General features: G+C 36.7%; 2 protein-coding genes across 4 annotated transcripts; one reads left to right on the forward strand and one right to left on the reverse strand.

Annotated features, from left to right (window-relative positions):
* The first annotated feature begins 70,509 nt into the window (after positions 1–70,509).
* Positions 70,510–73,494, forward strand: NR0B1 (nuclear receptor subfamily 0 group B member 1). The gene is made up of 2 exons (XM_069849953.1): positions 70,510–71,057; positions 72,812–73,494. The coding sequence occupies exons 1-2, from the start codon at positions 70,517–70,519 to the stop codon at positions 73,054–73,056; spliced, it is 786 nt and encodes a 261-aa protein (XP_069706054.1). The 5' UTR covers positions 70,510–70,516; the 3' UTR covers positions 73,057–73,494.
* A 128,055-nt stretch (positions 73,495–201,549) lies between these two features.
* On the reverse strand, positions 201,550–905,936 carry IL1RAPL1 (interleukin 1 receptor accessory protein like 1). Of its 3 annotated transcripts, none has more exons than XM_069873597.1 (11): positions 905,739–905,936; positions 825,617–825,722; positions 521,925–522,204; positions 469,111–469,297; positions 468,373–468,526; positions 362,700–362,774; positions 231,862–231,994; positions 229,830–229,975; positions 219,054–219,197; positions 206,202–206,372; positions 201,550–204,956 (listed from the first exon to the last, which is right to left on the reverse strand). In XM_069873597.1, the coding sequence occupies exons 2-11, from the start codon at positions 825,696–825,698 to the stop codon at positions 204,238–204,240; spliced, it is 2,091 nt and encodes a 696-aa protein (XP_069729698.1). In that variant the 5' UTR covers positions 825,699–825,722; positions 905,739–905,936; the 3' UTR covers positions 201,550–204,237. The 3 variants fall into 3 exon arrangements, with proteins under 3 accessions (XP_069729698.1, XP_069729714.1, XP_069729707.1); XM_069873613.1 differs by lacking the exon at positions 905,739–905,936 and adding an exon at positions 905,585–905,681; XM_069873606.1 differs by lacking the exon at positions 905,739–905,936 and adding an exon at positions 626,057–626,098 and having other exon boundaries at positions 825,617–825,644.
* Positions 905,937–1,153,433: the final 247,497 nt, after the last annotated feature.

Raw genomic sequence — 1,153,433 nt, forward strand, 5'->3', positions numbered from 1 at the left:
CTTCCAGCTCTTCCTTCTTATTCCCCATGCTGTGTGCATTGGTGTAAATGCACTTCAGCTGAGCTGCCAAGCCTTCAGCCCTCTTAGAGGGAACAGAGTTCATTCCCAATTGCCTGGTAACTGGAGTAGCTAGCTCCAGAGTGCCCATATCTCCCTTAGCACCCTCAGGTGTGTTCTCCCCCACTTTCTGTGTGGTGAGGTACTGGTGGTCCACACCAGCACACCCTCTCCGAATCACCATTGCCCCACTTCCAGGCTCGTTCCTGTCTAGCCAGGGCTCAACACCCTCCCACTTCACATCTAGTTTAAAGCTCAATTTATGAGCTTAGCTAGGTTTCTAGCAAGGGCTTTAGTCCTCCTAGGAGACACGTGTCCCATCCATAGCAAGAAACCTGGGGGTGTGTGAGCCACCCCATGATCAAAGAAGCCAAAGCCCCTCTCCTCGCACCAGGCTCAGAGCCAGGCATTAATCAAAATCTTTTTCCTGGCTTCCCGCTCCTCTCTATTTAGCCTTGGGATGGAGCAGAATACTATTTGTGCCCCAGAGCCCTCCATCATTTTCCCAATGGCCCTGAAGTCATTCTTGATGGTTTTGGTCTTTTTGTTTACTGGATCATTGTTACCAGTTTGGACTACGATCAGAGGACAGTAGTCTGTCTCATGGACCAGGGAAGTCCTCAGTGTCTTCTGTCTAGTCCCTAGGTCCTCTCTGCACCCTGCCCGCTCCTCCCTGCCCCACTCCAGGTTGCGGTGCTCCCAGGGGTCTGTTTAAATCTCCCGCGGTGGCCGCCGGGACCGCCCCCTCCCGTCAGGCACCGCGCGGGACCAGCCTGTGGGGGCTGTCAGGAGCCCCGACCCCACCTGTGTTTTTCTGGGATTCTCCCAGCTCAGGGAAGCTCCCACCGCCTCAAAAAGTCCCCCCCACCACAGAACTCACCGTCCTGCTGCCGGGGGCTGCTGAAGAAGTAGCTGAAGTACATGGGTGTGTGTGGAGAGGCTGAGAGATGTGTGTTCGATCGCTCTGGAGATCACTCAGGGTAGACCTCGCTGCCACCCACAGCCCCTTGATCAGGAAAGATGGAGCTGGACTCTTCTCGGAAGTGCACAATGGGGACATGAAATGGTGAAAAGGGAAATTCTGACATGATATAAGAATGTTTTCATTATAAGGGCATTCAGATAGCTGAACTGGGCCCAGGCAGGTTCTGAAATCTCCATCCTCAGAGGGATTCAAAACACAACAGGCCAGAGCCCTGAGCCACCTGTTATAATCAGAGCAGCAAGTTGGTCCAGACAGCCTCCAGTGGTCCCTACTGGAGTTTCCTTGAACAGTTTTTGAACATGGGTTTTGCTTTGTAGTTTAGGATGCATAAAGGACTGCAGTAGCCCTGTAAACCTTTTTGAAACTGGTATTTAAATAAAAACTAAATGGTCAGGTAGCTGGGGAATAAGATGTTTTTCCAGCATTGAGGCTGCTTTCATGTAGTATAAATAAGCGGAGAATCTACCAGCAAACTCCAGTGTTGCATCAGTCTTAATACTTCACGCTCATGTGTGCTCCCTAGCTGTTCACCTGAGAGGCACAAGAAGTGAAAAAAGATCTCTTTGACATTAGATATTTTCCTTTGATGTTTGATTAGGCTTGCTTGAATTTCTTATCCTAGGTGAGTGTTGGTGTGCATCTTGTTTTGCAGGAGGCGATACATGCCTGCTGAGTGTGTATCTGCTCCCCTGCCTCTCTTCCCTCCCTTACTCCTAATATAGAAACAGGAATACCCAGCATGACTCCATAATTTATTTAATATCATTGCATGTTTCACAATACAATCTGGTTGGCTTGCCATAGCTAAACTACCAGTCTCCAAGTTTCAAACAATAAAGTGTATCTTTCACTTAAAACAAGTTTTAATTTGAATTGCAAATTCTTTCATGCCTGATTTATCAGCAGTGTGTTGTAGACTAAAGGTATCCAGGAGTGAATCGCTTTCCAATTCAAGCTTTACAATACTACTGGCTTATTAAAATTATGTATATCATGCCCTTTAGGTATTTCAAGTGTACTGCTAAAATTTCTGTAGACAATTCCACAGCGTGCAATGTTATTAAGATGAGCTGGTGTTTTATTTGAAGTTCATGCCTATCAGCCATAAGGCTGTGCCTGGTGCATGGCTCTGAATGCAAAAGATTTTAAAAACAGTCTTTTTAAAAGTTTTTGAAGGTTGACTACCAGACTGAGTTATTTGCAGCTAGACATAGATTACATCCTGATCAGTGAAGGTAACTTCTACATATATGCACTATAGAGCCCGACGTAATCTCAGCTGGGGTAATCAAACCTTTAGGACCCATCCCATGCAAAGTTTATAAACTGCTTAAGAATGACCTAACAGACTCAGGTGAGATCTGCACTCCTGCCACACCTTAAATCAAAACTCAAGCTAAAGGGAAAATAACCATAGTTCATGACACTAGAGTTTGCCACAGTTTAAATTTTCCAGCAGTTTCAGAGCAAACAAAGTTTTAGTGAGTTTGCCATCTGTCTGTTAGTCCCTTTAATAATTTTTTAAAATGTTGGACAATTTGAACAACATTGATGGAGATTTAATTGCCTCAGATACGTTGCATTTCAGCCCCTGGCCTGCATATTTTTTTGTTTCAAGGCATCCATAGAATCATAGAATGGTTTGGGCTGGGAGGGACCTTTAAAATTGTCTAGTTTCAACCCCTGCATGCCATGGGCAGGAACACCTTCCACCTTCAGGTTTGCTCAATGCCTCATCCAGTCTTGCCTTGAATATTGGTCTTATGCAGGATATGGTGCCCTGGCCAGGGTTCTGTAAGAAATGGTATTCCTATAATACTTCTGAGAAAAAGACAGGAAAGATACAGAAAGAAGTTCTTCATATAAAGTGTTCTGTAACACTATGAGCAGAATTTTTTAGATTTGAGATCTTCATACTCACAAAACCACACAGAGAGATTTGAGTTATTTTCAGTGTTCAGTGAAATACTAAAATACAGGATTTAGTTATCAGTGTTCCTATTTTTGAATCAGAGCTGCTGTTGGGATTAGATACTGATAAGTATAATAAGTAAACAGTACAAAAAATTCTGCAAAACTCTGGGCAAATAAGTCCTTATCAGAAGACCTTCCCTTCCAGTTTCTGCCTTGTCCACTTAAATTGCAAGCTTTTCAATAAAGGAACTGTCTCAAAATACATTTTTGGACAATCCATAGCATCTTGAACTTCGTCCTCTGGGCATGAAAATAATAATACCACCTCCCAGATAATGTTTTTTTTCTGACTAGTATGTTTGAAAAAAACCAAATCACTATATGGGTAGGATCAATGTTCTGTTAGGGTAGTAGACTCAAAGCTCAATTTTGTGTGTGGCTGACTCTTTTGGATAATGTATTTTTTTCCACTGAACAGAAAAAAAAAAAGTTCTTATCTCACCCACTTAATCTCTCATGTTGTTTTAATTCAAGCCTTTAGGAAAGCACAAGTATTTTCCAGATTTTTTTTTCTTAGTGCTATTACCAAAAAAAAGTAAAAAGAAGAAAATGAAGAAAATATTCTAATGTGGATTTTCTCTAAGAAAGCAAGGTGTTTTAATGAGTACACTTAAACCCTTTAAGTCATTACCTCTAAAAGAGGCATGTCTTCTGCAGAAATTATTAATTTTAAGTACAGGGAGATGATATGTGTTGGTTTGACCCAGTCTCCTTGTTGTGTTTTTATTATAAATAACTTGCTCTTAGTCTGCGAACTCCTTGGGATGAGAACTGTTTTCGAGTCCAGCATTTCCAGAGCTTGGTAATAAGCAATACAAGTAATAATAATTTAGCCTAATCTATAAAGTCATAAATAAATAAAATAGTTAGGTCATTCTGTCCTAGAAACTTTTTTCTTACCACTGCTGATTCAAAGCATTTTTGGCAGTGCATTATTACTTTTTTTCTGCTTTTATTTGGAACCATTTGCCTGGGAAAGGTTTCTTGAGGGGATTTGGCAGCAGGCTTGACTGATGGGCGTTGGGAATGACTGCTTTTTCCTGTCAGGGAGATAAAAGAATGGGACAATATGATTTCATGTCACCTCAGCTTTGTGGGATCAGGGCATTATTTAGATGACCTTCCATGGCAAGTTATGGAATAGAAATGTGCTCTTCCACTCTCTCAAGTAGCTAAGAAACAAAAAGCGTTCTCTAATTTTTGTGAGATATTAAAATATCTTTGGCAGTTATGATGAATTAAAATACAGTAGTCATACACACATTCTGACTCTGGCCTTTTTTTTCTTTGGAATTTGACATACTGATCATCACTCAGACTGAACTGGAGGCATGACTTAAAGTTGTTTAATTTCAGTCCTTTTGCTGTCCCAGAGAAATTAACATGCTTCCATGTAAAGACTGTTTTAGTGCTGGATCTGAAGGCCTCTCCCACAGTCTTCCAGGAAAGAAGTTTCTGAAGTGCTTCCTTGACTTCAAGGTGTATCCAACAAAAATAACAACAACAGCAAAGTACTCAAGTACCCGAGGAAGTGGTACACTTTTATGTTTGTCTCTCTGCTGAGCTAAACTTTCCTTGCAGCACACGAAGTCAAGGGTCGAAGGATCTGTGTAGATTTTAAAAGGTGTTGAAAACACCTGTGATGTCACTGCGCAAGTGGGAAGCATTTTTCTGAGATAAAATGCTGTGGGTTATGCCGCACTGTTATACTCTCATAGACGTGTGTTCTCCTTTTTGTGATATACGCTGTAATATCCTGTCTTGTCCTTTTTCACTCTGATTACTGTGTAGGCCAGTAGAGGCAGGTGGGAGGCTAAGTGTTCAGTTAGATAGTAACAAAATGTTCTCTCTGATTTTCCAGCATGACTTTCTCTAGTGATTGAAATACTGTGATGAATTAAGTTGTTGGATATTTGTTCCCCATTTCTGTTGTTTTACACTTCCTCTTTTGTCTATTTATAAAAAGATATATCCACAGATAGACTTGAAATCTTTCCCCTTTTCCCAGATCAAATGCTCCTGAATTTTGTGTGCGTTTAAAATAAAAGCTGTATCTAAGAAAAATAAACATTTATTTCTACAAAAACTTGAATAAAAAGAAGCCTTAATCTGGATCTGTGAACACCACTGATATTGGAAAGGGTGGAGCTGTGGTGAGGGAAGCTGCCATATACAATCTGAGGACCACAATCCCATGTTGAAATCCACCAGGCTGCATCTGGAAATCCAGATTTCTATTTCCTGGCTTGTAGTTATTTATGCTTTCTGTCAATAGAAGCTTTAAAGATCAGAATGATTCTACTTGGCTATTTAGACCAAAAATAATAAATGGTTTCTTGTCTATTGTTAAACTGAAAGTTACAAGGGTTTTTGTTTAATACAAAGAAATCCTACCTCTTGCAATCCAACCCTGAAATAAACTGAACAGAAGTACATGCAGACTATCAGTGATCTTCATGACAATAGCCATATAAATTTGCTAAGCTCCCACTACCAATGGTGTACTAACAGCATTTTTGCAGTGTCTTAGTACTGGGAGAACAATGACAGTGATGTTAGATCATCTTTCCTCTATTTTTTATAATTTTTATTTAATGACCTTAAAATTCCTTCAGAATAACATTTGCTCTGGTTTAAACTGTGAGAAAAATTAAAAGGTTAATGCATTATCAGTTCATTCTACCACTTATGATAAGCTTTTCAGTTTTAATTACCTCCTTCTTCTTACAAGTTTAATCAGAAATGAATGAATAGAAATACCAAACCTGAATATATAACAGTGTTAATTAGCATTAAATAATTCTAGATGCCCCAATAGATGAGGATCAGATGGGCAAGGAAGCTAAACCAGCAGGTACATTTATACCTTGTAAGGAGGAAACTAACTTTTTAAAAGCACTGGAGTTATTGCCTAATAAATCAGTAAAATTCAGTTTCACAGTGTCAAGTTCATCTAAAGGAATTGGGAGCACAAATTCCATGAAAAGATAACAGGTTTAAATTTTCAAACTTGCAGAAAAATATACCTTTTTATGTCACTTGTCCCTGTAAAATGTTAAAGATGGATTTATCACAATGTAAAAATAATCATCAAGATTTAGAACTTAGTACAATTTCAGTTTTCTCAAGGAAGAGTTTACATAACATTATAGGTAATTTAAAATGTGTTTGGACTTGTGTCCTCATAAAACAAACTTGTACATTTTAGAAAGTAATCCCCAAGTGGGGTAACGTGCAGAACAGAATATAAAGATCAGTATATTTGTTCTTTGAACTACTAAACAGCAAAATTTGGAGTATCACAGGAGACTAATGAACAGCAGATCACAGAAAAATGAGAACTCAACGTGGAAGCATAAAAAAAATGAGACAATATACTGAAGAATCACAATTTGTTTTAGTGACAATTTCATTTGAAGGAGTTCCGTTAGTATTTGTAATTGATTAAGTATGGCCTTCACATATTTGTGAGGAGGTTAATAAGCTTATTTCCATGGCATCTAGGTGAATAAGGTCAAAGTAAAGCATGAAATAAGGTAATAGCAGTCATAGTGTAAATATGGGAACACTTTAAAAGCTAGTTAAAATATGATAATGACTTCAAAAATCACCTCTCCTATGAGAGTTTTAAATAATATTTCTCTGCTGTCTTTAAGGACATGAGTTACCCAAATAAGATCAAGAAGTTGTCCATAATAAAATCAAGAAGTTGCAATTCTAAGAATAACAAATACTTATTGTTTATGCAATCCAACCTAGCTTCTCTTCCTTGGAAATGAGAAGTGCTCTTTATTTCAAAGCCTTATATTCTTTACGAAGCAATGGTGCTACTGATTCTGTTGCAGGATGTGCATCCTGATATTAACAAACAAAATAAGAAAGGAGACAGTGTTTCCTAAAATTTACTGTTGAGTACTGCTGTCAATGAGGATGGCAGCTGAACTACAGGATCTGCAAGATATTGCAATGCGCAGCTCTCCCCTTCCCCTGTGCTGGCTCTGATGATAGCTCACTCCATGAAGAGATTCAGGTGAAGATCCAGTGCTTTGGTCTGTAACATGGCTAATGTTAGCCTATAATAGTGAGAAGACTGACTTTTTGGATCATGGTAATAGTTTATTTTAAGATTATATTAAGATGAATATTTGCCATAATTACTGTCTCAGCCATGGCAAGTGCAGATGTTGTTCTTTGTACGCTGGAAACTTTTAAAAAACGAAATAGCTCACTTATTTTCTGTTTGTTACCTGGTGTTTTCATGAAGTACACTCTTGTCCTTAAAACCAGGAAGACTTGATTGGCCCTCTCTAATCTCTTCATTGACATATCAATTGGCTCGTATCTTTTTTTTGTGCTTTGTGAAGTGCTCCAGACCTCTGATGATCTTTGTAGCGCCTCCTCTGGACCTGTTCCAACAATTCCATATCCTTCTTATGTTGAGGATTCCAGAACTAGGTACAGTACTCCAGCAGCCCAGATCCCTTTCTACAGGGCTGCTCTCCAGCCATTCCTCTCCCCTCCCCATTCCCACTTGTGCCAGGTGCTACTGCGTCCCTGGGGCAGAATCTGGCATTAGTTCTTGTTAATTTTTTTGCAACTGGTAAGCGCCCAGTGCTCAACCCTATCCAGATTCCGCTGCGAGGTCTCTCATACCTCAAGGGAGTCCACAGCACCTACCAGTTAAGTATCATCAGCAAGTCTGGAAATGGTGCATTCAACTCCTGCATCCAGATCACTGACAGAGACATCTCCCTGCCTTCCTTGTAATCTAAAAGCTTTCCTGTCTTCTTTTCTCCACAAGCCTCTGGAGAGGTGGTGGAGACAGCACCCAGGAGGCCTCCTGGCAGTGTCTGGTGTCCACCCACCACCAAACTGAGCACATTGTTCTGTTCTGAGGACCAGGCACTCCAGCCAGGGTTGTTGCGAGGCACTGGCTGCTCCCTGGGCACCTCTCAAACAACTAGGACGATGTGGCCAAAGGAGATGCTGGCTGGGGCTGAGCTGGATACAGTCCTGCAGAGGGAAAGGAAGGAGGGCAGGTAGTGTGCCAGCCATGATGGGAGCTTCCCATGCTCTCCTTTCTCTCCCCATGACCGCTGTCAGCCAAGGCTTTCCCAGCTGAGCCTCTTCTCTCTCTCCTCCTCCAGGCCATGGCTGTGGGCATCACCCATGTCCTGACCCTGCTGAGCATTGTGCAGGTTGCACTCAGGGTGGGTCACTGCACCTCTACAGATCATAAAGAACCCACCCCATGGCAGCAAGAGCATTGCATGATGACTTGGGTGGATGGGAGGGAGGAGATGGAGCAGAAGGCAGGAAGAGTCCCAACCATGATGAGAGCTTCTAGTCGTCTCCTTTCTCTCCCGATGACCACTGTCTGACAAGGCTTTCCCTGGCCCTGCAGAACCCCAGCAGGACAGTGCCGCACTCAGGGTACTGCAGGCTGCTCGTGGCCCTTACCCAGGTTCCCTTCTCCTCTCGGGTCAGGTCGGGCCCCTTGGGAGCTGCAGAGGATCTGCCCCAGGAGCACTGGGTGTCCCAGAGCCAGGTGCCTCGGCATACGCTCTCAGGCCTGGGTCTGTCCTCGCAGGGGAGAAGTCGACACCCGCAGTCAGGGCTGCGACACAGTTTATGCTTCCCAGGGAAAGGCTTTTTCTTCCCCTTTGTTCTAGGGGCTTGATGGACAAAGTCTTACCCAAGCAGGAGGCGACCTCGGGGAAGAGCAAGGAGGAGCTGGTTGCAGGACTACCAAGGAGCAAAGCCCTCGGGCAGGCAAGGGCAGAACTTGCTCTGCTCTGTCCCTGCCACAGGCTCCTCTCTGCCGCTGCTGCAGCTGGCGAGGGAGCTGGGACCTGGAGCCCAGCAGCGGGGCTAGGGTGGGCTGCTCCCCAGGAAAAACTGTCTGCTTTGCCTTTTCTTTCTCATTAATTTATTTCCACAGTAGTAATAGGGCCACTAAATAAATATGGCTCCAAACTCCTCTGAGAAATGGGTTTGTGCTTTCTTGCCAGGCTGGGAACTGAAAAGCCCCTTCCTACAATGCAGGTATGTAATTGTCCACCATAGGCTGGAGCAGCAGAAGTGGGAATGCCACACTGACATGTATGAAATCATGAGAAATAACTACTCCTCCAAGGTTCCTTGCTACTTCTGCTGGTGACATGGAGGGAGCTGAGAGCCTGATCCTGTGTCTCAGCTGCGTGTGGAGGAACTTGTGCAAGCCAGGGATGCCCTTCTAGCACCCCTGCTGCTCTTTTTGGGGTAGATTGTGGCCCCGGGGTTTGTGCTTTGCACGCTGCCAAGGACAGTGGCCGTGGCTGCTGGGCACAGTGTCGTCGTGGGACACCGGTGCCCATGACATCAGCGTGTCACAAGGCTCGCCAGCAGGAAGGCAAGCCAGCAGCACCGCTGCAGCACAGCGCCTCAGGCCAGCAGTGAGTGTGGCAGCTGTGGAGAAGGCTGTGCTGGACAAGGGACAGGGAAAAAGCCCCGGCACCTGGGGAGGGTTCTAAGGTTGGTATGAGGGCACAGCCGCTGTGGAGAGCGCTTGGGGCAAGACAGAGGCCATCCTCGGGGCTTGGCGCAGAGGAGCCTGGGGGACTGCAGGGATGTGCCCCCATCCTTGCAGCACTCACAAACTTTCTGCTTGCTACCTGCGAGCACTCTTGCCCTATCTCCCTGCCCTCCACAGGTCCCTTGGTTTCCTGTCTCCAGTGCCCCAGCTGCCATCTCCCTCCCACCCAGCCCTGCTGAGCCTCTTCTCTCTCTCTTCCCCAGGCCATGGCTCTGGGCGTCAGCCACCTCATGACCCTGATGAGTGTCATGACGTATGCAATCAGAGTTGGTTACGAGACCTCTGCAGATGTTGAAGCCCCTTCGTTTGAGCCTGAGGACTGGATGATGGACTGGCTGGAGGAGATGGAGCAGAGCAGCCCAGATCCAGACGAAGTCGCCCTGCAAGGCATGTTCATCGCCATCTGCCAGAACTTCTGGTTTTGGGTGTGTGCTGAAATCCTGCTCATACTCTTTGGGCTCTACTGGCTGCCCAGGAAGAGTGGCAGCCAGCACGGAAACTCCAGCCGTGATCAGGAGGAGACTGAGGAGGGTTTCTGGGAGGAGAAACCCAGCCCCTAAGACACTCTGCCACAGCGTCCAGAGCAACACTCCATCGAGGAGCATCAGCGGCATGGACATTATGTTCTGGGGTAGCTTTGATTCCTCCTACACCTTTGAGGATGAGCTGAAGAGAAGCCTGGGCTCCTGCTTCCTGTACAACCTTGGCAGCCACCCCTGACTCCACGCGGGGAACGGGACTGCTTGAACCAGCTCTGGATGCCTCCAGTCAGATCTTATTTGCTCCATCGCTCCACTGCCAACGGACAGGGTGGCCTGCCTCGTGCTCCTGCAGTCTGGGCTGAGGAATGCCTCCAAAAATAGTTAAAGATGTATAGGACATAGAGGATAGTCTTGGTAGACATAGATAAGGTAGACAGGAGATGTTTTCCGTGTTGTTTAGATGTTTCAATAAAAATGGTTCTGCATGCTTACAGATTGCTTAGATCCTTGTGGCCTTGCTTGCTCTTCTCCCAGACAGGATTGGTACACCTGCTGCTTGTTTTGAGGAGGTTTCCGGGCCCTGAGGTTTGTGCTGTGCACACTGTCAGGGACATCAGCCACATCCTGACCCTGGTGGATGTCGTGCAGTATGCCGTGAGGGATGGTTACTGGACTTCTACAGCCATTGAAGCCCCTTTGTTTGAGTATGAGGATTGGAGACAGGCAAGGGCAGAACTTGCTCTGCTCTGTCCCTGCCACAGGCTCCTCTCTGCTGCCGCCACTGCTGCATCTTGGAAAGGGTCTGGGAGCCATGCCTCAGGGCTTGGGTAAGTTGTTGCCTCGGGAAAGAATATGCTTTCTCTTTACTTTCCCTCCTCATGCTGTCTCTAGAAATCCTGCATCAGTGTTGTAGCACACTCCTGGTAAAGAAATGCTTTTTAATCATAGAATCGTAGAATAGTTTGAATTGGAAGGGACCTTAAAGATCATCCAGTTCCAACCCGCTTGCCATGGGCAGAGACACCCCCCACTAGATCAGGCTGCCCAAGGCCCCATCCAACCTGGCCTTGAACACCTACAGGGATGGGACAGCCACAGCTTCCCTGGGCAACCTGTGCCAGGACCTCAGCACTCTCATGGTGAAGAAATTCTTCCTTATGTCTAGTCTAAATCTGCCCTCTCCACTTTATACCTGTTCACTCTTGTCCTATCACCACAAGCCTTTATGAGTCATCCCTCTCCTGCTTTCTTGTAGGCTCTTTCCAGGTACTGGGAGGTCAGTTTTCAGGTACTGGAAGGTCACTAGAGGCATTTATAGAGGCAATTTATAGAGGCATTCAATTCACTGACCAATTTTATCTAAATTTGTCAGGGGATAGAGGTCTCAAAGACAATTCGTTTCCTTTAATTATCTTTTAAACAAGTGACTAAAACCAGGTAGCAATGTGACCTCACTTTAGCAGGCATCAGAGAATTCACAAAATATGCTCTATATGCGTGTGTTATTTGACAAGTAACTTAATGTTTATTAAGAGTAGCTAATCCCCATGATACAATCTGATCATAGTAAAAATGATGCTGTTTTTATATAGCTGGAAAAAATGATGCTGTTTTTATATAGCTGGAAAAAATGTTGCCTGTATATCCACTTCAAACACACAAACTGCTATCACCTTTCCAGTCACTAATACCTGTAAGGCAACATTATCAGTTACTGAGGAAACATAGGTCAGGAGACATATTTACTTATCTTTCAAGGCCAGAAGTTTTCATCGTAGTTTGTGGACAATATTACATTAACTTAAAACTTCAACAGTGTGTTACAGAAAACAACCTGAATTATGCTTTGAATCTTTAAAATTAATTATACATAACAATATAATTTTCATTCTAATGATATCGACTGTGATGAGGACTTGTCACATAGGGTGTATTTAAAATATTTCACCCATTTGTATCCCTTTATCCTTGTTTAACATTAAATGGCTTTTAAAAACACATAATTCTGGTGTGCATTCCATTCCTACTGTTTAAAATTTGCCAGATGGGCTCTTTCTCAAATGCCAAGGGGGTTCTTAGTGCCGCGATTGAGAGACGGGACGAGACTTGAAACGAGCAAGAATGTCAATTTTATTTTGTTCTAAGCATATATTTATAGTAGTTACAAGAAGCGTGTTTCAAACTGATTGGTCCTTACACTAAACTAGGCGATCACAGATTGGTTAATACAAAGAAGCCTTTTTCAAACATTTACTTCCTTCAGCAACAACAGTAGTTCCTCTTATCAAGGTAACTGTCTCGCAACCACAGACACCTGTACTCATCCTCAGGTAGCCAGTACTCTTTTGTTCCTTCTAAACAAAAGCCTTATCTCGCTCCTCGCAAGGCCTGTGGCCGACTAATTCCAGCACGTCCAGCATGTCCTCCTTTATCAACTGGTCCCTGCTGGGGGTCTTCCTGAAGCTAGCCAAATCCTGTCCTACATCTCCCCCTTCCTGTTGCACAACAAGAATCTCCTTTATAGAACGCGCCATTAGTCCTTGCAGGCATTGTAATAAGCATGGCAAAAAGAGTAGTAAAAGAATAAAGACCACCAAAACATACACAATCATTTTTACAAGATTCTTTTGACCAACAGTTCTCATACCCATCTTGTTATCCACCCATTCTTTCGAGAATCGATCACCGAGGGATATCCTTTAACTACCACCCATAAGATTAAGAGCATCCATAATGTTAAGTCCTCCTCATTCTTGTCGACTGCTTTCGTGGCTGGGGCTCAACAGTTGTCACGCAGCAATGCGGGCTTGATCCACCTCGCAGGTGCCCAAAGTGGTCCTGTATCTGTTAAAACACAAGCCTAACCTCGTCTCCATGTTAGTAGCTTATACAGACCTGTCCATTGCCCATAATAACTGTTTTTCAATAGCACTTTCACATTGTCTTATATTTGCTCTAATTTTGATGACATGGTTTGTACATGCTTCAACTTCGGCACAATTTGATCATCTCCTGCTAATCGCAAAAAATTCATTACATATTGCACCTTTATCAATCTGTTTTACAGTGTCTCTCCTGATTCCCCCCTTTTCTGTTTTGCTAACAATGTTTTTACTACTTGATGGGTACGTTCAATAATGAAATGACTTGGTAAATGGATATCAATACTTTCTGGATAATCTATGAGATCTACTTGTAAATTCAAAATATTTGCCATGCACCACTTAGCATATGCTTTTGTCATTGGGATATAAATGATTGTCGAGCCTTGGCCTAATAACCGAACACTTCTTTTCTTCCCTCGGTGATTATCATTGTAATCATTTCAAATTTAGTGAGTATGTTTTTTGGGGTTAGTGTGGTAAAATATCCACTCAATAATTCGTAATGAAGCTTTTGAATTTTCCTCTATCATTGCCTCAATTATCCCTAAAGGTTGTCTGCACTAGGACTCAGCAGTTGCTGACAAGTGACATTGGAATGCAGAGTATTCCCACAACATTCCCTTAGAGAGATAACACCTTTAACTCCTCTGGACTTCTTCAAGGCTGAAAGAAAAAAAAAACTTAGAAAGGAAGGAGAAGGGGCGGGGGGGACACTCACACACATACAGCTGCATGTTCTGCTAGGTATTTTAAAACTTTTCCTTCTGAAGCCTTTCATTCCAAAGATCCCCAGGTAAATTTACCTGTTTGCCAGCTTAGTGGACATTTGAGATTGAAAGGTCCCAGATATATATTTTCAAGGTTAATCAAAGCCAATTTCTAAGTCTTACAAACGTTTGAAGTGCTTCAAACACACACACATATGCACACGACCACTCATTTCTCAGCTAGCTGAATACATTCATACAACGTTGGTTATCACTCTTGGATCCACAATTTTTCCATGCTATGGATATTTAAACTACACACGGTACTGGGAACATACAACACTTAAAATATGTAGATGCATTATCTAATAAGGCTTATATCGATTGTCTAACAAATATTTCACTTATGGTAGACTTTCGTAGTTTCTGCATTGATAGAATCATGGACTGCTCAGTTGAACCACAGCCTCTGTCTCTTCATGGAGTACAATTGCTGAAAAACAAATCAGATGAGTGATTCTAGTGCCCTTTGATATAAAGTCAGAACTCATAGGCATCCAAACTATTACTTGCATCGCTCTCGTAAAGTTGGCATCAGTCAATTCTGGTAAAACAAGCAATCTTTGTAACAGGTGATGATGCAATTAACAGTGCAGTAAGTCCATTATCCGTCTTTATCTGAGAGGGTATACCCAAAGTGGCAAAGGCACACATCAAATGTTTATGGACGTCATGTGCTTTTTCTCCTGTGTGACAAGAAGCAAATAAGGCGCCGGAAAAGGTGTCTATAGAAGAGTGACTATATTTCAGTTTGCCAAATTCCGGAAAGTGAGTTACATCCATTTGTCATAGCTGTAAACTTTGTAGTCCTCTGGGATTAACTCCTCCTGCTATCAATGGAAAAGAATGTCTTTGGCAGTCAGGGCATACAGCAATGATATTAGATGCTTGCTGAGAGGTGAGGCCAAACTGTCGTTTGAGACCTCCAGCATTCTGGTGAAAAAAGGAATGGCTAAGTCTAGCCTGTGCTATGCGATCGGGCAATACCTGCACTGGTAATGTCAATAAATCGGCCCGTCGATTCCCTTCTGCAATAAAGCCAGGTAGAGAAGTGTGTGACCTAACATGCATAACAAAATAGGGGTGAGGGCGAGAGTCCAAAAGAAAAATAAGCTCCTGTAACAAGGCAAATAAGTTAGGATGTGAAAGGTCACGCAATAAAGATGCTTCGGCTCTCTCTACAATTCCTGCAACATAAGCAGAATCAGTAACAAGATTAAGTGGTGTGGTCCACCTCCAGAAAACTCGAACTACTGCAGTCAGTTCCACTATTTGGGGGGATCCAAGAACGGTGTCTATGTCCGAGTTCCATCGTTCATGTTGGTCATCCCACCATAGAATAACTGACTTATGTGTTTTTCTAGACCCATCTGTAAATACAGTAAGGGCCTGCAACGGCTGATCACTCCTTTTCAGCTTAGGCATTAAACGAAAATCTGCATTAAGTAACTTATGTGAAGGTGGATGGGATGTGAGTTGACCTGCATAGTCAGTTAGTGCCATAGTAAAGGCATCTGAGTGTTGATAAAGCCACTGTAAATACATATTCGTTACAGGTAAGCAAATACGAGTAAAATCTACTCCTGATAATGCCAGCAAACGTTGCCTGGCCTTAATTATCAAACAGGCAAACATTTCATGCTGAGTCAAAATAGTTTTTGAAGATTGATTCGGCAAAAAAATCCATTCAATAATTAACAGTGGGTCTGATTTTTCAAAATCCCATTGAAATATCAGGGCATGAGGCTGTCAAGCGGGATTTAAAATGATCAGGTAAAAAGGTAACTTGGGAGCGCACTGATGTGCTTGTTTAAAGCTGACTGCCATAGCAACCTTTTGTAAGGAGTTAATGGCCTCGGGGCCAAGACTGCGGTGGGAACACAAGTCAGTATCTCCCTTGAGCAGTTTGAACAAGGGGCCTAAATCTGTGTTAGAAATTCCCAACAGCGGTCGGACCCAATTGATTGTGCCTAATAGTTTCTGTACATCATGTGAATTTTTTACGTCTGTTCGTATCTGTAAAGGTTACGGAATTATGGATTGAGCCCTTATACGCCAGCCCAAATATTTCCATGGTGGTGTTTTTTGAATTTTTTCCAGCGCAATACAAAGGCCTGCTGAATCGACGGCGGTCATGACAAGGGCTTACGGCTTCCTCCATGACCTCGTGGTGTTGTGCAGCCACTAGAATATCATCCATGTAATGATATAGTAAAGCATTGGGCACAGCGGTCCTGACAGGGCTAAGCACTTTAGCCACATACCACTGACAGACTGTAGGACTATTTTTCATACCTTGTGGTAGCACAACCCACTGGTATCTTTGCAACGGAGCTTGCATGTTAACGCTAGGAACGGAAAAAGCGAATTTAGGAGCATCATTTGGATGCAGGGGGATATTGAAAAAACAATCTTTGAGATCGATAACAGTCAAATGCCAATCTCGAGGTATCATAGTGGGGGATGGAAGGCCGGGTTGTAGGGTCCCCATGTCTTCCATAGCGTCATTAATTTTTCTAAGATCATGGAGCAAGCGCCATTTGCCAGACTGTTTTTTGATGACAAAAATAGGTAAATTCCAAGGACTGGTAGAAGGCACAATATGTCCTTTCAGCAATTGTTCAGCAATTAATTCTTGAAGGGTGCGAAGCTTTTCCAGTGGAAGGGGCCATTGATCCACCCAAATGGGGGTATCAGTTTTCCAGGTTATTTTCAGGGTGTCGCGCACTTCAATGGCCCCATCTAAAAATGGGTCCGAATAGACATTCCCCACTGGGACAACACATCAAGCCCCCACAAAATCATGGGAACTGGCAATACAAAGGGCTTAATGGAGGCTATGTGTCCCTCTGGACCTTGAATTTGGATTAATTCTAGACTTTGGTGACTGCTACCAGTCCCACCGATTCCAGCTAATGTTTGGGAAACATTGGTTAAAGGCCATTGTGGTGGCCATTTGGCCTGTGATATTACAGTAATATCAGCTCCAGTGTTGATAATCCCACTGAGCACTATTTGTTGTTTCCCACGAAGGAGGGTACATTGACATAGGGGTTGTTTTTGGGAGATAGGCTGCACCCACAAAATTTGTGGGTCCCCTGTACACCCGAACCCTCCCCTCCTTTGATAGGGTTGGCGAGAATCAGGGGAATCCGTTCCCATGGGAATCAGCACCAATTGCGCTATACAGCTACCTTTCGGTACCGTACAGGGGGGGAATGGGGTCCATGCCATGATTTTAATTTCATCAACACTGTCCGAGTCAATGACTCCCAGTAATACAAAAAGTCCCGACAAGGTAGTACATGACCTTCCTAACAATAACGCTTGTGTCCTAGGGGGTAAAGGTCCCGAAACATTTGTCGATTATAAGTGAACCGAAGAATCTAATAGTGTTACTGTGCGTGAGGTTGCCAGGTCCAGTCCGGCACTACCTGCTGTTGCTGGATGAAGACTTGAGGCGGTGCTGTTTCCCTCCAGGGGTGTTGAAAGGTTGGCTGTGGTATTTGTGTCTGCACGCGTCGCTGCCCCGCGCTCCGTGGTCAGTTTCCCTGTATCGTTTGTCCCTGAAAATCATACTTGGAGCGACACTGATTAGCATAATGGCGCCCTTTTTGGCATCTGGGACAAATTCCAGGTGCTTGGGGCCGAGTTCCAGCATCAGGCGGGACAGGAAGGGTAGGAGAGGAGGCGGGGTAGCCCTCTTTGTAAGGGAGGACTTGGACTCCATTGAGATGGATTGTGGCCATCAGGAGGTTGAGTGCCTGTGGGTCAAAATCATAGTGCTTCTGAGTTGACTCCCATTGAGGAAATGTTTTATAGCATAAGATTCTGAGCATTTTTCACACATAGGTAGTAGCTATATGAAGTCCAAGAACCATGCACTCCTTAAGTTTTCCTGTGAGCAGGAAAACCATTTGTCTGAAGGCTGTAATAAATTAATGAGACAAATTAGGAAGAGCTTATATTTAAAAATATGGCCATGTGCTTTTTTGAAAGATATGAATACAGCATAATTTTGTGTTGTAATGATTTCATTATTTCTATTCCAGAAATATTCCTTCAAAAATAAAAGTGTTTTAAAAGTTGCTGTAACAGAAAGGCTGTCCTTTTCCAGAGGCTCAGTGGTACTGTTCATATGGTCACTGGATCAACTTTTCTTCTAGCAAGTTAGAAGTATTTGCATTGGTCAAAGATGTAGGGAAGTAGAGGTACCAGGAATGGTTCCTGAAGTAGAAGGGTAAACTGAAATTTGGTTTTAACCATCATGCTTGTGACACCTGAACTGGCTTAGTATCACTATCTACAGTGGATTGCATAGTGCATACTCACCCTCAAGCATGGAGTTCAGATGGTTTTTCCTTCAGGGACAGAAGCACCTTTCTCCACAAAGAAGACCAACAGCTAGAATTTTCATGCCCATGATTCTGCTAGCAAAGTCCTATGGGAGGCTGTTGTAGCATATTAAATAACCTCTGTTCTTCGGGAACAGCTAGCATAAACCAAACAGCTCTGGTGTCCTATGTGCCAGTGAATATGTTCTTCCTGCTTATATTTATGAACCATTTTGGAGGATGGGTATGCTACATGAAGTACCAAGTACAAAACTTGTGCCTGGAATTTGCTCTTTAAGCAATGCCTTCATGAACTAAAAATACCATGTTCTCTCTGGAGAACTTGAGCTTATATAGAAATTATTTCCAGTCTTACTACTTTTATGACCACAATTACTTCTAAGTTTTGACTTTTAATCCATGTACTATTACTCCAACGTAGAGTTTATTAAAATTCATCTGTTGGTACACCCAAAGAGATTCTATTATTTTTCTATCTACCTATATCTTGTTTTCACATGTTGCTAAAGGGAAAATAAGAGTGCTTAGTACAGAGAGCACAGAGAGAAAATTTATGGCACACGATGTTTAAGAGCTTACTTTAGAAAACTACAGTGGCTCTTTTTAGCTTCTGTGAACGTATGAAGCTATTTGCTTTCCTTTGTAGTACTTGGTGAGGCAGCCTCAAGTTTTCTCTCATTAGGCATATTTTCAATAAATAAATAGTTTCATGATCGATGTTAACCCCTTGAAGAATTAACCATTAGATTGTTCAGTAAGCATATTGTTATGCCTGTACTGAAATACTTTTAAAACTGTTTTCTTGAGAATATTTATTATTTGGGTCTTAGAACAGTGAGTTTAAAAGAGCCTGGAGTGCAGCTCTATTGTCATACCATGTATGGCATCCCCCGGTCTGGAAAAGTTTAAACAAAAAAGAAATCACTCCGTATGTGTTTCAAAGACATGTTAGAGGTTACTGGAGTCTAGAAATTAAATTTTTTAGGTTTCTTTGCACATAAGCATTCTGCTGCCCAGAGATTAGAGCACAGGCCTTTCTGATAGTGCTTGCCTTTGGCTTCAAGCATCTCGCTGCTCTGGGTAACAAAACTGGAAAGAAGATGTAGATCTCCATTGTGTATTCCTCCTTCTCCCTGGCAGGACTCAAGAGATATGGAGGAAAAGACACAAGAAGCATCTCATAATTTTGCAGTGTTTGACTTTGACTTTTACAAATAGCAACAGCTGACATTAACAGTAAGGAACACTGGAAAGATATAAAGTTATGGAAATGTAAGTTCGCACCATTCTTTCCTTTTTGTCTTTTACAAGAAAGAACTAGCAAAGTGCTTCTTTGTTGGTGATATTGCTCATCAATCGCTATTGAAAGTCTGATCAGGTGGTGAAGATACCCTTCAGCCTGAAAGAAGGATTACAGTGACAATGACTGCTTTTGGGACACAAAGTAAAATTAACTTCTAGGCTATCCCCGTCAAGGACCATTAAGTCGAACTATGAGGGACACTGTGAACAAGTCATATTTTAACCTCCCGTGAGCAAAAAAACAGGCAGGTTCTTCTCCTCCCCCCAACAAATCTGACCTTCACTGGAATTTATGTGAAAGTGAAAAAATAAAAGCTACAGCCCTGCCAAACTCTAATGACGTGACTCATTTTAATTACTGCTATTTGGAAATTAAATGGCCTGAGTTTCATTCAGTAGGTTGTTTCAGGAAGAGTGATTTAAACAAGCTCCAGAGAAGCAGCACCTTTTACAGCAGGTGCGAAGCAAGGCATTCATTTTTCTTTAAACGGTGTCCTTGTAAGCATAATAACAATTAGGAAGCTAGGTCCTTGCATCAGAACCTCCTGTTCACTCTGACATTACCTCCACAGGCTTCTTCATTACTTCTAATTTTCTCAACAAGTTTCTCAAATACCAGTTTCAGTAAAATAACAATGAAAAACATTAGATGTACCTGATTTCTTTAGAAGCAAAACACTTAAGAGACACAGATAGCTAGAACACATACACTGTTAATGTAAGCATTCTAATCAACGGAACTACTTTCCCGTTGAATGCTTTCACCTTATCATCTCCATTAACCTAGAATATCCACCATGCCAAAATAGTAAATCTTCATTCTATGTAGAAGAGCTGAGGAAACAAGAGCCGTCTTATAAGAACAGTGGTGGTTTTCCTTGCAATTGCTTTTTTTACATAGTTTTCTTCAAACAGATATAAAAAGAGAGAGAACGGATCAGAGGATATGTAGGATCAACAGTAACACTAGCAACTAATTCTTACATAAGTCTCAATCCACTTATTCTTTTTGCTGCTAATCTAGCTGCATTTTAAGAGATTGACTTTTCATATATTTAGTCTGCCTTTAAAAGAGCACAAATAGTTTCAAAAGATAAATGAGTTCACAGTGCTACCTCAAAAAGAGATGATAGACATTCTTTAAGGGAATTTTTTGTTACCATTCAGTGTTTCTGATAAATGTTTTTTTTCCCAGAAATATAAATTCACACTTTCAAGAACAAGTAAATGAAGCTTTCAGATTTGGAGTGGGGAGGGGGGCTTAAAATTTTGATTTGTGATTCTTTAAGTATCCTAGAATGATTTTAAATGTTTTGAATATGTTTGGACTATACTTTACACTGATTTTTTCAATAGCAATTTCTACTGTTTTTATTACTGAGGAAATTGCACCAATTTAGACTATTAAACACAACTTGTCACTTTTGGAACTGTATTACGTACATGATCCAACAACAGTAGGGGATAACCAAGGTATTTCTAACTGTTTTGTAAACTATGCTTTGGTAGGAGAAGTGAAGTCAGTACTTTGTATTAAAAGTCATTTTTTCATCATTGCATATCAGGCTGAAGGACAAGAACAAAGGACTGAAGTACATTTTCATATTGTTCACTAAAAGAACGTCTTAAAAAGAAATAAAAACCAAATAAGATTTATAAATACAGACCATGGAGAAGTTCTGTAAATCTCCAAATGTGAGACAGAAGTGGATGTATATGTCTGATACGTTATCCTTTCATTTTTTTAATCTGCTATTGAGAACAGCATATATCACAACAATGGTCAGTATGTACATATGGCTCATCTCAGCTATTCACTATCAATATAGATTTTAAAAAATGAACTCATTTCCTCATTTTCCTGTGTCCTTATTTCCTTAAAACCAGGAAGTGAAATTAAGTCAAAACAACTAAAATAAAAAGCAGGGAAATATTAAAAAATTAGCTTTGTAAAGACAGGTAATGAAATATTCTCAGGAAGACATAAAACAGTATATTAGTCTGTGTGTTCTTACACTTAGAATTGGAAGATCAATTAGGAAATATTTATTCTATATATAGCAATTATATATATATAGATTATCTAATTACATATATTGTATCTATATAAATTCTATAGCAAATCAAACACATTTTACTAACAAGACATAATTATCTCATTATAAATAGATAATCAGTTCAATATCATTATCTACAGTTCCAAACAGTTTAAAATTTCTTATCTTCTTTAAAACTAATTAACTTCTTCGGCAGCCCCCGGCAGCAGGACGGTGAGTTCTGTGGTGGGGTAGACATTTTGAGGCGGTGGGAGCTTCCCTGAACCGGGAAAATCCCAGAAAAACCCAGGCGGGGTCGGGGCTCCTGACAGCCCCCACAGGCTGGTCCCGCGCGGTGCCTGACGGGAGGGGGCGGTCCCGGCGGCCACCGCGGGAGATTTAAACAGACCCCTGGGAGCACCGCGACCTGGAGTGGGGCAGTGCGAGCGGGCAGGGTGCAGAGAGGACCTAGGGACTAGACAGAAGACACTGAGGATGATGGTGGCCACCCGGCAGAAGGTTACAGCTGCTCTGTGTGCTGCAGCAGGCAGGATGGATGCTGCCACCCAGACAGAGCCCAGGAGTTGAGTCCAGGCTAGACAGGAACGAGCCTGGAAGTGGGGCAATGGTGTTTGGGAAAGGGTGTGCTGGTGTGGACCACCAGTACATCACCACACAGAAAGTGGGGGAGAACACACCTGCAGGTGCTAAGAGAGATACAGGCACTCTGGAGCTAGCTACTCCAGTTACCAGGCAATTGGGAATGAATTCTATTCCCTCTAAGAGGGCTGAAGGCTCAGCAGCTCAGCTGAAGTGTATTTACACCAATGCATGGGGAATAAGAAGGAAGAGCTGGAAGCTGTTGTAGGGCAAGGAGCCTATGATGTCCTTGCCATCACAGAAACATGGTGGGATGACTCATATAACTGGAGTGCAGCTATGGTGGGGTACAAACACTTCAGGCGGGATAGGAAGGGTAGGAGAGGAGGCGGGGTAGCCCTCTTTGTAAGGGAGGACTTGGACACTGTTGAGATGGATTGTGGTGATGAGGAGATTGAGTGCCTGTGGGTTAAAATCAGAGGAGCCCACCAGAAGGTAGATTTTGTGATGGGAGTCTGTTACAGACCACCCAGCCAAGGAGAAGCAGCTGATGAGCTCTCCTATAAACAGCTGGGGTTAATCTCTAGCTCAATGCCTCTTGTTTTTGTGGGAGACTTCAATCTTCCTGATATCTGCTGGAAGTACAATAGAGCAGAAAGGAAGCAGTCTAGGAGGTTCCTGGAGTATGTGGAAGACAACTTCCTCGCACAGCTGGTGAATGAACCAACAAGGGAGGGTGCCCTCCTGGACCTGCTGTTTGTGAACAGAGAAGGCCTTGTAGGGGATGTGGCAGTAGGTGGATGCCTAGGACAAGGTGATCATGAGATGATAGGGTTTTTTGTTCTAGGTGAAGTGAAGAGGGTGGTTAGTAGGACAGTAGCATTAAATTTCCAGAGGGCAGACTTTGAACTCTTCAGAAGGCTGGTTGGCAAAGTCTCATGGGAGACAGTACTTAAGGGCAAGGGAGCCCATGAGGGCTGGGAGCTCTTCAAAAAGGAAATCCTAGCAGCTCAGGAGAAAGCCATCCCCATGTTCCGGAAAAAAGCCGGCAGGGGAGAAAGCCAGCTTGGTTGAACAGAGAGATCATGAGTGATATCAAGAAGAGGAACGTTTATGGGGTCTGGAAGAGGGGACAGGCCTCTTGGGTGGACTACAGGAGGGAAGTGAGATTGTGTAGAGAAAAAATCAGAAGGGCTAAGGCTCAGCTAGAAATCAGATTGGCCAAGTCTGTGAAAGATAACAAAAAATCCTTATATATATATATATATAAATAATAAAAGGAGGACTATGGAGACCATACAGTCCCTATTGGACACAGAAGGAATAACAGTGACAGGGGATGAGGAAAAGGCTGAGGTACTTAATGCCTTCTTTGCCTCAGTCTTTAATTGTAAAGAAAGTTGTTCCCTCTGTGTACAAACCCAGGAGCTAGAGGAGCAAAATGAGGCTTCCATGATCCAAGAGGAGGTGGTCAGAGCCTTGCTAGCCCAACTAGACAGCCACAAGTCTATGGGGCTGGATGGGATTCATCCAAGGGTATTGAAGGAGCTGGCACATGTGCTTGCTAAACCCCTTTCCATCATTTTCCAACAGTCCTGGAAGAGTGGGGAAGTCCCACTGGACTGGAGGCTGGCTGATGTTGTGCCCATCTACAACAAGGGCTGCAGGGAGAACCCAGGGAACTACAGACCTGTCAGTCTGACCTCAGTGCCAGGGAAAGTCATGGAGCAGGTGATCTTGAGTGCTATCATGAAGCACATGCAAGAGAACCGGGTGATCAGTCCCAGTCAACACGGGTTCACAAAAGGCAGGTCTTGCCAAACTAACCTGATCGCCTTCTATGACAAAGTGACCCGGCTGCTGGATGAGGGAAAGGCTGTGGATGTGGTCTTCCTGGACTTCAGTAAAGCCTTTGACACAGTTTCTCACAGCATTCTGCTTGGGAAACTGTCAGCCTCTGGCCTGGAGAGGCGCACACTCTCCTGGATGGAAAACTGGTTGGATGGCCGGGCCCAGAGAGTGGTGGGAAATGGTGTGAAATCCAGCTGGATGCCAGTGACAAGTGGTGTTCCCCAGGGCTCAGTGCTGGGTCCAGCCCTGTTCAATGTCTTCATCAATGATCTGGATGAAGGCAAGGAGTGCACCCTTATCAAGTTTGCAGACGATACTAAGCTGGGTGGAAGTGTTGATCTGCTGGAGGGTCGGGAGGCTCTGCAAAGGGATCTGAACAGGCAGGACTGCTGGGCAGAGTCCAATGGCATGAGGTTTAACAAGGCCAAATGCCGGGTCCTGCACTTGGGGCATAACAACCCTGTGCAGTGCTACAAATTAGGAGAAGTCTGTCTAGAAAGCTGCCTGGAGGAGAGAGACCTGGGGGTGTTGGTTGACAGCCAACTGAACATGAGCCAGCAGTGTGCCCAGGTGGCCAAGAAGCCAATGGCGTCTTGGCTTGTATCAGAAACAGTGTGACCAGCAGGTCCAGGGAGGTTATTCTCCCTCTGTACTCGGCACTGGTGAGACCACTCCTCGAATACTGTGTTCAGTTCTGGGCCCCCCTCACCACAAGAAGGATGTTGAGGCTCTGGAGAGAGTCCAGAGAAGAGCAACAAAGCTGGTGAAGGGGCTGGAGAACAGGTCTTATGAGGAGCGGCTGAGAGAGCCTGGGTTGTTTAGCCTGGAGAAGAGGAGGCTGAGGGGAGACCTCATTGCTCTCTACAACTACCTGAAAGGAGGTTGTAGAGAGGAGGGTGCTGGCCTCTTCTCCCAGGTGACGGGGGACAGGACAAGAGGGAATGGCCTCAAGCTCTGCCAGGGGAGATTTAGGCTGGACATTAGGAAAAAATTCTTCACAGAAAGGGTCATTGGGCACTGGAACAGGCTGCCCAGGGAGGTGGTTGATTCACCTTCCCTGGAGGTGTTTAAGGCACGGGTGGACGAGGTGCTAAGGGGCATGGTTTAGTGTTTGATAGGAATGGTTGGACTCGATGATCCGGTGGGTCTCTTCCAACTTGGTTATTCTATGATTCTATGATCTGTAAATGTTTTTCAATATTCTTAAACCATTTAAAGTTCAGTTCTAAAGTAGAACTTGTGAGGGTCACACCAGCTCAAGCAGAAGCCATGGAATAGTGCATATTGCATATGACTCGAGGAAACTGCAAAATCTTGAAGAATCCCCCTTCAAGACTTTTTTTGTCCATGTTTTTAAAAAATATTTTAAGCAATAGTGCCTTGCTGTAGTGGCTCAGATATGTTTTCCCTTCCCTGGTGTTCCCTTATAGTTAGGTTTGAGGAACTGCAGTTGAACTTTCAAGCAACAGCAGCTCAAAATAGGATTAAAAATGGAAATACAAGGCTAACTATTGACCAGAGAGGTATTAACACATATCTTGTTTTCTCTTGGATAAGCAAAATTTATACCATTATTGTTTTTTTGTGCCATCTTCCTCATGACTCATCTAATTCACGAATTACACTCTATTGGAAATGTTTGTGCTATACTTTCAATTGTTATCACAGAATAACCAGGTTGGAAGAGACCCACCGGATCATCGAGTCCAACCGTTCCCATCAAACACTAAACCATATCCCTCAGCACCTCATCCACCCGTGCCTTAAACACCTCCAGGGAAGGTGACTCAACCACCTCCCTGGGCAGCCTGTTCCAGTGCCCAATGACCCTTTCTGTAAAGAATTTTTTCCTAACGTCTAGCCTAAACCTCCCCTGGCGGAGCTTGAGGCCATTCCCTCTTGTCCTGTCCCCTGTCACTTGGGAGAAGAGGCCAGCACCCTCCTCTCTACAACCTCCTTTCAGGTAGTTGTAGAGAGCAATGAGGTCTCCTCTCAGCCTCCTCTTCTCCAGGCTAAACAACCCCAGCTCTCTCAGCCGCTCCTCATAAGGCCTGTTCTCCAGCCCTTTCACCAGCTTTGTTGCTCTTCTCTGGACTCTCTGTAACATAACTCTCTTATGTTACAGAAAACTTCAGAACTGAAGTATACTGTGGCATGTCTTAGTTACCAAGTCTCTAATAATTCTATACTAAACATTTTAGAGAGTCTAGATTAGTTAGTAAGCAACGAATGGCTGAAAAAAATGCACAGGAAGGATAGGAAATGTAGTTATTAAGGTAAGGTGGTGTGCTCTGTACAACAAAACCAGCTATACTCTGTAATGAGCAAAGTACACTGTACACTTTAAAAAGGGGGTCATAAAATGCCATGTTTAAGTGAAGTATTCCTGTCTACTACTAGTAGAAAAAATACTGGAAGTAAAGATTAGAATAAGGAAAGGTATGGAAAAGATTGAAGCTGTTTAACTCTGAATTTAAATTATACTAAATAATTACCTTATTTTCAGTGAAGTAAATGCTAGGAAATGGAGTAGCAATAATTTCTAAGAGAGAAGATATCTCTGCTTCTCTGTAGAATGGTTATTTGCACTGTTACAACTGCATTCATGAACTTTTGGAAAGGTTAACTAAAGTTTCATTGACCCAGTCTTGTGATAAACATACCTGTCCTCTTAAGATGTACTCAGCTGTCAAATTGCATAAAAACTTAATTAATGAAAAAACACTAATGCAAGTATCAATGGAGAGGACTTCTCCTTTGGTGACAGAAATTAAATATCCTGTTAAAAATCATGCCAACCTCTATCCAGGTACTGGGAATGTCAAAAGACTGATCAGTTTAGCTCTTTCAGCATTTTCTGTTGGCTTTTGAAAAAACCTAACTAAGTTCTTGTAATGCAAATTGTATCAGGAAGAAAAAGTAGGGAGGAGGACTAGCCTGTGTTTACTGATATCATTCCATGATGAGCTACAGCCTGTCAGTGTTAGGTGCATACTTATATGGCTATTCTGATGACATGAACATGAAAAGAATTTTTCACATGAAGTAATCGCCTTGAATTATTCAAAGTGCAGCTTCTTCCTTTCATATCTATCATATGTTACTGCTGGGTCAGATAAGACAGTGTTAGATGGTGGTGACATATTTCAGTCCAAAGTGGGCTTTTAAAAATGAATTATAAACCCCTAAAAATAAAATAGGAATTTATCATGGGACCTTCAACTACAGAAGTACTTGTAAGCATAATTAATACTGAACTCAAGAATGGGCAATCTGCTCCAATCCCCCAACAGAGAAGGAACATTACATAGATTAGAACATGTCATGTAATGAAGAGTAAGTGATCTATGATTACCATAAACTCTTTCTGGTTCCAGCACCTTCACCTCCAAATCTGTACCAACTACCACAGTGATATCTTTGGAAGGGATATGATAGTTGTATACATGGTTGCCTCAGGAATTCTGAAATAAATACAATCTGTGCTAACGCTACAAAATGCAATGAGATACCAGCTTCTAGTTAATGGTCAAAAAAGATACAAGCACTAGAAATTAATGAAAGGTTAACATCAAGGATTAAACTGGGATAGTTCTACCTCTGCTATAGCTTTATGGAGGGATAAAATTGGCCTTGCCACTTAAGCTACAGAAACAGTGATTAGACGAGCTGAAAGCATGTAACAGGAGAAGTACTCTTAATATCAGACTGATTCATAGGTCTTTGGAAAGAGCACATCGAACAACGAAGAACTCGGTACAGCAGGATTTATAAAAGAAGAGCATCTCTTGTTTGGCAACAGTGAAACACTGAATGTCAAACTTACCTTGATCCTCATCCGTGGATTCCTGAACAGTGGATTCCTCTCATATTTGACCCATCAAAACACAGCTCTGAGTTTTCTACACATCTGATTTTCTTGTATTCATATTTACAGTTCTATGTGTATGGTAACATATATTACTCACAAAACACAGGCATGATTTTGCTGTATTTCTACATAAACAGAAGCACAGATGAAGTTTGCTGCCAACAGTATTTAAGGAAAATGTAGATGTTTATTACCATTCACAATTATCAGCACAGGCTAACTGGAATATCTGACTAAAATGTCAATAACTCTTCTTTGAAAAATAACACACGCAATATGAAATATTTATTTTTGAACATTTCTACATATTTTTCCTCTTTTCTTTTAACTTGTTTTTAAAAATTAGGCAAGGAGAGACGAATAGTAAATCTTACTGTTTGGAAGAAATGATAATACAAAGAATGTTTGCATTTGTTTTTAAAAAAGGTCCTCGCCAGTTTCTTCGTGGTTCTTCTGCAATCTTCACATTATATGGAGCATGTGGTGCAGCTGTCCTTTACTTTCCATGTTTGTCTATATTAAGCATCCTTTATATGCTTTTTTTCCAGTTCTCATTTATACTTCCCCTGGCCACAAACCACCTTGATTCTCTCCACTTTAGCATATTAAACTATATATTTCTCTTCATGTGTTGTTTTTGCTGCAGATGATAGCTATGTCTTCTCTCTCTCTCTCTTTCTCTCTCTATCCTAACTTTAAATTTATATATATATATATCTTTCGTAATGTTATATATATACATATTGTAATGTTTTAGGTACAGCTTGTTTCTCTATATCCTTGTAGTAGAGAAGAGGCAAAGTTTACAGAGACAGGGGATATCTTGTACTAGAACAAGTGAGCTGGGAAAAGCATGGATTTTCAAAAATTATTGCATAAATTTCCCTTAGATTATTACAGCTGCTACAATACAACTGCAAAATTGCCGTAGCAGTACAAGAGCATGCATAAAAAACAAAGAAACTGAATCAATTATCTTATTTCTGAAAGACATATTTAATATTTATATTATACTGATTGACAGGAAAGAGTACTTAAAAGTTTATTTATTTTTCCAGACATCCCAGCTGGTTTTAGTAAAAAATTGTCCTTTAATTCTTATACTATGCCTCGCTTTTATCCGTTATGGCTGTAACAATGCTACTACTTTTTTGAATATAACCTTCATCTTGACTGAGCTTCATTTCATTTTGTTGTTCTTCCTGTTTTCTACATTCTGTATCTCCTACCGTACGAGTAACTTGGAAAGGTGTTATTGCTGTTTTGTCAATTTCATCTTGCCAAAAGATCTGCTTGCTTTTTTTTTTTTTTCCTTTTCTTTAAGCCACCCAGCACTTGAATGAATAAAGGTTGAAGCTTGAATTTCGGAACGGTTTGGAATAGTGTTCTTTAATCAGATAAACATAACCTATCTATGGGCAGATGTGACTATATTATTGCTGTATTATTATTTCTAATTATCCACAATTATAGTGAAATCACTGCAAAAGACTGAATGATCATGAGTGATTTTGAACATTTAAACATTTTGAATTGTTTAAAAACTCCATGTAAAAGCTCTATTCATTCCATTAAATATACTGAATAGTTTAACAGAGCCATTCAGTCATCCCTCTCACCTTGCGTCTTGGAGATGAGGGACTGAGGACATGACTTTCTTATTTTTATTTAACTCCTAAAATTCTTAAAAGTTTGACTAAAAAACTCAAAAAGCCTCAAGTCTATTTTCTGCCTTATTGAGGCTCTTACAAACAAGAAAGTAAAGACAGATGCATGTTCCCTCATTTCATGACAAAGTGAAACAACTCCATGAAAAGCAGTAATTTCTCTTCTCTGCAGATAACATGATCACTAGAATCTACCCAGTGCAAAACTTCCCTACTGACCAGAAAAGTCGTCTGTCCTTGGAGTTTTAATAAGATGGTCACGAAGTCTCTAGATCTGCCACTCTGCAACACCTCTGTTAGCAGCAGCAGGGTAGTGAGTTAGTGCAAAGCTTACTGTGGATGCCACACTGAGAAAGAAGCTGCTCCAGATGTTCCATCATTAGACAGTTTAGCCAAAACCTGTTTCCAGAAGAGATTCTATGAATCTTCACTACCACGCAAAATGGCTTTTTACCTATTTTTAAAAATAGTTTAAGTCTGAGTTGGATAACAAGAGAATTTATTAAACTGCCATACTAGAACCTTAAAAAATCTCTTTTCCTTGAGAGATGAGATGCATGAAGCAATCGGCCATGCCCTGTTGCTGTTGATCAGATGAGGTCTGCATGAGTGGGGATGTAAACTGCAGTAGCAGCTACATGAGCTCAGTTGCCTCTGTGAAAAAACAGACATTACTTCCCTGGCCATCATATTCTTCTCAGAGGCAGTACAAAATTGTAGGAAGCAAAAGTCCTTATGGGGTGAGGGAATGACCAACGGAATAGGAAATGAGAACACAGACTCTTAGTATGAGAAGAAGTGTTGGGCAAGGATGTAACTGGGAAGCGCATCTGGCAGAGAATAGGGAAGGGGCTTGAAGTAATTTTGCACAATAGATAGGAGATAAAGGCTTTTAACCTGGACATCTCAGAGATCATGTATTTCTGTTCTTTCAGACACAGTTTGTCCTTTAAAGACTGGACTGCACAAAGCCCCGCCCCAAACTGGTCTGAACTCAGTGTCGAACCTAATTTGAGCAGGAGACTGTACTAGAGATGTCTCAAGGTTCCTTCCAAAATGAATGTTTCTATAAGTCAATGACTGCTGTTCATGTGCAGATCTGTAGTGCAAGTGCTGTAGCACCAATGGCCCTAGGTAGGCTGGACTGACTGAGCAGATTAGTCTGTTAAAGCAGTTATCAAGATGGTAGAGAGACTGTCTATGCAGTTTGAAAGGAGACTGTTGTGGCACAGGAAACTGAGCATTCAACATGCTCTGTATGTATACCTACAGAAACAACAGGATACAAAGTTTTCCACTTATAAACACACACTTAATATCATCTGTGATCTTGGAGAAATTCTGGCCTTTGCTTCCTGTGTCCCTTTGCTACCTGACTTTGAGAAGCGCTCGACTGACAGACCAACTTCCTCATCTCTGGCACGCAGCCCCTTGTTGCAGATGAGCTTATGCATATTACTACTCCACGGATCCATCTGGGGACAATTTTCCCAACACTGTACTGCTTTCCCCAACATTTTCATGCTGAAGATATTGGTATCCTTTTATTTGATGTTATCTTTACGTTTCTTGACACATTTTTCAACTTCTGGCTATTGTTCCATTTTTCCTGTCTAAACCATTCTCTCCTCTGCCAACTGATGAGTTAGTCAATTTGCTTTATATATTTCCCCCCTCCAAAATATTTTTGTAATTTTGTATCAGTTAAAGTTTGTTTAGCTTCCTTTCAGAGATTTTCTCTTTTTCTTCCACATTTTCTTAGTAATTTTTCAATAACATCAGAATGTCACAGAGGCAGTTACACAGAACTATTACAAATGTAAAGAAATTATTTAACTATTCACCCTTCTGAAAGCATATTTCTGTGCTGTGAGAACATATTGTGTAGACCACATATGGCTGCAGTACTGCTCAAATGTTGCAGGTAAGATATTGTAGGCCACAGCCTTGACTAGACTACTCATAATGAAATGTGACAGAGGAGATGGAGAACCCTGTCATCCTAGTATTCTATATTACACATTGTCATCCTGTCAAGTCAAGTCTAATATAAATGAATCACATTAATCAGAAAATGTGAATTTCTATTTGCAAGCTAAAGGAGCGTAACATTTTCAATTAGCTAGCTACCTAAAATTAGCTTCTGACACAAACAGGTATGCGTGGTCATTTTGCTTGCCTGAAACTGAAAATCGAGTAAGATATATTAAATAATATGTAGCCCCAGACTAATGCAAAGCTGTAACTCATCCAAGGGGCCATGCTGACATCACATGAAACCAAAATTAATTCAGCTACATATTCAGTTTGGGGTCATCTGCTGATGTACGATTTATAGCACATATTTTAACCTTAAATGCTTCAGGTTCTGTTCATTGATAATTTGGTTCTTTGGTTAGAAAAGATAGTAGAAACTGAGCTCCATCTTGCAGGTGTGTTCTTAAATCCTGTGCTGCTCTGAGATCCCAGCTATGAAAAAATGATAACAGCCTGTACAGGCCTTCTATTTTTGTTGGTTCATTGCTCAGTAGAAAAATGTTTTCCATAAGTTTATTAGTGTGAAATAAATGGAGGAAAGGCAAATAGAGAGAATATATTGTAGATATACATGAGCAAGATCATAAGAGACTTGTGTGCAGAAGATAAGGAAGGATGGTTTCTAGATGCACTTACCCTGAAGCTGAGGCTAGAAATTGCTGAGAACCTCACAGGGTAAGCGTGCTAGCTTGTGATCAGGTAATTACCCTGTGCCCACCAAGTACTCTTCAGAGTCCTGTCCTGAAGAGCTGTGAGTATATCTTCCCTTTTCAAATGGACAATACACTACCAGTTCTTGGCAACGCTGTGCTAAACACATATTAGGGTTTAGATTATCATTAGCCAATTATTGACTTGGAGATGTGCAAATCTGCTTCTCAAAGCTAAGTTAACTCTTGCTATCAGTGTGGCAGAAAGAAATTAAACACACACTAGGCTCTTAGCAAAGATTACCAAAATTTCTAAACTTCTTCACAGGCAACCGTAGCTAAAGTCAGAGGATAGATTAATTCCTTTCTTGCCACTTGCCTTCTAGATTGTTAGAAACTAAACCAAAATATGTGAGGCTAAAAATCTCTTAACACATTCAGATTTGGAAAAAAAAATCTATCTGCCTTCTAAAAAGACCAGAACTATAGTAATTATCGAAACAATAAATATCAACTACAACTCAAATAACAGCACAGCATTTACCACATCAGCTTGCTTTAGGCTTGTACAGCCGTGATTGTGTCTGACACAGAGTGCTCAGCACCTTAGCTAAATAAATAACTGGTTTCTCCATTTCCCTGTTCTATATCTTGTCAGACTTCCCTCTCCCTCATGTATTCCAGGTAGCTTACTGTATTTTACTCATTTCTTCTCTTTCTTTCTAAGACTAAATTCTTGCAAGCTGCCACAATCACTTTTATCTAATATATGCTACTTCCATTTCCAGTAAACAGCTCAAAGTCCTTGATTAACTTAAACCTCAATTAGTCTAGCAGATGAATCACTTTCAGAGATCCATTTCCAATAAAGAAGAATAAGCAGAATAAAGGTATACAGACTTTGAGACCCGAAGGGATCACAATGATCATGTAATATGACTTCCTGCACAATGTAAAATGTCATCTACTAATTGCTGCATCAGGTTCTTCATCAAGCTTTAAATTTCTCACTGTAGTCATGTTCTATATAGTTTTCTCTGTAGTTAGCTTTTCTAATATGTCAACATCCCTTCACACTGTGTGATCAGCTAATCAATTATCAGTCTCCTTTTTAAAGTGAAGATATCAGAATTTGTCTCATGAGTATTCCAGTATGGTCCTGCTAATACATTAGGAAAAAAGAATGGCCATAGGCAGAGATTGAATACTTTGGGAGTAAGGCAGGCAAAACATTGTTTTCCTTACTATAATTGGACAAAGACAAAGGAGGACAGATGAATCGAGGCAGAAGTTCAATACATTTCAATTGTTTGGCTGCATATGACAGAAATGTAAGAATTTTAGTCATGTAACAGAGTAGAAGACAAAGAAATAACTTCAGAGGCCAGAAGTAATTCATTAAACCAACTCTTATCACTCCTATACAACGCTGAAGGGATGGTTATAGAACGGAGCACCAGACCAGTTGTAGGAGAGATGAGTTGTTCTAATGGAATTCATGCATTCTTCAGGCCACAGAGCAGTTTGGAGAACTGTTTCACAGCTCAGGCACATGAATGACTTGCAGTAGCCCACCATGAAAATTTTCAAAATTAAGTTCATTGTGGCTTATCCTAGGACAGCAGTCTAGGATGAGATGAATGATGGCAAGGGTGCCTCTCTCTGTACTTACTCTCTGTGAAGGGAGCCTACATTACTTTGAGTAAGTGTGTCTTTATTTGAGAGTTTCACTTCAGAGTTATGTGACGTGTGAACTTATCCCAGTCGTATCATTCACCTTCAGTATCAGAAGTTTGCCCTGAATAAAGGAAGGGTATTGTGTAGTTACATTGACTCAGATGATGAGCAGTAATTTAATAGGAATCAACAATCTGACTGTTGGATCATTACAAATGGAGGCCCTTACAACCCTCTGAGAAGGATTTGGACCTTTGTCTGCTGTGCCATCTTTACTTTGAGAGCAGTTCTTATTAAATAGTGCTTTCAGTTGTAAGTCATTCAAACAGTATGCTAGCAAAATACAAAATGAAGACCTTCAAAACTATATTTGTGATCTATAAACAGACCTCTAATAACAACAACAGTTATCCTTTTCTTAGCCAGGTTATGCAGTATCTTTGGAAAGATCCAGAAAAATCCAACAACTATAGGAAGCTGGGATCTCATGGTTAAAACATTCAGTGGGGCTCAGAGAAGACTGAAAATCTACTGCAAAATTTGCTTTGATCACAAGGAATTTTTTTTTTCATGCACTTGCCTGAGAAGCAAAGATTAACTGCATATATATAAAAAGGAATGCTATCATTTTCCTTTTCTGTATCTTTACAGTTTTTAATCAAATACTTCCTGCATCTTTTGTCATTTTTGCTTATGTTTTTTAACAAGTTAGTTGAAAACAGAAACAGACTTGAACACTTTTTTACTGCTTTTGGCTTTAGCTTTTGTATTTCATTCTCTCTGTATCTCTCATAAATATAAAGATAGTGCTATTATTATAAACTTCTTATTCCTAGTGCTTACTTGGCAGACCACTACCTTCCTAGTTTAACTGAAGAAAAGAAGAAAACCTATGTGGAAGTGGGAAAGGAGGTGTCAGAAAGCTAAAAAATTTACTTGAATTACTTGTGAATGATGCCCCTTACTTGTGAGTTATACAGTAGCTCATTTGAAGAAAAGGCTGTTCAGTTCACAGTTGTATTCAACTCTATCACAAAAAATCAGTTCTGACCAAAACTCTGGGTTGTTTTGCAGAATTTTAATTACCTGTGTTATTAGCAACTGGTTTTATATTAATCTCTGTAATCAGCCAAACTTTGTTATGCCTATTTTCTAACTGACAAGGTAATAGATAGCCACAAACATTTGCAACTCTGTTCTGTTTGCATCTGTCAGATGATTGCACCTGATCACATTTACATACTTTTCTGAAAATGGGGTAATGTGTATGGTAATGCCAATAAGATGTTTTACAAATTTTCTTGCACTCTTCACATACCCATTTTATATTTTGCTAAAAGAAAACAGAAATAATTGTAATGTGAGTTCCTAGTTTTAACTTTCATATTTCTTTGATTGATAGGGCAATTAAAATTATATAATGACAAGGAATTGTTAACATGAATCAAAGCCAAACAACGTTTGGAGCTTAGTTCTTCAATTATTATTATACGTATAAAGAGGAGACTGTCTACAGAATAAATCATGCTGTTATTAGCATGGATCATGAAATTATACATTCACCACACAATCTTCACAGACTTCACTTATAGCAACAAAAAGAATTCCGCACGCCAAAATCAAAATAACATCATCACGACACAGACAAAGGTGGTGTTGTAAAGGTATTTATTGGTTTTTTTGAGAAGTTGACTTCTCCATTACCAGAAAGTCAAAGATATTCATGAGATAGCAAACGATGACAAAATCATAAAGGCTCTTGCAATACAGACCTTCAGCTTTTCAGCATCCTTGGATTTATAAATTTTCAATACTTCACCGAACTGCCTATAATAAGAAGGAATGAATATGTAATGTTAATTCTTATTATCTAAAGTGATCATTGAAAAAAAAATCAGAAAAATATTATTTTGAGGATATAACTTGTCAGTAGTGTCACTTTACTCAGTTGCCAGGGCTGCTATGAAGACTGGGCAATGCATCTATATAATGTCATGGAAAAAACTAAAAATCTCCGTAGAATTTCAGTCTCTTAAGAGGTGCAATCTCAATGTACACAGTATGGAGAATCTAATACTTTTGAAATCAACAGGAATGCAAGGAGCACCATGCCAAATGAAACCTCCAATTTCATACCTTGCTTGCTTGCTTAAGAAGAAATAGACAGACCTAACCTATTCCAGTCAGCTCCCTTTGATTTTAGCTCATGTTCTAGAAACCTTCTTCTCCCAGATTTTATTGTGGAAGGATTATCTAGCCTTCAGAACACTGGGCTATGTTGTAATAAAAATTTATTTTTCCACTGTATTAAGACAGCTGTTAACATTCAACTTTGTCTTCAAATATATGGGTTTTTACTACAAATTGGAAACAATTATAGGTTAAGCATGCATTCCTTTAATAGTGGTAATGACACTACTGCTCAGAAAGAAAGAAAAACACATTAACTGCCTTTATGCCAATTAAAATTTTGATTAAAAATAAGAAAGTTATATTCCCTTGAATGGTATTATCAGGTATTGAGGAAAAATGAAGTTTATAGGCTCATTCCAGGATAAGAAAAAGTCTGAAGTATTTAAACTACTGCTTCTATGACCAGTTTGTTAGATTCTGAGTGCGTGGTATTGTGCCAGCATGTGATCTGAATGAGAGGCAATATAGCTATAAAACATATTAATTGGAGATGTCTGAGTGTGTTGAGGCAAATATCATGTTTATAGAGTGCTTTTATTATGATAAATGAATCTCCTTTACGTGTATTGAAACACTATACTTTCCTTCTACCTTTTTCTTCTGGAGATTCATCTTCTCTGGATCTCAGATTCTAGGGTTGAAGAAAAAAAAGAACCCAACTTTTGGAGAGGATAACTCAATAAGTTCTTTCCCCAAAATTTTCTGGTAGGAGAGAAGAGATAATTATTAATCAGATGTGGTCTCTGAGTTCAAAAGATGAGCCTGAATATTTTCAAGTGTCAAAACCCAATCAACCAACCAAGCAAAATTAATTCAATTAAGACATAAGAAATTTTAAGTAATTTTATTTCTTCCAGTTAGGTACAGAGTGTGCCCTAGACTTTCATAGCTGTTTTGGATATACCCATATAAAGAGGGAAACACCTAAGGAAAGTGCTGATCAGCCCTCCTGATCAGCAGTTGTTCCTAATTTATGACTTTTGTAATTCTGTTCTATTCCTTTTTCTCTCACCCAATTAAGCAACTTGTATTTCAATTCCTTTTATTCAAAGGGATTTCCATTGCAGCTGTATGCATCTGAGGATCTTCAGTTCTCACACAGACTCTGGAATCCATTATCAATGACCTCAAAGACTGACAAACCAGAAAAATCAGCAAAAGCCACCAACATAAAAATAAACTGCCAAAGAAACTAAGGCATTTTCTCTGAGCAGAAGCCACAAAAAGCTTCAAAGCTGATAATGAGGTGAAAAACTAATAAAACTCAGTGGATATGTCAAAAAGGATTATGGATTTTTCACTTGTGTAAGATATCTGTGACTTTAGTGATGTGACTATTGGTTTTATCTTCATTAGTGCTATATCTCTGATTGCCTGTAGCCCATAAAACCAGAAAATATTCTGGGGCCTAGTTCTGTTCCACAATTTTTCCTCCCCTATAATATTACCCACCTTTCCAATAACTGCAATAAGTGTAAACCTCCTTGGCCTCAGTTCCTTGAGTGTGCAGTTCCAGATGTGGCCTGTTTATTGATGACTGCAGACTTGCTCTCAGCCTTTACATTTCGGCAGTAAATTTTGTTATGCAATTTTTGCCTTTTTTAAAGAACCTTTTCTACCTATTTAAGTAGGCTTACCACAGGGCAAGGGTTGGAGGGCCAAAGCTAAAAGCAGACGTAAAAACCTGTCCAAAGCCACAGTAAGCCTGTAACCCTACGTGCTGATGAAAGATTACAAACTGAACTTCACAGAGTGGATGCATCTCAGCCACTGATAATGCAGAAAAGATATTGGGCGTTTGCTGAATAAGCATCACATGGAAGCCGTAGAAAACCCTGATATGTCTTAAGCAAACATATTTATTTAGTTCACCTTGCCTAGGGATTTTTCACAAGTTGGTTTGACAGGAAATAGATTCATTTCATGAGCTTTCCATTAATTTACAATGTGATTATTAAGGTTGAATGAATGTTTCGTTTTCTCAGTCTATGTACTTCAGGTAATATGTCTCGCAACAGCTGTCAGCTCCACTTAGAATGCAATCCTTAATTCCTAGCAGAATGTTTAATGGAGGAAAGGTGTAGGGAATAGGTAGAAACTTATTTTTGAAACTAATAGTTTTTCTTCCTCAGGCACTGCAACTTCTCTCACCTCTTCACCCCCAGAAAACCCATGTATTTTTTGTTCTAGCTTCTGTTTTCTCTTACTACCTTTCATTACGGAGGGCTACTTAATAGCGGTTCACCACAGGATGGAAATCCTTTCTGTGGCTGCCCTACAGCATTCTCAAACTGTGGTTTCACTCACCTTTAAAATATCTAATAAAATTTTTATTGTTGCTCACAGGATCTTGGCTGCAGGTGGAGAAGCCAAACAATCATAGAATCATAGAATCGTTAAGATTGGAAAAGACCTCTAAGATCATCAAGTCCAACCGTCAGCCCAACACCACCATGCCTACTAAACCATGTCCTGAAGTGTCACATAGACGCATTTTTTAATGCCTCCAGGGATGATGACTCCACCACTCTCCTGAGCAGCTTGTTCCAATGCTTTACCACTATTTCAGTAAAGAATTTTTTTCCTAATATTTAATCTAAACCTTCCCTGATGCAAGTTCAGGCCTTTTCCTCTTGTCCTATACTAGTTAGTTGGGAGGAGTGAACAATACCCACCTCTCAACAACTTCCTTTCAGCTAGTTGTAGAGAGCAGTAAGGTCCCCCTTCAGCCTTCTTTTCTCCACACTGAACAGCGGTTGCCACAGCTGCTGGTAATAAGACTTGTTCTCCAGACCCTTCACCAGCTTCACTGCCCTTCTCTGGACACACTCCAGCACTTCAATGTCTCTCTTGTATTGAGGACCCCAAAACTGAACATAATATTTGAGGTGCAGCCTTAACAGAACCGAGTAAAGGGGGGTGATGACTCATTACTCCCCTGCTCCTGCTGGTCACACTATTTTTGATACAAGCCAGGATGCTATTGGCCTTCTTGGCCACCTGTGCACACTGTTGGTTCATGTTCAGTTGGCTGTCAATCAGTACTCCCATGTTCTTTTCATCTGACCAGCTTTCCAGACACTCTACCCCAAGCTTGGAGCATTGCATGGGGTTGTTGTGATGAAGAGTGGGATCCAGCACTTGGCCTTGTTAAACCTCATACAATTTACCTGGGCCTATTGATGCAGCCTGTCTAGATCCCTCTGCAGATCCTTTCTACCAAGGAAAAGGAAGGCAGTCTGCTCTTATACCTTACCACAGCAGAGGAGGACCTATTCTAAGGTCATTAACAACAGATGGTACCTGACACAACGTAAACTAATCAGTCTAGAACCACGAGAATGGTACAACTCTGGCAAAATGCACCTTCTATTGCTTGTTCACATGATATATGTGAGTAACAGAAGTGGGGACAGGCGACTCACAAAGGACAGTGCTGCTTGGACAAATACTTTGAGTGCTCATATAACCTATTGAAAGATACGAATATGCAGCCTCTCACAGCAAAATATAGGAGCTATATTTGATTAAGGTCTGGGCAAAGAAAAATGACTTCATTATTCACTCATTGAAAGAAAATCAATTGCTGCAGCATAATCCTATTGAAAAAACTGCACGGAGTTGTGGCCTGTGAACAATATAAATATTTACAACACTAAAATAAGTAAGCATTCAGACCTTGAAAAAGGCAACCTAGTAATTTTGGTTTTAGCCTTAAAACTATCACACTGCTATGTCAAACAGTCACCAGGTTAACAGGTATTTATTTCAATTAATTAATGAATATGAAAAGAATTCTGATTCATCTCTGTTGTCCGTCAGAAGTACTCCAAGCTATGACCAAAGGACTCTTAACACAGGTTCCTCCTAAAAGGAATATTATTGTTGGTATAGCTAGTATCATAGAATCATAGAACCACCAGGTTGGAAGAGACCCACCGGATCATTGAGTCCAACCATTCCTATCAAACACTAAACCATGCCCCTTAGCACCTCGTCCACCCGTGCCTTAAACACCTCCAGGGAAGGTGACTCAACCACCTCCCTGGGTAGCCTGTTCCAGTGCCCAATCACCCTTTCTGTGAAGAATTTTTTCCTAATGTCCAGCCTAAATCTCCCCTGGCGGAGCTTGAGGCCATTCCCTCTTGTCCTGTCCCCTGTCACTTGGGAGAAGAGGCCAGCACCCTCCTCTCTACAACCTCCTTTCAGGTAGTTGTAGAGAGCAATGAGGTCAGAAAACAGATAAAACTATTTTTACTGGATGTATGCTGAAATGACTAGCACTTTCCACATTAGAGGTGTCATGATCAGCTTCTAGAGTGGATAATGCAAACTAGCTTGGCAGCACTCAGATTTTTTTAAGCAGTTTAGGGCTTGGACAATACAAGTCATCTCTATGAGCTCATACAATAGCATGTTTTAAAGTAGAATAATTTTGGTTATAATTCAGAGACACAGATACGTGAAATGTTTGGTAGTCCATTATAGACTGTCACTCTATGTCCATTTTAACCTGCCTCCTTAAGGAATAAAACAATAATTAGGCAATGACCCTAAATTTGCCCACCATTCTGCTTGGCAGTACTCTGCTTGGCATATCTCAGTAACTTTTAACTGTTTGTCCCTCACTCTTGAGACCCAAAGGCAGACCTTGTTTTATTTTTAACTCACACTGAGAACACTGTGTGGAATGCACACTTGGGTTGCAGACAGGAAGAACTGAAACACTTATTCTGCAGGTTTTGCCTTTCTGAAAATCTCAGAAATGCCTCACTGTCTGATAATGCTGAAAATGTTTTTGCAGTATCTGGATATCGTTCAAGAAACACTTCAGGGAGACTTTGAAGAAGTCACCTAGAATTTCACTTTGCAAGACAGATTCACTATGCTACTTAATACATTTTCAAATACGCTAATTTAGCAATTCCCAAGAACAGCAATTTCAGAAGTTGGGTGTGGAGCTGTTGACTGTAAGTCTCTAGATGTGGCCACTCAGCCAATTCCTCATCCATTTAATAGGCTATCCATCAAACTCATCTCTCTCCAAATTAAAGGTAAGACTGTTGTGACCAAAGGCCATTTAACCGGAAATGCTCCATTCGTGTAGTTCCAAAATATCATTAGCTTAATCTATCAAAATAATCTTTATGTTGATCATTCCATATCTTCAAAATTTACTGCAATTTCTGCAGAAACATCCAAAGACAAATCTTAGGTTTCACACTTCAGTCCATTGATGATATTGTGAAGGCCTCAGTAATGTCAACTTTGTTCTCCTTGAGAACTGCTCCATGTTTGTATTTGTTGTGAGTCACTTGAGTACAGTAGAAGTGCTCTGTGAGTGGGCTATGAGCATTTCAGCATATGTGATGTTTCTGGCTTGACATGTTACCACATGGACTGACTCTATATCTGGAAATGGTGATACTTTTGTCCCACCCTTTGATTCCAAAATCTTAGAATCATAGAATCATAGAATCATAGAATCATAGAATAACCAGGTTGGAAGAGACCCACCCCGGATCATCGAGTCCAACCATTCCTATCAAACACTAAACCATGCCCCTTAGCACCTCGTCCACCCGGGCCTTAAACACCTCCAGGGAAGGTGAATCAACCACCTCCCTGGGCAGCCTGTTCCAGTGCCCAATGACCCTTTCTGTGAAAAACTTTTTCCTAATGTCCAGCCTAAACCTCCCCTGGTGGAGCTTGAGGCCATTCCCTCTTGTCCTGTCCCCTGTCACTTGGGAGAAGAGGCCAGCACCCTCCTCTCTACAACCTCCTTTCAGGTAGTTGTAGAGAGCAATGAGGTCTCCCCTCAGCCTCCTCTTCTCCAGGCTAAACAACCCCAGCTCTCTCAGCCGCTCCTCATAAGACCTGCTTTCCAGCCCCCTCGCCAGCTTTGTTGCTCTTCTCTGGACTCGCTCCAGAGCCTCAACATCCTTCTTGTGGTGAGGGGCCCAGAAATGAACACAGTATTTGAGGAGTGGTCTCACCAGTGCCGAGTACAGAGGGAGAATAACCTCCCTGGACCTGCTGGTCACACCGTTTCTGATACAAGCCAAGATGCCATTGGCCTTCTTGGCCACCTGGGCACACTGCTGGCTCATGTTCAGTCGCTGTCAACCAACACCCCCAGGTCCCTCTCCTCCAGGCAGCTTTCTAGACAGACTTCTCCCAGTCTGTAGCACTGCACAGGGTTGTTGTGCCCCAAGTGCAGGACCCGGCATTTGGCCTTGTTCAACCTCATGCCATTGGACTCTGCCCAGCGGTCCAGCCTGTTCAGATCCCTTTGCAGAGCCTCCCTGCCCTCCAGCAGATCGACACTTCCACCCAGCTTAGTGTCGTCCACAAACTTGCTAAGGGTGCACTCGATGCCTTCATCCAGGTCATTGATAAAGACATTGAACAGGGCTGGACCCAGCACTGAGCCCTGGGGAACCCCACTTGTCACTGGCCTCCAGCTGGATTTCACACCATTTCCCACCACTCTCTGGGCCCGGCCATCCAACCAGTTTTCCACCCAGGAGAGTGTGAGCCTGTCCAGGCCAGAGGCTGACAGTTTCCGAAGCAGAATGCTGTGAGAAACTGTGTCAAAGGCTTTGCTGAAGTCCAGGAAGACCACATCCACAGCCTTTCCCTCATCCAGCAGCCGAGTCACTTTGTCATAGAAGGCGATCAGGTTAGTTTGGCAAGACCTGCCTTTTGTGAACCCATGTTGACTGGGCCTGATCACCCGGTTCTCTTGCATGTGCTTCATGATAGCACTCAAGATCACCTGCTCCATGACTTTCCCTGGCACTGAGGTCAGACTGACAGGCCTGTAGTTCCCTGGGTCCTCCCTGCGACCCTTCTTGTAGATGGGCACAACATCAGCCAGCCTCCAGTCCAGTGGGACTTCCCCACTCTTCCAGGACTGTTGGAAGATGATGGAAAGGGGTTTGGCCAGCACATCCGCCAGCCCCTTCTATGACTCATAGAGTCATAGAGTCATAGAACAATGGGACCATAGAGTCATAGAGTCATGGGGTCATAGAGTCATGGGATCAAAGAGTCATGGGATCATGGGGTCATAGAGTCATGGGGTCATAGAGTCATAGAGTCATGGGATCATGGAGTCATAGAGTCATAGGATCATAGAACCATGGGATCATAGAGTCATGGGATCATAGAGTCATAGAGTCATGGGATCATAAAGTCTCTTACCCACACTAAGTGAGGAGCATATAAAAAACTGTGAATGAAGATTGATGTTCCTGAGAAAAAACTGCATGCAGAGGAAAAAAGCTATGACTGTCTCTTTCCCCTGACAACTTTATTCTTTCCAAAACCAAAATAGAATATATTGGAGAAATCAAAGACTTTACTGGCTTCTGCCTGGGTCTGTGCTTTTTCTGTTCAGTCTGTTCCTGAACCCTGTTCTGGTCACATAAAATGCTCCTTTTCTTAGGAGTTATGTTCTGCTGCTGATTAATCTCTTAGGAATTGAGTTTACTCTCTTTTTCTTCCTGGGTTCTCTATATATTAGTGTTCCAAAAGCATCCTCTACACTGAGCAATTTTAATCGCTGAAATGCAGCTTTAACCTTCCTTCCTCTGGAAAAATTTTGTTTCTCATCTACCTCATACCAGGATCTTCCGCAACAGCTCTCAGGCAACAGCTGTGTGAGGGATGGATAGGGAATGTTCTATAAAGTAGGAACAGAATCACGCTTGCTCCATTAGCAAGCACTGCAGTGCAGCACAGTGAGAGCCAATGAGTAGAATAAAACAGTGCTGAGGATTCAACGTTGATACTATATGTATTTCAGGGATCTTACTTTGGTCTAGCTCCAGTCTAGTCTGTAGAAGTAATCTGACAGAATCAGATAAATTTCTGTGGAGAATCTTTCAGTTTTGCTTCTTTCAGAAGAATCTAGTTTGCACAATCCAAAATCACTCTGAAAAATAAGCCAAAATGCAGTCTGTGGAGATAGTGAGGAGATGCATTTTTAAGACATCTTTCTGAGCTAAAATAAAATACCGAATGGACTACTGCATTAAGAAGTTCCTTCTTTGAACTTCTTTTCTTCTTCCTTCCATTGTTCTTTTTATCATTCAGAACTGGGTGTGAAGTAAGCTTTCTCTGTGACAAATCAATAGAATATTCTCTTTAACAGTAGCTTCTGTGATGGTGGAAAGAACTGCTGAGGTAATACTATTTTTAGCTCTATTATACTTTATTTTCTGCTTAATACTTTCAGAAGCATATAGTACAGCACTATCTTGAAGAACATTTAAAAAATATCACACAAAGACACACATCACAGCAGACTAGACAAAACCAGCAAAATCATTGTGAAAGAATGTGTGTATAGGAAAGCAAAATACACTTCAAATACTGTTTTTAAATTTGACATTTATTGTGCCTACATACTATTTTGATAATTTCTGAACTATTAGGGATGGCTTGTTCACTGGTTTCAGAGCATTAGTTGTTTCTTAAGAAATGTGATCAATAAATTTAATTCTGTCTAAGACAAGAAGAAAATAAAATAGTCCACCCGTGACTGTCACTAAAATAAAATTAGGAAGGAATGGAATACTATCAGTTATTAAGTAATGTAGATTGTTTAAGAAGAAAAGCAAACAGAACATTGTAGATATGCATTCATACCTGTTTGACATCCTGGGCAATGCAAATGAAGTAAATTTGCATTTTGGCTGACACACAGGGTTAAAAAAAAGTAGAAAAGTGAGTGTGACCTGAAACTTGTCAGTCAGAAATTCCAGAAACTGAGTACATTAATTAATACACAGGAAAAGGTGATTTTTTAAGTAACAGTCTGTAGACATGTAGGAAAATATACATTCCCTTTAAAAACAGACTGATCCGTAGCCTCAAAAAGGGGCCTCAAAGTCGAACCCTAGAAGAGGTTTTTTGTTCTTACTGGAATGACTGCTTTTACGTTTCATTTCACCTACTCTCAATGATTGCTGAATCTAATAGGGAGAATGTCACAAGAAAACCCCATGACACACTGCAAGTAAAATGGCCACTTTCCACCTCAGCTACTGGAAGAAATTTTGAACAAGCCAATCAATTAAAAATGAAGTTGATTACTGCTTTCCCTAATGTCATTGGCTTTATTACAATGTTACTTTTTTTTTTTTTTAATTGATAAGGCCGTTTACTGAAAGAGAGCTAATCTGGGCACTAACTTGATTATCTTTAGCAGCATTACACTCAGCAGTACTGGTGTGGCTCAGCCAAGCAGCAGATTGGAAAGCCACGATATTAAAACTGTCACCAATTTCACTGTACAAGTTAGTGCACTTAGAGTTATTTGACGTGTGTGTGTGCATAGCACTTCATTCTCCCTTGCTCTAGCATTTCTGGAGTTTGACCCTGTTTTTGTTAAAAAAAAAAAAAAAAGAAAGGAAAAACAAAAGAAAACTAAACCAAAACAACTTCACTAGTTAGTTATTAAAGAGAGCTTTATAATACCTATGAACAGTCTGCTGAAGAAGGAGAAGAAAAAGGCAGAAGCATTTTCCATAAGGAAAAATAACCCTTTTTGTACATCTGGACATCTGATGGGTATGCAATTCTGAAAGCACTATGAGGAGCTAAAGGGAGTACTGAATTAAGGTTAGTACTCAGCTCTGCAGCTGTGATTAAATGCCCATAGAATTTAGCTGCTGAGTGCACTTACTTTTAATGTAGTCTCTCCTTATAGCAGAATTTCACCTTGAACTATGTTTCCTGTGGAAAGTGTACTGAATGTTTTTTTTCTTTGTAAGCACACAGACTAAGGGGAAAATACACATAAATTCCATCCAGTCAGAGTTTGCAAATATTAAGCAGTAGAAATTCTTAACATAACCACTTAAAATATTTCAGTTCAATCTCTTCCTATATCCTGCTGGCAGCTTATGAGAAATATAAACCATGGATACCACAGACATCCATGTCATCTTTTGCCTGACTACCGATGAACAAAAATTGTGGCTCACAGAGAGGAGAAAAAATTACAATAATAAAAAAGCAAATTAAAAGGGGATCTGGTGAGGTTATCCATTGTCAGCTACATTTAGAGGCATCTTAAGTTTTGGGGCACATTATCCTTTCCCTTTGTTTATCACAAGACATAAACTCCACCTAGATTTGCTTATAAAGCTTAAAAAGAAAGGTTAATGAAAATCAAAGCCCTGTAGATGTCAGTAACTGAATTTTCTATAATTAATGTGACTTTTTCTTTATTCATCACTAGTGAATAGTTTGGAATCACATTTCCAGCTAGAAACCCACTATGAAACCTGTGATTTTCAGCCTTCAGGCAACATCCCAGCTGCAAACAAATTTTCTATTCCTTAGTTTGAAACATATGACAGAAAAGACTGTAAGTGTTGATATCTAACATCAACAAAGCAGAACATATATTGAAAAAGATCCATTTCCTTCTTTCCCTCCTTTCTTTGTGTTGTGGGTAATTTCTGACCCATGTACATATGAGCATGTACTTAATCTTAGTAGTAAGAGATGATTCTTCATCATGACTTGGAGGTAATCCTTAACCAAGCACAATGTTTAGCTCTTTTTAGTTCCTGTCTGGAGTATACTCTGTAAAGACATACTATTATATTTTGGAATCCACACACGAACTGTTATCACAAGAAGCTGTTAATAGCTGCCCTTTGTTCTTTTAAATGCAAATCCTTACCCTACCTGGGATTATTTGGTGATCAGGACCTAGTATCAGAGTCTGAAAATAAATAAATTTCTCAAATGCCATCTAATTCTGCAGTGTGGTAATGTTTAGGTTCAAATTCATTTTTTTTAACTGATCTTTGTATGGAACACCTATTTAAGATGTTGTGGTTCCATCTGAGGTCTATATTAGTATGATCATTTACATTTTATACACCCCCACAACAACTTTCTTATTGCCAACAATAGCAACAATCATCGTCTTGCAGTTCTTGTTCTACAAGATTTTGGTCACCTAAAACATGAGGAAAAGCGAACAGAGCTGCCAGAAGATGGAGTTTGCATAGCAGCTAAATATTTTAGATTGCTTTGAGAACTGATTCGAAAGAGAAACCCTGCATGTTAAAAAAGCCATTGTGTTCAGAGATCAAAATTGCTGACTGATGCCTACTAAAAGGCAAAGGATGATCTACTTCAAAGTTTATTTTCAGTCACTTACATTTGCCACCACTGTTTTTCATGCATTTCAGAAGCTGAGTGTGAATTAGTGTCAAAGCTCAAATAATGTCTGATCAGGTTCCTGTAAATATTCCACACGGTGAGGATTTAATATTAAATTTCCTTATTTAAAGATGGCATTACATGGGATTTCTGATTTAGCAGAGTGATTCAAAATACATTGAATAACACAAGTGTAAGTTACACTTAGCAAAATGCGTATACAGCAATTGCAATACACAGTACAATCTCAATACTAATGTGACTCCCATAGCCTCTCTCTGTAACATGCTCACCATCATGTTGCTGGTATTCCCAGTTGCCAGAAAGGCATACACTTATTGAAGCCAGCTTAAGCCCATTGCTTTCTTTGAAATTCTTCTTTCAGTTTTTCAGGTTTTATAGTCTATGTTGCGCTAAGCCAGGTATCCACACGCTCCCATGCTGGTCTGGCTAACTCAGGAAGGCATTAACACTCTTCTAATGAACTCAGGGAGAAACATTTACATCACCAATTAATCTACTCAGTTGCTGATAGTTGTTTACCTAAAGCGAAGGCCACCTTCTTGTCCCATAGGTGTTGAAATTAGTTAGCTTCTTTGCAATAGATGCAGTCATTCAAACCCAGCGTTATTCTCTAAGATTCATGGGACATCTCCTTGCCCCTCTTTGACCCTTCTTCCATTGCAGAGGTTTATTGATCAGTCACAATTACACTTAATTTGCAGACTTAAAAAAAACATCAGGGGGAGTAAATTCAAACACAACTGAAAAATTTGGAACAGAAAGTTCTAGAGTCAGTGGCTAAGGGAAAAAAATATAGTATGAATATAAAGACGATAAAGCTGGAACTTAGCCATGCTGTAAGATGCCCTATAGAAGCAATGTGTTCTAGTAGGTGGAAAACCTCTTTTTAAGGCAGGCTATTGAAGGTGCAGGACGTGCAGTTATTGCACCCTGGGTATTGCGATCGCAGTGATATTTTGATTAAAGTCTGGTTGGACTCGATGACTCGGTGGATCTCTTCCAACCTCGTGGTGATTCTGTGATTCTGTGATTCTGCAATTCACTGCCTGGCATTACTGCTGGTGAAGCTATCTATATACCTCACTGAGCAACTGTGTCACTGTCATGAATAGACACTGTTTTCAAAACATACCTCTGTGGTAGGAAGATATTAGTCCCCTTTCACAGATGGGAAACTGAAATCTGGGGCAGACTGTTTTATTCAAGGTCAGTCACAGTATCTGCTGTCCGAGCTGGGCAATAAACAGAGAACTCCACTGTCCTACATGAATGCTCTGCCAAGATCCCATCTGATTCTCTCATTATGTTTATATTGAATATGACCTTAATTTAGGCTTGATATCAGCTTAAAAATAAGGTTTTGCTTGCATGTCTCATTGCCAGCTTGTAAGGAGTTAACATGGTTAAAGTTGAAACTCTCAGTAAATGCGAGTTATTTTAATTACAACCCACAACAGTTCGATATTTTTTTCCTCCAAATAACAAAGACGTAAGTCTCTACAGAATAACTCTTTCAAATAATTAAAGAAAAAACTAGGTCAATGTCAAGGATTAAGTGATAGATCAACACAAAGTTAATCAAAGTTAATGTTAAATTCACCAGGAAAATAATACCGTTTTGTTATGTTCCAGACTATACTTTTAAATGAAGTGCTAGAATGGAAGTATTCAAGTCTTTAATTTTATTTCTTTTCAATTCTTAGGAATTCTAACATGAGCTCTGCAAAGTCACATCTTCCATTGCTTTTAAAACATGTAATACCACAGGGATCTGTGATGCCTATAGCACAGTAGAATGTGTTAGATCTAAAATCCGAATTTTTCATTTCCAAATTCACATCAATAAGTCAACTATTTGGAACTTTATAATTAAGGTTATAATACTTTCACTTTGTATATCCATAATTTTCACTTTCTTTGCATGAAGAAAAATCTTCAGAATTAAAAATAAAGAAAATCTCTTACTTTATGCTTTAAGATGGTGATTATCTAGAGAACAATTAACATATGGGAAAAATATAGCATCTAATGGCAAGCAGATGAAGATGATAAACAGAAATAAATAAAAGTATTGTTAGGGAAGCACAATATGCAAATTTAATAAACATATCATTGCAACTTTCTTCAATTCCTTTAATGCCAATATTTTTGTTAAACAGTTTTTTTTTTTTTACTCCCTGAGGAGCCTTGTATTTCTATTGTCCTTGGTATCTCTTCACATTTTGTTATTATGAAATCATTTCAGAAGTGTGTTTCCAGTGAAAAGAACACTTAGCTTGTCACTGTTCTTTACTTTCTGAATAATGCATAACGTGTTTTTAAAGGTCATAGATGGAACTTTTAATAAACACTTTTCTTAAGAAAAAATCCCCTTACTTAGGTGTACAAAATCATAAATGTTTTTAGCTTTCATTTTTGTTTACCAGCCAGTCAAAGCATAGACACTGGGATAGAAGATGAGTTGTTTTTTCTGGTTTTGAGCTGAATATTACCATTTTAAATTTTAGAAAAATAAACTAAAAAAGCTCTCAGTGCAGTCACTAAGTCAAGGAAATCAAGGAAACTGAACAATAAAGAAATAGATACAAGATACTGCTTTTCATTGTCTTGTTAAAAGGAAAAAGGCAAAGCACAATATTATCAACAAAGTCCTAGCCTCTGTTATTACTGTATGTTATGATACACAACTGTTAGGATACTGTTATGCACAATCTCCAAGAAAATCTTTGTTAATGCTAATGGAGCTCAGACTAGCTTAGGACACCTGTAACAGATGCTATAAACTCCTATGGACAAAAGCCTACACTTTTACAATTCTGTTAATTATCACATAAATTTATAACATATTACAAATTATCGGTATCATATTTTAAATATAAAACTGTTTTGAGTGATTGCTTTTCCATAAAGAAAACATATCAGTCTATTGTGTACTTTCAGTCTCTGGACCTTTGCTCTTTTACCTTCACAGCACATCACGGTATAATTGCATATGACAGCATCTGTCTGTGTGGTATACTTGAAACCGTTAGACTGAGAGCTATGTACCATAAACTGCAGTCTAAAAATATCGTTGTTAATGTTCTGAAACACTATGTTGTTGAGGTAATTTAGAGCTATAACACATTTCCCTTCACCTTCCTTGTCTCTGCGCTCTGTGGTGCAGTTCTCAATCACTGTACTTCCATTGTCCACTAATCATCACACAAGCAGGTATACAAAAGGTGAATTTCAAGTTAAGAGAAATGAAAAATTCACTTGAAGAACTGCATCATAGAAACAATGGATATGGTTCAATAGACATCTATGTGATTTGACAAGGATCTGTGCAACTTAATCAGAAAAAAATAGTGAATTTATGCACAGTTCATGCAGTAGGAATACACATAAAATTGAAGAAGTGTCTCTAACATGGAACAAGAGTTTACTTGCCTGTTCTATTGCTTAAATTCTAATTCCTTTGCTGGTGGATAAATTTGGTTTTAATATTATTTAACAGCAGATACAGTTTAAACTATCTGCTATTATTTTCCAAAGTCAAAAGAGACTAGAGTCTCAGCAGTGCAGGATTTCACATACTTAAGACTTTAATGATCAACTCTGAAACAGTATTTGTGAGTATCTGTCTAGAGGGTTCATGTACTGAGAAACATCAAACTCTGCTGTATCCTTAATTTTGTTGTTGACTTGCTTGGAACAGTAAATAAACCACATGTACCTATTTTTCTTTCTGCAATTTGTTACAAACAATAATGATAAGGACAAGATTTGTCTGTTCCTAGCTTACAAGAAGTAAGTAAGGAATTACAAGCAACTAGCAAACTGACACTCTGATTTACAGAGAGAAAATATAAAATGAAACTAAGCCGAAACAAAACCCGACAGAAATACAGAGATGGTAGAATTCAAGAATATGTTGATTTCAGCAAGGAGACTGATTTTATTTTGTCTATATGAAGATACTAAGCTATTTACCCTCTTCTGGCTATACTGAATATTTTTTTCCAAATGTTCCTAGCCTCATCACTAAGATCTTGTTCATGGTATTTTAGGAGACATATTTACCCTAAATAATGAATCAGCTGCAGCTTTTATTGTAGTATGGACAAATTCTTCTCTACAAATGGATTTTATACAGGTAACATATAGACAATAGATTTGGAAGACTACGTACTCAGCAAAGGGGCAAAGTTATCTACAGCTGCCTATATGCTGGTGCCATGCACTTTGGTAGTGTTCCTTGCATAGAATTTGCCTGCCCTTTGCTATTGTTATGAGAAAAGCATCACAGGCTTGTAGGAAAAGTAAGGGAAAGCCAGCACAGTATCAAAATGTGCTGCTGATAGGAATGTCTGAATTATTACAGTCTATTTGAAAATGTCCTTGGAGCTTTAACTTAAGCTTCTCTGGGGAAAACTCCTAATAGATCATGCTTCTAACAGTAATGATAGAAAATAGAACTGATATCCGTCAGCTGTTGTGTGGCAGGAACCATCGCTTGCTGTTTATTTTAAAATAACACAGTCAAACTACATCTACACTGTCTCATCTCACAAATTTTCTGGAGAAAGGGTTTCTCCTGCTCATTATTTAGTAAGGAAATAATAATAATTAAAGAAAAAGTCCGTTGAAAACCGAGACTAGAAGCCTTGCTAAAATAATATGTGGAGATTCATCGTCTCTGTACCTGTGACAACATTAAGTTGTTTGAGATACTAAGTGAAACACACACTGTAATCCTGCTTCAACAGTGATGCACGATGTAGTCTGTATTTCTCTTTACCCAGTAATGACAGGAACATATTACTGTCGACTAACTGAAAAATGGCTTAGCCTGTTTTGTTTGCTGGTAACATTTTTTTTTTAAGGAGTAAAGAATAATTCTCCATACTGAATTAAGACAAATGGGTTTGATCTAGCCTGAGTTAGGCCTGGCTGGGACAAAATAGGGTAAAACAAGCTTTAGACACAGAAGAAAAGAAATATTCTTTGTTATTGCAAAATTACATAATTATTCCTGTATTTTCGGCCAATGACATGCAACCACCTTGCCCATGGATGTATATGTAGTGGGAAGAAAGAGAAGTCAGTTCATTTGCTCTTTGCATGGAGAATAACTAAAGCATATGGCCTGTATCCCCTGCCAAACCTGAATGCAAAGCAATCTGTTTTTACTGTTTACATATTTTATGGTAAAGTCTAGTTCATCTCATATTTTCCTTCAGAGGAAAGGCAAAAATGAGGAAAAAAACCCCAAATCAACAACCCACCCCCCCAAAAAATACCAAACAAAACCCCAAGAGGACAAAAACACCAGTCATTTTTCTTCATAAATCACCTAAGTACAATTTAACCATCAGCTGACTGAAACTAATCCTGTGTGAAGAAATAAAACCTGAAGACTAATGATACAATATGAAACTGTATAAACAGGTTCCAGGCTATTTTCTGCTTCCCTTGTGTCCTTTTCAGTACAACTGTTATTACAGAATTCAGAAGAAAGATATGGAACACAGGTTACTAGATATTGCAAAATTCACCCTGAAAATAGAAAAAGAAAAATTAAGATTTTGAAATATGAGAATTCCGTGGGATAAAAATTACACTGAGATAAAATGTGTCTCACCTACACATATTTACAATGTGTGTATATCTATCTTTATATATACATATATACACACACATGAAATTATGTACAAAATATGCACATATATGTCAGAAAACTAAAAAAAAGTCCAGTCAAAAATCATGTAAGAATAATGAAGTGCTCCGAAGACAGAGTGGGAGGAGAAGGAAGGAAACATAGAAAATATGCAAATAAGACAGACACATTACCTTTGATAACAATCAGCTGAAACATCAAAGAACATGGGAGAAAACTGTAGTCTTTGTCATCTGAAATCTGAGATGAAATCTGAGGGTGATTTCAAGGTCCTTAGTGTGGATATATACTCTGTTGCATCCTGAATCCAAGACATGATGAGGTCTTATTCAGGTGTGTTTCATTCCTCAATGATCCTCTCATCTCCAGTGCTTAGGTTTGATGCTTTGTGGCACCAGAACTCAAGGACATAGAGGAGTTTGTACTTCATGCTCAGTGTAGGTACTGAAGCTATCATCAGATTCTTATTTCTAATCAGTCCAACGTGCAGCAGAAGCAAGACAAATTGTGTGCCCGAATCTTGGTATCTGCATGCCTGTGTGTTGTATGGATGATAAACCTTCGTAGAAGGTAGAACTATTTGCATGATCAGTATCTGCCAGCAGTGCAGCTGTAGAAATGTATCTACTATCAGTTAAAAAAACAATATTGCCAAGCACCAGTGTGGAGAGCATACAATTAAAATAAGTGGAGTGTACAAGGAATTACAGTATTTCATTTTAGTTAATTGCCCTTTCTTTAAAAATGAACGAATGCTTTATTTCACTGGGGAAAATGACTGATAGCAGTAGTGCAGCCAAGAAATTAGAAATAAACCAAGCCAAATACTCAAATCTGTTTGAATCATTTGGTTTGAGTTCAGGTACTGCAGGACTAAATTGCAAGTCTATGATAAAAGATACAAATGGAGATACAGAGTTTTAATTTAATTTAACTAAGAGTCACAAAGACATATTCTCCAACATGCAAGCTTGCAAACATTCTATTCAGACCAGATTTCTTGAATTCACAGAAATTAACCATATGCCTAACGTTAAGCACTCACAGAACTTTCCACAGGTTTGGATCTTAAGTAATACAGTTACTAATAATGATAAAACATAAGATGTGGAACAGGAAACTAGGGACTAAATTGATCCCAGAAAGGTAGAATACAATTTATATGAACACTAGCCAAGTTTCCTCTGCCCTGATCACTGGCTGAGCAACTTTTAGGACTTGGCTTACCTATGACCTCTTTGTACTGTACAAACTTTGAATGAAGGAAAAATAAACCCTCCATAATTAGCAGATTAATTAGAAACTAATTCAAGGGCAGCAAAAATATTAGCCATAGAAGAAAATACTAGTTATTGAGGGAAAAGACAGAGTGGATGAATGGGTGGGTGGGTGGATGGATGGATGGATGGATGGCTCTTAGGGTAAAGATAAAATGAGCTACAAGGCAAATGAAGCTGCTCAAAACCTCTCAGAACAACTTTCTGATACAACAATTTGTCTGAATAACACTGCAGATCATGAATTGTTTTTCAGTTGCTCTTGTTATCCTTATGATTTTTTCCATCACTTCTTAAAATTTTCAGGGGGGAGTGGATGGTTTTATTTGGTTTTGTTTGGGTCTTTTTGGTTTGAATTCTTGTGTTTGTTTTTTTTTTCCTAAATTAATTTCCAAATCGGTGGATTTGATTAAGTGTTCATATTTTTTAACCAAAAGATTTAGGGCAGCCCTAAACTGGTAAACTGAACATTCAGCTACAGGTTCAAAAAATTTACTTTTTATTTTCAAAAATACTACTCCTGTAACCACTGGGAAATGGATTTTTATTCTTATTATAGACTTCTGTGATCTAAATAAAAATGAAAACCAAAGCTGTCAGATAAGATTCCATGAAAATCCAGTAGTGAATCAAATGAATCTATGCTGTTCTATGATCTTGAACTTCTCAGTTCATGAATACAGTCATGATCTGTTTACGAAACATCTGCATTGTTTCAGAATGGATAAAGTACCTCCATATGGTGATATATATCAATATGTATTCCTATGGCAAATTTAATATCATCCATGGAATATAAATCTGAAATTTATGGAAACTGCTTTTTTTTTTTCTCTTGGCATAAGCATAAAAAAAGAAAAAACAATAGATTTTCTCAATTGCCCTGAGTTAAGCACATAATTCTCAATACCAGAAAAAAGGACTAAGTATGTAAGATCATATGACCATGGAGGTAATAGGTGCACTTAAAGGTGAGCATAACAACATAAGTTTACTGAGAAAGAGTCAACAATATAATTTAGCCAGAATCACTTCCTTATGGGTGAATTTAATGGAAATAAAAAGTTGCATACATTTTTTCTATTTGGTGTTTAATTTTTTTAAAAAATTCATATATCTTTCACTTATAATTAAGTACCAAATAAATATTTTCATATTCTGCTAACAGTCTTATCTACAGGGAAACTATGCATATATTTTGATTATACAAATTTTGCTCCGCCTATCTATTCCACCCATCTTGTTTCCATTCCCTTTTGCATCACTCTTGGGCTGCACTGAACAAGGTAAATAAATGTAAAGTCACTAAAGCAAAGCACCATATGTTTCTCTATATGTAAGTCCAGGGTTCATTATTTTTATACCTGTTTCAATCGGTTCACCATGGAACTGTTAAGTTGCACTGTTGCAAAATAGTTGGGCTGAGCCAAGTTACATGTCCTGATAGCAGATATGCAATAAGTAACAAGACTATTGTGCAGATGCAGCTTTAAATTGGGAAAACAGTCTTTCCTTCTTCATTAACACACTACTTATAACTGAATTAAAACACTGATGTTTACATTCTTTTAACAGTCAAATCAAGGATAATAGCATGCAAATTGTGTGCATTAAGTTGGAGTCTAATAGCATTGTCTATTTTCTTCCAGATAGTGTCCTTGAGGATATTAAGCATATGCTTAATTTCAGCATAATGCCAGGTATTTGCATTGCAAAATTAGACATCTATCTATCTATCTGTCTGTCTGTCTGTCTGTCTGTCTATCTATCTATCTATCTATCTATCTATCTATCTATCTATCTGTCTGTCTGTCTATCTGTCTATCTAATCTATCTATCCATCCATCCATCCCTTTTGCTTGTTCTTCTTCTTCATGTTTGTTCATATTTTTATTTAGCTTACGTAATTTAACACAAAGAAATAAAATACCACTCTGATGGCTTTAGAAGACTGTGAAAGAAAAGGTCCTCCAATTCAGCTTTTCTAATGATATTGTGTTGTCCCCAGCTCCCCTTCCCCAGGAACAGTGCATGTCTTCAAAAAACATGACACAGATTTGAGATGGTATCTTCTATGCTTTGAAGAAAACTACTACAGATATAACAGGATCATGAAGTTAGGGCCCTGTAATGGCTACACAAGCATTTTCAGGGAAAACTCAGGATTTAAAGAACACAGACATGAAACCAATGCAATGAAACGGAGAAGATTCAGAAAAGTGGAAGAGGAAGTTTTGAAGAACTTAATCTGCCCTAGAAAGGGCTCCGATACATTATCACTAGAGAACAATGCTCCTGATAGTACTGGAAATGCTGACTATTTCACTGATGTTAACTTCCACTATTTGTATGAAAGCGGCACTTGGTTGAGGGCACGTAATAGCCAGCATGAGTCAGGCCTTGGTGAACAGTGCTTACATTTTTCAATGATTCATTGGTGAGGCAATTGGCTGACCTCTGTTTCAGCTGATTAGAGACCCAAGCTTCCAATGTGTGTTTGTACGTTCAGCAAAATGAACATACGGTATACTGAAAATTAAGGTGTATGCTAGGCCTAGTGTGGAATGGGGAATGAAACAGGAAATTTACAATGGGGGATGAATATTAGCCTCATTGAATCTAGGAGAAAATTTCCTGCTGGCTTAAACAAAGTCGTAAGTCCACTGGTAGGTTTGCTTCCCGGTTCTGTTTCTGATTTGTTACATAACCTCAGGTAAGTAAGTTCATCTCCTTGCTGCTTGTCCTCTCTGGCTTTGATTGTTTTCAGTTTATTGTGACAGTCCATCCCTGTGCCAAACTGTTGACAGTCTCTTACTACTAGTTAGAGAGTTCCTAAGCACAATGGCACTCTGAAGTCAGTCTTTAGCTATCATCATCCTGCATAAACGAGAATATAAAAGCAGAATGTATCCAGGAAATCTGTGCACACTCCCTATTTTCACTGGGGCCAGTTACAGAATTGCTGGGGATAATGAGTAGTTACACATGAACTTTTACTGAAGAGAATCTTTTGATAGCTACAGACAACAGCAAACACCTAATACGGAAAACTACAGTACTGTGAGATGTATGGCATTGAAAAGAGTATATTGATACAGAGTACCTATAAACTAGACGAGGTGAGAGAATTTAGAATAGGCTGTCTCACTACATTCTTTCCCTTCCACTTATAGCACAGAATACAGATGACACGTCTGTTTCTATGTCACAAAGCCTACTGCACGTCAGGACTTACTCAGAGTAGGGCAATTTAGGGTGACAAGTGCTACTTGAAATATGTCCTTTAACTTTCCTTAATTGTCAAACTTTAAGACTTATCTTAAATTAAATTTTGTTGCATGTAAGGTCCAGTGTTACGTTGATTTAATTTATTTTGGCCATTACCGGTGACATTGTTCTGCCTGTCAACGGAAACACAAAAGAATATCATCATAATGAATATCCATGGACTCACATAAATCACTCAAAATACTCCAGATATGCACAGAGATTTTCCGTTGACCCTGTAATGACTTTAATAAAACTGTTTCAAGATGAGCTGTGTCAGCAACAGAGACATGAAATGATGGTGTTTAAGCAACATCACCTCAGCTTTTAAATGCTTTGGGAAAAACACTGTTAATTTTCTTTTAGTAGTGTATCATCCTTCCCAAATGACAGTCCCACAGTACAGCATAGACACCATATGCCAGGAGCACATGGGATTTCCTTTTTATGCTGCTTCGTAACATCAGGGAACTGTAGTTATTACTTAGATCAAATCAAAGTTAATAAGAATATGTCTACTCATCAAAATGAAGATGTGAGACCACTGCAGCTTTAATTTAGCTGTAGGAATGAAGGTGACATAACTGACAGCCTGGTGGACATGGACAGTGACTGCCATTTCCATCAAGTCATTGCTACTCTTTCTGGACTTACTAAAATGACTCTTGTTTAATTCTGGGAGGTGGATAAAACCTTAGAGGACATTACAGTACAAGGCACCACAGTGTTACAGTAGCCCTAACACTGGTGTAATTCCAGTGATTAGAGAAGGATTCCATGAATCAAAGTGGAATCCAGCATCTACCACAGCAGGAATTCAGATTCTTCACATCCTTTGTAAGCAAGACCTCGGGGAAAGAAAAACAACAAAACAACACACTTAGGCAGTTTCAGTTATAATAAGGTATTTTTTCTCTCTCCTCTTTCCATGTTTTTTAATTACAGTCTGATCTACTTCAAAGAGAAATGCTCTTTGCTTACCAGGAAAGACCGCCAAAGATTCAGCCTGGCTATGACAGGAACTTTTATAAGGACTGAACTGCTACAGGATTTGTAGGTGGAAGGGAAGAAGACTGTTGAGAAGAAAAGGAGGGCTCCAGGGAACTTCTGGGGTTTGTGTGTACAAAGAACTAACTCTTGTCAAGTTTGGTAGAAAACCCCACACCAGTCTGCTTTAGGAGAAGTAAAAAGAAGTTACAATATATCAGATTAAATTTTCTATGCCTTATAAAGGAATTATTACTGTAAGAACAGATCACAGTTATTTAAAAGTAAGAAGTCATACTTCAAATCAAAAGTAAATATGGCTGCTTTACTCCAAACTCTCCGTCATGTAATTGCTAAAGTTCTAGATATTAACACGTATAATCAGCAACATCCTCATTCTCAGACCATGCTCCTGAAGTTCTGAGATTAAAAGTCCAAGGTAATGATGTGATTTACTATGTTACAGGTGTATGGAGAATACTTGTCCTTGAAAAGAGTGAAAGATTTAAGCTGTACATGTTTCTGGATGCAAGAAAGAGAAATGAAATATCAATGATGATATTCTAGTTCTTTTCCCCTTCCTCTGAATGGTGCCTACTATAATAGTAAGGAAAAGACATTACCAAGATGTGAAAGAAGGAATTCTCAATATTCCTCTTTTAAGGCAACCATATTTTCAAAGACAAACCCGGAAAGACATGGCTTGAGATGATAGTAAAATTAGTGAAACAGAGAAATAGTGACATTCTAGTGAAATTTCACTAGAGAGTACTAAGTATGATTTCCACAGGCTGGAATGAGAAAAAGAGGATGCCTTCCTTCTTTAACTCCAATTCCCTATCCTGTTTCCAAATCCAAACTAACTTTCCAAACCCAATCCCTAACAACAGGTTACCAAAAGGGAGACTAAAAGGAGATACATTTAGCAATCTTTCCTATTTCTATAGACAAATTTGCTTCATTCTGTCTCTCTCATCTTGCAAGCTCTGCTGTATTTTCAGTTTTTTTCCATTTTCCTTTCCCTGTTCCTCATCACTTCAAAATTTTCCATTTCCAGTATTCTAAGTTAATTTTCATCAACGTTATCACTTACTAACCTTCATTTTCTATTTCACATGTACATTTTATGGCTACTGGCAATGACTTCCGTGGTCTTTGTAGTGATCTATTATTTTGCTGATTCACCTATTTCTCCTCCATCATGGGTGCTTCTCACCCAGCCATAACATGCATGTGTTTTACTGTAGCTTACCCCTCTGAACTAAAGCCACTAGTATGGGCATTCGAACAACATTTCTGTTCACTATTTTGCATTTTCCCAGATCCAGAAAAAACACCTCAGCACGTAATTCAGTAAAGGTGAACAAACTTCTTCCTTTTTAAATTCAGCATGCAGTGTCTTTACCTTCTTGTCATGGTCACTGAATAACCCAGAAACCATTCAAATTCACCAAATGTAAAAGGAATGTAACACTACTCAGTAGTATTAATTTAAATCCAATTAAATCAGATAAACATTTTTTATTTCAGTTCTCTGAGCCAAAATAGAATGATAAAGGTGTATGTATACATCATTAATGTATGCTCTTTTTCATCTTTGCTTCTAATTGAAACCAAAACAAGATAACACATAACGTATTATCCAAAGCTAATACAATTCAAATGTCATTCTGTCATGGAAACACACTGATTTCTAATTCAAATTGAAGTTCCTTTATTGCTTGATTAGTACTCATGGCAGAACAATTTAAACATTGTTAATTTGATTGCCTAGACACCTTTATTGAACAATTAACTCTGAAACAGCATGTGATCCTTGGTTTGTTTGGGTTTTAAATGAAATTTATGCTATCAATTTTAGTGTTAACATCCCAGTATTTAGGGGTTTAAGAACATTCTGGAGTGGACCTAAAAAATAGATGCCAAACTACTCAAGTCTGTAGACACGAAACTTCAGCAGATTCAAAATCTCATATTTTTTTCTTTACTTTGGTTTGTTGCTGTTTTTTATAATACTGTGTGCATCTTTCTAACACAATGCATTATATGAAACTTTTCAATTATGAGATATGTAAATAAATTTTCTTCCTCTTATCTCCAGGATTTTCCTTACAACCTATCAGTAAACACAATAATATAGAAACATGGTGGGGTTAAATCCTCTCCACTGAAAGTCTTTTTGCAGAAGATAGAGGAGATGGCAGGTACAAGAACTAGCAACAAAGGCTTAACAATAAGTGAACTGGCCTTGCTACAAAAAAAATAATGAAAGAATTTTCTTCTTTACTGTGCTGAACTCATTCTCTAGAGGAACCAGAAAATTAGTGCTTTTCAACTCTGCTTTTACCTTCATCTTCTCCATCTTCTGGAAGCATAAACCACTAGCTCTTTAGGTGAGTTCATACTTATTGCTAAAACTAATCCAAATGTGTGGATAAAGAGACAAGTGTTTGACATGAGGGAGAGAGATATTAAAGTAATGCACACTTATGAAAGTACAATACTTTCAGTACTAACCCTTCAGTAGAAGTTGTTTACATAATCAAAAGGCTTCAGTGCATGCCCTTCTTTAAATTGACTGTTTAAGAAGTCTGAATGAGGTAAGCTACATTAAGGCAACAGCCAAGCATAGATCTCTCTCCGTTACTCTATAACCAATCTCAAACACTCAATAACCTTTGTAATTAAATAAAAAGTGTCATGAACAAGCTACAGCTTAATCACGTTTACCACTTTTCAAGAAGGTACTGTAGTGTAATTAAAAATAGTAAAGCTTTTGACAGACTAAAAAGATAACAAAATGAAAATGTATTGAAGTATCAATGCATTAGTCCCAATATTTAATTAATACCAAGGAGTGGAAAAAAGAGGGTGTATGTAGTCTAACAGCTAAAGAACACATGAATAAACAAAGACTTCTAAGTCCTATCATTTTTTCTTTTCTTGTTTTTGCATGTAGTGCTAATGAGAAATTACCTGTCCACATGACTCTGCTGACCTGGCTAAAACGTTTTCCCCAGAGATACTGCTTGTGATATTCTGTAATGATGCAAGGCCGTACAGCAAGCATTGCAAGGAAGTCAGTGCAAAGCTCGGGGTGCACATCTGAGATGGAAGTGCCTGCTGTAATAATATCTACAACCACACACACTAGCAGCTACAAAATAGGAAACATAAATGTGTCTTAACAGCTACTGTGCTACTGGAAAAATGAAAAAGAACATCTGAGAAAAAGCACATCTAGAGTTTTTGCCAAGAAGTATCATGAAGGCATACATTTGACTACCACACTGAGTGAGTTAGTGTGTTCTAGCCAAACCACAAAAGTATTTTTAAATATAATTGGCAAGTGTTGATTCGATGTTAATAGTTTTGCAATACCATCCACAGTATCTTATTATTTATCTGCCTGTTTAACAGTTGATGATTACCACTTTAAGGTTCTGAAATAGTATGAGTATACACACCTTAGAATCATAGAATCATAGAATAGTTAGGATGGGAAGGGATGTTAAAGATCATCTAGTTCCAACCCCCCTGCCATGGGCAGGGACATCCCACTAAATCAGGCTGCCCAGTGCCCCATCCAACACAGTCTTGAGCTCCTCCAGGGATGGGGCATCCACAACTTCCCTTGGCAACCTGTTCCAGTGCCTCACCACTCTCATGGTAAAGAAATTCTTCCTAATGTCTACCCTAAATGTGCCCCTCTCCAGTTTATACCCATTCTCCCTCATCCTATCACCACAAGTCTTTATGAATAGTCCCTCTCCAGCTTTCTTGTAGGCCCCGTTTAGGTACTGGAAGGTTGCTATAAGATTTCCTTGGATCTTTCTCTTCTCCAGGCTGAACAAGCCCGATTCTCTCAGCCTGTCCTTGTATGGAAGGTGCTCCAGCCCTCAGATCATCCTTGTAGCCCTCGTTTGGATGCGCTCCAACACCTCCATATCTTTCTTATGTTGAGGATTCCAGAACTGGACACAGTGTTTCAGATGAGGTCTCACAAGAGAGAAATAGAGGGGCAGAATCAGCTGCCTCGACCTGCTGGCCACGCTTCTTTTGATGCAGCCCAGGATATGGTTGGCCTTCTGGGCTAACTCCCAGCACAAAGTGGGAAGGAGTTTGTAGCTTTGCCTGCATTCTGTACCAACCAAGGCTGATTTACAACAGTTCAACTGCTTCACTATAGGCTTGCAATCCTACTTGTCATCATGTTTCTTAGTTACACTCTCTCTGTAAACTTACCCAATTGTATCTTTTTTAGCTGATTCTGAGAATTGTCAGTCAGGAATATTTCTGAGCTCTTTGACCAGCAATGCCCAGCTTTTGGCTTGAGTGAACTCCACACATGCAGCACTTCTTCCTCATCTCTTCTTTTTCCTGCACCTTGGTGTCCACAGGAATAGGCTTGTTTCAGGAAACAGAAAGAGCAGCTGAGGCTGAGCCAGAGGATCACAATGAGGCAGACAGGCAATGTTTCCTCATCAGCAAGGTGTGAATTCCCATAGTACCTTAACAAGTAGAGTGGGGCATGTTCATTGACAATGACCAGGGTCAGCCACAGTCCAGTAATCAGTCTACAAGCATATAGCAGGTCCAAGGTCAAGCCAGGAAGTCAAGGCAGAGGAGTCAAGGTCAGGATGAGAAAGGTGCAGGGCCAGGCACAGGTATAACTATAATATAGCTCAGACAATGACTAAGTGTTGCAGCATAAAAACAGTTCCTGAAGAAAGTGGGAGAGACCTTCCATAAGGGTTCTCACAGGTCTGTCTCACATATCCCTGATCTAAGTTGACACAATACAGGTATCAGAGCTGGCTTTGAACACAGGCAGCAAAATCCTAAGAGTTTGGGAAAGATGTTGCAGAACTGCTGCAACTCACTTCGGACCCTGGTTGCATGGATTAAAAGAAAAGTACAGGGTGCTGTGGTGAAGTCCCTGATCTGGACAACCTGAACAAAGGGATCATGGAGTACACTATAAGATGCCACTCTGTCTAGGTCTATCAAAAAAGCAACCACCCAGATACAGCATTCCTTAGATTTTGGTAAAGTCTTCCTGAGTGACATGACATACCATTTAAAATATCAGTACTAAGAAGAATATTTCCATTTCTAACTCAAAGGATGCCTAGACATTCTTGCATGCTGATGATCAGTGGTAATGAGGAGAAGTAATTGTAGGCCAAAAAAGCTTTCCTCTTGAACTGCTAGACCTGTTTATATGAAACACATTACAATGCATCCAAATGCAAAACTGAAACAAGAAGGGTATTCTACCTCTGTTGTGGAAAGAATGAGATCAGAAAATTATTTAGGGAGTCACAGCAGACAAGCAATCTAACATGAGCTCCCACTGCAACAATAACTCAAAATGACTAATATGATCCTTCTATGTATGAGGTCTAGAGTAATGAATTTGAGTTAGGGAATGACTATATCTCTCTATATAGCACTTTTGAGAACAGTATAATTGGAATACTCTGTGCAGTTCTCATGTCCACACTTCAAAGGGTGTTAGAAACTGCCGGAGGTGTTGCAATGGCCACAAAAGATATCAACTGAACAGCTTGTGAAAAACATCTTCAAAGTTTTAGTTAGAAAACTCTGTCTACAAGCTAAAATCTGTTTTACTTACTACTAAAAAATTAATTACTATTGACAGGGAAAACACCTGTGTTCTTAAATTAGCAGGGAAAATTGTACCAGGACCTTAGAAGTTATAAACTGAATCTCAAAAGTAGCAGCACAGTGTTAATTTTATATAGTAAGAGTGATAAAATTCTGGATAAACAGTCAATGGAGTAGTGGGCTTTTATCTCTTGGACTGAGTTTTTGAATTAAGATTGAATGGTTTCCTGCAAAGGCATAGAGATGAGCACAAGCTGCACTTCAGTCAGCAAAAGCTCAGTGTTTATCAGTGCCTTTAGGAACTCCAGCAAGGGACCTGATGGTTCCAGCCAGCCTTAAATTCTCTGAATCTCAGACCAGCCAAGGATGTCTGGCTGAAACTGAGATAGATTAGGATGTTAGCACGTCTCACTGTACTTTGGGATATCAATGACTGCAAGTGCACTAGATGTGCCAGCGTAATTGCTGGGTCACTCCCTAATCCAGTTTTGTTGAAATGATCTAGATTAGCAAAATCCTGTCTTTAAAGAGGGTAAGCTAGTCTGACTATTTTGACAAAACTTAAGATGCAGTCTATCTCATCTGCCAGCAGAACAGAATGCCAAATGAATTTCCTGTTAGCTACAGAATGTGGATAGAAACCTGGTGGATTATGATTGAAGCAAAGAGTGTTGCCAAAGAACTGCAGAATTTATTTGAAGATCCTAAATATTTGAGATACAGATTTTAGAGTTTAGAGTGAACCTACAAATCAGTTATGCATCTGTCAAACTCATGTGTGAATAATGGTAAAAAGGAAATTTACACATTTTGTAATACCACAATGTGAACCTGATTTAATGAGAAATTATACAACTGAGTCACCATAAGGATGGTATTTTTAAATATCCCACTGAAGTGAAATATGTCTGGATTAGAGCCTTTGGAAAGATGCAAGGATTTTAAAAGCCATCATATTGATTTTCAGATAAAATGCATGCTAACTTATAACCTATTTAAATACAGGGTTTTTTTTTTATTAGCAGCATAATCTATGATATTACTCAAAAATGAAAGTGTATTTTTGAACTTTTCCGTCTTGGATCATCAGCTGCAATTAACGTATATATTTATACAGAAATGTTATAATGGATACATAGTGTACTATTGCCACAGCAGTGCTAGAATGTTTTAGTTTGTATGCTGCAACCTCAAACAGTGTAATAAAAAGTTTATTTTCCAGCATTTTTTCCTGTTATTCATCTATCATTCTGTATAACCAGTGTATTCCTCAAGGCAAATAAATGTCATAAGCTCAGTAATTTTAAGTTATTTCTACACTAATATTTTATAATACAATTCCCTTATTCAAATGTCTTTTACCAAGAGTAGAGATCAATTTCAGATGGTATTTAAAAGATTACTTTAAAACCAAAGATTTCTACAAGCCCTCTCTCTTCTATCCCTTGTTTCTCTGCTCCTGAGCTTTAAGGTTTTACCCCCCTGAGGGAGAAGTTCCACACAGTGGCTGAGTAGCAGCAGTGGTCCTGTCTTTTCCTCTCTCTCCTCCTGCCCCTGGAAGGAAGGTCAGGCCACTCCTTTTTTACCTGGTCTGGCACTCATCTGTTCTCTACCTGAATGAGTTCAGTTCAGTAAACTGGCAGAAAACTGCATGTTTGTTTCTTGATGGAGTAATTTTTTGCTGATTCAGCCAAGCAGAATTCTGTCATATGACAAGTTTTACAGCTTGTCAGGTTAGGCAGAGACTTCAAAAGCATCAGTGGGGAAAATAAAGCCAGGAAAGCACATCTGAAAGCATCTTATTTCCCTGCTACCCGTGTTGTAATCCCTATTATAAAAATGCTGCCAGCTTAGTAAACGGACTTGGCTTACCAAGAAGTAAGGTGAGTGCCACGGCTGGCACAAGGAAAGCAGTGGCAGCAAGTACATTTGTGGGAGTCACCTCTTTTAGCTTGCATGAGCCACTAGATTGGTTCAGCTGGTCTTATAGGACTGCACCCTTAAGCGTGCCACACGGGCAGATGTTTGGGTACAGTATAAATTTATTTTGGACAAAAAAAGAAATTATTTGTTACATTTAAACATTAAGATGTCCAACCACCAACAGCATACGTAAATGTACCATTTTAGAATGCTGAGATCCACAGCTCTTCTTTACAGTAGAGGACCAAAGGGGTCCTGCTAATGCTAACCTGTTAGAGCCCAAAGATCAACAATTTTTTTTTTTTAATGAGAATGAGCTGAGTGCCTTGAACTGGAAAAAGTTTACAGTGTTGCTTCTTTTCCCTTAATTTTGCTTCCACTGAAACCTAGCTGCATTAGCTATGGTGAAGTAGTGTATATTAGCTAGAGTATATCTGGCTAATCCATAAAAATGTCACCATATGCTCATCCTGATCCAGAACAAGCACATACTGCTAGGTGAGACTCAAGGTAGCTACAAAAGCTCTGTAAATTCAGGTCAGCATCCTTTGCCTGGGTATATATCAACTGTCTTCGGCTCAGGCAGCACCAATCAGGCACTCAGTATGCTCCTCCCGTTGAATCCATTCCCCATCACAGAAGGAGGCAACAGCAGCATCAGGAAAATGGGGTACAGCGTGTAAGTAGAACATGGTGATATTTTTTCCTTAATGCCCACTTATTTTCAAGTAGACACCCCAGTAAATTAGGGGAACTATGAACAATGGTCAAGCTAACAAATGGACAGTCACAACGAGAAACACAAGACTCAACAATATACTTAAATTCTAAAACCTTGTTTTAAAGGAATATTTCTCTTATATAAAGATGTCTTGCTAAACACATCCTCTTAAAAATATTCCACACCCAGCCCCCCCTTTTTTTTTTCCAGAGAAAAAGTTAACTTCTCTTTGGCTAATCCCAAAATTAAGTGATAGTTTACATCTGATCTTAAGATCAAATTTTATTTTTCAGTCCTTATGCTAGAAGGAATAATAGTTATTTAGAGACTATCAGGATGCAATTCTTCACTGGAATAAAAGCTCTCTCTCCAGTTAAAAGTGCACTAAAGCACTGAAGGCACAAAAACAAATGTTTGTTTTGTCTTGTTCTGAAACTGAAGTCTCGCCCTCTGGCCAAGAACCAAATGTGCCACCAGATGAGTGATATGGAGACTCTGAAGAGCAACATGAGAGAGTAAAACTGCCAAGACTGCACTGTATCACCTTTATATCCAAGGCTTTCGTCTGAGTTAAAAAAAAAAACCAAAACAAAACAAACAAAAGAAAGAAACCCACAAAACCAAAACAGAACAAACAAAACAGCCCTACCCCTGTCCTGCCCACCCCCCCGAATACAAACAAATAATCCTTTGTCTGCAAGTAAATCTATTCACAATTGTACCACAAGGAGCTTGTTAATACTCACCTAAGAACATACCTTACAGCAGAAACTAGACACATCCACTTTTGCTGAAATTGTATTCAAGTATTTTCCATCAAAACACAACTACCTGTCTGTGAGGGAGTCTGTTTTCTTTTCGATTTTCAATAGGAAGTTGGGGTTTTTACCTTTGATTTAGCTTGAATTCTATAGACAAGCAAAACTCAGACTTGAAAATAAAGACTATTCAAATTTTATCAATATGAAAAACACTGATAATTATTTCTAGGACATTCTTGGTGTTTTAGGTGGGAAAGAGACAATCTACCCTTAATAAAATGGCTACATTAAGGTACATTAGGAGTCAGAGAGAAATTAATGGTTACATGCTCTTATGAGAGAAGAAGGTACACTTACCACTACAGTAATGTAATTCCTGGCACTGCATAGTAAATCAAGTTTCAGTTTCACTATGGAATACCCATTTTAACATATTTATCAAAGGCAAAGACTTTCTGTGTAAGTTGGTTTAGAAAATTAACTGTGTCAGCGAAATCATTCTGCTGACAGTTGGATTGCATCTACTTTTGAGACTTGGTTGAAAGAGAAATGCCTTGAAAAATTAAACACCTGCAACCAATATTGCTACATTAGGAAAAATTTCTACTGTAGACCTGATAAAAAAGTTAAATATTGCCATTGTCTAGGGCTCTGTGTAAGCAACATCCTACTGTAAGAAGCAGAATGTTCTCACAACTGGAGTTCAAGGTTGAAACTGCAAAGGCAGTGATGTGAATCTCAACTGTGCCATGCTTTCCCATAGATACCTTCCAAGTTACCAAGTGATAAAAAAACCCAGATTCCTCAGTCGGTCTAGTAATACGTACCTCATGGGAGAAGTGTTACTGAAGCCAACTACAAGCTTAGGGATGCTCATTTTCTAAGACTTGGCATTTATCTCTAAAGTTAGTGGCCTTCCCCCACCTCTAAAATTTAACATAACAATAATCCTAATATCCCCTCTAAAATCCTAACATAACAATGTTGAGAAAACAATGATGAATATAGCTGGTAGCAGTCTAGAATGTCAAGGAAGTGTTCTAGAAAAAATAAATGAGCATGTTGCCATTACCAGGGATTCTTTCAAATGAAAAATTTGGTAGCATTTGGTATTATTATTTTTTAATCCTAAGAATTTTTTTTATTAAACTCTGTTCAGTAAAACAGCATTGTTTTCTATTCCAGGGACCAAACCAACCTGTCTGCAAACTGTAGGAATCAGTTCATAGGTGCAATATAACAGTTCTCCACTACTGCAAAGCCAATAAAGGGCTTTATCATATCTGGATCAGTGGAAAAAACTGTATTTTATAGGTAATTCCAAAGGTGTCATGTTCAAGCTTTTGGACAACTGGCATTTGGAAAACAAGATTTACTTGAGACAGGTAACCAGTAGTGCTTTATTTAGTTTTATATAAAAGTGCCTTTTGTGCCATTTCTAAATAATATCCCTTATGAGTCCAATTGTGAAAAAATATTTAGAGAGAAATGACTATGACTCTACACCTATATAAGCTGATAGAGTAGGACTAATTTCACAGGGAAAATAAATTGTTGTGGTCCAGACTAAAGTTATTATATTTCTAAGAAATCCAAATCACTCAATGATATTTGCTTAAAAAGACATGTATTCTTTTATTGAAAGAAAATGTGTCTTTCCAGGGGTGATTCGGACATCCCTTAGTAGCAGATATTGATGGAGCAGGTACAGAAGGTTACTTGTATCTGGCTACTTTCTCTAAATCTGTGTCAAGGTTCTTCCAGATGACAGGAAACATAAAATGCTTCTGGTTTAACTTGTATGCAGCAAAGACAATTAACACTTCACTTGCCATGCAATTAAGTGCACCTCTCTGCTGCATCTGCTTTTATTTAGCCCAACTGAGAAAGTACATGCTTTTATCACATTTGGATAATTACAATTCCCCTGTCCCTCCTGTGTAAATACACAGGCCTGGAAGGATTATTTGGTATCTATGTGCCACTCAGAGAAGACAGGTCTCAGAAAAGTGGTATATCTAAATCTAGGAAGAAAGATTCACTTCAGAACAGATGAAACCTGAAAGGCAAATGGAAATGTTTTAAACTGATGGATAGAACAATGTGAGATCATGCATTGCAAAGCAGAGGAAAGGAATTATTCACTGGGTAGAGTTTCATAGAGTATCCACATAGAAGCTGCGGGCACGTCAACCCCAGGGTACCCTGACAGAGAAGCCTTGCTTGCGCCCCAGCCTCAAGAGCCACCCTAGTTTGGACGGGAACAGGCCTGCTTCTCCCTTCCCACACAGCAGCACAAAGGTAATAATAAGGCATATTGAGGCATGACCCCTAACTTAGAATCATAGAATAGTTTGGGTTGGAAGGGACTTCAGAGATCATCTAGTTCCAATCCCCATCATTTAGTTACCCCTAACTTAAGGAGAGGCATATGCAAAAGCCCTTGGTGTCAGTAGTGGCACCTCCTTTTTTTCCCCTTCTGCAGGAGCTCTATTCCTTGGACCGATCCCACCTTCCCCCTTAATTACACTTTTTCTCTCCCTGGCCGCCCGTCACGCCGCAGCCTATAGACAGGGGCGGCCGGCTCGCCGGCTCCCTCTAGGCACCGCTGCTTCGGGAAAGGAAGGGGAGGAGGGCTGGCTTTTTTTTTTTTCCTATTCCCCCCCTCTCTCTTTTCCAGCCAGTAAAGAGTGTCTGCCCCTTTGAACCGCTGGTACAGCGCCTGCGGCTGCACACACACACACACACACACACACACACACACACACACACACACACACGCGCTGCCGCCGGCTATAAATAAGTTAAGAGCCGGGCGCAGAGCGAGCAGTGTGCGTCTCCCGACGGGACCGCGGCCCCGCCGAGCCTTCCAGGCGGCTCAGCCCAGCCCCGGGGTACCGCATCCCTGGGACCGCATCCCTGGGCGCCGCATCCCTGGGACTGGAACCCTGGGTACCACATCCCTGGGTGCCGCATCCCTGAGACCGCATCCCTGGGACCCCCTCCCTGGGTACCACATCCCAGGGTGCCGCATCCCTGGAACCGCATCCCTGGGTACCGCATCCCTGAGCGCCGCATCCGTGGGTGCGGTGCCCCCGCTCGCGGTACCCATGGCGTGCGCGGAGCGCTGCCGCTGCTGCGCGGAGAGCAGGCGCCACGGGAGCATCCTCTACAACATCCTCCGGAGCGAGGAGCGGGCGGCGCCGCCGGCGGGGCCGGGGCCGAGGCGGTGCCCGTGCGGGTCGCGGCGGCGGCTGTCCCTGCGGAGCCCGCAGGCGGCTTGCAAAGCGGCTTCGGCCGTGCTGGTGAAGACGCTGCGCTTCGTCCAGAACGTCCCCTGCTTCCAAGAGCTGCCCCTGGACGAGCAGCTCCTGCTGGTGCGCAGCTGCTGGGCGCCCCTGCTGGTGCTGGGGCTGGCGCAGGACCGGGTGCACTTCGAGACGGTGGAGAGCGCGGAGCCCAGCATGCTGCAGCGCATCCTCACCGCCCGGCGCCGGGGCGAGCAGCCCCCGGGGAGGGCTCCGCGCGGACCCCGCCTGCCCGCGCCCGGCGGCATCCAGACCGTCCAGGGCTTCCAGGCCAAGTGCTGGAGCTTGGATATCAGCACCAAGGAGTACGCCTATCTCAAAGGGACCGTGCTCTTCAACCCGGGTGAGTGACCGGCACGGTTCGCGCTAACGGGGCATCCCGGGGCTTTTCCTCTTCTTTTTTTTCATTCACTTCCCGCAAAGCAGTTCTTCCTTGGAGAAGAGGAGGCTGAGGGGAGACCTCATTGCTCTCTATAACTACCTGAAAGGAAGTTGTAGAGAGGAGGGTGCTGGCCTCTTCTCCAAGTGACATGGGACAGGACAAGAGGGAATGGCCTCAAGCTGCGCCAGAGGAGGTTCAGGCTGGACATCAGAAAAAAAAAAAACCAACCATGGAAAGGGTCATTGGGCACTGGAACAGGCTGCCCAGGGAGGTGGTTGATTCACCTTCCCTGGAGGTGTTTAAAAGGTGGGTGGATGAGGTGCTGAGAGGCATGGTTTAGTGTTTAATAGGAATGGTTGGACTTGATGATCCTGTGGGTCTTTTCCAAGCTAGTGATTCTGTGATTTCTGTGAAAGTATTAATTAGGCACAAGGGGCATCACTCCTAACTTAGGAAAGGCATACGCAAAAGCCCTCAGCTTCCTTAGTGGCGCCTCCTTTTTCCCCCTTCTGCAGGACTTTTATTCTTTGGACCAATTCCACTTTCCCCCTCGGTTACACCTCTTCTCTCTCCCGCCTCAGACCCTCAGCTGATCGTAAGGAGGGCGGTGGGGTCTGTCGCTGTTTTGCCGCAGGGGTCTCAGGAGGGGCACAGAAAAATGTCACTCATTGTCCCTTCCTCGGGTCCCCATCTAGCAGACAGGGACTCCTGAATCCTTACCACCTGGATGTGGCTGGGTCAGGGATCATGGGGGCTGGCGCCTTCCACAGAGGCTTTCCACGAACCAAACAAACCCGAGGCAGGGAAAGTTAGGGGTCAGCAGCGGCTCCCCCTGTTTGTTTCGGAGCGGGGAGCCTGGTGGCATCACCACCGAGGACCATCACCTCAGCACGCTCTCCTCGGGAGGTTTGCACGCCCTGCAAAGAAAGCCAGACAAGGCTCAGGATTCCATGAAAAACGTGGCTTTGTGTGTAGTATTTATGATTCTTTTTTTTATTCTTTTTTTCCATCTCTCTTTGTGGAGATTTCTACAGATGCAGCTCTATCTAGTGACTGATCTATCATGTTGATGACTTACCTGAGACTTGGCTGGCAGGTTGGATACAGCTCTTCCTAAATATGCCAGTACCGTGTGAAAGTGGGATGTGGCTCTTCCTACTCTTCCGCTATCAAAATATTAAATAGATTGAAAAGGGGAAATTCTGCTTGCTCTGTCCTTCTGTATCCTTTCCCTCACCGGGAAACTTTGTCATACATTGGAATTAATGATTCCTGTCGCTTGTAATTGGGAGCTACTCAGAAACAGTTGTCCAAAGATGCCTTAAAAGGAATCATGCATTTTGTAGATGTGAACAAGTTATTTTTATTGCCATCCCTGCTGTTTACAGATTGCATTTGTCACTAAAGATCTTCTGGAGAGCACTCTTCAATCAAAGATTTTTGTTTCATTAGTTAATTTATTTAACACTTAACTGAATGTTGGCAAATGTTGTATGTCAAGTTTGTGCCGTGAAGAAGAATTTTGAATAGTAAGACTTTGAGCTGCCCTGTAAAAATTCCACGTGGTGGTTCTGCACACAAGAAGTCCTATAGCATTTTGCATCATTTCTTGAGTGATAAATACAATCTGTAAGCTGTTAGTAGTTGTTCTGCAAGGAGGATGCTGTTTTATAGACAATACCTATGTAAACAAAATAATTTATTTTTCTTTTCAGATCTACCTGGACTGCAGTGTACACAGTATATCGAAGGACTGCAGAGGGAAGCACAGCAAGCTCTAAATGAACATGTCAGACTGATTCACAGAGGTGATGAAGCCAGATTTGCCAAGCTGAATGTTGTCCTATCCTTGTTGAGATCTATTAATGCTAATGTGATTGCTGAACTTTTCTTTAGACCCATCATTGGAGCAGTAAACATGGATGACATGCTTTTGGAAATGCTTTGTGCAAAATTATAAAGGCGTGTAAAACAATAAAAATAAATCCACTACAAAGAAAGCCCTAGGGCAGAATAGTGTAAAGTACTGTAAATAAACTAATTTATTGTTTTTACATAGATAGTATTTTTGTATTCCATAATAAAATATTCTTCAAGTTCTTAAATTAATTTTTATTAAACACAGTGTTTTTTTGAATAAGATTACAGTCATCAAAACAAACTTTAAAAGGTTGTGGAGAATGTTTGTATCCAAAGTTGGCTGGCTGGTCTTCTAACCTGCCTCTGAATAAAGCCTGCTCACACAGTATAAACTTACTATATTGCACTTTCAAGGTAAGAATTCCTGCTTTTTCCAAATAAAAAGCAGTTTATGTTTACATTTTAAACATAGTTGGCATACAGAAGGGGGAATGAACAAGTCATTTACTTTGCATATTTCAGAAATAATAAAATAAGGCACTGTAGCCACAGTTCTGACATAGTTCAAATAGTGGCTCCATCAAAGGCTTACTCAGTCAGTGAACTACTTCTATTGACTTTAACAGAGTTGAAGTCTATAGAGAATATTTAAGAAAAAATTCACTTAAGATTTTCTTCCATGTGGGGAAGATGTGTTAAGAACATATTGAGACTCTAATACTTGCAGTAAAACATTTCATGCAACACATGTTGGGCTCCAAGAGAATAAAATAACTCTATTCCCCAAAACAAGATGTAAACAAAAATCCTTCTAAAGATATCCTAAGAGCAAATACTGAATGGGATTAAGAGAACTACGAGTGTGCACTTCACACTTTTCTTTGCTTTTCACCTGGGTAATTGCTCGCCAGGGTTTTGAAAGACATTTCTTCAGACTACTTATTCCTATAGAAACATAAAATATTTTTTTTTTTTTGGTCTTGACTCGATCCTTTCTCTCAAAGCAGTGGGTTTTTTTTTGTTTTTGTTTTTTTAAAAAAGGGAAAATTGGTGATTTAAGAGGAATTCTTTCGTGGGTTTCCTTTCTTAGTATGCAGTTTTCTAACCTTTTTCCTGGGGAATATTTGTAAAAGAATGGAGAGAGAAGTGTGACAGCATTCCTGAAGTACAAGATATCAGTAAGTGTGTATCATTCACATATATGCTGACCACTAGCAATAAGAGGTGTTTTTTAAAACACAATTAATAAAGTTGAGCTAGTTATTCTCCTTAATAGGAGGTGTGCAGGGGAGAGAGGAACAAGTTGGAAGAGCTTTCTTTTACTGCCACCTTGCGCAAAGGATGATCACAGCTCCTACACTCAGGTAAAGAGCAGGGCACACTCTTGTTGCCTTGTACCTACCTGGATAAGGCCTGGGAAAATGGAAGTTGCCAGAAATGTAGCCAGATATTTCTAGGGGCACAGTTAATCTAAAAGTATTGTCACTAAGATTTTTATTGCCTTGGCAGTAAGAATGTCATCATAGACAAGGGTATCATCCCTGAGCAAATAAAACACAGCAAAACCCACAACCCCCATTATAAAAAGCAATCGTGTAGATTAAATGTACACTCTTCTGATGGTCATATAACTCTGGGTATCATTGTGTGTCCTGAGGATCACCCCCAAAATTCCAAAGAACAAAAAGTATGCAACTAAAGTGCTCTTCGCTACCAGTTCAGACAATAATAGAGCAGATTTAGTCTTTATGTTTAGTTGATGCTTTTATATATGCACAAACATGCTTATACACATATATAGCAAATACAAATACATACATATGAGGAATATTTACTATTTATGCATAAATGTTCTGTGAGTTTACAGTAGGTTCTAAGCTTATCTAACAACTCTCTAAGATAAATATGCATGTTTCCCTTTTTCTCTGTAAGCAGCATATGAGCCTACAATAGTTGGCTTTCAAGAATGCCTGACAAATCTCTTTTCACAAAAGCACAAAGCATGATAATAAAGCATTTAAATAGTGGTTAGTGGCAGAAGATGAGTCTTGACTAAGGACTTAAAAAAAAAATCAACTGTCTCAGTTTAAAACAATTTCATCTGCCACTGACAATTTGTTAATATGCCCACTAGTGTTCACAATTTTCTGAGCTGCAGATGAGACTTGTTTGTAGTACTCCTAATATTGAATAGTAATAGCTGAACCTTGATCACAGGCAAGAATTTTCAGCTAAACTGGCATGTTGAGACAGTTTGGATCTATTGTGCCACTAACTACAAAAGTTTTCATGACTCAGGTGGACCTGCTATCATCTTCAGCTTTAATATCTGAACAACTTCTCTGTTCTCAGTTTTCTGAAGCTGTCATGAAAAATACTGCTTCTGTGCACAATGTATCCACCTCTAACTTCTTGTACTCTATCATATTTCTCTTGGATCAGCAATACTATTAGTCATTTAGCTGTTATCTAATCAAAAGGAAGTACCTGGGAATAGCAAGTAGGAAATCTGAATGAGAAAAACAATTTATCAAGGCTTTCTGCAGCAAACTGGTAAAAAAAATGTCATAAGTCAGAGGAACAGGAAGGACAAAGTAAGAAATTAAAATACTTATAGGAGAAACCAAGCTGAAGACTTCGAGATCCGTGAAGGAATGGGAGAGAAGAGACTGGTATGACTCTGTAACAGAGCCCTTGGGGAAGGGTCTGATTTTAGTGCGAGGACAATGTGCAAAACACTGACTAGAAGCAGGTGGAGAGATTCTAACTGACAAGACAAGCCAGAGCTGGAGAAAAAGGGTGCCTGTAGGAGAACTCTGTGTCAAGTCCAGAAAAATATTGCAGGGCAGGGAAGAATCTACCTCAGAAGCTGACACAGAGGAGGACACAAGCATCATTACCAACCTGCCAGGACTGGCTGGCTTGTCCTCCACTAGTGCCTCTGCTGAAAAAGGGGATCATTGTGAAATCTGTGCAGACACCGAGAGCAAGCTGCTCAGTGTTTGTAAGCATACAACACTCACAGAAGTGAGTGAACTACTCTCTTGCCCCAGACTTTTCACCCGGAGTTCTCTATGCAGTTTTCTATTGGGTAGGAAAAGTAGAGGGCTAAATCCTTTTCTGTCCCAGCTCTGTCCTGTGCAGAAGCACAGAAATTGGATGGTGGCTCTGAATTGGGTGGCCGACACGGCCATGACCACTGCTGTGACACAAGAGGTGACCTCTCTGGCTGTCCCTGACAGCAGAGGTAGGACAACTACTTCTCAGGCCTCAGGCAGTCAGGGAAGAAGGGAAGGCTGGGCAAAGGAGAAGGATGCTGGCAAATATTTAAGGATACTTTCCATAAAGCACGAGAGCACTCAGTCCTCAGATGTAGGAAATCAGGCAGAGAAGTTAAGAGATCAGTGTGGCTGAGTTGAGACCTGCTAGTCAAACTCAAGACCAAGAGGGAACTGCACAGGCAGTACAAGCAGGGACAGGGAACCTGGGAAGAGTATGGGGACACTGCCTGGTTGTGTAGGGTACGGGTCAGGAAGGCCAAGGCACAGCTGGAACTGAACTTGGCAAGGGAAGTGAAGACTAACAAGAAGGGCTTCTACAGGTATGTCAACCAGAAAAAGAAGGTTAAAGAGAATGTACCCCCACTGATGGATGGAAACGGTGACCTTGTATCAACAAATGAGAAGGCTGAGGTACTCAATAACATTTTGCCTCGGTATTCACTGACAACCATTCTCCTCACCCCTCCCGGGTCAATGGGCAACAAGATGGTGACCAGGGGGGTTAAAGCCCCTTCCATTCTAGAGGAAGATCAGAATCATGGCTATCTGAGGAGCCTGGACATATGTAAGTCAATGGGACCTAATGAGATGTATCCCAGAGTTCTGAGGGAATTGGCCGATGTAGTGGCCAAGCCACCCTCCATAATATTTGAAAAGTCATGGAAATCAGGAGTAGTCCTTGGTGACTGGAAGAAAGGTAACATTGTGCACAGTTTTAAAAAGGATAGAAAAGAGGATGCTGGAAACTATCGACCTGTCAGCCTCACCTCTGTGCCTGGGAAGATCATGGAACAGATCCTCCTATAAGCTATGCTAAAGCACATAGAGAACAGGGAGGTGATTAGTGGCAGCCAGCACAGCTTCACCAGGGGAAACTCCCACATGACCAGCCTACTGGCTTTCTATGATGGGATAACCACTGCAGTGGACACAGGAAAGCCAATAGATGTGATCTATCTCTACTTTTGTAAAGCCTTTGACGCATCGCCCCCCACCCTCCCAACATCCTTCTCTTGAAATTGGAGACATGGATTTGATAGGTGGACTGTTTGGTGGAGAAGAAATTGCTTGGATGGTTTTATTTAGAGAGTAGTGGTCAATGGCTCAAGGTCCAGATGGAGATCCATGACAAGTGGTGTCCCTCAGGGGTCCATACTGGGACCAGTGCTGTCTAATTTCTTCATCAGTGATATTGACAGTGAGACTGAGTGCAGCCTCAGCAGGTTTGCAGGACACACCAAGCTGACTGGTGCAATTGTCACACCAAAAGGATGGGATGTCATCCAAGGGGACCTAGACAAGATGGAGAAGAGGGCCTGTTCATGAGGTTCAACAAGGCCAAGTGCAAGGTCCTACACCTGAGTTGGGGCAACCTGCAGTTTCAATACGGGATGGGAGATGATGTGATTGAGAGCAGTCCTGCATAGAAGGGGGTGGTCATTGATGAGAAGCTTGATATGAGCCGGCAACGTGCACTCACAGCCCAGAAGGCCAACCATATCCTGGGCTACATCAAAAGAAGTGTGGCCAGCAGGTCGAGGGAGGTGATTCTGCCCCTCTATTTCTCTCTCGTGAGACCTCATCTGGAGTATTGTTTCCAGTTCTGGAACCCTCAACATAAGAAGAACATGGAGGTGTTGGATCAGGTCCAGAGGAGGGCTGCAAGGATGATCTGAGGACTGGAGCACTTCCCATATGAGGACAGGCTGAAACAGTTGGGGTTGTTCAGCCTCGAGAACAGAAGGCTCCGAGGAGACCTTATAGTGACATTCCAATACCTGAAGGGGCTACAAGAAAGCTGGGGAGGGACTGTTTACATAAGCTTGTAGTGATAGGACTAGGGGCAATGGGTATAATCTGGTGACGGGAAGATTTAGACTAGACATTAGGAAGAATTTCTTCACTATGAGAGTGGTGAGGCACTGGCACAGGTTGCCCAGGGAAGTTGTGGATGCCCCATCCCTGAAGGTGTCCAAGGCCAGGTTGGATGGGGCCTTGGGAAGCCTCATCTAGTGGGATGGCTTTGCTTATGTCAAGGGGGTGGGAACTAGATAATCTTTAAGGTTCCTTCCAACCCAAACTGTTCTGTGATTCTATGATTCTATGATGCTCCATGTAGACTCTACCAGCAGGAGTGGGCGTCAAGACCCTCCTGCAGCTTCAAGTGCCCAAAGGGATAGTGCATGAGACCTCTGTTTGTCAGCTGTCTGGGACTCCTGTGGAGGTAAAAGCCAGCTTTCAACCCCATCTTCTGCTGGGCAGTGCTGCACTGCGTTGCAACCCCTGTGCTGTTAGACACAGCATAACATTTCACATGCTCTTAAATGTATCAGTAAAGATTACTTTCCAGTTCAGATATTAACATGACTTCTGAGGATTTTTAAACGTTTTCTCTGTTTGCTTTTCATTCCTGACATTCTGGGCATAAATCTTCTCATAAGTACTTTTTTTTTTAGCCCTCAGGATGTTTGAAATGTTTTAACTCAGAGCAACCTCCCAGGCAATTTAATCCTGCAATACCCACAGTGACTTCCTCAGCTACATAGAAGCAGTGCTGGATTCTAATCACAAAGCACCATTTGGCAGAGGCTACCGCCATGTGATATCCTTTTCTCTGATGAGGTCCAAGAAAGGATAACTTAAAAAATTACTTTCATTTTTACTTCATATGTTTATGAATGTTTATTTTAGATAAAGAAAACATGGATTTTATTTATAGTCTTCCTTTTTCAAGTTTAATATATAACCTTTGTTTTGGTAGCCTTTCTAATAATTTGCTTTAAGCTTTGCAGCATTTTTTCTGTTGTGGGTATACTATGAATGCTGCTAGTGCCTAATGAACAGTAACTTTGATGTTGAAGGTGTGGTTTTGTAATTTAAATTTTCTTGTTCTGAATTGGCCTCATATACTATCTTGAATCTATTGTATTGTCAGCTATTTTCATCCCTTCTCAAAGACAGAACTTATTCCTCTAGTGGACCTTCTGGGCACTGCAACATTTGTCAAAAATTAAAATAAAATGAATTAAAATAAAATGTCAGAAAGCAAATTGGTGATCTGTTTTTCCTTCATTGAAAAAAAAGTCCTGAACAGTGTAATCAAATATTATATCAAGAGATATTGAAATTTTGAGGCGTAGCTTGAGAGCTTCATGTACATATTGCCTTAGCACTCTTAATATTTATTTTAAATTATGAAAGTCTTGTATTTTCAGTCTGAAATGCACACAAGTAAGATTCAGTAGCTGAAACAACTAGAGGCTGGCAGAGGACAAAAATGTCCTTAAATCAACAAGCACTGTGAGGTCACAGGGGTAAAACTTGTTAGATGGCACTCTACGCAAATTATTCACATTGTTGATATAAACCATGAGTCATTTCACTGTTTATGCCAGCAATGAAATTGTCCCAGCTTCTTTTGAGATATTCATAGTGTTCCTGGTTGTAGGTAAATAACCCCACAAGTGTTTATACAAGCATACATAATATACAGATACCTTTTCTTCTGTGTGTCCATACATTATGCATGGAAAATTATACTGGTTTCAAGTTCAGAAAAAAGAACTTGTCCTTTCATTTTATCTAACGGCTCACTATTTTTTTCACAAAGGATGAATTTCACCTTGCTTAAACAGACAGCTTAAATTTGACATCCAATCTAGTTTGGGGCACGTGGGCTCTGTCTGGAGCGAATGGAGAGACACAAAGACCTCCAGATGGCGTTGGATCCCAGCATACCTGTTTTAGGGTGGCATCATTGATCAGTACTTTGCAGAATAAGAATAGATTCAGTTTATACCTTGAACTGCCAATCACTGCAGTTTGGCAAAGCCAAAATTGGAGCCTTTGGAGTCACCCTCACTTCTGGCAAAACATTATCCTTCTTCTCTCAGCTGAGACTGTAGTCCACCTTCTCACATATACACATGTCCATACACATATAGGTATACATAGGAAAATATAGCAGGGCAACTCATATCTTCTTTTTCTAATGGGGCTAGGTTAAGTAAAACAACAAAAAAAGTCAGTAAATCCTGTAAGAGTAGAAGAGAGGTAAAAGAAAACTTTTATACATATAACAATATTCATGCCAGGAGCTAGCAAATCTGCTGTTTCAAATTTTAAGTATACAGCTAATGCCTGTCATCTTTAAATAAGAATTAGCTAAAGAACAGGAATCAATTTCTCAAAAAAAAAGAGCATCCAGTTTACCTTACCTCAGTTGACTGATCTTTATCTTATTTTTGAGGCTGAAATGAGAAGTTAGAACTGAGTAATCGAATGACCAAAATGTGGTACTGGCACTAGTATGCCTTTTTTGTCTTTCTCTCTTGTTTTGTGTTTTTTTGTTTTGTCTTGTTTTGTTTTGTTTCTGCATTTTGCCTTTACAAGGTCAGAAAGCTATCGGAACAGGTATGACTCTGAGTTCAAAAGGCTGCGATATAGCAGGCAACAGTCAGCCAATGTCCTGCTCCTTTGTCAAGGACTCTGATGTCCAGATGAACCAGAACTAGAAGTGATCTTTAGGAAGGACTTCTGGGAAGTTGAGGAACAGTATTGCATTTCTAATGTCTAGAATGATTAGGTGGAAACCCTCTGTCTCAATCAGTTCCATCTCAAATAAGTTAAAGGCAGAAGAATCCTGTTGCTGGTGGGATCTGATCTGGGAACATCAGCTATTCCCAAACAAGGTGAAATGACAGAGGAAGCATTTATGCCCTGTAATGTGCAAATTATTTCCATCTAATTTTGAGACAAGCTAAACCATGCAGTAGTTGAGCGATATAAGAATGATGTCTGAGTTGTTTCTGATAAGGAAGTCTCAAAGCTCAAGAAGTTACCACTTGTAAGATGATTCGCAACAACTTTCTATCACTTCTGTGATACCTGAGTTGTGAACAGCAAACTTTCACTGACATTTGCTGTGGACAAATTATCACAGCCCAGTTAACATGCAGTAGCTCTTTAAATTAAGGTGATGGAATAATACAGTTGAACTTTAAGACACTTAAAGGGACTTAGTTGGAACTAGTTATTCTATCTAATTTCTGCGCCGAAACTTCTCTGACATTAAGAGTGCAGCTCAATTAGAAGAACTCTGACCTCCTGTGCCCTACACCCTTGCTACAACCCAACTCTGCTCTGGAGTGAAACCAGAGTGTGTGCCAGCAGTTTCCTTTCTCGGTTTTCTTCCTCCTTGCTTCACAGTGCTTTGTTTTTTGTCTGAAGGGCATCAGATATATGGGCTGGAAGTAAGTTGTGGCTCCTTCCAGTTGGGTTGTTGACCTAGACAACTGGGTAACTAGACCGTCAGGACACACTGCAGTCTGCACTTTTTGCTCAAGATGCATTGTGGGTAGGACAGACTTCTCAGTACCGAGCAGTACATGTTTCTGTTATCCACATTGTTCAGCTTTTGTAATTTCTTTGCATGTTGGGAAAAACATTTGAAAGTATTTGCTGCCTTATTTATGAGACAGAATGGAGCCTTTATAAGAATAAAGCAGTTACTGATAGTATAAAACAGGTACTGCTAGCTTAGTTTTGCCTGACTACGGAAGAATCCAGTATACTTGGACTTGCTATGCTCTCAGTGTTTCCTTAATGCAAACCGCAGATACGTAATTCAACAAAGAAACCCCCTTTCCATCAGATATTTTATTACAGAACTATAAAAGTCACAAGAAAAAAAATATGAAGAGAAACAGTAAAGCTGAAACAGGGTATAAATTATAGTGGGTGTATATTCCATTCCTCTAAATAGTTGTGTGGCTGGAAGAGATTTTAGGTGGTCATCTAATCCATCCTCCTGTCCTGACAGGATGAATTATACACCATGCCATACCTGACAAAATCTTGTCTAACCTCTTTAAAAGTTTCACTGGTAGGTTATCTAGGACATCCCCATTCACTCTATTTCTGTGTCACTGCCCTTCAAATTCAAAAACTGCCCAGAAATCTAAGATGATCCTTCTATACTATAATATAATCCCACACTTTCTTAACTTATTCATCAACAACATGGATAAACTTTGAGGCAGAAGACACTTGTATATTTGAAGATTATCAGTCTTAAATTTTGTGGAATACTAGTTGCCTGGATTCTTTCAACCACACACGTTTCCCAGTCCTCTTAACTCCTCTGGACAAATATTTGGCCAACATAATTCCTGGACTGCAGGTCACAGATTTTCTGTTGGAATTAAAAAAAACCCAGAAAACCAAAGCAACATTAATTATATTCTTCTACAATCCATTTACACTATTTTGTTGTATTTTTTTTTAAGCAGTGCAGTGAATCCTCTATAAAAACATTTTAAATGTGCTTCTTTTGTATCAGTCTAGTACTTGCTGTAGTTAGTAACCAGAGTTAAAACACATTTTCCGTCTGCAGTTCTAAACATTCTGCATAACTATAAATTGCATTAATGTACCTCAGACATTTTTCTGTCCTCGTTGTAGTATGTAATGTTAAATTGTTAAATGCAGATATATTTGAAATATATCTTAGATTTTTGTTTTTCAAGGTGGTCTTGACGCTTGTGAAATTTAAAAATGAGACTGGTCAAAACACTTAAAAATACCCTAGAGGAACTGTTCTTAATCTGTCAGTGTGGGTGGGTAAAGTCGGTGGATGTGTAATTTTCAGTGTCTAATTGCCTTGAGTATATGAAATGCAGTGTATTACGTCAGTTCATTACAATATCAGCATGTAGCATTTTCTCAATGGCCATTATATTTTCCTGTGAGAAACAGGTTCCACTTAACAGCAGATTTCAATTTACTTCTTTAAATTGTATTAAACAATAGAAGGGAAAGAAAAGAGGAAAAAGAACCAAGTGCTTTTGCACTATAGCAATTCTTCTGGAATTAGTATGCAAAGAATATGAAAGGAAAATAGCTAATCTTGTTTGCAATATGCCCAAAGAAGAATGCTTTACATCAAAATTTAAATACTGTAATTTCTGTATACTTTTTACTCCACAAATAACACAGGCTCTTATACATCAGAAATTTTGCTACAGAAGAGGAAAACTGAAATAAAATACAAAGAAAGCAGAAAGGTTAAAAGGAGCATATGATGGCTGCTATAGAGACTGGCAAAATCTGCAACATAGCAGGTCTCTCCATGTCTGCTATGCCATACTCCATCAAAAGCAGCTCCCAAATGTGGTGAAGGAAATGTTAACATTTCTAATCTTGGAAACATTCAATGGTGCCATCTCAGTTTCATCAAAAGCCTGCAATAAAAATTGTCTAGAATGCTTTCTATCGTGAGAGCTCAGTGAAACACAGATGTTACTGTTCCATATTTTCCCAGAGACCCTCACAGATCTGTTTCACAGAGAGTTGGGGCTTCCCGTAACCCCATCACTGCCTCCAAAAGCAGCCTGATGTTTCCATCAACTTTTTGCTCTGCAGAATTTCTGACACTGTGCAACACTGTGCTTTTCTGTAGATTAGACTGGCTAAAGCTAAGGCAGAAATAACATACCATTGCTATTGCTGGGGAAGAAAGCAGACATGTTTGTATGCATCCTAAGAAATAAGAAGAAAAATCCCAACTGAAGCCTTTTTCAGAAATTCCTTACAGAAATATAAAAAAAGCACAACCCCAAAGGCAAGAGAATGATGCTAATCAATATTCACCTTTTGCCTGTGAGGGAACAATTGAGATCCATGCTGACATTATCAAAAGCTAGCTTTCTTGCTCACGTGCCCTTCAATAACAGACTCATTTGCCCTTTCTCTTGAGACTGGAATAGCCAATTTAGGTTTTTAAACATCTATGGATTTTTCCAGTAGTCTGTACAGTGAATATTAATAATCTTCTACATCTTACAGTGCTGCTTAATGGAAGACAGCATTTTTAGCTCTTATGTTCTGTGATATCCTTCAGTTTTCCTTGAAACCTGGTTCTTTTTTTTGAATCTCAATTGAAGTATTATTTTTCCTTAGTTTGTATAATTTTTTCCCTCAAAATATTTTGCATATGACTGTTGGCATAACACTATGATTTCTGTTGAACACTTTCCAATACTATCATATACATATGCAATCAGTCAAGTTTTGTATATCTAAGCAAGCCCTGATTAATGTGCCTAGAATCACTGCTTACACATGGAGTTTGGAAAGACAGATATACAAGGCAGTCTTTGTACCTTGAAGAACTTTCTTCCATTTTCAATCAAGCCCTATCAGACTTTCCATAATCTAAGATTTAAATGGCAGGATGTATTAAGATGTATTCTTGTATTTGAGTGGTTTTAATGGGGAATTTAAGATCTGTACATTATGGTTGCCAGCACTGATTGAGGATCTCCTGGCTATCATGGTGACTGGTGGACTCTAGGGGCAGACATTACTTCCGACAAGTGAAATAAATCTGTCAAAGGAAAGGACTGCATTCAGGAAGCTAAGCAGCAGACCTGCTCAGACTTCTTAAGAACTCATGTTTGTTCTGTTAGGGGACTTTGAAATTGGAAATTCCAAATATATCATGATCAATTACATCATGCTGGATATGACAGCCCTAGAAAGGCAAGGCTGGTGCCATTCTGTGTCCCCAGGGTCCAACCAGTGATGAGGTTGAAAATGTATTCCCAGTAGGCACCCTCACACAGAGTACATGCATACACCGTACGTATACGGATAGACAGATGTCTGGCCCTGCAAATGAGAAACACTCAGAGCTTTCACAAAACACAGGCAATACCAAAGGCTTCTTCCCACTCCCCTCTCTGGCTGGGCAGAACAGAGGCCCATTAGTAGAAGAATATATATATGTGCACAAGGTGGATTCCATCCAGCAGCTGGGCTCAGTCTCCCCTGTTGATGGCACCTGCATATATGAGCTCCCAATGCTGCAGCCCCATTCCACTTGCTGGGAACACAGATCCCCAGACAGACAGATGCACACGCACACACACACATACACACAGAGGTTAAAGAGCCCCTTACCATAAAACAGTTGAAAGTGGACTTTTAATAAGAAGGCAGACAGTACAGGGCAGGGCAATTGCATGGACCACTGCTTGCTTACATGCAAATGGATCTTTTTTCTCCCTTTTGCTTCTATTTATTCCTCCCTAAATTGCTTAAATCCCTCACTTTTTCTCACCATTGATTTCTCCCTTAAACATCCCATAGTAGATCCTGCGCAATCCTAAAATGTTCTTCCCCTGCATCTCATAATGTGTCTCACTCTTAGGCAGCGACTGGCCTTAGTCCAATAGGTGATCCATACAGCTCCTGCAGATGATTCATGGTGACAGGTTTCAAACCTGGACACTGGTTCTGAGGCTCTGCTGGTGCAGCCCTGGGAGGGTGCCCTTCCCTTTGAGTCTTCAGTTTGGGTTCCCTCCTGCTTACTGTTGTGGTCCTGTAGTCCTCTGGGCCTGCGCAGATGGTTCTTTTGATAGCCTGATGGCTCCTGGAATGGGCCTGGCAGTGGACTGGCATGTTATCATTTGGGGTTACCCCCCCCACCTTTGTGTCTCAGAACCCCTTTTTGGGTGTGCAGACAAGCTTTTGTCAGATAACCTAATCCATTTTTTTTGAAACTACAGTGACCAGAAATTCAGTAAGACACAAAAACCAGCTCAGCTGCAAAAGAATAAGAGAGACAGACCATCCTAACTACCTGCCATCTGAGATAGATTTGATACCTCATGTGCTTTTGTTTTGGTGATTTATGCTCGATATGGCCATTTGATTATAGATATAATTCTTGTTTTAGGCTTCTTTATCTCCTATCTTTAAAGATTAACTCCCAACATAACAGAAAATACTTTTTGGTGCATTTCTTTGAAAGCGCGGAACATGACAACATCTCTTGAATAGATTTTGGTAGATCATATATAATTCCATCACCAAAATTACATCAGTTATCATCCTGTCTACTTTTGTTAGTTTTGGGGGCGAGTTACTGAGGAGATGTGATGATGGTGTGTGAATGTGTGCAAAGGCTGCTTTTGATTCCTAAACTCATCATAGAAGTAACGTTCCTCTATGTAGCTTCTCAGTGTCATTCTTACAGTCCCCATTATACTTTGTCCAACTTAGTTTTCCTGCAAACAATGTGAAGCAGGGAAAAATCAATGGACCCCTGTGTGATTTCAAAGCAATGCTAGCAAGTTAGAAAATTCAGGTTAACATGAGACTCTTAGTATACATTCATGTAGTTCCACTGATTTTTGTACAGGCAGAAGTAACTTAAGTAACTTGGCCCATGGCATGACCAACATTTCACACAGCTATGGTACCACATCGCCCACCCTCCAACCCCACCAGTATTTCAGCATAGTTTTTGAGCACCAAGCTCACTTTCCAGCTTCTATACACAGTTGTGATGTGAGAGAACTCAGTAAAAACCTCCTTCACATTTGAAGATCTTTGCAGAATTTCCTAAGTGGAAAATGTGTTAGAATTTGATATGAGAGACATCTACCCCAGATTGCAAAGTAGTGCTATGGGTAAGACATTCTGTCAAGCACCTGAAAAATGGTCTTTTTACTCTGCTTCAGAATGGTCCATATTAATTCTTGTTCAACGTCATGTCTAGCAAGTTTGCTAATGCTTCGCAGAACAGTAAACTGTAAGTCACATTATGTTCACCTACATAATGTACTGAAAGTATTCCTAGCTGCAGTGCAGCATGAACTTGTAATTGAGGTCCTCTAGAACAACTGAAGTTGAAGTTCAAAAAATAAAGCTTGACTTGAACTACAAGATTCAGGAAAATCTGAAGAGATTATAGGGATTACACTGACAAAGTAATAGTCCTAAAGCTGAGAACTTCTCAACAGATACACATAAAAGCGAGATATTTGCAGTTTGTTCTGATTAGTGCCAAGAACAAAATCCTCTTTCTTCTGATACAGGTAGCCTCAACTAATTCTCTGCAAAATGCAGTCATAGCCATTTTATATGGACATCAGTTCTAATTTGCCCTATTTGAACATGAAATGGGAAAGAGAAAACAGAGCATAATGGAATCACTTGATCTGGAAGCTAGACACAATATCGAGACTAGCACTGGCGAACACATAATAGGATTTTCAACTGATAAGGAACTTGATCTTATCTCTTATCTTCAAAGGAAATACCTCTAGCAAGCTGGGATTTGCTACCATGGTGAAAGGCATGGTTGTAAGGAGCAAACCTGAGGGAAACACACTGCCTAGTGAGTTACCAACACCTACACACTGCAGCATTTAGATTTTTTTGGAAGCTTCTCACCCAGATACTATCCAGCCCCATCTGTGCTCAGCTTAAGAGCTCTGCTGTAGCCAGAGCTCAAAGCTGAAGGCCAAATTGGAGATGCATGAACTGATCAAAATTTCCTCTAATCCAACCTGAAGAGTAAGTGGCTGAAATGAATTCCATCAACTCCATACAACTGCAGCAGTGCCCTTGGCACATTCAAGCTGATTGGCTTATTGCCATAATGGTTTCAGAAATACACTGCACTATAAATGCATGAGTTCTTCGCAGCAGCACATTACAATCAAAATTCCTACACATCTACACCTGCTATTATTTAAATTGTTCACTGCAACTCCATTGAGCATGGCACTTTATTACAGTGGATGCTTAGCAAGAAAATCAAATACGAGAGGACAAAGGGATAAAATTGCAAGAAAATGAGAGAAAAGAAACAAAGCAAAAAGTATAAAATGCTTTGGGATCTTCACTTTTATCTCCACAATGTTAAATCATTCTCTTGTAGTTGGTGAAACTAACTGACTAATAAGGGAAAATGCAAGTTTGCAATACTGAAATAGACACTAACAGGTAGAAGAAATCACGACTACTTAAAAGTCATGATTGAGTCTCCCAGCAAATTCAGCATGTCTAGGATTTCATCCCAAGTGACTAAAAGCATCCAAAAAGAATCCTAAATAAGTTTAATACATTTTCTTACGCATAACTTGGAACACCTATGTAAGTCATAACCTACATCTAGAGAGGGAGAATAGATTAAAAATATCATCTAGATCTACTGTATTTTTCACGGCTACACAGTAAAATGTCTAGGGCGGGGATGGCACTCAGCAATCCAGCTGCATGAAAATTCTGCATCTATAGGTAATACAGGCCTGTGAATGAAATTATATTTTTGTTTTTTCTAACGTATGTGTTATTGTGGCTACCTTTCTTAAGATGAAGCTTCTTAGTCATAAGAGTTAACTCCTCCGAGAATGCGCAGTGCTGTGACTATTAAAATTTCAAGAACTCTGTGCATTTGACAGTAATTTTATTTGAAAAGAATTCAATGATTTTGACATCCTTCTCAATATCACTGAAACAACCGATACAGTTCTGATTTCAAATTGCTTTTCTAGTTTTGTCTTTACATTTATATTTTAACTTTGATGAAATCTAATATGAAGTAGGAAGCAGAAGATTTGTTTTACAGACAACATTCTTCCTCTCTCCCCTCAATGAACTCTTTTGAAGATTGTATAAAGAAATGAAGTGTTTCATTTTGATTCAAAACAAAGATAATTTTGAAATTCTCTGTGAAAGATTTTCTATATTTCGTATAGCTTTATCAGTAGACTTCTCTTTTACTAATGGCAGGTGAAATGTTTGGACATAATTGGAAAATATTTCCCATTCAATAGTATTTTCTTGCTAATGAATCTCCAGTTAGTCAATGTATTGCCTTACCTTGGCATCTCTCAGGCATGTGACCTTGGAAGACACTCTTGAAAGTCACACAGCAAGAGAAATTATTTAATTTAAAACCTGTGATGATAAAGTTTCCAATGGCACATTAATACTTAAATAATAACCATCTCTATACTACCTTTTCATAGTCTATCTCATTGTGCTATTTCCCATTTAATTACCCAGACAATTGATAAGAAAGAAAAATTGTTAGTGAAATCAAAATTCTCATCTAATTTCAGCGCTCTCCTTACACCAACTAGCAAACTATGTGGCTGTGTAATAACCTGCTGTGTGCCTCTTCCTTTCCTAAATTCCCCCCCCTCTTTTAGGAATCCATTCATATTCTCAGATATATACTTGGAGCACATTAGTTTCTTGGTATCTTTGTCACTATTGACTACTCAAAAATGAGAATCACTTTGTGCCTGTATTAGAATTCTTAAGCTGAAATGTTTAAAACTCAAGATTTTGTATATTAAGAAAAATGTTTTGTTTCTATCTGGATATCAAATGCAAATAGCAGAATATTTCAGACTCTTTCTTGATTACTAAATAGAAACACTTGCTACATCAAATACAAACTGCTCTGTATCTCAATCCTTTCTCTACAAGCAAGCTGCCTGGAATTGTTTTTCATAGCTTAAAATGCAGGCACTTATGTCTCAATGATGTTCAAATAATCAACTTGAAAACCAGAATACTTCTCAGTTTTAGTATAAGTGTTTCTCCAGGAGCTGAAGTTGTGCTGAAGTTGCATTGAAAAAAAAAAAAACGGGGGAAAAGTTGCTCTGTTGTCTTTGTATTCAGTAAAATCTTTCCTATACTCATTTCCCTCCAGCTCTGCCCCAATTTACAAAGCATTTCTGGATGGACCAAATACTTGACACGTGAACTGTTTAGACTTTGTCATGGAAAAAGTGATATTATTTCTTGAAGGAATATACCTTGTGACTTGCAGTAAAAAAGGGCTGTAACTGAGATCCATGAATCACTAACCATAATTTGAACTATGCATGCAAACTTTATAGGACAGCCTATCAACTGATAATCTCCTTTTTGTTATTTTATACATATTAATTTTATGCTCTACTGCTTCAGCTGCTATTTCATTAGAATGTTTACTGCTGTTTAAGGTATATTACTTCACAACAGAAATAAGAGTTGTTGTGACATGCATATATTCTTTTCTGCTTTGGCACTATAATCTGTGTACATTTTATTTCCCGCAAAATTAAATATAAGATGATAATGACTACTGTGCTGTAGCTTTTGTGATTATGCAGGTGTATTGTTTTCTTTTCTCCCAAGTTTTTAAAAATTAATTTAGAAATCAACAATTGAAAAAATCTAAGACCTCCTTTTAAGGTTATGTTCTGAATACTTTTTTTTTTTAAAAGATGGGAGATAATGGGAAAGTTTGAAATCAACAAAATTGACTTGAGGACGCATAGACAGATGACATAAATATTTCATTAATTTTAGGATATTATTTTAGACTTAAAGCAAAATTAACTTAGATATATGGAATTCATATATACAGACATACCCTACCCCAAAAATCTCCACCCCCAATCCACCCTCAGACTAGTTTAAAATATATGCAGCTTTTGAAGCGATATTGCAAGAAACAATTAAACTTGGTTTACCACTAAAAATCTTTTATTTCTGTCCTTATGGTGTTGAATGTGAAGACGTATTTAAAAAAAAAAAAAAAAAGATTTTATCTAAGTGTCCCTGTGTCATTACACAGCACAAGAGTGACCAATGTTTGCAGTATTTTTAAGGTCTGTAGTTTGAATAATAGGTCTTTAGCATAGTTTTTCACTCTCAGGTCTTCTTGTTCTGCTCTGATTCTAGTATAGGCTTGGCCTTTGACTCTGCTGTGTGTTAGCAGGTTTTACTGCAGTCCTGGAGTCTTCATTCTTTCCTGACACACTCTTGTCAGCCAACCCCAGCAATAATCCTAGAAAGCTGGTAGAGAAAACCAAGCAAAATCAAGCCTTGTGATAATTGGTTAGTCCTTTACTAAACCCATTTTGGAAATTCCAACATTTCACATACTTATTGGTCATAGAGATTATTTCCCTCTGTCAGCTCCGATTTTGATGTTTTACCAAGGAAAAGGAGAATGAAACATCCTTTGATTTTTTTGTTATGGCCGTTTTATGAGGAAGGGAAGACTATTTTTACTCCTTTCTTTTCCTATTGCCTTCTCAGAGTGCATGCATGGAACAGTCCTTCTGGTTGATACCTTGAATAAACTTCACAATGCTATGGTACATCTGAATTCGTAAACAGGCTCTGTCAAAGCACTTGCAAATTTGCTCCTTTACTGTAGGTATGATCTCCTTCATTTTCTTATCTCCTTAGCCTGATGGATGGAAACTGACACTTCCAACTAACAAACCTACGCGTCCAGAGGAAGATACAAAGTCTGCATAAAGAGATTTCATCTACATTTGCATGATTGCCATAAGAAATTAAAAGAAATAACTATGGGCTGCAGAAAATATATAGATAAGTTATGTAACCTGGAAAGCTGAGAAGTCTTGGGGAAAGGAGTGAAGGGAACACAGCTTTTGGTAATAGGGAAACACCAGTCCTGGGGGCTACAGGGCAGGTGTGGATGTAGACAACACCAGTGGCTTCATGCAGGTCACTTCATGCTGGCCAGAGTGGCTGGGTTACAGTGTGTCCCTCCCCAGGAGTTCTGCTGAAGGTCACACAGGCTCACAGATGAATGGAAAGTGACTTTTGTACTGCAAACAGAGGCTAAAAGTTGTATGAGGAGTAAAAAAAAAAAGTCCATTTGAAAACTGTTTTGTTTTGATAGTTATGCATAAATTTAGCAGTGTGTTGTACTGAATATAGTTCTCTTAGAATATTAGGCATAGTCCTGTAAGCAAAAGAACGTCTGCTGGTGCCATCGAAATATACAGAAGAAACGAGGAACATCTTGTTAAACACAATCTCTACCCTCAGAGGTAATTGTGGTTTTTTGCCATCAGGGTTTAAACCACTAAGAACATGGCTTCTCCTTAATTTGTCACAAGAGAGTTCAACTTTTTCTTTTTTTTCTTACACATTATTTCATGACCGCTGTTACCCTTACCTCTGTGGAACACTAAATTTCATGGAAGTATGACTTTTCCTTTCCAGTTGAAATATTAGGCAATGTGCATCACAGTCTCTTTCAGAAAAATAAGCAAACCAAAGAGCTCAGAATATTTTTTTAAAATATAATGCTTGCCATTTTTGAAATAAAGCTTTTATTTCTTATCTGAAAGGAATTTTCTGTTGCAAGGAAAAATCTTCTTGAAATGTTCCTTTTTATTTCAACAATGTTAATGCAAATGGGAACCATGAAAGGCATGAAAGACATAGTGAAACAAACTGCATACCTGAATTAGAAACATTTCAGTTTTAATTCTGTATCCTATTTTAAATTGCCCAAATGATCAAACCTGACATGGAATGGTTCTGTCATGGCTGCTTCTAATACAGTGCAATGTCCAAAATAAAGTTAATAAATGAGAGTCCTATGTATTTTTTCTTTTTAAGGTATGTGGAAAACATAGCTCTGAAATTTCAATCAGTTATTTCAAGATGCGCAGTTGTATTTACTTAGTTATTTTTTATAAATACAAGTATGTAATGCATTTATATAAGTATAGTTGTATTAAAATAATATCCCTTCATGTAATACCTTTGCAGTTATAATACTTCGTATTCTACGCTTGGTTTGGAATCTAGTACCATGTAAATAGCAATTGTCAGGAATAGTAAAATAGCTGAGCTTCTTGTTTTGGCCTTTGCAGTCCTGACAACATGTTGCTGCACTAAGATGAGGAGGTCTGGGCTTTTGCAGGAATATAGCTGCAGCACCTCCCACATGCCTCTTTTAACAGCTGAAGATATGCCATGTCATGTCCACTCACTTTCTTTAAGGTCTGTGACCTCCATTTTAGCTGCAGTGTATATTTGGCATTGATTTCTTACTGGACCATCATACATATTTTAGAATGATGCAAGGTAATGTCACTGAACACCTAATCTGCAAGTAAAACTAGAATAAAACTTATCTCTTGCTTTAGGAAGCTGTAGCCATCCATTTCATACACCCACATCTGAAATGTTGATTCATGTCTGGCCACAAATAAAGGAGCTACCTTATACAGCCAACGGGGTCCCACAAAAATGTAGAAATGAGCTGATTGTATACAGGTGTTTGTTGTTTAAATTTACCTGAAGGGTAGACCAACATGGCTTTATAACACAATTTTACTGCATAGCTCTGGTGAGGATATGTTAAATGGCACCTTCCTGCAGACAAGCTGCTGAGGAGCAAGGTACTTTAGTGTGTGTGCATGGGAAGGGGTTAAAGGAGGTGGCTGGAGGATGCCTTTGAAATCTGTGTCTAAACCGTCTGAGGACTTATTCTTGTTTGGCATCTATTTATTATCACTATCAAAGCCTCCTTGCTTATGAGACACTGCGCTCTCAAGTCTCAGATCTAAATTCCATTGTCTTGCCCTCCTGCCAGATTTCAGACACTAACATACCACTAAGCCACTTTTAAGACACTAATTTTCTTGTAAGCTATCTGTAGCCTACTGAGAAAGTACAATGATCTTTAGTGCACTTGTAGTAAAGAAAATAAAAATGCATTAAGAAGGTGGCAGGGGAGAGAACAGATCACTGCTGTTGGAAGCACAATTAAACAGATTTTCTTCTCTTCTACTTCAGTGTGGCAGATGTGAAATGTGAAACTGGTAGAAAGCAGGTTTTGTACCCTAGGCAATGCTTTGAAATCTAAGCAGGTGAAAAAGTCAATGGGAAGCTGCTAAGGAGCACAAGGCAAGAAGTGGGAGGATTTGCAGTATCAACTTTTGACTGCACTTGAAGGCAATTTATTTTGAGAAAAATGAACAAAAAAACTCCCAAATACATCCTCAAATATGAAATACACTGGGCACTGACAAGAAATGCTCATTAGCATGTGGAAATGAGAATTTTGCAGACAAATGGGAACAATCGCAGAAAATGGTATTATTAAATGGATTTTTTATCCATCACCTCATCTCCTGTTTACCTTCTTCAGCATTTTCAGATGGCCTACTGCTGCAATAAATATGAGTTCTATATGCTCAGAAGCATAAGAAACATCTCTTTGACTTTCCAGTCTTAAGACTTAAGGATGTTATTTAGTATATACAATAGTATTCAGATGCTATTATTTGTCAACCATCAGTAAAATATTTGACTCTTCACAGATAACTCTCCAGATTTTATGCTGATTACTGGCTTTAATCTGTTTTGTAGGGAAGGCAGGACAAATTTTGCTTTGTATTGAAAGGTCCCTTCCAACCTATTCCAAAGTATTCTATGATTCTATGAATATTGTTTCCATATCTACTTTCTAAGGCTATAATTTTAATTATTTTTTTTTAAAAAACAACAGAATTTGCACATCCCAGGAACATTTTCAGAACACAGTGAGCAAGAGCAGTTTAGAGCAGTGAATGAAAATGTCAAAACGTAACAGAAACTTAAAAATAGCTTACAATTTAGAATGAAGCAGAAGCAACCCAACCTACAGCAACCACACAGGACCATCAACATGATGTCTGCTAGATTTAAAACATTGGCATGCTGGGAAAGTCCCTGTCAGTGTACAAAGCCATACTGCAACATTCAGCGATACCTGCAGAGAAAACTAATAAAAGAGACATTACTGGGGCAAAAACAATCTAAGTTTGACAAATTGAAAAATTTGAGATGATTTTGTCATTTTGCTTCTAGGTGCTATTACAATTTTGAAGTAATAAAATCTAGATTATTTTAAACAACTTAAAACTTTGTAACATAGTAAGTCTCTTACTTTAGTATATGAAACATTCCTTCAAATACGGAGCATATCAAAGTCCTTACCTACTTCAGAATATGCTCAAATATAGCATAAAAATACCTATTTAAATACCGTACCTAGTCAGGTATATCATAAAATTTAATTTGTTTTCTTGTTTCTGCAAGAATCTTAAAAGACTATTTAAGACACTTACAAAATCATGCACTCCATTCTTAATAACTTAAAATAGACAAAAAAGGTCATATATGCATATATGTATAATTCACTGTAATTAAGTAACTTAAAAATCAGATATCATCAATTATAGTCATGATCCTGGAGATTTACACAGATGAGTCTAAAAATTTGGTACCATATTTGAAGAAATATTATGATAAATAAAGAAGCTAAATAAAACTAAATGTCATCATAGCAAGCTTATTTTTTTCCCAGTAACAACAGAAGCATAAATAAACATTTCTTCCATCATCTGAACTCTGAACTTTTGTTCCTGAATATGCCACTATTTGTTAATTATGACTGTATTGTTTTATAGACTGTAGTGAGCAAAAGTATTTCATTACTTATCACTCCATCTATTTAATGAATTCTTGTCTTTTGGCAGCCATGGATGCTCTGGGTTTTCAGTTTTATAAGTCTACTGTACTTTGGAAAATTACTGTCAAGTATCTAATCTTCTGGAGAAGAAGAGCAGCAGCCTGAACTGTATATAACAACTTCATAACAAGAATTCCATTTTCCATTTGGCTTATTGTACCAACTTACAAGACTCAGTGATAAGTCTTCTGGTATAGAAAATTACAAAAAACAAACAAACAAACAAAAAAACCCAACCCCCAAACCCATAAAAATACATCCGTAATGCGAATTTACTGTAGACTGAAAAAGATATACATTACAACCTGCTAAGCATCTCAGTATAGCCCCAACCCAGCTAATCTTGATATCCAAAACCATGCAGTTAGGCTCTAAATTCCTTTCCCCTCACCTCCCAGCGTAAGGGAAAAGGAAAATGAGAGGAAAAAGGCTTGCAGTTTGGCAACTAAAACTACAGTTTTAATGAAATGACGACGATCATGATGATAATGATAATAATAATTAGAAAGTAATATAATATATACAAATATCTGAGTCTGTGCCCCCATCATAGAATCATAGAATCACAGAATAACCAGGTTGGAAGAGACCCACCGGAAACACTGTAGAGCAGACACAAGGGAATAGATCTGTGACTAGGAGGGAGCTGGACTCAGAAACTGGATTCAGGAATGCATGGAACTAGGAGGAGTGTACAGATGGGGTCCTTACTGGACATTGACCACAGCAGAAGAGGGCTGAGGCCCTAGTCATCTCTCAGTTTTACACTGAGTATGATGTCCATGGCATGGAATACTCTGTCTGTTTGGGATCACCTGTCCCGTCCGCCCCACCCTGTAGATGAAGCCTTTCTTCAGCAGCTCAAGTATAGCCTTGCTAACACTAAGTACAAGCATTGGTCTTTCTGCATACCAATGCCCCGCGTTATCATTTCTAGAGAGAAACTATCTGAAAAGCATGCAGTTTGCTTTCAGAAAATGAAGTTACTTAAGCGAGACAGAGTTAGAATCGTAAAACTAATTCTGATTTAGCTCAAACCACAACACTAAGCTACCCAGAAAGGATGCTCTCTAGGGATATGTAATTTAGGAATACAAATATGTGAGAATAAAGATGTACATCAATAAGGGAAAGTGCTGTGTCTATGACCCTATACCTTTTAAACTGAAAGTTCAGTTCATTCCTTACGTACGTCATTTTAGTTCATTCAAAACCCCTTCAAGGCTGGCAGGGATTCACACTACTTTCTGATTCAGGGTAGCTCAACTTCTACACTGTGAACCACAATTAGCTTATGAAACTACACCCTCTAGCCCCTGTGTAGCTGCAGTTTTCAAGGGGTCTATAAGCACATGCCAGGGACTAATTACCCATTGCTCAGATGGCACCTGAAAAGTACTTTTTGAACAGCCTCCCTTCCTAAACTCTGTTAGTACAGGATTGGATCACATGAGCCAGCACTGCATCCATATGAGAAGAAAGGATGGTAAGGGTGGGTAACCATGTGTTGCCGAATGTGTTCCCAAAAGTGTTTCTTCTAGTTGTAATTCTTAGTAGTTCATAATAAGTGTAATTTCTAAAAATGGTGCCTAGTTCCTGCTAGGTGTAGGTGATTATTGACAAATAGCATCAACTTGTACAATCCAGAATGCACAGTATGCCTTGTAAAATCCAAATAGTTGCTTGATCAGCCCTTCATATCTTTATGTTTCCATGCAAGGAGGGCAAAATCCTGATGCTGTTGAAGCGAAAGTGATGTTTTGCTTTTACTCCAGCAGGGCCAGCTGTTAGGTTCCTTATTTCCCTTAGGAATGCTGCCTGGAACTAAAGCACAGATTTTCAGTTTAACTTTAAGAAAAAATTTTAGAAAGAACATACATTCACCAACCCACACACCTGCTAACACCCCCGCAACACTAGTGCATATAAAGCATGATGGTGGTGTAATTTATTTCTGGATAATGAACAACATTTTAAAGAGGGAGATTTTCTGCTGTAAAAATGGAATTATAATAATGACAGGGGAATAGAAGTAAAAAATTGATGACTAGTTAGCAACATATTTGGGTATGGCGAAAAGATATTCAGGCACCATTTATTTCAAGGTTAAACTATCAAATGTTCAAATATGACTGCAACTGACTCAACAGCATTATAGATGAATAGACACTATGCAGTCAGAATATATTATATCCCTACAGAGGTAGCCCAGGAGGAATGATGCTGATAAACATGCCCAGATTAGGAGAAGTGACAGAAAGACTAAAAATAAAAGTTTATGACAATGTAAAAGTGCATTTTTCTAAATATTGTATAAAGGCCACATTGGATCTGCTAGCAGAAAAGATTACATAAAATTAATGGATTTCAAGTTCTGCTTCTTGTTCTGAAAAAGCACCTGATTAAAGTACAGATCCAAGCAGGTATCTCAGGACAGAAATCAGGTCTTAAAACAGCTTGAGTTGTTCTGCAACCCTTGGTGAGATTCTTATTATTCTTTCCCCACTCTTTCATTTGTTCCCAGAGAGGTTCAAGAAAAGGCTGTGCAAAGCTTTTCCAGCTGACAGTAGGCAACTTTCATACATTCAGGTTTTCTGTCATTCCAGTTTTCCCTGAATGACATCTTATGCTGCAAAGGCTCAAAAGGGGATGGATCAATTTCTAAATTTTTATGTTTTCTGAGGCAGGTTCAGTAATGTTACTTCAAGCCTGATAGAAAGTATAAAATGAAACATTTCAGGGTAATTTTATTTAGTGTTAGCTTGTCTGAAAAGTACACCAGGAAGAAAGAAAACTACAAATTTTCTATTATATTTTCCCACTAATTCTCCCTTCTGCTATAGTTTAGGGTCTCAGAGTTCACTCATACAAATTCTACAGAAACAAAATTTATGACATTTAATTTGATGGGAAAAAAATTAAAATGGACTGGTCAAAGGTAAGATTTTAGACAGATGAGAATGACAAAAACAAATGATCAGACTATCAGTGAATTTATAAACTCATTTTGGGATTACATTCTTATTCTTCAGCATCTGAGCTCTGTGGCTCACATAACAAAGACACTTGCCGTGTTCTGGTTTGGATTTGGTTATGACTACAACTAATGTAGTTTCAGTTTTTGCACAAACCCAAGAGAACATTGAAATAATATTGGGGCTCTGTCCTGGCTTAAGCCTAAAAGAAGAAAAATAAGACTGCTGCTTGTTCAGTTCTCTGTTATCCATTGCTCTGAAATCTGGCTTTTCAAAACACACATTCGGGTGGACAAGGTGGTAGGGCACTGTACTTCTACTGTAAAATTTGTGTCCATGTATTTCCAAAGAATACATTGAGTGAGAGTCTGTGTCCCAGTGTGGATGAGATGGTGAGATAAGTAAAACTCTCTTCCATGAGGCAGGTTTTATCATACTTGAAAGTGGCTGGTGTATTTGTCGACTTGAAGATAAAGAAAATCTATTCAAGGCTCCTGTTCGTATCTCAGATTTTTACTCCTGCAGTGTACTGAAACACGATTCATCATTAAAAGCTGAGTTTATACAAGTTACTTACTCTTTTCTAAAATTAGGGATTTATCTTTTCATAGTACAGACTACATATAGTGGTAGAAATAGTACTATGTACATGGAAGTGTCTAAGTAATACTGAAGAAAAACACTGAACTTCACTTTGGTCAAATTCAATAGACTATTAATCATCTACTTCTTCCTCCACAAAAAGTTCCTAGCATTTGTCTGCTTTCTGAATAGTCAATTTTCTTATGTATTTCCATGTTTTAGCCGTCTTCAGTCAGCATTTCCATCCAAAACAGTCAGTATACTCTCATTCATAGCACCTACGTAATATGTGAACAGTATTAAGGACAGCAGCAGAAAATGTAGAGGTGGTTCTAAACAGCATGTAGCCAGAACACCTTTTCTGGAAAGCAGCATTTTTTTTTTTACATAACTAGAAACATGCAGCAAGAATCAAACAAGTCCATACACAGCAAATAATGTAGTTCATCATCAGTATTGATTACTACTTCCAAACCAAAAATATGTAGCTTATAATAAAAAACCTCACTCTGCATTAAATTTCTGATTTGTTCCTGAAGACCCCTGAAAGGACAAAAATGGATGCATATGCCTTGCAATAAAAATGGTCACTCAGTACTACTGCTTTGATAATGTTAAGTCCACAATGAATATTACTAGTCATGATGATAATGAGGAAGGGTATTAAGATGACATCTTACAAACAGTGTAAAGCTATGAAATATTTCTGCTGTCAAGAATAAGCTTAGCATAACCCTTGTTCCTAAGTAGTAGTCAGTCCTGCTGATTCCAAACTGAGGTAGGGCGGTGAAATTTGTATTCTTTTGATTAAAAGAGCTGAGATTTACATTGGAAGACTCCTCTGAATACATCTGAGTATAGGGGAAGTAATATGAGAACTACAGTGGGAATGTGATAGCCTTTAAATGAACACATTTTAAATGGAAGATAATAGGTCTTTCATTCCTTTGAAGGCAGAAAAATGAATAGCTTTGGATGGCACCATGTGGATCTCTCGAAGCTTGTCTAATAGTCACTATCCACTTCAGGGCTGCTCCCATTCTAAAAGCCAACAGAAAACATGACAGTAAGAAGCAAAAGAAAATGGAAAACACTGGTGGGGGGCAGCGCACACATATCTACTCAGAATATGGAAGAATCCTGAATCGAATAAGAGAAAAATATAAATTCAGTTTCATGATTAGTTGTGCTTATCTATTTTTTGTGTAACTGAAAATTTTCCTGGAGGCATAAAAATATATGAAAGAAAATACACAAATTCTTAGGGTAAGAATTATTTCCCTTTCAACATGAAAACTTTTGCTCTCAGAGTGCTGTGTAGCCTTGCAGACATTCCATTTAAAAAATGCAAAATAAAATACTCTTCCTTCCTCTGAGAATCCCTAAGACGTTTGGACAAGATAGAAAGATCCCATAGCCAGAAGAAAGAATGGAAAATGCAAAATTCATTCCGAGTATTTCCAGCAGGTGTTCAGATAGATACTGCAGACTGCTTGGAGACACTTTTTTTTTTGTTATACATGACAGTGGCTGAAGGAGATGACCATGGTAACTAGTCCTGTCCCGGGATGCAGGAACAGAGCCTGTAGATGGCACTGCGTCCTTACTATTGCTCTCTTCAAGTGAGCCGTGACTCACAGTTTGTACCGAAGACAATTTTTTTCTCATAGGGACATGTTTATTTTGTACATCCTGAGCCACAAACAGAAAAATGAGCTCTCCTTCAATGTGAAATTAGAAATGAAAATCCCATTAAACCTTCAAAGATCAGTCTGGGCCATGCACTTACCTTTTGCATCAGACTACTCATACTGTTTTAATATTGCTCTTCCTGCTTCAATGGACTGAAACCCTCGCTTTCTGTTTAATTTAGTGTGGAAATCCTTTTTTTAATAAAAAAAAAAAAAGGGTCCCACTTTAAAAAACTTACAAACCTAAACCTTACATTAACATGAAGACTTGAGTATTGTTTTAAGAAAAATAAGAATAATCTTTCAATTGATGAGTAAATAAATGAGCTAATGAAGGAATAAATTAAAAAAAAATATGCAAAAATAAGCAAGAAAATTAAAAAAAGAATGTCCTACTTCAAGGAGCAGTGGATGTTTGACCAGGCTTTCTCTGGAGATATAAAGTTTGCAAGCTTTCAGTAAATTGAACAAGGAAGAGTTTTCTTCTCTATTCTCTGCAGTGTGTCACCTGAGTAAGAAATGCTGGGTAAAATTTAACACCAGATTGTGGCAAGGGAAGCAGCAAATTGTAGTAATTTGATGGCTGCATGCTCTCCTTTTATTTATCATAAGCAGAGTTAGCAATAGAGCTTGCAGTTAATGTTTCATAATGTTTTCAAGACTGACGTTAGATAAAGAGCTAAGTTACAGCATCTCCAGTTGTTTCTTTAAAAAGCCCTGTTGTCGCTGTTTTTGACAGTGGATTTCAATTCCAGAGGACTAATCTTGAGGACATAAAGGTGGCCATTACTTCTGTGTGATCATTTATACTGATTTGACCAGATTATAAAGTTTTTCAAAACCCACGTTCCTACATGCTTAGCAGGACTCTTTAGAGACTTGCTGTAAAAACCTTGCAGCATTCAGTTTGCAGTACACATACACTCAACTCCACAGCAGGCTCTGCAGGTCATCTATCTTGAGCATAGCTTAATAAACAGCACTGAAACTTGCTGCTGCAAGTTCCTAACGTTGCACAGACAAACCTGCAAAATTTCTGTCTTAAGTGAATATGCATTACGGAGGATACCAGCAATGGACTTTAATATCCCATCCAGATCTCATAGGGTTGTTATGAATAGTTGCGTTTAAGGGGTTCTAATAAGGCAGTGACATACATTCCATTTTATAAGGAGACACAATTGGACAGATGCGTGGACTTTTTGGTCCCCATATATGCAGTATCCAGTACTGAGGCTGTGGCCACTTTACCATGCTGCTAATCACAAGGAGTTTGCCAAGTCCAGGCAAATCCATCAGCGATTCTGCTCCTTCAGATACCCTTAGAAATAAAGGGAACCCCAAATTCTTGTGTCCTCACAATTCTTTCATGTCCAGTAAATTTTAAACCAATGGCAAATTAAGGATTGTGTCTTCTGATGAATACAGACACTCTAACAGCCCAGACCATAGCTATCCACAACCACCACTGGAGTTAACTAGCAGACTAAAGCTGAAAGTGGATTGAATCTAAGACATTTCTGAGGAGCAGTTGAATATTTCCATCCTTTGCCTTTCCTCCTCAAACTCTTCCTATGTTTTTTCTGCTCCCTGTTTGATTGCCTTCTTCCTTGTGTTTGCTTAATGATGGCTGCCATTTCTCCTCTTGCTGTTCCTCACCATGAACAAACAAGCTTACCATTTTCTTTAATGTTGCTATTTGAATTCTTTCCATGTATACCCACCAGAATGATAGAAGTGTTATTTTGCTATCTACCCCAACTGTGAGTCTTGCTGATTTAAACTTAAATAAGCTAAAATGAGTTTTAGAAGACAATTGTTCTATTTTCTCTACAGAATTCACTGTTTCAAATGTGTTACTTTAGGAAGGAAAAAAAAAATCAATATTCTACGCATGAGGCACTTCTGGAAAAAAGCAGTGCCTTGTGAGTATAACAGGGAGATACTAATCTAAATGAAAATATGTATGTTAGACATATGAAGACATTCTCTATTCATTTTCCTTTGAAAACCTGTCTTAGTGTCCACCACTCCAATTTGTTTCCCTCTGGCTCATTCTAATCTGACTCCTCTGAAGTTTCTTTGACCCTTCCTTACTACTCAATCTTAACTTTTCCATTTTGTGCCTTTATATATGACAGATGAACAGTTTTCTTTGTACCTCTGACAGCTTTTTTCATAGCCACCCCCGCGGTTTTGAACAGCATTTATATATGGGCAAAATGGCTTTTAACTGGATTATTTAAAAACAAAAACAACAAACCAATTTATACAATGATTCAAACTGAACTTGTTAAGTAAGAAGGAAAAAGAAAATATTTAGCAAGGCTGAAAGGTAAGCACTTGAAATAATGAAAGCTGATTGTCAATTACTGTTGTCTTTTAAAGGAACAATTGGACTGAGTTATTGGGAACAACTGTTGTATCAGCTAATATTACAAGGAAGAGAAAAGCTCAACATAACTAATGCAGTTACAAAGGTAAGTGCTTATTACCTTTTACAATAAGTAGATTTTGATACTGAGCAAAAGGAAGTTGACAGAGATCTTGACAAACTGCAACTACAGAATGACATATTTTTTTTTGTCAATGGGGTATCTAGCTTTAGCTTCAAGCAACAGAAAAAAAGGCAGTGGAGTGGGTCAGTAGAAGAAGAGTAGGGATAAGAGAGAATTGCAATGTGTTCATGCCCCACTGTCTACTCTGCCTTGGTTGAGGTCCTGCAGAGACAAACTAACTTCTGCTGTGAGTAAATCTCGGAGATGCAGGGCACTAAATGTGGCTGTGAAGTAGTGAAACTTCTCTTGAAAATATCTTGTTCTTTCTATCTCTCTTGCCTTGCCTCTGATTGCAGCAGTGGCAGTAAATCTGTTTCTTCAGCATCCATTAAAATTTGATGCTTCTGGAAATGGAAAGTTTTTGTTTGTTTGGTTGTTTTTTTTTGAACCCTCCTCTGAGACCATCCTTGTAGATCAGCCTCTTCCTACGGCTTCTTCTCTCGCCGTGGCAAAGCTACCACAGCTTAGATTTGCCAGCTTGCAGAGCAAACCATCAATTCCACTTGACACTGGATTTATCTTTGTAACTGCTGTGAATGTATTACACAATATAGAAAGAAATTATCAAAACTAGTAAGTCAGAGGCTGTCAAATGACATAGGGAAAAATATTTGCCTTTTTTTTTGACATGAATATTTCTATGTTAAAAATACAGAGGTTTCTGTAGAATGGGGTTTGGTTTCTTTTGATCTCAGCCACCACTGCAATGATATGAACAGAGTAACTACCAAGCACTGAGATACTGTAATGCAGATAGCTATAGAAAACCCTCTGAGGAAATTAATAATGCTCTAATTTCACAGCAGGAATTTAATAATGTGCAGTAAACACGACACAAGACAATGGTTAAACAGTGAAGATAAATATATAACATATAAATACATAAAAAAGCACATGTAAATAAGCACATAAATACACTATAAAATAGTAATATTGTTTAAAGACCGCTAGTCATTTATTACTGTTAGTGACATTGAGTTCCTGTGGAAAAAAAGAAACAGTATGCAACATGTAAATAAATATAACCATATCTGCAACATCCTTAGCCAGCAGTAGGCAAATTAAAATCATACATGGGATCCAATTCTTACCTAATCATTAACAATGATCTTTTTGATATTTTAACTTCCTAAGTTGAAATTGTCATTAAAAAAAGGAAAAAAAAAAAGAAAATTAAACATTTGGCTACTGCAGTCTTTATCTCTGTTCCAGAGACCTAGATCTTCTCTGCTGACTGAGTTTTGGATAGAAGAGCTATCCCTTCCTCAGTGTAGCAACATTTAGCTAGGGGCAAGATGCTTTATAGGAGGCTTCACAGTTTTCAGCCGGTAGCAGAGAAAACCTAAAACTGTAGTCCTTTTTTCTATTCCAAGCTCTGGGCTTATGTTCTGTTGAGTATGTGTTCCTCTGCTTGTTTTTCTCTAGTATCATTACTTCTCCTCTGCCTTCCTCAAAGCTTCCCTCCCTTAGTCCTGTCTCCCGGGATGCCTCAGCCTCGTCCTCCAAGCAGTGCTCACCTTCCCCCTGCTGCCCTTCCTTGGTCCAGCCTTGGACTACTGTCTCCTTCCTGCATGAGACTGTTTTCCGTTCGGCTTTGTCACCGTACTTGTCAGGCAAGAGAATGTTCAGGGCAAGAGAGTGTAGGCTTTTAAATTACTATTACAAAGTCTGAGAGAGAGAGAAGAGGCTAAGATTTCCATATTTAATTTCATTGCGTGAGTTTCCTCCAACATACCTGGTAATTGTCCCTGTAGGAAAGATGTCCTCAAATCCTTACAGCCTTTACTGCAAGCTAGTTCTCATCCTGTGGAGATGGTGCACTCACTGTCTCCTCATCCGTGTGGGCTGAGAGGGTCCGAAGTTATTTCCAGCTAAACAACATAAGTAATTCTTCATATTTTCAAAAGCTTAAGTTAGTCCAGATGTCATCATATTTTCAGGAGAAGGCTCATACAGATTACAAAACCCACTGCTGATATTGCCAAATGTGAAAACACAGAATAGCAACAGTATTTCAAATAAAATATTTCTGTATTTTTTAACATTTGCTGAATAATGTGTTAGCCCTATCTGGGAACAGATTGAATTTGGAAAGAGGATAACAAGCACCTGAAAAACACTGATCAGGAATAATAGTAGAAGTTTCCACCTCTTCTGTGTTTGTTAATTAAATGGTGATATATTGATCATCATTACCTGCAAATCCTTTACCATTTTCTTTAGGTTTGGAAGACATATTTCTAAGCAGAGCTCTACAGTTACTAGTGCTGTCCCATGGAAAGAAGAGGATAGCTTTGTGAGTCAAGAACTGGAAAGGAGCACAGGAAAACAAGTTTTTTGGAGTTCCCACATGTATAAATACGTTGGTTTTTTTGCGTTCACAATAGTAAAAGAATGCTAAGCTAAGCTTAGATTGACTCCTGTTGCAAAATAAACTCTAGACAGCATGTAACTGCATGACAAATTGGGCATTTTGATGCGCGCCTATATAAAATCTGCCCAAAACCGAAAATGTATCTTTTCTCAGAAGAATATATAAATCTTCAAAATGCTGTCACAATTTTAGACTTTCTGCTTGTAGTTATGTCCTCAATATCTTAGGTCTTTCAGTCTTCCATGTTTCAAAATATATGTTGCTTTCCTAACTTAAATTACAGTATAAAAGCCAACTATACAGCAGACAAACTATGAAAGTAATTTTACAAAATTATTACTACAGTCCTAGAGGACTGTAGGATTTAAACTACCAGATTTCCATATTTATCTGCTTGTTCTTCTCTATTTCCCACTAGGTAACATCTGAGTTCCAAGAAAAGCAAAACATTTCTATTGTCTATTCAGTCAATTATGCAATGTCCAATATTGACCTTTTATTTCTGTATTATCTGCAAATTGCTTTCTTTTCTGTGCCTTTAACAAAGCCAGTACCAATGACACATGCTGTGTCCCTGAGACAGGCCTATGCTGAGAAATATGCAGAGCATGATTAATTAGCCAAGTGAAAGAAACTACCCAGCTGACAAAAGTAACCATTGGCCCAAATGACCTTTGATGTTTGAGTGCTTTTTGCCAGAGGGTTTGGCAACTGCATGAGGGGGAATGCTAAAATAATGTACAACTAACGCACGTATTAACATTCTGAAGATAGACTGTTTTCACCGCAGAAACGGTGTATTTTAACAGAAGCCAGTTTAGTTGTTATATAGCCTGGTGGGTTTAGTATTCTGGGAAGAAAAAGAAGAATCAGTACCTTAACTTTTGGTAATGTATTCTCCAGTTCTACCGTAGAAAGGAAGCACCTAGACTTTTTAGTGCAGTCAATATTTTTCAGGCTCTGACACAAAGTTAAGGCTATGTGGTGGCAAATCCCACCATGTGACAGGCAAATATGAGAGTGACACTTTTTAATAACAATAAACCAGTTTTCACTGACCTGAAATACCACATTCTTGTAGAAATAAGAAAATTGAAAGGTAGGAACTTTGAAAACTTATCTAGACAAGATAGTGATCATTAGCCTTTATGGTGGGTTAATAAGAGAAAAAAGCATTTCTGGCAGGTGTTTTGGTCTGCTTGTCTTAGACACACATTTGAGAAGGGACTAAACGTATTTCTGGTGGTGCGTCTTTTCCTCTCCACTGCTATGGAGAGACAAGATGACTCACCAAGAGTAGCTACCTGACTTTATAGGAGTTAGGTTTGGCTAGATGAATCTACCCACAGGTACATTGCTGCAGTGATCTGCAATGCATATGTATGTGCACCTATGCATATTGTATATAATTAGCATATTTAATTAGTATTACACAAGGCCTTATACAATGGGGTCATGACTCTTAGATGAATCTCCTGTGACCACAATACAAAGCAAGAGAACAAAAGTATGTGGAATGTAGAAAGGCTAATATTTTGCCAAAACATCTTAAAGGAGTTTGTAGGAATAGTGCTGAGAAATTGCTGGAGAATCCTAGTAGCTCCTATTACTCCTACAGGAATCTCAAACCACTACAAGATGCTTCTCATTGGATTTCAGTTTTGGTTTAGGAGTGCACTTTTGACTTGAATCTTGTCACCATCCCCACCCAGCGTTCTTTTGTTTGTATCACAGAGTTGTCTCATTGTGTGATCTGGGTTTCTTTGGGGTGAAATTGAACATGAAGATGTGCTCCAGGAGTGCACCTTATGTGCTCCAGACAGTATAAATTTGGTCCAAGAATGCATATACCTAAGTGTATATATATATAACAAAGTACACAAAATACAACGGAGTTAACCTCAATTTTCTTAGGAATGACTGAATTACAAAATGCAACTCAGAGTCATCCTTCCCTGCTGAATCTTAGAAACCCTTCTAGTCTCATAAAATGTCATCCAAGCACCTAAATAAAATTTTACTGAGGCAAATGGTAGACTTAAGGAGAAAAAAGTCAGACTATATTTTTGCTTTTAAGATTGTGAGAGGAATCAACTTTAATCTTTGCATTATGGAATCTACCACTGCAGTGTCTCCTTTTGAGAGTCCACTGCCACAATTATACACGCTGTGTCATTTTTGTTTTCTCTTCCCCAAGGACATAGATAGGCTCAAGGCCAGTGGGTCCTGAATGCATGCAATGCAGGAAATGGTGCTTATTACCATGCAGCAAAGAGGAACAGCTCCTTTATTTGCATTGCTGCAGAAGTCACAACTACTCAAGACTGAAAATGTACATGTTGTATCAGAGATTTGCTAATAAACACAACATATATTATTGCTAAGATCTGGAGTACGCCTGCAGGTATAAAAATCGGCTGGCATGACTTGTGGATGATTTTGTAAGTCATTACTTTAGAAATCATGGCTTTTCTTAATATTGTTAACTGCCATATTGTCTAAGGAGGATTTTTAATAAGGATATTAGAGAAATTAAAAATGTACTATTGCTATCTATCACAAACATTTCTGATTCTTTGGAAGCTGACGTTTTTTTGGATGACATAAAAACTCTCATTTGCTAGCGGGAATGACATGGTGACCTCCTTTGTATTTAGATAAAGGCAAAGCATTTAAGTTTATGTATAGTGATGGACTTCTCAAAACTATAAGTTCCGTAAATATTTTTTGAAACTTTGACTGACAAAGTTATTTTCTTCTCCCAACTTGTGTTGTCTTGAACCTCAGCCATTTTATGCTGCCCAGTTGCACCCTTGCTCCTTTTTTACTTTACAGAAAATGCTTGAAATTCATTAAATATTGAGGGTCAGAGAAAGGCCATTATTTCACTTACCCTAAATGTGTCTCTGAATGCCTGTTCCTTCCCTAAACAAACTGACCTACCCCAACCAACTACTCAGGTACTTATTTTTTTTTAAATTGTAAGAAGGTTCTGCAGAATTTGATGTTTTGCTAGTTAACTAGAGCAATACCTTACACATTATTCATTATATACCTACAAAGTATCTACCTTGTGAAGCAAGTGAAAGAGCAGAAGGATCATTAGGGTATAAAGAATTGCACTATGCCAGTTTTATTCCAGACAGCAATGTCTAATGAATGAGAACACAAAGGCATGCAGCGGCTGTCAGTTGAATGCATGCCACAGTGCACAGAAGCTCTATAAATGCTTCTGAAAGATTTAGAGACTTCTATTTCTATTCTGGTATTCTGTGAGCATATTTTATTTGGAGGGTAATGTAGGGGGAGATGGGATAAGGGTGGAAGAAAATGAGATCTCAAATTAGATCACAGATTAAGATGAGGGGTAGAACTGTTCATGAATTATCATGGGCTTATAATAGAGCTACTGTATATTCCACACCACAGAAAAGCACTTTAAACCTTCTACTTAGTGCCAGGGTGATTTTAGGTAAAGATTTAAAAATTAGATGAAATTCCAGCTTACCTTGGCTAAGTACACATTCAGTACTTAACGCATATTTGGAAGTGTTGCTCAGGGCTTCATTACACTTGTGAAGCTGTTGGGCTGTTGTTTTGGAACCCTGTGTAATGAGATACACGTGCATGTCACAATATGCACGCGCAAAGATCAGAACATGTGTCTCTGCATGAAGCTGTGTCTGCCAGATGAGTAATGCAGTGACTATGATTACAGCATATGGCTATGGAAGATATGTTTGCTTCTTTTGAATTTTGTTTCTTCTCGTTTCTGTCTGGCATTCTCTGTCAAGTTTCCATATTTAGCTTTGTCAGTCTTCATTTCCTTATTAAGGCTTGCCAGGAGGAATTCAGGTCTGGAAATTACTCTCTAAAACTTGCTAAATCAAAGCTCAACTAAATCATGTTCAACTGTAGCTCAAAAGGTTACCAGGTTAGTTTAACACTCTGCACTAGGGCAGGATTTATATTTAGTGTTAGGCCTGTATATGTTTATCTAGTTTCCTCTAGAGTACTCTTTGTGGTGGTCCCCCAATTACCCCTCTTGGCACATCTTTCTGTTGTCTAATTGTCCTCAGTTTTAGCACTATTATTCTTTACCTCTAACTTAAATTATTTTTTTTTTCTTCAAGTTTCAGCCCATTACTCCTTATTATATTAACCCTGATCACTTGATGTAATTCCTTTCCATATTTTATGTTACTTCTCCTGAAGCAGTTTTATACAGCTATCATATCTAGTCTTGCCCTTTTTCTCTCAACTGTACACTTTACATTCATTTCTGTCACTTCATAAATTGTGCCTGCTAAACTATTTCTCATGTTTTGCTGCCCATCTTTCACTTTTCTCTAATTTACACTTGTTTTTTTCATGGTCAGGAAGCCCACCATGTACAGCCCAAATAAAATCTATTAAATAAAGGAAAAATGAATATGCACTCTCATTTTGTAGCAGCCAATTTAAGAAAGTGTTTTGAAGGTTTATCAAGGTATTACATACCTAATTAGTGACTTTTACAAGTACTGAATCACTGTGTTCTGTGTCAGCACAATTAACTTATGTTAATGCATTTAATAAGTAGCTTGAATAATCAACCGTATTAAAAGTAAACAGACTATTTAACACAAAAGTTTTATTTGGTATCCTGGCAGAATCATTCAAAAACTAATTTAGTCCCATGCAAGTGGCTGGAATTGTAATTATTCTGAGCTATACAAATAGTTTTGGAACTAAAAGAAATTTCTGACTTAAGAAGACTGTAGTTGACATTCAACAGGAAGAGAGCAAATTCACAAGTGACAAAAGTCAGCTGGTGCAAGTAGAGATAACTGCACCTATGGTGGTGAAGAAATAGCCCTCATTTATATCGAGAGTATCTTTCATGCAGCTGCAGCTTAAGAAAGTAATTTGTCAGGGAAGTGTTATTAAAGAAATAAATATCACAGAAAAATAAAGGTCTGATAATCTTATTTTGTATGACCTTATTTCGTCCTCATGCAGGCAATTTCAGAAACCTACTTTATATTTCAAAACTGGTATTTTGAAACTAGAACTTTAGCCGACAATATGTCTGGTCATCAGCAGCTTAGACAGGACCTGTAGCAGTGCATAAAGGCTCTGGAGAGCAGGAGATTTTCTCTAATGCTTCTTGAGCAGTCTCGTACAATCCAAAGTGAACTTGAAAAGGTTTACATCTACTTTGTGTTCCCAGGTTCTGGTGTATGCTGGATTATGTCTCTCTGACAGGGGAGGAAAGACAGGTGGGTGTATATCTCTTCCATTTATAATGTTGGTTTCTGCTGTCAAAGAGAAGCCATGGTATACTCACAGTATCCCGGTGCTGGAGCAGGACAGATCTTATCCAGAGAGGAGATCTGGCCTGTCATCTAGGAGAGTTCAGAAATGCAACCATGTCGTTGCAAAGAGCACTAGTTAAATTCTTCTCCACTTTGCATAAATCGCAGTGAAGTTTGTAAACAGGACTTCAGTGAATTATTTTTCTTGTATTCAGAAAACAAGAATGATAAAAAGAATAAATCACAGCTTGACCCCAAACTGTTACTTCTAGTGACAGGCTCCAGGATGTTTCATTGCCTGACTTTGATTAGAAAAATGACTGGTTTATATTTTAAAGAAAGAACCCCACAAAGATATACTAAAGTCAGGCTGAGTTTTATGAATTTGTGTTTTGGTAAAAATAGATTTTGGTTTCCTAGAAGTCTTTACAATGGAAGTGGCTTTTGTTTTGGGTGGATATTTTGTTTGTTTGTTCTAATGAGAGCTTATACACATAGAGACTCCCACATTGTCTTTTTCTCAATGTAACCATGCCCTAAACAATAGTGCTTAAATAGGCAACTCTTACAAAGCAGTGCAATTACATGGTTGATCTTATAGCTCAAAGAATTTATGTCCTTATTAAAAAATAAATATTAGCTTTAATCTCAGGACCATTTAATACTGCATTAGTTACACTGCCCCATACTTGGAAGGTGCCAACTGTGTGTAACAATACGTGATTTCTTAACTGAAATCTAGGCTATAGTATTTACAAATACTATGCATGGCTTTATAGCACACTAACCATTTCACTCTTGCTGAATGAATTCATTCAGGAGACGTGTGTCTTTTCACTGGAGCTGGCCTGACCTGAAGCATATGCTATGTGGACGAGGGGAACAGGATGAGAATGCGTGGGTGGGAGACCAGACTGAAATTTTCCCAGCTTCAGGTCCTTCAGAAAAGCAAGGAGACGATTTCATCTAATTTAATGGCAGCACACCATGCTGGCAGCTTGCAGTCATTTCAGAAAACAGAGTTGTGAGAAATGAAAAATCAACAAATATTATTGTCCTTTTGAAAGGATCTATAATTCAGACCAAGCTCAGCAAATGGATTGCTGTTATTTAGGATCTGAGGAGAGCTGCTCATAATGCAGTGCTGAGCTTTACAGGCTGTTATTCCACAATAGGTGATGTGTTTCACACCTGACCAGATCCAGCTTTATTTTCCAGAACAGATAATTTTATATAGAACCATCAGTCTGATTCTTTGTGCACATATACCTGCAAATATGGATATCTGAAAATTTAGCATGGAGCTATCTTTTTTATGGTATTGGTAAAGCCACCTTGGAATTGGCTTCTTCCAAATTTTTATGTGTATATTCATTTACATTGTAGTCAGCTGCTGCAGTTCTCATAAGTAACTAGATTTGTGTTTAAAATAATCCTTGCTGAAGGCCTTGGGTGGGAAAATGGCTTTTATATAAATAACGATTTCTTCAACTTAGATTTTCATTATTTCTCATGGAAAAGAAGTAGGAATGTACTGGAACGATGATGATGATACAAACTGAACAGATGGAATTGGATGAAAATGGCATAAAATTCTGTTTATTTATATTTATTTATTTTTTATCATTTACATAGGAAAGACTTAGTTGTTTGTCCTTTTAATGTAAACAGTGAAGAGGATTTCGTGGGAGATAATAAAATTTAATCATATTTAATATGAAAAAAGGCATCAGAAATTAACAGAGTCACTACTGAGAATAACTTGATAGGGGAGTCCTCCGCTTACTCTCACTCAAGAATTCAGGTAGGGGATAAAAGGAGCAGTCTGTATTCTTGCAAACTTGTTGATATTTCTACAATAAATGTTAATGTGTTCACCAGTCTCAGAACAAAGAATCTCTTGCTTTCATGTTCTACAAACTTAAAACCAGCAATGAACAAAATTATATTTAGATAGTAAATCCTTTCAGAATGATTAGGTCGTGATTGTGCTCTCATTTGTGCCTTTATAACAACAAATTTATAAATCTAGATATTCCAGTGTGTATTATTCCCAGATTATATTACTGAAGAAAAATTAAAAAGATCATTTACAGTTTTTCTTTTTTTTTATGCTGCATTAAGTAGAAGCCTTAATTATCTATACTATGGTAACATCTGGAAATCTGTTAGATAAAATGCTGTTGTGTTAGGTCTCCTACAAACATACGGTTGGAAAAAATCCAACTCCAAAAGAGCTTTCACTCTCAGAAATGCTTGAGGAAGGAAAAATAATGATCCACTTTTGGTAGCTGCAGACACGAATCACAGAAATGTGATGTGACTTGCCCAGGGACATACATACAACCTCTGGCAGAGCTAGGATTTACACTTTCATCTTGCTGCTCAGTGCCTTAATCAGAAAAACTCCATTCCTCTTGCAGACTGAATGTGACCCAGCTTTTCTGCAAAACTGTTCTAGTTTTGAGTATTGTCCAGCCCTTCTGAGTTCTAGTATTCCTTCTGATCCATTTGCACTAGTTCCCAGTCTCAAAATGTCCCTAGCTGAACTGGGCAGAATGTAAATTTAAGGGTCAATTTGCAGAATTTACAATACACATTACTAGAGATTGAGGGGTTTTAGCACAACTGTAAGTATGTATTTACAGCTGCTGTCACATACATGAGCCATAAGAATTGTCTGAGATCTCTTAATCATTAAATTAGAAAAAGTGACCTAGCTTGTATTAAAAGCATTTCTTTGTTTAGATTCACTTGTATGCCTCTTACCTTGAGTTCTTGGAAAGCTATCATGTTCTATTGTAATTAATAAATTTACATTCTACGGAATATAACAGCTGGATTTAGTTCTTGTTATTACAGTATTTCCATTGATCACCAGCCATTGTCATACAATAAGGTTTGATATCATATCGGGGGAGAGGGATGAATTTCTCTGTGGTTGACACGATAACAGGAAGGTTTGAAAAGGTAGAGTTTTAAAACAGTGAGTAAAATGATTAACATGAGACTGAAGGGCAAAGTAATAAAACTTTAAAATCACTAACTAAGCCTGGAGGCCATGTAAGAACATTGTAGTAGAGGCACAGATGGTGCGCATACCGATAAGAAGGAAAACATAAAAGAGAGAGCAAAACTGTATGGCTAAATGAAGAATTATGTAACTTTTACTGGGGCAACAGATGTATTATTTTCTAAAGCAAAACCACATTGTAGACAGCAAAGAGAAATTCAGATGGAAAGCTATAGTAGATTCACTCCTAAAAGAAAATTGGGGAGTGAAACTGTGGAAAGCACATATAAAAAAAGATGGAAAATGATACAGTGGCAATGGAAGATTTTGAGACACATAAAGGTGTTATGCAACTGGTTAATGCTTCTGGGACCTTACCTCTGAGATTTTGGAATGTCCATTGACAGTGTTGAATCTCAAAGAGTCTATAGTAACTTTGCAGGTGGCTGAGTGCTGAAGTATTGCAGACATCAGTCCATGATCTCTTTTCTTCTCATCTCCTGAAGCTAGTGAGCCTCTTGTCTTCTGCTTTTGGCTCTGAACTGTGTGTGTTTGTGAAACTAATGACACACATAGTAATCACTCTGAAGGGAAATTTCTAAATCATTCCTTTATTTTCAGTCCAGCTAAATAATGAATGACTTCATCCATGTTATAACATTAAAAAGCTTTCTACCCTCCTGTTCTCCTTATGGTGCTATCTTCTCTGTTTTAAGGTGATGGCTCTTGCCATTAAGATGCAAATATTCTGTAATTGCCTTGGAGTAACTACTACTGAACCTGAATTTTCATTGTAAAGGTTATGAAAACCTGCAACATTTACCCTCGTAAATACTCCCAGGTGATTAAAGAAATGATATTTATTCTGAAACCATGCTGGCAGGAAGTCCTGAAAGACACATTGCTATGCAGCACTTTTCTACTTGATATAGAATGGATGGTAATACAACCTTGGGAGTGCCAGTTGGACATGTGGAAAACAGAGCAAGGTGGAAGGTCAGGTAATCCCAGAGGCTGCTGATGGCAGCATTCCCTGTGTTTCCAAGGATCTTCTGTAGTACCTTAAAAGCCTCTACTCACTGGTGAAACTCTTAAATGGTTACTATTTCCAGGGAGAACCATCAACAGATGCTAATTACAACTCTTGGCTTGCTATTACTTGATCTAGCCTATCAAATGCACTACTTCACAGCAATAGAGAAAGATTTTCCATAGAAACAGAGAAAGTGTTCCCAGTTCTTCTGTGTGACTTTTTAGATGCAGTGTGGCTTGCTTCACAGTCTTTCTTTGAGGCATCTTATTCTGGTCACCAACTTTGTTCAGATACTCAAAGCTGGTTCTTAAGTTTCCTTCGCTTTTAAGATTTTTGCTGTTCCACAAAAATTTAATCTGTTCTTTTATCCCCCTCTTTGCTGTTTGACGCTTACACACATAGAGCTCTTTTTCCATCTCCAGTTTAGAAGACATTAAACATTAGCAATATCACACCTTCTGTTCTCGAGCTGAAACAGTTATTACTCCTTCACGCTAGGGTGTTCTCTGAGCTTCTCAGCTCAGCATCTGAACTAAGCATAAGGAAGCGCCAAGCACAATGGGGAAAGCAAGAAAAGGTGAAATTAATTCCAATTCACATTTGCCTAATATACTGATAATAAGTGGCTCATGTACTTGTGGATGATGCATTTGGGATCTGCAACTGGATTGTTACCTTACCAAGATGATTCCTATTTTATTACCCCTTAAGTATCTATGGCTGCAAAATTAATTGCTTAAGTGTATGTATGTGATAAATAGTATCATTGAAATGATGTGAAATCTTTAGAAACGTTATTGAGGTCTGTGTAAATGGACATGTTTTCAGTATATTTCATTATATTTGCTTATGTGGCTTTAAATTTCACAGCACTTTAAAACAGATTTACAATGTTAGAAACATGGGTGAAATATACTTAATGAGACTATTCTGTTCCAAAACTAAACCTCCACCCTTAATTCAGTGGCTGTAACTTCTGCAGAGTTATGGAGAGGCAGGAGGGATGAGAATCGGTGCTGTGACCTGACCAGTGGCATTTATTGAACTTTTTCCTATTGTGAAACCATGTGTTAGTGTCTGAAGTCTGGACATACTTTCTGAGGGCCTATTCTGTATTCAGCAAGTCCAGTTATATATAGTCCTCAACTTCCACTCATAGTAGAGGTACAGCTCACCAGACCATGATATCAGAATCTCTGTAGATGTTGTGGAGGGCTTTCAGCAAATCCAGGGCATGTTACCAGAAGCCTGCTATAAGATATAGTAGACAGTAGTATAAGTTGGGCTTAAATAGCTGAGATAGTTATTAAAATGATAAACATAATTACATAACTTGTTTGGTCCTTCCACATAACATTTCGGAATTCTGTAAAATACACTCATTGCATGCCCTTTAATAGGCAACACATTTGTGTTCATAAGCACTTAGTTCTAGTAGGCAATGCAGAAAACTTTCTTGGGAGACAAAAGCAGCAAGACTATATCTTAATGATTGCTAGGTGAATAACTTCTCTACCATAACGTTGACAGCCGTCTCTTCACATGTTTCTCCACCTTGCAACAGACTCTTTATCCTAGACTTTCTCTGTTCCACTTATAAATCACCACATACAAGCCTATCTCAGATACCTATCACCCCAGCAACCAGCAATGCATTTGGGCAATCCCACTGTATCAGAGCTCACTCGGCCCTGCTGTTGCAGCATACAGCCTAACACGAGAAACTCCTTCCTGATGTCCTCTGACAGACTGCTTCTCACTGCTACAAGGACATTAACACAGAGACAGGGCAGTGAGCATGACACTCGGAGTTACTGGAAGTATCTTTCTTGCTGCTTCATTTTCTCCTTCCCAGTGCATTTCTACTCTCTGACCAGTATTTATGGTCATTTACATTGGATCCCAAAGTAGTTTTGAGAAATCCTGGGTCGAACTTCCTCCTCTGTGCACTGACACATGGGAGTAGTTCTTGGTGTTCCTTGTCATAATCCTCTGCTCTTCACGGCAGAAAAAGGCAGCTGGAGAAGATCCCTACCTGGTCTGTCCCATAGCCCCCACTGCCACCAGCCCTGGCAACATTGCACCCTGACAGGAGATTCATGAATTGCAGGCAGGAAACTGGAATGGATTTTGGTAGCTCAGTGCTGCTCAAGGACCATGAGAGTCTATTCACAGTGGATTGAAAGAATATAGTGTGAGGCAGTCATATAGGTTTTCATTGTATTAGTCTTACTTTCGGAACTGCTTATGATGGCAGGATGATCTAAGCAGTCTAGTGATCATAGACAGAAATAAGAGAAAAGTTTCAAGGGCGTGGATGCTGGTGGATATTTATGGTGAAGAAATGGCATTTTAGAGTGGATTTTGCTGCTTAGTTCATCCAGCTCATAACTTCTTTTCCCTATGTAAGTCTTTCTCCCAAGAGCTCCTGAAGAACAATCTGCAGCATTGACAAACTGCTCTGCTGGCAGTGACATCTCATTTTCTGTCTTTAATTTTTCCCGGGGCTCTTGTGATTGCTCTTTATTGTACGCAATGCCTAGACAGATAGTCATAAAGAAGAAAGGAATAAAGGGCCTTTGGACAAACAAAATCTGGGAAGCAGTTGCCTCTGTCATTGCCAAAGCAATTGTTCTGCGTCTTCCTTACATTGTGTCTCTGAGTAGTTCCCAGGACAGAGGGAGACTTACTGCACATCACTGGATTGCTTTGCTGGCTGCAGCTCATTTTCGGTTGTTTTCTGTTCTGATATACTTCAAATGTAGGCAGGAGTGAGTCCTAGGATGAGTGAAACTCGCATGGAAGCTCTGGAACTATTATGGGGTCTTTGTGTACAAGGTTCCCCATAGAAAAAAGTCCATGGCTCTTTCAGATGAATATTGAGCATCATTTGCCTCTAGCAGCCCCTAAGAACTATATCCTGTTTAGACCCTCACACCATCAGGTTCCAAAGATACAGTCCAAATTCAGCAGTTCTTCAATTTGTAAGGGGGCTGCTAAATACTTCACATTGAATTCCCTAGCTGAAAAGGAACTACACCTTAAAATGTTTGCCTTCCATAAAGTCACTTTTAATTACTTAGCTATTTCCTAAGCAGGGGTTTTGTTGTTTTTTTTTTTTTTCTCTCTCTGAAAATAGCTACTAGGTTCCCACAAATTTGAAATGTTTCACTTTTATGGTTACTTGGCTTTCATAAAGTTGGTTAACTGTTGACCCTTGCTTGTTAATACACGATTATTTAGCATACATAAAATTAAATTCAATGTAACTACAGTAAAAGCTGTGTTTTGCTACGAAGTGTATGTGCCTGTGTATTATGTGTGCATCTTATTATATTACAGCAGATTGTATTGTTTAATATGCAGATACTTTATAGAGGTCTCATATTCATGGTTTTCTTTTTAAAGAGAAATTAATGAGCCAGATAATAATCATTCTAAACACATACAGCAAAACAACTCAACAACAGAGATTTTCATGACTAGATCTGATAAAGTTGCAGGACTGTGTTGCAATGAGAAAAAGAAAAAAAAAGGAAAAAAAAAGACTTGGAGTGAAAAATATTCCTGGACCATAAAAAGGGCATAAGGAAATATGCAAATTAAAAACTGATGTGCACTTGCCTTTTGATTGTTCCAAGTCTTTATAAGTCAAACACCAAAATTTTACATGCCTAAGAATTCTAAATATTCAAATATGCAGCGTTATAAAGTATTATATTCTGCAGAACACAACTACTGTTTCCAGCTGATTCATACCAGGACTTCCTAACTATTCAGCTCCCTGTCTTTTCATTTCCTTCCTAGCCAAACCTGATGAAGTATGGTGAATTGATAGAGTTAACATTTCAAACATTTTAAGCCAAGTAGCCTAATTACTTTTGCTGAGTTAGAGTCTAGATGTCTATACATAAAACTGTAACTGTTGGAAACAATAAGCCTTTGTTTAAATTTTATAGGTAATATTAATGAATTTCTTACTGAGTGTTATAATTATCTAAATATTCTGGAGCTGTAGAACCGAGAGCGTGAGCCTTCTCAGTTTTATGTTCCTTTGAACAGTATATCTCTTCCTAAAATCTTCTAAGATTTGAAAAAGCAGAACAAAACAGTCAGTAGAAAAAAAAGTCTTGAAAAATATTGGTTTATGATAACAGTATTAATAATTTCAATACTAAACCAAATCTTTTCATCTGTTCATAAAGAATTTATAGATGAAAACAACATTTTTGATTATGCAGTATTTCTTTGTCCTGCAAATGAAAATTCAGTTTCTACTTTCTTGTTTTTAGAAGGTACATGCTGTGCATCCAAATATTTGTCTTTTATCTGCATTGATATTATCTTTATATTTATTTTGAACTGTCACTTGTCACTTGAAACTCCTTTTTTATTTTAAACATTTGAGAACTAAAAAAAAATAATTCTAGCTTGTCCTATATGCTTAAGGACATTATTTTTAGCTTCATTAATGCGATTCATAAAATCTTCAGCTTTTTGCCAAACAGTTAAATTTTTAACTAATTCAGAAATATTAATGGGAAAGGAATTGCTTTTCTCTGATCATTGTTGCAGAAATTCAGTCTCCATTTGCAAAATGCTGATCATTGTTGTCTAAATTTTTCATAATGTCTACTTTTAAATCTTGATATTAAAAAAAATCTAACTTTTCTCCCATTTCACAAGCCAAAATATTATTATCTTCTATTTCATTATTGTGAAAAGCATCTTGCATCCACTTCCCAAAAGGTAAAGCACAACCACACCAGGACTGTTGAACAACTCAAAAATCTTGGACACATAACCCGTGAGGGGGAAAAGTATACTTTATGTCAACTTATTTATTTACTCTTAGTTGTAGAGCTAACAATCCCTCTTTACACTTTTCAAGCCACAAGGGGACCTGGTTTATAATGATTAAAGATTCTGCAGGGTTTGGGAAAGAGTATGTATTGCTACAATTCCTTGCAGCTGATGGTGGTGACCCAGAAAACCTGCTCAAACCTGTCTGATCTATATGTACTCCTCAGGTAGAGCCAGCAGCCTCCTAGAGACATCTTCAGTGGTGTTAGGTTAGAAACCCAGCCCAAAACTGACCTGCTTGTATTTAAGGTTTGACACAACAAAAGGGTGGGCTTGATGATGTTACATCCTATCAGACCATAACTTTTATACAGACTGTGTCTTTCAGTTGGTATATCTCACAACAGTTGAAAGATCTATCCCAGACCTAGCTGAAGATGGAAACTGATATTGTATCCTGAGTTACAGAATTAATAGACTATTATAATTTCCACAGACACTTCCACATGAGGATGTGGACTGTACCCTGTGATAGAGCCCATACTGTTCTTAAAATAGTCTATTGCATGTAAAGCTTTGTCAGCTGCTGAGGCAGGAGTGGAGCAGCATGGCTGGCTGAGTGAGCAGAGAAGGAGGAAACGTGAGTTAGCAGTCTTGACAAAGACATCTAGGAATACCCAGTCTTTCTTTTCTTTGGAAGTGTGGGCCTCCTGAAGCAGGATTGTCTCTAGGGAAATGATTTTGAGCAGGTTTATCCAGTCCAAAGTGGGCCTTTCTAGCACTGGCCATTTCATTCAGCAATGAAAACTTTGGATAATGGTGGATGTTTTTGCCTAAGGATTCCAGATGCAAACAGACATTGATAGCGAAAAGAATGTCGTGTGTGGACCTTACGATGTCCTAAAGACTGTGCTGCATACTGCAGGACCTCCAGGCTAAGGAAACTGTAAGATACTCTCAGAAGAATAACAATGGAGACCTGTTATCACCCATATTCCTATTTGTTTGGAAATATGGGAAATAATGAAATAAAGCTGAAGCATGAAGCTCAACAGAAATTCCTCTGATTCATATTTGACAGCCTTGCAGGCTTTTTCTGTTCAGGAAGATCAGTTACAGCCAGAGAAAAACAGAAATAAAACAGAATAAAGAAGCTTTGATACCAGTAGTAACTGCCACATGGGTTTTCTGATCTTGTCAGGCAACATTTCTTTGACCCAGTGTCAAACTGAAACTAAGTAAGCCTATCTATGAGGTCCCTCAGAAAGTCAATGGGTCTCAGAAATATTTTGGAAGGAAAAGAAGAGCAGTGCTAGGCATGATGATGACTGAAGGGTTGGCTAGTAAATGGCAGGGATCCTATCGTGGGTGACTGATGCTGATATACTGCAGAGCAACTCAGTCCTGACTGAATGTCAGTGACACAATTTCACACCTCACAATATCACAGAGTTGGAAGGGACCTCTGCAGGTCATCTAATCCAAACACCCTGCTCAAAGCATGCCTCAAGATAGACCTCATATAGGCATATGACTACAGTGAAAATAGCTTGTATAGTTACATGATCTCCCATGCTGGTCACAGATTTTGCATGATGATAGTGGCTGGATTCCACAAAAGATGTGAAGACCAGAATTATGAGCCATTATATTCATTTATGGTCTGACAGAAGGCAGGGAAAGCAAACCAGCACACCCATTACAGTAATTTTTCCTTGAAAGAGTTAACCTTACCATGTCTGAGCTGAGAATCGGAGTCCTTGTGAGACAAGCCACATAACCCCATGCTGCTGGTTCAAATGTTACTAGATTCACAGCAGTTGAGGCTGCAGGTGGTTGGCTGAGTATGTGTCAGGCAACTCTGCCTATAACATCCCCCAGCGAGGCAGGAGCACCTTCCATCTGCAATGGTCTGACCAACTGGGAGCGGAGACAGGGATGTTGAACTGAAAGGAGAAGTTATCCTAGTTCTCCTGTCAGTTATGACAAAATGATCCATACCAGGATTATAATTTTCAAGTTCTTGTTTAGTTTTGCTAATATACCTGTTGTGTTATTTCTTCCTGGCCTATGGAAAACAGGGTCGAGATTGTAATCTTAAAAGGCAGAAACAAATTCTGTCAAATAGCTTACTTTCCAAATTTCAGTAGCATGTTTTCTGCATTATCACAGTTTAAATATGAAAAGCAAAAAGACTAAAAACCAAACCCAAAGTATAGCAACAGGGCAGGTAAGGTGATGTAAAACTATCTAAACATATGTTGAAGCAATATCTAGAAGAGTAGTGTATTTTATAACCCAAATAATACCAAACTCCTTGCACAGTGTACAGAATTATTATGCATATGTCTACATTTTCAGTTCTAGACTGAGCTCTTTCACCACTCTTCTGATGCAGCCAAAATCTTTTCTTTATTGTATGTTAGAACCTAAAGTATGCCCAAGTTTTCAGGTGAGCCCATGTAGATCTTTCCCATAGAGAACTATTTTATGTTCTAGTAAAATCCATTTTCCTTTATGTTTAACCTAGATGAATTAGCTTTGCAAACAGAGAAAACTAAAACTAACTGGTAAGAAAAAGCAGTGAAAAAAATCTTAAACACAATTCTAACTCTATCCATTGTGTCCTTGCTTTTAGTCTTATTTTCAGTCAGCTTGTTGTCTTGCTGAGTTTGAAGGGGCTCTACATATAGAACCATCCTCTTGTGCCTAGAGAAATATGACCTTGGGACCCGGTTTGTTTGCTCCTTGCTGAGAAATTTATTCTCCTGCCACACTCTGCAGCATCTAGAACTCTCTCTCCTGAGCAAGTTTGTTTTCCCTCCAGGGTATACCAGCTGCTATTTTGTTGTGTTTTTTTTTTTTCTTTAGGGGAACCAAGAGCAAGCAATCTAGATTCTGTTCATCCCTATCACAAATTTTTTAATAAAACCAATTATAAAGTTACTGCTGAGTTTATTTATGTTACATTATATTCAAGTGACTTCCTTATTAAAAACAAAAATATTCCAATTTCATTTAAGTCTAAACCAGAGCAAAGCAAAAGTCCCAGTAATTAAGATTTCAGTAAATGATCGCATTAGGGTTTATCCGTGTTGTACTGCAAACGTGATAATAAACTGGCAAACGTGCAACCAGGAGTCCAAGTAAGGCGCAGTCCTTCAAAACCACTTACAAAGAGCTGCAGATGAAAGAACAAATGAAACAAAACAAAATCTTCATTTCAACACTCCCAATCTGAATACAAGCATAAAACCCAATCATCCTGCTTTTTAAATCTGTAAATTTTGATATCATGCCAAGATAATAAAGATAATTACCAGCTCATTTTTTCTAACATTAAAATAAAATCACTCAGCAAGCTTCTTCATGGTAATCAGGAACATCTCACATCTGCATTATGAAACAGACAATTTAAAATACTTAGCTTAAAGCCACAATGCAAGATAAATGACATCCTCTATTTCACTCATCAAAACAACAGGAAACCTGACTGCAAAAAAAGTGATCATCATATCAAACAAGACAGCTGGTCATCTTGCTCTAACGTCTGAATTGCAGATATGCTTCCCAGCTTCAAAATTATCAGGTAAAGTTCAGAAATGCCTTCTCCTCCTTACTTTAGTTTTGGAAATAAGAAGGCTTTGTCAAAATTTCTGAAGAGAATTATTTCTTGACACCGCCTTTAGGGACTGCTTCAGGACATTGTGTGCTTCTGGCTGTATGGAGGCAGAGGATGTCTTATCCTACAGAGAGATCAAGCTGTTGAAATGAGGGCACCTCCGCCCACTTAGAAGCAACCGTTCCAAGTTGAGATGAAAACTTCAACTTTCTCCTGGCAACAGCAGCATTCCTTGGTACCAAAATACAACATTAGCTCTAGCTGAGACATTGCCTCAGTCTTGTTCCTGGAGTTTGAGAGGGATGTCTGGGATTCTGCACTCATGCAGGTCTGCTATCACTAGAAGTTCACCTGAACAGGAAGGCTATAGAATCCCTTTGGCATTTTTCCATATTGCCTAAATGCTTAAGTATTTTTTGTGTTTGAGCAGAGCTGTCATGTACGCTACTCCATATCCTGATACACAAAGTAATCACTGGATGTGGGTGATCTTGGCTCAAAATGACATTCGAGGCCAGAAAGATGGAATGAATCTCAGTTCCAGTCTTTTATATGAATGAGTGAGACCCAGTCATCAGCTATGCTGGAGCTTCCTGAAGAATTTTTTTGACAAATGTTCATCAAAACTGTAACTTTCTCATGGAAACTTTTAACTTCTAAAAAATTCCATGTCTAAGGGTTTATCAGGGTGCAACATGGCTTGGGCAAGCAGTGACAGAGTAGTGGAGTACGGACCTCTGGCAGTGGCCCCATCACAATGGAGCTGTTGATCAAAGTTGGGATGAGGATGGTGACCAGGGCACGGGAGGCAGGAGATGGCAAGGGACTGGGCTGGGCAGAGGGCTGGCAGTAATATAGCTCAGGCCAGGACCCAGAAAGGGACTGAATCTAGAGGCAGCTCCTGGGTAAACAGGATGAGTGTGAGTGAGAGGAGGTTGCTTGTGAAGCTGGTCAGGTCCATCAAGACCAATTAGTGGACTCAGGACCTTGACAGTAAATTTGGTTCAGAAATACTCATTGAAGTTAGCACCAGACTAAACATCCTTTCATCTCCTACCATACAGTGATGGTGTAGGCAGAGTACAGAAGACTGAAACCTCTTGCCTCAAATGCAAATTAAAACATCTTCAAAGCAAAATATGTGCATTAATAAAGCATATCCTACTGAGATAATTCAGTATATGAGACTATCTATAAAACAACGTAGCTAACAAACTACCTTCTTCATTTTCATGTAAAATGAAATAAACTAAAATCTTTTCAGATGAATAAGTAAATCAAAACCTAAATAAAATAATGCAATTATTGACCATCCACTTGCAGAGAATATTTTTTACTGAGGTAAGCTATTAAATGATGCTGCCTACACTAAAAAACACTGTAAATTAGAGGAGTCATGTGCCTTGCAATGGTTTGCTCTTATGTATCTTTTCCTAAATACCTTTATTGTAATTGCTAGACCCTGACACTGGAACTTATCCAAAGCAGAATGTAATAAAGCCATCTGAGATCTCGATTCTCAGAGCAGAATGTTGAGCTTCGTCAAATGAATGCTGTTTCAAGCTCTGCAAATAAACACTCACTGATATTTCAGCAAAGGGCAATGCTTAAAGTAATATAACACACCTGGCCATGTTTCACAATACTGTCCATGGCTTATAAATTCTTAGAACACAATGTGATTTACTTCATCCTCTGTTTTGACTCTTCAGCTTATCATGTGCAACTGCAAATATTGCTCAGAAGACTGTCCACTTCTTTTTAAACTCAGCCGTAGCACATGAAGGCTTGAGAACCTCTAGGAGTGGATTGTGGAAAACCTACCTAAAAATCAGAAGTTTAATCACTTTAAACACACACATGTGTTATGTAATGTATAGCATGTCTTACATGGTTGCAAGACAGACTGAATAAGAGATTTTGAGTTTTCATTTCAGGACAGAACATGTAAGAAGGTGATATTACTGCCAACACATAGCAGGAGCTGAATTGATTCCTATGCTCAAGGATCTAACTCCCTGGGAAAAAGAGTAATGACAACTCCACATAGCAGATTTTCTGAGGTTATGAACAGCACATGGGATGAAATTATTGAGACTTATCTCAAATCTTCCCAGGATACTTGGGTTTCTACCTGCAGAAGTCAGTTTAGTGGGTTTCATGAAAAGGCTGGTTTAGTCATCACATTACTAATAAAGTGCAAATAAAACAAAAGGAAGGATCCAGCAAAACTCATCTTCAATAGGGTTTTGTGGCTAACACCATCTCACAAACACTACAGTCAAATCCTTTTGTTGTTAATCACTTGTTTGGCCTGTGATAGAACTGAAAAAATGTTTCCAATGACACTCCAAACAATGTGAAATTGGCTTGTTTCTTAGGTGCCCTTGCAAATGAAATCATTACAATGGTTTTGTTGAGATTCAGAAGAACCTTCTGAATGACAATGGTCTTTATTGAGAAGAGAGGAATTAGTATTTATAACAAAAGCACTGAAAAAATGCTAGTCTTTGCCATGCTGGTGTGAAAGAGTAGAACTTGCCTGAGCTTTACTTTGTATTTTCTGGTGCTTAAGATGAACCTCAGGAGTTATAAACATAGATGGAAAAATGAAACTCTAAATAATAACTTATCATATTTCACCCTGCTTTATTCCTACTATTTATAGCAAAATTAGTAAGAGAAGAGAATTAACTCATTAAAGGGGTAGAGATGATGCTTTACAGAACTTGAAAAATCTCATTACTTGCATGCAAGATAGAGTGGGCCTAATTATCATTTATGTAAATCCACTGGAAGAAACGTAATTATACTAGCATAACTTAATGTGAAGATGAATCAAGCTTGATGCATTTCTTTATAGCTATGGGGAAAAAATTTTATTAAAAGCTGAGATTCACAAAGACCCTGTAAGGTGAAACTTAGGGTTTCTAGTTGATGGGTTATTTCAATGTTATGCCTTAGGAAAACTACAAAAAAATTATGCTTTATTTTAGTTTTTTCAAAGGTAGTGTGTAGGAATTACTGAGAGTCACTTTTAGGGGTTTTGCACTAATGAGTCATACATAGTTTATAACTGAGCTAGCTGGTCAGGAAAGCTCAGGTCTGGTTGGACTACTCTGCAAATTATGCCCTTTGCAGCTAGTGACATCAGGATCTTTTAGCAGAGACTCAGAAATGTCTAGCCTGCCAAATATCAACCACATGATGTCACCTCAGAGTCCTAGCAGAGACTGCACAATGTTGGGACCCATGCCCACACCAAATGAGTGTGCCATGCACACATAAAGTGGGGATCGAAGCCACTGTTCCTTTCACATACTACCTCCAAAATGAAATAACCTCAATCTGAGTCCACGCTTGGGCTGCAACCGCCCAGCAGCAGAGCTGCAGCCTTTTGCAGGGATGATACTGCCTGGAAGACAGGGCAGTGCTGTGCCAGCACTGGGACCCAGAGCCAAGGCTTTTGGCTGCAGAGACTTTCTCTGTGCTGCCTTGTTTCCCACAGCAGACGATAAAAACAATAGTCAAGCTTTTGGGAGACTGGGTGAGGGAGAGGGGAGGACTAGCTAGTATGTAAATAGTGGTTAGGTATATGTGCTCACCTGATATTAGAATCTGTGCTTGAAAGGCTCACTCACTAGGAGCAGGCAAAGATGGACAGATGCTGTGTGTTACCCTAAATGTCCTTGATCCCTCCCCCAACACTCCCTCCCTCCTTATAGTCTTGTTTCTCCCCCTGCTCAGAACAACTTCCCTTCTGGGCTGTCTGAGCACTCTCCATGAAGACCTTTGCATCTAGAGACCACGAAACTATTGATTTATGTCATTCTGTTTATTTGATCACTATTTCTCCCACCACTCTCCGCTCATAGGATTTTCTGGTGGTCTCCTTGCTCAATTCAATGGTTCACCCACATCACAAGATTAGGTCTTCTTTCCTGTTTCTCTTCTCATCTCATCTCATCTCATCTCATCTCATCTCATCTCATCTCATCTCATCTCATCTCATGATATAGTATATAACACAATTCATGCTATCAAAACAACGAATACGAAGATGTTAGAATACTCAGGAAACTTGAGGAAGAAAGTTCCTTCTACAGAACACAGGTACTCGTTCAAAGTGTTTACAAATAAGACCAGAAAAAAGAGGTCCCTCTCACCACCATCTCTGATTATATAAATGGATATGCCATCCATGCAATAATTTTGAACAAGTAAGAACTTGTCCTATATATTTAAAATAAAATTTTTAGAGAACAGATGTTTGAAAAAAGTACTCTAGGGAAATGGCCCTCTCTTCCCTAAATCATAATTGCCAGGGGACAAAACTTGGGAAACCTTGGCCCCTGTTTACTGGTCGGAATCTCATAAAAGACTATCTTTTTAAAAGATGAGCTCTTCTAGACCTTCCTCTGTGTATTTTTACTTGCTGGAGTTATTATATGATGTTCTTAGTTACCGCCAGCTCTCCAGGGAATTTCTGAGCTAAGGACAGAATTGGAAGAGATGTCAGTCATTGAAATGACTCCTTAGTGTCAGCAAGAAAGTAGTTATCTGGAGCTATATTATTTTCTGCATTTCAGACAAGACTTCCAAACCATCAATTTGCAGAACAATTATGTTATCACTTTATATCAGAAGCAAATATTTCAGTGAGTAAATTTTATCTACTCTATTCTAGAATTAAGAGTCAGAAAAAGGATGCATTGTATACAAAAGATCTAACCTGAATTGACATGGAGTGTATCTGGCTGCTCTTTTTTATATATATTTATTTTTCTATATATCTATCATAGATATATAAAAGTTATATATTTATCTATAAATATATGACATAAATATAAATATAAATATAAATATAAAACCAGAGATATAGAGAGGAGGGAGCTGACCTCTTGTCCCAAGTGTCAGGGGACAGGACAAGGGGGAACGGCCTCAAGCTCCACTAGGGAAGGCTCAGGCTGGACATCAGAAAAACGTTTTTCACAGAAAGGGTCATTGGGCACTGGAAGAGGCTGCCCAGGGAGGTGGTTGATTCCCCATCCCTGGAGGTATTTAAAAGACAGGTGGATGAGGTGCTCAGGGGCATGATTTAGTGATTGATAAGAATGGTTGGACTCGATGACCTTGGAGGTCTTTTCCAACCTAGTGATAGAATCAAGTAAGAATCATTTTTTTTGGAGCTGGTTATTTTACCCAAATAGCAATTCTAGTGTTTTTAAGACCAGAAAGGCAGGCCATTAAATACTCTCCAGCATAATACAAGAATGTTCAGAAGCCACCTGTTAAAGTCTCTAAGTACGATTACAATAACAAGCACTAAAAGTCTATGTCTATGTTTCAGAGTAGTCAGCTTTATAATAGTTTAGGTCAGGAACCAGAAATAATCTTTTAAGAAACCAAAAATGAAACTTTGGGGTGTCCACAAGCTGTGTGTTGTTGAAGATAGATACACTATTTTTATGACTTATACTGGTATGTTTATAACAAGCCCAGCTGTCTCTGAGTGAAGCATAGGCAAGTTCCATCCTTTCATCTTCTTGGTTTAATGCATTCATCCAAGAAAAAGTAAACCTAATGGGCGCTCTGTCCCAGTTGCCAAAACACAGCAACGGCGTCCTTGAAGGTGCTACAGAATCCAAATGGTGTTTTCTGTTCTCTTACCAATTCAGTCCCCCCTTTTTTTTTTGCAGGAAAACTAAAGTGTAGTTCTTGCTGCATGCAATTCCTTAGTGCCAGAGTACAAATTACTTCTCAAGGCAACAGAAATAGAGTCATATAGCTTATGTATGGCCATGATTCTTGTGTAGATTTGATTCCTACAGGCCTGTCAACGTCTTAGAGTCAAGCATCACTGAGTCCTGAAGCAGCTTTGATCTGAAATCTGTCATACCAAACACTAGAAATACATTTTGAAACAATTTGTGGAAGAGGTAAAAACAACATATAACAATTGAGTGTGAACTGTGGGGTAACATGGTGGGATTGAAGACTTCCCTTTCTATGTAGTCTGTCTTTCAAGTATGTACCTTTTCCACTAGTGGGGGTTCCCAGAGCTCTGCCACTAGCCTAAGTATGAGCCTTTACTATATTCAGTGTCAGTTGTAGATGTTTATTGCATTTTATGTGCCTTCTTACCTCACTTGTCCATTCTCCTGATGATTTAAAGACCTATTTCTTCCTCACTAGCTTTTCCATTTCACATATTGCCACCTATTGTCACCTAATCTTCTCAACTCCTCCTCCCTCCTCCAATTTTAGTCTTATTAGAAGTATGAAGCACACATATAATAAACTGATAAAAACAAAAAAGAAAAATGGAGATAGAAAAAACTAATCTTGTATCATCTTTTGCCAACTTCATCTTTGTAGAAACTCATCAGGGAAAATCATATTGCCTACGGACAGTTTAACATAATTTTCTAACTACCCTAGAACACCTGAGCTGCACAATCTATTCTGACATTTTCAGAGCCAGAAGGGACCCCAAAAAATTAGAAGTCCATATATAGGTAAAGGGCTAGTCCCAAGCAGATTGTGGATTGTAATGTGGAACTTCACACATTTTGGATCTTTTCTTCAGCCTGAAACTTGAAAATGACACCCACCAGTGTACTGCTCATATCCCAGAAAAGATCTGATATTGCCTTGCATCCCACCAGGAAACTGCTTTTTTCCAAACAAACTTATTTCCCAAGGTTTTCAGTTCACTTTAGGAGAATATGACAGTCAAATATAGGGTGAGGGCAAGGAAACTAAGTTCATTTAACAATACAGAACAAACTCCTTGCGACTTCAAACTCCTGGTGACTTCAACTTAAAAGCCCAGATACAAACATTTACCTTTCTATACCTACAGAGTCAACCAGTGAAGTTTGTTTGATGAAGGAGAGATAACACAGTCAGAAAGCCACAACATTCATGGTACTGCTTCGCAGGAAGAACAAATGGCCAGTATTGGGGCTTGCTGCTGCAAAGGAGGCTTAAACCCTATTTCTGCTCCTCCAGAAATCAAATACAGCAGACCCATGCTCAGCAGAGCAGCAGAGGGTTTCTCTTTTTTTGGTGAGATAGCTGAACCAAGAAATGAAGTGATGCTGGTGTATTTTATTTGACAAGGTAAAAAACCACTTGGAAACTTGAGGAACCTTGTATAACAGTACTGCCAGAAGACAAGTGGGAACTAGCTTCGGTCTCTGCTCTCCATCTCAAAAAACCCCACCCCACAACCCAATAAGAGGAGACTGTGGGAGGAAAGAAAGGTCTGACTCACAGCAGAAACAAAAAAGTAACTCAAAAAGAACAGCCTCCGTATGCCATGATAGAGACACCTCATATGTTTTTAATTAGGTCATTATAGATGGGTGTAAAGCAGATAAAGGAATCCAGTATGGAACTATTAAACCAAATAGTATATAAAAAAGAAAGAAGAGAGGAAAGAAGTTGCTCAAGTTACAAGCTGTGCTGTTAGTCTGCCGTTGTATGCAGACAGGAAAAAGAAGGAATCTGTAAAGGGTAAGGAAGAAGAAGGTTAAAATGGAATAAAAAGTTTGGGCATAATCTGCTGCACTAGAGGGATCTATAGGAAGTAAGTGGGGAAACTATATTATTGCCACCATCATTTTTCATATATGCCTATATTTCTAGAGAAGATTTCTCTTTCCTTTTCTATATTCACTTTCAGATCTCCATATTACCCCAGTTTAAAGAAATAAAAAGAAATAAAAACCAAAGTGGTGTAATTTGATGTGTCAAAATGTAGACATCAAGTGTAAAATTAACCTAACGTTTAAAGGCAAATTGCACTAATTTCATGCTGTATCTACCTAGTCTCTGATGTTATATGATCTTCAGTTCTCTAGCAAATGAAAGGAGATGAGCAGTTTAGGTACCCTTAGTGTCCTGGCTGCAGCACACCATCAGCGTGAGTTATACTTTCCAGCCCTACTCTCACAGAAATGATCTGCTAGATATTTAGGCACATGCATGCTTCATGCTTCTTTATATTCCTTTGAGTTGCCAAAACAAAGCAAAAAGTCAAATAAGTTTTAGACACCATGGCATAATGCATTTAAACAAGTTCAGCAGCTTTCAGAAACAGAAGAAACACAAGAAGCTGCAAAGAAAATGGAAGAATGTTATAGTAACCTCCTCTGTACCTCTCAATATGAATTATACTAGATTCTAGTAACTGGTATGACTTGGATCCTAGATGACAGGTATTTATTGCTTTGATCCTTTTGTAGTTACATAAGGGATTACAGGGGTTTTACTGTCTTACTCCTGCTAAGCTCTTTCATGGGGGAGAAATGCAGGAGTTCCTTCTTCCAAGTAGGAAATGTCCCACTTGTGAGTAGATATAAGACTTCTCCCAATACCTTTACTATGCAGTACTCTCTTCTGTCTTAATTAGCAATCAGAGTAGATGAAATTATGAATAATACTGAAAAGATGTTCAGCCATACCTGAGAGTTTCTGGTGGTTTCACATCTAGCTACTAGACAGTCAAAACCACCAACCCTTCTTAACAGAACATTATAAATCGTTGTCCCCACTTTCTGCAGCTATAGGACTTAACAAACATGGATGTATTTATTTTTGAAGTTCAGTGCCAACAGTGAGCACTCAGCTTTGTTGCAGCCTAAAGCATGGGCAGTTAGCCAGACCTGAGGGTCTGAGGCTGAGGGAAGACCTCATTGCGCTCTATAACTACCTGAAAGGAGGTTGTAGAGAGGAGGGTGCTGGCCTCTTCTCCCAAGTGACAGGGGACAGGACAAGAGGGAATGGCCTCAAGCTCCACCAGGGGAGGTTTAGGTTGGACATTAGGAAAAAGTTCTTCACAGAAAGGGTCATTGGGCACTGGAACAGGCTGCCCAGGGAGGTGGTTGATTCACCTTCCCTGGAGGTGTTTAAGGCACGGGTGGACGAGGTGCTGAGAGGCATGGTTTAGTGTTTGATAGGAATGGTTGGACTCGATGATCCGGTGGGTCTCTTCCAACCTGGTTATTCTATGATTCTATGATTCTATGATTCTATGACCCACTTCGAGACCCCACTGAATGAGTGCTGGCAAAGCCCCATACCTGCATGTCTGAATGGTGCTAACTTGCATCCTCTTCACCTGGAGCTAGCTTGAAACTGTCTGCACATGCCTTTTGGGAAGAAGGTTGTTATGCTCCAGTGGATTTTACCAATATTCATGGCTTATTCTTTCTCCTGTAAAACAGTATCACAGACTGCAAGGTCAGATGAGCCTGCAGGAAGGTACCTTGCTCACTTCTCACTGTCCCAGGCTGTAAGGCAATATAGCATATACCTTTCAAAAAAAAATATGAAAAAGAAAAAATTAAAAAGAGAAAGAAGCAGAACTAGCATAACCACTAGTCTAGAGAAAGGAAAAATCCCACAACCTTTTAGACATTCAGAAGAATGTCAACTTCTAAAAGAGCTGTTCTTTAAAATGTGCATTTCCTGGGGAAATGCTGGGAATTTGTCATATCTTTTGAAACCGCGGCACAGAGTTATCCTATTTAACTACCTGTGACATTCAGAACAGCAATATGGAAAATGTGAGATGAATATCAAGGGCTTGATCCTGCCCTTTGGTACAGCAGCTGAGCATCACTTCCCGTTGTTCAAAATCAGGTTGTGACTGCATATGCCCTCTAAATGTGGGAGGCAAAACTGAAAAAAACTCCTTTGGCTGTGCATATCTCAGCACAAAAGGTGATGGTATTTTATTTGGGAATTGCTGCAAGTGATTTTACCTTATTTTGTTATGTGAGAAATGTGACATTCTGTTTTAATTTACGCTGCCAACACTAAGCAATAATGCCACAGCAGCAAAAATACAGGAATGGGCTTGGTGAAGAAAACAAATCCAACCAGTCAAATGAACAGTACCCACACAATGCATTATCTCTAAACCATTGGCATTATACTAATTTTCTTCTTGGCTAGGTTTTTTTTTGCTTTTCCTGTTTTTACACTCTGCTCATTCCTGGAATCACTGATTTTCATAGAGGTCCATATTTTCAGAAAAACTGTTTTAAAAAAGCTCATGAGCATAGTTTGGAAGCAAAATAGATTTATTTTTTTACCTGAAGATTCCTTCTGTGTCGGACTCTATTCACCCAAAAAACTCCAAAAACTTAAGTGTTTCCTACGCATAGCCAAGAATCCATAATATAAATTCAGGGACAGTGGGCAGACTGAAGTCCCCACAACCCAAGAGAAAATGGCTAGCAACCTGCTACACCACCTAGACACACACAAGTCTATGGGGCTGGATGGGATTCACCGAAGGGTACAAAGAGAGCTGACAGAAGTGCTCACCAAGCCATTTTACATCATCTGTCAGCAGTCGTGGCTAACCAGGGAGGTTCCAGTTGACTGGAGAGCAGATAATGTGGTGTCCATCTACAAGAAGGTCTGGAAGTTGCAGACCTGTCAGACTGACCACAGTGCCAGGGAAGGTTATGGTGCAGATCATCTTGAGTGACAACATGCTGGATGTACAGGATAACCAGGGGATTAGATTCAGTCATCATAAGTTCACAACAGGCAGGTCCTGCTTGACTAAACAGATCTCTTTCTATGACAAGGTGACCTGCTTAGTGCATGAGGAAAATGTTGTGGATATTTTCTACCTGGACTTTAGTAAAGCTGAGGCACCATTTCCCACAGCATTCTCCTAGAGAAGCTAGCTGTTCATGGCTTGGATGGGTGTACTCTTTGATGGGTAAAAATCTTGCTCAGTAGTTGAGCTTGGAGAGTTGTGGCAAATGGAATAAAGTTCAGTTGGTGGTTGATCACAAGTAGTGTTCCCTGTGGCTCAGTACTGAGGTGGGTTGTGTTTAGTATCTTTGTCAATGATGTGGATGAGGGGATCAAGAGGACCCTCAGTAACTTTGCCTACAACACCAAGTTGGGCAGGAATGTTGATCTGCTTAAGGCAAGGAAGTGTCTACAAAGGGATCTGGACAGACTGGATTGATGGGTCAAAGCCAGGTGCATAAGGTTCAGCAAAGCTAAATGCCACATCCTCCACTTTGGTCACAAAAACCCTATGCAATGCTACAGACCTGGGGAAGAGTAGCTAGCAAGCTTCCCAGAGGAAAAGTGCCCTGCGGGTGTTGGTTGACAGCCAGCTGAACATGAGCCAGCAGTTGAGCCCAGGTGGCCAAGAAGGCCAATAACATCCCAGCTTTTGTGGCCAGTAGGAAAAGGGGACTGATTGTACCCTGTAATTCAGCACTGGTAAGGCTGTGCCTTAAATAATGTGTTTAGTTTTGAGCCTCTGAGTGTAAGAAAGACGTAGGGGTGTTGGACTATGTCCAAAGAAGGGCAACAAAGCATGGGAAGAGTCCAGAGAGCAAGTCTTATGAGGAGCAGCTGAGGGAACTGGGGCTGTTTAGCCTACAGAAGAGGAGGCTGAAGGGAGATCTCCATAACTATCCAAAAGGAGGTTTTAGTGAAGTGAGTACTGGTCTCTTCTCCCAAGTAATAAGTGATAGAACAAGAGAAAAAAAAAGGCCTCAAGTTATGCCAAAGGAGATTTAGCTTGGGTATTAGGAAAAAGTCTTCACTGAAAAGGTTGTTAAGCATTGTAACAGGCTGCCCAGGGAAATGGTGGACTCTCCATTGCTGGAGGTATTTAAAAGAGGTGTGAATGTTGTACTTAGGGACATGATTTACTGGTGGACATGGCAGTGTTAGGTTAATGCTTGGATTTGATGATCTTACAGATCTTTTCCAACTTAAACAATTCTATGACTCTGTGATTCCACTGTAATGGAAGAAATATTGTTGGAGGGAGGAAAAAGGTTGAATAAAAGGAGAAGTCAGACAGGACAGATTCAGACAAGGAACACAAATAAAATAACTAAGGAAAATAAAGGGGAAAGGAATGAACAGAATAGAGAGCAGAACAGGTCATGTATTGAAAGAAGCTAAGCAAAGGACTTAAAAATCAGATAAGAGAACAAAAATGACAGCAATACAAAAGAAAAAGGAAAGAATTAAGTAAAAACAATCCCAGAGGAGAAACAGAAATCCAAGTGCCCATTCTTCCATTTGTGACACGAGTGCTATTTTTCCATTTACTTTGATGGGAATTGGATAAGGCTTTTAATGAAAAGAAGGCAAATATAAAATGTTCTTGAATATGAAGGAAAGGCAAGAAGAAAATGCTCCTAGGGAAAAATAATAAGAATTAATTCAACATTTTGAAGATAAAAATTACTCTAAACCCAATATCTATTATTACTGGGAATTGTAAAACTCACAGAAATTGGGAAACAGAATTTATTATATAACTCTATTTTAACAACAGAGTGATACAGTGGTTCTCTTTCTGTCATAGAAAAAGGTCTCTTAAGAAGCACTGAAGTCAAAGAATTGCAGCTTGTATTTCTGCCTTTGTATATTTTTTCTTTTTGTCTCTTCTCCCTCCCCAGTAAGATAAATTGAAAATGGGTCTCACTCTATGGCATTGACCTGATAGGTTGATCAACAGGGAATGTGGCATATTTATGCTCCTGAATTAGTCTCAGGGAACAGAAAAAATACTTGTCAGTTGAAGTTGCTTCTGTGTAGGAAATCCGGAAAAAATATCCATCCCTGGAAAACTCCTGGGCTAATAATACTGGTTTTATGATTAGCCTCCTATTCAACAGTGCAGCATGTAATGTGATGAGGGAAAGGTGTATTCTTGCTGTTGTTGTATGTCTGCTATAAGTCTTAATGATCCAAACAGAAAGGAAAGCGTAAGGATAGGAGAGGGAAGAAGTAAAAGGATATATCCAATTTAGTGGTGGAGTTCAAAATGCACTCCAGCAAAACACTGTTGCTGAGTCATGTATGTATTTGTATATGCATATTTATTTATATTATTGTATTTTTTATATTTAAATATGTATGTTCTAATATGTATGTGAAACTTGTGTCCTCCCTTTCCCATTGACTTCTCCTCTCCATAATTAGAGTTATCCCTTCTTCCGCTTTTGAAACTACTTCATTAAACCATGAGTAGCCCCACAGCATTGTCTTGGGAAAGGAGGAAAACAATGGACATCAGCAGAAAAGTCAGTAGCACAGATAGCAACAGGTTCTGAGCTGAAGAAGGAGGAAAAGAAGATGAAGAGGAACTTGGATCAAATTACTGTACTGAGAGGAATGAACATGAGCTGGGTTTATTGATAACACTATTAACTGAAGTGATTTGCTGCAGCAAAGAAGCAAAATGTAGTGGAAACACATGTTTTGCTGGTAGGGACAGAGAGGAATGACTGGATTTCTCAGATATATAAGAAATAGTAGGATTTAATGGCAATACTGAAGGAAAAAGAAATGGAGAAAAAGTTAAAAAAACCACAAACTCTGTGACACTGATGACAATGGGAAATGAGAGAGTTGCCTGTGGTGACAAACAAAGCAGATGATTTATGTGAAAAATGTGTAAGTTAACCTCCAGCAAAATATGAAGTATCAGCAAAATCTGGGAAAGGATCTTGCCAAGGATCATCTAAAAATATTGTGGGAATTAACTTCCAAAGTCCTCAGCTTCAAAACATTTTATACACCAGCACTCCTGGGTTTTGCTTTATTCCCTGGATAACTAACAAAACTTCACTAATTTTCGTTTTATCTGTGTGACTTCCTGGGAGCTGAGTGAACCGATGAAAGGAAAATAACTTCACATAAGGTTGAACCTAAGAAAGTTCATTCTCCTAGTAAAAGCAATCACTTTAAAATAACTCCCACTGTTTTTAGTACCTTTTAATCTAACTTCTGGCTTAAAGTCAGCCTCTCCGTAGTAACTTAGCTTTGCTCTGTTTAAAGTGCTCCTTATTGGCTTCAAGCTGCCATAATTCCTGTATGTACTGTTGTCTTATGATAGGAGAGTACAGCAATTATATAGGAATGTCTCAAAATGGCATATGCATTTCTTTGAGATGCATTTGTGAGAGGAAATTTTTTTTAGGTTTGGGTAACGAAAGTACTTCAGACATGATTGGTGCTTTGCGGTCTGGTCTCTTTCATAGTTTATAGTGCTGGAGAAGAATAAAAGCAGTCTAAAATATGATAATCCTTCCTAGCGAAGATCCCTTTGGAGCAAAAAGAGTGGAAATATTCAGTGGCTCTGTGGAATCAGAAGATTTAATGACTCCTTCTGCCTCAGTTTGCCATTTGAAAAAAATTAATACTAATTTACAGAGACACTGTGGGAGGTGACCTACTTAAAGTTTGCAAACCATTTTCCTTTGTAGTTTTTAAAAGATGTTATTTAGCTAGAATGAGAGCATTTGTGAACAATTGTATACATGGGCTTGAATTCACAATTGTAAGGCATCTTTTGTTTAATAAATTCACACTGAGACCATTTGTATCACTTTCACTGCTTTCAAATGTAATACCTTAGTAAAACCTCCAAGCCAAGTATATATCCCCATTTCACTGAAAGACCCTTCTTCTCTCATTGTTAGCTTACAATCTACACAATGATAATATTAAAAGTAGTAGTAGTAATAACAATAATAGTGGCAATAACAATCATCATCATCATCATAATGAAGCACTCTGGTTTTGGTGACTAAGAATCTTCTAATTTGTTTCAAAAGATACTAGATGTAAGATCAAGACATCGAAACTTAACTTCCATGACTGAGTCCTTGTATAAAACTGTGTAGAACTGTTGATGTCACTGTTGTAGCAGGAATTCACAAAATATAGCTTTCAAAGTCTAATGACCTCCAAAGATAGTAAAAGCCACAGAGTCAATTGAGATATTAGTTTTATGCAGTTTTTCCCAAGTTGTTTCCTGATAACTCAGTGTTCCATAGGTGATAATTACTAATTTCACCTCTCATCCCACAGGACCCAATGACCTTATCATCTCTCTTTTCTTTTCTAACATCCCCTTTTTCCTGGCTAGCACTATCCTCACTTTTTCTTTTAGACTGTCTAATTGAGTAACGTAATTAAATTAAACCCAGAGCAGTTATTTCCAGTCTAGAATTGCTTTGAAATTGCTACTTAAATTTAGATCTAAAAAATTCCATTATTTCCCTCCATTTTTTTCTAGAAATTTAGCATGTGATAGTTCAAAAACAGGTATCACCTGTTCTTAAAAATCTTGGCTTGCTGAAGTAATTATCACCCTAACTGTATAAAAGAATAAAAAAACCCCAAAACACAGAAGACATGTTTCTGTATTTTAGACTGCATTCTGATTTTTTTTGAAATGTTTTCTATGATCACAGTTGCATTCTGAGCAATTTTATTCCAGGGAAGGATGGGGAAGCCCTGTTCTGTAAATAGTCAGACTTTACATAATGCTGACAAATATTGAAAATGGAAATCCTTGGAGATGGTCAATCAAGGAATCAAGTTTCTGCTGAAACTTTCAAAACTCTGTATCTGAATGGAGGGGGTTTTTTCCTGCATAGACAAGTACAGATGTGGAAAGAACATATATCTAATGCAAAAATGTAATCACACTCAATTTAAATTCAAAGAGCACTTCCAATAGAAGTTGACATGTATGAATGTAGGTATCATCTTATTGTGCTCTGTTACATTGCTTATTGTGACCTGAAGTAAACATTTGCAAAACAGTGTACTCTAGCTCAAGGACAAGACCAAAAAAGAGAAACTGAGGAAATGTAACTCTTGTGAAGGAAAACCATGTTTTGGATTAGCCACTCTTTGTATTTTTTTAGGTTTTTTTTCTCTAAGTCATTTAGCATTTTTTTTTTTTTGCTACTGTCATATGTTAAATTCTGAGCTAGTAAATGATATGGTTTCCATTCTGTGACATTTATACTACTCACCACCTTGGTTTCCAGGAAATAGTGTTTCTCTAGTGTTCCTCAAGGAAGTTAAAGAACAACAAAAAGAGAAGCTACAGTTAGACTTTCTTTTAGAGCCCACCCCTTCAGCTCATAGAGAGAGTGTGGCTTGAAGGAAACCTCTGGAAGAGACAATGGACTGCAGGGGAAGAATTGCCAGACCCTATTTATGCCCTGGGCTTGGTTTTGGTTCACAGCAGCTTGACAGTGCTGCCTTCCTGGCAGTTTCCACTGACAGTAGGTCTCTTGAGATAGAAACACAGCCCTATGACCACTTTCATTATATATTATCCCAGATCAACACAGGAATCCAGTTCACAAGAACATCCAGTTCAACATAGGAATATTAAAAACCCAAAAATGCTAATTACTCCCTAGTCACGACTGTTGTGGGTTAGCAAATTCTTTCATAAAAGAAGCCATACCAGGAAAGCTAGTGAAAAGTTAAGATAGTTTAAATAAAATGCTGACTTCCTCATAAAAAAATATGTGTTGCATTCAGCTTTTTGAAGAGCAAAATTAACAAGAGCAGAGAATCTCTCCTCTGTGTCCACATGCTAACTCAATTTGTTTAGTTTTCTGGCATGATTGAATATCCACTGACCCTGCTTCTGAAAGACATTTTATTTTGGGATCAGACTCTGGATCATAGACCTTTTATTTTCCAGTCTACCATGAATGATAAGTGTGGTCTTGATACACTAGCAGATGATTCATATACTGGCAAGCCCACCTGTATCAGCTAGGTAAAGATTCCCTTCTCCTTTTTAATTTTATTACAATAACTTAAGAAAGAAAGTGTAGTGTAGAGGCATGGGCATGTGCCAAATGTGCTACTGTATGTGAGTTTAGAGACAAGCAATTAATCTATAGTAACTTTTCTGGGCAAACTCTTCTCCCTCAATGTATTTTGGGGTAGCAAGTGCTGTTTTCACTCAAACACAAGAAACTTTACATGAATTTGCATTTGCCAATGAATAATGACTCTGTAAATTCCTTCTCTAGTTTGCTTTGTGGTAGGTTGTTCATAATTTTATACGCTAAAGCCTGACTACAAATGAACTTCCACTACTTCTCTTAGTCTCTCTTAGTAACAAAAGACGTTGCTTATATTAGGAACTTTTTTATGATAAAGTGGGCAAGATATATCAGCAGGAAGCACTAATACCCTGGTTAGAACTACATTTGCAATGGAATTGTAGTACTCTATTTCTAGTTCCTTTTATGTTGCAATCAACATAGGCTAACAAAAAAATTGTGCATAGATGGGACCTAATACATATGCTAACATACAATAGAAAACTGCCCTTCCTCTGATTAAAATTATGGGATAATATGCGCCCAGATCATCTCTTTAAGCAAAACCCCAAGCGTTTGGCTTTTGAGTGGCCCCATGATTACCAGAACAAAGATGAATTAAAGTTAATTTGCACCTTGTCGCCTTCATAGAACTCTCTGCTTGTATTTTGCATGTGCCAATATTTTTTTTATTAGATTGTATTACAAACTAATTTCCTAAAAATTGATCTACATATTATGATAGTAAATGAGCAAACAACAAATGAACAGGTCAATTTTCCTCACTGAAAAACTAACGAACACAAAATAAATTATTTTATTTATATTTTGAAGGGTAGCTAATGAACCACTTCCTTTTAGATCATTTGAAATGCAAACAGTTTTACTTTACATGCTCCAAATGTCAGCAATTTAATGGTAGACATAGTCGTAATTTCAGCCCTGGAGTTTTGTCAGTCTGCCACAATATTCTTAAATGGAGGATTATAATCTTTTCAGGCACCATGAAAAAATTCGAAAAGCTGCAAAACACAGTACTTTTCCATTTGCCTACTATCCACTTATACCAAGAAGAGGAGATGATACTGTCACTATTTAGCTACAGATATTTATATGAAGATATGTCAAGGGTAAAGCAAAGTGCCTTGGAGTGCTGTCCCTAGTATAGTTCCTACAGGAAAGAGGAACGAGTATCATTTACACCCACACTCCATAACTGTAGGGAGTTCTTTGTTTCCTTCCCTGGGGAATCTAATCTTCAGCTGTCCCAGAGCTCAGCTGAAAAGGGTCTGTTCTTCGAGAAGACCAAGATGCTCTATGCATCTCTACAACTACCTAAAAGGAAGTTGTGGAGAGGAGGGTGCTGGCCTCTTCTCCCAGGTGACAGGGGACAGGACAAGAGGGAGTGGCCTCAAGCTCCACCAGGGGAGGTTCAGGCTGAACATTAGGAAAAAAAAATTCATGGAAAGGGACACTGGGCACTGGAACAGGCTGCCCAGGGAGGTGGTTGAGTCACCTTCCCTGGAGGTGTTTAAGGGACGGGTGGGTGGGTGTGGAGGGGCATGGTTTAGTATTTGATAGGAATGATTGGACTCGATGATACGATGGGTCTTTTCCAACCTGGTGATTCTATGATTCTATGATACTCAAAACCCCCAGGTGCACATAGGAGCCAAAATTCAATGGCAGCAGCAGGTACTTGGCACTTTGGGTAATCAGACCAGAAGATGGATCAGGTGGGACAGACACCATGACTAGTTCAATACTCTCAGAGGAACAGGTGTATTTTGTCACTTCTTCTGTTCTGCCCCCTCTCTCACCTTGCATTTCTGACATCTTTTCTAACTAAAACAGTAAGAGAAACAGCCTGCCCTGTAGCTGATCTCTCTAGTTTAATTCAAAGCTTTATTTTCAGCTGTGTACACATTGTCTGGGCTTACTGACAGTATTTTCAGAGAACAATAATATTGTCTTTGATCCCACCAATCATCTCCAGGTCAACAGCAGAGGTATGGTCCAGTGGAGGAACAAGGACAATTAGTATTACTTGCCAGCCCTAGTGACTCACTTATGTCTGTGTCATACTCATCTTTATTTGACTTCTTGCTTCTCCTTTTCTGTAGAGGGTAAAATCCTTTGTTCTGCACTTTTTTTAAACTTATGTAGAATTTTCTATATAAATCAACACTCATTTCCCTTGTCACTGCCCAACAACAGGCTTCCCTTAGCATGAAACCTATATAGTGGCTCAGTAGAATTACTTCTCCAAACTCTCCCAAATGCCTTGAAGTGGCTATAATCTTTGATGACTCTACAGCTGTTTCATACTCACCATAACTCTATCAGGTGAAGGTGCATATTGTTCTTCTGCACATCTGAAGGTTTAAAAAAATATTATTGCAAGCAAAGTTAATCCTATCTATATCTATATCTATATCTATATCTATATCTATATCTATATCTATATCTATATCTATATCTATATCTATATCTATATCTATATCTATATCTATATCTATATCTATATCTATATCTATATCTATATCTATATCTATATCTATCTATATCTATATCTATCTATATCTATATCTATCTGTATCTGTATCTGTATCTGTATCTGTATCTGTATCTGTATCTGTATCTATCTCAATTGTCTTAACATCCTAAAATTTGGTCAATCTTAATGGAATATAAGTGGCATGATACAATGCACTACATGGACTGCATGTATTAAGCATATCTGAAATATTTACAAGAATAATATCACAATGTAACAATAATATCACAAATCCCATTGCCAGTTCTACATTTCAGCCACTCACCTTCATCCCATTGCTCCATTGCAGCTCCATTGTTATCTGGGCCATGTTACTCCCAAAGCAGCATGCCAAGCGTCATGAATTATCTTTCTGCCAGATCTGATATTTTCTCACTCAAAACCACTCAGTGTTCACTGCTGGCTTTGAACAGTAAGCTCAGTATAAAATTATTTTTTAAATTTTTTTTGCAAACCTGTTCACTTTCTTAGTTTTAAAGATGCAGATTTGGTCTAAGTCTAAGATTAGTTTGAAAACGATTTATTTTCAAGTTGACCTTTGAATATGCAAAAATCTTTAGCTTTATACAATAAATAACAGATCTTATAATGCTTTTGAGTAGATAAAAAATATTTTTTGCTAGATTAGAATTAAAATCAATAATACGTCAGCTATGTAAGTCTGTTTTGTAATCCATTCAAAGGTCATCTATATATAACCCTGGGCAAGAAGCTCTAGGTGGCCCCACTTGAGCAGGGGCTTGGACCAGATAACCTCCAGGGGTCCCTTCCAACCTCAACCATCCTGTGATTCTTAAGGACTAAAAAGCAGGACAAGAAATGAAGGCAACATCTCAGTATTCTGGAGATTTTTTAAAAGAAATTGTCAAGACCACAAAGATATTTAGTTGTTATAATGATGATTTTTATTGGTGCAAATATTGATGGGTTGGAGAAGCAGGATGACATTAAAACCAGAAGTATTAGGAAACCTTTTGTATTCAATGAGCATTTTTAACATTAAGACTGTTCCTGTTCTTATCTCAAGAAAATCTTTTAAAGATTTTCTCCCAGATAACCAGCAAGACAGAGACAAAGTGAATATCCTACTGCTTAGGATTTTCAGCTGACATATAAGTATGTGTAAGTTCTATGTCATTTTAGGTCTTTCCAGTTTTCTCATAAATTGAAATATTGAGGGATTCTTTTGGGTTAGCCATTTCTTTTGCATGAGGCTGTGGACTACGTTTAAGTGAATGCTTTCTTGTGATACATGGTTAACTGCAGGTAATGGTTCATCCTATTCCATATCCTTTCATCCCTTCTTTCCAGTGAAGGCATATGGGTGATGTAAAAAGAATTCCAGCCAAGAAAGTCTCTGATATTTGATCTCCTGAAAAAGTGAATTGGATCTGTCACTAGCAAAACTGTATCTTGCCTCAAAAGGTGTTGGGGACATTGGGCACGTTATCATATAAAGACAAGAACTAAAGGCTGTTCCCAGATTTCACTAGGTTAAGCAGGCTTGGATGGAGGACATTGAGATTGAAGACCCTGATCTGAACAACGGAATTAACTGAGAATGTCAAACTTCAGGCTTCCTCTCTTACCTCTAATCGACTAACTACTATGGAGGTGGTTGAGTGGAGGGGAACTTCGGGAGTTCAATAACCAAATCGGAAGTATTTTCCAAGCACTTTGAAAATATTTTGATTGTATTTGATGATTTGAAACATCAGTATTTTCTGATTAAAGATCTATTAGATATATTCTAATTGCTTCTAAAGCTAAACAGTTGGGACTTATGGGACAATCATATTAGGAGATTTTTACAGGGCTCATCAATGCTAATTACTATTCTATAAATTAAATATGTACGGTAATAGCTCAAACTAAGACAAACAAGGCATTTCTTGCTACTAAAAGTTTTTTATTTATGACACCAAACATGTTACTTTTGGAAGATATTTGAAAAGATGTTATTTCTAGCAATGAATTCTGCAGTAATCAAGGGGAAAGAAAAGGATTCTCTGACTAAGTACAGATTTTAGGGCAGATGCAAAATCACTAAGGGTGGGGGTAGACGTTACAAAATGAAACAATTAGCAATACTTGTTTATAATAACTTTGGCATATCTTTTTTTTTCTGATTTCTGACTTCACTAGTGATTTTGACTGGGAAAAAAAGCAAATAAAGACTGAAGAATTTCAACTGCTTGCTGCCAAAACAGAAGAGACACAAAGATGCCATAATGAGTTGCATCTTATTGATGATTTCTTCAATGCCACTGCTATGGCTGGAAATTCTCAGTGTAACAGATCAGCAATCCTATTGACTTAGCCATATTGGCAACAGCTGGGGAAAATCCATGGTGAATACCCCAAACAAGGACTTCTCTTATGCTTTTGTTGAACTGGTTTGTCCAAGTCCTACCTACGCTGAATAGCTAAGTCAGGAGAAATGCTGCTGATCAACCAAATAGTACTGGTAAATGTGGTAGAATATGGTCATGTCTGTGTGTGTAGCTCCCTGCAGAGCACAGGGATCATAATGACAGGCTCTGCCTTAACTAAAAAAAAATACGAAAGTGACGGCTGCAGCTGCATATCAAAAGTAGATATGTTTCTTAGGCAACAGTGTGAAGAGTAAAGCACTATAAGAACTTATTTGGGACTGAAATTGTATTAACCTCAATAAATTTACCTAGAGATGTATAGAGGAATCAGGAAATCAAAAGCTGACGTTACAGCTTATTCTGTCTCACAGTTAACAGTCTGTCCTCAGCTCTTGTTTCTGATGAAGTCTTGTTGTCAGACCCCATTTTGCCACTTGAGCTGTGATAATATTACAGTTCTACAACCAAGACAGTGTTAATTCTTCAGTTTCAATATCTTCAGGTGAGCAAATCCCTGTTTCATTTCCTACTTGTCTTTCATCCTCTCCATAACACTAACTGGAAGCAGTTTTCATCCATGCCACAGAAACCAATTCTCCCAGCATACAGGCCTCCTCAGAGCCATGAGAAGTGCAACTGTGAGAGTCTTTCACTTCCCATTGGTTTTTTCTCATTAATGAAGTCCCAATAACATCTATACATTGTCCCAGATAGAAGTACATATTTTGTGAGATGAATGGGAGTGAAGAAACTATTGAAGTCCTCACTTATCAGTCCCTGCTCTACATTGCCTGTATAATTAGATGTTCATCATAACAAGTTCACTTTTCCCCTCCCTACAGCACACTTGGTCCTCCCAACATCCTTGTGTTTTCTAGGGAAAAGATTTAGTAGGTGGGGGGTCCAATCCTGGGAGAACAGTGTGAAAACAGCCCTCAAATGAATCTGTGGAAGTCAGTTAGGGAACGGAGAAGGAGGGTGGCAAGACTGATGGCCTTGAGGCATGATTCCTGGGAAGTTCATTTGGGGACACTGATTCTGTGAACACACAGATGCTGACGTTATCTGTGACAAATGAAGGCTGCTAATAACAACTCCAATTGCATTCAGTACTATTTTGCTCAGGTGCTGTAGCTTTTAACTTCGCAAAACAATTGGAAATGACTTTATTTAACCAAGGGATTAAAAAAGCCCCCAAAAGATCTGTGCATAATATGAAGCTGTGCTGTGTTCCAAGTGCTGCCTGCAATCACAGACAGCTCCAGACCAAAACAAATCATATTGGAAAAGCATGATGGCATCTGATATTTCTTACAGTGTTTGGGGAGACAGGAATGATATTGGACATTGAAACAAATGCTTTTTCTTTGCTTTGCAATATAACTTTTTATTCTTATCACACAGTCTACCTAAAGGTTTTTTTGGATACATGAAGACATGCCATTGGTCTTCATCAGGAAAGATTTCTTGCTCCAAAACATTCCCTTTTGTAACTCCCTTGCCTGAAGAAAAAAAGTGAGTAAAGCAGCCTTCTCACTGTCTTCTTTCTGTCTCCCCAGCTAATTATTTCACATAAACCTGCAGACATATAATCTCTCCCTTTTCTCTCCTCTCCTTTCCTCCATTTTTTTTTCCTTTCACTCTGGACTGTATTTGGTACCTGAATTACATGAAGAACCATAGGAAGGGAGAGGAAACACATGCTGCAGTAGGGCTGCCTCACACAAAGTCCTGGGTCTACTGTCATCATGGGTGTGGAGTCCATGTACCACTTCTGCTCCAAAAGGAAATCAGCTTTAGGAGTGGAAATGCAGCACTAGTGTCAAAATGGTAGTACGCTGCAGATAGTGAGCCCTACTCACTGGGGCAGGGCTTTTTTTCCTCATGGCCATGCTACTCCTCTGATATCCATTAACATCTCTGCTTGAGTACCAACTAGGCTGTCCTTAAAGGGAATTTCCAATGTAATCCATGTTGACATGCAAAGGCCCTTAGTGATCATAATTGTGAGTACGGCGAATATATATATTATATATGTATGAACTCACACATATACCTATATGTATACTGATATTTACATATATAAGTATGTACTTGCATGTTCATACACACATGCACACTCAGATCCTCCCTGTCAGCTGTGTAGACACAAGTGAACCCATTTCATGATCAGTGACACAGATCAACCATATACAAAATGAACAGAGGCGGTTGCTTGACCAAATTGAACGAGGAACAAAGGTAAATTTGCAGATTCAAGGAGAGAATCTTACTGCACTTAACATATTAGATAGCCATTTTGTTCCACCATCTCTTCTATAATGTAGCTAAATCGCTCATTGATTTGTACTTGGAAGTGTCAGAGTTCATTTAAATAACAATATTCAGAGAAGGGATTTAAAAAAAAAATTACTGGGTTGAATCAAGAAGGGGTTGTTAGTGAACAGGATCTTCTAAAAGGAACAGTAACCTCAGTTAAAAAAACAAAACAAAACAAAACCCACCTCCTGTAACTGTGAAAAGAGAATACTTTAGAAAAAGAAAGCTCTCCAGCCAAAAAAAAAATCAGTTTTAGAAATTGAATCTAAGAAGTTAAATGTTTTGTTCCGGGAAAGTTGCTTGGTAATGTTTGAGGTTTCCCTGACGTGTACTTGCCTAAAGGAAACTTTAACTGGAATAAGAACCAACTGTGCATGTGCGAATCACCATGCATTATTAAATAAAACCTTCCTTTTATCTTTTTTTTCATGTTTGTGAATTAAACATTTATGAAAAAATACAGTACTCGATCTCAGATGTGATTTGTGTTTTGTTTCATGAAAGAAATTGCAGCTCAATTCATCCTCCATAAAGCTGCCAGATTTGTTAATAGAATCAGCAAATATAAGATGCTGGTACATGCCAACAGATATTTTTTACAGCGGCACAGGAATTTGACTTGTTAAATCCAAAAGAAATCCTCCTGTCCTGCAGCTTGTATAGATACTACAAACAAGCTCCTTAAATGCGAAGATCCATTTCTCCTAAGAGAAATGATGGCATTTCCAGTGCTTGACCCATGTCAGATGTGGTCAGCAAAACACTGGAAAAGGTTGTATGTAGTGAACAAGTGTGCACAGGTCAGGGAATAGAATGGTGGGCTGAAGTCTTTGTCAACTCTTGTTTTATGATTTACCATCAGAAATCTACTGGAGAGATCATGATGGTATTAGCACCAAAATATAATTTTAAAGAGGGTTTAGTGAAGAAAGATGTAACAATAGAATCCTTAAATACGCTTTATCTTCTCAGTCTATGGAGGAAAATTCAGTGTAAAAAATGAAAGTATTCTACTGGACAAAAAGTATCCTTGAGAAACATGTTTTGGGCAAAAATAAAAAGAACTTCAGATTCTATTGTTGTTTTGTGGTATGTACATTGGGTTCTATCTAATGTCTAAAGGAACAGTTTTATTCCATAAAGTTTAGCCATTCTGAAAGCTATATGTTAAAGTTCTAATATTTTGAATATCACATTGCATATCATACCACTTAATTTCTTTGAAGATGATGGGGTTTATCCATTTTTCACTCATTACTGGTGAAAGAATGAGAGGTGTGAAGTTTACATACAAGTGCTTAAGGAAATTAAGATTATACATGTAAAAAATATTTATTAAGATGCAGAATGTTCGCGATGACTGCTGGTACTATAATTTTATGAAGGTGTGACTGATGTAACATCCATCCAACTCAACAAGCAGAATCACAGCTGGAGGAACCACATTTCCAAGAGATGAAGGGAAAGGTCTCAGGAATAAGGTAGGGTGTAGGAGTATAAGCCTGACGGAAGGCAAGGGGAACAGTGTTGAGTTGTATTTTGCCATGAAAATAACTTCTCAGTTAACGTGGTTTGGTGGGAGTGGGAATGCTCCTTTTGCCCCCAAGCAATCCCTATTCCTACAACTAGCCCATCTCCTGCTGTCAGCTTGAAAACCCACAATCCTTACCAAAACTTCCTGGACTGGCACTCCTTTCTTTCCTGGAGGCTGCTTGCATGACCTGAGACTGATTGTATCCTCACAGTGACAGATCAGCCCTCACACTCCATCTTGCCCTCTTCCTAAAATCCCTAACATTTACTGTGTCAGTGCCACCATGTGGGGGGCTCCCTCTCTGTACCTGCTGGCCTTCATCAGATCTCAGTGCAGCACAGAATGTCATGAGTGGATGGTCTTGGGTATTTTATAACGACACACAGACACACACACACTTATGGGTTGAACCAAAGACTGGGAAAAGGAAGCAGTCTGGATGATACAGCATGTGTGCTAGCCCTGTTCTCAGTGATACTACAAGTCTGTGGACTGGACTCTGTTTTAGTATGCTCAGTGTTATGCCTTTTGATATTCTGTTATGCTTTTGAAAAATTTCAGTCATGAAGAATATTAGTCTGCATTGTTACTGCACTCGGAGAATCTACACACCTTTCAGTAAGTTTGTGCCTGTTTCCTGATGAACTGGCAGAGCTATTTTTCACCAGGCTTGCAGAAACCATGCGATCTACTCAAAGCAAAGTTTTCTTCATAATCCAAAAGAATTAGCAGAAAAATTCTGCTGTAAGTATAGGGCTTATATCCACAGACAATATGAACCTTTCTTTTTGGGATTTCCCTGAATCACTGGAAGTATGTTAAATTGCTTCTTGTAATATGTTTTAAAATTAAAGTAAAATTTTCTTAAAACAAATTTGCTTTTATATTAAGTATGGTGGCAAAATCATAGCCAAAAAAAGCCTATTTTTCTCCATATCAAATCTTTATACTCTGATTCTTTTAAAATGAAAATAAATAAAATAATGGCATGGGGAAATAAATAAATAAATATATAAAATTAAAACCAGGAAATAGCAAGTTGGACGAGTTTGAATTAGACAGGGTAGAAAACTATTTTTCATTTGCTTCAGTTCTGTTAGAAAACTGACATAAAATCTTTTTGCTTTAAAGAGAAAATCACTACAAATACTAAAATTTTCAGCATATTTGAGAAGTTATTTTCCAGTGAAGAAATCATTGATGGAAGAAATGTAAAGAATTCTTATTCCACTGAAGTCAATACCACTTAGCTTGAACAACAATCTGAATTTTACAGATTAGCTATAAATTGTCTAAAATAAACATTTCCTTTAATCAGATTAAAATCTGACACTTTACAGTTGTGTAAATTGGAATAAAAAAGAGTTTCAAAATTATTTATTTACCAACTAACTACATTTTTATCTTGTTCAGTTCTTTTCTACAGTAAGCAGCTTGAATCTTCTTTATTAATCTCTTTGTGACTGTTTGATGCTTAGAATAGTTTTTATTGCTCGGCACTGAACAGTCTCAGTTTCTCTGATGTTATATTTAGTTTAGATCACCATAGCTAAACAGTGTTCAAGGTGTGGTTTTATAATTTGATCTGATGGCTTTATAGTTCCAGGATTATTTCTGTACACTAATGGTTATGCTCCTTGCATATGTCCGTGTGCGTGCATGTGCTTTTATTGCCACAGCCACAATTGGACTAGAGTTTTATTTTAGATGTGAAGTGGTTCTTTATGTTTAGCTGAGAAGTTAGGCAACTTAGACCATATCAAATATACTGGGGTACATCCAATATTTTTCTTGCATTTATCAATACAGAATTACTACTGTCTCCATGCTCTGTATGAGATCTAGCCGAGTAGCTCAGGTATGTTTCTAGCCTTGAGGAGGGTGCTTCACCTGGGGCTGGTGCTGCCTTGCTCTTCTGTCCCTTCTCTAACTCACAAACATTGCTACATCTGCGTCTGTGATCATACCCCTCTGTTATCCTTTTGCCCTGCTGAAAATTGACAGGTTTTTTCTACTTTGTTTTTCTGTCTTTAACTTTTTCTAAGCCATGACAGTACTTTGTCTTTCATATCATGACAACTTATGCTCCTTAGCTTCTTGTAATGTTCTTTTGCAAAAGCTTATGAATAATATCTGATGAATCACAGATTCAAACTGCTCTCTGAATATGCAGGGGCCAGGAAATAAAAAGGACATCAGTAGATGAAAGTAATTTTGAATTATGTCAGAAAATCTTTAAGTATTGCTTACTTGAAGAGATAGTTGGTCTATATAGTCTCCAAAACAGGAAGTGAAGTCTAAGAATTTTATTTTGACATAGGCCCAAATGCACCAAATTGTTGATCCCTTTAAAAGCCAGTTGAAAAATATCCCACCTAAAAGTTGGGTCTCTGTTTTTAAGGTTACACACCAAGGACTGTGTGTCTGGTGGGTGGTGCTGGGAAGGGCATGCAAACTTCTTAGGAAACTGAAGAAGGAAGACAAAACACAGTCCTTGTACTGTCTAAGGCTTAGCTCCACAGATATTGCTGGCCAAAAGCTTTTGACAGGAGAAGATTTTGTAGAACAGAACAGAAATGGGAGGTATGCACACCACCAGGTTCAGTAGAAGGCTGAGAGTGACCAGAAAACAGAGTGACAAATTGTGCTGATCAAGAAAGTTCTCTCTTTCCTCCATCCCCTTATTTCACATGTCTGAGAACACGTAGCATTTTGTTGGACAACCAAACACTTAACAAAGCATGAGGAAACACAGTGTATTTTACCATGAAATGATACTATTGCATCATCTGAAAGTTGTTATTCATGGACTTGAAAGTCTAGGTGTTCCTCAGTGGAACAGTCAAATATTAAGCTATATTTTCCCAAATCCACTGCAGTATCCTTACCCTGATGGCCTCTGTGGCATTGTCAGCCCTGGGGTCCTATAAGCAGAGAGTGTGAAGGAGAGAGAAATTCAACCCAGAACAATTTTTTATAGGAATACACTTATTTTTCTTGTATTTATCCTTCAGGGTAATTTAAAATTTATTTTAAGCCTTGAAAATGGTATTCATCTCCATTCTACTGTTCCTTTTCTTTTTAATGTTAATTCTGTAATGAGATGTTTTGATGCTCCAGCTCTTCTCCTAGATTTTTTCCCCTGGCTTCCCTAGTGTTTACCAATGCAAACTACTAGAGAAAAATACAGACATGGCTGACAAAATAACATCTGCAGTGTAGAAACTGTATTAGCTCCACATTACACACACATATTCAAAGTAGCCCTAAAATTTGCTAGTTTGGATGGCAATAAAAGCTGCTTCAACTGCTGAAATTTATTGAGCAGCTTTTCCAACACCTGCAGAGTACTTTGCTGCTGCTGCAGACTCATCCTCATCCAGTGCTAAAACCATAAGTATTCAGTTAGTCACTGTGACTGCATTTCTAGGATGTGCAATGGTACCTTTGACTACAGTGCAGACATATCCAACTAAGATGACAAATCACTACAAATAGTAAAATTGTCCTTAAGTTAAGAATACGGAATGGAGCTGTTCTCACCTGCAAATGAGGGCTTTTGCAAAACATATCCTTGAAGGATAAAAAGACAGTGGTTCTCATGGTGATGGGAAAAAGGCTATTGGAATGAAAATGCGGAGGTCCCTTGAAATATCAAGAATTAAGAATCAAATAAATGATCAACAATGTTGATGAAATTGTGGGTAAACACAGAAGTATGGAAATTTATAATTGAATCAAAAGACAGGCACAAGATAGGGGCTGCTCTGAGTGTCAGGAAACATTCTTTTATGATGGTTAGATATATGTGATATTTGTATATGGGAAAGCTATGCTCACTTTAAAATAAAAAGCACAAACCTCAATTTTATTGCTAGATATGGATGTATATTTTTTCCTTCCAGCTATGTTAATCCTGAAATGTTTTGGTTTTAAAGAAAAAAACCCTTAATTTCACATGGAATTGCTTTATATTATGATATCAACGTTCTATTTTAACAACCTTTCAGAAACTGCCAGAATTCTATTGAAGTTTTGAAGGTCATCAAATATATTGAGTCTGGATTGACACATTCAGCATTTCTAGAGAACATAACAGTGGTTTAAAGTTTGTGTTCAATCTTGAATTCTTGTGTCCTGGTTTGAGCTAAAGGAGAATCAGCTTTCTAACTTGAGCTAAACCTCATCCAAGTAATTTCATTTTCTGAAAGTTAACTGCATGTTTTCAGACAGTATTTCTCTCTAGAAGTGATAACATGGGGTGCTGGTATGCAGAAAGGTCATTGTTTGTACTTATTCCTATAGAAACCAAAGCTATTTGTGAGCAGGTGCAATGCCATAAGTGAAAGTGGAGAAAAAGGGTTGCACCTATAGGGACGAGTGGACAGGGCAGGTGATCCCAAACTGATCAACAGAGTATTCTATTCCATATACACCATACTCAACATAAAACTGAGGCATTAAGTGAAGAGTGAAGTTCTCTTCATTGATGGCTGACATCCAGTGAGGACCTTGTCTGTCTTTTTGCCCTCATCTCGGATCCATGTGCTCCTGAAACAAGTTCCCAAGTCTTGCTCCCTCCAGCTGCCACTAAATCCAGCCCAGGACAATTTCCCTGTGGCTGCTCTGCAGCATCAGTAGGGACATAGTCGTCAGGGGGATGTGTATGTGATTTCATATATTTGTATGTTTTATTATTTTCTTATTAATAGTATTTTTCTTATGATTATTATTGTTTCTCTAAAGTTGCTTTAGTTTCCAACCCGTAAGTCTTTTTTTCTCATTTACCTTTCCCTGGGAAGGAGGGAGGAAGGGAACTGGAACCACCACAACTGCTTGCGTTTGGCTGCTGATTAAGCTGGGTTGGTGCTAAACAATAACATCTTGAAACTACTAAAATTTTCACAAATAACACTTCCAGACTAAACGGTTGTAAGTACATATGTTGCTAACAGGATATTTCTAAAGCATTTCTCCCCACACGATTCCACCTCACCCACCCCAGTATTTAGTGCATGTTAGAGATTTTCTGTGTTTGGATCTCTAAAACATATGACTGCATCATGGTTAATTTTTGAGATTTCAGACATGTTCAGTCACCAGAGTTTTGGCATAATGATACAATGAAAAATCATTCTGTGTCTTTGCCAAAGAAATCAGGCAAATCAAAAATAGATCCAAAATTATTTGGCAGAAGAAAACATGTCTTTTAAAGGAAATGTAATATCCCTTTCAGTGTGTGTGAGAATGTGACTGAGAAAAAAATTGACAGAGAGTTAGAAGAGCAGAGCAACCAGAGATCACACATCCATATCCCTAACTGGTCAAAACCTTAATTGATTAATCCAGGTTTTGACCATATAAAAGAGAACTGTTAAAAACACAGATTTGTTCTTTGATTCTCCAGCAACCTGAGGAGAGCACTGCAGGGCTTTGAGTTAGCATGGGTGCTATATTATGCCTTTTAACTGAGGCCAGATCAAACTACAGCCTCTTTAAAATATGAGCAGCTTCCTTGCTTGCATTGTTATTCCTCTCCTTTGAAAAAGCCACCTGAGTTTGTCTTGGACTCTGTCAGCTGCTGATGGATTTAGCCACTAGCCTTATTCACATCCTCCTGCTTGTCTGTTCTCCAGCTTTTAGGATCTCATACAATTACTGAGCGAGAGCATTTAGAATGAAATCTATCAAGTGGCCTCACACAGGAAATAATCCATTTTCTTCAATTTTCTTTGCCATGGATTTAGCTTGCAGACTTGATATACAGAATCCTTATTTTAGTGTACTAAACAAGATCAAAGGTGACTGACTATTCCAAATTCCTTTGAAAAGCTAATCTGAATCATTATGCTTTAGACAACTTCTCTCCTAGGAGGTTTTTCTTTAATGAACCATTATTCTACATAGAAGAGGATATGCTCAACTTAAAAAAACCCAAACATCTTAGAATTTCACAGCTGCTGCAATTAAAGAGACATTGTCAGGCCTAACTTTTCTAAAACCATAGAGCAGAATATTTTTTGTTAGAAATTTATATGTATGTACATGTATTAAATTTACTGGATCAGTCAAGGATGTTTTCAGAAATATTTTAAATGTAGATATAATTGTCTGTTGCCAACATGCAAAAATTGAACAGGGAACCTAATTCAGTGTTCATTATGAGTTCATTGCTCTGTTCAAGCAGAAGGCAAGAAACAATCTTAAAAATGAGGGCCTGACCCAGTGGAACTGAACTAAATAGAAGTGAAATTTAAAGTGAATTGAAATCTTTAAGCTCTTTGTCTTTCAGTAGGCGACGCTACAGTTAGTGGTAGCATTAGGAGCATCTGATTTCTTCTGAAAATATCTCTGGGCAAGAACATCACTTCAGTACTCCAAACATGGTTGCTGTAGTTACTAAAACATTCCAAGCATTGTCATGAAAATATTTGTAAGACTAGCGCTTGAAAAGGCAAGAATCCATTTTCCAAAAGATATGCTGTTTCCATTATCAGATTTCCTTTAAGAAAATATCTGTGTAAGATTTCATGTTTATTTATAGCTGCTGCTTCCATTATAGCTTGTTTTCTTATGTTCCATTTTATGCATTGTGCAGGAGAGAAAATAAAACCAGATCCAGTGAAAATCTGGCCACAGAAGAGCCTGGAATTTCACCAACTTAAATCTCTTGAAGTGTTTGAAAACTGGTGTACTTTGTGGTGCTTATGAGAGAAGCATAGTCTGAGCCAGGGTAGTAACCGTAAGCAGGCTGGGCTCCTCATCAGCCAAGGAGTAGTAGTAGGAGGAGATAAGTGCTTCTCCTACGAGGAGTGGACTGTAGAAGAAAAACCTGGGGGTTTAACACACAGCAAACCATGTCTCTGGGGCAAAAAATGGAGAGCCACATCTGAAATACAGCTGCTTTTACATACAGAAGGGAACAAAGCACAGTGGCTTTCACTCTCATTATCCAGACAACCTTCAAATACTACTGCATGATGGACAGAATTTACAGTTGCAGGTAGTTGGGCATGCCACTGGTACAAGTGCCATTTTTAGGATGTCTTCACAGATTAACATCACTGCATACACCTAACCAACTCCTACATAGAATCATGGAATAGTTAGGGTTGGAAGGGTCCTTAAAGATCATCTAGTTCCAACCCCCCCTGCCATGGGCAGGGACATCCCACTAGATCAGGTTACCCAAGGCCCCATCCAACCTGGTCTTAAACACCTCTGGGGATGGGGCATCCACAACTTCCCTTGGCAACCTCTTCCAGCGCCTTACCGCTCTCGTGGTGAAGAAATTCTTCCTAATGCTTAGTCTGAATCTGCCCTTCTCCAGTTTATACACATTCACCCTTGTCCTATCACCACAAGCCTTTATGAACCATCCCTCTCCAGCTTTCTTGTAGGCTCCTTTCAGGTACCGGAAGGTCGCTATAAGATCTCCTTGGAGCCTTCTCTTCTCCAGGGTAAACAAGCCCAACTGTCTCAGCCTGTCCTCATAGGGAAGGTGCTCCAGCCCTCAGATCATCTTTGTAGCCCTCCTCTGGGCCCATTCCAACAGCTCCAGATCCTTCTTACGTTGAGGATTCCAGAACTGGACACAGTACTCCAGATGAGGTCTCACAAGAGAGAAATAGAGGGTCAGAATCACCTCCCTCTACATGCTGGCCACTCTTCTTTTGATGCAGCCCAGGATATGGTTGGCCTTCTGAGCTGCGAGCACACATTGCTGGCTCATGTCGAGTTTCTCACCGACCAGGACCCTCAAGTGCTTCTCTGCAGGCAGCTCTCAATCACATCATCCCCCATCATGTAGTGAAAATGAGGATTGCCCTGACCCAGATGTAGGACCTTGCACTTGGCCTTCTTGAATCTCATGAGGTTCTCATAGTCCCACTTCTCCAGCCTGTCCAGGTCCCTCTGAATGACATCCCATCCTTCCGGTATGACAACTGCAACACTCAGCTTGGTGTCATCTGCAAACTTGATGGGTGCACTCAATCTCACTGTCTATATCATCGATGAAGATATTAAACAGCACTGGTCCCAGTATGGACCCCTGAGGGACACCACTTGTCATGGATCTCCATCTGGACCTTGAGCCATTGACCACTACTCTAAATACAACCATCCAAGCAATTTCTTCTCCACCAAACAATCCACCCATCAAATCCATATCTCTCCAGTTTAGAGAGGAGGATGTTGTGGGGGACTGTGTCAAAGGCTTTATAGAAGTCTAGATAGATCACATCCATCGGTTTACCTGTGTCGAATCCTGCGGTCACCCCATCATAGAAAGCCACTAGGTTGGTTATACAGGATTTGCCCCTGGTGAAGCCGTGCTGGCTGCCACTAATCACCTCCATGTCCTCCATGTCCTCCATGTCCTCCATGTGCTTTAGCATGTCTTCTAGGAGAATCTGTTCCATGATCTTCCCAGGCACAGAGGTGAGGCTGACAGGTCGCTAGTTCTCAGTGTTGTCTTTTCTGCCCTTTTTAAAAATGGGCACAATTTTACACTTCTTCCAGTCTCCAAGGACTTCTTCTGATTTCCATGACTTTTGAAATATGGAGAGTGGCTTGGCAAGCACATCTAATAATCCCCTCAGGACTCTGGGGTGAATCTCATCAGGTCCCACAGACTTATAAATGTTCAGGTTCCTTGGGTGGTCACTCCCTTTATAGTGGGAGGGAGTTTACCTCTTGCTGTCCTATGATCCAGGAGGGGTGATGACAGTGGTTATCAATAAAGACTGAGGAAAAAAAGTTGTTGTTTTCCTCAGCCTTATCCTCATCTGTTGATACGAGGTCTCTGTTCCGAACAGTCAGTGGGGGTACATTGTCTTTGACCTTCCTCTTTTGATTTACGTACATGTAGAAGCCTATTTAACATTCTAGAGACATCTTTTTTTTCATCATATTTTAAAATATACATTTTCTTTCTATAGCCTACTTGCTGGACTTCTAGAAATTAAAGGAAAAAAAAAATCACACACTGTAATTCATGACTATTTATAGTACTTTCTAATCCAGCAAGAGTTCAGCCATGAGAAAGATAATTTTATTCTTTTAACATTTGGCTTTACTAGTCTTCTGTAACTTTTCTGTTAGCTGAGAAAGCTCCAGAAGGCATTTTATTACAGGTATTAATGTGACATATGATTAATACCACCACCATTATAATTACAAAACCCTTGTTCCAAGAAGATAATTACATTTCATTTTCTTTTTATTCAATTATATTAGTATTTTACATTTGCATGTTAATTTTCCATTTTTAAACTGCTACATTATGATAGGAGAGTTTGATTTCTTTGCAGTTTTGGATGTTTTTAAAGATTATATTTGGCTTCAGTAATTAGATAATCAACAGAAAACGTACAACTGTATATAGGAGGACCTCCTGTTCCCATACTACTATATTTTTTTCTGTAATATGTTACTTCCAGATTTTGGCCAAAATCCACAGGATTAAACAAAGTGCCACGAAAATGTTTAAAAGTAGTCACTTTTTGCTATGTGGTAACTGATACTGAGCTGGCTAAGAATGACTGTCTAAGGATATGTGTAGGTTCTTTGAACAGGGTAGGTTTAAATAATCATTTGGGTCACTTCCTGTAAAATACAAGAACATTATCATTAACATTTCAACCTAAGCGAAGTGATGAATTTACCAAGAAAGATGTCTCATCTTCAGTTGATGTCTTCCCACCACAGTAACCTGTTTCAGGCAGGAGCATGATGCTAATCTTTAAAAGACGAAGGCACACAGAAGAAATTTGGGAGAATCCTTAACAGAAATAGCCACCCATGAAAAATGTCATACATGCAACTTGCACTTAAATCTTACTCTCAAGTCACTTCTGACTGTGGCAAAGCTCTAAAAGCCAGAGACCTCATGAGAATTTCTCTGTACAGAATTAACAATGTCAAGCTTTATTTAAAGAACCACACTAGTTACATGATTAATGAAATCAAGGTTGTTACATGCCATAGACCAGTTAGGTTTTTTTTCTAATATCTTGAACATTTTTCCTTTTTCATATCTGCCCACACAGCTATTTTCATTAAAAACCTTGCATAGGGTATTCTGGAAAAGCCAGAGACACTATAGTCTCTGCATGTGCGTAGAACAAGAGACAGCAGAGAAACAAAAGTAGAAATATCAATGTACTGCCCTAGAAATGGTCACTCTGACTCTGAACATTTATAAATCAAATAAGTGTGAGATTACTATTCACTTGGAGTTTTCCCCTCTGAGATACCCAAAAGCATGACAATTAGTGCCAGTTGTGCTGACACCTATTTGTTAAGTCTATCAGGAAACTGCTCTGAGATTTAGAAGTTTCATTAATGCCTCTAAAAGCATCAGAGCTGATTCTTAATCTGTTGTTGGTAATCCAAATGCTTCCTTTTAAGATAGCTCATATGTACGTCAGTATGGTCAATAATAATTTTTGTGAAGGTCATAAATGGCAGAATTCACTGCTTACTTTGCTTTTGCCTGCTGAAATTACTAGAAGTAACTGCACTAGTGCAGATCACTGCAGCCCAGGCTGCAGACAAGGGCAGGTAGAGGCAGTTCTGGCCCTGACAGCAGGTCCTTTCTTTTTCTAAATATTGTAGCAGAATATCTCCATACACATACTGCACACAAGCACATGATGCAATCTTAAGTTTTCAGGTATAAGTTCAAATCATACGGGCAAGCAAGAGTAACAGGAAGAACATTTCCACTCTCAAGGATTTTCTTATACTTCAAGGAAAAACATCTAGCTATTTCCTCCCTCACTGCTCCTCAGATGGTCTACCCTAGCACAAGCTGGCTCACCCTACAGACCCTCTTCTCCCTTGAGACAGTATTAATCAGTGCAGACCTTGACTATTTTGTGTTCTAGGACTGAGTTGGCTAAATTCTCCTTTGCAACAGATATTACTATGGATGATTTTCCTCTTTAGCTTATGACAGGAAGGATGAAAATTTAATGCTTGATACTTTTTCTCGACTGACACAGTATTGATGTTACCTAAAGTCGAAGTTTCTTGTATGCCAAATATTTTAACTCAATTTTTAAAATTATTTTTACTTCTTGTATCTTAATTATTTTTTTTCCTGTGCTATATCTTAAGGTATGATGGCAGAACTGAAAATACTATTGGTATTGGTAGGAAAGCAACTATAATTTATATTATCTAATCCTCTCCATCTAAACCTATTTTAATTTTCTTCTTTCTTTTTTTCTTCATGTTTGCACAATGTTTGTGTTAAGACTTGAGCCATAAAGAACAATACAAATAATGTATGTATGGACAATGTTTTTTCTTCTTATTTTTTCCTTTTTGACAAAAGTATTTCAATTTACTTTTATTCATTCAAATCCTAAGAAATGTTTATTGAACAAAATGATTCCCATATGGTAGCTTTGAATTCCTATTTTTAAATTCTTTCCAAATGGGACCAGCATATTATTATTAATAAACCTAATTTCACTGCTCCAGATTTGCACATTGCCATGAATTTACACAGCTTTAACAGAAATGTGTGTGTGTATACACATATACACAAATGGCTACTATGAAACCAAGAACTAATAAATGTATCGGTGTCCCTCCATCCTCCCTTAAACATATTTTATTAAAGATAAATATCTATTCTGTAGATTCAGAAGTATTCAGATCTATTAAAAATTAATTGTGTAACTCTTTAGGATACGCTGTGAAATTCCTATTGACACTAATAGGAGAAAAATTAGTTTCTTGAACAAAACACTTCTGAAAACTTTGTGAAGACTCCACATATACAAATGTTTGCAGGAACGTGAGAAGGGACCTAGGGCTTTTATTTTCTCCATTCACAATTTGATAATGTATTAGGCTGTGTTAGTGTTGAAACTTTTTTAACTTTCTTGATTTTTATGTCAGACTTTTCTGTCACTTTTCCTCTACGCTGGAAAAATAGATGACTTCAGAAAATATTTTACCATATGGACAAGTGTAATTGATATTTTTTTTTTCCTAGGATTTAATAAAACTTTGAGTTGAACTGATTAGCTCCTTATTTCTCCTCTTTGTTATTTTGTAATTGTTTGTGGCTTTATTTATTTAAGTGATTCAGAAAGTGACCTTGAAACCTAAGAGAATAAGGATCTTGAAAGAAATAAAACCACTATTTAAGCACTAAAGCCTTGTATTTTTATTATTACTAGGGTTTAGACTAGGGCAGGGAGGTGAGGGTGGAGAAGGAGGGGGAATGAATGCCAGGAAAGTTTCAGTCTCCCTGAGTACATTCCCACTCAAGAGACTATTGCTTTAACTCTTTATTATCTTTACATTCAATTGTCCACACAAGCTGCAAGTGACCTTGGTCATCATGTAGCCTCAAAGAAATGTCTGACTTCCTCCATGTCTTAGGTCAATTAGGGTCTTTTACAAGGTATTTCATGCCTTCTGGTCTACCTCCCCAAGAGTGTTATAGAAGTGCGAAGTTAGGGACAGTTACTCACAAAAAATCATCCATTGCTTCGTTGCTTTTCCAGCTCATATTAAAGTAACTTGGCCCTTAGGACTTGAACAGATTTGCTCCAGGGCCCATTTTCCTAAGTGGTGCTTTTGGGTGGGCTTTCCCACCCAAACTTTGTAAAGTTTCAAATGTGACCACTTTTATTGAACTAAGGGTAACTTCTGTCCATTTCTTGATGGCATTTGTTCAATTGTATCTGGGTACTCAGGTTACGTCATATATGCACAGAACAATTTTTAATTCTTAGGGGAAAATTGTGTTCATGCTCAGAAATGTAAAAGCAGGAACTAACCCCGAGACTGGCAATATTTTCTTATAACCCTATTCTTTTCCACTGTAGAACAACAGCTGATCAATTTTTCTGTGAAATGCTTCCTTATGCCATAAAGTACTTTAAGGGAGGGTGGGCTCTTCCCAAACATCACATGGGTACAGCTGCCAAAATGACTTTTACTTAAATGGAATTAGAGTTCACATTTAATGATGAAAGCGCTTGCATGTGATGAAAGGGCTTCTACAGCTGCACTGCTTTTCTGATTAACACTTCTTGTTACAAACAAAACTCACTAAAATAATTCATTTTATTTAACAGCTCCAAAATTATCACAGAAATAAGATTTATTGTGCTGTAAATCTTGGTCTTTCTCTCAAAAGAATGAAATGCGTTGTCTAAAATACTAAAAGCAATAATTTAAGTTCACTTGAAAATGGGCACTTGAACAAAACATACCCAGAAAAAAAAAAAAAGAAAGAAAAGAAGAAAGTTCCCATGAGAGGTGTAGGTTTCCATTCCTTTAGGAACCAAAGCCCTGGGTCAGGTGTCTCTGTCTTCAGGTCCCCTTGCCACGAAGGGCAAAGAAATGTGCAGAGCTCTCCAAGGCAGCTAATAAGAGATTTAGAAAAGCAGGCACCTCATTCTAACTACTGTTCTACCTTGCTGGGTATATCTGTTCAGGCAGAGAGAGCAGAAGTGGAGATGGGCAGAGGAATGATGAGTTTAGGAACCCACACCACCATGGTACTCGTTGCTCAAGTAGGAACCCTCCACCTGCACATGTATGACTTAGTCATATAACACTAGCTGAAGTCTTGGGCCCTTTGAAGCCCACAGTGGTTTATCCACTGACTTTAATGGAAATGGGTTTCCAGTCAGAACTAGGGAACTTTTTTCACAAGTACACTTATTAGATCCGAATATAGTTTCCCATAGGAAGTGTCAAAGGCAATAATACTAATTTACTTCAAAAGCTTTTTTCCATTCAGTTTCTGTGATCCTATGAATATTTTGGCTTCCATTTCATTTACGCTAATGTATTTTTAACTCTAGCTTTGACACTAAGATATTACATGTGTTATATGCTCTGCTTGAAGAGATTTTTTCCTTGCTAAATACCACATATTTCACCAGATTAAATGAAGCAGCATTTTGCTTAATAATCATGACAGTAATGAGAAAATTGGCCCTGTATATGTTTAAATATATAGCTGGAGTGCTAGACCCAGCTGATAGGAGAATGTAGTAAAGCAGCGTTTAAATTCTCTGTCTTATCATGGTGATATTTCTAAACAGATTTTACTAAACAAAGGTTTATTTTAAATTGTAATAAAATAAAACAAAACAAAATAAAATCCAAGATTTTATGTAGAGGAAGTAATAAGGCCAATTTTCCAACTAGGACTACTTCAGAAAACTTCAATTATGAAGACCACTACTCTAACCTCATTTAGTAGCACAGAATTCACTTAAAACTCATTATAGAAGCAACTTATCTGTCATGCTCTTTTTAAATATAAAGAACAAGAAAAATCGAATCAATGTAGTAATTATACTAAAATATCATCATTTTTTCATACTTGTTTTTATATGTTAACATGAAAGAACAATATAAAAATGAAGCAATTACTTATTTCTATCTGATCTTCATTTGTATAAGAAAAAAAATTAAAACCCTGAACTAATTATTTTAAAACATTTTTTTTTACCCTGCCTTACTTTTTATGTCCTGGAGACTAAAAATTCATGTGTTCAGTGAAATAATTAACCTAAATACTCCTCTTTTCTGCTTATATTCATGTAATGTATGTTGAAGAGAGGAAACAACAAACAAGGCAATGAATAGCGACTGCAGAAATTGAAATACTTTTCATATTTCCTTCTTTGATGACTTATCCTAGGCTGAATGGAAATACAATTTGATGCTATTTTCTTAAATGGTTTTCGATGAGGTTGCAGCTGAACCTCACCAGCAAGGCATTTAGAAGCCTTTTTATTCTGCTCCCTTCCCCCCTCTTGTGAGCTGGAGCTGTTTGAGTAAAGCAATTTGCTGCAGACAGTGCTCGGACACCAAAGTGGAGATCCATGCAAATATTGCTCAGGAGAAGTGTCCCACTGAGCTGGGGTGGCTACAGTTTTATGGGCTGTCACTGGTTTAAGATGAGGTTAAAGTCAGGATTTGCATTAAATATAGGTTAAGGGGAGAAACCCTTTTTTTTGGATGGATGCAACGTGCAGGTTAGGATCAAAGTTAGTACTTATATTCACTAGCTTGTTGAACTGTGTTGTTCTTTTCTGCAGTGAACAGGAGTCTCTAGCTATGGCTAAAAGAGGTGCTGAATCTTACTGCTTCTATAACTGCATATGCATGATTATAACTGGATGCTGTACGTGTTAATATCAGAGCCGGGTGACTGCTGCTAGCTTTCTAATTTGTTTGTGTCTCAGAGACACAATAGGCCCTTCAGAATTAAGTAATGAGTCTACATTCTGGCAAAGTTGCTGACGTGAGTCCTAGTTCCACACTTAGTAACACAGCCCACCTCAAGCTCACTTCTTTCTTCAAGAATTTAAAGAATTACAGATATGATGGTCACTCAGTTTCTTCAGTTTGGAACTGTTTCTGAAACACAATTTAGATTCAGTCCTAAGTCAAGATTTAGCTATGTGAGTATGTATACATATATATTCTACACAAATGTATACCTTTATATATACATAAGCATGGGAACACACCAACTCATGAGCACAGTGACCGCTATTACTGTGGAATGACAACAAAGTATTCAGCTTACTGGCAGTTGCACTCACCCAGTCAGGATCGGCAAAGAACCAAACTAATTCATCAGCCCCTGATCCCCCAAAATGAATCCTAATGTTGAATTTATTGTTATAGCCTTGTGACTCCCATGTCCATCTCTTAAACATTCCTGTTGTCACTGGTACTCATTAGAATTTAAAGTATTAGCCATGTAGGCATTTTTGGCTCCAAGCCTGGCTGCAATCCACACTACAGCCAAATTACCATTACAGCAGAATATCCCATTATTCCCTTAATTAATTACAAACCTTGTACACTCTTGTCCTGTGCTTCTTGGGCAAGAAAACTACTATTTCATGTTCTGCTGAGTCCTAACTGCAAATCTAACACCAACGTCGATATGGAACTCAATTGCTTCCAGAGGTGTAGTAAATCCTATCTGCTGTCTGAACTGTGCCACAACTTTTTGCGTTTTCAAAAAAAAGGCTTCATATGAGTCCTCAGGTTCTTGTACTTCCCAAGAAGAGACTGAGATCTCTTGCTTTTAACCTGAGTCTCACCCATAATACAACTTCAAACCTGCTTAGTCTGCAACATTTCATGGTTTATTATCTTACCCTGAAAATCAAAACTGATTTTGAATTGCCTCTGCTGATGTCCGTGATCCTAGTACTAGTAAATTAGTAAATTGGTGTACTTGATCAACTACGGCTTTCATCCTGAGACCTGATCCATGTTACTCCAAATTCGTAGCATATTTGCATCAATACAAGCTAGAACCATAAATTAAAATCTCAGTGTCTGCTGATACCTAGATTGTTACCTCTATAAATCTAGAAGGATACAGATACAAACCTAACTCCTGAACAGTAATCTGTCTCTGAACACCAAGAACCATCCTTTGCTCATTTGGACTCCAGCAACCTTTTCTTGTTTAAGGCTATGCTTCAAGTTGCAACTACACAACTGCAGCTCAGCCCAAACTGCAAACCTTGTACGTTAACTCCCTCCCTGTTTTGCAAGCCAAGGAGCATGTAATGAGATCAGATGAAGTCTTACTGTTGAGACTGGCAAGATTTGAGGATTTGAGTTAGAACTAGATTTTGCTTTACCATTTGTTGTGGTAGAGGTTGGGAGGTTAAGAAGTTTAATATATGAAAGCCCTAACCTCAAGCTAACCAGCACCAGAGGTTACTCTAGCACGTGATGGGTCAGAGGATGAACAGGTATGAACATATAATCATGCATAACTTGGAAAGTTGTGTAGATGCGTGGGTTGGTTTGTTTGTCAAGCAGAAAAATTATAAGTTTTCTTTCTTTTTAGGGAGGGATTGTGGTTAGATTGCTTTTCTTACATTTATTTATATGAATTATCAGACAAAGTGAAAAAGCTTTAAGTGGAAAACTAATGGGGAGAAGTTTGGAAAGCTCATGTAAGTAGCAGTACCAGTGTCATGCTAAGGTGTAAGAATTATACTTCATAGAATCCTATAAAGCATTAACAGAGCCCAACTTTTTCCAACTTTTGTAGGACCCAAGGAAACAGTTAGTTTTTCCACTGAAGGTTCATTGAGTTTTGGGATTATTTGGAGGCTGCGATTTGACAATCCAGATGCTATTGATTATTTATTAGATAAACATGACTACTAACTCTGTTATATGCTTGGCTTCTGTCTGTATGAATGCTACCTGCATGTATTCTGAAACTGAAAAACTGAAAGCACATGTTTTTGATTCTGGTAAAGTGTTTAATTCTATAATGCCAGTATAACTGCATCTGGGCTAGCTGAAGGCTGTGGCCAACAAGAACTCTGATCACTGGTAGAGAACTGGAGACATTCATGATACTGCTAGAATTTCATCAGGCAGAATTTGTGTTGATATTCATAGCTAAGACTGATGCTCATGAATGCTGCCCCCTCATGAGGGCAGAAGCTGGGTTTTCTGCTGAAGTCTGTAAGAAGTAAAGGAAGGGACTGGTGTTATAAGCATATAAAAAACACATCTTGACTCTGTGGATCTGGCATGATATAGAAACACTTGGTTCTTTAAATCTTGTTACTTCTAATCTTAACCTTAATGAAATGACAGTGTCACTATCCATCAATCCCTAACAGTGTCTTAAAACACTCACTTGTGAAAAACTCCTACTCCAGCCTCCCAGGAGTGAACAATAAATCCCCCAGCGCCTTCTTGCTCTCCTGTCCTCTAACTCTAGTCTTAATCACTCTGTGACAGTATACAGCAGCATCCGTCACTAGCTCAAGAATTAACGTTAAGCCACCCATGTCAGTACTGTGACTGACATCAATGAAAATGCCCAGGTACATTTTGTCAGTCCAGGAGGTGGCAAAAGAAATACCTGTTACCACTATTAAAGCTGCAGTAATATTTAGAATAGCAGAGCCAGATATATATTTTGGTCTTACTAAGATCAATGATGGTTGTTGCCGACATGGGCAAATATGCAGAATTCTGGAAGACGGTGAATTATAGTAGTTTTCAATATGGCCAGGATTATGTCTGGAACAATCCCATGACTCTGCCTTGAAATGCTGTACATCTAACTGTGATGAGCAGTCCTTAAGCAAGGAAGGCTGATTCTGGGGTGTTTGAGGACATACAGATCATCCTTCAGAGGGCAAGGAAAGCTGGCCTGGGTCCCACAGGAGACAGGGAAGCTTGTAGTCAGGGTTTGGGACAGTTGTGGTAGGAAAATGAATGTTAAGTATGAATCCTGCATGGCACACAGATCTTGTCCTTTTAGAAAGATTTTGTTGTAAGTTCCTGGTTAGATGGAGTTAATAAACTACTAAATCAAATGAAGGCTTGGCATTAGGCTTTAGGACTAGAGGGAACTAAAAATATTGTATTTTATTAGGCTAAGTAGAAGTGAATGCTTACAGAGGTAAATGCATTGTGATTTCTGCCAAAGGGAGGTTTGCTGGTTGACTTCGTTGAACGGAGGGCTACATTTGAGTCAGATTTAACGTCAGCCTTTAGGAAAACAGGCTGAATTTAACTAGCGGTTAGCTTAATTACTTCACTGTATTAGAATAGCTTAACATCAGGTAAAAAATCCCCACATTTGCTCTTAAGATCCAGATAACAACCACTGGAAGAAGAATGTGACTGGAAAGCACTGAATAAAAATGAGGTATATGTTTGTGATTACTACTTGGGTTAATTAAGGTCCTTGTCATATTATTTTATTATATTGATGCCAGAATTTGGTTTAGGATTAACATCAAGTCTGACCATTTTGGTTCACTGACAGATCCAGCAAAGCCTGCAGAGCTAAGATGAAGGTCAGTGCCAGCAGTGGCATTTGGCTTTTGATTGATATTGGGACTCAGGAAGGTCACTGCGCTTGTGTGTTAATGGTTGTGTTACAGCAGGAATTTGAAACAGCAGAGCCAGTTTTATTGATCAAACTCACAAGATTACCAGGGGTAGGATGATATCTTAAATAGGTCATACTTAGTGCGGAGACTAACAAGAATTGCTGCTCTACTCTGTTAAGTTTATAATTAGAATTGCTGTTTCAAGGATTAAAGAGTTGAGGCCAGCAGGCTGGAGAGGAGTCAAACTGAGAAAATAGGTGTGTTGTTTGTTCTGGACATAATTATCCCTGGGCTGTGCAATACCTGATAGGATAACTATGTAGGTGAATCTCCATTTAAAAAACCCAAAATAATAAGAAGTGTGGGAAAAATTCTGAAGATACCCATGCCCTGAAAGTGCTAGCATAAACTTACTTCTAGTCTACAACAATTTAAAAAGCTCATATTACCCTGAATCCCCTTCACTTCAAAGCTAGAAATGTTGCCTAGCTGAAGTACAGTGCAGTAAAAGCAGATTTATCCTCATAACGTACAGCACTGAATTCGAGCTAATAAGTCTTCTGAAATTCAGAGCAGTGGACAGCTCTGGCTGGGCACAGATTAATTGTGCACCTGAGGCACTTCAGGTCTTATTATTTCAGATGCAGCTGAGATTGCCCTGAAATATTTTTCTGCTGTAAAGCCTAAACTTCTGGTGAGTTCTGGAGTGGATCTCAGGGAAAAACAAAACAACACCCACCACTCTCCCCTTCCCAGAAACTGACCCTCAACTCTATAAAATACCTCATGATAAAAAAGTTGAGAACACGTTTGCACATAATTTAAGAAAAGTTTACTTTACAACTATAGTGTAACTATTTTAACCAAAATACTACAAATATGTAATATTCAGAGTTGCCTTCTGCATATATGGATTTGGAAGAGATCCTCTTTCCTAAGATAAAGAATAAGAACATTAAATTATATTCACAATTTGATTACTAGAAATATTAATAGAATTAATTTCTGTCTTTACTTCAAAAGGAACTTGCACTCAAAAAACCCCAAAGCCAACAAAACCCAGATATTGTTAAAATGCTAGAAATTTTTAGTTTTGCTTTAGCATAAGTATTGTGTTTAAATATGTAGCTATGTGGCAATTGAAAGGATCTCAATTAATCTGTGAAATCATATAAAAATTAAAAAAGGGCCCAAACACTTTAAAAAATGATTTTAAATACTTTTTTTTAAAGAGAGGTAAATTGAATTAAAATTAGCCACTAGATAATTATCTTGATCAAAACATAAGAAACCTCTCTATATTGAGAAATAATGTGATGTGATCTTTGGAAGGATGTACTGCCTTTTATGTACACCGAGTAGCTGAATCACTACTTCAAACCAGAAAAAATCAAGTAGATAACCATTAGGGTTCTTTGCCTTTGATTCTGTGATGAGTGAGGACACCAAAGCAGTGCAGAAGAACCTTAATTCTTTTCCATGGTGAAATGATAAAAACATTGGGTAATCTCACATTTAACATGCCATAACTATGTTGCCCAAGGCACTAGTGGTTACGCTGATTTAACCTTTTCACTTTGTCACTTCTACCTACAGTGTTGTAAGGAAATTAGCAGAGCAAAGAAAGTCATGCAATGCTTTGAGGATTATAATACCATAAAAGATATTACTATCTGGTGGCCCACTAGTAGCCCAGAAGACCCTTGTTCTTCATTGACTCTGATCTCATATGAGCATCAGTGAGCAGCTGATGCCAGCATTTTCAAGCAGCTCAGTCATATTATGAAACCATATTGATAATGACGTTTTGTTAATGAGATTTGGGCTTGATCTAGCTGTAAATGACAAGAACAAGACCAGGAAGGAAAAAAGCCAGTGGTTAACAGTGAACAGCAATGACCTGAGTGCAGAACCATAGAATCATATAGTTGTTTGTATTGGAAGGGACCTTAAAGATCATCTAGTTCTAATATCTCTGGCATGGGCATGGACACTTCCACTAGACCAGGTTGGTCAGAGCCCCATCCAGCCTGGTCTTGAACACCCACAGGAATTCTGACCGAATGTCCATTCAAGACAATGGGATGATAATAAATATGTGCATCCCTAGTAGGTGAAAAAGAGAAAAAAATAGGAGTTAAACCTGGAGGTTAGCACTCATAGAAAGGTTTTTAAGGGAATTCCCTCATCTACCATAACAATTCTAAGTGGACACTGAGAATGGGAAATTTCTGACTGAACTATGGTTACCTAACTATTCAACATATATTAAAAGTTATGCTCCTTTTCAATAAGAGGAGAAATATACTCATCCTCAAAATGGGATGAATTCCTCCTGGTTTAGCTACTGCATTACTTTTGGATAGATTACTCTCTGGGAAACACCTTAGCCTTCCAAGTGTGTTTAAAGTCCTCTGGACCTGTTCCTACAGTCCCATATCCTTTTTATATTGAGGGTTCTAGAACTGGACACAGGTAGGGTCTCACAAGAGTGGAGTAGAGGGGCAGAACAACCTCTCTCAACCTTTTGGCTACTGTTCTTATGACGCAGCCCAGGATATGGTTGGCCACCTGGGCTGTGAGCATGTATTGCTGGCTCATGTTCAGCTTCTCATTAATGAGCACCCCCAAGTCCTTCTCTGCAAGGCAACTCTCAATCATGTCATCCCCCATCCTGTCCTGAAACCACGGATTGCCCGGACACAGGTGTTGGACCTTGCACTTGGCCTTGTTGAACCTCATGAGAACCTGTTGATCACTAATGCAAGTGAGCTCATCAGTGATGTCAATATCAAAGGCAGTCTGGGCTGCAGTTATCACACATTAGTGGAGTTCAAGGTCCTGAGAGATACAGGACAGGCGAGGACTATAGTCAGGAAGGACTAAATTTCAGGGAAGCAAACTTCCAGCTCTTCAAGGAGTTAGTCAGTAGGATCCCCCTGGGATATGGTCCTTGGGGACAAGGGAGCAGAACACAGCTGGCAAATATTTAAGGGTATTTTCCATAAAGCACAAGAGCACTCAGTTCTCCAATGTAGGAAATGGAGCAGGGAAGGGAAGAGACCAGTGTGGCTGAGTTCAGACCTGCTGTTCAGACTGAAGCCCAAGAAAGAACTGCACAGGCAGTTTAAGCAGGGATAGAGAAGCTGGGAATTGAATAGGGAAGCTGCCTGGTTGAGTAGGGAAGGGGTCAGGAAGGCGCAGCTGGAGCTGAACTTGGCAAGGGAAATGAAGACTAACAAGAAGGGCTTCTACAGGTATGTCAACAATCAAAGGAAGGTTAAAGAGAATGTACCCCCACTGATGAATGAAAATGGTGACTTCATATCAACAGACAAGGCGAAGGCTGAGGTACTTAATAACTCTTTTGCCTCAGTATTCACTGACAACCACTCTCCTCACCCCTCCCGGGTCAATGGACAGCAAGATGGTGACCAGGGGGTTAAAGCCCCTCCCACTCTAGAAGAGGATCAGAATCATGGCTATCTGAGGAACCTGGACATATGTAAGTCAATGGGACCTGATGAGGTGCATTCCAGAGTTCTGAGGGAATTGGCTGATGTAGTGGCCAAGTCTCCCTCCATAATACTTGAAAAGTCATGGAAATCAGGAGAAGTCCCTGGTGACTGGAAGAAAGGTAACATTGTGCGCAGTTTTAAAAAGAGTAGAAGAGATGACGCTGGAAACTATTGACCTGTCAGCCTCACCTCTGTGCCTGGGAAGATCATGGAACAGATTCTCCTATAAGCTATGCTAAAGCATATGGAGAACAGGGAGGTGATTAGTGGCAGTCAGCACAGCTTCATCAGGGGAAACTCCCACATGACCAGCCTACGGGCTTTTTCTGATGGGATAATCACTGCAGTTTACACAGGAAAGCCAATGGATGTGATCTATCTGGACTTCTGCAAAACCTTTGATGCAGTCCCCCACAACATCCTTCTCTTGAAATTGGAGAGATATGGATTTGATGGGTGGATTGTTTGGTGGAGAAGAAATTGCTTGGATGGTTGTATTTAGAGTAGTGGTCAATGGCTCAAGGTCCAGATGGAGATCCATGACAAGTGGTGTCCCTCAGGGGTCCATACTGGGACCAGTGCTGTTTAATATCTTCATCGATGATATAGACAGTGAGATTGAGTGCACCCTCATCAAGTTTGCAGATGACACCAAGCTGAGTGTTGCAGTTGTCATACCAGAAGGATGGGATGTCATTCAGAGGGACCTGGACAAGTTGGAGAAGTAGGCCTGTGTTTCAGTTGCAAGCACTCCAGTTTTATTTAAAAATAAAAATCTGTGCTATAGAATATATTCTTTTGATCTTTAACATAGAGAAACAGCTAGGTCTTCTCAATATACTTCATTCCTCTCCCACATTATTAGTGCATTCATCATCTTACAAGTGCATGCAAGTACTTTTGAAAATAGCCTATGAGAGTTTGTAGGATCTGATGTCTCTATAAAATCATTTTGTCTGACATTTCCATAAAACTTGCATAAAAAGTTCTCCCACGAGGCTGTGCCCATTTAGATGAGGTTGGTATGTTCCTGTTTCTTTATGGTAATCCTACTCATCTTTCCAAATGTGAAATGATGTTCTAAAAAAAGTCAGTTGTAAACCAATTTTTACTGGGTTAATGCAGCCTGTGGTAATGATGTATGTTCTCCAAATAGATTTGTGTATACTTGTATACTTGTTCACTTAAGTGAAAAGTAAAATGTGCAAATCTCATCTATAACCCTGATATTTCCAAAATACCAGTCCAACAGATGTTAAACAATGCCTAGTCGTGCTGATTTTATGAACAGACACTTGTATTTCATTACATGTATATTAGTGTAGAATGGTTTACACTGATGCCTTCCAGAGTTCATGTTTTGCAGGCAATTTTTTTTCCATTGCATAACAGCTTTATTTCATAGGCACAAAGAAGAAGAAGGAGCAGTTATGTCTCTGTTGGCCAGTCAGCAAGGTGTAGCAATGTGAACAGAGCTTGAGAAAAAATCAGCTGATACCGAACACCCCATGTCTGTGGTACACACGTTTCAAGCAGGAGGAGAAGGAGATTTCAGACCAAGTCTTTTCTGGTTTCACAGGCTGACCTCCCACTTACCTTTGGGGCACTGCGACTGAGGGACAAAAGGAGAGTTTACCACTTGAAAGATAGGACAGGTGAATCAAGGAGAGTACAGGGATCTTATTAAATCATTCAGAGATAAAATGAGGAAAGCAAAAGCCCAGCTAGAACTCAATGTGGCTACTACTGTAAAAGATAACAAAAAATGTTTTTACAAATGCACTAACAATAAAGAGAAGCCCAAGGAGAATCTCCATCCTTTATTGGATGTGGGTGAGGTAAAACATTTGCCACCAAGGATAAGGAAAAGGCTGAGGTAATTTATGCCTTCTTTGTCTCAGGCTTTAAGAGTCAGAATGGTTATCCCAAGGGTATTCAGACCCCTAAGCTGGAAGACAGGGATGAAGAGCAGAATAAATACCCCCATAATCCTGGATAAAGCAGCTAATGACCTGCTATGCCACTTGGGCACACAAGTCTATGGGGCTGGATGTAATCCACCTGAGGGTGAATCCTGAGGGAGCTGTTGAAGGACTTTGCCACGCCACTCTCCATCATTTATCAGCAGTCCTGTTTTACAGGGGAAGTCCTAGATGACTGGAGGCTTGCCAATACGATGCGCATCTACAAGGAAGGCCAGAAGGAGGATTTGGGGAGTTACAGGCCTGTCAGCCTGACCTTGGAAAATCAGCAAGTCATTCATCTTGAGTTCATTCACCAGGCATGTACAGGACAACCAGAGGATCAGACCTAGTCAGCACAAGTTCATAAAAAGTAGGCTCTGCTTGAGTAAATTATGACCAGGTAACCTGCCCAGTGGATGAGGGAAAGGCTGTGGATATTATCTACCTATACTTTAGTAAAGACTTTGATGCGGTCTCCCACAGAATACTCTTAAAGAACCTGGCAGTTCATGGTTTAGAGTTGTGTACACTTTGCTGGGTAAGAAATTGACTGGGTGGCCAAGCCCAGACAGTTGTATTGGACTGAGTTATGTCCAGTTCCTGGCCAGTCACAAGCAGCATTCCCCAAGGCTTAGCGTTGGGGCCATTCTGTTTAATGTTTTTATCAATGATCTGGATAGGGGGGATGAGCGCACACTCAATAAGTTTGCAGATATCATAAAAATGGGTGTCAGTGTTGATCTGCCCAAGAGTAAGATGGGTCTGCAGAGGGATAGAGACAGGCTGGATTGATGGGCCAAGGTAAATTGTGTGAGGTTCGACAAGGCCAAATGCCAGGTCATGCACTTGGGCCACAAACACCCCATGCAACTCTGCAGGCTTTGGGAAGAGTGACTGAAAAGATGCCTGGCAGTAAAGGACCTGTAGCTGCAAGTCTTAGCCAGCTGAACATGAGCCAGCAGCGTGCCCTGCCAGCCAAGAAGTCCAACAGCATCCTGGCATGTATCAGAAATGGTGTAGCCAGCAGGAGTAGTGAAGTGATTGTGCCCCTATACTTATTATTGGTGAGGCCACAACTCAAATATTGTGTTCCAGTTTGGGCCCTTCAGTGCAAGAAAGACATTGAGCAGTCAGAGCATGTCCAAAGAAAGGCAAAAAAGCTCATGAAGGGTCCAGAGAAAAAGTCTTATAAGCAACAGCTGAGGGAACAGGGACTGTTTAGTCTGGAGAAGAGGAGGTTAAAGGGGAGACCTTATTTCTCTCTACAACTACCAGAAAGGAGGTTGTAGTGAGGTAGGTGTTGGTCTTGTCTCCTAAATGTTCAGCAGAAAGAGGAGAAGAAATGGTCTGAATTTGCATCAGGGGAGGTTTAGGTTGGATATTAGGAAAAAATTCTTTAGTGAAAGAGTGGTCAAGCATTGAACATGCTGCCTACGGAAGTGGTGGAGTCACTGTTCCTGGAGGTGATAAAATAATGTTTAGAAGTGACACTTCAGGACATAGTTGAGTAGCCATGGTGATGTTGGGCTGGCAGTTGGACTTAATGATCTTAGAAGTCTTTTCCAACTTTAATGATTATATGATTCTGTGATTCTAAGGACTCTCCTGGTGGGTTCACTGAAGTTCAGTCTTATACAAAGCTAATTCAGGTCAAGTGCTCTGAGCCACCTCTGTGATGTGCACCAAAGCATAGTAAACAGGGAGCATTGAAGTAACAATTTGAAAGAGTACTCCTGATCTTGGTAAAACACTAATGCATATGCTCAGTGACAATAGGTCTCAGGAAAGTAGCAACAAGAAGAAAACAAATACTGTTTTAACCCAATTTCAATTTTGGAGACATAAAGTCAATTTACCACTCACCGTCACCAGCTGGCAAGTGAGATGAAGCAAACAGATTCCTCTCCTGTTTGCCAATAAACATCAAATCATCTTAATCATCTTCTTAAATTCTGCTTGCTAGGATTATCACAAGAGATTTTGAGACTTAGACTATCACTTCTAATTACAGGCATAATACCTAAATATATCCAGATATGGAAACACAGTTCTCATTAGGAAAACACCTGTAGAAATAGACTCTTTCTTATTGAACAAATTGCTGATGCAGAGTCAGGTTATCCTCATCTCCCTTTTTTCAGCAGAAGTGCTAAGGGTAGCAAGGCACTCTGGGGCAAAACTGCCAGTCACTCAAAGAAAGACTTTTCTTTTGTGAACTATTAAAAGGCTAATGCTACCTGTTCTGTCTGTTCTCACAAATCTTTGGTGAAATCATCAAACTGGCAACAAGTGAAGAAATATGTGATATAAGAAATACGATGTCATTCGAGTTGGATATATAACATATAGCCTGAGGGGGGAAAAAATATGAGAGAATGAATTAAAAATAATTTAAATTAAATAAATAAAGACCATTGAGGATGTCAATGTGAAAAAGCCCTTTTCTGATTAAAAAAATTAATTGAATTTCTAGATAATCTTCCCAGCCAAATGCTGAGAAGGCTCTGTTGTATACTCAGGATTTCCTGTATGTCATAGAACTGGTTGGTGACAAGCATGATACCATTATGTCACAAGAGACAGTTATATATGAAAAAAAAAGGGAAACATCTTCCCAGCATAAAAACTGCAGGTGTATTTAGCGAGAACTTGTTTTCAGTGCAGTACTGTTGCATTTTTTCAATAGGTAAAACATCTGTGATCAATCACTTAGGCCTGAATTCTCAAACAGATTTTGAAATGCTACCATTCAGCAGACTAGACCATAATTACACTGGAGATAAGAGTTTAAATGCTCTCATTTAGTTAATGGAGACATATTATGATGTAATCTATACACGGAAGCAATTTTTTATTGTTTGTGAAAACTAATGAAGTTCACTTCTGAGAACTAATGACTTGGATAAAATGAAAAGTAAAAGCAAAAGTCTAATTTATGAGTAAAGCAAGTTTAATTTTCGTAAACCTGCAAGCTCTTCAGAGAATGACAAGAAAATACCACTTCATGACCACAAATATACCAGTTCAGATTAGAGGAAGACTTCAAGGACTGCAATAAGCAACAAAGAAGGAACAGAAGAAACTTTGTGTTAGCCAAAGCTTAAATAATTCTTTTTTACCAAAATCTCAAGTAACAAATTCTCACAGAATCCACTGGAAGTTTATTTAAAATGTGCAGGTTTTGTTAATGAAATTTACAGCTCTCAAGGACATTTGTTTTAAAGTATTTCATGTGACTTGCAAATAATGCAGACAGACATAATCCCTCATGAAATTAGAACCATTAGCATCTTTACCAGTCAATATTGGAGACAGAATCATGGAGTTTATCATCAAGTCCTTATTTTTCTGTTGTGGATTTTTTTGTTTATTTGGTTGGGTGGTTCTGGCCCAGCTTTGGGAAGCTATACTGAACAGAGCATAACCTTAAATAAAGGCACAAATAATATTATTGATTTTATAGCTACTAAATCATACTTGATACTCCTTCCATGCCAACATCTATTTTCTCTTCCACAATGTAGTGCATTGACTTGTGATTGGCTATGAACTTGATTAACTACCAAAATAAATCAAATATCATAATTTATTGGCACTAGGCTGTCATTGTAAATCTCAGTTAAAATTGTACTATTTTTAATTTTAAAGGGTAAGTCAATGAAAGTCAACTTCATATGTCACAGTCTATCCAGAAAAAAAATAGGCAAGCCAAGAAAAGTTTGCCTCTAATGCAGAAGAAAAGTATAACTTGCCATTGTGGTTAGGGATCTTCCAATGCACACTACGTCTGTGCTTTTAAAAAACTAATAGATGTGAACCTTTTTGCAAGTTTAGGTTTAAACTTTGGAAGAATAAAATCTGAGGGAATATAATCAATTGCTGAAATTAGCAGGATTCCAATTTACTTTCTCCTTAATAAAGGCATTAAAACCCTTTACAAGAAACACACCATTAGAACTTGTCAAGTCAGCTTCCTGTTAGGAAAAAAAATGATCAGTGACATGGTACTAGGGTATGTTCTCAGCATCACTTGTTTCACCTAGATGCTGTGCATGTCCTTTGTAATGTACATAGTCATAAAAATCAAAATCCATTAGATATCTTGTCCCAGTTGAGGTAGGCTGCAGAGGACAGGTGGCTTTAGGCAGCCCCGGCCATGACTGCTAGTCATGCTGAGATGCACATGAGGTTTTCTTTAGAATCTTTGGCTTTGACACAATACCCAAGAGCTGGAAATAAATACCTCCAAAATCCTTGTTTTCTAGTTAACTAAGACAGGTAGCTTTCCATCTTCCCATATCTGCCTTAAAGAACTAACTATATAAAAGCTAGTAATGAGAATGTATTTATTTTTTCAAAGCCATATAGGTAAATGCATACATGTAAATGGTATATAACTATTTCCATCAGAGTTTCATCGTCAGGAGGAAGAATAAAGTTGTGAAAATGAATAAGCAATCCCATGACCACACAATTATTTTCATGATTAAATGGTTATTCATGTTTTCAGAGACTAGTTGTACCTACAGCACAGTGATACAAATCTAAGCTGAGAGGATGGTGGAAAAGAAAAGAGAAAGAGAGAGAGTCTCACTGACCCCACGGCTTTTATCAGCAGCTAGCCCCATCATGGAGTGACAGACACAGGTCTCGTGTCTCTCCAGTGCCCTTTGATGAATACATATTGCCTTGGTGTACAGTGAGAGCATCCAGACAGCAAGACACTCTTCTAGGACCACAAGGCAATCTATGCAGGCTTCTGTGCTTCCATATTTTGATACCTCCACTCTACTTCATAAGGATGAACACAATGGGTTAAACACATCCTTCCTGTAACTGCTCTGAAGTGGAAGTGAATCCTTAGCCAAGGATTTCAAATGACAAAGATTTATCCTTTATTCATAGTCTAAGTTCCTCCAAAAATTTGGAAAGCTATATTTACCAAAGATTAAAGAGAAACTAGTCCTGGAGGCAGAAGTCCAGAGGGACTGAAAGAGGGGAAAAAAAAAGATTAGTGTGGATCTGGGGCTTCCATCCTCTGCAAAATGTCTCAGTTTATTTTTAGTTTCTTTTTCCATTACTCATGTTATATGATCCTGTTATTCCTGGTAAAACCAGAAGTATTACCTTTGTCTCAGCTTCATCCTTATCATCAGGAGTTCTTGAGGGATAATTCTCTCTCTGAGCTCTCTGTAGCACATAAATGGACGGCCACTGCCAATGAAGCTGAATTATCTTTTTATTAGAAGAAGGTCACTTATATTTAATCCAATTATATCCATGATATATGTACCAGCTATATATATAGACTGGTTTACAAATTGATTGAAAAGTACTGGTATATGCCCATTGTTGTTGGGAATGTTCCCAAAAAGAATATTTGATTATTCATTCATGAGTTCCAGCTGCTGATTGGTATGATGTTGCTGCAGCCAATATTGAGGTGTTTCTAGGAATGGTTATGACAGTCTTCTGTATCAGATGTCACCACTGCAAGGACATTTGGAGCTTTCACTGAGCACCGGGAACTAGCATGGGTTACTCCAGAATGTGGCCCAAAAGCATTTTCCAAGTTATGCAGAAATTTAGCAAACCCAGTAGCTACACTGCCTGCAAAACAATTCACAACTTTTTCAGAGTTTGACTAGTAAAATTATATAATAAAAATCAACTCCCTCCACACAGTAGAGAGTGCTCTGTTCTTAGAGTCCACGTGATCCATTTCACCCAACCCACTAATAATGTTATATGTGGAGACTAGGCATGACATTACAAAAAATTTAATCCATAAAGTTATGTATTTGACCTGAACCATACTCCCTGTACATTACATTGAACCTTGAACAGCTACATAAGCAGTAAGGTGGTTAAGAATCTGACCTGGTGCATTTTATACTAAGAATAATTTTGTTATTTTTATATATTGCACAATAGGTACATCTGATGCTTGACAAGCAAGGAAAGAGCTACTCTGTTAAAACTGTCAGTAATTTCCATGCAGCTCTTTTAAAAATTGTGTGTAATTAAGCCAATAAAAAAGTAGAAATCCCAGAAACTTGGTGGTGGATACAGAATCATACTGAAGATGACTTACCATTCCAGACCCTACGAATGCTTCTAGCATAGTCCATAACCAGGCTGCTTGCAACTGTCCTTCTATTTCTTCCAGAATGAGACTTAATCTAGATGGTGACAAGGCTTATGGTAACAGCTTATCATGATGGGCAGCGCTTTTCTAAATTTAGACTTTCATCGAAGTTGTGCCATTATGTTCTAGTGAATGTATATCACATTTCCTAGTAGAGATCTTGTTTAAGTATTGTAGTGAGTAAAATGGATGGTAATGACTATTCTGTTGCTTTTCTCTGGATGCAAAGCAAATGATAAAGTATAGTTCAAATTGTTGCTGTTTTTTAAAGGAATGCATACACATGAATAGATATCATCTCATATCCCATGCCATTTAAGATTGTAATTTTTATAGATATGCTATGCTAGTAATATTTAAATTCAGTCTGTCACTGCTCAGCTGAATTTTGTTTTCTTTATCATTATTGAAAACATATATAAACTCTTATAGAACATGATTAAGATATTAGTCTAGGGTAATTTAATATTTTGCCATTTTAGGTTCACGTTTTAAATAGCTATTACAACCTCAGTTCTTCTTGGAGTTATAGATTTCTACATTGAAATTTCTACTAATGTTTAAGTTTCAAATTACAAAAGCAATTAGGCTTTAATAATTAATAAAAGTGATTAAAATTATTTTAAAATATAATCATCTAAGTAAACTCTGAAACACAAAGTTCATTGTTCAGTTAAGAGGGACTACTGAAAATTGCTTAAGTCATATATGTGTTATAATTTGGTAACTGCTGTAAAATTAGTTTGAGACATAGTCTTTAAAGATGGTCCAGAAACACAATGTGTATTGCTCATTCATGTGAACATGAGAATCATCACAGAAAGAATTTATGACTTTGTTTATACTGCTTATGAGAGTGTTGAGTTAGGTTATACTTTATGGTAGCCTGAGAATTACTCTCACTTTCTTGCCAAAATGGATTTTTTCTTACAGGCAAGCAGATGACATTAGTAGTATGGGATAGGGAGGGTGTAACAAGAGACAGCTCAGTGTCATGTTAGAAATCATCCATCTGAAAAAGGAATGAACGCAATTCTCAACAATATACTCCTCTGAATCACCTGAATCACGTCCTCTGAATCTCTTGTGAAATTTCACTCTGACCAACTTAATTGGCAAGCTCCAATGTCAAGCGTGCTCCCAGGAGGTGTGTTCATGTTTGTTATAGCTGGAGAAGAACTGTCAAGCGGAAGAGACTGGATATGGATGCAGAGGCTGAATATGCATCATGAAGACTAGAAAAAAAAATTGAATACATTTATGCATAGACTTTTAGATTTAGTTTTGCTTTTCACCCAATCTAACAAGAAATGACATGTCCATACATAATGTTAGTTAAAGCTACTTTAGAATTCTTTTTAATAATCAGACATGATTATTTCATGATTATTTCAATGATCATTTCATGCTTACAGTGCTTTAGGCCGATGTTGCATTTGCTCAAGTCAGGGTCTGTTCTTTTATTCCCTTGGAGTTTGTCTTTTTGTGAACCTTTCGTATTCATCCTACAACAAGCTACTTCTTTGCAAGGTATGCCATGTATTCAGCACCCAATATACGACTAAGAGCTCAAGCTGAAGGATGCTGTGTTTGGTGTAAACATTGCTGAAATTACTGTTCCTTACTCATTCTAGGTAGATCTGAGCTTGCTGAGATCTGAGCTAGCAAAGCCCAGAGTTTGGGAAAATTGTGTTTACAAGGCTGTGTACAAAATATATGCAAAGTCTAACACAAGAAACTTAAGTCTGATTGTAGACTTTACTTGACTTTCAGTTCTCTATTTGTGGAAACAGCACAGTATTCACTGTTAGTATTAGTATAGTATTATCCAAGAAAATAAGATGCTAAGATAGTAAAAAAAAAGGGTTTTATGAAGACAAATATTAAGTCAAAAGCAAGAATTTTTGTCCTATTCTTACAGTCCATATCATTGTCTTCTTTAGTGCTTCTGTCATCTGTGTAGGTTAACTTTAATAATTTGTAATTGCTCTATTTTTTCCATGTACCTAAACCTAGTAACTATGAGAATCCTGTTAAAATATGTATGATCTGACTCGCAATAAATTACAAATTATTATCTAGTTATCTTCATATCAGTTCTTGTGTTTGTTTGCCTTATTATTCCTGCCACATAGTTATAAATTCTTTGTTGCTGTTGGGTGTACTTTCTGCCCTTTAACCTTTCAGGATATCCAGGTAGGGAAAAAAAAAAACCAAAATAAACCGACATTAAAATCAGCCCACTTCTATCCAAAGAAAGATGCTAGTGAGTGATTCTGAGACATTAAAGGCAAAAGACAGGTATGTCAAGCAAAAGAAGAACAGGAAAATGTTTTTGTTAATGGATGTGAAACATTCTTAAAGGTAGATAGTCTCAATATAGTTTCTGTTTTAATGCCTGAGCAACTACAGAATTTTTCTCAGCTGTAAGGCTAGTAAACTAATTAATAAGTATGTTCATTGGGTTTTTATAAAAACCCTCTACCTATTCACAATCACAAGTAAATTAAGTGGAGGAAAGCACAATAAAGTCATATGAACAAAAGAGAAGGACTTCAGGGAGATCCTGACCTTTAATCAAGGCTGTAAGAAATCCCTCCTGTTTGGAACAGATTCTCAGATTTGCTTGAGAGGCAAAAATTCCCATCTATGAGATTTTCTGGGTCCTCAACTCCCACTGAAATCTTTGCATGTTTAAATATCTCTTCTCAGATATTGATCTTGCAGTTTGTCCCATTCAGGCATACGTTGCATGAAGTCATGAGGGGCTTCTGGAAACATAGCAACAATCTGGTGTCAAATCACTAAAGAAATTGTGTCTAGGTTTCTTAAACTCCAGATAGAAAAAAAACTAGGAAAACATCAGTATTTATTATCTTGTCTTACAGCTCTAAAAATTTATATTACTAACTTACTTAATTGTTTTGGAAAAGTGCATGTTTTCTTATGAAACAATGTGTGACCAAAACAAAGAACATGTATCTACAGAACAAAAAGAAGGCTACATTTACTGAAAAATCCAGTATATTCTGGGATCCATTGTGATCAGCTGTCCCATGTTGCTTGGTAAAAAAACTTAACAGTTAATTTAATGTAAAGGGTGAACCTGAAAACTTTAAACAAAGTAGGAATGGAATGAAGGGAGAAGGTATACAAATATAGACATCCTCTTCATAAACAAGCTCCTTGCCCTTAGGCTACAAAGTAATTTTTCCTACTCATTCTTTGGACTACTGAATATTTAATTGCTGTATGTGAAGTGGAAAAGCTTCAATGGAAGGGATTTATTTTGTCCTCAAAATCCTTACCTAATAATACTTAAATCAGTCTCATTGCCGCAGGCAGAAATGGAGGAGGTAGAAAGCAGAGCCTTTTTAATCCTTGCACCAATCTGAGTTTAAGAAAGAGTTTTTATATATGCTCCACTGAGGGGCTGAATTTCTTTCGGGGACAAACAACTTGTGCCTAAAGGGAAGTGTCTGACTCTGAGAGAATGGTATACTTGATTATATGTGCTTGTTCTCATTGTTTCATATCTTCTGGCATAAATATTCATTACTCCACGTGCTATTTGCTGTCATTCAACTTCTTAAACAGTAGTTTTTCTTCCTGCATGGTGCAAAGAACCTAAAGTGTTAGGAAGGGCTATGAATGTCACTAGGTAACTGTGTACCCTAAAGATGGGCAGTGCATTGTCAGTTTGAGCTTGTGAGACAAAGTCCTCTTAAGCAGTATGAAATTCCTCCTTTATTTTGATAGATGGCAATGACCCTGGCACTAAGAGATCCAGCGACGGACAGAGCATGCTAATAAACTTACACTTTTGTTTTTCCTTCTCTATCCAACTTGAGGTATCAAAATCAATATCTTCTGACCTTCTTCTTCATTCTTTGTAGTAAATGTTCACCAGATCAAATCATACCCCCATGTATATTTTTGCAATCCTGCTGATTTCCCCATTCCCTTGGTGACAGCTGTGTAGTCACATTACCTTCATTTTATGTCAGCTGTGGAATCTAGGTGACCTGAGGACATCAGTAAATTGGATCATTGCCTCAGATTGCCTTAACTGCAGTCAATGTAACTTTGGGTTTTTTTCTGTGGAGAAACCTCCACTTGCACCCAGCTGTGTCTGTCTCTGCAGGACTAATAACAACAGAAGCAATAAAATCTTATCTTTTTTTTTTTTAATGGCATTTAAAAGATATTATTCTGAATAAGTATCAGAAATTATTCTGCTTCATAAGAAAAAGGAGACATTCTTCATTTAGGCACTTTGCAGAGCCACCTCCCTGTTCTCTGTCCCAGTACATTTCAAGAATTTATTTAAGTTGACAGGAGATAAGAAGATTTAAAATAATGCCTGACACTTCATCTATAATCCTCACTGTGGTGCCATCTTCTTGCCCTCTTTTAATTTAGTTTCATACAGTGGCAGGTGGCAAGGACATGTTAGGTGCCTTTGCTTTATATTCTTGATTCTGTTAGACCACTTTGGTCATTTGCATGTCATTGGTACACTTCATAAAAAAAAGAAAATATGTGGAAAGAAACTAAACATAACCGTAAAGGACAAACAAATGAATTCCAAATTGTGGGTGTGGGCTTGAGGCTAAGCAGGAAATTAAATAACTGAAAGGTACTTCACCCAGGCGAAGCAAGCCATAATAAATTAGAATGACCCGTGCGCAGATTTTGCAAGCGATATATTGAAGATCTGAAATTCAGCCAAATGTATCATAATTGGTATTTCTTCTTTTGTGATTATATGGCCAATTTAAAACTTAGATAATCAGGGTAGACACATTTTCTGCTTTCTAGAGAACAGAAATAATATTTCAACATAATGTTGACCATATAACCATTGAACCTCTGTGAATTGGCATTATTTTCCTTGGAAAATACACACAATGACAACTTAGAATGGAAACAGGAAAGCTTTCAAAGAAGTAATCAGATGGTTTCATTGCAGATCACATTAATGGAATGTGTTTGGTATACGTGGCAAGGTTTTGATAGTTGTGGAGCTGCAGGAGTGGCTTCTGTGAGAAGATGCAGAAGCTTCTGTATTGGCTAGAACCAGTTCCAGATGACTATGAGATGGACATGCTGCTGACCAAAGCTGAACCCATCAGCAATGGTGGTACCATTTCTGTTATCACATACTTAAAAAGTGTAAATACTGCTGTGCAACAGCAGCTGGGAGAGAGGATTGAGAATATGTGAAAGAATCAGTCCTGCAGACACCAAGATTGGTGAAGAAGGATTGGGAGGAGCTGCTCCAGGCACTGAAGAAAATATTCTCCTGTAACCTGTGGTGAAGACCATGGTGAAGTAGATTGTCCCTATTCAACCCATGAAGGGCCATGGCAGAGATGAAATCCACCCTGTAGCCCATGGAGTACCCCGTGATGGAGCAACTGTATGTGCCCTGAAGGAATCTGTGACCCCATGGCAATACCTGTGACATCATGAAGAGAAAAGCCCATGCAGAAGCAGAAGTTCTGGCACAACCTGTGATGTGGCAGAGGACCCATGCTGTTCCTGAAGGACTGCACCCTGTGGAAAGAACCCATGATGGATCAGTAGATGATGGACTGCAGCCTGTGGGAAGGGCTCACATTGGAGGAGCTGGTGGAGGACTACCTCTTGTGGGTGGAACCCCATGCTGAAGCAGAGGACGAGTGTGAGGAGGAAGAAGTGACAGAGATGAAGCATTATAGGTTGACCACAAGCTCCATTCCCCATTGCCCTAGGCTGCTCATGGAGAGGAACTGTACAAGCTGGGAATGAAGTTGAGCCTGGGAAGAAGGGAAAGGTGAGGGGAAGGTTGTTTTAGATTTGTTCATGTTTCTCATTATCCTACTCTGATTTTGATCAGCAAGAAATTCAATTAATTTCCCTAAGTTGAGTCTGTTTGATGGTAATTGCAGAATGATCTCTTTGCTTGTATCTTGACCTACAATCCTTTCATAATATTTTCTCCCCTTGCCATATTGAGAAAGGAAAGTTAAATACCAGCTTTGTGGGTATCTGGCAGCCAGCCAAGGTCAACTCACCACAGGAAAGTACAGATGAAATCCAAGTTTCTGTGGGAACAGCTCCACAATAAGTAACTGAATTAACAAATAAAGAAAATCTTCATAGCAGCAGAGGTATTTGAAATAATAACATTATTCAGCAAACTTAAGTTTAAATCAGAAGAAAATATCTTCTAGTCTGTCCTCAAAACTACTATTGAAATCTACTAGTATTGGTAACAGTTGCATGAAAGACCATCTCAATAGTTCCACTATGGAGGAATACCTCAGGTGAAAAAAAACAAGTCAATGGGAAGTGATACTTTCATGTGTTGGAAATTCATTGTGTGTTAATCCAGATCATGAACTTTCTTAAGACATTCAAAAATTCTTTTTAACATAATCAAATTGTGTGACCAGTAAAACATCATGTTTTGATGTAAAGAAAAGTAGGGAGGCTTAAATGAGGTCTTGGGAAAGCCTGTTGGAGAGAAACAAAGAAAAAAACCACAATCCCCCGAATGACTAACTGTTGTTTCAAATACAAAGTAATAACATATACCAGCTTTTTATTTCTTTTTTTTTCTTGTATGACACTACTAACAACAAATCTTTTTTTTTTTTTCAAGCAGTGAATTAGCCAAGTCTCATTTTTAGAAGGCACACATTAAATCTATGCTTTACTTTCAAGGGGTTTTTTTGGTTTGTAGATATCTATCCTTTCAAACTCATGAAAAGTGTGTTTCCAAATATTACTTGTATCATTGTTCTGTGCTTTCAGTTAATCCATAACCTGTCATGGTCTTATATTTCACAACAGAAGATGCTCTAGGCTTTGAGAAGCATATATGTTGATTCATGTCCCAGTTCAGTTTTTTTTCTGGAAAACACAGACGATTATAATTAAATTAGGTCAGTAGTTGGACTGAAAATGGAGAAGAAACTGCACCTTATTTCTCCTGTCTTTATTAAGTCTACTGATACAGAAACAAAGCTAAAATAACAGAGTTCAGAATGCCATTTATGGAAAGTCTTGTGTGTATGCAGTGACAATTTTTCTTTCTCCACTTGCAAATTAAAAAAGCCCAGCCTATCAATGATACCATAATATTAAGCTAAATGGAACTACTTTCTCTATACTTTTGAATTTTTCCATCTAGTTAAAATATGTTGAAATTTTATTAAGTTACAATTTTAGTTCCTATGAACTATGAGAGTGCCAAGGGCTCTCTGGGCTGTTTCAGATTCCTTGCTACCTATTTGGAGTCAGAAGATTTGACCCTAAATATACAAGTAGGTTGACTATCTGAGAACTCATCTGAAACCTGCTGGGTTGTAAGCCAGATAATGCTTAACAACGTTGAAGTTGTATGAAGTCTGTAGTCTCAAGTGATGTACAATCTCAAGCATTCAAAGCTGTAAATTAGACCCCTCTCAACAAATTCACAAAACATTTACTATTAAGCAAGGAAATAATTCAAGTCCCTAAACCTTTAGTATGTTGCTACTTAGTGTCTTCCAGGTGTTTTTTAAATCATGAAGATTGGGTTTTTTTTCCTAAAAAGGACGGTAAAATTATCCCAAAATATTTATTTCCAAGTGTTTAAGCTTTCAGATATACTCCAAAATGTTGAAACTCATTATAAGATTGTGAGGATTAATAACTTTCTGCCCTCATTTGCAGTGAACGTGAAAGAAGAGCTAGGGAACATAGTGAGTCATCTACATGAGTTAATTAAACATTGCCTGTGGTGCTCTATTATCTCACCCTCACACTGTTAAAAGGGTCTCTCGGATGATTTTGCTTTGGGCCACCAAGGGCTTTCCTAGTCAATGCCTGAGCAAGTCTGCATGACCATTCCTAATACAGAATTTGTATGAGGCACCTCTTTTAGATACCAGAAGAGTTTAATAGCGTCAATGCAACTGTTGGCCCCAGGGCCAAAGAATGGGCACAGTCACTGTTTAATTTGCTAATTTCAAAATGACCAAAGTGAGGACGACTTGTGAAAACGTGTGTGGAAAAAATATAGAGATGAGCAGTGGAGTCACTAAGGAATAGGAAATAAAGATATATATTTGCAAAGTAAATTTAGAGTTCTCTAAGGTTGGAGAAAATCAACACCAGCAAAAGTCAAGCTGAGTTAGAAATTGCAAATGAACTTATATCATAAAAATAGCCATGTAAATATACAAGAGTAAGAAGACATCGCATCTCCACACCAACCCCTGCTACACAATAATGACAGAGCAAAGACAGCACCGTTGACACGAATCAAAATGTAAATCAAAACTTGGCCTTTTTTTCTGGTATTATTGATTAGGGCGATTAGCCAACTATCCCAAAAGATAGTGGGAAAGACAGTAGGCAAATGGAATTACTAAATCCAAGACAGAAGTAAAAGTCATTTTGGAGACATCCATCCCAGAAGTTTAAAACCCTGGCACACTAAATCTAGGTCACATAGTAAGAACTGTTAATACATTTATGAAGTTGAAAACTTGTACCTCTTGGCTAAAGGATTGGAATTGTAGGATCTACATTTAAGAAACGCAGAAAAAGTGACAGACGACTATAGAATCTTTCATCTGACTTCAGCAATAGGCAGGATTTTGGGATATTTTAGAAGAGACTACTGAAAGTTATGAAGGTTAATCAAAAGGAAGTTGAATACTGTGGGTTATCATCTATGCATTGTGCAACACTATCCAGGTAAGGCTTCTGTTTTTCTAGAAAATGGAAATACAGTAGATCTAATAATCCAGATTTCAGTAAAACTTTTTTAACATGCCGTGTGGGCAATTATTGGCTAATAGAGACAAATTCATAAAAGAGACTACATTTGATTATGTTGAAAAGAAAATTTATTCAGTCAGGAAAGACTGGTAATGGAGCTCTTAGATCATTCTTTTGGACAGTCTTATCAGCACCTTTGCTTTTATCTATGCTAAGAAGAAGTTCTGATTCCCAATTTTCTCAATGGATAAATTTAAGAATAATATAGTAAAACAGCAAGAGACTGTAGAACTTAAATAAAGCCTGGGAATTAACATAAAAATGTAACAACTGACTTAAAAAAATGGATGAAGAATAACCTCAAAATCTTACAAATAGAATTCATAGTCCATAAGGTAATTCTGACTCATTCCAGACATCTTCAAAAGAAAAAAAAAAGATAAAAAAGATTATTATATTCAGGAAAAAATATGTCCAAAATAGAGTTAGACGTATGAGTGACATTTTACAAAACCTTGGCGAAAGATTTCTTGTTGCTCATTAACAGGATCCTGCAGGCTCAATCCTTTTCCACAAAGATGTTTTCAAACTAGAATCATCATGGAGAAGCCTTAATTATGCTGAGGGGGAAGAGTATTAATGGAAGACTAGACTAACTTGTCTTATTTTTCTTAACAAGAAAAAGAGTCTGGGAAGAACATATATGATACCTAATGGCCTATTATGCAAAAAATAAGAGAATTATTTTAGCATAGAAACAATATATTTTGGATAAATGTTTAATGACTTCTGTACAGTAGAAAGTGATGATCTGGAACAAATATCTAAGAGAGTAAGAAGAACAAAAATTATTTGAATTTAAGCTTAAGAAAAGTACCACATTGGGTACTTATAGTAATAGTGTAACTTGACAGCCAGTAGTGTTTGTCCTAGAACAATATTTATAAGATCGTCCTTTGTTTCTACTTAATGACACTTTCTAAGATCTATCTGAAGCACATATGATGCTTTTATTGGACTTGAATGCACTTCTTTCGCAGCATGTCTTTTTCATAACTAATAGAGGAGATTTACACTTCGCAGCTTCACAACTGATTTTCTACAGTGGTCACATCCTAAGAAGGATTTTAAGACAACAGAACCTCGTGAGAGAAAATATTTCCCCAGAAATAATTTCCTAATTGAAGGAAGGGTGGAAAAATTACTTCACATCCATTGTAAATCATTCATAGTTCTAGGAAGAAGGTGAAGATCTCTCTCTTCTATGTTTAAGTCACTTACAAGTAGGAGTCAAGAGGAAAAGCAAGTTCTTTTCTACTGTTTCTGAGTGGATATTTGTTTACTAAGATTAATATGAGGATGGTTGCATACTCTTGATCTGTGGGCGTAATCTCCCCATGAACAGAGCTATCTCTTTCCACATTGAAAAAACAGCTTTGTAACGATATCACTTGTACTCCAGTTTCTGTTCTGCATAAATTATATTAGATGGCAAATCTTAAAAAAAAATCTACTTAAAGTTAGTTCAGCTTCATATCACAATCATTTTTCTTAAAGTGGTCCATGTAATTTTGAAGGCAGACCCCATTTCTCAGCCTCACAGGACAAGCTCTGCAGGGAACCTCCAGCAACTGGCATTTTATTTTAGCAAGAAAACAGAAATCAAGGGTGGAATATCCTTCCTGTTTTTAAGTCTGTTGGCATTTGTCACTTTTGATTAAATCCTTAATGGGATTTAAGTATTTCTTTAAAAAAACTTTCACTTCTTACATTTTTAATTAAAAGTCATAAAATGCATTATTTAACAGGAGAGTAGATCAGAGCCATTACAACCCATTTACAACAAAGAAAGCCTGTAACAAGTCCTTGAAACCCCTTCTAATCTGTTATAGAAATATTTATTTAATCAGTTTGAAAGCTAATTATTTACCAGAGACACTGAGGCAACTGCTACAACATTACTAAGAATAAAACCACAGGTTTTGATTTTTTTTAAAATATCAGTTCCTATATATGATGTTCAAATATTTTTGACAAATGCATATTTGGGTTCCTGTCTTTTTATTGGATTTCATTTAGCTATAATCTAAAGTCTCTCTTGATTATATTAAATGCTAATTTAGTATTTGTTCAGAAGTGTATGTTCTGTGATTTCAGTCATTAGAAGTAATGATGCTCTTCATCATTACTTACAAATTCAAACTAGTCTCTACTTTCATACCATCACATCCTCATCTTTTTATACCCAAATAAATATATATTCCTTAACTTTACAACTTGTTTTCAGTAGTGAGAATGTTCTTTTAGATGTATTAAAATAAGCAGAATTTCAAAACCAAAAATTGTCTTTGCGGTAGACAGCAAAATAATGTTGTATACTGTTAGTACATGAAATGCTATGATCAAGTAGAGCATATCATTAGTAGTTACATCCCGATGAGTTTTCGAAGTTAACTTGGAGGAAGTCACCTCTTGCAGTAAGGAATGTAGAGATGGCTGAGCTAGCACCACATGAAGGAGTACAAACAGTGTGGTTCAGCGTTGTCTATCTCTCTCATCTGTCTGGGGTCAGAAACTGCGGCCAAGCAAGGCCTGGTGGAGGCACCAAGGAAATTCTTATGTGGGTTGAAATGTCAATGAGAATGGGAGGAGCAGGTCTTCTTCTTGCATCCTTCTTCATGGTATAATCCTCCTTTACTGTTTTTGTATTCTTTCCATTCACTTGGGTACATGTGGTGCTACTATGGGATGCTGGCTGTTGCTCACAGGAGTGCAAACATCTCGTGGTTGTTCTTGGCAGTGTATCCAGTGCTGCTGACAGAGAAGCCACAGTATATTCCTACATCAAATATTTGGGCTATGTTGCTTCTGACAGCTGTCTCCACCATAGCCAATACTAACTCTGATGAAAGTCAACACCTAATTTCTCAAGACAGAAATGTGAGTGCCATACAAAGTAATCCTAAAGGGCACTGTCTTTGTCCTAGCTTTCCCTTGCCCAGTGTATATTACTCTGCATTTAAGTATGGAGAACATACTAACTTGCTTAAGTTTTACCAGCATTCATAGTCCAGAAACATAGTTATTCGATTTTGTGCCATGCATACTGACTTAAATGAATGATAACATTCTGAATGCAACTGGAAATTAAAGCACTTAGAAGATCTCTGACTTATTTTCTGCAGCCTATTTTTCAGTCTCTAGACAATGCATTCAAATATCACTTCTATGTAACTGTTTTATCTGCTCTGTTACCGTTATCAGCACTGTAGTTCCTGTTCTGCTGAGATATATGTTTACTATTCATTTTACTTCTGACATTTGCTTCCATGGAGCTTTGAAATTAACCCATGCTTAATCCTTCCTTCTATTTTAGGTGAGGATGTGCCCAGACATTTTGGAGGGCTTTTGAAAACTTAAACTGCAGTTAAAGATGCACTTCTTCTTATTCTCAGCATCACCTTTTGTAGCTTATGATTATTAGGGTGTCTTAAAATTCTTAGCAGGTTATTTAACAGAAGACATTGAATATAGTCTGTCAGTTGAAATAAAACAGATCTTTACTTACAAACAACAGCTTTATTTGCATTTCATTGGAAACCATGAATACCTGAGCATTTAATTTTCTGTTATGTATGTATTACTTCAAATGATATCCTGATCTCCTTGATGCAGTAGTTAACAAGTAGGCTCACAAGCATGTGAATAGTTGCATCGCACAGCTCTGTCAAGAACCAATGTTCCAATTACAGTGACCACACTGACTTCCTAAGTCGAACCTAGTACTTAAAAGAGGCATATTTTTTCATTAATTACCAAATTCAATTATATCTGCAATACAAAGTAAATATGACAACAAAAAAGAACAAATAAAAACACATTGTGAAAAAAACAAGGATGAAATAAGTACTTGTAAGGGAGAGGGAAAATCTATAATCTAATCAATGAATGAATCTATTTATAGTAATAACTTGGTGAAAAGATCCTCAAAAGCAGAGATAATTTTCTAAGCTCAGATTTTTTTTTTTTCCAGTATTTCAGTCACAGAATGCTGAAGGGGAGTATCCTGTGAGGATGAGAGCTCATAGCAGAAGAAACAAAAATGAGAATGATCCTGTGGTTTTGTCAGGAAACAGCCATTATGGAATCTGGAATTCCAGACAATGACTCTATGGTGCAGGTCAGTAGTCTCCAAGAAGGCTTTCCACATATCCTCTAAGTATTTTAATCAGTACTGGAGCTTGTTAGTGCTATTTTTTCTCTGGCTTTCTCTTTTATCTGCCTGTGTCTCTGTTTTTCTCTCTCTGTGTTTCTTTATGTTTTGGAACCAAGACTTCAGTGCTCTTTCAACCAATCTTCTTGTTTACTTACTTTTTCTGCGGTTGTCTTTCTTCAAGCATGCAGCCCTATGTGGCTTTCCAGTCTGTTTATATATGCAGGATTTTGGGAAGGAATACCAGTGATCAGTAAAATTTCTGCATCACAATTTGTCTCAGTCAAGAGTCTAAGAACTGCAAGGAATGCAGAGTAATGCAGTAAAGAATAGAGTATTGCATTCTTGACTTTTTAATTAAACTCTGATTAATAGCAATATTTTAAAAATGTAACTAAATATAGATATGCACTCCTTGACTTTATGGTGGATATCATATTTCTGTGAGCTTGACATGCTGGTAGTTGAACACCATAAATCTCAAGGTGTCTAATAGGATGCTAAATGCATTTACTGCCACCATGCCAGCCCAAGGAATAGTGTTGATATCAGTGAGACCATAAGCATTTAATAAGATGATCTTACTGATATTTTGAATAACAAAGAAAAAAAATCTCATGGGAAGTATATTCAACAAGACAGCTTCAAAATTCAAAAGGGTGACTGTCCGTAGAAAGAGTATTTTATAATATAGGTCACCTTGACTCCAAGCTGCAGGTTGCAGCACATAAGACAATGAGTATGTTTTATAAGTATTTAAGTATGAGTTGCTGCAGGTAAATTGATCCACCTGTCATGTCTTAAAAGTCTTGTGAAACTCATGAACTACAAAGACACAAGTTGGTTTATGGATTTGACCTCTACAGCAGGAAGGTCACTGGCTTTTCTGCTAACTTAAGCTCTAGCTACAGCTTATCATTAGCCTTTTTAAGAGATGCTGCACCCTTGTTCCTGTCTTTTATTGCAAGGCCCCAATTCTTGTGTGACAGACACTCAAATTTGGAGCATTTCCCCTCCATAACTTTTAAAACATAACTTTTTAAAAAATAATTACAGAGTAGAAACAAGTTAAGTGTTTCTTGCGTCTTTCAAAGAGTTGAGAAGATGAGGGTCTTGATAGAAAAGAAAAATAATGTGATTCCAGTTCATGTGACTGGTATAATATGGGTATAAACTCATTGCCTTGGATTTATGCCACTGCAGTTGAGAGCAGAATTACAGAGCTTACGGTCCATTCAGGAAACCAAGGATAGAATTTTTCCTGACCCAGGCATGCTGTCACATTCAACAAACTTAAAAAAAGAAAAGCAATCATCCATTCATAATGACTTTTTGGACGTTTTCTTGTTAGCTTTCATTTGTACAATGGCAAAATTGTTGTGATTCAAGCTCCTTCTGTTCCACTACAGTACCTGTTTTAGTCAGGGTCTTCCACTCTGCTCACACACACCACACAGACATTCTGCTAAAAAAAGTTCTTCAATACCCTATCACTCTATTCCTCTGTTACCCTGTGGTTCCAGTCAGCTAAATAGTCATTAAACTGCAGCAGTGCAGTAGTAAATCAAAGATATATGCATGCAGTCACACACACACACAAAATCTTTCCCTCAGAGCTATGTGAGACAGGACTACGTGCTTTACTATGAGTAAATCTATAACCCTTCATGTTTTTAAGGAAACAATATACATATGGAATATATGCATCCTAAACAAATGTCTTTAAGAAATAAAACCATAGAACAAGAGAAAACAACAAGAAAGAAAATATTAATGGAGGGATATTTACTGTTAAAAGCATTCTTAAACAAAAGGTCAGGTTCTCAGCTGGTATAAGCTGGAACAGCTCCATTGCCTCCAGTGGAGCTATGCCAATTTATCCCATGCGTATGCTCTGGCTCAGTATGTCCTGCAAGGCAAATCACTGAACTGGAATCTTCAAAGCATTCACTATCATGCTGTTAAATTTGTATTGCTATTAGCAACAATTACTTTTAAAAAAAGTTTGCATAGGCAAATTATTCACATTGCTTTATTTTTTCTTTGTCAGTTCACAAAAAAGTATTTCAAGTTGTCATAACCTTGCATTTAGCCAGTGAAAGAATAATCTTGAAAGGAGAACATTTTTTTACAAACTGGACACATACCCTGTTTATTATTCTCTAAAATTTGCACATCATAAAGCAAGTAGGGTTTTTTGCTTTGTTTTAAAACCTTCTTCAGATATTATTATACAAAAATATTCATATGCAAGTAATAATAAAGATTTTTTTAAACCTCCAACTTTTTTAAACCTAAAGCAAAATCACACCAAAGTTTTTTTAATGTGTGTTTTTTTTAATCTAGACAAACTACACCTTGTGCTTTAACAAACCTACAGCATCATGTGCTCTTTACAAGGATTCTAGTGAATATGCTTATGTGTCTTTACCCATTAAATAATGCAAAACTTGCCTACTTTTGTGGATTTTTTTTCCTTAATCTTCTTGTTTTTCCCTTCTGTGTGTTATTTGTGTTTGTATATACGTGTGGAAAAGTTAAGGCAAGTGCAATCAAAGTTACAAAAATCAATATTTCTATTGCTAACATGTGCAGCATTCATATTTAGTGAGTGATGTCTTTTCTCCTGTAAGAATAAAAAATTATGAAAATACAAAAATGTTTAATATGTTATAGATGTTACAACAAGTTTGGTGAATTTTCCAAAGGTTAGGATAACAAAATATGTTCTTATTAAAGTAACATACACCTAAACTAGCTAACATTTTGATCACATCTCTTCTGCTTCTCAGCAATGTGTATAGTAATATTAAAAAAAATGTGGTTGCTTTTAGCTCTGATCCACCTAATTTTCTTCAAAAATAAATATAATCTAATCTCTTTAGGTAAAATATTTAATATACAGTAGACATAAATATAGGTTGTTGCATCTCCACTTAACTTTAGTGCTTCTGTTTTAACTTCAGTGATTTTGAACTAAGAATATAGAGGAAGAGACATATTTTCCAGTTTTCCATCATATCTTCAGCCTTAAAGAAAACTTTGATAAGAAAGCATATGTTAACCTATGGTTTATACAGCAACAATAATGAACATTTGGAAGAGTCAACGATGCTGAATCTTCAATTAAATTTTAGAATAATCAGAAATCTATATTCACAAATTCTGGGCCTGATTCTGCTCTTTTTTTTGCACCAGTTGTACACAGCATTAATTCTGCTGACTTGAGTAGAGTTATTTTTGACTTTTACCAGCCATTAAGCAAATTAAAAAGAATGATCCCAAAGCCTAGCATGACACTTGCTTGTTTCATTCCATCAGTACAAGATGTTTAAGGTTATTATGCATACTTTTGTATCTTCAATATACATGCATGTATTCAATAGGAGCTAGAGGGAGTGTTTCAGCTATGGTTATTCCAAGAACTACAGGAGGTCGGCCGAAAACTTTTGTAAAAAGTGCTTTATCAAGGTGCTTATCCAGCTGTTAACTTTTAATAACATGTTCCCAAGAAGGAACTGTTTCTGCTTGTGTTGTGTTGAACTCGGCTCATGGACAACCAGTTTCTCTGGAGCTGAATAAAGTAACAGAACCAAATTAAAGAAACTAAATCCTCTAGACAAATTTCAGTTAGTAAAAAGATACTGCACTTGACATTAGAATCAACCAACTCTCTGTTGACTTTTGTTTCTTTATATTTGTTATATTTGCAGCTTTTTTGTAAAAATGAAGGTGGTAAAATTTTTCTTCGACTATTGCAACTTAGGCACATATTCTTTCTATAAAGGTCGTTTTCGCCATTTTGGTTCTTATCTTCTGAAGAAAGTACAGTTATGTGCAATACACTAATTAACATATTTAGCTATGAAATTACACATTTGCTTGAATTTATGTTCATGAATAGTCCCACAACAATAGTAACTGCACAGGCATAATAGTGTGTTTTTATTGCAAAATTGATATATCACTCAAAAATTGCTGTGAGAGACAACAGTGGATGTTTCAATGTAATGTTGGAAAGATAATTTAATGCCATTTCACTGTAAGAGCTAAGATGAATACCTTGTCTTTTAACATCCTCAACTCACCAACTGTGTTGGCTGCTTTACCACTGCCCAGCACTGGACAGATGCCCGCTTTAACTTTATTGCCTGCTGAACAGACATAAAACAAAAATAATGAACCAATCTGTAAACCTTTATGATGAAATCAAGATGTTACATTAAACTATATCTGACTTTCCTGACTAATACAATGATTAAAAAAACCCAACAAAAATCCTAGGTCATCTTTAGTGGACATGATTCTATGTAAAATAAGTTATAGGTGGTGACTGTCTAGGGCAGAAGGACAGGAAGACATACGGGAAGAAGGGGCAGATATCTGTGTTTTAGTCAGCTATTTGAAACACTCTATGATAATATTATACATTTCTGTTGATTCACCTTGAATTTGAAACATCTGATTTTATTTAATTTTTGAGTCTTAGGAGAACCTTCCTTAGTAAGCCGACAGGTGACAAACAGAAAACGAAAATGTGAAACCTCATTTTTTTCACAGACACCATATCTCTCAGTGAGAATGTTGCTTCAGACTCAACGTATCTGAGACTCCATGTGTTATGGCACCCAAAAGCACTGTTTACCCTTTCAAAATCTCTTTATTGGAGTGCTTGGGAAGTGGAGAACTCAATGAATTGGGAGCTAAGGAAATCCAGCAGCTCTTTGAACAGCTGCAGTGTGCACAGGTAGACTTCCAGCTTGGTTTATGACTACTTCAGTTGTCTGGAGCTCAATTCCTTTCTTACTAATATGGCTGTGCCATCACTGAACTTCCTTAATGCAGTGGTATCTCAGTCCTGATGTCTCTTCCCTTTTGAAAACAAAACAAAACAAAAAAAGCAAAGCAACAACAACAAAAGCAACACAAGAAGCTACAAGGAATGAAAGCATCTTGAAAATTATATGCATGTGCAGCTCCATCTGACTCCAACTCCTTGTGTTCTGGATTGCTTTTTGCCAGAATCTTGAAAGAAGAACAGGTAAGGTGCCCACGATGACTGAACAGGGAATTTGTCTTCAGTATTCCCTAAGAACAACCTGGAAAGTGTCATTTTAATATGATAGTGTCTACTGCTATTTCTCAGTCTTCAAATACAGTAAATAGAAAACCAAACCCAAAGTGTAGGAATGCTATTTTCTGTATGGCACTAAGAGCTATTCACAGTCTCTTTTGGTTAGAAGAGTGAAAAGGTAAGCAGAGCTAATATGAGATGAACCATATTGATGCTAATTATTATTTCCAATGATAGGAACTCTGGCAGATATTCCTATGATTCAAGTAGATCTTGTCACCCAGAAAAAGAACATTTCCTACTTCTAACAAAGTTATATAAATGACTTCAAATAGCACTCAGGAGGTGAAGGAAGTATCTGGTAAATTTAGATATCTAGTGTCCTACAGACAAAGGATGTCTGTAATCTGTAGCAACAGGATAAGATGAGTGCTTATCATATGCCTTCTATCTGGTCATGACACGACTGGGAAACATCTTCACTATACTTCTCCCACTCCATGTCACCCCTAGCTACATATCTGTCTCACAGTGCCACCTAGAAATGCCCATCTTACAAGTCTGTCATCTTCTTGAAGCACAGGGAAAATGTTGACCTGTGTAAAAACCTGGATTTTTGGGAATTCCTTGAATTAAGTGCTACTTAATTTCATTTGTTGTACTGTTTTATGATTAAACAATTACAAGTTAAAAGACCTATGTTTAGGTATAAAAATGTAAAAAGTGCTTTTTGTAATGTAACTAAGATTTGAGAGTACTTATTGTAATGATTTTTCCCTAGATATCTGTGTATTTTATTGATTCCTGTGTTTTGCTGAGGTAGGCATAGGTTAGTGATCTCAAAGAGGCAGCCTGATGTTGCTGAACTGTTTTGATAAGATAGATGGAGAGACAGTGATGTCAATGGTTTCCTCTCTCTGTATTTACACAATTGTTCATTTGACGTTGCTTGGGTTTTAAGAAAATGTATGTACAATCTTCTAAAGTGATGCTGAAGGTACATGTATAATCCTATTTGTTTATATTTTCCACTGAAATGTCCCTAAGAACTTAATTAGGGCTGCAGTGAGCTGTTCACTATTATAGAATATTAACTCTGGCAAAAAAATCTGCTAAGTCTGTAGATTCTTCTCTACTTGTGTTTTAAACATACATTGAAAAATTGTACTTTCTAAAAAAATTAATACCCCCCCCCGTGATTTTCCTATCATGCAAAGTATGAAAAGAAATTTTAAAATAGTGTCTCTCATAACTTCCTACAAAAAAAGCAGAAGCAAACAAACTTCCCTGAAAAAAAAAAGATCCTTAAAAACCAGTCAGTGTGCTCAGTCAGCTGAAGACACTAACATTTACTGTTATTAGTATCACAGCGTACTGCACACCTTCTCTCTGTGTTGCGTTTAGCAGGCAGAAGAGTGGTAATGTGTTGAGTTCCTTCTGCACCCACCTTAACACAGGAGTAACTAAATGCAATGGCCGAAGGGCCCTGTGCCCTCTCTCTCCATTTGAAGGTGCACATGGTCTCCCCACTACACAGATTCTCCATCACAGCCATGTGGTGCAGCCCCTCACTCTGGCTTGCACTTCTTTACCAAATGTGTTTGAGAGTATAAGCTCAGTGGGTATTCATTTTTTATGGATTATTTTCTAATTATGAGGGATCAGAGATTGACTATTATTCAATAAAAAGAGAAAGAGAAGGTTAAAAAGTACATTCACTTTATTTTTGGAGTAGTTTTTGAGTTCCTTCTATCATGTCTGGATGGTTAAGAGAGATGGTTTTGTAAAAAGTATCAAAAAATATCCATCAAATTCTTAGCTCCCTAATTTTGCTTCAAATTATTTTCCTAATACTAGTGACACAGCAATGAGATGTTTGTACTTTCAGTAATCTCAGTATCAGATAAAGATTATCCATTTCACTTAATGTTTAGATCCTAGACAATCATATCACTCTTAATCAACCAAAATAAGAAATATTTTAATTTAATATTGAATTTTTCTGAAATTACATTATCTAGGATATTGGCTATTTAATGTAAGAAGGCTGATAAGCTTTTGGAATGAGGCTGGTTTTAATAACAAATAGAATGCTTTCCTTCAACAGCTTTCAATCTCAATATACTAAATTTTTAGTAATTTGAGCAGCTTCAGATTTTACACATTTTCCAATAAAGTATCAGGCATGACTGTAATTTCTGCTCTTACTACTTCATGACTGTGAGCTTTCAACCTTATGCTTGCACAGTTTATTAGCCCAGAGCAAAGGCCAAACTTTGTCTTAAACAGAATTTAAACAAACGAAAAACATAAGAAAACTATTAATTCTGTTAACATTTCTCTTAGTTTCACTACTTACAATAAGAAATCCAAGTTCTGGGACATTAACCCAGTGCCAGCTGGAGAAGTGTGATGCTACCAACACATCTTCTTGGAGGATTTAGTAAGAGTTTATGGAAAACAGACTACCAAAATTACATCAAAAATGAGATCTCCGTACCCATATTAAATCCAGTGAACCTCAAATGCAAGACACAGTGGTGTTCTCTGACCTCCACTCAGTGGGTTATTTAGGAGGCAGAAGGGTTGTGATTATAGAGAAAACATGCAAGGAAACTTGCAGCATTCATTATACAAAAAGAAACATTGTTATGAAATAGCTTACATTTTTTTCTAATGCCAGTCACCCTAATCTCTTTCTTAGCTGAGAAATGAGTTAAAAAACCCATCCTAATAACAGCAAATCAGAAAAAGGGTGGGTATGAAAGAGTATAGTTAGTCTGGATAATAAACTAAGCCTGTCACAGGAATTTTTTTAGTATCGACAGATTTCTGTCGTTCTCTGTGTCACAACAATAAGAACACACCAAAAACTGTCTGTGGTAGACTACCAACAAATTAAAAACTATTCGGAAGTGTATTAGACATACAGGGACATATTTGTGTTGATGATCTGGCTGGATGGGCCCCCAAAAAGCCAGTTGCTTTATATAGGTCAGCCAGAGTACAAAGCTTTGCATTAAAAAAACCCAGCCACAATACAGTAAAAAAAAGAGAAAAAGTGAGCATTTTGACCTTTCTTTTTCATTGGCTTTTATCCTATTTTTGAGCTTACTTTTCTGCTGTCAATTTGTATTTTAATTAAACTCTTCTTAGGCTTGCTATCTCGACATTTTCTTCTTTTTTTTCAGTTTAAGAATGGTTTTTGTTTTTTTCAGTTTAACGATGAAGGAAGCCTGTTTACCAGTTTTTCCCAATTCTCACTGCTTTATCTATAATTTAAATGTGTCATTAATGAAAAACATCCAAATAAAACTTGGTGAATTTTAATCAGTTGGGTATAACAAGTTTTCCAATTATTTTGAAGCTGATTATCACCCATTATATAACATACAGATGGTTTTCACAGTTGTGCAGTAATAGAAAATTCCTAGTTTGCATCAGTTTAGCTGTGAACCAGATCATACTGAAAGAGTTTGATGTTGGCTGCCAGTTGTGAACTACTAAAATGCAGAAGATTTTTTGCTGCTGCTTTCCTTGCAGTCAACATTTCAGCTTGTCACAGACTGCAAATATGAATTACTGTTCTCTTTGGATTTCCAATTTTTCCTCCCATGCAAATCAATCTTGCTCTCATTCAGCCTTATTAGATTTACTCTGAAATCATACTACTGCAACTGAGAACAGAATCAGACCCAGCCACGCATTTTGCCTTCAGAATTATTAGATACATACTCTAGAGTCCCCCATTGCTGTCCAGCTGTACGTGCTATCTGGAGAACCTATATACTGAATTTCTACAGGTTGTGCAACAGAGTCCTTTAGTTTTATATCAAGGACCACCCTGATTAGAAAGAACCTTATAAAGACCAAGCACCACACCTGGTTAATTTGTATGCATAGAATCCACATATAGACTCAAAGTAATTTTCCAGGCAGAGTAAGTTTTTCCAATCATCACACTGCACATTTTTTAAAATAAAGTGCTATTTGCTTATGGCTAAACCTCATATGTGTGGCTATTGCATGCACACTTCTGGCAGGATTGTTAAAAACTGGAACACCTTCGTGAAGAGAGGATGGAGCCTAAGCACTAGGGCAATGACAGATTGGTTTAGTTGTTTTTTTTTTCATTTTATTTTTAGTTCAAACAGAAGTTTTGTCAAACAGAGCACGTGAACACACAAATGTTTCCTTTACTGTTCCCCACACAGAGCTGTTCATTGAAGAGAAATACTAAGGATAAATGTTTCTGAAGCCATATCAGCTTTTCCATTTATTTCAGGCTTTGTTTTGTGGTTTGTCTTTTTTTTGTTTGTTTTTCTTTTATTTAATATTATGACAAAACATTTTAAGAAAAACTTTTTTAAGTAGTGCGAATATCAAATATTATCCATTAATCCCTGAATCATGCTATTGAAAGTGCTTAAATCTACACTAAAAATAGAATAAGAGAAATGTACTCCCCGTGTGCCTAAGGAAATGCCTACCAATCATCTAAATGTGACTGCAGTAAGATAGTTACATTCTACATTTATTCCACATCCCAGTCTTTAGCTCAGGGCATTTACAGGGGAGGGAAAGGGGGGAAAAAGAATGCATTGCTTTCAGAGAATACTGGGGTATTTGGCATCCAGTTGAATGAAGGGAAATGCCATCAGTGCCTGACAGGTGTCTGTAAAAGCAAATAAATAATAGCTTTCTTACACTATGAAAATAGCCAAATGTGCAAAACTCTCTTAAAGATTTATCTAGCCTGGCAGGTTCATTTCCATTTTGCGGATGTTTGGCAGTTGTCCAGAGGGAGACACCTCAATAAAGAATAGAGTATAGAAAAGGAATTGAGAAAATTGTCAGAGAAATAAATATTTTTAAGCAAATAAAAATCAGTGCACATCCCAAAGCTCTATTAGCTTGTTATGCAGATACTGAGATTTCTTGACTTTCACAACAGAAGCACAGTCATTTCCTCCCACACTGTCAGTTCTGGCTTACTGCCACAAACATCCCCCAAACTGCAGTTTAACTGCTCTCTCCCCATCACTTTTTGTTAGAGAAGACCAAAATATTATAAGATGTACTTTTCTCATTTTGACAATCAGGATGAACAATCCCCACATATCCATTATATCGGCTAATGTAATTAAGCTAACATAAAAATACCTAAAGCTTATTAATTGTGTAAGTAGACTATAATGTCTGTTTGCCAGGATACCAGTTACATTTCTGCCAGGGTAAATCAAACCCATGACTATACAACAGTGTGCTGCAACCAGCTCTGCCCAAGCTCCCCTGCTTCTGCTAGCAGAGAGTAGCAGAGAGGTTGGCCTGAATATATTGTATGCTGCAACACCACTTCTCTCTCATTCTAAAACCAGAAAGGACTTTTCATTATTTAAAACATAAGATGCTTATTTTTTTTGTCTTAAAGATGTCCAGATATAAACATACTATTACTTTTTTTCTTCTCAGGCAATTGTGGTACACACATTATTGGCAACTCCTCAAAGATAGAATCATACATAAAAAATAGAACTAATTTATTTATTCATTAAAGTGAATAAATTGCTTTTAATACTTCCAGGTCTGATTTAAATATTAATTTTGTATAAATAAAACTTATTCTGAAAACAATTATATTTGTTGGTATTCATGTCATTTTTTTCTGCCTGAGTTCTTACTGAAATCATGTTGAAATTAATAAAGTTTTACTTATAGTTACAAGATAAAACCAAATGAAATAATATTTCTTAATCCTGAATATATAATTTTAAAGCAAATACAGGTTTGGGGACATTAAAATACAAGGGGACTCTGTAATCAACAACAAAATAACGTTTTGCTCTTAGTTTTTCAGAAAATAACACTTTCTATAATACAAAATGACAAATCATTATCTTTTTATTCCCCTTTGGTTTGAAAGTCAGTTCTGCAAATATCAGCAGGACACACTGCACTGCACTTCAGTGCCTATTGCCTCACTTGTCTTAATTGTCTGACAATTGCAAATGATCTTATTTGCAGGATTTTGAAAGCGGGGAAATAAAAAGTTAAATGTTTAAAAATAAAATCCACAACAACTTTAATGCTTTTCCAGGAAATGTTAAAAATAGGGTTTGCTTTTATATTTATAAAAGGGATACATTCAACTCATACTTAAAATGATAATTAAAAAAAAAAAAAGCAAACAAAAATCCAAGAAAGCAAAAAACCAAACCATCTCTATTTTCTTCACACTCTGTGGTGACTATTGTGAAGTAACCAATACAGGCTGGGTATACTCTGTTGTTTGACAGGTATCTACCAAGTTACATGTTAGATGATCAGACTGAGTGTTACCCCAAATGGGGGCCACTGTAAGGGCAGGGAAGAAGCAGCGCACACTAGGAGAGTAGAAATGAAACTGGAGTTCTCAGTGAGGGATGGGGTCCTTCTAAGAACAAATATTTTCCAAAAGAAATGAACTGCAGCAGGCATGGCCTTCAGGAAACAGGCTAGGCAGGCCAACAAAATGGATGGTGCTTCTGATATCAACATAGCTTTGTCCAAGCATTCCCAAGAGAGGTTAAAAACAAACAAACAAAAAGTCTAAAACTATACCAATGAAGCAAAAAAGTTTCCTATCTATACAGCAGTCTCTTCATTTAGAAAAAATGTAAATATACAAATTCCAATGACATATAAAACAAAGCCAAAAATGTGAATGGGAAGAGACATGGGTAAAACAGGAAGACTGATGCTACAAAGAAATTGCAAAAAACATATGTACAAGACCCTGTTTTTCCTCGTATGTTATCAGTTGTAATGCATGTTTAACAGCAGCAGTCGAGGATGTAGTTCCAGGCACCAGACTGCAGATTCAGCTCCTACTCACGGGGTTTGAAGGCCCCTTGCATTTTGGTCACCAAATGACACTTGATATACTAGTCTCCCGTGGCAAGAGAGGCAGTATCGCACTGTTTGTGTGAGCCTCTTCTGGATTCTGCTCCCTGTTAGTTTTTGTCTGTGGCCGCTGCCCATTTATAAGTGTCATAGGGATGTTGCAGTAGGTATGCTGATTACCTATTGAGGTAAGTGGCAGTGTGCCAGTAGGAGGTACATCGTATTCATAGCTTCGATAATAGTGTTTCTGGCGCATCTGTGAATGATACGTGTTATGAAAGGTGGAGCGCAGGTCTGGATGGGCAGTGGCAAGAGCAGTGGAGGTGGCAGCAGCCATGGAAATTGCGGAGACTGTCTGCAGTTCCCCAAAGGGCCCCTGCTCACTGACATCTAACACCTGCTCATGTGTGATGGGTTCAATCCTCTTAAAAGGCATTTCGTACTGTAAACGTTTCCAGAACTTGGAATTCAACTTGTTGCATTTTGGTCCATGCCATTTAATGACAGTGAGGAGCTTGATGGTATGTTTCAGCGCCTCAACCTCCTGGTAGTTCATGACTCCTCGTAGTTCACTGCATTCAATCAATATCACTTTGATTTCACCTGTGACTAGCATGTTTCGAAGTCTTGTTTCCAGTTCAAAGATGCTCCAGCCTCTTCTTACCACATAATTTGGAGTCATGACGATGATCAATCGCTTGCTTTGGTCTACACATCTTGCCACATCTTCAATGTAGGCTACGAAATAAGACAAGTGTTCAAAACTCAATCTAAGAAAACACTCTGCTCCCACAGACCGGGGAGAAACAACAGAAACAAATCCCAGCTCCTGGAAGAGTTCATGGACATATGCAAAACCATCACCTGCAAACGTGCCAGGTTGGCTCGCCAGGATGTGGTCCTGGCCCTGCTTGAGCAGGGAGTTGGATCAGATGACCTCCAGAGGTTCTTCCCTTTCAGTCTCAACCATTCTATGATCCTGCAAAATTTCTATTCCCCCAGTCACTATGGATTATGAGTGTTCGCGAGTTGTGGTTTAGTACCACTGTCTTTATCTTTATTGGAACAAGTGTGTCCATCACCACTTTATCCTTTAAACAGGCAAAGCCATTCAAGTGGGCAACAGAGCAGCAACTATGACCTGCAGGGACTCATTCTCAAACCTAAACGATACTCTAAGGTGTACTGTAAGGTTAGATTTTTGTTTTCTTTTCATGCCTTCAGAACACACATTCTCAAAACCAGTGTTTTCTCCTGCAAATTAAAGTTTGCTGTTGCTGTAGGTTTCAAAAATATCCATGCAATTATGTCTGATGTTGTTCTTTGCCTATATCAAGCATCTTTTCTTATGTTCAGTAAAAGATATTGAATTTAGTAGCTGTCTATATGGTTACACTGCAGTTAGAAAAATATTACAGCAACTTACAAAAAAATTACTGTACATATGTTGGAATATGTGAAAGAAGCATGAAAAATATCTACTTGTACTAGCTGGAATAAATTCTAATTTGTAGTCTCTGAGAATAATCCAATACCTTCACTGCACCTTTATCTCCAGTACTTTGCTCTGCTGCAGATGTTATTACTCAACCCTTGCCCTGGTCCAAACACAACTTTTTACTTCCTATCTGAATTTCTGTAATAAACACTTAGAATCATGGATATTTTTTCAGGCGAACTCTAAGGAACAAAAACAGATACCTTTGTATTCATTCCCACAGATGGAAGTTCTGAAAAAACTGTGGAAAATGGTGGTGTCATTTACTTCCTTTATTTATGCATGCTCTTTCAGTACTGTCCCACCTTCAATCAGTATAATACAATTAATATAAATAATCACCTTATACACATTTAGTATGCTTATCTTCATCATTCCCTAAGATGACATTCTGAAGGAGGAGGTGTAGAAACAATACCAAAACAATCTCTGCAATCCCTGCACTTGCTGCTTAGGAAATACACAAACATAAAGACATTACTTACTTCCTGTGGGAATCAAATCCCTATCTGGTATGAATAACTTGTATCCATAATGCTTTTCAAGCATATCTGGGAGGATCTCCAGAGCAAATCTTTCTTCTTCTCCAGTTTCTTGATTCCACTGATCAGGATCCACTTTGGTATAGGATAGATATGCATCATAGTCTTTGTTTTCTAAGGAAAGAGAGGAAGAAAGTAAGTTAGTTCATTATCCTTGCAGATTTCCAAGATAATTCCCCAGGAATAATTTCTGAAGGAACTTACCAGGATTTGAAATTGTTCAGATAATATGGCCTGCTTCACCCAATATGTAGATATGAACACACTCACCTTTCCTGTTTAACCTCGTAGAGGTAATCCTTATTTACGCAGATGCAAGGGAGAAGGGATCCATAGCCATAGACTGAAGTAAGGTTTTGCATAAACATTTGTGTAAGGCTCTGTATGAAAGAAATCCACCCAACTGTGGGGTGACACCTTGTGAGCACAAAGGAGAAAAGTTTCTGAAAATAATGTGAATTCTTTTTTAGCTTTAAAAGGAAAGCATGGAAATACCTAGGCTAATGTGCAATTGCCTCTGTTGCTTGGTAAAACCATTTCAGTTTTGCAAGATTTTTACTAGAAGTTTAGGGCCTTGGGCCAAAGTGTTCTAATTGTATATGTATCTTTACTTGTAAAACTCATTGGCTTTCCTAGTCTGAAATTATTGCCAAGCTTAAATCATCAGCTCCTGATAAAGTAGTTTAAATTTCCTGATTCTATATGGTTAAATTTGCAAATTTAATGTTGCATTAATGTACATTTTGTTACTTAACAGTGTGTTATTTCACTTCAATATGAGAAAAAAGTGTGCCTGTTGCTTAAACATGTTTGTTGTGCCTACTTGAAAGACTGAATCAAAACAGTCATCATTAATTTTCATTAGGGGGTCAATAATGCCAAGTGTTCTGGAACTAATTCAGTGGAATAAGAGGTCAGGGTTTGACTTTTGTTATGAAGAAAGCAGAAAAAATCAATGGCAAGAGTATTGAAATGTTAACATCCTTCTAAGTCTCTCATCAACATTATGCATAGGCTATGAAGAATATCAACTACTTGTAAAAGAGACCTGATTGAATACTTGACTGTGCACCATAAGTAATGTTATATTCCTCCAATGCTAACTTTAGTTATTTAGTGAGCCACTCCTTTCCTCATCTTGCATCTTTTGGTACTCTGGTAGCATTATTTGGAAAAGCTTGCCAAATGCAGGATAGGTGCAAAGAGTATAAATGAAATTAATAAAATGGTGTTAATTTTGAACAGTCCACTCTTCCTTCTGAGAAAGCATAGATATTATTCTTATTAACATTTGCAGATGGCAAAACTTAAATGGTAAAGCCATAACTACTTTCAAACTTACCAAACCCATGAAATGGCTTCATGCTCATTCTCTCCCCTGCACACTCTTTGTGTGATATTAGAAGAAGAAAAAGAGAAGCACTTCCTCCTATGGTTCACTTGCTCCATTAATTTCCTCTGGAATATTTGTGAAACCATTATCCTTTACAATGGACAAGTACCTCACACTTTTGACAATGCCTAGAAATAGCACTAAATAGATCCAGTATGCGACAGAGGGAGATTATATAGCAGGTTTTTGTTTCTACAGGACAGTGCTAACCCAGCAACTTAGTTAACATAGGGAGAGGGCAAGAGATATACAGGGAAATTATGACTACTGACAAACTGATGAGGCAGTAATGCCATTTTCTGTCATGACCTTAGTAAAGGTCATAACCATAGTACTTGCTTGAGAACAAAGTGAGTTCATTGAAAGTCTTTGAGTAAAGATGGGAATGTATCATTTCTTAAAAGGATAAATAATAAGATATAATGCAGTGTTCAAACAGTTTTAAAGGCTCAGAGAAGTGGTTTCTAATATGGTTTGCACGTTCTCACTTAGAGGCAAAATTATTCACACTCTGCCACTACTATCTGGTATATGTAAATATCCAACTAATGTATTTATTTGAAATATACATTTTTCATACCATGGAGACTCCACCATTTCCACTTACTACAACTGCACTATCCTGTATTGCAGGCAATATTTCTATCCACCCTAGTTCCCTAGTTTAAATAGGATTCGAAGGGCTGTGAACACCCAGGTATATCTACACAGATGGGTTCAGGCAATTACGAATTTATTCAAACTCCAGCCCAGCAAGATTGTAGTCCAGTCTGGGGAACTGTTTGATGCATTAGCACAGTGGTTTCCTTTAGCTATTATACTCCCATCTGTCAGTTATTTTCAACTTCATATCATGAAAAGTATAAAGTACACTTTACAGCAGAATTGCCTCATTTTGTTATCTGATGGGCTGACATACTGGCACGAGCAGACAATTTGCAAAATGTGAAATGCCTGGGACAAACACATATGCCTTTGTTTTACTTCTATGATATTTATGTATTAGTCTGCTTTTAGTTAATTAAAGTTATCTGAGTTACACTGCCAACTCTGGGAAACATTTAAAGAACTCCAGTGGGTAGATAGCTACACTGCCATCATAAACTATCTTTTCTGTGATGTGATCAAAGAGCAATAACGCTATTTACTATTGTAAATACTGTAAAACTTCAGTTATAATGAAAAATGGGAGAAATCATAAAATTGATGAAATCTCCAGGAAAGTATTTAAACACATGTTAAGCAATGTCTCTGTTTGCAGTTCTTCTCAGTTAAATGGTCCCACCCACTCCTGCTTGTAATGGGTGGGACTGCTGCCTACATTCTAAAGACAATTTTTGATTATAAATCATGTTTTTTTAATGTGCTGTCCCAATGGACTGAGAGGGAAAGATGGGAGCCTGCAGACATCCTGATCTTACGGCTGTCAAACTCTAGGAGATGGTGCTCACATCTTGCTAGTCTCTTGGTCATGTCACGTGGAGACAGGAGGCTTTTTGTTCTCAAGCCTTTTGCTCTCCGACTGTTCTCCAAGTAAGCCTTCCTTTGAGCAATGCAGCCAGGAGTTTCCAGACTCCTAGCATGCATGCAGGAAGTCCATCATAGCTTTGTGTTTTCTTGGCCATACACTGGAACAGGTATTTTACCTGTGAAAATACTTGGTGTCAGCATATCTTTCTTTTCCAAGAAAAAGAAACACTTTGTCAGAAAATTCCTCTTCTGTTCCTAATCACAAATCAAATCATACTACTTATATTACTATGTAGTATGATAATTAGAGATTCGGCTATGCAATAAGTTCAGATACTGGCTGGATCTACTAATCAGTGTCAGAAAAAAACGCAAAAATCTAAATTGAAAACACAAAAAAGCTGGTGACAAACTAAGCTTTTTCTTTAACATGAGAATTGCCTTATTTTCCTACATCAGCAAACAATTAAGTCTTCTATCCAAGCATCCTCAGAAATAAAAATGTGATTGATTGTTGCTTGCACTTTGGCTTTAGATATAGATTATGCCATTTCAAAGGTTTTTTTTCATAAGGCTTCTGTGCATTAGCAATAAACTGGAATATAGTTATTACCTGTTTCCTCCCACACTTAGGAAGAAAAATAGCTGCTAATAACCAAAGGCAAGGACGTTGATCATTTAATTTGAAATGTTTTTTCTTTCCCATGGAGACTGAAAGCAATTATCTACATGTACTTTTGTACCAGAAAGCACTCTTATTCTTTTAAGCATTTCAGGATTCTTTTTTAAGAATCATATCAGAATAAGTTCATCTTGCTTTCTGTCCAGGTACATTGCAAACCTGTATTATGTAATGGTTGTCCTTTAATTTAGTGAACACAGCTGAGTTTGACATACAATATCATGCAACAGCAATAATTTGAAACATTTTGATGTAATAAATCTTCTCCCCTCATTCTTTGAGACCAGGTAAGTAATCCTCTTCAGTTATGTGGTTTGTAGTTGTTTTCTGTTTCCAGTATAGAACTAGGAAGGAGCTCTTTAGCTCAACAGCTTCCATTTCTGTGTAGTTTTGCTGTATCTACTAACTGAAAATACCAAAACAAAAAATAAACCAGACCTTACATGGCTGAATTCAATCAGTCTTAATGTAAAAAACTTTCTTTTTACTTTACTGCTGACGACCATGAGAGCATGTGGAAACTCTGTATCAGTTTACCACAATGGGGTTGAATACAGCCTGTCCTCAAGGTATCATATACTCAGCTCACAAATGTTTCAGTTATTCCAAAAACACTAGTACTGGAAGACTCTGGTCAAAAGGTACAATACTGCTATATAATTTATTTTTCAATATTTGCTATGTAATTTTAACTATTTTATGAAGTTGAAAGCATTGAGTAATGGTTATGGAGCTGCACTCAGTCTCAAGTCTGGCAAAATCGTTTTGGTTGATTTTAGGGGTAAATATTGAGGGTGAAATCCCAGCCTTATTAATAACACATAGAACCTTACTTGATGTAGTGACCTAGGATTTTAGCCAAAGCACCTGTTGCATTTCTGCAACATGCATTCTTTAATGTTATCCATTTCTTTTGGTACTCGTACAATATGTTATCACAATTCCTGCAACTTTCTACAGTGTTAATCCAGCAGAAGTTACATAAACTTTTAGGGGATGAAGCTGCAAATAATGCTTGTTATTCCAAGAATGTGCTCAGCAGCAACTTAAAGGCTCAATGTGAGCATAAAATAAAACGCAGACTCTATATGCATCCACTTTGATACATGCAAATGGGATCTTTGGATAAGCAAATTGTCATCAGACGTCTAAGAACTCATCTGTATACACGCTTTTGTAACAGCTACACATGAAGGAATGGTAAACTGCTGCCTACAGAAGGATAGATAAATCTTTGTCTTCTACAGGGGCCAGCAAACAAATTCAGCTTTGAATTAATGTTGTATATGTACAGGTTTTCCAATTATTTACATGTTGTGATCCAAAAAGCCAGTAGTTTGGGCCTTTGAGGTTTTATTAAACCTTAAACATTGCAGATATTTCTGCTAATGGGAGACAGAAAATTATTTATATGAATGAAAACTATTTTTTAAAAACATAAACCAGCCTTCATAGAGTCAGTATTTTCTCATCAGCCAGGCTCAAGCAGGTAACAAACTCTGATTTTCAGCTGGTATGATATGTTTTAAGACAAGACAGATAAATAGATCAAAGCAAAGAGAAATCCAGCAATGCCATATTTCATAGTGAATCTCGTTTTAGTGAAGCTGTAAGACCTAGGCACCAGGGTCAATCCATGTCTCTGTGCAATTTGAAATCCTCCAGAGTAATTAGCAATGCCTTCAGAAACATTGAGCGCACTGAAGGCAGCTGAGCATATGCAGGCTTCTCTGCAGGTAAGATTACCTGGCAACACATCTGGCTTTGGCAAGACCTTCTATTTCTATACCAATGCGGAACTAGATAGCTGATCCTCCTCCATTGCCAGAGCACATGCCAGCCTAGTAAAGATTCAAATACTCATTACTGGAGTTTCGGAGCATTGCATTGATTTAACTCTGACTTTCAGGCTTTCAAGTGGGGTCCTTAGAAGCAGGGAGTTGGAGTCAAGCTGATGCAAGAGGCTTTCCTCTTTAAAAAATAAGACGTGTCCAGAAAAGGTTACAAACTCCTGGGCTTTCAAAATTTCCTAGAGACAGTAGCTGTTCCAAAATTATAATGACTATGGCATTTCATAATCTGCATTTGTTTCATTATTCATGGGGCCACATTAAATGTATACACTGCAATATTGTTCATCACCATTAATGTAATGAAAATGGCAATTTAAATACTAAGTTGAGGAAAATACCCAAATCCTAAGTCTTTAAAAAAGCTTATACTTTTTCTCACACTATCTTTTTCTTACATTACTGTTGCTTGTGAACCTTACTTTAAAATTTTCTCTTATGTTTTAATGTCAAGCTCTTTTAATGTTAATAAAACACATGATGATGCAAAATATTTTTCTGTGGAAAAGTATTTAAGTACAGCATTCTTAATGACCGTTCATTTCCTTGTGCAGAGTGGGTAATGGCAAACTGGAGACAGATTTTGTAAATGCAGCACTGGGCAAGGGGTTAAAGAAATGTTAAACCAATGGACATGTGTTTCTTTTTCTCTTATTTTCCCTCTTTTTTTTTCTTCTTTTCTCCCATCTGCCCCATTAAGCCTTAATGAATTTTGAAAGTCTAAAGAACATGAAAAAATAAAAGATGTAACAATTTTAAAGTTTGTTTTACAAGAATATTTATGATCCCCCAAGATATCAATGCTGCATTTGACATTGAAAAATAGGATTGATTCCCCGCAGATAAATATATACACAAAAAATAATGCAGTGACATGATTTCAGGTGTAAGCTATATTTTCCCTCTATAATCACAGCTAAAATTTGGCATTGATAGATACATAAGATGAATTATACTTGTTTAAACTGAATAACCTGTTATTTAAGTTATTTTTTCTTTCATAATTAGTCTGGTTTTGTATTCCTAACTAAATGAAGAACACATCTCAAATGTTTCTTAGTCATTCTCATTAACATGGAAGTTTAAATTTGTTACTACCACTTAAGACATTCTACTTCCATTATGAAAAACTGATGAAGCATCACTATTAGCAGTTGCTCTTGACAGACATGAAAACTCAGGAGTCTGTTTCACAATGTTAAAAAATACGAAAGTTAGAAGATGATGATAGAAATAATTTTCTTAATTGCTATGAATTATTTGCAGGTAAGATATCAAACTTATTAAAAATGTGTTATTAGTAGATATTGAGAGACTGAATGATATCTATGTAGCTGGGAAAACAGAATAGCATAATAGTTATCTATGAAAGACTGGAAGAAATTACCTACAGTTTAAAAAAGGAGAAAGTAGGAAGAGGTACTAATAAAGAGTGTCATGTAAATTCTGAAAATGGAAGAATATAATTTTCCTGTACTAAGGAATTCTCTTGAATAAAAGGTGTTGAAAGTTGATGCTCTTCTTATGGTCTTAATTCAACAAAGCAACTAATTACCTGTATAAAATACATGCTGAATTTTATGTGTAATCCTTACTTCTGTTGACCTCAGTGACAGCACTTGAATACTACCATTGTTATTAAGTATTTTGAAAACTGAAGCTAAAACAACCATGATCTAGGGAAAGCAGAGAAAAGTTAAGTAAATCTTTATAGATATAAACAAAAGTCAAGGGAGAAGTAGCTTGGAAACAGGCTTTTAATCTAAGATTCTTAAAATTAGATGACAGTATTCTGTGTGCATCTCACCTACCTCAGAAATGTGGAATGTGCTTTGGCCTTTGATAAAAGAACTTTGAAGTGTAGAACTATTTGAGGCTGCTGCTGAGGGAGCAACAGGAGATATCTCAGTCTTCATTGATTTATATATGATAGGCTTTTGGTTTTCTACTTTAAATCTGGACTTTTTAACCTATAACAATCTTTTAGTTTGGAATTTAAAGACATGCTTGGTAATATTTTTTTGGGTTTTTTAACATGTATGTATTATGCATGTACTTCAGATTCTATATCAAGGGAAGAGAGAAAAAAAGCACGAATCTTCTTTGAATTAGTAAGTTTCAAGGACAGAATCTAGCAAATCTCACATCCAGTGGAGACAGAAATTGAGATTTTATCATTTAAATTGCATTTCAGTTGTAAATAATTTACATAAATGAGAAGAGTTAAGAGAAGTAGTTCTCCAACAATAACATTGTAATTAAAGAAGAAGAAAATCCCCTTTTGTAACCAGTAATATTTATAAAGATGGAAACTGCATTTTTCTGTATGTAATTTTAATAGAATTTGAAATTGGTATTCATAGAATAAGAATTCTTATTGCCATAATTTGCCAAGAGCCAATACGACAGTAGTGAGGCTGCTACTACAAACTTATTCTATGGGTCTCCAGGGAAGATTCTGTAATTGCAAAATCACTGACTTCAACAGTAATTTCAGTCTAGCTATACCTGCAAAGCATAATCATTAACATAAGTCCTTTGGCAGTGCCTAAACTGTTAGTAAAATTTATATTTGAAAGTTAGCAACTAAGTTACACTGAAATAGTAAGAATTTCAAGGCATTGTCTTTCCTAGTTGTGTTAGAGGTTTACTGGTTTGGAAACAGCTAAGAAATATATCTTATTTTCTCTCATCTCATCTTGTAGGGTTGATAAGGTATTATCTGAACAACCCCATAGGTCAGTTCATGAACACTGCTAGTCATAGAATCATAGAATAGTTTGGGTTGGAAGGGACCTTAAGGATCATCTAGTTCCAACCCCCTCGCTGTGCGCAGGGACATCTCACTAGATCAGGCTGCCCAAGGCCCCATCCAGCCTGGCCTTGATCACCTCCAGGGATGGGGCATCCATAACCTGGGAAACCTGTGCCAGTTTCTGACCACTCTCATGGTGAAGAAATTCTTCCTAATGTCTAGTCTAAATCTGCCCTTCTCCAGTTTATACCCGTTCCCCCTCGTCCTATCATCACAAGCCTTTATGAATACCACAAGCCTTTATGAAATCTGTTTCCTGCCTGCATCCTAGTTGCACAGAGGCTGTATCTTCTCTCAAGTCACCAAATTTTCCTTGGCAAGGAAAGCTGAGAATAGGAATGAGGATATCAGGGAGAGCTCCTGTCCAATGTTGATGAAACAGCTGATGGGACCTTAAGGCACTGAGGGTCATTGTGAAGGTCATCATATCAGCTGCTAAGCAAAGATCTCATTTTCATACAAAAACTATCACTAATTTAAATGGTTGCTAACATACCCAGGTAATGGTAGGGGCTGGTGCCTGCAGAATGCTTCTAGTGCTAACTCTAACTGTACCATATACTCTTTCCTCTGAAGCTGTAACCTGGAATGTAAACACATATGTAAGTTCATAATTTTGAGTAATTTTGCTTATCTGACCACATCTAATGGATTTCAGCCTGTCACCTGTAGACTTCTGGATTTACCCTTAGTATACCTTAAAGCTGGCATACAGACCTCTGCACATCCACTGGAAACTTTCAGGTCTTGAAATGGCAACAGAAAGTTGAGAATAGATATTTTGGTAACTTTGAGCCTCCTGGCCACTTTAAGGCAGCATTTTAAATGGTGCTGGTGAGAGAAGTGGTCGGACTCCCCTCTCTGACCTCGTTGTGTCTGTTGTAGCTGTTACATCTGTGGACTGATCATTAAACAATTTGATGAACAGGAGCAGACTCACAAAGAAGAAAGTTGTTCCATGTAGAATCCTGGGGACATTTACATCGATTTTAGGGGATCTGAATTTCTGGGCTAATGTAGCTCATATGCAGGCAAAAAGCAGATTTCTGTAGAGTGGTAATATCTCTTCTGATATAAACAGGCTTTTAAGATCACACAGTGCAAAGTAGAAAGAAGTCAGGGCATGTGTTGATAAGTCCTTGTAAACGTTTATTTGCATTTTTACTCTTTTCTTTTAGATAAAGTATGATGCTTAGATTTTTCAACAAGTCATTTAGAACTGGGAAAGGCAGCAAGAAAATATCCTCAGAAAATAAAAATACATAAACAACAACCACTAAAACACTCCTCAGAGGATGAACATTGTATAAAATCTCTTGTGTTGGAACTCAGTGTATAGCAAAATAAAAGAAATAATTGCTTCTAAAAGTGGCTTTCCCCAATAATGTGTTAATCCTTAAAGTACACTTTATGGACAAGACTTTTAAAAATAAGCTTTTAAATTTAGAGTTGCAAACCGAAAAAGACTACTTGACATTTAAGAATAAACAACTTCTAGCAGTTTCCAGTGAAGTATCTATTTCTGAAAATTTTGTTGTTTTCAGAATCATTGGTTTGTTTGCATAGAATTTCAAGATATCATCTTCACTATGTATGTGGAGAGATGTTGAATTGAAATTGGACATTTAAACAGATTTGGGAGTTTCTGACCACTAAACTGATAGGGGTGAGTTATATGTCTGGGAAGTAAGGTCATGCCAAACAACTGTGGGTAAGAGAGCTACTGCTTTACCAAGGGTCAGAATATTTTTCTTGCCCCTGTGCTTCAGATCCCATGGGGATCTGACAGAAGCTCACAGTGAGGTCCCCTGAATAAACACTGGTACATTGACTTGCTGCACACTGAAGGACACAACACTGTGCCTGTCATGCAGTCTGCTGGTGTGGAGACAACTCCCAGGCAGCTAGAAAGCATAGGCAAAGAATGGGAGGAAAAACAGTAAAATGTGAGCTAGATTCAATTATTTTCCAGTTTAGTAGGAAAGGCAGGGAATTAACCGTGAAAACAAAAAAGGAGACTTCAAAGCTTATTCCCAGGAGACAATAAGGATGAGACTGAGCTAAAGTGTTTGCAGGAGAAAGAAAGGAGAGTCTAGTCCTCTGGATGAGAGAGAAGATAGAAAATTCAAAGCTGCAAATCAGAGAAATGAGGAACTGACAGCTGTGTTCACTTGCTTAACCTGAAGTACCCCTACAGAAAGCAATAAATCCAGTTGCATTAACTACACTTTGTTTGCAAATATTTCTCAAAATTTACCCCTGCATCCCATAGAAATGCGTATTTTAGCCTGAAAAAAAATAATGTGAGTAAGGCTTGAAAAGGAAAGAGGAATTGAGATGATATGACACCCTGAAGGGCTTGTTTTCTTGATCAAGAAAGAATCAGAGAAGAAAAGAAGCACTGCATTTTAAAAGAGATTTTCAACTGAAAATTTTAATTGGACCTCACTTTTAAAGTGTTTCAAATCCTCTCTGGGTACAATATAGAGCATGCAAAAAAAAGGCTATGATATTTTGATGTTTGCTTATCTACATGCTGTCCTGAAGTATGAGAAAACATGGTGTGAATTATGGATAGCACGTGGGCGCTCTGCTATTGTACTGCAGGAGATGCTGTTAGAAGATTTAGAGTTCAGCATTTTGTGTCTGTCAATAACAAACTAAGCCAAAGGAAAGGACTGGAATGTATGTCTGCAATTTCTGCAAAAGCTGTGGCTTGGTCTTTTGTGGGGCATTTTCTTTCTGTCTTCTTGCTTTTACAAGAGTGTAAGTGAAAGAGACAGAGTGAAATGTCCAGCTGCAGTAACTACATTGGCACAATGGTTTTTTTCCATGTTGCTAGTGTATTGAATACAGGAGAAGCTACCATTTTTCAGTAGGAAATCTTCTATTATTGTGATTAAACACCCAAGCTATCAGTATTTGCAGTGATTATCAGGAGAACCCATGCTTTATCTTCTTTAATAATGAATTTTGCCCAGAAGCATACACTGAATGGATATTGGTTTTCCTCCTTTTGAATCCCAGGACTGTATCCCTTAGAGGTCACTTTTTAGTTGTCTAAAATGTGTCATTGAAATATTGCTGTTCCTAGGTGACCAACACCTGGGATGGGATGGCAAGTGTGTAACATCCAGTAGAGTAAGTTTGCAAATTAATTTGAATGATTTGACATAAAAATAAATGACAGCTGTGAAAGTAAGAATTACTAATACTGAAAGAGAAATCATTAAATTGCATCTGTTTAACCAATTATTAATTAAACAGTCCGTTTCTGCAAAATGTTACATGACTATTATTCAATTAATACAACTGATACAAATAAGCATGCCCATTTGAACTGGGGTCTGCTTTGTGAAGATATTAGGATCTCTGCTCCTTAAAAACAAAAGTATTTGCCAAAATCCTCCACAAGTTACAGTCCTTCTGGACCTCAATTTCTTCCTCAGTAAAATAGTAGTACAACCTGATTTTTCACCACCGAGGTGCTATATTAATGCATCATTTTTGTAAATCCAGTAGAAGGATACAAAGTGTTCTAAAGTTCCTGGACATGTTCTGGGCATTTTTTTATTTTGAATCCTTTTGCCTTTTGAGATGGGAGGAAGAAGTGGGTCATTCCCTAGTGATCTTATTATGGAATTCTTTCCTTTATATATGGACCTCTAATTCTGCTGCCACTCTTCTCCCTGGTCAAATCGGTGACAGATTTGACCAGCATGTGTTTATCAGTATATACTTACTATGTCACAGTGGCTTCTGACCATAGGCTATTAGGTTGAACTGTAAAAATAACTTTTTTTAGTTTTTCAGTAAAACAGGAGGTCCTGTTACCAAAGACACAGTGGTAGCAAAAAACATCTGGAACTCTCACCCAAGAAATCAATCCTAATTAACTGGAGCCTGCAGCTAAACTCTGTTTGCTGCTCAGCAGCTGGTTTGATTAGCAGGGCTAGAGGCAAAGAAAACCTTTTTCTTTAGTGCTTAAGAAGAGAAGAAAAGAAAATGCATTTATAGATTTGACACAAGCCAGTGCATACATTGTGGATAACTTTGGTTTAGTCTAGGTGTCCTTGAATCACAGAACAACTTTAATGACCATTAGCTGCTTTTCAGTGACTAAGTAAATGAACTCAAGAAAATGAACTGCTGGATACATTCCCAAACACTCAGCACAGTTTGTTGAAATGGATCATTTTAAACGAGCAGTAAATTGAGATTCACTTCAACCTGTACCTGTTTGGTGAATACAATTAGGGAAGACACTCCCTAGCTTATGGAGAAGTGAATTGTCTTTCGGTAGTGACAGAAAGTGAAAATGATTAGTGCATCAGTGTCGCGAATAAAAATCTAAAGGACATGGATATCTTCTGGAGCTCCAGAGAGCAGCACGTACATCAGCTCAGCAATCACTGCTGCTAATGTGCTCTATGAGGAATGCATATTCAAGTCAGTGTTTAATGCAGTGAGAAACAAAAATTTCAGTTAACACATCTTGAACTGAAATGAAATATAGTCCTTAGTGGAAAGAAATAAAAGACAGTCATACTTAAAAAGTAGGTAATGTACTAAGAAGCTGCCTTACCTCCATCTAGTTCTTCAGCTCCAAAATGATTCCTGTAGAAGAGCATAATCTCTATCTTGTAACACTTGTAGACAGTCACTAAACAAACAAGCAGCAGCAGAATAGCACCAAGCCCACCAGCAAGCTCAACTGTATACATCAGCTCTGTAAAGAATTACAAAATGCTTTAAAAACCACATTCCAAATCAGAAAAAGATTAGCAGCTGACCTCGCTTTTATGTTAAACATTGAAATAAAATAATGAATGTTTGCCTGGTTTTGTACATATTTAGCTATAAGGCCCTTGAAGAGATACCTAATTAGTATTTTTTCCAATAATAATAATAATGTCCCTTAATAATTCCTCTGGTGCACCATCTGACTTAAAAAATAGATCGAATTGAGGGGTTGGGTGTGTGTATATGAGTATGGGCATATACATTAGAGATACTTGCTAACTTCCTTTTCTCTCTCTCAAGATTGATAACAGTTTGCTTGATACAGATAAATGTTGACATTCCACTTACAATGAAAGCAAAAATGTATGTTTCTTTGATTTTTTGTTTTAAATAACAAAACTTAAGAGGTGTGGAGACAAGTTATCAAAGGAACCCTTCAGCCTCACATTTAAGTTATATGTTAACATCTTTGACAGTTTCCCAGTGATCTGCAGTTCATCTTTATGCTCCCATTTCCCCCAGTGGGGCTGGCTTATGTGTAGTCACAGCAAACCATCCTGATTTGTCTGTTCTGACATTCCATTCCGACTGCATCCCCCTAGGGTCTTTGCTGCTCTCTGCCACTGGAGACTAACATGATGGATTGAATTCCTCACCATGTAGCTCTGTTCCTGAAGATGGGTACTCAGGTCAAATGTGGTCACAGCTACCACCATCATTAGTGGGGCCATCATGGGATTCTACTACCACCAGTTCCTCTCCCTGGTCTTATCCATTGCAGCCCATGGAAGCTAACAGAGTTAGAAGGCATCCATTTTGTTTTCACTTCTCATTTGCTTATTGACTGAAAACTGGCAATATTAAAAAAGAAGGATGGGCGGAAAGAAGACCGTTACTAACAATGTTGCAATTTGGAATGAGTAATAAAAGGCGTATCTTAAGACCACCCATACTTTTCCAATATCACTCAGTTTTGACAAATGTCAAAAGATAAAATCTTGAAAATCCAAAATATGCAATTTTCTTCATGAAAATCTGTGCTGGAAAAAGCTCAGTTCCATGTTATTTTCCACAGTATCCTCTTCTAGTGAGTAGCTTCTGTCTGATTGAAGCAGGGCAGCCCTGAAGTAACCTCTTTTTGTGTGTGTGTGTGCAGTTGTGTAGATGTGTTACTCCAGCACATTACAATTCAATTAGACAAAAAAAAGGTTAGAGAAAAAAAGTGACAATTCCATTTATTTTGATTGCATCTACTGAGAATCATACACTTTTTTATTATTTTGAGGCAACTGTAACAAGATTTCATTGCTCTCTAGAAGACACTAAAAGTGTAATAAAATAAAATAAAAAAGCATTTATATTCCACGTCATTCTCTCCAAAACTGTGCTGGAAACTCCTTTGTGTTAGCTATTATTAGACTGGAATGCTTATTTCAGACTTTCAGTAATTTTCTGGTCCAGAGAGGGGAATGTTATTAAAAACACCTAACAAAAAACTGTTTGCATAGACAAGCAATACAGTATTTTAGAATATAAATGGAAATGGAAATTACTCTCTACTGGCTTACTTATCATTTTGTATTACAGGTGATGCAGCTGTTCAATGGTAACTAGAAGAAAGACTTTAATATTTCAGGTTGCTAGACACAAAATACACATTTATGTGCCTGCTGTTATGACTCATTAAAGACAAGGAAAAACTTTACCACTGGAAAACAAAAGTTTTCCCTAAATTAATGATTTTGAGATTAAATAGAAATAACTACTGCAGGTAGTCATCTATTCACTGTCAGTGTACGTGAAAACAGACTATATACTGCATCACTTTTGTTATCAAATATTCCCTCGTAGTTACCTTTTTCCCCATAAAACAATTCAAGATTCTGTTTACGTTTTTACTTCAATAAAGCCTATCTGAACACACATGAAACCATTCTAAATTAGGCAACCAAAGCAACAATAAAATTCTCTATGTCAAGCTGAAATTGCCTTTTTATATGCTGTGGTAGAGCCCATTGTGATCACTTATGAACACAAGAATAATTTTTTTTTTCTTAAGGAGTTTTGTTTGCAAAGTAAATTTCATGCCCTATCCATCTAGTATAGCAAGCTTGTATTTTCCTCTGTGTTGGACAACATCTATCAACACACGCTCATTCTCTGTCTTGGGTACTACTTGTCAGGGTCCAGAGGCAGACAGAAGCAGTGATTAGCCTGGCAGACTGCTGCATTCTTGCACCAGCCCTGCAAATGGCCTGAGCTAACCCCTACAGCACTGGAATTGTGAAAGCCACATCTATGAGGTGGTAGAAGGTGGGACAGATTGGCCAGGACACTGACACACCAAGCTGATTGCTTTCAAGTAAGTTAGTATTTATGAGGGATGCTAAACCATGCCCCACAAGGGCACTGGCTGGCTTTGAGCTGCCACAGGGATTTTGCGAGCACTGTTACCCTGGGTTGCACTGAATTGAAGGTGTGAGGACTTCAAGACTTGGTCTTGCCTCTACTGTTGGCCCCTCAGGTGACTAAAGCGATTTCTCATTTCTGTGCCCCAGCTTTTTGCATGTGAATTTGGGAGAGAGCATCTGGCTCCTTTGTAGGAGGGGCTGCCCCTGAAAGGTGCTCTGCAAACCTCAAGGGTGTTGGTGATGTGTATGTCAATGATGACGTAGTGACAGTTAAAGCTAAGTTAAAGCATAACAGCAAGGTAAGAGTGTAAGGTTACTTTCACAAAAACAATTTTTTGTGCTGCTTTATTCTGCCTCTTGCATTATGATTTGAGTACGGTTGCTACAGCAGGCATTACACTCCCTTTGAAGTGCGATATGCTTTTCCTGCTGAAATTCAAGTTTCCTGTAGTGGCTCCACACTAAAAAGATTCCATTTCAGCACAATTCCACATCAGAGGGGAGAAACGAAAAGTGCAAACCTTTTAAAATCTATTTAGCTTCTGTGTTACATTGCTCACATTACAGACCTGGCCCTACTTAAGGAGCTGAGGCTGAATGTAGAAAATAGTAGAGGAAAATTACTTGGCTAACCCTTAGGGGGACAGGCATTCTGTTAAACACAACAAATGAAGGAGTGCCAGGGAGTTACATCCAGAAGCACAGCAATCATTTAGTTACAGGCAATTAACAATAGTCCTCCAGTAGCACAGGAACAGTTCTACTCCAAGGAAAAGCACATTGATTACTGCTGTAGTAGTAGATTGGTTTCTGAATAAATAGCTTCAATTTAAACCAAGATTTGTTACAAGCATTTTGACCAATGGCTACAATTTTTTTTCCTTATTGGGAGGCTTTGGCAAAGCAACCCAATGAAAGAGACGGCTAATTAAAACAAAGTATGTGTTCTCTCCAAATATCCAACATGATGTGGCTGGTAATAAATGCATTAATCTAATACAGATTCTATCCTAATTATTTGGCATATTTGTAGGATATATCTTTGATCTTTATCTGGCTTTAATATTTGATAAACTTCCTTTCACAGTGTCATGAAGGTAATTCACTTGTTGTAGTTGGAGTTGTAACAAGAAAGTAAATAAAATGTTGCCTTCAAAGATTCATATTTTTTGACTTATATGACACGCTTCAGGAACTTTGCATTTAATGATCTGTGATAATTTAAAATTAATCTTATTCTATTCATTAGTCTACATACAGCTGAGCTACTGAGAAAAAGTAATTATATTTCAAACATTCTTTTTTGGTGTGATTTACAACTCTTCGAGGATGTGATTTATAGCTGTGTATTCAATTTCTGAGTCTTTTTTCAAAATCCAATTACAGTCTATCTAAGGTTTCAATTTTGCAATCACTTAGGCAGCTTGCTTAACTTCATGGATTGCATGTAATCCCTCTGAAGTCAATAGGACTATTCACAGAGCTCCAGGTTACTGCATACGTAAATCTTTAAAACTTCATGGCCTAAATTCATTTCCACTCTCTGCTTGCCTCACATGATTTAACTCACAAAGCTATAAGGTTTGATTAGAGGCAGTTCTCAGTTTGTCTAGGTATACTTTCATAGACTTCAGTTATTAAATTAAACATAAATGTAATGAATAGAATTTGGAAGGAAAGCAGTTGAAGACAATACTAAAGCTTTCATGATGACACCTGAGAGAAGGTAAAGAAGGCAGATACTGACACTAGTTCAAGACTGATATGTCATAACATGCAGCTTTGGTTATAAACAGGTGTGTTTCTTCTAAAGAAAGAGGAGGGTAGCTAACAGAGGAATACTTATCTGAATGTCGTTATTGCATTGTGTGCAATAATTTATCCTTCCAATGTATAGCATTTGGGACCAGAACTTTATATAGCGTATGCATATCCAAAATCTATTTTCTACTTTTTAGGAAATTTGTTAGTTTCAACGTGTCAAACAAAATCTGTTTATACTTAAGGTACCTAGGTGACTTTATGGATACTGTTGCAAATGACTGCTCATGCTTATTGTAGGAGAATAATATTTCTGGTATCACTAGAAAAGTATTTGAGATACTTGTTAGCTTGATTATGAAATAATTTCTTAGTACAAAGTATATACTTTCTGCCAGCACAGGCCATGCATGCCTGTAGATATCTGCAGAGTTGACTTAAGATGGCTAAATTTACTTACTGTTTCTAATATGGTATTCAGTGCAGTTGTTTCATTTTATTTATTAGAACTATCAAGATCTAGTTATCTCACTTCATTTTTAGATCACTATATAATATATATTCTTTATTCATCTATGAAACAGAATGAGTCAGGTTTAGGATTATGTGTATGTATGGATATGTGTGTGCAAATACAAGACAAGGATCTTGTTAACCTGTTCATTAGTATGGCAGGCAGCATATCTAAGACTCGGTGCTGTTGGATTTCTCAGTGCTATTAGAATAGAGATAGTAAGTTAATATAATTGAAGTATATTCTTACCAGTGACATTTTTATTTCTTCTGAGAAGTGCGGTATACCTGTTCCAAGCAGGAGAGTAATTACACTATCTCCGATAGTATATTAGCTCAAGAGAGGATAAGGTTGAAAAAATTATAGACGCTGCAATGTTACTGACGTTTACCACGTTTAAATACAGAACATTGCATTTCAAGGAAGCTTACACTTCAGGCTGAAGGGAAAAAGTCATCATGGTGTGGAACTGCATTAATTTCTGCTTGGTTTCCCCAAATTGTGTATGCCTTAAAACCTTACTGACTGGGAGAACTTCTAGCTGATTATTGCACCACAGAAATCAGACATCCCACACAATTACTTCTTTTAGATCATCTGGAAGAAATTAAGGTAAGAAGCACTGGGAGGTGCTAAAATGTAGGGGAAAACGGACTACCAAGTTCCAAGGATGTAAGATCATAAAACACACTGTTTACATTTTTGGGGGGATAGCATTAATGAATAATTTAGCTCTGCATGGATTATGGGAACAATTTGTGAGATTTTATTTTAAAATACTTTCATCCTTGCCAATCAAGGTTAAAACTGCACATTATATAAAAAGAAGAAAAAGTACAAAAAGCTGTTTTAAAATGTAATCTATTAAACAAACCAACTTGTTTGACACCTCATCAGAGGAAAGCTAGATTTAGGCACATGCTAAGTAATTAAACCAACCTTTTTTTTACTGGAAATGTCTAATTTTCTAAAGGATGAGAAAAACCTAACTAATGAAGAAAAAGGTCTTACGAGGAGTTTCTGTGAGACAGGAGACTTTAGTATTCTACTAGCCTACTTATTTCAGATGAGGTTGACTGTAAAAAGAACAGTCACTTTTAGTTAGGTTTGGGACAAGAAGGGAGATAATACTTGGCTTCTGGCCCTATGTCATGAACCTCTTGGAGACTTAAACTCTACACTGCTCAGCACAATGAGAACCTGAAGGTTTCTTCAATTGACATAGGAGGATGAAAAATCTATTTTCATCAAATCAGTTACAATTTCAATTCCAATTCTAAAACCTACCAAGGAACTCAGAAAAGCTTCTCCTGCAGCGCAGGATAGAAACTCAGTGCTTTATATACTGGAAGATATACACGTGCAAGGTCTTAAAAGACCAAGTGGGTCGGAGTTTTACAACAGTTTTGCTTCTGCTGAGACTTAGAGATTTGCTGGAATGTTCAAGTAACTAGCATTAATTAATAGGAGTTGAAATATAAAACTCAGTGCTCTCATACCTCACATGATGAGCTCCTATTCAGAAATTTCAGAAGCATAGTGAAGCTTTATGGCAAAGGGAGCTATAACACCTGCACTTCTTTGCAAAGGTTAGAAAAGAACTAGCTTCTTTTCTGTTTCAAGTCTTGTCACTCATCACTGCCGCTGTGTAAAATCATATCCTAGTGACTGAAAATGCTCGTGAGGTCAGAAATCTAACTTATTCAAGTTCTAATTAATTAATAAACCATACTTACACTATTATATGAATAACACTATAACTTAAGGTGTTCATCAGCAATGCTGTTATCATTAATAATGATATAAAGAAAATTCAGAATTACTTGCTACTCCAAAATTGCTATTAAATTCTATGGGAAATATCATTACAATGCTTATGTATTAATAAATGATGATTAATAATATGTGTGGCCACGTATTTGTAGGTTTCCTCAAGATGCATTTCTTATAGGAAATATTAACTTGTTTCTTTTTCAAATGTACATTCTCATGGGCAGTTTCAAACAGAATAAATCTCTTCCTCTATACAATTTTCTTCAGTGAAAGTAGATTTTTATCCCAACAGAATACTTCTTTTAACTTAGCGCACAGCTAATAGACAACAGGACCCATATATGCCCATTGAGAACAGCTATGACAGAGGAAAACAAACCTAAAAATATAAAAGAGGTCCCAGAAAGAAAATTAGACAGCACTGAGAAAATGGGAAGAAAGAGGAGATACGAATAAAGTGTGTTACCTGTTCTTAGTTCTAAATTCTAGCCTATGAAAAATACAGGCATATTATTAATCTTTTTAAATAGTATCAATAACATTTTTTTAAAAAGCCACAATAGAATCTGAGATTATTTCTGCTTTAGAGTTCTAATTGCAGACATACAGACAAGAATTTCCACAAAATAATCACATAATCTGTATTTCCAACATAGTTGTATTACTAAATGTACTATGAATGTCTTGATACCGCATGAAGGTGATACTTTTCAATACATAACATTGTAGAAGAACATTCTTTCTCTTTATGCATTACATTTTTATCTATGACATTGGTAGACCATGGGCTTGTGTTCTTGAATCAAAACCTGTGAAAAAATAGAATTATAGTTTGTTATCCTCCCCTTATATCTGCTGCAATATATGCTCTGTCATTAATAAATATGTGCTTAGCTACTGTCACTACCACTCTCAAAATTAATTTCTAGAAGGTTCCTTTACTTGGCCGAAGATTAACCCATAACTGCTATAGATGATCGATTACAGCTATCACCAATAAGTAATAAAATCAGCCTTAAATGTTAACAAGTACTTTTGGGTTTTTTTTCCTCACACAAATGGGAAATAATTTGATTATTGTAAAGCTGATAGAAAGGGGTTTAGACAACAGATGGAGGAAGGTAATGAAAGTTAAATGTCCTAGGTTCTCATTCCTCTCTTTTTCTGATTATTATTGGACAAATTTTGTAGGATTGGACTAGAAAAAGTAAACAGCATTGGTATTGTCATTCTTAAAATGCTCTATTGCCTCTTGCTTTGAATCAAATGCTCCCTGGGCACAACATCAGAGGAAAGTTATACTGTAGGAGTCTAAAAGTGGTTAGCTGGCTGCACAAAAACACAGATCATAGATTTTATCCACTGGCAGACATAAAGTAAAAGATGATCAGGAGAAAACTGGGGCTCAGCTTCCTGAGATGCAAATCACTGGCATCTGGGCTAGAGGGAGATGCTAGAGCCCCCTGCTTTCCCCTGGAACTGGATACCCAAACTGAGTTTGCTTTTCCTGCAAAAGTGATGCTGGAGTATGGGGGAGCTATGTTCTGCTCCCCTCCCAAAACTTCTCTTGGGAAAGGGGTTGCTCAGGGTTTCTGTTCCATTGCCGTGTCAGGGAAAGAGCAGAAGTCCCCTCTCCATGGCTAAATGTGTAAGGTGCTGGTTAGTGGTGGGGAATACAATCAGATCGACCCTGCTTCTGTTTTCTGTGAGGTGAATGTGTGTGTCTGCTGGACTGACTGGTGGGAAGAGTGAGGAAGATGCATCAGGCTTTTGCTGGTGATTTATACTCTGAATTTCCTGCTCTTTTCTGTGTAATAGCAGGCATACCCAAAAGCTCCCCCTGGAATGCCAAGTTTACAAAGTATGTATTAACCAGGGCAAAGCAGAAGATTCAAGGGTGTTTGAAAGACTTGGATTTTGTACCTGAATACCTACTGCAGCTTTTAGCCCTAAATATCTCTTTTCTCAGGAATGCTTTTTGTTCAGTTACACTGCTCTCTGCTTTCCAGTCCCTTGTGATCCTGGTGATAATATATCGCATACGAAGTTTAAGAAAGATTATAATTTCTTTTTCAGATATTCAGTGAACATTCCAGATTAAGCATTTTTGTTAGCTTATACTGCTTGAAAAAAAAGGTCACTAACTAGAATACCCATCAAAACTAAACTTTTGCAAATGCCTCGTTGTTCAGGAAGAAAATTTACCTAATTGCTACAACCCAGTTGTTCTAAGTAAACCAATAATCAGAAATTAATAAACAGCTAATTCGTTCTTAGCAGAGACTGAATGTGGATCTAAACAAGGAAACTTGAACCAAAATGTTGTCATGGTGATATACAGGAGACTAACCAAGTAGTGCAAAGCTCCTCTTCCTAGGAGAACTGAGAGACTAATTCAAATTGTTATCTGTCATGGTTAATTTATCATATCACTGGAACAGTTGTTAACATGAAAGTATGTAGAAGGTTTATAACAAGTAAATTTAGATTTTTGAGGGCACAACAGATTTTGTATCTAAATCAAAACTTCAGATTCAGCTTTATTTAAAGAGGAAAAAATATTTGAGGAAGTTAATGCTATTTTTGACATTTTGATATTTACAAGGACAATTAAATACTGAGATTACTTCCTCTTAAGCATTTCATCATGAATCCACATTGTGTGGCGTGTTTTACATAATGATTTCTCCAAGAGAAGGAGCAAGGAATGTAGACCCTTGCAAAATATATGCATGCATACTATTAGATTAAAAAGCTGGTAGCCACAGAACAGGAAAAACTTACATGTTGTCAGTTTCAGAACTACTGCTTGTATGGAAAGGAAAATAAGGACTCACTATCAGCTTGTGACTTAATACATGTCAGTTAATTAATTATTGTTTGTAAAGCAATTTAAACCTTAAAAATTCTTTCATTCCAATTTCCATGTTCTAATTACATTATTAATGACTAGCCATTGGACTTCAGCGTTTGTTGGGTTAAGCTCTTGCTCTGAGTTCAAATGTCTCTGAATTAGGGGAATATGACTACTAGGTGGTAAATTATTAACATTCAATTATTTAATAAGTCAATTTCCCATCTCAGTAAATTCAAGAAAATAAGATAAATGACGGGCTAAGCAGAACATCTGGTTATTTACATCTGCAACTCTTAAAAAGCAATGACAAGTTTTCAGAAAAATGGCCACAAATTAGTTCTATTCAATGAATTGAAGGTACATATTCAAATAAATGAACCACACTGTCTTCATTTATGCCTTTCTATTAAATTTAGACAGACTTTGCATACCACAAGACTAAAACTAAGGAAGAAATCACTGCTTTGATATAAATTAATATTCCACAAGTAGTTCAGCACCACAGTAAGAACCTGGTTAGCTCATCTTTGCAGTCTAAAAAAAGCATAGTAATGACAGTGAAGTACAGACACTGCTCCTGATTATTCTTTGCTCTCTTAAACCAGAGGTAGTGAGCATCAAGCCCAGGCATGCGGAGCACCCTCTGGGAGGTAAAGTGAAGAAAGTGGTTCTCGGGACCTTGCATTGCAAGAGATTCTCCACCTCTTTGTAATTATCTCTGTGGGAAATGGCTGTGGCCATTAGGTGGGCTGGAATCATGGTTTATGAGTGGTGAGTAGAAACAGGAGGGTCTTCAGAAGTTTCTTTCCTGATTCTTCACTTCAGAAATGTTGATGTTAAACAAATATGTTAGAAGGAAAGTGTCCACAGTCAGGTTATGCAGGAACTTCCCTGGCATGGGGTTTAGGTGGCATTTCTGACAGAAGTGGAATGCATATTTTTCACTTTCCTATATTTGATTTTATTTACTACAGAAAATTATTACAGCTGTATTACCTTTGGCTTCCTTATTTTTATTTTTTTTTCCTGCATTGAGCCTTTATTAATGTTAAAGTTCATGAATTATTAAATGCATCTTTTATAGAAATAATGAAAAGGTATAAATGTATTTTTCCAAGTGACACGCGTTGCTAACAACAATATTTCTACTTCATTCTCAAAGTTGTAGAAATACCTGGAGAAAATATAATTGCTCCTATTAATAGCTCAGGAAGCCCAATTTCATGCATTCATCAGAAGGAAGCTCTACAAACTGACCACTCTTACAATGTACCATTTTATGGAGAAAAGCTTCTTATTTACCCCTTTTATGCAGAAGAATACTAGCATGTCGGCGTCCATTTCCATTCTCAACATAGCATGAGTAATTACCCAGGTCTGCCTCTTCCACCGAATCAAGAATCAGTGAGATGGAAACTTCCTGTTCCCCAAGATGTTCCTTGAGAACCCTAAGAAAAAAGCAACAATTGCTGCTATTTTCCTTGTATCGTAGCAGAGCATTAGATAAACATGGCGTAATAATGCTACTTACATTACACAATTTTCTGGTTTCAAACTTTGCTATGGTTTGATGAAATCTTAGTTAAATTGTATTATATGCTTTTCTTCCTCACTTATGAGGAGGTTTGACTTTGCAGATGTTAATGACAGCTTATCCAAGCAGGATGATATGCACACTGGTAATACATTATTGCACACTCTGATGGAAACCCTGATCAGTACTATATAAGGTCTAGAAATGTTAGAGCAGAGAAAAGTGAAAACAGTTATTTGGGGGTTTAAAGTCACACTAGGCCAGCCACAAACTATAGTGAGGCTCACTTTCTGAGGCTCTTCGACATGTCACTCAGAAATAGTGAGTTCATGTCAGGGTCTGAAAAATTATTTCTTGAATGAATTATAAAATCAGACAGTATGTTGTAAATCAGAAGAAGAATTGGCATAGGAGATGCTGCTCATTCATAGATGCTAAATAAAAGAAAAGATCTCCTGCATAAGACTCCACCTTTCTTTGCATTGCATTCTTTATTTCTTAGCAAGTCCATCAGTGTATTTAGAAACCCAGCAGAGCAAATGACAAACTGCTCTAGGCTGCTCCCTCACCTCAAACCTGACAAAAGAAGTGGAAACCAGCCTTCCTGCTCCTCCCTCCACAAACCAAGAAGGTTGTAATGTGGTTCTAGTCACCTTTTTATCAGCCTTCAGATTGCCAAGTCTCTGACTGAAGAGCTTAGATGTGAAATACACCTGATATGGTTGTCATATGACACTTAGTGTTTTGATCTGGAGGTTTACAAAATAAAATTGAAGTACACTGGGGTGAAATATGCTTCTGTTTTGCCTATATTTGGGACATGGAAATGACCTTGAATGTCTATGTGGCCTTCTTGATTTTGGTAAAGGAATGTTTTCTGTTGTTTTGGTTAGACTGAAGAACTCCAAGGTTAAGCTGAAAATGAGTGTGCCTTCATGTCTTTTGATGAGAAAGTAAACTCCTATGTAAGAGGTAAAGTGTAAATAAGCTGTTTTGTTCTGCTAGACACAATTACTGTAGATAACACATCTGTGATTAGTTTCCTTTGCAATATATGTTTAAATTTGCCTTCACTTTTGGGTTTATCCATGGCACATAAGTACAGTGATATACACACAGATCTATAAATGAAAAAGGAATCTCTTTAGATCCAAACAGATATTTTGCATTGGATAGGAGTTTGCATGCTATGTCAGGCGTGTAATTCTCAATACAAACTCACATTTCCTTAATTTTCAAATGAGGCAGCACTTTTAGCAGCAGTAAAAGTACATGACGCAAATTGCCAGATCCTATCTAAAATAAGTATTTCAGCAGAAATAAGCAGCCCACATAACAGGATGCTTGGCTCTACAGACTAGATAACATCCTAGGAAACTATTTTTTTTCTTTGAAGAAAAGAAATAAAAATATTCCAAAAGAGAAGACAGATTTCGGTATTTATTTAAGGCTCTTTGTTTTAAAATGACTTTTTTTGAACTGTTTACCTTGATGCAGTTCATTTTCTTTCTTTCACCTTAGTAACTCTCTTAATGTTTCTTATTGTAGATTTCCACAGCTTGAAAAATTCACTATGCAAATTCCAATCAATTACACCTTTTGGGCAGCTATTCTGCTTTTACAGCTCTCTAATATCAGGTCAGGTGTGCATTTTTCTGTTCCCTACTGGTGGAATTGAAAAGATAAAGAATGGATGTTGAAAAACAGAGATCAGATTCTGAGTTAGTCTGTGACAACAACTATTATATATTAAAATCAAAAAAGGATATTAATTGAAAACAAAAATGCTTTTTCTTTTACCTGATGTCACTTTCCCAAACTCGACTATCATCCAAATCTTCAATAAACTTCTCCCCTTTCATCCAGTAGATTAAAGGGCTGACATCTCCACTATATCCAAAGAAAGCTCGGCAGGTTAGATTAGCAGAACTCCCTGTTACAAAGAATGTAAGAAAATATGTTATTTCAAAACTGGTAAGAAAAACTTCATTTTTTAATCAGTGGCTTTTGTTGATTTAAAAAAAACCAATTTATATCTGTAAAGACCCTCAATTTCCAGCTGCTGTTCTTTTGATCCAAAAGTATCTATTTGTTTTGCAACTGCTGTTAAATATATATTCTGAAAACAAGTATGATGAAAATGAAATTAAATGTTACATAAGGACAGAATTCAGTTTGTATTCTTTCTCCAAGCTTTCTGTATTTGCTAAGGAAATGACAGAATATGTTTTTTTCAAAAAGAGCTAGCTTAACTAAAGATTTTCATGTTTTCTCTGAAAACAGATAAAGGTTAGGTAACACAGACATGCAATCACATCTGTGCTAGTTATGCTTTGCAGTGGTTTCTGCAAAGCAGCCAGTAGATTTCTGTAGGGTACTGTTTCCAAGGAGCAGCCAGTAGAAAGTTATATGCTCATTGCTAATGTGTTTTTGCAGCAAAGTATTAAACACTGAAACTGAAAAAAAGACATATTAACTCATTTGTTTGTTGTGGGACACATCTCACCTTATGAATGGGAATAACCATTAAGTACACACAGCAAGGAGCAAAAATTCTATATATGTGCAGTGTTACTTGTTTAATCATTACAGTGAAAACTAAAAAATGTAACATGCCCTCCCTTTTGTTTATTTTCACCATGTATTCTTATGGTGTCTTAGTACCATTTGGCTTTGGGGGTTCAGCTAAAGCACATACAGTGAATGAAACAGCACTTTGCACACATTTTGTATGTTGATAAGACTGGATAAAACTGACTGTACTCTGGACAGCCACATTGTTAAGGATCTCCCATTCACTGTTGTAAAAACACGTCTCAATGTGCACCAATCCCTCTAAACTTCTATGTGGACTTCTTTAGTGGATAATTACACAGTGATTTAAAAAGGTATCATGATTTAAGGAATATTTTCTTCTCCCTGAAGAGAGTATTTTCATGGATTTTATATTACTACTCAAGCAAACTCATATTTTATATACACTTCCTATTTTTGATCTTAGGATTTTAAAGCTGACTGACCACACATCCTGGGGAAAAAATAGATGCATTTTTAACATTACTTCATTCAGTACAAAGTTGCCATAAGAATTCCATCTGGATTCAGCAAATTTCCTTAAAAATACACTGGTTTGGGTCAGGACCTGATCCTTCTCAAACATATAGCATTAATATTTGAACATCTTATTTACTTTTTACTACAGGAAAAATGCAGGATGCTGTATAACAAGAAGATTAATTACTGAATAAATTCATTTTTTATCTGAAATCATTTGTAGTTTTCTGTAAAAGGATCTGACTCCTTCACCTGGCTTGAACTATAACATCTGTGTCATAAAAAGTGTAGAATCAAATATTTGTGATGAAAATATGCAACATCAAGTGCAGTACCATCTATACCATTTTCAGAAGAGATTTATGAACTGAGCTTCTTCTAGTCATTACATGAACTTCTGGTTGGTGCCACACCCTTTGCTATCAACGCCTGCTAAAGAGATGGGAGTATCCCAGAACTTGAAATCAGGATGAAGAGGAGGGTCTCATTCATAATCAAAAGATGTGAAATAAAATTTCTGATTAATGATCTATTTTTTAATCTCATCTTATTTAGGGCAAAGTTACCAAGTGTAAGCTGAAGATCTTCAGCAAGAAGGCAATGGTCAGGCCACCTACCTGCAAACCCACCTCCTCGATCTCTACACAGCTCAAGAAGTGCCATTTGGAAGCACCGGAGAGAAAGATTTTTGCAATCTTGAAATCCTTTGTGTTGGGGCACAACTTAATGTTCTAGGGAATGTTGGGACACCACTTAATGTGGGTTAGGTACATGAAAACCTGTAATGGAACATCATAAATGTCCTGGTTGTACCATGGACATTTTAACAGGTGGCTATCCAGTTTCTTATAGCAGTTGCGTAACAGATATAAACATTTTTTTTTCCTTTAGGTTTTACATTGTAACTATGGCATACGAATATGTGAAAAGGAAAATATAAAAACCTTAAACGGTTATGAATATCTTGGCCACAGTCATCCAATCTAGCACACATTCAGGGTTGGGAAATACCTAGGCACCATAGGACTGGTGGACTATGATCAGGCTCAAAACAGAAGAAGATACTTACACATCAAAGCAATAGCAGACTCCTGTGATAATTGGATAACCACTATTGCATTATCTACCAGTCTTAGTGGGAAGAGTGCTACCTAATGCATCACTGTCACTTCTTGGGCTTTTTCCAGAGCTTTCCCACCAAGTCAAGGCCCAGTTGAAACTTTTTAGCTTTTAAGAGCTGGCAAGATCACAGCTGGAGGGACTGCAGCTTCTTGCCAGTTTATCCATGATTCACAGAGATTAGGCACCACAGGTGCTGAAGCATCAAAGCTCTCCAGCTAACAGGCACCTACTGAGAGCTGATTTTTGCACTGTGTAGGCCTTTAAGACTTTTGCAGATGAATATTAACATGCATACTTGTTTGGTTTTTTGGTGTTTTTTTTTTTAATAAATGTATTTTGTTAAGGGAAAAAATGTTAGAAAATAAGAGTTTGAGAGTAAAGCTTTTTTATATCATTAAATTCTTAAATAAATTTCCCCCTTAAATACAATATGCAAACCTATTTTTAAATAGAGAATGCAAAGTTTGCATTCACTATGAAATATTTACACCTGAGAAATAAATCAGGAAGGATGTAATGCTTCTTAGTAGTATTGTGTTGATTACAGTCACAGAGTAAAGGCCATTAACTTACCAGGTGTTCAGCTATAAATTACCTATACTATCTACTTTAACCAATCATCACACTAAGCCAGTGGGAAGTCCATTAGCAGGTCATCAGAAAGATTCAGTGACCAGCTAATGACCGACTGTGACCATTAATGAGGAGGTCTGTTACTCCAGAGCTCACAGCTCTTTGCAGAGGGCAATGGGGCTCACTGCGTGGAGCAGAGATGTCACAGCTGCAGGTACATGTAAGTAATAGGCAAAGGCTCCCTGAAGGGCAATATTATGAGTGGATAGAACATTTTAGGAGCAGATCTCGATCTCTGTTCCAGAGCTGCCCTCATGTAAATGAGTGTATCCTGTACAACGGGCTATGTTTTGCCTTAGATGTGTACCTTTGAAGTGAGCATGTCAGAGGATGCTGAGTTTGGCACAAAGTGGCTATGCTGCATGGGCAATCCGTTTTGAGGAAGTCTATTTTTAGAACGTATGCACCATTTAAGTAAATAAATTAAAAAGTAGGTTTTCTTCATATTTAAGCCACTGTGCAAAACAACCTGTCAGTCAATTAATAACAATCATTCATTTAACCCTAAATCTTGAATATCCTTGTGTGTTTCCTGTGCTGAGAAAAACTATAGAAGTGGTTTGAAAACTGTAAAAGTTTGATGAAGGAGTTTGTAATGCTTTCTATGCCACTGGTGTAAATTTTCCTGTAAGTGCTATATTATTAAAGTTTAATAGCTTAGGGTTGAAGGAATTTAAATACACATTTTAAATTAACTACTAAGGAAATCCATCTCTCTCTTCCTGTCTCCTTTGCTGTGAGGTGTAAATCTTGAGAACGTTCTATCTCAAGTCAAGCTCTGGATAAACTGCTATTTTGTGGACCCTGGAAAATTCAAAAGGCATGAGATTAGAATTATTAAGTGAAACTGGCAGTAATGGGGTTTTTATTAACATCTCCTCCAAAACAATAACAAATTGCCCTCAAGAAAGGCTAAAGAGAAAAATAACACCTTTGACTTCATAGTATAATTTCCATATTTTAAAATGAAATAATGCAATAAAGACATGTAAAAGAATATCTAAAAGGTAAGCTTCAACTGCATATTTCTCCATCACCCTTATTTCTGAAGATTAGTTTGTTCTTACTTTACTGAGGTGATTTTTGTAAAAAGTGGAATGTATAGCACTACATGTTCCTGCTACTTGCTGTGATAAAATTGCACTGTCAAGTCTAGCCAACTGTATTCAAGCTAAATTAATGAAAAGCCCTTTGCTATCCAAACTGAGAACAATTTTTGTTACACAGCATGCTTTTCAAGGAGAGCAGAATGCAAGGAGGGACCACAACAAAGTGTACTTCATTGAAACTAGAAAAACCTTTCAGCGGAGCAACACACTGAGTTTGTGCCTGTTTTCTGTAGTTGGCAACGTTCGGGACGCTTTGCTAACGACTGCTATGGGAGCCAAGATCCAGGAGAGGGCACTGTCTAACATAGAAACTTTTTTTTAACAAAAAAAAACCCCAAAACAACCAAAAAAACCCCAAACTCAAACCCCAAAGTAAATTTCTAGTGTATTAGCTCTAATTAAAAACATCATCCTGCTAAGAACCTGCTGCTTAGAATTAGCAAATAGTGAAATGCCACCTTGCATGGGCAGTTTAAATTACACTTACACCATTACTCATACAAGTTAGCCCATACCATGATGGCACCTGTTCTAGCCTGTGATTTGATAGATTCTTCAATGAAGGACAACCATTTTTGCTGGAAACAATGATGAATGTCAGACATCTTCTGCAAACTCTTTCTAGAAGTATCCTCAAAGATGTTTTAAGGAAGTGAAGCACTTAAAAGTCATGCTCAACATCTAGTAATATTAAAGGCCAAAAGAGTGGAATTGCTAAGTGTACTAAAATATGGGACTTTCCTTTACTGTGCAATGTAAAAAGTTTATAAGCCTTATGCACAGGTGATATCTACACATTTATAAGTATCTCATTTATTTGTAATATTAACACTTCAAAAAAGAAATTATAAAAGGCCAAGGCAGAAGAAATCAAACTCTGTCACACATGAGTGAAATACCATTTTTTCCACCCGTGTTAGAGAAAAAACACTGACAAAATATCAGTCTTCCAAATGGAGGGATGTAAAAGCTGTTAACTTCCCAGGTGTGATAGATAGGTGGCAATTCCACAAAGTCAGTGACCCACTTGCTTTGCCAATGCCATCTGCCAAGCCCAGCAGGCAGGCAAGTAGAAGCTGCTCATGTTTTCAGAGAAGTGTCACATCCTAAACCAGTTCAACAGTTCCTGGAAGCCTGATTAAGAAAAGGGAAAATAAAGTACCATGCAGTTTTGAGCCATGAAGAAATCACATGATCACATTCTCGGCATCTGCAAGTCTTCCCTTACAGCAGGATTACCTGCAGAGATTCCTCTTGATTCCTTCCTTGCCCATGCAAAGCATCACCTACTGCTATGCTGCCCTCCAGTTAACATACATATTTCCAAATCTTGATATCTTGTACTCTAACTAGATCATTACTGTCTTGCTGAATGTTTGATATAGCAGGTTAGGTAAAATTGGGAAAAAAAAAACATCCACCAAGATGCTGTTTTCTGCAATATAACTGCAAGAGGGGAACTATTAAATTCCAGTCTCATCACTGAATTCTTTGGCAAATCACCAGGTTTTGTACCTATACAATCGTAAATATACAATGTGCAAATTCCCTCTACAGTGGATGTAGGTTTGAAAGGGCTAGGTATTATCGTTCCACTAAATAGTATCATGCAAGTATCATACAAAGTGACTGAATGTGATTACACAGCCATATCTCTTCATTAATAGACCTGTCCCTATTTTGCTGTGCTGTTGAGTGGAATGTTGATTGCATGGGACTCTGAATTACTTATTGAATAAGTTCTTCAGGCAATAAATGACTAATCTTAGAATACACACAACAATTCCTCAACAAAAAAAAAACCTCCATCAGCTGGAAGTTCACAGCAAGATCATAGAAAGACTGAAGCTATTGAACTTCCACTGAATTTGTAGGTATCAATATTTATTGGAGAGATTAGAATAATCACTTCCTTGAATTTCTGGTTTTTTTCTAAATTAGAAAAGAAAAAGCCTAATCCTTGTACATTCAGGTTTTCTTTGTGTTTGTTTTTGTTTGTTTGGTTGGTTGTTTTTTTAAATTAGAAACTAGCCCTCATTCACCATAAAGCTAAACTAATTTGCCCCACTCGGTCATCCATTGCCATATGAAAAGCCCTCTACCCTTCAAGGCTTCCAGCTGTTGAATTACAGTTCAACAGCAGGACACTTAATGGAGGCGTCTGTATGTTGCTGCTTGCATGTTCCTTGCCATCTGCCCTGGGATAATTGAGTCTGCAACACTTAATAAGGTGCCATAGTGAAACATGCATGGTAAGATCTAAGATCAACCTAAGAGTATTAAAAATTTTCTGTGGAATGCTTCATAGGTTGTGAAGGAAAAATAACTCAAATCCTTTCTGCTTTGAAGGGGCTCTTAGCAGCAGGAATGTCAGAGATAGAATCAACAAAGATAGCAACCACTACAGCAAACTGCAGAAAAAAAAGTGATGTATGGCACTTAGGGATCTAAGTGCCCAGAACTTCTCTCAGGTATGTATATTGTTAAATCAACTTCCATTTCACAAGAGGTAACAATGATCTTGATTTTCCTAACAGTAGGCCTCTCCTCTTGATAGATGATGATTTCAGGCCAATAAATCAGGTGTTCAGCAAGTATTTTGCATTCCTACCTCTTCAGAAGTAGAGGCTGGGGTGGGAGACAACTATCACAATCATAAAGCAAGAGTTGCTAAAGAAAAGGAAAGTCACTACAACTGACAATTGTAAGTCACTGCACTACAAGATTTACTTAACTTTTACTCCAGAAGTTCATATTTTCTCATGGGTTTTTTTAGATGAATGCATTTCTCAAACACTCTTATTCTCATGCTCTCACTGGCAGATCAAATACTAATTTCTGGTTTAGAAGTTTAGCTATTTTTAGATGCCACAAGAAAATACCCTCACTACCAAAATATCTCTAATAAAAAAAAATATACATGTTAGAAACTGTGTTTTACTTTAATGTCTCATAATGCTTGGTTTTTGACTGGTTAGGAAAGAGGGATTGTAACATCTGCATGATCATTAGTTAATTTGAGTACACATAGCAAATTCTCAGCTTTGGAGTCTCAACTATATATTAGATTATTAGTTGTGCTAGTACATTGCAAGGCTTTATTCAGGCAAGAAAGTATTCTGAAAAATATTGTAGAGATGGGCTGCATATGGAAGATCTCTTATAGAAGTAGAGATTTTGGAAAATGGCAGGCACAGTTTCACCTACACCTGCTATATGGATTTTAAGGGAATTGAGACTACAAGTAATAAAGAATAACTTCCTCTGGTGAACTTTGCAGCACACACTGGAAACATTAGGAGTTCTAACATTTTTATGAACTAACCTGTTCTGTCAGATCTCACCATGTGTTGGAAAATGTTATTTGGAAAAGACCCAGGCTAGTTTGGCAAGCATGTGGATGGAGAAAACTACCATTCCCATAAAGCAATGTGGCACAACAGGATGAATATATTTCAAATAAATCACATCTATTACATGAATGAAAATAGTTCAATTTGGTTTAAAATTATGTGAAACTATTTCTCTGTATAATTTTTTACCAGGAAAGCCATTAAGCACTGCTGAAAACTGGAGCCCTGACGAACAGAACCCGTTAATTACTAATAAAACAGATAAGTAAAATCAACATCAACTTTCCTTATTACTTTTCTTTCTGACCTGTAGGTATGACTGGACGCATGAGATCTTCTGCCCCACAGCAGGGCCTGTCCATTGCTCCCAGTCCCAGAAACCTGCCTTCACAGAATCACAGAATAACCAGGTTGGAAGAGACCCGCCGGATCATCGAGTCCAACCGTTCCTATCAAACACTAAACCATATCCCTCAGCACCTCGTCCACCCGTGCCTTAAACACCTCCAGGGAAGGTGACTCAACCACCTCCCTGGGCAGCCTGTTCCAAATTCTCCCAGAATTTTGGAATGGGTGAAGATCTGTGGTCTGCATCCTCCTCCAGAGACAGTAGCTGTTCTTGCACCACTTGGGCTGTGGTGGGAGATGTGTTCTTGTACTCCTAAATTACACCTGCTTCAGGGCAGTCTTTATGCTAGCTATCACTCTTTAACAGGTAAATGACCTGTCTGAGCTGGAAACCACAAAGAAACAGAGTCTGATACATCCATCTGTGTGCGAAATAGGTTACATTTCTGGGCACTGTAAAATCTGATTCTTCCAAAATAACTTCCTTCTCAAGAACAAGCAATCATCAAGTTACTTTGGTTTCTTGCTCCTGTTTGTCAAGAGCAGCTGCTTTTGAGTACTGGAAAACCTGGACAACAGTAAGGCTTAAATGATTTATCTTCTTGCAGCAGCCATGCAGGCCTTATTTCTCTAGTCCACCTTCATCCTCTTTTAGTTGTAATATCCACAGTTGCACTGTACAGGGTCCTGCCAACGAAACCCTTGAGAGATTTACGTCCCCTTTTTCTGAACCCAGATACCTGAGGTCAACAAGCAAGATATAAATCCTCATTAACACCGTAATTATGAATTTTCTAATCGTTTTACATAACCTACCCTCCTCCTGCCGCACACCCACCAATACTGTAACTTTTGTTTTGATATTCTAAGTGCTCTGAGAGGCACAGGAGTTGTGACATTTCTTAAAAGCAGAGAAAAGTGAAGGAAAATTTCACCTTGCTCCATTCAAGCCCCAGGAGCATGGAACCTTGTCTACAATGTTGTTGTGGTTTTTAACAGTTTTCACAGGTCTCAAAGCAAGGATTAAAAGCATAGTTTGAGTGACAAAAGAAATATAAGGTATGACAGCTGCTGGTTACAGGAATGGAGATAAATTTTCATTATGCAACATTTATGATACAAACTGTGCAAGGAGGAAGGTGGCAGACTGTTGTCTCTGACAGTGCAGCTCCCTGCTGAGGTGTGGGATGCCACCCTGAGGAGCAGCCCCACTGTTCACACAGTTCTCTGCCACTCCAGAGTTGGAGCTGCCAGTCATTCCAAGCTACGTGATGGCTTTTTAATGTGGACCCCTGTACACAAAGGACCAGAGTAAGTTTGCAAAACCTCTTTTCACTTGTGACTTGGACCTAGAGTTTTAATCCAGGTCTGGGGAAAAAGAAGAGGCTGTGTTAACTCTAACACTACATAGCCCATTGTCAGGTTTAAAGAACACTGTTGCATCTATAGGATTTGTTATTTAATGATGTAGTTATTTTCAAGTGCTGTTACAAACTACTGGGTACTGAAACAATGATGGATTTGTAGAAAGTGCTTACTACAGTGTTTACTACCAGTCCATTGGCATCTAAATGGCATCCCTTTAAAAATGTCTTACAGTCACAGACGTATGAAAATGTATATCATGTACACAACAGCCCAAAATTAATGGCCTTAGGCATTAAGTATTGCATGATTACATATCCGTCCAGTTTTCTAAACATATAGTACACACTCTCAGAGAAGTTTAAAACTGTGCTTATCTTAAATGAACTCATATGGATTATCAGAAATGAGTTCAATGGGGGAAAAAAAATCCTACATTCAAAATGCTCCTTCTTACACAAAAAGAAACATTTTTTAATGTTAATTTGAGAATCTTCAAACACAAAAAGTGGGAAAGAGTAACACAGCCACCCAGACTGAATCTAAGTAAAGATCCACTATCCCAGCATCCTGTAACTGGCAGTATTCAAGAGAAGGAGGACAAAATCAAGATGTAGGAGTCAAAGTCCCCGAAAACAGCCCTAATTTTATGATTAAAATGTTGACAGACAATACAGCAATAGTACTAATGAGAAGCAAGATCATATGGCTGTCCTTTGTAGGAAATTAATCTGTTCTTGGAGGATGCACAAATAAAATAGTACCAGTAATCACCTTCATTATCACTAGGAGACAAGAAAAAATAGCCTTCTGATAGAATGTCAGCAATGTGCTTTTTAATAAAAGTATGTGCATTTATTTGAGAAGTTAAAAGATGGAAACTTATTGTTATGATAAAAAGCACCTAGTTGAGCAGTTGAAAGTTTGCCCACAACTTGCTTTTATTTTATCCAGGTTGCAGGATAATCAGAGATATTTATGACTAAAGTTTTGTTCTTGTTTTTTTTAGTATATTTGATTTTTGACAACAAGTACATTAAACTTTATTTTAAATAGATTATTCTGCTAAAACACTTTGTAGAGTGTGATGATCAAGTGTTAAATAATGACAGAATTCAAGACACATGAAAAGTTGGGAAAATAATAAAAGGCACGGGGGAAATGGCAAAGTTGTTTCTAAACCAGTTGATCATTTGAAGTTGAGGTGAAGATTTTCTTTCAGGACTTTGATGGCAGGCAGTTTCCTTGGTGTCCAAGGCAGATAATAGGATGGCATGGGGTGACTGGTCCTGAAACTGTTCTGTTTCCTCTGTTAATACTGAGATGCACCTTACGCCTCTGTCTTCATGCATAAAATTGTGAAGGCTGGAATCTGCCAGGACCCCAACATAAGAGATCTTCAAATATTAAAAGATCACATTGTCTGAAGAGCGATCAGGAAGAAAAAACCCCAACAAAACAAAACAAAGCAAAACACTGTAAAAGAGTTACTGGAGAACTGTCTTACAGCAGCTGCTTCCCTTAATCCATGAGAAAGATTCTTCTTCTGTATGTTTAACAGTGGCATTATGCATAAGAATTAGATAAGAGAAGCAGTTTGCCATCCTAAATAAAATGAATCATTCCTAATATGATTGGCAGGTGTTATGTATTAGAATGAAACTGAAATGTAGTTTGAAAAGAGCATTTGTTGAAAAGGCAGAAGAAAAAGGTTGACATGACATTCTCTGCATAAATGAAGACTTCGAAGAAAAAAAATCTGCTTTTTATGTTCATTTTAGAGATATTTCTATTAAAAAGCTATTAAGTTACTCAAATGTCACTTTTATGAATAAAAATTTATCTTGGTGACATTGGAGGTATTGCAGATGAGCTGTTGTTCACATAAAGAGCTCCAAACCCCCAGATTTTCACTAAAAAAGAAAAAAAATGCAGAGCTCCTAGTTCACCCTTTCACTAAGTGGGAACATGAAAAGTTCCAACTGATTATTTAAAATTACCCAGGCACATTGTTGCTTATTGGTTAGATGGGAAAAAAATATATGTCCCATAGAATTTTTACAGTTATATTTATGAATTGACTTTAACAGAATTATTCATAGGCTGGACATGCTGGGTTCAATAGAATTAAGTTTCTGTAGTTTACATATTAGGATGGAAAGGCAGAGGTTTCCAAGAAACAGGATTTCTGATTAAAAAGACTTGTTATTTTGTTTTCTTGATTTTTTTAATTTTATTTTATGTCTGTTGATTCATTTAATTTGAACAGACTAGCACCTCAGAGCTGTTAGCCCAGGACAGACCCAAGAGCAAAACAGGCTTGTTAAGCCAGGATGCTAGGATGAGGATTTACAGGCTCTGACCTTGGGCAACCTATGTTCTGAGAATTTTAAAACTCTCTGTTAAGGAGAATAACTTGGTTGGGGCTGGGGATCCCAAGGCTTTACTACTAGCAAACTTCAAATCAATGATCTTGATGCTCTTCCATGGTTTTCTGCCTGGAAAAATGGATCTTGGAAGTCCAGCTCAAGCTTGAAGCTGTATCTCCTACAATGCCTCTTATGTCAACCATCACCAGACCAGGGATGCCTACCATTCATGTTGCACAAAGCTGCTTCTTAGGTGATGTCTGTAGCCTACAGGAAACTCAGACTTTCAGCTTCACTGCATCAGATGTGAAAGGCCGCATATGACTGTTGATATCCAAGACCAAAGCAGTGTAAGCTTGGGGATCTCCAGTGATTTACCATAAATGAAAGATTCTTGATTTCTCAAAATGTTGTGAAGCCCATTTGTTCTGGGTGAGACTGTCTTTTACCAAAAATTTCTGACCCTGACATTTAGATGAAGTTCTACCTCTGCTACTTATGTTCTGTATGACTTTGGGATTCTTATTGATAATTTCTCTTATAATTTACCTGCCATCAGAGGTCACAGAGATTTGTCCTCCTATCCTTTGTTTTGTTTAATTACACTGCGAGGGCAGCAAGTCAATGAGATTCCACAATTGAGATTCACTAAAACCAGCTGAATGAATGAGTTGGCCTAAGTACATTATATAGTAAAATGATAACAGCTAAAGTCCTGACAACAATATAGCTGTAAAAAGCTGTATTAGATCATCTGTACTGCTTCTGTACCACGGCTTACTCATTCTGAAGCACATCACTGATTTAACTGTAGGATGTGTTGCATACTGTAGATCTATAATTATTGTTCTTTCTATAAAACCACATTAAAATTGCAATGGATCTTCCTTTTGGTGGAGGTCAGCAATTATTACTGTGATAACAACTATTGCTAGTTATATTTGTGATTGTTCATTTATTCATTCACTATTTCTTCATCTGTTTCTCAAGGAGGTTACTTTTTTTGGAAGACTATGTAAAAAAGTGTGAAGAAAAGGAAAGATTTATTAATGCATTTGTCTAAAGGATGTCAAGTTTAATTCAGTAGGGCAATATTACTTAAAACTTATTAGGAAAAGAATAAATAAATCTTGAATGTTTAGTCACTGGAAAGGGCTATAAATAGATTGCTAGTGAAACCTTAACAAAAAATGCTTTTGTTGTCACTCAGGTCTAGGCTATATTTCTGCAATGAAGAAACCCCTTGACATTGTTAAGCTACAAGGCAACTCATATCCTTCAAATTAAGAATGTACATAACTGTTTATAGGCTGTGGGTGTTGAATCATAAGCTTCATGGCGGAAAAGAATAATTTACTCATGCTCATCATACACCTAAAACTTCATTACTTTTCTAGAAATATTCCTGCTTCTAGTAGGAGTAACATTGCAGTATCTGCTACAACATCCCAGATAGTATTTTACTTGCTTTTCTTTCCACTACTGACTTGTAGAAAACACAGTGCGTTCTGGATGCTTTTGTACTTGAAAAAAGGCACAGGTAAATGAAAAAGGCAAAGTAGCAAAGATAAAAACCAAGGAAAATATTTTATAATTTAGGTCACTGTACTAGAGAAGGAATTATATATGAAAGAAAAATGTATGGTGATAACTTCTCAATCTAATATTAGTACTCTTTGTCATTAACCTACAATGAAGATGAAGAATCTAGCTGCATATGACACAGAAATATGTATATGTTCTTAAATGGGTGTCTATATGCTGTTTCATGGTCCAGGTACTATTCTTTCAACAGATTCCAAGTTTCTTCAGTCAACATGTTTGTAAGTCTTTTACAAGACACCCTGAAAGCACAATTGCTGTCGTGAGTGGTATCATAACAGGGATCAATTCAGACCTTAACAATATAATCTGGTGGGGTTTTCCTAGTTAGAGACAATATTTGTCAGAAGATGCAGATGTGAAGAAATTGAAACATTCATCATGAAGTTAGAACACTTGTCCTGTCCACCTCTAATTAATAATTTTCACTTTGCTGCTATATAGCCAATGTGTGCCCCATATATTAATTCATAGAACCATAAAAATAAAGAATAGACTGGATTGGAAGGGATCTCCCAAGATCAATGAGCATGGTGGGGAATCCTATCTATTCCTTGTTTTCCTGTTTCTGGAATTGATTGGAAAAAATTTGGACTCCAAGTTAAACAAACTTTGACTTGTTTCTTTTCACAAAATGGTTCATCTCACCTCTGTTTTTTATGTGCAGCATTTTGTATTTTTGTACTTCCTTTGTACTGACCAATTGAAGGTTTTCTACAGTGCTTTTAAATAGCACAATAACTTTTCTGATACAAGTGGCTGGCTTTATGTTTTCTGCCCAGTAGAATTTAATTAATACACATTTATGATTGCTAGCATGATGAGAAACCAATTGCTGAATTACTACATAGGCTAACAACAAAACTTCTGTCTTAGTTGGGGATTGCACCCACTGTCTTCACAGCACCATAGCATTTTGCACAGTAATATGCCATCTGTTGATGCCTGGCAAAATAATCTTCATCATTACCACTGCCCAGCCCAACAGCTGTAGTAGTGTAATGAAATAAAAAAAACATTTAAGGCTCTTATTGCTGTGAGGTAAATGCATGAGAATAGTCCATATTACTCCTTCCATGCAAAAGTTTATCATCTTGGAGTCCTTTATTATGAGTCAACAGCAGGCAAGTGGAATCTGGGTGTTTATGTAAATTAAAAAGAAGGGGTTTGGTCAATCTTCCATGCATGAGTTAATAAACAGTTTTCACTCCTCCCAACAGTTGTCTATGTGCTGCTTGTATTTCTGGCTCATGTGATCAAGGAGAGCCCTGTTGAACCATGCTTGTCTTCTACCCCCAAATGTGTTTGTGATGATCACAGAAAAAAAGACTGTGTTGGACTAGGAAGAGGAGTATCAGAGTAGCTCCTTTGAGAGCCAAGATGAAAGGTTAAATCTTAGTCAGCTGGAGAAAGTGACTAATTGTGAGGAAAGAAAAACACAATCACCCCACTCCATAACAAGAAAGGATTTTATTTCCGGTGTCAGAGGATGAACACTTACTGTTAATACAAAAGGTAGTCATAGAAACACAGTGGCTGTAGCAGAGACCTTTCAGACCACTGAGTCCACACCCTTAGCGCAAGAGAAAGTTTTCATACTTAGTGGATATTAAACTGATGTTTGACTGGAGTTTAACCAAAAGACTAGCAAGAAAGTTGCATAATTATGTGAGAGATTTGGAAAGAAGCCAAGATAAATGCTTTGGGATTAAATCCTATATTAGCTTTTATTTACTATAATACTTTAAAATTCTCTGGAATGTATCCTCTTTATTGGTAGATTGAAATATATTCCCTTTGGGAGTATATAGGAAGGCATATTTGCACTCAGGAAGTAAATACCTATTCTCTTCTCAGCTTTGCCTGATAATGCAGATGTGGTATTGGTTCCATTGCCAGCTTTGCCAGTAATATCTGAGGTTTGCTTGGATTCAAGCTGTGTCTTCTTGAGAGTGTATGGGTAATAATTCAGTTTAAATATTAATGTTTTCATCCTCTTCTGAATTTGCAGAGGACATAATGTTTCTACACATTAAAGATGCAGTAAGACAATCCTTTGTTTTTTACGCATAAAAAGGAGGACTATCCAGAGACTATAACATCGTGGGACTTGTCCTATTTAGTGATGCTTCCTAACTAATTCCTGTTCTCCTAAGAAAAGCATCTTAAGAGAATTAAAAGGTTCATGTATGGAAATTGCCTGGAAGTATTCAAGGATGTCGATAAAACTAAGACAAAATTTACAATTCTGTTGGTAGAGAGGGGAACCCCTTTACAGATGGGAGAGACTAGACCTGGTGGAAGGAAGAAATACCTACTAGTCATGTAAGGTAAGACTACAGGTTCATTCACAAACAGAGACAGGCAAGGTCTGTCCAGATGCTAAGCAGGGTGCATTAGCTCTCATCCAGAATTGTGAATGTTCCAGTTTATCAGAAGACTGCAAAAAACAAAAATTCCTAATAAAAGATCATATACAGACTGTGATTATGCCTTCTTCTTCAGATCACAGAATCACAGAATCACAGAATAACCAGGTTGGAAGAGACCCACCGGATCATTGTGTCCAATCATTCCTATCAAACACTAAACCATATCCCTCAGCACCTTGTCCACCTGTGCCTTAAACACCTCCAGGGAACGTGAATCAACCACCTCCCTGGGCAGCCTGTTCCAGTGCCCAATGACCCTTTCTGTGAAGAATTTTTTCCTAATGTCCAGCCTAAACCTCCCCTGGTGGAGCTTGAGGCCATTCCCTCTTGCCGTGTCCCCTGTCACTTGGGAGAAGAGGCCAGCACCCTCCTCTCTACAACCTCATTTCAGGTAGTTGTAGAGAGCAATGAGGTCTCCCCTCAGTCTCCTCTTCTCCAGGCTAAACAACTCCAGCTCTCTCAGCCGCTCCTCATAAGGCCTGTTCTCCAGCCCCTTCACCAGCTTTGTTGCTCTTCTCTGGACTCGCTCCAGACCCTCAACATCCTTCTTGTGGTGAGGGGCCCAGAACTGAACACAGTATTCGAGGAGCGGTCTCACCAGTGCCGAGTACAGAGGGAGAATAACCTCCCTGGACCTGCTGGTCACGCCGTTTCTGATACAAGCCAAGATGCCATTGGCCTTCTTGGCCACCTGGGCACACTGCTGGCTCATATTCAGTCGGTTGTCAACCAACACCCCCAGGTCCCTCTCCTCCAGGCAGCTTTCTAGACAGACTTCTCCTAGTCTGTAGCACTGCATATGGTTGTTGTGCCCCAAGTGCAGGACCCGGCATTTGGCCTTGTTAAACCTCATGCCATTGGACTCAGCCCAGCGGTCCAGCCTGTTCAGATCCCTTTGCAGAGCTTCTCTACCCTCCAGCAGATCCACACTTCCACCCAGCTTAGTGTCATCCACAAACTTGCTAAGGGTGCACTCGATGCCTTCATCCAGGTCATTGATGAAGACATTGAACAGGGCTGGACCCAGCACTGAGCCCTGGGGAGCCCCACTTGTCACTGGCCTCCAGCTGGATTTCACACCATTTCCCACCACTCTCTGGGCCCGGCCATCCAACCAGTTTTCCACCCAGGAGAGTGTGCGCCTGTCCAGGCCAGAGGCTGACAGTTTCCCAAGCAGAATGCTGTGAGAAACTGTGTCAAAGGCTTTGCTGAAGTCCAGGAAGACCACATCCACAGCCTTTCCCTCATCCAGCAGCCGAGTCACTTTGTCATAGAAGGCGATCAGGTTAGTTTGGCAAGACCTGCCTTTTGTGAACCCGTGTTGACTGGGCCTGATCACCCGGTTCTGTTGCATGTGCTTCATGAGATGTACACAAAGCTCTTATACAGTTCACTTTACCTTGGCCAATGAAATGCTTTCTCAGTGAATTTCTAATTTTAGGGAAAAAAAGGAAAAAAGGTGCAAAATTATTTACCAATTCAAATGGGCTTGGGCTGACAGACTAGAGAAAGGTCAAAATTATCAGTAGAGTTCTTTTGACATTTTCAAATAAACTTTTTCAGTATTATAATTTATTTTACTTTGAGAAATTATCTACCGTGGAAAGATTTTTCAAAGGGGATTAGGAAACTGGCAGGAAATGTAACTTATTGTTTCGTGCTGAATGAAAAAGTTGGCTGCTCTAAAATGAAATACTTACTGGCATCATTGCTGCACCAAATATTCCTGAAAAGATTATTTAATTTCAACTCTGAAAGTTGCACTCTCATTTCTTATTCAAGTATTGACCTTTGTCAGATTCAAATCACAAGGTTTAAACTGTGCTCATTAATGTGAGAACAGCTTTTAAAGTATGAAACTCCTGTATCTGAATTGTCCTTTCATGTTGTCGTAGCCTTTCAGGCAAATGATATTCAGTAGACCATGAGGGAAAGGAGAGGTATTGCGTCCCTAAATATTTGAGTTCTTTCAAGGGGTGAGATATGTAAACACAACATATTATAACACACTATGTGCCTTCAAGTACCTTAGACTTGTACAGAGAACATACAGAAAACATGCAGAACTTAAATAAAAAAATTTGTAGGATTTTTTTCTGCCAGCTTTCATATTCCATGGGAATAAAGACTACAGACAGCAGACTAGATAGATACAAGAAAAATATGACTGTCACCTTTTAGCAGGCTTTAGAGTATGAAATGACAGTAACTAAGTACTTTGGTCAGATATTGTATGGAAAGAAATAAAAAAGAAATCTACTAGTAGGAAAAGAATTTTATTCAAAAGAAGTTCTGCATGGTCACAGCTTCAACAGTCTTCATTAAAGCCACGCTACTTAAAAAAGAACCTCACGTGTGGACTTAGAACACAATAAAAGTTTTACACAGAAGTCTACGCAATCATGGTCAACTAAAGAGAAACTCCATAATAATTTGAAATCAATTTACATTACAAGAGCCATTGGACATCACTGTTTCATCATTTGTGACTAAATGAGATCTAATATTCTGCCTTATCAGGTGCTCCGCTCCAATTAGTGAACATAAATTGCAAATCCTCTGCTAGTCCTAGACTTCCTTTGAAGTATGATTTAGGAAGAGCAGTGATATCGAGTACCCTGGGATCTGATCTCTTTGAATTAAAGCACTGTAAACACACTGCTCATAGAAATGAAAAAAAGAAGACTCCACAGAGGGTAGAGAAGGGGAAGAGAAAAAGAGGTAATTACATTAAAGAAGTCAAGAGGAAACATCTTAATACATTTAAAGATTTTGATTTTTAGACATTTCTAAAACTGAGAAATCAGAAGTGGAAGAATTGCATGAAAATATGACTTGATTTCTTCACCGATCCAAAGGAAAAGAAAGCATAATACATCCTTTGACTTTACTTGCCACTTTACTTTTGCGTGATGGAAAGCAGTTGTGAACAGATCAAGGTATTGCTTTTCCTCATGCCAGGAGTGTAGAATGTGTCTACAGTTTGTTATTTTCTTCCACAGCATTTGAGATAGCTACCCTTTCCTAACCTCTGAAGATTTACATCTCATCTTATTTCTACAACAGCCTTCTCTCTAGTAGTCCTGTAAAATATTCTCACCAATTGCCATAAAAACCTGACTAGTAAGTTGAGTTGCTTTGAAAGCATATTTGACTATGAAAATCCTTCTTTTCCCCACCTGCAAGGCCATTAAAAACCACTTTTGTTCTCTACTTATTCAATCTGGTTTTTTGGTTGTTGTTATCTAAGCAGTTTGCCATGCCTAAATTACTCCAAATAATGAAATCTAGTGTAATCTGTTAATAAGGTAAACCTTTTGCTGGAAGAAGAAATGGATGTTTTGTTAAAAAATGGAAAAAAAATTAAAATCAAGAGCTATCATGAAAAGTTTTGACTGATCTAATTTATCTTGAGATTTTCAAGTTTCTGTGATTTTCATTTTTTTTTACTCCTATTGAACAATGTTGGGAAAATAATAATTGTAGTATGTGAAAACTGCTTTCTAGCCAGTTATGGATCCTTGTATAGGTACTAGATTTTAAGTGGAGATGTACACCGGCACTTGATAGAAATTGCTTTTACTACTTCCTTTTTATCGTAATCCTTTCTATTAGGAAGGGTTACACTGGCAGGACAGAAAAGATTGATGTATTACCATGGTTTCAATAGGTTCAGGATAAAAGCATAAATATATAGTTCATTGCTTTTAACTCCCTCCCTCCTGACTCATGTTGCTGCTCTAAGGTTTTGTGGTGTATTAAGCAACTTGCTTTTCTGGCTAGAAACTTTCTCAGACAGAGTTTAACTGTGATAAAGAAGTTTAAAGAGATTCAAGTTTTTAGTAATAAAAAGAAAGACTCCATTAGAAACTACAAAGAAAAAAATAAATTAGAAGCACTATTTCTTTATTGCCTACTAGTGGCCCTTAATATTCATTAGCAGATGGATGAATGGATATAATTTTCACCTATATATAAGAAGTATTTTGGCATGCTTTTATTACCTTTGGAATTTGGAATGCTTACAACAGCTGTTTTGTAACTAAAATAATGCTTTCAGCAAAGCTGTACATGATGAGATGTATGGTGGGCAGAGGTTGCACTATGGAGGTATGGGAGCAGAGGGAAGGGCAGTGTATTGCACAGAGCAAAGATGCAAAAGAAATCGGATATTTTGGGCAGCATGCAGAAAGTGAACCAAAACAAATTATTCAGCTCCGTCTTGGATTATCAGTAAAATGTTGCTTGGCTACTAATACCACAGGATTAAGTCAGATACCCATCTTTGCTAGCTAGGGGAGGATTTGCAGTCATTAGATTACTACTTGGTTGCTTGCAGAACTCACCTACCATTGATGCATTTTTCAGAGAGGAAGTAGTAACTCTACTGAAAATATGACATATCAGGAAAACTTCAGCATGATTCCCCAGCTGGATGGTGTTTATCTCTGTCACAGCAAATATTTGATGTCTCAATAATCAACTTCGTGCCAGCATCCCTTCACCCACTGTGGCCCCTTTAAGTTAAAATTTACATTTGAACTACTTAGCTATATTGGTACTGGGGTATAAACAGATGACATTTTCAGATTTTTCTTTCAAAGGGTAGCTGTATTGGCTTACTATGGAGTTAATCTTACATGAGTTTGTCATATGCAAGCTAAAATTTGAATAATTTTGACCAGCAGTTTTAAAGCTGCACAGATTTTTTAGTTATCCTGAAATATTTTGTTTTCCTTTATAACAAAACTCACTCAAAGATATTAATATTGACATTTTTTTAATATCTACCTGCAGTTTGAATAGTTACGCACTGTAACGTGAAGAAAACTAGGTTGCCTTTATATTTTACAGCACAAGGTTGAAATTAAATGTGCCATTTTTCACCAAAATATTGTTTCCCATTACTGAAGGGAAGTGATGGGCCTGAGGGCCTCATGCATTACAAATCTCATGTGCTTTAAATTGCTAGTAAATCACCTGCAGTTTTGCCTTTAGTAGTTTCTGCCAAGCTCAGCGTTTATTGCTTACAGCTGAATACAGCCACCTAAATCATCCATCACACTTTTATAACCTGCTCTTGCTTTCTACTTCATACAGCAAGGAACTGGCACATCTTCAGAATGGGAATGGGTGAACGCACTCTAGATACATTGAATAGTACTGTACGTGCAGTTCAGTGCAGTGATTTTTAATAGCGTGGGGGAAAATACTCTGGAATTTCAGCCATCAGCATCTGCATGTGTTTGCCCTTAGCCACAGGAACAGAGATCCAGCCTCTTACTCACCATTGCAGACCCTTCTTCACCTGTTGGAGTCTGCACTGCTAGGGCTTGCTGGTGTCACATTGCTTACCTTACATGAATGTTTCTTTCCCTCAGTGACCCCACACAAGAAATAAGACAAAACATCACCCAGCTATGCCAGAGATGCCAACAACCATGGAATAATGATAAAATATGCTTGAACTTGGTTGCATGATATTATTTAAACTTTAGCTTCCCTTAGCAGGACTCCAGTATAAGCCAAAGACTCTCATTGGTCATAAAGTTTCTTGTAGCAGGAGGTAGCAAAACATCTGTTAGCATTTAAATCCTTGAGGAGGTGATACCCTTGAGAACAGTGATCGAATATGGAGAGCAATAAAATTCAGTTCTGCGCAAGAGGCTGGCACCTCTTTATTCACCCTTGAGTACTGTTCAAATAATGATTTACATGGGAGTTGAGAGATTCAGAAGCTACAGGTTTCCTGGAGCCTGATAGAGTGGGAAATAGCAAAATTTCAAAAGTTTCAGAGGAACAAGTGTTTTATCAAGTCCAAATTTGATGCCACTTAGTAGTGCTCATAGATCTAATTTAGCTTCATCACCTGCTGTTGAAGGCTCTCTTGGCATAAATATATTTTCTTGGGATCCAGGCATATTAACTCAACTAAATCTGGATTATAGGCTTGTCCAAAAGGATCTGATTCAAATTCCTGAAATGATTTTTTTCCTCCTCAAACTGCATATTGTCCTTGCATAACAGCAGTTGAGTTCAAAAATCTGAGGTTATATGTTATTACTCTAGCTCTGAACTTTTCAATGAACAAATCGTGCTATAGAATTTTTCAGAATTTTTTTCTATAAACTTCATTTTGAAGTCCTATCTATCATACACTTTAAGAGTTGTATTTTCATGTTATGTTAAACTGCCTTACGCATAACTTAATGAACCTTTCCACATTACACAAAATAGTATTTTAGATTATTACAAGCACATTGCTGAACAGTAAAATCATGTTCTGTTTGCTTAGAGAGTGAAAAATTCCAACAGGAACTACGGAGACCGTATGTGCAAATAGATATTACAGTCAAACCAAGGGTTCCATTCATTTACTCAACAAGCCACTTAGACACATCCTTAAAAAGAATGAAGGGCTTATTTCCCTGATGTATCCTTTAGATGCTACATGGATAGACACTTCTGGAAAGGGATAAATAGTTTTACTAAAGGTATGTTATAAGTGGACTTTATAATTAACATCAATAATAATTGTTATTAATCATTATTCAGTCACTAATCAGTATCAACTAATGATTATTCAGAAGCAATCACATTCACCTAGGTATTAACTATTCATTAGTTGATCAGTATTAACCAATTAGTAGTTTACAATAAATTACTATTAAGTACTTAAAAGCAATAAACTCTTCCTTCATAAAGGGACAATTTTCACATTTTTCAAAACTTCTCTCATATTTATATTCTTCCGTATACTTTTAAAGGGGGAAGCCCTAATCCAAACTATGTATCTTCTGATCCACTGGGTGCACTCTGAGTTTGGGGCATCACAAAAAGTCTTATGTCCTTGATTTGTCCTGGGGAATTAATTCACTCCAATAAACAGCAATGCACTGAAAAAAAAAGTTAGAAAAAATAATAAAAAAAAAAGTGCCATCCACTAAGTCAGTACTTGGTACTTCAGTATTTAAATATAGTTTTCGGCGTGCTCCAAGTAACCGAATGTCACTTCTGGAAAGTATAAGGCATCTTCAGTCAAAGCCTTTCAATGTTCTGACATATAGCTTTATCTTTCTTAATTCTGAATATCAAATAAATATCTACAGTGGTCCTAATGGGATAAAAATAAAAAGAAAAATAATACTGACATTCATTTCTATTTTTTAGTTCAAGTTGCTTTCACTCACTGAATTCCTATAAAACAGGATACAAAGAAAAGGAAAATTAATTTAATAAATAGGAACTCTGATTTTAGAAGCCAAAATTAATTACTCAAAGTTAGACTGTCCTCATAATGCATGTGATTCACATTCTAATGACTAACACAATCTATTCATACAGAAAAACTTTCACATTTCAAAAAAAACACAGAAATGCAGACAAGTATGTGACCCAATGTGAAGGCAATCTCTCAACTGCCAATTAACTGACTTTCAGTTGTAGTTTTGGTCTTGCATTTTTCCTTGAGTAATAGAAGAGCTATAGCCATGCTGGATCTATTTCAAACTACATTTACTCAGCTGGTTTGTAGACTGTAGTAGCTTTTCTCACTATTCTTTCATTTAAATATTTGAAAAAAAAAATAGAATAAACAAGCCTGGTCCACAGCTGTTACAAATCACTGTAGCTTCTCTGCCTTCAGTGCAATGACACCAATTTATAGCAGCCAAGGATTTGGCTCTTGGAACCAAATTATGAGCCAGATGAGCACAATGGGATGCAAAATGAAAGCATAATGTGGCCATAAATTTTTGCAAAGGCTCTTCACATTTCAATGATAGTCTCTTTGTAGAATTCAATTAGCATTGCTGTTTCTACTCATAAAATATATGCCCTTCCTGAATAATTTTTACTTGTTCTTTTACAATATCCAGAGGCCAAATCTTACAGCTGCTACTGAGGTTAAATTCTATTGATTTCACAGGATGCCTTCACTGTGTTTGCTGCACTGTTTGAATTTCTATGTTAAGCAATATAAACTTGGAAAGCAGTCTGGAAGGATTCTTTGGAGTGCAGAATCTAACATTTGTCAGATGTCTCAGCCCATCACAGGTTCAATCCACAGTACTGCCTTATTGCAGTCATTCTATTTTTGCAATTTATCAATTGCATTTTCTGTTGTATTAGATTTTATGTGCTCTTTTCCTGATGTTGTATTAAAAAAGTGTATTTGTGTGAAATGTATGCTATAAATCAATAAATAACAACAACAAGACTCAGAACCAAATATCTTATTTACTGTGTGGTAATAGTGCAAAAAATCGAGAGGAAATTGCAGTAAGAGCTTTTTAAATCTTGTTTGTTGTATGGGAAGTAAGAAAGTCATTAAAAAGAACTCGTTTCTGTTAGTTTATGATTTGCAAACACCACTGTCTTTAAAAGTTTTTTAGAATTTTCAATATATGTAATTTCCAATATATTTAATGTTCAAAGCTAAGAAAAACAGAAACAAGTCTCAGCAATACATCACTATTCTTCTCATGTATTTCCCTGCCTATTTAATCTTAATAGCTAGTTTAAGCCTTTTGACTGAGTCAACAGCCTAGAAGGAGCAATAACTGTGACTGAATTAGTTACTTCCCTGTCCTTGCTGGGCTGAAAAGTCATGGCAATTGCAAAGGTCACATTTTTATCCTACTTCCATGCTGCCATTAGCTGCATTATTTAGGTGCTAAATCAAGATTCTTTTTCCTGTCTATGAGAAAGCAATGCATGCATCTCAAAAGCGCTGACTTTCTCTAGCCTCTTCTACGTACCACGCGGAAAGTTCTGCAAAACCATACTGCTGGTGGGAGAGAAAGGCACCATTCCTTGTGCCACTCTAATGTGTAGGGTACATTGAAGATTTGGCTTTTTTATCCAGTTACACCTCAAATGTGTTCTTTTGACTTTGCTTGTCCAGCATTCATTCCACTTTTTCACACAGTTGTTAATGCATTATGTGCCCTGCCTCTCTCCTCTCCTTTCAAATTCTTCCTCAACAGCCCTTCTTAGAGATCATCCACAGATTCTAACCAGATGTTTTAAACGTATTAGTAAGGAACTCACATGAATGACAAAAATACTAGACTAGTGTAGTACTCTGGATATGAACCTTTCTAAAAGCATTAGAAAAGAAGATTTATCAGCATTTTCTTTTGTGTAATGTGTATGTCCAGTCCTTGCCCATCTACTTTGTAAATTTTTAGGGCAAGAGCTATTCATTCGTTTATGTTCTACTGAATACAGAGTTGGTTGTGAGTGCCTCCCTAAGACGTATATTCTCAATAAATGACAAACAGTGCTCAGACTCCTAAGCAGTCCTTGGGCTAGGAGCACATAAAATCTAAAGGATATTCCGAAACAAACTAAAAGAGCTGGAGGATGTGACTATATCACTACCACCCAGGCCACTGAACGGTTGAAGAGAGAATAGATCACAGGGTGTAATTTATCGAAAGAATGCATCATTTAAAATAAAAAATTATACTATATTGAAAAATATTTGTCCAGCATAGAAATCTTCAGAAAGCTAATTTTATAACCAAAAGTAAAAGGTATGAAAAAATTATTGGAAATAAAAGATTAAACCATAATAGAATTAATGATATTTTAGCAGTAATTTTTTCTTATGTCTGATTTTTATTCAGTCTTATAATTCTGCACATACAGAAAAAGCTTGCATTTTTTTATGTTAATTTATGCTAAACCAGTATTCAAAGTGAGCCACTGTTTTTGTTGTTGCTATTGACTTTGGAAGTGGCATGGCTCAAAATGAATTGCAGCAAGTTTTGGATAATTTTATCTGATCAGATAAATTTGATTCTGCTTCTTTAGCCATATATATCAGAAATGGTATTTTTGTTCTTTGACAATGGCTGTTATATACATGAGCAAAGAGCTACTTCAGCAAAGAAAATTTTTTATGTATATATGTTCTTACTCTGGCCTGCATTCTTCATTATCCCCATTTAAGACTGTGAAAAATGAGTATAATCAAACTGTTATATTTTGGCAGTATTTTATTCCCAGACTGCTCAGTAAGCAGTCTTTAAGCAACAGAGATCCAAGCACATTCGCTCCTCTCACCCCATTTGTGCAGCTAGGGCACAAGTCTCAGGATTTTTCCTCTTCAGCAAACACAAAGATAATCCTTTTTCAAAAAAAAAACAAAACAAAACAAAAACCAAACAAAAAAACCCTATGAAAATAGGGGCTAAATTTCAGTATCCATTTCTTTTTATTTTCAGTGATAACAGTTAGGCTTAGAAAACCAAACAAAAGACCCTTTATTTCAGTTTCCCTTACCTAAAGCTTTAATCATGTACCAGATTCTAAGTGAATTTTCTCTACTGGCACTGTCTAGATGCCTGAAGAGGGATCACAGGAGAACCTAAGTATTTTCTCTTAATAAGGCAGAAAAAGAAAAAATATCTACTCCCCTCTTAAACTGAACTCCCTAAAATGCAATGGTTGCCAAAGAAAGTCCTCTAATCCATTTGATTTTTTAATCTGATATTACTAATTAACTACAATAACTGAGTAGTGTGAAGAGACTAAAAGAGGAAAATAAATTATTTGCCAAAAACATGAAAGTTAGGTGAAGATCTGTCTTTAATAATTCACTAGAGGCTAAAAAAGCCGTCATAAATATCATATGGTTAAAAAAATATTCAAATGAGCATACTATATAATTGAGATTCACTAAAAATATGTATTCGTTATTACAATTTTCTGTGCATCTGGGTTTTGATAATATGGCAATTTTAAAATAAGGATTACTCTACCAATTTACTTACCATTACAAAATTGTAAGTGAGATGAAATCCAGAGTGAGTGAAGCACTCAATTCTCATGTCCAACTTACTAATACTTGATTAAGAGAAAATATTGATACATAGTTGTGATTATCTTTTACTAGTCCATATCCCAGGGTTCCATAACTGACTATAAAAATTAAAATCAAGATATTTGAAGGAATCTTACTAAAATGTTGAAATAAAAATCTCCCTTTCTTTCATGCTGGGGATTTGTCTTTTCTGATGAATTGGATCACGGAGATTTTTAAAAATTCTTTTAACTTAAAAGCATATGTAGCAAAAGCATTGAAAAAGTCAGAATCCATCATTGTTACATTAGATTTTTTTAAAGAATTCATGTCCAGACTGCTATACAATACCATCTCCTAGACATTAGAAAGTAATAAATGAAAAGCAAAAACTGAAAGCTTTGGAGAACGATATGCCATTTAATAATTTTTTTCTGTTCATTATCATTTCAGCATCTCAACCTCTGACTTGAAGTTAATGTTTTATGTTCTTTCTTCAGGTTTTGCCATGAGACAAACATTTGGAATAGACATAAATTCTGAAACTACCTTGTGAAGCTTGTCTGACTGCTTTGTTTGCTCTGCAAGACAGAAACAGGAGGAAATTATTTACTGATGTCAGAGCACCTCCCTGGCTCCACTGAAGTTTGGATGCCATGATGAACCCTCAGGTTTAGGTAAAGTTGCCCTGTGAAATCTGCAGAGAACCAGTGTCCTCCTTGGATCTAACAACCAGATTTGGACCTATGCTTTTGCAGAACAGTTTATGCATTCAAAACTTCTCATTTCTTAGATGTTTTAATAAGTCACGTTAGAAGATATTATCACTAGGTTCATTTTCTGTTTGAGTGGTATTATTCCATAATATTTCAAAATGATTACGTGCCTAATGTAATAATTTTTTCACATAGGAACCTTTTTTTTGTCAAGGGAGTTTCCTTTTGACAAGAAGACTCTTATTCCTGAGGTACATATAATTTAATATTATATGAGACAAGAAAGGACAACACTGTAGGCCATGTGTGTTCTTAAACCAATGCTGTTAAGCACATACTGAGATGTTCTGCTAGGTGGCATCTGACTGAGTGAAGCGATCGAGTTGAGCCTTGTCTCACTGTGACAGGTTAGAACAATTTCTAGATAGATAGAATAGAACCATCTCCCTATCTCTCCCTCCCCAACTCTTGGTTCCTGAGCTGTAGTGTTAGTCTCCTTTTTTTTTTCTCAGACCTCATTTGTTATTCTTGGTTCTGACTCTTGCTGTTTACGTTACCCTCCATTTTCTTTTCAGAAAGCTCACCAGAATGAGAACACTTCTACTTTAACTCCATGTGTAAGATGATTATTTCCAGTCACTGACTGCCACATAAACTGTGTCATCTTGGTGCACTGACTCACCAAATCTTTAGGATCCCTGTGCTGAATATCTGTCTCAGAACAGCAATATTCTACCCACAGGCCACTGATCTCAAACAGGTTTCAGATAAACTTTGTGGTTTTTTATCTTTGTCAATGACAATTACCTGCATGAAACCCAAAGGACTCTTCCTTACAAGCTATTTCGTAACTAATTTGGCTACTTTAAGTAGTAGGACTAATTTTAACTATAAAAATGGTCTGATTAAAAGTCATATGAAACTTCTCTTTTCTCTGATTGATTGAACTTTTCAGAGGTAACTTAAGGCAAAAGGATATACCTCAAATGATTAGGAAAAGCCTTGAAATCACCTTGTTTTCTTTCATTGTGCTGTTAATATTTTTAGGTTTTGGGACAGGAACATTTGAAAGCATGTTTTTCTTAATGTGAGAGTGCTGGATGAACTTTTGTCTACAGTAAGCCAAGAATTTTTAGGGAAATATAGACTGCGTATTTCTCTTTGATAAATACTTATTACTGTCCTACATAAAGATATTAGTAGATCCTTAAGTGATGCAAATTATTTGATCTATACAGGAGAAATCACATGGCAAAGATATGGCAAGATTGAGTAATTGGAGCTAAGTTGTCCTGACATATTTTCATTGACAACACCCCTAATGGCAAGGGAAGAAAAAGATGATGTTAATAAAGTATAAAATGCTGATGCCTCTAAATTTTACCATGTTTTTTTGTGTTACTGCTAGTTCAGACAATATAATAAGAGATGTTGCTTCTTACCATCAACCTTGTTTAGCGCTAGATCAGGGCACAATGAACACTGTAATATGTCATCATGTACTCTAAAGGATTCTGCATGCTGACAATACTTGACTGAAAATAGCAAAAAGCTACTTTGGGGCTGGAGTGGTGGGTTTGTGAAGAAGGATGATCCTGTAATCCTCTTGCCTAAGCAACAAACTTCTGCCTGGCTTTTCCTGGAAAGCTGGGGAGCTGTGGTACTCTACTTGCAGTAGTTAGATGGAGATACACATTGCCACAAGTAAGAAACATACCCATGACGCATAACAAATCCACCTAAACCATTGCAGAGATTTGCCCAAGATAAAAATCTGTAATTCTCAGCGTGGCTACTTCTGCTGCCTGTCCTGGGAGGTGCTGTGACAGCTTTCTTGTTTATCGTCTTCCATGTCTGCTGTGAAACATCTCTCATCTGCCTTTTAATTTTCTTGTCATGTACAGCTTCATTTTGAGTTCATCTTGTAAGGCCTATATAACAGCAAGCAAAAACAACCTAAGATAGTCATTAAAGATAGAATTTTACGACCTTTCTGCAGAGGGAAGGAAAGAACAGTTTGGAATTTTACTCCACCAATTTTGGAACTGCTAGTCCTTTCTTGGAAGATGTCTTTACCTTGCTCCATAAAATGTCTGGGTTTTTGTAACAGAGGTTTTAAATTCAGCTCTCACTGTGGGTGATTGATAGCTACAAGGAGTATGCAGAACAGAAGGATTATGTAGGAAAATACTGAGATGTGTAAGAGGTCTGAAGGGATTGACATACAAGAATAGATTAAAAATTTAATATGTGTAGCGTAGCTACATAAAAACTAAGAAGGGATTGATAGTCATACAGGGAGTAAACACAATGACTTGAGGTAACTGAAGGAAATTAACTGAAGAAAAATTAGTCAGAAAAAAATAGGAAATGTGGAATCGATTAATTACCCAGAACAAAAGGGGAATTCCCAACACTTCAAATCTTAAATTCAATATAGAGGAAAAACATAATAGGATCTCTTGAGAAAATTCCTGCGTTGCAAAGAGGTATTATTTTCTGACCTACTAGGTCCTTTTTATCACTAATTTGTCTGTATATGTAATTAACTTTTGGGACAATGCCAGGAAAAATTCTGCAGCAAATCCTGTGTAATAGTGTCTCTTTATTTTCATACGGGCAAAGGTGACAGATATTAACTGTGAAATACTATAGGAAATGTAGTGATTCTGTGATTTTTAAGAAAATGATCGTAGATGACAAGCCAGTCTGGAAACTTCATGAATATTCAAATTAAATTATCTTTTTTCTTATACTCCATACTTTGCCACCTGTATATTGTGATGTGTATTGCTCAAGAAAGAAAGATTTGGGAATATAGTGCCCCTTGAGAAATGTAATTAATTACTATTGTTTCCCCAAAGGATTTTACTTGCAGATCATTTATTTTTTAGAGTCACTGATGAGCTGACTGGGAAAATGAAACACTTGAGTTTAATTACCAGTCAAAATTACAGCTTTCTAAGCAGGTACTTCACCTTATACCCTTTTTATAATTGTCTCTTCTTATAATATAATATGCAGTTAGATGTTCTGCCTTTCACACTGTTAACAATGTCTTACTACCACTCTCAAGGCAAAATGAGTATAAGATGATTGTAAAATGACTTAAGTGTAGCTTTAGAGTACACTAAGCATATAGTCTAATCTCTCACAGATGCTTACATATTTTCCCAAGACGGGTGCAGAAATGAAGAAAGGAAATGAACACTTAAAATACAAGAAAAAAAAATTAATCTTGAAACTTCAAGGTCTTTTCAAATTTTAGTTTATAAAATCTAACATAAATGAGATGATGGATATAAACTGCATTATTAATTTCAGCGATACACTTCAGTGACCACTGAATGTAGCACTCAAAGCCAGACTCTCAGTGGAGAAACCATACCCTCAGGACCTGAGCTTTGTTCCGCAGTATGAGCATCTTCAAGGTAGGGCCATTTATAACAAAACACATATCAGCACTTCTAGCCTCAAAACCACTAAAAATCATAGAATCATAGAATCACCAGGTTGGAAGAGACCCACCGGATCATCGAGTCCAACCATTCCCACCAGTCTCTAAACCATGCCCCTCAGTACCTCATCCACCCGCACTTAAACACCTCCAGGGAAAGCGAGTCAACCACCTCCCTGGGCAGACCATTCCATTGCCTAATGACCCTTTCAGTGAAGAATTTTTTCCTTATGTCGAGCCTGAACTTCCCCGGCCATTCCCTCTTGTCCTGTCCCCTGTCAAGAAGTAATATTTTATTCACCACTGGTTTTATAAGATCCAATGTTTTTCCTAAAAAAAGAATAGATTTCTTCTTCCTCGCTTGTTTGCTTAGGTATTTACAGACATGTAATTTACATTGTTTATGGTGGATGCTTAAATGGAGTTGCAACTGATTAATTGGCTGAACTTATAGTTCTGCAGTTTTTTGACCTCCATCTTCCTCTCTCGTTACTCTGATATTCTCTGATACAGTCTTTGCAGCATTACTCCTTCTCCTAGGAGGTGGGAGAGAGGAATTCAGCATAGGTGAAACTGTGAAAATCAAATTTAGGGATGAACCACACCACAAGCCCAGATCAAAATGCAACATTCGGTCAAGTAGAAAAATATTTATTGTTATTACCTATACCTTACAAATTATAATTATTTCTTTTATGTGTCTAAACTTACTTCAGGTGTCTTAGCCAGCAATTTTATTTTATTTTACATTTGTAGTTACGCATTAGGATTACTGGAAATAACTAAGCTGCTAACAGGATGAAGTTATCATGATATTATTAACTGCATATCTTTAAAGATGATAAATATTTTCTTTTTTAGGCAGGGGTAAAATTTATTAATAAGACAAATACTATCTGAGACCATGCTGAGCTTTCTTTTGTGTTACGTGTTGCCTAGAGAGAGTGAAATCTAAGAGAAAGATGTAAGACCATACATGTATAAGGTCAGTTCCTAGCATTCTAACAGACCACTTGATAATGCATAGCTTATGGAGCTCTAGCACACTCACACATAAATTAGAATTGAATGTCTCTAACACCATTACTCTTTATCTAACTGGTTTCAAACACTCATTTCAAATTATCCTAATCCTTACACAAATAAGAAAAATCCACGATGCTCTGTTGTTTGCTTGTGTGTCATGGACTATATATCACTTTACTTATTGTCTCCAACAAAAAAAAAAATCATATGCGTTTTGATTCCTCCAGATTTCTGTTTCTTCCACTGAGAAAAACCCAAACTAAATCCACCAAAGACACAAATTACTGTCTATAAATTGCTGTACATTTCTTATTATCTGTACACATGGTCATAGGCCTCAGTTGTCTCTTGTGTTTTACTTTTGGTGGTTTGGGGCTAACAGAAAAAAAAAATCAAACAACAATCCAAAAAAAAATCAAACAGCAATCCAAAAAAAAAAGTCAGGTGTAGGGACCACCCAGAGGAAAATGTAACACACAGACACATCTCCTACTCCCTTACTCCTGGGCTGTTTGTTCCTTTTATTTTGATACTGTAAAGTTACCAGGGTTTTTTTCTGCTATGTTTTTTGTTTGATTTTGTTGTTTGTTTGTTTAATTTATGTCTCATAAACAAGATATTTCTTAAAGTTTTTCATGTATAAACTTTTGTTTCTTATAGTTGTTTGTTTAATTTGCTAGGTTTGAGACAGGGTAGAGGTGTTTCAGGTGAGCAAATGCTCAGAATGAAGAATTTCTCATGGTGAGTAAGAGATATTCTGGATAGTTTTGTTTGTCTTTCTCTCCTTCATCTCCAGTCTCCCCTTTGGTCTTTACTACAGTATGCTTTCAAATTTGTGAAGTTTTTATATGAATTGACTAATAATATTTTTGAAGACAAAAATAACTTTTTCATTAGCGTTTATATTGGTTTACTTTCAGAAGAAAGGGTAGATAACACTCTTTTATCCATTAGGAAGGATAATAACATCTTAAAAATACAAGGATTCAAATTAAGATGACAAGAAGCAGCACATTATGTGTTAATGTATTAAATTAAAGAGAATCCTCTGAAACATAGGGTCACAGCATATTATCTGCCCTATAAAATATTTTTCACAGAGAATGGTTTCTGTGTATATCATTCAAGTTCTTTATAGACTCCAGCTAGATCAGCAAGGACTTTAGGACTGAAAGGACTTGAGATTTCAGTCACGGGTAATTTGTGAACAGCAGAATAGAAGAAATGTCTTAGGTCACCATATTTGATTCTCTTGTCAGCCAATAAAGCCAATAGCCAAAATACAGCACTGCATAGGCAGCTCTTATACCTTCAGCTTCAGATTAAAAGCTTTACTAAACAACAGAGATCCAAGAATTCACAGTAACATTTTAGTAAGAGACAGAAATGAAAGAACTGGAAACCTCTTTACTATCTGTTCCTGGTTATAACCAAATCCTGGTTTTGTCTCAACAGATCATTACTGACCCTTGCAAACTAGAGTATCCCTCCTTCAGAAAGCAAGATTTCTCTAAGATGTGTAGAAAGCCTGATTTTCAATTAGTTTCTCACCTTTTTCCACTTCCATTACTCCTGCAGTGGATGAGTACTACTCTAAAGAATAGTTTAAAAAAATGCAAAAACCGGTTCCAGTCACTGCAGACACAGCAAGCTGGAAAATCTTGTAATGAATTTTTATATGAAGATGCAAAAATATCATCTATTAGGCTTGAGATAAATTGGTTAATTCACAATAACCAAATGAGGAATACCTAAACATGAGGATTCTTAACTGCCTCAGGCATTTTGTTTTGTTTTGATTGTTTTCCTTAGTCATAAAATATATCAGAATGCAGCCAGTCGTATAAAAAATTATATTGTTTATTGTTTTCCTGCCATACCAATGGAAAACAGGGTGACATCAATTTTATCATTATTATTTTTACTACGGCAGCTAGGCAGGATGACTACCACACTTTTGTTGGCAGTGAATAAGCACAGGGGCAGACATATTCCTTGCCCTACATCTTAAGTCACAAACCAATAAGTGGCAGTCAAATCCAGCAGCTTCCTATTTGGAAATCATGGGAATTTCATACCTTAATTAAGGAATTTTTACCAAATTCCTTAGGCAAGGAATTCAAGGTAAAGACCTAATGAAGATTTCCTTTGCCTTCTGTTTTCAGGAAGACAAACCCTCACATGCTACAATGTATTTCTGACCTAACTCTGTTCCTGCATGGTTCACACGGGGCTGAATTTTCCTTATTGCAGACTAGCTCATTTGAATGTGCTGTTGGCATGATAATATACATCTGTCATTAATTATTAATTGAGGTGGAGTGAGTCAGTGACTTTTCTGCATTATTTTTTCAGCTCAGATCTTTCCCTGCAAAGGTAGATAGTGAGCCATCAACGGCAAGAAGATGTTACAAGACCTGTAATGCCCTGTAGCTTTGATATGGAGCTCTCCCTTACTTTTCATTCAGGTGATAAATATTTTAGAAGGAAAGCAGCCAGAGAAGTGAATAAGTGAATTACTTCATAGATTCCTATTTATGAAATAGTTGCTCCCAGATTCTGTTAAAAATTTACTTATTAGAGAAATTTAAATTTGCTTTCATGAAACGACCATCAACCTCTCCCACTGCAGAAGCAGCGCTGTGAATGACACACAGGCTTGAGCACAATCTTCTTTTGAAGGAAAAATGCTTGCCCTGCATCAGATATCAAAAGCCCTTCCAAAATTGCTCCAGCTTCATCACACCATTTGCATGAACAGATACGCCTATCATTTAAAAATAAAAAAAAGATAATTTGTTTTATTTATGTCCCATTCTTTGTAGATTTTATTAACTTATAAAGGGTCAGAAATCACATTTATGCTTCAAACAAAGCTATTTTACCCCTTTGAGATTGTTGGTCTCTTTCAACTCGTTCCCTGATAAACATACGGTTGTGTTGAAGCCACTCGTATATGAAATATTCTTTCTTCTTTCTCTGTCCATCTGAGACTTCCCTCACTTGGAAGATATCTTTTTCTGAAAAAGTATTTATCTATCACTTCATTGCTGGTTTTGATATGTCATGAAAACTGAATATATTTCCATTTCTCAAAATATTTGCCAGTGAGACCATACAAAAGATCCATAGCAGAAGCCAAGATTAACATATTTTAGATCATTCTCCTACCTGAAGTGACAAGGACAGACTTTCTGAGGGTAGACTTCCCCTGCCTCCACATTAGCAAGTATAACTGTGCCATGCAATGCAAGAATTTATCATTTACCTGTACGACACTGCTGTGCAGGGATGACAGGCATGCTAGCAGTTCTTCTGTAAATTCTTCTACCATAAATGTAGTTGCTAATGCTACTGCCAGTTCCTGGGCTTGTCCAGTTCTGTTCATGCAGATATTGTAACACACGATGCAGATTTGCTCAGAGAAACGCCTTTCCTTCTAGTCAAGGCTATTCGCCTTAGTGATAAGTGGTAGTAGCATAAGCAATATGTCTGAACATTTTGACTGATTTTTTTGTTCTTTTTTTTCTCATTCCCCTTTGACTTTGGATGTTTTTAAAATCTTTCAAATAGATATTTCCCACTACTTCTTCCTGTTTCTGAACTACGACTCACTGAGACAGCTTTAGTCTGTGCCCCACAGCATCCTTCTGTTATTAGCTGTCCCATGGCCCTCTGTTACACAGACATTTTTCCTGAATTCTGTTGTCCCTTGGAATCTTGCGTCACCTCTGTCTCTCACCACCTTCCCACAATTTGCAGGAAATGTACAGTAGATGAAATGTGTTCAGTAGACTTGTGAGCAACAGCTCCCTTTGAGGTCAGTGCCTTTATTGCAGGCCAGAGAATCATGCCTTTCCATTGGCCCTTTTTCTGGCCCAATAAATATTGCATTATTTCTTGAAAAGCGCACTCGGTTCCCAGAAGCTTGCAGCTAACATCCAGAAATCCTTTGGAAACAAAGGCAAATTTGTGTCCTTCTAGTCTGAGGATGCCTGGAGTCCATCTCTGTTCCTTCCAGTGTGCAATGGCATAGGTAACAGCAGAAAAGTCCTACCAGCATGTTTCAAAGGAAAGGACTGATCCTCGATTCCATGTCTTTAAGAAAACAGCTTCAGTTTCAGACTCTGTGACAGAGTTTAGATGCATGAATCCCAGTCTGACAGGAATACTTCTCTGCAAATCTAAGTTAAGTACCAAAGCCCCTGAGAAGAATAACATTTAAGATAAATCCTGCTCTTCATAGTCATATGAAGTCCTAGAAGTTGCTTTCCACTGCCATGCAGCTTACTGCATTGTCTCATTATCCTCAGATAGGCAGTTTATGAAACTATGTTCTCCACTTTGGATTCCAGTAACTAAAAAATAAGACATGTTAATGTATATCTCTGTAGGGGTTTAAGACACTTTTTGAATTGTTTTTCACTGTTCTGTACAATCTTTAATCTTCATTTTACAATGTTAATATTTTCACTGACTGGTGAAAAGTGACTGAAAAATCTCATAATTCAGTCAAGCTGTACCTTCTTTTTCAAATCAGAATCTACACCACTCTAAGCAGATCGATTAATATAAATAATTAGTTGAAAGAAATATCCATAGAGCTCTCATTGACCTAATAATTAGAACCATGTACTCCAAAAAGCAGAATGAAGGATGGAGAGCTAATAGGCAGATAGTAAACAACAAATTTTTAGCTCAATTACTGTTCAATTATATTTTCCTTTGTATAAATATGAAGACAACGGATTACTTTTCCAATGACTTTTAATATTTTGCAGCAGTATGATGTTGAAGTAGATACACAAGCATTATTTTTGACAGCATAAGTCTCTAATTAAAAGCTTGCATTATTTAACGGTGATCACATGGACTGTGAATAGCTCCACAAGACATCTGGCCCTACAATGTGCAAGTTGCATAATATTTCCCTGTGAGCAAATGTCCCATGTCAAATCTTCTATTTCTACAGTTAAATGATAAATCTTTTGTAGCAAAGCTTCAAAACAAAAACAACTCTGAACTGAATTCTGGAGCTGAAAAAGTTTAAATTATGAGAAAAATAGAATCTGTGTTCAGGCCTTTGGAAAATATGACTAACATTCTCCAAGTAGGTCTTTTGATTTTAGTGAAGGAATTGAAGAATTTACTAGCAGTTTTCTTTCTTTACAGTCCTTATTATTTCCTTTTTAGTAAGCCAGTTACACTGAGAAATCGTATTGTTCACTGTATCCATCATTCCTTAATCAATCAAGAACTTTTCATAGTTAGTATGTAACCTTTATTTTTCTTAGGTTTCCTTCAGTTAGCAGCATGAGCAACAAACACACATCTTTTTATGTGAATTCTCTTATTCAGACTTTCTGTTTTTGAACTCATCCATGTATCCAGTAACTGTTATAACTATACAGTGAGGGTTTCTGATGTTTTCTTCATCATGCTCAAGGTCTGTCTTTCATTTCCCATGACGTATAAAATGACATTATAATTTATAAAGAAAATAGCAGCTGAGATAAAAACCTGGCAGCAGGAAGAAGTAGAAAGTATTGTATGTTTGCAAAGTTTAGGTAGCACAAGGATCTCTGTTTCAGTGATATGAAAAGCCTTCATCTGGAGTGATATTTTAAGAGGAAATAAAAGACAATTCTTAGCCAGCTGAAATTATTTGATTTTGTTTGAAAAGCAGATCATGGACTCATTGATACTGTGATCAAGATAAGAACATCCACATTTTTAGGATACATTCTCATTCCTTTTAGCAATATATTGTTATTTAAGTGCATGTCAGTCAAATCAGATATGCACTACCCTGAGCTGACAGAATCTGGAGAGAAAGACTGTTCTGCTATATCAAAAACACAGTTATAGCCTATTTACCTCTGCTTTTACTCCATCTTTATAAGCATCCACTTGCAACAGTAATGATATTGTTACACATTTTGTAAAAAACTTTAAAAAAATATTTCTTCCAATTCCAAATGTATAACACATAGGTACTCTAAAAAAACTGCACGTCAGCTGGATTTTTAGTGCAAGCTCCCTATATTTTCCAAATAAATCTTTGGAAAATGCTCTGCTTCCTTTTTCCCAGAATACTACAAAGCAAAATAAGCAAGACATAGCACAGCATCAAAAAGGAAAATGGCACCTAAAAGCATATTAAAGCCAACAAATACATCATTGTGAATTTAGTCATAGAATCATAGAATCATAGAATCATTTTGGTTGGAAGGGACCTTAAAGATCTTCTAGTTCCAACTTCCCCTGCAATGGGCAGAGACATCTCCCACTAGATCAGGCTCTCCAAAATGAAATTATTTCATTTTAAATAATCTCCCTTTCCTGAATGATAGAAATGACCCATTGCTGGAAAGCTGTGTGAATTGGGAGAATGGTGGTGTGAAAGTTCAGTGTAGGAATTTGTAAATACACTTCAATTCTATTTCAGTAATTGCTGAAAAGAGCATAAAAGACCATAAAAGACCATTTTTAAAGATTTAGGGATTTTAATTTTTTGTTTGTTTGCTTCTTAAGTACACATTCAACATGCCACAAAAATCCATACTTGTCATCCTCATAAGACACTCCTCACAAATGACACCGTTCTGCAGGAAAGCACTAAATCAAAAAGTTGTGACTAAAGCCTTCTCAAAAAAATAAACACATGGGAATTTATTCAGGGATACAAGCATTTCTCATCTTGTCAGCTCTCAGGCTGTTGAGCAGAGAAAAATAGGTGCAACTTTCCATTAAAGATCTGCGTTAATCCTGATAGTTAAGAACGTAAAAATGGTACCTTAAAGAAGGTTCCTAAATCCTAACAATGAACTACTTGGAGCATTAATTTTCTAAAATTCTGAGCACTTAAGTTCCATTTAAAGTCATAGCTTAGTCATGGCAAGATAAATGCCTAGTGATTTCTGTGTGTCCAACTTTAGATGCCTATATATATGGGAGCTTTTGGCATTCAGGCAACACATATATGTGCTCAAATAAAGACATTTTTCCTTTTTTACTAAAGTGTTTCTATGGGGATTTTTAGGCTAAAAATTGCCTTTCCCTGGTTTTCAAGGTGTCAGATGGAGTAGTCAGCTGAAAAGCCCTGTTAGAAATTTTTGGATGTGAATTCTGGGAATGTGATCAAGATGAAAACAGACAACAGAAGCATAGTAGAGAATGAGTGCAATTTATTTAACTTGTTTACCTGATAAGCCTTTAGTACTCCAGACCTAGCTGTTTTGACATGCTTTCTCTGTGAAAGGTGAAATGTTATATCTATATAGTGCGCTTGGTGTTCACACAACATTTTACAAATTAATTGAAAAGCATTTTTTTCCAAGAGCTTGCAGTGATAGTTAACTCAAAACACTAGGCAATACTGGATGAGGTGATTATTCATGATAACAAGAAATGAATGAAGGACGTTTGCAAGTAGTCTCTGAATACTAGGAAGGACTGCCTGTGGGTGAGAGGATGATAGGAGGAGAAGGAGAAGGAGAAGGAGAAGGAGAAGGAGAAGGAGAAGGAGAAGAAGAAGAAGAAGAAGAAGAAGAAGAGGAGGAGGAGGAGGAGGAGAAAGCAGAAGAAGAAGAAAGCAAAAGAGAAGGAGTGGGATATATACAGATGAAAAGAAACTCAAAACAGATATCATTGAGATGATTGTGAAGGGTTTTGTCATCAACAATTAATAGCTTTGCCATGTTACGAGAGAGAAAAATATTCACTAAAGGGATTCAGAAAGGACAATGTCATGATCAAGAGATGGGAAAGGAAGATTTTATTCACAATGGCACTTAAAACACAACAAAATAAGAGACAGTGGCAAGCAGTGGGACTGGATAATTTTGGAGAGTCAAATCCAGTTATGCTCAGTTCGTAAACATGCATGGATTTCAGCAATGCACTGCTGAACCACAGCGATGCACTGTGGAACCAGTGTCTCCCAGAGATGTTACAGGGAAAGAAATCACATATTCTAACTGTCTGAGTATTTTTGTGTTTTAAAAACACATTAAAAACATACCACCGGTGAGCCTGCACTTCACTGGAACACTTATTTACATTGCAGTATTAAATCATTTCTGAGAACACTGAATCAAGAATATATTGCAGTCTGTCATCTTGAACTCTAGCCCTCATTACCTTAATGGGTTTAACTTAGATTCTTAATTGAATATAGTATTTTCCATTGCTATAATTATATTCCTTAGTCACAAAAGAAAGGTATATGGTTGGCAGCCTATTAACAGTACCATTGTCTGCAGCAGGCTGTTTTAGCTGGTGCTGAGTTCCTTTGCTGTGCTGTCAGGGGGGATGCGGACATCCTCCTCACAAGTTCTGCTAGTCAAGCAAGATAATGAAGTTACACTCTGTTGGTAGCCTGGTAACTCATTCTTCTATTTGCTACTTCTTTAATACTGGATTAGGTAAACTACAGGAGAGTTGTAGCTCTTATCTGCCGGGGGTGCTGCTGCAGCCTTATATTGCTACTATGGTGAGATTTTCCACAACAGGAAAAAGCATCAGGGGAAAGAACTTACTAAGCAGAGAAGATTTCTGTCCCTAAACAGTGAAGCAAGTTGAATAATGAAAGACCATGTAAAAACGCAAGTAGGATGTTCTTTGACACAATGATCATGTCAGGCAGGTAAAATCACTCTATTTTCCTTGAAATATAGTAAAATATAAATTTAAGTAACAAAAGTCTTAGCTTAATGTAAGCCTTCACAATTACAGAAGAAAAGTTGCACTTTTTCCCTTTTATTAATTTTTAAATTGTTCCCCCTGTGGATATGGTTCACAGGTGAAAGGAAGATAGCCATTTATTCACATCACCTGGCAAAAGACTTGGCTGTTAATACTGATGTACAGTCCTTCCTGTTGATGGTGTGGAAAATTATATTGCAGCCAACAGTTTATGTTTGGGAAATCTTAGCTAACTGAAATGATTTTGCTAAGGTAAGTTGGCTCTTGTAGCTCTGCTAACATCTGCAGAGGAATTCTCTGTGAAAATATTACGTATAACTTAGCAATTCAGAGAATCTTTTCCACTCAAATAAACATCTCCTAGAGTGATTATGGATTATTCCATTACTCAAAAAAGTCAGTGAACTATGTAAGTTTGTTATTGTTTATTTTGTTAAAACAAGCTCTCTAATTTTGAGAGAAAAATAGTGAAGAACAACACCACGGTAAGAAAGCAGCCAAATTACATCCCCTTTTAAAAACAAGTAAGAGGAGTCATATTAGGGTAAGAGTTAAACAGGAGAGATGGGGAGTGTCTGAAACATCTGCGTGTCTGAAACATATGTGGCAGTAAAACCAGCTACAACAAAAGCATAAAGCAAAAGTCTCAGAAGAATCTGACCTTCAGGTGTCATCTCAGTCAATTCAAGAAATCACAGAAATTGCCGTGACAAAGTATTTATATGATATGATGGATTCTGCTATATCCAAGCCTCAGTCAGGTTTCAAGGTTAAAGCCATATTTGTGTTTTTAGAATTTTACTTCATACTTGTTAAGGTTATATCTATGAATATCATAACAGCTAATCTGAAAATTTCTAATAGGCTAAAAGGCAATCTATCATCATCTGTAAAATGTGATGTTAACAGCTTTTAGTTAAATTAGGCCATGAAAAATGTCTAAAGGTTTTCTGTGAAAAAGCTCTTTTTTATGACAAAGATAATTGAACCCATAGAGAGGAAAGTATAAGCTGAAAATTATTTAGAAAATTCATCATACAAGTATGTCATTATATTAATATTTTTTTCTAAAATATCTTTTTTTTTTTATTTACCTATCTCACACAGACAGGCTAAAAGAATGTAAAAATGTTAATGATGAGCATGTCAAAAGTTAGATTTTAACCTTGTCACATTCCGCATAATGCTGAGCAGTTAAAAACAGTATTTCAGACATGCTTGTAATGTGACATGAGATGAATCTTTATGAGCCTTATTTTTTAAATGATTATAGAAAGTTGTTATGGAAAAACTGTGTTTAATTAATTTGTTAGCTTTTTTTTCCTCATATCAATATCATATACAATGAAAGAGTGTTCTAAGAGTGCTGAAAATTTCACTTCAGCCTGCATATAAAATGAATTATTTTTCAAATGTTGTTCTTTGTGACCACAAGATAATGAAGATAACAGAACAGAATACGAAGAAGGGCATTTCAAGTCTTGTTACTGTTTTTTAGCTCTGACTACTAGTTGCAGTACATATTGATTCAAAATTTTTCCATTTCATCAGTGTTTGTTGAGTAATTAGCGCTATCAATTGCCCAGTGACAAAACCCATCAGCGTACCTCTATAGAGAACAGTAATGAGGCAGAACATCTAAAGTACTAGATGATAACTAAGCTGTGTCAGGTCCTAGAACATACAATTTCTTTTTAAAATGAGTGCTCAAATATCATTTAACTGTTCTCTTATTCAGTTTTCATAATAAACCTTCATTTTGCTTCTTAATTATCTTTGTGTTCAAAGACAAAAAACATTTTGAACATCTGTCTAGTGTTAAGATTCTACCAAATTTATGAATTTATGAATTTGCATAAGAAACCAGCATTTTCTTTTCATGACAAATGAGGGGTTTTAAACAATGGCAATATCTCATTTGTTTAAAAAAAAAAAGAAAAGATACTAAAAAATGTATTGAACCTACTTGACCTTTTAGTGGAGTTCACCATTCGTTAAATAAAAATTCTGCTTTTATTTCTATTTTACTGAAGTACCAATTCAGCCAGGAAAGAGATTCTCCTCCTGAAAATGTGGTTGAAAGTTATTGTCTTTGGGCAGCTTTTGTAGAAGAAGAAACACATATATCTGGGAGTAAATGTGAACTCATATATCTCAAAAAATCATATGAGTATGTGTAGTTTTTTCTATTAAATCCATTTTAATTTAAATAAGGGTGTGTGAATATAAAAAGGTGTTCATTTGGGTTATTTTTCCCCCATTATGTGCATATTTCTATATATTTTATTATAACCATATCACAGCTGAGGAGCTGTTGTAATGCACTTGATCAAAGTTCAGAGCTGTTATGCCTTTGCTTTTCCTCCAGCTTGCTAAATAGAACAGACAAAAGCAATATCTGTTCATAAAAGCACAGGAAAATAAAATATGTTGCTCTGCCTTTGCTTCTGTGGCAGTAGCTGAATGCAGTGTAAAAGAATTACCTTGTTTGTTCTGTAACAACCTAGTGTTCCTCCACAAAGAAAAAATCAATAGTTTGTTCAAATCAGCTATTATGTCAGCAGAAAAGAAATTCTCAGGCTATAAGGAAGAAAATACTGTGATGAGGGTTTTGAAACACTAGAACAGGTTGCCCAGAGAGGTGGTAGTTTCCAGGTAAATACCTGGAAACATTCAAGGTCAGGTTGGACTTGGCTCTGAGCAACCTGATCTAGTTGAAGATGTCCCTGCTTATTGCAGAGGTCCTGGACTCAATGAACTTTAAAGGTCTCTTCTGACCTGAAGTGTTCTATGATTCCATGAAAACAAATTGGTCTGCAAACATGGCCACACTTACGCGTTATATCGTTTCTGGTGTGGATGGAGTTGTGTATATAGAGACACAGGAATAAAAATATGTCTTCCATGTAAAGTGAATTTGAATCTAATATTTGTTACTGTGATAACTAATTAAAAATATGTTTTTAAACAAGTTAAAGTTAATTCAAAATGAAGTATATAGATCAGCATAAAAAACTCTGTAAATTTGCTATAAATGAGAATATAAAAACTATAAACTTCCTTACTTCAAAGAAGAAATAGTTAAATAAAATATTTTCATTCATTAGATTTTTTCATAGATGATAACATTTTTGCCATAAACAGAGGTAAGATGTAAAAATGGTATAATTGCAAGCATAATTTGGGAACCCCTCTGATTTATTTCCATAACAAAGAACTGCGTATTAAAGATCAATGAGATGTTGCACCTAGGGCTTTCAGACGACAGTAACCGTAAAGGAGAGCTAGCTGTATATACTCAATCAATAGGCCACTGATTTATGAAGCTGCAATGTAAGTTAATACATGCACTTGGACATATGGTTTGAGATCTCTATGTAAACACAAGAAAACACATTTCAAAATAATAAATAAGCTGTAAATCATTATCAGATAGGAAACAAAAATATCACAATTGAAAACAAACTATGTGTGAAATACTAGTGACAAAGAAGAGACCCATCCTTCTAAATTTAAATCTGCAAAGAATGGCATAATGCAAGAGAAAGGAGGATCTAGTTGTTTACAGAAATCATCTTGAATACGTTGTTCCAGAGACATAGAATGCTAAATCTGGATTTAAGTATTTTCCTTTTCAATTAAGAAGTAAATATCCTTATTAGAATAATATTCTTCAACCATTCAAACTAGTTTTCTTCAAGAACAATGATTACTGAAGTCTCTGCATGTGTTACATAGACAGTTCCACAAATAAAGTCACAAAGGAGATTTTGTCATTTATGTTTCATATTAGGCATACTTTGTCAGGGCTGTTCAACTACTTTTCTGTGAATTGAATTCCTGTTAACTGGTTGGGGTTTCTTTGCATTTCATTAACTCCGATCATTATTAGCATAATGATAAGTACTGATGAAAGACAGTTTCTTTCACTAATAGACTGTCATGGTGATGCTGAGATAGGTCTTCTCCTTGGTAATCTTTCTATCAAGCAAACCTGAGATGAAGGAATAGCCAAATCAAGTCATGAACATGCTGAAATAATTGGCATCTATCCCTTATATCTTTGTCTTCATAAAGATCAATACACAGAAGAGCAGAAAAGCTTTAACTTCAATCTGTCCTCAAGAAAGAAGACATAGTGCACAATCTCTCCTTCCTGGGTACATTTTTTCTTTTGTGCTAACAGAGAATGAGCTGATGTACTTTAATTTTTAAATTCCTATGTTTTTTTACAAATATACTTTTAGGCAGATGTATTGCATGTTTTGGAATGTAAAGAAACCATAGAGAGTAGTGATCATACCTCAGATAATGTCGTAAGCATTTATGCGTATTTTGGGTCTCTCTGAAAGGCAATGTTGAAATATATGTAAATTTATATCTTCGTATGAATTTTAGCATATGTACTAGCAATAAGCCCATATCTATGTAAATTAAGATTTTCTCAAACACTGCAGGCATGAAAGATGATCGTTTAGTCGACTTTACGCCTGGCCATAAGTACAAAAAGTCTCACTGGATGCCCCAGAACGTTGTATCGAAAGAAAAATGGCTACAAATGCTTAGCTTGAAATATATCAGTATGGATAAGCCTCTAGTGAGTCCCCAAAATGGCACTGCAGAATAAGAATCCTCCTCTGCAAAATATATAACTATTTCATGCTGATGTTTCATTCAGAATGAGATGAATAATTCTCTGGAGTCCATTGTGTTGACTATACCTAATTAAAACAGGAGAGTAGGAGCCTGGCTCAAATCTAGATGAATGCAGTAAGGTGTGTTAATCTATAAAGGCAATATCAATAATAAAATTGCAATATCTGAAGAATTAGTATGAAGGATTTTACAATTTATGAGGAGATGCTTAGCAAAAGTTACCAAGCTGTATAAGTGCTCAGAAAATGAGGTAGCAGGCACAGCACCAGAACTTGAGCAGAATATTCACTTCTGAACCTGTTAGCTCAGGTATTTTGTCACAAAAAGCAGAGAAACACAATACACATGCCCTGCTGGTTTCCCAGCTTTTAATTAAACAAACTGAATTTGTGATAAATTGCTTTCCCAGGAAGAAAAACTGAGTTGATGTCCACATTGGTCCCAAGAAATTTATGGAAGAAATCACAACTGGTAGCATTTTAAACAACTTATTTAGAAGCAGTGTATGTTTATCTCTACTTAATTAATGACAGAAAAAAAATAGTAGTATCTAATTCATGTACAATCTAATAAATGTGTGTATCGTGCCCTTGTATCATTAATCCAAAACTTTCTTTTCAGAGGAAGCATCTGGACATTTTACTTATGAACATACCTAGAAACTCCTAGATTCTTAGAAGAGGTAGATTCAAAATACGTTTTCAAAAGCAGGTGGGCACCAAAAAACCCAAGCTGTTTCTTTTTTTGCTTTCTGTCCTTTTCCCCCCTCCCCTTTCTTCCTTACCCAAACAAAATGCGTGATTGTGGGTTATTATATTAACAGCAATTACCATTTTTTCTCAAAGCACTTTTTATTTGAACTCTTTCAAATACACCTGAAATCATTGTAAATTACACATCTCCCAAGGGCCTTGCTTTTTAATCTTCTGTTACTCAGGTCTCTTTGTGACAGTCTAGACAGATAGAGGAATTTTGTAGCATTTGTTCAAGCTTTTTCTTCTGCTTTTATCTCCTGCTGCTCCAAGGGCAGCTTTATCAGTGTTACCCAGCAACACAAGTGAGAATGTTTCTTATGGATTTAGCTTAGCCTTTCTACTTGCTTCAGATTCCTCTTCCCCAAACTTAATGAGTCTTCAGATGACCAATTTTATTGTCTCCATTTCAGATTTCAGACCCTTGGGTCTATTTGACCAATCCAGACCAGTCACAAAGTTTTCTATACAAACAAATCATAAAATGCAAATCCTGTTTCTAATTGGGATAAATTAAGAGGAAATAGAGTGAAATACTATGGATCTAGGCCAAAGTGGCTTTTGCTTTACGCTTGAGATTTTAAGAACTTAGTTCTCCATAACAGTTCTCTATGAATATATCAGCAGACCAGAGTGACATTGCCCTGAGATAAAAGTCTGTTCTACAGAAAACTGGATTGGGCACAAAATTTCCTGTAAATCTTATATTTCCTACATCTTTCTTACAGCCTTTTGGACATTTCAGGTAGTTTAATCCTTTCTTGGGTGACCTTATTTAACCATGTATGACAAAACATACTCACCATCCTGTCTTCCCCTTTTTTGTACATTAATCACCCCAAAGCTTTAATAATGGTGCCATCCTTATGAATTTTGTCTGACAAAAGAAGTGTTGGGGTTTTTCTTATACAGTTGTACACTCCAGATAAACAAGTTTACACATTTATACAGGATATGTATTATTTAATGGTGTCATGTTACCACGGAACAATTCTAGCCAAATGATGATGACTTTAGGTAAATGAATACAAATATAATTTCCTGGAAAGCAATATTTAGTGCTTTTTTTGGTACATTTAATTTACTTTGACTCTTACATATAAAATGTTTAAGATAAAAATGTTTATGATAAAATGATAAATTATATATGTTATGATAAAACCACAGGTGATTACTTACGCAGTCTTTCTACTATTGGGTTTGCATTGTTCAGGCTTACAAAGCATTGAGAACGCTAAGCAAAATGCTGTGTATACTTATATGAAGTGATCCTTCTTCGAGCACTAGCTAAACAACTTTTGTGACTAAGCGACAGCTTGCTCTTTTACACATTCATGTTTTACTCATATTTCTACTTCATGATCAGAACTTGACCTTGGTGCATCTTCTGTCTGACTGCACAGCAGTGTTAAATTGAATAGAGAAGAGTCTGGGGGTATTTTGCTCTTTTCAGTGTTTGATCATTCCATCATGGCAGGAGGCACTGCCTGTGTTTCAGTTCAGATGCTGATGTCTGTGCCATTTCATTTGCACTTATACAAGACTCATTGTGGGATGGGTTGGTATGATGCAAGAGGTTTGGGAGACCTGTGTTCTTGCAGTTGCAGAATCGATGGGATACCCTAGGCTGTTTCAAACTGCGTAAAATTGATTGAGCCCTTCCCTATTCACCTTACAGGTCCATTTTTCATCCACAATTTCCTCTTAGTAAAAAATAAGACTTTTAAGATGGTTCTTATTATTTTTAAGTAATACTTAGCTATTTTAAAAAATAGAATGTTTTTTAAGCATTCTTTTAGTGGAGACTTTAAAACTCACCACCACCTATCTATCTCTTCAAAGAAAATATTCTGTACAATAAACTAGAATGGTTGTTTTGGATATTTTTTGTTTATTTTTTCTGAGATACATGGGCATATGTTGAAAATGACATCACTTGTTTCTGGAACTTTAATCATAATGTAAGCATTATGAAAACAATACTTCTGCCTTCAATATAAAGTACTGTACAGTCAGTATGGATCTGAGGACACAAATTATACAGCCCATACTCTGGCAAACTTTGACACTTCTGCTGAAGCTTCAGATTTACATAACCACAATATTTGTCAGGCTTTCAGCGGCAAGTGGCACACACCACACACAATAATTTTTAAAACATCTGTTTTAAAGGTTACCATGATGGACTAGAACTGAGACAGCTCATAGCAGATCAGATCAAAGCTCTCTCTGTCCCAGTACTGAGACTCTGCTGAGGGTAAATAGGAGATACAGAGGTCAAAACTGCAGCCGAAATTATGCTTGTTCTGAGATTAAGAAGATGTCACAGCACATGTCAGGGCATGTAAGTGTCACGTCTTCCCTTAGCATTTAAATCACAGACGTTCTGGTTTATCTCTTCCTCTGTTATTTACTATAGGGTGAATTAATACAAGAAAGATCATATTAACAAACCTTGAATCTATAGCCCATTCAACAAATTGTTACTACAGGTTTTATCAAACTGTTCAGAGCTGCAGTGGAGTTCTGCAGGCAGTCACCTGCTGCATTTTAATTACCATGTATAGTCAAAGTTTTCAAAAGAGTCTTGATGTAGACTAAACTCCTTTTAAAGAGAACCCTGTATGCACATGAAGCTACTCCCTTTGGGCAGCTTTGAGCCATGTATATAGAGAGGACATGCAGTCACAGGGATTGATCTACATCTGTTCTGAAATAAAACTCGAAAATATAAACACTGTCAAAATTCAGGCCTCGACATAAACTAGGTCAGACTATTGGACTGCTAACATTGTGCTGAATTGTTTGTCAAGAGAAATTTTCTGCCTCCAAGCTTCTGATCTCAGTTTCTAAGCTCCAGTACAAAAGTGATTTTCAGCTTCTTAAATATTAGAATTCCCCCCACCGGAAGGAAAATATTAGGATTGTTTATGTTGTATCTAACTTTCAGCTGTCAATATTATTAAATCATCCAGAGGCAGAAACGCAACTTTATAGTTGAGACAAAAAAAAACAAAGCAGATAAATAGGACTCTTGATGGCAAGTTGTTTACTAATAAGAAACAAAAAAATAATTTATGAGTTGAAGTCCTCCCCAATCATTTTTAAGATTACTGACTTCACTCTCCATTTTCAGATTTGACTTTAGCACAAAGTACAGTGTAATTCTGTAGAGGCTGGTAAATTTGTACTGGAACAGAACATTAGCTACAGATGTAATATCTCTAATGGAAACTGGATAAAGTTAAAATTGATAAATGGGAGGTACAAGGGCACTTGAGAAAAGCAAGGAAGACAGCAGTTTAAAAGTCTCAATGTGAAGTTTTGATAGAAAAAAGAAATTAACACATCATCTGCAATGTATAATATACTCCCATGGGAAAGTATGGGAAAAATAGCAATTTAAAAGTATACCAGACACCAGATCATTGGAAAAAAGGATTTTCCTTTCTAGGAAAAACATTGGCAAGAGTGATGGAATACAGGTTCTAATTATTCTTTTTTTAATTGTAATTCCTATAATTAAATTATGACTAGGAAGTTATGGAAACATCAGTGACCCGCTGGCTGAGTGACATATGGTATTGCAGTGAAGAAAGGAACAAATCATTACGTTAAGGGAATGAATTAGCATAAGCAATAATAAGAATAATAAGAATCAAATCTTGGCCAACTTGCAATAAGAAAGAATGTAATTTTAACAGGTGTTTAGCTTGTTTACTAGTTGAAACAAGCAACAAATCAAGTATTGTGCATCTTTCCAACCTGGTTATTCTATGATTCTATGATTCAAGAAACTTATCTCTGACTAATGCTCCAAGCCGAGGAAGATGCAGAAACAAAGAACAAACCTGAGATCACCAAGAGGACACAATGAGGAAGGAGGTAAGACAAAGAGCATAAGAAGATTCTGAAAACACAAAGAAACTGATGTGCATACAGAGGGGGTGATAAGATGTGATAATGAGTTCTATGTATGTTTAACCAATGTTTCCTGCAATCTATATGAATATGTATGTTTAACCAGTATAAAAGTCCCGTAACCAGCCTCAATGGACACACATAAGGTGAAATAACTCCCTATGTGTCTGGTGTTGTTATTTATTAAAGCAATACTTGCTCAGTAATCAAATTGGCATTGATTATTGAGTTTGGCCTTTTTCACGGCATCACCAGTAATAGTAATAGTGCATTATCCTTTATAAAATCAATTAAACTTTCTTAAACCTCAAGTAATTTATTTCAAGAAAAGGTGTATGGTGAGAGGATTCCATATAGATGCTGAAGGAGCTGCAGCTGTGACCAGCTATATACAGTTTAAAATAGAGTATTAGTATCCCATGAACACACTCCAAAAGCATGAAGAGGCTTGCATTCCCATTGGTTTTGCTGGTGCTACTTCACAGGGAAACAGAGCAAGAGGCATTGCAACAGGACCTTCACATACCAGAAGGAAAAAAAATTGATATAGAAGTGACAGAGCAAAAGGTCACTAAGTATTGACAGTTGCACAATGGATTTTGAATCTTAAATAGCAGTATGAAGGAGAATAAAAAAAACAGGTTGTTGCAGTCCTCAGTCTCAGATCCCATAAGAAACAAAAAGAAAAGGAGAGTTAGAAAACCTGGAAAAATGAACAGCAAATTTCTTGGCTCCGTTCAAGTTGACTTAAATTATATTGTTGCAAAGCTGTTTGCCTGTTTATTTTGTTTGAACTTTGGAGAAAAATGTTCAGAAGAAATTTATCCCCATATTAAGATTTTTTAATTTAAGATTTACTGTGTAATGTAGCCAGTGATAAACTGGTTTATGTATAACCTGAATATGTAACAGCCTGGAAATATTTTCAAACATTTTTCTCAGAAGAGGTCTTAATTTCCTTTTTCCTTTTCTTTCCTTTTTCCTTTTCTTTCCTTTTTCTTTTTTTCCTTTTTCCTTTTTCTTTTTCCTTTTTCCTTTTTCTTTTCCTTTTTCCTTTTTCCTTTTTCCTTTTTCCTTTCTCTTTTCCTTTTCATTTTTACTTTTCCTTTCCCTTTCCTTCTCCTCCTACTCCTTCTCCTTTTTCCCATTTTCCCTTTTCTCTTTTTTCCCTTTTCCCATTTGCCTTTCTTAATAATAAGACCAGTTCTTATTCTGTACTTAGAAAATAAGAGAGCATTATAAGGTCTCTTAACGACAAAGGCAGGAGTAAGTTATAATATTATACATATATGTATAAATGTGGCCATCACTTCAGAGGCAATAAGTTGCAATCAAATCCAGCCTCAGTAATAAGTCTGTATTGAAATAAATCTCCTTTATTTGTATAAATGAAATTTGCAAAAATCACACCTGTTGTTTCACAACCTTTTGTCAAATATAAAGTTTGTTGAATGGAAATAATTTCCTATGGAGATGTCTGCATTGCTGTACTGGGTAAGAAAGAACATTTTACTCATAGGTTAATGACTTGCTAATTGTTTAAGGAAGAGACAGAAGATGTCTACACCAATCGTTTCTAAAAGAAGTTAGCATTTAAAGAGAAATAAGAACAATGGTCAGTCTGGGAAGGAAACTTCTTTCTGAAGAATTGGCTGTCAATATTTTCGAGGTCAAGAAGAGATTTTGAAGTTAAACAAAACCATAAACAATGGCTTAAGTATGCAAGTTAACATTCTCTCCTGCCTGAAAGACTTCTCTCATGCATATAATCTGAAGATGTATGGCTGAGAGTAGGAACAAGTTCCTGACCATGCAAGGCAAGTATATGTCTACAATTTAATACAAGTCCTAGGGGAAACTCCATCTAGCTTTACAAAGATTTGATTCTGAAATAAACCAAAAATATTTTTCTGACACTTCTGTATTTGCTACTCATTTATTTTGTAAATTAATACTTTTTTCCTAATGGCATGAATTTTATTTAGAATGATTTCAACATATATGGGTAATGTATACCTGTGGGATATTATATACCTCCAAGGCATTCTGTTGGTACTCCAATTTTCTGCAGAGAATCCATGGCATATGTGACAACTACTCTCAACTAAGAAATTTCTCTGTTCTGAAGTAAGTTACACTTAAGGAGTACACTTAATTCTTGATAGGCCTAATGGAGCTTATAATACAAGCACACAAAATGAAAACTAAGATGAAGGACTCTCATAAAGATTAGGTGTTTCAAATATGTTGGATATTTGCCAGATAAGTCAGAGAATTAATAATATAAAAGAAAGCCTTAAATACTACTACTACTACTAAAAAATAATAGTAATAATAATTTTTATTTATTTATTATTATTGTTATTAATATTATTATTATTTTAAGAGGAACAAAATAATACTTATAAGCCATTTGGAAGGGGAATGTTTGTGCAAAACATTAGATGATTCAAACTTAACCATACATAGATGAATAAATTCTTTATTATTGTATTTTTTTTATTATTAGTGTTTTTAACTCATAAGGAAACAGCAGTGTGGTAGCCCAAGCAAACAAATATTTACATTAGACCATCAAAAGACAGGAAAAGTATACCAAAGAAGGGAAAAGAAAGGGCAACATAATTACTTTTTGTAATGATTGCAATGTTATGATACAGACCGTTTTGGAAATATTGTGAGATTGTCTCTGCAGAGGGACTGGTCAAGGTGGAACCAGCTGGGCTGCCTTGTACAAGAACACAGCTAAACCACAACACAGATCATCCTCCCATGGATAACTGAGAGTTAACTACTTTGTGCATCCTTGTTATCAATACAGTGATCTCTCTTTCCTCTATAATTAGTATGAGATAAATACAGGCAAAAACCAGTTTACCATTCAGAAGATTTAAATTAGGCTGTTTTGTTAATTTGTCTGTGACTGTCTAATGCACAGGATGAGAGTGGGTTTGTAACAATTGCTCTCAGAAAATGACTAAGGATTAAGTCACTTCTAGTTAGGAAACCCCGTGCATTGTGTTGATGGATATTTTTAGGCTTCCGCTGTTTGATACAATGGGAAGTACTGAACGTGTATGAGATGAGTCAGATCTATTATCATAAAAAATGATGTTTAGAATAACTAGATAGTTTGAGTGCCTACACATTTGAATATCTAACTTGCTATCTGTTTCCCTAAAGGGCACCTTTGCAAGACTTTCTGTAAACAGCCGTACCCTTTCCTTAAATTACCTTAGCAACACCTCAGTGTAGACAGACAACATAAGTAATTACTTTTGAACATCCAGGCCATAATCTAGATGAACCCTGAAGCATGAATGTGAGTAAGGATGATGACTTTAAACTCTCTGAATTAATTCTATGAAGGCCTCTCTACTCCACTCTCATGAGACCCCACCTGAAGTCATGTGCCCAGTCCTGGAATCCCCAACACTAGAAGGATATGGAACTGTTGGAATGGGTCCCGAGGAGGGCCACAAAGATGTTCAGGGGGCTGGAACACCTCTGCTGTGAGAACAGGCTGAGAAAGCTGGGGTTGTTCAGCCTGGAGAAGAGAAGGCTCTGGTAAGAGGGCTGGGGAGGGGCTATTTACAATGGTATGTACTGATAAGATGATGGAGAATGATTATGCATTGGAAGGGGGAAGATTTAGACTAGGCATTAGGAAGAAATCCTTCACGATGAGGGTGGTGAGACACTGGAACAGGTTGCCCAGAGAAGCTGTGGATGCCTCCTCCCTGGAAGTGTTCAAGGCCAGGTTGGATGGGGCCTTGAGCAGCCATGGCAGAGGGTTTGGAAATGGATGATCTTTAAGATTCCTCCCAACACAAACCATTCCATGATTCTAGTAAATGGGTTGCAAAAATCCTGGTTACAGGATATCTTCAAGTCTAGTGTCCAACCCTTGAATAATGCCATGTCAAAATAAACATAATATATCAAGAATTTCTATTTCAGAGATCTCCAACTTCTGAGTTGTAATGTAAACCCTCTGTATATACATAAATCTTACCTAATCTCATGTATCTTGCTGAGCTCACAGTTTCTTGAATCTCCATCCTCACTCCTTTATACTTTGGCAGAGATGTGGACAAATCCTCTCCACATCCCCACAGCTCTAATTTGAGCCAGGCCATGCAATAGATCCAAGTCACTATAATTTCTTGATCCAAAAGACTCAAATTATCTTTCAAGAAAAGTCTAAACCCAGGCAGTAGATGAGAACTCCTTCCCTGGATCAGATCCTGAGTAAGAGTAAGTGATGTGTAGAGCATTACTCCCCACCTATAATTTCTGTTTCTATGTCTCCCAGTTTAGAAACTTCCTGAAACAGCTGTTGCATATGTTGAGGGGTTCTTCCATGAATTTGCTTCTCCTTTCTTGAAATCATTTGTATTTTTACTCACAGCCACATCCCAACACACTATTCTTGCAGCCATTGAGAGCTGGTAAATAGTAAATACAGGATACAGAAGCACATGATAATATCCAGCATCATTCAGATTGTAATTATGTGCTGTGATTTGTTCCCTCTCAGTACGGTAAAAGATATTTTGCCTGCCTTTTTTTTTAAAAAAAAAAAGAAACATAAACCCAAACACAATAACTGTCTCTCTCCCCTCAACTCCAATTTCTCTTGCGGTTAAAAAGGACACTATAAAATATTTAGAAGTTAAATGAGACCATGGCTCCATCCGTTCATTTCCAAATCATTTCTTTCGTCTGTCTTTCTGTCTTCTTGACATGTAGAGTGAACCACCATCACAATTCCTCAGACATTTATTTGAAAAGTTTGCATGTAGGGGAGAGGACAGAGGGACTCCTGAATTTAAGTTAATGATGCTTGTGAGCCCTTCATGAAAAACACTATCAAGAATGAGGGCATGTGAATTTCAGTTCCTTTCATAGCAAAACTAAACCAGGATATTACTTTTTTAACATTGGCAAAGTCTATATTTACGCAGTCTAACTTGAAGGTAGCTGACTTTTGGTCAATAGAACTAAATAAGATACAATTTGTCTTATGTATTTGGGACACCACTTGTGTTTACTCCAAAGGACATCCAAAACAATGTATTAGAAGAAAATATATACATTGCAGATTCCTTCATTTGTTCAGATGACTTTCACCAGCTTTATGTGTCCTGAAGGACGTGAATTGACTGCATGACAAAGACAGTTCTAGGCACATGTGGAATCATAGATGTGGCTGGTAACCACAACAAATAGCTGCTTTCTCCATAAAGCTGAGGCACTCCTGCTTGATGTAGCAACAAAATGCCATTTCAGAGATTACTATTGTCTATATAGAAGGCCTGAAGAGCCCTTACACCTTTCAGTGCCTAAATTCTTATACCTAACTCTCTTTTGTAGGAGGAAGAACTAGGATTTTAGAGGATTTTTTGTTTATTAAACCTTGTTTTCTATCTCAGTGTCAGAAACAGCTGCTGCTAGAGAGGATCATGATTGGCAATGTGTCAATACATTGCAGATTAAGTAGTCAGAGTTTAATTATTTGACCCTTTCTCCATCCCAAATTATTTTCTCAGAATAATCTAGAAGCAACAAGTATGCCCTTTTGTTACTTCTTTTACTTAAAAAATTGATTATACTTAGCTTTAAGAAGCAAGTTGAAGAACTATAAAAATCCTTCAATGACCTGTACATTTCCTGATACTCAGTAAAATTCAATTTTTTTATTATTTTAATTTTGATATATAATAAAAATTAGAAAACTGTATTCCCACACCCTAAAATTTGCACGGCTAGGGTTTGCTGTAGATTCTAAAGAAGGCAGCTGCCTCATTTGGTTTTAAAATGGATACACTGAAAATAGCACATGTAGGGAAGAAATAACTAAACTAGTAAAATGTTTTTCTGAACTGTTTCTCTCTGCTGGAAATCTCAGTGTCATACTTAAAATCTAAGATAATAAGAAAGACTCTAAGATGAAAAAGCAGTACCACTAATCATTTCAATCACAGTTTAGCATAAAATTTTATAAAATAGAGCAGCCTTCCTTATCCCAAATGCAGACTGAAATATTTTGTTTTCAAAGTTTAATATATTATTTTGTTACGCATACTTACAATGAACTGCTACCCCCACTGGCATCTGAGTAGCAGCAAAAACTCTTGTTACACTTGGGAGATAAAAGTGAATGTAAATGTACAACAGCCCAGTGCCAGTGAGAAATACTGGAGATAAGATGTGGAGAACATGCTGAGGTGTGACAATGAGTACTAGAGCATGCCAGCAACAGACAATGAAAAAATCACATGATTATACTCGTTAGGAGGACCTAATTTGAAATATCTGGGGTAAGTGAGAAATACTGCCAACTCCAAAAATGGTCATTTAGTTCAGAGGAATTTCATTCATTTGCACGCTTGTGATATTCCAGTATTGCAGAGTTGATGACCTTGCTCTTTCCTTATGGTGCCATGGGACACTAGGAACAGGTAGGGAGACTACAGGATTTTCCAAGTGTGTTATTTATAATGCCTAAAATTAGCCATTTAAAGATTGAGTGTATGATTAAAAAAAAAATCAAAGTTCTTTCTGCTATCATAAGTAAAACTCTGCTCCTTCAGAGGAAATTAACCATTTCGGGTCCACGTCTAAGATGGGGCAATCCTCCTCTGCGAGATGTCCCTGTCTTGCCCGTAAATATACAACGATTCTAAATGCTTAATTTACAGATAGTCAAAGTTAGGAAACTGAATCTTGTCAAATTTTTGGAGGGGGAGCAGGGAAGTAGAAGAAAGAATGGAAGAGTGACATTTTCTCATTAGTTTTTATGTTCTTTTTCTTTAGTATCTAATACTAGTAAAGATTATCATTCCTGCTTGTAGCACATGTGCCACATGAAATAAATAGTATCTTGTTTACAAAAAAAACCACCTCCAAACATATTGAGAAACACGAATATTTCAAAGTGATGAAGAAATGAAGATCTGCATGCCTGAAAAACCTGGAAGTGACTTCACTTGTAAGTCCATTGACTGAAAGTAAATAATACTTTCAAAATCTAGTGTTGTTACACATGTTTTGTCCTATAAAGTGGCAAACAGAAATAGGAGTGTATTTTAATGATGCAGATGGGGTTTCAGAGGGAATCCAAAGGGGTTTGTACACTCTGCTTCCCTGATACCACTTTCCACTGAGGTAGCATGCCAGGAGTTTGGTTGCTATACTGTGATATGGACGGGAAATTTATTTGTATGTAAAGTAGATAAATCTGACTTTCTGAAAGATATGAAATTTTATCTAAACTGCTTTCAAAGCAGGTGAAAAGGGAATTGAATTGTTGGATGAGAAGCACAACATGAGCTGGCAATATGGGCTTGGACCCCAGAAAGCCAACTGCATCCTGGGCTGCCTCAGAAGTGTAACTAGCAGATCAGGAGAGGTGATTCTGCCCCTCTATTCTGCTCTTGTGAGACAGTGCATGTGACTTTTGTGTTAGCCATTAAACTGTCTTTATCTCAAGCCACAAGGTTTTTCACTTTTATCCTCCTGACTCACTGCAGGGGAAGTGAACCAGTAGATGTGTAATACTTTCCAGGGGTTAGGCATAGCACTATATGCTGTCTCATTACTACCTTTACAGAGGCAGAAGTTTTACATCCAAGCATGCTTTATGAAGTGCACTTTCTACTGTGAGCGTAGCCAAGATTTTGATGGATGGACTCTCGTTGTTGCTTGTTTACAGAACATTCAAACATGAGATAGTATAATACTATATAATTGTGTAATAATAACCAAATCTGAGTGTATTATTAGTGAATTTCACAACTAACGTTTGATAGGATCAGATCTTTCTGTAATAGTATGACTCCTTGCATTTAGAAAATAAAATAAGAAAACATTAAGTAAATACATAAAATTAAAATAATGGTTTAAATTAAGAATAAAAGAGATATAACCTGCAGATATGAATACATCATATATATATGGCTTGAATTTTGTGCCAGTTTTAACATTGCATGCTTTACATAGGTTACCATTATAATGCAAGCATAAAACAGAGGCAAGACAATAACATTTATTCAGTATATCTTTTTAGAAAAAAATATATGAGCTATTTCAAAAGCATGTTGGCAGTTTGCTAGTTACTGCTTCTGGAAATAGTCCCATAAAATAAGTGCAAGCTGCCTTCTAAATTATAATGTAATTTTCTTATTTTAATGGAAGGTACACATTTGGAATACCATCTTGTTTATTGCAAGCAGAGACTACTCCATTTGCTGAATGAAAGATTTTAATCAGTTAAGTGAAGTTAGTGAATTCCATTTAACCTTTGTTAGGAATCTGTTTTACATATTGTACCATGGAATACGCTCCTCTTCAGTTGATTAGTGACCTGCCTGCAGATTATCATTATTGTACATGTGAAGTTATGGGCTGCATGAGAATTTCTGTACACTGTAGTATCAACCCTGCCTTCTGGACTTATTTTAATCAGTTACAAGGTGAACATTCCTGAGTATAATAAAACAGGCTTCCATAAATGACAAGCTGCATCCCCAGACCCAACACATTGTCTTGCATATAGTGAATTCAGATAGTGAATCACTGCTTTGGGCAGTCATGTTTGGGTCCACTGAAGGCGGACCACAAAAGGTGCCAATATCCCACTCTTGTAGCACTAAAGGAAAAGTATCCCTGTAAAAGAGACGGTCCAGTGGCTTCATTGAGTGATACTCAGGGTGGTTTGCTGGCTTTGTTATCCCTGCGCAATCAGTGCTAAATATCTCCAAGGGTTTTCTTCTCAGCAAGCAGTGATCAAACATTATCCTGAAAAAAGGAATGCTGAAATGTAATGTCTGTGGGCAAATATTGAACACTAAGGATAGTACAATGATTTCAGTCACAGTCATCACACATGTGAGGTCTTATAAATTTTAATGTTATTTTTCTTACTAGTGCTAAATCAGAATGAGATTGTAAAGCAGTATTACTGAGAGACAGAATTTGTTGCACATATTGGACATACAGTTCCACTGGCTTCAAAAGAGATTAATTGCAAAGGAAGATAATGTTCATTATCAGAAAGGACAACAGAGTATAAACCTCTGAAGTTTCACAGTTTTTTTATCCAGAGGGAATCGTGATCATCCAAATCCGATTTCCAGCAAAACAGCCCCAAAAGCTAGTTTCTTCACTGAGCCCACAATTCCGGTGGAGCTCGAGAGTATCATTTAAAAAGACAGCTAATCTTAATTTAAGGACTTTAAATGATGGGAAGTGCATCACAACCCTCAGCAAATTGTTACACTTGCTACACAGTTTAATTATATTTTACTGCTGAAGAAGTCTACCTCATTTTGACCTTGAATTTATTAAGCTTCTAATTCCAGCCACTGGATCTCATTCTCCCTTCAGCTACAAGATTAAAAAGCCTTCCACTACAAGAAAACTTTCCTCATGTAAGCAGCTGCAGACTACAAACAGTTCACCTCTTAACCTTCCTTTTGTTTAGTTAAATACTTTAAGTTTTTTTAGTCTTTTATAGTTGAGACAGGTCTTCCAACCTTACATTTTCCTTTGAGTTCTGTTCTACATAATTTTCAAACTGCTGACTCTTGAAATGTGAATCGTGCAAAGAATTTCAATTAATTCTCATTGATATCATGGATCCTGCTAACCACTTTAAACCTACTTGTTACTCTCACCTCTATAAAAGCAAACTTTGTGTTTGGCTTCAGAGCCACAGAGTCACTTTGTGACCTCAGGTTCAGATGCGTATGCCCTGTGGCCTCCAACTACTCTATTGAAATGAACAAAAGTCCGTTTGAAATCCTTTCATTTTACACAGACATCTTATTAAGCTATACTTCAAAATAACTTTAAACAGAACCATATTAAGAAATTATTGTATATATATAAAAATGTCATATGTGGAAAAAGCCGTCTGCTTTTATGCCTGTATTATTTCACGAATAAAATCATGAGTATATAATAATATAGAGCTAGAATATAATGCATATTTTTATTAATTATAATAATTTAATTAATTAATTAGAAAAAACCCAGCAAGTGGTTATAAATCATTGCTTTCTAGAAACATTTTCCACTTGGATAATAGTAAAGCTGAAATCAGGGTGTTTAGCTGAAGGTCATACTCATTAAACCCATGAAGAACCCTATGCTTACTAAGCTAGGCACTGAAGTAAAACCTGGAGAGTTCTGAAGAGGTTTTAAACTAGAAATGCTAGTCTAAGTACTAAGTTTGCAATTGTAAATATCTTCTCTGTATCTAGAAATTCTCCACTTACACTGAAACTGAAAGGAAAGTATTACTCTTCCCCCAAGTGAGTAAGAAAGCCAAAAAGAAATTAGATATTTTCAGATTTTCTGTTATAACATTTTTCCTACCCATTCTTTGGTCTCCAAGCAGCAGAGAGATACTAGTTATAGTTGTTACTCATGATAGAGATGTTTAGGGCAGAGTTTCTGTCTTCACAGGATTTTGATGATTTATGCTGCTAGATGACCTCTTAAGTATGAATTCAAGTTGAATCAGTGGCTGGTTTTGTTCCAGTGCAAACGATTTTAAACATTATTTTATTACAGTTATTAGTTCTAGGGGTAAACAAACATTGTGCTTGGCTTCTACTGCAGTAATTGTCCATTTTCTCCTCAGCATATCATTGGTCTTTCCTACTTGTGAATGAGAATCTAGGGAACATATTTTCCTCTGTGTCATAGTTCTCCCTTATTCCTTCTCACTTTGCTGCACTATGTTTTTGAGGGATGGACAAAGGGTAGTATTAGTTCCTGCTACTGATTTATAGCCTACAAATTTTCCCACTGTGAGACTTTAGCTAAGTGTGTAAAAAAATTAGAAAAAGAGCAATTTCCCTTATGTTTCTTCAGATTCCTTATGGACATTTACCCTCACAGACTTCAGTACAAGAGCCACCAGAAATGAACACTATTACTTTCTTATTCCTACTTTCCCTCTTATTGTAGAATTCTAAGGAGAACCTACAGGTTTGGAAAGCCAGACTTGTGCTCTTCCATCCTTTATATGCCCAGACTGGTCCTCAGAAAGCAATACTATGGTTGTTCAGCAGCTTGTATTTCTTCAGAATAATTATGATATTTTGATATTCTGAGATAAACTCTTTTTTTCACAGAGGTCAGACAAACTTCTGTACACCGAGGGACTAGCAACTTTTGGTAGATGAGCTGTTTTGTTTTGGTTTTTTTTCCATTCTGTTTCTAACAAAATTACTAGAAATAGCTTCAATGCCACAAAATTGGGGACATTTTCCTTTCCTTCCCCATGACTTTTGGCAAATATTTAGGAAAATTATTAGCTGCTTTCTGAACAGTTTGTAGAACTGTGAAACTGAATTCCTTGCTTGCTAGAAACAGTGCATTCAGTTTTTGTTTTATTGTCTTTTTCATTGGTGTTCCGATTGTGCATGTTGAGATATTCTGTGGAAGTCGGTTTATGACATCTTTAACCGCAAGCAGGATGGACAAATTTCAGTTGCCTTTACGTATAAAACTGTGTAAAGTCCTGAACTCCTCACAGGATTTCAAGTAGTACCTTAATACACAGCTCATAGGCTTTGCAAACCAAAGTTGAATCTGGATGAATTACCAAAGTCAGCACAGCCCTCCAGTTCCCCTGTAACATTGTCATATTAGACTTACCAGCTTAAAGTTCTGCATGGTGCTGACAGGTAATGATTTTCATAGACAAATACAAGATTTGCTACCCTGTAAATTTTTAAGGTACACCCTTAAGAACCTATTTTTCAAATATCAAGTGCAGTCAATGAAATAAATCATAATTATAAGCAACGAAATAGAAATGGAAAGATATCTTCAGTCTTACTTTTAGTAACAGAAAACAAAGAATTACTTTTAAGAACTTTCAAACCCATGTAGTGAATTCCAACTACAAATATTTGCTCTGATTACCAATATTCCTTATCAAAACATCACAAGACGCTCATCTCTTTTGCTGTCCCAAAGCAGCGTCCTAGCCTGAATGCAAGTTCTGCACTACTGCATGCTGAGATATATATGATGTCCATCAGGCTCAGAATAAAGTTTTGTTTACCTTCTGAGCATGTGTCATAGATTGACCTCACCTGCTGTCCATCATTAAGTTTTCTGGAATATATTTTAGAATGTTCCTAGACTTTACTTCATATCTTTAACTGATAATGTATTATTTTGCTGGAAGAATATTCACATTTTTTTCAAGTTGATATTATTTAAGCTAAATTTCTAGTCTTCATACAAATACTAAATGTCAGTATAAAATTTATTACTTCTTTAGGGTAATGTTACCACTGGTAGTCATTCTCTCTCCTGTTTTATATATCATCGGTAAAGACCATTCATGTGAGAATCATTCCAACTTCTACCTCAAAAATTAAGATATTAATTAAGATAATAAAATCTATTCCTGTTGAAAGCCACTGGGCACCTCCAGTAAACAAAATGCTATTTATCTAAACAATTAACTTAGCTGTCTTCTAAGCAACATAAAGCAATTTGTTGACATTTCCTGCACAGAATCTTTTGCCCTTCATAAAACAATGAACATTGTCAGGAAAGTAAAAGGAAAACACATTTGTGAGATTACTACAATTAGCTATTTATAGTTACTATGGAAACAAAGCAGAATCGAATGAGAATCAGAGATTGTGTGATTGCACTTTTGTTCTACAATGTAGTGAACCATAGGCCGTATTTTAATAGCATTTTCTTGCAAATATCAATATAATTTAGTATGATGGATTTCACATTCAGGAGTACCCTATTTGAGGATTATAAGTGAAGAGACAGGAAGGCTTAAATTCTGACAGCCCATAAAAATGAGCAATGTGCACTGTAGGAAACTTTACATGTCTAAAACCAATCCCATAGTAGGTTGTAGAACAGGAAGCATTGGTGTTCTTCTCCAGATGTTCATTACTAAATAAATAACTTGCTTTTTCAGTTCATGAAGATGATCTCATTATCATGGAAAAAAAGTATTTATGTAGACCTTATTGGGCCACAGAAATTAACTATGTCACATAAAGAAGAAGTTAGAAGCTTCTCAAGCCATCCTAAATCTGTAGAATATTTTTTATGAATGGAAGATATTTAGAAGATGGGTGGATGAGGTACTGAGGGGCATGGTTTAGTGTTTGATAGGAATGGTTGGACTCGATCCAGTGGGTCTCTTCCAACCTGGTTATTCTATGATTCTATGAAAATGCTTTATCAGTTTTAGCTTCTTTTTACTAAAAATACAACAACATAAAAAGAATGACATGTGGAAGACAGATTCCAGACAATAGTTTTGTCCACAATAAATTTTTGCTTGATAATAAATACTAACCTGATCATTCCTAAATCTTATTACAGGTGTTCATGAAATGAACTCTTTAGCTGTGTAACATACTGACTGAGAAAATTAACTCCTTATCTGTGTGAGAAAATTATAGCAACATCAACATAACAAATGGCTTTCCTCTTCATACCTACCTATCCATCCGCTTTTAAATTAAAAAAGAACAATTTTAGCTTTTCACATAGTTTTCAGAGAAAAGACAATGTACAAATTAAATATACATTTCCAATGTACACATACAAATTAAAATTGCATAGATAATATAAAAACTGCTTTCCAAATAATTTTTTATCAGTTTATATTCTTTGCTTATACTATGGTATTATACTATTTTAATCATATATAACTTGTGGGAAGTAATAATGTATGTGGAGGTAATCAAAGAAAAGTTTATTAAATAGATCCATCACTCTCACTAATGCCACATTTTGTCTCTGATCCCTCTGGCCTCAGTTGATTATTTGACAGGGAGGATTATGTAATTATACATTTTTGGAACAGAAGTATTTCTAAAACTCTGAAGAATACTAGTGATATTTATACATAACAGTCTGCAAACTGCAAAAATCAAAGATCATTGATGTTGCTTTTTTGCATGCAGTTTCACTGTCAAAACTTTAAGACTTTCATTGCACATCATCAAGAATCTTTTTCATGAAGAACTTAGATTGCATCATATCTGGTTCGATTCTTGAAAGATTTGAAACAACACTTTACTGAAAAAAGCCCATAAAAAATACCTAAATCTTTTTTGTTGAATGGAAATATTTTGTGATATAACATTTTCTGCATGAGTGCAATAACAGGTTAAATTTTGGTTTGATTTTTCTCCACAAATGAATATTGTCTGTACAATGCATGGATTTTTTTATTTAAATATAACAAAAGTTAGTAGGGTCATTTTCACAGTAATCAATGGTCTGGGTTTTTTTTAATTCAAAACACTTATATTGCTTTTGCAAAAGGTAGTCCCACAAAGAACCAGGAAGCCTGGAACTATCCCAGAAAATTAACATCAATCATAAGCAACTGTTACCTGTTGTAGATGTTAGCTCCAGCCCTGGAATATGGTGTGAAAGGGAACTTGAAGTCGTGTGTAAAAGCAACATCTTAGGTTCAGTGCAGATAAAATTTTCTTAACTGAGGGAGGAGGAGTCAGACTTCCAGATTATTTTAATTTTCAGTTTACTTTAAGTGGAGATGATATGCACATAAACGTCTTTGAAGGGCTGAAATTTAATAAAAATAACTGCATTTTTAACTTCTCTTTCAGGTCTTTTTCACATTTGCTTCTTATTTTTTGCCATCTTTCTCCTGCAATTTTTGACAATACTCCATATGATGAAACTGAGTGAGTTAGTAAGAAATAATGAGCTACAGAATTCGGTTTACAACCCAACATCTGATTGATTTATAGGATTGTCTTTGCTAGATAGATTCTTAATTTGGATTATTTCTGGTAATGTTGATAAAAATTATTATTTTTATAAATACTGTATCATCAGGAAAGGGAAAGAAAAATACTATTACAATTAAAGAAGGTTTTCTGCTGTCAATATGCGTACTTGTGTTTGCTTCAAGAGGCACAGTCCTTATGCAAGAACCACAATAAATACAATTTAGTTGGTTTAAACAACAGATGCCTGACATCTTTTATACTTTCTTTTTTCCAGTGTATTTTAACACCATCTGAAAAATTTGAATTGTAGCACTTCTTATGGTTCTTGTTGATTTTGCAATAGGAACCAATTTAGGAAGGAGCAATGACATCTCTGTGAAGGGTTAATGTTTGCAATGGTTTTCTACATATAAATCTGAAACAGTGAAAAAGAACAGGTAATCTGAAGGGTTTAGCTTTATTTATGAAGCTCAGTTGGTGAGAGATTTAATTGAAGAAATACTATGTTAGGAAGAAATTTCTAGAAATGGAAATGTGCTTCCTTTCTCCTTATTGAAAAGTGTAGGAAATCGTTGTAAATGTTCAGGTATTATTGCTACACCAAGACCTTTGACTTTGGAAGTAATTGATATTGTAAAAGCTCCTCTTTTCCTCTCTAAGCAATTTGGAAAGTGGAAGATGTGATAGAAAATGGAATAGACATGGGAAACTTGAAAGGTTTTAGATGAAACGAAAACATTCAGTTTGAACTTAGAAACTCCTTAGGCGTGGGTTCCCCAGTGAAAGCATCCAGATCAGTCAGTAGAAGCAAAAAATCTAAAACTTTTCCTTTGCAAACAAACGTTAGTATGACCGACCTTCCTGTGAATGGAAGAAAGTCATGGTACATGTGATTACTTTCATCTAATGCTTCAAGTCAGGCAGAGTTTTTCTCCAAGTGTACCTCCTCAGTAAGCAGAGCTCATGTAGCACCATGAAACACAGGTAGCAGAGAGATGCTGGGGCAGACAGGGGAAGATGCTTCACTGTCTCCATTTCCTCCCACCTTTTACCTTCTCCTTCCTCGCCAATACATCCAAAATACCTTTCACACTCCTGTAGGCTTCAATGAGTCACAAGTTATTCAAATGGATCCTGGGGAGGTTTACAAGGAGTAGATCATTGGCAAAAGCAGAATAAGTTGCTTTAAAGCACAGTTAGTCAAATTTTTTTGGCAAGTGAAATTTCATCAAAATGTTTTTGGGGTTTTTTTAACAAAGCTGAAAACCTGCCCAGAGATGCATCAGTTTAGACGAAGATGAACATTTTTAATAAGAAGTGTGTAAAGAGAGAGAGAGCGAGAGAGACAGTTCAAGGTATAGGCATAAACGAACCCACATTCTCACACAAAGTCCTCAGCCAGCATAACCCTATTCTTTGGAAATGTTCAGAAGTTCTGTTTGCTTTCCAATAAGCAATATCAAAAAAAAAGATAAAAAACCAAAATGCCAAAAGACTAGCACCTTAAAATTTGACACAATATAGAATTGCGTCTGTTCTACTTTGGACAATTCTAGCATAAGATGAGACAACAGAAAGGAAAAAATAAGGGGTTTTGGGGCAGCTTTCAAAAAAATCCTGTAGTAATTTGCCTGTATCTTTAATAAACCTTACTTAACTTAAATAGAACCTTTTAGGCACAATTATTTGAGCCTTTAAAATTGCAGTTTTATGGAAATCTTAATTATGCTATTTTCTTGACAATAAGCAATGCTGTGAAAAATGTCCAAGTTTTACCTCCCTGCAAGTGAATAATAATTGAAGATCATGCTAATTTGAAAAATCATATAAAGAGGTAGAATGAACAATTATTGCATCTGAACACAGTGATATGTAGCTGCTTTCTTTTCTGTTTTATCTCTCCCTTCTCATTTCTTGAGAAATGTTCTTTATCAGAAGTATATCATGCTGTCTGAGCTGAAGAATAAGCTGGAAAAGAGCTACATATATATCATACTCTAGCTGTCAACTTTGGGAGAAGGAAAACAAGAAGATCAAAGCACTGCAAAGCGCTTCAGTATCTAAAATATCCATATTGATTCAATGTAAAGGTGTGCTAGGAGCTATGGTAAGTGTTCTGAATCTCAACTCAGTCAGCAAAGGAAGAGGAATCTTGGAGCTGAAAATTTCTACTGTGCATTTTTCCACATCTCTGAGATGCATAGTGACATTCCTTAATGAAAACAAATTGGCTTTAAGGATGTTGGATAAAGGAGAGCAATATAGTGCACTAATTTCTGAGATATGCAACACTTTGCAGACGCTTTTGAATAAAGCATTCAGCCACGTTGATCTGGAAGGCAAAGAAAGGAATTTCTCAATAGGAGAAAAAGGCAAAGAACTTGTGCAAGGCTCAAAGATCACGGCAGAATTTGGGCTGCCCTATACATATGCATAGTCACACACATACACTGTTTTTCCAGTGAGAATTCAAGGTAGCGCCTAATGTTTAGTTAAAACAGAGATATTCTTTCAGCTTTTGGTTCGGGCTTATGCTGTTGGCTTGCCTTCCTTGACAGAAATTGAGAGAATGACATAGCAGTGGTTGTAGAAGCCCTCTAGAGGTACATCCTGAGTTAGACGTAGTGGAGTGGGAACTAAGTTACAGCTATAAGGAGATCATGAAAAAAGTGTCTTCATACCAGATGAGCTGCAGATAGGCCATCACAGCGATGGAGAAATGAAATTGAGCAGGACACAATCTCCCTCTTTGACGGAAGAAAATATGGGACAACACGCAGTGATCAATATGATCCAAGTGAAGCCATTTAATTGAAGTTCTCAACACATTTTATACCTTACTTGCTGAAGCAAGCCAATGTTTTACAAGCTGATTTGACAATTCTCCATTAGCAACAAGTAATCATTAGTTACAATACATTATTATATTTTCCAATGGGAAATAGCTATGTGAGCATTTCAGTCTACAAACTGATAGACTACAAAGTAACAAGTCAAGTACTACCGAGGAAAGCTCGGTAAGAAATGAGGGGAGTATAAGGTAGAACAACTCTCTATTGTTGCACAGGTAAACCTTGAAGACAGTGTGTCATTTACCGCAACTGCTTCTTCTGCAAAGTTAGCTTTAATTCTGGTGCAAAAGCTGTGAGGCCTTATGCTAAGGTGCCTTTATTTCATTTAGCATAAGCTGCTCAGTGCTTGGGGTGCTCATTAAATGTCCTCTGGTTCGTAACCATCCGTCACCTCTTTCCATGGCATACAGAAAATATGCCACCTTGGGAAATGGGGTATGCCTACCTGAAACCCCAAGACGCTCCCTTTCTCCCTTTTTCCTTTAGCAGATCACAGAATCATAGAATCACCAGGTTGGAAGAGACCCACCGGATCATCGAGTCCAACCATTCCCACCAATCTATAAACCATGCCCCTCAGTACCTCATCCACCCGAACCTTAAACACCTCCAGGGAAGACGAGTCAACCACCTCCCTGGGCAGACTGTTCCATTGCCTAATGACCCTTTCGATGAAGAATTTTTTCCTTATGTCGAAGATGGATAGTACTCCAGAGGCAGAGTCACAGATGCCCCAATGGAGGGAAGAGATCACTTCCACAGGTGTGCTGACTGCCGATATATCCCAGATTCCTGTGCTTGCCCTTGCCATAGGGCTCACTACTAGCTCACACTAAACTTTATGAACATCTGGGTTTCCTCAACATTTCCTGCAGAGTGGTTTCTGGACAGTTGGCCCCCATCTTACACTGCTCCATACCAGTATTCTACTCCTGCTGCAATGTTTTGCATTTCATTTTTTTTAACTTTCTGAGGTTTTCTCCTGCTCATTTTCCTAGACTGTTGATTGTCAGCTCCCAGCCCTGTCCTTCATCAGATCAGCTGCTCTCCAAAAGAGAGATGGAGTTAACGAGACTGACAAGGGCTAGTTTTTCTATGGTAAACACTGCAGATAAAAGTGGTCTCTTTATTGGCTGTTAAACTTAAAACTAATTCTGCCTTTTCAAAACAAACCATAAAACTCTTTGCCAATACAGAGCATCTTTCAGTGCAGCACTTTCAGCTTTTCCTTCTCACCTTGAGAAGGGTCTATAGGTGACATGAAAGCAGATTATGAGAAAAAGTAGGAGGTCGCGTTATGCCAGCCCTGTTCCAGAGACTGCATTTATTTTGTGTTTTATAAACTGCTAAATTAAAGGTATCAGTATATTATGTGCACAGTCTTATTAATACACAGATCACAAAGTGGATTCTGCAAACAATTAGAGAAAAGGCCAGTTGCTGATACTTCTCATCTGATATCTTTCTTTGTGACTCTGGGAAACTGGGCAGATGCATTTTGTCCTGCAAGGCATAGCCATACACGTATGGCAATGGGGTGTACTTGCCTCCATAGCAGTAGGCTCAAACTTTTATCCCTGGAGTCAGCGAGCAATAAACAATGGTTTGAATTCATTGCACTGCTACCTATGCAAGAAACTCTGAGCATGTGAGAGAATGGACATATGAAAAGTATTTTTGTTTCTTCTTGTTTAAGCTCAGAACTCTCTCTATTTCTGTCTCTCATAAAAAGCTACAGGATAGAAATTTATAATGCAAATGATTATCACACCTAGAATAACTGAGGCATGAAGATATACCTGTTCTTGAGCCACTCTTTGATACTAGTGTAATATTCTTATAAATGTTTGTTTTAAAGTGTGGGAAATAATGGAGTACATTTTAAATTAAGTGGCTAGGGTTACTCAACAAAAATATAAAAATTAAAAAGCAAAAACAAGAAACTTGATGAAAAGGAATATTATGAGTTAGGACTAAAAATGGACTAAATTTATTATACAGAAGTTATTGAAATGATTAATAATTACATGCAGCTACTATTGTAATTGCTTTACTAATCATAGGGATATTATGCAAAGTTCTTTAACATGAACAGCATCATTTGCATGCATGTTATTTCTAATTAGCTTAATACTTTGCACTAGAAGAATGAACACATACTAGAAGCATATATTTAGAGTATTTGTAATTAGTAATTTATTAAAATCTTCTGTGTTTTCTGTCTGTATTAAAGTCTTCTGTGTTTGGTTATGATGGACAATCTGGTAACTTTTTTGAGCACTGAATGTTGGCATTGCCTTTTCCTGGTTATGATTGAGGAGAGCAATGCATTCTCCATAGTGAATGATACAAAATGGTGACAAAAGTCATTAAAGTATTGAGGAGAAAATAACCCATAGCACTTCGTGAAAATTACATTAATCAAACAAATATTATAAAGACAGCTTCAGGCTATTGAAATTCATATAAATAATATGCTTCCCACTAACAACTAAGAAAAATAGGAAGAAACACTATAAGAAGGATTACTCAAATGGTCCTTTTAAACCTTTGGTCTTAGGGAAGGATGCCATCACCAGGAGGGTGAAGTTATGCTTCTGTATTCAAAACATTTGTCCAGATGTAGATTACATAACATACACAGAACTATTTGAAAATGTTAGGAAGATATATAAAAACTTTATCCTACTGTTAAAGAGTTCTCAATCTACTTTCAGTCTGGCAGAAAGTGGGTTAACATTAAATTAAATATACATGCTTACTATTACTTTGAATAAGGAATTAATTGTTGTTGCATTATTATTTAAAATAACTTTCATGCAGCAAACACTGCAAAAAACATTATAGGAATCTCATTCATTTTAATTAGTCATGTTATAAATTATGCAAGTAACACTGCTTAGCTGCCTAGCAGTAAGTAAAATGCCATTTCTATATTCACATGTAAATAACTGTGGGTGACAATTAAGAAAATGTTGATAAAGGAGTATATAATTACTGCTATTGACATTAAACCTTAAAAAAAATTGAGGACTGCATTATACCTCTTAAAATAGAGAATTCCTTTGAAGACAAGACCCCAAAGATTCTTTTCATATGCTTGTTTTAATCCAGTTGATTATTATATTTTTAATGAATTCACAATACAAACCAGCATGGAAAACAAAGCAATAAGGAACAATAAAAAATATTTTCATTTTTCTGAAGATTGCATGGAATGAAGTCTAACTTACTGTAATACAGATTTTAATTAATGTGTGTTTGATACAAGATGAGAGTGAGAGGTAACTGCCTTTTATTTAAGTTTTATTTTTCTGTTTACATATTGGATTTGGTAATTATGGAAGTTTGTGAATAGATAGAAACAAAACTTCTGCAACCATGAAATATTTTGTAAATTCATTTTGTAGTGAAAACCTGCTTAAATAATAACAAAAAAGTGTTAATAAAGTAAAAATATTAAAACATACTTTAAGAGAGTTTATTTTTTGTTGTTGTTTTGCAGTTTCTTTTAACATTATTTTAAGAAATATAAACAAAATTTATTGAAATAATCTAATTGTCATGCAATAACCTTGTTTTATTTTTCATTTCATTCAAACCCAATAGTTTTTAATTGTCAGCAAATTAAAGGATTTTGTATATCTCTACTTACATATTAACAGCCTCAAACTTTTACTGATGCTTAGGTTAAGACGTGGGATTACATGCATCAGTGTCACATCAGATAGATTTATTACAAAGAATCATCATATATGTTGATCATAGAATCATAGAATCATAGAATAACCAGGTTGGAAGAGACCCACCAGATCATAGAGTCCGAGATATTGACAAATGTTATGAAATGTTAAATAGTTATTTTCCTCATGCATTGGCCAGGAAAATATACCAGTAGTAGTGTCAACCACTTTATGGGTTCTTTTTATTGCAATGTAAGTTGTTTAATGTCCATTGATCATATAATTCACATGGTAATTAATTCTAGGGCATGGGATGAATTAGCTCTGTGTGCTTAGAGGAGTAAAAATATGGGTACATTGGCAGCATGTCCTATCTACAGTGGCCTTTTCTTATTCCTCTGTAGTGTGTCCATATGAGTGACACATGTTATGTACTAATTTTTCCCTCTTCTCCCTCCACAAAAAATTGAAGTAGGATGAAGCCACAGTTCTTTCCAACAAACGCTAAGCCCATCTGCATCTGGGAGTCCTGACTGCTTCTCACCACACCAACAATGTCATCACAAGCATCATGTTAGTCACGTTCCAACACTTGTACTCCTAACTTCTGCCAAACTTTCTCCATCTCATTAAGTCACAAAAATATACTGAGATTTTTCTCTTGATGTGTAGCAAGGATACATTCAGTTGTGTTGCATATGAAATACTATGTACCATTAATGCATTTCACTCATCTCTTAGCATAAAATATGTTGAACTAGTCTTGTTAGTATAGGTCCACTCTCAGTTATGGGTCATAAAGCTATGCCCACTCACCACTTTAAACATGATCTGTAACAATTCCTGAATACTTAAGGTGTACTGTCTGAAAATTTTTAGAAACCTAGTAATTCAGTCATTTTCAAACTTCTCTATGCTTATTTAGTTGTCCTGAAAATCTGACATTAAATTCCCATTACTGATATAAGTATAGAAGAAGAAAATCTGTGCGTAGCAGTTCCAAATGGAAGCACTTCAAGTAGAAAGATATGAGATCTGCTGGGAGTATGTGCAGCAGTGACTGATCTGGTTATAGATTGATCTCATTTGCTCAAGGCAAGACTGCTGTCAACAATAGCATGTGTCTTTTCTGGCTGATTTCAAAAGCATCACACATTAGGTAAAATGAAAGCTGATGCTTTTCCTTTCTAAATCCCACTCCATGCATGGTATAGAACTTTGTGTGGTCTGGCAAATGAATGGCAATGAATGAACTTGCAGGTAAAATTCAAGACTGCACAATGATCTAGCTGAGTATCAGTGTTAGAATCTATAGCATCTGTAGAGACAAAACATGGATGCCTTTATCCCCTGGAAAGGGGGGATAGAATAGTTCAGGTAGTCTTACAGAAGTCCTTGGAGAAGTAAATGATGACGATGTGAAAAGAAAAGACGGAAAGACAGTGTAATATGTGCTTGTAAGGACAAAGTGGCAATGACAGTGTTCTGGTGGATCATTAAACTCCCAATCCAAATATCGATGATAGCAGCAGAAGACTTTTAGCCTTATCTTACTTTTTGGCATATGAAAGCCAAGTTTGTCCTAAGAATGTGTCTGAAAACTATTTATCTTAGCTGTTACTTCAGATTGCTTCGTTTTGGTAGAATTCAAAAGCTTTGGGAGTGGGCAAGACTAACAAAGTAAATAAGTAATTTGGTTGGTAATGCTCATTTGCCTTCTTCTCTCTTTGGTAACAAATGGTACAAACAGTAAAACGAAGACATATGTAGCAGCAACATACTATCAAACTTCATTGTGTATTCAAGTGAAATGGAAAAGAATGTCAGGATAAATTCTACTTGTAAACCTTCTGTAAAAAACAGATGAAATGTCATCCGAAAAAGTATTATTTCCATGTTCTTTCTTTTCTACAAAGATGGAAAGGGATCATTAGAAATATATGCAACACATCTATCAATGGACTGTTAGATACCTCTGTAAAGAGTGCATAATAAGTCAGTCAACAAAACTCATGAAGACTCCACTGTTCAATATTTTATTATTTTTTTAAAACCCTATTCCTGCTATGACAGATATAACTGCATGATCTTGCTTAAAAAATATCCCAAACAAATGAAAAAGTTTCTTCCCAGCAGCAGAGTCCTCTCATTATTTCAGAATTCGTGTGTGAGGCTTGAAGAGTCAGCAGTAGGGTTATTATCTTCTGCAAGATTTAGTCTCTTGTGACACTTTTTTTGGCAAATTCTAACAGGATAAAAAGGTATTCAGGGCTTACACAGGAGAATGATAGCACTCTTGAGATTGCCTTTTGAGTAATTATGTGATCCCAATTAAATTATCTAGTTTAGAATGTCTTAAAAGGGAGTTCAAAATTTGGTATTCATTGTCCATCTTTCTTTAGGAGCTGAAGTCCTGTCAAATACTCTGCATAATTGCTATGAAAGTAATGATTAGAACCTCATTGTCAGGCTTCATTACTGAGCTTCCTTTGCAGCATTCACAACTTAAATTACCCTACAGTATTTCTTGCATTCAAATACATGAGGTTCTGGTAAGAAATGTCATTTAGGATATACATAAAGGTACTGTCACCTTAGAGATAATTTCAATGCTAATTAAGTATTTGCAATATTTCTAGAAAAAAGGTTACTATTTATGCTCATTCTTTTAATAACTTATGAGTCTGGATTCTATACACTTGAATACACCTTTTGATCATAATCAGAATGTGGATATACTTTGGGAAAAGATATCTTTTGGGTGAAAAGCAATTCCTTTGCCCATTTTTTCTCAGAAGAGGTTTTGCACTAGTATTCTAGAATTAATCTTTCAAAGATGCACATTTCATCATGCCGGCATTTTTGATTACTTTTCTGCACGAAGTACATAGAATATTTGTCCTAAAGGACTGCAACTGACAGTAAAGAGACTGTTTCATTTACTTTGAAGAAAAGGATTAGCATTCAAAGTGTCATGGGATCTCAGATGCTTGCTCTTTTTAGTGAGGCAGCAAATGACTTGTGTTTGAATATATGCATAACTGCTATGTAATTATTTTGATCTGCAAAAAAACCTAATTCAGGTCTCCAAGAAAAGTAGGCCAGAAACAGTCAGTTAATTTGTTTTTATAATTAACTGTACCCTCCTATGGATCTCTGTTCTTGCTTCTACAGCCCAATATTTATTATCAGTTTATAATTTATTGTTCAAGTAAAAGAAATTGGTCCATCTAACCACAGTGAGTATTCAGCTCAGATGTCAGAACATGAGATGGCATCCAGCTATTCAATAGGAGATTGGATGAAACTCCCACTAGGCACACAGTGTCAAATCGGTGAAGGCCCACAATTATTACTTCACTTAAATGATATCTTTCCATGATTTGAATTCAAATATAAAAAGCTTTAGCAGCCTGCCTATATATATACACACGATGATTAACTACGTTTATCTCTTAGAAAATCCTCAGACCATACCCAAGAAAACAAGAGTAAAATGTGAAAAGGTGACTGACAAAAACCTACAAGGGGCAATCCAAAAGCTTTTCTGAATATACACTTTTGAGTTGCACAACTGGAAGCTTGCATCAGAGACAGTGAGGGGAAGTGACTCTGGAGGCACACGATATGCTTTGCTACAACCTTCAATAATGAATTGCCACCATTAGTTTTATAATTCATTTGTGAGTTGAGATCCAGAGGTGAAGCCAAGGGTACCTTCTAACTTGAAAGATATTAAAAGTTGGAAACCAAAGTTGCCTAAGCTACTGTTTCCTTAAATAAATGTTTGATTCTATTAAAAATAAATAAATTCCATCTTTTTAGAAGCATGTCTAATGTGTGCAGCTGGAATTTTGTGATGGAAAGAGTGTGGTGTAACATTTGAGAAGATACAAGACTGGCCTTTCCCCAAGAGAAAATTATAGATTTTTCTGCCAATCACAACGTAACACGTAGTTTGCCAGGCTTAAAGTGCTTAGCAATATTCTTGGCAAAGGCCAATATATAATCATCTGTCAATTATACCACTGCTGTGTGTGGGAAAAAAGGAATTCATTTCAACTACATTAAAACCTGAGCTCCTTAATCCAGGCCTTGATACCTTTGTTGTAGAGGAAGGTTTTTTTCTGTGCAATATAAGACAGACATATCAAGCTTTTCGGGTTGTACCCCCTATTTTACGTGGAGTAAAGTTGCAAAGTGAGGGGACCACTTTGCCATTCAAATGACAATAAATCAAACTACTAGAAGCATAATTTGTATTTCCTTTCAACAGTTGTAGTGCTAGTCTGGCCCAAAGGATGAAATCCAAAATTATCCAAAGGTTAACAGAAAAAAGCTGTCATTCACAGTGTCATTTCACAGGCAACAGAGAGTTGTATATTGCAACAATAAAACACATTTCTGCCAGAAACAGAACTTTAGTTCTCCTGGAATTAAATGACAGTTCCTTAAAGTTATTTATGTCCCTTGGTAGCTGCAGGAAGCTTTGTGTTTTCTGATTCTATGCCTACATATATGAGCATTCCTCTATACTCGTGTCTAATAAACTAATCTGGTTTCTACTTTATGTTTGTGTTTCATGAAGTTGAAGACCTTGTAATTCAGCCACCTTAGTTGCCTGATAAACTTCTGATCCAACTTTCTGCATAGAAAAATATTAATGTGTCCTCAATATAATGTCATTAAGGAATTCTGAACTCTCCGGAGCTTCTCTTTTTTTCAAGATTTACATTTGCCTCTTACAATCTAACATATCAGTCCTGGGAGTTTTCAGTTTGCTTTCTTTAAGCTTGTTGTCTCTACTGTGTTGTCCTTTCTCATCTTTTCTTTGAGAACTATGAGGCTTAATGAATTCATGGTCAGAGTAAAGTAGTTAATTTCAGTGATCAGAGTCAAATGAAAAAGTTCCCCCTGTACTTTCCTTCTGCAATAAAAACCCAACAACTTCAAGAACTGTAAGACACTTGGTGTTCTGCTGTAGTCTTCATCTGGTGACTGCCTGAGTATACCAAGCCTCTTCTTAGTACCAAATCATGTATTTCTTTAATTGCTGTAAAGCATCATCTTCATCTGTAAGATTCCTCTCTCCATTGGATTCTCCATTTTAACACAGACATACATGTTTCTTCTGTTTTACTAATGAAATTAGAATTTAATGTTCCTTCTGGGTTTTGTGGGGGTTTTGGCACATGCAGAAAAAAGAAAGCAATAGGTAATTAGGATATCAAATGATTCTAAGCAAACTTTAAATGGAAACCTCAAATCTTTATCTTAGACCTGGAAACTAAAAAACATACACTGGGGAGAAAATTTCTTGATCACTCAGTACACTGAAATGGTAAGTTTAGTAGTCTGTTTCAATTTAATCTTGTAGACTACTAATGGTCTTTTAATGAATACCACTTGAAATCCTAGAATTTTATTTGCTTTAACACTATTTCATGTGATGCTTGATGATTCAGTGGGTCTTTTCCAACCTAGTGATTCTATGATTCTGTGCTAAGATTTATATGCTGTAATAAGTAGAACCTCATGTTTTATATGTGTTGCATTTTAATTTTGAATGGCCTGTCCTCCTGGTACTGAAAAGTGTTAATAGAATTATTCTTTACAATTTATTATTCGATATATCACATCAAGTAATGTTTGCTTTTCTTCCCACTGTAAATTGAATTAGTCTACATAACCTCATAAAATAAAAGCTTTTGCTTTCTGCTGTTTCTGCTTATGGATATATTTTTCATTACTCTCCTGAACTTTCAAATGCTATTTATTTGCGAGATTTACTAAAATCAAACATATTTAGTTATCAATGCATTTTAGAAGAGGCCATTGTACTAGCTGCACAATGTTTCTGAGTGTAGTTAGCTCAAGGTGGGTTACTTTGGAAATATTACTAGTAGTAGTTTTAAACTAGAACTCCATTAAAAGAATGTGTTTTTTGTGATGGTTATTTAACAGACTGACTTGATAGTCTAAATACCATCTAAATCACTGAGACAAGGAATTATAGAAAATGCTGCCTCAGATATTCCTCTCCTTGCAAGGTAAATATAATTTAGTATTTTTTGTTGTGGACTCAAGAACTTTATTTCACCACTAGCATATTCATTTCAACTAGTATTAGCCCATCTCTTTTGTTAGTACATAAAACTTAGTATTTTTAGAACAAAAGGAGATAAGGTACCATATATCATATCAGGAGGCTGAGGTCCAAATCACAGATGTTACTCGAAGAAGGAAAACATATTTTGAACTCCATTTCTTTTATTTGTCTCTTTCTCCAATCAGTGTAAGAGGTTCTTGTTGCCCTTTGAATCTATTGTTTTGAAAATGGGGTATGGTTGGGCCCTTTATCTGAACCTTATTTGTCTCTCCTTAACTGTGAAGAAAGATCTGTCCCTTCCTTTTCTGTAAGTTTTCTTCTCTGTCCTTCTGGAAGAGAGGGCGTCTTTGAAATCTCATTTGTGTGCACAAGTATCTCTGTGACATGCCATACAGGAGTACTTGCCACTAGGGACCTGCAGGAGACCCATGCATATCCAAACAGTCACACGTATGTACTGGTTCCAGAATACATGGTGTATCGTGGTATTTATGGATCTTAAGGGTCTTGTCCAACATAAATGCATCTGTTAGGTTGGACAAGACGCTTGAGATCATCAAGTCCAACCATACCTGTCCACTACTAAATCATACCACGAAGCACTTCGTCTACTTGTCTTTCAAATGCCTCCAGGGATGGTGACTCAACCACCTGCTTGGGCAGCCTGTTCCAAACCTCTGCACAAAGTGTGGCTAACGCTAGCTTAAGGATTGTTGCAGCTTGTTCTGCTTTTATGTAAGCCATTTAGCTCTTGGTAGACCTTGTATAACTCCAGGAAGTTGTCTGAAATGTATACTTCACAACTTATGGTAATTTGTATTAGTTGTATGTAACTGCATTAGTTTCTTTTTTTTTCCAAAAAAAGTTAAGCTTGAGGATGGAAGTCCTTTATCTGCAAGTTAATGAAGTTTAGTATGACATACTGGGGAATTAATACTGTATGTTTGCTCTTCTCTAGTCGTTTGTTACAGTCTGTCTTGAAACGTCATCCTTTTGGTTATGTAGTTCAATTCCTTCTTGAAGCTTTCTTCAAATGTACGTCTTAGCTACCGCAGTAAACAACAAATATGTAACCTTCAAGTACCAATAAAAGGAATACAAATAATGTATTAAGCAATCTCGCCATTCACACACGTGAGTACAAAACCCCACAACCTGCAATGATAATCTTGTTTTCCCCTGACAAGTAAATTTCCCAAGAAGTCTCCAGGACAATTTCTTGGATTTGTCTGTATATATTTTCCCTTGGAACTTTGTTTAAAGATAATAAAAACAATCATGATTAGGGTTAAATTTATTGTTTATTGTTTAATGTTCTGTCATCATTAATTTTATCCTCCAATTAATTTTCTGCCATTCAATTATGTGAGAAAAATATTTGTATGAAGTCATCTTTTAAAAATTCATTTCATTTTCCTAGCTGAAACAGACCATCTGCATGAACAGACTGAGAAAATGAAAGGAAAACTTCACATATCTAATTTTATAAATCAGAATTATTCATATGATTAAGCTTTGTTGAGTTTAAATAACAAGCTGATTTGTCATGCCCCTAATCTATTTGAATAACTGCTATCTCAGGAAAGTAGCTAGGATACAGGCTGCCTGACTATACACAGAATTAAGCACAGGAATCTTTGCCGGAGGGGTGGAGGGAGGAAAGGAGAAGGTCCTCCAATTTTTCTTGTTATACAGCCTTTTATTTTTCCAAGGTGGGTGGTTGCCAGGAAACAGTAAATATAACTGAAGAAATGGATTCATTTGACGTGAATCCCATGAGTGGGAGGAGGGAGCAGAACACTATGCAGTGACTAAGCTGAGGATCAGTTCAAGAAATCCACATTTGTTCAGGTGATTACTGAGCAAGCTACACACAATAATTTATTTTTGCATACTTTTCTAGCCTGTGTTTGTACCCTAAAAAAAAAAAAATTAGAAAAAAAGGAATATAGCATTGTCAGCCCCAAGACAGCTTTGCTGGTGTGAGCCTGACACCCAAGAATCACCCTTATTGCTTTCACATGCTAGAGGGGACCCTGAGAGAGAGGAGCTGCTTGGCAGTGCCAGTTAGGCACCACGGTGCTCCCTACAGCCCCAGCTCTCCTTCCAACATTTGGACCCCTCTCTTTTCGGTTCTGTTCTTACCTCCTCCCTCATCTCTTCATCCTTCCCTCCCACTTAAAACCATGGAATTAACATCACATTTGTTTCCAACTCTGCTTATACAACATTCGCTTCCTATGCATGTATTTCATCCAGACTGAAATCTGCTGGATGCAAAGTCTGTATCCTTCTTCATATTTGGTTTTTTTAACTGGTACAATCAGGTTCTATTCTTGCTAGTTTCCATGCATCATCAATGCACTAAACATAAATAATAACAGTAAGCACAAATTATCCATGATTAACTGTTTCTGAGGTAAGATTATCAGTTCTCTGAGATGCACGCCTCCCACAAGAAGTCTGTAAATATTATAGTAATATTAAATCATTGAAGTGGTTCAGAGGTATTGAAGTAGGAAGACTTCAGCAAAGGAAGCTGCAATCTGGAACTCTTTAACTGCTCTGACATTTTTATTTAAAGATATTTTTAAAATACTGACAAATTTTGTTACAAAATTTGCAGATATCATACCCTGATAATTATATGTACAATTAAATTGGAATTGCACAGGAGGAAAGAATTAATGCAACTGATCTCGCTGTGAAAACAGGTACCAATCTGTAGAAAGATATATAATTTAAGAACACATTAAAAATATCCCACTTACTTTTTATCTATTCATTTTTGAAAATGATAACTGGTAAGAAATTCTTGTGTCATGGCTCACATTTCTGATTTGCCTTTGTTGTAATGTACACACATAATATTGTAGGAGAGATGTTTTGAGTTGGGTAAAAGGATGTGTCTGACTGTGAAGCTGAAGTTACTATAGTGGCTTCCAGAGTTACCTTATTTTATTCAAATACTCTCAAAATTTAGTTAGTAAATTTGATCTGAGTATGGGTAATATCCTTTATCTATTCAACACATGCCTGTAATTTATACAGATTTGAAGACTTTTAAACTTTAAATTACTTAATCTCGGAAATACCACTTTCAAGGACTAGTAAAAGAAGATTTTTCTCCAGTTAAAAAGAAAAACTGTATTACACCAATAAGAAAGCAAGTTTTTCAGAGAAACTGGAACTTCAAATGTGTAACTTTATTTTGCACTGTGTAAAAATCTACATCAGTTTTAACATTAATGCATGCCCTTTTTACTGCACAAATTTTTCAGATTCTGAGACTTGGAAAGAAAGATCAAGGGATAAAATGTAGTCAGTACTTATACAATCCTGACCCATGAGAAAAGGGAGAAAAAAGTGTAACTCCTCATGAAGTCCGGATAAAAACTGGCTGGATGTCTTTGGTGGCTTGTGGAGCTGAAAAAGACACCATTTCCTAGACGTGGTATCTGCCTTGCTGCTATGGGAATATGAGCTATGGAAATCTGGCATATTCTTATTCTGAGTAATGTGGATGACCACTAAAATAGAGAGATGTCATAGATATGCAACTTACCCAAGTAACTTTCCCCCTGTTGGTGCATATATTGTCAGGAACACAATGACCAGAATGCAGAAATTCTTGAATTGCAACCCTGTATTACTTCTCTCAAATCACATTGCCTTAAGTATTTACAATTTTTACAGTAAGATTTGCCATAAGGAACTACTATCAGGGTAGGTCACACTTCAAGCATAACAATTTTGACAGTATTCTTTCAGTGTGTTTCTTTTTTCAAAGGATTAGTGTGAGTGACTGCCACTTCTTATCGTGTAAACATGCTTGCTGATCTTACTACAACCATCTTCTTCATTGCATTACTTACTGAAAATGTGGTGATGAGGTAGAGCTGTCAGGACAACATCTTCTACAAATGTCTGACTTTAGCAAGGTGCTAGTTCATACTATATCTATATTTCGTTTGCATTATATAAATGTAGGTGTTCCGATGCATACTCAATAGACAAAACTATTACTTATAAAATTCAACCAACCATGGAAATTTTGTTAAAGTTTTATGATACGTATACATAGTTGCACAAAACAAATCTTTATAGTGTTTTGTTATTGTTACTTTGTTATTAGTTTTGCTGCTCTTGTTCTTATTGTACTGAAATATAACTTTGAATTAAATCATAGAGTAATAGAACAGTTTGGGTTGGAAGGGACCGTTAAGATCATCCATTTCCAACCCCCCCCCCGCCATGGGCAGGGACATGTCCCAGTAGATTGGGCTGCCCAAGGCTCCATCCAACCTTACACTTACAGGGATGGGGCAGCCACAGCTTCCCTGGGCAACATGTTCAAGTGCCTCACCTCTGTCATCATGAAGAAACTCTTCCTAATGTCTAGTAAAAATCTTCCCACCCCCAATTAAAAGCCACTACCCCTCATCCTATCACTACATGCCCTTGTAAAAAGTCTCTCCTTGTCTTTCTTGTACACACCCTTCAGGTACTGGATGGCCACTATAAGATCTCCCAGGAGCCTTCTCTTCTACAGGGTGAACAACCCCAGCTCCCTCAGCCTGTCCTCGTAGCAGAGGTGCTCCAGCCCTTTTGATTATGTTTGTAGCCCTCCTTAGACCTGTTCCAACAGTTTTATATCTTTCCTATATTGAGGATTCCAGAGTTGAACACAATATTCCAAGCGCGGTCTCATAGGATGGAGCAGAGGGGCAGAAACAACTCCCTTGACCTGCTGGCCACGCTTCGTTTGATGCAGCCCGTAATACAGTTGGCCTGCTGGGCTGGAAGTGCACATTGATGGCTCATGTCAAGCTTCTCATCAATGAACACCCCCAAATAAAGTCACCTAGGAAATCATATGTGCATATACAGAAATCTCTGGAATGATGAAGACAAGAACCTAAAAATAGTACCTTTCATGTTCCCCTCTGTTTAACACTGTGCTGATGCTTTTCAAAATACAACATATATAAATTTTTATTTAATTTTTAAACATAAAATATGAAAGTACTTTAAATCAGATACCAGTGTTACTATTGCCATATTTTTGACAGGAAAAATGAGGCAAAGGAAGATGAACTGATATATTAGTGGTCATACAATGTCTAAGATGGCATTTGTCATGCCAGAGTTTAACATTTCAGTCTTCTATACATGATAAGGTGTTGCTCTTTTCTCTAGATCTGTCTTCAAGGAGCTCAAAATCATGCAGAACATCCTGCTCTAAGTAAATTCCATGGTCATTTTATTGATGAGTCTGATGTTTGGTTTTGGGGGGCTTTTTTTGGTGCTGTTTTGGGGTTTTTTTCCCATATGTTTATAATATTCAAATACCTTCTAAAACCAATGTTTAATAGCTACTTAGATTAGTGTAAGTGTTTCTTCCCAGGGAGGATAATTCATCCACATTTGATCGTCTTTATTTAGTCAGTGCTATGATGGCCTAGTAGTCAGGCATTAGGTAGTTAGAATTCCATTCATTCCCTGCTTTCTGATATTACTCTTTTCCTAGCATAGGTCACAAGAACAAGATTATGCATTCTTTCATTCATTTTCTTGTCCCTGCAATACAGGCAATGCAATGTCACAGCTGCGCAAAATCATTTCATCCTTCTGACTGTGGTGGAAAAGACTGGATAGATTTGACTTTAATAATCCAGAGATATGCGTGTGCTGAAGTGAAGCAGATGTGGGATGGCAGAAATACACTGGAGGAAATGTGAAGGGAGTGAAGCAGAAGGAACAGGGATCCCCATTTACACTGGTACTTTTTTCTAGTTGCTAATCACAAGGATACAGATGTCAATAAGAATCTTATTCTATTAAAACCAGAAATCTATTACCTGCTTCCCTGTCAGATCCACTTAGATCCAGGACAATCTGTTCTTGTAGTTATTCCCATTTGTAATTAAACAAATTACAAACCAAACAAAAGTTTCTCAACAATATTTTGGCTGAAATTACCAATTTCTGTCTCAGTAAGAAGGGATAGGAACTTAAAGAAATTAATTAATTTAAAATATTTATGAAATACTAAGAAGTAAAATTTGCTTGCCTTAAATGAACACCTGCCACATAATTACAGAAGAAAACAACAGGTCCCTGGAATAAATATAAATACACAGTAAAATATGTTTGCATGTATTTCAAAACATACATAAAAGCAGCAATAAATGTACAACCTTAGCTTTGCAGAAATATACCTAGTAAGGAAACTGGTGTCCATTTATGACCAATTTTCCTTTTTATCATTGGCTAAACTGCATATAATACTGTAGTGTAGTGTGCAGTGAAAACAGAAAAAGCATAAACCAGCAAGACTACTAGACAAAATATGTTTTCTTCTACTGAGTATTTACTTTGGAAAGGAGACTGCAGGCTGCCTCTTTACAGTGCCATCCTACCAGCTGAATGTGATCTAAGTCCAGTTCAAGGTCTCACTGGCATAAATGTTTGCATTCCATTGAAACTTGTCCTGGGAAATCTCAACTAAAAATCATAATGATATAAGTCTCAGAAGTGCTGTTTGTATAATTGTTATCAATACAAGGCAAAATAAGGAACAGAATGACAATTTTCTTCTTTTTTATTAGCTGAGCTTAAAGGATTGTCTTGTGTTGTGGACTGATCTCAGAAAGCAGCTAATCCCTCAGATATGTACTCACTCACTCCTCTATGGCAGAATGAGGCAGAGAATAACAAGACAAAAAGTGAGAAAAGTTGTGAGTTGTGATAAAGACAGTTTAACAAGTCACAAGAGAAGTAAAAACCATAAGCAATGTAAACTACAAAAGATTAAAGCAGTCACCAATAATCCCTAGAATTGAATGTACCTCAAGAAAAGGAGTAACCGGTCACGTGAAGGAATAAAAAAAGTCAACACTGGGACTCGCAACAGAAAGTAACAGCCTGCCAAGTAACAGCTAAACAGATATAACAGCTATAAATTCAGTCTAGCGTACTTTGATCAGATCTGTCATTATCTGGAACCCCTTGAGCCCCACTTAGAGTGCCATAATGAACGGTGATGTGTTGACCCTAAGCAGCAGCCAAGAACCCACACAACTAGTTACTCACTCCCTGCTCAGCAGGACAAGGGAGAGAATGAGAGCATTAAAAGAAGTTGTGAATCAAGACAAGGCAGTTTAACAAGAGAAAGAAAGTGAGAAAAAACACATGCAATGCAAAGGAAATCACTCATCTACCCCCGTAAGCAGGCTGATGCCCAACCAGTTCTGAGCAAAGACCACCTTGGAAGCCAAAACTAAAATACCTTCATTTTTTTCTGTCTCAATTTTTAATGCAGAGCATGATTTTATATGGCATTGGATATCCCTCTGACCAGTCTGGATCAGCTGCTCGTGCTTCTTACCCACCCCCAGAAAGTCTATTCACTTGAGAGAAAGGAACAGAGCGTGAAAAAGAAAAAGGCTCGATGATGCACAAGTACACTTCAGCGAGAGCCAAAACATTTGTTACCAATACTGTTTTAGTCACAAATCCAAATCATGGCACTATACAAGCTGTTATGAAGAATGTTAATTCCATCCCAGCCAGAGGAAATACAGTTTTCTACATATGATACTTAATTACTTAGAATCATAGAATAACCAGGTTGGAAGAGACCCACCGGATCATCGAGTCCAACCGTTCCCATCAAACTCTAAACCATGCCCCTTAGCACCTCGTCCACCCGGGCCTTAAATACCTCCAGGGAAGGTGAATCAACCACCTCCCTGGGCAGCCTCTGCCAGTGCCCAATGACCCTTTCTGTGAAGAATTTTTTCCTAATGTCCAGCCTAAACCTCTCCTGGCAGAGCTTGAGGCCATTCCCTCTTGTCCTATCACCTCTTACTTGGGAGAAGAGGCCAGCACCCTCCTCTCTACAACCTCCTTTCAGGTAGTTGTAGAGAGCAATGAGGTCTCCCCTCAGCCTCCTCTTCCCAAGGCTAAACAACCCCAGCTCTCTCAGCCGCTCCTCATAAGGCCTGTTCTCCAGCCCCTTCACCAGCTTTGTTGCTCTTCTCTGGACTCGCTCCAGAGCCTCAACATCCTTCTTGTGGTGAGGGGCCCAGAACTGAACACAGTATTCGAGGAGCGGTCTCACCAGTGCCGAGTACAGAGGGAGAATAACCTCCCTGGACCTGCTGGTCACACCGTTTCTGATACAAGCCAAGATGCCATTGGCCTTCTTGGCCACCTGGGCACATGTTGGCTCATGTTCAGTAGGCTGTCAACCAACACGCCCAGGTCCCTCTCCTCCAGGCAGCTTTCTAGACAGACTTCTCCTAGTCTGTAGCACTGCATAGGGTTGTTGTGCCCCAAGTGGAGGACCCGGCATTTGGCCTTGTTAAACCTCATGCCATTGGACTCTGCCCAGCGGTCCAGCCTGTTCAGATCCCTTTGCAGAGCCTCCCCGCCCTCCAGCAGATCGACACTTCCACCCAGCTTAGTGTCGTCCACAAACTTGCTAAGGGTGCACTCCATGCCTTCATCCAGGTCATTGATAAAGACACTGAACAGGGCTGGACCCAGCACTGAGCCCTGGGGAACCCCACTTGTCACTGGCCTCCAGCTGGATTTCACACCATTTCCCACCACTGTCTGGGCCCGGCCATCCAACCAGTTTTCAAACCAGGAGAGTGTGCGCCTGTCCAGGCCAGAGGCTGACAGTTTCTCAAGCAGAACGCTGTGAGAAACTGTGTCAAAGGCTTTACTGAAGTCCAGGAAGATACATCCACAGACTTTCCCTCATCCAGCAGCTGAGTCACTTTGTCATAGAAGGCGATCAGGTTAGTTTGGCAAGACCTGCCTTTTGTGAACCCATGTTGACTGGGCCTGATCACCTGGTTCTCTTGCATGTGCTTCATGATAGCACTCAAGATCGCCTGCTCCATGACTTTCCCTGGCACTGAGGTCAGACTGACAGGCCTGTAGTTTCCTGGGTCCTCCCTGTGACCCTTGTTGTAGATGGGCACAACATCAGCCAGCCTCCAGTCCAGTGGGACTTCCCCAGTCTTCCAGGACTGTTGGAAGATGATGGAAAGGGGTTTGGCCAGCACATCCACCAGCTCCTTCAACACCCTTGAATGAATCCCGTCCGGCCCCATAGACTTGTGGGTGTCTAGTGGGGCTAGCAAGGCTCTGACCACCTCCTCTTGGATCACGGGAGCCTCATTTTGCTCCTTTAGCTCCTGGGTTTGTACACAGACGGAACGACCCTCCTTACAACTAAAGACTGAGGCAAAGAAGGCATTAAGTACCTCAGCCTTTTCCTCATCCCCTGTTACTGTTGTTCCTTCTGCGTCCAATAGGGACTGTATGGTCTCCCTAGTCCTCCTTTTATTATTTATATATTTGTAGAAAGATTTTTTGTTATCTTTCACTGACTTGGCCAATCCAATTTCTAGCTGAGCCTTAGCCCTTCTGATTTTTTCTCTACACAATCTCACTTCCCTCCTGTAGTCCACCCAAGAGGCCTGTCCCCTTTTCCAGACCCCATAAACATTTCTCTTCTTTTTGATATCACTCAAGATCTCTCTGTTCAACCAAGCTGGCTTTCTCCCCTGCTGGCTTTTTTTCCGGAACATGGGGATGGCTTTCTCCTGAGCTGCTAGGATTTCCTTTTTGAAGAGCTCCCAGCCCTCATGGGCTCCCTTGTCCTTAAGTACTGTCTCCCATGAGACTTTGCCAACCAGACTTCTGAAGAGTTCAAAGTCTGCCCTCTGGAAATTTAATGCCACTGTCCTATTAACCACCCTCTTCACTTCACCTAGAACAGAAAACCCTATCATCTCATGGTCACTTTGTCCTAGGCGTCCACCTACTGCCACATCCCCCACAAGGCCTTCTCTGTTCACAAACAGCAGGTCCAGGAGGGCACCCTCCCTTGTTGGTTCATTAACCAGCTGTGCAAGGAAGTTGTCTTCCACACACTCCAGGAACCTCCTAGACTGCTTCCTTTCTGCTCTATTGTACTCCCAGCAGATATCAGGAAGATTGTAGTCTCCCACAAGAACAAGAGGCATTGATCTAGAGATTAACCCGAGCTGTTTATAGAAGAGCTCATCAGCTGCTTCTCCTTGGCTGGGTGGTCTGTAACAGACTCCCATCACAAAATCTACCTTCTGGTGGGCTCCTCTGATTTTGACCCACAGGCACTCAATCTCCTCATCACCACAATCCATCCCAACTGTGTCCAAGTCCTCCCTTACAAAGAGGGCTACCCCGCCTCCTCTCCTACCCTTCCTATCCTGCCTGAAGAGTTTGTACCCCACCATAGCTGCACTTCAGTTATATGAGTCATCCCACCATGTTTCCATGATGGCAACAACATCGTAGGCTCCTTGCCCTACAACAGCTTCCAGCTCTACCTTCTTATTCCCCATGCTGTGTGCATTGGTGTAAATGCACTTCAGCTGAGCTGCCAAGCCTTCAGCCCTCTTAGAGGGAACAGAGTACATTCCCAACTGCCTGGTAACTGGAGCAGCTAGCTCCAGAGTGCCCATATCTCCCTTAGCACCCTCAGGTGTGTTCTCCCCCACTTTTTGTGAGGTGATGTACTGGTGGTCCACACCAGCACACCCTCTCCAAATCACCATTGCCCCATGTCCAGGCTCGTTCCTGTCTAGTCTGGGCTCAACCCCCTCCCCCTTCACATCTAGTTTAAAGCTCGATTTATGAGCTTAGCTAGGTTTCTAGCAAAAACTTACACTGCAAAACTAGCAAAAAGATTCACAGTTTCTGAAAGGTGACTGTTACTTTTGTCCATCAATGCAACAGGGTTTGTAAAGAAAGAGGGTCAAATCAAAACCTTTCTAGTCCCTTCATAATTCCCAGGAGGCTCTTGGACAAGCCCTGGAAACCACATCACCTGCAAAGAAGGTTGTTTGAAGGAAGTACTTCCCCCACATGGCAGGTTCTTGGATGACTACAGCATTAGTTAACCATATCTCACTCACATCCTGCTATATAAATATCTTACTTGAAACAGAGGCTGGATTCTGGGCTTTCTTGAATTTAAGAGAATTACACCAGTCTGTTTAAATGGGAAACACAGTGCTAATGTCACCTGAATTTAAGTGCTATCTTAAAGGCAGCACAGCAAGGACCCCTCTGTAGTCACCGAAGGGTATAATGTATTTCCTGAGGGAATATAGCCAACTACTTTAGAATAGGATGAATCATCCACTTTAGGTGCTTCTTGCTCTCCACGTGTTGATGTACTTGTCTAAATGCCAAAATGCAGTATAAGAAAAAGAAATTGTGAATATTATTAATTGAAGAACTCTCTTGAAACAAAGGAGTTTTTTTGCAAAGTACAGCTCCATTTTTACAAAGTACAGCTCCAAAATATAACATTTAGCGAAACTTCCCAACATAGTCACAGTTCATAATTGGTTAGGGTTTATTTGCTGTTAGTGGCTGACTTTAATGCTTGTTCTCCCAATGGGAAACAAAATCCAAAAAAAAAACCCAAACCAAACCAAACTAAAACCATGATCAAGAAAGACATATAAATGCAAAACCAGAAGACAGCTGGACTTTTCCAGAAGTAAAGTAAATTTTTGTCACCATTTACTGTCATTTGAAAGTGCTTTTGTAATACTGGGAAAATGTAAACCAGTCCTTCGTATGAAATGAATTTACTTCAAACCAGATGAATTGAGAAATTGTGCAAAATTAAGTGTTATCAACACTAGGTGAAAAAGAATTATTTTAGACTTATTACCCAATATATAGCAATTAACATTTCTAAAAATGAGTTCACTCATTTTATTTAGGTTGTGTAAAGAAATATATGACAAAAAAATTACTTTGACGGCTTTTGTCAGATCTCTTTACTCCAAGCTCTCCTGTGAATTTATTGCCACTAATTAGTATGCTGCAATACTGTCAGAATAGTAATTAAATTACACAGAATACAAGCAAGTCTGGAAAATAAAATCATTGGCTGTGACAATCATATATGTTATAATCATTCAAGGTGAGATTGGCAAGCTAGATTATGAAAGTTTATCCCCTTAACTAATACACACTGAAATAAACCAGGTGAAGATACGTGTTCAAGTACATAACTGAGACAGACTATTCTTTCCTCAGGCTTAGAAAATTTCTTTTGTTTGCAATACATTAAAGCCTTGTTCTGTTTGGAATTGTATTAAAGATCATAGTAGCATCATATGATTATAAAAATAATTTGAATTATTCTAAAATATCTATCACAAATGCAGGATTGAAAAAGGATGGGGAAAGAAATATTAATAAATAATAAATATTACTTCAATGACTACTCCTTAAAATCATGGGTGACTTTGACCCTGCTCCAAGGCTAAATGGAAGCATTTTGCAGTCAGCCTTTACAAGAGTGGAAAACACCTCTCTGTAAACTCTGAGGCACAGACTTCCCTTCTAGACTGCTCTGCTCTTCTTTCTAGTCTATATCTTGTTAACTTGGACTGAGGATGCCAACAGAAATGACAAATATGGGCAAGGTTCCTTCTGCCACTTCTGTTTTTCATATCAACAATATTAAAACATTTCTTGATAATTAATCTGGACTTTTTTTCCCAAAAAATTTATTTTGTTTTGAAGAAATGAATAATTCCTCTCAACAATTATAGATACTAAAACAGAATTAAGGAGGGGATAGGAACATTTTTACAAAGTACAGCTGAAAATTTTTCAGATGACAATGAAATAAAGAATTGCTTTACTGCTTGTAAAACATAAAAATAAATTAGGGTATAGAACTAAGAGATTTTTTTTCTTAAGCAAGAGGTTTTTCATAGTATTGTTTTCAATAATGACAATCAGTTTTATTTTTATTTCTCTTTCTGTAACAGGAAGGATGAAGAAATGATCAAATTATGTTGTCATTAATATGTGCTGCTGTAACTGGCAAAAATAGTCTATAGTCATTAAATAATGAGGAAAATAGACAAAATAGAAACTATACTGTTTATGCAATATTTTCCACAGTTATTCCAGAAGTAATACATGGTCTGCAAGATCCTGAAAAAGTTGCAGACAAAGGGTAAATGGTCTAGTAAATCCCAAACCTTTCATTTCACAGACTACCAACTATCAAATGCATGGGGTGAAATACAATCTTTGCAAGGCAGCAATTCCATTGCAGGTTTTTTTTCAGAAATGTGACATTATCGCGTCTCCTACTTTGACTTTTGAACAATATATTGAACATGTTGAAATTCTTGTTCAGATTCAAGCTATTATTTTATAAATCTTCTGTTTCCTAGAGTCATTTTGCAAAATTCAGTATTAGTCACTAATATTTATATGTTTTATGTGTTTACTTTTCTTTACATTTTTCACCATATGTTTATTTTAATATCCATTTATAAAAATAGGCTTTATCATATGATTTCTTTTGTTTCACAGATGTCTTAGCAATATTTCATTCTTTGTTAAATATCCTGATTGATATAAAATCAGCATTCACCAACCATTAAGGATGTTCATGCAGTTTGTGACAAAGCAATATTATATATCTCAGACATTTGAAACAGAAGTCATAGATTTGGGTACAAAAATCTACTAAGGAGATAAATAAATAAAGATATGTAATATTTTGATTAGTTTAGGGATTTCTGTGAAATATCATTTCAGCTCTTAAAAATCTGACTCTGCTTCAGTTTGAAAGTTGATCAGAAGGACACTAACATCTTTGTTCTACAAATTACTTATATGTGGAATACGTATATTAATCCCTCTTTATTTCACATGAGTCCTAGGAGTCTTAAGTCCTTAGAAAATGTTAAGATTCTTGGGTAAGTAGTCAGAGAGCAGTGTAAAGCATTTTTCCTAACCAGAACAATGTGACAAATGAGCTAGTCTTTAGGGTGTTTTAACAGTTTCAGCGAACTGCAGAGAGAGGTGAAGAGGCATCCTATTGTCCAATGCATATAACTCGGGGATAAACATCAGCACGATTTATTAAAAGAGCTTGAAATGAGCTTGTAGAAAAGGAGCAGCAGGTTTTGATGGCTAGGGAGGACTGGACTGGGCTGATTAAAAACTTTGCTGAAGTCAATCATTCTTACTTAAAGCATCTGTCAGGACTGCTACAAGACATTTACAAATCAAGGATCATGTCAAGTACAGAATGCTCCGTGCTTCTACTTCTGTTTTTTGCCTGGTTGAAGTCAGCAGTAATATGATTTATATTCAGCATTCTTATTTTTCTCCATTTTGCTTGTTATTTTGGTTAAAGTACAGTTCAAAATTTCTCATCATAGTATAAATAAATTAATTCAAGTACTTCCCTGATTTTGTTACGTAGAGGTAGTATAGGAAGGACTACTGGGAACACATACACTGCACTTGTTTGACAGTGCACGTACAAAAGGTTTTTTACGTACCATCTCTGCACCATAAAGCGATTTCAGTGTATTTCCTGAAGCTAAACCCTGAGCTGATTTCACAGAATCATAGACTCATAAAATAGTTTGGGTTGGAAGGGACCTTAAAGATCATCTAGTTCCAACCCCTTGCCATGGGCAGGGATGCATCCCACTAGATCAGGCTGCTCAAGGTCCCATCCAACCTGGCCTTGAACACCTCCAGGGATGAGGTAGCCACAAATTCCCTGGGCAACACGTTCCTGTGCGTCACCACCCTCACTTTGAAGAAATTCCTCATGTCTAGTCTAAATGTGCCTATCTGCAGTTTATAGCCATTGCCCCTAGTCCTATCACTGCAAGCCTTTGTAAACAGTCCCTCCCCAGCTTTCATGCAGTCCCCCTTCAGGTACTGTAAGGTCACTATAATGTCTCCTTGGAGCCTTTTCTTCTCCAGGCTGAACAAGCCCAACTTTCTCAGCCTGTCTTGATATGGGAGGCGCTCCAGGTTTCTGATCATCTTTGTAACACTCCTCTGGACCCATTCCAACAGCTCCATAAACTTCTTATGTTGTGGTAAGAGGAAAACCACACAATATGGTACCTATTACTTAGCTTCTCACTAAAAAATATCATCATTTTGACATAAACATTTGCCAAATCCTCTGTGTTCCTCCATGCTATTATCTAGCCTTTTTATTTCAGCAACTTCTGAATGTGATAAAATATAATTATACATGATGAGATACAAAGTATAGCACTATAACTTGATGATTGTTGTCAAAATTCCATTTAGAAAATCTTGTGGGCTGCCTATAAGAATCCCAATTTATTGCTGCCCCAGTGGATTTGGCACTGAATTTTTTTAATGATTCCTTAATGGAAAATCAGGAGATTAAGTATCATAACAGAAGAATTTGTATGACTCCCAACTATTTTTTAAATGAAATATGATAATCAGACCAGAGGGCACATACAGAGGCTTTTGATCACTGGCTCAATGTCCTGATGGAGACTGATGGCAAGCAGGGACCCTAAGGGATGACTAGTCTGTATTGGGGTTAGTGTTGTTTAATATCTTCATAAATGACACTTGATGGTGTGCACCTTCAGCAAATTTGTAGAAGACACCAACCTCAGTGGTGAGGTTGACACCTCTGACAGATGGCATGCCAACCAAAGGGATTGAGAGAAGGTGGAAAAGTAAGCCTGTGGGAACTTCACGAGGTTCAACAAGGCCAAGTGCAAGGTCTTGGATCTCCGCTGGGGCAATCCCTGGTTTCAATACAATTCAGCGGATAAGGAATTGAGCTCAGGTCTGAAGAGAAGGACTTGGGATACTGGTGGATGAACAGCTGAACGTGAGCTGGCAATGTGGACTTGCAGCCCAGAATGCCATCCATATCCTGGGCTGCATCAAGAGCAGAACAGCCAGAGGGTCAGAGCAGGTGATTCTGCCCCTCTACTCCTCTCTGGTGAGAACCCACCTGGAGTACTGTCTTCAGTTCTGGAGTCCTCAACACAGGAAAGACATAGATCTGTTGGAGCAGGTCCAGAGGAGGGCCACAAAAACAATTAGAGGGATGGAACACCCTTATGAGGAAAAACACTATGAGGAAAGACTGAGAAAGTTGGACTTGTTCAGCCTGGAGAAGAGGCTGGGAGACCTTATAGCACCCTTTCAGCACTTAAATGGGGCCTATAGGAAAGGAGCGGGGGAGTCTTTATCAGGTAGTGTAGGGACAGGACGAGGGGTAACTGTTTTAATCTGAAAGAGGGCAGATTTAGACTAGATATTGGAAAGAAGGTTTTTACTCTGAGAGTGGTGAGGTACTGGAACTGGTTGCCCAGAGAAGTGATGGATGGCCCATTACTAGATACATTCAAGGTCAGGTGGCATAAGGCTCTGAGCAACCTCATCTATATGAAAATGTTCCTGTTCACTGCAGAGGGTTTAGGCTAGATGACCTTAGAGGTCCCTTCCAACTCAAATCATTGTGTGATTCTATGAAACTTAAAAAAAATAATCATCATTAATCCATTTAAACTGTGCTATACATCTAGTATTTTACCAATAGGTTTGGGGTTTTCTTTCTGTTTATTTGAATGGAAAAAAAGTAGGGATAATTTTGGTAAGGCATTTAACCAAAGGCCTCTGGACTGGACAGGCGCACACTCTCCTGGGTGGAAAACTGGTTGGATGGCCGGGCCCAGAGAGTGGTGGTAAATGGAGTTAAATCCAGCTGGAGCACAGTTACAAGTGGGGGTCCCCAGGGCTCAGTGCTTGGTCCAGCCCTGTTCAATGTCTTTATCAATGACCTGGATGAAGGCATTGAGTGCACCCTTAGCAAGTTTGCAGATGACACTAAGCTGGGAGGAAGTGTCGATCTGCTGGAGGGCAGGGAGGCTCTGCAAATGGATCTGAACAGGCTGGACCGCTGGGCAGAGTCCAACGGCATGAGGTTTAACAAGGCCAAATGCCGGGTCCTGCACGTGGGGCACAACAACCCTATGCAGTGCTACAAACTAGGAGAAGTCTGTCTAGAAAGCTGCCTGGAGAAGGACCTGGGGATGTTGACTGACAGGCAACTGAACATGAGCCAGCAGTGTGGCCAAGTGGCCAAGAAGGCCAATGGCATCTTGGCTTGTATCAGAAATGGCGTGACCAGCAGGTCCAGGGAGGTTATTCTCCCTCTGTACTCAGCAGTGGTGAGACTGCACCTTGAATCCTGTGTTCATTTCTGGGCCCTTCACCACAAGAAGGATGTTGAGGCTCTGGAGCGAGTCCAAAGAAGACAACAAAGCTGGTGAAGTGTCTGGAGGACAAGTTTTATGAGGAACGGCTGAGAGAGCTGGGTTTGTTTAGCCTTGGGAAGAGGAGGCTGAGGGTAGACCTTATTGCTCTCTGCAACTACCTGAAAGGAGGTTGTGGAGAGGAGGATGCTGGCCTCTTCTCCCAAGTGACAGGGGACAGGACAAGGGGCAATGGCCTCAAGATGCACCAGGGGAGGTTCAGACTGGATATCAGGAAGAAATTTTTCATGGACAGTGTCATTGGTCACTGGAACAGGCTGCCCAGGGATGTGGTTGAGTCACCATCCCTGGAGGTGTTTAAAAGACAAGTAAACAGGGTGCTCAGGGACATGGTTTAGTGGCAGATAGGAATGGTTGGACTTGATGAACCAAGAGGTCTTTTCCAACCTGGTAATTCTGTGATTATCATTCAAAATTTGGTGAATACTTTATAAAGCAATGTACCATGTATATAGTATGCTAAATGAGAGATAAATGTTTATAGTAGTGTAGAATGAATCATGCTGAATATTGTATTTTTGGTCAAGAAGTGAGAATGTTTTAAGAACTATTAAAAAAACCAGATTAGATTACATTATCTAGAAGCACATCTTTATCCCAGAATGAGTATGAAAAGGCCTCCTAATTTCTACTATTTTCATACTGGGAGATAAAAAGTTGTCAGAAATCTAGGTATAAAAGATTATTATATTATTAAAGGATTCATAAATAAGTGTAATCCAGACTGAACCTGGTTGAATTAGAGAATCTAGATCACAGTTCATTCAGTGTGGATGACAGCACCTTTGCTCATTCTGATTTAGTATAGGATGGAAAAAGGCAACAATTGTCAGTACTTATGCAACACTTTGTCAAACATGAAATGTGCTGCCTGCCAGGAAATGTCGTTTCAGTTTAACCTCAAAATGTCAAAATCTCTCTGTTTCCCAGGTTTCCTGATCACCTCTGTTTCCAGTGAAGACTGTTCATAGTAGAAGAAAGGGTTTTATTCTGCAGCTGAATGTGCCTAAGAATAAATATTCTGACAGTGATTCAAAAGCTCAGTTACTGGCTTCTGTACACTGATTTTATAATCCCATGTTATGTTCAGCAGTGATCTTTGGGCCATTAAACATAAGAACACTGAAACTTAAAATATATATAGTTGCTGAAAAATAAGATTATGGATGGAAAACAGTATATTTCTTGCCCAGGAGCTGACAAAGAAGAAATGAAGTCTTTGCAGTTTTTATGCTTTCATTGGCAAAAGCATCAAGTATGCACTCCAATTTCAGGAACTGCATCCTGATTTCAACCAAGCCATCATATCAGTTTAAGACAATTACCTAATTATTGTTCTTCCAGTGCAGCCAACAGATGAAGTATTCATCCCAAACTTAGAAACAGGGAAAAACAATGCTGACAACCAGTAATGCTGTTTAAAGGGTTTCTTTTGTATTGTTTTCATCCATAGTAATGACACTAGCTTTCCTCTGTTCAAACCTTAGTATACAGGTTACATTGCAGTTAATCTTCTACACTGACAGACTGAAAGAGCTATGGGCTTTATCTTCTCATGGTTGATCTCAGAAATCTTTTGGCATAATATCTTAATTAGAAATAAATAAAAATTATGGATATTTCAACAGTTAAAACAGTTTTTCTAGGCAATTTGGTCTTACCTACATTAAACAAAGACACAGTATATCATTCCTTGCAAAAAAACACATTGAAATAATCTACATTTATTGTTCTCTCGTATACAGCTTTGGAATGAACACAGCAGAAAGTAGAGGTAATTTTAGAATGGAGGCTAGGATTTATCTACTGCAAACCTAATGCCCAGAGGGACACAGTAAAATTTAACCAGGATGTCATTAATCGGTTTTGTATAATGGAGCCAAACTATTTTGTTCTATACTAGAAAACAGGCTGCAGCTGCATAACACTGAAGTCACTACAGTTGCACAGATTTATGTCAGCTGGGAATGTCTGCCATCTTTTATTAGGCTTCCAGTATGTCCCTTTTAGTCTTTAATATGGGTCTTCTTGCAAAGAAAAGTCTTTCCTAAATCTGCTCCTAAACAGATCTTTTTTGATAGAATTTTTTGAAGACTTTTTAATGGGGAAAACATTATGCATATTTTTCCTAACAGTGTATTTGTAGAACGAAATATATTGGCTGATACACCATATAGCATTATTATTATTAACGCATTATTAATGATAGTATTAGAACCACCAATGATGCATATCTGTAAACATTTGCAATTTTTTAAATACACATAAAATATTCATATAAATATACACATATATACACACGTATAAATGTAAGTGTGTTTGTACAGATATGTGCACTTGTATTTATATATGGAGAAAAGCAACTATATATAAAAACATATATATATATATAGACAGAACCCAGGAGCTTCAAAGTCCTTAATCTGAGAAAAATGTTTAAAATCCAACACATAATTCCTGTGGCAGCCTAAATTATACACTATCCATGATAGGAAAGTCAGTATTACACATGTCTGTGACATGACAGATCACAGCTTCCTGGGACTCCGAAAGAAAACCCTAAGCCTCTCTTATTTTGTATGCTCACAGTATTTAAGTGTAAATCTATAGTATTTCTCAGAAATGTGTTAACACTAGAAACTAGAAGAACCTGCTGACTTTTATGGAAGAAAGTGATTTCTAACAATAAAGTATTTCATTTTCTTCCATTTTTATTTCTAAATAAATAATACTATAAAATAGTAAATTTCAACATAATTACAATATTGACATGCAACGTAAAACCTCATGGAAAAATACATATTATACATAAAGTTTCCAATCAGAGAGGATTTAAATCTTAAGTAACCATAGAATCATAGAATTTTTTTGGTTTAAAGGGACCTTAAAGATAATTTAGTTCCAATTCCTCTGCTATGGTGAGAGACACTTTTCACAGAATCAAATTGCCCAAAGCGTTATTCAGCCTACCCTTGAACATCCCAAGGAGAGAACATAAATGAGTATTTTTACTTTTTTTTTCTTTTAAGGTGATTTATGACAATGTTTCTTCTTATATAAATTCATTTTCAGTTAATATTAAATGAAAATGAATTTATGTTAATAAAAAATAGTTCTGCCTCTTGTCTGTACATATGTATTTACCTGAGAAGTTTATTTAAAAATTACTTTCTTCACTATTGATTATAATATTATATGAAAAAGGTAAAAAGCCATAACGTTTTTAAAAAATGAATGGAAATATTGTATAGTTCTTTATTTGAAATGTTCATTGAAGAATAAGAATATACATCGTGCTGTTTCCCTATAAATTGCCTTTTTTGTTTCCAGGCCATGGAAACCATAACACAGTAGGGGGAAAAAAAAAAAAGAAAAAAAGGACCCATTGTCAAACAGAGTTTCCTGAAACTTAATTCCAGAAGTTATTTCTTTTCCACAACTTCATATGCTTTAGTAAGAACACAGAACTGTCATTTAATACTGATTCTGAATAGATTAATTAGTCCTGTGACGTATTCATGACCTATCAGGACTTGGGTGGCCTAAACCAGACCATCAAAGGCACAGACTCCTTCCCATAGATGACAAAAGACCTGGAATAAATCCTTAACATCTAAGCTTTACAGAGTAAGGAAGACTCTCTGATCATCAAGGGATGCAAAGAAAGCTTATTGGGATCAGTGCTGTTTAGTATTTTTATTGATGATATAGACAGTGAGATTGAGTGCACCCTCAGCAAATTTGCAGATGATAGCAATATGAGTAGTGCAACTGTCATGTCAAAAGGGTGTTATGTCATCCAGAGGGACCTGGATGAGTGGGAGAAGTGGACCTGCGTGAATCTCAGGAGGTTCAACCAGGCCAAGTGCAAGGTCCTATACCTGGGCTGGGGCAATCCATGGTTTCAATACAGGATGGGGGATGACATGATTGAGAGCAGACCTGCGTAGAAGGACTTGGGAGTACTGGTTGATGAAGTTCATTTAACTTTTCTTGGTCAGAATTGCCAACTGGTAAGTCATTTTTCAACTTTTTCAACAATTATCTCCACAAATGACAAGTGCTTAAGCAACAAATAAAACCAGTCATTATACGTATCTGAAAATGGAATCTTCTTTGCTGTGTAAAATGCACCATCACTCACTCTGTACACAGAATGAGTATGAATAACTCTCCCTCCTGAGGCTGAAGAGAGCACATTCCCTGGTGCAATTCAGGGCACTTGCTGATTCCTGTCTGCTCCTAGCAGGCGCAAGTAAGTTAGGATTTAATTTCTAAACTATCACTTCACTTGTAGTTTATTATCTTTCAGGAGTTTCTTACATCTATCTGGTTTAAAATTCATAGTTAAAAGTCAAACTTCTTCATTTGATCATAGACTTTTTTAAACATGACCTCATAATATATCTATGTATGTATATTTTTGCAATAATTTTTTGAAAGAAAACCAACAAATTATACAAATAAAAGTTTGAGAAAACAACAACAACAAAAAACAAATCTAAGATTTTAACTGAAAATGTGTTCATGACTTTTTTCCTCAATATTCATTGCACTCTGTTGGTAAGCTCTAGAAAACCTTGCAGAAATATAAACAGAAACAAACAAATCCCTCTGTGTAATTCAATCCTCCTAAGATTTTGTATATATTGCTTAGATTTCTGCACACATTGCTTAGATTTCTGTACACTCTGTACAAGCATGTTGCTGGAGGGTTTCTCTTTTTAAATAGAAAATCTTTCAAAACACTCTGTAACATTTCCTGACTGCTGGGATGCAAAATTTGTTGATTTTTATGCTTACACTCTGTTTATACAGCCATGAAAACCATAAGAAATTAGTAAAGAAAACTATTATTTTGCTGTTATTAAAACAATTTGTTACGAAGTATATGTATTTTAATAAGGTTGAATGCATGTGATTTTGGTATGTTCTGTCTGAGGTGCTTTAAATGCTTTCTGAACTTTGATGCATTCTCACAACACTCCAACAGAGATACTAAATTACTGTTCTCATTTTCTTACAGAGCAAACACTTTTAAAAAAAAATTTTTTTTTAGATGACAGAACTATTGTATAATTTTGTTATAAAAGAGTTCTTCATCAGAACAGAAATTTTTTTGAAATTAATATTATTTTCTAAAAATCATTTTTCTTTTTAGCTTATTTTTTTAGCTTTTCTTTCCTTCACCCATAAGGATGGATTTCTGGTACTCCATAGACCTGCATATAGAAATAGCATAGACAGATATAGCTTCATGCTTCTGCCTGATTCAGTCTCCCTCCTCATGCCTCTTTTAAAGACATTTTACTGTGAGTGAACAAAAATAACTTTATTTTTAGTTACAGAATCACAGAATCACTAGGTTGGAAAAGACCCACAGGAACATCGAGTCCAACCATTCCTATCAATCATTAAACCATGCCCCTTAGCACCTCGTCCACCCATCTTTTAAATACCTCCAGGGATGGCAACTCAACCACCTCCCTGGGAAGCCTGTTCCAGTGCCCAATGACTTTTCTGTGAAATTTTTTTTTTTTGATATCCAGTCTGAACCTCCCCTGGTAGAGCTTGAAGCCATTCCCTCTTGTCCTGTCCCCTGTCACTTGGGAGAAGAGGCCAGCACCCTCCTCTCTACAACCTCCTTTCAGGTAGTTGTAGAGAGCAATGAGGTCTCCTCTCAGGCTCCTCTTCCCAAGGCTAAACAACTCCAGCTCCCTCAGCCACTCCTCATAAGACTTGTTCTCCAGACACTTCACCCGCTTTGTCGCTCTTCTCTGGACTCACTCCAGAGCCTCAACATCCTTCTTGTGGTGAGGGGCCCAGAACTGAACACAGTATTCGAGGAGCGGTCTCAACAGTGCTGAGTACAGAGGGAGGATAACCTCCCTGGACCTGCTGGTCACACCGTTTCTGATACAAGCCAAGATGCCATTGGCCTTCTTGGCCACTTGGCCACACTGCTGGATCATGTTCAGTCAGCTGTCAACCAACACCCTCAGATCCTTCTCCTTCAGGCAGCATTCCAGCCAGTCTTCTCGTTGTCAGTAGCACTGCATAGGGTTGTTGTGCCCCACGTGCAGGACCCGGCATTTGGCCTTGTTAAACCTCATGCCGTCGGTCTCAGCCCAGTGGTCCAGCCTGTTCAGATCCCTTTGCAGAGCCTCCCTACCCTCCAGCAGATCGACACTTCCACCCAGCTTAGTGTCATCTGCAAACTTGCTAAGGGTGCAGTCAATGCCTTCATCCAGGTCATTGAAAAAGACATTGAACAGGGCTGGACCAAGCACTGAACCCTGGGGACCCCCACTTGTAACTGTGCTCCAGCTGGATTTAACTCCATTTACCACCACTCTCTGACCATGACTTTCTTACCATTTTTCCACCCAGGAGAGTGTGTGCCTATCCAGGCCAGAGGCTGACAGTTTCCTAAGCAGAACGCTATGACAAACTTTCAAAGGCTTTACTGACATCCAAGAAGACCACATCCACAGCCTTTCCCTCATCCAGTAGTCGAGTCACTTTGTCATAGAAGGTGATCAGGTTAGTTTGGCAAGACCTGCCTTTCATGAACCCGTGTTGACTGGGCCTGATCACCCGGTTCTCTTGCACGTGCTTCATGACAGCACTCAAGATCATCTGTTCTGTGATTTTTCCCGGCACTGAGGTGAGACTGACAGGCCTGTAGTTCCCCAGGTCCTCCCTCTGACCCTTCTTGTAGATGGGAAATTTAAGCATAAACAGGAGACCACCCCATATACCACAGAAGGTTTTTTAGAATGAGGCAACTGTGATGAGACAACTGTGATGAGGCAACTGTGATGAGGCATCATCTTCCCTCACTACTTTTTACAATGTTATAAAAAGCTTTTCTCCACAGTTAATGGAAACTTAAGACATTCTATGAAAAAGAATTTTTATATTTTCCTGGTTTTAGTTGTAGTTCAGGGGAAAAAAAATCCTTATCTCTGGGCTCTGACAAAGGTTAATAATTTACATTTGCATAATAACTAAAAATTCCAGCCATATAGAAGATCATTATAGTGGTAGACCACACTCATAGATTGTCTTAAACTTGATAATCTTAAATCTGTTATCTACATTTAAGTTTAGAGTCAGTAGGTTGATATAGGCAGATGGAAAAATGCAAGGGAAAATGAGGCAATGACATTAAAACCAGCAATTTTCACATACTAGTGAACTATTTTCCAAATTTAATCATCGCATCATAGTAGAGGACAGTTTTAAGGATGAATTTGAAGGAGGATGATAACATAGCTCTGTGGAAACTCTTAACAACAGGGACACCACAAAAGAAAGCAGAAAATCCTTGTTTGATAATTTGAACCAGGTAAGTGAAAGAAAAGATTTGATGTCAGGGCAAATGTGGGCTAGTCTATAAGTCTAGCTGGGGATAGTTAGCCATAGGTGAGAATGGAAAATGAGACTTGCAAAGGAAAGAACTAATATTGAGGATATAAAGGCTGGCAAAAAGTTATATTGCAACTGAGGAGACAACAGGTCTTGTGCCCATCAGACTTGTCCTACTCCAGAGTCTAAAAATGAGAACTCCATCCCATATTTTCTTCTCATCTCCAAGACTTATTTACAGTATTTCCAGGGACGTGCAGACTTGCTTTGCCCATGGTCTTCACCCAGATGAAAGCATACTCTGAATTGAAAGGCAAGATGTATTACATTACCCACTGCATCAAATACAGCTTTGTTTCTGGCTAAGCTGACATTCAAGTAGGTCATGTTTGCATCCGTTTAGAGAATGAAGGAGGTGGCATTGTGTTTTGAAAAGACCTTCCAGATATGTCATAAAACCCCTGGCTACCAAATGTCCGGATTACATTGTTTGTGTTTGGGATATAATTTGCCTTACAAATTCATATGTGAATAGTGCCATATATTTCTTTCCCCTCAATGACATCCAATAACAATGTAACTCTCACCATTTGGCAGAAAGGTACAAGTTTGACTTGAGCTAGAGTTAGAAAGATGGATCACCACAGGTGAACCATCACCACTTTTCCTTAGTAGGTGGCAAGGTGCTTCTTTGGCTCCCTATGTGCTTGCAAGTATTATCTGAACATAGGTACCACCTGCCAAAATTTAACTAGGGATTCCCATAGAAAATATTGTATGTCATACTTAATATAGTTACTTTCCCTTTTCACAGCACTAATAAATATGAGTACACTTTGAACATGCTTCTCTCTTTCACTTATATCATCAAGCTGCATAGTCTGACAATCTAGAAAATATTATTTTGGATTTTCAATGGTCATTTTAAGGAATGGAAGAACGCTTGGGTAACCTGAGATGATTATCCAGTGAGGCACCAACAGTGTGTTGGAAGCAGAGCAGATGCTTGAACTCCTAAACAAAGTACTACAAGGTTCGACACAAAAAGCCAATCTGCATATCATTTTCTGAAAGGCTGTTGAGGATCTCCTTCATTTTTGCTTACATACCTTATACTGTCAAAAAATTGTATTCCTTTGATCACTGACTTGTTCTTTGGGTTTTCTTCACCATAAGCCTCAACCAATAATTGAAAAGTTGCTGTCATGGAATTCTTCAGTTTCATAAGAAATTTGATGTCAACTCGTTGTTCACTCTTACACATCAACATTTTCTGACAGGGAGTAAGAAAATATCTATATTTCAGCACTCATTAATATTACTTGTACTGAATAAAGCAATTGAGTTGAGCCTTGTTTCACTGTGATAGGTTAGAGTATGTTCTATAACCAGGTCTTTGTCTTTCCCCTCCCACTCCTGGTTCCTGAGCTATAGAGTTAGTCTCATTTTTTTGTGTGTTTGTATTGGACCTGTAAACCTAGAATTCCTGAATTCTTTAAAATGGAAAATTTGATTATTTAGAGTCTGAAGGAGTCTGTTACTGCCTTGCTGTGCAAAGGTAGGTCCTGTACAAATGAACTCAAGTTGTATGTGCATCAAAATGAGAACGGATTCTCCTTACATTTGGAGTGGTTAAGTAAATTACATACAGCATCTTGCATAAACACTAATAGGAGAAACATGTGAGACAGAAATTGAAGGTTGCAGGTGAAGATGCAGAAATCATATGAGTTCAAAGGTGCAATTTATGTGAACAGCTCGTCCTTGATACTAAAATGAGAGTTTGTCATCCACTCCCACGAACTCCTACTAAGAAAGGTGGCTCGATTTAAGCTTATCTCCTGTCAGCATTATTCTGTATTCCTACATACTGGACTTGTTCCATCTTGTTTTTTAGCATTTCAAAGCTAACTTCAGCCCTTCTTGATAAAAAATGCTCTACTGGATTCTTCTTCCATGTGCCTCATTTTCCACCCTGAATTCCTTATCTCCCTTTCACAGTATGAGACTGGTGTGAGGTCTTCTAAGAGAAGTGAATGCTACTTTGAGTTAGATGCTTCTATTATAAAGGGATGTTAACCTTGCTGTAAGGCTTATTTATGAGGACCTAGACTCCACTCTGAGAATGTGCTGATCTTTTTACACTGATTACATCACCCCTTTGTCCACTCGCATACTTCAAGAGTCTAACACCAGGGCCAAATTTGAGCCCCTGGTTTCATTGTGCAAGCTTTAGTTTCCTATTGACACCTTGATAAGGCCAGTTGAAGATGGAGGCTTGATGTCTGTAAAATACTTCTCATTAATCTAGCCCCTATCTGTGAGTCCTATACACAGAGTGATGAACTCCCTCCAACAAGTTACATTCCTTCATCCCACAGGTCATCATGTAGTTTGTACAGCTGGACAGGTGGTAGTTGGTTAACATGGGAAGGCACAAGTCTTCAGATTATTAACATGAAGTAGATAAAGAGCTGTACAATTTATAACCTACTCAAAATACTCTGCCTTTTGTAAGTTTTTGCCTTTCAAGGGAGATGAGGCACCTAGAGTGCTGTACAGAGGAGGGAAGAGCAGATATCAAAAATCCTTCTGAACTTTGAAGAAGCAGCTCAAAACATGTCCATGGGTGAGAGTAATGAGTTAAAAGGTCATATACAAAGTACTGGGAAAAAGAGTTTTGGACTTTCCTTATAATAATGTAGTTCATTACTCACTAAGAATAAACCGCACTGTTATCTTCCCTAAGGACCAGACTATAATGTGTGACGCGAATCCATACATTACAAAAAGATGGTACATAGACAATCAACACCAGTGGGCTGTTTTGTCTGCTGTGCTGATGTTTCTGGCTTTTTTTTTTTTTTTTCTGAACTGCAGAAGAAGAGATGATCCACCTTGCTGTGTCAGTGTGTCCTATAAAACTCTTTATAGAAAGATCATGTTCTTGAGCATTAAGTATGAAAAATCATTTAAATGATAAAAAACCCCAGAGTTTGACCTCAAAGTTAAAAAAAAATCACTTTAAAATATAGACTTTATCAGATGTCAAAACGCTGCATGTTCTCATTGGTAAAACTATACTATTCTTTAACTGATGCAAGCTAAAAATAAATATTTTTATTGGTGATTGACATTTATAAAGCAAAATCCCATGAAAATAAATTTCAGACCCTAATTAATGGGTAAAATGAAATCTGAAACTTGTTTGGCTATGTTATCATAGTAACAGGCAAGGATTTTTCTTTCATCATTCTCTATTGCGTTTCAGGACAATGAATCATATAGCCTAGAGCTGAAGAGAGAACAACAAAGCAAGAAGCTGTTTTGCTGTAAACTCTGGTTGTCTGTATGTCTCTTCTAGTTTCACTGTTGGTTTCCACAGTACAAGGCGTTCTTTTTCTTTCTCCCTGAGAGATAACAATGTCATTTATTGGTAGTATAGCAAATATACTCCCATGAAAACTATTTTAGCTTTCCTGACCTTCTTGGTAGACTTGAAACCTGTAGGTGAACCCTTTCCAGTTCCCTCATAGGAAACAGAGAAAGGGCGATCATAACATTTTTGCTGCCTTTTTTCCTCTGCCAAGGGGAAAAAAGTCTTAAGCATACCCAGATATTCAGGTAGACCTATTCACTAATCTCACAGTCAATGAAATGCAGCAGCAATGTAATACAAAGGCAGACATTAAGCTTTCTTTATTACTGTCTAGCTCTGATAACTCTAGGTCAAAATATATTCCAGAATGATTTAAACATGCACTTTAATTCATATCTTCTAGTTTTGACACTGCTCCAATAGTACATTCATGTAAGGTCAGGATTTATGCATTGAAATCAATAGCAGTGTGTGAACAACGGCGGACGTTACCTGTAAGTCTTGCTCATGTAATATTTTCTAGTTAAGGAGCTAGTAATCTACTAAGTGACTGTATGGCTTACAGTGCAATACCAAGGTAGAATACATTTCAGTGCATGGTCAAAGACTTGATTTTATTAGTGGAGATGCAATCACTAATGCCATGGAGACTATAGCTACAGTGTGGGCACGTACAGATTTTTTGTGCGATTCAAGGAATACTATGTCTCTTACTGATTGCTCTGAATGATTTAAATGTAATTAACAGGTTGCCTAATATGTTTAGTTTTTAACATTTCTGTCAACACTAGAATAATTAATATTCTACAAGATAAATGAATTATATTGACACCGAAATAACGGTATAACAGTTTGCTCAACAAGGGCACACCTGAACTTTGAAAGTCCTGTTTCTTTTAGCCGATAGATAGCACTTCTGTCTCAAAACCAATGCAAAAAATGTTGTCTGTGAAGGCAATTGGCCACAAAAAGTCTTTGCACAAAAGTGTTTACATATTTTGCCTATGTCTAAACCTAGGACAATAGAAACTTTTCCTTACTCTATTAATGCCTGTTGGATGATATAACTGCCTATTTCATGGCTGCATGTCTAAGTAAGTAACAATAAATCCAGGAAATACGATCTCTCAAAGAATGCAAAGAAACCATTTTCAATTACTCTGCAGAAAGCATTTGGCATTGCTGACTTAGTTTTCAAACCTACTGTCTGAAGCAGGGAAAGATTCATTAATATTGCATTCTAGCTTCACAGATTTAAAATTAATTTTTCAACTATCCTCATACATTAAGAGCACGGGAAGAGAAGAGCTTAAAAAAAGATGACCCCTCAGGAAAATACACCTTAAATACTTTGAAAATGTATCTGAGAGCTACTCTTAATTTTTTCAATTCATGCTTGTGATCTGTGTTATTACATCTGCTTAAGCAGCAATTAAAGTCTAATTAATCTATCATTGCAATTATACAGAGAAATTAGAGTTTAGCTTGTTTGGCCAGTGGTGGCTTGTTGTCAACACTAGGTACGAGTTTGTTTTTATTGTGTTTGTTATTGCTTATTTAATCTGCTCTTTTCTTTCCTTGAAAAGTTATCTCAACAACATATGAATAACTCCCATGTGCCTCCTCTTTTCTTCCCTCTGACTTCCGAGTACATTAGTGTTGCTAACAAATACATATGACTGTATGCCTGTAGTAGCCTTCTCTGATGTTGTAAAAAGAATTTTCAGCACACAGGCCACAGAAAACAACTGCCTAAAAGAATTTACATTTTCTGGTTATCCACTGAGACACATATTTAATTTCTGTGACACCTCTGATTTGAAGTAAAATCTGTTCTTATATTCTCACCCATTCATCATCTTTTCGCCTAGGTTTAAAGTCAAATGGATTTTGGAAAGGACACACTGCTTGGTTAAACATTTTTTGTTCTTGTAATATAAAGAAATGAATAATTAATTTTTTATACAATGCAATGAAATGTGGAAGAAACCTTAAATAAAATGCTAACATGTAGCTACAATATATTGGTAACTATTTCATTGATGTTCAAATCTTTACCTGGCGCTATAGTGAATCACCCAAAATGTAAGTATCATGGAAGAAAGTGGAACATGATTTTTGGTAATTTAAAGTCAGTATTTATATAGGTCTTTTTAATATTCTATGGGATTTCCTTCTAGACATCACACTGTTTGTTACTTATAAATTCAATAAATTTATCTCTGTGAATGCTGTCAATAACAACCTGCTAGCACCTATGGCAACATCAGCTAGTAATGCCAGTGTAAATCCAGTGAATTGTACTCTAAAATATATGCGTAAGAGTCATGCTAGTACTGCTGTTTAAAAAACAGTTGTTATAGTATAGGTAAGAGACACATAACAAAGTTATACAGATGAGAACTCGTTATTTTGAAATAAGTACTTCTCTGTTTCAGCTCGTCTGAATAACAACTGCAAAAATCGATACATCTGCCAAGCATCAGGCATCTTAAAAAGCAAAAATAAAAATATTATTTAAATGTTTATCTCTTTTTAAGAAATGTGTTAGGTCAAAACCAAAAATAGATAAGGTATCTCGTATCCCAAGAAATGCTGAAAATGGAATGTCTCATTATATCTCGGTAGACAGACAAACCAACAAAGGGAACAGGTAATCATGCTCTTACAAATGGGAATGTTTTTTAAATCCAGCTCAGTACTGCTTTTGAGGATTCAACAGAGATTCTGAAAATAAAAATCCCATCCGAGTTCAGTTTGAAGCCACTGAAAGTTAGTCTGGAATCAGGAGATTAAATTCTTTACAATTTTTGCAAGTAAACCCTGGTTTATTTTTCTTGTTTAAGGGGGATGATATGGTATTTTACCTCATCATAACATAATTCACATTAGAAAGAGCCCAGATTGTCAATAGGCCAGTAAGAAAACCTTACTGTCCCCTTAGGGGAAGGAACTTTCATTCATGCATTAGTATACACAAAAATAGACAGTTGTCTGTTTTGGCAACCTGCTAATAGTTTTGGTTTAGTTTTTGTTTTCCTTTGAGTCACTCAGAACAGGGAAGCTCATCACAGCCATTGCTGGCAGGTAGATGGAGATATTCCTATCTTTGTTTGGTGTTGACCTTCAGACCATTTGCCCTTTGGCAGCATCATGTGGCATCTTTTATATCCTCTATTGCACAAGCCAGTAATCACTGTCTTCACAGTGACCAAAGACAATAGATTAGTGAAGATACAGTCCTTAGAAGAACTTTAGTGTATCTAACACAAAACTATAAGACTGAGTACCATGCCTTTCCACTGGACTAGATGAGAAGCCTTCGTCCTGACTCCTGGTCCTAAAAAATATACAGCTTTTACTCAGATGTCCCAACAGGGATACCTTAAAAGCATCTTTTCCTGGGCTGAAAATCAGAACTCTGCAAGAAAGCTGATGCATACAACAGGAGCGTGAGATCCAATTTACGGGATTTCAGTGAGTTAATTGTAAATCACAAAGCTTCAGCTTCCTCCCAGGTCTGTTCAATGCCTTTGGCAAAAACCTCCAAGCCTGGGCCTCAGTATGGCCTGGCCAGTGCAGTGTGCAGCCAGGTATGTGTGTAGTGACCACAAAAGCTTCATCGGCTACTCGATTATTTTCAATTCCTTTTTTTCTTGTTTATGGACAATATGAGAATACACATGCATGGTCATTAGGGTATAAGCACATTTCTATAATTTATGTGTACTCAGTGTAGGGGAAGTATGTTACCACTGTGGTGTTTCATGACTTCTATACCCTCCCAAACAACCACCATCACCACCACTGATGCCTTGGACATTATTTCTTATTGAACTTGCACAAAGACTAAGGTGGGTCAGGCTATGAAGGTGTACTGTGGCCAAGGTACTGTGTCTGTATCATCCCTGATGTCTTTAAGAATCAAAGATGGCCCAGGAGTAAATTTCCCCCATAGCCTATGATGGCACTGAGGGTCACTCCTTCCCTGCCTTTTGTTCAAATCATTTCACTTTACCCAAATCATTCTCAGCACCTTGAATCTCCCCCTTTGTGTAGCAGCTCCAGAATTTTACTGAAGAAAGCATTACTGTAGCAATGGGAAAACAGCAAATCTAGCTTCTGTTTCTCCCACTCCTGATAGGGGCTGGGAGAGAAAGGGCTCTTGCTCTGGATTTAGGGAAAGAGAAGAGGCATAGGACAAGGCTAACCTGCATGGTAGAGCATGGGACACAAGCTAAGTGGGGCAGAAACTTGCTTTAGCAATGAGAAAGTCTGGTGTCTTTCAGCTAATGCAAATTCAAAAGCACCATGCTAGTACCTTGTTGATAGATTGCTTGTCAGTCGTTTAACAGCCCTGAGACAAACCATAAAAAAAAATAAGAATAGCTTCAGAAGCAGATATAAAGCCAAAGAAAGTAATAGGGGAGGAAATAGGAAAAGAAATCTCTCCAGGATGGTGACAAAACACAGTATGAACAATATGGTGGAAGCATCCACCCCCTCACTGTTTCTAAGCAGCTTGTATAAACAGAGTACGTGGCTGCAGCATACTATTCAAGGAAGTCAGTAACTATGCATCTGGTGCAAATGCTTGGAGGTGCAAATGGGGGCTGAATGAAATATTAAATACTTTACAATAAAAATGAGTTACAACACAATCGTTGATTCTATCAATTTTCAATATGAAATTCTTGAATACTTTGAATGTGTATCTCCTCCATAAGAAATAGACATTTTTATAGTGTTAACTACTGAATTACGATTTGTTGACCCCTTTGGAGAAACAGACAGTTACTGTAGCTGTTATTCAAGGCCACCTTGGACTTCTCTTCCTCAGGATACTCTGACAGATGATGATGCAAACAGATCCTCTGGTCCTTTACAGAACAGTTGGATGAGATAGAGCAGATGGACACTGTTTGCTAATATAAGAGAAACATTGCCATCAGGTTCATGAGAGTATCAGCAGGTAGGCTTGCATGGATAGAGCTGTGGTGGTTTAAAAAAATATCTCCGTTACTCCAACATGCACAACTCCAAGTACTAGCATGTCACATACGGCAAATGAAACTAAAAAGACGTTACATTAAAGAGGCTTAGCCATGTGGGTGGCAGACTGAGCTAAGCAATAGAAAATAATAGATTAAGGTAGATCTAGAAGGAATATTTTTCCCCATGCTTTCCAGTGAGTTTCTTTAACGCCTCGATATGGAATTAGGCCTTTATCTCAAGTAAGTATTTCTATTACAAAGTTTAAGTACACCTATAGGGTTTAAGAAAAGCCTCATGCACATGACACATGCAACTGACCCTCCAAATAAAACTGCTTTATTTAGTTTCTACAGAGTAAAATTTTAAGGAGAAGATTAAGAGATTTTAGGTTTTATTTAACTTTAAGAACAAGAGTTACCTTTGCTACACTACTAAGTACAAAAAAGTAATTTATATCCCCATAATTCAGGACATCATAGGAATTAGAAAAGCCATAAACTTTTCTTCTATAAAGGAAATAATTTCATCAGTGCGTCTGAGGCAGGATTGATTCAAATGCTGATGACAAAAGTAAATAGTGATTTAGTTTTCCATGGGGAGGCAGCATGCCCACAGCTTCTCTAATGTCTTTCTATGCAGTGAGCAACAGAGCTTCAAGTTTTCCCAGCACCAGAATGACAAGTGAGCTTTCTCTCTCTTTTTGACTCAGATTTTTACTGTCTAAAGAAGAATACAATATATTTCACATACTGTGAAACAACAGTGAGAATGCTGTTTCCCCCCTCTTTTTTTTGTCCTTAGATCATATTTCAAGAATTCATTCCTCATCCTCTTAAAATCATGAAAGATTATAGAAGATACAGCATATGGGCATGTCATCTGATAGTTATTCTACCTACACACATGTACATGTAGGACATGCCCAAAGAAGCCATGTATTTTAAAAAAAAAAAGAATTTATAAATATTTAATTACAGCGTACTTTCTCATTGCATTTTTAAAAGAATTTTTTACTCTCTGGAGACATGCTAGAGTAAGTAGCCACTCTGAAATAACTAAGGCTTCCCATTGTACTTCTGCACTGTACTTCTCTGATCTGATGTTAGCCCTTAATCCCTATAAAGGTGCTTTCCTGGCAACAGTGATCAGTGGAAAGGAGGTGAGTTGTTAGATATTTAGCTTTCATGTCTTATATTTTCTTGACAGAGACCCGTAAAAGCCACACAGACTACAAAACACTTTGAAAGTTGCAATTATAAAATAATTTTTTAAACATTTCTTGAAATTAAAAATGGAAAAAACACCCCAGTAGTATCATATACTGAGAAAATATCAGTAAAGTCTAAGATCTTATTAAAATTCTGTCATTTGTGCTTAAATCAGAAGGATAGGGTGCTATCAGCAAATGTAATATGGCTGATACTATCTCCCAAAGCTTTTAATGAACAAAAATTTCCCAGCTGTCAAATCCTGCAGGCATAGGGGGAAACAACTCCTGCATGGTTATATTCTAGTATTTTTTTCTTTCGTTCTCTTTTAAAATATGCACTTTAATTTTAAAAGTCTGATTTTACAGTGCTTGTCCATCAACATTCTGTTGTATTTAATCATTTAGACACAAGGAGCATCAGTGTTCCTGACATTTTCTCTTTGGGTCTCATGGATGTATCACCACAACCAAACCTGCTGCTACAGGATACTTTTTCATCAGTGCTTTTCAAAAGAGATGGTTACAGGGAGACTGAAGAAACTCCTCCCAACTGATAGCAGCATTAACCCTAAAGAGACAACTCTGTGAAAGGAATGGATTAGACATTAATATCTCTGCAATGACTCTTTCTGCTCTGTGTTCTTTTCCAACAAGGATACCCTATCCTCAATGTATACAATGAAAGTCAAGTGTGGCAAGGAAGGGAAAGCCACTTGCCTGCAACCAGTCACCAGGCCCGGTGGGTGACAGTGATTTATTTTCTCTACCTAACCTAAGTCTTTGCCTTTCCCTGTGGAATGCAAAATTAATGCTGATAGCTTACAGTTAGACCTCATATAAAAGCATTCAGTTATTGCCTATTGAGTTACTAAGTTGGATTCATACAAGTGACTGCCAGGAAAAAATGTTGTATATTTCTCAGCTGTTCCAGTCAGCTGAACCAAAACTTTAATGTAGAATTAGTTCCTGGAAACTTCAGGACTCGGATTATCAAAGCTTTGCTTAAGTGAGGATTAATGTGACTAGTTGCCTGACAAAATTCCTCTAAATTTAAGAACTTTTTTGTGCGTCAGTGGTTGAACACACATACGCAGAGGGACAAGAGTGGCTATTATGTCAGGACTCGATGATCCCGTGAGTCTCTTCCAACCTGGTTATTCTATGATTCTATGATTCTATGAACGGACTTTCTACCTGTTGATAATTTTGCTAGCAGACATAGCAAAAAGTATGAGTAACACAGATAATCCAATGCACACTGTATTAGTACAGATCAATACAATACCAAATGCAATTTGCTATGGTTGGCGTAGTCCAGAAAGGTACACAGCTAGTGCAGAGTTCTCCTAGACAGGCTCTACAACATCCTGTATAGCTGATTTTAGTCATGACCAATCATTGTCAGAAGTCTTACATGACAGTAATAAGCTTGAAATTGAAAATGAATAGTTAAGATGAAAGGATGCTAGAGCTTCAAAGGCCAAATGAAGAATGCCCTACCAATCATTCTCAAAAGACAGAGCACTTGCTGACCATCTTTTCCGTACTTTATTCCTCTTTTTCTTCTCTCTGTCTCTCTATTCTCTCCCCTGATTCCCCAGCCAGGAAGTAGAAGAATTATACTTTCTAACATATGCATTGTATTTTCTGATGCTTACATTTATTGAAATCTGCTTTTATGTATCAGTATTGAACAGAAACACAACTGGATAATTATAACACAGCATGGTCTAATATAATTAGAAAAATAATAGATTTTCTGCACCATAATTTGTTTACATTTCTTGCAGTATTCATTTAACAAACAGAAGGAAATGGTATTAGCCTTGCAGGCTGACATTAGCCCAATAAGAAGATTATTAAGGAATCTCTCACTTGATATCTATTGTAATCCTGGCAGCATGAACAAGATACATTCTTTCTCCTATGCCCTTATGCCCTTCCATTATAGTCATAATGCATTCACCCAACAGACATTCTCCTTCCTTTCTGCATTTATTTGCTCCTTGCAGCACACTACGCGACCTCAGTGGGGGAATCTGTGGATTTCCCTTTCCTCTGTCATACAATGGGGACCATGTTTTTCCTTAACCAAATTCTCCATAATGGGCTGTGGTTACATTGCAATCCTTGATTCCCTCCTCTTTTTCTGCTGAGTTTGATTCTTTTCTTGTTTTTATTCAGCCCCTGTGTGGACTTCTTCCATTTTAGAAGATGTTTTGTGTGCTTCCTGCATTCTCATCTCCTGAAGTCTGAACTTATGGCTTTGCAAAGCTTTAATTTTTTGTTCTGCTGGAGGCTCTCCATTCTTACCCAGTGTGCCTGGTCACCAAATCTACTTCTTATTTCTTACACTAATACCCAACTTTTCTGCTTTCTCAGAGCCAGTTGTTTGGTTAGATGTCTTTAAAGGAAATCTCAAATACTTTTGAAGTTATTTCTGAGGTTTAGGCTGTTCATTGAAATTTGAATAGAATACGAGGCACAACATATTGGAATATTTCAAATCTTAATATCATATCTATCATTAAAAATCCATATCTGGTGAGAGAGATAAGAAATACAAGAAATATTCAGGTGAAAAATCTGCCATGAATATGAAACACAGCAAAAGATGGTGGAAGCGTGTAAAAACCTCTTACATGTTTAATTAAGCATGTCTGTGCAGTGGTTCTTTCCATAACTACATAAACTATAATAAAGAAGTTTTTGTGTGGTGTCTCACAAACTCACACAAACATAGCTTATTAATTCACAGGAAGTATATAGTTGATACAAAATGGTCTAACAAAAGGCAAGCAGATGTGCTGAATTCAATAGTAAACACTCCAATATCTCTTATCAATTTAGTCCATTCCAGAAATAAGATGCCAGAGATGGGAATGTGTTCTCTGAATTGCTAAAACATGAATAGACTTCTGTCTGCAAATAATAATCATTCAGGATCAGTGTGGAAAAGAGTACTAATAAATATTGTCTTGGAATTTGTGATCACTACTCATAGCTTCTACTACACATATGCATGCAAAAAAATATTCTTTACATCTTGTTTTCCACTAAAAATTGTAATGTGGATAGATGTTGGATGCACCCAAATACATGGTTTGATTCTTTGTGAAGATGCTAAGATAACAAATGAAGGCTACACTAAGCAGCATATTTTTTGATTTTAACACTAGGACTCTGAAACTACACTGTGACCTGACAGAATTTTCAGATAGTGGTGAAGGAAGAAGGAGAATACAGGGTCCTTTCTAGGATTTCATGGAAAGGTAACTACGCTTGAGAAGAAGAGACTGAGAAGCAATAACTGTATCCAGGAAAAAGGAAAACAATTATTGCTATTGTGATAACAGCTGCTGTGACTAGGTATCACTAGCTGGGCAGTCTGTAGATAGAAGTCTGTCCTCCAAAAGCTCAGAGTTTTTGTTTGTGGAAGAAAAAAAAAAGCAGAGACAGTAAATTAAGCATGTTTTAGTAATTTCAGTAGCAATTTTCTCTGCCTGGCTATCGCTAGTACATGTGCTTCAGCAACAAGTAGCCTAAAAAAGGATGATACTTGCATGATCTTTTTTTTGCCATATACTTCTGAGTGAGTTAGAAAATTTTCAGTGCTCCTCTAGTGAATTCAGGTAAGGATGTTGGACAATAAAGAGGCTCCTGAGATAATTACTTCCTCTTATTCCATTACTTCTCTGTCACTTTTATAGTGGATCCTGGGAAAGGAGTGTCTTCTACTCTCAGGGTATTTGGGTGAAACTTCAGCAGGAGCAGCAGTCCCTTTCATTACAGGCACTGACACTTAAGAAGCTCTTGCTGTTAAAAAGAAATGCTCTTTCAGGCAAATCTTTCTCACTTTACTGTTACTAGAGGTGACTGTCCCACCTCTCCTAGTGGTATAGCCAAAAACTAATTGGAAACTGCATACTGGTCTTTTAAATATCTCTCAGATAGACAAGTGGAGAACAGTCCATCACTGCACAATGTACAGTTCCAGTACTGCAAAAGGCACGATGTCTTAATCTTAGATAGTCCTTTGCAGCTACACTCGAAAAACCCTCTGCTACAGGCTACCTAACTTGAAGACAGAGAGGGTGAGGCTCTCTATAGATAGACAGCTAGGAGCAGCCTTATGTTCATAAGCTGTGGGCCTTATGAAGGATTTAAGCCACGCTGATATCTGTTGGAGGGACAACACAGCAGGGAATAAGAAGTCCAAGAGGTTCCTGGAATGCATTGGTGCTAGCTTTCTTCTCAAAGTGATAGACAATCCAATGAGAAGAACTGCTATGCTGGACCTTGTTCTGATCAGACAGGAAGAGATGATGGGGAATGTGAAGCTCAAGGGAAGCCCTGGCTGCAGTGACCATGAAATAATGGAGTTCAAGATCCTTAGGGCAGCGAGGAGGGTGCACAGCAAGCTCACTACCCTGGCCTGCAGGAGAGCAGACTTTGGCCTCTTCAAGGTTCTACTTGGTAGAACACCACAGGATAAAAGCCTGGAGGGAAGAGGAGATGGGTAAGCTGGTTAATATTTAAGGATTACTTCCTCCAAGCTCAGGACCAATGCATCCCAACAAAAAGGAAGTCAGGCAAAACCACTAACAGATCTACAGGTATGAACAAAGAGATTCTGGACAATCTTAAACACAGAATGAAGCCTAGAGGGGGTGGAAGTAAGCACATGTAGCCTGAAAGGAATACAGAGAAATTGTCCCAACCATCAGGGATGTGGTTGTGAAAGCTAAAGGCCTGACAGAAACAATTCTGGCCAAGGATGTCAAAGGCAACAAGAAAAGTTTCTATAGGTATGTCACTGATAAAAAGAAGGCTAAGGAATATGTGGTCCCTCTCCAGAAGGAAATAGGTGACCTAGCTACTCGGGATATGGAGAAGGCTGAGGTACTTAATGACTTCTTTGCCTCAGTCTTCATCTGTAACTGCTTTAGCCACACCACTCAAGGCACTGAAGGCAAATGCAGGGACTGGGGGAATGAACTACCCACTGCAGGAGAAGAACTTGTAGGAACCTGAATGTGCATGAGTCCTTGGGACCTTGATAAGAAGCATCCCTGGGTCCTAAGAAAGCTGGCAGATGAAGTTGCTAAGACACTATCCATCATATCTGAGAAGTCATGGCAGTGTGGTGAAGTTTCCATTGGCTGGAAAAGGGGAAATGTAAAGCTCATTTTTAAAAAGGGGAAAAAAGGAAGACCTAGAGAATTACAGTCCAGTCTGTCTCATAAGGAGATGACTAGTGACAGTCAGCACAGCTTCACTAAGGGCAAATCATCTCTGATCAATTGTGTGTCCTCCTGCAACAGAGTCAGAGCACAAGTGGGAAAGGGAAGAGTGACTGATGTCATCTATTTGGACTTGTGCAAAGCTTTTGACACTGTCCCATAGGACAGTCTTGTCTCTAAATAGAAGAGACATGGATTTGACAGTTAGACCACTTGATGGGTAAGGAATTGGCTTTATGGTTGCAGTCAATAGCTCTATGTCCAAGTGGAGAGCTGTGATGAGTGTTGTTCTTCAGGAGCCAGTATTGTGACTGGCCCTGTTTAATAACTTTGTTCATGACATGGGCAATGAGATTGAGTGTATCCTCACCAAGTTTACCATAACACCAAGCTGTGTGGTATGGTCAACCTGTTGGAGGGCAGGGAGAGGCTCAAAGGGATCTTGACAGCCTTGATAGCTGGGCATCTGCGAACCTCATAAAGTTCAGCAAGGCCAAGTGCAAGGTCCTTCACCTAGATAGGGGCAATCCCAAGTACAAATACAGGCTGAGTGCAGAATGGATTGAGAGCAGGTCTAAGGACAAGGACTTGGGTGTGCTGGTGGATGCAAAGCTCAACATGTACTGGCACTTGCAGCCCAGAAAGCCAACTGCATTCAACTCTGGAGCCTCCAGCATAAGAAGGATATGGACCTGTTGGAGAGAGTCAAGATGAAAGCCACAAAGATGATAGAGGGGGCAGAGCATCTCTGCTGTGAAGACAGGCTGAGAAAATTGAGGTTGTTCAGTGTGGAAAAGAGAAAGTTTCAGAGAGAACTCGTAGTAACCTTCCAGTAGCTAAAGGGGACCTACAAGAAAACTGAAGAGGGTCTTTTTAGAAGGGCAAGGGATAATGGCTTGAAACTGAAAAAGGTCGATTTAGATTAGATATAAGGAAAAAATTCTTCACCATGAGGGTGGTAAGGCACTGGAAGAGGTTACCTAGAGAAGTTCTGGACGCCCCCTCCCTGGATGTGTTCAAGGCCAGGCTGGACAGGGCTTTGAACTGTCTAGGCTAGTGGAAGATATTCCTGCCCATTGCATGGGCCTTGGAACTAGGTGATCTTTAAGGTCTCTTCCAACACAAACCATTTTGAGATTCTACGATTCTATGTTTTTATGATTTTATGAAATAACAATAGTAAGTGAAGGCAAAGCACAGACTTGAAGATCGTAATTTTTCATCACAAGAGGAAAATTTTTTTTATAATGGTGCATAGGTGCTGTTCAAATAGAGAACACAGCTATGTGCAAAGGCAAATGTAAACTACAGAACTGGAATTTACAGAAAAACTGTTGGCTTTGGCCTTTACGTGAAGGATAAGCATGTCAGCAGTAAAAACTCTTTATTTCCAGCACAAAGAGGAGATTGCTGAAGAGAAAAGTGTGCAGCCCTCTAGGGAGTGAAGCCTGGCAAGGAGAGAAGACAATTTTTATATGGAGATAGAATAAAATGTTGAGAGTGCTTTTTAACTCCTTTTAAAGAAACAATTATATTATTTTTCCAATACAGAATTGATTCAATTGTCCTCAGGTTTTTTTTTTTGTATCATTTATCATACATCTATAGACAGATGCAAAATCTTGATTCTCTATTTGTCTTATGTAACAACAAAGACTTTAAATTGCAAAATGTCTTCAGTCAATTGCCTAAAGAGAATCAGAAAAAGTTGCGGACAAGAGAAACCCTTAGAATTCCTTTCAATGCAATACTTCTGAAATATGTGTTATCATTACTTATGTATGCCAGCCTTCCATCTCACTATTTTTTTTTCACTTGCTACTCCAAGCAGCATGTTTTTGAAAGAGAAGTTTTATAAGAAATATATATAATTCGGAGATCCTTAATAATATTATCTACTTCAATCAAAATTCATGTGAAGAGACTGCTGAAGACACTTTTTCCTAGCATTGGTCATTATTAGAAAAAAAACTGCTAACATTCATATCACAAATTCTTTCCTTAAGCTACTTACTAGATATTGTCTCAAGTCAGCTACTTCCAGTTTACTGGTTTATTAGTTTAGTCTGTTACCATCTAATGTTTATAAAGTGGCAACACAGACCTTTAGAAGTCTTGACCTTTACTAATGATTTACTATTTCTTTTTCTATCTTTTTTAAAATATTTTTCCAGTTCTTGCTTAGAGAAAAATAAATATTCTTTGGATCAATGTTTTAAGCAGGAAGAACTCAGTAGCACAGATGCATAAGGAAGAATGAAACTTATTGAGAAAAATTTTCTTTCTCCAATTTAAGTTCCCATATTAAACTGAAAATTTAACAATAATACATTTATATTTTTTCTTATTTATTAGAAAATTGTTAATAAATAAAATTCAACTTCTCTTGGTCTCAAAAAAAACTTTATGTCCTACTGCCTTAAAAACAATGACACAGGATGTGTTTTTTTCAACTGTGTGTAAGATAATATGTTTCTTGTGGATTTATTGTTATTCTGCACTGCCTGTAAAATCTAGATTGTTATATGGTACTACTTGTGCCTGCAATCTACACAGGCAACATGTTGATGACAGAATACAATATTTTCCTTTTGAAAAGCTATATTTAAAGGTAAACAGCTGACTTGAATCCAGTATATCGGTCTAAATCCTTCGTAAAAGGAATAAAAAGATTTCTTTTTATGTATAGAGTTTACCAGGGAATAAAAGTGATGATACTTACATAACATGTTGGCTTTTCATTATTTAGACTGTATAGCTTTACATTTCCTCTAGTATGAACTGTTAAATTATAACAAAAAGTTCAGGTTTACTTTTGTTCAGATTTTGTTATTCACATCTTTTGAATTAGCTAAGTATATTTTAGTGCTCCAATATATGAGCTACAAAACCATCTTTTAACAATATTTAGATGATTGCATTTGGTTTGTTGTTTTTGTAATTAATTTGAAAATAAATGCAAAAGTTTACTTCAAATACAATATCATGTTGTATTTTATAACAGTAAACATTGAAATTTTATGTATGCATATTTACCTGTATGATTCATATTGCATCTGTGGGTAGGTAAATGGTGAATGTTTACTATACGGAAATGCACCCTTCAATCTGATGCATGAGTTATCATCCTGCACGCAAAGGCCATAAAAATACATATATAAACAGCCTCCTTTGCGTTTATAAGATAGGGAGACTTAACAGTATGTCCCTGTTTTAAGAAGAGCTTAGAGTTTTAAGAAAAAAAATGGGACTACTTGGAAATGGCACTCATATGATAAATTTCTATACTGCTGGCAGATAACAGAAATGAAAATGAAAAAAGATTTTGAGTTTTTGAAGCAGAATATAACTTTCAATGTACCTTTGCTGTAGAGAGCAGTATGAGTTCACTTAACATTCAGTGCTTTCCAGTATAAGTTAAAATGATCCAGACAGTAATTTTAGCTAATGTATCACAACTAATTGTGAAGGAGCTGTATTTTGTTGCATTCTGAACAGAAAAATTAGATATTAGAAAGATAATTTGGTAATGACTCAGTACTGTTCTTTAACTCACAAACATGTTGTCACAGTTTAAGGAATTGTAGAACATCTTCTGTGCCACAGTAAGTGATAATGTGTACTGTTACCTAAAGAAAATCCTGCTATCTTAAATTCATCAATCCTTTGTCTTGTATTTAGAACACATTAAATACATATTCCACGAAATACTGCTACTGAGACTCATCTCAGAGTCTCTATGACAGCTCAGTCACTCCTGAGACCCCAACTGAGTGACCTGGAAATAATCAGCAATAATACATACACTGCAGTTTCTGTCTTCAGCCACCCCTAACTCCTGGAGTCCTACTTTTCATCTATGGATTGTTTGTAAAGTGCTAACCGCAGTTCAACATTTTTTTTTTTGGGGGGGTGGGTGTTGGGGGGAGTTGTTTGAAGAGTTGTAGAAGTAGCACCTAACATACTAGGCACTTGTATTGAAATGGAATCAGCTCGATTCCCAAATCTCTGGCATATCGCTTAGCTTACTTACCTCTACCTGGGATCAAGATTATCAAGGAATCTTGCACCCATTAACCCCTATTGTCAGCAGTCTGGTAGATAAGGATTTTCCTGTAGTGCTATAGATTTGTCTGCAGTCTCTCTTAGCTTTATCTTTCTGTTCTCTTATCCATCTGCCTGAAACCTCTACTGTCCAAAGTATTTAGACAACTGGAAAAACTCAAACATGCTGAACACAGACCTAGAAACAGGCTGCTTGAAGTTGTCTTATTTTCAAGAAAAGTTAGGTATATTTCAATCCCAGAGCATGGGCTGCCATCTGGAGGGTAATCCCAGCCCTGAGATTAATATGAGGTTTATATAAGGCATGCTAAGATCCAGTGGAGTCTCCTCCTATGTGGTGGTCCAGAGCTACCTCCAGGCACAGCCTAAGCAGTGAAGTATCCACACAGCAGGGCAACCTCCAGATACCCACATGGATCCCCTCATCTATTTGGCTAATTCTGAATGAAGCACGGTGAATTTAGGACATAAACTCTCATGTATTACATTTCATTCCTTCGGATATTATGACAGCTCAGAGGAATTGGTTGACACCCACACTTGTTAACAGATTGCCACAAAGCAAAGCCGGAGACAGGGGCAGAGATGCTGCAGAGCAGTACGTGATAGATCAATCAGTGACAAGATCTTGCCATAATAAGGATAACACTTCTAAATGACAAGCAACACTTAAAGGAGATGCTCAAGTTCTGAGAAATACTGACTACTATTAGCAAAGTCTCGTCTTTTGATCTACTTCAGGCAGGTATCTCCTTCTAAATACATAAAAAGCTTAAGCAAAATAGACTTGAGAAAAAGTATGCATGAATGCAGCGAGGGTGGGATTTGGTAGTTTGGCATTTACAATGCCAATCACAGCAGCTGAAAATTCTTACAGAAAGCTCTGGATTGCAGCATACAGAAAAAAAAACAACAAACCAGAAGAATTTCAAAACCAGAGTGATTCTCTTTTAAAATGATTAATTTTGAACATTTTAATTGATGGTTACCTATAGCATAAAGTTCGACTAAAGTAAAAATAATATTCCCCAGGATCCTAAGATTAGTCATAGGATATGTTTTTGAGACTAATAGGATACATATGGTTGTTAGTCCAAATTTCAAAGTTGACAACAAATTACCAGTGATGTGTTTAAAACTCATATGACAATCAATTTAATGTCAACAGCCTTACTTGTGCAGGTTGTTTTAAAGTCAGTATATTTTTTTCCATAACAAAGTAATATTTCAAAGGCAAGAACAATCCTAAGATTATTTTTTTCATGTTACAAGGATGAAGAACGAAAAAAAGTCTGAAAAATAAATCTAACATGACAACATAAAAGGACTGAACATTTACCAGTGCAAATATCATCTGCTAAAGTTAAAATTGTCTTTGAAGTTTGATGAGCTGTAGAAGTATGCCTAAAACTGATAAAAAATATCTGTAATGTTTTTCTCCGTATCACTAATTTATCATGTGTACTTCTGCTGAAATACAAGAACCATCAAACAGTATGCTTTTTAGTTATATAAATGAGTACAAAGGAGATAAAGCAATAATAACTGATAAACAAAATTAACTGAATGTCTGATTAAAGCATTGATTTGATATGACTAATATACTTGTTTCTTTTATCACAGTAAAAACTATTGCTCTCAAGCTTCTGTAACTGGATAGCAGATAGCCAATTAAGTAACAGTGTGATTCATGTATAGCTTTAAATAACTTCAAAATAATAACAGAATTATCTGTCATGTTTAGTTACAGTAAATCATTAAAATAGTTTATGGAGTTTCATTTCAATGAATTTAACAGTCAAAAAATAAAATGCAGTAGAAGACATGGTCTATAAATTTCTATGATGCCTCTTACCTATGACATTTTCCACTATAAAATTCATGATGTTAAATGCTTCAATGTTAGATGTTTCTGAAAGCTCTACTTAAAATATTTTTGAAAGCCTAGCATTCATTTGCTGTGCATAGGTATGAAGGAAAATCTTCACACACTCCAACTTCAGTCTATCATCTCAGATGTCTAAGCAAAGGGTCTAAATTTATGTACAGTGAATAGAGTGAGTTGTCTGTGTGCCTTAAGTCCTGACAAAACACAGGTTGATGGGAAGATACAGGTAGCTGATGACCAGTTTCATTCTGCTGTAATATGACCAATACCGTACAGGTGCTTCTTGATCTATATAGACCTTATGGGGAACTTACTATAACCAAATATTGACTTAGAATGATGTTCCATAATCAGTTTGAACCAAACCACCTTTATGCTGCTTTCTCCCCTCTTAACTCCCTGGCCATGCACTCACTCTCACGACATCTTGGCTCTAGGATATGTTGCACCCATGTCACCATTATAGAGTCAGCTACCAAAAATTGATTTATTTTCAAGCACATTGCAAACACTGTGAGCATGAGTTCTGAAGCTTACTGAGGGAGAGGAGAATGACAGGGAGCAGGCATCAGAGTGACATTGCATTAAAGCAATTATGAAGCATAATACCCTTAATGGCTAAACTAGCTGCCAAGTAAAATTGTATGCCCTTGAGAGGCTCAACTGATTAATTCAAGAACCTATCTGAGTCAGAGGTCTCAAGCTGGACAAAGTGAACACTCTTCAAAATACATAAATACCAGGAACACAAAGATATTGACAGCAATGGAAGCTAGGTATCTAACTATTTTTTGTGCATCTGACTCTAAATGGATTTTTACGTTTTGACAACTTCCACTTTCATCATGATGATGTGAGAAGCATTTTAAACAAAAAACAACATAAAAAAGGGTGTTTGCTTGTCCAAAGATTCCAGGAAAATGTTAGTAGGAAAATTTCCCTCCTCCCCAGACTTTTCTGTGAAAGTAGAAGCTTGTACAATTACTTCTCTCTTGAACTCCTGGTATGCAGGCTTAGGCTGCCCTGGAAACCAAACTCCATTTTCTAATTATATTCTTCTTACCTCAAGAAGGCTTGTATAAGGAACTCTTAAATGAAAATAACTCTGAAAATAAAGTAAGTCAATATTCATAAAACAGCAGCCAGGGAATGGTAATAGGTATAAATGCTCTCAGAAAAGTGTTTCAAGTATATTGAGTTATTCTTTGTATGTGAGCATGCAGTAAATACTACAATAGCAATTTAATCCTCATTTGAATTTTTGACTTAAACTGTGTTGAAATGTCATTTTTGGTAACATATTTGCATGTGTGCCTACTATAGGAAGTAAATTATTCAACAACAGCACTGGACAAACTAAAGATCATTCATTCCTCAACAGTAATTCCAAATAATTTCAGTCTTAGATTTTGCTCTTGTAAATGTAACTTTCGTTTGTTGCTTTGTTCATTTTTACAAAAAATAATCTCATTGACTTGAGTACTCACATGAAGGAAATTATTCACAGTTGCAAGCTTTTTAAAATTTCTGACCTTTCCAAAGTATTATGTAACAAAAAATGGCATCTTGGATGCCTCTTTCAACATTCCTTACCACTTGAGAAATGAAAAAAAAACCCACTCAAAACCCAAGAAAAAATGTATATTATATTATAAAACAATGTTTGTTTCTTTTTTTGTAAGTCATCTTTCTTCATATGGAAATTGAATCTCCATACTATAAGTTAAAAATGTCTTCCAAAAAGAAATTCACTCATTTGCACTTAAGTGGGACGAAAGCTCTATTTGAAAGAAACTAGTGAGATTAAAAACACAATGTACAAGACTCCTTACTAACATTTCAACTATAACAAACCTGTAGGTATCTTTAGTATCCATCTCTAAAAGTATTATAAATTCAGCACCAAGAAGCTAGTCCTCCTGTGACTTTTAATGAGTAGAAATATAACATGCATGCTGTTAGAAAACCCATGAAAGAGCTGACTCTAAATTAATTATTTAAAAATACAAGTATTTACTACTTCAAATGAATTGCTTAGAAAGAAATGTGAAAGAAACAAAATATATGACCCTGTAGCCATACATTGCCAATTTATCCATTACATCTTTGAAGAAAGAGGTAATTTTGAAATGCTTGTTATAATTTTTTTCTTAATAAACCTTACGTGGGTTAATTGAAATATGTGTTTCATTTATTTCTGTTCTGAGTATGAATAGTCAATTTATGTGCTTTATTTCTTAGTAAGTCTGATATTTTTCTGGTATTTCTTTTCCTGCATTTTCTTCAGTCATTATAAACTAATAACTGGAATGAGAACAATATATTTGTGATGAAGCATGCATCTGTTTATAGGATACTTTAAGCAGTTGAAATCACTGATACACTCGCAGGTGATATTTGCTACAAAGTTCAAGGTAGATACCCAAGACAGGCCCTGCAAATAACTAGATCCTGAGATGTAAATTTAAAATGTGATTTTACTGAACTGAATGCCTTTTCTCTCTTTTAATTTCCTAGCTCCACGGTTCTCTAGAGTTACCTCTGAGTTCAGAAGAAGAAGTGTTCATTCACAGTTTCTTTATATTTGGATTTTGTGTGTGTGTATATACTTTAAGACTGATGTGAAAACCAAGCACTGAATAAATTGCTCATTTCAGGTGATATTTTCACTTCTTGAGTAGAAATAAGAAAAACAAATAAGTTGTCCATTGTAAGAATTTTACCTCTAGGCAAAAGTATAAGAAATTAAAAGAGTACAGAATGTGGAAAATACTGTTATGTTACATTTTGGTTATAGCTGTCTAGAATATTCTGAGAGGGATATAGGGCAAAAATTATGATTGGCACATGGATGTTACACATATTCCTAGTAATTTATTGTCAAATATGAAATTAGCACTAATAACTGTATGAATCCTATTATTGTCAAACCTAACTCAAAGCTAAAGATTTCACTGACCTATGTGTATTTCTTAATCATGTATTCATCACTACCGAAGCATTATATGAAGGTTTACAATAGATGCAATAAATAAACTATTGTTCAATTCTTTTGTTTAATCAATTATGTTATGTAACAACAAACTGAATTTCCACGAGACTTTTTTTATTTGGAATTGTCTCCAATATTAAATATAATATAAAATTAAGTTGCTAGTGAATTGGCCATTTCTAACAAATGTGTGTCAAGTATATCTAGGGATACTATAATCTGTGTATTTATCCATAGTATGCTTTGTAAATGGAGGAGAATAATACCTAGACATGAACAATCTGAACTTTAAGTGTTTCACATCTGTTAACAAATAGAAAAAAGATCCTTTTCAACATATTGTTTCAAAATATTCATAGTGTTATAATATACAACCCACAAATCCATAGTAGATCTAAGACACACAAAAAAAAAAAATGTGCAATGCAGCTTCTTGTAAAACCACTCCTCATTTGGACTGCATGAGCATGTGCATTCACCAATAATACTGGAAAGCATTTATTCTAGAACTGGAAAGCAGAATAATTCCTGGGAGAAAAAAAATGATACTAGCATTTGTCGTTCCACCAGGAGCCCAGAAACATCCTTACTGAGATTAGCTTTACATGTGAAGACCATTACTGTTCACTCAGGCAGAATATTCTGGGGGAGTTCATTAATTAAAAATTGTTATAAATCATTAATTTAAAATAGTTATCAGTAATAAGTGCTGAGGACACACCATTAAATTTTGATATTTACCACTTAACATTTTAATGTTTTTTTCCATAGTTCCATTAAGCGCTGTTTTATTTTTATGTATGCAAGGAAACACTTGTGTGTCTTTCAACATTATATATGACGAAATGCTTGCATATAATTTAGAAACAAAGCATCGCTTGAAGCCAAAAATCTGGAAAAAATGATCAGAGAATAATGTGACTCCTGGTGTTTCAAGTTTAGACAATTACAGTTGTTTCAGGGCTTTAATTTCACAGGTTGAAAATTATGTATATATGCACCTGTTTCTAAATTGCATTTCTTGGTATGCAGTATTATGTCTTATGTAAGAAATTGAACTTTTGGGTGATAATTCAATTGATATGGAAAATCTATTGAGGTTCCACAATCTTCTCTCATAAAAATAAAAAAACCAATATTTTTTTAAAAAAAAAACTTTAAAAATAAATTTGCTCTTTACCTTTTTAATAGGAATGTGAAAAACTGCATAAAAGTCTGAAATAGAATGTCTCATATATCTAATATCTACATAAAAAATGAAATGAAATGTGCATAGTTGCTGAGAGACCAAACAGACAATTTCAGTCCAATTAAATAATGTTTTGGCACTTAACATAGAAATTACCTCAGATAAGTATGACATATAGTACCCTCTAGAACAGACATTTCTTACTAGATTATAACCTAGCCTAAATAAAGAAGTTTTTATTATTCCATCATTAATTCGGATAAATTAAATCTGATTTCTGCAGAGTATTAATAAAATGAGAAAATTTGTATAAATGTATTGTCAAGTTTTATTTATATATGTGAATATATATTTATGGAGTGATTAGACATGCACGTATACGTATCTATTCTCAGATGCATACACAAATGGAAAAAAAAATAAACTTTTTAAATACATAGTTATTCTATGTCAATTTATCTTAATTAAGATCTTTCAGGATTTGACCAAAGTAGGAAAAAGAGTGGAAGGAAAATCAGTAGACGTGTTGCCACTGAGCTGTAACAGCAAACTTTTACTTAGTGCAGTTGAACGTTTCTGACTCACTGTTTCTTTTTTAGTAAATTATATTTGGCCCTTTATGGACAGTCTCAGCTACAGAATAGCTGGATTAATGGAGCCTGAAGGCTGAAAGTCTAAAAAGGGACTACAAGGTACCTAAGAAATATTTTTAGTTTTTTAATAATTAGATCCTAGTAATTAAAATCTCCACTATTACCTTGTGGTTTGGGGGGGGTGTTTAGATTTTTCTTCCTGAATCAAGACTTTTGGAAGTCCTCAGTCCATTTTCACTTTGGGAACGTATTTCTATGAACACTTCTCAATTTGGAATTGGAAAGCTGAGCTGAAAATGCCAATAAAAAAAATTGAAAAGTATTTTCTTTCTTTCAAGTAGATTGTGTAAAACTGCATGTGTGAGATTTTGGTCATCTTACATCTGGTTAGATTAAAAAGTTATGCATATGGTAAAGTTGGTACTCCTATATTCAGAGTTTCCTCATAGGATTGCTTTAGGAAAAAAAAAAAACAAACCACCTTTTTAATCTTTTCTTCCCTTCAAACTCTGCATTACTGAATGATATTGCTTGAGTGCATTCATAAAAAAACCAGAAGATAATGCCTTCATTTACTAGATTTACCCAAATTTACTAAAAATGCCCGCAGCTTCTATTGGTGCTATTTCTGACACTTCATGAGTCCTCCAGTTTTCTGTATATCTGTCCCAATCTGCAAAAACAGGGCTTGAACTGATTGAGGTATTATTACCAACAAAAAAACCTATAAAACAAATAGCAATATACAAACTCTTGTCCGGGTCAGAGTTAGGTAAACATTGTACTGTACATGTTTTTCCTAAACGGTTGTTTTAAATTTTCGATCTCTGTAGGGAAACTTGAGCAAAGACAATTAGGGTTTTTTTTTTTCCTAGATGCTAAGAACACACAGGTTCTTCGTGCATTTACACTATGTTTCAAATAGAAAATGATTACAGACTGAATATACCGTTTAGTTGAAATGCATAGAGATAAATCAATAATTCTAGATATTATGTCATTTTAATTTTCATCCTGAAAGGAGGCACAGATTCCTATTTATTTCATATCACGTTACTCATTACAGTGCAGTCATGCTTAACTCTCCCAAGCATCAGGTGAATAGTAGGATGTCAAGTGAATAGCGGGACACCTTTCCCATGACTGACACTAGACAGCATGAGCATGATAGGAGACTGTAGCTTCATAGGATTGAGGACTGCGTAATCTCCAGCTCTGGTTTCTTTTCTGTTGTCTTAGCAAGTGCAGCTGTAATCGTTAGCTTATTCTATAACACTCTATCAGTCACCCCTTATATTAACTCCTTCCTTAATGTGCAGTCACCATTTGTTCTGATGCTGTTTTATGGATGCCACATAACATAACAGTACAACGGGTCTGTGGTACCGTGACATTTTTTTTAGTTGCTGTTGTATACAAGAGACCGATATACCTCAGCAATAAATGCCATATATTTCTGTCCCTCAGCAGTGCTGGAGCCAAATGAATGATATAACTGGAGCCTTCCCAAAATGATTTAGAGGTATGTGGATGTGTCCTGTTTAAGAATTGAATGCCAATAGCACCTTCAGCATCAAACACACTGCGTTTAGCAGAGGGCTTACTCAAAAGTGTGCCCAGCACCACTCCCCAAAGGCCTGCTGGCAGGGCAAGATTTTAAGGTGAACCATCACTACTGATGTTTCAGCACACCATGTGCACCATCAGAAGCACACACAACCATGTAAATTATTTATGCATGCCCCAGGACATGCCCTGACACTTGCAGCCTGCTTCATTCCCAACTCAAGGTGGAGGACTGCAAGATGAGAAGCACAAAAATGCAGGGAAGAGAGGAGATTGCAAAATTTGGCAAATCTTAACATTATTCCAACATTAAAATATTTTGCTTTTTTTGGCAGGGTACAAACTCCCACTGAAATGAACGCTTGCTTTCTCAGTGAAACATAGGCATTCCAAACATTGTCCATCAGGATCAAGACATTAAGTCTAAGACTGGAAAACCAAATTTTCATGTCAGGGAACTATCACTTTTTTTCACTTGCTCTAGTTCTCACAGGATTTTTCAAAGTCATTTAAACAGTAAGTTGATATATTCTTGTAGCTTCTTTATATCAGGTTAAGTATTGTAGCTTCACATTAATTTATAGTCAGATTTTCCCATCTCTGTCTGAAAGAGACATCTTCAAATTAACTCTTTCATATTCATCTATAGATATTTAGTTTTCTGAAAAGTCTTTTCCAACACCAGCACTTCTGAAATTATTTAATCTGTTTTAGAACTATGAGAAATCAAAATGTAATTAATTTTAAAAATCATCGATAAAAAGCCTCTAGCTAAATACTAATTATTACACTCTCATTGAAGTAGTCTTATTGATACAATATATATAGCAAAATGATGTAAAAGCCAAAATAAGGTTCTGACTTCTGTAGAAAAAAAAACTGTATAGCGTAACTTTACCTTCTGTTCCCTAGGCTTATCTTCAAATAAAATGTCAAAATCGTCTAAAATTGTCATAGAGGAAAAGTTTTCTGAGTTGATGTGTCAGAAACAATACCTTCAGAACAACAGAAATTGCCTCTAGAAGGAAATATGTTACATCTCCTATTTTCTACATAACTGTTTCTGAAAACATGCATATCAGCATCTCAGAATATTACCTGGAGAGTATGAATAATTTTAGGTAATATTTTATCAATATCAAAACAAAGGTGAATTATGCTCTGCCCACTATTAGCCATAGGCTGGCAAGCACCATAAAATGTTCTGCCAATGACTGTCAGAATTAAGTTGCAAGCCTTCTGCTTTTATTGGTGTTGTGCTGCACAAGGTGCTTAGTTTTGCTTGCTTAATTTCCTTTTATTTTTTTTCCTTGAGATCTAGACAGCCACCAGATTTGGTTCTATTTGTTTCTGCAGCTAACACGATAAAAGTTCTATCAATAGGTTACTGTTCTGACACTAAAGTATAATTCCAGTGTAAACTACTGAGGACTGTTTGTTTCTTACAATTTGTCCTCTGTGTCAGTCCACAAAGGTGATGGAATGTCACATCCTGCAAACTGTAGTAAGTTATGCACTTAACTTTGCAAACTTATTTACCTCTATGACAGTAGGACATCAAAGAGACAAAACATACCCACCATCCAAGAAAAGGCAAGAAAAAAGTGAAAAAAAAATGGTTTCATCACACGTCAGGTTCTCTCCATGCATTTTTACATCTATATTCACACATTCAGAATAATCAGGGGCTATTATGTTAAATTCTCACTACTGGATAGTTTTGGACCAGCAAAAAAATTATAATTAGAGAATATGTTTGCAATTCCATAAATAATCACCAAAGCAGAGAAGTCTTGAAAAGCAGAATTTAAACTACAAAATCCCACTAAATATCACAGAAAATATACATAAAAATGGAAGTTTAGAAAGAAAATCTCAGTATGCTTGTAGCTATAGACTTCAAGCAAAGGTAAAAACCAGTCTCAGTACTATTCAAGGGCGTAGTATACAGTATTAATTTCTACCAGTGTTTTCTTTGTGAACGACAGTCTTCTAGATGATATATGTCTTTTCATTGGACTTACCAATGCCAACATACCATCACATTACTATCATACATTCATACATCAAATACCTTCTATTTGAATAGAAATTTTGTTTGCTACTTACCTAACTGGGTCTCCTGAATTGTTAGCTTACTCTCCAAAGGGTGTAAAAGCTTTGGTGGTTTATCTGTTAGTGGTGCTAAAAAAGAGAAAAATTAATATATACAGTTTTCTGATTATTATTGTATAAAATAAAATTTGATTTTATGCCTATTGTTTCAGGAATGCTTCATTTTTTCTTTTGTTTAAATAATGTCAGCAGCTGTAGATATTTTTACTTAGAAGGCAGTTATAGTATCAAAATGTACAGTCTTTCGCATACTAAGCTATCGAAGGCACTTATATTTAGAAAAGTCATCTCTGTAAATCCTTACAAAAACAGGCACTGATATGTTACACTTTTGTATTTTCATAAGTATGATTATTCATAGCTTGTTATAACATTTCATTACCTTTCTATCAAATATAGTAATTAACAGAGAAACAATATTAACTAAGAGAGTGTAAAACAATTTTGAATATTTGATAAAAAGTTTCCTTTAAAAATTATGACCATGACCCAAACCTTTGAAAATGGAGATCTAGAAAAAGACTCAGATTTGAAAATCCAAGAGATGGATACAGTAAATAATGCCAAAATTTGTAATAAGATGACTTCCTGCCCCCTTTTTGATCTACCCTGGAATAATTTTAGTAGACTTAGGCAAATTGTAGAATAGGAATAGTTTTGTAGTGGTCCAAATCCTCCTGAAGGTTGTTGAAGCATGTTCAGATGATGCAGCTAAATAATGCAGCTGTTCTACTAGATTAATCATCTGTAAACTTAATTCATAGAAATTACGTTGGTTGTTAATACTTTTGTTGTAGTGTACTCTTTACTAACTTCCAACAGACAAGTGCATGCTATATGAAGAAAAGTTTATTCATTTTTTTTCCTTTCAAATTAATAATGTTCATGGGAAAGCACCAACTTTTGTAGTCCCCTGGAATGTTTTGATATTTTGCTTTTCAACATTAATTCATATTTCAGTCTTTAACACAGATTATGGGCTGTCAGAGATTTAAAATGCATTTGACATTCTGATATAACTCTAGAATATTTGTTCCCTCCAACTTGTCAAATTCACTGTTCCCTTTCTTACTGAAACACACACACAGAGCTACATGTGTATGCATTTAATCTACTAAACATACTCATCTACTGTCAGTTGAATTGCAGGAGAGATTTAGTTGTATTCTCTTTATTATGTTTCCTCTGCTTTTTGATTAAATTATCAATGCCCTTTAAGATCTACAGTATTAATTTCGACCTCACAGCAATTACAGAATAGATCCATTATCAACTCATGTTTCTGCTTTACAGAGAGTTAGCTGTATCTGAACAGACTGTAAAATCTGGTCTGGACTGAATAAAGAAAAGGTCTTCAAGGATGGAAAAAGAACTTTATTTGGTCCACAGATCCTATTTCGTTTCATTATTCCAACATCAGCTTCTACTCTCTACAGGAAATCATTCTGCAATATCGACTTTGTAGAGAGCCACTGCTGTGAAAGACTTCAGCAATATCTCTCTCCCCCCCCCCACCTCCTTGGAGTCTAAAGTGAGTGAAAAGGAAGTAGATTTGAAACATACTTTTTCTTAAACTGCAAAATTAGTCATTCTGATTTCTTAACTCCTCTGTAAAGACTCAGCACATTGACATTTTTCAAACATCATCCATTATGAATTTAAATTTATTTTTGTAGTTCTGCCATCCTCAACTCAATTACCATTCATCAGATAATGTCTTTTGAGTCACTGTTGTTCTAAATCTGTTTTGAAACTCTTCAAGCAAACTAAGTTCTCTTACCGTAACTAAAGATACAGTAACTCATGGAGTTAATCAGAACTGAATGAGTAAGTAGATTAGAAAATAATATTTTTCTCTGTTTAAGAAAAGATCTATATTACTTTTGTGATCCTGTTCTTCAGGTCTCTAAGAGGCTCCCTTCTTTTAAATGAATATACACAGATTGTTGAATATATTCAGACAAATCATCCTTCAATAACAGTATGAAGCTGTTATAAAATTTGTGCCTAATTTAATTTTCTCATAACTTGTAAGATTCAACAGATAATTTATAAAGAAAATGTTAACAAAAATAATAAATTAGACACACAACTCTTGCACCAGAAACATAGGAGCATGTAGTCTGGAAAGACCCTCTAGAGCCTAAGTGGTCCAATCTCCTGTTGGTCCAATAGAACAGGGTGTCAGGACCTCATCCAGTTGTGTTTTGAACATCTCTGTGGAACGAGATTTCACCACTTCAGTTGTTCCAGCCCCCAGTCACTTAGTAGTCCTGGACCAGACTTAATCCAGTACATCTTTGTCTTTTTGTATCCTGGGAAGCCCCAAATTTGACAAAGCATTCCAAATGTGCCCTCACAGATATAAACAGATGTGAAGGATCAACCTCCTAGATGTGCTAGCTGAATTCTCCCCAAAAGCTGTGTAGATATCCTTTGCCAACTCGTGCAAAATTTACTGTCCAGCAGAGCTACCAAGACCTTTCCTACAAAGCTTTTAGCTGCTCAGTCAGTCCCCAGTTCTGTACTGCTGCACTAGGTTATTCCACTCCTGGAGCAACACGTTACATTTTGCTTTTTTAAACTCCAGGACTTCCTCCATCTCGTCAACATCTCCCTAAACAGCAGCTTTGCCCTCCACCTTGTCACCCATTCCTTCCACCTTGCTGAGAATTCACTCTGTCCTGAAATCAGAGAGTACATAAAAACATTAAAACAAAGGTTCTCCAGAGGTATACACCATGTTTTAAAGTGGCAGTTAATATTTGTGGCCAGGCTTTATTAATGTTTAATAAAATTCTAAGATCTTAAATTGGGGCAAAACATCATTATTTTGATGTTATGTTCCCTATTGATGCTTATCGACCTAGCACTGTTGTAGGAATGTCTATACTACCAGCCATCATATCTCCCAGGACCAACACCTTCATTCATCTGGAAAAGTAAAAGCACCTGTGGGTATTCAACATTCCAGAGTTTTAGACTGTAGTAAAATACTGTGAATGTCTCGGTATACTTAAAATATCAGATATTCAAAGGTGATTTGAAATGTGCCAACAGTCAATCAACGCCATTAGTGTTCGTTATTTTATCTATTTACTAGCCTGCAAATCATAGAATCATAGAATCACCAGGTTGGAAGAGACCGACCAGATCATCGAGTCCAACCGTTCCTATCAAACACTAAACCATGCCCCTTAGCACCTCGCCCACCCGTGCCTTAAACACCTCCAGGGAACGTGAATCAACCACCTCCCTGGGCAGCCTGTTCCAGTGCCCAATGACCCTTTCTGTGTAAAATTTTTTCCTAATGTCCAGCCTAAACCTCCCCTGGCGGAGCTTGAGGCCATTCCCTCTTGTCCTGTCCCCTGTCACTTGGGAGAAGAGGCCAGCACCCTCCTCTCCACAACCTCCTTTCAGGTAGTTATAGAGAGCAATGAGGTCTCCCCTCAGCCTCCTCTTCCCAAGGCTAAACAACCCCAACTCTCTCAGCCGCTCCTCATAAGACCTGCTCTCCAGCCCCTTCACCAGCTTTGTTGCCCTTCTCTGGACTCGCTCCAGAGCCTCAACATCCTTCTTGTGGTGAGGGGCCCAGAAATGAACACAGTATTCGAGGAGCGGTCTCACCAGTGCCAAGTACAGAGGGAGAATAACCTTCCTGGACCTGCTGGTCACACCGTTTCTGATACAAGCCAAGATGCCATTGGCCTTCTTGGCCACCTGAGCACACTGCTGGCTCATGGTCAGTTGCCTGTCAGTCAACACCCCCAGGTCCTTCTCCAGGCAGCTTTCTAGACAGACTTCTCCTAGTCTGTAGCACTGCATAGGGTTGTTGTGCCCCAAGTGCAGGACCCGGCATTTGCCCTTGTTAAACCTCATGCCATTGGACTCTGCCCAGCGGTCCAGCCTGTTCAGATTCCTTTGCAGAGCCTCCCTGCCCTCCAGCAGATCGACACTTCCTCCCAGCTTAGTGTTGTCCGCAAACTTGCTAAGGGTTCAAATGTTTCAATGACAATTAATCCATGTGGATTGAGATAGAGGTGGGAATTTCTCAGCTGCCTCTTCCCCCTTTCAAGTTTACACTCTCCATAGATAGCAATATTAATCAACAGCACAGAGTTTCTGCAATCCTCATGTAGTTTAGAAACTCTGAAGTAGACCTATGCATCTCCTAGAAGCTGTTTCATTTCCTTCTGGGCTGTGCCTTCTTAAATGTGTCAACCCATCATGCCACAGATTATTAAAAAATTGAGACAATTTTCAGATGGATATATTGAGGCACAGTTATCTACTAAAATTAGTTGCCTATTAAACTGAATAGTGAAAAATAAAAATTCAATCTTATCACTTTTACAAAACAGCAAAATCAAATAAAAATTGCAGAATTTACAATGACAGCTGGTTAAAAACCTTATTGTTTTCTTTTCTTTTCTATGAATACATGTAGGAAGGCAATAGTTTTCACATCCTAGAAAAATATCCATGGTTTCAAAGCACTTCCTGATCTGTACTGCATGTAAAGGACTATAATTCTTTTGAATGTTTAAAAAACATAAAAAGAAGGTCCTCTTCCCATCATGCAGTAGTTATAAACATAGTTTTCATATAAGAGGAACACTGTTCATATTTCTATTCTTGCATGAGGGAATTCTCAAGCCTCTTGGCAAGAAACATAGCTCCTGGGTTTTGTTATTTACTGGTGCATGGGTTCAATTTTCTCTCATTCTCTTCCTCCTCACCTTCCCCTCTTTGTTTCTCTTTCTGTCTTTCTCTATTGCTGTTCTTTTTTTTGTCTTTTTTTTTTTTTTTGGTTTCCCACTGAAGAGTAAAGAAACTTATCCTAGACAAAGTTAATGCAAACTGGTATGTTTCCCTCAAAAAAATGGGGTTTGACAGGTAAAACTCTTTCAAAGAAAAGCTGTTGGATCATAAATCAAGTTAACAGCCTATCTTATGTTTGATTTCTAAACCATAACTGATGGATGGTTTGGAAACAATTATGTGTCAAACTTGTTTTCATTAGAAACAAACTAAAGCAAAAAAAACCCCAACGTCAGTGAAGCAACCAATTCTGAAGCTGTATTAAAAATTAATATTTCATTTCAAATGTATCGTTAAGATTCATTTTGATCCTTCTCAAAAAAAGTAAGTTCCTAAATTCACATTCCATGTCTATCAGATTAGATGTGCGTTTAAAACATATTGAACAATTTGTCTTGCAGTGATGAGACTGAGAGCCACGACAATCACTCATCCAGCTGGAAACTAGCCATAAGATAACATTTTTACATCATCCGCCTACTTCTCTACTCCTTTTTCTAAGCTGCCTTTTTAGTTTTAGATGTTTATGGTCACAGGATACGAAAATTTTCTTTATGCAAAATTCTGTTATTTGAAGAGACCAGCCACCTGTTGCAATGCAACACAGTAAATTGAGAAAAGCTTAAACCAAACTGTTCATCAAAATAGTACTAATCTGGAAATAAAAATAGTGGAACATATGTTTATATCTGTTTCTAAAGCGGTTTAAGAATCTTCCTTGAAAATTTTATTGATTGAAATAGTCTTAGTTTTTTAGAGGCAGATAGGGCTGTGTGAAGTAGTCTGTGACTTGGAAAAGCAATTTATAGCCTGGACACGTCCTGTAAGGACAGAAAATAACAGGAAGGGCTGCCTTACCTGGTCAGAGTTACTTATACTTTGCAACAATTCTTGTTCAACCTATTGAAGTAATGCTTACTTACTGAGGACTAAAACTCTTCTGATTTTTCTGAGATTTGAGAGAATACAATGAGATTAAATATTATGTGTTTGTGAACTTAGACCAATTTTAGAAAAAAAAATTAATACATCACTGAAAGATATTGCAAAGATAGCAGAGGTTTAAATTGGGGAAAGAAATCATTACTATGTGTAGGCAAAATATTCCTGTACTTGGAAATAAAGGAAACTAGGGAGATGGAGTTCTTTCCTCGAAATCCACACTGTTTCTTTGAATTCACCTTACAGTTCAGAAGGATTGCTTGTCTCTTAGTTAGCCTCAGGAAACTAAAAGAATTCCTCATTATAATTTACTTTACTAGTGATATTCTGAGCCTGGGTATGTTTTCATCCTCTCCTCATTCTGCTGTTTTTGACACAGGCAAATGACCTTAGGGACAAGGCACCTCAGAGGAGGGGTGTTAGGTTTGATTGACTATAAAGCTGAAGCCTTGGGCATGTTACTACTACCCACTCCACACTCTTTCAGGGTTGGCCAGTGCCTGGCTATGAAGTGCGTGTGGAGTGGTGTGCATACCCTTCTAAATACTACATTGCAACATTTAACCAAACATTGTCTCAAAAATGATAATCTTATACCAGTGCCAAACGAAAAGATTTGAAATGAGATTAAAACAATAGATTTATTTTTTAGCTTGTCACATAAAAATCTTCATGGGAAGGTACTTGAAATAATAAATCACTGTCATCAGAAAGCCCTCATTTACAATAAGCTGCTGTAGATGGCAATATTTAGCAATTACCACTAATTATAAGAACAGGAGGAAAAACTATATCATTTCAGTTGACAGCTGCAATGCCTTGGAAAACAATGGGGAATACTTCTGGATTTTTTTTTTTCTTAATAATGATGTCTGTAAATGAAATAACGCTATAGTGGTCTATAGTAGGTTATAAAATTAATTATATGCAGCCTACACCTTCAGTCTTGAAATAATGAACAGTCTTATCTAGGTAGATATTAATACTGAGATCTCTGAGGTTTCTCAGAGGAATTATGAGCAGAGTAAAACTTAGCTAATAAAATGCAAAGGTGTTGAATTGTTTTCTTTATTTCTCCTGACATAGATATAGCCCTACCCATTTATATATATATCACTAGAAAAATCATTGTCTTTTAAGAAATAAACATATAGCAAGGTCTTTCATAAAAGGGAAAATCTTTATAACTGCTTGAGACTTCTAACAACCTTAAATCTCATTTCTCAGTGTCAATCAGATTAGTTTTCATCCACAAAGGCATCATTTAAACTCAAGTATGCCATGAGTTGCGCAGAAGCCCTGAAAGAATACTCTGCCTCACTGTGTGAACAAGCCTGGTTTTACCCTGAATCACGTAGTTCAAACTGAGGGCAGATACATATACATGTGAAGCCATAGGCATATCACTAAATGAGCTACTTAATGTGACTTAGTAATCACTATGACTGATTGAAGATCAGCTTTTATCTTCTGAAATGTTCCCATAAACATTGCACTGAGAGACAAAAAATCTGCCTCTTCTTTCAGTTAATGTCTTTCTTGTTGTCTTCTCCTTACCATACATTAATAAAAAACTAACTACTCTTATGCTATGGGCATATAAATGAAAATGGTCTTCATTTATCACACCTAATAATTCCTTCCGATTTTTTTTTTCCAAATTGAAGTTACAATCTTTGTTATTTTACAAAAGAAATTTTTCCTGAAAGAATTACGTAATGCAGTAAATAGAATATTAACACTTCCTGGGAGAAACTGCAGAAGCAGATAAAATCATAGCTAATAGAAAGCACTTCATTATGCAAAAGCTTCAGTGATGAGTAAAGAGGCACTGTTAAAATGAAACGTTAGAAGATGCATATATTTCCAAGAAGCCTTTCAAAACATTTTAAGCTTGTTGAGTCTCCTGTGATTAACAACAGGTTGTATACTGGCGGAGAAGAGCAAATACAGCCAGATGTTTGGATTTTCATTATCTGCTCATCTCTAATTGAATCTGATGTGACATTTGTGCTACTCCTGTGGCTTCAGAGAAGATGTATATATTGCTCTTTTTCTTCTGTTAGTTTTCTTGAACACACAGTGACAGTTCCCAGTGGTCTCTAAGGAAGAAGTACAAATAATCAAAATGCTGTCATCACAGATGCTAACATAGTCTTGAAATACAGAAAAAAAAAAATCCAAAGCCTATCTGTAGTTAAAACTATTGAGTGAAATATCAGCTTAACATCTTGAGAGTATTGGTCTCTGTGTGGTGGATATAGAATTTATATTTTGATCTTAGAAAGAGGAAATGAAGGAGTAAAGCAAGGCTTTGATCCTAAAAGACTCTATATTATAGCAACAGGATTCCTGCTCCCCACCAGAAAAAAAAAAAAAGAAGAAATACAAAATACAAAAATACTGAAGGATCAAAAATATAGCCTATTCTGTCTGCATCTTCTGTTAAACCTGTCCCTCCGCTTCCATCTAAGAGACATCATCAGATTCTCTGAAAAAAACTGAGAAATGGTGAAGACAGTTGCTGCTGTTATTGGTATAAAGAAGCATGTGATATATTATCTGTGTGTTGAATTGAAATCAATGCTTTTCTTCACAAAAGAATGAAACTATGCAGCCATGAGCACTACCACCAGGAGATTCCAATATTTTATCTTAATGATAAAGTTCACCAGCATTTCATTCAGTAGAAATTTTGTCTGTTTTGCCATGTTTATGTGACTGGCTCATATAAATCCTGTAGGCCAAAACAGCCATCTCTCCTCCGTAAGTGGGTGCTTTGCATAAGCATTTTTTGTACTATTTGAGGAGTGTTTCTTATCACATTAACAGGACATGCATAAAATAAGCCAATAGGATCTGACATTTTTTGCAGTCTCTAAACCTTCTGCACTTGGAGTGACAAAAAATAGTAGACAAATTAAACTGAGAAGACCACCAGAATTTGCATGTTTTAGTACTCATGCACTCTGCTCCTGGTTTATTTGGGCTCATTCTATAATTTTACAACTTTGCCCTTACCACTGTGTGAGAACAGGATTAGGCAAACCCGCTTCACCTCAGTTAAAATATATGTGCTGCTGTTTCTGCTATTGTTCTATTCCAAGACAAATTAATAGTTTTGGAACATTGTTTCCTAGCAGTTTTTATCTCTGGAAGCTTATACTAATGATTTTTTCGAGGAATTTATATGGACCGTGACCCTTATTGTAACCACTTGCAGACATATTTACTTGAAATTAGACCCCATAAGAGTATTATTTTGTTCCTATATCTACAGGTTAAGTTATGCCTTTGTATAGAAAAGTCTTCAGTGGAGCGCTGTGTTATATAAATCATGTATAAGGCTGTTGAAACAAATAGGAACATATGCAGTACACTTAACAATTGGGCTACCTGAATAGATTACATATTCATGAAGCAAACCAGAGTTACATAAAGCACGAGGATTAGGCAAAAAAGTACAAAACCAGACACATTTAACTTCAAACTAGCTTTCTGTAACACACGCTGCATATTGTCATAGTTTTTTTTTACATCAGCCCCCTTACTCACTTCTCTTTCATTTTTTCTCTAAGTGAAAATATAGAAAAAATGGAGGGGAACTATCATAGGGTTATGTTCCCTGTGACTAGACCAAACGCAAACTTTCTTAACAATTATTATCCCTGCTGGGTGACTCCCAGAAAATTTCATTTTTATTGTCTGATTAATTAGAGATACCTACGTTTTCTTATTTAGCTTCACTTTAATGTTATTCCTTGTTATTTCACTTCCTCAATTTCTTCACAATCATTGAAAAATTTCCCCTGAATTTATCATTAGCTTTATTTTTGACCTATTATTTTGTATAATCTGTCTCAGAATAAGATTTCAAGTGCAAGTAACTGGAGTGTATTTTCCTTCATTTAAAGTCATTTAGTGAAAGGTGTTTAGGAACAGAATAATAATGTGTGGGAATCTCTTCCTGTCTTGCTTTTATTATTCTCTCCTTATTTTGAGAATTAGGGTAGATAGTCCTTCGAAATATTGTAGTTCATGACCTTTAAACACAAATTCTAGATACTCTATTCTTTTTATTTTCATAATTTAATCTTTCTTCAGATAATGCTGACATTTCAGAATCAGATTTCTCAGTCTCTGAAGAGGCATTGTAAAGGGAAGAGGATCCTATACACCCTGATCAATTCAATGTTTCCAAAGAGCTGTCATTTAATGGCCTTGCAATTAAAGCTTTTATTTATTGCATAGTTTGCTCTTTCAGGATTTGTAGTCAGCTTTTTATTTCTGTTGCTCTATTTCAAAATGATACGACTTAAAAGGTGACTTGGTCTCATTGTCTCTGTTCTGATTCTGTCATAGAACTGTACATCTCTTTCTCCAAGTCATTTCAGTGATTTAGTCTTCTGAATCTGTCTTTGCTCTGCTAGAAACTTGCACATACCATCATTTCTTGGGCCCAAAAATTGAGAAAAATTCATAATTTCTGCTTTAGTGAACACTGTGAGTGCTGTGTGAACACTGTGAGTGCTGTGCGAACACTGTGAGTCTTCTGTGTGTCTCTTTGAGTTCACATTAACTTTTCTTTCCTCTCAGGCAGCTATTTTTGATCTGTTCCATTCAAGTGGGTTTTTTTTGCATTTAAGTTAGGAGATTTTGGACTCTAAGAAAGCAAATGCGACATGCATCTTCAAGAAAAACAAGAAGGAGGATCTTGGGAACACAAGCTGGTCAACCTCACCTTGCAATTAGGAACACTATGGTACAAATAAGCCTGGAAACCATTTCCAAACATATGAAGGACCAGATGATGATAAGGAGTAGTCAGCACAGATTTACAAAGGGGAAATTCTGTTTAACCAATCTGATAGCTTTTAGTGATGAAATAACTAGTTCAGTGGGTCAGAGAGAAGAACTCCATGCAGTTTATCTTGACTTAGCAAGGTTTTTGACTCTATCTCACATGACATCCTCGCTGACACACCAGTGACTAAGTGTGTGAGATGGGTTGAAAACTCGCTCAACTGCTGTACTCAGATGGTTGCAATCAGAAGCACAAAGTCGTATTGGAGGCCTACCACCAGCAGTGTACCCTAGGGAATTGGTGCTGGGGATAGAACTGTTTAATTTCTTCTCGAGTGGCCTGGATGATGGAACACAAAACTAGGTAGAATGGTTGATGGATGAGATGGGTGTGCTGCTGATCAGAGGGACCTTGGCAGGATGCAGAAATAATCTTATGGAAGCCTCATGAAGTTCAACATAAAGAAATGCCAAATCCTGTCCCTGGGGAGGAATAACCCCAGGCTCCAGTACAGGCTGGAACTGACCAGCTGAAAATCAGACTGGCAGAGAAGGACTCTGAGATCATAGAATAAGTTGGACATAAACGAGCAGTGTGCTCTTGGAGCAAGGAAGACCAACAGCACCCTGGGCTGCACAGCCAGAGCAGCTAGCAGGTTGAAGGAGGTGAGCCTTCTCGTTTACTCAGCTGTAATGAGACACATCTGGAGTGCTGGGTCTAGTACTGGACTCTCCAGTAGAAGAGAGATGTAGACCTACCAGGATAAGGACACTGAAGGGTCACCATGATGATTAAGAGATTGAAGCATTTCATACAAGCAGAAGCTGAGAGACCTAGGACTGCTCAGCCTGGAGAAAAGATGACTAAGAGGGATCTCATCCATGTTTAAAAAAAAATGGTGAGCGAAGGAAGACAACAGATAAAAACTCTTCTCAGTGAGGGTCAGTGGAGGGACAAGGTGCAATGGTCACACACTGAAAAACAGGAAATTCCACTTAAATGTTAAAAAGATTGTTCTTCACTATAAGGATGTTAACATAGGAACAAATTGCTCAGAGATGTTGTAGAGTTTTCACTCTCAGTATATTCAAAACCCAGTTTTATACAACTCAGCAACCTGCCCTCACTGATCCTGCTCTTAGCAAGAGATTGGACCAAAGAATCTCCAGCAGGTTTCCATGTGCAATTTTTAGCAGTATTTGCACTAAGAAAGAGGTTTAGAAAGTCTGGAGAATTCCCAGGATGTCCTAGGTAGTTTGTGGCTATGCAGTAGATGGGATGAGGGTGCAGTTTGGGGACATGCCATGCAAATTGCACTGCAGAACTTTACAGTCTATTGCACAGGTGTTCTATCTGGTACCACATTGTGTGTGCAGACCCTCCCATTGTAACAGCAGACATCGTGACACAGGGGACTTGAGGTTTGCATTATCTTCAGTCTAAGCCCTGAAGTTTTAGTTTCCATAGGTTTTCAGTTTTGTAACACGGTAGGAAATCAATTTCTACCATAAGACATGAAACTCCCCAAAATTTACACAGTTGCCATAAGAGGAGAGAGGGGAACATGCCTGGGGATGATAACCATGGAATCATAGAACAGTTTGAGTTGGAAGGGACCTTAAAGATCTAACATCTCTGCAATGGTCAGGGACACATCCTACTAGATCAGGTTTCTCAAGGCCCCATCCAGCCTGGCCTTGAACACCTCCAGGGATGAGGCAGCCACAACTTCCCTGGGCAACATATTCCAGTGCCTCACCACCCTCATTGTGAAGAAATCCCTCTTTATGTCTACTCTAAATCTGCCCCTCTCCTGTTTATAGCCATTTCTCCTAGTCCTATCACTACAAGCCTTTGTAAAAAGTCCCTCCCCAGCTTTCTTGTAGTCCCCCTTCAGGTACTGGAAGGTCGCTATAATGTCTGCTTGGAGCCTTCTCTTCTCCAGGCTCAACAAGCCCTACTCTCTCAGCCTGTCTTCACATAGGAGGTGCTCCAGCCCTCAGATCATCTTTGTAGACCTCCTCTGGACCTGTTCCAACAGTTCCATATCCTTCTTATGTTGGGAATTCCAAAACTGCGCACAATACTCCAGATGAGGTCCCACAAGAGAGGAATAGAGGGGCAGAATCACCTCCCTTAACCTGCAGTTACTGTCTATTTGATGTACTAAGCTTTAAATAAAGGTCACTATACAAACCCAGTATGGCAGATGCTATATTAGCACATATCATACAGTTACTTGGCAACCAAAAAAGAGATTAGACATCAAAAACATTTGGTCTGCAGAAATGTTAACAGAGCTTGTAGTTATACAACCATAATTTAATGTTTGGTGCATTAAGAAACCCAAACCCTAGTTGTAAAAATATCTGAAAACAAGCTCCAAACCCAGAAAATCTTTTTGAAAATAATACTCCTATTACATAGCTTTTTTTATAAAACCCACCAACAACACAAATCTCTATCTTTAAATTACATTAGTGTGATAAAATGCACCATTGCAGGCAAACTGTAGAACACATTGGATTTTTTCTTTTTCAGATAATGTAACTGGGAAATGACGACAGCCTTCAATGTCTTTAGTTGACTTGTTTTAAAGAAATCTTATCTTAATTTCCTTTAGAAACAGAAAACAGTGGTTGGACAAAGTTAAAAATCTTAAAACCATTATCCTTCGTCCTATCCCTAAATGCTCTGATAAAGTCCCTCCCCATCATTCCTGTAGGCCCCCCCTTCAGAACTGGGAGGCTGCTATAAGGTCTACTTGGAACCTTCTCTTCTTTAGGCTTAACCACAACTCTCAGTCTGTCCTCAAAAGGGAGGTGGTCCTGCCTTTTGACCACCTTTGTGGCCCTCCTCTGGACTCACTCTAACATATCCACATGATTTCTGTGCTGAGGACTCTAGAACTGAATGCAATACTCAATGTGAATTCTCATGAGAGCACAGGGCCAGAATCACTTCCCTTGACCTCTTGTCACATTTCTTCTGATATGGCCCAGGATACAGTTGGCTTTCTGGGCTGCAAACATACATTGCCAGCTCATGTAGAGTTTCTCATCCACCAAAATTCCCCTAATCCTTTTCTTCAGGGCTACTTTCAATTCATCCTCTGCCCAGCCTGGAAGTGTGCTTGACATTGCCTTCACTCAGGTGGAAGACCTTGCTCTTGGCCTTATAGAACTTCATGAGGCCCAGCTCTCAAGCTTGTGAAGGTCTTTTCTTATACTTTAAATGAAAACAGGTATACACCGATTTAAGCATGATTTTATGGATGATTCAGATTCATAGTAATTATATTAGTAACTTCCATGTAGTAACAAGGGTGAGGGATAAGAAAACTGTATTTTAAAAGTATATAATTTAATTACTAAAATATGCAGACAGCTATCTAGATGGATTTTCAGAGTCTCTGGATACCACATTCCCACTGTAGCCCACAGTTACTGGGTATTTTTGGAAAACTAGCCACTCTGTATCATGTATAAAGAGCCAGAATATGTGTCAAAAGCATAGAGATGATTCTAACATTTTCATTCTGACTCACTTATAGCTCAGTTAAATATAGTGACAATATATGTTTTTTTCATTCATGCAACTTCTCCCACAGAGGATCTGGGAATTATTGCCTCCCTCAGATGTTTAATTTACCTTTAACATTTGTTGGTGGCACATAAGGAATTTTTCTCCCTTATTATGGCATACTGCCATCCAGCTAACTTGACATAGTTTTTACTAGTACAAGAGGGTTTCACTTGGGATTCAAAAGCTATCAAAAGCCCTTCTTGTTACTGCTCCATATTATATAGCCCTGGGAAAAAACACTGAAAGCATCAGATTAGCGCAAACTTAAGTAATGACACTATTTTTCAAATCAACAGAAAAAGGTAATTACTATTACATTTTTAGAAGTTTGAAAAACCTCATGTTTATGGCTTCCTTTCTGCTTCCTTACCCTCTGCTCAGCTTCCTTATTTTTCTAATACAAATCCAGTTAAAGCCTTATTACAGCTGTTCAGAGTTGATCTCTGAGGAACACACAATAAAAAGTGATGTAACAAGGAATAGTACCTCAGCCAGGGTGGTGGCAAGCTTAATAGTCTACATTGCACTAACTTAAATTAGTCCTTGAGTGGACTAATCACAAATTGCAAATGTAGATTGCCACAATGGAGACTCAAAAGAAAGTAAAAAGCACTACAGAAAAAGGAAACTTGTGAGTATATTCTGTCTTAGGAATATGTATTATTTTCAATCATACTCAGTGACAGAGAGGAAGGAATGAGAAGGAAAGTGAATCGCTCTCTAATTCACTTTGCATAAGGCGTAGTGGAGGAAAGCATGAAAACATCATGCATTTCTACTGATATTAACTGCTTCATGTATAAATGCAAAGTTTCAAATTCTTGCAGCACTTGAAGATTTCTCCCCTTCTATTACTTTCCTACTTATTTTGATAGAACCCAATCTATCAAGTGCTTGTGGGGTTCCAAACCAGTCCCATATGTATATACTTATCGTTCATGTGCATTTCTAAAACATTCATCATTACATTACAAGCTAAGCATTGTTCAGCCAGACTAATTTCTGATAAATTTGAAGTGAATTTATTTCATTTAAAACAGGAACAGAAAAAAAAATAAAGAAACAGATAATAAAGCCAGTATAAAGCTAGAGGCATTGTTCTGTGTCTCAGTTCTGGGAGCACAAATAGCTTCAAAGTACAAGGTGAATTCAAGCTATCAGAAATCAATAAGCAAGAAATTGGAAAAATTTGTGGTGTGGAAGAATGCTGGAGTAATGCCATAGTCATTTTCCTGGGGAAAACCTCACTGCTAGTCAGCAATCTGGAGGGCAGAAGAGGTCACAGTGAATGTGTGGCCCTTGATATATGCACATCTTCTCTGCTCCCTCCTCCTTCATTTTTAGAGAGAAAGGAAGAAAATCAGCTTTAATAAATACTTCTGACCAAATGAAACTATACCATATATACCAGATGAAATAAATGCAGTGAAAAGAAGCAACAACAACAACAAAATAAGTATACAGCAAATCACACTAGAAAATCATATGCTATTTTGGACAGATTAAAAAAAAACAGATTTCAGAAACAAATATTGTAAAGATATTAAAAGCAGGCTGCAATAATCTTTTTGAATAGAAAGCATCACTGAAAGTTTTTGTAATTTTTACCTTATATATTAATCAGAATGTTTCATCAATGTATGACTATTTCAAAGAGGGTTTCTGAGAGTGCACTAATTATGTAAAATATCAGAATCACAGAATGGCTAAGTTCAAAAGGACTTCAACCATCTAGTCATCTAGTCCAAAACCACGTATTGAACTCGAGTAAAACAACTCACTCAGGTTCAACGGACCATGAAGAAATATCCTTTTTTATATTAGTATTTTTTTTATCTTCTCAGTCATCTTGAAGTATTCTATAACAAAGATATTTGGGATGAGGAAGGGAAACCATTTTGTTCCCATCCACCTCTGTTTTGCCCATGCCAGAACAACCTTGCATGGGAGTTCTGACACAAGAACTTACATGAGAAAGAGGCTCATTCAAGCTTTTCTAAAACAGGTTTTTCACTGCTAAACCTTTTATAAAGAATAAGGGAAAATTTGCTAAGTGTCATTGTTTGAAAATACAGACTTGTAAGTGCTAGCTTGCAAGTGTCAGCCAAGTTATTAACAGCTGAGTCTTGGCAGCAGACTTCGGAACATCTGAAATATGTTTTTAATCTAAAGAACTACTGTATGGAACAGACTTTCTTAATTTTATGAATCAATGTCAGAAAAAGCTACAATCAGATATTCTGAGATGATTTAAATGCATGTTAGCATTTTGATTACTGTAAATACACCTTAACATTTACTTACTAAAAGGGATTTGCCTCATTAATGACCATTTCCATTTTTATACTAAACAGTTGTCTTCACTGTCTGAAGATATCATAGAAATCATAGAATAACCAGGTTGGAAGAGACCGACCAGATCATTGAGTCCAACCATTCCTATCAAACACTAAACCATGCCCCTTAGCACCTCGTCCACCCGTCCCTTAAACACCTCCAGGGAACGTGAATCAACCACCTCCCTGGGCAGCCTCTGCCAGTGCCCAATGACCCTTTCTGTGAAAAATTTTTTCCTAATGTCCAGCCTAAACCTCCCCCGGCGGAGCTTGGGGCCATTCCCTCTTGTCCTATCACCTCTTACTTGGGAGAAGAGGCCAGGACCCTCCTCTCTACAACCTCCTTTCAGGTAGTTATAGAGAGCAATGAGGTCTCCCCTCAGCCTCCTCTTCCCAAGGCTAAACAACCCCAGCTCTCTCAGCCGTTCCTCATAAGATCTGTTCTCCTGCCCCTTCACCAGCTTTGTTGCTCTTCTCTGGACTCCCTCCAGAGCCTCAACATCCTTCTTGTGGTGAGGGGCCCAGAACTGAACACAGTATTCGAGGAGTGGTCTCACCAGTGCCGAGTACAGAGTAACCTCCCTGGACCTGCTGGTCATGCCGTTTCTGATACAAGCCAAGATGCCATTGGCCTTCTTGGCCACCTGGGCACACTGCTGGCTCATGTTCAGTCAGCTGTTGACCAACACGCCCAGGTCCCTCTCCTCCAGGCAGCTTTCTAGACAGACTTCTCCTAGTCTGTAGCACTGCATAGGGTTGTTGTGCCCCAAGTGCAGGACCCGGCACTTGGCCTTGTTAAACCTCATGCCATTGGATTCAGCCCAGCAGTTGAGATCCCTTTTGCAGAGCCTCCCTACCCTCCAGCAGATCAACACTTCCACCCAGCTTAGTGTTGTCTGCAAACTTGCTAAGGGTGCACTCAATGCCTTCATCCAGGTCATTGATAAAGACATTATCAATGTTTTATCATTCCTGATCCTCCCCAGATATTTAAGTAGCTATAACATTCATTATTCTGGTGTTTTGGAAATACGAAAATGGAAAAAGACAAGAGATGAACACAAAAAAGCTACACTGATGTCTATGTGCTAATTGTAAAATAAATAATAAACCGTTGAAACAAATAAAAGATGGTCAGATACCGTTAGCATCTACTGTACTACCTTTCTGTAATATCAGAATGGCTAAAATTTGGAAAATTTAGTAGACAAATTCTACACACCGTGAAAATTGGAAAAATGGTAAGAAAAATCCTACTGACCTCTAAGGAAAGTAGAAGACTCAAGGAAACAAAATAGACTGTCTAATAGCTTCTGTTGAATAGCAGAAAGAACAGATGTTTTTGAGAAGTGAAATTCAAAACATGCAGAATCCCTATCATCCTTCTATCTGCTGAGAATTATTTGCATATAGAAGTATTAAAGTACACTGTCATAAGGTAACTACTTAAATACATTCATTTTACTTAATGATTTTCCTGCTGCTCAGCACTTTTGTTGGTATTTTATGTTCAACTTTATTAATATTCATACCAGTCCCCATGGTACTCCTTAGTAGAAATTATTTCCAGAGGTTTTTACAGTGGACCTGTATGCAGGACACATAGCTCCAATTCTCTAGCTCTTTAGGCAGACCTAGAGGATTTTGTACTAAAATTGTGAGCAGTGCTTACAACTTCTGTACTCATGTACAGAGAGAAAGCCCTCTCTCTGGGACAGATGGCCCAGACTGAGACCATTCTTACAATGTCTTAGCTGGTGCAAACCCAATGGTCTGGTCTTCCTATGTATCATCTGCAGGCAGCAGGTTCAGCAAGTAAACTAACTCTTCAGCATGAAGCTACTTTTAAGTAAGTTGTTGGTTATCTCACTAGGAATGGAAGTCCATGATCCAAAAAAAACCCAAAAACCCAAAAAAAACCCCCACACTCAAAAATTAGTTCTCCACCTGTACTGCAGGGGTGACATTTGAATGGATGGATGATGATGAGAAAATTCTTAAAACCACCAAACCACCTCACTGGCATCAAAAGGGATTGCCTGTAGTTAGTCTTTTTTTTTTTTTCTTTTTCCTGCTAGGCATCTGTGAAGATTACTGTGCACAAATCTTAAAACAAAATGTTCCCAGTTTGGACTCATACTGGGGATACAGGAAATACTTTATAGGTCTTACCCAAAAAAATCTAGATCTTTTTATTCAAGAACCTAACATGATTAAGTGCAGTTTTCCCCACCTGATTTAATTGGCTGTAATTGTACCAAACTATTGTAACTTAGGCATCAAAGAAGTATGACAGATCTTTTCAAATACATGTACTATTTTTGTGAAAATTAGTTTAATGGTTGCATTCACTAGCCCAAGGCAATTACAATTATGAGAAGTGCTTGCTTGGTAAAAGGTCATAGAGTGATGTCTTGTATTTGTCTTAAATTGTCTTGTCTCTGCACAAGCTGTAACACTGAAAGCATATATTTAACAACTATGATTTAGTAATTTAACTTTACAACTAATTCCATGTGCTTTTGAATATTTTAATAGTGAAAATTAAATTGTATTCTTTTGAAAGCAATTATGGATTAAAGCTTTAAATTGTTTTTTGGTTTTGTGCTCAAGCAGTTTATACCTATACCTATAGACATATTGCTGAATAAAGTATGCCAGTTTTATGAAAGGGCAATGTTATGACCCTGATAAATCTTTAACAGTATGTGAATTGCTGAGAACTTTTTTAATGACCCTTTCAAAATTACATTAATCTTTGAGTCTCTCCCCACTGTCTCCAGATTAATTCACTTGCATTTTGCTGAAGGCTACTTGCTTAGAGACTTTGCGTTCAGCTAAAAGGCTGGAGAGGCTGCTTTTGGTACAGTTCACATCTCATCAATCAAGCACCGGCACTGTTCCTCCATCCAGCCACTCTGTATTAGTGACCTGGTTCCTGAAGCCAGGACTCCTTGCCAGACACCCGTTTTCTAGCCTGCATTGTAACACACTACAGCTGTAGAGTATGCAGTGTAATTAGTCACTTTAACATTTACTGCCAGCAAGTTGTCAAACAGTATTTGGGGAGAGAGGAAGGGGAATAGTATAGAAATCTTAAAGGAGACTATTACGAAGAAAATTATTTTACAAGTATCATATCCCTTAAGAAGATAACAGAACGAAAACAGATATTAAGCTAGCTCTTGTTTGAAAAACATGCATGCATGAAGTTCCTGGTTCAGATCACAAGTTAACCACAATAAACCCACCAAACCCATTCAACGTTCAAAGTCTGTTTTGCGGTTGAGGAGATATAATGATTAAGTAATATAAAATCAACGAAGCATCCTTGCTAGTGTAAATAATGATTGTTTGTTATAGGTTTTGCCAACTCTGTAGTAAACTAAAAAACTTAGGAGGTGGTTTCAGTGCCTGGGGTTTTTCCCTGTTGATTTATGAATAAAAAGCCAAATGATATGCATGATTTAAAGATGTCATTACAAGCTGCCAGCAAAAAGTGCTGCAATATAACTGGGTACTGAAAAATATGATTTTTCTCTTATTTACTATATATACAGATGAAATACAACAGAATGTAATTTATTTAAACAAGGAATAGCATGCCAAGGCACAGCATGGGTATTTCGAATGAAAAAGTAAGTTAACCTTAAAAATAAGGAGAAGAGAAGAAAGATAATAAAATTAAATAAATTAAATCTACAGCTTATCATAGAATCGCTTGGTTGGAAAAGACCTTTAACATTATCAAGTCTAACCATACCTATCCACTAATAATCCACATCCCTGAGCACCTCATCAACCAAACTTTTAAATGCCTCCAGGGATGGTGTCTCAACCACCTCCCTGGGAAGCCTGTTCCAGTGCCCAATAACCCTTTTCGTGAAGAAATGTTTCCTAATGTCTAATGTGAACCTCCCCTGGTGCAGCTTGAGGCTATTTCCTCTCATCCTATCGCCTATCACTTGGGAGAAGAAACCAACACCTACCTTGCTACAACCTTCTTCCAGGTAGTTGTACACAGTGATAAGGTCTCCCCTCAACCCCATTTTCTCCAGGCTAAATAACCCCAGGCTCCTCAACCAGCTATCATAAGAATTGTTCTCCAGTCTCTTCACAGGTTTTGTTGCCCTTCTCTGGGTGAGGTCCAGCAGCAAAATGTCTTTCTTGTAGTGAAAGCCCCAAAATGAACACCAATGCTGAGTAAAGAGGCAAAATTACTTTCTTGGTTCTGCTGGCCATGCTGTTTCTGATATAGGCCGAGAAGCTATTGGCCTCCTTGGCCACCTGGGCACACTGCTGGCTCACATTCAGCCAGCTGTCAATCAGTACCCTCAGGTTCTTCTCTGCCAGACACTCTTGCCCAAGCTTGTAGCACTGCATGAGGTTGTTGTGTCCCAAGTGCAGGACTCGGCCTTGTTAAACCTCGTACCATTGGTCTCGGCGCATTAATGCAGCCTGTTCAGATCCCTCTATAGAACCTCCCAACCCCCAAGCAGATCAGCACTTCTGCCCAGCTTAGTGTCATCCACGGATTTACTAATTATTCAATCCCCTCATCGCTAAAGATGCGAACAGAACTGGAGATAACACTGAGCCCTTGGGAATACCACCTATGGCTGGCCTCCAATTGGATTTAAATCCATTTACTACCACTCCTTGGGGCCAGCCATCCAATCAGTTTTTAACCTAGGAGAGGATGCACCTGACCAGGCCAGTGGCCAGTTGCTAGAAGTGCAACAAAGCTGGTGAAGGGGCTGGAGAACAGGCCTTATGAGGAGTGGCTGAGAGAGCTGGGGTTGTTTAGCCTGGAGAAGAGGAGGCTGAGGGGAGACCTCATTGCTCTCTACAACTACCTGAAAGGAGGTTGTAGAGAGGAGGGTGCTGGCCTCTTCTCCCAAGTGACAGGGGACAGGACAAGAGGGAACGGCCTCAAGCTCCGCCAGGGGAGGTTTAGGCTAGACGTTAGGAAAAAATTTTTTTTACAGAAAGGGTCATTGGGCACTGGCAGAGGCTGCCCAGGGAGGTGGTTGATTCACCTTCCCTGGAGGTGTTTAAGGCACGGGGGGATGAGGTGCTGAGGGATATGGTTTAGTGTTTGATAGGAATGGTTGGACTCGATGATCCGTTGGGTCTCTTCCAACCTGGTTATTCTGTGATTCTGTGATTCTGTGATCCAGTTTCTCAAGCAGAATACCGTGAGAAATGGTGACAAAGGCTTTACTGAAGTCCAGGCACGCTATATCCACAGCCTTTCCCTCATCCATTAAGTGGGTCACCTTGTCATAGAAGGAGATCAGGTTAGTTTGGCAAGATCTGCCTTTCATAAACCCGTGTTGACTGGGCCTGATCATCTGGTTCTCTTGTGTGTCTGTGTGATAGCACTCATGACCTGCTCCATGACCATCACCAACACAGAGGTCAGACTGACAAGCCTGTAGTTCCCTGGATCCTCCCTCCCTTCGACTCCTTGTAAATGGGTATAATATTTGCCAACCTCCTGTCAAGTGGAACTTATTCAGTTAGCCAGGACTGCTGGTAGATGATGGAAAGGTGTTTGTTGAACATCTCCACCAACTACCTTAGTACCCTTGGGTGGATCTCATCTGGCCAGATAGAGTTGTGAATGCCTAATTGACTGAGCAGGTCTCTTAAGTATTTCCTCTTGGAAATGGCAGCACTCCATTTATGTAGGTTGTCCATGATGGCAATTATATCATAGTATTCTTGCTGTACAATGACTTCTAGTTCCTCCTGTTTGGTGCCCGTGCTGCATGCGTTGGTGTAAGTGCGCTTTGGTTGGTCTATTTATCCCACCTTGGTGTTGAGTGGAATAGTCTTAATTCCTAAGTGACTACTCACTGTAGTTTCTAACCCATCAATAAGATTTCCATCTTTGCTGTCCCCCATTTCCTCTGAGGTGGTAGACCAAAAGGTCTCACTATCTCACTGTCCCTCAGACACTGGAGTGCCATTCCCAGGCTTTCTTCTACCAAGACAGGTTTTGTCTGCCTCCCCCTTTATATCTAGTTTAGAGTTCTATTGATGAGCACTGCTAGCTTCCTGGTAAGCATTCTTTTGCCCCTAGGGCACAAGTATCCCATTCTTTGTCAGCAAGGCTGGTGTAGTGCAGGCCAACACATGGTCAAAAACCCCAAAGTTTTTCCTCTCACACCAGGTTACTTACACTCTGCATTAAGTCTTTTACCTTGAATATCACAAATAGTGACCTGTGTAATTGTTTTAAGGACATTGTTTCATCTCTTTCACCTGCTCCTTTATCTTTCTTTCAGACATGTAACAAGTATATTGAACGCAACCTGCCTTCTTATGAAATCCTGTATCCTTTCAAACTTCTGTTTTGATGAAAACCCATACACTTCATTTTCCTGTCGAAAAATAATTAATCAATATCTGAAACACCTCTGTAGTCCTTAAACCTAAATATATGCCACACCTAATATATGTAAATCTTTATCTTGTGTACCAGAACAAACACCAAAATATAATCCCCCCATATTTTAAAGTTTTCCAGCTGTTGCCCATATATGTCTCCTATTTCAATGGGAATTTACACACAAAGGAAGAGGCTTTTTAGCAATAAAACCAATCTAGGGATTTATTTTTTAAATAAAACAAATATGTTGGCTATTTGTCATTAAACCAATATAGGTCTCTGGCTAATATGTGATAGCACGAAAAGACTTTAACCCAAAAAATAATTTTAGTACCAATGCTAGGAGCATCTTTTCCCTGGAGTAGTGGGGAAGAAAAGACCAGAAATCATAGTAACCAGCTACCACACACATCAGATACTAAATTAGACATTTTAAGGGAGGGATATCACAAACAGGTTGCTCACATGTTCTAAAAGAGGGTAAAGCAGAAGTTCTAAAACTAACACAGATTTCTATCATCAGAGATAGATTTTGAAACAGTCACCACAGACATTTATAGGATTATCCATTATGAGGTTGAGCAAGAATCTATGAAGATTTGTTCCACTGCACAGTCTATATAAAACCACATATATGTTGATCTATGTGTGCATGTTCAAAAGCACATTTGCAAACGAAGATTGCTGCAACTTAAGTAATCCATTTTCTGAACAACCAAGGATCAGAGAGATTTTTGAGCACTGGAGCTTCTCTGGATTAAGTTCCAAACAAGGGATACTTCAAACTTCTGACCTTGTGAAAGACGCAAAGCTCATTTTCAACATATGACTTTTCCTTCCAAAGATTTTAGAATTGAGGTTGGGATACCCAACACAAGACGCTTTCAACTCATATCTCTTTAGAAATTTTCCTCTATGTGTGACAATCCCTTGAAATAAGCACGCTCCTAAAGTGCAAGGATTCTTTTAGATGAAAAAAAAAGAATATGCTCTCTAACATTTCCGAAATAACATATGATATGGATCAGAAGTAACCAGAATAACAAAAGCAGTCACGCCTCTAACAGCCTGAACTCATAAATGCTGAAAGTATTATGTGCTCTGATTCATCACAATGGACTTCACCAGGAATCTGAAAGAAGTCATTCAAACATGAAGCTTGCTACTATTCCTCTGAAGACAGCCTTCAACTAGAAGCATGTTGTACCTCTATTCTATAATTCTAAAATGACATCTGAGCTGTCAAATGCCCCTTGTCCTCAGTTGCAGCCTAACAAATACTAAGCTGATGAAATTTAGTTTTCTTCTTTATTGCAGCTAAATGTTATGGGAGTGTCAGTGGTTAATACACCTGACAAGAACAACTTAGGCATTTAAATTTCGGGAATTATTTGTAACTGAGAACTAGAAACTCATAGGCTGAGGTGCACCTTTCTCCCTCCAGGTCCAGGAGGGTAAGCCTTTAATTTTTTTAACTGTTTACTCCCCACAAACTGACCACAAGTCACCATGTAAAAACAGGAATTATATATTCTTTGGGCTAAGGAAGATTGTTCCAAGTTTTATTGGTTTACAGTATTCAAAACAGGTGCAATAGATGCCTGATGTCAGAAGCTGTACTTGTGGCATCTGGCCTCAGTCCCAGAGACTTCTCTGCTTGGGGACTGCAGGCTGTAAATATGAAAAGGTCAACTGCCTTTCCAGTTTTGAACAGGCCTGCCTGAAGATACTGGCTACCCAGACCTGAAGTGTCCTGTTGATGAGGTTGAATTGACAGTTCCTGTCTTAGACAGGAGATTGATTTCTAATCACAATTACACTGTATTAAACTTTTAAAAGGTTAAAAAAAAGAGCTTGAGTAGCTTTAACTTGATGAGGCATTCTTCAGATCATTATGTCCTCATCAAAAAGCCAGAAAGTATTATACTGTCATTCATTCATCAGTAGGTTGAGATGAAGACAATAGCAAATGTCTTGAATACAATTTTCTTCGTTGCTTTCAAATTTGCTGCCATATACTACACAGATCACATTCATTTAACTGGATAATTACATGTCAGACACCTTTGATCTTTGCCAAAAATTATAAATATTAAAAATAAATTTGTTAGTGAAATCTGTCTTTAATTTAGCCCTTTGGAATGATTCAGAATATCTAGAAGAAAAGCATAATGTTTTCATCAAGTTTACTGTGGAAACTGCATTTCTACAGTTGTAATGCTATTATGCCTTATATTAAAGCCTGACTGATAACCATTGTCATGGTAACTAAAAAGCTTCAGAGGGCTTATAAGAGTTTTCAAATGAAAATTACATAAGAAAAACTTTATAGTTTTCTTTTTTCCCCAAAAAACTCAATCAACTCTAAGTAAACAATTGTTTTATATATGCATATATGTTTATAAAAAAATGTTAAAATATAAAAAAATTCTTGCAAAATTAATTATGCCCATGTATTTATTGATGAAGTAAATAGCTAGGTGAATTCTACAGAATTCCCTAGAAATCTATATTTTGCAATAAAGTTATAAACTTGTTCCAATAGGAAGGTGCTCATAATTAGCTCAAAGCTGTCATCTGTCATTGATCACAGACAGTTAATAATACATGCATTACACAGTGATATTTGGCTTAAATGGTTGTACTGTTTTTCAGCAATTATATCAGCAGACTGGGGTTTTTAGATTTTCAAAAATTATTTAGGCATGAAGTACCAAAGCAAAAGGAATGAAAATGTATGTCTGCTGAAAGCAGTTAGAGTCACATCACTTTGTTGCTTAATATGACTCCAGTTGGGAAGAAGAAAACTTAAATAATTTGATGTAAAGATGACTACTCTATAAATCATTAAATTCTCCATCTAATATTTCTGCTGGAGCAATTTCAGATTCTCAGTTATGATGGTAAATAAAGGAGTAGACTGGTTTCAGCCTCTAACTTCAGAAAATGTGTACGTGATAAACATATTTTCAAAAATTCTTTTCTCCTCCCTGAGTTGCTTTAATATATATTCTAGAATTCATAAAGCTAATGTTCTTAAAAAAGCATCAAACTAACATGTGTGTGTATATCTATATATAGTAGAAAACTGGATATTTAGCTAAAATCAACCTTGTATTTGTTATATATGATGCTTAGAGCTGTAATAATACACCTACTGTAAAGCATGTGGAACACATTGCACACATTATATTTATATTCCGTATAACATTCTCTATACATAAGATGATAAATTCCTAACTGTGGTATATTCAGTTTCAAAATTGTAAGCATCAAGGCTTAATAATTTATATTAAACCTCGAATGAATACAATGAAAACTTCAGTGTCGTACAGTGGTTACAGATTATATTGTCAAATAGCCATAAAATGCATTACTATTCTGCACAGATAAACAAAGTGAATTGAACAGAATTCCCTTGGAATGACCAATCAATGTTCAAAATGCTTAAATGGAATTTTAAAAAAATAATTCCTCTCATTGTTAAGTCCTGTTCTGTTCAATATCTTTATCAATAACCAGGACGACTGGATTGAGTGTATCCTTATTAAATTCATGGGTAACACTGTGTTGTGTGGAAGCGTTGATCTGCTTGAGTGTAGGGAGGTTCTACCAAGGGATCTGAACAGTTTGTATCAATGGGCTGTGAGTAATGGTATAAGTTTGTACAAAGCAAAGTGCCAGGTCCTGCACTTGGGACACAACAACCTCATGCAGTGCTACAGGCCTGGGGAAGAGTGGCTAGAAGGCTGCCTTGTAGAGAAGGACCTGGGGGTTTTGGTTGGCAGCTGGCTGAATATGAGCCAGCAGTGTGCCCAGGTGGACAAGACGGCCAATAGCACCTGTATCAGAAACAGCATGGCCAGCAGAACCAGGGAAGTGATTGTGCCCCTTTACTCAGCACTGGTGAGATTACACCTCAAATACTGTGTTCATTTTGGGGCCCACACTGCAAGAACATCCACACTACATTCAGCTGCTGGAGCCCATCCGGAGAAGGGCAGCAAAACTGGCGAAGGGTCTGGAGAACAAGTCTTATGAGAGATGGTTGAGGAATCTGGAGTTGTTTAGCCGTGAGAAAATGAGGTTGAGGGGAGACCTTATCACTGTGTACAACTACCTGAAAGAAGGTTGTAGCAGGGTGAGTGTTGGTTTCTTCTCCCAAGTGATAGGCGATAGGATGGGAGGAAATAGCCTCAAGCTGCACCAGGGGAGGTTCACATTAGACATTAGGAAACATTTCTTCATGAAAAGGGCTATTGGGCACTGGAACAGGCTTCCCAGGGAGGTGGTTGAGACACCATCTCTGGAGGCATTTAAAAGCTGGGTTGATGTGCTCAGGGATGTGGTTTAGTAGTAGACAGGTACAGTTGGACATGATAATCTCAAAGCTCTTTTCCAAGCTAATGATTCTATATCTTCAGTTCTTCCTTATTCCACTTCTCCTTGATCCAGTCTAATGAGAAGCAAAGGGAAAATTGTTCTTCAAAGATTTCCACACCAATGACGGATAAGTGATAATTCAGAATAACATCCAATAAACATTAAATATTATAATTGTATTGAATCAGTAAGATACTGTAACTGTGCAAAAAAACATCCTCGCAATAGTTTTTAGATTGGTGATATCACAGCATGCAGATGAATACAGACACTTTCTTTTTCTGAAGTCAGTGCTGTCATTCAACATTGTTAAAAGAGTTGATACGTGGAAATATCATTTAAGCGCTATGTTCCTGTACTTCAATTTCTTCCTATAAGAGCTATTTCAATGACATGTTTTTGATGACTTTTTCTTTAGATAAGAAGTTGAACACTCATGGTCTAAAATTATACTGTAAAAAAGCATAATGAAATCCTTTAGACTCGTTTAAAGAGTAATAAGCTGAAATCACACTATCGTGTATGGCAACCATATCTAGAGATTTCCTGTGTTCTGTTTATAAAAAAACTATCTCTGAGTAATATTAGGAATCTAGGGGTCTAATATGAATGTGCTTCTTGCATATTCATTAAATATCATTTATAGAAGTAGAAATGATAAGCATTTAAAAGTACGATCATCTGTGTTTTTCTATTAGAAACTCACAGAGATTTACCTCCCAAGTGCACATATCAAATTAACTGATTCTTGGCCTCATGATCCCTGAGTAAATGTCTCCCATCTACCAAATCAAAATTGCCAATGAAACCTTGGTCCACCTCAGATTACCATCTTCTGGGAGCTGTCTTTGCATCGGATGAGACATGCGGAAGAACATTTTTCTAAACTTCTCTCATCCACTCATCTGGTGTTCATCTGACTGTACAAGAAGCCTCAGTGCTTAATATAAACACTCAGTCAAGGTGTCAGTGTTTAGGGCCTGTTTTTAGGTGAGAAAGATCTGAATTGGCTGCTCAAATCAGCTATAGTCTGACAGAACTGTCAGTGCAAAGCCCAAAGTCAGTAAGTTGCTTTTTTCTCAACTCCTCTGCTAAACAGAAATGAAAATAGCCCTTAAGATTTGTTCTTTCATGGGTCATTCAAGTGACAGATCTACAAACAGGCTAACTCAGAAAGGCAGACAAATGAATGGGGAAGGGAAGGGAAGGGAAGGGAAGGGAAGGGAAGGGAAGGGAAGGGAAGGGAAGGGAAGGGAAGGGAAGGGAAGGGAAGGGAAGGGAAGGGAAGGGAAGGGAAGGGAAGGGAAGGGAAGGGAAGGGAAGGGAAGGGAAGGGAAGGGAAGGGAAGGGAAGGGAAGGGAAGGGAAGGGAAGGGAAGGGAAGGGAAGGGAAGGGAAGGGAAGGGAAGGGAAGGGAAGGGAAGGGAAGGGAAGGGAAGGGAAAGACATAGAAACCCAGCTTTCTTTGATCTGGGGAGGTGTTCCAAACACACAATCAAACAGACAAGAAATGCATAAGGTTGTTTTGTTTTGTTTTGTTTTGTTTTCAGAAATGGACCTCAATAGAGTATTAGAAGCTGTATTTCAGTAGCACTAGGATTTACTATATACATATAGTACATACAGGACTATATAGGACTATATGTTCTATAGTCATTATATGTTTGTCTTGTGCTGAAAGCAAAACACCCCTGAGTGGCTGAACACACTTTCACTATGTGGTGTAGTGTTGCTCTTTGTAACTACTCTGCTAATTAGCTAATGATTCTGAAGTACTTTTAAGTGTTATGAGAGATCCAATTACAGTTCTTATATTATTAATTATATTACGGATCACATATATACACACTTATTCACGTTTTTCTTTGTTTAAAAATATCTAGTAGTTTAATTTTCAGGTTCTGATTTGTAACAGGAGAATGACAGAAAGTTGAAGTCCCTCTGAAAACCAGCTGAATCAAGTTCCGTTCTGACAACAAATCTAATGAAGTTTTTCCAGTATATTTGTTTAACCAGTTTATTATAATAGACATATTTGAATGGGAATTATATCCTTCCATACCATATCCTGTACAGGGCTGAAATCGCTATTATATTTGGAATTTTATGTAGTAATGATGTTTATGCTAAGAGAAAAGGTTCATAGTTAGACATATTTGAAGAGTAATATATTTAATAACTAATATAATGTCTAACAAGGAATTATAGGAAACAGTTTAATACAAGGGCATTCTAGTTCTAAACGCTGTCTGGCTAGAAGTAGATTTTTCACTTATGCCTCCAATCATCATGGAAACATGAGTTATTAATTACTCTTCACTATAATTCCCAAAATAATCTATTTCTATGCATTAGTATCGTTGCTCTAAGCAAAATATCAGTGGTATTATACTCTTGAAAGCATCAAACCATCTGTGATAGTATTATTTAGTTTATCTGAACTGGAATCAGTTACTTGTACTGAACTTTTGAAAAATCAGATGTTTTACACTTACTGAGATGATATCAGATTTGTTGAACCTACATCAGGGGACATGACTGTATGCGGCTAGGTACAATGTTCAAATATGTATCAGTATGCAAGCTGGTGTCAGACTCAACGAATACAGGAACTTTGGTGGCTGTAATCACTTATACTGTACAGCTGTAGTCAGGAAGTCCCTGACACCGTGGAATTCTCTATGTATCAACCAGGAAACACAAATCACCAAAATTCCCCTTGCAACCAAATCACATCAAAAGTTATTATCAATATGAAATCAGATAGAATACAATTTTTACATTCAATTTGTGCTATTTTAAGTTCTAGACAATTAACAAACCTTATTCTTGCTCTGTGGCTTTTAAACTCTCAACCTTTTTTCAAACTAGTTCTGCTCTTGAGCATTGCCTGTCAGAATTCAAATTAACATCACTAATAGTAGAAACAACAATCTTATGTTTTGATTTTCATAAAGGTTATCAATTCACATTTTTTGTTGCTTGGAAGAAGCAGCTTGCTTTTGAAAAACATAAAAAATAAAAACAGTGATTGTCATGATCATAGTAAACTGTAGTTTTTATTTTACAATTAATTATCTTAGGAACTCTTCTACTATGGTCACAGTAATTGTAGATCACACAGTATTGTTAACATACTGTTCACCTTGTTCTGAATACCCTGTAGCAGATTTTCTGTGCATCATCTGCTCAGCTGATTAAGGTAGGATTTTTCTTTAATTCCGCCAACCTCTCCAGTATATGTGTAAAATTAAACTGGGTCAAACAATAGGAAAAACATAGGATCTTTCTACTGCTTGATCCAGTTTTATCTTAATCGCTTAAACTGCACACCAAATACACAAAGGAAAATATATAAAGCTAGTTTTTTTTCTTGCTGGAGGACCACTGGTACATTAAGCAGCCTCCAGTGATGAGTATTTGCAGCAATGCTGCTTCCACTTCCTTTGTCCTTTTTGTAATTTCTGGTCTTCCCATCCTGATGCCCAGAAAATGCTCCTTTCCCAACGTCCAAGAAGTTATTCTAAAAGACTTGGAAATGCACCTCAAAACACAGCTAACTGCTCAGCAATCCTCTCTGAGTCTGGTAACTCAGATGTAAAATCTTCCTTAGAGGAGGGTCACTCACTATAAGAACAGTTCATTATTCTCCTCCTGGACAAAAGTAAAACTTCAGATACCACACCAGCAGCTTCTCTACCTTTTTTACAATTTAAAGGCATAATTAAGCTCCATCCAGAAGCAAAAAAACATGGGAAATTACAAAAACTTTGAAAAAAGTTAAATGTTAGCTTTCAACATTAAAATGAAATATGAATTATATTTAAGTAAAGCTTTAATTCAGGATCGAAATTTGCATTGAAGGGCATCCAAAAATACTATTTCGTACTCAGGAATATATAATAGCTGAAGATGTTTTATAAGAGAATATGCATGCCACTTCCTGCTTCCTACTCAGGTGGCCAAATAAGTCCCACCTAATAGAAGTCTTATCTGAAAGTTTGGAAGAATTGCTAAAATGATATTTTTTTCCCAGACAGTTTCTCCCTAATTTAGAAGAGGAAATGCTCTGTGGAAAAGCTATTTTAAAGCATCATATGTGCTTATATGAAATGAACCAAATAACCCACTTTTGTGTCTTTTTTAAGTTGCCAGTGTCCAGTAAAAAATTTAAAATATAACTACAATCATTGTACAGCTGTGGTTTACATTGAGAAAAAGTGCATTAGAAATTCACCTGATTAGATACATTTATTTGTTTCCTTTTTTTTTTTTTCCAGTAACAGAATATCTCTGGCTTATTTGCTCAAAAATTTGTAGACATTTCATTTAGATATCATTGTAAATGATTTGGCACGATGAGATATGAGCTGAAACTAATAACTTAGAGGCCAAAGATAAAGACTTTAATACAGCAGCATTGCTGGATTTTCTGTGTGCAAAAACAATACCGAAAATAGGATATATAGCTAGGACATATCTAAAACCTCCTATGAAAAATTCATATTTTGTTTCTTAACAGCTTACAGTGACAGGAGCTTGTGTCACGAACCAAGCATTCTGTTTGCTAAAAGCCTATATAACTTGTCAGTTGATTTCTCCTAGATGCAACTGTCAGACTGCAGTATTCATCCTCCTGATATTTGCAGAAAATAAATAAAAAAATTTATTTCTAGCTCCCTGATGTAAAGAAGCTCTAAATAGATTTTTGTACAGCTTTTCCTTGGATTGGAGCTATTGATACCAACTGTGAATTAAAAGAGACAGGAGACACAGGATATCTCCTTGTTTGTCACAAGGTAATTACTATGCCTAGAACTAAAAACAGAATAAATCAAATATAAAAGTATTATGTTATATGATTTCATACTGATAATAACTTTTGATTTAATTTTGTTGTAGGGGGAATTTTGGTGGTTTATGACTTGTATTGGTCTCTGTTTTGTTGTTCATCAATGGCAGCGGTTTTCAAGGTAAACCTAACTCTGCAGGACCAGTAAAACAATAACAGAAGAAATTCTATGCAGCAGTTTCATTAATAAAAGAAATAATGTCTGCCTACATGCCAGATCTGATGTCAATATCACTCTTATATGCTATTTGTGTCTGAATTAATGATTTTTTATATTCAGGAACTTGCTGAATGCCGCTTGTTGGTTTGATTGCATACCTTGAGCAAATACAGTGAATCCCAGCTTTTGAGTAATTGAAGACAAAAAAATTAAAAAACTCTCAGCTTCAAAATGGACAAATTTATGAATAAAAGTCTTACTAAGACTGTGCTGGGCAAGGTTATGTTGGCAATCTTACCATTTTTACTCACTGTGAATCACTGAAAAGAAGGAAGAAGGGAAATAGTAAATCAGAAACATAAAAGACTGTTCCTGACATCACAAAACCTAATGCTGCATGAGCTGCACTACTCTAAAATGAATGGTGGAAAGATTAATGATGAAAAATAACCAAATAGCCAAACAGAGTGTGATAGCAGAAAAACGCATACAGTAGCAAATTGATTAAAAGGCTAGCTGGAAAGACAAGAACAAAATATGAGCAGTGCTTGTGGTTTCTACTAATACTCCTGGCTCAGCTTCTGAACAACCTGACTTTTATATCTGACCCATACATTTCACTGAGCAGTATATTATATGAGCAAACCAGTCTGAGAGCTTATTCTTTCATTGAAGAGTAAAAAGAAATAAAATAAAATATGATTATCTCCAAGAATGAACAATCATTATAAAAATAAGGATTTGACATTCCAGATGGGGAATGTCACTGTGCTCTTCTCAGCTTTCTTCAAGAAGGCTGATGTTCGTAGGATGATCAGAATGGAGGAGACACAGTCTAAAAGTTTTCTGAAATCTAAATCTTGCCTTTTTTGCCTACATTTCCTTTTGCATATAATTGTCATGTGGAAAATGCTCAAATACAAATAGTATGCTCAATTTTTTTTGAAGAAGGTACTATGGATCCACAAACATAAATGAAAAGTTTGCTTCAGACTTTTCCTTAGACAAGACATTTAGAATCCTTTGCTGTGAAGGAATCCTAAAATTGAGTGCTCTCACTGAAACTCATATAGAATCATAGAATCATCAGGTTGGAAAAGACCTCTTGGGTCAATGAGTACAACCATTCCTATCAAACACTAAACCATATCCCTCAGCACCTCATCTACCCATCTTTTAAGTGTCTCAAGGGATGGTGACTCAACCACCTCCCTGGGCAGCCTGTTCCAGTGACCAATGACCCTTTCTGTGAAAAATTTTTTCCTGATATCCAGTCTGAGCCTCCCCTGGTGGAGCTTGGGGCCATTCCGTCTTGTCCTATCACCTCTCACTTGGGAGAGGAGGCCAGCTCCTTCCTCTCTACAACCTCTTTTCAGGTAGTTGTAGAGAGCAATGAAGTCTCCCCTCAGCCTCCTTTTCTCCAGGCTAAACAACCCCAGCTCTCTCAGCCGTTCCTTATAAGGCCTGTTCTCCAGCCCCCTCACCAGCTTTGTTGCTCTTCTCTGGACTCGCTCCAGAGCCTCAACATCCTTCTTGTGGTGAGGGGCCCAGAACTGAACACAGTATTTCAAGGTGCAGTCTCATCAGTGCCGAGTACAGAGGGAGAATAACCTCCCTGGACTGGCTGGTCACGCCGTTTCTGATACAAGCCAAGATGCCATTGGCCTTCTTGGCCACCTGGGCACACTGCTGGCTCATGTTCAGTCGCTGTCAACCAACACTCCTAGGTCCTTCTCCTCCAGGCATCTTTCCATCCAGACTTCTCCTAGTCTGTAGCACTGCACAGGGTTGTTGTGCCCCAAGTGCAGGACCCGTCATTTGGCCTTGTTAAACCTCATGCCACTGGACTCAGCCCAGTGGTCCAGCCTGTTCAGATCCCTTTGCAGAGCCTCTCTGCCCTCCAGCAGATCAACACTTCCACCCAGCTTAGTGTCGTCTGCAAACTTGCTAAGGGTGCACTCAATGCCTTCATCCAGGTCATTGATAAAGACATTGAACAGGGCTGGACCCAGCACTGAGCCCTAGGGAACCCCCAGGCCTCCAGCTGGAGTTAACTCCATTTACCACCACTCTCTGGGTCTGGCCATCCAACCATTTTTCTGCCCAGAAGCATGTGCTCCTGTCCAGTCCAGATGCTCATTTATGCCATAATTTTAAATATTTGCTGGATTTAGTCATCCAATTACAAGTTATGCATGACCCTATCATACATGGACTCTTATTACAATACATATTCAGACCTACAGTGAGGGGATTAAAACTCTATAGCACATCTGATATACAGTAGATTAATCAGAGAAGGTGCAAGTCACAATTTTATTCAGTTAGTGTGACACATTTTTCAGAACTTTGTCTATGATTATTTCATGGAATTTTGCACCATTTTCTTTTCTTTCTTTTTCTTATCTCTATGCCAACAACAGAAGGAATGAGTCTGCTTAGAAAAACATATGTGCTACCAACAGAAAAATCCCTCAGGTATTATGGTACATTGGAACTACAGGAGACAGTAATCACTCTGTGTGCACATGTTTGTACACATTTATGCATATGTTACTTAACCCCATGAGATTAAGACTTATTTTACCTTTTACAAAAAATAAAACATAATTCTGCTTGTGTTTTCATTTGTGAATTCACTGTGGTATAACAAGTTATTACAGAAACCACGTAATAGAATTTTATAAATGCTATCCTCTCTCTTTAGCCTTTTTTCCTTCTATAGCTTGCTCCTACAGTCCTCTTCAGATAAAATCTTGGTGGGGAACTCATGGGAAGGAAGTGACTCATCAAAAGTGTAGGTGATAAACAAAGGATGTTACAATCACAGCTCTCTGCTTCTATTACAGCTAAACAATAACATTTTAAGTTAGCAAATGATGATGCTAGCATGTCCAAAGTTTCCCACATAATAATATTATTTTTATTTTTTAATTTTTCTGGATAAAACAATGCTGTAAGGCTCCCAAGGCCTGTTACCATAAAACAACCTTCAGCGAGTGTTGCAGGACAGAATCTTTGGATAATCTGTTCTGAAGTATGTGTAGAAAATGCATTCTTTTCAAGTTGTATTACCATATCATTAATAAAATCCCACATCCATGTTGCAGTGTAAACAACTTTGCTATGATGTGCTGCAACTAAATAAAGTTATTATGCCTGCTTTCTTTGTTTCATCCCTGAAGTCAGTTACACCACCAGGATACTTAAGTGCAGCTCACAGCTCATCACAGCTTTCCGTTTAGACTAAAGTAGTTGTAGGACTTGAATGACATGAGAATGGAAATCTGTAGGGAAAAAAAGTAACATAGAGTTTCTTTGTTACAGCTAACAAAGTTGTCATCAGGAAGTGTCATATGACACACATAACAGGTTTGGGTTTTTTGTTCATAAGTCTCTGGGTTGTTCCAAAATCATTTTACTCAAAATTTAAAGGCTCTGCTGTAGTGCTGAGAGGAGGAGAGGCTGAAAAGAACTGTGGAGAAAGGAAATCAAAGACTGAGAAGTCTCCTCTGGATTATGTAGAACCTGCTATGTCCTATTGAACTACAACTGGGGACATAGAAGGAAAATTGTCATTTCAAAAGGTAAAGTTCATTTGCTGCTGCCAGATTATGGCACTCATCTTGTGGATATGCACCTCAGCATAGTCTATTAAACTCCGGAGAAAGAAATCACAGTGGAAACTTCCTGTTCCAATGCGCTGACTGAAATGACAAAAACAGATATTCTTTGTTTTCACAGATGGTGGGAGTTGAAGAAAATCTCAATCAAACTTAAATGACATGTTTTCAGAATGTGGGCATACACTATGGGATTATTAGCACCAGAGACATAGTACCAAAACTAGCTATCTGAGAAAATTAAAATAATTAAGAATAGTACCAAAATTTTTATAATCTTCAGTGAAATGAAAAGGCAAACAAAATTCTATGACTTTTTTTTTTCTCAGAGACAAATCATAGAACACAAAATATTTTTTAAGAAAGTTTTTCAAAAATAATCTGAGACACCCTAAATTCTGCATTTTGAAAGTGCTTCGGTAAAAAAAAATAAAAAACTCCCTTCAATAAAATTACTCAAGTTATTTGGATGACATATGAACTTATGGACGAAAGTAGTTACTCTTTGTTTCCACTTATACAACAGCTCATGATATGTATATTTTAAACTCAATGATGACATAAATAAGCATATATATTATACAAGCACATAATGTAGCATAAGATATAGCATATGAGGTCGGCAGCTATATTATTTCCTCTTCCTAATGGCAACATGAAATAAATATACAATTATGATTAATGCATAAACAGAAGCCCCATATTCATTACATTTATTTTTAATGGCAAATTTCTCCATTTTCCTCTCTGATTGTATCACTGCAGGGCAGAATTTAAATACATCTCCATTTCTTCACATAATTTGGATTTTTTTCACTCAATCTAATCAATGGGTTTTCTCAATTTACATGTAGAGTTCTACTAATAACTGCTTTATGTGTTTCCCTTTTAATTCATCAGCAGTTCCACGCACAAAATGGAGGAGATGGAGATGCTGTGCCCATCAATATTCATAGCAGTTATAAAGAAAAGGAAAGGGTGAGAAGGGTTCCAGGCACCATAACTGGAACATCTGGTGTGGACTGGAGCATATCAGGATCCTGAACTCTGTCATGTTAATAACTGGACACTAGCTGTAAGAGTGACTCTGCATCTGAGAGACAGTGAGGCTAATTTTAGTTTTAATTGAAGGAAGTTTTGCCCCTCCATCCTAAGTAAATTGCTATTGACAACTACTTTAATGTGTATTGCAGATCTAGATTGATAACTAGAAAATATGTTTAGTATTTTAGGAATGCCTACTTGACATTTAATAACTTAGAAACAGTTCGGAGGAGTGCAGTGACTGAATATAAATAACTTTTTTTAAGTAACCAGTATTAACACAAGAATAAGCAATTAATCAAAGATTCTATTAGGCAGTACTTTTGAAAAATTTTTCATTCACACACATATTGCTTTTAAATGGTTCATTTAAGTAGAACTCAAACTACTAATACATGGTTTTAAATGAAACTGTCTTAATAGCATTTTTTCTTTATATATAATGTAAAAATTGAATATATTTTTCATTCATATAGAGTGGAAACAAATACTCAATCTTCTCCCAGAAGACCTTATGCACTCAAGTGAATAAATAGCTTTTTTATGAAGAGTTTGAACATTAGTCGCTTATTTTAAAATTACTTAAATACATGTTCAAATTTCATGATAATTTTATTTTAGAGACCTATTTCTAGCCGTCACAACTGATGAATTTATATCTTTTGACTGAATGTAGAGTTACATTTTATTATTCAATAACATAATGAATTTACTGCTGAATGGAAAGTAAACAGCCATATGCAAGAATAATGTACTAATGCAGTATGAAAGCAATAGAAGACATCAGTTGTTTTACTCTGCTTTTAATCAGTTTCAGAGCTTCAGATTTTCTGTACGAGTACTTCACTATTCTTACTTGTTTTCTACTGAAAATATTCATTGAAACAGACATATCAAGACATGTACCTCAGGATGAATAGAAGCGTGAAAACTGAAATAAAAGCTTCATGCTGGTATTTAAAAAAAAAAAAAAAAAGCAAAACAGGAAATCTATCTAGGAGATTTAATCAGTATTAAGAACAGTATTGAAGTCATAATACCTTGACTGAGAGGAATGGATTGATGGGTACAGCAGGATAGAAAGGAAATGTCTCTTTTATTTTCAGCTGCAGGTATGGACTACGCCCAGGTGCAGCAAACAAGAACATTGATTTGCATTTGCTTGGATGGACTAATGGAAATTCTGATCAAGGAACTGATAGACTGTGAAGAGTAGTCTCTGAAGAATAATCACAAGCAGGTTGAAAGCTTATGGATAAGAATTAAAGACCAAGGCAAAAAAAAAAATTAACCCTGTGGTTGGTGTCTATTACAGGCTGCCCAACCAAGAGGAGCCTATTGATGAAGCCTTCTAACTCTAGCTCGGAAGGCGTTGTGCTCACAGGCCCTTTTCCTGCTGGAGAACTTCAACCACCCTGACAGATGCTGAAAAAGTAGCATGGGGAACTGTAGGCAATCCAGGAAACCCCTAGAATGAATTAAGGATTAATTTTTAACCAAGGTAATGAACAGCCCTACCCAAGGGGATGTGATACTGGACCTGATGGTCACCAATACAAGTGGTATTCCTCCAAATCAACCGATATAGCAATTGGGAAGAAAATTTGCCACTCAGTTTCTTTGAGGCAAGGAAACAGGATATGAAGTAAAGGTTTACAGAATTAAAAATGAAATAAAACCCAGAAGATTATTAGGGCTTAAAGAGTTAAGCAAATTCATGCTTTGGTACTGTTAGTTTATAGAATATAGTTTTCATTACACCAAAATGCTGCAGTGCATTTAACCAGAGTTAGAAAAGTTGAATGTAAAGGCTGGCAAGCCAATGTAAGAAGAAAGCTGATGAATGAAGCTTGCATATTACATGTCTCCAGTTATTTGATCTTTTTAGCTTTTTAATTTGTATGTAAACAAATGTCTTGATGCAGACTAGAAAGAAGTAAACTAGAAAGAACAGAAAACACTTAATTCTTTATGAAAATTCTGTCCCAATCAATTACATGGAATCAAGATTGTCGTCTTTAATCATGGGGTCTTTTTTTGGACTTGACCAAAATGAAGGCAGTAGAACAGACAAAATGAACAAGCTACTCAAAATCAGGCTAAAATAAAATAAACGTATGACATAATTGATTTTTACACTTATTAAATTAAGAGTTTAAGCCTAATGTGGGTTTTACTGCCAAAGACTTAACTGATTCGTTACACATTCACACTGCAAGAGTTTCTTTGTTTTGTTTCTGGTCATGATGGAGGCGATTGGAAGCACCCAAGGATTTTCTTAGATGAAAATTGAAGTCTGATATGATAGATTGCACTGCACCTTTAAACAAAGATTATATTGTTGCATGATTTAGTTTTTCCTGGATAAATTTTAGCAGCTAAAACTGTGCAGTTAAGTTTCCAAAATCCCTTTAACAGACTCCTCTCCTCTTCCCCCAAACTCCCGCCTGCCGCAGGGAAAGGGAAATGAGAGGAAAAAGACTTGCAGATTGGAAACTAAAACTGCAGCTTTAATGAAATGACAAAAATAACTATAACAATGAAAATAATTATAAACTAATAAAATACATAAAAATATATGAGATCATACTCCCACTGCCCAATGACTATTTGTCACCACAAATACTGTGGAGCAGACACGAAGGAATGGGTACATGGCTAGGAGGGAGCTGGACTCAGGAACTGGATTCAGGCACACATAGATCTCGGGTCAGGAACAACCAGACAGATGAGGTCCTCACCGGACATCAGCCATTGCAGAAGAGAAAGAGACCCTTGTGATCTCTCAATTTTATATCATGTATGACATATATGGGATGGAACTCTGTTGGTCAAGTTAGGGTCATCTGCCCTATTCATCCCTCCTCACAGATGAAGCCCCTTTTCCACCAGCTAGAGGATGCCCTTGGCTAAGTATAAGCATTGGCCTTCTTACATACCAATGCCCTGCAATATCACTTCAGAAGGACACTTTCTCAAAAACATGTGGTTAGCTTTCAGAGAATGAAGTTATTTATGGCAACTGAGTTAGTCACAAAACTGACTCTAATTTAGCTCAAACCACAACAACCATTATACATATACATACGTGCTCACTGCACATATTATACCATTGCAGTGCTACAAGGAGTAATAGGAGAGAGACCTCATTTGCTTATATTTCAGATTTGCTCACTACAAAACATTCCTGCAATGCAATGCTTCAAAATAGCAGGAAAACAACTAGCAACAAGAAAGTATCACCACTTGGATCATTTACAACCTATACTTTTCATCGTATTTCAGTATTTACCAGATGTGAGTACTCACCAGACAGTATTATTCTTTATCTTATTTTGTACACAATACCTAGATTTCCTCTCACAATTGTGCAACCTAGAAAAAGATTTTTTGCACAAGAATAGTGTTTATGTTGAAATACTGCAGCCTTCTTTCAGCCTGCATTCATTACTTCCAGAACTCAGTATTATTCCTATATTTTACTGACACACTTTCTTTGTATAAGATGTCCAACATGAATAATCTAAGAGCCGCCAGAAAAACTACAAATTGCACTTACACATTGATACTATGCCAGAAAATGAAAAAGAAGGATAGCAATACATATTCCTGCATGAAAAGGACATTAAGCCAACCTAGAGAGGTAAAGAAGAATTGCGAAGCCCACTCATGTAAAACTATAATGAAATTAAAACCCTGAAAACAATATTTTGTCTAGAGCTCAAATTGTGTGAGTTTTCTAAAATATAACAGGAAAATCAAAATTAAGAATAAGATCAAGAATATTTCTTCACACTGAGAGGCAGATTTAAGTAAGCAGTTGTTTCATAGCATCAATTACCATATGTATACAACTTGGTACCAAGTATTTTTGATAAAGAATATATCATAATTTCTAAAAGAAACAAGCCATATGGGAATTCTGAGATTGAAGTAGATTTTTACCAAAATACAAAGATTTTGTTTATTATCTTTGGATGCAGTATTTTTATTCCTTTTTCTTAATCCAATATTTTCCCTGGTGCTATAGGAAATATAGCATAGCACTTTTTTTCTATATATTTCTTAAAAATGTTTTTAACTCACACATCTTAATGATTTATTAGAAACATGATTTGTGATTTCCTTAGATTCATACTGAGATTACAATGATATGGATAACCATCAGATACAACATCAGACACCCTAATACAGAGCCTGTACATAATGCTGAATGATTTTGTGATACTCTCATGAACACAGTGGTAACACAAAAAAAAATCACCCACAAATAATGTGAGGTGCTTATGTCACCACAAAGTCTGTCCAATAAGAATATATTTCTGCCTTTGCAGAGGAATGAGATCAATATGTGCTACAATACTCAACCATTTAATATCTCCTAATGATACATGTAGAGGAAGGCATTTTGCATTTGTTTAGAACTTTAAATCTTTATTTTCTCTTGCGGCTGAGCAGTTTGGGAAGTTGTATTACAAAACAAATAAATCAAAAAAAAGTAAAATTAAAAATATAAATTAAAAGCAAAGAGCAAACTATACATTTTGAAAGGAGAATCAGAGCATTCTTAAATTGCATTGTCTAAATAACTGTCCTTTAATACAGGTTTTAGTTGCTTGTTGATTACTTTGTTTTTTTTTCCCTCCTCCTTTAATTTGATAAGTATTGATAAACAGTCTCAGTCTTTATTTATGATTAGATTGATTTCTCCAGTTCAATAGCTGGATTTTGGATTAATCTCTTAAGGTTTATTTATTTATACTTTTAAAATCTATCTCATTTTTTTTCAGCTGGAGCAATGTAGCTCAAATAAGTCATATCCTTGACATAAGAATTCCCTTGAGAATTTTCTCAGCCCAGTTTCTCACAGACAGAACTCTAAGTCCATATATTTAATCATATTTCATTACTATATCTTTTCAAGTATCTTATCTCAGGAGACACAAGTCTGAAGTAGCATGAAAATAGGATTGTCATTCAATAACATCTAGAATGCATCTGTTTTAATTCCTTAAGATGTGATCCCAGGACACACAATTTAAATGCACTCCCCTCTAGAAATCATAACAAAATAAATAGCAATGGAAGATTTTTACTGATTTCATGCTTTAGTCTTTGAAAATAAAGTTCTTTATATGTAATACCAAAGTCATAAAACACCAAAATCAGGTATTTGTCTGGTCAGAATTGTAGTGAAAAGAAATAAATGAAATACAAGACTTAATGCAGGAAGAACAGCGTATAGTAACTTACATGGATTTAATTTCTCCACTTCAAGTTTTAGACATCAAATATCTTCTGTCCACAAATACTAAAATGAATCTTTTTCAATGTATCTGCAGGATGACTCTCTCTTAAATAATGATTTGTTTGGAAACATATGAAAGGCAAGAAAGTTTTAACTGAGTATACACAAAATGTTCCAAACCAAGATTTCTGGATAATTAAAGGGAATAGAGATGTCACTGAAGGATTTTTACGCTATGAATAAGTGGAATATTTTCAAGGCATAATTCTCAATGGTTTTTGACATGAACTGTAATTTTTCAACTTCTAATCTAATTTATCTTGTGGTAATTATATGTATGGCACTGGTAAGAGCCAGCCATTAAATTTTCCTACAAGATATTGACATTGCTATGTCTTCAGTGGAATCTCACAATGCCTTCAAACACCTAGATTCAATGGGTATTGCTAAAATGTTAGTTACATATCCATATATAACCATGGTAACAATGAAAAAGTCTATCTAGGTAACAGGTTCAAAATTAGAAAATCGACTTCACCAGAGAAAATTTTACACTTAACCCTCTAGCCTGATGTTTTATAGGAATAAGCTAATTAGGAAAATGTTAATATTCAAATTAGAACAGAGTTTTCATATGCATTCTATAGATAAAACTATCAAAAAATAATTACATAAAGTGTTAAAAGGTAATTGCAAATTAATGTTATTCATGTCGGAAGAAAAGATAAAGCACAAAACAGAAGAAAACATGCAATGTTTTGTTTACAGTTGAGAGCTCTCAGAAACCACCTTTAAAAGATTGCCACTGTCCTCCCTGCAACCCTTAGTGTTTTTGGTAGGAAACAGTGGAATGAATGGCTCATCTATCCTTCATGTTACTTATTGATTTATTATCATTGAAAATGAATGTTTGTGACACAGTAGTAGTTAAAGACTACTTTACAAGGACACAATCAACATTTTATATAGTAGAAAGATACTAATAGTATAGATGTTGGTTTGCTCACTTAATTTCTCTATTTACATAATTGCTACAATGGGTTTATTTGTTCAGCAAATACTTTTACAAGTCATTTCTCTGTACAATGGAGAATTCAAAACACTACTTTGGCTTGCCTCGAGGAAATTTACCTTCTTTAAAAATAAAAAATAAAAGGAAAATAAAAACAAAAAGCCAAAAAATTTTGGGCTGGCCAAGATGTACAAAAATAATTTCCACACAGTGAACATAGCCATACAGGTATTTGAAGATAGTCACCCATACATGGATAATTCAGCTACATAAAAGTCACTTAAATTCATTTAAAAATAGAATATCTTAATTAAATTTATGCAAACATCACAATATTTTTCTATGCAGCAGATCAGTGCTCCAAGCTTAATGATCGTAACTGGACAAAACATGGAAAATATTTTAATTTCAAAATCTTTTGTTTTCATAGGCAAACATACAGTCATCTTTGCTATAATAACATTTTATGGACAGAGTAGCCATAAATTCATGGTGACAAGATCTTACTCTTACACTATTAAGCTCAAGAATGCATTTCAGTGCTCTGAATTTATAGCTTCTTTTTTCTACTGAGGTTTGTAGAGAGTTGTGGAAAAATAACTTGGGTGTCATGTTTAGTTCAGAGATTTTCCTCAGTCTTTTTCATGGAAGTTATATAAGTGAAACTAGTCTCAGAAGTTTATAGGCCTTCCATGATGAATAAAATGTTAGGTAACTATGATGATTTCATGTGTCAAAGACCTCCATAAATTTTTGATGAAATAGCATCAATATGATGAGTCTTCCATAGTTAGAAGGCATTTCTTCATTCTTTTCTCCAATAAGATCTTGGACGACCATTTGCTTACAAACAGTGGTAGTTCCCCAGGTTTAGGAGCTGTGGAGATGGTATCACCTTCCTCTTTATTTCCTATACAAGGCCATTATTTTCCTCTGTGTATCAGCAAAATTTGGGCTTTTTTAAGTGTTGAACCAGGATGGAACCAGAATAAGGCTGAATTGAATGGCAAACTACAATGAAAATATGGAGGAAGATGGTTTTGGTCATTTTGTTGAGACATCCATTCCTCCTTCTGAACACATGTCAAAAGTAGTGTTACACTTTGGGACGTACTCTTTAGCATCTGTGGGTATATATCTCTTTTATTAATTTTGCTTGATGAAATTGCTTGAAAAATTTGATCATGTTGAAGGCTTTTTACCAAAGCCTACTAATACAAACATGACAAAGCAGGCATGATGATACAACTCAGTGCCATGGCTGTGTCTAACAATAACCAGGGAATCACTGCAGGGCTGCACCAAAGCAGACTTTAAATACACATAATGAACTTAATTATTCAAATTCAAAAGAAGTTTTGAAAGCGGCTCATTTGGCTTTAATCCTTGAGCGCAATGTACAAGGCACGTAGTGGGGAGATGAGATCAGATAATTCTCACAAAAGAATATTATTCTCATGGTACACCAGAGAATAAGCCTTTCGGTTAGAGGGCTTCACTTCAGACCTCTAGGGCTCTCAATGGGCCGTGTACTCTTCCACTTATTCCCCAGTCTCAAACATATTTATTTCATCTAATTACTAATTTTTCAGTACCAAAAATCCTATCAGATCCTCCCAAAATTTGCTCTGATCAGAGTTACTTGTATCCTAAGATACAAGAGATACTGGCAAAGAAGGAAAGGTTTACCTCTTTTTACATATAACTACACAACACTGCTAATCTTTGGGATCTAAAATGCTAGGCAGCTAGATTGTCATGATTTCTCACTGACACAGACACAAGAAGTCACTGGAATATATTCCTATCCCTGTACGTATTTGGAAGGAACTGAGACAGGAATAAGAAAAAGACAGCAATTTCATGCAGATATATTGCAGTCTGTTGAAATAAGGAAGGACATTGGGGGCAGATATGTGGTAGTACTGACTCATTATTTTCTTCCTGAAGTGTTCCCCCTCTCACACATCATGCATTTAGAAAAGAAAAGAAGAGAGGTTTTAAAAGACTTATAAAGGATAAATAACAATGACTGTTTTGACAAAACCCAAACACCTCTGATAATACTTGGTTTGTGAAAATTACTCACTGCTCTTTCATTTCTTGAAAAAGAAAAGTATAGACACAAAGGTCTTTTATATTGTTGAGAATGTTTCAATTTTGCGCAGGTTTGTACATAACAGTATAATTCTACTCAAAGAGCTATACTGAATATTGTTCACATTTTTTTCTTGGTAAAAAGGCCAACCAAACAACACAAAATTATCCCATGAAAAGGAGGGCAACAAATCTTAAGTATAAAATTTCTACAGCATTGGTTCAGAAAACATAGTAAATCTCAAAATGATGTTCACATCTGCATTTACAGTAGCCTGAAAAATTTGGAATTTGTCCAGCCATCCAAAGAACAGTGATAACAGAATCACAGAATCATTTAGGTTGGAAAAGACCTTTGAGATCATTCAGTCCAACCATAAACCTAACATCTACACCTCTTTTAAATACCTCCAGGGACAGTGACTCATCTGCCTGGGCAGCCTGCTCCAGTTCTTGACAATCCTTTCAGTGAAGTAATATTTCCTAATACCTAGATTAAATCTCCCCTGTAACAACTTGAGGCCATTTCCTCTTTGTCCTATTGCTTGTTACTTGAGAGAAGAGACCAAAACCCACCTCAGCACAACCTCCTTTGATGTAGTCAGAGCCAGTGCTAAGGTCTCCCCTGAGCCTCCTTTTTTTCCAGATTAAACAGTCCCACTTCCCTCAGCTGCTCATCATAAGACTTGTGCTCTAGACCATTCAGCAGCTTTTTCCTTCTTTGGACATGCTCCAGCACCTCAATGTCTTTCTTGTAGTAAGAGGTCCAAAACTGAACACAGTATTCAAGTTGTGGACTCACTAGTGCTGAATACAGGGGGAAAATTACTCCCTTAGTACTGCTGGACACACTATTTCCAATACAGGCCAGGATTCTATTGGCCTTCTTGGTCACCTTGGCACACTGCTGGCTCATATTCAGCTGGCTATTGGCCAACATCCCAAGGTCCTCTTCTGCCAGGCAGCTCTTCAGCCCCTTTTCCCCAAGCCCAAGTAGAATTACATGGGATGTTTTGTGTCCCAAGTACAGGACTCAACGCTTAGCCTTGTGGAACCTTAAACAGTTGGCCTCACACCAAGACCTGAGGAACGTCACTTGTGACCGGCCACCAACTACATTTAACTCCATTGACTGCAATTCTCTGGGCCTGGCCATCTAGCCATTTTTTTACTTCCACCAATTCCTTTTATATTCTTGAGTGGATCTCATGTGCCCCTATAGACTTGTGCCTGTCTAGGTGGAGTAGCAGGTCATTAACCATTTTTTCTTGGACTATGGGGATTCCATTCTACTCACTGTCCCTGCCATCCAACTCAGGGGCTCTGAGTACCCAGAGAAAAACCAGTCTTACTATTGAAGACTGAGATGAAGAAGGTGTTAAATGTCTCAGCCTTTTCTTCATCTTTTGTCACTAAGCTTCTCGCCACATTCAATAAAGGCCATAGATTCTCCTTAGCCCTGCTTTTGATGCTGATATTTTTATAGAAACATTTTTACTGTCCTTTAAATAAGTAGCTAGATTAAGTTCTAACTGGTCCTTCTAATTTTCTCCTTGAATAACCTCATAAGATCTTTGTAGTCCTCCTGAGTACCCTGCTTCCTCTTCCAAAAGTCATAACTCTCCTGGTTTTTTCTCAGTTCCAGCCAAAGCTCTCTGTTCAGCCAGGCCGTTCTCCCCTGTCAGCCTTTCTCCTGCACATAGGGACAGCCTGCTCTTGCACCCTTAAGGCTTCCTCCTTGAAGACCATGCTCAAGACTGTCTCCAGCCATCGCATCACCCACAAGTCCTTCTCTGTTTGTAAACAGGTCCAGCAGGGCACTTTCCCTAGTTGGCTCAGTCACAAGCTGTATCTGGAAGTTTTCCTCCACATATTCCAGAAACCTCCTGGACTGTGTTGTCTCTGCTCTACTGTACCACACCACCTCTCTTTCCTTGCCCTTCCCTTTTGCAGAGCTTGTAGCCATCCATTGCAGCAATCCAGCTGTGCAAGTCATCCCATCATATTTCAGTGATGGCAAATACATTATAATTATCCTGCTGCATAATGGCTTCTAGCTCCTCCTCTTTGTTGTCCATGCTGTGTGTAGAGGAACTTCATCTGGGCTGTTTTCAGTGTCACCTTCTTAGAGGAACTTCACTTAATTCCTTTGAGGTGTTTCACTGGTATTTCCCTTTGTTAACCAGAGCTTTGTATACTTAGGCTGAACCTAGTGGAATGGTCTTTCCCAGATAACTGACAACACAAGAATAATGACAGGGGAATAGAGAGGAAAACAAAATTTCCTTCCAATCCCATGTCATAAAATGTGTAAGTAGCCCTTTTACAGGTCTGCATGCTGACAGAAGGGGCTCCTGTGGTCCAGTCTCCAATTGCAGAGCAGGGAGAAGTCTACGTTTGCTTATGTTCCCTGTCTTTAAAGAGGATCAAAAGAACAGCATGAGGCATCTGTGAAAGCATACGGAGTTTGCAGGAGGGCAGCAGAAAATCACCATATATATCTGCTAGGCTAAAGGGCAGGAAATACCATTTGCTGGGTGGTGTGTACAAAACTGACAGCTGGGCACAGCTGGGACTGGAAAAGCAGTGGTAGAGGGTGAGATACCTTCAGGTAGTCAAAAACATTGTGAGATACTGCAAAAGATAAATTGAGGGTAGATGTAGGAATGGAGGGGAGAAAGTGGGCAATGTAAGAAATGGAAAAGAAGGAAGCAGAGATAAATCTTTTAAAAATGACAGTTCTGGTACTCAAACAGGATTAGTGCTACCTGTATGGTTTGTACAATCCACAGCTAGAGATGATTAAACAGTGTGAAAGCACCATCTACTCATCAGTATTTACTCCACATTGGATTTTGTTGCAGAGATATCACCACAATGCTTTTAGCCCATTAGACTCAGAAAATAGATGAATAGGTCGTCTTTAAATCCAAATCAGATACTAATTGTACTCTATGACCAGGGGACTTTAAACAGTATTCCCTTATCTCACATATGAGGTATGAAATCTTCATTTTGTAGGTAAAGACTGAGGGTCAGAGACTGTAATTCATGTACCCAAAGTGCTACAGGAAGTCTTTGGTAATACTGGAAAGCAAAGTATATCACACTACTAGGCTAGTGTCCTAACTACTAACCAAGCATTCAGAACAAACACAGTGCAAATTCAGTTAAGCACTCACTAATCTACTTGTCTTTTTTTTCTCTGTGCTGCAGAGACACCCACTCTACTTTCTTCATTTAAGTCATAATGTAATGTAAAGCATGTGTAAACACTAATCTTAAATGGAAATTTGTCAAGTAAACTTTAAGGGAAGAAAAGGAATCTGAAAAGATTAAAAATAAAAATCTGCTCCCATGATATTGGCTTGCACTTAACCTGACCTTATTGTTTGTATGTCTGAGAAAAAAACCCCAGTAACTAGGAAATTTCTAACAACACAGTTTGTATTGAAGCTCTTGTTGGAAAACATCTTTTCTGCTGAATGCCTGGTAATAAATTTTGCATCCAGAAACAAGCACAAATTTGGCAGTGATCAGATATCAGAGATGCTGGTAGGAATACCAGTAGATTTTACCAGAAGACTATTTAAAAAACAATAAAAAATTAGAAACTAATTCTAAAATTCAGTGAGGATGGTCTCCAGAATTTATTCTCATGTTCTCCTGTCACAAACATGGGCAGAAAAGACCAGTTCGACAAGGGGTTTCTCATCTTCCTCCAGCTGCAAGGTCCTGTGCATACAGTGGTACATACCTATGCAGCTCATAGAACTGCTGCAATGGAAAGGTGGCCTGGGGATATGAAGTGACATCAACAGGCAGAATAAAATAACAGAAGGAAAAGGATCTTACTGTCACATCAAATTAGGATTACACTGTGGCATATGGTAACTGCACATGAGATGTTATACCCTTTTGGCATGGACCCTGGATACAGAAGTGGAAAGGCAGAGTCTGTGTTCAGTTATTGGTCCGTGCTCTATATTAGGAAAAAAGAATTGGTTTGGAAAAAAATAACTAGCAGAAGTGGAAGGATTGCAATAGAATTTTTAAATCACTTGTCAGAAAAAAATAAAGAACTCTTAAAAAATATCCTCTCTATTTCCCTTTTGTTTCAGCTGAGAAAAAATTGCTACCAAGTTCTCCCAGCTATCCCATTTCATTAGAGCTTGTAAAGGGAAAGGCAAAAAACTGCCATCTTTTGCTCTGTTTTCCCCAGGGGATTGTCTATACAAACACACCTTTTGCAGGCAGAGTATCACTGCACCTGAGACTCCTGAAATTAGGCACAGCTGGGTAACTAAAGCCAGCTTTCAAGAAGTATCTTGCAGAGTTGGTCTCTTTAAGCTAAAGAGGGAATGAGCAAGTGAGATGAGAAGTTCATTAAGCCAAACTTTCACTGGGAGCCTGGCTTCTTCATCTGTTTTTTGCTTAGCTACAGTTGCGCTTTCATGTTCACTTCAGTAGTTGTGGACACAAATATATATTCCTTTAAGAAACAACTCCATCTCTTTAGTGATACTAAGTTTCTAGCAAGCTTATCTTATTTACAATGGCATGCGCGTTTCTCTGTTTTGGCATATATATACTAAAGCGTATTCAAGATTCACTTTAACAAAGTATTTTTTTTAAATAAAAATGAGCAAAAACATCTTAGTAATGTAAAATGCCTGAAGATAAAAGAAATTAAAAAAAATACACAATGATAACAAAATTAGTATTATGTGACAGGAGGTGAGAATCCTGGTTTTGATGATTAGCATTGCTACAGATTTGTCAGCACAAGAGTAATGAGTATGATCAGGTGATTCTCCCTAACTGCAGTCACAAGATATGGAAAAAAAAATCTCCACAGGCTCTGAAATCTGAAACTAGAAATAATCACAAAAGTCGTTCTGAAGCCTGGAATAACTAATGACACATGCACATTTCTGAGGGAGAAAAAAGCAGTGCATAGAAAAATGCCAAATGTCTAGCTACTGGTGTGTAACATACTGTCCAGCTCCCAGTCTTGTTCTGACTACAGAAGGAGCAAAAGCACTTTGATGCACAAGGATATAAGATTTTACATGGCAAGGCTATCTAGTTCCCATTTTCTGCCCCACAATCTTTTTTTCCCTGAAGATTTTCTTGAATGGGTAATTTGAACTAAGGGTGCCAGATTTACAGGAAGACAGCCACAAAAGCATGAACCCCAGAGGTAATAGTGGACATGCTGTAAATGTGAAGATAGGGTTCTACTGAACCCTGTTTTTAATTCTCTGTGGTGGCGTGACTCATTAAGGAATCATTTAAAGATTAAGTTGAGAATAGGGAAGAGGCACCTGTGGCTCAGAGGTAAGAAGAATGGAGAGATTGTAATAGGACCTTGGGTTGGAGACCTTGAAAAGAACAATCTCCCTTACATAAATTTCTTTCTGATGTACAGTGTAATTTTTCTATTTTTTCCTAGTTCCAACAGTGTCTCCCTAGAACTGTTATACACCATTTATTTTAAAAGGCTATTAATTTCTGAAGTGAATTATTTGCTGTAAAAGATTTTTAATGACATTTTTGATCCTTCTATGAAGAATGAAATACGTTCACAACATACAAAACCTAAATCTAATTCTCATTGAATTTCCAGAGTGACTTAATCTGCATATTAATAATATTTTCCTATGAACAACAGCAGAAATTTAACATTTTCTTACCAATATTCTTACACAACCCATTTTTTAAAAATACTATCTTAGCAAATGCATATTAACAGTGCAGTTTGGAAGCAGGAAAAAGAAACTTAAAAACAAGCTGAGGTGAAAAATGATAATTTCCTCTTTGCAGACAAAAATAAAGAAAGCAGGGGGTTTCTGTAACAATGACATAAACATCTTTCTTTTTATAATTTTAATTTACCAAAAAGGTAGAATCAAAAAGGTCCTTTCCATCAACATTACGACTCTGAAGGTGATTTTTATGGAGAGGTGTTTGGGAAAACCCCTAGGTGCAGGGATAGAGAAATATAAGGACAGAAAACGGGCACCTTACTAACCACACCTTTTTTACTCTTTTACTTTCAATGTCTCAGAAATGCTTACAAATTCAAATGAACATCATACTTGGTCATCTAAGATTATTTCTTATCATCTGAATTTTAAATATTGCCTCAATTTGCATATCTATCACAAGACCCAGCTCACTTTAACCAGGCCTAGCCATCAACTAAAAACTTATAAAGAATAATTAGTGGTATTTTTTTACAGACAAAAATTAGCTTAAATAATCAACTCCCAAAGAATATTTGATAAAACAATCCATTGTGCTGACACTTTTTGCACAGCTTTGAGTTTGGACAGTGGCAGAAGGGATTTACACTTTATCCTCAAAGTCTCAGACTTTCTTTTGAAGGAATACATTAAAGAATAAGAGTATATGTATTTTCAGATAAATGCCTAGTGCAGTGGGACAGACAATAAGGTAGAAAGTGTATGTAGGAATAATATCTCATACAGCGGCTTCCTACTGGGACTCCCGGGGAAACCATTGACCTCATTCCACTTGTGGCTAATGCATCACTGCAAAGGTTCCTCAAAATAATTGGTGTGAAAATATAGTTGTTTTCAAACCTATATTTTTTAGCATTTTGGTTTAAATAGCTCTTTAAGTAGGGCACCTAATTTGTCCATTTTTAAAAGCCTTGGCTAAAAATGTTCGTGTCAGCAGTGAAGAGAGCTAGTGATAGAATGAGATAATCCAGAAAAACCTTGTAAAGGTTGCAAGGCAGATAAACCTCTGAAATATCCTTAATGTATGACTATGGTTCAAAAGGACGAGTTATTTTTTAGAGCAATGCATGATCTCGATTGACAGCTGCAAAATAAGAAAAAAAATAAAGTAAGGGCAAATTTTTATGTGTATATTTTTGTGTAACTGATACACAAGTATATGTATATAGAAGTACATAGATACATAACTATAAGCTGAATTCTGATATCCAGAATCAGCTTGTTCATTTTTTTCTGTTTTTATTTTCATCATAAACCAACTTATATTTGTGGAATATGACATAATATGTACATACATCAATTTAAAGCAATTGAAGACATTCTATTAGGTATATATTGCTTTAGTTTATATTTATATGCTCACATCCTTAAAAGAGTTACACATGTCTCAATATTAAGATTTTTGAAAAATACTTGAAATAATGAGATTTCAATTAAATAAAAAAAAATAATTTGATGTTTTGTCTTAGTTTCACCTTTCTTTTATCTGTCTTCATGGTATTATCTTTGTGAATAATGTAAGTCACAGCATTTACAAGCATTTTGAACCATTTAGAGTAACATATCCTGTCTGAGATGTCCCGTGATATCTTCATCAGCCTAGTACTTTCAAAGCAGATTGAGTTAAAAGAAACATCTAGTCATCCCGAGGAGCTGCCTAACTCAATATCATTCATAGTAGTCTCATGACTTCATTGTGTTGATACACCATCCAGAAAGCTAGTTTATAAGATTCCTATATGTACCATAGCAATTTAAACCTGAAATCTGTGACAAAGTCTTTGGACTCATTATGGAGATAAATTGGATTAAATGGGAAAACCCCATAATTACACATCTATTAAGAACCACTTCACACACAAGACAAAAGATTTAAGCGCGGCTAAGCATCTTGGGTGGACTACAGGGAGGAAGTGAGATCGTGCAGAGAAAAATCAGGAAGACTAAGGCCCAACTAGAAATCAGATTGGCCAAGCCTATGAAAGATAACAAAAAATCTTTCTATAATTACATTAACAATAAAAGGAGGACTAGGGAGAATATTCAGTCCCTATTGGATACAGATGGAACAACAGTGACAGGGGATGAAAACAAGGCTCAGGTGTTTAAAAGACGGGTGGATGTGGTGCTGAGGGGCATGGATTAGTGATTGAATGGAATGGTTGGACTTGATGATCCAAGAGGTCTTTTCCAACCTAGTTATTCTGTGGTTCTGTGAAAAATCTTTTGTCAGGAGAGCTGAGTGGCTGTGCCATAGGTCCTTTGCTGCATGACCTGGAAGTACATTGACACAATTTAAACTTTAAAAAGAAGTTTAAAACTTACATAAAATATCATTATCAGTAATTCAGTTCAACTGTTCATCCCATGTGTAGATTGTTGGGTTTTTTAATATCTTTCAGTTAATTGATTTTATTATGTTTATGTTTTTAATTTGGTTTTACCTTTTTTTTTGACAGTTTATAACATGACAACCATGCCCCTACTGTGTGAGAGTTTTCCTACAGTATGGATGGGTCTGAAGTGTGTTTCAGAGATTGGTGGAACTAGCACGAGGTAGGTGGATTTGGTACCAAAAGCAATCTGAAAATAGTGCAGAACTCACTGCAGGCAGCAAGATTTGCCTTCTGAAGTTAATGCAGTGATACAAGGAGATTTAACTGAGCTGGGAACAATATACTTTTGCCTGAATATGCAAAGGGAAGTTTCTGAAGGTACATGGCTTTGTCTTTAGATGCCACAATGAGTCAAAATTCAATACTAGCAGACAATTTCAGGATATCTGACAGAAAGCTTGTGGCAGACCATGCATTGTGCTCAAACCCTTCATATAACTTTGTCTTGTCTGTCCATCATACTGAAATTCTTCTTGAAGTTATGGGGTTTGTACATTTCATCAAAATTATAACTGTGATCTAGATATGTGTCTTCACAGCCATGTATATATAGTTGTCTATGAGAAAATATAGAATATTTTTTATATTCAGACTCTTGATTGACTACATGAATTAGTGCTAAAAATACAGTTAATCACTTTCTACTCCTCTGCAACTGACAGACCAAATTTGACAAAGATTAGCCATCATAATATGTTAAACATGCTCTAAAGTTCCCACTGAAATGTATGATTCAGCTGCTTTGATATGCACATTTTGCTGAAACAGCACAATTAGTTATCTTTAGAAAAGGGTTCATTGAAAGAGCAAAGTCTGCTTTTGATAACCACTTTGAAAGCTTCATTAGCACAAATTTATTCAGTACTGCAGCTGCTTCTCTTTGCTGGTGGAAACTAATCAATCAAACTGCAAACTTATCTTTCTGAAAGACTACAAAGTAACATCCAAGTATCAGTATATTTGTGGCGTGGCTTTAAAGCACACTAATAAGGAATAGAATATATAATTCTCTTTATACTAAATACACTATTCACAGCAATGACAGTTAATTAGCAAGTAAAACACAAAAGTAAATATTTGGCAAGATTACAACTTTTAAGAAAAGGAGTATAAATGAACTACTGGGGCAAGTAACAGATGTTTCCATGTTGTGTACCTGACAGCAAGGCTTTTTACATGGGGTCAGTGACAGAGTCTTTAAATTATAGGGATTGTTTTCATTTAGGTCAGAAAGGATTTCTAATTTATCTCCTCTGATAGCCTGTAATTTATTAACTGGTGGCTGCTCTATAGTAGTTGTCCATTTTTATCTCTTGATTGTCTCAGGCTACAAGCAAAACTGAGATTGACCGAACCAAGAATTAACTGGAAGGAAGTTGTGAAGAAATTTGCAGGTTTTCCATCAGCAAATACTAGCCTGACCAAAAATTCTACTGTGCTCTTCATCTGCACAAATTTCCCTTCCACCACTGATGAGAAAGATGATAACCCTTTATACATCTTTGATAAGAATATATAGCACGCACTAAATTCTACTTTGGATACTCCTTTGCAAGAAAATGTTATAAAATCTCAGCTATATATTAATCACTAGTTATATTCTAATTGGTTATAATACAGATATGGCACGGGAACAAATGTTTCTATAGGGTCATATGGTGCACAATCAAAATATTTCTTGCTAGGTAAAATAAGGCTGGAAGTAGAGACACGTTTTGCAGGACACTGCAGCCTCAGAAAAAGTAATTATAAATTATTCAAGGAGGAAAGTATTGTAAATTTGGAATAGAGGCAGAATTAGCTTCATCAAGCAGGGTTCAGAGAACACTGCTGCAGCACTCAATAGACACTATTTCGCTGGTAGAAAGCCAAACAATGCCACAAAGTAAATTTGGTTTGATACAGATCCCAAGATGCTCCTGGATGTGCAAAGAACAAACTCAAGTGGGCCTGCTGGTAGTTCCACAGTTCAGGATGTATCATTGCCCAGGGCCCTGCAGGGAAAAAGGACCATGGGGGCTAGTTTGACTCCATGATGACCCTGCTTGGGCTGCCACTGCCTTACACCTACCCATGTCTTCTGGGCATCTCTGTCCCTCTGACAAAAACAGCAATAGGAAGGAAATTTTGTGATGCTTACAAAGTATCAAACATTGTAGATAATAAGTACAATACCATTGTTACACAGAAATATAGATAATATAGATGTCTCCTTGTTTCCATGATGTGTATACAAAATAGGCATAGTAAGACTGAAGGCAGCTGAGACTGCAAACATGCCATATTCCTTGCTCTAAAGCATCTTTAAAGATGCAGAAGAAGCAGGTATATGAATTCATTCCAGGCTGATGACTGAGAAGTTGCAGTGATACTAGCAAAAGCCTTTATATTCAGGAGCCATTAAGCTAACTGACAGTGTCAATGTACTATAAAATAATATTACATTACAATAAATTCTTGTGTAGATCTGCAAGTCAAAATCATTGCGCATCCTTGCCTCTACTTTCTGAAAACAAACTGTCTACTGATGAGATTTGCCTTATAATCTCTTTTAGGGTATCAAATGCACAAATAGGTAGTGATTTGTGGTATTCTTTTCTCAGCTTCAGCAAAGAAGCCACAATAAATCAGCTGAACCTAAAACCTGTGGCCTGCACATTTTAGGAATTTACAAGTCACTGAAAAAAAAGCCTTTCAAAATGGAAACAAGCAATATGAAATCCAGTAAAACATTCTTGGAAAAACTTATGGAAGTGAGCAATCTTCGTTCTCATATGTAGTTCAGCTAGCCCCTGGGATGAGTTAGTGCTATGTGAATAAAAAAAAATAAAATAAAATTGTAGCTTCTCAAGTAGTTGTTTTCATGAATATAACAGGTACATGAATAATGACGTGAAGTCCTCCCTTATATTTCCCAATCCAAGACTGTTCTCAAACAGTTATTTGGTTCTGTCAGACAATCTAATAAAATAAGATATATTTTTCTTCAGATACTATTACAGTAGCCTGTATAATTTTTTTAAAATCAATTCGCAACATTTTATTGTTCAAGAATTTTCACAGATGCCAGCTACTATAAAATAATGGGCATGTTACTCACAAACACAATCTGCAGGCTGCAAATAAAACTCTCTTCCCAGAAACCTTGATCTCATTCTGTCATTCAGAAAGAACTCCCATTTTCTAATATGTAAAAATCTTCACATTCAGCATAACATGTACACCTATGATCAGAAGATGTTATAATTTAAATGAACAAGAAGAGGTCCAGCAGACTTTGACCCTTTCCATTGATATAATCCTTTGAGGATAATGTAAGTAATGAATGGGAGTGGGGGGGAGATTTGACTAAAATAAATGAACTCTTCCTGGTTATGCATGATTAAGTTCACAGACCAGCAGAGATTAACACTTAACATTTGCTTATTTTAACAATGCTCCATGGGCCTATAGAACTGTGTAAACACAGTGTTATCTCCTGTAAAAGCTAACGGTATTACAGTGGTGCTTCCAGACTGACTTGGAAAATGGTTGTTATATAGAGAAGACTTTAGATGAAAAGTTATCACAGGTATTAAAAATCATTCCAAGATTTTAGAAAATTTCTTTTTACATTTCATATGAGAAAGTCTTTTGATGTCATCTTTCACATAATAAGACTCACCGCTAAAACTACAGCATATATAACTGTGTCAACAGGGTAGGGTTTCTTAATCTTTCCTATTTATGTGCAATTTCATATGTATGCAAGCAAATCCGTATTTACAAATGAATACTCCTTTTTTTTCATATATATTCACTGCACGCATGATCCAGATGGAAAGAAAAAAGATTTTCCCTATTGCTGGAAATCAGTTTAATAGAAATATGATAATGTTTATAACCTTATCAATCACTACATTGACACGGAATCTAGAGCTGTAGCAAAAAGTCTTATCATTAACACTGCATTTCTGCCCATCCACTTCAGGAATATAAACGGTAAGGAGCTAACTTAATCCAATCAGGTGATTTTCTTGTGGCGTTATATAGGCTACTTGAAAAATTCCTCCTAAAGCATCTCCATCACCTGAGGTGGCAGAGACCTTCAGAGACGGTTAAATATTAAGGACTCTGTTCTTGTGGTGGGAGTTGAACACAAAAAATCTAGTGTATAAGTACTGCAATATTCAAAAGGGTAAGACAGGCAACTCTACAAGGGCTTCATCACATCTGTCTATTATGCCTGTATTGGGATGTGACAATGTTAGGATGTTTAGATGTTAGGAATTCCACAAAATTTAGCATCCTAATTTTTAGATTATGCTGTTTAGGGAGTCATCCATATATTGGTTATATATCATCTACACACACAGATATTTTGGACATTTAAGATCACTGCATTCTCTTTCATTGATACCCACATGCTCAGTGATGAAATAAGGGGGAAAAGCTGGCTGAAAAATAAACCAGATTTTGATAGGGACATTAGAATTATATCTACAGATTTCATCAGTGTTCCTGCTTCCTTATAAGAAGAGACTCCATTACAACAGCAGAGTAAATTTTGCTGACTTGACAGGAATTTCAAGAAGACATTTTGCTGAGACATAGCCAATAATTGCGACAGAAAAGTTGACAAGCACAGCAACACTAACAGTTTCCCTCTATCTTGCATGCTGAAAGAATGAGAGGAACTATTACCTCCCAAATAAACTAGTAAATATTAAATTTACATTAAAAGAGAAGTTTCACTTCTCCAACTTAGACTTATTTACAAAAAGAAAAACTTTTAAATTTGTACAAAGTTGCTTATACAGGTTAAAATGTGTACAAGAGTACCAACACTGAGTACAGTGACGGGTTGTTTTTTAGGCTTTTTTTCCTTCTGGATTAGTTTATACAATAGCTGCTATAATTTTAATTTATTCCAAATTTATCATTTATTATTTTAAAACATGATTTAGAAGTCCTTTTAATATCTTGCTACAATGCCTTTAAAAATAAATCTAAAAACCTGCAGATTTAAAATTGTCAGTGAAGTAAAACAATAGAGCAACAATTAACTTCTTTTTCTTTTTTTTTTAAGATTATCTTTTGGGATCAGACCACTCTTTTAAAAAAATGTTATTCAAGAGAATAAGTCACTCCATGATCAAGCCCAAATAAATTTCTGAAATGTAAAGTCTTTATTCCATATCTGAAATCAGAAAAAATAAAAAGCAGAGCTCCTCCCCATAAAATAACTAAACCAATTGATTGATGTACATCTCAGAAAATATCTTTCTGCAGATTAATTTGAGAACTGCTACTATGACGAGGAAAGATGGTCTGTTCATGTATGTACAGATTTTACATACTTAACAAGGTAATTTTCATGTTTGGCTTGGTCTTCCACTGGGAGTATTGAAGATGGTGAGAAAAAAATACTGTGAAAGAAAAAAATTCCTGCAGAAAAAACAAAAGAGATTTCATTGCTTGCAATATTTAACAACTGCAGAGGGAATAACGTTAAAAGCTCCAAACAAAATATCCCTCTCTATAGATGATTTTGATTTTTTGATTCCTTTGAATAAGTGCCTACTGGCTGAGAAAAAAATTGCTACCTTGAGCAAATGTTCAGAAAGGTGATTAGACAAACGAGCGAAGATATTAGAGTAAGCAGATCCTGTAAAGACTTATATGAAATTATGCCTTTATTTTCCTCTCAACTTCTAAGGTCTCTTCAGGAAATTAATGACCAGATCAAAGCTTGCTAAAATTTAACCAAATTGTTGTTGCACTGATGTCTGTAGAAAGATTAGAAAGCTGACCATAAGCTGGCAATATGCTCTTGCAGCTCAGAAGGCCAACCATATCCTGGGCTACATCAGAACAACTGTGACCAGAACATTATGGGAGGTGATTCTCCCTCTCCACTCTAATTTCATGAGACCTCACCTGGAGGACTGTGTTCAGTTCTGGAGTCTTCAGAACAGGAAGAATATGGATCTGTTAAAGCAAGTCCAGAGGAGGGCCACAAAGATGATCAGGTGGCTGGAGCACGTCTGCTATGAGGACAGGCTGAGAGAGTTGGGCATATTTAGCCCTGAGAAGAGAAGGCTCCAGGGAGATCTTCTAGCAGTGATCCAGTACCTAAAGGGGGCTTACAGGGACTCTTTATCAGGGTGTGTAGTGATAGGACAAGGAGAAGTGATATTAAGCTGAAAGAAGGCAGATTTAGATTAGGTATTAGGATGAATTTTTTTACTGTGAGAATGGTGAGGCACTGGAACAGGTTTTCCAGAGAAGTTGTGGATGTCCCCTCCCTGGAGGTGTTCAAGGCCAGGTTGGATGGGGCTTTGAGTAACTTGATCTACTGGAAGATATCCCTGCCTATGGCAGGGGGGTTGGAACCGGATGGTTCTTAAGGTCCCTTCCTAACTAACCCATTCTCTGATTCTATGACTATTTTGAAGCTGGTTACGGCTATACCTGCCCTGCGACATCTTCAGGATAAGATGAGGCGTTTGAGTCTCATTTCTGCACTAGTAAAGGGTACTCAGGTATCAAAGAGACTAAAACATTGGTCAAAGCCTGGTCAAGACTTCACATCTTCTTATATTAATTTTCAAGGCAGACTACTTATTTTGTGCCATAAGGTTTGATTACCGCAGCTCAGCACACCCAGGTACAAAAGCACCCATCTAGAAGAAAAGCTGTAATTAGTACAAAATGCAAAAGGCCATCTGCTTAGCAACCATTAACAACACATTATCCCTCCTTCTGTACACTTTCTCCCAAATGAATGGAGTGATCAGCTCAATCTATCTGTTCTGATATCTAAAGCCATCTGTAGTAGTTGCCTTCTGGTGGCAGCTATCATCTTTCCCCTTAACCTTCTGTTGCATTCTCCAATAATAATCAAATTGTTGACCCACGTGAATCTCCGTAGTTGCAGAGGGCAACCTTTGTATTTCAGATGGAGTGGTGTATGATATTTCTGTTGCTAAGTTGCAAAGAGGATACTGAATAGCACAACTTGCAGACCCAAAAATTCAGTATTTCCAAAATGCAGTTTTCCTTTCAAAATCATTACATAGAATAAAACCTGGACCCATCATCATTGACATAAAAGATCAAACAATGAACTAGTAAAGCTGATTTTATAGGCTAGAGATATTCCTATTGCAAATCCAGACAGGGGAACCTTGTATAATAAAATCTGACCTCTTGCACATTACAGGCCCGGAGTATTCATCGTATTTCTTTCCACCTGAAATGAAAATTATCTTCTGCACATATTACAAAATGAAATACTCGTTCAAATGGTTTATATATAAAATAAAGGCCCTAATTGTTATTCTTTTCAGTCAAAAATTCATACACATTACAGGAATTCAATGTTTTGGTAGAGCTTAGATTCACTCCTCTTAAGTAAAATATTCTCAGCCAATTAAGAGAAGCATTAAAAAATATTCCTTAGTAAAAACAATTTTGTATATGCTAGATGTCTGATCTACATCTGATCTGAACTGGAAGTTCAGAAAGTATGTGGAAGCAATACTAAGGTAGTTGTGAAGTAAGACTAAGAACATAATTTGTAATTACATATCTCAGTACAAATTTAATGATACAGCCATTTATAATGAGGTACAACCAGCAAATCTGAAAATATTTTAGTCTAAAACCATAAAAGATATAATGTCTATATTAACTAGAACTTTTAAATGTTAAATAAATTGGGTTTAATAAATGGCTGGACCTAAATACGTTACATTCTCAAAAACATACTGACGCCATCCCACCAAAACCAAATCTCATCTCCAACACCTCCATTTTTAGACTCAAAAGTGCTTTGCTTCATTGGATTAAAACTAGAAGTTTCATTTTTTTTTTAAAAAATAGAATTCTAAAATCGTTAGAGAGGACAGAGCTGCAACAAGCAGTTTTCACCCTCCTATGCTTTTCTGCATGGCAGAAAGCTGTGTATTCCTCCGTCTTGATTCAAGGAAACTCCTTCTGACACCTAGGGGATGGATGTCCTGCCATCAGTGGCCCCTGGCTCTGCTAGCACCTGACAGGGCTGTGGCTTGACTGCTTCCTCTGCCCCGTTGGCCACAGGGACCACAGCAAAGCCACCAGTAGCGCCGCAGACCTTTTAAACAGAAGTCAAAAGACACACCCACCCACTGTCACTTACATGATAAAAAGTGTGAGATTATGTTCCACTCTGGTCTTCAGCACGTCTGTTTTGAAATACTATGCTAATGAGAATTAAAGCCAATCTTTCATGCTATCTGTTTTTCTTAGGATTTTTTTCAGAATACAAACTTTTTATATGATGTAGCTCAATTAAGTGAGGATTTAAATCTATGGAAACATTTATTCAAGAAAAGAACTCTTATAACTTTAGTATGTTTATTTATATTAATATGTTTTCTTGTCCAATAAAGACGACCATAAACACAAATGGGGCATGCTGTTAATGATTCACTGAAGTCTGGGTTTTTTTATTATATTTTCCTTGTTTTCATTTTGGGGAGTTTCATGATTCATTAAATCAGTCAACAGTGCAAACATAATAGATTGTCAAGTAATAGCAAATTATATAAACGATATAGGTTTGTTAATAACAGCAACAACAACAGAAAACACATTATAAATGTTAACTTCTCATTAAAAATTGATTTTGTCTTTATGCTAGCTCTTAAATCTTTATCTACTGCATAGTCAATTCTCCATGTCAACATAGAATGTTGTACTTTTGATAGCTGGTCCATTTACAATCCACACTGTACTAAAATGTAATCATGTTTTGACTAATGAGAAAAAAAAAATAACACAAATACGCAAACCTTTTGCAAACCTACGAATACTTTATTTAATTCCTTAGACAATAAATCCACATAATATGACTCAAGAGAGATAGTAGCAATTTGATGTAATAAATGCTACAAATAAAAACTTCTTGGCTTGATGTAAAGTTTGGATGCTGGCAGTGCAAATACCTTCTGTGATCAACTGTCATTCTTGATTCACTTGAGATAAGTAGTAAAACTTCTAATAATTTTAAATTCCATACAGATTTTTGGAAGAAAAATGTTGAGCAAAGATAAATAACAGAATACACAAATAAAATTCTGTTTTATGAACAGTAGTGATTATTTCTTTCCTCACAAATTTAGAAATTATGATACTAATTTAGAAATATCAGAATTCCATAATTTGTTTCCTTAATTGTGTATATATTTTAAATATGAAACAGCTACTACAGAAACAAGAATTTGGCAAGCGTACTATGGCATAAAAATATAAGATAGATCACTTCTAGTAGGAATTTATGCAGAGATAAGAGTAATATGGGCTTGCAAAATACTTTGCAGTGCAATAGATAAGACTAGAGATATTCGCCAAAGACTAAAATAATTTTTATAGGTAAGAATTTGTTTATTGTCATTAATGCAGCCTTGAAAAGCAACTTGTTTAGCAGAAGCTCACTCTTGTAAATTAGCTGGGAAAAAGTGTTCTGTATGCAGGGGATGTCTCGGTTGAAAGTATTTTGTATTTCCAGACTGATGCCGTGCCTAGAATTCAGAAAGGGGGATAAATAATACTATGAGGCATGAACTACGTGTGTTTTCAAGTGTCTTCAATGAAAATATGTTAAAAAAAAAAGGATAAAATGAAATGTTACAGATAACTATTAAGTGTGGCAGGCAATTAGTGTTACAGTGGATTTGTTTATAACAGATTAATTTTTATTTAATGGTTAATGGAGTGATTTGTGTAGGTCATGCCTTTTTTAAACCCTTTTATTTTATTTTCTAACAGAAAAATCTGGATTTATCTAGATGTGAATGTTCAATTTACTGGTACATACCTAAGATATAACCAAATACTCCATGACCACTTTAAGACTGCGTAGTGTGGTCTAAATTTTGGCAGATCAATAATATCAGTCAAAATCTTAGGGAATGTAGATATTTTCCTCAATATAGTATCATTAAAAATGTTTAATTTATATATGTTGAATAAAAATAACAGAAGCAGTCTGTAGTACAGACAGATAAGAGAAGAGCTGTCAAAAGAAACAGCTGGTGCTGATGCCCTGACACATACACATATTTCAAGGTTTTGTTTTGAGTGCATGGATGACTGCCCTTTTATTAAAAAAAAAACCAACAAACCCCTTTAGATTAGTTCTATTCTGATCCCATACACTGAATGAGCATTTACAGCTTTTACAGCTGCAGTGCAGTAAGATGTGCAATGTAATGTGAGAATTGATATTTATTGGTTGAAAAACTACATAAACTAATAGCTCCTCATGCATTTTTTGTAATATTTTTCTTATCAGTGTATCATTTAAACCAGGTATGTAACATCAGAGCTTTTTTTTACTTGCTTGGACTATGAAACTTGGGATATTTTTGTCATAATTCTGTATGATTTCCCAGATTTCAAAGTTACTACAGGATCAGTCACTCTTCAGCAACCCCAGCATAAAAAAGTTATGCCAATATATTGTGTAGTGGGACTGATCACAGTGTGTCTGCTTCTTCGGACTTATACAGACCATAATGAGTCATGACAACTTTTAGGGTACTGTATTCTAAATATTGAAATCCACTGTGGCATTTCTATTTATATGACAGTTCTAGTTCAGTGCATACTTAGTGAATTATCAAGGTGTGAATTTCTATTTTCAGTTTGAAAAACAACCAAACAACTTTACTACAGCATACAACACATCCAGCTTTATATTTCACCAGAATAAAATAAATAATTTTAGTTTACTATGTTTATTGTGTAATAATATTGCAGTGATATAGGCTTCTCTCCAAACAAATTACAAATCTAAGACTTAATATTTGAATAAAAAGTGAAGAATAACATGAGATTTTTTTTATAGAACAAGAGAACAGAATAAATAGAAACAAACTCAGCTGTTTGTAAATAATTATCAGCTATTTAAATGTGAGATAGAGGCAATAGTTTAAAAATGTATAACAAATGCTGCTCTGTAACACATAAAACATTCTTAAGGTGACAATTACCCCTAAATAAACTCTTATAGTTGTTGTGTATTTGAACTGTGTGTATTTGTAGTGCATATTAATTAGTTTCCACAGTACATCATAAAACCAACATTTAAAAATAAAATAGAAACGGCTTTGATATTATTTTGTGCTATATCTATATTAATTATAGCTTTTTTTTGTGCATACTGGATAATATAGGCACATGGCAAAATAATAAATAATACTGATCTGAAAGCCAGCATTTAATACTACAAATCACTTTCTCTCCCTTCATTCCAAAGAGACTGCTTTAATGTGGTGTCTAAATCTTCCCTTCAATTCATTTAAACCCCTTAGGTTAATCCAGCTGACAGTTATGTTGAAGCTGATAGCATATTCTACCCTGGATTTACAGGTATCTAATAGTCTGTTTGGTGAAAAGGAAGAAAAAGAGAGATTTATCAAACATGACATTTTGAAATGGCACTGATCGCTTACCCAGTGAGTGCTGCACTGGAGGCATAAATAACTCATACAAAACATCAGCTCCCCAAAACTGAAGAGTCTTCTGAATACATAAATAAAGCTATTGGACTGATGCAGACAAGTAAGATAAACCACATATTAAAAAAAAAAAAAAAAAAAAGAAACAAGGGGAGTGGGGGGTAAAACCTCTTAGAAGAGGAAACATGTGAAAGATCACTGTTTACAATGCTCTGCTGACAGAATTTCTCCCCTTCCTTCCAATCTATTTCACCAGTAACCATGTCTCTGGCTTTAATCATGTTTCTACCCAGAGTAGTAGTGACTGCCCACAGCTCCTGTGAGACCTGTATCACACTGCCACAATAAAAAACTGCCCAGTGATTTTAGCTTTATAATTGTTTTGCTCTGAATTCATAGTAATATGTGTGCTGGACAATGTATGGGCAGGGTCCAGGCACTGTCAATTCAGAAATCTTAACAGAAATTAAAACAATAGGAAAAATATATTTTAAAGCAATATTTCAAAACAGTGAAACTCATCAAAAGGTACTGAAAGAAGGTATCTGAGATCCAGTTTCCCCTTACAATGCATTTTTAAATTTCAAGTTTTAAAATTTATTAATTTACATTGACTTAATCACTCAATATCCCTGTTGTCACTAACAGTGACTATTATCATCACTAAATATCACTAAAATATCATTAGTTCAGATAATTTAATTAAAATAAATTAAATCATATTAGTTTGTCATTTGGGGAATTGTGTAGATCGGATTATATTTTTTAATCCTGACTACTTGTAATAAATAATTCACACCAAAATGTGAATGTGACTTGATGATATCTCATTACAAGCTGCATTGTCACAGAAGTGACTGCATATAACTTGCTCCTAATTGGATCTGTTTAGCTAGTGATCAATTCTGACATCTCAAGAATCGCAATATGTTAGCAGCATACTCCAAAACTATTCCTGCTGCGATTTCTGAAGGTTACTGCAGTCAGCTAAAACTTTTAATCTGAGTTGTTTGAGAAGCACTGCACATCAATACTTAGGAATATCACAAAAGCAATGACAACAGTATTTTACAAATTTTACAAATTTTACATACTGTTTACAAATACAAAAAAAATTTTTTGAAAATTATTGATGTTTATACATACAGTTAACTTTAACTATTTAACTATAAATATACTCCTCATAAGTTATGAACAATTATATACTCATATTTTTCAAAAAGGGAATGAAAATTCAAGTATAGTAGAAACTATCTTTCAAAGTTTATTAACTGGATGGGCATTTTTGCAGTTTCCTGACTGAAGTAAATAAAGCACTCAGCCAAGAGCAGATGTGTAAAGCTGCAATGGCAATGGGGGCAGGGGAGCTGAGAAGTAACATTATTTAGTCAGTTTTCTCGTTCAAAGTCTAAAGAATGAAGTCATTCATTGACTGCAGTGCTCATGACTCTTTCAGAATTTTCAAGGCTAATTATTTAACAGATGATTTGATAAGTTATTCAGACATCAGGTTGTTCAACACATTCAAAACCCAAGGATGAAAGTAACTAAATATTCTTTAAGACAGAAAAACTTCTAAGTAACAGCATCACAGTTTCAGTGTGATTCCACGAAAATGTGGGTTTTATGTGAACATTTAAGAATACCTATCCAGAGAAATAAAAGAGTCTACATTAAAAAAATCACAAAAAATCTTCACTTATTGCAAATTTTATTCCTGAGACAGTAGCTTACTGAAGCATTGTATAGAAATTGTTCTGGAAAAAACATAATGGGACTATTTTCTTAAGCACGAACATTTGAAATATAAATTCAAAGGTAACAGAGCTTTCATTCAGGGTTACATCTACCAGCAGGTGTTATCTGTTTGACAGGATGCTTACACTCCAAAAACAACTGCAAGAGAAATTAAGAGAATATACAATGCTTTAGTGCATTTGAAGACTGGAAATGAAATGAAATGAAATTTGTATGGATTCATGCCCTATCTAGGAGATGTACTTTTAAAGGGGACTTAGAAATAACTAATAGCATCATGAAAGACTACAAACATCCACAGTATGCCACCAATGAATAATTAAATATTCAATACTATGATACTCTAAAAAAACACATATATCACTGAGATGAAGCTTGAGCTGGTAGGGCATTTGGTGCTGCCCTGTGTGTTTGGGTGTGGGTGTATGTGTGTGAGGGAAGTGGGGAAAACCAAGCAAAAGTCACAGTGAAACCCTGTGGCATAGTGTGTCAAATTCTACTAAGCTTTGCAGGAACAATGTGTGTTTCCATTCCAGTATTTCTGGTGAAAGCCAGAAAGTGAGAGGAGTACAAAAAATCCTGGAAACTAAATAAGTGGGTTTGGGTTTGATTTTGTTTTTCTTGCACCAAAGGTAAACCTCCAACAAATGACCACAGATAAAATATGGAAGACATTAAATCCCACTCTGCCTGGCACCGCTTACATGACTCAATCTGAGTTTGCCAGAGCACAAGATCAGTCTTTTCACCACACAGTTTATCACTGGATTTTGTGGGAGGTTTTTTTATGAGAGGCTTGCTTGGTGTTTTTGCTTGTTTGTTTATTTTGGGGTGGTAGGGATTAAAGTTTGTAAGCACTTGTTGTAGCTTAACCCCATCCAGTAACTAAGCAATACACAAGTATTCACTCACTCCTCCCTGGTGGCATGAGGGAGAGAATTAGAAAAGTAAAAGAATAAAAAAAAACTCATTGGTTGACATAAAGACAATTTACAAAGTAAAGGAAAAGCTGCATATGCAAACAAAGCAAAATAAGGAATTCATTCAGTATGTGCAACTGGCAATAAGGTGTTCACCCATTTTCAGGAAAGTAGGGCTCCATCATGTATGACATTACTTGAGGAGATAAATACCATCACCCCAAACATCTCTCATTCCTTCTTCTTCCCCCGCTTTATTTGCTAAGCACAACATCATATGGTATGGAATATCCCTTTGGAAAGTTGGGGTCAGTTGTCCCAGTCATGTTCCTTCCCAGCTTCTTGCACACACCAAGCCTACTCACTGTTTTTTACTGTAGGAAGCTTAATTCCAAGTCTCTGATTTAAATTTCTAATATGTATTTTAATTAAAAAAAAAAAAAAAATCAGGAAATCTTGTCCTCCCTCTGGGCTCCCCTAGCATGATCACATTCCAAGGAGTACTAAACACTAAACATGAAAATTAACCATTTTCAACCTCCACCAGGTTTAATTTTCTAACTCTTTACCAATAGTTTTCGAAGTTTCCTATCTGTATTGAAGCATAGACACAACCCTGGGCTTCTCCCATTCTTTTTCTTCTTTCCTGTCTACTTTTCAAAAACTACAAAAGTGGCAGACAGTAATACCTTCATTACCCATCCATATTCTTATGCTCCTGAGAAAGCTTTTCTGGCTCCTTTTAACCTTTCCTCTCCCAGTGTGAGGATTAAGCACTCAATTCCTTTCACTCTAACTTATATTGCTTCTGTTCTGACAAAGGAAAATGTTGCAACCTTATTTTTTTTAACATTTACTGACAGCAAAATCAATAAAAAATGATCATGGAAAAGGTTCTAAAATAACTGTGTTTAAACAAATTTGTACATATCCTTATCTTTAGGAAATGCAAAGCCTATAATACAACATAACTGCAGGATTGGTAAAATGCTGAGACTACAAAGTTTTATGGTGATAACTTGTTATAAAAATGCATTTTGCCATCTCCCCTTGTAAACAACCACCATGCTGATTCATTGGTCTTTTTTTCTAGTTTTCATATAAGGAAAAAAAAACAACCCAACCTATTTCAGTAATCATATGTTCTGCAGGACCTATGTTCATATGTGATTTCCAGAACAAATGTACTCTGTTGAATTAAGAATCTGCTAGAAGATCAGTGAACTACTGTGAAAGAACAAGAAATAAAGCAAGCTTGACTAAATATCTTTGCTTAGTCTGAATCTAATGCCTTTTCTAGAAAGCTGATAGAAAACGAAGGTAATTATATACTATAATCTCAATATATCCATAATGTGAAGATAGTTGTATATTTTGTACACCTAACTATGCCTCCTATAAATTACTTGAATATGTTCTTTCCACTTGAACTTCTCAAAAATAAGTCTATGTAGAAACTTAGTACTACAGATTAGATTGCACTATAGCCAGACCAAGTCAGCCAGATTTTCTAGGCCCATCTACTGTATCAAATAGCTTTTCAGAAAAATTATGATGTCCAGTAAGCTGTTAATGCTCATCTTTCCAGTTTTTAGTGATACATTTGATAAGGATATTAGGTGAATCATTATTATTATATTCTTTAATTTTTTAATTTTTTTAAGTGAGAACAGAAGGCAGTTGAGATAAGGTAACAGTTTGTTTCTTACCATGTTCCTCACAGATACATGATATCGAGAAACTATACCCAGTTCAAGGTGTAGTTATACTATGAGAAGCGTATTAACAATACACTTGACATTATCATTCCTCTTAGTCTGCTTTCTGCCTTCTATTTCTCATCTGGAGACACAGAATGTTCTCTCCTCATGTCACGCTTGTCTCAGTCACTCAGTTTTTGTGTCTTAATTTTGATTAAGAAAAAAAGAAAATTTTATAGCTGTTTAAGGAACAAAATATCTCTGCATATAAAGTGCATGCATAGTTAATTTCAGTAGTCTATACAGATTGCAACATGCAAGCATGGCAATACCAGATATAGTTATAGCAACTATTTTTCTTTAAATTCCACAGTCTGTGACTGTGATATAACTACGACATGACAATTGCCAGGAGATAATTCTAATAAACTCAGTGCCATATAAACACAGTGAGGATTAACAACACAGTTTTGTGGTTACTACAAGCACTCCTAGAACCCTTTGCATGAGCAATCCCAGTTTCCTGAGTTTGCTCCAGCCTGAGAAAGTCTGCAGGACCTGTCAGTTGGCCTTGCCAGCCCACATGCAGACACAGGGCATTGAGGAGTCCTGCTTGGTGTGCCAAGGCTGCCAGGAGGTGTTCACCCACCCCTATATCAGTTGATGCTCACAGCCTGGGGTCTGCAAGGCTCACTCTCTTCTGTTCTTCCTCTCTGCTGTAGCCTGTGTGTAGCCTTTCAAACTCCTCCACTTTCTGGGACACAAAGCTCTACATCCCTCCCCAATTTCTCTGGACAGATGGTTCACTGTGCCCATTGAACTATCTTTGGATTTGACCCAAAGCAAATTAATCACTCAGCCCTTGGTTGCAGCTCTCCACCCTGGAGCTGCAGCTCCAAGAATGACTCACAGATAATCAGTTCTGCAGCTGTCTTAAGCCATGATGTTGTCACATTACTCACTTGTGGCCAAATAAACTGGTAGCTATACTCACGCAGTTATTCAGCAAGTAATGGTTAGCTTTTGTCTTGCCACAAGCAATTCTAAATTTGTGCTGGGTTGATAATTTGTTTGCAGACCCTCCTTAACCCAGTGGCTGTCACTCCTTCTAACTATGGGTCAAGGGCCTTTCCTGTTACCAAAGTAGATTTAAATTTCCTGTTGCAGCTCATCATGCCAAATCTAAATTCCTTCCTACATTTTTTCTTTAATTTTCACTCTTATACATTTCATCTTACTCTAAGAGCATTAGAAATGTCTGACTGTATCAGAACAACACTGCATCTAGCTCAGCTGCTTGGTTGCATCTAGCTCAGCAGTGGCAACAAGAGATGTCACTCAGAGCCCTGAAACTTGCCACCGTTCTCCCACAGTTTACTGCCTTTTGTCCTCTTTCACACCACTGCGCACATACGCTCAAGTCTCCTCCATTTCCTAAAGAAAAAAACGTTCACATTTCTTCTCCAGCAACTCTTTTTTGTCCTCTCTCTTCAGTTTCCACAGCCACAGCATATTACAATGTCTACCCCTAAAGGGTAGATAATTTCCTTCTTTATTTTACTAGCTTCCTTAAGCTAACTTTCATCTCATGCCTTTTTTTTTTTTCTGCTATTCCATCCTTTTGAACTATATTCTTATCTGACCTGAATCACTGTTTCAGCCTATCCTAAACACAACAATAACATCTCAAATCCTGTGGCAATTTTCTCCATGGTTACCAGAGTCCTCTCAGCCTTGTACATTTTCTGTTTAAATTATTTCTTTCATGAAACCTCTCCACAGAAAACAAATTTACCTTCTATTGTTACATGGCAACACATCCCAGCACTATATTCTTTTAAAAAATTTACCACATGTAACTTCAGGCATCTGCAGCCTACGTGCCTTGTGCTTGTATTGGTAGACCACATATCTCATTACAGTCACTTCAGAAAACAAACAAAACAAACCAAAATGATTTTAGGTACTGATTTGTTTCAGATGACTATTTTAGAAAGAATGGTTTCCCAGTTGTGTCTTCCTTCTCTCAGCTATAAAAGATTTTGGGTGGCTAGCTCAGATGTTAATGTCAGATAGTCCCACTTGGACTGTCAAAGCTAAGACCTCCATTTGATAATTTAGACACAAATTTTACTGAATGCCCAGCTGTAAGCCTAAGTTCAGTTGCCTAAAACAAACTTCCTCCCATTGTTCTTCCTTGCTACCTTGTTCTCATCACCAAAAATCTCTCTCCAAGTCTATCAATCCAGGCTTTTAACTTGGATATTATCTTCAAAACATATTTTATACTTGAGTCATCACATAGGCTACCTATGTCTCAACATGCTTATTTTTACCAGTCAGACAATTCTGAATTTTTATCATTTTAATATTTCTTATTCTTATTTCTTTGGGTTTTGTTCCATCTCAAATGCAAAGATATTAAAGACCGTGCTCTTAAATGACCTCTTACCAAATTGAATACCTTGGGGATTGACATCAGAGTCATCATATGCAGGTCAATTATTGATGTTCTGAGAGGATCTTTTTTTCTGGTAACTTGCTTTAAATTCACAGCTGGAATTAGTGCCAAGGTGCTTAATAAAACCTATGAGGAAACACCCACAAGAATGCCAGCCTGGCCATCAGTATTATGGAGGAACCATTCATATAAGGCTTGTCTCATGTAGTTGCATGAAGCACGAGGCACATGTACATGAGGTGCAGCCATGTTTCATGGTGAGAGAGAAGTTAAAGAAATTTTAACTAAGAACTCAGGCACCATTCTTGAAGGGCATCTTGATAAACGTTTCTCTTTTCTTAATCCTGGTTTAAAAAATCATCTGCTAGTAGCTGAGGGAGAGGACACCTATGTAAATGCAACAATCTCTACTCCTACATTCTGAGGGAGATATAATTAATTATGACATTGATATTTCCGTGTTACTATTTCCTGAATAGATTATATAGTGTACAAAAACTGGCTCCAGGGATAGAGTGTGGACGTATATCCAATTTAACATACAAGTCATTGAGTTTTTTAAAAAACTGAATAATATAACTGATGATTGATTATAGATGCTTCCTTGCAACTTGCAGTTTGAAATATCTTAGTATATTACAACTATGAGGACATTCCTCAAAACTTATGCCTGTTATTATCATAAGACTGAAATTAAGAAAATTATTACTTTCTTTAGAATGTTTTTCACTATACATATAAATTAACTTTTATCCCCATCACAATTTGTTTTCACAGCTGGTCTTTTGGCTTCTAATCCTCAAACTGAGTCCTGAACAGAATAGAAAGTGTAGGGGTTTTATTTAGTATTCAATCCCCTTCCCTAACTCCTGTCAGAAACAAACTTTCATTCATTAAAAGCCACCTGCACAATTTTTAAGTACTAGGACACCAGCAATAAAACCTAGACAGTCATACCTCCTTCCATGAACTTATAAATTCTTACACAAAGGTAGTTTTGCAAGCTTTTATACTTCAGTTTTCAGAAACATTTGCCATCTGTAAGTCTATACTAAAGACAACATATAAATGAAAAAATTTTCTTCAAAAGTACTTCATTTGTATAAATTGCATCTTTGCCTCTCAAGAGGTAGGCTAGGGGAGAGATGATAAAATATTCACAACAATATTCATACACAAGGTTCATAAAAATAGGAAGATGAAGACAGATTTTCATTTTTCTTATTTTTATCAGAGCCTAGGTATAAATATTTATAAATGACTAGACTCTAAGAATAGCCATTCTGTGAAAACCTGTTGTGGTACTGCAAGGAAAAGGGCTGTAAAATTTTGGAGTTAAAAAAACCATTTATTTAAAGGTATTCTTTGTTAAAGGAAATGCAGACTCATGAGAGATAAAATAAGAAGAATGTACATGAGATTATTGAATTAATAGACTTATTGAATCTCACTTCTACTTATATATAATATACAATTAAATATATGCATACAACATATTGTACTATTAATGAATTATTATAATAATCACTTTTGATAAGACACATGAACTTCAGCTCCATTCTTTGTTTCAGTTTGTTAGCTCTTCCTTTCCACCAGCAATTACCAAATGGCAGCAATAATACAAACACACCCTGTTACTTTATCCTATATGAAATATAGGATATTAAAGAGGACATATTAAAAGGAGAATTAAACATTTTCTTTTGGTACTTTAATGGATTTTTTTTTCTCCCTTAGCAGCTCAAAAAAAGATGGTTTGATTTTTCATTATGTAGTTCTTAGTCTGCAGGAATTCAAGAAAATTGCCCGTTCTTTCAGATTCAACATATGATCAACTTCAAAAATTATAACATGGAAAGGAAAAAGACTATTTGGATTTTAAGTAAATGTTCTTTCATGTTTAGCTTCCAGTTGGGTTTTTTTTAGTTTTTTTGTTTGATTTGGGTTTTTTGTCAAGTGTAGCTATTGAATAAGTATTATGGCTACAATATTTCTGCTTTGCTCCTCCAAAGGAGCTGAAACTCATTAACCATGAAGGGACTGTGCTTTACTTTGTGACATTGGCCATGCTAGCCCCTTATCGACTGTTTAACATAGTTTGAGGTCTAGAAAGGAAAACCATACATTATTTAGAGATGTCTGCAACTCAAGGGTCAGGAAGACAGATTGCATGAAGAAATGCAAAATTAAAGGAGTCTTAGGTTCTGACATGGAGTAACAACTTCAGAGAAAATGAAAAGTGTGGAATAACAGTAATGGAAACTTTAATTATTGACCAAAACCACTGTAGCACGAGTTTCCCGTCTTAGTGAGCTATTAGATAATGAAGATCTTCAGATGCAATTAACCTGGGTGAATTTAAATTCATTACCTGAAGGTGAAAGAACATATGTCCCACCATGACTTCTGGATGAGAGAAATTTGGCTTTGGGAAGTACTTTTTTGAAACAGATAAAAGCATAATAATTTTTGCAGGGCATAAATGGGGATCACAGAACAAATGGTAAACCTTTTTTTTAAAATATGTTGATTCTCAGCAACTTTTTTTGATAAAGAGGAAAGATTAACAAATTGATAAATGGCAATCATATAACAGAATTATTAGGTATTTGGTCATGTAAGTTATGAGAGGGACACAAACTGAGAAGTGTTCTGAAAGCCACCAGTTAAATTCCAATTATTTCGATTAAACAGCTATTCAGAAAGACTTTAATAATTCAAAACAAAACTATTTTTTAAAAAAGTAATACAATGCAGTCAACAAGAGCCATTTTGATGAACTATCATTTCAGATTGCCTCTACTTCTGTTTTTATCTTTTCATTGACATTATCTCTTAGATTTCCCTGCCTGTAAGTCTGTGCAAGCCCCTGCTTCGTCCAGATTACAGTTATGCCATTCTAGTACTAATTCAGCTCAAAATAATTGCACAAATTAATATAAAATAAGCAAACTTGGATTTGTGATTGAACTGAATTATAGGAGTGGCATTTTTTACCTTACTGGACCAAAGGGGTCATACTGACATACAGAGAGAGAGAAAACATGTTCCTTTAGTCATTACTAAAGAAAAGTCAAATGAAGTGCCTGTCTGAATTCTTGTTTGCATGGGACTGAAGAGTACAGAATATGTTTCTTCATTTATTATAGTGGGTGCCCTGTAGTGTATTTTTTTGAATGAGTTACTCCATCTTTGTTTAAAAGGCAAGTGTTTCTTTTAAAAGACATTATATGATATTTTATTATTTGAAGGGTTCTAGTTCAGAGAGCATGAATAGTATTAAATTCATCAGTGCCTCCCTATCATCTTTAAGCAGGATTGCAGCAAAGAAATATTTTTTTCTGTACCTTATCTGCAGTTTCACAGGGAGAGGAGTATGGCAGGCCTAATTATATTCACAATGAACTCAGAGAAAAGTGGTTCAGAGGTGAAATTTTCATTAAAACAATTACTCATATCTCCCTATGCTTGCTCATATACAGATGCTGAACTGTAGAATGAGGAGTTTCTAAAATATGTATCAACTGTATTTGAGTGTTAATTAGCTTTCTGAATACTAGTCATGAGAACTCATGCACTCAGAAATTTGATAAATCCCAGTGACAGACAGGAATAGATCTGTTCAGACAGTGAAACTTCAAATTATATTCAAAGCACGACATTTTCATCCATGATGTGTCTGAATTACCCATTAACCAAGGTAAATGGAAAAAATCTGACACCAAACATCACCAGCAGCATACATAAAGGTCATTAATTTGTTTACATTATACCCAGCATTTTTGTAATATAGTATGTTATGACTTGTATTACATATCATGAGTTTTTTTTAAAATAAGTTTTTGTACTAAATGATACAGAACAATAGCACAACATTTGAGGATAGTTGCAAGTGAGTGTTTAGTAGTAGAAAAAATAGTTACAATAATTATCCTTCATGTTCAGAAGATAAAATTTAAGACAATTTTTGACATTAAAAACTCTGTGCAACTTGAAGTTAAAAGTTTGTTAGCATTTTCTTCATGGTTATCTTGAACAGTATTTACTAGTACCCAGTATTGCATGGCAGTATATATATATTTATCACCACATTTGAAGTTCAAGTCTAATGTTTTTTTCTCATTAACATGACTAGGACATTAAAAACTTTAGCATTTCTCTTCAAATAAAATAATTCTTTCAGCATGGTTGACATTGAAAAACCTGCTCCAAGCATTTTCTTTTTAGCACCATAAAGGTTAGTCCTCTTGTGTACATATACTGCATATGAAAGCAAGGAAAAATGTTGAAATAAAGTGATACTTAAAAGTTTAAATCTGACCTTAGGAAAAGTGAAAAGTAATGCATCTATCTCTATATTTTCACTCAGACTAAAGATGCTACAAAAATACAGATGATCTTCATATGTCTAGGTAAGTTGAAAGAAACATTAAGGAGTCCTGATGTCTCTAGCTGTATATCTATGACCAAAATCATAAATGAGATTAGGTTACTAAGAGGCAGGGAAATAAGTTGTGCAAACACTTTTTAAGTTTTTAGTTCTTGTCAAATGCAATTGTCAAATTGTTGAAAATTATTCCATTTCCTTTAAAACAAAACAATAGTTTATAAGATTTTTTTTTTACATAAACATTTAGTATCAGATCCTTAAATGCAATAGGCATCTAATGTTAATCTCAGTTTAAGCAATTGACTCACAGTAATATAGACTGAAATGGAAGCTAGGCTTCTTAGTATCTTTGAAGATCTGAGTTATGGTAAACAGTAAGAAAGCAAACTAAACGAGGTTCACAATGTCAATCAAAGACTGATATCTCAGAAGAATTTAAAAAAAAAACTATATAGAAAACCATTGTGGGCTGTAATAAATATTGTTATTTTTTTCCACCAAAATCCATATTCTTACTTTAGAGACTCTATTGTGAGTACTTATTCACAAGCTCAAGTTGAATCATTCAGCTTCCTGAATTCAGCTTCCAATCTTGTTTAAAAAGACAAAATACTTGTCTTTGCCAGCCTCCCCTACACTTACCCCTGCAAATAAGTGATTGATACATATATCTTCTCTGCTATTTGATTTAATTTTATCTTGTATTAAAAGTGTAAGTGTACTTTGTCTGAAAGTGTTCTATAGAGGTACACAAGTATCCAAGATTTCTGTTGTATTCCTAACATGTGCCTTTTAAATATTAGTTTCATTAGCACAGATTTAAAAGACTTTGACGTAGCCAGTGAGATACACATGATAATGCAATACATTATTAGAATTTTTCAACAAAGCTGCTATAACTGACACAGCTAAGGTATACCTATCATATCACTGAATGTAACTGAAATATCCCATGCTTTCCATTGCTGGAGAGCTGAGATATCAGCTATTCTACTTGCAGCTCAAATTCTCTTTGAAATACTTGGGAAAGCAGTGAATCCGAAAATTATTAACCTATGAATCATAAGTAACTGATAAGCTATATTATAGTCTTTATTTAGCAATAGCTTGTAATAAGCGTAGCCAATGGTGTTAATAAATATGGACACATATACACCCAGAGAGAGAGAAGAGGGAGGAAGGGAGGGAATAATCATTTATTTTTCTAATAAATACAGCATTTTCTAGAATAAAATTAAGCAACTAAAACAGTTTTAAGAACCACACAAGACTAGAAGGGAATATCACAGCAAATTACAAATTCATGGGATAATCACTGTAAAGACTGTAAATAACTGTAGCGGAATCTGTCCAGAATGAAGGGTCCAACCCAGCAGCTCAGTCAGACTGAAAGCCGGTATCAAACAGCAAGTGCCCAGGGTGACTGCGCTGAACACGGGCTCTCACTCAGGCTGCTACTTATGAGTAAGTGTTCTTCATCATAGAATGATAGAATACCAGGTTGGAAAGGACCTCAAGCTTCATCTAACCCAGCCTTTCTTGCAAAAGCACAGTCTAGACAAAACAGCCCAGCGTCCTATCCAGCTGAATCTTAAATGTGTCTGGTTCTGGGGAATCCACCATCTCACAGGACAGATTATTCCAATGGCTGATTATTGTCATTGTGAAAAATTTTTCTCTGTGTCCAATCAGAATGTATCCAGCAGTAACTTGTACCTAGCACCTTTTGTCTTTTCCATGTGAGTCCTTGGGAGTTTCCATCTTCTTTATTACCATCCTTGAAATAACAGAACATGGTGATAGGGTCTCCCCTATGCCTTCTTTTCTCAAGGCTGAACAAACCCAGATCTCTTAGTCTTCTTTCATTTGGCAGGCTTCCCAGAATTTTCATCTTCATTTTGGCCCCTCTTTTGACCCTCTCCAGCCTGTCCACATTTTTTTTGGTATAGAGGGAACCAAAACTGAACACAATATTCCAGGTGTGTCCTAACAAGCACTGAGTAGAGTTGGATAAGGATTTCTTTCTCTCTGCTGGTGATGCCTTGTTGATGTAACTCAATATCTTATTGGCTTTCTTTGCAGCTCACTGTTTGCTCATATTGAGCCTGTTGTCCACCAGGACCCCCAGGTCCCTTTCCACAGAGCTGCCCTCCAGCTGGGTATATCACAGCCTGTGCTGCACTCCTGGAAAATATCTACGCAAGTTCAAGAATTTACACTTACCATTTCTGTACTTGATAAAGTTCTTGTTAGCCTACTCTTCCAGCCTATCCAGATCTTCCTGCAGGGTGGCTCTCCCTTTCAAAGTGTCCAATTCTCAACTCAGTTTGGAATAGTCATCAAACTTCATCACTTGATCACTTGATCCTATTATCCAGATCACTTAAGAAGATATTATACAGCATTAGGTCCAATGTCAATCCCTGAGAGACCTCACTTGCGACAGGCTGCCAGTTTGAAAAAGACGACCTCCCACTACATGGATCACTTGTCTAGATCATAATGTATCAGTTTCTCTAGGAGGAGGCTGTAGAAAAATGCAGCAAAAGCCTTGGAGAAATCCAGGCAGAAAATGTCCACTACTTGCCCCACATCAACTAAGCAGATTATTTTGTCATATACGGCGATCAGATTTGCCAAGCACAATTTGCCCTTGGGGAATCCCTATTGGCTTCTCCCAGTCACGTGCATCATTTGACTTGTGGTAGCCCCCAGGAGGATTTGTTCCATAACTTTCCCAGGGACTGAAGCAAGACTGATGCGCCTATAATTTCCTGGATTCTCCTTTACTCCCTTCTTGTGACATTAGCTGCCTTCTAGTCAACTGAGACATCCAGTGTGATGACTTTTCAAAGATTACCTTTAAAGGGGATGAAGTGTGCTTGTGCTTCCAGGAGAGTGTTCTTGAAAAACTTCCAGCACTCACTGGCTCCTTTTATCACCTTGTGTCTTTCTACCTCCTTTTGCAATTGCTTGCACTAGACCTCAACAGCCTCTCATTCAGTAAATTTAAAGGATGAGACAAAAGCATAGCGCAGTGCAATGCTCAACAAAGGTAAGGTTCTTGGATTGACACTTATTAGCCATATCTATTAATGTGGCAATATTTTTTTGTTCATTTATATATTTTCAAAGATTCACAGACTATTTGAACCTGGAGGGCACCTTTGGATATTGCCTGGTCCGATCCTGTGCTCAGAGCAGGATCTGTAACAGCAGATTGCTCAAGGCTGTGTGCAGTTGAGTTTTGAAGATCTCCAAGGATGCACACACCACATCTGGGCAACCTGTACCTGTGTGTGATCACGTGTAGCAAAAAAGTTTTTTCTTATATTTAAATGGAATTTTCTATATTTCAGTTTGCACTTGTTGCTTCTTGTCCTGTCACTGGGAATCACTGAGAACAGTCTGGCTTTATTGTCTTTACTCATCAATCAGGTATTTATGCACATGGATATATCCCTCTAAGCCTTCTTTTCTCCAGGCTGAGCAGTCTCAGCTCTCTCAGTCTCTCCTCATATGTTACGTGCTCCAGATGCTTAATCTCTGTGGCAGTTAACTGGGCTTGCCCACTAAGTCTGTGTCTCCCTTGTACTGATGAGCTCAGCACCGGCTTTATTTTCTAAGACAGGAAGTAAGGCTTTTCTTTCACAGACACCTGTCAAATAGCTACAACTGAAAGTTATGGTCTGAAAACAGCAACAACATATCTAAAATACTGCTGCTGAAATTCCATCTCACTGTCCATAAAAACACCATAAAGTTTTAAGCAGTTTTCTAAGTAACTGTATGACCATATTTTACACTTAACTATGTTCTTTACGTTACTATTGTTTTTATCTACAATTGCTACTTTTACTGTGAACCTCCCTTAATTATGTGACTTTCTTTTGATTTGCTCCTGAAGGGAAAAGGTACTTTTGGTACTGTTGATTTTGCATATGCCACTATATATGCAAGAACTTATTCCAACTTACCTGATTAATTTTTTTCCTGTAAAGAAAATCTTTATATAAGAAAAGGCTTAAAGGTTATGCAGTCTCAAGGTATCTTAAATTGTGACAGTTTTATGAGTTGTCCTCCAATTTGTTGCTGAGATAAAAGAATATTTGTAATGAGTGCTTTTGTCAGTGTGAAAATATATTGATTATATGATACCTGAGGTTCTATTGATGTGCTTAGAGACTGCATTTACTAGTTAATACATAAAATCATGAAAGTACCTACATAACTTTCTCATCTAAGCCCCTTTGTTTCATGTGTCTTTAAATTCAGAAGTTTCAGTGTTTCCAGAAAAAAGAAATTAATTTGAGGAGGAAATTAAAAATTAAAGCAGGACTACTGAAGACTTTATGTAATGTTTCAGAATGTCATAGAAACAGTTTAAAAATATGCCAGAGATCTCTGTGTGGATTTCACCCCTGCAGTGTTTTAATACTATCTGGGAGCTGTTGCTAGTATTTATCAAGTTATCATACAAATTACACACCCTTACTGGAGACAAGATACCCTCTGTGAGAGCAGGAACAGGGTTGTGTTGCTCTGTATAAACAAGAATCCATATTCTGTAGGTGGTTCTAGAGTATCACCAAAAAACTGTCACAACTTCCATCTAAAAATGCCAGCATATCTCATATTGTTACACATGTATTAGAATAGATCCATTTAAACATAATGTTATTACTACATAATCTATTGGGCTCATTGCTACCTTCTCTGAAAATCGCATACAATTCCATTTGGTACTGACGATTTGATCATATTTTCAGTCACCTGGCACTTCAATTTTCTCATATAGGCTAACAAGGACATGAACAGTAATCATAACAATGAAACCACTGCTAGGAAAAATATTTAAACTATCTTTAGGACAGCACTACTACAAAGGAAGTACTTTGTAATTTGTTGTACTTCTACTTTAACTTCATAACTTCATTTGAGTAATTAATAGAGTAGGGAAATTGTAGCCTAGGAGCTTTACAATAAAGAATATATTGTACATTGAATAGACTAAGAGTATCCTTTAAATCCCATTTCCTTGCCTTTCATAGAAGAGGATGCCTTTCAATCCCAAGCTACTTCTGTACTTCTGTAAAGTTATCTGAGAAAGGGGACTGTCTTGACAGCTTTCAATCCCTTCATAGGTTATTACATTCTGAAAACGTACTCGTTGCTCCGTACTTTGCAGTTCAGTCAGAAATTGCAGTCAGAAAATGCTCCTCCTACTGACTTAAGCAATAAAAAGCACTAGGAACATATAGAATATCTTTTCTATTTCCTTTAATATGGAGCTATACCCTCAAGAAATCTTTCTAATCTCATAGAAGTACCTCTACATGCAAATACAACAGTTTGGAAATTCAGGCTATGTATGCTGGATTGCAAGCACCTGTAGGCTGCTGCTTGTTGATGGATACAGATAAGTGTGAAAAGAAGCTGCACAGAAACATACCAGGGATCTTGTGCAGGAAGCTAATGAGAACTTATGTGGAATTATGCTATTAGTGTGCTATTGTATGACGATTTAGGAGCATGTGAAATAATTTTTTGTCTCTGTGAGCCCAGCTGTTAATATACACTTCATTTTAAAATACTATTATATGGAGAAACCTAATAAGAGACCTCATCCCTTTTTTTTTCCTGACAATGTTTTGTACTTTATTGGGAAAAAAAGAAAATATATATCCTGATAAATTTAAATACATAAGAGTTCAAAAGAGTTCAGACATTACTGGCAGTTGCTATAAATGTGTGAGACAGTCTTTTTTCTCTATGACGCTCTTAAACAGTCATGCCAGTATCTGAACCCACTTTAGCAATTTGATTGATCCTACTGACAGATATACAATGTTTAGTCTTCCAGGAGGCAGATATGCAGGCAACAAGAACTGAAGGTATGAAATAAGGGTTCAGTGGTTAACCACAGAAACTAATGATAACTAGATAAAATTTCTGTGCTCATATGACTGTCAGCAGATGACTATTAAGGAGTAATGACTAAAAATTATCTTATTTGTCAACCACTTTTATTCCACTGAATTCTATTATTTTCTTCTACTGAAAAAAATTAAAGTTTTTATATATCATCCAGTCATTATAAAAGAGGATAAATCACAACTGAATAAAAAATAGCACATAGTAGTAAACCCTATCTCTATTTAAAGATCTATTTAAAGAGTGACAAAGGTAAACAGCAGGGATCACAACAAAGATACCTTGAAATCTTCATAGATACTTGATTTTCTGGTCCTAGCAGATATTCAAAGCCACTTCTATATCACTTTCTTTATGGTAAAAAAAAAGCCATTCTGTGGAACTAACTACAGCAAAGGAAAACGGTGAACAGAGATGAATTTAAGCACTGTTGTTAACACCACCTCTTGTATTTGGAAGATACTGAGCTTCCAGCAAGGCTGCATGTTTCAGTACAGATTACAGTTTTGTAGCCATAAAACGCTGAGAGATATAGTGTTACAGTCTGAAAGGATGATTAATTAGAGTTGGTAAGAAAATATTCATTGTCTGATCTCAATTACATTTTTTATTCTTCATGCCACATGAATTAATCAGCAAAACTAATATAAGAAATTTATTAGGAGTGTCAAGAACTAAAATATGTCACAGTTTCAATCCTTGAGATTGTTATAATTGTCTCTACTTTTATTTGGAACAGATTTAAGGTTTCCATTAAAGAAAATCTCCAATATTAGTTGCACCAAGTAGCATCTCTTGTAGGCACCAGTATTTCATTTTTGGACACAAGCCTAAGATCCATTCAATAAGGTTAAGATACACATTAACAGATGGGAGTAATTCTGTCATGATTTCATCACAGCTGGTAACCAAATACCATGCAACTACTCATCACTCCTCCCCTGCCCTGGTGGGATGGGAAGGAGAATCAGAAGGGAAAAAAAAGTGCTAAAACTCATGGGCTGGGACAAAAACAGTGTACCAGAATAGCAAAGGAAGATAACAAACAATAACAAATATAATAAAAGAATATACAAAGTGAGTAATGCATAGTGCAATTGCTTACCTCCTGGAAACTGATGCCCAGCCCATTGGGGAACAGCAATCCCTCACCCTCCAGCCAAATCCCCCAGTTATAAACTGAGGATGATGTCACATGGCATTGAAAATCCCCTTGGCCAGCCTGAACCAGCCATTCTAGTTATGTCCCCTCCCAGCTTTCCATGCACTCCCTGTCCTCTTGTTAGCAGGCCAGTATGAGAAGCCGAAGAAAATTTACTTTATTCAAGCCAAATGCAGGACAATTTCTTATTAACATTCATCTTGTAATAACTGTGTCATACAGCAGAAACACAGTAAATTGTTCATCATTTTCAAATTCTGGGCTAGTATACTGGTTTTTGAGTAATCATCTTATGTGACGATCTTCATAAAGTTTTAATTCCTATAACTCAAGGCACCACTACATGGGAAGCACACAGCCTACATCTCTACACGGTGCTACCATGGGTATTTTACACTGGTATAGATATATGAATGAGAGTAAGGGCTGAGTGGAAAAAAAGAGGACATTGATAAAATAGAAAAACTTTTGTCTTGCTTAGTGACAAATATGCATTGGTCATTCTTACTGAATAATAATAAAAAGAAAGTGCTTCATTTTTCTTCATCTGATGCTGACTACTGTGAAGTTCATTCATAAGAGCAGCACCGAAAAATGAGATTGTTTTGTGGAGTTGGACATGAAGTTTTCTGGATAACTCACTGTTAGTAACTTGTTATTTAGTTAGCTGTCCCGACCATTTCTGCATTGAGAGCAGCAAGGAAGTAGGGTTAGGTTGAATACAAATGATTTCTGTGAAAGATGATGTATCTTACAGCCAGTATATCTGACAGACAACACTGTCATTTAGTATTTATGTTGTAGAACTCACAAGAGACCTCAACACACAGTAAAAAAGTAAATCACAATCTAAAGAGATATACTGTCTGACAAGCAGGAGAAGGAAAGTACAATTGTGTCATTTTTTCAAAGGGAAAACGAGGTACCAGGAAGGTAAATATCAGAATGAAAAACAGTAGCAGAAAGCTGACTGCATCTGAGTACTTCAGCCATGAGTGTACTCTTTATTTTGTAAACAAGAATTGAGTTGCCATAATTTTTAAATGACTGATGATTTCTGCTTGTCCTGAATGGATGTAATTCACTGACAACACCCATGTAAACTGTGTGCAGTCTCCCCAAACTGAGGTCAGAAGGAAATGGAGACCTCTAAGTGTGAATCAATCACAAGATATCCTCCACGATCCTTTGTTGCTCTCCACTGATTATGGCAAGAGCCTAGATGACTAGCAAAGACTAAATACACAGTGTATTTCTTCTAGCCTAATGGTTAGAAAAAGATGAGACAAAACTACACACTGATTATCACCATACAAATTACATGTATCTGTAATTGTGTGTAGTTTATTTCTCCTGAAAGTCTTCAAGGTAACTTTAGCCTTTGGGAGCATATCTAGGTGACTGCCTTATAGAATCAGTATTTTAAACTGTTCATTATTTTATCTGTATCCTTTATGTTCTGTGGCTTTAAAAATAAGATTTTAAGTAAAGCTGGGCATAAATGCCAACAGATTGAAAAAAGACCAAACCAGCTAAACAAATACCGGGTGCAGACTTCCTGAGAGCTGGTTTATGAGCTTTAAACTCAGAGAATTTTGATGTATTTTCATTGGTTTCAGCATGCTTTGCACTAACATTTAGTTGGAGACATTTAAAAACACACACTTCTACATCTGAGAAACAGAATATTCTATATCATGACAACAACATCTCTTTGAAGTTTCTGTGTTACAACTGGAAAATCAACTTTATTCTTAATTTTTAGCAAAGTAAATTGGAATAGAATCAGTCCCTGTCAATAACTATTGACAAGTACTATATTTCCTCCAAGCATCTTGTGCTGATCATAAATACCAATTTTACAGCTAGCATGCCTTGAACAAGTATCTTAATATTTGAACACTAAAACTGACAGGTCAAGTTATTTAGCTAGAGAGAATAGGAACTTATGACCATATGCATATACTATATTCTTATCTTATGCTATCTTAAAGATGATACTGGAACTTCCCATGATGAGAAGAAAATGTTTTAGATTTTTCCAGAATAATTATTTCCACGATCAAAAAATCCTAAACCACACAAAATATGTGAAGAAATAAATCAGAAATATTGTAAAGAGTTTATTCGATAGCTAAAAGATAAAGGCAATATAGAAAGCTAAAAAGAAAAAGATGGCACAGGTAACAGAAGAAATGCAAAACTCAACTAACATGTTTGATCTTGCATAGCATCTTCCTGAAATATTTGCTTTCAAATTTTTATACCTGAACACTGTTTTATGAACATACCTTCTTATCGTTCTCTTCAATGTAAGTAACAATGTTCACATGAGGAATAAGTAGATAATCTGAGACTTTTCAATCAGAAATTAGATGACTGAAGGCAGAAAGGGTTATAATAAAACCATGTGGCCAGAAGAGCTGAGAAAGAACATTCACTAGCTTTTCTTATACAAGATCCTATGAACAAACCTAACAAAACAAAGTTTCTAAACAAACAAAAATATTGGTTTTGACACCATGCTTGGCTAAAACACTGGAATCTCTTTCCTGAAAGAAATTGTGGAGGCCTAAATGGTACATAGGATTAGACAAATGAGTGAGGCAGAGATCACAAAAAGACTTCTAGGTACATTCAGCAGTGGAAGAATTCCTTGAACTTCAAGTAAGAGAAAACTGGAAGAAACTCTCAGGAAATATCCTGGTCATGCTTACTCTGTTCTTTCATTTCTCCTTATGCAGCTACTATAGTCCACATGTAGAGATATGGGTTAATTCACAGCAGAATTAGTATAATTCAGAAGAGTTTCTAAAAAGTCCTATAAATCAATCATAGAGTTCTTTAACTTGAAAACCTTTTCCCAGGACTAAAAATTAAAAGAAACCTTACTTCCATAAGTTACAATAAAAGGAGTTTTAAATATTAAACGATATATGCAACCAAATATAAACACATTATGTATGACTGTGTCCTATTTACATTTTGCAGCATTTGTCTTCAACAGAGAATTCAGTAGCTACTTCATGTAAGAGAAAATTTAATTGTACACTGTAACTACTTTCTTACTATTTCAATGAAAAATTCATGTCTTAGACTACAGATCTGTTTTGTTCACAAAGTTTGCTATCTGTTGGGAACTTAGTGTTGAAAATCTGCATTTTAAAATTGTTTGGGTATTCAGGGAGAAGGTTAAGAGAGAACATGAAGGAAAGCTGATTAGTCATTTTGCTTTACATACATACTATTTATTTATAGCTCTACAGGCAGTACCTCTAGTCAATATTGTCAGTTTTAATATGAACACATTATTTAGTTACCACTGCAACACAATATATCTTCTTTTTTTTTTTTAATTTGAAGTCTTCAGAGTTATTCAAAGTCACTTCATGATGCTAAAAATATAGAAGTCAGTATTTCTGTCTAATTAGAATGTGATAGAGGTGCACATGAAAAGTTAAAAAATTAGCTACAGTTCTTGGAACACCATTATTTTAACAGTGATAAGCCAGAAAAACTTCATAAAAATAAACCAAAATCTTTAATAAAGAAGTTTTTGGTATTACTATGAATTAGTATCTTAGAAATACAATACAGATAGATACTTGAATTTGTATTTGAATATATTGGGTCTGCAAGTCGTGTCATAACTACTGGTCTAAAAGCTACTAATTTAATACAGATGAACAGTATTAACATTTCCATTCTATCAATTACTTAATTAGAAGTAAAATTAAAAGACAGTCGAGCTTCTTTGTATTTCTCTCTTTCATTAGTTTATATGCTACTACCATTTCAGAAGCAGAACATATTATCATTACAATAAACCTGAACTTACACTTTGGTTCCAATTTAACTAAAAGAGTAGAGTGGATGACAACAGGGAAAATAAGTAATGTAAAAAAGATCAATATACAATGCATATATTAAATATTAATATTATGCACCATTAAAAGTTATACTCCACACCTATCCAAACAAAGGGTTACAGTTTTATAAAAGCTCAGAAGAAGATAATTAATGTGCTTTCTTCCATAATAAAGTTATCTAAGAACCCTTTCCTACTTTATGATTGGTACTAAAAATACTAATATATCTCTATGCATTACACATCTTTTGGTTGAACTCAAAACCCAAAAATCAGTAACAGCTCAAATTGATGCCAGCAATTGGCAACAGACTTTGTGATAACGGGGACTTCTACTGAGTTGATCATAGATATAATTCCCCAGAAAGGAATAAGCCACATTGAGGAACAGATAGATACAAATATCAGTCAGTTCCAGTGCCAGCTAATAAATGCAGTCTCACATCAATGTAAACCTTTAAAGATTCTTTTGCGCCAATATAATATTTTTCTAATGGAAGTTTAATAGAGCCCAGAGTTTCTGATGGATGTTTTTGTCTCATGAAATAAGCTGGTAATTTTAACATGGATATCAGTACAAACAGGCAATTTATGAGATTTTTCTGCCCCCTTCTTATAGATAAACTTATCTAAAAATCACAACTAGGGCCCGGCTAGAGATCTTACACTTTGAAAAATAGTTCTGATACATACAAGGTAGTAATTTCAGTGTTTACAGGCAGGCAGCCAGCAATGAGTCACACTAGTGAGGTTTGGCTTGCCAGACCATGGCCCTACTATCTAAAACTGACTTTTCTTCCATAAAATACGCTATTAATACTAACATATACTCATCTGAGAGGCAGTATCTTCAATTCTTTTCAGTAAAGAAATGACCTGTTGACTTCCATCACTCACTGTAAGGAAAGAACCATAATTCCTTGAATACTGTGAAATAGTAATAGGGAGGAAGCTGCTGCCAAAGGGACCTTTAATGCCATCCTATCTTTGTCAGTACAGGTATCGCTTTTTTGAGAATAAGGCTATACACAGATTTATACCCCTTTTTTCCCACTATATTGGCCACTATCATTACTACTTTAAAATCTATACTTCAAATCATTCAAAAAACAGGCTGCTTGGAAAAAATACTGTACAGTGTTGTAATAAAAGCATTAGCCTACATTCAAAGTTATTTATTTTTTTTTTTTTAAAAAGTAACTGCAAAACCAAAACCCAAAGCCCTTTCTTGGAATTTCAGTGGTAATAATTATTTTTAGAAGCAATAATTTCAACAGGAATTTAATATCTCTAATTAGCTGGAGTCCATTACGTGGCTGAGGGGATACCTTGCTCTCTACAACTAGGAGCTTGTAGAAAGGAGGGAGCTGACCTCTTCTCCCAAGTGACAAGGAACAAGACAAGGGGGAATGGCATCAAGCTCCACCAGGAAAGGTTCAGGCTGGGCATCAGAAAAAAAAATTTCATGGTAAGGGTCATTGGGCACTGGAACAGGCTGCCCAGGGAGCAGGTTGAGTCACCATCCCTATAGGTATTTAAAAGACAGGTGGATGCGGTGCTGAGGAGCATGGTTTATTGGTTGATAGGAATGGTTGGACTCAATGATCCTGTGGGTCTTTCAACCTACTGATTCTGTGGTATTTCTTTCCCTTATAATCTAATCAAAAGAACTTGTGACTGGAAAGAAGCACTGGCATCTTTAGATCAAGAAACAATTACCAAGGGAGTGCTCTTGGCAAGCATTTTGCATAGGTTGCCTCCGTAGAGCATGGCTGTGAGGATCCTGAGATTCAGCAGGGAGAAAGCCTGAGAGCAGCACAGTAATGTTTCAGCTGACCTTTCTAGAAAATTTAAATGTCTATCTCAGCTCTCACAGCATTGTTCAGTTATTTTGCAGCAGGGTTGATGAGATAGGAGGAGTAGAAGAGCAACGCAGCCATGAACTTAAAGGCAACAGCTTAAAATTTGGGCAGAACACTGACAGAAGAGTGCAAATCTTCTGCCTTCCCTTCACATTTTGGGATAGGCAGGGCAGGCTATCATTAACAGTTGTGCTTTTAGTTGGTGTGGTTTTATTTGTTTGTTTTGAAGTACTGTTTCCTTTCTGAGCACTAATACTGATTTTCACCCTATAAATTGCTTTTTGAAAACAATTACCTGAAAAATTGAGTAAATGCACCATCAATTTAACCAGCTTAATACCATTTAAATATACATATACCCACATTGTTTCCATAATTACTGTCTCAAATTTCACTATAAACCTGCAAAGTTATTTTGTGAAGTCACACCTCACAGAATCTCCAGAGAATACAAACTGAACTCTAGGATCCTGGTTACAGCAATGACAGTTTTCCAGTGCAAAGACTGATTATGTCTTCAGGACGTTGTAAAAGTTACTGCACAAACTCATGCCTCCAGTCTGCTGCTAAAGTATGTGGCTACAACATACAGCTGAGCTGAAGGGGCCTTGAAGTGACATAAAGGAATAACACAACTATTTTCTTCCTTTCTGTGTGAAAAAAAAGAATTTGAACCAAGGCAATGCTTCAATAAACATCTTGATGTAACATTAAAGAGTTATTTTTCTGTTTCTATAACAGTTGCAGGTGGATTATTGAAAAGAAGTTTAGAAAAATAACAAAGGGCATTTAATTTACGTAAAGTTATTTGTCTTGAGTAGCAAATGACCGTGATATTCTTTTATTTATCTACAAACCAGAGTAGAAGAGAAGGTTTCTCCACCCCTCCTTGGCTTATGTACTTTGGGGAGTCCACCATATAGTAAGGCTAGTAGCACAGCCTCCAAAACTATCCAAGACTTATCTTATCTTCTCTGCTTAGATTACCACTAAGGGCGCCAATTATTCCTGGCTAAAATGACATTTTCTGTAATGTAGATACTTGTCACACAGGAATCATAATGAGACAAGTTTTTAGTTTATAAACAGAAGTTTAATGTCTCTGTCTTCTTATGAATCTCCTGCGAATGACTGATAAATTAAGAGAGGTTTTGTTTTGAGTCTTTGAATTCATTAGCAGTGAAACTAAAGAAAAATTTTTAAAAAGTCTCCAAACCTCGAACTGTCTAGATACAAACAGAAAGATCCTGCCTATTATTGTGCTTGCAATGCAGTATTACAGCAGCTGCTCAGAACATGTTATTTATTTGTTTTGTTGGTAACAAAACCCTGTTTTTCAGGAATGACTGCCAGACAAGGGTGACACTTCACCAACTCTAGCATTGCCACAAAAGTCATCATTTGATGGAACCACTGTGCAAGTATCAGAATTATGTCACTTAGAATGAAAGACACTGTGAACAGTGTGATCTTTCAAGAAGCACATCCTAATTATTAATCACCAGTAGTATTACTAAGATTTTTTGAGCCTCATTTGTCGCAGTATCTCCCTTCGCTAACATGACCTCCTCCCACACTCCCTCACTTTCACACATTTTAAGTTCTCAACTATATTTTTTCATTTACCTCTGCATTCATATCTCATTGACCATTAAGATTTGAATCGTGATTCTGAAAGAAAATCTAAATAATTTTAGCTTATTCTCTTGATGTCTTCAGCAGAAATAAATCTCCCAGAAAGAAAACAAGGCATTAGAAATCAATGTTTAAAAGCCTGATTTATAATGCAAGTACTCACTTTCTTACAAATGATGTATTAAAAAAAAAGGATTAGAAGAATTCCAAGTGCATGTCTAGTTATAGAGCTGCTTTAGACTCGCTTTCACAATTTTTGCAGCTTGTGATTTAAACCCTATAACAATGCCTGAGTAAAGTACCAGATTTCTGGAATTAAGTTCCAAAGACTAGCCAAGGTTCTTTTAAAACAATATGCTATATGGTTGCAAAAATCCCACCTTACTTTTACCAGACAAAATAGAAAATATTTCTCTTTTTCTCTAGCTAAAATGAAGGGGTTTTTTCCAGTGCAGTAGGAGGATGGAGGAAGGCTTACAGGCTGTGACAAGTTATTTGTGTAATAAAGCCACATTAAACATTAATTTCATCTCTTAAAACACTATTTTGATATTCTTTATGTATTTACATTTCAATATTATCTAATATTCAAGCATAAGATGCACAGATATTTCTCAAATGTCTATATAGGTAGCCAACATAACCTTACGGAAGGAGAAAAATAGATTAATATATTTGACAGTGTTGTTTGCATTGCTGTAATGCCATTTCTAGATTAAAAGCAACTAAGCAAGTATACCAAAATCATGCAGTACATTACATAGTAATAGTTTCAAAGGTGATTTGGAGCCTCTTACTTTTTATGTTACTTAGAATGAGGACAGTGTATATAAAGCTTTTTAAAAATGAAAAGTCTACATGATGTAGTTGAAATATTTCATGATGACAGGTAAAGGCAAAGTAGACAGCTAAGGATAAAACTCTTCAATGGATTTCGTATTAATTCTAAAATGATTTTGAAGACTATCCTTGTGGATGAGGGAGGAAATTGCTATTTATTAATTAAGTAAATAATGCCTAGCTCTTCTTTTAGCTGATGTTTTTATTGCATCAGTCTAGAAGAACCTTGGACAGGGAACTTAAATTCGAGCATCATTTTGGTGAGATTCATCAGCTGAATGCAGAAATACATAATGTAAAAAGTTAACTAAGTATCCATCACCTTTGAACTTCTTCCAGAATCTAAATATTCATAATTTCAACTGAGCAAATCTTGTAAAATATTTATTATAGAACCCCTTGGTGCATAAACAATAAATTAAAAGCCTTAACTGATTTTTTAAAAGAAATTAGAATCAAAATATCTCTGATCATCTCTGATATATCAATAATCATAATAATATCTCAATATACAACCTTTTTAAAAAAATCCATTTAATAGTATAAAGAATGCCAAATAGTCTTCACTGCAGCTGTAGCAATATTTACCCCCCCAAGTATTCATACTTTTAATTACTTTTTACAGTGGTTTGACCTCTTCTTTTCTCTCTCTCTGCCATCTCTTTTATAAATCAGTTGTATAGAATAAAAAGAAACCTAAGCATATTCATTCCACTTATATTGTTTTCTTTAATGGAAGCTCAACAACCGTTGTACTTCCAAAGAACTCCATTGTACCATGGACTGTTGAAACCAACAATGGATTTTAGAAGCTGTGATTGCAGCAGCCATTCACGATGGTAGACACAACTGTTTTAAAGTAAATATACTCTGGCTTTCTGATTAGCTCATCATGGTCTTCAGTGTTAATGCTATATTGTGAAAATTAGTGCAGACCTCCACAGCAGGGAAAATCATAAAACCACATTTACAATAAACTTTCTTCAGAAAAAAAAAAATCTCTGTTTTCTCTATGTGTCTATGTGTCTCTATGTGTGTTTTTTTTAATAACTAGTTGTGGAAGCTTCTTACTCTTTCCATCTTCATCTATTCATTTTCTCCCTCACCCACTGTATCTTTCAGGGTGTATTCTTAAAGTTTTCTGAAGTCCCTGTTCCGCAGTACAAGGAAAGATATGTTTGTCTCAAACCAATACTTTTCTTTTCCACTCTTGTTCTACTCTCATGGTTGGAATACACAGCAACCCTTTCCTTTGCCCTCAGCAAAACTGTCATCTTACTTAGGAAAAAGAGTTGGCGTATCACTATAGGCAAGAAAATCTGCCTCATCTCATAGAAGAACTTTCTAATAATAAATTCTAAGCAAGTTTTTAAAATTATCTTTATCTTGTTAGAATTGTCTTTTTCTTCCAGGGCAGAAAGTCTGATATGATTTTAAAGATGTATTACTCAAAATTGGTAAAGGCTAAATACAGCTAAATACTGTCAAAAATATGTATTTTTTTTCTCTCCACAAAATCAAACAAACACATAAACAACATCTCGTTTCATCTCCTCCCAGATGAAATTGTTGGTGAAGATTTTGGAGAAGAAAAAGAGGTTTTGTTCAAACTTGGAATGTTTTCTGTTGACTGGTAATCAGTGAGGTCCATTCAGCCTAGCTTCTCTTTTAATGGCTGAAATTTCAGGTAACAACTTTTTTCTATCCTAACACACCTATAGTGCTGACAGGCTTCTAAAAAAAATAAATACCTTTTTGGCATGCATGGTGTAAAAGCAATCCTTAGCCCAAAAAGTCAACAGTATTTCAGTTAATTTAACTAGATATTATCAACTGCCATAAACAAACAAGATTTGAGACCCCTTCCAATTCAGTTCTTAAGTCAGAATTGCATTTCATACTCTAGTCATTTCCTTCAGTCTTCCATAATGAACATGAATAGGAACTATAAGGACCTTCTATATGTGTAGCTATTCATTCTGTAACAATTTACTTATTAAAAAAAGTCTACCACTCACAAAATGCTTTTACAGTACAGTTTTTTATTTTTTTATAAGTAGATTCATCATTTTTTCTATTGACTCAGTATAGTATTTTTAATCAAGTTAATGCAAGTTTTCTGTCCTTTGATACTATGAACACTCAATTTAATAAGGAAACTAGGTCAGCTGTCATGGCTTTTTAAAGGCAATCCTTTGTTACACGTTCAAAAACTGAAAGAAAATTTTCAAGTCATGAAAATCTTTTAATTTGGCCTGTAAGGCCTAGAAGCATCATTTATATTGTTTTGGTTTGTTTTATCTTTGCTGAGTTAAGTAATATTTTTCAGAATTCCTGCTTTAAAAAGACAGGTCAGAAAAAAACCCAAAACAAATAACTGACAACTCAAAGAATTTATCACATTTGCTATGGAACTATTAAATAATAATGACCCTGAACCTGTGTTTAAAGACAGTCATTTCTTCCAATTGAGATAAACTACAGCATAAAATAAGACGTTTTCCATGCTTCGTGCATTCTGTCCACCCCATAGAAGGCATATATATGTGTATACATCTTTCTTAGTGGAGTTTGCAACATTATTCCCTCGGCTTTATGTGCATATCAAATCTACTATGACAAATCACACGGGTGTTCATGAACCACATAGACAAGAAGACACCTAAAGCAGAACAGTACACGATTTAGACTTTGAAAATATGAGACATAATCTGCCAACCGGCATTTATAATATATTACAATAAGGCACTACAGAGCACATGCAAAAGTGTTTTGAAATGTCCTTCACTTTTCAGAAGCCAGAAGAGCTCTTTCAAATATTTTTCTCCTTCAGTCCTTTGAGCATGTCTTTGTCAGAACAGTAGCTGCGTAGGACTATTTCTTATTATGTGTACAGCTTTTTATTTGTGAAAAAGTAGGGAAAAAGAAATACTTTTCCTGTTATAATCACATGATTTCCAGTAAATGTCACATTATCCAGATTTTGAAAGTCTTTTCTTCCTTAATATCTGTTCCTGCCCTCCCATTCATCTTAAAAAAATGCCACTCTTCAAATATAACTGAAAGTTATAGATATTGCTAGCTTTACCTAGCCTTATTTTTTTTCCTGAAGGTGTCAGAGTAGCTCCTTAGAAAACTGAATGTTCTTAAAAATCTAGATTTTTCTTAAAAAAGAGTATGCAACCCACACAAAGGAATGAATCTATTTCTATTTAAATTAGCTTATCACAATGTATTTTTTGCCCTTTGCCAAGTTATTCATGAGCAACTTTTTGAATTCCGAATGCTAGCTCAAAAATTCCAAAAAACTAATGGAATTAGTTTGGAGGAGCAAAGCACCTGAAAAATCAAAACAGGATTTTCAGCAATGCTCTGTCACTGCATGGAGGGGTGACTGCTCAGCCAGAGGCTGTGGCACTTCTATTTCTCTGATGGATGTGGGTAGGTGCTAACCTGGGCTCCACAGAAGCAGCGGTCTCTGTGGCCTCCATCTGCAGCAGGTTATTTTTGCACTTCCTTCCTGCCAATCCTTGGCTTGTCCTCTGATGCTATCTGAGTTTCACAAAGGGAAGGTTTGCAGGAGTGCAGGAGCAACCATAGCAGGTGTTTGTGGGGAGGCAGGGTAGCCCCTTCAGAGGTGCCAGCTTCTGCTACTGACGAAGTGCATCTCGGATGTCAGGACTCAAAGTGTAATAATGGTCTGTGCTGTCAAAGGGCAGGCTTGACAAAGTGAGAAAGGTCTGTTTTGGTCATTGAAATCACAGACTGTGTCAGATGCAGGAGCAGGTAGTATGTTAGGACATGTCCAGCGTGGGATGCTATAAGGCAGCTGGTGCTTGGGCTCCAATGTGAGGCACAAGGCTGCAGGAGAAGCAGGAGTTGTTGATGGTGAGTAACGCTTGCCTCCCATTCTGTGTGTACTATATGACAACAAAATAAAATTCACATCTCTTCTCAGGTTTTTTACCTGCCTGGGCATTAATGAGAGTTGATAGCAACATTAAAACCGTTAGAAGGTGCATGTAAATAGTGAATAGAAGTAGTAGTTTAAAATAAATTTACCACCTCTACACTTCTACATTGAAATATTATAACTCTCTACTTACTGATAAAACAATTATTTTGTTTTCTGCAGCTCTTAAATCAAAACCCTTGTTTTCAGAGAGGACTCTATTTTCTTTATGCTTACTTTGAGATGTATTCAGAATAGTGAAACAAAAGGAAAGTTTTCAGTTATCTGGTTACCACAATCATCACTTTCTTTGAAAGCACAGAATGGAAAAGGGTGTGTTCTGCATTACACGTGAAGCACAGTTTATTCTAGCTGCCAAAATGAATCAAAGTAGTAATATTTTAATAAAAAACCTTATTTTTTCACAATGCAGCTAGCTTTAAGAAATGCATGCTGTGATTCCATCATAAGAAAACTTAAATACTATGAAGAACAATAATCATAATGTTGTTTTAGACATAATGGCTTAGGCAAAACCAGGTAGAAGAAATATATTTTATCAGACCAGTTGGTGTATTAAGCCCTAGAGTCCTGAAGACAGTCCTGTACTCCCAAAAGCTTGCTTACTTTTTTCAGCTGTACATCTCAGTCTAAAATCAAATAACATTTCTACTACAGATTTGTTCTTGTCTGCTTCCAAAAGCTCACACTAATTTTTGGACTTGATTTATAACAAGAAAATATTACGTAGAGCCAGCCTACCATTTCCAAACATTATAAACATAATAACTGTGAAGCCTTAAGGTATTATTCATATAAATTAGATACTTTTATTATGAATCTACATTTGTGTTTGCCACCTAAAGCTCCTTTGATAGTCAAGAGATGAAAGTGGGGCTTTGTATAAAACATCTCATCTGATGTTTCACACATTGAAATTAGGAGGAGAAAGGTAATGCCACAGAATTGCTATGAAGGGCAAATAGCTCATATGCAGTTGAGCTTAAGTATGAAAGTTAGGCGAGAGGAATCTGACCTCTTGAGAAAAAACAAACAAACACACAAACAACTGATCAAATGCTCACCATAAATAAACCTCCCACAACTTGAGCAGAATTATGCTGTGGGACTGTTGAATCTATAAACAGCCTAATAAGGACTGAGAAAGCTTTTTGTCTTATCCTGTGTCTTGAGAAATATAATAGTCTTGGAAAGGATGCAATGAGGAGGGATAGAGTGATTTAGAAAGGGAGAAAACTACAGGCACCTTTCTATTCTAGTTCCTCCCTCTCCATTTTGTTTAAGAAATACAGAGGAAATCCACTGATTTATATCACCCCTCAATCTTGTTTCTATGATGTTACATCTCATATTTTTAAGTGAATGTAGTTCTGGATGTGAATATAATACTCCGAAGTGAAAGGAAGTACTGTATTAAAGAAATGAAAAATGTCATTACTAGTTCCAATTTCTTTCTCATATTCAAACAATAACCATGTGTTATCAACTTCCCACAGAAAAAAGTAAGTTGGTGGAATTGGTTTTCAATATTAAGCTCTCATATATATACATAAAACATCAAAAGTTATTTTATGATATAATTTTGATGTATTCATTCCTATTCCTTTTCACATACTTTTCATTTCTCTAGGATAGAAAATTTCTTCTCTTTATTTTAGACTTGTACTTTTTAGCCGTTTTATCCATACTGATTCCATTAAGAATAGGATCAAACTACTCACCAAGTAAGTAAATTAGGAAGAACAATAGTTTCAGGTAGATCCAAAAATAAAAACTGTATTTTAGAGTCATGAACAAATAGATGGGCAGATTTTCTCCTTTTATTGGAGAAAAAAAAAGAGAAAAAATCTCTTTTGTAAAAAGAGATTTAATCTACTGTTCATCCTGTTTTGGATCATCAATATGCAGATATCATGGCTTTTCTCCTGTTGCTAGAACATGACAGAGGTATTTTTAAATTTGTTTTTAAAAATCAGTTGAGTAATTAATTGAAAGAAATTGTAGGAGAGAATAATCAATAAATACTTGGATCTTCTAAAAATCTGATTTTGTTTTTTTAAATGATCTTGAGTTCTCATCTTTCTCAACAAAAAAGTTAAAAGATGAAATATTGGCTTTGTTAAATCAGTGGGCACACCACCACTGATCTCAATGAAAACAAGATTTCACTTTCGACTCATACTTTTAAAAGAATTCTAAGTTAAACTTGTTCCTTAAATTTGATATGCATTGCTTTTCCATTCTTTAGATACCATAACTTTTTAGATGGTTAATTTGTACTGGGAGGCAAAAACACTTAAAAAAAGCCAATCACTGTTTTTTTTCGTCATGGTGAAGGAAAAAGGACAATATTTCTGAGGTCATCTCAAGACTTGAGTATTCTTGAAGATAAATGTACTTTTGGTGTACTGGAATACATCTTAGATACTTTCTACATGATTTTGCAGCTACTGTTCTCTTAACACTGTATCCAAGCATGCAATGCTGCAGTAAAAATGAGATGTCTTTCTTTTTCTTTAAGCAAAGCTTTTCTGTAACAAAAATTGCAATAATTTAAGATACTTCTATTATCTGGATTTTCAAACTGAACAGACATAGTAGCAATATCATATCACTTGGTAGCTCTAAGTTAAGAATTCAACTAAGTCAGTTGAAAGATATTGAAAATAATGGAAAATTACCCTCCATTTTAAAGCTAAATATTCAGTTAATGTAACTGCATACAGAGTAATTTCAAGGATGGGTACAGGTTGTTTTTGAAGATGAAAGCAAAGTGAGGTCCACATGCTATTGTACTTATGCATTCTATACTCTAGTTTATTAAAATACCCTCCCAGAAGATTCCACTGTACACATAAATTGTCTAAAAGTTTCACAGAAAAGCTAGGGAAATGATAAATGCTTGGTTAGGACAACACTGTTGTATTTAACATACTCTAGGGGAACATAAAAGTAAAATGAAGCCTTCTGATTCCATAGCAATAATGCGAAACATTAACTCTGAATGTCATTTAACTACATTTTTAAAGGTTGCTTAACAAGCATCTTGGGTGCCTTAAGAACAGATTTATTTAATTTTTGGAATATCTTATTGAACGAAGGGTTTATAAGTCTTTTATATCTTTAGAAGTCACTAACACTTACAGTTTTGTGATAAAAATTACATTTTGCAGTTTCTTTTTCTCTGTAGGATGGAGCTCATCTTAACAACTTTACCTCACTAAACTGCAACAATGTGAAGCAGCACCATGGTAACAACATCCACTCAAAAATGCTTATATTTCAATATTCTTATGAAGGAAAGGGCACTAACTCATACAAATTTCCATCATACCAGGAAACGACATTTTCCTAAATTTTTCTTGAATGATGTAAAAAAAAAATTTGTTTGGTGTTGGTTTTTATCTATCTTACTTTTTTACCTTTTACACAAAAGCATAACCGAAAAAAAATCTGCAGGAAAAAGACTCTGACATAAGCTTAAAGAGTTCTCAGGTTTCTAATAACACCATGGGTAGAAATAAGCAAAACTGTCATAATTTTAACAACAGTATACACAGAAACACGTTACACTTGCTACATAATATATGTTTAAGTGGAATTCTTTATTTTCATCGGGGAATAAGAGGATTTCTTCTTCGTTAAAACATCACCTTAACTTCTACCAACACCATATTGTCAACAAGGAGTACAGGACTCCAACAGATGTCATTACTGCCCCATCAATTACATTGTTTAATAGCATCTGCCTAAGTAAATATTACAAGTCTTGCATATTTTTTCCACACGTTAATGTTGTGCGAGGTAACCACAGGCATCAATAGGCATAACACACAGTGAAAAAGAATGATTGAAAAATGCTTGTAAATACTGATAATTTGCTTTAACATACTAACCCCAAAACTTTTTAACATATGTGAGAATTTTATAACTCTCTCCAGTGAACATAGATGGGAACAATCTCCAAATAGTAAAGCTGGCCTTTTTGAATGCCTTAATTTAGCATATCACAAAGGCAGAAACATCATGTCGCCACCAGCAAGGTCAAAAGTAGAGCTGAGAGTATGTTGTCCTTTAACTTTTGTATCCATTTTTTTGCTAAGTTGCTGAAGTTGAATTTCTAATTCATAATTTCAACCTGTAACATGGAGTACATGACATCTTTGGATTTAAATTAAATTAAAATATATAAAGATTTGCTCATTGCTGTCTTCATATAAGACTGGGTCTGAATAACCCACAAAACCCATTTACAATTAATACATTAAATGAATATTTATAGAGAATGTTTTAATCAAATCTCTACATAACATTCTAATTATTATTACTCAAATGCACACAGGATATTAATTTGGACCCTTATTTTCAGCAATACAAAATGATTGTACTATAGAAGAACATCACTCATTTCTAATTAAAAAAAAATGTCCAACACACACTTCAGCCATGAATTTGTTAAACCTACAGGAATTTATGTATTATAAAAATGCAAAGTTGGCACATTGAACATGTTGCTTTCATAATGAGTCTATTGTTTGCTTTATATTCTATTAGTCTTTGCACAGAATAATGGTAAATAGAATTTCTATCTGAATATGTTCTGGAGATGAATTAAATTCATGACGAACAAAAGGAATAAGCATCAGCTCTGATAATTATTAGGATCAGCTGATTCAAAGAGGAGCTGCATTCAAAATGGTTCATCCCTGTCATTAACTGCAGAAACCAAGCAGAGCGTTCTCAAGATCTAAACATGTGGAAAACAACCCTCTTTGTTCTTTAACACTTTTCTCACTTAACACTTGCTAAAAACAAAGAGGTACAGACTTATTGCAGCATCTTTCTGCATTCCAATGTATTGAGTGAGAAAGAGCAGCAGAGCTGGAAAAAAATTAGTCAATTTGTTTTGGGAAAAAGAGTAAGCACATTTTCTCTTACACAGATAGAATACAGGACATAAAGCAGGCTAAAACCCTCAAAGTGTCCCCCCAGAATCCCCTTTTTTTTCCCAAAATATGATGACTGGTCATGTATATAAGTTCCAGATATAGTGAGCTGTGAGGGTAGATATATAATTTAATTGTGATTATTTCTTCACACTATTTATTTTCAATGTTGATTTTTCAGAACTAAAAATACATAAATACATAGAGTCACTTAAGATTTTCTACTATGCTAATGAACACTAATTCTGTCAGAAAGCAAGAGACAAAGCTTATTCAACAAATCCCAACCTTTATGCAACACTAGCAGAGTCAACTACTGCATTACTGTGAAACAGACAAATTGCTTTCTTTCTTTGTCTAAAAAAAATCTAAAGACAAAAAAAGTCATGGGTAGCAGATAGAAAAGAGTAAACTGGCACTTTCAAGATTATTGCAAAAATAATTTAAACCAAGCAGGCTAACTTTAAATAATAAAAATTCTTGTATTAATTTACATTAAATCTATTATTGCTATAGCTTCCTGGTGAAAATGCTCAAATCTTTAAATCTAAAATTGTACTTATTCCAGCAGGAGTTGTTTTCAAGGGGACTTTAGGGGACTAATCAATGAACAAAGACAATAAAAGGATTCTCTAAGGAAAGGCTTTGGGACGAAGAATCTACTGATTAGCCCTGATTCCATCTGTAAGGTACAAGGGCTTCTTACTTTCAACAGAATGGAAAAAATGTTTTAATATTTAAAACTAAATCAGTAATGGAGGAATTGAATAAGTAATGCTCCATCTGCAAGGCTAATGAGGTCTATTTGCTTTATGTTGTTCATCATGGAAAACTATTTGATATGGCAGCAGGGATTCATGAGCTTTCTCTTAAACCCAAGCAGGACTTCATTTAACCTGAATGAAATTCTGCCAAAGTGGGAAGAGTTTGTGCTTGTGTAAATGTATTGGTAGTAAAAATAATCATCATCATCATCATCATTGTACAAAGATGTAAATAAAAGAAATAACTGCTGGAAAATATTTTTGAGCCACTATGTGTACTATGACTAAATTAATACTATTCTACTGAAATATGATTCTTTCCCATGTCTGAACATACATTTAATTAAGTATGTCACAGAAAACAGGCATGCCTGAATTAAACTTCAACATATAAAAGAAAAAAACTGTTAATCTTACCAGTATGAAGGTATGAATGTCTAAAATGTCCTTGTACATTGCAGGACTTTTTAGGACATTTAATCACATAAACGCAAACCAGTAATTACCAATTACTAGTTTATGTGATTATTTACATTAGTTAAAATCTAGAATAATCAGTGTCTAGTTTGTATTTTGCGAAGCAGATGATTTCTAAGTCAGATCTCAGAACAATACAGAAATTGATTTAAATCACTTAGATGATAATGTATTTTCAGTGTGAGATACAGATATTCCAAAAATATTAAAATCAAAGCAAAAAGAATTATACTAAAAATTTAAGATACACATCCATATCATAAGAAGGAATACTTCTCTGGAAAAGAGGTAAAGTATATACTTGTTCTTGGTACAGAACAGATACATAACATTTGAAGGTTTCATCTATTATTTACAAATAATTCACTATGGGTCACATAAGTATGTAAGGTGTAAAGCACTGAGGTTATCATAAAAATCATATGCAACATCAATACTAAAAATAATACACGTATAACATAGCTTAATAGTCTGCAATAGCAACAAGGGATCCCTATAGGAGACAGTAAGGCTGCCCAGGTGTATTGTGACCAAACATAAAGGGGACCCTGAAGTCAGTGATCTTCTATAGCTGTCCACAGAGGAGAGGTGAAGAAGGCAAGCTGGTGCGTCATCCGAACAATGTCATAGCTGGCTCACCTTGCCTGCCTTAAGCGATCCAGGAGTTTAATTTGTGGTTTTGCAGTTGCTTACACATATGACCTTGTTCTCTTGTAAAGATTACCCACCTTCTACTCTAATTCCTATGAATAATATTAGAAAAAGAGCTTTTTTTGGCTGTTTATAAGGTCAAGAAAGTTGGTTTTATCATTTCTCATATTGTCTGAAGAATCCTGTCTTTTCTTCTCCAATAAGATTTAAAGGAAGAAGAGAATTTTATGTAACTGGAGAGTATTCCTGTGATTGTGTAATAATACTTTCCTGATATTTTACTTTTTTCTTCTTGCCTCTTCTAGGTAGAAAGAAGGACAAGAATGCTACTTAAATCCAGTTCTGCTCTGTTTAACACACTGAATTTTCTTATGTCAACAACCAGATACCTATGATTTCTCAGAAAAAAATGATTAACTGTTGTATTTCTTACTAGGCAGTGGTAACAATGTACAGAGGTAGTTGTCTTCATCTTCTATAGAATAATAGAAATATATACATACAAACCAACTGACTCATGGATTTCTTGCAGTGGGGGGAGGGGGGGAGAAGAGAGGGGGTTGAGTTTCTAGAAGAAAAGTAGTATATTCCAGGGAAGAAATGTAGAAAGTCTGAATTCCAATCTTACTTAAATACATATATGGAAAAATGGAAATAAACCCCATGAATGTGGGTTTTTTGATCACGGATGTTTGGTCATTACCATCCATCATTACATAACATTACATTACCATACATCATTACCCATCATTACCATACAAAGTAATGCTAATGAATAGAGGCATTATATTTTTCTTAAATCTGATCTTCATAAACACATCACAACTTCTCATATGTTCTGAAAGTCTGAGGCAAATTAGTAATTCTTAGTCGTATTTATGAATTTCTTTTATTCTAACAAAAATGTATGCTTGATAGAGGAATTTCAAATGTCTTAGAAATAATTTTTCTACTCATGGAGCTGGAATTTATTGATGAAATTTGTTCTTAGCAAGGGTTCACACAAACATCATCATTACTGACACTGTCTGGAGACATATTGGAGACTGTACATCAGAAAGACACATCATAACTTTGTTTAATTTAAGTATGTTTTCATTAATACTGTAAAGCAATCAACTATCAATTTAATTTTCTACTTTAAATTTCACATTTGCAGCATTTCTCAGTTTCTGAACTTAAGTTTAATTCCTTTTTCAAATCAAACACACAGTTCCTTACAAGCTTCATTGTCTTATCAAGACACCCATATATATGTGGTATAAAATTAGTACTACTATGACTAGATCTGTTAGTTCTGTTTAGTCTTCTAATACTATAAAGATGATACGAAAATCTGCAGTACTACCCAGGCATTTTACTAATTTGGAGGTTTTCCTTACATCTGCCAGAATTTGCAGAGGTGGAAACTGAGTAATTCCTACATATGCTTTCATTCACTTCTAGCACATCAAAATCAGCCAAGTATCTTTCTGTCTCTGTCTAGTTAAACGTTAAGTACTGAACTCCTACCTACACTGCAAATGATTAATTACAGTTTTTAAACTATTACTACAAATAATAACATGCATCTGGTTCCAATGTTTTTTTCTTTCTCCTTTCCATCAGTCTAAATCTGTTTGAAATAATGCTGCACAGTGGAGCACCCACCGTAGGTACAGAAGAGATCATCTGAGGACTAAGGGTATATTTACTCTTCAAATCTATACATCATATATTACAAAAGATAATTAACAACCTCCTTCTGGTGTAAATCAAATTCCTGAAGTCTGTCTCTGCTTTCCTTATATGCAAGTAAATCAAGTAGAGTATATGGATGTTTACTGTAAGGTTAATCACTAGGCAGTAATTGCCTGTCTGTATTGACCAAATAAATCAATGCCATACAAAAGAAAAAATATTAAGAGATCTTGAATATTGAGCTTAAATAAATATGATTGATTGCTTGAATTCTCTCAAAATGGCATAAATAATATGATTTCCAGACTAATCTAATAGAATGAAATTACAAACCATAATTCACTATAATTTCTCATAATGAGGAGAGCAAATGAGACACATCAAAATAGAAAGAAAACTTTTCACCATAAAGTGAAACTGTGGCAATTCAGCCTAAGCAACATCCCAAGTGCTGTTCCTAATTGTCTGTGTGCAATATATTTATATTTTAGATACTAAAAAGGAACAAGAAAAGCCCACAAAACTACTTCTCTAAGATTTGTTTCTTGTTTTGTTAGATATTTTGAAGATGTAAGAACCTATATAAGCAAGCATCTCTGCAAATGATGTGGATCTCGTTCACCTTCAGTTTGCCAGGAAAATCCAGTTTCTGCCTTTTTTTATGGAATATACTGTGGAACTTCATTGCATTGCATAGATCATTATGTACTCCTGACTTCCAATGTCATCCTATAATTCCAGAGGCTAATTTTCTACCTTATGCATATGTTCAGCTATATACTTTACACATTTGTAAAACAGAGGTTAGAGGTTTGGTGAGGAACTGAAAATTTAATGGATCATTCTTCATACTATTATTCTGCTGTAGACATTGCATTACCGCATATATTTGGTTTTCATCTATGATAGATTTTCCATAATACTGCGGTAGTTTTAAATGCAGATTATATTAAATGCATCTTCTTCAATTGCTGTTTGCTAAATTACAGAGTTTATTAATGTTATGTAATTACTCCGTGGAACTTGATACTTCAAAATGTTTTTGAAGCCATAAATAAATGGATCAAAAAAAATAATCACACTAATGGAAAATAGGTTAATTGGTAACCACAGCAAATGATGATTGAGATCAGGAAGTTCTTGAACTATAAATTAGAGAAAGCTGAGAGAGAATACTAGAGGAAGAGTGCTACTATTCCTCAGTCACATGCTGGTCAAACATTACCCTTTACGTATCTATGACTCAGTTGCAATGGTCTTGCTGGGCTAGAGCTAATGCTATTGACTTGCAGATACAGCTATTCCCTTAAAAAAAGACAATTAGAGCTACTGAGTTACAACTTAATTAATTGCATGTACCAAGGCATTTAACCACATGAAGAAGTATGATTGACTTAATATTCTCATTTTCTATTACAGGCAGTGCTTGCTGAAATTAGCTGTTCTTTGACAACGTTTTCCATTCAAAACCAAGATCTACCAGCAAACATTTGCAAAAGATCAGAACTCGGACTTGTCCAAAATGTTACATATACTGCTGTGAAGTATTCAGGACAACTTTAATGTATTAATTGTTCATATCTAGGCACACAGCAAAGTTTTGTGCAAAAGTGATTTACGTAGGTACAATGACTGAAATCACAGTATTCAATGCTTTTTCTGAAGATAAAAGATAGCAAGAGCCTGTAATTACCTGTAACTGTTAATTCCGTAGTTCTTCTGACAACAAAGAATCCATATTTTAATTCACAAGTGTAATTTCCAATGTCATCCTCTCTAACTTCCCGAATGACAAGAGTGTCCTTTTTAAACACAATACTTGATCTCCACGTCTTTGACTTGCATTCCTGTTTAAAGATAATATAACACTTCAGTGACTATGTTCTTATACTTAAATTGGACCACTGTTGAGAATGCTGCTCAAAGTTAAGGTGCCTAGGCAAGAGCTCAGGCTACTTATAAACTTTGCATACACTAAATAACTGAAAATCTAATTCAATTACTTATTGAATTCCTAGTTAATTATTTGCCATTGCACTTACATTTGTGATCTATGACTTTTTAGAAACACACTTTAGCCTGGTACAGCACAAGTAGTTGCTCTATAAGGAGCTCACATGGTTTTACCCTAGCATATCAAACCAGACCAGACTAGTAACATTTCTCTTTTTCAGCCTTCTTTGTTAGCAGAAAGTTGCCAGTTTTTTGCAATATCCATAAATGGATATCAAGAAAATACCAGCTCCAAAGTTTACCAAAGGAAGTATTTGAATTTCGTTCATGCTTAGTTCATTCTTTTCTATCTTTGATTCTGTTGTCTGTTCTTAATAAATTTTAAAACAATCAAGATTCATATTGTATTTACATCATGGAAATCATAAGAACATTGCATAATGTCTTACGGGAAGTGAAAATCTTTTGCATTCCTTACCTTATACCACAGAATTTCAGGCTCCCTAAATGGAAATAAAAAATCCTCAATTTCAGGGCATGAGATTTCCTTGCTTTTGCTAAGTTCAGCTTTTTCAAAATATTTCATCTTTGAATTGTAGCAGAGTCCAGTGTCATTTTCACCCACCGTCAGCGAAATGGACACTTTCATACAGTAAGTTGAGTTTCTGTAATGCAATAAAAATAGAAATAAAAGTCTAATATGAAAAAAATAAATGCCAATGTACATGACAGCATTTTTAAGTGATTATTTTCATTCTAAGCCAGAGGTAAAAATAAGACATTGTATTTTGTATGTACTTGATAGCTGTTCACAATAATTTTATTTCTTTTTAAGCCACTACAATATTTAGAAGGTGTTATTTGGCCATACTCTATGCCTAAAAGGTTTATCTGCCCCTTTCGTCAAACTCCTCCTAACATACTGTCTTTTCTATGTATTTGAGAACAACTTCCTCAAAAGTAACTACGCAGGAAAAGCTCTATGTTTTTACCACTGAAAGTAAGCCAGCTTGCTGATAGACACCAGTACTACGACTCTCAGCGGTGAAAAGAACATGTTGTAGTATCATAGACAAATGCCAAACTGGAACTTGAGCACCACACCAAGAGCCACTTATTCATTAGAACTGAGCATTCTTTAAAGTGGAAGCGGCAAACGTTTTGTAGCCTTTCATTAAAATGAGTCTTGTGACCCTTCCAATTATAGAATAAAGGAAGTCTTAACCTAACAGACTGCTAACTTGGTTACCTTAACCTTCATTTCCCATACTCCCAGGACCAAATATTGCTTCTGTATTACCTGTCACCTTCATTACTTTGAGCTTTCTCCTGAAAGTTGTTGCTTCCTCTGCTGCTGGAAGTTGATCTACCAGCCAAACAGAGGATAGGAAAATTTGCCTTCCTTCCCACGCTTCACTATGCACTTTAATTAGGCTCAAAGACTAAATTACTTGAAATGATTACTTTTTTTTTTTTCATCTGAGTTTCCAGGTGTGAAAAAAATGAGCTAGTAAAGCTGAGTGCTGTCCAGGATATCTCACAGTGGGATAATGTAAGATTTCTCTTTTACTGATTTGTAAATGCATTTGACCCATTATATGGTGAAACAGGATCTTGTATACATCACAGAGAAGACTTTTATTTTATCTCCATTTTCAGACTCTGATTGTTAATATACAACAATCTTGTGTGTATCGGATATGGTAGAATCACAAAGATTTTCTACATTTTCTGATTGCATTAGATTTTTTTAATATCTCTTTCCTTTTTCTGTTCAAGAATACAGGAAAGACATGCTTAAGGATAACTAAAAAAGGAACTTCATTCAAAGAACTCTATAGACCAATTTTCTACTGGAAGTGCAAACCTGAAAAGGAAGATTTATAAGTAGCTATAAAATTAGCAAATATTCTTTGAAATGTAAATTCTGGAATTGAATGACCCTTAGCTATCCAGTTAATTCATGGACTTGCAAGGAGAATAAACACAAAATCTCTCCCTCAAAATGAAGCTGTAAGTATTATTTATTACCATGTTCAAGAAAATGGCTGTATAAAGTAAATAAAGGTGTTTAAACTTTATGCAAAACAAAGGATGCATCGAGTGAACATGAATCATTATTGCTTGAATAATCATTAAAAGTCACCTAAGACTTCCCAAATTCTCTATTCTTGAGAGACCTATCCGCTTGAAATAGGGAGAAGGTCTAAACAATTGATCAAGCTCTGAGAGACAAGAGGACACTAACTAGATGAAAGAGGATTCCATTACTGGCTGACAAGATTCAATACATAGATTCAATACATGGAGAAGAAGCAGCCTGGAGCCTTCCAAGCCACCGTCGTTCCCTGGGAATCGGCTGCAGAGGTCGCCCGCTATCTCCAGGAGCTCCTCAAGAAGAAGTGTTGAGGATGGCTCAGCAGAGACTTGCTTAGGAATGGTTGGACTCGATGATCCGATGGGTCTCTTCCAGCCTGGTTATTCTATGATTCTATGATAGGAAGCTACTGGCTATTTAATTTGTACATTTAAATATTCTCTTTTATTCCTTTCTATGTGTTTGAACTCATGAGTCTAAGGAAATTTTATAGCCCAATGGAAACACAATGTTACATTTATTATTAACAGCAAATTCTACAAACAGTTTTTCTCCTTTAGTTCTCCAGTGTGGTTCAAATCATGGTCCTTTATCACCAGGCAGCTACACTTCAAAGCAGTACCAATCTGAAAACTCAAATCTGCAACAGTTACTTAAAAAAATGTGGGCAATGAAAATCACGCAGATTATGAATACATGGTAAAGGACTTACTAGAACTTTATGTATTTCCTCTCCCTTGTCCACAAGACTGGGTTGCTTATAAGGACTAGGAGAATATTTATCCACTTGCTACTACTGATGAACAAAAATTACTTCATATGGTATGACAGAAGCTGCCCTGGTCTTTGGCATGAAACTATGCAGTCATCTTCACCCTAACATGTCATTTATATGGTAATTGTCTATAAGTGTGTAAGTAAAAATAATACAGCAATCACATCTATTTTAATATATTGATTTCATTATAGGTCTTGTAATTTTGTAGTCATTTATCATCCTTAAAATTTTAAGGCCTTGTAGGAATGGATGTGTGATTGAATCAGTGCTAATGATAGGAAAGAAAAGTATTAAAATGGCTTAAATTCTCAATGACTTCTATATCCCAGAAGCACTTGTTCTAATGCTCAGCTTCCCACTGTTCCCTTGGATCAATGATTCATCTTTACTTATCTGATACTATTTAACATCTTGGTTGTATAGCAGCCATGTGAAAGAAAATAGAGCACCAACAAGAGTCTGCTTAAATAAGATCAGAAGACTTCTGATTTTTACCCTTTTCTCTGCTTGAAATGACATCTACCTCACCAGTTCATCAGTAGCTATTTCACTTTAATGTTAGTTAATTTACGGCTTTTATAGAACTACATTCTTATAAGATTCCTGTCATATAAGATACCTCGATATTCAAGTCCTATGAAAGGGCATGACAGAGTGAAGATTGAAATAGCTTTATGTAGAGAACAGAAAGAATATGGTTAAACTTGTGAAAGAGCATGAAGTATGGAAAAGACTTGTGAAGAAAATAAAAGTAGAGTTAAATAAAGAGAATATCTTGGAAAAAAAGCAGGAAAACGTAGGTTAAAAAAAAAACACATTACAAAATCTCTCCTTCTCCAGACAGTGACCCAGAAGTCATAGCAACACCCTGAAGACTCTGTGATTCATGATCCAAGTCAGCAGTTTCTAAAATAAGGACAATGTTTATTTACAATCTTCTGAGATTCTCAATTGCAATATGCAGATATAACTTCCTTGAATTACATGGAATTACAGCAATTTGCAATAGACGAGCCTCTGCAATACTTTACTCTTACAACGAAATTCATTAAATAGATTGCTTTTCAAAAAAACTTAAAATTGCAATTAACTGTATCTACAAAGCAAACTTAAAACTTGAAATAATTATTTCAACTGAAAATGTTTTATGACTATTATGCATTCATCATCTCAGCGAATTGTAGTACTTGTTTCTGTTTAAAAACTTCAGTATTTTTGTATTAGAAATTAAAGGAATTATTCAATAAATATTAGAAATTAAAGTGAGCTAGTGAATTAAAGCCTGTCACCTACCTACATAAGCCATGCTTTCACATCAGCATAATTACCACCGAGAACATTATTAAAAGGTATTCTTCAGCTGAGCTTTTGAGCTGAAAAACCTCCTGACATTTTGAAGGAAAATATTTCTTTTCCTTTCTCTGTTCTTTTTCTCTGCTTGAATTGACTTCCTTTTCAGGATTGTTTTTCTTTGAGATATAGGTTGGAAAATACACATATGAATTTCATGGGTTTTTCTTAATTGAAGAGAAGATGATCAAAGTAGAAAAAACCCAAAGGAATGTATCTTCCATTTTAGGTGTCTAGTCTAGAAGCAGGGCTCACCTTATATATGCTTATCTGCACATAAAGGAAAAAAGACAACTATAAAGGAATTAAAGGAAAAAATGTATGGAAAAGTGTGGGACTGTCCTGCTAAAGTACCTGTCTTCATTGTTGTTCATGTCTAGCAAAACAGACTCTTGTGAATTTTATCACAACATACCTATGAAATCAACAGGGTCCAAAGATCTACAGACTACCAGGGTGCACAGGTAGAATTCTTTAAATATTTTCAAGGTCTTGTTTTGTGATTTTGGTACAATATGTTACCTAAGACTTTTTTCTTTAAATTCTATTGTACATAGTCCAATGTGGTATCAGTTAATCCAATAAAATGTATACATCTGCGTAACATGAAAAAAAGAAAAAATTATTACATTTGGAAACCAAAAAAAGACACTTTTATTTCAATTTCTCCAGTAACGTTCAGTGTATAATATTGTTATAACATGTAGCACATAAAAAGTAATCTTTAATTCTATATAAAATCAAACTGTAGAAAAGGGATAGATGACAAAATTTCTAGAAGTTTCACAGTTAGCATAAGGTTCAATGTTTAATAGTTGCTAATAGACTAGAGACTCAACCAAGTTGCTAACTTCTGTGTCTAGGAATAGAAGAAAAAACTACTAATCTGAATGAAATTTATTTCAGTTTTGATACAGAAAGATAATGAAGACAAACAACTCAGGAACACATTACTAGTAGTTTTTTCCATTAATTTCCTCTGTCTAGTGATTTAAAACAGTAACAGATGCATTCACCTGAATTCAGTTACATTCAATTGCTAGTTATGAATAACTTTTCCATACATACACACACAAATGTATCCTAAGTCTAATTCTGTCTGACTTGATACATTTATGTAGGATCATTACATTTAAAATGTCTAAAGCAGCAATACCGCCCATCAACTGTTTTACAGATTTTTATTGTAGCAATCAAGAGCCTGTGGGCAGAGTCAGAAACTAAGAACCTCAATATTAAAAAAATATTATTTTTTTTTCCTACTTGTAAAGTCTGTTCTCAATCAATCTATCTGCCAGGATGTGATTGCTTTGGAAAAAATGGCACTGGCTAACTGTGTGAAGAGGCAGTTTTTCTCATCAACGGTGTTCAGGATAAATCTATCTTCATCTAGTACACAAAGTCAGCATTCAAAGGGCAAATAGACCTCTGTTGATCCTGGCATTGATCATAAGAAACAGCAACATCTTTTGGCAGTTCCAAATAAGGTGTTATGGAACTGCTGTACAATAATGATACCTGCTGAATGCGGTCAGAACGTCTAACAATGTTTTTCATTTAAGATTGCAGTTTTAAGTCTCTGTATTCCTCTGCATAGCCTTTATTTCTCCTTCATTTCAAGGAAAAATGGCCTGTCATGACACTGGATTTTCACAGGGTGTATTAAACATGATGACTAATCAGGAAGTTAACAGACAGCAGGGCAGACACATTCTTCCAGTGTGCATCATGACAGTAACTGCATTTTTACCTTTCAGTAGCATTACTAGAAAAATTGTAAGCTTTGCATTAATGGAAATCAGTTGTTTATGCTGAGTTATGTTATTGTATTATGCTATTTACCAGGATAAACAGACTAGAGAGTAACCAGGAAGCAGAAAACATCTCTTTTACATTTACCCTCATCATACAAATTGAGCTGGGAAAGTAATTTTATTTCCAACTCTTTCTAAACTGAACGTTAAAAAAAAATCTGAGAAATGTCTTTTCTTCACAGTAATCTCAATTTTAATACATAATCTTGGCCACTGATGGCAATATTCACTTTCTATAAATGATCTATGCAATTTCATGGGAAAACTTTTCTTGAGTTCATTAATTATTTTTTCACATTTTTGCAAACACAATTTAGTCCATTTTCAGTTCAAGTAACTTCTGTTAGGGTTATATGGATGCCTAAAAGCTGGATAGAGAAAAACAAAAATACATTATTGATACTTGTACTCTTGGCCAGTGGCTCCCAGGTCTCTTTGTGAGCTCTAAAACTTTCACAGAAGAAAATTTGAATGCCTTTAGATAGCAGTGGTGTTGTTTGAGAATACGCCTGAAGCCTTAGAACACTTGACAATGGAGGAAGATCAGCATACCTTACAGCAGCCAGAACTGCTGCCACACAGTAACGTTCCCTTGGTGTCAGGGTCCGATGCCCTCAGCAGGCTGTGGCTTCTGGACCATTTATTCAGGTAGCATTTTTTAATTTTTTTATGCAAGGATCCTTTTTTTATTATTTAGTGGTTTGGGGGTTTTTTGTGTTTCCTTTTTTTTTGTGATTGCCTTTTCCACAAAGCTTCCAGAGACAACAGAGCTGCAAGTGCTGGGACAATGCTTCAGGAACAGGGGAAGAGAGAAGAAAAGTGGAGGGAGATGGAAAGAAGTCAACTGGAATTTTCCTCTGTGCCTTAGAAATTATCTCCTGTTTCCATGCCTCAAGGGACCAACTCAGTTTGAAAACAGCATTTGACCTCAATTGAATTACATAAGCACTGATTTCTTCCCTCAAGGCTCACCTAATTATATGCATGATACTATGAAATAACACATCACACGTGAGCCTCCAGGACTGTTTGAATATCAGTGCTTGGCAAGATACTTGTTTTAATATGTTTGAATTAGTCACACCAGAAAATATTGATCAGTTTCAGCACTCACTTCCACTCTTGGAAGCCAAAAATTTCACATTTCTTCTTCTTCTGACACAACTCATACATGTTGCCTCTTCTTTTCTTCAACTGTGCCAGAAGAGAACGTCAAAGTACGTCTAACTGTATTAGAATAATGCTTTCTTTGTGCTGGAGAGAGCTACTGACTGACATGAAAGGTCCTATACTGATATTCTAGACAATAAAATACCAATTAGACTTCAGAAGGGGAATTGAATGTTCTCATTCTTACAATATCTTAAAGATTCTTTTGTGGATAAGCTAGAAAAAAAAATGTGTATACTTTTATGGTATTGACTTTTCTGTATAACCTCTGTCTTTTTTAAAGTGTAAGTGAAACATTTGCTGTTGTGAGACATGGAATCATTCTGGCATTGATTTCTGCATTTTAATAAGACCTCACTTTCTTAGTACAAAATATTTGAAAAAAGTTATGACAATTGTCTTAATTACAAACATGTACTGACAATTACATGTAAGGCACAGTTGCATAACACCATAGAAAATTTTATTTAAAATTAAAACTTCCTGTCAGATTAATTAAAAACAAAACAACCCCCCTACTCTTACACCACAGGAATATGTATTGATTTAAGTAACCCTATAATGTAAATCTGTACTCCTAAAGTATAAGAATCTATATTTAAATACATTTTCTTTTAAGCTAAAGTTTCCTTTCAGTTAAGCTCACAAGAGAATTCCCATATTCTTAGAACTAAATTCCTGTACTGTAAAAATCTATGCACATATATATAAAAAACAGTCATATGGGTATAATAGGGGTTCCAGTAATTGTAAAACTAGCCAGAGAGGCTATGTGATCAAATAAAGTTATTATATGAAGGTTTTTAAGGCATATTAACACTATAGATATATGTCACACATTCTGATTAAACCTTAATTTTAAAACAATTATCTATTGAAATATTTGGAATGCGAACTCCTTCAGAGAATAGCACTTGCATGCGGTTTGCAGGTAAAAATGTTAGAAGTGGTAAAAAGGATGGGAATTAATAAAAAAAAACCAAAAACATTGTACTGCATTGAGTAGATAGTGAGTACAGTATGGATTACTACTAGTCTGATTTTAATAGTACATTTCATATTTCAGTGCTACTTGTGAATTTAGTGTTAAATTAGCTTCTCATTTCAGTGAAGCTTCCTGGGATTGTTAGTGAAGAAATTTTGGGTCAGCGAGTCATAAAGTGCTAAAAGGGAGATGTGTCAGAAAGATACTAAACACTTTCTCTGCAGCAGATCAATGTACGTTCCCAAAGGACGTAGAAGAATGAAGAGCTGTGCAAGTATACACTTACAAATGAAAATCCTTTTAGCTTTCTGCAAACTGTGGTAGGGAGATAATGCCTTAGCATGGAACACCTTTACATAGACTGTATCCTCATAATTCAGGACATGATGGCTCTTGTTTTTTTCTTGAGAACTGACAATCATGAAGGAGAGTAAATTGTAAACCTTACTTAGCACCGTATCCCAGAATAGCAGAAATGTAGTACTGTGGATTCTTCACAAAACGAGGGGTTAACAGAGTTTTATTATTCTTTCCATTCCTTTCATCTACACAATCATAGAATCACAAAATTGTGGTGATTGAAAGGAACCTCAGGTCCTCATCTCGTCCAAACACCCTGCTAAAGCAAGACTGCTTATTGCTGCCAACCCAGTAACATTCTAGCTGACTTTTGATTATCTCCAAGAACGGAGACTCTATAATCTCCCTGAACAACCTGTGCCAGGGCTTGGCCACCCTTCCATTCATGTATTTGTATACATTGAGGAGATCCTCCTGAGCCTTCTTTTCTCCAGGCTCAACAGCCCTAGCTCTTTCATCCATTCCTCATAAGAGAGACGTTACAGAGCCTTCATCATCTTTGTGGCCCTTTGTTAGACTCTCTCCAGTATGTCCACGTCTCTCTTGTACTGAGCAGGCCAGAACTGGACACAGCATTCCAGGTGTGGCCTCATCAGTGCTGAGCAGATGGGAAGGGTCATCTCCCTCCACCTGCTGATAATACTTTGCCTAATGCAGCTGAGAACGTCATTAGCCTTCTTTGCTGCAAGGGCACAGTGCTGGTTCATGTTTTACTTGGTGTCCCCCAGGACCTTCAAGTCTTCTTTTGCAAAGCTGCACAGATGTTCATGGATCTATGACATCTATGGTTTTGGGTTTTGTCTGATTGGTTGGGGTTTTTTAATTGGCAGGACGTAGAAGGGAACTCTTCAAGGAAAACTCTTTTTCAAGAATTTATATTTAAAAAGACAGAAGAAGATAATAGTTGGTATGAGAATGAATGGGAAAAAATGCTTACTCTTTGAAGCCAGAGGCCCTTAAAATTATGTCTACTATTTGGTGTAACAGTGTGTGCCCAAGTAACTGTGTCTCTGTAGGCTTCTGCTATCCGAAACAACTGGGTATTACTACATTCTGATGACTCAGAAGGTCATCAAATATTGGAACATCTTTACCACCAAATCATCCCTTTTGAAAAGGCAATCGACCTTCTTTAATGCCACTTGAACTGAGAGCACTGTTGGAAACAAAGAAGATGCTGAATGGCTTCCCCTTCATATCCTCTCTTTTCTTATGAATTAGCACAAGTTCCCACGTTGACCTAAAGAAGGACAGATCCTATCATTCTGTCTAAGTTAGATTCCTCTCTTTGGCTGTTAAGCAGCTGTGTAAAGAATATCTCTTGAAGGTTTCCATCTTGTTACTGAATTATTAGATATTTATCTTTTGCTAACTCTGGATGAGTGTCTTCTCTACTGAACAGAGATTTCTAACCTTTCACTATCACAGTTATTCAGTAAAGGTAGATGTGGGCAGAGATATTCAACCACTATAGCATTTACTATAAATAAAGGAATAACATTTGCATATGAAAAAGATTCCTTTGAAATTCTATCCCTAACTCTTACACATATCTACCCATTAAAAATGGGAGTAAGGATGACATGCTTTGAAAGCAGACACTAAACAGGAGAAAAAATGTCACATTTATTAGCTTATTGCTTCAAGGTTATTTCCTAGCACGCTGATGCCATTTCTCCAGACTACTGGCAATTATCAAAAGAAATTGCTTTACAACTCTCAATTTAAAAAGTTAAAAATTCCAATACTTATGGCTGTTGAGAAACAAATTGTCAAAAATAAATTAGATATTATTGTTTAACATTTATTTTCCTATCAAGAAACAACAATTCAGGAATCAGTCAGTCTTCTCTACCAGAAGCAAAATTAGAGAGAAGGTGGTCTCTCAAGTTGTATGGCATACTACAGATGATTCTAAGAGCATTACTGTGTTGATATTGAACTAGAACTCAAAAGAAAGTACTGAGTTTCTGCAGAAAAGTCAGTCTTTGGCAATGCTTAACATGCTACCAATTCAACCTTTAGAAACATGTGAGAACTTGATGAAATTTTTACAACTGAATATCTCAGAGTGAGTCTTGAATTCCAAAAAAAAGGAACTTACATACTGAAAAGAGAGCAGAATTTGAAGAAACAGATCAATAAACAAAGGGTTATATAATGTTGAATGTGTCTTTCATCCAATGACTGATAAGTACATGGGAAATTTATCTATTAAATATTTTCTTCTGCATTCATATGAATGGCTTTACCACAAAATAGATGCCAAAATTGCCTCAATGTGATCTGCATCAATACAATAAATATTTTTAGTTCACTCTGGTTTTGAGCTCCAAAGCATAATGGAGATATGCTTCAGGGGTATTGCTGGAGATCAGAGTCATGGAAGCTCAGGAAAAAGAAAACAGAATTCAAATTGTATTAATATTAAAATCATATCAACAGTAGCCCTAATGTTAAATACAGGCAAGCAAGCACTTCCACACACCCCAGCCACCTATCCTGCCCAGTGTTCAAAGTGTTAGTTCCAGCCTTAGAACTTCTTTAGTCTGCCTATCTGCCCTAAATGTACTGAAAAGTACATAAAAGACATCTTTATGTCCACCTTTTCAAATAAAAGTATAGAAATGCAAGCTTTATCTAGCATCAAAGCACTCTCTCAGCAGTCAAAGCTATAAAATCTCCTTTTCCCAAGAGACAGCATGTCATTCTTTTCTCCCAAGACTGACACTTCTCCTGAAAACACAATACGTGTACCTGCACAATGTCCATTGTGTCCAAGACTGTAAGCATAAAAACAATTAACTCCACAAAGGAGAAAACAGAGCTCAGTGAGTCGTTTTAAGTAAATGTTTTTCAAGGATCCCTTGGAATTAATTTCTTGAAGCTGCTAGGACAAGCAGAAAGATACACAGTTTGTTGTAAGGCTCTCAGAGCATAAGTTGAGACACCACGTTAAACAATGAGTAATTCCTTTCTTCTGCAGCATCTCAAGATAAATTCATTCTTGTTTTCCTAATGTTTTTGACAAAATGTAAAAACACCCAACAGCTGTGCACCTTCACTGCCCTCAACACCAGCTTTCCACTTCAGCAGCTGGCCCCAAGCAGAAAGTGATGCATTTGAGAATTCAGTGTCATATTACTTATCAGCCACCAAGGTAGTAAAAAAGCTACAGAGGCTTCAGCTGCCCCGTTGAACAGAGGGGTATGAGGATAAGGAAAAGACAGGTGCCAGATACCATAACTATATATTTTCATCGCCTGTTTTAGTTTTCAAGTTTGCTGCTGACTCTCATCCTCAGAAGAATGAAGAATGCAGAATATCAAGAAAATCCAAAAGCACGTGAACAGTGTCAATATGAATATATGACAGCATTTCTGCACAGCAACCTTTGAATAACTTCACCTAGTTCATACATGCATGTGTAAGCTATCTTAGTTAGACAAAAATGTTTTCCTTTAGCTATTGTAACACATCTCAGGCATAAAACATAAACTGAACAATTCTAAATAGATTTCCAATACTTGAAAGTCAGTGGCTCTTTCTTTTTTGGACCCTAGCCCAATCTTTATGTGTCAGTGTCTTTGTAAAGTGCCTTTCAGCACAGATGGGTGAAGGACTGTAGCAGAGACCTCTCACATATTGTTTCCTGGTCGTGGCCTCACTGAAAAATCCACTTCATTTGTCAGAAATGCAGAATCTCTACTTTGGCTTGTCTGCCTGCTTCCCCTCATAGCAGGGCACAGATTCCAGCTGGGTTAGTGCTGCCACCTTAATCTTCTGCTGTTTGTTGTACCCTGAATTCACTCAAAAATCCCCCAATATGTAAATATAGGAATAGCTGTATACGACACTTTAGCTCACTTTGTATATAAACTGTGGCTCAAAATTCTGCCATCAGTTTATATAATCAGTAAAGTACTGAATAAATATATAAATTTCTCCTGAAAAGAAAATTTAACGTATATTGTCATTTATGTGCCACATTTTCCATTCTATGTTTTTGTTTCTGCAATCTATTTCAGCTTCAATTTTTATTCTTCATATTGGAAAAGAACAAAAAGAGCTGTGAATTCCTGTATCGAGTTAAACACTGCTACATTTTTCATGGATGAATTCATATCTGTTTGTGAGTATTTTAATATTCAGAACCATTTAGGTTAGATAGATATTTTCTTGCCATTTGTTCAGAAACACGACTTCTGCTTGCACCCTTGATGTCTTTGTTAGAGGTAACTGAATACAGTAACCACATAGATGAGACGCTGTTGCAGCTCTGTGCCCTGGGATCTGCCAGCACATGTGCCTGATGGGTGAGCATGCGCGCGCATGCATACACACACACACACGGCTGGTCACACAGACAGACACCTACACAGACACACAGCACTGCTGAACTAAAGAGTTGACCCATCTCAGCTTGTACCCTCCTGCTGATCAAGTTGAAGTCAGCTAGTGGAATATATCCATATCCGTATCCATGTACATGACAGGGGTGCCTCCAGCAGCTGGCCTTAGACACTCAGCTCAGGACCTGGCCCCAGGTCTTCTGCTTACCCCAGCTGGTGGCACAAAGTTCACAATTCCCACCAGCCGCTGGAGCTCAGACATCTGCTTACCAACTGGGCCAGATCAAAGCTTACTAATATGCATGAACACCCATTTAGGGTGGAAAAAACAGCCACGTGGAAAACAGAAATGCCCTTTACTGAGAAGACAGGACATACTGCATAGCTCACTATTTTTCTGTAGTCCTCATCGTTCCTTCAGTAGTATTTAATCTAAGGCATTCAAAATATGGCATCTTGCGGTAAAAGTCCCAATTCATGAGTGTGATCATAACTGCTTTTGAATGCACCATATTCTGCTGATGCTGATATCTAACGAATTTTCTGAAAATTTCCGAAACATCTGATCAGTTTCTACACTTTCCTAGAAAATTTGAGATACAATTTCTATTTTCTTAATCTTCAGTTTCACAATAACATTTCTTCTACTGATATTTCCCTGAAAGTTATATTTTACCTACCAATTTTACCCCCACTCTAATCTACTTCAAAAAAATATTTGTTTACACTATGAATCTCACTATAAGTATATAGATAACTTAGCAATATAAGTTCCTTAGGTCCTAAATATCCTCAAAATATTTTTTTTACTGGGCAAGAAAACAACAGAGATATTTATCTTCTAAGCTAACCAGTTTTGAAGCTATTACAAACAAAGCAAATGTACAACTGTAGCAAAAATTCCCAATAACATTTAGGATAGCATAATTATAAATGCCACCAAAATTGTACTGTAAAGAGAGAGAGAGATAACATACAAAAAAACCCCAGAAAATCTATTTCTTTCTAAGCAACTTAGTGTTAGTTTGTTTTTTAAGAGGGCTTGTTAAAGGAAAACTTCCATTGTAATTTTGGATCTGCAACTGTTATTCCATAATACTGAAGCTTTCAGTATAATTTCTTCCTCTTTCCACTTTTTTTTTTGGAGAAAAATAACTCATAAATATTTCAGTTTCCAATTACTGAAAGATAAGGAGTAACACTGAAATGCTGAGATCTTGAATAAGAACACAAATTGCAGAACAGCAAAGAAAATAAGCAACATAAAGGGTTTTGCTGAACTGTGCAAAGCAGTGACACAATACAAATGTTTTCAGGAACACAATTTTTGAATCTTATACTCTTCTTCCTTCTTCTTCCACAGGCTGAAATTTATGAGAGACTTTTGCTACTATTGCGATCAATATCAAAGTCCTACCTAGGCAAATTTTTCCTTTTTACATGTATACATTAGTGTTAATGACAAAAATATTGCACACTATTGTAAACTGTGTTGACAACAGAACATATGGCCATTATGAATTTATTTGCACCTTCTTTAAAAATCTACCTAAAACTAAAGACTTTTCTGTTATTATATTATAATTTTCAAAGTAGTCAATTAAATATCAATGAATATAGTACAGTTATTAATCAAATGCATAAATTATATCAGAAGTGGAACAATGAATGGATTTTTTCAACATTTTATGTAGTTTTGAGTAGACGAATGAAAAACCTCGTTCCTCATAACAGTCAAAGCATCTGAAACATGGCAGCTTTGTGAAAGAAGGACAGAACTGTGTTCAAATATATTGCAGCGTAAAAGGAATCATCAGCTTTAACGTAATATGATAGCTTTGATAAACACAGCGAGACAGCAGGCCACTCTATTTTTATGAAAAGAAAATAATCATAAAACCAAAGTTGTTTTCACACAATAAAAAAACACTCATGGGAAAGCAGTATAGGAATAGCTTTTCTGGTTTCATATGAGTTTTTTAGCTTCTACAGTTATTTTGCAATGAGTATTAATGATATTACTTTTTCACAGTAAACACAGAAAACTGCAAGAACGCAATAAACCAAAACCAAAAAGCTCCTGTAAGTGTTATTAACATGAGTATTACTTTTTACAGCAAGATGGAGTTACAGTAGAAATAGAGTATTTGCTTATTTCTTATTCCTGCAGCTTCTCATTGCAAACTGCTCAGATATAACAAACTATTAGGATGACTTAACTCCACAAACTGTGTGTTTTCGAAGGTGTTCCTTCAGAATATCATCATACATAATAAATTGAACAAGATACATATTTGAAGGAAAAAACATATGCCATGTTCATACTTCAGTTAGAAATAGCTGAGGCAATCTCAGCTGTCAGTATTTATAACCTAGTCCCAGAGAGCAGTATTTATAACCAGTCCCAGAGAGGTTTGCCCCTCCTTAAATTAGTTGTGAACTATTGGTTTTAGAGAAGCAAGAGGGAACATGAAAAAAATGTCTTCTTTTGGGTAGATTTTACTTATTGTAGCACATTTTCTCGATTTTGAAGCAAGCTTATACAGCTTCTTATCAGGAGTTTTGAGTCTCCCTGCAGAGAACAGAATTGAAATTTTTTTTGTGGAACAAACTGTGTAATAAAGTTCTGTTTCCCACATCAGTTCAGTGACAGCTCATCATTGGTTTCTGACTGAAGGCTGCACTGAACACTTATTTGAACTGGGCTTATTCTGTTGACAAAGCAGAATTTCTCTGCAGTCTGCTGAAATGCCGAACCGAGGTAAGAAATATGTTGCCTCTTCAGCACGTAGGTTCCTCTAAGACAGTTTCCTGCTGTAGTTTTCCTGCACAGCTAGACTTGTGGCTTAAATAAAAATATCTGTGGTGGTTTCAGATGATGTGTGAAATTCAAAAGCAGATGAAGGAAGACCTTACAGTGACATGCAGCATACACATATTTTTATACATGGTTATTTATTGTTTTAAACCAGGAGTATTTTTACCAATTATTTATAAAAAAGCATTGTCTTGGTTATGATGCAATTAATGCAAAACATAGGAAGGCTTTCACTTAAATGATTTCTCTAGCTCTACCTTTAGCTCTACCCTTCTGTATGCTTACGGTATATATGAGTTGATTGTTATATGGTTATACACTATTTTTCACTGTGAATTTAATTCATTTACATACACGGGGTAGACTGGTGTTTCACAGAATCATAGATTTTTCTAACTTTCTAATGCTTGACATTTCAAACTATGAAACATTCCTTTCAATACTTTCTCTAAAACATACTTCTTATGTATTAAATCCCATTGGAAGTGTTGGAATTCAGAGAAGTAGCTAAGAGGCATGCCACGGTTAGGCTCATGAGCCCTTACATACAGCTTGGGTTATTATGAGATGCAAAAGGGGGTAAGGGGAAGAGGGAGGTGGGGAGGAAAAGAAAAAATGGAAAATTAAAAATGGAAGCCACTTCATTCTCATGATCATCCAGAAGGTCCTCTGGGTTATTGAGGCCCCAAAGTCATGGAGAGACCCTTTATATTAAGCGTAGCTCAAAAGAAAAGAGATCGGTTATGTAAAACTTGCATCTTTTATCCCCAATAAAAAAAACCCAAGAATAAGATTAGTTTTGCAGGCAGACTGACAGATATGACTGCAGCACTACTAAAATATCTTCTTTTATCGCTTGCCCTCATTTCAGTTTTAATAAGCTCTCTTGGCTCTCTTATCTTTTCATGTTCACTCCACAGCAATTAAACATATATGCAAATGTCATACCCATTTTTATAACAGTGGCGCTTATAAAACTGCAATAAAGGCAGCAAATTATGTATTTATGAAATGATCCTTCTGTCAAGAAAATCTAGGTAACATGAGGATCACGCCTGTATATGTATCATATGTGTGTTTGCATGTTGTAGAAACATGGGAAGATTATTATTTTGAACAAAACTGCTGAGGAAGCATTAGACTTTGAAAGCTCAAATCAGTTAAATAAGCCAGAAAGACAGTTTATGAATATGCATTTTGGATTTCAAAACAGCTGTGCCATTCGACCACTAAAAATATTATTTTTTTCATTCCCCGTATGCAAAACATCCAGTAAAGTGAGACTGCATTCACATAATTATCTGTTAACTACCTTAATTCAAGTGTGTTTTCATGCAACTGTGTTCCCCCGTTAAAGGGAAGCCTCATTATAGAACAAACAAGAGAATACAGATTTATTTTTCTGTGAAACCAATCTATCAATCCAATCAAAAAACAAAGTACAGTGCGCAAAATAAATCAATCAACAACCATCTTGAACAATGAATAACAAACTGTCACAGTGATGACAGTAAATCACTGCCCCCAGTAGAAAAGACCTCATCCAATGTACAAGGGACGTGCTTTGCCGCTGGACATATTCTGACACAAAACACCATCCATCTCCAGATCAGGTATTTGCCTGTGACCTCAGCCAAAGACAGCCAAGTGTTTCACACTCTGTAATACCTTTGCTTCTTCATTTATGAAGTGAAAAGGTGTTATTTTGCAGAGTAGGAATTGACACAGAAAGACTACATCCCACTCCTCCCAAACAGTAATATGACTAAATATCACAAAAATAATTTTAATACAAGTCTGAATACTTACCCGCTGCAATCAACTCCATTTCTGAACTGGGACATTATAAGATGAAGGAGCACAATCCAGAAAGAACATATGAAAGAAAAAGCTATGTTGCTATTTTATTTGTAGTGTATAAATAAGACCCTTCCCTGTGACTCTGTCATTTTGTCCTCTACTTGTTCATCCTTTACACAACCTATTCATACTCATATGTAATAGCAGATTGGTGACATCAGGAAAATGGCAGGAATGAAATCAAGACACACATAGCCTAAATATTAATGACTTAGCCTGTGTCCAAAAGCAACATGCTAGGGTAGATTAGAAGAACCAAGTGAAATAAAGGGCTATATTTGGTTTACATGGAAAGGTGTTGGCAGCAGAGGGCTGCAGAGGTGTCCTGTGTGAGAAGTGGGCAGGAACTGCTGGACACCAGAGAGACCCTGTTCCAGCCAGCTCCAATACGTTTACCTCAGGACACAGCTGAGCCCAGCAGGCAGGCAGGACAGACATTCCCCTAGGAAAGCATATTTGAGAATGTATTTTAGAAAAAAACATTGTGTAGTATCTATGAGAGAGAAAACAGAGAAAAAACTGTGAGAAATAGCCCTACAGACACTAAATTTTTTGAAGAAGAAGAGGGACAAGTTGTTCCAGGTGCTGGAGCAGAGACTCCCCTCCAGCCCATAGAGAAAATCGTTGTGATGCAGGTCATCTCCCCACAGCCCATGGAAAATCACGGAGGACCAGATATCCACACTGCAGCCTGTAGAGGACCTCATGCCACAGCAGGCAGACATGCTATGAAAGAAGCTGTATACCCTGTGGAGATCCCGTGTAGGAGCACTAGGAGCTGCATCCAACTGAGGAGTCATGCTAAAGCAGCCTGCTCCTGAAGGATTGTACCCTGTGGAAAGAACCCATGCAGAAGCAAATCTTGAAGAACTGCAGCCCATGGAAACAACTCAGATTGGAGCAGTTGAAGGACTGTATGGTGTGAGAGTGACCCCGCAGCGGAACAGGGTAAAAGGAGAGGCAAAAATGAACAGTTATGAACTGACTGCAACCTTCATTCTCTGTTCTGTGCCAGGCTGGGTTGGCAGGGAGGAAGTAGAGGACTTGAGAATAAAAGAGTGAAGTTAGTCTAGGGAAAAGGAAGAGACTAGGAAAAACTCTTCTTAGTTTTGTCTTTGTTTCTTATAATCTTACTGTATGTTCTTTAAATTGATAATAAATTAAATTACATTTTGATGAAGTCAAGCCTGTTTTGCACATGAAGGTAATTAGAAAGTGATGTCCTGGTCTTTATCTTAATCTACAAACTTTTTCATCTTATATTTTCCCCCTATCCTGTTGAGAATATGGAATGAGAGGGAAGCAGAGTGGGCATCTGGCAGCCAGCCAAGATTAGTGCACCACAAGGGCAAATCATTACATCCCTACTGGCACTCAAAGTAATTTTGAATCCCAAAGGTATGAGAAAAAAAAAAAGATTTTAATTTTTCCTGCCACTTATTCTTTAATTATATTTTATTAGCCTTACTATCTTTCTCAGCAATACCCTTATACATTAAAAAAATTACTTTGTTTTAGATAGCCAATTGTAATCTTCAAAAAGGATACTCATTAGACATGAGTTGCATGATTTTCTGCAGAGCTACAGAAAAAGGAGACAGAACCAAGACAAGGATGACATGGTGGGCTGGAGCATTACTTCTTTAAGCATTGCTTTTGGAAACCAGACAAGAACATCACTTTTATGTATCATACCAAGTGTTCTATTATAATTTTGGATACTAAGAGGCAGAAAAAGACCATAAAATGTAGCATGACTGAGAAGCTGTCTTTAAAAAGACAAGAAAAGCACTGTTTTGCAAAAGGAATTGTTTGAATCAAATGTGGGGGCCTCTATGGACTGAGAAAGGGCTACAAAATAAAACAGTACCTGTAGCCCACCCAAACCCCAGCTCATCTCGTCTAAATTTTAAATAATTTATTTTGCTTACTAAGTTTTAAAGCTGCTTCCTACTTTTTCTTCATCTTGACTGACTCAACCTTTTAACATTGTCGTCCTAGAAAGCTATAGTCTTTTCTGTTTTGCCTCTACTTTGCTCCGCTTTTCCTTAAAATATGCATGGCATCAGTATCAAAAACATCTTGAATGTAATCATAATCTGTCTTGACGACCAGAAAAATTAATGCAGAATCAGACAAGTTTTCAACAGTACTTCCAAAACACTTTTGAAAAATTTGTAGCAAAAGCCGTGTCTCCAGTATGCAACAAACAATAATAGCTCATGAATAGATGTAGTTACAAAATGTGGATTTTTTATAGAATATTTGGTGTTTCTCATAACAGACTTTGAATCTTCATGTCTGTAATTAGTAAATAAAATAATAATAACAATAGTAATAATAGTAATAATATAAACTAGTGATAATACAAACTAAAAGGCACAAAAATAATTCTAATTAATGCCTCATCCAAAAGAAATCACTTTCAAAACATGGAGCAATCCTCTTTAGCCATACTTTGATACTGTGATTCAAGCACAGTGCATCCCTCTGTGAAACTTCTATTTAATTTCATCTTACATCCTAAGTAATATAAAAAAGTAACCGAAAAAGAGGCCAAGTGGCATTACTGTATGGCAGAACTAGCACAGAATGGTTACTGCTTTAGGTCCCCAGCGGCAGTGGTGTTGCACTGCATGCAAGCAATCTGGCCCGCTTCCTAGCAAAGAAGAATGAATAGGACACATCATTCAGTATTTCTAAAGGTTGAACCAAGGGGTGGATGCTCTCATTGTCTAGCCAGTTGAAGCAACTTGAATGCAGCTGCTACTTACTAAGCAGGCTGGCCTTTATGATCTCTTTTACAGGTCACAGCTAGGCACTCAGTGGCAGAGGAATATAAATATTTACGATGAAACAAAGATTTTACAAATTTCTGTCTCTCTCCACACATAATTTTAAAACTCACTCCTTCAAATGCCTTTATTCTGAAATTAAACTGAAACCATGCATGTTTTTTTCTGTAGATCAAGTCTTAGAATTGTAATGTATTATTTGTATTCCAGTAGTAGCAAAATGCTCTGATCAAAATGAATGCCTCCCTGTTTTTGGTGCTATGTACAAATGCTCAAGAGAAAGCTCATGGTTGAAAATCTTACACTAGAAAAGAATCAGCCTTTCAAAAATAGAAGGAAGAATGTTTGAGAAGTAAAGCTACATGTTTTTTTACTTGTTATTTCTGAAATTCTACTTCTTGTTTTTCTAAAATTGCAAAATACGTAAGGGCAAGTGTGCTTAGACTACAACTGGTGACAGGTAGATTACTAATGAAAAACCTGAACTTTTAAAGAAGTGTTTGAAACTGTATTACGAGGAGAAACAGAATGCAGGCAGAGCACACAGAAAGGCTGGCAGGAAGGAAGGTCTGAAGGAAATCCAGCACTGAGATGAGTGATCACTTAAGCATCACAGAGAAGCATTAAGGTCACTTTATTCTTGTTCTAAAGTCGGTTGCAGTGAACAGGAACTTTTCCATTTACTTCAATGGACTTGGAGCAGGGTTGTTTTCCAGTAATTTCTTTCCTGTCTAAAGAGGAAGAAAAGGTGGAATAAATTCTTTAAGAAGTGAGTCAGCTTGCAACCATGTGCCTTCACAAGGGTTTAATTAGACTTCAGGTGTCCTCAGCTCACCTTGCAAGAGCTGACATTGGAAGCAGGAGTATAGTCTCCCGAGTCATCTCTGTGCAACTTGCCCTGCGGATGCCACGATATGGTGTACCAGCACTACTCTGAAACTAGCTTGCACTGCCTCATAGAAACAAAATCTAGGACTACTGTTTAAGGTTATTTTTCAGGTCGCCTTTTTCAGGCTTTCAATATCACAAAGTGAAATAAATTGTGTTACAATTGGTACAGTGGTATAGAATTGGATTCTTAAAGAAACTATTTCTCTAACCTAAGTAGTCAGGAGAAACTTGTGCATAATATCCTCATTCCTAACAGCTGTTGGAAAAAACAGACACAAGATTGCCTGAAGAGATGAGGACAGAAAAATGAAAATCTTTAAAATAATGTTAAATTTGTTTTTAAAATAAATCCATGAAAAGTTGCTGCTGAGCATATAAAAACAAATGTCACTTACATATATTAAGCAGATAGAAACTTGATCAGCTACATCATGAAGCAGAAAATGTGTTCCAGAAACAAGGAGGTAAATATGTTTTTACCTGGGTTTTTAAGTTATAATTGAGTCAACATCTCATGAGGCACAGGATAAAGACAGATCCTAACTTCCAAATAGGACATTTATAAAACAGGAAAGAGAATACAGAGAAGGCATGGTAAAGATATGCTAAGACAGCCTGCTTATGTGGAATATATTTTTAAATATCTTTCTGCATCACATTTGTAAAAATGCTGTGACTATACAATTTCTTGGTTTTTTAGAGAAATGAAACAAACCAACTTTGAAAGCAGAGAGAAAGAAACTCACTGCCTGTGTCAGCAGGTGTTGCTCAAATTTCTTACATATGGTGTCAAGAAAAAAATAGGCTTCTACAGACATATTATACTATATTGCATCACTGTGTAATTTTGACAGTCTGAGAGATATTTATTTCTTGGGTTCTGTTTAGAAGAGTACATGTACCAAAGCTGAGGGGAATTTAAAGTTATTTAAAACAGCCAAAGCTAGCAGAGTAAAGACCCATATACCAATATATAACCCCAATATAAATGTTTCCTTATTTTGTATCATTATGTTTACCATTGCTTCCACTGCCCATCACTCCAAAGTGGAAAGATGTGATTACAATTAATTATTGCCACTAATCTGAGAGTAATAGGAGTCATGCTCCTTCATTTATTACCAGTGTTTGTTATCCCTTGTGCAGTTTACTAATAAATGTGAAAATTAATAACTTTCAGGGTAACAGCAACTTTGCTCATGCTCAAAGTGACTAGCACAAGAATTTTTTCAACAATTGTCTAATAGTGCAGTGGAACAGTATCATGATGCATGTATGAAACAGAACTAATCCGAAGTAATAAACCAGAATGGATGAGATAATACAACATAGACTTTAAAAAAACGGTTATTGCATATAATTTACGTGATGTATAGCATCATTGCAGTTTACTGAATAAATGCTACAATATTTTCAATGGTGTTTGCATCCTTTTCTCTAAAAATTTATTTTTCTGAAGAAGACTTTCTAAACCTTCACCATGCATCTCAGACTGGCAAGTCCTTCAATGAACAGAAGTTTTCCATTTGGATAAGCATCTACCTGAACAATAGAGAAGATCAAATGTTCTTGTTATTAAATAATACTCATATATATGACTGGCTGCTTTAAGATGTGAAAGTGTGTATAATTAAAGTTACACAAGATTGGAAATATAACTGTAATTATTGAGAAAATAATAGCTAAAGACTTCCAGAGGAAATACACTACCATGACGGTTCTGAAATTCTCCAAAACCAAACCAACAGAAAACCCAGGAACAAAGAAATTCAGCATGTCTGAGGAGGAACAAGAGAGGCCAAGTTTTATGTAACCAATGGCTGTCTCACTATCAGCATCTCACACGCATTTGGGGTCTCATTCACCTTTCAGATACATTTAAGCTTAGCACACTATTGCCAGTTGTCTATTGTATGCCTTGGTTGATAAATAACTGCTGAACTGGTCTGTACTCTTAACTTCTGCATACAATGCACACAGAGTCTGCACACAGCAGAAGATGTCTTAACAAATGCGACCTATTGACAGGTAATTTCTCTCTCCTCAGTGAAACCTCTTTGGGAAAGTTCAGAATTCTGGACATCAGAATCTGTGAACTTTGATAAAATGACACTTATTTACAAACTGTAGAACTCAAATGAGAGTATAGCAAATGAGAATATCATTGCTTTGCAATTTAAAGGAGAGAAGAATGTTATAGTCATCATAAAAGAGAATTTAAATATTTTTAAAGGGAAATCATTACTGTCATTCCTTTTGGGATTTTTTTCTTTATCATTATTACTTGCAGTTTCCACCTCTGCAAACACAAATACTTAAGCTTAAAAATTACTGGATTCTAATAAATTGTGTTCATGAAAAATGTGTAATTTTTACAGAAAAAAAATCCTCACTTAATGGTGTGTTTGTTTGCCTGTTTTAAAACTACTAGAAAGAATCATAAAAATCTCAGCAAAAACTTAAATGTTAACCATTTTCTGCTACCTCTCCAGCTCAAATCACATCAGGCCACTTTGTACATTTTATTTTGAAATTTCATGTTATTTATAACCTTGGCATCTAGTTTCACTTTTCAGTATATTTTCTCTAGGAAAATAAAGAGACGTTATCACATGACTCCATTTAACTCAGCTTATCTACTTCATGCTCAAGCGAACTTTGTTCGTGAAAGACTTGCATACCCTTATCTGCAAGGTACTGTATAGCCTAAATTACTATTACTGACAATAAGTGGTGCTAACTGTGTTTATTCACTGCACCACCAAACAAAACTATTGAGAAAGTTTTAATATAGTATTTCAACCACTAGAAATTTAGGATTGTTCTTTTCACAATCTTTTCACATTCATTTTTTTGCACTAAAAGTCTTTAAGGATGGATTGAATGGAGAGATGTTCCTTATTATTTATAATATTTAAAAAATACAACTTTGGCAATATGTTGTATCATATTGCCTAGAAAACTAAGCAACAAAATCACTAGCAACTGAATAATTGTTGTCCCCTACATACTTCTGCTTCTTTTATTCTTTTATTCTTTTTCTTAGTACTAATAATTTCAAAATCTTGAGAGCTACACCGCAGTCCTTTCAATTAAGACAGGAGAAAGCAACAGTTAGAAACAACTTAAACTCCAAAAGATATCCTGCAAAGTAATAGAATGTCATCAGGACCAGAAAAAGCTTTGCTGACTGGGCTGCCATCTACTTTAGTAGAAGTCTCTGCTCACAATATACATCAAACTGTGTGCTTGGGTATTGTGCTCCATCAAAACTATTTCTTCTGTCATTATTCTTCCCTGTGCATACACTTGTGACAGCAGCCTCTATTGATTTTCCCAGTTAGGGACGGGAATCAGGCTGTACACAGAACTACTGTATTACCTCCCCTCATTCCTCAAACCTGAAAAGGGAAAGCAGCCCGGGGAAATAAAAGAAGAGGGGTGAGGTTGAAAAATGAAATATCAGTGATGCTCAAGGATGTGACATGAGAAGAGAACAGAAGTGAGACTGGGATCTCCTGACTCCTGTCCCCATCCCTCTTCCCACCTCCCTTTCCTCGCAGCCCAAGGTCCCACTGAAAACAGAAATAAAATAGAAGGCAAGTTACTTGATACATTTGTGCACCAGCACTGTTTGAACAGCAAGACAGGTTATATGAAGGACAGGTATGAGTCAGGAGCTCCTGTGAATGATGCTATGAGTTTACACCTACTGCTTCAAAAGCCTTTACTATTGTATACTCCTTAGCTCATTAGACCATTATCTGAGACATGGGCAGTGGAAGCTGTGCCCATCAAAGTACCCCTCTTTAATGAAGGGAATAGGACCCAGGAGTAAGAAAATGGAACCTGTCACACACAGGCATGCAGAAGGGTTTCCAAAGTGCTATTAGGGATCTGAACAAGTGAGTGTCACTCCACTAGCTAAGGTAGTTTGGGTCTTAAGAGTTCCCCAAACAGATGTCCCAATGGGTGTGGGTGGAAGTCACTGTCTCCTAGAAAACCCCAGGCACAGGTGCGGACTGCAAGTTCAAGGAGGTCCCCACACCCCAGAGCAAAGAGTAGGGGATTTGTCACAGAATCACTAGGTTGGAAAAGACCCACAGGGTCATCAAGTCCAGCCATTCCTATCAATCACTAAACCATGCCCCTTAGCACCTCATCCCCCCGTCTTTTAAATACACCTCCCTGGGCAGCTTGTTCCAGTGCCCAATGACTCTTTCTATGAAAAATTTCTTTCTGATGTCCAGCCTAACCTCCCCTGGCAGAGCTTAAGCCCATTCCCCCTTGTCCCGTCCCCTGTCACTTGGGAGAAGAGGCCAGCTCTCTCATCTCTACAACCTCCTTTCAGGTAGTTGTAGAGAGTGATAAGGTCTCCCCTCAGCCTCCTCTTCTCCAGGCTAAACAACACCAGTTCCCTCACACACTCCTTGTAAGACTTCTTCTCCAGCCCCTTCACTAGCTTCATCACTCTTCTCTGGACTCACTCCAGAGCCTCAACATCCTTAGTGTGGTGAGGGGCCCAAAACTGAACGCAAGATCCAAGAAGCGGTCTCACCAGTGCCGAGTACAGAGGGAGAATAACCTCCCTGGACATGCTGGTCATGTCACTTCTGATACAAGCCAAGATGCCATTGGCCAAGAGGACTTGTCAGGGTCTTCAGTGCCCACAGCCTTCATCTGTGATGGGAAAACCTAGAAAAAATATTCTCTATGGCTGCTTCTGGCCAGGTTTGTTTGCAGTAAGAGAAAGAGAAACACAGTCTGAAAGACACATGGGAAATGAAGCAATTATTTTCTTCTCATTCATTCTTAATTGTCTGAAACCATTTACGGATGGGGAGGAAGGAAAAGGATAGATAGATAGACAGACAGACAGATAGATAGATAGATAGATCATAGATTTATCATTACCTACTAAGTCTTTTTAAGGCACTATTATCTCAACTGCAAGTCATTAAATCAGTCTTTAAACTGGTGGGGAATTAACTGAAGTTTTCTCTTCCATTTGGTTGTAACTATCTATTGAAACCTCACCCACCATTGCACACACTTTTCAGGGCAGGCGAATAGGATTCTGGACAATTTTTTAGCTCGTAATAATAATTTACCTGAAAAAGGATGGAAAAATAATTAAAAGCATTACAAGAACTGTTCATGTAGAGCACAGCTTCACAGCTGTACTGTTGTTCAATATCATGTGTCCCTTTGGAACTGGTGTACAGGTTTGGCTCTACATAAATGGCTCCATATAAGAAATTAGTTCAGGCCAAATTAAGGCTCATTTTTTTGACTATTTTGAAACTGGATATTCCTATTTCAAAAGGTTACCTAAAGCATTAAATTTGTATTGCCAGAGGCCAGCATATTTTTTTTGTTGTCAAAGGGCCACATTGCTCTTCTTTTCTATACATAATACGTGGTAATTGATCATATATTTAATAATTCTCAGCTTTCATTTACATTATTAAATAAAACTTATTTTTAAGGTTATTGTACTGAGATTTCAGAAATCTTTTTTTTTTCCTCATAGCCATTATGTCATGGATACTGATGCTTATCTTTTTTTAAGGAACAAAATTTGTTTTTTTTTATGAGAAGAGGCTAAACGCCAAATATTTACATTGTTTTACAGTTTACAAAAAGGCTACTTGCTAAATCCTGTCAGGGTTATATTTTTATTTTGATTAATATCATGGCTATAACTATCTTAGTGATTAGTAAATGCAGTAGAACAGAATATAACATTAAATAATTGAACTTGTACACAGAGAGGTTTAAGATGTCTGTTTAGTTTTCATGATTAGAAATTTAATTTAAGTTTTGGAATATGAAAGAGTACTTGATCTCTGTGCTGCTATATAGGTAAGCAGATCATTAACAGTAAATAATGATAAAATTGGTTTTCACTTACGGGAAGTTCCAGAATACAAAGATGGTTCTGTGTTGAAAAAAATACCAGATTCCCCTCATGTGATTGCTTTTATGAAATACATTAAGTGATTACAATTGGCTGATAACCTCAGAAGCTCTGTGCAGTATGGTGAAAAGACGAAATATATATTTTTGATTATATGAAATAAAATGTTATGTAGGTTATCAAACGACTCACAAAATCATCCCTTTCATGAGCAGATTGGCCATAATTCAAAGACAATAGAGTGAGAAATAGCCAAGTATGGTATCAAAAGTGTACTTGCCTATGCAGCTGCTACTGTACTGACTGGCATTTGAATATGTGCATTGCATATGGATAAAAAATAATGAGTGTATTCCTTATAATGAGTGATTCTCAATAAAAGATAATTAGAGGGTAAAAATCATGATGCCTAATGAAAAGTATACAAATAACAGAAAAAGGAGGATTCTAGGCTTGGATGCAGGCTTTTGGGTAGTTTGCCTTCACTGAGCAGTATCACTTTCTTCATGGAAAAAACAGATAGTATGTATGTTTGCTATTGCCATTGTGTCTGAATAAGGTGCCCTGTGTGATAAATCCAGGTTTAAATCTGTCTTTAAAGTTTACTGAGTAAGCTAAGGATCTTTTTTCTAGTGGCGGAAGAGAGTACTGGACTGATCACTGTTCATAGCAATTATTTTCCAAGTAGTTGACCCTGAAGGATCCCAGAGTAGCACAAAATTTTTAGTATGCTGAGGAAAGTAGCAGCCAAAATCCTAAATTACAGTCCTATAAAAGGAGTGCATGGGAATTATAAGTCTAAATTCATATTTTTAAAAAAGATAAATAGTTCAAATTTGAAATTCAGTATTGTGAAAAAAATGTCATTAAAATATAAACTCAGGTCCTGTCGAGACTTTATTACTGTTTGTGCCAGGAGAGAACACCCTTAGGCCATCCATGACTTCGGAAGTGCAAATTCCTGCATTACTGGAAAAAAGGTACACTCATATTCCAGTTACAGTTTTCTATTACAGGTTTCAGGGCACAGCTCAAGCAAAGAACATTTCACCTTGCCTAGAAATGTACTTGAAGGAGCAGATATTGCAAACTGGAAATGAAAAAGGTTGAAATCAAGGGAAAAAGGAATACCTGCCATAGAATATTTCCCAAGATTGACCCATTCGTATTAAAAAAAAAACCAAACACCTTCTTTTAATCTTCATGCTTTCTAGGTTGCCCTCAAGATCATGCAATTTCTTATGGTTTTATGATGAATTAAAGATGAAATTGCTGCTATCTGATCCAAAAATATAGAAGCACACACCCCTTGTAAGTAAACATACCTCTAAATGTGTATGGCAAGATTTGAAAAACGTGAGAAGAATTTGTTGCAGTTGCTTTATAGATTTGCTCTAAATGCCTTCATTGACTATACAGGCATGGCATTGCAAAACTTTGGAGACATCGTTATTTGCAGGCTTTTTACAGACGTTTTCATGTAGCATTATGATTGAAAAACAATTAAAATTCAGGTCTTCTGAGACCCAATGGCAATGCTGTCACAATGTTATTTTAGACAATTCAATTTAGATGCAGCAGCTGCTTCTCAATGAGATTTTGATGTTTACCCAATTTTGCTGCTGGGTTAATTGAGTCATATTGAGGTCAAGTGGCTGGTCTGCAATCACCCAGATGTAGGCTCAGAGAGAATTACAGCTCAGGACTATCACAGCTATAAACTGCTGTTTTCTACAATAGGGCAAAAGTAAAAAAAAAAATAAATAATCAATGTAACACTGTCAGTATAAAAATATGTCAGCTGCCACAGCAGAAGGTTAGTTGAGTCACTTGTGCTACTAAAGAATAACCATTAAGTAAAATGGAAGAAAACACATTAACATGAAAATGAGAATTAAAAAAGAGCTAAATACTTTAGAATTTATCTAATCTTAACAAACTTACTTATTTTAAAACATGCTAACAATTTAACTTGAATAATAACCCAAGCAGTAGAGCTTAAACAAAATCTCTTCCTTTTGCCACAGGACAAAACAATTTCTTAAAATGACTGCTCCTTTGTCTGAAAGCAATAACCAGCGTTTTAGGCAATGTGAAAAAACAGATGCTCAAAGAGTAACTTGAGCTTCTCAAATTGATCACCAAATCCAGTTCATTTGAAAATATTCTGGGAAAAGGTGTCACTGAAAATGGTCCTATGTGCAGCTGCAACATCAGCTGCAGCAATAAATAATTAAAATTTTCAAGTTGTACAGCAGCACATGAAAATAATTAAAATTAGCATATTTTCACCCTGAATATCACATTCCTCTCAGAAAACCATAATTTAACTGGTAAGTAACCATATTTTGGTCCTTATCTATCCATGCTTAAGCTGCAGCTTACAGTGTGTGTTATTAGAGATGTGAGTTTTGATAGGGTTTTGGAGTGAGGGGGGATGTTTTGAATGACTGTGTTCCCATACACAAATACAGGTAAACAGGTGTTCCAGGACAGAATTGACAACTCAATAGCAAATGTGATGGGTAGATCATGGGAAAAAAGTGCAAGGTCAGAGAAGCAGAGCGCTATATTATTTAGAGGAAGAAAAGATATGTAAGTGGCGATGTCAAGACAACAAACTAGTAGCAATAGTATTTAAAAAAAGCTTAAGATAAGAGGCACACTAAACATCAAAATGAGAAAAAGGAGTCACAGAGATGAAGGAAGGAGAAGAGGAGCACGCTCAGATGAGCTTTTTACTTCGGATCACGAGTTCACTTTCAAAGATAACTCCTTGATCATGCCTATTGTAGACTCAGAGTGTACAAACCAGGCTGTTTCAGAGATAACAAAACTGAAAGATTGTTCCAAGATCAGACTTAAAGTGCTCTGGCCACCACCAACAGAAATTCAAGCCAAGGTGCTGGAATACATCTACATCTGTAGACTAGTCCTTTTCATGACTGGCGTTCACTGTATATACACTAGCAGTCTATCATACACTTACATGTACACTCATGAACACTTACTGAAAGTTATGGGGTTTATTTTCTTTTTATAAGAAAAGGAAAAATGCAGCTTTTTTATTTAGCAATTATCTGATCACCCCAAAGACACTCCAACCTCCACACTTCTGTAAATAATAACTAAAAATGTACAAGAAGAACTTCTTTCAGAAATCTACTAACAGACTTCCATAATAAAGAAAATGCATATCAAAACTATTTTGGAATTTCCTACTTCTGTTGAAACAGTTCTTGGAAGTAGTGTGGAACCATTAAATAATGCTATTCCTTAGAGACCTAGTTGTAACACTGAAGCATAAAGAAGTTCTAAGAGCAATTATATTTTTACATAATAACAACTACTTTTTACTTGTTGCAAATCTCTACTTAAAGCAACCCACTTTTTGCCACGTAGATATTTGGCAAAAAAAAAAAAGGATCGTAAAATGACAGATGGATCAAGGATAGGAAAGGAAGTCATTTATTCTGGTCACATTAAAGTCAAAGAGAGAATATAAGGCTTAAAAGTCATTAATCAGACAAAAAAATGTCAATAATAAAATAGATGTTTCTGTTTAATTTCCTGGTTTAGAAAGCTTCATAATTTGAAATAGTCTTAATCACAGTTTTTAATATTTACTTGTAAGGGTGAATAATAGGACAAACAAATAAGAAATCATTATATTTTCCTGTACTTTCTATTTTATTTCACAAGGTACATTGAGAGTTATTTTAATGGTTTTTGGGGGGTGAAATTGGTGCATATGAGAAACTAGTTAACAGAAGTAGTTAACAGAACAAAGTTCAGCTATTTCCAAATTGTTGAAAAAAACCATATGTATAAAGAATCATTAACAATTTGTTGTTGAAATACGCTTTTAACTAATTTACTCTATTAAACAGTATGCAGAACTTTAGAAATTTTAACCTTCTGGACTCCCAAGACTCTAAAATGCTTCTATCACAGAAATGGATGCTGAAATACCATAGGATCAAGAAATATCACTTAGACTGTATATCATGACTGTAGACCTCGGGGAGAAATATTTTCAAAATCCTTTCTCCTCCCCATTTGCACTCACTTTCATTTTTGTTATTTTTAGTGGTTTAGTGATTAGTTTTCTTGAACTACTCATGTATTGTCTAAAATAATTCCGAAATTTCTTGGTGATCCTCTGAACAAAAAAAGTGTCTCTTTTTCATGTTTTCTACTTTTGAAATACCTTTAAAAAACCTTTATGTTAAGGTAATGTAAGTCCTTCTTTGGAAACACAAACAAAATATTAGAGAAGCAAGAAGATCAGAGAGGCAAGAAGACCAGAGATGATGCTACAGATTTAACATGAGAGACTGATGATGTACAGGCAGAATTATTAGTGTATGATCATTATTTCACCATAATTTTACAGCTGCAAAACAGATAATCAAGCTTTTAATAATTCTATGGCTCTGTTTAATTTTTCAAAATCCTCCATGTTTCTTTAGTGACTTTAGTTATGGACAGAGAAAAGTTTGAAACTTTCTTGTTAAAGAAATGTAGGAATAAAATAAAAGTACTTGCTCAGGAAGGGCTGGATTGATAGGGTGCTTTCATGACAGAGGGAAAGAAGAGGAATAGAAAGAATCAAGAAAAGGCTGGGAAACTGCAGAATGAAACAACAGACAGGTGTTAGCTGAAGGATGATAAGCTTTTAGTTACTTTGTTTAACAAACAGGCACTCTGCAGGTGTATCTGCATTCAATTAGAACCTCTAACCAAATCAAATAAAAAATACCCTTTATTCTAGGCAAAAATTGTGCTGCTTTGACTAGAGATTTCAGCAAACTATTTCACATTATGCCCTGACACAACTCTTCCCTTTATTTTATTGTAAGAACTATGTCCATAACTATGGTATTTCTCTGGAAAGAGACAGGAAGAATGCCTGATTTTCTCTTTAAATCTGTAGCTTCCATTTTAACTGTTCATTTGGTAGAAGAGGAAAGAGAGGCAACCAGAAATTTGCTTTAATTAGAGAACACTTAGCCACAGTAATTTAACATTTTCTTAAAAAAATCCTGAAACAAACAAACCAAAAGAAACATTCCCTGAAAAAAAGGAAAAAAAAAAAAGCCAACCAACCAACCAAACAAACAAACAAAACCCCCACAACAAACAAAAACTACCCATACTCCTACAATAATCTTATTCATATCAGGTCTATATTATCTAGTTCAACAAGCAGAAGTGCAAGGTCCTGCACCTGGGGAGGAACAATCCCATGCACCAAGATGTGCCAGCAGACATCTAGCTAGCTGGAAAACATCTTTATGGAAAAGGACCTGGGGGTCCTGGGAAACACCAAGTTTAACATGAACCAGCAACGTGCCCTTGCAGCTAAAAAAACTAATTGTATGCTCGACTTCATTAGAAGAAGCATTGCCATCAGATAGAGGGAAGTAATTATTTTCCTCTGCTTGGCACTTGTGAGGCCACACACGTAGTACAGTGGTTTTGGCTCCCCAGTACAAGACAGACATGAACACATTGAAGCGATTCCAGTGAAGGTCCACTAGGATGATTAAGGGACTGGAGAACCTCACACATCAAGAATGGCTGAGAAAGCTGGAACTGTTTAGCCTACAGAAGAGAAGGCTTGGGGGATCTCAAGTGTATATATATATAAATACTTGAAGAGAAGGTTCAAAGAGGACAGAGACAGGCTCATTTCAGTAATGCCTAGTCACAAACTGAAACACAGAGGTTCTGTCTGAACATCAGGGAACACTTTCAGGCTGTGAGGATGACTGAGCCCTGGCATGGATTGTCCAGGGAAGTTGTGGAGATATCCATAAACCATATAAGCATGGTCCTGGGCAACCAGCTTTAGGTGTCCCTGCTTGTTCAGAGAGTTTGGACCAAATAGCCTCCAGAACATCTTCCAGCCTCACCCATTCTGTAATTCTTTTACTCAGTGATCTAATCTAAACTGATATCTAAGCAGATGTAGGAGAAAACTCACTTACATTAAAGACTATATTGCTAAACATGTTTTTAGGAGTCTCCAGAACATCTGTCTTATGTTTACAGAACAAAAATTTCCTTCTCTGTTTTCTTTTCTGAGGCATTTACAGTGCAAGCTTCATCAGGATTTAGGAAACACAGCTTCTATTAAGCCTCCGCCACCTGCTCTCTGGTTATGTGGAAGACTTCTGTTCTTAATGCTAACCTTTCTCTATCTCATTTTTAATGTCCTATGTTGATTCTTGAGATCAAGGTGATCTCATCATGAGTGAGGTCCCTATTTGTATTTACATGTCAGCTGCCACAGGGTTTAGTTATAGTAGATTTGGTTCTTTTGCTTACAAATAGCACCATTTCATCTGTTTATAACTGTAACAACACAAGAAATAAAGCCTAACATTAACTGCTTATTCTTAGCAAAACATATACATATGTGAGAAGAACCAATTTCAATCAGAAGATGCAATTGATCACAAACTCTTAATTGCAATAAGAAAGAGGGTGGAAATCTTATCATTCTATCCTTGTACGTGAACCATGAAAATACTGTTTAAAAGCATCTTCAAGTCCACTGTTACATAGGGCATATGGTGATTTTTAAAGTTTTAATATTTGAATGTAACTTTTCAAGTACAAACTTTGTGTTTTACTAATAAGAAATATGATAACTGTAGGGTAATGTGTGCTTGCAGCCCAGAAATTCAACTGTATCCTGGACTGCATCAGAAGTGTGGTGAGCAGGTTGATGGAGGTGATTCTTCTCCGCTCTGCTCTCGTGAGACCTCACCTGCAGCACTGTGTTCAGTTCAGGAGCCCTCAGTACAGGAATGACATTGATCTGCTAGAACAAGTCTAGAAGAGGGCCATAAATGTGATAAGGATGAAACACCTCACCTATGAGGACAAGCTGAGGGACTTAAGGTTGTTCAGCCTAGTGAAGAGAAGGCTCCAGAGCCTTCCAGTACTTATGGCAGCCTAGAGGAAAGGTAGGGAGGGAATTTTTGTGAGGGAATGTAGTGATAGGATGAGGGGCAATGGTTTTAAGCTGAAAGACAGTAGATTTAGATTAGACATTAGGAGGAAATTTTTTACTGAGAGGGCAGTGAGGCATTGGAACAGGTTGCCCAGAGAAATCATGGATGCCCCATCCTTGGAGGTGTTCAATGCCAGGTTGGATGGGGCTTTGAGCAAACTGATTTAGTGGAAAGTGTCCCTGCCAACAGCAGGGGGTTGGAACTATATGATCTTTAAGGTCCTTTCCAACCCAAACCATCCTATAATTCTATGGTAGCACAACTTTTTCTTGACGTTTATGTGCATAGAATAGTAAATGGATGTATATACAGACAATTTATGTATATACTAAAACACTTCAGTTTTTTAGCTTGCTGTCTTCAGAAACTCTAGCATTTGTTTGTCTGTAGTCATGAGATGAAAGGATAATATTCAACTTGCTTGTGTTTGCTAGGCAATAAATTGTCCTGGCAGTTGATTAAATACTAGACCAAAGCCAAGACATTTAATCAATGTATAAAGCTCTTTGTTGTCTGCACATGCCATCACCATGAATTTTACTACTATGAAAAAAAAATACTTATGGACAATATGATCTTATAAGCTCCCTCTCTTTATAAGCACCCTTTCTCATTTTCAAAGCTTTAAATCTGACATGACAGTGACACTATTCATAATTTGTAATGTTCTCCACAATCCAGTCTCAGAAGATTAATCTATCTGCATATATATATTTATTAATTGATTTCACCTTATTTTTGTCCCTTCCACATACTTACACATGTGAAAGAAAAAAAGAAAGTAAAAAAAAATAAAAAGCAGATAAAATCACAATGACACAACTTCATTCATTCTCTCTACATTATTTGTTTAATTTCAAAAATCCATAGGGTACCTTGGCTGCCTCTCCATTAATTTCTGCCTTAGAACTCCTGAAGTTCTTCTAGTGATGCATGGAAATATATTCTATGTATTAGAATTCTTTGCAATCTTTTCTTTTTGCTGTTTATCTTTCCTTTTTCTTTTTTTCATCTTACATGACTGGACGTTTACATGTGGTCATACGTGCATACATCATGTCCTCCTTCACTATTGAAAAGAAGGATTGAATAGAAGAGGAATGAAGAATGAATGAGAAAGAGTGAATAAGGTGGCTACAGATAAGACACAAACAGTCATTTTGCACAAGAATACAAAAGAATGACTATCTTACATCATTACATTCATCACTTTGTTCAGGGCTAGCAAAGCTCCTGGTTAAGTTTCCCAATTATAACTATTTTGGGCACCTTCTCATGGAAGGATCTGTTTCCCAATAAGGTGCACTTTAAGGAATAAAACTGTCATTCCATTGTCAAAGATTTTTTATTTTAACATTAGAAGGGATCATAGCAAAACCCTATAATGATCTGCATGATGTACAATCTGAAATGAATTATTTCGGTTTTGGAATGTAAATTGTTTGAGGTGTAGCATGTATTTTATAAAGATAATTTTACAATTTTACTCAACTTAAATGTTTAGCAAATAAACAATTCACCAAAACACCAAGTAAATGGCTCCAAATGTAATTGTCATAAATGGGTCATTGTTCCTAGACTGAATGATGTCACTCAAGTTTCCTGCCACAGAACTTCATCTTGCCTTTTGTCTGAGCTGTCCTATTTGATGTTTCCATCTTCTGCCACATATTTAAGGTAGCAAGTGCAGAAACTAAACAGAGGCTCATGTCTGAACATTATTTACATGACTCAATAGACGTTTTCAGTCACTGTACTCATAGGCAGAGTTCCTTCTGTATATGTGATGCATGCTCTGTTCTAGAAGTTTTAATGCATGGAAGTAAGGATCAAATAGTCATGTTTTGGAACTGTCTTTGCATGATGAGAATTAAAATCTGTGTCTACATCAATCTAATTTATCATCTGCCAAATATTTCACTTCCATAAATCTACCAGAAATAATTATGTATTTTCTCTAAAAACAGAATTGTGTAATGGCTGGAGAAAGGATTGAAATGTTTAAACAATCAGTTACAAATATATAGTGTTAACACAGTAGGGTTATCTCTGACTGCTGTCTATCTGTCAAGGTTCTCAAACTTATCCCCATACTTTTCTGGTTGTAATTTAGTTTATTAGTTACATTTGCTGGATGTCATGTAACCGGTGCACTTCATTGCATACTTTATTTCATCTGAACTCCTACTATTTTCTCACTACAAAAAATATAATAATAACCAAGTAACTACATATTTATACATTTGACTACACACTTAAACTTTTTGGAAAATAAAAGTTTCAAGTTAGTTACAAATCCTTGTCTGCTAGTTTTTCAACTTTTTCATAGTGACATACAGAGGAAAAACATGGATCACAGAATGGTTTTGCAATAAAGCTATTTTAATATTACACTACTTTGAACTTAAAATATTGCATTCTTGCACATATGTGTTCTAGAGAGAACTCCAAACCTGTATATTTGGCTCTTCCTCCTTCCCTACACATACCCCAGAGAACTGGAAACATTTGATGTTACTATTTGAAGAGGTTCTCCAGCTGAAGCCATTTATTGCTAGCAAGAAGCTAACCTGCCAAAATACAGAAGATAATAATAACTGTGCATGCTGCCTGTTCTCTGAGTCATGAAATGTTAAAAAAAGAGGCATCGTTTTCATTTACTCTGAGGATATAATATGTATGTACAAGGCTATAGGAAGAAAATCTCACAGAGATCATAGAATCATAGAATATCTCAAGTTGGAAGGGACTAATAAGAATTGAGTCCAACTCCTGCTCCTTACAGGGAGAGATACCTAAAATTAAATCATATAGAAATACAGTGGTAAACATAGGAATGATTGCTAATTATAAATAACATCAATTACTATATGCTTTTTTTTTTAGTTTTCACTCATTTTTAACAAGATGTACATTATTTTTTGCATAATTTCCACTTCTATAATTTACTTAAATGCATTCATTCATATAAATTTCATGACCTAGGTGGGATCACAAATATTGTAAATGTGGAAAGACCTTTGACATATTCTTCATGTTAGTTTCCCCTGAAATTTCTTTTAACTGGTGTTTTGCTGATCAATGAAGCTGAAATGACTGAAAACATAGACCTTGTAAGCATTTAAAAAGAGAATAGAAAATTAAGCTGCAACAATTCTGAGAATGTAGCACAGGATGAGTAAGTCACATTCATTTGAGTGTGATTGCTAACTACATTGTGACATCAAAATCACTCTAAACACACACAAATTACTTCCTTACCAATTTTTATCAATTTCTGCATAGCAGTTATTGAGTAGCAGATGATAGTCCCGTTACAATACATATTTTCTCCCTTATTTGGTGACAGAAAATTAAAACCATCACGCTACTCACAGTCATAATTTGTTCTTTTAGAAGAAGTAACATCTATGATGGAATCCAAACTTACAAAAATGTGAAGATATATTGCTTCTGTATCTTAAATCACTAAATTTACAAAATCACTTTACAAAAAGCCTTATGTAGTAGGCATGTCAGTAATACACCGCCCAGCACAGCTTAACTCACCCAGGAATCAGCTGTGCTTGCTCTGTCCTTGAGGGTCTGAGGAACTCTGAATTTCAATGCTTGAAGAATGCCTCAGAAAAATCTGGATCACAACTTGATCATGCAAAAAGAAAATTAGAAAGGCTAAAGCCCAACTAGAACTTAAATTTGCCAATTCTGTGAACGATAATAAAAAACATTTCTACAAATATATTAACTGCAACAGGGGAATATCCATCCTTTACTGGACGCAGGGGGGAAAATCGTGACAAAGGATGAGGATAAAGCTGAAGTACTTAATGCTTTCTTTGCCTCAGTTTTTAATAGTAAGGTCAGATGTTCTCTGGGCATTCAGCCTCATGAGCCAGAAGACAGGGAGGGAGAGCAGAACAAAGCTCCAACGATCCAAGAGGAAATGGTTAGAGACCTGCTTGGCTAATTAGACATTCACAAGCCTATGGGGCTGGATGGGATCCACCCAAAGGTATTAAGGGAGTTGGTGCAGGTGCTCACCAAACCCCTTTCCATCATCTATCAGCAGTCCTGGCTGACTGGGGAAGGCCCGCATGACTGTATGTCTATTTACAAGAAGGGCTGGAGGAAGGATCCAGGGAACTACAGGCCTGTCAGTCTGACCTTGGTGCAAAGGTTACCAGCTTAAAGGAGAAGGGAAAAGCTGTGGATGCAGCATACCTGGACTTTAGTAAAGCTTTTTACACCATTTCTCATGGTATTCTGCTCGACAGACTGGTTGCCAGTGGCCTGGACAGGCACACCCTCTGCTGGGATTTGTGATTTGAAAGTACCGCTCTAAACAAATTGAACATTATTACATGCATTCCTGATTTATTGCTCTAATTAACAACTAGGTATTTCTCTCTGGTGAACAATGACAGGTTAGCAGAGTCTCTGTTTTTATTCGGACTCTATTGAAGAGTCCCTGTGACCAAGAAATGTAATGCTGAGACCTGTATGGTTTTAGGACAATTCCCTAAATAAACATTCCCATAAGAAAATAAAAAATAAAAAAAACCCAAAGAACAAAACCACCAAACCATTCTCTGATAAGGAATACTAGTCGTAGTGGAAAAACAGCTGTTCCAAATATAAGATCCCTTGAACAGTGCAGAAACTTGACTTGAAAGTGTGTTCCTGGGGCCCATAAACAAGTCTGCATGCTGTTTCGTCTTTAGCACAAGAGTCAAAAGAAAAAAATATCAATGTCAATGAGCACAAATACGGTATTTACTGTCAGCATATCATAGCAGTCCAGTAAGTCTCACATTGATGTGAGGCCATTCTTCTAATTTCAAGTAAAGAATAGATCAATGCCACGTTTCCGTTAGCAGGAAAAGTGACTGCCACTTTCCAAATTTGAAAGCAATAGTACACCTCTTTTGGGGCTCTGTAGCAGCCAGCACTCTACAGTGGGGAGATCAAACACACCCTCAGTGTCACCAGCAGCATAGACTGTGCCTACTTAAGAACACTTGCCCCACTTGTTCTTTTGTGGGGAGGCCTAAGAGAAACATACAATCTAGAAATGCGAAAACTGCATACAGCGCTATTAGAACTCATCACCATCTTAGAGAAGTTTTTAAGGACAAGGACTCAATATAATTTTGTCTAACATTAAATCTATACGATTTATTAATAACTTCTCTATTTATAGTGCTATAACACTTGAGGCAAAATATGTAGGATAGAAAAATATGAGATAAGATATTGATTTTAACAAGGTATATGCACCCCATTAAAATTAAAACTATATAATTCTACTGCCATGCAATCTATAGATTTAAAATGCATGAAGAAATTCTGTGAAGTAAAAAAATAAATTAGATGTAAAGGAATGCAGTAATTAAAGTTCCCTTAATCCAGCCATCGCACGTGCCTATATTACAATGTTATCTTTGAATAGCATGAGTATATATATTTTCCCCAATCTTTCCTCCGCTCAACCACTTCCCCTTCTTATTTGGTATTCTGCCTGTGCAATGGATGTACAATCCCCAGTAGAAGTGCTCCAATCTCACTTTTCTTTCTATCTTAACAGCCAGTGTGCAGGTCCTGATTTTACTTACTGCATATCCTGAACTGAATGCAAAGAATTTCATTTTCTTATAAGCGCATGTATAGTTTTATCATTATCTAAGTTTTTCATTAACTTTTTATCTTTCAAACTAGAATATTTGACTGCAATCTCCCAGGGAAATTATTTTTGCTTTTGCTGCCCTAGCCTGAAAACTTGAGCCAAAAAAATCATAAACACCTTGTTATTTTCACTGGAGAATTAACAGAATTTTTTTTATTAGATTTACTACTCTCAAATAAACTTTGACTGAGCAAAAGTGATCATTAAATGACTTGTACATGGAATGATTGTGTGAGCCACTGAAAAGTTTTAGCTCACTGTGTGTAACTTATGTACAATCAATCCTTGATTTCCAGCTGCTTAAGTGAGTAACTCTGCATTCAAGATAAGACTTTATATGCTTAACAAAGACATTACCAGCAACACTGAATTATACTTAAAAGGAAAACACATTAATGATGACAGAAGGAAAGAATGTGTTTGTATTCAACAGCTCTGTAGCTTTTATTACAAACTGATAACTGCAAATCCAGGTCCACCTGGATTTATCAGCCAATTTCCAGTGACTAAGAAGTCAGAATCTCAGTCAAAACTCACTTAAGGAGGGAACAGTTTTCTGTTGAAAAGTACTCATATTTTCAGCACTTTGGTGCTAGCATAACCCTTCGCTTACTGGTGAAAGAATTGTTCCTAAATTAAATGAGATTCAGGTGTTTTGAAGCCAGAACAGTGGGTACAGTTAAAGTCAGTTAAAGTATTAGTTTGAGTGTACATTCTCAAGGTTCTCTTCTCCAGCTCAGCTGGGAGTAGTGTCAAAAACTAATGACTGCCAGTACTGTAATATTGTATACCTAATGTTCTTGTAGTGAATTGAGTAAAGATGTTTGTTCAGAAGCTTCATCTTTTGATTTTTACACTTTATTGGTGCTTATTATTTATTAGTATTATGCAGCAACATTCTGCAGGATGCTGTGTCCCACATAACCCTTGTCTGTATTCAAGTAGAAAGATCTGGTATTTGCTAGTAGATTCAGGTGCTGGTAGATACAAAGCCAGGAGATCTAGGCACTTTATCCTTTCCCCCACCATTCTGGGATTCTGGAAGCACACTTCCATTAAAAGTTATGATTTTTATTTCTATTTTTATTTTGACTTAATTGTAAATATTATAGTGAAATAAATTTAATTTGTATAAGACCTTGTCTTTTGCCAAGAATCCACAAACAGAAAAACAATACAAGAAAACTGTGGCCAAAAGCAAAGATGTTACTAACAAAGCTACTTTTGGTATGTAACTGGTAGTGAGCACAACTTTGAATGCATTTGATGCCTTTGGCAGTAAAGTACCATATTAATAGTCAGACTTTCAACAATATTGAAGATACAATAAACCAGTTATTTTTGTAGCTATAATGTCATACACAGAAACCTGTGACTGTCATTTACCTATTACCCATAAAGACACATCCATAAGGAGGTATTTGATTATGTGCTCTTCATTTGACAGTATAGCACAGCCAGGGATTACTGTCTGCTACTTGTAACGCTGAAGAATAATGTCCATGGCTGCTTCACTGAGTACCTTTAATCGTATTATTAGCTGCATAAACATATGTAGGCATGTATATTTTATACTTGTTTATTTGTTTATTTTCAAATATATATTCAAATCTATGCATGAAGGACAACAGCTACAATTAATAAGGATACAAAAATGCAGAAGGATTCTTCCTAGAAAGTGTGCAGGAGAAAAATAGTTCTCACTGGCTCAAGAAATTCTACAGTAACTGAAGCCCACTTTCTGAATTGGGTAGCACAATATTGTCATAGTTTAACATTAGCCAGCAACTTAGCACCACACAACCACTCTCTCAGTGCCCTACAGTGGGATGTGGGAGAGAGCTAGAAAAGTAAAAGTGACAAAACTCGCATGTTGAGATAAAGACAGTGTACTAACTAAAGCAAAAGTCATGACTGCAAGCAAAGTAAAGCAAGGAATTAATTCACTATTTCCTGTCAGCAGGCAGGTGTTCAGCCATCTCCAGAAAAGCAGGGCTCCATCACATATTTAGCTCCACATATTCCCCCCTTCCTTGTTCTTCCCCTAGCCTTTATTGCCAAACATGACCTTATATGGTATGAACTATCCCTTTGGCCAGTTGGGGTCAGCTATTTCATCTGTGTACCTTTCCGACTTCCAGTGCACTTCCAGCCTACTCACTGGTGGCATGGGGTGAGACGTAGAAAAGGCCTTTACTCTGCGTGAGCAAAGCCAAAACGTAACTCCATACTTTGTTCTATGAATAGAATTAACTGTATCCCAGATAAAACCAGTACATTCACTAAATAAAAGAATGCAGAATAATAGATAAAATAAAAACTGGAAATAGTGTCAATGGTGCACCCTGAGCAAGTTTGCGGACGACACTAAGCTGGGTGGAAGTGTCGATCTGCTGGAGGGTCGGGAGGCTCTGCAAAGGGATCTGAACAGGCTGGACCGCTGGGCAGAGTCCAACGGCATGAGGTTTAACAAGGCCAAATGCCGGGTCCTGCACTTGGGGCACAACAACCCTGTGCAGTGCTACAGACTGGGAGAAGTCTGTCTAGAAAGCTGCCTGGAGGAGAGGGACCTGGGGGTGTTGGTTGACAGCCGACTGAATATGAGCCAGCAGTGTGCCCAGGTGGCCAAGAAGGCCAATGGCATCTTGGCTTGGATCAGAAACGGCGTGACCAGCAGGTTCAGGGAGGTTATTCTCCCTCTGTACTCGGCACTGGTGAGACCGCTCCTCGAATACTGTGTTCAGTTCTGGGCCCCTCACCACAAGAAGGATGTTGAGGCTCTGGAGAGAGTCCAGAGGAGAGCAACAAAGCTGGTGAAAGGGCTGGAGAACAGGCCTTATGAGGAGCGGCTGAGAGAGCTGGGGTTGTTTAGCCTGGAGAAGAGGAGGCTGAGGGGTGACCTCATTGCTCTCTACAACTACCTGAAAGGACGTTGTAGAGAGGAGGGTGCTGGCCTCTTCTCCCAAGTGACAGGGGACAGGACAAGAGGGCTTCAAGCTCCGCCAGGGGAGGTTTAGGCTAGACGTTAGGAAAAAATTCTTTACAGAAAGGGTCATTGGGCACTGGAACAGGCTGCCCAGGGAGGTGGTTGAGTCACCATCCCTGGAGGCGTTTAAGGCACGGGTGGACGAGGTGCTGAGGGATATGGTTTAGTGTTTGGTAGGAACGGTTGGACTCGGTGATCCGGTGGGTCTCTTCCAACCTGGTTATTCTGTGATTCTGTGATTCTGTGATTCAATGGCAGCTGCTACGCACAGGTGAAAATCTGTTGTTTATTAAATTTTGCCTTTAAGCAAAGGATTTCTCTTGAAGTGCTAAAGAAATCTTCACACTCCATTTCTCTCCACCTGTTGATACCGATGGCACAATTTTCCTCCCTGGATCAATCCTCTGTCTTCTCCCCCAGGTCCTGTCTAAGGCTAAACTGCCTACAGAAGAAAAATCACTTGTAACTTCCCTAATATCTTATGACTGCCAACACTTCTTGCGGTTCTCCACAAGCCTTTATTGAAATATTGTCCCATCACTTATTTAGGACATGTTTTGGGTGCTGCAACACACAGAAAGCCAAGAGATACAGTGCTGATGTCCTGTATGTTGGACTTCCCTCACCCCACCACCTTCATGGAGTTGTTATAGGCATTTTATTTGGGCACTGAATGCATAATCTGGAGCCTGACTAGTACCATACAAAAATTACCAACCTGCCTGGCTTTGGCCTGAGGCTAAGTGTCACACATTAGGAAGAAAGATTGCCTGGGATCAAATACTGAACCAAGCTGGGGTTGTAATGTCAACAAAAAGGTAGACAGACATTTCAGGGGAAATAAAACCCGCAACAAAAATATGTCATGAAAATGTCATTGAAAAGGCATTAGTGCTTGTGCTCATTTGAACACTCTCTCTGTCACTTTAATAACCCAGAACTGAAGGTGATGAACTTTATTCTGTACGCTCTGTCCTTAGAAGCAAGCTTGATTTTGAAAACTTAAGAATATCACAAAAATGAAGCTGATTACCCTTGCTACTAAATCTATCCAATTCACCTTGTGCCTTAAAGTGGAAAGGCTTGTTTGAAAGGGGAAACAGAATCATAACTATCCATTATTTTTTCTTTTCACTACATATTATACTAACTGAAAAAAAGTATATAAAAAGCATTTTCTGTTCTTCAAGGATTTCATAAAGGAACTTAACACATCAAGCAAAACTAATCAGTTTAAATATCCTTTTTATACAACTTATAATAAAACCCTCAAATTAATAGTTAATACATCTATATAATGAAAACTTTGGGATCTTTTTCACTCTCAGAAAACACGTAAATGTATGATAATGAATCCAGTTAAAAAAAAGCTAAACCAAAAAAGCCACCTTATCTCCTTACATGTTGCCATGTATTTTAAATAGTTTATGTCAAGATTTAGCATGCAAGGCCAAAAAAATGAATGCCAAAATCGTGGACAAGTCATATTATAAAGATTTCTTGCTGTTTGGCACTCAGTCCCCATACGTAGGAAATCAGGCAGGGAAGAGAAGAGACCAGCATGGCTGAGTCGAGACCTGCTGGTCAAACTGAAGAGCAAGAGGGAACTGCATAGGCAGTGCAAGCAGGGACAGGGAACCTGGGAAGTGTACAGAGATGGTGCCCAGTTGTGTAGGGATGGGGTCAGGGAGGCCAAGGCACAGCTGGAGCTGAACTTGGCAAGGGAAGAGAAGACTAACAAGAAGAGCTTCTACAGGTATGTCAACCAGAAAAGGAAGGTTAAAGAAAGCCTAGCCCAACTGATGAATGAAAATGAATGAAAATCAACAGACAAGAAGGCTGAGGTACTCAATAAATTTTTGCTTCAGTATTCACTCACAATTGCTCTCCTCACCCCTCCTGGGTCAATGGGAAAACAAGATGATGACCAAGGGGATAAAGCCCCTCCCACTATACAGAAGGATCGAGTTTGTGACCACTTGAGGAACCTAAACATATATATGTCTATGGGACCTGATGAGATGCCACCCAGAGTCCTGAGGGAACTGGCTGATGTAGTGGCCAAACCACTCTCTATATTTGAAAGTCCATGACAGTCAGGAGAAGACCATGGTGACTGGAAGAAGGGTAACGCTGTGTACGTTTTTAAAAAGGGTAGAATAGCTCCCTGGCAACTACCGATCTGTCACAGTCACCTCTGTGCCTGGGAAGATCATGTAACAGATCCTCCTATAAGCTATGCTACAGCACATGGAGGATGGGGAGGTGATCAGTAGCAGCCAGCACAGCTTCACCAAGGGCAACTTGTGTATGACCAACCTAGTGACTTTCTGTAATGGGGTGACCACAGCAGTGGATACAGGAAAACAAACGGTTGTGATCTATATGGATTTCTATAATGCCTTTGACAGATCCCTGCACAACGTCCTTCTCTCTGAATTGGAGAGATATGGATTTGAAGGGTGGACTGTTCGGTGGATAAGAAATTGTTTGGATGGTCACATTCAGACAGTAGTGGTCACAGGCTCTATGTCCAGACGGAGATCCATGACAAGTGACAAGTGGTGTCCCTCAGGGGTCTGTACTGGGACCAGTGCTGTGTAATATCTTCATCAACAGTATATATAGTGAGATTGAGTGCACCCTCCACAAGTCTGCAGATGACACCAAGCTAATTGGTGCAGTTGTCACAGCAGGATGGGATGTCATCGAGAGGGACCTGGATGAACTGGAAAAGTGGGCTTGTGTGAACCTCATGAGGTTCAACAAGGCCAGATACAAGGTCCTACACCTCGGTTGGGGCCATCCATGCTTTCAGTACAGGTTTGGGGATGATAAGATTGAGAGCAGCCCTGTGGAGAAGGACTTGGGGGTGATGGTTCTTTAGAAGCTCAACATGAGCTGACAATGTGCGCTCACAGCCCAGAAGGTCAACCATATGCTGGGCTGCATCAAAAGACACCTGGCCAATAGGCAGGCGGAGGTGATTCTGACCCTTTACTCCACTCTTGTGAGACCTCACCTGGAGTTTTGTGTCCAGCTCTGGAATCCCCAACATAAGAAGGATATGAAACAGTTGGAACGGGTCCAGAGGAGGGCTATGAAGATGATCAGAAGCCTAGATCTCTGCTATGAGGACAAACTGAGGGAGCTGGGGTTGTTCAGCCTGGAGATGAGAAGGCTCTAAGGAGACCTTATAGCAAACTTCAAGTAACTGAAGGTAGCATACAAGAAAACTGGAGAGGGACTTTTTACAAGGGCATGTAGTGATAGGATGAAGGGTAATAGGTTTAAATCGGATGGCAGGAGATTTAGACTAGACATTAGGAAGAAATCCTTCATGATGAGGGTGGTAAGACACTGGAACAAGTTACCCAGGGAAGTTGTGGATGCTGCCTCCTTGGAATTGTTCAAAGACAGGTTGGATGGGGCCTTGGGCAGCCTGATCTAGCAGAAGGTGTCCCTGCCTATCTAAGGGAACTAGATAATCTTTAAGGTCCCTTTCAAACCATTCTATGATTCTATAATATTTATTATTATCATTATATCAAAGAAAAACCTGAAATAATGCCTTACAGGAGTTCTTTACAGCATAGCCTGAAAAAAAGTGGCCAGAACCTACAGTGAAATTGAAAAAAAGAGAAAGGCCAGAGTCTTTACAATGACATGGCCTGACTGGCATCTTAATTTTCCTGAAATATTTCTCCTCATAGGTAAGATATAAAAAGAAATCCAACTGAATTATTTTACTCTTTTTAATATTTATCTCCATGTCATCCTCTTAGTATACTTAATTTTCCATAGCACACACGAGAGAAGTGTGAGAGGAGAGGAGATGAGTGGGAGAGGAGTGGAAGAGGAGAGGCGTGGGAGAGGAGAAGAAGAGGAAGAGAAGCCTCCACCTTTCCAGTCTCCTTTTCTCTGGGGAACACACAACCTCTTCTTCATTTTTGGTCTTAGGTGGCTGTGGTAATATAATGAAAGACTGGCAAGGAGGATTAGAAACATACTGAAGGGACTTGCAGCTGCAGTGAAGAAAAACACATATATAATACTAATTTTTGTTCAGCCTTATGTGCTTGACAGGTAGAACCTCTGTGCTTAGATAACATAGGTCTGTGAAACCCAAGGCCATACAACATGCTTGAGATTCCAGCCCTGTCACAAAAAAGACAAAAGGCTGCTTTTCCCTAATAAATACAGGGAAATCAGCAGTTTAAACACACGAATTAGCTAGCAAGGACCCAGCTCTGCAGCACTCGTGTTCCTGCTTGCATTCCCTCTGCCAGGGTGCTGTTTTCAAGAGTTGCCCTTGATCAAGAGGTAACTGAAATAAATTTATTCTTTTCATTTTATCTGCAGCTTTGTGGTTGTTCCTGTGCTTTGGCTGTGTTCAGCTCACGCTGTCTTTCTCTGATTTGTGAAGGGAGAGGAAAGAGAAGCAAGGATCAGAACAAGGGCCAAGAAAGAACTTGTAAACACTGCTAGGACTGCTTTAGATTTGTTTTGTTTTGGGGAAAACAGTCCTTTTGCTGTGGAAATCAAGGGCTGATGGAACTGCTCCAAAGACATCCTGGAAACATAGCACTTTCTTCCCATCTTTACTCATTCCTACCATGATGGCACCAGAAAGTAGTCAGTAGGCAGGGTCTCTTCAGTCTATATATTGCATTTGTAACCTTTCTGAGTTACAGCACACGTGCTTTTCAGATTCAACCCTTTTTCAGAGAAAAACTCATGCAAGACTTAACAATAAAACATCTAATGTTTGATGCTTCTTGGAATCTGACAAAAGAATCTCAGCTGCTGCTATTCTTTCCCTTTTTATAAAATAAATTTGCAATATTTGTTTCTGCAGAAACTTTGGAAATGTTAATCTAATTACTAAGAAAGATTTGTTGAATTCATGGCTTTTAAGTCAGTTTGATGAATTGTGTGCCTCAACCACTATTTTAGATTTGCATTTCACAAGAATTTAGATTATGAATTAACTCAGTCACATTACATTCTTACATTACAGACTCTTCAAATAAGTTTAATATTTTGAAATTTCAATCATAGCACTGAGTGCGGAGAATGTCCCTTAATTTTCACATCAGCCAGTGCATTTCAATGTATGTGATATGAATACACAAATTAATTGAATTTAGTTTAGGATTTAGTTCAAGACATTGCAGTTCTTACATTCATATACCTGTGTGCCATGTCTAAATTATCATAGTTGTCAGTTTGGCTGATGGAGCCTAGCAAATGGTATAGTTGAAATGTCAAAAAACCCTTCATTTTGTTTATCTAAGGGTGGGTGCATAGTAGCATGTGGCTTGCCAAAATGTATTCCACATTCAGCCTATTACATATCCAGTACTATATATGTCATTTTCTTGCAAATTTCTTGGAGATGCTTCTAGTACCTCTAAAATATTCCTAGACATCTATCCCTGTATAATTGAATCAAACCTTAACTCTATTTAAATGTCAGCCAAATTTCTCTCTGGCCTGAGAACAATGGGCATTAAAGAAGGAAAAAAATCATATCCAGCTGTTTAGCATCTAGATGCGTAAACTGAATTTGATGGCTGCAGGCTGTTTATATACACAGAGGTAAGCATTTGCAGAATCGAATGAGAACTTGAAATAAGATGTTAAGAGAAAACTTAAATAATCATATAAATGGTCGGAGGCCTACATTATTACTAGCTATATAACGTGGTTGTTTTGAATTCTGTTAGACGAAACAATTAAAAAAAACTATAAACAAAATTTTGAGACAAAAAAATTTGAGGCCATTGTTTTTGAAAATATGTGCAAGATATTTTAGTTCTCTGTCTTTGTCTTCCATTTTCTCTAGTGTCTGGAAGAAAACTGTCTACCCATCACTTAAGCATCTGTTGTATGGAATGAACTTCATCTGTTTTTTCTCCTTCTCCCACATTTGTTAACAGGACAGCAGATAAGCCATTTCCTCTACACTGTTACATGGGGTTTGGTCCTCTTCTAAGACAGATGAAGTTAGCAGGAGAGTGTAACATGGACAACATTCTTCCTTCTGATTCTATGACTCTGTGATTATAAACTGTATGTACAAACAATACATACAGTTTGTTTGTATGTACAATGTATATTAATGCAACCTACTAGTACCTATTAATACTACACATTAGTATTTTTCCCTTGTAAGCCTTAATTTTCAGATATTTTCTCTTTTATAATTTATATTTTCATTCAGATTTAACATCTGCTGTTATCTGAACACTTAATCTTTTCTTAAGATAAGTATTGGCAAAAACTTTATAAACAAATAAAAGTATTCATAAGTGTATGATTGCTTAAAGGCCTTTCCTACAGTAGGACAGATTTTAAAAATAGTTGACATCATGTAATGGTAATTCCCATTTGAAAATGTGTTTTACTTTGTTCAAAATGATGAAGCAACAGTGCTTGCACAAGGTTTATGAAAAAATAATATTTTTTTTCTTTTTCCTCACCATTTCCTCCACTAAAGCAAAGATTTCCTTATACATTCTATATTCCGGGTTTCTGATTATGCATTAAACAATTGTGCACATACATACAACGACTACATACAACATGTATTTTTAGGAGCCAACAATGACATGTATAGAAATAGATATTCATCCTAAAATTAAGAAAACAAGACTCTGTAATATCTAAAAAAACCCTGGTAATTCAACAAGTTACTGCAGGACATGATCAGATCTTAAACAAACAAACAAACAAACAAGTTAAACAAAAAACTATGGAAATTTTTCTCTAAAATAATAAATTATGCATTTTCTCTAAACATAAAATATGTGCTTATTTTAAACTTCACATTTATTATCTCATGTTTATTTCACAAATTTAACTTGCATACCAATGCAAATATCTGGCTGAATGTTTTATAATAAACAATACTTCCCATTTTAGTACTTTAGCATGAATCCTAGTCCAGCCTTCCTCTTAGACCCCATAGACCTGAGCTAAGTACTTACTGTTATACTAGGTGTATAAATACACACATAATTTCTGGAAGTTTGAGTTTCATATACCCATTAACTTTTTGTGCAGCTTCTGTAGTTATATATACTTCCCATATGGGATAAACACAAGCGATCCTCTGATGTGACATTCATTGAGAGACAACGTATCTTCTGCTTCATTAAAATTGCAGCACACAGAAGTTGCAGCGGAATGGTACAGTGCTGTACCTGAAACTAACTACATTATTTTCTTCCCTGAAAGCAGAGTAGAAGCCCATACATTTTTTATGAATCAGTTCACAGTCCTTGTATTGACCATAGAAAGCTGAAAGTTGCTTCTAGCTGTCTATCCCCTCTTCTCCAGGTATAGCTGTGCAGCAGTGCCTTGATAATAAGCCTAAGTCTTGATCCCAACTCCTTTATGGCTGCCAGCTTCCCACAGGAAGAATAGCAGGGATAGGAAATTAAAGGTGAGCATATTGTGAAAAGTAGTGAATAAGGATGAAGGTAATTTCTTTGTTTTTGAAGGAAAAATAGCCAGACTTCACTTCTATCTTTATGTTAACTTCACTGAAATGTTAATGTTTCTGCTTAATGAAACCCCATATTTCTACTGTAATGTAGTCACTGTAGAACTTAGTTTGGTCCACTAATTACCCTTTTAATATTGCTCATTTAGTGCCATAAAGTCTGTTCCAGCATGTTGTTCTCCACACGTCCTGTGCAATAGATACATTTCTCATCGTTGCTTTTGGCACAGGTAGAAAAGGCACAGAAGTGTGAGGAAAGGAGCTTCTGAGCAAAGAAAATAATAAGTGCTGGACTGTTCCAGCCAGTCAAGACACTAGGCAGAGCCTAGTTCTGCCTATTCAAATTGCAGTTCTTTTGCCCTCATTACATCACAGGTATAGCTCTTCTCCTGCTCAAGTTATTGCAAAAATCACACCAAATATAAATTTGTTACTTGGTAATTTTAAGCCTCTTAACTGAGCTTCTCAATTGGGTCTTCAAATCTCAAATAGCTTATGATATCATTCTGAAGGCATTTAAAGTCCTTGTCATTAAAATAAACAAAACCTTCAAATCTGTTAAAAAAAAAATCCCTAAATCTCATCCGTGCAATCTTTGCTTTGCTCCTTGAAAGAAATTAAAACTCTTGTTTACTAATCCTTCTCCAGATACTTTGGTACATCCTACCAATAACCATGCAGAATGTGACAATAGGGCTGACTATTCTGATTGCAGTGATGAGGCTATAGAGCAGTAAAGAGCAGTAGACAGTTATCTAATGTGAGAGGCTTTTCTAGATATTTCTGTAGCAATAACTCTGGAAGTGAAGATAGAGTACATAATTTTGCCAGATGGCATCAGTTCAGCCTCTTTTTTCCTTTTGATCAGACTTTATAGTGTAAGAATCTGAAAGAATGAGGAAAATAAGAGAAACATTATATTGCTCAGCAATTAATTTTATTTATTTCAGGTTAAATATCAAATACGTGCTTCTCTCAGGAACATGAAATATTGTTTTAAGCTTGATTATAAAAAGTCATTCAAAACCATTTGAAAGTAAACTTTGACTATATGCACAAAACACACAAAATATATTCTTTTGATATTGAAATGAGGATTATGCCTTCTACCAATAACTATCTTGATCGTATATTTGAAAGGTTCAATCCAACAAACCTAAAACTGAAACATTGATATAACAAGCACAGAATTCTTAGTACCAATCCTTAACCAATATTTGCTTATTCTAGTGGGTGTCCTCAAAGTGAATGGCTTTGTATCTGTTCTTAAGAGTATTCAGGATCGCAAACTAATTACTACTGTATCTTTTAAAATCTGCCATCAATCTATAATGTGTAGACACCGACAATTGAAAATTAAACATGTAATAAGAAAGTAGCATGTAACTTTAAGTAGATTAGAACACACCCTAGCTACCTCCAGATTGTAAAGAAAATCATTTTGAAAAAGCATGAAAACATGTTGGCGTGATAATCACATTTTAAAGTATGACTGATTATCTAAATTCAGCATTTATCTATACTTGCTGGAAAGTGCAATATAGGATATTTAAGGTTTTCTTTAAACAGAGGGGATTAATTAAGGTATTTTAAATAACACTGGAATAATTGACAGAAGTGTTGCCATTTTCATGGCTACTGTTTCACTTTTATCTGTAAAAAATATTCATCTAGTATAATTAAATATTCCTCTAAGTTTTAAAGTACCAGAAGAAGAAACATGTTGCAAATGCTGCTGAAAAAATTAGGTGGTACAAAAGGTCTCATTGTTTATGTAAAGATCTTAAAGAACAAACGAGTCTTAAAACATTACCATCTAGTAAAAAAACTTCTTCACCACATACAACCCAGACAGCATTACACCACTAACGTCCCTCCAAGAAAATACAAAACCACTTCCAGGTGCTGGTAACAATTTTTACATTTTTCTTGCTACATCAGAATGTCTTCTTTATATAGTCCTTGCTTTGTCAGTCAGTTATCTTACTCTTTCTTTTTGACTCCTATTATATATGAGTAGTACCACTATTTTTTATAGATATGCAGTCAGAGAAGAACACTACCTCAACTGTTCAACTAACTGCAGTAATCAATTGTTTTAAACTTTTGAACAATTAACATCAATGCTCCTCTGTACTTTTTATGTATAAATTCTAATCTGCATAACTTCACATCTAGTGAAAATTCAGTATAAAGGCTGTGATACAATGTGGAAGTGCCTACATAAACTTTTTTACTGCGAAGGGCTGGAAACAATATCTCAGTGTAAGCCATTTTAAAGATGCAGAAAGATGCTGTATACCTGTTTCGGAAAGAAGGATGCAGAATGTAGTCCAAGTTATGCTGATGAAGTTTGATGCATCGGAATGTTAAATACCTTTAGAAAATATCTGGCACCCAGGCTCTATTATCAGCTTAAGCTAGATATGACTTTTGAGGATATATGTCTGTAAAAATGCTGAAATGTCACCCTCCATTTTCCATGATGCAACTACTTTCCATCGAATAAAGATTTTACAGAAAAATAGTTAAAGAAACCATTTTTTAAAAAATCCATTTAAAATGAAATCTGAATGTGAAAAAGAAACTTTTTACTGTAGGATAGTGATTGTAAGAGTTAAACAAGAAGCAGGAACACAAGACTTATGCATCCAGTCCCACCCATCTCATAAATTTTAGATTTTGCAATAAATGATCTAAATTTATAAGAAAAAAAAATTTAAAATATTCAAGAATGTCAACAGTATTTTCTACTTAAGCATGAAACAATTCTGGGAAGGAAATACCAGGAGTAGAGGAAAAAGGAAAGTGCTCAGAAAACATCTTTCTTGACACAAAGTCTCATTATTATGTTTCATATCTGGTTAATTAAAATGCAGTATATTTAAATACAGTACCTTATAACACATGCATAGAGCCCACTGTCTTGTACCACTGTTGGTCGGAACCAAATGGAGTCTTCTTCTTTGCTCATTCTAGTTCCATCAAAAGCTATAGGTTCCTCAAAATCTCCAGGTCCAGAGCTTTTGTACCACATCAGACTAAGTCCAGCACTTTGGGCTAGCGAGTAATTAGCTCTAATATATCCATAAAAGAGTGCACATTTTATACGAACAGGTTCTCCTACTAGAACTTGATATTTCTTGTAATCCACAGACCAGTCAGTGCATCCATCAGCTAAAAGAGAAGAGAAAATGACAAAAGATTATCAAAGGCTTCCGAGAGCACTATTCACACAGAAACCTTTAGTGGGGGAAACATTGCATTTGAGTAAAGGTCCACTGAGTGACTAGCAGCGCCCTTTTGATCCCTGAAAAATTAACTGCATTTTCATATTGTTAATGTCATGTACTTGTCTATGCAGAACAGTTATTATGAGATTTTGTGTTAAATGTATATAATTTCTGAGATAACTGAACACTTGGGGTTTTCTTCTTTTGTGAAACTCTATCATGACCAGTTAGAAAATGCTGGAGTGAAATTAGTGCAATACAAAGGCCATGTGGTATGCGAGGTGTCACAATCTGTGAATTGCATTAACCAAATACCTTTAGGATAACCATGTAAGTGAAAGAAGGTATTGGGCTCAGAAGACATTAGGACAAGGAGCTGTGGCCTGAACCAAAAAGTGTGAAAATTCAAGTTGGATTTGAAGGAGGAGAAGACAGTCTTAACAATAAGAGCAAGACAGTGCCAGGAAAATGACTGTCAGTATTTTTAATGGAATATTCAAGAATAAGCTCAGTAGATTTAACTAGGATTGCCTGCCTTTCTAGAAGCATATTACTAAGTAATTTAAATGATTAATGTGGGGTTTTTTTTCTTGTCCTCACTAGTAATAATTCTAGAAAAATCTTCATATTCTTCACCTGTTGAATAACATCAGCCAGGACCAATAGTGTTTCACAATAACCGTTCTTCAGAAGGCAATTCTGGAGTTATTTTGACTTTAAAATAAAACAAAATACAATAGCAAAAAAAACCCCCAACTCCTCTACTCCCATTATTTTTAGTTAAGAATACCAAATCATCAAAATGTATACAGATACAATGGCTTCCTTAAAAGAAGCTTATGTTGTTCTTTTTTAAAGTAATTTCAACAAGGGACATTCACCATTAAGTTCATTCACTTAAAAACTCAGTCTGTCTAGTTAATAAGGCCCCCACTCCAGTTCAGTAGAAAATGATCAGTACATCCAAAGATCAATTTATTTCATGTTAAATTTATATCTCTGATTCTCAAATATCTGGTCTTGGAATCTGCCACTTCTTTTTGTTAACTTGAAAAGAGCTTTGACAACTAGCTAGTTTAGAAAATCAGCTTTTGCATAGGTAAAGTCAAATACCTCTCACCCTAGAGCTGGGGGAATATTGACTTTAATAGACAATTCAAGCTACTGTATATGATGCAGCAGTACTAGCACATTAAAGAAAGACAATGTTTTCATCTCTTATTTTGGAAGAATATCATGCCCATTAGTGCTTTTTGATATTTACATTTGGATAGTACCACAGTACTTATTATACACAGCAAAATAAGAAAGACACAAACATTTCTATACATCAGAGAAAGATGGAGGAAAAAACCCAAAACTTTAGAATCAATTTGCATTATAAACAGAATTCACATAGAAAATATTTCATATATCTTTGGATTATGTCCTCCTGTGTTTAAATTTAAGACCAGGAAGGGACAATAATATATCCATGTTCCAATTTTCCAACCCAACAGTTCCTAAAAATTAGTAACCTTTACAAGACCCTAATAAGCCATAGGTATAATCTTGCAGAAATTGAAGTGAGCAGAGACAAGGCTATGCTATTAGCTTCCCCACAGGATGTAAGAAACTAACTTCCATTTAATTCAGAATTTTTTTACATCTCTGATAATTTAATTTTTTACCTTTCAGAAAGAGTTTTTCTCTCTGCTTCTAAATTCCCATTCCAAAAAATGAATTCATATGCACCTCTATGCAGTATGATATAAGTTACCAGGTAACAGCTTCTTCATCATTCCTTTTTATCAGACTGTAATCTTGACTTTCACTGCCTAACTAAGTTAGTACATTTTAGTTTATTATATTCATCTGCTAGTCATATTTTCTCTCACAGGATATTCAGTTCTAATGGTTCCCAGTTCTTCAAGCTTGGTGAATCCATGAGAATATATTGCAGAATAACATTAATTCTGTTTCAAGCCTTGGTATTTAATGAAAGATTAACTATGCTGAGTAGATATCCTCGACATTATTTCAGCATGCTATTCCTCATTAAAAAAATGCTAAGGATCACTTGCAGTCCCTTATTCAAGCATGTCTATGGGTATTCTATACTCACATGAGGAACCAGAGAGAACATTACCAAATCTTTGGAAATTAACATTACCAAAGTTTCATTCCTGACTTTTAAGAATGTCAACAATAGTTTGAATATGTAGGCATTGTATTTACATTAATGCTCTGTGAAATAATGGTTTCAAATATATATTTTGGATGACATTTCTGTGGAAAGAGAATACAAATCCTAAATTCTTAAATGCACAGAATTGTCTAAAGTTTCACATTAAGATTTCATATCAGAAAGTACAACCAACACTGCATTTTAATATAACTATCTACTGAACCATTTTGTCATTTGTTGGCACTAACCACATCAGTATGTCTCACCAAACAGCTTAAGAGAACAACTCAGGCAAATATGAATACTGGCACGCTCATAATATTATGAATTTGTAATTTATGTTTTAACTAGTGGTGTAGCCCAGTGCAAAGTCCCGCATCTGGGGAAGAACAACCCTGGGCCCCAAGATATGTTGCAGAACACCCATCTGATGGATACCAAGTTGAATATCAACCAGCAATATGCTCTTGCAGCAAAAAAGACCAATTGCATGCTAAGCTGCATTAATCAAAGTACTGCCAGCAGGTGGAGGGAGGTGATCCTTCCCCTCTACTCAGCACTGGTAGGGCTACACTTGAAGAATTATATCCAGTTCTGGGCAACTCCTTACAAGAGAGACATGGACAGACTGGAGGAAGTCCAACAAAGGGCCAGGAAAATTGTTAAAAGAATGGAGCATCTTTCCTATGTCTGAGCATAGGCTGAGAGCTGGGACTATTCAGCTTGGAGAAGTAAAGGCTCAGGGGGGATCATACCAATGTACATGAATATCTAAGGAAGGGTGCTAAGAAGAAGAAGTAAGGCTATTTTCAGTGGTGCTCAGAGACAGGACAAGAGGCAATGCACACAAACTGAAACACAGGAGGTTCTGTCTGAACATCAGGGAATGCTTTTCATTGTATGGCTGATCAAGTCCTGGCACAGGTTGCTCAGGGATGTTGCCAAGTCTCTACCCTTGGAGATAATCAAAAGCCAGAGAGAAATGTTCCTGGTCAAGCAGCTCTAGGTGGCCCTGCTTAAGCAGCAGTTTGGACCAGATGACCTCTAGAGGTCCCTTCCAATGTCAATAATTCTATAATTCTGTGATTTATTAGAGCTACATTCAGTAACAATTTTAAGAAAACATCTATCCTTTTCTCAGTGTGGTCCTTCAATTAAGTCAACAATGTTTCTCTTCCTGCTTATGGAAATATTATACCAGTTAAGCTCCACCAACACCGACATTCAAGTCACTTAGGACTCCATTAACCTTATTACAGCTAGAAGCTTTAATACCTTGAAAATCTTTCAGGAAATACCTCACACTACTGCTTAGCCAATGCGCCTTCATCTATGAGAAGGTGCTAATGCAATTTTGACAGATATAACAGATCATCATCATTCTCATCATCAGACACAGACGTCCTTCTGTGATATTTTGTGATAACAGTGATATTTCAGAAGATAAAAGTCTATCTATGCTTGAAATGCTCCTATTCCACTATAACTGAACTGTGTAAACAAAGGCTTAAAACCTAATAATGGAAAGAAAAATAGATTGTCATGACCTTAAAAATGTGCTTACTGTGAAATGATAATTGCATGCATGTTCTGTAACTGACATTTCCCGTATCCGGTCTTCATGTAGTGTATAGAGTACACGTGCATTTTCCAGTCTAGGAAAACTTGGATGTATTAGAAACCTGATTTCCAAATCCCTTGAAACATGTAAAGTTACATTTTCAAAGAGTCAAAGACTAGTTATAGTCATAACAACTTTTACATTCATAGAAATCTTTAGATTTTTTCTGTTGACATAGGCACCTCAAAAATGTTACATATTTGCTTGTTAAAAACTTGTATTACTGCCTTCATATGTAGGCACAGAAAAGAGGATAGGCTTCATGTTCATCTGGAGTTGTTAATATTAAAAAGATTGAGGGATTTGTATTTCATTTTGTACTCAAACTGTGGTCCTTTTCTATTTTGACTGGATTTTCTTCCTTTTCTTTGTGTATAAGTAGGACATTGGCTAAAGAAAATATATAGTGCTGCCCTTCCTAGGGCCCCCATTTAAGCTGATACAAAACAGTTGTGGGGAAAAAATACTCTCAAGATCTATCAAATGTTTTTATTTCTTTAGTCACATCATCAAGATTCAATCGTATGTTATGTTATGTTATGTTATGTTATGTTATGTTATGTTATGTTATGTTATGTTATGTTATGTTATGTTATGTTATGTTATGTTATGTTATTTTACTTATTGGAAAATATTTTTATAATTCAACAGCTTTGAAAATTCAGAACTGCCTTCGAATGGATGTTTGTAATCCCATATCTGTATTTTAATATACTGCTCACTATGGCTACACATAATAGCACAATAAAGTTTTCAGGATGAATATCATTCATTCAGTTATTTCCTTGAGTGATTTCAGAGTATGAAATAAACCACACTGCATCCTTGCCCTAATAATGATATTGTTCGGCTGAATCAACAAGCTTCTTGCAGGCTGTACCTGCTGATAGGACCCAGCACACAAAATATTTAATATTACTGAGAAGGCCTTCCACTTCATTTTACAGGGTCATAAGTATCATTTTCAAGGGAAAATTCAAGGCTGAGAAGGAGAGAAAAATAAAGCTAATAGCTCATGAGTCCACTGCTTCAGCCTGGCTTCATTCAAAATCTTCAACTGAATTTATAGTTTTCAGAGTCTGTAGAGGTCTTGAAGTTTCCAATACATTGGTAGAAATCTGGATTCTGGACATCTAAATAATTTAGGTCTGGCAGTTTAAAACAGTACTCCTAAAACATGTATAATTAACAGTAAATTCTCCTAAATTTACTGCATTAATTACTATTTAATAAAGTAACAGATACATTTTTTTCCTACTTATCTGTTTTTATGGTTCTGTTCTTAACGTAATTTCTTACAGAGGTTTGTGCAATATCACCGTGCCTTGTATTTCTTTGTCATACACTTCAGGGGTTTTGAACACATTAGCCTTTTGCAATCAATCTGACAAAGAAGTCATCTAATAAATTTTGAAAAATGGGTATATAAAAGAGAAAGCATCAGGCTGTGTTCCTAGAGTGGGGAACTTGCAAGGGCACTATTGGATGCAGAAGTAAGTTGGCAGGACATGGGGAGAGTGACAGGTAGAAAAAGTGAACAAAGAATATTGTAGCAGCGCAGCTATGATTTTTTGGATAGGGTGGAGACATAATAATAATTATAATAATATATTATAATATGGGTGTATATATATAATAATAAAAGGGTGTATAATATATAATATATAACAATAATTATGTATTATATATAATTATATAATATATATTATTATATTATAATAATATATGGGTGTATATATATAATAATATAAGATGGAGACATAATAATAATAATATAAGGCATAATTCATCATGAAAACAGTCTTCCCTTAACTTACTGTTCATGAAACAACTTTTCAAAAGTGATTAATAAGATTAAGTTTTACTTATTTAAAACAATTTTCACTATAATATTTCACTTTCAAAATCACAGAATTAAAATCATCAATCTGTTCAGGATTATCTCTTGCTATCTTTGTTGTTTATTTTTTCTTTTTGCTTAGACTTGATAGCATTTAAAAAAAAGAAAAACAAAATGAAGATTTTATATTTTATAGCACACTCATTACAGTGTCTGGGACTATTAGCTCTGTGAAACATAACACAGCATTTCAGTGTGTATTCTCATTATGAAGTAATGCAAAGATTGCCTACTTTTGGTCTGTGTATCTTTTAATTTGCTATACAACTGAACTCTGACAGGAATAAAGAAGCAGAGATTAGAAATGCAACATTCTAGGCGAAGAGAAAAAGAACACGGTCAGTTCTGTTCTCAGACCACTTAGTTTTTTTTCTTTCAAAGAAGTACCACATAAAATTGTAAACATGAAAAAAATATAGATTTATCATTAGTACTAATATTTTCAAATGACTACTTCAAGTATATTTTATACATGATTAAATTTCCCTTTGCAATAAGACTGCTATTACAGGTATGTTGCACTTCTGTCTGAGATAGCAGTTGTAAATTTTGAAATTCTTTTTTCCATTATCTTGAAAACTGTTACAAAATCTATGTAGTAGGCTAAAAACTTACATATTTTGTTCTCAGTCTAGAGGTGTGTAATGGCCAGTATGGAGGAGTGCCAGTAAGGGAAAAATAAGATGTTGAAGGAAATCTGAGGGAGATAGAAAAATTATTTTGGATATCATTGTCTACTAAAGAAGTTAGCTCCTAAGAATTACAGTTGTCTCAGCCTCATCTGAGAGAAGTGTGAAAAGTGACAGATATACGAGTTGAGAAACCTTGGCAAATGCACTTGCCTACAGGAAGAGGAGTAATGGAAAAACAAAGTTATGAGATGCCATAAATTAATTAAAAGTGCTTCATTTCTTGGCTTCACAATACATGAAATAACATGAAATAAAGTACATATGGCTACGTACTGGACTACTTAAAAGCACAATAAGAATTAAAAAATGTCTTTATTTCTAACTGGTGGGAAGTTTTTAGGTCACTTCCTCTTTTACCTAAAAGTAAAGAGTGTTTAATTATCATTATTATGTGGTAGAAGAAGTTACAAAATGAAAGAAATAAAGAAATTAAGAAATAAATTGCATAAACATACTATGAAAGATGGAGAACCAAAGGAAGAGCAAATGCATGCTGAGCTTCCTAACTTCCTATCGTAAACCAAGAATTCTTCCCTGATGCCCATTTGGACCCACTTGTTTCTTTCAAAATATTTTTCATTACAGATAGTCCTGCTAGACTCAACCTGTAGATGCAGATTTTTTTTTACAGATTGTGTTTGCATTTATACTTACAATTAAATAGAAGTTCAAATACAGTATTGCATTTAGAAGTCCAAAGCAGTTCTAGGCAGATTTTTTCTTTTCCTTTACTCGATATTATAAAACTATTAATTGATTCCAAACTTGTCAAGGATCTTTTAAATAATCTTCAGTGCACATCCCTGCTTCAATTTCTTTACCTAAGTGTGCATCTGCATGCCAAAAAACTGACCTGTGATAGTAATCACAGTGTTCTTGGACAAGGATATAATACCAATATTTATATCTATAAGTTAATATAAACATGTAGTGCCATCAGAAATCCATTAAGTACAGTAATCGTCACTGGTTTTGAGACATTCCAGAAATATTTTAAAGATTTGAGGAAAGAATAATGTGATTTCCCCATAGATGTTCTTGGGCATGTGAGTGGAGCAGAGGTGGACTCAAAGGGTGAGCCTGGGAAGAGGAAGGAAGGCTTGGGGGCATAGGGGTCTAGAAGGGTTGCTGCTTTATGGCCTGGTTAGGGCTGTCATGGCACCAACATGTGGCCTGGCAATGAGCACTGCGGCATTGGGAGATAAGAAGGTTTTTCCACAAGACAGGTCAGACCTGAAGCTGCATTGCCTTACCATCAGACAGCAGTAAGTTGTGAATAAAGATGTGAAAAAAACTCCACAAATTACACCCTCCATGTAGCTGTCTCTTCAGTAGGCAACACATTTACTTTAAATCATAGTTAAACTTCTTTAACAGGGATAAATCTACACTATGTTCTGCAATTACATTTCTTAAATTTAAAAATACACACTGCTAACAGATATTACTAAATTTTTGGTGTACTACTTTGTGTACATGTATACAATCATTCAATGTTCAGAAAGCCACATGCCTCACTTCTCTTTTGCATTTCCTTTTAATCCCAGGAGCCCTTAACAATTTTCTGTTGCAATGGCTCAATAGAAAAATAAATTCTTGATACTGCTCTGAAGGTTACTACCAGCACACAATATAGCACCCAGTACCTTAACAATTAGAAAGTACATACAAGCCAAAATAAGGAATTTAGCCATTGTCAGTATGGAATTTGTCAAGTAAAATAAATCAAAAGTGGAATAAAACTGATGGGGGGTCGGAGGGAAGAAAAGACTATGCTTGTTCCACAAAACGACAAGAACATCTTCCACATATGTGCAACACTGTGATAATTTATCATCAGACTTCTAAAGAAAGAACACATTTGCTTAAAAAATAGAAATTAATTTTTAACTGAAGTTTTTATGATATATGCACTTTTCCTGCAGATGCTACCAAGTAGAAAACATGGCAGTTTAAAGCCAACAGGAATCTCATGAAAGACTTAGCAAGGAACCACAATATCAACTGAACTTTAAAGAGAAAACATTAATTACAGTAAATCTGCACTCCATGGACTACAAAAAGTCATTATAAATCTTTTCGTACACTTTTATTCCATTTTAGAAGAACCCATATTATTATAGGATCTGGCATTTTACTCCCTCTTTTTTGTCCAAGTTAAGTCTAGAAGCTAAAGCTGATGAAAGATATTAAATTTTATAAATCTTTGCTCCCTGGTTTGACATTTCCTTCATTCCCATATGCCACTTGTTTGCCACACATGAGACAGCTTACCGAAGAGAAAGAGGTCACCAGAGTAATATAGTAGTTCAGTACTTTAATCTCATTAGGCAAAGGAAATGAAAATCATTACTATTTGAGTTTGAGAAGAAAACTTTGCTGCTTTCAAAAAAGCTTACCTTAAAGCTTAGCACAAATGTTTGGGTTGAAGTAAATTTAAAGAAATAGATTTAATTGAGTTAGGAATCCAAATCCCTCAAGACTAAGATAAAAAGCTTTCTGGGGTACCTTTATGGATGTGGCTAGCTGCATTGAATTTCAAAGGTAAAATCAAAATATCAGAGCATTTCCCTTTCCCTCCTCATGCTAAATCCCATAATAGATCCAAAACAAAATTAAGAGTTCTTAGAAAAAGGAAAAAACCCCATATTCTTATATTCAAATGTGTTTTTATATTCTGACTCAATGAATTGAGCAGAAATATTTTTTAATGAATTATTGAGACTATTTTCAATCAGAAAAATCTGTAAACCTCAATTGAAAGAGAATTTTTTGATACATTATAATTTTTTTTTTCATTTGGGTTTAATGAAGAGACACAGCATATTTAATTGGTTGTGATTTACTTTTACCTATGGTGCTACTGGGACTCATGATCATTTCAGATGGCTCAGATCTGCCTTAGCAGTCATGTTTCATACAATCATAGAATCACCAGGTTGGAAAAGACACACTGGATCACTGAGTCCAACCATTCCTATCAATCACTAAACCATGTCCCTCAGCACCTCGTCCACCCGTCCCTTAAACACCTCCACGGAAGGAGACTCAACCACCTCCCTGGGTAGCCTGTTCCAGTTTCTTAGTAGTCATCTCATACAAAATCCTTAACAACATAATAACTCTTGATAAATGATGAAAAACAAATTACACAATGAAATACAGAAATACATAGCATGAAAATTGCACAGGAGAAACGATTTGGACTTTGGGCATCCAAGTCACAACTTCTAAAGTAAACAAAGAATGCAATTTTCTGCTCATTTACTTCAATAATTATTTCAGTTTACGTCAAAATGAAGCTCCAGTGACTGGTTCAAACCAACCTCAAAAGATGTGCTTCTACTGCTCTTCACTCTCTACCTATGTAATGCAGCAGACAATCACTGAAAACTCAAATCTCATAAGGTTGACTGAACATAAAAGAAATCTATATTAAAGTAAAAAAAAAAATCAAAACAAAGCAAAAACCTAAAAAACTTACACTTTATATACAGTTATAAGTTTGCATTCCAGACAGTCAAAGAGCATACCGAGTGCTTGCTCATACTGAATGCTTATCGACATTTCTCAAGGCAGGAAGTGAATAGTTCAGCCCAGTGGTGTTCTCCCACTTCAGACTTTTTCCTGGGTGTTTGACCTATTGAACGTTTGAAAAATATTTGTGTGGTACTCGTTACATTCCTGTATTTGTTGCTAATCATGAAGTGGCCAAGGAGAAGGTTTTTCTTTCCTGGTGTAACAATTTGACTGTCAGAAGGGACACCACTTGCTAGGAAAAAAGTGGTAACTAACCATAGACAGAAAGCACCTAGGGCACAAAGCACAGATATCCCTAGAGAGAGTAAAGTTCTACAGATATTAATTCATGTGCCAAAATCAAAATAAAATTCATAGATAAAGTTGGCAGTAAGACATACATTTCAGATTAAGGCAGGGGCGTCTTTTTGTTATTACTGGTTTTTTTTGCTTATGCTATGCAGCAATTGTTAACTTCAACAGGCAACAGCAACAAGATTCCTGTGTTTTAATTGGTTTTAATTGTCTTTAATTGTTATAAATCTTAAATTTTCCTTAAAAATACTTTCCAGAGTAAAAAAATACAATTATAACTTTCAGAATGCAGTCACTTTTCTTTGAATAAATTGAATCTCATGGTTCATTCTCTGCCATGGATTAGACAGATTTCTTAGCTGACCTGTAACTTTTCTATAAGATGTGACTCCATTACCTTTGTCATTAGATGAATCCATATAGGATATATCATCCAAAGAAGCCTGGCACACAAGACCAACAGGACCAGGGACTGCAGCACTATATAGGATGGTAGCAACAACTGCCACTCCCTCATCCAATTTATTTTTTCTTTAATAGAAGAACTAATTTTCCTATAAAATGCAAAATGTTCTAAAATAAACAAAACTAAAATAAACTATGCTTTCAGTTAAACCAAGCATTTACATGCCTGGATGAAGATGAAGATGTTTCTTTAATCCAGAGTAGGCACTAGGTATGAATGCACTGGATAAATATTATAAGAAATTTCTTACTCTCTGTGCTTCTAGTTAATTGTATAGCATGTGTTCATACTTGATTTACATCAAAACTGATCTGCTTTTACTAAGTGAATAATTTTTCTGAATATGTTCAAAAATCCAATAGTGTAAGAAAATTAAATAGAAATCTCTATGTTATAAATTAAAGAAACTGGTTTACAAGCTCATATTACACCTTTCCAGTCACTGATGGAATGAACATTTCTATAAAGGAATTCAAAGAAATTAGAAATGGTGGTAAGATTGCCTTATAACCCTAATATTCCACTGAGAGTAACTTTTATTGAGTGATGCTTCACTCTGTTTGATCTTCGTGCAGGCTTTTTGCTACCTCAAATGCACCAAGGTAAAGAATCGCTAGTGTATTTTTCAAGGTAAGGTCACAGAGCTGAAATAGATTTTGATCTGCAATTATTTAAAATTTCTTCAGGGATTGTTCAATTTAGTAACTAATTCACCTTCTATCTAACCTCACTGTCCTCCTCTGTACATATATGCACTCTTAAATACACAATTTAATTATTAATGATGAATTTTACTGCATGGTGTAAAGAATACCAATGAGACTGAAATCTGAGCGCAAACTGGAGCAGTGCAATTTGGGGGTCACTGGTGTCATAGCCTGCTGCTAATAGTGTAGGAAGACAACATGTGGAACGTACAAACATAGGCTCAGATTTATGCTAGAAAAAACAAGATGTGATTGAAGTAGACAAATAGACATAGATTCCATCCTCTGTGGAGCCAAAGAAGAATTTGTGTGTATATGTCAAGACAGAAGAAAAAAGGACTAGGGATATTTTCTGTAAGAAAATGAAAACTACCACCCTTTTTGTCTCTTCCAAACTAAAAGAAATAAAACTAAGGAAATAAAGTAGGAAAAAAAAAGTATATTAAAAGTATTAGAGACAACCAAGACTGGATAACCTTGAAAGGCAGAGAAGACATAGGAAAAAACAACATACTTTATTAAGTTTCTAAAGTTTGTTTATAAACACCGGTACTTATGCTTCTTCTTGTTGTTTTGTTTTGTTTTGCTTTGTTTCTCCTCAATATCCAAGTCATTTTCATATAAATTCAACAAACACAAAGTTCCTGGAAGAGTTCGTATTATATCCCCGTATCTCGTTTTCTGGGGTATGTAATACGTATCTATTTTGAAAATATTCCAACACTAAGTTTATGCATGAATCTGTTTGACTGATTTATGATATGCAAGCTTAAGTTCTCTTATTTTCTTTCTCAAGAGAACTGCAATTTCTGGTAGAAAGATATAAGAAGGTATAGAAGAGTCTAAAATTGCAACATACATTTCTGAATTTCTAGCAATTCAAATATGGGGAGGAAATATCACCTGAATACTAGATACTTTTTGATAATCAAGATATGCATTTTGCTTGGACTTCCTGCAATATCTGTGCGTTCAGATGAAAATAACTGGATCATTCCAGTTGCTTCAATGGGTGTTTAAATACCAGGTTAAATGCCTGAAATAGGGATAGAGCAAGAGAGCTATAGTCTAATAGGACTCTCTAAAAAGCCAGGAAAAAAACAAAAATAACATTGAAAATATACACATATACATGTTTTTGTTTGAGTTTTTGTTTCATTTTTTTTATCTCCCTCTCCCTCCTTGTATAAATATTTATATGTATTCTGGGTGAAAAAAAACCCAGTACATATAGGTTTATAAGGCAGAGTGAGGCAGGCTGACTTTAGCCTGGTCTGAGTTGGTTGGACATGAAACAGCCCAATATTAACATAGTAGACTGTACAAGCTATTAAGTTCCGTACTTTGGGTTGGGAGCAACTCTATGCTAACGCGACTTCACAGCTTCCAGTCTGGAGAGCTGCAAAGATCCCAGCTGTCAGTGAGGTTTCTCCAAGTAATGTATAATTTCTCCTTCCCTTTTGAAGACCAGCTCAGCCTCTGAAAGCAGTCAGAGAAGTTATATTAACCCCTCATTCATTTTTCATATACTTCCTCCAGGCTTTTGTGACTAGTGCCATTCATTGTTCCATTTTATAGTAATAAATTAGTGCCACTCCAGTAGCTCAGGATGGCTGTTCACATGGCATTTTTCAGTACATTAGCCAAACAGTAGGACAAGTCATATGTGTCTCCCATTTGACACTTGACTCTCATTTTACAGTTGGGTATGTAAACAGACTAAGAAATATTTCCCCTCAATACAGTCTTAATATTATGAGAAACTTGACTTTGAGAATAAAATTATCTCCAACTGAGCAATGTTTTCTACACTGCTGTGTTGCAGTCTGTAAGTAAACTTAGCTCTTATATGGGTCATAAACAGTGTAATTACCACCTTTCTCTAAGTTTTGATTTTAATGGCAATAAAGATACCCGAGGAAAAGGCTTAAATATTGTTTATGGCTTAACCATGTCAATCGAAGTCTTCTACCAGCACGTATAAAAAGATTATAGCTTTATGGAAAAGTCTTGGTAAGTATGAATTATATTGATGTGCAAGTTTTTGATAAAAATATTTTTTCTTTCAGCTAACATTTGAAATTAAGGCCAACTTTTTTTAAAAAGATTATTTTTTATTTAGAAAAATTCATATTATGATACACAGATGTACAAACATCAACACTGAGTAAAGAAAATCTAAGGTAGGGTTATATGTCCCCTCAAGTGGCAATTGCAAATAAGTTCTTTAATGTTTCACTAACAAAAAAAGTAGGCAAGGAAGAAAAGCCTTAATATATGGCATATGGTGTATTATTTCACACATGTAATAGAGCAAATAAATAGCATGAGGCACGTAAGCATTAATCCCAAGATTCTCATAGCCTTCATCCTTAGGAGTCTTATTTTCTGTTTCCTCAAACGGGATTTTGTAAATAGAAGTAAAGGGTTTTTTAATTGTAGAAAATGTATGATCAATATTAAAACCCAGGTCTCGATCAGTTTGGAATACTTTAAATGATTATATATGAATTCTAAATGACATGACATTTTGTTTTTATAAAAATGTTGTTAGTAAATCCATCTTTTAGGCCAAATTTGTGCTGAGAGTGGGTTTGAAATCCTTCCATTTCATTGATTGACTTTCTTTTCCAGAGTTAACAGAATTTCTTCAGAGAAGAACTGATTTTTTTTTTCATGGAAAATAGTCTCAGAGAAAAAAAAAATATTACTAAACTGATTCCTTCTGGATTTGTCTTTCATCTTCTAGATGTGTGCTATTTTTCTCCTTGAAATCACAATAATCATCCAGTTCAAACATACATTATATACCCATACCACATAGCATGCATATATTTTACGTAGGTCACATTTTAAAGCACAGTTATGCATTATAAGCCCCATATAAAAGTGGAATTAGCAACCTAAGAAATTATTTTCTTTTTTCTACTATTCAACATCTAACCCTGTCTCTAAAACTAGCTTGTATCTACAGCTTTTTGAACAAAAAATAACAGAAGAAGCTTCAGAAAAATAATCTGTTCAATTCAGTGAAATCAGAGTGCCTGAGAAATTGGGTCAATCCTAATCAAAATTATTCTTTGAAAGAAAGTTGGAAAAGAAAACAAGTAGACAATATTAAACATTAAACTCAAAAATATTTTTCAGTTTTCTTTTGAAATATTATTTTGTATTCATAATACTTCACAACAACAGAGTTTAATGCAAATTATCAGTGTTTGAAATAAAACATTTTTTGTGATGAAATATTCAAACATTATTATTCATATCAAGTCCAGACTTTAAAATGAATCCTCCTTCATAAAATTGTATTACTTGCCTCTGGACTCACATTATCCAGTAAAAATTCCTGCTTTCCTTTCATTGCAAAGCTCCTCCTCTGCAAAGAAGTACTAACTAACACTGTTTTGTGCCAGTTATTTTGTTTCCAGTCTGAAACATACTGATCCGTCATGCAAAGCAAGTTTAAAAGATCTATTGGAATATCTGGTCCCATCAAGGCATTCAAAGACATAGCATTATTAATTCTTTTGTGAACAAGGCCCTATTGAAAAGGTAACTCTATAATCTAGTACCAAAATAATTAACCACTGCAGATAAAAGACGTTAAAATTCTAACTCTAAAATGTAAGAATTAAAAAAGCTTCATTGTAAACATATCTTAATGAAAAATCATCCAAAAAATAAATAGAAAACTGAAAAGTCCATACATTAATATTTCAATCTTTTTTCTTGAATTGCCAACAGCTGCCTAACTTTTAATTAAATCTGCATATAAATGCATTTTTATATCTCTTATTAGACAATTTTTCACATCATAAGATCCATTGCACCCAAATGAACACATAGAGATACTGGAGGCTGATGAAAATAACATTTCACATGAAAATATGCACTATCTACTTGAAATCTACATAAAATGAAGTACACACAAAGAAAAATAAAATCCATCATGTTTTACCAGAGAGTAAGCAAGCCTATTATTATAGATATGGACTTTGAAAGAAGAAAAAAAATGCCTCCTTTTTCTCTCACTTAACAAAATAACCCACTGTTCATAATGGCAGGGCTATTTTATTATGGAAACTTCTGAGTTCCTTCCAGGTATTCTGGGTTAATGGTTCTAATTGTCTATCAGCTCAATCAATGCAGGAAATAGAGATTCTTATCAAGACCACTTAAATACTTTTCTTTCTGAAACTGTTGCTCTAAATCGCTTCATAAACTTCTTCCTCGAGTGTTATTATCCTGTAATTTATAGCCCAAAGTTAATTTACACGTTACACTTATCTGTGGTCAGTTTATATTTGCACTTCTTCGTGCAAGCGTACCTTATCTATTTTCTCTCATTGGTAACTAGAAACTTAAAAGAGCCTTGTAACCACCTTACAATCATCTCTTTTGCTTATCTGAAATGTCAAAACCAATTTGATGCAACAACTCATATCTTGATCAATGTAGTACAAGGAATACTCTCCTTTGAACAAGTGTTATACTACTACAATGCATATTTGTAGCATAAAACTGTATAAGGAAAACAATATTTTATCTTTTGAAGATACAGTGAAAATCCTGGAATAAGTGTACTTCAAAGATTAAATTACAGACCAGGGGTACTGAAAATAATTGCTTCAGCTACTGATGGTACAAGTTGGCCTCTACGGGATGAGTCCAGTTTTGTCAGAAGAAAAACACAACCTTACTAATTTTAATAAATCCTTAAAGAAATATATATTAATATCTTTGTTGATCCTCAATATGGTTACACCAGATAATATGCAGTTATTTTCTTTAAGGGTTTCTCCAGTTTCATGTAAAAAAACCCTAAGTTTATACTACAGTCTGTAGTCCATAGAAAAATGTTTTTATGTCTCCTTTGCTTAATTTTTCCCTTGTGTTCCTAATTAAACAGATTCACAGCTACAGATTCAAAAACTGAAAACACAATATGCTGCCTGGCAGAATTTGAGATCATTGCAAGAGAACAATTACATACAGTTTTCATTCTCTGTTTGGTCATCGTTATTGACATTTTAGACATATCACAGAAGTCCATTCAGAGAAGCAGTAGATCTCAATACAGCAGTTTTAAAGAATGGAGACAGGCACTTGTAAGAGAGAGAAAACTATGTCATAAGTAGTATATTTCCTTTATTTTACCAAGAGATGATTCTTAAGAATGATCCAATTCATATATTGTAAAACATATGGAAAACTAACACCTTGGGGACTACTCAGACTGTCTACTTAAGTTATATAATCCTAGTGCCTAACAGAAGATGCATCTCCTGTCTACTTAAAAGAAAAAGAAGATCTGTGATGGGGCAATTAGGAATCTGAAATTTAAACACTTAAAATTAAGCGGTGACTATATTGCCTGTGTATGCAGATGGAGACCCTGAGCACTGAATCATGGGAGGAGAGACCCCACTTTAGGTGGCAACAGCAGCACCTGTCACTGCTGTCCTTTGTAGCCCTAGGGACAGATCACCTGCTTGCATAAAAAACTAATGAACAAAGACAAATTATGGCACAATGGATGAATTAAAGCCAAACTTGTTGCCATTTTATCCAATGGTACTAGATTATGAACTGTGATGGGTCCTACAACAAGGGTAGGAAAGCAAAAAGTAACTTTGTCCTGCATAGCCACAGATAAAAACCACCACAATTTCTAAGACAGATGATCAGCACTTGTACAGCAGAGCATATACCCATGTTCCATGTTTGCAAATGGACTTGTCCTTTTTCTAAATGGAGATAGTAATCTCCAGTTTCCCATGGAAACAAAATCATGTCTCAGCTTCTTAGTTTTGTGGTCCATACATACTAACAATATCCTTCCTCATCCCTTCCCCCACATCCCTGCCAAGAGGAGGATTGGAGAGGAAGAGACAAAACCAAGGTAGCGTTTCTCCTGAGAACCACTGGTTGAGCATATTTCCTCAGCTCTCAACAAAACATGAAATGACTCCTTCTCTGAGTATGAGTCTCCAAAATTCAGCTCTCAGCAGCCATCAAAAAGGAGTCAAGCTAGCTAGATTGTGAGAATAAATCAGGCAACTGAACCAACCCAGAGGCCAGAGTCAACCCACAGTGCTCCAGAGATGGGCTGCTCAAAACATTTCAAAATCTGCACACAAATACATTAGAGCAGATTGGTTTCACCTAGTGAGAAACAAATTAACATCTGTCTCGAAAATGATGTTCTGCTGTACACTTTGTCCTTCTTTGCAACTCCCCTTCCAGTTTTCATTCAATTTTAATTTGTGCTCAGTTATGTTTTTTTAAAGAGTGAATAACTCAGGGAATGCAACTCTGAACTTCATGTTTTCTAGCTAGTAAAAAATTCTATATATAGTAGTAGGTGTTCTTTCCAAGACAAATACAGTGTAAAAAAACAGTGATTTTCATTATTAAGCCTACCTTGTCAGAAATGGGATTTTGAGAGTTCCTGAATTCAGTAATAATAGTATCTGCTATAAGACATTAGGCAAGCAAATGCTAATTAAACTGCTGGACCACGGCCAAGTTCTCACTAATAAAGAGATGCTTGAACAGATGCACCTCAAACAAAGGCAGGAGAAGCTACTTTAAACACTTATCTGCTTTGTTAGTTCACCACACCACTCATCTGATACAGTCTGAAGCTTGCAAAGATAATAGATTTTGTCTTTTGATTTTAGAAACAATTAATGGGAGCTAAATTTAAAAAAAAACCACCACTAACAACACTCTAAGAGGCATAAAAACTGCAACACAACACACGTGATTTCTATAAATTCTGTAAGTTTCTGCAAGACAATCCCAGGACCTTGCCTGCTTCATAGGCAGGAAAAGTTTAGTACATAATAATGCAAACAAGAACAATAATATAAAATATAGGATAGTGAAAGCGAAAACTCATACTTTCACAGATATACAATCTGTATCTAACTGACTATTTTACAATAGTCAATAGATCACATGAATTTAAAATTAAAAATATATGTGAGTAGTCTTACAGGCAGTGTCTTGTTACCCACTGTAAAAATCAGAAATGGGGTTTGAGGATTAGGATAATTTCAAGTTTTTTAAAGGTCTTTACAATATTCAACTGAGTCTTCACTTTGATAGCTGTATCATTTTAGCACTTTTCGTGTGCTTTTTATAAATGTGATGCAATGCTTGTATGGATAAAAGGAGTACTTCAAATGTGTGATACTCTCTTTCTCAAAGAGTAGATTTGAATACCCGTTCCAAGTCTAAATCCAGATAAAGAAAAAAATTGTCAGCCAAAATGTAAATAAACCCCAACACAATAACCAAATTTGTTCTAAAATGCACTTCCTGACAATTTCATAATCTACTGAAATACGTATGATTGCAAAAAATGTGAACAGTCTGAAACCAGGCCAGAAATTAATGGAGGTGTGGGGGGAAGAATACGTGCCAAAATGGACATTTCTGTCTTCTAACTGGCAACCATCAGTGGAGAAGAATAAGGTTGGCAAATAAAAAATAATCTCAAAAGTTTTATACTAGCTGTATTTTGAAGTGCCAAATTTTATTCTGTCTTGGCAATGCAAATTCTTACTTTTTTAAAAAGTACATACTGGAGCTAGTACTTTTCTTTTTATACTTGGAGAGAAGGACAAAGGATAATTTAAAAATTAAATTTTAGTTGCTACTGAAGTGTTTTTTAACCTTCGTCTATGCCTTTTGATCTTCATCAGAACAACTAGTAACAGGGGAGGAAGAACTACCACATGGTTTTCAGTTCCTTGGTATATTAAAACACCTTCGTGCCTATTTAAGGTTTTCAAGATATAAATATTTTGATTATCTTAATTTCCTACCGAATTTAAATCTACTTCATGACATTCTTAGCTATTAGGAATTAATGATATTACATGTCCTTTGTAGGGGAACTTAAAAGGAATAACAAGATCATATAAAAATGACAAAAGGCGCATGGGTTCAGATAAGGACAGGGAGGTCACTCAGAAGTTACTGTCACAGACAAAACAAACTGAGCTCAGGGAAATTAATTTAATATATTTCCAATCAAATCAGAGTAGAGTAATGAGAAATAAATATCTTCCCCTTTGCACTCCTTTCTTCCGGATTTTCTCTACCCTCTCCCTCCCTAGTGGTGCAGGGGAACGCAAACCTGAATAAGCCGTTCATCTATCAAACCAGTCACCTCACCAAACACTAGCAAGATGGTAGAAGGCTACAAGGTTGGTAAATAGCACATTTTTGCCATTCTTAGTAAAAGGCTACAAGATTTCTGCTGGATCTACAAGTTCTCAGGACTTTCCAGGTACTGTTTTGGCTTCTCATGGCCTGCCTGGAACTGTTTTCATCTGTTTAACAGTAATAGCAACTTTTCTAAGGACAAGGTGGGTATTGTCTAATTTATTTTACTCTATTTTATTTTTTAATGCCATGAAATTATACAAAGTACTAATAAGCACAATTTTTATATAAGTCACAAAGAACCAAGATCAATGAGGAGGGCCTCACACAATGCTGCAGCAAAGGAGGTTTCCAGCATCAGAAGACCACGTCTCCTTTTCTAGTACTTGCATTCTTTATATAATACAATAAATCTGTTAACTAGCTTGAGTGTCAGTGCCTTTCCTACAGTGATCCCAAAAGAATTAGCATGTCCTCAGTACTAAACAGTGACTGAATAGGAGTGGAATGAGAGGAGCCCTGCCAAGAAGGACTTGGGGGTAATGGTGAATGAAAAGCTGGACATGAGCCAACAATGTGAGCTCACGACCCAGAAGGCTAATCACACCCTGGGCTGTACCAAAAGAGATGTTGCCAGCAGGTCAAGGAAGGCAATCCTGTCCCTCTACCTCTCTCTTGTGAGACCTCACCTGGAGTACTGTATTCAGTTCGGGAGTTATCAGCACAGGAAGGACATGACTCTGGTACAGCAAGTGCAGAGGAGGGCCACAAAAATGATCAGAGGGATGGAATATGTCTCCTGTGAGGAAAGGCTGAGAGAACTGGGATTGTTCTCAGGGGAGACTTTATTGTGGGCTTTTAGTGCTTAAAGGGGGCTTACAAAAATGATGGGGACAAGATTTTTAGGAGAGCCTGTTGCAACAGAGTGATGGGTAATGGTCTTAAACTAAAAGAGGGTAGATTTAGACTAGCTATAAAGAAGAAATGGTTTACAATAAGGGAGATGAAACCCTGGGACAGACTGTCCAGAGAGACGGTAGATATCCACCAGGTGCAACATCCAAGGCCAGTTTGGAAGGGGTCCAGAGCAACCTGATCTGGTTGAAGATGCCCCTTCTCATTGCAGAGAGGTTGGATTAGATGCCCTTTAAAGGTACCTTCAAACCCAAGCTACTATATGATGCTGAGATTCTAAAACTTCTGTACCTCTCCAATCATTGGCCTTATAACACACAGCAGTGTAAGGATGAGCATAAAAGCAGAGAAAGGCATAGAGCTCAGAACGTATGTGTGCACCAGTTTTAACTACATTGCCTAAATTCTGTTATTTTTTTTTTCCCCTATACTAGTATTATTGTTTTTCTCTGCTTTTCTGTAGCAATCCAGCATGGACTAAAAATAATTCCTTGATTTAAAGATCTGAAGATTAGGATTTTCACTCTTCTTGGCTCTGTCTGTAGCTTGCATATGATGAGTAGTTCCCTCTTGACCATAACAAGCCTGAGTGTAGCAGATCACAGGAGAAGGCAGAAAGTTTTTGAATGTAAAGAACAACTGCTTTTTAAAACTAAAAAGACTGTTGAATAACAGATCATGCACTGTTGAAATCATTCTGGCATCTATATGACTTCAAAGGAGAAATAATTAAATTATTTGTGAGCTAGTGGTATTCTTTTGTCTTGAGAAGTCATTACACCATCATTAGTCTATAAGTTGCTACCAAAGACATTACTGGGAATTAATAAAATCTGTATGCACATTGATGTTTACTAATTTGCACAGAAGAAATCGTCATACCCATACATATTTTAGTTTTGGTATTAAATCACTTCTTCCTCTTAGTCACCTCCAGGCATTCAGCCATGAACAATCAAATATACTGTTAACCAAGACAAAAATGTATAATAGATAGCTTTTACAATGTGGATATTGCAATATTAATTAAAATATTATTAATTAAAAGTTAATAACTGTAATATAGTAAACATTCAGTAGAAAAAGTACCACAAAGAAAAGGTAATACCAAAAAAGGTATTGTATTTTAGGGGGACTAACAAAATTACTCAAAGTCATAAATTTTCCTTATTAGCTACACTTACCTAATAATTTCATTTGTCTTCTGAGGGTTCAGAAATCCCTAAGATGAGCATTTATAACCCTTAGGTTTCAATATCTTTTTTCTTAGAGATAATTGACCACTTATAGCTTGGGTTACTGTGGTTTTTAAGCAACAAAAAAATTAACAATGCATGTAAACAAGCTTTTATCTGTATTTGGTTCCCTTGTAAACAGGAATGATTAGCTCAGTCTTCATAATTTCAGACGACAAGCTGTCAAAAACATACTTTTATCACTCCTAATTTATCTTGAAAAAGCACTACTGCTCTCCTATTAAATTATTCAAAATCACTAACCAGAATATAAAGTGTGCTCTTTAAAAAAAGGGAAAAAAACCCCATGCAGTACTGTAAGACAAAACAGTGAATTATGTATATGAGTTTACACGAAAGTGCCATTTTAATTTTCCTGAGCACCTGATCAAGTACTGCACATATATGTCAGAATACTCAAAAATACTCAGAATACTTATCAAAAAAATATCTACAGAGAAAAGGTGAATTAACATCTGAAACCCCTAAATAATGATTTAGAAATTCGGTAAAACAAATCAGCAAAACATCTATTTCTTGAAATAGTTCTGATCCTGCTTCTTTTGCACACATGCAAAAAAAAGACATATTTGCTCTTATCTAAGGCACTGTGCATTGCTGATATTCAATAGGGAAAATATCCTGCTTATTCCCACTTCAACTGCACTACGCTGGTAGTTCAGGTGGCATACAAAATACTTGTATTTTATTTCTATTTCTATTTCTATTTCCAAATTTCTCTCATTTCACTAGGAAGTTTACTTCTCCTATTGAACATTGTTCAATTGAACATTTTATTAATGTTTGCAGTCTGGCTTTGTCACTTTAAGAGTTTGTTGAGGCTCCTCCCAGAGAGATATGAACCTGACTAGGAAGAGAAGGAAGAGATGGATGCACAGCTGTTTGCAACTGCCACTTCATGCTTACAGTCATAGTCTTGGCAGATCTTCTCTAGATATTAAGATGTGATCCTGAAATATGTGCACAAAAGCTTATTGTAAAGAATTTGAAATGCTAAAGTTAATAAGACCTCCCATGTGCTGGTTATTCAGAGGTCAAGCATCTGCAAACCTGAGACCCAATAGACTCTCCTCAGTTTCTTTTTTCCCCTGGATTTCCTCTCTCCCATCTAACATTTCAAGAGGGTAAGAATCTAGAAAGATTTGATGCAGTAAAGCACATGGACACAGAGAACATTTTCATGAATCATATCTACAATTTAAATTTACTTGGCAGAAGCTAGTCTTCCGCTATTGTACCTTTGGCTTACTCAGACCCACATGATACTTCAGGATACCTTCCCATACATTGTTGAGGAGTTCCATTTTCTGCAGATTTTGCCAAAACAGACACAAATGAGACAGAATCAGAGAATCTTAGAATCATTGAGGTTGGGAAAGACCTTTAAGATCATCAAGTTCAATTGTAAACCTAACACTTTCAAGCCACCACTAAAATATACCTCTAAGTGCCACATCTACACGTCTTTTAAATACCTCCAGGGGTGGTGACTCCATCACTTCCCTGGGCAGCCTGTTCCAATGCATGACAACCATTTTGATGGAGAATTTTTTTTCCTAATACCTGATCTAAACTTCCTCTGGCACAACTTGAGGCTGTTTCCACTTGTTCTATCACTTATTACTTGGAAGAAGAGACCAACACCCAATTCACAACAAACTCCTTTCAGGTAGTTGTACAGACTGATAAGGTTTTCCTTCAGCCTCCTTTTCTCTAGACTAAACAACCCTAGTTCCCTCAGCTGCTCTCCAAAGGACTTGTTCTCTAGACTCTTCACCAACTTAATTACCCTTCTTTGGACATGCACAAGCACCTCAACGTCCTTCTTGTAGCTGGGGGCCCAAAACTGAATTTGAGGTGTGGCCTAACCAACATCAAGTACAGAGGAATAAACCCTTCCCTAGTCTTGCTGGCCACTCCATTTCTGGTAGAAGCCAGAACGCTATTGGCCTTCTTGGCCACCTGGGCACATTGTAGCCAGATGTCAACCAGAACCCCTAGGTCCTTTTCTGCTGGGTAACTTTGGAGTCACCATTCCCCAAGCTAGTAGTGTTGCATGGGGTTGTTGTGACCCAGTTGTAAGACCTGGCACTTGGCCTTTTTGAATCTCACAAGAGTAGCCTTGACCCATCGATTCAGTCTGTCCAGATCCCTCTGTAGGGACTTCCTTCTCTCAAGCAGATGAACGCTCCTACCTAATTTGGAGCCATCAGCAACTTACTGAGGATCCACTCAATACCCTCATCTGGATCATTGATAAAGATACTAAAAAGAGCTGGCCCCAGTACTGAGCCTTGGGGAACATCAATTGTGACTGGCCACCAACTGGATTTAACTCCATTCACCATAATTCTCTGAGTCCAGCCGTCCAGCCATCCAGCCAATTGTTTACCCAGAAGAGCACACTTGTCCAGGCCACTAGCAGCCAGTTTTTCCAGGATTTTGTATCATTTTTTCCCTGGCATACATATTCATTGTGTTGATATATGTGTTAGTATAAATGCAAGTCTAACTAGGTGTATGACATAGCTTAAAAGAGTATTAAGTATGCTTCTAATCTGGTGAAAATGATCATTAAAGGTATCAGAGTTTATCTATTTTCTTCTATTTACTTCTTAATTTTAAGGAAGTCCTGCTCTCCACCTTGTTTGAAAAGGAACGAGGAAAACAGGCTTCTATATGTAAGTCAATCAGAAAGGAATGTTAAAGAAAGCCTCCCCCTGCTGATGGATGAAAATGGTGATCTTGTATCAACAGATGAGGAGAAGGCTGAGGTACTTAACAACTTTTTTGCCTCAGGCTCCACTGACAACCACTCTCCTTACCCCTCCTGGGTCAATGGGACAACAAGATGGGGACCAGGATAGTAAAGCCCCTCCCACTGTAGTGGAGAAACAGGTGACTACTTGAGCAACCTGAACATATAACAGTCTACGGGACCTGGTGACTGGAAGAAGGGTAACATTGTCCCTGTTTGAAAAAAGGGTAGAAAAGCTGTCCCTGCGAACTACTGACCTGCCACACTAATCTCTGTGCCTGGGAAGAACATGGAACAGATCCTCCTATAAGCTATGCTAAAGCACATGGAGTACAGGGAGGTGATTAGTGCCAGCCAGCATGACTTCTCCAAGAGCGAGTTGTGTATGACCAACCTAGTGGCTTTCTATGATGGGGTAACCACTGCCGTGGACATGGGAAAACCAATGTGATTGATCTGGACTTCTATAATGCCTTTGACACTGTCCCCCACAACATCCTTTTCTCTAAATTGGAGAGATATAAATTTGAAGGATGGATTGTTGGGTGGATAAGAAATTGGTTGGATGGTGGCATTCAGAGAGTAGTGGTCAATGGCTCAGTGTCCAGATGGAGATCCATGACAAGTGGTTTCCCTTTAGGAGTCCATATTAGTACCAGTGCTCTTTAATGCATTCATCAACGATATAGACAGCGAGATTGAGTGCACCCTCAGCAAGTCTGCAGATGACACCAAGCTGAGTGGTGCAGTTGCCACACCAGAACGAGGGGTTATCATCCAGAGGGACCTGGACAGGCTGGAGAAGTGGTCTGTGAGAACCTCATGAGGTGCAACAAGGCCAAGTGCAAAGTCCTACACGTGGGTCAAGGCAATCTGCAGTTTCAACAGAGGATGAGGGATGACATGATTGAGAGCAGCCCTGTGGAGAAGGGCATGCTCATTGACGAGAAGCTTGACATGAGCTGGCAATGCACACTCAGTGTCCAGAAGGCCAACCATATCCTGGACTGCATCAAAAGAAGCGTGGCCAGCAGGTCCAGGGAGGTAATTCTGCCCCTCTATTCCTCTCCTGTGAGACTCCACCTGGAGTACAGTGTCCAGTTCTGGAATCCTCAACATAAGGAGGATATGGAACTGTTGGAACAGGTTTAGAGGAGGGCTACAAAGATGATCAGAGGGCTGGAGCACCTCCCATATGAGGACAGGCAGAGAGAGTTGGGCTTGTTAAGCTTGGAGAAGAGAAGGCTCTAAGGAGACCTTACAGTAACCTTCCAGTACCTGAAAGGGGCTCCAAGAAAGCTGGGGAGGGATTGTTCACAAAGGCTTGTAGTGATAGGATGAGGGGGAATTGGTATAAACTGGAGAGGGGCAGATTTAGACTAGACATAAGGAAGAATTTCTTCACCATGAGAGTGGCGAGGCACTGGCACAGGTTGCCCAGGGAAGCTGTGGATGCCCCATCCCCGGAGGTGTTCAGAGGTGTTCAAGGCCAGGTTGGATGGAGCCTTAAGCAGCCTGATCTAGTGGGAGGTGTCCCTGCCCATGCAGGGGGGTTGGAATTAGATGATCGTTAAGGTCCTTTCCAAATCAAACCATTCTGTGATTCTACGATTCCATGATTCTAAATCTCTTCTCACAAAAAGAAACAAACAAACATGTAAACAAAAAAGCAGTCACCAAGTCTGAGATTCAGGTATTAAGCACATCCTCAAGATCACAAAATGGAAAACATATGTTTGTATATAAATGTTTCTTTTTTTGGTTTATGATTACATAAGTGAAGACATAACACAACTACATCTTTGTCTTTCTCTGCTTTTCTTCCTCCTATTACGTTCAATTTTTGCCTCATGACTACAATAATGAAAAATCCACAGGATTCTCATAGTTTAAACAAACATGGTCAAAAAAAAAGAAAAAAGCTCATGAGCCTGAATGCTTGCTTGAATGCTTGATTCATCCAATTTGTCCAGCAGCTTTTGTCAGATATATTAACAGAGGTATCAGTAGCGACACCACAGTTAATGCTACATTGAAATGCACACTTAAAGCAGGATTAAAATTCTCCCATTTCATCCTTCAGTGATTAAAATTAGACTGCAAATGATGTAACAACTCTTCAAAAGATAAGTATGTACCAGGCAATTTTCAGATGAACATTTGCAAATAATTCTGTATTAAACACTTTCCCCAAGAGCCTTAATGTGCTAGCATTACCTTAATACCACAAATGTAATGATTTTTCATGAATATACCCTAGTCTTAGAAACTTTCAAATTCAAAAGGCTTATTAGGTAGGTATTTAAACATTGTTATTGACCTCATTTCTCTTTTTTCTTGTAAATGTCAAACAAGATCATGTGCTGAATCTTTCAGCTCTGTCTAGGCCATGTAAATACTTCTGTGCTTTATTTGCAGTAATGACTGGTCACCTCCATATCTCTGACTGTAGTTTTTACTATAGTCTTGCTCCAAATCAGTTATGAAAAGATAACATTTATGGCAGCATTGAGAACTCCTTATATATGCTCAAAATCTTTCTACTGGCAAATCAGAAAATCCATGCAATTCCATAAGCCAAGGGAAAAAAATATCATGATAGGCAGTCTTTGATTAAAAATAATAATAATCAGGCCTTATGAGGAACGGCTGAGAGAGCTGTGGTTGTTTAGCCTGGAGAAGAGGAGGCTGAGAAGACCTCATTGCTCTCTACAACTACCTGAAAGGAGGTTGTGGAGAGGAGGGAGCTGGCCTCTTCTCCCAAGTGACAGGGAACAGGGCAAGAGGGAATGGCCTCAAGCTCCACCAGAGGAGGTTTAGGCTGAATATTAGGAAAAAAATTTTCACGGAAAGGGTCATTGGGCACTGGAACAGGCTGCCCAGGGAGGTGGTTGAGTCACAATCCCTGGAGGTGTTTAAGGGACAGGTGGATGAAGCGCTGAGGGGCATGGTTTAGTGTTTGATAGGAATGGTTGGACTTGATGATCCAGTGGGTCATTTCCAACCTGGTGATTCTATGATTCTATGATTTTAAATTGCTTTCCTCAAGTACCTCTTCCTCTCTAAGATGAGGGATGTTCTGAGGTATTAATAGCTACGTTTGTATATAGAAGGGCTGTGACAGCCCAGTGGGAATGGCAGGGACCTATAACAAACAAGAACAATCACAATTTACCTTAGCAACTAGGTCATATATATATATATATTCCATGAAACAGCTCTATAACTTCAAAATCAATTCTGACATCTTTTAAAAAATACACAAATGCAATATTTTATAATATTACTCAAATCATTTAACTTGTTATGGGGTTTCCTTGTTTCAGAGTGGTGGTATCTTCCATATGGTGTTCAAGCAAAGAAGCAAGGAATATTGGATAAAAGCAAAGCTTTTACACTGACAGTATTCAAATAAATTAGAGACATTGAATAGATCATTATGAACAACTTAAGAAAATCCACTGTCTTGATAAAATAATTAGAAGAAACTCAAAGTATTTTTAAAAATCTTTGTGTGTCCTGTAGAAGGACTTTTTCCTACACGAAGTCCTTATTAGTTTTACAAAATTACTGTAAAAGCACGTTTTAATGTGATCATAGTTTCCATTCAAGGATACTAACTTAATTCAAATGACAGGGGTGTGGTATTGAATTTTTACTGTCCTTTATGTTGAAGTTCCACTGTGTTGTGAAAATGATTATATATTAATATCAAAGTAATATATTCCTGCAAAACTGATAGGATCTTATCCAGTAGAGATACCAGTGGTTCCTTGAACATAAATCCTAAACAGGAGTTATGCTGTGCAAACTGTCATTTAAATCTCTCTAGTTTCTTTTAGCAACTCATCATGTGTATATTATTTGTTGAAACCTCAAGAAGTTTCTCTCTGTGCAATGTGCAAGATCACACAATAAAATCTTCATTATAGCATCTCACTGTTTAACAGATGGATTGTTATAGAGTGCAACAATTTTTTTTTCACTATACAATGTCTTGTATGCAAACATCAAAACCAACAAAAAAACCCCTGTGATTTCTATATTGTTATTTTGTCATAAAATAAATTTTATTCAGTTTAGACACTCTTGCAGTGTGTCAGAGTAGAATGCAGAAAAACCCACTCTAAATGCTTGTGATACCATAGGTATGCCGCATTTTCAAAAGAAAGTTGGTGATGCCTGCATTAAGTGGAAAGAACCATTGCGGGTTGTGAATCTTATAAGTACTCTAATTACTTAACAGCTGATATCTGCCTTCACTTTGAGGCCAACTCATCTACAAGACTGCAAAGCTAACTGGTAAGCACCCTATTGTTCTCAGATCCAGCTTTGCATTTTGCATGAAGAGTCACAAATTAAGCTTTGGACTTCTCACTATGATCTCATCCCTGGCTTCCCTTAAACACATGGTTCTAGCTCAAGAACTTCTGAAGGAAAATTATATAAGCTGAGAGACGTTTCATTGTATTCACTTTATTTAGTTTGTAATTGATTTGTAATCTGTAGAGGTAGTTGGATCATCTCTTTCTCTGAGATAAAGTTCTCAGAGTCTAAGTTAGTGAGAAATCCTGCAATGCTGTTCTTAGCAACAGGTTTCAGATTTTACACCATAGTATAGTCCTTGTCCCAAGGCAGTTATAACATCTAGTTTTAAGCAGTGCGACATGCAGGCAAATAACAATGTACTTGCCTTGACCAGTACCCCAAGGACCCTAAAGTGTATGTCTTATACCTGTTCCTCAACAGTGACGCCAGTCTGTTGACTGGTGAGTCATTTGTGAAACTTTCCAGTATTCCAGTCTGCCTCTCAGCCTATTCAAATGCTACTCATTTTGAGTATCCCAAAAATAACTTTAGTCTGAAATGCTAACATGAATTTAACTTACACAATTGCTAAAGTACTTAGTCATCACACAGAAAGTTTTTTGGTTCATTTTGCCACATTCATTCATTTATGTTGCCAAAAAAACAAAAGGCTCTGCTGGAAATCATGTAACATTCTATAGAGTTGGCAGGCTTTTTAAATTTTATTTAGAGAGAAGTAACTGCAGTGGCTGCTCTGCTTTCCAAAAATAGGTATCTGCAAAACAAATTAATTCCACATTTTCATTTTACAGTTTCTTCACTGAAGTATTTTCTTTTAAAATACGTGAGTTCAAGAAAAGTAAAACATTATTAGTCACTTTTTAAAAAAACACAAGACATGCAATATAAATTACCTATGCTTTATTTCATAGTATAAATTTCCTCTTTGAAAAGTTTTACATGAAGTGCATGATAGAATTTTCAACTTATATTGGAGTTTACGATATAAAAGGCCACTGTATAATTTAGAACATAAGAACTTGTTTTCTGCTGGGGGAAAAAAAGTGTGTCTTAGAGCCACACAACTATGTTAATTGGACTAATAGGAAAAAAATATTTCAGGTAAGTAGCAGATAATTTTTCTCTGAATCCATCAGTTTAGTTACACTGCTCTAAGAGAGAATTTTAAATTATGCATAAATCTTCTCTCTAACACATTTTATACTAGGAATACAACATGTAAATCTTTAGCAAGATACTCTTGCTGGGAACTGATGTTCATTGTAAAAGGTTAAGTTTGCAAGGAGTAGTGAAGTTCTGTTTCTAGTTTTCGGTACTTGCTTTTCTCAGCAATGATCACTTGAATCCTTGTATTCAATATTCAATCTTCAACTTTAAGCAGAACTATTGATTATTGGTCACAAGTTCTGGTAAAGTTGAAAACAGAGAAAGAATTAGCTCAAGCTAAGAAGACAGGTCACTGAATCCCTACTAGGTATTATTTATCCATGGATGACTCTTGTGACTAAGATTAAAATTTACAGCAATGACATCATCAGACGACTGAAATTTATTTGTACATATTTAAAATCAGTAATGCTACCTTAGCCTGGGGGCACACAGCCAAATTTTACAGTGCCTTTAGCTCTACCTGTTGATCTGATCTTAGCCTTAGCAGAATTGCTAAACTTGTCAGCCTCCAGATGCAAGTAAATTCCTGAAGAAGGAAGAGTAACATTAGCTTTATATTTTCAGCAGAGTAAAGCAGAAGATGGAAATAAGAATAAGAGATTTTACGCATCCTGTAAGAGAATAGGAAGGACAGATTACTCAGAATGAATTTATTCCAAAGCCCTGATACAGCTCTTGGAACTTCTCCCAATATAGATTTTTGAGGGTTAAAAAATGTTTATACCATCCTTTAAGGAAGCATGTGACAATCTGTAAAAATACAAGTACATATTATACACGCACTATTTCTGATGCTAATTGTTTCAACTAGATTTTTCAATTATAATATTGGTATAATATTATAAGGTACAATCAGGAATAAAAAGAATGACTCTAAAAGTGAATAGTAAGTTGCATTGCAATGGACTTCCATCTGTTAATGATTTGCCTTAGGCTACTACTTGAAAATGCAGTGTAAATTAAAGGCCAGACTGCTTAACAGAACTTGATACTAGTCCACTGATATTTTTTAATAGAAAAGTTTAATAGAAAAGTTCTTGTCTATTAAAGTGCTTATACAAAAATACAATTATTGAACTTCGCAGCCATGCATGTTGAAAAGGAAAAAAAATAACATTCTAATACCGGATACTGATTTAATTTACATTCTATTTTCTATACATATGTGGGAAAACTACAAATCATTTTATACAGGACAGTCCTTTTTATATGTTTGTACATGTAAGAGCAGTGTCTGAACATATTCCATTTTTTTACTCCTTTTCACTAAAATGACACCTTTAAATGTTAAGACTGAAATATCAGGCAGTGAAGATCTACCTGCACTATTAGAACTCTCATACATGAAACCCAAAAATAGGCTGCAATCACCTGAATATATAGTATTTATTCTGTACTTTGAACTTCTTACATTATTATTATAATAATTAATATATCCCCTCCAGTTATTTAAACAATGACAACCTCCATGCATCTGTTAGAAAGCATCTTATAACCAAACTATTTTGCTTCTTCTCTTCCAATGTTGATTCCCTCCTCCCCTCTCCCCATCATTCACAGTATTGTGAGATCTAAGGCAGGCATCATTCAGTCCTGAGCCTGAAACAACCCAGATGATCTCTTGATCCTGCTGAGTCAGAAAAGGCTTCTTTATGCCACAGGAAGGGAGTAACTGACAGCTTTATAATAGGATTCACTACAGGAGGTAAACACAAGGCAGAGGAGTTACTTCATGCTAGGTACACTAATTTGCTGATTTCTGTTACATAATGTTACTGGCACATAAAGAAACTCGAAAACGAAACAAATCTATTACTATTGGAGAATTTATTTGAAGAATTAATTCTTTGATTACTAAACCTACATTCACATAAGGAAAATTCACTATTAGTCCCTTGCTGCAAGGCAATACAAAATTAAAACACATACCTTCAGGCACCTCAAGGTTGGGACAGAGACAAAATTTTTCACATTTTATGTTTGGTGGTAAGCAAAATGAAGAAAAAAGGTAATTTTGGTCTAAGTACCTTCAGAAGAATGTCACTGATGGCATTTGGCAGAGTCTGACTGCTACAAACTAACATTACAACCTCTAGAAAATTTTGTCCTTTATCAGTTCTTCATATTGAAAATCCTTCTCTAGTAGGTTTGTTTTATTTTATTCCATGTAATTTGCGAAGCATTTAGGGCTCAGACAGTAGTACCTTTATGAACGCATGTATAGTGCTGACCACCGGCAGATTCTTGGCTCTATCAGCTACTGTAGTAATACTGTGACTTAATATATGAATAGTATTACAAAATGACTTAAAAATTCTTATTGCTTTTGATATCCTACTTTTTTGTTATGACAGATATGAGATGACACTTATGGGATGAGACTTTAAAAAAAAGAACTAAAGCCACAAAAGACACAATAAAATACTGCTTTATGATAAGAACACAAATAGAGAATATAAGGAACACAGCACTCTTTAAATCACCCTCTGTCAGTCCTGAGAATTTATTACTTTTATTTAGGGTACACAGATGAGAACTATTGCTCCAATAAGGATGGAATCCTATAAAATGTTTTTTCTGTGAAAAGAACGTCCAGCTAATAAAAAAAAGTACTGAAAGAAATGTGGACATAGATTTTTTTTTTAAAATAAATTTTATGTCTCACTCCTTAATTTCCAGTAATGTACAAGGTCAGTACACAGGCTTCAGCACTCAACAGAGTTTGTTAAATTTGACCTAGACCAGGTTTCCAACTGAAAAATAATGTTGGTTAAAAGCCTTTCTATTGCTCTCTTCCTACAGAAGTTGTCTAATCTGTGCTGTCTCAGAAAACGCATTCATGCACTCACACTGTGTCACATAAGTAAACAAGACTAGTTATAATAAAAGTAATGCAAGACATCCCCACTCACTAATATTTCAGCTTCTCCCTTGATTTACCTTAAAGAAAGGTGGAAAACCCACATCAGTTACTGGCTTTTACTGTGATCATTGACATAAGACACTTCCTCAGGTTCAGCAACATCTTACTTCAAAAGTAGGTTTCACTATTATATATTCCTCAATAAAGTTGTAAACAATTGTTTACCACAGTATGTATTGCTGTAATCTCTACCCTCTTCGCCCTCTAAGCCCAGAACAGTCCAACATCCTTGAGCAGAATTTCTATACTTCTTTTCATCAGGTATGACTGTGACATATATTCCTTTCAGCTCCTGGCAAGCTTCTCAGTTTCAATTTTCATTTGAAATATAAATTTTTTTTTAAGTAGGTATTTCTCTAGCTTATGTACTCAACATGTTGGAGTTAGTGTTTGAGTTTGTTGTTTTTTTCTTTTCCTTCCTCCCCAGAAAAAGAGAAAGTCGGAAATTGATGTTCTGGAATGTGTAAAATTTCTCTTTTTTGTTTTGTTTTAAGGTGTGAGCTTTGTAAACTTTGCTGACCTATATAAGACTATTAATTTACCTTCATTGTAATCTGTCATACCAGCCAGGCTTGTTTAACAACTTCTTGGCTGTCCCTCTATGTGTGGGGGTTTTCTTTGTTTTTTGTTTATTGGTATGCTTCTCTCATATTTTGGGCTTTTAACCTTGTGCACACATCACAGCTTCCTGTAACTGTGGATGCATTAATGTAATATATTTATATTACCAAAGCCTAACAGTAATGTTTAAAAACCTCTTAACACCTTTGTCTCTCAATTTTGATTCTACTTGTCTATCCACATTCACTAAAGTGGTTGGTTTATAAATCCCCTAGATTATGAGCTTTACCACCAGCTGTTGCTCACAAGTATAATCAAAAGCAAAGACAACATAATGATAACCTAGCATCAGCAACCTTCTAAGAAATTAATCTTAATTTCCCTGAAAATGTGAATCTTTCCTTGTCCCCCTTCAAGAACTCTATCAACTTCAAGATAATATCAGAAAAGCTACTAAATCTTTCTTCCATAGCTTGAAAGAGACATTAGTTTGGAACAGAAATTTGACTGGATATTTTCAGAAAGTTTGGAGGTGTCTCATCATTGTGCTTGTAACTCAGTTGCTGATATAAATTTGAATACACAAATCTCATTTGAAAAACAAAGCATTTTTCTGGCCAAAGTTAATTTTTTCAGCACAAAAATTAAGGTCAAAAAGGAAACCATCTTTCTTCCTCCTCAAGTCTCAGATTGCCAGAAAACACATTTACAATGCATTCTCTACTTCAGCCGACTACAAAGCCTTCCGTTACAAACCATGTATTTCTACCAGTATGCTAACCCGGCAAACCATAAAGTCACACAATTCAGTACATTTTACTACAATATAATAACAAACCGCAAATCCCCAGAGCTTAATTCTTCTAGTTACCCAAGGCTAAGAAGTAGTGTTACAATAAATTTTCTATGTAACTTCTAAGAGGCCCACTGGACTCAGCGATCGCATCTCTTTTTATGTAAGAATAATATGCATTGAGGAACAAAAATGACAGGTTTAGGGTGTTTAAGATGTAGCCTAATTATAATTTGTTACCTGCTTGCAAAGGGTCCTTCCCAAATACATAAACTTGATTGGTTTATTCAGTTCATGTATTTTGCTTTCTTTTCCTTATCATTTGTACTTTCTTAGCTAGTTTACTTTGCAATTTATCTACTGCATTTATTTTTGCCTGAATAAAATTCCTCTCTCTTCCCTAGGCTCTCTTCATGAGACATCAACATTTTTCTAATGTGACACACCATACTACATCTTATCTCAGCATTCTGGCTATGACTTTTTAAATTAACACCCAGGAGAAAAAGAGATTGGTGATGCATAGTATACATTTGCAGTAAGAAATATGCACCTTTATAGTGCACTCAAAGCCTATCTTTCATTTTATCGAAATTCTATAAAAAATTCAGAGAGGCAAAATCCTCATCTGTCACCCATTTACATAAATCTTCATCTCCTGCTAATCTATTTAAAATTACTAACATTTTTCTAACAGGCTAAATATAAATTACTGAATTTTCCATACCATATCGATAAGCTAAATAAATGACCACTCTTTTAAAAATTCAGTATGGATAAATTAAATTTTTAGTGATAAACCCTCAATTTTCTTTTCCACGATAATTTGGATTCATAATCTACATGACTAGAAATTATCCTGATTAACCTGTGCAAGAGGTTACTTTTGAAAAGTAGTATAAAAGTGCTATAAGGAAGAAAAAAGCCCCACATTTATATTCCTTGTATAAAATTTTGCAGGTACACTTTAAAGAAAATAAAAAGTCCTTACTCTCAAACCTAGCCTGCAAATGGAAGGACAACTTTTCACCTTCAGAAACAAATTATCCCATACACAGATCTAAAAAGCTGATAGCCAGCTGTTGAGTCATCAGTTGTAGCAACCAAGAGGTTTCTTCATTGCATATAGCTGAAGATAAAGTATTACGTTCCATAAAGAAAGACCAGGACAATGAAATGCTCGTACCAGAAAACTGAGAAAATATCTACTATAGGTTTAGGGGGCTCAATTTTTATTTTTCCTGGGGGGGGACGGGGGCAGAAAAAAAGGTCTAGGAATCAATGTGCCACTCTGCATGCATAGAGGTATGCAATGGGATGCTCATAAAAGAACTGTTATAGAACAATTTGTCCTATGCAGCTAAATAAAAGGACATATATAGGTTCTCATGATGAATCACAGCCATCTGTGCCCGCAAGTGCATGTAGAAATAAAAGGTGATTCTGGTACTATTATAATATCCCATTTTTAATCTATTGGGAAAAAAAAAAAAAGGCGTGACTTATTTCTGTCACTCTCAAGGTGGATTAGATAGTTTTTTCCTTGGGGAAAAAAAAAAGACATTAAAATTACTAATGGATTTTTTTTCCCCAATTCTTAAGATGTGTACAAAAGAGCATAACTGTCTCCTTCTACCTAAATAAGACTTGATAACCACAAATTTGACCTAGTCTTTTTAATATACTTGCAGAAAACTGCCCAGTCTGCATGCTGCTGCATAACCTTAACCCAAGACTGCTGTGACCAGGGAAAAGTACTGAGGCTTTGAAAAAAAAATTTTAATATTTATATTGACATTTACATTTATTTAACTATGTCAGAGAGTGAAAATTAGCTTCCATGCATTACTTTTCTTCAGTTATTTTCAGACAAAATTGCAGTTTTTCTCCTTTGAGAAAAAAATCACAGGTAGTTTTTTGAAAGTAAAATACTGAAATCCTCATGGACCGTGTAACCAACATGAGAAGCTATGTAAGGAGAGAAAACATATTCGAATTTTGGCAACTCAGAAATTAGTTATAATTTCTTAAGTTGAATCACCTGTTTATAGCTTAAGCTTACCAATACTAGTTTGGGGGCCAACTTTCATTCTAATCAAGTGATTCTAATTCAGCCTCTTCAATGCTCAGAAGTTCAATGCTCAGAAGTCGCCACATGGTGGCACCATAAATAGCTGAAACTGCTTTTCTTGACTCAGAAATAAGGCAAAAAGCCTGGTGTCATTGCATTGAAGTGTTGAGATCATTGTTACACCATACTCAGACTCCTCAACGTGATATTGGGTTACTTGTTATTCCCTATTATACTTAAACAGCTTTGAATGTTTCACTCCAGCCAAGAAGCACATTATGATACTGTTCATCTTGTTTCGTTCTTTGAACGAAATATTTGACAAGCATAAATTTTCCTCTTTGAAGACAAATAATCTAACTTCATGAGTTAATCTGAAGGCATTTTTGGCAATGATTTTTGATAAAATTAACAAGGTAGAATGGCTCACAGGTAAACTTCGTAGTTGAATTATGCAAAATGACATTTTTATGGTTTTCAAGCCAGAGTTGCTAAAAAATTCATTTGCCTCCAAACCACTGAAGTCAGCTGTAAGCTGTAACTATTTTAAGCAATATATATTCTTGTAAGAAGAAAACATTTTTCTTACACAGTTTAAGAATTTCAATTTAGGAAAAACTAGAGACAAGATTTGCAAAACAATTCAAGAAAGATTCATGTATTTACAGCAGACTCATGACAACTTTAGATAACCTTCATCAAAAGGGTGGAAAAGGGTAGCTTTCACTGAAGTTACTTGGTCACTTTTACTTTCTTCGTTCTCCCAACTACAACCCACATTTCACACTTGTATGAGAGAAGTAGAAGGTGATTAAGTAAAACATTTGTCAAGATGGCACCAGAAAAATGTTATCACTGGCTTAAAGAACTTATATTATGCCACTGTAAAAATTGTCGGCTGCATCACAAATATAAAGCATGCAATTTCCTTTAATGAAATTAGAATGTGGTTTGAAAGAAATCCAGCAATCTGTCTTAACCCAGTGACAGTGTATTAGATCTTCTGATGCACTGTCATCTTAGGAAGCAGAATGAACATTTGGTCTATGCTTTTCCTTCCCTCTTTTTTTTTTTAATTTTTTTTTGGTGGTACCTTCATTGGGCTGTGTGAAATTCCCTGTTGGGAAGTGGAAATTTAATTAGCATTAGCAAATCTTTCAGGAAGGAAATGACTTACGAAGAAATTGAATAAAATGTTGATCATACAGCCCCGCAAGCTTATCATCTTTTGTGATCTCCAAAATCAAGCTACTCTTCTCCCCTTTTCCAAGGTTCAGAGTATAACTTTCCTACTGATCTTTAAATGTCAAATCTTTTGTCCCTACTTTTTGTTGAATTATTTCACAGAATAAAAAAGTATGAAATAGTTTTTATTATCTGTGAGGACAGCATTAAGAGAAGGGTTCTTGATATATGTAGCTTGTTTCTGAAAACTAACCTAACTTACTCCCATCAGAGAAGCAGAGCTGTTGGAGAATGTTCACCTGTTTTCCACTCATTTATGACACAACTCGGGGCCTTTTAGCATATCCTACAAATATGTTCCACTAGTGTTTGCATCCTGAAAATATTTATACAGATATGTAATAGCCACAACTAAACTGACATCTGACATTTACAGTTTCACAAAACTGCAATGAGCTCCCCGGTAATCAGCATTAGCTCTGCGTCTTTGCTAATGAGCAATACATCTTCTCCTTCTGAGAGCCATGTGTGAAAGCAGGAAAGACTTCCACTATTCCGAGAAGTTACTAAATTGTTTCAATCACTTCTAGTGTGTATGTAGGGCTGTAAGGAATTTGTTTAAATGTCTGCAATGATTTAAAATATAAGAGGAAAAGCCAAAACAGAAACAGCATATTCATTAGCTTGTTGAATATATTTACATTAACTTCAGTTTGAAGGCATGTAAAGAGTAGTTCTCTAAATCAATATACATGGAATTATCACAATGTATCAGTACAGAAAGTATAGTGACAAAATTTCATGTCAGTAAAACCAAGATCAGCTTATTATAAACACATAGGCAATTTGGAATATGAGTTTAAAGTAGACTGTTTCAAATGCAGTTGCTCTTGAGGGATTATTTTATTTTTTGCTTATGGAACAAGGTTAAAATGACATGATGAGTCTCAAATTTTAAATTTTTTATCTCCTCTCATTTCAAGCTTCCATCCTAGTATGAGTTCTCTTCAATGAGATACAGGTTCTGGCTAGACTGATGAAAGCAGACTCCATCTGCCTGTATTTATCAGCTGCACATTACTTTATGTGCCTGGAAACAGGAAGGCTAGTGCCTTGGGAATTAGAGTGTGGCTTAGTTCTGGAAGTACAGCCTTGATCCAGTTAGGCCAGCTTTTCTCTAGAGACATAATGCTCTTCCTCCTTCTGAAACAAGTAACTCCACACCAGACCTGAAAGGAGTAACTAATAGAGAAACCTCATACGGTCCTCCTTTCTAGAGGTTTTATATGAAAGTATGAGCTATTAAAAATAGAAGAGGCTAAAGAGTGCGAATTTTATGTAAAATGCAAGCATTTCATCATTATATGTAGCGCCAGGACAAAACTTATTTCATATTTTAAAAACATACCATATTTCTTAACTGTTTGTATTAAAGAAATATTTTTTAATTTTTATAATTTATGCATAACTTCCTCATTTATTGGAAATTCTCACTAAAATACTTCTCTTGACAGCTGGCAAAAGACTTAACTTAAAAAAAGGGTTAATTCACACACATTACTGTCTTTTCCCTCTAGAATTTGAAGGAAGGAGGGAGAGCAAGGGTGTCTTTACATTCTATATATTCTCTCTCACACTTTGCATCCCTTGGTCTCCCTGCAGTGATGGAACAGTTTCTTAAGTCATCCTTAGGGAAGTTCTTAAGTGTAGGAATGTAGAAACTCTGGTAAGAGGTAGTGGAAATCAAGTGCTGTACTTTGCAGAGGCTTGGGTTACCCAAGAGTACTTAATTCTAACATAGAACATGAAACAGCTCTGAGTAGCTGAGTGAAGACATGTGGAAAACCTCAGCTTGCTCTCTTTAATGCCCTGGAGGGACTGTGTTGATTTTGACAGGCCACATTGTGGAGTACCTTGCCAAGTCAATCTGTCATAGAGTTTCCTTAGAGGCTGTTCTACCTCACATAAATGGGAACAATCTGTGACCTAGAAATAGAAAGGATAACTGCCATTATCCCACCCAAGACACCTGTGAGCTTGCAATATGTTATTGACATATTAGCTGTTAGAATATATGTTCCCGTAGTGTATTCCTTGAAGCAATATCTGCTGACTCTCATTTTAGTCCTCTGTTGCATATGCATTCAGTATGGCTTTTCTAGACATCAACTAATATCTGAGAAAGTCATGTGAGGTAAACACAAGCCACTTTGATAACCAGAGCCCCTCTATCATTTCCTTACGACACGATGAAATTTGTTAGTAGTGCTTGTCAATGGATGGTTCCACTCCCCTTACATCTGCTCCAGAGAAAAAGATTTCCTTTCTGTAAGTAAAGGAAAAAGCAGAAACATTCAGTTCATGATGTCATGCTATGGCTTATGGGAGCTGCAGTTCAGAAAACAGCCACACAGCTGTGAATGGTCATTTCCCAGATAAAGAAACCTCTCTATCTACAATTAGTTATAGGAGATACATTGGATTCCAGTACTAGAATAAAACTGAAATAACTGTGTAAGAAAACATGAAGGTCAGCATAAACATATACATTACCTTTGCTTACATACATATAAAAATTTTTACCCCATTCAGCAAAATTTGCATTTGATTTTGTGAAATTTTGAGGATTTATTTTGATGATTTAGGTTTCCTTTTTGTTCATGTTTTCCTTAAAAATTATAGTTCTGAATCTAGTTCTTTGTCAAATATCACTGCAACATCAAAAACACTCAAAATATCAGCTCTCCTTTAAATATTTCATATTTCATTAAGATATTGTATTCTTCCATGTATTTCTAATTATCATGATTTAATGATTTATGATGCATATGAGAATGAAATTATTTTAGTGTAAAAGATGCCTACATATCATATCGCTTCTGTTTTGTAAAACAAAAAACAATGTTCTTCAAACAACATATTTACAACTTTTAAGATAAGCTACTATATTTTAAAAGTTTTATCTTATGAAATAGTAATCTTAATCTTAACAGTGAAACAGACCATCCTAACAGATACCAGTAAGAGCAGTTCCACTGATGTCAGCGGTCAGTTTTCATTATTAGCTGCATATATAATTTCAGTTATTTATATTCAGAAGTTCTTGACCTAGTTTCCATCTATTTTTAACCTAAATAACTCAAATATCTAGGAAAAGGATGAAATGTTTCTGTAGAGATTGAAAATATTAAGCATATGATACTATGGATGTTATATGCATATATTTACTAAGTATTCAGTGCTTTTTTTGTTTTTAAATTCGTGTTCTGTAGGTTATATAAATTGGAATGAATCAATGAACGCTTTCTGTGGAAAAATCTTGTGGATGGTTGTTTGTTGAAAAGCTGTTTCATCACACAATTATTTTTTGAAGGCTCATGGGCCAAAATTGATTTGGCCTCAGGCTACTGGGTTTTAAAGCCAGCACGATTTCAGCCTAATGATGCATTCAAAAGTGGCTAGGTGGTATGGCTTCTACTCAGAATGAGGAGCAGAAAACAAGATCTCCCATTAGAAGGTGCACTCAAGGTAATTAAAATGAATTTGAAGCATAGCCCTCTCTGGTACTATAACATCTGTTTTGTATTACCATGTATTTGGAGTAACAGTTGGTGTTTGGTCTTTATGGCTTTCATAATGAAGTGAAACTTAAGAGCTAATTCCTAAACATCACTGGTTTAGATTCCTAAGCATTCTCAGTTATAAGCCTTCTCATGTCCAGAAAGGATTAGTATTTTGTTACTATGAATAAAGTATAAATATAGAGGGTACTACTACTTTTTACCAAGAAAGAATACGTTAAAAGAGAGATTTATATATGATTTGTACCGCATGCTGCAGCTGCAAATGTAAAGCAGTGCTAAACACTTAAATCCCAAACTCCCTGTCTTTGCTAACATGAGCTGCAAATAAACTGTTTTTCAATCACATAAGGTAGAGTTGGGTGTATTCTGGTAAAGCTTAATGTTAGGAAATAATGCTCGCTTTCAGATGGGTATAAATTGATACACATTTTCAAACCAGTTCTAAGCTGCATTTGATTTGCATCTTTATTTAATTTGAAAATGACCAATGGGATTCTTAAACTGTGAAAGCCTGTTGAATGCATGGTTCTTTGAAGAAAGCTTTATGGTTTTAGAATATGCTGGGCATCCATCCATGTAACTTAAATGCCATGTTTCAAATAATATTGCTGAAAACTAATGAAATGCAAAGGTAATCTCCCAAAATACAGGAGGCAGTTTGATGTTTCTGCTTAAAAAGCCTCATTTCAGTTTTCAAAACAGAAATTGTTTAAAGAAAAGAAAGGCAGAAAAGGAAAATGAAAACATTTTAAACTTAGTTAGAACTTTATTTTAAGTTCATTGAACTTTACAACAAACTCACACTGGCATCAGTTTTTCTGGATCAGATACTAAGTGACACCTCTACACTCTGCAGTTAGACTGCCAAAGCCAGTGTAGTATCTTACACTGCTTTTAATCTTTATTTCATGATTTCTGACCACTTCTTATAGATGTTCCCTAACCACCAATGAATAGTTTCACTATTTTTAAATTGCTGAGATCACAGGGGCTTATTTTTAAATAGTATTATTTTGCTTCAGCTACCTGCTGATCTGTTCCTCATTTTCTATCACACTCAGTCCACACAGTGCAAGCCACATCATCACACATTCTAAGGAACTTTTAGCAATGAATTTTTTTTTAGTTTAGATTTAAGATTTGTGTTTGGATGAAATTTCACAATGATAAATTGAACTAAAGTGTTATTGGTTTTGTTTTCTTCCTCCAAAATGAAGAATCATAAACCAGATTTGAAAAGAATGTTCCCTTCACAGACTGTCTTAGTGAGACTTGCTATAGTCTTAAAAAATGAAAAAGACAAATAAGCTACTGAAAAAAATTAGTTAAATTGAGGTGTTTTCTTAAATTCAAATCTTTTGCTGATACATTTTGATAAAGTAAATGTCCTTATTAGTAATTTAAAAGACAAAATAGATTAAAATGGATTAATTAATATGATGATAGTAGTATAATAAATTATAAGTAATGAGTAATTATAAGGGTAGAGTGACTTGATGATTTCTATCTGGATTTGTGCAAAGCATTTGATACTATCCCAGAAATATACATGTCTCTAAAATGGAAAGACATAGATTTGACACATGGACCACTTGGTAGATAAGTGGATAAGGAATTGCCTGGATGGTCATACTCTGAGAGTTGCAGTCAACAGCTCCATCTTTGTCATGGACACGGACAGTGAGTTTGAGTGCTCTTTTAAGTTTTTTAAGGAAAAAAAAAAAAAGAAACTGGCAGTAAAGGTCCTCCTGCTTTAATTACAGAATCACAGAATCACAGAATAACCAGGTTGGAAGAGACCCGCTGGATCATCGAGTCCAACCGTTCCTATCAAACACTAAACCATATCCCTCAGCACCTCGTCCACCCGTGCCTTAAACACCTCCCGGGAAGGTGACTCAACCACCTCCCTGGGCAGCCTGTTCCAGTGCCCAATGACCCTTTCTGTAAAGAATTTTTTCCTAACCTCCAGCCTAAACCTCCCCTGGCGGAGCTTGAGGCCATTCCCTCTTGTCCTGTCCCCTGTCACTTGGGAGAAGAGGCCAGCACCCTCCTCTCTACAACCTCCTTTCAGGTAGTTGTAGAGAGCAATGAGGTCTCCCCTCAGCCTCCTCTTCTAGAGGCTAAACAACCCCAGCTCTCTCAGCCGCTCCTCATAAGGCCTGTTCTCCAGCCCTTTCACCAGCTTTGTTGCTCTTCTCTGGACTCTCTCCAGAGCCTCAACATCCTTCTTGTGGTGAGGGGCCCAGAACTGAACACAGGATTCGAGGAGCGGTCTCACCAGTGCCGAGTACAGAGGGAGGATAACCTCCCTGGACCTGCTGGTCACACCGTTTCTGATACAAGCCAAGATGCCATTGGCCTTCTTGGCCACCTGGGCACACTGCTGGCTCGTGTTCAGTCGGCTGTCAACCAACACACCCAGGTCCCTCTCCTCCAGGCAGCTTTCCAGACAGACTTCTCCTAGTCTGTAGCACTGCATAGGGTTGTTGTGCCCCAAGTGCAGGACCCGGCACTTGGCCTTGTTCAACCTCATGCCATTGGACTCTGCCCAGTGGTCCAGCCTGTTCAGATCCCTTTGCAGAGCCTCCCGACCCTCCAGCAGATCGACACTTCCACCCAGCTTAGTGTCGTCCGCAAACTTGCTAAGGGTGCACTCGATGCCTTCATCCAGGTCATTGATGAAGACATTGAACAGGGCTGGACCCAGCACTGAGCCCTGGGGAACCCCACTTGTCACTGGCCTCCAGCTGGATTTCACACCATTTCCCACCACTCTCTGGGCCTGGCCATCCAACCAGTTTTCCACCCAGGAGAGTGTGCGCCTGTCCAGGCCAGAGGCTGACAGTTTCCCAAGCAGAATGCTGTGAGAAACTGTGTCAAAGGCTTTGCTGAAGTCCAGGAAGACCACATCCACAGCCTTTCCCTCATCCAGCAGCCGAGTCACTTTGTCATAGAAGGTGATCAGGTTAGTCTGGCAAGACCTGCCTTTTGTGAACCCATGTTGACTGGACCTGATCACCCGGTTCTCTTGCATGTGCTTCATGATAGCACTCAAGATCACCTGCTCCATGACTTTCCCTGGCACTGAGGTCAGACTGACAGGCCTGTAGTTTCCTGGGTCCTCCCTGCGGCCCATTTTGTAGATGGGCACAACATCAGCCAGCCTCCAGTCCAGTGGGACTTCCCCAGTCTTCCAGGACTGTTGGAAGATGATGGAAAGGGGTTTGGCCAGCACATCCGCCAGCTCCTTCAGTACCCTAGGGTGAATCCCGTCCGGCCCCATAGATTCGTGGCTGTCCAGTCGGGCTAGCAAGGCTCTGACCACCTCCTCTTGGATCATGGGAGCCTCATTATGCTCCTCTAGCTCCTGGGTTTGTACACAGACGGAACGACCCTCCTTACGACTAAAGACTGAGGCAAAGAAGGCATTAAGTACCTCGGCCTTTTCCTCATCCCCTGTTACTGTTGTTCCTTCTGTGTCCAATAGGGACTGTATGGTCTCCCTAGTCCTCCTTTTATTATTTATATATTTGTAGAAAGATTTTTTGTTATCTTTCACTGACTTGGCCAATCCAATTTCTAGCTGAGCCTTAGCCCTTCTGATTTTTTCCCTACACAATCTCACTTCCCTCCTGTAGTCCACCCAAGAGGCCTGTCCCTTCTTCCAGAGGCCATAAACATTTCTCTTCTTCTTGATATCCCTCAAGATCTCTCTATTCAACCAAGCTGGCTTTCTCCCCTGCCAGCTTTTTTTCCGGACCACGGGGATGGCTTTCTCCTGAGCTGCTAGGACCACCCTTTTGAAGAGCTCCCAGCCCTCCTGGGCTCCCTTGCCCTTGAGTACTGTCTCCCATGAGACTTCACCAACCAGCCTGCTGAAGAGATCAAAGTCTGCCCTCTGGAAATTTAATGTTACCGTCTTGCTAACCACCCTCTTCACTTCACCTAGAACAGAAAATTTTATAATCTCATGATTGCTTTGTTCTAGGCGTCCACCTACCGCCACATCCCCTACAAGGCCTTCTCTGTTCACCAACAGGAGGTCCAGGAGGGCACCTTCCCTGGTTGGTTCATTCACCAGCTGTGCAAGGAAGTTGTCTCCCACGCACTCCAGGAACCTCCTAGACTGCTTCCTTTCATCTGTGTTGTACACCCAGCAGATATCAGGCAGATTGAAGTCTCCCACCAGAACGAGAGGCATCGATCTAGATTGTTTTGCTTAAAGCTATAGGCAAAGAAAAAAATATTACACAGCACAAGTGGATGTGAATAACTTCTCAGATTACTCTCTATATAAGTGTTCCTTTCAGGATAATTCTGGAAAGGAAATTGAGGAGAAGGACATAAAATTTTAGCGATATCCAGTTGGACATTCAATTTATCTGTGTCTAATTTGTATTGTAAATTGCAGAATAAATAAGCAACTTATGCTCTGTTAAAAAAATGATGACCAAAGACGTGTAAACTATTAAATACAGTTTACATGCTAAAATGAGTGATGATAGGCAGGATTTTCAGTTGCTCTACAGAACATCTGAATTCAGTACAGTGATAGCTACTATTTTGCGAAATGCACAAATATTGCTTTTTACACCAAACAGATGATTATTTCTGAACACATGAAAATTAGCTTATAAACATTTATATAGTAAAAAAACATAGATTCAAAGAGCACCACACAAAACACACCACCAGCACTGGCACTCCAAAATCTCTATGTTATATAGTTTTATGTTTAAGGCATTGCAGAAGATGGCTATTAAAAAAGCTCTTGATAAATTTTAAACACCAAAAATATTTTTATTCTGCATGATCAGTTGAATTTCCCTCTACATTTTCTCCAAGATCATCATATACTCAAAACCAGATTAAGGAAATAATAATGGATATAAACCTCCATATTTGAAAAAATCATTTTGTTTTTTCTTAAATTATAATGAACTGAGAAAATAAATGCTGAAAATAATTTATTGAAAAAGGGTTTTATAAATAGGAGTGAATCTTCTTAATAGGAAGAAATTAAGTTTTCCAGTAAAAGAAGCCACCTCACTGAACACATTTTTTGTTAGCAGCTTTCTGCAGGTGTTACCGTAAAAATGTGCTTAAAATTTAAATATTACTTTACATTGTATTTTCACACCAAACGAAAAAAACAACCACTAAAAAGATAGTCCACTACCTGTTCCTGAGATAAGTATCCCAGAGAACTCTGTGAGCCCTACAGATGTGCAGCATTATGGAGTTGGTCAGTTTTGGGTCAGACAGATGAAGACACAGCCCTTCAGGGAGCCAATGCTCAACAACCCAGTTGACCGAGTCCCTCTGAAGTTCGATGAGACCGTGGCTGTGTGTACGTGGGAACCCTCAGCCTTTGCAATGCCAGGAACAGAGATGGGTTAGCTATTTGCTTCCTCGGGTGGACTCAATATTTCTTGTGGAAATGAGTCACAGGGAGATGTTTGGTTTGGGGTGTATGTTTTCCTGTCCAAGAGCAAGTGGATAAGGCTGGAATTGGACTTCACAGCTATTACAGAAACCTCAGATGGACACAGCGTGGGGCAGGAGAACTTCCTGACTGTTGTGACTCTTTTCTGTGGGGATGATCTTTTCTTTCTCCAGATATTCAGATTACTTCTTTTTACAGTAAAACCAGATAATATGCATTTCATATGTGATCAAGTGTTCTGCCTTAACTCCAGCCCCTTGCACAGATGCCAGTGGTTCTGTACTGCTGTTAACACTCTAAGATCTTCTCTAAGTATGACTGTATAGCCTCCATTAAGTATTATATGAGCAACTTATAATACACACTTAGTTTATACACAAATTTCTTTCTTTACCACTTTGTGCAAAGATGACAAGATATTGTGAAACTTTAATTAAACTGCTAGAGAAAAGCCAGGCTGGGAGCATGAGTTTCACAACCTTGTACGGATAGAGAGATCGAGTGCCCTAGGAAAAACTCTGATATCTATATACCTCTGCTTATCAAACTAGAGAAGGTAGCATTTTCAACAGACAGCTGGACAGATCTTACATTCTGAATACCAGAAAGACAACTTGAATGAGACTCTTTCAGCTAGGAAAACAAAGATTAAAACCTGTAGACTAAGTGATCCAGCAGACTATACCCAACTGAAATCTCAGAAAGCTTAGTTTACTTAAAAAAAAAAAGTTTCATTGACTAAAACTGGAACTGTGATATGACCACTTTATCCTGCCTGGTTTTTAGTATTAATTAAGTGGCTGTATTTTAAATTTAGAAAATAATAGCAGTCACGACAAATGGGAAAAAGGTATACTTATTCCATCCCTCAAAAACAAGTTTTTCTTTTTGTTCTTTTTTAACATAAATTTTCAATATTTTACAATGCCATATTATGAAGTAGATGAGATTCATCATTTGCCCTGAAAAGTATGCTTATTTGCAATGAGTAAAATTAAGCTTCCCTTAGATTCACTAATGAATTCTGTGGAAGAGAAAAATCCAAATGCAAAATGAAAGCACATACTGCATTTCATCTCTAGAAGCAATTTCAAACAAATGAAAGTACAACAATATTTTGCTATAGTTCTAATCTAAGCCTAGAAGTATACCTAGAATACAACTGCTGTTGCAGAAATTACAGAATACTGCCTTAGAATATATTATAAACAAAGAAGAATGATAAATGTGTTAATATTAAATTAAGATAATTTTTAATCTTTTAAAAGAGAGAAAAGCTACCCTTGAAGGTTAATCAGTGCATAAAAACATTGTAGCCCCTCTTTTATTTTTTAATAAAATCCAAATAATAAAGTAATTGCTTATGAATGTTTCTTCAGCTTTCTAATCTCTCCCTCTCAAATGTGCTATTAGGTCTTCTACAAGCACAAGCAGCAATAAACACTACAATACTTGTTTTAGTAACAAAGCTAGAGATTTCCTGTGATCATTATTTCCAAAATAGTATTAGGAGTTTATGACAGAAAAAAATCAAAACAGCTAGAGCATAGTTGTTGGCTTCTAGCCATTACTGCCTAAATGAAATCTGTCTGCTAACCAGCAACTCATTAGATGCAACTTTATGAATTTTCAAGTGCTCAGAGCTTTTCTCCACAAGATATCAGAAAGATAAACAGACCAACACTACTGACATGACAGAAGAAAAAAGATCACTTTACTGAGCAACAGAACATTCAAACAATTTTTTCATTTCACCATTGCCAATATAAAATAAAAAAGCAAACTTCCTTGATTTTCAATTTCCTTGCAATTTTTCTCTAAACAGGATATACAGTTGATCAACCCAAAAAAAGGAGGGCAGTAAAGAAGATTAGAAGACTTTATTGCCCATGTGACTTCTTACAAATCTTGAGAGAACACTACAGAACAACCCCTGCCTGCAAACAAATGCAAGCTTATGCAATGTGGATGGGAAGTTCAAAAGGTTCCATTTCTTAATTCTTGATAGCCAGGCCTCAGTTTAATAATAAATCATTTAACCTATTGAAAGCATTATGTTTATCTTATAGAAAGTATTTTGTTTGGCACAAATTATTTAGTAAATATTCTTCTGTACAGTAAAAAATAATGTTTAGGAACTGATAGAAATAGCAGCTTTCAAATAACATTTGAAACATGGGCAATCAATCCAGATTTTAGATATGCAAAATGTAAAAACATAGGAATCAAAGAGTTAAGTGTTCCCAAAGCCGAGAATAAAAAACAAAACTCCAAATATAAATTATTATGTTTAATAACAGAAAATTTATGGAAACATAATCTATAATAGAATCTAACTATATTCCATATCGCCACATTCAAATATTTTAATGCAAACTGAACAGACTATAAATCTATCTGATAAAGAATCAAAATTAAAATTGTAATTTTAGCAATAGTTGCATATAATTTGCTAATACATTATTCATTTCCCAAGCATATTTAATTAATTTTCTGAAATTAAAGGGGTTTTTAATGTGTATGTATACATGTGTGTGTATACAGAAAAATCCCTTATTATAAATATTTTAGTAAAAGTGTATGAAAATTGATAATTAAAATAGTTTAATAAGAAGAATATAATTGTGTAAAAAATCCCTAAAAGTAATGTCACAATTATCATTAAACAGGAATCTCTAACTATCTAAAAGTGAAAGGGTAGCTCCATTTTCAAGGTTCCAAATGAATATATTCTGGTAATGCTTTATTATTCTCATAGGGAAGAAAAATTACATGTATTTTTTAGAACACAAATGAAACAAAACTATTAAATTGGTTATGTTACAGTCTTCCCCTTCCTTACTAGATCTTGTTTCTTGTTATGTTCTAGCTGGCATTCCAAGATGCAGACCTCTATGCAATTACAAAAAGTGTCAGCTGGCAGTTATCTGAGTGAAGCAGATAATCCTGATTCACTTCTATTACTGCCTAAAATCTATTTTTTCTCTTTCTTTTTTTTATTTCTCAATCAGATGCTATGTGCCATCTAAAGAATGCAATTTGATCTCAAAGGAATGAAAATCACTATGAAACATAAGGCAAGGCAAATGAAACAGACAGCTTCCTCATTTATGAATATTTTAAAACAGTGTGACTATCCAAGCAATGTATTTCATGATTTCCACAACTTTTCGTATTTCTCACTTTTCCTTTTTCTTCTTTAAGTGTTCTTCTCTACCATGTCTTTATGACTAAACCAAAAACTACTCAAATAAAAAAAAAACACCCAGAACCAAAACTGTATTTTTGTAAGAAAAATTGCACTTCAATACCAGTCTTATATTCTGATTAAGAGTACGAGGTGCTTTTTAGTGAGTTATTTTTATGAAGCAACATTTGCATATGCCAAATAGAAATAAGAGAATTGCCACAATTAATCATCCTCTGAAATGCTTCCTTTCTATGTCAAGTATCAATTATTTAGACATTGTCCAAATTCATGAATTTTTGGGAGATACCTGAAGCAAAAGCTTTCATGGGGTCATGAAAACAGTCAGTTATGTCCTCCTAATGTTAGGATAGACACATTGACGTCTGCTGCTGTTGAACAGGTTGAATATTATGATCATAAGTTTCTATTTATTGAAGTCACAATAGGATTTCCAGTATTAAACATCCAATAACTTAAACATTCTACTTCAATCTGCTGGTTTTTAAACAGAATATCTTCTTGAGACCCTCACACATCTCATCACTGATGATGTCAGAATAGTTCTGGTGTTGCAAGACCAGATACAACAAAACAGAAGCAAATTCTCTTTCTTCTCTAAAGCTATTTGATAGGAATGGTTGGAGTCAATGATCTGATGGGTCTTTTCCAACTTGGTGATTCTATGATGATTCCATTTTAGCATGACTCCTTTTTACATGGAGATTACATTCCCAGCTGGAAAAGTATTCAATCTTAACTTTAAATTTCCCAAGAATGAAGAAGAAGAAAATGTTGAAAATCATCCTAATCTGAAAAGTAGACACTACTAAGTGACTTTAACCCTTTGATCATGTGTCCCTAAAGCATGTAATGTACAAAGGTATCAACTAAGGAAGCAACCAGAAGTAGCAACGTGGAGTTCATTACAGCCTAATTTGTAATTTTTCTCAGGGTGTCTTTTCTGGTAAATTGGTAAACCTGGTAAACTGGTACACACAGAAATTAGTGCAATCATGGAATCATTCCTTAACATTTTTATGCCACCTAAATCTGAGGACCACACATCAAGAAAATTTTACCAAGTATGTACAAATCTAAAAAAAACCCAAAACCACAAACTAAAGAATTATCTTGTCATAGTGCGTTCAATACCACCAAAACTGGGATTTAGTAATATATGTATTCTGGAAATAACAAATTGACAGGTAAAATACAGGGGATTTGCCTACATAATCCAAGACCGTTCAAGACAATTCAATACTGCCATCAAGCCTACCACAACAGAGAATGCAGATTTGTTCCTCTCCCCAACATCGTAACTGAGCAGATGTTAGGCACTAGGAGTACAAATTTAATATTACACTCTAAATGCTTTCAGTTACTTTCTGCAACTGCCAAAATATGCTGAGATGACATTTATCTAGAGGACAGATATAAGCGTAGGCTGAATACAATGTGTTTCAGAAGTAAATCTGAACTTTGGTATGGAATGATGCAGTAAAAAAGTATGCCTGAAGCAGTAAGAATAAGACAAAATATTTTGCGCCATTGATCAACAGGAAAACACAGAATTGTAATGTTAGTGTGCTTTTAGAATGTACCTATAACCTTTACGCACTTACATTTTGTTTTAATATGTAAAACCCCTTGGTTTTGAGCTAGCTGTGTGGCAGTTGTGATTCTTACCAATGAATATGTCAGTAAGACGTAACCTAAAGATTCAATAGAAACTTCTTTCTAAGATAGAGAAATCATAAATTGTTTGTTTGATTTTAAATTCAGTATGTTTGCCCTAAAATGCTTCTCAGAACAGCATTCCAAAACTTTTAATGCTTAGAAAATTTGCCAGTTCTAACATGAGACAATGACGGCAGTTGTTTCAGGGACAGCCTAAAACTTGCTATTATTACTTGCAATAGAATTTCTCTACAATATTTTTTTAAGACATTTAAACTTACGGTCATTACAATGTTTCTTGGGCAAATTATTTTTATTTATATACAATTTCAGACAAATTTTAGATTTGTTGGTTTTGTTGTTTTGACTTATTTTCTCTATAACTTAACACAGTACAAGTTTTTACAAGTTATTTGTCCTTTTCTCTTGGGGAAGAAACCTTGTCCTACTTCTAACAGTTTATTCCTATTTTTCCTTCTTTTTTCCCTGCCTGTACTAACATTTCCAATTTTTTTAATGTTCTGATTAGATGCTATTTGCAGTGTCAAACTTTTGCTTGAAAGATCTATTTGCATTCTATATAACCTTAGAAAGCCACTGGAAAATATAATACAAATACAGTTTTGAGAAATTTACTTTCTCATTTTAAGTAAAACAGTCTTCACAAAAATCTTATCTAGAAGAGTCCCCTTACTTACCATTTTTCCTGCATTTTATGCCTCTTAAGATTTTCTTAAAATAACATTTCAAGAGATAGAATTTTCAATTTGACAGCCTAGGAATATCTCTCAGATTTCTGATTTCTCAGAGACCTCAATATTCTCTTACTTTAGTTGACCTAATTATGACAAAAAAATAAATAGAAAATACTTCACTTTTTGAAGTATTTTTAATACACTTGAGCACTGAGCTGGTACTTAACTAAGGCATTACTGATGAATTCAGGTATTTAAGCCCATCCTAACAGTTCAGGATGTTTTAGGAGCTTAACACCTAGGCACACAAGCTAGTTAATTCTCATGGAATTAATCCTTTTATGAAAGCCCTTTAGCTAACATAGTTTCAGTTTAAGACTTTAAGGAATGTGTTAAATGAGTTCTTGAGTATTTAAAGTAGTTTAGCTGTTATTTTTCAGCTTTGGGGAATTGCAAACTGGTAGAAAAGGCTCGATATATAGTTCAGATTATTTACAGCTCAAGTTCTATCAATGGTAAAGTTAAATAAAATAAAAAAACCCAAAACTTTCCCTGCCTCCTCTCATGATTAAACCTGCTCCTCACCCACAACTGCAATGCCTGTTGCTGTCAGACAATGCCCTCAACATCTGTGGAACTACAGAAAAAGCTTTCAGCAGCTCCACACAGGAATCTGCAAATACAGAACCTTGTTAACAAAGTTAACAGGAATTTGATGATTCATGACTTAAAAGAAAATTCTTCTTATCATCCCTGAGCTGAGCTAGACCTATACTTGAATAAGTGATGACTAGGAGTAACTTTTTATTTCTTTCTCAAAGAGATGAAATGTGATAGATAATATACAAGTATCAGATTTGATACTGCTTATGTAGGATTTTCTTATTTAAGTCCTGGATCACGTATCAGCTTAATTTAATATGGTGAAATTCAATTAAGCTGTTTTAACTCAACCAAGCCCTTTAACCAGTCAAAGTCCTTAAAATGGTGTACAATTTTCATAAAGTTTAATGAGTTGTAAGGTAGTGATTCAACTCCTAAAATGTGTCTATTGACATTTGGCATTTTTTCTTTTAAATAGGTCTTATAAATATAGAATCATTCATGCTCATTTAACTGAATAAGCTAGTTTTACTTTTCTTCCTGTTTATTTCTGATGGCCTAGCTAATTCTTATGGAAAAGCCAGCTGAAACCTCTTATGTTTTATGAATAGTAAGGCAAAACTCTGACCTTGGTTTAAACTGTGCAGGATCACTGATACCAACCAGAAAAGTAGAAACACAATTTAAGACAAGTGTTCTGAAGTTGAAACAGCATAGATAATACGGCTTGGTTATCTATTTCTCTCACATTTTGTTGTTTTCCATGCAAAAGGAGCAATCCCACAATTTATTTTCTATTACACCTCCTCAAAAAAAAACCAACCCAAACTCAGAAGACAAATTAAACTCTTGGAGGAAAACACAAACTTTTTTTAAACAAAAATTAGTTGTCTCCATCTATAGATATTCATTAAATGTTATCATCAGGGGTCTGTACTGGGACAAGCAGGTGCTCTTTGATATTTTCATTGATGATACAGACAGCAAGATCGAGTGCACCCTCAGCAAGTTTGCAGATGACACCAAACCGAGTGGTGCAGTTGCTACACCAGAAGGACAGGATGTCATCCAGAGGCACCTGGACAAGCTGCAGAAGTGGCCCTGTGTGAACATCATGATGTTCAACAAAGCCAAGTGCAATGTCCTACACCTGGATTGGGGCAATATGTGATTTCAATACATTATGGGGGATGACATGATTGACAGCTGCCCTGCAGAGAAAGACTTTAAGGTACTGACTGATGAGAAGCTCAACTTGAGTCAACAGTGTGCACTTGCAGCCTAGAAGGCCAACCATACCCTGGGCTGCACCGAAAGAAGCATGGCCAGTAGGTCAAGGGAAGTGATTCTTCTTCTCTACTCTGCTCTTTTGAGACCCCACCTGGAGTATTGTGTCCAGTCTTGAATCCCCAACATAAGAGGACTATGGAACTGTTGGAATGTGTCCAGAGGATGGCCACGAAGATGATCAGAGGCTGGAGCATCTCTGCTATGAGGACAGGCTGAGAGAGTTGGGGTACAGCCTGGAGAAGAGAAGGCTTTGGGGAGACCTTATAGTGGCCTTCTAGTACCTGAAGGGGGCCTACAAGAAGGCTGAGAAGGGACTTTTTACAAGTGAATGTAGTGATAGGACGAGGGGGAATGGCTTTAAATTGGAAGGGGGAAGATATAGATTAGACATTAGGAAGAACATCTTAATGATAAGGACAGTGAGGCATGGAAACAAGTTGCCCAGGGAAGTTGTGGATGCCTCCACTCCCTGAAAGCATTTAAGGCTAGGTTGGTCTAGTGGGAGATGTCAATACCCATGGCAGGGGGGCTGGACTAGATAATCTTTAAGGTCCCTTCTCACACAAACCATTCTATGATTCTCTGATTCTATGCCAGCAGTTTTAGGTTTGTATGATGAAATGCATTGCAAACCAAGTCAGAATACAGTAGAATTTTTTGTTTTGTTTTGTTTCTCTACAGGGAAAACAGTTTAAAAACTCCATAATATCAAGTGCAAACTGAAACAGCTTTGAGCTGAAAGTCAACGACATGCAATCCCAAAAATGTCGAATTAGGAAACACTTTCGGATGAGAGCCACTTGTGAGCAGGAAATGCTGTCTTAGTAGCTAAAAAAGTAAAGCTTGTATTCAAAATCATTAGCTGCTTCTGAAGACCTAATAAAAGTTGGAACTACAGGACTGAAAGATATAATTCAAAACACCCATGCATAGAAGACTGCACAGAATTTCCTCAGTCTTAATTATTCCACTTCAAAACTCAAAATGTTCTGTTTTATTTTTCTCTTTCTGAGTTTTTCACTTATAAATCTCAGGTGTTCCTTTGATATTGTTCACATGATAATATCTGGAGAAGTCTACAAAATGTATGCTCATCAAAGAATAATTTGTGCTATCTCCATCCTCCTCTCCTGCTGTCTTCTTAGTCCACTAAGAATCTTTCACCCAACTGTGGAAAGAGAGGACTGGGAAGGTAAGCACAGGGATGAACACAATTCTTTTTGCCCCATTAAGAAATTTCAGAGAAAGCCACAGCTTACATCAACCCCATGTGTAGCTGAAGAATTACAGCAGTCAAATCTCTAACAATACAGTTTCACTGTGACTGTAACTCTGAGAAGGACCAGTAGAATACTATCTGCCACTTTTGTCAGTCTCATGGAGAGCCACAAGGCCTTCCTACAACCATCACGCTCAGCAGAGCTCTGTAGGACATAATAGGAACGTTACTTAACTATTCTTTGCCACACTTCAGGAAACAACTAGAGACTTTACTAATTTGATGAGCTGAAGCAAAGAAAAATCAGACATGGGGTAAGGGTGCACAGTATGATCCAGTAAAGTATCAGCACTTTTTAATAAAGACTTATAGAGGTAAGGATTTTAAGTCAAATAATCAAGACACGTTCTTGAGCTTTAAATAGATTTTTCTTATAATTTTGAGGCAGAACGCAACATTGAGTGTACCCAATGTCTTACCAAGCTTAATTACCTACAGAAAATTCCAGATTTATAAGATCTCCTCAATTGTGATCAAACTCTTACTGAATAAGCTGTATAGCATTCTTTGAGGGAAATTAACAATTTTAGAGTGATAATTTTCCAGATGCAGAAATACAAGGAGAGATAAAAGATTGCATTAGAACAGTCCAATAAAAATAAGTCTGACTTATTATTTGGATAATCCTTTAATTTTGTGGGATGATGATGATAAAGGAAAATATCCTCAGGTGTTTACTAACATACAGAATGCTTCTTCAGTTTACTTTAGTAATTAGCGGTCATGTTGACAAATCCCTAATACTGAGCCAGAGAAATAATTTTATCATATGAAAATTGTATTTCTTGAAAAATGAGAGTCGAGAAAGTAAATTATACTATTTGTAAAGCCTACAAGAAATTAGTGGCACACTTGGGAACTGCACAGACTTATGACTACCACCTAGCATTTTAGCTGCAAACTTTACATGATAAAAGCGTCAAAAAAGATGGTGCTAGTGTTTCACACATTTGCACTACGTATTTATCCTGTGTAAGTATAGTAAACCTAATATTGAAATGACAAGCATACTGAAAGACCTACAGTCACACAAAATGTTAGCTCTTCACTCTCTTATCATTGCATGCTTCCTCTTCTAAGATTCTTTTTTTTTTTTCAAATATCTCTGGGAAATAATACTCCAATAAAGGAAAGGGTCTCATTTTCAAGTCTTATCCCATACTTTGTGCTGTTCAAAACATCCTAAGGGAGATTAAAGGAGATTTAAAAGTCTTTTTTACACATCAGAACCAAGACACAATATAGCCTTCACTTTAGTTGTCACAAAGATAAAGTAACTGAGATTTTTGAGGTATTTGATTCCTTTGGCAACAGAAGATCTATTCATAGTTAAAATGCTGCAGTAGATAGCTTTCTACCTCTGCCAGTGGATGCTGTCCCCTGTGATCACACATTCCCCCATGATATTTTAGAGGGAAAAACAAGCAGTTTCATCTAACGAACCTTGTCATGTTTCCTTTTTTTTTGACAGTTTCTAGTATCCAGGCTCATGTGAATAATCCTGAAAGCCTCTTGCTTATTATGCACTATGAAATTCTGCTCAGTTCCATGCAAAATCTTTAGGATCTCATGATGTGGACTACCAAAAATGCATTTTGAATCTTCTATATTTCTCTCTCTTTCTTTTATAATCTATGTCTTAAATACATTTTCAGTTACTGTGTCCTACCAATAATTCTTACCATGCTATGCATAAGCAAGCAACTTATTAAATTGACTAAAAAAACCTAAAATGAGAAAAATTTGGTTTAGATTTCTGAAAAGCCAACACAAAAATAGGTACCACACATGGCATTCCATTTAAAACTTAAGTTTGGGAACAGGAAGAGTTCTTGTGAGACTAAAAAGAGCTCCCATCCAGACCACATCTAGTAGGTATTTTCTTTTTCTTTCTCCTTAAGTGCCTTTTTGTTTATTCATGCCTTTTTTTTCATTGTTGGAAACCTTTAATAGCTTTCCCCATCTCACCTTTGGTGAATTTTATCAATCATTGTGTATATTTTCATTTAAACATATCTCAAAAACATGTTGACAGAATTTTCTTGTCTGTCTTTAAGGTCATATAAGCAAGTATTTGAAAAAAGTATCCTAGCATATGCTTGCTGTAGATATAATTATGATCTTAATTCTGAACACTTTTTTTTAAACGGAGATTTGTATTGTCTTTCCATCTAAGCACTCATATTTAAGAGGAACTGAGGCAGCATGGATGAAATTGTACACCATACTAACAAAACAAAAAGGAGCAGAGAGGTTAACAAAAATTAAGTATGCCATTAAGTGTAAGAACAATAAAACAGCTATTTTCTAAAACTAAGCTCTTTCTCTCTATTCACCGATTCACCTTCATTTTCATGCTCAACTCTTCCTCTTCCAGTTATTTGTAAGCCTTTGTCCATAATAGAAAAAAATTACCTAACATATTAAAATGTGTCTATGTTAAGCTAAGATGCAGAAGAGAGAGAAGACAAACTGCAAATCTTGGACATATTTTTTTTAAAGTTTATAAAATGCTTGCAGCAATTACTTCTAAAAAGGTTGACTGATTTTAAAAGATTGACTGATTTTGAGTATTTTTAAGTAAACTATCAAGTCTGATGCCACAAGTTACAGTATTCTTTGAATACACAAGTGTGCATTAAGGGACTGGAAAGGATAGAGAAGGTTTGAAGACAACCACCAGGAGACTGGTGAAGGAGGAGGGAACCACAGCCATCACCCATCTCTTAGCGCTTTAGCCCACCACCCACTGCAGTGGATACTGAAAAAAGTTTCTTTTCCCATGTGCCATATTGTTTACTAATAAGATCCCCAAACATCCCAGTCAGTATATTCTCATGGATTCCCAAACCTCCAAAAACACCAGAGAAAAAAATGTTTTTTTAAAGTACCAAACAATTCTATATAGTGTGTTATTTCTAGTCTGAGAAATCACTGGAGACTGCAGAAAAGTAATAGAGCAAGTTTTTTCTTCAAGTTTCATTTCAACAATTCTACATATTGAATGCACTAAATCTTAATTCTGTTCTCTATTCCTCTTCTGTTAATGTGGCAATGAGGCACACTAAAAAATGGTGAAATGCACCACTGCCTGACTATGAAAGAAAACTTAATTGTATTATCTAAAAGTCATGTGTTGAAGATTTCTATAAGTGGAGATTAAAATTAAACTGTATAAAGGAGACTTTGAAAAAGGTATCTATGTTTCTGTACATTTCTTTCTTTATAGACATCTGCAGTTAGGCTGGTTTCAAAAATTTTTTCAACCAGTTCAGGCCTAAGCTTTAGCCTATATGTACTCTGATCAAATCCCAGAGGAACACGGTTTTCCTCTGCATACAAATGATATTCACAAAAATACCCACAGGTTAGGTATTATTTGATACTAGCAATGATGTTTGTTCTTTCCAGGTTAGCAATGCCTTCAGAAAACTAGCTAATAAAGGAACATCTAGAGGGTTTTTTTCAGTCTGTTAAACCATCACCTTATGATTTTACAGCTGATAAATAAGAAGTTTTATTTTAAAATCATTGTCAGGAAGAGGTTTATTTATAAATTTATATTTATACATGTATTCATTGAATAATGAATTTTAAAATTATGGCACATGCTTGCCATAACTACTGAGATGACCTTGTGTTTATGGTCTCTGAAGGGACAAAAGGTGGAAACTTGCCTTTTAAGCAGGGAAACATATCATCATCCTTTTATAAACCATAGTTCCAATACTGCTCCCAGTTTACTCATTGTAAAATTCTGTCACACTTTGAAAATTACAGATTTTTTTAAACATGTGAATATTTCTTCCTCACACCTTTCTTGTGCACTGCATGATCTGGAAGATAGGAAAGATATTTTTTTCTCTGTTCTATCCCCAACAGTGTTATGAGGCATGAGGAAAAATTGCCTTTGCTTTTGTCCTTATATAGGGACATCACAATATTTGTTTTGGAGCATTTTCAATGACAACAAAAAAATGTTATCACTACTGCAGACAGGACAAGTAAGCAGTTTAATCTCCTTTCACTGCCACTACAGGCATCCTTGATCCTCATGCTCTTCGTCCTGAAAGCTCCAACCAGCTCATATTTTCCCAGTACTACCTTTGTTACACCTTACATACTCAACACAAACTTAAATGCATGAGGGAATAGCTTATTTACATGGTTTTTTATTTGTCTATGTCATGCCCAGTGCACATATTGAATTAAACCTCAGCAATCTCCGTTCAGCATGGTTAAAAAAAGAAAATAAGTCAGTTTCTGCCTGATGAGAATATCAAATCCTTGCTTTGGGTTATATGAGAACACAGGCAAAGGGGGGGGCCCTTGCCCTGGACTCTGTGCAGGATGTCACAAGAGATGACCAGTCCCATGGCTGGGGTGGACACCCATCACTATCAGGCCAGGGGAAGGCTCACAGGCACCTTTGGGATTTAGAGTCACTTGGGGAGCAACAAATCAGGGAAAATGGAGAGTTAAGGGGGTAAAAGGAGTTGGTAACATGTAAGCAGTGGCTGGTCACTGTGTCTATCTGGTCACATCCTCTGCCTGATCTGTTTTGTCCTCCCATTTAACTTACTTTCTGGTTATTTTCTTGTGTGCGTGGTTCTCTATCTGTGTGCAGGCATGTGTGGGGATGTCTGAGTGAGATCAAGGCTTGAAGGGTCCATGTGTCTACAAGCCACCACTGGAGCATGTGAGGGTGTGTGTATTGCCGTATCCCATCAGTGAACATCAGGCTGGATTGGCTGGTGAGTTGAGTTAAGTGGTCAGGGAGCCAGGGATCAGAGGCCATAAGTCTGGGTAAAGGGATGGAAAGAGGCAAATACGGGAGGGGCAAGTGGCTTTGTGCCAGCTACTGGAGAGACCTAAGAAGGAGGGAGGATGTGTGTGTTTGTGTTTGTGTACGTGCATGTGTGAGGCAACTTGGGATGCGAAGACCCAGGGCCCATTACAGGGTAAGATGAATCTGATGCTACACTTAAGGCCAGTTACTGAGTGCACACATGCATTCGTGTATGTGCTTATGCTTGGTAGTGGCTGGATCTGGGGTCATGAATCTGCCTCACACAACTTCTCTGGATTTATCATGTGTTTCCTCTTACAGCACAGAAAGATTATCTTTGTTTTTCAATATTTTACAACAGAAAAGTTCTGCTTGGCACATAAATAATTTAAATAATTCATTAAACTCTTGACCTCAATCAACACAAAATTATTCCTACTCCCCCCTCAGCAGAGCTTTCCTAATCTTCAAACATTTCAATAGATCATGTGTTCCAAGGAGGAATGAAGATGAACAAGATCAGTAAGACACAACACCAACCTCAACTTACATGTCTTAATATAGAAGGACAGGTGGCCATCCATAACACAAGACACTATTTTATCTCACAGATTTTATTTGCAAAAAAGACTCATGAACAAGTATATAAGAATAGCTTTTCAAAGCACTCAGGTACCAATTAAAAAATAAGTTTTCCTTTAAAATCACACTGTCTCAGGAAAAAAGAAATACTAATAGCTACGTAAAAGGCAACTTAGTGTACGGGGTAAATTTTGTGGTACTGCTGTTTCACTACTTCCATAACCTAACTTTCTCATTTGCAACATGGTCATCCAAAACAAAACAAAAATCATCCTTTACTTTTAAAAAGCTGAAGAAAAAAATACAAAACAAAAAACAACCACCCACTCTTCAAGCAATTAAGGTATTTAATTTGTTCTGGCAACTCTTCTGTAGCTCTTGAGAGATTCAGAATGATGTTTTGAATGATTCAGAACATGGTTCAGAATGAAGGACAGAAATGTTGTAAAATTGAAGTCTTTCATGTGAACAGACTATGATAATTACAAATACAGCTAGGTCAAATAAATGCTGCAATGGTCCTGATTACAACCATTCTAGAGTAACTTTGAAGAATGCTGGGATCATTAGACTGCTTGAAGTAGTTGTAAAAGGCTGAGTATAGATAGATACACCTTATTTATGCATATACATATAAACACACACACATACCCAGTAAGATTACAGGTAATTTACAGGAAAAATTAGTAGTAATCCTACTAAGGGCAAAATATATATTTTTATATTTTTAACATCTATTTTTACATTTTTATCTCTGGTTAGTAAATAGGCAGCATGGCATGCTTGGTTTTTTGGTTTTGGGGTTTTTTTTTACTTATCTCTTTTTACATTCTTTATTTTCTGCTTGTTCTTTTCAAATTGTTAGGTCCATCCAGAGAGAAGACAGTGCTTTGAATCTCAGATTACAAAAATACAAGACGAACCTGACCCTAGCAGGAAGAAAACATTTAAACTGCTTTATAGATGATCATCCAGACACATACTAAACTTTCTCTGCTAGTGAGGAGAGCCATCACCTAAGGGGGACTAAGAATCTCCAAGAGACGTGAACAAAGATTTCAATTAATAAGAAGTTAATATTCCCTTCAGCTCCTGTCTCTCCACTGTTGATAAATTAAAATGTGAGGATTCACTGCAACTTGTGGAAAGGAGAATACATAGTCTCCTTCCCTTCGTCAAAGAGCATCCAGTATCTCCAGGTCTTCAAAGTTCTTGTTAGACCAAGTAAGACAGGAACAGGAGTCTCTTCCTCTTGTGGATAGCAATCTTGTTCATTATTAGCAACCATATAAACTGATTTTCTCCCTTATACACTCCTAAAAATGGAATTGATATGTTGATTAGATGTTTTCCAGCATTTATTCTTCCCTTCATCATGGGAAGAATAATGGAATATGAGATCTTTCAGGTGGGATAATGTGATGATGGGACATTAAATATTCATAAATGATAATCAGAACTTGTGTCTGACAAAACATAAGTGCTTGCATATGCAACACAAAGTGTTTAAAAGTGAAACTGTTTTTACTGCAAATTCACTTAAATGGAAAAGCAGATAATTCACTTAAATGGAAAAGCAGATGATAAAGCCAGCTGAATATTGAGTACATTTTAGACTTTTAATTTTTAAAGCAATTACATATAATATAATAGTAGTATTCAACTGATGAATTCCTTTTAAACCAAATTGCACCTACTATAGCAGTTTAAAACAGACAATTGTTTTGCATATATCTTGAGTTCTCTGATGTTTTACTTGTGTTCATCCTGAGCAGATACTGTGAACTGCCTGCTTTGAACATGTTGTGTTTTACAGTACGTCATGCTACAGGAAGGCTACTCTAGTAATTCTTTTCTTCACTTTAAAAACGGGTTCTTTCAGGCTGTATTTAAGAACAATAACATTCTACATCCTTACAAAAGATAAAAAAACTAGTCTTGCTTATAAAACGTTTGAGGAGTATTTTTGCAGACCTTTCCAAATATGCAAGTTCTTGGATCTCACAAAGGGATTATGTAGTAACTGCAAAACAAAATATATGGGGTTTATTTACTTGGCTTAAGAAGGATCTGCTTAATGAAAGCCAAGAAGAAATTCAGACTGCTGTAAAGGGAAAAATACAGGAGAGAAATGAGCAGAGAATGTGTGGGGGTTTTGTTCTTTCACACCAGAGCCAATTATCAGTGTGAAGCCTGCAACCATCAATGGCTGTTGAACAGCTGCCTAGATGTAATATTTCAGGCCATGTTTTAGTCAGAAATGCTCAAGTGGAGGTGCATTTTTAGCCAAGTTATGTAATTCTGTACAGTATCTTTAGAGTCAGCATGTGTACTTGTGTACATATATATTGTTGAATGCCTTTAACATGGTCTCACTTCTGGACCACCACTACGCGTGGTGTTATATTCAAGATCTATTATAGTTTTGAAAGTTCCACCAATGCCTTTCTAGCAGAAGACTGAGCACAGCTTTGACAGAGAAAGGCAGTAAATGCCAGTCATTTTTTCAGTTGGCTACCACCTCACATACAGATAAGTAGGGGGAACAATTTTTCAAAGAGGAGTTAAAAATTCTGTTGCCATTTATGACCTTCTTTATCATGTCACATCAATTCCTTCTCTGTGAGAGAACAAAATGAATCCTCTGCCTTCACCATCGTTAGTATAGACCTCTGATGTACAGAGATGCTGTCAAGGGTCAAAATCCATGCCAATACAGTGTGGGATTAAAAAGAAGTTTGTTTTGTTAGTGGGCAGGCACTACATAAGTGTAGGAGCCCAGGAACAGAACAGGGACTCTGAAGACCCTATCAATTTTTAATCCCCTAAACCAAAGAATTAATTAAAGGGAGAGGATGTACCCCAAGGGTGTTTAGAAGCCAGAGAGAGATGAACAGCCACAGAGGCTTTCTTGGTTTTGTCTGTCTCAAACGCTCCTCCAGGGCGTAAATAGCTGCTCTTTTGATCTGGAACTATAAAAGTGTAAGGATAGATACTGGCCACAGGGAAACTTCCACACAGTGCTCCTAAGGAATTAACTCCATTTGGCTGGATCAGCATTGGAACCAGAACTGGTGATACTTTTATCTTCTTTCTTTCTTGTTCTCTCTTTTTCTCTCCTTTTGAATTAAGTGCACAACCTTCTCTCTTGTCTCTTTTCTTTTCAAAGCAACAACACCCTTCTCCTCCTTTTGGTTAATGCACAGCCCATCACAGTGTTGTGTTAGCTGTGGTATATTTCACGTACATATCACAGTATTCTGATTGGTGCTGAATATTGTAGTATTTGGCATTGCATTTGAAACCACCCATTTTTGGTGTTGTATTTCTGTTTTGAGGCCATGTATTTTGCTTGTATGATTCTCTATAGTGGGCACACATATGTAATAAATTATTTTGTGTTTATTGACCTTAAGTGCTTTTTCTCCCACCACATTTCTAACTGTGGAAGTGAATGAACCTTATTATTTATATATATAAAGTATACTACAGATATGATATGATATGATATGATATGATATGATATGATATGATATGATATGATATGATATGATATGATATGACATGACATATTAGACGTTACATTGCATCATATATAATATTGTATATGTAATATATATTGTATACTATATACATACTACATTATATTTTATATATTATATATAGTATATTATACATACTACTATGTAGTATATTATATATACTACTAAATATACTATGTAGTATATATAACATGCTACATATTATATTTACTATATAGCTTTATATTATATATACTATATATAATACATTACAATATAATGCTACATAGTATATTTTCATACTATATCATATGTAGATATATATTACCTATATAATATATATTTATATATATATCATGTTACTTATATCCTTTATATTATATACCATATACCATACATATGATATATAGTAGATATTAATATTATGTATAATATTGCTTATGTAATTTATAAGATATATTATGTAATAAAGAATTTAAAAATATGTGTACTTATGTAAATAAATATATAAATAAATAATAACTTTTGATCATTCCTCCAGTTAGAAGTGTGCTGGAAAAAAAGCACTAAAGGTCCATAAGCATAAACACTATTATTTATTTATTTGTTTATTATATGTATTATGCTATTATTAACAACCTGACTAGAATCTAGAAGATAGCAGTGAAGGTTATTTCCTCGAACTACAGATCAGCTTTTCTCTCTTCATTTGTAAACAATAATTTCCTAATCATTTCTATGTACATGCGTATGCCTGGAAATGGAGAACAAATTATTAAAGAAAACTTACAAATTATAATGGAGAAATAGTATTCTAGGTGGAAAAGTCCATATGTCTTCTAATGTGTTAGCCTCGTTACACTTCTACACATCTGCAGCTGGACTGTAAAGGTGTATGGCCAGAGAGCTGACAAATTAGACCTGTCAGCAGCTACAAACAGAGGAAAATGGAGCGGATTTCACTACACAAGAAAACAGCACACTTCCCTCTTTGAGGTGAATTTACATAGAAACCTAGTGTGTGGTTTAAAACAAACATATGGAAATAGAGTGCTTTACAGAAAACAGTCCTCGACAGAAACTGTTAATAATAATAGTCTAGTGAATGGACAATTGAACAGAACTTAGTACAAAAAGCCTATTATCACTCTCTCTCTTTTCCTTCCAATCCAGTGAAGCAGAATAATACCTCAACACCTGTACAGACTTTCTGTTCTAGGCTGGAAAAACCATATACTACTCGACAGAGCACCAGATTCCCTGATGCCAACCTTCAATTTAATTATACAGACAGAAAGGATTCTGAAAAGACTGATGTGTCAGTAGCTATCAAGATCATTAAATCCAATTTGTGTGAACAAAATGCTGAGTCATTTTCAAGAGGCAAAAATGGAACGGCTCCTGGCCTTTATCAAACTCATTTTGAATTATCACCCAGTCTAATATTGCATATAGAATCTTCTTGTATAAACATTCAAGCGTAAGAAAAGTATTTGGACCTCTTGAGAGGAAAAGGCTCCAAAGCCATAGCCTGCATGCTGACAAGTTATTCATCAGGTTTACTCCGTTTGTGTCCCACACTTAGATGAGCTTATGTGGTGGCAGAGCTCCCAGGTGAACATTACTTTGATTTCTGGGCCCTGGGACTAACATACATGCATCTTCTAAGATAAATTAAAGTTCTATTCCATTTCCTGACTTTAACTTTGCAAAACTAATGAAAATTCATTACTGATTAAATTAAGATCATGAAAAAGTTTCAAGTCCACATTCTAGCTTCATGCTGGTGTTTCTCTAGTATATGTCCATTAAGACTATTGGAGTCACTCTTGATTTATACAGACACATATAAGATTTCTGACACTACATTAAGAGCAGATGTAAGTATTTGCCAGAAAAAAGCCCTTATTTTTGTGCACAAAGTTTAATTGAAGGCAGCCAGGAATCTATTGGTATTTAATTAAATTATATGCATCCACAAGCCTGAGAATATAGTTTTCACTTTTTATTTAAGTGAAAAACTGAGTACCTCATAGTATCACAGAATTCAGTAGGTCATGTCTTAATTTGCAATAGTGAAAGACAGTATAAAAAAGAAAAGAGGCATATTTTCAGAAATGTGAGAACAAAGAGAATGCACTAATAATCAGATAAATCCTAGAGTTCACATTTTCTTAATATTTTGCTGCAGTTTCCATTTTTAAAGAGAACGACCCTGAACATATTTGAATGCATGGTTTTCTGTTCCAATTATCCTAACCAAGATTCCACATTCACAATTTGAAACATACAGACTCTTATGAAGTGTGTGCGCCTAACTTGAATGAAAATCTTTCCAGCATGCCTGTAGAAGATTCAAAGAGCTGAATCAGTGGTAGTCAAGGCCAGGCTGGATGAGGCTTTAAGCAGCTGATCTAGTGGAATATGTCCGTACCCATGGCGGGGGAAAGGGGGGGGGGGCAGGGGTTGGATCTAGATGATCTTTAAGGTCCCTTCCAACTGAAGACATTCTACAATTTTATATTACCTGAGGCCATAAATGGTCTTCTCACTTCAGCCTTGTGAAGACAACATAAGAAGGAAGGAGCATGATCAGATCATGTTCTTTTTCTCCTTCTCTTATGAAAGTCCTCATTCCAGTAACAAAGCATTACATGAAATAAAACAGAGGTTAGATAGTCTTTCTTTCCTATACAATTCTGGAAACCGAGATCATTATTCTAACAAAACAAAGAAACTTTTTTGACTATTAATCTATCCACAAAAATGACTAAAAACATTTGACGATTGAAAGGGACAGAAAGTTTACTGACTGCATCTTGCTTCTACTATTTTTGTAACATGCTTGTGTCCACAACCTTTGATGTATTTATGCTTTCAGTGAAAGAACATGATGATTTTCCTATTTTACAAAGACTGTAAGAAGTAAAGAGATTACATCCGAGTTACAGGATTTGGGAGTTTTCAGCCACATTTTGTTTTCATGTTAGAGTAAGCCCATGCTCGCACAAGTTCCTCTACCTTTCAGCTGAACCACAGTTTCTGTGGAAAGGAAGTGCAAGTGTGTGCCCTGGATAGAAACATCAGAGGTGACATGCAGATGGAGCTAAAGATGCTAAATAGCATAACATAAGTATATGGAAGTCCTGAAAAAGGAAGCTGGTTCCATGTAAGCCAAGTTTAAAGTACATTCTTTGGCATGGATGAAGAGAAACTTGAAGCAAGTAAAGTGGAATTTATCCAGAATTAAAAATATTTGAGACCACAATCATATTTTCTTTGTCCTCTGTAGTGAGGTAACAAAATAAAAACTGCAAATATAGCTTCCATTTCAAATGCAGACATTTGAGATTACAAGTGTGCCAGTCTTTCCCCTCATATAGAATAGCACCGCACATTAGTCAAAATGAGGTCAAGAAAGAACTTCACATATCTCATTAAGTCTCATATTAAAGAGCATATAATTTCAACAATTAAAATTTAATAACTGGTAGGTAGTTTTCTTGAGTAGGCAAACACAGTATTTAAAAAAAAGGGTCATATTTATTGCTTGAATTTGGCATCAGATTGTAGGTATTCTTTCTATACCTTTCTCCTTTATATTTTCTCTGTATCACTTTTCTACATAAATGGCTATTTATACAACGAAATACAGTTGCTACTTAATTAATTATTTATTTTTTAAAAATTGAAAAAAAGCTTGACAGACAGTGCCTTTTCTCAATACCATTTTCACCAGGTTTTGCTCGCCTCTTATGCGAGTTTGTTATCCTCTAGTTTTCTAAATGCTTCAAGCAACCTGATGGTCATTAGCACAGTTGTGCTCTTGAGAGACAGAGAACAGAGTGTGGATTGGAAAATTTTCTTTAGCTTCAAAGTGTGCTTTCAGCCTGAAGCTAAAAATATTATTTTCAAACTTTGTTCACAAATTATTTATCTTATTTAGATATGCTACTTATTATTGTGGGTTTTATATTACTCCAGAATGTAATCATGTATATTGCAAAATGATATCATGTCAGGTTTGTATAATATGGCATAATATGATAGTCAAAATATTATTTTATTTAAAAAAAAATAAAGTAGCTTCTAGCTGGTGTAATTCTCCTTCTATTTTCTACTTCAAATTTGGTACAATACTACTTAAATATGGCACTTTTATCTTTCAGTAAAATAAAAATGTGCTGAGGGGACTAGGAAGTGAAGAAGTAGTTTTTAATGGTCAAGAAAATAATTCAAATTAACACAGGTATATTGGCAACATCTGTTCTTCTATTTGGTGCATTTAGTGACTCTTCTGCTTCACTGTGGATAGTGTCAAGATGTCAGAATAATTCACACCCAGTTCCAGTAGCTAAATGCCTGGCATTTTATGTCACTCCACTCTTCCACGAACTGCCTCCAGATGCTTCTTGGTCTTCACCTCTTCCCATAAGAAGCTGTGACGAATGAGCCTTCTTTGTATTTCTTAAAAGGCTTTTGGAAATAAAGAGCATATACTTGAATTCACTATGGAATGGGAGATCCTGATATGCAAAACTTGAATTCTACTGTCTGCCTATCTACCTTCCATCCCAGATTTTGTCAATGGATGAAAATATTTCTGAAACCAAAATATTATGCCCTGGCTAATCCATGTTAAAAGCAGAGCTTTGGAATCAAATACACTCTTAGCATCATGAGAGGCATTTGTGTGTACTTCTTGACTTCATATCAAGCATCGGTGAATAGTTAAAACAGTGAAGCAAAAAAATTTCCACCTATGCTGTAGAAGAAATGCTGATCTAGACATTAACATTTCTTGTCAAATTGCTGACTAATGAGAAGTTTTCCACCTATAGAGTTCTTATACAGCACTGTTATTCCCATGCAATACACAATGAGTTGCATGTGACTGTGTTATAAAAGCTACAAACTGAAAATGTTTAAAATAATAATAAAAAAAAAAATATTTTAGGGGGGTAAGGTAAGGAGGGTGACATCCTGAAGAAATCTTTGGTTTAGCTATCCTTTTCTTGTGATGGACTGGAGCAAGTAGGTGCAACTAGCAGAAGCACTGTGGCATTTATTTTCTCCTACCTAATTTTCTGTTGACTGTGACTGTGACTATAACAAAGATAATTCTCTAACTGAACCATTTGATGAACATACCAAAAAAAATGAAAGCTATGTATCAGCCACATTGTTATAAACTTGATCATAATGACTCCACACATAGATAAATAAATAGAAAACAGAGATTTTTTTTAAAAAAAAAAACAGGCAGAACCAAAAGGCTAGAGAAGAAAACAGTTAAGGCTATATCATTAGAAGTGTTAAAACAATAAATCTATAGTTTATCTCTTGGAATTGGTTGCTCTGGCTTAGCAATTGCCATGTTATTTTAAATGGACTAACATTTCGCTTGTATTTCATATGGGCTACTTAACTTTTGGAGTAAACTTACAGAACACTGCTGTTTTGATGAACAGAAAAGTATTACACTCGAAAAATGTTCAAAACCCCATCTTGCTAAACAAGTATTATTCAACTACATTATCACTAACAACATGTGATATCTTAAAAAGAAACTATTCTTAAAGAATCTTTATTTCAAGATGTTTTGACAATATTGCACATTTGCAGATAAGTTTTCAACAGAACTACACTTGACATAAGTGCAGGTCTTAACCAACTCATTCAATAAGTGTTTCATTTTTATATTTTCTAATAAATTAATTTCTAGCTCTATTAATTGTTGCTCTTTTTCATAAATTAAAAAACATAACTAATTTCTTGCCATCTCTAAGACACATACCACCGATATCATGTTACTTTCAGATACAACTCAAAGCTGGAATATAAACATTTTTTAAAGAAATAGCCCACTTTTCTAATGACAGATGGATTTATATACTCTGAGACTATTAAAAGTTAATACTTTATAATGAAACTATTAAAATAATATTTTGTAAGCATTTATACATTATCAATAATAATATAATAATCAACATGTTTTCATGATTAGTAAATTATTTAAAAAGGCATGAAGCAGAGGCATTCAGCATGAAGTTCATACACATGCAGGTAGCACTATACATGTTCCTATCCACTTCACAAGACAAAAATGTTTTAGAGGCGTCCTTCTAAAAATTTTTAAATATAAGTTCCCTCCTCATTGTAGTATAAATATCCCAGGATCCCATGGACTAATTTTATTGTTTAATAGATAATTTTCTCACAGCACACTCCAAAATCAAGAGATTTCAGCTAATTTAGTCTGCCCTTCAAGTTTCTTGAGAGATCTGACACATTTCATCCAGATGGCAAATTACTCTGCTTCCAATTATGACAAGCTCGTGCATCTAGGAAAGTAATTTTCTACCTACAAATTGTCTGCTTACAACAAAAGTACTCTTTTAAATAACTTCAGTAAATGAGGAATGATCATTTCCTTCTGCAGCTTGAACGGTATACGTGTGTTAACAGGAAGATCCCTCATGACTTTTGGCATTTACATGCTGTCTCAACAAAGTTCATCTCAGAGATGAAGAAACTAATAACATATTCTAAGAAACATCTAGTTCTGAGATATTTTTTTGACATTATGTTTTTGTCTTGTATTTCTTTCCTTCAAAGCTTTTAATCCTTTTTGTTTCTTCGTAGGGGGCATTTTTTACCATCTTCCCTTAAAAGTCCTCTCTCAGATAGAAGGGGTCAAATTCCAATGACAAATGGACAAACACACAACTGTAATTTGAAGCCACAGCTTTGCTGATCCTAATTATTTTTTCAGATATAAATGCTTGGCTTTCCTTCACAGTTTCATCCTCCTCTATCCACCCCTTAATGTCAAAGGAGGATGTTCTCCTCTCTTTCTCATTAATCATGTCTGACACTCAGCTAGAAGCCTTATCCACAGCAATCTTTCTGCAGTGTGCTATGAGTTCACCCCTCTGTAGAAGAGGACATGGAGTCTTTGACACTAAGATCTTAGGACATAGTCTAGGTCCACTCTTTAGCTCTTTCAGTAGTTTTTAAGGGGGGTCTTCATCATGCCATATCTTGTCAACCTACACTGCCTAAATGTGACAAGATTAAAAAATACCAGTCTTGAGTATGATGGACAGGAAAAACTTTCACACTGTTTTGTCATGACACTGACTGATGCAACTGCTATAATGAAAGTTATCAAGATTTCATCAAAGTAATTTCAAGAACAATCTTACTGCATCTTTAAGTGCTCTTGCATATCATTTTCACCTAACAGGCAGGTAAATAAGGTGTAATAAGAATGATAATATCTAACACACAGGTGCTTGTGTGTGTGTGTATATACATAAATACACATTTGGATGTATGCAAATGAATGTACACTTGTTTATAAGTATATAAACATGCATATAGTATATTAATATATTTGTATTTAGGAATATAAATTTATATAAATGTCATCTACTGAATTTCTAATATTGCAAAAAGCTTTAAACACTTAAAATGCTTTTTCGTCTTATGGAGGATGAAATCTTACACAATCTCTATCCATGAAAGTGTCACAACTAATATAAATTTGATATAAAGTCTCATTTGGATTGTCAAAAACCAAATAAATTCTTATTAGATACCAACAGAAAAAAATATGACTGATCTATGAAACTCAGAGACATAACCTTACATGTAGCAAAGGATAAAAATAATCATCTTAATACCATTTACTACAGTAAAGAAAATATTGCACATTTAACATGTTAATTAGATTTTCTCTAGCAGTTTTTTGTTTGTTCACGTTGCAGGAGAATACTACTGCGTTGTTTCATTAGTTTGAATGTTAGCAACAATAAAAGCATTAATGCCCCTGAGTGGCATAGAATAATCATTGGAAAGCTGTGTTACAATTTTTATTACTTTTACAGTGTTTCAGAGTTACTTTTATTAGGATTATAAAGAAGTACATCATATTAGCTAAATATCTTTTGTATCAAAATAGAATTCTAATATTTGTCTAGTATAACATTTGACTATTACATGATTCTTAATGAAAACAGTAAAAATGCAATTGCAAAGAATGTATGTAAACATTTTAAATAATGATATGTTCAAAATTACTGTGCACAGTAAGATGTGCAAGAGGACTTTCGATCAGTAATAATGAGAACTCTCCCTGGTATCTGTTTAGCAGCTTTTGGACTAATTTGCAAAAAGGTAGGAAATATGTAAATTACTGGTTAGTAATTAAATAAAATAAGTTCTGTAGTAGTCATATCTAATATTTCAACATTAAGAAAAAATATCATATCGACACTCAGAAATTGTATACGATTTGTATCATGGCTGTTGGTCTAATGTGTTTTTCACTCTTGCCAAAGTTCAGCCATAGACCAGTCTGTGAAAAGCAAAACTCAAAAAAATCCTGTAAAACAGCATCTTCTGAGAGGAGCCTGAACTCTGATGGTGTGTATACCCACTGTAAGTCAGTGACATTCAAGATCTTAGTGAACAAAGGTAACCTGCACCAAACATGTAAAGACCTAAACTAGCTCTATGTAAGCTAACCTTGAAAGCTGGAAGTGAGATGCAGATCCCTTTAGCTAGCTCTTCTTCAACTGCCCTGAACCTGGAAATAGGCCAGGTGCATCTGTGCAGTACAGAAGAGAAGCACCCAAAACTAGACAGTTTTCAGAGACATTCTGCCATCTCTACATGACATTGTGCTGGGTGGATTTAACAACTTAGATTGATCCTACCTAAAGCTTAACATCAATTTAAACCAACCTCTTGCATATGCACTGGAAAAAAAAAGCAATGATTACCCAGTCAGTTAATTAGGCTCCCCTTGTAATGAGCTACAAGGAAAATAACTTCTAGATGCACAGCATTGTGCTTTTACATGTTCGGTAAATGACTGTAAATTCGTTAGCCCCAAGAGGCAGAGAAAGTGTAGGACCAGCTGACTTTGGCAATCTTGAGTCAATACATCTCCTGGACATCATGAAAACTACTACTGTTCATGAATCTGTGTGAGTAGTTTAATGGCGAATAGCACTTGCTACATCAACCAATCTATTACTGTGCACTGAAATAGCAAACATGCTACTTTTGTACATACTTAAATGTAATGACACTGTATTGATAATATTCTTAAAAGTATAAACCACCAAAGTTTAGAGATTTTTTTTCATAAGACTATTTTCCAGGAAATATCCTTTGGTTAATTACTGTTTTGGGGTTTTTTTATGTATCTCATGTTAGTCCTTCAGGATATGCAAGGCAGGTGAAAATTAATATCAAATAGTTATTAATGGTGGCATTTACACTGATGGAAAGATGGATTACTTTTTTGGTTCATCTTGAAAAAGGTATAATTTTCCTATGTGTAGAAATAAAATTCTTATCAAACCTTTCCTTTCTGTGCGTTTCAAAACCCTGCCATCCATGCAGAGTTCCAAAAACATACAGTCCTTCACAAGAAAAACAAGAAAAAGGCAGAACAAAAAGTATTGGTTATGAGTAATTTCATGATAACTCAAGTAATAATCTTTCTTAAAACACTAGTCTAAACCTGACATAAAAATCTTTAACTCTTATACTCTGAAGCATCAAATTAATGACTAGTAGCCCAAACTGAAAAAAAAAAAACAAAACCAAAAACCACAACAACAAAACCCCCCACCATATCATGATATTTTGTATTGCAAAGGGAATGAAGAGACTGTAATTCATAGCCATATTATGAATGTTGATTTCTAAAATGCATAACATCAAAGCAACCAGACAACTACGTATTTCCTTTTGAAAGAAGAAAAGACGCAGTGCATAACAAAAAATTCTGACTCATTGTGGACCTATCAAAATGTCATCAAGAACTGCCATATAAATTAAAATTATGGCCCACAAGTGTTGCTGAAGAACTCCTTATGGATTACATGAAATGTAAAAATAATGCTAAACAGTGACAGAGAATCTGAAAATCTAATTTCCCACCAAGGACATAGCAAAAGAAATATACACTGCCTAAACCCCATAACTCCTGATTCAAAGCATTTCCAAAGTATTTGTGTTTTCCCAAAGTAGCTGAAGTGTTGTCAGTTCCTAAAATATATTGCAGAACTAGGCATCAGTTAGAAAATATGCAGTGATTTTGAAATGCAGTGACCTATGGCATATTGAATCATGAACATTTTGGCCTCTGGTGCATTAAATAACACATCCTTTGTGTAATGCTTTTGGACAGTGTCTCCAAAAACTACGTACACAAGGGCATAAGTTTAAGATGAGAAAACAGAGAGGCTTTTAAACTGCAACCTGTTATTATGGAATCTATAAAATAATTAGAAAAGTACTGAGATAAGTGTCATGAAACAGACAAAAGGCTTAAGATCTTATTGCCTGTAATATAGACATATTCTAGTACATCATAATCTGTTTACCCCACTGAAGAACATAGAAAAGAATGTGATGCATTCATATTGAGAATAAGAGACAGGAATATTGGATTGAGACTTCACTTCAGAAGTATTGCAATACAATGCTCCAGATACTGATAGAACCTTTAAATAATAAGTTGTAATAAGAAGAGATGACTTAGATATTGCCCAGCGTAATTGTTTCTGGTGGGCATATCTCTGGTGTTCCCATACTACAGCCTGTGAGTATCATGGCTTGCACGCAGTCACACTTCCAGAGACTGTTGCTCTCAGAAATTCTCTTAAAAAAAGCTTTCTTACACAATTACTCTCAGTCTGGCCCCAGGCTTTATCCATTTCAGTTCCCTTAGTTTCTCATGTGAAGCAGTTCTATGAGAAAATCAATATGAAGTCCAAAGATAGGACAAAGCAGGATCACAGAGTTTTGCCTTCTTTACTTGAAAAATAGCGTATACAATGTTTTCTTTATATAGCTGAGCAAATGGTATTGCAATCTGGTCTAACACTTACAGAGGAGTCATAAATAACTCAGTAGAAATAGATTTTTGTATGCTGTTTTTTCTAGCATTAAACTGATTTTTTTCCTTTAAAGAGGAAAATTTGTTTACATTACTGAATCTTAATATTTTCCATGTGCTTCTAGTCACAGTGACAAAAGAAGTAAAAAGTATGAATTGTGCTACAGACATCAGTAAGATGTCATTTCAGTATCAGTTTTTTAAGAAGAGAATTGCATTTCCCAGGAAACAGAGGCAGGAGATAAATTCAATGAAGTTAAGCTTAATGCATGAGTCACCTACGCAAATTAACTTTTTGCGCGGTACATAAAATATTACTCACTGAAAGTCATAAATATATCATTAAAAATATAACAGTCTACAAACAGAAATGCAAACACATATTTTAAAGTTTTCTCAGATAGCTCCAACACCTTATCTTAAATGTTTCAGTAAACTGCCTCAGTAATTTCGAAGTCTGTTTTGTGTGAGTATTATAATTACTGTATGGAAACGTATTCGGGGTATTACCTGTCCAGTAGGAAACTGTTAATGTGAACAAGTCTACTAATTTGGCAGAAACCAAAGAAACCCCAGAAAGTGTCTATATTTCAGTATGAAAATGTAATTCTGTAGCAACAAAAGTAAGCTTATTTATACTCACTGTATTGGAAAACCTCAAAAATGGGCTAGAATACTCAAGCTTTTCACATGAAGGGGCCATTCAATGACACAGCATCAAGGCCTTTCTGTCAATACTAGGTTTTCAAATTTAAAGTCCACTGGGATAGAATGCTATGCAATCACAGTTCTGTAGGCAAAGAGAACCAAACTTGGATTCCAACAGGTGCACAAGAAAAAGCAGAATGACATTGGGTATAGAGACAATCATGTTTCTTTATCCCCAAATCTCTGCACTGTTCCCTGTTTTCAGAGAATGGGGATGGCGGAGAAGGAAAGTCAGCATCTCACTCTGCTGTTCCTCCTTTATCTTGGCTATCAGAGGTGTCATCAGGGCACACTGTACGACGCTAAAAAATAAATGATGTTACTTGTGCAACCTGAGTGTCTCAGGAAGACAATGTGTGCTTCCAAAAGCAGTAATTCTTGGTAGTCCCACAAGCCAAACAGAGATCTGCATTCACCCCAACTTAATCCATCTCCTGACAGACACAGTCTATTACCTCAAGAACCAAAGGACTTCCAGAATGTGACATTCTTTATTTCAGAAATAGTAACAGGTTTATGTAATTCATAAAGAGAAAATGAGGTGGAAAATCCCTACAGAAAGTTTCACTCCAAAAGGCACTATTACCTTGTGCTCTCTATAATCCATTCTACACCAAGGAAACAATGAATGAGTCTTGGTAAAGAAACTTTATTTGAACAGTTTGATGTTTTTCAGCGGGAGTTTGGCTTTAAGTGTTACCACATATGTGAAAGTATGTATGGCATGCTCTGTTTCATGCATATAAACAATTTCTCCATAGCAGCTTAGTAAATATTGGAGGAACTGGATATAGCCATGAAGCCCAAGAGCTTCCTATTATTGTCCAGTAATCTTGAATGACTTCTTGTTGATCAAGTTTTGAAATGAAAAATCCTTCAATGAACTACTATTAAAGTTATTATGGGTATAGAAAGAGTGGACATATTTAGGGTATAAAAGGGAAAGGCAAGAAAATGTAAGACACATTTCTACCCCCTTTTGACTTAAGCAAAAGACAAATTGTTGATGAAGGGAATAAACAGACCACATTGTACAAGCCAGCACATGGAGTGCTGCTAATGGTTCAACATAAAAGCTCAAAAAGAGGACTGTGCAGGGTGCTGAAGAAAGCTGCATTTCTTTTTAAGAAGTATGCAGTACTTCAAAGTTATTAGGTAATGCAGGACATCCTGATGCACAGAATGCTCACAGAAGAAAAATCAAAAGAGATGTTTTTAAGCATTTTTTGGATCTGCCACCCTACAAATTACAGAAGTAATAGAACATTGTCATAAGTGTTAAGAGTTCCTGTTCTATGTTACTGGAGAGCCCTTAGGAAAGGGAAGTGATTTCTACTGACAGTGTCAATGTATGCAGGGCTGGATCACAGTTCAAGGCCCTGAGAATATGAATACACATCCATGATTGCATCCATGATCAAATTTTTACGTGAGGTGGAAACAAAAATATATTTTCAATATCATAGTAGGCATCTATTACACCTTTGGATGGGTAATATCTTTTAAAATCTGTTCTACCCTGCCAGACAAACAAACAAAACCAGATAACTTTTATATATTTCATTGTCAGTTCCAAACTGCTCTGACATGATGGAAACCTTTATACTCCTGACACAGAGGATGGGTTTTGCCAGCTGACTGTGAAGTCTTCTTCTAAAAGGCTGCTTGCAAGAGATTAAGAGACTCAAGCAATCTCAAAACAAGAAACTTTTGTTCTCTGAGCCGTAGGACCAATCATTCACTGTTACATACTCTGTGCCTTGTATCACCTTTACTTTTTCTGTAATGACCAAAAAGGATCTAAGTGGGTTATCTAGTACAACTTGTTGGGTCAGTGTCAACCAGCCGGGTCGATTTTCTTCCTTTAACTCCTTTTCCGAAAACTGCTTCTTCCTTCTCTAGATTAACTAGTTAATCCTAGAGCTTTCCAAAATATAGTAAAGCTTTTCAATCACTTGTCTGAATATTATGAAAGAACACTAAAAACCAGATTATCAAAAATTCAGCATCCAAAGACATACCTGGCTTGTATTTTATTAAACAGAACAAAATAAAAAGCTCCTCTGAAATAGGGGCTGCACTTAATGTATTTTTTCACACATTCTTCTAGTAAAAAAGAAGTATTTATTAATATGTGCTTCTCTGTGTTTTATAAGCAAATATCCTAGAGGCACTGCATAAAAAGATTTTTGAATGTGCTCTGCTGCCCCAGTATCTTCAGGCAGTACATAACCAATGATTTATGGGCAGAAAGTCTGAAGAACTTCCACAGAAAACAGAGAAGAATAAACAATGGCAGAAAAGGTTGACAATGATGCATCAGTCAAGGCATATTTTTTTCTCAGTAGACAAGATACAACCATTTTTCTTGTAAAAACGAATTTCATCATATCTCTGGTCAGCCTGGTGATATCACCCTAGCCTTGATAAAAAGTCTATAATATACCCGAAGAACAAATATCAGACACTAAATCAAGGCTCCTTTGTGGGTGCACTGTAAGACGATGACATATGATCAGAGTAGTATTTCCCAATTGCCCTTCTGATTTCTAGTTCTTTGAAAAAGAGTAAAATTAGATTTGCTTAAAAGAAATCTAACTTCGGAAACATAAAGTCACAAATCACAAAATCACAGAATCATAGAATGGTAGGGGTCAGAAGGGACCTCTGGAGATCATCTAATACAAATCTTCTGCTAAAGCAGGTTCACTTTCAGCAGGTTGCACATGAATACATCCAGGCGGCTTTTGATTATCTCCAGAGGACACTCCACAGCCTCCTTGTGCAGTTTGTTCCAGTGCTGTGTCATCCATAATACCTGAAGTTTCCAACAACTAAAAATCAAAATCAATTATATATTTTGTACAAATTTCAATTTTGTATAAGTTTATACAAGTACAGAGAAATTATAGAAATTCATCTTAAACTTTACTTAGACAGGGTTCTTTTATAAAAAAAACACTAATATGAACTCACTTCCGTACACTCAAAAGCTTGATGCATAAGCATTATGATGAATTAAGGCTGTAATTAATTAAAGCTACAGATTTAGCTCATCACCTCAAAATTTCATATTCTTCAAAATTCCTCAAACTTAAGTATTAATGTTGGAAAAACAAGCCAAAGAGGCATTTTTCTGTTTATTTCCCATTTAGTCAGAACAAGGGCTTTTCATCATCATTTTTCAGGCAGGGAAACTTATGAGACAGTGAGAGTTCGGAGTAATAGCAGAAAGAAAAAGAGAGTCAGGTTTTGTTAAACAAGTCCATAAAGATCATGCCATCCAAAGATGCAGAGAGGCAGATAAAATGGTATGGTTCTGGCTTTTAGGTCTTCCTCATCAGTTATATAAGTAGCAACAAGTAATATCCCTAATCTGTGTAACAACAGTGGCAAAACATAGCCTAAATAATCAGGTGACAAGATGAATGCTCCTTGGAACAGAAGAAAAAAAATAATAACTCTAAAAATTTCATTTATTTACCATATGCAATAGTTCTGAAAGCCATGCAAAGCTTCCTTACATGGTTTTTCAGTTCACATGTATGTATTCTATGCTAGGTTAGATATATAACTATTAAAATGATACTGTGTTTTGACAGATCAATTACCTTTACAAGTTTGAAAATTATGAAAAATTATGTTTCTTTCAAAAACTGGGCAAAATGTCAAAGTTACATATAATATTGAATCCAATTTTGCATTGTATTTAATGACAATTTCCATTTATTTAAAGTGAATATGTAACTAAAAGATATTAATTTGTTTGTGATGAAGGCTGTTTATATTATATAAAGCAAAAATTGTGTAAGTACTTCATCTAACATACCAAAATAAATGACAGCAGGTTCACTGATAATCTAGCATAACAACATTAGGACCAATAGGCTAAAATTGACTGTTTTCCAACCTAACAACCTAAAAGGTAGTTGTAAGTTTAAAGTAGGTCCAGAGAAAAATATTTTGAACTAAACTTTTAGTTTTGTTACGTCAGTGGGTAAAGAACAAAACCTTTCTATTTATTATATACAGAAAATTACAATAGAGAAAGCTCTGTCACTAAAGGAAAAATGGCCCATTCGATTTTTACTGCGTTCTTTATTTCCTGTATCTAAACATGACTATAATTTAGATGTCAAGTAAAATTATGTTAGACGGGTTTTCCTTGTCCTTGTTTGTTCGCATCACAAAATTGGCATGTTTTTCCAGTTCACCTGGGAGGAAACAAGAGACTTGAACTAAAGGGACATTTGAAATTATGACAGTAAAAGAAGGCAAAGTCTGAGTAATTTTTTTCTGCACCATATTTAAGTACCCTGCAAAAATACCTGCTCTAGGAACAAAAGTCTAGTTCAGAGTAGCAAATTGCATCCTGATTCCTTGCCTGAGAGAAAACATGACCTAAATGCTTTACTGACCTTAAATGGTAAGAAAAGCACAGCAAAGACAGGATTTACACACACACACACACAGATCCTATGGATATGTAGGAGAAAGCATTCAATGCTTGATAGTGGCTAAATAAAATACATTGTTTCTCATCCTACATCCAAGTACACAGTTTGGCAGAATTCTCACACATTACAGTGTTGAGAGGTTTCTTATAGAGAAGTGACACTTTACTAAACCTTAATCTAACTCGAATAATCTCTGAGTAATCAATCTTTTCCTTTCCTTTTCTTTTTTATTTCCTAGAGAATTTATTTTCATTCAGATTTGTAGAACAGCCTAAAAAGTATTTGAGTTTCCAGGGCTTCTTATCCCCTTGAAAGTATCCAAGTAGCAGCAATTCAGCATCATCCTCCCGACATATATTTACAATGTGAGGAACAAATGGAGGATATATCTACAGTTATCTAGATATATCTAGAGCTGTCTAGATATATGTACAACTACATCAAGGAGACGTGGGAGAGAGGAAACAGAGGAGGACACACTAGCATAACTTTCTACTTCACATCTCTCTCAAAGGACCTTCCTGTCTTTTTACTCTCTGGAAATACATATGTAATGATACTGAGATAACAGTCATGTCAGAAAGACAGATTCTACATATACTTCCTTAAGAGGACATAACTCTGATTGCACTGCCTTTAGTAGCAAACCTTGGTGCGCTCTGACCCTAAGTGATATAATTCAAAAGAATACTGCATTCACAGTTTTCAGTACTTCCTGTAAAGCATGAGAACTTCAAGTTTGTAAAGCTTATTGCCCTTTATTCACTAACAACATGACTTTCCATTCCCTAAAGCCAGAATGCCGTTGCATATATTTAAAAGATATTTTATTATCCTGATGATCAACATTCTCATCTGCTTCTGCCCTGCAAGCAATAGTGGAAAATATTGGAAAACGTTTTGATGTAAAACACTTTTCCTGACCCCTGGGGGAGAAAAAGGCTTATTAATAATAAATATGCTCTCTGATTAAGCAATTTCTTCACTTGGTCAGTGCCTTTTGTTTGTCATTGCTGAAAATTGACTTGGCTTCTCACCTACAACATTATCTGTAAGAATATTGAAGACTGTTTCAGTGATGAATACATTTCATTTATAGACAATTAATTCATAGTCACATTAAGTGAAAATAGAATGTTTTATTACACTTAAATTTGTGCACTGATTGATTTAAAAAAAATCATTAAATCCTGAAAATCATAAAATATTCTCCTAGACAAGATTGATGTATCCTTTATGAGTTTTAATCTGTTGTGTAGAAATGTCATTCCTTAGTATTTTCAATAGAAAATCCATAGAATATCAAGAGTAATTGTTTTATCTAATCTGAATAAACATCCCATCACTGATCCAGTTCCTTCTGAAGAAGATTCTTTATCAGACAATCATAAAGCAGCCGTGAGGTCTAAGTTTCCTCTTAAATCTGCAAAACCAGAGAAAGACTCACTCACGTTCTATGGCTTGTTTCACACATTTCCATATTTTGTGGGAAAAAATGTGTTTTTTTTTTAAATACACTTTCTTTCAATTACTATTTCCTCTATTACTGTTACAGGGAAAAAGATAATATTTTTTACCTTTCCATTTTATTTTTCTTCTTTCTAATATAAAGTAATATTGTCCTCCCAATCTTTATTTAAAGTGTTCCTTCCTTTATAATAATTTTATTCTAATTTCTCTATTTCCACTATACGTATTTAAAGTGAAAGATTTAATAACGACAAAATATTTGAAGTGTGGACTATGTGCACTACTGATTTATTGCTTATTTCCCTCATAACTGTACAAATAATTAAATTTCTTTCACCCTGATGAGGGTTCATTTCCAAACATCTAGTCAAATAGACTCTAGATGATGATAAGATTTTCTGTGTTTGATTCACAGATTTTCATTTTCCAAAATGAAATCTCACATGAAAACTAACCTTGAAATATCTGTTTAGTAAAAGAAAACTCAAATTATATTACAGGAATGAATGATTAGATATGCACTGAAACAGCATCTGAAGGACACCGTAGGGATGTGGAGCTACATAGATGTTGATATTGATGATACCGAGAGAAATACTGGATATGGAATGAAATTATTTCTTTGAAACATTTGAAGTATATTTTTGTGTTGGTTTTCAAAACTTGAAAACATAAATCATCATCATTCGAGGGCGCACTTCAAATACTGTGTTCAGTTTTGGGTCCCTCAGTATAAGACAGACATTGAGGTCCTGAAGCGTGTCTAGAGAAGAGCGACAAAGCTGGTGAAAGGGCTGGAGAACAAGTGTTACGAGGAGTTGCTGAGGGAACTCTGGGCTTGATGGCATCAAGCTGAGTGGTACGGGCCAATGCAAGGTCCTACACCTGAGTTGGGGCAACCCCCAATTTCAATACAGGATGGGGGGTGATGTGATTGAGAGCGACCCTGCGACTTAGGGGTGCTGGTCAAAGAGAAGCTCGATATGAGCTGGCAATGTGCACTAGCAGCCCAGAAGGCCAACAATATCCTGGGCTGCATTAAAAGAAGTGTGGCCAGCAGGTTGAGGGAGGTGATTCTCTACTCCACTCTGGTGAGACCCCCACTTGGAGTACTGCATCTAGCTCTGGTGGAATCTGGAATATGCATTTGATCAGCTGTGGTAATTATTTGAGATCCTGAGAAATATTTTACACTGGAAGAATTTTTTTAATTACTGAGGAAATAGGCTTAGGGGATGAAGCAAACATCTTTCTTTGTGTGCATGCCTGTAAAGCACTGTAAAAACAAATCACGCCAAAAAAAAGTCAGAAATAGTTATGCATTTTAAAAACCTGGGTTGAAGTACAGTTTATTGAACTAGCTTCTCAACAGAGTGGGGAAAAGTTGTAGTAAAACAAAAGGTCGACAAAGTATGATATTTATGACCATGTAGAAAGTTGTTCCTGTTAACCTCAATGAATTAACTATTAATTCTTGCACTAGATCAACTTTTCTGCCATTTAATCACACAAATCATCACCTTAATCTACTGTTTTTTAAAAAAAATCACTGCACTGTTACTTCATTTCACCTGTTTGCCCTTACCTGTTTCTTCTGAGTGTTTGGCCTAGACTGGGAGCTTTCTCATGTAGGTATCTTTAAAGCACTGACAGTTGGAAAACCCTGGTATATTATGTATAAGCAGTTGCAATGCAAATAAAAGCAATATCAGAGTACCTAATCTCTTCAAAATAGTTCTATTATTAAGTTATTTCATCAACTTAATTATTTTATATGAAAGGAATGGTATATTAGTCTAAGCAGAAACAATGCCATTTGGGTTTATTGCTACCTTGCTCCTAGTATACTTGTCATATTCTCCATACTTCTCCCCCACTCCTCTTCCTCTTATTTCCTCCTTCACTTCCTTCTTCTCTCCCTCCCTTTGTGGTTTCTTTAGATACTATGGGAGAACAGAAATGCAATAAATACAAGAAGAATGAGGACCTCAGAAATTCATTCTAATACTGAGACTTTAACATGAGAGACACCTAGATTAAGTCTAAAACTTCATAGTCATATTCCTGTTATGAAGAAGAGTAAACTAGAATTTGGCTTTGTACAGTCCTACAGACATAAGTCATCAGAAAGCACTCATCAAAGCAGGGCATTAGCTACTGCACTGCCTGTGATGGGTGAGCACATAAAGAAACACAAATGGGACTTTAAAAATCTTTTTAGGTATATGAATGGTAGGTAATGCACATAAATCTTCTTTGGACTTTCCCCTGCAATGAAAATCCCTTAACACTTCATTATAATTATTATGGACTGTCATTTTGAAGTATGGAAATATATTCTTGTGTTATTTCCTAAATTACACAATTTCCTAAATTCTACTTGGTAAGAGCTATACTGTTCATAGCAGGTGTGATGAGTGCTCCCTCTACTACATGAAGATAGCAGAAAAATACAGAAGTGAAGGCCTGAAATATGGTTTCTATAAATCATTCAAAAAGAATACTTTAGTTCAAAATTGAATTTTACTATGAATGACTAAACACTTATGTTCTTAAAAACCGAAAAATTAAAACCCATTAAGTCCCACAAAACTTACATACAGTACGACAAAAACCTTTCCATCCTGTTCTACATGTGAGAGTATGACTATCAAAGAAAGCAGGAAAAGGACCCTCTTGGAATGAAGCTTCATATCTTTCCTCAGTGATGGGGCTTCTCCTTTCCACCATAGGATACGTCATTATTAATTTCTGTATCCTCTTTAGGATTCATGCTGCAGAATCAGTCATGAATTTGCATAATGTGTTACAATGCTTGTTCTTCCAGAGTAAAAAAAAAAAAAATCCAAATAGAATCACATATGTCCATAAGCTACACAATTTAAACCTTTAAGTTCCCAGTTTTAGGGGAAATACTCAGAGCCTTGAGGCCTGCACAACATGCAATGAAGGATTCAAGAGCCCGGTTGCCCCTAGGATAAGATGCATAACCTCGCAACTCCTTAAGCCAGCAGCTCCCTGAAAGAGGAAATCTCTTCTCCATACAGTGTAATTTTTGCTAGACACTGCTGTTCAACAAATAAAATTGAGAAAATACAATCAAAACACTTAAAGTGGACATCAGTCATCTTTTTATCTAGGGTTTTAGTCTCTCCTAGTTTGAAACCAAATGTCTTGCTGGAAAATAGGCTTTTGTCCAAGTATCTGTACTTTACATACCTACATTTCATTAGGCTCCAAGATCAGTGCATAAAATCCTGTTATTTCAGTCACATCTCGAGTGAGACAATGCATCCCTTTTCCTGGCTTTAAAAATACAATACTTTTGGGCCTGTAGATATAAAATGAGCTGCTAATGCAGTTTATTTGAGAACAATGTGTGATGTCTGCAAAGAAAATTTTCAGTTTCCATCTATTAGATTTTGCTGTTGCTTACCAACCAAAACAACATAAAAAAACACGGAAGGACAGCGCCAATCTATCTCTGGCAATTTAGAAACAGGGAATATAGAATTTCATACTAGTTACTTAGAAAAAGAGGCAAAAAAATCCTGGTGGATTTAGAAAACACATAATTATTTCTTCAATCTGAAAATAGGACATGAAAATGATGAAGCTGAGTAAGTTTATAAACTCAGCTGTTGCCTGTTAAGAAACTCTAGAACAAGAGTACCTGGAACTATGTTACAAGCCACTTGTACATTACCTAACAGAAGCCCTTTTCTCTCCTTTATTTCTTTTTTTATCTTCTCCTTGTAAATCTGAATTTTAGTTCAATTCCTCTCTGTTTGTCTAAAGTACATATTAAGGATTAAGCAGATCTTCCAAAAAGCTGCACAAAATAATTGCATTTAATTAGGAAGTGTCTGGTGAATTGGATAGTTATATTTTTTCCATTCTAAACATTAGCTAAAATATGCAACTAGTTGGTTAATTCTAATCTACTACTTCATATCCTTAATGAATTATTCATAGGTTCATGCAGCTGCTGAAGTACTGCAAAAGTTTAAATTTAGCACTCAGATGGTACAGGTGGCAACCAGGCAATTATTATATTTTGGAATATGGCTTTTAATTTAAATTCATACGTGATTAATGCAATATGACATGCTGAGAGTACTACAGATAGTTTAATCAACAAATGGTCCTTATGAATAATGTTGATGGCAAAAGTTCTATTCAATTTCAAGTCATTGTCCTCGTCCCGAAAATGAATTTTGTTCTTGTTCAGGTTTTGACATTCAATGCCTTGTTTTCTTTCATTACAAAACACCTTAAGACACTGAGGGAGGATGGACAGCAATGCAAATACTAAATAGATTATGGTAATATTTAGTGTTTTCTATGAGTTCCATTTCCATTTTTATGTACTTATCTTCACTGGCTTGGACTGGGTCTAGTATTTTCTACCAATTACAGTAAGGGTTTAGATTAGACCCTATAATGTATCTACATATATATACACATTTGGAAGACAGTTGCCCTAATTGCCATGCATATTTGTATTCATCAGATGAGTTTCTAATGATGGCTAGTAAAGTCCCATAATTCATAATGGCTGAAATATTATGAACATGCAGAGCACTTATTTTCATGATAGTGTGGAGAGATTTGCTTTCAAGATATTATGACGACAAGAATCAATTTCTTAAAAAGCTAGATACTTCCACAAAAAACAGAAGTTGCAAAAGTCTCTCACACTAAACTGCGTAAACTCTTGTTTTGTCATTTCTTAGTTTGTACCCTTTTCTGTGGGGTGGTTCTTACCTTTCCACTACTTCTATAGGTTCTACAGTTTGCAGTATCAGTCTTGGAGCACAGGACTGTAAGACGTCATCAGCATTCCATATCCTTCCCTGAGGAGGGCCATGTTGATGTTGGTAGCTTCTTGCTTCTCATTTCAAGGTCAATTATTCATGTTGCTAACACAGTTCTTTACTCCTTACATTGTTTTTTTTGGTTTTGTTTTTGGTTTTTTGGTTTTGTTTTTGTTTTTTGTCTGGAAGGCCCCTACTGTATCTGAATACTATATGTCAATCATCTTTCCTACCTTATATACTTGCTCTCTGTCCTCCTTATTAATTCTGAAAACCAGTTTTGCTCAGCTCTGAAGGCTGCATTTCTTTTTCAATAAGAAATTGACCACTGATGAGTTGGTTATAGTTCTGGGACTTCTAGTATAACAATATGTCAACTCTTTATCATGCCATTCCTGTACTTTCTATACACTGCATACTGTTTTCCCACTTTTAAGGGCTCTGTTTGACTCCGAGTCTTTTATTCCATTACACTACATCATTGTGCTAGGGTCATAAATAATTCATTCTGCACAGAATAATTACTCAGTAGTACGATCTATATAAAATTATGGTCATACTACAGTTACACAAAGCTCAGCAAAAGTAAAACAAATTAGGAAATAGCCATCTGGTCATTAGAATATTGCTTTTTACAGCTTAGCAATGTGAAACACAGCTTTAGGCTGGCCAAGAGAAGTCCTGACAAAGCCTGAGAAGACCTAAGGCTTTACAGAGCTGCTATGAAGCCTGAAACCTGTTATTAGCAAAGTCAATACTGTATTAATTGGGCTACATGCTTCATTTTTGGATTGTCTCATCACATGCAGAATTGGAAGATTTGCTTAGAACATATGACTGATATTTTTAGATTAATATAAATACTAAATAATTGACTTGGCAATGCAATGGAATAATCCACAAGAAATAATTATGGAAGGTTTACAATTCATGATATGCTACTGAAGAAAGAAAGATAAATTAATGGCTCATCTACAGTATAAACTGAACAATCATAACTGGAAATTTTTGCACCAGAAAATTGTTTTGATTAAAGGCCAAGCTTTGCCTTTAGATACATGTGCACAGCTGCTTCTGATGTCAATTTTAGTTACGCATGTGTATATCTGAGGGAAGGTTTTGTTTCTGAATAGGAATGGAAACTCTGTTATATTCGCTTTCAAGAAAAAATAGCCTTCTGGAATCTCAGCTATTTCATGTGTAACAAACAAAATTTCTTGGCAGGGCTAAAAATCAATTGGAACAGATTCTGTCACTTTTGTGGAGTATCTATCTACCTGTCTGATAAACAATCTTTCTGATTCAGTATAATTACATCTTATATAAGGAGTATTCAACATGAACAATAGAAAGAAATTAAAAAGAGGATAGTAGTAGTTATAAATGTTTGCCAAAGTTTAAGATGTATTATGATACAGAAAAGCAAAACATTGTAAAAGAATTAACTTCTGAAACTCTTTTTTATAAATTATGTAAATGCAGACTTAATAATTTTGTATTGAGGTGGAGATCCCATGAATTTAAAGCATTCCAAATTTGAAACAAAGCCACCTTGCCACCCAGATTACATAAAATCACCAGTACAAGTCTGAGTTCTATACTGACAAACGAGGCATTTGACACTCAGACACCAAAAAGACAATAGCACAAATAACTCAAGAGAACTTTCAGTCAAAACCACATGATCATGTTCTTACTTGCATTTCTGTGACAGAAATAATGCACCAAAATACTTGGGTTTATGCAAACATTTTTTCTTTTCTGTGTAAAAGTAAATGAGCAAAATGCACCTAATTCACATTACAGTAATTTCAAGTCATATTTCGTTGTTAAAAACAGATTATAAATTTAACACTTCTAGGGAACATATGCTAACACATACTGAAAACAATTATTAGCGTTCTTCCTTCCCTATGAAATTTTCTGCTATTAGGAAGAGAAAACCAAAACTCCCCTAACTTTCTTTTAAGATCTGCTATGTTCTTAATATTTGCCAGAAGTCTGAAATGTTCAACTCTCACCTGAAAAGTTCATCCACTTACATAATTTGATAAAAATAGCCACATTCTAATATGCAGTCTATACCTTTATTTTCTCATAATTCCACTTACAACATCAGCAATGTAAGAATGTCCATTTGCAATGCATTGTAATAAAAGCAATTTAATACAATCAAATCATATGCTCATTTTTATTTCTTCATGGATTACCACCAAAATTATTAAAACTATTAAATCCAAGTATTTTTTGAAAATACTGTTGCATGGCCAGCAGGTCCAGGGAGGTTTTTCTGCCCCTGTACTCGGCTCTGGTGAGACCACAACTCGATTACTGTGTTCAGTTCTGGGCCCTTCACTACAAGAAGGATGTTTAGTGGCAGATAGGAATGGATGGACTCAATGATCTAAGAGGTCTTTTCCAACCTAGTGATTCCATGATTCCATGATTCTATTTTGCTGTAAGTATACCACCTTCATGCAAAACAATGATCCCTTTCAGTCACTGAGCAGGAATTTGCCCACAGACCTATTTAATAATTTAAATGCTCTCAGGTATAATTTGTAGTTTGCTACCTTTCTAAAATAGATCTAGTTATCTTTCATATTTAGTTTTCAATGGAAATATAAGCCCTTGAATTGACTGGAAGCCTTTCTAAAGAATTGAGATGGTAAATACGGAGAGATAGAGAGTAAGGTCCTATGATACTCTACAAGTTTGTACCGTTGCACATATTCTCCTTATGCTTCTATATATCCTGTAATCAATTTACAGGAGTAATAATTTGCTGTACTCATAGTGAAAAAAAAAATACAGATTTATTTTCAGTTTGTTTTTAGGTTGGTCATGGGAATGAGAAAGACCTTTCTATATTTTCAGCATAGACAACCATTGCATTATGTCAGGAAAAGGGGCAAACTCATGCCCTCGCCTTTTGGTTTCCTAGGTCTATGACTAAAACAAGCATAAAACAGTTTTCTGGCCCTGGCCCTTCATTGCAATCTCACATTATTTTTACCTCCTGTCTTTATGAGAGGAAATTTATTTTAACCGTAGTGTCAAACTGGTAGAAATGAAACAGCACTTTGGGGCTGACACCAGTGAAGACAGGATGAGCAATAAGACCCCTCTGTTAGTCTCAGTGAGCCATTGCAATAGTTCAGTTGTGTGTAAGCTGAAGTCTTAGTCAACAATGGACCTCAGTCAATATGAAATTTGATGGAAATAATAAAAAGCAGAGTACTTGTCAAGCTGACTGACATAGCTCATTCCAGAGCTACAGCTTTTATGCCCCATTAGGCCTCCAATATTTAAGGCACTGAGACAGCTGAATGTCATGGGTATGCAGAGTCACTCACGTTAACATCCACTCTGGAATCAACTAACAAAGGGAAGGAGAAGTGATTTTAGGTCAAATGACTGATTTTTCTGTAGTTACAGCAAAAATCTCTCCTTTGATCTTCAGCATGTGCTGATCATGGAGGAGTAACAGGCTTGGCATGCACCCTAGTGTTAGATATGCAGATAGGGATCCAGACTGACAGCTACTTAAAAAAAAAAGTGTTTGAAAGAATGTCACTGTGAAAGGCAGAAAAGGGGAAAGCTACAAAGAACACAAAAAACAACTTTGCCATGTTATTATGGAAATACCGTTTCTGCAGTAATGCCCTGCTGAATTGATCTACAGCACTAAACTGCAGAGAGAGTGCATGGCCAAGGACAGGGCATTTCGTTACGTACACAGTAATGGTTTGGTTTATCTGTTTCCTCTGTGCTTCCAGAGATGCTTTCACACAGGCACACTATAAATATTTTGCAACTTGTCAACTAAGTATCCTAAAAAATAAAAAGTCAGATTTTATCAAGTCCCTCAGCTGAAGTTTGGATCAGCCAAAGCTGGTATAGTCTTTCAAGGCTTTATATCCATGGAGTACAGTGTCTGAGTTTGGTTATTTGGTTGTTAGATTTCTACTTTCTGTTTGAGCCATGTAGGTTTAAATATGATATATTATATTTTGGAGAAGAAAATAAAGAAAAGAAAAGGTACAGTGGCCAGCAGTACCTAGATAAAAAGTAGGGGGGCAGGGGTGGGAGGAAGAAACATAAGGAACGTGCTAACTTGCTAGTACTTGTGTTTAAAGTATGTGAATACGCATATCTGTATGTAAACTCAGAATCTGGGAGCTGCACAGCTCTCTACTAGCAAGTCACTTTGCAGACAATTAATTTGTTCTCAGCTTTAATTATGCTATGGCCAAAAAGATGGATGTTATTTCTCCACGGTCTACTTCATCAATTGGCAGGGAATGTTTGCTGACATATGTAGAAGACTTTAAAAATATACAATAATAGAGAAAACATTATTTGAACTTAACACAGAAATGGGATTTAGAAAAGCAGAAAGGAAGACTATCACCCAGAAGAAAGTCAGTGAGCTGCTTCTGAAATTCTCCTTAATATTAATTTGACCCCTTGCTCTGCTGTAGATAGCTAAGAAATAGAATCATAGAATTATAGAATGGTTTGGGTTAGAGGGGCCCTGAAAGATCATCCGGTTCCAATCCCCCTGCCATGGGCAGGGACACCTCCCACTAGACCACGCTGCCCAAGCCCCCATCCAACCTGGCCTTGAACACCTCCAGGGATGGGGCAGCCACAGCTTCTTCCCTGGGCAACCTGTGCCAGTGCCTCACCACTCTCATGGTGAAGAAATTCTTCCTTATGTCTAGACTGAATCTGCCCCTCTCCAGTTTATACCCAATGCCCCTAGTCCTAGCCCTACAAGCCTTTGTAAACAGTCCTTCCTCAGCTTTCATGTAGGCCCCCTTCAGGTACTGGGAGGTCACAAAAGCAAAGCTTGGAAGTCTAGGGATTTTGTTACTTTGGTTTGATTACATTTGTTTGGGGTTTTTTTTTGTTTTGTTTGTTTGTTTGTTTGTTTGTTTGAGTGTTTGTTTGTTTGTTTTTAGTCTGCCACACTTCCTTGTACCTTTTTTAGCAAATAATTTAAAAGCCAAAGTGCGGTCCTTTATCTACTTCTGATACTTTGAAGTACTGACCTTAATAATTTCACAACAAAATAAATGTAGATGCTATAAAATATGCTATTATTACTGCAATCTCTCATACACACACACACACAAAAAAAGATTCCCATTTGTATTTCTAAGACATTCTAAAGCTAAAAACTTGCTACACTATGTTCTGTTGTTTAGAAACTGAAAAGAGATAGATGAAGTTGAGTGTCCTGTGGCAAAAGTTACATATTTCTGTGATCCTGAGAAGATAAGACTACTCAAAAAAAAAAAGCAAAAATAGACATAAGAATTTTTTTTTTCATACTGTTAAGAGTTAAGCATGCAAATGGAATTTATTTTAGGAAAACCTGCTCTGAAGAGACATGATGTCATTCTGTTAAACAGTAGAGGATAATCTGCATAATGTCCCACTTGGTAGAAAGCGACTTAAAGTTGTCAACAAATATATCTATCCTTTTAGAGAAATTGCCTTGAACAACTGTGATCCTGAGATATAATGATCTCTCTAGACTAAGCTGCTTTTAGAAATGTAAGAGTCATCTACACACCAGCATATCTAAGTGAAGAGTGAATAAAGACATACTGGGCAAGCTTCTTGAGTATTTAGTAGTATAGCTTTAAAAGGCAATACTGAAGGATAAAGATAAAGAATAGCTGCTGGTTTTGGAGATGGACACAAAAATGGTCTAAGCAGAAGAAATAGAAATACAATGTGCCATTTTGTCTGTGCACTGGAGTTAGGAAAAAAAGCCCTGCACACCGAGGAGAAGTTCCTGCTTCTGGAGAAGCAACATAAAAATACCTGGAATTCAGCATAGTTCAAACCAAACAGTGACTGTGACAGTAAACACACTTGGCATTTCTCTTGTTTTGAGAATGTTTACCTGAGGAATTATAATAAAAATAATACATTAGGGTAGCTTTTTAAATATACACAGTTTTCCAGTCGAACAAAGGAAAATGTATCTTTGCTACACATTGGAAAACAATGACAAAGTAAAAGTTTTAGAAAGGAAGAGAAACATGGGCAAAAAGGAGCATTATTACAGGACTGGTCTAGTGGCAGACTGAAGTTTATCTTCCTTCACCTTCTGTGTTGATTCCAAATGTTTTTGCAACAGCCGGATGAGAAACTGCATTTTGTTTTGTTCTGTTTCTGTAGTCTGACCTATTTAGTAGTCACAGTAAGAAAACACCAGTCCTCCAGAGAATGATAGAAGCCATTAAAATGATTCTATATGGGAACAAACAGAATCACAAAAAAACCCAAAAATCAAATCCAAGCCCAACCTAAAAAGAAGACCAGCCTCATAATTTCATTAAAATAATTCAGAATAAAGTAGTTAAACTAATCTACTGTAATATTTTTTTCAAGTTTTATCATGCTAGAGTTTAGAATGTCAAGGCTTTCAGGGTTTCTTGAACAATTAGTAAAATATCTGTTTTTTAAAATTCATCAAATCATATTAGCAATTCTGATTTTCTAAATTTTATTTTATTTATTTTTATTATTTTATTAATAGAAAAAGTCACTTCTAAATGCAATACTTTATACTCTTTCTATAATTCAGCCTTCCAAAACAAACAAAAAATTTGCAGTTGCTATTGAAAGCAGTCATTATCTTGTTCCAAACTCTAACAGGTAGCTTACAATTTCTAAGTTTAAGAAACTTAAAAAATATTATTTCTAATGGATATGATTATTTTTTCTTCAGTTTTTCTCTTGGTAATTTACAGAAGTATTTTACACCTTAATACCTTTTAAGTAAACTGGTATATAATATAATTTCAAATGAGATAAGTAGAATCTGTTTTCAAGGTACAAAAGGAAAGCTAAGTTTTCAACGTTAATTATGTTTTTGCTCTCTTTAGCCTAACTGAAGAAATCCCACATGATCTTTTTGCACCCAGAAAATGGTATCTGTGTCTCTATCTTTTGATGAGTTGTATCAAGAGGCAAATAAGCAGGTAGCATTTCTGTATATATAAGGGTTGTATGGAACAACCTCAACCAAAACAAAAGACTTCAAAAATGGCACTGAAAAAAATAAGTGTGTGTGGAGTGTATTAATATAACTGTTTTTATTCTGTCCTTAGAAGCACATCTTAGGAAACAATTGAAAATAATTGTTTTTCTAAAAAGGGTGATATAATAACTTGTTTCATATGCAAGAATTTAGAAAGTATGGCAATGGGGAAATATTTAGCCAAAAATTAAAGTTCTTGCTCTCGATAAAAAATAAAGGAAAAAAAGAGAAACACTGCTCCAGAATTAAGATATTATATGGGTTGAAAAAACTTACAGCTTTCTTTAGAAAGGCTGTTACATAAAAAATGAGGAATATGTAATTCTGTGAATTTTCATAAATTTCCCATTTTTGAAGGCTTACAAAATTCCTTTGATAGTAAGGAATGAGCATCAGAAAATTACAGTGAATTACTTATTTTTTTTTTAAGATTCCAGTCAGATATTCATCATAGTCATGCCAATATTAATTGACAGTCAAACTGACTTTCTCCTCTGCAAAGAAGAAACTGAGATGTATCTAAACCACCTTAACAATGCATAAACTGAATCCAGGTCTTCATGACATTTAGGCACAATGGTCTCAGAGGGCCCGCAGTGCAAAAAAAGCTTATCAATGTTAACAGAGCTCAGTACAATGTTGAATATAGGATTAGAGACAAACAAGAACACACATCCCAAGATCCTTCAGGTTTCTGTCATCAGCAGCTAAATTTGTCTGTAATTGTTGCATATGAAACAAAACAGAAACATGAAACATGTTGATTCTCCTCTATTCTCCTCCTCACTTTTCTTAAACCAAACCCAAAATTTTATCTTCGAATTATTTAATTCTTCATTCATTTTTCACGTTTCAGCAATATTGGTGTCAGGCAAGAGTAGACCATGGCAGAACAGCTTATCGATTCATGCTTCAGACAAACAAAGGAATCTTTAAGATTTGTAAATGTTCAGGCTCTATTTCAAAGCAGCATTTCTTAAAGGCTCTCTTTAAAAAAGGTGCAATATAGCACAACACAAAATATGTTGCCTTTCACAGTTAAGAATATATTTTTAGAAGATAGAGGACTCTTGAAAGTACTTATAAAGCTGAATGAAGCTATTTACTCAGAGATCTGAAAAAGTTTATACAGTAGGTCTGGAGTTATTTGCAGAACTTTCCAGTGTTTCGTGCTACGTTGCCTTGCCTCTAACTATGCCAAAACTAGGTTTTATTTTTGCATTTGAAACTGAAAAGTAAAATTATGTGTTTCTTTTATTAAATTTATTCAGTCTGTGCAGATATTTCTAAATGCAGGAATACATGCTTGGTATTTGAAGCTCACAAAAGAATATACTCCCAAAGTAGAAAGTATTAAATAAGTAAAAAGGTTAAAATTAGAGTGGAATTACTTCAAATTAAATTATATTTGGAGGGCAATATGAAAATAAAATAGATTCCTGAACACATGAGAGGGGACTGAAGCTCCAAGAAATTTGCTTAATTCTTCTAATATTAATATTTTCTCTCTTCAGGCCTCGCAGAAAGTGAAGTGCTGCTGTTGCTGTTAAAAGCATTTCTACAGTGTTTGAAACTTGACCCTCAGGACAGAATACTATAGATCACATGAATTAATCCTCCTAACTTTTTAGGCTAGTTTTGAAAACTTCATTGACCTGCAACATTTGGGTATAATTAGTTGAATCTCCAAGCTTTGGATCAATAGTCTGAATTGCCATGCCTTTGAGATTGCTTAAATCATTGTCTTAAAATGCCATAAAAACTCTGAAGTTCTTAATGAATAATTTATCCAAAGTAACTTCAGCAAGTCACTGCATAGTAAGCCTTATTGATCTTGACAGCATTGCATGAGACATATTTTGACTTGGCTGAACAGTTCTAAAAGACATCTGAGGTGTCTTCTTCCCACTCTTCTTCCCTGTTTGAGAAAGAGGTGATGCTTGACATGACCTGTGTTAGCTCCGGTTTTTGACAGTAAGCATTTCACATATCCTGTTTTGCACATTTTAAGACAGAAATTCTGTGTTAAAGACAAAGCAAAATGTTTATTCTACTAATGCAATTAAACATCTTAGAGGGAAGAAACTTAGGAAGTACATCATTGGTGCTTAACCTCTAATCTCTCCAAAGCTATTGTGAAGGGTTACAATTACCAATCTGAAAATCTCTTTAGGGAAAAAAAAAAATCTTTTCACAAAATGAGATTTATAATTTCACTAAACATCCTCCTTTTTCAGTTTTTCCTTGTATAATTCCTTCCATTGGCTGTCTATTTAGAAATCAGAACTGCTGGACATGATATAATTTTAATTTGAGAAGTCTCTCAAAAGGGTTTCTATTTATTTTAGTCAGGCTGAAGAAGGCCAAGCATTTTTGGTTATTATATTTGGCTGCAGACCAGAGAAACAGTCAAGAATATTCTCTGTTGATAAACATGAAGAATTTTTCAAACTGTCTTAATCCCTTATAGGTTTTTAATTATTTGAAGTCTATGTGTTCTTCATTAAGCACTTAACCAATCTTACTAACCTCATTTTTAAAAGTCTAAATTTCAGTTAGACAATGGCAGTCAAATGCTAAGATTCTGTTTATAATGGGAGGCAGCCTAATAAATCACTTACATACTATTGAAAATATTGCCCCAATTAATAGATTTAAGAGGAATTTTGTCCTACACACATATTATGCAGAATTATCCACTATGACATTTTCCCTTTCCTGAACAGAATTATCTTTGACTGCTGTTCTGTTTTTCACTCAAGTCTTATTTTCCTTATACCTCCTTATCAGTGAACATATTAGAGAGAATTTCTAAACTTAAATAATTTATGTGAGATCAACTATATGTCAGAAGATAATCTAGTACGATCTTTACTCAAGGCAGAACTAATGTCAAGGTAGAACATGGTGCTTTTGGCTTGCCCAGTTGAGACTCAAGTAAGTCCAAGAATGCAGATTTCACAAGCTTTCTGGAACAACAGAGTGACAACAGAATATGTTACTACATTAGCAATGCCCTATGTTAACCATATTGTCCTCTTATGCCATGACTAGTGGAAGTGTTTCTGCTTCATCAATGCTTAGATGACAGTTTGAACCAAGACAATGATCACTAAACTTTCACAGATTTCAAATTATGGGCTGTGTTCCAACAACTGTACTTAAACTCTTCTGCATATTCCTCAGTCCCTCAAGCCTATTCCTGTCTTTCCAGTCAGAATTTTCTAATTGAAACAATTGTATCAGCTTTATACATAGAAGCTCATGCCCTGCCCTTCCTGAAGACAGGGTGCCAGTAGGGGCTTGCCCTTTAAGAATGGGCATTTGTGTCAACCTACACTACATACAGGTATAAACAAAACAGTCTATGCAAGTTTTAACATCTAAGGACATCTAGATCCTTTAAGTAATGAATATATGTTCTAGTTTATTACTAACCATATTCTTAGACATTTAGTATTCACATAAGCAATTTCCTACTCTCTTATTTGGACTGAAAAATGCCTATACTGATATAAGCCATATATTTGCAGGTATAGAAAGATCAAGTCAATCTTCTTCTATTTTTTAGAGAAATGTATTTTCTGCCTTCCATCTGTAATGACAACACAATGTTGATGACACTAGTATATGTGGATCAGGTATGACGAGGCTTTGTGGCATTTTCTGATGCCATTATGAAGAATGACTGCTGTCCTCTGGATTATTTTTTTTTTTAAATCACCATTTTTGTTTCCATGTCACTTTACATAATACTAGTTATAAAAAAATTATTTAATGCAAGATGAATACTGCTAGTCCCACAGACATGCCTGGTAAATATTCCAAATGAATTTACTGCTCATAAAATATGCTGGATTAATAGATCTGGAAGCAAGTTTTTATATTTATCAACAGAAGACTTTTCATAACAGTAATGGTCCTGTAGTCTTCTATTTTGACCCTGCAAGGCACGTATCATAAATTCAATTCTGTCTCCAACTTCCACATATAAAGGTACAAAAGATGGTTCATCTAAAAGCCTTGTGGTCCACTCCTGTGAATAAAACTAAGGCACTGAACAGAGACATTTGTGATGATTTTTATAGTATGGATCAGGAACATACTGAACTTCAAATGGTGATAGGATTGCAATCGCATAGCAGAAACTTTTAATTATAATTTGTAATGCATCTGAACACAATTTCATTTGTGGCTTCCTAACATTTCTTGACTCTATATATTCATTCAACTTTAGAGGTTTCAGTAATTTAAAAAAAAACAAAAACCAAAAACAAAAAAACCCAAGACTTTCAATATAATTCTGCACATAACTCTACTGCACCAACATGTCAGTGTACAGAGGATGGATAGATATTACACAGAAAAGTATAAAATGGTACATTAACAGTGTTAATGTATGTTAACTTTATTGTGTGGTCTTTTCCCCTAAGAGTTTGCATAAATTTTATCCATATAATTTTAATACTTAGAGGCATATATTGGAGTAATAAAACAGTAGATCAAAGAAAAAGTACAACAGAATGTATTTTAGTTATTTGAGTTATAGAGTGAAAGGAAGAAGAATGCTAAAATACTTTTTAATGACTTAGGGCTTAATGGAGTCTCATAAAAGATATACTTCTGAAATTTCTCTTTTTCTAAACTTATGAACCAAATAAAAACCCAAACCAAATACGTTTTACTAAAAATGAAAGACTTACACAGGTCCCCTTCCTAAAGATCAAAAAAATACTTTGTAGTAAAATTCATCAATTATTTGTGACCTATAAGTGCAGAGAAATCATTGGCCATAATGGCAGTCAATGTGTTTAAATCTGGCCAGGAAAAATGTCATGTAGGAATACAGGACTATATTTGATTCTAACTTTCTAAAAAGAAAAAGGAAGAATGAACACAGTGCCTGGAAACACATCCTGTAACATCTATCATCATTCCAAAGAATCAGTTCTCTTGAACCAGTTTTTGACCTGATGAAAAGAAGTGATGAGGACTTATACATGAATTACTCAGTATTGATGTTGCTTGTGGCATGCACAGATCTTGTTTCGTCTTTACACCACTTGCATGCTGTGATAGAGATGGAAGAAATAACTAGGAGCATCTAGTTGATCCTCACACTTGAAATTCGAGAGTTACCCAGTTCAGAAAAAAATACACACACATAGATATATAATGCATGAATGCAGATGTGCACACATGCAAACACTCACACCCAAACATCCATCCATAACATGAAATAATGCCACAAAAAGTTTTAATTACTGCTACACTGAATATAGATTACATTTTCAGTGCTCTCGTTTCTTCCACAGGACTGTTTGTTTCCCTCATCCATCTTCATAAACATATATTATGCACATTTAAAAAAATGGCATTTTGCTGCACTCCTGAAAGCTTATGCACATATACTGATACAGAAATCACAACCTGATAAACATTGTTCCACACAGTTCTTATGAAAGTAGCTATTTTTTTTTTTCATTTACAAAGCCAGTATGATGCACTATTTACATACGTCCTTCATAACAGAACTTTCAGTTGTTTTGGCTGAATGGTATTCCTGAAGTTTAATCCTAAATGTAATCCTATCAAACTACTTTAAAATACAATTATCGTACAAGCCCTGTGGGGAAACATTGCACAGGTTATGACAGAGACCAGTCTCCCATTACAATTCCTAGGTGGAAGGGTAAGAAAGGAAGCTGAACTAGGGATTAGATTCAAGCAGGGATAAGGTTAGGATTTACAAGAAATGAGGGCATATCTTTCCCTTGGCATCTTGTGAAAATTTCTTTCAGATTTCACAGACAAATGCTGAGTGACTACAACTTAATTTCCAGGAAAAAAATAGAGATGCTGGTATGATCTCTATGAAAACAAGCAGAGCTAAATGGGTACAGTGGGCTGTGCTGGGTTTAACTAGTACTTTTTTTGATTAAAATTTTTTAATAATTGCAGATATTCTGTGCAAAGACATTCACAAAGTACATAAACACAAGTCTCTCCCTCTCCTCTTTTTTCTGTATTGCTATTCATGCTCATCTTAGATCAGGAACCTAACTGTTAGCCTACAGGTCTTTTAAGAACTTGAATATATAAAATTGATATTAGTAATGATATTCCAGCGTCTGCACTTTTCTGTCTGCACGTTTCCCATGTGCAGAGCCAATGGCAGAGTACAGAGAACTGATTGGCCACTAAAGAAACAGAAAACACTATTAAATGAAAGAAGACTAATTATGTGGCTAGAAGTCTAATACGTGGCTAGCTTAGTCTACAAAACCAATATGGAAAGATGACTTGTGTGTTTCAGTCTGTTGGGGAGTGGAAAGGACAGACACTGAGAGAAAGAGAAGAAAAAAGAGCAGACAGTGAAAGCTGCTCTTTTACCTGAAGAACCAGATCTGCACAAAAATAAATGCGCACTAAGAGCCAGGAAGTCAGGCTTTACCAGCTGGAAAAGGTGTGATATTCCAGAGTTCTAAAGAATTCAACTTGATTACCCTGATGTCCTCTTGTCCTGAAGAAGGAAGATTATCACAGTGTCTCTTCTTTTAAATGCCAATAGAAACCCCTAAACAGGGATTGTCCATATGCTGATTTAAGTATATTTGTACATTTAAAATTAACAAGTATATCTGAGGCACGACAGTGGTCATTTCCTAATATGATTTGCCAGCTTAAGCAGCTGGATCCTGCCTGGCCATAATTCATAAACAGTACAACAGCAGTGCATAGTGTACTTGGATAACGCATGCAGATGAAGAAAAGTTTTGTAAAAAAAGGCTCATGTGGGCATCAAAAGGGTTTCATGAAGCTTGGTACTAAAACCTTTTTTGATCCTGAATTAGCAGTATTTACAGACACACATAACATTTTCTTCTGTTTCTGTCATCCCTCTCCTCATTACTACTTTATTGTCTAGCACATTGTCATCATTGACAGATGGGGAGATCTTTTCTAATGTTTGATTTTGAAGTGCACAGTACGAATAACAGTAAGAAAAGTAATTTGAGAAGATAGCAGAGGAATTTTAGTCTAGTGTCTAGCAGGTAGCATAAGGAAGTTTCAGTACTGAAACATCATTGCATTTTGGCCTCTGGGTATGTATATTTGCTTTCTACATGACAGCTCAGATGATGATAAAATAAGAAAGAGGATTGTGAGAAAAAGTATCTTAGTGTAAAAGAAGCCTCCAAAAAATACAATCATACAACACAGCAATACAGGACAAGTCAACTGGCTCACTGCACTTGGAAGGACATAGAATAATAGTACTAATTCACATTTATAAATGGTGGAAAAAAACAGCTGATCCAATAAATGCTAAATGCTCCCTCCTCCTGGGTCCATAGGGAACCTGTTGCTTCATCAGAACACTACAGCACTTTGCAGAACTGATCAAAGTAAATATAAAGCCTTCTGAACTAAAAATAGGGTGACCATTTTGCTCTAAGGAGCTCTAAGGAAGACTAACATAAAAAATAATAACCTATCTCTTTATTATTTGACATCAGTGTCCCTTTTAGATGACCGTTCAGTGAAAACTCATTGACTGTTACATGCTGCTTAGTTAATGGGGATCAACATCAAATCAAAAGGAAGGAAAAAAGAAGAAACAAAATCCTAAAATAAATCACTGCAATCTAGAACCAGGGGCAAAAAAAAAAGAAATCCTACATAAAATCAACAGTGAACAATTTTTTTTCACTTGTTGCAGTGATATCAATAATGATCACATTATAAAAGCTCAATATATTTTTTTATTTTGTATTAAAGAAAGCAAGCACAGAAATATAAACTATGAGAGCCTAAGCATCTATTTGCATAAATATTCATAATTTAAGATCAATACTATGACAATTGTTTTAAAAAATACTAGTTTAGATTTTTTTTTTCATCCATGCAGAAGAGCTTTCTCATAAAAATGGGAGAAAACCAAAAAATCTCAAGGAAGCATTTATATTTTGTAAGCAAGATGGCAGGCAGACTTTGTGTAATAAAATGGTTTGAATATTATTTTTTTCATAAGCAATGAATGTTGGTCCTACAACCTCACACAGGTCTTCTTTTAGGAAAATGCACCAGGACCTATACTGTTCAGCATTAACGATCTTGTTGATGGGACAGAGCACACCCTCGGTGAGTTTACAGATTATACAAAATTAGGAGTGCCTGATGCACCTAACTGGTGTGCTGCTATTCAGGGGGACCTCAACAGGCTGGATAAATGGCCAGCCAGAGCTTCATGAAGCTCAACAAAGTAAGTCCTGACCAGAGGGAGGAATAACTCCACGTCCCAGTATATGCTCCATCTGGAAAGCAGCTTGATGGGGAAGTCCCTGGGTATTCCAGTGGATACCAAGTTGGACACAAGCCAGCAGTGTGCCCTTGCAGCAAAGAAGGCTAATGATATCCTGGGCTGCATTAGGCAGAGGGTCAAAAGCAGGCTGAAAGAGGTGAACCTTCATTTCTACTCAGCACTGGAAAGACACAAGAGTGTTAGGTCCAGTACTAGGTCCCCAAGTACAACTGATCTCAATATACTGGAATGAGTCTAGTGAAGCGATACAGGCACTGCAAAATCTCACATACAAGAATAGGCTAAGACTGCTCAGCCAGGAGGAGAGAAAACTCAGGGGGATCATAAATACCTAACAGAAAGAGTAAAGAGGATGGAGCCAGACTCCCCTCAGTGGTGACCAGTGACAGCACAAGAGGTAATGGCCACAAACTTAAACAAAAGAAACTCCATGTAAACGTATGAATGAAACCACTTGATTGTCAGAGTGGTCCAACACTACAGCAGGTTACACACAAAGGCTGTGAAGTCTCAATTCTTGGATATATTCAAAAGTCAACTAGACATGACTCACAGCAACTTACTCTCCTTGACCCTGCTCCGAGAAGGGTGTTGGACCAGATGATTTTCAGAGGTGCCCTGAGGCTCAGCTCATCTGTAAGTCTGTGAGACTGTGTTTTAAAGAACAAGCTACACAGCTCTTTAACTTCTTCTCAGGAGGACTAATTGTATATCTAAATCACAAACTCTTCTTCCATGCTTCCCTCACTAAACTTGTCAGTATGACAGATGTTTTTATATTGCTGACAACAAACTTCTACATACCTAAGTACCAAGTCTGGATTACCAGTTCTGCTAAACAGTGGCAGCACCACAGCCACTACACTCTTCCTCTTTTCCATTATGAAAAATAATTCCGATGACTTATTATCTGGAAAAATTTAAATTTTTTTTTTCAACCCTCTGTTCTTTATCCCTTACTTTTGAATGTTTTGATGCTACATCCACACTGGTCACTGCCAATGACTTAGTACAGGGAATGCTCAAGTAGGCAGTAAAGGAGACTTATAAGGGCATAACTCTAAACTTTCCCAACAGTTGCCTGTGTAATACAAAAAGACAATGAGTTATTGTCCTTCTGATGAGTCATAAGATTAAAAAAGACTTCTGAAGAAGATCTTTATGTTTTATTTTGTGAGAAGTTTTTGAATACCTAAGCAATTAAAAATAGTTTTCACTCAATTCAGACCTAGAGATAAGATATATATACACATGCATATATAGAAATATATGTGTAAAATATATCAAAGTTATTAGAAACTCCTGGAAGTGAAATTTGTAATTTGGGTACTGCAACAGGTGGAAGAATTGAAAGAGAGATTCACATTATGTTGTTTTTTGGGGTTTTTTTAATCTGAATAGAGTATGATTAAGAAGCACTTTATTCAAGATTTAAGTAAGGTTGTTTTGTGTCCATCTGACTGATACGGACAGCCAGCACACTAGTCTTGAAAGCAGGGCTGCTGTCTCCAGAGGAGGAGAACTTAGTTTGATCTGACTAGAGACTTGATGATAACTTGGGCAAGGGCAAGGTAGGTTGGACATGGTCCAAGGCTCAGATCAATGTGAATTATCTTGTGCATGTGCCCATTAAAATAAAATTAGCTTGTCCAGTATTGGAAACAGCTGTTACAAGTGAACAAGCAAAGTTTGGATGCCTGTCTTCTGCGACAAGCTCTAGAAATTGAGAAAGGAAAAGCACAATCTATCCACTGTGTATGAGGCAAACATAGAGACAAGTTGTGAGATATCCAGGTTAGTCAGGACATGATGATTCCAACTAGTATGAAGCTATTCGTAAGTTTACCTGATTGAAGAACTGCTCACAGCTTGTCAGAACTTCAGAACTCTGTAATAGAATTGAAATGAATATGTAGCAGCTTTCATTATACAGAAGCAAAAAATAATTGACATCGACCACCTGCTGAGAGAACATCAGCACTAATGTAATGAACTTCAATTTGCAGAAGATAAAAAATGCTTTGTCACAGTGATGAACAGATACTACTATACACTTGACTTCAGAAAGTGTCATGAAGAGCTAACGTCCTTGAAAAGAACATAGAAAGAAAATTATGCTCCATAATAGTTTTACAGAGCTAGCCACCCTGGCAGCTAGGATCTATGTGCCTCCTTAAATGTCTAAATATGCTATTATGAATAAATATATAAATGTATATTCTAAATAAGTTATGCATATATATGCACGCACTCACAAATGTGAGGGTATACACATATATTTGTATACTGACACACAAACTTATGTAGTCACTGTACATATTCATCCAAGAGAGCAAGCTAGAAAGTACGATAAATGGTCATGAAGAATGATCAAAAAGAGTTCATAGTTCCTAGAAAATCCTTGAAAAAGAACTAAAATATAAATGAAAATATAAGAATTTTCAAAATAGATGAATAAAGTTATGTGGAGCTTTGCAGAGTCTCCAAGTGCAAGAGGGGTTCTAGTAATAAACGTAAAAAGAGAAAAATCCTATCAATAGTAGAAAAACATGGTGTTTCCTGGTAAAGGAAGGAAGAATCAAGCAGAAGAATGCATTTTTTATAGCTCCCCAGAACCACCACACAAATGCAAACTTTGAAAAACTAGAAATCATTCTGTGGAAGATATTGAGAGAAATTACTTCAGAGCATAAAAGGTTATACCTTAGAGCAATGGCAATTAGATGAGAGAAAGTATTTAAGTATTGGTCTATACAGGTCTACATGCTGAATTCTTTAGAACTCTAAATTATGTTGATAAATAATTCTATCTCCCAGGAGCACAGCCTGTAAAACAAATAATGATTTGACCCACTAATGCTGAAAATGTCTCACTGGGTATAAAGCTGGAAAATTATACTTGCTAGAACATCAAAGATTTTAGAAAACAATGGATTACAGTCTGTGTCCTTAACAGTGCATTGTCCAAAAAAGCATTCCTGCAGTTCTGACTGTGGGCACCAGTGCACGAGCTCCTAAAAGTCAATAGCATTCTAGTAAGCACTTCTAAAAAAGATTAGGACTCAAGCAGCATGACAAAAATTTATTTTTATTTTATTACATACTAGTGTTTTTTTCCCTTCATCTAACATGTTTCTCACTCAATCTGTGCTGCTTATTCTGCTCTATGGATAGAAGAGCACCACAGCAGAGATCTCTATTTAACTGAAATTTCATATAGTTACACACGTTCTGTCCTTGCATACATGCAGGTGAGAGCAGAATTTGGATGCTATTTCTTCACTGACAAGGGAATTAATACAATTCTTGGTGTTCTGTGCACTCTATGTTAGGTAACAAGACTTTGAGTCAGTCTTTGATTGCTAGGCTACCTTTTGGTGAAAATTTGTTGAAGTTGGATATGCTTTTTACTCCACATTCTATATAGAAGAATTAAGTCCAGAGATTTTTGTCTTCCATGGAATATCAGGAGACTTTGAAAACTGGAGAACACAGAGATAAAGCTGAATATAATAAGAATGCACTCTTAAAATAATAATTAGCACAGTGTGCAATTAAACCAAAGACAGTCACCTCTGAGTGTAAGGGAGTTTCTAACAGAAAAAAAAAAATCACAGTTTAGAATTATATGAGGACTAATATGCTAAGTAACACCATACAGATGATCAGAAAAAGCATATCTTATTAATGGGAGACTAGCATACCTAATTCTGTAAGGCAACAATATCTGGAAATGGCATTCATTCAAATTTCCATATTATCTAATATTCAGGACAGTTTGCAGAATTAAAAATCTGTGATGTGGGAATAAGGTGAAAATCTATTAAGAAGTAAGCAGACCACTTCCACTAATCCACACAGCTTTAAAAAAGTGATCAATAGCCTCAGAAGTTCAGCCCATAATTTGACTGCTTCGCCCTGCCCTAAACTCTCCCTTAAGTTATTTTCAACTTTCAGTATTATAAGGGCATCAAATTTGATAATAGAATCATAGAATCATAGAATAGTTTGGGTTGGAAGAGATCATCTAGTTCCAACCCCCCTGCCATGGGCAGGGACACCTCCCACTAGACCAGGCTGCCCAAGCCCCCATCCAACCTGGCCTTGAACACCTCCAGGGATGGGGCAGCCACTGCTTCCCTGGGCAACCTGTGCCAGTGCCTCACCACTATCATGGTGAAGAAATTATTCCTAATGTCTAGTCTAAATCTGCCCCTCTCCAGTTTATACCTATTCCCCCAAGTCCTATCACTACAAACTTTTGTAAACAGTCCCTCTCCAGCTTTCTTGTAGATTAACTTCAGATTAATCTAAAAGAGGTATGAAGATGCATTGTAGAGTTCTGGAACAACACATTTTGAATTATATATAGGAGAAAAGAAACAACTGACTACTAGTCAACTGTTGTATGAAAAATTATCTTGTTCATGAACACATTTCCTGAATTTTCCAATTCAGACAGAATGAAGGTATTCAGGTTTGAAGTTATGTAAGTTTTATAGATGTGGAAAAGAAACTGAGCTCATGGACTTAATTAAATTTTTTTAATTATAATTTTAAAATTTTTATGTCTTACAAATATAATCCTAAGTATCTCACATTGTTTTGAATGTAGACATATTGACATTTAAATCTGAGACTATATCTTGCGTGGCTCTGTCTCCTATTTATTGGTGACACCAGACATTTCAAAGTAATGGTACCCACGTCAAGTCCCTTTTCCTCCCACAAAAATTGCAGTGTGCCAGTTTGAAGTGTCGTCACACTTTGTAGAAAAATACCTGTATTAAAACAATCCACCCCTGAGCTTCTGTAATTCGCATCCATTCCATGGAAAATGGTAAATTCTTTCCTGGTGGCTTAAAATTCAAACTAGGGTCTTTCTGGAAAATGTGTGCTAGCCAAGCAGTTGAACGCTAGCTGGACAAAATTTAAAGGATTTCCTGAAGGAGTGCCTTGGTATATGGTTTATAGACAGTTAGGTAACATTACTAAATGTTTTTTTTAAGGAATTAAGCCTACAATACTATGAATACTACAGAATAATTTTAAAAGGCAACAGAGGAGTCAAAATCATTTCAAACACATCGATTCTGATTAATAGAACATCCCCAAATATATAAAAGATGTCAATGTATATATTTCACTTTTCTGGTGGATCAATGTCTCTTCCGAAGCAGCTTAAATACAGGACAGTTGAGGAATTTGGCTGAGAAAAAGATGCTAGATTAGGATGATCGCTGGTCTCAGATCTTTAATCAGATGATCAATAGTGTGGTTAGTCGCTTTTCTGTACCTATCATACCACCCCTGTGACTTAGAAAAATTGTCCCCATATTTAGTTGGCAAGCAGATGTTAAATGATTTACTGAACACAAAATTTTTCTCAAGATGGTGCCAGAAATTGAACTGTCCTGACTTTTGTTGTTGTTGTTGAAAATATTTTGTAGACAAGGAACAATTATTATTTTCAGTTATTAGACTGGCAATTTTAAATTAAAGAAATGGTGATAGTAATATACAATTCCAGTCCACAGTTGTCTTCTCTATTCCACACAGACAAGGAAAATATGTCAATTGGCTTTTCTTATATGCGTTAGCATGTATTTTCAGCTGGATTTAAATTCTCATGTACTATAGACAAGAAATGCTGTGCATGCACTGGATCGTCTGCCATCTTACAGGAACTGCTATGCTAGAGCAGAGCTGTGATGAGTTCAACACTCTTTGTTTAACACTGGCCAGGGCCACATATATCAGAAAGATGCAACATACCCGTGTTGTTAAATGATGGAGTAATCTGCCTCCTTCAAACATATCTTTGTGCTCTTGTCAGTTAAAGATTACCTTGAAGAGTGATGGTAATGATTTCAAGGATGAAGGAGTGAAGCTTCTTGTTTCAAGCTGTTAAGTGTGACAAATATAAAAAGAAATATACTCTCCAAATGGGTTGTTGCAAATATGTCTGCTACAGTACTCTCTGAAACATATTAGCTTCAAGAGAACCATACAGAAAATACTAGACAGGATGGATTTCTGGACTGATTTTGTCTACTTTCTATTTCCTTTAAAATATGGAGAATTACTTACTGTCCTTCAGTTATTTTACGGTATCATTTTATACTTCTTAGGGTAGCCAACAGTGGCAGTGAGGATTAGTGTTGTGATGACACTTATCTTCTAGGAACTGGGATAAAATATGACATAATTCTAACTGGAGAAAACAATTCTGATTTTCTTTTATGTAAACACTGAAGAAGAGTTACTAATGGTAGTTAAAAACTACAAACTACCACTTTTTAATCTTACTACTTAGACATCTTGCTATTATAATGAAGATATCTATGAAAATATTAGATAAAGAGCTAAAAAATAAACCCTAAACAGTGAAAAACTAAAACAAAATGTTTAAGAATAATAAAGAGAGAGGTTAAAATAATTCTTGTCCTCATATTCCCAGAAGGTTAATAATACTTGATAAAGAAGCAAAGAAGAGCAGCAAGGCTTCTCAAAGACGTAAAAACTCTGCTGTATGAGAACTGGCCATTAAACCTCAGGTATGTAAATGATGCCTGTAAAATCAAGGATACCAAGAAGATGATGAATAAAGAATGATGATAGGATGAGGGGGAATGGATATAAACTGGAGAGGGGCAGATTTAGGCTAGACATTAGGAAGAATTTTTTCACCATGAGAGTGGTGAGACACTAGAACAGGATTCCAAGGGAAGTTGTGGATGCCCCATCCCTGGAGGTGTTCAAGGCCAGGTTGGATGGAGCCTTAAGCAGCCTGATCTAGTGGGATGTCCCTGCCCATGGCAGAGGGTTTGAAACTAGATGATCTTCAAGGTCCCTTCCAACCTTAGCTATTCTATTATTCTATAATATATACGCAGATTCGTATAAGCATGTGATTCAACTTTCTACAAATATAATTATTATTACATACTGCTCCTTGCTGGTTTAGTGTAGTACTGCTTATTTCATTTACAGAAACACACAAGTATACATGTCTCAGTTACTGTTAAATTATATTGGTATCTGACAATCTGAATTAACTTAGAGCTTTATGGAAACAAACCTCTTGTCATTCTCAAGAAGATCCCATTCTCAAATATAGTAACGTGTCAGCTAGATTAGGCAAGAAAATCACATTCATATTCATAAGTTACAAGCTATATATAAAAGAACGTTTTCGGTTAAAACTTTAATTATGACCCAATCACAAATGTGGAAAACAATGATGAGCAAAATGAATGCAAAATAAGCCATTACTTGAATTCCATTTTGTTCATACTGGAATGTATTGAGACACGCGTAACATAAGCATGTATTGAAGAATTTAGGTTTTTAACTTAAATCTAGAATTTCTACATGGAACAAATAAGAATTTTGATCCAATAATGTGACTATTTAAGAGGTTTATTACATGCTTAAGCAGCAAGCCTGAGCTCAGCTCTGTCCGACCATCATTATCAAAAACACGAGGAGCATCTTGCACTAGAAGCAAAAAGAGCCAGCTGATAAAAACCTACTCAAGCTGGGCATGCATTTTAATGTGAAAATTCTTCCCTTGTTCTCCCCTTTCCATCTCCTCCTCTTACATTCTCAGATTACATCGATTACTTCCAATCAAAAGCCTTTAGGAAACTTAAATTTAATTCTACAGCACAACGGTGCCTGGCCCAGGAACTGGCAGACAGTGATTGTGTTCCCTCTGAGTGGTCACACCTGTCCCAGCTCAGCCCTGCTGGCCACTCTGCAGCCTTTGGTTGCCACTATCTGTGCGTAGGTGAGCACACCCAAAGGGCTTCCGTGAAACTTCCCATGCATTTTGCTTGCCACTCCTTCCCTTGCTTTTGCCTTTGAACATGCCACTCTCTTGCCACCACTTTTCAGGGACACAGCACAAATGTATTCTTTTAGCCTTCTTTTATAAAAAAAAATCTTAACAGAATTGAAAGCATATAATTGTATAAGACTATAAAAAGTAGCTTCCCCTGTTTTTGTTGAGAATATGCAAGAACATATGATGAGTATACAGTAGGACAGTTTTTCCCTGTAGGTATATACATAAGTATTGCTAAAAATAAATAAACAACGCCCCCCACAAAAAAACCCAAACAGCAAGGAAAAAAGACATTCTAGAACCCTTCTAAAGATATTTGTTTTCCAAAACATTTATATTTGTAGAATGGCTTCTATACTGCAGTTGTGGTTTTTTGTTTATTTTCAAAAATAAATTTAAGAAATCCATCTATCTAGTTACCTAGATAGTCTCTTCCTGGCTTTGATTCAACTAAATATCATTTTCCAAGGAAATTCATACTTCATTTTATCCTCAGTTAGGACTGAATAATGTTCCTTCCTCAACCCCGACAACCCAACATGACATCTAAGTGCCTGCTGCAGCAGAAGAAATTACCTTTGTTTATTTGCCAAGTGGCCTGTACCTTTCTGATTCTCTTTACCATCTCCAACTTAGCACTGAGCTGTGCCCAAGCTATGCATCATAAATAGGGCTGTAAAAACTCCTTTAAAATCTACTAAGATCTTTTTCTTTGAGAAATATCAGTTATAGCTTCGGTCTCACAAAGACTGTCCTAGAGTAGATACTATGGTCAGCCACCTCAGTTTTTATTTTGGTTTAAGCTGGCTGTGTCAAAGTGCTTAAAAAAACATAGTAGAGCAATGAGACATAGCCAATGCATATTTTCCAGCTCTAAACATTTATTTTTAAAATGTTGGGTTTTGTTTTGCAGTTAAGTGAGTTTACATTTCAGTGCAATATAGAACAAAAGGGAAGCATGTCAGTGGTGAACAGTTTGATAATGCATAAAAGTAGCTTCCCTACAAGAATTTTGTGACTTTTTCTCCAGTTCAATGCCTGACTTCCCACCTAAGAGGTAAGTAGCTTACATTCAATGCTACTAATAAAGCACTTGTTATTTTCTGAAGTAAGTTATACCAAGAGTATTTCCAATAGCATAGCATTGCTACCACATGAGATAACCTCCCCCAAAATACACTAACATAGTGAGTGATTATCTTTTTATTTAAGCTAAAAATTCTTGTATAGAATTCCAATCTAGTGGATTTATTGATAGTAAAGTGAGAAGGTAGAGGGTTAAGAAATTATAATCCTTCCTCTTCTGTTACCCATGCTGAATATGATATGTATATCTTTTATTATTAACCATTTATTCTCTATCCCTCATGACTTAGAGTCTAATGAGTGTCATCATATAACAAATTGTACGCTACACTTAGCTTTAATCATCTTGATCTTTTCCTGGGCAGTTGAGGACATCAGCATTCCCAGGGCAAAACAAGCTTTCATTCTAGAATCTTCGGGCAACGCAAAAGCAGCTGTCACAATGGCTGATGACTATTGCTTGGCAGACTGAATTCTTGTCTGATTGTTTGCATGGCACTGAGGTAGACTAGTAAAAGATTTTATGATTGTAAGTCCTATTTCTAGAACTCACACAAAAACAAAATATGATTTTTAACATCACAAAGCTGGCAGTAGGAAAAAAAGGTACTCCTGAGCAGAGAAATGTATTGATGAAATATGAATTTGATGGTTTGGTTTGAACCTTCTCCATTCTGTCACTGCAGCAGTTTAAAGCACAAGAATTTTTTATATTTAATACTTGTAAGTATCTGCTGCTACGTGTCTAATAAAAGTCACTGATTAGCACATCATGAAAGAAAAGATTAAACACCATTTTTTTCATTCCTCACTTCCAATGTAATTTCAGCATTTAGATTACAATTTTCCTTTCTAAAGTTCAACCTACAGCTCAGAATGAGAGCCATGGTTAATGCATTTGTATCTACTGTCGATTTGTAAATAACTGGCAGCCTGCCATGTTGTAATTCAACATTTTAAACCTCAATAGGCAGTAATATATTTGTTTATTGTTGTTGTTGTTAGTCGTAGCTGAAGGAATATATGCAGTAGTGGAAACAGAGTTTGAGGCAAGTTCTAAGCTGCTAACTGGCTGTTTTATTACAAGAAAGGATGAATTATTTCTATATATTAATAAATCATCAGAGTTCTATAGACTACCTTAAGAGGAAGACAAAAAAATTCTTAAAAAAAATCAGTTAAACTATCCCCAAAACAACAGCTTTATATCTGAAAACACCTTTCTTCCTATAGTGCAATTCTCATATTAAACGAGATAGGTAAGCTTTGCCACATCTACTTATGTTGATTAAATTCAACTATATTAAAATGAACATAAATAACCCAAACTTTGAGGGATAGATAGATGGAAATTCTAATGATGATAAAGTGGGTTTAAAGACTTTGTTTTGAGGAGTGTAATTTCATTAACAAGTGCTTCACTCTGCTTTAGTGACTTGACATAGTCAAGGAGTTAGAGATAAATTTGATAGACTTAAGGTGATGATATTTTTATGTAAATTAGGCAAAAGTATTTCCCCCAAAATTTACTATTGTAAAAGGAAGTATTTTTTTTAAGTTTTCCTGTGTGCTTTCCTGCTAGAAAATTTTTGCATGTCCTGAAAGTTGAAAATTAATTATTTACTTCATTAGTTCTTTATGTTTTTATTGCTTTAGGAAAGACAGGAAATAAATTGACCTCAGGCTGTCTGAAGTATTCTTTCCAGGACTCTGGAGCTACGTATTGCTCTTTCACTTAGTACATGGTTCAGATATGTTCAGGACTCTATTCAGTGTGCTGTACAGAAGAAAAACAAAAGCTACGTACAGAAGAAAAACAAAATCTACATTCAGAAGAAAGTATCTCATTTTCTAATGCTAATTGTGGAGGTTTTTAAGTTCATGCACATGTAGACCACAGTAGAAATTCTGTCTAAATACCAATATATATATATAAATCTAATTTGGAGAAAAAACCCACAACATTTAGAAATACACTAAAAATTGCATATTCAATCATGCTGGAGATGCCAGCTGAATTCTGCATGAAACACATACCAAATAAAGTATCCACTACGAGCATCCACTAATCTATTTCCAGTTTTTCACAACAGCTTTCATAGCTGAGGATGGTAGCAGGAGTTTCTTCTTCCCTCACCTTCACTTCTTACTGCTAATTATGGTCACACTGCAGAGGCAAAACTGTCACAGACTCTTGAGGGACTTCAACCTCTGCAGCTGGGTCCATACTCCAAGGAAGCAAGAAAGGATCCCCTTTTTCTTGATTTTTAGATTTTGGGCGAACTACACATGAAGTAGTTCCTTCTTTATGCAGGAGTCTTCTCAGGATTCCTCAATTCCCAAGGCACAACATCGCTGCCGGACACAATCCCTTAAGAGCAGTACTGTGTATACAACAGCTATATTTGTAGTTAAGCATTCTGGCATTATTTGGTATCATACACACTTAAAGATGCATTATATTTTATCTCAGAATACCATATTTAAAGTTTTATAACGATATCCCAGCATAACAGTCTTTTAACGAGAATACTGCCAAAGAGTTAGAAAATAAAAAAAATTTGAAAGGTTATTACTATTACACTTTTATCACCATGAGAGTTCAGCAGTTTTAGAGGTAGAGGAGGAGAAATAAAAATGACTAACCAGAAAAATAAAACAAAAAATTGGTGCTTCATTCATCTGCCATTTTTGCTACCTTTCAACACTTATCTAGATATTGTTTACCTCTCTCCATGTATTCTTTATGCTGTCCACTTTCTGTTTTGTTTTGGGTTTGTTTTTTTTTATTCCCCTCTCATTTTCTGATCCCTGTATTTGAACTTTTAACTGTATTTTTTTTTCTCAAGTCTCTTCTTTCTTGATTTGCAGTTAACCTCAATGCCTTAGTGTCATTCCTACGTGTCAGCTCCCATCATTGCTAAATGATAAGGCAATGGAGACTGAAGAAGCAATGAATGTCATCCAATTTAGCACTGGCAAGGTAGATGAGACATTTCTGTTATCAAACTCACAGAAACAATTTCAAACAACAAGACAGATGCAAAGACACAGTTTTCCTTAATCACAGAGAACTATTAAATTAATATTAAGAGCTATTTGTAGCTATATAACTTTATTCTTTGTTCAAGTCTCAGTATGACTTCAACCTGATGATGCTCTTTTCATCTTAATGTCACCCCACATGCTCCAGGCCTAGTAGGTTATTTATGTTCAGCATTTCCACATCTGATTATGACTATGTTTAAAGGTTAAATTTATGTTTGCTGTTTATCTCCTCACAGTACTACACTGAATTATGTTCTGCCTTTTTTTCTTGTATTATCACATTCAGAAAGGGCTAGTTTGTTCCCAAAACTTGACTAGTGAAACGTTCAGTGTTACCTTTTGTCCCCATTTTACAAGCATGAGACAAAAATGCTCATCTCCCTCCTAACATGAACATTGATTCACCGCTTCACTACGTGTCATCAAGTGCTAAAATGTTTTTTTACAACCTGATCTATGCTAGTACATGAAGAATGATTGACTAGTTGGGAAAATAATTTTATTGCTGCTTGAATCAAATTATACTGTTAGTACAGGGGAGTCGAGTGTTTCCAGACTCATTCCCTGTGAAATATTCTCCATTCTCTTTTTACTCCAATATGATGACATGATTATTTAAGGCATGACTTTGCTGTATTAGACTTTTCATTAGAGGTAGGTTATATATGTATATATACATATTTATATGTATATAAAAAAACTACTGGTTTTTCTCATAAAGATTTGAAAAAGCAGAGAGTGTAATGAAATGTGTAGTTATGCCCTGATTTTACCATTCCCACACTGGTGTCAGCACATAATAGCCCATATAAAGCAGAATGCTAAGAAGTCAGTTTTTCAAAGACTAAATTAGAGATTAACTCAGTGGTGCTTCTGTTTCTTTGAAAAAGACTCTCTTGGTGCTTGGCCAAGTAGTTGTTTAGTCACATATGTCTATCTGTTGGTCTCTCTGCACCATAGAATTCTGTGAGATTTTGATGATTGTGGGTCCTGAGGGTTATGGGTAAGGTAAAAAGTAAAATCAGGACTCTGAATTTTAGGAAAGCAAACTTCCAGCTTTTCAAGGATCTAGTCAATAGGATCTCCTTGAAAACTGCCCTCAAGGACAAGGGAGCAGAAAAGAGCTGGTGGAGCTATAACAGTGCTTTCCATACAGCACAAGAACTCTTGATCCCTAGGTGTAAGAAATCAGGAAAGGAAGGCAAGAAGACCAAAACATGTGAGTTGAGACCTGATGGAGGTTCTGGTGGATGAAAGGCGGGATATGATCTGACAATGCGCACTTGCAGCCCAGGTGGCCAACTGAATCCTGGGCTGCATCAAAAGAAGCATAACGAGCAGGTGAAACTATGCAATATTTGCACCTCTACTCTGCTCTGGAGAGACCCCACCTGGAGCACTGCCTTCAGCTCTGGAGCCCTCAGCACAGAAAAGACACGGACCAGTTGGAGTATGTCCAGAGGAGGGTCAGAAAAAAGGTCAGTGGGATGGAACACCTCTCCTATGAAGAAAGGCTGAGCGAGAATTGTTCAGCCTGGAGAAGTGAAGTCTCCAGGGACTTTCATAAGAAAAACCCTGCTTTTAGCAGGGTCTGCTGTGATAAGACCAGGAAAAATGTTTTTAAACTAGAATGAGGTGGATGCAGACTAGATATAAGGAAGAAATTTTTTAGAGTGGGTGTGCTGAAACATTGGCACAGGTTGCCCGGAGTGGTAGTAAATGCTCCATCTGGGAAACATTCAAGGGCAGGTTGGACAGGGCTCTGATCTGGTTGTGACAATGTCCCTGGTCACTACAGCAGGGGTGGACTAGATGACCTTTAAATGTCCCTTCCAACCCAAACATTCTATGATTCTATGGTTCTACACAAAACACACCTTCCTCTGATATCACATCCATTTATATCATATATGATTTCTAAACTAATGTCCATCTTTGTGGTTTGTTTTTTTCAGAGGAAAGAAAACCTGTTCCCTAATAGAAGTACAATCCAACAGCTTTCCTAAGAGAAACAGGATCAATGTTATTTTTCTTACTTATGCACTATATATATTTTTCAATATATAGATCTCAATAACATTCCTGTATAAAAATTGTAATCATATGAATTTGAGTATTTTTTTACTTGAATTACAATGGCCTTGTCACTAAATTCTATACTTCAGTAGAAAAACTACCATTCAGATCCCTTGGAGAATAAATCCTATCAGCCTGCTTTTCTGCAGACTAGATGAAAAAAGTCAGTACATTTAACAATACACTGATTTAAAAGATGACAATGAATTAATTTCAGAAAATTATTTCAACAATGTCTGGTAAAACTTTTATCTGTGTCCTTCAACTAAGAGTTATCTTCCCAAATTAATTAATCTTGAGACACTAATTTCCAACAAATCTATCATATCTTATTATTCCATATGCTACTTTTCTCTACAAAACCTGGCAAAACATTGCATGACAATAACTCAAATTTTTGAAGTCCTTTTTGTGTTTATTGTTCCATGAGCCACCAAGAAATAACACACTTACCTTACCTCAGGGCAAGTAGATTTCTGCTGTTTGCCGTGAAGGTACAGCTCACTGAAATTATGTGGGCTTAATAAATAAAAATGTACATGCATCTTCCAACTATAAACCAATAAAACTCTAACAATGTCAGAAGAAGGCATTACTTAAGACAATATTTAAGTATTTCTATCCGGATTTCAAAGTATTTGAAATATTATTTAATAAAATATAATTTATTTTAGTTATATAATCTACCTGGTTTTTTGATTGGTGGTAGTTGTAAGAGATGGTGAGTTTTTTCCTACAAAATAAAATGCCTCTTCTAAATGGTGATTTTCACATTAGTTTCTGTAAATAGGAAGACTATTGATTTTTTTTTAATTCAGTGATGTCCTTTTGTACTGTATCTTAATTGATTTCACTTTCCTTCAAATAAAAAAACCACAATCATTTTAAGTTTATCCTGTGTGCAAATATATCTTATAATTTGCTTAAATATCAGAAGCTTTATTTATGTTAACATTGAGCTCTGGCGTTTAGTTCTTCATGCTGGAAAAATGGCATTTCCTTGTAACTTTTTACATGTTCCTAAGTATTTCTGACAAGAAACTGTCCTGGAATAATACATACCTCTAAATATTATTAAAGTAAAAAAAGGTGACTAGTTCAACTTATGTTGTACCAAGCATGCTCTAGAGCACTGTCTTTAACTTTTAAAAGAAACTCCCAAAATCTCTTGTGATAACAAAGAAAAACAATACTTTACTGCATATCCCTCTCCCACCAGCAAATATAATTTGGAATCTGTATTTTCAGACTTTTGAATTAAGAGAATAATGGACAATTTTGGAACTGATCATAAAATGAAATGAGAAAGAAAGTCAATTATATTTACATATGTGTATATATACATACACACACACACAGACACACATATACATGTATATATTCTATTCAGTGCTCATTGAATCCTGGATAATGTCAGTCTTCATGGTAAGATCCTCAAATATATAGCAGCCAGCACCAAAAGAGGCCACATATGCTTCTTTAATGTATGCTTGCACCAAATTCAGCAAAAACTCTCCTGTTCTCTCTCTACTGAGTCCATCATTCTGTATGGTTTCACCGCAGAGTATCACATTTACAACAGATGTTACTATCAGCTCTAAGACTGCCTTTTCTTTCTATTTCCTTGCATATTTTTCACATTTTTTCAGAAGGTTTTTCTTGCTGGAAAGCACAACTATTTCATGGTATCCCTTAGAAGAGACTACTGCTTGTATGCGTTAAACTTACCGCTTCCTGACAGCCTGTCTTCCTGATATGAAGGCAGCAAGAGATGACGAGCCTGTCATAATCTGGCAGTTTGGTAGCCTTTGAACCTGGTGTTCCCAGTATCAGTTCCAGAGGATACAGGGGAGGGAGCAGTGTTTTCCCTAACTATATTCTTGGAGACCTACATTTGTGCTGCCTGAACTGGGGTACAAATAGTGCCCAGAGGAGAAGAGAAGAGTAAAGCTGTGTGGCCGTGAATATATGCCCATAGTGCATGAGAAAGAGCATAAGTAATTGAGCGATACTAATGCTGGGAAAAGATGTCAGTCCAGATATGAAGTCTTACAGAATAAATCTCTGCTTGACTTAATATTTTGTTTCTGGTTTTAAGAAGTTTAAATTTAATAATTTCTTGCCTTCCAACTGTGTGAGGCATGACAGCAATTTTAATTGTGTCAACAGCATTTTAAAGTAATGATCAAAACGGCAGAATTTTATTTGGATTTTAATCCACACAGTGTGCTATAGAACGGATTAAACAGGAACATCATAAAGTTAGTATTACAATTTCTTCATATGGCAAGAGAGATCCCTTTTTGGAGGGTGCTGCAAAGCACTTGATTACATGATCAACATTAAATTGCTATAATACTCTCCCTTGTAACCAACCAAACCATTAAAGAGAGTCCTTAGATGGATCTGAGGAAATCTGCAACTCTGCAATTGTTATTTGCAGAATAAGAATAACTGGAAAAAAAGAAATAACAGTAGCTCAAAATACCTGTTACCCAGAAAAAGGAAAAACAAGACTCTCAGTTCCTTGCTAAGATGATGTTAGGAAGCAGGCACCATTTTTCTGCTGGAGGTAAAATGTAATCTTGTAATATGTATATGGGGTAAGTGTGATTCTAGAAACTGGCAAACATCTGTAGAGGTGGATAAAGAACGAGTAACCCTGCTTAACTGCAGCTAGAGGTAATTCATAGGTAGTAGAGAAGGGAACTAATATATTAGGTATAACAGTCAGATAATTCGGTTTCTAGGATATTCTTGAACATAGAATCATAGAATCATAGAATAACCAGGTTGGAAGAGACCCACTGGATCATCGAGTCCAACCATTCCTATCAAACACTAAACCATGCCCCTTAGCACCTCGCCCACCCATGCCTTAAACACCTCCAGGGAAGGTGACTCAACCACCTCCCTGGGCAGCCTGTTCCAGTGCCCAATGACCCTTTCTATGAAGAATTTTTTCCTAATGTCCAGCCTAAATCTCCCCTGGCAGAGCCTGAGGCCATTCCCTCTTGCCCTGTCCCCTGTCACTTGGGAGAAGAGGCCAGCACCCTCCTCTCCACAACCTCCTTTCAGGTAGTTGTAGAGAGCAATGAGGTCACCCCTCAGCCTCCTCTTCTCCAGGCTAAACAATCCAAACATCAGCATTTTCCTTTTATTTGGTGTGATTTTGAACAGTTCAGCTCTGGAAAGCGATACTTTTTTGTAACATGCCATCTTTTGTAAACTAATGGCTTGAATTTATAGGATGTTACTTTTAAATGATTAATGGAGAAAAAATGCCTTATTTTAGGGATTGCTATATATGTTAGTTATAGATATAGACAATAGATATAGATATACAAATAAAAATATATTTTTCTTCTTAAAAAATATTTTCCAAATATTTCCAAGCATCTCTGAACTCAAAGTCGAAGAAACACTGAAGTGGGGTCATCTCTCTGAGACTACTGCAGTCTAGCAGAAGGTTCAACAGGTATTTCAGATTTGATAGGCAAAGTGGAAATAGACCATGTAAAAAGGAATTAATTTTGCTGAAATTTGAGTTGGCTCCATGAGTTTTAAGCTTTTTCCTGGCTTCTTTTCTAAAAACTGTATTGTGAACATTCAATCAGAGGTCAAAGGCACTTGATGATGTAAAACTGCATTTTTTTCTTAGCTTGTCAGGGCACAATATGCCAGGAACAACATTCTCAGAACACATGAACCCTTCTTTAACATGTTTCTTTGGGACAAACTTGCTTAGACATAATACTTTTGTTATACTAGGAACAGAAAAAAGAAAAATAACATACAGTGTCCAATCCAAAAATTTCAATCCAAATTTTCACATAAATAAGAAATATTTCATGACATTACATATTTTATAATTTCTGATCACAGAGATTGCACATCAGAAACTGACATTTTATTTTATCTCTTAGCTAATCTTTTCTTCCGCAGACATTCATAATGCCCTAATCAAAAAGGCTGGGAAAGCTACTTATTCTAAAAGAGTCTGAGATCAGCTATCCCAAACTGTAACAAAAAAAAATATTTTGGAAATTTATAATTTTCTGTTACTAAAATTCAGAAATTTGCCCTTTTAATTTTTTGGAGTGTCACCTGCCAGAAATTCTCCAGTAGCTTTATATTAACTGACATTAGAAACTATTATAAGGAAAAAAAATATATATAAGAAAGTTCACAGCACTACAATTTTCATTTGTTTGCTTTCTTTCTTTCTCTCTCTTTTTTTTCTTTTTCCTTGCACTTTCTTTTTACAGATGACCTAAACAAGATCAGTCTCAGCAAGAGCCACTTTCTGAGATGTATTTCTAACGTAGGTCTTTTGAACGAACAATGTATTTGGCATTGAAAACGTATTGGATTTTATTTAATAGGACCAAAAGGAGTCAGTGGTTTCATTATTCATGAGAATCCTGCTCCAAACACAAGTATCTAGCTTCTTTTCAGCACATGAATTCCAACTAATGCAATTAATGTTTTTATAGAGTTCACACTGAGAGCCTTATATCTTCAATGTCAGCCTTCCAAAATCTCCTGCCTGCAGATGAACTATTCCAAAATCCAACCAAAGCCCTAGACACCACTTCTGAACTCCAAAACACATAGTTTCTTATCAGTTTTTTCTTCTTGGTACAGTTTTACACTATTTTTTTACACTCAGCTTGTTCCTTAGACAACCTGCTGTTTGAGAAGATTTTGGCACAAAATACAGCTCAGAAGAAAATAATATGTATTAAAAATAGCAGGGATTTAGTAGAAGTAAAAGACCTGTATTCACTTGCATTTACTTGGATTTACTTTTAGCCTTCATTCTAAGTCATAGGTGCTTTTATGAAACACAGAATAACAAAATCGTAACACACAAACTTGCCAACCACCTTTAACTGCATGTTCCCCAACTATGTTTCACACAAAGCTAATTTTTACAGAGACTGCTTGTTTTGTTGGTTTTTTTTTTCATTTATATTTTCCTTAATACCTCATTCCAACCCACTGTGGGAAAAATGAACAATGTTAAATCATTATCTCAAAGTCATCAGATCCAAGTTCTGTCATAGCAGCATAGTGAATTCCTAAATCTAGGATACCTGGCAGAAAAAAAACCCAGCCCAACAAAAACCAAAGAAGCAATCCTGAAAAGAAAACTAGTACAACATTGCTTTTATCATGTTTTTAATGTAGTATTGGAGTAATGATGTACTTACACAGTGAATAACACAGTTTGCATTGAAGAGAATTTCAGTGTGCGAGTTTTAATATTTTAATTAGACATTTTGTCTTCTTACTCTCTAAGTCAAGTTTATCAAAAACGTTTTTGCTTTGCTGCGCTTTAACTTTTTCTTTGCTCTAATGTATCTTTGGGTGCATTATTTTTTCTGTTCTGATGGGTAGTCAGTGCCTTGTGTTTATTAATAGTCATAAAAGGTGCGGGATGGTCCAAAGATGCTCCAAAGATGCTCCAAAAGATGCTCCAAAGTTACATGCAGGCCTAGACTTAATTCTGAAGAAATATAGCAGTTTGTAATGAACGTATTTCTGAAAATTTTTCAAAACAGTTTATAGGGAAAATCTACTGCTGACATCAATGCTTTTCAAATATTACTAAGAAAGTAAAAGTTGTTTAAATCTTATCAAGACATTTGCAAAATTGGAAAAAAGTTTGAATTGTAAAATGATGAATGAAAAAAAGATAATTAAAAATCCCTCTGCAACAGAAAAGTGCTGGGCTCACTTTAATGCTGGATCAAGATACAATGAAGCATTGCGACTTGTCCATCATATGTTAAATTTGGCATTTTACAATGGATATGTTTTAAACTGTTAATTTTTTATATCTCTGATATATTTATAAGCATTTTTCTTAAAAAAAACCAACCCTGAATTCTATATGTTTTCATTGGGTTTTTCTATTGTAGCAATAGGCAGAAACTTCTAGAAAGACATTTTTATTACAAAGGCTTGAAGTTCTAGAGGTCAGGATAAGGCACAGTAGTCCTAACATCCTCATTCCATGTTCTTCCCAATGGAAGGGAGGAAAGATAAAACTGCACTGTTTAATACATTGGCTATAGAAATATTACAACAAGACACTGCTGACAGTTGTTTCTGGAGGGTGACACCACCAAAAAGGCTCAACTGAGCTATCAGAGCGTGGTTTTGAGTAATCAGTGAGATGGTATAGATTCTCCAAGCTCAGATTTCATGAATCTTTTTTTTCAATGTCTTTGAATAAAATAAGCTCTTGATCATTTCCACCCTCTGGCTAGTTGAGTGCACATCATGCAGCAGCTCACACAGCAGCACAAGATAGTGGTGTAGCTCTAGTGACAACATCTGAGAAATAAAATCTGTCACCTGGTCACCTCTGACTCTTCCTAAGTGTTCCTCTCTTGCTCAGCACACCACTTCCCCTAGTGCCTTTCTATAATCAGTGATTGAATTATCCTAGTACCTATCCTAATTAGCAAAGATTGAACAGCGTTAAAATGTGGAAGTTATATTACTATTGATACAAATAATTTGTTTCCCTTTAATTTGATGAAATTAAAAAGAGAACCAGACTCACTAGTAATTAAATTAGGGAAAAAAAAAGAAATGGACAGTAGAAATTCACACTTTATAATCAGTTCTTTATGCAGAGGACAAAATGCACTGTAATTGTATTTTCTTCGTTTTCAGTAGTTCTTACCAGAACTGAAAGGAATGTGATTATGTGTATACACATATGTATTTACTTCAGTTCAACAAAGCTATAAGCTTGGACTCTGTGCTTTCTTTGTGCTTTGTAAAGTACATAAAAGTGTGTTTAACTTTTTAGGAATGTAGAAGAGCTATTTCCCTTGCTGATGGCTCACTTCCAGCTCACAGAAAAAAAATGGATAAATTATTGCCAAAACACACAGTTCCCACATATTTGATATCAAAGTATGTCCAAGTTGCAATGAATTTACACAGGATTTTGTGTGTAAGAGTAAACCTTAACCTGCTGCACTTAAAAAAATTACAAAAAGCCCTAACAAAGAGCAAAGTGATGTATACTTTTTGTATTTCAAGATCTTCCCACAAACAGAGAATTAATGAGAGGGAGTGTGTGTGCGTGTATGTGCATATGCATCCACTTATGCTTTGCCAGGCGAACTCTGCTACTGAGACAGAAGGATTATCAAGTTTTAATTCCTAGAAGTATTCAGATTTTCTATGTTGCACAACAGAGTTTATCCATCTTCCACTGCTTGAGACCTGGAGTGCCAAAAGTGCTTATCATCAGATTATTGTGTTTATGCATCTTTGCTTTATTTTAATCTGGTCATACCGCTGTGCTGACGTACTCTTTCTGTCTATGCATCCTACATTCCCTCTGAATACTTCTTTCACCCTTTCTTGCTCTGCAAGTTTGCCCAACAGCTTAGGAGATGTTGCATCTGACCTTTTAAAAAGGGCAACGCTATGGCTTTGTTTATGCCACAGACATCGTAGATATTGGAAAACATGTCCTCCTCTGTTTCAACATCAACTAGAAATAAGTAACTTGCAAACATTAACACTGTTCTCCCAGACAGCAATGTTAAGATGCTGTGGTTAAGTCAGACTTTTTTTCTCCACACACAGAACACACATTGCACAAATGGCATTCTTACAGAACACAAGCAAAATTCTACCTTGCAGTCCTTCCTGCCATTTCTGCTACTTTTACCATTTTAAGTATCTGTTTATATTACATCTGCAAGAATTCTTTTGAATGCATATGAATTTTATAGCTGATGCTTATATCAAAATACAAACATTAGTGAAAAAACAATAACGTGGTATGCTATAAGGCACCTTCCCTTCAGTCTTCTTTCCTCTAAAGCATACACAGATCCCACAGATTTCTGTCAGGTGGGTTCTCTTCTGTCCTTCATGTGTTCAAGGTGACAATCCATAATTTGAAAGTCTTCATTCAAGTGGAATTGCAACTTGTGTGTGTATGTATGCATGCAAGCGTGTATGTGTGCATGTGTGTAGGTATGCATGTCAACTGAGAAAATAAGACCCAATATTTATAATCATAAAAGACTGCAGATAACTAGATGCTCAGATAAATAAGCCATTAACTGCAGGGTTAACCCAAATATACAATATTAAAATAGGCACATCTAATCTTGCTGATTAAAAATGAAATACTAATTGTCCTTTTTTTTTTTTTTACTTTTTCTAACTTGATACTTAATCAAAAATGCAGAAAGGAAAAAGCCTATCCCAGTAGCCATTCCAAATGATATCCAAGGAAATTAACCCTTATATTTGGACTTACTTATCTAATTTATTGCACATTTCTTGTTTCCAGCATTAAGTATGTTATGACACTGTGGGGAAAAAAAAAACCAAACCAAAAAACAACCTTTCAACACATTTAACAAGAACTATCAGTGTTGAATCTCTCCTGGAGAATAATATAATACAATATAAAATACACTTAAAGACAGTCATAGGTAGTGAACCTACCTGGGGGCTGTTGTACTTTGTGGAGTTACTGAACCTCATAGCAGTTGACCTGGGCAGGTACTGGACAGAAGACAAACTGATTTGACTAATTGTGAAGGACACGCCTGTACATGCTCACACTTGGCACCCAGCAACGAGGCCAACATCATGCCCTGTCTTTATCTCGTCTTTGTGTATATCTAAGAAATACTATAAAATGTCTAAAGATCGCAATGTTCTGAAACCCTTCCAGGAACAGGAACTGTGCAGCATGCTATGTCTTGACTGTATGTCCATTCGAAAGATGCACAGATCAGACTTCCAATTATCTGAAGTGATATAAGTTACTATCTTACTTTTCTTTCTCGTGATAGCTCTGTTAAATAGTATTTTGATCCAATAATTTATGTACTGCACTTTTTACTGGGATCCATGAAAAAAACTAGCACACGCGCAGTACAGCATCCATCCTCTTATCGCAAGTCTTACCTCACAGAAGTATAAGGAATAATTTAATTTTCAAACATCCCATAGGTAATGTGTGCGTGTTTGCTCATGCATTAAACAGCTCATATTGCATGTCAAATAATATCCATTCCTACGTATTATATAATTATAATATATTTATAAATTACATAAAAGCAAATAAATAAAACATAGATACTAACAAAGACATATTAGGAAGAAATTGAAGTACTGTCAGTTCAGTTCAGCAAATCAGACTTCCTGGAAGTCATTTGCTTCTATTCTAAAACTCATCAGATCATCTTTCAGTCAAAAGGTACAAGACCCTGTAAGTCAGGCTGAGTACATTCTATTAACTAAGGAAATGGAGCAAGCAATATGTCTGATAAACAAAACAGAATTGAGAAAAACAATAAATGAGGCTAGTGTTGGCTATGGGCTGTAAAACACGTGCAGAGAGAGCAGGTAATACCTAAAATGAGAGAATTCCATGGAAAAAGGATATTGCCTCATACAGTAGCCCAAAATGATAATTTTAATACACTTAATTATATACTGCTACCTTCATAGTGAGATGTAGTATACCTTTCAGGAAAGATTATAAACCAGCAATTTGTAAGATGAGTAAACATTTCTAAAAAATTCCATGTTCATATACAATCATATAAACTTTAAATCTCAAAGAATTTTCTCACCTCTTGAAAAATATGACATCTGGAAAGAAAAAAGAATCAACTAGATGTGATATTGAATAAATTGTTCTATTTCTTAAAGGAACAAAATAAACCAAACCTGGTTTAAAGAATGGGTAAGGATTTGCATGAGTACATGGAGTTACAGTCCAATTAGCATGCTAATCTAATTACTACTACAGATCTCTGAGTACATCTGCAGACTTTTTGGTCAGACTTACAAGAGAAAACAGGGAAAAATGTGACTACTCTTTTATTGTCTAGATCCCTTGGGCAGCTGCAGTCTAATTTGTTTTGTAAGACAGAACAACCACAAAACTGCTCCAAATCATTTTGCCTAGTAATTGTCTCACAGGGGCTGTTACATTACCCTCACCTACCAAAGCACATAGGATACTAGCTGCAGAGCATTTTTGCCTAGTACCTTGTGACCTCTAAGGAATACTTAGTTTTCCTATTCAGGAAAATTTCTGGCTCCATATGTCATCAAGGTTTTGCATAAATTTGGCCTATTTGACATAATCTCTCTTGCAAACTTTCATTTTATTTCTGCTTGTGAAAATGGAAATAGGGCAATTAAGCCCTACTTCTATGCCATACTGAACAATGCAATTTTAAACGCTTAAGCTTTCATAATGTTCTTAAAGCATCAAAAAATAAATAGCTGCTGTCCTTGTTTTAACTGTTCTTTAATTAGGTAGCACTCTGTACATAAAATCAGATTTTATATGAGACTACATCAGACTAAATTACTCTGAAGTCTACTGCAGATACTTAAGAACTAGTTAGTTTTACTTAAAAGGAAGAATTTGTCAAAAACACAACACATATTTAGCAAAAGCATCCAGTACACACGTTTATTTTAAGCTTGGATTTAACCTTGTATTAAATATGTTGGATTAGATCCATTTGCAGTCTTAAGATCAGGGATCAAAACTCTTCTTTTGTTGTGATAACTCTAAAGCTTGGCCTAGACTGTGGCTCTTCTCTTTGGCATATGATATATGGCATTGTTGCCTTTGAAAAAAACAAAAAAACAACAAGCAAACTACCCATCATGGGTGAATAAGCACTCCTACCTCAGAGAAGAGAGGGAGTAGGTATGGGCTTCAACCTCTTGTACTGCAGAGGGCAGAGTCCAATTCTCCCACAGTGTGGGTTAATGTAATGCACCAGGAAGCTTTCCGATGATGGCAGAGGGAGAGATGACTAAAGAAAAACAGTATTAAATTCTCATTGTGGTTTAGAAGGGATATGTAATTTCTGCTCTATTTTTTAAAGAAAGTAACTTATGTGTCTAGAGACAGTTACCCAACAGCAGCATATTTCTACACTCAAAAGCTCTATACTGAAGACCCTCAAGGACCAAAAAGCATTAAGACATACCTCTGGATCTGGCATTTCCTACTGATTGCATGCAACCCAGTCTTGCCTGCATGAGGATGGGATGTGACCTAGACTGTTTTAAGACACAGAAGGTGGAAACTGTCCCAATGTATACACAGCTGAAAAGTAATCTTAGAGAAAAAGATTAAAAAGAAATAGAAATATGGCTTTATTAATAGGCTAATGCAGCTAAATTTTCTGTAAGGAGAACTATCAGATAAAAATTCAGAAATTCAATTTAGCTGAGCACTTCTTATCCAGTTTATGTAACATAATTCTAAAGCAAATGTACTGCACGCACTAAAAGCTAGAAACTTATATGTAGTCTTTTGGCTTCTGTTAAAAGGGAAAGTACTAATAGATTTCTCACTTTTATCTAACTGACATTTTAACCCCAAATTGTGAGGCCACAGCTTTCTAAGTATGAACTAATGCACAATGGGGAACTTAGAAAATACAGAAACAAAAACTAGGACCAGTCATAAAATCAATAGGAAAACAGATTTTACCAGTATCATTCCTACAAATCCTTCCAGGCAATGACAAGCTCAGTAATTAGATATCTGACCTTTCTCATTGTTCACACTATGGAGCGTTAAATTTCCCACATTACACATTACTGTTATTTTTTATGATTAGGTCATCCACATGTACAGTATATTAACATTCTGCCCAGGAACTAAAATGTTCTTTTATCTACTCTGATTTTGTTAATCAATTTGCATATGGTCATATTGCCTTTAAATACGAAATATCCCTGATTTTTGGCTTGAATTTGCAATCAATCAGAATAAACTTCTTGTTTGCATTATTTAATTACTACAAGTTGTTGCATCAAAGAAGAATAATGAATCTGAGATTAGTAGAAAATACTATAAAATAATAAATCATTCATTTCACTCTATACTCCTTATGTTATGATTAATTTAGCTATATAGCATATGAAGTTCACTTCCTCAGATAATTAATGAAAATGTTCTGGACAAATAGGATATTATGGATAATAATAAGTATTATTCAGAAAGTAGAAACAGCAATAGCAAATCTTGTGTACACCACTGGGTAAGTGTGAAGAACCATTTATAGCAAGTAAATACGAGTGCAGCACACTTCCAACTGTACTGAAAACATGACTTGCAATTTGCACAATGAAGGAAAATTTTCAGCAATAAAACATGGAAATGGAATATATATTGCAAATGAAACAGGAAATTAAAAATAAACTAGAGGCTATAAACATACTTGCAATTTGTTTTGTCCTCATACTTCAACTCCTTATCCCCTCTGATTTTCTGCAGCTCATTTTCTCTCTTTGAAGACATAGCTGCTGCACTGAGGACAGATTATGCCTTAAGTAAGGAATAGAATGTGTATGATATGTAGCTCAAGTTTTATTTTATTTTGGTATTTATTTAACTGATTATGTACAGTGGTACCTCATTGAAGGTAATCTGTATAGATCATTACTCAAGTTGCTGCTATAGACTAGCTTATCTATTAAAGAGAGCAGGAAGCTTAATGAGATTGATCCATACACAAAAGGGAATAACGCTTTCCTGCATAGAGTTTGACCTCCAAAGTTCATTATTCATGGATACTTAGCATCTCTGGAAACACAGAACTCTCTTATCTTGACCATTTCTATGATTCTGAATGTTTAATCAGTATACATTGTGAAATGGTAAGTGTAAATGAACAAAGTTTTATTTTATTAATTTTACTATATTTCTTTGAGATTCTGTATGCATTCACCCACACATACACCACTGCATATCTCGTTTTCATGGACACCCATAAAGATCAATCAGAATTAACTTTTAAAATGGATTAGCTAAACTATATTAAACTCCTGCCTGGATACTCTCATTCAGAATTAAAAAGACTTGTGTTTGGTTTAATTTAATTTATTCAGGATGTGAATCCACTAATCTACTTTAATTATGGTGCTCTGAATTCACAACTTTAGTCAATTTGGGTTAAGTTTCCTGATTGCTTTTATGTAGACAAGCCCTAATGTAATTTCAGACCTAAAGCAGGATTACCTTACAACCAATTTACATATTTTCACTGTACATCCAGAGTCAAAATAGATTTCATGGGTTCCTGGATGGATTTCATGGGGTTGTGCCGCTAGAAAGGCCAAGATGCAATCTAAATTCACAGAAGGCACAGCATTTCTCTTGAGTCCACTAAAAAAACCTGTGCAAACAAACTGCATTGAGGTAAATGATTCTATCTGCAAGATAGGTGTGATAGACACTTTAAGCATGCGGGTCACTAAGTACCTCACAACACTTTTCACATGATTAAAACTGTTATTCCCAAGATACCCTGAGCAATTACCTTCCGTCTTCCTAACTCCCCTTGCAACCATAGTTGGATACAGCGTCCTCTATTCAGCAGTGTGAGAAAAGAAATGCTACTATGCACACCTGAGCAGCTGCCACTTTGAATTTCAGTGAATGGATCGACTTGTATAACCAGCTGAAATATGGCTAGCAACCTCAGAATCTTCAGAAACTCTTTGTACGCTTTTTATTATTATTAATTTTTACATTTGTTATATTCCCTGAACTGAAGAGCATTACATATTGGCATTTCAATAATGGGGAGATTTAACAGGGATTCTGTGCTTTCCATATCAAATAGTTATGCATATATTAAAAGAAGCCCAAATAAGCATTAAGGAACTCAGCACTGAAATTAGATTAGTTAATTGGAAAAGTAACTAACATTGCAATCACATAAGCATCAATGCTTAAATTTGTTAAATAAAAACTTTAGGAAACTTGAAAAGTTTTAATAGTATTTGTAAATTCCGCCAGCCTAAAAATAACTACGTTCTTCTCCAGCTACTGAAAATAAATACTTTTCTTTCTTGTATGTGTTTTTCTTTCTGTCTGTTACTTCAACATGAAATTTTGATGCTTTCTTAGGCCAAAGCCTTAGCGAATGCTATGCCAGTTACATCTAAGCATCAGGTGTAATCATTTCCAAGTCAAAAGGTACTTTTGTTATTGCATCTAATCACTCAATTTTTAAAAGAATATAATGTTCTATAGCTAAGTATAATGGGTAAATGACTGGAGAAAAATACAAAAAAACCCCTAACTGTATTCACAGGTAAAATTATTTTAAAACTGTGTTACTGTTTATATCCTGACAGCCCTGGTATTCCATCCCCATACACATGCATAGACAATGTGGTATTGTTTTATCAAAAACATTCAAAACCGCAAAATATCTGCTTTCTCCTATTAAATAAAGTGTAACTATTGCATTATACTATACCCTAGTGCTCTGTAAAATGCATAAAGTTTGTAACAGCATATCAGAGTTCATACTTTCAAAAACTCCTGCATGTTGCCTACAGAAATAGGTTATTTTTTTTCTTCACATGGAAATAGCTAAAATTGGCAAGGATGCTGAAGTCAAAGCTGATATACTGCCACTATTGCAACTTTTTTGATATTCATCCAAGGAACAGTTATGTATTTTTTGAATTGCAGCTAATATTATTAATAATAATGTGCGGCACAGCATTTTTTTAAAAGGTATTATGTGATTACATAGACATCAGAGTATGCTAATGTTTAGAAAATTGGTTAGGTAGTAGGCAAATGGAAACCTTGATCTCCTAAAAGGCTGATAAAGGTACTACCTACCTTTGAAATTGCTGCTATGAATGCCTTTTCACTATATGTGCAGTGACAGTGAGTGTAATGCTTCTACTTGTAAAGCACATTTTAGTCCATGGATCTGAATATACTATACAACAATGGGTGAGTAATCTGTATTCTCTTTTTAAATACAGAGTAAGTACTGCATGGAGAGATTAAACACTTCATCTACAGTCACACTAAAAGGTTTATTCTCCATCACAGAATGGCTCAGTGGAGGCTGGTGGATGGGACACGTATTTTGTACCCCAAGAATGTTAATTTTCTGAGAGTTGTTATCATCTACCTGTCACATAGAGATGCTAATGGAAAAATTATTCCAGTTTAAAAAGCTTAGGATCCAAGCATCTTTAAGTCAAAAAGTTGTATGAGAAGTGCTTTATCAGCTCGGAAAGATTATTAATGGTAGTACTTGAGCAGGTCAGTTCTGCTAGGGACATGAAAAATGCTGTGCAGAACAGCAACATAGGATTCTTGTGAGAGATCAGGAGGGGTTCATGAATATAGTGCAGAGACAACTGAGCATTTGTAACTGGACCACTGTGAAGTGTAAGGAATTCACAAAAGTATTAGTACTACTACACAGGCAGATCTAACTGAAGAAGTCAATGAGACATAACAATATTCAAGACCTGTTATTCAGTCTTAATTCCCAAGGTGGATGACATCGGTCTTGTATTTTTAAAAACTGTAGAAGAATCTTTTGCCTACTCTTTTTACTCTACCACTTATTTAACATTTCTTGTAGCATTTGAAGGATTTACAAGGAGGTTCTTTTAAATGCTTTTTTTTTCCCTTAAGTCAGTCTGAAACTTCTGAACTCTGCTGTATCTCTAGGCATCTTGTTATGCTTGGCTAGTCATCTGATCCAAATATTCAGAGGAAGACAAGCTACCATTATGAAGAGCTGTAACTATACTAGGCACTGAACAGCACTTCTAAAGAGAAGCAGGTGGAATTTTCCAGAATAAAGACCTCTGAGGTTACATCTTATAGATATTTTTAAATTTATATGAAATGTCACTTATTTTAATTGCATAAGACCTTGATCATAAGAAATAGTGCTAACATGGCATTTGGTGTGTAGGACCCTGGGAACAGAAAGTATTCCTATTGGTTTGATAAACAACAAGAATAAACTAGCAACAGTTTACAGAATCTTTGGATACTTATGCATTAATTATCTGCCTAAGCAACAATAACTCCTGCAAGTAATTAAAGTAAGTGCTAAGTAAGTAAACATATTGACATTGATTTTTTTTTTTAAACTTCCATATTTCATGGTATAAGCCTGCTTTAGCAAAATATGCATTCACATATTTCTGAACAAGTATTGTATTTCTGGGATATATGTGCATATATAGGAGGCAAGGAATTAACAGACATGAAAAACAAATATGTGACTGCATAACAGTGTTACTTTCTATCATTTTAATTCTCACAAATATAAATTCATCTTTTCCTACTGAGCTATTGAAAACAAGATAGCAAAATCTATTTAAAAAAAAAAAAGAGGAAAAGAAAAAAAAAGAGTTGCTTAGTGCACCACCCTGGTTTGTGTCATCAATGACCCTGGTTTGGGTCATTGGGCACTGGAACAGGCTGCCCAGGGAGGTGGTTGATTCACCTTCCCTGGAGGTGTTTAAGGCACGGGTGGATGAGGTGCTGAGGGATATGGTTTAGTGTTTGATAGGAACGGTTGGACTCGATGATCCGGTGGGTCTCTTCCAACCTGGTTATTCTGTGATTCTGTGATTCTGTGATCAGGAAAGCTTATATTCGTCCTTTTGTGGATGTTGTGGAGAGGAGGGTGCTGGCCTGTTCTCCCAAGTGACAGGGGACAGGACAAGAGGGAGTGGCCTCAAGCTCCACCAGGGGAGGTTCAGGCTCCACATAAGGAAAAAATTCTTCACTGAAAGGGTCATTAAGCAATGGAACAGGCTGCCCAGGGAGGTGGTTGACTTGCCTTCCCTGAAGGTGTTTAAGGTGTGGGTGGATGAGGTACTGAGGGGCATGGTTTAGAGATTGGTGGGAATGGTTGGACTCGATGATCCGGTGGGTCTCTTCCAACCTGGTGATTCTATGATTCTATGATACAATAAAGTTAATTAACTCATTTATTCTGTCTTGAAACAGCACAGACCATCCTGATGACTCAGGATTTTTTTTCCATTCGTTAAAATTACCGAAAGATAAGGTGAAGTAAACTTGTTGAACTATTATTTGGGATATCTCAACAACACTGTTAACATTCTAACTAAAACACAGTGTCATTAATTACTCTTAAAAGGACTATGACTAAAACCTTCCTAGGTTGATCACAATAACTTCTCAGAAGGCATTCAATTTCATGTAGCTCTATTAAGTACACTTTTCATTAGAGCAGCAGGCGGGAGAAACTGGTTGCTTAGTAATAGTAACGTGGAAGGAAAAGTGTCTTGTCCTTTAAATATATAAAAGAGCATGTGATGTATATCCCATGTTGAAATTTGTATGATACTCACACTTATTTTTAGAGAAGAAAAAAGGTAAGTAGATCTATTAGTTCGGAGATGGTTAAAAGCAGTTTTCCTAACTGAGGAATTATTATCTTAATGATATAAAAAGAGTGGGTTTTTTTCCTTAAATACTTCTGTAATTTAAAACTGCTGAAAGGCAGGTGCTTTTTCATTTTTAAATTTTTAAACTATTGTTTAGTTTAGGAAATAGATTTTAGTGAATATTTCTGTCTTTTTCCCAAAAAATGGAAAGTTATATGAGATCTGACACAAAAACCCCCACACAACTGTGACTGTAAACCTTTTTATTTAACAAATTTAGAAAATCAACTATGATCACCTTCAAAACAGGTCCCTTCTGAGTTGACACTCCGCTACATACAATGCTGCCGACATTCAAAGCAATGACTCATACCATTTTCTGAAAGGCTGTTGAGGATATCCATTGTTTTTGCTTTCACATCTTCCGCTGACAAAAAAGTGGGTTCCTTTGAGCACTGACTTGATCTTTGGGAAAAGGGAGCCAGACCTGGTGAATAGGGTGGGTGCTCAAACACAGACTGAGCTAAAAACTACTTCACAAAGTACTGTGGGCCGGAGTACCTCAAACCTTTCTGACAGAGAGTATGAAAACATCTATATTTGAATATGTATCCACTCATATTGAGCAAGGCGATGGAGCTGAGCCTTTTCCCACTGTGGCAGATTAGAACATGTTCTATAAGCATCTTTGTCATTTCCCTCCCACTCATGGTTCCCAAGCTAGAAGGTTAGTCTTCATTTTTTTGCATCAATCCTCTTAGAAAGGTGCATTCTCTTCAGTGCTCAGAAGTTCAAAATAACAAGTACAAACTATATCCAAACAATACTTAGTGGTTTTGCTATGGGTATATACAAGATGTAAGGGTTGGGTTGTTTTTGGTTTTTTTTTATTGTTGTACTTGCTGCTAAAAGACCCCTAAATCATCACTGATGTAACACTAACCAAACAAATTTCGGCTGAACAACTACAGCAATGCCGCAGTCTAGAACAGGAAGCATACTAGCTTTAAGATGCAAGAAAAAGGTTTTCACATTTACAACAAACTCAGGCAAAACATGTCTGTCACAAATTTTATTAATATTGATTGAAACAAAGTTATAGATAGTATGGATGGCTTTTCCAATCAGTGACTGTATAAATCCATGTTTGTAAATGATTGGCTGAAAAAAACTAAGGTGGTTTATCTAATTTCCTTTGCCAGGCAGTTTATTGCTCTGTACTAGACAAAGGTTAAGATGAACTATTCCTTAATATTTTAAGAGTGCAAAATATCATTTTCACTAAATACTAAAATTTCAGGACAGCAGCCTCAAAATAAATAATTTTGGTTATTGTTTTCCAAAATCGCTTTGCCTAGTCAGTATCAGTATTGAGTTTTGTATTTGCTTGTTTTGTGTAGATGGTCCCTCATCAGCAGTCAATACAGAAGGCTACATAAAGCTGCTGCTTAATCTCACAGGTTTAAAAGCAAACTGATAAATATTTACTAGCTTGCTGTAGTTGGGTCTGAAGACAGCAGCTTTCTTGCTTTAATCCAGAGCCGATTTTCAAGTATAACTTTGAGATCAAGTCTGCAAAGCAGTTCCAGGTATTTTTTCTTCAGCTACTCTGCAACAAGGAATTTTTTTCCAAAAAAAAATGTGAGTAAACGACTTTAAAACAGCTACCGAAGAAGACTCTTCAAAGAAAAAAAGCAACAAACCACCATCCATCTTAACACCATGTGTCTTACTGATTAGGCTTAGAAATTTATTTGACATTGAACTAGATAAGTAGATCCAGCCTTTCAGTTTGTCCAAACATTGGTCACTGCCCATTTCTTTAACTAAAAGAGCTTTCAGGTGAAAACTAAGCCAAAGACTTAGAAAATGTTCAAGCAGTAGAGCAATTTCTCCTGTCAGTTCATGTGGGTTTCATCTTGACTTTAAAGTACATAGTTTAAGAAAAGGCAATTAGTATTTTATGTGGAAAGAGTATAGTAAAATGAACATGTATATACAGTTCCCAGTATAAAAAAGAATTTGGAATTTGAATGTAGACAGATTCAGAGTCATTAGCTAAATCGATATTATTCTTCAATATATATTATATTCGCAGTTTGCTCATCCATAAGCAACAGATTCAACCAGAGATGTTTCCTGAACTGCCATCTCCAATTGACATGCTTTTGATTTGTATTTTATTTCTTGATTTAAACTTACCCAGTTCCTTCAATATTACCAAAATCCCCACTGGCATATTTCTCATTTTTCTGCAATGTCATTAATAAATATACCGATATATATAAATACACTAAATATATATTAATAAATATACTAAATATACTAATGAGGATGAATCTGAAAAATTATCCCTGAAATTTCATTACTAATCCTTATCTGGAGAACTCTTCCTTTGATAAAAACCTATGCAATACCTCACTCAGACAATTTTTTATCTTTATTGCTCTTCTATTTATTTCCATTAGCTACACCTTAAGCCACCCTACTTCAGCAATTAAATAAATAATCTATTGAAATGTAGGTAAATTAGAAACTCCACACTGTATTTGTCTAAGAGGTTATTTTTATTACTATAAAAGCATATTTAAATAATTAGATGTCATTTACCTTTGATAAAATCTGACATATTTAATCACACTTTCTATTTGTTTCCCTGTGCTCATTAGCTCTCCTTTAGAATCTGTTAAAAGATGTTTGAAAATCTGGCACTTAAATTAATGTGTTTTTTCAGATTCCTGATTAAATGACCGGTGTCTTTCTATCATAATCATCCTCTTCAAATAAAATTATCAGTATATTATGAATTTTCAAATGAAGACTGTGTGCTTAAATTTGAGCATAATAGTTATATTGGTTAATAAAAGTCGTATTCTTAAAATACTTATCACTAAATGCTATAACCTGTTGAATCTAATATACTTGCAAATATTTTATTTATCCTTTTCTATTATTTGATTTGTTTCTAGTCAACGTTCTACAAAAAACTGTCTGAAAAAAATTAAAAAAATTTAACCTGTTTATTGCGATCTTTACTTTTGTAATATTTGCCAATAGTTCTTTGTAAAATATTTTCTAAAGAGTAGTCACCATTGACTATAATAAAGTTTTGTTCCTATGATAAGTCAAACACTAAGTTAAAAAAGGAGAAGAAGAAGAACTAGTAGGTTTCTAAAGCTCTTATCCTGAAAAATTTCAGATATTCAAAAATTCTAATTAGATTTAAAAAAATAACTTTTTTATTTAAATCAGTGATATGAGAGGAGAGAGAGAAAAATACATCCAATTATTATATTTCAGTTTTTCATAATTTCTCCAAAGTGATAGTATAGTTAAAATAAACATTCCTGTAAAAGCAGATTTGTTTCTGTAATACTCTCTATGCAAAAGTGACGGTTTGACTCTTTATTTTCTTTTTTTAGATTATATAAAATCAGATTAACAATCATAATTTAAAAACAATTTATTTTTTTTTTTTTGGAGGAGTGTTAGGCCAGAAAGCACAATACAGGGGATGCAAGAGCTCCATTTGATGGTCTTTAACCAGCTCATAAATGACGTGACCAATTGAACATGAGATGATATGACCAATTCATATACAAATTGAAACTTATCTTCTAGTTCTTCAGCTGACTGTAATTATTGCAGCCATAATATGTCATTTGCAAGTTAAATTTTTCCAGAGTTACAGAGATTGAGCCAAAGGGTTGCAGAAGGGCTCACAGAAGCGGAAAAGTACTTTTGTGTATTGCTGGCTTTGTGTCAGACCTTATACTCAAATACTGATCAAAGTAAATTGAATGTTAAGTAATAAAGCATAATTATATATCCAGAGAGCTAATAATAAAGACTAAAGTAAAACAAACTGTAACCCAATCACAAAGGCAAAGCATGCAAATGAAACAATTAGTTTAAAGATGCTGAATTGCCAGTGTTAACAAAGATTTATAGAGAAAAAATGTCATTTAGCATAGCAGAAGAAAAAAAAAATCTATTAGCAAATATAATCGCCCTGATGCACTTCCTTTTTGGTACTTGTTAATTCTTCTATTAACAAATCTCCAATGACTTTGCATTGAATATTCATGGGAACTGAATCAATATTAGGGAATCGTATTATTCCCTGCCAGAAAGGAAAGCATTCATTATAGCTATACAGAATTTATTTAAACATCTGAAATAAGAAATTTGCTAAGACACTGTATCAAGTGATACAGGATCCAAGTGCTCTAGACCTATGGAGTTCTCATGGTAACCACCATCAGTCTAGGGTGAATGATGCCTATTCAGGAAACAGTGTGCCTCATTGCTCTTCACTATCTTAAATTAAACTTTCGTTTGTTTAAATAAAATATTATTTTACAAAGTACAGCCAAGCTTTACCTGTGCAATAAATCCAAGTCATCAGTATATTATATCTGAGTGAAGAACCACCTTAGTAAGATGTTGTGCATAGGGCACTACTGTGCTCCAATCCTGGTCTGGAAGTATTTAAAAGAAGTTAACTACTAGAAAATTACATCCCTACCTCTTAAAATGAGTACAACTAAAGAAATTTGTTGGATAAGGTGTGAGTGGCTGATCATCTTTGTATTCAGAAAAGACGAGCATAAGTTTATTTTTAAATGAAGTTTACTTTGGCATTTAAGAAAACACAAATACAAGAATTCAATGTATACCCATAGACTATCCATATTTTAGAAAATCTGGCAGAAAATCGTTTCTCCTTTTGTGTGTATCTATGACTTGATTTTGACTCACTGCAATGAAAACATAACAAACACCACCTATAGCAGAATACAGGTAATTTGATTTTTAATTGGCAAAAATGACTGGACAGCAGTAGGTATTTAGATTCTACAGTGGTGTCCAGAAACTTTTATACACACTGCAATATGTTTCTCATCATTGATGATTTCCAGACAAAATAAGCATTAATCACATTCTGAGAATGTTTATTATACTGCCACTGTGTTTCTCCACTAACAAGCAATATACAGTGTCTACTGCTTCAAAACTGCTCTTCAGTCTTAGTTTGGGAAGGGGTCTTCTCTGTAAGATGTTAGCATTTCAGGCCCAAGCTAATAACCAGAACTAACTTAGAAAATATGATTTGCTGATACAATTTCTGTCAGAGTTACAGAGAGAATATAATTTTAGCTGGAATTTAAATGCTTGAATTTAAAACACAAACTGGCTTATAATTGGCACAAATCTGTAAGCATTTAATCTTCCTGAGGGACCAGAAATTATATTAGCATTTCACATAATGTCCAACACTGCCAGATCGCAGTTACTGCTGAAAAATTCAGCACAGAACCTGAGCCCCTTGAAACCTAAGGGCAATACTGGGCACTAGGGCTTTGCAGTTTTTGCCCACTCCCCTCAACGCTCTTCCCACTTTCTATTCCACTCTGAACCAACAAGAACTCTCACTGTAGCATTTAATTACTATGGAAATGAGCAGGTGAGGAGTAGAAAACACAACTGTTAGTTCTATGCATCTAATGTAGCAAAATATGTCCATCTGCGTACTTAGTTAATAAATAATGTTTTCTCTATAACGCTGTTCAGTAAAACACTTAAACATTCAAGAGGTCTGTCTGAAATCTGTGGTGTTACTCACACTTTAAAGCTAAAATGCTTTGTATGACAAAGTTCTTCATATAGATAATAAATTTACCTTTTCCTATTCCCATCAAGCAGCTCAGAAAATTTCCTTTTGGAATAACAAAAAAAAAAAAAAATTTTATAAGGCCTTTTTACTACAATACAAATGATTTTGACTTAGAAATAGAATAGAAAATTTCTGCCTCCACTGGAAAGGTTAGGCATTTTATCAGAAAACTATAAACCAAAACCCAAATCTTGTTGTCTTCTGCTTTTTTAGAACAAAGAAAAATGTTTTATTTATTTTTTTCTATATTCAGCCAAAATTTGCATTTCACGTGAAAGACAGAACCAAACGATCTGACAAAGAACTACCTCAATCAATAAGAAATTGTATATTTCTTAGTAGTTTTGTAATTTGGAAAGGTTTTTTTCATTGAGCTTGTTTTATTATGACCACAGTCCTATGACTGTAGGAGTCATAATGTTGGTACCACGGTGCACAAGTTTGACAGTCTGTGTGTGTTTTCTCCTTTTTCACTTAGTGGGAAAGAGAAAGCTTCTGAGCTGCGACAGCTCAACTACTTACTGTCATCCTGAAGTCACAGAGAAACAGTATACTTGGCAGTGTCAAGATCAATTTGTCTGGGTTGCTTAAACTGAGGTAACAGTGTGGAATCACAGAGGTAGAGGTTCAGCAATCAGTTAGATATTCTGATATTGTAGTTATTTTTCATACCTCTAGTATAGTGAATATATTACATTCATTCATCTGTGGCAGATCTTAATTGTCAGCCTGCGTTTTTGGGCTCATGGAGCTATTAAAAATACTTATCACCTGAACATGTACACAACTTTGAGTTTAATGAAAAGTATATTTAAGACTAGCCAAACTGGGTTTCTGGTCACCAAAATGTAATGGTCCATTGCCTATGTCTCTGAGCATCAGCTAAGCAAATACAATGAAAAGTGACACAACAATGCCTAGCTGGTGAACAAACGCATGTGATTTTAGGATTAATCATGTTCTTAGAAAACTGATTACTGTCAGACTTAGCCAGTGATCAGAAATAAAACTCCAAACAAAAAATAAAATCAGCTCTGGAGTTTGGAGTTTTATTTGCATATGTGTATGTTTTAATAGCTTGAGTTCTCTGTATTTCTAAGGTGTAATAAAACCATAGTGTAGTGGTGATCTTCAAGGTGTCCTTCATGGAAATATTTAGTATTTCTGCAAATAGAGATTAATCTTCTAATTGGTGCCTTCTTTGCACTGCTCTCAGGATACTGTAGTAGTACTACTACTATACTGTAGTACAGAGTACTGAAGTAGGTAGTTCTACATACTCCTTAGTGCAAGAAAACAAAATATTAATCAACAAACCAGAAATATTTTCCCAAGTGAGAAACTAGAAAACCACAAATAAAACTTAGCGTACTTCATGCTCATAGCTATGAAGAAAGTAGTCCACAACTGACAGTAATCATCTATCATTCGATCCATGTTAAAAATCTCCCTGCTTTTTCCTTTCTAGGATGCCAATCACACAATGCAGTGAGAAGTAACTTTGGTAGTGTGTGCTTTCTAGAGTCATAGCTATGAAAAGGCAATGCAGATACAATTTCAAATGTGATTTTACAGGAAACTATAGTCTAACTGTACCAGTTTCAAGCCACTTGATTTCAAGGCGAATCAAAGCAGAGAGGGATAATTTCCTGCCTTTTTGACAGGAATAAAAACTCTGAACAGAGTACTGTCACATTCTGCCTGGAAACTGTAACAGCTGCAGGAAACATATGGACCTGCCATGGAAGAAAAGCTGTTCACTTTGTGGAGTAAGACCCTAATCAAAGTGATTGATGCTGGATATGATGCAGAAATGCAGCAGATACCCCTTTTGAAGGAACATACTCAAGAGAGAAATACAAAATGCTCTAATATATGGAACAGGATGAAACACCTGTAATACCTCTAGGACAGATGTTGAAAACACTTACAGTTATATTAGCAATGAATCATTTTCCTTATTACAAAATATAGGAAATACAAAGTAAAAATGAATCACTGGTCCAATACTAACTGAAATATAGTCATTCTGCCTTCCTACTTTGATTTTTCTACACTACCATTTTATCCTTTTGTCTTATCTGGACCTGTTATATTACTGACATATTGGAAAAAGGTATGAAATAATAAGTTATTTTTAATGGGATACAAAAGCAGGTTGTAGTCCATAAATCTTCTGTTCAAGGCCAGATTCTAGTAATCTTGCTTACACTGAGTAATACCATGCAAGAACAGCTATATTAAATCCAATGGACCTTTGCCATTGCTGTTGAGGGAAACACCCTTTTGTTGTTGAGTAATTAGAACAGGATTCTGAAAAGAGAAGGCAAGATTCCTTCCTAATGAAACAACTCTGCATAGGTATTACCAGTTATTCTACGTTTCATCTTTGTTAAAAAGATCACAGGACAAGCAAAAGTTCTGCAGTTTCAGAAGTTCTTTAGAGACTAATATGAAAGGCAACAAAGGTATTACTCACACATTATTTTCACAAATAGCTGGTAAACTCAAGGTCAATCTGTTCCATAGGTAAATTGAAAATACTGCCTTGGGGTGAAAATGGCATCTGCTGCCCTCTGAAAAAGTACTGACTGCATTTCATGCTGCTTTTATTTTACCTAATTTTTTTTTTATTATCATATGTAAGGAAAATTATAATTTGTTTTGTACGAGATGTTTATTTGACTGGATAGGGTGCTAAAAACTATATTTGTGAAAGTCATATGTAGGCAACACTAAATTTTAGTTACAAGTATTATTTAACATACTTGTAAACTGCTAGGCCTTAATCTAACTATAAAGAAAATTATATTAATTTAAGTAATTGATTAAATAAAATCTCAAGTGTAACAAAATTATTCTACTGTGTCTCCAGCTCTGAGGCCAACAGTGGGTCTGGATCCAAGCAGACAATACTATGTGAAGCCTCAAACTCTCAGAAAGTGTCACAATGAAAAATCTGTTGCTCTGCTAGCAATAGTACGCTATAGGTGAAAAAAAGACATTTAGAAACTACTATCAAACTGGATAAGCATCACAGGGAATGCATCTGTATGAACACCAGGATGCAAAAATTCATCGTATTTAAGTAAGGTAAAAGTGATCTGTTACATTGCACGCAGAAAAATACAAAAACGTGGCTCCTATTAAAAGTAATCAAGTATCACTAGAATTTAATGACAAGACTCCCTACTTAGAAGCACCAGAAATATTCTGTTTCTCTTTTGCCTGCATGTAGCATTTGATTCTTGCTTTAGTGCAATATGATATGGAAACAAGCTTCACAAAAAAAAAATAAAAAAATACCCTTCAAACTTTATTCATATTCATTAGATCATGCATATGCACTGAGCTGTAAAATAAGACAACCACATAACTACAAATACATACTGGTAATTATGGAAATTTCAAAGAATGTCTTCTTAATAAGAATGCAGAGTAAGGGTGTTTCAGTGTAAATAATTAAAGTGAATTCCCCAATAGTAAATATATTCCAAGATAGACAGACAAGCATGTGTGCAAAAATCAGTAAACGCATAAGAAGTCTCCAACTCAAATGAGTCTAACCTCCTTTTACATCATTCTAGTATACTGCACATCAAGTTTCATATTTAAACAATCAATGCCTTTCACTACCGCAGGCAAGAATAGACTTATAGTAAACATCGGCACTTCCTTAAATGATGCAATTTTTTCAGTTGGATTAATTTTCTTAAATTACAGTCTTATTTGGATTACCAGTGAAGAGAAATACCTTTTTTATAAATCTGATGTTAGTTTGTATTGCTGTAGCAGATGCTAACAAAAAAAACAAGTATGCATGTGTAGATTGGGAACATACAGTCGGACAGACACAGTCGGGCATTAACAGGATGCTAACTTAGCTTAGTTCACTTCATCAAACTTCAACTATTTTGCTAAGCATTTAGACTTTTTTTTTTTTTACGTATACCAACAGTAAAAAAAAAAGGACCAAAATGTCAAGAGAAACAAAGTTTAGGCATCTACAATGAGTGAAATAAAATTTCCCTTACTTAGAATAGACAACTAGCATCTAAATAGCTCAAGTCAGAGGAGGTATTTCCCAGTCACTATATCAGGATTTTCAGCTGTCTTCAGAGAGTTTCCTTATATGAATGCACATTTGTGGGGGTTTTTTTTGTTAAAATAGTCCAGCTGATGAAGTGACTGGTAATAAATGCTTTCAGATGCAGTAGATCTCCTTTATTTATTTATGGCATTTGGCAAATGTGCTGCTCTTAAATTCCTGATTGCATTTGCCTCCTGCTGAAGTAACTCAAAGTAAACAATTCTCAAGATCAGTACAGTTAGGATCAATAACTGTAGGACTCCATAAAACCACTTAACTGAAGTCCTTTCTTGCATAAGCATGCTTTACTGTATACAAAATGAATTTTCTTTCATAAATATTTTAATCACATAAAATTCTGATTTTTATCAAGACATCTTTGTAACCAAAAGCAGCAAAGGCTTTTTGGGCAACCAGCAAAGACTTCAATTTTTCCCCACTGGACTCAAGGGTAGTTCTCCAAAGATTTCTTCTCTCCCACATGTAGTTTCACATTTTCAAAAACTGTGAAGAGTGTCTTACTGATGAACATTTTGTTAAAGATTGTCTTCCATACACTTATTTTAGATATGCTTTGGTCTTTAGATATACAAATAGCTCTTGAAGTATTGTCTTCAGTATAGCCCCAACCATGGGGGGAGTTGCCTCGTGGATCACTAGATCCCAAGTCATCTAGTAATATGAAGGAAACTCATCATTCATAACTTCTTTTGTGTATCAAGAAAAAAACCCTGTGTGGAGCATGATATCCTCTGTAGATGATTAGAGACTTATATCAATTCAGTTACAAATTCAACAGCTTTAGAACAAATAAACAAAATAAAAGAAGTGATATGAGTCGCAGGAGGTAGGCTGTGAGGAATTAAAATATTTGACCACTTCCTCTACAAACAGACAGTACATAAATGTTTTCCTCAATGTTTCACACAATGAGCATTCTCTAAAATCTCTGTGCCCCAGGCCCAAGTCAATCTTATAAAAAAAAAACAAAGAAAGGAAAAAAAAAAGGACAGCCAATGATTACTACTTAAGCTAAGTATGATATTCACATCTTGATTTATCTTCATTGTCCTCAAGAGGTTTATGGTAAAAGTATAAGGACACAGATACATTTATTTTTTCTTCTCTATCTCTAGATAACAGCTATATCCATCCTCTCCATAGTGATATTTTCATAGATTCATAGAATCATAGAATAACCAGGTTGGAAGAGACCCACCAGATCATCGAGTCCAACCATTCCTATCAAACACTAAACCATGCCCCTTAGCACCTCGTCCACCCGTGCCTTAAACACCTCCAGGGAAGGTGACTCAACCACCTCCCTGCGCAGCCTGTTCCAGTGCCCAATGACCCTTTCTGTGAAGAATTTTTTCCTAATGTCCAGCCTAAATCTCCCCTGGCGGAGCTTGAGGCCATTCCCTCTTGTCCTGTCCCCTGTCACTTGGGAGAAGAGGCCAGCACCCTCCTCTCTACAACCTCCTTTCAGGTAGTTGTAGAGAGCAATGAGATCTCCCCGCAGCCTCCTCTTCTCCAGCCTAAACAACACCAGCTCTCTCAGCCACTCCTCATAAGGCCTGTTCTCCAGCCCCCTCACCAGCTTTGTTGCTCTTCTCTGGACTCGCTCCAGAGCCTCAACATCCTTCTTGTGGTGAGGGGCCCAGAAATGAACACAGTATTCGAGGAGCGGTCTCACCAGTGCCGAGTACAGAGGGAGGATAACCTCCCTGGACCTGCTGGTCACGCCATTTCTGATACAAGCCAAGATGCCATTGGCCTTCTTGGCCACCTGGGCACACTGCTGGCTCATGGTCAGTCGGCTGTCAACCAACACACCCAGGTCCCTCTCCTCCAGGCAGCTTTCTAGACAGACTTCTCCTAGTCTGTAGCACTGCGTAGGGTTGTTGTGCCCCAAGTGCAGGACCCGGCACTTGGCCTTGTTAAACCTCATGCTATTGGACTCAGCCCAGCAGTCCAGCCTGTTCAGATCCCTTTGCAGAGCCTCCCGACCCTCCAGCAGATCGACACTTCCACCCAGCTTAGTGTCGTCCGCAAACTTGCTAAGGGTGCACTCGATGCCTTCATCCAGGTCATTGATAAAGACTTTGAACAGGGCTGGACCCAGCACTGAGCCCTGGGGAACCCCACTTGTCACTGGCCTCCAGCTGGATTTCACACCATTTCCCACCACTCCCTGGGCCCGGCCATCCAACCAGTTTTCCACCCAGGAGAGTGTGCACCTGTCCAGGCCAGAGGCTGACAGTTTCCCAAGCAGAATGCTGTGAGAAACTGTGTCAAAGGCTTTACTGAAGTCCAGGAAGACCACATCCACAGCCTTTCCCTCATCCAGCAGCCGAGTCACTTTGTCATAGAAGGCGATCAGGTTAGTTTGGCAAGACCTGCCTTTTGTGAACCCATGTTGACTGGACCTGATCACCCGGTTCTCTTGCATGTGCTTCATGATAGCACTCAAGATCACCTGCTCCATGACTTTCCCTGGCACTGAGGTCAGACTGACAGGCCTGCAGTTCCCTGGGTCCTCCCTGCGACCCTTGTTGTAGATGGGCACAACATCAGCCAGCCTCCAGTCCAGTGGGACTTCCCCAGTCTTCCAGGACTGTTGGAAGATGATGGAAAGAGGTTTGGCCAGCACATCCACCAGCTCCTTCAATACCCTTGGATGAATCCCATCCGGCCCCATAGACTTGTGAGTGTCTAGTGGGGCTAGCAAGGCTCTGACCACCTCCTGTTGGATCATGGGAGCCTCATTTTGCTTCTCTAGCTCCTGGGTTTGTACACAACTTTCTTTACAATTAAAGACTGAGGCAAAGAAGGCATTAAGTACCTCAGCCTTTTCCTCATCCCCTGTCACTGTTGCTCCTTCTGCGTCCAATAGGGACTGTATGGTCTCCCTAGTCCTCCTTTTATTATTTCTATATTTATAGAAAGATTTTTTGTTATCTTTCACAGACTTTGCCAATCTGATTTCTAGCTGAGCCTTAGCCCTTCTCATTTTTTCTCTACACAGTCTCACTTCCCTCCTGTAGTCCACCCAAGAGGCCTGTCCCCTCTTCCAGAGCCCATAAACATTTCTCTTCTTGATATCACTCAAGATCTCTCTGTTCAACCAAGTTGGTTTTCTCCCCTGCCGGCTTTTTTTCCGGAACATGGGGATGGCTTTCTCCTGAGCTGCTAGGATTTCCTTTTTGAAGAGCTCCCAGCCCTCATGGGCTCCCTTGCCCTTAAGTACTGTCTCCCATGAGACTTCGCCAACCAGCCTTCTGAAGAGATCAAAGTCTGCCCTCTGGAAATTTAATGCTACTGTCCTACTAACCACCCTCTTCACTTCACCTAGAACAGAAAACCCTATCATCTCATGATCGCTTTGTTCTAGGCACCCACCTATTGTCACATCCCAGAGGCATGAGCTGGTGTGGGAGGGGGGCACTGCCTGCAGCCCAGGGTCTGGGGAGCTGCTGCACCCCCTGTGGCTCTGTCTGGGTGGCAGCATCCACCCTGCCTGCTGCAGCACACGGAGCAGCTTCAGTCTTCTGCCAGGTGGCCACCATGGTCTTCGGTGTCTTCTGTCTAGTCTCTAGGTCCTTTCTGCACCCTGCCATCTCAAACTACCCCACACCTCTTTGGCAGACCCCTCATCACGGTTCTCCCAGGGGTCTGTTTAAATCTCCCGCGGTGGCCGCCGGGACCGCCACCTCCCGTCAGGCACCGCACGGGACCAGTGTGTGGGGGCTGTCAGGAGCCCCGACCCCACCTGGGTTTTTCTGGGATTCTCCCCGCTCAGGGAAGCTCCCACCACCTCAAAATGTCTACCCCACCACAGAACTCCCCTTCCTGCTGCCGGGTGCCGCCAATGTTTGATGTGAGGACTTCAGTCATCCTTGTAACAATATAGAGATACAGGATTGTTTCTATTCTTATACTTTAATTCCAAAGTCAATAGAACAGGATGTAGTTGTGCAGGCAAGTTAGAATTTTAACAGGATGATCAGTCCTAGCACCTTATAACTTTGATTTTTTGTTTCCTGTGGATCAAAAGAAAATATGTAGGCTCCAAATGTATTTGTAGCCGCCTTAGAATAAATTCAGTTCTGTAATAAGGACAATGTGGGATTAATATTATTCCCTGTACTGAAATTATTCAGTTTTAATGGTTTGTTCAGCTTCTGTAAAAAGCTGAGAAGACAACAATGTCAGAAAATTATCTTCCTTCTGATAAGGTTATAACAGTTTATGAGTTAACACCTACCCCTCAGCAGACAGCTTTCTCTGGCTTCCTGAAGCTACCTTCAACATTCTGTTATAAGAATAAACCTGAATATGTGAGTGAAAAGGATGATGGTAAGGAATGCCAAAGTTGAACTTCGTATTGTCTTTTCTAGGGAAAAAGCATTGGTGCAGCAAATACTACAAAACTTGTATTACAGATTTAGTCAAAGGTATGTCTGAATCAGCCAAGGAAATTCTGCAAGAGGAAGGAAAGATAGGCTGTCTAGCTGTTAGATATCTAACTTCATACTTAAAAGTCCTATTCCTTTTTGAGTAATATGCCTGTAATAGGTTGTCATGGATAAATGAGGTTTTAGGGAGCTGAATCAAATTCATGGACAGGTAGAAATTACATTTGTGGCACTTCCTAAAGCCTGATCCTTTCCTAAGACAGATCCTTCTCTTCCTCCTCGTTATCTTTCAGCTTCTTATACAGCCTCCTGCAGCTTGTGTTGGATTGATTTCCTAAGTCCGAGTGTTCCCAGTTTTGCAATATAGCTTTTTCCCCCCGATTCCTGCATGTTTGCCATCTTGGCCTGTCCTCGTTGCCCTTTAAACTTTATTCATTGAGTTCCTTAGCAAGGTTCCTATCTTCAGTCAGGCTTTTGTTTTTTTCAGAATTTATCCATCTCTGTCTCTCAGGTATTATTCATTCTCGCAAATCAACATAGCCAAAATATAAGATCTGGTCAGCTCTTCATCTTTCCATTATGGCTAGTCTTTGGATCATTCTTTCCCAAGGTTTTAAAATGTTTAAAGATAGACAAACCCAGACTTATAGAAGTTTAGAATATTGCTTTCAACTAAATTCTATTCTTTTGTAAATACAGACATATGATAAATATAGTGACATAATAAATATAACTCTCAGACATTTATGATTATCTCCAAGCTTGAGAATACTTTGGTGCAAAAATTCCCAGTGGATATATCTAAAATGTTTCAGAATATTGACTGTTTGAAGGACAGTTGAATATGGCTTACATTTCTGAATCTTGAATTGTACTTTATGCTTTGCCTATGAGAGAGATGCAAATTCCCAGGAAAGATTCAACTTAAGTTAGAGTCTCTTTCTTCCTCTTTGCTTCTATTTCAACAGCTTCCTATTCAATCTGTTTCTCCTAAATCCTGATATTTTCCAAATAAGTAAAGATTTTATTTGTGAATGGTTAAATGTCAGATATATGATGGCACCTTCGAGTTAACATATGCTCGTCTCACATGACTCACTTGAGTTCCAGAAAATTAGAAGGCTGATGAATTATATCAAGTACTGAACTGCGTTATCCCTGGTTAAGGAAAAAATGCACTCTTTGCATACATAGCTTTACACATGAATATTATGTGCAGTTAAAAATATGTTTGAGTTAACTGTTTAAAAAACATGTTGTTTTATCTTACCTATACTCCTGCAGAAAACAAAATTTCAAAATTGAAAGTTAATTTTCAAGGGATTTCTCATTAACAGAAGAAATGAATGTGAAAATCTTAACTAGTAAGATAAATGAGGAAATTAAAATAACGTCAATAAGACTTCAGCTTGACCTTAGTTTGATAAAATAGTAAGAACAAGATAAGATTGTATAGAGGGTTCTCAAAGAACACTGGAGGTGAATAACCAACTGTTTCCATCTGGCTTAATTACTTGACTTCATAAGTAATTAATCCTCTCCCCTTCTGAAACAGAAAACAATATCGAAGTACAAAATCTTCTAAACCTAGTAAAAAAAAAAAATCATGTGAAAAGTAACATGAAAATAATCACACTTATCTTTTGAAATAGGTTTTCTTCACAGAAAAGTGAGAGCATAATAATTTATTTGAGAATTACAGTGGTATTTATTTGTCCTTACAGATTTTGCACAAATGAGTTTTTACATTTATAACAGTTTTTTAAAATGTGCTATCTGTATTGTAACACTACACAGATCATTAGCATTGATTTTTAGCCACAAACACAAGTCATACTGCTGAATATATCAAAACCTGTAAAGCCTGTTAATTAGTAACACAGGCAGTGGTGTGATATCTTATTGTCATTCATCAAGCAGCTTTATTTTGGTTTAAAAAGATATAACTAAAAGGGTATTTTTCCCTCTGTCATTTTTCATTTACAACCCATGCAGGGACAAACCCACACAGACACAAACCCACACATAATATGGCCTTATTAACTGAAAGCAAATGCTTCTGAAACGAACAGTCTCTGCTCAGAAAATATCTTAGCAATCTCTGACAACACAATACACAAATTGCTAATCCAGCAATTCAAGATGATGCACATCCTAGAAAAAAATGACTTTACCTGATAACACTGCAAATCCTAAATTTCTTTGGAAGCAACATTTACAGAAGTTCTCGCTGTCTGTACATAAAACCCAGTAGCTTGACTGAATACTGACAATAATAAAATCAGAGATTTGATTCTGTATCCTTTATAACAATTCTATTTATTTGGCTTCATAAATAATTCATCATATTACCCAGTAAAGCAGAAAGTAAACTCAAAGTACAAAATATTCTAAACCTAGTCAAGTAATTCAGCAGATATACTGTCAAAGAAGAAAACCCAAGTAGGTTGTAAAGTCAGTGTCTCAGTTCTAACATGAAGTCAGGAATATCAAACCGTGTAAGCATAAGAAACCAACATTTAGAGATGCCGCAGTACATGGTTCTCATAAAAACTCATAACTTATTCCAAAGTCACAGATCTCTTTCACTTGGAGAGGACTATTATTGTTTAACTAGAACGATAGGAGCTTCTACCACAAAACAGTCATATACCTTTAAATAGATAATATTAGGCAGCAATATTAACCAGTGGATTAAGCATCACATTGGTAGTCAGGAAACTCTAAGTAGCTATCTGATTCAAGGGCCTAAGTGTATTAATCTATCGACAGATGACAGCTATCGCTCCTTGACATCAGCTGTTGCTCTCTGAAAGGTGCAAGTCTCTGCAGGCTGTCTCTCACACATGCCAGCATCAGGATGCCTCAGTCAAATGGCAATAGATGGCAACAGAAAAATCCTATTCCTACTTGATACAGGAAGTAGACTGAGGCAGAGATTCACTTTAATACTGAATATGACCACTTCAGAAGGAGAGGAATTGTTCTTTAAATACAATGATTTTATTGAGTAGGTCTCCATGTATGATAATGAAATTTGGAACACATGGCAGAGCCTTAGCTACTCATGCAGAAACCCAAAGACAGGTATCTAATCTTTGAAAGGTAACCCTGCCTCAGATATCCAGTATCTCAGTAGCCCACCTAGAGCCCCCAAAATAAATACCAGTACCAGTCAACGAATCTTAAATGCAGTAAATATTAATAAAAAGTGTACAAAGATGTGTCAAAAAGAAAGGTGAAATTACATAAATTGGAATTTCTATTAATATTGGTCATGAGTATGAAAGCTCAACTGAAATAAACAGAAAATAAAAAGCTCCAAGAATGAATATTTTGCAGATTATGGAAGAAAAATCTGCTGGAAATGATCAATGTAATAGCAGAATTGTGAAGGAGATGGTAAAAAACTCTTTCGCAAGGTAAAAGAAAAAGAAGCATTATTTTCTTCTATTTATCTTCAGTAGTCTTACAAAAGGTAAGTATCTAAAGGTCAAAAGTACACTACGCAATGCTTTTTCTTCCTCGTGAAGGAGAAGACAGAAGTTATATCTACCATTTTAAGTCCAAGGAATAACCTAATTTTGAAATATCACATCAGAAGTTCACTGGAGAAGCTCAATTTCAGAAAAGTCTTCTTGCTGCAATATATCACTAACATTTCTCAAAATAACTGTCTTCAATAGAAGGTAAAAATCTTTCTTGTAATGGGTAGAAGTACATAAACCATGCATCAAGTTAATTTGATACAAATCCAAATGGTGGTTTCCTAGAAAAACAGGTTTTGACACAGAACTTAAAAAATTATTTGGTGAGAATACACCAGCACCTTTAAAAAGGTGTCTCAATATTGAGATAGAACTTACAAGAGCTCTTCCTCTGTTGTGCTAAGGAAAATGTTATGAAACAGTTTTTTTCTAGAAATTAAATATTTATGCTTTCCCAGTAGTTGAAATACCCCAGTAGAAAAAGTCTTATATTGTTCAAAATTGTGTACTTAGACATAACGAGAACAGAATATGTTCTAATTTACTAGTCCTCTACGATTTATATAATAGTTCGGTAACTACCAGACAAATGTTTGAATTTTCATTTCATAAAATCTCTGTTTCTCTCGGGTAGCTTTTGTATTTTATGGAATAAAATAAATTAACTAAATAATAGCTTGTGAATCTTTATTTTACCACATTTTGCATAATCTCTAATTTCTTAATGACCTGCTAATTATCACTCCGTGTGCAAGCAGTGAAAACACACTTCTTATACGTCTGTGGGTTGTGCAGTATCCACTTTCTGCATAAGTTTTATCACTGTGTATAATCTTTAATATTTGATTGCAAGTTGTCATAGAAAAAGATTGAATGTGTGATCTTGCACAGTGACATTATACTGGCTTATTTTCAAAGACAAATATTGTGAATTTTATTTAAAATGAGATGATGTTCCATGGCAATATACAACAGCCAGTCTACTGGACAGATGGAGGAAAACAAAGGCGTTCATCATAAAGGCATGATTGCTTAAAGAGAAATATGACAGATATATGGATTGAAGTCCACTGGTCCAGAAGTAGCAGTGTTTTTGATAAAGTCTCAGACTTTGTATTTTCATTCCTAAAATGAAATGATGAAGTGGAATCCTGACCCAGCACTCTCTAAGCCTGAAGCACTTCACTGTCCCCAAATACCTGCATTTTCTTAGGAACAGCTCCAGTGCATCTGTCTCTTTATTTTTGAGAGGAGAGCAGAGAAGGTATTATTCTTTAAAAAGTTAATCTTTGTCTTTCTACTTGAAACCACTTTAGTCGACTGAAATTATGAACATTAGAAAAACAGCAGACTGAGACTATATTGTGCTGCAACAGAGGAAAAACCTAGTGAAGAGGAGTAGAGGCACTGTCATGACACACTATAGCATGAATACAGAATTGATTTTCTTTACTTGCTGGACAAGAGCACATTTTTATACAAAGCTCTGTTCATGTCCCATAGCTATTTAAGGTCTGTAGGAGGAAATGTTGACAGCCTCTTTCTTAAGTCTTCTTGTAGCTAATACTGCAGCCACTGCCAGCTTGGCATTGCTAGGCTTCAATTGGACTCTGTGTAGGATTTGTAAAGCCCAACAAATCAAGAAAAATACTTGCCTCACAGCAATTACAGGATTTTCTGTAATTATACAGAAGAGATAAGTATTGTGCAATGTATGTTGCTTTAATGATTGAAGTTTTCTGTCATTGGGCAACAAATCCATGAAGTTACAGTGAATGAAATCTCTACTTAAAAATGCATCTTTGTGCTGCAAAAAAATAAATTTCATATCTTTTAATATCTGCAGTGAAAATACTTGCAGGTTTGCAGTAACTGTCAAACAATGAAGAAGAAAAAAGTGCTGTTTCAAAATGCTAAACTATTTATTGTTTTAATTAAATTTACAATTCACATTATAGTACAGTTTATAGAGGTTTAACTTCATCATCTTTTCAGTGACATTTGTGAAATGGGTCTGTGCAACATAGAGCAGATAATTCCAGATGATTTTAGATGTTTTCAACATTAACCTACAGTAAAGATACAATTTACAAATATTAACCCTACAGCCAGTATGCTGCATGCATTCTTGTGCTCTAGAATAGTTATGTATTTTGCAATTTGAATAGGCACAAGATTCATGAAGATGCAGAAAGTGGGCAGAATTTAATGTTATTTTTGCAGACCATTTAATTAGTTATTTCTGGATTCTCTTTTGTCTCATGAAAATTCTCATGAAATATCTGTTCGCATTGTACTTAACATATTTTCTGAAGGTAAAGAAGAACAGAGAAATGCCTGTTCTGAGTCAGATCTAGAGCCCATCAAGACAGGTTTCCCTTCCACAATGGCCAAGAGCAGATGCCTAAACAAGAAAAAAGGCACCACAGCATGATATCTGCCAGCACTCTTTCAGCTTCCAATTCTGCTCTTCTGAAAAATAAACCCCTTTGTTTCAGCTTTCATGAGAAAAGAATAAATGTCTAGGCTGAGTATATGAAGCCACTCAAGTATTCACAGTCAGAAAAGAACTAAAGAACTGTTGGCCTTCTTTAACTAACTCCAAGCTGGAATCGAACACCAACAGGTGATATGAACAATATTGTATACTCTTAAAAAAGGAACGAAAAAAAGTCAGGATAAAAGCTATTTCTTAACTTTGTACACTGGAACAGAGCTCTGTCGGCAGGTTTTTGTTTGCCTGTAAAATACTTGAAGGGAGAACGCTGGTGCTGTCAGCAATGGTAACTGCAAAAACCCTCATGCCTTTCAAGGCTCTGTGTGCTCACTCAAGTGAACTTTGAATGTAATACAGTACTCCTTCTGATATAGTTAGAACAGACTTTAATAAAATCACAGAAAGCTGTGGCATACAGTTAAGCCATCAATCCCCTCTTGGTACACCAGTGAATACTAGGATGCAAATCTAACCCCACACTGTCTTTTCGGATATGAAACTTATTTTAAAGTACCAGTCTGTTTTCATTCAGACAGTAAAGCCATTTTTTTAAATGCTTACCACTTCACAAAAATGTTCTCAGTTACACAGTACTCAAAGTTTTGTTAGATCACAAAATTCTGTGCAACTGATTTTCCTCATAGTTCTCCCTTTCTTTTTTTTCTTGTTTTTGTTAAAGTTGCTGTTATGAAAATGAGATGAGGCCTTTAGGGGCATTGAGACCTGTATTTTGCATACGAAAATCAGCTGCTTCTTTTACATGTCCTTGTCTCTCTGTTGAGAGTGAAAACCGTTAGTGGTGTGAATTTACCCTTATATGCACCACTATTGTCTCAGCAACATGGTTGTTTAAAAACTTAAAATGGCTATGATTTGTGAACAGTGACAATATCTGGAACTGATAAGGAAAATATCTCCTTTATAAGTCCTCTAACCACACCAGTGCCTTTATGTATTTTCTGTAAGCTTATTACTCTTTCTTTGGGGTGTTAGATAACTGTTTCATAGGTGTAGAATTTGGGGGGGAGGTAGGAGGAGAAGACAGCTTATCATCACCTTAAACTAGGTGTCTGACTTAAAAAGCTGAGCAGAATCATCTATTTCCATCACTTCCATCATGGAAGAGATTCTCTTTTTTCTGTTGTCTACAGAAATACTGAAGTGACAGACTCATAATTCAGTCATCAGGAGTTGGGCAATGTGAATATGTAGCACACTGAACCTACTTAAACAGCCGAACAGACCCTGTAGTTTCCTGCATCTTAAATCCCATTAATCTTGCTCAATTGTACATATACCTGTTTACCAAAAAACAACAGCCATAAGCAAACAGGAAAGAGAGACGTATTGTCTGCAGTATTCTAAAACAGAAGGTATGACTCTGAACCCTAAACTTATTTTCATATATGTGAATGAGCAACAATGCTCAATCAGCAAGAATCGGCAGCAGGGACAGTAACTTCTGAAGCTGAGCACTGGAGGCAAAAAGGTGGTTGCCAAAGCATGGGGAAGCCCAGGAAACCCAGGAGGGAGTGAGGGATGGATAGGTCCTGACTCCTAGAAGTGGCGGCTCCAACAGGTGGCTGACACAGTGGGGGTCAGTCCTAGAAGCAGCTATGGGAGATTTATATGGCCCCTAGGGTGCCCAGTGACTGGAGCACTGTGAACAGGGGTAGGCAAACAGGTGAATGCATATCAGAAAAGCAGGGTGTGCCAATTTGCATGGGCAGTTTGCACAGGCAGGGCAAGAAGGGAGGGTGCTGGAGCTCGGCCAGAACAACCAGAGAACCATGGTGGCCACTTGGCAGAAAACTAAGGCTACTCCAAGCTCTGTACCAGTCACGACTGATGTAGCTTCCCAGACAGAATCCCAGTGGGTGCAAACTACTACCCAGATGCTGGGCTGCAGTTTGTGCCCCCTCTTGCACTGGTATCAGACACAAGAGGGGAATTCCCTTGTGGGAGTTGTGTTTGGAAGAGTTGTTGTGGAGGAACTCCTCCACTTGGTGACAGAACTCAGGGAGGAGTTGAGCAGTCTGAGGACCATCAGGGTGTGTGAGAGGGAGATTGACCACTGGAACAACATCTTATGCTCCCTGTATTAGACCCAATAAGCAGGATAGAGGACTTCCATCCTCTCTCCATTCAGCTGAGGAGAGAAATTTAGGAGATGGAGGGGAATGACAGCAGGTTCCTGCTCAGCATAGCAGGTGTGTCTCCCCTGTGTCAACCTCAGTCTCCCAGGTTCCCTTGCGCAATAGATGTGAAACTCTGCCAGTGGAACCAAACCTCAGTGAGGATGATGGGTCTGGCAGGTTAAGGCCCCTAGGTTAAGACACCCTAAGCTATCCAGCAAAATGTCCTCTACTAAGAAGAAATGATGAGTCATAGGGGACTCCCTTCTGAAGGGAGCAGAAGGCCTGATCTGCAGACTGGACCCTTTACACAGGGAAGTCTGCTGCCAATTTGGGCCTTCGGTTAGAGATGTGGAAAGAAAACTTCCAACTCTGGTCAGGCCCATATATTATTATCCTCTATCATTTTTCCAAGGAGGTAGAAACAAAACCTGTGCATGAAATCTGAGGGCAATTAAAAGGGACTTCAGGGCATTGGGATGTATGGTGAAGGGATCAGGGACTCGGGCAGTGTTCTCATCTGTCATTCCAACTAGAGCGAATGGTGAGGGAAGGAATAGGAAGAGACAAGAAATAAATACCTGGCTCCGAACCCAATGTGAGGAGCCTAACTTTGGGTTGTTTGATCATGGGTTGGCCTGCACAGCACCAGGCTTGCTGTCCAAGGATGGGGTACACTTGTCCCCAAGGGGTAAAAAGATAATTACCAAGAAGCTATTAGGGCTCATCAACAGAGATTTAAACTAGATGTGAGAAGGTCAAAACCAGGCTTGAGAGAAAAACACCTAGGAATGGCACTCTAGTGTCTGGGTAATGGTGTGCTGGCAAGGCCCTTTGGTCTGCCACCTCAGAGGAAGTGGGGGATATCTAAGTCTAAGTTTAGACTTGTTCTAGTCTAGCTCCACAGGTGATACACAGAAAAGTAACTGGAGATTTTGGTTTAGTTTATGCAAAAAAGAAGCCCGTCTGTTCAATCCAAGGCTGTCCAAATGTATGAATCAAAGTACAGTGAGTTGGGAAAATAAGGATCTTTACTTAAAAAAGATCCTTCCTAACTTGGACTAAAACATTAAGGTAGGTGCAGACTAATTGATGTAACAACTCGTATATTTACTGCTGCTTTAGTACTACCATAAAATTAAATGTCCTCACTATGTTATTTAATTTAGTTTTGTTAGGCATTTAATGAATAAAGAGTTATTCTAACCAATCACAGTTTACAGCATCTGGTTAAACAAGTCTTGGCTATTTATGCCTCTTTCAATGTGACACTTAAATTATCAGAGCAAAGGCTCAAAGCCACAATACCTGAGTAAATATTGCCTACTTCAAGAATAAATAAGATCCATACTCTGTAAATCTGGAGTGCCTGAAGACTTGCAAATTTGGACAGAAAAAATTGTAAATATTTTGAAAAAAAGGTTTAATTTTATTTGTAATTCAGAATTGTCTTTAAGACCTAATCAACTAAACATGAGACTAAATGAAGACAGTATATGAAATGGCTAAATTTTTATTCACAGGTTAAGAAAATTAAGTTTTAGATTTCTTCGAACAATTGCTAAAACAAATTACCTATTCTCAAATCTAAGTATAAAAAATCAAAATGCTGATTTCTCCTGAAAATATCACCAATTTTTTTGAAAAAGTCTCTTCTGTTCAAATATATTTCCCAAGGCCTAGATTATATTCCCATGATGCGCCATCCCCCTCAAAGTGCACCCATGCTGTCAGTCAGGCCACGTGGTCTTCTAATGGTGAGCACATATCCTTATAATTTGAAAGAGCAATTTAATGTTCATTTTCTTTTTCCATTGGAAAAAAAGACCACATTGAACCCACAGTATTCTTGGGCTAAAGAAAAGGTCCACTTAGGCTGAATAAGATCATGTAAATGTCCAGTTCAGCAGGACTTACAGTGCAGCTAATTCCCTGCTCTCTCCTTTCTTTATTCAGTTTGACTGTGGCGAAAATGTACAATTGGCTATTTTCATAACCAACTTCCCCTTCCAGCATAAAGATGCTCAGTCAGAATACTCAAGCAAGGTAAAAAAGGTAGCATGAATCTACTTCTAGAAAATTACCTAAAATATCCTTTTTTTTTCTTTCTTTCTTATAAAATAGTATAGATTGTTTATGTTTTGCTGTCTGCAGCTTTGGAGTACAATATATTATGACTACAATAGGAAGCATCTGTTTTATTATTTTCTATTATTTTCCCAGTTGAAGTACTAATAGTATTATTCAACCCCAATAAAATGTAATAAAAAGACATAAACAGTATAAAGGTAGTGACATGGTAAAGCATCCATAAAGAACTATTATATACATCTTCCTGGAAAGGTATATGTCCCAGTGCCTAGTAACGTAAATCCATAACAACTTCTTCCAGAATATAAATATGCCATTCGTATATACACATGTACTTTTTAATATTTTTTTTATTTATTCAACCAACTTCCTGGCAGAAGAATTATATATATGACTCATTGTTAATGGATAAAAAAGTACTAAATATAACTCTATTTGATAGTCAGATTATAACTGGGGGAAAATTACCATATATCCAATGTCACCAAAAAATATAACAAACTGTCAAACTGAAAATTTGTTTTCACAAAGTGCTGAATCACATTTTTTTTCTGGATATTATCTATATTCTATATAAGATATTCTACCCCTGTATCAGACTGTGGTTTAGAAAGAGGTAAAAACCACATGAAATTTTACCATGAAGACCATGCATAAATTTGAAAGATTTTATGAACATACTATTATGAAAATATTTTCTGGGTTTTTTTTGAGATTTCTATTTAAAATGTAGTATACTATTCAGAAAGTTTCTGAAAAATGAAGAAAAAGATTATCTAGTGTCATCTCAAGTTTATGTGTCCAAGTATTTAATTGCTACTACTAGGACACATGCACACACACACACACACAAGTTGTTTTTATCTGGCCTGACAATGCCTTAATTGCAATTGAGACAATTAGATACTCTTTCATTGCTATTTGAAGTGTCAGTAGGCTCAGACACTTCTTTTTCATTTCAGTGCTTACCTTCCTCATGCGAGGCAGCTATATTGCCTGTCTTTTTGATGCATTAAGTAGACTCTTTAGTCTCCTGCTGTTTTATTCTTTTCACTTTTGTCTGAGTACTATATAGACATGCATCATTTTTTACAGTAGTCTGATTTTTATTACATGATCTTTTAGATGTCATTATATAACAGTAGTCTATTTGAACTAGTATGATATGACTTGAAAGTCCCAAACTCACAGCAAATAATACTGGGGATGAGGGGATTGAAAGTTATCAAGCAGGCTGCCCAGGGAGGTGGTTGAGTCACTATCCCTGGAGGTATTTAACAGGCAGGTAGATGAAGTGCTCAGGGATATGATTTAGCAGTAGACAGGTACAGTTGGACTTGATGATCTCATGCTAGAAAGCACGTTCTTGCTTTTAAACTCAGTACTAATAGCAACTGGTATGGAGTCTAGCGATCCTGTTTCATTCCAGTCAGTAGAATTGTTATTAGTGACTTGAGCTGGAAAAGGTATTGAATCTCAAATAAACATGCTGTAGAAACAGATTTTATATGCAACATTGAAACTTCTGTAACATTTTGGCCCCATGCAGTCACTAGTACAGAAATTTACAGAACATGATTTATGCCACTATATACAGAAAAATGTCACGGAGAGTTAAAATAAAACCAAGTTTTTAACTGAAGGTGCATAACACAAAAATCCTACATCATCTCTGGTTTTTCCTGCATTGTACTCTATTCAAGTACCTAATAAAAACAGTATTGGTTTGAAGATGTTAAATTAAGACATTCAGCACTCCAGTTTTTATTTGTGTAGAAAAAATTAAGAGCTTGATGCTCTATTTCTTTCCATTTGTGGATGCATAAAGCCGTCACTTTAGAAAATGAACCCTGTCAAATTTATAGCTTGTATGTTCTCATTTAGTTTAATCTCTGCTGGCTCAGCATAACATGCTGCATTTACACAGTGCCTACTAGTATATGCACCTTAATAAATTTTGTGGTGGCTAAAGAAGAAACGGAATACTTTCCATTTAAATGTTCGTATAATTCATAGAAATATAATGGTGTAATATTTGCATAATAGAAGTATCATAAAAATAAAGTTAAAACATGTCTTTTCATTTAGTAGGTGAGCATCAAGGCAAAAACCTGTTTATTTCATAGCAGATTGATGACAGTTTTTACCTTTTCATATTAAGAAGGATGTAATTCATTTTGCAAAATCATTAAAGAGCCAGATAGCATTCTGCCAATTGTTTCTTGTTCTCAGATAAAGTAAACTGCAAGCTTACGTGAGCTGTAATCCTGGGAAACTCCTTTCATAGTTCTACATTGCAACTCTCGAAAATTATCATCATGAATTTATTAAGCTGTCTAGATGTTGAATGTCACTGGTTGATCTGCAAAATAAAGTTTGTCTTCTAGACTTAGAACACTAAGAATGTTTACAGTCTAAATGGTCTTAAATCCGTAATGAACACCTCTGAAAAGCTTTTGTATTTTAGATAGTTTTTGCATACTGGAATGTTCACCTTGCCAGAATGCATGTCTAAATAAGCTTATCAGGCAGCAATGATATTTCAAAATAATGTCACTGGTTGGATCAAAAGCAGATATTAGTACGGATGTCCTTAGATCACTGTTTCATGGAGATAAAAAGCTCAGCATACTTTAAGTACAGAATTGGCTTGAACTTCAAAGTTTTCTGACTGTGTGTTTCAGACTGAAAAATTAAGAACTCACATTCCTGCAAATCCCTTTTAATATAATAAGAGAGCTGATTTGTTCAGGTTGCATTCCCAAATTATCACAGTGGGGACAGAAATCAATTGAGTTACTAAGTAAGTAAATTGTGAAAAAGGGATTCTGTTAACTAGCATCAGGTATGAATTGTGTAGGAAGTTTGTGGTATTGATGGATTCTGAGGCCTTTTATAGTATTAACTCAATCAAGGGGGCTGTTGAGTCCTGTTTTTAGTGTTTCAGGATTTGCAAGACATCTATGTGATCTGGCAGATATGAATCAGTGAGATACCTGCTCTGCTCTGGAAAAGAGAACAGAATCCTGATAGGGTGTTCTTGGGCATCTACAACACCAGACATTGTCTGAGGGTAGACCCCATTACTTCTTCCTTTTACACTAATATTAACTATATATTACTTTTAAAAGTTTTAATTACACATCTTATGACCTTCTGTTTTAGCAAACATGAAGGTTAAATTCACCTAGAAAAAATTTATTTTCTATGAATTTTCAGTCTTCTTGGACAGTTTGCATGGCCATCAGCACCCATGCTGCAGGTTATGATAATGTTCCATGTATACTTTAGAGCAAAATACAGCAAATAACATCATGGACCATGGATCAAAACTCATTTTCTCAAATTCAACTCACACACACACACAAGCAAAACAAGTAAACAAATAAAAATGTAAGTTTTATACATAGCTGTAACCACTAGTAACCCCTTGTATATGTACAGCAGCCAGAGGTTACTGGATATGACTTCAGCATGAAAATGTGTTTAGAAGAAAAACATAAATATCGACATGACCTAGGAATTTCAAGTCTTGTTATTTATGCCATGTTTATGGTACAAATTTCATCCCACTGATATCGTTGGAGTAAGTGAGGTTTTGTGAAAAGGAAAAATGAAAATAAAATTTAAATATAAGAAGTCCTTGAGAGGGCAGTAAGACAGGAAAAAAAACCCCAAACTACTGGTAGAAATATTTGTCTGCTTCCAAATTTTGATACCACTGACGTGCAAGGAAAAGCTGAAGTTTGGATCTGACTTTTATGATAGGATGATTTTTTGTAGTTTGATTGCAAAACTTATTCTTGGGATCCAAATTTCTCAAGAGTGAGTTGTTCTGGGTTGTCAAAAGTGGTGTCATTACTAATATTTTCTTCCAGTTCTACCTGCTTAAGAAGGCTTTAGTTTGAAGGAAATTACGTAGTATACAGAAGCTAGCTGTACTATCTAAATCTGCAGCTGTTCTAGTGGAAGCTTTCATTGTTTAAATCCTATTCTTTAATTTCTTTTAAAAGTTGTTATTTAAACTAAAATCTCTGCAGTCAATACAGTATCTACCATTAAATTTCAATTCTTAGTTCTAAAAGTTTAAAAAAATCAGGCCTTTTCATTATGATAGCAGTATACATAAGTTTATTTTCACTTACATCACCTTGCTTTCTCATCTGCAGGCTTGCAGATAACCTTACAAGAGGGAGAAGATACAGAAATGGGGAGCAGTGGGATGACTTTCATACCTAAACCTGCAGTTCTGTTTTGTGGCAGCTTCTTTCCTTAGGGGCTGGAGTAAAAGAAACAGCTGGAAACAGAACCATATGATTTATGGATCCAGGATGTTATGGCTGTTAATGCTCTTAACAGGATTTTTTGCAACATTGGTATTGCTGCAGGGGTCACAAATGATTTACTTGTATCATCGCTCATCTTAGAAGGACGTGTTCTCAGTTCAGCTGCAGAAACTGGAGAAATGCACAGCACTGAACTCTTTGAAATATGTTGAAGGAACAGATTTGCCACAAAGAAATACCAAAACTTACACTTTTTGGGAATCTTGCCATCAGTTTAAGCTGTATGGATATCAGAGCTACTAAAATCAGAGAGTATTTCAAAAAACAGAGAATGAATTTAGCAATAAAACAAGCAAATAATAGCAAACAAACAAACAAACCAAACAAACAAACCCCCAAACAGTTTCTTGGCAGTGAATTTGTTCTCATGCAAATATCATGCCAACATATCCCCTTGAAAAGAGAAGGTAGAATAGATGCTAGAATATGCAGAGAAAAGGAAGTCATTATGTCACCAGAATCAACAAAGACAACTGAATCTTTAAGTACTCCATTTCCTTCTAGATAAAAGGAAAGAACATTCTCTAGCTATCACAAAATAAAAAAATATACTGTAGGAAGAGCCACCTGCCAAACGGACACTGGGAAATAAATGTATAGTGTTAAGCAGCTGGAGCTGAATGAAAAAAGGGTCTGTGTATGGCACTAAGCTAATTGCATTACACCTGTCTCTGGTTCTTAACACCTGTCATCAGTTTTTATATGAAAGTAGCATTCTAGGAGCCATTTTTCCATGAATTCTTTTAAAACTAAATTTTATTTTTGAGAAATTTTAAAATGAAGCATGTATTGATTGATGGGAACTTCACTTCTTAAATATTTATTAAGTTAACCACTACATTCAATTTATGTACAGCAGCCGAAGGTTGGTGGATATGACTTCCGCAGAAAGTGCATTCAGACTAGATATAAGGAAGAAATCTTTTACGATGAGGGAGATGAAACAATAGAACAGGTCGCTCAGAGAGGTGGTAAATGTCCCATGTCTGGAAACACTCAGGGTCAGGTTGGATGGGGCATTGAGCAACCCATTCTAGTTGAAGATGTCCCTGATCACTGTGCAGAGGTTTTTACTAGATGAACTTTAAAGGTCCCCTTCAACCCAAATTATTCTATGATTTTATGATTCTATGAACACAGTATTAATTGTATATCACATAGTGAAAGTTGTTTGTTGTTTTTTTTTTTAATAAAAATCTGGTCTGTAAAAGTAAAGCTGAGACACAAGAAGTGTGAAGTTTTCCTAAAAATGAAGAGCAGATAAGGTAGAAACTCAAGAGTTGCTCCTACAACCAAAGCTGTCAGTTGCTTCCCACATTGACCTCCTCATTTTAGCACTGTATATGAGGGAAAAAAACCCAAAAACCTATGAATAAAGTTTGTGGTTACTTGATCAAAGAAGAAGCAGCCCTGTATTTAACACATTTCTGTTGAGTGTGATTGTAAATATATATATGCATAGCAACATTAGCTATTATAGCCATTTAGTGCAAATTACAGATGGATAAATGAAGTATAAGAGACTAAATAATCTCAGTCTGTTGACCATTCTCTTAGCAGTGAATCATAAAGTGGCAGAGTTCAACATACAAAGTCTTTTAGGTAATATGTATCAATACCAACCTAGTGGTACCATTCTTCTCACTTCTCAGAACAAACTTGTACATTTTGAAACATGAAAATCTATTACATTATTCACTGACATACTGTAATGGTTCCAACTCTCTCCTGTGCCCACAATGCATAAGAACTGTCCTACTAAAATAGCTGAAAGTGCATGGGCAGATTCTTCGCTGCACATATAAAGGGTAGTCCAGTTTATGGCAGCTAATTATCTGGCAAAAAGAAAGCCATGCTGTGATTACCATATCATGAGAATAATCTGAAGTCCTTAAATGATCTCGAACCAGATCCTCCTAGACCAGACTTCCTCTCTTTCCTCCAGGTCCTGGGGTTCCTGAAGGCTGGCCTTAGTAGTAAAGACTCAAGCAAAGAAGGCAGTCACCAGGGCAGTCACCTCATTCAGCAGCAGGCCCACATATTCCCTAGTCTTCCTTCCACCACATATGTACTCGAAGAAGACTTTCTTGCTGTCCTTGATGCCCCTTGTCAGATTGAATTCCAAGTGGGCCTTAGCCTTCTTCACTGCATCCCTGCATACTCTGACAGCGTTCCTATATTCCTCCCAAGTGGCCAGTCCCTTTTTCCTATTCTCTTCCAAGCCTAATGAAACTTTTCTTCTCTAGCACAGGAGAGCTGCACAGGGGAGTTGCAGAGTACCTCTTTTTCAACAGGTGGGAAATGAAATCCCTCCTACATAACAGTCAGACACATAATCCGAGTCTCCTGGATGAAAGTTCAAGCAGTATAAAGAAGCTATCTAGACAATGGAAAAAAAAGGAATTGCAGAAATCCATATAGCATTTGTGTCTTACTGGACAGTTCTAATAAACAGACTAATTTTGAACATCTCTCAGTTAGCTTTTTGCTGCTTTATGATCCTACTATAATATGGTCAACCATTCCTGTGCCACGTATTGCACTATTCTCTAAACTGAGCTCTGAATTTTGTTTTAGTGGTTAGACTCTATATGTATTATCACTAGTTTTTAGGAATACAGAATCTTTAATGGTCATAATCCTAATTATTCCTGTCATGAACCACATCACACTGTACCAGACCAGAACTGTGGTCCAACAGTGGTTCAGTTGACAGTCATTGGGACACATTGGCCCAGTGGGATGGGATGTCATCCACTGTATTTCCTTTCAGCTACAGGACAGAAAGGGTGGAAAAGCCAACAGCTGAATACCTCCCTTATGCCTGATACTTATCACTGTATTCATGTAGCCCTAAGATGGGATCTGGTCTGTCTGCTGAACAGAGGGGGCTCCCTCAAAGAATGCTAAAGGATTATGATATCCTTTCTGAAACTACTGATTCTTTCTCAAAGAAATGAACGTTATTTGAGTATGACTCTGTTCTTGATTCCTGTTCTGTTATTGATGGAAATACAATAAATAGTGAAAACATCCTGATACTTGCATTCTTTACTCGTTTAGGACATCTAGAAAATGTATAAGGCCTTCCCATGCACACAAGCTTAAAAGAAGGATATCATTAGAAGAAATTATTTTCTTTTCAATTATTAACGTTGTTTTAACATATTTAGTGGTTTTGAAGTGAATTCCCAAGTTTACAATATGTTGTTAGGAGAGTGCTTGGAATAGAACACACTTTGTCGTTGTCTTCCAGACTGTAAATCTTAAGAGTGCAGAACACACTGCGTTTCACACAGAAAGTAAAACATACATCATAGCCATTAACCTTCCCCTTAGTTGCTGATAAAGTAAAATAGGCCCATTCTTTACAGTAGCAGTAATGTATCCGTTCAGGTAAATATTCCTCTTGCTGCAATAAAGTGTAGTATTTTACAACTGCACACCATATTTGCAAACCATAAAGTGGCAATTAAAACTGAATATGAACAGAATACTAAATGAAGATTGAAGGCAAATGTGGATGGAAGAGCTTCCTAAAACTCAACAAAACCTGAATTTTGACATACATATCAACTAATGTTTGCTTATGTGATTTTGGAACCTACACCAAAGATGTAAGATTAAATTAATTCCTGGTAATCACTTTCTAAAGGCTGTCAATTTTATATAGTTAAGCTCTCGAAGTCTGTACACCTGGTACATTTTTTGATTTCATGTGAGCTACTTACATCAGGAGGCTTTAACTGTAGAACTGGTAAAACTTAAAATTTAAGAAGCTGTTTTGTAAATATATAAAAAAATATACTTAACAATATTAATAATTCAATAAAATGTAAGATTTCATAATTGTTTGTAATTTCAAGTCAATCAAGAGACTGAGATTCAGCTTTGTCTCATTTACCACAGAGTTTTACGTGAATCACTAACAGTTTCTCTAGGTCTCCCACACCAACAAGATATATTTTAACACCTCCCAGCCAAGAAGCATATTTAGGATCATATCAACACTCACTGTTGAGTATCAGCTCATCATGCTCTTGTGTAAGGGTTAGTTGGTGGCCTAATACAGAGAGATCCATAAAGTTACAGATCACTTCTTTCTTCACATTTAGGCCTGTAAGTCACAATCATATATGAAGGATCCCAGAAAAAGACATGTGATGCTACAGTACCTGAGGAGATATGTAGGATTTGCACTGTACAGTAACACTAGTACTCCTGAAAAAGATCCATTCATGAATCTCATCATATACCCTTACAGCCACAAATTTTCTACTGTGTGTGTCATGAAAAAAGCCACATTACTTGCCTTCTTCTCACATATTTTCCTCATGACTATAACACTGAAAGGCTTTTTTGATATATTTATTTTAATTAAAAGTTAAAAGAGATTCTGGATAAGAAAATAACTTCAGAAACAAAGTAGCTTACGGAGACACGCCAGCTTACCAGTTTGTGAAACTACTGGGAAATAAATGCACAAAGAATGTTTACAGATACTTTTCTATACCAATATCGCTATCAGTGTAATTTTAATCTCATGTGTCAAAACCCACTTCAATCAGCCTGAAGATTTTCAAAACACTTATTTATCACAAACTGAGTGATCAACAAAGTAAAAAAGCCAAATTCCTATTTTTTATGGCTCTCTTGCTGCTTACTTCATTGGGCCACAGACCTAATGCCATACAGAAATTCATAGTAACACATTTTACGTAAATACATGAGCCAAGACAAATTTATAGGATTAGAGGTTTATCATTTCTCTTTAAGTGTATGAACATGAGATGATAGCATTAAATAGAAGGCACAAGAAGAAGTGGATGAATGTAGTCAGTTTGACATATTCTTGGTTTCAAAGGCTATACAATAACTAAAGTTTCTGAACTTGTCCATGTGTTTCAGGACAAGTTGTAAAGTTTAAAGCCATATAGAACTCACTGTGAAAACATTCTCTTCCCTTTCGCTCTCTGGAAATTGTAATTCCCAAAATAAGAGAAAAAAACATGAAGATGTGAAATGAGATATACGTAAGTCAATTATGGAGCGCTGCATGTGCAGTAGAATTTTAGGAGGGGATGTATATTTTTCTGAAGACCATAAAAATACTCTCGAGCACTGGTATGGGCATTATTAAACTGTAGATGCTGAAAGAGTCAAAGTGCTTGAAGTACTTACTTATTGCTTCACCCGTGATCTTTACCCAAGTTTTTACATTACTGTACCATGGTTGACCTAAGACAGATTGTAGCTCACCTAGAAGGGCTAGAAGTGAAAGATTGAGTATGGAAAGATCTTCAAGAAACTCCATCAGTGACATTGTTCTTTATATGCTGCTACATTCCTGTGTAAGGGAAGTCTGAATAAATGCAACAGTCTCTTAGTGTGTGTGTGTTACGTATATGTATATAACTGAATGTTTAACTACATCTGTATTAAAGGCTAGATCTAATTCTATTCCTCAATTCCACTAATGTCTCCTTGCTGGCTTTTAAAAGCAGGGTCTTGATGCCATAATTAAGAAAAATCCTATTTCAAGAGTGACTTGATGACGTTAGAATGCTAAAATCACCTCTACACTAAACTATCTGAACAATCTTTTTTAACGTCTTTCAACTGCACTATTTTAAAATTTCATCTTAATGTATTTAATATAAGTTTATAAATAGTGATTTTGTCACTGAGCAAGCAGAGCTTCCAACCTATTATTCCAGTAATTGGTGAAACAGGAAATTACGGGTCATTTTAGACCTATGTTCACTCCATAATAAACTTTTCTGAATAGATGCGTAAAAATAGTTACAGTAATCTGTGAAAATATTCTAATATACTGTGGCCAACTTTTAATATTTAACATGATAGTCACAGTTCATTTCATGTCTCTCTCAAGACATAAAAAGAACTGAGGTAAGTCTTACTTTTAAATACCTGACTCTTTTTGAGTCTTTGCTCTTATGAAGAAAAATCTTGCAACACGGTGATCCTTTTGCTGGTAGTGATTAATTGTAAATTCTGTCAGGAGGCAATTCAGAAAAATGAGTTAGAAAGAATCTTCATTCATAAATATTTACAGGTCTTTGTATTCTTAGTCACGACTCATGGAATAAAGTACGCAATGATACAGGATAGCTTTTAATCTGAATTAAATATTTAGTCACAGTTTGTAGGCAGCACTTACAATCTTTTAGTAGCCTGGGTGCTTAGTAATTTTTCTCATTTAACAGATTCCTTTTCTACACTTCAAACCAAAATAAAAAAAATTACCACCTCCCTCCCCAAAACAAGCAGCATAAACTCCACAATCTCCCTTTAGTCCTCTTGCCATTCCCTGGAATATATTAAATGTCCATTGCAAGCAGTTCTTGGAAGTATTCCTAAGACTGTGTAAGACTGAAGAGGGAAGGGAGTAATGGCCAGTGATTGATAGCTGAACAGTTACGTAGTGAAAGATTTATGCTCTGCCAATCTGTTTAAGAATATCAAAGGTTTTCATTGAACAAAGTCTAGATTAGATCTGCAGAAAACAGAAATGAAAGAAATGGCAGACAGGTCATCCACTCCCATGGGAACGCAAAGAAGCTTCATGTGTCAAGGTATATGGAGTTCATGTAAATAAGGACCCCACTTTATCCTCTGTTTATTAGGAGCATGTTACTTTATTGAACAACCTTTCTAATCTCATTCAGTCAAAGAATTTAAATTGATATAAGAATCTTAATTCTGCCCATGAAAACTATTTTTATACTGTTCTTATTGTTAAGTATACTTTTATTTATTATATATTTATATGGATTTTTATTTATCTTGCAAAACACTTATGATTCATATTGTACAAGTCACTACAGAGTTAGTGAATTTTAGCAAATACTAAACATTTAAATGAACAATATATCATAAGCCAGGAATATGTCTTTCTGCTTTGTGATACTTCAATCAGTCTTTATTTCTAAATCAGCTTTTTTCCCTTTCTAAATCACCCCAATGTTTCTTACCTGTGACAAAAATCTGATTCTAGAAATGCTGATCAAAAGTGATGGTTATTTGCTTCAGCTTTTACTGTTTTTCTCCTCTTTTGCTGTCTCTAGTTGCTGAAAAATGGTATTGTTTGCCCAAGTTTGCTCTCTCAATGGTACAATAAAAATCTCTTAGCATAGTTGTCAATTTACTTTGTTTTGAAGGCATAAAATATCTTCAGCCAAGATTGACTGTCAATGTAGTGTTTGCTAAGAAAGCAAACAAAAAATTTAAATATTAGTAGTGCATGCCATGTTACAAAGCTAATGGGACAAGGATAATGGGATTGTCACAAAGTACAAAACATAGGAAGATACTGTATATGATTCCTGATGGCCTTAGCCATACAAAGTGACCATAGCGAATTATTCTTCAAAAATAAATCCTAATTCTGAAGAAGTAATATGGTCTAAATAATATTTTTCATGAGGGGTGATAAATAAGCATTCCAAAAATATTTAAGATATGGGGGGAACAGCAGGGATTTTGTAACAAAAAACCCCAAGTATTTATAAAGACAAAATCTTGTTTATAAATCAAAACATAAGTAATTTCAGGGAAGACTCCATTACATGTCTAATATTGAAGAACTTTATTTTATATAATGCTAGGAGAAACTTAGAGCTGAGGTCATACAGTCCAGCACAGTAGATAAAGAGAACACCTGACAGAGTAACTGGTCGAGCCAATGTATTATCCACTAAAAGTCTGACAGCATTGCCACTGCGAAACAGAAGTCCCATTTTGCAATTTTTAATCCATGATTAATAAAGAAAAACATGTTCAGTTCTCCCAGTATTGTTAATAAAGCATACAGAGTATTGTTCTTGAGTGTCAAAAGTATTTCATTTCATTTCAATTCATAAGAACTATAAAATGGTACGTCGATAAGAATAAGATTTGCAGAGACTGAAAACGAAAAATCCACAAATTTGAATTTTATCACCACAGAAAGCAGAAAGTACTTAAAGGAGTAACTTCCTACCTGATTTGTGAATAATGGGAACATTTGCATTATATTTATTGTTATTGTGTACCTTTATCACTTTTATTGTTGTGCTGCAGTATAGCCCTTTGAAGGTCTGCCAAACCACTGTGGCTTGCTCAAATGCAGGGCTGAATTTTAATTAAGCTTAGCAAAACACTCATTGAATTTGCTGAGCCTGATTAGGGCAGTCGTCCTGATAGACCTGCAGAAAGTGCCTTGCTTGCTTGTTTTAATAACTGACAGAGGCAATTAATAGATTTTTGTTAAATATTCAAATGTGAAAAATACAGGTTGTCATCACCTCTTTTTGCTGAGAACCTTAGCTTTAAAAAAAAAAAAAAATTAACATGGCCACAAAAGTTTTCTTGAAATTATGAATTATGAAGTACTGAGGAGTAATTCAGTATTCATATTTCCGAAGAGTAACTCTAAAATATATGCGTTTTGTTTTGCTCAAGTATTCCTCATAATATCACAGTCCAGTGAAGAGGAGTTTCCATGGTCTGCAGAGTAATGTTAAGTATGCATGAAAGTGGATGGGTGTATACAGATGACTTTTGATTTGTTCATGGAACTCATACTAGGACCTTCCTCCACCTTATGCAGTTATCCTCTATATATTTATATCTTCAATCTTTCTTGCCAATTGGAAAAAAAAAAAGGTCTTCTTTATCTCTTTGCTCTGTGACAGTGACAATTCTTTTTTTCAGAAGTTCAAGAGTCAGGTGGGTTTTTACATTGTAGCAATGTCCTTAGGACACTGCTTAGGAATGTTGTTTTTGCCATTTTCTCCTACCTAGCCTATGGTATGTTTAGGGAGAAAAAAACCCTATTACAAACAAATGTATTATAGCCGTCCAGCCAACCGACTAGTTATCCCTAAACCCTTGCAAGAAAGGAATAATAATAGATAAAAACAGATAAAAAAAAGACAAAGAGAATGTAGAAGGGTGATATATGACAGCATTCGAAGTAAAATGGTCTAGGTCCTAACTCAGGTTTGAAACTGAAATACCCTGACTTTTCGTATGGTGAGCAAGACCATGGATCCTCTTCAAATTTAACTTCAGTACTGTTGTCATGAAAGAATATGAAGAGTATACCAAAATTAATAGGCAGAAAATGCTTTCACCTCAAGGGACTTGGTATCAGGCTGTAAGCAAATGATTTTTTAACTATAAAATCAAAGATTCCTTCATCAGTGACTGAACACCAGTGATCAAAAAATCCCAGAGACAACAAGAGTACTTGCAGCAGAAGCAGGAGTAGTAAATAAATTACCACAAACCACAACACTTAATGTCTGAGTTACAGAAACCTAAGAGCTGTTGTCCCTTTAACTGAAAAGGTAAGAAAAACTTAAATGGGGAAGATGTACAGTTTAAAAAATCCCAGTAAATTAATGTTTTGATATCCCTCAGTACAGCTAACTGTTTGCTTATGAATACAGAAACAAAGGTTGGAAAAGATGGTTGCACTGCTAGTAGCAATAAGATTTGCTGTGCAAATTCTAGGCTGCGGGTACCAAAATCAGAGAATTACTTGAAAAAAATATTCCTTTACATTATTTTGTCTTAGTTTAGAGACAAATGCCCAGAAAATAGAGTAATTTTTTTTTTCAAAAATACTGTTCATTGTACACCAGCCTCTTGTAATTAATCTTGTACACCAATTTAAGAAAATACAAACCTATGTTATCCTTAGTATTACCTTATTAATCAGAATGATTGCATGTCTAAGCAAAGGATTTGCTTTTTATAAGCATACCAGAATTGGACAAGAACAACATCAGAAAACAAACAAATGAACAAACGAATCCAACATCACAAAGCCCTTTTACTGATTACTTAATCTATTCATAGAGAAAAGTTATATGCCAAAGGATCATGTGAATTACACAGAAAATTTCCAGAAACATTAGCTGATAGAAGATTTTGCTTGGGTAGAAGTATATAAACTTATTTTCTGAAATGCTATTTCCACATTAAAGAGGAAAAGAACACTTACATGGACTGTCATCACTGATTTCACTGCTGCTATCCACAGCATCTTCACACTGTCATACTGACAAGGGTCAGCCATATCCCCAGGGTGGTGTCTTAATTGGGGTGAAGTGTTTATTGTTCAAAGGACTGATGGAGTGTACAAAATAATCAGCATATTCAGAACTCTGACTTACTATGTTGTTTACAGGAATTTCCCTTTGAGAGTTGTATCAATGATATGCAAATTCATTCCTGTGTCACTGCCTAGCTTCACTCATATCAATCCAAATTTATAAAGCAAACCACACCATTAATTTTTTTTATCAAGACATATAAGCTTTATTGACCTTAATGTGGCTCATTATTTTAATTTTTCATCTTATATCTGTTTGCCATGGCGATACTATGCTTTTTTAAATAAATGTACATGATTAAGATAAATATTGCATTATACTGTTCAGCAGACAGATCAAGGTCACAAAATAAATAGGAAAAGTAGAAGTGACATTTACCTTCTCAAGAGGCTTCACGTAGATAATAATTGTTTAACCTTATGAGGTTTTTTTTCAAAAAATTACTGGAAAACTGCTAGTCTTTTTGATCTATATATAAAGGAATGATGTCATTATTCAACAGATTTAGGAATCATTCATGTGAAAATTAGTTTGATAAAGTTATAGATGCCATTGCCAACAGGAATTCTTTTCCTAAAGCAGCATTGTTTATCACAAAATTTTGGGAAATCTAGGCAGCTATCAAGCTATTTTTTTGCAGTAGGTGCTGGCCCGTCACCATCATTATAATTTTGGCAGGCTTCTGAGGCAGATACTCTCCATCTGCTACTGTTTCATAGAAATGGTACCTTGAGGTCCACTTGACCTATGACCCCTCTAACTCTCCAGCAATTTAATAACAATTTTTCTTCAGTCAATTAAGTTGATAAAAAATGCTGCAGTGAAACATCTCAAATTCTACACTATCCATGCACAATTTCCTGATGCTGGGGTTTTCATGACTTCTCCATCAAGCTAAGACTGTCAGACTCTCCCTTGTGGCAAGAGTACTGGAAAGCCTTAACCAAAGAAGGTGTCAAATTTTTCCCAAAACTCTGAAAACAAATTAATTCAAGTACTGTAAAGCCCGTGGCTCTCATGATCCAGGGCTGTGGTCTCTAATGAGAGAACATGGAAGTACTGAGATTCACAGACTCAGGTGGAGGCTTAGGGTTTCTGTGGTTCCTCTTTTACATCCAGAGGATTGGAGATCACCATTGACAAGGAGAATAAAAGTTGTAGTTTCAGAACTCCTGCATTTATTGGGACTACTTAAGAATTAAAAAGTTAGGGAAATTAACATGGAAAAAATCCTATTACCACAAGCCTGAATAATTCACAGATGTGAGGGGATGTTCTGCTTCACAATGTTTAACAGTGCATCCAGATTCAGTTTTATTCAAAAACACTAATTGTGCTGATATATAACAAGAAATTGGAGATGTGACATCATGGAAAATGTGCTTTTATTTTTCTGATAATAAAATGTGTAAGGTTTCTGCATGCCTGACGCATTTTCTGGCAATAATTTCTTCTGCATTTACTACAGAGAGTCCGCTGACAAATACATATTGCAGAATTCTTTTTGTCAGAGGAACCATCATGTCACAGGTTCAACTAAGGAACTCTACAAGGTGACACATTGATTTGGGGCATCCCTATCTTATGTTTCTGATTCGTTGGCAAAGGCCAATTGTTTGATTATGACACCATTTGTCAAAGATTGTGACTTGAGTTGTGTGGCTATCTAAGAAACATTAAAACTTCCAGTTACCCTAGAGCAAAACATGAGGAAGAGAAAGAGAACAGTATGAATTAAGGTTGATTATTTAATTCTTGTCTTTCCTCTGCTCAAACCTGAAGTCTGGGCAAACATGTTAGATGGCAAAGGTAGGGATAGAACAAAAATTAGGAGAAAAAGAGAGGGGAAATAAGCTGTTTCATCTTGTAATTAAAAATATTCTACATCACCATCATTAGAGATAAGTTCTGAAAATAGAACGTGCATTTTTAGCATGTCTTCTTTGTGCCTTGAGAGTATCTGATGCAGCCTAATTCCAATTATATTAATGAGAAGAGAAGCAGTCACTGACATCTTGATATAGCTCGATACTGTCAAACTTCTTGGCAAACAAGCAAAGATAGTCTGCATTATTTCAGGGCAGCAAGAAACCTCAAGGAGGGAAAGGCTCACACACAGACACATGCACAGATACATACACGAATTATCTGCAGTCAGAAACTGTATTAACAGGACATGTTTCACAAGTATTAAATGCACATCTTCACAGAGAGCATTTTATCTATTGACAATTGTTCTGAAAAGGGAAGCCTTAAAACTTTAAAACCAAATTTTTCTTAAAGTCACTTTTCTTTTGAAGTCACAAGGAAAGTTTAAATAATTTTCACAAATATTTCTAATTGTTTTTACATACTACAAAATATTCTTATACTGACAAAATAATATGCATGAGTCAACCTGAAGTAAACATAACAAAACAAAATGAAATCAAGCTGAAGCAGAAATTGCAGTAAATATATTCTGGGTTATCTATTTTTATTCATCTATTTTCATGAGTGTGCATATCTCCATGTGCAGAGAAACAAAAAGAGAAAGAATATCCTGTAGTAGAAGCTTGTTCTTAGGAGAGATGTGGGAAATCATCACTTACGTTGCAATAGCCATGTAAAAACTTCATCTGGATCTGGCAAATAAATCAGTAGTACAGAAAGCAGATGAGAAATCCAATTTTGTGCAATGTGGCTGGTTGTTTTGGAACTTTATAAACAGAAATACATGTTACATCCTATTTTCATTCAAGTCAACTTCAAAATGTTATGTGATTGTCTTGTCACCCAGACTTCCTTATGAGACCATTTCCTAAAAACATTGTGACTGACCACTAAAACCCTACAACTGAAGAAGGCTCAGAGATGAAGGGCAAGGACATGTGCCCATGAATCTCAGGAAACAATGCAGCTTGTGACTGACCGCAGCTGTTGTAAAGAAGCTAACTTATTTCAACACTAAAGGAGCCTGGTAATCAACAGCTGAATAAACAGCTAAGCACACAATTGGAGTGGATCAACTGGTGATGTCAATGCTTCTCCCTGAGTTTATTAAAATAGTGTGAATGAAAAAACTAAGAAAATAACTTTGAAGACAGCAATGTGCTTGAGCCGGCTGCAACCCACATGTCTGCTTTTCTGACGACTGTGGATACCAGTGTCACGATGGTGAGCATGTTATAGAGACAGGCAATAGGAATCACACTGTTAACGTGATTGATCTGTGTACTGCAACTGCCACCTATGCATTTTGCTAAGTGTAACTTGCACTGGTATTGTGTTTTATAATATATTTTGCATTGTTCCACTAAAACAGAAATACCATATAACATCAACTCTTTTCATATAACTAAATTTGACATCCCTCCATACATGGAATATTGAAAAGAACGTAGTCAGTGTACTGAACTCTGACAAACATATGTAAAGAAGGTAACGCTCTAAGGAGTAAGGCAATTATTTACAAAACATGCCTCCCACAATTTGCCACACAGAACAATAACAACAGATCCTGTTTTCTTAGGAAAAGTGAGATGGACAAGACAAACTTGCATGAAGAACATAAACCAGCTTTGGAGGAAAGAAAGCATTTCTATACTGAAAGACAGAAACGTAATGCTTAAATAAAATACAGGAAAGGTTTGTACATGTTACCTTTGCAGAGCTAAATATACCTATGTCGGAGGCTATGAAACAACTCTATCATATTGGAAAGCCTGTAATGAACACTATGATGCTTGTTACTAGCTTGAAAAACAAGCAGACAGAACCTACCGTAATATTACAGTGATAACATCAAAAGATTTCTTTTTTTTTTTTTGTTTCCTTTTCTCATTTTTCTCTGAGCTTTTGTAATTACTGCCTGGTTATATAGTGGGCTCCACTCCATTCAGATTACAATATTTTATCTGACATTAATATGCATTAATACGAACAGCACCAGTTCCCCAGAGAAAAAGGATCTTGGGCTGTCTTAGGATATTAGTGTATCACAATAGACTCACTCTTTTCTATTCCTACACCTTTCCTTAGATTTGCTTCTGTTTTATCTAATAGTTCAAAGTAAACAAAAAAAAATTACAAATCCATTACAGGCATGAGTAAATTGTATGAATAATGCTGACTGACTTCAAATAGGCATGGACATTTTTTAATTCCTCTTCTTTATCCTTTACCTCCTTGGTAAAAATGGTAAATTTCAGGAAAGTTTTGCTAGACACTTTTTTTAATGACTTTCAAAAGAATAATTTTCATGAAAATACTCATGCTCACACTGGACATTAGAAAAGAACCTTGCAAAACTGGTAGTGTCCTATAATTAAAAATCTAAGGCAACGTAGCATAAAGGAAAGAATAAATCTCCTAATACCTCGTCACCTTTCTAATCCAAACTTGTTATTGATTTTTTAAACAAGAAACTCAACAATATGTCACTAACCTGAACTCTAACCATACATGCATTTCATCTGATCTTTCCTTTGAGAGTACTGGTCTCTAACCTTCTCTAATTTCCAAGAAATCTGTATGTATCAACTATGGTAGATTTTTTCTAACAATTTCAGCATTGCATAATCTGAAATACTACTGCTATTTCTTATTTTAGTTATTGAGAAATACTGCAAATACGACACTGGGGTAATTGATAGCAAATGTAGACATTTTAATAGCAGTTATAAAAACAGGTAACATTAGGGGCAGAATGGATGAGCTATTACTTCTGCACTCTAGACATAAATGGCATTTCTATGAATTATGAGTAAATCTAACATCTTTCCTCTTTATTGTGCTCTACACGTAAGGAAAAGAAGTGAAAACAGACGAAAAATACAAAATTCACACAACACAATGCTTTGGAAAAAACCCTAAAGCTAGAATATTCTTACATCTATTTAAGAAAAACACAAAGATTAAACACTGATTTTTATTGCAGGTTAGAATAATGGTATCTTGACACCTTGTTAATGACAGATAATGGAGCAAAACTTTCCTTGAATTTATTTTCCTAGAACCTAATGAACATATTCCATTGACTGTTCATTACCTGGTCTGAAAACTTCTTGACCGTTCTGTCTCAAAATACAAAATACTCTCAGGAAATCTCTCAGGAAAACTGCTTAAAAACGAAGAAGTAATTCACAGTGTCATACTTGTCTGTAGCACATTCAGTTTCTGTCCTAATGCATGCATAAATGTACACTCAGTGCATGATTGTGAATGCACGGAGTCAGAATTGCTTTTTGTCCCTCCCTCAAGTAATTTTTCTCTGCTTGGAGCTTCTGACATGATAATAAAAGTAAATAAAAATTAGTAGCATACTTCACTCCCCTTTCCAAGAAAGCTTTACTTATGTAGTGGATAGATCATCTTAAAGCCAAATAAATATTAAATCAATTTTCTTCACCAAGTTGGCAATGATTTAGTGATGAACTAATTGCTAATGAAGTAGCATGTGGTCTTCAGACATGATCATTTTTGATTCAGTCTTCCATGGTCAACTGAAAACCCATGAGTGTTTTTTTCTCTAACCGGAGGTAGCAACAAGAACATCACAAGAAAACCAACCAAACAAATATTCCAGATATTTATGATGGGAGCAATATATGGAAAAGCAGTGTGGGTACGAAGAGAAAAAAAAAATAACAGGAACAAGAATCTGCCTCACTTGTGATCAGTCTTTCACAGAGACTCATCTAAAGTCCATGTCACAGACTCACAAACAGAATAAGGCAGGAAGGCACCCCTGGAAACTGCCTAGTCCAATCCCCTTCCAAAGCTAGCATCAGCGAGAGCAGGTGGCTCAGGGTTGTGTCCAATCAGGTTTTTAGTATCTCCAGAGACGGAGACTCCACACCCTCTCTGGGAAACCTGTGCTACTGTTAGTCCTCGGAGTATGAAAGCATCTTTTGTGTTCACAAGGAATCTGATGACTTTGGGTTTGTGCTTATTGGTGCCTGCCCTGTCAGTGGGCACCTCTGAGAAGAATCTGGTTTCCTCAGTATATCCTCCCATCGAGTATTTACATACACCAATAAGAACCCTCTGAGCCTTCTCTTCCTCAGGCTCTCCAGTTCTCTCAGTCTCTCCAAGTCAGAGAGAGAGAAGAAAGAGTGTAGCTCAAGTCCGTGGTTTCTAGGTGAAAGGAAATGAATGGATGAGGTGAAAGAAGATTCAGACTAATTAAATATGTTGTAAATAGAATTTTGTATTGTCAGGTTTCTAATATTTTGAACTTGAGAGAGTAAAGAAAGCAGCATTCTCTCCCCTCGCTATGCTGTGTCCTCTCGATCGCTGTTTGAATGCCCTGATCATAGCACTCCTGGTCACTAGCACTCCCTAGAACCATTTAAATATGACATGGTTTACCCTGGACCTTCTTAAATCTGGCTAGGCTGGGGCTCTTAGCTCTTCCTTGGGTTACCCTGCTTCCAGGAACCCCTCTGAACACCTCAGTCACTAAGATTTGAGAAGTACTTATACAGTTATAAGAAATACTATTTTTTTAATCAACTATTCACTCATTTAACAATGGTTTATCCCTGCCTAAACAATATTTAAAAGAAGGGAAATTACTGCCCCGGAAATAATATCTAATTTTTCGTTTTATCCCCATTAGTTTTCTTCCTCTTCAGAGACAGTAGTAATATGATGACTGATAACTATGCCTGCATAAAAACTTGCGATAAATAGGTATCTGATTTGATTCAAGGCTGGGAAGTCAAAAGTTCCTGGCTACAATGCAGGTATAAAATTAACATAGGCTGGAGTAGAAGTGTGGGCACTACATGCACAGGTATGAGGGCATGGGAAATAACTTCTTCCCAAACCTCCTTGCTGATGTTGCTGCTGGTACCATGGATGGCCCCATTAGTCTGATCTCGGGGCTCAGCAGCATGTCGAGCTCCTTTTGTAAGCCAGGAACGCCCTTGAGTTGCAGCTGTTGCCCCTTCTGTGGAGCTTTTGGGGCTCTGGGAGCTCTGTCCTGTTGGGGGTGGGGGGAAGGTTTGAACGTTTCCAGGGACCACGGTCGTTGTTGGCCTGGTGCAGTGTCACCATGGAGTTCTGGTACCTATAACATCACAGAGGACAAGTCACAAAGGTGACTTCAGGCCAGTGGTGAGTGGGGCTCACCTCACCTCAGGCAGGAGGGAGGCTGTGCTCGACAAGGGCAGAGGACAAACTGCTGGCCCTCGGGGCATTTCTAAGGTTGGAGCGAGGGCACAGCCACTGTGAGGAGCACCTTGGGCAGTGCAGGAATAGCAGGTAGGGCTGGTGCAGAGGAGCCTGGGGAGCTGCAAGGATGTGCTCCCTACCCCCATACCACTCATAAACCTTCACCTTGCTGCATCTCACCTCCCTCACCCCTTCTCCCACCTGTCCCCAGTGCCCCAGCTGCCATCTCCCCCTCACCCAGCCCTGCTGAGCCTCTTTTTTCTCTCCTCCTCCAGGCCATGGTTCTGGGCATCAGACACATCGTGACGCTTTTGAGCGTCATGCAGTGTGCAATGAGGGTGGGTTATGACACTTCTAGAGAAGTTGAAGACACCCAATGGCAGCATGAAGATTGGATGATGACTTGGCTGGAGGAGATGGAGGAGATGGAGGAGAGGAGCCAGGAGCCAGAGGAACTCGCACAGCAAGTCGTGCTCCTCAATGCCTTCTATATCTGGTGGCTTTGGGTGTCTGTTAAAATCCTGCTTATGCTTGTGCTCTATGTATTCTGTGGCCACAAAGGCAGGGAAGCAAAAACTGACAGCAGCAGCCAGTAAGGAAGCTCTTGCAGTGCGGAGGCTGTCTGAAGAGGATGAGAAAACAGACCTTCGTGATACTCTGAGTCATGATGAGATGGGGACCTCTGCTGCATTAGACAAGTTCCACCCAAGAACAACTTTCTGCTGGGATGCATCCAGTCATGCAAAAGGGCAACACTTCCAAAGATGTGAAGGCATACAAGGACAGCATCAGTGACTGCCTGCTCAAGCCACTGAGACAACTCATCGGGCATTTCTTCATCTGGAACTGAGCCTGGCACCTGGCAAAGATCAACCCATCACACATGACTGCCCTTCTTTTCACCAGGGAAAGAGCAGAAAAGAAACAAAGAAAATTACATACCTACAATATTTAGAAAAGTTCTTATTCAGTTAATAGTTAAATCAGTTAATTATAAAATACTAGTTTTGCCACACATTACCAGCACTCTAAAGATAAAAAGGTGCCTTTCCTGTAATAAGAAGGTAAATTTAGACTGACTATACTGTGGAACCAACAGCCTCCTCTGGAAGAGCAATACATCAGAGTGGGACAAGAATTCTCTTAGAGGCGCTCAACTCCGATTTGGAAAAGGATTCATCCAGTTACTTTAGTTTTTGACCTCTGCTGAAGGACTTGTGCCATGTGTTTAAGTGTTTTTTTCTGAATAACAGAGCAATAAACTTGTATTTTGCTTGTGTTGTTTACTGGCTGATTGGTTTCGTTCTGTCACATGCTGTAAAGTTAAGACATCTGTCTACCTCTGATCTTATTCTGTGATCACCATCATTATATGTGAATGCTCACTAATTTCCATGTTGAAGGAGATCACGGCTTAATGTTGTACCCGTACAAATTCCTCTGGTTTTCATCTGCTACATAAGGTTTAAAAGGAGTGAAACAAATAGTATATTATTTGTTATTAAATAATAAGCATTCATTAAATAAAAATACTAAAGAAAAAAAAATTAGATAGACTTCTCTTGAATCTCCACACTACATGTTTTGTTCTCAGGATCACAAGAGTTACTAGAACTGGAAAAAGGTTTAACCTTTAGAGACATGGCAGAAATAGATTTCATTAGGTATCTAGGTCTTTAAGGAGAGGAAATTGGACTGATTTTGTGTGAGAAAAAGTAAGACCACATATGGGAAAAAACAGAGAATTAAGTAAAATAATACATTTGCTGGGATATTTTACTCTGAGATAGCAATCTTACACAAAAAAAAACAACCCTGTCCTTTAAGGTAGTTAAAAATATTTTTAATAGTAAATCTGTAAGCTTTTATTTATTTAATGACAATATACAGGGATGAAATTATTAAATTTTAACTCAGCTTAGAAATTATAAAGATCCTTTAAGGAGACATTTCTTTATAAGGCAAATGTTCTTTTCCATGCCTGTAATGTAGGAGGGGTTATTACTATCTTTATACTTGAACTACATTTAAAATATATTTGCTGTATATATATATTTTTAAAATATTTACTGAAATGTGGATAATGCACAACCATTTTTAACATATGAGGACATCCTGGAGGAGTGATTGGAGAAGGGGAAAAATATAAGGAAAACAAAAGCTCAGAAGCTATGAAATAAGAAGATTCAAGAAAAGAAGTGTGTTCAGTTATGCTGGAGGCACAGGAGAGATGAGACTGAAGTGATGGTTCTGTTACCTGGGTTCTGTTACCTGGTGAGAAAGAGGTTATTTGAGTGGAGTGCCAGGGACAAAAGATAGATTGGAGAGGGACTGGATGGGGATGAAAGGAAAGGAGCTCTAGACATCCATTATAATCAATGTTCCGTAGATTTAAGAAATTATAGCAATAAAAGGGATGGTGTAGTCACTAGAGAGATAAGTCAGGTCAGCTGTGTTTCCTTTCTAGTCAGGGAAGCAAGGATATGTTTATCTTGCAAAAGAAGAAGAGTACCAAAACAAATTAAAATACTGAGGAGAAAAGTAAGGGGGAAAAGGCACAAGACAGAACAGCATGAAGTTCTAAAAGAACCAGCAACATCGACCACAGAAGAAGTGAAAGAGAGGGCAGGAGATCACAAAAGAACACAGGAGGTCACCAATAATCGAATACTAAAAGTCACTAAAAGGTAAAGGGACTGATTCAAACATTTTCAATTTTACCTAGTCTTTGCATTTGCTGCGTAGCTTTACTCTTCAACGGTAGTTCGTGAGGAACAGTGAAGTGAGGCAAAACATGGATTTTAGGGGATGTAAGCCAGTTGCTGATCAGGTTGATAACTTAACAAGAAAAAGATCAAAAGTAATTACAGATGAGGCTAGTGGAAATGGGAGATAGGGAGTATGTAGCTCATGCAGGTCTATGTGAAGTAAAATGACTGTTACCGGGGGAAGAAAAAAAATAAAAATGAAACCATAGTAGAACTAGGCTGGTTTGGGTTTTGGTTTTTTTGTTTTGTTTTTTTTTAATGCACGTATAGGTCAAATTGCTGAATATTCACAGTATGTTCCAGTGATTTTAATTTCCTGCATGGTTTACAAGGTCGGTTATCCAGGAAAAAATAACTCTCCCTATTTGTATTCTAAAGATATATGTAAAGATAGCCATCTTTCTTAGAAATTAATAACAATAGAAATACTAACAACATAAAAAAGACAAGCTATTTTACTTGAATCGCACCCAGGATGCAGTCTCATTTATTTATAATACAAAATGTGCTATTACTGCCTCTGTGTTTTCATATTCTAAAACCAGCAAGGAAAAGAATCTCTTGGACTTAATGGATGCTAATGGAACCAAGTTTTATAAGTGAGGTATTAGCAATCCCCTCTGTTATACATATATCTGTTTTCTTGTGCCTTAGTTGTGCCTTAGTTGTGCCTCTGACAAGGAGAAATTATTTTTTCTTCCTCTGAACACAAACTACAAATAAAAATACACTTATTAGATACAAACCAACTATTATTAAAGAACACTTACAATACTGCAAAACCTACTGAGGCCTGAACGTCCAAACCCCCCTGCATATACATGTTTTTTTTGACATGGTAATATAGTATTGCTCTCCATAGAATACCTGCTGCATTCAATCATATAATGGACTTCATAATGCCAAGTTATTAAACATTCTCTTTCCTTCTCATTCTTTGATCATTCAAACCATTTTCTGAAAACAAACTGCAATGTTCCATCAGCTTTTTTTGAATCTTCATAGCTATTAATAGATTTTCTACACCATTATGGGACAAGAATGCCTTACTATCCCATTCTACAGAAGTGAAACAGAAGCGCATAAAGCAAATTAGAAGTATCTTCTAATTTCTTGTGTCTGAACTTACAACAAGCATTTGGTATTTTCAGTGATATGTTTCCATTGGTTACTAATCAGACTTCAAGATATGAATTTCAAAACTTGAAGATAAGGCATCATTCATTAATACACAGAAAGGAAGAAGCGGTTCTAAGAAACTGCTCATACAGGTACTCTCTGGCAAAGATGGAAAAAATCTAATTCTCCAGGGCATTTTTTGCTATCTCTAACAATCTAGTTTTTTTTTCTTGTACTACTTTTTCAGTAAGAGTTACCAATAGAAATTCACAGACCAGTAACTATCTCCATATTTTTTAGATGAATGTAAGCTTTTTATTTTAGGAATTGCTTACTGACGTGCTCCTACTTTGACAGTCCTCAAAGTCAAGTGCTTAAAATGCCTCCTTCAAACATTATTCATCTTGCTCCCGCATGCCGACTCAGCCCAAATTAGACCATACTGAAGACTCAGATCTGTACTGTTTTAATGTTTTAAAAGATTCATAATACATAGGCAAATGTGGCAGAACTGAAGCTGTGAACTTGCTAATGACTTCCTATATTTCTACAATATTAAAACAGCATTAAATCTATCACTTTAGTACATTTAATACATTTAATTTCTGTGATTTTAATAACAGTAAGTTGGACAAAATATATTAAATTGATCATGGCTAAAAATAGAAGTTATTCATAGATTTCTGAAACAGAGTAACTACCAACAGTAGCAATTTACTATCTACAAACTACATAGTAAGACACTGGTCTTGAAAAACATGTCTGTCTTAAATGGTGAAACATGGACTTAGAAGTGTCCTCAAACAAATATTAGCCCTATTACCCTCTTCTCTCTGACCTTTCACTCAAGTCTCAACTCCTTGCCCCAGACTCAAGTGTTTTTCCTTCCATGCATCACCCAAGTACCACTTTCCTAAATAACACACTTTTTTCTAGTTTATCCCCTTTTCTTACACAGTCGTTCCTCCATTTTTGTTCTAAATTCCTTGATCCATGTTCACTTGCCCAGATGCCTCATTCCTACACCTGCTTTCCCAAAGCTGGCTCCAATAGTTACATTCCTGCTCACATCTACCGTTCCAGGCACTGCCTGTGTCCATCTGCTAATATCAATCTTAGTCCCTTCAGACCCTTTGTCTGCCTGGGTCTGCCCATCAGAATGCCCTGTTCACCCTCCTCAATGCCTTCTTCCCTTCTCTTCCTCCACTCACTCAAGTTTTTCTCCCATGCTTCCACAGGGATTTCAAGGATGTCTCCCATGTCTCCCTGCTCCAGTGCACCTCTCATGAAAAGGGCCAAGATTGCTCCCTGTATTTTTCAGCCTGTTGAAGCATTGTCCATTTCCTTACACCATCCTAGGGTACCTCAGGGTAGGCTGCTCCCCACGGCCTCTGCCCTGAGACCCACAGACCTCCTGTCCCAGTCACACTTCACAGAGAAGCACCAGTGGCTGCAGGAGAGAGAGAAGGAGACAGGACTCTGGTACAGTCTTTCACTGATGTAGAAAAAGTTCATGGAGCTCCACAGCAACAGTACAGAGCTTGAGAGGGGGAGGGGTGTTGCTTTAGAAAAAAGGCAGGGCAAGCAGCAAAAAAATACACAATTGCTGAGTTCGCACCTGGGAAGGTACAGCATGAGAGCAAGAGGACTGCAATCAATACTATTTCATTATTAATAGTGTCAATATGTAATACACCAGATTTCCATCACTACTATGCACACTGAAAGTATGATACATACATACATGAATGTATCACCCGTATAATGCTAGCACATAAGAGTTTGTCTCCTCCTTTTACTTGGTTTTTGTTCAGGTTCTTGAACCTAGACTCAGCAGGACTCAAGGAAAGCCTGCCTCTGCTCCAGTGGGCCACGTTCCAGGCAGTCCAGGGCTCCCACTGCAACAACGCCAGCCATGCCCTGTGCAAAGCTCATGCCTTTGTCAGTCAGGCTGTGAAGTCCTGGGGAAGGACAAGAGTGCCACCCGGTACAAAATCCCTGTCAAATTTCAAGTGTCTCCTCTGTAACATATGCTAGACCTTTCCAACAAACAGCTGCCAGAACAAGCAAGAACTTTTAAGCAAGTAAAGCTGTACCTTTTTTGACTGCTATTTCTCTCAAAATCTGCTCACCAGTTTAATTTGAGCCAAAGTGAGTTAAAACTGCCTTGAGGCAGATTAGCAGTTGAGCACTAATCCCTGTGCCACAAAGACTGGAAAGTAAGCGTGAAGCTGAGGAGACAACTTCCTCTGTTGTACTACAGAGACAATTTCATTTTCCTTAGGTATTTACTCCGTACATAACACTTATACACCTATAAAAACTTATGCAACCATTTCCACAGTAGTGGCTACATACTGGATCAATAACTGGCAATCTAAAGAGTCTCAAGAGTTTTGCTTCACATCAGCTTTATATAAAGACACAATGTTAAGTTTTGTTTCCTTGTTTTCACTTAAATCACTCAATTTTCAGGATTGGGGGGTGCAGAAGCTTGAAAATAAGAGGGTTTTTTTTCCCTTCTTTACAGGGATATTTGGATTACTCAGCAGAATAAGGTAAATATCATGGACTTTATTTCCTTTGCTAATACAAAAAAATGAAACATAAAGCACATGATCTTAAGTCCAGTAGACTAGTGTTTGTCCTCACAACATTAGTTTTTTCTTCTTCCAAGAGCACAACATTCCCTATTTTTTCATGTACTAAGCGTATGCCATTTTCCAAAGCATATTTTCTCTTATTTCTTGCACTGTTTTATACTGATAATTTTGGTGGTTATTGTTCAATCACAAACCCAAACCTAACCTCCCATAATCACCCTGCTACAGGCATTTTTCTTTACCTACATGCTCATAAAAACACTAACTTAGAAATTTCTAGATATTTCTATAATTGTCAGTAAATTCTAACTTGTCTTAGAAAAAGAATCAGGTTTCTCTTGAGACCTGCTATTATTTTAAGATAACAGTCTATATTGTTTTTTGCAGGTTGAATAATTTACATTAGACATGTCCTCTGACTCACTAAGGTTAGCAATTCAAAATGCAGTAATTATTATTATGCAAATTCCAATGACATTTCCAACTATATAGCAATGCATTCTCATTTTACTACATCTCAGATCATGAAGTGAAAGAAAAGGCTGTACTCCTTATTTTGACTTTGTTTTGGGCTCAGGAGGAATTAAAAAGTTGGCTATATATTTATATCATTGTGATTACATGGCTAGTAACTCCCTGGATAGAATGTAAGAGATCAATATTCTAACCTCAATCTTTGAAAATTTTTGCTTATCTTCCCCATCATTCAGAAAAAGAAAGGCAATTGGGGGCCTCCATATATTATAATTCTGCATTATCGGTCTATTTTCTCAAATCACAAGTCTCTAATGTTATTTTCACTATCAGTTTTGATACATCTGCTGTAAATCTTTTGAGATTAGTCAAAAAGAGAAGGAAATTATGAAACTTTACAATGGAATCTCAAAATTCAAAACACACAAACATGAAATAAAAAAGATAATCTGACAACCAAATAATATTTTTAAGATTGTGACTGACCGCAGCTGTTGTAAAGAAGCTAACTTATTTCAACACTAAAGGAGCCTGGTAATCAACAGTTGAATAAACAGCTAAGCACACAATTGGAGTGGATCAACTGGTGATGTCAATGCTTCTCCCTGAGTTTATTAAAATAGTGTGAATGAAAAAACTAAGAAAATGACTTTGAAGACAGCAATGTGCTTGAGCTGGCTGCAACCCACATGTCTGCTTTTCTGATGACTGTGGATACCAGTGTCACGATGGTGAGCATGTTATAGAGACAGGCAATAGGAATCACACTGTTAACGTGATTGATCTGTGTACTGCAACTGCCACCTATGCATTTTGCTAAGTGTAACTTGCACTGGTATTGTGTTTTATAATATATTTTGTATTGTTCCACTAAAACAGAAATACCATATAACATCAACTCTTTTCATATAACTAAATTTGACATCCCTCCATACATGGAATATTGAAAAGAACGTAGTCAGTGTACTGAACTCTGACAAACATATGTAAAGAAGGTAACGCTCTAAGGAGTAAGGCAATTATTTACAAAACATGCCTCCCACAATTTGCCACACAGAACAATAACAACAGATCCTGTTTTCTTAGGAAAAGTGAGATGGACAAGACAAACTTGCTTGAAGAACATAAACCAGCTTTGGAGGAAAGAAAGCATTTCTATACTGAAAGACAGAAACGTAATGCTTAAATAAAATACAGGAAAGGTTTGTACATGTTACCTTTGCAGAGCTAAATATACCTATGTCGGAGGCTATGAAACAACTCTATCATATTGGAAAGCCTGTAATGAACACTATGATGCTTGTTACTAGCTTGAAAAACAAGCAGACAGAACCTACCGTAATATTACAGTGATAACATCAAAAGATTTTTATTTTTTTTTTGTTTCCTTTTCTCATTTTTCTCTGAGCTTTTGTAATTACTGCCTGGTTATATAGTGGGCTCCACTCCATTCAGATTACAATATTTTATCTGACATTAATATGCATTAATACGAACAGCACAGCACCAGTTCCCCAGAGAAAAAGGATCTTGGGCTGTCTTAGGATATTAGTGTATCACAATAGACTCACTCTTTTCTATTCCTACACCTTTCCTTAGATTTGCTTCTGTTTTATCTAATAGTTTAAAGTAAACAAAAAAAAATTACAAATCCATTACAGGCATGAGTAAATTGTATGAATAATGCTGACTGACTTCAAATAGGCATGGACATTTTTTAATTCCTCTTCTTTATCCTTTACCTCCTTGGTAAAAATGGTAAATTTCAGGAAAGTTTTGCTAGACACTTTTTTTAATGACTTTCAAAAGAATAATTTTCATGAAAATACTCATGCTCACACTGGACATTAGAAAAGAACCTTGCAAAACTGGTAGTGTCCTATAATTAAAAATCTAAGGCAACGTAGCATAAAGGAAAGAATAAATCTCCTAATACCTCGTCACCTTTCTAATCCAAACTTGTTATTGATTTTTTAAACAAGAAACTCAACAATATGTCACTAACCTGAACTCTAACCATACATGCATTTCATCTGATCTTTCCTTTGAGAGTACTGGTCTCTAACCTTCTCTAATTTCCAAGAAATCTGTATGTATCAACAATGGTAGATTTTTTCTAACAATTTCAGCATTGCATAATCTGAAATACTACTGCTATTTCTTATTTTAGTTATTGAGAAATACTGCAAATATGACACTGGGGTAATTGATAGCAAATGTAGACATTTTAATAGCAGTTATAAAAACAGGTAACATTAGGGGCAGAATGGATGAGCTATTACTTCTGCACTCTAGACATAAATGGCATTTCTATGAATTATGAGTAAATCTAACATCTTTCCTCTTTATTGTGCTCTACACGTAAGGAAAAGAAGTGAAAACAGACAAAAAATACAAAATTCACACAACACAATGCTTTGGAAAAAACCCTAAAGCTAGAATATTCTTATATCTATTTAAGAAAAACACAAAGATTAAACACTGATTTTTATTGCAGGTTAGAATAATGGTATCTTGACACCTTGTTAATGACAGATAATGGAGCAAAACTTTCCTTGAATTTATTTTCCTAGAACCTAATGAACATATTCCATTGACTGTTCATTACCTGGTCTGAAAACTTCTTGACCGTTCTGTCTCAAAATACAAAATACTCTCAGGAAAACTGCTTAAAAATGAAGAAGTAATTCACAGTGTCATACTTGTCTGTAGCACATTCAGTTTCTGTCCTAATGCATGCATAAATGTACACTCAGTGCATGATTGTGAATGCACGGAGTCAGAATTGCTTTTTGTCCCTCCCTCAAGTAATTTTTCTCTGCTTGGAGCTTCTGACATGATAATAAAAGTAAATAAAAATTAGTAGCATACTTCACTCCCCTTTCCAAGAAAGCTTTACTTATGTAGTGGATAGATCATCTTAAAGCCAAATAAATATTAAATCAATTTTCTTCACCAAGTTGGCAATGATTTAGTGATGAACTAATTGCTAATGAAGTAGCATGTGGTCTTCAGACATGATCATTTGATTCAGTCTTCCATGGTCAACTGAAAACCCATGAGTGTTTTTTTCTCTAACCGGAGGTAGCAACAAGAACATCACAAGAAAACCAACCAAACAAATATTCCAGATATTTATGATGGGAGCAATATATGGAAAAGCAGTGTGGGTACGAAGAGAAAAAAAAAATAACAGGAACAAGAATCTGCCTCACTTGTGACCAGTCTTTCACAGAGACTCATCTAAAGTCCATGTCACAGACTCACAAACAGAATAAGGCAGGAAGGCACCCCTGGAAACTGCCTAGTCCAATCCCCTTCCAAAGCTAGCATCAGTGAGAGCAGGTGGCTCAGGGTTGTGTCCAATCAGGTTTTTAGTATCTCCAGAGACGGAGACTCCACACCCTCTCTGGGAAACCTGTGCTACTGTTAGTCCTCGGAGTATGAAAGCATCTTTTGTGTTCACAAGGAATCTGATGACTTTGGGTTTGTGCTTATTGGTGCCTGCCCTGTCAGTGGGCACCTCTGAGAAGAATCTGGTTCCTTCAGTATATCCTCCCATCGAGTATTTACATACACCAATAAGAACCCTCTGAGCCTTCTCTTCCTCAGGCTCTCCAGTTCTCTCAGTCTCTCCAAGTCAGAGAGAGAGAAGAAAGAGTGTAGCTCAAGTCCGTGGTTTCTAGGTGAAAGGAAATGAATGGATGAGGTGAAAGAAGATTCAGACTAATTAAATATGTTGTAAATAGAATTTTGTATTGTCAGGTTTCTAATATTTTGAACTTGAGAGAGTAAAGAAAGCAGCATTCTCTCCCCTCACTATGCTGTGTCCTCTCGATCGCTGTTTGAATGCCCTGATCATAGCACTCCTGGTCACTAGCACTCCCTAGAACCATTTAAATATGACATGGTTTACCCTGGACCCTCTTAAATCTGGCTAGGCTGGGGCTCTTAGCTCTTCCTTGGGTTACCCTGGTTCCAGGAACCCCTCTGAACACCTCAGTCACTAAGATTTGAGAAGTACTTATACAGTTATAAGAAATACTACTTTTTTTAATCAACTATTGACTCATTTAACAATGGTTTATCCCTGCCTAAACAATATTTAAAAGAAGGGAAATTACTGCCCCGGAAATAATATCTAATTTTTCGTTTTATCCCCATTAGTTTTCTTCCTCTTCAGAGACAGTAGTAATATGATGACTGATAACTATGCCTGCATAAAAACTTGCGATAAATAGGTATCTGATTTGATTCAAGGCTGGGAAGTCAAAAGTTCCTGGCTACAATGCAGGTATAAAATTAACATAGGCTGGAGTAGAAGTGTGGGCACTACATGCACAGGTATGAGGGCATGGGAAATAACTTCTTCCCAAACCTCCTTGCTGATGTTGCTGCTGGTACCATGGATGGCCCCATTAGTCTGATCTCGGGGCTCAGCAGCATGTTGAGCTCCTTTTGTAAGCCAGGAATGCCCTTGAGTTGCAGCTGTTGCCCCTTCTGTGGAGCTTTTGGGGCTCTGGGAGCTCTGTCCTGTTGGGGGTGGGGGGAAGGTTTGAACGTTTCCAGGGACCACGGTCGTTGTTGGCCTGGTGCACTGTCACCATGGAGCTCTGGTACCTATAACATCACAGAGGACAAGTCACAAAGGTGACTTCAGGCCAGTGGTGAGTGGGGCTCACCTCACCTCAGGCAGGAGGGAGGCTGTGCTCGACAAGGGCAGAGGACAAACTGCTGGCCCTCGGGGCATTTCTAAGGTTGGAGCGAGGGCACAGCCACTGTGAGGAGCACCTTGGGCAGTGCAGGAATAGCAGGTAGGGCTGGTGCAGAGGAGCCTGGGGAGCTGCAAGGATGTGCTCCCTATCCCCATACCACTCATAAACCTTCACCTTGCTGCATCTCACCTCCCTCACCCCTTCTCCCACCTGTCCCCAGTGCCCCAGCTGCCATCTCCCCCTCACCCAGCCCTGCTGAGCCTCTTTTTTCTCTCCTCCTCCAGGCCATGGTTCTGGGCATCAGACACATCGTGACGCTTTTGAGCGTCATGCAGTGTGCAATGAGGGTGAGTTATGACACTTCTAGAGAAGTTGAAGACACCCAATGGCAGCATGAAGATTGGATGATGACTTGGCTGGAGGAGATGGAGGAGAGGAGCCAGGAGGCAGAGGAACTCGCACAGCAAGTCGTGCTCCTCAATGCCTTCTATATCTGGTGGTCTGTTAAAATCCTGCTTATGCTTGTGCTCTATGTATTCTGTGGCCACAAAGGCAGGGAAGCAAAAACTGACAGCAGCAGCCAGTAAGGAAGCTCTTGCAGTGCGGAGGCTGTCTGAGGAGGATGAGAAAACAGACCTTCGTGATACTCTGAGTCATGATGAGATGGGGACCTCTGCTGCATTAGACAAGTTCCACCCAAGAACAACTTTCTGCTGGGATGCATCCAGTCATGCAAAAGGGCAACACTTCCAAAGATGTGAAGGCATACAAAGACAGCATCAGTGACTGCCTGCTCAAGCCACTGAGACAACTCATCGGGCATTTCTTCATCTGGAACTGAGCCTGGCACCTGGCAAAGATCACCCCATCACACATGATTGCCCTTCTTTTCACCAGGGAAACAGCAGAAAAGAAACAGTCAAAGAAAATTACATACCTACAATATTTAGAAAAGTTCTTATTCAGTTAGTAGTTAAATCAGTTAATTATAAAATACTAGTTTTGCCACACATTACCAGCACTCTAAAGATAAAAAGGTGCCTTTCCTGTAATAAGAAGGTAAATTTAGACTGACTGTACTGTGGAACCAACAGCCTCCTCTGGAAGAGCAATACATCAGAGTGGGACAAGAATTCTCTTAGTAGCACTCAACTCCGGTTTGGAAAAGGATTCATCCAGTTACTTTAGTTTTTGACCTCTGCTGAAGGACTTGTGCCATGTGTTTAAGTGTTTTTTTCTGAATAACAGAGCAATAAACTTGTATTTTGCTTGTGTTGTTTACTGGCTGATTGGTTTCGTTCTGTCACATGCTGTAAAGTTAAGACATCTGTCTACCTCTGATCTTATTCTGTGATCACCATCATTATATGTGAATGCTCACTAATTTCCATGTTGAAGGAGATCACGGCTTAATGTTGTACCCGTACAAATTCCTCTGGTTTTCATCTGCTACATAAGGTTTAAAAGGAGTGAAACAAATAGTATATTATTTGTTATTAAATAATAAGTATTCATTAAATAAAAATACTAAAGAAAAAAAAAATTAGATAGACTTCTCTTGAATCTCCACACTACATGTTTTGTTCTCAGGATCACAAGAGTTACTAGAACTGGAAAAAGGTTTAACCTTTAGAGACATGGCAGAAATAGATTTCATTAGGTATCTAGGTCTTTAAGGAGAGGAAATTGGACTGATTTTGTGTGGGAAAAAGTAAGACCACTGTGGAAGGGTGACTATATGATTTAATGGCAGTGAACAATCCAGGGCTCAACATTCAGGATTAAACCTGGCGTTCCCCTTTAAGCCTTCCTTGGTATGCTGACCGAGAGAAGCGCATAACAAAAGCCCGGAACTCAGCGCTGGAAAGTCCCTGAACCGGCCGGCCCGGTTCGGCCCGGTACCTTTCGCGCGCTTAAACCTCTTGAGCCAATCCTGTAACTTTTAAGGCGTGGACAGTTCAATTGGACCAATTGTAAGTTGTTTCTTGGCGCATGCTCTGCTGGAAAGGTATATAAGGATTGTTGTGTTTACGAATAAACGAGAACGACCATACTCATATTGAGACTCATCGTTACTCGGGGTCCGGCTCCCACACCCATATCTGGTAGCTGAGGATGGTTCAGGTTCCTCTTTTTTAATTTCTCCGTGACTGCGGAAAGGCAGCGAGAGGAGGGGGTGTTGGGAAAAAAAATCCGGCTAAGGGTGGCACTATCTGGGTCCAAAGGGGCAGGATAGATGCCGGAGTGTGAGGTCGGGACTCACCCCTTAGGCGCAGCTATGGAAACAGACACTGCGGCCACTGTGCTGGCGGGAATCCTCTCTAAGAGAGGGCATGATATACCCGTAAAGCAGGTAGTAGGTTTAATTCAGTTAGGTCAAAGATTGGGTCATTTTGAAGACCTGCATACGATATTTTCGGTCACGCACTGGCAAAACTACGGGGATACGTTACGGGACAAAACTTAATGAGACTGTTATTGACTCCAACTCAGTTTTTATTGTGGCAATCTGCCTGGCAGCAACGTGCAGTTGCGGAAGCGGCGCGTCGACAGGATCATCGGCAGCAATGCTCACAGGTCAAGGACAGTATGCAGATACTCAAGTTCAGATAACATTCCCAGCTGATATGTTACGTTTATCTGCCCGATTGGCCTTGGACGCATTTTTAAACCTTCCAGGGCCAAGCGCACCATCTTTTGGAAATCTAGTCCAAGGAGCAACGGAAAATTATGCTCATTTTGTCGATCGACTTTGGGAAGCCGTTATGAATCATCCTGATCTTTCTCAGGAAAGTAAGGAACAGATGTTTAAAGTATTAGCCTTTGATAACGCCAATAAAACTACAAAACAAATCCTGGCTGGGCTCCCGAAGGAAGCCGGAGTTGAAGAAATGCTTCTTCGGGTGGAAAGAGCCGAATCTCATAGACAAACCAGTACTATTGCTGCTGCTGTGCAGAGCGCGGTACGTGAGCTTACTCAACCAATCGCTGCAGTAGCAAGAAAGCAGAAGTATCGGGACGCGACATCATCTTCTGCTCAGCCTTTTCATGGGAAATGTTACCGATGCGGGAATGAAGGGCATGTGAAAAAGAACTGTCGAGCAACACTTTGGTGTGACAACTGCCAGAGGCCATCCCATGCGACAAAGACCTGTGCGGGAAACGGAGAACTGAGCGCGGGCAGAGGCCGCGTGCGGACACAAATGAATCCTCTACAGACCTATCAGCCCAGGAACCATGTTTTCTACAGCAACACCAACCAGCAACCCGAGGGAGCTTGGGAGTCAACGTGGAGACTGCAGTAGATATCACTCTTATAGACTCTACGGTACAAAAGATTCCTACCACGGCTCATGGCCCACTTTATCATCGGGACAGTAAAATCGGGGGTTTCTTACTGGGTCGATCGTCTGCTAGCATGAAGGGTATAATTGTCTTACCTGGACTGATTGATGCCGATTTTACAGGTAATATACAGGTAATGGCATATACATTGCATCCACCTATTTTTATACCAAAGGGTAGTAAAATTGCGCAGATTGTCGCCACTGAAGGTATTTTACCATCGCCACGCCCTTTACAGGCCTATAGAGGTAATCAGGGTTTTGGGTCTACAGGACCTGCTGTCTGTTTTACTACCAAAATGCATCAGCGACCTATAGTACCAGTTAGACTGTCATGTCAGAATGAAAATCAGCAAATTCAGGCCATGCTAGATACTGGTGCAGATGTGACAATAATCAGTCTAGGAAAATGGCCTCAACACTGGCCAGTAGAACAGCCTTTGTCATCTATAGCTGGTGTGGGGGGACATTCTGTCCCTATGGTCAGTCGAGATCCTGTTCAATTTGAATTCCCTGAGGGCCAAATAGCTGTCCTTAAAGTATACGTGATGGCATTACCAGGGACTTTAGAGGCTCTTATAGGAAGGGATGTCTTGAGTCAAATTGGAGCAGTTTTGACAACACGTCCTTTTTAGCATTGGCCGCTGGGGAGCAGTTGCCCAACCCGCCACTGACTTGGAAAACAGATGAGCCGGTGCGGGTTGACCAGTGGCCCATGACTAAAGAGCGACTGCAAATAGCTAGACAATTGGTTGCTGAACAGCTAGCAGCAGGACATATAAAGTCATCCATTAGCCCCTGGAATACACCTATTTTTGTAATACCAAAAGAGAATAAGGAAAAATGGCGGTTGCTACATGATCTTCGCAAGGTCAATGATCAGATGTTACCTATGGGGGCGTTGCAACCTGGTCTACCCTCACCTAATATGTTGCCAGCTGGATGGCGTATTCTAATAGTAGACTTAAAGGACTGTTTTTTCACAATTCCACTACATTCACAGGATACACCAAGATTTGCTTTTACACTTCCCGCCATAAATAAATCCGAGCCTGCAGAGCGGTATGAATGGGTGGTTTTACCACAGGGAATGAAAAACTCACCTACTTTGTGTCAATTGTATGTTGCATGGGCCTTGCGACCCATTCGTCAACAGTGGTCAAAGACAATTATCTATCACTATATGGATGATATACTTTGTTATCAAGAGACACCCTTTGATGATATAGCGTTAAAAACCTTAATAGACATGTTAACAGCAAGAGGGCTTGTTATTGCACCTGACAAGGTACAAAGATCAAGCCCCTGGAAATATTTGGGCTGGCATATCACCGATGCTCAAATTCGGCCTCAAAAGATAGAGCTAAAAACTTGTTTAAAAACAGTGAAAGATGTACAGACATTGCTAGGTGACATTCAATGGGTACGTAACTGTGTGGGGATTTCAAACACCGAAATTGCCCCGCTGACTGCGTTATTACGCAATGCGGATCCAGCTCATGAGATCGAACTTACTGCAGAACACCATAGCCTGTTGCAAAAAATTGTTTGCAAATTGCAAACTTCTTGGTCATCTCGGCGAATCTTAGATATACCTATTTCACTTATAGTGTGTAATGGTTTAGAGTCACCGTATGCAGTCATTTGTCAGTGGCAAAACAAAAAGGGGGAGACAGTCTCTACCTTACTGGATAGTAATGCCACTGACAAAGATGGGTTTGATGAATTTATCATCTTGGAATGGGTATTTCTAAGAGTGCAGCCAAAAACAAGCATCCAAACTCGACCTGATGCTGTAGCAGAATTGGTACGAAAAGGTAGATCTCGAATCATTGAGCTCACTGGACAAGAGCCTGCAGATATTAGCATTCCAGTTAATGCTGTAGACCTGGAGTGGTGGTTACGAAATGTAACGCCAATTCAGGAAGCCCTATTAGGATTTGTAGGGAAAATACATTCACAGCATCCACAAGGGAAAAGGTTTCAAATATTGTGCCGAAATCAGTGGTTGGAAAAAACGAAGGTCAGCACACAGCCACTGACAGACGGTCTTACTGTCTATACTGATGCCGGAAAACGGTTGCATCGTGCTGTCTGTGTATGGCACGATGGCAACGCGTGGCACAAACACATTATAGAGGGACAACCTCAAGATTCTCTCCAAACTTTGGAATTAACTGCTGTAGCCTGGGCCTTGTTAAATTGGTTGAACGTTCCTCTCAATGTTGTCACAGACTCACTATATGTGGCAGGAGTAGTGCCCAGGTTAGAAGATGCTCTTATAAGAGAAACAAACAATCCCAGACTAGGGACATTATTTATGCAGTTGCAATCAACACTTCAACAACGTATTGAGCCTTGTTGTATTATTCATGTTCGTAGTCACCAACTTGACGTGGGGCTAGGAGAAGGAAATCAAATAGCTGATAGTTTGGTTAGTCCAGCTCAACATATGCCACCTATGGATAAGTTTTGTCAAGCAAGGCAGAGCCATGAACACTTTCACCAGAATGCCAAAGGTTTAAGACGACAATATGATTTAACAGAAAATGAAGCCCGCAGTATTGTACAGGCTTGCCCGCAATGTGAGAATCACGGCCCGGGAATAGGGATAGGAGTTAACCCTAAAGGTTTAAAATCCTGAGAACTTTGGCAAACAGATGTTACACATATTGCAGAATTTGGAAGGTTGAAATATGTTCATGTAACAATTGATACCTTCTCAAAATTTGTCTGGGCAAGTGCATTGCCTGGGGAAAAGGCACAACACGTTTGTAAACATTTGTTATCTTGTTTTGCGGTTATGGGAGTGCCTGAGACTATAAAAACAGATAATGGGCCTGCTTATAGTAGCCAAAAGATGAGGATCTTCTTGTCTAAATGGGGAGTTCGACACCTTACAGGGATTCCACATTCCCCTACTGGACAAGCTTTGGTAGAGCGAACGCATCTAGTTTTAAAAGATTATTTGCAAAAGCAGAAAGGGGAAAACATGGATGCGCAAATGAGGTTAAGTAAGGCATTGTTTACGTTGAATTATTTGTGTTTAATGGGTAACAGAGAAGAGCCATCTGTAGTAATACGTCATCAGAGTATAAAGTTAAGTGAAAAAACAACTATTCCTCGCTTTCGAGTGTTATATAGGGATCTGATAACTGGAGTATGGAAGGGACCTGTTGCTGTTATATTCAATGGTCGAGGATATATGTGTGTTTCCACAGAGGGTGGTCCTAAATGGATACCAGCTAGAAGCATTCGACCCTATCGAGAATCATCTATGGCATGCGACCAATTGCCAACACAAGAAGACAATGCGAGTGAATAAGTGAAGAGATCAGAAGTTTGTTATCTTGATGTTTTGTGTACTTGTTGTAATTGGATTAATATTGTTGATAATGGTTGTTTTAGGGACAGCACTTTTTAGCTGTGTAATATTAAGTGTAAGAAAAATGTTGTTACACGTAATGTTGAAGCCTGGCTTGTTCAAAAACAAAAAGGGGGATTTGTGGAAGGGTGACTATATGATTTAATGGCAGTGAACAATCCAGGGCTCAACATTCAGGATTAAACCTGGCGTTCCCCTTTAAGCCTTCCTCGGTATGCTGACCGAGAGAAGCGCGTAACAAAAGCCCGGAACTCAGCGCTGGAAAGTCCCTGAACCGGCCGGCCCGGTTTGGCCCGGTACCTTTCGCGCGCTTAAACCTCTTGAGCCAATCCTGTAACTTTTAAGGCGTGGACAGTTCAATTGGACCAATTGTAAGTTGTTTCTTGGCGCATGCTCTGCTGGAAAGGTATATAAGGATTGTTGTGTTTACGAATAAACAAGAACGACCATACTCATATTGAGATTCATCGTTACTCGGGGTCCGGCTCCCACACCCATAGGGTAATTGATAGCAAATGTAGACATTTTAATAGCAGTTATAAAAACAGGTAACATTAGGGGCAGAATGGATGAGCTATTACTTCTGCACTCTAGACATAAATGGCATTTCTATGAATTATGAGTAAATCTAACATCTTTCCTCTTTATTGTGCTCTACACGTAAGGAAAAGAAGTGAAAACAGACAAAAAATACAAAATTCACACAACACAATGCTTTGAAAAAAACCCTAAAGCTAGAATATTCTTACATCTATTTAAGAAAAACACAAAGATTAAACACTGATTTTTATTGCAGGTTAGAATAATGGTATCTTGACACCTTGTTAATGACAGATAATGGAGCAAAACTTTCCTTGAATTTATTTTCCTAGAACCTAATGAACATATTCCATTGACTGTTCATTACCTGGTCTGAAAACTTCTTGACTGTTCTGTCTCAAAATACAAAATACTCTCAGGAAATCTCTCAGGAAAACTGCTTAAAAATGAAGAAGTAATTCACAGTGTCATACTTGTCTGTAGCACATTCAGTTTCTGTCCTAATGCATGCATAAATGTACACTCCGTGCATGATTGTGAATGCACGGAGTCAGAATTGCTTTTTGTCCCTCCCTCAAGTAATTTTTCTCTGCTTGGAGCTTCTGACATGATAATAAAAGTAAATAAAAATTAGTAGCATACTTCACTCCCCTTTCCAAGAAAGCTTTACTTATGTAGTGGATAGATCATCTTAAAGCCAAATAAATATTAAATCAATTTTCTTCACCAAGTTGGCAATGATTTAGTGATGAACTAATTGCTAATGAAGTAGCATGTGGTCTTCAGACATGATCATTTGATTCAGTCTTCCATGGTCAACTGAAAACCCATGAGTGTTTTTTTCTCTAACCGGAGGTAGCAACAAGAACATCACAAGAAAACCAACCAAACAAATATTCCAGATATTTATGATGGGAGCAATATATGGAAAAGCAGTGTGGGTACGAAGAGAAAAAAAAAACAGGAACAAGAATCTGCCTCACTTGTGATCAGTCTTTCACAGAGACTCATCTAAAGTCCATGTCACAGACTCACAAACAGAATAAGGCAGGAAGGCACCCCTGGAAACTGCCTAGTCCAATCCCCTTCCAAAGCTAGCATCAGCGAGAGCAGGTGGCTCAGGGTTGTGTCCAATCAGGTTTTTAGTATCTCCAGAGACGGAGACTCCACACCCTCTCTGGGAAACCTGTGCTACTGTTAGTCCTCGGAGTATGAAAGCATCTTTTGTGTTCACAAGGAATCTGATGACTTTGGGTTTGTGCTTATTGGTGCCTGCCCTGTCAGTGGGCACCTCTGAGAAGAATCTGGTTCCTTCAGTATATCCTCCCATCGAGTATTTACATACACCAATAAGAACCCTCTGAGCCTTCTCTTCCTCAGGCTCTCCAGTTCTCTCAGTCTCTCCAAGTCAGAGAGAGAGAAGAAAGAGTGTAGCTCAAGTCCGTGGTTTCTAGGTGAAAGGAAATGAATGGATGAGGTGAAAGAAGATTCAGACTAATTAAATATGTTGTAAATAGAATTTTGTATTGTCAGGTTTCTAATATTTTGAACTTGAGAGAGTAAAGAAAGCAGCATTCTCTCCCCTCACTATGCTGTGTCCTCTCGATCGCTGTTTGAATGCCCTGATCATAGCACTCCTGGTCACTAGCACTCCCTAGAACCATTTAAATATGACATGGTTTACCCTGGACCCTCTTAAATCTGGCTAGGCTGGGGCTCTTAGCTCTTCCTTGGGTTACCCTGCTTCCAGGAACCCCTCTGAACACCTCAGTCACTAAGATTTGAGAAGTACTTATACAGTTATAAGAAATACTATTTTTTTTAATCAACTATTGACTCATTTAACAATGGTTTATCCCTGCCTAAACAATATTTAAAAGAAGGGAAATTACTGCCCCGGAAATAATATCTAATTTTTCGTTTTATCCCCATTAGTTTTCTTCCTCTTCAGAGACAGTAGTAATATGATGACTGATTGTAGGACAGGATTTGGCTAGCTTCAGGAAGACCCCCAGCAGGGACCAGTTGATAAAGGAGGATGTGCTGGACGTGCTGGAACTTGTCGCCGCAGGCCTTGGGAAGAGCGAGATAAGGCTTTTGTTTAGAAGGAACAAAAGAGTACTGGCTATGTGAGGATGAGCACAGGTGTCTGTGGTTGTGAGACAGTTACCTTGATAAGAGGAACTATTGTTGTTACTGAAGGAAGTACATGTTTGAAAAAAGCTTTTTTGTATTAACCAATCTGTGATTGCCTAGTTTGGTGTGGGGACCAATCGGTTTGAGACACGCTTCTTGTAGCTAGTATAAATATGTCTGAAGAACACAATAAAATTGACACTTTTTGCTTGTATCAAGTATTGTCCCGTCTCTCAATCGCGGCAAATTGGTGACCCCGACGTGATACCGACGTGATTGCCAAGGGTCAGAGAACCACCTATCTGGTGGCATGCCACGAGTTCCACAGAACGTTGAATGAGCTGCTGAAAGGAAGCAGGAACCGGCCGGTAAATAATCCCTCTGGAGCATAGAGGTGAGCTGTGGGAAACGGGAAAATGGGGAACCAGGCTTCTTCCCCTGAAAGAGACGTATATGAACTTATGAAAGCCCTTCTTCAAAAGCATGGGAAAAATATCTCTGGGCATGATCTTAAAGTAATACTTAAATGGGTACAGGCGAAAATACCCACCATAACTGCATCCCCTATCTTTACGCGGGAACTTTGGGATGAAGTGGGGGTGAAACTGTGGGATGCTACGATAGAGAAAAAAAAAAAGGAGCGAAAAAGCTGGAGGCTCCCTGGCAGAAAGTTTTTGAAGCGTCAAAGGTGCATGTCGGCTCAAAAAAGCAGAGCGATAATTTCGAGCCGAGTGCAGGATCGTCAACAATTGTACTAACCCCTCACCCCCCTAAACTGGCTGCGCTTGCCTCTGCACTCCTCGACGGGAGGGCCGACTACCCCTTTGACCCGGGTCCGATAGACAACGACAAGGAGCCCGATCCACAACCCCCACTGTCCCTCAGGCCAACGGGTGCAACTCAGGAGGGAGGCACAGCAGCGGGGAGAAATTGAAATATTGCAAGCTTTGATACGTGCATGGCACGGCGAACAAATTAGTGACGAGGTAATAAAGGAGACTCCAAAAAACTGTAAAAAGAGAATCAAGCCGCCCGGCTGAGGGCCACTTCCCCAGCCCTCCAGCTCCCGCGGAGCGGCTCGCCGCGGGGGGGACTCTGCCCTGGGCTGGGGTCGGGGGGGGGGCGCCTGCTGCTGCCGCAAAAAACCCGAGCAGTTTCAGCATTGCAGAAGGGACTGTTAAGAGATACGATAAGAAATGGCTCAATTACCTACAACAACAGCTAGGATCATTTACCTATCAAGCAGAGCATTTTAAAAGACACTGCCACACGCAACGCCAGGAGAGAGGGCCTAAAATCTGCCCTTGGTGTGGAAAGGGCAAACATTCTACCAGTTGGTGTAAATCAAAATGGGATAAGAATGGGACAGTATTGTCAGAAAACCAGAAGCAAAGCATGGTTCAGAGGCACGTACCAACACAGACGCCTCTGCAGCGAACAGCAGCTCTCACCTCAGAGCAAGAACCAGAGGCAGCACGGAGATAGATGTGATCGCCACCATCGCAGCAGTGCTGCAATCGTCTGCACTTCACGCAATACCACGGAATGTAAAAGGACCATTGGAGGGTGGCTTTACTAACTTGTAATTTGAATGATTGTCAATAATTCGATTGGGAATCTTTGTTTTACCTGGGGTTATTGATGTAGGCTGTGCTGGAATAATTTAAGCAAGGATATGGATGCTGTCTCCACTAGTGTTATGAACACCATTTCCACTAGTATTAATACCAACAGATAGCCGGATAGTGTATCTAATTTTGTTCAAAGCAGGTGGATTCCAAGCTGACTCTGTAGAGCGTGGCTCACAAGGATTTGAGTCCATAAGAATCCCTGAAATACATTTGGCTTAGTCCCTACAAACTCAGCCTCTTATGTTGAAGTGTAGTGTAACCCTTAGTTGTGCATGTTCCACTAATCTTGTGGGGGAGAGATGTGTTAAATGCAATGGGAATAGACATTGGAATTATGAACGAGTGAAAAATTGGGTACATTGCAAAACTTAGTGAAGGAGCAAATAGATCACGGGCATACAGTCCCATTTAATAGTCCTTGGAACGCACCTGTATTGGTGATAAAAAAGAAATCTGGAAAATGGCGTTTATTACATGACTTTTCTAGACAAACTACAAGAGGCCTTAAATAAGCAGGCAGACAATATCACCGCTAGATAAGTGTTGCTTAAACAATTAGCCTTAAAGAATGTAAAGATGGACTTAGTGCACTGTTAACTGAATTTTCACCTGTTACAAAGATTGCTTGTTTTACCATAATTGACTGATGCCAACTTTACGAGAGCGATGCAAGTAATAGTCTGGATGCCTATGCCTTCTGACTTTATATCAAAGGGCACTAGAATCACTCATCTGATTTGTTTTTCAGCAGTTGTACTCCATGAAGAGACAGAGGCTGTGGTTCAACTGAGCAGTCCGTGATTCTATCAATGCAGAAACCACGAAAGTCTTATATAAGTGAAATATTTGTTAGACAATCGATATAAGCCTTATTAGATAATGCATCTACATATTTTAAGTGTTGTATGTTCCCGGTACCGTGTGTAGATTAAATATCCGTAGCGTGGAAAAATTGTGGATCCAATAGTGATAACCAATGTTGTATGAATGTATTCAGCTAGCTGAGAAATGAGTGGTCGTGTGCATATGCGTGTATGTTTGAAGTACTTCAAACTTTTGTAAGACTTAGAAATGGGCTTTGATTAACCTTGAAAATATATCTCTGGGACCTTTCAATCTCAAAGGTCCACTAAGCCGGCAAACAGGTAGATTTACCTGGGGATCTTTGGAATGAAAGGCTTCAGAAGAAAAAGTTTTAAAATACCTAGCAAAACATGCAGCTATATGTGTGTGAGTGCCCCCCCCTTCTCCTTCCTTTCTAAGTTTTTTTTCTTTCAGCCTTTAAGAAGTCCAGAGGAGTTAAAGGTGTTTTCTCTCTAGGGGAATGTTGTGAGAATACTCTGCATTCCAATGTCCCTCATCAGCAACTACTGGGTCCTAGTGCAGACAACCTTTTAGGGATAATTGAGGCAATGATAGAGGAAAATTCAAAAGCTTCATTCCGAATTATTGAGTGGATATTTTGCCACACTAACCCCCAAAAACCATAGTCACTAGATTTGAAATGATTACAACGATAATCACCGAGAGAAGAAAAGAAGTGTTCAATTATTAGGCCAAGACTCGACAATTATTTATATCCCAATGACAAAAGAATATACTAATTAGTGCATGGCAAATATTTTGAATTTACAAATAGATCTAATAGATTATCCAGGAAGTATTGATATCCATTTACCAAGTCATGTCATTATTGAACGTACTCATCAAGTAGTAAAAACATTGTTAGCAAAACAGAAAAGGGGGGAATCAGGAGAAACACTGTAAAACAGATTGATAAAGGTGCAATATGTAATAAATTTTTTGCGATTAGCAGGAGATGATCAAATTGTGCCGAAGTTGAAGCATGTACAAACCATGTCATCAAAATTAGAGCAAATATAAGACAATGTGAAAGTGCTATTGAAAAACAGTTATTAAGGGCAATGGACAGGTCTGTATAAGCTACTAACATGGAGACGAGGTTAAGCTTGTGTTTTAACAGATACAGGACCACTTTGGGCACCTGCGAGGTGGATCAAGCCCGCATTGCTGCGTGACAACTGTTGAGCCCCAAACACGAAAGCAGTCAACAAGAATGAGGAGAACTTAACATTATGGATGCTCTTAATCGTATGGGTGGTAGTTAAAGGATATCCTTGGGTGATCGATTCTCTAAAGAATGGGTGGATAACAAGATGGGTATGAGAACTGTTGGTCAAAAGAATGTTGTAAAAATGATTGTGTATGTTTTGGTGGTCTTTATTCTTTTACTACTCTTTTTGCCATGCCTATTACAATGCCTGCAAGGACTAATGGCGCGTTCTATGAAGAAGATTCTTGTTGTGCAACAGGAAGGGGGAGATGTAGGACAGGATTTGGCTAGCTTCAGGAAGACCCCCAGCAGGGACCAGTCGATAAAGGAGGATGTGCTGGACGTGCTGGAACTTGTTGCCGCAGGCCTTGGGAAGAGCGAGATAAGGCTTTTGTTTAGAAGGAACAAAAGAGTACTGGCTACGTGAGGATGAGCACAGATGTCTGTGGTTGCGAGACAGTTACCTTGATAAGAGGAACTATTGTTGTTACTGAAGGAAGTACATGTTTGAAAAAAGCTTTTTTGTATTAACCAATCTGTGATTGCCTAGTTTGGTGTGGGGACCAATCGGTTTGAGACACGCTTCTTGTAGCTAGTATAAATATGTCTGAAGAACACAATAAAATTGACACTTTTTGCTTGTATCAAGTATTGTCCCGTCTCTCAATCGCGGCAACTGATAACTATGCCTGCATAAAAACTTGCGATAAATAGGTATCTGATTTGATTCAAGGCTGGGAAGTCAAAAGTTCCTGGCTACAACGCAGGTATAAAATTAACATAGGCTGGAGTAGAAGTGTGGGCACTACATGCACAGGTATGAGGGCATGGGAAATAACTTCTTCCCAAACCTCCTTGCTGATGTTGCTGCTGGTACCATGGATGGCCCCATTAGTCTGATCTCGGGGCTCAGCAGCATGTCGAGCTCCTTTTGTAAGCCAGGAATGCCCTTGAGTTGCAGCTGTTGCCCCTTTTGTGGAGCTTTTGGGGCTCTGGGAGCTCTGTCCTGTTGGGGGTGGGGGGAAGGTTTGAACGTTTCCAGGGACCACGGTCGTTGTTGGCCTGGTGCACTGTCACCATGGAGCTCTGGTACCTATAACATCACAGAGGACAAGTCACAAAGGTGACTTCAGGCCAGTGGTGAGTGGGGCTCACCTCACCTCAGGCAGGAGGGAGGCTGTGCTCGACAAGGGCAGAGGACAAACTGCTGGCCCTCGGGGCATTTCTAAGGTTGGAGCGAGGGCACAGCCACTGTGAGGAGCACCTTGGGCAGTGCAGGAATAGCAGGTAGGGCTGGTGCAGAGGAGCCTGGGGAGCTGCAAGGATGTGCTCCCTACCCCCATACCACTCATAAACCTTCACCTTGCTGCATCTCACCTCCCTCACCCCTTCTCCCACCTGTCCCCAGTGCCCCAGCTGCCATCTCCCCCTCACCCAGCCCTGCTGAGCCTCTTTTTTCTCTCCTCCTCCAGGCCATGGTTCTGGGCATCAGACACATCGTGACGCTTTTGAGCGTCATGCAGTGTGCAATGAGGGTGAGTTATGACACTTCTAGAGAAGTTGAAGACACCCAATGGCAGCATGAAGATTGGATGATGACTTGGCTGGAGGAGATGGAGGAGAGGAGCCAGGAGCCAGAGGAACTCGCACAGCAAGTCGTGCTCCTCAATGCCTTCTATATCTGGTGGTCTGTTAAAATCCTGCTTATGCTTGTGCTCTATGTATTCTGTGGCCACAAAGGCAGGGAAGCAAAAACTGACAGCAGCAGCCAGTAAGGAAGCTCTTGCAGTGCGGAGGCTGTCTGAGGAGGATGAGAAAACAGACCTTCGTGATACTCTGAGTCATGATGAGATGGGGACCTCTGCTGCATTAGACAAGTTCCACCCAAGAACAACTTTCTGCTGGGATGCATCCAGTCATGCAAAAGGGCAACACTTCCAAAGATGTGAAGGCATACAAGGACAGCATCAGTGACTGCCTGCTCAAGCCACTGAGACAACTCATCGGGCATTTCTTCATCTGGAACTGAGCCTGGCACCTGGCAAAGATCACCCCATCACACATGATTGCCCTTCTTTTCACCAGGGAAACAGCAGAAAAGAAACAGTCAAAGAAAATTACATACCTACAATATTTAGAAAAGTTCTTATTCAGTTAGTAGTTAAATCAGTTAATTATAAAATACTAGTTTTGCCACACATTACCAGCACTCTAAAGATAAAAAGGTGCCTTTCCTGTAATAAGAAGGTAAATTTAGACTGACTGTACTGTGGAACCAACAGCCTCCTCTGGAAGAGCAATACATCAGAGTGGGACAAGAATTCTCTTAGTAGCACTCAACTCCGATTTGGAAAAGGATTCATCCAGTTACTTTAGTTTTTGACCTCTGCTGAAGGACTTGTGCCATGTGTTTAAGTGTTTTTTTCTGAATAACAGAGCAATAAACTTGTATTTTGCTTGTGTTGTTTACTGGCTGATTGGTTTCGTTCTGTCACATGCTGTAAAGTTAAGACATCTGTCTATCTCTGATCTTATTCTGTGATCACCATCATTATATGTGAATGCTCACTAATTTCCATGTTGAAGGAGATCACGGCTTAATGTTGTACCCGTACAAATTCCTCTGGTTTTCATCTGCTACATAAGGTTTAAAAGGAGTGAAACAAATAGTATATTATTTGTTATTAAATAATAAGCATTCATTAAATAAAAATACTAAAGAAAAAAAAATTAGATAGACTTCTCTTGAATCTCCACACTACATGTTTTGTTCTCAGGATCACAAGAGTTACTAGAACTGGAAAAAGGTTTAACCTTTAGAGACATGGCAGAAATAGATTTCATTAGGTATCTAGGTCTTTAAGGAGAGGAAATTGGACTGATTTTGTGTGAGAAAAAGTAAGACCACATATGGGAAAAAACAGAGAATTAAGTAAAATAATACATTTGCTGGGATATTTTACTCTGAGATAGCAATCTTACACAAAAAAAAACAACCCTGTCCTTTAAGGTAGGTAAAAATATTTTTAATAGTAAATCTGTAAGCTTTTATTTATTTAATGACAATATACAAGGATGAAATTATTAAATTTTAACTCAGCTTAGAAATTATAAAGATCCTTTAAGGAGACATTTCTTTATAAGTCAAATGTTCTTTTCCATGCCTGTAATGTAGGAGGGGTTATTACTATCTTTATACTTGAACTACATTTAAAATATATTTGAGGTATATATATATTTAAAATATTTACTGAAATGTGCATAATGCACAACCATTTTTAACATATGAGGACATCCTGGAGGAGTGATTGGAGAAGTGGAAAAATATAAGGAAAACAAAAGCTCAGAAGCTATGAAATAAGATAATATATTTTTCAATATGTGTTGTCTAAGTCAAATGTCAAAACTTCAGTATGAGTCTTGATTTTTTTTAATTACTGCCTTCATATATTACTAGTTGTACTTCAATACATATAGTGAGCAGAAAGCAGGGATTCTGCTTTGTGGGGTGTGTGCGTGTCAGCTTATTGGATGAAATCTTGTTGACTTTCTTAAGTAATTCTTCTACATTGTGCTCATTTCTGTTCTGCTGTATGCCTGTCTCAGATATTTGTTATTTTGTTATGCAAAATGGATTTCTTTCAGTATTTGAGGATTATTTCAGGAAAGTTGGGATAATTTAGAATCTGAGAAAAAGATGAAAAAATTTAAAAGTTGAAAAGTTTCACGTTAGTTTCTCAAATACTTAAATTATTTACAAGCAAAGCATACAATTTTTTATGCATTTTCAGCTATAAATACAAGTCAATAAAGATAAAAATTGGTGAAAGTTTACAAATTCAAGTCACTTTTAATCTCACACATAAAGGCTTCCAGTGAAGTCCACAGAGTATTTCCAACTTATGGAGAACCCTTTTATTCTCTTTTTCACAAAAATATTCATGGCTTTTTCAAAAAATGGAAGAAAATAAAATTATTTCATTGTATTACAAGAAGGACACCAAAATAGTATGTTATCTTGGTATTTAGAGGAAATCAATTCTTAAAAATAAGACCTGATGTAAACATACTACTTTGATTAGTAATAAAGAATTGCACTGTCATGAATAGTCATTGATTTTCTTCATAGAAAAGGATTTTTTTATATGTATATTTATAATGGTTAATAGTAATCATCTTTGTTTATTCTGCATTTCACAGATGGAAAAAAAATAATTAAAATGACTGATTACATTATTTTCCTATACAAGAATAAATATACAAACTTGAATAACCCTACCAGGGGTTTTAAACTAAACCATTATTTGGTTGTAAATATATCTCACTGAAATGCTAACCAAACATATTGATGTGAGAGAAATGTTTATCTGGTGTTTGAATACTCTGAAAATATTGGCAATTTTGTTTTACTTTTTTTACTGGGATGTGATTTAACACCTCTACATTTAAATTAGGAAGAAAAAGCTAAAAGAAATGACAAAGTATGTTTCCCTTATCTTACCACAATACTTTACATGCAGACCTAGTGGTGATGACCGTAACTTCTCCTTGGGAAGGTAACTCCCAGGTATCACCTTATAGTATAGATGACAGCACTACTCTATTCTTCTCACATAAATTTTCAGTTAGAATGTTGTCTCATAGTAGCACAGGAACTCGGAAAAAAAAATGCACTTAGCTTCAGAAGTCTTTCATTGCATTTTGATTAAGTTTGCTTAAAAGCCAGAGGTTGAAAATGTCATGGTTATATATTAATTTGTATTGAGGACTGATATTCCCAGTGAGGTTGAGTATCTTTAAGCTTGAGTATAGGCATTTGGGGTTTGGAGCTTTTTTACTGAATTTTACGAAGTTTAAGTCTTACTTCGCAATTCCAGGTTGCAAGTTCAGAACAACTTAAGAGAAGTAAAATAAAATACAAAAAATAGAAACCAAAAAGGAGAAGGGGGATAAAACATGTGAGAAAAACAGAGAAATACAGAGTGTGGCCTACAAAACATGGAAGTTCCAGGGGATGGACCGTATCTTCAGTGTAACACAAATGAAGGAAATAAAGTACACTATTTCTGGAACAGTGAAATAAAGATCACCCACAGAAGAACTGTAATTTAAGATAAACTGAAAAATAATGTTATTATAAATGAGAGTGGATGAGAATCACTGTACAAAAGTATTTACATCCAGTATAGATGTAGTCACTTAACTCACAGTTTTAGTTGTCCTGCAGTGGCTAGGATCAAAGACAAGAGACTATCTTTGTTATAGATTAATGCTCTATGGGCACAATAACCTTCAAACCATGACAGCTCCTACTGGGAACAAGAGTACCTGTAGGTAATGGGGTATTGACAGCTGAGTCAGAAATACTTGCTTCTTACTTGAATGAAAACAAAAAAAAACCCAAAATTCCCCCAAACCCAACAAACAAACATAAAAATAAATTACGCATTATCGAAATGTAATGGTAGTTCATGACCCTTTTCAGAAAATAATATGAAAGGACTTTGATGGAATTTATTAAACTTTGGCATCTTTTTAAGAGTAGAACAAAATCTATTATAATATAAAATATTTGTAATAATAATGTTTCAACAAAACTGATACACAAAATGTGATATTATGCACTGCATGCTCATTTGTAATTATGTCAGTATTTCTACTATAAGGGCTATAGGAAATCAAAAAAAAAAAACCCAAACAAACAAATGATGCAGATTTTGCACGACTGCCTCTTCTGGAGCTCAACTGTCCCAAACTGATACCTCAAAGGTAGCTCAGTATTGAAAAAATCATGATTCTAAAAATGCCTGGTGGTGCAGATTTATCTGCATATACTTTCTCCTCAAATTTATATTGAATTTTCTTATTGTCCTATGTAATATATATTGAGTTTTTCAAACATTTGAATAACACAGCAAACAGCAAAGAACCACAGTAAATCCCCTTACAAGAAATAAAATTTTAATTTAAGTCATACCTCTTACAATATTTGTGTGATCTTATTCTATCAAGACATCTCAGGTGGACAATCTTTCAGAACATCCTAAAGGGGCATTTATAAGTAAGGCACAAACCCAAAATCAGTATTAAAGGAGACTCACGCGAATGTAAAAAAAAAATATTCTCAGGTTAATTTACATCTGGTTGATAGTTATCTGTCAAGAAGCAGAAAATATAAGGTTACAGCCTTGTTATAATTGACCTTAGGGAATGGGAGCAAGCTGCTGAACTGTGCAGGCAGGACACTGAAGACTGAGAGCTCTGCTCTGCTTCCTTCCTCTGCATCCACACCACCACCACTACCTCTAGTGATAAATATGAGGTATTTATTACATAAAGTAACTGCCCAGCTGCTGCTCACTCTGTTGAATAATAAACTAGAGCCTTCTAAAGTCACTTCAGTTCTGAATGAGATAGTCCACATATGCTTAAATATGCTCAAATTTATGCACGTTCACTTCACATCTTGAATGTTTAAAATAACTTTAATTAGGCTTATTGACTTTACCCACGGAGGTGATTCATCTCATTTCTCCGCATTTTGGTCTTACTAAGACCAAGCAGTAAGGTGTGTTTACATTTACTCTCCTCACAAAAGAATAAATGCTAAAATAGTTAATCCTGTAATTAACCTCATAGATCATGAATAAAATACAGCCAACTTGGAGTTCTGGATCTGAAGAGCTGTCATGACACACAGTTCAAATCAGTATCAATATAAGTACATTTATAGAAAGAAAAGTGCATAATGTTATAAAACAATCAAGCATGCATACGCTTTATTTAAGAGGAAAATTGTACGCCTCAAAAACCTTGTTATTCAGGGAAGATATTTCCTTCCCAGTTTTAGGAATAAATTGTTTATTATTACTTGTTCAGGCTTCAATTACTATGTGTGCCAATTATACTAAGGAAGATAGAAAGTCTATTTGCTTGAGATTTAAATGGTTTTCTATGATTTTGTATTCACAATTAATTCTGTAAATAACAAAATGTTAAAACTTCTGCCTGTATCAACTATTTTGATGAAATCAGGTATTTGGTGGACTATCAGTAAGAGAGATAGTTCTTTTTTGGTTCTGACAATATAAACAACGTTCAGCTGGCTAGTTCAAGAGATGGCATAAAGAGAGCTCAGTGCAGATGTTCTAAGCCATATTTTCTATTGAAAGTATAAGGACTGTCCTCAAAGTCAGTAACACCTAAAAAAAAGGCCTGATGTTTTACTTACCACTAGTGACTGATTATTTAGTGGGATACCACTCAATTTATAAATGCTATGAAATTTTAAAATATGTCAGCATTCCTGCTGCATCTCTAGGGGGAAAAATGGACTAGTGATCCACCTCCTGTGTACAACTTGCTAATCACCCCACTGAAGGATTACGGAGTACTGTGGCTTTCAATCACTTGTTTAATCTAGCTCAACATCCTTTTTTACATTTAAGTTATAAAATTCTATCTTGGGCTCAAGAAATTATCCTAGCATATAAAGAAACACATTTCTATAAAACATACTCTTTGATAAAAAGGAAGTTTGAAATTCCTTGTTTAATTACTTGCTTAATTCTTGACCTCACAATCCTGCTTCCAACCTCAAGTAACATATCATAACCATTTAGTTAGGTTTAAATAAATGCAAAATAAATAGATCATTCGTCTCTGAAACAATTTACAGTTTAATGATTTATAGATAATTTATAATTTCTCTTTGTTCTGTCATGATAACAAGTATAGAGGGTTGCTAGAGTTTTCATCAAATCTACAGAAAGAAAAGGATGTAAAAATGAAGGAAATGAAGAAAAAAGTAATAAAGGAACATCTTATCAATTTTCTGCCTTTTTATTTCATTGAGGAAAATGCATCCCAATTTAAAGACTAGCCCATGGTTAGATCATAGCTCTCCACAACCTGTCTTTCAATAATCAATGTCTAAACAGTATCAGGACCAAGTTGTTGAAGTATAAGTCTGAATGAATGTGGGGAGAGATTGTGCTTGGAAGTTTGTTAATTATACTGGTATTGTGGATCATTTCCTCCTGAATTTTCTTTTGCGGTAAGAACCATAAAAGAACTCTAATGTTGGTTCCAATGTGAATAGCTGAATTGTCTAAAATTTGTATATTGAGATCTGTGTGGTGCAATGGAATAAGATATTTTTAAAGGATTTGCAAGCAAGATTGGACTGAAAGATAGGAACATTCTATTTATTTTATAAGCAGCACAGCATGTTAGCAACAAATATGGCATAAAAAGTATGCCAAATGACCTTTAGTTTAACATAAATTTTAACATAAAATATGTTTATGTATATTCTTTGCTGACATTTTGATGCATTTATTAATTATCAATACTTTAATCTTTATGTACATACTGCATCAAGTATAGATGTACTAATTCTGGAACACTTGCACTGCAGCTCATTTAGCTGTGTACAACACTTCTTTTCATTTATGGCTTCTTCTTTATAATTTGCCAAGTAGCCAGCCAGCAGCAGTAGGAAGAAAGAGGAAGTAATTTCACAATTAAACACTAGGTAACAAAACATTGCTAGGGATTTCCCCTAAGGTTTGTATTCCTTGTAAATCCTGCACTTGATCTTACTCTTAGGAATAAATCCATAATTATAGAAATTTGTCTACTCTGTGTACCATAATTTCATCTTTCAGCTATTCCAGCTTTCCAAATTCAGTTCCTAGAGTGAACCTATTTCCTGTGTCCTATCTTCTGAAATGCTTATCATCATTAGTATTTGAACATTTTATTAAGCCAAACAGTGTCTTTACTCAAAATTAAGCATAGCTAAGGAAAAAAGTTTTTCAAGCATACATTTGATCAGAATATCGTAACTGAAACTCACCTCCAGGGAAACAATGACATATGACATACATGCTGATTTCTTTTTTTTTTTTAAACAGGCTTGGGCTTATTGTGGTTCAATTCCCAAACTTACGACAAAAGTTCTTTTAAGCTGCACATTGTTGTGAAAAAAATCTCTCGATGTCCCAGACGAGACATAGTCTAAAAGAGTAAGTTTTTGGGGAATGCCCAATACCAAGTTTCAGCAGTACCACTGATCTATTCTTGGGCCTTAGCAAGTAAAACTTATCTGTCTTGGAATTCCCCATATATAAACTGGTTTGCAAGCAATCATGGGAATGTAGTTTAGATTTTCTCTTTAGAATTTGCTGCTATTTTAGTTGTGAGAGGTCCATTTCTGTAAACAGTTTTGACTAGTTTTACTTATTTTACAACTCATGCTGCTCTAATACATAATAAGCTCTAAGTGTAATTTTAGTAAATTTATGTCTTTCTAGACCTTTAAAAATTATGTTGGATTTTTTTTCTTCTTTTTAATTAAGCCAAAGCTGATATAAACTTAAACACTGTGGTATGAAATTTCAGCAAAAACAGGAGATTCACTAGAAAGTTATGTTTACTGATACTTTCATTTTTCAGGCTAGATCTGTCATTCATGTGTTCCGGGAATATGTCTCTGGCTTCTCCAGGAAGAAAGACTCATTGCAATCACAGTACAAAATTTAATAGAAAACAACAGAAATACAGCAAAATCAGTGTAAGTTGGAGATCCCATTGCTAGCCTTACAGAATTTGGTTTTGCTTTCTCAATCTTACTGATAGGAAAAAAAAAGTTATTTTGACTGAATGAAAAAGCACAACATGATTTTAAATTCATATTCCATTTTCACAACATGATTTTAAATTCATGTTCCATTTTCACAACATGATTTTAAATTCATGTTCTGTTTTCAGTCTTGGATTACAGATACCTGCAGTAACTATATCATTTACCACTGATGCTCACAGAGAGGTTTTTATATTTATGCAATTGATTATTACTTACTAAGAACAAGACATATGCACGCTATAAAAAAAATCACTCATGAAATATGGCTCAGCAGTATATGAGCAGAGGTTGCCAAAACCAAGTTCTGGTAGTGTACTTGACAGATAAGGTCTGCTGTTTTCTCTTTGTTTCAGCAGAGCAGTGGAGACCTTTACAAAACTAGCAGATAAAATACAGGCAAATCCTTGCAGGAAAGAGGAATATGGATGCTTCACAGTTCCACAGGAAATCAGTATCCTTAAATAAGAATATTTTCTAATCTATATTTTGTTCCAAAATTTACAATGGATGAAGTATTGGGGATGTAAACTGAATCACAGATTATGAAGTAACTCAAATGCTATCCAGTTTCTCAGCTTCAATCACCTTCTTAAGTTTAACTTGTATGTAATATCAAAGTGCCCTTATAGGTGACTCTACTCCTTAATTTCTTATTTAAAGATTTCTGTTGTTCTTTGGGTGGTGGGGGTTGTTTTCTATCCTTTTGCTTGTTTGGTTGATTGGTTGGTTTTGTTAGGTGTGGGGCTTGTTTGTTTGGTTTTCTTTAATGAGCCATACTCAGGCCTCCTTCTTAAAATGAAGCTTCCAGAAGTTCATACTTCATTAACAACTTTACAACACTGAGAAAATCTTGCATATCTAGATTAAACATCATTTGTTATTTAAACCCATCACGTACTGACTAGAGGTAAGAGAACAGAGTGCTTTTTAATGTTATTTTAACATCCCCTGCATATATAATGGACAGTGAACATACTTGAAGAGAAAAAAATGAGGTTTTCTTAGAGGCATTTAAACTGAAACAGAAGGTTGAAAGGTGCAGGTTTTTTTACTAAAAGCTTTTTTTTTTTATATACATTTCTTTTTGCCTAGTGATGAACAAATAAACCAATAAGCCAAGAAATGCACAACATATTCTAGTATGTTTTCCTCCTTAGTTCTCCCTCTTTCATTTAATTTTAACCTTGCTGGCTCAAGGCTGATTTCTTTTTATTATTTTTGTCACTATGTAATATATGGGACTATTCATGCATACTTATATTTGGTTCTCTACAATGGTTCTGAAGTGCCTATGGGCTGTACATTTACTTTCTGTTTGACCTTATGCTTAACTTGTTATATTTGCTTTTCTTCAGGGGCTTTCTTCTGCTTTTATCTCTAGTTTATCATAAACTAATTGAAATGTAAATTACATCAAGTATATGAAGTCTGGAAAAAAAACCCAAAACACCCTACCTTGAAGATAATAAGAATACATTCATGTGACATGGATAATCTGTGCACACAGAGCAGCAAAATTTCTGCACAGAAGTATTTTTCCCATATGCCCAACCCCGTAAAAAAAGTTCAGTTTAAAGAGATCCCACAAAAGCAATCCAGAAAGGGCTGAAGAAGATACTGATAAAATATCTGTGTTTCTGTCAACTATCTGAATAGCTTGATACTGAATTTATAGTGCAAAGTTTGAGAATTACTACACTGTTAACAAAAATTGAACAAGACATTCTGAAACAGATAATTTAGGAAAAAAAGGGACTCATGGAATAGTCTGCAACAGATACAAGTTAGGTTTTCAGTTTTCAACACTTTTTGAAGAACTGCATCATAGATGCATCAATGGATGAAGAGTAAATAATCCTATAAAGTTTTATATTTTAGTTTTCTGAGAAAAATAAGTCACTACTTCTAGAACAAAGTTCACATGGGGCATTCTGTGCTATGACATCATTGTAAATTTGTTAGGATTCAAAACTCAGCAAGAACACTCTGTTATGAAGCTATGCAAAGTTTTCAGTTGGATTCCAGAAAGTGTAGCTAATGGATACGCCTGTGATGTGGCAAGCAACACAAACAAATATTCTTGCATTTGGCAAAGAATGCCAGAGCTCCATGGGATAAAGCTTCTTTGCAAGGCTTTGCAAGCTTCAGCAAATTCAGTGTATCAATGGTGAAGAGCAACAACAGTGTTTCTGGGCTGAGGACCTCCCCGCAGAAAGAAGGGACAGGGCTTCAGCAAAGGTGAGCATGTGGTAAATGAGCCATACACATCCCATTATGGAATAAGTTCCAGGTGCCATAAGTGTCAGCTTATAGATAGCTAGTGTATAGTAATATTAATACTGAGAAATAAAGACAAACTGAAACGTAACAGGGTTAAACATGTATAGAAGTGTCAATTAGGGAAAAGACATTGGGTGTATGTAAATTGCAAGCATATGCAATAAGAACATATTACTGAGAGAAAATCATGACTAATTCTTTGTTTCACTAATGAGATTGTTTCTTATTGAAATGTGTTTATAAAATGCATAAGATAGGAGGAGGGATTTCCAGCTATCGCTTAGTAAATCAGGAAATTTCAGCACAATATCATGCATAACTGGAAACGTCTGCCTACCTGAAGTTGAACTTCTTTTTCACTCAAAAACATCAATACTATCTGTTTCTCTGGTATTAATTAAGTGTTATGTTTAAATGACTATGAACCATTTAGAACTATTACTACAACAGGAGACTAACAAGCCTTCCTTAATGCTGGAGAAAAGTATTTCTTTGGAACTACAGATGCACAGTTTCATTTTGGAGTAAGCAATCACACAAAAGAGTATTTGAGAGTATTTGACAGAAAAGCAGAAATTCAAATTCCAGAGCTAGATTTTGGACACTTCCAAAGGGAAAAATTAAATCTCTTTGCTTTGACTCTTATTGCCTGTACTACCAATTAGGATGGAATTCTGAAGAAAATAATTAGGCATCGCAGTAAAGAATGTCTAGGACAATGCTTTCTCAACCTTTTTATCAATTTAACAGAAGAGAACAAAAAGGCACCATGTCATTCATTTTAAAGTGCTACAGAAAAAGAAATGTTAGAAGTTTATGAAATACACTTAAATACTGAGAAATACAGGTGATAACATTTCTTACTGGCCTCAGAAAAAGTGTAAGCAGAATTCAATACCTGTTAAGCAAAGGAATTCAGGCTTCTGGCATATAGCATTTAAGCCTTTAAAGCACTGCTCCTTCACAGTAGGCTCCTTTAAATAACACAGGGAAGGTGTTAAAAATTAGTCTCCTTTCTTCCTTCTGGTTACAACCTTTTCTTATAAAGCTGTCTCCTAGCTAGTAGACAATCTGAAGAATATATCGTACATATGATTTTCAAGGATTAGTAGAGATTTTAGAGTCTCCAAATTATTTGTTTACTATTTTAAAAATACTGTTAAATATGAAGTGAAGCTTCAAAAAAGGCAAACACTAGTTAAGCTGAAACCTTCAATGAAAGTCAGACATTGCCATTCTATGATTCAGAAACATCCCCCAGATACAGTTTTGAATGGGTGTCATTACTTAAAACGTGTGCTATAGTAGTACTTAATTTCTCACATCAGAAACTGCTCCATATAAAGCAGCTAGTATAGAAATGCGAAAATGACAGTCTTTATGCCAAACAGATTCTAACCAATGTGAACATTATGTTTACCGGCAGCTACCAGTTGCTGGAGATGGAAATTACAGTCTCCTTACCATCATGTCAAGAAATATACCTCATCTGATAAGCAGCTGAGACTTCATAATATCTGCAACCAAAATACCTGGTCAAATTAGTCTAAAGTACCTATTTTTAAACATTTCTCCATCATAATCTTCTGGGATTCATTCAGAGTTATTTGGTAAAGAAGTGAAATCTTGTGCCTAGCCTTGTTGGTGGTTTGGAGCACTTGTACAGTACCTTTAATTGGGCACATAAAAATCAGGAAATCACTAATGTTTTTGAAGTATGAGTAAAAGAGAACTGAAGAGAATATAAGTGATAAGTCTAGATATCCTGGAAATTTTAGCTTAAGTTTTCACCAAATACTCAACAAATGTACACACATTGCTATCTAGAAAATCTCAACAGTAATATGATATTTCCAAATATCCCTGTACTCACTGACTTTTCCAACAGAAATGCCTAATGTTCTCCCACACATACTAAAGTGTATTCTCACATCTTTCATCCCATCTGCTTCTTCCTGCTGGAAGCCCAATACCTCACACTAAAACCTCCAGGCTTGAAAAAATCCAGCCCCATGCCTCATGTCCCATCCTCCCTCTCCCATGATAAATGTTCAGGTCTCAGAATGGGACATGAAAGGGAAAAAATATACCAAATCAAACAAACTGTGGAGTGAAAGGACCAAAATTGTGTGCCCAGCTATCATCTTTTCCCTACTCTCCACACACATATGATAATGAATGTGCATCTTCCTTTTGCTCCTGCTAAACTTTACCAGAAATTAATTATTTCTCAGTTTTGTTTCTGTAAGTGTTCATGAAGAACTACGTAAACTCAGTGTTCCTAGAACAGAAAATATTTATCTGAAAATAATTAAATTTATTAGAAATGATGGTGTCTGAAATACCCTCTTTGTGGTTTGGAAGGTGAAAATAATATTCTGGATGAGTTAAATGCTTCCTTTCATATTTTTTCTCATATTTTAAAATTTACATAAGATCATTTTACCCTAATCGATGCAAAAAAACCCTGGACCTTTCAAATGCCTGTGGAGGAAGTCTGACCTCTTGTTGGAAATCCAGAAAAAATCCATTATAAGAGTAAATGCTTATCATCATGTTCTCTACTGAGTGGTTGGTGATTACACTCATGTTTTGAGTACAATGCTTTGTCTCTCAGTTCACAGTTAACAGAGAAATACATAATGAAGATTCTCAGATGTTACAAATTAACAGAGCCCCAACAACTAGGGCTTCCCTCCCCACGGGTAAGACCATGACAGCAAGGACTCAGCTGGCAAAGCATCCCAGCACATCTCCAGTTAACTCTGTCAGCTTTCAGCCATCAGTGGCTCAAGGACTTCCCCAGCTGGTGATTATATAACTTGGTTGTAGTATTCTTTAATGGACTACTCTTTCATGTGATAATCTTTTTGCACCCAGGCAAATTTCAACAATGCTCTGTAATTAACCACTTCCTGTACCTTTGTTCTGTGATAAAAAATCTCTAAGGATAGTGATGAGGGTCCTACAGAAATCAAATCATATTATATTTTGTGATCAAGGACCTAAGCACAACATTTATTAAAAAAAACCTGTTAGTGTAGGGAAGCAGTGTGAAATGAATAGAAACACAGAAGACTTTGACATCCAATTCAATTATTAGGAAGTGATGAAATTTTAGTAGAAAATAGTAGGAACTATTTCAATTTTATATAGCTACACATTCTATTATATGGGAGTTACACAGAAAATATTTATGATACGGGAAAATACTATATGAATGTAAAGATATTTTACAACATACATGCAATGATGAAGAAACACGATGCTTTATTCTGTGAGGAAAAAAAATTACTATTTTCTGCTTAAATGTGACTGATTTTTAGTTGGCATTTGTATTAGAGGAAAATCATTGGACTCCTTCAAGTCAGACTTTACGATTTTGATTACTAAGACTTCCTAAGCAAGGCTTGACATGAGTGATATGATATAACAATACACATTTTTAAAACTGTCTAACGTGTCTGGATGTATGAATGAATTTTGCTTCTTTAAATCATTATTGAGTATTTAATGCTGTGTATAACTTTAAAACATAGTAAAGCATGTGCAAAGGAAAGATTCAATTTCAATCTGTCTCCAAAGACAGATAAATCAATGCATAAAAGAAGATAAAGGTGAGGAGAAAAATGAAATATCAGTGCAAACTCTGCTCTCAATTTCAATATGCTTACTAAATCACTCTTCTCTGTTTTGATAGGATTACTTCAAGGACAGGTGCCTTTTATTAAAAGCAAATTTCACAGCAGCTAATCTGAGGTAACTGAAAGAACATGCTTATCCCATGCCATACGTATACCACATACAGTAGTGATACTACTGTAACTACTACATATTAATGATAAGATGGTACCAATGCATTCAAAGAACCATGGAATGACTGAGGTATAAAGGGACCTCTGTAGGTCATGTCAGCCAAGCCCTTTCTCAAGCAAGGCCACCTAGATTTAATTGCCCAGGACCATGTCCAGATGGCTTTTAAATAACTCCAAGAGACAATCCACAATCTCCCTGAGCAATCTATGCAAGGGTTTGGTCACCCTGATGTTCAGACAGCACCTCCTGTGTTTCAGTTTGTGTTTGCTGCCCCTTATCTTGTCACTGAGCACCAATGGAAAGACACTGGACTTTGCACCTTCTCTTCAGGTAATTATAGTGATAGTGGCCTGAGCCTTCTCTTCTCCAGGCTGCATAGTTCCAACTCTCTCAGCTTTACCTCATGTGTGAGAAGCTGCAGTCTCTTAGTCATTTCGGTGGCCCTTTGCTGGACTCTAGCCAGTATGTGAATGCCCAAAAACTGGACAGAAGACTTCAGGAGCGGTCTCACCAGTGCAGAGCAGAGGGGAAGGATCAGCTCCCTCTACCTGCTGGCAATGCTTTCCCTAATGCAGCCCAGGATACCATTGGCCATCTTTGCCACAAGCGCACATTGCTGTCTCACGTTCAACCTGATGTTCACCAGGAGCTCCAGGTCCTTTTCTGCCAAGATGCTTTCCAGCTGGGTATGTTCCAGCATATCTTGGAGCCTGGGTTTTTTCCTCCCCAGATGTAGGTTTTTGCACTTCTCCTTGCTGAAGTTGTTGTACCTATATGTTTCTATATGCCTTCTAATGGATCACTGCTTTTGTAGTCTTCAAAGGCATGAGCACAAGATACAGGCAAAAGCTTTGAACCTGAAAACATAAGATGCTATCAGAGGTCCAACAGCTATAAACAGAAATCATAAATGGTCAGTTACTGGTTAATAAAGGATCTTGACAGATTTTATAAAGATGGTTTTAGGGATAACTCTTAAAAAAAAAATATCAAGTAAGGGGGCTGTGTTACCAGAAGTACGAACATGACCCCACATAAGTATGCAACCCCACATATGTCATGCTTTCACTGGTGACGGACTGGGGACACAAAGCACTTGCTGAAACTCTGCCCTTTTTCAGTTCTGCTTCTGCACAGAGAATGCTGTTGCTATTTCACTTGGGACCCAGAGGATCAAAAGAAAGGCAAGCATAGCAACAGAGAAAGGATAAGATATAACAGCTGCACTTAATGATCTTAGAGGTCTTTTCCAAACTTAATGATTCTATGAGAAGGTTTATCAGTTTTCACTGTACTACTATTTAGAATTAACAATAGTATTAGTGGAATTTCTTAGTTTCATTGTAATTTGTTGCTCTAGAACAGTTCGACATCCACCTGCCTTCTCGTGAGGACTGTGGCATGGGGACATGGACCTAAAGCAGCACTGCACACAGCAAGTGCACTTCCTGTGTGCAACAATTCAATTTGTTTTCTTGATTGCTGTTAGCCACCAGCAGAAGAACACAAGAAATTAGATTATGTATGGAGGAGCAATGACGAGATGGTGACCACTTATGAAGAAAGCAAAAGAGCAAACCAAGGAGGAAGAACATGGATTAATATAAAAAAGTCTGGAGTTACGTAAAATCTTATCTATACAACTTGCAGAGCTTACACTGTGCCCACACAGCCCAAACACATCTAGGGATTTTGAAACACAAACAAGATCCGAGCATCAGAAAAAACACGAATTGCGCATGGCAACATCTCCTTTTTTTCCTGAAGTAAAGAGAATCCTCATCCTCTAAGAACCTAGTCAAATTAGCACTGCTTGGAGACAGTTATAATAATTCTTTTATTACAATATCATTGAATTCTCAGTTTTGCATACAAGGTATGCTTCTTTATTTCTCATAAATTAGACAAGATATTTGGTTTGGTACCCTGCCCCAAGGGCCAGTTGTTAAATCTGAAAGTAACACCAAATCACATGGCAAATCCCAATAGTCTGCACCTCTTTTTGGCTCCAATAGTGTCTAAATATAATTTAAAGTGCCTGGATCTTAATTTTAAAATAATTTACAGTCTTGGACATGTTTTCCTCAATAAATTTATACTGCATCATTATTATTACATGTATGCATGCATGAGCTCAATCAGAAATAACTTTACTGAAATCAATACAAATACTACAGATGCAGACAGGTAGAATTCAATGTGAAAAATTATCTTTCTACTCTTTTAACAGTAACAGTATCTCTATGTCCTTTTCCAACACAGGAAATACTACTTTTAGCAAATATATTACAGGAAATAGGAATTTTAAAATGTAAGGGAACCAAAAATACTAGTGACTGACACAATTTCTAGATATATAGCAGACAGTGAACATGTGTTAAACACTGCACATTTAACAATATTCAAGCATTTCAAGGATGTGAAAGTCCCTGAACAGAAACCTATTTCTAAGACATATAAATATGAAAGTAATTATTGTTCTTATATAAATATATTTATGTACATATATTTAAGTTAGGGAAGAAATCTATATTCTTAATGAAGTTCAAAAGTTCATTTCAAGAAATAAGTGATAAGGAGGTTATTATAAATGTTTTGTATAATCCAATATTTTGTAAGACATTTCAGACTAAGATGTGTACATGGCTTTCTACTCCTTTGCATACTTAAGTAACTATTTCACACACTGAACACAATACACAGACTAGATAATTTTATATTTTCCACTTCTTCTCCTTTGAGTTATAAATATTATAGAAGTCCATTAACCTAAGACAGGAACATGACGGAGCATGTTAAAAAGTACATTCCAACTATATTATTTTATTCCAGCAATATTTATTTTTCCAAAGGGGAATAGTAAAGAAGTGTGAGGATCTGGGTTTCTTAAACTTCACATGTCTTTGTTTTCTTAAATGACTGGAAAGACAGCAAGTAAGTATGACAGGACTCCAGTAGACTTGCAGGGTAGTTCAACTCATGCTGACATCTAAGTTCTATCTCTCTAAGCTATCACTCCTGCAAAGAGCTAAAGAGACCTTCCTTTTCTTACTGGTTTTGACAGAAATTCTCAGAGAATACTCAGAGAATACTCAGGGAATCTGAGAACTTCATCATGATAATCTTGAAATTATTTCTTAGGAAATTTTCATTTTAATAAAATAAATTCTCTGATTAAAAATTCTTAATACAAAGAACAAAACAAGAAAACTAAAGCCAATATTTCCAGCAAGGCCTGCTCAATAGTTTAATGGAGTAACATTCAATGAACACTACCTCCTCATCTACTAACAATTATAATAACAGCATGGCAAAAGAAACAAAAGACTATATATGTTGTTTAAACAGAAATCACAAAATAAAAACATATATTATGGTGAACAGGGTTTTGGGCAGGACAGCTCAAATTTATTCTTGTATATTTTACCAGTGCTTAAACTGTCTTCACTTATGGACAATGAAATATGGCACATATGACATCTGCTTAATTACTTCTTGGGCTTAGATTAGTTATTTTATTACATGAAGTGTTATATTAAATTGTGTTTCATACAGATTTATAGATCATTAGCTAATTATATCTAGTATGAAACAGAGTAATTAAATTCTCGTTAATGAGACTTAACTTGGTATTATTAAAAAAGTGATAATTTTACTCTACTTAATTTAATGCAAGAATGAAGCAGGCTATAGCTTAATTACAGTTATGCAAACAATTACAATAAACCAAGAAGTCAGAAGTGTTTTAATAAAAGTATCTTTTTCTCTTTTAAAGGCGCACTTGTATTTTTTGGTCTCTATCTGAAATTCGCTAACTTGCATTGTACTTCCTTAATTAATGAACAGTTCAAGAAATCACAGTACTAAAAGCACTGGAGAGGAATTGTTCTGGTATAATGCATTGCTTTAAGAACTTCCATACAGTAGAGAACAAAACGGCTCTGTCTCCAATACATCAGTTCTATAATCTGCTATTTGGAATGGAGTATTTTAAGTAACTCTTGACCTCTTAGACAAACAAAAAATAATAAATACAGAAAACATAATGCAATGTAAATAGCACTGAAGGCATTCTGCATTGTCATAGTCATTTACTATTCAAGGAAACTCGCTGATGTGCCCTAAAACTTTGTATTTATTTGTTTAGGATCTGATTCTGTACCCTTCTAAGGAGTAATGCATTGCTCCTCCAGTTATCTTCCAAATTTCTAAATTAAAACTATTCCTTAATCTGAAAGTAGAAATCAACCTTATCTAAATGAATTGACCCCTAAAAAAATTCTTTCTCTTTATTTACTACCTATTTTTCTGACTTTTATAAGGCCATGACATTACAGATCTGCAGAGCTCTTTAGGTCTGTACACCTCATGGAATCAATGAGTCAGGCTGTGTGCACACCAACTCCAGACACTCATTCTACAACATTCCAATTTGTAATTCACTAATTTACTTATCTGCAAAAATGGAGACTGAAATATCACCCCAGATGATCAAATGGGGGAGAAATCAATGTTTCTACTTTAGCTAACCATAGCTATGTTCACAGGTAACATTAAATATTAAATCTAATTACTGGGAATTCACTTAAGAGGAATCTATACAAAAAGAGTTTCTACACAGAAAGTAACATTTCATATTTATATGGAATATATATGATTGATGAGATCTGTCAAGATGACCTGTGTAATATGGAGAGTTTCGTAATGAAATAGGCACATGTATAATGAAATTTCACTATGTCCTATAAATTCTGTAAAGGATGCATGCTTAATACAACTATGTAGATAAACAATAAGCCAGAGTCAATATCATCATTAATTACTATTTAGTAATCCATGAACAAATGTTCAATAATCACATCCAGCAAAACTCTTTTTACCATGATGCATAATAAAGCAACCATGGGTGATTTTTCCCTTCTATCAAATGCATCTTAATGATTTTTCTTCTTTACAGTTCCCATTCACCCATCCAAAGAGTTTTAGTGCTTCCAGAAACATTCTTGAGGATTCAGTTTTCTGACAATCATTCAGATGATATTTCAAAAAAATAGAATTCGCTTCATTTATGAAAAATTGAAAAAAAATCAAATGTATGTCAGCTGCAATTCAAATCAAAATTAATTAAACATCAATTAATCAAAATGTATCTGCAGTAAAAAAAAAGTAATTTCTTAAGTAATGTTTTAATCCAAGACTTTGGATAAGCACTTTACTTCTGTTACATTGTTACCATAAATTTTAAAAAAAGAAAAAGGATTAAAAAAAACCCAAAAGAAAATAGCCCCACATTTTTTAAAATGTGAAATGGGCACAAGAGATCCCTTTGAAAAAAGAGAATATAGACAGTAATTCAAACTTTCTCAAAAATAAAGGAGAAACTGTATTTTTCAGAAGAATACACTTTAAGCATCAACATTTCATAATGAAATCTTTTGTAAAATTATGCTTGTAACTTTTTAAGTGGGAGAATGCATCTCTCTTCACTAAATGTATGCAACTAAGGTGTAGTGTTTCCCTTTTCAGAAAAGATTTTTTTTTAAAAGCTGCTTAATAATTACACATATGTCAGCACTTAATCTTAAATAAAATATTTTACTTTATGACAATGATTTTTTCATGCTTCTGCACTTACCACTGAACATTTTCAGATAATACAATTCAAGAGCAAAGACCAAGTAAGTCTGCTGTAGTATATTTCTCTTCCCAAACAAAAGTGGTCAGGCCTGGCAGAGAGGATATCTTTCTTTCTGAATCAGTGAGGGAAGTTCTCAGAGTTCAGGATCTGTGGACTTCATTTTTTCTTTCATAACGCAATTGAACATCTAATTATTTTCCACCTAACAGCTTGACGCCATGAAGTGTACTTAAGTCAGCCAAAGAATGGTGAACAGTGGTACTGCAAACTAATCAACAAATCAAATATGAAGAGGTTCTCCATGTAAAGAATTTGGTCATCATGACAGCTGAAACAGTTGAATAAATTTATACTGTTGCAACTGTATTATATTGAACTATTTTATAAAGTAGAACCAAATCAAATTTCTTGAAACTTAATTAGCAAAGCAGCTGCAGCTTAGTTAATTTTGCAACTCTGTCAAAAGCTATCATCTAATATGAAAGCAAAACCATTTTCAAACACAAACATCACTCCTGCTGATTAAGAAGACATGTATACTTGGTATACAGCAGGTCTACTTCAAAGCTCATACACATATATTTTGCAGCTATTTCTTAGAAGAAAAAAAATTAAATACTGAAAGCATATTAATAATAGAGCAAGCAAAGGAGAATAAATTTAAGGCACTTCTATGTTCTTGAATTTTACCTATTTCTTTCCCAAGATAATTTGAATCAAAGATAGCTTGGCCAGATACTCATGCACTTCAAACGAGCAGAAAATTTATTAACATCAAAAGGGCTACGCTATAGAAACACCCTCCTTCCTTACTATGGCCATACAAGAAAAAGAAGACATAAATGGCACCTTGCTTTACAGAAGCTGGTGAGATGCCACTGCACAATACTGGGAAGATATGAATTGTAAACATTGCAAGGATGAAATAAGAAAAAAAAGGTTCATAATTCATGGTGCTTGACAGGGCTGAGTTACATGATCTGTGCTTTAAATACTGCAGAAATCTGTAGATAACTTCTTGGGGGAAAAAAATACCCACAAAAGGAATTTGGACTTCATCTTTCTTTCCTGAACTGAATTCAGTCTACTGAACCAGACCACCAGCAGTTAAAGAAGGCAAAAAAATAATGCTATCAACTAATAATGCCATGTCTTTGTTCTCATTCCCTGTTTCTGTGCAGGAACAAAGAAGTCAGTAACAGATTTTTGTACACAAATCTCGGAGGCACAGTTTAGGACTATGTTTATAGAGTACACTCAGGCCCAGAAATACAATATACAATAGTGCTGAAATGTGTTGTTTTTCTTGCTATGATATTTATTTTTACAACTATTCCCCCTTTTGAGTCAAAGGATTATAAAACACATTTTAAATAATTAAGACTAAATTAATGTTTTTATCATGTCATTGTAATCTTTTGTGCAGTGTTCATGTTAATTTACTAAGATAAAAGAGAAACTCATTAACTTATCATAATAGGAAAACTAGATCTGTCACAATACAATATTTTCTAAAGTTAGATATGTCCTCATTAAATGTACAGCTGAAGGTCATCTGAGAAATGAGCTCATCAGTATTTAAGTGACTTTGGAAACTTCCGCTTACTTGCCATAGTGTTTTTGTCCTTAAAGTTGAAAGAATAATCATACAACTCTACAATGAATGTATGCACCTTTATATAATTTTTGTACACATTAACATATACTTCCTTCTTGAGTCATTTTCACTACAACTATTTCTTTCATTACATAGACTCTGGAGGAACAAGGGCAAGATTTCATAGACATTTAAGTGCTTAGTGATGCAGTTCAGCCACTGGTAGGTTTTTGAATGTATGAAAGTCAGATTTCTACATGTAGATGACTGCAGAAAATTGCTTTCTAATAGACCATGGCATTTTTACCATTTTCATGTAAACCTTCAGGTGTCTAACTCTTGCAAATCTATGATTCAATAAGCCTCTGGTAATTTGTAAGTTGCTAGGATTTTCCTTTCTTTATACTAGTTGTTTCTACAGCATACGAGACAGTAGAATTGTATAAGAAGAAATGCACAATGTGAAGTATAGATTCTGACACATGGTACTTATCTTTTTTTTCTTGTTTTCATTTGAAGTTAGGGGAAATCTATCATCTTGTAGTGGCAACATAAATTTGAACTCTGACAAGGTATTAGTTGAGTGTGATGTTCTAAACCAAATATAAACCTTCTACAAGAAAGTTGAAGTAGTTGATATAAATGAAATAAAGTTATCAATACAAAGGAACAGTTCCTAACTACTTGTAAGTAGAACAGTGCTCTGAGTTGTAAACAGATACTTTGCATTGAAATGAATAATCTTGATACGATACTGTCTTAACTGAAAGAATAAATTAAACACAAAATACGGTGAAAAAAAAATCAGGTAGCAAGGTTTTGGATTGTATGGAGTGCATCGGAGTCTATTGGTATTCACAAATTCATAAAACCTCACAACTGATAACTCAGATTTGGCCAAATGAATGTTTGTCATCATGCATGTATTTTCTACTTCTTCCAGTCCTAAAACTAAGAATAAAGCAGAAGTACTTTGCAAATCCTCAATGTACTGAGTTTATACTGATATTTTTCAAATGCTTTCTCAGAGACTGAAAAGCAAAAATTCACTAAGCAAAAAGCATAAAAAGGATAGAAGTGGAAATAATGAAAAGAGGAAGCTGGTAAGCATTACAGTTTGCTAAAGACTAGCTCATTGCATTTTGCTGCTGTATGTTTGATTATCTGCTTAAGAGAAATCCAGATACACCTACTGAAGCTAGTTACACTTTCCAGAATTCATAACATAATCAGATCCTCGTAAATACTACAGCAATTTCCTGTTGGTTCTTTTATAAGTGGAAATTGAAAGAAATAAAGATTACTCATATTTTAATGCTGTATTTATAAGGAGAGAAAGACTGGGCATGTAAGAACCAGTCAGTTTTCTTTATACTAAATTGTCCTGCTGGAGATATATACCCCTTGTCATGTATGTAAACTCAGATAAGCAAGCATACGAACTAGGGCTTTTACTGGACTGACCACTAATCAAAAATCAACTTACTGAAACGGGCTTACAGACCACTAGAACCAAGGCTTCTTAACCCTTTTGAAACAGGTTTGGTTAATAGAAAGAAATACTGAAGATGCAGAGAAACCAGTTAAATTATTTTCAGTAATGAGCCCAAATGAAAGTTATTTTGCAGAAGTATTGTCTCTTGCTGATTCTGCAGTAAATAATGGAACCACTAGGGGAAAAATGAAGAAGCAGCAAATATAATGATAGAAAGGTGATATGAAAGACTACTCCAAAATGATGCATTATATATAAAACATATCTTGAGCATTACAATTACACGATTTTGTTTTTGTTTTCCTATTCAAAAAAATATGGATAAGGCATTTTGTCTCAGAATGGCCAGGAAGTTTCATAACATTGTAAAATAACTTCAAAATTATTAGAAATAATAAAATTAGTCAGCTAGTCAGATTATAATTTAGTTTAGAATAATCTCTGAGTATGGAATGGGCTAAGAGTTATTGAGCACTGTTTGCAGTGTGAACATGTTCTGTGTAAAAGGTACACTTTATAAATAAAGTCCTAATAACAGTGGTCATGAGTGGGATTGGAGTACTTTAATTACCTCTTATGGTTTTAAAAGTTCTGGCTTTCTGCTTCAGTGGCTACTTTAATTCTCAAACAGTAGTCTGTAAGGGACATATGTTAAGTATTTTTTCATATAGTTTGTCATGTATTTTTTTCGTTTACTTATTTTAATATAACTATACCAGTGAAGTCTGCTTAGAGGAGAAAAAAGTGCATAGCTTTCTATACCTATCTAGATTTCATGTAATTTTTTTCTAGATTTCACGCATGTTTCAATTGCAGACTAATTTAAAAGGGATATAACTGAAGATAAGGAATTACAAAGACAAAATTAAAGGAACCAAACTTGGTTTATGGAGTAGAATAGCTTCAGTTTTGCTCCCCTTGCCTCATAGATGTCTATAGTTTAATCTCTCTGTGTGTATTTGTCATTAGAGCATGACATTTTAGAAGATATATTTATTCTTCACAGGAGTGAATCATAGCAAATCTCCTGATAAATAAAAAAGTTAGTGTTATTTAATTTATATTCAATGAATCTATTACCTTTCTTCCTCTTCTTCCTCTTCTATTTTTTTATTATGATATTAAATTATTTGTAAAAGCCCAGGAAGAGAATGTGTCATTCGATATATGAATACATGAAAAATGTGGTCAATGTAGCAATTTAACTGCTGTTCTAAACTCTGAACTACAGTACCGATTCTGCAGTAAGATTGAGATTATACTGTGCTCTGAAAAACGTTACAGAAAATATATTTTTTTCATGAAAATATACATATATAATTATGCATATCATAACTTCCTTAAACTTATCAGCCTGTGTACTATTGCATGTGGATACCAACTTTTGTGGTCAGTCATAGTAAAAACCTTTTTCATTATGAATACAAAATGTATTGTAACATACAGCACTAGAACCTGTAGCACAATTCTGGACATGATTCATAAGACTTCTGATGGTTTAGCATATTCCAGGATTAGTCCTCTGTGGAAAGAGCCCAGGTCTTCCCTTAGGCACTGGCATTTTTAGTTCAGAATTAACTGTGCATTATGGAAATTCTGAACTGGAGAATGGAGTCTTTTGTATGTTAAACGTCTTCAAATGTCTGCTGTGAACACAGATAATTCTCATTCGGTGAAAGGGAATGAATGTATATTTGTTCATGTGCCAATAATTCTACTGTTTTAGCCTTCATTATTTTATTCTGATCAGGTAAAACTTTGGCTATGTGGACAAAATGTAATCATGTTCATCTGTCAGGAAACTTCTTTCTAATTTATGCAACTGTCAGAAATAAATTACATTCTTCCTGAATTTGCTCATCTTTTGCAGGTGAGTACAAGTCTGTATTGCTGATGACACTTTAGCTTTTCCCTAATAGGATGAAATTTCGTTCTTTGAAAGAGGCAGAACTTTTCAAGGCCTTGAAAAGAGAAAGGATATACAGACAGTTTTAAAAAGTTATAGTTCTTTGAAGATACTATTATAATAAATGATACATCAGCAAGGCTACATACACTGACAGTCCTTGGCCCTGACAGCAGAACTTAATTAATCCATCTAATTTATTGATCAATTTAGATGTAAAAACCCCTCAGGGCTAAAATTAGTCTTTCAGTCATTCTGAGTTATGAAGTACAATTTATTACATAACTTCCATAAGAAGGGAATTAAAAAAAAAAAAAAGCAAAAAAACCCTATCAGTCATCCAAAAGGTGCTAGCCAGGCTGGAAAATTTATTTCTGAAAGCTATACTGGACTCTTAAATTTACAGTAGTTTCTATTTAATGATAATTTATAATGGAAACAAATTTGATAGATTAATTAATTTCTATACCTTCTAAATGATATGGAAAATAAGTTACAGGAATGTTACTGGCAGGGGGGGAGAGGGTTCAGTTAGGAGGTTAAACAGCCACTCATAGACTTATATGAAAAAACCCTGACTTATGGAGGGAAGTCCATGCTCAGGGCAGGAGATAAACACCCTCCTTGCCTATCTCACCTTCCCAGGTGCTTTTGTACAACAGGTGTGAGGCTTTGGATGTGGAAGGTCAGTCAATAACTAATGAGGATGACAGTCGAGCTATACTAGAAAGATTGCACTCATTTTTAAGAAGGGAAGAAAAAAGGCTGAGAGAGTTGTAATTGTTCAGCCCGGAGAAGATAAGGATCTGGGGGCACCCTACCGAGTGTCTTAAAGGGGGTCTATAAGAAAGATGGAGACAAATTTTTTAGCAGGGCTTGTTGCAATAGGAAAAGGGATAATAGTTTTAAACTAAAAGAAGGCAGATTAAAACTAGATATAAAGAAGAAACTTTTTACAATGAGGGTGGTGAAACACTGGAAGAAGTTGCCCAGAGTGGTGGTTCCATCCCAGGAAACATTCAAGGTCAGGTTGGGCAGGACACTGAGCAACCTGATGTAGTTGAAGATGTTCCTGCTTACTGCAGAGTGGTTTTAACTAGATGACCTTTAAGGGTCACTTCCAACCCAAGCGATTCTATGATTTTATGTAAAGTTTTAAATTGTATAATGACATATGATATTATTTTTTTAAAAAGCATATAACTTCCAGGACTTTGATTTCATTCATAGAATTATTTCGGCCCACACTAACATCTTAGTCACCAAGCTTCCTCATACTCTCATAGCAACATCTAAATCTCTGCTAGTCCACTAGTGGAAACTTGAGTCTGAATTGCATTTTGTAAGACTTTTATGCCTTTCCGTGCTGAAAGCACAAGAGGAGTCACGTCGTTTACTTCTCTCACACATATATGCTAAAAAAATGCCTAAAAACTTACTTAAGCATGAATTTACCCTGTGTCAAGACAAGACTCTAGCACCAGTAATGACTCAGTCCTTTAAAATAAAGCTTGCATTTCTCCCACACCTGAAAAGAAACTAACTTTTTTAAAAGCACTGTGATATTTCAGTAGGGTTGAATGCTATCATGAAGCACATGCAAGAGAACCAGGTGATCAGGCCCCGTCAACATGGGTTAACAAAAGGCAGGTCTTGCCAAACTAACCTGATCGCCTTCTATGACAAAGTGACCCGGCTGCTGGGTGAGGGAAAGGCTGTGGATGTGGTCTTCTTGGACTTCAGTAAAGCCTTTGACACAGTTTCTCACAGCATTCTGCTTGGGAAACTGTCAGCCTCTGGCCTGGACAGGCGCACACTCTCCTGCGTGGAAAACTGGTTGGATGGCCGGGCCCAGAGAGTGGTGGGAAATGGTGTGAAATCCAGCTGGAGGCCAGTGAATAATGGGGTTCCCCAGGGCTCAGTGCTGGGTCCAGCCCTGTTCAGTGTCTTTATCAATGACCTAGATGAAGGCATCGAGTGCACCCTTAGCAAGTTTACGGACGACACTAAGCTGGGTGGAAGTGTCGATCTGCTGGAGGGTAGGGAGGCTCTGCAAAGGGATCTGAACAGGCTGGACCCCTGGGCAGAGTCCAATGGCATGAGGTTTAACAAGGCCAAATGCCGGGTCCTGCACTTGGGGCACAACAACCCTATGCAGTGCTACAGACTAGGAGAAGTCTGTCTAGAAAGCTGCCTGGAGGAGAGGGACCTGGGGGTGTTGGTTGACAGCCGCCTGAACATGAGCCAGCAGTGTGCCCAGGTGGCCAAGAAGGCCAATGGCATCTTGGCTTGTATCAGAAACGGCGTGACCAGCAGGTCCAGGGAGGTTATTCTCCCTCTGTACTCGGCACTGGTGAGACCGCTCCTTGAATACTGTGTTCATTTCTGGGCCCCTCACCACAGGAAGGATGTTGAGGCTCTGGAGTGAGTCCAGAGAAGAGCAACAAAGCTGGTGAAGGGGCTGGAGAACACTTCTTATGAGGAACGGCTGAGAGAGCTGGGGTTGTTTAGCCTGGAGAAGCGGAGGCTGAGGGGAGACCTTACTGCTCTCTACAACTACCTGAAAGGAGGTTGTAGAGAGGAGGGTGATGGCCTCTTCTCCCAAGTGACAGGGGACAGGACAAGAGGGAATGGCCTCAAGCTCCGCCAGGGGAGATTTAGGCTGGACATTAGGAAAAAATTCTTCACAGAAAGGGTGACTGGGCACTGGAACAGGCTGCCCAGGGAGGTGGTTGATTCACCTTCCCTGGAGGTGTTTAAGGCACGGGTGGACGAGGTGCTGAGGGATATGGTTTAGTGTTTGATAGGAACGGTTGGACTTGATGATCCGGTGGGTCTCTTCCAACCTGGTTATTCTATGATTCTATGATTCTATAGAAATGCAAAACGGTAGATTTATAATTCTCTATTTGATGTGAAACATTTGGAGTTTTTTTAAAGTAGCAGAGTATTCAACTTGAAGAAAATGTGTTAGTAGTATAGTATATCATAGCATAGTATACTATAGAGAAATAATCTGTCTATATATTCTGTTAATTATTCCATTTTTTTGAAAAGCAACAAACAAAAAAATTGATATGTTGCATATTTGAAAATTTGATGACAATAAGTGTTGAGAACACAAAGTGAAATACTGGTAGCATGGCACTTGCAACAATAAAGAGCATCCAAGGTGGCAAAATGTCTAAAAAACAGGAATGGAGGATAAAAGTATGAATGCATTCAAGCATAATTTTGGTTTGCATGTTGAAAGAACCAATCAATCAGAACTGCCTACAGATTCAAGCCCTGTTAACATTATTACATGAAATGATGAAGAATTATGATGAGATCAACTGGAATAACATATAGGAGAACTGTATGTATACAGATATTTTGCCAGATATTTAAGCCTGGCCTTACATCCCTATAAGTCAATCAGGCCATAACTGACCATCAGGAAAGGATATCACTTCTAATGTCCATGCTAGAGCAAGGCAGTCTTGTTCATTTCTGATGATCTGTCAACAGCCCATTTTTTTTTTTCCTTTGGAAGCTATTTTATTTAACTTCCCTTAAGATGACTGGAGGAAGGACAAGTGCTCACTTCATAAAACTATAGAACTTGGAGACAAATTTGCATGCAAACTAAGAGTAAGCTTGATTTTTTTTTTAACTGAAATCTACAGCAACTTTAATTGTTTAGAAAAAACAGTTTACTCTGAATTATAATCACCTGCATTTGTAGAGTGAGGAAGTAAGGAGGGGTTAAATAATCATCTAAATAAATGTACATTTACTGAATTTAATATAAAGCAGAGCCCTGAGCTGTTCTGTCTGTCCCTGCTTTCTTTTTTTTTTTTTTTCTCCCAGGGGACATCTACCATAATCATTTGAATTTACTGGATATTTAAAATCAGAAAGAAAAGCATTTTGTTTTCTTTTCCTTAATAACTATACTCTGACACACAATTTCAGCTAAAGCAGCATAAGAAACATCTTTAATACACTAGTTAGCACTCCACATGAAAAAACAGAGGCACCTTTAGCACTGTGCAGGTTATTGGAGGACCTCCTCTGCTCTAGGAAAGATGCAGTTATATGACAGAAAGTAAAGGCCAGAAGTAGTTTTCAAAGACATCTCTAACAGAATTAGATGAATTTGTACTTCTTGCTAGATAATAGATTTACTTAACAGACTTGAGACTATGAGATTGGATGAAATTCTGCTTTCTTTGAATTGTTTCCAGAGATGCTAGGAAGAAACTGTGGGATATATCTGCTTGAAAGGGAGTCTACAAGGTAAAAAGGAAAATCATTCCAAAAGAGAAGGCAACCAGGAGAAACAAGGAAGTTTATCTTCTGAAGAACAGTCCTGCTCAGAACCAAGCCAGTGGAGTGCCTGCATGGTTCTGCCCAGCCAGGTCCCAGCTGTACCTGATATGTGCTCCAAGGTATCCTGGACTCATACCAGCCTCCAATGGCAGACTGTCCTTGGCATAGCACTGGACTTAAGTTACATGTCAATATGTGTGTAATCCATTACATAGTAATAACATAAACCTCTAGGTCAGCAAAAACCACTAGGGTTGTGGGGGAGAGAAAAGTCCAGAGCGGAATGCCAGAAGCTGGTGTTCAGGTATGTGTAAAGTAAAGCAAAGGTGGATTTTATATCTGAAACCTTGCCATCACAGGTGAATCTTCTAATCAGTTTGGTTTTGTTTTAATGGAATGTGTCTTTCTGTCTCTTCCTTTTCTTCCTTTGCATTGTACATTTATTTATCTAGTCCTCAGCTTCCAGCCAATGCCAAATATTTTTTAAAAACTTATGCATTTCTATATGAAGTGTTATGCAAAGCAGAACTTGCCTACAGAAGTTGGTCAATAAAAAACTTTCTAAATCATTAACAACTGCAATTGGGTATAAATGCATTACTCCTTTGTACTTCATTTAGCTGTCAAATTTGTTTAGATATCCTCTGAAGTCAGAGGAAATCACTACACCTGTGTCCTTTTAAACAATATGTAGAGATTATCACAGCTGCTTAAAAGAGAATTTTGGATTCTGCAACAGAAGATGGAGAGAAAAAAAAATCTTGATCTTACCTTACTTTTTATATATATAAGCAATGAATATCACACACCTCAAATGCATTTGCTATGCTCTTTACTCATCACTATGTTAATATAAGCAAAAAATAGTAGACATAAATTAAGCTTTAGAATTAAAAAAAAATATCTTAAATAGTCAGTGTGTCTTTCAGAATGCAGTGATTCAAGTCTCTGATTACTTTTGCCCTTTTCCTTGGAATAACAATAATCAAAGGAGGAGGAGAAAAAGCAGAAAACAGAACCAAAGGGAGGGAGGAATTAAGATCCTGTTTTGGTTTCAGAACCCTTAGGTGACTGCGTTCTTTCAAAACCATAAGACTAATCACAACAACTACCAAGTAACTACCATCTACTATTATTGTTAACATATTACAAACCTAAGTTAAAAATATTGCTTTAATTTTTATTATAACAGATCAGCTTAGGAATACTTTAAGGGAGAGGAGGAACGTTTCTAGTCCTAGCATGCTTAGAAAAGTTTAGGATATTGTGTAATAAATATTCCAAGACATTAAATTATTACACTGATATGGTAAAACAGAATTTTTTCTTGATATGGGGAAGAAAGCTATTTAATTTCTAAAGGAAAAAGTCATATGAAAAATGTAAACTAATTTTCTATTTTAGAATAAACCCTCAGTACTTCTAAAAACATTGTTAAAGTGACAATAAAGAAAGAAAAATATCAAGTTCTGTGTTATACAATGTAGACTATTGTTACTAATAAACTAGTATTTAGCAGATTGTGAAAAGATACTGTTTTACTCTTTCTTTTGGTTTAGCACTAGGAAAGAGGTACTCAAATTAACATTTAATACAAATATTTCTGTTGGGCATGAAAAACTCCAAAACACATTTTTTCAAAAAAATTGCATCCAGTCTTTTTCAAGTTAATGCTGTTATTAAAACTGTCATGTTTGACAATGAATCTAGGAGTTAGTGGAATATTTTATATCCAACAGAAAACCAAATTTTTTATTTATAAACAGCAAATTTGTATAAGAAGTGCATTAGCTTTTGTTTAACACTTTTTTGTTCATTTTTTATTTAAAAACAAATTTTATGTGTCCCCTCACAATATACTGAATCCTGCTACCAGCTCACAATTGTGAGTTTTGGTAATATAGTCCTGGCTGCTAGCAGCATTCTGCCTCTTTTGCTTGTTTGCTTAAAAACTGTTTATGAAAATCTATCAGACAAACAAAACAAAACAAAACCAACCAAAACCCCCAAAATAATATTAACAGTTTCTGTCAGAAGTGCTGTGAAAAGTTAAAAAAAAAAAAAGTGAATATAATGAGATGAGAAGGGGATAATCAAAGTAGAATCATAGAATAGTTTGGGTTGGAAGGGATCTTAAAGATCATCTAGTTCCAACCCCCCTGCCATGGGCAGGGACACCTCCCACTAGATCAGGCTGCCCAAGGCCCCATCCAACCTGGCCTTAAACACCTCCAGGGATGGGGCATCCACAACTTCCCTGGGCAACCTGTGCCAGTTCCTCACCACTCTCATGGTGAAGAAATTCTTCCTTATGTCTAGCCTAAATCTGCCCCTCTCCAGTTTATAACCATTGCCCATCACCCTATCACTACAAGGCTTCATAAACAAGTAGTTCTGAAAGAGTTTTATTTATGTTCTTAATTTAAAGTAACTAAAAAAAGAAAGAAAAAATCTATTAAAGAAAAGGAAGCATGCAGCAGAACTTGATAAGGAATCCAATAATTTCCCTCAATATAACCATCATTCTGTCACGAATATCTAGACATGGGAGAAGATCAATTCCAGCAAATTACAAACTTACACTGTTTTATCTGTGTGTTAGAACAGTAGCTTCAAGAAGAATTCTTGACTAAGGAGCAACACAGTGAACATTAAGCAGAGCTACCACCCACTTTAAGGAAAACACAGTCAAGGTAATCTTGAAGACAAGCACATGCATCGTATTATGATGGCAGGCATCCACACCATCCTACACATCAGGATTAAAACAGCCAATGTCCTTGGAGAAGCTGAGCTGACAGTTATCAAGAACAGTGTAGAAAGTGATAAGCCTTATGTTGCTTACACAGAAATTGAAGAAGAAATAAAAATGACATGGTGAAGAGATATGGTGCTTTCTTCTTCATTTTTGATGTTTTAGCTACCACAATGGGATCCACTCTCATAGGGCATTACATTACATACACACATACAAATATATAAAATCATACATACTTACATAATACATACAGACATAATACATATGCATCTACATACAAAATGCATGTAATATATTACATATAATGCACACATATATATTTTATATACATTTTTTATCAGTATTGCGTTAACCCCATGTTAGTTTCTAAATTCCAAGGTCTCTTATGTGGAAGTCTTGATGCAAAAAAAAAAGGAAATAGGATACTGTTTTAAAGCAAGAAAACATAAGGCTCATTTCCAGTCTATGTAGGTTAAAGAGAAACAATCAACATAACAGATGTAACTTCTTATTTAGAAAAAATGAATTTAAAATTTCCATTTTTGTGTATTAGAAAAAATATAACGTATATATTGATGAATAGATAAAATGCCTTTGAACTATCTCTACATAAAATAATTCTACAGAAAAAAACCAACCTGAACGTTATCTTGTTTTCCTTTTTCATCTGAAAAGTACTTCAGAAGAAAAAAAATGTTTTGTTCATGTTAGATATTAGTTGCATGAAAGACACAGTTCCACTGTTACCACCAGAAGGAAGTAATTAAAAGCATCATTTTTGGATCATTGTCCTTGAGTCTTCATACTTAAAGGCTGAGTCGTCATGACTTCAGGGTAAAGTCTATACAGGGGCCTTATAATTGTTAAACTTGGTTAAAATTTGGAAAAGTATGCTTTAGAAGTATTATTTCTTCTCAGTAATTTCTAATTTCATTTAAACAAATTTGGTCATATATGATACAACATTAGAAATATATACACACACATTCATATACAGTATAATGAATAGCTGCTCATTCTCTGCATGATTGCTTTACCAAATTTCATCTTAATTCATTCTTCATAATACTATGCCTTTAGTTACATATATTCCTGGGTGGTTTTTTTTCCATGGTTTTTGAGACTAGCTTATCTTAATAGGAATTTGTAATTAAATTACAAATTATTACTTTAAAAACTTTATTACTATACCACATACACTCCTTACTTTTACTGGGTAAAGCTAAAATCCAAACAGTTTACTTTAACCTAAACTATTAAAATTTTACTGAAGCAATTATAAATTACTGCTATTAGCAGTAATAATTGTACACTGGACCTTTAATATGTTCAAAACATAGACCAACAACTAATCAGAACTTCTATAAAGAAGAATTTCTTCACATTAAAATGTTTCTTTGCTAAAGAATGGTACCATGTTAGAGAAATGAGATTGCAGAAACACTAGATTTAGTGAGAATACAGAATAATTATGCATAAAGATAAATATTGATAGTCTGGCTTTCATAGGTTCAGAAAGCATATGTGCCTGTGCTATATAAGACTGAAAAGTAAGAGGTACAGACAAATAAGAGGAAAATGCATCACATTCCTTTTTAAAAAATATTTTATTTTATTTATATTTTACAGTGAAGAAAACTTCCCAACTTTCAACAACTCATTCTTTTTTTTTTCCTTTAAAATATTATGGATTGTGGCATGATTTTGACATATGACAGCATCAAAGTTCTGAGTTTTTCCTTTTCATCTCAAGCACTGATAGGAGTGCATAACATAAAAATAAAAAAAAAAAAAAAAAAATCTGGTGTTTCTAAAGATCTGGAAGTAAATCTTAGCTCCAGAAATATTCAAGCAGATATTTTTTATTGCCCTAACCTCTTTAAAAAAAATAACATTTGAATCATAAGTAACAAAGTTGCTTCTGAACAGGCATCTAACCTAACATGTTTCTGAACTACTGCTGCCACTGCAGAAGACTGCTATAGGTCTTCATCACTTCTGGAAAGGCTTCTGTTGAGTGTGAATGAAGCAATATGAATAGTACTAAAATGACTCACAGTAATTTAAGTTTACTCTTCATTGAAGAGAGATGCAATTAGTTTGCATATTTTACAATGGACAACTTAAAAGGCAAGAAAATATTACATAAATAACTTGGAGGAATATAGATTCATTCTCAACATGCTCTTCAGTTGTTTATTCCTAGCATTATTAATTAATAAACATCAGACATATCACCTAACCTGGTGCAAAACAGCAAAGGAGGCTATAATGAAACATTCTATCACTAAAAATTAGAGTATAAGAGATAATCAGTGTTTGATAGGTGCGCTCCCTAGAATACAGTTTACATTAGATATTCTTTTGCCACTGTATCAGTCCATTACTGCCAGAATACAAATCAGTTTTGGTAAACCATCAACAGCAGTGACAGATATCTAGAGCTCTGATTTTTGTATTACAAGTCAAATTGTCAGTTCTTCCATATAGATTTAGCTAACTTCAGAGAACAGATCTCTACACTGAGGGTTGGGTTGGTTTTTTTTTTTCTTCATAATGTGGCCCTGTACAATATCAGTCTGAAATAGAATTTATTTCCTTGCAGATAATTTCCCTTAGCATAGCTGCACATAGAAGCTCAGAACCATATAATGTTTTGGGTTGGAAGGAACCTTCAAAATCATCTATTTCTACCCCTCTCCCCTGCCATGGACAATGCACACCTTCCACTAGACCAGGTTGTTCAAAGCCCCATCCAACCTGGCCTTGAACACCTCCAAGGATGGGGCATCCACAAACTCCCTGGACAACCTGTGCCAATGCCTCACAACACTCACAGTAAAAATTTTCTTCCTAATATCTAATCTAAATCTCCCTTCTTTCAGCTTAAAACTGTTACCCCTTGTTCTGTACACAGAAATAGTATGGGGTTTTTTTCTCTTTTTATAGAGTCTAGCACAATCTTTTTGTTACTCAACTATGACAGCAGTACAGTAACACTTAAGGAAGTTTTCTTCCAATTTCTTATGCCGTAAGAGAGCAGCAAAATAAAAGTAAAATTTACAATCCATTAACAATTTAAGGTTTTTATTTTTTTCCTAAAAGATCTTTCACATATGTTTGAATATCATACTATTTTCTCCTACATTTCTTTCTCTGTGTCAGAATATATTTGCAGTAAAATTGAATAACTGAAGGAAAATACTGTTAATATTTTCCTCTGTTATTATTCTAGGGTGCTTATCAGGAAAAGTAGATGCTTGGATAGAGGAATAAGAATGGTTCCATTGCATGGTTTTGTAGCCCAGAATTACACAAAACAAAATAACTTAAAAACCAAGTGAATTTTCTGGTTGTATTTTTGACACTCAATAAAATTGAAAAAAAAATAAATATGCTGTTCTTTGGCTATGATAAATCTATGCTGGGACAGTTATAGATTAGGATTACATGAAGAACATCTAAGAAGCAATGACTATCACAGATACTCATCTGCTGCATTTCCATTTGTCAAGATTTCAATGCTATGAAAAGCAATAGCCAAACTGTCCTTTTCAAAACCTCTTGAAAATCTCTCACCCTTGCAGCTGAATCTGCCTCTTTGTTTTCCTTAGCTACATCATAATGAGAACACTGGTATTTCATTTACATTTTTTCTTTTTTATAAGAAATACATCACATGTTAAATACAGGAATTGAAAAAAAAAAACCAAAACTGAAGTAAATTGAAGCATAAGTAGAGGATTAAAATAATATTCAATACCATCAGAAAAACACATCCAGCTACAGTGAAGTTTGCACAATGATGACCTTTTTCTTCATGCTAAGGTACTTTGTCATACAGCAGAATATCACACTTAGTTGTTCCACGTTTGGAATCTTCATCTTTTGTTTTCCAGGTTAAGGTGATTTGCTTGTTCTGCATTGGAATTCTGCACTCAATTAATTTCAGCACCCGCTGAGCCCAGACCTATGTCTCTGTTATTTTTCTTTTTAGTACTTTCCCCTCCTGCAAAATGAGTAACAGTTTAACTTCATGAAAAAATGCTAGCCAGAGAAATAAAAAATGACTGAGATTAGAAAAGAGATAAAACCAAAAGGTTTGTTGGTGAAGAAGAAAAGAAGGGCAGAATAAAAATAAGCACAACTGCAGGATTTAAGAATGTAACAGGTCACTCATGAAAACTAAAGATGTAGAAGAGAAGCTTCCATGTTTTCACATTTATTTTTTGCATTATTCAGTTGAATATAGACTCCCATTATAATGTGGAGGAGAGTTTGCATAGTACATAAAATTAAACATTTCAATTAACAAACAAGCCTACACTTCACATGAAATTTTCAATTACCTAGTCAGAGGGCTAACAAGAGTTCAGCAAAAAGGTTTTCAAATGCAAACAAAAAAGAGTTTGTATGAAACACAGAGCATCCTGACACTGAAGGAATATGCGGATGAACAGAGCTTTTTTTGTTCTTTAGCTTTTTTTCTGCTTAGAACATCTGTGTCTAGTATTACAGGCTCTGTTGAAGAGACTCCTTAGCGTAGCAGAAATTTTATAGATTTTAATGAAATCTCAGGCTTTTGTGTTATGCATATACTTAGACAAAGTACTAATCTGTTACCAGCCCACACACATACATCACACACAAGTTTGTCACCAAGATGGTGATTAATACAGTGCTTCTTATTAGCATTGGACTGATAATGTTTTTTGACTCCTGTTGGCAGGTGTCCCTCTGTTGCTGGAGGCAATTGGGATAAAGACAGGGAGATCTAAAAGGAATAATTTAAACATCCAGTTTTGGGAATAAAATCAGAGATCTGCGATCTGTTATTACAATTTCAGTGATGAAGGAAGTAAATCTAAGCATGTGAGTTTGAACTTTTGCACTGTTCATAGCAGCTCTTATCAGTATGAGAAAGCAACCCACTCAGTTTGGTGTTTTCACACACAGGCATTGTGAAGCTTTATTGGTGCTTTTGACAGCACAGGGATTGTGAGACTCATGGCTCTGCCCCAGAGGCAGCTCTGAAAAGCCCTACTGTCTCAGCTATGAGTCACTCAGACTGCCTCTGGCACTCAGAATGGCTCAGCAGTGCTGATGACACCATGACTCTGCCATCCAGATGAGATCAGTCCTTCAGACTGATGCAAAATGGAAAGAATGAAATCTATTTTCACTAGCATCCTCCTTACATCTCACTTAGGCAGGAAAAGCCAGAAACTGGTGTGGATGAGCAAATAGAAAGCAGAAAACCAACCACGTTTAACATGAAGAATGAAATCACGATAAGCAGCATATGATCTACCTACAAACCACCATGAATGAGCTATTACTAATATTCTACTCTTATAAATACATAGGAAAGAGACTTCCGATGCATAGGGAGAGAGAATATCTCCCTCAATAAGTCAAATTGGACTTTTAAATGGCAAGTTGACACAAAGTTGCCCTAGCTGGGCACAGAAAGGTCTCCTTTGGTTACCAGGAAGACCAATCACGTGAGCAACAGCTGGAATTTACATGAAGCCTTAATCCTACAAATAGTAACAGATACCACCAGTCTGATGGTTTTTCCTGCTAGATGTAGCAGAATTTTGGCACAGTAGACAAAAGATGGTCACACTTCTCTCATACCCTCAAGCTGTGCTTCACAAGTCTTACTGCCATTTCACAATGAAAAATAAACTGACATTATACAGTGCTGTGCAGCTGAAGACATTACTTATTGTTTTTCTTCTGAATTTAAAATTTTACACGGGAATACACAGTGATACAGACCTATATTTGCTTAGCTATCTAAGGAAATTCCAATGCATCTTTAGAAATGTTAACCCAATTAGTAAATTGCAAATGCCAGAGGACTAAAAGAAAACTATGAAAGCCTAGTACGTATAAATAATACACAGTCTGAGCTCATAAAAACAAAACAAAAGAAAACAAAAAGTCTATCACATTCACATGCTGAAAGGTGACAGAGATAGAAAGACTACCAATTAACATTCATTGTTGGTATGCCATTATAATCTTGTAAGGAAGGAACTTCTTTTATTTTTTACTGTTCAGAATGACTGTAGGATATAATGTGCAAAATATGTTCAACATTAAGAGTTTTTACACTCATACAAAAAAATTAAATGCACGCCAATTATAACCTAGGAAAATCTTTTAATAGACAGTCCATTTATTTATTCATTCTTTTTTTCCCATCATACAGGAAGGATGGGAGTGCATGCTTTTTTTTTTTTAATTGTCCTTGTCCAAAGACAAAGAAATAATAAAAAGCATTGGATGGATAGACTTCCATTTACAGCCATCAAATAAAAGCCACTAACAGTTGCTCACAGGCATGAAAGACACCTTTTGGATTAGCAGTTTGTAAAATGATTTTGGCTTAACAGACAAATGTCTGTTTATATAAAATATACATAAAATCCTATTCCTCGGGCACTTAAATAATTTTAATTAGAGAAAAGGTATGGGAGTTGTTACCACAGAATCACACAGAATCACAAAGTCACAGAATCACTAGGTTGGAAAAGACCCACAGGATCACACATTGGCACACTTACTAAGCAAATAGTCATCTGGGAGAGATGGAAGGCTGTATTTCAGGCTTGTCTATGTAAGCAAAATTTGGGCCTAGATTTCAGTCACTTATATTTTTTTCCCCAAAATATCTATTTATTTTAGACTAATTTATTTCCTGTCCTATATTTGGCACCGAAACTTTTATCCTGCTATTCTTTGCAACATTACAGCAAATCAAAAAAAGGAAAACATCACAAACTTCAGTCATTAGGGTTTTATCTGAATCTCAGACCCTGAATTCCTTAATTCAAATGACCTGAAAAAAAATGTAAGTAAAAAGATGACAGACCTCTAATCTGGGTGACATGGGCAGGAAGAGGATGAGCCCCTATTCCAAGTCTATCAATGCATTGATTTACTTGCTTTTGGAAATACGGAGGAATGTAGAGATGAAGGTGAAAAAAGCAGAGAGAGGTGAAATGAACCCAGCCAAAAAAACCACCACACTATATAATAAATAAAAAAGGAAGTTCTATTTTAAGCTTCATATTCCTAATCAAAATTTTAATTTCCAGAAGTCTGTAAGATAATCACAGAGCTCAAAAAACATTGAGTACATCAGTGTAGCATTTACTAGGTATCTTAAATATAAATATACTTTTTCTAAAGTCAGGAAAGAAAATCAGGAAAGAAAATATGTTCTTATTGAAGATTCAGAAATGCAGAAACTATTTTGTTATATCTACTGAAACTCTTCTATGCATCATGGGCAGACTACAAAAAGCAATGTCATATTAATTCTACATTTTTAAAAACTAACATGTTATAACAAAAATATATTAGAGATTAAATTTTATGGAAGAAATGTGTAAATGTAGTTTTGTAATACTATGGACTACCATCTTCAGCTTTGAGAACAATCTAAAACTGTCAGTGTGCTGTTGCACTATGTTTATCAATAATTCATAATACCTGAAACAAAAGATTTCCATTAATATGACAATATAGGTATAAAACTAACTACAGGACAGTTTGGAATAAGGTCTATTTGAACTGGAAAATATTTTAGGAGGGAAGAATTCCTTGTAGTGGGTTGACCTGGGCTGCCAGACACTCACACAGAGAATCCACCACAATCATTCTTCCAAAGGTTAAACAAGCACACTATAAAAATGTCTGCATGATAGCTAATCTGGTTTTCCAGCTTCGGCCTTAAGCCATGTCAGAATTTTCAGTATTCATGGTTTCTACTGCTACATCATTGATAGTTGTATTAATAAATGTCAGGGTGTATTAGAAAGAATTATGCTTTTAAACATTCATATTCATAAATTCATTTTGTATTCACAGCAATAGCAGTAGTCGGAAGAAATCTATTTTGCAGTAATGTGGATGTCATATCTATTTTCAAAAAAAATTTGTTCCAATCTAGCATTATGAAACTTCTAAAACTAGGTGACACCAGTCACTTCAATAAAGATTTATGATGTAGGCATGTAATATAAGCAAATCAGTGCCTGATTATTAGTTTAAAATGATACCACAGAAGCTGTGTAGTTCATCTCAAAATTTACCATCACAAAAGTTTAAATGCTCATATTCTGGGATATTTTCCTCTATGAAATAAACAACCTGCAGCACTCAAAATTCCATCCCCAATTGTTCAGCTTCTGTCTGACAAATTTCTAAATCTGAAAACACACTTATAGATATATCAGCCTGTCAGCTCTGAAATACTAAAATGCAATACATCTGCCCTTTCCTCTGTGATGTAATGCACTCCAAAGATCCTTTGTCACAATGATCACATCCACTTTAATGAAGAAAGTGCTGTTTCACCTCACAAGCATTTTTTTTAAACACAACAAAACAAGCAAATAAGAAAGATACAATTTGTTTAAGAAAAAAAAATAAGGAATAAGGATCATTAAAACTCTTTTTTTAAATACCGTAGAAAAGTGATGACAGATCTTTGAGATGTATATTTGAAGACTTTTCAGTCTTGAAATTTCTCCCAGTACTTCAACATATTTTTTTCAAACTTTGTCACTTTTTTTTTAAAAAAAAAAAAGAAAAAAAAGAATGATTAAATGCTAGCAGAATAGAAGGTTTTGGTTGGCTTTTTAAAATACATAATTACCAGCTTTTCAGAATGTTTTAAATGTCAGTGTCATGCTTGTTCTAACTAAATCTTTCACCATGACACAGTCAGTGAAGTAGAAATCAAGTTGTAAAATAAATGAGGAAAAAACTGCCCTCTACCAGCTGTTTCAGTGATTCACTGATTAAAGTCTTTTTTAAGAAAGAGCAAATCAAAATTTCACGCCAGATTGCCTAGGTTAACTAGTTTCTCTGAAGAGTCAGAGTATAACCTGAGTGACAAAATTTAGAAGCATGAGTTATCTCTTTACCACAATAATCATTAGGTCACAAAAATATTCAAATCTCATACATGATTAAGACTGACAAGAAGCGGCAATAATTCCACAAAAGGACTGATCAGTTCTTCATGTCCATGAAACAAGCAGTACAGCAGAACAAACCATAATGTATTTCAGTGACCCAAACCAACTTTGAGATTAGATACTGGGGGGTAGAGGAAGGAGGAGAGCAACCACAGAAAACTTAACATATTCAAAAGAATGTAGAAGTGAATTTTTACAATGGTGAGGTTGTGGATCAGCTTTCATAGGAGGTTTCCAAAGATGAGGACACCTCCACTGAGCAGGAAAGCTACTACAACTGGCTGGAAGCAAAACCTTATCCAAGAGCCTTCAGGAACCCTTCTTTTGCTACAATCCACTTTGGGCATTTTTGATTGACAGAACATCTACACGTTTGAGAATGCTGTTGTTGTTGAATTACAGGTATTCATGAGAATATGCAGTGTGAACAGAAGATTTTTCTAAGCAAGCATCTTGACTGTGAATCCGGTTCTTCCAGTACACAGGAACACCATGTATAATTACAGTATTTTAGATATAATGCAGCCCATATGTGTGAAATTGTTGATAACCAATGAATTTGAGAAATGACTGAAATCTGAGTTGCATAACTTTAACATTGAATTTCCACTATTTTGGTATTTTAGCTCTTGTTCATTTCCATTCAGAAGTTTTGCAAAGAATCCATTAGCTGTTTAGAGGATGAAACACAGAATTGAATGGTCAGACTAAATAAGTTTGGTTGTCTTGCAAATACTAATGAATTAGGATTTCTATTAATGGCAAAAGCATCAGGCTTCTCACACTGGGCACTCCGTTCCCTGCCAAAGCATGACAAATGATAAAATAAGATGTTCTGAACACTAACATACCCTATGTCCCAGATCACAGCAGAGTATTATCAATCCAATAGGAACACCTGCTGCATATGCTAATTGCAAGAGCTCAGGAGTTTGAGTTAATGTTGATTACCTTTCTTTAGAGTTGAGTCAGGTTATAAGTTATGTTCTTTGGGTTTGTTTGTTTGTTTGCAGCTTTTATTTTTTTACAAGCACAGCAGTGAAAGGGGAAGGTTTCTCCTTCATGGTACACAGGATCTAAAGCCAAGCTCCTAAGATGTGTAGTCTTAAAGAATTTGGATAGGACAGATGCCCAAAAAACTAGCTTATTTCTGCATAACGAACAATATAAGCAAATTAAAACACTACTGAGTGTAAAATATTTCAGCAAATCTACATTAAATGTACTAATAGTCAAGATATTAATACAAAATTATAAACAAATTGAGACTATTCTTATTTTAGATCTATTAGGACCTTGCACATTGTTAGAAAGGAAAATAGAGAATATTCATTATCTTTAATGAAGGTAAGTGCTGTTAGGTTGCAATATATTTTTATGAGACATGGATCTATTTGATATGCACATACATTTCAGATTTCCGGTGGATAGTATAACTTCTATTGAACCTATTGTATCACAATTAACAGTAAACTTACATGGATATTATTTTTTCTTTCTACTTGCATTTTGTTCTCCATCTGGTAAAAAATAATTTCCATAAGACATTCAAACCTTATAAGCCACAGCATCTTTCAAGGATTTCATTACAGGTGACACAAACCTCACCTAAATTCACAAACACACTGTTGCAATATGAAAGACCTTCTGCTTAAAAATCACTAATCAATAGTGATGCTTTCAGACTGTCAAAGTGAAGAAATTTCAGCACACACAAATGAAACCTAACCAGATGAGATGTCGAGCCTTGATGCATTTGTCAGAGAGAGCGCATGATTTGGCTGCATAATTGACAGACCTTGTAGTGATCTGGAAAAAATAAAGAAAAAGATAAAACATTGGACTATGAGCATATTTTCTCTGCATTCTGCTTTTCCTCCAGTGGAAGTTAGCATTTGATAAACAATGACCACTCTCTAGTGAAACAATAAACCACAGAAATGCTGTCTGAGTGGTTTGTGATAAAGAATTGTCTTATAATAAATGTGTCTGTTGCAAGTTGAGATGCCTGGAAATATTTTTTACTTTTTTTTCGCCCTATAACACTGCTGAAGGTGCTTTATCTCTTATAAGGTGTTTTTTGTAAAACACCTTTTCAGCACCTCAGGGATGGAATATTTTCAACCTTATAGTGTGCTGGAGGGAGAAAGCTATGGTTTCATTAGGATTTTCTCCTTAACTTTGAGGAGTAAATCTGGAAAAAGAGAGAAGCATGATCTAAACCACTGGGCCCTTTGGCATTACTCAAAGAACTCATGCGAAGGTGAGCAAGAATAAACAAGAGAAATTTAGGGCATGGGAATAATATATAGGTTGTCTTAAGGAAATTTACTTTGCAGAATGAGAATAATGAATGTCAGAAATAGATCTGAATATGTTCTAGGTTGATCAGACTGTGCTGGATTGTTTTATTTTAAAACCTGGATAGTTGGTGTAATCAAATATGACCTACCAAATAGATAGGGTGAAGGCTTAATTACATTAAAATGTGAATGCACCTCTAGAATGTGAACCATGGGGGAAATCCAGAAGGCAAAATATGTGCTTATGAGCAAGAAATAGTCCTCCTACTTGTTGACAATTGATTTGTCCCACTGTGTTTAGCATGAGTTATACTGATAAATACTCACAGATTATCAGGTGAGCAATGATGCTGAAAAGTTGTCATGAGCCTTTTGAAAATGTTCCCAAAGCTGTTTTTTATTTATGCTAAAGAGCTATACTGCTATCACATTTATCGAATCAGTTTACTGCTTAAGAGATTTTAATACATTTCAGAGGAAAGAAATCTTGCGTAGGATTTCTTCTGTTTTTCACGATAAATATCTCACTGTAAAATGTCATTGTATAAACAGACTCCAAGCAACTACAAAAGTAAACTTTTCTCAGAAAGCAGAGATAGTCGGAAGCTAAAAATTCTAGGCTACTAAAGCCGTTTCTCTCTTGCTCAACCCTTAATCTTAAAATAAAGAGAATATGTGCATGAATATGTTGCCTCTCGTTCTTGTGGGAGACTACAATCTTCCTGATATCTGCTGGAAGTACAACAGAGCAGAAAGGAAGCAGTCTAGGAGGTTTCTGGAGTGCGTGGAAGACAACTTCTTTGCACAGCTGGTGAAAGAACCAACAAGGGAGGGTGCCCTCCTGGACCTGCTGTTTGTGAACAGAGAAGGCCTTGTGGGGGATGTGGCAGTAGGTGGGCGCCTAGAAAAAAGCAATCATGAGATGATAGGGTTTTCTGTTCTAGGTGAAGTGAAAAGGGTGGTTAGCAGGACAGTAGCACTTGATTTCCAGAGAGCAGACTCTGAACTCTTCAGAAGTCTGGTTGGCGAAGTCTCATGGGAGACAGTACTTAAGGACAAGGGAGCCCATGAGGGCTGGGAGCTCTTCAAAAAGGAAATCCTAGCAGCTCAGGAGAAAGCCATCCCCATGTTCCGGAAAAAAAGCCAGCAGGGGAGAAAGCCAGCTTGGTTGAACAGAGAGATCTTGAGTGATATCAAGAAGAAGAGAAACGTTTATGGGCTCTGGAAGAGGGGACAGGCCTCTTGGGTGGACTACAGGTGGGAAGTGAGATTGTGTAGAGAAAAAATGAGAAGGGCTAAGGCTCAGCTAGAAATCAGATTGGCAAAGTCTGTGAAAGAGAATGAAAAATCCTTCTATAAATATATAAATAATAAAAGGAGGACTAGGGAGACCATACAGTCCCTATTGGACGCAGAAGGAACAACAGTGACAGGGGATGAGGACAAGGCTGAGGTACTTAATGCCTTCTTTGCCTCAGTCTTTAATTGTAAAGAAAGTTGTTCCGTCTGTGTACAAACCCAGGAGCTAGAGGAGCAAAATGAGGCTCCCATGATCCAAGAGGAGGTGGTCAGAGCCTTGCTAGCCCGACTAGATACCCACAAGTCTATGGGGCCAGATGGGATTCATCCAAGGGTATTGAAGGAGCTGGCAGATGTGCTGGCCAAACCCCTTTCCATCATCTTCCAACAGTCCTGGAAGACTAGGGGAGTTCCACTGGACTGGAGGCTGGCTGATGTTGTGCCCATCTACAAGAAGGGTCGCAGGGAGGACCCAGAAAACTACAGGCCTGTCAGTCTGACCTCAGTTCCAGGGAAAGTCATGGGACAGGTGATCTTGAGTGCTATCATGAAGCACATGAAACAGAACTGGGTGATCAGGCCCAGTCAACATGGGTTCACAAAAGGCAGGTCTTGCCAAACTAACCTGATGCCTTCTATGACAAAGTGGCTCGGCTGCTGGATGAGGGAAAAGCTGTGGATGTGGTCTTCCTGGACTTCAGTAAAGCCTTTGACACAGTTTCTCACAGCATTCTGCTTGAGAAGCTGTCAGCCTCTGGCCTGGACAGGCGCACACTCTCCTGGGTGGAAAACTGGTTGGATGGCCGGGCCCAGAGAGTGGTGGGAAATGGTGTGAAATCCAGCTGGAGGCCAGTGACAAGTGGGGTTCCCCAGGGCTCAGTGCTGGGTCCAGCCCTGTTCAAAGTCTTTATCAATGACCTGGATGAAGGCATCGAGTGCACCCTTAGCAAGTTTACGGACGACACAAAGCTGGGTGGAAGTGTTGATCTGCTGGAGGGTAGGGAGGCTCTGCAAAGGGATCTGAACAGGCTGGACCGCTGGGCAGAGTCCAATGGCATGAGGTTTAACAAGGCCAAATGCCGGGTCCTGCACTTGGGGCACAACAACCCTATGCAGTGCTACAGACTAGGAGAAGTCTGTCTAGAAAGCTGCCTGGAGGAGAGGGACCTGGGCGTGTTGGTTGACAGCCGACTGAACATGATCCAGCAGTGTGCCCAGGTGGCCAAAAAGGCCAATGGCATCTTGGCTTGTATCAGAAACGGCATGACCAGCAGGTCCAGGGAGGTTATTCTCCCTCCGTACTCGGCACTGGTGAGACTGCTCCTCAAATCCTGTGTTCAGTTCTGGGCCCCTCACCACAAGAAGGATGTTGAGGCTCTGGAGCGAGCCCAGAGAAGAGCAATAAAGCTGGTGAAGGGGCTGGAGAACAGGCCTTATGAGGAGCGGCTGAGAGAGCTGGTGTTGTTTAGCCTTGAGAAGAGGAGGCTGAGGGGAGACCTCATTGCTCTCTATAACTACCTGAAAGGAGGTTGTAGAGAGGAGGGTGCTGGCCTCTTCTCCCAAGTGACGGGGGACAGGACAAGAGGGAATGGCCTCAAGCTCCACCAGGGGAGATTTAGGCTGGACATTAGGAAAAAATTCTTCACAGAAAGGGTCATTGGGCACTGGAACAGGCTGCCCAGGGAGGTGGTTGAGTCACCTTCCCTGGAGGTGTTTAAGGCACGGGTGGACGAGGTGCTAAGGGGCATGGTTTAGTGTTTGATAGGAATGGTTGGACTCGATGATCCTGTGGGTCTCTTCCAACCTGGTTATTCTATGATTCTATGATTCTATGAATATGCAAGGACTTAATCTCTTATATTTTCTTCTGAGGTATTTAATTATTTTGTCTATTATTTATGAGTCCACCTAGGTATTCACTCTACACATTGGGTCTGAAAGTAAATACTATGCAAGCAGAAAAAAAAAAGATTGTGGTGTATCTCTAATAGTATGTGAATTCTTGTCAAGTGGGTCCTAAATGAGAGAAGTTAATACTATGCTTACCTACCTAAACTAAATTCTATGAATCATAACTTTCATCTTGATTTTTTAGTCCAAATGAGTCCGTGTCCCAAAGGATCTACACTCCAATCAGTGGTTTTTTTATAGCACTATTTTACATTTCCCTGTAATGGCATTAGTTACAAGCTAATAATAATTCTGCTTAAAGCCCATGGTTTTTGATAGGACTTGCTTTCTTAGCAATATCGATAACTTTAGATTTGCCATCTTCACAGCAGCAATTCTATGCACAAGTAATAGGTATCAATATTCAAAGAAGAAAATTATTAATATTAACTTAGCACTCTATATAGACACACATATTGTAAAACAAAAAGAGATACTAGGCAAGATAGAAAATGCCAGAAAAAAATCTAAGGATGTAGATTTCCATTTGACTGGAGTTCTACAGAAAGCAGAAATAACAAGCAAGGGTTATGTCACTATTTTGCAAAAGTAATTTTTTGGCCCATTGGCTCTGTATATTTTAAGAGTTCACAACTAAAGAACATACATTTTTCCTCCTTCCCAGGCTGCCTTAATTCAATTTTTTGTCTTGGTTTTTATGCCAAAGGAAAATGGGTTGGTAATTATTAGTAATGGAAGGAATAATTATATGTTCACAATTACTTCAGTGAATAAACTGTAATCATTGAGCCTTCCCTGAAAACATATTGGACATTAAGTTCTTCAAGTGTAAGTTATACCATGTACTCTTAAACACAAGATTATATTTCTTTCTGAACAAGTAAAGGGAAGTGTTTATTGGATTTACAGTCTATATCTTATGTTATTATGGTCTATTTCTTATATTTACAGCTGAAGGAAGGCTTGCTGTCCCAACCCATAGTAATATAAATTGCCAACATTCATTGCAGCCAATAAGGACAACAGATTTACACCAAGTGAAGGTACATTCTGCTTTTTTTAAAGATTGATTTATAATGTAACACATAAAGGAATTGAGATAATATAGTTGTAAACTTTGTTTTAATGCTTTGAAAATATACCAGATTCCTCTGTGAGAAAAGAATAATGAAAATTAACAGGAAAACCAAAATAGAAGTAGTGATGAATATTTATACAATTTTTCATCTGAACTATAATGCAGTAAAAGACGGTAATCATTTTCAGAATTTACCTTTATAGAGGCAAATTCAAAGGAACATAGTTTTACCAGTTCCTTCTGTTTACCAGTTCCTTCTGTTTACCTTACTTTAAAAATACTTCATAAATGAGCTAGTACCTTAGGTGTGCTCTAACCCTTTTCCATTCTGCAATATGAAGAAAAAGAATCCACCTGAATGCATTCCATCATAAAGACATGCTATGGTATTACTGACTAAGTTTTTACTTGAGTAAGTTTTTATTTGAGTAAGTTTTTGCAAAGCATGTGCCCTGATAAATGTCTTTAGAAAGGACTAAATACTATGCATACAAAAAGTGGACAGTATAAGGCCTTGGTTTTTTACATAGAAAAAATTTAGTAAAATGCTTAAATGATAATAAACTTTTTGCTGCATTGAGAATAAAGTTTTTAGACTAGGTTGCAATGACACAATGGCAGCGCATTGTAAGCATTATCGACTTCATAAACGTAGTTTTCCTTGACCCGTACAAAAAAAAAGCCCTAAAATACAAACAGGAAGAATATTTGGTTTTGGTAACAGCTTTATTCACAAAGCAGACTGGAAAGTAGGAAATATTAATCCTACGCTGGGTGAGGTTTGTATCCGAAGCTTATTCTTTCAGTGTGTATATATTATATATATACTGAAAAATATATATAGTATCTAGTATGTATTGTGTATATATTAGACTAATATAACTATATATAATTATATATAATATAATATATAACTATTATAATTATTAATTCTAAATTATATAATATATGTTTATTTTAATATTTATAATAGACAATGTATCTAATTATCTACTATATATATACTATATATAATCTCCGCCAGGGGAGATTTAGGCTGGACATTAGGAAAAAATTCTTCACAGAAAGGGTCATTGGGCATTGGAACAGGCTGCCCAGGGAGGTGGTTGAGTCACCTTCCCTGGAGGTGTTTAAGGCACGGGTGGACGAGGTGCTAAGGGGCATGGTTTAGTGTTTGATAGGAATGGTTGGACTCGATGATCCGGTGGGTCTCTTCCAACCTGGTTATTCTATGATTCTATGATATTAATATTACAATGCATATATATTATTATATATTACTATATATTATATGTGTTATATATATTATATATAATTATATACATATATAGGGTGTACACTGTAAGGTTTTGGTAGTGGAGGGACTACAGAGGTTGCTTCTGTGAGAAGCTGCTAGAAGCTTCCCCTGGGTCTGACACAATCAGTTCCAGTCAGCTCCAAGATGAACCTGCCACTGGCCAAGGCTGAGTCCAACAGAAACAGTGGTAGCACCTCAGTGATAACATACTTAAGAAGTGGTAAAAACTACTGCACAACAGTAACTGTGAAAGAGGAGTGAGACTATGTGTGAGAAACAATTCTGCAGACACCAAGATCTGTGAAGAAGGAAGGGAAGGAGGTGCTACAGGTTCTGGAGCAGAGATTCTCCTGCAGCCCACAGTGAAGACCATGGTGAGGAAGGCTGTGCCCCTCTAGCCCAAGGAGGATCCAATGCTGGAGCAGGTGGATGCGCCCTGAAGGATCCCATATGGGAGGAGGTTCCTGTTAATACCTATGGCCCCGAGGAGCCCATGCAGGCGCAGATTTCCTGGCAAGATTTGCCCAAAATGTGCCCACACTGGGGCAGTCTTTTTCTGAAGGACTTCATCCTATGGAAAGGACCCATGCTGGAACAGTTCATGAAGAACTGCATCCTGTGGGAAGGATCCATGTTGGACAGTTCATGCAGTACTGCCTCCAACAGGGGGGACCACACGCTGGATCAGGGGATGAATGTGAGGAGGAAGGAGAGACAGAGGTAACGTGTTATGAACTGACCACAACCCCCATTCACTGTACCCCTGCCCCGCGTGCTCTTTTTATTGTACTCTCATTAATTAGCAATAAATTATATTCATTTTCCCAAGCCGATTCTGTTTTGCCCGTGATGGTAACTGCTGAGAGATAACCCTGTCCTTACCTTGACTCATGGGCTTTGTGGTGTTTTCTCCCCCTGTGTGGTTGGTGGGCACCTTGTGTCCAGTCGAGGTTAAACCACCACAGTAACATCTTGTTAATTTTCTGCATTTTTCTGTTCTGTGTTCTGTTATTTCATTTGAAAATTGGACTTGATGATCTTAAAGGTCTTTTCCAACCTTAATGATTCTATGATCTGTTGTCATGAGGTACTTTCCACATTAAACAAACATTCTTTTGTTTTCATTTTTCACCATACAATCTAGCATTTCTGAAAAAGCACTGACAAGGTTTGGTGTCTAATAGTCTGAATTGGAAATCTGACTGCTATATTTTGAAATCAGAACATTGTAGATTGTTCACTTTGACAAAGAGGTGTTTCCCAGAAAGCTCAAAATGCATACTTTAAATACAGCATGCGCACCCACATCTCACAAAAGAATCCCTCAAGCCCCACAGCCAGAAAATAGGAAGACAGCCAATTACTTTTGAGTATTAATACTAAATATCCGTCAAGAAGCAATAAAAATGGACATAAAAATAGTCACATTTACAATTAATTATCAATTTGGTGATTGCAGCTGATGCTCCACTGGGCCTTTGCTAACAACTACTGCCACCAAGATGAATTCACTGAACACTTAGAAAGATTACTAGTAAGACTGAATTTTCTTGGCAGTAGAAAAAACTTGGCTCACATTGCTCTGCATTCCTCTGCTTGTCCAGAACCCAATTAAATGGAAAGTAGAGGTTTTTTTCCTCCATCTCTTTTTCTAATTTGATTCTTCCATAATCTCTACTAGTTAAATAAGATTCTTACACTTCGTTGATTTACTAACTTTCCCCAATAGACGCAGAAAGTGTTATTAGTGCATGATGTGTTTTCATAATATAACAAAAAGTATAGATTGTTTTCTCATACTCCTAGGTCTATATCACTGGTTACCCAACAAATTTCTCTCTTTATGTGTTTTAGAATCTGTTTCATTCAGTACATTCCAAAATTAAATTGATAGAAAACAGCTTTTAGAGAAAATTATATTTTCTCTTTCCCTTAAGTATAAAATGGACTTTGTCAATTTGTATGGTATGTATACATATTGCACCAGTAACTGCATAACAGTGGCATTTTAGAGAACACATCAAGAAGACACTGACACAGTATAAAAATATTATGTGATGTTGATAGCCTTTTTTCACCCAAAAATCTCACCAACTAACCAGTTAAAGACCCATTTTTTTTTTTTCCTTCCTGTTAATACTGCGGAATTCTTCCATGCAAAATAGCAATACGTTGGTCTATGGAACCATTTTTTTCAAATGGGCTTAAAATCTCTCACAAGTATCATGAAACAACTGCATAAAGAAGTGGTTTAGTAATAAAAAAATTCATGTCTATCATTCAGCAATGTGCTGCAAGAGAAGCTAAACATGGATATAAGATCTTGATCAAACCTTTGCAAACCTAAGGCTTTCTTGGACATTGGTGTTTTAGTTTATACATAATATAATAGCAAACACTTTGGTCTAGACTGGGAGATCATGAAATTAACAACATAGGCAGAAAAACAGTTTGCAGGAACCACTAACACCACCAGTTACGTTCTTCAGTCTGGCACCCAAGCAAAGACTGATAAGCCTCACACAGAATCTTCCTTGCAGTTTGTTGCATGGGCATAATAATATGCACACAAGTCTTAAAAGGAATGATCTCCTACTAGGATGTGTTAACAGGATCTGTCTCTTTCCACCTTTACATGCAGTCCTTTTTTCCTAGCCAACTCTGTATTTTCCAAGTAATCAACTGCCAAACTTTGTCTGTAAGCAGCATAACGTTAGAGACAAGCACCATGGAACAATTTACTTAATCCTAAGACTAGGGAAGTCTCTACCACTGGATGGAATTTTCTCCATCCAGACTTCTAACAGGAAGCTGGAATGACTTGAACAAAAATTTGGGGAGACCAGTATCACCACTTAGAAATATCTGTTTCTGTGGGCTAATCAGGCCAGTCATGAGACACCCCAATTTAAGTATAGTTTCAAATAAATGTATACAGCTTCAAATACATATTTTGAGAGATGTTCACTCTGCAATTCGAATACGTTGTTTACATTTTTATTTTCATTTCAGCCCTTTCCAGGATACTTCTCTGCCTTGCTAGCTCACTGCAGGGTTCATTCACATCAGACATATCTGAGAGGAATGTATGCATCAGTTAAAAGGCTGGTTTTAGGATGCCTGTCTGCTGGGAAGTGAGCTCTACTCATTTTATTCATGCCAGTAAATAGTTGCTAGTTCTGAGGCATCAATAACCCACCCACATTTGAGGTTCAACTTTTCTGTGAAATGTGTGATCTATGATTACAATATTTAACTTAACCAGTAATAAATTTAAGTATTATTTTTCAGATTAAAGGGAAAAAAAAATAAAATCTTTGAGCCTTTACCATGCATTTCACTGACATAGTCTAACCTATTAGGAAGTAAATGTTCATGGCTAACTCCCACATCTTCTTTGTGCCAAGACAGTGAGAAAAAATACATCTACATTACTGCCACAGTAGGATCATTTGGGAAGTGATTCATGGGTGAATGAAGAACAAAATATAAGATACCTAAAAAATGCAGCATATAATGAGAGCTAAGGTAACACTCCAAGCACTTTTATCTCATTAACCTTCCAATATCTGTACAATGTCCTTGCATCTTTTCTCCTACAAAATGGGTACATATTCCCTTAAACGTTTAGATTAACATATATAAGAAACCTAAATAGTGGTGTGTGTTACTGAAACAGTGAATAGTTTGCTTTACTTTCTTTCTTCAGCCACATACACATTTGATCTCAGCATACTGTGCATTTGCTTCATGCCCAGTGTATAAAAACCCACACAAGATAGCATTTACATGTGTCCTCTCAGTTATTTACCTGCTATAAACAACAGTTCAAGCAACACTATAAGTTCTTCTTGATATGAAATGAATGGTCTGTTAGCAACAGAATGAAACAAACTGCATTTTGGAGTTTGAGCAGGACAGACTAACACAAGAAGATATTTATTTACTGATGTTGCCAACAGGGTACCCTTCAGTAAATAAGAGTATTGCTATTTTTCTTCCTCCAACCTTCTCAAATGCCCTATTGCCTTTCTCCTTAATCTGCCTGAAATGGTAAAATAATACAAAGCACAACATGTCTTCCTCTTAAAAATCATTTTGGCACAAGCAAGCATACTTGCCAAATCCAGGTTGCAAAGTTGCATATATTATATGTATTTTAATAAAAAGTACTACATGTTGAATTTACTCATCAGTACAACAAAGTAAAGAGTTTCACACACCAGGGATATCTTTAAGTATGCAAATGGATATCACCTGGTGGTGAAATTCCAGGCAATGTCAGATTCTTTTTTTAAATACTGTATTTTCATCAATGTTAGTAAAGACAGTAGTAAACATTTTGACAGCCATCCATAAATACAGCCTTCAGAAATATTACAAAAAGCTCTTTAAGCACTAGAAATGTACCAACAGACCTCTATTAGTTTTTGGATCCGTATTCCTAAGGGCTTTTTGGCACAGTGACTGTCACAAGTGCCAATAACCAACTGATGAAAACAATGAAAAAAAATAGCTTAAATTAAGCCTTTGTTTTTAAAAAATAAAAAAAAAAAAACCAAAGCAAATCTGCAGGATTGAAATCCCTACTTATTTAATGAATACACTCCACAGGACGTTATTTAGCAAGTAAACCTGAACCTTGAATTATCATTAAGTAGTAATGTTAGCCATATTAATTTTTTACAAGTCAATGTTAATATTAGTATGGATATTATTGATATTAGTAACAATTTCAGTACACATTGACATCAAAGCAGGATGCAGAAAACAACTTGAAAAGGATAAAGAGAGACACAAAGGCTGGCTGTTTTAACTACTGGCACACCCATCAGCACCTGCCATTTTTTTCCCCCTTATTAATATCTAGTACCTCTTCGTAGCACGAGTTAGACGGTGATATCTTCAATGACTGAAATAAATAAAAAATGTTATTTCTTTCACAGACATCTAAAAAGGAGAATAAAAATAGAGAATTTATTTTAGTTGAGATCTTTTTACTGGGAAAATTGCTTCTCATATTTATCTTAAGATGACACATTTGACTCCAAAGGGTCTGAACAAGTATCCTCTGATGTATACCACATTGATTTTCAACAGACTTGAGTTTAGTCTCTAGAAAGCTGGAAACTTTTACTTAGAAAATGAGTGCATTGTTACAATGACCTTTACAGTTACAACAGTTTGTTTGTTTTTAATTCTGAAACTGTTTGTTCATCACTCTTCCTTTCTCAGCTCAAAGCTTTTCAACCTACTCTATAACTATATGCAATATCTTCACGGAATTATCTGTTCAGTATCAGAAAACATCACTTTCAGAATAAAGCTGGCAAACTGAGCTCTTTTTGCAGGGTTAGCATAAATTCCCCTCAAAAATTTTTAAAGCAGTAAAAAACAAGACAGATAGTAAGAATTTACTGGAACTAGTGAAGTACCTCAGTTTGTTTGCTCATTATATAGAGATGCAATTTCCAACATAAATACTTCAAGACTTAAAATTAATTACTTTAATAAGATAGATGAAGATTAAAATGTCAGCTATTGCAGTTCTAACAATGACTTTCAAACAGCTATCATTATCTTAAAAGCCACATCACCTGCTTTTCACTTACAATTTAAGAAGTCTGGAGAACTATATATTTTTGTTTTAATAAGTTACCTTGGATGCTTTGTGCTATACATTTCAACATACAGGCTATCACTAACCTTACTGCTTCATCCAAATTATAATAAGGAGACAATTGCCCTGTGACACCTGCTGCCAAAGTTGATCGAACAGGCAGGTGCTAACTGTACAGTTTCATGGAATACCATAGACCTTAACTCTATGAAGCAAATGATGTGGTAGAGAATTAGCTTACTTTCAGGCATTTTAATGTAGGAGACAAATTATATAAATAGCACTTGAAAATAGAAAGAATGTAATAACCTACAAATAAAGGCATAAAAATATATAAAATTATAGCAGCATTAAATTCTATTTATTGTAAACATTCTATTATTAAAATATTCTATTATGTTCTAAAACATACCGCTACTATGCATCTGGTATTACATAGCTCATTATATACATTTAATATGCTCTCAGACAAAATTCATTTGGAATTCTAATCGCTTTTTTTTTTTCCCACCTCCAACATTTCTTCAGCCATTCTTTCACTGGAGGATGGAAATTATGGCAGCCTCCTTATTGATCAATGTAAAAGAATTTTCCTGGCTTCATGGGAACCTCTACTGTGAGCACATTCAGTCTAGAGAATACCAGATAGCCTGGCAACTCTGTTTTCCTGTGAAGCGTTAACTTCTTGTGACCACTCTATTGTGAGTAATCTATAAAGCATGTGTACACATACAATACAAGCAATTTAAAAATAAACAAATTAAGTTTTAAATAAATTTGTAAACATTAAAAAAAAAATCTAAAAATCTGTAAATTAATTAGCTCAACACGTGGGATTGGCCAGAAACTGAATAGCAGTCACCAACTAACTACCATGAATGATAGGGTTGTTGGGATTATACTTAATGTTTACTGCTGTAGTTATCTCAGATTTTCGTCTCCAGTTCTTTTGTTGACTAAACACAATTAACAAGATTTATTTTTTTATCTTTTTTTTCCTTCAACTTTCATATAAATAATATCCTTTTTTTCATTATTCAGTCTCTTAATTTTCTTAAAATGTACTCAGAGCTGGTAAAATGGCATCACGGGCAAGAAAATTCCAATCTGACTAGTTTAATATACTTTGTGTCATAGAATCTACATACGAATAGTTCTTAACTATAATTTACCCTTAAAATTCATTACTTTATGTGCTTCCAACAAGTAGCATCCTAATAATGTTAAGCATTCTGTCATCTGTAAGGACAATGCCACAGCACAATGCACCACCAGTATTCAGGTACTTGACTTGTTCCATCAAATAAACCTTCCATTTACTTGGCTTTTTTTTTTCTTTTAATTCCTGCTGGTTTTTTTCCTTCTTCCATCTACAAATTACCTTAATCTATAGGAAGGTGAAATATGACATCCATCAGAAGGAAAATGTTAGCAGTCACCAAGAATCACCATTCTGGTGTGTCTACCTTGTTATATTGACTTATTTATATTTAGGTGCCAGAATTTCAAGTCAAAGAGGAGACCTTGAGGCTTCTGCACTTCACAGAATCATAGAATAGCGTGTGTTGTTTATGAGCTGACCACAGGGCTGAGTACTGCTGTTCCCTTTCTCGGAAAAGGAAGAGAAAGGATGTAGTAATGCACCAAATGCAGTCCTGCTTTGTGGGGAAGCACTTCACTGTATTTGTGGAGTGATCAAAGACAAACACATTCTACTTGCTCTGAGAAAAAGACTTATTCAGAGGAACAAATTAATATAAAATAGAAACTGTTTACAGCTGTGAAGAATGCTATTCCTCTGTTAAATGTAATTTTCAGCATTTAGCCTAGATCTTCAAAACCTTTAGAACTTTTTTATATTTGGAGAGAAATAAACTGGTTTGAATTAGCTCAAATAACGCTATCTTTTTACCTTACAACCTTTCTCATTTCCTCTTTACAACTTTGAACAAATCCTATCTGAACTATTCAGAAAGGGGATGGGGGGAAAGGAGGAACAAAACAGTTGATCATTTTATTGAAACTTTACAAAGAAAATTGTATGACAGCAACAGTTAAGATTTTAATGCCAGTCATTTTATATCATCTTCCTGAAATGAAAGGATAAGCATCTGAGGCTATGCTTACTTAAGATTTTGGCTTGGAAACATTTGTGGGTTTTGGGTTTTTTTCTAGCTGTGACTCAAGTCATAAATTTGACCATGCTTTCAATTTTTTTATGCAGAAAGACCTATATTTTCTTCTCTCTTTCTAACGTAGTGAACATGGCCTTGGATTTTTTGTTCCCAACATGATGACAGCAAAGGTAAAATGAGTAAGCAAGAATGATGTGAAGACAACTGTAAAACTGAATCTTAACTTGCACCTGCTTTAGGGAAACAAAAGGTGCCTTATAGCCATTTCTTTAGCATATTCTACTCTCAAGGGACATAGCTTTTTTTTTTTTTAACATAAGAAAAGCCTTTTGTTAGAAACGTAACAAAAAAAATCATATTCAAATTGCAGCTTATGTAATGTACATTACAGTCAAAAGGAAAGTTTTACTCATGGAAGATCAAACAACTTTATAATGACTTCAAGTAATCAGTAGAAGAGTTTAATTGAAGTGAGAATTATTTCTGTACAGTATTTTTAAGATCTCAACCTCTTGGGCCAGTGTTTTGTGAAGCGTCTACAGAAATTCGTATTTATAAAATGCTAGAGGCTAATAATAAAAATAACAACATCTTACAAAGAATAGAATTGTCAGCAGTATATTTCACTGCTTGTCACAGACACATGTTTTTTAATGTGTTCAGTTTAATTTGGAAGACAGAGTGTCAGAAAGTAGGTTTTCTATTCTTATACTAAAGGATCACAGCTCTTTGCAATTTCTTGGTAGAGCTTGCCAGCCATATTACTAGGTACTATACTAGCATAGCTGAACAGCAAGAAAAAGCACACATACTATTTAGATTCCTTGTTGGAACTTGGCAATGCATGCATGAAAGTTTTCAGCAATTAAAGTTTAATTCCATTAAGGGAAGATAGCTCAGTTGAATTTAAACAGTTGTTCGCTTGAATCAGTTTTCTGAAAAAAGATAGCGAAAGCCTAATAATGAAGGCTTTCAGAATATTCTAGAGACCCCTGACCTAAACAAATGGAAAAAATTTCAAGAGCAAACCTAATAGTTTTACAAAAATTTGTAATTCAAAGATGCTGTCAAAGTTATCAATGACTGTATTCTCCTGTCACACCGTTAAATATTAGAATTTCTCTGATAATCATTAGCTCTTTATTTCACCTCTTTCTTTCTGTGAAACCACATAGTATTTCCTTTCCTCTTGGAATCAAAGTGAGGCAAATAAATCATTACTTAGTTTCCATAGCAATATAAATACATAGAAACACTCAGACTGCAATTATTCCTTCCATGCTCTTATTTCCAACAGTTCTGAATTTTTTCTCCATTTGTATGCCTATGATTTAAATATTTTATGCAAATTAGAAGTTAGCAAAAGAGAGAAAACAATCTAGTCCACAAATTAGCCAGTCCTAAGACCTCTCTCTTTACTCACAAGAAAACTGTTTCGGTTTTTGGTTGTTTGCTTTTTTTTTTCTTCTGCACTTCAATCCTGCTGTCTTGTAATTTATTTGTAAATGAAACTAGTGGAAAATGTGAGAATTTGTATGATCAAGCTGGAAGTTATCTAGAAAAGTAAGAGCTATCAAGATTAAGGAGGGAAGCTTAAATATTTTCTTTCAAATAAATTAATTCTAATTGTCACAGTCCTAAAATTAAGACTGTTGTCTGTCTCAAAAATCATACATTAAGAAAACAAAAAAAGAAAATACTTTCGATAAAGCTCTTTGCATTCTAGCTGAGAAAAAAAAAGCAAAATGGCTTTTCTTTTTTCACAGAACGCTGATGATAAAATGTACAGTCTCAGTCTTTCTGCCATCATTTCAAACAGGTCTCCTATTAGTATCACTGAATCTTCATTTAGGTTCATTAGTGATTAATAAATTGATCTGAATTAAATAACTCATGCAAACTAGGTATTAACTTCAGCAGGACCTGCTTCAAGACAAAGACACAAATCCATAACATGCAGCTAATGTATTATAAAGTCATCTGGATCTCTGATATTGGTGAATCCCATTGCTTAGAACGGTCTATCAGTGGTAGGAGGAGTGTCTGCATGCCCTGAGTGAAACATCAAAGAAACCCAGTCTAGGCCAAAGGGATCAACTATTAACTCGAATACCTCTTAGCAACGATGCTGCTATTATTTGTGCAGTCAATAATGCCAGATGAATATTCTGTCACAGGAAAGACAACTAAGCATGCAGTGGATTTCTACCACTAAGTATGAGTTAAGTCACAAGATGAGAAAGTCAGCATTTTCTTACAGCTGAGCCACTGAAACTTATGACTTTCCAAAACAATGGTACCCTGACCTTTCTTTTCTGTTTTAAGGAAATACTAATCATAGGCTCATACAGATGAGGCTGCAGTTTGAGAGTATATATAGAAAATGTTATAAAGGTCACTTGCAACTGAACCATCGTTTAGCTTAGATCACAGATATATTCAATTAAGAAGTGAGATCAAAACATCAGCTGCTCCTCTATTAATGGTTTTTCCACAAGTTTTTATGTAATAATTATACCAAAAAAGAAAAGAAATCAGGCAAAGCAAACATCACTATTGCACTAGTAGAGTATGAAAATAGCTTTTTTTATTGCATCAGGAATTGCAGCAAGCGTTTGTTCTGAAGGTAAAGTATATTTATTATTTAAATTCTACAGTACAATACAGTAGTTATAAAGCCTTCACTGTCTCCAACTTCATCAAATGCTCAAGTACTGAGTAACTGTAAAAGTGTCTGCTTTGTAGTCTACTGGAATATTAAGTATCACAGTAGACTTTGACACAACAGATACTGAAAAAAAAATTGGGGGACAAAAAGAAAGAAAAAATAAAGGTCTTTCTCCTTAGAAGCCTGAAGCTTTTTTGACTAAAACTTCAAACATTCTTTTCCACCCTATCAAAAAGTTTTCCTTCTTCTAAACATTCCTGATAATTTTCTGGTATGTCACATGCAACATAATAACACAATGAAAACAGAAAATAATTTAATACATGAATCTGAAAGCATGTGCCACAAAACAACATGCCTGAAATACACAAGCCTCTGGCACAAATTGCATTAATAGAATGTAAAATTAAAAAAAGGGAAAGAATCACAGTTGTTTGCATATGTATTCAGAGTTTTATCTAACTCATCAATATTCCTTTTAATAATGGCACTAGAGATAGTGAACACAGAATTCGAGGTGCAGTCTCACCAGTGCCGAGTACAGAGGGAGAATAACCTCCCTGGACCTGCTGGTCACGCCGTTTCTGATACAAGCCAAGATGCCATTGGCCTTCTTGGCTACCTGGGCACACTGCTGGCTCATGTTCAGTCGGCTGTAAACCAACACCCCCAGCTCCTTCTATGCCAGGCAGATTTCTGCTAAGGGAGGTTATTCTCCCTCCGTACTCGGCACTGGTGAGACCGCTCCTCAAATCCTGTGTTCAGTTCTGGGCCCCTCACCACAAGAAGGATGTTGAGGCTCTGGAGCGAGTCCAGAGAAAAGCAACAAAGCTAGTGAAGGGGCTGGAGAACAGGCCTTATGAGGAACGGCTGAGAGAGCTGGGGTTGTTTAGCCTGGAGAAGAGGAGGCTGAGGGGAGACCTCATTGCTCTCTACAACTACCTGAAAGGAGGTTGTAGAGAGGAGGGTGCTGGCCTCTTCTCCCAAGTGACAGGGGACAGGACAAGAGGGAATGGCCTCAAGCTCCGCCAGGGGAGGTTTAGGCTGGACATTAGGAAAAAAATTTTCACAGAAAGGGTCATTGGGCACTGGAACAGGCTGCCCAGGGAGGTGGTTGAGTCACCTTCCCGGGAGGTGGTTGAGTCACCTTCCCTGGAGGTGTTTAAGGCACAGGTGGATGAGGTGCTAAAGGGCATGGTTTAGTGTTTGATAGGAATGGTTGGACTCGATGATCCAATGGGTCTCTTCCAACCTGATTATTCTATGATTCTATGATTCTATGATATGTAAGCTCCTTATATAAAAACAATGTTAACTATCCTACCAGCTGGATTTGTTACTTGGAACCTGATGAAAATCTTAACATAATACAGGGGATGTCAGACATTATATCAACTTTCTCCAAACAGTTTTTTTTTTTCCTGTATGCCATGTCAGGTTGTCAGACAGAGGTTCACACATTTGCAGTCACTCAAAATTTCCCACCTGCATGGGGCTGGCAAATCCGATGCAGGAGAGAAGGGAAGCTCTGCTTTCCTGCATGGGCGGCTGGAGGCCAGGCTGCAATCTTCAGCCTGTGCTACACACTTATATTTACGCAGCTAAAGAGAGACCTAAAAGACTGTTCCATCAGTAATATCAACTGAAAAAATGTTCTTAATTTTATTTAAATAAGAATGGTCTTAAAGACCTCTTGTTTGTTCAGCAGTTAAAATACTCAAACTTCATTATAGAGTATTATTTTCCCTAATGTCAACAGCACCCATGGAAAAGAGGGAAATTCACAACACATTCTTCTGAATGATATTTTACCACCACTAATTACAATTAGTTTGAGGTCTCTAAACATCTTTGAAAAATAACCTTTGGATAGCCCAATAGGCCACAGTTTATTCAAGCAGCCTGGGAAGATGAGGCAATCAACTCCACATCTCCCTATATTCCAGGCTGGTCCCCAGTTACAGATTCCACTCCAACATTTAGTGTGATCAATTGCCAATCTTAACTCATCAGTGCTGATTCTCAGTGGCTGTGCCAATGACTTAGCAATGAGCAAAGGTTGATGCCAAGAATATCAGGAAATGGAAACCTTTGACTAACAATTTCTGTTTTGGTAGGTGGCTAACAATGAAGTTGGTTTTTTAGTCTGAGGATTTTCTGAGGATAATGTTCATTTCACTTTTAATATGTGGAGGTAAAAAGACAGTTCAGACCTATGACTCACTTCTATGAGTTCTTTAAGTTCATTTCAGTTTAACCTTCTCCCTACTTCAGTATTACTTTGGTTAAATGTACAGCTTCAGAAGTTTGTAAAATACTCTTTTCCAAATTATATCTTTTTAATTGTTCATTTTCTCTATTAGTAAATGCAAATACGAATCTGTATAAACAGTGTTTATAGTAGTGCATTATTCAATCACTGTACTTAAATGCCAACTAAAACTAATAATTATGGATGTACACACATATTAACAGGAACATTAAATAAGAGAAAACCTCAGCAGGTGATACAGCATATACCCTAACAGAAGAGTCTAAACTAGGAAAGCTGAAGAGTTTTATAACATTCCACATTTTTGCCATATTTCCTGATAGCCTCTAGTAATTACTATACTTATTCTGAATTGCCTTCACCACACTCAAGTGAAAGTTACATTCAGGTTCCTGGATTCTCTCTAATCAATCTCAAAGCAGTTGCTTTTAGCACCCTACTGATTCTTAGTTGCAAGACATTTACATGCTTTTTTAAAAAAAGAATAAAAGCTCCTTGAAACTCAAATACCTATGTGCTTATAGTTGTTAACCTTCATAGTAGCATAGTAGTAGAAGAAAACTGTTTCAGGGTTTTCTTAAAAACATATTTATCCTAGAGTGTTCCACTTATAAAAGTATCATCTCAATTCTTACCTTGTTATAACATCATATAATGTTCTAAATTAGGTAGTGAAAGATCAAGAAAATTCTTAACATTTAAATAAAGAGTTAGAGAACTAGATAGCAAGAAACTCGTATTTTACTTAGGTCCAATCCCAAATGAGTCTTCTATGACACGCAAGAGCTCAATAGATGATAATAGGAATGGAGTATTAAGGAATGATACATTGCAGAGCAGAAGAACATACTCAGGATAGACACTACATAAACAAGCTTTTGTATTTAATTATCAAAGTACTATATTTGATATGACTATTGATGGGAGAGAGATGACAGTGTTTCTAAAACATCCACTTTAGTGACCCAAGTGCTATTTTAGTACATCTGGAACGCAGACATTAAGTTCTTAATAAATCTTTGCTGGACAAGGCCAATATTTTTGATAAAATAACTGCCTATAATTTGCTTGGTTTGTTCTTTTCTGAATAGATGTCAATTCAGGATAGACTATATTATGGGTTTTGTCTAAAATTATGATGGTTGCTGCTCCCTGTGTTATTTAAATATTCTCTATATCTATATGCTGTCTACCTAGACCAATCAAAAAACGGAGCCTGAAAGTCTTGCAAGGGATTTAATATGCATGGCCATTCTTTTTATTTCTCTAGAATCCTCAAAAGAACATTTTAATTACAGAATTTAAATATGACTTACAACGAGAAATTTCACCTTCATGAATCAAGTTCAAACAGTTATATGAGAGGAAAAAAAGACTTGTATAGAAAAGCAGAAGATACCTATACAGGATTCTTGTTAGAATTCCCAGTACTAGTTGCTCTGCCTAAGCCAGAAAAAGTTTTTACGCAATTACTTCCTTTAATTTCATTAGTCTATGACTGTCTATGGGTTTGTTTCAAAAGAAGCATTTGTGTTCTCCTCTCTCTGAGATGACAGGCTCTCTATTATCCTAATCAGCTCTCCAGCTCCAATCTCAACAATGCTGGCTCCTGCATGCAGGACTCTATAGCTATCATCTCAGTGCCTCCTCCTGTGAGGGAGGTTGCACACTGCTTTAGCACTGCCATTTAATAGTGTGAATTAGAGAGCAAGGAAGACACTGGAAATAAGTAAGCATAGTATTTTGGTAAAGCATTTAATTCGTCCCATCAGCACAAGGAGAAAGAAGAAAGAAAAACAGTTATGTGTCCAAATCTCCTATGGCTTTCATTGGCCTGTCTTTGCCAGTATAGTTACACTTATGGGAACAGGAATTATGCTAGTACACTACACACTAACTTATGAAAATCTTTCCATATTCAGGCTCTACCAGCATGAAAGAAAATTAAATTACACCACTTTAAATTAAACAGCAGTACTTCAAGTACAGACACTTCATTTAACACAAGAAAAAGAAAGGGAGGCAAGAAGTTTATATGTGAACTAAGCATTGAATTTATTACTAGGATTTACACAAGCGCAAGAATTTTTTGCCAGGTCATTTGATTATCTTATTTATACTATATTCATAAGTGTGTAATTTTATCAACTGAGATCCACCATAAAAAACAAACAAAGAAACAAACAAAACTAGCAATAAATCTTTGTTTTATGTTTTAAATCTGATAAAATGTCCCTTTTTAGACAAAAAGAATATTCTTGGCTTAGATAAGACACCTTCTATAACATGTGATAAACCACTCTGGAAAACCTGTTATCACAGATAACTTCAGCTATAGAACTTTGTAAAGATTACTTAAAACATCTTCCAACTGATTGTATATATTTTTAATCCTTCCAGTCTCTGAGTTGAGTTCCCAGAGAGCTATCTCTTGTTGCCCTAGTCTGCATAATCTTCAAGGCAGAAAAAGTAACAAATCCAACCTTACTTTCAAGGAGCCTAAGAATGGGGGGTGGAAGAAATCAACAAAAAAGAAAGATTAATAAGAATATGCTCATGAATAACATACATTTATGCATTTGGTAATGAGTTCAGCTCTTAAATTACAAAGCTTTTTGAAACACTCAGAATTTATTCCTCTTTATGCTACTGGCAACCTTCTAGATAGAAACTTTCATATAACACACTGCAAAACATTCAAAAAACCCCAAAAGCTTCTGAAAGATATACCCCTTGTTTGGCTCAGGCAACCTTGAGCCACTTATGTGAGTGCAATAAACATAGCAGAGAAATCTTTTAGGCAAAATATGCAAAACAAATTAAAGAATCTTTAATATAATTTCTTGACACAAAAAATTTCCTGATACATCTTTTGAGTAAGACCGCTTCTTCTGAACACAAAGTTTATAATTTTGTCTTCTTCGGTTTAAAAAAAGAACATAACTATTAGGCATCATATCTTAAACTTTCTAGGTTGATTAAAACATTTTCATAATCCTGGCTGGTTTTCTTTACAATAAAAAAGTAATTATTACCTAAGACAACTATTGTAGCACATACTGAGGACAGAACAAACATCAGTTCTTGATCAAAACAATTATTTCTAGACCTTAGGGCTGAAAAAGGTCTTTACTTAGGTCTTTACTTTCACAAAGGCTCTGTTTATTTGCCCTTTCTGGGACACCTCTGCAGCACTCATAGTTCGTTATTTCAAGAAGCTTTAATAAAATTATCTTTGTGAGTGAAGTAATATATGTTTCATGAAAAAGAGTACATAAATAAAAGAAGCTCAGTTATTTAATCTAATCTAACTCAAATCAAAATATCACCACGTCAGATTTAAAAAGTTTTGAGAGCCTCAAAAGTGGATCGTGAAGGATATCCCACAGCTCCCAAGCACTGCCAAAAGTGTAACTGCACTGTAGAAAAGTCACAGTTCAAAGACACACGATCTGTTCTCAACAGCTCTCTCAAAAATATATCTAGTATGACTCTGGGAGCAAAGAAAAATCCAGAATTAAACATCAAACATAATAAAACAATGCTCTCTACTGGAGTGAAAGAAAATGAAATAAATAATTTGGTCTTGCTGAAGAACCTGAGAGCTGATGTAAATGTGACTGACTGTAAAAGCTCAGGGATTTTTGGGAATGCTGCAAGTAACTTAATTTCTGCAAGTCCTTTTAATTTGCTGATATATGTGTATATGCTTTTGCTCCAGAAGTCATACCCTGACTCAAAGTCACACTCTGATAGCACATTCAAACCAGGTGTATTTTAATGTTTCTGGAACTTCCTCAAGTAGTTGCAAAGAAAGCAAAATTAAGCCCTTCACTTGGTGACAACTTTTGTGACAGCCTATGGTGAGAGTCTATGAAGCAGCAGTGAATTCTTGGGCTTTGAAAACAAAGAGTTTCAGCTCCTCAGCTAGGTCAAAGCAGTTTAAATGTAATGATTTTAGGACTTGAAAGTTTCTTAGCATCATACACCGTTTCCTAAAGTCATATCCACACCAAGAGAAAATACTAAGGAAGGCACAGTTTAAAAGTATTAAAGTATTAACTAAGAACCCCTCTCACCAATAAATCACTTCCTTGGCCCTAGTTTCATGCTTTGGAGATTTTATAAGTAAAAATTATTAGACTTAACTGCAATTCTGCATGTATTTTAGAACAGAACTTGATTCCCTTATGGATTAATTGATATTGCTAAAGAATTTCATTTGGAGAAGCTGACAAGTCCATAGTTTTATTTGTTTTCACAATGAAAGGAGTTGGGAATGTGACAGGTTGAACAGCGTATTAATTACTGTATGTTTTTAAAACAAGTAGAATTAGAAGTAACAGAGGCTTTTTTAGATTAGTGGAGTGATGAATGTGAATCTGCTATTACACTTACATGACACATTTTTTTTAAAGAAAAATAATAATAACAAAAGGCAAAGAGAAAGTTGGACATGCCTAAGTAGATCCATTAACAATTCCACAATCTCCATACCGTTTAAAGATCTAGCTTCTTTTCCACATCCTCCCTCTGCAGGAGAATGCTACCCACCCTAATTTCAAAAAACTTTGTTGCTACAAAGAGGGGGTTCTGTGCCTAATGCATATACTGGGAAAAAGAAGGCATCTGTGCTAATGTAGTGAAAATTTTTAAACAATGGAAACAGGTCCAATTTCAGCTGAAGTATTTCAGAAAAAAATAACAGAAAATACAAATAGAAGAGACCTGAAGACGTAATCTAACTCTCTTTTATCCAAATGAAGACAAATTTCAGTACTACTAAAGAATACACGTAAAATAACAGAACTTCATAAGCACTATGGAAACATTTATATTCATTAAATCGTTCAGCATGGCCAAAGCACTCAAATAAGGCTTAAGGGAATAACATATGTGCTGTGGAACTCCTGGATCTTTAACTGAAGTCTTGAGCCTATAAGCTTTTCCATTTAGTATCTAATGGACTTAGCTCTCGTAGATCTGTACATAGCACAGGGTACTTCAGGAGCATATGGGAAGCCAGAAAGGAACCTTACCTTTTACAAGGAATGTATGAACACATACTGTGCTATCTCAGTTTTCTCCACCAAGAAAAAAAAAAAAAAGAGAGCCTGTTTATTTGAGTTTTCTTCCCTTCTAAAAAACCAAGTCAATAAATAATTATTATAAATTAGATATCTGTCAGACTTAGCTTTATCACTTCAGAGAAAAACTCATTATCAACTCATCTGCCACATCATAACACAATTTGCTGACGCAATGACATAAGTGAGATTTCTAAATTGTAAGCAAATGTATTGAACAGGAGAGATGGAGTTAATTTTATTCCTTAAATAGGCCAGATCTACATTTTTTCATAACTTTACACATAATTTTAAAGCATTTACTGACAACAGATGTTTAGTAATTGAAATGACAGTGATGTATGCACACAAGTCTGACTGTCATATAGTCTAAGCAGAAATTTGACTAAGAAAATTAACCATTTGGAGAAAAAGATAAGTAAAGCATTCACTAGAACCATGGGAGAGTGTAAAATACTTCCCAAATTGCCAAAGGCCACTAAAACCCTACACACAATGCTATACAACACATTTAACTATTTATAGATATATTACAATTTAAAACACACATATTTTTCAAATGTTTTTTACATTTTGAATGCTTATTATTTGAAATAATTACTGTCAAGATATCGATGTATTCAGAAAGCCGTAATATAATGTACTTTAACTTTCTTCCACTATTTATACTATACATGACTTGACCAAAAGCTGCAGATTTGCCCTCATCAAAATAAACAGATCTTAAACCTTTTTTTGTTTAGATGTTTTGAGACTTCAATTTTTGTTTTAGTCTTCTTTTAACTTGTTAGTGGAGTATTAGGAGATCAAGAAAAAACGCACACTTTGCTTATCTCTTGAGTGATCGGTTCATCGTTTTTCTTTTCCTCAAACTCAGCAATTTTGAGAAATAATGCTTATGTCTTATTTTTTATTTCTTTTGTTAAAAAAAAAACCAAACAACTAACTTCCATGACTACAGAGAAGAGCATAACAATTAAATCTGAAAATTCAGAACCAGAGACAAAACAGTAGTTATAATTCTGGAAAACGTATTCTGATTACACAAGTATGCAACTGAGTGCTGAAGTGACTACATGGAATGTTACAGTTCACATCATAGAAGATCAGGTAATGTAATTTCATAGGTTTTATTAAAACAAATCTTTTAACTAAAAACTTCCATCTATTCTTACAGTGATTACTGGAATTTCACACAATTATCTAGAGGGGTTTTTTTATTATCCCATATAGAGTTATATTGTTAAAAGCAAAGTATAGCAGTTGAGGACTCTTAAAAAAAAACAGGTTTGTCTGAATCCATTTCCTCCAAACTCCTAGATGAAAAAAGCACCAATAAATGTATTTTGATCATCATGAAACTGATAGCAGTCTAATTAGTGGGATCAGGCAGGAAAAGATGACACCACAAGATTATTATTTCACATGTGAAAAGTAAAAAAACTCATGGTGATTACTTGGTATATTACTGCTTAATGAGATTTTAATTACTGAATCTGACAAACATTTATTAAGTAAGTTACTTTTAATTAAGCTAGGAAAAAAGGAGAGAAGATATACTGAAATGTTAACATTTTTCAATATTAATACTAAGCGATTATAAGAGTCTGCATTGTAATTACTTCATTCTAGCTGCACTTATCAATAAATGTTTTCAATACTGCTGTCAGGAAGATTTAATTAAATGTATGTATGTATAGCTAGAGCAGAATATAAAATGTTTTCAAAGAACTTGCCAGTAAATGTAACTTTATGGATTTTTGTTCCAGATTTCAGGGAAATGATGAAGAAAGATGAAGACATATGCATATCCTTTTGATTTTAACAAGTGATTGAATAAGCTAATTAGGTCACGCAAGCTTTTTACACGCTATATTGAACCTATTCTTCCTACACATTAAATCCTAAAATGCAGCTCTTAACATCTAAGTAAACAGTCTTTAACTATTAATCACATGTATAATCAATTTTGAATTATAGTGGCAAAGCCTAAAAGGAAGGAAAAGCTAATTAACTGCTGCATAGATCTCAAGCAAACTAAGATACTTACAGACTGACAAATTCTAAAAAGTCAGTCTTGCCAACTGAAATCTATCACAATAGTAATACATAAGCTGAGTCCGATATTGATTCTTGAAAAAAAGAACGTCCAAAATAAGTCTTGAAAATTGCATTATGCTATCATGTGCATAAGATTCAGTTTGCGTTAGGATAAATTTTAACACAAAGCTGCTGCAATTCAGCCCTTAAGCATTTCTGGACAAAATTATTTCTCTCCTGAATTAATGTATTCAAAATTCTGGATTTCAACAAGAATTGGCTGCAACTTTATTTGTCGACTAGGGCAGGGTATCATATCAGACCTTTTATAGAATAATTCTCAGACCACGCAGAAATGCATCAGTAGACTAAGAAGTACAATCTTAGACAATACTTGACCTTCTTACAGCAAATCTTGCTGAGCTATTAGTTTTCCAACAGAGCTAAAAGGCATTATCTGTTTTCTGGCAGAACAAAGAGGTTTTTTTACAGTAGTAAGGGTTTGTAGTGCAACACTCCTGAAATAGATTCTTTGAATTTCTTGAGAAACAACACCAAACTGACTACAAATCATTTGAGATGCTGGTAAAAAGGATGTAAATTTTAATTTTGCCAAGAATTTTTTTTTTTAAATTCCCCCTACCTTTCATTTACCTAACATTTTAAATTATTTGTATACTAATCATTAAGCATAAAAGCATAAAATATTTTAGAACACATCCAAACACCAATTCTCTAATTTCATTTCCACTGAACATAACTAGAAATATCTGAAATATTTCCACAATCAAAAAAAGGGTATACCAATTTGACAAAACAATACTATGGATAACATCCATATAGTAAAGTTAAGTGAATCTACTTTCATCTAAAGAACATTATACTTGTAGCATCAGCAAAAATCTTCCATATAATTTGGGAATGACCTAGAGTCCTAACAAAAAGAAATTCCTCACCCTCCTCCAGCAACTACAAAACAAATAGAAGTGCCACGAGCAGTTTATACTGTACTTTTTCTCTCCGGTAGTAAATGCTAGGATCCGTAAATACTTCCTGTATTAGTATTAGTAAGAACTCACACTATTGTCCTACTTGTCCTAAGCTGAAAAAAGCCCATGCCTCACTTCTTTCCCTGAAATGATTTCCTGATTACTGGTGCTCTTCCTTCTCTGAAAAGTATAGTACTGAAAACTGATACATTTTTATCGCTCAAAACCATACACTTATACAGTATCTCCAATAAGTACACAGACTGAAAATATTTTTATTGCAGCACATCTTGCAAATCCTTACGAGTTTGAGGACATTTTTAGAAATGTCTTATTTTGTTATAACTGCATTTTCAGTGTGTTTTCCTGTGAGCTGATAAAAATTCATACACAACGTAAAAAAAAAATATATATATATCCTCCACCTAGTCTTCACAGTGTTACTGTAACAGCTTCTTAGAAAAAGTGGGTAAACAGCTGTAACATAATCAAGAGAACTAAGCTTGTGCTCTTGATCAAGGAAAAGGAACAAGAAAGGGGGAATTATGTGAAGTATGAAAAGTATGAAGAATGCATTCTATTTGCAAATTTTATAAGGAAAGCTACTATAAATTTTATAATAATCAAAGATTTGAAGCTGTTTTTAATGATGACAAGCATGGATGGCATTTGAGAATCAGAAAGTCAAGATTCAAGTTTTTCTTTCTGATATTTAATCCATCTACTAAACGTAATCTCAAACAAAACAATAAACCAAATAAATGAAGCAAATAATTAATTCTACATTTCATTGACCTACATTAATAAATTAATTTCATTTTATTGTAAAATGATACTCATGTAAGCCCTTTATAGAGAAAGAACAACGTTTTTAAATGTTTTGTTTTATGATTCAAAAGAGAAGAAAGCCAGATAACTAATGTATCCTCATTTAGTGATTGTTTTATTACAACTTTGACATAAAACATGCAGCGTCATGGGTTTTCTTCACCCTCAGTATCCATGGATGTCTGTCACAATCTTTTTTCACCCATTAAATACTTTCTAGTTTAACTGAAACACTTCAGAGGCTAATATAAATTGAATTAACTATTTTTTTATTTACTTTCTCTTCTTAGTCCCTTCCATCTAGTAAAAAAACCTCTAGTAAAAACTACAATACGTGCTGTTAGTGTCCATAAGTTTTGAATCAATTGCAAATAACAGAATTGTCTACCATAGAGAAAAGATGAAGTAAATGTAGTTTAAAAGTAAAAAGGGATGTAAGTATTTTAGGTCTCACATTTGGCAACATAATACTGTAAGACTTAGAAAGAGCTTTATCTTCCTCCTTTTCTCTTTTTCACTACTGAACAGCAGTATGGGTAAGACCACAGCCAGTTTTCTGTTGTGTATTTCAGCTGGGCTCTGCTTTCTTTACCTCCAGCTCTTGATTCAGCAATTTCCTCTTGCCCCTTTTAAATTTAAGAAGCAAATAACTGTGTCAAAACAACATCTTATGTCCTGTGCTCATGCACAGTCAGCAGTAAAAGCTCAAGCCCTATTCCCTGGGCTATATTACCAGAGTGTAAGAAATGGAAAAAGCAATTCTAAGTGACTGCTGATTTACGTTCCTTCAGGAAAAAAAATGAGATGAAAAGATCACAGTTTACCGTATCTGGAAGGACAATATTGACGTGAATAAAAAATATCTTTAGATGTTTTCAGGAAGGTAATATCAATAACAAAGGACAAATACAGTTGTTTGTTGTTTTTACAGAAATACAAAACATCTTGGTGTGATGTCTTTCAAATTAAGCCACAAAAAAAAATTAAGCCAACCTTTCTGCAAAAGGTTGTAAGCAAGGATGGTTACTCTGTTTTTTTAAATATATTTAATAATCACTTAAGCTTTCAAAAATCAGGAGTGACTAGTATTGTATAAAACAGAAAAAGAAAAAAAAAGATACCATCATGAAGACTACAGAAAGTCATGTTCCTCCCATTATTATCACCTGACAAAGACATGACTGAAAAGTAAGCTGAGAAGAATGCAAACCATGTGTAAGTGGTGGAGTGAATGATTTCCATTTAAACTTGACGAAAAGTTAAATCACCAGTTATCTAGCCATATCTGAGCTCAGTGAATGCATATCATGGTTTTATTTTACTGCATGTAAATTTTACTGATTCACATGAGATAAGAAGGAAAGATCATATATTCTACAGAAAAACTCTGGAAGAAAATGTTTTTTGAAAGAGTGAAGATCTACTATTTTCAGTGTAGAACTGAACAAATACAAATGCAGAACGAGAAAGTCAATATATTCAAATATCCTGACAGAACAAGCACAAATTAAAAATATATATTATATAATGTTCTGGTTTAAGTCTCTTCTGTAGTTATGAAAATCGTAAAAGGAAGGAATGGAAATAGGTTATAGCACAAGATTTGTGGTATACTTTCAAACAGATCTTTGTTGACTCTACAAGACTGCAGTAGTTTCTCCGTATACTGTGTATTACTGTTGGCACATAAATCATTTAGATTATAGTAAACTTGTCCTATGCAGCAATAGTAGTTGTGAAAAGCACTGACATCAATGTGGCCAGAAGTCTTTGATTCCTGGATTATTTGCTCCACCATTCTGTTATTTTATTGGTTAGGAAATACTTACCAAGAATAATATTCTCTTATTTTCCTGGGTTTTATTTAATTTCCTTTAGAGTGCTAAACTTTTACTAATGTTTATAATGTTTTTCTTTATTATAATCTTTTTTAACTAGGTACCATATTTATGATTCATTTCACTTGTAATCCAATGGAGGACAAATAAAGCTATAGTCTATTTTTATGCTTTCCTTAAAGTAATTTTCTAGCCCTAAGTCTTAGTATCTAAACACAGAGCCTGACTTATTAAGAAGTGGTTAATGGCTAAGAGCTTGTTTTTGCTTCCAATTTGGTTATTGACCACAAATAAAATGGTGAAAATCAAGTTACTTACATTCCACTCTAAATTCATTCTTAGCCTACCCCTGTGCACAGGTTTGGAGTAAGGGAAAGAGTCAGAATATTTTATTCCATTATTCCATGTTGTTGTTCTTCAATAACATGGCTAGTATTCAGAACAAAACAAAACATGCTTATTTATAAATGTGTAAAATCCATTCTATGAGTTTATGAAATGCTAAGGGATGTTTTTGTGAAAGCACCTTATTTCCTGTCCAGTTTGCTGACATTCACTATGAATGGTGGTCTAGAAAGGGTGTTATTCAATGATTGATAATTCATGCTGGGTTCTTGTTCTTTGGCAAAATCCTGTCTTTGGGAAAATCCTTCTCTAACAAATCTGAGAGGCCAGATTAGCAGATAAGATTAGTCAAGGTTGGCTTCCACCAACTTTTGCACTCTATTTCCCCCCGTGTTAGAGAAAAAACTGACAAGGTTCCTCTCTCTTATGGACAACTGGAAAAAGAAACACACAAATGAAGCTGAGAAAACTTTTAGAATGGTTTTCAAATAGATTAGGGAAGGGGTTTAGCAACATTCATTAAATGATCAGTGGAGTTCCAATAAACAGTAAAAAGATTTTACTAATTTCAGTTTTTATGATTAATCATCAACAACAAAAAAAGTCAATAGTTTCAAAATGCAATAAAAAAAAAATGCAGACACTTTTCTGAGCAGAGGTCTTGTTAATAACAGGTAAATGTGTTATATCATGTTTTATGATACATTTTGGTTTCCTCATTAAAAAGATAAAGTTAAAAATACAAGTTCTGCTCTTTCCATACTCCACAAGTGGCACCTGGCCAGGTATAAGGCTCACATTTAACTGCATTTGCATTAATTTTAAATTTCCTTCCATTTCTCAAATGTTCTCCCTTTCACTAGGACAAAGAACTGAAATATATTGAAACATGAACATTAATTACTGAAAATAGAAAAGGCTACGCTTCCATCATTAGCTATTCAGCCAAGTCCTGAATTCTCCTACCGCTACTATAAAGTTTTATATTCACAGGGAAGGAAGAAAAAAATCTGATTTTTTAAAAAAGTGTTATTAATCTTATTATTTTGACACTGAAATTATTAATATAGTAATATATCATTTTTCAAATACAGCATTACTTTATCTGCTCTCAGGAATTCACTGTGAAAACAACTATGCTGAAACAGAAACTATTTTACTCTCCCCCTTAATGTGTTTTTTATTCTAATCCTTGAGATGAAACATTCCTTTGAAATAATTTGTCATTTAAACAAATGGAAGAGTGAAAAGGTCAGTCTCTTTAAATGCATTAAAAAGCAAAGATAACAGAGTTTGGATTTGTCCTCCAGTTCTTTAAAATTCTGCAGACATTTCTGCTTCACTTAGGTGGGCAAGCCTACACCACTTTTTATTCCATTCCTCAGTTAATGAGATCTCTGAGACTGCTATAAAGTAGATTTATTGCAAGACTGTTTTTACAGTTATTAAGACTAAATTATTTCTGCTATCAAAATTATATCCAGAATTGACTATCCCAGGAAAAAAAAAAATGACACATACATTAGTGGTCTTTTCCAGCCTAGACATTCTATGATTCTATATCCCTGCCCATTATATTTTAGGAATATAAGAAAGAGTAGCCAAGTAAAGCCGGAAATACTGTGTTCCAGCGTTGGCTTATGTGTTTATGCATCTTAAAATGAAAATCATTGAAAAAGCATAGAAGACAAACACTAGAGGCTTTTAACTAACATAAGTTTAAGAAAAAAAATAGGGTTTTTTAAAGAGATTTTCATTTTTTTTCTAGAAATCTTGGAAATTAAATGTAGTTACTAGAAGATGCCCAAAAGAAATCCCAGCAATTACCACTGATGAACAGCACAACTCTTGAAGTGCACTGGTTGCCTAGCAGTATCTTATCTTCTGGTTAATATAGTTTTTAATATAATTTGTATACATTGTGAAAAAAAGTAAGAGAAATAGCCTGTTCCAGTGTCTCACCACCTTCATTGTGAAGAATTTCCTCTTTATGTCTAGCCTAAATCTGCCCCTCTCCAATTTATAGCCACTCCCCCTAGTCCTATCACTACATGCCTTTGTAAAAAGTCCCTCTCCAGACTTCTTGTAGGCCCCTTTCAAGTACTGGAAGGCTGCTATAGGGTCTCCTTAGAGCCTTCTCCAGGCTGAAGAACCTCAATGCTCTCAGCCTGTCCTCACAGCAGAGGCTCTACAGCTGCAGCCCTCCTCTGGACCCGTTCCAAGAGTTCCATATCTTTCTTATGTTGATGATTCCAGAACTAGACACAGTACTTCAGGTGGGGTCTCACAAGAGTGGAATAGAGGGGCAGAATCACCTCCCTCGCCCTGCTGGCCACGCTTCTTTTGATGCAGCCCAGGATACGGTTGGCTTTCTGGACTGCAGGCACACATTGCTGGCTCATAGAATCATAGAGTCATAGAATAACCAGGTTGGAAGAGACCCACCGGATCATCGAGTACAACCATTCCTATTGAGCTTCACATCAACCAGCAGCCCCAAGTCCTTCTCTGCAGGGCAGCTCTCAATCGCATCATCTCCCATCCTGTATTTAAACCATGGATTGCCCTGACCCAGGAGTAAGACCTTGTACTTGGCCTTGTTGAACCTCATGAGATTCACACATGCATATTCCATTTCACTTTCCTATTTCTTGTATCATTTTCCCCTCCGTATCTCAGGCAAACTCCTGAAATGAACTCTGGAATGCATAACTTAGAATTACTTGAATATTATTCGATTGCAAGCCATTCCATTTCATTTTAAAACCCTAAAGATTCAAGTTAGATTTTTTTTTCCTTTTATTATCCACATCACTGCTATCACAATAATTTTCATTTACTTGTCTATAGCACTTATTAAAATCTATAACACAACAATTTCACTTCCTGTTAACATTGCCATATCAGACTTTTGTCTAAGGTTCTGACTCATGAATAAGCAGCAGTTAATAACTCTGAGAGTCAGGAAGAATCTGTTAAATTGGTGCAAATGAGGACAATTGCACTAGAAGAGACTGATCTTTGAAAAGAAAAATAACTGAGACTTCTTTTAAATTCTCTGAAGCTCTAGGGGAAGCAGAAATCAGAAGACTAAATCTAGCTTCCATTACAGCAATGTGCTGAAGGAAGAGAAAACATGAGAAGTCAAAAATTTCCAGAAATACAAGCAGAAATGATTGAAACTTACTTGAGTATACTTAGGCATTTAAGTAATCTGCCTAACTGAAAAACTAAGTGTTTTATTATTTTCAGTGAATGAACTTAAATAGAAGACTATGCTAATACTGACTGATTTCATATTATATAATTTAATATAGCAACATGCAGAATCAGACATCATATGAAGTAAAACTCATTTTACACAATATCGACAAGACAAGGAAGCAAATAAATAATCATACTGTGAATTTTCTTAAGCTGATTTTGACAACAATGAGAGAATTGTGTACTACGTCCTCTTGAACATTTGGTTTACAGAATAAGTATTTTTCCAAGAAGACTGAAAGGAATTTTTCACTGTCTAAAAAATTAACTAGGAAGAACGAATTTATCGATTAACAGCTGAACCAAGAAACTTCCCGCTTTCTACTGGCTGTTAGCTAATGAACATCTAATTAACTGTAAAAAATTATCCCCACAAGAATGATTCTGAAGAACACTGGTTTTGTGATGAAGGTAAATTAGCTAAAGATAAATTTAAAGACTTTAATCAGGTTCACAAGAAATTAGTGGAAATTAACATGGGTGGTGTCCTCCATTCAACATGTGAATGGCAGGTTTCTGTGGAAAATGCAACAGTATATGTTGTAACCAAGTCAACCATAATTTGTAATTTCTGACTAATTGTGCCAAGTGGTTCTCTGATGAATCCATCTCTAGCTTCTACTTTTTATCTCTTTTATTTACAGCAGTGCTTAGATTTTTTCCCTGTTTTATTACTTTCAGATCTCAATAAAACTTGTGTTGGGAAATAAATTTAAATGCATGCTTCCTTTTCTAAGGGGAGAAGGAGAAACAAAGGAGGAAGGGGAGACAAAGATATGTGAACATAAACCCTTTACTGTTCATTGTTCTGTATCACTACAGGTCTGAATTAAAGGTATTCTATTTATTCCAAAATCAGTGAGAGCTGACTGGACAGATATTCCCAGACTAAACAAAATATATATGATTAGGCAACATAATGCTAAAGACACACAAATGACAGGAGTCCAGACTGACTGTAAACATATTGGAATTTTACATATAGCAGTACCATGTGAAGCTATTTACAGTGCTTGGAAGTAGATAAATAAGTATCAATTTTTCCAAAAAAGAAGATACTTTTCTGTGGAGATGATTTGTTTCTATTGCTCAGATGCAGAATTTAAAACATCATGTTAATAGAAAGATGTAGCTTTTAAAGACAGTTTTTAGATACGCTTACTTCAAAGACAGATGAATTAAATAATAAAAAATGAATACATTAACTTAATTCCTCAGCCTTTTAAATAAAGACTGGATTTGAAAACTTAAAATCAAGTTCTGTCAGTTTGAATAACTGATAGTTAAAATTAAAATGAGATATTTTCAGAGATTTGGATTTTCACTTTGTACATGCTTCATTTAAGCAAGTAGGAATGGATGTATCTATTATACAATTACAGCCCAGGAAAATATTTTAAAAACATATCTAATATTTGTAGTAAGCAAACACTGAGAACACTGAGAACAGCAACTGAACGAAGGCAGCCAAATGTATTTAATAGTTAGTTCCTATCTGGGGAGAAGAGATGTGAAACAATGCAGTCAGGTAAGAGTTAAAAAATAAAGTGACTTTTTTTCTTGGAAAATTGAGATGAAGTATTTTACCCTATTACTCAGTAAAACATAATCGTCATTAGACCACTCAAAATTCCTAATGCGTAATGAGACAGATATTATGTTTCAGAAAATGCTAACGAGGCTCAAATTGCTGATGAAAGATGAAAAATCAGTTTGAATAAACAGCATCGGTTTCTGCTTTGCACATACACCATCGAAGAAATGTGCCTTCTTTGCAGGCACTCAGATGGTTATATCATCTGACTAAATATTGGAGGAATGGAGAGAGAAGAGTGCCTCAAACCATTCACAGAAGCATATGATACTGTCATCAATGAAGCTTAGATTTGTTATGGGACGTTGGGAAGCCTCCAAGGCTAAAGATCCATAGAGATGTTCTGTCATTTACCCTTCTGAGTGAGGTGCCTCTTGTACGGCTTCTGTTAGCCTTTGTGGAATTGAATGTTAGTGTTGAAACTCGTCCTGTGCTGTTGATGGTAAAAATAAAGAGTATCCACAAAAACACCATTGCTTAGAACTCAGCCACTTCTCTTTGCATTTCTGAGTTTTCTCTGTTCAAATGAGGATAAAATTTTGAAAGGTGTCAAAACAGTTTTGCATATATGGTAGCAACATGCATTACAAAATAATACATGTACAAATCTAAAACCAAAATCATTGCCTTTAGGCCAAGTAATCTTTAACCCTTCTCTCAAAAAGTGAAAATAGTGTGTGTTTTTGTGTATGAAGGTTCCTTTACTTAACAATATTACATTATTTTTAGTGCAACTTTGTAAGTGAAAATCGCTACACCACCACCTAACTTTTAAAAATCTGAATTTATAAAATTTATCTCTAGACACAAAGTTGTCCACATCCCAGAATCCTAGCAATAACACACAGAAAAGTAAGACAATTCTGAAATATCTAAAAAACTTCAGTGTAGCTGAACAAGATTTTTTCTTTATTTATTCATTTAACTTAATAAAGTAACAGCATCTGTTGATTTTAGAAAAGCTGTGAAGATCCCAGCTTCGTATCTGCTTTATGTGGTCTGTGATAGAGTAATTTTTTCACACGACTAAGTTTGTATTCAAATCCAAGTTCCATTCTTCTGTCCTCTGTTTTGTTGAAAGCAAACTCTAAACTGACTGCCCCCTTTATTTTTAGAAATTACTCTAAGTCAATTCTTTAGCTGATGGTAAATGACAGAATTACTATTGCATGCATTCCCTTACCAGAAGAGGACCAAAAATGGTTGACAGACATATTGTCTCAGAAATATCTAGACTGAGAAGTATCTGATGCCAAAATTCTATGTAATGTGTAAATTTTCATATTTAAATTTTCTCTCAAAGATCTTTGTAGAACCTGCCTCCAGCTGAAGAGTGTTTGCTTTACTTCATTCCCTACTAATATAACACTGCATGGTTGTGGCTTTGAATTATGGTACATTTATAAAAGTCAACCATCAGAAAAGAAAATTACTCCTCCCCATGATCATAACAGATTTGAAAGTGGAGCCCAGTTTAATGAGATTGAAAATGATGTGGCTATTAATTTAATACAATGATTTTGTGGAAATGCCAAGCACATGATGCAGTCTGCCTGACTGCAGCCTCACCAGCCCTCTCCACTACCTGTCAAACAGGTTATCCTATTGTGGTTTTGATCTACTAACATATTTCAGACTAGGAAGCACAAATATACACTACATTGAACAGAATCAGAGGAAATAAATGTGATGCCGTATAATAGAATCTCTCCGAGAACCATAACATTACAGGAACAGGAAATTTATTATTACTTTAGAAAAAGTTCTCTGTCAGCATATCAGGGATGTGCAGGGCGACAGAGTAAAATAAACTAAACAGTATATTAACCACGCACAGGAAAAAAGGAACAAACAAATACTCCTTGATGGTCAAAATGATAATTTCAAAAGTCAACTACTGACTTCTGGCATTTGACATCTAAAACAAGCTTTTGTTTTTAAAGCAGTGAATTGGACTCAGTCCATAGATCCACTCATTAGCATCTGTATGTTCTGTTTTGCAAACACTGAAGAAAATCTAGCCTCTCCCTAAAGATTAAGGATGTCTTTAAAACATTAAATAAGCACATGAAAAGTGCAGAAGTTGTACATCCATCCATAATCTAGTCGAACTGCAGACAAAACTGCTTTAACTCTAACATTACCGCTTTATTATTTGTCATTTTTCGATAAGCACTTATAAATGTCAAAACACAATAAAGCTTCTACTGGACAGAGATGAAAGTTGAAGGGCTCAGCTGTTACTAAACAAGACACTTGCTCAAGACTAATGCAACGCAACATCTCCCCTCATTCTTTGTTCACTCTGTCAAAACCTGGAATGACAGAGCATTTCCTGGCCAGAGAATTGAAGCTACACATATAGGAAGAGATGGTAGAGGAGAAACTAGAAACTTTGTGCTCATAAAATTAGGCCAGCAGCAAATTACCACCCTCCTTGCCCAGAGCAAGAATGAAACACGAGCTCTGACTCAGATACATGTCCAAAATTTGATGCCTGTAGGGCATCTCATGAAATACTGCAGTTCAACAACTGCACTTTCTGTGCTTAATAAAGGCAATACTATGCTAGAATCTATTATTGGGAGAAAGTATATAAAAGCTCAGGCTATTTTAAAATATATTAATGGTCCCTAAGAGCTGTAATTGAGTAATTTGCCATTTTGTTTCCTATCCGAAGTAAAAGAACAAAATGGCACATATATATTCACTGGAAATCTACCGAATTTCTTGAAACTGAAAGGATTTAAATCTGTTCTGAACCTATTCTAAAGATGTTTGAGAAATTTGACTGTTAAGAGCAGCAATCCTGAAAAGCAACTAGAGGAAGTGCTTTTTATTCACGGAGATTGTGAAGTTGAGAAGCTTAGTAACAACTCAAAAATCAAGAGGGAAACTTGCCAAAAGAGCTGGATTGTTGGATTGAGCTATTTTGGATAGAAACAAGTGAGTATCCAGAATGGAGGAAAGAGTACATTTGAAAAGGTTAAGAATATTAACATGCATTTAATTAAAATCTAAGAAACTAAAGACAGATTTTTATGTTCCCTCTTCATTTTACAGCTTGTTCATTTGTGGTTTTTAAATCTATTTTTTAAATACACATTCCTTGTGAAAATAACTTACCAATTACCACTTTATAACTTAACATTTTCCTTATAAAATATTTTGTGTGGCAATATAATCGCCGTGTTTAACTATATAATTTATATATTGACTGCAATATCTTTTACCTGTTCATGGTAAATAATGTTTCCCAGCTCTTCCAACAACTGAAATAAACTAATCTAGCTGGTGTTAAATATAGATTGCTTGACTGTTATACATAACTGACTGAAAGAGTCCAAGTAACTGTATTTGGAGATCTCTCCAAATTGATGCTGCACCTTTTTGCGTGTCTCTCTAAAGTTGCAGCTGATTCACTACACAGATTCTTCTCATACATGAAGCAGAATCCTGCCATTGATGCTGTGTGTGAGACTTGCAGTTCAGAAGAAGGTGAGTTTCAAGTTGCTCATCCAGATTTACATTTAAAAGAATCAACTCTCCCTTCACCTCAGAGTGCATCACCTCTGCATAATCCCATGCTAGCTACATTTCAGCCAAAACCGAGCGAAACTCAGTAATGGAACACTTCTAAAAACCAGTTTGAAGACTCAGCTTTAAATGTGAAACACTCTGCTTTAGGACTGTTTTGTTTATCACATTTGTATTTTATTTTAAAGAATCCTTTAGCAACTCTAAAACTGTCTTGGGAACTGAAGAAAATAGAATGTTACAGAAAACAAAATAAATTCAGAATTTGCTTTTTCATTTTGGTTTGGCTTTTTGTTTGTATAACTTCCTCTCCTACCTATGTCTAGAGCTTTTTTTTTTTTTCAGTGAAAGTAATTCAACTCTTCTTTAAGACTCTGAGTTACGCTACATATGGATCAATTAATTTACCTGTGATTACCTTCTGAGCTGACACACTAATACCTTTGGACATTAACCCTAGAAGGAAAGCAAACTCCTCAGAATCTTACAACTGTCTCAATGATCCATCCTTGATCATTATATCCATGATATCCAGAACAGTCCTAAAGAAGGTATAAGAAGATGGAATGTTGCATTCAGAAGACAAAAAAAATGTGCCCTTTTTATCCTTTAAAAAAACCATTTAAATTATAGATTAAAATGTTGTCAAAAGTGAACTGTGGCCAAGGAGATGTATCTAAAAATTTCTTAGTTATTACCATAAAAAAACCCTGGCCATTCTTCCCATCTGAAACAGATAATGACAGAATTCCGTTGTCCTCTGACCTTGCCACAGTTTCCATCACTCTGTAATATTCTGTATTTTTAAGTCATACATTTGAAAACAGGAGGCTAGGTGTGTAGGTAGAGAAAATATTTTATTCAAAAAACTATATTAAAAAATGTAATGTGCAGAAAAATGACATTCAGAAATATTTGCTCTCTCATGAGATGCAGATAACTATAACATAAATTATACAATATTCAAGGCAAGTGAGCTTTTGAAGTTGAAGAATGGGAAAATTTTGTTTCTTAGGGACAGCAAAATCTTCCTTACAGTAATAACATTCTCTTAAGGAATTGTAAACCTGACCATGTATACTTTTGAATAATAAAGCCCAATAGAAATGGAATAGTTTCATGACAGACCAGCTTAATTATTACCTCTATTGGATTTGTGTTAACTCCTTAACATTTTTTTTCAATATATCCCTGAATTATTTACACTGTCATGCAGATGATCTGCTTCCCCCACGTGACCTGAAAGTGACAAAGATATCCTCCTTCAGAAGAGCACCCATTCATCTAATAAAAGATGCCATGCTTCCTAACAAACTTTTCCGTGTCTACGTGCTTAAAAAAAACAGTGTTATACAACAGTATTACTACAGGTTACTAAAATTTACATGATTTTTTAACATATTTAATTAAGCATTATAATTGATTTCTGAAACCACTTAACTGTTTGTCCTGTTAAAAGTTATTAACAGAACCTTTACAGAAACAATAGTAACCAATGCTGTTAATATAGCTCTAGGCTCTAATTATAAGTAGACACAACATTATTGCTGGATTTCTACGATGGGAAGGATGAGTCCTTCTGAATTATTAAAATAGTGTGATTTATGATTTTTGTGTCTATTTCATAATTATAACTAGTAACATAAGTTAAGATTTCTATCCCCTGCAAAAAACGTTTTTGGTTTTATAATCATTTAGGTCAAGTTTTTTTTCAAAGACAAAGTGTAACCAATGTTTGTCATTGCCCTCCTTCAGAAAGTCACATAAGCTAGCTAATGAAAACATAAACTTGTTAGTGTCATTCATTTTTTCAATGCAGTATTCTAGTACACTAGAAATGCAACAACTTAAAAAGCATGTCTTGATAGTAGAAGTCTTATTGACAGAGTTAGCTACGCTTCATGGAATTAAAAGCAAAGTATTTACCCTAGTGATCAAAAGATTTATGAAATTTAAAGCATTTTTGAAAATTCTCTAAAATTCTTCCCAATCACACAGTGTGCTTCAAAGGTCTTATCTATCCACTAATATGTTAGAGAAATCAGAATCGGGATTTATTTAAATCCTCCAAATTTCATATAATAAACTTTGAAGGTATTGCAATGAAATTGAATACCTCTATACATCAACAAAATAAAAAATGGAGGGGTCCTCCATGTTTTTATTCACATCAGGAATTCCACTTAATTTCCACTAGCGTTTAACAGAAGCAATAATTTGCCTTCAGTAAAAGAAAGAAAAATGTTTAAATAGTAGAAAAACATACATATGGAAACAAATTATGCAGAAAGTTGAACTAATCAAATACTAATTTATCTCTTTTGGTTTCTTCATAGAGCATATTTTAAAGAAAAGGTTAATTTACTTATTTTTATTTATATTAAATCTTTCTGGGTATTTTAGTGCAAATTAGTTTTATCAACCAACCTGTTACCAACGTACTATTTTTGCATGTTTTCTTGGGTTTTTAGTTTTCTTTGGATTTGGGGTTCTACATCAGGCACAGTTTTCAGTTCATGCATTAGCTATTCTGAACTAGGATAGAATATTCCATAATAGGAGAGCCCTAGCAGAAGGCAAGAGTCCAAAGGTAACTGAGTCAAGTATCTAGAGAATTTGTACAATCTCTACTCCTCAAGGTTTTGAATTACTTACATGAACAAAGCACTGAACAACCTGGTCTGATCTCAGAGCTGACCTTGCTTTAAATCTGAGACTGCCAAAGGTCTCTTCCAACCTGAATTATCCTACAAAAGAAACCCAAAAAATCAAAAATGTGACTTGACTTGACTTGGCCAGCTTCAACTCATGACTATATCTTTGCGACAACAAAACCACCTAAATTTGAAAAAAACCCCTTCCACTGTGGTCAAAAAGCTCTCTCCAAAATTATTCTACTAACACCTGTAACACAGGAAATCCACACTAGTTATATATCTCACATATAGTTGCATTTAATTACAGGCCTATATTTAATTCATGCTGTTTAGCTGTATCCTCATGACTTAAACATAAAGATGCATTATGCAGAATAGTAATACTATAAACCACCTCTTCTTTCACTATATGATAAATTACTCTTCTATGAGCAACTCCTGCTTGTTTTCAAGATTTGATATACTCTACTTAAAATTAGTATATATGGAATATTTCTATACAGTTAGCATCATTATATTATCTTGTTTTTGAAAAGTTTCTTAAAGAGTATTCCAACAGTTTAGTTAGGCATTAAGTTAGTTTTCTTTTTAACACTGTTGTGGCTCATATTGAGAAGATAGATGAAAAGAATGACAAGAATCATGGCCAGCAGCCTGAGGGAGGTGATTCTCCCCCTCTACTCTGCTCTGGTGAGACCCCATCTGTAGTATTGCATCCAGCTCTGGAGTACCCAGAACATGACAGACATGGACCTGTTAGAGCAGGCCCAGAAGACCATGACAATGGTCAGAGAGCTCAAACACCTCTCATATGAAGACAGGCTGAGAGATTTGAGGTTGTTCAGCCTAAAACCAGAAAGGTTCCAGGGAGACCTTTTCATGGTCTTTTATATACAAAGGAAGACAGAGAGAGACTTTAATAAGGCCCACAGTGACAGGATAAGACACAACAGTTTTAAAAATAAAGAGGGTAGGTTTAGATTGGACATAAAGAAGAATGTTTCATCTGTATATATTAAATGTCTGTATATATTAAAATAAAAAGCTAAATAATTTTTTAAAAATTCAGAAAATGGTAATGGATAATCTACAGTTCTGTCTGCAAAATACAACATTAAAATCATAGAATCATAGGATCATTAAGTCTGAAACGACCTTTGAGATCATCAAGCCTAACTGTACCTGTCCACTACTATATCACATCCCTAAGCACTTCATCTATCCGTCGTTTAAATAGCTCCAAGGATGGTGACTCAACCATCTCCCTGGGCAGCCTATTCTGGTGCCTGATAACCCTTTCAGTGAAGGAATTTTTCCTGATGTCCAATCTGAATCTCCTTTGGTGCACCTTTAGACTATTCCCTCTAGTCCTATCACCTATCTACTTGGGAGAAAAGACCAGCAGCTAGATCTCTAGAATCTCCATTCAGATAGTTGTAGGCCTTGTTGAACCTCATCCTGTTAGTCTCAGCCCATCGATACAGCCTGTTCAGGTCCCTTTGTACAGCCTCCATACCCTCAAGCAGATTGACACCCTCTCCCAGCTTAGTGAACTCTACCTCTTAGAACGTTTGCTGTTCGTGTATCTTATCTTTTTGTCCTAAATCTTGCTCTGTGAAGTTTTTGTTACTTATGACTTCAAGGTCAGGTCTTAAAACTACATAGTATACATAATTTATCAATAGGTATGAGACGACTATTTGCATATGCATTTTGAAGGGAAGATGCATCCTAAAGTGGAACTAACCATCAGAAATACAAAATGTACCAAAAAAAGTAACACTACACAAGAACCTGCCACGCCACTATTTCAGTAAAGTTTTAAAATTACAAGCTTCAGATTTAACAGTAGCTAAAATTGAATTATTTGTGGTAGATTAAATATTTTCTCCATTTTTAATTCATTCACACAGCAAGAATCAGTTCCATATTTGTTTATTTTTCATATGAACAGGCAACTTCAATAATTCATATTTAAATTAGGTTATTATGTTCTGGTAAGTCAAACAGAGAGTTGACCAACAGGTATTACAATTTGACCCTAAAATGACCAAAATATAAAGCACTGTATACATAATCCATTGTTCTGCTCTCTAGAGTGTGATGTAACGTGATGCCTGACCTTTCCCATAAGAGAGAGACAAGACTTTAGGCCTTCATACTAAATTTGGCCTAGAAATTAAGATCAGGCAAACGGGAGAAAAAATAAAGAGCTATATTCAAGGAATATATTAAAAGAGCTATATTCAAGGAATATATTAAGAAAACCTATGAGAAAGCCGGGGAGGGACTTTTTACAAGGGCATGTAATAATAGGACAAGGGGGAATGGCTTTTAATTGGAAGGAAGAAGATTTAGATTAGACATTAGGAAGAAATTCTTCACAATGAAGGTGGTAAGACACGGTAACAAATTTCCCAGGGAAGTTGTGGATATCTCTGCCCTGGAAGTGTTCAAGGCCAGGGTGAGCAGCCTGATCTAGTGGGAGATGTCCCTGACCGGGGCAGGGGGTTTGGAACTAGATGATCTTTATGGTTCCTTCCAAACCAAACCATTCTATGATTCTATGAAATCAACCTAATAAAACATAAATTACATTAAATTACTTTTAATAATTTTAGATAGGAAAAGAAAGGAACTGTGCCATTTACAGTATAACAAAATAGCTTTAATGTAAGTAAACAATTAGAGAATCAGATACATTTAAAATTACATGGCAGTGTGTCACAGTAATTCATTTCCAAGAATTCCTATATATTAATAAAAGTTGCAACTGCCTTTATCAGAAACTAGATTATAGTGATTTTCAATTAAAATAAAACAAAAGTTATGATTGACAGAATTCAGAACTTGGACATAAAATGCTCAACAGCAATGATTTTGAGGAGGATAATTATTGCACTGTCTACAACTATGTAGAAAATTATGTGCAGAAGACAAGCCTCTCTCTGTTGAGCACAACCGTCAATACTTAAGTGGAATGCATCTTGGCACAGAAAGCTTTGAAGCCTTTTCTCGAGTTTCTCAGCTCATGAACATCTAACAATTTGTGTTCAGCGACGGGCATCTACCATAACTTGTGACATGTTTCACATTGTGTGTCTAAACTGAAGGAAGGAAACGGGAAATCATCTTAAATAGCACAGAACATACATTTCTGCCTCATCTAGCTTATAATGAAAGACTGAATTACAGAGAACAACTAAAACCAACCAGCAAAACAAAAAAAAAATCAAGCCTCTTCTCTCCCCAGCGTTATTAATTCTGCAGACTTAGCACAGGACTTCAGTATTTTCTTTGCATCTCATAGTTAGACTTAACAGAAAATAAAACTTCAGGTGTTTCAAACTCTGTTGAATGGTCTTGTTCAAGCACAGTTTGAAATGAATGACTGATTTTCCCCATTGAGAACAACAGCATTTTTCAGTAGGAGCTATCATGAATCCTAAGTGCAGCAACTACTCTAGATTTTGCATCAGCAGCAGCATTTTATCTAACTGTCTTCAATACCAAACACATACAAAACATGCTGGCTTTGTTCATTTATGAGAATAGTAGCATAATCTACATTGAAATGCAGGTTTATTACATATTCATTACTTAAGAGTGACAAAGTGAGAAAGAAGTCATAAATGAATAAAGCAATCCACCCGGTTAAATATGAATAAAATCTCAGATCTCATAGGTTTGTGCCCTGAATTACAGATGGCCTTGCACTAGTCAGATGACAGCAAGGACAGCTGCTTTTTAGTGGACTCTTCTTGTGTAGGAGAGCTTACAGCTTCTCTAGGCACTTTGAAACTGGAATTCAGTCACTGCATTATCTACTAAAAATTATTATCTGCTTTTTCTATCAGATTAAGTCAGGGCAGGAATTTTAGGTTATGAAATAACAATCTGTCCCAACAATTTTTTTTTATAACATTGTACAGATCTGTGATAACTTAATTAGGAATTGTAAAAAAAAAAAAAGTTCAGATGATGGAAACAGTTGGCAGATATTTCAAGGGAAACAATGAAATTTATTAATAGACTGAACTATGTTTGTCATGGATTTGTTTCTTTAAAAAAGAAATAAGTGTTTTCCTTATCTCAAATCTTATATGTAAATTATTTTTAAATGGGTTTTATGGAATGCATTTCCAATATACATAAAAAATCATTACAATTAAAAAATATAGGCCATCCAATTCTATAATTCCTATTAACCATAAGAAATTTATTTATCCTTTCCTTGAAATTACACATACTTTTCCCAATAAAAATGCATTTTCTGACAAACATGGTTTGTCACAAGTTCTTCCAAGACTTTGTCTGTTTTAAGCTTCCTACTTCATCCATTACCAGTCCCATTTTGCTAAAACTTCATAGCAAGAAGTATACTATAAAATGAATGCATGCATATTTGTGGCCCAACTACCCCAACTAGAATGTTCTGTTATTGATCCTATTCAATTTCCTAGGAAAATACAAAGCTAAAATTTTAGTTTGTCTCTGAAATTATAACAATATAAATTATATTTTTGCAAATGAAAAAAATAAAAGTGGTGATAGAAAAAAAATATTTGTGTTGCAGAGTGCTTAAAGTGGCCTGATGCAGTCAGCAGAAAGCAAGCAGGGCATTCACTGGCCTTCAGGATGCCCCCTGTGAAATCACAAGGTACGCATTATTCGCTCTCAGGAAAGGCAGCTGGACTCCTTGTCATACTCGGCTCAGTCCATTTGATTCGAAAGGGCTCAGAGTTTGACAGCACTGCTTGACGTTTTCCCTCCTCCTGTGCTGTGCTCTACCCAAGCAATCACCAATGCAACAGCTTAACAGCATCTCTATATGTTCCATGATCCCTAGGAAGGAATCTAGCCTTCCTGCACAGCACAGATATTGATGCCTAAGTGTGTAGAGATTCTCTCTGGGTTGTAGGGTCAATGACACTGAGTCAAAAAATTGGAGTTTCAGACAAGCCAACCTTGTTCTTATTTAAAAAAAACCCAGTATTAACAGCTTTACTTCAGATTGCATTCTTCTTATCTAGACAATACATAAACGTTGATGTTTTCTTGAAAGTTGTTGACTTTATGGCCTGCTCTTTAATTCTGATATCCCAAGTCACTGGCTTTGTCGTACATACTATGACAAACTTCATAAAAGAAAGATCATAGAGAATTATATAAATGTGCATAAAGGTAGCATGCCTTAGATTAGCTAATTACTTTTCCCATAAGAAGATACTAAGTTTTTTGTATTATTGAGAATATTAACTATGCTAAAAGTGAGGTAGCAAGGGAATGGTAAACTACACAGTGTGTACACTCATTTTTCCATGTAGCTTAACACGTCTCTTTTATTGGCTAATGTTTCAATAGAGTTTGAACACATTTGTCATTTCCAAGAATGAAATAACCTTACTGTGAAAAAATCTTAACATCCTGAAGAGGTACCAAGTAATTACATCTAGTGTTACATCCAGTTACACCAGACTTTAGAAACTGGCATTACAATAGCTCCAGGTGTTTGGTTGGTATGCTGTGATTCCATATTTGAGCAATTCAGAGCTGCCATCCTAATCATAACATAATTTCCACTGGCAGATAAGGAAACCTATTATGAGATAGATGTCTAGGGAAGTTCTCATCTGGAAAAACCGAGGGTCAGGGACTGCAGCATATGTATATAAAGGTTTGCCTAAATTCCTTAAACGCAGTCCTTAGAAACTTGTTCTAGCTGACATTACTTGAACCAGGGGGGTTGTACCAGATGATCTTAAGAGGTCCTTTCCAACCTAAATGACATTGCAATTAAGATTAGGTTTATCAATTGGAACTGTTTTAATTGGAATTAAAATTTATTTAAAAGAGAAGAAAAATTGTTCCTTGTTTTCAATTTTGCAATCTTCTCATTGCCAACAATGAAAAAGAGTCATTTGTGGAAGTGGGCTATTCCAAATTAATTTGCAGATTGCTTCAACACAAATGTCTGCTTTACATCTGTACACCTGAAATGAGCTAAGCCTTCAGCACAAGGCAATAAAATATAGGAGCATTCATCTTTCAACTAACATAACCATGACATAATTTATTATATCATTATGGGAGTATGATAATTCTTGTAATTGCAAAAAAACTGTTTTGAATAACAGATAAAACAATAAATCTTAAAATAACGATGGACAATGCACATTTTGCATTTGAAATAAAGACCATAAAAGCAAAAACAAGTCTGAGCAAGACTGGCTGAAGATTTTGCTACTGCAATCTAGAGGACAACTTTCTCTTTTCATGCGAAGTTACTTCACATATATCTGTGTTTGCAGCACTGACAGCAGTTTCTCTCCATTTTTCAGAAAGAACAAATCAGTAAACATTTTAATACAGGACAGATTTCGTAACTTTTAATTTGCTTTAAGTGTAACAACATATTCTAAAGGGCAAAACTTAGTATCACAGCTTATTTCTATATTTTAATAATATTTCACAACTGATTACACTTAAATAAAAGACAAATCTATCAGATGGTCATTATTTGTCCTAGAGGGTTTTTTTGTCACCTTATTCTGTACAGTCATTATTCTACATAAAATTGCCAGCAAAATATTCAAATAAATAAATCTTCCACAACAGCTATTTCTTATCAGAGATCACTGGTTATTTTACATCTTATTGGCCATTTGCCAACAAAGGCCAGTCAGTGAAACAATTGCTAATCATTCTTCAGGGCAAGTAGAGATGTGGAAGCAGAGAGTCATTCTAAAAAGCTACTACACCTCAGTGACCAAACTATGTGAGGATACCTATTGTTGTCTTCTTGGCTTTAGATTTTGTTTTCTTTCCTTAACTGTCCTTAGTTATTTCTCAATATGTATTGCACACTATGAAATATTGACCCTTTGCTACCACACAGACAGTCTTTTCGCATAATGTGGTATTATTCACCATTTCCAGGAATCTGAAAAGTATTAGTATGGATCCTAGCAACAACAAAAGGTCATATAACTATTTTGAAAATGCCAGTCATCCTGTTCATAAATGCTCACAGGATAAGTAACAGTTACTGCTTTCACAGGGTCTCCAAAATAAATCATGCATCATAAAGGATTTATGCTTGCAATGCAATCGTTCCTTATTGGCCAAATCCACTGGAGACACAGATTGATGCTTCTTTCTTTCTTAATAATATCACGCCTAGCCCACCCCCATTGTAAACAACACATATCACAGCTGTTCATCTGACACATTGAACAGTGTCCTTAGTTTAAAAAAATAGAGACCATTGAACCACCTCTGTGACCAAGCATCTATTTAAGCTCACTAAAAAGCTAGTGTTCTTTCCAACAGAATTATTCTTCAGGGGTTTTTCAGATGAAAACTATGCAACGAAAATTATTCCATAGCAATGCAACACAAACAACATTCTGTAGCTAAAGAAATATTGTAAAGGATTATTCTTTTAAAGAAAAATACATGCTTCCATTGAAAAAAGAACATGTACTTTCTGTACATAAGAAAGTTGCCTGAGAATGAACAACAGGGATTTCTGTTTAATCTCCACTGTGGTTTTAACTGTAAAGGTTTCCCCTCATCTTTCTCTATCTTCTCCTTCAAAAAGAAAATGTTTCAGAGAGTTCTCCCCATTCAGTCCCACAGCTACACCACAAACAAGGCTACATAAGTATATGTCAAGTCAAAATGAGTTTTATGAAACTATCTTCCTGTGAAATAAAGTGCACTTCTTAATCAGGTCATGATGCAAAAATATTCCCGTTCCTCCAATGCAATAAGAAAGTTACACACATCTTTGCTTAGGACCAACTTTCACTATACTTTTGCTTCTTGTCACCAGAAAAACAGAAAAAGGTTTTCCTAGTAATAATAACAGTCTTAGCTGTTTCAAATTATAAAATCCTTGCTCATGGAAGTTAGTTATGTACATCAGATAGATTCTAAATATTATTTCAGGATCTGTGTAACCACCCAACAAGCCACGAGTATCAATTAATAATGGAAAACTAACTGTGAAAACAGCTAGAGACCATGAATATCAACTGCCATAAACTCCTAGTGTTAACAAGAAGAATATCCTTTAATTGCTGTAAATGGTTTGATCCAAGCCCAGTGTACTTGAAGTAGTGCATATGTAAGTGTTCTGTCTACAAATTTTATAAGAAAAAGTACAACAGATATTTGTCTATTCATTTGGTTTTTGAACTATCTGATTACTATTCAGTTTATATCAGATGCAACGTGACATTAATCAATTAAGTACCTTTTGACAAGTATCCAAGAAAAAAATAGGCAGTCAAAACACAGGTGGAATGAAGAAGAGAATGGCACCACTGAAGGCAAGACACTTAGAAGAATATGGTGATTTCCGTAGTACTATACACTTAGGACACCAAGTCTCATCTAGAGGGGTTATAAAAGATTAATAAATAAAAACCATACAAAACAAAATACAAAAACACTGAAGTACTGGGTAACAGTCCTCTGCTGAGCCTCAGCACTCAATTGTGTGCAATTTCTTTAAGCATTTTTGACATGTAAACTGGATTCTAAATATATAAATTAGATTATTTTCTGTAAAATAGTGGCAATACAATTATTTGGCACAAATGCGTAAACTAAATTCAAAAGGTCTTCCTTCCTTCCTTAAACTGTCAAGGTGAAGAATTTTAATTCCACAGATTTTTTTATATTATTTTTTAATAAATTATTGAGTTCTCATTATGACATTTGTCATGTAAAATCTTGGCTTTGCTAACGTTAAGGCCTATGCTGCACAGATCATGTGTACCTTTTCCATTTAAAAGAAATATTTTTTAAAAAATAAAACTCTCATTTGTGCAGCGATATCTTTTATACATCTGATATTAGTCTCTAAAACATATTACTCTTACATGAGAAATAATTCATAAAAATTCATAGGAGGCCATACTTTGGAAAAAATGCCTGTTTATAGTTCTTTAAGAGCAATGAATTTGTCAAACAGAATAATCACTTGACATTTTAGTATATAATCCCAGTATGCTCCTTGGAATTCTACTAGCTTTAAAACAGAAAAAAAAATGAATAATTGTATCTAGCTAAAATTCTTATTTTGCTCCTATAAAAGAAATCAAAATTCAGAAACATCCATCGCAATGTCAAAGCTCCTTATTGCCTTTTTTCATAATGCTGATCTTCCATACAACTACACAAGTAGAACCATCCATATCCATCCATCATAGGTAAGGCACAGAAACAGTAGACACTAAAAAAAGAAGAAATCTCCTTCATGACAAAATACTTCAATCTTATCATAATTATGTGAGGAATCTCATACGTATCCTAATAAACCATCATGGGAAAAAGCATCCTGCCAGTTACATTATTTCATCATATAATAGGAAAGAAAATTTCCATTCACAATAGCCGAACTGAACACTGAAAATTAATTAATTAGCTGATAATGCCTAATAATCTGTAGAAAAAAACAGGTAACTGCAGAAATTAAAAAACAATGCTCACCTTTTTTGGTACAAGGCAACACCAGATTGCTATTAGACAATGACAGTGTACAAAATGCCTCTACATTAATACTAATTATACTGAACAAATCATAATTCTTTCTATAATGAAATCTTTTTATATATTTTTTTACCATTCACTATTTTAGCAGTTTTGATTTTTAATAGCAAAAAACGTCCTTTCTTTCCTTTCTCTATTCAGCATTCTCAGAATAAAAAAACACCAGATGGCAATGCAGTGCTCAAGTATTTTATTTAACATACATGTTATAGGGAAAAAAACCTCAACTGCATGGATCAGCATGAGGCTCTCTTTCCTAACCTACTTCCTCTTTGATGATTATTAAATAATTCATAAGAAAAAACCCTATTCACCACAAGCAAGTGATCAAATACTACTCAACTTGAAAAGAACAGACTTCAAGAAACCTAAGTTTCTAGGGCTGTTAAACCACATGGCTAAAAACATATCTACATATGAAACAAAATAATTTCAGGAAAAATCACTGACAAGAAAACATTTCAAAACACATCAACATAAAGTTCTCAAAACACTATCAAGGACTGCATTGAGCAAGCAACACTAGACTGCACATAAAGTAGATCTATGCACTTTTAAGGCCTACTGTATGTTTATATGAAGCTTGGTATCATGCTAAAAAGCAGGCATTATTTCCTACTATTTTGAGGTTTAAGATAATTCCAGTAAAACCATGTGCTCAGGAAATCAAAATATGCATGCTTTAAGTATTTTTATTTCCATTACTTCAAGCAGGACATGGTGATCAAAAAGAGTTGTTTCATGAAGCCAAGATACTTTGAGATATTTCAGAAAGCCATGAAGTAGTGGAAAAGTCAGCCTCTTGGTTAGTAGATTGCATCTGATATACACTATGTGCCAAATGAAAGTTATCTTTGCAGTTGCTGTTGTAGGCTCCATAGCCTCTCCAGAACCTCATGGGGACTTTACTGAATACCTAAAGTACCTAGTTAACAACCATTGCTTCTAGTCTGAATTCAGAGATTGGAATGACTAAACCTAAGGCAAAAGATCTTATCTTTCTTGGTTAAGAAGGCAAAACGTCTAGATGTTGTGCATTCAACTATAGTTAACATGAAAACCTAATTGAGTTTCTGAATACGTAGATCTAGAGATATGTTTCTTACATCATTCTGTATATTAATAGAATTGTTACAGGAACTGCTCATGCAGCCATTCTTGTGTAACAAGCACAGTTATTATATGCTCTAAATGTAAAATAAATCCATTCTATGTTAAAGAGTAATTTGAAACTGTTCATTGTATTTAAAGTATTATCCGTCAGAAACAAAACCATATATACACAATTGTGTTAACCATGTACATCTATGTACGCAGCTATGAGCAAGCTGATTTAGAGCATACTTTCCTGCTAATCTAAAAAAAATATTTTATTAATACTCTTCCCTATTTACTCTATACTATTTTACCTGACCGATGAAAAGCCCATAGGGGTAGAAAAATTCAAGGACTGACTTTAAGTAATGTCATTTAAGTGCTTTGCATAATAACAGCTCTCATGATCAGAGATTTAATCCAATGCAGTACAAACTAAGTTTTCTCTTGCAATGTTTTTGTAATCTGCTTTACAAGCACAAATGAAGAGAACACTATTCTGCCCCTGACTGTTTACACATATAGCTTATTATCTAACTTCATTCCTAAAAGCCAATAAACAGTTAGAATTGTTATCCATTTTTAGAAATAAAACCAGAATTTGAGCCTACAAATTATTTCACATTTTTGGCATGCTGTGAATCTTCACTGACTTTTTGAAGATAGGTTTTATGTTCTTGACAGATCAGAGTAGCGGTTTGAAATGTATTTCTACCAGATGAGGAAATTCATACTTTTATTAATCAATATTTTTTTAGCACAGGTAATAAAAAACTTAGAAAAGAATAGTGGTGAAGTATTCTAGCAGGAAAAATCCAACTGATAGTATAGAAAAAGTCATATTTCCAATGACAGATCACCTTTTTACATATAATGTGCAACATAAGAACATAAGCTTTGTGTTTTCATGTTTGATACAAACAAGCTCAACAAAAGTGAATTAGAAGGAGCAAGTCACACTTAAAACAACTTTTTAGCATATTAATGCCACAACTTCTTTGCTTTTAATCCATTCCTTTAATTCATAGCAGAGAATTAAGTACGTAAAAAACACATCTCTAATAGGTGGCTCCATATTCACAATTATAACATCTCGTAAGTATAAAAATATACCGACATCTTTATTTTGCTATTCATTTTACTCTAATATTTGGAGGACAAAGTGAATTCACAAGTAAAACTGACTGAAGAGACGTAAATCCTATCCTCACCATCCTCTGCCTCTGGTTAACATCCACATAAAACTAACGTTCTGTTTAACAGGTTTTCCAACTGTAAGTTGTATTAGTTTTAGTAAACAATTTTTTTAACAGTACTGCTAAGTGAACTTATTTTGCTGAAACTTCTGCTAAAGTAAATAAGATTATGTTTGTAGAAACACTTCAGGTTTGCAAAAGGGGCCTACTGAGCAGCTAAGGGAGAAAAAAATCAAAGCAAACCATAACCAAACCAAAAACAACTACAACAAAAACAAACCAAGCACCATCACACATATTACTACATTTCAGCTACTTCTGTAGAAGTTTTGAAGTCTAAAGTCACTAAGCAACGTGACCAAAGGCAGCTGGATAAGTAAATCAGAGATTTTACCTTTGCACATACAATAGGACAAACAGGCCTCTTCAGCGACACAGTTAATTGAAACTATATGCCGGATAAGCAGATCTCATGCAAGAACACCAAGAACTCCATGTTACAGTAATGTATGATCCAAAGATTTTCATTACAATTTTTTATTACAGCATTAGGATGAGAATATAATACATCTTAAAAAGTACTGTATACTCTTTTTCTTTTGCTGTACAGCAAATATATTGCTTTCCTAAACAGAAATTAAAATGTCTATTTACCACTCTTCCCTGCATTGGTTAATCAGAGGAAGGAACAGAATGCAGTCAAAAATGATGAAATAAAATGCAAAGATGACCCAAGTCATCTTATTGTCACTTTCAAGTAACAGGTATTTGATGACTGGGTATTTTTTTGGGTTCCTTAAAAAATGGATGCCATTGTAAAAGTTACTTAAAGTTGATCAATAATGTTTATACTAAATACAGATTAAGGGGCCTCAACTTAAAGCTTACAAGTATTAAATACTAATCAAAGAGAAAAATCTCACACAGATATATTCAAAGGGCAACTCTGATATCTACCTAGACTTCAACATCACACTACAAACACATCAACCCATCACCAACTTTCACTCCGCACACAGTCCATATATTCCAGTGTTTTCGAGTTGAAATAACCCCAAATATATATTTAATCTCAATCTTGGTTGAGGAATACCTTACTTTATAATGGTACTCCTTGTTTGCTTTGCCTCCATCTACATTTACAATCACAGAACATTGGAGACATAATCAGTTTCATAATGTTGATACAATTATAATCCATTGAAAACACAAGATACGGTCTAAGCTGTTCCTTAAAATTTGTAAAGATCTGTGCCCTCCCTGAGCACTCGTTCACAACTACTGATGAACTCCAGTCAGAAACATATTTAAAAAAATACAAAAAGAAATCAGAGCCAGACTTCTGGAACAGTAAAACAAAAGCTACCTGAAACCCTCCAATGCCAAAAGCAAAACAACTAGTGACAACAAACCAAATAAACTTATTCCATCAACATTAAGATTTCAATTAAGGATTTAGTGTCTTTCACTGCCAGACAGCAAGACAGTTTGCAGAACTAGTATCCCATGGTTTTTTTCATTATTCGATGAGAAATGAAAGAGGGGAAAACTAGAATTTCAGGACAAAAACTGAACCCAAAACCACTGTCTCACTATTTGTGTTCCCTTTATTTACATATGAAGATAACTCTATATGAATTTGTATGAAAAATGTTTGGTAAACAAGTCACCATCTGCTTGGTTTCTGAAAAACTGTCTGTATTTTCTAGTCTGAATTAAACTCTTCAACCATGTACCAGGTAACCCTTTCAAAAACAATTTTTGCTGTTCACTCTCCATGGATATTAAATTTAATGTGCTTGATACGATTTCTGTATTACAAAAACAAGTAGCATAAGTCAGTACTGCATGATCTTCATATCTAAGAGATTCTTCACCATAAAGTAGTCATAATAGTCAAACAGAAATCTAGTAGTGCACATTAACAACACTGACTGCAACAAAGTCTTTTAAGTAACTCAAATTGTTCCAGGATTAACTTCAGCAGATGAATTGTTACAATGGTTTCATATTACATATCTCATGTAGACATTTTTGGATTTTTCCATCAAGTTCACATGACAAAGTATAGTCTAAAAATACATAGAACTACTAAATAGTTTTTTTCTGCAGAATTCAAAATCCTTTTAACTGTTTCAAATGACCATAATAACATCTTAGTATATACATGCAAACATTAAGCACTTCTTTCCAAACCACATTGTAAACATGGAGTTAAAGACTTACTTACCTGATCCCCTTTTGGTCACAACCTTCAAGCTCTGAGTTAGAGTTGCGTAGAAGAGAATCAAGCTGGGAATAGGAGCTTTCATCTTTTGTCCTTCCGTGTCTGCTTCCTAGATTATCAAAAAGAAGAAAGAAACACTGACTTTAAATTGATGCTGAAACCCTTGAAGTAACTAATCATAACACTGACATTGTAGAAAAGTTGAATACAGTGTTTGTGAGCAATTTAATATATCTAAAGTTATCTGTTGTTCCTGTAAAAAAGATGAAAAAATTGAAATCACCATGTAACAAACACATGTACACACTATATGTAACCCTGGAGCTTAAGTTCCAATTTTGTCTACATACTGAAAATTCACTAGGTCCCTGTTAAACCTTTCTAACATATCTCCTGAATGAAACAACTATGATTAATTTATTGCATGTGCCCTTTTCACTAAACCTGAAAAATATTTTTTTATTTTTATCATATAATTTACTCCCCCTCTGCAAAAATAAAATAATGCCTTTCTTCATTAGTTTTGCTTCCATTTATTAATTCCATAGATTGAGCACAAGATCCACAGTGTAACAAACAATTCATTAAAACCCAATTTGCTCATCATCTTAGGAACCACAAAGCAAGAAACAAGACTGCACCACAGGAGCCAGCAGACTCCCATAATTTCCTTTTAGATGAGCTGAAATCCCAAGAGCAAGTTCAAACTAACATACTCACTACACTAAATCAGAAACAAATGTTATTAGGATGGGAGACAGGTGAATCACAGGCCTTCACCTCTAAGATGTGAATAAAGGTTTTGCATTTGTATTATTCATGTCTTCAGGCAATAAAATGGTATGAGTTATTGGTGAAAGCAGGTACTAAACTAAATATGGTAATTCCCCATAAAACTAAGAGGGTGTCACTTGGTCATGATGGTTATCAGCTTTGCTCTGGAATGGCTGACAAGACTAACATCTCATATTTCCATGTATTAAAAGAGGAAACAGAGACCAAATCTGTCTAGCCAAGCTGGACATTAGAGTCTATCTACGCTATCTATATTCATTATAGTATTTAATGAAAAATATTCTTATATAATGGGGGGAAAAGCCTGTGATCAATGGTTCTTCAATATTATAGGTAAGGATCTAAATGAAACCAATGTGGTTTTGATAAGGACCTCTGTTAAACACAACACTATACAGCAACTGAAAAAATTCTCAAAAGGAACCAAATAGTACAAGCTTTGCTTTCAAAAGGAACAATGAATCTTTTGCACTTTCATTGACAGTCAGGATACTGAGTAACCAAAACATTTTTTGAAAGCAATATCTTAAAATATCTTTCTCTTAGAAGAGAACAGGTGGGGGCGAGGAAGAAGAAATAGTGGGGGTGTAAAAGAGGACGTTACAGGAAGAATTAATTAAATAATGATGACTTCATATAGAAGTCATCTTATGGCTTTATGTTCCAAGACATTTGAGAACTAAGGACAAACTTATGGCATTAATGATTGTGACTAAAATAAAGATGAGGGAGCGAGAGAATAAAATTTGTAACAACAGTTTGTGGTATCTTATTTTTTATAACAATATTTATGCTTACACAGAAACACACGACTATTAGGATGTTTGCTCATTCATTGGCTCTGAACAAACTGTAGCATTTTAGCATCACAGGTGAAAGACTATCATGTACTTACATTCACATGCAACTTCAGAAAATCAGGCAATACATTGCTTATCAACATAGAAATTAAAATATGAAATATGGGATTTCTGTAAGTTAACTTAGTACAATGTTAACATTTTTAGTTAAGTTTAAAATTTAAGTAAGTTCCATGAGCACTGGAAGTTATAAATAATATAGATCCTTAGAATTTTAGAAGCTAGGAATTAAGGGTAATTTTCCAGGGTCACAGTGAGTAGATATCACAAAGTATTATGCCACATTTTACTGTAGACCTAAGTCAAGCTTTCTGAAATCAAAACCTCATTTCTCAGTCACTGCACTAACTGATGCTGCAGGAAATCCTGAAGCTGCTATCATCAGCCTCCAGCGTACTAGCAAGAGTCAACTCCTTGCTCTGTGTGAGCCTAATAAATACTATCCAAAGAACCACAAGATCTTACTATGCAATTACGAATTCACTAAATGGATACTGACTGTGAAAGTAGATCCAAACACATTTTTCTGCCGTGTATCAAAAAATGATATTTCTGATAACTGTGAAAGAAATGCAAATATCTACATATATTTGTATATATGTATGTTTATATGCATGCATATATTCATAAGTTATTTATTCATATTTTTGTAGGGAAGCAATGCAGTAGCTATAAAGCTTGAAGTTACCAAAGAAAGCCTCAGTAAATACAAGAATGGCAATAAGAAACAATGCAGTGGTATAGCAAGGATTGCATTTTAAATGGAATGCCACCATAGAAGCTATTCTCATGTAGATTAATACTCAGAGACTGAGGTCTAGTTTAAAGGCATAAGCAAAATTGGCTGTTGCCTACTTTACTTGTGGTAAATCCCTAGAAAGTAAAGCTTGCTGCTTTCTTTGAGATAGCAGAAAGCACCTACTGCTTGAGGGGTCAAAAATAGGAGCAGAGGCTCCCAGCAGCAGCCACAGTCTCCTTGCAGAAATCTGAGCAACAAATCAGATCTTACATGGTCTCTCTTCAGAGCTTTCCAACCCTTCTCTTCTGTTTCCACTCCCTTTCCTACAGGATGACAAGTTTTTTCTGGTCTTTTCTTCATTTTAAGAATCAAAAACTCAAAGAAAATTGAGAGTAAAAGATCAATACAGGGAAGTTGATGCCTTGTGGATTTGGAAGTTGCCTGGGAGGTCAGAAAATCTGTCTCACATCATTGGTATGACTGATAAAAACAGGTACCTAACATCTCATGCACCCTGTTCCAGGTGAATACCTCAGCAATTGACTATTCCAGAAAATATCACCTTAATTGTGAAAAAAATAAGCAAGTCAGAAAGAAAAAAAACAACAAAAAACATCCAAGCATTCCAAGGGAGATCCCACAAGTTCATAGAAAATGCCTTCATAGCTGCAGTGAGTATGCCTGAGGCCTAAATGCTGTAACATATTCAGTTAGGTTTTAAAATAAAAAACAAAAAAAATGCGTAATTTAAGAAGCCAAATTATTTACATTAACTTGTGTGATATCTCACAAATTGAAAACAGCCTTCTTTGAGCAATGAATTTTTTAAGGGAGAAACCGTTTTATGAGTCAACTAGTCATACCTTAATTTTTTTTTAAATTTTGATTTAACAAGCAGAATAAGCCTGCTCTTTCACTAAGCAATAGGTAGGTGAAGCAATAGGCAGGTGAACAGCTTGGATACACAGCCCTTTATACTTTTTTTTTCTTTCTGAATTTCTGTTACCTCCATCAGAAAGCTAAGACAATATATGGTAGCTATAAACTTAATTGCTGCTTTTAAGTTGTATTAACATTAGTATGTTTTACATACTTTAAGGTTATTATATTGCTAGACTCCATGAGTGAGTAGTAGACTAACAAAACCTCTGAGAAACAAGGAGTTTTGGTTCCTTTTTATTTATACAATAGTAAGATCCTAATATTTTTCATCTTCAAGAAGTACTCACAATTTCAGATCTTCAGTTGCGGGTTATCTGTTTGTATGAACCGCAATGCTGAAAACATGTCGAATATTCCTGAATATATATAAATATGTTCCACAAAAATTTTAACCAGGTATACTATTAATGTTTTAAAAAGTCATTTCTGTAGAAAGTGTCATTGCTTGACACAAAAATGACACAGAAAGCCTCTAGCATCTGTACTGCCAAGTATCTCGTTTTCCAGTTGAGACAGAAACAGAAATAGAAATACAGCTGTATATCAACAATAATGTTCTTGGGGGATATGCCAAAAATGCTTTTTTTCTTAAATTGTCATATATATACTCATTGTGAGAAAAATACATAAATGTATTACACATGCTTCTTAAAACAGTTCAGCAGAGATTAAGTTAACAATAATAACACAATTCTTTTCAAGGCAGGAAAATGGAAAAGAAAATTTTCATTTCCTAATTTTACTTATGTTCATTTTGGACCTTTCCCAAAACTTGAGTTAAAGTTAATTGAAGTAAGACATTTTCCATTGGCTCAGTCCCTTAGAATAACTTTAAGGGGTTGATTCTCAGTTAGCCTATAAATGCTAGCTAGCTTCCATTACCTAATTATCTGAAAATAACTTTTCTGCCCATGCTGCCTTTCTAATTTCAAAGAATGTTCTTATACATATTCAAAACTAATTCATTATCTTCCTCCATCATATCCTCCTCAAAGAAAAAAAAAAAAAATTGCAGGATCCTATGTACACTGTGCCACACTTCACGACTGTTCTGTGAAATATAGCTATTAGCTATAATAATTAGTATCCTTTAAAAAAAACAAACAAACAAAAAAGAAAAACAAAGAAAACAAAACTAACTCTTAGCTTAAGCCTGTGTCTTTTCATTCTTTTCTTGTGGCAGAAGAGCCTTTAAACAGCTGTAAAAATATCACAAATATCAGTTTCCCTTCTTGACAAGTGACAAGTGAAATCTCCTTTCCTGGTTCTCGTATTGTGGAACAAGGCACAAACTTGTCCCTGGTAAATCATGAACAAGTCAAAAAATTACAGAGAAGCTTCACCAGTATATATAAAAACCCAAATAAACAAAAATGCATCCCAGAGTCCGGAGGGAACTGGCTGATGTGGTTGCCAAGCCACTCTCCATGACATCTGAAAAATCACGGCAGTCAGAGGCAGTTCCTGGTGACTGGAAGAAGGGTAACATTCTGCCCTTATTTAAAAAGAGTAGAAAAGATGATTCTGGGAACTACCGAGGGGAGGTGTCAGCCTCACATCTGTGCCTGAGAAGATCATGGAACAGATCCTCCTAGACGCTCTGCTAAAGCACACAGAGGACAAGGAGGTGATTAATGGCAGCCAGCATGGCTTCATGAAGGGCAAGTCCTGTCTGACAAACCTAGTGGCTTTTTGTGATGGGATGACCACATTAGTGGACATAGGAGAATCAGTGGATACAATCTATCTGTATTTCTCTAAAGCCTTTGACGCTGTCTCCCCACAACATCCTTCTCTCTAAAGTGAAGAGATATGGATTTGAATGGTGGACTGTTCAGTGGATAAGGAATTGGTTGGATGGTCTCATTCAGAGAGTAGTGGTCAATGGCTCGATGTCCAGAGGGAGATCTGTGACAAGTGGTGTCCCTCTGGGACCAGTGATGTTTAATATTTGCATTGATGACACTGACAGCAAGATCGAGTGCACCCTCAGCAAGTTTGTGGATGACACCAAGCTGAGTGGTGCAGTTGCCACATCAGAAGGACAGGATGTCATCCAGAGGTATCTGGACGAGATGGGTAAGTGGGAGACCTTCCAGTGTTAAAACTGCTTAATGTGTTCCTGATAATTTCATTAAACAACTTTTTGGTGTGGTAGGTAATGGACAGGATTTCTGGATACTGCTTTTTCTATTAAGAGACAAACAAAATGCAGCAGATGGCAGATACCTGAAACGTAACACATCATATGCTTGAGAATCCTCTACTGAAGAAACAATTTAACACCTTGTCCTTCTGAACCACAGATTAAAATAGCTACATAGCTGAAAACTATCTGACCCATACTTTGGGCAACTGCTGTGGCTAAGGAGAGAAAGTATAACTTCAAGACAGAAGTGAAAAAGAGAGATGACAGCGGCTTCCTTATGGTCTCATAGCACCTTGCAGAATCCAGGTCAGTGGGGCAACCTTCTCAGTTCCAGATAATTCATCAGGGTTGGTTCAACCAGTCAGAAGTGCTGATTCAAAAGAGGCAGGAGAGGAAACCCTTGGACAGTGTGCCAATGAGTTATTCATTCTCGGGGTAAGGAAACAAGCGATGGACAGGAGTCTCTGTTCATTCCTAAGAGCCTTTACATGAGATAAAGAAATTCACAGGCCTAGATCTAAAACAGTCTAGTGTTGTTAGTACAAGTAGATGTCTGCTGTTCAGAACTCATGATCACAAAGAAATAAGATTCTCAAACTGAGGAAAGGTTTTTGCAACAAAGCATGTGAAACCAAACTGGACTGAAATAATTGATGGGAACAACATATCTAGTAGAATACATAAGAAAGGTGTGCTCATGATGCTAGTTAGGCCAATGTGTTAATTAGAAAGTTTGAAACCATAATTTCTTTTTCTGGAAAGAAAATAAAAATTATAGCAAGCTGGCAACAAAATTACAAGTTGGCTCAACAGCTAAGAAGGGTAGTTGGAAAATGGTTGTACTATTAGTTTCTTAAGGGAGATAAACTAGCAGTGTAGAAGAGAATACATAAAACACATCCCCCATTTTATAGTCTTAAGTATATAGAGTTAGATGAAGAGGAAAAATTCAAAGAAGATCTTCAGTTTGTTTTGAAACGCTGCACTTCCACAAGGGAAAAAGGCCTTCCTTCCAAATATAGAAGTTCACAATTTTACCATTTTCTGTATCTATGCTAAAACTATTTTAGGATGTCAGCCCACTATAAGAAAGAGGATATATCTCATATATATCACATATAACACATTCAGGCAGCTGTAATTCAGCATCTACATGGGATTTCACAGATAAGCTACTGCCCAATAAAGACAGAAGAATCCTTATGATGAATTTACTGTCTATACAAGAACAACTACGGCCTAAAGAGAAAGATGTGTACAAATGTAAGTCAGCTTTACCATTCAGATAAAGAATCATGTGCATAATCATTAAAAGCAGAACAATTTCTACAAGGGCTGTCATCAATATATGGTTTGTGAAGTATTTAAACATTGCTGATATATTACATAATTGTAATATGTGTCTTTGCAGTTTATCAAAGTTGTAGGAAGAAAACTTCAAGACTCGATATGACTAAAACTTGTCACATCTAAATGGAACTTATTATGCCACATAGGACTACCTACTACAGTGGCTGGAAGATAATAATTATTTCAAATGAGAGGAAGTTCTCAATTTTATTTTCTTTTCCTGCAACAATTTCCTGTAATTCCATAGATACAGCCATCATCACAGCAGCTCTTTCTGTGCTGTTCTACAATCCACCACTGTGAACCACCTTGTGTACAACACTGACAATCACATCACAATTCCGTAAGTCCTAGCCTTCTTGTATAAAAAAGAGTAGAAGTGCAAAAGGAAGGATTGTAAATGGTGCTAATGTTTCTCCCATTACAACTGGAAAGCATTTAGCTGCACTGATGCAAGATAACTTTGAAACTGCCAAGCCCATCATTCATTTTGGAATAAAATTCCTTAATCCTTCATCATTTTTAGTGTTGACATTGTTGCTTTGTTTGGCTAGTTTTTGAAAAGGATGTCTTGATCCCTTTAATCTCTTAGACAAACTCTGCTTGCCACTTAAGTGCCCTACCACCAATCCACTACCTAATAGAAGAAAGAAACTTCCATTGCTTGAGTAGAAAGTAGCAAATCTATGACCCTTTTGTGTGCATTCAGCTCTGAGCTAAAACTATACTGAGATTCAAAGTCAGAAAGGGGTGCCACTGGCCTAACCAACTACAACTATTAAGTGCTGTGGAACAGCACCACTTATTACTAGTGACAGTTTTTGATTTGACACTAAGAGGAAGAGGACATTTTCAGAAGAGGCGGATCTTCCTGTTTAAAAATCACATGTTGCCATTGTGTAGCCACGGAATATATGATATCCAAACTTAAAATTGCAAAAGCCTGATGGATAACAATAACTATTCCAAAGCCTTCCAAAATTAATTTCAGATTATGGCAACTGAAAATATAAATCAAGTAAAGATTTACATATATCCAGATCACAGACTGAATTACAGTACATTCAGTACGTTTCTGGTAATTTTCATAATTGGGAGCTATATATATATGTTGACATTCTTCAACAACTTGATTTAAAAATAATGACAAAAAAATAATATTAAAAACCAACAACTCTAAAATAACTTTCCTGTGACATTAGGAACATTGTCTCCCACCATGTCTGGTGCTCATCTACCCCTTCAAAATCAGGATTTCAGACACTCATTGATAAGGAGGTGACTGAGAACCACTCTGGTCTCAGCTGTGATAGATCAGAGGACTCCAAGCCCCTAATTCAAAGCTTTTTGTCTTAAAATGGGTGAGATACATAAGAGAAATGGATGAAGAGACTGGAATCCTGAGACTCTTCCGTGTTATAACTATTAAGCCAGAATTTGTCTACTCTTGCTTCTTTTTCCAGGACCCTGAAGTCAGTATGCAAAGCTGCAGAGCACCTTGCTTTTCCCCAGAAATTACAGAGATTGCTGCCATCAAAATAACTGGTTGAGACATTTGGGAAATGTGGGTTCCAGTCCTTCAAACCTAAAAGACTTACAGAATAACGTTCCCATTTCCTTAGCATGTGCTGTAATTCCATAACACATACACACATTGTGTGCTTACAAAGGAGTATTTTGCACCAACTAAAATGTTTTTATGTAAAATAAATGTTTACGGTAGCTCATTCAAAGCTATTCACTTAATTTCTGTTGTACAGGGTAGAATGATTCTCATCATATTCACTAAACATTAAAGAAGTAGAGCATTCCATAAAACTTTATCAGCTCCTATTGTGAAAGCCCCCAGGAAGCTTTAAAAGCTGGCTAGAAAAGCATCTGGTTTCCAACGAATTCAAAACTGAGCATAAACGTGTTAGTCCATTAATCCATGCTATTGACTGACTACTACTAACCAAAAAATATTACATATACAAATTCTCTATCCAGAATAACACTGATGAGGTGTTCTGTCTTTGAAAAATGGATGTCTAAAATATAAGTGCATTCTAAAAATATACGCATCAACAGCTGATGCTTATATTATCTCCACAGGATTTTTAATTCAACGACATACTCCTCCCATGCACACTAAGAAAGAACGTGATCTTTCACTGTCCAATAGCAGCCAACCCAGCCTCATAAAATTAACTGGAAAGAGAGGATTCTTTGGGTTGCTGCAGAAGTAGCAGGCGACCTACAAGAAGTGGCAGTCATCTGCCTACTCCTGACTGTGGATTGTTCAGGGCTGTTGTGTTCACCATTTGCTGGGGGATTAGAGGTGAATGCATGTGCAAGGTAAATTCACAGGAAGTGAATTTTATACTATATATACAAATCTTACTGACTCTTCATCTCTTCATTGGTTATAGCACCAGGATATTAATAAGAGCTATTACAGGCACTAAATAACCTAGAAGTAGAACAGCTTATTAAGTTCAAATCCTTTCTTTTTCTTTCTTTTTTTTTTCTTCCTCCTTTTCTTTTTACATTTATTTAAAGGAGGTTGTTCTAGTGCTTCCAAGAAACAATTTGAGTGTGAGAGCTTCCCATTGATTCATCAGGAAAACCAAAGGGAAATAATTGGAAATGCCAGATACCAAGTGGACTTCTACATAACCTTTTGTTAGCTCAGTAATATTCATTAACTATTTACATGATGGGAAAATATTCTGTTTAGTACCTTTCCAGATTAAACAACATGAGATGAATTGCATACCCTTTGAGGTCAGGGACAGTATTAAAAACTATCTTTACAGACCACAGAAATAATATGAAAAAATAAACAGATCTTTAGAGAAACAAGTGTAAGCAGATGTAATTAAAAAAAAAAAATACAGAAAGGATGAAGAACAGCTGGCTACATACTGGTTCTGTAGAAAAGCATCTATCAATTTTAGTAGAAGCGATATACTACTCATACTACATTTCCTAAAAAAGTTAATTGACATCCTGGGATGCGCACAGAGCAGGATAATTGTGGAATCCGTACCTTCAAAGATCTAAGGATCTTTTAAAAATTACATTCAATGTTTAAACACATTGCCTTAGTACAGCTGACACTGACATTGGGCAGCAGGATAGTTTTATTCCATGCTTTTAATTCTATGAAACTTACTCAGAAAATAACATTGGGATGTCTGTGAAGTGAACACGATCTGGAATATACTGCTTCAAAACAAAGTAGCAGGGAATGAAAGAGCTGTTAAGAGTGGGAGCGCAAGAGTGTAGAGCATTGGTAACAATCAGCTCAGCAGTACCGGCAGAAGCCATTACTCAGAATGTATCATATAGAAACAAATGATGGTCCAATAAGGACTCATTCAACAGCTAGTACAGCCAACGCAGGTTGAAATACTGGTTTCATCTAACCTGTTAAGTTCACCATTATTTGAAAACACCTGGAGATGTTCAAGGCCAGGTTGGTTGGGGCCTTGGTTAACCTGATCTAGTGGGATGTCTTTGCCCATGACAGGGGGTTGGAACTGGATGATCTTTAAGGTCCCTTCCAACCCTAACTATTCTATGATTCTATGAAATACACAGTTTAGATAGCACACCACACTTCAGCAATACCCACATTATCAGGTTATCTTGTATTTTGTAGTAGGAAGCTGAGAAAAGAATCAAAAGAATGGCTTAGAATACATGAACAGACACTCAAGTAATATCACTATAACTGTGTCATTGGTAAATTGTACAGCACAGGAACATGTGGCACTGTGAGTCCAGGCATTATAGAGTGTAAAACATATAAGAAGTAGGCATTTACTTCTAGAATTGTGAATCAAGTAAAAAGTAGCAAGGAAGAAACATGAATTGGGAGACTTCAAAACCTGAAAGATCTGCAAAATTACACATAAACAAAACATCACGTTTTTACTTGTGGGCATTGTGTCTAGAAGAGATCAGCATGTTTGAAACACCCCCACAGTTACATCCATCCTTAGCCACAATATAGAGAATATAGGGACAATGTAAGAATTCAAGGTGAGGTGCCCTGCAGATCTGTATTAGATCCACTTTAAATAAAACAGTGTAAGCATAACATCCTTGTTCCTTGTTGAATTACATGCTGTAGATTGATATCTACATCTAGTCATTGCCTATTTTTTATTGCCTTATATATCCTGCTCACAGTTGTACACACTTTACTGCGTAATGCCTAATAGCCGCAATCATTACGTACAATGCGGCCACTAAAGAAGTCAGGAGAGTACATTCCCACATCCACTGGGAAGAGAAACTTATTTTCTGTTTAATTTGCATGCATTGTTAGTAATTATATGCAAATGAACTGTTGATGGAGAAAAGTGTTAAAGTGCAAAATCCTGAAGGAAGCAGGTTTTAGCAAGTGCAGAATATTATCACAGCTCTAATGGAACAAGTACTATGCTCACAGAGAAGCTTTTAGCTCTATTATAGATGAGCCATTAGATACTGTCAAAGTTTTGGCTATCATCTTGGATCAATCAACCAACTTGAACTTCAATTTTTAACACAAATATTCAATAAAACATGTTTTGGTCTCCTGTGAATCAATTCATCTCCTGCTCTCAATGCAGGGGACATGATAAGGGTTTAGCATTTTCTGGTGTACTCTGTTTTCTGTATCTGCTGTCAGATAGTCACTGAAAGTTTATATTTTATACAGAATGTTCTCAGCACATGCAGTATTTCAAGATATTACATACAGTCTACAATATTTAAGAGACATTAATCTCCCACAAGGATAATTTTCTTTGAAGCAGATACCTTTGGACAAGCACAGTAATTCTTTTAGTTTTATATTGTACACAAGTTTTAGGCTTTCTTATCAACTTGTTCAATGAACAGAATGTAAAAAAATTTTGCTGAAACACATACCAGCATAAGCAGTGGGCAATTCCCAAAGAAATGGACAAGTTGTCTACCCTGACAAAAACCCTTTTGTTTTAAGGTTATTTTTAAGCAAGTGTTAGTTCCAAGCATGTTTGATATAACCAAGGCAGGATACACCCCTTTCAATGTTCCTGGTTTCAGGGCTTGTCAGTGCTAATTACTTTGTCCTGAGAATGAAGGGCTGGACGTACATATTCCTCCTACTTACTGAGAGCACTGATGGGTTATGCTTGGCACTGGTACTGACTGTGACGCCCACACAAGACATGACAGTAATTTAATTACCTGTGAATTATCAAGGGATCTCAATTGTTTAAGAAGTCTTAAAAAGTTGTATTGCTCCATCACCCCCTGTCTCTGCTTCCTCTCATTGTGTAAATGCATTTAGTGCTATCTAAGAAGTTCTAAACGACAATTTATTTGCCACCATTCTGGTACATCCACAAAGGCATGACAAGTCTCCATCAGATGCAACAGGGATAAATGTGGTGGTGTGATAGGTAATTAAGAAGCTTTGAAGAGAGGTCAAAAGAGAGAAGAATAGGAAGCAGGAAAGTCAGGTTGCAAGATCACACTTTAAATGAAGTGGCTAATTAGCAATGTGACAGAAGACATGGCAGAAGCCGGCGCAAGATGCCATTCAGACTCATAAAGTTTGAAGCACAGTTTTAACATGATGCACTTTGACAGATGTCCACCAATAGGAATTTCACTTAAATTGCTTAAACTGCAATGTCTGCCTATAGCATTGTGTCAGCAAAGTAAGTATGGTTCGTGTGCAATGCATTTGTTAATTAAGGATGAATATGCGATGATATCAGGCAGCAATTAACTGTCTAAATAGTTCACAAACATTAAGTCAGCTTCAACAAAAACAGTTACCCTAGCTTGCTGAAAGGCCTAGACCAGCTACACAAAGAAGAGCCCTCCCCAAATATCCAGTCTTTGCCAAGTGTAGTTTGAAATTAAAAGACTGCTTTTGGACTAGCCGAGTAAAGTCCTTTAGCATGAATTTAAGGGCATACTCATTTAGACCATTATTAAACAAACTAAATAATCTTAGTTTGACAAGTCTTCAGTTTTTCCACTTTGTAAGTAGATGAGACAAAATATTTTTCAACAGATGTGAAAATATCAGTATTATAGTCAAAAAGTCCTTGCTCTGTGGCTAGTTTAAAATTATTTGGTTTACAATGTTCACAAGAGATCTAATTCTCCTTTCTTCATGAATTGTCAATGAGAGTTTTACAGATAAAAGGGATGACTTGCCTCAAATTGTAGTCCATGTTTGTCCCAGTTAATTGAAAGGTTTGGCTGAAGAAGAGCAGACAGCAGCTCTCATCTAAATTAATTAACACTGTTATGAAATAATTTAACTGTTTTATGTATTACAGCAGTGGATACTGTAGCTTAAAAGAAAATGGGAAGGAACTATTCTGCTTTCAACATAAAAGACTTTATGGGCTTGAATTTGATAAAGACATCGTGCTAGCTTTTGGTAACTGTTCCCTGGATGACTATCTCCCTAAGAACAGATGACGCTTGTGTAATATTGTCTGAAACAAAAGGGCTTCAGTTTGTAATCCTACTCTCTGCACAATTTGATTACCAAACCAGGCAAGACAAAGAGCTAAATTATGCAAAAGTATCACCCTCTCACCATGCCCCAGCAAAAAAAATCTGAGATTCTTACTCAGAAGATTGTACATCAGTTTAACTATGTCACTTCCTAGAATACAAAACAACAGTTTTAGGACTAACGGATATCTCTTCTTGTTTTCTATTATCCTTTTTCAAGGCAAATTGTTTCCAATAAGCTGCACCAAAGTCAAAAGTGAAACTCAAAGTCAATGAAAATCATCTGTATAAACTCCACCAGCAAATACTCACCCCCTTGGGGTGAAGGCATAGACATAAAATCTCAAAGATTTCTTCACATTGATTTTATTGCCATGATCACCTTTTGGAATTAATATTTGCTCAAATGCATCTGTTTTCCAGGTTTCTTACCCTTCATTTAAATCACAAATCAGATAAGGAAAGAAAGCTTTTAAAACATCAATGGTACACATTAATGGTTTTTTTGAAAATCTAGAAGTTTCTTTCACTTATTATGGTTCATGTGTATCCGAAGATGTGCCCTCAAGCTTCTAGCTCATAGTTCTACTGCTGAATAATATTCCCAATAAATATAACTATATCCATAGTATTTATGATTTAGTATTAAAAAATAATTTTTCATTTCTATAAGTATTGCACACCCTCTTCTTTATTATAAATAGCCGTGTCTATCCAAAGCACAAAGGGCAGCCTTGAAAAGAGTATGGAAATACTCCCTGATAGCTGAAACAAAAATGGTAAATTAAACAGAGCCAAGAAAACCCCTCTGCCCACCCCCCCAACCCGATATTTGCCAGCTTCATGCTTATTCAAAGGTTGAGGGAAAAAAAGCAAAGCTTACTTGAATTTATTCCAAATGACAGCACTTGTGAGGGATCAAAAGGAGTTCATGAGATTTAATAATTAACCAATAGAGGATATATACCATGGCAGAATATTTTTACTCTTCCCAAGCTGTGCCTTGTGCATTTTAGATTGTGCAAAAAGTCAGTGAGGTACAGACTTCTTTGAGAACCCACTTTCATAGACCCCATTTTCATAGAAAAATATATTGGCCAAACAACATCACTTAAGCAAAAAACCATGAGTTACTTAGGAGTCTTCAGTGTTTGGGCATATAACTGCTATGAGGGTAAACCTGGAAAACCTCAAATAATTCTGCTATAATGCTACTTGGAACAATCCCCAACTTTTAAACCAAATAAATTATTTATGAAAAAAAGAATACTTTGTTTACAATGGCATCTATATTTTTAGAAAGTACAGGAGTAAACATCATTTTGCTGTTTAATACCAGCCTTACAAATACTAAGTGCTGCAGCAAAGTGGACAAGACGATAAATTCTCTTAATTTTTTATTAAACCCTAATATTTCTTAAGATTGTGAAAGTGTTTTGATAAATTAATAATTACAAATAAGATACTTAAATTACCCATTCTTGCTTAGATTTTAGAAATTCAGTATGTGTGCCTGTAAGGAAAAGAAATTAAGTAACAAAAGGATGTCATCTGCCTGAGCTACCAGAGACCTAAGGAGAGGGACGTGCTGAGCCTTGCAGGGAATCTCCATTAGAGTGCATCATTTCATTCAAGCTGTGCTATGTCATCTTCAAGAATGCACTCAGAACTCATTTTTTATACTTAGCATAATTTTAAGTACACGTTATCTTCTGCAAACGCATGAGGATTTTTAGATTCATTGTATATTGCCAAATTCTGAACTTGACTTTGGGAAAGATGTTCTACATTTAGAATAATAATAATAAAAAACAAGTTCTTTTTAAAACTTTTTATTCCTTATTCCTGCTTGCTCAAATAAAAATGAGTAAATGGTGAACTCAGTTTCGTGGTTAGGGTCACAGAAAGATTAACTTTTAATTTCTGGTTAAATTGTACATGTGCACCCCTCAATTATTAATTTCAGCATTGGGGGTTTCCCTTAACGTTTCTCTATATCCGTAGAAGTTTTCCTGTGCTTTAAGATGTATTAAATATCTTTCCAATTACAAAGTATTAATATTTTGGCCATTTTTTAGATAGAAAATACTTACTATATAAGTGTAAAAAGGAAAATACATGAACTAAGTGTTGGTCTCTCTACTTAGCTCATACTTGGCAATAAAAGACATAGTAAATAGTAGAAACTGGAGTGAATAATAAAACTCTGTAGTCAGGGTTGGCTTGATGCAAAAGGGAAGCCATGCCCTTTTAATCTATTCCTTAACTACAACAAAGGGCAGGACTTGCAAGTATCAGTGATTTATTATTTATAGAAAGTTATTCTTCAGTTTCCTTCTCCCTTAACATTTTCTGACATCTATAGCTCCTGCTTAGTATCTCTTATCTGTACTTAGTCTTCTGTACTTCTGTCCACACTCCCAGAAACACTTTCTACTGATCTCATTTCCTTCTCCATCTACCATAATATTCATATTTCTTCTCTTCCTTCTGCCACTGGACAATTTATTCTTTTCTGTGTGGCCTAGATCTTGCCTATATCCTTGCCTAGATCTTGAAGCAATGCAGGACCTTCCGGACAGAACAACTCCAAGGAAGAACTATTTGACTCCTGCACTCATAAGCCAAGCAAGGACAGCATAAAAATGCTGTATAAACATGAAGCATCAGTAGACTTTACAGAGACTTCTAATTACAGAAGTCTGTGCAGCTCTGTAGCATACACAGACTGATTAAATGTAATATGTACTTTCACACAAAGTATGTTCTGTATGAGGAAACAATAATTATCAAAATCCAGATTCCTCTTCCAAAGCATGGAGGTACTAGAACATTTAAAAACATATGCAGATTTTAATGATTGAAAATACATGAACTAAGTGCTGGTCTCTCTACTTAGCTCATACTTGGCAATAAAAGACATAGTAAATAGTAGAAACTGAAGTGAATAATAAAACTCTATAGTCAGGGTTGGCTTGATGCAAAAGGGAAGCCATGCCCTTTTAATCTATTCCTTAACTATAACAAAGGGCAGAATGGTGAGCTGGCAATGCACATATTTGTCAACTCGCAGCAACTGTCCTCATGGGAATTTCGAATGACCTCGATAACATGCCTTATTCCTAGATAGTCCCTGCTAAATGGAAACAGGTTTATGCCATTTGAACAACTCATATCACATTTTGTATTTCTTCTTAAATAAAAAATAAAAAGAATACAAAAAATACTGGGGTAAGTGTGAAAGAAATCACCAATGACCCAGTTTATAAAAGAATTCTACCACATTGTCTTGAAATTATTGTTGGGCTTAGAAGTTTCAATAACTGCAGTGATTTTTTGTTTAAATGGATAAGCCCACTGAATAGCCAGCAATCATTAAAAGGTTTTCTAGTTTAATGTCATTATTTACCATCATGCTCTAAACTGTACTTGGCAGCAGAGTTCTAATATTTAAACTAAACTCTACTTCTCATTAAAGCAGAAAATAATCTTCTAACACAGGAAATGTCTAACTCTTCCATGCTAGCAGCTGTATACTCTTTCAAGGTAAGTAACAGGATGAGACTGGAAAAAATATAATCTAATAACAGGAACAAGGGAGATCAGTTGGAATCACAACATTCCATAGACTTTTTCAAAATGCTTCTTTCTATAGTATTGTATATAAAAGCTACAATGCAGAGAGGATATGCTAGTCTATTTGCAAGTATAATCTTTATGACAGCACTGGCAATAGCTGTTCATTTCATAAATAGTTTGTAGACTAACCTCTTTTTTATTCACTTCTTTTTTCAAAGAAGACCATTATGTCTTTAACTGCTGCAGCAGGATAAAAATAGTAAAAAACCTCCCTCTGCATATACCAAAGTAGGTTGTAAAGTCAGATAATGGTCTGATAAAGCAGCTAAGATGTTCCACCAACACCTCCTCTTTGATAACCTCTGCATAATATGTTCTTCTGGGATAAGTACTAATCTCAGTATGGTCCCATACAGAAAGCGATACAGCATGTTGCTTGAATGTATTCCCTTTTCTTTCATGTGCATAGGAATTTGACCAGAAAGATTAGTTTTCCTCTCCGTATATATCATATCATCCCAAGAATACAAGAAAATTAAAATAATGTTGAAATACTCAAGACCTCTCTACCCTTCTTTAAAAATATGAAACTTTTTGATGGAGTTTGGATATTTTTGAAGGCACGAGATTCTCCAATAATTTGTTTCCTAACCCAGAGGCATAAACTGTACATGTTCCTGTTACATTTTTTTTCAAATTAAGAGCCACTTCCCAGCTGCTAGACTAGCAGCTGTCTTCTTGACTTCTAGCTATCATACTTAGAAGTTGTTTATATAAAATCCAGTTGTTCCAGTCCTCTCCAACCCTTTCAATTCCCGGAATTATATCCCTGGTAGTGTGTGCCCCATATATTAGTGCAAAGTTATCATAAAATAGTGATAAAATAGAAGCAGACTAGAAGAGTAAGATCCTGTCAGAAGGGATATACTCATCATAGATGCTGGTGGCTTCAAAACCATGTTTAACTATCTGGTATACTGATAAGAAAAGCTACACCAGGGAAAACAGAATCAAGTATATAAGTAACATCAGCCTTTTGTCCTCTGCCATGTGTCTCTGTAGTATGTTACACATTTACATGTTGTTTAACATCCTGTACATACGGGAGTTCAGTCTGCACAATATAACATACCATATTGACTCCTTACCAAACAGGCTGGTATTCTGAGATTTATATTTTGATGCTCATTTTTCCCAGTAGAAACCTGAAAAATTACATTCTTAAAATATTTTCATTTCTATCCACTCCCCATTCAAGCACTGAAAGGAAGAATTGCAACATCACCTGTGACAGAAGGTGAGACAGAGCACTGGGTCTTAGCACCACAGTTCCAACCAGAAAATCACCCTGATCAGACTATAGATATAAAGATGATATTAGGGCGATGCACAAGAGGAGACACAGGAAGAGACATCTGAGCTGATACAGGCCTTGAAGGGACTGTACTCAGTAGAGGTAACCATACAGAAGGAGTTGAGTGATAAACAGAGCAGTAAAAAGCAAAGGAAACAACATGCTGACCCTCACCTTCTGCATTGCCCATTATCTCATGAAGGGGATGGAGTAATGGAATGTGGTAATGGGAGACCAGGAACAGGGGAAGAGAGGTGTCTGGATTGAAGCTGAGTTTTTTTTATTTATGTGTTAAATTGTTTATCTGTTTATTAATACCAGAAACAGTAATGAAAAGTTTATAGTAACTCACAATATATTAAATTCCCCAGTTTGAGACTGATTTTTGCACACAACAGGTATTGCAAAGAAGAAGGTTGAGGACTATTAATGTATGTTATCTCTTGACTTTTTTTACATTGGAAGAAAGGATAGTTAGCTTGAGAAAAGCCCTCTCCAAAAGCAGATTAAAAATGTTTTTAAGTATCTGAAAAAAATAATAATTGTCTTTTATTAAGCACTCCAAAAAACTTTTCTCTTGCACTTCAAAGGTTATAGAGCCCACCAAACAAGTGCTCAAATTTGAAATAATGACCTTTAGTTCAGTGTCTTAACCTCTACAGAGTTTAATATTCCTATTCAGTAGCCACAACTATCTTCTTTTAAAAAAGAAAAATAGAGAAAGAACAAGGTAAGGGGAAATAAACTTTCTTTAATTATTCTTGCAGGCCTATGATATTTACCCAAATTTCAAAGGCACATAGAGTTCAATATCACAGCCATTAAAAAGATAAGAGTATTATTTACGTGAAGCTATGTGGCTAGCATTCATTAACAAAGAAAAAAATATGCTAGGACTGCTCAAGCAATTCTACTGGTCACAGAGCTCTACAAATTACACTATACAAGCTATCTAGTACAGATGAGCCAGGAAAAGCTGTCAAATGATTTGTAACACACATAAAGGACTCATACTGAACAGACAATAAATAAATCCAAGTGAATGAGACCTGATATACACAAACAACACAGTCCAACTGTCTTTACACAGTATTTATTTCTTATAGTCAATTTTCTGACTGTTATAATAAATCCTTCATTAAGTAAACAAATGTCTAGAAGTTTTCAATTTTTGTCGTTCTTTTTTAAAAACATTAGAAACAATAAAAACTACATTTCTGAATTACAGAGCATTACATTGCACCTTAATTTATGGGCTTTACCACACTAAGGAAATTAAGTTAGTTTTAAAATAGAAAGAGAAGGGCAATAATGTTGCATATGACATGCAGCAAGAGGGTGCATTTTTTCACCATTGTCTTTATTTGTAAAATGGCCGGTTTGCCTTCAAAAGCTTGTATCAGCATGAGATAAGGCCAACACAAAGCTTCAATGTTTAACATTTACACATGCATGCATACATGGACAAAGAAAATGTAATTTAACACAATTAAACAGTACAGACTAGCAAGGACTATTTATGACCACCGAAAAATAAAATTATGCTGTTTCAAGTTTTGTTCTTGCCCAAATAACACAAATCAAGTGTTGGAAACTTACTTGCATACAGCAGCAATTATATATCCTGCTAAATAGCTACATGGACTAAATAGAAAACATGCTGCTGCCAGACAATATTAAAAACCCACATTAGAAAGTTCGCATCTAATGAAACAATGTTTACTAGCTTACCAAATATTTGGGTCACAGCGTTATACATACAAATTTGCACTACTATGCCAACTTGCATGGACCTGCAGAAATTTCTGTAAGCTGTAGCGTAAGCTGAGGTACAGTCTCCTCTTACAGTGAAATAATACACACTTGATTTAAACAGCCATGCAAAACCAACAGATGTTCTATAACCTGACTTTACAGAATATATGTACATAGTAAAGCACTTAATTAAATCTGTTTCAATGACATTTTGCTATGATATACTTCTATAAATCTGTTTGGAATTGACAAATTTGGGAACAGTGTTTAGATACCTCAAGGTAACTCCCATGCATCGTTAATATATCCTTGCAAAGTAAGGTCACAAGACTTTCCTCCATCAGCAATACATCTCTGTCTAATACCAAGATCCCATATGCTCCTTGCTAGCTCCTGCCAAAAATCCTACTGTACTGTGGAGAGAAATTCAGTGTGGAGAATTGGAATTCCCAAAAGATAATTCTTATTACAATAATACTCTGAGGAGAAATGCTTTGTAGGTTTGGCTGATAGAGCTGGATATTTGCAGGAAACCACTCATTACCTCAGTTCGCTCAAACAAGAACGAAGACACCCCCCACTGCCAGCATCACTCCATCTCTGTCTCACACAAACCGCCACTCACTCACTCACTCACAAGCACAACTGTTCCAAAGACTTCTTGACTTAATATTTTTCTAAGAATCACTTGATTACATTCGGTAGAAGATGAGGATAGGAGTTAAGTAATTGAAAGGGGGGAAAAAGAAAACTTCATTTCTTCTTCCATTGGCAGCTTTGTCTAAAAGTAAGGCTGTGTGAAGCACATCAAAGAGTCAGATTATATAATTAGCTAATAGCCACTACTGACATGCAAAATCTATTTATGACAGTTATCCTTGCAAAGCCAAGCCAGTTCAATGCAACAGATTGTGCACTATTCACTTTTAAGATATAATCATTGTTGGTATCGTAAGGAAGATATATTATACGTTTATACCCACTAAGCATACAGAGCTGTCTCTAGTTCTGAGAGTAGAATCTTTCGGTAAAGTCTTTGCTGGGACAGAGCACTGCTGCGGAGCAGTCTGGGACTAAGAGCCAAATGTGACCTCACTTCTTGTGCAAACAATGAAGGCCATTGTTAAGGCTAATATTGACCATATTCACATTTTCTTTCTTCTTTCTGCTACCATCAGCAAGAAATCTACAAAAAGCCATGTCTTTCTTGAGAACAAAATCTGTAAAGTGAGGTAAACAGCAATGTTCTAAAACATTGAAAAGAGAGTCAAAAGCAAGCTAGATTTGCTTTTTCATAAAAATTTTTTGCCAGTCTCTAATTGGCTTTCCATATCCTGAGCCATACACTTGTCAGCTTTCAAAATATGTATTCACAGTAGGGAAGCATTCACGTGGAAGGTCTCATGATGAAACTCAAGCAAGCCTTTAGCTGAGGGGCAGAACAGAGCTGTCAAGATCCATGGAACCTTAAAGCATGTAAGCAACTGCATTGTATTTGGGAGTTTTAACTTCAATGGGACTGTTTGTGCAAGTAAAGATTATGCAAGTGAAGAAGCATTGGCAAGTCAGTCCCAGCATGTATATTATTTAACATGTATACATTTCTGGAATAGAACTGGGAACACATCTCATGCATGTGGAACTAAACTATACGGTTTTGTTTCTCAACACTGAAGATATGGGAATGCCATAAGTTTTACATGACATTATCGTTATCAGGAATTACATCACAGAACCATGTTTTCAAACATGCTAAAAATATTCTCTTAACCTTTTACTATTACAAATAGAAAAAGTTATTGGGATAAATTCAGTACTGGTATATGAACCAGCACAAACTACATTCATTCTGCATTCAGTAGGCAAAAAATGATAGTATCACTGAGAGTGGAATAAAGTTTTTGAAAGGAACTAGGAGACGGAAACAGACATATATCTGCTCTGCTCTGTATACTACGAATCTTTATGAGACTGATAACATTGAACGAATACTGAGTAAATAATTTAATTTTCTTTGTGTATTGATTTTACTCAGCTTTCAGATGAGTGTTGATAACAAAGCAGAAGATTTCAATGAAAATTAAACTAAAGATATGTCGTCCCTCTAGCATGGAATAAATTACTGCTTTCATTTGGAAAAGATGTATAGCATTCAGTGGAAAGTAAACTCCTCACCTTGAAACAGTAATACAAGGTGAGTTTACAGAAACCTTAAAAATAAGAATTGATACAGTCAGACAGGAGAATTAGACCTAAAATCTGATGATTAGCTAGCACATATTGGGGTAGAATTCTCACCTTTTCCAGTGTTTCCACAAACTCCCATTTTCCCTTGGCTGTTGAGAAATAAAGATTGCCTGTATTTTTATTTAAGACTTATAACAATTTGCAATCTTTCCTCAGAGTTTAAATATTTTTCATGAAGCATTTCTGCAAAGGCATATGAAACAAATATTTGTCTGTGAATGACAGCTGTTCTTCCCGTGACCAGGAACATTTCAAAGGATAAAAGTACTTACAATTCTCCTCATAGTCACAAAAGGCAAATAGAAAAAAATATTTCCTTAGTCAATTCTTACAAATCCTGGCGAAAGTCTATCTCTAGATCACAACAAAAGTTTTAAATTCATATTTTATTTATTGTTTCATGTTTACATGATCCATCATTTTCCAAGAGCTCTCTCATTCTCATATTTCACTTGTGATATATGCCTTGTTACCTCCATGGCACCTCCTGTTCCAGCTTGAGGCAGTTGAGAAACAGAAAGGTTCACAGTGTCTCTGTGTCCATTAACCTTGCAGCTGAGTGTGGCAGCGGGAGGTGGGGGAAAGTACTTCAAACTCTTAGTATTCCCTAATTTGTCTGAGCTGAGCTAAGCTAGGCTATGACTGTCTGAGAAATTCAGTAAAGCTTAATTATGTGGTTTGTATCCTAAGGACTGGAATACCCTAGAGTTTATCAGGTCATTACCAGAGGGCTTTATCAACAGCTATCAAAGATGATTGTTACTTATAGTTCATCGACATGAGCTCTGAAATGAATACTGGAAACAAAGGAAAAGAAGAAGACAAGATAACATACTTACAGGCTTTCCTTAATTTTAATCTAACCTTGCTGTTTCAGCATTACCACTTGCGGCTACCGGGCCTCCTTATAATACCATTTAAGCTCTCACCAGAGCAGCCTTGCAAGTACTCCTTTCAAAGTTCTTAAGTGGTAAGGCAGATTGGAAGCATTGTATGAAATGTGTTCTTACTTCAATGGCTAGGCTCTCAAGAACCATGTAAATGGAGCTGGCAAAACAAACTCTATATCTTAATCAAAACCTGCTTGGAAACGTGTAAAGGATTTTTTTTTTTTTTTTCATGATGGATATAGGTACTAAACACAAATAAAGATTGCACAATTGACTGCATTCTAGGACAGTGTAAGATTTTGTTATTCATCCTAAAAGGAAATGTTAAATCTTTTTAAAAGGACTTCAGGTATGTAGAATTTATTTTTCTCTGTTTTAGGTAAAACCAAGCAATGACTTTGTTAACATAGAAACATCTTAACCTTGAACAATCATGTTGGTGGACTTTATTTCAAAAAGGCAGTAAAATGTAGCAGTACAAAGTTGCTAAGTTCTTTCACAGAGAACTGCTGGAATGGCAACATGAGTTTTGCCAGTACATATGACACATCTTTAAGCAAGCCATTCATAACTCAACATTTCCAGGACTTGCAAGTATCAGTGATTTATTATTTATAGAAAGTTATTCTTCAGTTTCCTTCTCCCTTAACATTTTCTGACATCTATAGCTCCTGCTTAGTATCTCTTATCTGTACTTAGTCTTCTGTACTTCTGTCCACACTCCCAGAAACACTTTCTACTGATCTCATTTCCTTCTCCATCTACCATAATATTCATATTTCTTCTCTTCCTTCTGCCACTGGACAATTTATTCTTTTCTGTGTGGCCTAGATCTTGCCTATATCCTTGCCTAGATCTTGAAGCAATGCAGGACCTTCCGGACAGAACAACTCCAAGGAAGAACTATTTGACTCCTGCACTCATAAGCCAAGCAAGGACAGCATAAAAATGCTGTATAAACATGAAGCATCAGTAGACTTTACAGAGACTTCTAATTACAGAAGTCTGTGCAGCTCTGTAGCATACACAGACTGATTAAATGTAATATGTACTTTCACACAAAGTATGTTCTGTATGAGGAAACAATAATTATCAAAATCCAGATTCCTCTTCCAAAGCATGGAGGTACTAGAACATTTAAAAACATATGCAGATTTTAATGATTTCTTTAACTCTGAATGTTGCACTGCCTTAGTAAAGGTGGTTTTCATTATCAAAATAGTCTAAATATAAGTACTTTTATAACTACTTGTATCCAGGCTCTCTTATATGACTCCATAGCATAAACTGGAGATAAAAGTCACACTAGCAAAGCAGCCATACTCAGAGATGACATGCAAGCAATATAAATAATTCATTAATGTTTTTCATTGTCACCTGTTTCTAAAATTAGTCATCTAACTTACAATAAAACTATACAGAGTTTCTTCTCCTTTCATATAAGAAAAAGCAGCAACAAACAGATTAAAGCAATATGAAGTATTATGATTTCAGTCAGTTCCTGGAAGCAAAAGAATTTTTTATATGGTACCTGTAGAGGCACACATGCTTTAAACATTTTCTTTAGAATATTTCATGTTGTAGCTCAAAATATGAAAACTGGAACCTGAAACAATCAACCTGCAGAGGATGATGGAGGCAGAAGTAGTTGGAATCACATATACACAAAATAGATTTCATATATATAAAAAAACTCTTTTCCATATAAGAAGTCATCCACAACTAGATTTTAGTGCTTTAAGGATAAGTTTCTGGAAAAGCAAATGAATGAACGGAGTTGTTTTATTTTCTTATGGCTGAAGAGCTAAAATCAGATTTTGATGAATATAGTTTGGCCTTAATTTAGGCTTTATAAATCTTGAGCTCTTCAGGATAATGGCTGTTCTCTACACACTGTTTTCCTTCTTCCAGAGTCTCACAGGATTTCAAGTCACAGGTGTAACTGAAGGTAATTCAGTTACCTCTGAAATCACCTTTAGACCATCTTTCCCCTTTCCTCAGGCTTTCTATCTTTAATTGTGGGGTGGGAGCTGGATGGGAGGGAGAAGAAGCAAGGCAGAGAATTGAAATATAATGCCTTTTTTTTCCAGGTCAGTCACCATTCATGGTCTTTCTCAGTCATCAGCACATGATTCACTGATGACTTTCTAGACAGCTTTTTTCCCTGAAGGGAAGCACTTGTCTTTTTATCTTCACTGTTACTTCCATTCTTTCTTTACACTAAAAAATACTTTTTCTTGTGACTGAACGAACTTGATTTTGGATTGTGCAAAATCCAGCTGGAGGCCAGTGACAAGTGGGGTTCCCCAGGGCTCAGTGCTGGGTCCAGCCCTGTTCAATGTCTTTATCAATGACCTGGATGAAGGCATCGAGTGCACCCTTAGCAAGTTTGCGGACGACACTAAGCTGGGTGGAAGTGTTGATCTGCTGGAGGGTAGGGAGGCTCTGCAAAGGGATCTGAACAGGCTGGACCGCTGGGCTGAGTCCAATGGCATGAGGTTTAACAAGGCCAAATGCCGGGTCCTGCACTTGGGGCACAACAACCCTATGCAGTGCTACAGACTGGGAGAAGTCTGTCTAGAAAGCTGCCTGGAGGAGAGGGACCTCGGGGTGTTGGTTGACAACCGACTGAACATGAGCCAGCAGTGTGCCCAGGTGGCCAAGAAGGCCAATGGCATCGTGGCTTGTATCAGAAACAGTGTGACCAGCAGGTCCAGGGAGGTTATTCTCCCTCTGTACTCGGCACTGGTGAGACCGCTCCTCGAATACTGTGTTCAGCTCTGGGCCCCTCACCACAAGAAGGATGTTGAGGCTCTGGAGAGAGTCCAGAGAAGAGCAACAAAGCTGATGAAGGGGCTGGAGAACAGGCCTTATGAGGAGCGGCTGAGAGAGCTGGGGTTGTTTAGCCTGGAGAAGAGGAGGCTGAGGGGTGACCTCATTGCTCTCTACAACTACCTGAAAGGAGGTTGTAGAGAGGAGGGTGCTGGCCTCTTCTCCCAAGTGACAGGGGACAGGACAAGAGGGAATGGCCTCAAGCTCCACCAGGGGAGGTTTAGGCTGGACGTTAGGAAAAAATTCTTTACAGAAAGGGTCATTGGGCACTGGAACAGGCTGCCCAGGGAGGTGGTTGATTCACCTTCCCTGGAGGTGTTTAAGGCACGGGTGGACGAGGTGCTGAGGGATATGGTTTAGTGTTTGACAGGAACGGTTGGACTCGATGATCCGGTGGGTCTCTTCCAACCTGGTTATTCTGTGATTCTGTGATTCTGTGATTCTGTGATTCTGTGATTCTGTGAAGGTTATTACAATTTGTCATGCCCATCATTGACAACAAAAGGGGCTATTGCCAGCTGTAAGGCTATCCATAAGGCTTTGTACACACTTTAACAACTTGCATAGGTGTTCACACACATCTGGATGGATTTGCAAGCTTAATTCTTATGGATAACGTGTGCTTAAAACAATTTCTTTGGTATTTTCCTGCTGTACAGTGTCATTCACTTTTCTTCTGAGTGACTTCGAGTAACAGGGCTTTATCTTAAATTGTGGCAGTTCAGCACACACTGCAGAAGCATGGCAAGGATCAGTAGACAGTAATAGGAGTGGTGTAGCCTTCATTTGTTACTAGAGATGTTCCTGTGTTTCAATACAAAATGGTTAAGAGAGAGGGTGCTTAGATACACAGCAGAGAATGAAGTTCTTGAGAGCTGATGAAAAATCATCTCAACAAAAGCACTGAAGGCAAGCAAGGAGAGGGCTTGTTATTATCTGTCAGATATTTTTCACCCAAGAAATATCCACAAAGATGAGAGACTGCATTTCATTACTTCTGCCTTTGAAAGGCCTGAGTCATTGCACTTCCTAAAATTTTACCTTTTCCTTTTTACTTCTGCCTATCTGAAAAGCTCTTTTTTTGTTTCTGAGTTTTAGGAAGAAGAGAAGAGCAGGAACCCAGTAAGTCTTTAGACTTATTATTTAACATAACACAAAGAGACCAAAGCAGACAAACGCATCCCCAGTTCCCACTGAACCCCTACATTTTGAAATAACTCCTCACAATTGATACACACTCCAGAGGAATAGGAGAAATTAAGTTCCACACATTCTCTGAGCCATTCATCAGGAAAACATGGTCAGCTCACAGAGAGTCTTGGTAAACGGACAGTGCTGGCTGCCTCTGGACCTGCTCACTTATAGAAAGTCTTAGCCATACATGTGCAGTGTCATAGGCATTTTAAGTGTTAGTTCATCTAAGGTGTCAGTGGGGAGGTTTAACTCAGATGATATATCAATCTACTTTATAAACAGAAATCCACAGAGAATTGAACTGGGTATGTAATCTAGATCAGATGGTACGGCAATTGGTGTAACAAGCTGCTTGCTTACACATAATTGTACCTCTACTGCACGTTTCATTCTACTGGGAAAGATCTAAATAGCAGCATAGCTGAAGGCAGGCTGTTGGTTTGCTCCTTTTACTCCGTACTGAAGAACTGAACTGGGCAAGCAATCTATATCAGATGGCAATCAGTATAACAAGCTACTTGCTTACAATTCATTGTACCTTTATTGTATGCTTCATTCTACTAGAAAAGATCTAAATAGCAGCACAGCTGCAGGCAGGCTGTTGGTTTGCTCCTTTTACTCTGCTCCAGTGCTAAAGAGAAGAGTTTGAGAGTTTGGCTCCCTGATAGCAACTTTGCATGTCTGCGCATCCTTCCTTTGGAGAAACCTGCTTAGATGAGCAGAACTGGAGGCAGTGCTACAGTGCTACAGCAGCTAGAGTAAATCCATGTGTGTTCTGTTCTTTTCCTACTCTTAGCGCTGCTCATCTAAAATGGGAACATTTTGAGGGAAACAGGGTACTGCTTGCAATAGGGAGCAAGCAATAGATATACAGACAATTTTTAGAGGCAATGGAAAGAAGGTGTGATCCTTAAGGAACCAGAGGCATAGCACAACATTTGTTACTCATAGCAAGTTTTCAGGCTGAGACCAAGACTGAACGAATGGATTTTCCTTGCCATGACAAAGCTGACAAAGGACAGGCTGGTTTTCAAATTTACTATTATATACAATAATAGGAAAAAGCAATCCTTCAATAATTTCCCTACTCCACCAAAATTTTAAAGCTAAAGCAAATGGAATGCGTGCACTGCTGTGGTACTAACTACCTCATTGATATTTAGGTAATAACAGCACCAGAAGAAAGTATTTTCTAATTTACCATCAAGTTCACACCTTGCACAGACTTGAACAAACAGAAAAAATACTGTATCTTCTTTCCCAGAGACTAAAAAATTCCATTTAATTATGAAAGTGGCAGAATTACATATTGTGAAAAAAATTAAATCATTATTTCTTGTTAATGGTAGTAAAAAGATGTTCACAGTAGTCCTGATTATAAACACTTAAGATTTGTTAAACTATTATTTTGTCCTAATTAAATTACAACTGTTTCTGCTTACAGTTTTAAAGAAGAGCAACTAGAAGTCTGCTGCACTCCTTCCTATCATTCCACTTCACAGGCCTGTAACAGCTCATCTACTGTTTTAGTTGACTTAGGAAAAAGGAAAGGAAGACAAATTAATTAATAACTAAATCTCAATGATCAGGCAGTTAATATACTGTAAAATGTTTCCCAGGAAAGCACAACATCTGTGGAACATGGTAAAAGGAGTATCGTGCTTCCACACACTGTTATACATCAGTATTTTGGACCATTACATGAATCAGTTGCAGGTTCATTAATAATTTCTGGAAAAAAGCCAATACTTTAGGTTTGTTGTTTGTTGTTGTTTTTTTTTTTAATTTTCCCATGTATGAACTATTGTAAACTAAATGGCTAAACAAAATTAATAGACTAATTTCATCTCTTGACTGGAGTTACTGTTTGTATTGGATGCTCAGAATCTCTTGAAAGCTTCAGAACTGGGGAAATTTTGGCTGAGAACTGAGGTATTGTCCAAGTAACATACTGTAAATCCAAATCCATTATTATCCTCTTTCTGTATTAAATAGCACATTAGTATGTGATGTTTTATGATGGCATATGAATGTCAAAATCTTTTAATAAGGATGCTATACCTGATTTCATCGTCAGGATGCTGATGACCATGAGTTGAAGCCAAAATATACAGGAATAAATCGCAGCAAATCAGTTGTAGAAGTAGACATGTTTGTTTTTTTCTTTTAACAACTTGTGAGCCACACATAGCTATTAATGGGCTTTTTATTCCTGCCAATTTCATGTCTGAATTTTTTACCAACAGGTGATTTATGACCTTCAGGCTTAGTTTTTTCTTTTCTACAGCTGTATATTCCTATAAATCTTGATTACATTTCTTTAATGTTTGAGTTACATTTAAAAAAAAAAACCAAAACATAAATAAAACTAACAACTGTTGCTTTAATTACATATTACCTCCTACAGCTGGAAATGCCACAGTCCATCTCCCTGTAGAAATGTGTGTCATTCACAACTGTTCTCCCCCTTTCTCTTTCCATGTAGACTTATTTGATATGCTAACTATTCCTGAATATCAAAAATTCATACATCTCTCTTATCACTTTGCTGCCTGGTAATGTATCCATCTCTTTCCCTCCCACTTCTCCCTCTCCATACATTACTTTTTTGAACAATCTATGACAAAGCTGTTCCAGAGATGACTTTGTTCATATCCACCGTTGTATAAGAAGAATGACAATCTATAGTTAATAGCTTATAAAGGTAATGGAAATTTTGTTTGGTTTTCATAATCCACTAAAGATAGGTGCATAGTTAAGAAGCTTAAATTATACTCAAAACCTGAAACACACTAATCCTTTATACAAATAACACCAATAATGTATTCCTTTCTTTTTGTTAGCTGTGATTCCACTGCAGACAAGCCTGAAATCCAGCACTGAGTATGAGCTAAAATTTAAGTTTAACCAAGGCTAACCTGTATTTCAGTTGCAAACCATGCTTCTTTAGATATTCCAAAGTATAAAACTTTTCTTGCCATTCTTCTGAAACGTAAATGATGACCATAATATTAATTCTTTTGATATTTCACCAGTTACCTTGCATTTCTCTGCACCTGGAATCCAATAAAGTTTTTATTCAGAACTATGAATGAAATATGTCTTCAATAAGTTATACACCTAGGTGTATAATAGTTCATCCTTGATATGCTACTTACTGGCATGGCACATGAGCCTTTTGGGTAGCACTACATTAAGTGCATTTTAAAGTCTAAGTACATTCTCTCCACAGTTTCCTGTGCGTTTCCTCCCTTATCATATGCACACACATACACAGACAGAGACAAAAGCTTTGTTAAAAATTAATCTCTCTGTTCATTTTTTACCTCCTCACCTTAATTATATCCTGCATTTGGCAGGGGGTTGGAATCCTGTGGTTCCTCTATATGTCTTTACTTCTTCAATTGTACTGCAGGGAAAGGTCTTTGTGTCCCTGCAAACTGTTTAATTCCAGTGAAATGTTATATATATTTGTAACTTGAAAGGTTACTGTACCTATTTTCCATTCTGACTATGCCTCATCCCTCTTCGTCAGTCATCAGATGTTTTCTTGATCACCCTTCTTCTTTCACGAATCTGATTACTGTAATTATTTCCCCATACTTTTCTCAATTTAGGTATTATCTCTTTTAGTATAGATCACTTACCACTAAAATTTCCAAACATCACAGCAAAAAACTTGTTATTTTTATTGCAATAAATTGATGTTTTATTTACATGAGAAGAATCCCAGAGCACCTAATATTTAAAGCAAATCACAAGACTGCAAATAAGCGAATTTCTTTTCCTGCCAGACAAAACATCCACAGAAAATTGTTCATCTGCTGTCCATCCACCAGATTTTCAAAGACTCAAGTTTTATTGCAAAAATAGAATACTTCAACATAAGATAATCACATCAGTCATGACCTTTCCTCTATAACATGATTCCCACATGGTAATAATTTTACTATTATCTGCCTAAGGCACTTGCTCTGTCTCCTCTTCTTCTCCTTTCTAGTCTGCATCCAAAACTCCTATGCTAGATTGATGTGATTAATTTTAAAACTCTTCTTGAATCAAGACACACATGAGGAGCAATTAATTCACAAGTATAACAACTTAAGTAAAATCTCACAATTCTTAATTTTCAGGGGAAATTTTGAAATTGACAAGTAGAATTCAGATTTTGTATGTGGTTTTATAATGTATTATATCGGAAATTAATCATAGCTTTGCAGATCACTAATTTCAGGCTCAGCTTTTTTGTCTTAATGGAATTTAACTGAATCAATGGTACTTTGATGATGCATGTTTTAAGGAACACATGTGATTTTTTCAAGTTAGAAAACCAAAAATGCCCTGAACGATTGAAACTAGGAGACAATTTAGCAAAGCTAAATTTGATTAACAGTTTGATTAGGACCATCTAAGAAAACTGGAGATGTCTAGTGCTTTGGATCAGCAGCCTTTTCCTCTTTATGCTGTATTAAGCCTGAATATTATTTTTGTCAGGAATCCCAGTGATTCATCACAATAAATCTAAACTTCTCAAATTTTATAGCAATTTCTCTTTCTTAACATTCTTGGTTAAAGGCATGTTCATCACTGACTGATTTGAACTGCAAATTCACATCCATCTGTTGCATGACAGCGATGGGAATTCAAGTAATGGCCTACCTGAATCGGACACGTAAAATGTAAATTCAATACTTCATATTAAGGAATTTACATTTGACTGTGACTGACTGAAATATGAATTATTTGAAATCTCTAACAGAAGTAGTCCAGACCTTCTCCCTTTGCTTACTTTCTGTGAAGATACTTTTCTCTGGTGAGGGGGTTAACCTTGGCTGGCCATCAGGTACTCACCAAGCCACTCTAACACTTGCCCTCCTCAATAGCACAGGGGGAGAAAATACAACAAAAAGTTTATAGGTCAGGATAAGCATGGAAGAACACTTATAAACTGCAATCATGTGCAAAGCAGACTCAACTTGGGAAAACTAATTTAATTTATTGCCAATTAATAAGAGAGTCAGATAATGAGAAATAAGAACAAAACCAAAACCACCTTCCCTCCATCCCACCCCTCTTCCCAGGGTCAAATTCACCACTGACTTCTCTACCTCCTCCCCCTGAGCAGTGCAGGGGGATGGGGAATGGGATTTGAGGTCAGTTCCTAACGTGTTTTCTCGTATTTTACCATCTACCTATATAGCACCACAAATACCAAGTATGTGAAATAATTATATTGAATTTGATAGAAGCTTAACATCAACCTGTGTATTATTGCAGAAGCCCAAAGTGAGCATCTAATTGAATCTATTTGATCTGAAGAGGCACTCAGAGGTGCATGTGTTTGAATTCTGAGAAAACAGAGAAATTATTATGAGATGAAGACGTGTGTGTTAAACATATGACATGTCATGCCACCAGCTGGGAAAAAAGTCTTTGTGTCTAAGGTATGTTGCTTGACATCAGTCAAACAGATACCAAAGGAAGGAACTGTTTCATTTGACATAGGCTAGGTCCAGTTAGGAAATCCCTAAGATTTCCAGTTTCCAAGCTCAATGAGGAGCTGATCATCACTTCAGCAAAGTCAGTAAGAAGCCCACTCAAACAGCTGGTACCAGACTGGAGGTGGGGACACAATTTAGGGAGTTTTGAGTTGTTGGGGTTTTTTGAACTAAAGCATAGCAAAAAAAAAAAAAAGGCAATATAAAGAGCTGTTCCCTTCAGCACAGAGACAGAAAGATACCTTTGTAAGATGGTAAGAAAAAATTATATTAACATTGGCATAACACTGATGTTATAATAAAATGTATTATGAGTCTGAATATGAAAATCTGAATCCAGACTACTGCTAACACTGTACTATTCAGACTGTCGTTCATGCTTCAAGTTGTCCAGAGATAACAGATATATGAGTGCTAAGATTTCCTTTTCTGCAGCTGCTTATTTCAAGAATAAATATTATTTAAAACATAAGAATATCACTTACTTCAAATTCAGAATTTTCAACATATGAACATGAAAAAATGAATTATTCTGGCTTTTATTAAATGAGATATTGTGCAAGAATTTCCAAACTATTATAGATGTGAAACTTGATGTGAAAGGGTGCTTAGTATTATTTTTAATTAATCCTTGTCATCTTTGAGTATCCTTAGTCAGTTGATTTGGAAGTTAAATGTAGAAGTTAGTGCACAGTGGTTTCACTTCACAAAACACAAATTCAGCTTTTAATTTAGGTCACTTTATCTCTGCTTCCTTCCTGTGTACTCAGTTTCAGAAGACTGGAACATAATGTGACTCAGCTTGACTCTTCTGGCAGTGTTTCCTCAACGGAGGTTCAATGTTAAGACATTTGCAGGTCAGGGTTGATGTACACTGGTGGAGCATGGCAAGCATTAGTGCTACTATCTGCTTGCAGTCAGAGCCTTTAGTGCTCTGTTTTTTATCAGGAAAAAGTTCATTCCTTTTCCTATGCATATGTTGTTCCAATAATTAACTTCATAGTGACATTTCTATTTGATTAATGGCCCTTTTTTGACCCAATTCCAAACACTTTTGCAGTCATTAACACTTAGCCTATGTTCCAGATTAGCATGTAAAAGACTTTCTGCAGCTTACTGCTTTAACACTTAACCAAATTTATTACTTCTGCTGTTAGCTGGCTGCTTAGCCTAGAAGTAGGTCATCTGCATCTACCAACTTATACTGGTCATATGTAAACTTGTGTGCACAAATGCAGGTGCATTTGTGTGTCTCTGACTTATTTGTGGAACAAAGCATTTTGGATAGTTAAATTGCCATTCAGGTCACTTTGAGAGCATGCTCTTCTGTGGCAGAGATAAAAGCAAATATGCAGTATGTCACTTTTCACAGCCTCCTCTTTGTAACTTTTCCTGACATGTGCCTAAAGGAGTGATCAAGATACAAGTGTCTCTGAGGAGAAAAGTAGTAAAGCGAGGTAAGCGAGAAGAGTGAAAAAAGACATCAGATAATACATCAAAGAGAAGCTGAAAAGCCACACAGACTCTAGCAGCACGAAGCAGCATCAGTACATAGTTGCCCTGCATTGAAAAAAAGAAAGCTTCACTAGAACACTGACAGCATGAAGTAACAAAACAGTTTGCATTGTAATGATTTTATGATTTCCCTTCAACTTCATTGAGGGACAGAAGACTGCACTGTCTAGCCTTTTGAAATTGAGCACTCTGCATCATCAAGAACTTGTCATTTTTTTTCCTAACAAATTCATTCAGTTTCTCATTCTGAAAGATAACCTCAGCAAGATTTGTATTTTTATCTCTATTTTTTTCAGCTCTCTTCCTATCATGTTTTTTTTAATCTGATTGTAAAATTGAAAATCATCTTGCCTAAACACACTAAAACATCCCCAATAAAAGCATGTGTGTGACAGTAGATATAAAAAAATCTAATTCAAAGTTTTCCTAGTTAAGCCTCGAATATTAGTTATTTTTTCTTCATTTTGACATAAGGTATAATAGTTTGATACCTTGTAGTTTGATCCTTGAGATTCCTGTACTAGCTTATATCTTGTATTTCCTGTGGTTTTATGCATTATCACAAGCTACATCAATCTATAAATGCCTTTACTTATATATTCTATGACTTATCTGCACGTTCTTTTACAGTGGGCAGCACAGCCCCAATGTAAAGATTAAAACAGAGTTTGAAACACACATGTACCACTGCTGAAAGAATGCATCTGATTTCTGTACAGTGCCTCAGGAGTTCTAACTGCTGAGAGTCAGCAGAATGAGCCTACATGTTGAAAGCTGTTGCACTGGGCTTTTATAGTACTGCCTCTCTTCACTGGCAATTTGCTTTTTTAGATCTCTCTAGGTTCATGCTATTACTCACTCTCACTAGCATATCACTATTACTCTTAAACATACCCTTCCTACATTTCCAAAGCAAATTCTATGTTCTACATGTCTTATTCTTGACTTAGTTATTGACCTCATGAATTCTACAGAATTAATGCCTCCTTGTTTGTAGTATGCTAAGTGAAGTGTTTTCATTAAAACTCTGGGTCTCAAAATGTATTTATAACAATGTGCTAATTATAACAGCAAAACCCTGTGATCAGAAGAAAGACCTTACCAAAGGACCCCTGTGTGATAATTTAAGTCTATTTACTAAAGGCAATTAATTTGAAGCCGTATTTTGACAAAAGAAACCACAGATTGTTGATACAACCATATAAACAGTGCTGCTAAAGAACACTTCAATAACTGTCGCATAAAATCAACATCACACAGAGCAATTAGTTTCAATGAAAATAAAATGTTAGTGAAATTCTAAAACATATACTCAGAGCCTTACAACAACCCAAACTGAAAACAGCAAACCACAGATAACAAGAAAAAGGAGCACAGTCAGTCAGTGAGCACTGTCACATCTCTTAGGTAATTGTCCTTTGAAGTACTAGTCCAGTGGAATTCACGTCTCTTCTGCTCATCAGGCAGGTGTAGCCTTACTTCATCTATTTAAGGTTTATTGTGTATTTCTATGTTCGATCATTTTTCTTGCAGTGTAGAGACCAAAAGGTGAGAAAAGCACAAGGAAAAGCTTCTTCACAATCACTCTGGTAGCCATAGTAGCCTTAAATCAGGCTGGCACTCAGGAAGTGGGAAAAAATACGGTAACCTTAATCCTGAGCTAAGAACATAAAGAGGAGCTAAGGAGCAAATGATATTTTTTGACATCCATTCTTTCTTTTATACCTAAGAGATTCATTGTAGAAATATGCCACCAAAGACTATGTTTGCAAGAACATTTACTGTAGTTTTAAAGGCTATTAGAACTTGTTAAATAGGCAAGGTAAATCTCATTTCCTTTGAGCTGTCTTGCTTGCATAGGTCTTTGCAAAAAGTTACAGCATCAATTTCTACGTGACTGTTTGTAGTTGGCAGTTCTCTGGTAGACATAATATGGAGAAGGTATTTCCCTGTCACTTTCTGTCTGCATGTGCTTAAGCCTTGTTGATTTCAGGATGTTTAAAAAGCTGGTGAAGTTTGCACAGCCTGAAACAGCTGAAATTTTAAATGCTTCATTGAAACTCATTTCACACTCCTCAATACCTGGAGGAGATCTTTCAAGTCCAAATTTATTATGCTTTAATGTTAAAACAGCTCCCGCTCCTATTCTACTTTCCCTCAAACTGACTTAAAAGATAATTTGCATGTAAAGATTTTATAGACAATATATTAAGATTTTCATCTTAGTACTCAGGTGTATTTACTGATAATTGTGCTCAGCGCGTTTTGTATGTTCTGTGGCTTTTTTATATACATGGTTGGTATATGTTTTCAGTGCTCTGGTCTTGTGTGGCTACAATAGAAAACCATGACTTTCACACATTGACTACTAGCTTTTTAAGAAAAAGTAAAGATTAAGAGTCTAATTGCTTCATCACTGCAATTGAATTGTTCTGGTAGGCATGGATATGTCTTAATATCATAATTTAATATAAATATGTATGGGAATTTGTTTGATTGTTTGGGTTTTTTCTGGTCTGTTGATATGTGCAATAAAGAGGAACAGTTTTAAAATATTTTAACTAGTTTAGCCAGTCAGAAATGACAGATTAATAAAAATCTCATTAGAAAATTGACTTGAGGAAAAACACACTTTTATATGACTATACTTAAGCCTACATAGACACTGACTCAGTCACTCAAACAATGAACAACAAAAAGTAAGCTCTGACTATATTACAGTCTGCAACTTTTTAACCATATACATGTAGTCAAGCAGTCATGTGCCTGATGCAATGAACGTAGATGATGAACATTGCTGAAAAGCTGGTTGACATGTCTCCTGAAGTTTTTCTCCATTCCTGTCCTCTGAGCACAATTTCAATTCCACTACCAAATTCCCCAACATTTTATTAAACTGTCTGTATCCTGGCTCATAAACCTACTACTGAAATTTTTACTTCTTAGGGCTAGCCTATTGCCATTGAGCTGAAACGTACTGTATACTGCATAGAATGACCTCCTTATTGATATTATGCTTGGACACCCTTAAATTATTTTTACCTCTCAATTTAGTAAATTCAGTTTATCATTTAAGCAGCTGTTTTTTTTGCTTAATCTTTAACTGATAGATTAACTCCATCATTACTAGACTGATCTAGTCATCCACACTGCACTTCCTTGCACACAAGTTTTGTACTCTCAGGCATGTTTTCAATATAGTATTGAGTGTTTATCACACTCTGATGATAAATCCTTTTCATCTAGCACAGCAGTTACCTATCTCACCTGTATCACTAACTAGATCAGATAGTACAGCACAAATGTAACCTATTCACAGCAATCTAGGAAACTTGTCTTTCCCACTTAATTTCTGAATTAGCTTTCTGAAGTTTTTCTAATGTGATTGAAAAATCTACGTTAGTTACAGCACTTTATGGCAGCAAGTACTGATGTTTGTCCTGTCATTCCATGAGGGAGGTAAAGCTCTAATCTCACCAGCCCTCTGTAGCCACATAGCCACATCACTCTTCTATGTTCAAGGAAAAAGGGAACATTCAGGTTTTTTTAATTCCAGTTTTTCCTACCAAGGTATCCATGTTATCAAGTGGAGGAAAAAATCTCTAATTCATGTTCTTGCTGGTAGTCTTTTAGCACCCTCTTCCTCTTTTTTGAAATTTAGTGTCCAGTATGACCTGAAATTCCATATCCCCATTGAAATCTGACCATTGCTTTTATTACAGAAAATAATATTATACTATAATTATAACACCATTATATTGACTCAGGAGGAACTCCATGTTCCCTTGTTACCCTCCATAGCTCTGGTCACACTAAGGTGACAGTGTATTCCTGTGCAACAGCTGTAGTCAATAACTTGCACAGACTGCCTTCCTGAAATGACGCTACTAGGCAAAAGCCCCAGTATTACTGCTTTCCATCTTGAAAATTAGTTGTTTAATTTGCATCATGAAGGAGAGGGTGTTTATCCAGTGCTCACTGCAACCCTGTTCCTGCATATTTGTTTCTGTGCTGGCTTCTTAAAGTTGTCATCTTCTCTCCCTGTTTTATTTCCTCCTCGTCCAGAAGTGCTTTGACTATACCAAGCCCAGCCCTTCCCCCAGGACACTAACTGGAGGTCTGACATCCAAACTAATTAAAACTCAGAACTGTGTTGGACTTCTGTAGGAAGCAGAACAAAGACTTAGCACCGCACTTTACCAGGACCGGCCCTCAATTCCCAACTGTAACTGCAGCCAAGTCAATGAATGATAAGTAATAACCTTAAGCAGTTGTGAATCAATGCTGTCATTTACTGAGGATCTGTAAAGGCAAGAAATGGACATGGGCTCCCCTGACAGTGTCATTCTGGAAATCAGAGCCTTGTAACTTCAAAATCTTGACCAATTTCCCTCCTCACAGGTACCGCTCCCCTTACTCTCTCTCTGTGTCCTATTGGTCTTAACTGTTCCATTGACTGCAAATCTCTAGCCATAATGTGACACCTAACTTCTTCATGTTACACTGTACAAGATTGTCTCAAAGCCTTGTGTATTTATTTTTGATGGCAAATTTTTAAGAGATTTTGTCAACACTTCTTCCATCACATTGTTGTTTTCAGCTTATTTTCACCTGGCTGTTATCCCTTCCAAACCTAAGGAAACTGCCATTCACCCCAATTCTCTCACACGCTCACTTGTTCACTTTTTCTCTTCTTGGTGGCTACAATCCTGCCAGCCCACAGGGAGAGCTCTGAAACTGAGCCCTACTTGCATTTGCTCAACATCTTATTCCGCACTCCGTGGTCTGATTTCCTGGTTGTTAACCAGACTACTAGTTAGGGCAGAAAAGAGTAAATTCTCACCCTAAGGAGGAATGGTGTGACTACTTGGCAAATAGCCATCAAGGTAAAGGTCTGGGAGTATGGGGGAAGCACATTCAGATGGCTATGTACTTTTCAATTGTACTATGCTAAATTCTAGTTATAGTATTGTTAACAGAAATTACAACAACATCTAAGATGTCATTGGAAGAACATCCTCCCAATATCCTGGTCAGCTGAATCGCAGTTGCAGTGCTGACTAAATGAGAAAGATTTGTGAGTCTTGCTCCCAAGGTTTTACAGTGTCAAATGAGACTGGTAAGACCAATGGTCTTGATCTCCATATTGCTCGTGCACCTTGTGTCAGCTACTTTGACAGCAATGATCCTTGCATTAACCCTAGTAATATAGTAAGTTTGCTTATCCTCATAAAAGTTTCACTACAGAGGGCTACTGAATGTCTCCTGAAGAAATAAGGAGTAGCATTAATACCCATGCAGCAAACATATGGCACCACAGAGCATCTGGGGAAACACTGTGCTCCAGCTTTCTTGATGGAAAGCACTTTTCCTCTGCCAACTGCATTTAGTAAAACAGTTCAAAGGCTTTTACCAGCTTTCAGGGAGCTGCTTGCCACAGGGAAATGCTTGTGAAAGGAGTGGGCAGGCAGGCACCCAAACAGCAGAAGTCATAAGATATCTAGATGCATCTCCCCATCTTTCAGCTTCTTCACAGAGTTCTGAGAATAACTGCTGAGAGTGAAAATTACTTAAGGTATTTGGATACAAGTAAGCCCCATACAGCCACAGACTGGCCAGTTCACATCATCGGGTAAACTGTCAGCTTCACAAATTTTCTCAAAGAATGCAGTCGCTAAGTCAGTCTCTTCTTGTCATCCACTTCTTTTGACTAAGACCCATTCAAATTCTGCTGTTTCTTGGCCTACCTTTCTTCTTCGAGGTCAAAAACCTCTCTTAGATTCTAATCTTTCACCTTTTCCTCCAACGGCAGCAAGTCTAGCTTCATTTCTCTAGTAAGTCCCATCAAAAACTGCAGTTGAACTTCAGGTAATGGCAGGATCTGTCCAACTTCTTGTCTTAGCTATTGAGTTCTCCTTCAGATTTAGAACCGCAAAATGATAGAACAGCCTAGATTAGAAAGGACATCAAAAGATCATCTGGTCCAATGTTTTGTGGGAAAGTGAAGGACTTCAGCCACCCTAATATCTGTTGGAGGGACAACACAGCAGGGTGCAAGCAATCCAGGAGGTGATAGGCTTGAGAGGTGAGCCTGTGTGAACCTCATGAAGTTCAGCAAGGCCAAGTGCAAGGTCCTGTACCTCAGTTGGGACTATCCCACACACAATTACAGCTGAGCAGAGAATGAATTGAGAGTAGTTCTGAAGAGAAGGACTTGGGGGTGCTGGTGGATGAAAAGCTCAACATGAGCCAGCAATGTGCATCTGTAGTCCAGAAAGCCAGCTGTATCCTGGACTGCATCAGGAGTGTGGTCAGCAAGTTGGGGGAGGTAATTCTTCCCCTCTACTCTGCTTTCACGCAATCTCACCTTGAGTACTTTATCAGGGAGTGCAGTGATAGGACAAGGGGGAATGGTTTTAAGCTGAAGGAGGGGAGATTTAGATTACATATTAGGAAGACATTTTCTGCTGTGAGGGTGGAGAGGCACTAGAACAGGTTGCCCAGAGAAGTTGTGGATGCCCCCATCCCTGGAGGTGTTCAAGGCCAGGTTGGATGAGGCTTTGAGCAACCTGACCTGGTAGAACGTGGAAGATGTCCCTGCCCATGGCAGGGGATATGCAACCAGATGATTTTTAAGGTCCTTTCCAACCCAAAGCATTCTATAATTCTATGACTCTATGAAAGTGAGCATAGAAAGAAAGGAAGACTTTAAAAAAGGAAAAAGAATGTTATGAACATCAAGTCTCTCAGTAGAAGCCACCATGCATAGGATAGGGAAAAGCTGAACCATAGTCAAAATATTTTCTTATGTCCACGTAATATAAAAATCCCTCTCATAGGGCACTCACATAAAATTTTACTTTTACACCTCAGAACAAATGCATCATATGACAGCTGCTCCCTCAAGAGATTAGAACAACTGGAAAAAATATAGGGTAACGCAGAGGAATTATATGTTCTTTGTATGTCCTTAGTTAATATTTTCCCATTCAGGAAGGGGAACCATATTATAAATTCTGAATCCTTGCTGAACATAAAGAAAAACAGTAAATCCAGCTTCTCCCAAAATAAATTAAAAGAACCCATGGGAATACAACATCACGCTACAAATATTGCTGAGAGACCAGTACCTTTATCAAACCACATATTAAAATTCCTCTTATCTCTCAAAATATTAAAAAAAAAAGAAGGAAAAACCATAAAGGTACTTTTGAGTCCTACATACCAGCAGATACAACAGATTTAGGGAGAAAATTCCTTAGAAAGAAAGGTTTTCCTCCTTATCCTCAAATAATAACAATCTTTAAAAAGATAGCTTGCCACCTACTTATCTTTTTTTTAAGTAGGGGAATTAATTTCAGCTGTGACTGCAAAACATGGGTATCGCTGAAACCAGGCCCGATATCATATCAAGTTCTGTAGGTCAAGATCGGCATCTTAACCTCTATCCAAAATCTAATCAGCAGTCAGTGAATGCTACACAGCATTAAATGAAACAGACCTTAGAAATGAGCTCTCTGTATTCTCTTCTAGTTCTGTTTCCTAGACAGTGCCAAGATGTTATCTAACCACTTCATACAAAAAAGAGAGAAAGGTGCTACGAGTATATTCAACTGAAACCTTACAATGTGAAAGCAGCTATTTTCCCCTCAATACCAGATCATCAAGTGTATGTTAATAGATTGGAGCACCTCTGCTATGAGGACGTGCTGAGAGAGCTGGGTTTGTTCAGCCTGGAGAAGACAAGGCTCCATGGAGGAAGACCTTATAATGTCCTTCCAGTACCTGAAGGGGGGCTACAAGAAAGATGGCAAGGGTTTTTTTACGAGAGCCTGGAGTGATGAGGGGGCATGGCTATAAATTGGAAGGGGAAAGATTTAGACTAGACATTATGAAGAATTTCTTCACCATGAGGGTGGTGAGGCGCTGGCACAGGTTGCCCAGGGAAGTTGTGGATGCCCCATCCCTGGAGGTGTTCAAGGCCAGGCTGGATGGGGCCTTGGACAGCCTGATCTAGTGGGAGATGTCCCTTACAATCCAAAGCATTCTATGATTCCATGTTTCTATGATTCTATTTTTTAAAAATCTTGTTGTTATATTTACAAATTATGGTCAGGCAACCAAGTGGCATTCTTTCCTGCCTGAGCAACAGCTAGGAGTGTAACAGGTCTAACCTAGCTCCTATATTATTACACTTCAAAGTCTTCCTCTCCTAAATAGAAAAAAAAAATAGGTCTTAGTGTGGAAACTTAATTAATATGACACTAATTGCATAAGATAAGGAATAATATCTCACTGCAAACCATATTGTCTCTGGAAAATTAGCAGGAACAAAAATGTGTATTTGTCCTTTAAAGAAAATGACAGGACAAGAGACATCTTTACAACACGAATTTTAAAGAAAAAGAGCTCTTCAGTAGACAAATTATGTCAATGCCTACATGAATAAAAGAGACATGAGTGTTTAATGAACCTCAGTTCCCCTTTAGCAGTATTAGCATAGTGGTCATAATTCAGGTGAGCTATAAGAAGAACACCATAAGAGAATGGTATGGTGAATCTGTGAAAGCTTTTGTGGTGGACAAGCATGCACAATAGTCACATTTAGTCTCTGAGTGATGCCAAATACCAAGAGAGCTAGACTGAGAGGTATACAAAGGATATGCTGGGATTATGATTATGCTGTATACTGACATTTCATTTACCTCCTGATCTGTCTCTGTGCATTTCCTAGAGCGTTCCATTGGGTTGCACCTTATTCCAGTAAAACTGTAGGTTTCTTGTTTCTTTTACCACTGTTAATATATGAAAAGTAAAATCATGACTACAAATGGACAAAAGATAACAAGGTGCAATGGATGATAGTTTAAAGCTGTGTGTGTGCAAATGTGCATTCATTTCCAAGAAGACACGTATCAGCTAGTATTGATGGCACAAAAGATTTGTGTGTCTGATTTAGCCAGTCCCAAATATCTTGTGTTTACACTCATAATGTCTTTAACATCTTGTTTAGTTAAATAAGAATACAAATTATCTACAATTTGTCTTTGGGTTAGTGAATTAGGCCTGAATATCTGTTCATCAGCAGTAGTGTTTTCTCAACTCTTAAAATGTCACATCACTTTTATCACTTTGGGGTAAACACCTTTTTTACGAAGAAAAGGTGAATCAAGCTTGTACTACTCCTATCCAGACAAAAATATAACGCGTCTGTAATCCACTCATTGTTCTGTGATCCTCAAAACAGACAATAAACAGTCTCGTACAGTGTTGCAAGGACCTGCATTTGCTTAAATTCACTGCTATGACTTCATTAAGAGATAATGCCATTTTTCCAAAGAGAACAAAAGTTCTTCAGCTTTTGGAAAAGGAATGACATCCAATTGAAATGAAATGAAAGCCAATAGAATATACTTTTCTGACATAATAACTGGTTTGGGCAAGGCCTAAAACAAACATCCCATACAATCAATAACAGCTTGAGGGCATCCCTCTTTTTTAAAGTCCTTTTAAAAGACTACAGCTTCCAGAAGCAACTTAAGAAGATAATTTGGTGCTGAAAATATTCAAAGGAAAGACTGCCACCTACTGAATCTTTCTGTCTTTATTCCTCTAAGTCCTGAGAATATTTTTCCATTCTTTAAGCACTGGGACATCCAACCTTTACTTTGCTAAACTTATTCATAAAACAGGATAACACCACCAAAATAAAAAAAAAAATTATTTTTATCCTATAGAAACTTGTATAAACAGTTCAAAATTAAACATTGGACATGTGACCTTGTTTTTTATTCACTTTCCCCTTCATGATTAAAAAATACTAACGCATTGTGTGCTAAATATACATACTCTTAGTTACATTAAGCTAAAAAAGCCTTCAAAAATCATAGTGCTTCCACAGTAACTTCAAGTATTACCTAATAAAATAACCAATTTAGCATTTGTATTTGTTTTCCTGTATGTAGTTTCCAAAATTAACCAAAGACCATTTTGCAAATAGTGGTCTGATGTATTCTTCCCCTTGCATGCCTAAAAAGTGCATAGTTCCAATACAAATTATTACATAATGGCTCCTTAGAAATAAAGACAACAGAAAGATTATCAGAAGGAAATCATACTAAATACTGGCTTTTGCTATTACATAAACAGTATTTATCAAAAGAGATTAAAACTGAAAGTACAAAATACATTATATGTTTGTAAGGTGTTAGATAATGCTCCCAATCTAGAGATGACTGCTGATTTCTCAGTATTGTAGATTCAGTTGTAGATAACATCCAGGGCTGTTGTGCCTTGAATCAATATACCTTGACCTACCAAACTGGGGAAACTTTTCTTTTGTCTTTTAGCCCCCGGATGGATATAATGAAATATTCAAATCTCCATGAATTACAGTAATTTATTCATTGTCTAACATATAACCAAAAGCTATAAAACTGCTTGCAACTGTTTTACAATTCTATAAATACATTTTCAGGGGAAAGATATGTCGCAACAAATTTGTAATGCAGAATCTTTGTTGATAGCCCATTTTATATCTCTGATATATACATATTTAAAGGAAGAAGTAAATGCTTCCTTTACAAGGAATCTGAACTTCCTTTACAGTCCAGTCTGAACTGAAACATTATGAAGAGTTTCTTAGTCTTTCATTTCTAGTAGTGCTTAGGCAACTTGGATCACATTAAAAATATAAAGCACTATCTTCAGTCAAAACAAATGAAATAGCTCTTTTGTTAATGCCCTTTTTCTACTCTGCACTACACACATTAATGAGAAGACCACAGAACAGGTTTCACAGCTGAGGAACTACTAATATTACTTATACTACCTTTTTTTTCACCTTGCACATATGCTTGTCATCAATGCATAGCTTCTTTAATAAATACAAGCTGTATGAGACAATGTTCATACAGAATAAAAGCTATCATCTTTTTCTATGGTACAGCATCTCACGAGTAGATCTGGTAAAGCAGTATTCACATTTGTAATTATGAAAACTTTCTCTTCAAAATACTAAATGGTGGCAAGGAAAGGGTAGACAGTATGCCCAAAGAAAGTTGTGAGCATGAATAAGGATGGAAGACAAAAGACGGTAACTCTCCACATGATTTCTAGTCAGTGATGGTCTAGCAGCATTCCTACTGGAAACATTTACTCCAGAAGAGTTGTAAATTGTAATCATCCTTTCAGTGACTACTGTGAAGAACCCAGTCAAAGTCAGTAGAACAATGAATGTATTACTTGAGAGATGTGATCAGATGGCTAGGAACCGTTTCCAGTAATCCAAGAAGTCCCTCCCAGTAATTAGTTCCCAGAAACTATGCATTCAGAGTCCATGAAAGCCAGAGGTTTTTTATGACACATGTAGATACTACGACATGCCCCTTTCTTGGTTTCCACAGGATTCTTCAGGAGCAAGACTGTACAATTTAGTAGCTCCAAAATTATTATCATGCAAAGGGATGATACACGTGCACTGAAGAAATCCATCTGCACCAAAACTGAGATTTGATAATCTAATAATATTTCATGGATACAATTTTGCCTCATGGGCAAATATATCCTAAATATTTCTTATTAAAATATTTCTCATCTTTTAGGAGCTGGGGTAGCTTTCACTTAATTTTATAATTCTTCACCTCAGAGAAGCCCAGTCCATCAAGGAGTTTTGAAAACATGAAAAAAAGGAGAATGTCTGAGTGTTCTGATAGAAACAGACTTGCAAGTCTTTCAGTTTGAAAATTTTTTTCATAAGAAGACATTCTTTGATTTTCTACTTTATTACAGACCTACACATTTAGTATACGGATCTTTTGAACTGAAGTACATTACTGTAATTTTTTTAACCAAAAGTGTTATAATAAGGCCCACTTTCTCCAGATACCTGACTAAGTAACATATATTACCTTGTAGAGAATAATGCAGCAATTCTTGAATTAGAAATATTCTGTGAAATGTTCTGAAAACAATTTCTGTGCTTAGCTAGCTTTCTCTTCTTTTCAGTCACTTTTTCCTATTGCTTCACTTATAGGACAATTCTTGAGGTTCAGACCAGGTGCAGATCTCGCTTCAGCTCACCCAGATACAGACACTCTCACCCAAACACCAAGCTGCTCTCCGACTGGTACTGACTTTGTTGGCTAGATCTCTTCTGACTACACTGGAAGCACAGATTTTCAGCCTATTTCAATTTGGAGTTGAATCGCATACCTACTGTCTTTTCTTTAGCTGGTTGCTTTTATACTGGCGGGGCAGGGGAGCAGGAAGGGAAAGGGTCTGACTGGCCACCTCCTAGCCACCAGGAAGATCACTAGACTTGGTTAAAACTTTTCCAAAAGCTAGCATATAGGTATATATTCCCTGTCATAGGAACTCCTATTGCTTAATGTGAATAGTCTAAAATATCACAAATATCACGTGTCCCAAAAATTTGGCATTGCAATATTATAAATGACTTGAAGATAAAAGAATATGGTTCCAGTAATTGACTGATCCCATATACTTCTACATACATATGATCAATACTGTACAACTTCAACAATTCTGACAAAATGCCATAAAGTTTACATAAAATGAAAAAAAAAACTCTACAGTAAACTGTGTACACACATTGTGATCAGCTCATGAATGCTGCTCCAGTCTTATCACACACTACATCTAAAAGAGACTAAGCAATGTACACATTTTATATTGCACCTAGCAAAAGCTTTGTTTATGAGGTCAGAGTTGGTATCTGGAGACTGGTTGATAAAAGCTGGAAGGCGTTAAGAGCTGAAAAGGAATTTAGCACTGTATACTCAGGGAGAAGGTAATCATCTTTAGACAACAACATACCAAAACACAGAACCAAATCAGATAGAGAGCTCAATCAACAAAGATATTCAGTCACTCTAAACAAAGTCTTACAGTGTTTCCCATCTGGCAACCTTCTGCCTAGCAGAGTTTGGATGCCTGACTTAAATAAGCAGGTTCTTCATGGATCTAAGGAGGCACTTTCAGCATCTTAAGTGCTGCATGTAGTAAAAGGTAAGAGGAAAATTGTATTCTGGCTCTTGGATTTAGGGGCTATAACCAAAGTAAGATATTAAAGTCGAAATAGTCAAGTTGAAGTTAAAACTTAGAAAGAACCGGGTTTAGATCCCATCTCTGCTTAGTCTGGAAAACAGACTTTGGATTTACATCACTCTCCTTCCAGACTAATGGTTTAACCACCAAACTGCTAGTGTACTCTCACCATTTTCCCCTCAAATACTCTCATATTGTATAAAATGTTCCATATCTGACCCACTCAGCCTGGAAGTATGTATTTTTTAGCCATTGCAGACATCTTAATGCCCTAAACACAAGCAATACTTAAATCTCCAATGAAGATTAAATTCAACAGGTGCCACTAAGTAATTATTATCCAGAATATCATGCTATGTAGGCAATCATTTACGATATAAGTGATCAAGTTCAGCCACCTGCTCCACAGTACTTGCTCCTTTATCTATGCAGATAGAATATGAAATGTTTGTTTCCTATGCGTGGCTGAAGGACAACATGAAGAAATCCATAGTCTACCTGTCGTGAATGTTTGTGTCTGAGTGAGTCATGATCTCCTTAAGGGAAATGCAACACGAACTGAAACAGAGGAAGTTCTCTCTGAATATCAGGAAACACTTTTTTACTGTGAAGGTGACTGAGCCCTGGCACAGGTTGACCAGGGAGATTATGGAGTTTCCATCCATGGAGACACTCAAAAGCCATCTAGACATGGGTCCAGCTCACTGTGCTTGAGCAGGGCAGGTTGTCCCAACGACCTCCAGAGGTCACTTCCAACCTCAATGTTCTGTGATTCTGTGATTCACTACTATTGAATTTACTTCCTCCACAGTTTAGGTGAAGTGGAATGTCTATTTTAGGAATATTGACACTCGGCTTCAATGCTAGGCACATAAGCTTCAAAATCTTCTGTTACTTCCAAAATGTCATGTTACTTTCAAGCTACCAGCACTAGGCTAATCTTTCGAAAATACTATAAATATGTGAAGTTGCATTAAGGAGTTTAATGTGACTGCTATCCATATAGTCTGTATTGGATTTATCCCAAAATGAATGACAAAGAAATCAGAAATATTTAACAGATTTCAGTCTGCACAACCAAAGTACATATGAAGAAATATAAAAGGGCTGGATGGAGAAAAGAGAAATTAAAATTTTACCTTCAAGGATTCCTTCTGAGAAGCAACACAAAGCACAGTAACAATTTTGCATATTGCAGTGTTCACAGTAACAGTGGCCCCAATATATTTCTCTATATTCTGCTTTGATTTGCTCAACCCAGAAGAGATTTCTGTTTGATGACAGCAGGCAGTGCTAGTGATGTCATACTAGAGTAATTTCTCTTAAAAATATCTTAAAGCCACAATGGGGATTTAAAATCAATTTTCAAGTCAGACTATTGTAAGGAACACAGACATCCTCTAGGCAGTAAAAGGTCATGGCACTTCTAGGGTCATGAAAGGCTTCTGCAGACCTGACTGTGATCCTTCCTCCATTTAGCTTTTCACTGTCTCAGAAATCCTATTCAGTATAAGTTAACTGGTAGAAGTTGGATTTACCAACAATTGTATGCAATTGCTTGCTGTTGTATTCTGTTCCCTTTGCATATAAGACACACAAATTAAGACTGCAACTTGAGGATACATGATATCTGGATATGAGCACAGGAGAGTGACAATGTCATTGCTGCTCACTTGACTTGCTGACACTTTCTTGCTTTTCTTGCCTTCATGCTTGTTTTCTCTTCTTTGTCTTTTTATTTTCTTTCTTCCTTGCTTTCTGTACACCTTGATTACTTAAAGGATATGCAAAATCATTGCATCAAGCACTAAATGATGCATGAAAAAGAAATAGAAATATACTTGCCCTCTGTGTGGTGCTATGTAATCACTGCTCTGCTGGTAGGCATTACTTTATATGTATACATCCAATATTTAGCAGAAAAAAAAGCTAGAGCTCTCAAGACTTGCATAGAAAGAAAATGTCTCCTCTCTCACAAGAAGCCAGTCTAAGCTCACTCTGAAGTGCTCCAAGCAACAAAGAAGTGTAAGACACTTCTGTGGGAAAACAGTAAGTATATGAATTCAGGAGATCCTTCATACAGGTAGAGAAGGCAGAGCTACTTTCTACGTACTGGTTAAACATTCTGAAAAGTATTTTTCATGCTTGTATTTTGAATTTGGTTCCATTACTAACAAATGCTGGAAGCATCATGTTTGCTTGTGTACAAGCTAAACAGTGTCATTGAAAAATTGTTTGGCTAGTCTGCAAAAAGCAAGTTTTGACACATTTGTCCATACATTGCTGATTTGATGAGTATAAACTAAGATTTTTTCCTTTTCTTTTTCTTTTTTTTTTTTTCCTTAGAAATCCTATTAGTGTACAAACACTTACTATTCTTGATTCTGGCTGCAGTCCATACTACGTGATTCTAAATTACATGCACTATTATAACATACATTCTTATATATACATTTATATAATAATATACATTATACACAAACATACATTACAGCTCTACTGACTTCTATAACTCCTCTAACAGATATGTAAATATAGCTTTCTTACATTCTTCTTTAGTTTAACGTCATGGAATTTCTTGTACTAAGAAAACTGAATTTAAATCAGGATAGTAAGAATCATGAGTACATATTTAAAAGTTTATGTGTTACACAGCAAAAAAATGTCCTATTGAATGGAAAAACGAAAATTTTGCCTCTTGATTCAAACAATACCTTTTCAATCCATCTGCTTGCTTTTAAGCATTTGCCAGGACACAGTCTGCTTTTAAAAACATGCTCACTCTACGCTTCTTGCTTTAGCTTCAACCAGAAGTACAAAATACCAGATATGTACATTCCCCATTTGCTAACTAGACTGACAGAAGCAGAAAGCAGTAGTAATCCGGTGATATTCCCATGCCAATTGGCAGGTCTGAAAGGCTTTTGATAAACTTTGACAATGTGCTTCCCAAGGACATAAATGAATAAACACAACCTTTAGAAGTTCAATTGCATCTCAAATATGCAACATCCATTACATATTTGATAAATTAGGTCAATTTGCAACAAGCATTTTTAAAAAAAGGAAATAATTTATGTGTGAGGAAAAACAACGTGAGATTACAGAAATAGCCTCTCTGGGGTGATACGCAGATAGCTGTTGTGACCTGTGTACATATAGCAAGATGTGAAAGATGGGGAGTGCTTTTGTCATCTCTTTCAGGAAGGAAAAACAACAATAATCAGGCAATATATTTTTATCACAAGAAAAGAAGGAGGAAGGGGGAGTTGGTTGGTTGTATCTGTTGTTTATTGCCGCTGCTGCTGTTGTTGTTTTTACTCAGAATTACCTCTTAAAGCAAATGCGGGAAGTTCAATACATTCATAAAGAATGTGTCTGTGCAGCACAGCCTATATTTCTTAAGGTCTTGCCAGCAATATCTCTATATATGTAACAGAGCATCCATTTCTGGCATTATATGTACACTAGAAAATCCTTCTGGGAGAAAAAGAAAACAATGGTTCATAAACCTCCTCTTGCTATGTGAAAATAAAAGCATCTGGTAGTATAACAACTGTCTTGTTGACTCAGTGCAGTTGATCATCTCTGTTCTCACAAGCACATGCACTCCAATCAATGGAAATTGCTGCAGGAAGTACCTGGGGATACACTGATAATTTCTCCACTCAAAATGTGTATTTTATTCAATAGAAAGTAAATGTTATGAGAAAACATCGGAACCCTAGTTAGCAAGTGTGTATAAATGAAATAACTTTGAAAGCAGGAATAATTGATACCTTCACAACTATTCCTACTGATAGAAAACTAAGAAGCTGAATTTTAAATGTTGCAAAACCAAGGAAAAAATTAATGTAAAAGTAATGAATTAACAACGTAAATCAAATGAGTCACATTTACCCCAAACCTTGGAACTCTGTAAGAAAATCGTAGCTGTGTGAATAGATGAACATCCATATCCATTTAGATGGAATTTACTTTATTCTTCTAGTTTAGTGTAACATGGTAATAGCTGCTTGTATTTGCAATTTATATATATATATCCAGTCTAAAAAGTGATTAAAATTGTGTAATATATTTTTCTTACCAAGTATTTCCAGGTCAGATTTAAACTAGAAATACGGCTTTTTTAATAGCTAGCCCTGCATATACATGAATCTGAGAGTCAAACTGTTCCTCTCTTCCACATGTCCCTAATGTATTCTTTTTCCTTTCCTTACTTATCATCTTCCACAGGTTTTGAAATAGTATCTTATCCAGAAGTTAATTTCAGTGGCCTAGAATAGAACCTTGCAGTTTTACTTGAACTGTATGGAATCTATAGTGCCAGGAGAAGTGAAAAGTAGTCAGAATTATCTCAGCAAAGTCAGCAGAGGTGACATACATAAATGCAAAGGACAGGCCTGTTGTTAGATTCACTTTTTGTACAGCAACTATCTAAGGGCGATTAAAATACTTTCCTAGAAAAACATCTGCTGCTCTAAAAGAAGTGAAACATGCTTGCTCATATGTTCTCAGAAAAAAAAATAAAAAAGAGAGCTTATTAGAAAAAAATACTATTGCTACTGTCTTCATCCATATCAATGTTATATTTCTAGTACCAGATGCCTAAGAGATCTAGGAGGTGAATTCACAGAATCACAGAATCACACAGAATCACAGAATAACCAGGTTGGAAGAGACCCACCGGATCATCGAGTCCAACCGTTCCCATCAAATTCATGTAGATAGATTTTAAGCTTGCACAACAAACACAGTTTGATCCAAATTTAAGAGTAAGACTACACTGATTTGGCTTAAAGATTTCTGGAAATGTTACACAGTAGTGAAATTCCTCTACTATGTAAGCAGTCCTTCCTTACAGCAGGAGATCTGAGACTAAGCTGTCAATAAGCAACAATGATCAGTTTGACAGATTCCTGTGCCCAATCTAGGTTTACCAAGGGAAAACACCGTCATTTATTTTCTGGTTCTCTAAGTTATCTGTACAAGGACACAAAATGCTGCTACTAGGAACAGTAAATGCAAAAGGGCAACAGTTTTAAAGTAAAAGAGGCTAAATTTACATTGGACGTAAGGGCTTAAATTTTTACAATGATAGCAGTGAGACACTGGAACAGGTTGCCAAGAGAAGCTGTAGATGCCCTGTCACTGGAAGTGTTCAAAGTGAGGATGGATAGAGCTTTGAGCAGTGTATCTAGTGTTATATGTCCCTGCCCATAGCAGGGGGGTTGGCCTAGACAATCTCTCTAAGTCCCTTCCAACCCAAACCATCCTATGATTCACTGACATCAGGATCTTACCTTTTCCCCAAATGTCGTCTCTGCAACCACTGTGTATCCATGGATTTTTATATACTTTCAACTTTACCATCAGCCCATACCCACATTTTCCTTCACATATATGCTAATGTTGATTCAGAAGGCAGAGAAAGTTAAGCACACTTTGCTGGATCTCAGGCATAACTCTTTCACATGACTACATGAAAATAAACCTTTCTGCTAGAGAAACTCTTTGATCAATAGAGGTAAAAAAAATTATCTTTGCCATCTCTTAAAGTGGGGTTCTTGTTTACAGTTGTAATAAAACATTTCATGTTTACAATTTCAAACCATAGTAGCCATGAAGATGACAGCTGTAATGGCAGAAAAGGATCCTGTAAGATGTTTACCAAGCTATGGATATACTGTCCTTGAAGAACTGCCTTTCTGTACAGAAGTGTGCAGTCCACCGGCTCCTCTGCACACCCAACAGTTTGGTCTGATACATTTATGAAGTCTTATGCCTTAATGCAAGCTGCAGAAATTGCACTGAAAACCTGATGTACCCGTATCAGCAATCACATTTGCTCAGTGTGAAACAATATCAAGCAGGGCATTTTAATATGTTGAAATCAAAATTAGCTGTAGCATGGCCAACAGGAAAAATGTTAACAAATGCTTAAACAAAAGTTTAATCTGATGGAAGACAGTTTAATATTTGTAATTTATGCAGCCAGATATGGAAAGGTACATATTTTTCATAAGGGAAATAATTAGAAAACTCAAAATAAATAGCAAGTTGATTAAAAAATGGTGAGAGAGGGAAAAAGAAAAAAACAAGCACTACATGTCAAATATGAATGCACATAATAAAAGCTGCATTATCTACTGGAAAATAAGTCTATAAATGTTTGCATTGAGGGGAGGCTAATTCCCAGCTTATGTAAGCACCTCTTGAAAATCATGCTATAACTGTTGGTGCTTAGCAATGGGAAAAAGATCTCAGCATTTTTATACTCTTTAGGTCTTCATGTGATCTATGTAACCCAGAGCAGCCTGGAGAATCCAACTTACTTTCTGCCAGAGGAAAGTATGATCTTACTAGTGTGGGGAACAAGTCCCTGCTATTATTCACACTATTACTGTGAAATTAATACTTATCAGTACCAAGGAGTACTAGCTAGACTTTTTTGGTATTTTCTAGGAAGACATTCTCTACTCCAGAGAATTATTCAGAGTATACATGATTGTCAAAACCCAGAAGATTACATAAGTCCTGATAAATTATAGGTCATATGTTCTAGTTAAAGTACTGCTCTAGAATAAAGTCATAAACAAAAGAAACATTTCCATCCTTCCAGATCTTTGCATCATCAATGTCATGATACTTCGGCTTCTTATCTATAATTGCTTTGCTTTTTATGCTTACAACAAAACATATTAAACACTCTAGCCTGTAATATTTCACACTGGATATTTTGAAAGCATAAGCATAGATATCTAAGAATGGGAATAATAGAGGTATTGCTCTTAAATTTAATAAATATTTACAAAAAGATTATGAGATAGCTTAATTTAACATTGTTTGTAAAGTACCTTTTAAAAATTACATGATTATATGCCTTTTGAAGAAAGATAAGGCTGAAGCCCCATGTTGTTCATGAAACACTGTATATGTTTTAAATCACTTGCTAAATATTGATCATATTTTATATGAACTTGCATTCAAGATACGATAAGTATGCATATTCCTGGACAGGAATACTGATAAGGAGAAGTATAATGAAGCTAGAAGCAATGAAGAAGCGTGATTCATTATTATTTTACCGTATGTTACTATAATTTCTCTGCTATAACATAGATATTTTGATCTGTTCTTCTTTTTCACTGTAAATTTTCATTGATAACTAAGCGGTAAACATATATTGTAGAATAAAAATACTATAGAGATCATTGTTAAGACTCCTCACATTTTCCTTGCTTGAAATTTTAAATGAGCACATTTGAATGTTTGAGCATCTCAATTAAAGGTGTTCAGTTTTTGAAATTATAAATTTCCCTATTTTCAAAGAATACTAATAACAAAAGTAACAAAATAAAACCACACATAAAGTCACGTTCTTTCTTCAAACATTATTATTTTCATTATCAGTGTATAAGTTTCTACTCCACCACGATAAGCTCTATACAAAGAATTTGCCCTCATTCTCCTATTTTTTTCACTCTGAGCATTACCAGTTCGTGCCTAAATGAAAGAAACTTAACTTCCAGCAAATTTCAAGCCGTTTTGGGAACCCAGCCTACAATTAAAAGAAACTAACCTGTAGAACTCTCTGCTATACTGTTGCACTGCTTGCAGCCCAGCCTTACTGAGAGGAAATACAGCCATCTACTTGCTTCTTGTTTTTATTTTTCCTTTTATCATCGATACAAGCTAAACAGAAGTTCACTGAAAACAAAATCTGATACTGTACTCTTGCTGATTTGTACTGCATGAAAATAATTTATCATTTACTCAATGTCATCAATTATCAAATCTCTTCAAGTAAAGTACATAGACAACTGTTAAAACATTTAGACTGGGAGAACTGTCTCTGTGAGTCATGCCATTAAGTCTCTTTCAGAAGACCTTAGGTGTCTGTAAAAATACCTGGTCCTGGCCCTATAACCACTTATCAATATGAATAACCTCAGTTACTTGAGCAACGTCACTAAAAACTCATAAAACTGGCTCTGAGCCATTTTGCCTCCAACTGCCTTGTTTCACTGCCTCACTGTCTCTCTGGAAAGAGATACGTCTACACAGAAAATACAATACCAAATACAAATACTTCTGTAAGTTTTACACATATGGCAAGCTGTGTTGCAGTGCAAAGATGCTAAAACCAGCGTGAAGAACTAATTGCAAGTGTCCTGGAGAATTATAACAACAGGACATGCAAGTGAAACAAAACTGTCTACAATAGCAAGTAAATAAAAATAAAATCTTCAGTGCTATTTAAACGAAGTATCATCTTTTGTTTTAGGATTGTGGCCTATTCATCAACTCTTTCTAGACTGGTCACTTTCATGCATAACCAATACTCATTTAACCTTCTTCAAGAATATTGATCAAGTATTGCATAGCTTTCTCTAAATGGCTACTTAATATGTAAACACTGATTCTACTTTTAATTTCTGAACTAGATCAAAAGGACTATTCACGAGAATGATTCTGAATAGTTTGTTTAATACTCAAATATGTATGCTACACACATTTCACATACTATGTTTTTTTCCTTATTTTTGTCTAAAATATTCATTTTTTTTAATATTTTTTTTAACCATAAATTTGCATTCTTTAACTCATTAAAACCGTTGTCACAGTTCAGTTTCCTAATTGGAAATGGATCTTAGTAGAGATCCCAAGACTTTGAGAGTACTAAACAATATACCAAGGTAGTACAGAAAGGCTCAAGACCTTATGATTCAGGTAAAGATACTTATTTTTAGCCAGTGTAAGCACAGTTTAGCTAATGCAAAATCTTCCTTAGAAAACAAAAAAAAAGAAATACAGAGTATCAGTGTTGCAGATCTTTTAGCTCTGGGAGCTATCCCATGTGTGCACAAATTTGGTTTCCAGAAGGAGGCAGTAGGGCATGCAGTGCTAAAGCTACGTCTGCACTGACAAGCTCCTGCCTGTTCCCACAACGTGCAGGGAGCACCCCTTCTCTCCTGGCCTGCATGGGAATTCAGGCTTCTCAGTACTGGGCAGGAGTGGGACCTACCTCCTGGATATTTCTCTTTTTTGGATGAGTTATGCAGTAGTTGCTTAGGAATTTGTTTAATGAGACTACAGTGTGGCTGGAAAGCAACAAAAAATGAGCCAGAGAAATCAAGTGTAACTGAACAGACCACTTAACAGGAGAATCGGATGTTCCATGCACACAGGGTATGTGGTGCCAAAAACCTACTATGTACTCAGGGCTCAATAGCTTTTATTAAGGCAATAATAAAGTAAGCCTTGTTTGTCTATGCAGCTGGCGAGGCCTCCTCGAATCGCTGTCTTCCAGTTTCTACTCTAACATCTCTTCCCCCTGCTTCCCTTCAGTAAACGAATGACCGTCAACTAACCTTATTAAGACAAATGGCACTTTAGAGTTACATGGCTAGCAGAATTTATATCATAAATTCTTATGCATAAAATACCATTACTGTAACATAACTGTATCTGGACTCTACTTACGACATTCAATAAGGCAATTACTGCAATTAAAACAACAGCGACAAATGCCATCTATGTAATATTTGTCTACTGGAGAAAAGATTAATATATGCTTTGTATTTTTACTATTAAGACATCATTTGGCATTAAGACAGCATTGACTGTTGACTAATACTTAAATTCACATGGACCTGACACGACCAATCTACAGACCAATTTAAGACTCCAAATTTAAATTTTGATCCACATAATAAAATGCAAAGAAATGCAAAATTATATAACTGCATGCACATCTCTAAAATTTCTTAGCTCTTTGTAGATTCTAGTAAATAGAGCTACTTGAAAAACAGTCAGAAATGAAAACAAGCAGATGCAGTTTTGCAAGTAATATATTAATTGCAAATATCAGAGTTAGCTTTACACAGTTTACAGCTGCCAAAATCTGTTGTCTTTGTAGTGCTGTTATTCTACTGTTGCAGGTCAAAACCAGCAAACAGCTGTTCAATATCTTAGGATTTTACTAAATAATGCAAGATTACACAAACAATGGGATATGTACTGAACCAACCTCAGAGGAAAGCAGAAAATGGGAAAATAATTATTTTTAATCCTGTTATGGATTAAAGGTCTATATTAAATAATGAATTTCTCACAAAACCTGACAAAATAGTGCTATGAAATGTGTAACTCTCCTCTTCCATTTTTTTACTTTTTTCTTTCTTTTCTTTTCTTCTTGGGCCAGAGAGTGATTTCAGCTTTTTAAAAAATACTTGCAAAACTGGTTGAAATTCAATAACCAGTTTCTCCTTTAAAAGTAAATTAGTTGTAAGATTTATAAGCCAGCTGAAGAAATGGAAGCCTCCTTTAACAGAGGTTGTTAGGAGGGGGAGGTTGGAATATGCATACACATAGTTGATGATCCTGTTTTAACAGGAGCAAATGGCGATCTAGAAACAAACTTAAGGCTGAGCACTTTAAAATTATTAGCTCACATGGCAGTACTTTGTTAATGTTTCATTTAATTTGTTGACAGGATTATGTGAATGGTAAAAGCACTTATTAATTATTATTCATTGTCATTTTTTACTAGGAAGCTCATTTTTTTCCATAAAGGTAAAGGTGGTTCTTCATTTCACTTACTTCATTTTACCAGCTCACACATGATACTGTTCATGTAGTTTACAACCATCACCATAAATTACCTTCTTTTCACTTATTCTGGTTTCATATCAATGGGCTTTCCCCTGTTTTCACTTAAAAAAAACTAGTCACGTATTATCAGCCAATTCATGGAAATAAAAATGAAACACTAATTAGATCAAATAATGTGGCACAGAAGTCCGAATTTCTACACTGTGCATTGGATTGAATTTCAGAACAGAATCATAGAATCACTTGGTTGGAAAAAAACTTGGAAATTATCAAGCCCAACCATACCTGTCCACTAATAAACTATATCTCTAAGCACTTCATCTACCCATGTATTAAGTACCTCCAGGGATGGTGACTCAACCATCTCCCTGGGCAGCCCGTTCCACTGCCTGATAACTCTTTCAGTGAAGAATTTTTTCCTCATATCTAATCTGAACCTCCCCTGGTTCAACTTGAGGCCATTCCCTCTTGTCCTATCGCCTGTCACTTTGGAGAAGAGACCAAAACCTCGTTATAACCTCCTTTCAGGTAGCTGTAGATAGTGATAAGGTCTCCCCTCAGCTTCCTTTTCTCTAGGCTAAGCAAGCCCAGCTCCCTCAGCTGCTCCTCACAAGACTTGTTGTCCAGCCCCTTCACCAGCTTTGTTGCCCTTCTCTGGACATGTCTAAAGAGATTTAATCTGGTGCATGAAACCAGCTCGAGGCTGTTCAGAGGTTCAGTCACGGGTTTTGATCCACATGTGCCTGATGGGAATCAGAACTTTCTCAGCACAGCAGTGGAGGGAGACACCAGTGGTGTTCCATCCTCCAAGGCAACATATGCTACAAAAGCTGCCTGCAAACTGTGTGGAAACTGGGAAGAGCCAAGGGATTTGCTTCAAGATTGTGCTACTGCTTCAAATCAGATTGCTAATGCAGATGGAGCTAAACGTTAGTGAAGGAACTGAGAACTTTTTTTGTGACATTCAGCATAATTATCATTTAGACCATAGCAACATTCACTCTGACCCAGCTGTATGGGATTTACATGGCAAGGTTTGGGTAGCAGAAGGGCTAAAATGGTGACTTCTGTGAGAAGCTGCTAGAAGCTTCCCCTATGTCTAACACAGCCAATGCCAGCCGGCTCCAAGAGAGATGTGCCACTGGCCAGGCCAAACCCATCAGTGGCAGTGGTAGCACTTCTGTCTAACATTGTTAAGAAGGGGAAAAAATCTGCTGCACCTGGAGAGGGAATATGTACAGGGAACAACTCTGCCAACACTAGGGTTAGTGGAGAAGGAGGGAAAACTCCAGGTGCTGAAGCAGAGATCCCCTGGCAGCCTGTGGTGAAGATCGTGGTGAGGTAGGCTGTCCCCCTGAAGCCCCATGGAGGTCCATGGTGGAATGTGTTCTCTGTGGAGGAACCCACACCAGAGAAGATGGATGTGCCCTAAGGAGGCTGTGACTCCGTGGGAAGCCCAAACCACAGCAGGGCACTAGCAGGACTTGTGAACCCATGGAAAGAGGAGCCCATGCAGGAGCAGATTTGCTGACAGGACTCATGACCTCATGGGTGACCCACATTGCAGCAGTCTGTTCCTGAAAGACTGCAAACCACCGAAAGGTCCCAAGCAGGAACAGTTAATGAAGAACTGCAGTTTGTGGGAAGGACCTGTGCTAGAGAAGTTTGTGGAGGACTGTGTCTCGTGAGAGAGACCACACACTGGATCAGGGTTAGTGTGAGCAGTGCTCCCCCTGAGGAAGATGGAGTGGCAGAAACAATGCGTGTGATGAAATGACTCTAATCTCCATTCCCCATTACCTTACGCTTCTTGGAGGGGGAAGAACATCTGGAGTAAAGTTAAGCCCAGGAAGAAGGGAGGGGTGAGGTGAAGGGGTTTTTTTTTTTATATTTTGGTTTATTTCTCTTTATTATACTCTGACTGGATGGGCAACAAATTAAGTCAGTGTCCTCAAGACAAGTCTGTTTTGCCTGACACAGAAGCTGGGGAGTGATCTCTCCCTGTCCTTATCTTGACCCATGAGCCTTTTGTTGTATTTTCTCTCCCCTGTCCATCTGAGGAAGGGAATGATAGAGTGGCTTTGATAGGCACCTGGCACCCAGCCAGGGTCAACCCAAAACAAAGACAGGCGTGTCTGCTTGGTGTTGATAGTGTTTTCTCTTAGTTGTTCATCAGAGTGCTCTGTTCTTTGTTTCCATGCATTTTGAAGAAATTACTTCTGAGAGAGAAGTGCATCAATTCTCTTAGAATCTCATGTACAGAAAACATCATACTTCATCTGCAATACAACAATTCACTTTTTCTTGTATACAAGAGTGGTTTAAACTTTACTTCACTCAACAATACAAATCCTCTCTCATCTTTGCAAACTGGAAAAGAAATACTGTGAAATTACTACTTAGGGAAACATACTCATTTCCTGTATTCTCCATGTAGCTTGTTTCCTCTAGTGATATGGAAATGTGGATGTTGTTTACCTTGAAAATATTCAAATGATGTGTAAATGACGTGAATATGATAAGCTTGCATTTATTAACTAAATGCACAATTTTAATTTCTGCAGTGGAAAATATAATCAAATGAAAATAAAATTGAACAAACACCTCTCTTTTTTTCCTGCCATTTTTCTTCAGGTGGTATCTGGGAAGATTCATTTGGCATGGCTGTATTACTACAAGAAAGTGACAAAACAGTTTTACCTAAGCGGAGCAGAAGAAGACATAAGCCTGAAAACTACTGGCCTTCCCCTTCTGGAAATAGTATTTCCCCCCTAGCTAGCTCCTCCATACTCCTGTAGAAGCAGCTTTAAAGCAATCTTTCCTTCCCCCACTGCTTCCTTAGGCAATTATTACATCTTGCATCAGGATGAATACACCTTTGCCTAGCTGACTAAATATACCTGAGATTAGTAAGAAAAACAGTTTTGCTGTGTGCCTAGTAGTGAGACAGAAGGGCCTGTGAAGGTGCTGCCCATCTAGATGTGTCTCATTTGGCTCTCCTCAGTGTGATACAGGTAAGAATATATTGTTTCTAGACTGCTTTTTCCTATCTATCCTTTCCCACCTTACACATTAATGAAGAAAAATGATACCATTTTATGCAACATGGGACTTGTTCCTCCATAATATCTTTAGTAGTTTCTTCTTTAAAACTTCCTCATTTACTTTAACAAAGAATGTTACGTCAGTGTTCTCACCACTGCACCATGTATATATATATATATTAGGACATCCCTAATGCCCTCCATTTCTTTTTCTGTGACACATTGTAATTTCTGGGGCTTTTTTAATTCTAATTAATTATAGGATGTTGGGAGTTATTAGCTTGGAGCTTGTGACATGTAAGTGGTGTGGGGTAGGTTCTCTGTAGTCCTTTTTAAAATATCTGTGTATTACATTTTTGCAGGCTGCTAGAATTCCCTGGCTGCACCAGTGCTACTTGAAATAAAGCCAGGGAGAAAGCTTAAGTACTGGATCTGCAGCTGACTCCACTGCTTCCCTGCTAGCACGTTCTGTCGTTCTATGGTGTGGCTTTGGGTTGGAGAAACTGAGACTCTTTGCCTGGATGAGCAGGCAGAATGCAGTGGGTAGCACCAGGTGGGTGGCAGTCAGGACAAGAGTCCCTCTGCCCTACAGACTCTCCAGCCGACTTCCCACAAAGCTTCACATGCAAACAGCCCTGCACATCATCCCGTTACACAACACAATTCTTCCATTTATGCTGCAAAAACACCGGTCTGACAGGTTGCAACAATGCCCTCACATCACATCCAACATCCTGAACTGAAAAAAAAAAAACCCTCACAAAAGCCAATCCTGACAGGATTACCCCTTTGGCCCATAAATTACAAAACATAAATTACGAACTGGCCCAGTCACTTGACCTCAGGACCAGGGAAGAGTCCATGGGTCTGTTGCGTTCAGCAGCACGGGCATGGTCACTTCTCCTCATAGGTTTCTAGCATCTTAATCCTACGACTTAAAATTATCTGATATCTCTCCCAGTCTTACTCTGATACTTAAAAGTCATTCTGAAACATTAAGTGCCTAACATAACTAGGTTTTTTAACACTGGTTATACAAATTTGAGTTGTTACAATCAAGGCTTGGTGTTCCTAAATTACTTTTATTCTTGGGTCTGACAGATGTCACTGTCATTGATAATCTTAACTCACATTGGCTTTACTATAAGTTTACATCCTCAGCAAAGTTTAATTGTACATAATAAAAAATTGATACGTAGTACGGCCATGAGGCTGAGGAACCACAAATGAAGTGTTTAGGCTACCAAGCACACTGACAGAAATAGTCTATAAAAGCTAATTTACATTACTTCTATCAAAAATTAGAGACTACCTGTTTTTTATATTTAAAATCATGCTGATATTATGCTTTATCATGACTTTTATGGAGTTCCTTCATTTGGAAGCTAATACTCTTCCTACACCAGCTGCATTATTCTTCCATTTCTTTTTAATAATGAGATACCTGATTGTTGCCTGTCTTAAGTGTATGAGAAGTTTCAGTAAGCCCGAAAAAAAAAAAAATCAGAATTTTTCTTAGGTGTGTTTGTGACTTGCATTGGAATGCCACATTTGCTGGCATGCATTTACAGCTGAGAGGAGGGGATTAAATAGTATCTGATAACTATAGGAACCAATGAGAAACACAGTGTCTTGTGATGGTAAGATACCACATATTCTACAAGGTCTCTCTGCCTTGCACATATCACTATTTGTGATGATTTGGTGAATGCACTCATACAAAATGAGTAAAACTGATCTGTTCACCTTACATATCTATATCTTAGTAGCTACTATGATAGACTGTAAAGTACAAAATAGCACTGAAACAGGCAATCCTTGTTATCAGGATGGATTTTTAAGCAGGCTTAAATAATGAACAATTAGCACCAACTGCCACAAGATAGACCACTGTTAAGAACACTTTCAAGAGCAAAGAGTGTCATACTTTTGGCTACTGTTCAGATTCTAGATGGATTTCTTAGGGTTAAATACAAACTTAAGTTAGAGTGGTAACGTGTTACAGATTGGCTGGGCCAGCCACAGACTTCCAGTAAAGCAGAACACCGCTACACACTGTAAGTCAGAAAAACAGTATTGGATGAGTACAATCGTCTAAATGACAAATAAGAATGACATGTCATTGAATAGCTGCAAATTTAGCATCTGTATTTTAAGACAGGAATGTGGGAGAGCTACGGCATACAACACCAGAGAGACCTATTAGGGCATAATGCAAAGGCTTCTGGCAGGTGTTCTCCAAAAGATGAACTTAGGTCACAACAAGTGCAAAGGCAGCTTCTAAAGGAAGTAAGGGGAATAGAAAGTCTAACTAGAACACAAAATTTTAGCTTGTTTATTGTGATAAATATCAGAGAATTTAGGTCTGTTTTCTGTGTATCATTAGTGAACACACATCAGTCAGACGAAAACTCGTGCCAATTAAAAGATACTAAATCAGAGCTGACCAGCAATTATTTTGGCCTTGAAAGCAGAAACCACAATAGAGAACAAATCCAAAAGGAAACTGTTTTAAGAGGCAGCAGGGACCGTGTAACAATAGGGCCCTGTCTTCTGTTTCAAAGGATGGGTACATATAACCAGAACTGGAGTATATCATGAAGAGCAAATAATTCATTTTACAAAAAGTTCACAATAAAAGTTTATGAATCATTGTAAAATAGATCTTAAAAAAATGCAAAGATAACTTGTTCCAGGAATCATTTATCTGCTGAACAATTTTATTGTATTTCGGGTAAAAAACAATGTGGCACTTGGAACATGTATCTATAAGTTCATGTGATGGCTAGTAAATGTTCAACCATTTCCTGTCTTATATGAAATAATTAGACATAAAAAAAGAAATTAAATATATCTCATATGTGAATTAAGGTAATTCATACTAGAAATAGAAAACTGTATTTTTTAAAAAAGAATCTAACAAAAAGCCTTTAAAAAGGGCCTTAGAATAGGCTCCATCTTCTCAGCTTTACTGCAAACACCCATCATTCAGAAGACACCTTTCTACAGATTTCTTGTAGTAACTCCTACCTAGTCTGGGAATGGCTACTGGATGATTATTTATAGTTCAATGCGTTTTTCAGAAACAGACATCATGATCTATGAGCAATACTCACAATTCAATTAATTCTTTCTGACTGATAAAGGTAATAATGATGATATACTCAATTTAGATTGTCACAAGGTGGACACTGCAGACACTTTAGGTGGAGCTATCCCCTGCATGCCTGACGTCGCATTAAAGAGTACCTTACTTAATAATCAAATTGGCATCGATTATTGAGTCTGGCTTTTCATGGCATCACTCCTACCATATCTGGGGATGGCTACTAGAAGACAATTTATAGGTCAATGCATTTTTCAGAAACAGACATCATGATCTATGAGCAATACTCACAATTAAATTAATTCTTTCTGACTGATAAAGGTATTAATGATGATACGCCCTACTTAGGTTGTCAGAGGGTGTTCCATCTGATACCATGTGACCTTCTGATTATTAAGAAAGTAAAACGATACAAAGACTGTGTTAAAAATTAAGTATCTTTCAAATTCAAATAGATTAAGACTTGCTTATTAATAAAAGGTCGGAAGTACAAATTCAAACTAAAAGTCTAAATATTTTATTTAAATACCCTGAATACTGTATAATACAAAATTATGCTTACCTCCCCTCAATGATAGTTTATTTTTCTATTTTCAAAACTTTAAGAGCTGGGATTTCACTGATGGGAGTAAAGATTTATGCCACAGAGTTCTGAAAGGCTCACAGGAATTTGTGCAGAAATTTCTTTTTCTCTAGGTAGAATCACCTTACAGAATCAACATGATTTTGTGCAAATTTATTGGTTTTATAGCCCAGTAAAAACTGAGCTGTTGATTGTTTCTTAGGTGACATCCACATGTGGTCTGGCATCATAGCATCACAGCATCTTTGTGCTTTTCCTACAGAAAGACCTCACCCTTTCTGAGAATTAGCCGGTACGAAATTAAGCCTGGGGTGGCTTTTTATAGCTATCCTCAGTCATTCAAGCAGACTAAAACCACAGTGAACTCTAACCTCTGCCTCCAAGTCCCTTCTCTACTGTGATGTCTATGAAAAATTGTGAAGGAAGTGGTAGCTGATGGCTACTGTCAATAGTGTTGCCAATATGGTTTTGTTATTACCTGTGCTCCCTAGCTGCCCCTGTCCAATTTCTCTCTCTTATAAGCTGTATGGAATGGGTTCCAAGTGTGCACAAGAGAGGAAAGCGGAAACTAGGTGATTATGGGAAATCTTGTAATATAAACAAATAATAATAATTCTTCCATCAACATTAAAATCCTTATTCCCATACAAACCACAACCACAAAGCCTGTCTTCTCCCATGGCAGACACTATTGCCAACTCAGACAATGAAAAGTGAAAAGAATTTATTCCACAACATCATCGTAAATTTTTAATATGAATATAGCCAGATGCACATTTACCTCTATGGAGTTATGTATGGAAAGGAAAGGAAAAAAACAAAATCTTTTGAAAATGTCCAGCTTGGTCTTTAAAAGCTGTAACACCCTTAATTGAAATCTGCTGTATAAATACGATCTGCTAGAGTGCTGCGTTCATTTCAGTTCTCCTACAAATGTGAAGTATGGCTGTGTGAAATTCTGGTTTTCAATGGAATTGTTTCACCAAACCTCTGTTTCATTGGCCCTTTTTTTGGCAGGACAGTTTGAGGAAAGCAGCATACAACACCGTGAAGGTTCGTAGCTTACTACTTAAGGGCAGCTGTGTTAAACAGTGTTAACCTAAATGGGACCTTCAGTGGAGACCAGTGTGCCCTCCCAGTCCTGATTCAGAAGGCAACAGGCACACGCTGTTCTGATGGGAGAGAAACAGTCAGGGGAAAGGTCCACAGCTCTGCACTGACCGGGCTCAACAGTCTGTTGGTGACAGGAGTCAGGTTTGCAGGCTTTTCGGAGGGCAATAAATAAAAGAAGATATAGGCATCTTATATACATAGATATAGCCAGAGAGAGCTCCAAACTTTTAAAGCTAAAACTGAGCTAATTCATTTTCAGGAAAAAAATACCTCTTTATAAGTAAGCTTTTCATATTCACTTAGATTACGCCTCTCCATCTCACTCTCCCCTTTCACATGTGCATGAATTTTTACAATGTAACAATTAGAGATTATAGAATCATAGAATCATAGAATAACCAGGTTGGAAAAGACCCACTGGATCATCGAGTCCAACCATTCCTATCAAACACTAAACCATGCCCCTTAGCACCTTGTCCACCCGTGCCTTAAACACCTCCAGGGAAGGTGAATCAACCACCTCCCTGGGCAGCCTGTTCCAGTGCCCAGTCACCCTTTCTGTGAAAAATTTTTTCCTAATGTCCAGCCTAAATCTCCCCTGGCAGAGCTTGAGGCCATTCCCTCTTGTCCTGTCCCCTGTCACTTCAGAGAAGAGGCCAGCACCCTCCTCTCTACAACCTCCTTTCAGGTAGTTGTAGAGAGCAATGAGGTCTCCCCTCAGCCTCCTCTTCTCCAGGCTAAACAACCCCAGCTCTCTCAGCCGTTCCTCATAAGGCCTGTTCTCCAGCCCTTTCACCAGCTTTGTTGCTCTTCTCTGGACTCGCTCCAGAGCCTCAACATCCTTCTTGTGGTGAGGGGCCCAGAACTGAACGCAGTATTCAAGTAGCGGTCTCACCAGTGCCGAGTACGGAGGGAGAATAACCTCCCTGGACCTGCTGGTCACGCCGTTTCTGATACAAGCCAAGATGCCATTGGCCTTCAATTATCATCTGCATAACAAAATCTCCAGAAACAACTGCAGAGCCCATCTTAGCTCGCATTTTCAGAGGAGGAATACAGAATGCATCAATACTTTACTGAAGGAAACCCATCCATATTCTCTGACAGAAGCCTGTCTTTTGTGCCGTCCTCACACTGCCAAACACCATATCTTAAGATCACAGTCTCTAATGTATCTATTCCATTACTAAGCTAGTGAGGCGAGAAGTGCTATCACCCCATTCTGCTCATGGGAACTGACCCACACCTAAGACTTCACAGTTTCTTAATGATTAACAGCATTTGTTTAATATCCATTGTAAAGTGGCCTTCCCCATTCCTGTCCACTGTTACACAGAAGATGTGTTAACTACAGGGCTGAACAAAATGGGTAGGCAGTACGTGGCTGACCACTGTCTGCAGCTTTCCAAGCATCCATGCTCATTGCCTGCTAAGCTCGTGCTGATCTGGGGCACCCGATGCGTTCACCATCAGCCAGGCACTGCTACTGCACAGTGCACAGTTTGCTTATTGAAAGAGGCTGAATTTTGTCAAAGACAGCCAGAAGACTTAAATGCAGAGCTCCCATTATTTTACAGTAACAAGCAGGTATACAGCTAATAGTCTGTGCAGGTTAGGGAATCTCAGGAACAACAGACTACATAAATACGGTATTCTTGTACAATGTAAGCAACATGTGCAGAAGAGAGTCACAAGCACTCTAAGTTACTGATGACAGCCAGAATGTCTCAACTGGTAGACTTAAATTCCACATTGCTGAAGATAATACATTTGTATATATTATATAAAATATAGCAACACTTACAGATATTTGCTCCCCACAGATTTCTCTTCAAATAGAATTTAGTGTTCACTTAAAAAGAGGTGTCAACAGCCAGAGAAAGTCAAGTCCCCATTTGCTCATGGAAACTGATAAAATAGTTCTTGTTTCATCCATGTATCATAGATGGTGGTCATCTTAAAAGCTATGCATTATGCACATCATGTAACAGCAAAAGTCGGCTAGATTTCCAGACATCAGCAAGAACTCCTGCAGAAATCAGTGATCCCACTGTCAAATATGAAAAAACTCTGTGTTGTAAAGCTTTTGGGTTCCATAAACTAAATTTTATGAGACCTTCTAAAAGTATGTACTATTTTGATACTGAAATAAGTGATTGTGCTCCCTTCTGCATTTTAACTACTTCTGAACATCTGAAGGAAAGTAAGTGTAGCTAGACAGTATGTTTTGCTTAATTTTATTCTTTGATAAGGACTGAGTAAAAATTGGGCCCCTCATACTGAAGCTATTTAAAAAAAAAGGCTTTAAATAGTAAGAGGGACTGTCTGCCCTCTAAGATAAGCAGAAAGACAATTTTCAATATAAAACAAGTTATGGATTTAAAGAAATGTGTATCTAAATTTAATTTCAAATCTACTTGCAATAACTTGTCTCTTGTGGCATGCCCCTTTCCCTTGTCCTCAGGGATTTTTTTTTATGGGGAGGTTTCTTCTGTCTTAATAGATAATCCTTAAAATCAAAATTTTGCATGTGTAAGAAGATGGTGTTATTTGAACATAGTTTTCATCTACTACTTTTCCTCACACTGCATTAACCTTTAAGACTATAAATTTTCTATAAAAAGAAAAGAAAAAAATCCTTTTTAAGCTAAAAAGATTATGCCAATTCTGGTAGGAAAAATATACAACATAATACTGTAGGAAACTGCCCCTAGTTGAAAATTCAGTAATCCTCATTCATAACAATACAACCTAAGGTTAAAAGCTTATTTGAGAGCGGTCTGTGTTGTTAAAATCACAGCACCAAAAATAATAACAAAAGCAAGGACTGTAGAACCACAGTTCCTGATAAACAAACAGTAAATGTACTTATTTACGTGTTTTGGGTAGCACTACAATGCCCGATACATTCTATTTACATCTCCATTTGCGTGTTAAAGTTTCATTATTAGATAAACTACAGACTAACTACAGATACTGCTTTCAAGCAACAGCTTTCACAGTCTTTGGCAGTGTGGGATTAAGCACACCAAAATGTGTGTTAAAATCTTGACTCCTACTGCAATCTAAACCCATCTACACAGCAAGCAGCTCCCGCCAATCTCTCAGCTATACTGCCCACAGCTTCCCCTATTTTACAAAACACAGATACCTGAGTTATGAATTCAGGACTAACACAGAGCCAGCAGCCTGTCTTGCACATCAAGATACTGTCATTCCACTGACTGCTGGCCTCTTGACTTCTTGACTTTCAGAAACTTTGAACCAGCTCATGTGGTAATGCATGAGGAGTTCAGACAGAACACATGTAGGTTGAAACTAGACGTGCAGGCGAGACTTTGTGCAGTGACTCTTGGTCAAGTATTGCAACTGGTCCAATTCAATGTTCTTGTTCCTGAGTATGAATTAAAAGAGCATTTGTGTCTACCAGTGCAATGGACCAGGCAGGGAAGTGCAAGAGAAGTTGCAGTTAAACAACTCTTAATGTGTAACTTCAAAGATAAAAGTAATGGCAAAGGTAACATATGAAAATTGTCATTATGGTTGTATTTTTCAATACTAACACCTACAACTCTGTAATAAAAGACATGGATACACATGTATACCTCTTCTTATATTTATATATTTGAATATATGTATCAGCATTATTTGAAAGATGTCAAAATAAACACAGTTTAAAGCTAAAAGATACATTTTCATACAAGGCATTTGAGATGACTGGCAAGCCTTATTTACACATTTCCTGTGGTTTCACATATTTACAGAAACATCAAAGGCTTTTAACAAGAAAATTATATTCTCATAGCCATAAAGTATACTCTTGTGATTGCATTAGAGCGGCTGTACAATATAACTTCTTTGCTTGCTGACAATGAGGTTTGCTATGTTAATTAAATAAGTAATGTGTCTGTGATTTTTATTCATTAAAATTAATGCAATAATATCTATGCTGAAGGTTCATATTGGACTCAATCTGGCAAATCGAATGAAATAGCTTCACTGGAATGACTCTAAGCTTATTCTTGATGCAACGCAGACCTCTGACAGGAGTTTCTGTGTGAAATCGGTTTACCTTTGCTTCACTTAATATTGTTCCCCATCAGCAAACACGAGTATCTTCAGAGCAAACAAAAATGTCTTGTATTAAAAAAGCTAGAAGAGAACATAAGTCCAGTCAACAGGTCGTGCTGGGCATAGAGCCCACTGGCCGGACATATTCCTGTGGCTGGCCGTGACAGAGGAAATGCTGCCGGCATCACCGCTGAGCTCTCTGGTCTGACTGCAGGCAAAAGCCATCAATTGGAATTAGCCCAAAGGATGACACTGAGCACTATTTGTCATGTCTAGTAACGAGACTTAAAACAAAGAGCAGAGGTTTCCTGCATGAAATCTGAGATCCCCTTGCCTCTAGGATAATCTCACAGCAAAATGGGGACTGCCTTACTTAGCTTTCCCTCTGGAAAAGCTGTTCTTCACAAAGGCAGAACCCATGAGCGCGCAGCTAGTGATGGTCCTGCATTGACAGGCAAATGCACTGCATGAAATGAGAGAAACTTGCTGCTAAGATTTCCCCAAATCTAATATACTAAACTATGTCCTGCACTGACAGGCAAACGCACTGCATGAAATGAGAGAAACTTGCTGCTAAGATTTTCCCAAATCTAATATACTGAACACTGAGACCAGCAGCAATCTTTTCAGCCACTCCCCGGCCACTGAATTAAGATTTGATGACTAGAAGCAAACATGGGGTCGAAGTTCATCATCTAAAACAGAAAAAAACTATTCCTATTAATACTTTTGTTCTGTTAAGTAGGTGGCAAACAGGAAAAACACAAGCTACCTTTGATTCACTCCCATTCATATTTAATATACAATTAATTCAGACAACACGGAAAAAGCAGAAGAAAAATAGTGAGGTAACCACAAATTAAAAAGACTGATTAGTATTCAAGAAAAAAGCAGCTGACCCAGCCACCCCCAGTAGTATGACTCACAGTATTATTTTCATATTTGTATTATTTAGCATCTAAAGACCTTAGCTGAGAGTTCTGTTCTGCTTAAAGAATTTGAAAGTATCTTCCTTGATTCATTTTCTACAGAAAAAAAGTTTTCATTAAAATTTTACGTGTAACAATTCATCTTTTGATTCAATCCTCCCACAACCTAAGTGCTAAATAAATAAAATAAACAAAAACAACTAAACCTCCACCCTCTACCAAACCTTTCTTTTCTGGAGGACAGCAAACACTGTCCATGATTTTCAATGGCTGGCAGAAAACTGAATTTCCACTGAGGCAGGGAGATGGAATCAACACTAACTCTTCCTTTAACCCTACTCCATATATAATAAAATAGAAATCTTAACAAAGAGTTTATATTGTAAATAGAAGAAACACTTAAAAAGACAAGAAGGCAGACAATGTTCTTCTCTTCCATCGTCTAGAGACAGGAAACTGCTGCATGAATAAATTCAGTAATGTTTTACAGAGAAGAACTTTTTGGAACTAGTGAAAGGGAATTATTTCAGGCCTTGGGCGTGCAATACCTTCCAATTAATTTTCGTAAACATCAGCAGTCCTGGGGAAGTACTATGATAAAGCAGTAACTACAATTAAATGTCACTAATATATAATTTTATTTTTATTTGTCTTACAGTGAAGAATTCAAAATTCATTGATAAGTATTTGTTTCTTTGTTCCTATCAGGAACATTCAGAAAGAGGAAAAGTTTATAGTGATACCAGAGACCCTAAAGTTAGCATTTGGCTCTCAGTTGCCCTTGGAATCACATCCTCCTTCAGAAACAACAGCAAAGGCCTGAAGTTTTGTGAGCCTTTGTGAAAACCCATCTTCCTCTACTACCCATCCTAATTAGAGTCTATCTTTGTTCCAAACCTGTGAAACTAATTTTAGGATGCCGAAGAAATAAAAGAGAGACATTATATTAGCTAATACAGAAATCTTAAGCATTAAGTGCTACTACAAACTGACATAATCCAGAGAAAACACTAATTAAGGAAGGTCCCCTGTAACTGAACAGCCATAAATAGATTTACAGTGTCTGTCCATTGAGCCATGTGGTTGTCTTTCAGTAGAATATACATTATAAAGCACTAAAGAGGCAATAGGAAGGAGATATATCAAACTCACTAAGGAGTAAAATATATCCATAATTTGATTAACCTGATGAATTTTTAGAAAGAACTACCTCAGGATGTACATCAATACTGCATATACTTCTAGTGATTATTTTTGAAGGGTTTTATGAGTTTCCCATCATAGCAACTGGAAGTACTAGAGAGCAGAGATGACCTAACAACCTTTTAACAACATAGACATTCCATTATATAAGAAAGAAAATATGAGGGTTGTATATCTATTAATGGTGGAAATAGATGAGAGTGACTGACAACGTCAATAACATAGTGAAGGTTTACTGAATTATATTAAAGTTTACAAGATTTTCTTTTTCTAATCAATATTATCCTCTCAAAGACAAGAAGCAGCACGAGTTTCTTTCACAGAAACTAACAAAAATGGGGAAATTAGGTGATAAAACTGGAGACTACTGAGACTGGATGCCTACTCAGTGCAGTGGACGCCTCTCCATTTCCTTCAGTGGGTTTTGGATCAGGACTTTAGTAAAGAAGACGTGAAGAGCCAAATTAGGTTGCCTAGTCAGCACTAAAAAAAATTTCAATATTAACCAATATCACAATTGCTGGATTTGTAAACTGAACGGGTAGTGAAGAACTATGGTCACAGGAACTCACAGTCCATTTAGTCACACAGTAGACAACGAAGAGAGGCTAGTAGTAAATCCTTCGGATGGAGCACCTTTGAACATTTTAAAGATCACAGATGCACATATCCATTGATTATACAATAACCTGAAGTTAGCAGGTTGCCCTTGGGATAGAGAAGGTGATAGCCTTCCAATCTAACTGTTTGTTACTCAGGCTGATAAACTTCTCATCTAGCTACCTATTACAATGTGAAATTTTAGAATTTAGTTTTTATTTATGGACTTACTCAAGCTAGTCTGTTCTTCTAGACCTTTTTCTTCTGCATATCTTTGCCATTAAGAGACAGGCTTTGAATAAACTATGTAAAGGAGTGCTTTCCTTTACTCATTTTAGATTTGTCACTATTTAATTTTATTGGTCACCAGGAAAACGATATATATGAGAACCTAAAGTATCTTCCAATAGTGTTTAGCATTCTTCACAGCGTCCCCGGTTGTCCAATATAAAAGTTTCCTCTTTTTTCTGCATAATACAAACCCTTCATCTCTTTCTTTAGATGGGAACCTTTTTATGTGGAAGTCTTTTCTTTTTGTTGCCAATCTTTGGTCCTTTCTTCCTTCCTTATTTGCTTTCTCAATAAGAAGTGACCAAAGGCAGATACTCTATACATACTGAATATGAAAGTCACCAGTTGGTACAGCAAGTGTTGCAGAAGAAATACCTAACAAAGTTTTGCAATCCTTTTATTTTCTATATTTATATCTATATCTGTCTTCTGCTATGAACTGAGCAAACACTCTGACTGAGCTTTTCCATAACAGTGGACAAGAGATTTTCAATAGTATCTGTTGTTCTGTTGGAGGGGTATACAGGAAATATTCACACTGATTCTTTCAATGTGTTACCATCTGTGAGACAGTGTTTGACGTTTTAAAGGGACCTAACACTATGTGTACTTCTAAATTACAGACAATACCACCCAGCCCTGACTGGTGATCTTTGATAGTCCTTTAAAAGTATGTTTCTGGTTTGACATTCTAAAATTAATTTGTATTGTCTTCAAATAAGTTGCATTTATAAATCACTAAAAAATATACTAATGCTCCATCCACCCTCAAAACCACCTACCATCTCATCGTATGTTTGAACAGTGTTATTTCTTACATTTAAGAAATAACTAGAGTACTTTATCTTTCTGTCTTGCTCTCAGTCTTCTTCTGTGTATGTATGTAAGCAAATGCATATGTATGTAAACGCATATGTATACCTACACATAAGTAGGCAGATGGATAGACAAGGTATTCAGGGACAGGGTTTAGTGACAGATAGGAATGGTTGGACTCGATGATCCAAGAGGTCTTGTCCAACCTGGTGATTCTATGATTTGTATTTGTACATGTGTTCATGTACATAACTAAATATATATACGTGTACAGACAGTGCCAATCAGTGCACCTGATTTAACATCAACTTCAGTTATGGAAGCCTAAATAAATGTCTATTAGAAAGTTCACAGGCCTTTTCCGTTTTGTAGGAGGAGATGTTGAATCAAATAAACTCTATAGATCTTATGGGTAGATCAATACACAGATATACACATCTATCTCCATCATGCACACAACTTGATGAAAAGGAAATGTCATGCATTTCCAGTTACATTGTTCTAAAATGAGCCAAGGTAAGATTTCACTGGGAAAAAAAAAGTTTTAGTCTGGGAGGAGACAGCCAGAAAGCACTGAATAAAAGTTGAGGATACAGGAATGCCAAGGTGCTATACAGTAGCAGCTGTGCTCTTCTGCCATCCTGAAATTCTGTGCACTGAACGGCAACCTGACAGACACAGGGCTAAAACTGTTGCCAGGGATCAGTGCCACACAAAGCATCTTGGCCAAACATATCCCTCTGCAGACATAGTGGCTCCATCCCAAGGTTTCCATCATACCAACAGATCTTCTTGGTGTAGGAATTATCCTTGAGGCATATGATCACTGATCTCAGTCAAATCCAGTAGAGATGCACTGCCAAATGGATATAGACAGGGACAAATATACATGCAGGTTCCTTATGCCACCTAGGCATAGCAGTTCTCAGTCTGAGGTGACTGGTGTGGGAACCCAGTTGGGTCCCTGACCCTATTAGCACAAGCCTATGCATTACAATGATGCATGTTACCATGACTTACTTTTTATTCAAACAGTCTAAACTTTTGGCTGGGATTGAGTTTACTGAAATTGCTACTGACAGTCTGAGCACACATTATTAAGCGGAGCTTAATAGGTGAAACTGAGATATCGAGGTTTTACGTGGGAGTTGCGCTAGCTTTGAAAGAGGCAGTCTTGTAAGAGTTGGAAGATTTTCGTTGGAAATTCCAATGGCTTCTGCTTTGTCAGAGGCAAATTTTATTTGCATTCAATACCTGTCCTTTCTAAAACAGCCCCAGGAAACATTCTTTCACTTATGTTCCTGCCACTAATTTATTATTTTATTGAGAACACTTTAAGTTACATCAGCTGAGAGATCATAGTCTCATTGTGCAACTAGATACATGCTTGTAAATGATAAGGCGATGGCCCTCACCAAAGAGTTTAATAATTCCCAGAAAAATCAGAGCACTGTGTGTTGGGAACTATGGTCTCACTAGTGAAGAACAGACAAAATGAATATAGAAACATACCTGATCACTACAGAGACAGGAGCTATCATTACCAATGTCTGTATTTTGTATGTTTTTCTGCTCGCCTTTGTAACTCATTCTACTAATCTCCATCTTCTTCCTCTTTACAATGCACTATTCACTAAAGACAGCCATGAAGGACAAGAGAACAGAAAACTTTCTGACACCACTTGCCATTCAATCACTAAGTAGTACTACCCCTTGCCTGCCTGCTGTTTATATAGATTTGTATAGATTGTATCAGTCTTCTCAATACACGAATTAGGTTTCTGAGTTTCTTTTCAGAAATTACATACCCCTGCATCTCAGAAACTGAGCATTCCCTAAATTATGCCTGAAATTAAAAACAGAATGGAAACATTATCTACTATATTGGCAAAAATCTATTTGTTTTCATTCTCTCCCTTTCTGCTTCATCCTCAATCAACAAACATTTGTGAACAATATCTGTAGTTGATGCTATGACCATTGAAGGTCTACTGTATCTCTGTGTGCTCTTCTTATAAACATGAGATTTTTAATTCTAATCAAATTTCGAAGCACAGAGAGCATTAAGAGTGAAGTCCTTGGTTCATTTGTTCAGATCTAGTTATTGAGGCATAAACAGTGTGCTATATAACACCATGAAGTGACATAGGAATTCCTATAATACACAAGTACAGTAAACTTGGAAAAACAGAGTACTGAAGTTAAAACAGAATCAGCACTACCTGATTCCTTGCTCTGGTCTTAAATAGCTTTGGCAAATAACACAGAATTTTCCCCCTTTGCAATAGATGGGGTTTCCTATGTTACTACCTTAGTGGAACATGCAAAGCATGAAAATTAACATTAAAACCCCACTAGCTTTCATGTTCATTCTTCCCCTGCCCCCCTCCAAAAAAGCTCTCTCCCAAATGTGCATTAATCTTAAGCTATCACAAGTAAAATTTGTTGCTGCATTTGATCTGGGGTTTTTTAAGAATATTAAAACATTATGAAAATGCATGCAAAATGATAGGTTAAATGATCCCCCCTGAGTCACTGCGGTTCATCATCTCATATTTAATTACATTTCAAAATAAACCAAGCATGCACTTGAACTGACAAAGCATAATGGCTGCTTTGATGATGCTGTAGACGTGCATGTAAAGACCTAAAGAAACACATGGATTACTGACCTGTCAGGCCATGATGGTAATCCAAAAACTGTTATGGTTTCTACTGTAAATTATTCTTATTTCATGAACCCCTGACAAAAGGGATGGCAAGAAGATACAGTTTTATAATAGAAATGCTGACACAACCTTATCTATAGCTGTGCAAATGGTACTGCTATAATTAAACTTTACAACTTGAGCACCACTAGATAAGATGCTAGTTTTTAATCATATTAATCAGAGCTTGGATGTTTCAATTGCCATATATTATGATGCAGCATGCACTATATATTCCCAGCCACTAAAGATCACAGATATTATGAAACAAAGAAGTATATCTAAACACTTATCCATACGTGCAAATACACTGAACCTCAGTCAGTTATCCATTTTTCGCTTTGTTTCCAAATACATGGGTTTGACACAATAGCCACAGAAAGTACTCTGAATGCGTTACAAGACTATCACTGAACAGCAGAAAAGCTTCATTAAGATCTGCCCCATATGTTTCAAATTTTCCTATCAGCAGTAAAACAAGTCTACTGTCTTCAGTGATAACAACAGTCAGAAGCCTGTTCTTTCTGAGAGAGGCACTGAGATTATTCTTCATGCACTGCTGTTTTCTTTAAAAGCCAGCTTCCCAGTGCTAGCGAGGAGTGGGTGGCAAAACTCTCACTGCTTTTCAGTGGTCTGAGATTTGGAGCCTGGGAATGTTTTATGTAAATACTTCCCTTCACATTCTCTCTTCATTTGTCCGAGTGATTTACAGTTTTACTTCAGTAAGGAAAGTTTCCTCTCAAATAAGCTATATTTGGTGCAAACTGAACAGATATTGCATTGGAGCTGAAACCCTCGACTTTTAACAAGTGGGTACAGCTAACTACAACAATGAAATTAACCTATAAATAAAACTTGGTTGCTTAGCGCTCCCTATTACCATGATTTTGCAGATCCTTGTGTGCTGCATGCCAGTTTACACGTACCGTGTGATATATCCCCACCTGCCAATGCACCAGTTTTATAACACTTTCTGTAGACAATTGTGCTTTCCTTTAAGATGGGTGATACAGCTATATAGTCTGTGGGTCACAAGAAGTCCTGTAAGGAATTAAATGGAAAGAACATGCCTGCAATCATGTGTGGCAGAACAGAGTCTGCCATGGACATTTCAGAAAATTGTAAGAGCTGTAGCAATGCACAGGAGTTGCATAGGAGTTGCCACAGTGCTATTCTGACCCCTGAAGGATCTAAACAGTCATATCCTTTTTTTTTCCATTTTACTCAGCATATGAATGTCAAACTCTAAATCTACATTAGCAGGATTTAAAAGTGCTTGCCCAGACTTATTCTCCAGAAATATGAAAATAGTCATGAAGTAATAGTGAACCAACTTTAAAATACTTATGTTTTCAGGGAAGCAGGGGAAAAAATGATTTTTCAGACTGGTTCCATAGTAAAATTACTCTGAGTTTGACAGTGCATTAAATCTAGTAGCTATGTGAAGATCATGTTTATCAAGATGTGTAAACCCCACTCTGCCCTCACCTCTCCTTAACTGAGAGTGTTTTAGTGGAATTTTGCTAGAATGAATTCAGAGTGAAGTGGGGAAGGGCACAGGCCAGTGATGATAAGATCACTCATTTCAGCCGAGTTAAGATTTCATCAGGCTTACATTTTTCAGAAAATGCATCCATTAGAGGTGTGGGGCCTTAGCAGTGCCTTTGCAAGCTTATCTGTCCTCAAGGAGTATTCTTTAACAACCTTCCCCACCTTGAACAGATAGAAATAGTGATTTATGATTCTAAAATGGATATTAAAGTAAAAGATGTCCTGATACTACTATCTGTGTGGACAATTTGGTACAAAAGCCCATCCGAGTGAAACCGATGTGACTCCTGTCACACCTCTGCTCTTCACCTACTCCAGAGATGCCTGAAACGCGTTAATGAACCACTTTTTAGGTTCCCTGTAAATGTAACAGGTAGATTAGGCTGTCACATCTGACAATACTTTTTTGCTGAAGCCAGTCATGCTGTACTCTAAAAGACTGAAGCAGCATCCTGCTAAAGCTGCAAGGCAGTCACTGCACACACCCAGAGAAGCAACGCTGTCTGTGCTAAGCACCACTCATACTGAGGGCGAAACAGCACCAGCTCTGCCTTGAGCACTGGAAGAGGGGGCAGCAGAACGATGTGTCTGGAGGTAGACGACGGCAAGAGGGGGAGGAAGATCAATTTTAATTTCGGTTTTGTTCCTCCTCCGCTCAGCTGTTGCCATGCACTGAAGTCCCAGGTTGCTGTGTGACCTTGCCGAGGAGCACACAGCCGGATCTGCTCAATGGGACCATTGTGCAGCCTTGCAGGGGCTTTTCTGGAGCCCTCTCGGCGGGTGTGGCTGAATTAACAGCTAGGCAGCCTCCTTCTACGTGAACTCCCTGTCCCAGGGAAACTCCACCACCAGCACTGATGCAAAAGGCAGCCTGCAAGAGGCAAACCCCTTGAGCTGAGCAAGGATCTCTCCTCCTCTGCCCTGGTCTACATCCCCCGTTGCTGGGAGCGCAACAAAGTTCACCTAAGTGATCAATACACTATATGAGCATATTATTCCACTATCGGCGACTGATGCACTGATGTAATCAAGTTACATAATCGCTGTCTTTGCACAAATACATCCATCTTCCTACAGACAGATCTGCATATCTTCTTCCATCCATTATGCATGAACCCACCAGCAGTACATCAGGGTATACATTTTTGCACACACTATATAACTTTAGCATTGCACTGCACTGCACTGTACAACGTCATCACCACTATCAATTCCTTCAATCTTCCCCCATTCCTTCTATCAGAATTGATTTTGGAAAGAAATATTATCAATGTGCATTGCTTGGATCCCTTTAAATCTTTAAAGGCTGAAGTGCTTCCCTTGCTCGCTTCTGTTCTTGAGACGACAATCTTTTCTCCCTTTTTTCTCCCCGTCTCGCTTCACACCACGACTAACAGAGGAATTAATTCACACACAGTCCCTCAGCCAGCTGCCTATATGTATGAAATACCGAAGATAGCATCTCTGTTTGCAAATCTTCAACTCCTATACACGTGGTCTGAGGTTTCAGTAGGTAAGTTATCGGGTGAAAAAATATTTTGTAAGAGCAGGCAGATGAGAGATTTTCAGGCTAGTGGCATTTATGGTATTTCTCTAGTATCAGGGTGAGATTTTTTTTTTTCCCTTACTGTACTGCAGTTTATAATTTCCTTGCAGGATTTACAGGAACAGTTGTAATCCCAAATTACCAGTGGCATATAACCCCCTGAGCATCAGAGCACTGTACCATGCTTAATAAGGATCGCCACCTTAAAGTTTAACAACTTGAAAGCCAGGATATCTCTACCTCCATTGCAGCTATGAAATGCAGCAGAATGCTGCACTGAGTTGGAAGCATTTGTTTTAAGCAGTGGATGGGATCCAATCTCATATGAAACTGATTCCATCACGGAGAGCTTCTTTACTACCACGTACATTTCTCAGTTAAAAATATTACAACTGAGGGGGGAGAAAGAGGGGAAAATTAAAGACTCCTCGCTTGTACAGTACTCTCCCCAGTCCAGAGAGTGCAAGAATAGAGAGAAGAAGAGGAGATGATTCCTTATTTTATTTATTTATGGCAAAAAACACTCACCAGAAGACCTACTGCAGTTATTCGACTCAACTGCCAATAAGGGCTCAGAGCCCCTCGCCCCAGGGTAATGCAGCAATCCCGAAAGTGCCCATTCCAATCCCACGCCACCAAGTTTAGCAATAGCCGGGCTTTCGCCTGGATAAAATGACCTTACCCACTGGAGTCTCCCGGAATATCCCTCCGGTGCGATCAGTCAGTGAGGCGAGTGCCGGTCACCACACTGCGCACTCGGCCGGAGAAGCCCCGCGTTTACTCCTGGGGCTGAGCTGGCCGCGAGTGCCGCGGCGCCCATCCATCCACCGGTGCCAGCTCCGCCGCGGGCGCAGGTAATTCCATACAGACTTCGGCGTCGTATGTGGTTCCCCCCCCCCAACCCCCCTCTCCCCCCCGCGAGTCGCCCCTTCCTTCCTAGTTCAGAAAGTGCCCGCGTCGCCGGCGGGAGGTACCATCCAGGTGCGGCGGGGGGGACACGCGGGACACTGGGTCGGGGGGGCGGCCTGGGCTCGGTCCCCAGCGCGGCGCCGCTGCCGAGGGCCGCGCACGAGTATCCAGCGAGCGGCGGTCCAGCGGGTTTTCCTGGCGCTGGGCGGCGTTGGGGAAAGCGCTGCGGATGGGGAACGGGGCTTGGGGGGGAGGGAGGGTGCTTTCCGTGTCCTAGCGCCCTCGCCGCCCGGCCCCCCCCAAAAAATAAAAAAAAATAATTTAAAAAATAAAAAGGGGAGAGGGACTGAGGGGAATTAAAAAAAAAATAATAATTATCCAAAGGGAAAAGAAGAAAGGAAAAAAAATCGGCTGTCCGCTTGCCCCGAACAATACTAATCCCCGGTGAAAATGACAAGTGATCAGCAAAGAAGAGGAGGTCTTGATTGATAACCACAATCCACCCAAAATATCCTAAGGAGCAGAGGAAGAGAGAGAGAGAGGGAGAAGAAGCGAGAGAAACTGCAGCGCTTAAATGATTCCTGTGTTCTCGGAGCTGGGCTGAGCGCGCCCTCCGCCGGGCCGGCAGCCGCTGGGAAGCGGCGCTGCTGCCCCCCCATGGGCGCCCGAGCCTGGAGGGAGCTTTGCGGGGAGAGGGGGGAGCGAGGAGGGGAAAGGAGCTTGGAGAAACTCCCGGGGAGCGGGGCTTCCCTCCCTCCGCCCCGGGATGGGGCTGGGGCTGGGGCAGGAGGCTGAACGCCGGGCGCGCAAGATGCGCGGAGGACGGGTTGCTTCTCTTTTCCTGCTGTGGTTTATTCCCCCCCCCCCAAAAAAAAAACCACCCACCCTTCCCCTCCGGTTTCCGAAGCGAAGTGTTGTTTTAGGAGAGATGATACATTATCTATTCTTGGATTTTTATAAGGCAAACTGTGGGCCTCGCTGTTGCCATGGGATCTTCTTTGTGCGAACTCTCTGAACTGTGTGGGAACAGTTTTATTTCCTTCCCTTCGGATTTTTTTTCTTTCTTTTTATTTTTTTTCCCCCTCCTTCTCTTCTGTAACTCTTCTGAAGATATGTATCAGAATGTAACTGTGTTATTGCCAATTAAGATTAACAGCAGCTGCAAGGTGCATGTAATTAGGAATGTTAATTACTTCATGAAATAAATAGTCATTTGCAGATGTTTGTAACACTAAACAAATGTTCTCTAAAATGTAACTCTGTAAAATTCTGATGCTCCCCCCCAATAAATTTCATCGCATTCCTGCACAAAGCACAGGGGAGTAGACAGCCCCTCTTCCATCGTACTCATGCTGTAGACACGCACCTACCTAGAGTTGCCTGTAGACGGTTGGGTCAGAGGCATTTCACACTATTACAACCCATTGAGTGGAGTGGGAGGGTGGTGGAGATGGATATATCTGAGCAATGTGAGAGAAACGCATACAGTTACCTATCTGTTTATGTCTGTGTGAATGATGCTTTCCAAAACAGGGACAAAGACACTAGGCAATGCTCAATTACCACTAAATCAATGCTGACTTCCTTGAAGGGCCATGGAGAAGAATCTAAACTGCTACAGTTGCTAAACCCCCAACACATTACAAGAAGAGAAGGAAAGAAAAGAAAAAAGCAGCACGTGGGAAAGTGTGATTTTATTATGGAACATCATAAAGGATTATCAATAGGCAGCTAATGTGTTGTGCAGAGCCAGTGGGTTGCAGGAGAGGTGGGAGCTGTTGCAGAATTCATGGAGCTCGCTCACACCCTACCCCACCTCTCCTTATGATAACAGAATGGCATTCTTCATGTTTGATAAAAAAAAAAATAACAAACAGAAGAAACTAGAAATTAACGCAACAACCAATAGTTTAAGTTGAATTTTAAACCACAGAAATTAATGTGACTAGTTAGACCAGGCATTCTGATACTACTGTGATGAGTGATCCATATACGCATGGGTCAGTAAAAGAGACATGAAAAAATTGACGGGATTCTCTTTGTGGGTTACCACAGGGCAGTTAAGTTGGCTAAATGATTCATGCTTCCTATTTGTGAGAGCTGGTTTGGATGCTTGATTTAAAAGCCCAGGCATCCTAGCTGGTTGAGAGAGAGGGAAAAAGGGAGGGGCTCCCAGCTTTGATTCTCAGTGTTATCCTTTGGGAGAGCTGCTTTCTTAACGTGGAGGTGTGATGCCAGACTGCCAGCACAGGCACCTCTGCTATGTGATATCAAGAGTCTTGTTTGTGCACAACAACTGCTCGAGGACGCTTATGCTCTGCAAGGGTCAGAGAGTAGGAATGAGGGACTTGGGGTTAAAACATCGTCCAGGCACCTGGTGCATTTGACTTCAGTTCCTGATGTTTTAGGTGTTTTACAGGTTTCTCTTCCATTGATAGGCAAGCAATTGCATCTCTCTGTGCTTTTGTTCTTTCTCTGTACAATGTGAGCTAACACTGTTCTTATTCACAAGGGTGCAGTGAAGATAAACAGGCATTAATGTTTGTGAGTTGTTCATATATGGTGGTCATGGGAGCTATGTAAGTTCCCAGAGAGGCTGATTAAGGATCTTGCAGGAGAAAGGGAAAACAAAGAATTGTGAAAGACAAAAGATGTGAACAAAATACAATGTAATTGCTAAAATGGCTGAAAACAGACTAATAACACAGAAAGACTGTAGGCCATTCACACATACAGAATACAAACCACCTGCATTCTTGGCTTAAAGTCATTCCTGGGTTAAGGAAACTGGATTCACTTCATTTCTCAGTTACTGAATTGCTGTGAATTGCAATGTGGTTGTATGGATGCAAGTTAAAGAGATTTTAGATGTTATTTTCTGCAGCCACATGCAGAATCTCTGACTTTGTCCTCCCATGACTATGACATGTATAATATAGAAAGGAATCTCCTTTGTACTCGTCATGACTTCAGTGTTTTAAAGGTATACACTGAAGGTAGAAGCCAAACCATATCTGTTTTCTAAACACCATTTTCATGTCATGGCATTCAGCGTGTACTGAATGAGTTAGTATGAATGAGTAGTGTGCCTTGTACCTGCACAGTGTATGATCTTGAGGCACTTTGTCCCTTGAAGTAAGGAAGCAGCAAAAACCACATCCTCATCTGTACTTCAGTAAGTGACTTTAAAAGGATTATCCCATTTAATGTTTATTATGGAAAGTGAAACAGTGCGGTCAAAGTAAATTTCTGGAAGTAATACATATTTAAAATGAAAGAACTGACAGAATATATGGCTCTGAAGGATGCTAACATAATGCAGAATGTTTTTGGTTAGTATATTCAATATGCTCAAAAGGATACTACCCAAGAGCTAATACTATCCCTTGGCTTCATGGTGTGGACTTCAGGTATTCAATAATGTTTCCATTTGTGTATTTATTTCTCAATTTTTAACAAGCACAGTGGAAGAGGCTAATACCAGCACTTGCGTATTCTCTTACTTAGTGTGCATGCGTAATAGAACTATGAGTTTATGTAAGTCTAACAGTATGGAAAACAAGCATAGTGTTTTCTAGATGAAAAAAAAACAGTGACATCAAAATTTCTGAAATATACTTTCATCCACAAGTTAAAACACCAAATAGAAGCCCTGCTTATGTAAAAAACTACATCTGAGCCCTGAATGCTGCTATCTCAGTCTAATTACTAAAGTTTCATTAAAGCAAAAAGGTCATCATTTTATCTACCTTTTTTTTCTTTTCCCTTTTTCAAAACGCAATTACATTGATCCTATTAAAAAAACAGCTTCCTGTTTTGTCCCCTTTTGGCATAACTAAGTAGTCTGGAATGCTTCAGAGATAAGAAGATGGAACCTGAAAACTGCTGTCTGTTTAACTTCTCTGATTCTCCTTGAAATCTTGAGTATTTTTTATGGTTTGAATTCACATATATATTACATTTTATTTATGTTGTGTGCTTTATATTGTATATTATCTACTTTTTAGTAAGTCCAGGCAAGATTGTTCAAGAGAGGAGATATTTTGAAAAGCATAATCTGTAATTAAACGTCATGAGAAAATTTCAAAACTGATTTCCTTTATATTCCTTTGTAGAAGAGCCTAATTCTAAAGAGTGCATGTCTAGTCAGAGGATAATACTCATCTCATAACATTTAATCACAACAATTCTTGTTTATAGACTTAACTGCAATATGATTTTCTCTGCCTGAACTACATGTACCTTTCTATAAGTATAAGCATGTTGTACTCACTGCTGAGCTATCTTGTCCCAGATGCTCCAGTTTTACCATGCTTTTCTTGTTGGTACCATTTTTGCGTGACTAATCCAGCAGTTTTGTGCAGAGCGTGTCAGACAGCTCAGGCTATTTGATACACAGCTCTGCCAGGGCCTTGCTGTCTCTATATGCAGCTGAGACAAACCTTCCCATGATGGGTAGACATCAGTTTCAGGTGGCCTGAACAAAGCACTATGACACCTATAGATGAAAAGCGATATTACAGAAAACCTAAATATCTTGTTACTACTTGAGCGGGAGGATACTTTCATTCAGAAAGCCATTCCTTCAAAACATGCATTGCATTGATTCTTAATCTTTAAAGAAGATGGAATTAGATATATAAAAGGAAGAGTTTGGTTGTCCTGCAAATATTGCTTTAACCTAATTTAGCAAGGATAATGTCAGGATAATTAAATGCTCGTGTCTTGCACATTTTTAATTTTGTAGAATAAATAGTTACTTGCTGTTTCTTTATTCTCTCATTAGGGTATCTCAAATGAAGATAATATCCACCCATAAGCTACTTAGACTTCATCTATTTGATTACATACAAAAAAATCACAAGATGAGAAAAATAAAAAGATGAGGTGCATTCATGCATTAAAAAAGATGTGTGTGTTTCATTTCAGAGTTGCTTTTTTTTTTTTCCCCTCAAAGGCCTAACAGAAGGCAGTAATAAGGGATTATTTTCCTTTGAAGATCTGTTTACTTTTAGAATATTCAGCAATATAAATCTCATCCAGTTCCTATAAAGTCAATAGAAATGCTCCTGCTACTTCAACAGCAGTTAGAACAGTGGGTCTTGCACTCCTGTTATCCATTCAGAGATCATAAACTGGAGATTTTAAATGTGAACATTATTTAGAAAAAAGTTGCATAAGAACAATTGACTGGAGTTAGGAGGGTAATCCACCTCAGCCAGTGATGTATGCCCAGCAGCAGCCAGGACTGAATGCCAGTGGGTGAGAAAGGCAGGGCTGAGGAAAAGAAAAAGATACTCGGATAATATACCTCCTGATTTGTGGCAATCATCAGTTCATGGATTTTCACTTCTTTCCCATGGGAAAATGCCAGTGACAAATATGAAAAGTGTTAGAAACTAAGAGACAAATGTAACCTGAATTGCAAAAAAGAAAAAATAATGAAAATAGAAAAAGCAAAAAAGCAAGCAAACCCTTGTTGAATCATTCAGCTACTTTGTGAAAAACTGAGTTTTAGTCTTTTTATTTTCATTCTGAAAATTTCCAGAAGGTGGAAAGTGTGCCAGGAGAGCAGATCCCATGGGGTGCAGCTCATCTCCCGCTGTGCCAGTCCCCTGCCTGGAACATGGCCCAATACCTCCTCCATGACCCACTCTGGCCCACTGGCTCCCTTTGTTACTGAAAAAGAGGAGAAAATGGATTTTCTTCACAGCTTCCTGCCCACCTGTGGGCAGTGTAGGGCAGGCAGCAGTGGGGCAGCAGGACAGGAACCTCCTCCTGTAGCCCCATCCCACCAAGCCTGGAGGCAGCTGGCAGAGGGAAGATGACGGGGGCCTCCCAGCTGTGTGGTGAACACCGGGCAAAGGCGAGTGCTAGAGCCAGGACAGGTGGATCTGTGGACCTGCTGGTGCCCCCGGGACCTGACAGCATAGATGCCTGGGTTTGCATTGTGTGCATTATATACAACTGAAAAATAATTGATACAGAGTCCTGGGTGTCTACCAAAACCTGTTGTCACTCTGAGATGCAATATTGGAACAGTTTACGTGGATCAGGTTCAGGTGTTCATCATGTGGTTAATGGTTAATGGTTAACATGCATTTCCTTCTGTGACTGCAGAGTTTTCTGGGAAAGCACTCACTCAGCACTGAAATGACTTCTGAAGCCTTGAGGCAGATAGACCAACCAAAACATGAAGTCATGTAAGTCAATATAGCGGTGGGACTGCCACAAGCACGGCAATAAGGTGTTCACTCAGGTGCGTGCAGTTCCCTATGAGCGAATTCCCAAAGAAATACAGTTACTTCCATCCTTGAAGTACATTAAGTACTAAGCTTTCATATATCTAAGAGTTTGATTGACAAAATACATAGTCAATCAAGAAACTGCTTCTGTAGATACAAACCTCTTTGACAGGAACAGAGTGAAGTTTAACTGGTTTAACATTCCTGAGTAAAAATATCCTTTGGTAAGTTATGAAGCTGAACAAAAGATCACTAAAATCAAAGCTGTGTGAATTACTTACCTCACGGAGTTCATGAATCAATTAAAATAAAGCTATACATGTCAAAATTAATTAACCTATGGAATGTTTTTTATTCAGCATTGCTGATTTTCTATCTCCCTTATACACATGCACATGTGTGCATACAGAGGCACTTGATTTTGTGCCTACCAACGCACCTGATTTAGCAACTGCAAAGATTTATCTCTGTTATTAATATAAATTATTAGGTTTTATCTGCAATCAATATGTTTTGTAGCTTCGTTTTGCCATTTGGATGCCATGGGAAAATCTAGACTTGTACGTTCAGGTATTGACTGTGCACGTGGGAATAACTTACTTGAGGGCAAGAAAGGAACAACACACACAGTGGAAAAACGGTGAGGAAAATCAAGGTCTTAATTATATGTATGATAGATCTTGATTAAAGTACCTGCATGGAAGAAGCCTGGAGAAGAGGAGGCTGAGGGGAGACCTCATTGCTCTCTACAACTACCTGAAAGGAGGTTGTAGAGAGGAGGGTGCTGGCCTCTTCTCCCAAGTGACAGGGGACAGGACGAGAGGAAATGGCCTCAAGCTCCGCCAGGGTAGATTTAGGCTGGACATTAGGAAAAAGTTTTTCACAGAAAGGGTCATTGGGCACTGGAACCGGCTACCCAGGGAGGTGGTTGATTCACCTTCCCTGGAGGTGTTTAAGGCACGGGTGGACGAGGTGCTAAGGGACATGGTTTAGTGTTTGATAGGAATGGTTAGACTTGATGATCTGGTGGGTCTCTTCCAACCTGGTTATTCTATGATTCTGTGATTCTATGTATCTAAGATGGTGACAATGAATGGGAGATAAGAAAGATTATGAGGGCAAAACCAAAACCATAGTGATACAAAACCTCAGTTACTGTATGTGGACTAAGTAAGTGTTATAGTGGAACATGATGTGATGATTGTAGTTCAGGATATAATAAGTAGTTGCTCTTTGGAACAACTAAGCAGAAAACTCACAAAAGGAGAAGCAGCACAGCATCTAGTCAAAGAGCCAGTTATTTAAGTGCCACCGTAAAACCATTGCTGTGAAATATTCAAATTCCAGGAACAAATATCCCCTGATCCCTCCAAAAAGATACCAAAAGAACCTCACCTTCTCCTACTGAGATGTTTCTTTACTGTAAACAGAAGAAATACATAAAAACAAGGAAGCTAATTAGAATGAAGTTAAAAAAAAAACAAACACCCAAAGAGGTAGAAATTTTACCTGGTACAAAAGAAATTGTTCAAAGTCTTCACGTTACATGCTCAGTGAATGAACCCATCAAATCATTTAAAAAAGGGTTAATTTGATCCAACAAAACAGTACAGGGTCTGTTAGAAATGAAAAAAATATTTGAAATACAAAATTCACAACCCAGTAATTGAAAATTGTGTGTAGTAAATTAAATATAAAATTATAGCAGCTCAGCACAGAGAAAAATATTGAGAATGAACCCACTAATGGCGTACAGCATAGAGAAAATATATTTTCAAACTCATTAGGGGATTAAACTTGTCATCATCGATAACAGCAGATGATTGAATAAGATGGAAATTAGTAGAAGAAATCAATGAAGAGAGCAGTAACAAGTTGAAAAGTACTAAATTTATAGAAAATATTTTTCTTGTTCCAGTTTGTATGAAGTAAAAATCCCTAAGGATGTTTAAACAATTATTGCTAACATAATTTGAACTCATTTTGGTTCCATAAGAAAGTGCGAGTTGGAGAGGGCCTTGGGCAGCCTGATCTAGTGAGTCGTGTCCCTGCCCATGGCAGGGGGTTTGGAACTGGATGGTCTTTAAGGTCCCCTCCAATCCAAACTATTCTATGATTCTAAAAAGGAAACTATCAGTATGACTATAAAAGTTTCTTAAAAATGTCAGCTAAATATTTAGCACTCTTCAGCAAACTAAGGAAACATCAAGAATGATTGGAACAGGAATGGAAAACAAAACTGCAAAGAAACTTTATGTCCCTAGATTAATCCATAATGCACTTCAATCTTGAATAAGATGTGTGTTTAAGTTACCTTTTCTCTAAAAAGTCAGAATTATTAAATAGTATTAAGCAAAGTAATTAACAAGAGAATAGACAAATACAGTACAGAGTGATGGAAGAACACTGAACAGAGTAGGTCTGTTTGGATTGCAAAAGACAATACCGAGGGAAATACGATGGAGATCTGTAAAGATTTAAGTAATGTAAAGACCAGTGATTTCATTATACAAGAATCAGGAGGCAGTCAGTGAAATTATGATGTGACATGTTCAGAACAGATGCATAGCAAATAAGTTAATTGTATAATTCATTCATTGCCTCAGGATGTTTTGAAGGCCAAAGTATAAATCAGTTCTGAAAGATTTAATATATTGTTGTTGGACAGGGTCCTTTTTTGTGTTAAACAATAATCTGACAACTTCCCAGTTCGAAAATGCCTGAACTACCTAAGGCCAAGGTGAAAGGACATACCAGAGAAAGACCTCAGTCTGCTTCACTTATTTCTTTCACCCTTTGCCTAGTCATCTTCTACTAGTCATTATGAAAGACAAGACAACAGGCTAGCTAGGTCTTTGTGCTGACTCCCTGTGGACATTTTCTTTTTTTTTTTGCTTTAAGGACTGTGAAGGCTTTGCATTATTTCTTCAAGTCTGTAGAGAAACATGTGGGCCTTGATGGGAGAGTATTGTACGCTACCGAAATGCTGTGTGACTACAGGGCAACTTTGCATCATAAATAAAGCTTTATACAGCTTAATAAGGCTGGCAACTTTTCCTGATGTGAATCTGTAAACATTTTTGTCAAACTTTTGTTATACATTTTCTGAAATTCAGGTTTTCCAGGTCTTTCCAGATTTCTTTCTTCTGTCTTTATTTCTTGCAGAAAGCAAGCTGCAGACAATGAAAAATGGGGGATCAGCAATGACTAAGATTTACAAGAAACACTCCTGTATAACTTTGTTCCATGGACCTGGAAGAGACATAACTTCTATTTCAAAGTGTAGTTTTGCCTTGCTTTATCATAAGAATGACAGTTTTCTTCAAAGGCCAGCATTCTTTTTCTTAGATGGGGCAACAAGCTGTTCATTACAAAACCAATAGTGATGGCGTCCTGAAAGAAAAGAGATGACTGTCAATGCAAAGGAGAAACCTTTGTTTTCAGAACTGGATATAGATGATTCAGGACAAGAAAGAAGAATAAAGGCAGAGGAGAGTGACACGGTCTGAAATGAAGGCAATATGATCTGAATGTTGATGAAGGAGCAGTGACAAGATGAAGGATCTCTGTTGTGCTCTCCCCCTCTCATTTCCAGTGTGTAAAATCTGTCCTGTTGACACACACTTGTGCTCTTTTTATATCACAAAACTGGAGCAAATGGGATTCACAATCAATGGTGGTGGCACAGCCCCTGTGGTGGATACTTGCTGAGGGGATGGGCAAAGCAGGTGCTTTCTATTCTCCCCTGCTTTTTGAGACCCTTCAGTCCATGGAACTGGACTCTATCAGATTTGAGAATTCTTCTCAGAGTAATTCAGGCTGATTACAAATAAGGGAGGTCTATGAGGATATGTGCTGACAATTTGCATCCACTATTTAGGGATACATAACAGAGTAGTTAAATACATTTGGTTATCTTACTTACATATAATTTAAATTTATTCATAATATAATATATATTCTGTTGGATGTCAGCACTCAGAGGAAACCCTGTTTTGGAAAAAACCCCAAACAAGCAGATATCAACCTTGAAAATAAAAGGTTTACAAACTTTAAAAACATATAAACCACCCTTATACTAGGTACATCGAAAACTGATGAAGTCTCACTTCAGTACCTGCTGCAGCATTGGGGAAAATATCACCTTCCAACCATTGAGCCATTGGCTTTGATGGCAGTTTCTTTCGAAGAATCAGAGTCTTCCAGATGCACATGGCTGTTTCTCACAACAGTGTGTATTTTCCCAGTAAATACGTTTTTCACTATATAGGTTCTGTCCTAATATAGTGACATATATCAGTATGTGTATAATATGTACCTAAATGCATTGTCATATTGTGAGGTATGAAATATACAGGCCACAAAATTGTACAGTGAAATAATAAAATAATTTTCTAAAGATTACATGTTATCTGAGGTAGTACTGTCTTATTTGTCTTACTGTATAATGGCTTTTTGTTGTACATCTGAAGCTTTTTAGATTTTCTCCCTCTATAGTACAGCTTCAGGGAAACTGGTTTTACTGCAAACAGTTACGAAAAACAGGGAAACCAAGGTGCTATTTCAAATCCTGCCCTCTTTCATGATAGTCATGTTCAATTTATCTGACTAAGAAGTAAAGAGTAAAAATTAAATTATACATTTATCTGCATGATATATAGGAGTGATGAAGTTTAGTTAGTTAATACTGGTGTAGCTTTTCATAAGAGTAAAGTATATTTGATAATTCTTGCATATTTAACAGTAGGCAAAACAGCTTAGAATTTTTCAGAGGCACTTATGGTAGGCTTCCCTGAAATTCAGCAGGTCTTGGATGCAGTCAAGTTTGATATACTGAGATGCCTGAATCAAAGCAATTAAATTGGTTTTAATTAGCACATTTGTTACTGTGATTTATATCCAAGTATGAACTGTTATTTCAGCATTAAAAACAATAAAAATGTTGTTAAATTAAGATGCTTAAGTGTAGTTTCAGAAAATAAATATGACTACAGTGCATGCAAAATTGTTAGGATAACCCCAAAAAAATTCTTGGCTTATGGGCTGTTTCCTGGAGCATCAGACTTCTGAGTACTGTGAAATGGTTTCAGTCTTGCTTCCTCCCTTGCCATGCTTGACCCTTGCAAAGCCAGGTTTGCTTCTGATAGTGACCATGTGGTAATGTGGATGCGTTGAAATGCTTTGAATCTGGGCGCCTCACTCTCTGGGGAATAAAATTGAAAATTAAATGTTCCACTGAGATGCATAAATTTGCTTTCGCAGAAACTATAATGGCCTAACTTCACCTCCGTTTCCTTTCACACTTAAGATCAACGTGTAACAGTGCTATTAATGAAGGAACTTACCCATGTCAGCTGTGTTGAGCAAAAGGCATGAGTGTCAAAAAAAAAGCTGTTAATTTTAATTCAACAATATTGTCGTAATTAGGAAATGCTAAACTTTGTTTTTAAACTATTTGAAGACAGGGAAAATTCAGAAAAAAATCCTGCAAACTAAACTGAGTTTCTTTAGATTAATGCCTATTCATATTTTCAGTTCTGAACAGAGAAACTATCAGGTGGAAAGACAAATTCAAATATTAGAGTTAAAAGGCAGAATGTCATCAAATTGTTGTCTCTCCTATATCAAATGATAATAAGGATAATTAAAATTCCTGCCAGGCTGAGAAAATGTAATAGAAATAGCCCATTTACAAAAAAATCCAAAAAACCTCATAAATCAAAAGAAGATAAAACATTTATGTTTTTTATAAATGCACCTTGTTTTAGGGATTGGTACAAAAAAAGCAGTTAACTAGCAGTGCATTTTCTCAGGACATAATGGTTTGGAATTCATGTGTAAAAGAACGCCTTGTATATTTGCAGTAATTTTATTATCTCTAGTCAGTACTTTCATACTACGCCACATATATTTTCATATTGTGTGGTAATGATCTATTCTTGATGATACAAAGAGATGCAGTAGAGAAGGACGTAGCATTAATGATAAATTAAAGGCCTATGTATTGAAGGTTGTTTTCAGATCATTTGTTTCTTCTTTCCTGTTTCATTTCCCTGCAGTTCTTCCCCATGCCTTATCTCTCACATATTTATTTTGTGTGGTCTGACATTACATCAAAAATAAAACCACTAAAACAAATGACCAAGATTTTACTGCCAGGTTCCTCCGAATCTATGACGTATGTTTGACTGCACATCTATGAATTTTTAAAGCAGAAATACTTATAGTAAAACAACCAAACAAAATTAAATCCAAAAAAAGGAAAACCAAAACCCAACTCCACTTAAAATCAAAATCTAGTTTAGTGCTGTATCAACAGTGATGGAAAGAATTTCAGAGGTGTTTCCACAAGGGCTTATAGCGTAATCCAAATATATATACACACGTATATTTATAGAAAAAAATTACAACACTGTATCTTAAGAGAAAAAGTGAAGCACTCTTAATCTAGCTATTTTAAATTAAGACATAACTATTATTAATGGCAATATCAAGCTTCTTCATCAGATGATCATAAATAAATTATTAATTTGATTTTAAAAGATTTTTTCGGAACTAGGACTAAGACAATTTTGCAATTTATTGTGACAAATTATAAAAAAAAAACTTGCCTCCACAGTTTGTGCTGCTAAATCATGTAATTAGGGCAGAACTAATCTTCTATAACTTTAGGCACTAAGGCTGCCATCATCATCCTGAGTTCATCATCCAGACTACCTCTGTAGGCACTGGAGAGAAAGAGCTGGTTTAAAGTTATTCAGGTCATTCTAGTGTAGATGTATTCAGTGAATGTCACCTTTGAAGCACCTATTTCACTCTCTCAATTAGATAGGAAAATGGACGAAAGCTTGGAAATAAAAGGTATATGATGGATGCCTAAGTCTGTGTGAGCTTATTCTGTTGTTAGTATCTAAACAGGATTTAAAATAATAAGTAGCGATTAATTTTTGACTTTAGGAAGTAAGGAATTGCACAAAAAATTGTGATTTTCCAATAGTTCTTGGTACCTTATAGATTTTGAAGAGGTTTTTTTTACAGAACATTAAAGATACAGGCTCTTCTGAGTCAGAAATTGAAGCCAGCGTATCCCTGAACCAGTGCTTCCACACACAGTCTAATCAAAACGTAACTACTGCTTTATTTTTCCAGCTGCCACCTATGCATGCACTAGTAGCCCAGTCTCTGTTAGGGCATGGCCCTAAACCATCTTGATGCAAATGTGTTTAGGCAATGACCACTGATTCAGCTACTTTTACTCATTTATTCTGTTTGTCTCATATGCAGTGCATCTGATATACCTCAGAGACAAAACCCAAAGTAGTAGTAAGAAATATAAAACTAGTAAAATTTATGGAGATTATTAAAAAAAAAGTCCTATATTTCTGCCTTTGCACACAATATACTGTTCTATTGGATTCCAAAGGGCTGGTAAAAAAAAGCTGCACACTTGCAGAAATATTTTTTTTATGCCTACAACGTAGAAAAAGATAAACCTAATTTTTTTTCATTATTTTTTATGATGCTTTATGATAGCATCCTTATACAGACATTCAACTTTTGCAAAACAGCAAAGCAATTCTGATACTCTGAAATCTCTAAATACCTGAAGAGTGAATAGGGAATTGTGACTAATGGCCTTCAGGTATAAAAATAAACCTAAAAGCACTTTTAAAAAAAACACAGATGGATCTCTCCCTATACCTTCTGATTACATCTGACATAATGCTCAAAGTCTTATAGGAGAATTCTAAGTATTTATTAAAAAATGAGAAGAAAGTAAAGATTATAAACTCTTTTTAAGGGTTCTCACTGTTGAAATGTGCTGTAAAATCTGCTGTGTTCTGTCAGACTCAGAACTGGAGAGTCATTCTTTTCTTATTTTTGTCTCCTTCTCAGGTCATAGACAGATAATCAACAGCCATTAATTTTCTTCAGAGTTATGTCATTTTGGCTGGTATATTTGAATTACTTTTAATAAATTTTAATTTCTTTCGCTTTTTTAAGTGGCAACGTGTTGAAGTCTTCAAGGGGACAAGAGAACAAAATTGGAAACATTCAACAATAAGGGGTACTTATCAAGTCACTTTTTGTTTTCCCTGTTTTCCAGGCTGAACTTACATGTGCACTCCGAACATTTATCTAGCTTCAGAGATGATTACTGCTTGACGTTATGATACGATATTAAGAGTATGATGGTCTGATAGGAATCTGCACATGTAAACAATGTGTAATACTGGAGATTATACTTCCATATGACATAGTACTGGCATCTGATGGCATCTGTGGCTGTTGTTTCATTGTGAAGAAAATAACAATCTTTAAAGCTGTTTTATTGTTTTATTACTTGAGATTATTCATTTTGACACTTGTCACTGTAATCTTTCCCTTGCAGCTATATTTGCAGATATTGTCAAAGGTAATTATAATAGAAAAGGATCTCTCTTTTCGGGGGGATGTCACCTTTGCCCTTAAGAGCCAAGGAAAAAAAATATAGCCTAATTAAAAGTCTTTCCCCAGATTATCCTTCTCAACAAAAGGACAATACAACGTAGCACGAATAAATTCTTAACTAAGCTATATTCTGTCAGTAAACTTCCAATTTAATAGGTACTGAAAAAGAAAAATCATCGCTAAGGTTGTAACTTTTTTGTTCTAAAACTGGTCGCAAATTATTAAAATACCTTTGAATTTTAATCAATCTGCTTTTCTCTCACAACTACATTTCTTAATTTCTTTTTTTCTTGTGGTTACAACTATTTGATCAATTGATTTTTTAAAGCTTGTTGAATTATAATTTGCCTGTTAAAGTAGCAAGTTTAGACTAAGGTATGGGGAGGCTTTTTTATTAAACAGAAGAAGGCAGATAAAAAAGATATCTTTTGAAAATTAATGTATGCTTATCATCAGGAGCAGAGATCTAAAAAAAGAAATAGAATTTAAGGAAATTCCTAGTTCACATTTGAAATCTTTATGTCAGGCTTTCCTCCTCACTTTTGGAACTCTGAACAAAGACTCACATTTCCTCTCTATTTATTAAACATATTTGCTTTTTCACCCAATTAGTGGTGAAAAAATGGTGGAAAGGGCACTCTTAGGAAGAAATTTCACATGTCTTTGTGGAAGAAGCTGGTAGAAAGTAACAGATGAAACATGACTATGAGATAGAAGCATTGAGAGAACACAGATCATCTGCTGGCAATGTTATTTTCAAAGTATTGAAATCTTCTATCACTTGGCTAAAAAGAAAGCTAAACATGGTGAATAAACTAAGTACAAGGCCTTATTTCAGAAAATGGTTTGCAAGGTGTTGTTCCATATTATTCAAAGCTGAAGTGACATGGTAGCTGAGACAAAGTGACAACAATTTCGCAGTTTGGCCTTATGTATTAATTGCATTTAGAGCATAGAGGCTGATATCCATCCCATTCTCAGGCTGCTAAGTTTGGTGATTTCTTTGATATTTAAATTCCCAGCACACCTTGGGAGTCCTGAGAGTGCTGATCTTTTCCATTCATATCCCATAGGATACATAGTACAATTTCCACATATTCTAGCACGGTATATTCTGTTTCTTCATAATCACTGTGTGCAGTTCAGAAACTTCAAGTGCAGGGAGGCTGTGCAGCACTCTTGACACCACCACAGTGAGTATAGAATCTGTTTCTGATAGTATTCAATCTATTACAGTGCCGAACAGCTTTTCAGTCTGTTCTCCATATTGAAGGAGAATTTAGGACTTCAGTTTTGGAAACAGCACCCTCAACAGGCTTGTGAGAGTTTAGTAGCTATCTAACTTCGGGCTAAGTTAACTCTGGAAATGGGAAGCCATTTCAGGCGATGGCAGAGAAAGGATTAAAATGTAAGGCTATGGTCATGCATTAGTCCACCTGAGTGGATGAGTAGGAATCACATCTATTAGAAAAGAGAGAACACGAACAGGGGCTGCTGGCCACTTGGACCAAACCAAGGTTGAAGAGTGGCTGCTATGTGGTTGGTGTTCAGACTAGTATCTGTGGTCACTTCTCTCATCCTGGAGAAAAAGCAGCAGAAGACACTGCTTCTTCACTTACAATGAGAATTAAAGGCTCTGCCTGACCAAATCCATAGGGATTCTTGCAACCTCTTGTCCCTGTTTCTTCTTTTACAGTTTCCTAAATGACAGTCTGTGACAGAATGCATGTACAAGTTCTGTGAAGACACTGACATGCAAATGCTGCCTATATAGGGCAAAGTGGACTGTATAGAGACTAGTATGGACCTAAATTAGAATACAGCTTAGGACTGGATTTTCTTGTGGAGCCACAAAGGCTTGTGTAGTGCGTATTGCACCAAGAGGGGCTGTACTTTCAGTGTTTCAGAATTACTCTTCAAAAATGTAATACTGATGCAAATGGAAAGGTCCAGACTAAGGCAACTACTACTGTATTTGGGAATGTCATCCCTCCCATGTTCAGCTCTATATAAAATGGAGCTGAAATTTTTTCAGACCACTTATGGTTCACTGCATTTACTTACAACTCCTTGGAGAATGGGAGAGGGCCTAAGGGACACCACCACACACAAGGGAAAGAAAAAAAATTGATGTTAGCAATGTAGAACCAAGTATCCCCGATGTCAGCTAAACACTGAGTAGGCACTCTGTTTACAAAAGAAAGACTCAGCCAGATCATTGTCACTCTCCAGTATGCACAGTATAACTCAGGATATTCTTGGCCCAGTTAAGCAGTCATGCCTGGCCTAGATCAGTGGGAAGGTTGAAATCAGAATGGGTCTTCTTATTTTTATAACATTTTAAATAAGCAACATTTTTAAAACAGAGGTTGTAGCATTCGTTAAAAGGCTGTATTTGAACTGCTGAGAAGCAAAGGCTTTTTAATCCTTTTTCTCCTCATGATTCACTTGAAATTGTTAACTAAGAACGTGCAACAAAGAGAAGATATAAAACATCCTTCAAATTTTCTGTCAAGCAGCAGTGTTGCCAAAAATTTGTTCTCAATTCATCTCCAAATAATCCTCACTAGAGCAGTTTTATTATCACCCATCCCTGAGGACAAAGTAGCTGAAAGTAAGGTAGCTACAGAGTAGCTCCCTCAAGGTGTCTTTAGCAATTGATCATTCAAGAGAACTAGGCCTGTGTGATCAGGGGATCAAGACTAAATGCATGGCTTCATTTGGCTCCATGCTATGCATCTTCCTAGCCCCAGGATTTGTTCCACGGCCATTTAAATTAACATAGCTTTAAAATATGACATGATTATGTTCTATGGACTCATTAATGCATTCCTCTGGTGCAATGAGAGACAAGGAGTGCTTGAACACTCAACCACCCGAGGCATGTATTACTGTGACTGACACCCCCTGCGATGTCTCAATACATTAAAATACAACTCCTATTGAATACAACTTTGCAATTTTCATGCAATTTTTCAAATGTGCTGTGAAAGTATTTATCTTTTTGCTTCACCAAGTAATTCTCAGTTTTGTGAAGGGGAAGAAGCACTCTATGAAGCTACTATCAGATTATAATATTTTCCTCATTCATGTGCCTTACTCTGCTGTCATAGTTTTCTTTTCTAACTCCCATTAATTTAGCAAAGCAAACTATGGTACTTCAGGATTTTCGTTTTTTCCCTTGATGCCTTTGCCTGACTGCTGCACTCAACAGCCCTTCAAAGGCAGGCTGACATGCTTTCAAGCTTGTTTGTAGTTAGAAAGCTAAATGGAAAACTGATCACTGTTCCCCATTCAGCTTTTAAATACAAACAGTTCCGTATTTGTGTCTGTATATACAAACAACTGTGAAATCAACTAGCCACCTCTGAATCTCTATTAAGCCTGCAGGCAATGGAGGATGCAAAAACCTGGAACCAAAAGATGCCAGCTGTAACCTGTACTTAGTTACGGATCATTAGGTGGCACTCTTCCCCCTGACTTAGCACGGATTCAAGAAGGGCAGAAAATGCAGTCAGCTGTTGGAGCAGCCAAGATACAAACCTGAGATTATTAATATGTGTAGTCATTAAAGGTGTTCAACCTTTCCAGAAAAAAATAATGGTTTTGAGCACAGTGTTATTGACCACATTCAATTAGGAAGTTTTTTATGCCTGGACGTACCATTCTGTTCTCAACTGTCATGGATGCTACCATGGGTGATCATGTAACAAAGAAATAAATACATAATATATGAAATGTGAAAATGCATGGCTGTAACTCAAAACCTAAGTACCAGTTGTAACATGTGCCTAATATGAGATTCATGTTCAATTTTGTTATAAATAGGCAAGTGTTCTCAGAAACAAAATAGAACTTCTTTCTAAAATCCAAAGACATCTGGAAACCAAAGGAAAGCTAAATGTATTTCAGAAAACAGTTTTACTTATTTGTGCATGTTTTTTTTCTCTACAGACATATGTACACACAGAGCCAATCAATTACTGTAAATCATATTTTTCCCTCAGTACAGGATATTTTTAAAGTCTAAGGAATGCACGAACCTATCTTCTCCTAGCCCTTGGGAGATAAAGTGGTTTATCCCCATTTTGTAGAATGTTTAAGCATTTCGCCAGTGGTCAATCAGATAGTTTGCAGAAAGGCTAGGAGCTGAAGCATGCCCAGATGTTCAGGTCTCTCCTTACCTTATCTGTTATTCCCTATGACAAGAAAGCCTGCAGTGTCCTTTGTGAGATGTTATCGAAGTAGAATTTGATACTGCTCTAGAATTTAAGTCTGTGTTTGGGCCTCTGGGTATCTTCTTAGGTGGGTTTTTTTTTCAAGACTGAGGAGAGATTTCTTGCTCTCTTTTTCTGTAAATGCTGTCATTTACAACTGTGTTTTAAGTCTAAAATCTGTCCATGGAAACTGGGAAGTGTTGATTGCTTTGCACTAAATCTTTTACTGCACCATTACCTGTGACTGCAAAAGGCAGGAGGCCTTGAGCCTTCTGGTAGATTCTAGTCCTATGTTCCTGGGGAAAAAACGGTTTTTCAACATGTTTGTCTTCTAAACTAACTTCTTATCCTACAACATGCTCTACAACATGGTCTATTTGCATCTAGAAGAGCGTATGACAGACAGCATCATACCTTGGTATTCCTTTGGGTTTACTTTGACCTTTTTAAACTTGCGAGGCTGTAAATTCCTCTGGAGCGTTCATGGGTTGAGGATTGTCACCTGATGGAAAGAAGTTACCTGGAACCTTTCTTTACAAAATAGACAGACAGCTATGAATTAAGCTTCGCAGAGAGAAATTGAGCTGGACGGAAAGAAGGAATCAGGCCCTATGGTATGACTGACTAAAAAGTTGAAAGACATCCTGAGTTGGTGATATTTTTGCACTTGGTTTCCCTCTTCCTACATTGCAGCAAAAAGTCTGTGATAAAATTACTGTCGCAGTCTGCATTTGCATTTTTTGATTCCACCATGAGTATTTTTTATTTTAAAATCACACCCATCGACTTCAGTCTGTGCATGAAGTCAAAAAGCTGTGGTATTTTTTGAAAGCTTGAGCCAAATGTAGAGCCTAAAGATTTCTAGCTTTCATTATAAACTAAAAGTTGTTAGCCACTTCTCTCTACATTTCAAAATAATGAAGGTGAGAACCTACCCTTTTGCCATCAACAGGTGCTCATTTTGCAAACAGCTGCTTCAGTTAAAGTCTTTAACACTATCCATATGCCTGTCATCTTCAGCTGCGATGTTGGAAGAATCACATAAGTAAGTCTGTAACCTTTTACATGAAGTCAGTCCGCTAAGTTTATATACCAAAAGCTAATTTGATTAATTTACTTGACTTTGTCTGAAGTTGTCCACAAAGATTTTATGCTCTCAAAGGTATAGAAGTATAACAAACTGTAGTGCACAGTGTAAACAAATACAAATAATATCTTTAATCAGCTCTTTGTCTTCAGTAAGATATTTGCCTCCTGAATTACCAATTCCTTGCTACTATTTATCTGACTGTAAATAGTGGAAGCAAAAACCTATTTTACCTGAAAATTGTAATTTTTACTTAAAGGAAAAGATGTTGAGTAAATGTTAAGAAATATCAATACATCACTTTAATCCTTATGAAGTAGCAATAGAAGAGCTTTATTTGGGTTCTAATTCACTACTCTATACAATGCTTTTATTTTTTTAATGGGGAAATGTCATTGATTATAGTTTTAAGCTAATATAAGTAAGCCTTTCTGTAACAGTGAAACTTGAGCAAGCTTCATAGCCTACCCATTGTCTCAATGGGCTTTTCTTTGACAGCACATCCTCCCCCAGATTTATAAAAGTATGCGAGATAAATTAAAGTTTTTCCAAACAAAGCCATGTAGACACAGCTGTCTTTTTATTTTTGAAATCTTGCCTTGCTTCTAGTATTTTTTTCATTTTTATTTTTTGATAGAATCAAACATTGGTTCCTTGCATTTATAGAACATCCAATATCCAAAGGCAAAACCACTGCATCGGTTCTAATGCTTCTTGAAATTTAGTGATGCAGACTTACCCCAAAAGGCTAAAATAAAATCTGGAAATAGCGAGTCAAAAATATGCATGACAGGAAATACTAGTTGCCTTTTCTTTTTCCTTTGTCTGATTTTAGGCCTTATGTTGTACATAGTTATTCAATGTTATACATCATTATTCAATGATTTGTAGTTTTGAAAGTCAATTGTACTTCCTGTCAGCACTTTAAAAGAGTAACTGGGAAATACTTTTTATAATTAGATAAATTAATTAGGATTAGCATGATTAAAATTCTTTTTGACGTTATAGGTAAATACACAGCTTGTATAATGCCGTGCTGGAAACTGATGCATGATGAATGTTCTGACTGTGGTCCTTTGGATTCAGTACCATAAGATCCTGGTTATTCGGTATGTACCAACAGTTTTAGTATGGTTCCCTCTGCAAGAAATGTGAGCTCATTTTTGATAACAAAAGAAGTAAACAGTGTTGAGGAAAGAACGGTTTGTTTTGGGGGACAAACCATTGAGCTTGTTAATACATTGGAGGGTTTTTTTGGTGTTTTTTTTAACTACTTAGTAAAATATATCCCTATATTCCTGTAATGCCTTTTCATAAAGATACTTGAAGTTATATTCTAAATTGAATTAGGCTTCAGAGTACCTTGAATATTCTCTATAATCTGACTAGAGATACTACATCCATAATGTTTGACACATGGACACAAAGGCTTTTCCCCATTCACATTAGAAAGGAAAATTAAAAAAAATGTGTGATGTTTTCAGACACAGTGACAAAGAGAGATTCTTTACTAAAAATTTTATTCTGTAACTGCTAAAGGTAAAAAATTGGTCTTCTGATAGATAGATGTGTATATATGATGAGACAGATATATATGCCTTTGTGTATATATGGATATAAAAGAAATAGTGTATAGCAGAAATGTAATTAAACCTTGCCCTGAATGACCTGGCTTTTTAATTATTACATTTAACTATATTTAGTAGAAGTATTGGTTTAATTTTGAAAGGAGTACTTCTCTGTTTCTTTATTTAGCAGATTGTCTCTCTGGGAGTGGCTTGACCCTCTTATTCTTCCAAAATTTCAAAAAGATATTTATATCTTTAACGTTCAAAATAGCCTTCAAATATTCATGCTTAAGGGAAACAACAAAAGGTAATATTTGGCTACCTTCAGGTGACTGAATAGATATAAAACATTCCCATAAATTTGATGAAATTATACATTGACCAAGAATATTTACTGGGAAGAGAGGTTGTAGCAACTCAAAGTGTAAAAGAGTTGTTTGCTGCTTTAGGTATAAGATATCACAGTGTACACAAGTGGCCTTTTCCATCATTCTTACTGAACTTGAGATAGAGAAAATATAAAATATTATTATAGAAATAGAAATATATAGAGAAATAATTATTAATTATGCATATAAACTGGAAAAAAATCAAAGACAACTGTGATATATTTTCATTTATTAGAAATGCTATATTGCTTCCCACTTGATCCTCCACCCCTTTTTGCCGTACAAGAAAGTTTGGCCTCCAGTTAGGAGTTAGTTTCATTCCTTTGCTTTTTGTTTGTGTCCAGACACGAAAGAGCAAAATAATGTTTTATTCTTTTTATAGTGTTTAACAGAGGAATATGATAATTCTGCTTTTCTGATTTTTTTCTTGGAGCAATTTTTAAATATGATTTCATATACTACATCTCATTATTCATGAGATGCCTTCAATATTTCCTATTCCTTCCATGCTTAAAAACTCAAATGTCAGAACATCTTATTACACAGCATCATTTCTTAAAGTAATCATGGTAAATTATGGACCTCTTCAGTCTTCCACCAAAGAAAAAAAAAGAAAAGTAGAAAGGAAAGATTACAGTTCCTGCCAGGGGTCTAGCTAAGACCCCAGCTGTTAGGACAGATTTAAAATTCTGTAAGTCTTTGCGTGATAGCCCTAAGAACTGGCAATTTATAGTCAACTTTTCATATTTCCTTATTCAGCTATCCTTTACTGGAAAGATGAGTAAGAGGAATAGAGAAAAAAAAGAATATTTTGTATTGTCATTGTATGCCATTGTGGCAGATGAAGAAGAAAACTAATGCAGACTGTGGATAAGTCCTTTAAGGTGCATATTCTTAATTTTGAATTAAAAAAATACAGGAAATCTCATTTGGGGCTGCATATATAGCAAATAGAAATTGGCCAGTTTCATCAACTTTAATTATGTTATATGGATTTTTATCAGACAAGAATATATTCCATTGCTAACATTTCTGGTCTAATGCATCAACAATGTGTTTCTAGTGACTATTTCTCTTGAAAAACAGGAGGTGTAATAGAAAAATGAAACAGCTTCTACATTCCACTTCACTGTAAAATATTAGTCATGTATTGATCTGCAAATCATATAGTATAAACATTCATCAACGGTGTCTAATATCAGACTCTGTTTGTAGTTCTTATCCAATGTTAGTTATTCTAAAAAGACTCTTGTTGACCTAGTAAAACTAAAAATAAAAGAAGAAGAATGTATATTGTTTTCAGATAAAATGCAAAACCCCTTGCTGTTACTGGGTTGTAACATGCTAGCAAGGAAACTGCTCTGTTGTGGTTTTATTAGAACAGTATGTTTTATGGGTTTTTTTTTGTGGAAAAGAGGAAAAAAGTGTTATGACTAAAAATTATTAAATACACAAAGGACTTAAAATGTTGTATCTGTTTAGTATACAAACATGGTTTTGATGTATGCTTATGAATGCATGAATGCTTTTTTCTTACCCTTTCACTCCCAAATATCTTCCTATTTAGCCAAATTCACTGAAAGTCTTCTTTGGACAAATAAAGTTTTCTTTAAGAGCATAGTTTGAGTCTAACTGGTAGATATTTTTTTTCAAACTGAGCATTTAAGTTTTATTTCTGAATTCAGAAACTCAGTTGTACTATTTTATTGGCTGATTTACCAGACGTGTGTTTCCCCTGTATCTTTAAAGACAATCTAAGGTTGTTAGTTGAGATACTGGTAATTGGAAAATTATGTAGATGACTCTTTGTTTAGCTATGGAACAGTCTGCCCAGAGAGGTGGTTGACTCGCCTTCCCTGAAGGTGTTTAAGGTGCAGGTGGATGAGGTACTGAGGGGCATGGTTTAGAGATTGGTGGGAATGGTTGGACTCAGTGATCCGGTGGGTCTCTTCCAACCTGGTGATTCTATGATTCTATGATTCTATTTTACCACACTCTAAACAAAGGAAATAACCACACCTGTTTGTATTTGATCTTAGTTTTTAAATCTCAGTGTGGCTCCTGTGTTCCTGTGAAGCTTTAATCAATCAATTTTTCTGCCTTTTTTTATTGTGGTGATTTCCTCCTTGGTTTCATGGGAAATTGTTACTGTACAGTCACTAAACATAAGAAGTAGTAATACCATTTTAGAATAGCTGTAAAATTGGTCAGCCTAGTCTGAGGAGTTGCAGATCTATTACAAAAATGTTTCTGCAGATACATTGTGTCTGTCTGTGCTGCTTGGTGAACATTTTCTGCATGGCCACCTAGAGCTGTTTGCCCGAGACCCTGTCCAGACAGCTTTTGAAAATATCCAATGATGGAGACTCTGACCAACATGCTCTGATACTCAGTCTTCCTCATAGGGTGACAGGATGACTACTGGTTGTCTATTAATTTAATGCTGAAGACTTGAATACAAATTAATAAAACCACATAAAAATTGTAATCAGTTAATGAAAATATACAGACTGGACTAATAGGAAAGAGCATGCCAATCTAATAAACATTTTAGTAAATTAATATTTATTCAAGGACAGTCATCTCTGGGATCTCATGTGGTTATTATACGTCACATATAGCGCTATGCAAAAATAACCCACTTTACCATAATAATTTACATAATTCATGAAAAAATAATAGAAATAACAAAAGATAGAAATAACAGAGTTGCTGCAATCTCTTTGTATATGTCTCCAGAGAGACTGTTAGCATAAGTCTACCTCACTGTCAGGTTGAGTAGACTGTAATTCAAATTACAACGTGTGGAAATAAACCAATTTTCAAATATTGAGTTTGAAGATGTCACTACTTAAAATATTTCGGACTATCTGAAATAACATGAAAACCTATAATCCTTAAATAATCTTACTCAATGGTATAAAACCATCAAGGGTATGTAAATTGAGCTAAAATAAGTCACACAAAGCATTGCCTTGAGATCATAAGTGGGGAAGAAAAGAAATAATTTCAAATTAAAATCTTACCATTTCTTTTCTTCCAAATTTACTTCATATACCTTCTCCAGGATTACAAAATGTAAAGTAGTCAGATTTTTGAAACATTCAAACTTTCTCTGCTAAATTACATTAACATGTCTACATTTAATTGCTTATTATAGGCAAGAAAAGGCAAGTGCTATGCAAATACACTGCAGCCTCATCATAAGCAGCACTATTAAAGTCCCAGCAGTGATCTGAATCAGGAAGTTGCTTTCCTTCAATGTTGAAATGTACCTTTTATTTTTTATTCTCTCCCTTTTTCCCCCCTTGGTTTAGATTGCTGACCAGTGAATATGATGAGCTTTGATAAATATTGTAGAGTATAAGTAGGAGCAGAGGGAAGACTTCTTGTTGAATTCAGAGTTTTCACGGCCTCTTCCAAACCTGTTTGTCTTTTATAGAGGAGAAAAAGAGATATGCCTATTTTATACTAGACTGGCTGCAGAATTAGGGGTTTTCACTCTCTTGTTAGCTCAACACATTCTTAGATATTAACATCTTTTTCAGTAGAATATGCATATTTTCAGGAAAATGTGTAACTGAGGTAGAAGGGTGTGAGGAGAAGAGGTAAAAAAAATTCTCTTTAGTTCTAATAAGATCATCAGGATATGAATGAACGTATAGTTTATTTAATGTTGCTCTAGCTGATTTTTAATAGGCATTGTTCTTGTGTAGCTTTTTCAGGGTATTCTCAACAGTTTTCACTTCCTTAGCCATTACTTGTCAAGACTTCAAAAAGTACTAAAAAATCTATTTCCAGTGAGTCCAAACAATCTTACTTTTATATAGAATCTTTTATCTTTGGGGAAAAAAGTCCTTGAGAGTGAAGGAGAATACAATACTTAAAAACATTGCTTTAAAGCATACTTTTCCACATTATGTAGAGGTGACTGCAATTTTTCTAAAGGAAGTAAAAGGCTTAAATATTGTCATATTTTTTATCATTAGGAATTAATAATGTAGTTTTCTACCTAAATGTCTTCATAAAACCCACCTGTTGCAACTGTATGTAAATGGACATATGACAATTCATTTTTATCACAGATGATGAAAAAACTAAAATTTGAATGTTGATGTGATGAAACACAATTATTTATTCATTTTAAAGAAAGGGTGCTATCTCCCACACAGAAGGAATTGCTAAGAACTGCACTGTGGCTCCGAGATATCATACAAGTAGAATAATCAACATCTGTGAAAGATTTCTCACCAACAATTTTCTTTTTGCAAATCAAATGTGCTTAGGTGTTTCATTCCTAGTTGGAATATATATGTATATATCACAGAATCACAGAATCACAGAATAACCAGGTTGGAAGAGACCCACCGGATCATCAAGTCCAACCGTTCCTATCAAACACTAAACCATATCCCTCAGCACCTCGTCCACCCGTGCCTTAAACACCTCCAGGGAAGGTGAATCAACCACCTCCCTGGGCAGCCTGTTCCAGTGCCCAATGACCCTTTCTGTAAAGAATTTTTTCCTAACCTCCAGCCTAAACCTCCCCTGGCGGAGCTTGAGGCCATTCCCTCTTGTCCTGTCCCCTGTCACTTGGGAGAAGAGGCCAGCACCCTCCTCTCCACAACCTCCTTTCAGGTAGTTGTAGAGAGCAATGAGGTCACCCCTCAGCCTCCTCTTCTCCAGGCTAAACAACCCCAGCTCTCTTAGCCACTCCTCATAAGGCCTGTTCTCCAGCCCCTTCACCAGCTTTGTTGCTCTTCTCTGGACTCGCTCCAGAGCCTCAACATCCTTCTTGGGGTGAGAGGCCCAGAACTGAACACAGTATTCGAGGAGCGGTCTCACCAGTGCCGAGTACAGAGGGAGGATAACATCCCTGGACCTGCTGGTCACGCCGTTTCTGATACAAGCCAAGATGCCATTGGCCTTCTTGGCCACCTGGGCACACTGCTGGCTCATATTCAGTCGGTTGTCAACCAACACACCCTGGTCCCTCTCCTCCAGGCAGCTTTCTAGACAGACTTCTCCTAGTCTGTAGCACTGCATAGGGTTGTTGTGCCCATATATTTATATTGGAAATGTCCTACATAGTTTATTGGCTTGATTATATATTATTTTTCTAAACTGTAATATCTTAAAATAAGAAGTTTGTTCTTTAAGGACTATAATGTTTATTATGTGCCTATTCATATTATTTAGATATTGTTACAAGTTTTTATTTAACTTTTTATACATGTGGCATATGTTTTACGCAATGCGTTTATATATTTTTTTTCCTAAACTAAAAGTAGAAAACATTAGTGAAGAAGAAAATAATTAAGATAGAACTTAAGAACGCTGATTCACTGCTTGCCTAAATATATTTTGGTGTTTTATTGCACTTGAGCCTGTGTTTGGGTAACAAAGCAAAACTCTCCCAGAATGCACTTAACTAGCTGTCACATACGCCACTACATTTTGTAAGGTTTTTATATATAATAATAGTGTTTGCTTCCTCACTGAAACTGAATGGCAGTTTGTGCTTATTTTAATGTGTATTCAGATGTGTATATTCTTTTAAAACAACACTTCTATAAAAACATTGGGCTTTTTATCTTAATGCTTTAATCAAGAGCTTTCAAATCCCTAAACATTAATGGAAAAATAAAATAGTTAATCATATTCTACTTGAATATGTTTAATATAGCTAATTCCTTTAGTGCTAGTTATAGGTTTTAGAAGAATCTACTGTGCAGACTGTTTAGCAAACTGAAATGGTACAGTGCTAATGTTTTTTTAAAAAGTATGAATACCATGCCTATATCACTTACCTTTGCAATAGTATGATGAAAAATGGTGAAAGTATCAGAAACGGCAGCGAAACCATATTTTTATAAAGGCAGAAAAAGCACTGCAAGCACTCGTGAAGAACAAACCAAGAAATTGCTCTTGTTAGTTCTCACTATACCTAACAATCTGAAATACCTGGTTTAATGGGAAAGGCAAATAAGACTGAAGACAATTGAACAAAGGAACCTGTATACAGAAAAAGCTAGTCTGTTGAAAGGAGAGTGAGAATTGACTGAGTGCCAAATAATTCTAATACTGAAAAAGACCTGCAAACATGTTCAGCAGACCTGAAAAAAGGGCTTTCTGCCCAAGAGGTGTTATTTTTTTCTTTCCAATTATCTTAGCTGAACTTACAAAAGAAATTCTTCATTAACATTCAGATATTTAGCTTAATATGTACCCTAGACAGTAGGTATAGTTCATCAGGGTGAGGGCACTCTTAAATATTTGCTTGATTACCACGTAATATTCAAGGAAGGGGTCAGCATGTAGAAATAGTTTCAAATGCATTTCAAAGAGCCATTTCAAATTCTGTGCAGCTGAACTGCAGATACTAATACAAAGAAGTAAATACATAACGTAGAAAAATGCAAGTTATCGAATCCTTTAAAGAAATCTGTAAAAGAAGTCTGTAATCATTAAAGTAATTAGAAAATTTCTTTGATTTTTATAAGAGCTCAGATTTGAGTAACGCTTCTCCAGTGCCCAGAGAGATCTTTGTCACTCCATTGTGTAAATCTACCATGAATAAAGGATGTTAAGACTACACTGGGAAAAAATTAGCTCTATTCCGTGTCTCTAGTTTATACTGGTATACAATAATGGAGAGTATTATCTGACTTAGAAAGCATATTCACTGGGAATGGATTAGAAAGTTATGTGAAACCAAGTTGAAGAGAGCTGTATAAAGAAATATTCACATGTGAGGTTAGAAAGCACTGACTGCTCAATAATTTGGGGAAAATCCTTTCAAATTGCTATACTTGTAACTGAAAAGGCATTGGTAAATTGTGATCATGACTGGGAAAGATGATAGTTGTGTTTTTTAATCCATGCCATAATGGCTGTAACAGGATACTCTTACTAATATCAGTACGTCTATTTGAATGCCTAATTACCACAATGTATCGATGCTATGAAAGCCACCAAAACTGCAAATGGTTTGATTGAAACAAATAATTTCAAGTATAAAACATTGATCTCATTGGAACATTATACCCTTTCAGTCTACGTCAGGATATGTTTGTAGAGTCAGAGACTGCTCTGCTGAAGTATATATGCAGTTATATGACAATGATAAATAAATGTGTTCCACAATCAGTAGAAGCAAACAGAGGTATGTAGACCTTTACCATTGCCGTTGGCTAAATTCCAGATTAAATGTCATTTGACATTTGAGAACCACATTTATTTCATTTTGCATGATCAGTTCTTTAGAGCTTAAATTGAGCTTATTAAATAAAGACAAACTGTCTTATTTAATAAAGACCATCTCCAAATTAATGTTTTTTATCCTCTCATAGGGAAATCTCCCTTTACATCACAGCTTCTCTCATCCACCTTTGTGTGATTTAGTCAGCAAAGGATGCTTACAGAAAGATGCAGACATCCAAAGTGAATTATTTGAGACAAGGGACCTGAATTAATAATTCCAGCCATTAAGTGTCTTACTGATGTTGAATCTTCAGACTTCTAATGAAGCCCAAGTTGTCATGTAGAAACAAATACAACAACCAAAACCACAGAGATTTCTTCCTGTAGGTAAAAAAAAAAGTTTCATTTTGTTTAATGTTCTGTGGGGCCAGAAGACTTGGGTAAACAAATTTTAATGTAATTTGTATGCAAATAAGCAAGCCATCTGTGCCTTGATTTCCTAAACTAAGAAACAGTTTTAACTACATTCATTCTAAATGGCATTAATATAAGCACCTTTGCAATATTGAAATATGGGTTTGAGGTTTAGCTTCTACAACCATACTAAAAGCAGCAGATAAATGTATTGTTCCACATTGCAAGAATGCATGGGCTCATATTTCAAAGGTCTGAATCTTAGGACTTTTCCCTTTCTCAGAGGTGTCCCCTGAGTCACTAGGCTACAGTTATAGTCATAGCTTGTCTCTCCTACTTTCACCACTAACTTTGCTTAAGGAATCTTTGACTAGTAGCAACTTTTACAAATGACAGTTACAAGTGAACATCCCTTTACTTCTTCCTGTGCTATGACCTGTTGTTATCCAGACATTTTCAAGGAAATGTGTAAAGCTCTTCCTGTGCATTTTTCCTATAGTAAATAAACAGAGTCATTCTGTACCAAGTACATACGTACCTCCTGATGCCTTTATTAATGTGTTTACATTTACATTTCTGGGCAAGAATAAAATTAAGTAGCTACCCCAATTATTGTTTGGATGACATTTAAAAATAAAAGAAAAATTAAAAGCTGCTGTTCAAGAGGATAATCCAGGTTCTGAACCTGACAACTGCATTTGAGTCAACCTGGATTACAGTGATTGACTGCAACAGAGCATTCACTGTCAAATGAAAGATGCTACAACATGATATACAGGGTTTGGGCTAGTTTGAATGATCACTAATGTCTTTGGATACATTTCTATACCATAGTTTAAATACTCAGTAAAACTGGCCTTATTTAATTTAAGCAACAAACACCTCCTTCCTCATCTCCAAAAAGGCATCATCTGGTCTCCAGTTCTTTTCAGAAAGCAGATATTTTCACTCTAAGTTTTGCATTTTGCTGTTGATGTTTCTGAAACTTCATTTTTGCAACTTTTTTTCCATCCCATAATTTTAGGGCAGAAAAAGTTTTTATTGGAATATTAAAAATAATTTCCATGTTTGTAATTAAAATCTTGGTTTACTTACTATAGAAAACTAAATTCTGAAGCCCTTATGATACCTGTTTTCAAACAGGCAGTTTCTGAAAAGAATTTGGCTGTGTTCCTGTTTTTTGAAATACTCAGCTCATGAACAATGAAACAATTAGTTGGACTAGAAATTAAGTAAGATTTTTCTTTCCACTATTGGAGTTAATTTATGAATGCTGGCTCAACATGAATTAAATGGTCTGGTAGTGGACCTGCTACAGACAGTGATAAACTATCTTTCAATCTTTTGCCTAACACAGTTAAGATTTAAGCAGCTGATTTGGCCGAGCCCGTTTAAAGCAGTAACATCTTTTTTCTTAGTAAAACAATACTTTGTTCTACATGAGCAATGAGCTGTTTCACTGATGGTGAAAAGGAGAATATCAGTAAATATTAAAAATAAATTAGAAATATTTTGCCAGTCCCTAAAATACCACATTGAATCCAAGATTTACAATCTGCTCCCTTTTCAGTGTTCATTCTGATAGATGTTAAGAAGCTATTTTTGTACGTAAGATGCTAAGTAATGTGAATAGAGGCGGTACACATATGGGCTTCATACAATACTTTGCCTCCCAAATATTATAATTTATGCAACATTTGGCAAGAATGGGAGCCTGTTCCCTCAATAAAGTGTTAACATTACTGTGCTTTTGTGACTAGATAACAAAAGCCAGGAATAAATACAACTACTGATGGGCTGTTGCTTATAGTTACATGTTAAAATGTTGACTTGTAAATCGAAAATCATTCCCTGTAATCCCCAACCTCCCTGGTATTTTATCTCTATCTACATTATTCATTTTGTATGATTCAGCTTTTGAGGTGCTACAATTCAGTTGTTTACTATGCACCTTTCCTCTTTGTAAAGTATTTGACAGGCATAAATTCAAAGAAGACTCAGAATGTTAATATCTGAATTACTTTCAACTTTAATTTATACCATGGGCCCATGAAGTTTGATGGAGAGGCACAGGTAAGAAACCCTTTTTTATGGTAGCTTTTGGAGTCACATCTGTTGTAAATAAAAGTCCTAGGTATGAAGTGGATTTTTACCAAAAGGGCATTACTGAGCATCTTTCCTGGAACTTAGAAATAAATATCAGGCCCAATCTAGCTCTTATAAGTGTCTTCCACTTTATTTCAGGAGATGTATCAAGCCCATGCTACTAATTTCATTTTATTGTCAAGCAATATTCACCTAAAAGTTAGCCCTGGTCCCTACAGAGCTCTGTTGTGTAGCTGTAGGAGTTCAGAGGCTTAAGTGCACACATTCTTACACATTTTAACACAGATAAATTTATGATTAGTCTCATTCAGAAAACAGCTTATCCATAGGCTTAGAGACCTGAATTCTTTGCTCTTCAGGGTTATATCCCTTGGCATGGAAATTTACTTGCGTTGTCTTCAGCATTTGTCATGCCTTGGTCACAATTTTACTTTTATATTTCTACCTGATCTAGTGATTTTTAACTCCTCTTCATCTAAGCTGCTGACTTTGTCCAGATTTCATTTTTTTGTGATTAAGTAACGAAATCTCAGCTGCCAGCTTTAATGCCAAGAACAATGCTCTCTCATAAGTATTCTAGTGTCCTGAATCAAAGCCACACAACTTTCTGGAAAAAAAAAAAAAAAAAAAGCCTATTACATAAAGCCAAATACACACACACCTATAAGCAGTGCTTGCTGCTTTAAAAAAATCTAAGCTAGTACTCAGTGAGGTTAAATCATGCAAAGTCTTTGTTATTGAGCAGGTATTAATTATATATAAGTTTAAATGAGGAGGAAACCAAATCTCAAATTGCTTATGATTTTAAAACCTTCATGTTAGGGCTATAGGAAAAAATCTGAAGAAACCTAAAAAAGGAAAATAAGACAGGTGGGGCCCCCCTCTCCCTCAGGCACTACATCAAAGGAAATACCCCTTCAAAATTATGTGAATAAGTCTCCTTTTACTCTAATCTGCACTCTTGTCACTCAGTGTATAATAATTTTTATCACCTGGCTTAACCTGCTGTGAACCAAAGAAAAATCAGTTCCATCTGTCAGTACAAAAAGGTTTTGATTGAGGATTAAAGGATTTATTGAAATAAAAAGAAAAGAAAAGTAGTAAATTACAGAAAAAAGTTTCCCTTCTCCATACCTCTCTCACATCACTAGCACTTCTGCCATTAATATATAAAATAAAGGGTTCCCTTCCTGTAATAGATACTGAAAGAGGCAGACTTCTTCCAGTTTCAGTAGACTTATTATCTAGTAGGTACTAGCAGCCAGAAGAAGAAATCACTACTACTCTTTTTTTCCAGAGATTAAAGCAGTCATCTTTGGTCATTTTCCTCTATCACCTGAGAAAATTCAGGCAAATCCTGAAGTTTACTTATGACATAGTGCTCTGAAGAGGTGATTAAATGGAGCTAAACTGCTAGATAAACAGATACTTTTTGCTTTTTCTCATGTTGAAATAGAAACAGGCAGAAGAATCCTTCTGAACTGAGCTCTGAAGGGGCTGTAGAGGGAAAACTAATTTAGCACACCCAAAATGAATTGAAATGAACTAGAGTGGAACATGTCAGCATCTGTGAAGACTGAATCGTGTTTCTGGGCTCATGCAGAAGCTGAAGTGTCTGGAAATTTTACAGAAAACTTGAATGCATCAGGAAAACTGCTCATAGTGATTTCTTCCCTTGTGATATGAAGTGTCACACATCATGTGTCCTGTTGACGTCTGTTGGTGTCTCAGATAGTATGTTTCTGTTCTCCAGGTGCAAAACATCTGTAAACTCAGCCCCACTTGAAGGTATATGCTTTTGCAATGGCTTTTACATCACGAGAACAATGGATTCCTGCTGGCATGCTCTAGCAAATTTAGTCCTATTAGAAGAAAAAAGAATTGGTTTAGGCAATGTGTTTCACCTCGGTGATTAATTTGATAGTTTGAGTTGTTCTCACTTGCCTCAGTGGAGCTTTGATTGAGTCAATTCACTATGGAGGAAGACTTCTTGCCCACACTCAAGAGGGACTCTGGATGACTGGTGCTGAGGAGATGCTATCATCTGTCCTTACCATACTCTGCTCTTGATGTATAATGTGTCTGCTTAAAAAGAAAAAAAATGAAGTTCTCTTTTCCACGTTGCTTTCGCAATTGATAATTGGCTTCCTCATTTTTGCAAAGTGCAGTGAGAACTCCTGGTGGAAAATCCACCTAAATAAGATGATGAGAATGAGTCTAGTTTCATAAGATACTGAAGAAGTTAGCCTTTTTGTCAAAATTAAACCCCAAAATCTATTCTAGCTGGCAACAATTGATAGAAGTACATATTCAGATTTCTAAAATCCATTGCACTAGGAAGTGTTACTACATGCCAATAAAAGGCGCTAGTATGTTCAGCTAGGATACAGGAAGCATAGATTCTCTTTTCATTTTTGCTTAATTAGTCATGGATATCTTCCTGATGAGTACAGTAACCTCAAACGACTGTGTAAAAGACTGTGGCATCACAGAGTTCTCCATTGCTACTCTGTTTTGTACAGATTAAAAGTGTTTATTGAAGAGATGCTTTTTCTGTTGTCAGCATGCATAGTATAATGTAATTAAGCTGGGAATTCAAGAGGAAGAAAATGCCTTATGTCCCACTGTTTCAAAAATCTAATCCCAGTATAATTTTTCTACTAAATCTTCTTGGCCCATTGAAGCTAAATTTACTAATAGATTCCAGGGAAACATGCTAATTTATTTTTCATAGCATAAAGCTGGAAATTATTGAGTTGGTATATGTATAGATACATGCGTATAAATACACATACATATGAATACAAATTATATAAGTTATGTTTACTGGTTATGGCAAAGCAGCAACACCATTGCAGGCTCTGTGTAAAAAAGTGCAGTTTGTGTCAACCATTATTCCCTTTGCTTTCATCAGCTGAGTTGGTGACTGAGGCTTGAAAACCCTTCTCACTACAGGCAGTGCTTGGAAGGAAACTCTTCATACATACTGAGTTTCAAAGTTGAAGTGATCTTCAACTATTTTTTACTTCTGACTAAAATTTTAGGACTTAATTTACTGCCTTTCAAGTGCACTGGGCTATATATACTGACTCTGACTGAACAACCTTTTGTCATTTGTGTTGGCTCGTTTAAGATTCTCAACACAATCCAGTAATAGAGAGAAAAGGTTCCTTTTAGGAGCTTTTATTTTGGGAGATACATAACCTCTTAAGAGCGAACTTGGCAGCTTGCATCTAATGTAAAATGGTTGAATTTAACTATTGTGTTGAGAGTAACTGAAATCTTTGAAACTTTCTACTTCATGTTGAATCAGGGATAATTCCAACCATGAAAAATTCATCTGTAGAGATCCTGTACTTATTGTTAAAGCGAACGTCTAAACCCTGCTTCTTGTTGGGTTATAAAGTACAGAGATTGAGATTTATGAGGTAGGGGAGTAACACACTTTAAATTCCAGATTGAAAAAAACAGTAAAAAGTATTGTTAAAAGCATTATTTACCTTCAGTGGTAAATGTATTTTTTAAAAATTATGTAATGTGAGTATACAAAATCAGAGAAACTGTGCTAGTAGCATTTATTAAATGAATAATCAAAACAAACTCAGGGTCTGCTGAACTTTTGCATGTGCATGCACCTGCTACTGAAAAAGGGATAAGTTATCAGTAAATGTTCAGAATATATTTTTTTCCCTCCTAAAATACTGCTGCAAAAGAAGAAAATTTACTGCTAGGGTACTTTGCCATATTTTAAAATAGGTCTCAGTAAATACAAGTCACTTGCTTCCAGTGCTGTCTATGAAGCTCTGTAGGTTAAAGTAGCTGAAAACCTAGCCCTTATATGAATGAACGCTTCAAGATTATGAAAGTAAGCCTGATGCTCTAATGCTAGCAACTTCAAAGGAATATTACATGACAGAAGAGTTATCACATAGCCCTACACTGCACTGTCAACTGTTCATCATCTCTAGTATTTGATGGTGCTATTGCTGATGTCTTCTTCATGGCTTATAGCTACTTTCTGTGTTACAGAAGGTAGCAATGATTCTCATACTCTAGATTCTCAAATGATTTCCTGTTACATTAGCAAACTATAAAGGAAAATTACACAATAAGAGCCAGCAAAGTAACAAAGAATGTCATTAGTGCTATAGTCTGTGAATTTTAGGTTGCATTTTAAAAGTGCTTAAAAGCTACAATTATCTTTTCTGAATCTGCTATCTGCTACACTCCAACAACTCCCCATTTCTGAGGCCACTGACAAGGTCTTGGCCATGTGAATGAGGAAAGGAAAACTGTGCAGACCCAGTGCTTTTCCTTTATATGTCTATACAGCACATTTTCCACTGCTTAAAAAATAAAAAATAAAAGAGTCTCTTAATTCTCTATAGAATTAAAATTGGAGGCCTTAAAAAGCCTTTGTGTTATCTTATCTAATGTCCTTTTTTGCCTCTGTCACACAACACACGTCTTCAGTTATTCCCCTCAAATACTGTTAGAGTGTTATAGAGTGTTCTTTTACTGATAGCAAGGTGATTCCACTACTCTCTCAAAAGTAAAAATAAAGGTATATTTTCTCTCCTTTGCTGAAGATCATTAAACACACGCATGAACATGCAAACACATATTGTTCAACCACATCTTGCTGGGTTTTTTTCCTTTTCCTTTTTTTTCTTTGTCTCAACTAGAAATCCTTCACAAATACATTTGTCTTCACATTTTAGTTCAGTAAGAATAGCTTTGGTTTGTTTTCTATAGTTGCAGCTTCAGCCTAGTATGGTGGTGGCTGGCCAAAAACACTGTAATTACATGCTTTTTTCCTCAGAGCAAAATTTAGTCTTGGCTTCTTTAAATCATCAATAGACTATGCTGCAAGGATTAACATAACTTTCCTTCCAAAAGGACATTAATCTCTGACCTAAACCCTTTCCAAAATTCAGAAGGGGTACTCACAGTATGTATGTCCAGATTGTGAGTATTTCAGAGATGTAACTGGTGTAAGAAAGAACACAAAATGCCTGACTATATGCAAGACCAGTGACTCTTAATTTACCAAAGTGCTATACTGTTCAACTCTTTCCCTTTCTCATATTCTTATATCTTTTACTGGAAACTTCTATAATGATAGTTTACAGTGGACTGGAAGTAAATATATGTGCACTATTATCTGTGTTGCCTAGTGTAGGTTCCTAAAACAACTCATATATACAGTGGACAGGGCATAGCATGCCCCCATCTGCAAAAGTCAGAACATGAGTATCAACTAAGTTAAATAGTATCTTCATGTTGAGGTAGCATGAAGGTATCTTCTGAAGTTACCTCCTTGTGTTGACTTCATAGGATGGCTAAGAAGTTATATTCCTAACTACAACATGAGTACGGTTAGAAGTGCAAATGTTTACCTGTGGTGCAAGAGGGCTTCTACCATTAAGCCCAAAGGAGAAGGAGAGGTAAAGGAAACTACACAGGGGAAGAACATAACTGCTAGGTTGTCTCATAAAAGGCTATGCAGATTTGACATAGAAAACCGGCAAGGATCAGGGAAACAGTGGTAGGTATATGATCTCTAGTAGCCTTATCAGGGAAATTCTAATCAGCAAAAATGGTAGAACACAATCAGCTGCTTCTAAAACTAACAAAGGAGAAGGACTGGACCACTGAACCCGGCGTGTAACTCTGGAGGGTGGCATGGGGTTGAGTGGGCTGTGGACCCAGCCAGCAGCTGGAGACACTTGTCTCAGGGGCCAGCAACTGGTTACACTACCTGTTCAAGACAAGAGTCCTCTCTGTGTGTCTGCATGTGTTGAACATCCTTCATTCAATGTGAAGCAGAAAGCTTCAAAGATTTCAGTTACTCCCAGTGTAACAGTTAAATTCAATGATTTTACATCAAATGCAAGCTGCCACATTCATTTGAGAGGCCATGTATCTCCCAAATAAAGGCTGCTAAAAGGAACCTTTTCTCTCTGCTACTGTGCTCTTTTGAGAATTGTAAATGAACCATTAGATGGAGACGGTAAAAATCCCCTTCATTCTGGAATCTGCAGGTTCTGGGTACTTCTAGCAGTAATGAGCCTGTGCCACTACATCAAGGGTAGCGTTGGGGAAAACTGAACCAACTGTTCTTCTTCTGATTTACACCATTTACCCAGTATCTTTGTATTTACCTTTTTTGAAAATAAGAGTCAAACTACATTTTGAAAGACTAGGTAGGCCCAAAGCTCTTGTGTTCAGGCCACAGTATAAATTGATTTACAAAAAAAAAAAAAACCCCAAAAGATACAAATTGACTATAATTCTTAGCATAGATGACTGAAAAAACCTTAATCATTAGTTTTAGTTTAATTGCTTAAATATTCCACTTAACTTCTTCTACCCTTGCCTTGAGGCTTCCAGCTGACATAACTCAAATGCCATCGGTGTAATTATTCTGATTGAGGCACTGATTCAGCAATGTACTGAAATATACTGCAAAAAAATAAGCAAAGGTTAAATTGCAATGAGTATTAGGGGAGAATCTGTTCTTGTGAATTACAAAGAAAATAATATTCTTGTAATACTTTACCTATATATTTGTTATCTGGATGGCCACTCATCTTGCCTCCAGCAAAGTATAATCAGGTGGGGTATCTGTCCTTTATGCTGTTGAATCTGGGTTATTATTAACAGAGTAGTTCGTTATATGAAAACATGGTGAAATGCACCTGGATGCTTTCTAGGCATTGCAGCTAAAATATGCAAGAGTTCTAAGCTGCCAGATCTGTTGGCCTGTCTCCTACACTTTAACATCTTGTAGATATTTTGTAACACCTATCTTGGGTTCATATTTTAAGGGAATTCTATGCAGTTCTTTTAAGGAAAAAAATGCTATAACAGGACAAAAGGTAAGATTTGGAAGAGCATTCAGGGCTTTAAAATATGAGCCTGATAAGAATACTTACTTTTGTACTGTTTCAAAGATTTGAATTTATATATGCATGTCAGAGATACCAGTGATTATGAGATTATATGTGTAGTTAAAGATGTGATACTAAGTATTCCCCCAAGGAAATATTCCTGTTCCCCAAGGACCTTTCAGTGGCAGGAGTCTTGGTTCTGAGATATTGCATGTTAATATATAAAGATACTAAAATTTGACAGTAATGAAGTTGTTACCCAGTCTGGGGCGAAAAAAAAAAAAAAGATGGCAATTTAGATATAATAAGCAGCACAATCTGAAATTAGAAATAAGACCACTGTCATTTTTTCAGGACAACATCTATATTATAGGTAATACTCCTCTTCATAACACAAAATACTACAAGTGTAGTCTTCCGAACTGAAGATATTAAATGCCGCATTCTCACTCTCTTCACCTCCACCTGCACAGATCTACACATGTGTAGCTATAGACACACACATACACGCACAATGTCACTTTATAAAAAAACAATCAAACCATTATTAAATGCAGCCAAATGATATCTTTGCTTAGGTTTCTGTGATGTACTTACATTATATTCCTATACTCTAAACGTAGACTATGTCCACTTTCAAATAGGATGCTCTGTAACTTTACAAAAAATTAACAAATGGACACAACTTAAGTACATAATCGTATGAAGAACACCTCATACACTGATTACAAGATAAATTATCATCATTAAGAGGTGGGAGATCTGCACAGGAGTTGACTGATTAAAGCCTAAAGACAAAATATTGCTAAGACATAATTGCTTTCAATTAATTTCCAAAAATGAGCAGAAGTCAGTAGAGGTGGCCATTCAATGGAAACAATTCAGTACCCTAGAGATTAGCCTTAATTAAATGTTTTTTTATGCAATATATTGTCCTGGGGAGCAGGAGGAAAAAGGTACTGTTTCTTATTCAACTACAAATGATTTCTAGGCATCCAATCTGTAGTAACAGAATTTTTCAATTTGAGATTATAGTATGGCCATGGCCTTTTGCAATTACCCTGATATTTTAGACATGATGAATTCTTGCGATTCACATTAATACAGTATTTCAGAAAATGAGAAGAAAATTAGAAAAAACAAATACTTGCTGGTGTTTTTATTGCTTAATCAAGCAATAAAAACTACTCACAGCCATTCAGTCAGAAAACAGTTTACTACTGCAGTTGCTGTAATGAACAGGACACTTACCCAGGACAGCCCTTAGCTGTTCTTCAGAGAACAAAAGGGGATGATGAATTTACTTTCTTTAAATATGAGCTGTGCAGCTCTCTCATTAAAGAAGGCAAAACAACAGGCTTTGTCACTTACCAACTCACTTTCCTGTGAGATACCTTTTGCCCCACACAATAATAAGGTGTAATATTTTAAAAGGATTGGTATCATTAAGTTCATATTTACTCATCTGTGACATTAATATTCATTGGTATGTAGTACTGATGTAATGCAGTAATGAAGACTTAACAAATAATTTTATTTGACAGAAACTGTGACACAAGTTAATAGCGTCATTCAAAGGAGATCTTAAAGGATGCTGGAAGTCAACGTTGGGTAGAGCACCAGGTTGTTTTTAAGTTAAGATATGTAATTCTTGATTTTGCTGAGAAATTATAATTTAAAATTATAGAAGTAGTCTTTGCAAATACAACTACATAAGACAACTCTCCAACATTTATGCCATTTTTCTTCCAGTTCATCATTTTTTTTGTGATGATTTCCAGATCTACCACTACTTTAACAATTTGATTGAATTTAAAGGGTAGCTATTTTAATTTTGTCCTCTTAAATCTATGAAAAAGTCTGAATTTTGACCACATTCTTTTCCTTCAAATTGTGCTATACACAGAAGTATATATCTGTCCTAATATTATTGAGTATCTTGATGTGTTGGATTTAATTTCTTGTGGGCCAGGCGCTCCAACACTGCTTCCATATCTTATTATCCTATTGCCATATTAGGACCGACCCCATTCTACTTCTTTTACCATAATATTGATGATTCTTATATTTCTTGTATGTAAAATATTTCTGACATCATCTTTATCAGCTGAACTCTGAAAATTCTTGATGGCTCTAACACCACTTTTTCTGTCATCCAGACTTGTAATTGCATGTTTTTTACCTGAACTTTGCCTTTTACACATGGATATGAATTATGTTTAAGTAGTTTTGATCCATCTGCCATAGGACTTCCATGTTCTTTATGCAAATACTTTTTGATCTGAGTATTCAAACTGTTTTAAGTCGTTGTTTCAGGTATCGCATACTCTCTTGGCCTTGATTTTATGAAGTTTAAGGGCACGTATAAGGGCAAAGTGTCTACTGAAGTGTCATTAGAAACTCTTGGCTGCAACAGTTGGCACCAGACCTGCTTCAGCCACGTCTCTGATACCCAAAGTGTTATTGAAGCAGCCCATCCCGCACGTGCAGGCTCCTCTCCATTGAGAAAGTGCTGGTATAAGCTAAAGCAGAGGCCAAGCACACACTATCAGATGGAAGGTATGCATGACTGGAACACTAATGACATGGATGTTTTCAGGAGAAAAGTCAAGTCCTAGTATTACAGTATAAAGCCATCCTATAGATACTTTTGTCCTGAAAGATACAATCTCTACTGCGTCTAACTAGATCAGGAAATAATTTGTACCTAAAAATCCTTTGTTGTTTCTGGAAAGAGTCTCCAAATTTTTAGTATGTTTCATTCCTTGTACTTTTTAACAGTTCATGTGTGTCTTAGACCATAGAGACATTTTGAAACTGAAAATAATATTTGAGTTGAAGACAGTCTTTGCCCCATAATTCAAAATGGACTTTGAATCTGTTCTTCTTCTGTTCCCCAGCTTTTTCTTTACATGTGCATTTTAAATGTTTTACCTTGTTTTTTGAACTTAATATGTCAAGAGTTTTGTGATGCTTACTTTGTAAAACACGGAACTTTTAAATTATACCTTACCGTATTTCATAGCTACTTACATTGTAACTGGCATTATATAATGCATGAAAAATCAGTTCACTTATCTGAAATCTAGCTTTCATTATGGTTCTGACATATATTTTATTATTAAAATGATTTTAAAATGCCCTTTGTGCATTTGTGTAACAGCTTTTGCTTTTTTTTTTTTTTCACAGAGGCAATCTGAGCTTTTGCACTGCAATGAAAGCTACAGTTTTGTGGCATCCTGCATGATTTTTTCCCCTTGACCTCATAATTCTTTATAGTGGCACTTAGCACAGCACAGCAAAGGAGACATGGACAAAATTTAAACACTGCATAACACAGATTGTGCTGTCTCCACAGGCCTTTCCTTTCCACCTGGGAACTGAATACAGGAAAGTTATACGATGCCTGACTTCAAGAAGAATCTCATAGCTTCTGAACATTGAATGCAATGTGAGTATAATTGATTTTTTTTTCTGCATTGGGATTTGAAAGGTGAAGTGTACTGACATAGGTATAATGCCAAGATTCTGCAATGAATTTTTATATTTTAAAATTATTCAAACTACTATGAAACAAGTGAGTGTCAAATATTCTTGGTATCTTTCCTTTTTTTCAGTTAAAGCATATATCTTGTCAAGTAAATTAATCAGGTTGTTTTCCCAGGGTTCTACCTTAACATGAAAATGAACATGGTTCCCATCTTTTCTGGAGAGACATACACCAGTAAGGAAAAGGAAACTGAGAGTTTTGTATGGATTAAAGGAAGCAGTCTCTCAGAATTTTCCTTATACCTCAATCTCCTTTGCATACAAAATGCTGAAGAAAATGATATTTGAATCTTGGATGGAAAAAGCATTTCTGCACCTTCCCTCCTGGGGCTAATAGTGCTGGGGCAGAGAAGTCAGCTGTCCCTTTTACATCTGCCCTTCTGATTATCATGATCTCTTAAGTTATGGAGCAGCCTTATTGCCCTTCTTTTGGAAAATATTTTGAATTACATTTTTGGTATATCACAGTGCTGGCCAGCTCAGAGATTCCAGACTCAGGACAGAATTCTTTGAAAGTGGCATGTGCAAGATTTCCAGTGATTTTGTTTATGTATTTATTTATTTGTACTTTCTTCACACTCTCTTCAAAGTCTGTCCCAAGTTATTCAAGAGTAGGACCTGAGCTGAAAGTTCACAATCCTGGTAAAAGCTGTTGGATTTTCATTAAGCTGATGTACCATGTTCTCAAATGCTGAATCTTTAAATGTACACCTAAATCAGAAAGCAGTTTCTCTGGCTCCATTCCCAGGCACCAGCTTTGTTTTTCTAATCCCTTTAAGAAAATGAGACTCCAGAGCTGAATCCTCAGACCTTTCTTGAGCATGCCAACTTGCTTTCCCCAGCTCACTGTAGTTGATGTTGCTTATGTAGATTGTCTTCAGCAATTCCAGCCACATTCTAGATTTATAATTTAGGAACAGGTTACAGCCTAAAATGAATTCTCCAACATAATCACCTTCCCAGCTTTACATTTACAGAGAGCTGTAACTGACTTTACCTCTGAATCATTGGCTGGAGTTGTTCTGCTAAATAAATGGGTTCTTCTCTGTTTCTGACTGCTGGTGACATATACTGGCACACATCCACAGTATATGGCATTCAGCTATAAGTCAGGGCCCCATGTTCTGCCCCATGACTCTAAGATATACGTAATTTTTGTGAGTAGTTTTCTTTCAGTCCAGAGTACTTAAAATAATGTGAGGACAATGTTTCAGCTTAGCAGAGTGTTGGAACAAAAGTATGGGTATGCAGTGGTGTGCTAAGAGAGCAGGTTATTATTAGAAGACACTATAGAGCAAAGAAAGACAAACCTGAAGCCCACTTATTCAATATTCCTAGTGAGAACTGGTATCCCATCTATTGTCCCACACTGGTGTATGCTCTTCTGTGAACCGTGTCCAGGCAATGTCCCACAGAGAGCTAGTTTATTTCAGCCACACGTGTGCTTTCTGAAACATAGGGATGATCAGACCTACAGCTTTCAGCTTGCTCCTGTTTTAAGTGCAACCACTGAGCCTGTCACCTGTCTCAGGACTGCAGCATCTTCTTTTGGTAGCAGCTGGCTCTTCAAGCATCTGCCTTTGTGTGCCACTGCTCAGCCTGGGATTCTGGGCTTCATGGTGCCCCCCAGGTAGTAAGTTACGTACACTGCATGCCCGGAGGAAAGGAGAAGTTGCCTTATGTGGTAACCAGAGTGCAAAGAGAGATGGCAAGGTGCTAGACTCTCTCCCTGCCGTGGGAGCAGACACAGCCAGGGCATGCCCCTAGAACAAACAACTCAAAAACACATCCAAGCCCAGAAGTGCAAACACTGTCACATTTAATCAAGATGAACTTGGTCAGACTTCTTGCTTGCCCAGAGCTTCCTATCTTGCTCTGTCAGCCCCTATGGTTTTATGTATTATCATGTACATTTGTTTCCTTGCTTTGCTTTTGTGCTTTTTCTAGTGCTGTTTCCTTTACTGTAGACAAACCAGGGGAACAACATCTCCTAGATTAAGATGGCTCATTACTCCAAGGTGTTTCTATTGAAAAACATTGCAATATTCTCTGTCTGGCAAATAAATGACACATCTGTGACACTTAAAGCCTGATAACCCTCTGAGATCTTCTGTGTTGTAGCATTATGTCTAATACCAGCAAGTCTCTATAACCTGCTAATAGGTGGCTTATGCAAATCATTCAAGTTCCAAAAATCATTAAAATTATTTCTCCGCAGGTTGTCCTGTGTGCTTAGTACAAATATGAATATCACAAGATGCTACAGAATTTTTTGCAGGATAGACCTCTTCTTCAGTTTTCTCTAATAAAATGTTAAGTTAAAATATTGAAACTTGCACTTTTAAATCCATCTCTGTGTCTGTGTTTCCATTTCTTTCATGTTTATAAAAATAATTTTTTTGTTTACTCAGAACTGAACATGAGCATAGTTCAGTGTCCCTTCCCGTCTCTGTCACCAGCAGGTCATACACCACTGGTATGTGTCTCTTCTCAGGGGCTCAGGGACATGTCCTTGTAAGCGATGCCTTCTTGACATTACATCACTCATTTCAGATGAATTGTCATTGTTGCTTAACTGTGAGCGGATAATTCTTTGAAAAAAGGAAACCTTTCAGAAAGGATTTTTTACTAAATTGTTGAACATTTTGAACCTATCAATTTCTCCGTCATTTCACTCTGCCAAAGTCAGTTTAAACGTAATTTCTGGCTGCACAACTGCTGAACAGGGAATTTTGAACATTTTGTCTTTTCTTATCGCAAGGTGTGCTTTTGTTTTACTACATTTCCTCTTCAGATCAGGATTTGTCTTTATTGCGTTGGGATTTTTTTCATGTGAATAATATTTTGGATTGACTGAGCATGCTCTTTGTTTCCTAGGTCTCAGCATGGTTATCATTCTGTGCTAACATAACACTCTGATATGTCTCCAAAGATAAAAATAACATTCATGCAATATGAGAAAAATCTAAAGATATAAAAAAAAGATCTTTGTAATATTTACTGATAACTAGCAAAAGAATTATTTTATGAAGTAGTATATTTTTCTTTCTTTTTTGGATGTAGAAGAAAATTTCCCCAGAAATAATTATCCATGAAATGCATTTTCTTCTACTGTGAAAGAAGGACAGCAGCAACAACAGCAGCAGTAGCATGAAGTCTTGAAAGCATAAGTACAGAATATTTACCAAACTGTATTCTTGGATGTAGAGTCCCCCCTTTTTTTAACATCTTGGTGGCAAGGAAGAGGAAAAATGTATTAAGGTGAGTAATTCTAAGCTTTCTTTATTTTTTTCTTGATTGCTCATACTTGCATGCTTGTATTAATTGTTGTGCAATTAATAAACTAGAAACAATGCAATTATTAAACTAGAAATTATGTTTGAGCAGCTATATATCTAGCCAAAACAGTTCTCTATGTGTGACATACTCGCTTGAAAAAAAAGGCAACATTTAGAGGTACATCTATTTATAGACAATAATCTGGAAAGTTGTTAGACATTCAGTTATATTGATAAACAGGGAACACAGGAGTAGTAACTATCCTATCCTAATGAAAACTTTCAATTTTAATAAGTAAACTATGGATGTTATGGATACTACTGGTAAATTCATTGCCTGATACTTATATCCAGTAGTCAGCAAATCCTTGTTAAAATCTTTAATGTGTCTGAGAGGCCAGATAAAGTGTGGCAGCAGTAGAATGAGCAATTAAGTGAGTGAATCTTATTAAAGTTTTCTCCGACTGGAAATTAAATGCCAAGTGAGTGAATAGAAATGTATTATGAAGAGAAGTCAGAAGCAAAGCTGTATCAATAATTTGGCTGTGCTTACAGTTATAATTCCTAATATGCTTCTCAGTGCAGTTTTAACAGTTTTGGAGTTGTTTGACAAAAAGTTCAAATAAAACAAAAAATCCAGGCACACCTGCAGAAAGTTAGCGAAGACAGAAGTGGAAAGATGCGAGTATCTGGGAACTTTAAAGACTTTATGCCTGAGAGCTAAATGAGGAGCAATTAAGATTTATTTTTTTTTAATTTGGTACATCTATACATGGAAAGAATATTTCTGAGCTTGTAGTTTTCTAGTTTTCAGGGGATGGGGTGAAGACAGAGGTTAAAGTCATTTGAGCAAGTAGGCAGCATCTTCCAAAGTTGATGACTTTTTGGAGTACCCATGTATTACTCACTTCAGACTTCCAATTCATATATGCTGGACTACATTCTTAGCTGCCATATTTCAGTTAGAGAATGATCTTGGTCAATAAAGGTGATGGAATCTGATTTATTGAAAGCTATAAGTGCAAATAATTACTTAAAGAAGCCAGCGTTGGCTGCTGGACGTCTTAGGGGTGATGCTGAGGCTCCTAATTCCAAACAGAACATGTTACAGCACCTGTTGGATGACAGGTGCTTCAGCATTTGGTTGTGCTAGGTACTGTGTACTTCTCTGGCTCATACTTTAATATCTCTTTTTGCAAGTGCGGGAGAAGTAAGAACACTGACTTTTCCTCTGTGTGAATTCCTTTCTTTCTGTCAGAGAAGATATAGGTGAGTCCCTTGCTTAGTAAATACAATCCATATGGCCATTTCTCCACCAGCTGGAGGAAACTATAGCACTGCATCTTTGATTTTTTCCTCTGTTAATTCAATGGCATTTTATCTGCTTCCCAATAACAGCACTTTTGTGGGGTAGGCTAATTGCCACAACAATGTTATAGCTGATTATAAATCAGAGTTTTATGAGTAAACTTTGTCTTTATTCTGTTTTCTGTATCTTTAATCTGCTATTATCTTTTACATGGAAAAAAAAAATGCATTGCATAGGTCTAACATTCTGCCTGACACTTTCAAATAGTCTTCAGATGCTTCCACAATGTTTCTTCAATCTCTTTCATCATATTTTCTTGATTGTAAAGCCTTTATTTAGAGTATTTTTTTACTTTAGATTTTCAAATCTGAACCATGTAAGGTAAGTGGAACTGGTAAGTGGAACTACAAAATTGGGAGAAGAAGCAGATAGTTTAAAATGAAAGGCCAATGTACAGGATTACATTGACAGGCTGGAAGATATGCAAATCATAGAATCATAGAATAAACAGGTTGGAAGAGACCCACCGGATCATCAAGTCCAACCATTCCTATCAAACACTAAACCATGCCCCTTAGCACCTCGTCCACCTGGGCCTTAAACACCTCCAGGGAAGGTGAATCAACCACCTCCCTGGGTGGCTTTTTCCAGTGCCCAATGACCCTTTCTGTGAAAAATTTTTTCGTAATGTCCAGCCTAAATCTCCCCTGGCGGAGCTTGAGGCCATTCCCTCTTGTCCTGTCCCCTGTCACTTCAGAGAAGAGGCCAGCACCTTCCTCTCTACAACCTCCTTTCAGATAGTTGTAGAGAGCAATGAGGTCTCCCCTCAGCCTCCTCTTCTCCGGGCTAAACAACCCCAGCTCTGGTCTCCCTTCAGCCTCCTCTTCTCCGGGCTAAACAACCCCAGCTCTCTCAGCCGTTCCTCATAAGGCCTTTTCTCCAACCCCTTCACCAGCTTCGTTGCTCTTCTCTGGACTCGCTCCAGAGCCTCAACATCCTTCTTGTGGTGAGGGGCCCAGAACTGAACACAGTATTCCCCATGCTGCGTGCATTGGTGTAAATGCACTTCAGCTGAGCTGCCAAACCTTCAGCCCTCTTAGAGGGAACAGAGTTCATTCCCAGTGGCCTGGTAACTGGAGTCGCTAGCTCCAGAGTGCCCATATCTCCCTTAGCACCCCAAGGTGTGTTCTCCCCCACTTTCTGTGTGGTGAGGTACTGGTGGTCCACACCAGCACACCCCCTCCGAATCACCAGTGCCCCACGTCCAGGCTTGCTCCTGTGTAGCCTGGTCTCAACTCCCTCCCCCTTCACATCTAGTTTAAAGCTTGATTTATGAGCTTAGCTAGGTTTTTAGCAAGGGCTTTAGTCCCCCTAGGAGACACACGTTTCCCATCCTTAGCAACAAAGTTTGAGGGTGCGTGAGCCACCCCATGAGCAAAGAAGCCGAAGCCCCTTTCCTCACACCAGGCTCGGAGCCAGGCATTAATCAAATTCTTCTTCCTGACTTCCAGCTCCTCTCTATTTAGCCTTGGGATGGAGCAGAATACTATTTGTGCCCCAGAGCCCTCCATCATTCTCCCAATGTCCTTGAAGTCTTTCTTGATGGCTTTTGTCTTTTTGTTTACTAGATCATCATTATCAGTTTGGACTACTAACAGAGGATAGTAGTCTGTCTCGTGGACCAGGGAAGGAAGTTTTCTAGCTACCTCCTTCACTGATGCCCCTGGTAAGCAGCAGACCTCTCTGTGGAGCGGGTCCAGTCTGCAAATGGGTCCCTCCGTTCCTTTTAGGAGGGAGTCCTCTACAACAATCACCCTCCTCTTCTTCTTGATGGAGGATGTTTTTATCTTTTTCTGAGGATGGTGCGGCCTAGGGAAGAATTCTAGGCTATGGGAGCCATCATCCTCATCCTCAGGGTTGGATTCCACCTGCAGCACATGGCACTTGTTCACCAGGGGGATCTGGGGTTTTGCTGTCTGGTGGAGGGGAGCAGGTTTCCTTCATCTGGCAGGAACTTGCTGCCACTCCCCATCTCTTGTAACCCCAACCTTGCAGTTTGCAGGTGGATGGTGTTTGGACACACCAGCTCCAGCAGGCTGCTGAGTTAGTGAGAGGGCATATTTATGATGTCAAATAAAGAGAAATGCAAAGTCCTGGGATGAAATAATCCCAGACATCAGTGCCAGCGGTGGGATTAATGAAGTTTAACTGTGTGTTCAGCTGTATCAGTAAAAATACATCCAGCAGACAAAGAGATGTGATTATTTAGGCTACATATGAAATAGAGTGCCCAGTTTTGCTGCACTCTCGGTACAAGACAGGGAAAAACTGGAGAGGGTGTGACAGAGGGCCATCAGGAGAGCTGGAGAACTAGACACATGAGGAAAGTCTGAAAATAATTAGGACCAGCCTAGACAAGAGGAAGGTCAGGAGGATCTAATCATAGCCTTCTAATATCTGGAAAGTAGCTACAGAGAAGGAGGGGCTATTTCTTCATAAGGATGCACAGGACAAGAGGCAATGGATGTGGGTAGAAATTCTGCCTGGATACATGAAATAAATTCTTCACAGTGAAAACAATTAAGCATTTGACTAAGTTATGAAGAGAACAGGTGGGATCTCCTTTACTGGAAATATTTGTATTTGGCCTGACAGAGCCACACCTAAGACTCTGTTTTCAACAAACAACCAGACCAGGTGCTCCCCGTGTTCTGGACTATTCTCTGTGTCTAGAGCTCGAGGTAAAGATCTGATGTTAAAAAGAAGGACTGAAAAATCCTCCTGGGCTTTTAATCTATCAGGGGCCAGATCAGATGATCAGGATTCATGAATACATACAATACTCAGAAACTTTTCTAGTCTGAATCAGACAGGCCTTGCCCAAGGCACCAGTCCTGGAAAAAAATGATATTATGTTTATTGGCAGCACATTTGAAATGTAATTTTCTCTTGTCACATTGAGATAAAATAATTGGTTGCACATTCCCTGGTTACAAAAGGCTCAGTAACATTCTTGCCTGACTCATTTATTTGATTCTGTGCTGATTCTTTGGCAATGCCAACAGGACCATATCCCCAGTTTGTACAATATATAAAGCATTTTTCCATCCAACAGAAAATATATTAAAAAGGTCTCATTTTTAGATTATAATTTTCTGTCTTTATCAGTCATTGATCCAGAGTAATTGCATGAGAATTTGAGGCCTCAGTTATTCTGGATGAGGCTTGTTCCTTGCTCAATTTAATCAGCCTGTGTATATCTAAATCTAGTGGGTTTTAGATATGTGTAATTTAAATCTAGCATGTTCAGAGAAGCAATATATTTTATTGTGGGAGAAAAAAAGAGTTTAAAATTTTTTATTTGAAAAATCATATCAAACTCTCTTTTGTCTTGCAAGGCTCTTATCCTATTAATTTAATTTAGTGATGTAAATATTTTAGAAAGGAGCCTTGGGTTTCCATGTCAAGATTTTAATTTTAAGATTGTTTTTCTCCTTTTACCATCCATTCTACTTCTCACCTGTTTTTCCAACTAAAAAAAAGGAGAAAAAAAGAAACCACAAAATAATTCCCCAAACCAAACTCCACAAAAAACAACCCCATAAACAATGAAAGTGTGGAAACTCATCTTTTTTTCCTCACTTTAATGTTTGAAGAAACAGCTTTGGAAGAAACAGCTTTGAAAGAAACACAAGAATTAAAAAGGAAACAAGAAGGGATCTGTTCTGCTGCATAAGTTTGTCAACAACCTGCATGGTGACAGATTACACACTTATCAGGTTTGCAGATGACTCCAAATTGAAGAGTGAAGGAGGAACAGTAGATATGTTCTAGGGCAGGGTTACTGTTCAGAGAAAACTGGAAAGTTAGAAGGATGAGTCCACAAAAACCTTATGCAATTCAACAAGGACAGATGCTGAGTCCTGCCCCTGGGAAGGAAGATGACCTGGTAGCTACAGCCTGAGGGGCTGAGAGGCTGGGGACCAGCTATGGGGAAAAAGCTCTGAAGTCCTGGTGGTCACCAATGGGGTGAACGAGCAGTGTGTCCTAGCAGCAAGGGCACCCAGGCAGCATCTTGAACTGTAGTAGCAACATCAGTAGACCATCCCTCTTTAGCCTTCACCTGGATTGTTACCTCCAGTTGGGTCTCCCAGTAGAGAAGAGACTTGGACAAACCAAGAAAAGTCCAGGGAAACCTGGGGAACCTACACGATGATCAGGGTGGGAGCAGTGAACATGTGACAAGGTACTGAGGGAGCTGGGCTTGCTACAGGACCCTAGCAGACACCTGCCCCTACCTATAGGAAGGATGCTGAGACTGAAAGCCCTAGATTTTTTCAGGAGGATGTGGTACAGTGGGCAGGAAACACAGGAGATTCAAGCTAGTCCAAGTGGTCAGGAACTGAAGCAGTGGTCCAGGGAGGTTGTGCAGTCCCAATCCTTGGAGATCTTTCAAGAAAAGGCCCCAGGCAGCCTGGTCTGATCTTGTATCCAACAACACTTTGAACATGAGTCTGGACTAGAGACCTCCTAAGGCCTCTCCTCATCCAAGTCATTCTGTAATTTTATCATATGCAAAAAATGAAAAAAGAGAGAAGTGAGTTTAACACATACTTACGTGCACATATGCCCCCCTCTTGCCAAGGACATAGAAATTAATTTCTGCTTTTAATTTTTAAAAAAAGGTTTATAGTCTAATAAAAATGGAGCAAAATTTTCCATCATAAAATTGTGTTTTAAATTAAAACACCTCCTAAATAAAAAAAAAAAAAGTGTTTCTTCAGTTCTAGTTTCTGAGTATTTGCTAAAACCACTGAAAATCTTATTGGACCCTTGTCTTGCAGTTGGACTAATCACACACAACGGGCTGATAATGAACAATCTGGGACAGGATCAGATCCTTATAGTATGAGGCTTCTGTGTAGTATGGCCAGGGACCAGATTGTCCTTTTCGTAAGACTGTAAGTGGCATTCACAACAAATGTGATCCTGTATCTCTGAATCTTTTTGAAAGAAGTTGTATTTGTAAATCTCAGTGAGTTAACATTTTTAGTGAAGTAGAACAACCTCCAGCTTTCCAAAATAAACTTAGTGAATCTAGATTGAAGAGAGTTTTTGTTCTTTCCGGTGATTGCTGGTTTGAATGAATTACATATAGCTGCCCAAAAGAAATTGATAATATTTAAGGTGATTTCATAGGTTTTTCACAGCTGGAAAACACGTCAAAAATATCACATGCAACAAAAGATGAAGAAAATGTTCATTTTTGAGTGATAAACTATTCACTTTAGCCTATTTCACTATAAAGTGCATCAGGCACTTTGGAAAGTTAGACAGAAAACATTGAAATATCTTTATTACTTCTCACAACTTTTTTAGATATTTCAAGCAAATTATTTAATTCTTACAAGAGAAGTGTGGTGCTCCTAAGACAATTGCCTGAATATGTGATATTGCTTTCAGTTTATACAAGAATTTCGCACAGACTATGGTAGATATATGAACTCCTCCTACTCTTCTTTCATATGAAAATGTCTCCAAGTATCTCACCTATTTTATGTCATTTGCAAACAAGACTCTTCTAAAATAATTTCTTACAGTCAAAAGCTAGAGAAAATGGAAAAATGAATTTCCCAGTGGAATTCTTCAGATGAAAGATTTCATATTCTTACAATTTATCATACAAAGCCTTAGCATAAATTTTCACAGGATGATGTGAAATGACAGTAGATTTAATTTAGTAGGAGCCAATTTAGATTGACTGAAAGGTGCCCTGTGATTTCTTGTAAATTCATGTATACTTTTTTAAGTCTTACAATTTACATTTTCATTCTGCAAAAATCTATAACAAAGCGATTGAAAGAAGGTATCCAATTTTTTGTGACCACAGAATATAAGCACATCTTCCATTTCTTTCATTTGAGTTAGGGAGGAATTTATCCAAATGGATAAAACAGAATATTGGTATCTTTTAACTTATGTGTCCCATATTGTGTCTATAGGTAAACATGAATCTTTGCCAAAATCTGAACTGCTACTTTTTGCATTCAATAAATCCTATGAAAAAGTCTCGAAAAACTTCAGAGAGGAAGTAATATAAAACTGTCTTATATCTCCTAATATACTTTCTTGGTGTTATCCATCACTTTTTGAGACTGTTAGTGGGAATAATATGATGTAAAGGTATATTTATTTGTGCCATTAAGAATATCTTTTTAAAAGGATCAAATTTTGCAGGTTTTACTTTGGCCAGTAGCAATTCTTTTAGTGCTTTCTGGTAGTCATAGGGAAAAACCTGCTTATTTCACAGAATCTAAATCAAATTAGGATCAAAGTAGTTTATTGATTTTTTAACAACATACAATTTACTGGAAATCAGTGAATTTGGGACTGATGTCAGTAATACAGTAGGTAACCTGCAATATCAGGCACTTGCAAAATAAACAATAACAAACAAATCAAAATAATAATAAATAACTTCCTTAACAATTTTCTGTAACTTATCCCAAAAAGTTCTTATCACATGCAAACATGATTATGTGTGCCCCAGGCATGGTGGCTGCCCTGCTTGCATTTAGCTGCCATGGAGATGTGGGAGCCACGGCTCTGTGCATACCACTGCAACCTGCTAACATGTGCACTGAGAGGGAAGGGCTCCAGGAGCTTGTTTACACACCCTTGAGGTGGTTCCTCACTTGCTGTCCCTACCCTGTGGAGAGCAGCCACTTGCCAGGGCAGGAATCTCACAGAGTTAGTTAAGGAGGCTACTCCCTCTGGCTTGTGCAGGGGCTGTGATGCCACAGGGTGACTTCTGGCAGTACCAAACCAGGTTTCACTTTTGTCATTTCCACTGCAAGCTCTCTCTCTCCAGTTATGACATTTCACGCTTCTTTTTTGCTTCTCACAGTGACTACTTCTTTGTATCAGAAGACTCTCTATAATTCCTCTGTTACAATTTAATCCAGCTGATAATCATTTTCTTCTTGAGCATGATCAGTTTTGGGTGTATGTCCTCAAAACCAGGTTTCAGTATTTAGTACAAATGCACACTGCTCACACTCACATTCTCACCAGAACAGGTCAATTTGCCAAAGGTTAGCTGTACGGACACCTTTTTCCACTGAACGCTACAGGAACACGCAATTTCTCACTCTGTGCTGAGATTATCCGGATGTGCATTTGTGGCATTTGGCAATAAGTAAAATGTCTAAATTTGTTAGTTGGTTAAAATATTTCATTTGAAGCTAGAATTTTCTTCTCTCTTTTACCCAGGAAGAAAATAATCTTTTGTACCTGCAACTATTTCTCTTCCTTTCACCAATGTCACCCAAAAGTCAAAAAGGGCTAGGAAAATAAATATTTTCTTCACTTTCAAGAAAATCTAGGGAAAATACACTTCATGGCTAGATCTCTAGTCACTATTACTATATAGCCAGAACAAGAATTTGCAGGATGAACAGCAATACCTTGCTGCAATCTGGACAGTAAGAGTTGCGCAAAGTGGTGATTGTGGGGCATCGGGGAGACCTGCAGAGATCTGCAGAGATCTTTGTGGAACCCTGAATGCCTTAGGTGTGATTAAAACCTGTGCTGGTTTGGTTTCATCCCTAATGGGTCTAGGCCAGGTGGATTACAGTTATGTGCATAAAAAATGCAAGTAATTAAAGTTATATACCTGATATGCCACTATTTCTGCATTCTAGACAGACATATCCAGGGCAATTTCACTGCAGGAAGGAAGCCAAATGCAGCTGCAGGATGGAGTAATTTATACTGCACACTTGGCCATTTAAGTTGCTAGTAAGATAACCGCATAAAACTGTTCATTTGTCCATATCATTTTGTTTCTGATCCTAGTGGTATCTCTGACATCACATAAAAATCACTTCTGAAAATCCTTGGGCAGTGAAGCAGATATTATGCTTGACTGGAAGGCATAGATTTTTAAAGAACTTGTTCAGGTCTTCAAAGTACAGTGTAATGACTCACCAATTTCTTTCTAGCACACATCAAACACAATTTAAAACTCATTTCCATGTATATTGCTAAAATGAGAGGCTTTCCATCACTTCCTTAAGAGAAAATTCCACTGTCTTAAAGGTCTTATTGTTAGGAAGATTATTTTCTTCATGTTTATCTTAAATTTGCCACTGCATTTTACCCTTATGTCCTAGCTCTATTTACTCCATCTAATTTATTCCCAAAATATGGTTGTCCTTTTCTCCCTTTGGATTTTCAGAGATGCAGAAGTTGTAACTTGAGGATTATCACATTTACCTGTAGGATTTTCAGATTTAACTGGAATCAGGTCTGCCTGTGAACCAGTGCTTACCTTATTCCAGTTTATGGTGTATCATGGTGCCTTAGATTTGATATGATTGATTCTTTAAGGTTAAAACTATTATCACTGTCGTGTCACTACAAGCCTTGGTAAAAAAATCTCTCTCCTCCTTTCTTATAAGTCCTCTTTATATACTGAAAGGTCAAAATAAGGTGTCCTCAGAGCCTTCTATTCTCCAGGATGAGGAATCCCAGCTGTCTTAGCCTGTCCTCTTAGGAGAGGTGTTCCAGCCCGCTGATCATTTTTGTGGCCCTTCTTTGGACATACTCCAACAGGTTCATGGCTTTCTTGTACTGGGAGTCCCAGAGCTATATGCAGTACTCCAGGTGGAGTCTTATGAGAGCAGAGAGGACAAATCACATCTCTGGACCTCCTGACGATGCTTCCTTTTATGCAGCCCACTATGTGATCATTTTTCTGGGCTGCAAGCACATCCTGCTGGGTCATATCCAACTTTTCATCAACCAGTACCCACAAACCTTTCTCTGCAGGGCTGCTCTCATCCAGTCTGTATTGACATTAGGGATTGCCCTGACCCAGAAGCAGGACTTTGTACTTGGCCTTGTTGAACTTCATGAGTTCCACAGGGGCCCACTCCTCAAGACTGTCAAGGTCCAATCTGAAGGTTACGGTCTTTCACCTTTTCATTCTCCTGTTTTCGTTTCTCATATTTTGCAGGGTAGAAGGGATTTTGACTGAGCTACAGGAAAAACGTAGTTTGAGTATTCATTCTGTTTGGTAAGTATGGAGACTGAGGTTGTAATGGACGAAATACATCAAGAATGCAAGGCATAAACAGTGCTGTCCCTTTAATGGAGCTTGATTGTACATCTAAATCTGCTTTTACATTTACAGGGACTGAAGAAGAAAGGAATGAGTTCATTAGATAGCATGTATTGATTAAAGTGAAGAATACACAGCTACTTACTATCCTTTTCTGTTAGCAAATAAATGCTCTCTAGAACCACATCTTTCATTCATTTTCATCACAGTAGCCAGATCCCAAATATATTTCATTTCCTGAGGCCTAAATCTCTAAATATTTTGATGTTTATAGATGTATTACTAAAAGTTGGAACCACCATTCTCCACAAGAGTGAATGACAAATGATTTCACAGCATAAACAACACAAGAATATAAAACTTATTGCCCCAAAGAGCAAAACACTAATGCACAAATAAGATTTGTCCAGATGCTGCCAAATCTGAAGCCACAGGTGACTAGCTGAAACACCAGCTGATGTTTGCTGCACCGGCTAATTGCCATACATACTGTTCAAAACGGTGTTGTTTCATTTTGTCTGAAAGATCTGCAGTAGCTAGTTTTATTCTCATAAGTGATTAGGATGCTTCTAGGTTTCCCTTGAAAATGGCTCTATCTGGCAATAGACAGACCCCCCCCAATTTTTAGTATTAGAATTCCATTCATTACAATATTTGTGTAACTTCAGCAAGCACACAAACTGCTCTGGACATGCTGTTTTAATTTCTCCACTTGGCTGGACCTGAGAAATAGGGACAGTGAAACAGAAACAAAAGGTGGTGGGCAGGTGGGAACTGGATCACAATGGCCTTGCAGAGAGTGTCAAAGCTTTCATGCTCTTCTCAGGTTCAGGAAGGCTGTCATGTCCTGGCAGTGCATCACCAGCAGGTTGTAGGAAACATTCCTTCTCTACCAAGCCCTGGTGAGACACATCTGGAGATCTGCATTCAGTGTTGGCCTCCCCAGTACAAAAGACATAGACATACTGTAATGAGTCCAGCAGAGGGCCATCAAGATGATTCAGGGACCGAAGCATCTTTCACATGAAGAAAGATTGAGAGAGTTAGGACTGTCTAGCCTGAAGAAGGGAAGGCTCAGGGGGACTGATCTATGTCTCTGAAGGGAAGTGTAAATGCAACAGAACCAGTCTCTTCTCCAGTGGTGCCCAGTGACGGATGAGAGGCAATGGGCACCAACAAATGTAAGAAATACCACTTAAACACAAGAAAAGTACATTTTTGCTATGAGGGTGATCAAACACTGGAAGAGATTGACCAGAGATTGTGTGCTCTCGCTGATACTACTCTAAGCAGGGGGCTGGACCAGATGATCTCCAGAGGTGCTGTCAAGTTTCAGCTATTCTAGGAGTTATTAAAATATTTGTTTAAGATATGGGCAAGAGACTTGGCTAATATAAGTGAATAACATTGCATGAAAGTGAATGCCTCTATGACATTTTATACACAAGAGATGTATTTTGTTAGGAAAACATTTGATGAAAACTTATGTAAGCAAGATTTTGAAATAAATTATTATTGTGTTCATTGTACTGGAGAAACATACAACCTTTTCTTAGAATTTCTGCCTCTACATCCCAGACAACTAGACTTATGAGAAGAACTAAGATTGTTATTTTTTTTTAAACAACAAATGCCCTTGAGTACACTACAGGCAAAACCAATAGTTTAAAATTAAAACAAGGTATTAAAATATACAATAAAAATTTGATCATTCAATTAACTGTGTGTTCAAGAAAAGAAACAGAATTGTAACAAGGCTACCAAATTTTGCAAAGAAACCCAACCTACATAAAAAAAATGCATCACTTATTTTACATATATAGCTAGGATTTTTTTGCCACCCATACATATGAAACCTCATACACCTTATAGTTGTTATATTTTCTAGATACATTTTATCAGCTATATATGTCTTTGTTCTATTTAGTTTTTAACATGGATAATGCCCAAGAAATCCCTAAAGAATGGTACTTTTCTATGTAAAAGAAAGTGTAACTGTGTCAATTTCATTCAATTTACTTTATGCACAGAAGAAAACTTTCATATAATACTAGTACAGCTAGATTAGAGCTCTAAGCTTGTGGACGATAGCCCAGTCACTAAAATTCTTTGATAAGACAATAATGTGTTGCACATGCTGCTGTTTCATTGCTTGACTCCTATTCATATTAATTTAACCAAAATAAAAGACCTACTTTGTTGGCAATATCAAAGAAAGTAAATAAGCCAAAAAAAGTTATGATACAAATAATTATGTGATAATAGATATTAATCCACTTGACTTGGTCTCAACTTGAAAATAAAGGGGAAAATAAAAAATGCAATTTACATACTTTTTTCTTAAATAAATAGCTGATGTGACACTCAATATGTATCAAGTAATGAGAATTATAAAGGAAAATCAGTCACAATCATCTCAAGAGATAGCTGTCTGTACTGCCCATGGATATATTTTCCATAGTACAGTGGCTATCTCTTTTTCACACGTTTTTTATTTGCTAATCTCCTCCATTGCAATATTTTAACTTCTGTTGTGATGACTTGGCTTACAAGGAACTTCTGTCAATCTGTTCATTTAACAAGAAGTAGCTAGGAATTTATCTTATTTACCACAGAAGTGGTAATTTCTGCAGTAGATATCTTTAACTTAATCAAGGACAATTGTTTCTCAGAATGGGTCTGTGGAGGTGGTCCCCTGAACAATGTTGCCTAGTTATTCCACAATTGTGGTGAGATGGCTAAATGTGGAAGATAAATATATGGTTTCCCAAGAACTTGCATGGAGCTCACATAGCATTTGGTAAGGAAAGCTTGGAAAGGTTCTATGAGAGTAGAGTCATGATGTGACTTGTGCTGAATCACTAAGACTTAGGTATGAAAGGCAGCTCAACAGTGTTGGGAAGTTAGTGGGTCCAGGCACACAGTTACCATGAAAGTTAGCGGATATAGGTTTAACATTTTCACAAACTGCTTCATGAATGTGTACTACTTTTTCCCTTAGTAAGAGAGAAATATTTTCTGTACCATAGGGAAGCACTCAAGGTGTCCTAGGAAATGTCAGCTAGTTCAGCAGTCTCATGTGATCCCTGTGGAGAAATGATAGCCTCTCTCCCTGTCTCTCTCGCTCTCTCATTTCCTTTGTGCTCACTCTCAAAAGGAATTGTATTGCTGCACCGAATATGAAAGAGTAATTTGAAAAGAATGATTTCCCCATATGTTAGATGAAGGACTAGATGACCTAGTAAGTGCTTTCTGTTTCACTACAAGAAGGGAAAAATATATAAAGACATCTTCCACTGTTTCTTCTTTTAAAAGACAAAATAATTCTCAATTGCTAATGTTAAAGATATTTATTTAATGTTTCTAACTGCTTTCCCTCTGATTTTATGTATATGTGAATATCCAGATATAGACTATGTTTTCATCTGTAGTCATGCACATAGGTGAATCACTTTTCTTTTATGAATTCAGCCTTCTAATTACTGGAATTTTTTTGTTGTTGTTGTTTCCCAGTTTGATTCACATAGTGGAAAAATAGAAGAATAACAGAAATGAAAACTAGTTATTTAATGCTGCACTTGTCCCCCTAATCTTTAGCAATACACTCCTATCTCAAAGGTTTAGGGTAAATAAGAAATTATGTGTAATAAAAATCTCTTGTATAAGCTGCTCATATTCACTGTTCTGTGAATTCACTTCTGATGCTGCAAGCTCGAATGTTATACACAGAAGGATTCAGCTTCCTGCAGCCAATATTGAGCTCATCATATATTTTTAAAGGAGTCTAGGAAAATTCCCCAGCTATGCATATGCCCAGTTTCTAAACCATACACCAGAGGGTTAGGCTGGCTTTGTATATTCCTTGAGAATTGACTGTCCCCTCTCTCTCCCTCTTCCCACTGAAACATCTGTGCATGATTTCTGCTTGTCAGCTGGCAAAAGGAAACAGAAATACCTCTGTGACACTTATTCACAGACACAGTTTATATGATCCATCTGTAAGAAGTACCATGTGTCATCTGCATTCCCCTGAGGACCAACGACTAGATCTGCTAACTATGTAGGTAACTCTCTCAACCTGTAATGATCCATTTATGAGGCTAAAAATCACTGCCTCAAGTGTCTTCTATTTATACTTTACCACTGTTCAGATTTCTACTTAAATTGCTGTGTAAATACTGCGGGGTTTGAATTTCTGCTCATTAAAGAACAAAATACAGAGCAAGAGGTGTAAGAAAGGGGAAAAACATGTCTAATAAGAAGTGACATAGATGAGAACTAATACCTGTTGATGGTCATGGAGTATAAGTAGTTCTGAAATAAAAACGTGTTTTGCAAAAACAAAGTTCAGGCTGTAATATTAGTTTTGAATAATATCAAGATGAATGAAGTTTTCATGGGGACTGAATTATCTTGACAACAAGCTTTGCTAAACTTTCTGTAACCTCATTCTCACAGGAATGCAAAACAGTCTTGTGATGACCATTACATCATGGGTGAGGTCAATAATCCACAAAAAATTACAATGACCAGGATCTTTCCCACATAGGCTTATTGAATGAGATACAATTCCTGTTTTAAGAGCCTGAAATGGATTTAAAAGTTGTGTGAATAGTAATTTTTTTAAAAAGGTAGAAGGGAGCAGAGAGCCTGTAGAGTTATCTAATGTGAGAGCTTTGGCTAGACTGATACGGGGAAATATTGAGAAAGAGTGAAAGAATGCACGTATGAAGGTCAGAGTAAAGACATAAGAACAATGTGTGGAAGAGAAGAGTCCTTGGAGTGGATGATGATAAGCAGCTTACACCAGTGACAAGGCTGCATAGCTGATCATTACTGGGTTTTGTTCTGTCTGTTGTGTTCATATAAATCTATAATAAAAACAATAATATGTTATCCTAAGGGATGTACCTATGAAATAAACATTAGGTTGTCTTCTAACTTAGGTGGAGGTCATTATTCTACCCAAAAAAATTGCATTGAAGTCAATTCTCCGTAGACAGAGAAAGGATCATACTTTTACACCCTGATTCATGATATGGGACAGACTTGTGAATGTCACAAAATATAATAACACTAAACACAGTATTGAACACTGACCAAGTCAGTTCATCTTCTAACTGGATGTTTCTAAGACTTCAAAATTACCTAGTTAAAAAGAAACAATAGCAAAAGCAACTATAAACAGTTTAAACTATTAATCTGGACTATATATTTGCTCTTTAGTTGTTGTACAGCCTTGATTTTATGTTAGTCAAAAATCCAGGTCGAAAAACATTTGACTCATGTCTGTTCTTTTAATTTTTTTACTCTTTGTTTGATTGAAAGATGACCACAGTAGATATTTTTGCTGTATAAAAATGTAAAAAAAGAGATCTGCTTAAAGCAAGCCTCTCAAAATCTAGTATCTGCTGTGCAATGAAATTTAAAATTGCCGCATTAAAAAAATTTTCTAAGTATAATCTGTTTTCTATGATTCATTAATATATACTGTCAGAATTTTGATTTATACATGTTAACTTTCTGAATCAGGTATATTGCTCTGATTTATGTATGCTGCATATAAAACTTACTTATTTAATAATCTTAAACTTTAGAGTACTGATTTAGTATGTGAGTATATAAATCTTCCTGTTCAACTTTCAGTTTATTTCCTAATTTATGTTCACATGATTTCATGCTATGTAGGGATTCTAATACTGAAGCTCTAATTTAATGCTGTAGTTACTGTAAGAAGCATTAATACAATAAAATATGCAATAGTTAAGGGACTAGATGAAAGTAATCAATGACTTCTGCAGACTGCACCTCTGGTCCAACTTTAGCTGCTGTAAATGAAAATAACTTCTTCACTTCAGGAGCTCTCTCTGGCTCACAGCATTTATGAATCTTGTTCTTTAGTCATAATTTGCAAATATAATTAGAAGCATTACATTTGGAATGGTGTATTGAAAGGATATGTTATATCATAGAAATACCTTTTCTCTTTGATCCCAACTCTTTATGATCTTTATTTGCTAGTCATCAAGGAAAATATACCTAGCAGAGATGTACTGTTACAGATGCTGCCATAAACGTTTTGGTACATCAGCATATACTTCATTTCAGGTAAATGATATATTTTGATATTCATCATATTTAAAAAAAAAAGTCATAATACAATTCTTGGAGATAATTCACTATTATGTTCAGTTTGCCCATAAATTCAACTACTATATTGCTAATCTCTCCTACATAATAGAATACACTGTAATATAGCAAACTATCACTTTCTGTTTTAAATAGGCAATATGTGCTAGTCACAAAACCAAACATGAAATCATCCTTCTATGCAAGAAGAGATATTAAAAGAATTCAGGCTAAAACACTGCTAAGAATTATTTCCCCAAAAGCAACTGCCTCTTATAAATCCATTTCACAGCCTGAGAACCCAAATAGTGGAATGTGTGATGGACACCTATGAGGTCCCCCAGGCCAGAAGGACTCTCCTGTTTCTAAAAATAACATACTCCGAGACTGATGCAGAAGGAAAGTATCTCCTGTTCCCAAAGAACTATGTTTTATATAAAATAGTCAAGGAAACTAAGCTATATTCCTGACCCATAAAGGGTTGTATAATCTCAATTTTCTCCTACTTTTTGTGTGTGGAGTACCTTTTGTCTCTAAACACTGATTTTACACAACAGAATTTCCATGTGTATATAACCAGTTTCTTTATTTCTCTATTTGAAATAGGGCGCTGACCATACACATAAAAAAAAGCATAATATATACAACTGAATCGAATCACAGAATAGCAAGGAAAACAGGTTTCAACTAATTAACACTTAAGACATAATCAAAGCTTGAGTTATCCTATCTTAATTTCCATTGCCTAGTTAAAAACCAAAAAGTATCAAAATGTTCTTTAACTTCTACTTTCTGTTATATTCAACTTTGTCTTAAGGATCTTCTTCCTAATCCCATGTAAATAGCCTACGTACTTGTTCATTCCCATTTTTTCTACAGGTAGCTGAATTGCTTTGTCTTTTTCTAACCCCTGGGACAGATCATCTGGCAAGGATGTCCCTAAATCTTATGTTCCTTGCTGCATAAATAGATGCCTCTGCTGTGGGAGTTGCAGGCTTCCTACAATGACCAAGCACAACAATTCCTCTCCTTCTTTGTGAGTGGAAGCAGCAGTGACAGAAAATCTTTATCAAACTCTCACTAGTGTGGCTGCAGATGTATGACATGCTTAGCTGAAGAGTCTAACATCATGAAGTCTTGTCTGTTAGACTAAACTTGAGATCCTGGCAAAATATTTCTAAAGCCAAAAAGAAAGTAGCCCCAAAAAGTGTGTTTGTCTCATGCAATTTTAATCAGCAAGGATAACTATAATAGACTACAATATGGTTGCTAGTTGTTTATTAATGTTAAATCTTTGCTGTAAATAATCATAGTTGTGAAAGGTGGTCATTATTAAGGGTGCATCTTTGAGTAAAAATTTAACAGGAGGAGGGTAGTGATACATTATTCCAATTTTTCCACTAAGCAGTCTTTAAATCCTCTTATGCTTTACAGATATGAACTTCTCCTGCCTCTAACTCAGAACTTCATGTAACTACAGAAACATACAAGTGATTAGCCATGAATTTTACTATAATAGTTTGCTTACAGGCTTGGTTAGCAGCACCTCACAACAGCCATTTCATGCAGTCTTTTCAGGTGCTCGCATTCATGAGTTCAGGACAAATAATATTTCCACCACCAAAAGCCTTAATTAAATGAGGCAAAAAAAAACCCCAAAATAAACCCAAAACAGCAACCAAATTACAATAAGCCCATGGGTTTAAAGCTGGTCCTTTGTAAGCAGTAGGTGATAATGTAAATAATGAGAAGAAAACATGATTTCTGGTAAATTTATGTTCATATTATAGAAATAGAATGTTCTAGTAGGGAGTGTAATAATCCTGCCCTGCCCATGTTTTATACATTTAGTCATGCATAAGCACACTCATGCACACAACACGCACAAATTCTATCTGAGACTTAAGACCAGATTCCATTGATTCCTGTGAGGGTTAGTTTTAAAAAACTGGCACTGCCTTTTGTCTTAGAGCTCATATTCAACAGTTTTTTCCTGACTCAGAACTGCAGTCTTCAGGAAAGCCAAGTGTCAAAGCCTCAGCAACCTGGTCATGCACCACCATGGTTCATTTGGATCTTTCAACATAGAGAGGTGCTTGAGCCAGGAAGCTCCCTTCCTACATCAATCATTCAAGAGACAGTACTGGATCATGCGGTTCCAGGCACTGGTCTTGTCTGAACATCTGATTAGTGAGACTTCGGGAGAAAAGCGGGAATAGACTAAATGCAGACTGGAGAGTAAAGAATCTGTAAGGAAAATGAAGTACTACATTTGGCTGCAAAAAACAAACCCAAGGAGATTCTAGAAAATAATAAAATGAACATTAAGGGATTGGTGTGTAAATGGATACTGATGAAGTAAAAAAAAAAAAATTATTTGCTAATTTTCAAATGACCTCATGAATTTTATTAAGTGTATGAACATTTTCAGCACTGCATAAAATCGAAGATTCAACTTTTAAATAGTTTTTCAAAGGAAGCAGATAATTCTTGGCTGTGAAACTTGTCATATTTTAGATTGTCACCAAGAAAATAAAAAAAAACCCTACATATGTTGAATTTATGCTTATCTTTCATTTTTTTCATGCTAAATAAAATAAATCTAGTGTACCAGCATCATTATGAAGGTTTCTAATACTTTCTAATTAGATATATTTAGACACAAGATCAAATGTTCTTGAGTAAAGAAAGTATTGGACTAGGATTAGGTGAAACTAATATTTTCAACAAATTTGGAAAAGCTTTTTATTCATTTTTTTTGCTAAATTCTGAAGAATTCCTTTTGCAAAACTGTCCGTCTAATAAGAATCAGATTTTTTTTTTTTAATGTCTAGGTGGCTATGTATGTGCATGCATTTGCAGGTGGTGTGTCTGCATACAACTGAAATCAGTATCAATGAAGAAAGTAATTCTAATAAATTCTTCTGATTTTACTTAAATATCCTCTTTACAGGGTAATTCAAGACATTTAATTCAAGTTAACACACTGCGTAAATAGCAAGTGGTTTAGTTAAAATGCATAAAATCCCTGTGAGACAGCTATAATGAAAATTAAACAGGGTTTAATTCAATGAGTTTAAATCACTTCCAAAGTAATCAAGCCAAATAAAATTAAGGTCATTACAATTTTCTGTGAGACTGTCCAGTCAGAGGTTCAACCCAGATTAACCACACCACTTTAATAACTAATTCAGATGATTTTTCAAAACGTCATTTCCTTTACAGACAAGCCCTTCAACTCAATAAGTGATGGTTACCTCTGTGGGCCGCCCAAGCAGGCAACCTGCCTGTACTGGCAGAGTTGCCTTCTGCCTGCTTGGTCCTGACAAGAGGGGGACACCATAGGAGGCACTGCTGTTCTAGTAACATGTTTGTGAGAAATAAGGCTGAGTGAGGGTATAAAAACTAAATATGGGAATGGGGCTGACTATGTGGATAAATGAGCCTGGGTGCTTCCTCCCTGCCCCCTCCTTTCTTGGAAAAAGCATGGTCTAGGCAGGATGGCCCAACTCCCTGTCCTGCTGAATCTTAGAAGCGTCCCATGTTGGGGAATCCATCACTTCACTAGGGAGATTATTCCAGTGGCTGATTGTTCTCATTGTGAATTTTTTTCTCTTGCATCCCATCAGAATCTCCCCAAGACTGACTTGTACCCACTACACGTTGTCTTTTCCATGTGACTCCTTGTAAAAAGGGAGTCTCCATCATCTTTGTGATCACCTTTTAAGGTCTCCCCTAAGCCTTCTTTCCTCAAGGCTGAACAAACCCTGTTCTGTCAGCCTTTCCTCATACGACAGGCTCCTTAGTCCTTCAGTCATCTTTGTGGCCTTTCTCTGGATCCTCCCCACCCTGTCCATATCTTTTTGGTATAGCAGGGACCAAAACTGAACTGAGTATTCAAGGTATTGCTTGACAAGTGCTGCACAGAAGGGAACAATGGCTTCTTTATTAGTGATGCCTTTGTTGATGCAACCTATCATCCTGTTGGCTTTCTTTTCTGCAGAGGCCCACTGTTTTCCCATACTGAGCTTGTTGTTCACTAGGATCTCCATGTCCGTCTCCACAAATCTGCTCCACAAATATTGTGTAGATACCAGCTCCAGCCTGTGCTGCAGTCCTGGATTATATTTTCCCAGGTGCAAGATTTTACACTTCTCCTTTTTGGACTTCATAAAGTTCTTCTTCGTGCACTTTTCCAGCCTATCTAGATCTTCCTGGTTTAGTAGGCATGGTGGTGTTGGCCTGATGGTTGGACTTGGTGATCTTAGAGGTCTTTTCTAATCTCAGTCATTCTGTGATTCTATGATTTTATGATCCTATGATCTTATGATTCCTGCATAGTGGCTCTTCCTTCAGGATATTGTTGATACTATCATCCAGATCACTTAAGAATATATTAAACAGCATTGGGCCCAATAACCACCTCCAGGAGATCCCCCTTGTGACAGGTTGCCAGTTTGAAAAGGAGCTATTTATCACCACCCTCTAGTCACAGCCTTTCAGACAGCTACTGTCAGAGCAAAGACTCTGACAGTAGCAGCCAGGGGGCAAGGTCCAGCAGTGTGCAGGAGGGTGTCTGGGGTGGGAAACCAGACCCTTATGACACTCTGAGTCAAGATGTGTCTCTGGATGAAGTGGGGACCTCCATGGCATTTGCTAAGCCATTCCCGAGAACAACTTTCTGATGGGGTTGCATCCACCCATGTGAGTGGGCACTGCTTCGGAAGTTCTGAATGCCCACAAAGACAACATCATTATTATGGCCCACTTTAAAAAAAGGTGAGCTCTTCATCCCGTCACAGCACCAGAGCGATCCAAAATCACTCAGGAGGAGGGTATAAATGATACTTACACTGAAGAGGATGCATGACCTTAAAGCACTGGATTCAAATGATCAAACAACTCCTACGGGACAGAGCATCAAGAGAAAACCCGCAGCAGCCGAAGGCACCGGAACAGCCCAGTCAGTGGCAATGCTTAGCAACATTAATCTGCTTCACCAAACTGCAAAAAATGCAGAGAGAGCCTGGAGTCAAACCCGAAATTAAAACAAAACCACCAGCTACAGCCCTCTGTGGCTGCATGTGTTGCAAAGAGAAAAGGGAGCGAAACAGAAAAGGAAGAAAAGAGAGGAAAGGGAGAAAAGAGAGAAACAGTTATGATAGGAAAGATGAGAGATAGTCACCACCTTAGGGACTCTGTATGCAGCTACACATGTTTCTTTGTTCAGCAGGTCTGGAAGATGGTGGATGTCCACACACAACACAACATGAGAAGACATGGACACAAGACACCAGGCAACACAACGTTGCAGGCTTTCAGGGGGATCTTTAATCTCTCTCTCCTCACTTCTCACCAGATCAGGGCTGCTTCCAGGCATGTGAGCAGGCAGTGACTATGAATCACTGAACACCCACAAGGTCAACATCAACTATCTGCTGACACCACCCATTTACATTTCTGACAGTTAATCATTCCTGCTTTTGCCAGAACTGGCCACAAGAAATAATCACCAAAGCTGCAGATGGTTAGAAACTACTTACTTGGTACATCTAGGGAAAAATAGCTCAAGAGGAAACTCTTATAATATGTCGTATAACTATATAGTACTCAAAATTTGTACAGAAATGTATCAAGGAGTTGTTAAGATCTCGAGATGGAGCAGGCACTTGTCTAATTTGCTCTTAGAAGTTTCTGAGAGAAAGAAATTCTGTTGGCTCCTTGGACTATACAATAAAGTGCTTAACTATTCTCGTTTTTAGAAACATTTTGCTAAGTTTTATTCAAAATCTTTCTTCGTGTAAGTCTGCCTGCTACTGCTTATTCTGTTCAGAAGGGTCCATGGCCATTGTCTCTGTTTTTCATCTTTGTCCCTACTGTTACCATATCCATGTTCCATCTCCTCTTCCCCAGACAAAACAACCACAGTCGCTTTTGTCATAGACCATTGTTTTCAGATCCTTCAACAAATAGATCACACTGAATGATTAGTAGTTTTCTAGCTTTGCAATTATTTTTAGTTTACAGGCTCCTTATACAGTAGGTAAACAAGACTCACGCTGAAAGGCAGAGCTGTATTTGAATACAGACGTTTGTATTTCAACTGGAATTCAACCTTTATTTTGTAAAACTTCAGACTTCATGTTTGTTTGTTTGCTTGAATAGTCTCCATCATGCTATTGTTTGGATTTTACTGTTAATCTTTAGGTTGACTTGATAACATTATCACTGTAATGGAATCTCATGAAGTTGACACAAAAATAACTGCTCTTAGCATGATGCCCTATGACAAAAATTTGACACATTCCTCTCCTTCGTCCACTAATTAAGCAAAAAGCAAATTAACATAGCATTGACTATATAATTAAAATACATGTATGTGGTTTTATTTTTATACTTTGTATAATGAATGAAATGTATTTATGAGAGCTAGTACATTTGGAATTACACATTTGGAATAAGTCTTTGTCAGTCACTAAAGGCAGACAAATCAGAAACTAAGTCTGAATAATGAGTTTGCAAAACAGCTTTTGCACTTCTTCAGTTTTACTTCTGAGCTTTCAATTCCTTAGTGACTGTAGGTCACATAACATCAAAGAGCAAATCAAGTTCTGTATATTAAATGCATGCAGAACTCATGAATGCATCAAAGCCATGGTTTGAAACACATTTTGAAAAGTTTGATGATTTTTTTTTTTCCCAGAGGCAAGTGCAGACAGGAAAATTAGTGTCCAATTTTCATGTTTCAGCATAAAAGGGATATAAATTAACTGCTGATAATGATTTGTGCAATCACTATTGTAATTTTTCAGGAAGTAAGTGTTTATATATAACTAAAGTATATTTTCCAGTAATATGCTTCCTGGTTTTGATCACATACCACAAAAAAAAAATCCAGAATGATTTATTCAAATACATGTGGCTATCAATGGCTACAGGCTGTTCAGAAGGGACAGACCAGGAAGGAGGAGTGGAGGTGTTGCTCTCTTTCTCAGGAAAGGGATAAAATGTGAAGATCTGTCATTGAAGAGTAGCCACAAACAGGTTGAAAGTTAAAAGACCGAGGAACCAATGGGAATGGAAACTTTGTGGTTGGTGTATACAACAGGCCACCTGATCAAGGAGAGCCTACAGATGAAGCCTTCTTCCTACATCTCCAGGAAGCTTCACACTCGCAAGGTCTCATCCTACCTGGGGACTTCAACCACCCCAGCACATGCTGGAAAAGCAGCACAGCAAGCTGTAGGCAATCCAGGAGACTCCTAGAAGTCATTGAAGAAAATGACTTAGTCCAGCTAATAGAGACCCCAACCAAGGGAATGTAATACTGGACATCATGGTCACTAATACAAGTGAGCTCATCAGTGACATTAGGATTAATGGCAGCCTGGGCTGCAGTGACCATGCACTGGTCAAGTTCAAGGTCCTGAGGGATATGGAACAGGCAAGGAGTATAGTCAGGACCCTAAATTTCAGGAAAGCAGACTTCCATCTCTTCAGGGAGTTACTCGGTTGGACCCCTTGGGACGTTGTCCTCGGGGACAAGGGAGCGGAACAGAGTTGGCAAATATTTAAGGATGGTTTCTGTGAGGCACAAGAGCGCTCAGTCCCCGTGTGTAGGAAATCAGGCAGGGAAGGGAAGAGACCACTATGGCTGAGTTGAGACCTGCTGGTCAAACTGAAGAACAAGAGGGAACTGCATAGGCAGTGCGAGCAGGGACAGGGAACCTGGTATGTGTAAAGGGATGCTGCCTGGTTGTGTAGGGATGAGGTCAGGAAGGCCAAGGTGCAGGTGGAGTTTAGCTTGGCAAGGGAAGTGAAGACCAGTGAGAAGGGCTTCTGCAGGTGCATCACTCAGAAGAGGAAGGTTAAAGAGAACATACCCCACTGATGGTTGAAAATGGTGACCTTGTATCAACAGAGGAGGAGAAGGCTGAGGTACCTAACAACTTTTGCCTCAGTATTCACTGACAACTGCTTTCCTCACCCCTCCTGGGTCATGAGACAGCAAGATGGTGATCACCTAGTTCAAACCCCCCTGCCATGGGCAGGGACACCTCCCACTAGATCAGGCTGTCCAAGACCCCATCCAACCTGGTCTTAAACACCTCCAGGGATGGTTCCCTGGGGAACCTGTTTCAGTGCCTCACCACTCTTATAGTGAAGAAATTCCTCCTTAGGTCTAGTCTAAATCTGCCCCTCTCCAGTTTATAACCATTGCCCTTAGTCCTGTCACTACAAGCCTTTGTAAAGGCTTATAAAGGCTTGTAGTCCCTCCCCAGGAGGAGGCTTGTAGCGCCTCTTCAGCTTTCTTGTAGCTCTTTCTGTTATTAGAAGGTTGCTGTAAGGTCTCCCCCAAAGCCTTTTCTCCTCCAGGCTGAACAAGCCCCACTTTCTCAGCCCATCCTCATATGGGAGGTGCTCCAGCTCTCTGATTATCAGCCCTCTAATCTTTATGATATATTTTCCTCAGAGACAAATGAGTAGATTAATAAAAATAAGCTAGTATCAAATTCATGAGACGAGCACGATACATACTAAACTTTGGTATTAGTCAGCTAAAGATCCAGTATTGTGAAACTGCAGGTATTTGATGAGATTCTCAAAAATACTAATGATCATCATAAAAATCAATGGTGCCTTTACAGCACAGGTAGCATGATAACCTTCCATTCATCATACGTTTTTAGGGGAAGGGATTTAGATGTCATTTATCCTTTCTATATTATCAGATAGATAGATTTCTGATTTTGTATATAAACAAATAATAGGAACAGAATAAAAGATTTGTTGTCTTCCTTTGCTGACTCAAGGAAAAATGTTCTCTTAAATGTGTTGTATCAAAACTGCACCAAAAATACAAATTAAAGCTACAGATGAAAAGATATTGAAAATTTTCAAGAAATCTCATAATTTATTACCCTTTTTTGGCATAAAGGTAATTCGGTTTTTATGAGTCTTTTAACATGGAAGAAGTGCTGATGTCTAAAGGTCTGCTATCATTTATGCATCATTTTCTAATTCAGATCTTATTTTGCTTACTAAATGGAATTTATTACAAAAATCTTGATTCCTCTGTTGGTAAAAGACAGATAATTTGTAGCAAAGAAATTCAAGTTACATAAATATCATAAATATCATAAATATCATAAATGTAGATTTGAATTAATATAAATATTTTCTTAATGATGAAGTCTATCCTTTTAGGGACACTCAAATATATCAGGCTAATACAGTAGAGAGGCACCACACCAATCTGAAAATGTACTTTTCGTATAGTTAAAAAACTCTAGCAAACAACACAACTCCAAAACCCCAAGGGAAACCTAACAACTTTTAATTACTTTCTATGCATGATGAAACAGAAGGACTGAAAACTATTAGAATAATAAGAGGGGAGAAGAAAATGGTATAAATCTTTACTAAACTAAAACTAGTTTTAGAAAGAGCTTTATGTAGCTAAATATAGATACATCTAGCATGATCTACAAAAGAAAAAGCTCACATTAAAAGTACATGGATAGTCTAGAACTGAAGAAAGAAAATCTGCTAAAATCATTGCTATGTCAATAGTTTCTTTGGTAGCATTGGGATAGTTCTTTAGGATTAAAAGAGTACCTAGATAACACAGAGAGTATTTAATTTGAAAGGAGGTTGTAGAGAGGAGGGTGCTGGCCTCTTCTCCCAAGTGACAGGGGACAGGACAAGAGGGAATGGCCTCAAGCTCCGCCAGGGGAGGTTTAGGCTAGACGTTAGGAAAAAATTCTTTACAGAAAGGGTCACTGGGCACTGGAACAGGCTGCCCAGGGAGGTGGTTGATTCACCTTCCCTGGAGGTGTTTAAGGCACGGGTGGATGAGGTGCTGAGGGATATGGTTTAGTGTTTGATGGGAACGGTTGGACTCGATGATCCGGTGGGTCTCTTCCAACCTGGTTATTCTGTGATTCTGTGATTCTGTGATTCTGTAATTTAAACTATTTTAGGAGGAAAATAATCAGCCTTCAGGGAGACCCTTCTTTCCACAGATTAGACTAATATATTTGTGGACGATTGTTTAATGTGATTAGGTTCACTGTGTGTTCCTGTTTTTCATCACATAGTAAGGTTTTTCCTTTTGACATTTTGGTATAGTTCAATGGCATAAATGTCCAATCAATTTCTCCTATTCCAGAGTTAATGAAAAACTAAACAACACTGTTAGTTATCTGTGCATTCTCCTTTCCAATAATGTATATTCATTGACAGTAAATTCAAGTATATACTTCTAATGAATGAAAATGCTTTACAGGGATGATATAGTGTAGGTAGGCAAAGCGACTTACCAGGTAGAATTATAATAACAAATCTCACAGGACATCTGTTTATTGGTTTATTACTGAGTGTTCAAAAAGCATGATTCACTGATAACTATAAAGTTATATAAAAAAGCCCATAAATACTGTCCATGCTCCGAACTCCAAAATTTCACTTGGCTTTCATAAAACAGGGCTTCCAATCTCAAGACAGTCTGCCTCCTGAGGCAAAAACTAGACCCATATGTATTCCTAAACAGAATTATGAGTGCTGACTGATGTTTTAAGGCTCATAGCAATGTGACATTCTTAAAAATAGATTTTTTCATGGTGAAAACTTGAGAGAAAAGTTCTCACTACAGATTACCACCTTAAATATAGCAATGGGTGATTTTATTTCTTTTCTTCCCCAAAAAAAGATTTGATTGCAGATTGTTTCATATTCCCACAAAAGAAGGAGAAAAGAGAGACTGGGTTTATTTCCCACCATCCTTTCTTTTTCTACAGAGTAGCCCGCCCTTGCCTTCTGTTTTTTGTTTGTACCTCACTCCTTGGATAGGTCACGATGAAACTTCAGGCTAACACTGTAATACTCTTTCACTCAGGAATAAAAAGCTAAAAATTGTATACATAATAGACTGCACACTTGTACATTACTATTGAATGAATTAGAATATCTGATCTGTAATTCTAAAAAAAAATCCAAAATTATGAGTGGCCTAAATATACTTAACTACATTAATTTGCTGTTCTGGGAGACCATTTACATACAGTTTTAAACCTCCGAAGTTTTACTTAGATCAGAACAATTTGTGAAAATAAAACCACTAGCAGTATAGTTTTCAAGGTGCTAACTCAAAAGTATCTAGAAATCTCAGTGTAAGGAACTCCACAAACAGAAATCAAGTGATATCAGATATAAAAAAAAAAATAAATAAATTATTTTTAAAGCTGCACCAAAGCAGCTGGTAGGATTTTATGCCCTGCTAATGTAATCTCTGCAGGATTAGAAACTGCAGCCATTTTTATCCTTTTTTGATTTATTCACAAGAGTAATTCTACCACGTTTGAAAATCTTGGAGGAAGAGTGAGGAAATATATAAAAACTATTTCAGAATATTGACAGCAAGGATCACATTTTATTCTGTGTGTCTCGATATATCAAAAGTAAAGTTTGTTTCAGTTTGTAGTTAGAATTTTCAGTATTGATAGAACACTTGACATCATAGTCAAATGCACATTAGAATACCAATTCTTGTATTACACTACATACATTACCAGGCAAGGCCAGTATCCTGTCTCTGACACTTATCCGTGGCCAAGTCATAAAAGCAATAAGAAAAATCAACTCTGTAGTGGCCAGTAATTAAATAATCTGCCAAGAGGTGAAGTAACTTCTTCCTAATCCCTATCAGTTAATAGAATTCGTAAGGTTTAAATCCCTTGTAAAAAAAAAAGAAAATTATTCTATGTGAAATAACTGTGGATGCTCTTATTATCCACATATGTATGTAATCCTTCACTGAATCTTGCTGAGCTCTTGGCCTGAATTACATCTCAAGACAAAGAGTTGTCAACATATTACCTTCCATTTTTACTTAATTTCTTTACTGTCATTGTATAACAAAATGGTTAAAGAAGTAGATTAAGATTTACCTGACATTTCTGAACCTCTGTAGTTTTATGGACCTGCCTCCTTTAACAATTTGGAATGAGGCAGTAGTATGATTTAGAAGAGAATCCCACAGTCATCTCCATTTTCTTTATTTATCTTGCAGAGCATGTTTACAGAACAACTTTGCTCTATGACATGTGTTCCCTTATGAAGAAGCTAAGCAGGAATCTCACCATAAAAAATATTCCGAATGTTCTCTGCTACTGAGTGGGGACATCAGGCTGTGAACTGGATCACGGCCACATGACCACTGAGTACTTTGACACCGACTTTGTGCATGTGCCAATACAAGGATCTTGAGATCCTGTGACAACTAGAAGTGGCTCTTGTGCTTGCCATGGTTTAGCTGTTCTCAAGCTAGTTTGCTCGAAATCTAATGGAATAAGTTCAGTATAAGACAAAGAAATATAATCTTCTCCGTTAAACTCCTGAGGTTGACAGCTATACTGAGTGTTGATCTTATTGCAGACAAGGCCAAAAATGTGCTTAAAAACAAGGCTCACTAAATAACGCCCAAAATTGTCAAGTAAGTCCACAGCTACACATATCGCAAGGTAAATTACAATGAGACCATAAATCATGACTATCACTATCACCCAGAACTTTAAATTAATAACTGCCAGAATGATGCAGAAAGCAAGTAAGCCATAACATGTCTACAAGCCACACTGAGAAAGCCAGCTGTAAAAAAAAAACTCACAAGAGGATCATCAGGAAGGCAGAGTACTATAAATATTACCAAATAACTCAGGTTTAGGGCATTCGTGATGTTAGCTACCTTTTCCCATCATCATAAAATCTGCAGAGCAGATACGAGGGAATTGGGTCCATGGCTAGGAGGAAGCTGAGCTCAGGAACTGGATTCAGGAATGCATGGATCTGGGATCAGTAGCAATCAGACAGATGAGGTCCTTACTGGACGCTGGTAAACACAGAAGAAAGCAAGACACTCGTGATCTCTCTGTTTTATACCAAGTATGACCTATATGGGGTGATATACTCTGTTGGTCAGTTTAGGGTCATCTGCCCTATTTGCCCCTCCTCACAGGTGGAAGATCACCAGCTTGAAGATGACCTTGGTTAAGTATAAGCATTGATGTTTTTGCATACCAATGCCCTGTGTTATCACTGTTAGAGAAGAACATCGTCTCAAAACCATGCAGTTAGCTTACAGAAAATGAAGTTACTTGGAATGAATGACTTAGGAGTCAGAACTGACTCTAACTTAGCTCAATCCACAACAGTGCTTTATAAATGAGGCAAATATTGTGTTCATAATTTTTCTGCCTTCAGCTCATTTATGAGCCTTTCCAGATTACGAGCCATCTCAGAGACCTAGGTCATTGCTTGGACTATGCTAAAGTTGCCTATTCTGACCTGCCTTCCCATTGAGTGGTAAAATTGATGGGTTGCAAAACTCACCAGGAAAGCAGCCCTCCTCTTGAAGAGTAATCTGGTCTTTGAAAACTGGAATGGAAAGTGCCAAAGACCAGTTCACAACACAGGACCTCAACTATTCCCTTGCTGACAAACATTTCTGCACCAGCTGGGCCAATACCACCATTAAATCACTAGAAATGCAAATCTAGCAACCACTGTTCTGCTTTTCAAACTAAAGGAAATGTAATAGAACTGACATCAAATAACTTATTGTTCTACATTAGCTGCTACAGTCAAAGGATGAAAGTTCCACTCTGACTCTTTACTTTGGACAGAACTAGAAGTTTGGTTGGGCAGCAGCCACCATACACTCTCATTTTGAAATATTAGTTAGCAACAGCAAGAGCATGAACAGAAGTGATAAGCGCTTAAGTTCAACAGGCATTATAAAGGTGATGGTTGTGGGAACACACAAATACACTGGTGTGTTATTCATCCGTATGAAACATATGAAAAGACGGTGTTTTCTCAGCAGATATGAAGAAGTGTGTGCAGTCAAGGAAACCAAAGTTTTCAAGATAAATTTTCATCAGAGGACTTCAAACCATACCTGTAAGAAGTCATTTGGCCCAATAATCTGGCTTTATCTGATGTAACTCCCATGAACCACAGAACCACCAATTTTTACCTTCTGAGCTGCTCCTACTCCTCTGGTATCAGGACTGAATGATTTCAAAGAGGTGTTAATACAAACATAGCCTGCACAAGGGTATCTCACTCTCTCCCCATGGCAAACTTCTGAAGTATCACAGTTTCTGGAGAATCTCTAGGCCTTTATTCACATTGCCACATGATCCTAAAATAGCTTCATTTCTCCATCCACTTAAACATATTGAGAACCAAGCAATCTTTTTCAGGTGCAGGTGCCTCATAATGGACAAACTTGTACCATTATTACTATCATTTTATATTCTTTTCTAAATCTGTCTTATCTGTTATAACATCGCTGTCATAATTTTTTATAGAAATGCAGAGTAATTTCATATTAGCTTTTATAATGATACCCATGTCTTTCTTAGTTTCTGCTAATTTACAACTCACAATAAAGTATTCTTTCCAAAACGAATTATCTGGCAACTTTAAGCATACACTTTTACAAGCCATGATGGAACCAATTCACTTCATTTTGATGAGTCGTTTAGCTACCCATCTAGATTGTCTTTTTCTTTTGGTTCATTGATGATATGATCAGTTAGCTACTTTTCCAGACTGCTGAGAAATGATAGAAACCACATGCATGATTTTCACTACTACAGAACTGAAGGATATATTTCATTTTCATTACTTGTGTTTTTACAAAACGGAAATTTTACCATTAAAATGTAGGGCCTTGCTGAATTGAACTTATAACAGTCTTGCAAAATACGATTGTGTAAGCTGTTTTTCACTAAGAAATGACTGAGCAAGTAGTTTGGAGAAGAGAAATGTTATGTCCTGGTACCTTTCTGGTACAGTATATGCTTAGGAATTTGAGAACTTATAAACAACAAACTGGGTAAAGAAATCTAGTATGTAAAAAGTAGCCTAGTAATCACTTGGTGACAGCTTTGGGGAGAGGTCTTGAAAGTGGTCTGATCTTGAAAGAAACCACCCTTGAAAGAAACGGTGTATAAACGTCCTTGTTGTTCGACAAAGGTTGAGCACTTTCCTTCTTGCCAGAAGGAGGGGGTCCCTTGACTGCAATAGTGGATAAATAAATAAATAATGCTGCTTCACAAGGTGCGTGCCTCGGTTTACCTATTTGACTCATGTGTTTCTCACAGCTCGAATGATTTTTTTTTTGTTTGTTTTCTATCTGCTATGATTGCCTCTAATACCTCTTCTTATTCTCCATTACATTTTAAATTCCTTCATATACTCTTTTGCTGTTCCTCAAAGTCAAAAAGAACCCCAACAATAAATTGTCATCTATTCTGAGAACACTCAAGTGATTTATCAAATACTACTGATTCAGAACCTTGTTTTACTTCTGTAAAAGACTTTTTGCCTCACAGCATTTTTTTCCTTTTTTCCTCTATGGATGGCTTCAGTTAAAATCCCACTCTTTCGCAGAAGCTGGACTGATTTGACCTTTGCAAGAATTGTGAGTGTTTCTCACACCTCTGAAGAGCTCTAGCAAGTCCTTTCAGATGCAAGGACAAAGTGTCTCTCATAGCCATTATCAGAAGTCGCAACCACTTTCCTGAAGTGTAAAGAATATTCTTTCTCCTAGCACAGTCTGCAGTCATGTACAAATCTGGATCTTTGCTTTTTCATATTCAAGGTGAATGTCAAATTAACACATAGTTTAAAGCATTCACAGTAGCATGATTAGGGAAGTATCTAAGTATTTATTACATGTATTTAACACTTCTGTAATTATTAAAAGTGGTATGTCTTAAATTACAGCAATATTGTGGTGGTAATAAGGTACTCACTTAAGGGACAAGACCTAAATTGTAAATGCCTTCCCAAAGCACAATAATCAATCAAAACTATAGGTGAAAAGCAGGGGAAGGGAAGCAGTCATTGCACCAATCCCTGCAATATGCAAGTAGCAATTGGACAACACCCTCAGATATGTGTTGTGTATTTTAGGGTTGTCCTGTGCAGGGACAGGAATTGTACTTGATGATCCTTGTGGGTCTCATCCAACTCAGGACATTCTATGATTGTTTTCTTCTTTCAAAATGAAATAGCGATAGTTGCTTAATGAAACATATATAAATACTCAGTTTATTTTTGGATTGCTAGTTAGCATATTGTGTGCCTACTGGGTGGTTGTATTGTAATAAAATCAATCTAATTTCTCAAATGTGATATATAAAGTAATGATTTCTTTTTAAAATTGAGAACATTCTCTGTAGTGTTTTAAATAAATAGCTATTAAGAAACTAAAAGTATTTGCAAGCTTGAGCCTGTACTTATAATAAGGATTTATTGGTGCAGTAATATTTGGAGGGCCTGTTTAGTGTCAGCTTCAATAAACATTGAAAAAAAACCCCAAACAATTACAACAAAAAAAAGGAAAAGCAGAATAGCATGATATAATATGCAGTTTATATCAGTTGCAGTAATGTATTTTTTCAGCTCATTTCAGTTTTACATAGTGATAAAGATGAAATTCTTTACATGCCTCTTCCATATCAAGCCATAGTAAATTTATGAAATAAGTACTTGCATGGGTTACTGAGGACATTTTTAGCATCTCTTTATGCAGTTATGAGTCCTCTTATTTTGTTCTCTAACTCCAGAGATAAAGGAACAACCACTGAAGTTTGTTGGTCTAGGTTCTACACAGACACATAGGGTAGTTAATATAATTTCATTCTGCAAAGGGCTTGGCAAGGTGAGATAGGAGGACAGGATCTCTACCAGGGATGTGAAAGAGAAGTGACTGTTGAAAGTTGGTGTAATGATGCAGGCAGTAGAATGGAACATGAAAAATTCAGGTGCTGTGATTGTTCCATTTAAAAGACAGGAGTTACAGGTTTTGGCACTTGGGGAAAAAAGGATTTTTCTGATAGCTCAAGAGATGATCACTTATAACTGAAAAACTGGAATAATAGGTAATGGTTATTAGAACAACCCATGAGAGAAAAGGTAGTGGTTCTGTGAAGTGTAATAACAGATGAAACTTATAACCTGCTGTGTAGCCTAGTAGCTCCCTAATTAATCAGCAGATAACATTTTTAGGCATGTAGATATTTTTCAAAAAACTATCTGTTTCCACAGAAACTAGTAGTTGCACAGTGTTTCTACATTTTTAAACAGAGTCAAACGAAGGGATTCTACTTTTAGGCAAATAGTGGAATCAAATAAATAAAGAGAGCCCTGTCAGTTTTATACGGTTGTATGCAACTTATAGTGGATCCTGTTCCTGGGCAATAGACAGAATGAAGCAATCCAAAAACAGCTGGTCAGTGAATTTTATCTGACCATAAAATACACACGAGCATTGTTGCTTTAGGGTGGGTTAGTTTTGAAGAGGCCAAGTAGTTGTCTGGTATCCCATAAAAGATAAATTCAGGGGTTGGAGCAGAAATTACACCAAGAGTAGCACAAATTACTGTTTAATTCCATGTTAACAAAAGGCAATACTGAAAATGCTTTTTTTGTTCAGGGTTGAATCCGTTAGAAAGTACAAAAAATGGAGAACAGAAATTGCTCAATTTATTGAGTCAAAGCACAGCTCATTGCAAGAGTAGAGAAACTTAGAGGATAGCACCTGAGATCTTTGAATTATTTTTTGCAAAGAAATGAACAAAAAAAAAGTCACACTTCATGGTTGGCAATTTTGAAGTTCGAGTGGAACCTAATGTAGAGTGTATGAGGTCTGTAGGTCAACTGGCAGAAACCTCAATAATCTAGACAATACATCTGGCAACAGTAATAAGTAGGAAAAGAATTGACAAAGGTGTACAGTGAAACAGAACTTTGTGATGAGTATAAATAAAAAAAGAAGTAGGTGAAAAAGAAAGTAAAGGAGATAATCAGAATATCATCAAAGGAAGAACAATGCCAAAAATCACTGAATAGCATTTAATAAAATATTACCAGCAGAAAAATGCAAAGATTCAAGTACAGCTGGTCTCCCTGTGAAGCCGTGATATCAAACAGGGCATGAGGACAACAAAGGAAATACTTCCATAGTATGGAGCAACTACTAGATAGTAAGTTCTCCATAGTATGGAGCTCCACAGTATGGAGCACTTGCACAATCATCCCACTGGAAGGCTACAGAACATTAAAAGAAGTGCCAGGTAAAAAGTGAATACATTGGCTCTGATTCTCACAGAGCAGCTTTGTAAACTTTGCATAAGGGTAAAAACATCAAAACTATAGTGAATAACGTGGAACAAAGAGGGGAAGGAGTGAAGGAGGGAAGGAAAGAAGAGGAAAAGAGAGACAAAAAGAATGAGAATGGGACTGCGAAAGGGGAAGGACAAAGGGAAGGGAAAAGAAGAGTCAGAAAGAAAATGCAGCAAACAGCGGGGGAGAGGGAGGAAGGACAAAAGGAAGAAAGGAAGCAGGGGAGAAGAGAAGGAAGGAGTGAAGGAAAGAAAGAAGGAAGGAAGGAGGGAAGGACTTTTTTCATGCAAAAATTGACACGTTTTATTTGGTAACATTAGAATTATATTACATGGGAACAGAATGAATATTGTGAATAACAAAGATATTTATGCCAGGAGGTAGGCAAATTCTTTCTAAATATGACAATACTTTTCACTCAAAGATCTCATTTATTTCTTACCCTTTCTTTTCTCCAGGTTAACTTTTCTGGCTGACTTGGGAAAAACTGTATAGCCAGATGCTGACAGAAAAGAGAAACTGACCTTGTGGTAGCTTCAGTGAGATGTCATGGTAAAAATCTCATTCTTCCAATATTCTGTGTAATGCTTGGCCAAAAAAAAAATAATATTAAGCTCAGATTAGGAGACAAGGAGTGAAACAACAAAATAATGAAAAAGCAACAGAAATTTAGATGGAGAAACATAAAATGAAGAGAAATGAGAATAAATAAAAACAGAAGTGAAAAAATGGGGAAAAAATTGAAGTAGTCTAGAAGTACTAAAAGGATTTTTTAACCAAACGTAAGACATTTTTACAATTTACCTGTTGGGCTACATTTATGTTTGCAGTAGGGACACTAAAATGAGAAAAGAAAGTCTAGTGTGCAATCTTAGATTATCAAAAACCAGTCCAGGAATCTTGATGATTGTCTGCATCAGCCAGCAGCATTTTTGCCATAAAAGCAAACTTCTAGTGGGATCATCTCATTCTTTAAGGACCATGAATGGAACTGAGGCCATTTCTAGTTAATGAAAAAGTGTATGTTAGTTCATTGTTCTGGTAAGATGACTTGCCTTGAGATTCCTGTATCATGCTATTGACAACAGGGAGAGTAAGGATTAACCTCCTAACCAGCACCTACCATAAATACTGTGCTTCTAGAGAAATAATCTAGACACTTGACTCCACAAATTATAGATTAGCATACTAGATTAACATACTTCTGGTACAGCCATTAATATAATGTCAATGTTTGTTGGTCAGTGTCTAGATTGTTGCAGGCAAGATACAAGAGCGAGAAAATAGAAAATGCACAAGCACTTTTAAGTTTTTCAGAGCAGAAAACAAATAAAATTGAAGTGTGGCAAAAAAATAAATGGAGGGAGGAAAGAGGAATGAGGTAGAGTGACATGAAAAAAAAGGGAACAATAGAGAAAGCAATAAGAGGTGAAAATGATGCCCTGAAGCATGATTAAATGTAACATAGGATGTCAATAATTCATTTAAAGAAATAGCTACTTAGAAATGCAAACCTTACCTCAGCTTGGTGTGGAGATATAATCAGTACACTAGTGTGATGAGGGTCTGAGATCTGTCAGTAATCAATCAGTATTTTATACTGTACTATTCTTTTTTTTTCTTTTTTTTTTTTTAAAGAGCTTGAATAATTTATACTAAATTTCTTATTCTGCCACTGACAGGTGAATATAATACCTGGAAGCAGCTGAGCTGATGAACTCATGACCCTAAGGAAGACACAGAATGGAATTATGTCAATCTAACTTATCAGGCTGCCTGTCTATCTTAGGATCATGTATAGTTGTGACTATATTTGAAGACAAGAAGAATAAAATGCATTTCTGTGTCTGCCCCAGTCTGAGCAGAGCCTGGAGGTTATCAAGATAGATGTTGCTCTTCACTTAACATTTCCCTTCTCATCAGGTAAGGCAGTATTCTGTTCAGAGAGAAGAAAAGAGTGATTTATTTTTAGAAAGGTAGTGGTGTAACCAAGATAAGAGAGCGCTGGCAGGTTGGATGTATGGTAGATCTAGGAATGTTACCTACAATATAAGAAAAGGTAATCTTATTTAACCCATACTTTGAAAACATCTTTCTACTAAGACAGATGCTTTTGTGCCATTACAGTGACAAAAAGATAAATATTTCATGCCAAAATTTACCAGAGCATATGAATCTCAGTCAGGAGAATATGAAGAGAGGTATCTCCTCACACTGATACTGGGGTTGTGATGAGAGGACATAAAGACACAGCACCTAGTGAAGAATGGTTATAACAGTTGTATAGTGCAAAACAGTGCATGCTTTGTGCAAGCATGCATATAGTTTAAAACCACTTGTATTTAATAACAGGAATAAAATTACGGTGATGATCAAGTATTTCCAGATATTACACAGGCAAGAAAGAAGTAAAATCATAAACCACCACTTTTACTAATGGAAAAAATTAAGTAGTAGATTTCATATTGTTTTCTCAACCATAATTTCCATTTGTGCGAAGTTAGTTGCACATTTAAATATCTTTCTGAGTAAGAAAATCCCATTAAGTCCATATATGTACTGGGTAATGCATATTGGTTTGTCCATCTTAATTTGATTCAGAATATCAAGATTGGGAGAAAACTTACTGTATAATGGTTTTAAATTTTATGGCTGTAAATAGCTTTCAAACACATAAAGCAGCTCTAGAGAAACAAAGTTTGAACATGATGAATATGATTATGCTGCACTTGCTGTTGTGCTTTTCTTAATTAAAGAGTTAATTGTAAAGATTTTGCTTAGCTTATTATTTCTGTTGCAGCATTTTTGACATAAGTTGATTGTTCTGAAGTGACAATTTGGAGATGAAGTCTTAGAGCAAGTACTGTGTTGACACGGTAAATACATTTAATGTTATATTATATAGACATCTGAGAAACGTTTCTTCCTTCTATCTCTTTGGGTTTTTTTGTGTTATATTAGCAATTCCACAATGCATCTCTGAGCAGTTCGATGTTTTCTTTTTCCCCTTTTCTTTTGTTTATCATAAGTAAAACAAATGAGGATCAGCATGAAAACTAATGCTGGGGTATTTGCACGACGGTCATCCTAGAACAGTCTCTTGTCCCCTGTTACTATTGAACATAGTAACATACTAAGCAGAACATAAGTACATTCTATTTTCCTAAAATTAAAGTATATCACAGAAATCCTCAAAAATCAACCCTTTGAAAGAAATGCATTTTGCTATCCTTTATAACTTTTCTGCATGAGAATATTGACTGCTTCTTATCTTTTCAAGTTGTACTCGGAATTCATATCTAGTCATTAGATTTTCTTTGAATCTGCTAGCAGATTTCAAGCTAGCCATCACTGTCAAACCACATAATCACAACATGCAGTTGGTCTATTTCCTTCTATGCTAAAACAGAATTTTTGATTTGGTTTATATTTAAGTGCATCATAACATAAATCTCTTTCACCAGTACACCAAGGAGTGTTAATACTAGCTTAGTAGGTCAAATTTTATGCCTATTGAGGCATGCTTGTTTCCTGAGAGCTAACAATTAAATAAATAAAACAGGTGAACGTCATGTTACAGAAATTTATAGACATGTGACTTATATTTTCTACTTATTTTTTTGTTTGTTTTTTAATGGCCTCAAAAGCTGCCTACAAGTCTTTCCTTCAGATCAGGTTTTTCAATCACTTTCAGAAGAGTTATATCAGTTTACTTGTTTGGGGAAAGTCATAGTGGCATTTTGAAAGGACTTCATTTATATACCAGTAAGGAAAGTGTTTTGAAATGAGCTCTTTACAGGCCAATATTTATACCCTAAATCATTAGAAAGACAAGCCTTTTCTAAGGTTCAAGGCACAGAATACCTGCAGATATATCTAGAATTTTATACAAATTATCAGAAGGCTGAATTTATTTAACAGAAAAATAAAGGATTTGGTGGCAGTTATTATAAATAACAGCTGGCATTTTAAAAGATAGGATGTTGTTTATTAAAACTTGTAGCAAGAAGTTTTCTGAATCGGCTGAGGTGGAGCATCTCTATCAGACACTAGTCATTCTGCTAGTATAGAGAGTGAAGTAAAATTTACTTTCTGACAATTTATAACTTACCAGAAAATCTATGGATATATTTTAGGAAGTAGGCCACACTTATCAGTGTTATTTACCATCTTACTTTTGAAAGAAATTCTTGCTTTCCCTGAGCTGTAACATCATCTTGTGAAGTCATATGTCCTAGAAATTTTAACAAAACTGAACTCCATTAAGCTTTGTTATAAGAAAGCTTGTGGTTGCACTGCTGTGCTGACATACTGTTGTATACTTCTTTCTCTGAGAAAATTATTATTGATCTTCTGTTAGTGTTTGCATCTCTGCAAATGCTTCTTCCCAGATTTCTTTCTTTCACTTCCTAACCTGTTCCACAAAAATGCAGTTAGATAGTTTGAATTTAAAAATTTAACTTGTTTATAATAGCCTGAAGACTGTTTCAAATCATCTTATACAGCTATAATCAAAAACTGTGCAATCATTATTCTAAGTTAAGTTCATTATTAATAACGAAAGTTGAATAGATGCCAGTCCATCCACTATCAGAGTGGAATCCAGTCATAATAAAATCCGACGGCACCACATATGCCATCTAGCACAACAAAAGCCTGGAGAAACAAATTTCCTTGCATCTGACTATTTTTTGTCAGTCAGATTTGTCCACAGAGCATTACAGTTCATTTAGAGTTCAGACTAACTCTTAAATTCCTAAGATCTTCCCACCTTTCGGAGAATATATTTATTCAGGAACAGGATCAAGATCAGCGATCGGTTCTTATGGGCCTTAAAGAGTCATTATGTGCTAAATTCAAGCCCTAACAACATGGAATGGTTTGGAAACTAAGACACGAGAGGAACTGTTTTTTATTGATGATCTCTTGAGTCCACAAAATGCCTCAGAACACAACTTTTATAAGATAATAAATCCACTGGAGAATTATCTGAACCTACCCAATTTTCATTAAGGTTTTTTAATATTAATTTTCTGTCTGTAGGATTAATGCTGACAGCACGTTAAATACCAAAGAAAATATTCAGAGTATTACATGAAACAATATATTTAACATAATATCTGAAGCTAATAAGGATATTGGCTGTCAAATTTGATAAAAATGAGGAATATTTAATTTCAATTTTCAATGCAGGATTCTCAAAACACATTGCAGCACGTATAGATATGGATTACTAAGAGTGAAAAGTGCCCAGCAGCACTTAGCATGAAAATGAAAAACTTTTTGCGCCAATTCTCTGGTTTGAGTACATCTAAGAACTGAAAGGAAATATTATGTCCCATAGCCTCATCTTTCTAGGTATAGATTATACTGCATACACATTGAAGGCACTGGGACTTATGCTAATGAGTACATAAAAGATCAGTCTCATGATATTACTTCAACCGTACTCTAAAAAACTTGGGAAATACAGAACAAAACTTATTTCAATAGTCTTGGGAATTCCTATCTTTCTATGTATCTGATTGCCCATTAGAAGTCTGTCCGACAGTAGTCTCAATTTCCATTTAATTCTGATCCATGTAATTTTAAAATGCCATTTCTTTTAATCTTAAGACGTTTGCTAGCAACTGAGTTCTAATTGCTTAAAAAACAGGCTCTAGTGCAATTATTAAAGAAATCTTTGATTGCCTAGAGTAGATGATAGATATAATTTCCTAGACTGTACAAATTAGTTATCATTGATCTGCTTGACATTCTATGCATGTCTATATATATACGCATTTATATATTTGATATACATGTGCATATATATGAATTTATATATATATATGTAGCTTTAAATATTATATAGTAGAAGAGGTTTATTAGAACAACTTCTGGTGATGATAATTCATTATATACATTGATAGATTTTCTCGGTAGAAACTGACACAAGTAAATAACTTGCTATTACAAATGTGTGCATACATCAGCAGATCCATTTTTTTAGGTAAAATAAAGTTGTGCAATTCAAGATTGTAGAATTATATAATCATTGGATGCTTTGAGTTTGAAAGGGCCTTAGAGATCATCTAATTCCAACCTGAAACAGAAGCAAACTGGATGATTGAGTCTTGGTTCTTGCTTCTTTATGTTTTTTCTTTGGAAATTCCTTTAGCTTTTGATGTTATCTATGGTAACATCTTGTCATATAGTCAACTAACACCAGAATTCTTTTATAACTGCATTCAGAGGTGAGCATTTCCAGCAAGTGTACATCACTTATTTTTCTAGACAAATATTAGTTTACCACTACTTAATACTATGGCCCATGCTGACCTCTGCTATTTATCTACTGAACGGGTAACATAAGTAAAACATTACATTGCATATACATGAACTTCATCTCAAGTAATCTTTGTTTAGCAGAAGTCTACATATCATAGAATGATAGAAACATAGAATCACCAGGTTGGAAGAGACCCACTGGATCATCGAGTCCAACCATTCCCACCAATCTCTAAACCATGCCCCTCAGTACCTCATCCACCCGCACATATATCCATATATCCACATTATCACTGGTTCCTAACACTTCACAAGCCCTCTGTTTTGGTTTATATTACCACTCTTTGTATGTTTTTAATTCCAGCAGGAATTAAAATAAGGTAAGTACCAGCAATATTTCAAATGTTCTCCAGACTGAGACACTTCGGTATGTCTCTGGAGGTCAAAGGGAAGAATTCTGATATTTCAAGTGTGTTTTATGAATGCTAAATTCCTCTTTCTTTGGCCGTCAAGTAAGCAGAGTTTTTGAGAATTTAATGATACTTAAGTTCTACCTGTGTCCTTGTGGAGATCCGTGTCTGAGTGAATTTGGTAAGGTCACAAAAGGAAACCTAATAGATCAGGAGTTCTTGCCACTCAGACTAGTGCCCTAGCCAAAGGACTCTGCTTTTCCTTATTTCAGTTGAACTGTTTTTTTCCCTAAACTCTGTTCTGAGTTTGCCAGTTAGGGCTTTTGCAATGGCAAATTTGAGGGACCTATCCATTTGTCATTGTGGTAGACAATTTTCTATAAAACTCTTAGACAGCCATCAAAACACTAAAAAAAATCAGATACTCTCAAGCCTATCGTAGAATCAATGCAAATGGTTTGCAGTTCAGTGAGACAGTGTATTCCAGAACTCTAGTCTTATTCAGCCTTCCTTTGGAAGGCTGCAAATGCTTTACCCATTAGTTTTTGTCTAATGCTTTGTGCTAGCTGTCTTTTACAAGGTATTTAATTTGTCTCTATTCTGTATACCACATGTAATTATCAGAAAAGATCTTCTGAAGAATTTTTGATACTGCTTGAATTGCAAACATTTAGACATTTTTTCAATTCTGTTTTCTCAGTAATAGTCCAGAACATAAACAAATGGATTCAAATGTTTCAGCTGCTGAGTTTCCTAGCTCATTTATAGATCTCTGTATTAAAAAGGAAAAGCCTTGAGAGATTTTCAGAGTCAAGTATCCTATATTTCTTTCTGAGTTTGGTTTCATGCAAACTTTCAAATTGTATTCTACATACAGATTATACACGAAGTCTTACTTGGCATATACTATAATCAGATTTCAGTCTGACTATAACTTGATAACTGTGGATTATTTTTTCAGATTTATCAGGGTTATTATTCTATTTTTTCTATGCTGACTTTACTTGTTCTGAAGGCCATTTTTGCCATTTCTAACAGTTAATCTTCCTTAGGCTGTTGCACCCATAATTTTGTATAAAATGTTAGGCTTCACCAAATCTTCTGACACAGTTGTAGTCTTTTGTGTCTTGAAACAGTCTATCTGAGTAATTCATGTCAAGATTCTTACTAGGTTTTATGTTGTAAAGTATTAATTTTTTTTATGAGGAACAATGCAAAGCTGAGGTGTAAATGTTATTATGTAGATTCTCTAACCATTAGTGTAACCACCAAAAAATCACTTTGTTTGAAATAGCCTACATACAAGTTTTGTCTCGTGTTTATTCTGTGTTTGGGCCCAGCCCTTTTGTAATTTTTTTTTGAGGGAGATCAAAACAAACTAAATCCACATAAGCAAATTCCTAACTGAGATAAACTGACCAGTTTCCATGTCATTGGGCTCTGAATCTGCATGTAACACCTGGAGATGAACCACTGTTACTGGAGTGGGTTGGGTTTTCACTAAGTCACAGAAAATGAAAGAGTAAATTGATGGTTTAGATATCTGGATTTCTTGACTCTGAAGACAATATATGAAATACATTGAGTGTATATAGATAAAATAATTATAGATTTGCAGGTTTTTAATGTATTTACTAAATCCTTTCTTTTATTTATTCACTGAAAGTAATATGGAGTTTTCTAGGAAAGGTTATCTCCTAGTTAAAGAATATGTAGTTGACGCAGTAATACTTAAAATAGCTAACACAGGCTGCAAGATAATAATGAAGACTATGTAGAGGAAAATGTAAATACAGGTCTTAGCTAGAAGATGCATTAAGTAATGGAGTCCAAAACCAGTTCAAGTCATAAATTTTGTAATACTGAGGTCTGCTATTTGTTCATTTTGATAATTTACTTAATTCATTTTAAACAAATTTTAGTGAATTACCTAAAATTTGAGTCTATGAAGACTAAAGTTGATTGATTTATTGGTTGATTTATTCTATTTATGTTTTTTTTCTCTGCTCATGTAAAATATTTGTATTATTTTGTCCATCCAAGATTTTTTTACACCAGCTAGCTAACACTTAACAACATCTTCTAATGCATCCTGGTTAGAGAAGTGATGCAACTCCATCTGTAAATGGAAACATAAAGGTTTAGAGCCAGAGTCAGTGAAAGCTATAGGGAACGGCTTCATTGTGCAGTCTTGGAAATATCCTGCCATGAAGATATCTGAGCTGGTTTTAATTAGCTTTAGTATAAGCAGCAATCCTGTTGACCTGCCTGGCATAGATCTGTGCAAGCTAATTTGTTCTGCTACTCAATATTTTCTCATAAGAGGTTTGCAGTTAGGTGCATAAACATTTTAGGCACCTAAGTTTAAGAACTGTGGTCAAGAAAATAGCCATTCTGAATTTTAAATTATGCAGTCATTGATTACCATTTCCATTGGGTTACAAGAACAGAATACAATCTACTCCACATCCCCTTATACTTATCCATAATTGACAAGAAAACTGAACTAGAGGCTACTTGAACTCTCTCAAACTATGTGAATCTTGAATTTCTTTCTGTATATTGACTATGTAGAGCTTTGCACAGAGCTTGCATGGGCAGGATACCGAAACAGAGGTTTTGAAAGACTTTGTTAGCTTTCCGACTGTCAGTTGACCATTTTTTCTTACAAACTCTTTTTTTACATTTCTGCAATATCACCAAAATAATGTCTTTTTTTCACAGGACTATTTTCGGTGGTGTTTCCTTAATGTTTCAAAGCACTTTCAATATGAGTAAGGTGTAAATACTCATAGGCCTGCATAAGTAGCCACTTTGATTATGTAAACTCTTGTTTTAAGAAATCATTAAGTATCTCCAGAAATAAATATACAATACATAAGTATACAATTTGCTCCTCAGAAGTCATTTTATGTCAGTCCTTGAAACACTTTAGTTGACTCATACTTTTTATTTTAATTGTCTGCTTATATACTTAGAATTCACTTTTCAATAATTCAAAATGAGATTAATTTTATGAGCCAGAGCAAATAAATAAACTTTAGAGATGTCTCCTCATTCCAGAAAGAAAAGGACATTCGTGCACCAGAAGTTCTAACCAAATGGACAGAGAAAAGATTACTTGTTAAAAAAATACAGGACACAGTCTACTGTAGGAGCTAATAGTTTTACTAATGCATTCTAGTACATAAACCGTTTTCTCCATAATAACACAGAAGTTTCCTAAGAAGCAATCCATAAAGTGGAACCTTTTACTTAGTGAGAAACTTCACAAAACCCCATTCTATGCATGAATACCAGGATATGTTGCAGAGGGAGAGAATGTTACAGATTTATTTTTAGAAAAATAAAAATACTGTCTTTTCCAAATGTACGCTCATATGCACATAACAAATAACAGCAGAAGAAATTTTAAACTGTATGTGGAACAGAAATTCTAAGAAACTTCATGCTTCTGATTTCAAGGTAAATACTGAAAAATCTACTTTGATTACCCTCAAGAAGAGTATATAATTGTGAAAAATTTGCCTTATTTAGCTCTTTACTTCTTGGAGGGCCCTGGAGCAAACTGAAATGTCTAAATTACCTGAACAAGATATTTGGTCTGTTTTTCACCTTCAATATTCAGAATGGTCTTTTCAGCTTTCTAAAATTCAGTAATATTAAAAGACTGCTAGGAAAAAAAAAAGGTTAGAAAAAGAATTGAATTTAAGAAACAATTTTTGTAAATCCAAATTTATAGTTCTCTTAGGGTGACTATAAATCTTGCCCAAGAAAAGATAAAACATCTAAGAAAGAGCAATCCTCTTTTTATTGTAGCAGATTCTGTAAACTACTAAATATTTAGCACCTTTGCAAACCAAGAAAGAACAATCATCTCCTCCTTTGTATAAAGATTCTATTATGATTTTAGTAAAATAAAAACAGTTACCAGTACTTTTGATATTAATGTACTATTACTATTAATATTACTACTTGTGATAGTATGTCTCCTTTGAAGATGTTCCTGATAAAAAGTACGGGTGATTGTTTTTACTTCATATAAGCTGTCATTGTCATCAGTCAGTTAATAATCTGAAGATAAGTAGCAGTACTAGTTTTTTAATTACTCAGAGCGTTGTTATATATGGTATAACTGTTACCATAGAAATGTCTGTGTTTTACCTGTATATTTAACTTGCAGATCTGTCCAGCACAGTACAGATTGTGGAGATTTGACATAGTGAGCTGAGTAGAGTGTCATCCTGATGCTGTTAAACTTCTAACTTCTGAGGTTAGAATTACCCAAAGCAGTTTTCTTTGCTGGTGACATCATTATCACAGCATCTCAAGAGCTGTATTAGCTATATACCATAAACGGCTTACTTATTTTTGTATAGCAAAAATTCCTATTACCATTGGATAAGCTTGCAATTTGTCATCTAATTTTCACTCCCACAAGTAGGCATATTTGCTGAAAGTAAATTTTATATGTAAACTTTGCTTTAACAATGTCTGTCCCTAGATAGTGATGGAGCAAGGGTTTGGATTTAGCACTTCTATCATCTTCTGAATCATTCCCATCTGCAGTGCAAAGTCCCTCACCATCTGTACCATGCCTGATAACTTATGCAGGCAGTACAAATACTTGTTTCTCATTTCCACCGAGGGCATTTTCTTTAAACTTGGGCCATTTCTCTTGTAGGCCCAAATTCAGCAAAACACTGAATCTATAAATAACAATCAACCATTCTTCATCAAACTGAATGATTGAAGAAGGAGTTCTTTCAAGTTCTTATTGGGAAGGTTCCTCTCTAAGAACAAGACTAGCTAGATCATCTGTGTGATATTTTCTAGTCCCTACACAGAGAATTCTTCTTTTGAGTAACAGACCATTAACTTTGCCCACCCTTCTGGTATTTATGGAGCATTGTGAGTATTAGAGTTGACCACAGGAAAGAAAATTTTGATTTGAGGATCACCAGCTACATATGATGATATTTCATCATTAGGAAAAATGCCAGCACTTCTAACCATTTCCATTCTTAGATTAAGGAAATATCAAGTTTGGGAATAACCTTAGATGGTAGGTGTTATTAATAGGTCAAGAAAATAATCAATTTATCCATAAAAGCATTTTTATAAAATACAGGAGTGGATAAATGCTGTCAGATGGTAAATATGTCCTATTCTTTCTACTGCGCAAGAGTGAAATGCATGTGTAAGTACCATAAGGAAAAAGATAAAAATAGGGGAAAGTGAACTTGTACAGTCAAAAATTCCTTCCTTTTTCAGTTGTACTGAAGTATAATAGGAGACATAATTCTATTTTTTTTCATATGTTTTGTTTACAATGGAAAAACTGTGTCTAAAAATTAGTCTGGTTTTATTGTCCTAATAATTAAGTTGTAAACCCATAGGAATTGGAATTTTATCAAAAAATCACTGCTAGAAATCCATTCACAGAATTTACTTTACATCACATGTTTGAGTCTTAACCTTAAGCGTCAAGCCCTCAAATATATAGACTGTCTTTGCACTTGTCCTTGGGTCCAATACGTGTGTGCATTATGACTACATCACAGATGCCTGGATTTTGTTTTCTCCATGTGGACAGTTTATAGGGTCTGTTAAAATAAAAAGGATGCATGAAAATGATGTTCTGAGTGAGGCAGGATATTAGCTCCTCCCTGTTATGTTTATACCTCTTAGGAACTGATGAATCTGGTAGCCTTGCTGCAGTTCTCCAGCTGCAGGTCCAGTCAGCACTGGGGCTAGGCACATATTCCTTATAGACACACACAAGCACACGTATGCAGCATGTACACACATGTATACACAGGCTGCCACAAAGATCAGTGCAGACAGGACACATAACTTATCCAATCACGAACAGCCTCAGTGGCTTCATCCTGACATCCTCTCTGTCTGAGCGAGGATGGAGGTCTTCCTTCATCAGGTTGAAGGTCAAGGGGCTGGTCATCTCCTCTGACATCTCAGTGAGAGGAGGGACTGAGGAAGCATTCCCCTACTCATGTGCCTCTGCCCTCCTTTGGGTGTACGGTGATGAACTTTCAATCACATAGACTAACAATACCATCCATGGTTGTTTAGGTTAAGTCAAAGCATCTGAGAGACAAAAAAAGTATGTTCTGAAGCACAGAGCAGACCAAAGCGTTGCAAACTCAGAAGGCACTAGAGCATAGAAGGAAGAGATGAGATGAAAGGTACATGGATTATTGCAGTTGGTGATCTGCAACGTATAGTGTCTGTGCTGCTCATGAAGACAAAGACTGACAATGCATCCTACAGAAAAACTGTTCCTAACATTAGTTTTATTCCTACCTTAAAAAAGGAAGTAAGATCATTAAAAGGTGGGAAGTGAGATTTCCTGTTCTACCTCAGAGCATTAGTTTCCCGTGTTTCATGGTTTGCAGATAGCATCTCGAAAGTAAATACAATTCATTACATGTGAGAAATATAAAAATAAGAAAATAAGTAGATAAGCTAAAACCAAAGGTACTGCTGATGGTGAACTGAAGATAAGTATTCCAGGTCCGCACTGCAGCATACATGTACGTACTTAGAAGTTATATTAAAAAAATAATCTTGCAGCCTATCCTGGTTTCGGCTAGGATAAAGTTAATCTTCTACCTATTACCTAGTTTAGTTCTGTGTTTTGGATTTAGTGTGAGAATAATGTTGATAACACACCCATGTTTTTAGTTATTGCTAAGTGGTATTTATACTAAGTCAAGGACTTCACAGCTTCCCATTCTTAGACAGCCGGGAGCTGCACAAGAAGCTGGGATGGAGTACAGCCAGGACAGCTGTATATTTCATACCATATAACATCATGCTATGCATACAAACTGGGGAGTTGGCTGGGGGTACAAGCAGTGCCCAAGGACAGGCTGAGCATCAGTCATTGCATTATGAGCAGTTGTGTTGTGCATCACTTATTTTATATATTCTGCTTTTATTGTTATTGTTGTAAGTATTATTACTCTCTCTCTTTCTTTACCTCAACCCACAAATTTTACTTTTTTTTTTCATTTTCCTCACCATTCCCCTGCGAGGGTCAGGAGGTGAGTGAGTAGCTGCATGATGCTTAATTCCTGGCTAGGGTTAAACCACGACACAATCTTAAGCTGTCATAACTAACAGATACTTCAATAACTTAGAGCTGTAAACACAGTTACCTTCACTGAGAACACAACATACCTTTTTTCAAGACTGATTAATCTAACTTCAATGTTCAGACAATTGTATATGCATTTGTCAGAAATACTGAATTTTTTTCTTACTATTAGACATCATTTTCATAGAGATCAAGTTCATCTTCACATCTCTCAAGTAGTTTGAATAGATTCCTTTTCTTAAATTTGACATCCCAGAATTTATTTTCCTAGCCCTTCAATCATTTTTTATAATCGTCTCTAAATGTTTTTTGAATATCCATATACTTCAACAGCAAACATCTTGTAGTTGTGCAGATTGCCAGTTAAGAAATACATTTATTGTTAGATAAGCCACCAAACTGTATCATATGCCTCTAATAATATCTGTGCCATCATTGCGTTAGAAGAATTTTTGAGTTACTGACATTTTTGATGTGGCAACACCCGGATCTGTAACTATCCAACATGTGCTTCTGATGCCTGTGTATGGCAAGTTCCAAAAGGACCTTGAAATACCTGGTCAGAGTACATCAAAATACTTCTGCTGAGAAATTATGAAAAAAGTCCCACCAAAATTATGATTCTGATTCTTAATATACAGTGGTCTTGCGTGAAACAGGCCTTTTAAAGTCCACAGGTCATTACTGGATTTCAAAATTAAACACTTTATTGTTATCTATATGTTTAAATTGTCACTAATTCCTGTCATCCTAAGTATTTTACATATTGACAATATTCAGTTTTTGCTTCTCAAAAAAAATGTAATAAATATTGGAGCAATATTGGCACAATTGGAACAGAGTGAATTTATTAATCTGAATGGAGAATAGATGTTTGACAATTTCCTTAACGTCAAATTGGGCACTTCTGTCATGTGTTCTCTGATCTTCTTTTTTAATTCATAACATCATAACAAAGGATGTGTTCTCACGTTTTCATCTAATTACTTTTGGTTTTCCACTTTCAATTTTATAATCCATAGTTTGCCAGTTTTCCAAAGAGACCAAATCTCTCTTATTCCTTCTAAAAATGCTTTATTTTCTTAATCGCTGTCAGGCATTGGTTTTCTTTGTTTCACTTGGCTTTTTCTTTTCTCTTTTTCACCTTATTTTTACTGATTTTGTTGATATCTGCAGAAGAATGCTGAATTCTGTGTCCTCATTTGGTTATGCCAACAATAGGTTTAAACTTTATTAAAACTATCTGTTTAAAATTCAAAACCATATATTCAATAGGTGTAATAAGCCACAAATGCCAAGTCACTGTGATTAAACTATAGCAAATATAAAACCTTTGTCTCTGTGGAATGTTCTCTTTTCTCTTCTTGCATACCTTCACCAATACAATTTCTTATTACTTTGGTCACCTTTAAAATGTTCCTACATCTCTTCTGAGGTCTGCCTTTATTGAAATGAGGATTTTTGTTTTGTCTTTTCACCTCCATCCATTGTTCTCATTGTTTGGCTCATGGGTGCAGGGGGTTGTTCATGTTTCGTTTTTTAATTTCCGGTGATCTCGTAACCTTGTTAGCCAAAGGTTTCACACCATAACTATAACTTTTTCCTTTATTCAGACTATTGGAATAATGTTGGCTAAACTATAGATAGTAAATTTTAGCTCCCCAGGAACTAAGACTAAAACACAGTTTAGACCCCACTCCAACATATATATATACACACACACACACACACACACACCTCTATATGTTGTATTGTGTTTGCTGATAGATAAAAGAAAGATGTGCATACAGTAAATATATGGAAAATCATATTAGTTTCAACTATACAGTGCTTTGGTTTCCTTTTCACATGAAATGCTTAGTGAAGAACCATTTGATCATTAATCTGTGCACACCTAGCTAGAAAAAAGGAAGGCTCATTCCTGCATTAATAACCTCATTTCCAAAGAGGATTACTCTCGTATGCAAAGATCAATGAAAGTATTATTAAATCTCCCAGCCCTTTTACTTTCCGGTGCAAAGCTGATATTTCCAATTATTTTAAAGATGTCTAACTCTAATTTTAGTGGAATATTTTTGGCATGAAGTGGAGGTATGTTTAATATTTTATATAAGGTTGGTCTCAGAAGGAGTTCTAAACTATTGAATACCTTATAAGATGTCATTGGGCTAAAAGGAATCACTTTAATAACAATCCATCTCACTATCAATTTTGTAGACTATATGGACATTTTAATTTTTTCCTAACAAATGCTTTCCCTCTTTCTGATAAAACAATGAATCAATTGACCCTGGGTTACTAGTATTTCCATACTTATTCTAATTCTGGAACATTTGAATAGTCTAATTTATCTCTTGCCCCAGAAAGTTCTTTAGATCACTTTCCTCTACTATTTTGTGACTCATATGCCTGAGCAAATGTATTGAAATACTTATTCAACTTGGAAATATTTGGCTTACCTTGTACTCCAGCCCCATGATCATGTTAATCGGTATGTTACTTTAGTATCTCAAAACTTGCAATTTTCAATTTTCTGGTTTAATCAATTAGTTTCTTTGGGTTTTAGTAATGAAAAATTTGCAAAAGAGGCAACTGAATTTGGATTCCAAGATATTACACAAATATGGATAATTTGTACTTCCAAAACACTAATTACTTCACATTGTTCACAAGAGACTCATGATTAGATTCTACTCAAGGACAGAAAAGTCTTGAAAACATGAGTTCTGTCATAAACAAAGATGAGATACCCTAAGCTATTGAGACAAGTAGTGGACATATGGCAAGTCAGAGGACAGCATAGGTAGGATTCTTCTGTTCAGATTTGGACACCTACATCAAAGCTACTACTTTGATTTATTTTACTTTCCCTGGAGACTCTGAGGGACTGGGTCATCTATGCTGTTTTCTCATCTTAGACTGATATCTATTGTACTGTATGTATGGTCATTCCTGTCTCACTAACTATAAAGGAAGTCAAGACAATGATCTCAAATGCACATTAAACTCAAGTGAAACAGATCTCAAATTATAAGTTCAAAATACTTTCTTCTGTATAGCCTGTAGAAATATCTCAATCACCTTCCTTTGCTCAATGCATACTGGATAATACTAAAGGAGCTTTTACCTTGCAGAACACTTTTCTTTTGCTCTTTTCTTCTTTTATCTTCTTAGTAGTATTTACTTTCTCTACTTTTGAAGAGTATCCTCCACATTTCCAAATCTTGGCAGTCACTGAACAGACCAAGGAAAACTGTAAAATATATGTTCCATCTGTGACATATTAAGAATAAAGATAAGCTATGAAAGCAATTTTACAGATGTCAGTGAAATATAATACAAAAAAATAAGATAAATTAAGAGGATTAGTTTTAATGAGATATATCCAAAACATACAGTAGTCCATAAAGATACAATTCTAATGTTATACTTTGTGGATACCTACATCTCAAATTTTAGGGTAAGGGAAGAAACAGAGAAGCAAGCAAATAACATCCAGCTGTCTTGATGAGATGAATGAAAACCAAACCGAATCCCATGGAGTATGGCAATCATACTTTCATCGTATTTTCCTGATTATATGCTACTGTATTGCCTTTCCATTTATTCAATTTGGCATGTGCTCCTTTGCCAAATACATTCCAGTGTCTGTAAAAATGTTAATAATTTCACACAGGACAGTTAGCATTTTCACCATTTTAGGACTGAATTTTAAACTAACATTTCCCAGGGGCTGTACCCAGAGACAACTATCCAGATGCATAACTGCATAGAGTGTTGGTGGCACACAGCTTGAGTTGATATGTCCTCAGTCAAGTTTTAGAACAGTTCTGGTTTATTAGAAGAAGCAGGTGACCAGCTTGGCAGGAGGTCAGCTGAAAACAGGTGCAGTGGTGAACTGGTGACACTCATCTTGATTTACATCATGTATCCTAGAAAAGAAGTTTCTGTGGCATGCTATCTACTCCATTTGACTTCTCTTATCTGTGAGCTTATGTTTGGAGAAATTCTGCTGGAGGAAAAAGAACAAATTTATAAAAATAAATAAAAAAATAAAATTATGGTCCACGGTTTTATTCTTAAGCTAAACACACAAATTAATAATACAATTTTTTCTTAATACTTGACCACTTGGGTTTTTAATTTTTGTTATTATGTGCAACATAATGATTCTCCTTTACCTAAGGAAGAAAATGAAATAATGTGAAAAGAAAAATCTGATCGTGCTGATGGACATTTAGTCATTTATTTCTCCTTTAAAATTTTTTTGTAGAAAATATAGCAAGTTAGCTTGATAAATAACTGAATTCATGTTGTCAGGAAGGAACCTTTCAATTCCATTGGTCTACCCTGTCCAACAACAATTCTTATAGCAATAAAATGCTTCATTGGAGAGCCAAAGGCTAAGGCAAAATGTTGCCCTAGTAGATATGTAATGGGTCTTTAAAATGAGAGTAACAAAAGATGAGGTTTGATCCACATAGAAAATAAATTACAGTTAAGGGGATTTGAAGGAGGTTTTATATATTTATTTCTGGTATGAGTTTTGCTGAAATGATAGAGATTTATTTCTAATAAATTTCGTTTCTTTACTCTGTCTAAAAAAGTAAGACCATATCTCTCTTGTGTTAACGAGCACAGAGCTGGACCTAGTGCTCCAGATGTGTCCCGTCAGTGCTGATTAGGAAGGAAGGGTCATCTCTCTTCAAAGGAAATGTCAAAATAATTTTTTTTAAAGCTCTTAGGAGTACCTATTTAACTGGAGAACCTTTGATCCATTATATATTTTGGTCTACCGGAAAAATGATTTTTTTAAGCTGAAATCTTCTATTTTTTCTAAGTAAGCAACACAAAATTTATCAGAAAATTTATCATAAAATTGTGATGCTTTATAAAGCTAATCTTAAAAATGAAGAGTTAGAAGAGATTAGACATTAGAAAGAAAGAATTACTGTTTTTTTGGTTTTTTTTTTTTCAGAAAGAAGAGTTCCTCCAGACTGGAGATGCAAAGCAGTACTCAGGAAGAAGGTGATGAAGGCAAGACCTTTGGCTGACATAAACAACACAAACTTTCAAAGGATATGAAGAAAGCAATAAAATGTTCAGATAAATGGGGGTTTTTTTTGGATCTGCATATTTGTGTATCAGATAATTTACAGAGTAAAAAAGTGTATTTTTGTTGGCAATGGTCATCAAAAGAACAGTATTTGTTGCACAGAAGATCAATTTATGCTCTGTAAAAGCATCTTGTTTGTATTTAACATAGTAATCTACATTAACAATACACACACATGACTGACAACTGGCTGAAAACAGTGTGGCTTGAAACTAATTTTTTTAGCTACATAGTTTTCGCTTACTTTGGCCATCCTAATCAAAATTAACTCTGAAAACTAATCAGCCTTGTACTGGGTTAATGTTCATATATGGACGCTACCGAGGAATATGGGGTACTGTGAACACAGGCTTAAGGAACTATGAAAAGAACCAACAAACCCCGAACACCCTCAAAAGACAAAAATCCCTCAAGTAACAAATCAAAAGCCTCCTTTTATCAATGCTAATGGAATCAAAAGGACCAATGAAAAAAATGTTAGGGGAGAATACTTTTCCTCATCAGGACAAAATAAAATTCTAGAAGTGATTTAGCTACTTTGTACTGCATTTTGGTCTGTTTCATGGATCTTGGGCCGGTCTTTTTAATTCCTATTCTTCAGTTCCTGCCAGAGACAAATTTGTGCTCCTCTCTGCCTATCATTTTTAGTTTCTTTATCAGGACCGTGAAATCCAGGAAGATTTATTATTTCAAGTATAATACATATATGTAGCTCCTGCAGTACATTGCATAAAGATCTTCGGAGGAATCTTTCAATTATTTACAGAATTTATGCATTATCTGGAAGCAGAGCTAGTGTTTATGTAGTCTGAAAAGTCTACATATTTCTTTTATGAATGCATACCTCAGTCTGTATAGCAGTCCATGGTCTGCTGAATCCTATCCCATTAGCCCAAAAGGAATCTTGGCAGAATAAATAGGAAAGTCTACAGAAATTTTCACTGCTGCAGGGCCACTTCTGCACATCATACAGGATGTGTCCAAATATCTGCAGTGCAGCTTCATGGATCTGGATAAGCCGAGATTAATTTTTCTCCTAGCTGCAGAGTTAAAACTAAGTCAGTGGTTTATTTTGCTTACCATTTGTGTTTATTTAATTCACTCTTAAGTAGTTAAAGCAAAAAATATAATTTAGAAGCAATGATATTCTGTCTGCTGTTTAAAGCATAATGTGGATCTCTTCTGCTCAGCAGCAGTCATAGAGCCAAGATTTTAGTTTTCCTTAATCCTGAAAAACTGCAACTGGTCATAAAATTGTCTCCATAGTGGACTGTCTCCTCTCCTCTTACAGACTTGCTCAAAACCCATTTATCATCTGCTTCCTACGGGAAAGGATCACGGAAAGATTCTAAAAAGTTCTTCAGTATTCCTGTGCAAATCTATCATTCAATATATGTCACTTTTTTTCTCTTATACTTTCCTAGTTATCTCCCAAATATGTCTGCATTTCTTATCTATTAGTTTTAGTTTAGTTAATATACTGATTTGGCGTTGCTGAGAGATGAAAGTTTCAGTTGAACAAAGAACTCCAGTGAGGTCCAAAATATTATTTATGTTCCTCTCTCTAGACCCTGCTGTTGTGCCTTTAAGACTTCTTCTTTGAAGAATATCTAACCTTCCTGGACTCCATTGCCCCTCAGGGCTACCTCCTTGGGGACTCAGTCAATCAGTCTCCTAAAGAGCCTGAAGTCCACCCTCTACAAGCTGAAGGTGGCAGTTCTGCTAAGCCCTCTCCTTACTTCTCCAAGAATCAAAACCTATCATCTCATGATCAGTTTGTCCAGATGGCCTTGAACCATCACATCACCCACAAGTCCTTCACTATAAACAACAAGTCCAGTGTGTGAGCCAACCTTTCCTGGTTGTCTCCCACACTGACTGTGTCAGGAAGTTATTTCACACACAGCAGACATCTGGTAGATTGAAGTCCCCCACGAGGTCAAGCACTAGCAATTGTGAGGTTTCTCCCAGCTGCTTATAGAATAAGATGTCTGTCTCTTCATCCTGGTTGGGTGGCCTGTTACAGACTACCACAGTGATATCTGTCTTGTAGGCCGTCCCCTTGATTCTTACTCACAAATATGTGACACTATTGTCACCGTCATTAAGCTCTAGACAATCCGAACACTCCCTAACATACAGAGCTACTCCACTGCCTCTCTTTCCTTGCCTATCCCTTCTGAAGTATTTGTAGCCTCATACCTGTTGTACAGAGGCTCCTGGGAAGGCGATAAGAGCAAGAAGGCTGTTTACCTGCCACCCTGAGTACGGACTTGCCTCCATTCACTCCTTTCATTTCTTTCCTTTACTTTTAGCCTGTTGGGGAAGGGATACAGGATTCCCTGCTTTTTTTTTTTTTTTTTTCTGGTGGCTGTTCATGTATCTGTCTCGTGGAGGGCAAAGCCTAACTCCACCAATCTGTTCTCAAACTCCCTGATGATCCTTAACCTCTCTATTATTGATGAGAAACTCAATATGAGCCAGCAACGTGCGTTCATAGCCCAAGCAGCTAACCGTATCCTGGGCTGCATCAAAAGAAGCGTGGCCAGCAGGTTGAGGGACGTGATTCTGCCCCTCTATTCCTGTCTTGTGAGACCTCATCTGGAGTATTGTGTACAGTTCTGGAATCCTCAACAGAAGAAGAATATGGAACTGTTGGAACAGGTCCAGAGGAGGGCTACAAAGATGATCCAAGGGCTGGAGCATCTTCCTTATAGGACAGGCTGAGAGGGTTGGGGTTGTTCAGCCTGGAGAAGAGGAGGCTCTGAGAAGATCTTATAGCGACCTTCCAGTACCTGAAAGGAGCCTACAAGAAAGCTGGAGAGGGACTATTCATGAAAGCTTCTGGTGTTTGGACAAGGGGGAACAGATATAAACTGAGATTTAGACTAGACATTAGGAAGAATTTCTTCACTATGAGAATGGTGAGACACTGGAACAGGTTGCCAAGGGAAGTTGTGGCTGCCCCATCCCTGGAGGTGTTCAAGGCCAGGCTGGATGGGGCCTTGGGTAACCTAATCTAGTGAGATGTCCTTGCCCATGGCAGGGGGGTTGGAACTAGAAGATCTTTATGTCCCTCCCAACCCTAACTATTCTATGATTCTATAATTCTATGATTCTACTTCTCCATGCAGCTCTGCTACCAGCCTGGCAAATCATCCACCTGATCAGACCTCATACAGCTGTTTTCACTACTGCCATCTCTTGACTGTGAAAGGCTCTGGCACTTCCAGCAGCCTGACACCTGGATGGCTGAATATTTTTTGTGGAAACAGTCTCTGGGTTTCCACCTCCATTTTGGTAAGCATGGAAGACAGAGCTTCCCACTACATGGATACCATAGCTAGGCTTCATGTGGCAGGATGGTAATCACTGAACAAAATCACCACTTGGGCTGGTAGGGTGAGTAAACCCTTCCTGGGTGACCTTCCTTGCTAACTACTGAGTAAACTGTCACAAACACTTTGGCTGACGTACATACACAGGTATGTACTTGCAGGGGTTTCTACTGCAATCCTGAATTATTCTATAAATGCTTACTTGAAGAATTCATAAACTGTATTTATTGATTTCTTCTGAAAATTTGAGAAAGGGTTTCTTTCCTGATTCCACACACACACCACACACACACACCCCTGCTGTAGGACTGGCTGTGTTCTCCCGAGGGAAAAAAAGAGAAATTGCATTAAGAAATACTAATACAGTCTAGGTTCCATTTTCAGAAAGTTTTGGAAAAACATACCTAGATAAAAGGAATAAGAAAGTCAGGTTCTTTTAATATATATTTCTAAAGTGAAGGAGCTTCTCCAGCAAGGTCTTCCTTCAAAACCTCTTAAATCCAGTTACTGAAAAGGAGAACTTAACACCACCTAGGGCCCTGGTGAATGAGAAGCTCAACATGAGACAGCAATGTGCACTTGCAGCCCAGAAGGCCAACCATATCCTGGACTGCATTGAAAGAAGAGTTGCCAGCAGGTTGGGAGAGGTGATTCTTCCCCTCTACTTTGCTCTGGTGAGACCACACCTAGAATATTGTGTCCAGCTCTGGAACCCTCAGCGCACAAAATAAAATAAAATGCCTGGAACACTTTCCCTATGAAGATAATCTGAGACAGTTGGGGTTGTTCAGCTGGGAGAAGACTGCAAGGAGACCTTATTGTGGTCTTTCAATACTTAAATGGGGCTTATAAGAAAGATGGGGAAAAGTTTTTTAGCAGGGCCTGTAGAAATAGGACAAAGGGTAATGGTTTTAAACTAAAAGAGAAGAAGTTTAGACTAGATATAAGGAAGAATTTTATTTTTTTTTTTTTACTGAGGTGGTGAAACACTGAAACAGGTTGTCCAGAGATTTGGTAGGTGCAACCTGATCTGCTTGAAGATTATCCTGCTTACTGCAGGAAGGTTGGACTAGATGACTTTCATGGTCCCTTCCAATCCAAACCATTCTATGGTCCTATGATCATGCTGCTGCAATACAGAAAGGGAATTGGCCCATACTGTGTGGTCATGCATATAAGACATGGGCATCTTTGATCTGATTCAGCCTGATGTGTCCAAACCATTTACGTGGAGGTAGTAGAGTTATTCGGGGATCAATAGATGTTTCACATGTTTCTGGAGCAGCGTTATGAAAACAAGAGAGGAGAATCTAAGTCATCTTGAGATGTACCAGAACCCAGTGCTTAGGCTGAGGAGGCAAGCAGGTCTTATAATACCTATGTGTGCAGGATTCAGATTCAGGTGTCTGATGCCATTTTAGACATCTCTCCAGCCTTCAGCCACCACCAGAGGAGGGCAGTGGTCTCCCACAGGTTCTGAGCTGCACTCATTACAGTCATATCAAGGTGAATTGAAACATGCTACAGACTATAAATTCATTGAGTAGCTCTTCGCTGACTGTAATGAGAGCTCAGACATATGGAGGCATGTAGTAATTTGTTATGAGGCTTAATAGTTTTTATCAACTTCATATATATTTCTAAAATGGTGATGTAATAAGTAATAACAAAAACAAACAAACAAAAAAATACTCTGAATTAGTTGGCTAATTATCTGGGTAGTAGTGGCTACAAAGAATGAAGAAAACTTACTTTTTCCATAGCAGAAGCACTTGAACCGTGTTTGTTATAAATCAAATATGCTGTTCATTGGTAGTGAGTGTTCTATGAGCCCAGAGTTTATGCTGCTTGTACACAAATCTTAACAATGGACTGAAACAATAAACTATAAGAGCAAGGATTTGAAAAGAGACAGCATAAAAACCAATGACAGCAAGATTATGTGACAATGAAGATGTATAATGTGAAGCACTTGAGTAATTTACAGCTGCTGAAAGATGACTGGCAATTCCCATAAAAGTGGGAGAAAACTAGCAAGACAGATTTGGTTTTTATGTTTGTGTTTTTTTAATTTCTAAATGAATACTTGACATTGTTACAGAACGAATAATAATTTACCACTATAATTCTTTCTATTGTCTACTGTTCCTATATGATTCTTACCTATGGCTTTGTCCTGCTCCCTCTGTTAGAGAGTATCACATGTTAAAATAAACTTAAAATTTATTTCATACTTACATTTGCTGTGTATTGACTCTGCCCATCAGATCACATACTTTCCTAAACATGTAGTCAATATCTCTGTGCCTGTTCAGCACAGTTATTAATATTTAAAATTGTATATTAGTTGGTTTTCCCCAAAAATCAAATAACATATCCGACATCTTCCCAATTCCCAAAATGTTTGGAAATCAGCTACCTAAACTTCAAAATATGACAGTGCTAAAAAGAAGAAAATAAAGATTATTTTTACAGAAAACAACAATGCAGAACGTTTTGGCACACTGTAACTTCAAAACAATTACTATTATAAATCTCAAATAACTATTCTACAATAGAATAAAAGAGTTTTCAAGGATATTAACCTCCTTTTTATATTCTGAATCCAATCAAAATGGTGTTAATGAGATTCTGACAACGGAAACAAAGCTTCCTTCTTGTTTTGGAGTAGACTGTGCGATGTACGAAGTAAATTTATGCACAAAAGCTCTAAATAAATAAATAAATAAATAAATAGATAAATAATGAAATCCAGATTCAGTATGCAGGCATTCCATTTTGGGGAGGATATATGCATAATAGTTTATTTGTGTGCTTCAGATTAGTTACATGCCATGACCAATGTCAGTATAATTTAAAAAGTTTTCACCATTCGTCAGACAAGCTAGTATTTCAAAAGACCAGAACCACACCACAGAGTTGCTTTCTCAGAAATATCTCAGCATAGAGAACATTTTTTCACAATAAATTCTTAAATAGATGGAGATAGTATTACCAAATATCTTTTGCCATCCATGTTATTATCCCATACCTGACTACGACGTTATGCTGGAACAAGATCGGCAATGTCTGAGCTTTCTAGATACTTCTTTCTAAACAGTGCTTATAAGGATTATAAAATATATCGGAAAAAACTTCCAACAAGCCACACAGATAATGCTTATAAATAGTGGATTTTCTTCTGGTGTTTTTTAAGAGAATGCAAAGAGTTCTGACCTAAAATATGATATTTGGATTTTGTATGTCAGTACACTTGATAGAATTTTCTGCTTACATATATTAGCAGCATGAGACCTGATGTGGTGACTAGATTTCAGTATGCACTGTCATCGAAGAAAAAACACAACCTCTTGTCAGAAGTGTCTGATAGTATTCAGTCCAATAGACAGAATGTTAAAAATGTAACTAACTTTTACCTTTCAAGATTTCTAAGACTTTATCTCATACACATCTTATAGATATCATGTAGACACATGTACTTCCAGGAAAATCCACCATTCTGCACGCTTTGGAGCACATGACACTTAGTGCAGCGTTTTTGCATTAGACAACTTCTATGGAAAACAAATCAAGATATATTTCAATCAAGTAGCCTTATGAAGTGTATATACACAAGAGAAACTACTCTGCATGCTATAAAATATAAGTTCTCAGTTGGAAGAAAACAGTCTGCAGTGTTATAAACCAATATAAGATCTTCTCTTTTTAAAAACACTCAAAATAAAATTAAGAAATGTTATGGTACTGATAGAAAAACAAGAAGATTATGAGGTTAGTTTTCTCTCTTTCATTCATATTTGGATAAATATAGCTGAAGGGGAATGGGTTGCAGAATGCAGTTCTTCATACATTAAGCAATATAATCAGTATGAATTTATAAACAATTTTGGATTCATGCTACAGCCATGAAAATGTTGTGGTGATGTGTCTATAGCCACAGCTGAGTTGTATTCAGATTGAAGAATGTCCTAATTAGCTGGTAATTATGTAAATATATTTTAAAAAATAGTATGTAAGTATTCATGTGATCATGTCAAGATAGTAGCTTTCTTCATTTCTAATAATGTTATCAGGTCTTTACAGCTTGTACATCGCAGCTTCAGACTACTTATGACTTTGATATAGAATTCACCATAACGTGGATTGGGTGCTATCTGAATTGATCACATGAATTGCTTGAATTTGCTTTGAGCAGAATGACACTTATTGAGGAATCTATTTTCAGTTAGGCAATGAGCTGTTAAAAGTAATATTTGGAATAAATACATTTTATCAGCATTTATAAAGGCACCCTACTAGGTAGCAAGCAGAAGAACACATTTCACTGTGCAATCTAATTCGATTTTCCTAAAAATAGCTTCTTACCCTTTCAAATTCAAGAATTCTGAGTATCTTGAAGGGGTAATATTGCATTTGTTTTGCGTCTATGCACAGATGTAAGACTTTAAAGGGAAGAAATTTCACAAAGAAAAAAAAACAACTGGAATCGTCTGTCTTAGAGAAATGAGTGTGTAAAGCAATTCACCTTTGAAACTGTAGATTTGACAATATATATTTTGGAACATGTAGGTTTTGATGGATTTGGAAATACAATTTTATATATCTACAGGTGCTTACAAATAAAGAAAGGCAGACAGGATGGTATTGTAAGGTAGTGTAAACTCTAGACTTTTGTGAACAGTCTCTGAAGGCACTCAAAAACTGCAGTATCACAGAAGAGGTGTTTGCTTGTCTCTTACATGGTGAAAAGTCTAACATCAGTGCAGGCTTGGAAACGTTGATGGAAAGAAAGCTCAGAAGACTGTAACCTTGAGATCATAGTTTCAAATACCGTACCACTATTTAAATTGTGATATTTTAAAATATCTTCATATGAAAGTGTTAGCAAAATCTGACTAAATTTTGCAAGGACCTAGGAGATAAATACAGGCCAGCATTAGCTTATGGATGAACTAATAGTAGCTCGAATTTATCGTTTTGGCTTATCAATAAGCCAAATACTTTTTTATGCAATTACATAGTACTTTATGGTTAAACATTTTGCCCTCCATCCCAGACTCCAGTAAAATTAATATAAATCCAATACATACCTTAAGAAAAGAAAAAAATTAAAGAACTACAATAATAAAGAATGTTTTAATTCAGTGCTTTTTCTGACATCTGATAGTATTGTCTCATAATATGATGAAGATTTTTAGATTGCAATGTACAAATGCAAATAATACTTATATCCTGTAAAACTCATATTTGATATTTTTAATTTTGATAATGCCACATTACCTCATAAAATGGTATCACCATAGGTGATATGTTTATAGAGGTCTGCAATACATGGCATTTCTTATGTATAAATTATCTTTTATATAAATAAAAACTAATACTGAACTTTCAGCCTTTCAGCAGTCTTTCAGATCTGAGTATGTGGATACCTAATCTTATGACTATGTTATTTTTTATTTTATTGGAATTAAATTATTAGTTCACATTCTCCCCAGATTTTGCATGTATGATGCCTGTTATTGGCTGTACTTTAATGTGTACAAAGACAGAAAAACTAAATATGGGCAAGTATTAGAAGCAGTGAATAAGGCAATGCTTTTGGAATAAATAAAGCCTATTCTGGAAATACATACTTTACCTAAATCAAAATAAAGGTATGTTGCTGAAGCCTAAAATAAAAATAATACAAATCTCCAAAACTATTTCACAGACTTAAGCTAAAGACAAGATAAAGCCTAACCAGCACGCAAGAATGCAAACAGATAAATTATATACTCTGTAAAAGGCAAATCTCTGTCTCAAAAGAAAATGAGTTAAAGGTGAATAAAACTCTGGGAGGGAACAGCAAAAGGGTGGTGGAGTTTCTGTACAATCATGACTTATAACCGTGCATACCCAGACCCAAACTAGCTACAGAAAAATATTCAAATATATGCAGTAACAAAGTGTGGTGAATGGCAAAACAAAAAGCTCCATGTTTTTTCAATGAGAGTCCAGGGAGGACCTACAGTGGATAAGTAGGTGATGTCAATGAGATATAGCATCCTGAGCGGGCTGGCAATATGGTGGAGGAGCAATTCCTCTCTATTTTTGTTTTCTTTATGTTTGGGGCTTTTTGGTGTCTATTTGGGGTTTTTTTTTGTTTTTGTTTGATTGGATTTTTACTGAATCCATGTGCTATTTTCTGCTTTTTCAGATGCCTTGAAATAAGTCCACCATGATTCTCGAGGCTGAAATCAGGCTTTTGATCCTTTGTGATTTCTTTTGATAGCTTTGGGTTTGTTATGTCCCAATACATTCAAGGGCTCTGATATCACACTATGTTTATACTCTTAGTATTCAGTGGATAAAAATTATGAAGGAATATTGGTGGAAATTGGTGTTATATGAAAATTTAGACTTAAAAAGAGAAATTCTAGCTAGACCATCTAGATAGTCTAAAATTAAACACAAATAGTTTTAAGACAATTCTTCTTAAATAATCTCATCTTAGAGTGAATACTTGGAAAATAAAAAGATGTGAGGTAGTCTCAGTCAATGTACAAGATCTGGATCAAGACATACTTAGTAAAAAGTTAACCTGAAATATTACCATCATGTATTAAATACATGCGTAGGACTAAAGAAATAAAAAATAGGAAATAAATTAATATTTTAACATGTCAAAAACATTATTCCTATAAAGATAAAGAAAATAGAACAAGCAGCCAAAAGGATTTAACTCTTGTGAGATAAAATATTTGTATTGAAAATGTTAGTACTCTATAAAATTTTTAGTCTAAAAAACAAAAAAAAATCTTTCATAAATGATGTCAAAAAGCTGGCATGGCTACATACAAACTGAGATACTGTTAGAAATTTAAAAAGCCTTATTTAAGAAAGAAATTGTATTCAAATAATGAAACTGTACCTTCAGTGTACCTTAACTGTAAATTGTGTTGTACTACAATAGCTGAAACAGGACTTTGACATCTTGTTCTAGGAAAATATTTAACTACTGCAATAATGTATTCAAACAAATTCCAATGCCAAACCCAAGAAGTCTTCCAAAATTCTGTATTAATACGATTAATACGATTAATATGATTAATATGTTATGAGAGGGTTCTGAGTGAAACAAAGCCATGGGACAAAACCAAAGTGAGTTGACTACCACACTGTGCAAGAACTTAGCAGAGTCACACACATAAGCTTTTTGAAACAGAAATCAATGCCCAGGAACTATCTTAGATGAAATGTTAGTGGAAAAAGAGTTTTCAAACAAATTAATAAAATGAATAGCATCAAACTTCCAGAAGCAGATGATATTCACATAGAATTCTAAGGAAAATGTAATATGAAAGCGCTAAGCTGTTAGCTGTGGTGTGTAATTTATCACTTAAAACGTCCTTTGTGCTGGAGCAGTTGAAAATGGCAAATGTGATACACATTTTTTTAAGAGGGCTTTGGAGATCCTTGAAATGGCAAGTCCATATCTACACTCAGCAAACTGTTAAACCTATGATTAAGAATAAATGAATAAATATGATGTAGTAGGAAGTCAACATACATTCTGTGGTGAGGTCTCACAAAGGTAGTGTAATTCTATATAAGGTGATAAAGTGGGCAAATACAATGATTGATATATCTACTCAGTTCTGTAAAATACTTTTGAGAAAGCCCCTCTGTAAAACAGGATGCCATGGGACAAAGGAGAGTATCTTCTTGTAACCTTTATCGTGGTTAAAGAAGGAAAAATCTGGTTGGAAAGGATGGCTGTTACCATTATGGAGATCCATGAGAATTGATGCTATTTAATATGTTCCTAAGTGATCTGGGAAAAGGTATGATTATCCACAAAGCTTATTGACATGGTGATTTTCAACGAAGTAGGAATTGTAATTCAGTATGAATGTTTATGAAAGATATTGTAATAGTGCTTGAGTGCGGAATGACATGTCTAAAGCAATGAAAGGTGAAGTAATATGAATTCTTAGGATATACACTAGCTATTGGCATTTAGAAAAGATTTGAGCAGTTGATTTGCAAAATGTAAGATAAATGGTCAAAAATTAATAGGATAGGAAGAAACAAAATACATTGTGGTATGTATCGGGGTGCATCTAAGTGGGGTGTTGTGTGCTGAGCATGGCAAAAAGGATCTTTCCCAACCGTCGTGCTTAGGGGGCAGTCTTCCCAAAGCCTGGCTCGTAATTCCAACTCCAGATGATGAATGCAGCCACTGCAGGAGAACGTTGGGCAGTGCCTGCTTTTATTACAGGGTTTGGTGGCTCCAAGCAGGGACCTGCCCTCGCTCCTGTGGTCTCCAAACATGATGGATGCCAACCATTGCTGCTTTGAAGGCCCCATACCTTCGTTAGCACAGCCCTCGTTAGAGCAGCCCTCTGCTCCCGGCCTGGTTTACTGTATTAGCTCAAGCCTGACGCCTTCAGATTGGAGCTGGCTGAGATCCAGCTGGCTTGGGGCGCAGGAGCAGCGACGCAGGTCTGTCTGTGAAAGGCTGTGCAGACACGCTCCAGTCTAGCGTTACCTGCTGGTACGTCTGGGTGTGGGTTTTACATGGATGTTTTGAAGCTCTGCTTTTGGGACCCCAGTCTAGGGCTGCAGCCCCTCACCACAAGAAGGATGTTAAGGCTCTGGAGTGAGTCCAGAGAAGAGCAACGAAGCTGGTGAGGGGGCTGGAGAAGAAGAGGAGCGTCTGAGAGAGCTGGGGGTGTTTAGCCTGGAGAAGAGGAGGCTGAGGGGAGACCTCATTGCTCTCTCCAGCTCCCTGAGAGGAGGTTGTGGAAAGGAGGGAGCTGGGCTATTCTCCCAAGGGACAGGGGACAGGACAAGAGGGAATGGCCTCAAGCTCCGCCAGGGGAGGTTCAGGCTGGACACCACGAAAAATATTTTCATGGAAAGGGTCATTGGGCAGTGGCAGAGGCTGCCCAGGGAGGGGGTTGAGTCACATTCCCTGGAGGGATTTAAGGGACGGGTGGATGAGGTGCTGAGGGACATGGGTTAGTGATTGATGGGAATGGTTGGACTTGGTGACCCAGTGGGTCTCTTCCAACCTGGTTATTCTATGATTCTATGATTCTATGTGTTGCTGTATAGGTCTACACAACACAATTGTCTTGCAGTTTGTCTCCAGGCAGTTCTTCCTTCTACATAAAGGATATAGCAAAAGTAGACACAGTGTACATAAGAGAAACAAGTATGTAGAGGGTTTTAAACGAGAAGAGACAAAAATCACAAGAGATCTCTGCTTTAGAAAATAACTTACTATCACAGGAAAGAGCTATATATAAACTAAAGAAAACCAGGGAAAAAATGGTCAGGGTGTAATATGCAGTAGTACACAGGAAGGACAGACATTTCCATATTATTTTCCTAAACCTCTACTTCTGCTCTTTATAGTTTGAAAGGAACATTCAGTCCAATTTAATATGGCAGTACTCATGTTGTGATACAAAGATCTAAAAAGCTGAAGGTACCATTTGATTTTGGACTGCTTTATAATGTTTCTAAAATATTTTGTGATATCATTTCTATGTCTTTTTGAGCTTCCCCGGTTTAATATGTCTGACCTGAAGAACCTTGTCTTTTGGGACTCATTGTCTGTATGTCTGTCTGACTATACTGTATGCACATACATGCCATCTCTCCCTAAGGCAATCAATATACTACCCTCAGTGCACTGAGATTTTTTTTAAAAAATTAGGCCACTAATTCCAGTAAGACTTTTCTGGAAATTGAAGATTATTAAGCAACATAAAGGGAAGAAACCTGACAGAACACTAATGTAAAACCTATGTGAACTTCCTATCCACACAACAAACAGACTGAATTGTTAATCAAAAGTGAAGTTAGATAACAGGAATTGGATATCTCTTTGCTTAGTTGTTACACATACAGGTTAAGAAGATACAAACCTATTAAAGAAGATAAGAGGACCTCAGTTTTTTTCTGGTTTGGAAAAAAAAATTTACTTTAGTTCATGCTGTCTGGCCCTCCAGGTTTAACATCTGTAGAACAGAAAGATATGTTTTCTTTGACATATAAATAAAACTAAGCTGATTACTATAAATTTTTTTATAATAATTTTATTTTGTGATATAAACAAATTGCATCATAATAGTTCTTAAAGAATTGCATAATGAATTGTTATAATGATTCCTCATTTCCTCCCTGCTGGATGTAATTTACAGAAAAAAAAAAAAGCTGTAGTTTTTAATTATTTCTCACTTCTATAGGTCTGAAAGTAAGGATGGAAGCAAAATTATTCAAGTTTTAAATCCAAAGATGAATAAGAGCAAATTTTCAAAACCTTTTTGCTCTGCTTTCCACATGTCATAGTTGAGATCTTCCCAGTGAAGTTACCATTAGGCAACCGTGTAACAGGTTCAGAATTAGCTATTTCATAATTTCACTGTACTTCCATGCCTGTAATTTCAGGTGGGGTTATATACTCTGATTTCTTTAGTGAAAATGGACAAACACTAAACTTATCCTCCTCACCCCTTTACTCAAGGTATCTTACATCTTTCTGTGTCACTTCAAATCTGGATTATGATAAATTATTTTTTAACGCAAAGTATGTTGCAAAATCTGCCTACCTCTTACATGGATTTTTTAAAAAGGTAGTAAGTAACCTTTCATATTCTTTGTGTTTGAATTGTTTGCATCTTTAAATATGAGTTTTCTGCAGGAATTGTAAAGGCATCACTTGGAAGCCCCTTACAGTAGCTGAAGAATAGTTAAGTAAGATTTGTGATTTACTCTGTACCGATTCCATCAAAGAGGAAGTCAAGAGGATCCTGCATAACAGATTTAGAAGTCCTAGAATGTTGCTGTACTAGCAGCCACAGTCTAGAGATTATCACCTCTGTGAATTATAGCACTAATTCACTGAAATGCTTAGCTGAGCTATGCAGGTGCAAACCAAGAGAAGACATTCCTTAAACACTTTATGTTTTCAGTTTTTTGTAATGGAAGTACACATGCAATTCTGACTATGATTAGAAATTGAGTCCATGCATATATGAGGCACTTGTAAACACATATCTGAATTCCTCAGAACTACTCCTAAGCAGTGCCAAAATACCATTAATTCTTTTTTTTATACTTTCATCACAATTATAGGGGCCCATTCAATTTCTGCTGGAATCAGAGACACTTTCTCTTGAGTTATTGAATATTATGAAATTTTCTATGAGCATTTTGGCTTTCTAAATATATATGACTAAATAAAACAATTTTTGACATACATAATAGTTAAAATATATTCAATATGTTCAATATTCTGTATATCATGATGTTTGATTAATTTTGTGTAAGCTATTTCTACTTGAACATTTCATAAATAATTTGTATGGAATAATTCAAAATTTATTTATTATTGTAATGTATTTCTTCTACCCCAAGGACCCAATTGGAATTTTCACTCTTTGTTAGACTGAAGGCTGTTATGTTAACATACATTCACATCAGTCTCAGAATTATCTTGCATAATGTTGGACTCAATATCATAATTAGAATAAGAAGCCAGATCAAATAAACCAACATTTTTTTTTTAAGAGAATACTCATACAGCTAAAATTACATGTCCAAACATAAGGGCTACTTAAACTGAGAGATCTACCATTTGTAAATAATACTGCTTATGACAGATAATATACCTGTGGTCTGTTTCTAGTCTATGGGCAACAACAGAGGAATCTGGGTGATTCTTAGATCTCAGCTTGGGCTGTGCGCCCTTATGTGTTTAATGCTGTTAGTTATAGCTCCTCACATGAAATTACACTTCCCACAAAATCTTATTTTGTCTGAGTGATTGTATAGCCTCTCTCTTCCCCACCACTGGTTAAATCTTCTTTCATCACAACACATTTTGTTTGATTGGCTCACTGGCAATGTATACAAAAGCAGCAGCCTGTTGAATCTGACCATATTGCTCATCCAAGGTTCCACTGAAAGCTTAGTGAAAATGTCCCAGCACTGTTTCTCCTTCATCCCGTAATCATTCCAGGCAGAGTGGTCACCTGCCTAATACCATGCTTTGGCAAAGAGAGAAAGCAACAGGAAAAATCACAGGTAGTAAGCCAAATACTGTAGAAATACTGTAGCTAGGGAGATTTTGCATTCAGGAGTTATGTATGAGTTCAAGAAAGAACAAACAATAATGTGTCTGAAACTCCTAAATTGTCATCAATAGGTTTCCTTTGCTCCAGGTCCTGACTAGAGGTAAGAAACTGGGAGCAACAGCTTTACTAGAAATCTTCCTTGAGTAGATCTCAAAGGCATTAAGGAGACTTGTAACTCATGGTGTGATTTAATATTTGGGTAGTTGCTTCACAGAACATCCATGGCTACACCCTGGCATACTTGAAATATACCACAATTGACACAGGTTTGAATACTTTCCAAATAAGCTTTCATTTATTTCTTTCCTCTTAGTTGTTTTCTTGGCTAGTATAAAGCATTAATAAGGCAGATGCCTACTTGGATAGTGTCCAGAAAGCCTCATTCCTGTGTGCACAACATCTGCTAAAGCTTGCTCAGGTATAGAGAGAAAACCTAACTACTTCTGTGGGATCAAGTATCATGAAGATTTAGGTACAGAAACAGTGTAAAATTAACTGCAAAGAACTGTGGGCTGAAGGCAAGCACAGATATTCAGATAACAGATTTCTGCTATATCTTAATCTAATCCTATATCTTTTAAGGTAAGACTGAGCATTTAGGAAGCTTAACAGCCATGTGGTTGCAGGCAGAAGCAGTATAATTGCAGATACATCTCAGTTTTGAGTCTCCAGGTGAGGTAAATTGACTCCTTGTGTGAGTGCCACACTCCCAGTGTGGCAGAACTGCAAAACGGGTGCAATGCATTACTTTCTGAAAATGTCTAAAGCAAGTCACCAGTAATATAAACGTTGGTGTTTCCATTATTTTGCTTCTCCATAATGCACAAGAGTGGCAGTAGAACATTTCCTATTACAGATTTCCCAACAGCCCATAAGAAAGTTCTCTGTAGAATTTAATATATATATCTTTTTTAAATGGCAAACACAACAAAAAGAAAGAAACTTTCAACTAAGAAATGTAACTGGATACTGAAGTTCAGGTAACTGAATTCTGTCTGTGATTTTATTCTGAAGCAAAAAAACCCCAACAAACGGTGTCCAGTTTAGCTCCCTTTAGTTGGGAGCTAAATGATAGATAGTCCCTCTATTAACCCAATTCTCTCTCCCACCACAGTGAATGGAATTGAGAAAAAAAAAGAAGACCCAAAGTTTGAAACAATAACAGTTTTAATAAAACAATAAATAATAATATTTATATATTTCTATATATATTTTTATATATAATATATATTTATATATTTATATATAAATATATTATTTATAATATTTAAATACAAGTGACGGGGGACAGGACAAGAGGGAATGGCCTCAAGCTCCGCCAGGGGAGATTTAAGCTGGACATTAGGAAAAAATTCTTCACAGAAAGGGTCATTGGGCACTGGAACAGGCTGCCCAGGGAGGTGGTTGAGTCACCTTCCCTGGAGGTGTTTAAGGCACGGGTGGACGAGGTGCTAAGGGGCATGGTTTAGTGTTTGATAGGAATGGTTGGACTCGATGATTTGGTGGGTCTCTTCCAACCTGGTTATTCTATGATTCTATGATATTAATATTACTACTACTCTATGATATTAATATTACTACTACTGTTATACAAAATACACAAAACAAATATTCAGCCTGGTTCTGGGAATGATCTTCCAGCAATGATCTCCAGGTGGTGGACACAGCGAGCACAAGAGTTCTCGTGGTGCAGATGTTGCCACAATCACAGAGACTCCATGAAAACTGGAACTGAATTCGGACCACAAAAGAGCAAGACTCGAACCAGAATTGCCACAGGCAAGGGACAACCAACAGCAGAGGGACAAAGGGAAAGAAGATCATGAAAGAAGAGAAGAGTCAGAAGAGGAAAAGATCACATCCCAATTTATACTAAGTGCAATGTCTATGCCATTGCATGTTTCTTGTTGGTCTGTTTGGGTCATCTGTTCTGGATCCTCCCAGCTTTATACACCTGCTCAGCTGAAAACTGAAAACTGAAAAAGTCCTTGGTTTCCCTAGAAAAAGCATTCCTTTCATACAAGAAGCTAGATATTGCCTAACCTTAAACCAAAACAGTTGGTGTTACTAACTTTTTTCACACGCAAAACTTCAAGTGCTGCAGTTACTTAGAAGTACAGCTACTTGGAATAAATTAATTCCATCCCAGTCTAAACCAGCGCAATTGTTTTTCTGACAAAATACCAATAGATCCTAGACTATAGCTGCAAAGCTATGAACAGGGAGAGAAGAGGGCATTTTGCAGAGACTGAAAATCATTGCTATTAAAGATGTGATGTGATTTTAGTAAGGATTTTGATACTATCACTTGCAGCATCTTTCCAGGCAGGTATCCCTGTTATGGGATAAGTGGGTTTATGGTGTACTAAGTAAAGAATTGGATGAACTGCGGAGCTGAGATTGTTGTAGTGAATGGAGCTACATCTCACTGACAGCTGTTTACCAGTAATGTTCCTCAGGCTTCAATTCTAGGATCAGTTCTGTTCGGTATATTCATCAGTAATCTGGGTGCAGGAGATGAATGCACTATTTGCAAGTTTGCTGATGATACTAAACTGGAAAGTACTCTTGACTCTCTTGAGAGATGAGAGGCCTTGCAAATGGATCTGGATACGTTGGAGAATTGGTCTCTGATTCTGTACCTGGGAGGGAGCAATGCCAGGCTGGGAGAGGAGTCTCTGGAGAGTAGCCCTGCAGGAAGCAATCTGGGTTGCTTGTTGACAGCAGCTCAGCAGGAGTCAACAGTGTTCCCTGGCAGCCAAGGGGGCAAACCACATTGTAGCAGCATCAAATACAGCATAACCAGCCAGTCCCGCTATATTCAGTGTTGCTATGGACTCACCTTGAGTACTGTGTGCAGTTGTGGGCCCTGCAATTTAGGAAGGATGTGAAAATCCTTGAATGCAACCAGAGGACAACGAAGGTGGTGAAAGGGCTGGAAGGCATGTCCTGTGAGGAGTAGCTAAGGACGTTGGACGTGTCTGGTTTGGAGAAAAGGAGGTGGAGGGGCAACAGCATTGGCCGTTACAACTTCATGAGAAGGAGAAGTGGAGAGGGAGGTACTGAGCTCTTCTTCCTGGTATCCAGTAGAAGGATGCACAGGAACGATTCCAAGCTGCCTTAAGGGAGGTTCAAACTGAGCATCATGAAGCATTGCTTTACTGAGAGGGTGTTGAAACAGTGAAACAGGCTTCCTAGACTGGTGGTTGGTGTCGCATGTCTGTGAGTAAGAGGCATTTGGAAAATGCCCTTTGTAGCTTGTTGTAATTTTTGGTCAGCCCAGAAGTGATGAGGCAGTTGAACTAGATGGTCCTTGCAGGACCCCTCCAGCTGAGATAGTCAAAGCCTTTTCTCCTCCTATCTCATCTTTTCTATTCTACTGTACTGTGCTGTGTACACTCTAAGCATATGTGATTACAACATTTCTAATTAACACCAACACAAAAAATAAACTGCATATATTTTTAGCTCGTTATGAAATCGTACTGTTCAGCTGAGTCATTGAAGATATTGCTAGTGAATGAAAACATGGAAGAAATTATGAAGAGAATGCTGATTTTGATAGAGGAATATGATGGAAATTTTTCTGATGTTCTTCATTCACTGACTTTATTGTGTCTGAAAAAACCTTTGTAATTCTTCCATTGGAAGCAAATGTCTAATGTAAGAATTACTAGAGTTTTGTCTTCTACAACTGAATTAACATCTTTTTACCTGCCTTAAACACATCTAAGTGCTGGAAATTTCCTGGGTGAATATTAGCGTTTTGGCATTCTACCATTACTGAGAAATAAATTATTTTCTTGCACATCTCAGCATAGGAGCTACTTTGCTGTCCATTTCAAATTAAATTGAAAGACTTTATACAACAGCTATTGACATTAAGTTAGTAGGTTCTCAGCACTCTGTGAACCTTTACATTCACATTCATATCACTAATTTTCATGAAACAGCTTTTGTTCATAAACAGGTAAAGAAGGAAAAAAAAGAAGGATGATACATTCAAAATTATGTCTTTTGTTTATTTCTGCTATATGTCTCATACTGGTTTTGGCATAACATTCTCAGCAGTAAGAAATAGCTAATGTATGCTCTAGTTAATTCTAGAATCAGCAGTTGAGATGAGAATGACAAATGTATAACAAAAACCTGTAAAAGGCACGAATGCAGTGGAAAAGAGGGCTATCCTTCAGCCCAGAGGACAGAAAAATCCTGACCTCTTACTAGAATATGAGAAGGGGAAAAAATCCACTTTACCTACAAATCTGGTATTAGTTTCCAATTTAAGTTTGTGAGTGGGACACAAGAGGTCTGATAAAGTTAAACCACTTTAGAAGCACCTGTCCACAACATACATAGGTATAGTCAATAGCGAGTACCAGAAAAAAAACCAGTAACTTCTCTCTGGATCAATGATTTCTCCAGAAAGCAACCAATGAAAGGTTTAATAGTTTGTGAATGTAATGCAGATCAGTCAAGAACTATCCAGAATGTAACAATATGGTGGAACTATCCCAAATATAGCTCATCTTCAAGCACCCTCCTTTTAAATTATATATGCAGGTTTCCAATAATTTGTTAAGTTACGTCCTAAAAAAATATGTAATTCTTTGCTCTCATCACTGTACTTAGATGGATATTCCACTACTTGAGTGATTAAAATCTCCTTATGTGATGCTGAAATATTTTTTTGCCTCCTTGGTGAAAGGAAGTCAAATACATTTTGGCAAATGTATTTCCAAACAACATCATATCCCTTCTATACATGTTTGGTGAGGCTTAACTGAGATGTTACCAATGCAGTGGTACCAATGAAGCACATAATTAACTTTTTTGCCATTTTTGGAAATGGAGGTCTTCTAGTGTACACTAGAATGTAGCCTTACAGTTTAAATGAATAACTAAGATTTTTAAGATGTATTGATGGATGAAATTAGTGATATTGATAAGATGTGCGTGAAGCAAAACAATATGAAAGTGTTACACGTAACATGTACTCTTCTCAGGAGGCAAGGAATATGCACATTTTAAACGCAGCAGGAGGTAGACAGTGCTTGTACAAACCAGATGGAACAACTGTGTTTGTGACAGTCATTAAGGAAAAAGCCTGTTGCACTTTGGTGTGAGAGGAGTTGTGGAAAAAAAGTACCTACAGTCCAAATTAATTTCAAAAAGCATTTCCAAAGCTGGAGAAAATTACTTGATTATATCATCTAATATTCTGCCTGGTGTTGCTAGGTTTTTGATTTGTTGTTTTTAGGAGTTTTTTTCCCTCTGATTGCCTACAATCAGTTGAGATTACTTCTGAATATTTCTCCTGGGCAGCTAATCATCTAAAATTATAGACTGGTGCGTAAATGGACCTCACACTCAGTTCTGCACATAACTCAGCTAGTGGCAGGGGCAAAAATTAAAATGGCTAAGGTTAAGAAAATTTTATACATAAACTCACAGGAACCTTTTGGAGATTAGAGACTTAGTTTTACACTCACACTATGTGAATACCAGTTAACACCTGCAGAGTTATTCTTGACTAAAGACGACAGAAATCAGGCCTTTGATCTTGTCAAAATTTATACTGTTCTCTTCAGAACTGAAGCTAATTTAAAATTAAACTTTAATTTTTCATTTAAAAATAAATTCACAGTCAGGTGTGTGTGGGGGGAGGTTGCCAGTAAAAGTTTTGATAGATACTTCAGAGGAATGGAAAAAATGCAAGGTGCGTATTATGCGGGAGTGAAAAGTCCAAATGCTTTCATTTTAATTTCCTAAAAGAATTTGTTTACCTGTTTCTGCTTAGAATTTCAGTACTCTATTTTATCCCCTCAACTGTCTAAAATATGGTTTTGCTAAATTACACTGATTGCATCTATACAATAAGCAAGAGCATGAGAAAAAATCTAAAAATATTATGAAAATCTTGACTCACTTGCAAAATTTTCCTTTGATTTTGGAAGCTAGACGTATCATTGAGAGTTAACTAGCTAAGAACTTGGGAGACAGTTCTGCAATTTTACAGATTTGTGTTATGATATGCAAAAGGGAAAACATTAGGTACAGTTATTACTTGGAAGGTCCTGAATATGTTTATGGTCTTGGAACTCACAAGGAAAACTTTCATATATATTTCATTTTACAGAAAAAATTGCAGTCCTTATATATTAATTTTTTTTTGATGTCCAAGAGTATTAGTAGCAAACAGAGCACTTGCATTGTTTTTCAAATATTTGCTTTTTAAAAGCATGCATTGAATAAACCAGATAAAATATCTAAGGGATACAGCAGCAAGTACTGCCTCTGCTTATTCTACTGGATGGACAGTTTTCCAGTACTTTTCCAGGGTACATCTCAAACTGAACTTCTTCTATGGGTTGGAGAAAGACTGAGAAATACTTTAGAATATGTAAGCAATATTTGAGAGAAAGACCATCTTTATTACCTTTTGACATCTACTATAATTATTTTGATATGTATCTTTTTGGCACAAGGCACTCAAACACACACATGTGATTATAATCTGCAGCCCTAATACTTTCAGTCTATTCACAGTAAATCCAAATGGACCCAGTTACACAAACTCTGCTTTGACTGATGGTCATCTTGAGCAGCTCAGAGTTTTTTAGACAAAACAAAAACATACCACAGGAGCTATTTATTGAGTTTAAATTCAGTTCTGAAAGTAGAATAATGCAGACATCCAGTGCAAAACTGAATGAAATATTGTAAAAAATGAAAATATGCTACTGTAGACTGTATCTATTAGGCAAAAAACCCCAGAATTAATATGGTAAAATTCTGGAAGAATCTAATCTTCTTTATCCAACCCCTCCCTCTGTCAGCTGTGCTTCTAAACCTGTTTACATTTTAATAAACACTGAGAATTTAGTGTAGGGGTTTTTTTATTACTTAAGGTTTTTTTTCTGTTATCAAGATAATCCCTTACCTGCCATAAACAAAAAGTAAAATAATAGGAACACCTGCACCTTTATCTCCAAGATGCATTCTGTTTTAAATCTCAAAATGCAGTCTTTGCTAAATCATGTAAGCAGCATATTTTTTTATTATCAACAACTCCAGTCTTTCATGTAACTGACAGCAAAAATAAAAGTTATTTAGTCTTCCCACTCCTGTTAGAACTGTAGAAACAAAACAACTCTCACAGAATAATCAAGTCTCTGTCTGACTCATTTGCCAGCAGCAGAATTATTAAACCATGCAAACAATGGCCTTAGCTTACTTGTCTGTGCTGCAGCCAAGGGCAGGATTTGGAAAGGTTACGCACAGAGTCATAGTGTAGTATAAGCACTAAAAGTGTCTTTCTTATCATATTGAATAATGTAGGAAGATGTAATGAGACTTTCATTTCCAGGCTTGAATTTGAAATGGGAATATTTAAGAAAAAAAATTCTGACTTCTGAGACAAGCAAAAATGAAAGCAACAGGATCACTAACTGAAGTTGATTTTACTCAGGTCACAAAAGTCACTGGGAATTCAATAGTTGAATTTCTTCCATTAATTTTTTCTAAAAATATACTGTGATCAGGTACAATATTTTGTACTCAATGTTCTAAACCTTTAAACTTTCATCATCTATATTTTGTGTTCACAAAAGGAATAGCAAGTAACTGCTGCAACCAATACAAAGAAATATAAAATACAAGAATGGGGAAGAAAATGATTTCTGTTTTTCTTGCATAACATGTGAATCTCAAACCAAGTCAAAAAAAATTAAAATCAGATGCTGGTAGCAAGTAGTTCTGAGCCACCTTTCGGATGTCATTCTTTGCTGGGCTCATTTCCTAGTTTTGGGAGAAGTGAGATGATATTAGCAGGACAGAATCCAGATAAACTGAGAGAGGATAAGGAAGAATCTGATGAACTTTATACTCTTTTTGCTTACCTACAAGGTTCTGTGAATGTTGGCAAAGTGACAAAGATCTGAGGCTAGAGGAGATATAAAATACTTCAAGGTTCAGACACGACAAGAATTGAGTATCTTGTAGTTGATGTTTTTCAGTGGTGTCACAAGCTTCTTTGTCCAAGTTCCCAGCATAAACTCATAAAGACTCACTTCTTTATGGGGAAAATGGGAGACGACAGCTAAGTTTATCTAGTTCTATCTGGGTTACGTTTCAGTGGCCAGAGAGAGAGATAAGCAATAGTTTTACTATGAAGAGTCATATTCCCTCCTGTTGCCTGAACTGAGAGAATGTTATCTGTCTCAGATGATTACCCAAAGTAGATTAGGTCTTCAGACAGACTGTCAAGACATTCACTGGACACACGTATGTTTTTGCTCAATCTTCCTTTTCATTTTTTGCCTTGTCAGTAAGTGGTTTCTTTCTCTCTTACAGTAGTCTGGGATGCACCTGGCAAGTAACAAAAAAAGACTATATTTTCCATCTCTTACCTCTCTAAATAGGTACATTTAGAGGACTGAAGTGTCACCTTCAGACTGAGAATTCAATCTAATGTTACCATCCATTTATGTAGTGTTTAATCCCAGGAGACAGGATCTCAATATGCTCTCTAAAGTTCATTGTGTAATGAGTAAGAAATCAAGATGCTAATTGTCAAGGGATTCTGATCTATTAAAAAATCATATTCCTGAATATTGATTTATTTTATCAGATGACTTCAATTTTCCATTTCTGCAAAATAGTTTCTTGTTTGATTTAGCTTGTTTCTGTTTCTCCTCTAAACTTAATATTGAGATATAACTCAAAACTTATAAAACTTTTTATTACATCACTGTAATTGTGGAATATTGGGAGATTGGAGATCATGGAAGAATTATTCTAATTGAGTCATGTCTCAGAATCATACATCATTCTCTCTTGATCCTTCTTCCCTGAAGGCCTTCACTCTCAGAGTGAGAGAAGCAGAAAACAGAGGAGACAATCAAAACTTCAAAAGCTACTGTAAAACACAACAGATGTAATTCTTTGTCAGCATCTGTAAAAATACAGCAACCAAGCAGTAAAAGACAAAGTATGCTAATTGGACTAGTTTCACGTTCCTGACAAGAATAATGTTGATATATGGATTCATTTGGGAATTGCTCTTCTTTGTACAGATTTAATTGACAGACATTATTTTATTCATGTTTGATTCTACTGTTCTTCCTACCATATTTCTTCCATTACAATGAAATAGTATAAATAAATAAATAAATAAATAAAAACCACAAGAAAATCACAAACTCTATACCTAGATGCCATTCTCAGTTTATAGTCAGGTATGACCTCATTTTAACTTCTTTCAACACATCTTCTACACAGAACTCTTACATATGAGTTATAGACATGGTATCCAAGGTTCTTACCTGAAAAGCAGCTTTTCTTTCCTCCTAAATGCATTCACTAAACCAACAGGAGTACAAAAAATTATGATGCAAATTAAAAATCCTGACTGTAAAGCCAAATGTAAAGTTGGCATGTCTAGTTTTTTAGGATCAAGTGAAAATTGTGTTTTATTCTGTTAGTTGGAAGAGATACAAAAGCTTGCAGTTATATTTTATTATGTAATCAATAATTATAAAAATGTACCTACATTAAGTTTCTAGTTACTGAAACAAAGTAGGTGACTTGAAAAGACTGAAAAAGTATATAGAAATAGGTAAGAAAACTTCATTATGAAAAATCCTAGTCAAAATGCTGAACACTCCCTGTGTGCCTGCAGAGAACAGATTTGATCAAGACTAGAAAAAGATGGGCCTGCAACATTCAGTGAATCATTCACATGCATATCATAGTTTGTAGGTACTAAGCTATTTTATGCCACTTATTTAACAAGGTGTGCACTCCAGTAGAGATTCCTTACTCCATTGATGTTCCTGGCAATTCAAAACTAAAAGATAATTTGTCAGTTGTCCACGTTTTTCGAGTATGCAGTTAAATGAATGATACAATTCCTAAAGAAAGTTTTCTAACAGAAATGTGAATGTAAATGAAAATAACATTTTTCACAGTAAAATATTAACTCTAGAAAAAAAAACCAACCAAAGCTAAAAACCTTCTCATACGAAACAGTAAAACACATATTTCATTTCACGATATGGACACGGCCAAGATCATTTTGAATGGACTTGAACTAGGCTTTGAACCAAAAACTAGACAAATCTAAAATAGATACAGTTACATGAGGTGTAGGGTTGGATCATTCATTTTAATTCCAATAGATGATATGTTTTTGTTGGACATTTCTCAGTGGATATAACCACAGTTGTCATCAAAAGAAAAAAATAATTAGTGGTGCAGATCACCCAAGGCTGATTCTCTGAGCCCTCATTATTCAAAATGCAGATATAAGCAGCTTATTTCTGAGCATAGAGAAAAAATGGCTAGAGCCAGGAACAAGGGTAATGGAATAAGGAAGGAGGAGGAGGAGGGAAGATTTTAATAGAGTAGGTTCTTTTCTATTACCTAAGCTTATATAAGATGTGAAGAGAAGAAACCCAAGCAATATTATGTATTATGTATTATGTATTATGTATTATATACTATATACTATATGCTATATGCTATATGCTATATGCTATATACTATATTATATATCATAAATTATAAATTATAAATTATGCATGTGTGTGCATATTTCTGCTCATGCACAAAATACAAACACAAACATACATATTAATACATGTACATTTATATATTTACATATAAAAACAAAACAAAAAATCCCCAGAAATTGGTGCACAAGGAATTCATACCTTCCTTGGGAGAAAAAATCAAGAAATTTTCCTGACTGATAGTCAACAGGAAATTTGATTGGGTAGCCATAACTGATGAAAATCCAAACAGGATGATAAAATGTCCTGAATGAGTTACAGAAACCAAAGAGAAATCCATTTTGGGGATGAAGTATTTATCTAGATTGTCCAGGTTAAGCACTTATCCTCATCTAACTGTACCATGAATGTTGTGTTTACAATCAAATCCTGACACATGTCCTGTTTTGCAGCCACCACTGAATCATAAAAATCACAAAATTGACAGGTGTTGTCTTTTAGGGAAATTCTAATCACTGGCAGGTCCAACAAAAGCATAATTGATGAAAAAAAATAGATGAGTAAATTACATGAGTGTCAGAATAGATGATTAATTTTCCAGCTATTTTTTTCTGCTTTGACACTGTTTAATTTTTTTTAAAATGATGACATATCAAAATGTGAAGAAAAAACATTAACAGGTGGGGATTTTTTTTTTTTTAATTTGAAAAGGTACTCCTTAGATAGAAAAATGACAAGCTGTGCAATAAAGTGCTAGTCTAACAAAATATTAGATTGATTAAAAATACCAGAGGAACAGAACATTGTTTCATAAGGCCATCTTTTCCATGTGGATTGTTAGTGTGGGAGAAAATCCTTGTAATTCTTTGCACTGCTCCCACTCATACACCTACACATATCATCACTTGACTTTCAAACTAACAATAGAACTGTTAGTAGAGCTATCACCATCTGCAGAATGAACTGTGCATTTTTAAGGCTTCAACAGTCTCTGATATTAGCAGCAGTAGTCATATAGATGGAAAGTAATACCCTCTTTCCACAGGAAGAACTGCATAAGAGTCAGTTCATAGACATGTTTCCATATTAAATAATGAATATAAAATCCTCTATCATAAAAAACTAATAAATTGGAAGCTCTTTTTCAGTTATTGTGGTTTAATGCGAGAAAAATACCATTCATTCCTATTGGTGGGAGAAATTAGATATACCACTGCTCTGTTCTCTATGCTCATACAGGTCAGATATTTTGCTCTGTATTTTAATGACCTTGGAGAAAACTTTACAACAATGAACCAGTGATTATTACAAGTAAAGCTGTTTGGGGAATGGAAGTTCAGTTCAGTTCAGCAAAGGATTCCTGTGTTTATTATACTGTCTTTTTCCTAATTAGGGATTCTAACCAATCAACTGCCTGCTGCCCTCAAGAATGAAGTCTGTAGTACTCATTCTTTTCTCTAAATATCTGTGTCCTCTGGATGTTTTTAAGAAAACCTTACTACTTCACATCTTTAAGTTATCTACCTGTATGTAAAAATCTTGTTGCAGAAAGACAAAAGTTTTTGGTGCAGATTGCAAGACTGCTGGTGTGATAACATAGCCTACTTTTTTTCCTTGCTATATCGAAACCATCAAGGAATCATCAGAAAAAACAAATATTGTCAAAATATTAGTGTTATGCAGAAGAATAATGCTCAGAAGTTTGCAAAGGTGATTATATGGGAAAAAAAGTCAAGAAACAGAGAAACAAAGATAAAAATAAGGCCACAGAATAACAGAGCTAGAATGTAAATTAAGTTCCATATTGCTGGAGGTGTCCGAAGGGACATCAGGATTGAAAAGCAGCAGAAGGACTGAGACTTATTGAAGACCAGAGGTATGGACTTGGGCTTATACAGACTGGTCTTCCAGCTTCTTACCCTACATATGCTACTACATATGACACTCAGAGAAGTTGTTTAGGGAGGGACTTGAAAAACAACTGCACAATTTCTTTTCAGTGATCATATATTTCAGTCCATTTAAGGTATTTCTGGAAGAAAATGAAAACTGGGGAAACCTTTTCTGACAATTTAATGGCTAAACCATTATCCCATAATCTTCAAAGCTGGTTTAAGTAAATCTTGAGAAAATCTGAAGACGTATACATCTGAAGATGTATACATCTTCCAACTTCAAGGCTGATCTTCACCTACCTGGACACATTCCTGTGCAACCTGCTGTAGGTTATCCTGCTTTAGCTGGGGGGTTGGAATAGATGATCTCCAGAGGTTCCTTCCAACCCCTACTGTTATGTGATTCTGTAATGACATAGAATCATAGAATCACCAGGTTGGAAAAGACCCACCAGATCATCAAGTCCCACCATTCCTATCAATCATTAAACCATGCCCCTCAGCACCTCGTCTACCCCACCCCCCTTAAACACCACCAGGGAAGGTGACTCGACCACCTCCCTGGGCAGCCTGTTCAAGTGCCCAATCACCCTTTCTGTGAAAATTTTTTTCCTAATGTCCAGCCTAAACCTCCCCTGGTGGAGCTTGAGGCCATTCCCTCTTGTCCTGTCCCCTATCACTTGGAAGAAGAGGCCAGCACCCTCCTCTCTACAACCACCTTTCAGGTAGTTGTAGAGAGCAATGTGGTCTCCCCTCAGCCTCCTCTTCTCCAGGCTAAACAACCCCAGCTCTCTCAGCCGTTCCTCATAAGGTCTGTTCTCCAGCCCCTTCACCAGCCTTGTTGCTCTTCTCTGGACTTTCCCCAGAGCCTCAACATCCTTCTTGTGGTGAGGGGCCCAGAACTCAACACAGTATTCAAGGAGCGGTCTCACCAGTGCCGAATACAGAGGGAGAATAACCTCCCTGGACCTGCTGGTCACGCCGTTTCTGATACAAGCCAAGATGCCATTGGCCTTCTTGGCCACCTGGGTACACTGCTGGCTCGTGTTCAGTCGGCTGCCAACCAACACACCCAGGTCCCTCTCCTCCAGGCAGCTTTCTAGCCAGACTTCTCCTAGTCTGTAGCACTGCATAGGGTTGTTGTGCCCCAAGTGCAGGACCCGGCATTTGGCCTTGTTAAACCTCATGCCATTGGACTCTGCCCAGCGGTCCAGCCTGTTCAGATCCCTTTGCAGAGCCTCCCGACCCTCCAGCAGATCGACACTTCCACCCAGATTAGTGTCGTCCGCAAACTTGCTAAGGGTGCACTCAATGCCTTCATCCAGGTCATTGATAAAGACATTGAACAGGGCTGGACCCAGCACTGAGCCCTGGGGAACCCCACTTGTCACTGGCCTCCAGCTGGATTTCACACCATTTCCCACCACTCTCTGGGCCCGGCCATCCAACCAGTTTTCCACCCCGGAGAGTGTGCGCCTGTCCAGGCCAGAGGCTGACAGTTTTTCAAGCAGAATGCAGCAGGAAACAACAAGGCATAGTTATCTGAGCATTGCACACAAATGCAGGTGTATGGTTTCTGGCCTAGAACGAAGTATGCCTATCTACCTTTCAAACATGGCACAAAGCTTCCATGTACTTTATCTGCAGAATTAGCAGTGCAGTATGATGGATATGCCTGTCATGATGACTAGAACTTAAGTGAATAAATAAAAAGATTGAAATGCTCCAGTTTCCAGTCACACTCCCCTAAACATCCTTTAGAATATGTGTTTTAGATAGCATTTGTCAGATCTGATGTATTTCCATACTAATTCAAAAGCAAATTTTTTTTGTGTGGACTACTAAGTGAAAAAAAACCCATGGAGTTTAGGACCTCCTGAGCTGGAAGGTAGGTGAGAAAACATTTTCAAGACATTCAGCTTGGACTTTCTGCCCACTTTCTGTAACATACTACTACGAGCATTTCACTGACTTTTCCTATCCCTTCCCCTTCTCCTCCTCTCCCCTTCCCTTCTCCCCCGCTTCTCTTTTCCCTTCACCGTTCCCATCCCTTCCCTTTTCATCCTTTCCCTTCCCTTATTTTTTGTTTCTTATCTGTTTTTCTGTATCACCTATAATCAAGGAATGAAAACACTTCACTATGTCCTTAAGCATCTTTATCCAGAACAAAAATTCTGTAAGGCTACAATGTTTTGAGAGGTGCGTGTATTGAAACTTACACTGCCTTGAAAGGTCTTTCTTACAGCTGGCATTGTTTTGAAAAATTATGTTTCATTTGGCTGCTAGAATGTGGTATACTTGAAAAGTAGACAAACAAGTGATGATAAGGTTATCTTGAGTTCAGCAGTCTGCCATCCCTCTTTCTGTTCACATCCTTCTTCCCTACAACCCAAGCTTTCCTCTAGACCCATTTTTATTTAGGTTTCCAAAAGAAGTCAGACAATTAATGATCTGTTGGGTGAGTATTATGACAATGTAATATATATGTAAATACATAAATGCATATTTTTTTATAAAATTAAAATATAAAATCTTTAAGTCTTACAGCTAAATATCTGAAACACACAAACCACCCCTGTCCCACATTTCTCTTCTTTACTACTCATTCTCATCTCCACTTACACCAACTTTTGTTATGAGTACCACAATGCAAATTCAATAATTTTCTTTCTTTGCAGATATAGGACTGCTTTATTCACCTAACAGAAGAATTTTGAAAGATGTAAAATTATTTGTTTTGTGGGTGAAATTAATTGAATTCTGAGAAAGTAGAAGACATCTTTTAAAGGAATTTAGAATGGCTCATGTCCCCATCTCTTTTATGAAGAATGGAAAAATATTTTAGCCAAAAATTAGAAAAATATTAGAAGGCTTATTAATAAAATAAAATTAGCTATGTGCACTCATATCTGAAATCAATGTGGTGGTGTTTTTTGTTCTTTTTATTGTACTGTGTTGTTTTGATGATGCACTATCTCCCTCTCTTCGGGTGAAACCAAACTGAATATGTTTTCCAGTTTGCTCTACAAAGCAAAAAAAAAAAAAGCCTTCTCTTCTTTCATTATCTCAGGAAAGTACTTTGGCTCCTATAGAAAAAGGGAAGAACCAATTTAATTTGAAATGATTTGTCTATGTTGTAAAATCGCGCAGGTCAATTTTCCCTTACAATTCGGGAGATCTGGAGTTTTGACTAGTGGAAGTCCAAGGTATTCCAGAACCTAAGCTCAATACCCATAGGAACGTGACATAATCATCAGTATAGCTATCAGTTTCTTAGTGTGTGCATGTCATTTAAAGTTAGGAAGGAGAGCAATAAATGTTATGTTGAACTAACCTTAAGGAAAACATGGTCTGAGGTATTATATCAACTGGAAAGAGATGCTGGCATGCCAAGTTTTGGAAGATCCACAGTTGAAGGGATTGTGGTTTTGTACCTTGCTCTGTCTTATTCTTTCATACCTCCAGCAGTAATTGTCCCCAAAATGTTTTCACTTATAATTCTGGATGTCTTGGAGCAAAATTCCAGCAAGAGACCTTGTCCTCAAGCTATCTGGAGCACAGCTTGCTACTGTCCTTACAAAGACAGACATTATGTGAGTTGCCAATGATGTTAATTTCTGACACCTGACTGCCATACTCATAAGTTCTGCCTGTTGTTACTACAGTCATAGTTTTAAGGGTATTTTTCAACTGATAACCTTTTAGAATAGGCCTCAACAAACACTCCTTTTACTGCCATTCTCTGCCTTCTCAGTCTCAGTGGCAGCAGTCTTTCCTTCTGGGATTACATTTATTTTTACTACCACATGATTGTCTTTTGCCAGCTGAATATTGTATGACAAGCTATCACCTACTGCTCCTTGCATAAATGAGTAAATGCAAAAGGAAGCTGGAGATATGTACCTGTTGATATGGATAGGAAGATGGATTTGTCATTAATGTAAACCATATAAAACCTAAGTTCAATAACCAAATTATGCACAAATCTCTTAACTCTGAGTAAGTCACAGAGTCTCAATTATACTGACTCATTCCTAGAAAAAGATTCTTGGAATAAAAGGGACTGGAGAGGAATGATGATAGGGATTTACTCAGATAGACGTGTTTCTTGTCAGTGTAGGACAGTTAAAACAGAGACAAACAAACTCAGAGATCCTTGATGTGGGAAGAGATAGAAGCAACCTGCTATGGCAATGTCAGACCAATCACTTCTTGTATTGTTTTATGTTTGAATGAACTGTCCAACAACGATTGTAAAAAATATTTCTACAAAAGCAACAAGAGCTGTGTGAAAAAGTAACAGAAGAATCTGCTGCCTTATGGAGCTATTTTAGTAGCATAATTGGATGGGAATACTGTGTATTGATGTAAGTTTGATGCAGAAATATATGGCTTTGTAAAACCAGCATGAGTTTTATATAAATATACATAAATTAATGATAGTAAGTTAGTGTTGACATTGGTTTTGGAGCCAGAATATTTCACAACAAACAAAACACAAATTATAATATATTTGAATTATTTCCTGTTGTTATTACATAAATACTGTGTGGTTTACCCTGGACAGCCAAAGAACAAATACTTGATTTAATCTTTACAGTCATATTTTTATCTGTCAAGAAACATTATTAGGAAGAAAGATGCAATATCACTCTTTTTTATAGACTATGTATCACATATGGTTCATAATTAAAATTTTATACCATACTTGTGCACCTAGCCCTCAAGTGGGATTAACTTTCATGATTTCCTAAAACTGCTCACAGATCTAGAGATCTGAATTTACATAAAAGAGTGGAGTTGGTTTTATTTTTCCTTCATGTCTGTGATCAACATGAAAGGCAATAGGAGTATTTTGAAATCTCTTACTGATCTCTGCAACAGTGTCCTAGAGAAGGAGAAAAAGATGTCATTTAAATATAATACAGAGGCAGCATTTACAATTAAAAAATATTTCCAGTATACCCATGTCATCAGCATTTAGGGTTACTGTTATAAGAAAATATTCAGATAGAGTAACAGACACCATTTTCTCCAGCAGAAATATAAAGATTTTACGATAAGGTTACAGAGAAGCTTTACATTAATAATCAGTTGATTGGAAATGAGATATTTGATCTAGGGACTGGATTGTGGCACAGACAACTTAACAGCACAGATTTATCACTACTATTTAGAAGTTAAACTTTCCTTTTCACAGGATGATGAAGGAAAAGTTGATATATTCAACCAACTGTAATCAATCTATTCTGTACTACATCTCTGCCAGTGTTGTTTTTTTATGAAAATGATTAAAAGAAAAAGTGATAACTTCAGTCAGGCACCAAGGCTAACCTTTCAGACTGAAAGAACTGTTGCCCAAAGATCCCTGTCATCAGGGAGAAGTGATGCAAAACAATATATCAAATCCCCCTATATCAGAAGATTTATTAAGATATCAATCTGTAATACAGAGATTTCTATTATGCACAACACACATACAAAAATATGAAGTAGTCAGTGGCAAAAACTGACATTCATTTTGTTTATTAAAAGTAGACAAACTTAAAGAAATTTATATTTCATCTTATATATATAATTTATTATCTTCTGGACTACAATAGAAATGCTTGCAGTCAAATCCTTCTTGAAAAGATATCTTAAGGTGAATGTCTTTTCTTTTTAAAGAAAAAACAAAGGTCCTTTCTACCATGTACTAGTCAGTAAATGAATTGAAAAAAAACAATGTATTTGATCTATTAGCATTTAAATTTATTTTTAGTCACTTTCTTTTTAAATAAATTTTAAAATACTCGAGGGAAAAATGCTACTTATAGTCTCAGGTAAATATTATGGTTTTTTTCCTAATACTTCTTATAATGTTTTATAAGATTAAATTATTCAAAGGGTTATATGTATTCCTGCCCCAAGCAGATACTGAAAGAGTGGAAACATAGGTTAATGACTTTCATAATGCAATTCAGAAATGAAGCAAAACAGACTTAAAACACTTTTATATGAATAATGGACTCTCTCAATACACAGACTGAGCAAAAAACCAAAAGGAAACAAAACAAAAGAAAAAAAAACCCTAGTAATATCAACAAGCTATCATGAAACTTTTGACCTTTATGTGATTAAGAAAGGTTGACTAAGGGCATCATTTTCAGAATATGGTCAAAGGACAATATTTGTAATGTCTGTTCGAGAATTTAGAAGTAAATATGGACATAAACACATAATGAGTCCTTTTTTGTAATTTGTTCACGTGGATAAGCATCATTACTAAAGGAGGATTTATATAATATGTTGAATATATAAGGTCTCAAACCAAGATTTTCCCCAGATAACTGTTCCAATATTGTTCTGCATTTCTGTTGTGCCATGAATTTAACTGGATTCAGGCCTGTAAAGAGTAACATGAATATACTGTAATGAGTTTTTCCAAGGATTGCAGAGGTCTGTATTGTCCTGTATGAAATCTTAATTAATTAAATTTCTGGAGAAATCCATTTATGTATTCTTCGAAATAAAATCAGTAAATTGTTTTGAAATTTAATTTTAAAAAACTTACTGAAACTGTATTTTAAGAATACTCTTCATTAATCATACAACTGATTATAAATATAGAAGAAAACTCCTCTATAACTTTCAAAAAATCACTGAAATAAAAGTTTTTCCTTCCCTTGTATCCTCATCAAATGTAGAAACCAACTGGTGTATATTACTTGTATGATCACTTCTACTGTTCCTGGACTGTATATACAGAAATCTTAACTTGTTCAACATTCTGGGTTAGATAACAACAGAGTTCTTTAAAGTTACCCCTTTTTGATATTTATTTTGAAGATGAGAAACTGACAAAATCATGGCTACACTATGACTTAGGCTGACCGAGGATGGTGGATTTATTTCCAAATTATTTGATCTGACACTGTAATCAGTCGCATTTTAATAACATAAAATGTCATTACATATTTGGTAGGTAATTTGAATCAGAGAATCACTAAACCATATACCTGAACGCCTCGTCTAGCTGTCTTTTAAATACCTCCAGGGATGGTGACTCAACTACCTCTTTGGGAAGCCTGTTCCAGTGCCTGATAACCCTTTCAGTGAAGGAATTTTTCCTGATATCTAATCTGAACCTCCCCTGGTGTAACTTGAGGCCATTTTCTTTCATCTTTTGCTTATCACTTCAGAGGAGAGACCAACACGCACCTTGCTACAACCTCCATTCAGATAGTTGCAGACAGTATACACAAGTAGAACTATTTTAGGAATTTAAATGTGCATATTTGTATTAGAAACTTAATTGTCACCAAAAAATCAAACTTTATAAATAATAAATGCATACAACATCTGTTTGCATCATTAAAAAGCCATTAGCCAACGGCCTAAGAGAGATTTATTTCACTGAGTAATAAATAACAAGAACTTTTCTCAAATTTGTTTACTATATGAAAAGTGACTATGTTAATCCAGCAATTTATACAACATAATATTTGTTGATGTAAGCGATGAAGCAGAGGGAGAGATAGGGATATTTTACTATTCTACATACCTCAGGTCTGGGAAGCTTATTTTGAAGTAAGCATTACAATTTCATTTTTTCTAAAGGTAAATACTGCTGAAACCAAAACTCTTAATTTGCATTCAAAATACCTTTGTCAAGCATTTAAAGACTGAGATACTCAGACTCTCTAGCTCTTATTGGAAACTAATTTGTATCTTCCTCCAATTAATTCTGCTGTATGCACATAACCTTCAACTATATGCATATTTGCATTTGGAAGAGAACACATGAGTATGCAATAATGGTTGCAGTTGGTATGGTGAGGGTAGATGTAGGGCAGTTTCTCAGCTGGAAATGGTTAGTAACTATATGATGACCTACGCTTCTTTTAGTCTACTTTTCAATGCAGACTGAAAAGCTTTTACCTCGTCTCCAAACTTAGTGCCTAAATGTTAAAGTGCACCCTTTGCTGGATAATTACCTTAGTAAAGGAATAGAGCAGATTTAAAGACACAGAGACTGTGAGGCTGTGAAAATGGCAGGAATAACCTTCAAGATAACATGTAAATAACTACATCTCTGTTAATGCAATATTCTCTGCTAGGGTCACCTGGACACAGAAATTATAAAAGTCTTCTGGGAGATGCAATTCTGTTCTTCTTGAGTTAATGTCTAAAAGCAGCATAATTGAATTGAGGCTTTTTGTTTTCTCTTTTGCCAAGAGTACTTCAAATACATTGGCCACCTTTTACAGGACCTGCAAACACTAAAGTATTTTCAAACAGAATATCAAAGACAGTGTATAATGTCTGAAAAACTGCACATAAGCAGACCTAAAAAATCAAAAGATTTAGGAAGTCTTGTAAGAATGTTATGTGGATTCTCTGAAATTCCTTTGTAGTTTTGTAACAAAATGCATTCTGGAACAGAAATAAAAAGCAACATTTTCATTACTCAGGCTCCAGTGCAGCACATGGATGAGGAGAGGCACTAACTCTTTAGTTAGGTTACAGCTGTTTTACATGCACTTGCATTCTCCCCACAGCTGACAGGGTTGGAAGCACTCAATCAGTTCTACACTGTTGGTTATGCAAAAAAAAATTGAAAAAGCAGAGTACTTTTTAAGATGTTTTTACTTTACACACCATATGAGAATAATATACAAACCAATTTTTAAAAAAATATAAAGCGATACAACTTTAAAACAGGAGTAAAGGGGAGTGGTGTGTTCTCTCTTTTAATGAATTAGTTACATTATGACTGACACCAATCTATGGAATATACTGATGGCACAATAATTTTATTAGAAATCAATGTGGAAAATATTTGAAATAAAAACTCTGTTCTTTTCTTCTAGCAAGGATACAATGAAAAGGTCAAAACAAGGTTCCAAACAGCCAATTTTTAAAAAGCAAAAATGCTATACAATATTCTGATTCTCTCTTTTTTCTGTTCCACTACTGGTCCTTCTCTAACACTTGCAGATGAAGTTCCCATCTCATCCTATCCTCAAGCCAACTTATAAATTACAGTTATAAAGTACGCATTTCATGTTTAATTAAATTGAATTCAATTTAAATAAGGCAGCAGACATGCAGGCTATACATGAAGCAATTTTCATGCATACTAACGCCTCTCTGCAATTTAGCCAAAAAATAATGGGGCATTGGGCACTCTGAGATTTACTGGCACAAAGTATTTCACTTTGCCCAGTTTATGGTCACATATCAGTATGAAAAGGATTCCTAATTAACCCTGAAAGTCTCAATCTGGTAATATTTTGAGTTTTCTGATGGGCAAGTGCCCCATTTATATCACATATCTTTTACTTGTAAAGTTTATCTATTCTCCATACTAGATATAATGTGTACTATTTAAATAACATAGCTCAAAGCATCCTAGAGCTAGGTTTAGAAAGAGTAATGATGGGAGAATACCTTCTTATGAGAAAATTCCAGCAGGCACAGGTGCTGGAGCTCTTCTTTGAATGATACACTTTTCTGTTTGTTTTCAGCCACCCTTTGGGGTATAGGGTGGTATCTATAACTGAAAGGAAAATAATCTATGATTAAACGAAATGGTTAATGTAAATAACAAATACCCGGACCACAAAACTCTACATATTTTTAAGAACTGCCTTCATAGAAAAGTGTTGGAAGGCAATTCAATAATCCTTCCTTCAGTTATCCTTCATAAACCAGATTCGGTGGACCTACTGGCATTTTTTAGGAGTCCCATTCATCTCTCTATTGCTTTACTTTCCTGACATTGTGGAAAGCACGCTTAAAATTTCCCTTGAATGTCTGAATGAGCAGTCAGTGTGATTGTTCACTTGCTGAGACATAATTCTCTGTTGGGGAAGCAGAAAGGAAGAACAAACCACTCCTTCAGATCACTTACATCGCCTGGAAGGCACAGCTCATAGGTCCAATCCATACCTCTTTTCCCTGTGCCATCTCTCTGGCTTCCTGCTACTGATTCAAAGAAATGACAACTATTTCCTCCAGTTATAACTTTTTTCTCAGTTCTTTGGTAGTAGTAATTTCTACTTTAGCACTTTTCCATGTGTATATCCCAAAATTAATTTATCAAAGTAGGTTTCATTTTGTTTATTTGTTTTTCCCCAATAGTGCACACTATTTAATGTTTCCATGCGGAGAACATGGAACATAAAAAGTGGGGGTTTTTTTGTGTTCTTTTTCTTGTAGGTTTTTTTTGTTGAGAAAAGTAGAACACAAAACTTTAGGGAATAACATTTGAAATAAAGCAAAGAATATTGGAGTGAAACAGAAAGGCTTTGCTAGAAGAGACCAGAATTAACCAGAAGAATGGCAAACTAACAGAAAGTCCTCTATATGCTCCTTGAACCTCTTTAGAAATTTATAATTATGGTTAGGCAAGTCTAAATGTTTTTCATTGTATGCTGCATAACAACTGAACCAATCAGAATTCAATACTGGAAGAGGTTATAAGTCCGTTCATCACACAGGATGTGATGAAGAGGCCACCAGCAGCAAAATTTAAAAAAAAATGAAAGGGAAAACCGTTTGGAAGTTTTGTTACAGGTAGAATTAACTTATAGCTGCAGAAAAGACTCCAACTTTACTTTTGTATCTGTGCTTTCTAAATTTCTCCAAACTTTCTTCCTATTTATAATTTGAAGCTTTTGAGAGCTAGAGAAACTACAGCTTAGAGGCAGTCAGTGGGTAAAATAGCTGACTATTTGTTAGAATCAGAGTGAATAACAAGAAAGTGTATGAGAAAAGGAAATTTCCCTTTTAAGAAAATATTGTTTTCAGCAAGAATCATATTTTCTGGCTGTCTAGAAAACCTTGGCATAATCTTCATCCCCATAATTCAGATGCCTGTGATCCAAGGTTTAGTTTGATGCCACGTAGCTCAGCGACATTGGCTCAGTTTTACTAAGAAAATTATTGTTCCAGTATGAGGTGGGCAAGCTGAAGCCCTGCATAATAAAAGAAGATTAAAACACAGACAAGTATCATTGCTGAAAGAGTAGTAAGGAGCTCAAGGATTCAAGAGGAAATAAAACAGACATGAAATATGCTGTGAAAAATATGTTCAATTTTCCTAGTTGAATTCCTGGCTATCAAAGGCTTTCCGGTTATCTCAGTGGGAGTGTGTCAGAATATTAATCCTTTACTTACTACCTCATTAGCACTATGACATTTTGTATACTCTTAATTTAGGTATATTCTACTTGGTGAGTTTCTCCGTGCATCCCTGAAGGAAAGAGTCCCAGTGGGTAAGTGAGTTCTACAGTTTATCTTTGATTTTATAGGTGCTCGCTTCCATATTTTACAAGGCCTAGAATATTTGGCTAGCAAGAAATATCATCTTCCATAAAGGATCTTTTGACCAATACAGCTATCAAAGGATTTTTATGCCAAAATTGCCAATCACAATTGTTTCATTTGATCAGTTTTGAACTAAGACCTCCAGACGTAAAAGTAATCGTACTCTTTGTGTTACATCAGGGTGACATCAGTGGTTGATTCCGATGAAATAAAATTAAGAGTTGTCTAAGTAACTTTCAAACAGCATGCTCTAAATTGAAATACACATATTCTAATTCTTAAATTTGAGTTTGGAAAATTCTGTATAAAAAAACAACTTTGGGAAGTATTTATGAGTATTTATGCAAACATGCAAAGTAGCTTTCACCTCTGATCCCACAATAGAGAAACATTTTTCACATCAAAAGTACTTTCTGCCTTAATTCAACCATATACCATACTTTTATGTTCATAAATAAGAGGAGAGTCTTAATGAACAAATTCATGTGTCAATATCTACTGCAAGTCTTCTTCAATCTTTCTATATGCTGCTGCGTGCTGTGAGAATGCAGATAGTGCCTTTATAATCTTTTCATTGTTGTTTCTACACCTTTGGAGCCTCCTGTTTTATATAGCCGTCCTCTATCTAATGTGTCCATCAACTTTTTTGTGCCTGCTCCTGGAGCTTTGTGCCATTTTGATCTCTCAAAAGTAACTTCTTGATTAGGATCAACCCAAGATGGAAACAGAGTACTCTTCTCTCTAACTTAATAACATATATAGATGAATTATCAATTTTGGGATCCTTAGGGGCATAAATAAATGCCCTGCTTTCTGGCATCAGCCTTATGGTTACTCTAGGAACAAACCTGGAGCTCTTACACATTGTGTAAACCAGGATGACTTTAAATGAAACTTCCTATCCTAGGCAAGATAAATGACTTCTAGTCAATTTTTAAATTTGGTTTCATTCTAAAATTGGTAGAGACAATATGGTATTAATAATAATTTATCTCAGTGGTTTTGGCTTTGCCAACAGACTTTATCAGAGTAAATAAGAATTTTTGCAGCAATGAGACACAGTAAATCATCAGGCAATACACTAATATTTCGTGTGATTACAAAACATTTCTTATGACGGAAAGAGTGGAAGTGATAGAGAAGGAGCATTAAATTTTTTTTCAAAATATGCAAATCTTTTAGCAAAGTGTCACTTTGAAATATAAAGAGAAAATACAATAAATCACATCATACCTGTTATGTGATCTATATGAGGAGAAAAAGATTCAAATACACTAATTGCTGTATTACAGAACCAAAACTGTTCTAAATGATGATAAAATTCTAAATCTTTCAACCTGAATTCTTTAGTAATCAAAGCTTGTGTTCGCTAGTTTGCTATTTTGTTCTTCCTTTCTTGATTTTGAATTGGTGTTCTTTATCCGGTAACAGTGATCACCAGCAATGAATACTACAGCTTTCACAAGTGAAGTCAGTAAAGAGGTTTTAATTGCCTTATTACCTACAACCGAAATGTAGAGGTGAGGTCTCATTGTGCTGGTTTTCATAAAGTGAGAAAGAGTTTAAAAGGCTGGGAAAGCTATAAAACATTTTAAATTTAAATAAAAGTGGAAGTGTTTTTCTTTTCTTATCAAAATGCATGTATTTTATTACTTATCTTTTTTCCTTCAGAGTAAGTTCATTAAGCAGTATTAAATTATTCTACCAGTAATTCCAAAGAAGATGTTTAGAAGTGACCTGAGTTAGGGAATAAAAGCACATTTTTCAACCTTCTCTGATGGGAAAGTGCTGAAGACAAAAATCAAGGTGGTTTTGTATTTGATACGTATTTAACCTTTAAGTACAAATCCTGCATTTCATCTTTCTTCTCTAACTTTCTGATTTTCTTCCTATTTGAGGAATAATTGTATCTCCTACTTATAATGACTTGTTTTCCCACAACAATATATGGCAGTACTAAAGTCAACATAAACTGTCAGAGGTGAAGAATGCTAAAATGCAGAAAAAAACCAAACACACAAACAAGACTTTTGATAAGATATGTCATGTGTCATTAGTTAAAAGTTGGCTTTCATTGGCTTTCACTTCCTGAAAGTACTGCTTGAAAAGACTACTAAGAATAACTATCTCATTTTTGCTGAGGTCAGCATTCACTATTTAGAACACAGTAGCAAATAGAAGTCTCCATTCATATTATTTTGGACATCAGTCTTAACTAATAACAGACCTTCTTCTGTGTCTCTGTGCAAAGGGGAAGGAGAATTAGACTAAGCTCTCCTCTTAGACCTGGTTGGGAAATTATTTTTTTCCTATAACTAATTTTAAACTTTTTCATTGGATTATTATTTTTTGTTAGGATATGTGTCAAGAATCTGAAAGTTCAAAATATTTTATTTCCCAGCTTTTATTTTCAGAAAAAAAAATCATAGAATCATAGAATGGCTTGGGTTGGAAGGGATCTTAAAGATCATCAAGCTCCAGTTCCCTTGCCATGGACAGGAACATCTCCCACTAGATCAGGTTTCTCAAAACCTCACCCAACCTTGTCTTGAACACCTCCAGAGATGGGGCATCCATGACTTCTCCAGGCAACCTGTTCCTGTGCCTCACCACACCCTCTTTCAGCTTAAAACTGTTCCCCCTTGTCCTATCCTTGCATTCCTTGATAAAGAGCCCCTCCTCAGCTTTCCTGTAGGGAAAAAAAAAGTTACCAATTATTTTCAATGAAGACATAGTTTTGTTCAGAAGATATTTTTCAAAAAAAGTGATTATTTTAGGGAAGATCTGTCTTAATTTCCATCTGTTACTATGTGTAAGACAGTCAGATGCTATGGTAGTCAATGCCATGCAGACACCCGCAGAAATATGAAGCAACGAGGGATAGAGATGAAGATTAGCAAGAAAGACATAGTCAAAGAGAGGGAAAAAAGTTTATATGTTTTCATACATAAGAATAAAGGTTTTCCTTATTCAAAACCATTCCTGTGACCACATCACAGGCAGGAACTGACAGAGAGGAGTATATTAATTCATTATTTGGTAATTCTGTGTTTCCATAGATATATAAGGGAAGCATAGTTCTGTTATTTTGTGGGGGAGAGTTGTCCTCATGGAAGGTCTAGGTTTATCATAAAATTAAGAAAGGCTTTAGCACACAGAATTTTTCTGAGACTGGATGTTCCTCTGTAGGTTCCCTTTTTTTTCTGTCTCAAACTGACTTGCTTGCTTTTTATGAGTATGGCATTCTAATCTGTTTTGTGATTTGAATATATAACCAGAACTCTTATATTTCAATGGATGTACAACTTTTCCTTTTTTACCATTTAAGATTATGTTCTCTTCTTGTAGAAAGAGATGTAGGATTTTGTGATGATTTAGTGAAGATTCACTGTACTTCAGCGATACCAAATGAGAGGTTGGGAAATCATTTCCATAATCTCTTGTACACAGTACTCTACTGAAGTGGAAGTCTCAGTGATACAAGAGCTGTCAAGAAGAGACTTTTTGGCTCTTGACTAAGCATGGCTACATCTTCCAGTTCCTGAAGGCATGCACAAACTGGGCTCCAAAGCTCATCACAACAGCAAGTACTGGCACACATTGCTGTTCTGTTACAAAATGAAGGAGGAACGATATTGGAACAGGCAGAAAAACAGGTTTTCTATATCCAAGCTGTAGAACCACAGGGGTATATTCTGCATGAGAAAAACTGCAGAAATATGTCATAGGATAACAGTTTCTGACTATTTCTAATGGAGCAATCAACAATAACAGCTAATTATTTAATATAAGCACTACAGAAACAAAATAATCTGCTGTGCACTCTTCTGCTTTATCTCAAATAGAAGACCACAGAAGATAATTATTCTAAAAAAATGGGGGTGTTTAAACACTACATAAAACTTAAATGCAAATCAACAAATATTCTTGTCATTATAACCAGGAAAAGAAAGTTCTAATACTGTTATGGCTGTTATGTCAAAGGAAGTAAAAAAAATGTTTTATGGACAGTCTAAGTTTCAGGTTCGTAGGTGAAATTGAATTCTGTCAAAGGAGTCAGTCATTACCATTGCACTCATCTCTCCAGAACAACCACCTTTAAGATCAAGACCTTGTTTTCCTTAAACCTATTGAGTTAGTAATCATTTCAGATCAGTGCAGGTCACTTGAAAATAGTACTCTATTTTATTTATGTTTTTCAAGGAACTTTCCATTTATAGTGAATTCTGAACAGTGTCCTCACTTGCAGACATTTCCCATTCTTCCCACAGATGAAGACCCCATGTTTGCAATGGCTTTCATGAAAAGAGACTTTTGTTAATAACATTTCCGCCCCCCCCCCCCCATTTATTCAAAAAACTCTATAACATCTCTAGGCAACCTATGCAAAGGCCATGTCACCCTCACAGTCAAAAAGTGTTTTCTGATGTCCAGCTTTTTCTCATAGGAGAGATGCTCTTGTCCCTTCACCATCTTTGTGATCCTCCATTGGACTTTCTCAAGTATGTCTCTGTCTCTTTTGTGCTGGATGCCCAGAAATTTTTTTGTCTTTGCAAGTTAAACTACATAGGTTTCCACTTGAGATCTTTAGCAATCAAACCATTTGCAGAAGAAAGGAAGCATTTCTACTGTATGTATATGGAGCAAAAATACCTCTGTAGGTAAAGCTGCAGAAAGGTAAAACCGTGCTACTTAAAACAGATCTATAACAATTCTACTGAGTCAGTTATGTGACATGGTGGAAAACATACATTACTTCAACAGAGGAAGGATAAAAATAAGCCATTTCATAAGAGTAATGAATCTTGTTCAATGAGTCAAAAGGAGATATTAAAAATATATTATCTATTCATACACAGAATCCTCATTTTGAAGCATTTAAATAAAATGTTCATAAGTATCTCTTATTATTTCCAGTACATTTAAATAATTTTCCCAAATCTTATTATTACTGTAGAAGATCTTTTCACTGGAACAATGTTCTGCTGATACCTATATTGTCTGTTTTAACTGTTACACAAGACAACATACTAGACCTCACATTAAAAGTGTAAGTAGGGAAATAAAAGTACTAAAACTGACACGATGAAGAAATAAAAAATTTTCAGACTTTATTACACTTTAAAATAAATCAGCAACAAACACATGCAAAAGGTATACAAATACAGAAAAATATGTTCTAAATAAATGATGAATGTTGTATTGCAATTAGCTCTGCCGCAATATGGGAAACACCTCTATAAAAAGAATGCATTTTCATAAAAATAATGTATGTAGAGCATCTGCTAGTACAAAGGACTGAAGAAATATGTAGAACAGGCTGTTCAGATATCGTAGCAGCGTGAGCAAGTGGAATTTCTTATTCATAACTTGTTAAGCTGCCAACTTTTACGAGACTTCACCACTAAATATCACAGACTATGATATTAAGAAAACTTATTACCTTGTCCACACACTCCCCAAAACTACTTCCTTGTGCTGGAGTACTTGGTCATATCCACAGTACAGGAGGCTTTCCCACTGCCCTAGTTAAAAACAATAACAACAACAGCAACAAAACTGGATATGTGGAAAATATATCATTGCTGAGCTCAAGACTTACTTCACAGAAACTTGTGGTAGTGCTGAGGAGTCTGTCTTGCACCCCCTCTTCTTCTTCATTTATGCATTTTGTTATGACATACAGCCATTTATAAAGGGCCCCACACAACATTGTCCTTGAAAAATCTAAAAGGTACAGAAAATATGAAGAAGGAAAAAAGAGAGCTTCAGAGAAGAAAGTAAATTTGGTAAATAACAGCTTGTCACTTTTTTTTGTTTATTTTTTTTTCCATGCTTATCATGGTCATCTTCTACCTGTTGAGATTAGTATTGCCATTATAGAAAACAATACTTTGCTGTTCTTCAACCTGATATATCTTTACAATTCAGGTTATTTACCAATGCCTCCACTTACTTTTGACGAAGGTGGGATGAGCAACAGCATACAAAACATTTCACGATATAGAAAGCAAAATGAGGTCAGGTGTCAGAACTGGAATTGGCTCAGAAATAGCAGCATACTTCTTTGTGGTACCTTATTGCAGCTTTGGAAAGTGTGATCGGTGCCTGCTGAAATCTGGACTCACTAGAAATTTACAGGTCTCTGAAACAATTGTTTATCCTCAGTAAATACACTTAAAATCCATCAATACATTATGTACGGGAGCAGGCCTGCAATTACTTTTATTTTAAATTATTTTATAGACTGTATTCCACTGGGATCCAGTATTCTGTCAGTCAGTAGAGACCATTTGTCTTTCCAGGTCTGGCTAAAGTGTCGTCAGAATTGTCAGTTGTTTCAAAAGTACAGTGTTTATGTTTGAGGACAATATTCTACAAAATGTCATCAAAATCGGTGATTAGAATGTGCCTAATTATTCACATCAATGGTGATAATACTTTCTATCAACTTCCTGTAGTCAGCCTTTCTACCCCACAAGTACTTCACGTGCATACTCAGTTGCTGTGATTGAATTATTACTTGGTCACATAAAAGTCAGCTGCAGATTCTAAGTGTTAGGAGACGCCAAATGTGTTAGCCTGAGTTTGCTCAGGAAAATGTTTTTGGTTATTGTACGTGACCCCTTTCAGTCAGAACTTCAATTATTGACAAACTGTCAACTGAAACTGTCTGTGAGACTACCTCCTGTAAGTTTACAGGACACTCAGGGACTTCAGCATCCCAGGCCATACAGTCAAGGAAGGACATGGCAGAATATATAGTGAGGGACTGAGACTTTTCAGGTAACACACAGAATTTCCTCATTCAGCATATACATGAAAGCTTTGGTGGGTTTTCCCTGCTGGTGATATTGGTGGGACAGCTCTCAAATCAAAGAAGTGTAGATGGCTTGTTGTTGAGGGACTAGGCATGTTATAGTAGGTAGACAAAGATATAGCTCTGATAAGAACAGTTCTTGCTATGTTTAAGAAATGGATGACAGCATATGAAAGATTTAAACAGCTGCCTCCTTTGAGAAATTGCTACTACTTTTTTTTCCCCTTTTTTTTAATAAAAATTTATTTTTTACATCTAAGACAATTCTTCATTGACACAGCCTTATTTAAAATAGTACCTTTTACAGTCTTTAAATATAGATTTAATTATGGTTTATCAAGGAAATAAGGTAATTGGCTTTTTTATCACCCAAATCATGGGACAACCCTGCCTTATTTGGATGACATAAAGCTGGAAGGGTATGCACAGAAATACTGTGAAAACCATAGCAGCAATATCTGCTGGCGTCTGGAGAAAGCTGACACTCTCTTGAAATTTCTTAGGCCTTGAAAAAAGATCTGGAAGTGGAAGATATGACTAATAAGATCATATTTGCTTGGTCTAGAATTTCTGTTTAAACTAATTTCAAAATATACCGATAGATATTTTAAACTGACAAGCAACTGTGATTCACAGCGCAGAACTCTTCAGTCATAAGTCAGTTGATAACCAAGAGGTGCAAGATCAGTGCACTTTCAGTCCCTTGTCAATATTCCACCATTCCTTTAGCAGTAGCTGTCTATAGACTTGTGGACTGGATTAGACTTGGCACACACTGTCTCCTGCTGAATGTCAGGGTTGCGGATGGCAAGGGAACCGTCGGAGAAGAAAAATGTACGAGGTCATAGAAGACTAGATTTCATTAGTCTACTGAATAGATTTTATTTTTTTTTTTCAAATGACAGGTATTACAAATTGAGGGAGGTACAGTGACTTTGAATAAACCCTCAAAATGCTTGAAAACTGAGCAAAAACTTCTCCTGCTTCAGACAAACACCGAAAGTGCCAGATGGGTGGCTGAGAGAACGTATTCCCTATCTTCAAAATGAGGTTTTAGTGAAAAAGACAAGATTAAGTGGCTAAAGTGTATAAAATTAGCTACATGAAGGTCATTTTAGCAATTAAAAAAATAGCAAGTGAATGGTAGAAATACTTTAGGCAACACTAAAATTTTGTATACAGGTCATCCAAAGAGATTTAGTAAAAGATGTAAGCTGACAGCAGAATGGTACAACTTTGTTTTCATTTACTGGAAAGGAAGTATGCCTGCTTTCCTTCTAAAATAACTTTACCAAAGGATATTAGAACTATCACAGAATCATAGAATCCCTAGGCTGGAAAAGACCTTTTAGCTCATCAAGCCCTACCATACCTGCGCTCTCTATTAAACCATATTCCTAAGCACTTCATCTACCCACCTCTTAAATACCCCCAGGGATGGTGACTCAATCACCTCCCTGGGCAGCCTGTTCCAGTGCTCAATAACCCCTTCAGTGAGGAAGTTTTTCCTAATGTCCAATCTGAACCTCCTTTCAGGTAATTGTAGACAGTGATAAAGTCTCCCCTCAGCCTCCTTTTCTCTAGGCTAAAAAACCCTAGCTCCCTCAACTGCTCCTCACAAGAGTTGTTCTCCAGCCCCTTCACTCGCTTCTCTGGATGCAGCTTCAGGACCTCAATGTCCTTCTTGTACTGAAGGGTCCAGAATTGAACACAGTATTCAAGGTGCAGTCTCACCACTGCTGAGTGCAGGGGCAGAATCGCTTCCCTGGTCCTGCTGGTCACGCCATTTCTGATACAAGCCAAGATGCTATTGGCCTTCATGGCCACCTGGGCACACTGCTGGCTCGTGCTCAGCTGTCTGTCAACCAATGCCTCAAGGTCCTTCTATGCCAGGCAGCTTTCAAGCCACTCTTCCCTAACACTGTAACACTTGTAGTACTCCTGTAGCCAGAAACCTGCACTTGGCTTTATTAAACCTCATCCTATTGGCCTCAGACAACTATGCATGAGATTGTACATACAAAATCTGGGGGCTTTTTTGGTCTGGTTCTTTTAATTTTTTGTGGTTTAGTGGCTTATTTTTTTCTTCTTAGGAGTGCTATACTGAAGCGAATAATATTTGAAAGGGGCAAAGAGGTTTAGGAAATGGAGGTTCAACCATTTTGCAAGGAAGTTCAGATTCAGACTGCAATCACTAGGAAACATCATATGCAAGTAGTCAAGTTAGGAGGAAATAGCATGAAAGTAATTTTAAAAAACAATTGAAATACTCTGAGGAGTCAGGTACACATCACTCAACTTTGTTTAATGAAACATTATTAGCAAAACAATACCTGTCATTTTAAATCTGGTTTAACTGAAGGTTAAATGGTCTGTAACAGTGTCTGCAAATAAATAGGGGTTTTGCAAGAGCTGAATAAATACAAATGCTATGAATGAGACCTGCTAGCATGTTACAAGTATGACTTGAATGCTATTTTACTGCCTAAATACACATGAAAATTATGAATGTAGCTGCTGCTTGTGACATAGAAGGCCTATGAAATCTTTGCTAAAACAGCAGATAAAAGTCAGATGTGATTCCATAGGACATCTAAAATGGCACCGGGAGCATTCAGTTAGGTAATTAAACACAATCCCTTGTCTCTAACAGAAATTTATAGCAGCAAAACACAGAGAGAGGCACTTATTCTCCAGCCTTAGGAAGATGACTGACCTGGCTCAACAGAGAGCTTTGGCTGAAACTCAGGAAAAAAGGGGAGTTTATGACCTTGGGAAGAAGGAGTGGGTCACTCAGGAGGACTACAAAAATGTTGTGATGTTACGCAGGGAGAGAATTAGAGAAGGGCCAATGCCCAACAAGAGATTAATCTGTCTACATCCATAAAGGTGAGCAAAAAGTGTTTCTATATATATGGCAGCAGCAGAAGAAAGGCTAAGGAGAATCTCTGTGCTTCAGTGGATGAGCGGGAAAACAGTAACAAAGGATGAGGAAAAGACTGAGGTACTTAATGCGTTCTTTGCCTCCATCTATAAGAGCAGGACCTGTTGCTCTTCAGGTACACAGATCTGTAAAACAGGACAGGAAGTAGAATGGAACCCCCATAATCCAAGAGGTAATGGTGAGCAACCTGCTACATCACTTAGATAATCACAAGTCTATGAAACTGGATAGAATATGCCCAAGAATACTGAGGGAGTTGGTAGAAGTGCTCACCAAGCCACTTTCCATCATTTATCATGAGTCTTAGCTAACTGGGGAGGTCCTAGTTGACCGGAAATCAGCAAATGTGATGCCCATCTACAAGATCTGCAACAGTACATAAATCACCAGTTCTTCAAGTTTATTGCCCATGCTGCACATATTACTGTACCCGCACTTCAGAATGGCATCCCAACATGCTGTTTTCACATAAAGGATCTGATTTTTTTTTCCTCCATAATAATGTCTTGTAGGCACTTCCTTTCTTACATATCAATGCTTGTAGTTACCACACTCAAGCCCTGTTTTGTTGATATTGTATTCTCTTTTGTGCCCATCATCACCACAGGTCCTTTGTCAGTCCTGCTCATCACTTCCTCACAGGCAAAGGCACCTTTGCTCTGCTTAGTGAGGTGCATCCTATCTATTCAGAGCAGATGCTGACTCTTAAATACTGTCCAGAGTTATAGAAGCTAAACTCTGTGCCTGACACCAGCTCTGCAAGCAATTGACATATAGTGTCCATCCCCTCTTCTTTGCACCCTTTAGCCTAACCGACAGGACTGAGAACACATCCTAAAGCTCTGTAGTCACAATTTATTCTTTCCAGCTTGCCTCATTTTTGCCCTCAGGGAAAAGCATCTGGGGGCAATAGTCAGAGGACTGGACACACCTCAGAAGTCTCTCCATAGCATATTGGATCCATGTTCCAATAAGCAGTAAACTTCCTTAGACAGGTCATGTTGGCCATTGGGTTCCTCTGTCCCTTGCATCTCTTGTAACTTCCTCCTTGTGTTCTTACATGGGTCAGGGTCAGTTGGCCCAGATGCTTTTCTTGAAAGCACATCCAGCTCTTCTTCAGCTTTCAGGACAGTGAAACTATTCTGTAATAACAAGACACATATTTTTGTGCCTCTATTTTATTTTCCTAAGTTGCAAAGATATGATTTAAGATTATCTGAGTAGTGTAATTTCTTACTGCATCATATTATTATACATTGGCATGCACTGTTTTGTGGGTTTGTGCGCCTGGCCATTAGCATGGCAGGTGATAAGACAATTAGCCACAAAAGGCTTTTTATAAAACTGGAAAGAGCTGCTAGTTTAAAAAAAAAAAAAAAAAAAAAGCAAAAAAAGCAAGCTGTGCTTACAAGCATAGATCAACAAAACACCTTTCTTTGCCCTGGAGAATAGATTATAAGTAGTTTTAGTCAAGACTGCTTAAAATGTAAGCGCTATGGTTGAAGTAGTTGCAAATGTGGGGTATTCGCAAATGTTTCAGGAATGATAAAATACTTGAATAATCTTGAACGTGACTGGAATGTTCATGTTTTTGTGAAAGCTTCTGTTTCAATCAATGACCTATGGCTGTATAGCAAAATACAGTGTGTAAGTAGTGGCTGGAACTAATTATGTTTGACAGTGGTGGATTTATTTATTTGTGGTTTGTTGATACAATTTTTCATTAGCAAATAAATAGGCCAGAAATACTGTAGCTTACGGCTAAGCCAAAGCATAACTAAGGTATTGCTTGCAAATAATGCCTTTTGTTTGAGATTCAACAGAACAGGAAACAACTGCACTTTCTGTTTCTACATGAATACCTCATTATCCTCTTCTGGAGTGGTTGTGTCATTCTTTTATTGCTATATGTGGACTTCCTATATGTCAATCCCACATCCTTTATTACATTTATTTCTTACTTTGCATATTTGAAGGTTGATCATCACCAAGGACATAAATAAAAGTACGCCTCCACTCTTTTTTGCATTTATTTCCCTTGCATATTACACTTTCTCCACATCTTTTACTTTTCCTAATTCTCAGGAGTTTTCTGCTAGTTTTCAGCTTTCAGTTTCAGACCTTTGATTATACTCCGATAAACTTTTTGCTTCTATCCTTGCAACAGTCTGTTTTCTGATGAAGAAATACTATCATAAATAATATTGGCTTACACACATACAGTATGTTCTCTTCATTTGCTATTCCCTTTCTATTTTAGATTAAAGTGCTAAAGATTCAATCTATCATGGAAATACATGACATGAGTAATAAATCTATCATACATATAATCATCTCAGTACTTCTTAAACTTCATAATACTTTATTCAATAAATCGATTTAAGTGAATAACTTGTCATATTTGCAATAGGTGTGTAACGTGTTATGAAAAAATAGATCTATTGCCTTCCTAAAGTTTATAATGACAGAAGGAAATCTGCGTCTTTCATAATGATACAGGGTATCACACATATCTGCACAGAATAAAAATTGAATATACATACCATTCACATAAAAAATAGAAACATTTGGTTGTATTTTTTATTGTGTTTGTGTGCAGATGTTCAGAGGCAATTATGAAAAAAAATGTTAAAACTAAATACAACTAAAATGAATGGCACAAATTTGTCTGTTTACTGATTTTATTGAGTCTTTTTATGGAATAATGATGTTTTGATATGACAAGCAAGAAATAGGAGAATTTATGTTAAGATCCCTGTTAAAATAAAATTATTGAAAAAGTTAGATTTGCATTCCAGAACCTGAGTCAACAAATGTAGCTTCACATATATGGCAGGAAGAACTGATTTTATATCTATATCTATATCTATATCTATATCTATATCTATATCTATATCTATATCTATATCTATATCTATATCTATATCTATATCTATATCTATATCTATATCTATATCTATATCATCCATATCTATATTGAGTGGAACATAGATAAAATGTTTATCTTATAATAACTAAAACTACACTAAATATTATCCAAGAAAAATCTTGCAAAAAGAATTGATGTGAAAAATAACCTCTCTTTGAAGAGAAGTGTTAGATTAATGATTTTTGCACTGAGTTCTGTACTCAGTACCTTTACAATTGAATGATACATTCAATCATACAGCACACAAAAAAAAAATTACAACTGTAAACCAGACTTACTTTATATTATTTCTGTTCTCTTACAATAGTGTATCATTAGTTACTTTAAAAGAAGATATTGAAATTCCAAAACATTCCTAATATTTTAAATTGCATTTACAGCATTTTTTTTTTCCGTGGCAAAACAATTTTGGTCTTTTTGTGATACAAACCCCAGAAGATAATACTTTTGATGAAACTTTTTTTTTCTGAAAAAAAACCCCAAACAAACCCCCAAATTTTTTATTGTTATTTCTTTGCGGTATCCTAATAACTTATTTTCTCCTTTAAGTCAGTTCTGGTGGTGATGTGGAAACACTTCTTTACATATCTCAAAGGTTTGTCTAACCTACCATTGCTCATTTTGCACTGACATTTATACAGTAATATCTACTTGGAGTTAATATAGTCAGGTAAGTCTGGGCAATGCTCCAAAATGAACTATTTTGCTTTATGATGAGGCAATCTCCACTCAACAGGATTCCAGAATATTCATCCTTGGCTGGATACTCATTTATGGTTCTTCAATATTGTCTTATTTTTGTGAGTTCCATCGGTATTTGTAACATCAATTCAACTTATTTATTTCAGTCAACATCATCCAGGCATTTGTGAAGCCTTCTGTGTTCTGAGACTTTATGAAATAAATCAATACAAGGAAGGATTTTTTTTTTCCAGGATGTACTTGTACTGTTTTCCAGAATGTACACTGTATTCTCATATAATTTCTTTTAAAAGTAAATGAGTATTTACCCAGCAAACTGTGTTTTGTTGTGACGACGGAAGAAATGGGACAACACACAACGATCAATGTGATCTAAGTGAAGCTGTTTAATCAGAGCTCGTTGTCTGCTTTTATACATTACTTCACTTCAAACATTGATTGGACGATTCTGTCCTAGTAACCAGCATTCATTGGTCACAGCCCAACCACACAGCCATGTTGCCAGGGTACATTTCCCGCCTTCAACAGCCAGCTTCCTCATTTGCATAACACAACAGAGTCGTTATAACCTTTTATAACTCTGAGGACCCACGCTAAGGCTTCCCAACTCCACCCAGCATGAGTTCCTCAGTGCTTGGGCTGCTCATTAAACGCTGTAGCCATCCATCATTTTGTTTCTGTCTGCTTTTGAAAAACTTGGCATTCCCAGAGTTTAATAGAGAATTTTGCAAGTTCTTTCTCTTTGGTCATGATCACATGCCAAAGAATACTATCAGCCCCCAAAGAATAACAGACCTTTTGTGACCTACTGTTTCTCATGACAAACTGGGTTTGTAGAATTCAGTCCTGGACTCCAACAAAAGGAAAATGCAGTATCTCTGTAGAGTACTCTCATTCAGAGATATTGCCGGTCTCTCGTAATCCAGGGAGACATTTCATGGAATCACAGAATCACCAGGTTGGAAAAGACCTCTTGGATCAATAAGTCCAATGACTACTATCTGCCACTAAACCATGTCCCTGAGCACCTCGTCTACCCATCTTTCAAATACCTCCAGGGATGGTGACTCAAGCACCTCCCGGGGCAGCCTGTTCCAGTGCCCAATGACCCTTTCTGTGAAGCATTTTTTCCTGATATCCAGTCTGAACCTCCCCTGGCACAGCTTAAAGCCATTCCCCCTTGTCCTATCACCTGTCACTTGGGAGAAGGGCCCAGCACCCTCCTCTCTACAACCTCCTTTCAGGTAGTTGTCAAGAGCAATAAGGTCTCCCCTCAGCCTCCTCTTCTCAAGGCTTAACAACCCCAGCTCCTTCAGCCATTCCTCGTGAGACTTGTTCTCCAGCCTCTTCACCAGCTTTGTTGCTCTTCTATGGACTCACTCCAGAGCCTCAACATCCTTCTTGTGGTGGGGGGCCCAGAACTGAACACAGGATTCGAGGTGTGGTCTCACCAGTGCTGAGTACAGGTGCAGAATCATTTCCCTTGATCTGCTGGTTACGCTGTTTCTGACACAAGCCAAGATGCCATTGGCCTTCTTGGCGACCTGGGCACACTGCTGGCTCATTTTCAGTCGGCTGTCAACCAACATCCCAGATCCTTCTCCTCCGGGCAGCTTTCTAACCACTCTTCCCATAGTCTGTAGCACTGCACAGGGTTGTTGCGCCCCACATGCAGGACCTGGCATTTGGCCTTGTTAAACCTCATGCCATTGGTCTCAGCGCAGTTGTTCGGCATGTTCAGATCCCTTTGCAGAGCCTCTCTACCCTCCAGCAGATCAACACTTCCTCCCAGCTTAGCATCATCTGCAAACTTTCTAAGGGTCCGTTCAATGCCTTCATCCAGGTCATTATAAAGACTTTGAACAGGACTGGACCCAGCACTGAGCTGGCCTCCAGTTGAAGTTAAATCCATTTACCACATCGCTTTTTTTATCTTTATTTAGATACTGAACACTGCATGCCAATCAGCAGCTATAAAGAACGTCATGCATTCAGTTATATATTAGTAAAAAATCTGTTCTAGTACTGATTCTTTTGATGTGGCCCATGTCAAGTAATTGAATTTCATCAGCAGTATTATTTTAAATAAATACATTCTTATTAAATACTGACAGGCTATTCTTCTTGTAATTCTAAGAATCTAGGTGATAGAAACATCTGTGCATCTAGTCCTCTCCAAAAGTGTCTGCTTTAAACCAATAAGCATGCTTCTAAGTTCTGTAGCTGGAACACAGAAATATGTTGATGGTGCGCCCTGTACTACAAACAGTACCTAAGTAGAACTTATCCTCAAATGTGTAAAGACTTTCAACTTCTGGTTATAAATATTTGTTCTCTAACTAGTTACTATAGTATCTCTGGATGTTTGCTGGCACCTGCCTAACACTTCCCTCTGACTGTCACATGCCACACTTACTGGGGATTTAATTAAAAACTTCGGATTTCCAGGGGTTTAAAAGTCAGGCATACATTTTGATTTTCACTGGACTTACTGGGATGTTTTTTAAAGCTATGAAATCATAGATTTCTGTTTAATTTATCATTTTTAGTATATCTGTACTTAAGCAGTTTACATTTATAAATTAATGCTATAGAGGCAGTAGTTACTGTTTACAGTAATGACCTACATTTTGGAGGAAAAATAAGTGTACATCAAAGCCATTCCATTTGATTTTAAGGATTAGCCAAAGCTGTTGTTTTCTTCATTTGTTCATTGTCATTATATACTTAATACATGCATTACACATCCATTGCACTCGCTCTGAGACACTGACTGACTGAATTTCTACAACAAAAACAAAAACTAGGATTTCATGTACTAAAATTGTATACAATACGCTTCATGCTTACTGCAAGAAACCAGTTCTGCTTAGTGAGTGTTATGTTAGTACTTTGTGCTTAGTTTAAACTTGATCTCTCTTAGTATAGATTAGAATACATGATAGAAAGGTAGCTCTAGATACAATACATAACCTGTGATATCTTATGAATATAACTGCTGATTGAGTACTTTGAGGTGTTAGTACATATGTGAAATTGATTCCTTACTGATATTTTAAAATACTGCAAGCAGTTAAGAATCACAGTTATTCAGATACTTTAAAAATCCTTGCCCATTCAGAGTCATCAAAATATTGGATACAATAGTTTGAAAATGAATAGGTCTGAGTACACAAACAATGCAGCAACCATTAGAAACATCCTCTTTGAGATGTTTTTTCTTGATCAGGTAGCAAAACCCAAAAAGTCTTCAGTCCTGGGTTTAGGGTTTCTATAATAATTGGAACAGTATCAGAAAATTCCTGAAATCAAAGAGAATTTTTCTCTAATGAAAGGAAGAGTAGAAATGTTAGCAAGCTATTGACTGGTTTACGGAAAATATTTATATATGAATTTATGTATGCATTTTCCATGACTCACTACTAAGTAAATATTTTTCTTCAGGAGCTTGCTGGTTAATGTCCTCTGTATGATGCTTCCAAAAGGAAAATTAATGGCTCACACTGAGTTAAAAACATGGTACCTGAAACAGTGTGCTTGGACCCAGATCTGACTGGATGACTCCTCATATTGCCTTTGGACTAGTCTCATTACACTGCAGTTGCCTGGCAGTTTTCATTCTAAGCTGCATGTGGTTTCCATCATCAACCTGCTTTCCTTTACTTGCAGGGGTACTTTGAGCCTGTGAGGTTGCTGCTTGTTGTCTTGCTTGGCTCCCAGCTCCCTTTTTCATGGTGCAACTGGCTGAGATTTCACTGGAAAAAATTATAGTGCTCCATGCAGAAAAAGATGAACTATCCCAATACAAAAAGGTTATATGGGTTAAGACATGCTTTACTCATCTTACATTCATAAAAAATAATTATTTTCAGTTTCGCGCAAGGTGCTAAATGTCATCCTAAGCACCAACATCCATACTCGAATCCCAGCCTCAGAGTAAAAAAGTATGTACCGTATTTAATAAGACATATTATGTAGCTTGTCATTCTTGGCTAAATCCTCTATTTAAGGTATAATCATAAAGACATTTACCTCCGGTGACAAAATATTTGTCTACAGCAAAAGAAGTCAACAAAATAGAAAAGAAATTATTCATAATGTATTGTAACTAAAAGATAAAGTGAATTATTTCTCAGCAGTATATAATTTATTGAATTATATGCACAGCATACATGAAAGGGATTTCAAAATTTAGGTTGTTTGTTGGTTAGATCTTCAATGTACTCAGTAAATGTTAGTTAATACAGGACATATGAAGAGAGACCTATTCTGCTGATGTCCAAAGAGGTAACTAAAAATCATTCTTAAAGGACTTTCTGCAGTTTCTTTCTGAGATTTGGGATGCTGTTCCTCTGGGGTTAGTCTTATGTCAATTTTTAGCAGCTCTAATTGCCTAATTAGCCGCTCCAATGCAAAGACAAAGCTTCTCTCAATGTTCACTATTAATTTTCCTAATAGTATAAAATGTCATAATTTGGAAATTATTACATTGGATTCCCAGCACCTTCATGAAAATTTATACCTACCTGGGCTTTTTCTTAACTTAAGGGCTAAATATTTCTTTAGGTCCTTAGTGATATCAACCTAATCCGCCATTATTTTGAGCACATAGTCATTTATGTTTGTATATTAATAGAGTGAGTAGTTAGCTTAACTCACATTTGAATGAAACTTAGCTGTTCTGACTAATGTCTTGTTATTTTATGTATCCATGAATGTTAATGGATATGCAGCACCTGATTTTCCATTGCAGTCTTGTTAATCAGTGCTATGGCTAAGTTGAAGAAAGTTGAAAGAAGTAAAGTAACTTGCCTGAAGTCACAGAATGAATCAACCCAATGAGTGTTATAATAAAAGACAGGCAGTGCAGAGGAAAAATATCCGAGCAAACTCCATTCTGTTGTCTTATTTCAAAATGTAGCTTCATTTACTTTTATACGTTCCATATAAAAGAATCAAGAAACTGTTACATGTTCAGCTTTTATTATTTTAAATATGGATTGTGGATTGATATTATTCTTGAATCTGATAAAAATACTCTGGTGATTAAGACAATACAAAAACCTCTCTAGAAATCAGAGTTCAATTCAAAAGCTGTGTCCTTGTGCCTATATAAACTTTTTATAAGCCTATATGATCTGACCTGTAAAACTAAATTTAGCCTTTGTATCTCTTTACTAGATACTTAAAGTGGCCTTGATTTCTTTTTATAGAAACATATCATGGCAAATATGTTGCTGAATATTGCCAATAGCACTTAATAAAATTTTAATTTATTGGCACATAATATATTTGTACTAAAAAAGGCAGTATTGGTCACTGAATTTTTTTATGTGGAATCTCTCAATCACGTATTATGTTTTAACAAACAATACAAATCTGGAAGGTAACTGAAGCCTATGTACTTATTTACCTTATATTCACTTCCTATGCATATTTGAAAATTAGATTAGGTAATACGAAATTTTGCCTCATTTCAAATGAATTTACAAACATCTCTTTATTTATAATTCTTCATTAGCTTTAAGCTAAAAAAATATTTACTAATTACTGTATAACCATTATACTTCTATTTTTTTGTAAATGTTACAAAAATTAATCCAAATATGTGTGCTGTGGTAATACATGTGTTGTCGCATATATTTATTTGGATGTTAGAATAGCTGCATTTTGTTCTCTGGTTTATAGCAGACATTATAAAGACCTCATGGAGCAGTATGAACATGATTACTGAAGAGTGGTGTCCATAAAACTTGGTTGAAATTCAAGAAATATTTTCTTAGTGTGTGGCTGTAAATTGACAGAAGGCTATAGGCTGCTTTCAAAGAAGATGAAACTTAGTGTAGAGTATCCTAACAGAAGAGGAAAAATAAGGAGTGGAGGAGATGACTAAGGAAAAATATGATAACATAATACTAAGAGGAGTTTTTCAAGGTCTCCATGATTGAACACTGTAGACATTCCTCGTGGAGAACCCTGCTTTCCTTGTGATAGGTGAGGCCAATCAGCTCCTCAATAAGTGTTCTTGATTTAAAACATGTAATGAAGGAGTGTAAAACACTGCGTAGGTTTCTCTTCCCATTTTTATCCACTGGTCCATGTATATTACAAATCATTTTTAGTGATCTTTCTATGATGGGGAAACCACAGCAGTGGGCATGGGAAAACCAATGGATGTGATCTATCTGGACTTCTGTAAAGCCTTTGACGTAGTCCCCCACAACATCCTTCTCTTGGATTTGACAGGTGGATTCTTTGGTGGATAAGAAGCTGGTTTTATTTATCAAAATATTTTCATAAGAATATTTCAATAAATTTCCAATGGCTCTTCCTGACCCCAAGGAAATCAAAACAAAAGTCATATTTTTTCAATGGTATCCTTAGTAGTGGAGTTATATATTAATATTTTATCATATTTGTGTATGAATGATAATCTAAATAATTTTTACTATATAAACATATATATTTTAGTATGCATATGTCATCACAGTCTTAATTTATGAATATCTCAGAAGAAAAAAGAATGTTCTTAAAGAAAGTATTGGTTTGTACTGGTTAATATTTTTAATTCTATGCGGATATCAAACCAATGAAAGCAAGAAGTTTTGGTAGAACATTTTCCTCTGGACAAGGCTGCCAAATATCTGATAATGAGATAATATCTTTTACAGTTCTCAAAATTTTATATGGAAACACTGGCCCTACTGGAAATTCAGAATTTCTTAATATGAATTTAACACTCATTATTTTCTTTATACTTGTTTTTGCACAGTAACTATGTTGAGCAAGTAAATGTATAAAAGCAACAGAGTTTCAATTAGAACTAAAGGCAATCCTTAGAGCAAAGAACATATGAGATGGGCATTGCTTTCAGCATCCAGGGGCTGCAGAACACAATTACTTTGAATCAAGCTTAATCAAGTGTTTGATTAGCCACATTGCTCCAGGGCTATTCACAGAGTAAACAATGCTAATTTTTGAAGTTATGTAGTTTGATTTGGGATCTATTTCAGGTCCTGAATTAAATGTACTGGGAAGGCAAAGTGAAAGACAGAATCTGAAAAGAAATATAAAAGGATGAAAATCAGTTTATTACTATCAGTAGAAAATAGATGCAAAATAATGACACAATAGGAGTGGTAATCATGCTTGCAAGATTAGCCTAAGAATACAAAAGACAAACTTGCAGGATGAGAAAATTTAACTGAAGTAAGAGACTAGAGTGAGGGATAATTTTTATAATTAACAGAAATTGAGGTAGATGTTTTTCCTACCAAATTCAAGCTTCATTATGGTGATGACAGGATTAAATGCCTGTGGGTTAAAATCAGAGAAGCCCACAAGAAGGCAGATATTGTGATGGGAGTCAGTTATAGACCACACAGACAAGAAGAAGCAGCTGATGAGCTCTTCTTTAAACAACTGGGAGAGGTCTCAAGATCGCCAGCTCTGCTCACTGTGGAAGACTTCAGTCCTCCAGGTGTCTGCTGGAAGTACAATACAGCAGAAAGGAAGCAGTCTAGGAGGTTCCTGGAGTGTGTGGAAGACAACTTCCTTACACAACTGGTGAGTGAACCGACAAGGGAAGATGCTGTCCTGGACCTGCTGTTTGTGAACAGAGAAGACCTTGTGGGTCTTCTCTGTGACAGTTGGAGGATGCCTGGGGCAAAGCGATCATGAGGTGGTAGAATTTTCAGTTCTAGGTGAGCTGAGAAGAGGGCTTAGCACAACAGTCGCATTAAACTTCTGGAGGGCAGACTTTGGACTGTTCAGAAGTCTCTGATAAAGTCCCATGAGAGACAGACCTTAAGGGCAAGGGAGCCCACGAGAGCTGGGTGCTCTTCAAAAAAGAAACTCTAGAAGTTCAGGAGCAAGCTGTCCCCATGTTCTGGAAAAGGAGCCAGCAGGGAAAAAAAACCAGCTTGGTTGAGCAGGGGAATCTTGAGGGATGTCAAAAAGAGAAATGTCTATGGACCATGGAAGAAGGGACAGGTATCTTGGGTGGACTACAGGGAGGAAATGAGATTGTGCAGAGGAAAAATCAGGAGGGCTAAAGCCCTCAGATTGGCTAGAGCTGAGATTGGCCTAGTCAGTGAAAGATAACAAAAAAGCTTTCTACATATACATCAATAGTAAAATGAGGATCAGGGACAATATTCAGTCCCTATTGAATGCAAAGCGAATGACTGTGACAGAGGATGAGGACAAGGCTGAGGTACTTAATGCCTTCTTTGCCTCAGTCTTTAATAGTAAAGAAAGTTGTTCCCTGTGTGTACAAACCCAGGAGTTAGAGGAGCAGAAAAAAGCTCCCATGATCCAAGAGGAGGTGATTAGAGACTTGCTTGTCCAGCTAGACTCTCACAAGTCTATGGAGCCGGATGGGATCCACCCAAGAGTATTGAGGGAGCTGGCGGATGTGCAGGCCAAACCCCTTTCCATCATCTTCCAACAGTCCTGGAAGACTGGGGAAGTCCCACTGGACTGGAGGCTGGCTGATGTTGCGCCCATCTACAAGAAGGGTCGCAGGGAGGATCCAGGAAACTACAGGCCTGTCAGTCTGACTTCAGTGCTGGGAAAAGTCATGGAACAGGTGATCTTGAGTGCTATCATGAAGCACATCCAAGAGAACTGGATGATCAGGACCAGTCAACACGGGTTCACAAAAGGCAGGTCTTGCCAAACTAACCTGATCGCCTTCTATGACAAAGTGACTCAGCTGCTGGATGAGGGAAAGGCTGGGGATGTGGTCTTCCTGGACTTCAGTAAAGCCTTTGACAGAGTTTCTCACAGCATTCTGCTTGAGAAACTGCCAGCCTCTGGGCTGGACAGGCGCACACTCTCCTGGGTGGAAAACTGGTTGGATGGCCGGGCCCAGAGAGTGGTGGGAAATGGTGTGAAATCCAGCTGGAGGCCAGTGACAAGTGGGGTTCCCCAGGGCTCAGTGCTGGGTCCAGCCCTGTTCAGTGTCTTTATCATTGACCTGGATGAAGTTATTGAGTGCACCCTTAGCAAGTTTGCGGATGACACTAATCTGGGTGGAAGTGTCGATCTGCTGGAGGGTCGGGAGGCTCTGCAAAGGGATCTGAACAGGCTGGACCACTGCGCTGAGTCCAATGACATGAGGTTTAACAAGGCCAAATGCCGGGTCCTGCACTTGCGGCACAACAACCCTATGCAGTGCTACAGACTAGGGGAAGTCTGTCTAGAAAGCTGCCTGGAGGAGAGGGACCTGGGGGTGTTGGTCGGCAGCCGACTGAAAATGAGCCAGCAGTGTGCCCAGGTGGCCAAGAAGGCCAATGGCATCTTGGCTTGTATCAGAAGCAGTGTGACCAGCAGGACCAGGGAAGTGATCCTGTGCCTGAACTCAGCACTTGTGAGACCACACCTCGAATCCTGTGTTCAGTTTTGGGCCCCTCAGCACAGGAAAGATGTTGAGGCTCTGTGTCCAGAGAAGAGCAACAAAGCTGGTGAAGAGGCTGGAGAACAAGTCTCACAAGGAATGGCTGAAGGAGCTGGGGTTGTTAAGCCTTGAGAAGAGGAGGCTGAGGGGAGACCTCATTGCTCTTGACAACTACCGGAAAGGAGGTTGTAGAGAGGAGGGTGCTGGGCCCTTCTCCCAAGTGACAGGTGATAGGACAAGGGGGAATGGCTTTAAGCTGTGCCAGGGGAGGTTCAGACTGGATATCAGGAAAAAATGCTTCACAGAAAGGGTCATTGGGCACTGGAACAGGCTGCCCCGGGAGGTGCTTGAGTCACCATCCCTGGAGGTGTTTAAAAGAGGGATGGATGAGGTGCTTGGGGACATGGTTTAGTGGCAGATAGGCATGGTTGGACCCGATGATCCTGGGGGGGTCTTTTCCAACCTGGTGATTCTGTGAAATGTCAATTAAATTGTATATCCAAGTATGGAAATATGTTTTAAAATAATTTATTTAAAAAAAAAAAACAAACAACAAAAGACAGGAAGACAAAGGCTTGAAGTTTAAAAGTAGAACTAAAATGAAACAAACTTCTATTATGAATCACAAAAGCTGCTGAAAGCCTCAGCATCCCTCCAGAATTTCTTTACTAATTTTTCCATTAAAAAAGTAAATTCTTAAAGAAGTTCCTTCTTTTGCCCAGGGTAGCACCAGATTTTTGTGGCTCTGATTCTAATTGATGCTGTCAGTGATGACATTGCAGTAACACTTATCCACAGAAAGAAATAATTAAGTGTATTCATAACCATTCCTTAGAAAAAATATGTTTTTACACATCTTTCCATGTGGGAATTTAATTAAAATCTTGAAATTTAAGTTCAATTAGTACTATAAAATTGAATTCATATACAAATGACTATGAGAAAAAAAAGAAAATCACTGAAATAAGCAAAGATGTTTTGTTCTATGATAGAAGAAGAAATTATATGCCAGCATATGTTGGAAAGGTTAAAAGAAAGATTTAGAAGTATGTTTTTTCTTACATTAGCATACAGGGCAATGGTCTTTCAGGTAACAAATGCCATTTTAATGGACAATTAATGTAGATGAGTGAGGACTATATTTGCCAGAATGTGAAATTTTCATGACAGAATCCAGAAGAGCCAAATCCTGTTTATATTTTATGTTGATTACAGCATCATTGGCTGGGATGTTTAGCCTGAAGGAAAATTTGACATACAAGTTTGCTGGACCATAAGGGCCCTGTCAGCCCAACAACTGGAACTTGATAAGTCAGATGAGGGCCAGTCTGATAGTAGCTGAGTTAGGAAAAAGGAGGTAAATGCTGAACTTTGGGAACAAAAGAGGAAAAACCTTGGATTTATTGGATGAGACCTCCTTCTATGGCAGCCCAAATAGTAGGAACATTCCTAAACCTTTGTAGTAGAAACTGGAGTAGTCTGCCTCTGTAGACATGCAGACTTACTAGTCAAGGTGCAGGAAAGCTGAATTAATGTAATTTAGATAAAACACTCAGTAGAGGCTCAAGTAAATCTATAAGGAAAGTAAATTAGTAGAAATGATCTTAAAACATAGTTATAAACTTTTTTCTTCACTACTGCTGCCCATAGCTTTGGAAAATATTGTGATTGAGTGTGGTTATAATTGAATTTGGTAAATGTGGGAATAAGGCTGTATGTAGGAATAAAGATAAGTACGGGAATGGAGCTGAATGTAGGGAGCAACTCACCCCCGGCCCATTGCCATGGGCTAAGTACAAGGCCTTCAACAGAAAGGAATACATCATGGGCATCTGAAGTGAGGGAAAAGACATCTAGAAGTAGGTGTAGTCACCTCCTGCTGTCAGCAACGTCCTTGCAAGGACAGGAGCCTAATTATTTTCTAAGAAGATTGACTGCATCTGCTGGTCTAACAACCCAACCTACAGATGACCTGTATTTATCATTAATATCATGCAATATCATTATAATACTAAAACACACTTGCACACCTATGGCTATCCTCCTCCTCTCTGCCTCTGAGGGAAACCATGCTCATGGCCATGCATTCTGGGCTTGTGCAGTTGAGTTTTGGCACACAAAGAAAGAATTCTTTCTCCACCCATTAGCAGGGCTTGATGTAGTGACTTGAGTCACTCCGACTTCACTAAACTGCACCCCTAAGGTGCAAGTTACTATAAACAGTTTAGAACAAAGGGAAAGTTTTGGAAGAGGAAAAATGTCACCAAAATTCTAAAGGTCAGTGGACAGGCTGGACTCCACCCCCTTTCTCTCCCTTCCCTCCCCACCCAGATTCTGTTTGGGTAAGCCCTTTGTGTTATGCATACTAAATATACATCTTCATGTCAACCTAGCTAAAATCAAGCTAATTATTAGTATCCCTCTCTGTAATTTAACCTTAACTATATATCTTCTATCTACGTGTTGTCTTTACTTATGTTTGACTTTTATTGCTGTGCATATATCATTGCTTTTTGCGTTCTTGTATGCATTCTTGCATTGGCTTATATACAGGGTTGTTCAATGTATTTTCACAAACAGTATCTTCTCCACAGCTGCTATCACACCTTATTAAGTCATGAGCTACTATTCTTAATAAAATCAACTTGTTGGTATACTAAGAGATATTTAAATGATTTTTTTCTAATCTGAAAATCAACAAGCTAGATTAAATGTATTGTCTTTGTGACATTGTTGAATTTAAAGTGAAATGGTATGTAGCAAGCTGAATATTGTTATCTTCGCATTATTGCTATATTAATTACTCTGGCTGACTGGTTGGATGATGTATATATTTTCATCCTTGCAACATTTTTGGTTCAAGGATTCTGGCTAGCAGGCTGTGAGATATATATATTTTTACCCTTGCAACACTGTTAGTTAAAGGGTTAAATAGACTGGTAAACTCCCCTTTTGAAGTCTCTCATATATATTTTTAAACTTTCCCACTCATGACTGCTGTTGCATTCATTGTCGCTCAACATGTGACAGTGAATAAGGTTTTTTTTTCCTTTTAACTGACCTAAACCAATTTGAGTGCGACTGCAAAGCAACCAGCCATTAATAGGTAACCCTCATACGAGATAACTGATATTAAACGCTGCTCAGCTTCTCAGAACTTTCTTGAGTATAACTGAATGGTAATAAAGTATTTCTTCCCTTAAGAGTTGTGACTGAGCACTGTTAATGCAAGAATTTCAACTCAAGAACAGAAGTTCTCTGGGAAACAGAGAATATTATTCTAGTAAAAAAAAAAAATCTTCAGTTTGTTTGCTTTTAGTAAGTCTAATTTTCTTCTTTGCACTTATGTAAATAGAGGGATGTGCATCTGACAAGACAGAGGTTAGGGTATAATGCAGCTGTTATCAGTCTGCAAAGGTGTGGGAGGCAGGTGGAGTCTTACAAGACTCACTTTGCTGACTAATACACACCTCTGCTAAGACAGGCAGAACAGAGAGTACCTGCTGCATTCAGAAGCGTGCTTTGGCTTTTGGGGGGCAGTTATGCTATGAATTATAAGAATGTAGTACCATTGGTTTTTGTTTGGTTTTTTTTTTTTTTGTAGCAATAAGAAACAAATGCTAATATCATCTCCAGGTGCTCTTTATAATATGGCTTCTACAAAACAAAAGACATAGTAGTTCTGCAGTATGTCTGTCAAATTTCAATACAATTACATTGCGCCTACCTTGGATTTCAGCTGACAACTAACTGTGCTGCTGTGCACTGCTGAACAGTATCTCCTTCCATCTAAGGAGGGCTGCATTTAACAGCGAATGAAGAGATCCTATTATTATACTTTATTTATCTAGGACATACTATTTATGGGAACTGCATAACTTGAAAGAGAAACTATGCAAGCTTCTCTTTACCAGAGAGCTTGAAATGTGTGCTTTTAGTGGATGCAACACTTTCTGCTGACAGCTCAGACCCAGGTGGGTGAGAAAATGCAAAGAGCATTAACTGCCTGTCCCCAAAATACTGTATGATCCACTGGGGAAATTTTCTTTGGAAAACCAAAAGCCAGCATCCTAACCCCCCCCAAAACTTATAGTGAAAGTTAGAATTTAGAAATAAACTTACGAGCAATATCTCAGATACTTTCTGTCTTCTGCTGCTCCCCAGAAGCTTCTTCTTGTAAAGACACCAAAGACCATAAGAGTTTTTGAACAAGTAGGAAAATTATGGATGGGTGCACACAACTCTTAAGTAACGAAATTATAAAACAGAGCATCTCTCAATACTTTAAAATATTCTTGCTTCCACTTCTCCCTTCAAAATGCCAGTTTAACATCAATAACCACAGCTGCATCTTCCAAAACTAAAAATGGGTTTAAGGGTTTTTTTTAAAAGAACAAGCAAACCCTCTTCAAAACAAAAATATACTGTACATAACTGCCTAGTAAAGCTTCACCATGCTCTCTAGTTTGGCCTTGCTATCTTCACTCTAGCACCCTCTTTCATTGAAACTGCAACTAGATACCCACCCTCCTCCTTTTCGGAGGCCTCCTTAAATGGCTCATTAAGGTAACAAAACACATCTGCCCACACTAACTGAATTACAAAGCACTCTAGTTGCCTTTTATCACACCTAGATCCACCAGATGGAAAGGAACTTGCAATTACTCACTCCTTAGGAATTCTGCTCTGTGGGATAACCAGACCCTAGAGGGAACCCCTGTTGATCATCTCATTTACACTTTAACTTTCTGTCTAATGTGTTTTTAACAGTCTGATTTGGTTGTAGCTGATAAATTAAGGAAGGCTTGTCTGAATGACAATGTAAACTACTGGAGAATTTTAGTCAGGTCTGTGAAAACTGAAAGCTCTTCTTTTTTCACTGTGAGATATAAATAGTGCTTATTAAAGTCAGTGGAAGTTCTTTTATCCTAGAAAATAGGACTCTGTGTTATAATCTCTTTGCATTGTGTAGCTTTGATTGCTATGTATCTCAGATTGCCATCTATAAAATGTGGGTAACAAAGCCTAAATACATTCCACCTACAGCTGTTAAGGTTGTCACCTTTCATAATATATGTCAGAGAAGTGCTGAATATAGCAGTTTCTCAAGAGTTTTCCCAGCTTCCAAATAAAAAAATTGACGTTTTTGTTAACTGCTTTACTTTCACCTCAAGTTTAAGAAGGAACTCCCTTTTCAGGTTGCAGACTCCATTATCTTTAAATCTAATTCGGAAACTGATTTTGCCCAGGCTGTTTGATATTGTGTCAGACTGAAGTATGGGAAGACTTGTATATTCACTGACTGTAAGGAGTGACACTGCCAACTGAACAAAATCTGTTTGAAGCATGCACTTTCCCTCTCTTCCCCAATGCTGTGGATGACAAAATTTCATTGAAAGTACTTCCAAGCAAGGAATTTTGTCATACACTCTACTACTGTCACGATTCCTCTGTTCTGTTCATGTCACTGCTATCCACAAGCATCCATCTGATTTACTAATAATCATGATGAACTTTTCAAAATGAGAGAATGTGTTGATTGGTTGAACTGCATTTGCTTTTTGTTACTAAGTTTTTAATTACAATGAGAGAATACTTTCTCATTACAAATGACTTGCTATTAATTAGCTTAAAATTAACCTGGAATGACACAATCACTTGAAAAGAATGAAAAGATGGAATTTTTAATTTAATTTTAAAGACTATTTTCTTCAAGATAAGAATGTCCAGAAGGTTTGAAAGCAGGCTTAGCAGGATGAAATTTCAAAAACAACATAAAAAGACTGAAAAACCAAAAGCACCATTTAAGTTTCTATCTGAAATTGATTTTATTGGCTGAATTGTATACCCTTCCAAAAATAGGGATGTGTGTATAAATATACACATATTTCTAAAATGGAAAACCTGATAGTTCTTGTCTGTAGTCATACTAGTGAAACAACAATTATAATTCTGATGGATTGATTATAGTTGCCAAAGAAAAATTATTTCTGCCATGAAAGACTAAGTCCTTGCTACTAATTGATGCAGTTTACCGTTACATACCTGTATTTAATTTTTTACCCATTGAAGATGTTGCAAGAGTTATAGGAGGTAAAAAAGTCTAATCCAAAGCTAAAATTTAAAAAAACAAAGCCATAATGTTTTGCTTTATTTTTCTCATGTCCAAAAACCTTGCTGCAATTAAATTGGTGGGACCAATGAACCTCATTTAATCTAGTCTTCTACAAATCAAACAGAATAAAACTTTTATTAGGATTAGCAATTTACAGTCATTTTATTTTGTTCTTTAGGTACCTTTGAAGACAAACAACAAAGGTTCTGCATTGTCTTGATCATTTAATATGCCCGGGGGTTTCATGAGTACAGCTGTGAGGGCTAAATGTGGACATGACGAAGTACAAACCACCAGCATTTATGAATCCTGTATCTCTGCCCCTTCACAGCCCCTGGCATGTCCATTCCTGAACCTTTGGCATTTAGGAATACATGTCCTATTACATTATAGTATTACAATTTTTTTTTTCAAAACTGTAACTTAATTCTTATAAACATATACTCTTTGCAAAGGCTGCCCATAACTAGGATACCTATGTTTCTTATTAACTGAGCCATCAAAGGCCCATATATACTTGTGTGCTAGCAAGAAGGATTATTCTAGGTGGAACTTTCCGATGGAAGGGACTCTGCATACAGCTACAGTAAGAGGAACATCTCATTTCAGCCCAAAGCTGTGATGAGAAATAGCTTCAGATTATTAATTCCCTCTGCCTTTTGCTTTTAAAGATAAGATTTACCTTTTCCGCAGCATCAGCCATAGCACATACGTAAAAAGTTTAAGATATTTGCCCTTTGGTAAATATGAGATGCAATGATTACATCACACTTGATGACTCTTCAGCCCTAGTTTTAGCCAAGTCTCCAATCATGCTCTCAATTAATTGACCTACTATACTTTCCTACTAACTACAAGGAAAATGTGCTACCAGTTCTGAATATGGAAATATACAATAACTACCTTTATGTTTACTGCCTCTTCCTGGGAAATAGTTCAGGAAAGAAATTTGACAACTGTGATCCTCAAATCCAGAAGCAGAAGAGTTCAGGAATTATGTGGATTCAGTGAAAATATAAATTTAAAAAAATAAAGTATTCTTGCCTTAGAGAATCTCCAAAGCAAGCTTTAGCTGGTCAGGTTTGAGAAAACCCATAATGCATGACTTTGAATGGATTGTCATAAAGGAAGTAAGTAGACAGAGGCCTACAGGGCTCAAGAAGTGTTTTAAACTGATGATATCTTTGAAACTCACTTTAAAAGAAGATCCCATGTGTCTTTCTACCTAAATAATTCAGCTGAGAACAGGGATAGGAAACTGTCAGTCTTGGTGGGTTGGTTAATGAAGAAGACTTGAAAGGCTGTGTGACCATCTTTGCTCAAGTTCTTGTTTTGTAAGGTCAAAAGCTCTGCATAAAGGGATGTTCTGGTTTGAGATAAAGTAGAAACAGTTTTCTATCTTCAGCTAAGTCTCGTCTAAGTAACTTCGTTCTCTGAAAGTTAACAGCATGTTTTTTGAGACAGTGTTTCTCCCTAGAAGTGATAACACAGGACATTGGTATGCATAAAAGTCACTGTTTGTACTTATTCCTATAGTAACCAAGGTCATCTTTGAGTTCATGTAGGAGCAGACAGGACAGGTGACCCCCAACTGACCAGCAGAGTATTCTATTCCATTCCATTCCATTCCATTCCATTCCACTCCATATATGTAATACCTGATATAAAGCTGAAAGGTCAGTCTTTCTTCTTCACTGGCCAATGTCCAGTGAGGACCTTTTCTGTCTGCTTGCCCTGATCCTGGATCTGTATGTTCCTGAATCCAGTTCCTTTGTTCAGCTCTCTCCTGCCATTGAGCCCTTTCCTGGCTTGCTCTTCAGAATTTGTGTTGATATATATTCATCGAGGGGTGAAGTAAGGGCACAATTTCATATATCTATATATATATTATTATTTTTCTCTTAATATTTGTTTCATTATTACTACTATTCATGTTATTTCACTAAAGCCATTTTAATTTCCAGCCCTCAAATCTTTACCTCTAATTTCCCTTTCTCTGGGTGTTGGGGTAAGGAAACTGTGACACTTGGTTTTAACTCCTGTAGTTCTTTTGGATAAACACGTTCAAGTGTCATGTGTTGATAAGCTCTCCTCATCTTTTCTAGTCTGTCATAATGTCTGTCATAGATTCTTGGTGCCAGGGGTTGTCAAGGAATAATGAGAGTGGAGTTCTCCCTAATGAATGGAGAGCCAGAAGCTGAGCAAGACCCCAGCCTGAACAGTGTCCATAACAAAGAGACACAGTCCCACTCAGTCTGAATGTGATGGGCTGAGCTGGTGATGGACCCGAATAGAGTGAATGATGAATGAGTTCTGGAGTCCTTCCAGGGTAGTTTCAGGCAGAAGCACATGGTGACAGGCTTGTAGGAACATAACCTTGAAACAAGGCTACAGTGTGGGCCCAGAGTCCACTCAGGAGTTGGATCCTGATGTAGGACTGGAGACAAGATACAATGCATGTACAAGGGGTCCACCTGGTCCAGCATCTGTTTGACACATCTGAAAGATAAGGCTGGAGACAGGCCTACTAGGCTGTTATGGTTTATTGATGCCTTCAGAAAGATGGAAAGGAGGATCCAGCACAAGTGCTTACTCCATCGGGGGAATTACAGACTAGAATTTGTTTGCCCTTCTCTGTGAATGGTCTGTGCTCATCATGGGTCTTGGTAAGCCCTGGCGATTTTGAAACAGACTGTAGGCTCCCTACAAGGAAGAGGCATGATGAAGAAAGTGTGTATACATGCCAGCCTGGCTCAGCATTGGAGTTCAGGAAGAAGTGCCTTTTTATTTTGAAACGTGCGAGATACATAGGTTCAAACAAACTCTGGAACTACCCTGGGAATGATTGATACAGCTACATTTACAAGTTCAGTTCCAGATCCTGGTCCATGATTTCACACATACCCTCAGCCTCTGTGCCAAGGAACACTAGAGGACAGGTAGGGACTTCTACCTTCACTGTGTCTGAGCATGTGTAGATCACGGCACCCTACAGAGCAGTTATTGGAAAGACAGGTATATCTTTCCAATGGTGCTGCAATGGCTGTAAAATAGCTGTCTCATTTTAACAAAGCCTAGTGCTGGGATTTTGTTGTAATCAAGGTACACAATCCATGTTGTGGAGGCAAGAGAGGATAACTAAATTACTGTGTCTCTGGAGAACAGATCAAAAGAACATTTGCATTTCCAGGAAGCCCTGACATTATTTTAATATTGATCAGAGACACGACTCTGGCATAGCTGATTATTTACATGTATTATTACAAAGATATATAAAGGCAAAATAATTAATTTCTTGAAAAAGAAACATACTCTTCTGATTCTAGTTTTTTCACAACACACAGAAGTAAATTTTTTTTCTGAAGTGATTGAAGAATAGAAATTCTATCTAAAAGCTAAATATATTTAAGTGGTCCAAAGCATTTAAAAAATCTTAGAAAAATCCAATATGTAGAATGAAGGAGATAAAACCTGTAATCTGCCCTGAAGTTGTTCCAACCATCAAATCTGTGGCTTCATTTTCAAGTGGTGTGAGGATTGCTTTGGCACACATCATGTCAGAGTTGTGCCACATCTCTGTGCTTCTCCCACACAAAGTCATCTGCATCTCTGTACATCCAAGAAGAGTCTTACACACTTCATTCCAATATTTGCAAAGCAGATGGCAGGACTTCATAGTGAACAGCAGGGCTCAAACCTGAAGTACTCCAGTCTTATCCATCTCCACAATTATAACCAGAATGGTGCTCAGATGCAATATGGGCTTACAAGTTGTCTATAATTCTGAACATTTTTTTTTACCTACATCCCCTTCTTCTGATCTGGATGACATATTCTTAGAGAAAATAGGACTATTCACTGCTGTTACACTATGGTAGATTCATTTCAGTAAATCCAGAGCATTTTATTTATTACATAAGTAGTTAAATTTATGCTTGAATCGTTGGATTACTTTTCTATTATTTGCATTCAATAGAAATGTTGCACAGAATAGTTTTAAAGTAGAAAAATGAGTATAGCAGAACACTAAATAATTATATGTTCATCATTCCTAGTTAAGAGCTTGAAATAAATGTGATGCATAGAGATACAAACAAAAAAAATTAAACTGGATTTTAATTAAATTTAAAACATATTTTCTTTTTTAAGAAAACAAAAACTTTAAAATAAAATGAAATTATGACAAGCTGTATTTTTAATAGAATCTACAGCCTTTTGTAAAATCTTAAATTTGACAAAAATTATACTCTATACATGCATGTAAAACATCATAGTTTCAAAGAAAAAATTCTAGTAAATTGAGAATATAACTTCCTACAGAACCCTGTTTTTGAAAGCTGTAGCCTCTTCTTCAGATAAAGACATGATCTCTGTTTCCTTTTAGCTCTAAAGCCTCTTGTGAACACACAATAAATGAAATGTTTGCTTTCTTTTCCTGATCCATGAATTAAAAATAAGTTAGAAATGCTGAAACCTAAGATTTGTAGACCCAACTCCCACAAACCAGATGAATTCATTAATGTTTTCTTTTGAGTAATTCAGGTTTATTTGAAAGAGAAAAAAAATAATTTGAAAATTTACATTTTCTTTTGCATCCAGTATGCTTAAATTTTATTGAAAAAAGCAATCAAAATTTAGATTATTTTTTCTGCACTTCTAATTAAAATACAATTTGCTTTCAGAAACAATTTGATAAAAATCACTACAAAAATAAATCTTAAAAATAATATTTTGAATTCACCTTATTCAATGTTAAAAATATGTAAAATGAAACAGCGAAATACAAGTTGAGCTATGTAATTGTTCAAATATGTAAAATAAGTCATCTTCTTTTTAGCAAGCTGATCATTTTTAGGTGTGAGACTAAAAACCAAGAAAGTAGGACTCATATCACTTATCAGACTCTAGGGAATGGGAACTGATCCTTCCTACTTCTGTCTATATTGTGAACTGAATTCATAAAACCCATTAAATCTTGAGAAATATTTCTTGCTACTTTTCTGAAACAATTAGTTCTGTGTATGTTTCAGTTCAAATCCAGCATAAGGGTTTTTTTCCTTTATGAGACAAACATATTTAAAATATATGTAACTGTCCAACTGTTAGCATAGGTGCAGAAAACAGCATTGGTAATTGTGCTGAGAGCTAGGATAGTCTTCTATATTTATTCTGTTTGAAATTTCTTTTTTCATATCTGTTCGGCTTCATTAGGAGAGGAGGAGTATTACCTGGGAGGAAAGGCATAATAATTTGATCAGTTTTTAGGGATGAGGAAGACAGAAATTCATTTCCCCAAGATTAATGAAAACTAAAACCTAATATGAAGTCTGAAAAGGCTGTTGAACTATTTTGGAAAATACAGACACCATAGTCCCTGCTGTTAGGCAACTATCTCAGAAGACAGAGAATACAACTGAATACAATTGTCTTTATACCTAGTATTTTTATGTATATATCCTGAGTGAAAAGTAGACAATTTTACTTCAGATGGAGTAGATGACCCATTGCAGTCTTCGTGCAGTTAGTTAGTTGCCTGTATTTGTAGTGGCATCTCTGAATCCCTAGCCGTGTAAAACCGAAAAAAATGTATCTCTGCCAAGTTTTGTAACTTCAGAGATAAAATAACAAAGTTTTGGAATTATGATTAAATGGAATTAAAATCAGAGTTTGATGGGGTTTTTTTCAGTTGTTCAGGAGGGATATGTCTAGATTTTTTGTATGGAGGAAAAAAAGGGAGAAAAGACACAAATTCTCACTATTATCATCATCACTACCGAATTCGTTGATGCTGAATATTGTCCTAGAGAATATAATTTCTTCTCTATCCCAGCTGCTAGCACTCATTATTACTAGAAATTTCTAAATATCACTAAAGAGGCAAAGCTGCAGTTTCTATTTTTAGGTTACATGAGTAGGTTTTCAAACATATGTATTGATTTCTGGTACTAATTGCTAGCTCACTGTAGGATATAACAAGCCCAAAAGCACAAATAAAATTTAGATATGAAACAAGATATAAATGCACTCAATTTCTTTCTATTTCTAATAATTAGCAAACAGGGGTTTTTTTATGTTAATGTGGGATGTTCTCTTGAACATTCTTTTATGTTTAATTATACGTGTTGAATTTTCTTTCTGTATTTAAATTATTTTCTTTAACTGCCACTGCCTTGCATCACAAAAATAGCACTGCAAAGGTTTCCACATGAATGTGCAAAAAATTTAAACAGTTCATTGATTTTAAATGTCCTGTCATTTCTTAAGTCCCAGCTATAGATTCTGACAAGTTTTTCAAAAGTCTGAAGAGTTCCTCAATTTTGTAATAACTGAATAATCTTAATTTGTTCTGCATTTTAATAATATGTTGCTTCATTATATGCTAATGCAAAATTACATCAAGGCTTTTTCCTTTAATTTCTTCATCTGAAATTCTAATATCACTTTACAGATGTTTATGGGACCATAGAATCTTTTAGGTTGGAAAAGACCTTTAAGATCATCAAGTCTAACTCTTAACCACACTGCCAAGTCCACCACTAACACATGTCCCTATATGCTACTTCTACACACTTTTAAATACCTCCAGGCTTGCTGACCACCTTCCTAGGCAGGCTGTTCCAAAACTTGACAATACTTTTGGTAAATATAATAATATGCAATATAATCCTCCCTGGTACAACTTGAGGCCATTTCCTCTCGTCCTATCACTTCTTACTTGGGAGAAGAGACCGGCACCCACCTTGCTACGACTTCATTTTGGGGAGCTGTAAAGAGTGACAAAGTCTCCCCTCAGCCTCCTCTTCTCCACACTAAAAAGCCTCAGTTCTCTCAGCTGCTCCCCGCAGGACTTGTTCTCCATGTCCTTTGCCAGTTTTGTTGCCCTTCTTTGGGCTCACTCAGGCCCCTAAATGTATTTCTTGTGGTGAGGGGCCCAAAACTGAACACAGTATTCAAGGTGCAGCCTCACCGGTGCTGAGTACAGGGCAGAATCACTTTCCTGGTCCTGCTGCCAAACTATTTCTGATACAAGCCAGGATGCAATAGTCTTTCTTGGCCATCTAGGCACACTGATGGTTCATATTCAGCCAGCTGTTGGCCAACAGCTTGAGTCCTTTTTTTGCCAGGTATCTTTCCAAGCTTGTAATGTTGCATGGTGGTGTTGTAAGCCAAGGGCAGGACATGACACTTGGCCTTGTTGAACTCCATACAGCTGGTCTCAGTCAACCAATCCAGCCTGTCCAAATCTCTCTGTAGAGTCTTCCTCCCCTGAAGCAAATCAATCAATCCAACCTAAGTCAATGTCATCAGCAAACTTACTGAGTGTGCTCTCAGTCCCTTTGTCCAGATCATTGATAAAGACATTATACAGAAATGGTCCCAACACTGAGCCTTGGGGAATACCGCTTATGACCAGCTGCCAGCTAGATTTAACTCCATTCACCATAACTCTTCAGGTTAAAAAACCGTCCAGCCAGTTTTTTAACCAGTGAATAGTACAGCTGTCCAAGCCATGAGCAGCCAGTTTCTCGAGTAGAACATCCAGACGACATCCACAGCCTTTCCCTCATCCACTGCGTGGGCAAACTTGCCATAGAACAAGATCAAGTTAGTCAAGCAGGATCTGCCTTTCCTTATGCGTGCAAGATGATCAGCTCCGTAACCTTCCTTGGCACTAAGGTCATAATGACAGGCATGTTGTTTCATGGATCCTCTTTCCAGCCCTTCTTGTAGATGGGCTGATATCACGTTTGCTATTCTCTTGTCACTTGGGGCTTACCCCACTAACCAGGACTGCTAATGAGTGATAGAAAGTAGCTTCTTCTTTGCCAAGAAAGGGAGTAATCAGGATTAAAATTACACATTTGGCATCCTTTCGTTGTATTATAATGGCCCCTACAAGCTCTACCAAATAGGACTTTACCGTACAGTGGTTTACCATGGGGATACTAAACACTGATATTTTGCTGTACATCAAAACTTGAGGTTATTATCTTTTTAGACATGATACTAGTGTGAGATTACTTCCTTCAAGGGAAAAGCCATCACTTTAAAGTGATATTTTGAAAGAAGTAAAAATATTCTAATGCCTGTAAAGGTTAATTTCATCTCTTTAAATTCTTTTCTCTTCTGAATTATTTTGCATTTCTCATGCTGACGGCCTGGCATAGTCTTACACATGAAGAAAAAAGATAATAGAAATCTCTATGTTGGTTATAGGATTAGATGAGAGTGAAAACTTGTCTGACATTAGATTTAGCAATCTGATATTTGAATGCTGGATAGTTGCATGGAACATCACCCTCCAAAGTGTTTGAATCAGAGGGAAAATATCTTTCTAAAAGATAATTTGACCTTCAGTATGAAGGAAGAAGAGAATCCCTGAGCCTATCTTATGTAGGAAGTTAAACTTTGCTCCAGCATTAGATTTTCAAGCCATGAAGTCATCTGAATTCACTAAATTCTTTTTCTTCATCTTTCCAATTTTGACATACAGAAAGAAGCATTCTGAAAGAAGCTTGGATGTAAATAGCTTGGTAAAGCAATGTCAGTGGTCTGGGACAGAGATGATACTAAGTAGGAGGAATAGGTTAACTAACTAGGAGCTGACATACTTAGATATTGAAAAAGAGAAAAAAAAGTGGAAAAAAAATTTTACAGGGGTTGGGGTTTTTTTTGTTGTGCTTTGAGGTTATTTGATTATATGGGAGTTTGGGCATTTTGTTTGGGTTTGGTTTGTTTGTTGTATTTACTTATTTATTTATTAAAGATATTATGCTTATTAGTTTCTTTCTTATTAACCTCAGCAGCTATGGTGCCGTAGAATCAAAGGTAGCAGAAGAGGATATAAGTAACATTAAAAATCCCATCTCTGATGGTTAATCTGGCATAATTCAAAGTAAACCTTATTTACAAACTAAAAATAAATCAAGTAACTCATATGTAAACAGAGTTGTAGTGAAAGAGACAAAGTTCAAGACAAAAGCTAAACCTCTCCTTCAAATTTTGATTTTTGCTTTTTTTCCCATGGAAAAACATTTACTTAATTGTAGTTTTATTTGAAACAGGTTTACAGTATGGAGTACATCACAGTTTAAGATTTTTGCTGCTTGCACTTTTTCATTTGATTTGTATTTCAAACGTCAGGAAAATGATCTCTGCTTCTGGGGAATGGAGGAGCATGGGACACTGAAGGCTTATTTCTCTGCTTTGTGCAATTACATGCTTTTATTAAAGTGGCCAAAAGTGTAATTCCTTCCAAGAAGGATAATAATTTTGTAAGTGTTTCTCATCCCAAATTGATAACTGTTTTCCAGAAAGCAAATGTTTTCCTTGAAATATTTCAGATTTGCAAGGAGGATATTTTCCACCCAAGACTCTGTGGATACATCAGTTCTATCCATTGCTGCTGCTTATGTTTATGAAAGCCACTCAAACTCATTAGCATAAAGAACTGATTTCAGAGCTAAAAGACAGAACTTTAGAACTTCTGTTTCCATGATTATATATTTCAGACTTAGATATTAAAGTAATTCCTAGAGAATATAAAATATTCTTGTGTGTCTGTGTATACAATTCTGCTTACCTGTATACACTCTGAAAATATGTGCAAGATGTAAGCTGTCATAACTTTTCTTGACTCTTACTATAATATACGGAATCTTTAAATAAGAAATCAGATACTGAATACTGACCCTATACTGGAAATGCTGATTTCTATGTTGAATATTTACTTATTCATCCACAAAGAGATGATTTAGGGATTTCTTTCCTTTTCTGCCCTTAATGAAAATCAGTATTTTTTTTTCATAGAAAAAGTGCTTCTCTCAATAGAAAATCTATGAGACATTAATTTTCTGGAAGTACATTACCTGTAGCAAACAATGTAAAACTCACTGTAGGAGAGCTTTTCTTTTTTTAAGCCAGTATTATAAAGACATCACCAGATAATGGTAAGGCAATTTTTCAAACTATCCATTGCACTTTATTTCCTAAAATGAAAATCAAATAATAGTCAAATAATGCTTCAAAAAGTGACATTTTTTAAAATGTATTTTCCTTGCTAAATAGTGCTTGTGGTTCACTGGACAGTATACAAAGAATAGCAATCTCAGGAAATGCTAAGCTGGGAGGCAATTTATTTATATTTTTCTCAAAAGCTAGTTTCTGCATTCCTGAACATTTCATTTTGATCCACTAATTCTCACCTGTTATACTGTGATTACATGGATGAATTGCAAAGAGGCTGTATCAGTTAAATTGCCAAGTTAGGAGCACAGTGGTTTTCTCAAGAACAAATACTTCAATTTAAAATTCATCAGAAGCTGACTGTGCACACAAATATTTCTCACAGTTTTAAAAGGCTACAGATGGGCTGTTGGAAAGACATCTAGTTATACAAAGTGCTGGTCATCCTCTCCTACCCCCCCAGCATTTCCTCCAGACTATAGGAACTAACCAAACTAACTACAGGTGTATGTTTTAAGTTATGGCCAAGTCCATTCTCCCAGAGCATTACCAGATTTCTCCATTGTCCCTAACACTCCACCTCTCTGTGAGATTTCCTGGGTTTAAACTTGTGTCTTTATTTTGTAATTTAATTGGCAGAGTTTCTAGGCATTGATTAGTCTCTTAATTCCCCTTAATGACAATGGGACACTGTCAGCCAACTGCAGTAGACCTGCAAAGATCACCACTGACATCTCCATAACACCTTCAGCCAAATCCTGGAGTTTCAGACGTGGCTCATAGCCAACTCTAACTCTTGAAGTGAGGGGATGAATTTTTAGAAGATGTTATAAAGAAACCACAATAAAAATCATTCTGCAGTTTGGACAATAAAAACAATATACTGCTTTTGGCAAAGAAGCAATTGTATACAAGCTTTCTTTTCCCATAAGAGCAATTTTGTCCTCTTGAAGAATCAAACCCTTTCTTTGAGATTAATTTCTCCAAGTCAAGATTTCCTTGAGCTTCGTGGAGTATCTCTCTGTGCTAACCAACAGTCTGAAATGACCTAATTCTTGATCACACAATCATACCTCCACGGTTCACAGCAAAATAATTTGTTTATTATAGAACATCTCTTACTTCCACAAAACCTATAGCGTTTTCTTCCACCCTGAGTGGGTGGTGGGTAAAAATCCATGGAGATACACTATTGATTTATCACTTTCAACTCAACGAAGTCATGCTCCACACTGTCCCAAATAACTATATATCCTACTGTACTCTTTGGTCTTGGAAAGCCTTAAATCTCCAGCACACATATCTCATTACTGTTGTGCAACCATCCCAAGTTGTGCACTTGGGGCACAAAAACCCTCCACAGTGCTACAGACTAGGAGAAGTCTGGCTGGTAAGCTGGAGGAAAAGGACCTGGGGGTGTTGGTTGACAGCCAACTGAACATGAGCCAGCAGTGTGCCCAGGTGGCCAAGAAGGCCAATGGCATCTTGGCTTGTATCAGAAACGGCGTGACCAGCAGGTCCAGAGAGGATGTTGTCCTCTGTACTTGGCACTGGTGAGACCGCTCCTTGAATCCTGTGTTCAGTTCTGGACCCCTTGCTACAAGAAGGATGTCGAGGCTCTGGGGAAAGTCCAGAGAAGAGCAGTGAAGCTGGTGAAAGGGCTGGAGAACAAGTCTTAGGAGGAGTAGCTGAGGGAGCTGGGGCTGTTTAGCCTGGAGAAGAGGAGGCTGAGGGGAGACCTCATTGCTCTCTATAACTACCTGAAAGGAGTCTGTAGAGAGGAGGGAGCTGGCCTCTTCTCCCAAGTAACAGGGGACAGGACAAGAGGGAATGGCCTCAAGCTCTGGCAGGGGATGTTCAGGCTGGACATCAGAAAAAAAAATTCATGGAAGTAGTCATTGGGCACTGGAACAGGCTGCCCAGGGAGGTGGTTGAGTCACCATCCCTGGAGATATTTGAAAGACTGATGGACGAGGTGCTGAGGGGCATGTTTTAGTGTTTGACAGGACTGCTTGGACTCAGTGATCCTGTGGGTCTTTTCCAACCTAGTGATTCTGTGATTCTGTGAGTCATAGAATACTAGGTTGGAAGGGACCTCAAGGATAATTTAGTATAACCATTCATGGCAAAAGTATGGTCAAGAAAAGATGGCCCAGCACCCTGTTCAGTTAAAACTTAAACATGTTGAGGAATACACCACTTTCCCTGGGGAGATTATTCCAATGGCTGATGTTCTCCAGCGCCTTCACCAGCTTTGTTGCTCTTCTCTGGACATGCTCCAGAGCCTCAACATCCTTCTTGTGGTGAGGGGCCCAAAACTGAACACAGTATTCAAGGTGGGGTCTTACCAGTGCATTTTATGAAATACTTCTTATTTTGGAGCTGTGGAGTATGAAGACACAGATAGGAAGCCAGTAACTTTAAATTTTCTCCTTTTTGGTAGCTGAAAATCCAACCTGTCTAGAATTTTTATTAAAACCAGATCTTTCTGTGTGTGCATATGGGTATATGTTTAAAATATACACTATTTATTATGAAGAAAATGCTCATATTTTCTTTATAAAGTGAAAACTACTTAAAATTTAAACAGAACACAAAAAGATATTGTTGTTGCTGTATACATTTTATACAATTACAGGTTAGCTATGCGTAGGCAAGCTTGTCCTGACATCCATACAAAATAAAGTTTTTGTCATTGATGACTGTGGTGGTGTTGGTGATATGAACACATGCAGTACTGAAGAGTGACAGAGAGCAGCACAGATGATGCTGTTTATAAGGAGCAGAAATGGATATGTATGCCTGTTGCACTACTCACTACACTTAAACTATTATTCTTTGTCCCTTGTGCAACCGTTAGGTATTTTTTGCCTCTGACCTTTCAGCTAAAAGGAGGTAGGTATTTCATTTTTCTTTTCCTTTTTTATTGTATGTATTGGCCTAGGTTGTATATGTTTAAGAACTGCTTGTATTTCTATAGTAATAGATGAGACAATTATAGATAGCAAGAATCATTCTAATTTTTGCATTTGTAATTTTGTTAAGATTGTCGGGTGTGACTTTTCTTACTTAGCACCAGTCATATCTTGCCAGTTGATACACTATGTAATGAACCTTATATTGGTAAAACAATTAATGAAACCTCAGGATCTGATCAAGATCTTGGATGACGTCCAAGGAAGTGGGAGAAAGACCCTGAAAACTGCTCACCATGACCCAGAGGAAATAAACAGGGTCTTGAAAAGGGTAAGAGAAGATGCAAACCATCATTGGTGGGGCATGCTATTTGGATGGTCCCCCACTGTGACTGGCATTCTAAATAAGTTTTGTCATCCCATTATTGTCCTGTTGATGTTAGTTTTAGTTAGCTTTGTTTTCTCTACTGTGTTGTTTGTTTGGAATTGGAGAATGCTACAACGACTAACAATTTTGACCTCTATGTCTAGTGCTCATGAGAATGTGTTGAAAGGTTTTTTTCAAGCAAAATACTATCCAGTTCCCCTTCAAAAAGTAGATCATGTGTGAGGCAAACAAATTTGCCTGAGTTTAAAAGACAGGGGGCAATTGATGTGCGGGCATATGATATAGGGGAAAAGTTAAAAAAACTTAGAAGGCTTAGCTCACTGAAATACGCATTGTCTGCTAGTAAAGGCCTTGAAGACCCTGGATGTTGATAAGGGAGGAGTTCATTCATAGACATTCACTGATAAGGGAAAGCTGAAATGTGCACAACAGCAGAAAGCTGACTGCACCTGTCTCTGCAGTCTTGGAGTTCAACCAGGATGAGAATGCGCCTGCGCACAGATTGGGTTCAGGGACGATTCATGAGGACAATGAAGGCTACTTCAGCCCTGAGCCCTAGACCATGACCCTGCACGAGTATGGGAGAAGCTTCTCGAATCTAATTATAATAAGAAGCAGGGAAAGGTCATGAATATGTAATAGGCACGTATGAATAGGCATGTCTTTACACTATAACTATCTGCTTGTTAGACTGTTCGGTGTGGGAGTTAGGAGGATTACCCCCTCGCACCTGCTGGCGAATAAACGCATACATGCTTTATAACCCTTAACAGAGTTATAGAGTTTGATTCCACAAAACATACCAAGCACTAAATATATATTTTCTGTTGATTTCTGCTGCAGCAATTGCCTGCTTCTCTGACTGTTTAATTCAATTGTATCAAGTCATAAAGAAAATTGTATCCAGTTGTTTTGACATTTGCATACAGTGAAGTGACCTTACAAACACGGAATCCCTAACTTCAGACTGTTCTCCTAATCTTCAGAAATACTAGCAAATTTTTCATTTGAATGAAAAGCAACTTATAACTGTGACAGCTATAGTAATACAGCAGGGATAGCCCTCCCTCAAGTGACCACACAATGGTGCCCTCAGATGGTCCATCAAGCCTTCCTTTCCACATATCACACTCACAAGCTGATTACGAAGGACCCCTAATCCTTAAGAAGAACAGAAAATAAATGCTGCTCTTTTCTTGTTTTTTGTAACTCTCCCCGAAGTTGTTACTTGCCCATTTCATATATTTCAAGGATCCTCCATTTATCCCAAGAAACCTATTTTGGAAGTAATAGAGAGATTAATTTTGAAAATTTAGATACTCTGTGGTCATGAGTCACCGTTCAAGTTTGTAAAAAAAAGAATATTCAAACATTTTTAAGGTGGGGTTTCTTTGGTTTTCTTCTTCTTTCAGTGTTCAAATTCAGAGGGAAAGAGAGCATATTTCTGAAGACCTACAGATGCCTGATTCCTGAGAGGAATCTAGTTGAATCAATTTACAGTGGAAAGCAGTTGAAACAGATCATTTACATTAAATTAAAATAATGTGGATGGCAAAGAAGAGAAAACAGATTTTCACACACTGGATAGGTGAACTATTGAAGTTACTCTTACAAAATACAATGCCTGAGAGAACTTTGTATGGGTTCAAAGGAAAACAAGTTCCTGGAAGACACTGTGAGGGTGGAAATACAGTCAACACCAGTTCTGGCAAGCTATGAGGACCCATTGCCACGTAGCAGCAAGGCTGGAGTGCACAATGGTGGGGCAGACTAGGGCAGACACATTTCCCAGCAGCCCTGTCCCGCTGTGGCCAGAAGCAGTGAACACAGCCAGGATGAGTGCGATGAGCATGGCCCACCACAGCCCCAGTACTCTTTGCACAGCTGTGAGGATGGGGTGGCTCCAAGGCTGAGCTGGGGCCTGGGTGGGTGAGGAAGGGTGGGATCAGCAGAATTCCAGGCTGACACATCTGTTCTTGGGGCCAGACCCCAGGGAAGGCCTGGGCCCTCCATCAGAATCAGTCATGACATGGAACTGAGGCCCCCAACAGGATTTTCTCCTGGTTCTGCAGCTTTCCTTGCTGCCAGACCCCAGCCTGCAATGCTTACATCTTGGAATTGAACACAGTATTCAAGATGCAGCCTCACCAGTGAAGGAAATGGACGACAGGCTACAGAACCAGTCGGTGCATGCAGAGCTGTGGTACCACTTGTGAGAGCTCTATGGGATGAATGGATGTTCTCCAGCAGCTGCTGAGGACCAAGCAACCATACTATGAACACTGTAGTGGCTTCATGCTGTGTACAAAATCCAACCTGGCTGTATCTCATTGGCAAGTGGTGCATAAAACCTGGCAGACCCGAGGACATTTCCTGTGTAGCTTGATCTGAAGTTCTGTGGTCTCAGAGACTGCTTTCCACACAGTGGGTGCAGATGGTTCAGAGATTTGCTTCAGAAGGTAATTTCTAATCTGAACAGCAATGCCCTCTTAGATGCCTTCAAAGACATTGCCTCCAGATCATGAAGAAGCTCATATGAAGAATGCTGGAAACTAAAGTGCTGGCCAAAGGTTCTGACCAAGTACATATGGTGAGGGTATCAGCTGTTGCCTGCTTAACGTGGTCTGGCACACTGCTCCTGGCACATGTAACTAGATACTGTGAAACACCAGATACTTACCAGATAAACATTTAGTCTGACCCTTTATGAACATTTTTGTTTCTTAATTCTGATGGAAAAAAAAATAAAGACAGTGAAGGCACACAGATCAATTAATAAAATAAGTTACAGTTAGTGGAATTCTGGGTTTGTTCAGGGCCTTTTATTATCCCAACTGTTGTCCATCTACATTGAGACCTAGGAGGGGAGAATTTGTCTACAAATGTATAGAACGGCAAAGGAGATGCTGTTATAGTACACTAGAGCACTGTGGATAAAATAAAAGTTATTCAAGAGGTATGTAAAAAGGAGTGCCATATTTTGCACAATGATCTAAGAGACTTCTTGTGCTATTGATTTAATTACCTTGTTACATCTCCATTTCTGCAAAGCTTATCCAATGATTTTCACTATATCACACATTTGAATTTGCATGTAGTGTACCAAAATAGGTTTATATGACCTTGTTAATGTGAACCAATTTGAAACTTGCTTTGATTAGACTTTAGAAACACAGCTTCCTGCTGCCTAATAAGCTGATAGAACTTCTTTTTCTGTTATAATACTGATTAAAACTTGAGTATCTTAGAGCTAGCAAAATGTATTGTGTAAGTAAAATAAACACATATTGAAACATTTCTGAGTTAAAATTGGTTAACTCATTTTTTTGAACATCAAAAAGATTTACATTCAAATTTAAATGATTAAATCTAATATTCATTTTCAGAATATAAAAATATTTTAACTTCTTTTTAATAAAATCACAAAGAATTTTCTCAACCTTGTTTTTCTTTACTGCAGAAAATTACATCTTCTTAATTATTTTTAGAGCTGTAGGACAAGGGAATACTCATATCATTATTTGATCTAAAAAGCTGTCCTAGACAGATTCAGATGCCTTAGATGTTCTCATATGTCTTAGGGATGTGGGAAAAGTATCATGTTTTCTGATGTTCCTTCATAAACATATTCTGACCTCTGATCAAATGTAAAGGCCCACAAAAAACATCTGTTCAGTGGATATCAAGGAAATTACAAATTGTGGTCATGAAAACTTCTTAGAGGCAAAATAATGAGTTGCCTTTCATTATGTGATGAGTATTGGTAAGAGAAAGAACAATTTATGTTTACCTCTTGAAGTGTGTTTGTGTCTGTATAGACTTCTGCTTGTCCTGATACTACACAACAAAAAAATGCAAAAACCATTTCAATGATATATTGAGCGAACACTTCTATTTTTTTCAGAAAACTTATTTTATCTTACTGTTCACAAGCATGTACTGTTCCTAATCAAAATCAGAGCTTTTTTCAAACAATGTTAGATAGAGGCAATTGCAATGCCTACTAGTGCAAGATTAGAGATGATGAGCTCTGTGATCAGTGATTTAATCTTTACCTTGACTTCAGATTTTGTAGCTCAACAAAAGATTTATCTTCTTTGTTTTCTCCCCTTTAGTATTGAAATTAAATGAAACTTTACTATGTGGAAACTGTATTCACTTTACTTACTTTCAGCAGAGTATTTAGATTATGATTGGAGAGAGTCAATTTAATCAATATCTGACTGATGTGTCAAAATATTTATTAAAGCGAATGCATCTTGTTTAAACGGTGTAGGTTTGTAAGAGTAGGTACATTTAAAGGATCATTTCAAGTGTATATTTCCTGGCTGAAACCAAATAAAGAGTTTCTGAAGTTTCCTCTCACCTTCTCTTTTTTTTTCCTAATTTTTAGAGCAACAATTTGGCTTTCACCAAAAGGCTCATAAAGGCTTGTAATATAACATCTTATGCAGATGCAGTAGCTGTTCAAAGCTCACCTGTTTCTTATTTTTTGAAATAAATTCCTTTATAGGGATGCAAATCACATCATGTCTAAAATTCAGTATTTAAAGTTTTCTTTAGCTTGCCTGTATTCACTAATTCCCTCAACAAGCATTTATTGCTATGATTTTACATTGCTTAACAAGTATTTTAAGTTTGCTTGTATGTTTGTTTGTTTCTTTGTGTATTTATTCATTGTCAAAGCTGTGATAAACCATTTGCTAGAGTTTTGATTTGTTGGTTGCTAAGTCTTTCATTGCTGGTATGGCATAACAGATGAAGTAATACCTATATTGTACTAATGCAAGTTAAAATAAAGAATATGAGAACTAGGCTAAAACAATTACAGTCATAAAAGACAATTTTAACAATGCAAAATGGTCTATCACATAAACATTATTACCACTTCAAGGCAGTATTACTGCACAATTTCAACAAATAACCATAGCAAATATATAGTAAGTTATTTGGAGAGAAAGAAGAAAAGAATCCAACAGATTACCAAATATATTTGATTTTATGAGACAAAAAAGTTACACTGAGCAGTTATGACAATGTTCTGCAACAATAAAGAAAATTGGGTCATGTGCATTGAGTGAGCAGTTGTCACCCTCAACTTCCTTATGCTCTGAACTTGAAAACACTTACCCATTGAACAGAAGGTCCATTTGGGCCTATGTCACATCCATCCTGCTGGTAAGATTCTTTGTCATTCCCAGTGTTCATTCCTGCCTTTGGTGATTCTTCACTTGCTTGAGAAACAATGTGGTTGGAGAGGTGGGCTATTTGTAGCCCTATTTGTTCTTTTATTTGGTAAATGGTTTGGACAAGGGAGAGATCCAGGAGATAGGCTTCTTTCTGTCTAATATCTGCTTGGCTTCTGGCAGCAGAGACAGTAGACCACTTCAGGGTCCAGACTAGAGCAAATTATGTAGTTTCTCTTTCATTAATCTTCACAAGATATTGAATAACTTCTGTCTACATCAGCCTAAGCAGATCCCAAATGATCTTCATCAGCCACTGATGATATAGAATAAAATGATAAAATTTGGATAGAATTAACTATTAATTCTTAAAAAGGCTTTATAAAGATCAATTGCTTCAGGTAGCAGCAGCAACTAATCCATAGACCAAAAAGTGAAGGCTGAGCATACCAGGAATTCCTAAATATTCCACATAAAGTTCAAACCTTTTTTAAAAACTACTTGTTATTGGTAAGCTTTTTAATGTATTTTTAGCAGGGTTTGCTATCCCCTGTAGAATTTGAGACCATCTAAATTTACCTGTCAGTTTTCTTCTTTAATCTGCAGGTAATGCCGGTACAAACAGGTGGGAAAACCTACTTGGAAAATAAAAAACAAGTACCAGAACCTTGTGCTGAAAAATTTATTATAGTTTCTTTCTGACAGGAACTAATTTACTCAGCTGTTATTGAATGACCATTTCAGTGTAGTCATATACCTTTATTTCACCAGTAATCTTTCTAGTGTCACGTGAATCGTTGTGGCAAGCCTGACATATGGGAAGGAAACTGACCCGACATTTCTTATAGCAGTTCCCACTTGAAATTTTACATCATCAGTCCAGAATCCACACATATGTCAGTAAGCTGTTTTCAATAGTTGTCAGATACCATGTGGTGTATATTTCCTTCACAAATTCTTGCTTTGTCGGCTAGTAAAATATATAAAGTATTTTTCACTCTTGTGAAACAACAAAAAGCCTTAGTTTTAAAGTTAATTGGTAGAGTACTTCCTTATACTTTAGTCCTCTTTCTTGAAGTTTAGAGTTTCTTTTGTTTTAAACAACTGTGATATACTTTGTCTTTATTTACGAGTGAAAGGTGACTGTGCTGCAAAATGTTTCAGGTAAATATGTTGGGAAAACTACTTTTCAAATAAAGTTTATTGCAAACTAATATCAATGTCTGGCTTTGGTACCTGGCCTTAAAAAAGTTATGTTTGATAGCTAAATTAAATCCAATTTTAACTCAGCTTCTGTCACTGTTTATACAGTATCATTCCCTCAGAATTGCCTAGGATAAAGCAGTAATTTAAATAAACCGGTCCCCAGATAAGTGAAATAATTCCCTTGCTGCCAGTCAGCTCAGATTTACCTTTATGTAAGGTGATGGGGTCAAATTCTAGGCTAGCTGAACTCCAACTTTTAATCAAATGAATATTAAAGAGCTTCCATAAGACTTTGTAATTTGACTGTCTTTTGTGTGATTAAGCATTCATCTACATTAAGATTTATTTCAAAGATTATATCAGGGGCAAGTGGGAAAATGTAATCTTTTGCTCAGCAGTCAATTTAAAAAAAAAGGCTCCCCCCAAAGCAAGTGAAACACAGAATGAGCTTGAAATTTTTGAATAATATATAGGAGGTTCCTTACAATCCTGACATGAAAAGCATTGCAGATTCTAGTGTTATATCAATGCTTCCTAACTGGCTTGGAAAATATGTGCCATGTTACAATGAAAACAACTCACCAGCTGTTTATGTAAAAATTATTCGAAGAAAAACAAGCATGGCCATATGGCACTCTAGCAATATAGTGGGAACATGAAGAATAAATCTTGGAGATTGTGGTAGATAATGGTCATGCAAAGTAGAGTGTCAAATATTGATGGCACATTGCATTAATAGTTAATCTCTCCTTTTATCCTCTAAATGCTTACATTTCTTAGCAGCTTGCATGCTGAAAACAAATTAATAACTTATTCTGATGAAGAATTCAATTTTGTGGAATGACAAAATATTTAAAGTGCTGCAGAAGTTCCAAACAGTCCCTAATTAAAAGATATTTTTAAAACATTATGCATTCATTTGAGTAAGTCATGCAATTCCGTAGTAAAGATTACCCTTAGAGGTACCAAGTAATTTTATTTGTGATTGTTTTAGAAACTCCTGGTGCTTAATAATTAGCTGAAACTTTTACCATGAGGGCAACACAAAATTCATTTCTGAAAATGTGGGACATTAGCCTGTAATTCAATTGAAATCCAGTGTATTCCCTCTGCTTTCATGAGGAAGACCCTTCTCCATCATTCTTTCTGTAGTACTATAGTTTAACACTTTTAGACACGTATATGATGTACTAAGGGGTGCACTCAATACTTAGTTCAGTTCCTTGGCTTTCCATCACATCCACAAGAATGGTAGCACTAAAGAGCCCCGTGTCAATTGCTTTCCCAACATGCTCAGGTACTTAAACAAACAGCACAGAAGAGAAGATTTTTGTTTGGGATTTGATTGGAGGGTTTTGATTGATTATGTTTTGGGTTTTTTTAAACACATATATAGCTCTGTGTGCATATTTACAGGTTAAATGCTTGTTTTGAGGGGATGTGGGGAATGAAAATCTTGCATTTACCCCTGATAAAAGGGCCTCTGTGTGAAAATCAGAGTTGTCAACATAGAGGTTCTGAAAAGATTTGTGAAGCCTAAATGCAGGTTTCAAAGATATTTACAAGGTTAAATCCTAGGCAAGACCACAGCTACCAGAGAAAGGATTAAAAATGCAGAAGGAAAAGAAAAACTTGGCAAGAGCCAGTGCTATGTTGCCAAGTTGGAGAGTGAAGCACAACAGAGGGGATCATGACAAGCCAATTAATGCAGAACACTTTTTAACAGCTTGTGTGTGTGTATTCTTAAGTGCATATGAGCACTTGCTTTGCATTAGTTCAGTGTTGTGTACTTCTAAATATTGATTCAGACTGAATTATCTCTCTCCTGCACTCTTGCTGGGAAGAGTCACTCTCTCACGTTCACCTCACATGGAAGTATAAATGTTGGTGTGCAGTTACCCTGCAATCATGGGCTGAGTTTTTGTGAGATGCTTTTATTCTATTATGATAAATTCCCTCATGTTCTCACCCTGGTTCCTAAGCTGTTTCCTCCATTTCCACAGAATCAAATGTAAAAGGTTTTTTTAAATTTCATCTGGTAAGAGAATTAAAATATTCACTTTCCATGCACTACAAAATACGCTGGGTTTTTTTGCTTCCCTGAAGACTATTTACAATTGGAATAAAACAATTATGTGCATATGTCCCACAATGGTGTATAATCCTATAATACCAGTTAGTTTTAGAGGAGTTTGATGGAATGCTCAAACCTTAGAAAATGGCCTGAAGTTACATAATCTCAGGTGGAACTGGATTCTTGAAGTAACAGTGTTCCTCTGAGACACAAAATAATTGGAGATAGACTAATTGGCTTGCAGACAAGCAAGCAAGTCTGCTTTCTCCATGGAGTAAATCCTATTACGGTTACTATATCCATCTGTTAAATGGTTGTACTTTTGCCTGGTCGACGTAAGTATGTTTTGAATTGTATTCAGAGAACAGGTTCTATTTTTCTTCAGTAAAGGATTCCAGAGGTAAAAGTCCTTCACCGAGAATATCAAAACTTTACTTCTCACTACTTCAATCCAAATACTATACTAATTGTTCCAGTCTGTGAATGCTACAGATGACTAACAGACATGTATGAAAGTACCATGGAACCTTCCAAGCTTGATGTATATTTTACAGCTGCTTGCAGTTACAATTTGTCTATATTCAGTGGTTTCTTCTGACCAGTGTTTGTTACTTTAATACTATATTCAGCTACATATGTCATGTGGTTGGAAACCTGTATCTCATATTTAGCACTTGGCCATAGCACCCATATATGAACGCCAACCACTTGTCTTTAAGATTCCTTATTTCCTTTTTATATTGCATTATTTTTCTAAAACAGTACATATTAACTTTGGTAAGTTCTGTTTCAGCAAGAATACTCCATAACACTTGTCAGAAAGATTTATCCCAAGCTCCTGCCTATGCATTTAGAAGAAGAGCTGAGTTCAATTACCTCAACCTTACAACAGCTGTCAAAGTGTAAGTTCCTCTGAGGTCAATAGCTTGACAATCTCTTCAAGTAATTTCTTCACTACTGCATCAACTTATTCTTACTGGCAATAAATTTAACTCAGATGTTTTTCACCTAACTGCTGGTATCTTGAAAGCGTTGGACATCTGTACTAGAACAGTGGTAGAAACCAATCTGTCCAATTGAATATTGATAGCATTTCATGTCATGTCATGACTTCTCCTTGCGCTTTCATATCGATCCACATAGAGCTCTCCAGAACAGCTTCAGCTGTTGACAACAGCCTCTGCCTCTGTCAGGAGAGGCAGAAATACTACATGTTCATCATGCATTTAATTGACTATGTTGGATGGGCAATTGTAAGTGTAATACTTACATCAAAGAGCATCAAATACATCTTTTTAGATCAAATCCAGTGGCAAAAGCCTGAGTATAAGGGTTAGCACACTGAGTCCTTCATCCACTTTCACTGCTTTCATTTATTTATGCACAGAAGTGTTGGGGTTAGAAGGCATCTTTTGAGATCATCTAGTCCAACTTCCTACTCAATTACAGTCAGATAGAGCTGGATGATAGGGACTGTCTTGACATAGGAGTTTTTATCAAACAGTTATAAACCCACTATAAATACATGTCTTTATGAGTCCACTTTGTATATTTTTATAAATAAATCTAAAGAAACAGTACACTTACTTCATCCAAACTGCAGATAAGTATTGCTTTCTTTCCAATATTCTTCTAAATATTTAGCAAAAGGGTCTTATCTAAATGAAAGATTGCATTTACAACATTCTTTTTAGTATTTCCTTAGTTCTGTTAAAATGTATTCATTTCTGCACTTTCTGTATCAGCTCCTGAAATTTTCTTTGGTTATAGCCTGGTTCATGCCACAGATAAAGACAGTGGAGAATTCTGTGTTTTTGATCGTATTACCCTTCCTCATATTCTGTTGTTACCCTCAGGGCTCTAATGATGTTAAAAAGAAAGAACTTGAGGCTTTGTTATGCTCAAGAAACTGCATTTCAGTTCCCAGAACTGCTGATTGTGTCAAGCTTTTGTCAGCCCTAATTAGAAGTAAACTCCCAGATTTCAATAAACTAGGTAAAGGTGTCACCCTTTATAGAGTTTGCCTATCTGGGAGGAAGATACTTGGCTGAGTTTACAGACAGTGCCAAAACATTAGTAAGAATTCTCTGGCCTGCAGCATGACTAGAGTCTTCTGAGGTCACTGTTAACATGGCTGTGTGAGATTCAAATAGGGAGCAAGAAGTAATGTAAATGTAAAGTTTTCACCTTGGAAATATAAATTACCGGGAGCAGTGAAGACCCTCAGCATTTTTATACCTCACTCATTTGCCAGTTTATAACATTATTCTTTTATTAGTTAACAAATAAATCTCCAAGCAAGCAGTCTTTCATATTTCCTTAATATTTCTTCAGTCCTTTCCCTCCAAAGAATTTACATTAAAAATAATGACAGTACTCGTTCGCTAAACAGATTTTGAACTGTTTGGCAGAAAAGAAGTATTTAAAAAATCATGATAAATACGGAGAAGTACAGAAAAGCTGAAGGATGCCAGATTAACTACTTAAATTCTGTGAAACATCTTTGATTGATAGAAGATTTTTTTTTCTTTGCTCCTGATAAATAGGTTTTCCACAAAACCACACTACACAGTCTACTTCCCTCTGGTTTTATTAGCACAAAAGTTGGAACAAACTGGAGGAAAAAGGATACCAGGGTACTGGATGAGACCTGTCTGTAGATAAGTTTCAGTGAAATGAGATACCATTTATTTCTGCCAGCATCAAGGAACAAAAAGCATTATCAGGTCTTTTAAAAAAAAAAATGGACTGCAACACTGTACGTCTTTTTAAATTGTAATAATCCAGATAAAGGAAGTAAAGTTGTGGTATGCTAGTGCTAAAGTGGATTTGTTCAAAAAGCATATATACTGCACTTTTTTTACAGAAAATTCTAAAATCCAAATCTAGTCACTCAACAGAATAGCTTGTTATCGACTAATAAACCCACCATTAGGGCGTCAAAATCTTTTACAGTTAATTTTTCTTCCCAATAAATACTCCAGTACAGGAAAATTCATCTGCCTACTATTGGCCACTGCTGTTCTAAAACAGGAACCCAAATGTCAGCAAAATCATGCTAAGAAGATGAAAGCAAATTTCAGAGTATCATTCTTCTGGAAAGCTACTGACTGCTCAGGAAACTAAAACAATTTCCTCTCCCCATCTGACAATAGCATCTATAATTATATCAGACTTGGAAAGATATAATCTGCTGAGAGGTCAGTTTTTCTCAGTCTGATTTCCATATGGAAAATAAGAAAGAACAGATGCAATGTAGAGCATTGCGGTGTTCATGTACCCACCATGTCATGTAAAACCTATCTCATTAAATATGTCTGCTCTGTCCATTTCTGCCATTGTCCTTGTGAAAAGGCAGCTCAGATTTAGTTAAGGAGAAAGAAAGTAATTGAGAACAAAACATATTGAGGAGAACAAACTACAAACATGAAAAGAAACATTCTGAACACCTGTAATTTAATGCAGTTCAAGTCAACATTATCCTTTCACTGCAGAGTTAGGTAACGATCAACAATTGCCATTTAGCTAAACTGATCACAATTACTCTTTCTATTGGATTGCTTGTTAATAGCTTTGCTTTCATAGCTATATTTTTTCACAGTTATGTTATCCAAAGCCTGTGAAGTCAGAGGAAATTGATACATAAAACAACAGCTCTGTAGAATAAATTCATGTTTAACATTGTTCCTGATAGCTAACCCCCTAAACATGTCTAAAAAAAGTGTGAGAAGAATCTTTGAAAAACCCATTCTGTGTTGCAGAAGATAATCTGTTCTGGCTGTTTCCCAGACTCTTCAAGACATGAAGAAATCACAAAGTCTTGATAAAACAACTACTACTCATACCAGAGTACTCAGAGTATCAACAGTGCCTGACAGTCATTGACATCAAAGTTACTTGATAGATGTTTGATGTTTATTTTGAGAACAATTATAAGCAGTGAGGAGCTTCTGGTTCAGTTTAGACAGACAGAAGTCAAGGAGAGTATAATCATTCCAACAGAGCAATTGTTTGCAGTGCTTTTTTTGCAACCTTACTCAGAAACAGAAACTTTTCACAATGTCAGCCCTATCAGGCAGTAAATTGTTCAAAATATTCCGGATAAGTTATTTGTTTCTCTTCTAAGATACACTAGCTTGTCTCCAACTAGTAGGCTTCCTCAGCACTTTCTAAGCAACATCTCTGCCTAATAGTGCATTTATGTTAATGGTTCCATTACTTAATGCTCTTAAAAAAAAAGCAGTTTAGAGACCAGAGAAACTAGGCCATCTGAATTGACCAATAAGATGTCTCATTTGAAAACAGCACTAATAAGTAATTCTAATGCCTGCAACAGGTAGGGGCAATTTGGCACTTAGAAACAGACCTTAGAGTTCAAGTTGCCCAGGTAATACATTAAAAAAGTACAGCATATTATTTAAAACAAATGTGCCATGTGACAGATGTTTATGTTTTATTGTATAAGATGAAAACAACATTTTACTTGTTTGAAAAGAAAATTCAAGCACAGTTTCCCGAATAGAATATCTATGGCACATTGCTTTATGAAATAAAAAATAATTTCACACTCCTAGTACAAGCAGGTTTCACCAATTCACAAAGCATGTTGCAGTTGTCAGCATTGACTTCAACTTTCTTAAATGGATGCATGTTAAATATTTCAGCTCAGAGTATTCTTTTATTGTGTTCTATTACCCTATTTTAAAGAAAAAAATCTGCAATGAAGAATTAGAACGTAGGATCCAGCAGAGGAAAGCGAAACCAAACCCAGCAGTAGTGTTTTTATATTTTTTCTGATATTTTCCAGCATTAGTTCAGATTTGTTTTGATAATCCTATCCCACAAATTAGAATTTCATGGAATAAAAATATCTGCCAGAAACTCTAGGGTAAAAATGTGCACTATATAAAACAATGTGTTAAACAATATTTTAATTTATAATAACCATTCCATGTTGTACTAATGGAGACATGATATGTTTTACTCACATCTGGATCACTAATAAAGAAGGAAAGTAGGAATATCTATAGTTACTATTTGAAATATGTACTGTGCGAGGCATTGAACATTATAATAGCAATAGTTGTTTCTTTACGTATTCTCTATTTCTTAATCAGAAGAGTTGTGAGCAGGAATAGAAAGTTTTATACATTGATAGGTTAATGCCTTTTGCTCCCATTTGACTAACAAATAAAGGAGCAGAAAGTAGCATGTGCAGTAGAAAGCAGAGAGAGTACAGGGGGAAGAAGAAAAGGAATCCAAGAAGAAACTTGAAAGTCTATTTAAAATATTAGTTATTTAAGCTGAAGACGAACTTTAAGAAATGGCATGACTTCCACTCTTCAGAATATACACCAGCATCATGTTCTGCAGCTCTGAATGTCAGTGGAAATGTATCTAGTGAGTGTTGCAACAAATCTAGATTTCAAAGCAAGATAAAGTGTGCACTTCCTCACAGAATCATTTTGGGTCAATAGAAGGAAGATTGATGGCATATAGCCACACAGCATAATCAGACTTCTGATTCTCTCCCCAGCCTCAGCCTGGGGGAGGGAATGAGTAACTATGTGGGGCTGAGCTGCCTACAAAGATTAAATAACAGCAACTGCTATTGGCAGCAGAGGAGTTAAGTAAAAAATTGCAATATTTTAAATTTCAATTTAAAGAAACATTTACTTAAGATTTATGATTCAATTTACATAATACAGAGTTTTTTACATATTTAGTTACTCTGAAGTAAGTTTTCACTGTTACATCAACGGGAAAAGAGATGTTTCAAACAAAAATATTCCCTGAAAGAATGCAGCTTTATCGGTGGATTTTTTTCATCTGCTTAATTTCAAAATGAGCAAGTCTTAATGCTTATATTACTGGTACTATAAAACAAGATCAGGATAAGGTGCTCCAGGGAGCAGAGATGATTCAAAGTAGGAGGTCTGTAGGCACTGGAGAAATTAAAAATGGAAGTGGTGTTGTTAAGGAAGTTCTGACCATAGGCATTACAATTTTTTTCACGACAAGCCATCTATTTTTTTAATTCAAACAAAAATGAACCTTTAATAAAAAGTTCACTATTATTTTGTAAGATGAGATGGTAATTAAAAGAAGAATAGAATTTAAATGCACCTTGTAAAATAAATCACAAACAAATAACTGATCTTGAGGTATGTTCAGTTTTTTAATATTTGTTGGATTTTTTAATAGTTTTCCACTGTTTTACCTGTGATAAACGCAGAATTAGAGAATTAAAAAGTCACTTTCCATTAAAGACACCCCTCAACTTCTGCAATTTCTATTTAACGAGTTTACACCCAATAATTTGAAGTCTGCCAAATATTTCATTGACAAGTTAGATTCTGGAAAATGAGACCATTATTTATTTTGTGCTGTCTTGTTCAGTACCCTTCCAATTTGCTGCTATTATTTGACTTTTACCACAACTCTCTTAAATTCATAAAACCTCCTTTATTCTCATCAAAGAAGCAAGAATAAATATGAATATGCCATAGAATGCTGCTAGCAACTTACATATATGTAATATAATAAATAATTGCCTAATAAAGAAAACACTCTTCTAGCCTTGTTTCCAGATTTTTTCAGTTGGGATTTTCATGTTGTTCTATAAATAATCTGAGTAATAGCAGTTGTGTTTCTTTCTTTGCAATATATCTTTTTGAATCTCGAACTCGTGGCAAAATTTTAGGTTTTTGTGTAAGTATTCTTTTCTTTACTTCATGTCATTGTATTGCCTAATGCTTTGCTGCAGAAACTGCTGCAGTGAAGCTATATGAAGCAAGCTTGATAACTGGCAGAAGAATGGCTGATGTCACTCGAAGAACACTAAGGATCCCATTGTTTATTCATCCTATATTTTGTTACAATTAACAAATGTCAGATTTAATCAAAGACTGGAGAATATCTATTTAGAAGCTAGTCAATGATATTTTCCAATCATTTAATGGATTGCTGGCGAATAAAACAAATTAATCTTTTGCAATCTATCGTTGTGTCCAAAGAAGGGCAACAAAGCTGGTCGAGAGTCTAGGGAGCAAGGATGAGGAGCTGAGGGAACTGGGATTATTTGGCCTGGAAAAGAGGCTGAGGGGAGATCTTACGGCTTTCCATAACTGCCTGATAGGAGGTTGTAGCAAGTTAGATGTTGTTCTTTTTTCCTAAGAAATCAACTGATAGGAACTGTTGGACTCGATGATCCGGTGGGTCTCTTCCAACCTGGTTATTCTGTGATTCCGTGATTCTGTGAAGAGAGAGAATGAACTCAAGTTGTGCCAAAGGAAGTTTAGATGAGATATTAGGAAAAAATTATTCACTGGAAGAGTTACCAAACATGGGAACTGGCTTACCAGGGAAATGGTTAAGTCACCACCCTTGGAGATATTTAAAAGAGGTGTAGATGTGGCACAAAGGGAGATGGTTTAGTGGTGGCTTGGGCAGAAATGTTCGGCTTACAGTTGGGCTTGGTGATCTTAAGGGTCTTTTGCAACCTAATTATTTCTATGATTCTATGGTTATTGGAACCCTTTGAGTTCTTCATTAAAATTTAATTCATTCTTATTTGTTGATATAAACTTTTTCCTACTTATCTAAACTAGTTTGTATCTATTGAAGTTCATAACAATACTTTTTAATCTCCAAGGTAGTCTGTAACGCAGAACTGAACATAACTTATCAAATGTGGTGACTTTGAATATGCTGTTCCCTTTTATTAAAAATACATTATGTCTAATAAAGCTAATGGAAGATCTGCAATAATTAGTAGGAACAAACTATTGCAGCCATTATTATTGTGATTTCTGAGAGGATTCAGATACTTTACGGGACTGATTTTATGTTATTTTTGCAATGGTATCTACAGAAACAGAGAACAATTTCTCTATAAATGTCATATTCAACTGACAGAGAAAATTGGAGGCATTTTAAGGTCTTGTTGACCTCCATATTTATGCATTTTATTTAGTTTTGATGAAAATGTTTAGGGATTTTTTTCAGAGAAAATTATATTGGCAACTCGCAGCAGAAAAAAGCATTTGAGATTGATAAAGGAATGAATACATATTACAAAGACGTCAGGACAATTTTTAGTTGCACTCTAGGCAATTACATACCCATCTTTTAATAAAAGTCAGTGGAGCTGAGTGACCAAGTATCACTCACAAGTTTCAAAATATCATTTAATTAGTAGAGGAATGAGTTAAAATGCATAAGGGGAGACTACATTTCAGTTGAAAGAAGTTGATTTCTGGCAGCTTAAATTATTTATTCTAAAAAGTATTATTAAATTGTTCTTCTCTAAGGCAGATCAATTGAAGGGCATGGTTATGCCAAATAAAACAGAAAAGAAATGAAGCAGTTGAAGTATCTGATTGATTAAAAATCCATCACTAAGAAGCAAACTGTTCTAGGACTTTTATGCAAAGAATAAGATAATAGAGCTACTGCTTGTCTCCTCATTTCTCCCTACTGCATAAAAAAAAGCCCAATGATATGGCATTTTGAGGGTTTGGGAGAAGATACTTCCGCTTCAGAAGATGCTGGGAGCTCCAAGCAATAGGAGGCCCTGCACAGGGAACAGGGCCACATGGATGGAGAGAAGCTGATGGCTGAGGCTGCACAATACGTTCTGGGAAGAAGGGTAGCCATTGGCTCAATGCGCACCTTGCCTTCTCCCTTTGTGTTTTATGAGTCCATCTCACCACACCTTACGTTTAGCTTAAGTCTAAGCATTGTTACTACCACTGAGTAGTACTGCTGATAAGTACCTATGCATATGTGCATATATGAACAGTCTATTTTTCAAATTGGTTTGCTGGAGTTCCAAGAAAATAAAATCTTAGCAATAAATATATACTTTGGAAAGAATTTTGGAAATGTTGGTATAGGGCATTCCAGTTCATTGAATATACTTTCTGCTGTAAGGAACAGCATTCCTGAAAGTAACAGGAATCACTGACAATAGGAGTAGAAGGAACCTCAAGGGATCATCTGTTCTGGTTTGAGCTAAAGCTCATCCTAGCTTCCTCCCTAAGGCAAGATAATTTCTACCTAAACCATTCCTGACAGGTTTGTCAAAGATGTTCTTAAAAACCGCCAATGATCGAGGCTTCACGGAATTCCTTGGCTGATGATTTAAGTCGTGCTTAGCTCTCCTTAATTTTAGATACACTTTGTCAATAGATCCACAAGGATATTATGCTATGCAAAATATGAATACGTCTATTAATAAATAACTTAGTTATATATTGACTCAGTATTGATATTTTCTCCATGTGAATGAATAAAATGTGTAAGATTTTAGAAGTGTAATACATGATACTATTTTTGTCACTTTATATAATAAAAAATTCTTTAACCAGATATAATATGGTCCATTGATTAACTTCTGTTTAGATTCTAGAATATAGATAAAACACATATAAAGTTATTCTGTGGTCATTAATTCAGTTCTAACTGCTAATAAACTGGAACTGAAACAAAAATAAAAACCCAGTAGCCAATTTATCTGCTTAATAGAAGTTCTTTCTTTTGGGGAAAAAATATTTCATGTTTCTTATCAAATATTGGACCATTTCCTATTTATACAATTCATTTGAATGCTCAGAATACTTTAGATATATTTACACCGCTGTTCATACAGGCAATTTATTAACTGATGTTGTTAAGACTACATAAGACTATATACCCCAGGGAAAGATACACGTGAAACCAGTGAAAAAAATGTGATATTTATCTTTTAAGAGTCTAACCCTGCTATATTTATACCAATGAGTGCAGGAAAATTACTTATGTGATATGAGGTCCTTTGGTGTTTATCTTCTGAAATGCTGAACCATATGCTAGGCTTTAAATTTACTCCAAAGAGAGAGTTCACTCATCTAGCTATTAAAAATTGTCTTTTGATTCTCTGTTTGCTGTATTGACATTACACAGAGAGATGTTTGTACTGGCGCTAATGCTTTCAGTTTTAGCTGCTGATAACCTTATTATTGATAACCTTGGGCAAGGGGAACAGGACAAACATGATTTGCAGCTTTGTTTAATTTGTATTTTTCCTAAGTTTTTTTTAAAAACATAAAAAATTTAACAAACAAACAAAAATTTCAAACAAACAAAAACTCAGAACATCATTGTTCTCGTAAAGTTGATATATTTATAAAAGATCCGAGACAAACCTGAGAAGGTAAGTATATGGTGCAGCATTTCATGATGTTTTTCTTTAGTTTTTGCTTATCTAGGTGGAACTTTTGCATGGTTGTTGAAAGGAGAAGTATAAGTGTGTAACAGTCAGACCCAGTCTGAATAGCTAGGGCAAATTTCATTTAACATTGCCTAAAGTATTGATATGTCTGTCTCAAGTTGAGATACACCAAAGCAAAAGCAAAAGACTTAGTGCAAACAAGCACTGCTCACAAAATTTCCAAGTGCATTCAATATGAGCGCAAATATTTCTGTTGTTGTCTATTAAGGTTTAATTATGAAGATGTTGGTCACTTCTAGCCCAGGTTAAAACACAGAGAAACAATGGATGTATTTTAGTATTTTTAAACTGAATCATAATTTTAATGCTGGAAATCTGCCTTTGTGTAAGTAATATTTTTCAGCCGCAATTTAAATTATTTTGGGTTAGGTTCTGTCAGAAATTTATGGAAGTCTGTATGATTATTTGTGAAAATAGGATTTAATCTCAATTTCCAAGCATTCATGTAAGTGCCAGGAACTCTAATGCAACAATAATCCTACAGTAAGCACTAAATACTTATTGGTATATATTTGTTTAGAAGTAACCAAAAAGAAAATATTTTTAAAAATTGAAAATTATAGAGAATTCCAGTAATAGAAATTCAATGTTATAAAAAGAAATTCAATGCAATCAAATAGTGTTCTGTTTGAATAAAGCGCAAAATTTACCTAGCTAATAATCAATTTAGCTGCTATCAGATGGTATTATTAAAGTCAAATAGTTTACAAAAATTGTGAGCTATTTTTCTGTTTAAATAAACAGGATGAAAATGTATAAGTCATGTTCTTTTCCTTTCAAATTTGAGCAAAAAAGTGTCTGCTAGTGGTTAGGAATTCTATTCCCTTTATAAAAATATGTGATAAGGAAAAATCTAAATTTTCTATAGAAGGGTGTCTGACTGATACATTTCATACTGCAGACCACTGACAAATGTAAAGACAAAAAAAGGTTTTGCTCAGTTGGGTAGAAGATGCATATCCTGATTGTTCATATGCCTTTAAAAATTGTCCCTAATTTATCTTTATTTTTATCCTTTTCACTTAGTTGCTCTACAAGATCAACTTACTTGGCCTAAGTATTCTTTGGACTTTTAGACATGGGGCTCAGGGACCAAGTTTCACAAGACCTTACACTGCTGCCTCTTGAATAATTATAATTTAGAGAACAAAAGGGAGTATCTTTTAATTTAAGTCATGTAGGTTTTCGGAGTATGAGGTCAAAGACAGGGTTTGAGTACTAAGTAGAGTTCAGTATTTTATCGAGACAAGACGCCAAAATTTAAGTTTAGGAGATAAAACTCCCAAAGGGGAATTTAAAACATCAGGAGATAATGAACAGAAAATAACAAAGCAATTTAAAATGTATTAGTGAAACATAAAGTAATTTAACTTTTTCGGACTTAGAACACCAGTTAATTAAACATGTGTATAGAGAAAATTAAGTTGGAACAGAATTCTGTACCCTTAAAACAAAAAGAAGATAGGAAGCAAGGGGAAGGAAAAACAGGTAGAAGGTTTTGTTTCAAAGTGTTATTTTTAAAATAAGCAGAAATATTTTCCAAATTAAATCAGCAGATCTCCAAATCAGCTGATGACAGGGGAAAAAAAGAGAACAAAAAACCAAGAAAGAACAAAAAGTGAGAGATCTAACACAGTGAAGGGAGAATCTAAATAACAAATAACTGTTTAGAGACGCTCAAATAATAAAGAAATCAGTGAATGATTTCTGAAGCAAGGAACCTGCAGGAAAATAGGGGGATAATTTGGATTTAGGAGAGTGTAAAATAAGGAATAGATTGTCAAGTCCTTTATGTAGTTTTCCTTGATTCATATTGATGAGGGTGTTGAACAGGCACACACCAAGACATTTATGATTCCTTCTAGGTAACAGTGAAATCAATAGACTACTGTTTCATGGCAGTATATTCAGTCAAATATGCTTAGTGATTGGGGTTCTTACAGTAGCTCTTCAAATATTGTTCATTAAACACAAAAACCATAGGAACCCTTTGCCCCCTCACATTTAATTTCAGTTCTTACTTCAAGTTAATTATGATTGTTGTCAGCTAACACTGATAGATTTTTTGAGTGAACAATTTTGGAGAAAATTAAAATGTCTTTCAAGTTGTTTTTTTGGTTTTTTTTCCAACAAGAAAAAGGGTTTTTTTGTAATTTCATGAAAAGAAATTATGAAATTCATTTCCAAGCTTTTGTGAGTAAGGTGCCATGGCCAATCTTATAATTTCCATACTTACAGACCACATGTACTGTGTATAAATGTGCATATAATATACTGAAGGACACACTTATTACTTCTGGTCATGTGAATGGAAAGATAAAGATATATTGTCACTGGGCTACTGGCAAGGAATATGTCTCAGATTTGAAAGTAATATTTCATATAGAGCTGTGGACCAGTAGCAACCAACTTAGTTAGCGATTTTTGAAGTATTGCCAGAGGTTTGCACTTAGCCTGGAAGCATGCAATTAGCAACAGTGAGAATATTTCTTCTGACTTTATGAAGCAGAGCACTCCCTAAGACCCAGACTTCAGACAGTAATGCTTACCAGAGGAGAAGATTTATATAGGATTCCCTGTAATCATTTTGCTAGAATTGATGTTGAAGATGCAACTAATGATCCAGGAAAAAAACCCAGACTTGACAATATGACATATCACAAAGTTGTAACAGTCATAAAATTATACATTGGTAATATGAAGCTATAAAGACTTCTAGAAAATTTAATGGTAAGCAAATATGACTAGCATAGTAGTCAAAATTCACTACAGGCAAAATCACAGTAGCATACATTACTAAGAGATGATGCCAAACAATTGTACACATACATCATGCTAAATTATCTGAATCAACTAGGGAAAAATATCAAGGACATATTGTCATCAGTGTAAACTAGTCACCGTCAGTGGTTAAGAAAGAACCTGTGTTAGACTGTATAAGAAAAGATTAAGTTAACAGCCATGGCATTTTAATGATGAATACAATAATTAGAATCCATTTACATTGCAGAGGATGAGATCTAAAGTTTGGTGATGAATGTCAGAAGTAAGGGAGATATTAGAGAATCCTAAAACTTATTTACATAATACAAAATACAAGTATATATTGGTGACATGGATTATAAAATGTCTCTTTTTCATTCTTCAGTTCTGAAATAAGCAAGTAGGCAAGGAAAAAGAATACGAAAACTAAAAGTTATGAAAATAAATACAACTGTACATTATTTTTAACTTTACACGGAATTAAAGCTAGCAGCTTACATTCAAACAAGATATGAACATGGGTGATTAAAACATAGATAACTATTCGGATGCAGAAAATAATTAAGAGTCGTTAAATTTTACAATCAGGAGAATAAATCAGGGCTTTTTTTTTCCAGCTAAGAAGGGGCTTCATCTGTAAGTAAGTTTTCCCATTTGTCTTCTCCCTCTTTTTGAGGTATCTTATGCTGACGGCTTTAAGAGTGGGACAGGAGGAAGGCTGTACTGCAATATTTAATTTGAAAAGATAATCACTATAGGAAATGAAGAGGAAATATTATATTGCATCTTTAGGTAACATTTTGAAATGCCACTTACATGTTGTATTTCCTTTTTCAAATTTCAAAGGAGATATCCAGAATCCTCTAGCTTTTACAGTAACATATAAAGCAGAGTTGTCAACCCTGAATTGCCTAATCATCTTTGCCTGTCTTCTTTTAGGGACCATTTGCTAATAGTGTGCTAACTGCAGAAACCTGCTGCTTTCCAAATTTAAAAAGCCATGACTATTACTTAAATAGCACTAAAGAGCACTACTGTCTCTTCCTCCTTCTTCAGTGAATGACAAGGCTTTGTTTTATAAATAGCATGAAACACCCTCTGCAAGTGTTTTTGCAGGATCTTCAGGTAGATGTTATCTCCTTTAGAAACAAATAATAAGCAATGTATATATGATAAGACATAATTTGCCTGGAGATTGTGGAAGATACACTAGCTTTTGAACACTAAACTTTGTTTTGGAAAAAAACAGAGAAAGATATAAGGCTATTTTAAATAGGAACTCTTAAATGAAACAGCTTTGACTAGAAGCAAAAGTGTCAACATACATCACCAATGAAGGTAACAGTTTAGCTTCTTACAGTTTTGAAGGGTAGATAGGCTAGTACCTCCGTAAGATAATAACAAGCTTCTCATTTGCCATGACATCTTTTGAGGTAGTGACCATCCACTTTGCTACAGATAGCTAGCTAAAGAATCACAGAATCATTTATTCTCTCCTTCCTTAAAATAAATACAGCTGTATGGTTCTATTTGACAGTGGAAACTAGATTAAAGTGATTACAATTGTTGCATTCCAGCTGTTTATTCCTCCTTTTCCTTCTTTTTTTAATTTTTTTTCTCCTTGCAGAACACAGTTTCTTTTGAAATTGGGAGATTCATGCCAAGACTAGAATACTATTTCCATTCCATTGGTTTCAGTATTGTTTCTGATATAAAATTTTGTCTAAATCCATGCAGCTATTTTTATGCATTTTGTGTCATTGTACCTGCTAAACACATCGCTTGTACAGCCACTAGATGAACAAGAGGCATGCTCCATATTAATTTATTGTACTTGATGCCTTCCAACAGCTAGTAATAAAGTTAAAATCTTGTATAAAATCATGTTTAGCACGGGACTACTTTTATTTGAAAGCAGTCTTCAAAGTATTATCCTTTCATGACTTTGCGTAAGCTTAATTTAGTAAAAGACTTGATACGTCCGTAAGAAGATATGAGTCAGTGTATAAAACTCAAAGCAAATGAGCACTAAAGCTGAATAAATTAATGGAGAAGGTTCTTTATTTTGAATTAAACCTGTTGGATCAAAAACGCTTGATCTGGATCTCGTTGGGCTGGAGTTATGTTTCTTCACAGTAAGTAACGTGTGTGATGCTATGTTTTGGATTTGTGGCTAAAACTGTGTTGGTAACATACCAGTGCTTTGGTGGTTACTGAAGAGTGCTTACATAGTGTCAAGACTTTTTTTTTTTTTTCCCCCCTTTCTGCCTCCTGTCTATCATGTCATCTAAAAGTGGATAATGTCTTAGGAGGGACATAGCTGGGACAGCCAACTCAAATTGGCCAAAGGGATATTTCATACCATATATTGTCCTGCCCACCAGTGCAAACCGAGTTAGATGAAGACAGAATGGGTTGATTTGGCTTTCAAGGCAGCCAGTGTTTGGAGACTAGATAGACATTGGTCTGCTTATAAAGGGTAGTGAGTGATTTAATTTTTGTTTGGGTTATTTTCCCTCCCACTTTCCATCCCTTATTAACCTGTCTTTATCCCAAACCTTGAGTTTTCTCACTTTTGTTCTTCCTATACCTCCTCCCCCCCCATCCCTTTGAGGGGGAGGGACTGAGCATGTGGCTGGGTAGAAGCTTGGCTGCTGGCTGGCATTAGCCTATCACAATGCTATTGAGTCATTTATAAATTGTAATTTACACTATAGCATGACCATAGTGACTAAGTCATTTCTTTCTGAATTACTCTGATTAAATTCTAGCTACTGTGGCTGTATGCCCTGAGAAACTCATTGTAAGTAGCTAATATAAATAAAAATGAGGAGAACATGCAGGCCTCCAGGTAATAAGTATAAAAATAATGGTAAAAAATATTTAACTAAATTAAAATAAATTGTCAACATCCAGTGACTAATATGTCGTATCTAAGGAATAATAAGAAACAAAGAAGAGAAATTTATATTAAAAGAAAACTTTTTTTTATTTTGGGTAAGCTACTGAAGTCACAATGTTACATCTAATAGCAGAGTTTGATTTCTTGAGATAAGTAGAATGTTTGAACAAAAAATATTGTCATGTTATTGGAGTTCTTGTGTACTGATGCTATTCTTGCAATAGTTCAGTCTAGCCTATATTTACCAGGTAATTTAAATATGAAAATTTATTATAATTTCACTTCAGCTTCTCCCGTTTTCATCATTAAAAATTTCCTTATTTTAATTATTACTGATTAACTAAAGATAGCATTAAACTGACTTACGTAAAAGCTTTACTTACCTCTTAACTTACTACCCATTTATTATTATCATCTTACATCAAGATTCAAATGTTCTGATAAAATCTTTGTATCATTTCCTCTGATATGCCATTAGTTTCTTCATCTCTATATATATCTCTAAGTGCTTCATCCTGTCTTTCATTTAGCCTAAATTTTTGAGTGAATTCAAAATCAAGTAGACATAGTAGAAACAGCTTAAATCTCTTCTTGAGGAAGGGCTAGTGGTGACTTCTAACCTGGGCTTGTTACATGAGTACTCATAGAACACTCTTCCATTTTTTTCCAAACTAAGAAAAAATTCTTGGTTTCTGAAGATGATTGTACCACTTGCTGGACTTTTTTGTCACTTCCTTCCTGAGAAGCAGTGAGTTTTCTATGGTTGAACTTAGGTGTTCCAGTTGGCAAGAACAAACAGTATAATTTCCCTTAACTGCCAAAGTGCATGGAGGAAATAACAATAAATAGGAGCATATTTGACTGACCTGTAGTATATAGGAATAAGCAGAGTAGCCTGAACTGGTGCTGGTGTGGCAATAAAATCTCCATCTTCTTCTTGCCAGGTGAAAATAGTGAAATGAGACTCCTCCAATTACTCTTTTTCCATGGAGTTTTCTTTTGAATTAAATGGCGATTAATTTTGCTCTCTTAAAACCAGAATTAATATTTACATTTTAGAAAATAAATCAGAACTTTGTGAGATTTTTCCTGCCCTCTAAATACATAACCAAACTAATTTTCATTATGCATTTACATTCATGACTGAGTCTATGAAGTACCTGTTGCCATTACTGTTTTTGTTCTTTAGAGCTCTAATTTCTATCACAGATTAAAAGCATTTGGTCTTGATAAAGAGATCCATACTCACACTTTAAGATCCTTTTTTCTGTGCAGTTTAGGTAAAATTAACTTTATGCCACTTTCATTTACATACTCTTGTTATTTCAGTGGATTAATGTAATGATAGGTAAAACCTCTAAACATAAACTTTTCTTTCAAAATTAAACTGTTTACTTTACAACTGATCCTTCAAATCCTGGACAACCTTCATATCCACACTGATTTCAGCAGCAGCTGAGTACGTAGAGTTCCTAAAGGATTACTTCCATCCTCCCTGTACCATTTTTGTGCTCATCCCTCACATATTTTTTAAGATTTTTTTTTTTTGAGAAGTACAGTGTTATGTGGATACAAAACTGTAAATTGGATATTTTCAATTGTAATTTTAAAAATAATCTTTTTGTATTTAAGCATGCAGATAGTATTCTATTTCAAGTATTTGCAAATCTTTTCCCATTATTATTACCCAGTCATAGAACAGGAATGCACAAACAGATGAAAGGAAAGCAACTCAAACAACAGATTCTTATCATAAATCTCAAGTTATTCTCGGCACTGTATTAGGAAGAATAATGCGAAAAAGGAAAAATTCGAAAGAACAGACTTCTGGGTGGCAATAACACCTCAAAATTTTCTGTAATTTCTTTGCGTATTCAATCTCTTACAAAAAATCCTCATTGTGTATATACATATATTTGCTAAAATTAAAGTAGTGAATTGTCCATCTCTACTGGGTCTGGCTGAGGCAGAGTTAATTTTCCCAATAGTAGCCTTCATAGGGTTATGCTTTTTATTGAAGGCTAGAAGGTGTTGATAACACAGCAGTGTTTTGACTACTGCTGGGAAGTGCTCACACACTATCAAGGCTATTTCTCCAACATGTGGCCCACCTCACCCAGTAGAACAGGAGTGGGCAAGATCTTGGGAGGTGACATAGCCAAGACAGCTGACCCCAAATGATCAAAGGCATATTCTATAACATACGACATCTGCATAGCATCTGTTCAGGGGTGCATTCATTATTGTGATGTTTGTCTTCTGGAGCAACTCTGCTTCCTAGTAAGTGGCTTGTCATTGCCTGCTGATAGGCAGTAGAGAATAAATCTTTTGGTTTTCTTTGTTTTGCTTTATTAAACTGCCTTTATCTTGACCTGGGATTTTATTTCCATCTTATTTTCTACCACTTCTGTCCTGCTAAGGAGGGGAGTGATAGAGCTGCTTGGTGGACACCTGGCATACAGCCAAGGCTAACCCACCACACCATCAAATTGTTTTTCTCTTTTTGATCATTTCCACCTCCCCTGTTTATAAAATGCAGCATTTAATTCTAAAAGAAGCTTCTTATTGCAAGAGATTTATTCTATATGGATATATTTCTGAATTTGACATTGTATAACCATGATTCTACTCTAGAGAACTTCCTACTAATATAAACTGCCTGTACAGTATCTAGCCAATTTCATATTTTGGGCATCGACCTTATTTTAGAATAATGTCCTATGTTCATGGATTTATATCGTTAATATATTTATCAATCTTGTCCAGACCTAAAAATTTGTGTTAGATATTAATAATGAATTTTCTTTTTTATTAGCAAGTAATTTTACAAAAAAAACCCAAACCAAACCAAACAAAAATATATCCAAGTTCAGCATCCTCATTCCCAACTCACTCTTTGTCATGACTCAAAGTTGTTTAAATGCTAGACAGTTTCCATCTCATTGACTAAGGATAAAAAATGTCAAGCTTCAGCAAACTGATGGAGTACTAAAATCAAGAGGTGATAATGCTGACGGATAATGTCCTTTTCTCAAACCTGAAGCCTGCAATATCTCAGAATTACTATAGATTTGATCTTGGTTTACAGCTGTAAAAAAAAAAAAATCTATTTTTTGATAGATTACTAAAAATCTTAGAACACTTAGTCCTTACAAAAACACACAGCTAATATTGACTCCTTGCTTGATGTTGATGTGGGTCAATATTAGACTTGATGATTTATCAGATTTTGATAATTTATCCATGGTCCTTAAGTGCGTCCAATATTTTTGTTGTAAAAGCATCTAAAATCAAACTGAGAAGACTGTGTTCCCTACAGCAATTTCTTGGCAACCTTGTTTGTGAAATGTATAGCTGGTGACTTGCAATGAGGAATGAGCTGACTCCATGGGGAAACTATAGAGACTACAAGGACGTCTGCAAAGCAGTTCAACACCAAAATGAATTTAACCACTGGATAATCAGATCTCAAAGAACAATGTGTCCTGCTCTGTCCTAAGCATAGCTAAACAGAGACCTTGAGGCAGAGGTATACAGGAAAGAATAACAGGTCAGGAAATTCTTCGACACTGAAAGAATCACCAAGTGACTGATTACACCTAAAGTGCACCGGCTTAAAGAACAAAGGAGAGTCTGAAGAGTGCCTTGTCTGTACAATTTCTAAATAAATAGTCTAATAATATGGTAGCCTAATAACATGGAGGATAATATGAACTAATTCATTTTTCTCACACTTATCAATAAAAATTCAGCATTCAAATGTAAAGTGAATCTAACATAGCATTCAGATTGTCCTTTAAAATCCATTTCCTACAGCATTGATTTTACAACCAGTTATTAATTTTTCTTCCTGTTACCAGTCTGCTGTAATTAGAAGCAAGAGAAAAAAAAAAACAACAAAAGTAAATGTAAATACATAGGGTGCAGTTGTGCTTTGCTGAGAATATTTATAGGCCATTATAACACCTTGCCAAATAATTAGTTGCGCGTAATCAAGCAATATCTCAGATTGAAGCAGTAGATATCACATATTCTCAAATAGTTTCTTGAACATTTCCCTGAAAAACTTAAGACAATCTTAAGCATACCTTTCTAGGTAGGAAAATAAAGAGCATAGCAGAAGATTTTTCTATCATAGAGATGATGTTGGAGTCTACAAAAAACCATCACACATACCTACTGTCTTCTTATCATTACGGTGTCCCATAATCCATTGCCCCATAAAGATATTTCTATGACTGCTTTGTACAGTAGTCTACTGCAATGACTTCTTGTGGTCTTAGTCACAGAAAAGCAGCATTACTGATCAGTTAGTAAAATTTAACTAAAAACTATATTGCTAAATTTTGAGGAAATATAAGCTATTTAAATCTATGAAAACAAACATAGAGAGAAATAATAAAAGATAAAGGCACAGGTACAATTTCAATACAAAGTTTTAGGATCTTATGTAGAAAAATGTTACCAAAGAGAAACGCAAAACATGACTTAATTTTAATTTTTTTATTTCTACATTGTTCTTTCAAAATACACACCCATCTCTTGCAGCATTTATGTTGCAAAATGGTAATGGAAATATATACATGCTAAAATGCTAATAATAACATCATGTATTAAACTCTTACAATTTACATCATTATTACATATGCTTTGATTGTTTGAAATATCTGAGCACAAAAGCAGGAAGAAAAGAATAAAACATATTTTTACATGTACAGAGCTAATAACACGCTGCCAAATGTTTAACAGTTTCAAGAATGTGAAGGTGTTACATGCCAATGTCTTAAAAATCCATTAAAAACTGTTCTTTGATAGACAAAAACTGAATGTGTTTGCCTGTTTTGTGCTAAAGGTGTTGACCATTTCACTATATGCATTTTTGTTATCTTTCTTTCTGTTGGAAGGGTAGTCTGCAGTACACTTGCAGCATCAGTAGACAAGTTCCCCATTGAATTTATTTTGTGATTACTAGTGGATCAAACAGAAGCCTTTTTTTCTGTTCCTCCTAGCAGAAAATTAAACAATGTCACAATTTGGAATGGGCATGAACTGACATTTTCCCAGCGGCTTTTACCAGAATGTAGTCATTTAGGCAACAAAAACAGCTAATGTTTTTCATAAAATTTACTAAAATACAGATACATTGAAAGCCTGGAACTGGATTCTACATATTCATAAATCCACACCCAGTAAGGAAAATGTTATATGCAAAAACAGGTTATCCTCATTCATTATATCTTCTAATGACAGAAAGCATGATTATATTTAGTTTACACCTAATTGTGAAATATTTCTTTAACTAAGCTGATCAATTTGTCTGTGACAATTTCCCTGGATTCAAGTGGAAAAAAAATGACAAAGGATGAGGAAAAGGCTAAGCTACTTAATGCCTTCATTACCTCAGTGTTTAATAGCAAGGTCAGATGTTCACCAGGTACTGAGTCCCCTGAGCTAGAAGACAGGAAAGGGGAACAGAACAAAGCTCCCATGATCCATGATAAGAGAAATATTCGGTCAATTAGACATTCACAAGTCTATGGGGCCAGATGGGATCCACCTGAGGGTATTGAGGTAGCTGGTGGATGCACTCACCAAACCCCTTTTCATCATCTACCAGCAGTCCTGGCTGACTGGGGAAGTTCCACTTGACTGGATACTGCCTGATGTTTTACCCATTTACAAGAAGGGTCAGAGGGAAGATCCAGGGAGCTATAGGCCTGTCAGTCTGACCTCAGTGCCAGGGAAGGGTATAGAGCAGGTCATCCTGAGTGCTATCACACAGACACACAAGACAACCAGGTGATCAGGCACAATCAACATGGGTTTATGAAAGGCAGGTCCTGCCAATCTAATCTGATCTCCTTCTACTGATGAGGGAAAGGCTGTGGATGCAGTGTACCTGGACTTTTAGCGAAGACTTTGTCACCATTTTTCACCGTATTCTGCTTGAGAATCTGGCTGTCATTGGCCTAGATAGGCATATCCTCTTCTGGATAAAAAACTGGCTGGATGGCCAGGCTCAAAAAGTAATGGTAAATGGAGGCAGGTCACAAATGATGCTCCCCAGGGCTCAGTGTTGGGTCCAATTCTTTCAATTTCTTTATAGATGATCTGAATGAAGGGATTGAGTGTACCCGTAGTAAACATATGGATGACACTAAGCTGGGCAGAAGCATTGATCTCCTTGAGGGTAGGGAGTATTGATCTCCTTGAGGGTAGGGAGGCTTCACAGACAGATGTGGACAGGCTGTATTAATGGACTGCAACCACTGGTATGAGGTTCAACAAGGTAAGTGCCAGGTCCTGCGCTTGGGACACAACAACCCCGTGCAGTGCTACAGGCTTGGGGAAGAGTGATTTGAAAGCTGCCTGGCAGAGAAGGATCTGTAAGTGTTGCTTAAAGCTGTCTGAGTATAAGCCAGCAGTGTGCCCTAGGGGCCAAGAAGACCCAATGGCATCCTTGTCTCCATCAGAAACAGTGTAGCCAGCAGGTCCAGGGAAGTGGCTGTGCCCTGTACTCGGCATTGGTAAGGGCACACCTCAAATACTGTTTTCAGTTTGGTGCTGGAGTGTGTCTAGAGAAGGGTAACAAAGCTGGTGAAGCAGCTGGAGAACAAGTCCTATGAGAAGCAGCTGGAGAACAAGTCCTATGAGGAACAGGTGAGGTAACTGGGGTGGTTTAGCCTAGAGAAAAGGAGGCTGAGGGGAGACCTTATGACTGAGTACAGCTACCTGAAAGGAGGTTGTAGGGGGGTGTGTGTTTATCTCTTCTCCCAAGTAACTAGTGATAGAAGGAGAGGAAACTGCCTAAAGCTGTACTGGGGGAGGTTCAGATTAGGTATCAGGAAAAAGTTCTTCACTGAAAGGCTTATCAGACACTGGAACAGGCTATCCAGAGAAGTGAATGAGTTACCATTTACAAGACGGGTAGATGAGGTGCTCAGGGATATGGTTTAATAGTTGACAGGTATGATTAAATCTGATGATCTCAAAGGTCTTTTCCAACCAAACAATTCTATGATTCTAAGGGAAGTTCAACCAAACATTGATTGTTTAGAGGGACCCATATTCATCTTAAGCTTGGTTAGTTGAGAGCAAAAGGGAGAGACAGAAAGGTAAGGAGGGAAAGAGAGAGAGAGAGAGAGAGAGAGGAAAGAGAAATACAAGTAACTAGTCCTAAAAACAGCAGCTTATTTCATTCCATAAAGGGAAAACAGCATCAGAGTCACTATATAGTGTCCGATCAGAGTCGTGTACTGTCCAGTTGAAGGAGATTTACAACATGTGTGAAAGTATAACCTGTAATTAAAGCTAAATGGAAAAAAGTGACAAGTTTTTGTGTGTGCATATGTTAGGATACCCTTGAATTCAGTCAGCTATGCAAGGCTTTTTAAGTTCCATCCAGCTGTGAATGCCAAAATGCCAGTTTATGATTACTGATCATAACGCAGACTCTCCTTTGGAGTTATACCCACCTTCAGTTTAGGATACAGCCACATAGTATGACATAAGATTCTTTTGCTGCAATCCATGTCAAATTTTATTACAGGAAGAGAAAAAAAACAACCCTGTGATGAATATGAATAAATTGTTACTGATGGAGACTATAAAATATACAACTTATTGTGATTAAAAAGTGTTAGCACTTTTTGTTGTCTTTTTGTCTTGAAAGAAAAACCTCCTCTATCTGCAAACAAGACAATTTTGAACTGTTTGGAATAATGAAGTATTTTTCTGTGTGCACAGATGATGTGGAAATTAGTGATGCTTTTAGGAAATCGAGGCTATGTGCCAAACACCTGCTCTTTGGGAAATAAATTGATCTGAAAAAAACCCAAACAAAACACTAGACTTTTTTTCTTTCCTATTGTTTCTCTGTTGTTCTGTTGTTAGACAAGAACCTCAATGAGAATGGATGAGGACATTAAAACAATTGGTATGCACAGAGATGTATTTAAATAAATATATTTAATAATTTAGAGCTAAAAAGAAATTTAAATGTTCTGATTAAACTGATTTTTTTAATGAGAAATATGTAAATGAAATTAATATTGTGTCTTAGCATGAACGTGTGAAGCCTTGAAGAAGATCTCATTACTTACAGGCAAATAAATGTATCTTTTATCATGTAACTCAACTTGAAATAATGATTTTGATTCAGCTGTTCTGAAGTAGAATTTTTTTATATGAAGCCTTAATCAGCTATAAAGATGTGGCTTCATGCTAGTGACTCATAAGGCTTCCTTTGATAAAGAAGAAAAAGAAAATTTGAAGTACATAATATCATCAAGGGACACTTTGCTTTAGGGAACATTTTATTCAAGATTAATAGTGCAACTTGATAGGACTATATCAAGATTCTGTTTTTTTCTTAGGACAGCAGAAGTCTCTCTTCTTCATCTGGGAAATTATCCCAGAGTGAGCCACTTTTGTTCCATATCATGGAAGCAACTTTTGTGCCAGCTGAAGTATTTCTGTCTGTCACTTCTCCTCAGGCATTTTCTTCACCCTTCTCTCTGGCTAGATCTTTCAACAGCCATATCTTAGAAAACAAGATTCTTTTAAAGAGATTTTTTTTCTTTCTTCTTTTTTTAGTCTTTGTACATAGCAAATTTAAAACTACAATGACCCATTAAAAATTACAATGAAACAGTTTAAGGCAATATATCATCTTAAGCTTTAATGATCTACTGCACTAAAATGTTGAAGAGTAAGCATAAAGAGACTGAAGGTTATAGAATGACAATGCTTAACAGCCTGCTCTGAAAAAATCTTTAATTTCAAGACAGCATTTGTCAGTGCTGTATAGGCCAACGTGAAGATTTTGTACCTGTTAAGCTCTGTGGTAAAATTATGCAAAGTACTTGAAGGAATCATTTAGAGAGGCTTGTGGTGGGCAAAGAAAGAATCATGGGATGTGGAATAAGACAGGGTCCAGTCTGCACTGTTGTTACTGATTAAACTGGTAAATAATGAGCTCAAAAAATTTTGAGCAGCTGTTAGCATCATAGATCAAGTCGATCTTCGTCAGGAAGCAGTGAAAGTAAGAGTTTAAAGCACTCTGAAACAGACCAGAGTCCCAAAGGATTAAACTCCAACTATTCTTGAATAGCAATGTGGTTTGTTCTGTTTTGTTTTGGTTTTGGTTACCAGTCTGTGTGTAAATTAGCTTGATTTCAAAAACATGTTAATAATTCACAGATGCTGGCTGAATAGTTTGGATAAATACTTTTGAGACAGTGCTAGTTTTGTTAATCTACTTGCTTGAATCTCATGTCTTCTGTTTCTAATGTGGTTTCGGCCACAAAAATAATAACTAAATACAAGTTCAAGAGCACATTGTAAGATGTGAAAAAAGACCTCTGACCTTGAGTTGCTCATTGGGGAAAGAATCTGTTAAATACAATAGAAACATTTGCCCAGTGATCACTGATGTAAATATCATGATAGACTACTGAGCTGCGATGGAAGGAAGCATACTAAAATAAAACATTTCGAACAGTCTCTGCTCTTGTTTAGATCATTTCCTAATGTTTTTGTTATTTTATTAGAAGTGAACTTCTATGCATACCATTTTTATAAAATATATAACTTAGATGCTGCTGACGGCAAGCCAGTACTTTTAAAATTTATCAGTCATGTTTTGCAATCCTTGCTCCAGAGCTGTTTTAGAAAAAAATGGGTAAGGTGGGCTGCAAGGAAAAGAAATCATTAGATGTGAACATTTATTCTGAGAAAGCACTCCACTTTCATATGAAAAGGAGTATCCAGATTGAGATAGGGCCTGGGGGTGAGAAGGACCTGGGGGTGTTGATTGATAGCTGACTGAACATGAGCCAACAGTGTGCCCCGGTGACCAAGAAGGCCAACGGCATCTTGGCCTGTGTCAGAAATGGCATGACCAGCAGGTCCAGGGAGGTTATTCTCCCTCTGTACTCAGAACTGGTGAGACCACACCTTGAATACTGTGTTCAGTTCTGGGCCCCTCACCACAAGAAGGATGTTGAGGCTCTGGAGCGAATCCAGAGAAGAGCAACAAAGCTGGTGAAGGGGCTGGAGAACAAGTCTTACAGGGAGAGGCTGAGGCAACTGGAGTAGTTTAGCCTTCAGAAGAGGAGGTTGAGGGGTGACCTTATTGCTCTCTACAACTACCTGAAAGGAGGTTGTGGAGAGGAGGGAGCTGGCCTCTTCTCCCAAGTGACAGGGGACAGGACAAGAGGGAAGGACCTCAAGCTCTGCCAGGGGAGGTTCAGGCTGTACATCAGAAAAAAAATTTCATGGAAGGGGTCATTGGGCACTGGAACAAGCTGCCTAGGGAGGTGGTTGAGTCACCATCCCTGGAGGTATTTAAAAGATGGATGGACAAGGTGCTCAGGGACATGGTTTAGCGGCAGATAGGAATGGTTGGACTTGATGATCCTGGAGGTCTTTTCCAACCTGGTGATTCTATGATTGCTCTGCTATACATGTGTATGTTTGGAAAAAAATAGTCAAATGGTGTTATATGCATAATTTCTTGTCACTGTGACTATGAATCTACATGCTCTAAAATTAAATAACAAGATTGCCAAGATGAAACATATGGCAGATGCAAATTATATAAGTAAAAACCATATTTATGCATAGATTTGGGTTAAAAATGTTTTATAGTTTTTAGCAGCCTAGGTATAGAGTTATATGCATGGTCAGATTATGCATATTAATTCACCGCGCATTTATGAAACTTCATGGGGAATAAGGGATTGCTAGCTGATCGTGTAACAAAGATCAGAACTGAGCCAATGGTTTGTAGTCTATTTTTAATGAATTTTCTAGAGTGACAAATTGCAACACAGAGAATTCAAGTCTCCCTTCTAGTTTTCGTAAAAGTTTCTTCCAAGAAAAAAAAGAAATAATTACAGATGCAAACTAGTGTAAAAGGCTTCATTCAAATCCATGGTTTAAGGCACTAACCATGCTTATCTTCATTGGCCTGATATTTATAAGAAAGGAACTATCTGGTGGTGCTCTGGTAGTTCGTATGGCTTTACTATTTTTGCTGGAGTTCAAACTGGAGGGACATGAGGAATCAGGACACAGTAAACAGTATAAGAATCCTTCTGGATACACAGCCTACTCAAATGCATAAAGGTCATGCTTATTTATTATCTAGCTTATCACTGGAAAACTACATGAGAAAAGCTTCTTAGAATTTGTAAACACTATGCTACCTTTATTAGATTGATCTTAAGGGAGAAATGCAGTGGAACTGATGTAGAGGAAATATGTACATAACTAGAAGTACAGGTGTTAATAATATTACGCACTGATGTGGGGGTGGATGAAATAGTTAAAAACACATTACTGCCTTCACTGGCCGTGAATGAACGTCTACAAAATTATTCCATGAAAATGTTAAAATAAATAATTGGAGCATAAGAACAGGAGTTATTTCCTGAAGGGAGAGGTGATAAAGCCTGAAGGAAGCTCAATAAAAATGTGGATATTTTAATAAAATAGGAAAGAGCGAGGGGGAGAAAGAAAATATTGGCACAGCCTTAAAGACTAAAAATAAAAAAAATTGATTTGTGAAAGCAGGTATGTGTTGGAGAAACTGCTGCTGTCCATTATATTAGTGTAAATATGGAATCATTGGAATGAAATTTTTATTAGGATAGGCAAGTATTTTATTATAAGACACTAAAAGCATAGGTTGTGCTTTTTAGTTGTCTATCAAATAGAAATCAAACACATCTCAAGAAGAGAAGTAGAAGTGTTTGACTAGGATCCACGGATCTGAAAGGATGAGAAAGGTGAAATAGTAATGATACGACACAAGCTAGAGATGTTCGTATGTTTCCTGAAATTAGCTCTGAAACAGTCACAAAATCGTTCCTGCTCTTAAGTATATCTGTTCTGTTCAGGTACACTTGTACTTCTAAAATATTTCAGAGAGTCTTCTGGACTATGAAGTTTGGATGTCAGAACAGTGAAAATCCATTTTTATGGAAGGACTGAGTATGCAGGAGAAGTAATTTATTGTAAATCAGAAAAGATTAGGTCTCCTAGCCTTATCATAATGATTTGCTGTGTGCAGCCCTTCACAGTTGAATGTAGACTAAGTCTGCACTACCCAAAGGCATTTTGTATTCTTGATACTATGCAGTTTTTGCCTGAGTTAAGTTAATCTTGTGTGGTACAGTCCAGCCTTCCATATGAACAGCAATAAAATCACAGGGTATCACTGGTGTCCTTTCCTTTTTTCAAAAATTAAAGAAAATTTGCAATGTGAATTTACATTGTTCCAATAGAAATCAGAGTTACTAGAGAAAGCAGCTTGTACTGGGTGATGCCTCCAACTGGAAGCTTTCTAGTTAAAAGTTTGCTGGATTCCAACAAATCAGAAAAATGAGCCACAGAAAAATCTCATTGGTGCTGTTCTAGTGTCTCCAAATTGATTTCTAGGCAGATAAATGCTTTGGCAGATCAAGCGAAGAAATTTATATAGTATTTACAAAAAATGAAATAAATGTTTTGTTGCTTTGGGGGTTTTTTGTTTTTGTAATTTGGAGGATTGTTGTGGGTTTTCTTAAATGTATTTATTGGTTTGTTTCTAATTTAAGCTTTCCATAATGGTCTTACTTGTCTAAAGACGTTGCTATGAAGATTTGTGCCCCTGAAGCCCTAATTCTCTGAACAGTTGTGGCAAAAATTTGACAAACAGTAATTTTTTTCACTCATGTTTTGATTTCTGTTTTCTCATGATAGCACAAATTTCTATCCTGAGGAAAAATTATTTCCAGGTTTGAAGACAACAAGACATGATGCCTTCAATAAAGGAGATTTTGTTTTTCTTTTGGAAATATCTCCACTACATTTTATAACTCTTTTTCTTAAATGCATCTTAGTTTGGAAATATCCTCTTTTATTTTTCTTTTAATTCTGTGATACTTAATTGAAATTACTATGCATGAAGTTCTCCTTTTGTGACTGAAACTTGTAAAGTCATCCAGTACTTTCATGAAACTTTCTGTCAGAATCATAGAGCTTTTTTTTCCAATCACATTTATTAGTGTTATCGATTTATGATTTGTATTCTGTTATCTGAGCTTTAAATTCCTACCAACAATGTCAAATTTTTTTTAATAAACACTGAATCCTAATATCTTGCATTTTCTTTAACAAAAATAACTTTGTTTTGAGATAATTTCATCTAAAATAAATATAATTTCTGTCTTGTATATTGGTCTCAGAAATTTTCTATTTTGTTGCACTAGTCTTCATCTAAGAGATGAAGTCTTTTCAACTTTAAAAACATTCTTAATTAACAATTTCCATAAATTCTAATCATGCTTTTTATTCCTGGAATGGTGTTAGCTAGCACATATTATATATTTGTGCCAATGTAACTGTAACTGCTAATAGATTTAGACTTTTCATTCATTTTGGCTTTTCCAGAACATTTTGGTTTTACAATATATTAAATCACGCTATAATAAAAAGAAAACTGCCTTCCTTTTTTACCATTTCTTTCTTGTTTTGTTTTCTTTCAGGCTCCAAGAAGGCTTCAAAACTTTGTTTTCTATCATGGCAAGTCGATTCCTTGTTTCTTAAGTTCTCTCAGTGGGCTTCCTGTATAAAACATGAAGATTTTTTCTCTACAGGTGTAGTAAATGGCTGTGGGGAGGTTTATGTAATATAAACTTGCATAATTTTAACACAGGCGTTCAAGGCTTTTTGAAAACATACAAACAAACAAAGCAAAAAAAAAGTGTCACATAGGACCAAATTAATTGCAATGGGGTGAGCATTTGAAGTGGAGCCAGCTCATGATCCTATTCCCTCTTCCACCAGTAGTTTCCCGTGTGTTCTTTAGCAGGCTGTTTGATTTTTTAATAGTTTATTTCTCTGCCAATGAGAAAGGAGGGAGGTACTTGTAAACGTAAGTCGGAAGATATATCTATAAGTGTTAATCACGTGAAAGGAATTACATTATTTCATTATGAGTTGATTGAGTTCTCAGTGTTGAGTAATTGTGTTATTCAAAGTATATTAGAATAACATCCTGTAATATCTCTTATACAAGTATTAGTCATAAGCACTATTACTGAATATTGCTTTGACTTGATATCTCATTAAAAATGAATCAACCTCTTTCAGAGGCTTCTTTGACAGCTCATGTGTTGAGTAAAATAGAACATTACTTGTTTAAATAAACCTTTGAATTAGATTCTGAGGCAGTTGCTTTTAGGAAATATGTGCAGAATAGCTAATAACACCGAAACATAAAAATACGGAAACCAGAATTATAAGTACAGCTTATACGTACTGGAATTATCAAGTTTTGATCTATGTTCATCTTGAATGATGTGGATGAGACAGCTGAATGGCAGTAATACTACCACTTCTAGTTTATTTTTTTACTTCAAATAACTGCTGGTCAAAACTCACCATGCTTAGTGCTTAGGATCTTAAGCTGAAATGCTTCTAGCAAATTGAAATAGATAATTATTCACAAAATCATCATTGATCTTTGAATAAGGAGAGCCTTAACAACAAGATGAGGTCTGGGTTTGTTAAACTTGATTAGCATAGCTTATTGACATACACTGCTCTGCTATTTTTCTTTTTCTTCTTTTACTACTTCAAGTAACATAAAAGAATTGTTAGTCTTTCTAATACACGGTCTATTTCAATATTCCCATTCTGATATCCTAATGACAATCAGAGTGGGAAGACAATGTGCAGAATTTTGTATTTTTGCCATGTTGTGCTTTTCCTCATTAAAGTATGATATTTATTTCTTGTAAAGACCTTCTCTATGTCAATGTTCAATATAAAATTTACCAATGAAAATACAAATACCATTTTAGACACAGAGATGGCTATATTCTCTTTTGCACTCATTAACATGCTAGTAGTTATGAGAATTGTGAACATATGGAAGACAAGAAGGCCAGAAGGCTTTTTTTTTCTTATTTGCAGAGGTATCCATTGTTACACATGGGACAGATAAGGAGTAGAATTGGTTAGATGAAAAAATAAATCTTTTAATTATGTAATTTAAGTAAATATTTTTATTTTGTACATCTTGTACAAAATACCATGAACTCCCATGTATGTGATAGTTATGTATGAATAGCTCTGCAACTCTCCCTGAAACTCAAAACCTCTCTGAAACTTTGTATTGTGGATCTGAGATTTAATGTTCTACCTTTCTTGCATGACTAGAAATCTGTACAACAAATGTGAGAACTGCTATCCTCATTTTATATTGCTGCTATAAAGGACCAGAAATGACTATCTGATTGTAGAATCATAAGAAGAAAACTGTCAATGACCCCATAGATGGAAAAACATAAAGAAAACACATTCACTGTTTTAGCTTATATAGTCCTGTGTCATAATTGTCATGAATTTCTTCAATAACATCTCTCAAAGAAAACGTATTAAACTTGTAAACAAAGAATTGTTCACTGTTCAAAAGTGTAATTTGCAGAACTTCTTAACTCTCTCAAAGCAAAATCAATTTCCACAAGAGCAAAGGTTCTTCTCAATGAAAGTCAATCTTCAACTTTGTGTTTCTAATTGTTTTGGCATCAGAGCTGTTTAAAAAGCTAAACAGAGAAAAAGCAAAATGCAACAACATGTAATTACCAGATTTATTCTTTTATAACTGAAACAGAACTGTAGACAAGAAATACAGAAAATGAACCGATTGTCAGTAAACACTAACTCCAAAAATTATATTGCTTTAGACGGACGAGCCTGTCACCAAAAGTCTGTGAATATGACTAGAAAATTATGAAAGAGTCTGTACTTAAACGATGTGGCAATACTCAGTTTATTTTAATTATTTGGTTTGAATATGTTTAACACTTTTTCATGAACCAAAGGATGATGGACGTCCAAAAGACTACTGATGTAGGCAATATAACTGAAGTTCTAGTGAAAAATGATTCAACCTCATGCATGTTTAGTTCCAGGTGGGAAATACCTTTTCACACACACTTTTATCTTTTCATGCACACTTTTACTTTTTTCAGCAGGGACAGAAATAAATATGATCATGTTAAAGAGACACCTAACTGAAAAAAATGTTTATAACATATAAAGGTGCACTGTGTCATATTAACATAGGCAAGTGCAAGGTCCTGCATCTGGATCAGGGCAATCCCCAATATCTGTATAGACTATGGTTTGGACTGATTGAGAGTAGGCCTGCAGAGGTGGATGGATAAAATTGATGGATGAAAAATAGCACATGAGCCAGCAAAAGCCAGCTGTATCCTGGGCTGTATAATTAGAAGAGCAGCCAGCAGGTCAAAGAAGGCAATTCTGACCCTCTGTTGAGACACCACCTGGAGTAATGCCTGCAGTTCTAGAGACCTCGGCACAAGAAAGACATGGACCTGTTAAGAGTGGCCAAAAGAGAGTAATCTTTTGAAATATGTCTGCGATAATTATACAGATATTACTGTATCTTTTAGGAATTGTTTGTCCAATGTACAAACAACTCCTGAACTTGAATTTACTGTTATTTAAGAGATTCATGTCTGAGTAGATTGAATTATATCAGTCGATCTCAGTTTAACACAACATTTCTGAACATGGACATCTAATATGAAAAGATGACAGAGCTCTTCACTGAAAAGTTATAAATCTGTGGATATTATGGAATCACTCCTGTTATTAATTTTTTTTTTAAACTTAACATATATAGCAGCTCCAGTTCAGTGAAATTGAAACTTTCCTCAACTTGAATAAAACGTCACACTAAAATGCAAATGTCATGGATGTTGTATTATAACATACACTATCCAGACATTAGGAGAGGAAAGACCAGGATAACTAGGTTTTACAGTACGTATGTTATCAAAGCAGAAAATCCAGAAAATCATGTGAAGTGACATGCAAGATAAATATAATAAATGTAAACATGACATGTTTTTCAAACTAAGGGGAGATTTTAGAAACAAATAGAATCAATATTATACATAATACAAATATTAGTGCTAGAAAAACATTGTATCAAAAAGCTCTTATTCTTATATCACTGCTAGTATTTTTGTTGTCTCCTGAATAACAGGAGACAATTTCACAGATTCTAAAATTCTTTAAAATGAGATTTTATTTTTGGGTAGCATCCATATCTCCTAGTGTGTGTGAAGCATTCTTGGTGACTCAGTCAGAGGTTTCAGAGCAGCTGTCTACGTGTCCTGAACGATTTTGCTGTCATCTACAAACAATATATGTGAAGATTCTTATGAGAAAGAAAAGGCAGCAACACGTTTTCCTTAGAGAATTTTTGAAGTCCCCAGGTCTGTATCTTTTTATGGCACTACCTGAGAAGAGGGAGAGAAATGAGAATGCAATTTTTTTTTTTTCTAAAAGTCCATTGACTGCTGTTTAGGTTCTACAATTCAGTGCAAGAAAGGAATATGCTCATGACCCCATCTCATTATTTTATCTCAGACATTGAGTGGGAACAGTCATTTATAACCCACGGGTCTGGCTCCAGCAGAGGTCTGATTGCCTAAACTGCTTTTTAAATGGACATGAGGGCACTGATCTCTTCACAGGGGGTCAATATAACCATCTGTTCACGACTAGTTTATCTTCTTCAGCAGTAGAATATAAAGAAGGTTCACATATCTTTGAGTCAATCATGCCCACGTTTTCTTTGTTTTGAATGAAATTTAGTCTTTATATTTTTAATTCAGTAGAAGTCCAGAGTTTGAAGTGTAGCTTAGTCTTCATTCCTACATCTGAAGCTTTCTAAAACACCCATTTTCAGCCTCTGTGTGGTGCGTTGCCTGCAAATGTACAAAAATTCAAATTAGTTTTTCATAGTGCGTTTGTGTATTTAGGTTTGCAGCTTAGCACTTCAAAATCGCTGTGTGGCTGGGATAGGAGCTTACTGTAATGCCCGGCTTGCTGAGGATCCTCTATAAGAATATGCTTAAAGACTGACCTCTACTATGCTGCTATATGACCTAGGTTTTCTTGCTGATGGTAGAACAAGTGCTACCTCAACATCACCTCAGAGACTGTATGTATTTCTACACGAAGATGATAAAAAGGTGAAAGATCATTGTTGCTTTTCTTTTTTGTATTTATTTAGTTAGCATCATATAATCTGATATCAGATTCATGTACTCTGCTGTTACACACACACTGGTGAAAATCAGTGCTGTTTCAAATGAAAACATAGCCTTTATTCAATCTTTTCCATTTAATTCAGGAAAATCTGAGAAAAAATAGTTAAGGCATAAGTTAGATAATTAAACAACAAAGCCCATATAATGATCTTCTAATTTCTTTGAAATATATGTTCTTTCCTTTAAATAAGACAGTATACTAAAGCTGTAATAAATGTACTATTTATGAAAGATCATATCTCCTGGTCATTCTTTGACAGTTATGAAAAAAGAAGTCTACCGAAGTTCCTACAACTATCTAATTTATGAGCAAATACATAACAGGTAAGATAAATTAATGCCTGGTCTGAATGATGAACATTAACAAACATCCATAATGAAAGGTCATTAGATAGGAAGGCAAATTCAAGAAAACAGAATTGATAGGGTATACCTTTCAAGCAAATAAAAAAACCAACTTTTTGCTCATGCAATGAGTTTGTGTTTTTTTTTCACCTTGCAGTATTTTTCATCCTTATTCCACCCTGTTTTGAGTGCATGGGGAGAGAGTGTAATGGAAAATGTTTTGCTATTAACCCAATGAAATGAAATTTAGAATTATTTTGCTATTTTTTAGTGCTTATCTTAACAAGAATATTATATTTTTTAAAGTGAATTTCTTTTTCATGCAAACATCAATTTTATCATCATCTTGTTAGATCATTTATTTTCTTGATAAAACTTTTTTGACCAGTTCAACTAACAGAGAAGCCCAGAATCTCCAGATCTGATGAAAATATTGATCAAATCTAGAATCCATGTATGATTATAAAAACACAACTGATATGAGTCAAACAGAATAACACAATTTATATGAGCATTCCAATTTGTTAATGTGAAATTTAGAGTTAAGACTTTCTCCTTTTGGAAGTATTGAGATCTGCTCTGTGTAGAGCTCAGTGACTCCAGTTCCAGATGAGAGACTGGAATAAATTACTCGAGACTGCCCTACTTAAACATCAGAGGAATTCATTTTATGACTTACCATCAAACTAGGAACATCAAGAAGGTACTCAGTATGTGTGTTCTTTCATGCATTACATGGAGGTGAAAAATAAAACCTATAAGGAGAAAGTTTAGCCAACTTGTAAGTCTGAATCTCCCTCCAATTCAAGCAGACAGAGCTCCTAGAAAACCATGTAGTTTCTGATATATGTGATATAATAATACAGAAGAAACAAATTGCTTTATCTTGAAAATAGCAATACAAAATTTTGTTGCCAAATTATCATATTAAAACATATGTTTATGGCAAGCAACAATTCTGAATCATGAGAATGTTGAGGTCACAAAATCAACTACAAGAATTTAAAGGAGGCCAAGATTTTGCTGCATCTATAGATTTGATATATTTTTTACACCATGAAACATCCTGTTTTCTAAAGAATTGTATTTTGGCAAATAAACATTTGTTAATGATTTGTTTTCATCAGTGTAATAGTCTTAGGTCTTATTTACCACCCACTAATTAAAACATACATTGAGTTTACAGATGCATATATTAATCTCCACTTTACCTATTTTCAGCACTGTGTCATGCTGAAAGTAGGGTTCTACCTGACTTCCACCGTGGCTGTAAATTATACAAATTTCATTCAGAATGTCTTATGCTGATGGCTCAGAATATTTTGATTGTGTGTCTTTTTCAAGCAAAAATACCAAAGGCACCAACTAATGATATGTTACTTCCATATATAATTAATAAAATTAATATTGGTACCTTCATCACATGGGTGTCTATATTATTTCAGTTACAAGAGTGTCTAGGAGATGTTCTAGGATGGTTCTAATCAGGTTTTAGAGATAGATGTATTTATTTTGCCCCTCAAATCAATTTATTCGCTGATAAAAGTGTAATACAGAGCTTCAAGATTGCCAGACATTTATATGACAGTCCTAAACACTTTTGCTTTTATCATCAGGTTACCCTATTCCTATTTCTTCTGAATTTTAAGGTCCAATCCTTGTAATTTTTTCCACTGTTTAGACTTTTGTAACCAAGTAAGTAATTGAAAACCATGTATTATAGTGTTAGAAAAGTTTAATTATAGCTACCATGTCAGCAATAACATGTCAGCATACCATATGCAAAGCCAGTGCATGTCCATGTGTGTCTTAATCAAATACTATGCATCAGCTTCTTCTCTGCTAATTATTTTGAGTACAAAATATATTGCATTGTATCTGTTTGAGGTTTGTTGTCTTTTAACCTCTGTTTTGGGCTGGTATCCTAAGGGGTGGGAGCAGATGGCTAACGATGCAGAGTAATCAAAATTTATTAGCCTGGAGGATGTCTAATTCAAACAGAAGTAACCTGTCACAATGAGCTCAGAGCTGAAAATCCAGCAGACCTTTCTCCCAGATGAATTTACATCTTTGTAGTTGGACTTAAAGGGCCTGAAGTCAGTATGGAAATTCATGTGAAAATGATTTGGTAGATGGAACTTTATGAAGCAGAAATTTACAAAGTAAGGAATTCATATGGAATTAACATAGAAAACTGTGCATGACATTACCTGTAAGGCTGCTCTTAAGAGCTCTTTCATCCCCAGGAACATACTGCTAAACATTTTTTTTCTGCATATTAATAGAGTCATGATCTTGAAAGTTATCTGTGACTCTTTCAGCTCCTCTGTTGTGAGAAAAAAAGAGAAAAGGAAAGATGGAGGAAAGATCCCCAGTTTCAATATGGTAGTATGAAAAATTTGGAAAAATAGACACTCATTTCAGGACTAGGATATGGGATAAGGTGGTCCTTGCTAAGGCTTCTAATGAAACACTTCATTACATTAGTATGTGTTTCCAGAAGCGCAGAATCAGAGAACATTCCCACTTCCAGCATGTTCTAGAGTTTAGTGAGTTTAGTAAGTTTAGTAAATTCATCCAAGCTGGTGGCAACTCATGTTTTTTTGGTGGTAGCTGTTGTTCTTGCCCTATACCTCAAACTTTTTTTTTTTTCAGAGTTTAAGGATTTTATCATGGTTACAGTGGAAAAAAAAATCCATTCTGAAAATAAAGTTCCAGAATGCAAGCAACTTTTTAACGGAATCATGACAATACTTTCACACTGGTAAGGACTGGAAAACAAAAAGGATCATCACAGCTAAATATTCCACCAAACCTGAAACTCTTGTCAATATAAGCATCAGAAATTTCCGTCGGCACAGAGGGTTGATACACAGGATTAAACAGATTTATTAAATTGCATTATTGCAAGCACATTTAGAACTGGCAGAAGATAAGACATCAAAGTAGCCCACCAAATTTTCACAGATTTTATTGACACATGGAGAAGATTTCACAGGATATTTCATGGCTTCTCTGAGAGTAGAACAAACCCAACCTACCTGATCATGAAATAAGTTTATTTCCACTGAAAATGGACAATGCTTTTTGATTCACAAAGTTAGATAAGCTAACACTAATTACTGGGATCACAGCCAGGAAAATATCTTACTGAGGTTCTTCAACTGGCTGAGGAAACACAGAAAGCACTGTTGACAGGTGACATCTTCGAAACAGAGGTGCAAGACATCCAAAAATTTCTTTGTGATTATATTTTTAAGCTATTTTGACTGCACATGTGTAGGAATATTTTTGTGACTGTTAAACAAAGTTTGTTAAAATATTCTGACTTTTCTGGGACTAGCTCCAAAGTGGCTTTTGCCCAAATATAAGCTAATCCTGTATTGTTTTTCAGAGAAATTCTTCATTGTAAAACTAATTGATGGAAGGATTTATAAAGACAGACGTGTAGAACAGGGCATTCATCAACCCAAAGAGTCCGCATAGGTAAACAAACTCCTACTCAAATTCCTACCATATTATAGTAATGCCTTTTAAGTGAGGTTACTAGTGAAGTGGTCTTTCTAATCTAGTTTTAGTTAGACAGGTTTCCAACAAGAATACAAGAGGAAAGCAGCACAGACAGCATGACTGTTGGTAGATCTGGTATCATTGCTGAGATTCCCCTGAATCTTAGCAGATTTCAAACACCAAAAGCTGCTGAAATTCTAGACAAGCTGCTGAAGTGATCAGAGCTGCTATTCAGCTTATACTTTCCTGCTACCTTCCAGTTGCTGGGGATAAGTGTCCCCTGCCACAATTTATTCTCTTTATTTATAAATGAGTGCCCTGACTGGCTGGCAAATGAGGGGAAGCTGAGAAAAACACTGTTGAATCCTTCAAAGTCTCATAAATGAATTAGATGAGGACATTTTTGGATGTAAGAGACGACAATTCAGTCTAGTCCAAGTTACATCTTATTAGGCATTAAGAAAGACTTCACTGAAACAGTAACTTCTGCCTGACCCCATTGTGTTTAACTGCATTACCTTCAAGTCATCCATGCTAGAAAGTGAAAGTCTAAATATTGGCAGGACAGCAAACCTGCAAAAAAATTCTGAAGGAGGCATGAGAGTTGTATTTCATTGAACTGCAATAAAAGATGAAAGAGAAATGTTACCAGTGATTTGAATATGCCTGGTAATGACAGTACAATGAAATACAGTATCATTTTATATCCATCTACAAGAAGGAGGGAGGATGCAGGAAAGTACTGGCCTGTAGGTCTGACCTCAGTACGGGGGAAAGTCATGGAACAGGTGATCTTGAATGCTATCATACAGCACATGCAAGAGAATCAGGTGATCAGACGCAGTCAACATGTGTTCATGAAAGGCAGGTCCCCCCAAACAAGCCTAATTGCCTTCTATGACAAGGTGGCTCACCTACTGGATGAGGGAAGGGCTGTGGATGCAGTCTTCTTGGACTTCAGTAAAGCCTTTGACATAGTTTCTCACAGCATTCTGCTTAGGAAACTGTCAGCCTCTGGACTAGACACCCAAAGAGTGGTGGTAATGGAATTAACTCCAGCTGGAGGCTGGTCACAAGTGACGTCCCACAGGGCTCAGTGCTGTGTCCAGTCCTATTCAATATCTTTATCAATGACCTGGATGAGGGTATCGAATGTACCCTAAGTAAGTTTGCAGACGACACTAAGCTGGGTGGAAGTGTCGATCTGCTGGAGGGTAGGGAGGCTCTGCAAAGGGATCTGAACAGGCTGGATCGCTGGGCTGAGTCCAATGGCATGAGGTTTAACAAGGCCAAATGCCGGGTCTGGCGCTTGGGGCACAACAACCCTGTGCAGTGCTACAGACTAGGAGAAGACTGGCTAGAATGGTTGGATTCAGTGATTCTGGAGGTCTTTTTCAACCTACTGATTCTTTGATTCTGTGATTTATCAAGGAATAATATTTCACTATATTCAGAACTTTAGAACTCCCATGTTCTTGTATATGAGTATGGTAACACATTAGCTATATTTCATATCTTTGACAAGGGGCATTTTTTATCTTTGTTTACACTTATTTTATACAGTGATTCTGTAGGGAAAGTGAACTAATTATCTTCATTAATTCTACTTAAAAATCGACTAAGTTCCCATGAAGGTAGGGGAAAAATCTGTTTAGTTCCACAGCTCATGAATCTGGCTGAACATTAATGGCTAGTCTGTCATATTCATTTCCAAATTGATTATCAAAATAATTGATAATTAACAATATACTTTATAGAAGCCTGTAATGTCTATAATAGCACATTAATATTGCTGTTAATTACTGATAATGCAAGATTATATTAATATAGAAATATGCAATATTAATTGTTTTAAAATAGAAAAATTATTCTTACATTTTTAATTCTTTTGCATTTAAGAAATTTTGACATAGAGCACAAAATCACTGTGATAGGTGCTATACACGTAAATTTTAAAGATACCACTTTTTATGGGAAAGCTGATAGAATACTAGAAGGTCCCTTAGTTGATTACAAAATAAGAAAGTCTCTTAAAGTAATACAAAATCAGATTTTAAGATATAATAAGAAGGAATGAAGGGAGAAAAGCTGTAACAAGAAAGAAAAGGGAAAAAGTATTTCATGAGACTACATAATAAACAGAGAATCTTTTCAGATTACTGGTTTTAACAAGACAGAACGGGAGAGGAATCCTCAGTAGAGGTTTAGGGCTAGGTTGTACAGCCTTTGTTCCTTAAGAAGAGAGAAATAGAAAAGGCATGAACTAGCAGAGAAAGAAGAGAGGATATAACTAACTGATCTTTAAAGGTAACACAGAGATAAAAGGGGAACAGGCTGCCAGGGAGTCCATGGGTCACAGTGCAGAACCAAAGGTTATCCTAAAAGCAGGAACCTTTGGACAGAAATTAGAGGAATGACAATTCTAAGTATGACAATAATAACTAAGAGTACAGCAAACTGCTAAGATATTCTGAAAAGAAGAATGGAAGTCTCTATAATTCTGGAAATGTGAAGACAAGCACAGAAGATTTGAACTGTTCTTCATCCAGTAACTGCAAGTAATACATGAAAGTAAAGGAGAAGTAGTCAGAAGTAAGCTTTAATCCTGGCTCTGAAGTCCTCAATGTCTTTTAAAAAGCTCTCAGTTAACTTAGGCAGAGTAGGCTAACCGTGAAACTCCCTTTAGAGAAATAAGAAATGTGATACCCAATGTAAAAATATGAAGAATATGTTTAAAAAGCACATATTACAGAAAGTGAAGGAACCAGAAAGACTTATGATTGATCTAAGACTTTAAGTGTTTGGGCATATGAGATCCATTCTAAGTGTGATAATAACTAAAATAAATCCAACAATTTCTCAAGAAGTTGAAACCTAATATTAACCAACCAATAGAATTTGACAAGCAAACGGAATCACTGGGTTGGAAAAGACCCATTGGATCATCAAGTCCAAACCACAGTACCTTGGAGTGTGCTAAGGATGGGCAGTGCTTAGATTGTCTTGCTAGAGTGAAGAGTCTAAAACTTGTCAGAAGTTGCCTTGAATAGAAGGCATGTCAGGACCTGTCCTGCAATACCCAAAAACCCCACAATGTATAGCACATGCTAATACCAATTAATAAGTGAAGACAAGATCTGGTATTTGGAAAAAAACATACAAGAGTTATACCACGCTGCATCACTTTGTAGACACCAGCACAATATTGCTCTGAATATTCTCTGTAAAACTCATTGAAACTCAACACAATTGGGTAATAACTGATTCTTAGTCTGAATGAAATAAAATCCAAACATTTAGTTTTGTGTCTATTTCACAAAGGCAAAGAATTACAGAATGGTTGAGCTTGGGAAGGACCTCTGGAAGTTATCTGATCTAACCCTGCTCTTCAAGCAGGGTCGCTTAGAGACAGTTATTTAGGACTGTGTCCTATCTCCAGTGATGGAGTCTCTACAACCTCCCTGGGCAACCTGTTTCAGTGTTCAGCAATCTTCACAGTAAAAAGTCTTACCCTAATATTCAGAAGGAACTTGTTGTGTTTCACTTTTTGCCCATCACCTTGACTGTGCACCACTGGAAAGAGCCTGGACTCATCCTCTTTGCACCCCCCTTCCAATATCTGTAAACAACTGATGACATCCCCTGCTGAGTCTTCTCTTCTCCAGGCTGAACAGTCCCAGTTCTTTCTCAGACTTTTCTTATAGGAGAGATGCTTCGGTCCCTTCATCATCTTTTTGTCTCTTTGTTGGACTCTTTCCAGTATTTCTCTGTCCCTCTTGTTCTGAGGAGCCCCAAACTGGACACAATACTCCATGTGTGTTCTCGTCAGTGCTGAGTAGAGGGGAAAAATCACCATCCTCAACATGCTGGTAGTCCTTCGTTTAGAGCAGCCCAGGGTATCATTAGCCTTCTTTGCCTCAAGGGCACATTTCTGGCTTATGTTCAACTTAGTGTCCACTAGGTTATTTTCTGCCAAGGTGCTTTGCAGCTGAGTAGATCCCAGCCTATACTTGTGCCTGGGGTTGTTCTTCCCAAGGTGCAGGACTATGCACTTCCCCTTGTTGAAATTGCTTAGGTTCCTTCATGAGGTCCATTTCTCCAGCCTGTCAAAGTCACTCTGGATGGCAGCACAACACTGACAAATCAGGCATTCCTCTCAGTTTAGTGTCAGCAGTAAACATGCTAAAGGTACACTCTGACCCATCATCCAGATCACGAAGGAAGATGTTGAGCTGAATTAGACTCAGTATTAACCTCTGGGCTACACTGTTAGGTACTGGACTCCAACTAGACTCAGTGTCATTCATCACCACCCTCTCAGCACAGCCATTTGGCCAGTTTCCAATCCACCTTACTTGCTCTTCTTCCAGCCCTTAAGTCAACAGCTTGCCTATGAGGATCTTATGAGAGACAGTATCAAAAGCCTTATGAACATCCATGTGGACAATATCCACTGCTTTCCACTCATCTATCAAGTTAGTCACTTCATTGTAGAAGTTTATCAAGTTGGTCAAGTATGACTTCCCCTTTGTGAATCCATGCTGACTACTGCTGATGATTTTCGTGAGCTTAATTTGCCTTGAAATGGTCCTTGGTATAACCTACTCTATCACCTTCCCAGGTATCAAGGTGAAGCTGACAGGCCTGCAGTTCTCTTGGTCCTTCTTCTTACCTCTCTTGGAGATAGGAGAGACATTTGCTTTACTCTAGTCTTCAGACACTTCTCTCAGTTGCCATGATCAATCACAGGTAATTGTGATTGGCCTTGCAATGACATCTGCTAGCTTCCTCAGGTCTTGACAGTGGATTCCATCAGGGAATGTGGACTTAGGTATATCCTGTTTGTTTAAGTATCCTCTAACCTGATCCTCAAGTAAATCCCACTTGCTCCAGCTTTTTCCCTGTCTCTGGTGTCTGCAATTCCTGAAGGCTGGTATTACTACTGAACAGAAGTTTAAATTAGGTGAGGAGTTTCTGGCCCTGCAGAAAGGGATTTGGCGATGCTCGTTGACAGCAGGCTCAAAATGAGTCAGCAGTGTGCCCTGGTGGCTCACAGAACAAACTACATCCTCGGGGGCCATCAAACACCTGTTGTACACAGTGTTGATGCAGCCCCATCTGAAGTACTGTGTGCAGTTGTGGGTCCCACCATTTAAGAATGATCTTAACGTCCTTGAATGCATCCAGAGGTGAGCAACAAAGCTGGTGAAAAGGCTGGCAGACGTCTTTTATAAGGAGTAGATGAGGTCCCCAGGTTTGTCTAGTTTGGAGAAAAAGAAGATCGGGGGCGACCTCATTACTCTCTACAGCTTCCTGAGGAGTGGAAGTGGAGAGGAGGGTGCTGATCTCTTCTCCCTGGTATCCAGTGACAGGGCATGTGGGAACACTTCAAAGTTGCATTAGTCAGGGTAGGTCCAAACACTGGAACAGGCTTCTGAGAGAGGTGTCTGATGCTCCATGTCTGTCAGTGTTTAAGATGCATTTGGGAAATGCCCTTTATAATATGCTCAGATTTGTCAGGCAGTAGGACTAGATGACCATTTTAAGTCCCTTCCAATTCAGTTGCTCTGCTCTGCTCTGCTCTGCTCTGCTCTGGTCTGCTCTATTCTATTCTATTCTATTCTATTCTATTCTATTCTATTCTATTCTATTCTATTCTATTCTATTCTATTGTAAAGACGGTGGTTAAAAGGGAATTCAGTACAACCACCATGTTCTATGTAATTATTCTCATTGAGCAGAGTCTACTTTTTCCGTAATCTTCCTTTTGTCACTCATGTACTTATAGGAGCCCTTCTTGTTGTCTTTGACATCTCTGACCAAATTTAATTCCATTTGGGTTTCAGCTTTCCTAACTTCACCCTAGCTGCTTGAACAATGTCTCCATTCCTTGTAGGGTACCTGTCTTTTTTTCCACTGATTGCATACTTTCTTTTCATGTTTAAATCTGCCTAGGAGGTCTTCGTCCATCCATGCAGATCAACTGGTATTTTTACCTGACTCTGTGTTTGCGTCCACTGGGATAGAACTATTTTGAGCCTGGAGGAGGTGATCCTTGAATATTTACCAGCTTTCTTGTGAGCCTCTTTCCTCAAAAACCTTATCCTATTGGACTCTTACGAGTAGATCTTTGAAGAGGCTGAACTTCAGGGTGGTGATTATGCTTTTTACCCTCCTCTCTGTCCTTAAGAGTGTAAGTTCTACCCTTCACATTCCAAATGAACCACTTGTTCTTGGTGAGTATGAGGAACAGCATATCACATCTCCTCATCTGTCTCTCTGTCACTTGGAGGAAGAAGTCATTATCAATACTCTCCAGGAATCTCCTGGATTTATTATGTCGTACTGTGTTGTTCACATAATTTAGAACTTAATTTTAAATTGGACCAAGTTATGCAGACCAATTTATAATGGAGACACTGATAATCATGATGAAAGGAGAATTAGGAAAAAAATATATGCATATAATCATAAGTTTACTGTAGTAAATTACCTTCACTAACCACTTTTGTGAAGTAAAGAAATGAATGAGTGAACATCTTCAAAGAATAATAAGAGTTTTTCTAGTATTGGTGTCAAAGATACGCCATGACTTCCCACGAGGGAGTGAAAACTCCAAGGCAATGACAAGTGATATCTTACATGTACTTCTGAAGATCGACTTCTCTGTCAAAACTGTTGCAGCATTCAGAGACAAGCAATTGTGAAAGAACTCTCATTGACAACATTAAAAAAGAATGTGTTTTTCTGGAGCAAAAGATAGCTATTAACATTGGTTGGAAATATATATTCTAGTTGGACTTTGTCTCTCAACAGCCACCCAGTTAGTGATACCTATATGGCCTGTTTTCACTAAGCATGTCATACCTGACACCGCAACGTTAGCCATGGCTTACCAGGAATTCAGTTGAAAAGTTTGCTATGACAAGTGAGTAATCTGTGATACCCAGTCTAAGTTTTTGCTGGAAAATGGTATCAAAATAACAGACGTGAGAAGCTTTGTAATGAAATCTACTTGCAGAAGTCAGTGCTATAGTTACCTTGGTAGTTAAGGGAGAGGAAAAATATTATAGGACATGACTCACCTGACTCTTAAGTAGATATCTAAATAGGTCAGATGAATCATGCTGTAAAAGAGACTTATCTCTCTGGTGACTATAAAAGGAATCCAAAGTGACTAATCCAGATCTAGACGACTAAACCATAGATTTGTAAAGTTAGCTATAGTGAATCTCACACAGAATGGTTTGTACCTTCTTAGTGTATGGAAAAGGCTGGGGAGTGAGTACACTTTCATAACCAACACAGTTGTAATGCACTGAGTTACAAATTCTGATTTGTCCCAATCTGGCGTTTTGTCCTACAGGAAGCTGAAACAAGAATTCTTTGAATAGTAGAAAGAGTAAATCTACTTTGAAATTCACAAAAGCAGAAAGCTAAACCAAACTTAAAGTGTAATCAGGGATTCCCAAGAAGTGTCTTCATTTCCTAGAAAGGGTACTGTGATAACACTACTGTTTGCAGAGAAGTAGCAACTACATCTCAACTAAATAAAGCATAGAAAATGTTAATTAAAATGCCACATAGATGGAGCAGCTGTTCTACAAAGTGAAACAGGGATGGGAGCATTTATCTTATGCAGGAGAAAATCAAGGAACAATATGATGGAGGTTTACAAGCTTGTGCTAGACTATTCATTCACCACATTACACAATTCTTGAACTGCAAGTAGTCACCGAAACTGATGGAAAATCAATTTTAGACATGTAAAAGAAAGCAATTCTCTTCAAAGTATGTAGTGAACCTCTGTTATTTGGTGCTGTAGATTGCTGCAAAGGTGAACATTACTACCAGTTGAAAAAAGTGATTAGAGAGGTTCATTGGGAGGCAGGACAATAAAGAGATTCTAAAGGGACTAGAGGGACCTACCTTCTAAAACTCCTAAAACTATTCTAGATGCTGGGGAATGCAGTGAGAAATGAACTGTAGACACAGCCAAGAACATATGCTCTTCCTACTCAGCTTCTCCTTCTGTCACTGTCAGAGGTTTCAAGAATCCAGGGTTCAATAGCCAGTTGGTTCAGCCTGGCACCACTTCTTACAGACATAAAACTTTATTCATACAAACTGCTTTGGTAATTTCACCCTTGCTAGGTAAATACTTAGAAAGGATGAAGAAAATTTCCTCCAACACCCAGAAAGAAGTATAATTCAAGGTACAGGCCAGTCCATTTCTGAGTAGGTCTAAAATAGGCAGCAGGAGCAGTTTGAGATGACTCAGCCTCAGGACACAAAACATCAGAACAAATTAATTTCTTTCTGCCTGACAACAGTGCTGATGACATTTCCAGGGAGTCTCTCAGCACCTTAAGAATCATGTTAGTCACTTTAGTAAAGAATTCCACAATTTTGAATGATGCAAGTGATGGTTATTAATTTTTATAATGCCACTGGAGAAAGGAGGATGTGTGGATCTGGACTTGCAAAGTCTTGTTCATCAACCTCATGGGACTATTTTGGTGTGTTTTGAAGAGGCTTGTGCTCCACAGCTGGCAAATGAGACCTTACACCTGCATTGATGCTCTTCTCTGTCAAACTACGCTGCTCTCAGTGACTGTTTATCAACACAGCCTTTTCTAATTAACAGCTTTCTAGCCTGACTTATTAAATGTTTTCTATTTATGATAGACACTCTATGGGGTCCTTGGTTTACGCAGGGTCTGAGACAGCTACTGTCTGTGTTGTAATGGTATAATTAGTGCCCAGCATAGAATTGACATCACTCATCACATATGTTCTTTTAAAATATTCATTATCTTTCCAGAGAAATCTTCCAAATATACCTCAGTGATTTGCAAAGTTATCTGATGGAATGAATCACAAACAGTATGACCCTGAATTTACATGTGTATCTCTCACTAACATCACTGAAATGACAACTACAGTAAGACACAGACAAGTGAAAACCAAACATTTAAAGAGTCGGGATTTGGGGTTGTCTGGGATTTTTTCCATCAGTGTGTAAAAATGTTGATCTATAACAGCTCTAAGTACATTTTTTATTTTAATCCTACCAAGTGATGAGACATATTCAGCACAACTAAAATGTCAATTAATTTTATGGGCGAGTAGATACTGATTCTAAGAAATGTTTAAGATTATGTACCTCAAAGGTAACATTGTGGAAACAGATAACTGCTACTCTGATAAGTCATGCATTCTTTACTTAACCGAGAAAAAAAGGATGTTGCATTATTGTTCTGCATACCTACTAACCCTTGAGACATAAGCATCAGCCTGTACTCACTGAATATCTTTGGTTTTCTCTTAAAAATTCGCATCTATTGTACTGAACAGTGTTGACATTAGTTACATATATGTGTTGTAGATTAAACCATTAGATATTTAATGAAACATTGTAAGAGAGGTAGTGGAAACAGTCACAAAAGATAAATGCAAGAAATGTTCGCAGTTAAGTGGTGAATTCACGTGGGAAAATCTGGATAATTTCTATATTGCTTTGCCCTTCAATTCATCTATTGACTCTGCATTAGCATTCGGATAGCAGTATTGCCATTCCTCGTTATTCATTGAGGTATTATGAATATGCAAAATACCAGGAGCTTTTTATGTCTGTGGTTTGTCTTTCTTAGATATACAAAGAATTAATTGAAGCTAATCAGTTCCTGATAACTTGCATACAGAAGAAGTTTTTTTCTTCATTATGGAAGAAAAAAATGGTTTAACAATTCTTCTCAACACACCAAAATATTTATTTTGATCAGGTATATAAACCCAGTACCTCATATTCATTTTTACCCCCAATAATACTGATTGATTCATAGGTTAGTATGTCATACATTTTTGTTTCTCAAATTATTGTTAGGCAAGAGAATAAAGAATATTAAATGTAGTATTTGATTAGCTGCCTTTTTCTCCATCTTCTTGTTAATAATTGCTGTCTGAATTAAACACAAACATACTTTTATAAACAATTAACAAAAAACTTGATTTTATTTATGTATTCAAATAATACACCAAAATTACATGAGGATTACAATATCTGACCTAAGATCAATCTCTTTGTCTTATCTTTTAATTCCAAACGATATCACCCTTTAATCTTTACCCCAGAGGAACTGCGCAGCTTAAAAAATGAGAGGTTTTGAAAATAATACTGTCAGTTTCATTGTTGATCCATAAACTATATGGATTATTAAGAAGGGAGAAACTTATTACAAATAAGTAGACATTGAAAGGAAGATTCTAGAGCTCTAAATGTCAATAGCAAGGTCAGGTAATTATAACTAACAATATAGTTATTATTATTAATAAATAATTTGCAACATGGTCAACACCATTGAAAATTGATGCCTAATGATTCTAGAATATTATATCTTGTTTTGGGATTCATTCATTTCTGTAATAATTTTCATTTACTTCTCAAAATGTGTCAAAACTCCTTATAGCTGCAAGCAAGCAGGACATGAAGTATATCATCTTGTTCCACAGAAACATGACTCCTCAATATCAGTTCTCCTAACAATAGCCTAATGCCTATTTATTTGCAGAAGAAAAGACAAATTTGTACAAACAACTGCAATATGTCTAGTGTGTGAAAACAATGTTAAATTACATGACTATCTGCTTTAGTTCTAACATAAAAATTGTGAAGCAAAGTTTCCTTGAAAAAAATATCAGCAGAGAAATAAAAAACTTTGCTTCTTTGCAAGTAAGCAAATAAATATTGCTTTTACTTCTAAAATTGTTAAAATCTTTTATCAGTGTTGGAAGAGAGATACTTTTGGTTTGTGTGAGGCTTCTCAGTTTTGATTTTCTAGATGGCACAAGGGCTGAACAAAACAGCCACTTTGTGCAGTATCACTGGGAGGTGAGATAATGTGTGCAAGAATGGGATAAAATGAAGGGAGCAAGAGAGGAAAGCATGAAGGAAGGAAGAAAGGAAGGAACCACCTTTACCTTTTTACTTTTATAACTTTGGGGAAAAGGAAAAAATGTGAAGGAGATAGTAATATCTGTTACAAATGGAAGACAGTTTTACATCCCCCTGAATACAAATGAATCAGAAAATATCTTCATAACCGTTAGTTTAGATGCTCTAGGAATAATGTCACATAAGGTTCTTTGGAGTACTTCACCAAGAGGAAATCAGAATTTCTAGGTACATAAAAGATTCTTAGCACTAAACACAGTAATAAATTTAAAAAAATAATAAAACCCAAAACTACACATAATCAGGAACAATCATCCAGTATACCCATGATTTTTTTGCAAATTTCTACTCATATTTGCATTTCTTTTCATAGATTCATAGAATAACTAGGCTGGAAAAGACCTCTTAGATCATCAAGTCCAACCATTCCCATCTGCCACTAAACCACATCCCTGAGCACCTTGTCTACACGTCTTTTAAATATTTCCAGGGATGGTGACTCAATCACCTCCCTGGGCAGCCCTTGCCAGTGCCCAGTGACCCTTTCTGTGAAAAATTTCTTTCTGATATATAGTCTGAACCTCTCCTGGCACAGCTTGAGGCCATGCCGCCTTGTCCTATCACCCTTCACTCTGGAAAAGAGGCCAGCACCCTCCTTTCAGGCAGTTGTAGAGAGCAATAAGGTCTCCCCTCACCCTCCTCTTCTCCAGGCTAAACAACCCCAGCTCCCTCAGCCACTTCTCGTAGGACTTGTTCTCCAGCCCCTTCACCAACTTCATTGCTCTTCTCTGGACACACTCCCGAACCTCAACATCCTTCTTGTATCGAGGGGCCCCATTGTGAGGAGATTTCCCTTGCAAACCACTAAATCTAACTGTTTGCTGTATTTATGTGATGAATGCTTCTTCTGCAAGCAGAAACACAAAACGCTTCAAAGTTATCCGAGCTAACTGTGATAGTATTGGTACTTAATTTATGGTAGTGGGACTATACTGCTTAGAAAGGAATACTGTGATCACACATTTCAAAGAAACTCAGTTTCTATTCAGCTTGCTCTAAGAGACATGGGTACGTAACACGACAGGTGGAGGAGACAGCTCAAACACTGAAATATTAGGTCCTTACTTTGCTTTATATCTTTGTTCTCCTCAGTATGAGTCTAACAAGACCGTATTGTTGTTAGTGGTGAAATGTCTGTTCTTGTGAAGTGTTAGAAAACATTTATGCAAAATTATGTTTTAAAAACAAACAAAACCCAATAACAACCAAACAAACAACCCAAACCAAAAACATACAGGGACATTTGCTTCCAGCAAAGAAGACTGACTGACTGGCATGCTACCATACTGCACACCAAACCATCCCTATAAATAATCACACTTGTTTTCTATTACCTCACTAAAATATGTTAATGGCAACAGAAATAAAGAAAAATAATTTTGATGGTTAGACTTTCATTACCATGCATCCTGACATTCAAGCACAGATGTGGATCACAAACAAGGACACAAAGAAATTATATGGTGAATATCACACTCCCAGGGCCTGGCCCCCAGGGGATGTTAAGATGATGGGCTCTCCAGATTGTGGAAAGTATTAGGAACCTCAACAAGGTAAAAGGCAAAAAAACAGCAAAGCTAGCTGGTAGGAAGCCCTCAGCACTTAATCTTATATTAATGCAAATGCTTACCTTCTCTGCATGGTAGATTCCCACAATAACATTGCTAAGCAGTTGTGTTAGACAAATGATATCTGCTTAAGCCTTGTTTCAGGCAAGCAACAAGCCTGCAGTGTTATTAGGGGAAACGGACATGTTTCTATTTTTCTCTGAGAGGGAACATTCACAACAGTTGCTTTGCATGCCTAATGTAAAGTTTGTTTTTTCCTCCCTTTCACTGTTGTTCTTGGCTTTTCTAAATTTTTCTTATGCATAAAAATTTTAACATTTTTTTTTAAAATATTTTTGACGTAAAGAAAAGTGTATATTTAATTACTTTGACTGTAATTAATTAAAATTATAATAGAATTTTTAAAATTGAAGAAATTATCTTTGTTTGACAAATTAGCTAAGCTGTAGCAGAAGAAAAGCTGAAAACAGAGAAAGCAAACAGGTGACTGGCAAATACTTTTCTGCTGATTTTTCTCAAACAGAAACAGTGAAGGTCTTATAGCAGTAATTTGCCTATGTAAGTTAATATTTTTTTTCCAGAATAAACTTTTTCGCCCCCAACCTCTCCACCAAAAATAAAGGTAAGACAAATAATTCTAAAGGCACAAGAAAATATTACAAGGTCAGTTCAATACCTAGTGTCTTTCACTGGTAGAGAAATAATATTTATAGATATGTTTGCTAGTATTATGTACAGTTCCCTAAAACCATGCTGAGTGTGTGCATTAGGTGCCATATAGTTTAGAAACTAAACACCCACAAGCCAGCCTAGTACTTGCCAGAAATCTGTCCGGGCGGCTGGTGTCTGAGAAACACAACCTAAGGGGTCCTGGTAAGATACCTTAAGAATAACATCCTATAAGCACACAATGAACAGCAAGACCTCTGTGCTGTTGTCTTGTTAACAGAATAGATATTTTCAAGGATCTGTGTCCTTTGTAATGGTATCTCCACTGACCTTATTCAAATATTCATTTATTACTTGTATTTCCTTACGTTTATAAGATACAAAGTCAAACAGAAGAAGCCAAGCAATCTTAAGAATTATTTAAGGGAAATAAAAAGCTTAAGGAAGTTAGTCAAATTCAATTCTTATCAAAAACTCAGATGAAAACCTGTGCAGCAACTGAGAATCTGACATATATCAGTCCAAACACTACTATTAATTATTATTACTACTCTGTCACCATTTAATGTTGATGCTAGAGAGAAGCAGACAAGGACATGCATTGCTTCTGTAGTAGATAAAAGTGACAGAAGAGTATTTTGTGTCAGAAAATGCAACGCTCTAGACACTCAGTGATAGTTCCACATGCCATATAATTGATCTTGTCCCAATCAAAAGAATACAAGAAAGAAGAAAATGGCTTAATATGCTCCTAGGGAGTTCTTGTTCTGTCTTCATTAACTATATAAGTATAAAGTTTTCCTCTTTCCACGTTTTACTTGTAAAGATAGCTTAATTCTGTGACATGTGGAGAAATAATTAAGCTGATAACGGGTTTGTGGGTTCTTTTAGGTTTATTTTTTTCTAGCCTGCTTTCTCTTTTTCTTGAAGTGTTTTTAATGTGCCTCATAACATCTGCTCTTAGTGCTAAAGTAACATATTTTAGTTCTTTTTTTTCTTATGAACAGATTTAAAAGAAGTTATTTTGATTGATGTTTCTGATGTTGCTTAGATCTATACAATGCTTGCAGTTTTGTTCAGTTCTTAGTAAGGTAAACTGTTTCTTGCATTGCACATGTCTATCAAATGATCTAGCCTAGCAGAAGTGTTGACTGCATTTTTTTTTAAAATTTGAAGAATGTAAATGCATTAGGATTTTCACATTTACAAGCACATGATGCATAAATCCCACTTTTCCATAAATACTTATATTGCAAATTGACAGAAAATGCAATATGAAAATCTCTCCCTGTAACTATGTTCCTGAAATACTGCTATATCAAAGATCATAATTTCAAACAAAAGATTTTTTTTCTTTTATTGCAGAATGAATTTGTTCAACATTTCTAGAGTAGTACTCTGGGAACTGATCTTTGCTGACATAATTCAGTGATTAAATTCACTGATTTTCTGTACCTGGGTAGTAAACAGATAGTGTAGACATGGTTGCACATACAAAATAATATCTTAATGAGAATCAAATTCTCACTTTAAATCCAGATCTGTGGAACTTTTCCTAAAAAGGCACTGTGCCAGCACACAGGAGCATCAGCCCTTTACATCTGACTATGTTACTGTATATTGTGTCTTGTGAGCTCTGTCATTTTCAGGGAACACGGTATTTCTGGAGGAACAGGTGAGGTCTGGCCTTCAGTCAGCAACTCTTTTTGAATTCAGGAACAAAGACTTATTTGGGATTTCATGTTTAATCCAGACTGAGAAAGTATTGCAGATTTGACCCTTAAAGTTATCAACATTCCCTATTGCAGTTACTGAAGCATATCATAGAATCACAGAATCACCAGGTTGGAAAAGACCTCCAAGATCATCAAGTAGAACCATTCCTGTCTGCCACTAAACCATGTCCTTGAGCACCTCGTCTACATGTCTTTTAAATATGTCCCTGGGCAGCCTGTTCCTGTGCCCAATGACCCTTTCAGTGAAAATTTTCTTTCTGAAATGTAGTCTGAACCTCCCGTGGTGCAGCTTGATGCCATGCCCCCTTGTCCTATCACCTTTCACTTTGGAGAAGAAGCCAGCACCCTCCTCTCTATGACCTCCTTTCAGGTAGTTTTAGAGAGCAATAAGGTCTCCCCTCAGCCTCCTCTTCTCAAGGCTAAACAACCCTAACTCCTTCAGCTGCTCCTCATAAGACTTGTTCTCCAGCCTCTTCACCAGCTTTGTTGCTCTTCTCTGGGCATGCTCCTCTTCTTGGATCATGGGAGCTTTTTTCTGCTCCCCTAGCTCCTGAGTATATACATACAGGGAACAACTTTCCTTGCTATTGAAGACTGAGGCAAAGAAGGCATTAAGTACCTCAGCCTTGCCCTCATCCTTTGTCACAGTTGTTCCCTTTGCATCCAATAAAGACTGAATATTCTCCCTGGTCCTCGTTTTACTACTGATGTATTTGTAGAAAGATTTTCTGTTATCTTTCACAGACTTGGCCAATCTGAGCTCTAGTTGGTCTTTAGCCCTCCTGATTTTTTTTCTCTGCGCAATCTCACTTCCTCCCTGTAGTCCATCCAAGATACCTGTCCCTTCTTCTGAATTTCATAGACATTTCTCTTCCTTTTGATGTCCACCCAGATCTCTCCGCTCAACCAAGCTGGTTTTTTTCCCTGCTGGCTTTTTTTCGTCACAGGGGGACAGCTTGCTACTGCGCTGCCAGGATTTCCTTCTTGAAGAGCACCCAGCCCTCTTGGGCTCCCTTGCCCTTAAGGACTGCCTCCCATAGGACTTTATCAACCAGACTTCTGAACAGTCCAAAGTCTGCCCTCCAGAAGTTTAAGGTGGCCATTCTGCTAATCCCCCTCCTCACCTCACCTAGAACTGAGAATCCTACCATCTCATGATCACTTTGTCCCAGGTGTCCTCCAACCATCACATCTCCCATGAGGCCTTCTCTGTTAGCAAACAACAGGTCCAGGAGGGTGTCTTCCCTTTCGGTTCACTCACCAGTTGTGTGAGGAAGTTGTCTTTCACACACTCCTGGAATCTCCTAGACTGCTTCCTCTCTGCTGTATTGTACTTCCAGCAGACATCTGGTAGATTAAAGTCTCCCACAAGGACAAGAGCTAGCGATCTTGAGACTTCTCCCAGTTGTTTATAGAAGAGCTCATCAACTTCTTCTTGACTGGGTGGTCTGTAACAGACTCCCATCACAATATCTGCCTTCTTGTGGGCTCCTTTCATTTTTACACACAGACACTCAATACCATCATCACCATAATTGAGCTCGAGGGTATCAAAGCACTCTCTAACATAGAGGACTACCCCACCACCTCTGCTACCTTTCCTATCCCACCTGAAGAGCATTCCAGTTATATGAGTCATCCCACCATGTTTCTGTAATGGCAACTATGTCGTAGTCTCCTTGTCCTACAATAGCTTCCAGTTCCTCCTGTTTATTGCCCATGCTGCGTGCTTCGGTGTAGATGCACTTCACTTGGGCTGTTAATCCAACAGCTCTCATAAAGGGAAAATTTTCATCCCCAAATGACTGGTCCTTAGATTATCTAACCCATCACTGCAATTACATCTTTTCTGTCACATGTGCCATGTAGCTGTGTTGTCTTAATGGTTTTTCTTTTTATTATTTAATAGTAGATATCCCTTCACTTTTCAGCCTCTGCAAGACTACTTCTGTGGATGCAAATCTCAAATAATTTAAAACCCATATTTAATGCAATATTATATGAAAAATTTCTGAAATTTGTCAGTACACCACTTCAGCTGGACTAAAATAAAAGAATGTTAAAACAGAACTGTGAAGGACCTAACCTTCCTAGGAATTTTATAGAATCATAGAAACATAGAATCGTTAAGGTTGGAAAAGACTTTTAAGATCACCCAGTTCAACCACCAGCCCAACACCACCATGCCTACTAAACCATGTAATGAAATGCCATGCTTTTAACACCTCCAGTGAAGAACTCTCCATTGCTTCCATGGGCAGCCTGTTCCAATGCTTGACAATTCTTTTAGTAAAGATTTTTTTTAATATCCAATCTAAACCTCCCCTGGTGCAATTTGAGGCCTTTTCCTCTTGTCTCATCACTTGTTTCCTGCCAAGAGAGACCAACATCCACCTCACTACAACCTCCTTTCAGACAGTTACAGAGAGTAATAAGAACTCCCTTCATCCTCTTCTTCTCCAGTCTGAAAAAAGACTATTACCCTCAATCACTCATCCTAAGACTTGTTCTCTAGACTCTTCACTAACTTCATTGCCCTACTGAACACAGTATACAAAGCGTGGCTTCACCTGCACTGAGTATAGGGGCATAATCACTTCTCTGCTCCTGCCGGCTGCGCCATTGTTGATACAAGCCAAGATGCTATTGGACTTCTTGGCCACCTGAGTACACTGGTGGCTCATGTTCAGCCAGCTGTCAACTCACATCTCCAGGTACTTTTCCAATGGGTAGCTTTCCAGCCTCACTTCTTCAGGCTTGCACCATGCATGAGGTTGTTGTGAGCAATGTGCATAACCCAGCACTTGGCTTTGTTGAATCTCATACCACAGTTAACTGTTTTAAGTTGAAAGAAGTTAGATTGAGATTAGATATTAGGAAGAAATTTTTCCTGTGAGGGTAGTGAGGGACTGACACAAGTTGCCCAGGGAAGCCATGGATGCCCTATCCCAGGAGGTGTTCAACGCCATTTTGAGCAACCTGATCTAGTGGGAAGGCACTCCATGCCTCCCATGGCAGGGGAGTTGGAACTAGATGATTATGAAATTACTGCTCAGATAGTCACAAATCTAGCAAGTGTTCTTATTGTTCCAATCAACATCACTTGTGCAGTAATTATTGTGTTTATTCAAACTCTTATTCATCATAAACACTTCCCCTTTCATGTTTTTCCCCACAATATTTCTTTCTCAAAGACTGTCTCATTACCAGGGAGGATGGCTTCCTGTTTCTTCCCCAGTATGTGTGAAGACGAACCTGTGAAGACATTAAACTGTTGCCTGTCCTGAAATCACATCTGCTCCTGCTCTCCTACTTCAATCCTGCCTGTTTGCCATGAGCCTTTGGTCTTGATCCTGGGAGACTGAAAAGAAATGTGTGTAGTCCAGCTGAAGATCTGATAAGATCCTATGGGTTTGCCTTCCTTCTAATCATTCCCTGGCTTGGTGCAGAGGTTACCTCAGTCATGCCAGATATAGCTCTTGAAAGATCAGCTTCTATTTCACTTTTTGCCTGTGATCTGGAAGGTTACAGCACTTTCTCCACCAATTTTAAAGTTACTGTTTTAAACATTACTACTCCCTATGCTCCTGTTTATTCTTGAAAACACCTCTGTGATAAGTTTAACAGTTTTTCTGTAAGACAGGAAATTAATTCATAACCTTTCCTCTGACGGCAACACTCTCCCCTTTGAAATGGCAGCCTTTTACTACAACTTGTTTCTTTAGGAGGTGCAAAAGATCTGAACAAAAGAAGTAACAGTGGCACCACCAAGGTCTCCGTATATTTCTTTAAGCAGCGTTCCTTAGTTTAACCTCAGTAAGTACAAAGGTATTTAGGTAATTTTTACAACAAACTGTGGAATAACGCCATTTCTGTCATCAGTATTTTAATTGAGTAGACAGAGCTGCACAAACATTCTGTACCTTCAAGAAAGTGTCAAGTTTGAAAGATGGATGAAAGCAAAAGGTTTTTCTTTAAACAGGTATTAACATTTCCTGTAGCTTACTGTAGTGTAAATCAGACAAAAAAGAATGAACAAGTCACATAATGCAGTTAGGTAATCAAGCTAATTTAAACCACCTGAAGGCAGGAATAGTGTGGGTTCCATTAATGCTTTTGTTAGATAATGGCATAAGGGCAAATCTTTCTGTTTCTGGGAATCATTTCAGGAAGGATCAGTTCATGACCTCAAGTCTGGAAGAACAGAGCAAGAAAAGTGAAAAAACCGTCATCACGTATCTGGACAGACACTATCAGATCGACTAAGAATGCATTTTTAGGTCTGTTTGTATCTGTTAGAAAAGTTAACAGTTGAATAATTAAACTATCTACCTGACCCAGAGGCTGTAGAATGCACTTAAAATGTAACCGGCCATAGAAATTACTGCAACATGTATGCAACTGTACATTGCAGTTTTAGTTTGAGATACCTCCATAAATGCTGATTTACCAGTTATAAGTAAAAATGTGCAACTACCTCAATAAGCCTACCAGAACTGTCCTACTAGAAGTATGAACACGAACTTAAGTCTTTCAAATATTTAAACCTTGGTCAATATATGACATACAGATACTTCTGAAGAACCCAAACTCTTGGCTTCTCCTATCAACAGCAAAATAGACATAAAAGATAAGAAATCCATTTCCTGCTCTAGGTAAGTTGGATACAAGCTATCGCTGATGTGTTACTATGAAAATGCAACATTCTTTTCTTGCTTGTCTCTAAATTTCAATATTTTAGTGAGCTGCTGTGGGTATAAATAGTAGTAGTGGTGGTAATGATGATAATAACAACAACAAGAAACTAAACAATAACAGTAACCGAGGCTAAATTATTGATCTTTTATTTCACTGTCTAGTGGGACATAAAAATGTGTTTTGCAAATCTAGACAAAGTATTCCATGTTATCTCCTCATCTATACTGTGAGCATAAAGTTTTGTGGAAAAGACTGGCTTTATTTTTTCCTGTTCTTACATTGGGCTTCATCATCTTTATGTCAACGTTGATCATTAGATGCTAGCATTATAATCACAACGGGGAAAAAGCAATTATGCTTGTTGTCTAGATACATTGTATTGATACTGATATATTAAATAAAATAAAATAAAATACAAGTTTCTTATGTTTCATAGACATGCTGCACAGGTAAAACGCCTGAAATATTTCATGTTTTCCATGTGGGTATTGTGGCCAACCTCTCTTCCTGTTGTCCAAAGATGAAATGCTTTTGCAAACACACTTAGTCCTTACCGTAATGATGAATGGACTTGTTGAACAGAGTCTTTTACACTTTTTTGTTTGTATATGCAGCATGTAGGATGAAAAAGAATAAAGTAACTTCTTCACATTTTGCAGGAAAAAATTATTTTCTTATGTTTCCACTATACTTAGTTTTGTTTCCTGGTGATAGCTGTTAGTGATGGGGTAGTTTGATATTTCTAAGTCTCCTGGAAAAGTGATAATGGGAAGTGTGAACAATCCAGGAGTAAAATGTATTTTTTAGTTTCAGAGGAACAGAAAAGAATTCTTCAGGAATAAAAAGAAACTAATAAGAATGAAAGAAACTTAGAGTTTAAACACAGTATACTGTGAGATTAGAATACTAATTGCAAAGCAATTGAAATTCTAACACTTGTT

The sequence above is a fragment of the Phaenicophaeus curvirostris genome, chromosome 1 (genome assembly GCF_032191515.1).
Source record: "Phaenicophaeus curvirostris isolate KB17595 chromosome 1, BPBGC_Pcur_1.0, whole genome shotgun sequence".
NCBI classification, from domain to species: domain Eukaryota; kingdom Metazoa; phylum Chordata; class Aves; order Cuculiformes; family Cuculidae; genus Phaenicophaeus; species Phaenicophaeus curvirostris.

Bases quoted from the DNA above. Each gene is read 5' to 3' on its own strand.
- NR0B1 (XM_069849953.1), top strand. From the start codon at position 70,517: ATGGCGTGCGCGGAGCGCTGCCGCTGCTGCGCGGAGAGCAGGCGCCAC. The intron at 71,058-72,811 runs GTGAGTGACCGG...TTTTCTTTTCAG, and splicing joins GACCGTGCTCTTCAACCCGG to ATCTACCTGGACTGCAGTGT.
- IL1RAPL1 (XM_069873597.1), bottom strand. From the start codon at position 825,698: ATGAAAGCTCCTATTCCCAGCTTGATTCTCTTCTACGCAACTCTAACT. The intron at 469,298-521,924 runs GTACTGTATTTA...ATTGCATTACAG, and splicing joins CTCTATGCATGTGTTATAAG to AAACTCAACTTACTGTATGA. The intron at 231,995-362,699 runs GTAAGTAGCAAA...TCTTTGTAACAG, and splicing joins AATTCAGGAGACCCAGTTAG to GGAGTTCTGCTAATCTAACC.